Source organism: Schistocerca nitens, chromosome 8, assembly GCF_023898315.1.
Source record: "Schistocerca nitens isolate TAMUIC-IGC-003100 chromosome 8, iqSchNite1.1, whole genome shotgun sequence".
In the NCBI taxonomy this organism is placed as follows: Eukaryota; Metazoa; Arthropoda; class Insecta; order Orthoptera; family Acrididae; genus Schistocerca; species Schistocerca nitens.
Genome location: NC_064621.1, coordinates 512,947,036 through 514,100,468, shown reverse-complemented (window position 1 = coordinate 514,100,468; position 1,153,433 = coordinate 512,947,036). Strand labels below are relative to the sequence as shown.

The 1,153,433-nt window shown below is 43.0% G+C and overlaps 2 protein-coding genes and 1 pseudogene across 2 annotated transcripts; 2 read left to right on the top strand and 1 right to left on the bottom strand.

Annotated features, from left to right (window-relative positions):
* Positions 1 to 305,596: 305,596 nt before the first annotated feature.
* Positions 305,597 to 684,920, bottom strand: LOC126198530 (heat shock protein 75 kDa, mitochondrial). Its single transcript, XM_049934925.1, has 16 exons — positions 684,766 to 684,920; positions 684,113 to 684,238; positions 573,356 to 573,438; positions 499,484 to 499,639; positions 456,009 to 456,080; positions 378,915 to 379,075; positions 376,971 to 377,080; positions 376,813 to 376,886; positions 364,162 to 364,324; positions 361,539 to 361,652; positions 347,955 to 348,024; positions 331,297 to 331,444; positions 322,288 to 322,415; positions 318,856 to 319,043; positions 309,856 to 310,160; positions 305,597 to 305,882 (listed from the first exon to the last, which is right to left on the bottom strand). Exons 1-16 carry the CDS (start codon positions 684,884 to 684,886, stop codon positions 305,781 to 305,783), a joined length of 2,121 nt encoding a protein of 706 aa, XP_049790882.1. The 5' UTR covers positions 684,887 to 684,920; the 3' UTR covers positions 305,597 to 305,780.
* Positions 684,921 to 684,965: 45 nt separating this feature from the next.
* On the top strand, positions 684,966 to 1,101,353 carry LOC126199648 (neurogenic protein mastermind-like; the record flags this gene model as incomplete). Its single annotated transcript, XM_049936575.1, has 7 exons — positions 684,966 to 685,891; positions 776,547 to 776,648; positions 1,078,029 to 1,078,562; positions 1,080,469 to 1,080,804; positions 1,093,834 to 1,094,033; positions 1,101,168 to 1,101,304; positions 1,101,349 to 1,101,353. Coding segments are annotated over exons 1-7 (1,560 nt in total), but the record flags the coding sequence as incomplete, so codon positions are not given.
* On the top strand, positions 756,892 to 757,010 carry LOC126199864 (5S ribosomal RNA; annotated as a pseudogene).
* Positions 1,101,354 to 1,153,433: the final 52,080 nt, after the last annotated feature.

Genomic DNA, 1,153,433 nt, shown 5'->3' with positions numbered 1-1,153,433 from the left:
CACATGAAATTCTTTTGGCTGATAAACGAGAACATTTAAGAAAATCCAAGTTCTTTAAAAAATATATGACGTGCACAGGGAGGCGGTACTAATTTTGGTGAAATACTAACATTGAGTTCTTTTAGCAAAATTATACTCCAATTTAAGTTTGGCTTTTCGAAAACATCTCACAATTGAAGTTACATTACTCACAACTGATTCACAAACAATGAGATTTAAACGGCAAGTATCATCTAACTTCACTAAGTCAACATGAATGCAGATCATGAAATCACATATAGCTCTGTTAACAGATCTTAGAAGCATTACAAAAGTGAAATATCTAACTAGCCTTTTTATCACAACATTTAACGTACATTTTGTGGTTCCTCAATAATTAAAAATTATCAGGCAACTCATCTATACTAACACGCTGGCAAAAACAGAAATCATAATTATTTAACATCTTTAACTTGGTTGCATGAAGACTTCTGCTTCCATGTTCAACAATATTGACATACCTAAATTAATCTAACTCTTGGTGGCTTCACACAGCACACCACAAAAACTGCCTACTCCATCGTCTTTCCCTCACAGACAGCTACCTACAACTATGCGCCAAAGGCTCTCTTACTTCAACACTAGCAGTATCTCTGGGTCTGCGATACAAAGCCTATCAAAGACATACATCCTTTATAAAATCATATTCGGGTGCCAAATACAAATGTGCCCCACTATACTCCTTTCAACCTATCTGTTAAGACCCCATACAGCAGAACTCCAATGTGGTTTTAGACAGTACCTCTGGATCTTGTAACAGTTTCTCAGTCTCCGCCCTGCCCTCCTTGCAGGTTTCTTCATTTGAGCGCTCCAGTTTAAAACAGAACTGAGCAGACGTTGGAGAGCGCTATGTCTGCCACCTTCTGCATCCCATGGAGAAACAGGGTGAACTGAGTTAATGCAACAGGACCTTGTTTTGACCACTCGGTGGAAATGAGAACGTGTGGCATAGTTCTGCCATCTGTGTACAGTACACAGGGTGGTCCATTGATAGTGACCGGGCCAAATATCTCACGAAATAAGAATCAAACGAAAAAACTACAAAGAACGAAACTCGTCTAGCTTAAGGGGGAAACCAGCTGGCGCTATGGTTGGCCCGCTAGATGGCGCTGCCATAGGTCAAACGGATATCAACTGCGTTTTTTAAAAATAGGAACCCACATTTATTATTACATATTAGTGTAGTAAGTAAAGAAATATGAATGTTTTAGTTTGACCACTTTTTTCGCTTTGTGATAGATGGCGCTGTAATAGCCACAAACGTATAAGTAAGTGGTAGCACGTAACTTTCCGCCAGTGCGGACGGTATTTGCTTCGTGATACATTACCCGTGTTAAAATGGACCGTTTGCCAATTGCGGAAAAGGTCGATATCGTGTTGTATGGCTGTTGTGATCAAAATGCCCAACGGGCGTGTGCTATGTATGCTGCTCGGTATCCTGGACGACATCATCCAAGTGTCCGGACCGTTCGCCAGATGTTGTTGTTGTCTTCAGTCCTGAGACTGGTTTGATGCAGCTCTCTATGCTACTCTATCCTGTGCAAGCTTCTTCATCTTACAGTACTTACTGCAACCTACATCCTTCTGAATCTGCTTAGTGTATTCATCTCTTGGTCTCCCTCTACGATCTTTACCCTCCACGCTGCCCTCCAATGCTAAATTTGTGATCCCTTGATGCCTCAGAACATGTCCTACCAACCGGTCCCTTCTTCTTGTCAAGTTGTGCCACAAACTCCTCTTCTCCCCAAATCTATTCAACACCTCATTAGTTATGTGGTCTACCCATCTAATATTCAGCATTCTTCTGTAGCACCACATTTCGAAAGCTTCTATTCTCTTCTTGTCCAAACTAGTTACGTTATTTAAGGAAACAGGAAGCGTTCAGCCACATGGGAAACGTCAACCACGATCTGCAACAAATGATGATGCCCAAGTAAATGTTTTAGCTGCTGTCGCGGCTAATCCGCACATCAGTAGCAGACAAATTGCGCGAGAATCAGGAATCTCAAAAACGTCGGTGTTGAAAATGTTAGATCAACATCGACTGCACCCGTACCATATTTCTATGCACCAGGAATTTCATGGCGACGAATTTGAACGTCGTGTACAAATGGTTCAAATGGCTCTGAGCACTATGGGACTTAGCATCTAAGGTCATCAGTCCCCAAGAACTTAGAACTACTTAAACCTAACTAACCTAAGGACATCACACACATCCATGCCCGAGGCAGGATTCGAACCTGCGCCCGTAGCGGTCGCGCGGTTCCAGACTGAAGCGCCTAGAGCCGCTTGGCCACTCAGGCCGGCGAACGTCGTGTACAGTTCTGCCACTGGGCACAAGAGAAATTACGGGACGATGACAGATTTTTTGCACGCGTTCTGTTTAGCGACGAATCGTCATTCACCAACAGCGACAACGTAAACCGGCATAATATGCACTATTGGGCAATGGAAAATCCACGATGGCTGCGACAAGTGGAACATCAGCTACCTTGGCGGGTTAATGTATGGTGCGGCATTGTGGGAGGAAGGATAATTGGCCCCCATTTCATCGATGGCAATCTAAATGGTGCAGTGTATGCTGATTTCCTACGTAATATTCTACCGATGTTACTACAAGATGTTTCACTGCATGACAGAATGACGATGTACTTCCAATATGATGGATGTCCGGCACATAGCTCGCGTGCAGTTGAAGCGGTATTGAATAGCATATTTCGTGACAAGTGGATTGGTCATCGAAGCACCATACCATGGCCCGCACGTTCAACGGATCTGACGTCCCCGGATTTCTTTCTGTGGGGAAAGTTGATGGATATTTGCTATCGTGATCCACCGACAATGCCTGAGAACATGCGTCGGCGCATTGTCAGTGCATGTGCGAACATTACGGAAGGTGAACTACTCGCTGTTGAGAGGAATGTCGTTACACGTATTGCCAAATGCATTGAGGCTGACGGACATCATTTTGAGCATTTATTGCATTAATGTGGTATTAACAGGTAATCACGCTGTAACAGCATAAGTTCTCAGAAATGATAAGTTCACAAAAGTACATATACCACATTGGAACAACCTAAATAAAATGTTCAAACGTATCTACGTGTATTTTAATTTAAAAAACCTACCTGTTACCAACCGTTTGTCTAAAATTGTGAGTCATATGTTTGTGACCATTCAAATGGTTCAAATGGCTCTGAGCACTATGGGACTTAACATCTGAGGTCATCAGTCCCCAAGAACTTAGAACTACTTAAACCTAACCAACGTAAGGACATCACACACATCCATGCCCGAGGCAGGATTCGAACCTGCGACCGTAGCGGTCGCGTGGTTCCAGACTGAAGCGCCTAGAACCGCTCGGCCACCCCGGCCGGCTTGTGACTATTACAGCGCCATCTATCACAAAGCGAAAAAAGTGGCCCAACTAAAACATTCATATTTCTTTACGTAATACACGAATATGTAATAAAAAATAGGGGTTCCTATTTTTAAAAAACGCAGTTGATATCGGTTTGACCTAAGGCAGCGCCATCTAGCGGGCCAACCATAGCGCCATCTGTTTTCCCCCATCAAGCTAGACAAGTTTTGTTCTTTGTAGTTTTTTCGTTTGACGCTTATTTCGTGAGATATTTGGCCCGGTTACGATCAATGGACCACCCTGTATAAGGCCAGCGCCAAACGAGCTTTCCTCTGCAACACAAGGTGGTAGAAAAACGACAGTATGAGCAACTATGGTGGTGTTTCTTATCGGGAAAATTATTAAGACTCCATATCATATGGGAACTGCCAGGAGGACGAGGGTTTTGCTACTGCATTGCGGTGCATCTCCAAACTACTTACAGGTACTGCAATCCGAAAGAGATCTGGATCTCTCAGGATGCATTCATATCCATCACCCAAACATCCTCTCTATCCTCGATATTTTGTACCATGCAACAGAGGAAAACTACAAACTATAAAAACTCTCTAACATCATCTGATAGAGAACAAGATAAGATATTACCGCATCCCTCTCTTCCGATATATATCGGGAAACAGATACACTCTGCTTGCTGACAACGAGCACATGTGCTGATCCCATTAAATATACAGGTATTAATTCACTGGAGCAGTTGGCCAGTGATCGAAGTCACGTGCACAAACAAGTGCAAAGTTTCATAGCTTGTACTGTAGGAGGACCATATCCTATAGACTATCAATTGCAACGGAGGGTCCTACGTTGTTCTTTCACAAGCAGTTTGATCCATTTTTTTCTGCTGTAACACGTCCAAGTAGCGTATGACTACAACTTTGTACACCACCATACATTTTGTTTTTCCACCACAACTTTGAGGTCTTTGTCAGGTGCTAAACCAACATTAACACGTTTTGATCCATTGGCTCTCACAGAAAACTGGACATCGCACTCTGTAAACTGTGCTGCTGGTCCCACAACACACAGGATGACTGAAATAAGACAGAGGCGGTGTTTCTTATTGACAAAAATGTGAAGACTTTTGAGACGTTTTCAAACAGCTGTCCAAAAGTGACTGATGACCTCTACATCTGAACTCATCCCCCACAGCAACGTGGTAGCAGATGTCTAGGTGTACCATTTCGATTGATTCCTCATATTGCAATCACATATGCGATCACTGTTTCAGTGCAGACCATCTGTTGAAGATGCTGCTCCCACCAAGACTCTCTCTCTATCTCATACAAGCGATATCATTCAATCATTGTGAGGTAATCAACAGCATACCAGTGGAGAGAAGGGATGGGGAACACACCACTGATATGGGGCAATTTAATGTAATAAGCACCACAAATGATAATGTAATCAATTTTAGCAGTTTTACCAGTTTTTCCGAGATTTCAACATTGACAAGTGAACGAGAGCTTGCCTCCCAGCTTCAGTGTCGTATACCCATCTACATATTTCTAGTCCTCCGATCATAGTGAATAATTTACGATTATGACTGCCCATATTTCCTCACGCAGATGGAACTTACAGAGCATTTTCGCATTCTTAGGATAAAGTTGGAGATTGAAAGATCCCCCCCCCCCGTAGTATCTTTGACAAACCCTCCCTACAACACTGTCCTCAATTTAATTTGCAGCTGATAGAAGTAGGAGAATACTATGTTCACACCAATATACTCTTGGCGTCCATCTAAGTTCACAAGATCCCTCCAGATGTGTCCCTGTCGAGGAGTTTAGCATCCCTTATCTGTGTATAGTAGACATGAGAGAGTTGTGCTCATATAACAGACGATTATGAAGAAGAAATGTGTGGTTTATGCATGATGGATCTTCAGATGGACATAGTTCGAAGTATTTTACTTAACTCAACTGTGCAATCAATTTTGAAGTATTGTTCAAGCGTCTGGGGTCAGTACCAAGAAGGTATTGGTAACAGAGAAATGGTCGTGCAACATAAACACATGCACTCCTGAAGCTACGTGGTTCTGCACTTAAGACACGCTATAATGCTAGAGCGGTGCAGCTTCCGACCTATTAATCATTTGTATTGCAGCGCTGATAATATTCCAGTGCTAGAAGTATATTTCCATCGCATTACATACATCCTCCCTGCGAGTTTCTCTACCATAAACTATAGTGACAAACTGTAAAATGATAAAATACTACTTTGCACACCAAAGGAGGCATCGATTCTTTGTGGCACAAACACTACATAGGTTTCGAGGCGTGTCTGCCGCATGCTGTTTACGGAGTTCAAGGCTCATTACGGTCCGGAAATTATGATACGTTCACAACAGGCCTATAAAATAATCGTCAGCAGCCGAAAATGCATACGAAGAAACAATGACATCTTACAAGGAAATAAACACCACGACCAGTAGCCAGAGGCGATGCAACAGCCTTATCACTGTTTATCACCATCCCTGGTAATCTTCCTCTTTTACACAGAAGTGGTGGTCTGATAGGCTGTGTTGTTCATGTGCAGGATAATATTGCCATTTCGTCTTGACACCACGTCTCTAGAATTCCCCCTCTCTCCACTATTAAGGGGTGTATAAGTAGAATCAGTCTACTCTCCTCTACCAGAACACGCAGTTTTATTGATTTTACTCAGTACTCATTTCATGGTTTTTTTCTCGAATTTTATGTATTCTCAGTCAACTTCTGTAATTATACTAGGTTTTCACGCACGATTTTACATATTTCATCGTATTCTGTCAATTTTTACGTATCTCACATCAATTTTTCGTGATTATACCAGGTTTTCCTCAAATTTTACCGATTTTATGTCATTTTTCATATTTTTTTCCACAGTTTTCCATATGTATGTGGTCATATTGCTGACACAAACATGTGCTGTTTGATTTTCTATGAGAATATCTGTGCATCTTATTCACCAATCCGCTAAAAAATCCTATTCTGCTCTTTCCCTGATGATCCACATGCATGCTTTCTGATTAGGACGAGCATGAAAAGTATAATAACAGTCGCTTCGTACTTATGAAACTGAAGACTCAATTTATATCCAAGATGTAACAGAGAAATGGAGTACTTCTCATACAACTTCGGTCGTTTAGAGGAGGGTACCACAACAGGTTTCCCGTCGCCGGACACCTTTCATCACACATGAATTGAAGTCCTCTGATGACTGTTTTATGGAAGGTTTGCTGTTAACGATCGCAGGGCAAATAGCGCCCTGAGTCACACACAGAACGCGCAGTTGTATACGAGTCAATCGCAGGTTACACCACACAACTGATACACCCCTAGATAACAACGGAAAAAATGGTTAACTGCGTGATAAATGGCCTGTAGCAACATCTCCCTCTCTCTACAATCTATCATCAGTCTACCATTAAATCACACCTCATTACACCTCTCTCAAACGATCACTCCATCTGCATTCCATCATTTAACGCAGATCCATGTCAATTTAGAGGGAGTTGGCTCTCTTTTCTAGGAAAGCATCAAAGACAACAGTCAACTTGCATGTATCACCATTATCTCAATAGATACACAGAATAATGCTGTTAAAAAACTATACAGCAACAGTTTGTAAGGCATTTGTCAACTGACACTGCATAGCTGTGATTGATAGAGAGCGCAGAGAAGCACATTGTAAATCTGATTGTTAAGGTTTAAAATACCTAAACAGTCCTGCACAGGGTCAAACATGCGATCCGTTCTGTAGTTGTGTACTGCAATCACTCCAACTGGTAATACAACTCTCTTTAGCTGAGGACACTTTATATAAATTTGTAATATGGTTGCCGACAACTTTGTGGTCACACCTGGGCTTGTGATCCGACATACATAAATTTACACACATCAAAAAAAGTTTTGCATCACCTCGATTCCGAGAGTTCAGGAACCTCTACAGAAAATTGGAATAGAGATCAACATAAACATCATTTCCGCCAATTTATTGCTCATGAAACAGACACATTACATGTTGTACCACCATACAGCCAGACCTTCAGAGGTGGTGGTCCAGATTGCTGTACACACCAGTACCTCTAACACCCAGCAGCACGTCCTCTTGCATTGATGCATGTCTGTATTCGGCAGGGGCAGATGACTTCGCAGGCCATGGAATACAACCTCCTATTCCAATCCAGCGACCAGGAAGTACTGTCCCGTTACTGCTCCATTTTATTTATTTATTTATTGTTCCGTGGGACCACATTTAGGAGAAGTCTCCATGGTCATGGAACGAGTCAATACATGAAATTATAACACGATTGTAGAAACAGATGAAATGAAATATAAGAAACATATTCAGGCGACAAGTCGTTAGTTTAAATAAAGAAAATCAAGAATGTAACACTGGAATTTGCTTAATGTTTTAGCTCTTCCAGGAGCTCCTCGACAGAATAGGAGGAGTGAGCCATGAGGAAACTCTTCAGTTTAGACTTAAAAGTGTTTGGGCTACTGCTAAGGTTTTTGAGTTCTTGTGGTAGCTTATTGAAAATGGATGCAGCAGCATACTGCACTCCTTTCTGCACAAGAGTCAAGGAAGTGCATTCCACATGCAGATTTGATTTCTGCCTAGTATTAACTGAGTGAAAGCTGCTAACTCTTGGGAACAAGCTAATATTGCTAACAACAAACGACATAAAAGAAAATACATACTGTGAGGGCAATGTCAAAATTCCCAGACTATTGAATAGGGGTCGACAAGAGGTTTTCGAACTTACACCATACATAGCTCGAACAGCCCGTTTTTGAGCCAAAAATACCCTTTTTGAATCAGAAGAATTACCCCAAAAAATAATACCATATGACACAAGCGTATGAAAATATGCGAAGTATACTACTTTTCGTGTTGAAATGTCACTTATTTCAGATACTGTTCTAATGGTAAATAAAGCGGCATTTAGTTTCTGAACAAGATCCTGAACATGGGCTTTCCACAACAGCTTACTATCTATCTATCCATACGCCTAGGAACTTGAACTGTTCCGTCTCGCTTATAACATGCCCATTCTGTCTGATTAAAATGTCAGTTCTTGTTGAATTGTGAGTTATAAACTGTAAAAACTGAGTCTTAATGTGATTTAGCATCAAATTATTTTCCACAAGCCACGAACTTATATCATGAACTACATTATTTGATAATGTTTCAATATTACACACAAGATCCTTCACTACCAAGGTGGTGTCATCAGCAAACAGAAATATTTTTGAATCACCTGTAATACTAGAAGGCATATCATTTATATAAATAAGAAACAGCAGTGGCCCCAGCACCGACCCTTGGGGAACGCCCCATTTAACAGTGCCCCATTGGGACTGAACATCATTACCACTCTCAATATTGTGGAGGATTACCTTCTGCTTTCTGTTCTTAAAGTAGGAGGCGAACCAATTGTAAGCTACTCCCCTTACTCCATAATGTTCCAACTTCTGCAGTAATATTTTGTGGTCAACACAGTCAAAAGCCTTCGTTAAATCAAAGAAAACACCTAACGTTCGCAACCTTTTATTTAATCCGTCCAAAACCTCACAGAGAAAAGAGTCTATAGCATTTTCAGTTGTTAAGCCATTTCTAAAACCAAACTGTACATTTGACAGCAAATTATGTGAATTTAAATGCTGCAGTAACCTTGTATATACAACCCTCTCGATAACTTTAGCAAACACCGATGGCATAGAAATAGGTCTATAATTGTCAACATTATCCCTGTCTCCCTTTTTATAAAGTGGCTTCACTACCGAGTACTTTAATCGGTCAGGAAACCGACCACTCCTAAAGGAAAAGTTACAGATATGGCTAAGTACTGGGCTAACATACATAGAACAATACTTCAGTATTCTGCTAGATACCCCGTCATATCCATGAGAGTTCTTGGTCTTTAGTGATTTAATTATTAACTCAATCTCCCTCTTGTCAGTATCATGGAGGAGCATTTCAGGTAACAGTCTCGGAACACTTTTTTCTAAGAGCGCTATATGATTCCCTGTTGGGACTAGGTTTCTATTTAGTTCACCTGCTATATTCAGAAAGTGATTATTAAGTACTGTACATATATGCGACTTATCAGTAACACGGACATCCCCACTACGCACTGATCCTATTTTCTCGATCTGTCTCTGCAGACCAGCCACTTCCTTTACGACTGACCATATGGTTTTAATTTTATCCTGAGACTTAGCTATTCTATCTGCATACCACATACTTTTTGCCTTCCTAATAACTTTTTTAAGTACCTTACAATACTGTTTGTAATGGGCTGCTGCATTTAGATTGTGACTGTTTCTAACGTTTTGATATAATTGCCACTTTGTTCTACAAGATATTATTATCCCTTTAGTCAGCCACGCAGGCTGCCTGTTTGTGCTAGTACCCTGTTTTGAACGTTCTAACGGAAAGCAACTTTCAAAGAGCACGAGAAAAGTCTTGAGGAAAGCATTATATTTATCGTCTACTGTATCAGCACTATAAACATCTTGCCACTCTTGTTCCTTGATAAGGTTTACAAAAGTCTGTACAGCAACTGGATCAGCTTTCCTAAACAGTTGGTAACTATATTTAACATGTGTTGCAGCACAAAAATCTTTTAGACTTAAAATTTGTGCATCATGATCTGAAAGGCCATTCACCTTCTTGCTAACAGAATGCCCTTCTAATAATGACGAATGAACAAAAATATTGTCTATGGTTGTTCTACTGTTCCCTTGCACTCTCGTTGGAAAGAATACGGTTTGCATAAGATTATATGAATTAAGGAGGTCTACCAGCATCCTTTTCCTTGCACAAGCACTTATACAATTAATATTGAAGTCACCACATATAACTAACTTTTTGTATTTCCTATAAAGTGAACCAAGAACCTCCTCTAGCTTTAGCAAAAATGTTGTGAAATCGGAGTCTGGGGATCTATAAATAACAACAGTAAGAAGTTTAGCTCCACTAAATTTAACCACACCTGCACAACATTCAAACACCTTTTCAGTGCAGTACTTTGAAACATCAACTGACTCAAATGGGATACCGTTTTTCACATACATGGCTACTCCCCCACACCGCAAAGAGCTCCTAGAAAAGCTGCCAGCCAACCTGTATCCTGGTAAAGGAAGCCTCTGAATTATCTCCTTATTTAAGAAGTGTTCAGATATACCAATAATTTCAGAGTCAACATCTATAAGCAGTTCACTAACTTTATCTCTAATACCTTGTATATTTTGATGAAATATACTAATTCCCTCATTAATCGGATACCCAAGCTTTGTAGAAAGTGGTTTCTTTGTTAGAGAGACTTCCCTTAAGCAGGAATATCTATTAGCTGACTTCAATCTAAAAAAGGTACAGCTCTAACACCCACAACTACCGGAATTTTCCCATGAGTGACCCCACCACCCCCACATATGGTGTCACCTATAAGTTTTGCCAACCTTCCCTTCCCATACCTGTTGAGGTGCAGGCCATGTCTAGTGAAACCCGTCCTGCTGATAGACTCCACCGACACCACTGAAATGTGACTCATGCCTTCTGTCATCAGCGCATCCCCAAGTCTCATGTTATTACGCCTGACGGCTGTATTAAGATGAGGCCGATCGTGACGCTGAAACAGTTCCACGAAATGCACATTCGTGTTGCCAGTCTGAGTGGCTATCTTTTCCAGGTCACCATCTATGTCATACTCCCCATCCCTATCAATACTATTACCAGCCCCACCCACAATCACTACCTGATCCTCTTTAGTAAAATCCCTACATAACCCCCCTATGTTAAAAGTCACCTGAGCCAATCCTGCATTAGGCTTCACAATGCTGGTGACCTGGTACTCACTCCCCAAAACTTCCTGCAACTGCTGGCCTACACCTCTACCATGAGAACTACCTAACAGCAGAACCTTCTTCTGTCTCTTAGACTTTGCAACTGTCCTAGCCACCGTAACTGCTGAGGTCTGCTGCATACTTCCTACATCTACAGCTACTAGAGATTCCTCTCCACTAGACTCTGACAGTTGGTCATATCTATTACAAACACCAATAGTAAAACTATCTGAAAATCTCCTTCTCCTAGCAGATCTCTTGCCAACAGCCAGCTCCCATTCCCCAACCCCCTTCTCCCTCCTCATCCTATCTAGCACCTCCTGTGCGTTTTTCAACTGCACCTGAAGGGCACAGATCTTACGCTCCTGCTCCTCTATCAACTTACTCTTGCTACATAACTTGCAGTTCCAGGAGAGGATCTCACCAGAATGCCCACTGGCTTCCCCACTGCATTACCCCCAGTGAAAATACTTCGAACAAGTCTCACACCGCAATCCACTGCTCACGAACCTACGGCAAAGCCCACACTTCTCACTCATGGTAAAATTTTACAATTATTGAAACAAGAAAACAACTTATCTAAGTTCCGCTACTACAGTAAGAAGATGTTAAAAACTGACTACAATAATCACAAACTTGCTCTACAAAGGAAGTAACTACTATTATTGACAGTATTAATCAACAACAAATGAGAATATAACAAAATACTAACACAGAAAGAAAATCAAACGTCTAATGACAGTAACGAAACTGAAAGTAGTTCGCAAAAATTTCTTCTGAAGTTATTTCACCGGAAAACACCAAGAACACCGGTTGAAGACTACTAAAGTTCCTAAATAAACTACTATACACAAACAATTAATCAGTACTTAGCTTTCGATGCGCCGCTACAGCTGCAACTGGTCAGCGCGGAATGTAAACACGGGTAAGAGGTTAAGTAGCTCGATACGAAACACTCACAAATATCAGGCCACAACACAAGAAATGCAGAGGTGAATGAAGAAACCACTAATAAGTCACTTATATAGTAAATATTATCACAAAAACAGTTAAAATATATATCTGAAACCTAAAAATAGATGAAAACTTAGAGAGCGATCTCACACGCAGTCACGCGCTTATGACGTCACACATCTCTGTCTAGCTCTGAGCAATAAAAGGGTTTATCGTTGATTCATAGCACGTTCTGTCATGGGACAATGCACATATGATAGGATGGAGTAACCTTATCGATAAGTAAAATAAACAAAATCTGTATCATGATTTCCTGGTAATCATGCTGGTCCTCCTCCTTTCATGGCAGGAAATAAAGAATGTACATCTAAATAAACAGCACAGTACATGCAAACTTGTAGGTTTATTACAACTTATTGGTTGTAATAAGCTGGAGCTAGCTTCTTCAGCCCCAGGTTCTCTACATCATATTGTTCAGTGGAGCAGTCTCTACATCCTGTTACATTTTTGCACGTTCTTATGGAAATACCATGTGTTTCCAACTGTTTTGGGTTGCAAGAAAATCAGGCCATTTAAATAGTGCTCTATTCCCTCGACGTCTTATCACGTGCTCTATGAGAAACAAGTGTAGTTCTGGGCTCTTCTGTGATTCCTCTGTGTAAAAGCTTCTAGCATTTATTCTCTGCACTCTCTAAAATGTGAATATCTCACTCGACCCGTTTGGGAGGTATGACTTCTCAAATGCTGTCTTGTGTTTTGAGATACACACCGAATCATCCAGATTAAATTTATGTTTACATGGATCTAGCATTTTAGTACAATAGTATACCCTATCCATGAGTCCATTATATGAACATCTATTTGTCTGCCGCGCGGAGTGGCCGCGCGGCCTCTCCCGCCGTAGGTTCGAGTCCTCCCGCGGGCATGGGTGTGTGTGTTGTGTATTCCATACCGCTGCATAATGGTCTAGAAATACCTATTGTAAAACTATCCAAAGCATTGGTTTTAAGGTTGATACCGCATCGATTGGTCCCTGTCTGCAATCAATGCTCAGACACCTCTGTAATATCTCTCCCCTTTTTGTTTCAGTAGGTAATACCCAGGCAAATTTAGAGAATACATCAGTGACCATTAAAATGTACTTGAATCCATTATTCACACGTTAATATTCCCTCATATCTACAATATCAGCTGGTCATAAGTCATCCAAATCTGTAATCATAACATGCCTACCAGGATATATTTTGCATGCTGGTTTGTGCAGTTCTCGAACTACTGTTCCATCTCCATACTTATTCGATTATATATATATATATATATATATATATATATATATATATATATATATATAATTCTTGAACTATTGTATCTATCTCCATACGTATTCGATTATACTTGTCTCTCTAAGCTCAAAGATTATTGAAACAACCTCCTTCGAATGAGCAGTGTTACTAGCAGCAGCTGATGTCACGAACAGTCGCAGTTGATCTCTTAGTCCATCGGGATTGTCATAATATACATACTGTGGGGGTCGATTGCTAACCCTTTTAAGTTGGATGTCAATACTATCACCAGTCCTATATGAAGCGTCTAATATAGGTTTTATAATGGTTCTGTTTATCACACTGTACCCGTTTCCCACTCTCCTATGTACACCAGTCAGTTGCTGTATTTAACCGTACATCTCCAGATCTTTGGGTGAATAATTTAAAGTTTTTGTGGGATTTAGGAAAATGTGGTTCATTAGACCAGTTGTTCTTCGAAATTCCCCGTCACGAATACGTACTGGTTTTTCTGTTTCACTTATAGGTTGCGTGCCTAACATGTATCGTTTTTCACCACTGACACCGAATGTTTTGTCTACCCTAGCATCGCTGTGATGATTAATGAATCAGCAAAGCCAGCGCTATCTTGTAAGTTCGCTGAGAGTTCATCGAGAGATTCAGAATTGGTTTAAAGGTTTCTCTCAGTGTCTGCTCTCAATCCAAATATCCTAACCTTAGCAGTCGTAACTTCCCTCCTACAGCCTTCTGTGCCATGATTATCTTACACTTAGCTGACATCTTGTATTATACTAAGCGGATTCCTTTGCAGGGCGCACCATATGTACACTCAATTCTGTTAACCTTTACAGTTAAGTCGATTATGTTCTTTTCGAGATGAGTAACCCTAGCATCTAGTTCATTGATCAGTCTCAGATGGGTCTGGATACATCTACATCTACATCTACATCTATACTCCGCGAGCCACCTTACGGTGTGTGGCGGAGGGTACTTATTGTACCACTATCTGATCCCCCCTTCCCTGTTCCATTCACGAATTGTGCGTGGGAAGAACGACTGCTTGTAAGTCTCCGTATTTGCTCTAATTTCTCGGATCTTTTCGTTGTGATCATTACGCGAGATATATGTGGGCGGTAGTAATATGTTGCCCATCTCTTCCCGGAATGTGCTCTCTCGTAATTTCGATAATAAACCTCTCCGTATTGCGTAACGCCTTTCTTGAAGTGTCCGCCACTGGAGCTTGTTCAGCATCTCCGTAACGCTCTCGCGCTGACTAAATGTCCCCATGACGAATCGCGCTGCTTTTCGCTGGATCATGTCTATCTCTTCTATTAATCCAACCTGGTAAGGGTCCCATACTGATGAGCAATACTCAAGAATCGGACGAACAAGCGTTTTGTAAGCTACTTCTTTCGTCGATGAGTCACATTTTCTTAGAATTCTTCCTATGAATCTCAACCTGGCGCCTGCTTTTCCCACTATTTGTTTTATGTGATCATTCCACTTCAGATCGCTCCGGATAGTAACTCCTAAGTATTTTACGGTCGTTACCGCTTCCAGTGATTTACCACCTATGGCATAATCGTACTGGAATGGATTTCTGCCTCTATGTATGCGCATTATATTACATTTATCTACGTTTAGGGAAAGCTGCCAGCTGTCGCACCATTCATTAATCCTCTGCAGGTCTTCCTGGAGTACGTACGAGTCTTCTGATGTTGCTACTTTCTTGTAGACAACCGTGTCATCTGCAAATAGCCTCACGGAGCTACCGATGTTGTCAACTAAGTCATTTATGTATATTGTAAACAATAAAGGTCCTATCACGCTTCCTTGCAGTACTCCCGAAATTACCTCTACATCTGCAGATTTTGAACCGTTAAGAATGACATGTTGTGTTCTTTCTTCTAGGAAATCCTGAATCCAATCACAAACCTGGTCCGATATTCCGTAAGCTCGTATTTTTGTCACTAAACGTAAGTGCGGAACCGTATCAAATGCCTTCCTGAAGTCCAGGAATACGGCATCAATCTGCTCGCCAGTGTCTACGGCACTGTGAATTTCTTGGACAAATAGGGCGAGCTGAGTTTCACATGATCTCTGTTTGCGGAATCCATGTTGGTTATGATGAAGGAGATTTGTATTATCTAAGAACGTCATAATACGAGAACATAAAACATGTTCCATTATTCTACAACAGATTGACGTAAGCGAAATAGGCCTATAATTATTCGCATCTGATTTATGACCCTTCTTGAAAATGGGAACGACCTGCGCTTTCTTCCAGTCGCTAGGTACTTTACGTTCTTCCAGAGATCTACGATAAATTGCTGATAGAAAGGGGGCAAGTTCTTTAGCATAATCACTGTAGAATCTTACGGGTATCTCGTCTGGTCCGGATGCTTTTCCGCTACTAAGTGATAACAGTTGTTTTTCAATTCCGATATCGTTTATTTCAATATTTTCCATTTTGGCGTCCGTGCGACGGCTGAAGTCAGGGACCGTGTTACGATTTTCCGCAGTGAAACAGTTTCGGAACACTGAATTCAGTATTTCTGCCTTTCTTCGGTCGTCCTCTGTTTCGGTGCCATCGTGGTCAACGAGTGACTGAATAGGGGATTTAGATCCGCTTACCGATTTTACATATGACCAAAACTTTTTAGGGTTCTTGTTTAGATTGTTTGCCAATGTTTTATGTTCGAATTCGTTGAATGCTTCTCTCATTGCTCTCTTTACGCTCTTTTTCGCTTCGTTCAGCTTTTCCTTATCAGCTATGATTCGACTACTCTTAAACCTATGATGAAGCTTTCTTTGTTTCCGTAGTACCTTTCGTACATGATTGTTATACCACGGTGGATCTTTCCCCTCGCTTTGGACCTTAGTCGGTACGAACTTATCTAAGGCGTACTGGACGATGTTTCTGAATTTTTTCCATTTTTGTTCCACATCCTCTTCCTCAGAAATGAACGTTTGATGGTGGTCACTCAGATATTCTGCGATTTGTGCCCTATCACTCTTGTTAAGCAAATATATTTTCCTTCCTTTCTTGGCATTTCTTATTACACTTGTGGTCATTGATGCAACCACTGACTTATGATCACTGATACCCTCTTCTACATTCACGGAGTCGAAAAGTTCCGGTCTATTTGTTGCTATGAGGTCTAAAACGTTAGCTTCACGAGTTGGTTCTCTAACTATCTGCTCGAAGTAATTCTCGGACAAGGCAGTCAGGATAATGTCACAAGAGTCTCTGTCCCTGGCTCCAGTTCTGATTGTGTGACTATCCCATTCTATACCTGGTAGATTGAAGTCTCCCCCTATTACAATAGTATGATCACGAAACTTCTTCACGACGTTCTGCAGGTTCTCTCTGAGGCGCTCAACTACTACGGTTGCTGATGCAGGTGGTCTATAGAAGCATCCGACTATCATATCTGACCCACCTTTGATACTTAACTTAACCCAGATTATTTCACATTCGCATTCGCTAATAACTTCACTGGATATTATTGAATTCTTTACTGCTATAAATACTCCTCCACCATTGGCGTTTATCCTATCCTTGCGGTATATATTCCATTCTGTGTCTAGGATTTCGTTACTGTTCACTTCCGGTTTTAACCAACTTTCCGTTCCTAATACTATATGCGCACTATTTCCTTCAATAAGCGATACTAATTCAGGAACCTTGCCCTGGATACTCCTGCAGTTTGCCAATATTACGTTAACTTTTCCTGTTTTTGGTCTCTGAGGACGGACGTTCTTTATCAACGATGCTGATGTTCTCTCTGGTAAGCCGTCAGGTATTTTATCGTTTCGCCCAAGGGGGGGGCGGGGGGGTCCCTCTAACCTAAAAAACCCCCGTGTGCACGCCACACGTACTCTGCTACCCTAGTAGCTGCTTCCGGTGTGTAGTGCACGCCTGACCTGTCTAGGGGGGCCCTACAGTTCTCCACCCAATAACGGAGGTCGATGAATTTGCAACCATTATAGTCGCAGAGTCGTCTGAGCCTCTGGTTTAGACCCTCCACACGGCTCCAAACCAGAGGACCGCGATCGACTCTGGGCACTATGCTGCAGATATTAAGCTCAGCTTGCACTCCGCGTGCGATGCTGGTTGTCTTCACCAAATCAGCCAGCCGCCGGAAGGAACCAAGGATGGCCTCGGAACCCAAGCGGCAGGCGTCATTCGTTCCGACATGTGCTACTATCTGCAGCCGGTCACACCCAGTGCGTTCAATAGCTGCCGGAAGGGCCTCCTCCACATTACGGACGAGACCCCCCGGCAAGCACACCGAGTGCACACTGGCATTCTTCCCCGACCTACCCGCTATTTTCCTGAGGGGCTCCATAACCCGCCTAACGTTGGAGCTCCCTATAACTAATAGGCCCGCCCTCTGTGACTGTCGGGACCTTGCCGGAGAATCGGCCACTGGCCCAACAGGCGAGGCATCCTGTGGTGGCTCGGAAACGATGTCATCACCACTAGGAAGCACCCCGTACCTGTTGGAAAGGGGTAAGGCAGCCGCCACGCGGCCAGATCCCACCATCGCCTTTCGGCCAGGCACGCGCGAGCCCACCACTGTCCGCCATTCACCCTGGAGTGATGGCTGACCGGTAAGATGCTCACTGCCGGAAGACGCAGCGACATCAGGGGTTCCATGTGATTCCAAGGCCACCGAAGTAGGCATAGGTCTCACCACAGTTGCCCCAACGCAACTACGAGCCGACGCCTGCGCCTCGAGCTCGATGAGCCTAACAGACAAAGCCTCCACCTGCCCCCGAAGAGTGGCCAATTCTCCTTGCGTCCGCTCACAACAACCACAGTCCCTACACATGACTATGTTTACCCTACTCTATACGGTGACAAATTCCCAAGATAATCTTCTGATGAGCTACTCTGATAATCAAGAAACACTCACTGAAATACGAGACGCGAAAACTACGCTAGGTTTTCCCAGAAAAACTATTTAAAAGCTAAGCGCAGCAAATAAGTACAAAATAAATTTCTCTCCTAACGATCAAGAACTGTTAGTTTCTATGCAGAGCAGATAAACACAAATAGAGTCCCTTCCTTAGTGGAAGGTCGTAAACAAAATGCAAAATAAACGCTTTATACAAACAGTACTCGCTGCTGCTGGTGCTCTCGCTCTGGTTGTCACAAGACAACTGATATACATCTCTAGATCCCTTACTTTACATCTGAGGGACTGAAATTTTCCATTTATGTATAGACAAGTTCTCTGTCTATGTATACCCATCCTATCGGGTGGAGAGCCTGGGATATATGCGAATTGTCCATTATGCAATGTATACCAATTATCGACCTCTCTCATACTTGTATATACGAGGGCAGTTCAATAAGTAATGCAACACATTTTTTTTCTGAAACAGGGGTTGTTTTATTCAGCATTGAAATACACCAGGTTATTCCCCAATCTTTTAGCTACACAACACTATTTTTCAACGTAATCTCCATTCAATGCTACGGCCTTACGCCACCTTGAATGAGGGCCTGTATGCCTGCACGGTACCATTCCACTGGTCGATGTCGGAGCCAACGTCGTACTGCATCAATAACTTCATCATCCACGTAGTGCGTCCCACGGATTGCGTCCTTCATTAGGCCAAACATATGGAAATCCGACGGTGCGAGATCGGGGCTGTAGGGTGCATGAGGAAGAACATTCCACTGAAGTTTTGTGAGCTCCTCTCAGGTGCGAAGACTTGTGTGAGGTCTTGCGTTGTCATGAAGAAGGAGAAGTTCGTTCAGATTTTTGTGCCTACGAACACGCTGAAGTCGTTTCTTCAATTTCTGAAGAGTAGCACAATACACTTTAGAGTTGATCGTTTGACCATGGGGAAGGACATCGAACAGAATAACCCCTTCAGCGTCCCAGAAGACTGTAACCATGACTTTACCGGCTGAGGGTATGGCTTTAAACTTTTTCTTGGTAGGGGAGTGGGTGTGGCGCCACTCCATTGATTGCCGTTTTGTTTCAGGTTCGAAGTGATGAACCCATGTTTCATCGCCTGTAACAATCTTTGACAAGAAATTGTCACCCTCAGCCACATGACGAGCAAGCAATTCCGCACAGATGGTTCTCCTTTGCTCTTTATGGTGTTCGGTTAGACAACGAGGGACCCAGCGGGAACAAACCTTTGAATATCCCAACTGGTGAACAATTGTGACAGCACTACCAACAGAGATGTCAAGTTGAGCACTGAGTTGTTTGATGGTGATCCGTCGATCATCTCGAACGAGTGTGTTCGCACGCTCCGCCGTTGCAGGAGTCACAGCTGTGCACGGCCGGCCCGCACGCGGGAGATCAGACAGTCTTGCTTGACCTTGCGGCGATGATGACACACGCTTTGCCCAACGACTCACCGTGCTTTTGTCCACTGCCAGATCACCGTAGACATTCTGCAAGCGCCTATGAATATCTGGGATGCCCTGGTTTTCCGCCAAAAGAAACTCGATCACTGCCCATTGTTTGCAACGCACATCCGTTACAGACGCCATTTTAACAGCTCCGTACAGCGCTGCCACCTGTCGGAAGTCAATGAAACTATACGAGACGAAGCGGGAATGTTTGAAAATATTCCACAAGAAATTTACGGTTTTTTCAACCAAAATTGGCCGAGAAAAAAAATGTGTTGCATTACTTATTGAACTGCCCTCGTATATAGAAACTCCTGGAAGTTGTGTCTGTACCAATCGTCATTCAGTTTTCTTGTTTCATCAATGACGAGAAAGCTGTACTGTGTTTGATTCCAGCAGTCTCCAAAAACCTTTTCAGACCCACTGAATGAAATGCCAATTCTACATGAGCTTGGTAAATGTGCTTTAAGTTTGAAGGCTGTAATGAGGTTTGCATTATCCCTTATCAATTGTTTCAGGATTCTAGAATATGTCTGACTCAAACAAAATACCTCAGCACTCATATGACGATCAAAACAGAAATATTGTAGAATTTGATCCTGGTTTCCCACAGCGACATTATCATATATGGAAACAGTGTTTGGTTTTACTTTTTATTGCCGGGGGTTCCAGTGCTTTGACTGGATCCAGTGTATGTATCACCATCGACACTATGTAGTATCTCTTGCAGCAACTTGTACTACGGTTGAAGCAGCGGTTTTGAAAATACACATATATGCTCAAAGCAGACTCCATCAGGATGTGTTAGCAGTGATATGAGATCATTTGCCTTGCTGCAGCTGGATGAACCTACAATTAACGCCTGTCTATTATCAGGTAGGGCCTCGGGCATGGATGTGTCTGATGTCCTTAGGTTAGTTAGGTTTAGGTAGTTCTAAGTTCTAGGGGACTGATGACCACAGCAGTTAAGTCCCATAGTGCTCAGAGCCATCTGAACCATTTTATCAGGTAGGGGTATGGCGTTCTTCTTCCTCTTCTTCTTCTGATCTTCTTCTACACCATCAAAGGACCAGTCACTTACAATAAGCTCCTGATGCATCACCCATCCCACCGTGATAAAGTTTGGTCTATGGTACTTTAACCCTTCTTGCTGCATTTTCAATCTCTACCACAATATGCCAGTCACTGTTCAATGATGCTTCTACTACACCAATGTTATGTGCTTTGGACTGCTATCTGTTAAATTATAAGTTGAAGTGAAAAGAAGTAGAGCTCTGGGGGGAATCGGCAGCTTCTCATCCACTGCATCAAGACTCTGTCCTTGCAGTAAACTAGAATGTTCTTTGACGATGTGTGTGTTGGAGACCAGTCACCGTGTGGTGCAGAACCCCGAGCACAATTCTTCTGAAAGCTGAGAACTAGCTGGGTGTCTTCATTACACAAATCGACAAGCAGGATGGAAATAGCAGATCGTTATCCTGCTGCAATAGGCTTGTCAGGTGTACAACAAGATCTGATGATGCTGCTGGTACTGTCGGTCCCAACAGGCTAGAGGTCGCTGCAGGTCCTGATGTGCTAACAGTGGCTGCTGCTGATCCAGACATGCTGGAGATCACTGAACAAAGAAGAAAAATAAACAGTAAGTATCCACAACAAAGACATCGAGTAGATGAAAGACATGGAACTAAACTACATGTACTTACTTTTATGCTTCTTCTGTGAGGTGAGGCCAGATGACGATCATGGTTGCTGCTGGCGCTCCATGGTCCTTCCACTGTTACCGAGACCTCATCCATCTTATATCCCCTGACGTCACAATCACATGACTGGATGCAACGTTCCTATTGGCTCCTGCAAATTTTCAGGTGAGACAGATAGGGGAGGGGGGGGAGGGAGGGGGAATTCCCTGTTCCTCTGGGTTCCTGGGGAACAAAACCGATTCAAGCATCCTCTATGAACTAGCTCAAGCCCTGTAGACCAAGGTGTGCACCTCTGGTTCATTCAATTTGGGATAGTGGAATAGGACGAAGTTGTCTCCTGCAGTGTGGACTGACTGGTCATTTCAAATAAAACAACACACACACAAATAGTCCCAGCACAGGCAATAGTCTCTATGAGTTGCAAAATGCATCCTCAATCCATGCCACTGCATCACCATTATTTGCTGAAAAGTATTCCCCCTATACACATCCATTATGAAATTCTTCCATTCCTCATGTAGGAGGCTATGAATGCAGTCCTCAGCCATTTGCTAATGGGTGATATACATATTAAACTGCTATATGTCCAACACCAACATCTCGTCATTTAAACATTATTCCTGCCATAAATAAAGACAGCACCTTCCTCTCCAGTCTCTTTCCCGCCAATTCACAAGTTGAGGAGGGGAGGGGAGGAACCCTGTATCCCAAAAATTGATTAAGTACAAAATACACAAGCTGAATTTTATAAATAAACAATACATCTTATGGAATGTAACTGACATTTATTTCAATTTTGTGTCAATTACACACCAACAGCTGAGCACAGATCGAGCCTTTCCCGCCAATTTCCAGATGGGGCTGGGGAGAGGGGGAGGGGAGAGGAAGTTGGGGAGGTGGAGGATGAGGATTGATTTCCAAGAGGAGGAAAAGTGGCACAGAGATGAACTGGGAAGGGAATGACAAAAAAAGTGTCACAGGATCGGTATCTCTTTTCCCAGAGGAGGGGAAGGGTTGGGAGGTTTCTCAGAAGGATGGATTACCGCAGGGGATCATAAATCAATTAGCATAACAATAGGTTAACGAGTGGGGTAGGGTGATAATTTGCTCTGAATGTACGCTTGCCCCTGAATGTATGCATCCCACACAAATAAAATGCGCCAGCATTTTTATTATAACTTCGTGGATATCTTAAGGGGATCCTGTTGAGATTGAGAAAGTATTCTCTATTATACTGCGCACATCGGTGCCGATCCTGTAGCCTTGATGATATTTTCGGCCGAGGAGGTCGTATTCTGGTATTTTACCCCTTGATTTGCATTGCTCTTCATCATTTGCACATGTTTCTTGGATAGCCATCAACTCGACATTATTTTCCAGGCAAAATTTGGATAAATATTGGCATTTAGATCTTCTAATATTCTCGATATTAATCTATAAAATTCTAGTTCTGGGTCCAAAATATCTCTAGTCCTTAAAAGAATCATTGTTGATGACAGAAGCCATAGAAATGTGCTAGGAAATCACGAGGATCGTCTAGCGGCCAATGTTGCCTGCTCAGCACCTCCCAGGGGTCACATGAAGGGTGTTACGTTATACCTACGGACGTGAAGCAACAGCGACCCCACGTTTAAAGCACCCTGAAGTAGAAGAACAGCACTTTAAAAAAAAAAAAAAAAACAGTCTAGTATGTTGTCTGCTTATTGTATCAGAGTCATTTATAGTTGTTTTCTGTAGTAAATCAGTACAGCAATGTAATGAGAGTCCACTGTAAGTAAATTACGTAGAAATAGTTACTGGCAGCGACAATTCTCCGTTATTTTATACATTGAAGGTTACCAAATTCCTGGAAGCTCTTCTGCCAGATGGGATGAACAAATATGAAATGTGAATGAGTAAACGAATGAAAGATAGACCCTTTGAGGTATTTTCTCGAAGAGGCGCAAGTGTAAATCACTTCTTTTTGTCAGATTTAGCTGCCTTTATTCACTAATTATTTATAGCATATAAATGCATGCATATTGCCTTATTTATTTTTCAGCCTCACATAATTTGTGTGTCCTGAGCCCAAAAATTGAAGAGAACAATTTCCTTCAAAACTGAATTTCCTATTTCTATATTTCTACTTCTACCAGTATCTCGGTAAATAAACACGAACCAGATCTGAAATTCTGGTACAAATGTAACTTTTATATATGATGTTATTCATTTTTTATTATGAAAACCCGCCAGTAGATGACAATAACATTCAAATCCCATTAAAATAGATTTAGTGCCATGTTTTCCAAACGATCCACTCTATTGAAGTTGCAGCGTGCGACAGTTGGAAAGGATGTGGTTGAAATTTTCAATTTGAAAGAGCTCCTTTTTACTTCTTCCGAGCGTGTACATGTAGCACATTTTTCTCGAAACAAAATCCTATATTTTTTCGCACTCACGTTAGATTGCAAGTTTTCTAATTTCAGATGTTCACAATTTGCTCCGCAGTCCGTTGTCGGGCGCCTTCTGGGTCGCCAGCTAGTGAAACCGGCTGCGGTTGATTTAGCAGCTATTAAGAAATTTGAGGTTGCGGTTGACAGCTAGAGTTTCACAACACGTTTCGCACGGCGGGACCGGTGCAAAACTTACAACCAGCCTTGCCAGTTGTTCGTGTGCGGAGCTATCAGATCACTTAATCATGCACTGCTGCAACTACACGATTTATCAATTCTGCTGAACTAAGAGGCCGCCGAACGTGATCTATCAGGGAAATTCAGTGGTATAATGTGACACTTGCCAGATAAATTCGCGGAAGAGACGACGGTGTAACCCTTTCTAATGATTCATGTTAAACGTACGTTTTGCTTATCTCTTCCTGCGGATTTCTTCCAATCTTTGTGGTGGTACAGTTGACAAACCTGTAATCCTAACGCTGGGATGCTTCATTTCGCCCGGGTTCATCCTCCATCTTTGTCCTGTGCGTGGTTGTTGCCAGTCTCTAAGATCCCGTCCTCGGCAGAGGGTAATCCTTTTTCTTCCCATTTCAGCTGTGTACTCTTCTGTTAAAAGTGCTTTTTCTTATTACAATAAAATAAAGAGCTGAATTCTGTGAATAGAATGTTCCACAAGTAGTAGTTAACATTCATAGATGACAGGAACGATCACTCGATGCAAAAAAGAGTCTGGTACACGTGGGCTGTAAAATGCTTACCGGCTTAAGAGCTATGAGCATATCTTCATCTTCGATACTATGAAACAGATCTCCTCTACTGCAAATTCTTTGCTATCCATATTTCAGGAGGGTGTATTATGGGCCAAAATAAGAAAAAAAAAGAGTAAACACGGGCTCTAAGGTACATGCCTGAATGGCTACGAGCATTTGTTCAGTAGGAGAGATATGTCTGACAGTAGCGAAGATGGGCACGTACTGATAGATCGTAAGATATGTACTTCAGAATCCATGTTTCCCGGACATTTTTGCTTCTTTTGGTCCATACTAATGTCTCTCAGAATACGGAAAACAAAGAGCTTGCAGTAGAAGAGAATTATCACATTATCAAAGATGAAGAAGTGCTCATAGCTCCTAAGGTATGCATTTTAGCGCCCTTGTTTACTAGACATTTTTGTTTCGAATGATCGCTCCTGTTTCATCCCTAAATACTGACCAGTCCTCCTGGTACAACCTGCATAGTATCCCTGCAGCATTCATTTGATAGTATCATCTGTAATAAAACAAACTGTTTTGTTTTAAGCAGCTCTCTCACCACGTCTTCAGGTCATCCGTCCGAAAACTGGGGTTAGACGCAGCTCTCCACGTTAGTCTGTCCTATGCAAGCCTCTTCATCTGTGCATATGTACGGAACCCTACATCGTTTTCAACCTGCTTACTGTACTCAAACCTCGGCCTACCTCTACAAGTTTCAGGCCTCCCATACTTGCCACCATTACGACTGGCAATTCATTGATGTCGCAGGACTGTCCTAGGGCCATATCCCTAATTTTACGCCGGCCGAAGTGGCCGTGCGGTTAAAGGCGCTGCAGTCTGGAACCGCAAGACCGCTACGGTCGCAGGTTCGAATCCTGCCTCGGGCATGGATGTTAGTGATGTCCTTAGGTTAGTTAGGTTTAACTAGTTCTAAGTTCTAGGGGACTAATGACCTCAGCAGTTGAGTCCCATAGTGCTCAGAGCCATTTGAACCATTTGAACCTAATTTTACTCATGTTGCGTCACAATTTTTTTCCCTGATACATTTCAGTACCTCTTCATTAAGTATTAGATCTACCAATCTAATCTGTTGCTTTCTTCAGTTGCAAACAATTCAAAAGCCTCTGTTCTCTTCTTGTTTCCACTATTTCTCTTCCACGTTTCACATCCGTACAAGATTGCATTACACACAGATAGTTTCAAAGAAGACTTCCCAACAGTTAGCTTTATATTCAATGTAAACAAATATTTCTTTTTCAGATATGCTTTTCTTGCTGTTGCCAATCTGCGTTTTATATCCTCTCAGCTTCGACCATCGTCAGTTATTTTGTAGCCCAAATAAAAAAAATCTACTACTTTTAGCGTCTCATTTCCTTGCCTACTTCCCTCAGCATCGCTTCATTTACATCATCTACATTACGTTACACTTGTTTTTATTTTGTTGATGCTTATCTTATAACATTTTAGCAAGTCATTGTCCACTCCGTTCAACTGCTCCTCCAAGCTGTTTGCCGCCTGGCTAGAATTACAATGTATTAGAATTCTTATTTCTCCTCCCTTGGTTTTAATTCCCTTTTCAAATTTTACCTTGGTTTCCTTCACTGCTTGCTGAATGTACATACTGAATAACATTAGACAGCCTACAACCTCGTCCAACTCCCTTCACAACTACTGCTTCGCTTTCATGACCTTCTCTCTCTGTACTACAACCTGGTTTCTGTAAAAGTTCTAGATAAATTTATTATCCCTTTATTTTATCGGCTCTATCTTCAGAATTTCAAAGAATGTGTTCCAGTCAATACTGCGGTATCTCAGAATCCAAATGCAAGATGCTGGAAAGCATGTTTGAACGACCAATTTTCACTTAATAAAGACGAGGAACGTTCTATGGAACGCAATCACTTATCGATTTCACAGAGGTATCTTCTGCCTTTGTAACTAAAAGAAAGGCAGTTTGTTTTTTGCCACACGCATTTCGCTTCTTTTGTTTATGTAGAGTGTTCAGTGGCCTGTAATAAGGGAGAGGAAGCTGAACAACGGATTGCCTCAAGGATCGGTTCTCTCACCCTTACTGTTCAACCTATATCTATCTGATCTACCTGACACTTCGTCCAGAAAATACTGCTATGCCGATGACCTGGCTCTAGCCGTCAAACACCAGGAAATGAAGACAACAGAAGAGATTTTAGCCAATGACCTGCCTGCAGTAGACAATTACTTCAAAATCTGGAGACTCCAACCCAGTGTGAGTAAAACAGAAGTGTGTTGCTTCCATCTAAATAACCAGTTGGCGAACGTAAAACTGGAGGTAAGTTTCAGAGGCAGAATTCTTCGTCACAACTGGAACCCAAAATATCTTGGTGTCATCCTGGATCGTACACTATGCTTCAAACAACACCTTCTTAACTTAGCTCAAAAGCTGAGGACTCGAAACAACATCCTCCATAATCTATGCGGAACTACCTGGGGATCTACAGCAACCATCCTGCGAACTTCAGCTCTGGGCTTGGTATACTCAAGTGCTGAGTATTGTGTACCTGTTTGGATGAATAGTCATCATACAAGGCTTGTTGATACCCAGCTGAATACGACAATGCGCATAATATCTGGCACAATCAGATCTACTCCAGTTTATTGGCTTCTACTGTTAACGCCTCTGATCTAAGCAATGTACTGCCCTTATGAGAGAATTCCACAAGATCTCCAGGAATTCTAACCTACCCGTGCATAGCGACCTGCCACTTTTAAATCGCAAGAGACTGAAATCACGTCATCCAACTCTGTGCGATGCTGCTGACGTGGCTGCTAAGAATTTCAAACCTCTTGAAGAATGGAAAGGTCGGTGGGAAGCAGTGACAGATGTGCACCTGCATAACATCTTCTCAGGTGCTAAACTTCCAAGTGGATTCGACTTACCACGCAAGACGTGGTCTACTCTCAACAGAATCCGTACCAGCCATGGGCGATGCAGGGATGCTCTCTTTAAGTGGAAGAAGCTGCCTGATCCAGCTTGTGACTGCGGGGCTCCATACCAGACTGTTCACCACATTGTCAGTGAATGCAGGATTCGAGCCTATCACGGCGCCAAAGAGGACTTCCTGCTAGCAACTCCAGATGCAGTGCGCTGGATTGAAGGACTGGATATTCAGTTGTAAAGACAAACTTAAGTTTCTTGTGTGTCAATATGTACATATGTATATGTAATTTCATGATATGTCTGTATTAGCCATACGCTAAATAAAAATATTTGTTTTTTTATATACACAATAAACGCATATGCAGTAGTTAAATGTACTACTACATAATGCATTTATTACATATGTAAAAACAAACATTCATTACAAGCCGTTGAAGATGTTTCATAAATAAAAGAAGCGAAGAGCGTATATGGCAAAAAATAAACTGTCTTTCATTTAGTTACAAAGAGAGAAAGTACCTCCATGGATTTTGAAGCAACTAAGGAACGACGGGAAACGAAAAAATGACTTATCGACTTTTCCAAATAAGTCTGGAAATCTCGATACGGGATTACCACCGCTGAACTAAACCAGCTCAGATAGTTGACGGGACGGTCCATACGCGAAACGATTCATTATCACTTCTTTATATACGAATAATATGCATGAATTGCATCACTATAACACGTTCACATAACTCACAGAGAGTCTGCTAAATGTACTATCGAAATAGACTCGCTTTTAGATGGATGAAGGAGTGACGGGGTGGATAGAAATCCAAATACGTTGACCGGTATTAAATGCTTTCCTGCTACTACCAACTTTAGCTAGCGGCCAACAGTGTTTAACACATTTAACATTCAACGAATAAGATAACCTTAAACTCAGTTGTGCTTGTTATTTCTGCCCTTGTAGACGAAATTGACTTAAATATAAAGTTTTCTTCAAGCTAATTTAGACAGTGGATGAGCGACGTTTATTCTGTTGTTCCGCAAGTTAAAAATGTGGGGACGGTAGCTTCCCAATCGCCGTACATCTGCAACTACACGGATACTTTGCAAATCACCTTGAGGCGCCTGGTAGAGAGTTTATCGAACCGTCACAATAATTCTCTATTATTCCAATCTCAAGCAGTGCTTGGAAAAAACGAACACCTGTATCTTTCTGTGCGAGCTCTGCTTTCCCTCATTTTATTATTATGATCGTTTCCCCCCATGTGGGTCGGCGTCAACAAAATATTTTCGCGTTCGGAGGAGAGAGTTGTTGATTGAAATCTCGTGAAAAAAATCCGTCACGTCGAGAAACGCTTTTGTATTAATTATGTCCACCCCAAATCCTGTATCATGTGAGTGATACTCTCTCCCCTATTTCGCGATAACACAAAATGTGCTGCCCTCCGTCGAACTTTCTCGATGTACTCCGTTAATCCTATCTGGCAAGGATCCCACAGCGAGCAGCAATACTCTAAAAGAGTATGGACAAGGCCGTCAGATCACCGTAGTTAGGCAGTGTCGGGCTGGGCTAGCACTTGGATGGGGGGGTGAGCATCCGGTCTACCGAGCGCTGTTGGCAAGAGGGATGCACTCAACTCTCGTGAGGCAAATTGAGGAGCTCAGGTCCCGTAAACTGACATACGGCCGGGAGAGCGGTGTGCTGACCACAAGCCTCTCAACATCCGCATCCAGTGACGCCTGTGGACTGAGGATGACACGGCGGCCGGTCGGTCCCGTTGGGCTTTCCAAGGCCTGTTCGAACAGAGTTTTTGGGACGGACAATTGTACTGTAGGCAGTCTGTTTAGTAGATCTGTTACATTTTGTAAGTATCTTGCCAATAAAACGCAGTCTTTGGTTTGCCTTCCCCACAACAATTCCTATGTTTTCTTTCCATTTTAAGTTGGTCGTAATTGTAATACCTACGTATTTAGTTGAATTTACGGCCCTTAGATTGGGCTGATTTATCGTGTAACTGAAGTTTGACGGATTCCTTATAGCACTCATGTGGATGATCTCACACTTTTCGATATTTAGGGTAAATTGCCAGTTTTTTCATCATACATATATCTTTTCTAAATCGTTTTATAATTTGTTTTGATCTTCTGATAAGTTTACTAGACGATAAACAACAGCATTATCTGCGAACAACCTAAGACTTCTGCTCGTATTGTCTCGTATATCATTTATATAGATAAGGAACAGCAAAGGGTCTGTGACACTACCTTCCGGAATGCCAGAAATGACTTCTGTTTTAACCGATGATTTTCTATCTACTACTACGAACTGTGACCTCTCTGACAGGAAACCACGAATCCAGTCACATAACTGAGGCGATATTTCATAAGCACGCAGCTTCGCTACATGCCGTTCGTGTGGACAGTGTCAGAATCCTCATGGAAGTGTAGAAATACGGAATCAATTCGAAATCCCTCGTCGACAGCACTCAATAAATCGTGAAAGTAAAAAGATAATTGTCTTTCACAAGAACGATGTTTTATAAATACGTTCTGACTGTGCGTCAATAGACAATTTTCTTCGAAGTAATTCGTAATGTTCGAACACAATAGATGTTCCAAAATCCTGTTGCATATCGACGTTAATACGAGAGCTATTCCGAAAGTGGAAACCACAGTGAAAATCAAAACTCTCTTATTTGCAACGGCAGGCCGCTGTGGCCGAGCGCTTCTAGGCGCTTCAGTCTGGAACCGCTCGAGCGCTACGGTCGCAGGTTCGAATCCTGTCTTGGGCATGGATGTGTGTGATGCCCTTAGGTTAGTTAGGTTTAAGCAGTTCTAAGTTCTAGGGGACTGATGACCTCAGATGTTAAGTCCCGTAGTACTCAGAGCCATTTGATCCATTTTTTTTTTATTTTCAACGTTTAGCTACACCTTCCAGCTACTTCTCTACACAGTCGCCGCTCAGACTTAGATATCTGTTGTAGCGTTGTACCAAATTTTCAATTCCCTCGTTATAAAAGACATCCGCCACTGCTTTTCGACAATTTTCTACTCTGGACTGCAGCTCGCGTGTGTGTGTCAAAATACTGTCTTCATAGACAGCGGTTCTTTTGAGCTGAGATGAACCTCAGAGGTAGTCAATTACGGGCTGTATTGTGGGTGATCAAACACTTCCCATCGAAAACGCTGCAGGAGCATCTTCATTGCCCCTGCAACGTGCGGCCGAGAATTTTCGTGTAGAACGAGCCGCATGACAGTTACGTTATGTGAATTGCATAGCTTCAGGCGAAATCTTTCGCCAGGACCTCATACTTGGCGGGAGACGCTAATTGCTAGCCATCTTTAGGTTCTCACTGTGAGCTCGGAACTGAAAAGAACGACATGATGCGATCAACGGGCGCACTAGACACAGTTTCCAGCGCATCTCTGCAAAGCTTCATCTGATCTTCATTGTATTTTCCACTTCGCGACCGATCATTCCCTACTTACCAACCCTCGTATTATGGGTCTGTAATTTAGTGGATTACTCCTACTACCTTTCTTGAATATTAGTGTAATCTGTGCAACTTTGCAGTCTTTGGGTACGGATCTTTCGTTGAGCGAGCTGTTGTATACGATGGTTAAGTATGGAACTATTGCATCAGCATATTCTGAAAGGAATCTAATTTGTATACAGTCTGGACCGAAAGACTTGCTTTTATTAAGTGATTTAAATTGCGTCCCTACTCCGAGGATACCTACTTCTAAGTTCCTCATGTTGGCAGCTTTCCTTGAGTCGAATTCTAGAATATTTACTTCGTCTTCTTTGGTGAAGGAATTTAGAAAGACTGTTTAGTAACTCTGCTTTGGCAGCGCTGTCGTCGATAGTATTTCCATTGTTATCGCACAGAAAAGGTATTGATTGTGTCTTGCTGCTAGCATAATTTACATACTACTTGAATTTTCTGCCAGGTTTCGAGAAGAAGTTTCGTTGTGGATACTATTATAAGCATCCGTGCTAAATTTCGAGCTTCTGTAAAAGACCGGCAATCTTGGAGGTTTTGTGTTCGTTTAAGTTTTCCATGGTTTGCTCGTTGTTTCTGCAACAGTGTTCTGACCTGTTTTATGTACCCCCGTCGTTCGTTAATTTATTTGGTATAAATCTGTCAATTGCTGTCGATACTGTTTCTTTGAATTCAAACCATGTCTGGTCTACACTTACATTGTTAATTTGGAAGGAGTGGAGATTGTCTCTCAGGAAGGCGTCCAGTGGATTTTTATCTGCTTTTTTGAATAGGTATATTTTACCTTTATTTTTGGAGAATAAGGATGTTACAATATTCACTCTCGTTACGACAACCCTAAGTTCACTAATCCCTGTATCCGTTTTGACGCTCGTTATTAACTCTGGATTACATGTTGCTAAGAAGTCAAGTATGTTTTCACAACCGCTTACTATTCACGTGGGCCCATGAACTAACTGCTCGAAATAATGCATTTAGCACTGTTTCGGACAATGTTTTATGCGTACCTCCAATTTAAACATGTATTTTCGCGAACCTATCGAGGGCAAACTAAGTCACCGCCAACGATAACTGTATGAGTCGGGTATGTTTTTGAAATTAAACTCAAGTTTTCTTTGAACTTTTCAGCAATTGTATTGTCTGATTTCGGAGGTCGGTAAAAGGATCCAATTATTATTTTATTCCCGTTGCCAAGAATTACCTCGGCCCATACTAACTCACAGGACAATTCGCGACAATTTCGAGAGAAGATAAACTACTTCTAATAGCAACCAACACGCCACCGCCAACTGTGTTCAGCCTATCCTTTCGGAACACTATCAGCTTCTCAACAGAAAATTCCGGCCCATCTTATCTCTGGCTTTAGCCAGCTTTCAGGGCCTATTACGATTTTAGCATCAGTGCTTTATACTAGCACTTCGACCTGGTACTTCCTCGACAAAGCTACTTCCTGTATCTACGTTCTTGCTGTATTCGGCCTGCACAGTTTAAGACTAAAGCCCTTTTTGTATTTTCCCGAGACCGTCTAACCTAAAAAATACCGCCCAGTCCACGCCACACAGTCCCTGCTACCCGTGTAGCCGCCTCTTGCATATAGTGTACTCCTGACCTATTCAGCGGAACTCGAAACCCAGCCACCCTATGGCACAGGTCAAGGATTCTGCACACGGTCGCAGAACCGTCTGAGCCTCTGATTCAGACCCTCCACTGGGCAATGTACCAGAGATGCACAATCGGTCCTGTCGTCTATGCTGCATATGTTGAGGTCTGCTTTCATCTCGCAAGTCGCAAGCAAGACAGGCAGGCTTAACCACTTCTGTTAGCCGCTCGATCCAAAGCGGCACACATCATTGGTACCAACGTGAGCCACGACCTGCAGTTGGCTGTACCCTGTGCTCTTCGTGGCACCGGGAAGGACCCGTCTCATGTATGGAATTACTCCAACCAGTATGCTCACGGAGTGCATGTTGGCTTTCTTCCCTCCTTGGCAGCCTTGTCCCTAAGTGGTCTCATAATGCGCCAAACATTGGATCTCCCAGATGCCAATAATCCCACACTCTTTAATTGCCCAGATCTTGCAGGCTGTGAGAATTTCTCTGCAACAGGACAGGCGCCGCGCTGGATTAGCCGAGCGGTCTGAGGCGCTGCAGTCATGGACTGTGCGGCTGGTCCCGGCAGAGGTTCGAGTCCTCCCTCGGGCACGGGTGTGTGTGTTTGTCCTTAGGATGATTTACGTTAAGTAGTGTGTAAGATTAGGGACTGATGACCTTAGCAGTTAAGTCCTATAAGATTTCACACACACACAGGACAGGCGACTGAATCTGGCTTAGCGACAGTGTCGACCACAGGCAGCACCTGGGACCTATTTGTCAAACTAAGCAGGGAGACCCTACGTGCGGCCCCCTGGGAAGTCTTTCTACCCTGTCACTCCCGAAGGGGACCTCCCACTCGACCAAGGGTGAGGGAGGTGTCAACCTCAGTGCGAGCAGTAACTGGAATGGCCGCCGGTGCGGACCGATCGAAGGACTCAGACGTGCTGGACGTCCGTTTGATCGCCACGGCCGGCCCATAACAGTGACGTCCATCCACTGCAGCTTCAAGCTGTTAACTGAAGCCATCACAACTTGGAGCTGAGAGCGAAGTATCACCAAGTCGGCTCGCATCCGCACACAGCCATCACCGTCCCTATGCATTATAGACCGTGGAAAACTACACTGCACAGACAAACGTTATATCGACACGTGCTGCGGAACTCCAATGTAGACACTGGCGAAAACGCAAGAACTGTGTCCAATAAATTAGACTAATACGCAGAGATTCAAGAATTGAACTACTAAAGCACACAGTGAACTAAATAATTCGCTCCTGATTAAGAACTTGTAATATGTCACAAATCGGTTTATTTTCCGACGCAATAGAAAACGAGAGAGCTGTGTCTATTAAATATTAAATTAACACGCAGAAACTCAAGAAACTAAACTACCAAAGCACACAGTTGAAACTATACAATTCACTCCTAGTTAGGAACTCGTGAAATGTCACAAAATCGATTACTTCCCTGTTGCTGCTTGTGTCTCAGGCTGTTGCTGTTGCCTGACTATAAATACCTACCAGAGTAAGCCTATAGTTTTTATTAACTATCACTTACTAAGGTCTATTGAGTTTAAATGATATAAATATCTTTACATTCATGTATCGACTATCAACCTTAATGACTGATATCTTTAGGTCATTTTTCTAGTATGCGTTTCGCGTTCATGGCCGATCGTCAGACACTACATAAGAGTTCGGAGGAACACTGCAATAATTAATCTAAGTAAGAACAGCACATTTAAATTTGCCAGTGTCTAAATACGATTTTTGTCGTTGCCAGTACGAAACAGGCGAGCCCTGTTTCTCTCATTTATTCGCTATCTGGAAAAAAATTAATTGTATCATCTTTGATCATGTCTGACCAATTTAAAAACCAAGGAGAGAAATTTGGAATTCATGTAATTCATTTGCGGAGATGACAAGGCAAAGACATTCAGTTCTGTCATGTGGTGTCCGTCGGCAGGCTTTTCTTTCTGTGGAAGCAAAAACGAAACAAAAAGGTATGAAGAACAAAATAAGGATGACATAAGAAGAAGAGCAGCGCAGATAAAGAGGGATATAAAACATTGGCCTTAATTTTAGGAAGAAATTTCTGAGAATGTACGTGTGAAGCTTAACATTCTATGGAAATGAAATCAAACAAAAGTCCCGAAGACAGTTTCTTCCGCTGCCGTTTTAATGAGTAGTAAATACGAATGCTCTTAGTTAATAGAGATTTGTAAAAAAATTTATTAATAAGAATATTTTAAACATATTACGCTACAACTACATGAAGTCTCTTAATTAAACACTCTCTTGAGTGTATATGAGATTATTTCTTCTCAGCGATGTAAGGCGCAATGCTATCTTCTCCTGTTCAACTGCAGATCAGTCTTAAATTCTCCCTCATTCTTTCTTTTCAATACTAGTACCACCTTTCCGTTCTCAATCCTTTTCATTTTCTTATTCCACTCTACCTTTCTTGATGAGAGACTTACATTCTATCTGGTCTCTTCTCATCAACTGTTTTTCCTGTTTCTCCTCGTGTTCTGAAAGTCATGATTTTTCCCACTTTTATACCTATACTTTCGTCGGCACATTGTAGCTGATAAAAAATGGTTCAAATGGCTCTGAGCACTATGGGACTTAACATCTGAGGTCATCAGTCCCCTAGAACTTAGAACTACTTAAACCTAACTAACCTAAGGACATCACATACATCCATGCCCGAGGCAGGATTCGAAGCTGCGACCGTAGCGGTCGCGCGGTTCCAGACTGAAGCGCCTAGAAACGCTCGGCCACAGTGGCCGGCTGTAGATGATATTTTGACCAACATAAATTATTTGTTGTTTCTAGTAGCTATATCATGACTGTGACGGATTGTACTAACTGCTTTAGGTCACAAGAAATACCGCAAGCTTTGTCACAAATTTCAATATTTAAGTGGAGCAAAGTTAAGGAAAATGGCTGCTTGCTTATTAGGTCTAAAAAGCACCTTTTGGCTGTAATTCTGACGAATGAAAAAAAATAAAATAACGGTTGTATAAAGCGGTTTTATACACTTCCCATATTTACTCTAATCTTGGTTTCAAAATAACGTTCATTGTAGATATTCTTTACTCTGAGTCACTACGAAACCTGCTATTTTAAATAAATTTATTATTTTCTGGATCTCGCACTGTCTTCTACTAGAATATTTCTTCGCATCAAACACAACGAGATAAGCGAACCGAAACCAGCTAGAGAAGTCGATGGGCTGTACTATAGTTCCGCGTTCTAGAGCTAGACGGGCCAAACGGGCCCGAGAGAGCGCCGTGTCACCCCATGCCAGTGACGTCATTGGTGTGGTATGGAGGGCAATGCGGTCAGCACACCGTTCTCCCAGTCGCTGTCGGGTTTCTTGGTCTTGGTACTGCTACTAATCGGTCGAGCAGTTCGTCACTTGGCTTCACGAGGCTGAGTGCAGCCCCTACCAGTCTTCCCTCCAAGGAAAAATCCCTGACAGTACCGGGACTCGAGCCTGTGTCCTCCACATGGCAGTCAGCCATCCAACCACTCAGCTACAGAAGCGGACAGCTGCAGTATAGACCTGCTCAAAAAATATTTACACCACTTTCATATCTGCAAACGAGTGGTACTCAGATTAAGTAGAGCAGGGAATGGGGATGATTGAGAACGTGTGGTTTTGAGTGAAGAGTCACGCTGTACCCCGTGGCAATCTGATGAAAGGGTTTCGGTTTGGCGATAGCCTGGGGGACGTTACTTGACATCATGAAGTATGGAGAAGGTGATATTACAGTACTTGGGAGCTTTTCGTGGTAAGTGTGGTATCGTCCAGAGATCGCGGTGCCACAACGAAATCAGTAACGTGAATCGATACCACAGACATTAGCGAGGGCTTGCTGCCATCCGCAACGACGAATCAGAGATGCTCCTCTCAGAGATGCACCTCTCTCCTCAGCTTTGCAGCGCCCTCGCACTGAGGTCAATATAGTGTCGAGCACGCAAGAGCGTAGCCATGTTCGAGACCTCAGCTACAGTAGTCAGCATCATAGTGCAGGACCAACGAGTAGTTAACGTTCCATATGAGCTTGTACTGTTGTAAATGTTGCGTTTTGTACTGTAAGAGAAAAGTCTGTTAATTTGTACATCAAGTGATGCTTTCATAGTCGTCGAGAGTTGTAAGTCATCAAGCACTCCTGTGGTAAAGAAAGGTGGCAAAGTCAAGTAAATCTATTTGTTGTAGCTAAAAATAGGCCAGAGCACTCAAAGAACCCACAGTTGTGGTCGGACGATTGTTGTTTCGTCTCGTCACAATAGTAACAGTGTGGTCCCCTTATCATGCTTAAGAAAACACTAAATGTGGAAGGATACGAACACATTTTACAACATTTTGTACTGCTTACAGTCAGGGACACTTCGGAGAGGAAAACTGTTCCTATCAGCATGACAATGCTCCCTGTCATAAAGCAGCGTCTGTGGAGCAACGGTTTGTGGACAGTACCATTCATGAAATGTACTGGCCTTATCAGTTTCCAGACTTGAACACAATGAAAAACCTCTGGGATGAGTTAGAACGTCGGTTGCGATCCAGACTCCAGCGTCCAACATCACTACCTTCTCTGGTTTCCGCTCTTGAGGAAGAATGGGCTGCCATTCCTCCACAGACATTCAGACACATCATTAACAGTGTCCAATCAGAGTTCAAGCCGTCATAAAAGCGAAGAGTGAGCGAACTCTGTATTAATACTCACTAATATACTTCACTATACCGATTTTTTTCATCGGATGGTCCATGTACACGAGCTGGACTGCTTTGAGAATGTAGATTTACTTTTCTTCCCTTACACGTAGCGATTTCATGTGCTCAAAGAAGTACTGATAAATAGTTTTCCGATTAAAAATAATACAAACTACGCAAGTGATGAAGCAGTGCAAAACTTTTTTTTCAGGAGTCTAGCATTATCGGCAACGTCTTGGACACTAACATCCACTCCATTCATTAACTCTTGTCGTACCAGACTCGTGGTGCAGAGAAAAGGCTAGCTATATTTGTAGCTTGTGAGAAAATGCATGTCAGATTTTTGTTACGTTATTCGCCTACTCGTAATAATTGAGCAAAGGACACGCACTCGCCAGCGCCAGTCACATGCTAGCCTGCTGGAGCGCGTGTTCGAAGAGATGTGAAGAGCGATTACCTGGGAGAGATAACGTGTGTGTCCCGATTAGCGGGCACGTGGTAAGCAGCCTCGTGGCCGACTTGCCGTGACATCAGAAGGCCGACTGGCGTGCACAACTGTTGCCTACTTCGCGTCTCTCGTCAGGTTCTCATCCACCTGTTACTTACTGCAGCACAGTACGTTCTGCATTATCCAAAAACACACCAGTCAACGTACAAATGGCTCTCAGGCAGCATACTATTACATTCTACCATAACGTGCCTCACCGTATGCCAATAGCAATTATTTTATTGCAACACTTACAGATACCTACAACCAATCATTTATTTTGTGATGGTTAACCCAATAATCATGAGGGATTGAAATTTTATAGTGCAGGTAGAATAGAAGGCAGAATTAAAGCGACAGCAATGAGAGAGAAGAAAATGTCCTTGAATTCTTCAGTACGTTCCAGACAGTAATAGCAAATACACTTCTAAAATCAGTAGAGGGGGAGGTATACCTACAAAAGTTCAGAAAAGACGCAAGATGATACCAGCTGAACTACATCATTGTGAGACTGAGGTTCCGAAATTTGAAACTGGATTGTAAGATGGTAAATACAGTCTCAGATTACAATTTTCTGATGGTGAGAAGTAGGCTGAATTCCAACAGAATCATCTGGAAGACTCAACATTCATCGAAATAGGATAGTAAAGTACTGGAGGATGATGAAGTGCGTCCAAAGTTCTGTGAGGGTGTAGGTACTCTGATACTGAGTGCCAATAAATTTAGTTCCGTCGAGGAGAAATGGCCATCCCTGAAAAGGTTAACCATAGAAGGTGTAAAGTCATGTATAGGTATAAGAAAGGTAACAGTGAATAAATTCTAACAGAATAAATATGTCAATTGAGCGATGAAAGACGGAAAAAATCATCAAGGAAGAAAGAAATCATGTAATAAAAGTCATTCGAAAATGAAATCAACAGCAAGAAGAAGAAAGCTAAATAGTAGTAACAGAAGGAAAAATGTGAAGAAATAGCAAAGGAAACTAACGTCATAAGAACAGATTGACGATATAGAAAATTCAGAATAACTTTCAGAGAATTAAAAAGCAAAGTTATCAACTTCAGAAGTGCAAAGTAGTTCCACTGTTAACCACACAAGAACAACGGAACTACAGAATATAAATCACTGGAAAATGAAATTAATAGCAAGTGCAAGGAAGCTACAGCGAAGCAGCTGCGGGGGAAACGTGAATAAATCGAAAAGGAAATGGACGCCGAGAGCACAGATACACCACAAAGAAAAGGCAAAATAACTTTCGGAGAGTTAAAATGCGAGGTCGTCAACTTCAAGAACGCAAAGCAATTCCACGGTCAACAGCAGAAGAGTGATCGGGTAAGTAAAAAGACTATACTGACAGCCCTTTGAGGAAGTGTCTTCTAACGTGACAGAAGATCAAACGGGTGTCCGTTTGGAGGACTTATGGGACACAGTATTAGATTCAGAGTTTGATAGAGTTTTGGAAGACTTGCAAGCAATCAAGGCAGGAGGAACAGACCACATTCGTGAGCAATTTTTAAAATAATTGGGGAATATAGCAGTCTGACTGTGTAGGATCTACGAGACTGGAGATTCGACATCGGATTCTCGGCAGTAAATCATCCACGTAGTCCTGCAGATAGAAAGAGAGATAAATGCAAGAAAAATCGCTCAAGTAGCTTAACAAATTATACATCTATTTTGTGAGCAGAATGCTATAGAGAAAAAAAGGAAAACAAAATTGAGGACATTTTAGGAAACAATCAGTTTGGCTTTGGAAAAGGTAAAGACACGAGAGAGACATCTCTAACTTTTATCATCAAAAAGAAAGCAACAGTTAAGAAAATCAAAATATAGAATTTGTCGGCTACAAAAAATTTATTCGAGAATGAAAGTTGGTGCAAGAGGTGAAATTCTGAGAAAAAAGGTATTCGCTGTAGGAAAAGAACAAACCATGTAGAAGAGCTAAGAGAAATATGAAAAATAGACGGACAAAGAAGAACTGCTTGGATTAAAAAGCGCGTAAGGCAGGAATGCAATCTTTCTCCTGCACTGTTCAGCCTGTTATACCGAAGAAGGACTGAAAGAAATAAACGGAAGGTTTGCAAGTGAGATTAAAATTCAGGGCCAGAGGGTTCAGTGATAATATTCGCTGTTGATACTATTGCCCTCTGTCCAAACATGGAATAACGAGAATATCTTTCGATTAGAATGAACAGTCTACCGAACATAGAATTCGGGTTCAGTATAAACCAAAGAAAGACGAAAATATTAAGCAGCAGTGGAAATGAGTATGCAAAACTGAGGGACAACGTAGTAGACAAAATGAAGAAGTTCTACTACAATGGGAACAGAGCAACGAACGATGAAACATGGAGGATATAAGAAGCAGACTAGCGTGGGTAAACAAAGAATTACTCGCAAAAAAATTTTTATTTGTGTCATATATAGGCATAATTTGAAAAAGAAACTTCTAGTAACCTACGTCTGGAGTACAATATTGTATGGAAGTGAACAGTAGCCTCTGGGAAAACTTGAAAGTAAGAGAATAGAAACGTTTGAGATGTGATGTTACAGATGGATGCTGAAAATTAAGTAGACTGAGAAAACATTAGGAGGTCCCGCGCAGAATCGACGACGAAAGGAAAACGTTGAAAATATAAACTACAAACTCGTAACTTCAGCTACAATGACGACATCCTCCAGACAGAAGAAAAATGATTCATTAGAAAAAAAATGACTCGTAGCGCTTCAAGGATACTTCAGGTTTCGAGCTGAAATTTCTCTCGTTGGCTAATACAATCACAACACAATACACTTAGTGAAGCTAGTTTTTTCTTGTCAGATGCATTACAGTTTAATATTGTAATAGCTAACGGTTAGATTATATTTAACTGCTTTACACAGCTATTATAAGTTTTATTATTTGAAATAATAAATTTACGAGTACAATTATCACAATAATAGTAAAGTAAATCGCCCACGTCAGCACATAGTTCATGCAGGCAAGTTTCACATATGTGCCAATCATTCCAGTTCTCCTCGAAACCACCACCACATACAATACAGTTCTACTAGTAAATCATTCTCGTGTAGAAGACAGAACTGTTGCTTACTTTTCCTTAGGGTTCGGACGCTTGAATGAAAAAAATCCGTCAAGCTGAGGACTTTGAGACCTACAGAACGCCTTAAACAGGTAGTTCGCTGTTACCTGTATCTTTTCATAAATTTAAGCAAAAATCTTTTTCCAGCTATATTATTTCCTCTGTTACATTTGTGTGGAAATTGGAATCACGCTGCAAGATGATAAACAAGATTAAAAAATGTTGTCTAGTCATATCTTTAAAATTCTTTGTCACTTTTCTTTCACCTCTTATCTTAAGAGTTGCTTTGATGTAGTGAGGTTAAGATCTCATGTCCACCTTTAGTAACAATTCTAGGTGACGTAATTCTTGATACGTTGTACCGTTCTGCGGAATCCCTGGCCGAGAGTCTGAGCTCTAGATCGCTCTCAATGACTAACTTCAGACTCTTTTCAGACTACACGATACTGCAGTGCCTGTGTGTTTAATAAGAGCGAATCAAAGTTCCTTTGGACAAGCATGTTTGTCCGAAGGAAAATTGCATCATTCTTCTTGTTAACAGAAGCACTGCAATCCGTATTTATCCCCCCTTGCACGGGAATTACGTAATGTGTGTACAAGTACAGGTTGTGACGCATTCATGACTAGAATTTTGGGTCTGCCGTCAGTCGTGCATGGATAGCCGAAGCCGTTAAGGCGACCGATCGCTTAAAGCAGGTTCGAGACCCCATCCAGCACAAATTTTCACTGTCGTCGTTCCTTTACACAGCTGCTGGTTGCTCGTATTCGCATCTGCGAATACATGTCATGTCTTTTGAGACAGTTCCCCACAGGCTTCTCATACCCAAAAAGACAAGTGTACAAACCCTCCACCTCATTTGCACCGTGCAAGAACAAAATTATGAATTTGGCTCCGTAACAGGTCAGTATCAGTTTGAGGAAAGACGGAAAGTACAAAGGGCGTTCAAAAAGTTTTGCACAGTCGTCTCTATTTTTTTATTTTTTGCAGCAATAGAATGAAATTTTTTGTGAACATACTTGGAACATTTAGCCATACATTGAGCCTACTCAATGTAGCCTCCATCAGCGTGACGCATCTGGCCCAACGTTCTTTCCATGATGTAAATGCACTTTGGTAAAACTCTGGGAATTGACTTTTACACCTTCGCTCGACACAGGAAATAAGGTATTTCTCAGTATCAAATGTTTTACCGCGCAGGTGGGCCTTTAGACGACCAAAGAGGCAAAAATCAGACGGAGCCAAGTCTGGACTGTAGGGAGGATGAGGAACAATTTTCCAACACATTTTCCTGATTTTCTCCTGCATCATAAGGGTTGTATGGGGGTTAGCATTGTCATGGTGTAGTCTGATGAACTGACCCTGAAGCTGTGGTCTGTGGGTCTTGATGGCATGTCGTAGCTTGTCCAATGACAAGCAGTAACTGTCCCGGTTAATTGTGGAGCCAGCTTACAAAAAGCCAATGAAAATGACACCACACTGATCCCAGAAGGAGGCCATCACCTTTCGGCATGATGTTCGTGAAAGTCTTGGTTTCTTCTTCCGAGGGGAACCCGGATGACACCACTCCATGGATTGGGTTTTGCTCTCAGGTTCGGACAAAAACAACCATGTTTCATCCTGGGTAACGACGCCGTCAAAACACTGTTTCCACTCTTCAGTACAGGTCTTCATGAGACCCTCGCAGACATTCTTCTTTATCGTTTTCATTTCTCTTGTCAATAATCTAGCTACCCAACGTGCACAGATTTTTCTGTACCCTAGTGACTGTACCAGTCACACCACACCACCCAATGACAAACAAGTCATTTCAGCAAGCTCTCGTGTCGTCACCCATCTGTCATTTTGGATGATTTGATCAATGGTCTCCTTTTTCACATCACTCACTGCCGTCTACTGCATCGTGGATTGTCCAGTAGAGAGAAATCACTTTCCTTAAACCTTTGCAACCACCGCTGGATACTGCTGCGATCCACTGTGTCCTCCCTATAAACAAGGAGTAACTTCCTGTGAATTGATGTGACAGTGTCATCGCCGGACTTGAAGAGGAACTCCATAACCAACCGTTGTCGCAACCTGACATCTACTTCACGGTTCATTACGGCTCACCTGTAAATAAAAGAAAGTAATTTTATACATCAGCTTACAGCTAAATGTTCCACATATGTTCACAAAAAAATTCATTCTCCTCCTACAAAAATAAAAAAATTAGAGACGACTGTGCAAAACTTTTTGAACGCCCTTTGTACTCGTCTAATGGATGCTGACTAGTAAGTAACAACTACACCCAGAACCATTTGTCGCGAAACCTCAAAACTATTTCTCTATTGAACACTGTTCTCCTTGAAACTGAAAATGCCAGGCAGCCCTGCTTTCTAAGAGTTTCCAGTAGCACTGCATCTTTAGTTCACGATATTTTTCTCGTGGTAACAACCAATGTCATAAACCACTAAAATGTAAATATAGAAATTAATCACATGTACCAAGAGGTTTCGTGTCTGACAATCAAATAATACATAAAAAAAATTCGTGAAAACTATACCCTATCAGATAAATATGAGGGTAAGTCAATTATTATCCGCAAAGTAGTAACAAAATTTTATTGTAATCAAATAGGAAACTTACAAGAACATCATTTTTCGACATAGTCTCCTTGGCCCATCGTTGTACAAGCTTCCTGATGCCCTCATAAAAGAGGGTTCTGGTTGAGCTGAGAGCCAGGAATCCACTGCTTCTTTCACTGCTTCGTCCGGAGCAAATCGACGGCCCCTTAATGCCTGTTTCAGTGTACTTAACAAGTGATAGTCAGAAGGAACAAGATCGGGGCTATATGGGGGATGATCCAGTACTTCAAATTTGAGTTTCTGGAGCGTTTCACCAGTGTGGGCAGCAGTATGCGGACGGGCATTGTCGTGCAATAACACAACACCTTTTGACAGCAATCCTCGGCGTTTGCTTCGAATCGCGGGCTTTAGCCTGGCAATAAGCATCTCACGGTAACGTGCACTGTTTATTGTTGTGCGTCCAGTACTGAACGTTGTGCGTCCCAGAAAATCGTAAGCATCAGTTTTGTGCGGACGGTTGGATCTTGAACTTTTTCTTGCACGGCGAATTTGGATGTTTCCATTCCATACTCTGCCGTTCACTCTCTGGCTTGTAATGATGGATCCATGTTTCGTCACCAGCAATGATCCTGTCCAAGAATTTGTCCCCTTCGTTACCACAGCGATCCAAATGTTTTTTGCGGATGTCCAAGCACGTTTGTTTATGCAACTGTGTGAGTTGTTTTGGGACCCATCTTGCACTAACTTTATGAAACCCAAGTCTGTTGTGGATGATTTCGTAGGCAGAACCGTGACTAATTTTCAGACGATGTGCCACTCCGTCAATAGTTAATCGTCTGTCTAAGAGAATCATTTCACGTGAACGTTCAATGGTTTCTTCATTTGTGGCAGTAAACGGTCGTCCGGCTCCTTCAGAGTGCGTAACACTTGTGCGACCATTTCGGAATTTTTCAGTCCATCGTAGACACTCTGTTATGGCAAAACACTGTTCCCGTACTGTACCGAAAGACTTCGATGAATTTCGGCCCCTGATACGCCTTCCGACCACAAAAAACGGATCCTGAACGTTGCTCTTCTTTGATGCAAATAGACATAGAAGCACCCATGATTAACAGCACGGCAGCGATAACGAAACTAACCTAGCAACTTGAAAATTGCAAAGATGTAACAACAAATAAAGCATGCGTTATCAACGTAAAACTACAGTACTACCAAAATAAACGAAAATATAACTAAATAGCGAATAATAATTGACTTACCCTCGTACATTGCAGGGAGTAGATGCCTAATATAAAATGGGAACACTAGTACGATTGCCGATTAATAAAAATAGCTTTTCAGAATTTTTGAGTTTTACTTTCGGATAAATTGTGCTTCATTTCCTCCAACCTTCCTCCATCCAGGAACAAATATTAATCTTCCACCCCCCCTTCCCTCCCTATTTCTTCTTTCCCTAAGCTCAGATCGTGGGCACGCTTTTGAAGGGGTTGCCGATATTAACGTCCCGAAAATCAACGCAGAAGTCCTTTTCAAAGAAAACGGATGTCTTAAGCAAAAAAAAAAAGAAAATCATAAAATTCTCCCTGCAAAATACCTCATGAAATGTCTTACGCTCAGAATAGTTCTCACTGGTATATTATATCGATCGTTCCTGACTCGATATAAAATCAACAAATAATAGACTGAAATACGGAGATGAGCTATCAACGGCGATGGGAGGGATGTGGATAGCAGGCCGCTGTGACTGAGCGGTTCTAGGCGCTTCAGTTTGGAACCGCGCTGCTGCTACGGTCGCAGGTTCGAATCATGCCTCGCGCATGGATGTCTGTTATGTCCTTAGGTTAGTTAGGTTTAAGTAGTTCTAAGTCTAGTAAATGACGCAGGCAAAAAGGAATACAAACGCCTCAAAAATCATATCGACAGGAAGTGCAAAATGGTTAAGCAGGGATGGCTAGAGGACAAATGTAAGGATGTAGAGGCTTATCTCACTAGGGTAAGATAGATACTGCCTACACGAAAATTAAAGAGACCTTTGGAGAAAGGAGAACCACTTGCATGAATATCAAGAGCTTTGATGGAAACCCAGTTCTAAGCAAAGAAAGGTGGAAGGAGTATATAGAGGGTCTATACAAGGGCGTACACTTGAGGACAATATTATGGACATGGAAGAGGATGTAGATGAGGATGAAATGGGAGATATGATACTGCGTGAAGAGTTTGACAGAGCACTGAAAGACCTGAGTCGAAACATGGCCCCCGGAGTAGACAACATTCCATTAGAACTACTGGCAGCCTTGGGAGAACCAGTCCTGACAAAACTCTACCATCTGGTGAGCAAGATGTATGAGACAGGTGAAATACCCTCAGACTTCAAGAATAATATAAAAATTCCAATCCCAAAGAAAGCAGGTGTTGACAGATGTGAAAATTACGGAACTATCAGTTTAATAAGTCATAGCTGCAAAATACTCACAGCTGCAAAATACTAACGCGAATTCTTTACAGACGAATGGAAAAGCTGTTAGAAGCCGACCTCAGGGAAGATCAGTTTGGATTCCGTAGAGATGTTGAAACACGAGAGGCAATACTGACCCTACGACTTATCTTAGAAGAAAGATTAAGGAAAGGCAAACCTACGTTTCTAGCATTTGATAATGTTGATTGGAATACTCTCTTTCAAATTCTGAAGGTGGCAGGGGTAAAATACATGGCGCGAAAGGCTATTTACAATTTGTACAGAAACCCGATGGCAGTTATAAGAGTCGAGGGGTATGGAAGGGAAGCAGAGGTTGGGAAGGTAGTGAGACAGGGTTGTAGCCTGTATATTGAGCAATCAATAAAGGAAACAAAAGGAAAGTTCGGAGTAGGTATTAAAACCCATGGCGAAGAAATAAAAACTTTGAGGTTCGCCGATGACATTGTAATTCTGACAGAGACAGCAAAGGACTTGGAAGAGCAGTTGAACGGAATGGACACTCTCTTGAAAGGAGGGTATAAGATGAACATCAACAAAAGCAAAACGAGGATAACGGATTTTAGTCGAATTACGTCAGGTGATGCTGAGGGAATTAGATTAGGAAATGAGACACTTAAAGTAGTAAAGGAGTTTTGCTATTTGGGGAACAAAATAACTCATGATGGTCGAAGTAGAGAGGATATAAAATGTAGACTGACAATGGGAAGGAAAGCGTTTCTGAAGAAGAGAAATTTGTTAACATCGAGTATAGATTTAAATGTCAGGAAGTCGTTTCTGAAAGTGTTTGTATGGAGTGTAGCCATGTATGGAAGTGAAACGTGGACGATAAATAGTTTAGACAAGAAGAGAATAGAAGCTTTCGAAATGTGGTGCTACAGAAGAATGCTGAAGATTAGATTGGTAGATCACGTAACTAATGAGGAGGTATTGAACAGAATTGGGGAGAAGAGAAGCTTGTGGCACAAATTGACTAGAAGAAGGGATCGGTTGGTAGGACATGTTCTGAGACATCGAGGGATCACCAATTTAGTATTGGAGGGCAGAGTGGAGGGTAAAAATCGTAGAGGGAGTCCAAGAGATGAATACACTAAGCAGATTCAGAAGGATGTAGGTTGCAGTAGGTACTGGGAGATGAAGAAGCTTGCACAGGATAGAGTAGCATGGAGAGCTGCATCAAACCAATCTCAGGACTGAAGACCACAACAACCACCTCAGATGTCAAGTCCCATAGTGCTCCGAGCCATTTGAACCATTTGAGGGATGTGGATAACTGAAACCCGTCCAGTAAGAAGTATGTCGACAAGCTGGCCATTTCCGTAACACTGGGCTATTGGTGACTTGTCTTCTTACAGTTGAGCTAGAGACGGTAACAACCGCCGTTGCTCCATATTAACAATTGCCTACACTTTCACAGTGAATATTTTTTATAATTTTTTTTAATTTGTGGAAAGGTCTTATGGCACCAAACTGCGGAGGTCATTGGTCCGTAAGCTTAGACACGACTTAATCTAACTTAAACTAACATACGCTAAGGCGAGACACCCACCGATACCCGAGGGAAGACTCAAACCTCCGACGGGGGGAGCCGCGCGGACCGTGACAAGACGCCCAAGACAGCGCGGCAAATTTTATAATTAGCAAAATCAATACAAGAATAATTCGATCTGGTTGATAACGCTTTCATTTTCTGAGAAGTGTCTGTGTTGTGGTCTATTTTCGTTTTTAGTACAGTAGTGATATTCTTTGCCTTGTGTCTAGCCCACCGACTTTCGATCTCAGCGCATACACTTGCTACCAAGCTCACGTACTCCTTCCATCAGGTTTAGAATTCCTATGGATAAGATAACGATGTCCGGCGATTAACTGTCGTTATCCTCGCGATGTGAAACTTGGACAGGTCGGCTATATGAACACCACTTGGAGTTTCATCAGTCCCTTACATCCTCCGCGTGGACATTCTTAGAGTCGCTTTAGACGAAACTGAAGTGTGCACTCTGAGCTTGCCGCAAAACAGCTGTTGTGGGATTACGTATCAGCTGCATTTCGGATCAGTAGACTCACATCCACCCACCTTGGAGTAGTACCTGAACTTCGCAGACGCTGAGCTGTGAGTGGCAAATTGCGTTTGTCACAGTATCAGGTTCTGAAAACGCTTTCGTTCCATTGACGAGTGGATGGAAGAAAACTATATCTTGTAAAATTACCTACATGGAGAGTCGGTATAATGTGGCCATAATAGTTTCTGAGCGAAGAGTTACATGCAGGGTGATCCAAAAAGAAAGAACAGATTTCCATTGCTTATTACACACATATTACGAAAGACAGAAACACATTGCGCATGTCACTGCATACAGGAAGGTTTAAAGTTACATGTTCGTACAGACATTGTACCATACATCCAACGTGAGCACCGTACGTTGCTCGAGAAACATCGAAACGTTAGTCCATTTCATTCCACACATGGATCAACAGGTCCCTGTTTACTGAATAGACAGCTTCAACAATTCGATATCTCAGCTCTCGAAGAATAGCTGCCATCGGTGGAACAAAGACTGTCTTTTACGTACCCAAACAGAATAAAATCTCAAGTTGTGAGTTCTGGTGACGTGGGAGGCCAAAAATAATGAAGAATAGGTAGTTGTTCACGTCTTCCACTGCACCGTTGTAGTATGGTGATGTTAAGACAACGTCGCACCTCAATGTGAAAATGAGGCGAGGTGCCGTCATTCATAGAGATGAAATCACTGGAATCTTCGTGAAGTTCAGGAAACAACCAGTTTTGCAGCATATATAGGTACGACATTCGTGTCACAGTTTCCTCCGCAAAAAAGAAAGGTCTTTAAACTCTGTGAACAGAAACGGCACAAAACACATTCAGTTTCGGTGAGTCCGACGACGACGCCAGGATTTTATGATCCCCAAACTCTTATATTATGGTGGTTTAGTTTACCCGACGGGTGAAACGTCGATTCGTCTCTAAAGAATTCGTGTTAGTATTTTTCAGCCGTGGCTTATTAAACTGATAGTTCGGTAACTTTCACATCTGTCAACCCCTGCTTTATTTGGGTTTGGAATTATTATATTCTTCTTGAGGTCTGAGGGTATTTCGCCTGTCTCATACATCTTGCTCACCAGATGGTAGAGTTTTGTCAGGGCTGGCTCGCCCAAGACTATCAGTAGTTCTAATGGAATGCTGTCTACTCCCGGGGCCTTGTTTCGACTTAGATCTTTCAGTGTTCTGTCAAACTCTTCACGCAGTATCATATCTCCCATTTCATCTTCATCTACATTCTCTTCCATGTCCGTAATATTGTCCTCAAGTGTACGCCCTTGTATAGACCCTCTATATACTCCTTCCACCTTTCTGCTTCCCCTTCTTTGGTTAGAACTGGGTTTCCATCTGAGCTCTTGATATTCATGCAAGTGGTTCTCTTTTCTCCAAAGGTCTCTTTAATTTTCCTGCAGGTAGTATCTATCTTACTCCTAGTGAGATAAGCCTCTACATCCTTACATTTGTCCTCTAGCCATCCCTGCATAGCGATTTTGCATTTCCTGTCGATCTCATTTTTGAGACGTTTGTGTTCCTTTTTGCCTGCTTCATTTACTGCATTTTTGTATTTTCTCCTTTCATCAATTAAATTCAGTATCTCTTTTGTTACCCAAGGATTTCTATTAGCCCCGGTCTTTTTGCCTACTTGATCCTCTGCTGCCTTCACTATTTCATCTCTCAAAGCTACCCATTCTGCTTCTATTGTATTTCTTTCCCCCATTCTTGTCAATTGTTCCCTAGTGCTCTCCCTGAAGCTCTCTACAACCTCTGGTTCTTTCAGTTTACCTAGGTCCCATCTCCTCAAATTCCCATCTTTTTGCAGTTTCTTCAGTTTTAACCTACAGTTCATAACCAATAGATTGTGGTCAGAGTCCACATCTGCCCCTGGAAATGACTTACAATTTAAAACCTGGTTCCTGAATCTCTGTCTTACCATTATATAAGCTATCTGATACCTTCCACAGTCTCCAGGCCTCTTCCATGTACACAGCCTTCTTTTTTTTTTTTTTTTTTTTTCATCAGTCTACTGACTGGTTTGATGTGGCCCGCCACGAATTCCTTTCCTGTGCTAACTTCTTCATCTCAGAGTAGCACTTGCAACCTACGTCCTCCATTATTTGCTTGACGTATTCCAATCTCTGTCTTCCTCTACAGTTTTTGCCCTCTACAGCTCCCTCTAGTACCATGGAAGTCATTCCCTCATGTCTTAGCAGATGTCCTATCATACTGTCCCTTCTCCTTATCAGTGTTTTCCACATATTCTTTCCTCTCCGATTCTGCATAGAACCTCCTTCGTCTATAGCACCACATCTCAAATGCTTCGATTCTCTTCTGTTCCGATTTTCCCACAGTCCATGTTTCACTGCCATACAATGCTGTACTCCAGACGTACATCCTCAGAAATTTCTTCCTCAAATTGAGGCCGGTATTTGATATTAGTAGACTTCTCTTGGCCAGAAATGCCTTTTTTGCCATAGCGAGTCTGCTTTTGATGTCCTCCTTGCTCCGTCCGTCATTGGTTATTTTACTGCCTAGGTAGCAGAATTCCTTAACTTCATTGACTTCGTGACCATCAATCCTGATGTTAAGTTTCTCGCTGTTCTCATTTCTACTACTTCTCATTACCTTCGTCTTTCTCCGATTTACTCTCAAACCATACTGTGTACTCATTAGACTGTTCATTCCGTTCAGCAGATCATTTAATTCTTCTTCACTTTCACTCAGGATAGCAATGTCATCAGCGAATCGTATCATTGATATCCTTTCACCTTGTATTTTAATTCCACTCCTGAACCTTTCTTTTATTTCCATCATTGCTTCCTCGATGTACAGATTGAAGAGTAGGGGCGAAAGGCTACAGCCTTGTCTTACACCCTTCTTAATACGAGCACTTCGTTCTTGATCGTCCACTCTTATTATTCCCTCTTGGTTGTTGTACATATTGTATATGACCCGTCTCTCCCTATAGCTTACCCCTACTTTTTTCAGAATCTCGAACAGCTTGCACCATTTTATATTGTCGAACGCTTTTTCCAGGTCGACAAATCCTATGAAAGTGTCTTGATTTTTCTTTAGCCTTGCTTCCATTATTAGCCGTAACGTCAGAATTGCCTCTTCCTTTTACTACTATCGAATTCCAGTCACCCATGACTATTAAATTTTCGTCTCATTTCACTACCTGAATAATTTCTTTTATCTCCTCATACATTTCTTCAATTTCATGCATCCATGGACCCAGCATGTCAGCAGAGGACTTTTCAAGCTGGTGAAGGCTCTGTTATAGTGTGTGTGAGGGGGGGGGGGGGGAGGGTTGCAGCTGGAGTGATATGGGACCCCTGATACGTATAGATACTGACAGGTGACACGTACGTAAGCATCCTGCCTGATCACATGTTCATTGTGGAGTCCGACGGACTTGGGCAATTCCAACAGGTCAGTGCAACACCCCACACGCCCATAATTGCTATAGCGGGGCTTCAGGAACACTCTTCTGAGTTTAAACACCTCCGCTGGCCAACAAATCCCCACACATGAACATTATTGAGCATATCTGGGATGCCTTGCAACGTACTGTTAGGATGAGATCTCCCCCCCCCCCCATACCTCTCTCCCCCTACTCTTACGGATTGTTGGACAGCCCTGCAGGATTGATGGTATCAGTTTCCTCCAGCACTACTTCAGACATCAGTCGAACCCATGCCATGTCGTGTTGCGGCTGTTTTGAAGCTCGCGGGGACCCTACACAATACTAGGCAGGTGGACCAGTTTCTTTGGCTCTTCAGTGTAATATGATCTATATCCGCGGGAATCTCCTGGCTATGGATCTATGGGACGAGAAGTATAGCTATCTGTCTATCTACGACTAGCATTTTTGCCAGCAGCATCACTCCCGCTCTTATTTCTTCTGGTACATCACGCGCATGGAAATATTGTGTGCAGGGTCTGATAAAACAGCTCCAGAGCTTTCGTCTGGAGAGGCATCACGCCAGGAACAGCTTCGCCACTGTATGCTCTCATGGGGGTTTCGCGAGGCTGCATTCTTCCTGGAGAAAATATTGTATCGACATCTACACTTTTTTGACTGACGTGGTGTGTACATCTCATCATGGCGACTCTCCAACTCCCTGGTCTGTCCTGTTGGACGTCTAAGTGCGTCAAGAGAGTCCAGCTGGCCACCCCCGACATGAAGGCTGATGGAACATGCGTGGGACCCTTTAGGATGGAGGACTGCTGCACTAACAGCGGCACTGCACACCATTGCACATCATCTAGAAGTTAAAGGTTTGTCCAGTACGTGCACGGATCCAAGAGCCCCTCCCAAAAGAAACAAAAAACTGGTAAATGAGTTTGCACTGGGCGTTTCACAATTCCTATTAAAGGCTTCTAGGGATAGTACCAGGGGGGACTTGGTAAATTTCGAATAAGGAACCCATGTCTATAAATGTACCATTTGGGTGTGACAGGTTTCAAGATGCACGTAGCGGAGAGAATGAGCTCTGAGCCCTGACGTGTGCGTTCTACAGGAGCCCACGACATCGTCAGTATTTCGAATAATCGTCGTCTGGTTCTCTTCTATGTGACGAAGTACGGCCGCTTCAAAGTCGAGAAGGCGCCGCGACCGTTGAGCAACACAGTTCTTGCTGCGAACGTACCAGTTTGTCACAGCCGTTGTTGTAGTCGGGAAAAAAATAATATGTGATATCATAATTACAAAAAGGACTGACGACCACGCCCTTGTCTCAGATTGTGTGCGTACAGTGAAGCGGGCGATTTGAAAGTGATCCGATTTTCTTATTTTACACGCAGACGTTACGTTTCTGGACATGGGTTCCTTATGAAATCTTTACTCCTACTAAATCCCCTCTTCGACCCATAGAAGTCTATTATACGAATTGTGAAACACGCTGTAGTTTCACTTATACAAATTTCCATATTCTCAGGTGACTTCCTGGGAATCAGGCGGTATGAAAACTAAAAATTACGCAACTGACAATAATTCTTGAGAATTACTAGTTATATTTAACGATTGTGACAACAATATGGGGGGGGGGGAGGAGGGAGCTTACGTCCTGACCGCCTGCAGATAACATTCACATCAGGTAAAGACGTTCATTCATGGACTACCCGTACTTACTATCGATGGCAAATTTGACGCAGTTCGATAGTATTCTATGGGAAAGAGAGGAGAGAGATGATCAATAACTACAAACCCCTTACTCTGTTCTCAGTGGTACAAAAAAATTCTTACTAACTGCATAGAAGAAAAATTAGAGTTAGCAAGGGAAACAGGGAAAAGAACAAATTGGCTTTAGAAGTTGTTAGAGTTCAATGAATCATCTACAGATTGTCACCAAAGTTGTAAAAAGCAGCAACGACTACCAGTTACCACTTTATACGTGTAAACGTAGGCTTTTGCGGCCATTGTCACCGTCAATAAAATTCTTGTCGGTTTGATGCTGCATTGTCAAGTACAAAATTCCGACGTTTCTGAGAGTACTGCAAGACGTTTTGCTCAGGGTGTACTGCAAACCGCTGAATGAGCACTAGTTTGGTTACTTATATACTATGGAGGAGTGCTGCCATTGGTTATGAGTGTGAGGAGGAAGGATATTAGGTGTTCTTTTATTGGTCTTTGCGTTGCGTGTTGTCCTTGGCGGAAATAGGCGTTTTCCATTGGAGTTTACTTTATTGCTTCCCATTGGTGGAAATCGGCGAATAGGAAAGTGAGCGGCGGCTGCAGCGTAGCGTCGTTGACTGACAGCCCAGTATAGACCAGGGCGCGTCAGCGCTCTGTGTCCCCTCCACCGCTGTGGTCTACCGCGCGCCTCTTTCTTTGCGAGCAAAGCTGTCCTTCCGCAAAGCTGTCACTGCTGGCAGCCAAGACGCTGGGAATCGGTACTCTTCTTCATTCATGTTGCCGGGTCTCTTGGCCACACGGAGAAGAAGAGCTTCAGAACTTCCACCAACATCTCAATCGGCAGCACAACAAAATTCACTCTACCATGGAGAGAGAAAATAACGGGCTTTGGTTTTGTTTTGCTTTAGGGCGCAAAAAACAACTGGGGTCATACACGCCTTTTCTCGACGTGGAAGTTTACCGTAAGCCCGACGGGAAGCTTGGACACAGAGTTCATAGAAAGCCCACCAACACGGGCAGGTACCTGCACGCATCCTCTTACCCCATCCTACGCAAAAGAAATCGGCTCTGCTCAAATGGTTCAAATGGCTCTGAGCACTATGGGACTCAACTGCTGAGGTCATTAGTCCCCTAGAACTTAGAACTAGTTAAACCGAACTAACCTAAAGACGTTACAAACATCCATGCCCGAGGCAGGATTCGAACCTGCGACCGTAGCGGTCATGCGGTTCCAGACTGCAGCGCCTTTAACCGCACGGCCACTTCGGCCGGCAAATCGGCTCTGCAAACTTTAACTAAAAGACCCTACAGGATCAGCGATGAACACAATCTCAAAGCTGAACTACAAAACCTCATGTCCATTCTTGGAGCTAATGGCTACGACATGAGGATACTGCAGTCATGGACTGTGTGGCTGGTCCCGGCGGAGGTTCGAGTCCTCCCTCGGGCATGGGTGTGTGTGTTTGTCCTTAAGATAATTTAGGTTAAGTAGTGTGTAACCTTAGGGACTGATGACCTTCGCAGTTAAGTCCCATAAGATTTCACACACATTTGAACATGAGGATTATACATAAAACTATGGCGTCAAAGGAGGAGGGCAATAGGGAAATGCAGATCGAAGCACAGAACACCGTTCTACTACCATACGTACAAGGGGTTACCGAACGTCTGGATAAAATTCTCCGTCAGCAGGTATTAAGCCGATTGTTCGTAGCAACAAAAAAACAAAAGACGTTCTGGGCTCGACGAAAGTTACAATTGACAAGTTTCATGCCGCCGGAGTTTACGAAATGTGGTGCGAATGTGGAGTGGTGTATGTAGGTGAGACAGTGCGTCCAATAAGCAGAAGGTTATCTGAACACGAGAGATATATCCGTCTCAAACAATACAACAAATAAGCGGTGGCAGAACACCAGGAACAGTGCAGGATGAAGATCGAATTTCGAGAGGCCCGCGTACTGGCGAAACAGCCGTTTAGTTTCGGGAGGAAGATAAGAGAGGCTATAGAAATAGCCAAGCGACCCGACAACATGAATAGAGAAGAAGGGTACCGACTTCCAGCGTCTTGGCTGCCAGCAGTGACAGCTTTGCGGAAGGACAGCTTTGCTCGCAAAGAAAGAGGCGCGCGGTAGACCACAGCGGTGGAGGGGACACAGAGCGCTGACGCGCCCTGGTCTATACTGGGCTGTCAGTCAACGACGCTACGCTGCAGCCGCCGCTCACTTTCCTATTCGCCGATTTCCACCAATGGGAAGCAATAAAGTAAACTCCAATGGAAAACGCCTATTTCCGCCAAGGACAACACGCAACGCAAAGACCAATAAAAGAACGCCTAATATCCTTCCTCCTCACACTCATAACCAATGGCAGCACTCCTCCATAGTATATAAGTAACCAAACTAGTGCTCATTCAGCAGTTAGCAATACACTCTGAGGAAGGCGTCTTGAAATAGCCGCCGAAACGTCGGAATTTTATAGTTCACAATGCGGTCTCAAACCCAGAAGAATTTTATTGACTTTATATGTGATTTGTAGACTGACAAAGCGTTTAACTCAGTCATAATAAAACCTATGCTGACAACACCTGGAAATCAAGAATAACAATTTACCTATATCATTGTGTTGAAGAAATTATGCCACATGGCTACTGTTAACATTCATTTGGACTACGAAAGTGAACATTTTCGGTTTGAAAGAAGAGTTTCACAAGCTGACTCGACTTTACAAAAACTATTTTCTGCATCCTTAGGAGAAATCTTCAGATCATTAATTTGGGGTGAAGAAAGAACAAGTACAAACTGATGTTATCTGAACCACCTTAGTTTTAAAGAAGATGTTGTTTTATTTCGAAAAGGATGACATTTCCACGTGGTCATTGTAACACTTGGTTTCAATTAGTTCATTCTGTGGCACAATCAGAACAATTTCAGTATCAAATTACCGCTTTCGGCGGTCACTGGTCATCTTTATATCATAAAATAGATTCCTTGGTTCATTCCGACCACTGAGGAAAAGACATTGTCAGTTACTTTCAGAACAAGCATTGATCTGTTTTCATCACCTTTCGGGATTTGATGCTGTAGTATCTTTTCGTGGTTACCGAGAAAAATTGGAGACATATTGCACCTTACGCAAAAACTGTTTGTATTGCTTTTCCCAAATGTTTTAGCACTTTTTGTGCAATATTCAGTGGGATTTTTTTATTGTTTAGTCTTAAAACTGTTTAGCTTAAATTTATTTATATAAGATATTGTAGTGTAACATGACATTTCGTTCGGAAGTGTCATGGTGCTCTCTTACGTAGGTGTTATTCCGTGCAGCCGCTGAAGGCCGATATTATGGCGGACTATCAAGGAAAAACCAGAGAGCCTGCATTAGCAGTGAACGTTGTTTAAAATATAATGTATTGGACCTACGCTATTGTATACGGACAGAAGCAAAGGAGCAGGTTGGTCCTCGTAGTAAAGTACATTGTATCTATTGTTAATCTGACAATATATGTGGTCTAAATGATGGAACTCTGGTTATGAATGCTTTCTGTTGTTTCAGGAGAGAAATGAGCTCTTTTATCAGCTAATTCACGAACTCTTCGGGGAAGAGAATCCGAGCCGTGCTGGGACTGAATAGCTGCACCTGCTCTGCAAGATAAATTGATAGGCGACCTATTATCAAGAAGATATTAGCAAATAAATCGAATCTAAAAAAAGTCGTTTACTATTCCAGAAGGACGTATGTAACTGGTAGGTTCGACATCTCTCTGTGAGCACTAGGCACACGACAATACATAAAAAAAAGTGATAACCTATTTACTTTCTTAACGGATGTTCTGATGTTTTGCCATGTATTTTTATTTATTTTGTCACAAAACTCAATATTTCAGTCGTCATCTAACGTGTAATTGCGTGTGTTCGCCATCCATTTGTTTCGTTGTGCGTTTATTTGAAGGCTGGCGTACGAATTTTTAATGTCAGTAACACTTGTTCACTATTTTGTGCACGTTCTTTTCGGTGTCAGCAACTATTGCTGTATCACTCGTATACGTAACTCAGTGAATGGTGGCTCCATTTATCCGTAACCTGATGTTTGTTATTTAAAGTCTTTTATTGCATTTCCAATAAAGAGCCAGAATAAGTATGACGTTAAACAACATACTTGCTTAGGCATGTTCTAATCTTTACTTTGCTTATATTTCCATTAATCTCTATTTTTCTTGATTGGTTCGTGTATAAAGTTTAACAGTGGTCTCGTACCCATCCAATTAAGCGGAAAGCCTTCATACTTTTGAAGAAACTCTTCCACGGGACATTAAGGAATCATTTCTTTGGACCAAGATTTCCAAAACTGGTGTTCCGGGGGAAATGATTAAGTGCTCCGCGAAAAACTATTAATAACAAAGCGTTTTCTCCCATTTTGACGATACTAATTACTTATTTAATTTATTTGCGTTGTGATTTTAGTGTCATAAGTTTGACTTAAAACTGAAGTAATCACTCAATAAAACAAGTTTTTTCTCATTTTTAAAAATTTTATTAATTCTCAAAATAAACAACGTATTCCATCAAATTTGGAGGAGAAAGAAGTACAGAGTTTTATACGTACCTCACATAATGCTAGAAAGTTGCTTTTGTGCTGATAGCTTTACGACTAGCACACATTTTTACAACTTAACAGCTGCATGTTTTCAGCTTCTCAGTTTGGGAACCACTGCTTCTAGATCATTTTTCTGTATGTTTAAGTTAATCTCTAATTTTTTCATTGCTAGTACTCTCAGCGTTACACTGACTTCTCTTTTTCCCACTCCTTTTCTGAATCAGAACTCAACTCTATCCAGGTTCAGTTCAATTTTCCTTTGGATTCTGGTTTTAATTATGCTTGAAATATTTTACCAGCTTATTAAAGAAAACTAAATATCGTGGAGTTGGAACATTATACAGCGTCACCTTTCTTTTCATGAAACGGACATATTGTGTAATAACATTTCCCTTTCTGCAGACATTGCACTGCAAAAAATGAAAAGCAAATATATATTTGAAGAAAACTGATAACACAAACTGGTTGAGGCGGGAATGCGAGTGCTGGACTTCTAACGCCAGTCAGTATCTAACGATGGCACACGTACTCTCACTTGGGTGTAATCATCAGCCTATGGTGGACGGGCCGCATTCGCTTGTTCCTGCGTCCGCTTACGTGGTATTCGAATTCCTGGCGTTCTCTAATAAGACCTGGAATGCTTGTATCGATTGTCATGTGACAATGGCGCACCACTACAGTGATGTTTATTAGTTCTGAGCGTCTGTCGATAATGGCTAGGCTGTATGCTCAGTATTCACGGAATGCTCCTCCGCTCGCATTGCAGGTAGCGCGGAGAGTAAATAATGCACCCTACAAACAGACCGAATTTCTTTCTAGAGAATAAATTTGTCGCACTAATCATAACAAGATGAGTCTTTCCTATTACATGCTCTAGTTGCGAAATGGTAGTGTGGATGTTCACTTACGACATCTACAAATAGTCATAGATTGGACTAACCTGTTATGAGCCTTGCTCTATTGAATCTTAGCACGGGTCAAGTGCCTCAACAAACACTTCGAGCCTTCTCGGCTAGTGATCCATAAATAGAGTTGTCGGAGATCATACTGTACAGTGCCTACTGGAACGTCTGTATCTCGATCTGAATGAGCGCGAAACGTAAGTAGTGGAGAAGAGCTCCTAGATACTGCTTCTGAACCACAAAGATGAATTAAACATGGACAGGATTTTTTATAAGTTTATTTAAGCTTCAGAAAAATTCATGCACACAAACTGTTGCCCCCTGTACGATTATTATAAAATGTGTGTTCTAAAACAGATTGTAACGCAGGAAATTTGGGTTTGGCTACAACTCGCGCACGGATAGCCATATGGTTAAGGCGATCGCTCGCATAAAGCGGGAAATACGAGTTCGAGTACCGCCCCGGAAAAAAATTCTCTGTCATCACTAGCTTACACAGCTGATGGTTATTCGTATTCGCATCTGTATTCATGTGTATATAATTTTTTCTACTACTAAATTCCTTTTCAAACTTGCATTGAAGTTTGAGTTATTGTTGTTACGATTTGTTTAATTATATATTCACTTTCTGTAACTTCGTTTTCCATCAGTCATTCATTCATAGATTAGTGTAGATCCTACCATGACTTCGGCGATGCGGAACGAGTAAACGTGTAACCATCAATAAAGTGTAGAAGCATTACTAATTATTACAGGTGTTGTAGCGACCTTCAGTCGGAAGACGAGTTTAATGCAGCTTTCGAACGCAGGCTGTTCTGTGCAAGTCTCTTTACCATAGCACTGACTACTGCAACCTACAGCCACCTGAGCTCCTTCTACAGCTTCTACCCCTTACACTTACCTCGTTAATTTTCCTATCAACCGATCACTTCATTTTGCCCATTTGTGCCATAAATTTAATTTCTTCGCAATGCGATTTAGTACCTCCTCATTAGCTATTTGATCCACCCGTATACTCATCAGCATTCTTCTGTAAAACCACATGTCAAGATTTTCTGTTTTCTTCTTGTCTGCAGCGTTAATTGTACCTGTTTCATTTCCGTAAGAGTCAACACTTCAGCCAAATAATACTTAAAAAACAATACTTAATTCTTTCAGAAAAACTTTTCTTGTTATTCAAATACTTTTCATGACTCTCTTGAACTTTTTTTTTTAAATTGATCATCTAGGATCACGTAATAACGTAATAACTTCAGTTCCCCTTCTTTCCTTCTTCTTGTTTCCTGTTTTTCTAGTACCCCTTCATCTTCTCCACATATTGTCATCTTCTTTCTTCTGTACATGTTCCCGATTTCTCATTTTTTCTGCATTGAAAGCCGTCTAAATTTAGTATTTTATTCGTAATAAGCTTTCTGTCTGTGATTCCCGATTCTTTGAAGTTTTTTTCCTTCTAGCACTTTGCTTACTTATGTAAGCCTGGCTATTGTCAATTTCTTCTTTGAGAAACACCGGAATATTTGTTTAGTTTGCCTGTACTCATTTACTGTATGGTTAAATGATGATGGCGTCCTCTTGGATAAAATATTCCGGAGGTAAAATAGTCCCCCATTCGGATCTCCGGGCGGGGACTACTCAAGAGGACGTTGTTATCAGGAGAAAGAAAACTGGCGTTCTACGGATCGGAGCGTGGATTGTCAGATCCCTTAATCGAGCAGGTAGGTTAGATAATTTAAAAAGGGAAATGGATAGGTTAAAGTTAGATGTAGAGGGAATTAGTGAAGTTCGGTGGCAGGAGGAACAAGACTTTTGGTCAGGTGAATACAGGGTTATAAATACAAAATCAAATAAAGGTAATGCAGGAGTAGGTATAAAAATGAAATAAAAAATAGGCGTGCGGGTAAGCTACTACAAATAACATAGTGAACGCATTATTGTGGCAAGATATACACGAAGCCCACGCCTACTACAGTAGTACAAGTTTATATGCCAACTAGCTCTGCAGATGATGAAGAAATTGATGAAATGTATGATGATATAAAAGAAATTATTCAGATAGTGAAGGGAGACGAAAATTTAATAGTCATGCGTGACTGGAATTCGAGTGTAGGAAAAGGGAGAGAAGGAAACATAGTAGGTGAATATGGATTGGGGCTAAGAAATGAAAGAGGAAGCCGTCTGGTAGAATTTTGCCCAGAGCATAACTTAATCATAGCTAACACTTGGTTCAAGAATCATAAAAGAAGGTTGTATACATGGAAGAATCCCGGAGATACTAAAAGGTATCAGATAGATTATATAATGGTAAGACAGAGATTTAGGAACCAGGTTTTAAATTGTAAGACATTTCCAGGGGCAGATGTGGACTCTGACCACAATCTATTGGTAATGAACTGCAGATTAAAATTGAAGTAACTGCAAAAAGGTGGGAATTTAAGGAGATGGGACCTGGATAAGCTGACTAAAGCAGAGGTTGTACAGAGTTTCAGGGAGAGCATAATGGAACAATTGACAGCAGTGGGGGAAAGAAGTACAGTAGAAGAAGAATGGGTAGCTCTGAGGGATGAAATAGTGAAGGCAGCAGAGGATCAAGTAGGTAAAAAGACGAGGGCTAGTAGAAATCCTTGGGTAACAGAAGAAATATTGAATTTAATTCATGAAAGGAGAAAATATAAAAATGCAGTAAATGAAGCAGGCAAAAAGGAATACAAACGTCTCAAAAATGAGATCGACAGGAAGTGCAAAATGGCTAAGCAGGGACGGATAGAGGACAGATGTAAGGATGTAGAGGCTTACCTCACTAGGGTTAAGATAGATACTGCCTACAGGAAAATTAAAGAGACCTTTGGAGATAAGAGAACCACATGCATGAACATCAAGAGCTCAGATGGAAACCCAGTTCTAAGCAAAGAAATGAAATCAGAAAGGTGGAAGGAGTATATAGAAGGTCTATACAAGGGCGATGTACTTGAGGACAATATTATGGAAATGGAAGAGGATGTACCTGAAGATGAAATGGGAGATACGATATTGCGTGAAGAGTTTGACAGAGCACTGAAAGACCTGAGTCGAAACAAGGCCCCCGGAGTAGAAAACATTCCATTGGAACTACTGACGGCCTTGGGAGAGCCAGTCCTCACAAAACTCTACCATCTAAATAGCGAAAGGCTATTTACAATTTGTACAGAAACCAGATGGCAGTTATAAGAGTCGAGGGACATGAAAGGGAAGCAGAGGTTGGGAAGGGAGTGATACAGGGTTGTAGCCTCTCCCCAATGTTATTCAATCTGTATATTGAGCAAGCAGTAAAGCAAACAAAAGAAAATTCAGAGTAGGTATTAAAATCCATGGACAAGAAATAAAAACTTTGAGGTTCGCCGATGACATTGTAATTCTGTGAGAGACAGCAAAGGACTTGGAAGAGCAGTTGAACGGAATGGACAGTGTCTTGAAAGGAGGATATAAGATGAACATCAACAAAAGCAAAACGAGGACAATGGAATGTAGCCGAATTAAGTCGGGTGATGCTGAGGGAATTAGATTAGGAAATGAGACACTTAAAGTAGTAAAGGAGTTTTGCTATTTGGGGGGCAAAATAACTGATGATGGTCGAAGTAGACAGGATATAAAATGTAGACTGGCAATGGCAAGGAAAGCGTTTCTGAAGAAGAGAAATTTGTTAACATCGAGTATAGACTTAAGTGTCAGGAAGTCGTTTCTGAAAGTATTTGTATTGAGTGTAGCCATGTATGGAAGTGAAACATGGACGATAAATAGTTTAGACAAGAAGAGAATAGAAGCTTTCGAAATGTGGTGCTACAGAAAAAATGCTGAAGATTAGATGGGTAGATCACATAACTAATGAGGAGGTATTGAATAGAATTGTGGAGAAGAGAAGTTTGTGGCACAACTTGACAAGAAGAAGGGATCGGTTGGTAGGACATGTTCTGATGCATCAAGGGATCACCAATTTAGTATCGGAGGGCAGCGTGGAGGGTAAAAATCGTAGAGGGAGACCAAGAGATGAATACACTAAGCAGATTCAGAAGGATGTATGTTGCAGTAGATACTGGGAGATGAAGAAACTTGCACAGGATAGGGTAGCATGGAGAGCTGCATCAGACGAGTCTCAGGACTGAAGACCACAACAACAACATCATTTATTCGGCAGAGGTGTCCAAAAAAGATCAATCTTCTATTCGACAATACTGCTAATATTTTCTCTGTCTTTTTATAGATCTCCTGAGTACTTCTCATCTTCCAGCCATCTTTAGTTTGTATTGCACCCATTATTTTTCAAACTACTCGCGCCGCGCGGTCTCGGGCGTCTTGCCACGGTCCGGGCGGCTGCCCCCGTAAGAGGTTCAGGTCCTCCTTCGGGAATGGGTGTGTGTGTTATTCTTACCGTAAGTTAGTTTAAGTTAGGTTAAGTAGTGTGTAAGCTTAGGGACCGATGACCTCAGCTGTTTGGTCCCTTAAGAATTCACACACATTTGAACATTTAACTACCAGCCTTTCAAGTACCTCTTTTCTGTGCTGTTCATCGTTAGGCATTCACATCCATATAAACATTCCAATCGCGCTGGTTTGGTATAGTGCTCTGGTTTTGGTTTTCTAGCTCTGTATTTCCTGTTGTAAATATCCTTTGTTACACCACATACTCTCTCGATTTTGTCAACTCATATCTATTGCGAATTTTTTAATCCATTCTTTTCGATAGTTTCCTTCCAAGATATTTCAGTTTACTTATTAGCACTATTTTACCTATTTGTTTTCTATGGTTTTGGTGCATTTTTTTATATTTGTCATGAATTTTCTTTCTTCAGCTGAAATTTTGAGATCAGTTCTATTTCCTATTTCTTCCGGAAGATTTATTTGAGTAACTACGTCTGTCACATTTTCTGAAAGTATTGCAAAATCGTCAGCAAAAGCCAGGTAGCTTACCTTAATCCCACGTCTTTTCGTTCATAGAATTATTGTTTCTATTTTGTGATTTTTAGCTCCAAATTTCAGATACTTGCTACTTTTTCTAGAGCACAGTTAAACACTAAAGATAATACACCATCCCCTTGTCTACAAACAGCTTTTATTTCAAATGGCTGAGGTAGTTCTCCCATAAATTTAACTTTAGACCTTCTTTTACTTTTGTTAATGCGCCTTCTGTCACTTATTTTAAAGACACTGCCCATTCCGTCCTACGTATTTCACAAATCCTTTGCTGTCTTGGTCAAACCTCAACATTTTTATTTCTTCTCACTGAACTTTAACTCCCTTTTTAAATTTCTAGTTTACTTAACTGCTCTCTCAGTGGACAGGCTTAGAACATGGATGTTAGGCTACAATCTTGTCTCACTCGTTTCTCAACTACTGCTTCCGTTTCAGGTCGCTTGACTCTTATAATTCCAGTCTTATTTCTAAACAAGATGTAGATAAACTGTCGTTCCTTATATTTTATAACTGCTACCTTCAGGATTTCAAATATTGTAGTCCAGTCAACGTTGTCAAAAGTATCTCGCAAATGGAAATGCCGTGTAGCTTTGGCCTCACGTCGGGTAGACCGTTCGCGTGATGCAAGTCTTTCGAGATGACGCCACTTCGGCGACTTGAGTGTCGATGGGGATGAAATGATGATGATAAGGACAACACAACACCCAGTCGCTGAGTGGAGAAAAATCTCCGACCCAGCCATGTGTGGTGTCACAGCCAGACACCACGCTTGCTAGGTGGTAGCTTTAAATCGGCCGCGGTCCATTAGTACAGGTCGGACCCGCGTGTCGCCACTGTCAGTGATCGCAGACCGAGCGCCACCACACGGCAGGTCTCGAGAGACTTACTAGCACTCGCCCCAGTTGTACGGACGACTTAGCTAGCGATGCACACTGACGAAGCCTCGCTCATTTGCAGAGCAGATAGTTAGAATAGCCTTCAGCTAAGTCAATGGCTACGACCTAGCAAGGCGCCATAGCAATTGATAGTTATCGTATGAAGCATGTCTCATCAAGAACGATGTATACAAATGATGGATTAAAGTTAAGTATTCCAGTAGCTACGTACTTTTCTTTATAGCATTCATTACGTATCCTGTTTCAGACCTCACGCCAGCCTGCGTGAGTTAACGCGTGCATTTCGGCCTTCTCTAGCAATATAACACCATGAACCGAACCCGGGACGTTGGGTGTGACATTCCGTCGCTCTGACCACTCAGCTACCAGGGGCGGACATCTCGAAATTTATACGGAGAAATCAAAAATTTCGAACGCTGTACAGTTCAGAATCGATATGTCAATCATTCAAAATCGCCGTGGGCATTGAAGCTATCATCCCATCGACACGTCTGGTTGAAGATTCCCGTTTCGTAAAACATGTCCTGCTGCGTGAAGATGTCCGAACTGTCCGCTGCACATCTTCGTCCGACGTGAATCGTAGACCATTCAAAGCCTTTTACAAGGGAGCGAAGACTCACACGGGGAGAAATCGAGACTATGGGTGGGTGTTCGAGTGCCTCCCACTTGATTTGGCGTTCTAACTTCTGCATTACGACATTTGCGGTACGGGGTCGTGCGTTACCAGCAGTACCCCTTGTCTCTATTTACCCGGGCGTTGTTTCCGACAGACATGCTGCACCCTAAACATTCTTCATTCTCCGACGAATGTCGATCGGTGTTTGTTCTTCGGCAGCCAAGAAGGGAATAATAGCTCTTTGGTCCAGTCTGAACGCATTCGATAACGACGTCGTCACAGTTCACTTTTCCGAGTTTACCGCACATACTTCAGGAAGACACGAATGCGACACTAATCCCTTGCCTACATGTCAGGTCTCATATACCCGGTCCGGAGTCGCGCTACTTTGCATATACGCTACAGCAGCACCCTCAGACGAACACTATTTGATCGCCCCTTAAATAAATGGTATAAACGTAAGCTTTCCTTTTTTCAGTCAGTCTTCTAACATACGTCGTATAGCATGCTCCTACGTCTGTCCGGATCCCAAATAAATTATCCCCAGTTCAGTGTCTAACAGTCTTTCCACTCTTCTGTGCACAAATCATGTCAGTATTTTGCAACTGTGATCTACTACACTGGTGGTTCGGTAATAATCACAACCGTCCCTATCGTCTTTTTCGATATTGGGATTACCACACAGTTTCTTGACGTCTGAGGGTGTTTCGCGTGTCTCATTTATATTGCGTACCAGACTGAATTTGTTTGTCAGGTTTGTTTCTCCAAAAGATCTTAATGCTTCTGTTGGAATCTCCAGTTGCCTCGTTTCGACGTAGATCTTTCAGTGCTCTGTCAAATTCTTGTCACAGTATCGTATTTCCCTTCTCGATTTCATGCAGTTCCTTTTCTCTTCCCATAACATTGTTTTTAATTGCATTTCCTGCATACAGTCCTCATCTATATTTGTTCTACATTTAAACCTTCCCTTGTGACCAATTTGAGGCTACTCTTGTGAATTTTAATTTAACTTGTGTAAGTTATCTACAGAAAGCGAATGAAGATACACTCACCGCATACAAAGCACAGAAAATCAAACGAACAGCTGCTTAAAAACAAATTGAAAACTGAACCAATTAGTTATGAAAGGGTACAGTACTGCCCGACATTGAAAATAGGTACAACATTCTTCTTTATTCTTGTCAGAACAACATATTTTTTGTAATAATAACTCAATTTCACTTAATACACCGAAGCCGGATACCAGTGTAGGAAAGAATGACAATTTATTTATTTAATTGATCACATCTGCACTCCCACAAAATAAATCCCTACATCCAATTTGGTGAGATCTGTGAAATGAATGAATGTATGGTCGTCTGCTAACCGCAGATAGTGAATGTGCTATATATGCTCATCTTTGAGACGGTCCTTTGGTCACCTTTGGTGGAACCAAAGAGATGAAATTTACCTGAGCTCTGAGTGCCTGAAATGTGGCTGGCCAATACGGTAGCAAGGTGCTCCCCCACCTTGACGGAGGTGTGAACTGACCTGAAGAACGGCCATCTTTCAGCATTCTGGCGCTGGATCTTGTGTTGGTAAGACCTGTCTTAGGTGTGCTCCGTAAAGACAAAAGAATGGAGAGAATGGTATGCATGTGGAATACTTAAGAGACGTTTGGAATAATTATTTCTCTATTTCAGGAACTTTTTGGGGGAGAATTAAACGACAGGCAGGTAATATTAAGGGGATCGTAGTAATCTTCGGAAGTGACCAACTGTCACAATGAAATACCTCCGAGTGCTAAAGTTAAGCTGAATTACTGTCGTGTGTACTATAAGTTGGAAATATTTAAGAAATGGCGTGTGCAGGTCTTGAAATTAGAGACGAGTACTTCCACGTGGTGAGTACTGTGTGAGTCTCAATCTGTGTATGAGACAAAGGATAAAGAGAAGTACTCGTCCATGGTATCAGTTGAGGACTCGCGTGTGTGACGAATATGTTCTTAATATTACTTTGCATGTTATGTTTCCGTGTGACGCTTGATTCAAACTCTAATACTCTGAGAGTGAAGCAAGGTGAGTCAGCCGTCTATCCAGCAACGCCACTTGGCTTGCATTGCACAGGAAGACGTGCATATATCCTCCAGAGCTCATAGTAGGAAAGAAAAGTTATGAAGTGGGGCAGTGTCGTGTGAAACTGGGATGAATACTAATTGAAGTGGGAAAGCTGAAAGTGATGTGATTATAACGTTCTGACTATTCCTTGTGTTGTATTCCATGTTGCCAGTGTGGTGTATTTCATGTAATTTAAGTATGTGTGGTTTGCATGGGAGAGTAGCAAGATAGGTTCAGAGGCAGTGGGTTATGTATGTTCCTTTTTGTACCGCTCAGTCTGGAGGAAATTTTAGTGATGGTGGGTGTGAGAGTCGAAGTGTGAGATATAGCAAAAGATCCACCATCCTATCCAGAAAGTGCACTGTAGTGTTAGATAATTACGAGACCATAAGATAGAGAATCACCAAGGTAAAGCCATGCCCACTGGGCGGAGTTTCTGATGTGCAATTGTAGTAGAAAATGTAATGGTGTGTTTAGGTTATAGAACTTATCGGAATAAAAAAGATAGTGAAAATAAAAATATTGGTGGCCTTTTCCTTCGAATAGTATGTTGTCATGATATCCAGAATTTATAATGTGTGCGCCATTCATATTCGGTGCGATGGCCACGTGTTGATCAAAGCCGTTGGGTAAGAAAGAAAATGTGGTATTGCCAGTGCGTAGTGAACAGTCAGAGTTGTGTAAATTACTAATAGTCAGATGTGCGTTATCCGTTTCCGTTGCGTAATATTCGAACAGGAGAATAATTTGTAACTTAATTGTGAGTACTAGAGCTCATGTTACTCGATAAATAAGAATGAATCCACTCGCTTGGCAGACCACTCATCTTGCAGGCCTGACTGCTTGATGCCACAGTATGAGCAAGGCATGTGGGTGCCTCTCAGTTAAAATAATAAAAGGAGACGTTCAATCCGTTGATCAGGAAGAGATGAAGATACATGTCCATTTCAGAATGTGCAGTGAAGACGTTTTCTAAATATCTGCGCAACAGGCAGCTAAAAATAGCGGACGAGAGAGATGAGTGCACAGCAAACATGGCATCAACGCGGTTTCTGTGATCACATGGTAATCTCCACAAGGTGTAGCAGAATACGTTAAGAAGAACCTAAAATGTTTTCGCGTAGTCGTAAATATCTCATACAAACCTCATCTTAAGCAGTTCTTAGTTTACAAGTAAGTACACTTTTGAAATTTTTTCCGGATCTCTATGCAATAACGCACGCTTTAAAAGAAAATTACGTTATAATAATATTTTGCATAAATCATAAGAAAAACTTAACACTTCGGAAGAAAATCTTAAATAATAATCATACACCAGTAATTTCACACATGAGTAAAACTTTTCCTTTACAGAAGGTATAAAAAGTGAAATCATATTAGCAAATAAGTAGCTTTAAAAAAGAGCCAGCTAAACAACCAGCAGTTGAACGGAATGTATAGTGTCTTGAAAGGAAGTCTCAAGATGAATACAGACGAAAGTAAAACTAGGGTCATGGGATGAAGTCGAACTACATCAGGCGATGCTGAGACACTAAAAGTATTAGATTAGTTTTGTTGTAATACGTGACGATAGCCGAAGTCGACAGGATTGAACATTGCAGGCTGTGAGTGACAAGGAAAGTAGGTATTCCTGAAAAATAGAAATGTATTAATGTCGAATATAAACTGAAATATTAGGAAATCTTTTCTGGATATATTTGTCTGGAGTGTAGACTTGTGTGGAAGTTAAACGTGGACGTTGAACAATTCAGACAAGAAGAATGTGGAAGCTTTTGACATATGATGCTAGAGGAGAATGCTGAAGATTAGATGGGTAGATCAGGTAACTAATGAAGAGGTACTGAATAAAATTGGCGGGAGGGGGGGGGGGTGGATAAATTTATGGAACAATTAGACTAAAAGAAGGATTTGTGTAATAGGACACATTCTGAAACATCAAGGCATCTTCAATTTGGCGACTGTAGGGGGAGACCATGGCTTGGCTAAAGTAAGCAGGTTCAGATGACTGTTGGTTGCAGCCTTTATACACAGATGAAGGGGCCTACACGGCCATAACAACTGTGCGGCTGGTCCCGGCGGAGATTCGAGTCCCCCCTCGGACACGTGTGTAAGCTTAGGGACTGATGACCTTAGCAGTTAAGTCCCATAAGATTTCACGCACATTTGAATTTTTTTCGCCATAACAACAACAAAAATTAAAAGTCGACACAACATGAGCCAGAAAATGTTATGTGTTTTACAGAATCTGTCAGTGGAATTGGCGAAAATCCTCACTTGTACGTTCTTACCTTCTTAATAGAAGTTATTTTTACAGAGGAACAAATATGAATGGAAAAAGTGAGAAAGAGGAACAGTTATTGAAACTTCGTCGAAGATTAAAACTGTGTGCCGGACCTTGCCTTTCGTGGGCAAGTGGTCTACCAACTGAGCGAAGGGCAAAGATCTCGCGTTCGAGCCTCGGTCCGGCACACAGTTTCAATCTGTCAGGAAGTTTCATATCACCGCACAATCCGCTACAGAGTGAAAAATTCATTCAGGAACCGTTATTCTTTTTTTAAAAAAAAGAAAAAGAATAAGAGAAGACTGGGCACAACACCGTGCCAATGAGTAGGTCATTACATACGGATGCGTCCATAAAAATACGCTTAAAGAGGATATCTTACAGAATAAATTGATGCTTTGGAGTGACCAAAGCTCTGCTTTACGCCATTTGTTAGGAATGACGTGAGTGGCTGTGTGAAAAATCTTAAGAGACTCTTACTGCCGGAACCTTTCATGAGGCACATTCACAGAGCCTTATATCGCATGTGTGTGTCTCCTAAGAGTCGTCAGCCGAGTTTTCTGTGGTGTTTTCGCAGATATTTGCAGTTTTGTTTTTTGCAATGTGTAGCTGGAGTCATCGCAAACAATTAATGCTCATCGCGTCTTTCATGTGACGCACAGTGTAGACGGAATGCGTCGGTTAGTTTCCCGTTACAAACATAATTATTTTTAAATATGAATTTTACGTGCCCATTCGACCGACCTGTTTCGGATTTGTCTAGAGCGACATTCGTTTTATCGACATATATGAACAGTGACAGTAAAACACGAAGAATAACCGGTACTCCACCAGTGACTGCAGCACCCTGACCCGCACTGACTGCTACCACCATTCAGAAGCGCTACTCGGCCGCTGCTGGAGTACTGGTTATTCTTCGTGTTTATTGTTCCCGTTAGTACATACCGCTAAACAATACGTTGCATCAGACTAATCTGGGACCGGTCTAACGAATGGGCATGTAAAATTCTGCTTTAAAAATCATTTTGTTCCTAACGGGAAACAAACCGATGCATTCCGTTGACACCAGACGTCGCTTGAAAGGCGTGATGAAAATATTATTTTGCGCTGACGCCAGTTACAAAAAACAAAATTGCAAGTATCTGCCGAAATACCACACAAAATACGACTGACGATTCTTACGAGAGACACCTGTACATCATTGTCCATAAATCCAGGGAAAATAGCGAAACTAATATTAATTCAAGAGCTATGTACCGAAATTTAAGAAATTTATCTGCGCTATAAAACTTTTGCAACGAAAGAAATAAAAATATTAAAAAAAGACTTTTGCAGATAAATAACACAGGTCTGCGACTAAAAAACTGCATAGGATTTTTTAACATTTTCTTACAGAATTTGACCTCCCAAAAACAGGAAAAATATTTAAAAAATTCTAACACATAGGTTTTTACGTATACTGCAGTATTTGTGTTCATTAGTAATAAACCTATGTGTATTTTAATTTAATAATTACTAAAAATTATATCAATTATAATTGATGAAAATAAAGTTAAATTTTAAAAAATTACAATGTTAACTATTCTTTGTTACAGGTTTGTTGCAGGTTTTACCGTGAACTCCTGGGCGCCAGAAGCAAATGCAATCTTATTGTTCAGTTTTATCGTGTTGCGACAAGTCAAATGACGATTTGTATCTCGCGTGAAATGAGAAACTCTCAGTAGACATATTGCTATTCAAGTGAATAGTGCTGTTATTTCTGTCTAGTCATGGCTACAAGTGGTTGTGTTATTTCTCCAAACAATTTTTGTTATATCTGTGGTGAATACACTATTAAAAGTCAACAGAGAAACATAAGTGATTTTGTGAGGAAAGTTTATTTTGCTTACTTTAAATTAAAACTTGATGATCAAGATAAACCATGGGACCCGCATAAGGTGTGTTGAAGATGTGAAGAAGATCTTCGTTTGTGGTTTAAGGTTAAGAAAAATGCATTTCGATTTGCAATTCCTATGATATGGCGTGAGCAGAAAAACCATAAAAATCATTGCTACCTCTGTTCAGTTGACGTAAAGGGATTCCATTAAAAAAAAAGTAGCATAAGCAATCCTGACGTTGACTCAGCTATACGTTCAGTGCCCCATAGCTCTGAAATACCTATCCCACAGCAACCTTCCACTTTGGACGAATACCCGAGTGAGTTCGAGGACGAAGTTAAATTACCTCCTCAGAGTGAATTAAGCTCAGATTTTTCTTCAGACGAAGATCAAAGGCCTCAACTATTTTCTCAGAGTGAGCTCAATGATCTAGTAAGAGATTTAGGTCTTTCAAAATATGCAGCCGAACTATTAGGTTCCAGACTAAAAAATAAAAACCTTTTATCATTTGGCACCTCATTTTCATGGTACAGACACTGAGAAAAAGAAGTTACACAGTTTTTCTCAAAAGAAGGAAATTCAGTTTTTTGCAATAATGTGGAAGGACTCATGCATTGCTTAGATATGCAGTATGACTCATCTGAATGGCGCCTATTCCTTGATTCATCCAAAACTAGTCTTAAAGTAGTATTATTGCACAATGGAAATAAATTTGCATCGCTTCCGATGGAACATTCTGTGCATATGGACGAAAACTGTAACGATTTGGCTATTATCATGAAAAAAACCAAATATCAGGACCATCAATGGATAGTTTGTGGGGACTTCAAAATACTCACGATGCTTTTGGGTCAGCAGGCAGGCTATACTAAATACCCGTGCTTCTTATGCTTGTGGGATAGTAGAGCCAGAGAACAGAACTGGATTAAAAGCGATTGGCCACCCCGAGAAACTTTAAAACCTGGAGGGAAAAATGTTATCAATACCACTTTGGTACCACCAGAAAAGGTTTTGTTGTCCCCTCTCCTTATCAAATTGGGGTTGATGAAACAATTTGTAAAATCATGCAAAAGGATGGGGACTGTTTCAAATATCTATGTACAAAATTCTCGAAGCTGTCAGAAGCAAAGTTGAAAGAGGGAGTTTTCACTGGCCCCGACATAAGAAAACTTTTAACCGACACCCTCATTGTGGAAAGTATGAATGAGAAGGAAAAAGAAGCTTGGGTATCGTTCAAGGATATAGTGCGAAAGTTTTTGGGAAATGCTAAGGATCCTGACTACAAAACCATTGTTCAACGGATGCTAGCAGCACACGAAGCTCAAGGCTGCAAGATGAGCTTGAAGGTCCATTTTTTACACTCCCACATAGACAGTTTTCCTGAAAACATGGGAGCTTACAGTGAAAGCGGTTTCACCAGGATGTCCATGATAACGAGAGATGGTACCAAGGAAGATGGGATGTCACTATGCGTGCTGACCACTGTTCGATGCTTAAACGGAAACTAATGATGGAAATCGGAAAATGACTCGGCGAAGTATCAAGGAAAAGAAGAAAAGGTTTCATAAAAAACATGAATAAGTATAATATTGTTCTATATGTCTCAAAATAATGTTTCATTGATTGTAAAAAAATATTATGTTTGATAATTTTGAATAAACGAGTGCTTTTACCAGTTTTTTGTGTTTGAATTTGAAAAAAAAAACCTTATGTGATAGAAAAAATGGATATCACTTCTGAAATCAGCACGTTCTAAAACACATAATTCAGTAAAAACATCTCATGCAGCTGACAAAAAAGATTTTTTTGCAGACCTGTGAATTGGTCTTCTAATCAATACTCGGAGTGTGACGTACAGAATGTATGTGTGTGTGAGGTATAGCAAACTAAGGGACATACAGAGAGTCATTAGCTCGAAGACCGATGCAATACATAAAGTAACTACGATGCTTTCACCTATATTGTGTATGAGCTGCATCGATGAGAACTAAGTGTCAGTATTCATTCAAAACCATTGAACATGTGCGAGTTCAACAAGAGAACTATACTTTCTTATAATTTCTTTGTTATTTAAACGTTGCTTCACCATCATCAGTCTGTGAGTGAGCACAGAAATTTACAGTTTATTGCTAGATCAATTTCAGGACATCTACAGTAACTTTTGTGTGTAAATACGAATTAATTTCGACTTGACACGCATTTTCCTGAGTTATCTATAGCTTACGTATCGATCACTAGCAAATGGCCATCTAAGCTGGAATCGGCTACTTGTCACAGGTATTGAGTTTTGTCCAACAATTGTCGAACCTGGTGGTCTAGTAGCAAAGTGCGTACGTGGAACCAGAAAGGTGGAAGGATCGAATCCCGGTCGGACCACGGAATGCTATAGTCTGCTTTTAAGCTAACTTTCACTTCGCAATTGTATAAAGATCCGTCATGAACGACACGTGGTTCTGATTCCTGATTTGTAGGCCCCGTTTCCCCAGTAGGATTGCTGGGGTAGGCAAGGGACACACAAGTCGCCGAATTTGCATGCATCTGAAAGACTTGCACAAGGCGGTTAAGGCACATTAAATTATTATTGTTATTCTGCAATACTTCAAATAGTTCTGAGCACTACGGGACTTAACATCTGAGATCATCAGTTCCCCAGTCCCCTAGACTTAGAGCTACTTAAACCTAACTAACCTAAGGACATCATACACATCCATGTCTGAGGCAGGATTCGAACCTGCGACCTTACCAGCAGCGCGGTTCCGGACTGAAGCGCCTACAACCGAATGGGCACAGCGGCCGCCTGCAATACTTATATACATCCAAAGGAATGAAAAATTACTTCGCTTCATAACTGCATTGTCAAAGATCATGTTCAAAAGTGAATTAAATTGATTTACAATTGCGAATACGATTACACTTAACCTGAACAAAGGGTTAATGACAGTGAAATTTTGTGCCGGACCGGGACTCTAACCTGGAATTTCGACTTATCGAGAGTGGACGCCCATTCTCTTCCAGCACCGCTCCAAACTTCCTTATATCACTGTGTGTCTGCGTACTGAACTTGCACAGTAAGTTTCTGTAACTACCGCACAAGGAGAGACTTTAGTATGAAATACTATTTGCAGTGTCTTTGTAACGCGATGTACTACGCAATGTCCTTCAAATATGCATACATGCATCCTGTGCAGGAATCACAGCAACTCAACTATAGGTCCATACCGCCTATCTCAGTCTTTTGTAGAATTTTAGAACGCGTTTCATGCTCGCATAATATTGAATCTTCCCCTTGAATGTAAAGAATGACTGTGATGACAAACTTCCACGTTATTTGATACAGAAACAGCTGAGTAAAACTGAACGTACTCAGTTTTCTCTCTACTTATTCTGATCATTTCTAAACTGACACACAGTATTCAACGCAACCTGACTTTTAATAATCCCTACAAAAGAATAGCCCTGACCAACAATAACTTATAACCTTCATGAATCACTTACCTCACAAAAATCTTCGTTACTCGTACTGCAATACAGCGAGCGCCAATACTGGCAGCTGAATAAAAGATTCTAACTACTAAAGGCACTAACTACTGATAGGCATAAAGTTAGCAAATGAAAGATTTTGATAGAGAACAAACAATGTATTTACCTTTATAGTGTTCAAAAGTCATTATATATTTGACATCTATTTTGACAAATTTCCTTTTTCTAACGCGCACACGTCCAGATCGTCCGCTCATATTAACATCTCAAAACTCTGGCATTTCTCTCCCCACGTTCACCACTGCTGGCGGCTCACCTCCAACTGCCCAACACTACGCGCTGTTCACATCCAACTGCCCAACACTACACTAACGAATAATCCAACAATGAGTCCAACCAGCCACAGACTGCTCACAGCGCAGTCAGCGATTTTGATACAGAGCGCTACATGGCGTCACCAGCATAAAAACGTAAACAGCCTACATACAATATGGCCTTTCTGGAGACCGGAAATGTCCTCTGTATGCATCAAGTTGGAGTCCGAAAATAATGGTCGTGTGAAAACCAGACTGTTCTGTTCGCCCACGAGACCCAAGAGGCAGAAAATATAGGCGTTGGTGCTGTGTTCCTTAACGTACGGAGGCGTTCAACAGACTTCTGCACTGTCATCACAATACGCGCGTATGGAATATCACACCAGCCTTGTGATCGCATTTAAGAATTCCTTGGAGACAGAACATAGCACTTCGGTTCTTAACACACAGAAATCATCTGACTTACAAATAGATCGGTGGATTTAAAATTTTTAGAATTTTATTCTTGTAGGGGTCCACAGCCTCAATTTCAAGAAAGAAATCGTGGTCCAAAAAGCTTTAATACATTTGTTGTCCGTTGCATTAGCTAATTTCGACTGTTAGTCATTTTCAAACACTTGTCACAAGCTTTAAATCACGTCTGAGTAACTGGTCACTACACAATTGTGTAAACGCACACGTCGCTTTCATGTGCCGGTACAGGCAATAAATACATAATCGCCTGTTTAGACCATGTTTTCTCTCTCAAAAGCATTTAAAATTGTTGGGCACTAGACAACTCGGTCATGAGCGCCCTTTCTCAGGATCCTGGTTCGATGAACAAGTAATTATTTTCGTTAAAACGGAAAGCGAGTGCCATGTACCTGGAGCCACAGTCTTAAAAATGTTCACAAGCTCTCTCCAGTATGTTGATCGATGCCGTTATCGTACTTTAATAGTACTAACAAAACAGAATGCAACTAGCCACTGTGAAACTTGTTATCGAAAAAACTTGTAATTCAAAACTGTGTGTCTTTTAAATTCCGATTACAGTGTCGCCCATGTATTCTGAGAATAGCATTTGCTTCCCTACTATTGAATGTGAACATTAATCATGGAAATTGCTTTCAATACGTTTGGTGCCAATTACTCTAAACTGAATCTGGTTATCTGTAAATGAAATTGAATACGAAGAATGGCTACCAATAGTACTCAGAATGGCTTCCTCATCAAACATTCACAACACCTTGGCAAACTGTCGCATTCTGAAACTGTGACCTGTCAGAAAAAGCGTCTACTGAATTATGTGAAAATTGGCTACGAGCAACTCAGCTGCGCTCCGTCTTGCTTACCTGTAAGAATCTGAAGTGCAGAACTGCATCATACCGAAATAAATCACAGCACGCCTAGGTCCATTAGTACTTTTTAAGCTAATTTTGCCAAATGAGAATTTTAATATCTTTCCAAAAATGCAGCTAAGTGTCCGCGGAATAGTGCAAGGCGTGGTAGTGCAGTAATGTTACCATTTCCATTCCAATTGTGCAGATAAATTTAATGAAATGTTGGCAAATAATCTAAAGGTGGTTTTAAATCGAAATGATATTAAATTTCTTTTCATGTCACACAAGGTAATTGAACTAATAGGAGGCTATGATCTTTCTTTGCACTATCATAAACAATGAACAATGAAAACTAATTCAGACAAACAGTACTTAATGTACTCTTTAATTTCATTACAAAATACTTTCAACCGAAAGCGGAGGGTAACGAACAATTAGAGTTCTAAACACATAATCGATAATTTGCCTTGAATACCAAAATTTACATATTGTTGAATCAAACAGAATCTTTAAGTCACAATAATTACACATCTAGCGCTTACAAAAAAATAAGAACTCTTTTACTCTGTGAAATTAGCTCAAAAATGACACAAATGGCTCTAAGCACGATGGGACTTATCATCTGAGGTCATCAGTCTCCTAGACTCAGAACTACTTAAACCTAACTAACCTAAGGACATCACACACATCCATGCCCGAGGCAGGATTCTAACCTGATACCGTAGCAGCAGTGCGGTTCCAGACTGAAGCGTCTAGAGCCGCTCGGCCACAGCGGCCGGCTCGAAATTAGCTCAAAATCGCTCTCTATCTTCATGTACATCAGGGATCGGATGAAATAAAATTCATACCCTTCTCAGTACGTCTACCGTCAAAGCTTCGTACTCACCCGCGGCACAACACTGTCTCGCGCAGCAGACGGACTCCATCTGTCGTCTGCTACGAATACAGTCTCTGGTAGCCAAATAGTAAGTATCACTCTTGTGTTCGGGCATCCAATGACGCTCAAAATGCCACAGATTTCAAACAAAAATGCAATCTCTCATGATATATAAACCTCTCAAGCGGATGGCATTAACATAGCTGGTTGTCCGCGGAAAAAACAGGATGAGCCAGTCACTCAAAGACACGTTAAAACTGTCATCCAACTAACTTCGGCAGAAGTTGTGATGCCACACAAAATTCTGTTGCACATAGACAACTCAGATCGCTATGAAATTGTAGCGAAATGCAAGAAAACCTGCAGAAAATTGCTACTTGGTTCAGGGATGGCAGTTTCCCTCGACATAAACAAACGTAACACCTGGGAGTATGTGCGCTGAGCTATTTAAAGTAAAACGACCACATGAAACTGATCGTAGGAAAGACAGATGCCAGACTGAGACTGACTTGAAGAGTTCTCAGGAAGTGTAGTCCAGTCCCGAAGGAGGTAGGTTAAAAAATTCTCGTTCGACTGACACTGAAATATTACTTATGTCCTGGTATCCTTGTTCAGATAGTAGAATTTATAGAGGAAACAGAGAAGAATGAAAGAAGAGCAGTACGTTTCGTCATCTGTCCGTTTATTACTAGCGAAAGCGTCACGAAGATGCTCGTACCACTACAGTGGCAGACGCTACAAGAGAGGCGTTGGGCATCACGGTGTGGTCTGCTGCTGAAACTGCTTTAGCGTACTTTCCAAGGAAAAGTGAGTCAGCATATTGCTTCCTCCTGAGCATTAAACTTTCCAAAAGAAAGTGTCCCTTCTTTGTAGTATACAATCCACCTAAAGTTGGACACTTTGAATCTGCATTTTCAAGTCTTGAATCTTCGTTTGAAAGCATAACTGCAGCTGGAGATATGAACATCAATTTTCTAATATCATTGCGTAGGCTTCCGCGGCCAGATTCAGTCGACATAAAAGTTTTCTGGGTATGCTACAGCGTCGTAATGTATAAAACCACTACTGCTGGAGAAAAATCAACGTTTCGGCCGCGGTTGCAGCGGCCTTCTTCTGAGTCTAGGTGTGCAATTTTCTAAACAATAGTTCTTCTACAACAAAATTCACGTGCATATTTTCCTGTTCAAACCTGACATTGATGCCACCTTGGCCCACTCACCATACAGGTCACTCTCCTACGTCTATCGGTACTTTCGCAACCAAATCTCCAACCAGAGAAATTCGCACGCATCAGATCTCTGCCTTGTCCTCTCACGATGGAATATTCATGACATTCTCTTTGCAGTGTCTAAATAACAAACCGCAGAAGGCGACTTTGAGAGATTTTAAGTGCATGGATATGTCGGAACTTACAGCTAACGCCTATAATATTTCTTGGCGGACAACGGCAGGAAATAACTTCGACATAACTAATGAAGTATCTAATTTAATCGAGAGCCTTAATAATTTACTCGATAAATACGCTCATCTAAAAACAGCGAGGGTAAAGAGAAAACTTGTGCCGTGGCTCACAGGCCACTTCAAACGCCTCATGACTGTCAGAGACGCAGCACACTGGCCTTGCAAACGGCACCCAACCTCTGATAACCATCACACCTGCAACCAACTACACAACTGCGTTAGGCCGACCGCGGTGGCCGAGCGGTTCTAGGAGCTTCAGTCCGGAACCGCGCAACTGCTACGGCTGCAGGTTCGAATCCTGCCACGGGCATGGATGTGTATGGATGTCTTTAGGTTAGTTAGTTTTAAGTAGTTCTAAGTTCTAGGGGACTGATGACCTCAGATGTTGAGTCCCATAGCGCTCAGAGCCATTTGAGCCAACTGCGTTTGTCAAACTGTGAGGAATGCAAACCTCAGGTGTGCCCATTCCTAACTGAGGACTTCCGCAGACCCGCCGTCCTGCGCAAAAATCTACGAGGTTCAAAAATAAGCAAATCTTAGTCTGCAGCTGAAATATTATTTCCTATTCACTCTTTCGCCACGCCGATAACTTTACTTGACGAAAGCATAACGGCACAAACCATCGACTAATTTAAAACCATCAAAAACGCAAGCAGTCTTAGGCGCTCAGAAAAGACTTGTTGCGATGCAGTTCAGAGGATCTCTTCCACCCTTAATCCTAAACGGCACAGAAATAACCTTTTCCTCTTCTGCAAAGAACTTGGGGTAAATTCAGGACATTACTTAGACTGGTCTGTAAACGCAACTGCAGCCTGTTAGCAGGTGTCATCGTCACGTCATTCACTGCAGAAATACAAACAAGTATTTCCTTTTGAGCTTATAAAAAACCTTGCACAGTTACTAGCACCCCACATACTTGACGGCGGTGATGGTATTCTTCAAGGACTTTCGTACGAAAGCTCACAGAGGCTGGAACTGTCGAAGAATGGTTGTGTGTGACACGTTTGTGACGTACGCTATTTCGACCACATCACTCCTGCCTATAAACAATTGTCACGGCTGCCTGCCCGCCGATAAGAGTAGAGACTATCATACTCTATGTCTGTTCCATCGTCTTCTCAGTCATTACACTCTCTCTTATTCAATTTCAACTCTTAACATTACTATCTGAACAGCACAACAGAAATACTCGTTCAACAAAGTAAAATCCTCTCTGTACCGCTACATAACACTGCTATGTTTTCTAAATCATTTCTTCCTAAAAAAGGCATACGTAGAAATTGAATTCTTCTCACACTCCAAAGGACAGTTAATGGCCCACCTTCTATCGTAACAGCCATCTCTCCCACTACTAGTCAATCCCTCCACCACGTTGGCAGAATTCTTTATTTAAATTCTGTTCTCTCGTAACAGTCACTGTGACTGTCCCTTCAGTCTTCTCCTCTTTCTTTATCTGTTCCGTTTCTATAATACTAAATGTATTCAAAGGCGTTAAAGCTTATCCATTACGGATGTTTAAGAACCTGTGACTGGTTATTCAATGCAAATACAGAAAACTGCAACCAGTCACTTTTTTAAAAATAGTTGTTTATTCCGTAAACCACTATTTGAATCTTTTCAGTTTCATCTTCAGATGGTACTCAGGAGGTTATAAGACTATTTCAAAGCGAAATGCTGAGTAGTGGCTTGTGACTGTATGGGTGGCTTTGTTATTAACATCCCCCTTCTATTAGCTTCCATTGTGATTGACAATTGGTAACACATCACTCACTTCCCACAGAATATGAATTTATTTACCGATAGTTACGAAATACATACCCTGTAAAAAGTCACTGATGTGTTACCAACTGTCAGTCACAACAGAAACTGATACATGAATATTAATAACAAAGCCGCCCATACAGTCGCAAGACAGCACCCAGCATTACTCTTTGAAATAGTCTTGTCACCTGCTGTGTACCATCTGAAGATGAAGCTGAAAAGGTTCGAAAACTGGTTTACGGATCACGAGTACACAGCTATTTCAAAAAAGAGACTGGTTGCAGTTTTTCTGTATTTATAATCTATATCATTCCTAACGCCCTTTACTATTACAATCATTATTATTATTATTATTATTATTATTATCAACTTTTACTTTCATTATTATTGTTGTTGTCAATTATTTATATCATTTTAGTGTCAATTATTACTATTTTATTATTATTATTACTGTTATCATCATTCTATTATTATTATTATTACTATTTTTCCTGTGAATTTTTTTTTCTTTGGTATGTACTGTGCCCGATCAGATGAAAGAGAAGACCTTAAGGCCCTAATCTGACCAGGCTAAATAAGTTAAATGAGTAATAAATAAATAAAACAAGTAAATGTATCTCGCGAAAGGACCATTACGGTAAGATATGAGAGATGCGAGCCCACACGGAGGCTGTTCTTCCCACACCATCCGCGACTGGAACAGGGAACAGGGGATGTGGCACTGCTACTCAGGGAACCTTCACCATCGCCTTAAGGTGACTTGCGGAGAACACACATAGAAGCAGCAGAAAGTAGCTCTGAAATCCAATACGAAGAAATGCCAAATCAGCATTGGTAACTGGTAGAGTAGCACTTCTACTCGCACATCAAGCCTTCAATTTGTCCACCGAGGCTCACAGTGTACCGAACTATGTGAAAAGAAGCGAATCCGATAAGTTGACAGCTGGGAAAAAACGAATGCGATATCAGCCTCATCAAGGGCACCTGTAGCCAACTGTCAAGTGTCGTGACGCTGAACAGAAATGAAAGCCACAGTGACCTGACGAGCTACGGGAGAAACGAATGAAGATGAGACGTTGTCCAGGATTGTGAAGAAGTAAGACTAGAGTTTATCGGTCCATCGACGAGTTCACCAGAGACGTCGTTCAAGTCCGTAACTGCGTAAGAAGTCGGCCTTGTCTTTTTGAAAATGACCATCCCGTCATTTCCCTTAAACGATCTAGGGAAACCACGGAATCGCCGGATGGTGATATGAACAGTCTAAGATACACTTTTTACCAGGTTCTAGCTAAAAATGTTCGATTTACACACTCGTAGATTACGAGTCTATGTTAAATTCAATGAAATGCTTGGAGTGTGCACTTACATTATTCGTTTCGACGACTTTTCTCCACCACTTCAGTGTTAATTCGCTTCCATAGTATTAATTACTTCACTGCATAAATCCCAGGAGTCAGTGTGAAAAACCTATGATATTAAATAATTTGCGCCAACACATAGTTTGCATTTTGTTTTAATGTTTATATTGCTCCATAACATTCGTACAATGCACAGCTCAAAGAAATTGACTTCATATATCATGTACTCGAACTAACTGAAAACAACTGCCACTCAGTTGCCATTCCCGAGCTCTTAGGCTCACTATTTCTTAACAACACAAGTTTTTGAAAGTATTCTGATTTCTGATATTGATTTTTCAAATTCAGTATCGAAATTCTGTTTGAGAAATATGACTAACAATAGTTGATACAAAATAATTAATATCTCGTTAATTACAATAGGAATTTTAATGCTGACATATGTTGGAGTACTTCACATAATACAGAAATAGATTTTGAGGTTCAAATTTTACATAATAATTTCGTTTTGACCAAATTATTGAAATAATAGTTTATTTATGACAGAATTTTCTAGAGCTCGTAATTACAGAATTAATTACAACGATTCTGGTTTGAGCTTTTACAGAAACGTAATCTCTTGAAATTGAACGTAACTTCCAGTGAATCAGTTAACTAGAAATCTACTCAAAATATTAATTTTCACGTTTTATGAATTAAATAGATAGAGTAGCATGGAGAGCTGCATCAAACCAGTCTCAGGACTGAAGACTACAACAACAACAACAACAATGAAATAATCAAATTTTGACAATTAATCTACGATTTAATGACTTAACTGATTTTAACACTAACATTTCCACGTGGTTGTTGTCTGATAGTTACACAAATAATATGCTTCTCTGTAATTTTCGTAAAATTGATGATTACAGTAAGTTGCCAGAAGTTGAACCATTACGGAATACGGGGAGTAGCTCACAATTGGTTCACCTCTTACTTTAGCAACACACAGCAAAAGGTCATTATTCACAATGTTGATAACGGCTGTGATGCGGGGTCTAAGTGGGGTACTGTCAAGTGGGGGGTGCCCCAGGGATCAGTATTGGGGCCGCTCCTGTTCCTTATTTATATAAATGCCAGGTCAAGGCTTGTAGAAAATAAACTAACGCTAAATCACAGTAAGACTAAGTTTTACAGTTTCTAACACACAATTCAACAAAACCTGACGTTTTAATTTCGCAGAACGGGCATATGATAAGTGAAACTGAACAGTTCAAATTTCTAGGTGTTCAGATAGATAGTAAGCTGTCGTGGAAAGCTCACGTTGAGGATCTTATTCAGAGACCTAATACTGCAATGTTTGCTATTCGAACGGTATCAGAAGTGAGTGATCGTTCGACACGAAAATTAGTCTACTTTGCTGATTTTCATTCGCTATTGTCGTATGGTATTATATTTTGGGGTAACTCTTCCCATTCTAAAAGGATATATTTGACTCAGAAACGGGCGGTTTGGGTAATAAGTGGTGTAAGTTCACGAACCTCTTGTCGACGTCTGTTCACGAGTCTGGGTATTTTGACATTGGCCTCTCAACACGTATATTCCTGATTATCGTTTCTTGCTACCAATATTAGTTTATTCCCAAGAATAAGCAGCTTTCACTCCGTTAATACTCGGCAGAAATCGAACCTGCATTTGGATCGAACTTCCTTAACTCTTGTGCAAAAAGGTGTGCAGTATACTGCTGCATCCATTTTCAATAAGCTGCCACTCGAATTCAAAAATCTTAGCAGTAATCCACGCGTTTTCAAATCGAAACTGAAGAGTTTCCTCATGGGTCACTCCTTCTATTCTGTTGAGGAGTTCCTTGAAAAATTAAGCTGATTTTTATTGTATTGCTGATAGCGTTTATTTAAACTTAGGGACTGACTTTTTTAAGGTTCATGAACATTTGTTTTTATCTGTTATTACGTTTATGTTGTAATTTCATGTACTGACACGTTCCATGACCTTGGAGATTTGTTCCTCAATTTGGTCCTACGGAACTTGACGAGTAAATAAATAAATATATAAAAAAGTAAGACACTCTTCCGCTAATTAAAGGTACCTGTTAATTGTATTTAAATGAGCTGCAGTCGACCAAATGGGTGTGTTACATTTTATACATCTCGTGTACAGTGATACTTGATACAATCCAGAGCACCAAAAGTTGTGTTTTAACATTTGCTATACTGTGAAATGTGTATCGTATAATACGTGAAAGCTGTACTTCATACAAGGGTCCCGACAGTATGTCCTATCACCACCACCACCCTCCGGGTTCCATTGCCTTATCCGTCCTCACGAAGCACACAAAATGTGGTTTGCAACGTCGTCGGCACACTCTCACAAACGATCTGGTACATCACACGGAACAGGGTCCTCTATACAATTTACTAGAGCCCGTTCTACAGGGGCGGTTGTCGCCTACGAAAATATCTAGCACGCAAACCACGAAGTCTGTTTACAAAAACATATGCCAGCAAATTTACTACGTCAGCTCTGTTAACTATTGTCGTAGATGAACAGAGAAAAAGTCGAAAACGAGCAGATAAAATCGCGAATAACTTTCTGAACGTGATGGATTTAACACAATTTTTTTAAAAAATCTACTTTGCTATTTCTTTGAGGATCATAAACTCCGGGCTAACGCGTTTTATCTTCTCAAATACGGCCGGCCGGTGTGGCCGAGCGGTTCTAGGCGCTTCAGTCTGGAACCGCGCGATCGCTACGGTCGCAGGTTCGAATCCTGCCTTGGGCATGGATGTGTGTGATATCCTTAGGTTAGTTAGGTTTAAGTAGTTCCAAGTTCTAGGTGACTGGAGACCTCAGATGTTAAGTACCATAGTGCTCAGAGCCATTTTTCTCAAATACGCGGGAAATCGCTTCTGCTCGCAGTGTTTATAACCGTAATCGTTACTCTCAAAATTTCACCGACACTACTCCAGTCTCATTGCGTCTATTAAAACCCATACTTGCACCAACAAAGTAACTCCTGAATTGAGAACGCTATTATTTTTACATAACGTCGAATATCCTAGAAAATGTACTTCCATTGAATTAATAAGGAAGTGTAAAAATATTTTAGTAAACATGTAGGTGAATAAATAAAAATTTTCAGAAAGGAAGGCGCGAACCAGCAACCTTTCACCGCAGAATCCGTGCCTCTATGCACTATACCATTGTTTTTTTCTGGTATGCGTAACAATTCTCTTCACCTGATGACTTTATGAGGCAATTATTCTCGTCATTGTGCATCATCCGTTTCCACTATAGGAAGAACATCTTTAGATATTATTTTTAAATCTTTTAGAGCTACGTATTTGTTCCATGTGCCATTAGCCACATGTTGAGAACCAGAGTTTTACGATCTAGAGCCGGCCGGTGTGGCCGAGCGGTTCTATGCGCTACAGTCTGGAACCGCGCGACCGCTACGGTCGCAGGTTCGAATCCTACCTCGGGCATGGATGTGTGTGATGTCCTTACGTTAGTTAGGTTTAAGTAGTTCTAAGTTCTAGGGGACTGATGACCTCAACATGTAAGTCCCATAGTGCTCAGAGCCATTTGAACCATTTGAACGATCTAGATCCGCACCCAACAGCTGTGAAGCTCCATAAAATTTCTTTATCAGACCCTGAGCTTCAAGTATTTTCTTTCACATTTCGATCCTTTTTTCCCACCGTTTACTACCCTTTTCCTGGGTTAACCGAAACACGTGGCTGCATCTCCTGGGGTCTGACCATACAGTCGCCAGATGTTATGTAAGTCTCTATCTTTGATGATATGGTGTCAGGAAAGCTGTAACTGCCAACATGCAATGTGATGGCAGTAAACCATAGCAGAAATGATACGTCTGTAATAAATCTTTCACGGGGGTGCGTCGAAAATGAATACTTCCGTAGCACGCAAGGTATAGTACGAAACGCACCAACTAAAAAAAACTCTACCGCGAATATCACATTTCCTGTCATTTTATTATAACAAATCGTATCAAAAACAGCGTGTTTTCTAGAAATAACCAAAGTGCCACTGCTAAGAAATAGCATACACTACTGGCCATTAAAATTGGTACACCACGAAGATTACGTGCTACAAACGCGAAATTTAACCGACAGGAAGAAGATGCTGTGATATGCAAATGATTAGCTTTTCAGAGCATTCACACAAGGTTGGCGCCGGTGGCGACACCTACAATGTGCTGATATGAGGAAAGTTTCCAACCGACTTCTCATACACAAACAGCAGTTGACCGGCGTTGCCTGGTAAAACGTTGTTGTGATGCCTCGTGTAAGGAGGAGAAATGCGTACCATCACGTTTCCGACTTTGATAAAGGTCGGATTGTAGGCTATCGCGATTGCGGTGTATCGTATCGCGACATTGCTGCTCGCGTTGGTCGAGATCCAATAACTGTTAGTAGAATACTGAATCGGTGGGTTCAAGAGGGTAATACGGAACGCCGTGCTGGATCCCAACGGCCTCGTATCACTAGCAGTCGAGATGACAGGCATCTTATCCGCATGGCTGTAACGGATCGTGCAGCCACGTCTCGATCCCTGAGTTAACAGATGGGGACGTTTGCAAGACAACAACCATCTGCACGAACAGTTCGACGACGTTTGCAGCAGCATGGGCTATCAGCTCGGAGACCACGGCTGCGGTTACCCTTGACGGTGCATCACAGACAGGGGCACCTGTGATGGTGTACTCAACGACGAACCTGGGTGCACGAATGGCAAAACGTCGTTTTTTTCGGATGAATCCAGGTTCTGTTTACAGCATCATGATTGTCGCATCCGTGTTTGGTGACATTGGGGTGAACGCACATTGGAAGCATGTATTTGTCATCGCCATACTGGCGTATCACCCGGCGTGATGGTATGGGGTGCCATTGGTTACACGACTCGGTCAGCTCTTGTTCGCATTGACGGCACTTTGAACGGTGGACGTTACATTTCAGATGTGTTAAGACCTGTGGCTCTACCCTTCATTCGATCCCTGCGAAACCCTACATTTCAGCACGATAATGCACGACCGCATGTTGCTGGTCCTGTACGGGCCTTTCTGAATACAGAAAATGTTCGACTGCTGCCCTGGCCAGGACGTTCTCCAGATCTCTCACCAACTGAAAACGTCTGTTCAATGGAGGCCGAGCAACTGGCTCGTCACAATACGCCAGTCACTACTCTTGATGAACTGTGGTATCGTGTTGAAGCTGCATGGGCAGCTGTTTCTGTACACGGCATCGAAGCTCTGTTTGACTCAATGCCCAGGCGTATCAAGGCCGTTATCCCGCCCAGAGGTGGTTGTTCTGGGATTGATTTCTCAGGATCTATGCACCCAAATTCCGTGAAAATGTAATCACATGTCAGTTCTAGTATAATATATTTGTCCAATGAATACCCGTTTATCATCTGCATTTATTCTTGGTGTAGCAATTTTAATGGCCAGTAGTGTATATTCATAGCACGTAATTTGTAGAAACCATCAAATAACGGCCTTTATATAGTGACGGAAAAAAATCGTAACACCAGGAACAAGTTTTGCGACAGTTGGTAGGCGTGTGTATGTATGTGAAATATGATGTCTGTTCAAATTTCTGTGCCAGCCGCATAAGAGTGGCGCTAATAGCGCCGCTATAAGGATGCAAATCAGGTTTGTTTTAAATACTCACCGTGACGGTTGTGAGTGTTAGTTATCTTCTAGCTTGGACATGTTGAGATGTTAGTCAAGAATGCCTTTAAGGCGACAGAGGGCCATTGACAACATCTCTCTGAGTTTAAACGAGGTCGTTTATTACGGCTACGAGAAGCTAGATATTCCTTCTGTGATACTGCAGAAAGACTTGGCAGGAATGTAGCCACTGTACATGATGCTGGCAGTGGTGGTGACGTGAATGTACGGTCGCAAGTAGACCGGGCTGTGGACGGCCACATGTCTCTAAAGAGAGGGAAGACCATCATGTGTAGTGTAAGGGTCTGGCGCATCGCACTGCATCTGCAGCACCAATTTGAGCAGCAGTTGGCACCACAATGGCACAACGAACTGTTACAAATCGTTTAGTTCAATGAGAACTCCGAGCCAGAAGCCCTGTAGTTTGCATTTCATTGACCCCAAACCACCACCATTTGCGACTTCATTTCTCTCAAGTGAGAGCCCATTGGAGGGTCTAACAATACCACCACTTGCAAAGTAGGTTAGAAATCAGATTAATAATGTTGGTCACGCAGCATGTGTTCGCTTTATCGGGCAACAACAGAGTTACTGACTGTGGATGGTATCGTCAGAATGGAAATAATGAAGTCACTGTAAAAAAGTCATTAATTTTGGCACTTACCTTGAGTGGATTCCCACGTAGATTTCGTCGAAGTTGTTATGGCTCATCTTGTTGATTCTAGGGTGATTCGACTTTGACTGCTAGAAGGTCCAGAGCTGTATTTTAGCAATATTTGAAGACCTAACAAATGCGTTTTTCAGGAAATTCTTAATGATCGAATAATCCCCGATCAGAACAATGGTATGGTAGAAATAATTTTTTACTTGGTGTTCACGATCAACACTTTTATTAAACTTCTTGTAAATACACATATACTTCTTCTTAATTGTCACATCATCAAGAAAACAGTTTTTGTATCAATCTTCATATATTTAATTTCCACTTTAACAAAACACAAGACTTGACTGTTCTTTTACAAAGCGAAATAACAACTTAACTCCTGCAAAGTGAAACGAAGACTGCTCTGTGCGCATTCGCGCCAAAACGGTTACAAGTAAGTCAAAGATTATGGCAATCTCACAGAAATGAATACACACAATAACCATATCACTGTAATATATCGATACATCGGAGTACCTATACATTAATAAAACCAAATGTGAATATTGTCACAAAAATATGTCTGTTACTTCGCAGAAAATTAGTACGATATTACTGGTATCGAGAACTGGGGTTGGAGTGCCAGGACTGTTGTGTTTTCTGAAAGCTGGTGATGGTCATGTGTTGGTTAAAGAGGACCAACTAAAGGCCTGCAACCAACCTGTCTGCGTGCTAGACACACTGGACCTATACCTGGACTTATCTGTAGTCTAGGGTGAGATTTCATACGACAGCAGGAGCACTCTCGTGGTTCCTCCACACACCCCGACTGCAAATCTGTACGTCACTACGGTGATTCAACATGTGCTGCATTTCGTGAACAACATTCCAGGGGTTTTATCACAACAGGATAACGCCCGTCCACATACTGCTGTTACAACCCACCATGCTCTACACTGTGTCGACATGCCGCCTCGGCCTACTCGATCACCAGATGTGTTTCCAATCGAGCACATATGATACGCCATTGTACACATCTCCAGCGTCACGCACAAACAGCACTAATATCCTCTGTGTTGACCAACCAGCTGCCACAAGCATCAAGCATGAAACTCCAGCCCACAAACTGACATCCTGCACCTACACAACACAAATCATACACGTTTGTACGCTTGCAGTTAACATTCTAGTGGTTACACAGGTTATTAATATACCACCATTTCACATTTGCAGCGGCGCATCTGGCGCTTAGTTAAACTGTGATCTTGCAATGTTAATCACTTAAACAAGATACCTAGACAACTGTATCCCCGATATTTCATTTCTCTACCTTAATTACTTTTTGGTGTTGCGATTTTTTTCCGTCCCTACATACACACATCAAAAAAAGTTTTACATCACTCCAGGTCCCAGAACTCCTGAAGACAGACGTTAACTGTGGATATTGTATCACAGACACAGTCCCTTTGACTGTTTAGAGATGTCACTAAACCCGCCCAAAGATGTAAACAACGATGCATGAGCAGCGCCTATTAGCAGAGGGGGTCCGACAACTGATCAGCGCCAGTCATTCCACTAGAAAGGAGGTACACAGCTCGTGTTGTGTGTAGTTCAACCATGCCTAGACGGTCAATACCGCGGTTCGATCGTGTCCGCATTGTTACTTTGTGCCAAGGAGGGCTCCCAACAAGGGAAGTGTCCAGCCGTCTCGGAGTGAACCAAAGCAATGTTGTTCGGACATGGAGGAGATACAGAGAGACAGGAACTGTCGATGACAGGCCTCGCTCAGGCCGCCCAAGGGCTACAATTGCAGTGGATGACCGCTACCTACGGATTATGGCTCGGAGGAACCCTGACAGCAACGCCACCATGTTGAATAATGCTTTTCGTGCAGCCACAGGACGTCGTGTTACGACTCAAACTGTGCGCAATAGGCTGCATGATGCGCAACTTCACTCCCGACGTCCATCGCGAGGTCCATCTTTGCACCCACAACACCATGTACCGCGGTACATGCCGAATGGACAGCTTTTTCTCCGATGAGTGTCGCGTATGCCTTCAACCAGAGAATCGTCGGAAACGTGTTTGAAGGAAACCCGGTCAGGCTGAACGCTTCAGACACATTGTCCAGCCAGTGCAGCAAAGTGGAGGTTCCCTGCTGTTTTGGGGTGGCATTATGTGGGGCCGACGTACGCCGCTGGTGGTCATGGAAGGTGCCGTAACGGCTGTACAATACGTGAATGCCATCCTCCGACCGATAGTGCAACCATATCGACAGCATATTGGCGAGGCATTCGTCTTCATGGACGACAGTTCACACCCCCAACGTGCACATCTTGTGAATGACTTCCTTGAGGATAACGACACCGCTCGACTAGAGTGGCCAGCATGTTCTCCAGACATAAACCCTATCGAACATGCCTGGGATGGATTAAAAAGGGCTGTTTATGGACAGCGTGACCCACCAACCGCTCTGTGGGATCTACGCCGAATCGCCGTTGAGGAGTATGACAATCTGGACCAACAGTACCTTGATGAACTTGTGGATAGTATGCCACTACGAATAGAAGCATGCATCAGTGCAAGAGGACGTGCTACTGAGTATTAGAGGTACCGATGTGTACAGCAATCCGGACCACCACCTCTGAAGGTCTCGCTGCATGGTGGTACAATATACAATGTGTGGTTTCATAGCATTAAAAAGAGCGAAAATGATGTTTATGTTGATCTCTATTCCAATTTTCTGTACGGGTTCCGGAACCCTCGGAACCTAGGTGATGCAAAACTTTTTTTGATCTGTGGATATTATAAGAGTATCATGGATGATGCCGTTATATACAGACAAATCGAAACGCTAGGAAATTGTAGCGAAATGCGAGAGGACGAGCAGAGGACGCTACTCCTAGCATGGATCGGCAGCTGTCCATTGACATAAATAAATATATACGCGTGACAGGCGGAAAGACCCGTTATTGTACACACGATAGCAGAACAAAGACTGTAATCGGTCACATCTATTAATTGTCTGTGAGTATGTGTAATGAGCGGCTTAAAATAAAACGACGACATAAAACTAACAGTAGGACAGGCAGATGCCAGACTGAGATTCCTTGGGAGAACTGTCACGGAAAGTGTAGTTAATTTTAAAAAGGAACTGCCTACGGAATAGAAAAATATATTTAGTTAATAGTACGAACAGTCGTAACTGATTCATAAAAACAGACACACGCCCCAAAATGAAAGATCTCAGTATCTCGGAAACTACTGTGATGAGCAACCGGATAAGATTCTTGGTAGTGTGCTCAAAACGCAACCGTTCTGTCATCTAGACGATAGAAATGAAAGAAATGATGATTAGAGTTTACCGTCCCGTGGTTGACAAGTTCATGAATAAGCACAACCTCTAATAGGGGACGGTCAGGAACGAAATTTACAATATCCTTTTTATGGAAACCACTCTGGTGTTTGCCTTCAGAGACTTAAGGAAACCATAGGGCACCTAAATGTAGATGGCCAGACGAGAATCTGAAACGTCGTCTTCCCTCCAACGACTCCACTGTCTTATCACTATGACATGTTTTTAATTTGCACTTTTTAAATTACATTTTTTTTTTTACTTTTTAACCGCGTATATTCCAAGGGTTTTTATTTGTTTATAAAAAGTACCTACCGCTATCTTATCCCAAATGTTTCCAACTAACATAGCACACGCCACAAACTTAAATCTTCTTATACAGAAAGAAACGAGACTGACTATGTAATTCATCATCAAATATTTTTAAACAGACGGGAGTTTCTTCACTGCATAACTTCGATCTTTTAGTGAAACAGGAACTCGACGCTCACTTTTTGTGTGCAAGTCTTTATAGCACACTTGTCATTATGCATCCTCTTTATCTCCTTCACTTTACTCTTCTCCTTCACCTCCGACTACTTCCCCTTCACCTCCCTCATATAATTCATCCTCTCCTTCTCTTTTCCGTACTCGTCTTCCTGTGCCTTATCATCCTCACCGTTCTCCTCTTTTCTTGCCTTGTCGCATGTTCTCTTTTAGACACTGCTGGCCTCTTACTGCCTGTAACTTCTGATTCTGCAGCAAATCTTGCCTTCTTATCGCTTTCTGTTACTTTGTCGACAGTGAATTCAGAGTTATTTTCCTTTGAACCCATCTTTACCGGAGAGATTCTAAGTGTAGTACGTGTAATGCACTTCCAACAAACTCTGCGGCAGTCGTGTTGTCCGAGTCAGTCACAGTCCGGTACAGGATAGATGAGACACGAAATCTCAGTACGTTCGATCGGATCTGATCACCTTGGCTGTGTGGGTCGCCCTGTGTTCGAAGCAGACCAAGAGCTCCCCGAGGCGCCTCAGCAACTGATGTTTACTGGTATGCACTGGAAGCAACAGGACAGAGACCGCATCCCAATTATGGCCCGACCTCGCCGCAGCCACCGGATGAATGACCTCACTCAGCACAGTGCGAAGAAGGCTTCGTCGAGGTGATATGTATGCAAGGCGAGTAGCCACAGATGTCCTCGACATCCGACCGACCGAGCTGTTGCAGCGGTAGAGTCGTCCTCACACGGAGCGCGAAAGCGATCGTGGACGTGCTGCTGATCGAGTTTCGCGACGTCGCGGTATACAGTTTCAAGTTGCAGGGCATTCCCGAGGTGAAATGTAGAATCTTGACACATTAAATTTTTGCTTCGTGGAGAGGAACGTGGCAATGAGATGCAAGATAGCTTTTTTCTTTTCCAACAGAGTTTAGGGGACGTCATATCGATGTACGTCATTTGCAGTTGAGGCCCTTACTTGTTGATTCCTATATTGTAACTTGCGTGCTATGGATATGTGCTATTTCTAAGCAGTGGCACATCGGGGATCCCTCGAAAACACGCCGTTTTTGGTACGCTTTGTTATAATAAAATTAGAGTAAATGACAAGTTGGTGGTAGAGATTTTTTTTGTAGTTGGTGCTTTTCGTGCTATAACTTGCGTGCTATGAAAGTATGCCGCCATGAGACACCCACGTCAAAGATTTGTCGTAAATGAGTCTCTTTGGTACGGTTTACTACAATTACATTTCGTACTGACAGTTACAGCTTTTATAACTCCTTATCATCAAAGATACACATACATAACACCTGACTACTGTATGACGAGACCCTAGGAGATGCTGCCACAGGTTTCTGTTGACCCAGGGAAAGGTAATAGATGGTAGAAAAAAAGGATAAAAATATGGTAAAAAAGTTCTTGAAGCTCAGGGACTTATCAAGAAGTTTCACATGAACTTTGTTTGCAGAATCCAAAGGAGATTTTCGAGCGAGCGTGAAACGTGTTCTAATTTTTTACAAAAGACCGACATCAGCCATAGAGGACTATAGATGTGTGGTAATAGTACTTATGGGCCGATAAGAAATTCATTATGGCTGGTTTACAGCTTTCAAAAGAGATGTCTGTTGTGGCTCGTCTTGGCGTACATATCTGATTATATCTACAGGGTGTCACAGGAGGGATGGTCAGTATTCAAGAATCCGACAGTAACGATCATTCGAAGCAAAAAACTGTTGTTAACTCGAGCTCTAAATTTGATGCCTCAAGAGCCATGAGCACTCTTTCTTCTTCGAGACTGCAACACACCTCTCATACTAAGAGCTCTTTACATAGATACATTCATACATACGTACATTAATCCTTGTTCCATAGATCATGAATAGGACATTTCGTAATGATGTGGAACGTGTCACTTTAACTTAAGTTTTCTTTACACAAAATAATTAAATAATTAATATTTTTACGGTTACTACTTCATATCTAAGAATTCATCTATTAAGTAGAAGGAGTTGTCATTCAGAAATTCGTTTAACTTGCTTTTAAATGATGGTTGGTTATCTGTCAGACTTTTAATACTATTTGGCAATGACCAAAGATTTTTGTGGCTGCATAATTCACCCCTTTCTATGCCAAAGTGAGATTTAATCCAGAATAGTGATTATCATCCTTTCTTCTAGTGTTGTAGCTATGCACTTCGCTGTTATTTTTGAATTGGGATGCGTTATTAATGACAAATTTCATAAATGAATATATGTATTGCGAAGGTACTGTGAATATCCCGAGTTTCTTAATTAAATGTCTGCAAGGTGATCTTGGGTGGGTTCCCTCTATTATTCTGATTACACGCTTTTGTGCAATGAATACTTTCTCTCTTAATGACGAACTGCCCCAAAATATGATGCCATATGAAAGCAGTGAATGAAAATAGGCATAGTAGCCTAATTTACTGATATGTTTATCACCAAAATTTGCGATAACCATAATAGCATAAGTAGCTGAACCTAACAGTTTCAGCAGATCATCGATGTGTTTCTTCCAATTCAATTTCTCATCAATGCACACACCCATAAATTTTGAGTATTCTACCTTAGTAACAGACTTCCGTTCATAGTCTATATTTATCATTGATGTTATGCCATTTACTGTACAGAATTGTATAAACTGTGTTTTCTCAAAATTTAGTGAGAGTCCATTTGCAGAGAACCACTTAATAATTTTCTGAAAGACATTATTTGCAATTTCCTCAGCTGATTCTTGCTTCTTGGGTGTCATTACTATACTTGTACCATCAGCAAAAAGAACTAACTTTGCATCTTCATGAATATAGAGTGGCAAGTCTTTAACATATATTAAGAACAATAAGGGACCGAAGACTGAACCCTGTGGGACACCACTCTTGATACCTCTCCAGTTAGAGGACTCTGCTGGGTTTTGCTGACTATCTGTACCGTTAATTTCAACCTTCTGCATTCTTCCAGTTAAGTATGAATTAAACCATTTGTGCACTGTCCCACTCATACCACAATACTTAAGCTTATCTAGAAGAATTTCATGATTCACACAATCAAAAGCCTTTGAGAGATCACAAAATATCCCAATGGGTGATGTTCAGTTATTCATTGCATTTAATATTTGATCAGTGAAAGCATATATAGCATTTTCTGTTGATAAGCCTTTCCGAAAACCAAATTGACAGTTTGTTAGTACTTCATTTTTACAAATATATGATGTTACTCTTCGTTTTTTACATTTTGGTAGGTGGTGCCATGGACTAAAACAAGAAAAAATCGTCTATTAAACGTGTTCTACAATGTATACCTTAAGATCTTTGAGCGCTTGATCAGTAGAAGACATGTGTTTCACAGTAACGAAGATTAACAAGTGCTCTTAGCTCTTAAGGTATGGATTTATTGGCCCTTTTTTCTTGTTTTGGTCCATAGTACCACCTCTAAAAATAAGGAAAGCAAAGAGCTTGCAGTAGAAGACATTTTTTGTTGCACAATATCGAAGATGAAGTGCTCACAGCCCTTGAGGTAAGGAATTTAGAGCTCATGTTTACAACCCCCCTATGAACCATGGACCTTGCCGTTGGTGGGGAGGATTGCGTGCCTCAGCGATACAGATGGCCGTACCGTAGGTGCAACCACAACGGAGGGGTATCTGTTGAGAGGCCAGACAAACATGTGGTTCCTGAAGAGGGGCAGCAGCCTTTTCAGTAGTTGCAGGGGCAACAGTCTGGATGATTGACTGATCTGGCCTTGTAACATTAACCAACACGGCCTTGCTGTGCTGGTACTGCGAACGGCTGAAAGCAAGGGGAAACTACAGCCGTAATTTTTCCCGAGGACATGCAGCTTTACTGTATGATTAAATGATGATGGCGTCCTCTTGGGTAAAATATTCCGGAGGTAAAATAGTCCCCCATCCGGATCTCCGGGCGGGGACTACTCAAGAGGACGTCGTTATCAGGAGAAAGAAAACTGGCGTTCTACGGATCGGAGCGTGGAATGTCAGATACCTTAATCGGGCAGGTAGGTTAGAAAATTTAAAAAGGGAAATGGATAGGTTAAAGTTAGATATAGTGGGAATTAGTGAAGTTCGGTGGCAGGAGGAACAAGACTTTTGGTCAGGTGATTACAGGGTTATAAATACAAAATCAAATAGGGGTAATGCAGGAGTAGTTTTAATAATGAATAAAAAAATAGGAGTGCAGGTTAGCTACTACAAACAGCATAGTGAACGAATTATTGTGGCCAAGATAGACACAAAGCCCATGCCTACTACAGTAGTACAAGTTTATATGCCAACTAGCTCTGCAGATGATGAAGAAATTGATGAAAAGTATGACGAGATAAAAGAAATTATTCAGGTAGTGAAGGGTGACGAAAATTTAATAGTCATGGGTGACTGGAATTCGTCAGTAGGAAAAGGGAGAGAAGGAAACATAGTAGGTGAATACGGATTCGGGGGAAGAAATGAAAGAGGAAGCCGCCTTGTAGAATTTTGCACAGAGCATAACTTAATCATAGCTAACACTTGGTTCAAGAATCATAAAAGAAGGTTGTATACCTGGAAGAATCCTGGAGATACTAAAAGGTATCAGATAGATTATATAATGGTAAGACAGAGATTTAGGAACCAGGTTTTAAATTGTAATACATTGCCACGGGCAGATGTGGATTCTGACCACAATCTATTGGTTATGAACTGCAGATTGAAACTGAAGAAACTGCAAAAAGGTGGGAATTTAAGGAGATGGGACCTAGATAAACTGAAAGAACCAGAGGTTGTAGAGAGTTTCAGGGAGAGCATAAGGGAACAATTGACAGGAATGGGGGAAAGAAATACAGTAGAAGAAGAATGGGTAGCTCTGAGGGATGAAGTAGTGAAGGCAGCAGACGATCAAGTAGGTAAAAAGACGAGGGCTGATATAAATCCTTGGGTAACAGAAGAAATCTTGAATTTAATTGATGAAAGGAGAAAATATAAAAATGCAGTAAATGAAGCAGGCAAGAAGGAATACAAACGTCTCAAAAATGAGATCGACAGGAAGTGCAAAATGGCTAAGCAGGGATGGCTAGAGGACAAATGTAAGGATGTAGAGGCTTGTCTCACTAGGGGTAAGATAGATACTGCCTACAGGAAAATTAAAGAGACCTTTGGAGAGAAGAGAACCACTTGTATGAACATCAAGAGCTCAGATGGCAACCCAGTTCTAAGCAAAGAAGGGAAGGCAGAAAGGTGGAAGGAGTATATACAGGGTTTATACAAGGGCGATGTACTTGAGGACAATATTATGGAAATGGAAGAGGCTGTAGACGAAGACGAAATGGGAGATAAAATACTGCGTGAAGAGTTTGACAGAGCACTGAAAGACCTGAGTCGAAACAAGGCCCCCGGAGTAGACAACATTCCATTAGAACTACTGATGGCCCCGGGAGAGCCAGTCATGACAAAACTCTACCATCTGGTGAGCACGATGTATGAGACAGGCGAAATACCCTCAGACTTCAAGAAGAATATAATAATTCCAATCCCAAAGAAAGCAGGTGTTGACAGATGTGAAAATTACCGAACTATCAGTTTAATAAGTCACAGCTGCAAAATACTAACGCGAATTCTTTACAGACGAATGGAAAAACTGGTAGAAGCCGACCTCGGGGAAGATCAGTTTGGATTCCGTAGAAATACTGGAACACGTGAGGCAATACTGACCTTACGACTTATCTTAGAAGAAAGATTAAGGAAAGGCAAACCTACGTTTCTAGCATTTGCAGACTTAGAGAAAGCTTTTGACAATGTTAACTGGAATACTCTCTTTCAAATTCTAAAGGTGGCAGGGGTAAAATACAGGGAGCGAAAGGCTATTTACAATTTGTACAGAAACCAGATGGCAGTTATAAGAGTCGAGGGACATAAAAGGGAAGCAGTGGTTGGGAAGGGAGTGAGACAGGGCTGTAGCCTCTCCCCGATGTTATTCAATCTGTATATTGAGCAAGCAGTGAAGAAAACAAAAGAAAAACTCGGAGTAGGTATTAAAATCCATGGACAAGAAATAAAAACTTTGAGGTTCGCCGATGACATTGTAATTCTGTCAGAGACAGCAAAGGACTTGGAAGAGCAGTTGAACGGAATGGACATTGTCTTCAAAGGAGGATGTAAGATGAACATCGAGAAAAGCAAAAAGAGGATAATGGAATGTAGTCGAATTAAGTCGGGTGATGCTGAGGGAATTAGATTAGGAAATGAGACACTTAAAGTAGTAAAGGAGTTTTGCTATTTAGGGAGTAAAATAACCGATGATGGTCGAAGTAGAGACGATATAAAATGTAGACTGGCAATGGCAAGGAAATCGTTTCTGAAGAAGAGAAATTTGTTAGCATCGAGTATAGATGTAAGTGTCTGGAAGTCGTTTCTGAAAGTATTTGTATGGAATGTAGCCATGTATGGAAGTGAAACATGGACGATAACTAGTTTGGACAAGAAGAGAATAGAAGCTTTCGAAATGTGGTGCTACAGAAGAATGCTGAAGATAAGGTGGGTAGATCACGTAACTAATGAGGAGGTATTGAATAGGATTGGGGAGAAGAGAAGTTTGTGGCACAACTTGACTAGAAGAAGGGATCGGTTGGTAGGACATGTTTTGAGGCATCAAGGGATCACAAATTTAGCATTGGAGGGCAGCGTGGAGGGTAAAAATCGTAGAGGGAGACCAAGAGACGAATACACTAAGCAGGTTCAGAAGGATGTAGGTTGCAGTAGGTACTGGGAGATGAAGAAGCTTGCACAGGATAGAGTAGCATGGAGAGCTGCATCAAACCAGTCTCAGGACTGAAGACCACAACAACAACAACAACATGTTTACAACAATTTTCTCCTTCGAATAATCGTTCCTGTTATATCCCTGAATATTAACCATTTGTTCTGGGACACCCTGTACAAATAAAACGAAAACCATGGCTTGTTTAGGCATTCACCCAGTATGAACAAAAATAGTCCGCAATAACAAACCAATAAGAAAGGTAGCACATTTACAACATTTAGGACGTGATATGTCATATGAAGAAGATGTATGTAGACAGGAAAGAACTAATACTTACCAGCTTATATGTAGCACAATAAGGATAGTATTTAAGGCTAAAACAAGGGAAGAAACACAAGTAAAATTTGATAAACTCATGGCAGTCCCCGCTTTATTATACGTGGCGGTAAGTTGGACGCTGAGTAACCACGATTTACGACAACTCGTAGCATCAGAAATTAAATTTCCATAGTTTGTGAAAGCCTGCTCAATGGAAGACAAAATAAGAAATGAACTAATAAGGGAACAATTGGGGATGCTATCAATAACCGGAAAGGCAGTCCAGTACAAAGAAAAATGGAGGGAACATGTAATTCGTAGGGGGGCACAAAGACTCCCTAGACTAGCAATGTCAAGAAAAGTGTGGGAAGATTGAGGAACAGATGGTGTGACCTGAAGTGGCCCTAGGCCTAACCCTGAAGTGGCACAAGAAGTAGTAAACCAATATCCGAGTTTCTTAGATAATTTACGGAAAATAAAGTACAACGAGAACAATGTAAAAGCGACAAGGAACCCTAGGAAATTACAGTCGATGTTTAACACAGTAGTACACTTTCCAGTTGCTCTAGTTTGGATCAGCCCACGTGAATGGATCTACGGACTGGCCGGCTCATAACGCACTCATGACACAGATGTGTCCATTCACAGGTTGCCCATATCTGCTGGCAACAACGCTTCTGGCACTGTTCGTGAGTCCACAGGTACGACCAGCAAGTCGCAGAAGTTAAGGCAAAACAGAAAGGGAAACGACCCCCACCCCCACCCGAGGAAAAAAATAACACAAATAATGATTTTCCAGACCCTTGGCAGAAATGATAGAAAGAAACGGCATTCCTCTCAGTCTCATAGCCGTTGTCTGTAGGTTTATGTTCACAATCCCAGTGGTAAGTGAAATACTGGTAAGCATGACTGCACATTACGATCTTATATAGTGTACATTATTATTCTTGTACGTTACGCTGAAGTTGTGTATTGTGCATTAATATAAACAACTTGTTATCCTTATATTAAAACAATTTACACATTTATTGCCATTATGAGTAAAACATGGGCAAGTGTGGTACGCCAAAAGTCAGAGTCACACCTGTTACACACTGTCTGATCAAAAGTTTGCGGACACCGCTAACTTCTGCGGAATTGTCCACTAGATGTCAGCTGAGGCAGACCAGCCAGTATAATAGGAGGCTGATGTGGTTTCTGAGTTTATACATTATTTTTGTTTTTGTAATTAAATGCTTTCATATAAACCAAAACCTGGCAGAACTCATGTATTGAGAGACAGGGACCGTCGAGTGTGGCGCAGGGTGGCTGTAAAAATCGCATGAAATCAGCGGAAGGAGTCACTCTTGGTTTCCGAAGTACTACCAGTAGTCCAGCTAACACAGTGACCGCGCTTAGGGAGTTAAAAAGAAAGGCTTACATGTTCGAGCACCCGTCGTAAGCCACACATTTCTGTAGCCAGTGCTGAGCGACGCTTCAGGTGGTGTAAACAGTGACGCCAGTGGACAGTAGATGACCAGAAGCGAGTGATTTGGACTGATGAATGACGCTGTCTCCTGTGCTAATGCGATTAAACTGATTGGATTTGGCGACGTAGTGTTACTGTATGAGGGTGTTTTTCGTGGTTCGGGTGTGGCCTCCTTATTGAGGGTGTTTTTCATGGTTCGGGTGTGGCCCCCTTATCGTGCTTAAGAAACCGCTAAATGTGCAAGCATGTGAACACTTGCGGAGCGATGATTATTCATATCACCGCGTCAATGCATCCTGTAATAAAAGAACACCTGTGAGGCAATGGTTTGTGAATAACAATATTCCTGAAACGAACTGGCCTGCCCACAGTCTCGACCTCAATCCAACGAAACACCTATGGGATACGCTAGAACGTCGACAGATCCCAGCACCCAACCTCGCTAACTTCACTGGGTTTCAGCTCTTGAGGAACAATGAGTTGCCATTCCTCCAGAGACATTCCGACATCTTAGTTAAAGCAGAGTTTAAGCCGTCCCAAAGTCAAGGAATGACGCATCACATCCAATAATATGTGTCCAGATACTTTTGAGTAGATAGAGTATTTGGGTTGTGTGGGGGTTGACGGGTGGCTGGTAGAAAGTACGAAGTTGCCGTCGTCGTCTCCCTCCATCCCCTCCTCCTCCTCTAGAATCCAGGCTTTAATCCATACCTGTTTCCAGAGCTTCAGTAGGGAAACTGGCCACCCCTGCTGGTGTCAGGCGGAGCATAGTGTCGTCTACAGTAGCAGCCAACGTCAAACAGGGGTAAGTATTACTTGGCAAGCACAGAAGTGGCTGAAAGTCGAAGCTACTGATAGAAACAATAGGGCCTTGAAGCGGATGCGAGCGGTAAAGTCAAGATAACAGCGCCACTGATAAAATTTCAGATGAACACGTATCTGTTGGAAGTTTACCATGTGAACTGCATGCGATAAATATTCACAGTAGAGCAGCTATTTCAAATCCATTTATTACATCATGTAGTACCTTGAAGCGGCGTTTGGAAACGCCGATAAAAACTTCTATCCTCCTGTGAAGCATGAATGGAGTTCAGTTATGCATTTGGGAGGGATGTCGCACAGTGGTTCTGCCCCACTAGTTGCTTCGCATGGGCATGTTACAAGGCGAGATTATGCCAGTGTACTAGTCGACAATCCTTAACAAACGCTGCACACTGTGACCTCTGATGAATGACTTGTGTACTACGATTATAATGCTTCCATTGGCACTCTGCATTGTCCGAGACTGGTTTAATGATCACGATGATGGAGTCGAACGCATCGCATGGACTCCTCAGTTCGATCACGTCAATATGACAAAATGTTTGTGGGATATTTTCCTTCAAGAACTATTTCTGAAGTAGCGGCGTGTTTTCAGGAGGAGTGAGTATATACCACTCTAACTTATGAATTATTTGAATTAGGTCCTCCCTCGTACCTCACCTCATACAAAATATAATTCTTGTAAAAGAAGGGTCAACATCTTCTGCCTGATTTTGTCTCTCCTGCGTGACGGCCTCTGCCCGGGGACTGGATGTTTGTGTGGGCTTCATCATTTTATCATCATCATTCTTGACAGCGGTTAGCTTGGACTGTGTACCAAAATTGGGCTGTGTAAAAATTGTGAACCTGTACAGGCACTGATGACCGCGCAGTTGAGCGCCCCACAAACCAAACATCATCATCATCATCATCATCATCCTGCGTAACGGAAAACATTGCTCCGTATTAGACGATGGATACGAAGATACTCAAGTATCACATGGCATGAGGAAGAATGAAGAAAAAACTGATATGGGATGATGAAAACTGATCCCACAATTAGAACATAATTCAGTTGCACTGTTAGCTGGTACTAAACTTTTCCTCTGTTATTGTATAATGAAATTATACTATTGATGACTGTAACCGAAGTGGGGACGATATAAAATGCAGAGTGCCAATGACAAGAAAAGCTTTTCTGAGAAAGAAGTATTTGTTAAAATCAAACATGAATTTAAATATTAGGAACTCTTTTGTGAAGATTTTTGTGTGGAGCATGACATTGTTCAGAAGTGAAATGTGGACGATACCCCGTTCAGACAAGAAGACAATAGGTGCTTTTGAAATGTGGTGCTACAAAGGAGCGTTGAAAATTAGGTGAGTGGACCGAACAGTTAATGCAGACGTTCTGAATCCAATGGAGGAGAAAAGAAATTTATGCCACAACTTGACTAGAAGGAGAGATCGGTTGATTGGACACATGCAGAAGACTCAAGGAATTGTCAATTGGGTATTGTAAGGAAGCCGGGCAGGAGGTTCAAATGGTTCAAATGGCTCTGAGCACTATGGGACTCAACATCTGTGGTCATCAGTCCCCTAGAACTTAGAACTAACCTAAGGACATCACACACATCCATGCCCGAGGCAGGATTCGAACCTGCGACCGTAGTGGTCGCGCGGTTCCAGATTGTAGCACCTAGAACCGCTCGGCCACCCCGGCCGGAGCAGGAGGGGGGGGGGGACTATACATTGTAGAGGCAGATCAAGATTTGAATATTTTAAATAGGTTCATATGGATGTAGCTTGCGGTATATATGCAGAGTTGAAGAGCCTTGCATAGGATAGATTAGCACCGAGAGCTGCATCAAATCAGTAATTGTTTTCTCGAGCGCATACGAACACCTGCGGATATGAGAAAGATACGCAGTGGATGTCAGACCTGCTTCCTTATATTAAGACTCTGCCTAAAGGCACCAGCGACGTGGACACTCGGCCTTTCGCGACAGAAACGCCATCGTCTGACTAACGATGCGAGTCTCGTAGGCAGGTCACGGCTGCATTGCAGCAGCGCCCCTAGCGACGTTTCACCGAAACTGAGGCTTCTGTGACGTCATTGCTGACGTCAACCACGATTACGTCATCGTCTGGTGTTCTGGGAAAGACGTCGATCGCGCGCTGCGTGGGTGTCTGTCGCGCCATTACAGACCCGGGTGCCGCTGCGATCGCCAAGACGGAGTGAAAGTGGGACGGGAAAATGAACGAAAAGGGAAAAAGAAGATGGCTAGCAGCAGTTTGTTGCGATCAATATGCAGCTTGCGCTGGGGTACTCCTACACCATGCTCCAACTCACAGATTTTGTGGTTTAGAAAGGGATCCGCGCTAGAGGCACTCAGCGGATGCTTATTAATCACACACTACCTAATCTCTTAGTTAATATACAGTATTTAGTAAAGAATTAGTGTTGGGAAACAGGATTTACGTGTGCACCAACCTGAAATTAATAACTGCAGGGTGAGTTATGAAATACTGCTGACTTCCTTACATGCGTCTTCAAATTTTAGAACGTGTGATCAGTCAGACAAGAACTAATTTCTTAGCCATCACCAATTTGAATATTTAATCTCTCCTACGATAGGTATGGATGTAAAAAACCTACGTAGTCCTCTGGCGTACGCCGATCTATCGATCTATTCGATTTCTCCCTTTTTTCAACTGCCGTATACAATATCATTTACCCATCCGTGTGCTGTCCTACTGGCTTTGACGTAACCGACAGCTAGCTCCCCGCATATTTCGCGACAGCATACAGAACAACAATATTACGTCTGCACACTGGGTATTTATAGTTTCATTTGAAATTACTATATCTGTTATACTGTACAAAAACTTTTTTCCGATTGACGACGCAAGTATTGCAATTATAACTGGGGCCATTTTTTATTATATTTATTTATTTATGAGGTGGTCTACATTAGAGTTACACTCTGGACACTTATGCAGTTTCACTATTTTAGTCACAGAATATCAATAAAGTGATTGTTGCCTTATGGTTAAGTACTCTGAATAATATGTTCGTGTGGTGGCTCAGAAGTTTAAGAAGTTGATTCTAGAAAGACGACTGACAAAAATGAAATTCTCTTTGGGAGAAGAACAAAACGAACAGGCTTTACTCTAAAAATTTCCGTATTATGAGGTTTTGATGAAAAAAAGAAGTGGAAAAGGAGAGGAGTTGGAGATAAGTAAACTAAAATGCTATAGCTAATCACTGATCGAGATGTCATAACGATAAGAACAAGATGCGGGCAATCCATTCGTCTCTGCAGCTTCCTTGGCACTCTGAACTGGCCGCAGAACCCACAGTTTCACTCTGGGAGATTAATGCACATCTTGAGATGGATAAAATTTGTATCCAATCACATGGGGACTTAATCGAGAGGTTTACATTTCAAACACTTTTGTACTAACTAGGAGAATATTTCATATTGAACTCAGTGGCGGCTCGTAAACACACATTCGCAGTTATCTCGTAAATATCTCGATTTTGGAGTCTTGTTTACCGAAACTTTTTTGTTTCTATTATCGTGTAATTCGTAACGACACGGTTGTTTCAAGGCATTAAAATATATTTAACACACATACTTTCAACACATAGAGACGCAGCATAATTTTTGTTCTTTGATTTGTCAGACTGATTTAATAACTTTATTCCTTGTTATTTGTACGATGTATGCTCTTAGAAAAAATCTAAGTAACTTACGGAAATCAATGTTGTTCACATGTCAACGAGAACTCCATTGGTTAGGCCAAAGAGTTTATTTTTTTAAAGGGTAAGATAATATTTATCTTTGGTTCACAGTCGGTCTATGTGGAAGAAGCAGTATGCATGAATACGGATGTGTATATCACGTTGCTTGGAGGAAAACGTGTAGAATAATACGTTTCTAGTGGTATTTCTTGGGATGTCAGGAGAAGAGTTGGCACTATGAACTGTTAAACATCACTTTGTCACTTAAAGACTGAAGGGAAAAATGAGAAAATGTCAATGTGCCCTTACACTCACGATATCCACGGCAACGATCCACGTCAATCGACATCATCTTGCAGAATGCAGTTCCTGGATGACTCTCTTTCGTTCTTGTTCTGACTCTGAATAATTTGCAGACAGTGTAAGGAATTTAGTTTAATTAATAATTTATTCAACAACCTGTTGTCACAGAACAGCAGCAGTAATTATTTGATAAGATAAAGTTGACATAAGTATTATTTTGGTTCTAAATTTGAATAAAGTAACTTCACGAAAAGCTTTTCTCATAACGTCTAAAAAGCCATTGCAGTAGTATAGTATAAGTGTCGTTAGCTGCACCATATCATTTGTGTAAATACTGATGTTGTTTAGTGCATAATTGTCCGCAGTCGTACAGTAACTGATCGGTCGGCGCCGCTGACTGCCACGTGGAGGACCCGAGTTCGATTCCCGACGCTGCCAGGGATTTTTCCTTGTCAGGAAGATTGGTACGGGCTACACTCAGCGTTGTGAGACCGACTGAGCAGTTACTCGACAGAGTAGTAACGGTTCTGAGGTCAAGAAAGCCGGCAACGACCGGGAGAGCGGTGTGCTACTCATGTGCCTCTCCATACCGCATCTAATGAAGCCATTATCACAGGACGACGTGGTAGTCGGTCGGATCCGATTGTCCCATCTAGGGCCAGGGCGCGGAAATTCACCTATACCTTTAGTGCATGATCAGTACTGTAATTTTTGTATATGAATGTGTAAGTGCTTATTTATTGATATTATGCCACAGTCGCTACACAGATTACATCATTCGCAGTACCTGCATCATTCTTCGCCGGCCGAAGTGGCCGTGCGGTTCTAGGCGCTGCAGTCTGGAAGCGCGATACCGCTAACGGTCGCAGGTTCGAATCCTGTCTCGGGCATTGATTTGTGTGATGGCCTTAGGTTATTTCGGTTCAACTAGTTCTAAGTTCTAGGGGACTAATGACCTCAGAAGTTGAGTCCCATAGTGCTCAAAGCCATTTGAACCATTTTTTGCATCATTCTTCCAGTTATCGTCAATGTTTTATTTCTTCTTAATTTCAAATCCTCATTTTCGTCCACGTAAAATTAAAATATTATTACTACGCGTTCTTGAAACTTCTGTTGTAATATGGTGTTGGAGTCGGTCATTTGTCTCCATGAAAAGGAGTAATTAAATAGTAAATCCCGACGGGAATGTCAAAACTATTGCCGGTAAGTTTTCGCTATTAATTGTGATACAGTCTGCACGCCATGCATCATTAGCAATACTAACATCGACGTTGTCTCGTCAGCACCCCACATCCTTATAACAACATTGCGTTTCATCCTTCACAGAATGCGTACTCTGCCAGAAACGATTTTTCATGGTGGTGTATTTACAAACATCGTTCGCCGGCCGCTGTGACCGAGCCGTTCTAGGCTCTTCAGTCCGGAACCGTGCTGCTGCTACGGTCGCAGGTTCGAATCCTGCCTCGGGCATGGATGTGTGTGATGTTCTTAGGTTAGTTAGGTTTAAGTAGTCTAGGGGACTGATGACCTCCTCAGATGTTCAGTCTCATAGTGCTTAGGGCCATCTGCCAACACCGTTCAGGTTATGTCAGTATGGCCATGCAAAACGCGCTCTCTAGCGATGTAGTAGTACCATTGTTTACAAGGTAAATGTCAAAGGCCGATCTTTCTGATTCCAAGGCAGTATTGACAGGCTCTGCAGAAGGTGAGTTCCGACAGAGGCCAGAGGGGCCGACTTCATATTGCGTCTTCAGAAGCCGGAGAGCCTAAGCTGCCCCTAAGCCGCAGATAGCGAAAGGCCGAATGCCTCGTCAGTCACCTTTCCGCTGAATGTCTACTACATGAAAATATTCTGCAACAGCGCGTAAAGATACGAGCGAACTAATTTTTCAATAACATTAATACACACACAAAATTACAGGCCAAAGAAAATCGCTTCTTCGTCGTCCTTTTCACGTCTCAGATCACACGCTTTTCAAACTTATAGACTTTTAGCAGATATGTAATCAAACTGGTAGACATGCGAGGAGAAAGAGGGAGTAAGAAAATTTTTGTACTAACATCTCGTCTCACCAAAGCCATTCCCGGTCTCACCTCTTATGTGCCAGAAGTCCTCCTATTTTTCGCAACCTACCATAAATCGCTCTCGTTTTCGCTAATAATCCAATTTTTTCCTTCTCTCACTTCTACCTCCTGTTGAAGACAGTACGATGTTAGAAACATAGTTGCAAATATTGTTTTAGAAAAGCACGATATTGTAGAGATAATGTGAGTATAGTACGGCAGTTAATTGGAAAATGACAGGAATACAATAAAATACCGTCACACAGAAATAAATCGAGGAAAAAAGAAAACAGGACAAATAAGGATCAACGGAATGGTGCGATTAGGCTGAAGTTTTTTACCTACTTTATTGATTACATACTTACAGGACATATTTATACAACAAAAATGTGAAATCAGCCAAGGAGTCAGATTAAGACCAGCACATACATGCATAATTTTCTACAATTGCCCGACGACCAAATGATTATGCAAAAGGAACGAAACTATCTTCAGCATGCAATACATCGCCTACATCAAATACGTAAGAATCACCACCCAAAATTATGTTTAAATTTCCAAAACGGCATTCGACGATAAACCGTTAAAGTAGGTATCACCTTTTCAATTGATATGTTGTAATACTGTAGTGCTTATGAGAAAGACATCCCAATAAATTAAATATGTGGCATAATACAAAGAACAATGGGTAGCAAAACAACGAAGTAGATAAGGCTAAAACTTTATAAAATTAAGGCTGCCGTTATAATAACATAGGGAAAAGAATGTGAACATTGACACAGTACGTCAAAAGAAGAATACAGTAGGCTTCAACGAAATTTTTAGAGAAAGCAGGAAGATGTACACTCATAGATCAAACTCACAAGAATGCTATAAGTGAATAAGTTAACAAATAATGCAACAATAAAAAAATAGAGTAAAAATACATAAAACTGTGACGATGTATCAATAAAATGAAGATGAAATATACGACAAATTATCAATTATATAGGAATAGGAAAGAAATATGTTATCTGGGAAACATATGGATTCAGTAAAGATTAAACAGGCTATTAATCCACTCCCTGAAGTGGAGAATAAGAACCTGAAGAAGGTTCAAATGGCTCTGAGCACTATGGGATTTAACATCTTAGGTCATCAGTCCCCTAGAACTTAGAACTAGTTAAACCTAACTAACCTAAGGACATCACACACATCCATGCCCGAGGCAGGATTCGAACCTGCGACCGTAGCAGTCGCGCGGTTCCGGACTGCGCGCCTAGAACCGCGAGACCACCGCGGCCGGCCCTGAAGAAGGTATAAATAAAACAAACGCTAGATTTGAAAACGTAGCTGTACTACGCACATAATTACAGACATTAATAGAGAAGTAACTGAAATCCGACAAACAAGTGGAGAGCTTCAAAGTCGGAAAAAAGTGCAGAAATACACAGTTTTCTAGGCAGTGCAGACGCTTTATCTGCAAATATATTCTTTAACACAACCACAACCTCAACGCAGATTCGGGTTGCTTACGCAATTACAAATTCAATGGTAGTAGGCTCTGGGTTGCATACTTCTATATTAATAAGACGACGAATTTAATTCGCTTGCTTTTGCATTAACATTTTGCTATGGGAGGAAGCATACAGTGTGCGAGGACCAGAAATAACAAAACTACAGAGAGACGCCCTCTCGATCTCAGTTGGTTGCAGTACTTGGTAGCCTCGGTTTGTGGAAGTGTATTCCACACTTTAGTTCGTGACCAGCAGTCGCGCAGTAGTGAAAGTACCAGCCATTTTGCGATTCATATGTTTCTTTCCACTGCCTAAAAACCAACTATACACAGCTGCGGTCGGCCGGTGTGGCCGAGCGGTTCTAGGCGCTTCAGTCTGGAACCGCACGACCTCTACGGTCGCAGGTTTGAATCCTGCTTCGGGCATGGATGTTTGTGATGTTCTCAGGTTAGTTGGGTTTAAGTAGTTCTAACTTCTAGGGGACTGATGACCTTAGATGTTAAGTTCCATAGTGCTCAGAGCCATTTGAACCATTTGAACACAGTTGCGCTCAGTTTTTACCAAATCATTCGCGGTAGAGCGCTCATAATAAAGTTGACCGTGTTTAAGAAGCGATTATTTGGTTTGCACAGCAAGAGATGAGCATCACGGTTTTATCAATGTTAAATTGGCGGTCTTTGTCGTGCTAGGCTATCCGTCTGCTTCAACGTGTTTCCACTTACAGCTGTTTTCGTAACTGGAGGTCATCTTTGTTAAGTTGCATCAGAACTGTCTCTAGGGACTGGAATAGTTATCGTTACTTTTGTTCGTATATTATGTCTCTCCATGTGCTTGTGGCTTGCCGGATCGCCTGTGTAGCCCGAAATTGTGGACTGGCTACCTACCATGTATTTGTATCGAGACTGCCTCTCATTTCAGAGCGTTTATGAAAATATATTTACCTTTCTTTTAGCTGCCTGTTACTGGTCTGCAGTCTCTCCCTGTTCTCTTCATTCTCTTCAATCAGCAATTGAAATCACTGCAGCACGTCAAGAAGAATCTAACGCTTTCACGGTCCAGAGAGCAACTGACCTTCAGGTGAGGTTCTTCTAATCTGATGGTAGGGAAGACGGTAACAAGCAGAACTCACTTATTTCAGTTCATTTCGATATCTACGAACCCAAAAGAAACGAGCAAGCTGCAGTGCGATCCTGCGCTCTTCTCCGCATCTTCTACTGAAACACTTCTGTCTCAGTTCATTCTATCTGTTGCAGCGAGCCTGTTAGAGCTTTTTCCTTTCCATATAGTCTGTGTCTTATAGGTACTAGTGTTGCGTGTGGTGTTATATTTTCCCAGTTTGGTTACCTCGTAGCTTGTTAAACCTTAGCAGTCGTTTCTTATCTCATATGTTGTTAGTTGCATTTCTCCTAATCCTCAGTAAAATTCTGCGCTACGTAGCGTACCCATACAACTCTTTCAAAGACGACGACATAATAATCATACCATATTTTCAACACAAATGGCATCTGAGCACTATGGGACTTTGAGATGATCAATCCCCTAGAACTTAGAACTACTTAAACCTAACCAACCTAAGGACATTACACACATCCATGCTCGAGGCAGGATTCGAGCCTGCGACCGGCTTCTTCAACACATTCTCGGAAAGTAGCATGGTCGCGCGTCATCATATCACATAGTTTCGCTGTTACCGTTAGTGTCATGATGGACCATTATGATCGTAGTGCCACTGGAATCTGAGAAATGACTTCCACCAGCCGCGAGCGGCGCTCCTGCCTGACTTGGTGTTTTCAAAGGGCTTTCTCGCTGATGTGTGATTTTGGGAAGTATAGGGATTTGACAAAAATATAGAAATATCGCGAGAAATTCATGCTTCAAAGCTAATCCAGACTCTAGCCGAGTTTGTAGGTTGCGCTGTTGTATTTGATCACGAACGGAATCTGTGCAATATCCTCAAAACGTTGCAAGTTGAAACACGTATGTTGTGTGGCGGCGATGGCGAGGCATTGCAGAGCCTCTGACCAGAGAGCTGTTTGTCGTCCCTAGTCTGCGCTTGACTGCGAGAGAGTTCAGTCGGTAGTAGCAGTTGGAGAGTAGTAGCGCGTGTCAGATGATGCAGCTGCGCGAGAGTGCAGTTCAGTTGCGAGGCAGTTGCGATGCAGTTGCGGTCGAGTCGCAGTAGAGTTCAGTTGCATGTAGGGAGTTAGCTGCTGTGTGAGGAGTCGGCGGGCGTTGACATGGTACTCTGGTCAAGATTCAGGACAAGGTATATATTTTAAATAAGGTAATGAAGCAGCATTGCGCACATTTGATAATGTAATGTAAATTAACTGTAACTAATTTGTTCAAGAATCGCCCCAATAATAATTTATTTTCAAACCAAGCATTTTAACAAAAGAAACATTTTATTGAAAGAAATATTTCCCTTCGTATTCCTTAAACAAAAGTTTCCGTTAAATCCAAAATTTTTGCAATGCATTTCCTTCGAGCTATGGCGAAAAATAAGAGCAGATGCAGTTTTACTGAGGTAAGAGTTTGAGTTTAATTATTGAACAGGGCCCTAAGATCGACATTTCAGTCTATTTGCGTTTTCATTGTCACTGAGATTTCATTTTTTATTAAATTGACTTTCATTTTTGTGAGGAGCTTACACTTGGGTCAGATTGCTAATTTTCATTTAATTGTCATTGCCTTTAAATTTAATTGCTGTGAGGTTACACTTAGCTCTATTTCTATTCACATTTAAAATATTGACTTTAAAATTTTTGTGGGGAAGTTACAAAGTGTCAGTCAAGCTCTGGAAAGCGTTATGTGTAATTGTGAGCGCATTATGTCGGAAATAAGTGATTTCAAACGTAGGTAAATTGTTGGTGCTCGTTGTTGTTGTTGTGGTCTTCAGTCCAGAGACTGGTTTGATGCAGCTCTCCATGCTACTCTATCCTGTACAAGCTTCTTCATCTCCCAATACCTACTGCAACCTACATCCTTCTGAATCGGTTTAGTGTATTCATCTCTTGGCCTCCCTCTACGACTTTTACCCTCCACGCTGCCCCGCAATACTAAATTGGTGATCCCTTGATGCCTGAGAGCATGTCCTACCGAGCGATCCCTTCTTCCAGTGAAGTTGTGCCACAAATTTCTCTTCTCCCCAGTTCTATTCAATACCTCCTCATTAGTTATGTGATCTACCCATCTGATCTTCAGCATTCTTCTGTAGCACCACATTTCTAAAGCTTCTGTTCTCTTCTTGTCTAAACTACTTATCGTCCACGTTTCACATACATGGCTACATTCCATACATCCATGGTGCTCGTATGGTGGGTGTTTTTGTAGCCAAAGTAGGCGAAGTGTTTGGTGCTTCAAGAGGCACCGTATCGAAGATTTACACCGCATGCACGAAAACGAAAAAACATTATTCTTTAAGTCACAACGAGGACGAAAGTGTGTGTTGAGTTATCGTGATGGGCGGTTATTGAAGAGGATTGTGACGAAAGATAAGAGAACTACGGCTGCAAAAGTCACTGTGGAACTGGATGTCGCACTCACGAATACTGTCAGCGCCAAAACAATACGAAAGGAGCTATTTAATGCAGAGCGAGCCGGAATTCCAAAACCACACACCAGTGATGCAAATGACAGTAATAGGAAAACGAGGTGCTGAAGCCATAAAACCTAATGAATCTTGTTGCACACTGTTTCCGACTTCTAGCCGAGTTTACGTCTTAAGAGTGAAACAGGTTGGGGGTTCGGTGATGATTTGGTCAGCCATATCGTGTTATTCCACGGGCTTGTGGTTACTCTGCAAGGTCGTATTGTTGTCAATGATATGTTACTATTAATATTCTGGTTGGTCAGGTCCGTCGCATGATATTACGTTTGTACCCCAATGGTTATACTGTGTTCCTAAGGGACAGTTCCCCGGTTTCCAATACTTTCACCAGGACTGGTTTTGTGAGCACGATGATCAATTGTCGCATTTCTCCTGGCCATCACAGTCAGCTGATCTCAATATTACTGAGCCTTTGTGGTCTACTTTGGAGAGGAGGGTGCGTGATCGCTGTCCATCTCTATCTTCGTTATCTGAAATTGCCACGATTTTGCAGGAAAAGTGGTGTAAGATTCCCTTTAAATCAATAAAGGACGTGTATTTATCCATTCCAAGATGACTGGAGGCTTTTCTCAATTCCAACGGTTTCCTACACCCCATTAGGCACGGTAATGTGTTGTGCTTTTGATGTTTCCGTATCTCCGTCCACCTCTCTAGCGATAAGACGTGTGTCAGTTATTACACCCTTACCGTTATTATTCAGCGTTCTGACCCTTAGTATTTCACGTGCCACGTTTTCGTTTCCGACATGCTAGTGGAAGAATTTTGCCTAAGTTTTCTTCATAACCTAACACGTAGTCGATCACAAGTTTTTGAAGTCGGGCGATGATTTTTGTACCTGTTTCCTCCTTTTTGGTCTGTGGCACTCTACTCACATCGACTGAAGCTATATTTGTATTTTCATACGGTTAACCCTTGTACAACCACAAACCGTCGTCCTCTCTGGCGTGTGTTTTGAACAAGACGTGTCTCTTGCGAGGCATGCTATTTGTGGCTTATTACCTGCGCAGCTTTTTATGGTTTTGGAGATGTCTCTGATGCGTCTTTTCTTGTTGCTTGCAAGAGTCTCACACAAGTGGTGAAAAGTGAATTAACTCTTGATTCGTATTTTTATTTTACGGGTCGGAAGATACAAAGTGGCATCTAAGCTTTACCACCCGGATTCAGTTGAGATCATTTACAAGGGACAAGAGCTGTAATACAAATTTGTTAAAAATTAATTAAATAAGAATAAACTTTATTTACGTTACTTTGATAATCAAGAAAATTGTCAAAAATGTTGGAGGATATTTTCATTCATTATTTTTTGTAGAAATCCTGAAAACAAGAAAAGATGCATCAGTAATACCTACAAAATCATGAAGAAACACTGTGATGGTAATAAGTCAGAAACAGCATGCATCACCAGAGACAGGTCTATAGGGTTCTAAGGACATGCCGCAGTGGATGAAAGTTGGTTGTTGTGCAAAGTTTAGCAGTAAGAAAATCCAAGGACGGACTCTGTGGCTGTACGTAGAACGCCATAGACCAACAAAGAAGAAACAAGAACACAAAACGTAGTACCCATTTCAGACAACATGTGATTGGTAACGTTCAGGTTGTGAAGAAAATTTATGCAGAACTCTTCCATTAGCATGCTGGAAACGAAAACATGCCACCTGAAATACCGCGAGTCATAACGCTGAATAACCAACGTCTCTTTTCACGAAGTTCATCAAATACGAAAGTTGTACTTCAAACAGTTAACAATTGTTAAGTCTTACTGGATTTTATTTCAAAAGTCAAAAGCATTCATATGACTTAGCTTAGATCTAATTCTGTTATTCTTTTTGGTCTTCCCGAAATTTACTCCGCCGGCCGGAGTGGCCGAGCGGTTCTGGGCGCTTCAGTCTCGAACCGCGCGACCGTTACGGTCGCAGGTTCGAATCCTGCCTCGGGCATGGATGTGTGTGATGTCCTTAGGTTAGTTAAATTTAAGTTGTTCTGAGTTCTAGGGGACTAATGACCTCAGATGTTAAGCCCCATAGTGCTGAGAGCCATTTTGAAATTTACTTCATTTTTTCTGCTAAACTATAGAATTGTAAACCGTGTCCCTGCGTTACAATCTTTTTAGTGTGCGCTACATATCGCAATGTTAGACTGAAGTAATAATTTTATTCCTCTGGACATTACGAGAAGCTATAGTAACCTATACATTATTTAACCGTAAGTGACACTGAAACGGGCAAGAAAATACCTGTATTGAAGGACCAGTGGTCTGCCGCTTGTTGACTAATGGTCACAGGCTTGTGTGATTGATCTAGGACTGCAACAGGAAAAGTTGAAACTCTGAGCTGGCAGACGCTCGAAGAAATGTGTCTAATACCTTGTGAGCAAATGTGTAGGAAACTAGAAAAATACGTTCTTAATGCGCAGTCTACATAAGACCGTGTCTGTACCTCACTGTCAAGAGGAGCACGTAGGTTCAATTGGCGGTACTGTCAGGATTTTTCCGTAGTTGGAGAAATAGAAAGGGATGCACTGAGCCTTGTGATGCCAATTGAGGAGCTACTTCAAAGCGAAGTAGTGGCTCGAAAGTTTAGAAAGTTAGTAATGGCTAAGAGAGAGGTGCGCTCACCCCATGTATCTCCATAGTGTATGCAAATGACGCCGTTGCAGAAGACGGCACATCGGGCGGCCGACATCCACGGTTCTCAGTGCCAGAACGAGGAGTAAATAAAATATTCTCTTCGATCTTTATGACACGCTCCAACAGAGATCGTCCGGCTGGTACAAGGTTAACAACAGCACATAGGGGAGCATATAAACAAGTCATTCTTCATGACGGGGCAGTGGACGGGTGGGTGCTGTTCGAGATACTCGTAAGACCAAACGTTCACTCGTGAGCCGCCAAGTAGACTGACGAACCAAAACATTATGTCCACCGCCAGACTGAATCCCGCCTGGTGGCGTTACCGGCACGTGACACCGTAAGCAACGTGCAGAAGCAGAGTAGAAACGAATGTGGAATCATTCTAGCGACGATACGGGCCTCAAATGGGAAAATCCACTGATACGAGCAAGTTTGACGAAGGGTAGAATGCTATGGCCCGGCGCCTGGGAGCGAATACCTTAGAAATCGTGAGGATGGTCAGCTTTCCGCGTGCTTCTCTCGTGAGTATCAATGTAAAGTGGTTGAAGTATGGTGAAATCACGGGTAGGCAACAAGGTGTTGTACGGCCACGTCTCAGGTGGCCGTCGGATGTTTGCCCACTCCGTAAAGCAGGATGGGGCGAATCTTTGCCAGATTTGACAACAGTGCAATGTTGATGCAGGCACAAGTTTTTCGAAGTGCACCATTCCTCACGTATCGCTGAACATTGGGCACTGCAGAAGATGACCCTACGTGGTTCCGTGTTAATCCAACGACAACGACAATTACAATTGCAGTTGGCATGGGATCACCGATACTGGACTGTGGATCAATGCAATCATGTTTCATGTTGCACCAGATCGTCGGTTGTGCCCAGATGAACAGCTGCTTGAAACATGCACTGTGACACAGATTCAGGCTGGTTGGAGGAGTATTATACTATACCTTCATGTCTGATGTCTCCGCCGACAGCGAAAGCATCTGTCAGTTGACCAGAATCGTGCTACACTGGTTTGAGGATCATGGTAGTGAACTTATGTTCATGTGTTCGCCGTCAAATTCTCCTGATGCAGACCCTATGGAACACGTCTGGGACGCTATCGGGCACCAGCTCCTCACCTACAAGCCACTCGCCCATAATGTACAGGATTGCGTAACCCGTGCTTAGACACTTGGTGTCATACACACACTACAATGTACAACCGCTTAAGTGCCAAATGAATAACCGTGAGAGGTAGCTCAGAAGTCTGTGTTTCCTGTGACCTAAGTCACCAGCAGACGCATCTCCTAGCATCAGAGATGCAGAAAGTGACTGCTGTTGTGGACGAATCAGCTTCATCCCCACGTATCTTCCACCAATCGATCTGCTGCAACCAGTAGGATTTCACCAAATTACAATAATTCGAGGGAGGGTATACGCGCCCAGCACCATTATGTTGCCAAGCAGCAAGATGCTGGAACATCATGATCCAGGCATCGATCCAGTAACAGGCTCCTGATGCCTCTGTCATCAAGGGGCTAAACCAGCACGTGTACGTAATTACGCAGAGCGTTTTCCCTCTGATTACCAGCCAACGAGTTTCGTCGTAGACTTGTTTTCTATACCGCAACCACATTTCCACAACAAACTTCGGCCTATTAGCTATTAGGCACATGCAGGAACACATATCAGCTAGAATTAACCCTCGCGCACAGTCTCAAAAAGTCGGGAAATTATCTGATGAGATGAAAAAGCTAAGAGGAGACTGTGCATCATCCAGGAGCGGAGCGTAAGTGGATGGGGATAATGACCCACACAAACATTTTACTAAAGGTATTTATATTTTTACGTATTTTAATTTATAAACTTATCAGATAACTTTCGTAAAATGCAATATCGTCTCGGAAATAGCCGAGTCGATTGATTGCCAACCTAAGTGATTGTAGAATACATTTCAGCTCATAAGAAAAGGCCCCAAAAGTTAAGCTTACCAGACCAACAGCCAATAACAAGTCCAGTGCGGTTCGTGAGTCGACAGGTTGATCCGCAAAACCAGAGGAAGTTGAGAGAAGGCAGGATAGAAAGGAAAAGATACTCCACTAAGAAAAAATCATAGGGAGAGTGATTGTCATACTTAGGTGAAAAGGACAGGAAAATACAGGTTTTCACGATCCCACAGACATATTCTGTCGATTGTTGTTCACAGTCCTGAATCTACGTGAAATACTGATTATGGTAAGTGTACACTTCGATAAATTATGAATTTCTGAAAGTCCAGCTGCGTGGGGTAGAAGAGCGGTCTAGGGCGCCTTGCCACGGTTCGCGCGGCTCTTCCCGTTGGAGGTTCGAGTCCTCTTTCGGGAATGGGTATGTGCGTTGTCCTTAGCGTAAGTTAAAGTTAGAGTAAGTAGTGTGTAAGCCTAGGGAGCGATGACCTCAAAAGTTTGGTCCCATAGGAGCTTACCACAAATTAAAATTAAAATTAAAAGTCCTCAAAGTGTGTTGCTATTATAGTTCTTAAAACAATTGCGTGTTATACGTACGTCTCAAATTATAAAACCTTTTTTTTTCAGATGATGTTCATTACCTGGCCCTTGTGTAAAGTGGAATTGACGACTAGATGTCGCCAGAAGCGGACCTGTCAGTATAAAAGGAGGCGGGGAGCACTGTGTCGTCAGTAGAGAAGCAGTGACAGCAGAACATATCTGTCGGGAGAGTTCACTGACTCCGAATGCAGACTCGTCATTGGATGTCACCTGAGTAATAAATCCACCAGGGACATTTCAATCCTTCTAAAGCTGCAGACTGTTGGTGATGTGACTGTAAAGTGGAGACGCAAAGGAAGAACTACAGCTAAGCGACTGTGCGCAAGGACTTAAAAACAACTGGGTACGGTAGTCGTGTAGCTCCTCGTAAGCCACATCTTTCCGTAACCAGTGCTGAGCGACGCTTGAGGTGGCGTGAAGAGCGACGACAATGGACGCTGGATGAGTGCAGGCGAGTGATCTGGAGTGAGGAACAACGCTATGTGCTGTGGCAGTCCGACGGAAAAGCCTGTATTTGGCAAATTCCTGGAGAACGGTACCTACCATCAAGTGTAGTACCAACAATGGAGTACAGAGGAGATGGTGTTGCGGTATGGGGGTGTGTTTCATGGTTGCGGTTGGATTGTCGTCCCCTTATTGTGCTGAAGAGAACGCTAAATGCGGAAGGACTTGAAAACGTTTTACAGCGTTGTTTACAGTGTACGGTAGAACAACCATTTGGTGACGATTATTGTCTGTATCAGCACGACAACGCATTCCGTTATAAAACGGCATCTGTGCGGCAATGTTTTGTGTGTAACAATATTCCTGAAATGGACTCACCTGCCCGGAGTCCCGACGAGGAACACATATGAGGTGAATTAGACTGTCCACTTCACTCTAACTGCAGCGTCCAACATCACTACTTTATTTGATTTTGCTCTTGAGAAAGAACGCACTGCAGTTCCTGCACAGACATTCAGTCACCTCATTGAAGGTGTACCCACGAGAGGTCAATGCGTCATAAAGGCGAATGAAGAACACACTCCATATTAATTCCCTGTAGTAGATGTTCGGATACTTTTGATCAGACAGTGTATTTATCTGAATTGTAATTCTTTGGAAGTTACGCTGATGCGATGTAGTAAGTGCTGATGTAAATAAATTATATAAAATATTTTAGTAGCATAATAATATGTTAAAATCTTAGGCATCTGTGTCTCGTTGAAAATAACAGTGATGGGTAGTTACATTTGTTGTGGAGGGTCTTAATAAATTGAAAGTCTTCCCCCTCTCCCAAGAACCGAACCCTAGATCAGTACCTGGCATTACCACAATAAAAAAGGTAACGGCAGACAACAACACATATGCTCGACGCGGCGATCTGTAAAAATCGGCTTCCTTGCGAAAGACGATTGAACAGAAATCCGGCGAAGCTATTGCTTAACCAGCTATGGCGTAAAATTAAAACCGCTGTGGTCGAACACAGGGCTGGAAAAATCTCCATGCTCTGACTAGGGGGCGACACAGGCTGGCACACATCGCAACCTATAGTTCATCGAAGCTAAAAGATATCGCCGCATGAGAACAGAGAAGATTTTGTGAGAGAGCCAGATATAAAGTTAACGCTTCAGCGGATATCTCTGGCGCGAGTTCCACCTCCATCGGCCAGTTAAGGGACTCAGCGGATATACAGCAAGTAGAGAACGGCGGAAGAAACTTTAGACATATAGCTGCAATGGGGCATTGAGCGACAGATGAAAATATATGCCGGACCGAGAATCGAACCCGGATTTCTCACTTATGTACAGAGCGGCAGAATAGGGGAGAGTGTTGTACGTAGAGGATAGTGTACCCAGGAACACATAATGTTTATTGATTGATCGAGTGACTGATTTTTGAATCACATGAATCAATGCGTACTAGAGACCACCGTTAGCAGTGTTTTTCTCATATTTAAATCAGGAAGTAGGGCAGTCATCTACAGGCCAATGGAGGCAGCGTGGGCAGGGGTCGAAACTCGAAACCTGGCCACAGTGCCTCCCCGTTCCCAACCCTGAACCATTCCCCTCCGGTTATTTTTTGGTGTGTAGATCGGAAAGCAGGTTAAACAAAACATATTTATTCTTACAATGGTGCAGTTCTAAGGGCAAAGGAACCAACTAAACAGAAAAATTAAAGCATTAATACAACGCAAAGGCTGCCCCTCCAGCGGAACCAACATCTGACACTACATCCGTTGCTACCATGGATCACACGTCCTTCTAACGTCCGTTAGAGCCAAGCTCGTCTTCACGAAAAAAGGGTTCATATGGTTCTTCGCTTGTTCTCGTGTGTTTCGTAAAATTAACATGCACATAAGGTTAACGTCCCATACCTGGCACACCCCAAGTGTGGGGAGGGTCCAAGAAGACAGTACCCAGATAATTAGCAAAGTATTGGCGGCAGCACGAGCGGCATTGCAGATGAGTGAATCGTTCCAATAGGAAGGTAGAAAAATCAAGAAGTGTTTGTCGCCACAACGGTAAAGCTATAATATGGTCAACCCTTGATCCATTTCACTTCATTTAGCTTAGTATGTGGATAAACGTCATATATGGGGCAAGAAGAGATGTCAGAGTCACTGCGGTAGTGGTCATTCGCTGAATGAGGGCCAACATCAGTCTTGTCAACCTCCACGGCAGCCCCACATTGCAGACGGTGTTCACCTGTATCAGGTAGACGGCACTAGGGCCATAACGGAGAATCGGTCACACATATGTAACGGAGTATCTGACGATTCATATACCGGGTGATTCATACACCTGGTGGTTATAATTAAACTTTTCCTATTTAACACGTTATAACACGGAAACTAATTACCATACGAGTACCAAACTTGGTAGTATTAATGACAAGGACATGGGGAAGAGAAATAGTGCAGAATCAGTTCAGTTAAAACACTTTTGATGTGTTGGTACGGTATATCATACCATTACATACCGGTACCGTTACTGCTACAAAAAGGGGCTCAATATGGCACCTGTCAGTGTCCAGAAGAGCCTGAAAACGCAGGACTGCGTTTTGCACAGTGGAACGAAGCATGTCCGTAGGTATGCTGGCTACCTCTCTTGATATGCTGCACTTCAGACCAGCACATGTGTGAATGTTCCTCTGGTAAATGTTGTCCTTCACGCGGCCCTCAACCAGAAATCACAAGGAGTGAGATGAGGTGATCGTGCCGGCCAAGCATTTGGAAACGATCGGCTGATAATTCGGTCGTTTCCAGATGTGCTTCGGAGAAGCAGGTGATCTTCAAGAGCGATGTGCGGTGAGGCCTCAACTTACATGAAAACTGTTGAGTTCAAAGCGTCTCTCTCCTGTAGGGCGGGTATGACACGCTGGCGTAGCATATCGCAGCAACGCTGGCCAGTCACACTGCACGTCTTCGGTCCTTGAGCGCCAACCTGTTCAAAAAAGAATGAGCAATGAAGCCACACCAGACAGTGACACGTTCACCATGCAGAGGAATTTCATGCACAATGACTGGGGGAGAAGATTCCCACAGCAGCCAATTCTGTATGTTCACTTCACCTGTCAGAGAAAAACAAGCTTCATCCGTCCATAGGATGTTCCAGGGCCAGACATCGTCAACTTCAATCCTTGCGAGAAAGTGAAGAGCGAAGTCAGCACGTCGTTATTCCTCCTGTGGTGCAAGTTGCTGTACGATATGGATCTTTTACGGATACCATTTGAGAATGGTTCGAAACACCTTCCGTACAGTGGCTCACAGGATATTCAACTGTCGTTACACAGCGTGCACACTGCCTGACGACTGGGTGCAACTGGTCGTCAGACTCTTCACAGAGCGAAGCCTAGTTCTCCAGTTCATTTGAACTTCTTCATCGTGCCCCGCACAGTAAGTGGAGAAAGTGGACTCTTCCGTAAACCTTTCAGCTGGCGATATTCTCGAAGTACAGCTGCAGCATTACTATTGTTTTGATAATAGAGCTTCACCAATAATGGCCTGCACCTTTTGACCAAGCTCATGTTGACACATCAACAAGTGCACTGCAACTGGTTAGGTGTGTGGGACTATGAGTCACGATGACTGATCACGGCACTTGGTAGCCATAGTTGGAACTGGCGCTGTGACACGTGGAAATCATGCACCCCATACTCTGGACATTAACGCTACAAAGTTAGGTACTCGTACGTTAATTAGTTTCTATGTCACAATGTGTTAAATAGGGTAAGTTTAATTATAACCACTCGGTATTTGCGGTTGACGACAAAATACCAGGCCGCTCTAGCATCGGAATTGAGAAGAGCGCCATGCACTAAACGCCAGACCACCAGCCAAATAATCGAGGGTAGACGGCTTTCAATCCTATTTCGGGCATGGCCTCGTATAATATGGCAATCATCATCACGAGCCCTCTGCAGCTGCTCACTCGGAAGATCAGTGTTGACATAACTGAAGTCCACAAAAAACGTCTTTAGGTGAGATAGTGTCAGCGACATATGCGCCACTGCTATTGGAGGGTCGTAAGGCGTGGGGGCCAATTCTTCATTCAGAGTTCTTGTGAAGCTGTGCTGGCTGTGGTCCCACCTCTTCATCATATAAATCAGCTGCTCTAACCAGCACATTGACCATTCCAAGACTGCCCTTTGTGTTAGGGAGGGTGAGCATGTAGTAGTAGACTTTGAGAATCATTCCCACATTGGCAAAGTAACCAAAGACTACATGTAAACTGAATACTATCGTCTTCAGCATTGGGAGGACTGGGCAGATGGGTATCCTGGCTATCAGATAAGTGTTGAAATAAGCCACCTGCTGGACCATGTTCAGAGATCGCAGCAAGTTGCTATAGACATCCATAGGAGTCGAGTATAGGTAACGTCTGTCATCCATCGACTGTCACATGTAAAGATAACCCCCAAACGTTTCATCATATCCCAGAGTGGGTAGGGTCCAAGCTTCCTTCTAGGAAGCCATTGCTGATGACCATCGCTCCAGACTTCTCCAAATTCAAGTGGCTTCCGGCTGTGGCCCAAAATTGGGCATTCCTGTCGAGTGCTCTTAGAACTTCACCTGGCATATGTACTAAAAACATCAGATCGTTTGCTTATGCACATCAGACAAAGGGGGGCGGGAGGGAGGGGGTCTCTCAACGTAAGTCCCTGCAGCCGCCATTGTAATGTGTGTAGCAGTGGCTCCATGGAAACGGCATACATAACCACCGACAGGAAGCCGGCCGCAGGTGGCCGAGCGGTTCTAGGCGCTTCAGTCTGGAACCGCGCGACCGCTACGGTCGCGGGTTCGAATCCTGCCTCGGGCATGGATGTGTGTGATGTCTTTAGATTAGTTAGGTTTAAGTGGTTCTAAGTTCTAAGGGACTGATGACCTGAGATGTTAAGTCCCATGGTGCTCAGAGCCATTTGAACCATTTGAACCACCGACAGGGGACAGACAACCTTACCTCACAGATCAGGTGATAGGGATCTTGGCCACTATATGTCTATGGATTATAACCTGTGTGTATGAAGGACTGGAGACAGGTTAGCTGTCGCAGTACCTTCTCAAGATAATTGTGGCATACCCTATCAAAAGTGTGGTAGAAGTCCACTGACACTAAGGCTATATATATAACATACCTCTGCCAGTGAGATGACATCGTGGCAATCACTAAGCGCCATCTCTACATTGCTGTTACCACCGAGACACTTCTGATCTGCAGAGACGACTTGGTGCAGGACACTCCAAATATGGGCAGCCAGAATTCTCGTAAATATCTTTAAATCACTGTTGAGCAGTGTAAGAGTCCATTAATGGTCACCTCCCATTCTGGCAGACAAAGGTAGGTGGCATCTGCAATACAGGTTTCAACAGTTCTTGATACATTGAAACCCCTTGGGGCATCATAATACCACGAACTTGTGATAAAACTCTATCGGGAGACCATCTGGGCCTGGAGAGAATTTGGTCGCCCCTTTGCTAAGGGCATCGGCGACGTCCTCGGCCGTTATGGATTCCGTGTGGGTAGCCACCGCGTTTTCATCGAGAGTCCAAGGTAGCAAGTGGAGGACTACACCCATCGCCGTAGCATCCTGGTCTTCTGTAGTGTAGACCCGCCGGTAACGATCCAAGAAGTCGTTGGTGACATCCTTCTTGGCCATCAGGTGTTGGCCATATCCAGCACGGGGATCAATGCTCTGCAACATCTGGAATGTTCACGGAAAATGTGATGCATGGTCGGCAGTTCATCCCCAATCTGCTCTCGACTAATCATGCGCACAAGTGACGTCGTGTAAGCGTTGTGACCCTTGACAGCAATCGATGGACCTCAGCCTGACGTCCTGGTGACAATGGTTGGGCGGATATCTCCCGCCGTAGCATAAAATAATATTCCATGTGGTGCCATTATCATACATAGCCAATCGATTGCTATTCCATGTGGTGCCATTATCATACATAGCCAATCGATTGCAGTTCATCATCACACACTACAGTGCAGGTTTTGCGCAATCGAGACACCACTAGGTCGTGGAAGGAAACGTCATATGCCGCCTCTCACAGTTCGATCAGGGCTCCACTGTCCTCTGCTGTTACTATGGATCAACGAGGAGCACTACATTCATCTTCCATAGGCTCTTGCTCTGCCACACTCTGCGTCGTTGGAGAAAGATGGTGCAGAGGAAGGTATCATGAACCCCAAGGACTGCCAGCCATATCTCAGCATCTTACATCGTTGCTGTGGGTCCATGGGAGACATAGATCAGGTCATGGTGCCGAATGCCCGGTAACGTATGTGTATCCATCTCTGTTGCCATGGATATTCCATTTGGTGTCGATGAGACGAAGGTGTTGCACAAGGTGTTGCAGTTCCCTGCATGTGCTAAAGTGTGGTACTTGATCCTGTGGTAACATTACACAGTTAAAGTCAGTCCCTAGAACGATATGATCGTAGTATCTCTCGAATAAGGGCGCCACATCCTCTGTATAAAATCTCAAAAGGTCTGTCCTCTTGTCCTTATCGGAGGCATACACATTCACAATCCTGACACCCTGATATGTGATAGCAAGTCCTCACGCCAACAGAAGAATGGTCACACCATCGATGACAATGCCTTCCATTACAAGAATGACAGTGGCAGTGCCATTACCCATGCATGGCGCCTTATAAACGTCATATCAGTAAATAGATGGGAACTAGTTGAGATGCACTTCCTGGAGCAGTGCGACGTCGATATTTATCGCCAGCAACAATTCAAGAAACATCTGCAGCTTGATCTCAGAAATGATGGTACTGAGGTTGATGATGCCAATCCGTTAGACCTGACATGCGGAGGTAGTATTTTTGGCACCTGTTGGAAGAGGTGGAGGTGGGAGACCTGAAGAAGGCCCTACTGTCAACAACATGCCCCCTCCTATGTTCACTGGCATTTAACTGTCGTGATGTGAAGCAACTGCAACCATTTTAGCTATGGCAGCAGACGTCACGTCCTCGAGATTTTCAGCCCACACAACCCTCGAAATTAACAGAGTGGCAGAAAGTTGCAGTGAAACCCTGATAGGTTCAGATACTGAATCCATCCACTGTCCATCATCCAAAGGCAAATCTGCTGCTGATCGAATCCCATCAGGGGAACCAACAAGCATATCTTCCTGCAGGTGATGGTCGTCACCATCGAGATCTTCATCTTCTGTTGACATCGTCCTGCAGGTATCGGATGGAGCCAGCCGAGGTTTCTTCCATCACTTTGGAGCCTTTTGTTTTCGGACATGAGCATCAATATCCAACAATCACTGGGGTTTCTTGCCATCAAGGACAAAAGTGTCTGATCTTATCATTAAATGTGCAGTGGTCAACCTCTCCTGCAGGGTCATTCCCACTTTTCATTGCAAAACAAATGCCAGAGTTTGCTCTGGCAGGGCAGAACGTGCATCTGTAGTTCCCTGCCGCCATATCAGAGGCTGCTCAGCGTCAGCTGAAGGCGATGTTTCTGTCAACAGTTGATGATTAGAAGGAACAGATTGAAGGGCCCCCACATATGTCAACTGGAGCACCGTTAGATCAGCCGGCTTCAGTCGCCGAGCGGTTCTAGGCGCTTCAGTCTGGAACCGCGCGACCGCTACGGTCGCAGGTTCAAATCCTGCCTTGGGAATGGATGTGTTTGATGTCCTTAGGTTAGTCAGGTTTAAGTAGTTCTAAGTTCTAGGCGACTGATGACCTCAGATGTTCAGCCCCATAGTGCTCAGAGCCATTTGAACCATTTTGAACCGTTAGATCAGGAAACATTTTCTCCTCCCCTACTGACAGTTTTATGATGTGATGGTGCATACATGTTGATCTGAGATGTTTTGCCTATATCCTGAACAGGTCTTTGGCTGACCATCATACATTACGATAGTCCGGAATCTGCCGATGCTCAAACAGGATGGGACACATGTATGTGCACCTGGTGCACCCTGTTCAGAACTGGGTACAAGGTAAAGAGTGTCCATTTTTCCACTGTATGGCGTATCGCATTGCCACAGGGTCTGAATGCTGCAATCACTATCTCTGCTGGCACTTCAAATGGCAACTCGAACACATGGACTGTCCTCCGGCCTACACCTGAATGTTCTACTTTCACAGGGCCAATATGTCCATCCGAAAGTCTGAATTGTAGGTCAGTCATTTTTTAGAATCCTTTCACAAGCTGCGTCATACACCAGTTTCATGTAGACCACGCTGCTCAGGATGGAGAGGTGAATCCCTGTTAGTTCGTGATAATCGACGTGAACGTCGTCTCGTAAAAACTGTTCAACTTGCAGTGTTTTTGGTCGTGCTTACTCGGTCATAAAACTGAACTTCAATGTCGATTTTCATTGTGAATATGTCATGGTGCGTCGAAGGAAGTAAGCTGCACAGAGACTGCTGTAAAACTGCTGTAAATCGCAACACCGTGCGCACTAGCGCGGCAGGGATGTAAACAAGACGTTCAAGCCGCTGTCCTGCTTAGGGCAGACTGCATCCGGCTATCCGGGCACGTACCCTGTCGCCCCAAATCCCCAGATGCTGCGCGCTACAGAGTAGCGCCTCTGTCCATTAGTCCACTCGCTCACAGCCTAAGTGTATTCCTGCAAGGGTTCGGATACTGTTTCACAGTCGCATTGAAACATCACAAAGCTGTCTGGTGTATATAAACATTACAGGAATGGTGTCTGTTCTTTCAGGTACGCAGATGAGATGGAACACCAATTTCGCCGTCTTAATAGCAGGACCTGACTAACCACCATCAAACGCAGCTACCCAAACGACTGCAGCTCTCTTCAGGCTACTGGCCACTGTCCAGGAGGCTGGAACACTTGTGTGGCATGACACTCCTGTTGAGCGTGGGGCTCTTGCTGGAATAAGCGGCTTTCTGTGTGCAGCATACAGGTAAACTAAGAACTTGTTCCCTGCCTAGCATTCTGTAGTCAAGATACATGTTACTAGGAATAAGTCTATATATATCTTGGTAGGTTGAAAAAACTGTCACCAGTTCCTTTTTTATAATAATTTATCTTGCATTCACCAGTATCAGGCTGGTTTTTCCATCTTCAGTCGAGGTCTAGGTTATGTACGAAGTTGACAGTTTAGTTATGAATCGGAGAAACCAACGAATATGAAAACAAAACACCTGTTTGCGATGCCAGACTGATCTGTAGCTTAGCCTGAGATATAAATTCTGACGAAGCCTACAAGTGTGAACGCAAAAAACTACTTGAAGTGCGTTGGGCTCTGCAGGAATGTCGTCACATTCCGTCTCCACACAAGTGTCACTCCTCACAACGTTCACGTATTCCTATCCAGAGATGGGAAACATATCGACCAATGGCGGGCAGAGACTCCTCTTCCAAAAGAGTTATCGATCATTCACTCCATTTCCAGCTGTCTCCAAACTATCTGAGAGGCTATTTTTGAACATGTTGAAAGCACTGCTTCGTCAAGCGCAAGTAGAACCCAGTATCCCCTAGGAGCAGGTGAGGTTGCAATGATAGTACTCCACTACTTCTGGGGAACAGAATCTGCATCTACACCTACACTCCGGAAGCTACCTTAAGGTGTGTGGCAGAGGGTAGTTCTGTAACCATTATCTTCCTCTTCCTATTCCCCCCCCCCCCCTATCCCCGCCCCTCTGCCCTCTGTTCCCTATTCCATTCGCGTTTGGCGCATTGGAAGAATGACTGCCCGTTCAGCCTTAATTTCTCTGATTTTCTCGTGGTGTTCACTTGGTGCGATGTACGAGTACGTGGAAGAAAGTAGTACGTTGCTCGAATCTTTCTGGAACGTACTCTCACAGTAATTCAGTAGTAAACCTCTCTGTCATCCAACCTGGTGAGGATCCCACACTGACGAGAAATAGTCAAGAATTGGTCAAATAAGTGTTTTGTAAACCACATGCTTCGTAGAGGGATTATATTTCCTTAAGATTGTTCCAATGTATCTCAATCTGGCATCTTCTTTTCTGCAGTTTACTAGTCAAATGTTTTAGTTTTGCGAGACGAAGACCCTTGTAAATTACGCATGAGTTTTTGTCCGAATTTTCACAGACAAATGAAGAGTGGGAAATGGAAAAATGGGGAATAAAATTTAACAGCTTGAGATCTAGTTCTGGTTCATTCAAAGTAATCACGATAATTAAGAAAAATTTAGTTAGTGATTTAAGGAAAAACTGAAATATTTCACGAACAGCTGCTGCTAGCTGTGTAAATAAAGTGTCAAAGTTAATCTCTTCAAGGCGTTGCTATTTTGGGGATAAAGTGATACTTAAGTGTCAAAATGGCTTCCTTCAAATCAAGCACTAAACTCAGGACATTTCGAGAATAGAAGACGATACGAACGCAAAAGAATGAAAAATCAAAATGCAAAATTAAAGAAGTCTGTCAAGTGTTTTATGAAACGATGTTTCTAAAAGTAAAAAATAAAATTGATTAGGTAATATTTGACGAACCTTTGAATGATGTTCAAAATCATCCACAGCATATGAAGTGCAACAAAAATGTATCTCTGTTTCATTTCTTACCTTTAGACGGATGATTTCACAAAACTTTTGATCGATTTTTTAAAATATTTTATGTGGTCTTTCCACTTTAGGGCGTTCCGGATGGTTATTACTCGATGTTATATGGTAGTTATTGTTTCGAGTGACTTGTTGCTTGTTAACGTACAGTACGTCTCACTTATTTAAGTTCAGTGTCAGCTGCCAGACCGTGCACCAGCCATCGATCCTCCGATTTTCTACAGTCCGCTGGTGTTGCTCCGTCCTTACAGGTAACTGTATCATCTGCAAATAGTCTCATGGAGCTCCCGATGCTATTCACTGCCCATTTATGATATGATGTATGTAGGCAGGCTGACGCGATAAACGAAAATTTGTACCAGGACGGGATTCGAACCCGAAGTCTCCTGCTCACGAGGCAGATGCATTAACTACTACCCCTCCCCACACAGTGTCTTTGCATAAAAGCGCGAACGATCCGAACACACCTTCCTTCTCAGTGCAAATTTCCATTCATGTGACCAGGATGGTGCAGTGGTTGGCACATCTGCCTAGTGAGCAGGAGCCCCAAGTTCGAATCCTAACCTTGGCACAAATTTTCATTCTTCGCTTCAGTCTGCACATATACAACATAGATGTCTGAGACTTGAAAATGTCTCTGGAACCACATCGTTTCATATTATAAACAGTAGCAGTCTTCACGCTTCCTTTGGGTACTCCTGAGATTATCTGCAAGGAAGTTCTGAATCCCATCACAAATCTGGTCCTATGCTCGGTGAGCTCGTTTTCACTAAACGACATTGCGTAACTGTATAAAATGCCTTCCGGAAGTTAAGAAACACAGCATCAATCTTGGCGCCGATGTTTACGTCGCTCGAGATCTCATGGGCGAACAGAGCGATCTGAATTTCGCAAGACCTCTGTTTGCGAAAGCCAGGTCAATTTTACGTTCTTCAAAAATATGATAATACCTGATCATATAACATGTTCCATCATTCTACTTCAGACTGACGTCTGTGGTATAGTCCTATAATCATGTGGATATATCCTAAGACCCTTCTTAAAACGGGAATTAGCTTCGCTTTTTTTGTCCTGAACAGTTATTCAGACTGTATTACATAAATCGCCTTGCTTTCGAGAGAGTATGGGATGACAGCCTCCTCTTCAGACGTACTGATCAGGGAGTCCCTGTGTCCCACACCTGTCATACCTCCAAGGAGTCGCGTCCAGTATAGGATCTTATCAGTGTTGGCGTGTCGCAAGAGGCATTGCTGGGGCCAATCCTCAACATTCTTTTCACTGCCGACGTTCACCCACAGACAACATGCAGCTGGCACTGTATACACAGGACAATAAAAACTAAACTCCGCCCGAACAAGCCATAAAGGCCCATCGGGACCGACCGACCGCCATGTCATCCTCAACCTACAGGCGACACTGGATGCGGATATGGAGGGGCATGTGGTCAGCACACCGCTCTCCCGGCCATATGTCAGTTTGCGAGACCGACACACAGGACACAGTAGTTTCCGAATATAGCGTAACTGCCTAGACCATTGACCGACGGCTCCAAGACTCGGCTGATTGCATTACTTACTATCCAGACCCTGAAGTGGTGACTGGCTTTCACTGCACCCGTAAGCAAAGTCATCATTATCAGGCGTCGGATCCTCCTGACCAACCTACAATTCGACCACTATCATGGCAACCTAATACGACGACGGAGCAGATCAGTGCATTTCTTCTCAAGCGGTACCAATACTTCCAGTAACTGCGTCGGAAGCTGCTGGGTTGCTTCGAGCGCCTCTTTTCCCTCGTTAACCCTACATCAGTGTTGCTGGAACACGTCGTTCTTATCCTGTACGAGTCGTTGATACCGTCGGTCCTGGAGTACGCCACGATAGAGTGATGTAAAGCAGTGGACTCATCTATCGAGCTAACATAGAGCGTCCAGAACGTGGCACTGCGGACGGTACATCGCCTATTACGGGATTTTCTCAAGGCACAATTGCAGCAATTCACAACAGCCATTCCCCCCACCATCAGGAAGTGTTTTCGAGAGAGCGTAAAAACTGCAGTCCTAGAATGTCATATGCAGGCGCTTCCACAGGGTTCAAAAGATTACACGCTACATCTGGGAAATGAAATGGGAGGGGACGTCGATATATGGAGCATCACAAAGTACTCACTTCCACGCATTTGACAATGGCTTGTAGACAACAGATGTGCATGTAGATGACGACTGCAGTTCTCTTGGGGTGAACGCTGAACGCTACAGTGCCCCGTAATCAATGGGGCGTTTTCTGACGCATGAATCCAGAACAGTCGCCTACAACCCTAAGAAGGGTGAATGATAGGAGCAGGGCCTAAGGTACCATTGTTCCTCTGCGCAGTATGTCAGATTTACTTATAAACAGAGAGATCTGGTAAACAACCAGTTGTTCCTTATTATTTTTCACTCCTCCAACAGAGTCGAAAATAGTAAGAGCTACAGAGTTCCATTTTTGAATCGTACACTATCCATTAATACCTCCAAGTGTTTCCCTCCGAAACGCAACATCGTATTTCCCAGCACGCATGTATCTTACTCATTTAATACGAGTTGGACTCATAGTACTTCATACTGTCTTGATTAGTTACTCGGAATTTCATTTCTGTATTTTACAATCTGTTTTGACGATGTCCTCACAGCGTTGCAAATTGTCACAAAGAGGACTGTACTTCATTATCGTGTATCAACTGTTCTTCTTGCCAAAGAAATCAATCAAGTGTAATAATGTCCATAAAACTGACATTTTATGACTTAATTTCTCTGACACATCGCCTATCAATCGTTGAATATCGCGAGTGAGATTCAGATAAGATGTGATAACGTGGCTGTTGGACTGCCTAATGGCAGTCGTATCACTGTTCTGTTGCTCCGCCACTATTTCACAATATGAACAAAGAAATCTTGAAGTAATTATCAGGTCGACGTTGATCACGTCACGAAACACTACATACACTCCTGGAAATGGAAAAAAGAACACATTGACACCGGTGTGTCAGACCCACCATACTTGCTCCGGACACTGCGAGAGGGCTGTACAAGCAATGATCACACACACGGCACAGCGGACACACCAGGAACCGCGGTGTTGGCCGTCGAATGGCGCTAGCTGCGCAGCATTTGTGCACCGCCGCCGTCGGTGTCAGCCAGTTTGCCGTGGCATACGGAGCTCCATCGCAGTCTTTAACACTGGTAGCATGCCGCGACAGCGTGGACGTGAACCGTATGTGCAGTTGACGGACTTTGAGCGAGGGCGTATAGTGGGCATGCGGGAGGCCGGGTGGACGTACCGCCGAATTGCTCAACACGTGGGGCGTGAGGTCTCCACAGTACATCGATGTTGTCGCCAGTGGTCGGCGGAAGGTGCACGTGCCCGTCGACCTGGGACCGGACCGCAGCGACGCACGGATGCACGCCAAGACCGTAGGATCCTACGCAGTGCCGTAGGGGACCGCACCGCCACTTCCCAGCAAATTAGGGACACTGTTGCTCCTGGGGTATCGGCGAGGACCATTCACAACCGTCTCCATGAAGCTGGGCTACGGTCCCGCACACCGTTAGGCCGTCTTCCGCTCACGCCCCAACATCGTGCAGCCCGCCTCCAGTGGTGTCGCGACAGGCGTGAATGGAGGGACGAATGGAGACGTGTCGTCTTCAGCGATGAGAGTCGCTTCTGCCTTGGTGCCAATGATGGTCGTATGCGTGTTTGGCGCCGTGCAGGTGAGCGCCACAATCAGGACTGCATACGACCGAGGCACACAGGGCCAACACCCGGCATCATGGTGTGGGGAGCGATCTCCTACTCTGGCCGTACACCACTGGTGATCGTCGAGGGGACACTGAATAGTGCACGGTACATCCAAACCGTCATCGAACCCATCGTTCTACCATTCCTAGACCGGCAAGGGAACTTGCTGTTCCAACAGGACAATGCACATCCGCATGTATCCCGTGCCACCCAACGTGCTCTAGAAGGTGTAAGTCAACTACCCTGGCCAGCAAGATCTCCGGATCTGTCCCCCATTGAGCATGTTTGGGACTGGATGAAGCGTCGTCTCACGCGGTCTGCACGTCCAGCACGAACGCTGGTCCAACTGAGGCGCCAGGTGGAAATGGCATGGCAAGCCGTTCCACAGGACTACATCCAGCATCTCTACGATCGTCTCCATGGGAGAATAGCAGCCTGCATTGCTGCGAAACGTGGATATACACTGTACTAGTGCCGACATTGTGCATGCTCTGTTGCCTGTGTCTATGTGCCTGTGGTTCTGTCAGTGTGATCATGTGATGTATCTGACCCCAGGAATGTGTCAATAAAGTTTCCCCTTCCTGGGACAATGAATTCACGGTGTTCTTATTTCAATTTCCAGGAGTGTATATCGAAATTATCCTGAAACATTGTGGTTTCACTTCTGTAACATTACGAAGTCTGCCCAGCGGAAACATTTGATTTTGTCAATTGTGAATGGCATCCAACAGTGCATAGGCGACCGTAGATATTTACCCAAGAGGCGACAGTGTCTAAAAATTGTAATTTTTTTATGTAACTATTTCAGTGATTTTGTCGACGTATCGTACTGCAAAAACAAAATTTGGCAAGATGAACACAAAACTTACTATATCTTAAGCGGTTGATAGTTATCCATTCAATATATTTTTGAAGATAGATTACTTTGATACCATATTCATTAGTATATGCAAAATACATCTACTTATATTGCTAACACAACTATGGATATCAAAATTGTTCACTTAATAATCTAAAGTGACGTTCTGCTCATATGATTCAATCAACGATATCGAACGAGTTAAGAAATAAAATTAGAAAGTATTTACAATGGCCATTTCCATTCATAGATCATTAATGTTGACCTGAACTGAAAATTAAATATCTGCAATAGAAAAAAAATGAGGACGACAGAGAAAATCCTACTGGGTATCAACAAAAATCGAAAGCAAAAAATGCCTTCGATTGAACCGCTTTTGGGTGGAGACACAGAAAATAAAATTAAGGAAAACGCTCATACGACTCTGACGTCTTTTAGAACATCTTATCAACAAAATCTCGCAGCTGATAATGTTGATCAGTGTACTGCGTTATTTTCATGACTTCTGTTTTTTTAATATTGACTACCATAATTAAAAACCTACAAGGAAGGATGGAACCTTGTCGATGCTAAATCTGTGGTTCAGTAGAACCGTAGGAGATCATTTCTAGAAGCGCGTGAGAATTCTGCCCCTCAAGATTACAAATTCCAGGTGAGGGCAAGGGGATCACCCGCCCTGCCCCTCCCCTCTCTCCCCTCCCTTTTTATGGGCTCTCTTGTAGTAATGGAAACTGGCTGTGATTGTAAATAAAATATTGGAGCTGTATTTCTACGAAAACGATACATTGTGATAAATTTTGTTTGAATTAAGTCACAGAGCTCAGTTTTAGGATGTTCACCGCATTATAAATAAAGAAAAAATTTTGTTAGGCTTAATTACACTACAAAACTAGGCTGGTGAAGGCCGCGCGTTTCAGCCCCCCGCCCATCCCACCTTCGCCAACTACCCTCCCATGTTGCCCTGTCCAGCGCCGGCTGGTCAGTCAACACACTAAAATACTAGGGTGGGTCGATTTTCGCTTTGTTCCGTGAAACTATTCTGATTTATAGTTCAGGATGAGTCATACCGAAGAGCAACGGTCTGTGCATAGCACAGAATAGTTTCATTATAGTCTTAACGAATTTACAGTAGGAAAAACTGCCTATTGGCTTCTGTCTCGGGTTCTTCGGCCGACGTTCATCTAATGATTTTTCTGACGTTTCGCAAGCACGAGTGGCTGGCATTGTCAAAGCTTCACCCTCCATTGCCGGTGGTGAAATGGAGGGTGAAGCTTTGACAATGCCAGCCACTCGTGCTGGCGAAACGTCAGAAAAATCATTAGATGAACGTCGGCTGAAGAACCCGAGACAGAAGCCAATAGGCAGTTTGTCAACAAGTGGCCACGAAAGTCTTAACAATTTTGTATTACAGTAGGAAGTTTCTACGAGGCGCAACAAATCACACATTCGTCAGCAACGCCTTTTTCTCCACACAGCAACATATTTCGATATTTCTTACTTTTTTGTGTTGGAAGACCCACACATTTTCAAACTGGTGCATGTGCTCTATGCATCTGTTAACCTTAAGAATATAGCAAGAACTTTTTCGCATCACTTTTGCAATGCTTTTACCTTTTTCTACAGGGAAGGAAACTTTTTTGTAGTTTACCTCTAATGCAATTTTCACATAGCTCTGAATTTCGTTTTGGAAAATAGCCCAATGCATTCTAGAAAAGAATGACGAATAATATTTTTCGAAATTTTTATCAACACATTTTCGAGCATTCACGAATTATAGAGTTCACTTTTATTTGTACAACTTTTCGTCAGTCTGCTGTGCTCTGTCCCTCAGACCGCAGTAACAACGCTGGTTATGTTCGCTACCTGTACTCTACCAGGTGCGCCGGGTCCAGCTGGCGCATTTATCATGTGTTCTGCACCGGCAAAGTACCAGCGGTTTTCCTCTACCCTCGCTGTGGGGTGTGTGAATTCGGAAATTTCGGAATTGTGATGACAATGTTATTTACGGTATTTTAAAATGTCGGATGAGTGTCAGTTAAGAAATAAAAATTAGCAAACTCCTTCTCAAAATGGTTCAAATGGCTCTGAGCACTATGGGACTTAACTTCTGAGGTCATCGGTCCCCTAGAACTTAGAACTACTTAAACCTAACTAACCTAAGGACATCACACACAAACATGCCCGATGCAGGATTCGAACCTGCGACCGTAGCGGTCGCGCGGTTCCAGACCTCCTTCTCAGTATTTGTGTTTGTATGTTTGTAGGAATATACGTTATCTTATTATTCAGTGTATTTCCCACGTTATCCAACGTACTGTATTAGTCATGTGAAAGAAGTGATAACACAAAGAACTTTTCGATACGTTAGATAACCCTATTGTCAATCTTATCTTTATGCTCATTAACATCTACAGGATATGTTTGCAATGACAATCTCTACGTACTTGTTCCAAGAAAACACGTCGTTAAGTTACTCACTTTCACCTGATTACCACCGTCACTCTAATATTTCCATTGAATACGGAAATATCGTCCGAGAGTCGTATGTTTCAATATTTTTTATTCATTTCACAATCAAAGTTGTCAGACTACTTCCTGCGCCATAAATTATACCTATACAATTACTTGTTCCGGAATTTTGGTATTACGAGTGAGGAAACTGCATTAGGTAACCAGTTGAGCAAACAGAAGCAATCGAAAAACTTAGAATAGGCAAAATTAATGTCTACAGTTTTACTGATCAAGAAAGTTTTCTCCCATACGTGAACGTGTTACGGGCACGGTAAACGTTTAAGTCATATATTTACAATTATAGTGTTAGGATCATACCAGCCCTGATAACCGCGCACGTTAGCACACCGCTCCCAAGATTCGGGGAAGCGTGCCGTCCCCGGATTGAAACCGGCCGGCGGATGTGATTTTTAGGCGTTTTTCCACATCCAACTAGGTGAGCACCAGGCTGGTACCAAAGTCAATACTCAATTACACGATTCGCAAACATTTAGAAAGCGTGCGCACGCTTTCACATCGGATAACACTAAGACACAGACAGTTGGATTACACCAACTCCGTCACAGGGGCGGGAGGAGGAGGGAGGGGAGGGGGGGGACCACAGGAGCAGCACCTGGCCATCCTCCATCCAGCACTAACGTTGTCAAAAGCAAATTAGCATGCCAACCCAGTGAAGGTAAGGGATAAAGACCAGAAAAAAGAAGATAATCTTTGGATGCATAAATAAACTGCTAACTAGAGTGCCTCACACGAGAAGTGATATAGAGGCTGATTCAGTTGACTCTACTCACAAGTTTTATGCAACCTGCCATGCCTTCAAATTGTTGTTGTTGTTGTGGTCTTCAGTCCTGAGACTGGTTTGATGCAGCTCTCCATGCTACTCTATCCTGTACAAGCTTCTTCATCTCCCAGTACCTACCGCAACCTACATCCTTCTGAATCTGCTTAGTGTGTTCATCTCTTGGTCTCCCTCCACGATTTTTACCCTCCACGCTGCCCTCCAATACTAAATTGGTGATCTCTTGATGCCTCAGAGCATGTCCTACCAACCGATCCCTTCTTCTAGTCAAGTTGTGCCACAAACTTCTCTTCTCCCCAATCCTATTCAATACTTCCTCATTAGTTATGTGATCAACCCTTCTAATCTTCAGCATTCTTCTGTAGCACCACATTTCGAAAGCTTCTATTCTCTTCTTGTCCAAACTATTTATCGTCCATGTTTCACTTCCATACATGGCTACACTCCATACAAATACTTTCAGAAATGACTTCCTGACACTTAAATCTATACTCGATGTTAACAAAGTTCTCTTCTCCAGAAACGCTTTCCTTGCCATTGCCAGTCTATATTTTATATCCTCTCTACTTCGACCATCATCAGTTATTTTGCTCCCCAAATAGCAAAACTCATCTACTACTTTAAGTGTCTCATTTCCTAATCTAATTCCCTCAGCATCACCCGACTTAATTCGATTACATTCCATTATCCTCGTTTTTCTTTTGTTGATGTTCATCTTATATCCTCCTTTCAAGACACTATCCATTCCGTTCAACTGCTCTTCCAAGTCCTTTGCCGTCTCTGACAGAATTACAATGTCATCGGCGAACCTCAAAGTTTTTATTTCTTGTCCATGGATTTTAATACCTACTCCGAGTTTTTCTTTTGTTTCCTTCACTGCTTGCTCAATATACAGATTGAATAACATCGGAGAGAGGCTACAGCCCTGTCTCACTCCTTTCCCAACCACTGCTTCCCTTTCATGCCCCTCGATTCTTATAACTGCCATCTGGTTTATGTACAAATTGTAAATAGCCTTTCGCTCCCTGTATTTTACCCCTGCCACCTTCATAATTTGAAAGAGAGTATTCCACTCAACATTGTCAAAAGCTTTCTCTAAGTCTACAAATGCTAGAAATGTAGGTTTGCCTTTCCTTAATCTTTCTTCTAAGATAAGTTGAAAGGTCAGTATTGCCTCACGTGTTCCAATATTTCTACCGAATCCAAACTGATCTTCCCCGAGGTCGGCTTCTACCAGTTTTTCCATTCGTCTGTAAAGATTTCATGTTAGTATTATGGAGCTGTGACTTATTAAACTGATAGTTCGGTAATTTTCACATCTGTCAACACCTGCTTTCTTTGGGATTGGAATTATTATATTCTTCTTGAAGTCTGAGTGTATTTCGTCTCTTTCATACATCTTGCTCACCAGATGGTAGAGTTTTGTGAGGACTGGCTCTCCCAACGCCGTCAGTAGTTCCAATGGAATGTTGTCTACTCCGGGGGCCTTGTTTCGACTCAGGTCTTTCAGTGCTCTGTCAAACTCTTCACGCAATATCGTATCTCCCATTTCATCTTCAAGTACATCCTCTTCCATTTCCATAATATTGTCCTCAAGTACATCACCCTTGTATAGACCTTCTATATACTCCTTCCACCTTTCTGCTTTCATTTCTTTGCTTAGAACTGGGTTTCCATCTGAGCTCTTGATGTTCATGCAAGTGGTTCTCTTATCTCCAAAGGTCTCTTTAATTTTCCTGTAGGCAGTATCTATCTTAACCCTAGTGAGGTAAGCCTCTACATCCTTACATTTGTCCTCTAGCCATCCCTGCTTAGCCATTTTGCACTTCCTGTCGATCTAATTTTTGAGATATTTGTATTCCTTTTTGCCTGCTTCATTTGCAACATTTTTATATTTTCTCCTTTCATCAATTAAATTCAATATATCTTCTGTTACTCAAGGATTTCTACTAGCCTTCGTCGTTTTACCTACTTGATCCTCTGCTGCCTTCACTACTTCATCCCTCAAAGCTATCCATTCTTCTTCTACTGTATTTCTTTCCCCCATTCCTGTCAATTGTTCCCTTATGCTCTCCCTGAAACTCTCTACAACCTCTGGTTCTTTCAGTTTATCCAGGTCCCATCTCCTTAAATTCCCACCTTTTTGCAGTTCCTTCAGTTTTAATCTGCAGTTCATAACCAATAGAGTGTGGTCAGAGTCCACATCTGCCCCTGGAAATGTCTTACAATTTAAAACCTGGTTCCTAAATCTCTGTCTTACCTTTAGATAATCTATCTGAAACCTGTCAGTATCTCCAGGCTTCTTCCATGTATACAGTCTCTTTTATGATTCTTGAATCAAGTGTTAGCTATGATTAAGTTATGCTCTGTGCAAAATTCTACGAGGCGGCTTCCTCTTTCATTTCTTAGCCCCAATCCATATTCACCTACTATGTTTCCTTCTCTCCCTTTTCCTACTATCGAATTCCAGTCACCCATGACTATTAAATTTTCGTTACCCTCCACTATATGAATAATTTCTTTTATTTCATCATACATTTCTTCAATTTCTTCGTCATCTGCAGAGCTAGTTGGCATATAAACTTGTACTACTGTCGTAGGCGTGGGCTTCGTATCTATCTTTTCCACAATAATGCGTTCACTATGCTGTTTGTAGTAGTTTACCCGCATTCCTATTTTCCTATTCATTATTAAACCTACTCCTGCATTACCCCTATTTGATTTTGTATTTATAACCCTGCAGTCACCTGACCAGAAGTCTTGTTCCTCCTGCGACCGAACTTCACTAATTCCCACTATATCTAACTTTAACCTATCCATTTCCCTTTTTAAATTTTCTAACCTACCTGCCCAATTAAGCGATCTGACATTCCACGCTCCGATCCGTAGAACGCCAGTTTTCTTTCTCCTAATAACGGCATCCTCTTGAGTAGTCCCCGCCCGGAGATCCGAATGGGGACTATTTTACCTCCGGAATATTTTACCCAAGAGGACGCCATCATCATTTAACCATACAGTATAGCTGCATGCCCTCGGGAAAAATTATGGCCGTAGTTTCCCCTTGCTTTCTGCCGTTCGCAGTACCAGCATAGCAAGGCCGTTTTGGTTAGTGTTACAAGGCCAGATCAGTCAATCATCCAGACTGTTGCCCTTGCAACTGCTGAAAAGGCTGCTGCACCTCTTTAGGAACCACACGTTTGTCTGGCCTCTCAACAGATACCCCTCCGTTGTGGTTGCACCTACGGTACGGCTGTCTGTATCGCTGAGGCACGCAAGCCTCCCCACCAACGGCAAGGTTCATGGTTCATGGCCTTCAAATACCATGCGCAAATTTTCATATTCTCTCGCTCACTATCCACAAACTATTAGTTACACAGAAAAAATAGACACGACGTTTTTGTAGGAAATTCTACGAGGAGCAGTCTACCACTGTAAGCTCTGTAACGCGGTGAGAGAACAACGGTCCTTAAATCTTTACTGACAGGTATCTGAGACGAGTGTCACAGCCTGTCAATGACAGTTCGTTTCAAATTCGACAGGATCTGCTGCTGTCAGTGAGTGCAGGCCCATCTCAACCAGTGTCCAAGCCAACACTGAGAAGAGCATTTCATGCAGTGGACGTTTGTAGTCGGATACCTCACAAGGCCACTGCTCACAGCGGCCCATAACGATGCTCCTCTTCAATCGGCCAAACAACACAGAGGCTGACTAGGGGCTAGTGGCCATTTTGCCTGTTCTCAAATGACGCAAGGTGTCGAGTCCGCCGACGGCTCATTGTCGCTCCGTGTCTGAATCAGTAAAAACAGGGCCCTTATAGGAGAGCTTTGTTGTCTGTCTTTCTGTGTGTTCGACTGTTACGTACCGAGGTCAATATTACGTCACATATTGAGGTCTATATTCCCTTGGCAGTGTGAAAATTATAAGGCTCTATGTCAGTTCAGTCGAAAATTACGGCCGTTTTGTCACAAATGGCTAAACTCGCAAAATCTCTCATCAGAATCTACAGGTAACTTCCTATTGACCTAGAATCACGAAATCAGGCACGAAACAAGGTTTTACATCACAAGTAATAGAAAAAAATTTAACTCGTTAATTTGTAATTATATCACACAAAAAATATTTCCGTTATCATTTCTTATCCGACGTCAAAACTGTTGAAACGTCCCCTTAGAAAAGTTTATGAGTTACTGTGCTAATAAACCTCATACGTTATTTGTTTTTCAAACGGCTGAGCAGAACTGAACGTACTCAGACATTTCGCTCTTTACTTATTCTGATCAACACTAAACTGACACACAATATTTTTAGCGCAACGCAATCTGACTTTCAATAATCCCTACAAAAGAATGGCCCTGACTAACAATAACCTATACCTTTCATGAATCACTTACCTCACAAAAATCTTCGTTACTCGAACTACTGCAAAACAGCGAGCGCCAATACTACCATCCAAATAAAAGATTCTAACTACTGAAGGCACTAACTACTTATAGGAATACTAAGCAAATGAAAGATTTTGATAGGGAACAAACAATGTACTTACCTTAATAGTGTTCAAAAGTCATAATATATAATTAGTTCATGATATCCAGTATTACAAATTTACTCTTTCTGCCGGACACACGTCCAGATCGTCCGCTCTTAAAATTCTGCCATCTCTCTCCCCACATCCACCACTGCTGGCGGCTCACCTCCAACTGCGCAACGCTACGCGCTGTTAACAGCCAACTGCCCAACACTACAATGGCAAACAACAATGCAAACCAGCCACAGACTGCACTCAGCACAGCCAGTGATTTTCAAACATAGCACTACGTGGCGTTACCAATAAGAAAACCTAAACAGCCTACTTACATAGCCCCCATGCTCCCCACAAAAAGTTTTACAAATTGTTTTGGGCCCTGGCCAATACATATTTATATGAAGACAGTAGCTGTTCTCGAAAGAACAGATTACTGTTGTTGACCATGCAGCTTTTCACTGGAATAAATGATGACTAACTGAAACCCTCAGCTGCCGATAGGTGTTGTTGATATACCTCGATGTGGACAGTTGAAAATGTGTGCCCCGACCGGTACTCGAACCCGGGATCTCCTGCTTACATAGCAGACGCTCTATCCATCTGAGCCACCAAGGACACAGATGGCTAGCGCGACAGCAGGGACTTATCCCTTGCACGCTTCCCGTGAGACTCATTCCCAACTGTCCACAATTCTACAAATGTAATGTACCTTATGTAATGTACAGCCATTGACCTTTGTCTGTGTGAATGCGCACAGGTTACCCAAACTCTTACGGGATTCGCCAAAGCGTGCGCGAGTAATGAGTGAATGGGCAAATGTCTATAAGGTACATTACATTTGTAGAATTGTGGACAGTTGGGAATGTGAGTCTCACGGGAAGCGTGCAAGAGATAAGTCCCTGCAGCCGCGCTAGCGATCTGTGTCCTCGGTGGCTCAGATGGATAGAGCGTCTGCCATGTAAGCAGGAGATCCCTGGTTCGAGTCCCGGTCGGGGCACAAATTTTCAGGTGTCCACATAGAGGTATATCAACAACACCTATCGGCAGCTGAGGGTTTCAGTTAGTCATTATTCAATACATATTTGTTAAAAAAATTTCACAATTACAATAACAGAGAAATCAAGTGCACACACTTATTGATACAATGTTGGTCAAAAGCTAAAATTTTCTCACAGTCCATAAAGACAGTCCTGATCATTCATCACAGTAAAATTGCAGTGTTTTTTTTTCTCTCAAAGTCTGAGCAGTAAAAGAGAATGCACACGGAAGTAGTGGATTTCCATGCAGTCTTGAAGAAGTAGTGTTGTCCTTCCATCGGAAAGACAGTACTGACTCTTGACATGCAGACAGCTAATGGGCCACAACAGAGCAAACCCACAGGAGAGTCAGTCGAAGTTGAAGAATATTTGGAGGTAGGTCATCACAGATCAGACCCACTGTAGTCCTGGTAGAGTGTATGGTATTGGTGGGCCACCAGAGGTGCAGACCCACTGAAGTCCTTGTAGAGACGGCCAGCAGCCATCTGTTGCGACTGTGCAGATGCACAATCACCATCGAAGAGTCTTATGGATAATATAGCAAGTCCATAAACCACCACTTGTGCGCTCACAAAGTTTTTTTTTAATGGTCCTTAGAACCAGCAATGCTGTTAACCAGTCCCTTGCTGAATTATTAACACACGTGCAAACACTAACAGTCCCCTTTTTTTCTCGTATATTCTGTGTGTACTATGACCAACAAAAACGTGTGCAGTGAAATGATACTTAATTTGATGAAGTGGTGTCAATTACAATTTTATAACATAAGAATACAATAACAAAGGTACAAAATACATCATTAAAGAACATAACAATACAGATAACATTTGTAGTAAAACAGGCTTTACAAAAGAATAGAAATAAACATGTACTTCAGTGTTACAGGAATTATGACATACGTAAATATATAAAATAATGAGAATAGTTTTCGAAACATTAATTTCACACTTCAACATAGAAACAGAACAGAATTAATAATGTCTAAACATCTTTACAAAGTGAATAACATATTATTAATGCAAATTATATTTGAGGATAACAGTATTCCTCATCATAGTGAATGTACCTTAGTACTAGAAAAATTCTACAATATAAATCGTATTAGCTAAACTCATAAAGACAGGAAGAACACAAATATACAAGAGTACACAAACACATAGCGGAATAACAGAAAGGGAAAGGACAGGGTTTGTTTTACTGCAGTATCTTGCAAACAAAACTTTCTTTACTTCTTGGAGATCTCCCTTCGTTCTTCATTACTTCAAAAAGTGCTATCTATACCTGCTTTCTGTACTTGTTTCGTAAAACTTCTCAATGCATTTCTTCCAATTCATCGCAACTCATTCTCTTATATAGTCTACCCCTCTTAAGCTAACTTAAATCTACTGAGCTCAGATGCTAAACTAAGGGATGAGGCAATGCAACAGCACAAAACAATTAATACAAACAGCAATAAAAAAATGCAGATTGGCAAAGCTAGCAGCAGTAAATGTGATAACTTATATCTAAACATGACAAACCCATAAGCAGAAAAAATAGTACACTAAAGACAACAACGCAGATAAGGAAAATGCATATTCACATCTTAATGTCTATGTAATTAAAGTGGTGCGCAACAAAAACTTATTCTATGGAATAAATTATCAAGTACTTGAAAAGAAAATTATGTATGCAGTTCCTGTGAAGGGAAATTCCTTTTTGTGCTCCCTCACTTTTTTGGAAGTATATCACAAAATTATTATTTACTGGATCTGTAGACAGAAAATATTTATATTAGTACATCTATAAAATTTTATTTTAACCAATGCTGCAGTGCAGCTAGAAACTAGATATTTAACAAATTAGGCAAAGCAAGGCGTGAAACGTCATTCACTAGCCATATGGCATTTCATGATGCAGTAAACAATCTTTCAACTAGCAAGACAATAGATGTGAAATGTTTCTCATCATTTCATTTCAGTAAATATCATAAATTAAGAACTCTGCAGTGCAATCATGTTTTCAAGTTTGAGCGTGTCATATTTGCGATGCTTTCTACAAAGAAATGTTAATAGCGAGGATAATGGCCTCCTTCGTCTACACCTAATGGCTTTTTCTCAAGGCAGCTGGCACACCTGGCCGCTCACAACGCATTACGTCACGATCACTTACCTTTCTTACCGAAATATTTACGACAGCAGTTTCCGCTACAGTGACAGTCTCATATAAAAATTTCACAGGCCGAAAATTTGCGTCACAAATGTGTAGAAACACAATCCTGTAAATATAACACTGTCCAAAAAATTTTCGGCGGCATTGTGATACATTCACGCATATACACACATTTCATAACTCTTAAAGTACGATTCTTGGTTTCCAACATCCTTTTCATAAATCAGAATCCCTAACCACTACTCCTTATTCCTTACCTTATTACACATGTACATGTTCGTCAACACATCAATCTTGCGGTATCATAATAAATACGAGGGCCGTTCAGAAAGTAACCTCCGGTTGATTTAAAAAAATACACCAAGTTAAATAAAAATATTTTAATATATACATCTTACAACTACATCTTTGCATTATTTTTCTACATAGTCTCCATAGCGATTGAGGCACTTATCGTATCTCTTCACAAGCTTTGAAATTCCTTCTGCATAAAAATCACCCGCTTGTGCCTGGAGCCAGCCTGTGACCGCATCTTGCTGTCACTATCTCGTACAAGAGAGTCTTAGAAATCTGTGGAAAACCAGTAGACAACTCCGACATTGAGAAACGTCAATTTTCACGAACTTTTGCATCAACTGTCTGAACGAGTTCGTCAGTCACCAATGATGGTCTACCACTCCTCTCTTCATCATGAACGTTTTCTCGTCCACTTTTAAATAAACGTAACCATTCACGGACAACTCCTTCACTCATAACTCTTGGTCCGTACATGGCACAAAGCTCACGATGAATAGCTGCTGCAGAATATCCTTTGGCTGTAAAAAACCTTATGACAGCACGCACTTCACATTTGGCGGGGTTTTCTATTGCAGCACACATTTCAAACTGCCACAAAAACTAAACTAGCGCAGGTACGACGTTCACTCGACCACGGCTTGATGCCGACTGACCTGTTGAGTGCGTGAACGCACAGATGGCGTCGCTACTCCCCCCACAACCCGCACTGTGACCAATCGGAGGTTACTTTCTGAACCGCGCTCGTACATAGCATAATCAAATTCCTCATATAGCATCAGCTTATTGATCATAAACATACCTCAAAGGATAATACACATAGTTGTCGTAATAATAACACCATAACACCTCAGCCAAATCTCAAAAACGTTGTAGCTTTCTGCAATAATTTCAAAACCTAAAAAAAATTCTCTGCTCATTTCAATAGTGTCATCTACCTCAAACGTACTTTAATTATCATGATCCCATACCAAACACATCATTCAAAGCTCTCATAGTATCACAATGGTTCTGAACAAATATATGAACAGTTCACAAAGTACAGACAAAATACAATTTCATAAGTGTGAAGTTATCCAACTGTGTAATTGCGTAAACATGTGTCACTGACGTAGTAAAATAAATGTTTGTTTCTCTGTTAAATAATCAGATAGCTGTGTAATTTATGTGTTAGAGAAATATGGTACCGGTGTGTAAAGTTGTATAAGCAAATACCATATTAGCTAGGGCTCCTTGTGCTCGCCAGACACATAGTACACAATGTAGGCGTGTACCCCCTGAGGATTAATATAATTATACCCTCAGGTGTTACAGATTACAGCAATGGAATGAAATGTATCACGGAAAACCTTTGTATCTTTGTAATTCAAAAATCTTTAAAAATAAATGTTTTAAGTACAAAATTAATCACTCAAATACGTGTACTGAAGCGCTAAACTGTGCGCCTTGTTGTAAGATAATCTCTGTCATTACTTAAGGGTAAAAAATGTGTCAAGTGTAGTAATTATCGTCGTCCGTAAGCAAAGTTCTGTAGAAGTCAATGTACTTTTTTTTTTTGGTCATCAGTCTACTGACTGGTTTGATGCGACCCGCCACGAATTCCTTTCCTGTGCTAACCTCTTCATCTCAGAGTAGCACTTGCAACCTACGTCCTCAATTATTTGCTTGACGTATTCCAATCTCTGTCTTCCTCTACAGTTTTTGCCCTCTACAGCTCCCTCTGGTACCAAGGAAGTCATTTCCTCATGTCTTAGCAGATGTCCTATCATCCTGTCCCTTCTCCTTATCAGTGTTTTCCAAATATTCTTTCCTCTCCGATTCTGCATAGAACCTCCTCATTCCTTACCTTATCAGTCCACCTAATTTTCAACATTCGTCTATAGCACGACATCTCAAATGCTTCGATACTCTTCTCTTCCGGTTTTCCCACAGTCCATGTTTCACTACCATACAATGCTGTACTCCAGACGTACATCCTCAGAAATTTCTTCCTCAAATTAAGGCCGGTATTTGATATTAGTAGACTTCTCTTGGCCAGAAAGCGAGTCTGCTTTTGATGTCCTCCTTGCTCCGTCCGTCATTGGTTATTTTACTGCCTAGGTAGCAGAATTCCTTAGCGAGTCTGCTTTTGATGTCCTCCTTGCTCCGTCCGTCATTGGTTATTTTACTGCCTAGGTAGCAGAATTCCTTAACTTCATTGACTTCGTGACCATCAATACTGATGTTAAGTTTCTCGCTGTTGTCATTTCTACTACTTCTCGTTACCTTCGTCTTTCTCCGATTTACTCTCAAACCATACTGTGTACTCATTAGACTGTTCATTCCGTTCAGCAGATCATTTAATTCTTCTTCTCTTTCACTCAGGATAGCAATGTCATCAGCGAATCGTATCATTGATATCCTTTCACCTTGTATTTTAATTCCACTCCTGAACCTTTCTTTTATTTCCATCACGGCTTCCTCGATGTACAGATTGAAGAGTAGGGACGAAAGGCTACAGCCTTGTCTTACACCCTTCTTAATACGAGCACTTCGTTCCTGATCGTCCACTCTTATTATTCCCTCTTGGTTGTTGTACATATTGTATATGACCCGTCTCTCCCTATAGCTTACCCCTACTTTTTTCAGAATCTCGAACAGCTTCCACCATTTTATATTGTCGAACGCTTTTTCCAGGTCGACAAATCCTATGAAAGTGTCTTGATTTTTCTTTAGCCTTGCTTCCATTATTAGCCGTAACGTCAGAATTGCCTCTCTCGTCCCTTTACTTTTCGTAAAGCCAAACTGATCGTCACCTAGCGCATTCTCAATTTTCTTTTCCATTCTTCTGTATATTATTCTTGTAAGCAGCTTCGATGCATGAGCTGTTAAGCTGATTGTGCGATAATTCTCGCACTTGTCAGCTCTTGCCGTCTTCGGAATTGTGTGGATGATGCTTTTCCGAAAGTCAGATGGTATGTCGCCAGACTCATATATTCTACACACCAACGTGAATAGTCGTTTTGTTGCCACTTCCCCCAATGATTTTAGAAATTCTGATGGGATGTTATCTATCCCTTCTGCCTTATTTGACTGTAAGTCCTCCAAAGCTCTTTTAAATTCCGATTCTAATACTGCGTCCCCTATCTCTTCTAAATCGACTCCTCTTTCTTCTTCTATCACATCAGACAAATCTTCACCCTCATAGAGGCTTTCAATGTATTCTTTCCACCTATCTGCTCTCTCCTCTGCATTTAACAGTGGAATTCCCGTTGCACTCTTAATGTTACCACCGTTGCTTTTAATGTCACTAAAGGTTGTTTTGACTTTCCTGTATGCTGAGTCTGTCCTTCCGACAATCATATCTTTTTCGATGGCTTCACATTTCTCCTGCAGCCATTTCTTCTTAGCTTCCCTGCACTTCCTATTTATTTCATTCTTCAGCGACTTATACTTCTGTATTCCTGATTTTCCCGGAACATGTTTGTACTTCCTCCTTTCATCAATCAACTGAAGTATTCCTTCTGTTACCCGTGGTTTCTTCGCAGCTACCTTCTTTGTACCTATGTTTTCCTTCCCAACTTCTGTGATGGCCCTTTTTAGAGATGTCCATTCCTCTTCAACTGTACTGCCTACTGCGCTATTCCTTATTGCTGTATCTATAGCGTTAGAGAACTTCAAACGTATCTCGTCATTCCTTAGTACTTCCGTATCCCACTTCTTTGCGTATTGATTCTTATTGACTAATGTCTTGAACTTCAGCCTACTCTTCATCACTACTATATTGTGATCTGAGTCTATATCTGCTCCTGGGTACGCCTTACAATCCAGTATCTGATTTCAGAATCTCTGTCTGACCATGATGTAATCGAATTGAAATCTTCCCGTATCTCCCGGCCTTTTCCAAGTATACCTCCTCCTCTTGTGATTCTTGAACAGGGTATTCGCTATTACTAGCTGAAACTTGTTACAGAACTCAATTAGTCTTTCTCCTCTTTCATTCCTCGTCCCAAGCCCATATTCTACTGTAACCTTTTCTTCTACTCCTTCCCCTACAACTGCATTCCAGCCGCCCATGACTATTAGATTTTCGTCCCCCTTTACATACTGCATTACCCTTTCAATATCCTCATACGCTTTCTCTATCTGTTCATCTTCAGCTTGCGACATCGGCATGTATACCTGAACTATCGTTGTCGGTGTTCGTCTGCTGTCGATTCTGATTAGAACAACCCGGTCACTGAACTGTTCACAGTAACACACCCTCTGCGCTACCTTCCTATTCGTAACGAATCCTACACCTGTTATACCATTTTCTGCTGCTGCTGATATTACCCAATACTCATCTGACCAGAAATCCTTGTCTTCCTTCCACTTCACTTCACTGACCCCTACTATATCTAGATTGAGCCTTTGCATTTCCCTTTTCAGATTTTCTAGTTTCCCTACCATCTTCAAGCTTCTGACATTCCACGCCCCAACTCGTAGAACGTTATCCTTTCGTTGATTATTCAATCTTTTCCTCATGGTAACCTCCCCCTTGGCAGTCCCCTCCCGGAGATCCGAATGGGGGACTATTCCGGAATCTTTTGCACAATGGAGAGATCATCATGATACTTCTTCAATTACAGGCCACATGTCCTGTGGATACACGTTACGTGTCTTTAATGCAGTGGTTTCCATTTCCTTCTGCATCCTCACGTCGTTGATCATTGCTGATTCTTCCGCCTTTAGGGGCAATTTCCCACCCCTAGGACAAGAGAGTGCCCTGAACCTCTATCCGCTCCTCCGCCCTCTTTGACAAGGTCGTTGGCAGAATGCCGGAAGTCTTCGGCCCCCAATGCTGATTATTTATCAAAATTTAGGCAGTGGCGGGGATCGAACCTGGGACCGAAGAAGTTTTGATTATGAATCAAAGACGCTACCCCTAGACCACGGCTCATAATTCAATGTACTTACCTCGTAATAAACAAAAGTGAAATGCTATGTGTACAGATATCGTACTTATTATGAAACTTACCGTGATCAAGAAAGTACTATACTGTAACATATTGTTGTGCTACGGAAAAGGCTGTCTCATTGTAGCTATACCACAAAGTTACTACTAAAACGTGTTTTACTTTCCAGATTAATACAGAAAAACTGTGCAGATATAAAACAGATACACCGCAAAAGCAAACAATGTAAATTGTGTTACACATTAGTAGCGTCGTGATATAATCGTGTAGCTGTCAAAGAAACCAAATCCTAAGTCATCTTTAATCTCACATAAAGTACTTCAAATAAAGAATGTCTGTTCAAGTAAACCAAAATTTTGCATTAAAATCTCATTAGCAGTAGCGGTAAATGTTCTAAGTATGTGAGCCTTATAGTCGTTACGTAATTGTGCAACTAACAAGCAAGAATGTACACACGCAATAACACTGTGTCGTCTTTTCACTATAACAATGCATTTGTAATTACCGTCTAAATATGTTCCCTAGGTTCTAGACTGGATAGTTAACTTCAAAACGTTGTTGCATGTTAACAGTTTCTAAGTGTGACAAAGCGTACTAGTAGCGTGAAGTGAAAATTTTTATAGCAAAGACTAAGTTAAAAAGCAGATTCTCTCTCAATAAACGGTTTTACATGTGATATGTGGTGCAATCTTTTACCCTTTCTAATGCGCAGAGTTTCAACTTCAAAGCAATTATCATGCTGTATACGTCGGTAAAGAATGCTAAAATTTTTCTCAAGGTTAGCGTCTATGTTATTTTTCTCTGAGCCAGCTGGCGCACGTGGCTGCCTGCGGTGCGAGTCATTGTCTGTCTCTTTGTTGGTGTGCGTCGTTATTGGGAGTAGGAGACCTAACTTCTACAAATTCACCTTGTCGAGAGGGCCCTGCCATGTTTCAAAACCGCCAGTTCTGATTAAATTCTGGTCTGTTGTTACAATTATATCGTCTGTCGTCATGTCGGTAGATTCCATAATCTCTTTCTTGTTGGTCACATGGTGGAGAATGTCTCCCTGAATCGTAACTGCGCTCTGAACTGTTGCGTCTGAAGTTATTCTGTCCCACATGATAATAATTGTTTTGGTTCCCATATTGTCTGTTTCTGTGGTTATCTCTGTAATTATTATTATTACTCTGCCAGCGGTTGTCATACGGGTGGTGTCTGTTTTGGTCACGATTTACGTTGTAAGAATAGCCTTGTCGTGTCCAGTTGTTATTTCTTTCATCGCGGAATTGTGACAGATGTGACCTGTAATTGTTGTGTTCCTGTTTTCGCCTCCCGCGATTGTCAGTGTCAATTTCCAATTCTTGTAACAGTCCCTGAAAAGCTTCAACGTCGTCTTTGCAACGTCCTGCTAAAATAATAAGTCGTAAATGTTCAGGCAATTTGATTATGCAAATGCGGATGAGTTCTGAGGGGCTGTATGGGTTTGACAGGTACTGATTCTTGTGCAACATGTCTTCAAAATGTGTCTCAAGACTGGAAAATTCAGATTGTTCGAAATGTTTCATCATTATGTTGCTATGTTTTACTCGGTCTTGTGTAGCTTGAGACCAATATGCTGAGAGGAAGGCACGATAAAATTCTTCTTCACTGTGACAATCGTGAATGACCGACCACATTCTTACAGCTGGTTCATTCTCTAAATAGCCACACATAAATTCTTACCTGTGCTCCGATAACCAGTTGGGAGGAAAACAATGAGACAATTGGTGAAGCCATGCTTGTGGATGAATGTCGTTTCCAGAATTCTTAAATGTTTTGAATTTACGTGTAGTAATGAACAGCTTATAGTCAAAATCATCATGACAGCGAGTCGCATATCGGTCATTGTTACTTCTTTTCGGCGGTTCCATCTCAAAATTCGGTGTACCTTGCCAATTTCCTTTATAATTTCCGAAGTGCCCTGTGTTATTATTTTGTGGCTGTTCCGTATTTTTATATCCCTCTTCCCGTACTGGAGCGCGAGTGTCATCTGAAATATTTAATTCTTGTATTACTTGTGCCAACTGATCTTATACTTCCCGGATTTCTCTTTTGTACTGTGTATTAATTTGATTTTGATTTTGTTTGAATTTTCTAATTTGTTCATACTATTCTGTGTCAGTGAAGGCTACGGGTCTTGTGTATTCCAGATCATCATCTACCTTTGCAGATAAATTAGTGAACTGATCCGAAAGTTCGGCTACTTTCTCCGATAGTGAACTTATTTCCTCAGTGTGTTTTTCTGGACCAAGTTTCAGAGTGCCCATTTGTGTTGAAATCGTATCTACTGTGTCCTTTACGTTTTCCTGAGTTTTTGCAAGTTGCGTAACGGAATCGGTAGATGCAACTGAGTCAATTTTAGCTTGCAAGGTGTCGTGATTTTCATGAACAATAGTTTGCAGTTCATTTATGGCTGCTTCGTGATTCTGTAATGAATTTAATGACGCGAAAAAATAGGTTAAAAATGCTCACGAATGTATGTTTTTGCGTCATTACAGACTTTTTGACATTTCGATTCAATTTTAAGTAACTCAGCAGTTAAACCTTCACGTGTTTGTTCAAGCGTGGTGTCTAACTTTTGAAGCTGTTGCTGTGACTGTTTTTGATTTTGTTCCATTGCGCCTAACTGTTGCTGTGTTTGTCTCTGCTGTTGTTCCATTGTGTCTAACGTTTGAAGATTTTGTTCCATTGTGTCTAACTGTTGCTGTGTTTGTCTCTGGTGTTGTTCCATTGTGTCTAATTTCTGAAGCTTTTGTCCCATTTGTTGCATTAACTGTAATAACAATGCACTGGTGTCTGAAACATGTTCCTCAGTGATATTCGGTAGTGCATTTGCACCGGCAACATTCACATTTTGACACGCAGGAAATGTATCTTGAATTATTTGAGAAAACGGTGAGGACCCAAAACCTGAATTTGCAAGATTGTGTCCTGTCATTTCGGATCCTCAGGCGAGCTGTTGCCGACCGATCGATCTACAATGTTTCCCTGTTCACTAATTGCTTCACTGTCTACACCATTACTTGCTGCCCGCTCCATTTCCCAATGCACAAATGCCAAATTACTACTTTGAATGTCTGTTAATTCATTACACAGTGGTGCTGATAAGCTATAATCATCGTCACTATCATTTCTCAGTTTACTTTGGAGTCTAGTGTTACGCTTTTCACACGCCATAATTATCACGTATTTCACACGATAACAGGAAAAGCAAAATGTTAAGAGCAAAAACAAGAAAACACATTAGCATAGCACTAAAAATAATATTTCTTTAATGGCAAGCGCAGCTGCGAAATACTTGGTGCAAATCTACATGCATGACGCAACTGTTTTACTGTTAAACAATGAAAAACTACAAATACAAAGGAAATTCTCTCTATAATTATGCGCTAGCAATAAACAAAAGCTACACTAATTACACAAACTACAAGAAAAAATCAGAAGATTCCAGTGAGATATCCTCGGCTAAGGGTCGACATATGAAACGTCCCCTTAGAAAAGTTTATGAATTACTGTGCTAATAAACCTCATACGTTATTTGTTTTTCAAAAGGCTGAGCAGAACTGAACGTACTCAGACATTTCGCTCTTTACTTATTCTGGTCAACACTAAACTGACACACAATATTTTTAGCGCAACGCAATCTGACTTTCAATAATCCCTACAAAAGTATGGCCCTGACTAACAATAACCTATACCTTTCATGAATCACTTACCTCACAAAAACCTTCGTTACTCGAACTACTGCAAAACAGCGAGCGCCAATACTACCAGCTAAATAAAAGATTCTAACTACTGAAGGCACTAACTACTTATAGGCATACTAAGCAAATGAAAGATTTTGATAGAGAACAAACAATGTACTTACCTTAATAGTGTTCAAAAGTCATAATATATAATTAGTTCATGATATCCAGTATTACAAATTTACTCTTTCTGCCAGACATACGTCCAGATCGTCCGCTCTTAAAATTCTGCCATCTCTCTCCCCACATCCACCACTGCTGGCGGCTCACCTCCAACTGCGCAACGCTACGCGCTGTTAACAGCCAACTGCCCAAGACTACAATGGCAAACAACAATGCAAACCAGCCACAGACTGCACTCAGCACAGCCAGTAATTTTCATACAGAGCGCTACGTGGCGTAACCAATAAGAAAACCTAAACAGCCTACTTACACGGTCAGTAGTTCTTCATTCAGGCTGACTGGGTCGCAATGGTAAAAGTCAGACATCAGGCAAGGAATGATTTTATTACTCATATGACGCGTTTCGGAATTTATTTATTATCAGATGATGGATAAATTCCGAAATGCGTGATATGAGCGATAAAGTCATTTCTTTTTTGATGTTTGACTCGTGTTATTGCGACCCATTCAGCCTGCAAGCAGAACTACTGATTATTATCCAACATCCTACTCCAGGTGGGTGTAAAATGAATGTGCGCAACGGGAAATACTGAACGCGAAAATGAAGATTTGGCCCTGTCTGACTACCCCCTGAAGCAGATCTTAGGTTTCTTAATGGTGGTATTATCTCCTCCTTCTTGCTCTTTAACTTATAAATTACAACATAAACATAAATGAATGATTAAGGGAACTAGTAACTACAAAATGATAAATGCTGTTTCTGCTTATACATTTATTGTAGATTAAAACCCCTTTATATATTACAAATAATTATATATCGATGTCCAGTGGACATAAAGAGACACAAATGAATTTCCTAACTAACATTACAGATCAATTGCCCAAATGTAACCCTTTTTATGGCTATGCGATTAATATAAATAACGCGAGATGACTGACGTCATCTAGGTACCAAATACACTCCTGGAAATGGAAAAAAGAACACATTGACACCGATGTGTCAGACCCACCATACTTGCTCCGGACACTGCGAGAGGGCTGTACAAGCAATGATCACACGCACGGCGCAGCGGACACACCAGGAACCGCGGTGTTGGCCGTCGAATGGCGCTAGCTGCGCAGCATTTGTGCACCGCCGCCGTCAGTGTCAGCCAGTTTGCCGTGGCATACGGAGCTCCATCGCAGTCTTTAACACTGGTAGCATGCCGCGACAGCGTGGACGTGAACCGTATGTGCAGTTGACGGACTTTGAGCGAGGGCGTATAGTGGGCATGCGGGAGGCCGGGTGGACGTACCGCCGAATTGCTCAACACGTGGGGCGTGCGGTCTCCACAGTACATCGATGTTGTCGCCAGTGGTCGGCGGAAGGTGCACGTGACCATCGAAGTGGGACCGGACCGCAGCGACGCACGGATGCACGCCAAGACCGTAGGATCCTACGCAGTGCCGTAGGGGACCGCACCGCCACTTCCCAGCAAATTAGGGACACTGTTGCTCCTGGGGTATCGGCGAGGACCATTCGCAACCGTCTCCATGAAGCTGGGCTACGGTCCCGCTCACCGTTAGGCCGTCTTCCGCTCACGCCCCAACATCGTGCAGCCCGCCTCCAGTGGTGTCGCGACAGGCGTGAATGGAGTGACGAATGGAGACGTGTCGTCTTCAGCGATGAGAGTCGCTTCTGCCTTGGTGCCAATGATGGTCGTATACGTGTTTGGCGCCGTGCAGGTGAGCGCCACAATCAGGACTGCATACGACCGAGGCACACAGGGCCAACACCCGGCATCATGGTGTGGGGAGCGATCTCCTACACTGGCCGTACACCACTGGTGATCGTCGAGGGGACACTGAATAGTGCACGGTACATCCAAACCGTCATCGAACCCATCGTTCTACCATTCCTAGACCGGCAAGGGAACTTGCTGTTCCAACAGGACAATGCACGTCCGCATGTATCCCGTGCCACCCAACGTGCTCTAGAAGGTGTAAGTCAACTACCCTGGCCAGCAAGATCTCCGGATCTGTCCCCCATTGAGCATGTTTGGGACTGGATGAAGCGTCGTCTCACGCGGTCTGCACGTCCAGCACGAACGCTGGTCCAACTGAGGTGCCAGGTGGAAATGGCATGGCAAGCCGTTCCACAGGACTACATCCAGCATCTCTACGATCGTCTCCATGGGAGAATAGCAGCCTGCATTGCTGCGAAAGGTGGATATACACTGTACTAGTGCCGACATTGTGCATGCTCTGTTGCCTGTGTCTATGTGCCTGTGGTTCTGTCAGTGTGATCATGTGATGTATCTGACCCCAGGAATGTGTCAATAAAGTTTCCCCTTCCTGGGACAATGAATTCACGGTGTTCTTATTTCAATTTCCAGGAGTGTATTAGATGACACTACTTTTCAAAGATTATCTACAGTGGTGTGCAACCTCAGTGGAAATAAAAGTTACATGATCACAGCTGTTTAGTTTTATAGCCCTAACAAGCTGAAGCAATTAGCAATATCACCATATATACTGTGTCTGGTACGTCAGAGTGATGGTTCTTGTATACATCTGCGACGACGGAAGAACTTCAGCCACAAAATATAAAAACAGCTCATTCAAACACTAGGTCGGCAGAAGACGGTCCTCTGATTAGTATAATCTAATACTGTCTTCTCCTCTCTGTCTTCTACAGATGAGAAACGCGAACTCCCAGCCACAAGGACAGAGTTCAAATAACGTCTCAACGTGATTTTAGGCAGAAGAAGTGCTCTCAATCACTGAACGCTGCACACTCAACGTCGACTTCCTACCTGGAGGCAAAGTCCAGAATCGTATAAGTTCGCAACAGTACAGTGCCTAACGTTCTAACTATAAAATCTCCTGAGAGCAAAGACAGCAAATCCATCTGTAGCAACAAAGCTGATACTGAGTGACCGTCAGACACAGGTGCTCAAAACGGATGACCTCTTTCTCTCCACTGCTGGCTTCCCAGCAAAGCTCGGCTCCCATCCCTCATAAAAGCAGAAGGCAAATATTATTCTCGAAACCACGGAATATTCTCCCTCTCTACAGATTCTTCAGATCGCCAACCGACAATATTTTAGTCTTTTATCATCCAGCATGAAAAGTTAGCGAGGAAACACCTATTTTCGTTAATTAGGAATAGGTATAATGGTATGGTTCTCAGAGTAAAAGTCCTTGGAAATAACCCAGCCTGCATGATTTCCTCTCTGCTGCGTCCAAGATTTTCTGACTTTCCAAAGTATTATCTGCTTATCCTTCTGGCCCTGCTACAACACCGGCAGACCGCCACTGTATTGTACTCCAGTGCTCAGGTGCCCTGACCATTCATCTTGTCTACTTCCTGTGTTAAACTGCAATAGTCTACACATCCCCATCAGCCGCCGCCACCACAATTACTTGACGCGCACAGTCGTCCCCTCCCCAATACACCCCCCCTCTTCACCCTTACAACCCCTACACCCTTTCTTGCCCCATCTCCTGCTCCAGCTCCAGCTGAGCAAACCCCTTCGCCCTCTTCTGATACCTTCCCTCCACTTCCACCCTCCCCCGCCACTACGTCAACTACTACGGCCCCCGCCAGGGTGGTCACTCAACAGGCCACTACCCACCCATGCTGCCATCTCACCATCACCGGGACATCCCTCCTCCCGCCATCTCCCAGTCGCTCCCATCCCCCAAACCTCCTCTCACCCCTCCGCTGCGGTTAAGTGCCCTAGCACAGTTCCTGCCTCCTCCAACCCTAAAAAATCGCAGCCTCTCCCTCCGCCCCTACCCCCTGACTCCATGGAAGTCACGCCTCCCGCCACCTCCTCCCCTACCCTCCCCTCAGCCTCCTCCCCTACCTACCAGTACATCCTAACCAATCCTGACCCATCCCTCCTGGAAGCCCATAACCTTACCATGCATCTCCAGAAGGACTACCCTAGTGCCCCTATCTCCCTCCTTATCCCCCACAGGGACTTTGTCCTTATCTCCTCTCCCAGCCCCACCCTCCATACTGATATCCTGACCAGAATCCCCTGAATCCACTTTGGCCCCAATGCCTCTCTCACCCCTGCCCCATCCTCCCCCTCCTCTCGCCAACCCCAAACCCCTACCCCGCCTGCTGACCCTCACCGCTGTGATCACTCAGGTTAGCCCAGTAATCATGGAGGAGAAGGTGTTGGCGGAGCTTAATGCCCATCCCCAGCTTGAAATCCATTCAGCCCGCTGCATCCATAATTCCACCGGCTCTACCTTCATCATGCAGGTCTTCTCTGAGTCTGCCCCCTCTACTGACTGCCTCCTCAAAGAGGGCACCCTGTTGTTTAACCGCCGCTACAAAGTTGACCCGTCCCGTTCCCATCCCCGGTCCGTTCGCAGCCAGAGCTGCCTCCTGTACAATGTACACCATACATCTGAATGTCGTGAGGCCCCCATCTGCCCTCACTGCAAACAGGTACATTTCCTCCGGCAGTGTCCTAACCTTGAATCCACCCCCCCCCCCACACCACCACCACCTGCAACAGCTGTAGCCTTCCTCACCCCATCTACTCCCAAAAATGTTAGGTCTGGCTCCCTCCCATCTCTCCCAAATTCACTGTCCCCATCCGTCCCATTGATGATCCCACCCCTCCTGGTAGCACCTTTTGCCCCCTTCCCACAGCCGAGGACATAATCAGATTCATCACCATTTTCCTTCAGAATATCCACCCCTTTCAGTGCCCCCATACCCTCTAACAGATCTCCCTAACTGCCCATTGTGTCATTCACCTCAACACCTACTCCTGTACCCTAGCCCACTTTACCTTCTCCTGTCTTGACACCCTCGTTTAAACCCTACCATGGTGCGACAGCTCCGTATCTTGTTCAACAACATATGCTCCCTTCCCATTAACAAGAACCTCCTTATGCTTACCCTCACGACCCACTGCATGGTTGCCTTCCTCCTGAACGAAACCTTTCTCCAGCGCCAACACCCCGTACACATGTCGCCTTACCTCCTTCACCACTCCAATAATCCCCTCCCGATAGTGCATGGTGGGGTAGCCACCAGCCACCACCGCCAGATCCCTGTTCAGCTTCAACCCCTCCTTTCCAACCCCACGGGACACCTGATCTTCACTCTCTTCTTCCCTGACCTTACCATTACTTGCGCGACCACCTATGTCCGCCCCTCAGCCCCTATTCCTTTCACCTTCCTTTACCACATCGACCGTATCTTCTCCTCCTACGTGATTTCCGCCGACCTCAACATTCATAGTCATTCCGCCTCCCAGCTACGGCGGTGGCATCAGTTCCTCTCCACCCTCCACGGTGACCTTATTCCCATTCCCCAACACACCCACACTGAATCTAAAACCACTCCCGATGTCGTCCTGGTCTCTCCTAACCTCCTTGGTCGCATGTCGGTGGACGACCTTGACCCTATTGGCAGTGACCATCTCCCTGTCCTCCTCACCATATCAGATGGTCGTCGCTCCCAGCCTGACCCTCACCTCAACCCTCCCCCGAAGTATGTCCACGACTATTCCCGTGCCGACTGGAATGCCTACCAGGGTACCCTGACTACCCATATCGATAGCCACCCCATTGTCTACCACCACCCTGATGACATTACCCATGCCACCTCTTTTCTCCAGCAGACCTTGTCTGAGGCCATGGAGGCCCACATCACTACTGTCGCTATCCACCTGCACAATCCTACTTTGCCCCCACAGGCAGTCTTCCACCTCCATGAATCCTGCCGTCTCTACCACGACTTCTTTCACATGCGTGACTGGGACACACTATGACGCCACTGACAACTCCAACGACACTTCCAAAACCGCCGCCTTACCAGATCTAAACCCCTCCTGCCACCCTCTTCTTCATGATGAGCACCCCTTTCTTGGTAACCTTAGGAAGGCCAACCATTTTGCTTCTTACCTCTCCGATGTCTTTACCCTCCCTGACGATCCTCATTTCGATTATTCCATCTTCCCTGATGTCCGTGATTGAACTGACACCTCTGCCCCTCCACTCGCTCCTGGCTTCCAGTACTTGGACAACATTACACACATCAAACTCAATGCCCCATTCACTACACAAGATATCATCTCTACACTCTGCACAAAACGCAGAACCGCTCCTGGTCATGACCGTGTTACCTATCGTCATCTCTGTGAAGCTCCCGCCTCCTTCCTCTCCACCACCGGCTTCTACCCTGACCTGTGGAAAACCTCCCAGATCCTGATGTTCCTCAAACCTGACAAACTGCCATCTGCTGTCTCCTCCTACCGTCCCATCAGCCTTACCTCGGTCTTCAGCACGGTCCTGGAATCCATCCTCACCTGACGCATCCACCAGCATCTCCACCAGCACTGGCTTTCAGCCATCATTCTCTGCTGATGACCTTCTCCTCCACCTCACTCATCTCCTCTCCCAACAACTCAACTCCTGTCGCTCCACTACCTTCCTCTCCCTCGACCTTGAACGTACCTACGACTGTGCATGGCATTCTGGTCTCCTCATCAAGCTCCAAACCTTCGCTATTCCTACTGAGTACATCCGTTTGATCGCCTCCTTTCTTTCCCACTGTCCTTCCTATCTCAGCATCCATAACACAGATTGCTACACCTTCTATCCCTCCGCCGGTGTGCCCCAAGGTTCCATCCTCTCCCCTCTTCTCTACCTTCTATATACGACGGACATGCCGCCTCCTTCACCCCCCATCCACCTTCTCGCCCTCACCCTGCAACGCTCCCAGCACCTTCTCCAATCCCATATTGACTGGTTCACCACTTGGTGTAACCAGTGGCTGCTCAAGGTCAATCCTTCCAAAACCCAGGCAATCATTGTAGGCAAAACCATCCCTTCCTTCTGTCTCCTTGATTTTTATGTCAACATCTATGACCGTCCTATTCACCTCACCCCCACCCTCAAGTACCTTGGTGTTACCCTTGACCATCGCCTTTCGTGGAACCCTCATTTCCGGACAATCCAAGCCAAGTCACATTCCTGACTCCGCCTCCTCAAACTCCTTTCTGGCCGCACATGGGGTCTGGACTCCTCCACCATCCACCACACTTATAAATCCCTCACCCGCCCCATCCTCTCTATGCCCGTCCTGCCTGGATCACCACTCCTCCCACCTACTATAAGTTCCTCCAAATGCTTGAACGTCATGTTCTCCGCCTCGCCTATTGCATCTGTCTCCCATCCCCCAAGCAAATCCTATACGACTTGATTCCCTTCCCACACCTTCTCCTTTTCCTTGAATGGATATGGATCCTTTACACCTCCCACAAGTTCGATCTCCCCCACCCCCTTGTCTCTCCCATCCTCGCCCATCCCTGCCTGCTGCCGAGCCTGTATTATTGCATCCCACCTGCTCTTCATGTTCACACCCTCCATACCCTTTCCCAAGGTGGCTTCCACCAACTCCCCCTCCCTGATGATGTCCTTGTCCCGTCCATCTACCCGTCCTACCAGGTCTGACTCTCCCCTCCCTCTCCCCCCTTTTTTCCCCCAGGGCTCCCTCTCTCCCTCCTCACCTTCCTTTTCCCCCCTCCTCTCTCCCACATCTCCCGCTTCCACCCCTCACCCCAGGCTTCCAACCCTCCCTCTCTCCTGCCCCCTGCTCTCCCTTCTTTCTTCCACTGGCTCCACCCCCCTCGTTCCCGCCCTCCTACCTCTCTCTTTGACCTGGAGGGAGCCCCTCCCCCCCTTCGTCAATGTGAGTGCTTTGCCAACGATCGTCACGTGTTTCCGTGCGTCAGTGTCTCTCCATTTGTGTACAGTGTCTTTGTCAGTGTTTTCTACTACGTTCGTGTCTCCACCTGGACGTCTTCATCTATTTTCAACTGGTGCCACCCTTCATTACAGTGTCTTCCGTCGAACGACTTCTGATTTCTTGTGCAGTGTTCATCAAGTGTTTACCATGTTTTCTATGCCTTCCGTGTATTTATGCTGTGTCTTTTGGCCGAAGAGCGGCATATGTAGGCCGCTGCCGGCCCGCTTCAGCTGAGACATGAAATCACAACAAAGGGAAAAAAATGGTCAGAATGACGTCAGATTACAATGGAATATTGTCGCAGAAGGGGGGAAAAGTATGGAAGAAGAAAAAAAATTATGTGAGAATTGATCAACAGATGGCGCTGTATGTGTCAGCATACGTAAATGAAAACATCTATCATGCGCGCGACCAATTGAAGTTGGTATAAACACGCCGGGTACATGGCTTTTCATCCTTTCGCGTCTGCGACGTTCCCCATACAGTCTCGCGCTTTACTTGTAAGGCTGTATTACAAGAATGATGACTGTGCACACGTCGCTCTGCAGAAATTCTGGACGCTGAAGGGTTTGAAAAAAGACGTTTGACCGATGACTGCCGTGGCTCTGGAGAAAAATTCAAAAAAGACGGGTTATTTTGGTGTGCAACCTGGTAGGGGGAGGAAACGAATTGATTCGACGTCAGTGTAAGCAGTGGCCACAGCAAAGCAGGACGAGGCGACTGGTGGTGTGCAAATGTGTAGCGCACAGAGAATTGCCCAAATATTGGACATATCCATAAGCACGGTGCATAACATCCTACAAAACACCCTTCTTTGCTATCCATTCAAAATTACGCATGTGCACGAGTTGCTTCCTGTTGACCTGCAGAAAGAGAGACCTTTGCTTTAGAAATGCTTGCTCGCATGGAATTGGACAATGATTGGCTATGGAAGATTTTGTGGACAGACGAAGCCTACTTCCATCTGACAGAATATGTCAATACAGAGAATTGTCGAATATGGGCAACATAAAATCCACACGCAATTCAACCAGTACCACTCCATCCTGAGGCCACTGTGTGGTGCGGGTTTACGGCATCATTTATCATAGGGCCATATTTTTTCGAAGAGACAGGTGCTTCCAGTTCTGTTACCTGTACCATCACGGGTAAGAGCTATGAGTGTCTTTTGCGCAGCCACGTTATTCCAGCTCTCCAACAGCGTGGAGTGTGGATGGGATCATTTTTATGAAAGATGGCGCACATCTGCACATTGCAAATCCAGTTAAGCAGCTGCTGAAGTGCCATTTCGGGAATGCTTGAATTATCATCCGCCATTTCCCTACAGCCTGGCCGTCCCGATCACCTGATCTTAATCCGTGTGACTTCTGGCTGAAAATTGTGTTCGGAGTTCCGACTGCAAACCTAGCTGCATTGAAGGCACGCATTGCGCAACACCTTCTGAACGTGACTCCGGAAACACTTTGCAGTTGTGGAACATGCTGTTTCTCGATTTCAACTTGTTGCAGAAAACGGTGGACAGCATATTGAACATGTTTTGTGCCAGTCACACGGAAATTAATAATTCGATTTGATTTTGAATTATGCTTTTTATACGGTTTTTGGCCTCAGGACAATTAGAAACCGATGTGACTGATGATTTTTATACGGTTTTCGGCCTCAGGATGATTAAAAACCGATGTGAAGGATGTTTTTTATGCGGTTTTTGGCCTCAGAACAATTAAAAGCCGATTTTTCCCATCCGATGTGATATGACCTTACTGTGGTGAATGGGCTTGCGGAACGAACACTATCACACTTGTACACTCATGCACACTGAGTAGTACAGTTTGTTTAACATCAAACGTACACGTTGGGCATTGTTGTATGATTTATTTGTCATTTGTAGTCGACCACTATCAAATTATGATGCTTACAGCGCCACCTATTGCTACATTTTGTAACTACACTCCTGGAAATGGAAAAAAGAACACATTGACACCGGTGTGTCAGACCCACCATACTTGCTCCGGACACTGCGAGAGGGCTGTACAAGCAATGATCACACGCACGGCACAGCGGACACACCAGGAACCGCGGTGTTGGCCGTCGAATGGCGCTAGCTGCGCAGCATTTGTGCACCGCCGCCATCAGTGTCAGCCAGTTTGCCGTGGCATACGGAGCTCCATCGCAGTCTTTAACACTGGCAGCATGGCGCGACAGCGTGGACGTGAACCGTATGTGCAGTTGACGGACTTTGAGCGAGGGCGTATAGTGGGCATGCGGGAGGCCGGGTGGACGTACCGCCGAATTGCTCAACACGTGGGGCGTGCGGTCTCCACAGTACATCGATGTTGTCGCCAGTGGTCGGCGGAAGGTGCACGTGACCATCGAAGTGGGACCGGACCGCAGCGACGCACGGATGCACGCCAAGACCGTAGGATCCTACGCAGTGCCGTAGGGGACCGCACCGCCACTTCCCAGCAAATTAGGGACACTGTTGCTCCTGGGGTATCGGCGAGGACCATTCGCAACCGTCTCCATGAAGCTGGGCTACGGTCCCGCTCACCGTTAGGCCGTCTTCCGCTCACGCCCCAACATCGTGCAGCCCGCCTCCAGTGGTGTCGCGACAGGCGTGAATGGAGTGACGAATGGAGACGTGTCGTCTTCAGCGATGAGAGTCGCTTCTGCCTTGGTGCCAATGATGGTCGTATACGTGTTTGGCGCCGTGCAGGTGAGCGCCACAATCAGGACTGCATACGACCGAGGCACACAGGGCCAACACCCGGCATCATGGTGTGGGGAGCGATCTCCTACACTGGCCGTACACCACTGGTGATCGTCGAGGGGACACTGAATAGTGCACGGTACATCCAAACCGTCATCGAACCCATCGTTCTACCATTCCTAGACCGGCAAGGGAACTTGCTGTTCCAACAGGACAATGCACGTCCGCATGTATCCCGTGCCACCCAACGTGCTCTAGAAGGTGTAAGTCAACTACCCTGGCCAGCAAGATCTCCGGATCTGTCCCCCATTGAGCATGTTTGGGACTGGATGAAGCGTCGTCTCACGCGGTCTGCACGTCCAGCACGAACGCTGGTCCAACTGAGGCGCCAGGTGGAAATGGCATGGCAAGCCGTTCCACAGGACTACATCCAGCATCTCTACGATCGTCTCCATGGGAGAATAGCAGCCTGCATTGCTGCGAAAGGTGGATATACACTGTACTAGTGCCGACATTGTGCATGCTCTGTTGCCTGTGTCTATGTGCCTGTGGTTCTGTCAGTGTGATCATGTGATGTATCTGACCCCAGGAATGTGTCAATAAAGTTTCCCCTTCCTGGGACAATGAATTCACGGTGTTCTTATTTCAATTTCCAGGAGTGTATTTATTTTTCTTCTGCCATAAGTTTTCCCCCTTCTCCTATAATATTCCGTTGCAATTTGACATCATTCTGACCAGTGGTGTCATTTCTACGGCGGTTTGAAAGTTTAACTTTAATTATAGTCACCCTGTACTATATTGTTATGAATTTTATCGCAAAGTATTCCATTTGAGTCGCTGAGAATCGTAAGCGTCTAAAACACATCGTCATCGAGTGTGAGATTTTAGCATTTATTCATGCTTCTGTAATCTTTTGATCTTATGGTGAGTCAGGTTTATCTGCGCTGTAGGACCACACTGTATATATGAAAACTCACGAAAACCTGTATCACTGGTTTCTCTGATATTCACCTAAATGTGCGATCGACGGCGGTGTGCTTTAGGCCTTTATGGATCACAGCGCCTCATCTGTATTCTAGTCAAGTTATATATTGGCAGACGTTGCTGCTTGACTTTAATCATTTCCACTTTGTGTTTGAAGTTGGTGGTGTACTGTGCGGGAATCGGCTTTCGTGTGCAGTGTAAATATGTAATATGTTGAATCTGTTTTAAATGCTAACAAAAAAATAAAGCTGTGAGGACGGGTCGTCAGTCATGCTCGCGTAGCTCAGTCGGTAGAGCACTTGACCGCGAAAGGCAAAGGTTCCGAGTTCGAGTCTCGGTCCAGCAAACAGCTTTCATCTGCCAAGAAGTTTCATATCGACGGCCACTCTGCTGCAGAGTGAAAATCTCATTCTGGGAACAGAAAAGTAATTCACCAGCAAACGTTAGCCGCAAAGGAACTAGGGCCTCTGAGAAGAGATCCTTTGACTGAGAGAGTGACGAAATCAAATATGCGTGACTAGAAGGGAACATTTAACAAGAAAGTGTGCAGCTACCACGAGTTGTTGTGTGGGTGCAGAGTAGGAACATCTGCTTTTCAGCACAGAAGTAAGTTCGTGAACCAGTACATCTGTTGGGGTTCTTATGCATTTGTCCGAAAAAACGGAAAAGCACCAAAAATCCCACCTACACAAAAATGCGAAATGGAGAGTTGCGAAAGCTAACACGCTATTTCGTTATGCCCTGAACTGTACTTAATTATGTACAAAACAACAAAATACCACAAAAACAAAATTCTTTCTTTTGTCTGATAAGTTATGCATATTATTATTATTATTCCTGTTGTTATTATTATTGGCAGTGGCTGTAGTTGTATAAACTTGTTGATATGCATAACTGTTAAACAGCAGATACTGTTAATTTCTCAAATTTATATGAATCTAGCCACGCGAGGTAGCGGTGCGAGTCTAGGTCGTCTTGTTACGGTTCGCGCGGCTACCCCCCCCCCCCCAATCCCCTCTCCGTATCCCCCCCCCCCCCGGTCGAAGGTTTGAGTCCTCCCTCTGGCATGGGTGTGTGTGTTGTCCTTAGTTTAAGTTAGGTTAAGTAGTGCGTAAGCCTAGGGACCGATGCCATCAGCAGTTTGGTTCCATAGTCCTTACCACAAATTTACAAATTTTTATCTGAATCTAAAATCACCCAAAACGTGTACTCACGAGCCGCCACTGGTTACATGTATGCAGTGTCCATTACACAACTATCGAAAGAATATACAATACGAAATGTCATAGAACTGCTGTTATTATCAGTATTATCATTGTAATACAATATAAAATAAATTTTCAGTTTTTTTCAGTTCATGTTGTGCATTAAACTGAAACTTGGACCTTTTTGGACCTTTACAGTGGACAAACTGGCAGAAAAACATTTACACGATATAAAGAACATTGTAACACTCATTAATGCAACCTATCGACATTAGTTGGTAGTTGTGGTAACGAACGCAATTTTGATATCAAATTGATTTGTAAATTAATTAAATCGATCAATCCAGAGAATGCTCCAGACGGCCATTTCAAAAGTCAACTGCGTGCAAAATGGGAAGTCCATGCCGCCTAAAATGAGCGCATCCTCACGCTGGCAGCCCTCAGAACCTGATAAATGACTGCTATACCGTAACCTGTTAGGAAATCCTCCAGCAAGAGCCTGTCACTCTGCGCTGCAGTATTTAACATCAACTAGACTGCCATAATAAAGCACCTATTAAAAAAGTAAAACACATTCACAACATAATAAATGTCCTCTTTCCACGAAAATAGGCAAAGTCCACTTTCTTTTAGGTTTAACAGCAAAATCGGTATAGTTTTTACGTTCGACTGCAGTCGCATCTTATTATTTTGTGACGCCCAACGAAGTGCACCGCCACCCATCACAAATGATCAGTGGAGACATGCCCACCATGTGTAAAATTAGGAAAAAAAACTTTGACTATTTTGCTGCGAAAACTACCAATCACCCTAGAATGTTCTCGTTATTTCAAAACCGTCATCAGAGTAAAGAAAAAGCCATAATTTAAACTCCAAAGAAAAAAATAATTAAATATATTAAGCAATTTCTTTCAGCCTGTTGAACAAATTACATGACCTCAGAGGTTCTCTTACATTTAGTGTATGCAAATAAACTGTCATGCCCGTGAAATAGCATTAGAGAATACAGTCTTTCATGCCATTGGCTCACATGTCCGAAGAAACACAGTTATTTAACATTCGACAACAAGAAGCTATATTTCAAGAGAACGTAGCTGTTTTGCACACTATGACAGGTCCCCTTTTACCAATGCGCTGCTATATCGTACTAGCGTTTACGAAACAAATCGTGAGAGCCTGTCTCGCCATGTGTAGGTGGGAGACTGAAATTTCGTTACAAGATATCACAGCAACCAACAAACAAACAAAAATCGCTTGCCAAGAATCATTCCATGGTGCCTTAGCCATCTCTTCCACCCGCCAGGTGGCAAATCATTGATGTCAATTTGATAGGCTAATTAATTAAATTGATCATGAGAGCCACTTTGCATGGGGAACAATTTTTTTTTTTTTTCAGCAGTCAGATTACACTCACCAAGTAGGACAACTGGGAATCCATGGATGGAACACAATGTTCTTTTCGAGGAACACTGTTGAGAAATGACATGTGAAGCTGATCACAGAGGGAATCTACAGCCCACAACACACATTTCGAGTAAGGACCGCGCTATTAAAAACACGATCGTAATGCTTATGTTACCATCACCCTGCGTGAAAAGCGGTCTTGAGTCTGGAGGTGCACATGGCTCGGTGACAGTGTTACGCTTTCAGGCAGGAATGTTGTCCACAACTTGGAATCAAGTCTATCCATTCAACCACATATTTGCGTTGGATCCTCTAGAGACGTCTTTTAACTACTACAACGACTGGTGAATCACATTCGCTATCTGCTAAGGATCCTTTAACCAAGAACTCCAGCACTGTTATTTAGGCAGTCCTTCTGAATCTTCAACCTGCTTCTATCTCTCTGCAACGCCCTCCATGCAGCTTAATCTACGTGACCGTCCCAATTTAAATCTGACCTGTACGGTATTCGGAGAGCGCTATATCTAAGACCTTCTGCATCCTGTGGGGAAACGGGACAAGCTGAGTTAATGCGACAGGAGCGCGTTATGAGCACTCGGTGGAAATGGGAACATGTTGTCACAGCTCCGCCATCCGTATACAGTGAGTAAGGCCAGCGCCAAATGAAGCTTTCCCCTGCAACACAGCGTATTGGAAGAGATAGTACGAACAGTTATGGTGTTGTTTCTTGTTGGTAAAATTAGGAAGACTACACATCATACATGGCATAGAGGAAGGACGAAGATTTTAGTACTGCACTGTGACACATCACCAAACTACAAACAAGAGATCTGTGTCTTTCAGAGTCCATTCATGTCTATCACCAAAACATATGTGGCGATCTTATTAAATATGCTGGTAATGATTCATCGGAGCAGATGGTTTGTGACTGAAGTCGCTTCCACAGACCGGTGTAAAATTTCATCACCTGTACTGTAGAATGACCATATCCAACAGACTATGAATCACACGAGAGGGTTCCTACATTGCTCCTTCATAAACAGTTTAATAGGTTTTTTTTTCTGTTGTAACACACCCAATCATTGTAACCGCCATACGCTGTTTCTTCTACCATGACTTGGAGATCCATTTCGGTTCCTGCTAAACCGACATTAACACGTTTCGATCCTCTGGCTCTCACAGAAAATTGAACATCGCAGGGCATAAACTATACAGCTACCACAACACTGGCTGGTAGAAGTAAAACACAGATGCGACGTTTCTCATTGACAAAAATGTGGAGGACATCGCAACATATGGAAACTGGAAGAGTTTGCGGTATTTGTAAAGTCCTTCCAACAGCTATTAACCTGTACAGTTAATCGCATCTTCCCATAGATAGGGTATCGGATGTCTCGGTACTCTGTTTCGAAAAGCATTGTTAGTTCATGTTGGAGTCATGTACGTGATTAACGGTGCGGTTTTGACCATCGCCGGAAGGTGCTGTTTATAACCCACGTGAGGTAGCACAAATAAAAAGAGGTACAGTTATCTTATCGATGAAACAAAATTTTAAAAATGAAAATAAATAATATAGAGGACATTGCAACATATGAAAATAGGATGAGTCTTCAGCAATAAGGAACGCTTCCAAACGCCTGTATTAAGGTGATGATCTACATTTAATCCCATGTTCAACAGCAACAAGTAGCAGATACCCGGTGTTCCCTCATGGTTCCCTCCATCTCAACGGAGTGGTATCAGTCAGTCATTATGCAGTAATCAACAGCATACCCAGTGAACGGTCGGGATGGGAAAGACGCCATTGATATGGAACATTGTACTGTAATACACACCACACTTGATAGCGAGATCAATTTACCTACAAGTCAGAGAGAACAATATCTACCACATTCTGCAACCTGTGAGTGACCTGAGTTAATGCTCTAGGACTGTGATTTGACCATTCAGTGGAAATGGGATCATTTTGTTGTAGCTCCACCACCCGTGTACGATGTGTAAGGACAGTGCCAAAAGAAGCCTGCTCCTGCAACACGACGACAGTCCAAACAGCCACGGTGGTGTTTCTTATCGGGGAAATGAGGAAGACCCGACATCATACAGGTACTGCACTCTGAAGCAGATCCACGTCCCTCAGGGTCCATTCACGTCTATCACCCAAACATTCTATCATCGTTATTCTGTGCCATCCAGCAGAGAAAAATTGTGAACTATAAAAGCACTGTTACTTTCATCTGACACATTTTTACTGCGTCTCTCTCTTCCGATATATCGAAAACAAATACCTTCTACATGCTGGCATCGAGCATGTGCGGCGATCCTATTAAATATACAGATATTTATCCATTGAAGTGGGTGGACATTGATCAGCATCGCTTGCACAGACCGGTGTAAAGTTTCATCACCTGTACTGCATGAGAACCTTCTCCCATATCTTATCAGTCGCAGGAGAAGGTCCCTATTTCGTTATTTGATACTCCGCTTTTTCTGCTATAACACATACATTTTGTTTTTTTTTTTTTCGCCACGACTTCGACGTCTTTGTCAGATTCTAAACTGACATTAACATGTTTGGTCCATTGACACGCTCATGAAACTAAACATCACACGGTGTAAATCACATTATGTGGTAATCAACAGCGTTCCAGTGGACTGTTGGGATGGAAAAGTAACCGTCGATGTACTGTAATAATAAGCATCATAGTTGATGGTGCAATCAATTTTAGCAATTTTATCGTAATTCCAACACTGACCAATGACGCTGCATCATTCTTACCAACTTCTGTATCATCGCTAAACAGCCCCTCCTCTACGTTGCGGGAACCATTGCGAATGTAAGCAGATGACTGTGCAGTACGTTCATTCATTGTTAATTGTCGAGCATATACATCAAAGTATATATGTGTTCTATGTTCGAAGTGGGATCCACCAGAAGAAACATCATGGGAGCCTTCTGCGACACATGCACATTGATATCAATGACATATGCCACCTGGGGGGCGGAAGAGATGGCTAAGACACCATGGAATGCTTCTTGGCAAGCGTTCCCTTCTCTCTCTCTCTCTCTCTTTTTTTTTTTTTTTTTTTTTTTTTTTTTTTTTTTTTTTTTGTTGCTGTGATATCTTGTAACGAAATTTCAAACTCCCACCAACACATAATTAATTGATCAATTTAATTATTCTGCATATCAATTTGTTATCAAAATTGCGCTCGCAGCCCCAACTCTCTACTACTGTTGACATTTGCTACACATGGAAGGGATGAAAAGTATGCAGAAGACAAAATTGAAAATAGTGCTACTATTCTGGCTCCACAAGCGATTAGAATGGGAACAAACCTCAACATTTGGGACCGTTAAGTACCCTCTGCCATGCACTTCACAGTGGTATGTATGTACATGTAAATAATATATATCGTAACGGAATGAATACGTGATTCGCAGGGGCAGCTTGTTGTTTGTGAATAGGAAGGTTCAAATGGTTCAAATGTCTCTGAGCACTATGGGACTTAACATCTGTGGTCATCAGTCCCCTAGAACTTAGAACTACTTAAACCTAACTAACCTAAGGACATCACACACATCCATGCCCGAGGCAGGATTCGAACCTGCGACCGTAGCAGTCACGCGGTTCCGGACTGAGCGCCTAGAACCGCTAGACCACCGCGGCCGGCGAATAGGAAGGTGTTTATTACGCAAGAGAAACGGAACTAACCAGAAGGCAGCTACCAAACCACATTTCAATCTGTGCCGCTCATCGAACATTCCTTCGTGCTCATTCGAAAAAACGAGACACTGCCAAATATTAATGGATGTTGTGTGCAATTCTGATATCGTTCGGGTCAAGAGGTGTTATATTTTAGGCTAGTGAGTGGATATTTTACTTGGCACTGCGAAGAGATATTTACGATTCCAATAAATGTGACTTACACGAGGCAGCGTCTTTGATTCAAAGGTTTAGATGAGTGAAGAGAGAGGTAGCTGGTCGGCATACATTGTCTTCTTAGAATGATTTCTTCGTTGCAGAGATCGGAATCTAAGTTCTCGTTTCCAGTAAGATACAATGATATTTCCTCCAGGCTCTTGTTAGGTAATTACAAACATTTTTCACCATTAACTTCCAGAATTTGCATTGTAAACAGAAGTCATATGCTGGGTAATATCGACAGATAGGTTTAGCAGTCTATATGGAAAAGTTTTCATTCTTCGGACATACTGACAGCCCACTGTCGAGAGGAATGGGTCTTGTATTTAACCGTATCAGTTTCCTGCAGTCGAATATAACAAGTGTGCTATTGGGTCTGACTTTGTGTTAGTTGAAAGGAACTGGTCTAACAGTTACAGATTAGGAAATTCCACAACGAAGCGTTCTTACGTTTAATAAAACTGTTAATCCTCAGGTTTTACACGTCACCAGATATTAATTAATAATACGTCCATGGAACAGAAGGAGTTTTGGACAAACCCCAGTTTAATTTTAAAACTTGCTTTCTGTTTGCTATGTACTTTGTTTTATTAAGGAAGTTTGTAAGGATTTTGGGACAGTAAAATGGGTCGTATTCTGAGCCAAATACATCTTACGCAAAGATTAACGGAGACAATTTTTTCATGGCATATTATTTGTGGATATACACTCCTGGAAATTGAAATAAGAACACCGTGAATTCATTGTCCCAGGAAGGGGAAACTTTATTGACACATTCCTGGGGTCAGATACATCACATGATCACACTGACAGAACCACAGGCACATAGACACAGGCAACAGAGCATGCACAATGTCGCCACTAGTACAGTGTATATCCACCTTTCGCAGCAATGCAGGCTGCTATTCTCCCATGGAGACGATCGTAGAGATGCTGGATGTAGTCCTGTGGAACGGCTTGCCATGCCATTTCCACCTGGCGCCTCAGTTGGACCAGCGTTCGTGCTGGACGTGCAGACCGCGTGAGACGACGCTTCATCCAGTCCCAAACATGCTCAATAGGGGACAGATCCGGAGATCTTGTTGGCCAGGGTAGTTGACTTACACCTTCTAGAGCACGTTGGGTGGCACGGGATACATGCGGACGTGCATTGTCCTGTTGGAACAGCAAGTTCCCTTGCCGGTCTAGGAATGGTAGAACGATGGGTTCGATGACGGTTTGGATGTACCGTGCACTATTCAGTGTCCCCTCGACGATCACCAGTGGTGTACGGCCAGTGTAGGAGATCGCTCCCCACACCATGATGCCGGGTGTTGGCCCTGTGTGCCTCGGTCGTGTGCAGTCCTGATTGTGGCGCTCACCTCCACGGCGCCAAACACGCATACGACCATCATTGGCACCAAGGCAGAAGCGACTCTCATCGCTGAAGACGACACGTCTCCATTCGTCCCTCCATTCACGCCTGTCGCGACACCACTGGAGGCGGGCTGCACGATGTTGGGGCGTGAGCGGAAGACGGCCTAACGGTGTGCGGGACCGTAGCCCAGCTTCATGGAGACGGTTGCGAATGGTCCTCGCCGATACCCCAGGAGCAACAGTGTCCCTAATTTGCTGGGAAGTGGCGGTGCGGTCCCCTACGGCACTGCGTAGGATCCTACGGTCTTGGCGTGCATCCGTGCGTCGCTGCGGTCCGGTCCCAGGTCGACGGGCACGTGCACCTTCCGCCGACCACTGGCGACAACATCGATGTACTGTGGAGACCTCACGCCCCACGTGTTGAGCAATTCGGCAGTACGTCCACCCGGCCTCCCGCATGCCCACTATACGCCCTCGCTCAAAGTCCGTCAACTGCACATACGGTTCACGTCCACGCTGTCGCGGCATGCTACCAGTGTTAAAGACTGCGATGGAGCTCCGTATGCCACGGCAAACTGGCTGACACTGACGGCGGCGGTGCACAAATGCTGCGCAGCTAGCGCCATTCGACGGCCAACACCGCGGTTCCTGGTGTGTCCGCTGTGCCGTGCGTGTGATCATTGCTTGTACAGCCCTCTCGCAGTGTCCGGAGCAAGTATGGTGGGTCTGACACACAGGTGTCAATGTGTTCTTTTTTCCATTTCCAGGAGTGTAATTGTGGTAGCTGAACGGAATGGATAGTGTCTTGAAAAAAGGGCAATGAAGTGTGGACGAATTAAATCACCGTGCTGAGAAAATTAGATTAGCAAATGAGATATTAAAAGTAGTAGGCGAGTTTTGCTATTTGAGCAGCAAAATAACAAATGGCCCAAGTAGACAGGATGTAAAATGCAGACTGGGCAGTAGCAAGAGACACGTTTCCGAAAAAAGAGGAATTTGTAAACATTTAATACAAATTTGACTGGAAGGACGTCCATTCTGAAAGTGTTTGTCTAGAGTGTAGCTCAAAACGGAAGTGAAATCTTGGAGATAAGCATCTGACAAGAACAAAACAGAAGCTTTTGAAAAGTGGTGCTACTGAAGAATTTTGAAGATTAGGTGGGCAGATCGAATAATAAATGAGGAGGTATTGAATGGGATAGGTATAAAAGAAATTTATTTCATAATTTTATTAAAAGAAGGGATCGGTTGATAGGATATCCTGGTTCAAATGGCTCTGAGCACTATGGGACTCAACTTCTGAGGTCATCAGTCCCCTAGAACTTAGAACTAGTTAAACCTAACCAACCTAAGGACATCACACACATCAATGCCCGAGGCAGGATTCGAAATGGTTCAAATGGCTCTGAGCACTATGGGACTCAACTTCTGAGGTCATCAGTCCCCTAGAACTTAGAACTAGTTAAACCTAACCAACCTAAGGACATCACACACATCCATACCCGAGGCAGGATTCGAACCTGCGACCGTAGCGGTCTCACGGTTCCAGACTGCAGCGCCTAGAACCGCACGGCCACTTCGGCCGGCTGGATATCCTGGGACATCAAGGAATAATCAGTATTATAATGAAGGGGAGTGTGGGGACTAGAAACTGTAGACGGAGACCAAGGAATCGATATAGGAAGCGGGTTGAAATGGATGTATGTAGCAGCAATTATATAGAGATGAAGAGGCTTGCAAAGGATGGGCTATGGTGAAGGGCTGCATCAAACCAGCCTTCGGACTGTAGACCCCAGCAACAAAAACATAAGTATCAGTTATATACACTACTGGCCATTAAAACTGCTACAACATGAAGATGACGTGCTACAGACGCGGAATTTAACCGACAGGAAGAAGATGCTGTGATATGCAAATGATTAGCTTTTCAGAGCATTCACACAAGGTTGGCGCCGGTTGCGGCATCTACAACGTGCTGACATGAGGATAGTTTCCAACCGATTTCTCATACGCAAACAGCAGTTGACCGGCGTTGCCTGGTGAAACGTTGTTGTGATGCCTCGTGTAAGGAGGAGAAATGCGTACCATCACGTTTCCGACTTTGATAAAGGTCGGATTGTAGCCTATCGCGATTGCGGTTTATCGCATCGCGACATTGCTGCTCGCGTTGGTCGAGATCCAATGATTGTTAGCAGAATATGGAATCGGTGGGTTCAGGAGAGTACTACGGAACGCCGTGCTGGATCCCAACGGCCTCGTATCACTAGCAGTCGAAATGACAGGCATCTTATCCGCACGGCTGTAACGGATCGTGCAGCCACGTATCGATCCCTGAGTCAACAGCTGGGGACTTTTGTAAGACAACAACCATCTGCACGAACAGTTCGACGACGCTTGCAGGAGCATGGACTATCAGCTCGGAGACCGTGGCTGCGGTTACCCTCGACGCTGCGCCACAGACAGGAGCGCCTGCGATGGTGTACTCTAACGACGAACCTGGGTGCACGAATGGCAAAACGTCATTTTTGCGGATGAATCCAGGTTATGTTTACAGCATCATCATGGTCGCATCCGTGTTTGGCGACATCGCGGTGAACGCACATTGGAAGCGTGTATTCATCGCCATACTGGGGTATCACCCGGCGTGATGGTATGGGGTGCCATTGATTACTCGTCTCGGTCACCTCTTGTTGGTATTGACGGCACTTTGAACGGTGGACGTTACATTTCAAATGTGTTACGACCCGTGGCTCTCCCCTTCATTCGATCCCTGCGAAACCCTACATTTCAGAAGGATAATGCACGACCGCATGTTGCAGGTCCTGTACGGGCCTTTCTGGATACAGAAAATATTCGACTGCTGCCCTGGCCAGCACATTCTCCAGATGTCTCACCAACTGAAAACGTCTGGTCAATGGTGGCCGAGCAACTGGCTCGTCACAATACGCCAGTCACTACTCTTGATGAACTGTGGTATGGTGTTGAAGCTGCTTGGGCAGCTGTACCTGTGCACGCCATCCAAGCTCTGTTTGACTCAATGCCCAGGCGTACCAAGGCCGTTATTACAGCCAGAGGTGGTTGTTCTGGGTACTGAATTCTCAGGAACTATGCACCCAAATTGCGTGAAAATGTAATCACATGTCAGTTCTAGTATAATATATTTGTCCAGTGAATACCCATTCATCATCTGCATTTCTTCTTGGTGAAGCAATTTTAATGGTCAGTAGTGTATAACAAATTTCGGCCAGTATATGCATTGTGAATGTGTAGTTGAAATGCTGAACTCATCGAAGAGATGCTTAGGAGAAGACGACGGATGAAAACCGAATTATTGTTGTCTATTATTGTTGCCTATTATTTCTTCGGAAGAAAGACTATAATTATTGTTGTCGATTACTTCTTCGGAATAAAGACTGTCTCTTTGCATAAATTTAACGGTTCCTGAATATCTAAGTTACGAAACATCGTCTCTGCACAGTATTTTAGCCGTTAACTGTAGGAGAGACGAGCTGTCTGATAGTAACAGCACAATGGAGAGGACACACGGCGAAATATTACCGCACAGTGTCATAGCACACTGCAAGTGCACGTGGTCTCAGCTGTACAGTGGCTGGGACCACGGACTGTATTCTAATTTACACTTCATGAGCTGTGATATTAGCGGGTGACTGCAACATCCATCACTGCACCACGAATGATAAACGACGATTTTCTGGTACGAGCAAATTTGGTGCCCTGCGAACGCCGGTCGTGGGCTGCAAGGTGGGTCAGACGGTCGCTACGTCAGTGTGCGAAACGCAACAGGTTGCTGACGTCACGAGAGTTATCGGCACGGCTGGCGGCGTGCTACTTACGCGAACGCCCGAACAATGAGGCCGACGTACGAGCCTAAAGGGATTAGTGTCGGAAAACTTTCACAAGGCCATATTTGAAACTGTGAATGGTAACCGTGCGGAAAAGTCTGTGCCACCCCTGTTTCAGAGGACTTATCGTAACGGAAAATGCTGGTAGAACATTATTTTGTGATGCACACCCCACCTGCAGGCGTCAAAATCAAAGTGTACTGAAGCTACTGTACCCTTGTATTTCGTGAGTTACAGCTGAGGAAGAGAAACTTATTGCAGAGACAACCTACACGAGAGAATAGCTGTCCACATCAGGCACACCTCAAAGGAGACGCCACGATTGCAGGTGGAAACAGACTGAAATGTCAAGAACCAAAGACCAAGGTGTATAAAAGAGTTTGTTGTGTTTGACAAAAATTTTTTACATAAGCTGCACATATTGCTGGGTGCGATCTGATCTTGAGCCATAAATAAGAAGTTTTGCAACCAAGATCGCAGGTTGTACTTTTCAATTACTCTGTTTACGTATCTGACAAGCCAATGTGGTCTTTGTTTTATAAATGGAGTGTACGCTCGTTACCGCTGTACGAATCATACACAGTAATATTATTTCCACAAAGTATGTAAAATATTGTGATCTGGTTATTATGTGATGTTCACATTGTTTACTGGGTGTACAGTTACGCAGAATGTCAAAGTAACGTTCTTCTTGAGGTGTACTGTACATGCGAAGATGACAGCTAGACTTGTCAAAACCGGTCACTGAGGAAATAAAAATATTTCGACACGCGATCTTGTCTGTAAAAACTCTTATCACAATTTTTTTTTCATTAAGGGTGAAAATGGCATACGGCACACAGACTTCGACATATATGAGGATTTTTGTTTTTTTTTTTTTTTTTTTTTGTTTTTGAAGTAGGCACACTTTTAAAAAAATATCTGCGCAGCGCTGCCGTAAGTGATACGTGGATGTATGCTGAGTACTTGCTTTCTGTTTGCTACCAACAAAGGTCACAACGGAAACAGTTGCACGTATTTACTGTTGTGTTGGCAGAAGAGCAAACACCGTGTTACTAGAGGAGTCCGAAATGCACGCGTTTTAGCTCACGCAGGCTGGCGTGGGGAGGGAAGGACTATACTGACGTGAGGTGTGGAACATTACAAGGAATTAGAATTCAGAAAGCGGACGTAATTAGTTGGATACTTAACTTTAATCCATTAATGATGAACGTCGCTCTTGACGGTACATGATTCACAATATTATCTGTTCAGAATAGTAACTGAATATGGCGCCTTGCTAGGTCGTAGCAAATGACGTAGCTGAAGGCTATGCTAAACGGTCGTCTCGGCAAATGAGAGCGTCTGTAGTCAGTGAACCATCGCTAGCAAAGTCGGCTGTACAACTGGTGCGAGTGCTAGGAAGTCTCTCTAGACTAGACCTGCCGTGTGGCGGCGCTCGGTCTGCAATCACTGATAGGGGCGACACGCGGGTCCGACGTATACTAATGGACCGCGGCCGATTTAAAGGCTACCACCTAGCAAGTGTGGTGTCTGGCGGTGACACCACATTTACATTTGTTTTTCTTATTTAAAACGCCCCACTGAAATGAAAATGCCGCCGATTATGATAGGCGCAGTGATTCGTTTTCTGTGTACAAATGACAAGAAACAAGTCGAATGCCATTGATGAATTAGTGAGTATTATGAGCAATGGAATTGTAAGAGAATGCGTTTAAAGATGGTCATACTAATGTTCGTGATGAAGCCGCCAAAGAACAGAAGACTTGGTGCAGAAAGTTGATTCAGAAGTTCGAGAAAATAGACGCTTAATAATTTCGGTCTTATCGAAAGACTTTTTCGTGTTTCCAGGAGTGTTCTTTATTAAATTCTTGCAAAATGCTTAAACTGCCCGATGTTGTGTTCACGATGGGTACCGGAAATCCAGACTGAAGTGCACGAAACCACTCGAGTAGCCTTTGTCCCGATTATCACTTGTTCCTGCACCTGGAGAAAATACTTTGTCTGTCAACGTCTCGACAAGGACGCTGATGTCGTAATGGCCCTTTAGCTAGGCAGAAGCCTTTTACGAGAGTGGAATTCAGAAGTTGGTTGTTCGCTATGACAAGTGCCTTAATATTGGTGAGAGTTACGTCTAAAACTACTGGGCTATTCAAAGAAAAGGAACAAATCTACAAAAGATAGAAACACAATTCAAACGTTCCTGGAAAGAGAAAACTGATATTTTTATGCATTCAATTCGAGCAGACGACAAATATCCAAACGACAGTTCATTTCCTGCCAAGCACGAAGCAGCTAGTCTTTAGTTATCGAATTCACAGCTTCAGCAATTCGATGTTGCAGACTTTCAGGAGTATCAGGCGTAAGGGGGGGGGGGGGGGCGATAAAACGCCGTCTTTTACGTAACCCCACAGATAAAAATCACAAGGTGTGGGATCTGCAGACCTGGGAGGCGACCCATGATGAAGTTCGTCTTCTGTTCCTCCTCTTCTAATCCAATGTCCTGGACTGGTGTCAATCAGCTAACATCGGACGTGCTAGAGAACAACAAAAAATCAACTTTAAACTCCAACAAAAGTCTCCTGACACGAATTAACGTGCAGTCATCGTTTTGTTTTCTCTTATTACAGCATACGCTTTGGGAATGTGTCCCCGTTATTTTGTAGTGGAATAAAGCAATAGTATGAAATCCAGTATAGTGGCAAATGCAGTCAAATGGTATCGCATTTGATGTCAGTCGTACAGTATATAATAAGACATCAACGATTCAGGTGGAAGAGGGTGGAACTGGTTATAAAGGCAGTCGAGTGCGTGCGGTGTTGGTGTGTGCGTACGTGTGTTTACTGCAAATACGAAGCAGACATCATTAGTAACAGTGCGTGTTGTGCACATGAACCACGATTGTAACACTGCCACGTCGAATACAGTTATCATGTTATTAAACAGAAAAAATCGGTGCATACAAGGAACTGAGGCTCTCGTCAAATCGCCAAAAAGTTCAACCACTCAAGTACAATGATTGCTAACTTCGTTAGACTGGCGCATTATACGGACAGAACAGAAAATATGGGCAAAGTAGAAAATTATCTGAGGCATTTAAAAGCCTACTTATGCATAAAGAAAGGGCCAAAAATCGTTATTCTGCTCAACTTGTTGCTGTCTTACAACTGCCATTAACTGCGAGACATGAACGACAAATTTTGCCACACGACGAACATCTTGCATTCAAGAAAAGACTGCAGGAAACCGCTCTAACATCCATCCATAGAGAGGCTGGATTGGAATTTGTTGAAAAACATATATCATATATTTCAGAATGGGACTAGGCGTGCGGGGTAGCCGCGGGGTGTAGGGGGCCTTGCAACGGTTCGCGCGGCTTCACCCCTCGGAGGTTCCAGTCCTCCCTCGGGCATGCGTGTGCGTGCGTGTGTGTGTGTGTGTGTGTGTGTGTGTGTGTGTGTGTATGTGTGTGTGCGTGTGTGTTGTCCTTAGCGTAAGTTAAAGTTAGATTAAGTAGTGTGTAAGCCTAGGGACCAATGACCTCAGCAGTTTAGTCCCTACCACAAATTTCCAAAAATGGGATAAAAATATCTTCAGCGATGAAAAGAAGCTTGATTTGGATGGGTCGGGTGGCTTTCAATATTATTGTTACAATCTGGGCAGCCTTCTGCGCTATGGGCAAATCACGTATCGCTTGGCTGAACGCTAGAATGAAATCTAACATGTACACTGATTTGCTAGAGTCAAAATTGATAAGAATGTATGAGGACCTAGGTGACGAAAGTCTAATGTTTCAAAAAGCTAAAATATTTGTGCGTTTTTCTGCTATAATCAAAACGTGGTTTCAAAATAATTATATCGATGTCTTGCCCCGGCCTGCGTATAACCCTAATATGAACCCTGTGGAAAACCTGTTTGGAATACTTGCAAGGCGTATTTATCGCAATGGAATGCAATTTGAGGCTGTACCTGGGTTGAAAAGAGCGAAAGGATGACTATTCCACTGCAAGAACTACAAACTCTACCAAATTCAATACCAAAGAGAATTTTTGAGGTAATTAGTAAGAAAGGAGGTTGTTCAAAGTACTAACAATTCCATAACACAACAAAACAGTGAATGCCTTTATACCGTCTTCCACCCCGGAAATTCAATCGAATTATGTTGTTGCTGTTGTTACGAAAGAAATTATGTGATTTCGTCCTGACTGTTTATGTCTTGTAAGTATCTACTACTTCCATAATAAATTCGATACATGTATGCTTAGGCACTACTATTAGTTTTGTAGGAGCCCTGGCTTTATACTGATTTCCACTACTGTGCAAATACCTGTGACTATCTGTGAGTGAAATATCGCTTTATTTTCACAAACTACACTTCGAAGCAATTTCAGGCTCATCTTGAAATCAGGTGCACACAAGTTAACAGTCTACTACCAAGAGAAATATCGTATACACTGGAAATTGCTTTACTGTGCAAAACCTAGGAAAAATTTCAATATACTACTCTGTCTGGTAGTCATTTGGTAAATTATGTCGAGTTTATTTACTTACTGCTACAATATGGGCCGTAATGGTAGGGTAAAACCTCACTAGTATCTGCCATTGTCTTTCGTAGATTTATCGCAGTATCTTGCCTTCAGTGTGGACACTGGAACCGGCGAGCTAGCTCACCTGGAGAAGTACGGAGACTCGAAATAGCTGTTGATATTATATCTAAAGAAAGAGAGAACAAAGAGATAGGACAAAGAAAAGGAGAAAGGAAGAAAAAGAAAAAAATTAGGCTTAATTAATTTTCACTGTTACAAAAGATCTTCTATGTACAGTATGCTAGACAGAACTTGGAACGCTTTATGAGATATCATTACACGGTTGTTTAAGATGTTGAGTTATTCTTCGGCGTAACTAAAATAAACAGAAATCTATAAAATCTACTCTGGAAATAACTAAGGGCTTTCAGAATGAATCATTGTATCCGGTCGTAGTCTATCTTCCGTCTATAGTGACTTGGTTATCGATAGAATCTATTTTCCCTCGTAGCTCTTCTTTTTATCCTTTTAACAAGTATATTTAAAATCTTTTCACTATTGCAGATGTGCACATTTCACTGCTTCCTGTTTATTTCGGAGGAGCATCATGTAGTCTTACAGAAGAGGCGTAGCTCGGCGTCGGCAGAGCCTGGGCTATCGCCAGATCTGGAGACGTGCTGCTCTTTTCGCGATAAGATAAGTTCTTGTTGGCACAGTACACGGTACTGTTACTGTTACTCAGCGTCAGCAGCCATCTGATACGCTAATGAGGGCGACAAACAGCTACCAGTATAAAATAGCGCGAGAAAGCTCTAAAAGTCCGTAGTTTTTCACTGTTTCTTCCGAATTCAATCTAATACCTTTTTTAAGCGCACTGCTATTGATCTTAAGGTCTAATTTAATTTTCAAAAGTCGTAACATTTTAGCAGAACTTTTTTTATTATTACTGTCAAGCAAAATCGAATACACGACTGAACAAATGACAGTGTGCATACAGAAAAATAACGGTGTCTACAGAAGTTCTTTGACGAAACATAATACGCTGACTTCTGTCCTTATGTGCATTCGACAACGCCCCTGCGGAACACTGAATGATATAAAGCATCAGAAGCGAGCACAGGGAAAACTATAAAACAAAGCTCAAAATACCAAGTTGTATCTTCCGAAATTACTACCACAAAGAAGATCACAATGCAGTTTGTGCAATGGGTAGGAACATGGATGCGAAAATGACAAATATACATATACAGCGTTAGCCTAAATAATTCATCAGGTTTCAAAGTTCTGTTTATTGACAAACATTGATGTCCAAAGCCGGGTGGTACATGAAAAGACAGATACACCCTTGGCTACGTGAATGCTAGATGACAGGCCTGCGACGGCATTCCACATGATGGCGACAATGCAGGAGAAGAGTTTTTACGTGATATAAGACGGTCACTCCAAAAGAAATGCACACTATTTTTGTAAAAATAAAGTTTTCATTCTGCATGTGTGAAAGTTTTACAGTGTATAGATACATCCTTCCCGCTTGTTTTCAAACTTAGTTCAACCTGTTCCCGTGAGTGGCACCGTCACAGCATGTCTTCAAGATGGTTGCTACACTTGACGTTCGTCAGAAGCAACGTGTCGTGATAGAATTCCTGTGCTGTGAAAACGAGACAGTGGGAAACATCCACAAGAGGTTGAAAAACGTATGAGATGCTGCTGTTGATCGCAGTACAGTTAGTCGGTGGGCAAGCAGGTTACGTGATGAAAGCGGGCACGGCAATATTGAGGATTGTCCTCGCAGCGGCAGGCCTCGTACTGCACACACTCCAGACTGTGCAGAGAGTTAACGAATTGGTGACTGCTGACAGACGCTTCACAGTGAACGAATTGTCACACTACGTTGGGATAAGGCAAGGAAGTGTTTCCAGAATATTGAAAGTGTTGGCGTTAAAAAAGGTTTTGTCCCAGGTGTGTTCCCAGGATGTTGACAGTGGCTCACAAAGAAACAAGAAAAACGGTACGCATCGAACTTTTGGAACTGTACGAGAATGGTGTAGATGAATTTCTTGGAAGAGTTGTGACAGGTGATGAAACATGGCTCCATCAGTTTTCACCAGGGAAGAAGAGGTAATCAATGGAGTGGCGTCATTCAAATTCACCTAAGAAAAAAAAATTCAAAACCACACCTTCTGCTGGAAAAGTTATGGCTAAGGTGTTTTTCGATACCGAAGGACTCTTGCTTGTGGACATCACGCCAAGTGGAACCACCATGTGCATATGTGACCATATGCATATGTGACGACACTGAAGAAACTTCAAGCTCGACTGAGTCGTGTTCGACCGCATCGGCAAAAGCAGCATGTTTTGCTGTTGCACGATAATGCACGGCCACATGTCAGTCCAAAAACCATGGAAGCGATCACAAAACTCGGATGGACAACACTGAAACACCCGCCTTACAGTCCTGACCTGGCTCCATGTGACTATCATCTCTTTGGGAAACTGAAAGACTCTCTTCGTGGAACAAGGTTTGAAGATGACGACTCCCTTGTGCACGCTGCCAAACAGTGGCTCCAACAGGTTGGTCCAGAATTTTACCATGCGGGTATACAGGCACTGGTTCCAAGATGGCGTAAGGAAGTTGAGAGGGATGGAAATTATGTGGAGAAATGAAAATATTGTTCCTAAAGGATGTATCTACACACTCTAAAACCTGCAAACATGTAAAATAAAAGATGGATTTTTAAAAAAAATAGCGTGCATTTCTTTTAGAGTGACCCTCGTATATAACTGCCTGGATACAGTATGTCATAATTATGCTTGTTGCCGCAACTGACTGATGACTTCTTCACTTTCCTCTTTCAACAGGCTGGGGCCCCACCACACTGGAGCATAAGCGTCCGCGCCTTTCTCAACAGAGAACATCACTGGAAAGGGCGTGCATCTCTGGGGGATGTTCCTCTGTTGCCCTGACCCCTCATGTCTCCAGATCACACGCCATAGGAGTTCTTTCTATGTGGTCATGTTAACGACAAACTATATGTACTCATAATGCCAAGAACGCCGAAAGAACTACAGCAATGCACAACCGCTGCTGTGACAGACACTGACGGAAACATGCTGGCAAATGTATGGACGGAACTTGATTGCGATTTGGACTTATGCTAGATGACCAAGGGCACTTTCACGTCTTACTCCTAAAAAACTATATCTATTATATCTGTTGCCGACTGCCCTTACGTTAATTGTTGCTTTTATAAAAATATATGGGAAGAGTGACGTGAAATTCTTTTAACAATGCTGTGCTTTTAATTGCTTTATCATCGTTACCCTTTTTTAGCAAAATAAAATGATGGAAGTATTATTGTTCTGAATCTGACCTACAATTTAAAGAACGATTTTTTAGTAACTGCAACTCATGCTAAGTATCAATATATCTTTCCTACTTCGTAATTATTCAAAGTTGAAATTAATGTCCTATGATCACTGATGTTACAGTTCGTACGATCGTTCACAAATACAAGTCTGCAGTGGATTTTATTTCTTACTAAAATGCTATTTCATACCACGGCTAGCCCAAGAACATGAGACTCTCATTAAAGAAAACTACGTATTCACTATAAAATTTAGCCAGATCAGAACGGAGCACAGCAAGTTTCCTATCAGATTCTTTAGGTACATAAAATTATTTGCACTGAAAATTATATCCTATCAGCAGCCCGCGTCAACCTGCAACACATCATAAAATCTGCTGATCTTCACTGCCAGCCTGGGAGCTAAAAGAAATAATATTATTTTTTACTATTATTTTACCGCTTCCTTGCGGTATACTCGACTATATTGTAAGTCGTTTAAATATGCCGCGGCAGCGGCTCTTCTTTCTCCACACAGCTCAGCTCCACAGATAATATTTTTATATGGCTGAAAAATATCTTAACAGGATGGGATAATAGGCAGGCACACTTTAACATTTAAGTAATACAAGTTTTCATTTAAACAACTCTATTTAAACATTTAAATATCTTAATAATTACAGACCTGTGTACATTCACGCGCAATGGCGTCCAATTCACAATCTCGACAAAAGAATGCTACCTTCGCGCTCTCTACGACAATAACAGGAGATCTTTCTCTCACAGCTTTCAGATTAAGAAGAACAGAGACATTGCTTTACATCATGCCTTATATACAAATTCATTTGGTGATCTTTGTACAACATTTATCTTCTGTGTCGGTCTTATTACTCGCCGACACAGACGTTCTCAAAAATAAAAAATAAAGAAAATAATACATAATTTTACATAATGACACAATATGACACATCTAATATTTTAATTATTACATAATATATTGTCTTTGTTTATTACAAGACGTTACAGCACACACATTGCACATTTACATAATGTACAAGAAACTTGGTGAGCGTGTATACATTTTCATGTACAAACCATCTCCATACATCGTATACTTCTAAATAAACAGTGCTTTGAAACTTGATGAATCATCCCTATATCCCTATAAGTGAGCATCGAATAAAAAAACAGAGCTTAAACAGTTTGATAAAAGAAATAAAATCTACAAGACATGGTGGGGTAACTGCTAGTTTTTATATTTAATATATGGAGGAACTAGCCTCTCTTCTACTATCAGTTTAGCCGGCCGTGGTGGCCGAGCGGTTCTAGGCGCTACAGTCTAGAACCGCGCTACCGCTACGGTCGCAGGTTCGAATCCTAACTCGGGCATGGATATGTGTGACGTCTTTAGGTTAGTTAGGTTTAAGTAGTTCTAAGTTCTAGGGGACTGATGACCTCAGCAGTTAAGTCCCATAGTGCTCAGAGCCATTTGAACCATCTACTATCAGTTTACTATAGATTGTAAGAACACCAGAAAGAATCATATGACTGCAGATGGGTACAGGTCGTTCCATTACACATTGATGTAAATAGAAAACATCTGTCCAATAATTATTGAACTTTGTGGACATGTTCATTACATAATGGGCATCAAATTCATAAACTTTCATTCCATTCGGAACTGGTATCGGTTATCAACATCAGAAGGGAAAAGTTGGGAAACAGTTCGCCCTCAGTATTTAACTGCTCATTTCTGGTAGATTGCTTGTTTATTTACGAACAACGTGTATCAGTTACAGCTGCCTAACATTTAACAAAAACCGTTCCAACGCTTAACCGTATTGCCTGGTAAGAGTAGGCGACATGTAGTCAAAGAGTATGCGCTAGCATGTATCACAAGAAAATTCACCATGTCCTTGATAACCTGTGCATTCTTCATGCCACCGTTGGGAGCAGTTATCACACTTAATCCAGTCTTCCGTGATAGGTTCCTTGTAGACTTCACCACACCTTTAAAACATCAGACCACACCCTAGATTTGCACCTGGTTGTTTCTGCAGCAGTTGATGGCGCGGTTATGACCAGATTAGCCCTAGAGATTCTGCCTTGTTCGGTACTAGTCTTTTGTCACTTCTTGGTTTTGTCCGTTTTAGCTTGTTTTCTAACAGTGTATCTAACCCGGATAAAATCTCGGATTTTTTTGCTATTTTCTTCTCTGTCCTAGATTGATCACATTTTGGCAGTGGATAAATCTTGGATGGGCCTTCAGCTAACCATTCATCAAAATTCTGAATTTCGTTCGTGTCACGTTCTTGGCTTTTTCGTGGTGGATGTACAGACAGATTATCTGTCACTAAGGAGCAGCATTTATTCGTGGGCCCCTGTTATACTCCTTTGCCTTCTTCAGCTGTTGGAAATTCGGCTCTATCAGAGACTTTTGATGGAGCAAAGTCTTCTGCTGTGAAGACATCCGGATTACACTGGAATATTCCCGTTGACTCGACGGATCTCTCAGCTGTTTGGGTTGCGGCTACTCTGGAATATACACCTCGAAATAAAGCACTCACATCTGTCTGCCTAATGGGTCTTCCTGGATTAGTAACCATGAACATAACAGATTCCATTGCATATGCTGATTTAAGATGACCTTAGAATCCCTTGCCCAGTGGTTGTAACTTGTGGTTGGAATGGGGAGGTAGAGAAAGAAGAGTTATGTTATTTTCTCTGCAAACAGTAATAGCTCCAGTATAACAATGGGAGCCATAGTTTTCCAAAATGAGGAGTACAGGATCATGAGTAGAGTTTTGTGTGGTGTGCAAAGTGTTTTAACCACTGCACAAACAGTTCGGAATTTATGAAACCAGACTCAGAACCCAGGGCTTAAGTTCGTACTGGGGCTTCAGAGAAGAGTTCTGGCTTTTGACGTTTACGAGGGAAAATCAAGACTATTGGGACACAGATTCCTGTTGGGTCGAATCGGAAGACTGCTGTTGCAGATTCTCCTCTTTCACCTGACACTGCCTTGCAGACACTTTTCTTGCCTTTCGGAAAAAGGACTTTACATATTTTGTGCAGTACTGTTGGCAGTCGTGCCTCGTCCACGTTGAAGATCCTGTTATGTTGAAACTTCGTCTCACAGTAGCACGACTTCAAATTATTATTGAGTTTTCTTGAAACCCATAATTCGCCCCAAGCTGCACTGCTCGGCACTACGAAAACATAATGCCTGTCTCTTGCTAAAGTCAATCAACCAATCCTTTCCTGCCAATTTTGTAGCTCAGTTGAATCTGAGATCAAGATAATTCCGCTCTGCAAAATCTAACGCCAGCCTCATCATTTGTCTTCCGGTCAGACCATAAAATAGGCAGAGTCCTGCAAGTTCTTTCTCCATGACTGGGCTGAACGTCTTTTTGAATTTTCCTTGGACTTGGGTGCATTGCATTACGCCTAGAAACCAACAGAGTAATAGAGCATTATGTGGGTATAGAACAACAATAATAATAATGAGGAAATACATACTGCATTTAGTCGCTTCCTTAGCGTACGTTCATTTGTTCTCACAGACTTACCAACGTTTGTTTTATTTTTCCCGTTAGCAGTTCTATTTCTTGTCTCTTCAATTATAGACGTCGCAAAAATGGGCCTCCTTTCTGTTTTTTCTCATATACTTTCCCATTTTCTGGTTCGTACGTATTCGGAAATAAAAGTGTTTTAAATAAAAGAAACAACATTACATCAAAATACATATTATTTTGTACTTAATTTCATAAGTAGGTAACTCACATATTTCGTTCACGGACACGCATTCACTATAAAAACTGTTTTGATGCAAAGAAAATTCATAGACAGCACGTTAGAAACAAAGACGGAGGGGGGGAGGGGGGGGGGAAGATTAAGAGTACGCGCGTAGTCTTTCCCGCCAACTGATTGCGTACTCTTAACCGATGCGCCACACTGTTCAAAAAAATTATCACAGATGCTGTCACTGCTTGGTTCCGCAGTTTTTCGCGCCGTGATTTGTTCCTCACAGAACGGTGGTCATAGGTTGTGTTCCAAAAATGAACAGCATAGAGACAGAAGTGATGACACTTTCTGCAGGACCTGACCATCATTTTGCAGGACAAAGCTCAAGCATGTACAGTGCAAGCTGCTACTGATTTGTTTGACTGATGGTCCTGCTAAGTGCTATACCACCTACTGCACTCCCCTGATTTAAGCCCTCGTGAATTCAACTCGATTTCTAAATTGAAGGAAACACTTCACGGAATTAGCTTCAGAACTGCTACAAATTCGTCCGGCAATAGACCGCGCTGCTCGAAGTGTCAACACAACTGGCACTGCTAAGAGTATCCTACGACTTCCACATCGCTGGCAACGGGTTATACACAATGCTGGTGACTACTCCGAAGGTCAGTAAAACTTTGAAACACGTGTCTATTTTGTACGAGCTGTAAATAAATAGTTTCCACTATTAAACTTCCAACCCTAGAATTTCTGCCATACATCACCCAAATATTTTCCACGTGGACGTCCATCCACCAAGCACCGATATATATGTCATACCATTCCACTCAGACAGTATCAACGGAATCAGCAGTACCCCAAGACGGGATCAGGACCGCGTCTACAATTGTCTCCGAGAACAGAAGAGTTGCACATTCTGCAAGTGATCGTAGTTATGATTCACTGGATTCTGGACTAAATTCAAATGAGCACTGAACTTTTGCCATCCACCATCTTCATACTACAGTTAAGCAATGAAAGTTTCTGTTAATAAATTATTGTAAACTGTTGCTAATTTTTGTTGCGATCTTTTTGCCTAACCCTGTGCTGAGGCTACACTTTAATAACAGCGACTACTTTGGGTGGTAAGAGGTTCTCTTCCTGCAACAGCTATCAGTTTGACTCCATTCACACTTCACGAACACAGTACTACCTTGTCCGACATACGCCTCGTGTAATGTGTGAGTACAGAATTTTATGGTGTATGCTGATGATTTTCACCATATCGTGCAATGACCGGGAGAAGAATTCTGGCCGATACAGAGAGGTACCAACAGTCTGTCGCCTACTGTACCTTCTGCGACGTGTAATGTGGAGTGGAGAAAATGATACTGCAACACACTGTAATATCTATCCGCCACTACGCACCGTATGATACCTTGCGGCATGCACAGATAGACATGGTGTAGATGTAGCATAGATATAGCTGTAAATGAAACGGTTCTCTAACATAGTGACTGATTCATGAGGAAGATTTATGTATAAAATTTAGTGTTTATAATTATATGTATTGTATATATTATCTGTTCCATACTGAGCTGGCATTCTGAATGAAAATTCAGTTGATGAGAACTACGAGCTCGTATCTCGAGCGGTATCTGGTGGGAAAACCAGTAAAATAGTAGCCACCACAACTCCAGAATGGCAGGAGTCCTTCAAATCATCCATACGAGTACATCTACATCTACATCCATACTCCACAAGCCACCTGACGGTGTGTTGCGGAGGGTACCTTGAGTACCTCTATCGGTTCTCCCATCTATTCCAGTCTCGTATTGTTCGTGGAAAGAAAGATTGTCGGTATGCATGCCTCTGTTTGGGTTCTAATCTCTCTGATTTTATCCTCATGGTCTCTTCGCGAGATATACGTAGGAGGGAGCAATATACTGTTTGACTCCTCGGTGAAGGTATGTTCTCGAAACTTCAACAAAAGCCGTAACGAGCTACTGAGCGTCTCTCCAGCAGAGTCTTCCACTGGAGTTTATCTATCATCTCCGTAACGCTTTCGCGATTACTAAATGATCCTGTAACGAAGCGCGCTGCTCTCCGTTGGATCTTCTCCATCTCCTCTATCAACCCTATCTGGTACGGATCCCATACTGCTGAGCAGTATTCAAGCAGTGGGCGAACAAGCGTACTGTAACCTACTTCCTTTGTTTTTGGATTGCATTTCCTTAGGATTCTTCCAATGAATCTCAGTCTGGCATCTGCTTTACCGACGATTAATTTTATATGGTCATTCCATTTTAAATCGCTCCTAATGCCTTCTCCCAGATAATTTATGGAATTAACTGCTTCCAGTTGCTGACCTGCTATATTGTAGGTAAATGATAAGGGACCTTTCTTTCTATGTATTCGCAGCACATTACAATTGTCTACATTGAGATTCAATTGCCATTCCCTGCATCATGCGTTCAGTTCGTTGCAGATCCTCCTGCATTTCAGTACAATTTTCCGTTGTTACAACCTCTCGATATACTACAGCATCATCCGCAAGAAGCCTCAGTGAGCTTCCGATGTTATCCACAAGGTCATTTATATACACTCCTGGAAATGGAAAAAAGAACACATTGACACCGGTGTGTCAGGCCCACCATACTTGCTCCGGACACTGCGAGAGGGCTGTACAAGCAATGATCACACGCACGGCACAGCGGACACACCAGGAACCGCGGTGTTGGCCGTCGAATGGCGCTAGCTGCGCAGCATTTGTGCACCGCCGCCGTCAGTGTCAGCCAGTTTGCCGTGGCATACGGAGCTCCATCGCAGTCTTTAACACTGGTAGCATGCCGCGACAGCGTGGACGTGAACCGTATGTGCAGTTGACGGACTTTGAGCGAGGGCGTATAGTGGGCATGCGGGAGGCCGGGTGGACGTACCGCCGAATTGCTCAACACGTGGGGCGTGAGGTCTCCACAGTACATCGATGTTATCGCCAGTGGTCGGCGGCAGGTGCACGTGCCCGTCGACCTGGGACCGGACCGCAGAGACGCACGGATGCACGCCAAGACCGTAGGATCCTACGCAGTGCCGTAGGGGACCGCACCGCCACTTCCCAGCAAATTAGGGACACTGTTGCTCCTGGGGTATCGGCGAGGACCATTCGCAACCGTCTCCATGAAGCTGGGCTACGGTCCCGCACACCGTTAGGCCGTCTTCCGCTCACGCCCCAACATCGTGCAGCCCGCCTCCAGTGGTGTCGCGACAGGCGTGAATGGAGGGACGAATGGAGACGTGTCGTCTTCAGCGATGAGAGTCGCTTCTGCCTTGGTGCCAATGATGGTCGTATGCGTGTTTGGCGCCGTGCAGGTGAGCACCACAATCAGGACTGCATACGACCGAGGCACACAGGGCCAACACCCGGCATCATGGTGTGGGGAGCGATCTCCTACACTGGCCGTACACCACTGGTGATCGTCGAGGGGACACTGAATAGTGCACGGTACATCCAAACCGTCATCGAACCCATCGTTCTACCATTCCTAGACCGGCAAGGGAACTTGCTGTTCCAACAGGACAATGCACGTCCGCATGTATCCCGTGCCACCCAACGTGCTCTAGAAGGTGTAAGTCAACTACCCTGGCCAGCAAGATCTCCGGATCTGTCCCCCATTGAGCATGTTTGGGACTGGATGAAGCGTCGTCTCACGCGGCCTGCACGTCCAGCACGAACGCTGGTCCAACTGAGGCGCCAGGTGGAAATGGCATGGCAAGCCGTTCCACAGGACTACATCCAGCATCTCTACGATCGTCTCCATGGGAGAATAGCAGCCTGCATTGCTGCGAAAGGTGGATATACACTGTACTAGTGCCGACATTGTGCATGCTCTGTTGCCTGTGTCTATGTGCCTGTGGTTCTGTCAGTGTGATCATGTGATGTATCTGACCCCAGGAATGTGTCAATAAAGTTTCCCGTTCCTGGGACAATGAATTCACGGTGTTCTTATTTCAATTTCCAGGAGTGTATATTGCGAATAGCAACGGTCCTATGACACACCTGAAATCATTCTTACTTCGGAAGACTTCTCTCCATTGAGAATGACATGCTGCGTTCTGTTATCTAGGAATTCTTCAATCCAATGAGACTATTGGTATGATAGTCCATATGCTCTTACTTTGTTCACTAAACGACTGTGGGGAACTCTATCGAACGCCTTGTGGAAGCCAAGAAACACGTCACCTACCTGGGAACCCGTGTCCGTGGCCCTCTGAGTCTCGTGGACGAATAGCGCGAGCTGGGTTAGGGCACTCAACCGCTGCGCCAGACCGGCGAAAACTATCGCTATCGGAAGGCTGACACGAGCTACCGCCGACTTCCTAAACAATCTGGGATGCAGGACGTATCAAGTATTGAACTGATGAGAAGAGAGCTGTACTAGCGCTGTAGTGAGTCAGCAAGCGACCACAGCTCGTGCCAAAGTGGCGCTGAAGACGAGCGAACTGGCCGGCGCGGCGTCTCGCAGCTCTAAATATGAAACAGGTAACACTCATCCCTCCTAAGAACTTTACTGGCATGCACCGCTTAAATAGTTTAAGTTATATGATGTTCGAGACTTAAAAAACGTCACTGGAACGGTATGGTTTCATTAGATAAAAGCCCCTATGCCTGGTTTTCAGGCATGATCTCCAGTTTCATTCGATGCTGAGGTGCTATTCCAATACAGCTGGAGAGCCTCTGCAATTCTTTTCGAGTTTAGGGCGAATACCAAGCAGGTTGAGGAGTGAATAGGAATTTGGTCTGAGGAGGGAGACGTGTTAGGGTGGTCCGTTCAGTTGTGCAAAGCCACTGTGCCAGGGAGGCGTAATGGTCAGAGCATCGGCCTAGCGAGCAGGACACCTGGTTTCGAATCCCAGCCTTGGAACAAATTGTCATTCGTCGCTTCAGTTTGCATATACACACCATAGATGTTTGAGCCTTTGTAATGTCCCCACAGCAAATATCCTCTACCACGCACCAATTAATCATTTTCAATCAAACCATCCACATTCACTTTGGAAAAGTTATCTGATCTGATTTTCTCGTAATATATGCGGCGACAGCTCGTCGACGCCAAAGTATTTTCTAGTGCGTTTATTCTTTGAAATAACAGAGACGCATATATGCATTCTCCATGGTTGTTAGAGTGGTAACGAGGTCAGCTTCTGGAGTATCTGTTGAGGGATTGACGTGTTTCTGAGAGATACATATTCTGCTTTTCTTCTCGCTAAAGCGAGCCAATTAACATTTGTGCCGTTGGCGGTTTGTTTTGAAGAGAAAGAGATTGTAAAAGGAAAATAATTAAGGCGTGGAATCACCGGAGATCTGGACATGTAATGGAGATGGATTTAATACACGATTTCCTCCATAAATAAGGTTTGTGACTTTTTTGTTCTGGAGTGAATGAACGAATGAGTTTTTTTCTGAATCATTTGTTGATTACGTTGGCCCTGTAATTAGTGGGGAAGTTTCAGCTGTGTCGAAGAGAGCCTGCAATCACTGAGTCTGTGTTAAATCGTCCAAAAAGGCTTCGTACGCATCTGAAATTCGCAATCTTTCGTAAAAGGAACAAATTGTCCAAACGACTGATTCTCCCGACTGACTGCAGTGTTTAACAGTAATAATAAATGTAAAGATCTCTTACAGCAAGCCAGCCGCTGATTACCAAGACGAAGGACTCCACCAAAGATTCTATTTGGCTGATTCTCTTTATCACGTAATGAAATCTTATATTAAAAACTGTACATAGATAAAGGAGAGAAAGAGCGAATGAAAATAGAGATAATACTAATAATCCTCCATTAGTCTAATTTTTCGCCTGTATTATCACGGATCAGCCAAGAACTGGTAGGGCCTTACTTTACTGTATAGACTTGTGTGTGAAGGTGAAGGGATCTTAAAGACAACAGATACACGTCTATACAGACAAGACATTACACAGAGATAGCGGCTAGCTGCATTGATCATCTATTCTTAGATTAAAGAGACGGCTACTTATTATCCGAACATTGAAAATGTTAAACCTTGACAAAGGTCTCAGCAGCCATACAGTTTCATTTGATTATATGAAAGTGATGATATTCAGTTACCTAACGTTCTTCTCTGAGTTTTAATCGTAACCCTACACTGTGGCATATAAACAAAATTACTACTATGCCAAACAGGTCATCCAGCCATGGGTACTTAGTGCTTCCCGTACAAATCAAGGGTGGACTTAACTGCTAAGGTCATCAGTCCCTAAGCTTACACACTACTTAACCTAAATTATCCTAAGGACAAACAAACTCACCCACGCCCGAGGGAGGACTCGAACAACCGCCGGGACCAGCCGCACAGTCCGTGACTGCAGGGCCCTAGACCGCTCGGCTAATCCCGCGCGGCTCACCCATCTAATGGTTCAAATGGCTCTGAGCACTATGGGACTCAACTGCTGAGGTCATTAGTCCCCTAGAACTTAGAACTAGTTAAACCTAACTAATCTAAGGACATCACAAACATCCATGCCCGAGGCAGGATTCGAACCTGCGACCGTAGCGGTCTCGCGGTTCCAGACTGCAGCGCCTTTAACCGCACGGCCACTTCGGCCGGCCACCCATCTAATAATAAGATTCATGTGTAGCTGCTGTTTTGATTTCGGAAGAGCAGTTCTGCTGAAACAACTGTTTATACACTGACTTGCGACACGTAGCTACCATTTTTTAGTATTAAAATGTCAGTATTTCTGACTTCGTATGCTTTATACTTAGGCATGTGAATATATCAATCTAGGGTTAGTAATTTTGTTTCCCTTAGCGCTGAGTGCCTTCACACTGGCTGGAACGCGTCCTAACTTAAAAACAGATATTATGTACTTTTCTCAAGTGGCCAGTCACACTGCAAGCCAAATGAGCATCAAAATACAGGTAAACAGATCTGATAATGTGGATACGCACCCTCAATACCATAGGACGCACTTCACCTTCGTAAACGTCGACATAATTATTTTCTGTAATTTGTCCTTACAGAGAAGAAATAGGAGTAATGGACTACCATGAAACTACGTCCCCCACCGTCACCCAGCCACATACACGTTTTGACGGTAGCAGGGACACGATGAAGCAATGGGTGTCTCTGACTGCACGCCGTACTTAAATTGAAACTATTGTTGTGGTGGCCACGATTGCTGCACAAGGTGTGGGCTCGGTACCATTCGCGAGGTGAGGTGTTTCAGTGATGCCCGGAAGTTTGCAGACTGTCATGCCATTGTTGTGTCACTCGTAACCGACTGCGACTGTAAAAGCTGTTTGCCAGAGTACGTGTTTGAATTCTGACTTTACTTGCTGTATTAGGTCTCCGTTTGTTTGTGACAGAGCAGTGTTTGTGTGTTTTAAGTGCATGGAAGGAACGGTTGTCAGGTCGCCAATGTACTGATACCTGTTTTCAGTGTTATTCAGTTAAATATTTGACAACCACCAACACACAGAAAATTACACTTAGGTATCAAGAGTCCTGGGTTACCTCCTAATATCGTGTCGGACCTCCTTTTGCCCGGTGTAGTGCGACAACTCGACGTGGCATGGACTCAGCAAGTATTTGATCTTCCCTACAGGAATACTGGACCATGGTGCCTCTATAGCCGTTCATAATTACGAAAGTGTTGTCTGTACAGGATTTTGTGCGTGAACTGATCTGTAAACAAAGTCCCATAAATGTTCGACGGTAATCTTGTCGGGCCATTGGATGCCCAAAACATTCCCTCGAATTGTCCAGAATGTTCTTCAAACCAGTCGCGAACGATTGTGGTCTGGTGACATGGCGCATTGTCATCCATAAAAATTCCACCGTTGTTTGGGAACATGAAGTTGGAGAATAACCATTTCCAGTCAACGATCGGTTCAGCTGGACCAGAGGACCATTCCATGTAAACTCAGCCCATACCATTACAGAGCCACCACTAGTTTGCATATTTCCTTGTTGACAACTTTGGTCCATAGGTTTGTGGGGTCTTCGCCACACTCTAACCGTACCATCAGCTCTTACTGGATGAAATGTGGACTCATCTGACGAGGCCATGGTTTTCCAGTCGTCTAACGTGCAGCCAATATGGTTACGAGCCGAGGAGAGGCGCTTCAGGCGATGTCCTGCACTTAGCAGAGGCAATTCCTTCGGTCGTCTGCTACCAGAGCCCATTAAGGCCCAATTTCGCCTCACCGTCCTAACGGATACATTCGTCAACGTTCCATGATTATTTTTGCTGTTATTTCACGCTGTGTTGCATTTCTGTTAACACTGACAACTCTACGCAAAAGCCACTATTCTCGGTTGTTAAGTGAAGGTTGTCTGCCAGTGCCTGAAATTGCCTTGACACTGTGGATCGAGGAATATTAAGTTGCCTAACGATTTCCGAAATAGAACTTCCCATGCTCCTACCTCCAACTTGAATCCGCGTTCTAAATTTGTTAATTCAAGTTGTGTGGCCACAATCACGTCGGAAACCTTTTCACATGAGTGACCTGAGTACAAATAACAGCTCCGCCCTTTTATACCTTATGTACGTGATACCATCGCTATCTGCATGTGTGCATATCGCCTTCCCATGACTTTTGTCACCTTAGTGTATAACTGTTAAGCACAAGTAAGAGCAGTAACTAAATCAAGACACGTTGACATGGCGTAATTATCATCGAGAACATAATGCTCTAGAAGTTTAGATATCAAAAATATTCTATCACGTAAGATAAGAGTGACTAACATTTAAAGATCGCCAATGTCAACACAGAAGGAGCTCTAGTTCTGTTGGGCGATGATGCGGAAGGAAATCTACTGCGGCCTTTTTAAATGATCCACAGCGGTGCTCCCCTGAAGTTCTTTAGAAAAACTGCGGAAAACCTCGACCACGATAAAGTGATATGGATTTGAAGCACGCCCCTTCCACTGTTTTGGGCGCTGCACCACTTCTCTTGATTTGATCTAAGGAATCGTAGTCTGACTTGCAATATTCTTCGCCACCGCGGGGTAATTCTGGAACCCGTAGTCGTTCGATACAAGTGATTTCAAGAATAGATCGTCCTTGAATCCACGTTTACTCTTGAGAGCTGTTCGTCGTTTCAATGCTCCTTTCGTGTAGTTCGACTAAAATACACAAGTCAGAGCACGGAACTACTGGCGTGGGTTGGTTTTATGGATTTTGTTCGACTCGATACACGGCATTACATAGATACGGAAAGAACGTAACTGAAATATAAATTCACCAATCACGCGTTGCTGGCGCAAGGCTAGAAGAAGAAGTAGTATTAGCGATATTTTCTAATGATTGTCATATAAACCAAAAAGTTCGATGAAGTACAACTGCCAGCAACAGGTGTCCCTGCGAAAACGTTATTCCTTCAAATTTGTATTGACACTACGTAACGTCATTGTTACGGAACGACCGACGCTGCTGAAAAGAAGTTAGATCTGTGTTTACATTTTATCACACTTGTGTATATGTGGCCCTCCTTCTCTACGTTTGCTTTTGCAAAATTGCCAGTTCAAAGAATTTGTCATCCCGGCTCCTGAACCTGTGACAACTAAAGTGTATTTTTGCCTTCTTTCTGCAACTTCACCAAGACGTTTTGTAACTTTTCAACTACGTACAAAACGTGCAACTACTTTTACGTATTCCCTTCTCGTTACATGTTTCCACTTAAAATGGCAAGTGATGTGTGAGCTGTGTTTCAACACTGAAACTATCATAAGCAAGCGTGAACATGCGTCAAAACGGCTTGCAATGGATAATCGGACAGATCAAGTTATAATGTACACTGCTCAAGAGAATCAGGAGAACATGACTTTGGGCGACTGACATACTTCATTGAGCAATAACTGACAACTGGGTACATAACCAAATTATGCTATATCTTTCACAAATTAAGTACACAACAAAACATTATTACATCCTCGATTGTTTGCATAAAAAGAACTGAAATATCCTACAGGTGTCGAAAACAAAATGGAAACAATTATTAATCCCGCGTGGTTCTCATTGGACGTTGACAGCTTCATGTAACTTATATCCCCTATTTATGACGGCCTGACACCTACTTGTTGGGATGCTCCGTATAAGTCTACGGAGGTCACCCTGTGATATCCATTCCCATTCTTCAATGAGAGATCATGAGAGTTCTTGGAAAATGTGTGGCGGAACAATACAACCAGGAACACGTCTTTTGACGCCCGCCACATGGAGCCTGGCATTAGGAGGAATTCAGGGCTACCACCGTATGCAGCAGCCACCACAGGTCCAATAGGACCTGTTCGATGTAATGCCTGGGTTATGGCAACCACGGACAACGACAAGATCCGTATTACTGTCAACTCTGAAGCCTTCCCACGCCATCACAGAACACTGACAGGACCTGTCGACTTCGTGGAAACATTTGACAGATTCCGCTCACCACAGCGCGCCAGAGGCTGTCTGGACTCGTCTGTGAAACTCTTCTGTGAATAACACGTTTCGCCAGTGACGAAGTTGTCAGTTGAGATGGGAATGGTAGAACTGAAGGCGAGCTGAAGATGATGTCGTGTCAAGCAGGGTACTCGAACAGGTCGTTTCTCGTAACCTCTTCATTATAGTCTGAGCTCACACAGCAGCTCCAGTGACGCCTCTGAGACCGTCTTGCAGTGTTTTGGCGCTAGCCGTAAGACGCTGCAGTGCTGAGGTGAGCAGATGTCGGTCTTAACGTGGGGATATGATATGTCGGCTATCTCGTCCAACACTCCTTGTGTAACGGCCTGTCTCTCTGTAGTGTGTCCACAGGCTACGGACGACTCGGAGAGGCAATGGCATCTGCAGCGACACGACCGAAACTCCAGGCTTTTTTGGGTCAAACAGATCAGCCTCGCAACTTGCACTGCATTAAATGTCGCATTGCATGTGCTTTGCTGAATATAACGTCCACAAATAACTACTGCCATCTGTGAACCTCACTAGAAAACGCAGGGACGCCGGCACTCACGTAATACTGACAAGGGAACCTCCCCATCGCACCCATCTCAGATTTAGTTATAAATTGGCACAGTGGATAGGTCTTGATGAACTGAACACAGATCAATTGAGAAAACAGGAAGAAGTTGTGTGGAACTGTGAAAAAATAAACAAAATATACAAACTGAGTAGTCCATGGGTCACATAGGCAACATCATGGAGAATGTGGGCTCAGGAGCGCCGTGGTCCCGTGGTAGCGTGAGCAGCTGCGAAATGAGAGGTCCTTGGTTCAAGTCTTCCCTCGAGTGAAAATTTTACTTTCTTTATTTTTGCATAGTTATTATCTGTCCGTTCGTTCATTGACGTCTCTGTTCACTGTATAAGTTTAGTGTCTGTGTTTTGCGACCGCATCGCAAATCCGTGCGATTAGTAGACGAAAGGGCGTGTCTCTCCAATGGGAACCGAAAACATTTGATCGCCAGGTCATAGGTCAACCGATTCCTCCACAGGAAAACACATCTAATATATTCTATACGACACTGGTGACGGCATGTGCGTCACATGACAGGAATATGTTGTCGACCCACCTAGCTTGTACACTTGGCGAATGGGTAAAAAGATTCTTCTACCTTGCCCGATTTAGGTTTTCTTGTGGATCTGATAATCACTCCCAAAAAAGTGATGAAAACATAAGAGTTCGTCACATAAACTGAAAATAAAAAATTAAAGTTTTTACTCGATGGAATATTTGAACCAAGGACCTTTCGTTCCGCAGCTGATTACGCGGCCACGAGACCACGGCGCTCCTGCGTTCCCAGTCTCCTTGATGTTGCTTATCGTGTGATGAACTATTCAGTTTGTATATTTTGCTTATTTTTTCATAGTTCGACACAACTTCTTCCTCTTTTCTCGATTGATCTGTGTTCAGTTTTTCAAGGCCTATCCACTGTGCCAACTTATAACTAAATCTGAGGGGGGTGCGATGGGGAGGTTCCCTTGTGAGGGGTCACCTGACACTGCAATACATAACACCGCCATGATTTTAATTGTTGCCTACATTGAAAGCGAAGATCTCAAGCAGTGCAATAAGACCTCAGGTATCGCCTGTATCAAAACATTTGTAGCATACCCCACGTAACACATGTTCCCCAAGTCTTTTGAACAGTATATTAACTATCACATGGAAAAAATCAAGTATTATAATTATATTTCTCTTTGTGGCTACATATCTGCTGCCTCGCGCCACAGTACCGTAGCACGCCGCTAGAGGAGACAAAACCAAATGTCGCAGTCCACTGATAAAACGGAGACGCATGCAGCTAGCTATTCGTTGTATGCATTTGAATGAGAACAACACTTCGGTGAACCATGTTTAAATGTTGGATGCGTAGTGTAACACTGGGCCATAACAAGACACACAGGTTAGGTGGCAGAGACGTTTCTGAATGAAGGAAGGACCAAATGGCTTACCATCTGTCTGTGAGGAACCGGAAATCGCAAGAGAAGTCGGAACCTGTTAATACAACACCGATGTACTACAGTGGTGGTTAGTGTTAGTGTTTAACGTCCCGTCGACAACGAGGTCATTAGAGACGGAGCGCAAGCTCGGGTTGGGGAAGGATTGGGAAGGAAATCGGCCGTGCCCTTTCAAAGGAACCATCCCGGCATTTGCCTGAAACGATTTAGGGAAATCACGGAAAACCTAAATCAGGATGGCCGGAGACGGGATTGAACCGTCGTCCTCCCGAATGCAAGTCCAGTGTGCTAACCACTGCGCCACCTCGCTCGGTTACTACAGTCAAGACAGTAGTAGAAGAAATGAAAATATGCCACTGATCTGTTTTCATTGCCTTGCACATCATCTAGAACATAATAAAGCTCTTCTCCCGCCAAAGCGAGTCAGCTACGCAAATCTTTAATCTGTGTCAGACCAATCCAGATGACTTCCTTAGCCGTCTAACCCCATGGATAAGCGCTGGGTGCACAGGGGTTGGAAGAAAGTAACATACCGTGTGAAATGCATGCTTGAACATAAACGCAGATTGGGCTGTAGTATTTGATCTGACGTCACCCGTGCAATGTCCTCAACACATTCCGAGTGTCAGTCGTGCTCAGTTCACTGTTCTGTGTAGTTGTGAATGCGCTATGCCGGAGATAGGTGAATTATAACGTGGGCAATTCTTGGCGCTCATATGGTGGACGCTTCGGTAACCAACGGAGCCGAAGCATTTGATGTTTCAAGAGGTACCATATCGAAGATTTATACCGCATACTGGGAAAGCGGAAAAACAGTATCCGCTAAATCACAACGCAAACGAAACTGTCTCCTCACAATCGTTTTCTTCGGCACCAGCAAGAAATAAACATTCTTCTCCACGAGAGTTCTTTTAACCAACGATAAAACTCATGCAGTTGCCTTGACAACTACGTATTTGAAAAGCTGAATTCTTCTAATGGAACAAGAATGCCTCAGGGAAAGTTGTCATCTTGGATGTTAGGGACAAATCACAGTGTCATCTGCTCTGGTGACGGAAAAAATATAGATATGAAACTTTAGTGGTGGTGGAAATATGGGACTGCGCATTATACACAACTGACTTTAACAGAACAACCCTTTTGTTTTACATGTGCACTATGTGATCAAAATTTTCCGGACACCTGGCTGAAAATGACTTACAAGTTGGTGGCGCCCTCCATAGGTAACGCTGGAATTCAGTATGGTGTTGGCCCACCCCTAGCCTTGACGACAGCTTCCACTCTCGCAGGCATATGTTCAATCAGCTGTTGAAGGGTTCCTTGGGGAACTGCAGCCCATTCTTCACTTAGTGCTGCACTCAAGAAAGATCGGTCGGTGAGGGCTGGGGCGAAGTCGGCGTTCCGAAACATCTCAAAGGTGTTCTATAGCATTAAGGTCAGGACTCTGTGCAGGCCAGCCCATTACAGGGACGTTATTGTGTAACCACTCCACCATAGGTTGTGCATTTTGAACAGGTGCTCGATCGTGTTGAAAGATGCAATCGCCATCCCCGAATTGCTCTTCAACAGTGGGAAGCAAGAAGCCCCCTCCGTGAAAAACACGACCACACAACAACACCACCGCCTCCGAATTTTACCGTTGGCACTACACACGCTGGCAGATGGCCTTCACCGGGCATTCGAGATACCCACAGCCTGCCATCGGATCGCCACATTGTGTACCGTGATTCGTCACTTCACACAAGGTTTTTCCACTGTTCAATCATCCAATATTTACGCTCCTTTCACCAAGCGAGGGGTTGCTTGGCATTTACCGGCGTGATGTGTGGGCTATGAGCAGCCGCTCGACCATGAAATCCAAGTTTTCTCACCTCCTGCCTGTCATACTACTTGCAGTGGATCCTGATGCAGTTTAGAATTCCTGTGTGATGATCTGGATAGATGTCTGCCTATTACACATTACAACGCTCTTCAACTGTCAGCGGTCTCTGTCAGTCAACAGACGAGGTCGGTCCCTTCACTTTTCCACTTTACTATCACATCGGAAACAGTGAACCTAGGGATGTTTAGGAGTGTGAAAATCTCGCCTACAGACGTATGGCACAAGTGACACTGACCACGTTCGAAGTCCGTGAGTTCCGCGGAGCGCCCCTTTCTGCTCTCTCATGATGTCTAATGAATACTGAGTTCGCTGATATGGAGTAGCTGGGAGTTGGTGGCAGCACAATGCACATACACTCCTGGAAATTGAAATAAGAACACCGTGAATTCATTGTCCCAGGAAGGGGAAACTTTATTGACACATTCCTGGGGTCAGATACATCACATGATCACACTGACAGAACCACAGGCACATAGACACAGGCAACAGAGCATGCACAATGTCGGCACTAGTACAGTGTATATCCACCTTTCGCAGCAATGCAGGCTGCTATTCTCCCATGGAGACGATCGTAGAGATGCTGGATGTAGTCCTGTGGAACGGCTTGCCATGCCATTTCCACCTGGCGCCTCAGTTGGACCAGCGTTCGTGCTGGACGTGCAGACCGCGTGAGACGACGCTTCATCCAGTCCCAAACATGCTCAATGGGGGACAGATCCGGAGATCTTGCTGGCCAGGGTAGTTGACTTACACCTTCTAGAGCACGTTGGGTGGCACGGGATACATTCGGACGTGCATTGTCCTGTTGGAACAGCAAGTTCCCTTGCCGGTCTAGGAATGGTAGAACGATGGGTTCGATGACGGTTTGGATGTACCGTGCACTATTCAGTGTCCCCTCGACGATCACCAGTGGTGTACGGCCAGTGTAGGAGATCGCTCCCCACACCATGATGCCGGGTGTTGGCCCTGTGTGCCTCGGTCGTATGCAGTCCTGATTGTGGCGCTCACCTGCACGGCGCCAAACACGCATACGACCATCATTGGCATCAAGGCAGAAGCGACTCTCATCGCTGAAGAGGACACGTCTCCATTCGTCCCTCCATTCACGCCTGTCGCGACACCACTGGAGGCGGGCTGCACGATGTTGGGGCGTGAGCGGAAGACGGCCTAACGGTGTGCGGGACCGTAGCCCAGCTTCATGGAGACGGTTGCGAATGGTCCTCGCCGATACCCCAGGAGCAACAGTGTCCCTAATTTGCTGGGAAGTGGCGGTGCGGTCCCCTACGGCACTGCGTAGGATCCTACGGTCTTGGCGTGCATCCGTGCGTCGCTGCGGTCCGGTCCCAGGTCGACGGGCACGTGCACCTTCCGCCGACCACTGGCGACAACATCGATGTACTGTGGAGACCTCACGCCCCACGTGTTGAGCAATTCGGCGGTACGTCCACCCGGCCTCCCGCATGCCCACTATACGCCCTCGCTCAAAGTCCGTCAACTGCACATACGGGTCACGTCCACGCTGTCGCGGCATGCTACCAGTGTTAAAGACTGCGATGGAGCTCCGTATGCCACGGCAAACTGGCTGACACTGACGGCGGCGGTGCACAAATGCTGCGCAGCTAGCGCCATTCGACGGCCAACACCGCGGTTCCTGGTGTGTCCGCTATGCCGTGCGTGTGATCATTGCTTGTACAGCCCTCTCGCAGTGTCCGTAGCCAGTATGGTGGGTCTGACACACCGGTGTCAATGTGTTCTTTTTTCCATTTCCAGGAGTGTAATATGAAAAACGTATGTTTTGGGTGTGTCCGGGTACTTTTGATCACATAGTGTAGCTAAAGCAGACGAACAAAGGGAATGAACCTCATGCTTGCTAAGCCACCATCTCCTTTGTCATGTGGGTAATATAAAGGGCGATCATAAATTTCCGTTTAAGAGCGTTGCCGCAGCGTAGACGCAACGTAGAGTGACACCGATGCGGTTATATAAGCATCGACTTGCGGGCTAGGGATTAGTGTAGCGTTCGTGTCTTTCTTACGTGATTCAAACGGAAAATTTTCAGTCGGCCTTTACACATAGTGGCCCTTAAAAAACAATTGCTATGAAATTCAGTCAGAAGCGGGAAAATAAAAGTAGATTTTTCTTAGCAGTTTTATTTGTACATGAAAGCTTGTCCGTTAATCTACTTTTCTACGTAAGTCCCTCTAATATTCGCCCTGTTTACGTCAGAGAATCCCGCCGACTGTGAAATATTCCCTGTGATTCATTTTCTCAGTGTTAAAGGCGTGAGAGCGGCTGAAATTCATCGCCAGATCTGTGAAGTGTTTGGAGAAAACATTGTGAACGATGAATGGTACGGAAATGAGTGAGAGCTTTTAAAAATGGCCGTACGAATACGCATGATGAGGAACGAAGAACCAAGTGGGTAACCTACAGATATTACTCACGATTTGGAGCAAAAGTTCATAACCTGCAAAACGGCAGACGCGTTATGTTTTCGACGTTTTCACCTTGCTCGTACTGTCCTCAGTTGCCATCCATTTAGGGGCTGCAGGATCTGACGACATAAAAATTTACCGAGGCAATGATTCATCTGAATCGGAACTCCTATTTGCAGTTTAGTAGCTAATCAAGATAACTTGTAAAGGGCTTGTCTCTAATGTAAACACATCACTTCGGAAAACGTCCATTACGCGAAACCCAACATGCGATATTTACATGCGACTTTCTTACAAGAGAAGTATCTCTGCTCTAACGGCTAAAACTCTAAGAGCATTTTATACTGAAGAGCCAAAGAAATTGGTACACCTGCCTAATATCGTGTAGAGCCCCCGCGAGCTCGCAGAAGTGCCGCAACACGACGTGGCATGGACTCGCCTAATGTCTGAAGTAGTGCTGCAGGAAATTGACGCCATGAATCCTGCTGGGCTGTCCATAAGTCCGTAAGAATACAATGGGGAGGAGATCTCTTCTGAAGAGCACGTTGCAAGACATCCCAGATATGCTCAATAATGTTCATGTCTGGGGAGTTGGCCAGCGGAAGTGTTTAAACTCAGAAGAGTGTTCCTGGAGCCACCCTGTAGCAACCTCCGGACGTATGGTGTGTTGCTCAGTCTTGCTGGAATTGTCGAAGTCGGTCAGAATGCACAATGGGCATGAATGGACGCAGGTGATCAGACAGGATGCTTAGGTACGTGTCACCTGTCAGAGTCATATCTAGACATATCAGAAGTCCCATATCAGTCCAACTGCACACGCCCCACACCATTACAGTCTCCAACAGCTTGAACGATCTCCTGCTGACGTGCACGGTCCATGTATTCATGAGTTTGTCCGCATACCCGTACACGTCCATCCGCTCGATACAATTTGAAACGAGACTCGTCCGATCAGGCAACATGTTTCCAATCATCAACAGTCCAGTGTCGGTGTTGACGGTCCCAGGCGAGGCATAAAGCTTTGTGTCGTGCAGTCATCAAGGGTACATGAGTGGGTTTTTTGTTCTGGAAGCCCATATCGATGATGTTTCGTTGAATTGTTCTCAAGCTGACACTTGTTGATGGCCCAGCACTGAAACCGGCAGCAATTTGCGGAAGGGTTGCACTTCTGTCACGTTGAACGATTGTCTTTAGTCGTCGTTGGTCCCATTCTTGTGTGTGTGAATTCCTAAGGTGGCTCTAATATGGTGCCTCTAACCGCGCGGCCCCATTCTTGCAGGATCTTTTTCCGGCCGCAACGATGTCGGAGATTTGATGTCTTACCGGATTCCTGCCATGAAGTGGTCGTACGGGAAAATCGCACTTCATCGCTACCTCGGTCCGACCCTGGTAGCTGAGTCAACGCGACAGTGTGTCATACCTAACGGCCCGGGTTCGATTCCCGGCTGGGTCGGACATTTTCTCCGCTCAGGGACTGGGTGTTGTGTTGTCCTTATCATCATCAGTTCATCCCCATCGACACGCATGTCGCTGAAATGGCATCAACTCCAAAGACTTGCACCAGGCGAACGGTCTACCCGACGGGAGGCCCTAGCCACACGGCACTTCCATTTCCATCGCTACGTCGGAGACGTTGTGTCCCATCGCTCGTACGCTGACTCTAACACTACGTTCAAACTCATTTGAATCTTGAGAACTTGTCATTGTAGCAGTAGTAACCGATCTAACAACTGCGCCAGACACTCGTTGTCTTATACAGGTGTTGCCGACGGCAGCGTCGTATTCTGCCTGTTTACATGTCTCTGTATTTGAATACGTGTGTATTACGACGGCATCAATTTCTATTTCGTGTGACTGCGGAGCTATGCGCCGGCAAAGCTTTCAAGGCTCTACTGATGTCTCTGTGTGCAGTGTGTCAGACCCACTGTGGCGAATTGCCGTGGTCGGCAACGTGTAAATACCGTTCGTTAGTAACACTGGATACATGGGCCACATTTCAGATCACTGGCCAATACAGACATGGATGACTACAAATGGTGAGCAACCAATGCGCTTAGAAGTATCTCCACACTATGGAATTCAAAAAGACATGTAACACACAAAACTTTATACTAATACCAACGAACATAGATAAAATTCTTTCGAAATAGGGAAATGCGTCTGTTCTAAGACCCATAGAGGACTCTGAGACTTCACTCTTCCACTGCAGTGATGAATTAGGAAAGTACGTACAATACAGCACCTTTTATTTTGCAAAATATGATTCTGCCAGTACTGGATGTATTAACATACAGTATCTGATCAAAAGTATTCGGACACTACTATGTGAAGCGAAACTGACCACTAGGTGTCACGAGAGGCGGACTCGCCAGTATAAAACGAGTCATGGATTATTGTGCTGTCAGTGGAGAAATGGTAACAGCAAAATGAATCTCTCCTGAGAGCTCAGTGACTTCGAACGTGGAAATGTCTCATCTGAATAAGAAATCCATCTAGGAAATTTCAACTCTTCTAAATCTGCGTACGTTGGCTGTTGGTGATGTGTTTCTGGAGTGAAACGCGAATGAACGACAGACAGCAGCTAAATCAAAACCAGACAGACCTGATGTACTGAAGGGCAGCGACCGACGAGCATTGCGAAGGGTTGTTGTGAAACATGGCATGCAATATTACTGTGCGCTGGCAGTTAAAATGGTAGAGCAACTCTACATGAGCAACGCATTTCTGTAGGCAGTGCTAAACGACGCTTGAGGTGGTATGGAAGCTACGCTACTGTCAGTGGATGACTGGAAACCAGCGATTTGGAGGGATGAACGACGCTACACCCTGTGCCAATGCGATGAAAGGGATTGGGTTTGGCGTACGTCTGCCATCAAGCATAGTGCGAACAGTCAACTACGGAGGACATAGTGTTACGGTATGAGGATGTTTTTCGCAGTCAGAACGTGGACCCCACACTGTGCTTAAGATATCGCTAAATGTGGAAGGATACGAACACATGGGATAACGTTCTGTACTGTGTACAGTAGAGTAACAGTTCAGAGAGAATTGTTATTTGTATCAGCATAACAATGCATCCTGTAATGAAACAGCATCTGTGAGGCATCGTTGTGTGGACAACATTCCTGTCCAGAGTCTCTACCTGAACTTGGAGAAGAATGGGCTGTCATTCCTCCACAGTGTGAGCTGGCTTTCGTCTCCGCTCATTAAATGAATACCTAGACACTAAAAGAATTATGTTGGGAGCAGCGCATGTGAAGATGTTGAGCAATGGAATTTTCGAAAATGCAAACTAAGTATTGCGATATGAAAATCGTTCTATGTTGTGTGATTCATTGAAATTCTCAAAGGACTTCCTCTTCGAAAGACTGCAAGTTCAGGTTGTACGATACGATAAAGAAAAAGATATGCTTCAGTCCGGAACCACGCTGCTGCTACGATCGCAGGTTCGAATCCTGGCTCGGGCACGGATGTGTATGATGTCCTTAGGTTAGTTAGGTTTAAGTAGTTCTAACTCTAGGGGACTGATGACCCCAGATGTTACGTCCCATAGTGCTTAGAGCCATTTGAACCATCACGCAAAAGGCGGATTGGTGTCACACTGAAGTGCTGCGTCTCTGCCATAAGAAAATCAAAATGAAACTAGCAGCACAATGATTATTAACGTAAATATGGGACTCGTATTGTAATAAAGTATTCAAAGATATTTTGAATGACAGTTAGCTCGATACATCAGAAATAATTCAGGATTACAGACAACGATACTTACATGACAAGATCAGAGGGATAATAGACGAAAGCGAACAGTCACGCATCTCCTACCTGCCCTCCAAGAAAAAAATTGAAGTTAGTGTCCCCGTTTGTTTGTACAGCTACTATAAGTATTGCCATAGGGACTCCCTGGTCCTCAATTGATATATCGGTTATATGTTCCTTTACACAAGCATACGCAAAATTTTATACACAAAACAAGAATTTATAATAAGGAGGTCTTACGACAGACGTTCAGACACCACATTGAAAGTATCCCAGCAGAGTTGTAGCAGTCATAAAGACTAAGGGCGGACACTACTCATACTAATGTCGACTGACAGGGGTTCGCATGCTTCTGATCATACAGTATGTACTGTTACAAGCGGAAGTTTAGGTATCTCATTTATGACTTTTGCGGGTCATAAATAACTGTTTCACCTTCCAAAATTAACATGTTGGGGAATCTTTTTATGATTTAACTAATTATTTAGTTGCTCCAAATCTCGTTATTGTGTTCTCAGTTGCTTGTAACTTAGTTTGTAATAAATGATTTTTCTTGTCTTCTAAAAAAAAACAAGGAAAAATTGTGCTCTAGGTAGCCCATATGGGGTGCAGTCAGGTTAGTTTCGTCACGAAAACAAGGGTAGGCACCGCTTGATGCTAACGTTTGTAGTGAATGAGCGTCAGCGCTCCCATTTGCTGCGGGCTCCCGCAGAATCTCTGCCACAAGGGTCGCCGTTCGATAGACGTAGCTGTGTGTCAGCAGTCAGATCGCGGACTAAAAGGCAGCGTGGACCTACTGTATTACGGGCGATATCTACATGATCACTCTGTAACTCACAATTAAGTCCCTGGTACCATCTTTAAGTTACTTCTTTACTTTTCCTATCTCAAACAGTGCGATGGTAAAACGAACACTTAAATCTTTCCGTGCGAGCTCTGATTTCTCGTATTTTATGATGATGATCATTTCTCCCTATGTAGGTGGTCGCCAACAAAATATTTTCATACTCTGAAGAGAAAGTTGGTGATTGAAATTTCATTGAAGGTGCTCCCGCAGCGGAAAACGCCTTTTTATTATCATACCATGGCATTCTTTCCCCTATTTCACTATAGTACGGAAAGAGCTGCCCTTCCATGAACTTTTCTGATGCCCTACGTCAATCCTCTCTGATGTGGATCCAACACCGCTCAGCAATGCTCCAGAAGAGGGCGGACAGGTGTAGTGTAAGCAGTCTCTTTAGCAGACCTATTACATTTTCTAAGTGTTCCGCCAATAAATCGCAGTCTTTGATTTGCTCTCCCCACAACGTTATTTATGTTGAAAGGTCTCTGTTGGATTCCTTTCATGTTAATTTCTTAAATCTGTTGTCATTTACGGCATAAATTCCTCTTCTAAATTTACTGTGGTGTTTCTGACTATCTGGGAGGAGACTGAGCAGTGAAACTTGTTACTTTTACACATAAACAAGAACGATCTGTCACACTACTACACTTTAAAACACAGTTTATATGTAATTCATGTCACACAGTCTCATACGGAACCTACATCCGCTTTCTTTTATATACTGTTTATGATAAGATACTGTCATCCCCCTTCCCTTCTGTGTGAAAGAATGAATGAGCAAATGTATTTCTAGTTGCATGCTGGATGGTAGCAGACAAGCCTGTCTGCTAGAGAACAGTAGGACCAACGTCGGAAAAGGTAGCTACGCTTTCTAAAAGCAAAGAGGTTTCTATCCTTAGTATGGTCCTGTCCGTCCCTTGTCATGTTGGTATAGGAAGCTGCCTCTCTGGCCACTTCCGTTTGTATTTGTGAGCCACCCTCAGGAAGGGACCACGGCAGTCTGTCAGTGGCGAGCGTCTGAAGTGGTAAGATCTCCGGGTAAACGCGTGTCTGCTAAGTCCGTAGGACAATGGATTTCTTAAGTTCAGCCTAACTGAAAATTTAATCACCTTTATTTCAGGTTTAGCTCTAAAATATCTAATGTTATCTTAATTTGCAATGCAGTGTAATTCACCCAAAGAAGTTACGTTCATAGCGCAATCCTGTCCGTCATGTAATTACCACACACTGGTATACTAAATTCATACTAACTCTCTGTGAAATCTTCCCGAAAAGAATAGCTGAGGGCTACTTTGATGATTGCACCACATGCTTCACGTGGTCAACTTGGTTTACACAAAGAGTGTAACTCCACAATAATTTTGATAATTAAAATAAATTAGATCGCAAAGCAATTTACAAAAGAAAAACCTCGAACTGGTTACTATCGTCTTACTATTAACCTGATGGGCCAAACAATTGTATAAGCACGTGGTACTGGTCTCACAAAGCACACCCCACGTGGGTTTAACATAAAGAAAAGTTGCTATATCGAAAAATATTGTCAAGACGAGACGTTATAATCTCACGCACATTCGCATTGAAGATTGATGATGCTAGTTAGAGTTACAGATCAACACGTGGTTCCACTTTACTCACAAAGTAGTGACAAAGCAACTACCGGAATATATTCTGAACTTCACACTCGAATTACACTGCGTTGCAATTTAAGATAACATTAGATATTTTAGAGCTAAACCTGAAATAAAGGTGATTAAATTTTCAGTTAGGCTGAACTTAAGAAATCCATTGTCCTACGGACTTAGCAGATACGCGTTTAGCCGGAGATCTTACCACTTCAGACGCTCGCCACGGACAGACTGCCGTGGTCCCTTCCTGGGGGTGGCTCACAAATACAAACGGAAGTGGCCAGAGAGGCAGCTTCCTATACCAACATGACAAGGGACGGACAGGACCATACTAAGGATAGAAACCTCTTTGCTTTTAGAAAGCGTAGCTACCTTTTCCGACGTTGGTCCTACTGTTCTCTAGCAGACAGGCTTGTCTGCTACCATCCAGCATGCAACTAGAAATACATTTGCTCATTCATTCTTTCACACAGAAGGGAAGGGGGATGACAGTATCTTATCATAAACAGTATATAAAAGAAAGCGGATGTAGGTTCCGTATGAGACTGTGTGACATGAATTACATATAAACTGTGTTTTAAAGTGTAGTAGTGTGACAGATCGTTCTTGTTTATGTGTAAAAGTAACAAGTTTCACTGCTCAGTCTCCTCCCAGATAGTCAGAAACACCACAGTAAATTTAGAAGAGGAATTTATGCCGTAAATGACAACAGATTTAAGAAATTAACATGAAAGGAATCCAACAGAGACCTTTCAATGTGATTGTTCAAATTTACATTATTCGTAATGGTATTCCCTAAGTATTTAGTTGAGTTTGCAGACTTTAGATTTGTGTATTTTTCGTGTAACTGTAAATTAGTGAATTCTTTTTAGTGCTCATGTGGATGACTTCACACTTTTCATGATTTAGAGTCGATTTCCACTTTTTACACCATACAGATATATTGTCTAAATTATTTCGCAATTCGTTTTGATTATCTGATTACTCATTAGATGAATTTTTGGATATAGTAAGTGGGTAATTTCCCCAACTCCCACAAAAAAAATTAAAAATATGAAGTGTCATGTAATATTTTGTGTAATGTAATATCTTGTATAGACATCTTTTATTAACCTGACACTTTCCACATCATTACGAAGTGTCGTATTCATGATCTATGGAACAAATACTAATCTAATCTAATCTACTTTACGTGAAGGTCTATGGCAGCATCATCTGCAAACAACTTAAGAGGATTGCTCAGATTATCTCCTAAATCATTTGTGTAGATCAGGAACAACAGAGGTTCTATAACACTTCCTTGAGGAATGCCAGATAGTACTTCTGTTTTACTGACGACTTTCCGTCAGTTATTACGAACTAAGTCCTTTGTGACACGGAATCACAAATCTAGACACACAACTGAGACAATGCTCCACAGGCACGAAATTTGATTAGAAGTCGCTTGTGAGGAACTGTGGCGGAAGCCTTCTCGAAATCTAAAACTGTGGAATCAATCTGATGTCCCCTCAGTACTTCGTGAGAATAAAGAACTAGTTCTGTTTCACAAGAACGATATTTTCTGAATCCATGATGACTATTTATCAATAAATAGATCACTTTGAGGTGACTCATAATATCTGAGTACAGTATATGTTCCAAAATGCAGTGTAAATCGAAATTAGCGATATTGGTCTGTAATTCAGCGGATTATTCCTGTTTCCTCTCTTGGGTATTGGTGTGACTTGTGCAACTTTCCAGTCTTTAGGCACAGATTTTCAACGAGCGATCAGTTGTATATGTTTGCTACCTACGAAGGTCTTGTACCAGCATATTCTTGAAAGGAGCTCGAGTGTTTTAAGCTGTTTCGCTACACCGAGGATTCCACTTCTAAGTTACTCATGTTGGCAGTTTTTCTTGATTCGAATTCTGAAGTATTTACTTCGTCTTCTTTTGCGAAGGAATATCGAAAAACCGTGTTTGTTAACTCTGCTTTAGTGTCGCTGTCATGAACAACCCCACCAATGTTATCGCGCAGTGAAGGTACTGTTCGCATCTTGCCACTATAATGTACTTTACATTCGAAAACAATCTCTTTGGGTTTTCTGCCAGATTTCGAGGCAGAGTTTCGTTGTGGAAACTATTAAAAGCATTTCGCGTTAAAGTTCGCGCTAAATTTCGAGCTCTGTAAAACTTCGCCAATCTTGGGGATTCTGCGATCTTTTAAATTTGGCATGCTTTTTTCGTTGCTTCTGCAGTGGTGTTCTGAACTGTTTTGCGCACCATTGAGGATCATTACCATCTGTTATTAATTTATTTGGCACATATTTCTCAGTTAGCGTCGATACTATTTCTTTGATTCAAACGACATCTGGTCTACGCTTATACTATATAGTGGGACTGGAAGGAGTAGGTACTGTCTCTTAGGATAGCATCAAGCGAATTTTTATGTTTTTTTTTCGAAATTTGGAAATTTGTGGTAAGGTCTTATGGGACCAAATTGCTCAGGTCATCAGTCCCTAAGCTTACACACTACTTAACCTAACTTAAACTAGCTTACACTAAGGACAAGACACACACCCTTGCCGAAGGGAGGACTCGAGCCTCCGACGGGAGGAGCCGCGCAGACCATGACAAGGCGCCTCAGACCACGCGGCTTCTGCTTAATTGCTTTTTTTTAAACAGATTCATTTTGCGTCTATTTTTATTGGGTTTGGATGTTACAGTAATGAGTCTGGCTACAATAATCTTGTGGTCACTAATTCCTGTATCTGTCATGATGCTCCTTATTTGGTCAGGATTGTTTGTTACTAACAGCCCAAGTATGTTTACATAGACATTTCACTTCGAGTGGGCTTATAACACTATTATAGATATTAGCTGTAATTCTCATATTAAGTTCTTTGTGTGTCTTTCTTTTTTTTTTTACTTAATGTGACTTCTGTATAACCATGCTCTTTGATGTAACGCTATGTAAATGTTTTATTCTTTATTTATAATCATTTATGTATTTTTAATTAATCTGTAGATGTAATTTCAGGAATAATATACTGCAAAAGAATGGAAATGTTAAAACTTTATTTGTAATACCGGTTCACACATAGGGAAAGTAGGTTTGTAATCGTGTAAAACTTGGAGGGAAGTCCCTTCACAACAGAACTGCCTAGGCGGCAATAGGAAAGATGAGTCTGGCATTCGAACTGCAAAGCTCCTTTGTGGAATGAATCAATCGGTGGTTAGCAGGCAAAGCGTTCGCATGTTGTGAACTGAACGAGGCAACCGGAACTGCAATATAATATAATATACCCGTAGCCTCGGATGTCAACGTAATTAGGCTTATTCTTCACGGCATACTTTGGTTAGCTCTGTACTACGAAATCCGACCATGAGAAGAGAATTTTCTGAGCTTTTTTTGCACAACAAGAGCAATGGTTACTTTTGCTGCCTTTTTTTAAAAAAATAACGCAGGAGATCAATACCGCCACCACCTTCATCTCAAAGTATCAGCTGAATACAGTATAATTGCATGGACCGGTTATGTAATTTCTTATTCAATAATAATTTAGTGTTCCGTAAACTCCGTATTGATCACCAGTATTTTATCCCTAGTCGTTCACCTGGCCAGGGTTCAATCCCAAGCGCTACGATAATTCCGAGTATCCTGTTTCATTGAACTGAAAATCAATTACCTCCCTTAACAAAAGTTAATAAGCCTCGCGGAGAAGTAAAGTACATAATTATTCAACAACCGTAAGTTTTGAAATACTCCACGTAATTTTCATAAAAGGATACTTAAAGTTACATCAAAGCATAGTTACTAAGAGAAGATTTAAAGTATTCAGTTTAAAGATTCTTCTCATTGAAATCTCAGAATAGTATTAGAGATACCTTCAAAAACTGTATTGATTCGTGATCGTTACTGGCCAGTAGAACTGAAGGGCCAGCACAAGAATTAATTATTGTGCAAGTTTGGAAATAAAGGTGTTTATAATTTTGATGCGTTATACAGCTAACAGTGCTTCTAATATCGTTTTGTGACTAAAATGCTCAGGCTAGATCCGAGTCTACTGATACGCTAGTTTCTGAGTCCCAATGCTAATATTCGAGGCAGATTGAAATTTCATGTTACAATAACAGAAGAAGTATAACTTTCATTTTTATAATTTATGTCGACTATAGTAAGCAAGTAGCTACAACCATTCAACCTGTACCAGATTCAGGTATCACATGTACCATTTGAGCTAAATAGTATGAGGAAGTGAATTCTCCTCCAAATCAATACAAAAGTTATAATTACTTGAATGTTATTTGAGTGGTAGTAATTTCTAATAATTAAACTGACAAAAGAACCTCTTGTCCAAGTTAGTAATGCTCCATCATTAGTAATCATTTACTTGTACAGGACATTAGCTTCCTACTGCAATGTACAGACAGAAAGTGTTATCGAGAGCCAGTTGTTGCCCAAACGTATTAATATTCCTCTTGTGCAGTTCATGTCAAATCACTGGTACATTACTTGCTAAATTGCGCCGCTGTCTTTCATCTTATCAGCAAAACAGAATTTTAATATCAGGTAAAGTCAGTCGCAATAATTAACTTTCTTTGTGAACTATGCTAATACTTGGTAGAACTTTCCCTAATTAGGCTGGCGATCATTTCCTTTTGCGCAGTTAACTTTATTATTAATAGAACCTTGGTCCGATTCCCGTTTGTTCTACTTCTGCTACCCTTCAATCGAAATATTTAGAGACACAAAAACAGTCCGCTATCTCTCCAATATGCACGACCACGGACAAATAAGTATCCTTTCATAGAAGTAACATTATCGGTTTTGCTAATTTAGAAGTACCTGGTGGTGTTACAGGCTCCTAAACTATTTGTTCGGTGGAAGGAGTCCTGGTAGACGACGAACCTTCGGCGTACGCAGGAGTCAGCGTCAACTGCACTCTAAAAACAGGCTAGCGAGTGCCTGCCCAGGACCTGAACTAGGTATAATTTCCTCGTGGAAGTGTGAGGGAGGAGGGTGGAGGAAACAAAACACAATTTCATACAAATTAAAATTTAAAACTATTGAAAATCTTTTGTTTTATGTCTCTCCATGTGAAAGATTCCAGAGTTAAAACTTCCCCTCATTCGGATCTGCGGGGGAACACAATGAGAGTAGACATATTTGAAAGGAAGAAAGGGACAGTGAAGGAAAGAAAGATAAGTATTGGAACATGGAATGTGAGAACACTACTGCAAGTAGGAAAGCTATAGAATTCCAAAACAGGAGATGAAAAGGAACAGATTAGATGCCCTTGGTTTGTGTGAAATGATATGGGGAGAGAATGGGGAGATGGAAAGTGGAGAATATAAGCTATTTTGCTCAGGGGAAATCAAGAGTGGTGAAAACGGAGTAGGAATATTGATAGAGCAAAAGCTGAAAAATAAGGAAATGAAGCTACAATATATTGATGGAAGACTGATGATTATACGACTGAAGGGTAGTTCAAAAGATCTGGTGTTAATACAGGTATATATGCCAACCAGCCAGCATAGAGATGAGGAACTGCAAGACTATCATGAGAAAATACAAGAACTCATCGTGAAAGAAAATAGAAATACCTGCATTATCGTCATGGTGGACTGGAATGCAGTGGTTGGAGAAGGAAGAGATGAAGACACAGTAGGAAAATTTGGATTAGGAATAACAAATGAGAGAGGTGAACGACTAATTAGTTTCTGTAAAGAGAATTCATTAGCAGTGGGTAACACATTATTTGAACACCACAAGAAGGGACGTTACACATGGATGTCAAATTTGGATGGGAAAGATATCAATTGGACTACATCCTGACACAAAAAAGGTTTAGGAACTGTCTGAAGAATGCCAAAGCTTATCCAAGAGCGGATATAAATTCAGACCACAACCTAGTAGTGGGATAAATACAAGTGAAGTTGAAAAAAGTCTGGAGAGGCAAAACAAAAGAAAGACTAAACATAGAAAGGCTCAAAGAGGTAGGAAAGGCATCAGATTTCGAAAACAGATTTATGAAAAAATGGGAAAGAGGTAGTGTTGATGAAAGTGTTAATGAAAATGGATAAAAATGAGGGAAGAACTCATGCACTCTGCCAAAGAAGTACTAGGAATTAGAGCATCCCAAAGAACCAGGAAAGAATGGATAACAGAAAACACGTTGAAAAGGATGTAAGACGGAGAAGTGGAAAAATGTGGAAACTGAAGATGGCAAAACGAGGTACAGGGAACTGAATAATGAATTAAGAAGAGGAACTGAAGAAACAAGAGAAAATGGATGAAACAGAAATGCGACGAAACAGAGAAAATGGAGAAAGAGGGAAAGGATGAAATGATGTATAGACTGGCTAGTGAGATAGTTTTTCAACGTAAAAGAAAGAGGAATAACATGGAAATAGAAAGAGCGGATGGTACTCCAGCAGAAGAACTACAGGAGGCTTTGAACAGATGGCAAGAATATATTGAATGTTTGTATAAGGGGGATGAAATACAAAGCGAAATTAACGTTGAAGAGGATCATTATGTGCCGGTAGATGGAAAGGGATTCACCAACTTGGAAACAGAAGTAGAAAAGGTGCTGAAGGAGATGAAGAATAGGAAGGCATGTGGAATTGATGATTTGCCAGCAGAACTGTTGAAGAGTCTGGGAAACAAGGCAAGAAAAGAAATAGTCTACTTCTGTAATGACATATATGTCAAAGAGGAATGGCCTGAGGACTTCCTTGCAACAGTTATGATAGCAATAGAGAAAAAGAGAAGCACTAAAAAATGTGAAGAGCATAGGACCATCAACCTAATTTCTCATGCAGCTAAAGTGTTGCTGAGAGTGTTGAATAGAAGGCTATATGGCAAAAACAAGAGATGCTATTGGCCTATTAAAAACTATAGGGGAAAGATATATGGAAAAAGCTAGAGAAATCTTTGCTGTTTTTATAGATTTAGAAAATGCTTTTGACAGGGTTCAGTGGAACAAGCTGATGGATATTTTGAAGAGGAAAGGAGTAGACTGGAAAGAGAGACAACTGATATAGAATCTATATTTACACCTGAAAATAAGGATAAGGATTGGAAATGAAATGTCACAAGGAAGCATCATTGGACGAGGTGTTAGACAAGGTTGTTGCCTTTCCTCATTGTTGTTTAACGCATACCTTGAATAGATTATTGCGAAAGGCTTGGCTGGGAAAAGAGGAATATGTATTGGTGGAAAGAGCATAGAATGTATAAGATTTGCTAATGACATGGTATTAGTAGCAGAAAGTGATCGGACAGCGAGTAACATGCTGAAAGATCTCAACGAAGCTTATGTGGAATATGGGATGCAAGTAAACACAGCAGAAACAAAGAGTGTGGTCATCAGGAAGGGACGCACACTGTCCAATATTAAAATAGAACAAGCTACCATTAGCCAAGTAAGTGTATTTAAATAGCTTGGAAGCACAATAACTGAAGACTTGAGACGTCACCAGGAAGTGAAAACTCGAATTCCCATAGCGAAGGAGGCACTCCACAGAAAGAGGAGGCTGTTATGTGGCAAATTAGAAAAAGGTCTAAGGAAAAGGCTTGGTAAATGTTTTGTCTGGAGTTTGGCACTATATGGGGCAGAAACATGGACGCTGAGACGAGAGGATGGAAAAAGGTTAGAAGCATTTGAGATGGAGGAGAATGGAGAGGATAAGCTGGATGGAAAGAGTGAGTAATGGAAGTGTATTGGAAAGGGTTGGTGAGAGAAGATGTCTGCTGAAGGTTGTAAGAGAAAGGAAAAAGAACTGGTTGGGACATTCATTGAGAAGGGAGTGCTTGCTAGCAGATGCTTTGGAAGGACTGGTTTATGGGAGAAGACTGAGAGGAAGAAGGAGATACAAGATGACAGACGACCTAAAGGGAAGAGGAAATTATGCGGACCTGCAGAGGATGGCAGAAGACCGGACAGCCTGGAAACTACCACGTGAAAACCTGCCTTTTGGCAGAACACTGATGATGATGATGATTTATTCACCACGCATATTAATGCTACCACTTTATTGTACGTACCTGCTACCCACTATGCGAAACTTCCTGGTGGATTAAAACTCTGTTCCCGTCGTCGACTCGAACCTGTAACTGGCGCAAGTAAAGCTGCGAGGAGGAGTCCTGCATTGTGCTTGGGCAGATAACTGCCCGCGGAAGGCAATGTTCCTGGCTCGAGCCCAGTCCGAAATACGTAGTTTTCATCTGCCGGCAAGTGTCAAACACAACGCACACTCTCTTTAGGGAAATCATTTTCCTCGAAGGCTGCTTTTATTTCTGAAATAATGACTTTATTTTATGCTTTAACTATTAGCAGTTCCACCACATTTTCAGGCTACGTTTGTTACTCCATCACAGAGAAAGGAAATATAACCTCAACCTTCAAGGAGAATGTAATGGTGCCTATTGAAAAAAAGACAGGCACTGACAGGTTGAATATTACAGGACCATCATTTTAGTGAGTCTTGGACTCATAATACCGACAAGAATTATGTAGAGAATAATGGAAAAAGGGGCAGAAGCCGGCCTCAATATTGACCCAAAAGAAACCATCTGACAGCGTCGACGGGAAAACACTCTTTGAAATCCTGAAGAGAGCGGGGGTAAAATGTTATGAGAGTCGAAGAACATGAAAGGAATGCAGTAGTTGAGAAAAAGTGAGACAGGGTTGTAGTCCCTCCCCGATGTTACTTTACCTGTGAACTGAGCAAGCGATAAGGGAACCCAAGGTTTGCCGACGACATAATAACTGTTAATTCTACAGGAGACAACAAAGGACTTGGAAGAGCAGTTGAAAGAAATGGATAGTATCTCAAAAAGAGATTATACGATGAATATGAACAAAATTAAATGAAGGGCGATGGAATGTAGTCGACTTAAATCAGCAATGCTGGATGAATTAGATTAAGAAATGAGATATTAAAAATAGTCGACGAATTTTGGTATTTGAACAGCAAAATAACCGATGATGGCGGAAGTAGAGAGGACACGAAATTCAGACAAGCAATAACAAGAAAGAGTAAAAATTTGTTAACTCGAGCATAAATTTGAAAACTAGGAAATCTTTTTTGAAGATATTAGTGTAAATTGTAGCCCTCTACAGAAGTGAAACGTGGACAATTAACAGAACAGACAAGAATAGAACAGAGTTTTTGAAATGTGGTGCTGCAGAAGAATGCTGCAGATTACGTCGCTACATGGAACAATAAATGAGGAAATACTGAATAGAATTGGAGGGAAAAAGAAATTCGAGGCACAACGTAACTAAAGGAAGGGCTCGATTAATCTGACACATCCTGAAGCACCGCTAAATGGTCAGTCTGGCAGGGGAGGGAAGAGTGGGCACAAAAAAACTGTACAGGAAGACCAAGGCTTCACTGCAGTAAGCAGGTTCAAACGGATGCTGGTTGCAGTACTTATATGAAGGCGAAGAAGAGGCCTGCACAGCATAGACCAGCGTGGAGGGCTGTCTTCGCAATGAAGACCACAACAGCAGCAGCTTCCGTAGTCGGCACCCATCTGATGCCTACCTTTGTATTCAGCCACCTATACCATCGATCCGTATCACATTAATGAATTTGAAGTAGTCCGTTGCTGGGCCGAAATTACATTACGCATTTTGTTTAGAATAACTTATTACACAGAAATTCAAACTTCAGTGTTAAAATCAAAAAACGTTGTTTTAACTCACACAGAACGAATAACAAATGCTCTGTACTTCATATTACAATTTATGTTGACATCATGCTACAACCAATAACAGTTTAACAGTTTGATGATGATCCACAAGAAGTCAGTCTGTCCACAAGAAGTCAAGCTGTAATCACAGATTTTGCACACTGATTATAGCCTCAGGAAAGCAGAAGGTGTCGAACTTCAAATGAGTTTCAAAGACTTTAAATGACAATTCTAAAATTACAGATCCAATTGCTATACATGTTAAACCCTGAGCTGAGCTACGTAACTGTGCTTACGAAATTTAGACTTAATCCCATTACAACATTCCCACCTGAACAAGGTAATATGAACTTTCAACTATAACATAAATTACTAAACCTTGTAAATGACGTTATGCCAACGCCCGGTGCAGTGAACAGATTTTAAGAAAACACGACAGTAATTACATAACTTCAGTCAGTCGACAACTCTAAAAATTTAAAGCCTGAGCACACAAATTCGAAACAACATTAATCACAGGCACACAGCCTTTTCAAAATGGTATTTACCCATAGAATTCGATTTACTCTATTACAACGCACTCCGTTCAGTCAGACAGTTTAAAAAAAAACTATAATGATAATCTCGAACTAAATAAAAAATTTCTGTAACTAACAGTCCCACAGTACACAGAACTTGGATAGCGAAGTAATGATTACAATTGACTAACTTACAACAGGATGATAAATTAAAAAACAAGATTACTTGACTTCTGGCTCCAAATAAAACGAGACGTATAAGGTCCAAGGCAGCGTGCGTTTTTATTTTAAAAACGTCTCTCATCAATGTGGTCTCTAAATGCTTTAAACAGAGCAGAACATTTGGACAGAAATGTCTGAAACATAAATTTGTTACCTCAAGCAATCCACATACACAAAACACGTTAAACAAAGACAGAATTAGTGGTACCTATTACACACAATATCTACCGATTTAAAACTTAAAAAAGTGACTGCGCTACGGAGTTACAGAATACCGCGCAGCACCTTGACTTGTTCTTCAGGATGCTGACAGATCCCTTCGAGAGATACGTGCCTCTAGCAATCGCGAAGCGGCCCACGCTATTACTCAAGTGAGAGCCGGCACACTCCGCGTCACTCTCGGCTACTACTGTAATACAGGCAACAACGGGCAACCACAATGACGAATAAAAGCTCAGTCATTGGTGTCATTTTATCTTTCTTTCGGGTAGATCATCCTTATTCATGACCTCTCCTAGCTAGATTACTAACTTCTTAGTTTCTCGTGGCGGGAATAGCAAGTGCGTCATAAATTCCCATTCGCTTGAAACATTGGAGTGATCGATACAGAGACGAATGAAGTGTACAACTATACGTGTGTTATCTCAGCGACCTACCGCAGTCCACGTCGCTATGTGTCACAGGTACTTTTGGTTGGGCAGGATGGCTACAAATGTCTCAAAGGACGCTGACCACAGGAAAGAGCTTCTAACTCGCTGCAACTGTTACCGAATAACAATTCACGAATGTCAAGCAACTGCTAATGGATTGATATTTCTGTTCCGCATAGTCACAAAGAGCAGAAAACACTTGTGTATTACCTTTAAAAAAAAGTAAACAAACCGCGTCCAGCCACTAATGGTGATGTTTATTTCAGTATATGAAGCATTTCGAGCTCATGGGGCTCATCTTCAGGTGCTTGATCAGTTGACATAATGTTTGTAGTTTGCTACTAGTCCCGTTAAGAACACACAGGTATATTACAAGGTGTCCGTAGTGATTACAGTTTTTATAAAACTAAGACAAAACCGAAAAATTACTTACTGTTCCTAGTAGTGATGACAGTTTTTTGAGCACAGTGCGAGTAGACATCCGTGTATGCACACACACACTTCCGTCTCACAGCACATTTGCAAACAAAATTCAAGCAAGTCAAGGGATATCAAACTGTAACGATGTTACATTTCCACATATACGCAGTTATTGCATCCAACTCTAATTGTGACCTTTCCACATAAACACAGTTGTTCCACAGACATCATTTGCAAGACTATTATTTGTGCATATATCAAACGTGACCTTATTTTATTAAATGGTGGCACTATTAAATATTTGTTTCTGTATGAAAAAATAAACTTTTGAGCTGTTGAAAAACTGTGGCTCTTAAACTCTGTTCCTTCATTTAAAATCCTTTCATAATTTTTTTCTCTGTGTGACAGTATTTCTGATTGCTTTAGCATTCTGCATTGAACGACTAAAGGCAGTTTTTTTTACGAAAGTTATACGGAGACGGAAACATTACTTATTGTACCAATACGAGGTGTGGCTAGAAAAAAACCGGACTAGTACTGGTGAAACAATAAAACGAATGCAATAAGGCTGAAAGTCGCGTGGTCTGTCACGTGACTCTCGCTCCGCCTACTGCTCGAGTTTCATCTGCCTCCTGCACTCAGTCTGTCCGTGGCGTCTGTTTTAAGTAGTTGACGTTTTGTCTGTGCGTCGGAAAATGTTGAGTGTACAGAAAGAACAGCGTGTTAACATCAAATTTTGTTTCAAACTAGGAAAATCTGCAAGTGAAACGTTTGTAATGTTACAACAAGTGTACGGCGATGATTGTTTATCGGGAACACAAGTGTTTGAGTGGTTTAAACGATTTAAAGATGGCCGCGAAGACACCAGTGATGTCACTCGCACTGGCAGACCATTGTCAGCAAAAACTGATGCAAACATTGAAAAAATAGGTAAACTTGTTCGACACTTTCCTTGTCAACTCCTGTTAACTCAGACACTGCTCTGATTGTTAAACGGCGATCTTGTCGAACAAGTTTACCGATTTTTTCAATGTTTGCATCAGTTTTTGCTGACAATGGTCTGCCAGTGCGAGTGTCATCACTGGTGTCTTCGCGGCCATCTTTAAATCGTTTAAACCACTCAAACACTTGTGTTCGCGATAAACAATCATCGCGCTAACGTGGCTAACATGTTGTCGCTTTGAAATACCTAAGAAAAATGTGAAATAAGTCGTTAAATACATAAGTCTGGTTCGTAAAAAGGATCAGTACCAGCTGTCTTTCTGTACTAAGTAAATAACTGGAAAACAGATATAAAGCCTCCATAATTGTAAAGGAGTGTCGGTATGTATCCTGCTATTACTTCTAAACAAAACACACAAACATAAAACCTAGTATCCTCTTACTTACATTGAGGTGACAAAAGCCATGGGATACATCCTAATACAGTGTCGGACCTCCTTTTGCCCGGCGGGCGTGGTGCAGCAACACAACGTGGCAACGGCCCAGCAAGTCGTTTGAAGTCCCCTGCAGAATTATTGAGCCATGCTCGCTCTATAGCTGTCCGTAATTGCGAAAGTGTTGCCGATGAAGGATTTTGTGCATGAAGTGACGACTCGATTATCTTCCAAAAACGTTCGATGGGATTCAAATCGGGCGATCTTAGTGACCAAATCATTCGCTCGAATAATCCAGAATCGTCTTCAAAACAATTGCGGGCGGTTGTGGCCCGGTGACATGGCACATCATCATCTATAAAAATTCCATCGTTGTTTTGGCGACATGAAGTCCGTGAATGGCTGCAAACGGGCTCCAAGTAGCCGAACATAACCATTTCCAGTCAATAATCGGTTCAGTTGAATCAGAGGACTGAGTCCATTCCATACAGAGACAGCCCACACTATTATTGAGCAACCACCAGCTTGCACAGTACCTTGTTGACAACTTGGTTCCATGGCTTCGTGGGGTCTGCGCCAAACTCGAACCCTACCGTCGGCCCTAACCAACTGAATTCGTGACTTATCTGAACAGGCCTCGGTTTCCCAGTCGTCTAGAGTCCATCGTATATGGTCACGAACCCACGAGAGGTGCTACCGAAGGCACTCGCGTCGGCGTCTGCTGTCGTAGCCCATTAAGGCCAAATTTCCTAACTATTAATTTCTGCAGTTATTCCAGGCATGTTGCTTGTCTTTTACCACTGACAACTCTACGCAGACGCCGCTGCTCTCGGTCGTTAATGGAAGGCCGTCGGCCGTTGCGTTGCCCGTGGTGACGGGTACGCCTGCAATGTGATATTTTTGGCACACTCTTGGCACTGTCGACCTCGGAATATTGAATTTCCTGACGATTTGCGAAATGGTGTGCACCATGCGTCTAGCTTCAACTACCGCTCCCCCTCCACTGTCCTTAAGCTACCGTCGTGGGGAAACCTTTTCCCCTTAACCACCTGAGTACAAATGACAGTTCCGCCGACGCGCTGCCCTTTTATACCTTCTGCACGCGATACTACCGCCATCTGCATGTATGCATATCGCTGTCCTATCATTTTCGTCACCTCACTCTAGATCTGCCCTTTCATCCCGTTAACTAGCTCCGTTCCCTGGCGTTTGCTCAAGTTTTACGTCGTGCACAACTGATAGAAAGTGCTTTTCTGTCCCAAGAGGTTCTGCGTAAAATCCGCACTAACTACTCCATCATAATAAACAATACAGGGTCAGTCACCTAACGTTACCGCTGGATATATTTCGTAAACCACATCAAATACTGACGAACCGATTCCACAGACCGAACGTGAGGAGAGGGGCTAGTGTAATTGTTTAATACAAACCATACAAAAATGCACGGAAGTATGTTTTTTAACACAAACCTACGTTTTTTTAAATGGAACCACGTTAGTTTTGTTAGCACATCTGAACATATAAACAAATACGTAGTCAGTGCCGTTTGTTGCATTGTAAAATGTTAATTACATCCGGAGACATTGTAACCTAAAGTTGACGCTTGAGTACCACTCCTCCGCTGTTCGATCGTGTGTATCGGAGAGCACTGCAACATACATCGCGTTTCTACAGAATGATCTGCCAACGTTGCTCGAAAATGTCCCACTGGAAACGCGTCGACGTATGTGGTATCAGCATGATGGTGCACCTGCACATTCCGCAATTAACACTAGGCTGACCCTTGACAGAATATTCGACGGGCGTTTCATAGGACGTGGAGGACGCATAAATTGGCCAGCCCGTTCTCCTGATCTTACACCTCTGGACTTCTTTCTGTGGGGTACGTTAAAGGAGAATGTGTACCGTGATGTGCCTACAACCCCAGAGGATATGAAACAACGTTTTGTGGCAGCCTGCGGCGACATTACACCAGATGTACTGCGGCGTGTACGACATTCATTACGCCAGAGATTGCAATTGTGTGCAGCCAGTGATGGCCACCACATTGAACATCTATTGGCCTGACATGTCAGGACACACTCTATTCCACTCCGTAATTGAAAATGGAAACCACGTGTGTACGTGTACCTCGCCCCTCATGGTAATGTACATGTGCGTCAGTGAAAAAGACCAATAAAAAGGTGTTAGCATGTGGATGTAATGTGCTGTTCCAGTCTCTTCTGTACCTAAGGTCCATCACCGTTCACTTTGGATCCCTACGTAATTCGGTGCTCTCCGATACACACGATCGAACAGCGGAGGAGTGGTACTCAAGCGTCAACTTTAGGTTACAATATCTCTGGATGTAATTAACATTTTACAATGAAACAAACGGCACTGATTACGTATTTGTTTATATGTTGAGATGTGCTAACAAAACTAACGGGGTTCTATTTTAAAAAAACGTAGGTTTGTGTTAAAAAACATACTTCCGTGCATTTTTGTATGGTTTGTATTAAACAATTACACTAGCCCCTCTCCTCACGTTCGGTCTGTGGAATCGGTTCGTCAGTATTTTATGTGGTTTACGAAATATATCCAGCGGTAACGTTAGGTGACTCACTCTGTATACATATAACTGCGTAAGTCATATGGTGATTATAACGAATAATTGTCCATCCTATTCATTTTAATCAACAGTCGCAGTGCTCACAACATAGTCCATAATGAGTAATATATTAGCTATACAAAAAAATGGCTCTGAGCACTATGGGACTTAACTTCTGAGGTCATCAGTCCCCTAGATCTTAGAACTACTTAAACCTAACTAACCTAAGAATATCACACACACCCATGCCCGAGGCAGGATTCGGACCTGCGACGGTAGCGGTCGCGTGGTTCCAAACTACAGCGCCTACAACCGCTCGGCCACACTGGCCGGCTTAGTAGCTATACGTCATGGCTTGTAACTGAAAAAGCATTTTACTAAATTACATTATTATTGGCTGAAGGCTAGATCAACCATTAACAACTATATATCTTTTTTATATTTTACTTCTCGTGGAGAGTCAGTTACTTCTTTGTGTCTCTTCTACCATACTGAATTACCTCAGAAGGGTCAACGACAAATTACAACGTGGCTAGGAGTATCGAATGATATCATAATCCATAGGGTGAAGCAACACAATACTGTATGTTATTCAGTAGTAGGTTTTGAATTCACATTTGTGCAAAGATGTGCACTTTCAAAGAGACTACCATTATTTCTGTTAATGTTATATTTATTTCAGTGCAAAGTTATTTTTTCGGTTTCAAAATTCCTAATCTTTCATTCCCTACTTCCCTTCGACCTGAGCTGTCACTCGTTTACAGGAGTTTAAGTCACGTAAGACACTTTTGCTGCTGCAGTTTATTCTCAGCTAAGGCTCCACAATAATATTCTCGACGAAAATGGAGATCATGAGCAACGCGCATCTTATATTCGCTATACAGGTTCGCTGACGAGTTTTGTCTGGTATCCATTGCAGGAAATGAAGTAATGGTATGGCATTATTGGCCGGGATACGTCTGGGGTTGTTTGGCCGCCTGGTCCAAGCCACTTCGGTGATTGCGCGCCGATGAAGATGAGATGAAATGATTATGACAACGTGAACACCCGGTCTCCCGAGCGAAGAAAGTCACCGACCCTACAGGGAATCAAACCCATGTCCCCAAGATCAAGAGTGAGCTATGCTAAACACTAGACCATGAGCTGCGGGCACTGCACTAGACCGATAACAGAAAAAATTTTGAACAATTAGTTCAGGGGTCCTCCCGATGTATAAATGGTTGCGAAAACATGCTTGACCTCCTAGCAATAAACAATCTTGCGCGAATAGGGAGCATCATGACGGATACAGGGATTAGTGACCACAAGCGAGACTGACATCAAAATCCACCAAAAATAAACGCAAAATATATCTATTTGAAAAAACAAATAAAAAACCGCTTGATGACTTCCTAAGAAAGAGGTCCTAGCTAACTGTGCAAAGAGGCACCAGATGCAGACTGAATTCAAAGAAAGAGTATCTGAGGTAGTTGAAAGATTTATAAAAAGATTGGCAAAAGATGGTACTGATCCACCTTGGTACACAAAACAGGTTAGAACACTGTAGCAGAAGCAACTTAGCACAGACTACAATGCGAGATGCCTCTGATAGCTTCCACAACAAAATTCTACCTCGAAATCTGACAGAAAATCTAAACAGATTCTGGTCTTACGTAACGTACACCATCAGCAAGACGCAATCTACACCTTCACTGCGTGCTACCACTGGTAATGTTACTGACGACAGCGAGCATTAAAGCGGAGTTATTACACATAGTTTTCCGAAATTCGTTCATCAACTAAGATGAAGTAAATATCCTGGTATTCGAATCAAAAACAGCTGCCAACATGATAACTTAGAAGTAGATATCCTCGGTATAGCGAAGTACTTAATAAAGGCATGTCTTCCCATCCAGATCGCATACCACGTAGCTTCCTTTCAGATTGTGCTGATCCAATAGCCCCATACTTGGCAATCATGTATAACGGCTCGCTCGACGAAAGATGTGTACCAGAAGACAGGGAAGTTGAACAGGTCACACCAATACTCAAGAAGTAATAGGAAAAATTCCCTGAAGTACAGGCTAATGTGACTGACGTCGATTTGCGGTGGGATGTTCGTATATATATATATATATATATATATATATATATATATATATATATATATATATATATATATAAAGGTAACAGTCTATTGACACACAGTCAGCACTGATTCAGAAAATATTGTTCTTGTGAAACACAACTAGATCTTTATTCGCATGAAGTAATAAATGCTGTCGACAGGGGATATCAAATTGATTCCATATTTCTAGATTATCAGGTTTTGAGACCGTTCGACTCAAGCGACTTCTAAAAACGTTGGTGCCTCTGAATATCGCTTCAATTGTGCAACATGATTCGTGATTTTCTGTCATAAAGGCCAAAGTATGTAGTAACCGCCGAAAAAATGTCGAGTAAAACAGAAATGATATCCGGCATCCCACAAATCCCCCAAGGAAGTGTTCTAGACCCTCTGCCGTTCCCGTTATATACACTCCTGGAAATTGAAATAAGAACACCGTGAATTCATTGTCCCAGGAAGGGGAAACTTTATTGACACATTCCTGGGGTCAGATACATCACATGATCACACTGACAGAACCACAGGCACATAGACACAGGCAACAGAGCATGCACAATGTCGGCACTAGTACAGTGTATATCCACCTTTCGCAGCAATGCAGGCTGCTATTCTCCCATGGAGACGATCGTAGAGATGCTGGATGTAGTCATGTGGAACGGCTTGCTATGCCATTTCCACCTGGCGCCTCAGTTGGACCAGCGTTCGTGCTGGACGTGCAGACCGCGTGAGACGACGCTTCATCCAGTCCCAAACATGCTCAATGGGGGACAGATCCTGAGATCTTGCTGGCCAGGGTAGTTGACTTACACCTTCTAGAGCACGTTGGGTGGCACGGGATACATGCGGACGTGCATTGTCCTGTTGGAACAGCAAGTTCCCTTGCCGGTCTAGGAATGGTAGAACGATGGGTTCGATGACGGTTTGGATGTACCGTGCACTATTCAGTGTCCCCTCGACGATCACCAGTGGTGTACGGCCAGTGTAGGAGATCGCTCCCCACACCATGATGCCGGGTGTTGGCCCTGTGTGCCTCGGTCGTATGCAGTCCTGATTGTGGCGCTCACCTGCACGGCGCCAAACACGCATACGACCATCATTGGCACCAAGGCAGAAGCGACTCTCATCGCTGAAGGCGACACGTCTCCTTTCGTCCCTCCATTCACGCCTGTCGCGACACCACTGGAGGCGGGCTGCACGATGTTGGGGCGTGAGCGGAAGACGGCCTAACGGTGTGCGGGACCGTAGCCCAGCTTCATGGAGACGGTTGCGAATGGTCCTCGCCGATACCCCAGGAGCAACAGTGTCCCTAATTTGCTGGGAAGTGGCGGTGCGGTCCCCTACGGCACTGCGTAGGATCCTACGGTCTTGGCGTGCATCCGTGCGTCGCTGCGGTCCGGTCCCAGGTCGACGGGCACGTGCACCTTCCGCCGACCACTGGCGACAACATCGATGTACTGTGGAGACCTCACGCCCCACGTGTTGAGCAATTCGGCGGTACGTGCACCCGGCCTCCCGCATGCCCACTATACGCCCTCGCTCAAAGTCCGTCAACTGCACATACGGTTCACGTCCACGCTGTCGCGGCATGCTACCAGTGTTAAAGACTGCGATGGAGCTCCGTATGCCACGGCAAACTGGCTGACACTGACGGCGGCGGTGCACAAATGCTGCGCAGCTAGCGCCATTCGACGGCCAACACCGCGGTTCCTGGTGTGTCCGCTGTGCCGTGTGTGTGATCATTGCTTGTACAGCCCTCACGCAGTGTCCGGAGCAAGTATGGTGGGTCTGACACACCGGTGTCAATGTGTTCTTTTTTCCATTTCCAGGAGTGTATAAACGATTTAAGAGACAATCTTAGCAGCCCTCTTAGAGTGTTTGCAGATGATTATGTCATTTATCGCCTAATAAAGTGATGGGAAGAACAAAACGAACAGCAAAATGACTTAGTCATGATATCTGTAAGGTGCGGAAAGTGGTTGTCTCTATATAACGAATACGAAAAGAAATCCGCTAAATTTTGGTTACACGATAAATCACACAAATCTAAAGGCTGTCAATTCAACTAAATAACTAGGAATTACAATGCCGAACAACTTAATCTGGAACCATCACACAGATAATGGTGTAGGGAAGGAAAAGCAAAGACGGCGTTTTATTGGCAAGATATTTAGGAAATGCAATAGGTCCACTAAAGAGACTGCCTGCACTACGACTGTCCACCCTAAGCTAGAGTCGCGCTGTGCAGTATGGGATCTATATCTACATCTACATCTACATCTACGTGATTACTCTGCTATTCACAATAAAGTACCTGGCAGATGGTTCAATGAACCACCTACAAGCTATCTCTCTACCGTTCCACTCTCGAACGGCACGTGGGAAAAACGAGCACTTAAATTTTTCCGTGCGAGCCCTGATTTCTCTTATTTTATCGCGAAGATCATTTCTCCCTATGTAGGTGGGTGCCAAAAGAATGTTTTCACAATCGTAGGGGAAAACTGGTGATCGAAATTGCATGAGAAGATCCCGTTGCAACGAAAAACGCTTTTGTTTTAATGATTGGCACTCCAGTTCACGTATCATGTCTGTGACACTATCTCCCCTATTTCGCGATAATACAAAACGAGCTGCCCTTCTTTGTACTTTTTCGAAGTCATCCGTCAGTCGCACCTGATGCGGATCCCACACCGCACAGCAGTCCTCCAGAATAGGGCGGACAAGCGTAGTGTAAGCAGTCTCTTTGGTAGACCTGTTGCACCTTCTAAGTGCTCTGCCAATGAATAGCAGTCTTTGGTTTGCTCTACCCACAATATTATCTATGTGATCGTTCCAATTTCGGTTATTTGTACACTGCTAGGATTGACGGGGAACATCAAGAAAGTCCGAAGCAGGGAAGCTCGTTTTTCGTTTTGTATTATAGCGCCACAGGAGAGACAGTGTCAGGGGTATGATAAGCGAGTTCAGGTGGCAATCATCCAAACAAAAGGTTTTTCGTTGCAGCGAGTTCTTTTGACAAAATTTCAATCACTAGCTTTCTCCTACGATTGTGAATAAATTTTAGTGTTGCCTATCTAAATAGGGAGAAATGATCATCGCAATAAGATAAGAGAAATCTGAGCTCGTACAGAATGTAGACCGAAAAACCAGTCCAAAGTTGCAAATTTTTACTCTTTATTCACTATATGACTACTTTCGGCTCCAGACTGAGATGTTTATATTTTCCCACCTCCCCGATGCAAATGTTTTGACTTTTGAGTGAAATGCCCAGTCGATGTGCTGTTGTTTTCACGTCAATTCTACCAACAGTGAAAGTTGTTTAGTTCTCGGGGTGTTGTAAAATTCCTGGATTCATGTCTCGTCGCTGTGCAGCCTATGAAAAGGATTGCGGAAGACTCCCAAATAAATTCCAAAGTACAGTGCTATTTTAACACCAACATATTTCCAGGACTCTGGTGTCCGAGCCTGGTGAACTGCACCGGTTACATCACATGTACCCAAAGTTGACATCAAACGACACAGAATTCACAACAATCAACAAACGAGTGAGCCTACAATATATTTGCTCGCAACCCTAGCCAAAAAACGAGTGCCCCAAGGCACCTGCGTGGCCTCCATTTATACTTTTGTTAACAATTACCTACAATGAAAATTACAATTTTACATAAAATCACAATTAAAAGTTAAACCGAATATGAGATACACATTGCTAAAAATTTACATCTCAGTGCTGAACAAGGTGAACCTATTTTCAACTTAGTTACGAGTCCATATAACTTTTTCTGACTAATTATGTTACAGGTAACAATTACATTTCTAAATTTGTTTATAACAAATCAACTAGAGCCTGAATTTTAGTGCTAACATATAACGGAGATTCAATTAACGTGCTTTATTAATATGTTCTATTTAATTTGCTGTAGTAATTTTATAATGATAGGTTTACTGGTACATCCTGACCATGTGCTACATTTCGTTCGATTAGTTACAGTATTAATTTCACATTTATATTGTGTTTTTCACATAAGAAAAATGTTAATCAGCAAAGCATCATTTTCGAATTATATGTATACTGAAATAGTGGTTATTTTTGTATGTAATTTGGAAACAGGTCCCATTACAATCAGGCAATTAGGACTGGTGTTTATCTTTAATGCTCTCCGAGAGGTTCTGATAGGGCAATGAAATACAGTAATAGTTCAGTACCCCCCGAAGAGTTTTGCCTAGCCTGATAGACGAAACTCTTCTCACAGAAATATTAGTGTGATTGATGTGATACAGTGCTAGTTGGACAAAATAACACAAACTGCATATATCTTAAAAGGTACAAAATTGAATCATGCAACTTTACCTACAGATAAATTTTCCAAATAGCTACAAACATATACATCAAGAAAACAAGAATTGGAAATATGAGATTACAAAGAAATTTCCAAACTTTTACAAAATCAATATTTACATCAAATTTTCTGAATCAATGTTTTTCCGAAACTATCACTTCTAGAGCGTCCTTGTTTTTGTCACTTCTAGAGCGTCCATTAATTTTCCCTCCATCAAACACTCAAAACACAACTAAGCTAACAAATTACAAATTTGATTGAAGTGATTACGTTGCACTTTCAAAGTGTCCATACAACATGTTCTAGAATAATAGTATCATAGAAAAGACCGAAGAATAAAATTTATCCTAACAATTTGCAATACCATAAAAATTTTACAAATCTTATCAAACATGAATATTCAAAATTATATTTGTATATTTATATTGTGACAGTATAGAAACTGTTCGTTTATATCCAATCCGGGTTGTTGTCACAAGTATCTGAATATACTACATATAGTCAATATTTCTTGATTTTGTACATCAAATGCAATAACATTTCAAAATGTTTACCAGACATCCAGAAAATCAGATCAAATTAACACTGAGAAACAGCTTTAAGATTTTATAAATTGTGACAAAATAAGTATTATGTCAATAACATTCCTGAAAGAGGCAAGATACACTTAAGCAAGTGAAAATGTAATTGTGCTACAGTTAGCAACCTTGCAGTAAGGAGATTTTGTAAAAGAAAAAAATCCAGAACGTTGTCACATTGCATCTCATATTTCATTTCGTCAAAGTCTTCAGTCCGTCTATTAAAGTTGTCATTTCCTACCCCTCAATACCAAAATAGACTCCAGATTGTGTCTTGTGAGATGTGACTAATGTAAAACAATAGTTTTTCGATGTGATTTGTGTGGTATGCATTGTCATATTTGTTCAAAATAACTCTGAAGTTTAATTTCACATCAGCATTCCCTTCAATCAAAATGTATAAGAGTTCTACTTCATGTGATTCATTTGATTCATTAGTTCCATAATGTGTGACTGCACAGTACCATCATCATCATAATCGTCTGAATTAAACTAATCATCAAAACCATTAATAAATGAGGGTTGAATACCACCAACCACCTCAGCAGCATTGCATATCATATAACCTAAACCTATCATCATCATCATCATCATCATCAACAACAACATCCTCATCCAAATACCCCTACGAAAATGCAATATCAAATCAAACCATCTTCTATCAATAAACCGTAAACATCAATTCATGTGAATCAGAAACAGGAATGAGTCTGCAACCTCAAGTCCTTAATACAAATGCAAATCACAACATCACTTACCTTATTTCAAGACAATCCTCAACAATTCATAGCAATTTCAACATTTCTCTCATGTGTACATAACTGAGTAAAACGTGTATATAGTATATCATGGTGACAATCCCTTCTTAACTGCATAAATCACTTCAACCCTTTCATAAATCATAACGTCTTTCAACATCTCATGTGGTCTTATATATAGTAACACATTGTCAATCGTATAACGGTATGAGAAGCAGAACATAGTAATTCCTTCCTTGTGGATAACCCATATAAGATAAAAACAGTGAAAAGATGTATATAGTTCTTTTTAACTGCATAAATGTACCATAACATCTTTATGTATGTATTAATAAGTTTAGTGTATCTTCACACAATTTACCTTTCATTTCTGCATAAGCTGGTATAAATACAGTATGGTCTGTTGTCTGTAAAGATGTGTAACTGTCCGTCACTGGAAAATACATATTGGTTTTTCCTGGCAAATCATAGTCCTCACATATCAGTAATAGTCACAATCGGTAGGATGTAAATGTCAAATTACCAATACATCTGATGATGCAGATTACTCAATTAAAACAAAATGTATCTTATACTACAAATTAAATCACATGAAAATATCTTACATAGCAAATATAAGCAAACATAGGTACAAAAAATTAATGTATGTATTGTCGGAAGTTTGTGTGTCAGAAAGGTATCGTAGAATGTGGCATCAGTGTTTTCGAGAAGAAAATGTCACATTAGCTGGGGCACCTTGCATAAGCCACACGCATAATACTCAAAGATTGTGTACCACCCTAAGGGATTGCATTTATTGCACATAAGGTTTCGACTGAGTGACATTTCTTAAACCAAATGGCTTTTTTGATTTGGGATAGATAAGTCGGTAGGTGTTTGGATGTGGTTTTTCATAAACTTCAAATGGACCAATGTAAATATCGAAAAATTTCTTGATCTCTCTATTGATTGCCTTGGATTTCTCATAACTTTTGGTTAAGACTAGATCACCAACATTGTACTGTGTAAACTTTCCTTATGAATCATGTTTAAGCTTTCTCTTGGCATGTTTCAATATTTTTCTTTACTATTTCCATTCTCTCGTCCGGTGTTAACTCATTACAGACAGGAAAATTGATCAATTCATACAAGATGTTTGGTGGGTGTTTCTTAAAATGGACTTCATAAGGCGTAAAGCCAATTGTTGTATGTTGTAAGGTGTTCAAAACATCTTCAAAATCACATATGTAACTTGACCAATTTGTATGATCTTTAGAGCAGTAAGTTCTACAAAGCCTGCCTATTTCACACATATAGCGCTCAGTTGGGTTACAAGATGGAGAATAAACAGAAATAAGAATGTGCTTAATGTCTTCATCTTTCATGAAATCTTTCCAAACGTTAGATATAAATTGACTCCCATTGTCTGAAAGTATGGCTTTTGGTTTTCCAATCTGTGTGAAGTAATCATTACAGAATCAGTTTAAAATTTTCCTGCTTGTTGCCTTCTTTAGTGGATACAATTTTACTAGTTTACGGAATAAGTCAACAACTACAAACAAATATGTATATCCCTCTTTAGTTCTCGGCAATTGACCAAACAAATCCATTCCTATCAGTTCCAATTTGCCTTCTGGCACAATACTTTGTAAATAACCTTGGTATTTCTGATTTGTGACTTTTACTCTTTGACACCGATCACATTTTTGCATAACCTGTCTTACTCTTCTAAAGATGTTATTAAAATAGACATTTTCCTTAAGTTTGTCAGTGCATTTCATGATTCCACAGTGTCCATAGCTCTCATGTGTATACTTAATTAAAACATCAACACATTGTATAGGCCAACAAACCTTCCAGATGTCAGAGACAGTGTTATGTCTCCTGAATAAAATACCTTTAAAGTTTTGATAATACATGCCAACCTTTTCATAACCCTTTTTACCAATAAGGCTTTTCACAAGTTTCAAATCATCATCCTGGTTCTGGTATCTCCTTAGCTGACTGCAAATGGTAGTAATTTCCTTTTCACCCTTAATCCCTCTCATGTACATTATTTTAAATACTTTGTTATCCAATAGTTCTTCTTCCTGACCACCCCCCACAGGTAATCTAGACAAAGCATCATCAATAATATTCCGATCCCCTTTTAGATACTGAATGCTATAGTCAAATTGTTGTAAAAATATAGCCCACCTGGTTAATCTACTATTGAAAAGTTTACAGTCTTGAATATAACATAGAGCTTTGTGATCTGTGAAAACTATGACTTTATGGCCTGCTAGATAGTTCCTGTATTTAGTGAAATCCCATACAATGGCAAGTAGTTCCTTCTCAGTCACTGTGTAATTACGTTCATGTTTCTGCAGACCTCGGCTGGCAAAACTGATTGAAAGATGTTCTATTTTTCCATCAATTTCCTTCTGTTGAAACAAATTTACACCCAATCTGTAATCTGAACTATCTGTCATTAGGCAAAATGGTAGTGAAAGGTCAGGTCTGTGGAGTAATTGACTGTTATTTAGTTGTTGTTTGATCTCATTGAGTGCTGCTTGACACTGATCTGTCCATTCCCATATGGTGTTCTTTTTTAACAGCTCTCTCAAACACGGTGCATTTAAAGCTTGGGTGCTGACATACTTACGATAAAAATTACATAGACCATAAAATGACCTCAGCTGTTTCTTGTTCATTGGAAATGGAAACTGGACAATTGCAGAAATTTTATCACTGTCAGGTAGAATGCCTTCTCTGTTAATTATATTGCCTAAAAACTTCAAGTCTTAATACTCCAAATTTGCATTTACTTAATTTAAAGGTCATACCGCCTTGTCTGAACTTATTGGCTAATTTGTACAAAGTATCAAGGTGTTCCTCCCAAGTTTTGCTGGTTATTAATATATCATCCACGTAAATAATTAGTTTAGATAGTAGTTCACTTCCAATCACATGATCCAAAGCTCGAATAAACTTGGTTACAGACACATTCAGCCCAAACAGAACAACACAATAATGAAAACATTTACCATTATATAAAAAGGCTGTGCACTGCCTTGAATCCTGTGCTAATGTGATTTGATGATAGCCTGAGGTCAAATCCAGGCTAGAAAAATATTTTGTATCATTGAATTTGTACAGGAGCTCCTCCATGGATTCAGGATGATCTGTTTCTCTTTCTATAAACTTATTCAGGTGATGTGAATCCAATTCCAGCCTAACACTACCATCCTTTTTTGAAATACAGACCATCGGGCTGTTATATGGACTGTGACTTATCTCTATTATTCTCCATTTTTGCATTTTCTGGAGTTCCCTCTCCACTTCTGTCCTTTTACGGATGGGTACCCCATAAGGCTTAATGAAAAAGGGTTCGTGTGGCTTTAACTTCAAATGACATTCATAATCTTTGACCCTACCAGGTTGATCACAAAAAATTTTACAGTTTTCCCAGAGAAAATTTTCTAATTCCTGCTTTTCAGACTCAGTCAAGTCATTTGCTTCTTTTACCTTTTCTCACGTGGTTAGGGAGTAACTATCATCAACCAAATTCTGGTTATTGTGATCCCTATTTTCCTCTTCCTCCATGTAATGGCTACACTCTGGATAAACTATTTCCCTAATATGGTTACTACTGCTTGTACTTGAATTTAACTGGATCACTAGTTTTCCTTGAATACTGGTCTTTGGTTCAGTGAACAGTAATTCTGAATTTTGCCAATCAAAATTCACCTTTGCTTTAACTATCCAGTCCATCCCTAAAATCATTTGCTCATTGAGGTCTGGAATAACTAAACAACCATGTTCAAAATTAATGTTGCCAACAGAAAATGTAATTAAAGCTTGTTTATTTATTAACTTACTAATCTTGCCAGTGGCACCTTTAATCCGTACGCCTGTGATTGGAAATTCGATGTAACTTTCTGTGCCTTTTATCCTGTTCCTCAACTTGTCTGAGATACTACTAATGGGACTGCCAGTGTCAATCAAACATAGACCTGACCAATTGTTAATGCTTATTTCTACATAAGGGCTACCTAAGGTAATATTTGGGTCACTATTCACATTCTCTGCCAGCAAATCACTTTCTAATTCAGTTGTATCGATGTTGTTACAAACTTCCTCACTACAGGTTTCAATGTCAGAATCAACATAAGATTGAGAGTTATTATGACTGGAATCATATACACTTGAAACAGATACCTTACTTTCACTAGACTTAAAATTATCTTTCATGGATGGATCTGATTTGATGACTTCGCTTTCCTTATTATTTTCTAAACAAACTTCATTTTCACTGATAATAGATTCCAAAATCTTCTCACCTATCAACTTAGCTTGTTCCTTCTTATTAGTAGATTTACTAAACATTTCTTTTATACAAATTGGTACAAATACATTGTTTGCACTCTTAATATCGTCACATGAACCAATTTCGCATTCAGAGTTACTTTCAGCTGCAACACCATTATCAATAACTTCAACATAAATAATGCCATCTAATTCCTCTTGTGTACATATATCATCAAATACATCATCCTTCACAGCACTATCTTTACCAAAATTATCATCAAAATAATCTGTGGGTGATGCCTCTGCATGCACATCTGCCTTAACTACTAAGTGTTCAACATCTGAAGTTACACCACTGAAATCGCTACCTGTTTCATTATCAGAGTCAGGTGTTATTTCCTCATTTTGGCTACCAATTTCTACTAATATAGATACCTCATTATCCTTGCCTTCATCAGAAAACAAGCTAGTGATGCAATACATATCATAAGTTCTGTCTACATCGGGTGTTATTGTGTCATCAATTAATGCTAAGTCATGTTCATTAAGTTCAAACTGTGGTCCTGCTTGAGTACGTGCATTATTCAATTCACTCAACATGTGATCCCAAAAGTTTTGCTTATAACTAGTATCATCTAAGTAGTAGTCCCTATTTACATTACATTTATGATTGCTTTTACGTTTCTGTCTCTTTAACCTCCTATTTGCCTGGTTTATGCCATAACTATTCACCTCAAATTAACAGGATCCCAACGAGGTGGTTACCTGTTTCCCTGGTTGGAACTGCTGTTGTGAAACTGGTTACTGTTTCTCTGTTCTTGATGGTTTTCGTGTCTGTTGTAACTACTGTTTTGGTTACCAAGCCAGTTATTATTTCTGCGTCCATTATATTGTTGTGACCCCCCATTCCTATTGTGAGTGTTTCTGAGGTTTTGATTGTACTGTCTGTCATCGTTCTGCCATGCACGATCAATTTTGTCTACATAACGTAAAAATTCGTCAACACTGTCATCTGGTCCATATACGGGGGCAGTTCAATAAGTAATGCAACACATTTTTTTTTTCTGAAACAGGGGTTGTTTTATTCAGCATTGAAATACACCAGGTTATTCCCCAATCTTTTAGCTACACAACACTATTTTTCAACGTAATCTCCATTCAATGCTACAGCCTTACGCCACCCTGAAATGAGGGCCTGTATGCCTGCACGGTACCATTCCACTGGTCGATGAAGGAGCCAACGTCGTACTGCATCAATAACTTCTTCATCATCCGCGTAGTGCCTCCCACGGATTCCGTCCTTCATTGGGCCAAACATATGGAAATCCGACGGTGCGAGACCGGGGCTGTAGGGTGCATGAGGAAGAACAGTCCACTGAAGTTTTGTGAGCTCCTCTCGGGTGCGAAGACTTGTGTGAGGTCTTGCGTTGTCATGAAGAAGGAGAAGTTCATTCTGATTTTTGTGCCTACGAACACGCTGAAGTCGTTTCTTCAATTTCTGAAGAGTAGCACAATACACTTCAGAGTTGATCGTTTGACCATGGGGAAGGACATCGAACAGAATAACCCCTTCAGCGTCCCAGAAGACTGTAACCATGACTTTACCGGCTGAGGGTATGGCTTTAAACTTTTTCTTGGTAGGGGAGTGGATGTGGCGCCACTCCATTGATTGCCGTTTTGTTTCAGGTTCGAAGTGATGAACCCATGTTTCATCGCCTGTAATAATCTTTGACAAGAAATTGTCACCCTCAGCCACATGACGAGCAAGCAATTCCGCACAGATGGTTCTCCTTTGCTCTTTATGGTGTTCGGTTAGACAACCAGGGACCCAGCGGGAACAAACCTTTGAATATCCCAACTGATGAACAATTGTGACAGCACTACCAACAGAGATGTCAAGTTGAGCACTGAGTTGTTTGATGGTGATCCGTCGATCATCTCGAACGAGTGTGTTCGCACGCTCCGCCATTGCAGGAGTCACAGCTGTGCACGGCCGGCTCGCACGCGGGAGATCAGACAGTCTTGCTTGACCTTGCGGCGATGATGACACACGCTTTGCCCAACGACTCACCGTGCTTTTGTCCACTGCCAGATCACCGTAGACATTCTGCAAGCGCCTATGAATATCTGAGATGCCCTGGTTTTCCGCCAAAAGAAACTCGATCACTGCCCGTTGTTTGCAACGCACATCCGTTACAGACGCCATTTTAACAGCTCCGTACAGCGCTGCCATCTGTCGGAAGTCAATGAAACTATACGAGACGAAGCGGGAATGTTTGAAAATATTCCACAAGAAAATTTCCGGTTTTTTCAACCAAAATTGGCCGAGAAAAAAAATGTGTTGCATTACTTATTGAACTGCCCTCGTACAAGTTCCCACTGAAAACGTTGTGGTAGGCGCCGTTTCAGTGCTTCAATCTGTATCAGTTCGTCCAATGGTTTGCTCAAATGTGACAATGTCTTTAACTGTTTTTCACAAAATTCTCGCATGCTAATTGCAAGACCTTTGTGATATTTGCTACCGTTAAGAAATTCAGATTTTATTCTTGCCTGTTTGTTTTCCGACCAAAACTTTGCGAAGAATTGGCGTTCAAAATCGGCAAAAGACGTAGTATATGTATCAATGTTTTGGTTCGCCCATGTAAGGGCTTCGCCATCCAAAAAACGTTTCGCAAATTTAACTTTAGCAGACTCTGGCATGTTACATTGGAAACTGTCTTTGCATTGATGCTCAAAGTCAACTGGATGCAATTTCGCAGCACCTGGGTAACATTTTAAACTAACATTGTTACAATTATGCACAAACATCTGGTTTGAATCGAAATTGGGCATTATATTATTTTGCAATTTTGAAACTTCAGAGCTGACTGTTTGCAGTTCTATTGTTACACTTTCTACTTTCTCGTCAATACGAGATATCTTATCAGAAACTACTTCAGAATTTAATTTCAATCTTTCCCCTACAAATTATTTTTCTGAAACAATGAGTTCCTGCAAAATTTTTAACTCGTCTTTTCGGTTCACTAATTCATTTAAAACGACTACATCTGTGTTTTTGACACGTTCATTAACTAATTCAATGATTTTGTTTGTTTCTTTAAATTCGGAGATTGTGAAAGCCTCCAAACAGTCAACTTTGGTTTCTACCCTTTCTATGTCACATGCAACAATTTGTACTTTGTTAGTTGTTGCGTTGATTTCTTCTCTCAATGATTTCAAATTTTGGTCCAGCTTTTCTGTGACCTCTTTAATGTTGCTACCTAATTGGTTATTTTGAGTTACCAGTTGTTCTAGTTTATTATTCAACAATTGAGATATCTGATCAATTAAATTCGGTTGCTGATTTGCTCCCGAAAAACCATGAAAAGGCGAACAACTACTGCTCGCGGAATTTGCTTCACTGTTTAAGTGTATATTTGGAGTTGAAGCATGAAAATGACGGCCTGACCGCGTGGTCATGCCTATTTGATTTAACTGAGTTTTACTCATTTTGATCAAATTGGCTAGACACTAGACAAAACACGCACACAATGAAACAAAAGCAGAAAATTGTAGGACACTGTCCACGACTGAAATAAAAACAATTAAAAGGGGTACATCTGATTCATTCGCGATGTCATTCCAGAATATCACTTTTGCTCCTGGCGACGTCCGTGATGCAGTCTGCAACGTACAGGATTATGGTTCCTGCCTCTTGTATATGGAATTCTTGCGAGTCGTCCTCTGCACAGTCTTCCACTCGATCCCAGCTCCTCCGCCACGTTGAGATGTTTATATTTTCCCCCTCCGCGTTGCAAATGTTTTGACTTTTGAGTGAAATGCCCAGTCAATGTGCAGTTGTTTTCACGTCAATTCTACCAACAGTGAAAGTTGTTTAGTTCTCGGGGTGTTGTAAAATTCCTGGATTCATGTCTCGTCGCTGTGCAGCCTATGAAAAGGATTGCGGAAGACTCCCAAATAAATTCCAAAGTACAGTGCTGTTTTAACACCAACATATTTCCAGGACTCTGGTGTCCGAGCCTGGTGAACTGCACCGGTTACATCACATGTACCCAAAGTTGACATCAAACGACACAGAATTCACAACAATCAACAAACGAGTGAGCCTACAATATATTTGCTCGCAACCCTAGCCAAAAAACGAGTGCCCCAAGGCACCTGCGTGGCCTCCATTTATACTTTTGTTAACAATTACCTACAATGAAAATTACAATTTTATGTAAAATCACAATTAAAAGTTAAACCGAATATGAGATACACATTGCTAAAAATTTACAATCTCAGTGCTGAACAAGGTGAACCTATTTTCAACTTAGTTACGAGTTAATATAACATTTTCTGACTAATTATGTTACAGGTAATAATTACATTTCTAAATTTGTTTATAACAAATCAACTAGAGCCTGAATTTTAGTGCTAACATATATCGGAGATTCAATTAACATGCTTTATTTATATGTTCTATTTAATTTGCTGTAGTAATTTTATAATGATAGATTTACTGGAACATCCTGTCCATGTGCTACATTTCGTTCGATTAGTTACAGTATTAATTTCACATTTATATTGTGTTTTTCACATAAGAAAAATGTTAATCAGCAAAGCATCATTTTCGAATTATATGTATACTGAAATAGTGGTTATTTTTGGATGTAATTTGGAAACAGGTCACTTTACAATCAGGCAATTAGGACTGGTGTTTATCTTTAATGCTCTCCGAGGGGTTCTGATAGGGCAATGAGATACAGTAATATTTCAAGACCCATTTTTAAATCATCATAACATAGTCGAAAATGGCATTTCCGAAGATGTCGATAATGTGCAGTGGACATTGACAGCGCACGCAGATAACGCCTTGGAAACTCTTACTGGCGAGCAGTGTGGCCTCTCTCCGTGATGAACGCTGTGGCAGCACCAGTGGTCCACAGAAGAAACTATCAGACTGAAATAAAGGACAAGGAGCTAGAGTTATACACCAAAAGTCATTCTTCAAGCACTGACATTGTAAAAAATTATTAGTCGCCATACAAGTGAGGTAACAAGAATGCTACACTTACATAAGACAACTCGAAAACAAAAAATATTTTACTAAAAAAATAACGTAACAAGCTTCCTGTCAATCTCGCTGACAGCAGCGTAGGTGTACATTAGAATTAGAGTGCGCACTTCTCAGCAGGCAGCAGTGCTAAATAAAAATGTAAATGTCGTGTGACTAGGGCCTCCCGGCGTGTAGACCGTTCGCCGTGTGCAAGTCTTTCGATTTGACGCCACTTTGGCGACTTGCGCGTCGATGAGGGTGACATGATGATGATTAGGACAACACAACACATAGTACCTGAGCGGATAAAATCTCCGACCCAGACAGGAATCGCACCCGGGCCCTTAGGATTGACATTCTGTCGCGCTGGCCACTTTTTTTTTATTCTTACTTGATCTCATTTTGTTCTATTTTGTTCGTTGTATATGTTCGGGGCGACGTCTCATGACACTCGTTCAAGTTGTTCGCTGATTCCTTGACTCAAGTATTTTTATTACAGAGGGTAGCTAACCCTCTGACCGACCACGCTGAGCTACCGTGCCGGTAACCACTCAGCTACCGGGGGCGAACGGCAGCAATGCTGTTCAGGGAAAAATAATCTATAAGACCTGGGCAGAATTGAGGCAAATGGCAAAAGACAGAGACCGATGGCGAGTTCTCCTGGATGCCCTATGCCCCAATAGGGGCCAAAGGAATTAAGTAAGTAAGTAAGTATTTTTGTTTGTTAGTGAGCAAGAAAAATGCCCTCCTAAGAATCTCTTAACGTTAGTTGACGGTTTTGGATGCTGCTGTTAGTTGCTAGAAACACGTTATTAAAATACACAGCTGAGAATCGCGGGCCGCACGAAAACTTGATTCGCGCCGAATAAGGCCCACGGTCCGCAGTTTGACGACCACTGTTCAAGGTGCCCGAGAGTTGTTCTTCCTTCTGGATCTTCATGATAAGTATGCTGTGGACAGACCCATCATCCAAGATGACATCACTCACACTGACGAGGATCAACGCATGCGTTCCTTGTTTGACGAACATCCGATCGCTCCTCAACTGTCCCGCGAATAACCCGATGTTCATCGTACAGAAAGTGATTGGGACTATTTGGAACATCGGGTGAAACATAGAAATCAACGCACTCGAAATCTAATAGTTGCATGGGATCTAATCATCAATGACTGTCTTTGTTTGGATAAGGCGTGCCAGAAACTCGGAGATTTTCTTCCTCGTCGAATTCAGGCCATTACAAGGCTAGAGATGGTGTCGCACGGCGTCAGTGCGATCTCCCTTGGGGCTAATAATCTTTAATGTGGTATGCGTATTAGGGTGGCAGTAGCGCCTAGTCGAGTTGCTCCACTGGTGCTCTAAGTAGGCTGTTTAGGTTTTTATGATGGTAACGCCACGTAGCGATCTCCATGAAAATCACTGACTGTTCTGTGTGCAGTCTGTGGCTGCTTGGACTCATTGTGGGAATATTTGCTTGTGTAGTGTTGGGCAGTTGGATGTGAACAGGACGTAGCATTGGGCAGTTGTGGATGTGGAGAGAGAGATGCCAGAGTTTTGAGAGGTTACTATAAGCGGACCATATGGACGCGTGTCCGCCAGAAAAAGCAAATTTGTAAAGATGGCAGTTATGAATTGATAGATATATATGATGACTTTTGAACAGCCGGCCGTGGTGACCGAGCGGTTCTAGGCGCTACAGTCTGGAACCGCGCGACCGCTACGGTCGCAGGTTCGAATCCTTCCTCGGGCATGGATGTGTGTGATGTCCTTAGGTTAGTTAGGTTTAAGTAGTTCTCAGTTCTAGGGGACTGATGACCTAAGAAGTTAAGTCCCATAGTGCTCAGAGCCATTTGAACTTTTGAACATTATTAAAGTAAATACATTGTTTGTTCTCTATCAAAGTCTTTCATTTGCTAACTATGCCTGTCAGTAGTCAGTGCCTTCAGTAGTTAGAATCTTTTATTTAGCTGGCAGTATTGGCGCTCGCTATATTGCAGTAGATCGAGTAACGAAGATTTTTGTGAGGTAAGTGATGCATGAAAGGTATAGATTATTGTTAGTCAGGGCCATTCTGTTGTAGGGATTATTGAAAGTCAGATTACGTTGCGCTAAAAATATTGTGTGTCAGTTTAGTGATGATCAGAATAAGTAAAGAAAAAACTGTTTGAGTACGTTGAGTTTTGCTCAGCTGTTTGAAAATCATATAACGTAGAGGTTTTCCAGCACTGTCATGTTTAATTTTTTCTAAGGGGACGTTTCATGTTTTATAATTTTTCCAAGGGGACGTTTCAGTGCGAGCCGGGGGACTGCAAGCCGCGAGTGCAAACAATGAGTGTGGTTGCGCCACGGCGCGGACGTCTCGGGACGACCGAGGCTTGCCCAAGGCCGTGGCGCGGCGCCGCGCCGCGCCGCGCCGCGCAGAGAGCCTTATCAGGAGCCGGCCGGGGGAACTGCGGCCGCGCGACCTGTCCAGTGATACCCCTCAGATACGACACACTCGCGCCAGCGCTTTTTCCAACGTTGGAAGCATTTCTGGAACTCTCTTTTCGTTATGTTGTTCAGCTCCTTCAGCGATTCTGTTTTCATCTCATCGATGGTAGCTAAACGACATCCTTTCGTGGTTCTTTTCAGCCCTGTGAATAGAAAAAATCGCAGGCGGCCATGTTCCACGAATATGGTTGCTGAGACAACATAGCGGTTTTGTTTGTTGCCAAAAAATAACGAACTATCATTCAGTTGTGAGCGGGAACATTACCGTGATGCAATTTCTGCTAGTGGTTTCGCCAATTTTCTTCGAATTGACTGACGTAAACGGAGCATAACTTCCAGGTAGTATTCTTTACTGACTGTACGATCTTCGGGCAGCAACTCGTGATGCACTATCCTGTTGTAATCGAAGAAAACAGTGAGAAGAACCTTCACACGTGATCGAACTCGTCGAAGTTTTTTCCGGTCCTGGCTCTTCAGGCAGTTCCCATTGGGACGATTGGTCCTTGCTTTCTAAGTATGCCCGTATATAGATGTTTCGTCACCTAAACGTTTAGATATTCTGGTTTGTTGTGTCTTCATTCGGCAACTCTGACCAATGTCCGCAAGACATCGTTTTTGGTAAAAATTCGATACTCTCGGAACAAATTTCGTTACTACACGTTTCATGCCCAAAACCTCCAAAACAATTGCCTGGCGTGAGCCTAAAGCCACAGTCAACATTTCGAATGCGGTGCTGCACTTTATTCCATTTTTTCAAGCAAAATTGAATGCAAATTCTTTGATCCATCTTTTTCGAAAGTAAAAATTCGCCGAGCACCCGAAAACACGTATAACTTTTTCGACTGTGAACAATAAACTAAATATTCAAAACAGCTGAATGGAAACATACATCAGGAGCATGTGTATTAATAACATAAAAAATTTGAAAATCGGATGTATAAAGGTCGTGAAATTGAAAAATTCCAGTTACTTTTTGATCACATCTCTTCTGTATTTGTTACTGAGTAAATAACATTCCACAATACTCGAAGTATCGTTTCATTATTGCCAGAAACTAAAGCTGACAGGACGTAGGAAAATCCCTGGAGGCTGCAGGCGAAAAATAGTAACCGTCTACAGAGCTGTGACAAGACTGAGGCGTAGCCCTAGAGGCGTTTGCCGACTCAACTATAGAGAGCCGTATTCTCTCTCTACCTGAAACGTTTCGTTAGTCGCGTGTTCCCTTCCCCGCAAGCTAGTTCCTCCAGTTTGTATCTCAGTGAAGTCGCAGTAACGGAAATATTTCGTTACGCGCTGTCTACTGCTCTGCGCGCTTCGTGTCCACTCTTTAGTTTTCGTATTCTTCTAATTTCTTATTCTCAGCGCAACAAGTCTACAGTGACTCGTAGTGCAGAATACATCTTTGCAGCCATAGTTTCTTTCCCCCTTGTAATTCGTGTCCAAACCGGGCAGCCGGTCTTTGTGACCGAGCGGTTCTAGGCGCTTCAGTCCGGAACGGCGCTGCTGCTACGGTTGCAGGTTCGAATCCTGCCTCGAGCATGGATGTGTGTGATGTCCTTAGGTTAGTTAGGTTTGAGTAGTTCTAAGTCTAGGAGACTGATGACCTCAGATGTTAAGTCCCATACTGCTCAGAGCCATGTGAACCAAACTGGACAGAGTCGGCACTAGTAGGACAAAGTTGCTCAAAATTACCTTCCTATGGAAAATGTTTTTTTTCTGATATCATATCAGACATAAGGAAATGAAATACAGGGTTTTTCAAATTAAATATACGGGTTTTAAGACTTTGTAGCATTTATCACATATAGTTTACAACTATAAATAATACATTAAAGAAAGAGCAGCTGAAACAGTTTTTGTTCTAAGTGTTGAATGTGAGCACCATTCTTCATACAACGAATCGATAGGCGAGCTCTTCCCAAGCCTTGATCTGTGTGTCTGGAGTGACTGAACCAATAATGCTGTTTCTAAAGTCGGGTGGATCAGGTGGTAGAGGATACACATAAAGATGATCGTTTATGAACCTCCAAAGACAAAAATCGCATGGCGTCAGATCGCGTGCGAACATAGAGGACATGCAAAACAAGCTGTCATCTGTCCCCTTGCGGCCAATCCAGCATCAAGAAAAGAAACACTAATTACAGTTGCTTCACCGAAAAAGAAAGGCTCATAAACTTTACGCCGCTATATGGCACAAAAAACATTCAGCTTAGGGGAGTCTCGCAATTTTACCACCTCACTGGGATTCGCTGATCCCCAGATGTGCACATTATGTCTGTTCACATTTCCACTTAGTTGAAATGTCGACTCATCACTAAAAACGACACGAGCCTGAAAAATCTTCATCGTCATGGAGCAATATTTCGTCTGCACAGCTGGCACGTAAACGGTAACCTGCAGGCTTTAAAGCTTGTAACAGCTGCAAACGAAAAGCACGTACTTGTAAGAGTCTCAACACAGACGTCACTGCAATGGCTAATTCACGCCTAGCCTGCCGAATTGATTTCTTGCGGCTACGCATGAAAGACACTCATACGTTCAACATGTTCTTCAGTCACCCTCGCTCTTCCCTTTGCGCACAGGTATACAGACAAAACTGACCGAGTTGTTCTTTCGTTTGATGTGTTGGCTCTGAGCACTATGCGACTTAACTTCTTAGGTCATCAGTCGCCTAGAACTTAGAACTAATTAAACCTAACTAACCTAAGGACATCACACACATCCATGCCCGAGGCAGGATTCGAACCTGCGACCGTAGCGGTCGCTCGGTTCCAGACTGTAGCGCCTAGAACCGCACGGCCACTCCGGCCGGCTGTTTGATGTATTATTTGTAACTGTAAGTTGACTGTCATAAATGTTACAAAGCCTTAAAACTCGTATTTTCATTTTGAAACACTCTGTAAATCTGTATAAACTGTATAAATTCCATAAGAATAAAACAGTTGCATTATTAATTTGATTTCTTTTGGTTATGCGTGAAAGACCCTCACGCGCTCAAGACGTTCTTCAGTCACCCTTGTTCTTCCCTTTGCGCGCAGGTATACGGACAAAATTTTCCGAGATGCTCTTTCGTTTGATGTATTATTTGTAACTGTAAGTTGACTGTCACAAATGTTACAAAGCCTTAAAACTCGTATATTCATTTTGAAACACTCTGTATATCTGTATAAACTGCATATATTCCATAAGAATAAAACAGTTGCATTATTATTCAAATTGTCCATTTGTAGCAGAAAAGTGAGCTTAAGTGAAAGTCTCCGAAACGACTACTTTGCTCTATAGGTTGGGAAAAGTGGCTAGAGACAGAGAAAAGGAGTAATACAACTCAAATGAAGTGGAATATGGTTTTCTAATGATTATCTTTGGATGTCTCTTCCCTGAACTCTGTCACACAATCCTCACCTGCAATCTTTTTATCTTCGTTCCATGTTAAGAACATGGTTAAAGAGTTCGTCCTCTTACTCTTGATTGAATACACACCTGAAGTTTCCATGAGTTTATTTGTCTTCAGTAGCATCACAGTTTTTTAAATAATTCTTCTTCCGAATGTAATTCTGGAGACACTGAATAATTTGGCTGCTGTAACAAACGGCATATGTTCTTTTCTTACAGCCTCCAATGCCTATCGCATAGCTTGGAAATTCCACTATTAATGTAATTTTCTTAAATAATTTGACAGGATGTTAAATATACCTGTAATAAGAGAACATAGCTTTTCACCAAGTTATTAGTGCACTAATGCCTCCTGTTATGTGTCCCATTATCAACTGCGTAGTCTTGAAGCATTGTAAATACGGTGCGAAATACATGGTCACTTGCCCACTTTGGCCCGTCAGGGGATTGGTCATTATTCCCGACTGGACTCCATTATGCTAAATGTTGTTTGAGTAGGAAATTACATAATGTCAGCAATTCATAAACACGTAGTTTCGAAGTTTTACCAGCTTTTTTTATCAGCTTTGCAGCAGTTAACTTGCACGATACACTGAGGTGACACGAGTCATGGGATATCGTGTCGAATCCCTTTTTACCTGGTATAGTGCATCAGCTCGTCGTGCCCCCCTGCAGGAATAGTGAACCATCCTGCCCCTGTAGCAGTCCATAACTGAGAAAGTGTTGCCGGTGCAGGATTTTGCGCACGAACTGTCTTCTCGATTATGTCCCATATCGGGTGATCTTGGCGGCTAAATCATTCGCTCGAACTGTCCTGAAAGTTCTTCAGAGGAATTGTGAACAAAGTCGCCCAGTGACATGGCGCATTGTCATCCATAAAAACTGTATCGTTTTTTGGGAACATGAAGTCCATGAATGGCTGCAAATGGTCTCCAAGTATCCGAACATAACCATTTCCAGTCAAAGCGCCAGTCAATTCCATGTAAACACAGCCCACACCATTATGGAGCCACCACCAGCTTGTTCTGTGCTATGTTGACAACTTGGGGCCATGGATTCGTGAGGTCTGCGCCACACTCGAACCCTACCATCAGCTCTTACCAACTGAAATCGGGACTCATGACCAGGCCACTGTTTTCCAGTCGTCTAGGATCCAAGCGATTTGGTCAAGAGACCAGGGAAAGCGCTGCCAGCGATGTACTGTTAGCAAAGGCACTCGCGTCAGTCGTCTGCTGTCATAGTCCATTAACGCCAAATTTGGCCGCACTGACCAAACGGATACGTTCATCGTATAAGTCCTACATTCATTTCTGCGGTTATTTTACGAGGTGTTATTTGTTAGCACTCACAACTCTACGCAAATGTCGCTGCTCTCGGTCGTTAAGCGAAGGCCGTCGGCCACTGCGTTGTCCCTGGTGACAGGTAACGCCTGAAATTTGGTATTTTCGGCTCACTCTTGACAATATGGATCTCGGAATACTGAATTCGCTAACGATTTCCAAACTGGAATGTCCCATGCGTCTAGTTCCAACTATCACTCCTCGTTTAGTATTTGTTAATTTCCGTCGTGTGGTTATAATCACGTAGGACACTTTTTCACGTCAATCACATGAGTACAAACGACAGTGCACTGCCATTTTATACCTTGTGTAGCGATACTGTAAATGTATCTGTATATGTGCACATCGCTATCGCACGTCTTTTGTCGCCACAGTGCATATTACATATTTTTAATATAAGCAACTGAATCTGTAGCTTGTCTTACATCAGGGTAGAGGAAACACAAAATATTTCCCTGCAGAGGAGCGTGAGCATGTATCGCCACGAAACTCTCTGACAAAACCAAAGAAATCTTTTTGAATAGTTTTAAATGTTCGACATTAGGCTGCAGCAATCCCAAAGAGAATAAATCAAAGTGGCCACTTTAACCGACCTGGCCGTGAAGCGCTCCTCATTCTGTTCAGTAATCCGCCAATTCCTTACCCCATATACGTTAATCGCGTGCAGAACTTGGCGTTGGAGACTTGTGCGGGAACTGTGTGTCTCTAATGTCATTTGCTTCGACCTACCAACGGTTTTTTTTATAAACTGTTCGTTGCAATTATAATATTAAATTGTGATCTGCAGTGAGTCCAGATATTAGTTCTATTCTACAACGACTCGTAGTATTCGTATAAGTTCACATTAACGGTAATTTCACACGCTTTATTCGTAATGACATTTAGTAACGAAAGTAACACACAACGAACCGTTTCTAACGAGTATGTGTCTCGACAATACCGAAAGCATACGATACAAAATTTAGTCGTTACTTTTACAAGACTATACTCAAGTGACCATACCAGTCGCATTTCCTGTACAAGTGGTGTCCAAAACGGAAAAACAGGCGCTAGAGGATCCTAAAGTGGTTATTTCGAGATACTGAACCACTAGCAGGAAATAATTATCTCTAGCGGTATAATGAACAGGTACTGAGCAGAGAAAATTTTGCAACGTACATGATCAAAAAAAAGGGAAAATATATCGCACTGCATCTCTGTGCATTTGTAAATCTGTACACTGAGCAAGCAGAAAAGAAAACCGACGACAAAACTGAATCACAGTTAAAGTTCAGACACAAAAAATGTTAACGTTTAGGTTTTTACCAATAGCACTGTAATTGTCAGACGCTGCAAAGGACCTGGAAGATAGCTATGGAAAGAACGTTGGTAGATGAACATCTAAATACGTAAAACAAGACTAATGAATGTAACTGAATTAAATTAGGAGGTATCGAGGGAATTAGATTAGGAAATGAGACAGTAAAAGTAATAAATGAGTTTTGATATCTGGCCGGAAAAGTAACTGATGATGGTCGGAATAGTAAAAAGCAGACTGGCAGTGGCAAGAAATGTGTTAACGAAAAAGAGAAATTTGTTAACAACGAATAAATGAAACCATTTTTAAAAATGTCTGTATGGGGTGTAGCCTTGTACGGATGTCTACATCTAAATTTACATCTACACTCTGTAAACCACCGTGAGGTGCATGGCAGAGGGTACATCCCACGGAACCAGTTTTTAGTTTCTTCCTGTTCCATTGAAGTATGGAGCGAGTGAAGAATGATTGTTCGAATACATATGCGCATGCAGTAATTATTCTAATCTTATTCTCACGGTCCCTATGTGAGCGATACGCAGGGGATTGCAGTATACTCATAGACTCATCATTTATAGGTATACCTTCAAGACTCTTCCAGTCCAGTTCCTTCCTCATCTCTGTGACACTCTCCCACGGATTAAACAGACTCATGATCATTCGTGCCGCCCTTCTCTTTATACGTTCAATATCCCCTGTTAGTCCTCTTTGGTACGGGTCCCACACACTTGAGCATCATTCTAGGATGGGTCGCATGAGTGATTTGTAAACAATCTCCTTCGTAGACTGATTGCATTTCCCTAGTATTCTACCAATAACCCAAAGTTTGCTACCTGCTTTACCCACAACTGAGCCTATTTGATCATTCCATTATATATCCCTACAGAGTGTTACACCTAGGTATTTGTATGAGTTGGCCGGTTGCTACAGTGACTCATTGAATTTATAGTCATAGGATAGCATGTTTTTTTTTTTCGTTTCGTGAAGTGCTCAGTTTTACATTTCTGAAATATTTAAAGCAAGTTGCCAATCTTTGCACCATTTTGAAATCTTATCGAGATCTGATTGAATATTTATGCAGCTTCTTTCATATAGTACTTTATTATATATAACTGCATCATCTGCAAAAAGCCTGATGTTACTATTAACATTGTCTGCAAGGTAATTGCCGGCCCCTGTGGTCGAGCGGTTCTAGGAGCTTCAGTCCGGAACCGCGTTGCTGCTACTGTCGCAGGTTCGAATACTGCCTCGGGCATGGATGTGTGTGGTGTCCTTAGGTTCGTTAGGTTTAAGTAGTTCTAAGTCTAGGGGACTGATGACCTCAGATGTTAAATCTCATAGTGCTTAGAGCCATTTGAACCATTTGCAAGGTCATTAATGTACAACATGAACAGCAAGGTTCCCAACACACTTCCCTGGGGTATGCCCGAAGTTACTTCTACATCTGACGGTGATTCTCCATCCAAGAAAACATGCTGTGTCTTCCCTCCCAAAAACTCCTCAATGCAGCCATAAATTTCACTTGATACCCCATATGATCGAACTTTAGACAATAAGCGTAGATGTGGTACTGAGTCACATGCTTTCCGGAAATCAAGAAATACTGCAGCTATCTTACAGCCTTGACCCAAATCTTACAGAATGTCAAGTGAGAAAAGTGCAAGTTGGGTTTCACATGATGGATGTCTTCGGAATTCAAGTTGGTTGGTATTGAGGACGCCATTCTGTTCAATATACCTCAATACGTTTGTGCTCAGAATATGTTCTAACATCCTACAACAACTTGATGTCAAGGATATTGGACTGTAGTATTCTGGATCACTTCTACTACCCTTCTTGTAGACAGGTGTGACCTGCGCTTTTCTCCCAAGAAACGGGCACGGTATTTTGTTCAATGAATCTACGATAGATGTAGTTAGAAGAGGAGCTAACTCAGCCACAAATTCAGTATAGAATCTGACAGGGCCCTGGAGCTTTGTTCAATTTTAACTATTTTCAGCCGTTACTCCATTCATCTTTTCAGTGGTACGGGGATTAAATTGGGGCAATTCTCCTGGGTTTCCTTTTGTAAATGAAGAGTTGAAAACGGAGTTAAGCATTTCAGGTTTTGCTTTGCTACTCTCAATTTCAGTTTGTCTCCGATTCGCGAGTGACTGGACTCTAACTTTGGTGCCACTAACAGCCTTTACATACATTCAGAATTTCTTTGGATTCTGTGAAAGATCGTATGACAATATTCTGCTACGGTAGTCATTGGAGGCATCGCGCATTGCTCTGTTGATAGCCAAACGGGTTTAATTCAGTATCTCTCTATCTATAGCCCTACGCTTTGTTTTACACCTATTACGCAGTAATCTGTCTCTTTAAAAAAAATTTACAGTGACTGTATACCACGGAGGTTCCCTCCCATTATGGACCGTTCTACTAATTACACATCTCTCCAGTAAATGGTCAACTACTCTTTTAAACTTGAGCCATAGTTCCTCTACATGCTGAAAGTTTCAAGTTCCTCATGAGGTATGACAGTACTGACTTTTTATCTAGTATACTGAATGTAAATATCTTTCTGCTTTGTTTATCTGTCCTTTGTACTTTTGCAATCATTGTTGCCACAACCGCGTCATGGTCACTAGTAACAGTTTCGATATGGACGTCCTAAAGAGGTCAGGTCTGTTCGTTGCCATTAGATCCAATATGTTTCCATCATAAAAGGGGCCCCTAACTATCTGTTCTAGCTACTTTTCAAAGAAGGCATTTAGTACCTTTTCACAGGTTGTCTTATCACGCCCTCCACTAACGAAACTGTAATTTTCCCAGTTAACTGTTGAGTGGTCTCCACCAATGATTACAGTATGATTGGGGACTTACGTACAAGTGAATTGAGGTTTTTTCTAAAGTTTTGGTTTACATCAGGATACGAGACTGGTGGGCGATAGAAGGATCCAATTATCATTTTATGCCTATCTCTGATACTGAGTCTTGCCCAAACAGTCTCACATGCACCTTTAATTTCTATCTCAGTGGCTTTGTGTTTCTTGTCTTCTGCGACGAATTCACCACCTCCGTTCCCCATTTGCCTATCCTTTCGATATACACTTAAATTTTCCCCCAAAAATCTCACTGCTATCAGTTTCAGGCATGGACGATAAGCAGTTCACACAAGAAGAGAATACAAGTGTTGGATTGTAGTGCTACAACAGACTGCCGAAGATTAACTTGGCAGATCGGATATCTAATCAGATTCAAGGAACTAAATCGAATTTGAGAAAAAAGAAATTTATGGTCTAACCTGATTAAAAGAATGAATCCATTCATGGAACACATCCTGAGGTATTGAAGAATATTCAGTTTGATAGAGAAGGGAAGTGTGGGAGAGTGAAAATTGTAGATGAAGACCAAGACTTGACTGCAGAGAGCAGATTCAAAAGGACACTCATAAGTTGTAGTAGTCACGTAGAGATGAAGAGGCTTGCAAATACCAGACTAGCGTAGAGAGCTGCGTTAAATAATTATTCGGACTGAAAGCTGCAGCAACAACTTAACGATAATCTGATTGATTTAAGGCACTTTGAGCTGGCCAAACTTACCCATGAAATGCATATTTCGAATGATGGAGTGTGGGAAGTACTGGTGTAGTGTGTGTATTTTTTTTTTGACATAATTAGAATCGCACTTCATTCAATGTTAATCCATTGTGTATTTTATATCCTTACAGAAAGTTTACAAGCAGGTAATGCGGGTACGACCTTAAATGACCAAAACTGCTACGAAAACTACCGTACTCGACACTTACTTATGATAGTCTATGGAAGTCAACAGTAGTTTTACAACTCTAATGAAGACCCACGGTGGTATTTTCAACTGTCGCAGTAGTGACGTCTGGGGTCATCAATGTCCACGTGGCCACGTTCGCCCTAGATAACCGGGTAAGACTGTCTGACTTTGGAGCTAAATTGTACAAGATGAAGTAATAACATCTCATTACCTGCCGCGCCATTTAAACTGAACATATTACATTCTGGTCATTCGCGACTCAGTCACAGTTGTTGCAGATAGTACCTCTTCTTGTCAGCGAGAAGATGTGGTTTCAACACAGCAGTGCACTATCACATTTCGGTATTAGTCTCTGTGAACAACCAAACAACAGACACATTCATCTTTGGATTGGAAAAGGAGGTCCTGGCGCACGGCCAACACGATCGCCGGATCTCACTCATATTGATTTTGTCCCGTGAGGTTGCATGAAGAAGTCGGTATACGATACCTCAGTAAAAAGTAAAGAGGAGCTGGTACTTAGCATCCTAGCCGCCTGTCTCATTGTACAACAGACAGCCGGAATAACTGACATCATCAGAATTTTTTCTACTGTTGTAACGAATGCATTCCAACTAGAGGTTATCACTTCGAGCAATTCCTATGAGTTTCAGTTGTGGCTAAAACGTGTATGTTGTCAATTTATACTTGAAACCACAGCTGTGATACATATGATGAAAACTGAAGATGGAGAGGGGAGAAAGGAAAGGGAAGGGAAGGAACTAATGTCAGCTGCACCGGGACGTCATGTGGAATCAGCGGCGATGAGTATTTGTTTATGTCAATAATGACCTTTACGATCTATAATTTTGACTCTAAATGTTTATCATACCTTACAAAATTACAACCGAACACATTATGACCACTTACTTAATAGCGTGTTGCTCCACCTTTGGAACGATACACAGGGTGTTCCGAAAATATTCGTTCAAATTAAAACAGAAGGTAGAGAACATCAAAAGAAATATATTTCGATAAAGAACATAATATGGTCTCTGAAATCGCTTTGTAATACTAGGGAACATTTTGTTAGTGGTGCTGTCGTAAGCTGTTGCGTCGGTGTCGCTGACTGGGAATGTCTATTGGTATTAAAAACTGCTTTGAGTACGGATGGTTGGCTCAGAAATCCTCTTGGAAATACGACTCATTCGCAAGGATGTACATGTACTTCCAGCACAATGGGGCGCCGGCCCATTTAAGCGTTGCCGTGAGGAATCATCTGAAAGCCAACTTCAGGAATCGATGGATCAGGCCGAGGTGGTCCTCTGGCCTGGTACCTAGCTCACCTGACCTCACGTGTCTGGATTTCTTCCTCTGGGGGTATATCAAGCAGCTGGTGTATGGAACCGTAGTGGAAACAGAAGAAGACCTCGTCACCATGTAACACCGTAGCTATAATGCTCTACTGATTTATTTTGCCTTTTTATTTTATTTAATGTTACATCGTTGAGCTTCTGTAAATGTGTTTGATTGAATAGATAACACAAAATTGTATACTCGTTTCTTTGTAAAAATTTTGATGTCATGATTTGATTCTACGCAATGTAGTGTATCTGTCATTTTAATTCGTTGTCCCAATTGGAGGGAGGTGCAAAGGTTCTATTTTATTTAAAATGTTTGTTCTTTGTTATGTAAACTGCTGCCCTTCACTTAGAATTCTTAGTTATGTTGTATGTAAAAGGTACTGTGGTTCCCCTCAGGAACGAAACTGTGTAGCGCAGCTTGTGGTTGGCCTAGGTAGAAAAGGTGGAACCAAGAGTCAGTCGGGGACGAGCTACCATGTTGCTCATGTAAAGGCTGCATATTGTGCTGGTGCCGAGAGAGGCTTTCCGTGCCAATTTCCAATGCCTCGGATGGATGGATAAAGAACTGGAACTATTCTGGAATTAATGTCTATAATCACCACCAAGATATGACAGTTTCCGGCGATTCTACCTGCAAATCCACCTACTAACATGCAATCGCCACCACATTGCGCAATCACTGTAACTGAACACTATAATAATGTACAGTGAAGGATCGGCTTATTATATGTGTTAGTGTGCTCAAATATAAGGCAATTCATAACTGAATTTATGTACCCACCTTGATTTGTTTCCTTATCATAACACCTCTCAGGTTCCTCTCCGTTTGAACTAAAGTGATTACCGAGTGTCGTTACTGAAAGAACATTAAAGCCCAGTGTTTTGCTAATTAATGCCTCTTGAACATATTAAAAAGAAAGTTAAAGTTAATGTGGCAAGAGAGTGAGTTAAAGTAAATGATGCTTGCTGAAAATAATTTTCCTTTTAAAACTGCTTATTAATATGTTGTTGCCAACTTCAAAATTAAAAGTTCTTAAGACTGAGGCTTATAAAGTTTTGCTTTGTAAATTATCACATTGCTGCCTGTTGTAAATCGCAAAAGGTGATTCAGTATCTTACAAATATGTTAATTTTGTGTCTCACTGTAGTAAATGTGGAAAACTGCAGTTGTGGACAGTTATATGCTCATGCTTACTAAGCACTTGTTTCTTTTGAGTATTGAAAGTGTATTGATAGTGTAATAGGATCCACAGGTTATCCTTTATGCTCATGATAAATAACAATTAATAGAAAGACCACTAATTCATGAAAACAATAATTTCTTTATTCAATAAAACAACGAGAAGTAACCTATTAGTGAATTCCATTTAACTTTCATTCTAAATAGAAAAGTATTTAGCTGAGAGATGCTTAACTTGTGACCAGTTCACAATTTTGCAGTGAACTACATTTATAATGTTATGTCAGCTAGGAAAATGGTGGAACAATAATACTGAACCTACGTCCAATTAATGATTCTGCAGTGAATACTAATAGTAACGTTATAAAAACCAATCAGTTTGAATAAGCCCTGAAAGTAATAGTGTGTTTTGTTAGCTGTTATATTTCTGCAAATAGTTTGTGCTGCTCTAGTTGTTAGTTCCAACCTTAACGTTAACATATGCAAGTGTCCGAGTTCATTGCAATCGGGTGTGGTAAAGTATAGATTGTGTTTGTCCGTTAAAGTTACTAATAACTATTTTCTTGAACAAGTATGTTAATCATTCTCTTGCCTAATTAGGCTGGCGACCGTTTTCTTTATCCTTAGAACAGTGTGGACAGGTTAAATATTATTAATTGCTGTTTAAATATTTACGTATTTCTGACTTTCACTTCCGATAAGCCACCTTCGTTAGGTATATCACGGTCAACATAACAAAATTCCTATCAGAGGGTAACACTGCTCTGTTGCTTTATACCATAATTACTTTAACAGAGTAGTTCCATTTTACAAACTGCCTCCAGCTTTGTGGTTATGGTATAGTAGTAGCGGACGGTAGTGTTATACGTGGCTTTTCCGTGACAGGACTAGTTGTTCTGTTGGGGCATAGTATGTAAACCAAATTTAGTATTTCATAGCACAAGCTGCGTAAATGCAGTTGCAGTGTTATAACCAGAACTGCCGTCGCTGCTAGTAGCGTTGTGGACTTGTCACGAATCTTGGCACGGACACGACAATGGTCCGACGGTGTACTGCGTGCATACAGGTCAGCGGTCGTGCGTTCGAGCTATAATTAGCTATCTAAACCACCTTCTGTGTAAATCGTCCCTAGCATCAGACGCTGCCGTCAGCGACAATATGTACCATAACTACACACATTTCTTTTGGTGTTCTCTACCTCCTGTATTTATTTGAACGAACAGGTCTACAAAGATATGTGGCACCAGATTTCTACCCATAGATCATGCAACTAACTAGCTAACTAACCTCGTCCGAACAGGCCTCAGAAGACCCAACGGTAATCGTGACCGGAGCCGCTACTTCTCAGGCAAGTAGCTTCTCAATTGGCCTCACAAGGGCTGAGTGCACCCCACTCACCAGCAGCACTCGGCAGCCCCGGACGGTCACCCGTCCAAGTGCTCGTCAAGCCCACGCTTAACTTCGGTGATCTGACAGGAACCGGTGTTACCACTGTGGCGAAGCCGTCGGGACCCACAGGTAATGTAATTCCCGTACATTACGAGCCGGAGGTTTGCGGACGTAGAAATGGCGCCCGATAGCATCCGAGATGTGTTCCATAATGTTCTGATCAGGCGAATTTGGTGGCCGAGACATCAACGTGAGTTCACTGTCATGTTCTGAAAACAATGATTCAGAACTGGAATCATTCACGTCATGTGACAATCTGGCATCAGTGTCGGTTGAGGCTATATCGTATTGGCAGGGGCGTAACGAGGATGGGGCATTGCCTTGAGGTCCCCGAGAACAAAGGCTCCTGGCTCCCGAAAGAAGGAAATGAAAAAAACAAGCAATAAACAAAATGGAAAAGTTAGTAAAGATCCATTGGTGAAGTGAAGTATTTCGTTATCTTAAAATAACCAAAGCTGGTTTTGGAAACCCTTCGGAGGATCTCTTTAGAAAAATGCGAATCATTTACATCCTTTACCCAGGCTGAATGTCAATCTGCTTCATGACTCATGCATTCATTCATTAGAACCACAGAACGAAAGAGATTAAACCTGAGGAAGGATTGCGGCCAAGGCTACGACGAAATGGAGGACTTCAAGAAGTATTTGGGAAATTCCAACTAGAAGTACACACTTGGCGTGAATGAAAAATATTCTGTAACACAGACATACGCTACTAATTTCGAAAAGAGTTGTCCTAAACGTTAATACTTGTAGATTAAATGCTTCTAAATCCCGGGCTATAAATAGTGAGCAAATCACGCAGAATATGCATCAGTATACTTGGGGGAGTACAGTGTTAAATCACATTACAAATTTAATTGTACTCGCAAAATTCGAAGCAAAAGCATCATAGATAGAACCAAAATGTAGGTATTTTCCCGTCGACGACGAGGAGATTTAGAACCGGAGAACAAGACAGAATTGGGGAAGGACAGGGAAGGAAAGTGGTCGTGCCCTTTCAAAGCAACCATCAAGGTATTCGCCTTAAGCGAATTAGGGAAATCACGGAAAACCTGAATCTGGCTGGTCGGATGGGAATTTGAAACGAATACAAGTACACTGTTTTAGCATTGCTTGAATTTTCAAGGAAAATGAAATTGTTTCAGCAACCTAAAACTATGTACAACACAGAAAAGTGAGGCATGGAAGTGTCAGGAAGAGTTTTAATACTTCGTATGAACTGATCAAAGATATTACCAGAATTGTGGGCACTGTTAGTAAGGTTCTTTATGTAAGCATCGTAACACTGATAAACCGAAACATTATGGCCACTGTCCGCCTGGCGGCTCTGCGGGCACGTGACGCGGTAGCAAAAGTATGTAAGCGGAGCAGACACAGACGGGGGATCACCCTTGCGAAGATATGGGCTGCAAACAGGGGAACCCATTGACATAAGCGACTTTGACAAAGGACAGATTATTATTACACAGATCCTGTGAACGAGTATCTCGAAAACGGCGAAGCTGATCGAATGTGCACGTGCTACAGTCGTAAGCAGCTACGATAAAAGGTAAAAGGACAGTGAAACTACCACTAGGCGTCAAATCGTTGCGAGTCCACGACCCTTCACAGAACGTGGAACTCGGAGGCTTGTCTGCGGGGTAAAGTAGGATAGATGGTGATCTGTGGCGTCTCTGACGAAAGAACACAATGCTGGTGCACGCCGTTCATCGTACGTTGTTGATCTTGGAGCTCCGCAGCAGACCACCACTACTTCTTCACATGTTGACCCAACGACATCGCCAATTACGAATGCAGTGGCCACGGGATCATCGGGATTCGATCGTTGATAAAAGGAAACGTGTTGGTTTCTTGGGTGAATCACATTTTTGCTGCACTAGGTCGATGGTCGTTACCACAAATGTCGTCATCGAAGTGAACGACGGCTCGAAACGTGCAGCGCGCGACGGACGCAGGCTGGTGGGAGCAGTATTATGGTATGGAAGACATTCTCCTGCGCTCGCGTAGGACCTGTGGTAGTAATCGAAGACACGCTGACAGCTGTGAACCACCTCCATCCCTTCATGCTTGATGTTATCCCCGACGGTGACGTCATCTTTCACCAGTATAATTGTCCGTACCCCGGGGCCAGAACCGTTCTACAGTGGTTTGAGGAGCATTATGGTGAACTCAGGTTGGTGTCTCGGCGAGCAAATTCGCCTGAAGTAAATCCTATGGAACCCATCTCGGTCGCCTCAGGCTCCATCAACGCGTACGCAATTCAGCGACCTGTATTTAAGCGAATTACGCGACCTGTGCGTAGACACCTAATTTCTTTATTTACACGTCACGTTCCGTAGGACCAAATTGAGGAGCAAATCTCCAAGGTCATGGAACGTGTCAGTACATGAAATTACAACATAAAAGTAATAACAGATAAAAATAAAATGATTATCAACCCGAAAAAAGTCAAGCCATAAGTTTAAGTAAATGCAGTCAACAATACAACAAGAATCAGCTTAATTTTTCAAGGAACTCCTCGGCAAAGTAGGAGTGACCCATGAGGAAAGTCTTTAGTTTCGATATGAAAGCGCGTGGATTACTGCTAAGATTTTTGAGTTCTAGTGGTAGCTTATTGAAAATGGATGCAGCAGTATATTGCACACCTTTCTGCACAAGAGTTAAGGAAGTTCGATCCAAATGCAGGTTTGATTTCTGCCGAGTACTAACTGAATCAAAGCTGCTTATTCTTGTGAATAAGATAATATTGTTAACAAGAAATGATAGCAACAAATATATATGTTGAGAGACCAATATGAAAATACCCAGATTCGTGAACAGGGATCGACAAGAGGTTCGTGAACTTATTGCCCGAACCACCCGTTCTGTGCCAAAAATATCATTCTAGAATGGGAAGAGTTAGTAAAAATGGCAGCATTAAGTCTCTGAACAAGATCCTGAACGTGCGCTTTCCACACCGGTTTACTATCTATCTAAACACCTAGAAATCTGAACTGTTCAGTTTCACTAATCATATGCCCATTCTGTGAAATTAAAACGTCAGGTTTTGTTGAATTGTGTGTAAGAAACTGTAAAAACTGAGTCTTACTGTAATTTAGCGTTAGTTTATTTTCTACAACCTATGAACTTACGCCATGAGCTGCACCATTTGAAACCGAGCCAATGTTGCACACAACTTCCTTTACTACCAAGCTAGTGTCATCAGCAAACAGAATTATTTTACAGTTACCTGTAATACGAGAGGGCACATCATTTATATAAATAAGGAACAAGAGTGGCCCCAACACTGATCCCTGGGGGCACCCCCCACTTGATCGTACCCCACTCAGACCCCACATCACAGCCATTCTCAACACTGTGAATAATGACCTTTTGCTGTCTGTTACTAAAGTAAGAGGTGAACCAAGTGTGAGCTACTCCCTGTATTCCGTAATGATCCAACTTCTGGAGCAATATTTTGTGATCAACACAATCGCACTATAAACGTCCTGCCATTCTTGTTCTTTGACAAGGTTTAAAAAATTCTCTATTGCTGTTGGATTAACTTTCCTACATAGCTTGTAATTATATGTGACATTTGTTTGAGTACAAAAGCCTTTTAGTGTTAAAATTTGTGCATAATGGTCTGAAAAGCCATTCACCCTTTTACTAACAGAATGCCCATACTAGTAATGAAGAATGAATAAAAATATTGTCTATGACTGTACTACTGTTCCCCAGCACCCTAGTTGGAAAAAACAGAGTCTGCATCAGACCATATGAATTTAGGAGATCTACCGACATCCTTTTTCTTGCACCATAATAATGCCACATACCTCCACAAGTCTACCAAAACACTGTCGGATCCCTGATGCGCAGAATTAGTGACGTATTTCGTTCCAAAGACGGACAAACAAGCTAGTAAGCAGGTGGTCAAAATGTTTTGGCTCATCAAATGGCTCTGAGCACCATGGGACTCAACTGCTGTGGTCATAAGTCCCCTAGAACTTAGAACTACTTAAACCTAACTAACCTAAGGACAGCACACAACACCCAGCCATCACGAGGCAGAGAAAATCCCTGACCCCGCCGGGAATCGAACCCGGGAACCCGGGCGTGGGAAGCGAGAACGCTACCGCACGACCACGAGATGCGGGCTTTTGGCTCATCACTGTGATTTAAGATGAACACTTTATTAGTGTATACCTTACAGTTTCCAACAAAAACTTTCCAAAACAAGTTTAATATTTTCAACTCTTATTTCTTTACGAGCATAAGTCGACATATGGAACGGACTGTAGTCGAATTAAATCGGGTGGTGCTGAGGGAATTAGATTAGGAAATGAGTCACGTAAAGTAGTAGACGAGATTTGCTATTTGGAGAGCAAAGTAACTGATGGCGGACGAAGCAGAGAGGATATAAAATGTAGACTGGCAATGGCAAGGAAAGCGTTTCTGAGGAAGAGAAATTTGTTAACATATAGTACAGATTTAAGTGTCAGGAAGTGGTTTCTGTCAGTATTTGTATGGCGTATAGCCATGCATGGAAGTGAAACATGGACGATAAATAGTTTCCACAAGAAGAGAATAGAAGCTTCCGAAATGTGGTGCTACAGAAGAATGCTGAAGATTAGAAGGGTAGATCACATAACTAGTGAGGAGGTATTGAACAGAAGTAGGGGGGGGGGGGGGGGGGGAGAGAGAGAGAGAAATTTGTGGCACAACCTGACTAGAAGAAGTGATCGGTTGGTAGGTCATGTTCTGAGGCAGGTTGGTAGGTCATGTTCTGAGGCATCAAGGAATCACCAATTTAGTATTGGAGGGCAACGTGGAGGGTAAAAATTGTGGAGGGAGACCAAGAGATGAATATGCTAAGCAGATACAGAAGGATGTGGGTTGCAATAGATACTGGGATATGAAGAAGCTTGCAAAGGAGAGAGTAGCGTGGAGAGCTGCATCAAACCAGTCTCTGGACTGAAGACCACAACAACAAGTCGACATATGCAGTTTTGTTAAACGTAGCAGATAATTTTCGATAAACAACTCCTTGGCATAATGGCGTTCGAAAAATTGGTTAAAATTGCGTGCTAAAGCACTAGTGTGTGACCGATTGCAGGTAATAATAATACGTCGCCACTGCCAGCGGCACTTCGCTCGTGTGTGGAACACTTAATGGGCTCATCGTCGACGGAGCTGGCGCACTTGTCAGACAAGGGGGCCCACTGTGATGCAAGAGGTCACACGCAGATGATGCTCACGACAGTGAAGTAGGTATCACCGACATGAAACACGCAGTTAAGCAGGAACGACTGTAGCGTCAGTTCTATGGCGCACAGTACGGCTGAATCACCAAAGGTGGTAGCGAAGTGAGTCATCTTATTAGCCATGGAGGTGGGGAGATGCCATGACGTCACAAACTTGAAGCCGACAGAAACCGAGCTCCGCCATTGCAGTTTGGTCAGAAGACTCGTTTCCGATTGTGCTACTGTCTAGAGCTGCTGAAGGTTTTTTCATTTTAAAATGCCGGTTTGCGTTGTTTACGGGTGTACTAACCGTTGGAATAGTGCTACCAAGTTAAAAGGAATCACGTTCCATGCGTAAGTGGCCCCGTTCGTAAAATATTGTCGTTTATATTCGTGAGATGTGCGGCCTTGTTTACGTTTTGTGAAACTGTTTTCTTCTTATTTTATTTCAGATTTCCGATCAATGAAGCTCGTAGGGCTCTGTGGGTTCATATGCTTATTTTTCTTGACAAAGCACAAACGATGTTTGTATTTACAAATGAAATTTTGTGTAAGTGTGTAAACGAGTAAGAAATATAATCCGGTATGTAAACTAGCATAGCTTTCGGGTTCTGCTTTCAGTTTACATCGACACAAATACAGTAAAATGTGATTTGAGTTTGAAAAGAGCTTTGTACACTGTTATTTTTCATCATTCGAAGTTCGTATCCAAGAGAAACACTTAAGTTAACGAGACCAAATCAGTTGTATTGCTGGGGCAAAAACGCATTAAAAACAAAACGAAAACACCTGAAAAAGCTATTCTGACGTTGTGTTATGCATGTAAACATTGTAACACTCATCGTCTGAAATTATTTCGCAGACATAACATTAAATATGAAGAACACGCAATTCTAACAAGTGCTCTGTCACTGTTTTGACCAATCAAACATGGCGGCCCACCGGCTTCAAACAGACGTACAGCAGACGGCCATAGTGCCATCTCCCCTCCTTATTAGCAGTTCGAATTCCAGAGACCTCTACCGATTCAGCGTACAGAACGCGAAGTCAAGAACATGTGGGGGCATTCTTCTGGATCTGAGGATACCAACTGCACTGGCACGGAGACAATTATCTAATGGTACGTAAGCAGAAACAACAATTTCGAATCGCATTTCATTCCACTAAGACAAATGGTTCAAATGGCTCTGAGCACTATGCGACTTAACTTCTGCGGTCACCAGTCGCCTAGAACTTAGAACTAATTAAACCTAACTAACCTAAGGACATCACACACATCTATGTCCGAGGCAGGATTCGAACATGCGACCGTAGCGGTCGCTCGGTTCCAGACTGTAGCGCCTAGAACCGCACAGCCACTCCGGCCGGCCCACTAAGACACTTGTGATTTAAAAGGCAAATTAATTTTCTGACAACAATATAGTATAATGCAGGAAATCAGTCTGTAATGCGTCCATCTAAAAAATAATATTTCATATGATACGCGCAAGGAAAACATTTGTTCCCAGACAAAGCAATGATATGCTCAACTTGTCGAACATACGAGTGGATAGAAATGGTTCAAATGGTTCTGAGCACTTTGGGACTTAACATCTGTGGTCATCAGTCCCCTAGAACTTAGAACTACTTAAACCTAACTAACCTAAGGACATCACACACATCCATGCCCGAGGCAGGATTCGAACCTGCGACCGTAGCAGTCGCGCGGTTCCGGACTGCGCGCCTAGAACCGCTAGACCACCGCGGCCGGCCGAGTGGATAGAAAAAGTACTTGGCACACAAGCCAATTTCAATTTCAAAGGAGACTGTAAGATTTGTAGTATCCCAATTTTCCTGTAATAATAACATTTGTAAAGTTCATGTTCCACCAACATAAACTGCCTCATAAAAACTGGGATCAATAGCCACGATGATTGCAAAAACAAATTATCCTCAATACGACTGCAGTGTCGGATATCTCCATATTTATTATTCATATAAGTCTGTGGGAATTTATGTTATGCGTCCGCAGAAAGATGCAATCGATTGTACGCCTATATTTTTGGCAACAAGGATTGTCAAAAATCAAATTACAGCCAATGGGTTACCTTTTGACTGCTGTCGTCCTTCCGTCCTCTTGCTGCATTTTACGGTGGTTTTAAGATTTTGCTGAGTGGGGACAGAAACATTCGTGTCGTTCACCATTCGATTCGTCTCATGCCGTTGCTAACCAACGGCGGATATAGCTGCAGAGACTACTGTATTGTTGAGAACTGTTTCACGCGAAGATTTCTTTTTCTGTCCTACGACGACATGGGGAAAATAATCATTTCACAGTTAAGGAGACAATCGAGCGAAAGTCGCAGGGGTGAAATTAGTTGGGGTGACCGGGGGATGTGGAGCCCGAAGGAAAGAAAGGAAAAAAAAAAGGGTAATTAAAACGTGAAATAAAAAGAGGAAAAATTAGGAAAACTGATTAGTCAAGACAAGTCATGCGCTATGCTGCATAACCTAAGATTATTTTTGAAATCCTTGTAAGTCCAAGATAAGAAAGTCATATAACTCCTTCACCCATGTCAAGCATCAGTCTCGAACTTAAATTAATCAAATCTATAGAACGAAAGGGACAAGATGTGAACACGTTTCGGCCAAGGTTACGATGGGATATCCATCGTGAGTGGCTTATATAAAGGGCGTGTTAAAAAATTATCAAGTCACAATTTGAATCTAGTTCTTACAGGAGTTGTAGGGGCCAGAGATTAATCAAAAAGTAGTTTTGTTTTTTGAAACAGGTGAGAACGTCTACAAATGTTTTGGTCTCAGCATGATAAAGTCATGAAGATAGATTTGTGGGTGACGTTTTGGTGAGTTTCGTGATGGGGGAGCGGTCAGGCGTGCAGCAGGAAGAGTGGGCCGCTAATGACTGTAGTTACACCCCTGGATATGGGATATTTAAATACCAGTAATTTTAGTGATTCATTAACATGAGACAGGCTCCACTGATGGACAGGGCACTGAGAGACTGCATTTTCTTTGCACAGGTCTTGTTCTCGAATGTGGTATTCCAGGAATCGGTTCTCCCAGCGAATGTAATATTCCAGACATCGTTTAACACTGAACACGCTCGGATTGAGAACTTACAAAATAAAAATGTCGAATTAAAACGCCTTCAGCCATCTAAATTTACAGTTGTTGTTTTATTTGAGCAAACCAGTTTCAGCGTTACATTAAGCCGTCTTCAGGCCCCTTATCGACGTGTAGGAAGAATCCCACCTCTGGTCCAGTCACAATAGGGACCAGCATTTAGTCGCTGTTTATCCCTAGATTTCTTCTTAATACAGCATTGCCTTCGATCATGACTTGCCGACTCGATTCGACATTTTATACTGAACAGCCAAGGTCCCACAACCATCTGTATAAAGATGGAATTACAGAGATTTGAGAAATTGCAGGTTCTCAGATTGCCCATCACTGGTTGATGCCTAACATGAGTATCATGAAACATGACGGTAAGTTTGCATTTCGATCGTATCTTCAGTCTTTCTTCCTCGCCCCAAATATTTGCCGTCCCCGACTGAACGCGGTTTTACAAGCAGGAACAGTGTGTTCAGCCAGTTCAAAGCCGCCCTTGGTCCACCGGCAGTGCGATACAGCAGTCGTGTGCCGCGGGTCGTTGTAACGCCCTAACAGGTTGTCCTGGCTGGCGTGCCACGCTGCCAGTACAGCCAGAAGAATGTAGGTCAAGAACCAGGCGCGCCTATGGGGCCATCGCGCTCTGGTTCACAGGATCGTCACCAGGCAGCGCCGCCACCGGCCAAGCCATTGACGTGGCCAGAGTGGGCGGGGCAACCTACACATCGCGTTGTGCGCACTCGCCGCTGTCTCTCGGGACTGTCGCCGACTGGAAAGCATTACAGCAGTGAACTGCCGGCAGAAACTCACAACGTAGCAAGAACTAGTAGTCCCACATTGAATCTGCATGCACAAAAAACCGCACTACAGAAATTTGACAATTGATGATGTACTATCTATCAGAAACACTATTACTATTCTCAGAAACTGCTCATGGACACACTGGTCAGCTTCAGTGTATTACTTTTCAACGATTTATTACACTCGTGTGCCAACACTTCTGCTCCCTAATGACAGTCGTCACTAATAGTAAGAGTGAATTTAGGTTGAAGTATGAATATCGCAAACACATTACTAAAAGTATAAGTACCTTTCACATAGGCAATGTCTCCTGTCTAGAGTTCAGAACAGAGTTTTATATTCTATAACATGTTGGCAGCAAACATCAGGCAGAAAACTGGAAAGCCCAGATATTCAAAAACAAAGTAAAGGCCAGTCCCTTTTTAATGCACCAGAATATTTGAACTTGGGCATGCAGATTCAGTTAACACGATGTCCATACTAAGTAGGTTTCAACTTTTCCATTACATTGGCAGTTGTAGTGTTCTCTGAAATCAGCAAAGTTATATACATTTTTAGTGTGAAGAAGTACATTAAAAATAGCAGTGAAGAGTGTAAGAGGGTAACTGTTAATCTACACACACACACAAAGCAATCTATAAGTACATCCCATAATTATCAAAGCTGGTGGATTGGCACTAATTGAAGTTATTTGTTAGTAATGCTTCTGCATGCTAATGTATAAATTTACTCACTCAGCATTCCTAATGGCTCTTCTTCATGGTGGGATTTGTGGGTCATAATGATTGAATGACCTAATTAATTACAAACATCATTTGCTTATTTAATGATGCTACTAGTTATGGCAGTAATCATTTATATATGAATAATCCATGGGGAAAATGGGGTAAGTCTGTTTAATTAGGAATGACTGTAATCATTCATATATGAAGAACCCGTGGAAAAATGGGGCAGGTTCTCTTAATCAGGAAATTAATTTATGGCACATTCTAATATGTAATCATCAGTACTACAAAACAGTTAAAATGACTTTCAAATAATGCGACAAGTCACTGAGATACAAGGGATTTCACTTTTGGTGGTAACGGAAAAAATGTTCTAAGCCAGTCTTTTCATTGAAAGAATGTGGCAAGTCCAAGGTTTTCTTCCTCTGTTCACTTTACATCTATTAGGTCAGTTGGGTTGTGACTGCAAACAAGATCAATTGAATTTCTTACTCTCTGTTGTTTCTTTACATTAAAAGTATTTAGTTTGAAGTGTGATAGTAGTGTGGTCCTCATAGGATTTTCAGAATGTGTGGATCATTAAGGGACAGTGACAAACTATCTATAAATCAATCAGCTAAAAAGAGAAAAAGTTATGGTAGAATGAGTAATGTTTGTGGGGACCTTAGAGCAATGTTTCAAGAGTTAGTCACTGACTGTAAATGCTCAGTTTGAGTGTTTCAAACAAGTCAAACCCTACAAAAAAGAACAGCTTATCAAGAATTTTAATTTGTTAGGTAACTGTAACTACTCTTTGTATTTAGCCAGCTTAATTATTGTGACATTAATCGCTCATAGAAAGCCTAGGCATCACAATTCCAATGCCAGAGATTGCTTTTTCCAGCACATTGTAAGAATCAAACTAATTGATATAATGAGTGAAATTCCTGTTTGCTTTTAATGGAATAGCAAAGTGCAGGGAATAGCAATAATACCGTACATCTAAATTTATGAATCCTATGGCAATAGCTAATTTCTGCATTGTCATACACAAATTTCTCCATCTATATCTGTACCATGCAAATTACAGTGAAGTGCATGGGAGAGAGTACATTGCATTGTACCAGTTAGTAGGGCTTTTTCCTGTTCCTTTCACGTATGGATTGTGAAGAACAGCTGCTTAACTGCCTCTGCTGCCTGTAATCAGTCTACTCTAGTCTCTGTGTTTCCGAACTGAAACACTGGGGGGTTGTAATCTATTCCTAGATTCAATACTTAAAGATGGTTCTAGAAACTTTTTAACTACATTTTCAAAGAATATGTTTGTATCTATCTTCAAACATTTGTCAGTTCAATTCTTTCAGCATCTTTGCGACACTTCCCCACGCGTCATACAAATCTGTGACCATTTGTACTGCTCTTCTTTATATCCATTCATTAGTCCTATTTAATATGGGTCCCACACACTTGAGCAATATTCTAGGATGTGTCAAATGGATGTTTCTTATATAGTCTCCTTTGTAGACTAATTGGATTTTCCTCGTATTCTAGCAATGAACCATAGTATGTCTCCACATTTACCTACAACTATGATTATTCCAGACTGTTACTCCCAAGTATTTATATGAGTTGGCTGATGGCAACTGTGTCTCATTGATATTATAATCAAAGGATACTATGACTGTTTCTTTTTTTTAAGTGCACAGTTTTACATTACTGAACATTTAAATGCAATTGTCATTCTTAGCATCACTATGAAATAGTATCAACATGTAACTGAATATCTGAGCAGTTTCTTTCAGACAGTATTTCATTATAGATCTATGAAAAGTCTTAGGTTACTATTATTATCCACAAGGCCACTAATATACTACATGAACAGCAAAGGTCCCAACACACTTCCCTAGGACACCACCAAAGTTATTTCTAGATCTGCTGATGAATCTCCATTCAAGATAACTTGTTGTGTTCTCTTTACTAAAATATCTTCAACCTAGTTAAAAATTTCACATGATGCTTCATACAATCATACTTTGATAATATTCATAGATGTGGTACAGAATCAGGTGATTTTCAGAAATTGAGAAATATTGCACCTACCTGACTGCCTTGATCAATGACTTTCAGTAAATCATGTGGGAAAAATCTGCATTGGGTTTCACATGAATGATATTTTCAGATTTCACACTGGTTGGCATGGAGGAGTTCAATCTGTCTGAGGCACCTCATTACATTTGAACTCAGAATATCTTCTTAGGTTCTACAACTAATGGATGTCAAGGATATTGGGCAGCAGTTTGTGAAACAGTTGTACAACACTTCTTGCAGATGAGTGTGATCCATGCTTTCTTCCAATTACTGTGCACAGTTTTGCGTCTGAGGCATTTATGGTAGATTCCAGTTAAAAGAGGGGCTAATTCAGCTGCAAAATCAGTATAGAATCTGATAGGGATTCCACTGAACTCTGAAACATAGTACAATTTTAACTATTCCAGAGTTTTTTTAATGCCACTGACATTACAATATATTTCAGTGATTTTTTCAGAGGTATGAGAATTAAATTGTGGCAATACTACTGGATTTTCCTTTGTAAAGGAACAGTGAAAAATGGAATGTAGACTTTCCCAGCGAATACTGGTGAAGAACTCCTCTCAAGCTTTCATCCAGGTGGAAGCTTGAGAAGACTTCATTATTTGAAAATGGTGTTAACCATTTTTGATTTTTCTACAGTATTCAGGCAAGTCAGTGGAACAGGGATATAATTTTCTTTAGAGATTATGAAAATTAAAATAATAGTCAGAGTTCCTCAGTTTTACATAGACTACGACAGAGTATGACTTTCTGCAAGGCATGCCTGCCATTCGCTTACATCATAACATATTCTGACACTGAAATAAAGGGTTGGAATTCTGTCAAAAGTGACATTAAGAAGTATCCTTTATTGAGGGTCACTAGTTTCAGACGTTATGTCCATTTTCAAAACAATCATCTTCATAAGTAATTAAATTACAGATGTGAGGCTGCAGTTTAAGGTATGAACTCGCAATGCCTATGTTTTGATTACTGAAAGATTGTACTCTTTTTCCATACATACATTAAGTTCTCATATGAAGGCACAGAACCAAAAAGTGTAGAACACATCCTTAATTTCATTTCTGGTGGTCTGTGTATTTTAATTAGACACAAGAAATTTATTTCACTCAGGATCACATGTATTCTGTGCTGTATTCTCAAAATCAGCTATCCACATAATAAGAACAGTGCTCCACGATGTACGCATGAGACACACCACACAGTGAAACCTAAATATTATGTTCACATACCATGTCAAAAGAGTACTTGTTAGTATCCATCCTCCGGAAAGTCTATGCCTGCAGAAACTCTTTAAATATAGTTGTAACACATACAGTATTGTAGAAATAGTGACCAATGACACTGTATAGCTTTCATATGGTGCTGCACTATCTCTTCAGTGTACTCCTGTACTTTTCCGATGAAGCACTGAGGTCAGTGAAGAGAAATCAGTTGTCTTGTTGAGCTTATACCTAAGACAGGTATATTTCTGTGCAGCATTGTTATAAAGGCCCTTACTAGCTGAAAGTACGATGCCAAAAAGTTATTCTCTGGACTAATGAATGTAATGCAATATTTTCCACATGTCAATTTCAGCTGGTATGCTTTCACCTAGCATCATCATAGGAAGTTCACTCCACATGGAGAGCTTGCCACCTCCTCTTCTTGTCCCAAAAGTATTATCCAAAACACAAACCTTGCCACCTCCTCTTCTTGTCCCAAAAGTATTATCCAAAACACAAACCTTGCCAAGTTTATCAAACAGTCTGCTTAACACTATTGTCTCCCTCACAGCATGATGAAAGCTAGATGCAGATCATGCTACAGTAACAGATACAAATTCTGTTCTACACTTGAGCTCTAGGAGGGATCAAAATGTTTAGAGGGTTGCCTAGTAAGGCTGGTTTTGTACATGTGGGTAGGTGGGTAGTTATTTCAAAGTGCGGATCATGCTCTTTTGTCAACTGTATAACTGATGAGTGCTAAAATGTACTACCCTGGTGCAAGAACATTTTGATGGTTCAGAGCAATACTACTGTAACTACACTTTGCGACAAAATGAAGTTACAATGCTACAGTGTTGTCCAAGCTAATGTCTTGTATGTGAAATAAAATTGTAAGTGCTCCGCTTACTGATACACCAAACACAGAAGATATCTGAGCATCATAACTATATAAACTTTGCATATTTTCAGTGTAATACCATTGCCACTGCCCTTACAATCCATTTGTACTCATATGTTCAGCAGCATGCATGGCCTTTTATTGTAAGTAATTTTACAATTTTGTTTCACTGAACAAAAACAAGAAGTCTGTGTATCACGGCAGAGTTTTGGTATGATTAAATCACTGAGCCCTTTTGTCATTGTAATGTGCAGGAAAAAGGGCTGATTGAAGCAGCAAAGCACATTTGAAACTTTTTATCTAATTTGTGTTTTGTTTATGGTCTAATATCACCCAGTCATTAGTGCAGTAAGTATGACTACTGTAGTAAATGTGCACCATTTCAGTGCAGTAATGTGTTCATTGTAAATCAGTATTGTAGTAGTTCTATTATATGTTTATTACCTTATAGATAAAAAAAGGACGATCATTCCACTTGGGACCTGTGGAAGGTACATTAGCTTACTTGTTTCAGTTGTAAATATTTGTCATGTATTATTGTTTTTCTGAAATGTCCTACATCCTGAAGGATCTCCTCACTATGGATCAATTTCAATGAAAGTAAATCTAATCTGATCTCTAATCTAGTAATAAAAGTTGAAGACAAAATCCACCCTCATACCAGCAGGAAGAAGTATTTGAAAGGCAACTCTATTTGCAACATATAGTCTTAAGTGAAATGAATGTGCTACTTTGGAAGAAGAATGTGAAACATCTACAATCAATCAGTATGAAATAAAGTAAATTTCGTGACCTAAATAATGACGGCTTGCTGTGAATCCTCTCCTTGGTAATGGTGTTTTACTGTCACAGCGCTTATCACTTCACTCTAGATAAAAATTAAACTTAGTTTAGTTTGTAATCTTCAATACTTGTCAACAAATTAGTTTGAAAATTTATTATATTATTTGCCCTGGTCTAAAAAGGACTGAATTTTCTTTCTATTGTTTCTGATAAAGCTTGTTATTATGCTACATTAATAATAGTGTAATATTTTATTTCAGGAGAAAACGTGAGCTATCATTTGATTTAATAGTGATAAATATTCATAGAGATAAAAAATTACGATGTAGCACTGGATGAATATGTTAACTGGAGATTACTCTATTTTCAGTTATCAGTACACAGAATTACTGTATTTCAGGTCCACCTGTAACATAAACAGCTGTTCTTATATAAACCCAAATAATTTCAACATCTTTGTGCCATCATCAGTGAGTACTTTTATTCAATTCTGTAAAATGTGAAATTATGCCTGCAAACAGTTTTTGTCTGTTGTTGTCATTACCTTAATTTTTCTACATTGTTATGTTATGAAGGTCCCTCTGTACAACACAGTATATTGGTAGCTTGTCATATGCAATTAAATGATGTTGCTGTTAGTTCAGTTGGTGAATTAACAAATCATTTTAACTGTAAATTACATTTTCTTGTCTTACATTTCAACAACTGAAGGGAATGCAGATGAGAGCAAATATTTTAAAACTAATTGAAAATAATTACAAAAAATATAGTTACAAATTAGTTTCACCCAAAAAATTACTTTATAGATAAAATGATTTGTTAATTCAACAACCAAATGCAAAGTAACATTATGAATTTACACAGGGTCCTACATAACACTACAACATAGAAAAATTAATGACAGCAACAGACAAAAACTGCTTTCAGGCTTAATTTCAGTAGAATAGTTATTAGAGACAAAACAGAGAAGATACAAATACACAATACAGAAGAAGAAGAATGCGTAAATTATTGCAAGAGATTATGGTATGATGATACAGCATAAAAAACTGAAAGAGAAATAAAAGATGAGAAGGGATTCAATAAAATACAGTCTGACAAAATAACACCTCTCTTAACATCACTTGGGAACTGGAAAGATATTAATGCCAAACTGCTAAAATATGGAGGACTGATGCTACATCTACAACTACTACAGCTCTTAAATGAATGTTGGAAGAGTAAGAGTATCCCTAAAGACTGTAAGACTGCTAGAGAGGTAGCATTTTTTTTAAAGGGAGATAAAAGCCTATTTATTTACTGGACTCACCCTATAACATACATGCTAAGATTTTAAACACAAGGCTTAAAAACATAACAGAAGTAGTATTTCAAAAGAAACAAGTAGGTTTTAGGAAAAGATGCTCTGTGATAGATGCAGGTTTTATTTTACAGCAGTTAATATAAAAAAGCAAAGAATATAATAATAAGATGAACTTTGCTTTTATCGATTTTTGAAAACCTTGTGACAGTTTCAATGGACAGAAAATTTGGAAGGCAATGATGAACCACAGATAGCGACAATGTGATAAAAAGTTTGTATCAGAACATGACAATCACTTTAGATCTGAAAGGAAAAATGACTATGAGATACGAATTAACAAAGGAATACGGCAAGGCTGCTGTATCTCTCCATCTTTGTTCAACATTTGTGTACATGAAATAATGTATATATGGGAAACAGAATTTCAAGAAGGTATATATCTACACAGGAGGACACTTTCAAATAACTTACTACAAGCTGAAAAAGCAATGATCCTAGCGGGTGAAGAGGGGGGGCTTAAGAAAGGAACGTTCTTACTGAAACAAATAAGTCCAAAATTTGACGTGGAGATCTCAACAGAAAAGTTAAAGCAATGGCCTTCATGGACAAAGAGCACATTAGAAGCAAAATAGTGATAGACCATAAGATTTTAGAGCAAGTAAGCCACTTCCGTTACCTAGGAGGTAACTTGTGGCTACAGCAAAGATATAGAAAGTAAGTTTGGTAAATTCAGCTTGGTATGTGAAACAACTTACAAAAATCTTGAAAGTAAAATTAGCAAAGCTACTCAAATTAAATTCTACAAAACTGTTGCAGTTCTCAAACTGTGAGACCTGGGCGATTAGCAGAAAGCAAGAAACCCATATTCAGGCCCAAGAAATGAAATTTCTCAGATGAATTAATGGTTGCACAACAGAAAACAGACAAAAAATCAAAATCTTAGAGAATAATTACAAACATTTTTAGTATAAACGGTAAAATTCTAGATTATGGAAGAAAATGGAACAAAAAGCTAGAAAGAATGGAGAGTGACAGACTTCCTTAAAGGCTAGAAATTACAGGTGCTAAGGAACAAGAGATAAAGGATAACCCTGGGAAAGAAAGAGTACCATAATAAGCAACTTTGCCTAATACCTGAAGAGAAGAAGTGGAAGAAGAAAAAGAAGATAATAATAATGATGATAATGATGAAAAAACCTGGCAACTATCTGGCATCTTGTCTAATTTTACCATCCAGCCAGACATCAGATAGTAGGTCAATATCTGCAAAATACCAGATTTTCAATAAGTTATGAAAGTTCCACAAAAATTGATTTCATTTAATTCACCTGTAAGATACACTAAACACAAATCAAACCACAGTACCATCGAATCAAAATATCATTTATTGTTATTCATTTTAGCAAAATCACAGATTATTACTTGTACAGACTGTAGGCAAATTATGGTGAACGAACATCAATTTCTCTGCATTATGAGGTAATAACCAATTTTGCTTGTCTTCATAATCACAGCCAGCTTTAGAGTACAGTTTTTCACCATATGCACTACTGTATGGCACTGAAAAACAAATTCTGGCAAAGTTTGTCAAATTTGGTCTGAGATTGTGATCAACTTGAGCTGTCTTCAAATAACAGTCAAGCTGGCTACTGTTATTTACATTTACCATCTCATTAAAGAAATCCCAAAACGTTTTGTGAGCTTTGTGAGTCACAGTCTATTCAGTTTTGTCTTCTCTACTTCTTTTAGCAGGCACTGGAGATGAACTACTACTGGTGGAATGCTCTTCACAAAACTCCAATTGAATCTTCAGTCGAGCTCTTTCTATTCCAACTCCCAAATATTCTGTCTTGTATCTATGGTATAGAAAGCTTTTAATCAAGTAATTTGGATCTTTGTTTGACAAAATGAAATCACTACCTAGTACCTAGAAAAGACTTCAAAGCAAAAACTCAGAATTTAGGAGACAACAAATGAGCTGTGAGACTCAGTTATACGAGCTGTCATTATATAAACAGGTCCATATTTCAGAAGTTACAGAAACCAGGAAAGCATTTGAAATGTTTCTCCTGATTTTTTCATAAATTCTGTTACAGATACCAGGAACAATATTTTTAGGAATGCTGTGAATGACCTGGTATTTTATAGTGGTGTAAAGTTTGTTCTAGGAGTCTTGCAATCCCATAACACATAGCTACAAAAATTTAATTTTTGTCAAGGCTTTTATTTCTGACAGGTGACTTTAATGTAATTTTGCTTACTGTTCATGAGTCTGAAGTTAGATTTTCTGTATCCTATAAAGATTTTATAAAATTTGAATTTAAATATTTACTCACCCTATAAATTGGTACAGGAAATTAAACACAGAAATGTAACTAATAACTGTCTTAAAATAAAATCATTAAAGAAGACAGTGTACGTATTAATTGTTTGTCAACATACAACATTAGTTTTGGCACATTACAAGTCCAAGATACGCATTTGATAATTTAAACTTCCTGTTGCTGCAGAAGTTAGATCTTCAAGACTGCCTTACATGTTGCAACTTCATATTGTCCCTTTTCATAGACCACCAACAGTCAGCTAACATCACAGAATTCCACTTCACCGGATATTTATGCCCTGGTACCACACCATTTATTCTTTACTAATAAGTCCCAACTTTTCGGGAAAAAAAAGACAAGATAGCTATGAAGGAAATGCAACTTGATACTCATATTACAAACTAAATTTTTCATAGACATCAACATATGTCCCAGAAATTTCTTGTAATTTGGGTTTTTTCTGTTCTACCACAAAAAAATGTTTATTACATTCTTGAATCCTACCCAAGCCATTCTTTCTGTGTATGTCATCAAATCCTCAAATCATAGTCTGTCATTAGAGTCCTTATCTGTGGTCCCACAAAGATTCCTTCTTTCAATTTAGCAGCAGACAAGAAGGAGAATTTCTGACAGATGTACTCAAAATTTTCACCACCTTTATTCAATCCCTTTATGAATTGTTTGATGGACCCAAGCTTTATCTGGAGGGATGACTGAACGATTTTCTCTCATTTCATCAAGCGTTCTTGTCTCCTGGATCCAGATTTGTTCTGGCTGCCCATTCTCTTATAATCCAGTGTAAATCATGTCCACAATTACCTCACAGGCAGAGGACACAGGTACTTTGTGAATCCCGACTGTTGTTCAAGAAGTTGTCCTATAACCTTTAGATAACCACACACAAACCATCCATGCTTTGAACACTTGACTGCTATTAGTACCGCTGCAAGCATTTCATAGTTTTCCTTCAAGACATAAGAGTACTGGTATCTGTATATTACAGACTTTACATTTTTTTGGTTTCCATTGATAAATAACCTCCATTCTTTCTTATTGTATGTGATTCCGTGTGTTGATACTACTCCTTCACTGTTATTACAGAAAACAAGAGGTCCATTTTCTGAGATGTACTCATGAAATTCCTCTTCTCTTGTTTGACGTCATTTGAAAGTTGTACCAGGGGCTACCAGTTTTTCTCCTTTAAACAAGAACCCAAAACCTGTGATGAACTCCTTTGAGTGAGCCAGATCTTTTACTATGTCACTTAGTTCACCTTGTGTAAACCTCTGGTTTCATTTCCTCTGTGGATATCAAAATACATCACAATCTGCAGAATCAGATGATGATGACAGTAATGATGACAGCAGAATTACAGGGAATTTAAGTTCACAAATGCTTGTTCCATGTGGTACAGGCCTACTGGCTGATTTCAGACTTCAATATACAATGCTTTTAATACTCCTTTCTTTGTTACGTGCCTCACCTTTTACCATGGAAAAACAACCATCACCAATGTGGTGATCACACCATCAGAGCTCCCAAAGGTAATGATTTCTGCTTCCCCTGGATCCATTTTCTTAATCCCATAAAACACGTATGACACACAGCTTTTTTCATGAATGAGGTTATGTTCTCCCTTCTTAATTTCAAAGTAAATGAGCTGCATATGAAACAAAATGAGGTGCAGTCGTTTACACACTGTCATCTTGAGGAGATTTCCATTTGTAGACTAACTCAAATAACTGGTAAATGTAAGAGGTATAAAATGCGCATTAAAAAAAAAAATGAAAACAGTGGCAGCATTTCTGTGTGAACATATGATCAGAATGTATCAGTCTTACCATATCTGATCTTTTCAATTACCCTAACATATAGATATCAACCACTCTAAATTGTTAAATGTGAATTTTAAAAGAAGCAGAATAAGTATTTGTGGTGTCGTAAGCACAGCATGCACCACCAGGCAGCATCACAGACGTCGATAGATCAACAACCCACTCCAGAGACAGCACATAGCCCAGTGAGTAGTGGCACCACCACGGAAGTGAGATGCACCAGCTTCACAGCTGAACGGGCATTTCCAGGTCAGCTTGACTACTGAGAAGACCACCTTCTGCTTGTGTACTTCGCGCCACATCATCTGCTTCTAGCGAGTCCACACCAGCACGTCTTCAGTGGACATTCTAGTGGGACAAGAACTGTTAACTGTCCAGCCTTAGCTTCTGGAATCTGCTGTCTAAGCTGATTTGTTCAAACCTGAGTGTTCATCAATAAATGTGTGTGCTCTTGTCACTAATCATAATCACTGTTTCAGTGTTCCCATTCTCCTCTCATAGTGTTTCCCTCAGTGCGCTATAAATAGTTGAGGGTAGCAATGAGTAAAATCTCCTCCTTTTGCTGTATCAAAAGTATGATGCAACAATAACTATGGAATATTACACCTGTTAATGCACTATTAAATAAATATTCAAACTATTACACAACAAACTATTAGATATTATTTCATAACATTAATACTGTGTATTCAAGTTTTTAATAAGAAGCAGAATTATTTCCCTAAATCGTTTGAGGCAAATGCCGGGATGGTTCCTTTGTAAGGGCACGGCCGATTTCCTTCCCAATCCTTCCCTAACCCGAGCTTGCGCTCCGTCTCTAATGACCTCGTTGTCGACGGGACGTTAAACACTAACCACCACCATAAGAAGCAGAATTACGAAATTACATAAAAACAGTGGCTGTCAGAAGAAATACAATGCCATATTTGCCAACAGCCCAAAGAATGTAAAAGCACCTACTTTCATGAAAAGGCCCAAAACAATGTTACCCAGTGTAATAACTCATTGTCCAGTACAATCATTTTTTGCTGTTAAATAATGGCATTTCTTGGGTTTTGTATTGTTTACATTCCAAAGCAATTTCCTTTCAAATGATACTGGCACAATAAACTGATTTTCTATCCACATTGAACATGATTGTGTACCAGGGATGACTGTAGCTTTAGCAACTGTTTGAAATTTATGAGTGAGTTTATCTGGATATTTCATTCTTTAATAACTTTCCATAGCTGAAGCTCCTGTTAGACAAAAACAATTTGGTTTAAGGTAGGTTATGTTCAAAAAATGGCTCTGAGCACTATGGGACTTAACATGTATGGTCATCAGTCCCCTAGAACTTAGAACTACTTAAACCTAACTAACCTAACACCTAGTCATCACGAGGCAGAGAAAACCCCTGACCCCGCCGGGAATCGAACCCGGGAAGCGAGAACGCTACCGCATGACCACGAGTTGTGGACAAGGAAGGTTTTGTATTTTCAATTGAACTGCACAACAGAATTAAAGGATAACTTTTTCAAAACTCTGTAATTGCCACCAATTGTGATGCTTAAGTTTGAAATTTGGCTCAAAGGTGCAAACAACTTTCCTCTGTAATGGCGCAAAAGCATGGCGCCCCACAATATCATCCTTGGGTTCAGTAACACTTCAGACAGCAACATGCTGACATATGTGAAAAAAATGTACGGAGCTCAGAAGTCCACATGATGTGCAACATGGGTTAATAATGACTCATGGAAGCTAAATATCACCACAACTCTGCTCAGTGTGATCATGGGCGTGTCACACTATTTGACGGTCGTCAAATCCCCTCTCACCCACATTTCACCTCTTCTTTGGACGCCTCTGTGACGGAGGTCTTAACTACGATGCCCAGCATTTAAATCACACAATATTCTTATGAATCACCAAGGAAAACATTCCAGACATACTGCCGCTCAGAATCAACATGATAAGGCAGCAGGGGATGGCATAAAGGGTATCAATAAAACCACCCCTTTCCCTGGACGTGGATTCCCACACATTTCACGGTAGAAAACAATAATTTGCAGTGTGATGGGGAAGACATTCTGTACAATTGCTGACATTTGTGACACATGTGGGCAGTTAGTTAGTTAGTTACATGTTCTGCGGATTACTTTGGATGAGACATTGTAATGGCGTTGTTCAAATGGCTCTGAGCACTATGGGACTTAACATCTGAGGTCATCAGTCCCCTAGAACTTAGAACTACTTAAACCTAACTAACCTAACACCTAGTCATCACGAGGCAGAGAAAATCCCTGACCCCGCCGGGAATCGAACCCGGGAAGCGAGAACGCTACCGCATGACCACGAGCTGTGGACAAGGAAGGTTTTGTATTTTCAATTGAACTGCACAACAGAATTAAAGGATCACTTTTTCAAAACTCTGTAATTGCCACCAATTGTGATGCTTAAGTTTGAAATTTGGCTCAAAGGTGCAAACAACTTTCCTCTGTAATGACGCAAAAGCATGGCGCCCCACAATATCATCCTTGGGTTCAGTAACACTTCAGACAGCAACATGCTGACATATGTGAAAAAAATGTACGGAGCTCAGAAGTCCACATGATGTGCAACATGGGTTAATAATGACTCATGGAAGCTAAATATCACCACAACTCTGCTCAGTGTGATCATGGGCGTGTCACACTATTTGACGGTCGTCAAATCCCCTCTCACCCACATTTCACCTCTTCTTTGGACGCCTCTGTGACGGAGGTCTTAACTACGATGCCCAGCATTTAAATCACACAATATTCTTATGAATCACCAAGGAAAACATTCCAGACATACTGCCGCTCAGAATCAACATGATAAGGCAGCAGGGGATGGCATAAAGGGTATCAATAAAACCACCCCTTTCCCTGGACGTGGATTCCCACACATTTCACGGTAGAAAACAATAATTTGCAGTGTGATGGGGAAGACATTCTGTACAATTGCTGACATTTGTGACACATGTGGGCAGTTAGTTAGTTAGTTACATGTTCTGCGGATTACTTTGGATGAGACATCGTAATGGCGTTGTTCAAATGGCTCTGAGCACTATGGGACTTAACATCTGAGGTCATCAGTCCCCTAGAACTTAGAACTACTTAAATCTACACACATCCATGCCCGAGGCAGGATTCGAACCTGCGACCATAGCAGTCGTGCGTTTCCAGACTGAAGCGCCTAGAACTGCTCGGCCACAGCGGCCGGCTAATTATGTGAATGAGTCACTTTACAGTCACATTGCACATTAATTTGTATGTGTTACCAGCCACACCCGATTTTAGGATGAACTAGTTTTGCTTAGGTCAAACTCGTTCATCCTGTTACTGATAGGATAAAACAGTTTAGCCTTGGTCGAATCGGTTTATCCTAGTTCAACTTTACATGCTTTAGGATAAACTGGTACGTCCTAGTCTGAACTAAGTTCACCTAGTTTGTATCTTCTATAAGCTTTTCAAAGTAAACTGAATAAAGGAATAGAAATAAAATAGTCAATATGATTCATTAAAATTATTTATTAACTAATCAGTAATTTCACATCCGTCACTTACATATATCCATCCACAGAACTCACCTTTTCTGCAATTTGCTTATTTATTTATTTTTGCAAGGTTTACTTTGGTGGCACTTAGAACTGCAGAGTACTTTATTTTTCTTAGAATTGCATTTGTTTGTTGCACAGTTTTTCATGCAACTGCATTTCACAAAGCCTTGCCCTGATTCAACAGAGTGTTTTGAGGCTGCAGTACTTAAAGATATTTCAATATCCTGGTTAATATCTCCCACATCTAAAAACTTCTGAATGCAGATGTCGAAATCAGTTCTAAAAAATAAAAAAGAAGTTAAAACAATTTTTAAAAATATTTTATTACAAAAAATTATGGAAATTTTAATAAAATTATACCTGCAATAAAGTTTTTTAAGTACGCCACATTTGGTGCCACCTTTGTAAAGGCCCTCACGTCTTTTTAAGTATTACTCCAATTATGTTTCGAAGGTCACCTCCGCCTTTATCTACATCTGGAATAGTTATGGTTACTTTGTCTCCAATGTCACCTGGTGGATGGGATTTGTCTTTTAGCTTAATTTCCTGTCATAATTTTTCTAGCATTTTGAATGTCATTTGTGTCAATTTTCACAATGTTATCATCATCACTGTCTTCATACTGTTCAGTTTTGCTGTCACCTTCAATTGCCTTCTCTAGGTCATCTTCATCTTGAATCCCATTTACGATCTCTTGAGGCAACAAGGAAGTGGAAAGTTCTACTCTAGGTTCGATTCTGAATAATGCTTTGTAAGGTGATTAGTTAATGCCAGAGCGGTAAGCTCGATTTTTCATGAATTGGACATACCTTAATCCTTCCGACCACTTCATCAAATTGTTGTCCATTAACCAAGAACTTACCATATTTACAATGTCTTGTTTGGCACGTTCAACAGAACCCTGACTTTGGCTGCGCCTTGGTTTTCCATGCACAATTTTCAGTCCTGACAAAAGCTTTGCGAGTTCACTTATAACATTATTGACAAATTCTCTGCCATTATCAGATTGAATAATGCACGGCACCCCTACAGTTAGGAATATGTCATTCAAATGATAAGCCACTTCTTCAGCCCTCTTTGAAATTAACACATGAAGGAGAACAAATGTTATGAGATGGTCTGGGTAAACTAGAATGAATTTTTAATTCCCATCTGGTTCTGTTTGGAAATCAATCAAATCGACTTGGCATCTGCTTATCATTTCCGGATGGAGAATTGAATTTGAAACTAGTCCTCTTTACTTTTTTGTCTTTTTTTGCTGACAAACAACACACATTGATAAAGAGAGGCACATCATTTCCTCTGTGATATTGGCTTTTTTTTTTTTTTATGTCTCAGCTAACATCCTATCATGACCACCATGACACACACCTACATGAGCTGCATCAAAAACATCGTAAAGTTCATCAGCTGGAAGAAAGTATTTTATATTCCCTTCACACTTTGCAATGAGTTTTTTCACATCACCAATTTTCAAAACAGCAAATTGTTTCAGTCTTCTTTTTTGCAATCATGTTCTTTTTTCCAACTTTTGCGCCTCTTCTGCTTGTTTAACCAAATCTGCATATTCGTCTACTGATAACACATTAAAATGAGAAGACTTTTTGTTTTCACTCTGCGAAATTTCCTCCAGAAACTTTTCTCTCTACATCCTTTGATTGGCTTGTCTACTACATGCTCATCCATGACGAAACGTCTCATAATAATTATACTAGGATTATAATAAAATCTTTTAAATGCAACCAGCAACTTAAAATGCACACTCGTCAATGCAAAATAACGTTCAAAACAACGAACAGTGTGAGCGAAGAGCAGTGGAGAGGTGCGAGGGGTAAGCTAGAGATGATTTGGGGATTTCCTGTTCGTACAGGCAGCGAAATGCATTCTGACTAGGCAAAATTAGTTCTGACTAGGGCGTACCATTTTATCCCAAAGCACGTAAATTCTAACTAGGACAAACCAGTTCGGCCAAGGCTAAACTGTTTTATCCTATCGGTAACAGGATGAACGAGTTTGAGCTAGGTGAAACTAGTTCCTCCTAAAATCGGGTTTAGCTGGTAACATATACAGGGTGTTACAAAAAAGTATGGCCAAACTTTCAGGAAACATTCCTCACACACAAAGAAAGAAAACATGTTATGTGGACATGTGTCCGGAAACGCTTACTTTCCATGTTAGAGCTCATTTTATTACTTCTCTTCAAATCACATTAATCATGGAATGGAAACACATGGCAACAGAACGTACCAGCGTGACTTCAAACACTTTGTTACAGGAAATGTTCAAAATGTCCTCCGTTAGCGAGGATACATGCATCCACCCTCCGTCGCATGGAATCCCTGATGCGCTGATGGAGGCCTGCAGAATGGCGCAGGGGAGTGTCATAGGACCGTTGCTATTCACAATATACATAAATGACCTTGTGGATGACATCGGAAGTTCACTGAGGCTTTTTGCAGATGATGCTGTGGTGTATCAAGAGGTTGTAACAATGGAAAATTGTACTGAAATGCAGGAGGATCTGCAGCGAATTGACGCATGGTGCAGGGAATGGCAATTCAATCTAAATGTAGAAAAGTGTAATGTGCTGCGAATACATAGAAAGATAGATCACTTATCATTTAGCTACAAAATAGCAGGTCAGCAAATGGAAGCAGTTAATTCCATAAATTATCTGAGAGTACGCATTAGGAGTGATTTAAAATGGAATGATCATATAAAGTTGATAGTCAGTAAAGCAGATGCCAGACTGAGATTCATTGGAAGAATCCTAAGGAAATGCAATCTGAAAACAAAGGAAGTAGGTTACAGTACCCTTGTTTGCCCACTGCTTGAATACTGCTCAGCAGTGTGGGATCCGTACCAGATGCTGTTGATAGAAGAGATAGAGAGGATCCAACGGAGAGCAGCGCGCTTCCGTTACAGGATCATTTAGTAATCCCGAAAGTGTTACAGAGATGATAGATAAACTCCAGTGGAAGACTCTGCAGGAGAGACACTCAGTAGCTAGGTACGGGCTTTTGTTTAAGTTTCGAGAACACACCTTCACTGAAGAGTCAAGCAGTATATTGTTCCCTCCTACGTATATCTCGCGAAGAGACCATGAGGATAAAATCAGAGAGATTAGAGCCCACACAGAAGCATACCGACAATCCTTCTTTCCACGAACAATACGAGACTGGAATAGAAGGGAGAACCGATAGAGGTACTCAGGGTACCCTCCGCCACACACCGTCTGGTGACTTGCGGAGTATGGATGTAGATGTAGATGTATCACAGCTGTCCACAACACAAGCGCGAAGAGTCTCTAAATTTGGTATGGGGGTTGCATAGACAAGAGCTTTCAAATGCCCCCATAAATGAAAGGTCAGAAGAGCGTGGAGGCCATGGAATTGGTCCGCCTCTACCAATCCATCGGTTACCGAATCTGTTGTTGAGAAGCGTACGAACACTTCGACTGAAATGTGCAGGAGCTCCACCGTGCATGAACCACATGTTGTGTCGTACTTGTAAAGGCACATGTTCTAGCAGCACAGGTAGAGTAGCCCGTATGAAATCATGATAACGTGCTCCACTGAGCGTAGGTGGAAGAACATGGGGCCCAATCAAGACATCACCAACAATGCCTGCCCAAACGTTCACAGAAAATCTGTGTTGATGACATGATTGCACAATTGCGTGCGGATTCTTGTCAGCCTACACATGTTGATTGTGAAAATTTACAATTTGATCACGTTGGAATGAAGCCTCATCTGTAAAGAGAACATTTGCACTGAAATGAGGATTGACACATTGTTGGATGAACCATTCGCAGAAGTGTACCCGTGGAGGACAATCAGCTGCTGATAGTGCCTGCACACGCTGTACATGGTACGGAAACAACTGGTTCTCCCCGTAGCACTCTCCATACAGTGACATGGTCAACGTTACCTTGTACAGCAGCAACTTCTCTGATGCTGACATTAGGGTTCTCATCAACTGCACGAAGAATTGCCTCGTCCATTGCAGGTGTCCTCATCGTTCTAGGTCTTCCCCAGTCGCGAGTCATAGGCTGGAATGTTCCTTGCTCCCTAAGACGCCGATCAATTACTTTGAACGTCTTCCTGTCGGAATACCTTCATTCTGGAAATCTGTCTCGATACAAACGTACCACGCCACTGTTATTGCCCCATCCTAATCCATACATCAAATGGGCATCTGCCAACTCCGCATTTGTAAATATTGCACTGACTGCAAAACCACGTTCGTGATGAACACTAACCTGTTGATGCTACGTACTGATGTCCTTGATTCTAGTACTGTAGAGCAATGAGTCGCATGTCAACACAAGCACCGAAGTCAACATTACCTTCCTTCAATTGGGCCAACTGGCGGTGAATCGAGGAAGTACAGTACATACTGACGAAACTAAAATGAGCTCTAACATGGAAATAAAGCGTTTCCGGACACATGTCCACATAACATCTTTTCTTTATTTGTGTGCGAGGAATGTTTCCTGAAAGTTTGGCAATACCTTTTTGTAACACCCTGTATATGGTTACATTCTGAACATTTCTAAGGTTTTTTTTTTTTTATTTTGAGGAAAAAATTCTTCTACAGAGTAAAAACAGTTGGCATGGAGAAACTTTCTCACTTTGTTTTCAAATTTTACTTAACTGTCTATCAGATATTTTATATCACTGGTTAAGTAATCAAAAATTTTTGTTGCAGCATTGTGCACCCTTTTTTGTTCACAAGACATACTTAATGTTAAGTAATAAATGTTGTTTTTCCTTTTGGTATTGTAATTATGTACCTCTCTGCTCCTTTTGAACTGTAGTGAATTATTTACAACAAACTTCATGAAGGAATAAATATACTGTGAAGCAGTAATTGAAATGCCAACTTCTTACACAGATGTCTACAAGATGACAGTGGGTGAAAACCACATACTATTCTTACAGCATATTTTTGTGCAATGGGGACTTACTTTTTTAAAGATGAGTTACCCCAGAACATTATTATTATTATGATATTGAATGAAAATATGCAAGATATGTTAACTTACTGATTTGTCTCTCCCCAAGAGTTGCAATGATTGTAAGTGCAAATGTGGCTGAACTAAGTTGTTTTAGGAATTCCAAAATGTGTTTTTTTCCAATTTAAATTCTCATCAATATAGATCCCTAAGAATTTTGAAGTTTCCATTATATTCTCATTTTGAAGAATGATGTCAGCAGAGAAACAGGTCATTAGTTACCGACATCTCTCGTCACCTTTCTTAAAGAGGGGTTTAACAGTGGAATATTTCAGTCTGTCTTGAGTTAGTGAAGCATTACATATTTCAGATAAGACTGGGATTATTATGCAGGAACAAATTTTTAGTACTCTATAGGAAACACCATCAAAATCAAATGAGCTTTAATTTTTTAGAGACTGTATAATTTTCTTAATTTCAGAAGGAGAAGTTGGTAACACATTCTCATAACTGAATTTTATGAAAGTTACATTTTCAACACACTGCTGTGCTTTGCTCTTGAACTGTTTGTCACTATGCTTTCTACTACAATTAAAAAAATATTATGAAATGCATTTGCTACTTGTAACTCATCATTTATAGCCCTTCCATTCAGTTCAAGTGATCTTTTCTTGTTCTGTGGCTGGTTGTCACTAGGTTCCATATAGCTTTAAATCTGTTGTCAGAAGTACTAATTTCTGACATCATGTGAATGTTCCTCGATTTATTAATAACATTTCTTCATAATTTTAAGTAGTTTTTGTAGTGTGCAACTACTGCAGGTTCCTTACTACTTCTTGCCAAAAGATACATTTTCATTTTCCTTTCACAAGATACTTTAATGCCTCTAGTGATCCATGATTTTTTACATGGCTGTATGTGTCCTTTCTGATTAGCTTATGCGGAAATCTATTTTCAAATAATAGTATGAAAATTTCCTTATCCCTAGCCAGAACCCAGTCCCATTTACTGTTCCTGCATTGTTGCTTGGCTCATGAAATCCCCCAAATTGCCTTACCATCAAATTACCCATCCCAGCTGCCACCCTTCCTTCCACAATAACCTCCATGTGTTCAGATTCTGCCAATCCTTAGCCCTCACGAACATAGTCCTGCAAAACTATATCAATCAAGCCCAAAGCTCCTTACAATACCTTCTCTCCATCTGTAGAATACTCCTGCAATGCAATCCCAAAGTTCTGAAACTCATAACATATACTAAAGCTCTTACCCTTCAGGAACTAGAGCAACATGCACAACGTGACCTCAAAAAAACTCTTCACCTTGCTCACTTCCTACTCCCAACTTGAAGTACCACAGTCCATCACCTCTACAACAATCTCCAAACCTCCCCCACAACGCCTCATAGCTGACAAACCTTGTCTTGCAGACCTACTACACTTACCCCACCCTCCAAAACCCCTTCCCACCACCACACAGAATCCAGGCCCTAAACAGACCTGAAACACAGTCATGAACCCTTCATCCAAAAGCCTTAGCCCCACAGAAATATCAGTCCTTTCCAAAGGACTCATCTTTCGCCCCACTCCCAAATTCAATCATGCATGACTTATTAAAGATCTTCTCTCCTTCTCCCAGTCCCTACAGTGGAAACACTTTTTCACTACCAACCCTACCAGTCAGACTCAACCAAAGTCCAATGTTACACCTGCATGACTCAGTTCAATGCTCTATGAAACCATGATCCACCCAAATCACCCCGTTAATGTTCCAGAATTTCATAACCTTGAACCTTGCCTCACCATCGTTATCCACATTCCTCAACATGGGAACTAACCTTACATCCACAGAAAGAACCACAATCCACCACTTAAAACCTGATCCCAACCTTATAATCCCACCTGCTGACAAAGGCTACACCACAGTTGGTTTGAACTGCAAGGATTGCCTGATTGAATGACTGCCAGTTGTCAGATACATCCACCTGCAAACCCTGCCACAGTGACCCTATTCTGGAAATCCAGCAGGATCTCCAGTCTCTCCTCAAATCCTTAGGCCCATCCCAGAACCTCTTCCCAGAGTCCATCTCCCTCCTCACCCCTACCACTCCTACCTTCTACATGCTTCCTAAGGTCCATTAACCCAACCACCCAGGACATCCCATTATGGCCAGTTACTGTGACCCACTGAGGCAATCTCTGCTCTGGTACACCAAGACCTTCAGCTCAGGTGAGATACACCATAACAACACCTTACAATCAGGAGTTCATTTATTCACCTCTTTACACAAGTAAGGCTTACAAAGAACTGGATGGCAGAACTACACAAAGATAATGTTTTGCTTAGCTCAGATCGATACTGGTGTCGACCTCATCGGCGCCACATAGCCAGCCCCCCCCCCTCCCCCTCCCCGCAGTACGGAGTATTCCTGAGAGGCCGGGGGTTGACTATGGCGTCGGCAGGGGTGGTCCACGGGAGCCGGACCACAGTCAGCTCTACAGCGTCGTTGGGGAGCTGTGTGGGTAGATGTCATGAAGGAAGGTCCGGCCACTGAATCTGGAAGTCGTTGAAGCGTGCCGGGCGTCGTACTGGGCGTGCTGGTTGTGTGGTGACAGGTAGGCCTGCGGTTTGCGGGAGGAACGGAGCGACGACGACAATGTCTCCAGTGGGCGTGGCAAACACATGAAGCATGTCGAGGTCGACGTCGGGCGCGAGGGGAACACATTTCACCAGGTAGCAGGGAATGGCGGAGTTTGTGTCATGAGCACCAGATGAAGGGAAACACACGACGAACAGTGTGTCATCGCGTAGTATTATAGAGATGTCGTGGATTATGTCCGGGAGGACAGGCACAAACACCTCGAGCGAGGGCACGTTCAAGATGGGGGGGGGGGGGGGGCATGAGAAACCTTGACAGGACGAGGCAGACGACGGAGGAGAGGCCGAAGGGACCGGAGAAGGGCCTGGCAGCGAGGGCGTGATCGTAGGTAAGCTCGACGTGGGGAGCTTGTGATCACTCGACGGAGTGCGTGAGACCAGAGTAGAGGGCGGGGTCAGAGAAGAGCTCAACGATTGGAGCTGGAAGTCACTCGACTGAGTAAGTCCGACGTGGAGGGAGTGGTCGGAGTGTCGTGAGCCACGACAGTGAGTGAAGTGCTCGTGGCCTGAAGGGGGGTAGAAGCAGGCTCGACATGAGCAGGCTTAAGTCTGTTGAGAGAGACTGTAACAGCTGAGTCTTTTATCTGGATGTCATAGGTGTTGGCCGAGTGCCGGAGAACTCGGTACGGGACCATATATGGGGGTTGGAGGGGAGCACGGACAGTGTCATCTCGGAGCATGACGTACTCGCAATTGTTCAGAGATTTTGGGACGTGAACCTCAGGGTGGGAATGGCTGGCAGGTGGAGGGATGTGGAGGTTGATGAAGTGGCGTCCGACACGGTCCACGAAGGAAGGCAAGTGAGACTGAGGGAGAGATGCGGAAGGGCTCACAAGTTTGCCAGGGAGAACAATGTTCTGGCTTATACGAACTTGGCCATTGTGCCTTTGAGGTCTTCCTTATATATCGCACTAATGCCAAGTAGCACAAGGGGAAGGGCCTCCGTCCAAAGAGAGTTGTGGCATCGAAGAGCCGCCTTGAAAGTGCGGTGCCAGCGCTAAACTAGCCAGTTACTTTGCGGGTGATATGTTGTGGTATGGATGCGCCGGATGCTGCAAATGTTACAAATCTCATTGAACAGGGCCGACTCAAATTGTTTGCCCTGGTCGGTCGTGATGATAGCTGGACATCCGAAACGCGATACCCATTACTCGACGAAAGCTCGAGCAACAGTTTCTGCCATGATATTGGGGAGGGCGACAGCCTCGACCCAGTGAGTTGTTTGGTTGATAGAAGAGAGAACATGACAAAAGCCATTAGAGGGGGGAGGGGGGGAGAGGGCCGACAATGTCAATGTGAATATGCTGGAAACGCCCAGGAGGGATCGAAAAGGCGCCGAGGGGGGTGAAGTGTGCTTGTGTACTTTGCAGTGTTGGCACGCAACGCAGGAGTGCGCCTATTGCTGGCAGTCCTTGTTGACATTTCTCCACCTAAAGCGCTCCGCTACTAGGCGGGTGGATGCACGAACAATGGGGTGTGCTAAATTATGCAGTGCGTTGAAGACAGCTCGACGGAGCGCGGTTGGGATGAGAGGGTGTAACGTGCCCGTACTGTCATCGCACCAGATCTCACCAGAAATGCCAGGGAAGGTGGTGCGGACGAAGTGTACTGAAGGTAGGCCCATTTGCAATCAATGGCAGAGAACGTGGTCGCACCTGCGAGGGAACTGGTAAAGTCAGCAATGTTGGGTATGGGGTAGGTTTCCATAATTGTTCACGCGTTTAGTCGACGGTAGTCTCCGCACATGCGCCAGGACCCGTCTTTCTTGGGTGTCATATGAATGGGCTTAGACTAGCTGCTGGCAGAGGGTTCAGTGACGCTGGAGCTTAGAAGTTCAGAAATCTGCTTTTTAAGGTCGGAGAGGCACTTGGGACTATGTCGGTGTGGTTTACTGGAGATCGGGGGGCCTGGCGTGAGGCGAAGCCTGTGAACCATGCCGTTGGTGACGACGGAAATGTTGCTGGTCACACGGGAGGCGGTTTGTTTACAATGTGAGGCCGGCGGGGCAGGCGAGGGGAGGTCGTGGTGTTCGGAGCCACTCGGCAGATCCAACGGGACCGAGGCGGAAAAGTGTCCCAGGAGTCAACGTGACAAGATGGCCGCCGGCCCGAAGCAGTGGCACCGTAGTCAGGTGAGCTCGTAGAGCTCGTGAAGCGTTAGTGTGTTCATTGTCCGAGGGCGTGGCCTGTGGCAGCATGGTCACGGGCGAAGCGCTAGGCGCGAGTACACTGTTTGTATTGTCAGTGGCAGTCGTGGGGCAGCGCCCAGGAGCCGAAGTTGCATAGTTTGAGGTGCTGTCCGCGAGGGGAGGGGTAGGAGCTGTCTGTACGGGAACACGTGATGCTCGTGTCCAGCCGAGTGTCAAATGCTGCCTTGTTATGGGGGTGTGGTCCTGTGGAACTGTCAGTACATGTTATGGTAGACTTGATAGCACAGTTGCGAGGGGTAGCGGGACGTAAGCACATGGAGGCTTGATTGCTGGGACTACAATCAGACTCGGCACACTTACTGAGCTTGCTTTGTCTTTGCCGCAGTGTCTGTAATTCCTTTGCTGCATCAGATAGCTGGAGCTGAGTTTCGTGGAGCCGGAGGGAGAGCTCGAAGTTTTCCTTGCGTAGGCGAGCAATGTTTTAAAGCTCGACAAGGCACTTGTGCGTTGTTTCTTGTAACATCATCAAGAGAGCCAAGCATGTACGGATGAGATGAGCCTGAACCGACATGTCACGGGGGGCGGAGGGGGGGGGGGGGGAGAGGGGTGTTTGCTCGACAGGGCATAGGAGAAGTGAGTTTTGGACGCGTGATGAAACACGGTGTTTCGCACTAGGTCCCGTGAAAGTTTGTGGTGTTGCAAGAAGTCAATGCCTATTATAGGTTCCTCAATATTGCACACTAAAAAAGTCCAATCGAGTTTGCAGCTTGCGGAGAGTGAGACAATGTGGGAGGTTGAACCCAAGCATTGTAGTTTAGTAGAATTCACAGCTTGCGGTGAAGTATGATGAGGGTGGATGTTCGACGACACTAAGGATGTAGGCAGCAGCGAAACATCGGTGCCAGTGTCCACTAGGAAAAAGTATCCCAACGAAATGTCTTTAATATAAAGTCGTCCGTAATTATCCGATTGTTCCTGGACAGAATGGAGCACTGGGAGGTGCCTGTCATGTTGCGCGCAGGAGGTGGCACCTGGACCTACCTGCAATTTGCATTTGGGAAGCAGCAGGGTGGTCTGCAGTTCTGTGCCGCTTCACCAAACTGTGTGTGGAAGTAACAGTATGGATAGTGCAGCTGCATTTCCTGCGGAAAGTTCGTTGCCAGAGGCGGTGGCTGAGGTTCGGTGGTCGCAGCCGGTTCGGTTGCAGGAGGGGACGTGACCGAGGGTGGAGCCGGTGACGTCCCAGCTGTTTGTATACTGCGTCCCGGAGCGAGCGGAACAGTCGGTACAGTGCGCCCTGGCCGCGGGACGAGAAGCCTGAACCTGAGACTTGCCAGGTAGGCAGTGGCTGGCGAAATAGATCAGTGATGCATCATGTAGTTTGTCAGCAATTTTAATTCGTTGCTCGACAGGTTCAGAGACCTCTGAGTCAGAGCAAAGCAGATGTGGGGAGGTACTTTATCTGTCCAGATGGCGAGGAGAGTTGTGTCAGAGAGTAGATCGTCGATGACCAGGGCTCGTAACTGTCTCCAAAGTTGTGAAGGTTTGTTGTTGCCTAGTTGCTCGACATGGAGCACTTGCCGGATTGCTGTCTCAGTTGAGCGCGCAAGCCGACGTAGGACTATCTTTTTGGCTAGAGTGTACCGGGTAGCTGAGTCTGGGGCGTCGATCAGGTCAGCAATCAAGTCCTCCTGGTCGTGCAGGTGGGTGATGAGGCACAGAAACCTGGTTGACTCATTGAGTTTGTAATGGTCGAACACTTCATCCACAATATTGAACCAGGTTGTTGCCCTATCGGGATTGAACGGCGGCAGCATCGGTAAGCGTTGTAGAACGTGTGGAAGAACAGGGCAAGTTGAATTCATCAGGGCACTGCCTGAAACGAGCTGTTGTTGCTGCAGTATTCCAGGAGAGTGAGTTTCCAGGGTATGTGGCGACGACGGCCGGTCGGGTGGCAGCATGAAGGTGATGCATTGTGGTTGAGCGCAATCCGTCGCGATGCGGAAGGCCGACGCGGGTGAGACACCGTAATGTCAATTGCGGTTGCGGAAGTTCGACACGTTACGGGTGTGTTCTGATTGACGTGTCGCGGAAAACCGATGCGAATGAGGCACCAAGATATGCTGAGAACGGGAGCAGAAGCTCGACTGGAGCCGGTGCGGGGGCGACAGGTGAGAAAAACTTCAAAGTTTGAAAATGCATGCCAGTCCGCAGAAAACTCGACATGCGATCGGAGTCGGAGCCACCTGTGTTGCAGGGAGGCTGCGGAAGTGCGGGCTGTCCAGAAGCATAGTGAGGAAAATGGTGTTGAACTTTGGGCAGAATGTGTGAGTGTTCACTGTTCACAGTCACTTCACTCAACACGGTGTGCGGATAAGGTGAATGCCGTGGCACAAAACACTGAGGCATAGCAGTAGGACGGAGATGGAGGTCAGGCACAGATAACAAGCCATTGTTCCTGTTGCAGGCTGAGGTATTGAAGCAGGAAGGCATGTGCTGATGTTGAACCGAGGCAGGCGCGGGCACGGTCGGATGCTAAGGAGGTTGACCTGTGAACAAAGCAGTTCCGGCCGTGTGGCAGGAATCCGAATGGTACTGCATGGATTGCGGCGTGGCAGACCATTGTCCTGGCGGTGGTAGATTATCCAATGAAGCATTTGCAGAAATCGGCATTGATTCCGCACTGAATGGAGATCCGTAAGAGGTAAATGCACCATTGATGAGGGAGGGCACATGTGACGGGAACAAAGGCGTCATAGCCGGAGTCATGCACACTCCTAACCTCACTTACTGTTGCAGGCACGAAAACATCCAGCGAGATCGGCATAATTGATGAGTGAGAGGCATCGTGTTGCAGTCCTGGCGGGTGTACATCGCCCGCAACATGATGCATGTCGATCACAAAATCCGGCGTTAGGCATTGGGCCGAAGCCATTGTTAAAATGTTGTGTTGATGTAATACACGCGAAAATAACTGACGCGGAGGCCGCGGACACAGTAAAACAGCGAAAACTGAAGACGTCACAACTTGGGGTCACCAGTGAGATGGATGCTCGGGTGAGGTACGCCAAACAACACCTTACAATCAGGAGTTCATTTATTCACCTCTTTACACAAGTAAGGCTTACAAAGAACTGGATGGCGGAACTACACAAGCCTATTATACGCAACCTACCCTCCTATATAAAAGATACAATCCATTTCCTCCACCAACTCTCCGCAGTTCCTGTTCTTTTACCATTAGGTGCCCTGATCATCACTATTGATACCACCTCCCTTTACACTAACATCCCTAATGCACATGGTCCTACTGCTATTGAACACTGCCTTTGCCAACAGCCAGTGGATTGCTGGCACTCGCATGGCACCAAACTATGCCAACCTATTCATGAATCATCTAGAGGAATCCTTCCTAAACATCCAAAATCCCAAACCCATCACCTGGTACAGATTCACTGATGACATCTGCATCATCTGGATCAAGGGTGAGGACACCTTATCCACATTCCTGCAACACCTCGACACCTTCTCCCCCATTCACTTCACCTGGTCCTACTCAACCCATCAAGCCACCTTCCTCGATGTTCACCTCCACCTCAAAGATGGCTATATTAGTACCTCCATCTGTATCAAACCTAACAACCACCAGCAATACCTCCACTTCGACAGCTGCCACCCATTCCACACCAAGGAGTCCCTTCAATACAGCCCAGCTACCCGTGGCCATCGCATCTGCAGTGATGAGCAGTCCCTCTCGAAATATACTGAGGGTCTCACTGAGGCCTTTACAGGTCTTATACAAAAACAAACGTCCCTTGAATTATCTTTCCAGTCACCCACCACCTACAAAAGCCCCCCATCCGGCCACAGAGCAGAGCGTTCCCCTCATAACTCAATACCACCCAGGACTAGAGCAACTGAATTACATTCTCTGCCAGTGTTTTGACTACCTCTTCTTGTGCCCTGAAATGAGAAATGTCCTACCCACTATTCCCCCCCCCCCCCCTCCATCCATCCAACACACACATACAATGGTATTCTGCTGACCACTGAATCCACCCAACATCCCTGTCCATCCCTACACAACCCCTTCTGGCTCATATCCCTGTAATAGACCTAGATGCAAGACATTTCCCATATATCCTCCCACCATCACCTACCCCAGTCCAGTCACAAACATGACCTATCATATCAAAGGCAGGGCTACCTGTGAAAGCAGTAATGTGATCTACAAGCTAAGCTGCAACCACTGTGCTGCATTCTACGTGGGCATGACAACCAAGCTGTCTGTCCGCATGAATGGCCACCGACAAACTGTGACCAAGAAAAAACTGGATCACCGTGTTGATGAGCACGCTCCACAACACGACATTCATGATTTTAATGACTGCTTCACAGCCTGTGCCATTTGGATCTTTCCCACCAACACTAGCTATTCTTAATTGTGCAGGTGAGAATCTCCCTGCAATATATCCTATGTTACCGTAACCACCCTGGCCTCAATCTTTGTTAGTAATTTCCCATTCCATTCTAGCACTACACTGCCCTCATTCCACCAATGCACCCAGTCTTTTTACTTTTCTCCTTTACCACTGTTACCTACTCCCCCTCCCCCCCCCCCCCAACTCTCAACACAACTTCCCAACTGCATCTAGCTGCCCTACCCTCTCTCCACCTCATCCCTGCTTGCTCTCTAGCACCACTTTACTGTTCCCCACTCCTACTTTGCTCTCCCCCTCTCCCCTCCCCACTTCAGCCTTCTCCTTACCCCCACCTGGTTGCCTCTCCCATCATACGCTGAATTTATCATGGACTAGATCAAATTTTATGCTAGAATTTGGTTCATTATAAATTACATCCTGTGTCATTTTCTGTAAACTATTCTTAAAAAAAGCATTTGTCCTGGAGTCATTAATTATACAAACTGATTTCTACTGAGGAGTATCCATTTTGTAAGATGCTATGTTATTTATCCTAATTAACTGTGCACCATTGTCAAAGAGGGTATTTGCTACTGGTTAAAGAGTTTTTTTCTTGCTTTGAGCTTCGTCAAAGGAGACATTATCAATTAGGGTCTAATGTCTTTAGCCTCTTGTGTTTGAAAGATAATTACTGAGAGCATATTTTAAGATCCCTATCAGAATCCCTTAGGAAATCTACACTGAAGTCACTGCAGACTATTAACTGCTTGCAGCTGTCTGACAGATAGTGCAGCAAGGAATCCAGATTCCTTACAAACAGTTCAAAATTTCCCAGTGGGGATCTATATACAGTTACAATTAAAAGTGAACTATTTTTCAGTATTAATTCACAGGCGCACCCTCCTGTGAGCTGATCACTACAAAATCTGCTTGTCTCAACAAGGATGTAGCCAAAGGGGGGTTCTAGGTGGTCTGGACATTACACATGATCCAGTTGCCTTGCAGTGAAATTGAAAGATATTTTGATTTTCAATCATACAACAAAAAAAGGATACATACTACCAGTAGGAAACATCACCAACAATAGATTTAAACTATCAAATATCAATAACACTATCAGCTATGGCCCACTCTTTTGTTGGCCTTGTTTTGTTAAACAGTTCAGTTCTTGAATGAGATTTTCACTCTGCAGCGGAGTGTGCGCTGATATGAAACTTCCTGGCAGATTAAAACTGTGTGGAAGGTAGGAGACGAGATACTGGCAGAAGTAAAGCTGTGAGTACCGGGCGTGAGTCGTGCTTCGGTAGCTCAGATGGTAGAGCACTTGCCCGCGAAAGGCAATGGTGCTGAGTTCGAGTCTCGGTCGGGCACACAGTTTTAATCTGCCAGGAAGTTTCAGTTCAGTTCTTACTTGCTGTAGAATTTAATCAAAGTACTACTATTCATTGCTTTTGTGTGGTTTGTAATTATGGGTAAGTCTGTAACAAGAAAGAAAAGGAAAAGTGTTTTTGATTCATCTACTAGTGTTATGGTAAGTTAAAATATGTACGCTCTACTATAATAGTCTAATTACCTCTCTTTAGCAGTTTAATGTTAGCAGTGGAGTCGTTACTTTGATACTGGTAGAACTTTGTGGTTGGAATATTTCGCTATTTCACAAGGCAGCATCATTACAGTAAACATCATTACAGATAACATTACATTAAATTAAATGCATAAAAAAACATTCAGATTTGCCTGTCACCCAAAAATTACACAAATAAGAGCGGTTGCATTTGAGAAGCACCCCCTTCAAATGCAGATTGTAATTTTACCACAAAATGATTTATCTTCTTAGCCAAATGAAATATGTCAAAATTCTCAACTGCAGGATCAAAATATTTAGATTATGTCCCAGAATCAATCATCATCAAGATCACTTCCCACTGCATGGAGGCACCGTTTCAATTTTTAAATTGCACTTAATATGTTTTGAATCAATTCACTTAACAAAATACGTTTTGATTGAATCGTGTTTTCACATACTATGATTTGAAACATTCTTTCAATTTTTTATTGATTTTATTGATGTACACAACCCATGAATAATGTGTTGTTGACATAAGATCAATGTGTCACAGTCTCACACAAGTTGTTCTTTCTCACGTGAACAGTGTCATTCACTGTCCTCTAAAGTTGGTCAACCAGTGTCAGCTGATGTCACATCAATGATAAGTGCCGAAACATAAAACTGCAAACTATCTACCCCTTTTCAGTTGTCTCCAAATCTTGTATTAAACAGTTTATCAACATCCAGACTCTTAAATCACGAAATTCGGCTTATCAATGGAATTTCAACTGCGCGTTTTTGCTTAAAGTTTTCTAGTTCCTCATCATATAACTGAGCCTTAGATCACGTTCCACTTTGTTCTGCATGATATAAACTTTATTTTTTGCTTTCACCATATAGAATTCCAGGATTCTTCCACACTTGAATCTGCCTTCTTTGTGATTATAAAGTGGCTCAAAATTATTTTTATGTGGATCCCAACTGAAGTACTTAAAATGACATACACCTAATCATGTACTAACTACAGACAGTAAAGCTCAATCAAACTATAAAACCATGCATTTCTGCAATCTTTCCCACAATAATAACACGTCAATGCACTGTCATTACAAATTTCACAGAAAATTATCATTTGTAAAACACATCAAGTGTTATTACTTACTAAGCTTCCTTTTCACATTACCTTTTATTTTTCACAAGTCTAATTCTCATTCTACTTAATTTTGATCGTTCTCTCACGGGTAAATTTCCCCTCATGGTTACAAAACAGCACAGTCAAGAAATCAACACCACACTGAGGTGTAAGAAGAAAATAAAATATCAGAAACAGCAAGCAAAAGGGCAGGCTAATAAGGCAGGCAGTGGAACTTGCCCTGAACATAATACATTTTGACCTGTTGGCTGCGATGCACACAATACAGTTTGATCAGATTCATGTTTTTCAACACTAAATTACTATGGGAAGGAACATGAAATATGATCTAACTCAACAGTTTTAAAGAGAATACCACAATCTTGTGAAAATGCATCAAACTGTATTCTGAACCCGACTGCATTTAACAAGTTTTGAAACGATACTTCTCATTTCTTTTAAAACAATTTCTCAAAATTCTGTCATTAGCAGTCCAAATGGCAAAATATTGCCCTATCTGGTCACCTGTGTGGAACTCAATTATGAAAACCAGGTCCGGTACAGAATGATGTGGAGGGGTTTCTCAAGAGCGGAAAGGGTATTTAAAAAAAGCTCACTATACAGTTTGTTCATTTCTTGATTTCTAAATCAAACAAATGAAAATCGAGAATGGAATGTAACAATATTATGAGAAGGAAAGTTGCTACTCACCATATAGTGGAGATGCTGAGTCGCAGATAGTCACAACAAAAGATTTTCACACTTAAAGCTTTTAGCCAATGGCCTTTGTAAGTGACACACACACACACACACACACACACAAAAATACAACTCTCACACATGACTGGAGTCTCAGGCAACTGAAACCACGCTGCGAGCAGCAGCACCGGTGCATGATGGGAGTGGCGACTGGGTGGGGGAAAGGAAGAGGCTGGGGTGGGGAGGGGGAGGGATAGTATGGTGGGGATGGCAGACAGTCAAGTGCTGCAGGTTGGGCGGCGGGCAGGGAAGGGGTGGGAAGTAGCAGAAAAGGAGATAAATAGAGAGACAAAAAAGAGAGAAATAAATAAATATAAAATAAATTAAATAAATAAAAAAAGGCTGGAAGTGGTGGTGGAATGATGGCTGTGTAGTGCTCGAATGGGAGTAGGGAAGGGGCTGGATGGGTGAGGACAACGACTAAAGAAGGTTGAGGCCAGGAGGGTTACAGGAACGTAGGGTGTATTGCAGGGGAAGTTTTTCAGTGAGTTGATTCAATCCATTCGAGTGCAGTCAGCCCCCCTTCCCCCCATCTCACCCCCCACCCATTGCCCAACCTTCAGCGAATTGGCAAAAATCTTTTTACACTTTTGTAATACTATTATAGTTGAAGCCAGGAATTTCATGCACAGTTAAATCTTAAAATATGCATGGAGTATCAAATGACCAAACACATACAATTAAAGGAAATCAATGCAATATCAGAATTCCAGCTTTTGAAATAACGTACAACAAACAATTTTTTCAAAATTCTCCAATGACCGGGGTAGCTCTGGACACTGGGTCACTGAGCCAGCACCTTATATTAGAAGACTGAACTGTGGTTTCTTGTTTTTAGGAAAGAGGCAGTGCGTTATATTAGAATGTTAATTCATTTGCCAATAGAGTGAAATATTTAAGCATGATCTGGATATTTCTCAGACTATATATAACTGTAAAAATGAAACACACAACCCCCCCTCCCCCCACCCTCCCTTTAGCTAAATCGGTGTGTTCTTGGTCTCAATTTTTTGGAAATTGTGTACTGTTTTAATGTATGTAAAAACTCCTCCTTTTCCAATGTTCGCTCTGCATCAGTAAGCTGCAATAGAGTAGTCTTTGATATGTAACTTATCTAACCCTGTAGTTATGTGGTGCTCAGACAGGCACAGAATGTCTATCTTTTCTGAGCACTCTAAATTTTCCAAATAGACAAAAAGCTTTTCTACTTTATTACTCAGACCTCTAATATTTTGATGAAATTAGCTAACCCTACTTTTCTATGCATTAGCAAGCATTTTTGGAGCTCTTCTATTATTTTCACTTCTCTCAAAACAGGGTGCCTGAATTCTGATTTTAGACCTAAAAAAGGTGGCCCTCTGACATAAGTAACCAGAGGGATCTTGCTGTGTGCTATGGTGGCTCCCCATATATTATCTGCAAGATGCTCAGGCAACCCACCTTTCGCTCTCCTACTCAGATGTAGGCCCTGTCTAGTATATTCCCTATCTCCCAATCACAGCAATTGGCACTGCACTCATATGATATTTTGTTTCAGTCAGCTGCAGCCTGTTGAACTCAGTGTTCACACATGGCTCGCACAGCAGTGTTTACCAAGGGCTGGTCATGGCACTGCAGGACCTCCACAAAACTCACATTTATGTGTGCAGTTGTGACATTGACACATGTGTAAGACCTGCCAGTTCGGCAGAACCCTTAGTGGCACTCACCCACCCTTATTGAGATTTTTAAAACTGTACCTGCACAGACAGAACTCATGACAACATCCAACAACCCATTCGACACACTCCGATTCTGGATGGCCTACTATCAGGTGCAAGAGCATCAATGTAGCGGTGAAAGAGCAGCAGTGTAGTCTGCCTGCAAGAACCTTGTACTCTCATCAGCGGTCCTGCCTGCACAGGTAAATTTTTAAAATTCTCAATACAGGTGGACGGTTGCATTGACGGTTACACTGAACTATGGGGATCTTATAGGAGTCCTTCGCCATTTTATTTATGCATGTGTTCAATGTCTGTTCCTGCCATGATCACACCAAAGGATTACACAAAACACGAGCACCAAAAAAGCATAAGCTCCTTTGGCATGTTCAGATTTCATCAAATGAATGGTTCCTTGTGGTTCCAATCTGTACAAGAGAGCAATAATTGCACTTGTGCTGTGCCCCAAATGGGTGTCCAAACCCCGCCAAAAGTCTTTAGAGGAGGACTGAAGTACCATAGGGTATCAGCAGTGTCAAATTTTGTGAAGAACATGTTCCTGTTGCTCATCGCACAGTGAACTATCATTTTCGACTGTGAAATGTGTAGGAATCAATGCCCCAGGGAAAGGGATTGTTTCACTGATTCCCTGCCACCCCCTACGGCCTTTTTGTGCAGATTGTGAGTGGCATTGTGTCTGGAAGACATTCTGCCCCCAGCTGCCGGAATTGACAAGTCAGGTGTGCATGAGGTGTGCTTGCTTCTATGAATGAATGGTGCATGTTTCTCTTTTTCTGATGAAGGCTGTGGCCAAAAGCTTACACATAAGTGTGGGTAAGAGGGGCTGTGACAATCATCCAATCGTGTGACATGTCCACAGTGGCATTAGGCAGAAGTGTGGTAAAATTTGTGCCAATGTGAGATTCTTGTCACAAGTGTTGACAACTTGCTGTTAGAAGCATCATCGAGCCCAAGGGTTACATCGCATGGCACCCTGTTTTTGCACCATTACAGAGGAAGGTTGCACACACCTTTGAGCCAAATTTCAAATTTACGTGCCGCAATGTGTGGGAATTGCGTGGTTTCAAAAAAGTGATCATTTAATTCTATTGCACAGTGCAGTTTATATGGTGTTTTATAACAATATTTCACAAAACGATTCGCACATCCAAAACATGTTTAATTAACCAAGTATTCAATATACTCAACGATATTAATGATCATACCTATGGTTAAATACTTTGTTGATCCATGTAACGAAACAGTTCAATGAAAAAGAACAAAAGACAAGCTAAAGCTTTGCTACATACTAGCCTCTTTTTTTTTTTCCTCCTCTTCCAAGAGAAATTAGAACTCGGCACAAGAAACGAACGGCAAACTTATTTCTGTCACTGTTTACATAAAAATATTCTCAAATTACTTTTTTTATAATTTAGTTTTAAATTAAATAATTATTTCCAGTGATAGAATCAACTTACAACAAGTGAATGTGATTGCAATTCACAACAGATAAAGTAGTCAAGTCAGTCAATCAATCAATCCAATCAATTGCCACTTGCTAACTTCACTCATGAATGATGTTGGCCAAATTTACCCAATTCGATGCGATCATCCACACCTGACCTATGCAGGCTTGCTCAGAACTGCACATTACGGCTGCTCTGTGGCAATGTTTGGCTGATTATAGGCCACTTGATATCTGGTTACCTAGCTTACAGGACGGCTGGACAGCCAGAATTCAGCCAAACAGCTATGTCTTTCATCTCTAATAACTATTACTTAAGGCTTGTTTACATTTTACACAACTGAGTAAGTACCCAAGGACAATGACATATATGTTCTGGAGCATGTTTAGGTTTATATTAAAAAAATATAAGAATAAAAATAAAAGAAAAACAACAATTGTTTGTGTAGCAGGCAGACCTGAAATCTTATAGTTTTGTCTGCAAACATATCTACTGCAAAAGCTTCAAAACCAAATGATGAGTAACTAGTACACTGACTTGTATGAACTAAATCATTCTTTTTACTTTTCAATTTATTTTTATTTTTATAAGAAAACGATGGAAACACTCAGGGATTTCAGTTATTTTATTTACAAACTCACAACTGACAGTATTTTGTGATGAGCTATGACATGTGATAGATACATAATCCTTTGGCCATGATATAAACATATATTATCATTGTTGAGATGTCTCCTGTACTTGAAAGATGAACTAATGAAAGTATTTAAATCACAGCCAAATGCCTCAGTGTTTTTCCAAAGCTAGAGTCAGCAGCTCGTTCATACTTGTAACTAGTGTTCTTGGATCTTCCATCAGACCTGCTGAGACCATTGCATTGGAAAACAGCTGTAAGAAAATGATTACATTTAAAATGATATCTTTATGAACAACAAACAATTAATAATTCATTTGTGCACTTTTTGAATGCTGCCAAAACCTCAGTTTTATTATTACAAACACACACATTAACAAATTGGCAATATTTGACAGAAAATAAGTTCACCTATAATGTTTCAGAACAAAAACTGGAGTACTCCATTCTATGTATCATAATTAAACAATAAACAACCCATCCACACAAACCTGTAAAGCCCTCCTCCTAGCACACTGAATACCTTGCCAAGGTCTTTTACTAACAATCAGAAACTGGCTTGTTTCAAATGGCTCTGAGCACTATGCCTAGAACTAATTAAACCTAACTAACCTAAGGACATCACACACATCCATGCCCGAGGCAGGATTCGAACCTGCGACCGTAGCGGTTGCTCGGCTCCAGACTGTAGTGCCTAGAACTGCACGGCCACTCCGGCCGGCAAGCAGAAACTACCAAGCATTTTCTATAACATATCCTCTGTGACATATCCTCCAATTCTCTTAACCATTTCACTGCTTCAGACATGATTTTTGAATCCTGTGCTGAGGCGGCTTTTATTATGGCCATACTGCTCGCCAAATGCTGGTGTTCTGGCCAATATGAAATACTAATCTTCTGACTTTTCAAACACTATTACATGAAAAACTTTTATTTTTGCACATCTTACAGTGAGATATTTTTGCTTGATAATGTACTGAATTTATTTTCATTATCCACCATACTTACTGCACTGTATCAAATTAAATAAGACATTACATGAAATTCTGAAGATTTTGCAGAGGTAAAGATACATTACATAAACTTTGGGTAAAGCTGATTTTAGCTCATACACTGGAGTGAATGAAATATTAATAGGATATTGAAATTTTATGTAAAATTGAAAGTGGAAGGTATCTCATTTCATTCTTGATAACTGGATTTTATATCCAAAGGACAGTCACATGAAGTGCCCACTCATGCCCTTGCACATTGCAAATTATGCTGACACAACAACTGTCATATCTTAAACAATTCAATACATCGAAACAAGGCTTTTTTTAATGATAGCATGCAATAAGGCACATATGTTGTGAAATAAATACTCAAAACATTTTGATTCACGAAGATATGGAAGTAACTCATCCACAGCAGTGAGAAATTGGCAGCTCAGGATACATTCAGACATCTATAGCCCTTTAGGGAAGTGTACACACACCCACAGCAGTGAAAGGATTAATATGCTAACCACATCCCCTGACACTAGGAGCAAGCTTCTGAAAATCCTCCTAACATTTCACTGCCTACTCAGATAACTCAATCTATTCTTATAATAACTCAATCTATTCTTATACCACTGCTGGTTCCAACACTTTATTACACGAGTCATTTCATGGCCAAGAGTCATGTGGAAGATCAGTCCACCAAGCATTTCATATTCCAAATCAGACACTGATAAATCCCATCCCAACTGTGAGAGGGACACCTAAAGCATTTCCACTGCAACTACTGCACAACATTTTAGGAGTGAATGGCTCTGGGAGAGCACTGAGGTGAGATTGGGAGTAAGTATCAACTCAACAACTGCCAACTTGTGTGAATAGCCACTGCCCAACTGTGACCACATGTAAGTTGCATCAACCACTGACAGAGCATGCCGCTGAACACAACATATTCTTTTAGTTTATTGTCCAGCATGTGTAGCATGATGATGCGGGTTCAGGTGTCGTGCTGATCTGAAATAAAGTGACTACACCAGTTTCACATTTACTTTTGTTTTAAATACCATGACCTGTGTCAGTCCTCAAGGCCATTATCCAGCGGTTATATGTAGGTCATCCTGAGAGAATACAGAATGACCTGACAGAAATGTGCAAGAGAGGCAAGCAATGATAAGAATATAAGTACAGTGCTTTAAAAACGAAATAAAGTACAGAATTATATGCTATTTAAAAGATTAAGACAGACACATCTACATCTACATCTACATCCATACTCCGCAAGCCACCTGACGGTGTGTGGCGGAGGGTACTTGGAGTACCTTTATCAGTTCTCCCTTCTATTCCAGTCTCGTATTGTATGTGGAAAGAAAGATTGTCAGTATGCCTCTGTGTGGGCTCTAATCTCTCTGATTTTATCCTCATGGTCTCTTCGCGAGATATACATAGGAGGGGGCAATATACTGCTTGACTCCTCGGTGAAGGTATGTTCTCGAAACTTCAACAAAAGCCCGTACCGAGCTACTCTCCTGCAGAGTCTTCCACTGGAGTTTATCCATCATCTCCGTAACGCTTTCGCGATTACTAAGTGATCCTGTAACGAAGCACGCTGCTCTCCGTTGGATCTTCTCTATCTCTTCCATCAACCCTATCTGGTACGGATCCCACACCACTGAGCAGTATTCAAGCAGTGGGCGAACAAGTGTACTGTAACCTACTTCCTTCATTTTCAGATTGAATTTCCTTAGATTCTTCCAATGAATCCCAGTCTGGCATCTGCTTTACCGACGATTAATTTTATATGGTCTTTCCATTTTGAATCACTCCTTATGCCTACTCCCAGATAATTTATGGAATTAACTGCTTCCAGTTGCTGACCCACTATATTGTAGCTAAATGATAAAGAATCTTTCTTTCTATGTATTCACAGCACATTACACTTATGTACATTGAGACTCAATTGCCATTCCCTGCACCACGCATCAATTTGTTGCAGATTCTCCTGCATTTCAGTACAATTCTCCATTGTTACAACCTCTCGATATACCACAGCATCATCCGCAAAAAGCCTCAATGAATTCCCGATGTTATCCACAAGGTCATTTATATATATAGTGAATAGCATGGTCCCACAACATTCCCCTACGGCACACCTGAAATCACTCTTACTTCGGAAGACCCCTCTCCATTGAGAACGACAAGCTGCATTCTGTTATCTAGGAACTCTTCAATCCAATCACACAATTGGTCTGATAGTCCATATGCTCTAGTCCACATGCTCTTACTTTTATCATTAAACGACTGTGGGGAACTGTATCAAACGCCTTACGGAAGTCAAGAAACACAGCATCTACCTGGGAACCCATGTCTATGGCCCTCTGAGTCTCGTGGACAAATAGCGCGAGCTGGGTTTCACACGATCGTCTTTTTCAAAACCCATGCTGATTCCTACAGAGTAGATTTCTAGTCTCCAGAAAAGTGATTATACCTGAACATAATAAGTGTTCCAAAATTCTACAACTGATCGACGTTAGAGATATAGGTCTATAGTTCTGCACATCTGTTTGACGTCCCTTCTTGAAAATGGGAGGGGGGGGGGGGGGATGACCTGCGCTCTTTTCCAATCCTTTGGAACACTACGCTCTTCTAGAGACCTACGGTACACCGCTACATGAAGGGAGGCGAGTTCCTTTGCGTACTCTGTGTAAAATCGAATTGGTATCCCATCAGGTCCAGCGGCCTTTCCTCTTATGAGCGATTTTAATTGTTTTTCTATCCCTCTTTCATCTATTTTGATATCTACCATTTTGTCATCTGTGCGACAATCTAGAGAAGGAACTACAGTGCAGTCTTCCTCTGTGAAACAGCTTTGGAAAAAGACATTTAGTATTCCAGCCACATAGGGGAAAGATGTGTGAATGGCCACTGTCCAACTGTGGCCACATCCTTATATCACTAATTTACTTAGAAGTACTGAATTACATCACATTAAAACAACAAGAATTACTCTTCTCTTGCATTTAAGAACCGTTTCTTGTAAGTCCTATATCAGCTAATATTCCATTATAGGCAATGTAAAAATCAGTGATAAAAACAAAATGCAATTGATATTATCCCAACCTAGTTTCTGTATGATAATAAATAGTTATTAAAAGTTACACTTTGACTATCATTAAATGCTTTTAGTGTAGTCTCTCATCAGTCTTGGTAGTCTGATTTATTAACCAAAGTAGACATATAACTTACGTACTTGTTTAGTAACCAGTTCAGCCAGCTTTGGGTTTGAATCTCTAAGAAAAGCAAGCTTCTTAATGATGGGATGCCGAGGATTAATTTCTAACTGTGGCTGCAGCAGAGTGTAGCGAGCATCCTCAGGTAGTTGGTGTGATTGCGTCCGAATAAAGTGGCGTGCAGCTGCCATCTCTTCAACTGTGACTACACAAGGGTGCGAGTCCAAACGCTGTGTCACACGGACATTATGCACTTTTCCTGCTAACACACTCTTCACCCATGGTAGCAATGCTTCAACTGATGTCCGAGACAGGCTATCAGTTCCTGAAAGCAATATGATGTATAATGGCATAATATTTTATTAACTAATCATTAGAGACAAAAGTACTTTAATGCAGTATAATAAACATGCATCACATTAATTAGACCATCTTTACGAAAGACACACATGCTGAACAAATTAATTTGAGAATCTGTTGAGAAATCCAGATATATCCTATCTACAGTGATAGTAGCTTGCGAGATTATGGCCTGAAGTTAAACCATTTAATGCTGGTACAGAAAAGAGAGAAGAGTTTTCCACTCACAACGAAACATCAACTACATGTTGCTTTGATAAGTGGGGCATCACTGTTTGGTGCTTGTGTTCACTCAAGTAAAGGTGGTTCAACTGTGTTTGTGTGAAAATGTGACATGACATGTCATCTGTATGATGGGTGATATGGGATGACAACTGAATGTCCCAGAGTGTAAATTAATGATAGTGAACTCATTTCATATGAATAAGGGCATTAAAAAAGTTTCAAACTTGATAACATCAAGTCACACACAAGGGCCACATATTCACATAGAAACTAAAGCCTAAAATTATAGGCAAGTGGTGTTCACCAATAAACATTTTGAAAGTTCTGGCAGGTCATGACTGCTATATCAACAACAGTTTCAAAATAAAAAACAACTTTTTGAAGTTTGGTGTGGTCATTTACAACATAAGTCTTTATGTAAGTTGTGCTAAATAATTTTAGAAGGTCTGGTTTTGGATTGAAATGCCTGTTGCACGTCTTACCCACTGTAACAAATGGGCTCTCACACTCAACTGGAATCTTTTCAAAGTGGCTGAGAAATTTGAGACAGACTCATAATTGCTTTTTCTCACTATTCAACAAATACAGCACGTGTCCACAAAGCTTCCTCACAGTTAATTCTTCATGTGAAATGAACTCTTTCTTGTGATATATTCACTGTGTTTTCTTCTTCATACACCATTAATAATGGGATACCAAATACCATTTACACCACTATGTCAATGTTTCTATTTGTGGTTGCAGTTTTAGGATGGACTTCATGTGAATCATTTTCAAGATAAGTACAGCTAAATTTGACCTCAGCTTATCCACTCCCTAGCTGTTGAAAATGGATCAGCCTTGTAAAACTTTTAATGCTTAAGTACTTCTGCAGACAACCTTGTAGGTAGAGCAACTACAGCTATGAATTGTCATCTTGGGTATTAATAAACACTTCAGCTGTATTTAGTCCATTATTATTGGATCACTACCGGTCTTTTGGTACTAAAAGCCACATCTTCAGGTACTGGGTACAAAGTTTCGAGCATTTCACGCTCTAATGTTTTGGTTATAAATTCATCTGAAGATGTGACTTTTACTGCCACAAAACCATTAGTGATCCAATAATAAAGGACTAAATACAGCTGAAGCAGTTTATTAATACATAAGGTGCTAAAACACTTGCTTACTAGAATATTTCAACTCTCAAGTGCACACTGTGACAGCCTGTCATAAGGTATTTAGCTACCATAACGTTTGTGGACTGTCTTCCAGAGTGATAACCAAATTACAGGGTCTATCCTTTGACTGTCAGTTCCAGTGTACTAACCATCAAAGTAAACAGATCTACAGAGCTTCCTCATCAGAGACATGATTCTTGTACATTCCACAGATTAAGGACTCCATAATGATCTCCTTAAACTCAAGAATCCCACGTTTGGGATTTGTCTCCCATTCATCAGGACTTTGGAACAATCCTCAGTAATACTGCATGACACTTCACAAGTTTTTGTGCCTGCTTGACTTGCTGGATCCAACCCCAGCCATATTCTTATTCACCTTTGGCTAGCGAGCCCTAAACTAATGTGTGTCGCCTGAAATGGTTACCCCCATGCAGCAACTACAAACATTGCTCAGAAAGTAAAGCACCACATTTTTTTCTTCTTCAACAATTCTAAATGAACATAATGAGAGTTAATCTCCATCCCGTTCTATGGTGTTCCTCCAGTGCGAAACAAGGGCATGTATGCCCTGCTGGTACTAATTCTTGTCCTGTGGCAGAGACAGTGCTTCACTGTGCGTATCACCTCCTCCTCAATGACAGATGCCGCACCAACTGCCGAGTCATAATGCATCTGTCCTCACAAACAACAACATCAGCTTGCTGCAGCATGTCAAGTGTGCCAGCTGTGGATGGTCTCCCTGACCACTGCATATCATGGAGCTCCGCCAAACTGTCTTCTGATGCCATCACCCTCCATGCCCAGCGACTAACTGTACTTCTGTCAACAGCAGATGCTCCATAGACTTTGCACAGGTGCTTGTGAATATCCCCCACAGTTTCTTTCTCTGCAGTGAAAAATTAAATGACGGCAAATTGCTTGTAATATTCATCACCTACAGATGCCATTTTGAAACTGTCCTGCAGCTACACTATCTGTCGGAAGTGACAAACTTGGTGCGCTCACTCAGGAGACTTCAAATAATACATACGTAATGCTTCACATACGTAGCACTGTTTTCGGCTTAGAAAAAAGATGCAGTGCATTACTTTCTGGGCAACCCTCATATTTTACCACTACCCATGCCAGCTGTGTTATGATTAGATTAGACTGTTTTCATTCCACAGACCCACAAATGGGATGATTATCATGGGTGTAGAACAAGTCAGAAAGTATGATATAAAAAACATATAACATTTGAATATAATACTCGCTTACCCTAATCATTTGTCAGAAGACGGTCAAAATAGGTGGATACATTACATTAAACTGGAAATGCTAATATTTACAGAATTAATACATTGTCACAGCAAAACATAGTTATGCACTTTTAATAAATTTATCATACACAGAATACCTAATCTGGACTGTTGTGAACAAGTGCAGTCAAAAACTGAAATCTAACAGACATTTTTACTTAAGCTGGTCTAACAGTCCCTGTTAAGATATTCATGTATAAAGTAGAAGGAGTTGCCTGTCAAAACAAAACTCAGTTTAAACAGTGCTTTATCTGAAACCAAGTTTTTAATGGTTGCAATTATAAACAATATTATGAAAAGGGCAGATTGCTACTCACCATATACTCATATACTGGAGATGCTGAGTTACAGACAGACCCGACGGTCAAAAAAGTAAGCTTTTGGTCAAAAAGGCCTTCATCCAAATTAGACAACACACACATACATGCGCTTGTGTGTGTGTGTGTGTGTGTGTGTGTGTGTGTGTGTGTGTTTTGTCTAATTCTGATGCAGGCCTTTCTGGCCAAAAGCTTATTTCTTTGACAGTATTTCTGTTGTACTTATCTGCAACTCATCATCTCCACTATATGGCGAGTAGCAATCTATCCATTTCATAATACTGTCATTATTTCTTCCTGGATTTTCCATTTTTATATTGTTAGTTGTATGAAGATTTGTGTGTGTAAATCAAACAACATTGTATAATAGAAATCAAGCAAATGAGGGAGCGCAGCTGTTAAAGCACTGGCCTCCTATTCAGGATGATGGGGTTCACTCTGTCTGCCCAATCCGATTTGGGTTTTCCATTGTTTTCCTAGATCACCTCAGGCAAATGCTGGGATGGTCCCTTCATCAAGGTGATGGCTGACCATCTGTCCTATCCTAGTAGAGCATAATTACAATATGGGATGATCCTTGGATGAAATAAATAAAACTCAGAGGCAGGATTAAAATCTTCATGTAGTTAAAAAAAACTATTCCTGTGCTTTCACTATATCTAATCCTCCTGTACAAGTAGCAAATTAAATTATTTATCATTTACCCATGTCACCGTAAGTAAACGCTTCACTGTCTCATCATCAAAGTGAATTGCCTCACTGATCCAGTTTACTTCATTCAGTTACATATATTTGTGACAGTTTTCACATCCTATCAGCTGTAGTGCTGAGGCTAGTGTGAGTGGTAAAAATCTTCCGTTTCCACACATTACAACATTGCTCTGCCACTTCTGTCCATTATAAAACATATCAAATAACCACCAGAACACAATGTCTGCTTGTTTTAAGTGATAACGTAGCTCTTAGAGCATATACTTCTCTATCTGATATCGATTACTATTGTGTCTTCATTAGAAAAGTAAAACTCAACATTAATTTCACATCTGTCACTTTTTGTGAGTGTTTGTTACATTCTGAACAACAAAATTACAATTTCCACTACATATTTGACCAACATGACATAAGCAATTTCAGTGTTAATTTATTTATAGTTCCTTTTAACAGCCATTGTCAGTTTATTGTCAAATGAAGAATTTGATCTGGTTTCTATCGCAAAAAGCCACTTTTATTTCACATTTTACCCAACATACTATAATAAATGTTCAAAAATGTCCAGTGATCTCCATAACAACTTTTTGCATTTTTCTGAATAGATGCTAGAAAGTGGATGGGGTCCACACAAACTATTAATGACTGGTCCCACAAACTACTGAATTACTGACATCTCGTGGAAATCGGGTTTTCTGCCGGATATCAGCGTCTTCCAAACACGATATTTCAACGTCATTACTTGACGTCTTGATCAGGTGTTCCCTGAGACTGGCTGCTTGCTGGACCGGGTCGCATATTTATGCCTGCCCGGTGCCTGGTGTTCTGTTTGCCGTTCCCTAGTCGGTCCGCACCCTCAAGTCGCGCTATCCTGCTGCTCTAGGTGTTCCCTATTCCGTCCGCGCCCACTCTGGCCACCTCCAACTGCGCTCATGGCCTCCTTGTGTTCCCTTCTCGGTTCGTTCCCACTGTGTGCGGATGTCTGAGGCTCGTTGTTGGTGTTGGAAACATATTTTCTCCAGTATTGCTTCAGCAGTTCAAATGCTGGGTTCCATGCAGTGCTTAGCTGGTATCCTGCTTCCCGGTTAATCAGGTTTTGTGCCATCTTTATCTCTATAGATTCGGTGATGACACTATCCCAGAACCTGGGGATCTGGACCATGACCTTGGTGTTTTCATAATCCATGGAATGTTCCAACTCTTGGCAGTGTTCTGCTATTGCTGATTTTGTGGCCTGGCTTAGCCTGGTATGTCGCTGGTGTTCCTTACATCTGATTTCCATCATTCTAGTCGTTTGGCCAATGTAGGACATACCGCATTCACAAGGAATATTGTAAATGCCAGGCATCCTTAAGCCCAGGTCATCTTTAACTGTTCCAAGTAAAGCCCTGATTTTGCTAGGTGGGCAGAAGACACTTGATGTTATGTTTCATTAGTATTCTGCTGATCTCGGCAGAAACAGGCCCGGCATACGGTAAAAATGCCAGCTTCTTGATTTCTTCTTCTTGCTCGTTCTCCGGTGTATCCTGACGTCTGGCGGGGTGTAGAGCTCTGCGGATGTCCCTGGATGAGAATCCGTTGTTAGCAAACACTTTTTGAAGATGTTCAAGTTCCCCTGCCAGGCTGTCAGAGTCAGACAGTGTCTTGGCTCGGTGTACGAGTGTTCTAAGCACCCCGGTCTTTTGTGCTGGGTGGTGGCAGCTGTCGGCCTGTAGGTATAAGGCTGTGTGTGTTGGCTTCCGGTGCACACTGTGGCTGAAGGTGCCATCTGCCTTCTTCTTCACCAGGACATCCAGAAACGGAAGCTGACCGTCCTTTTCTATCTCCATGGTGAATTTAATATTCAGATGCCTTGAGTTCATGTGGTCCAGGAAGTCTTCCAGTTTTTCATGATCGTGGGGCCAAATGGCAAATGTGTCATCAACGTATCTCAGGAAGCATGTTGGCTGGTAAGTGGCAGTTGTAAGAGCCTCGTCCTCGAACTTCTCCATAAACAGGTTGGCCACTACTGGTGACAAGGGGCTACCCATCGCCACCCCTTCAGTCTGTTCATAGAATTGACCTCCACATAGGAAGTAAGTCGATGTTAGAATATGCTTAAACAGATCCAGCACAGTTCCATCAAACTTCTCACTGATTAAGTCAAACGTGTCCTTAAGGGGCACTCTGGTGAACAGGGACACCACGTCGAAACTGACCATTAAGTCTGCATCTGAGAAACGTAGGTTTTTCAGACGTTCCACGAAGTCCCGTGAGTTGCGGATGTGGTGTGCGCACTTCCCCACATATGGTGCCAACATTTTCTTGAGAGATGTTGCAGCTGGGTAGGTGGCTGCCCCAATATTGCTCACAATAGGTCGTAGTGGTACACCCTCTTTGCGTATTTTAGGTAGTCCATAGAGTCTGGGTGGTACTGGTGCCTTGGATTTCAGTTGTTTGATAACTTTCTCAGGCCAGCCCGTTTCCTTCAGCAGAGACTTGGTTTTTCTGTCCATCCGGTCAGTTGGATCCTGCTCTAGTGGTTTGTCAGCCGGGTCCTCCAGAAGTCACCGGATCTTCAGGTCATAGTCACCTTTCTGCAGTATGACTGTGGAGTTCCCTTTGTCTGCTGGTAATACCACTATGTCATCATCTTCTCGTAATCTCCTGAGGGCCATCCTCTCGTCTATTGAGATGTTAGACTAAGGCGGCCTGGCTCTGGTAAGGGCTCTGCACGTCTCTCTCCGAATCTCTTCAGCCGTACTTGAGGGTAGTGTGTTGACGACTTGTTCCACATAGCTGATGAAATTGGCTACCGGTAGATCTCTAGGAGTGACAGCGAAATTTAGGCCCCTGCCAAGAACCTTCAGGGTAGCTTCATCCAGTGTTCTGTCACCCAAATTTAGAACCTTGCGAGTGTCATGATTTTGTTGCCCTCAGCTGTTCAGATGTTCAAATTTTGCCAATTGTCGGGCTGTAGCATTGTTCTTAATGCATGCTGCTAGTGACCAAGACACTCCATCAATTGTCCCAATCCTCTTGCGCTGGTTTGGCAGCCATGTACAGATGTAGATGTAACAGCTCCCTGGATGTGACATCAAGTTTATGGCGTATGTCGGACTCTTTCTCTCACCAGAGCGATGCTGGCTCAGTGCTTGATCCTGTTGGCCGCCCTAGATGTAATATGATGTTTGATTTTGGGAAATACAGGCACCACATCTCCATCTCTGCACCTAAGGAGGAAGTTGAGTGAGCCCACCATCCTCTCTTTGCGTTGTCGCAGCTTGTCCCGTTTCTTCATATTGCAGCACAATTCCTCCCCGTAGAGTCTTGTGATGTAATTTCTTAGACTTTCTCGGCGATTTGATGACATCTCGTGGAAATCAGGTTTTCTGCCGGATATCAGCGTCTTCCAAACACGATATTTCGACGTCATTACTTGACGCCTTCATCAGGTGTTCCCTGAGACTGGCTGCTCGCTGGACCAGGTCGCATATTTATGCCTGCCCGGTGCCTGGTGTTTTGTTTGCCGTTCCCTAGTCGGTCCGCTCCCCTGCCACTCTGGACATTTCCTATTCCGTCCACACCCGCTCTAGCCGCATTCCCTTTTTGGGAACACCAGGAGGCCACCACCGCAAATGGAGGCGGCCAGAGCGGGCGCGGACGAAATAGGGAACGTCCAGAATGGCAGGGGAGCGCCACTCAAGGGCGCGGACCGAGAAGGCAACACCAGGAGGCCACGACTGCAGTTGGAGGCAGCCGGAGTGAGTGCGGACGGAATAGAGAACACCTAGACCGGCAGGATATCGCGACTCACGGGCGCGGACCGACTAGGGAACGGCAAACAGAACACCAGGCACCGGGCAGGCATAAATATGCGACCCGGTCCAGCAAGCAGCCAGTCTCAGGGAACACCTGATGAAGACATCAAGTAATGACATCGAAATATCGTGTTTGGAAGACGCTGATATCTGGCAGAAAACCGGATTTCCACGAGATGTCATCAAATCGCCGGGAAAGTCTAAGAAATTACTGAATTACTGTCTTGGTTGTGATTTCTGTTTGGGCATGTTACTGCATGACTACAGCCTTATATAAAGTACCTAGGAATTTCCTTTTAGGCATATTTGTCCATGGAGACTATCTTTTCTAAGATACATGATTACAAAGATAACTGTAATAGTGAGTTATAGAAGCTAAACTGAAATTCTTGGCTTTTCAATAAGTACTGCTTCTGCTTACGTAAATCAGACTGTCACTATTGTGCAACAAAAGAATACAAAATTTAAATAACTTTTCTTCACAGTCTATTACATACTTCTAGAATGTTATTTAGAGGTTTACAAGTCATGATCAGGACATAAATTGGAGTCATAAGAAGATAAGTTGAGATTACATCTCAACTGGAGCATCATCTATGTTGGTTCCTTCTCTGAAGTGACTAAATCTACAATATTTGTAATTGGTTCAGTCTTAACGATTTCAGCTTATCTTCACTAAAAAATGAATTTAGCACTTAGAGCAGAAAGTTCTGATGACAAGCTGCACCATACTTGGATGACAAGTTAGCATAATACATGTTTGTGCAGCTGAAAATAAGCCAGTTACTGTTACTTAGTACCTCCTCAATGACAGAAAAACACACACACACACACACACACACACACACACACACACAGAGAGAGAGAGAGAGAGAGAGAGAGAGAGAGAGAGAGGAGTATTTCGACCATCTTATAATCCCATAGAATATAAAAAAAAGATACAAGGAACCTTTTACTGTTCAGTTCAGAACATAAATTATGAAGCACGCAGATGAGCGCGCGCGCACTCACACACACACACACACACACACACACACACACAGACTCTAACTCCATGCTCTCAATTACCATGGTCTTTCACGTTTATCATCTCTACAGTTGGGAACAAGAAAGACTATTAATTCACTTGAATCACAGAATTTTACATACCAAGATTTGAAAGATCATCAGGCTCCTTATCTTGACGCATCTCTTTTTCGACAGATGTTAAGTTGTGGCGGTCAAATTGTCTGAGTTGCATTAGAACCAGCTCATCATATGGTTCATAGCAAAATAGTACTTCTACATCCTTTTGTTTCAGTGCTTCAAAATATGGAGAGGTTTCTGCCAAAGCACGACTGAAGTTTGGAGAACAAAACAAAATGAGAACAAAGAAAGAAAATATATAAGTGCGAAGTTAACACACCTTGTATATAATTCACAATGTAACAAACAATATAATCATCTGTTTTTCACTAATCCCACAAAAAATAATATGTACAAAAATGACTACTCACTTAAAACTAAAACTAAATACTGAAATGTACTACACTGAAAAAGAACATTTTGCAAGTGAGATAATTAATAATTAGGTGGAAACACCTCACAATGAGGACTAAATAAATGTGAAAGACACAAAAGGGTGTAATATATGCATGTTAAATCATGAAATATGTGCGATTTCAGGGAAGAGTATAGGAAGTTTTGAGTTTAACACAGAAGGGAGACCAGATGACAGACCCTCACCAGCACTATTTAATTTAGCTCTAGGAAAGATAATTTGAGAATGGAGATGACAATGCCAGAAAGAAGGTGCAATAGGCATAAGCCTCAGTTACATGGAGGAATTGCAATTCAGACTGCTTCACCTTTGCTGATGGCTAGTGGTCTGAAAAAGACTTTCAGGAAGAGACACTGCTGCAAAATCTACATTAAGTAGCCCAGAAAACAGGCCTGAGAATATCATTAAAAAACCACAATTAATGAAAGTGACAACAGAATTGCAAACAGGACATGGAATAATCAATGTAGACAAATTCAAATATGTGGGGAGCAAGAAAAATGGAACTAGTTTACAACCTCATGCAACATATTTACAACAAAATATCTATAATCATCAAAACTAAACAGGACCTAGGAGAAGGCAAAAATAGAGAGAAAAATATTACAAAAGATATTGGGCCCTAAAAAGAAAAGTGAAATTCAGAAGAAAAGGGGAAAAACAGGGACTGTACACACAGATCAAAGAACTGTCAGATGTAATAGGGAAAAGTTGGTTGAAGTTGGCTGGACATAACCAGGTTGTCGAGAAGGCCACCACAGCACAGATAAAAGAAGTTACAGAAGACTTAAAGGAACTAGGCAGAACCACAGAAGACATGATGCTCTGGGACAAAGCTTCGTATGCAACATCTTGACATTGGAATATGATTTGCAACATGATTACATCTTACTGGTAAAAAGGGTAAGTTTTCACTGCTGCTGGCAGTATCCACATCCCTGGATAAACAATTACATCATTAGTTTTAATGTTACGTTGCATTTACATCAAAGTTCTCTCAACCACACCTCCTAAAGATTCCTTTTTGTGAGCGGAGACGAAACGTTGGTGTACAAGACACTGACAGACACTGCAGAAAAGCTGGTAGCCCATTTGGTTGAAGCTGCAGCTATTATTCATAAAATGCTACATTGTTGTGGTGTATTATACAATCATTAGCACACATGTCAGTTGTGCAGTAATGTAAACAAATAACATTTTTCAGCAAATATACAAAGATGATGTGACTTACCGAACGAAAGCGCTGGCAGGTCGATACACACACAAACAAACACAAACACAAAATTCAAGCTTTCGCAACAAACTGTTGCCTCATCAGGAAAGAGGGGAAGGAGAGGGAAAGATGAAAGGATGTGGGTTTTAAGGGAGAGCGTAAGGAGTCATTCCAATCCCGGGAGCGGAAAGACTTACCTTAGGGGGAAAAAAGGACAGGTATACACTCACACACACGCACATATCCATCCACACACATACAGACACAAGCAGACATATTTAAGGTCTTTAAATATGTCTGCTTGTGTCTGTATATGTGTGGATGGATATGTGTGTGTGTGCGAGTGTATACCCGTCCTTTTTCCCCCTAAGGTAAGTCTTTCCGCTCCCGGGATTGGAATGACTCCTTACCCTCTCCCTTAAAACCCACTTCCTTTCATCTTTCCCTCTCCTTCCCTCTTTCCTGACGAAGCAACCGTTTGTTGCGAAAGCTAGAATTTTGTGTGTATGTTTGTGTTTGTTTGTGTGTCTATCGACCTGCCAGCGCTTTTGTTTGGTAAGTCTCATCACTTTCTTTCTTTTTAGATATATTTTTTCCACGTGGAATGTTTCCCTCTGTTTATATATATATATATATATATATATATATATATATATATATATATATATATGAAAAACGTTTTTGAACACTGTCACTACCATCAAAACCTTGATGGCCTGCTCTTGGGAAAACAGTGCACCTGTGACACTTTTGCCACACAAAAAAGTATTCTTTTTTTATCTCCTCTAAACATGCAAAAATTTTGTATACATTTTTTTTATTACCATGTATGCATATGAAAGTTTGCATTTTTTTCTAAATTTCTCACATTCACTTAAACAATTACATGTATGAAGTATCAATATAACTAAAAGGACAGTTGCTACTCACCGTATAGCGGAGATACTGAGTCAAAGAAAGGCACAACAAAAAGACTGTCGAAACAGCCAACAAGGCCTTTGTCAAAAATAGGTAACACACACACACACACAGTCTCGGTGGTCGCGCGCGCACACGTGTGTGTGTGTGTGTGTGTGTGTGTGTGTGTGTGTGTGTGTGTGTTTGACAAAGGCCTTGTTGGGCAAAACCTAACATTCCGAAGTCTATTTGTTGTGTCTTTCTGCGATTCAGCACCTCCATTATATGGTGAGTTATATTGTCACATTCCATCCTCAATCTTCCATTCTTTCATAAATGAAGTATGTTAGAAAATAAACAAGACTGATTATTTTGTATCTATTAATTTTATTATTTCTCCATATGAAGGTTGTCTACTTCAAAGTAGTTGCCTTTAGAAATTACACAGTGATGGCTGTGTTTCCATTCTTCACACCTGTTCAGGAATCTTTCTGCAGGAATACCTTTCAGTTTTTTGGTTATGCTCTTCTGGGTATTACTCAAAGTATCCAAATAACAGCCTTTCAATTGGTTTTTGAGCTTGGGGAATAAAAAGAAGGCATAGTGAGTGAGATCCCATGAATAAGCGATTCAGAAACAACATGATTGCTATTTCTTGGCAAAAATTCTTTGATGGAGATTGCCATGTACCTGGACATACTGTTGTGGTGCAGCATTTACCAAGTAAAGGGTGTGATTCAACCTAACTGCCATGCAAAGCTGGAGGTTACAGTGCCCCCATGCAAACAGTGCTGTTTGTTCATGCACAGGGTTGCCAGCATAGTTATTGTTCTAATACTCTCATTCTCAATTAATAAATATCCAAATGTAACCAATGCATTATTTAAGACCTGCTTTTAAATCATTTGTATCATTTCATGGTGTCAGTTACCTGGGTGCAGCAAGATAGAATATGTCCCTCTGAGCAGGCTTAAGGCGACTGCAGTACTCGGGCAATGTCACCTTCTCACCAGCTGGCTTTGAAGATGATTCAAATCTCAGCAGTTTCGCAATCTCCTCCTGTAATGAAAATCACAGTATTTCTAAAAAGGGTTTCAAAGCTGAATGCGAAGCTATGCGACAAATGAAAATTCGGACTGTGTTAAAAACGATAATTGCTGATATAAAAATAAGATTTAATCAACCAAATGCTATGATGGAAACGACTGGGCCGACCTGAGAGGAATCTAAATTAAAAGAAGAACTGAATAAGTAGTTGTTCAGTGAACTCTGCAGCAATAAGTTGTACAAAGAAAACGAGAATAGGTTTTCTTCTACATACCATTTGTACAAGTAGCATAAAGAAGGAATACGACACAACACCAATACTTGTATCAGGTTCTCTAGATACCCAAACTTCATGAGCATGTGTGCTCTTTAAAGATATGAAACTTCCTGTAACATGTATGAAGAGCAAACATGCTCCTATCTATGGAACCAGATATAATTATTGGTGCCTTGTCTTATACACAAACGACTGGTACTTTGTGTCATTCATGGGACAAGTTGGTAGATGACATAACTGGAACATCAAAACTGGTTGCCTGGTAAAACAATATCAAAATAAAGAGCTGTTGGTACAGTATTATTACATTTTACTATTACTTAAGGATTCTTTCTAATGTTGGAGGAAATCTAATATTTGAAAATTCAAGTGTTTAATTAAATGGAGCTAGAAGGCATGAGATCTTCAAAGAGGAGTGTTACTACAAGAAACAATAGCTGTATTTTGATAATCAATCACCATTTCCTTTAAACTCTAAACGAATGATTCCAGAAAACAGAGGCACGTTGTTTTTTCCAGCAATAGTGTATTTCTGCTCTAGATGCAACTGCTTCAATAGGGATGTGTCTTTTCTTTCATCACTTGTGCTTCAATATATTAGAATGAAATACGAAATGTTTTCTCAACTTACTAAACAGCAATTAAGATAAGCACACTAAAAAACACAAAAATTCCAGTTTCCAATCCATGGTTCCTTCATCTGGCCAAAGGGATAACAATGACGGGCAAAGTAAAACTAGTAAGGGTTGATTAAGTAAATATTGGTGAAGGACAGTGTAGGGTATCATTAGATCAAAGGAGACAGAGCATTGGAGGAGCAGGAAGAAGAAGAGGAGGAGGAGGAGGAGGAGGAGGAGGAGGAGGTGAAAAGGATAATCAACAATGAAATGCTATGAGATCAGACCTGAAAACATGAAAGTTAAAAGTGATCATAATTCACAAGGTGGAGGTGCAGAAAGGACAGTGATTAATGTAGCTTGAGGTGAAGTTAGTAACACGAACCAAACACACGTTTGAAAAGCTATAAAGTATTGCCACTGGAAGGTAATATTCAAATTATAAATGTGGTGGAAGTTGGCATGTGGGTCACATTTCTCATCGTAGCGTTTGTCATGACTTTGTGATCAGTGCGTCAAGCATTGCTAGCACACCCAGCCTCTCAATCTACATTCAGCCTCAATGAAGACAAAGGAAGCATAACTGTGGTTGTATGTCAGCCAGTATATGATGCCACTGTCTCATCTTTCAGGTTTTAACAGTGATGATGTGAGATAATTAGTACTAGGAGTGTGCATAAAAATGCTGTAATAGTGACAGTCACAAAGGTATTCACAATATAGCAAAAAAGCCCTAGATCTTTATATACAATGTAGTAGAGGTTCTGAGAGATTTCAAAGGAAACGTAGAAGAAAGCTTATACAATTCTTCAGTGGGAAAGTTTGGACAAAACATCAGGAATGATATGTTGGTAGAATTTTCCATGTAGAAGAACACTTTTGTCCTTAAAACTTTCTTCCAGATTTCTTTAAATATTTATATTGACCATTAACATGTTGTGAACGAACTACTAAAACAGAGCAATGAGTACGAAGACCAGTTTGTTTGGGATTAATAGATTTCAAGCACGTTTTTCACTCAGTTCACACAAAACCCATATTAGCAGCCTTTTAGAAATTAGGCACTGATTCCATGTATGCTAAAATACTGATTAACATATGCAAAACTTTCATTAGACTTCACTACGATTGTCAGAAATTTGAAATTTTAAGAAAAGGAAGAGTAAGTCAAGGAACTTACACATCATGAAAACTGTTCTTAGCAGCCCTTGAGAAAGTCTTGAATCCGGAAACTATTAAAAAGAAGAAGGAATGTGTTTTAAGCAACCATTTCTGAAATATCTCTATTCTAGCCGATCAAAGTGTACTGTGTTCCTCTTGTAAATAAACTCAAACATGAATGGAAAATCTTAATAGAGCAAATCTGAAAATAATCTTAAAACTTAATTACTATAAAACTTAAAGTATATCCAACAGAAGGAAAAGAAAATAGTAAAAATTAACAATGAAGTCGGAGAAACAGCTGATGAGCTTATGGGAACAGGATATGAATAGTGGTATACGGAATAAGCTGTACCAACTAATATCTGTACATACATATATTTCGACAATTATCATACACCTGCACACAGTACTAAGTATAAGAACAGACGGAATTAATATGGCGGCTCTGATGAGCGACCTGAGTCCCAAAGATTAATGTTATCTATGATCGATATGGCCTATCGACACCACACAGCCCCCCCCCCCACACACACACACACACACACACACACACACTACGGAGCACCTCATGTGAGTTTTGAGTGAAGACCATGTGGGCATCAACGCTGTTGGTGGTCATACGAGATGGTAGACACATGACCGGGACCTCCACTTCTACCGGGGCAGGGTACGGAGGTGGAGCGACAGGAGGCAGGTCCACCTTGAAGTCGTTAGCCACCGAGGACGGACAATGCGGCGGCCAGCCCGAGAGCAGGCGGGTTGAACGGTGGATGGCGGGGTGTAGGTGAGGCAAGCCCGGATGCTAATCGAGCCGTCCGGTGAAATGATGGCGTGAACTGTCGTCGGGTCACAGTCACGAGGAAGGGTGAGGCTATGCACAACACTGATGTTTAACTTGTCAGTGGGTGGTGGGGCCACTGTGTCTGTGAGTAGAATAAGAACTCAGCCGTCAAGAGTGGCAACTGAAATGTCATCCACGTGGTGTGGGGGTACGTTGCAGAGCAGGGTGACTATGGGACAGGGTGTTTCCGTAGTCGATGAGGTAGCAGCGAAACCCGCACATGGGGGTGGAGGGTGACGTGTCTGAGAAACCCACGAAAGGCGACGAAGAGGCGTCAGGTGAAAAAGACCGTGTGGTGGCCCGAGGAGAAACATTTTAGTAAACACAAGGGAGTTTGAGGGTCCATGAGGAGAGCTTGAGATTCCTCATCGGAGGCTTGTAGGGCGGTCAGGTTGGATAAGTCAATGATGCATGAAACAGTATTGATCCGCAGAAAAAAATCTGCGGTGATGTTGTCCGTGCCTTTGATGTTGCAAATGTCAGTTATGAATTGGGAGATTAGATCAAAGTGACAGAAACGCCGAGGGGTGGGTCCTCGGCGGAAGGGGGTGGAGGGTTGCAGAAAGCATCTGCTGCAAGTGGTTTGTAATCTGTGAGGATGAAGAACGAGCAACTCTCCGCAGTGGGACGGAAGTGTTTGATGGCCTTGTAGACTGCAAGGAGTTCTCTATCAAAAGCGGAGTATTTCTTCTGAACTGCTGATAGTTTTTTAGAGAAGAAATGAAGAGGGGAAACCATGTCTGCCTTGCGTTGCTGTAGTAATACTCCCACTACGATGTCACTGGCATCCATAGTGATGAACAACTCGGCTGAGGGGTCAGGGTCGGCGAGTGTCACAGAGGGAGCTAAAGAAGCCTTTAATGCATTGAAAGCCTCCAGCATAGGTGCAGTCCAGCGAACAGGTTTGAGTCCTGAAGTCTGTTTACCCGACAGTGAGTCTGTCAGCGGGGCCTGCACGGCGGCGGCAGAAGCCAGGTGACGACATTAGTAATTTATTGTGCCCAGGAAACGTCAGAGTTCTTTGTAAGTAGCTGGGGGCGGCAGTGAAGTGATGGCACGCACGTGAGATTTGGGAGGCTGTATTCCGTCGGTGGAGACGGTGTAACCCAAGACAGTGACGGAAGGCTGACACAACTGCAATTTTCCTTTGTTGACCTCGACGCCGTTGGAGTTCAAGGTCTGGAGGACCATGGATAAATGATTTTCAAGTTCCTCAGCTGATTTGCTGAAAATGAGTATACTGTCGTAAAATGGAGTCAATGAAACGCTGCCACGTTTGTGCCGCGTTTTTTAGGTCGAATGGCATGAAGTTGTATTGGAACAAACCAAGCAGTGTCATACTAGCTGTTTTAGGGACGTCAGCCGGTGCTACATGAATCTGGTGGTAGGCACGTTTACAACCAATGACACTGAAGATTGTAGCGCCCGATAACACATGAGTGAAATCATTTGTCAGGCACGCAGTAATTGTCCATGACAGTACCAGTGTTGAAACATCTGTAGTTGCCGCACATTCGGAAAGAACCAACATGTTTGAGGACAAGGCGGATCGGTGAAGACCAGTTGCTGTCTGACGGTTGCAGCATACCTGTTTCCAAAAGTTCGTTAATTTGCTGCTGGGCTGCATGTGCAGTGCGGAATGGGTCGGAATGCGGGGCAACTGTCTGCTGTCACCCTTGCACTTGGTACCTGGCGCGGGCGAGTGCAGCATTGGCGTTGCACGTGGAACAGCGATGGCTGCCGAGTCACGTGGCTGGTGCGCGAGAGAGGGGGAATGTTTATCAACACACGGGGCAGCTGCCAAGTCGTGTTCTGACAGTAGGTTAGTGACGCAGGTCACAATGTTGCCCGCGAGGACGGAGCACTTGTGTACCAACTCACATGTCACGAGAGAAACAGAACTGGAAAATAAGTGTGGGAGCACAGTGTCTCAGTGTTAGTGGGATGATGTAGCACTGAGCCCTGAACTACGTTCGGAGAGAGTTTGTAATGGAACAAAAAATCCATACCGAGAATTGGTTCATCGATGTCAGCAATGTAGAAAGTCCATGGAAAACACAAAGGAGGAGGTAAGTACATCGTAACTTTGACAGGGCTGAGTTTTGTTAACGATGCATTGACAGCTCGTAGAAGTGACTTCGTCAGTGTCAGCACCAGTGTCGACTAGGAAAACAAGCCATGACGAAATGTCAGTCACGTACAAATGACCGCTCAGCTGGGCGGACGAGTGGACGGAGTGCAATAATGTATGAGGACGCCTGTGAGGTTCTCCGCAGGACTCAACGTCTTTTAGGTCCTGTGATCGGCGTTTGGGTGCTGGCAAGGTAATCGGCACTTCTTGGCATTATCGCCGAAAATCTTGTGGTACCAGCAGTACAGATGAGCTGGATGCAGTGGTGGTGGTGACTGCGGCAGCGGAGGAAGCTTGTCCTCGTTGATTTGTTCCGGCATGTATCCAGGCACGTGTGATGCATGGACGATCCTCGGGGTGGAGAGAGTGAGTGGATACTGCCAGGTGATGTAGAAGGTGCAGATCAGAAGCAAGCCCTGCCTCTGCCAGCAGACAGCCGGTAAACAGGAGCAGTTGTGCCAACAAGCGGCGAGTGGTGAGCTTGTTGGTGTTGACGTAGCAATAAATAGTTGTTCTGCAATGCGGACACAAGAGCCGATTGACTCTAAGGAGTGCGGTAGCAGGTGGATCTGTAGGTCGGTAGGCAATTTGGCAGACCACACCATATGCAGAGTGATGTCTGGCATAGTATGCTCACTCACAAGTAACCGAAGGCGGCGCCACAGTTGTGATGGAGTTTGGTCCTTAGGTGTTCCTCGTACAAGATCTTGACGATTAAATTCTTGTGGTGAGCAGGCGAGTCATTCCATGATTGTTTTCTTCACGAACTCATACTTCGGCGGAGGTGGTGGCGAGAGGAGTAGATCGCAGATTAAGTCCAAGTGATCACGGAGGTGCGTGACGAGACACAGGAATTTAGAGTTGTCGTTGGACATGTGATGCAACTTGAAAAGATGCTCGACAAGCACAAACCACGATACAGGGTTGTCTTCATATAAAGGTGGCAGCTTGGCAGACGACCTGGAGTGGTGGTGGTGGTGGTGGTGGTGGTGGTGGTCTGGTGGGGGGGTGGGGGTGGGGGAGATGAAAGTGGCTTCGGTGTCCCTTGGAAAACCAGCTGGTCTGTGGCAAGAGAGGCCGTACAGCAGGCTGGCATAGTTGGCATGGATGTGTTACTGGCAAGAACATCCGTAGCAGCAGCGGGTTGCACTGACCTTGACGTGTCGTGAAAACACGACGCAGCTGGCATGGTCGGTACCGTGGGAACGAGTGGTTGCGCAATATGTGTAGGGGTCCCGGAAACTGAACCATAGGTTACAGGTACTGATTTGAATTTGCCCACCTTGGAAATAATGCAGAAGGCCAGCAGGGCAGACACAGGCCAAGCTGTGGGAGAGGCGAGCAGCTGAGCTGTCTGAACCAGGGCATCCTGCGAGTGGGAGAGGGGGTTGGTAACTCGTGTGACAGAAGTGTAAGTTCTCTGCGCACATTGAAAACATGCCCCGTGGGGTCAGACTATAAATTACCGGTGGAACTTGTAGAAAATCACTGCGGTATGGTAAGACGCCCCTGGAAGGTGAAATGCCGAAAGATGTATTTAAACCCCCGTGGTCGAAAAGTTGAGCAACAGGTCTTTGGGGTGAGCAAGGAGAATTCTGCACACGAAAATGTCCATCGTTAGTCAGCAAATGAGGTAAAACCGTAACAGGTCGCAATTGATAGTGGCCGGGTGCGTTTTGCACAAATGGTGGCATTGCACACGGCATGACAGTAACTGTTGTTGTGGCCCATTGAGAGTCAAAGTACATGTGCGAATGTAGATCGCTTTGAACATTATACGATCGATCGGTAGATACACAGTTCTAAATATTATCCACTTCACATTTTGGCAAACACAGTCTGGTGACATGAAATCTGAGTCCATTGTCTGAGTTAACGGTGTAGCACTCGACCATTGTAGAACAACAAAGTTTGAAGTTAACATGGTTGGAGATTGCGAATCACTATGGAGTAATGGAGAGCCGGCCGTTGGCGAGGGATTGAAGGGGCCCAGCAGTCGTAGTTGGGCTTCCATATCTTCGAACAAAGCATTGAGTGAGGCGGCCATGGCGGCATGTGCATAACCTGTATATTTACAACACCTAGCGCGGAAGTTGTGGAAGACATAGAAACTTCGGGGTCGCCAGTATAGGAACAGGATACAAATAGCAGTATATGGAATAAACTGTCCCCACTAATATCTGCACATACATATATTTCGACAATTACCATACATGTGCACATAGTACAAGGTAAAAGAACAGATGGAATAAACATGGCGGCTTGGATGAGTGACCCGAGTCCCAAAGATTAATGTTGTCTATGGTCAAAATGACGACCTATCGACGCCACAAGCTTTTGCAGTTATGGCAGTTGAAGATCACTGGGTGGCTGCAGGAGAAATAAGCATAAAGAGTGAAAAATGGCCAGGCATTATTTTGGTAAATTAAGTAGGATTTACAAAATGAGGTTTCCATGTTTCTGCAATGAAAAATTTACAACCAGTATGATTGCTAATATACTGATTAAAATATGCATAAGTTTTACTTATGGCAGCATGACATGAACCTTTAATCCAAAAACCGTTCAAAAACTGATAGCTATGAAGTGAAAGATGGAAAGGTGCATGTTAGGAACTACTAAGAGGTTAAGGGAATTGACTGGGTGCAAGATGAAATCATGATGTAATATTAATGAAGAGGAGGTGGATGAGACACATAGTTTAGTGAATGGATGCTAAGTTCTTTACTAGATTCCAATCATCATCATCATCATCATCATCATCATCATCAATGGTTTGATATGTACACACATCTTTCACCTGTGCCAAATTTATCACAGATCCACAATTTTCTTGCACAAAGTACTGATGGAGTTTTGGGAAGGAATACTACTGAATTTCTATGCAGAAAGTGCATAGCACAGTCTGCAGTAAATGATGTTGCACTGTTCATGAAAGCAGTAAAAATATTTCACTACGCATCAGGTTTGTCTGCCAGAGATTACTACTGGTTACAATTTTAACCGTCATACTGAGCAGTTTTTGTGCTTAACAACATAAGAAACATTGATACTGGTGCCAAGGTTAAAAACAAGAGTGGATTTTATTTGCCACTGAATGCAAGAAAGCACTATTTTTAAACATACCCATTTTGTATCCTCTACATGTTTTCAACAACTCTCATTTCTTATGAATAAGCAGCACGACTAATCTTTTACTCGGATGAAGCTCTCAAGCTTTACTTTTCTTATTTTCTCAGTACATTTAAATAGGGATCCTTCCATTACTATAATTTATGGTTCAACATGTTCCATTACCATTTTGCTGTGACATGATTAGATTTAAATTACTGGTCTGTATGTACAAGTTTTCTAATGTTTCTAAACTCTCCTGATATTTTCTCTTCTAAGTAACAAAGATTAATTTGAAATAATGGAAAGTTTTCTTTTGAGAAGACAATGCAATATGCAGTAGCAAAAATTAAAATTTAAGGTGGAACAAATGCATATTGGTATGTTACTTGTGCAAGCAACAAAGATGCAAACTGATGTGTGGCCACTCAAAACAGGTTCATGGTTCCTTTATTTTCCACTTTTGTGAGAGGAAGAACCTGCTTATATGACTACTATAAAGAAAAGGTGTTTACATACAAAGATGCAAAAACCACACACACTGTCAAATGTACATCATAACATTTTGTTATGGTGCAATATGTCTTTGTCACAGCTGCAGGTTAATATTTTACTGGACACATTTTTGTGTTAGTCTGCTTTGCAAATGAACAAAGTAAAGCATATAGTGTAATATACAAACAAATTTGCTTATAGAATCGCCATAATTTCTGTCTGACCTTGCCCATTCAGAAATTCCTCAAAATACAAACCTTTTGAAGCTGTTCCTCACTGCTGACAATACCTTCCTTCAGAAATAGACCATAGTCTTTGTAGAAGGCATCAAACTTTTCAACATCTTTTGTGGAACGGTCATGCAAAAATCGGAGGATACGATTTACCAGAACAGTACGTAGTTTCCTGCAAAATAAAACTGTGTGAAGCAGTCAGATACATAAAAGGTTTATCAAGAAGACATGTACCTCCTGGGAGAAAAAATTCTGCACAAAATTTCTCAAATGTTTCATGGACTACTTCAAATCATTTCAATCTTGTAGTATCTAAAACAAGTCCAAATCACTTACAACAGAAAAAGTTGCATGCAGAAGAATACTTTCTAACCACTATTTTGGGAATAAATACTGTTAACACACAAGGCAGCTGAGAGAAAAAAATAAAATAAAACACAGACACCCCCGCAAATATCAGTCTCATTTTCTTACTATTTGTTCTACACATATTTGATATGCTGCTTTACTATATTTCCTAAATTTTACTCTGTTGTTGACACGTTCAGGTCAGGGTTAAAAGCAACATCCTGCACGTCAGGCTTGATGTTTTTAAGACCACTGGTTTATCAGTTTTCATACAATTGTAAACCAGCTGGGTCAGACTGAAGATTGTTTTTCATTACCTGTCCATACCAGCAGAGGCAAGCATCCTTTACTTTATCCACAATTGGAACAATAGAAATTCTCTTTCAAATATACTCATTTCTTAAAACTGGAAATTATCATTTCTTACTTGGTCACATCAAGTCAGTCCATGAGTCCTTCAATGCATATTCAACTTTATCATATGATGATGACTTCGCATACTTTTCCTCACTGGGCAGTATTCTGCACCAAAAATGGGTGCTGTGAATATTGCGGCAATGTAAATTTTTGTCTTGATATTTTGCAAAATATTTTAATCACTAAGGACTCAGGAAACTTGTCTACATTTTATTCCAAGCTACATTTACTGTCATCCAGTTATCAGAAGTGGCATCACAGTCTGGCAGGTGTTTAAAATGATAACCAATTACTGCAGTTCCACTGGTTTGGTGACCATGTTCCACATATTCAGCCTGATTTTTGAATACAGAGATGTTTCTTGTGTTAGGATTGTATGATCCATGTAAAGAAGTATCTAGGTGTGTGGTGTCTGTATGTAAACCATTGCTGTATGCATGTGAAGAAAGTGGTAATACGGCATAGCCCTGATGAACACCAACAGCGATATCAGATGGTGGAAAAATTCCAAATGGGCCTGGGTCACACTAGTGGCTTTGTGATAATAAAGAGTCTGTACCCAGCTCACAGAGGTCTCTGGGACTTCATTATAACAAACAGCTTGTCTAATGAGGTCATGAGGACTCAGTTGATTGCTTTTACTGTGTTTGGAAATGTCATGTGTACACACTTCTATTTCACCTTATGCTTTTGCATTAATAGGTATGTCGCATGGATTGCACTGATGGTGCTACCCTTAACGAAAACACACTGGCTAAGAGTGTTTCAATGTTTCTGAGCCCATTGTTCAAGGCTTGCTCAAATATTTTTTTAACATCTTGGCAAGTTGAGCAGTTCAGGAACAGCAATATCCAGAATTAATCTTTCACTCTGTACTGGAGTGTGCACTTTTTAGAAATTTACTGTCAGATTAAAACTGTGTACCACATTAGAACTCAAGCCTGAAACTTTGTCTTTCACATGCAGTGCTCTTGTTATTGTAGACTGACATCTTCCTATGCCAATCTCTTTATGGGCCAGCTGAATGGATCTTCCTTATCCACCCAACACCATAAACACCTTGTCTGCTTCAGATTAACTGACTACGCCTTCACAATATGGGCCCCAGGACTGATCAGCCTCAGCTTGTTCTTCCAGAACCACAGCACTACTCCCAAATCCTCTTCACTTTGCCCTTCTTGACTGAACAAGCTATCTACCTCAATGCTGAGTCCCACGTCTCTGGTGTCTCCATAAAAACCCTTGTCCATATCAGAAACAGTACATTCATTTTGATAGACTGTGAGCACTGGACAACAATGTAAAGTGCGAGTTATCCAAATATTCTTATAACCTCACCAGAGGCTTTACAGTCCAGCTAGTGCAGAAATGGATTTCCCTCATTGTTTCCTCTGAACATCAACAGTCCCATGGCCATTGTGATGGCCAGTAACACTCATATTATCCAACATAAAACAAGCATTTTAAAATTCAATCACATCTTTCACTAGTACTGTAAAGCCACATTTGAAAGAAATTATGCCATACAGCAATTTTGCTGTAATTACTGTGCAGCACTGTATATGGGTACAGCAAGTAACCAAATCTCTACTCTCGTGAATAGCAACAGAAAAACAGTGGCTAACTATGAACCTGACCACGCATTCATTGAACTTGATGTACATCACTCCATTTGATTAGATTCCCCTATCATCAATTCAACTGGTGGAAAATATCCATGCACCATCTCCTCTGATACTGCAATACCTCTGTCCTAAATCTCACTAGTCCCCAACCTTGGCCTCGACCTCACTCTTTCCTGTCCTGTCTCATCTATGCCCCCCCCCCCTCTCTCTCTCCCCCCCCCTCTTCCTCCCTCCTCCTCACCCCATCCCCTCCAACTTCTCCATAATCTTCTAATGACTCATACCCTTCGTACATCTTCCTCTTCCCAACTGCCATGATCCATTCACAATCGCTTCACACACCTCTGCCAAGGCAGCTGCTTAGGAAACAGTGTCAAGACAGCTGCAGAAGTATTGTGTGTGTGTGTGTGTGTGTGTGTGTGTGTGCGCTTGCTTTCTACCAATCATCTGCAAGTGTGTGGAAGTGGTTCTATGACTGGTAGGTGGATGTATTTACCAAAATGTAAAGAATTTTTCTCAATCAAGAGCTACAGCAGAGCGTCGATTATCCGAAGTAATCGGGGGACATGGGTGTTCAGAAAACTGGTTTGTTCGGATAATTGAACTGTACATGTTTATTTGCCAAAAAATTGGATCAAGTGGTTGCAGATTCAGCTTCTTCTAACCTTTTAATAATCTCGTACTTGTCCCTCATAGAAAGGACAACACGTCTACACTTAAGCATTTTGTATAGTCAAGTTCACTTCTTCACGCAGCAGCACACAAGTGGTCATAACAGAGAACAGAAGGTGACTGTTTGCACCGTGAGAAGCTCTTCTTGGGGGCGCGCAATCCTTCAAACTGCGCGGAGCGGCACGCCTCAACTCTAAGCTGGCGCAGCTGTTGCTGTGAACAGCTTTGATACTGCAGCTACTTCTACTGCCAGTGCCAAGCCGACAGAAGTGTGCTGATTGTCGAAACACAGCGACTGGCGGCTTGTGAAGGCCCCGTTAGAAGCAATGTTCCGCCAGCGGTGGCCCAGTGCAGCAACTACTGTGGGAAACTTGGTTTGGGAGTGAGGGGGATGATAGACGGTAGGGTGGGAGAGTAACAGGTGCGAGCGAGTACACAGTTCGGTTAAGCGGTCATTCGATTGACTGACGTTTGGTAATCGATGCTCTACTGTACTTTGAAAAAGAGAGTGTAAAGGGGAAAGAGCAGAGAGTGTGCCTGCACATAGCATGAGAGATTTATCATCTGTATTGCAGTGAGGGATTGGAAACATTCTCCTGTTGGCTTCTTTGGATTAACTCTGCTTTTCCTCAAAAATTCTACACTGAAGCCATTTGCAGAGAAACTGAATGTGCTACCGAGGTGGAAGTTTGAATAAAATTTTTGCTTTCTGAAACCTTTTCTCTTCTTAGTTCACAAGATCCCAAAAGTTTTAAGACTGAAAGTTCAGATCTATTATTGACATTAGCTTCAGAATGACACATTATTTTGAATGACTATAATAGTTTTACTTTAATACTAATTAACTGTGTTAATTTCTAATGGATAATGTACCAAAAACAGCATGCAATGTGATATATACTTCTAAGTAACATTATTTAAGTAGGCTGTTTAGGTTTTTTTTATTGGTAACGCCACCTGTGTATGAAAATCACTGGCTGTGCTGTGTGCAGTCTGTGGCTGCTTTGCATTGTTGTAATACTCGCCATTGTAGTGTTAGGCAGCTGGCTGTGAACAGCGCGTAGCGTTGCGCAGTTGGAGGTGAGCCGCCAGCAGTGGTGGATGTGGGGAGAGAGATGGCGGAGTTTTGTAATTTGTCATGAACTGCTATATATATGATGATATCAAGGTAAATACATTCTTTGTTCTCTATTAATATATTTCATTTGCTAACTATCCCTATCAGTAGTTAGTGCCTTCCATAGTTTGAATCTTTTATTTAGCTGGCAGTAGTGGCGCTCGCTGTATTGCAGTAGCTTGAGCAGCGAAGATTTTTGTGAGGTAAGTGATTTGTGAAAGGTATAGTTTAATGTTAGTCAGGGCCATTCTTTTGTAGGGAATTTTGAAAGTCAGATTGCGTTGCACTATAAATATTGTGTGTCAGTTTAAGCACAGTCATTGTAAAATTGTTTAAAAGGGGACGTTTCATATGGCGACCCTGCCAGGATACCTCACTGGAATCTTCTGATTTTTTCTTGTAGTTTGTGTAATTAGTGTAGATTTTGTTTATTGCTAGCGCGTAATTGTAGAGAGACTCTCCTTTGTAGTTGCAGTCTTTCATTGTTGTACAGTAAAACAGTTGTGGCATGCATGTGGATTTGCACCAAGTATTTCACAGCTGCAATTAACTAGATATTATTTTCAGTGTTATGTTAATGTGTTCTCTTATTTTTGCTCTTCAAATTGTGCTTTTCTGTGTTATCGTGTGAAATATTGTGACAATAATGGCGTGTGAAAAACGTAACACTAGGCTCCAAAGCAAACTGAGAAATAATAGTGACGACGAGCGTAGCTTGCCAGCACCACTGTGTAATGAATTAACAGACGTTCAAAGTAGTAATTTGGTAACTGTGCATAGGGAAATGGAGCGGGCTGCAAACAATGGCGTAAGCAGTGAAACAATTAGTGAGCAGGGAAGCATTATTGATCGATCGGTCGGCAATAGCTCGGCTCAGGAATCCGAAATGACACGACACGATCTCGCAAATACTGTAGATTCAGGTTTTGGATCCTCACCGTTTTCTCAAATAAGTCAAGACACATTTTCTGCTTGTCAAAATGTGAATGTTTCCGGTGCAAATTCACTGCCGAAAAGCACTGAGGAACATGTTCCAGACACCAGTGCATTGTTATTACAATTAATACAACAAATGGGACAAACACAACAAAAGCTTCAAAAGTTAGACACAATGGAACAATACCAGAGACAAACACAGCAAAAGCTTGAAAAATTAGACACAATGGAACAATACCAGAGACAAACACAGCAACAGTTAGACACAATGGAACAAAATCTTCAAAAGTTAGACACAGTGGAACAAAATCTTAAAAAGTTAGACACCACACTTGAACAAACACGTGAAGATTTAACTACTGAGTTACATAACATTGAATCGAAATGTCAAAAAGTCTGTAATGACATAAAAACTCAAATTTGTGAGCATTTTCAACCTATTTTTTCGCGTCATGAAAATGCATTACAGAATCACGAAGCAGCCATAAAAGAACTGCAAACCATTGTTCATGAAAATCATGAGACCTTGTGGGCTAAAATTGACTCAGTTGCATCTACCGATTCAGTTACGCAACTTGCAAAAACTCAGGAAAACTTGAAGGACACAGTAGATTCGATTTCAACACAAATGGACACTCTGAAACTTGGTTCAGAAAAACACACTGAGGAAATGTGCTCACTATCGGAGAAAGTAGCCGAACTTTCGGATCAGGTCACTAACTTATCTACAAAGGTAGATGATGATCTGAATGACACAACACCTGTAGCCTTCACTGACACTGAAGAGTACGAACAAATTAGAAAATTCAAACAAAATCAAAATCAAATCAATACACAGTACAAAAGAGAAATCCGGGAAGTGCAAGATCAGTTGGCACAAGTAGTACAAGAATTACGTATTTCAGAGGACACTCGCGCTCCAACACGGGAAGAGGAACTTAGAAATACGGAAAATCCACAAAATAATAACACAGGGCATTTCGGAAATTATGAAAGAAATTTGCAATGTGCACCGAATTTTGAGATGGAACCGCCGACACGACGTAACAATGACCGATATGCTACTCGCCGACACGATGATTTTGACTATAAGCTGTTCACTACTACACGTAAATTCAAAACGTTTAAGAATTCTGCCAACGACATTCATCCACAAGCGTGGCTTCATCAATTCTTTCATTGTTTTCCTCCCAACTGGTCGTTAGAACACAGATTAGAATTTATGTGTGGCTATTTAGAGAATGAACCAGCTGTAAGAATGCGTTCGGTCATTCACGATTGTCATAGTGAAGGAGAATTTTACCATGCCTTCCTCTTAGCATATTGGTCTCAAGCCACACAAGACCGAGTAAAACATGGCATCATAATGATGAAACATTTCGAAAAATCTGAATTCTCCAGTCTTGTGAAATATTTTGAAGACATGTTGCACAAGAACCAGTACCTGTCAAACCCATACAGCCCCTCAGAACTCATCCGCATTTGCTTAATCAAATTACCTGAACATTTACGACATATTATTTTGGCAGGACGTTGCAAAGACGACATTGAAGCTTTTCGGGGACTGTTACAAGAACTGGAAATTGACACTGACAATCGCGGAACGCAGGAGCACAACAATTACAGATCACATCCGTCGCAATTCCGCGATGAAAGAAATAATAACTGGACGCGACAAGGCTATTGTTACAACACAAATCGTGACCGAAACAGACACCACCCGTATAACAGCCGTTGGCAGAGTAGTAATAATTACAGGGAAAGATCACCTCTCCGCGGTAATGACTATCACAGAGACAATCAGAGAAACAGACAATATGGGAACCAAAATAATTATTATTACGGGAGACAGAATAACTTTAGACGCAACGGTCCAGCGCGCAGTTACGATTCAGGGAGAAATTCTCCACCACTTAACCGACAAGAAAGAAACTACAGGAACTACCAACATGACGACAGACAACGTGATCGTAACGACAGACCTGAATTGCATCAGAACTGGCAGGATTTAAACAGGGCAGGGCCCTCTCGTCACGGTGAATTTGTAGAAGTTAGGTCTCCAAATCCCAATAACGACGCGCGCCAACAAAGAGACAATAGGCAATGACTCACACCGCTGGCAGCCACAAAACGTTCTTATGACACTAACGACGCAGCTGCCGTAGCTAGTAATTACGTAAAAATGGAAGACATTAGGGACATCTTACTCCAGGAACACTACGTAAAACTTAACAACATTGCATATCCTGTGATTCACATTACTGTAAATGACGTAAAATTTACGGCAGTACTTGACTCTGGCAGTCCCATTTCAGTAATCAGTGAAACAGCCTTTAGCAAATGCAACAAATCGAACGATTGCCCCACACTTCCGTTACGTAAGATTAAATTACAAGGTGCAATCTTTGGAAAAAGTGTAGATGTACGCCAACAAACCAACTTAGAATTCTTTTGTCAAAACCACAGTTTCTCTATGAACTTTCTTATTGTTCCATTATTGTCGACGGAAATTATACTGGGAGTAGACTTTTTGAATGAATACAAAGCAATCTTAAGCTTTCACGATGCTGAAATAAGTTTAGAAAAAGAAGGTAAGTCAGTAGCTTTGAAATTTGAAGATTGGCTCTCAAACCATGACGAAGAAATTAATCGGCTTTACCTCCTGTTAGACAACTGTTCGGAATTTTCGACGGAACTTGACACTAACAATCACTCTGCAAGTACTGACAGGGGTGATATCGAAGGCGCACTTGATACTAATGAGTTAATTCAGAATAAAATTCAAACAATTGAGAATTGTAATGACACTGATAGGCAGGACCTTTTTCAGATTTTACAAGCACATTCCACAGTTTTTACTCACAAAACAGGAACAATCAAGGGATTTCAATACCAATTTCGTGTTCGTGAGCATACTAAATTTTGTGTTAGACCATACGTAATTCCGGCGCATTATAGGGACCGTGTTAGAACAGAAGTACAATCTATGCTTGACGAGGGCATTATTGAGCCTGTAGTAAGCTCATACAACAATCCATTACATGTTGTTGAGAAGAAAAATGGATCGATCAGACTTGTCTTAGATTCGAGACAAATCAATACTATCATTATTCCTGAAACAGACAGGCCGCAAACTTTGGAAGAACTTCTTCAAAATTTTAATGGTGTAAAAGTGTTGTCTTCCATTGATCTCAGATCCAGCTTTTATCAGATCGAACTTCATCCAGAATGTAGAAAATACACAGCTTTCCTTTGTTTCGGCGTTTGTTATCAGTTTCGGAAACTTCCCTTTGGTTTAAACATTTCTTCAGCAGCATTCATTCGCGGGCTAAATTCCATATTACCTGAGTTCTTAAAACGTCACATCACCTTATATGTGGACGATATTCTAATAGCAGAAGCTTCATGGGAACAACATAATCGCATCCTCAACAGTTTGTTACGTATTTTTGCAGAATCTGGAATTACAGTTAACTTGGAAAAGTCTGAATTCGGTAGGTCAAAGGTGAGGTTTTTGGGACATATTATTTCTTCTGAAGGCATTCAGCCGGATCCTGAAAAGTTAGAAGCAATCAGAGCCATTCCAGTTCCATCCACAAAAAGACAAGTCCGCAGTTTTCTAGGTCTCGTAAATTTTTACCGTCGTTTTCTGAACATGCAAATTCTTGTTACACCAAAACTTTGTTCTCTCACTGGAAAAAATACTATTTGGAACTGGGATGAACAAGCACAGTTGGAATTCAATTCTTTGAAAGAATCGCTACTTAACGCGCCAATACTAGCTCATCCAGATCTGTCACAAGATTTCTGCCTTAGCACGGATTCTTCTAAAGTCGGACTTGGTGCCCATTTATTTCAAGAAGCCATAGAAAATGACACTATTGTTCAGAAAACCATTGCTTTTGCTAGTCGAGTGCTAACAAAATCTGAAAAAAATTATTCCGTTACTGAATTAGAAGCTTTAGCTATCGTTTGGGCATTTAACAAATTCCGTTTCTTTCTTTCTGGTAAGCACGTAAAAGTATACAGTGATCATCGTGCATTACAATTTCTTATGTCTTCAAAATTAAATCATGACAGGTTAAAACGTTGGGCATTGTTTCTGCAAGAATTCCGCTTCACAATAGTCTACATTCCCGGCAAGGAGAACATTGTTGCGGACGCGCTGTCACGCGCACCGGCTGGGTTTGAGAAAAGTAACACAGAAGGCAACATTGAGAAAAATTTCAGTATTCTTTACATTCAGAAAGTCACCTTTGAAAACTTCATCACCACATCTTTAAAGGACATTCCTCATGAACAAGATAAAGATCCGATTTGGAAAGACATCAAAAGTAAATGGCATGAAAAGAGACACACTCAGATTCGGCATTATTACCTGGTTAGAAACAACATACTCTTTAAACGCTGCACTGTTGATGACAAGCTATGGGTACTTTGCATTCCAGACGATTTTGTTAATAAGCTCATTTGGTACATTCATTTCAGCTACGCACATTTTGGTCCACGAAAATGTTATCATATTCTTCGAACGACTTGTTATTTTAACAATATGGAAAAGAGAATTCGAAGAGTCTTGTCTATTTGTAAACTTTGTCAAAAGGCGAAACCATCTACTATATCCCATCGTGCTCCGCTGTTTCCTATCATTCCTTCTAAATTAAAAGAATTTGCTGCTGTTGATCTCTTGGGACCGCTTGTCAGAACATCTAATGGATTTTCGTACGTTCTAGTCGCTGTTGAACTTACTTCAAAATTTGTTTCTTTCACACCGTTACGTAAAGCCACTGGACGGTCTGTATCCAACGCCTTTGTTAAAAATTTCTTACGTGAAGTTGGACACGTTAGTAAAGTCATTTCAGATAACGGACCGCAATTCAGATCTGCTGTTTGGTCACGCATGCTTCGCAACCATAAAATCAAACCTGTTTTTATTTCATTGTACTCACCACATTGTAACCCCTCCGAACGGATTATGAAAGAAATCAATAAGCTTTGCAGACTTTATTGCCACAGAAAGCATCAGCATTGGGACAGATATATACACTTATTTCAAAACGTGCTGAATGAAATGCCTCATGACTCCACTGCTTTACCACCTACTCTTGTACTGAAGAATGAAAAACCACCGAACAGAATCAGAGAGCTTGTACCTTTCCCGAATACACGTAAACTTCGACACAAAGACATAATTGATTTGGCTATTAAAAATATAAAATCTGCAGCAGACAAAAGGAGAAAACTACACGGTAAAGCAAATGTAAAGAAATTATATATTGGTCAGAAAGTTCTCATTAAAGCTCATTCATTGTCACATAAGAAGAAACACTTGAGCCACAAATTCTTTCTAGTTTACAATGGACCTTACAGAATCCGACGTATACCACATGATAATTGCGTTGAAGTTGAAACTCTGCGTACTAGGAAGAGTAAAGGTTTACACCACATTTCACATGTAAAACCGTTTATTGAGAGATGATCTGCTTTTTAACTTAGTCTTTGCCATAAAATTTTTCACTTTACATTACTAGTATGCTTGTCAGATTTAGAATCTGTTAACATACAACAATGTTGGAAGTTAAATATCCAATCAAGAACCAAGAGAACTTATTTAAACAGAAATTACGAATGCATTGTTATTGTGAACAGACGACACAGTGTTATTGTGTGTGTGCATTCTTGCTTGTTTGTTGCACGATTACGTAACGACTATAAGGCTCACATACTTAGAACATTTACCAGTACTGTTAATGAGTTTTTAATGCAACATTTTGGTTTATTTGAAAATACATTCTGAAATTAAAGTGCTTTCTGAGAGATACCAGATGACACAGAGGTTAGTTTATGTGACAGCTACACGATTTTATCACGACGCTACTAATGAGTGACAATTTACAATGTTGCTTTTGCGGTGTATCTGTTTTATATCTGCACAGCTTTCTGTATTCTTCTGGAAAGAAAAACATGTTTTAGTAGTAACTCTTGTGGTATAGCAACAATGAGACAGCCTTTTTCGTGGCACAACAATACGTTACAGTACAGTACTTTCTTCATCACAACAATAAGCGTAATAACTACGATATCTATACACAAAGCATTTCACTATTGTTTATCATGAGGTAAGTACATTGACTTCTGCAGAACTTAGCTTTCGGAGGACGATAAATACGAGACTTCCACAGAGATTATCTTACAACATGACGCACAGTTTAGCGCTACAGTACACGTATTTGAGTGATTATTTTCGCAGTTAAAACATTTTTTTAAAGATATTTGAAGTGCAATGATACAAGGGTTTTCCGTGATACATTTCATTCCATTGCTGTAATCTGTAACACCTGAGGGTATAATTACATTAATCCTCAGGGGGGTACACGCTTACTTTGTGTACCATGTGTGTGGCAACCACAAGGAACCCTAGCTAATATGGTATTTGCTTATACAACTTTACACATCGGTACCATATTTCTCTAACACAAAATTACATAGCTATCTGATCATTTAACTGAGAGATAAACTTTTTTACTACATCAGTGACAGATGTTTACGTAATTACACAGTTGGATAACTTCACACTTATGAAATTGTATTTTGTCTGTACTTTGTGAACTGTTCATATTTTTTCGGAACCATTGTGATACTATGAGAGCTTTGAACGATGTATTTGATATGAGATCATGATTTTTAAAGTACGTTTGAGGTAGATGACACTATTGAAATGAGCAGAGAATTTTTTTTAGGTTTTAAAATATTCAGGAAGCTACGACGATTTTGAGATTTGGCTGAGGTTTTATGATGTTATGATGACGATGTGTATTACGCTGTTGCGGTATGTTTATGATAAAGAAGCTGATGCTATATGAGGAATTTGATTATGCTATGTATCTTATGATGAAGTATTGAAGAAGCGTCGACGAATTTGTATATGTGTAATAAGGTAAGGAGTAATGAATAGTGGTTAGGGACCCTTGACTTGTGAAGAAGTATGTTGGAAACCAAGAATCGTACTTTAAGAGTTATGAAATGTGTGTAAATGCGTGACAGTATCACAACGCTGACGAATATTTTTTTTTGGACACTTATTTATAGGATTTTGTTTCTACAGATCTGCAACGCTAATTCTTGACCTGTGAAATATTTTTATATGAGACTGCCACTGTAGCGGAAACTGCTGTCGTAAATATTTCCGTACGAAAGTTAAGTGACCACCTGCACGTAATGCGTCGCGGCCACCTGTGCCAGCCACCTGGAGAAACAGCCATTAGGTGTAAAAAAAAAAAAAGAGGCCATTAACCTCGCTATTGACGTTCCTTTGTAGAAAGCATCGCAAATACGACACGCTAATTACTTGGAAACATATCGTACTTTCTGATATTTACTGAAATGCCTAATGAAATGACAAGAAATAGTTTGTCTACACACCTGATTATGACTACTGTCTTTCTAGATGAGAGATTTTTTTACTAACTTATGAAATGTCACATGACTATTGAATGATATTTTTATGCTTTGCCTTTCATAGTTGCTTCTTTCATTTGATATCTAGTTTCTAGCTGTGTTGCAGCATGGGTTTTATAAAAAAAAAAATATATTTCATTTGCTAATGTGAACACTTTCTGTCAACAGATCTATTAAATAATTATTTTATGACCCACATTCTTCGAAAAAGGAGCTCTTGGAATGGAAAGAACAATAAGAAGGGACTAATAACAGGAACTGCATACATAATTTTCTTTTCAACTACTTGGTAATTTTTTTTCCATAGAGTAAGTTTTTGTGATGCATCACTCTAGTGTTAAGATGTGACGTAAGTTTTAAACATGGCCATTTTTACTGTAATATTTTTTCTGCTTGAGCTATGTCATGTTTAGGTATAAGTTGCTGCTGTTTGCCAGGCATAGTGTTATTGAATTTGACTTTGTATTATTCTGTTAAGCCAGTTTTACTAATGATTTATTTTTATTGTTTGCTGCACATTGCCTTAGATTAGTTGTAATATTACAATTGCTTTGCTAATTTCTTAATGCTGCTTGCTTCGCAAATCTGCGTTTTTTTTATTGCTGTTTATATTAATTGTTTTATGTGATGCTGCATTGCCTCATCCCTTGGTATATATATCTGAGCTCAGTAGATTTAAGTTAGCTTAAGAGGGGGTAGACTATATAAGAAACAAACTATGATGAATTTATAAGAAATGCATTGAGAAGCTATCAGAAAATGGTTTGGCAAAAAAAAAAAAAGGATACTGTACAGTGGAGAAAAACTATTTTTGACAGAGGATGTGAACAGAATACAGAAAACAGGCTTAGATAGGACTTTTGGGAATAATGATGAACGAAGGGAGATCTCCAAGAACAAAAAAGGTTTTGTTCGCAAAATACTGCAGTACCAAAAGTTACACTGAAAACGAACCCTGTCCTTTCCATTGTGTTATCCCCCTATGTGTTTGTGTACCCTTGTGTATTTGTTTTCTTCCTGTCTCTGTGTAGTTTCATAGAACTTTTTTCTCTTCTAATACTCAGCTACATGAACTATGATGAGGAATACTGTTATCCTCAAATATAATTTGCATTGATAATATGTTATTTACTTTGTAAAGATGCTTAGACATTATTTATCTGTTTTGTTTTAATGCTCATGGGTGAAGTTGATGTTTCGAAAGTTACTCTGATCTTTCATGTATGTACTCATGTCATAATTCCTGTAACACTGATTGTGTAAATCATGAAATTCTGCTAGACAAGCTCAAGTATTGTGGCATGAGTGGGACAGTGCACAAATGGTTTAATTCGTACCTAACTGGAAGAGTGCAGAAAGTTGAAATAAGTAGTTCTCGTAACATGCAAAGATCAGCACATTCCTCAAACTGGGGAACTATCAAGAATGGGGTTCCACAAGGCTCAGTCTTGGGTCCTTTGTTGTTCTTATTATATATTAATGACTTGCCATTCTATATTCATGAAGAGGCAAAGTTAGTTCTCTTTGCTGATGATACAAGTATAGTAATCACACCTGACAAACAAGAATTAACTGATGAAATTGTCAATACTGTCTTTCAGAAAATTACTAAGTGGTTCCTTGTAAACGGACTCTCACTGAATTTTGATAAGACACAGTACATACAGTTCCGTACAGTGAATGGTATGACGCCATTAATAAATATAGACCTTAATCAGAAGCATATAGCTAAGGTAGAATATTCCAAATTTTTAGGTGTGTCCATTGATGAGAGATTAAATTGGAAGAAACACATTGATGATCTGCTGAAACGTTTGAGTTCAGCTACTTATGCAATAAGGGTCATTGCAAATTTTGGTGATAAACATCTTAGTAAATTAGCTTACTACGCCTATTTTCACTCATTGCTTTCATATGGCATCATATTTTGGGGTAATTCATCACTGAGGAATAAAGTATTTATTGCACAAAAGCGTGTAATCAGAATAATAGCTGGAGTCCACCCAAGATCATCCTGCAGACATTTATTTAAGGATCTAGGGATATTCACAGTAGCTTCTCAGTATATATACTCTCTTATGAAATTTGTTATTAACAACCAAACCCAATTCAAAAGTAATAGCAGTGTGCATAACTACAATACTAGGAGAAAGGATGATCTTCACTATTCAAGATTAAATCTAACTTTGGCACAGAAAGGGGTGAATTATACTGGCACTAAAGTCTTTGGTCACTTACCAAATAGTATCAAAAGTCTGACAGATAACCAACAAGTATTTAAGAAGAAATTAAAAGAATTTCTGAATGACAACTCCTTCTACTCCATAGAGGAATTTTTAGATATAAATTAAGAAAAAAAAGAAAAAAATATTAAAAAAATAAAAATAAAAAATAAAGAAAAACAAAAAACACAAAAAATAAAGTTGTTATATTAACTTAAGTATGTTGTTAAATTAACCTAATTATGTCATGTATTGGAAAATTCGACTCGTTCCACATCATTACGAAATATCGTATTCATGATCCATGGAACTAGTATTAATCTAATCTAATCTAATCTAATCTATATATTTCTATTCTTTTGTAAAGCCCCTATTACTACAAATGTTATCTGTATTGTTATGTTCTTTAATAATGTATTTTGTACCTTTGTAATTTTATTCTTATGTTGTAAATTTATAATTGTATAGACACCAGTTCATCATATTATTAACTTGTAAGTTACATTTCACTGCACACGTTTCTGTTGGTCATAGTATATGGACAATATGTGAGAAGTAGGGACTGTTAGTGTTTGTATGTGTGTTAATAATTCAGCAAGGGACTGGATAACAGCATTGCTGGTTCTAAGGACAATTCCAAAAACTTTGTGAGTGCACAAGTGGTGGTTATGGACTTGCTATATTATCCGCAAGACTCTTCAATGGTGATTGTGCACCTGCACAGTCACAACGGATGGCTGCTGGCCATCTCTACAAGGACTACAGTGGGTCTGCATCTTTGATGATCCATAAATACCATTATTTCCACAAGGACTGCAGTGGGTCTGCGCCTCTGGTGGCCCACCAATACCGTAATCTCTACCAGGACTACAGTGGGTCTGCTCTGTGATGACCTACCCACCAATACTCTTCAAAACTTCGACTGACTCCGCTGTGGGTTTGCTCTGTTGTGGACCAATACCTGTCTGCATGTCAAGAGTCAGCACTGTCTTTCCGTTGGAAGGACAATGATACTTCTTCAAGACTGCATGGAAATCCACTACTTCCGTGTGCATTTTCTTTTACTGCTCAGACTTTGAGAAAAACACTGCAATGTGATGAATGATCAGGACTGTCTTTATGGACTGTGAGAAAATTTTAGCTTTTGACCAACATTGTATCAATAAGTGTGTGCATTTGATTTCTTTGTTATTGTAATTATGAAAATTTTTTTCAAATCTGTATTGGGCACTGCCCAAACCAATTTGTAAAAATTTTTGTGGGGAGCATGGGGGCTATGTAAGTAGGCTGTTTAGGTTTTTTTATTGGTAACGCCACCTGTGTATGAAAATCACTGGCTGTGCTGTGTGCAGTCTGTGGCTGCTTTGCATTGTTGTAATACTCGCCATTGTAGTGTTAGGCAGCTGGCTGTGAACAGCGCGTAGCGTTGCGCAGTTGGAGGTGAGCCGCCAGCAGTGGTGGATGTGGGGAGAGAGATGGCGGAGTTTTGTAATTTGTCATGAACTGCTATATATATGATGATATCAAGGTAAATACATTCTTTGTTCTCTATTAATATCTTTCATTTGCTAACCATCCCTATCAGTAGTTAGTGCCTTCCATAGTTTGAATCTTTTATTTAGCTGGCAGTAGTGGCGCTCGCTGTATTGCAGTAGCTTGAGCAGCGAAGATTTTTGTGAGGTAAGTGATTTGTGAAAGGTATAGTTTAATGTTAGTCAGGGCCATTCTTTTGTAGGGAATTTTGAAAGTCAGATTGCGTTGCGCTATAAATATTGTGTGTCAGTTTAAGCACAGTCATTGTAAAATTGTTTAAAAGGGGACGTTTCAATTACTTCACAGATACATGCTTTTATAGAATTACTAATGTAATAACAGCTACATTCTTACCTTATTAGGGCACTATTCTGTAGAAGCTCTCGACTAAGATTTAGAGGAATGTCTTCAGAGTCAACAACACCTACAGATGGGAGTGGAAAATCAATATTAAACTTATTATTATTTTCACAACTTAAATGTCTACCTGTATTCTAAAATGAGTACTCTGTAATTCTAACAAATTACTTGAAAGCTGTAATGATAATGCAATGATATATGAAAGTGGAAAACTCCTGTGATTTAATTTAACAGGTGTCCACAACATTGGTAACTTAATAACTGACATGAAAGGGCAATACTTTCAGGCCTCACCTGAAAAGAATAAGGATTTTAAACTACTGTGTCTCTGTTTTGCTTTGATTTTCCACCCTCTGTTAATATTCAGCTGGATGCTGTAACAGAACTTACAATCAATATTTTGTGCATAATTCGAAAAGCAGAATGAAACCAAACAAGATGTGAATCAGCGATATCTGTATCCAAAAACTACTCAGATAAGAATGTGTACAAGCATTTATTTTTCATGACCTCAGGGCCCTGGCAAATTTGCATGATGCCTACCAAGCTAAAGAAAAATTATTTCATCTCTTTACACTTTATCATCACATACAGAATTTATTATTTAGGTGTTTTACAAATGGTATTTGACCTCTTCACTCATGAAATTAAATTGATGCTGATGAGAATCAGTGTTCTAGGTCTCAAATATTCTTCAGCTGCCCAAGCAACATCCAAGACAATTGTTCTTTTGACTACAGCATAGCTACTTGTACCTACTTGCTGCATTCCTCTTATACATGTCAGAAACTTCATTCTAAAACTTGTCAAATGTAAGGCTGGCAAAACACATCCAACCAAAGAAAGGATGACACCAACAGTATACAAATGATCTAACAACAAATTAGAAAGTGTTGACCACTATTTTACATTTCCATGACCATTATCATTCAGTCAATAAAAACAAGCGGGTACAAAAAACTATCAACAGCAACAAAATCAAAGATGTCCAAGAACCTACAGCTGTGATGCAATACTGTGCCAGCACATTCTCAATTTTGACTTTTTCCTGATATGATTTCCCTTTTGTCTTATATTTTGTCCCTTCCCTCTCAAATCATCTTTTTCATACTACTACTGTCTTTCTATGCCATTTTCACAGCTTAGTTTCTTTCTAATTGACCTCTCACGCTATAGTGCATCTGTATCTACATCACACACTGCAAGCCACTCAAGAGCGTGAATGGTGTGTAGGAAGAATGAATCACACTTAATAAAATATTCTGGGCTGTTATGTGTGGTCAAATGGATTTCACCTTAAAACCGAACATTTCTTTCCCATCTGTGGAGGACATTTTCAAGGGGGACTGTACATGTCGTATCCAAGATGGCCGCCGAGTAAGTGACGCCAGAAACCATTTCCAGAAAGATAAGTGATTTAGACAGTAATATAATTTAGTTTAACGATGACAACAAATTAAATACGTGCATTAGTGTATCGTTTAGTCTTGCCATTAAAGGTTTCACTTTTCTTTGCGTATTTTTTCAGAAAACACAAAAAGATCGTAACTTCGCGAAGTCGCGCTTAGGCTTAAATTTTGTAAACATGTTTGTTTCTTGTTTCACGGTAATTTAACTAGTTTCTCGGTAACAAATAAGTAAACTACCGCAAATAGCGTATAACTTCATTGTTTTAATACAGATTTCAGAAAAACAGCGTAACTTTATATCAGAAACTTGCCTATATACATTTGTTTATAGGCCTAATTTTCGTAACGTTTTTGGAGAATCAAAGTTAAAGTATCTCGTTTAATTGTCCTTTTTTTCATTCCATCGAGTGAAATATATAATAAATAGCGTATACCTTCATTGTTTTAATACAGATCTCAGAAAAACAGCGGAATTTTAAATCAGAAACTTGCTTATATACATTTGTGAATAGGCTTAATTCTTGTAACGTCTTTTTTGATTTTCGGTAATTTAATTGATTTATTCTAGCTAAAGTATTATTTTTGCCATGAGTGAGAAGTGCCTGACTTGCCGTAGAATTGTTAGTTCCGGGGTTTGGTGTGATGGATGTAGTAGTTTTTTTCACTGGGGGGACTGCAGTGGCGTGGGTGTTGGGAAAGTGGATCAGGCTCATCAGTGGTTATGTAGGATTTGCAGCAGAGATAGGAAGATAGTGGAACAGGAGGGGAAAATTGCTGCCCTTCAGGCTGAGCTAGATCAGGCTAGGGAAGATCTGGACAGGTTAAGGAGGGAGAAGGGCAAAGAGAGGTGGGAAGTGGCAACAGGTAGCAGAAGGAACAGGCCTAGAACTAAGTCTGACAGTTTTGTGGTGAATGTCAAAAATAAGTTTGACCTGTTGCTTCAGTTAGAAACTGATGAGCCTCAAGCAGAGGTAGGTGTAGACAGGACACAACAAACTTTCAATAGGAAATTGAAAAAGAATGTAGGAAAGTTATCGAAAAGGAAGAAAGTTTTGTTGTTAGGCAGTTCTCATGCCAGAGGTGTAGGCCAACTTCTGCAGGAGGAATTAGGACCAGAATACCAGGTCACAAATTTTTTCAAACCAAGTGCTAGTCTGGATCAGGTGACAGAGGATTTAGGTTCACTCTGTAAAGGATTTACCAGGGAAGACACCGTGGTTATTGTGGGAGGGCCAGGGAACAGCATTGACAGAGATCCTGGGTACAGTATAGAGTGTGACCTGGTAAAGATTGCGTCGGCATCGAGACACACCAATGTTGAATTTGTATCTGTCCTGAGACGTCATGACCGGCCTCATTTGGACTCTTCTGTTGGGAGAGTTAATTTGGAGTTGGAACGGCTGCTTGGGTCGGGTGCGGGGGCTCATATTGGTGTGGTTCCTGTTGATTATCTCAGTAGGTGGGACTATACCAGGCACGGCCTACATCTCAACAGGAAAGGGAAGGGGAAACTGGCTGGGGTAATAGCAGGAAATTTAAGGGGGGGAGGCACTGCCATGAATGGTAAAATACCAGTGGTTACAGGTGTTGGAGCAGCACCTTTTTTAGGATAGGTAAGACAGAAAGATGTCAAGTTCTACGAGAGGTCAGGATTGAAACAAATCTTCAGTTTAGGAAAGAAATTAAACAGCACAATTCTAGCACATTGGATCACCAATCACAGCTATCAATTATAAATTTTCACCAATCACCAGAAATTTTATTTCCACCAAGTTGTAGCTCAGTCCTAGGTAATTGCATTGATGAATTAAAGTCACCCAACCCAGTTGACATAATCTGCCTCTCTGAACACCGTGTGACCACTGGTATAGGAACTAGGCCTAAGCACAATGAGAAACTCAGACAGGAGAGTACTGCAAATGTTAGAATAAGGAAAGGTTCTCATAAAGGTATAATTAAAAATAATGTAAGTATATTTCATCAAAATATTGGGAGTTTAAAGAATAAAGTAGATGAGCTTCTGGTTTGTTTAGAAGATTTGGAAGCTGAGAATGAAATAGATATACTATGCCTGTCTGAGCATCACATTGTTACTGATATGGATAAGGTAAATGTAAGTGGATATAAGCTCTCTGCACATGTAATGAGAGAAAATATGGAGAAAGGAGGAGTTGCCATATATGTCAAAAGTTATCATTGTGCAAAAAGTATAGAAACAAAAAAGTTTTGTGTAGAGAAACATATAGAAGCATGTGCCTGTGAGCTTAAATTAAATAAAGGCACATTTATAATTGTAACTGTATATAGGTCCCCATCAGGAAATTTTCATCTATTTCTGAAAAATTTGGACTCCTTGTTGTGCTATCTGTCAGACAGGGGGAAGCAAATTATTATTTGTGGGGACTTCAATGTAGATTCTCTGAAAGAGGGTAATAGGAAAAATGACCTTGAAGTATTACTCGGTTCTTTCAATTTGACACCCGTTATTGATTTTCCTACTCGGGTGGTAAAGGATAGCAGCTCACTGATAGATAACTTCTTTATAGACCAAGATAAGTTTAACCAGATAAATGCTCAGCCTGTTGAGAATGGTCTTTCTGATCATGGTGCACAGCTAGTTACAATATATGACATAGCTCCATTCAGCAATACTAAACAGTCCTCCAAAGTGGTACGTTCAGTCAACGATTTAACAATTGCAAATTTCAGGGAAAGCCTACAGCAGTTAGACTGGGATGAGGTGTACCGTGAACCTGATGCCAATTTAAAATATAATTTATTTCATGACATTTTTGTAAATGCATTTGAAAACTGCTTCCCCAAGAAAATAGTTAAATATACTTGTAAGAAACCTTGTAAGAAACCATGGCTTACTAAGGGTATAAAAATATCTTGTAACCGCAAAAGGGAAATGTATCTGACAGCAAGAAAGAGTAGTGACCCAGAAACTATCAAAAATTATAAAAACTACTGTGTTATATTAAGAAAAGTTATTAAAAAATCCAGGAGTATGTGTATCATGTCTGAAATCAGCAACTCTGATAATAAAATTAAAACAATTTGGAATATTATTAAAAGAGAAACAGGTCAACCAAGAGCAGAGGAAGACAGTATTACCATCAAATTGAATGAAAACTTTACGAACAAAAAGTCAGAAGTTGAAAATATTTTTAATAATCATTTTCTAAATGTTGTGGATATAGTAGGATCCAGGTGTTCATTAGAAGATGCTAGGCTGTTAATGGAAGAGGCCATACCTATGCAATTTGATACAATTGAAATCTCACCCACTTCTCCCTTTGAAATTAGGAAAATAATAAACTTGCTTAAAAGCAAAAACTCACATGGAATTGATGGCATTTCCAGCAAAATACTAAAAGCTTGTTCTCAACAGATAAGTAAGATTCTCAGCCACCTGTGTAATAGCTCTCTGGAACAGGGCATTTTCCCTGATAGACTGAAATATGCTATTGTTATACCTTTGCATAAAAAGGGGGATAGATCTGATGTCAACAATTACCGTCCAATCTCCCTTCTAACAGCTTTATCCAAAATTTTTGAGAAAGTAATGTATTCAAGAGTAGCTTCACATATCTGTAAAAATGAAGTACTAACAAAATGTCAGTTTGGTTTTCAGAAAGGTTTTTCAACAGAAAATGCCATATATGCTTTCACCAGTAAAATTTTGAATGATCTGAATAACCGAACACCACCCATTGGGATTTTTTGTGATCTCTCAAAGGCTTTTGATTGTGTAAATCATGAAATTCTGCTAGACAAGCTCAAGTATTGTGGCATGAGTGGGACAGTGCACAAATGGTTTAATTCGTACCTAACTGGAAGAGTGCAGAAAGTTGAAATAAGTAGTTCTCGTAACATGCAAAGATCAGCACATTCCTCAAACTGGGGAACTATCAAGAATGGGGTTCCACAAGGCTCAGTCTTGGGTCCTTTGTTGTTCTTATTATATATTAATGACTTGCCATTCTATATTCATGAAGAGGCAAAGTTAGTTCTCTTTGCTGATGATACAAGTATAGTAATCACACCTGACAAACAAGAATTAACTGATGAAATTGTCAATACTGTCTTTCAGAAAATTACTAAGTGGTTCCTTGTAAACGGACTCTCACTGAATTTTGATAAGACACAGTACATACAGTTCCGTACCGTGAATGGTATGACGCCATTAATAAATATAGACCTTAATCAGAAGCATATAGCTAAGGTAGAATATTCCAAATTTTTAGGTGTGTCCATTGATGAGAGATTAAATTGGAAGAAACACATTGATGATCTGCTGAAACGTTTGAGTTCAGCTACTTATGCAATAAGGGTCATTGCAAATTTTGGTGATAAACATCTTAGTAAATTAGCTTACTACGCCTATTTTCACTCATTGCTTTCATATGGCATCATATTTTGGGGTAATTCATCACTGAGGAATAAAGTATTTATTGCACAAAAGCGTGTAATCAGAATAATAGCTGGAGTCCACCCAAGATCATCCTGCAGACATTTATTTAAGGATCTAGGGATATTCACAGTAGCTTCTCAGTATATATACTCTCTTATGAAATTTGTTATTAACAACCAAACCCAATTCAAAAGTAATAGCAGTGTGCATAACTACAATACTAGGAGAAAGGATGATCTTCACTATTCAAGATTAAATCTAACTTTGGCACAGAAAGGGGTGAATTATACTGGCACTAAAGTCTTTGGTCACTTACCAAATAGTATCAAAAGTCTGACAGATAACCAACAAGTATTTAAGAAGAAATTAAAAGAATTTCTGAATGACAACTCCTTCTACTCCATAGAGGAATTTTTAGATATAAATTAAGAAAAAAAAGAAAAAAATATTAAAAAAATAAAAATAAAAAATAAAGAAAAACAAAAAACACAAAAAAATAAAGTTGTTATATTAACTTAAGTATGTTGTTAAATTAACCTAATTATGTCATGTATTGGAAAATTCGACTCGTTCCACATCATTACGAAATATCGTATTCATGATCCATGGAACTAGTATTAATCTAATCTAATCTAATCTACTTTGAATGTCCAATTCACCCCCTGGCTCAGTACTGACTACAGTAGATTGTAGATTGTATTTTATTGGTCCTGTTGTCTACATAGCAGCTTATGCATGAGACATTGGACAAGTCAAGTTATAAATATACAGGCTGAAAGTCATTTCAAGGAATACATATTTAAGCTTACACTCATACACTTTACACGTAAGTGTTTATATAACACATTTCATAAATTTAAATATACTTCAATGGAGTAAAAGCAGTGATGCTGTAAATATGACTTTAGAGATTTTCCAAATGTATTGATCTCAGTGATAGCTTTTATGTCTTCAGGAAGTTTGGCACAGTGCTATGCTGATTTGAGTCATATGTAAGTTTCTGTTTCGTCTGGTAAAGTGCTCATGTATATCACAGTTTTTTTGCAATCTCCAGTCCTTGCCTATTACATTTAATTTAAAGAACAAAAGGGTTTCCATAATGTATACACACGGTAATGGAGGAATACCAGATTTCTTAAACAGTGGTTCACAAGAGTCTCTAGGCTTGCACCCAAACAAGATTCTAATGGCCCTTTTTTGTAGTTTAAAAGTGCTATTAGCTGTTTTAGCGTTTCCCCAGAAGGTGACCCCATATCTAAGACGAGAATGAAAGTACGCACGATATGCATTCAATACTGTTTTCTCACTACAGCATGATTTTAATGAACAAAGAAGGTAACATGTTTTGCTCAGTTCTGCATTGAGATATTCAATATGCTTATTCCATCTGATGTTACTCTGCAGCCGAAGTCCTAAGAATTTGGTTTCAGTACTGTTACCAACTGGTTCGTCACTGATAGAGACTGATGGGATAAACATGTCCTTGTTAGGAACATTGTGGAATTTTAGAGCAACGATTTTCTTACTGTTTATTACAAGTTGATTACTCTGTGCCCAGCTGCTAAGTTGTTTCGTGACTGTGTTTACTGTCTGCTGTAACCGTTCATCGTCATCTCCTTTAGTAGAATTGTGGTGTCATCTGCAAATATGATTGTTTTGTGTGCATCAATATTTAAGCTTAGATCATTTATGTACAGAAGAAACAGAAGGGGGTCCCAATACTGATCCTTGGGGTACACCAGATTTTATTTGTTTATAGTCGGATAAATGATTAGATACAAACTTCCTGGCAGATTAAAACTGTGTGCCCGACCGAGACTCGAACTCGGGACCTTTGCCTTTCGCGGGCAAGTAGAGCACTTGCCCACGAAAGGCAAAGGTCCCGAGTTCGAGTCTCGGTTGGGCGCACAGTTTTAATCTGCCAGGAAGTTTCATATCAGCGCACACTCCGCTGCAGAGTGAAAATCTCATTCTGATTAGATACAGTTTTTAGTTCAATATTTGTGTGCTTGACGCACACTGCCTGCATACGATTAGTCAGGAAGGAACTGATCCACTTGTTGGACAGACCTCGAATACCATATCTTTCTAGCTTTGATAGCAGAATTTTATGGTCCACCATGTCAAAAGCTTTTGTCAAGTCAATAAAGACTCCTATTGTTTCCTGTTTTTTGTCCATCAGGTTTAGGATGGAATTGATGCACTCATAGACAGCAGTTGTCGTTGACCTCTTATTTCTGAATCCATGTTGTTCATTACATAGGATGCTGTTTTTATTTATAAATTTCATAAGTTTCTCATACATAACTTTTTCCAGTACTTTAGAGATGCAGGAGGAAATTGTGATGGGTCTGTAGTTGTTTACATTGTCTTTATCCCCTTTTTTATATACAGGAATAACTTTTGATGTTTTCAACACATCAGGGAAAGTGCCTGCCTGAAGTGAGCAGTCGCATAAATGTGTGACTACTTCAATTAGGTTTGATGCGCTCTTCTTTAGCATTGTTGCAGGTATACCATCAATACCTGCCAATTTGGAATTTTTTAGTCCTTTTATTGCTTTAGATACATCATCTGGTGAAACAGAACTGATGTACATTGATCCTCTACATGCACTTATTTTATATTCTTTTGCCTGGGTGCTCTTAAAGTTTGATTGTAACATATTTTCAGCAACACCTGTGAAAAAGTTGTTAAATGTGTTGGCTACTTCTAAGGGGTTTGTTACTTTTTTATTTTTATGTGATAGTGTTATATTTTTGCAAGGTTGTCTGTATTCTCCACATTCTTTTTTTATAACTCTCCACATAGCCTTTGATTTATTTGCTGAATTACAAATGATTTCATCATTATGCATTATTTTTGCTGCTTTTATTACTTTTCTTAATATTTTGGAGTATTTTTTATAGTATGCGCGTACTACAGGTAAGGAATTTTTTGAGTTACATATTTCATGAAGTAGTCTTTTCTTCTGGCATGAAACCCTTATTCCCTTTGTGATTAAGCTGTTTGTTCTAGAGTTTCCCCGTATGGTTAATGTTTTCAGTGGGAATGCAAGTTCAAAGAAATGGGTTAATGTATCAATGAAAGTGTTGAATTTTTCATTTATATCGTTCATTTTGTACGCTCCTAGCCATTTTTCTTTCTGTAATAAGTTGTTGAAGTAGTTCACATTATGCTGATTATAACTTCGATATGCTGTTCTGAAAGACATGTTGTTAATAACACTGCCTTGTACTTTTATGCTTAATTTTGGTTCCGTGCAGCCGGAACATGCTTTGTAGTCAGGAGACGACCACATTCATTTTGACAGGACTCAAGCACTGGCAGCCACAAGCAGATACCATGAAAGTTATACAGAGTGGCCATATAGATCATAAAACACTCCAGGAATTTCAGTAGGAAGGAAGAGGTCATGAAATTGATTGACATCTGGATTCTGGTGCTGAAGAAGATGTGTACCAGTCTTCCATCATGGGGTGATAACACCACACGATGGCGCATTCAAGTCATATGACATCTTGACACTGTGCAGAAGCACACAGAAATGGAAATTTGCTGTAGTCAGTAGCGAGCCACAATGTGAACTGGACATTCAAAGTAGCTATAATCACACTTGAAGATGTCCTCTGCAGATGGGGACGAAATGTTCGGTTTAAAAGTGAAATCCATTCAACCACAGCATAATTGTGACCTTTCTGGCTGCAAAAGTTTACATTTTATGGAAGAATGATTGTCAGTAAGCAGCCAAAGATACTGGGACACTAACACAAGTTAGGAAAAATACTAGCAGCAAATGCAGTTTAAATGTTGTACTTTGCATTTATTTTAGTTTTCCACATGCATCTATTTGGAAGTATGCAGCAAGATTTTGACTTAATTTCTTTAGATCTTTTTCTCTTTAGAGGAGCTACATTCATTAGTGGATATAGCAAGGGATTCTGGCCATTGCAGGATTTAGAAAGAGTTAGCTGCTACCTGTCAATGGCTGGAATATGTGCTGGTGGCAATGTTGGGTTCATGGGGACACTGCAAAATTATGACAGTGATGCAAGCAATATGATGGCTGCCATCTGTCACAAATGTGGCACTGAGTTTGCAAGCTGCTCCTGTAACAGTCATAGACCATAATGAATCCTCATCCAGACCAAGTTGTTACTTGATGGTGACTGCAAAGTCATGCCCAAATCTGAGGATTTTCACTGGGAAGGTTTCACTCAGCAAATGGTCAAATGGCTAGTACCATGCTTCTAACAAACAGGTTTGAGACATTGCTTTCCACTGATAATCAATTAGAACCTGTGGGCCTCATGTCTCCTGCTTAATCGGCTGTCTCTTCTCTGACAAAATCAAAGCAGTTACAAAGGGGAAAGAAAGTGCCGTTAAGTTGTAGGCAGTTCAAATGTTTAGCACATGATGATTCCTCTATCAGAAATAGCACAGGATGGAAACAAATTAAGTGTATTTTATGTGTATCCCTGGAGCAAGTGACCACCAGGTGGAAAGGGCCATTCTGAGAGTAACTGAGAGTATAATTGAGAGCACATGTTGCAGTCAGTTGTAGATGTTTATATCAACTAAGTCTGTCACCTGAGATCTGAGACATTCTCTGTTCTTCCTGCATCCTACTGAAAACAGTGAAAACAGATAGCTCATTTGAGGACCTCAGTGAAGCTGTCAGTTTGAAGCGATTGAGATTTGTTGGTTGGGATTAGTGAAGATTTTAAACCTGAAACTTCGTCGATTCTGTGATGAGATCGGACTCCTCAGCTTGTGGCACAGGGCGAAGATTTCTGAAGTTGTATAATGTGAAATGTACATTAAATGCTGAGATGAGCAGTACAAAAACCAGCATTGGATAAACCAGTTACTATAACACATCATTTATAAAATGCAGAGAATGTGAATCTTGAGAGGTTAGTTGTTAAATTTTGGAGCATTCACAACCCACGACACTCCTATAAAGCAACTGGCCCCACATTTTACTAGGGGCTGAGAGTTGTTTACAATGTGGAACATATATCAGAAATAATAGATGACATATTGTCATTTATATATCAAGAAGGTTAATTAGGTCCCTCCGGAGAAGGATTGGTGTATAACAACAAGCACAATAATTCAGTCTAGCAAAATACAAAACAAATCTGCTGGCCAATAAATTCAGAAAACATTGTTTGCACAGTCATTCAACTATAGCCTAAACTCAACCATTTGGAAATACCCCAAACATATGGTAGTGCTAACTTTAATTTGCCCAGTATCAGCTGGGAAAACTACATATACATTAATGGTAGCTAGGGCAAATATTCTTGTGAAGTAACACTGGAAACTTTGTCAGACAACTTCCTCAAATTGTCTGACAGCCCTCATAATACAGAAATTTTTTAGACTTTCTGGCTATGAAGAGATCCGGTACTTTCAACAGTGTTACCAATGAGAGAGGTGATACTGACCAAGTTACTATAAATGGATGATGGTCGCTGAAAGCAATAAAGTCAACAAGATACCTAAGACAATATTTTTACTGTGTCAAACTAACAGACTATCGACATCATACCCTACGGTCAAGATAAGTATGTACCACTGAAAATATAAAAAAGGTGACAAAGATATATCTTGGTTTCATGTCACCATCCAGAGAATGCTGCAAAAACCAGACAGTGCTATACTCTTGCAACAAAAGAGACAGCAGGGGAAGTGACAGGGAAACTTACTGGCAATATTTACATTCACAAGAATAGTTGTGCATGAAACCTACAATAATTTCAAGTCACATTCTCGCAAAAGGTCCATAAATGATCCTAATAAGGTCTGATCACTTATAAAGTCAATAAATTGGTATAAAACCATCTGTCTAGTCTTTCATGGAACACTCAGATGTTGAAATTGAAGACAGCAGACAGAAAGCTAAAATGCTGAATTAAGAATTTAAAAATGTATTCATGGATGAGGATATTGCTGTATGTATCTTGGCCTCAACAACACAATCAAAAATGATAGATATTGGAATAAAAACCACAAATACTGAAAAAAATTAAGATTATTCAAAGTAAACAAGGCACTAGACTCTGAGAGATCTTATTCTCTCTCTCTCTCTCTCTCTCTCTCTCTCTCTCTCTCTCTGTCTGTCTGTTGTCTACAGAAAGGTGTCACAGTTGAATGATTGCTAAGCAAATGGAGAAAGACTTCCCACTTCATGTAATGAATAGAAACTTCCATTAAATGTGTATAACTGCAAGCACATATATTTAGGGCTAATACTAGTAAGCAGTATGAACTATAACGATCACATAAAATCTGGAGTAGTGAAACTGAATGGAAGACATATTTTTTGGGAGGATTCTAGAAACATGCAGTGTGCCTATAAAGGGACCTGTGTGCAAGACTCTTGTGTGAGTAGTTCTGGAGTGATGCATCAGTGTTTGGAGTTGGCAGGAAATGCAGACAACTGGCAATGTGAGAGACCATACAGGAGTATATCAGATGTACTTTGCTAACTTTGCCCTTTATTGCTTGATGTTGCCATAGTCTGCCTCCATCAAGCTAGACTTTGTTTAGCATCATTATGTTGGCAGAAACAGCTGAAAATCAATCATAGGTTGAATGTACATAAACACGTGCAAAAGCAGCTGAAAGAGTGAAATATTTCTGTCACTTAGATCACATCTAGTTAGATTTTTAATTTATGTAAAATGAGGCTTAATGATGGCAAAGATTATGTTCCCATGTCTCTTCAACTAAATGATTAACGATTACTCAATATTTTCAGTTTGTTGCCACATGTCAACAAATCTAAAATACTGAGTAAATCAAAATTAAAATTTCTATATTCAACCTGTTACATGGTATTTTGTGTGACAGACACTACCCATAATATTTTTTTCACTGAAACAGGTTTCCCCCTGAAGAAGAGAGAGAGAGAGAGAGAGAGAGTCAGGCAATAAAGGGTGAAAGGGGAATCTTGAAAGAAAGTCAACAATTGTCTCATTAAATCCTGTTGGATAAGTTTAGAGAAAGATTGTGAGACAGTTCTGCTGACACCACCATATTCATTGTATAAGGATCATGAAAACATTCTTTGCTCAATAAATGATTGGAACAGGACAAAAAATTGTTAGTATTAGCAAAAATGTTTCCTCCCTTTGCACTAGTCAGTGACTTGTGAAGTGTATGTGTAAATGTAAATGCACATACAGATTTCCACTAGGTCAGAGTTAGCGTACTAAAATGAAACTTTACCTTCTTTACAACACCTGAACATCTTTATCTACTCCTCATTTACTATATTTTTGTTTCTTCTGATGAAAGGTCTATTTTTTTTACAAAAAAAGAAAAAAGAAAAGAAAAGAAAAAAACCAGAGATTTGATCGCTTTCTAGATACAACCAAAAGTTTGGTTGTAACTGTGATTAAGGTTTCGTAATGTAACATCCCACCACCAATGAAAAACTTCATAATTTTATCCAACTTGGAAGAATCTCAGTAACAGTGCTACACAGAAGATGAAAGCTACCATTTATTTATAAAATATTTTAACCCAGTCTTTAGTTCTAACATGGGATTATTTTTTGTACTTCCTTATAGACATTAATGGCAGCTTGTCACACACCTGAAGGTGGTTTATATTGCTGCCACAGGAACAGCATTCTGTGAGACTGCATTTTTCCTCAATTTTAATTAGTAAAACTGTCTGCTTCTTAAGTTCCTAACCAGAAAATGAAAAAGAAGAGAATAAGCAAAAGAGTAATCTTACCTTTTACAAAACGTAGCCATTTTGGGAGTATGTTGTCAGCCTTACTTTTAATAAGCACCTTACGTGAGTATAGTGCCACTCCAACATCCATATCACGACTCATTTCAAATAATCCTGGAATCATAAATGTATACAATTAGAAACCACACACAATAAAACACACACACACACACACACACACACACACAAAACATGGCCACTGTCTCCAGGCACTGGGGTGCGTGTGTTTCAGCTGTGGTTGTGTGAATGTATGTGTGTGTTTTATACTTCAGAAAAATGACTTTTTTGTCCTATAACTTAAATTCTCAGTAGTCTTTCTCACTATGCCTGTCAGCACAATTATTTCTATCAGACAATAACTGTTTGTCAACAGGTATTTTTTTTAATTCAACCAAAGTCTGTACATACTGCAGTGGAAAATGTTGCTATAATGCATAGCAACACATCCCACTTTCCTTTTACTAGACCGATGAAAAATGTTTGTGTGAAAAAATGTGACTTTACTTAGTAGTAGTGTAAAGAGCATCTATTGTGCCCGGGTTTGTGAAATTTATGTGCAGACAGGAGAAAGAAAAATGCAGGCACAGTGCAGAAAATGACGACGGATGTGTAATTCGAATTGGCCGGTGATGGGTAACTTGCACTTAGCAGTCATGCTTTGGGGCTTCTGTGGACTCCACAGAAGAAAGGGGCCTAACGACAATGGTCAAGCAGGAAGGAAAAATGAATGCTGTTACACAGACTCTAGGCTATGCTATTCAAGTTAAGTACGAACTTATGGTTTTGGTCAAGCACTGAAGCATCATGCATGAACATGTTGTCTGAAATGCTTTGTTAATTATCAACTGTTATGAGTTGAGAACTTATTTTAATACAGAAGAATTACGGAAACTCTGTTTTGTGATTTCGAAGTGAATTGTTTAAATGTAGAAGCTCTCTTATAGCCCTTGCCCCTCTACAATTGGAAAAGAAGTCAATAGTCAAATATGAGGCACTGCATAATAGGACCACAACATCAATAGTAAAAAAGACAGTGCTCAGGAAATTCAGAAAAGAAGGTAACTGTCATTACAGACAATGAGTAAAGACTTGGCATCTCGCAATATACTGATCAGATAAAACCAACCCACAACAAGAAAAACACCTCAACACTTCAGCATACATGAGGACAAATGTGTAAGAAGGGATGGATAGGGGGAACTAATGACAGAAGTGGCAGGAAGTGAAGGATCTCCTAATATAAGCACGTATTTCCTCACTGGTTCGGCAACTTTGTTATTACAAAAGACTTATTGTGCATTCATCATCACACGCTTTAATATATTGATGGTCTATGAAACAATAATCAATGAAAAAGGGAGCAATCAACAAATTCCAATATTTTTACAAAATTATAATAGTTTACATGTGATGTGTTATGATAGTGAAAGAAGCCTGTGACCACAGGAGACAGTGCCCCAAGTTACCCCAAAATCGTAATACAACACACACGCCATACTAACACTTGTAAATCCACCAGATGATGTAGGTTTAAATTTAAAAAAACACTATGTGTATGAATAAATCAATGACTGGTAACAGTAAACTCTTTGTTCATTTGATTTCAATAACAGTCGCGGAAATGTCTAACCTAAAATGTTAACATTTAAAAATTCCAATACGTTAGAAAATTGGTCTTATTCTGTAAGGTTAACAAAAGTATTAGTTTCTTAGCATATAATAAATATAAACAATGTTATGAGGAAAGTCAACCTCTCACAATATACAAAAAGAAAGGTTTAGCAATGCACATGCACACTACCAAGATGATAATGATTATGCTCAGCTATTCCAGGTGCATTCTGAAGAGTTTCTATGAAACGAGTGCAAAATGAGGTTGAAAGGTAGCAACAATAAAAACAATAATTGACATTTGATATTGTGTACAATAATTAATTTATATTAATTTGTAAATTATTATTTATTTAAAAATTTGACTCACCATGCACAAGAGAAGTATAACACTTCAGTATTTCATTCCACTCCAGTTTATTTTTCACCTGTAACGTTCCCATCTTTGTTGAAAGATCTAATTTTCTGTCTGCTGCTAATATGTCAATTTCTAATCACATCGACAAAACAGTCTCTTATCCTTCTTTACTGTTGCAACACTAATTTCAGATCTTCATCCAGCATGCACAATCCCACTCCCACTTTGTTCTCCTTTCTGCCTGGCTACATCTATGTAAGGACCAGATCATAAAAATCATATTTTTGTACAAAGATGTAATTATTCTCCTTTTTCTCCTTCTTCAATTCCCTTATGCTTTCAAGCATTGGGTTAACCTCACTCGATGTACAACAAGCAAAAATAACTGACAATCAATACTGAACTCCCACAATAGCTTTTCACTTACAAGGAAAGAACATACCGAACAGAGAAGCTAGCAGTGGGATGATGTATCTTTCAGTTTACAGTTCTGATATAGCAGCTACTTGGTCCGCAGGTGAGTACATTGCAGACTCCATTCCACCATGATGGGGTTTTGCGCATTATGCATAGCTTCAAATACTGTGCCATCAAACTACTAAAAATAAATGATTAGTGCCACATATCAACTTGTACTGTTTTCTGTGTACCCACCTGGTTTTCCTTCTGGGAAGTAAATCAATGCACGGACTGACAGAGGAGCATCTGTCTTGTAATGGAGTGTGAACCTTGGACGATCATATGCATTTCCCACAAATCGGTAGAATTCATCATGCATCTGGGGTGTGATTTCTTTTGGGTCCATCAACCACAATGCCTAAAATAGTAACGTAATTACGTGCGGAATGATAGAAAAGTTTGATCAGAGGTAGTAGATGTGAGTTTAAGTAATATTGCACAAAACTGAAAGCAAGATAGATAACACTCATAAACAATTTAAAAATACATGCAGTACATATAAGAAGAAACTGAAAATGTAACATTTTTCTTTCTACACAACCCTGACCACCATTGCTTTATATAAATTTCCCATAAAATTGTGAAACTCTCCTACTGCACGTACAGTGAACAGAGTTTTTTATTTTTCAATACTTTGTGTACTATTTTGTAAAAATCCTATTGTCATATACATACAGAATACTTTCTTCACACTGTTTTAAGTGCCATATTCACAAATGCTGTCGCCACTCTCATAGTGTTCAACACCAACAAAAAGTACAGAAATTATTTAACTTGTTCAGGGAATGGTTTATTTTCTGGCACAATCACACACAAGCCAGACGGGAGGTTGACTGAGGGGTGGAGAGATGTAATAAACTGAAGAGCCAAAGAAAATGGTGCACCTGCCTAATATCATGTAGAGCCCTCGCAAGCATGCAGAAGTGCCGCAACAAGATGTGGCATGGACTCAACTAATGTCTGAAGTAGTGCTGGAGGGAACTGACACCATGAATCCTGCAGGGCAGTCCATAAATCCATAACAGTATGAGGAGGTGGAGATCTCTGCTGAACAACACATCTGCAAGGCATCCCACATATGCTCAATAATGTTCATGTGTGGGGACTTTGGTGGTCAGTGGAAGTGTTTAAACTCAGAAGAGTGTTCCTGTAGCCACTCTGTAGCAATTCTGCACGTGTGGGGTGTCACATTGTCCTGCTGGAATTGCTCAAGTCTGTCGGAATGCACAATGGACATGAATGGATGCAGTTGATCAGATAGGATGCTTATGTACATGTCACCTGTCAGAGTTGTATCTAGACGTATCAGGGGTCCCATATCACTCCAATTGCACATACCCCACACAATTACAGAATCTCCACCAGCTTGAACAGTCCACTGCTGATATGCAGGGTCCATGGATTCATGAGGTTGTCTCCATACCTGTATACATTCATCCACTCAATACAATTTGAAACAAGACTCGTCTGACCAGCCAACATGCTTCCAGTCATCAATAGTCCAATTTCAGTATAGATGGGCCCAGGCGAGGCATAAAGCTTTGTGTCGTGCAGTCATCAAGGTTAAACGAGTGGGCCTTTGGCTCCATGACCCCGTACCGATGATGTTTCAATGAATGGTTCGCACACTGACACTTGTTACTGGCCCAGCATAGAAATCTGCAGCAATTTGTGAAAGGGTTGCTCTTCTGTAAAGTTGAACGATTCTCTTCAGTCATCATTGGTCCCGTTCTTACAGGATCTTTTTCCCGCTGCAGCAATGTGTGAGATTTGATGTTTTACCGGGTTCCTGATATTCACGATACACTCATGAAATTGTTGCACAGCAAAATCCCCACTTCATCATACCTTGGAGATGCTGTATCCCATTGCTCGTGGGCTGACTATAACACCACATTCAAACTCAATTAAATCTTGATAACTGGCCATTGTAGAGCAGTAATGAATCTAACAACTGTGCCAGACACTTGTTGTCTTATATAGGCTTTGCTGATTGCAGCACCGTATTCTGCCAGTTTATATAATCTCTGTATTTGAATATGCATGCCTATATCAGTTTCTTGGGTGCTTCAGTGTATGTCTGTCACCGTTTATGTTTAATTCATTTAAATATTTGTGTAGAATGGGAAAGGAAATTTGCTTTACCCTCTCAAATGAACCATTCTAGCATCTGCCTTAAGCCATTTACAGAAATCACAGATAAACTAAATCTGGACAGTTGGAGGAGAATTGAACTACCCCCTCCCACATTCAAGTCCAGTGTTTTACCACCGAGACCTCACCTGGGACTAGTCAATAAGGAAAAAGCTGTGTCATCCAAAGAAGAGCTGTGACTGCACATTAAATTTTGGGTATCATCATAACAGCCTTGGTGAAGTGGTTCACAGGACACAGGAAAACATTGTATCACTTTTGTGTCAAAGTTCATGTTGCTTCAAACACTGATGTCAAAACTACTTTTCTCTCCCATTTTACTGTTGGTTTTATCACTTCATTTATTGTTTAAAAACAGTCTGTGATTTTTCAATTTACCTTCTTAAAATATAAGATAGTAGTCTGTTATTTAACTTCCAACATACTTGTTTCTTTGCAAATTTTGTTTCTTGCTCCAAAGAATAAGAATTAATAAAAAGGAGTTTTTGTACATATTAACTGTTAGAAACAAAGGAAACAGAGAGAAGTGAGAAGAAGGAAAGCTTTTATGACGCCCAATTGCTGGACACAAATTTACCTTCGGGAGGCAAAATCCATTGTACTACCAAAAGACACATCCGAGTGTAAACGAATACATTACCCAGCTTTCAGAACTAATAGCTTCCTCTTTGGGAGGAGCGAGGGATATGTTGGTGATACTTAAAAAGAAAGGGGGCAGATCATTCAGATCACAGGATGAGAGTCAACTGTAGTGTAGGCAATGGTAGGAGGAGGAGTCAATACAGAAAGTTAGTCAGAGTTGGTACATTGGTAAGTACTATGCAATGGTCTGTCCAGAGATGATAGTGACAGAGGGAGAAATAATGACAGATTAAAGGTGAATGACATTTACCTTTCATACAAGAAACAAAGACTGATGGAAGTGATGGAGTAGAAGATAACAAATAAATAATGATGATTAAAGAAACTGCTTTAACCAAGCTGAGGGAAAAGTTTTGAGAAGTAAAACATATTTTTGGATCATCAATTAATGCTTTTTTCTACTCACAAAGTAGAATGTTTAAGGTCTCAAATCTAAGATACTCTTAACTTTTTTATATTGTTGTTGATTTGCTGCCATACCAAAATTTCAGTAAAACAACCATTCTTGTATCATTATCGTAGTATGAGGCACTGCACTTCATTAGTATTTGCAACTTTGTATATTTACAGATTTCTGTGTTCTTAAAAAATCGTATGATAATTTAATGTTTTACTTTATTTTCCATTGAGTTTCATACAGTCAATAATGTTTATTAATCATTCAGACTCAAACCACGTAACATAATTCCAATAACTGCATACTGCCATTACACACTGTTCCTAGTAGCAAACAAGCTGTTCATAAGACTATTTAGAACACGAGTGTTCAAATACTACAGTATGTGCATTTTCCCAGACTGGAAGCAGTCATTTGTCTGAATCCAACCATCAGAGGCTAATACAATTCTTGGATAGACAAACAATGGAAAATCCAGGATGAAATGTAATAATATAGGGTGTATCAAAAAGAATCCCCTGATTTGGCATGTCTATATTTCTGAAAATAATAAATATAAACAACGAATTTTGTTTTTTGGTGAATGGAAAACTCAAAAAGTTTTTATTCTGACCTTTTCATTGGTGTTCAATATGCCCCCCCTTGAGATGCACAGCATATGTCAATGTGGTATTCAAATTGTTCCCACACTGCAGTGAGCATGTCTTGAGTTACAGCTTCCACAGCTGTTGTTATACAATGTCTTAGTTCATTCATTGTTGTTGGTAATGGAGGCATATAAAAGGAGTCTTTCATAAATCTCCACGAACATAATCACATACAGTTAAGTCCAATGACCTTGGAGGCCAGTAATCTAAGGCTGAATCATTCAGTCCAGTGCAACCAATCCATCGTTCAGTAGTCCTTTGATTAAAAAATTCCCGTACTTCCACATGCCAGAGTGGCAGTGCCCCATCCTTTTGGTTAATGAAGTTGTTCGAATCAGTCTCCAACTGTTGGAAAAGAAAGTTCTCAAGCATGTCGAGATATGTGCTTCCTGCAACAGTGTTCTCAGCAAAGAAAAACGGTCCATACACCTCTTCCCGTGCAACTGCACAAAACACATTAAATTTTGGGGAGTCCCTCTCATGTTGCATAACTTCATGTGGTTGTTCTGTACTCTATATTCTCATTTTATGATGTTTCATCTTTCTGTTTAAATGGAATATTGCCTCGTTACTAAACCCTAAGCGTGGAAGAAAACTGTCCTCCTCCATCTTGCGAAGAACAAAACTACAGAACTCTTCACATTGCTATTCATCACCTTCACAAAGAGCTTGCAGTAGCTGAATTTTGTATGCTTTCATGTGTAAATGTCGACACTACACATGCCAGATGGACATCAGGAGGGAAGGGGGATGTTGAGTTGTCAAGCTGCACAAACAACCTGTTTCTCAGAAATGTTCATGCCATCGTCTAATGCTCTGTGCCGCAGGAAGATCCACACCATACCTAGTATGAAAGTGACACTGAACAGTTATTACAGACCCGCACTGCACAAAACGCTTTTTGTTGTCCCAATACAATTTTTACTACCACTGAAGTGGGTGCTCGCTGCTACCACCTTGCAGGAACCATGTAAAACTTGAGAGTTTGCTCCTTCCAACAGTACATTTTTTATGCATGTATCTCAAATAACATAATAGCTATAATTTTTGTAATTGGATGATCCTTTTTGATATACCCTTTATTATGAAAAGGATAGTTGCTACTCGCCATACAGCATAGATTCTGAGTTGCAGATAGGCACAGCAAAAAGCGCGCGCTCACACACACACACACACACACACACACACACACACACACACACACACACACACACATTCTCAGATGCAGATTTCTCAACCTACGCTATTGGCTGTGGACTAACGCAGGAATTGACTATTAAAATAGTAGAATGTGTGTGTGCGCCACTACTCACGGAGGTCCAGCGTGAGCTATAATCACTGTGTGGCAGCGAAACTTTGTAGTTATGCTAATGTGTTAATGTGGAACTGATTTACACTATAAAGAAATTAGTTTGAATTTTTTCAACCATGTGCATATTTGGCACAATGAATGCAAGGGAGACACATAGAAATGTTTCCATATATAATGAAATGAGGCAGAAAAGGTCAAACAAGTGAGGAACGTATACAGCTGTTTTTATTATTAATAGCTGCTTATGCAACTTATTCAGTATGAGCACCAGAGATGTCGATGAGATACCACACCTGTAAAACAACAGGATCATCTGTTGTTTGCATCAGTTCCCATGGAATTTGAGCAACATGTTCCTGTATAATTGCCTTCAGATCAGGTAGGACCAAACATGCCCTTGGCAAATGCATTCTTTTATTATATCCCCAGGACCCACACTATCTATATAACAGTTTGTGGGCAGTATTATTACTAATACAATCAAGAATGTGACAGTGTGTTACCAATTAGAATTTTTTGTTTCTTGTAGCAAATAAATAAATAAAACTAAATATCCCCAGAGCCAGCAGTCGCAGGGATTCAGACCAGGTGATCTTGCAAGCCATGCATCAGAAAAACCTCTGAAGATATCACATTCATGAAATGTTGGATTAAGGCAATCTTTCACTGTGTGAGTGATATGAGGTCTTGCCCTACCTTGCGTGAAAACATTTATTTCCACACAGTTGAGTTCTTCCAAAGCAGGAATTACATGCTCTGCAAGTTGGTCTCAATACTGTGCAGATGTTGTGGTACACCTGACAGGCCTTCTGGGCACATTCTCTTCAAAGAATAATGGACCAAGAATAAAGGCACTTGTGAATCCACACCACACAGTCACATATGGTGAGAGCAATGGCTTCTCGTGCACGACATGTGGTTCATCAGTACCTCAAATTCAGCAGTTCTGCATATTCACTGCTCCCTGTAGTGTCAAATGTGCCTTGTCACTCCATAGAATATTGCTCGGCCAAATGTCCTCAACTTCAGTTCATTCCAGAAACTGAAGAGCAAATTCAGAACATTGCTATGGATCATGAGTATCAGTTGTGGCATAGTATGGATCTTGTGAGGGTGCCAGTGCAAAACAGACTTCAAAACTTTCCATATTGTTGACTATGGAATGGACAGTTCCCATGATGCTACTAGAGCACAAGCACTATACAGAGCACAAACTGAATAATCAGTTACAGCATCAACAACCTCTCCTGGGTTAGGATACATTCCAGGAGAAACACCAAGCTGACCCATGTTTTCGAATTTCATCATCGTCTTCATTAAACCATTCAATGACAGGAGGCCTCTCTTCAGACCTTTCAGTCAGTGATATTTTCTGAATGCACCGCTGTAATTGCTGCTGTTCACATAAAATATTTTCACTAACAGTGCACGGCCTCTCTTCTAGATAGCTATGCTGTTCATTCACATTGTGGCTTGTAAAATGACAAATGTGGATGGCACATCATCATACAAACAGCGTACAGTGCCAGATTTTCAGCCGGTGACCAAAATTGGAATTAATTTTTTCCTAGTGTAAATCTGTTCTGCATTAATGCATTAGCACATCTACCAAGTTTTGCCCTCATACAACAATTGCAGCCCACACTGGACCTCCATGACTAGCTAAACTTTAATTACAACCACGCGGTAGTACTAGGAGTATATAACCAGTGGTATTGGGTGCATATTGGTGGCTGAAACCAGAAGTGAATATAATATTACATCCTGATCAGATGTCACAATGATATCACAATGATAGGCTGGACACCAAATAGTGGAGGCATGGCTATAGCCATAAATAATACAATAATATCTAGTGAGGTTAATACTCATTATGAACATTTACTAATTATGATGAATATAAGTGTTACAGGTGAGTCAAACATGGCAATTGGAACATTTCATATATGCCCAGCTTCAGGACCCTTACTAGTAAGAAGTTTCAGAAGTAACTTGGAAAAGATTGTGCACAAATTTCTTGATAGTATTATAGTACCATAAGAGGGTACCTCGAAGACTGAAAACACTGAGTATAAATTACAAAAAGTATTGTACAAATATTCATTACATAGATATATTCTAAGAAAAGTCATGAGAGATGGGAAAGATTTGAAACAGCCTTGTTACAAAATTGCTGTGGAAGCAAGGGGAATGTCACTTCATATTTAAAATCAACCAAAGCCTTGCTGATACTTAAAAACTCAGGCAAGGCAAAGGCAGTGTAAGGAAAGATATGCATCGAATGTTTGACAAATATGAACGTAGAATTCTGTAAAATGGTTTGACAAAAAATTATAAGCTGTTTTGGTCTTAAGTCAGTAAACAGGTGAAAGAAATTTATCCAGTTACTCAATGACTATGCTGGTACTGAAATGGAAGATGAAAGAGAAGAGCCCAAAATGCTAAATTCTGTTCACTGAAACTGTTTCACTTAGCACAGTCATACTACGGTTCCTCCCTTCAACTGTTGCAAAATAACAGATATCAAGATAAGTGACAACAGGATAGAAAATGAACCAAATGTAAAATGATTAAAAAACTAGTTGTTGCATCTTTACAATTCCACACCAATTATACAAAAGAACTTTGTCCAGGTTTAGCAGCAGTCTGTTATAGCTTGCTAGAGGAGCAAAGACTTTAAATGATTGGAAAAATTCACAGGTCATACCCATTTTTAAGAAGGGCTATTGAATAGATGCATACTGCTATAGGTCTATACAGCTGATGTCAAACTGTTGTAAGCTTTTGGAATATATTTTATGCTTGTGTATTATAATCATTCTGCAGACTAAAAACCTCTTTTGTTGAACTAATATGTATTCGGCAAACAACAACCTCATGAAATCTAACTTATTCTGTTCATCCAAAAGGTCTCAAAGGAAGTACATACTGGTGCTCATGTTGGTGCTATGGTCCTAGACTTTTTGAATATGTTCTACACAGTTCAACACTGTTACCTAGTTAGGGGAAGGAATGGGTAGAACGGGATGAACAAAAGGAATATCATGCAACTAAACAGCTTGTCATTCTTCACCAAGAAAAATTTCATATGGAAGCTTCTCAATAGTCATTCCATCCACACATTATTCACAACTGGAACAGGAAAGTGACAACACTATGTTAGGTACCCTCTGCCAGACATTGAAGTGTGCAATATGGTGACTAAATGTCGATTTAGATGTATTTGAATAAGTTTATGGGTTACTCTACTTCAAAACAACAATATCAATAGTAGCGACAAAATTTTCCAGTTTTAAACTGTATAGCATACCACATATAAGGAAACCATGAGTTAAATATGTCAAGATTTAAATTTTACTGCAATGTAATATCATTGGTGTCCACAGATGTCACTAAATGCATATCTTGAAGCCTGTTGTTTTAAGTTCTATGTTATCCACCACACAGTAAACTATTAATAAAGGTTTTCAGTAATTACATGTTGGGTCTGAAATTAAAACCACAACACAACAGGTTATGGGCCCAGGTTATGCAAGCTTAAAGTCATAAGCTCGAAAGGACATAAACAAACAAGTTCACTCAGATGATGTATGTGTTGTATAGGAATATGTATGTGGTGACTGGTGATGGTGAAAAGCTCAGTGCTACAGTAGCTACATACAAAGTATGACTGATGACAGAGAGAAAAGCAAAAGCAGACTTGATTTTATTCATTAGTTCTGAAGCAAGTAAAGAACTGCCTTAGAACACATCAGGTATGGCTTAAATTAGACTCAATCTATGCATCCAAAGAACCTGCTTGCAGATCAGCACTGCTCAAATGCCTCACACTTCACAAATTCCAATCTAGGGATCAGTAATCGCACATTATATAAGAGTGAGAGTCCAAAAGTGTTCACGCGTGTGATAGAAAAGCACGATAAATTAATGCCTGCAGTCCAAAATGTTCCCAAGTAACAACTAAAGGTGACGTATACATTGCAACTGAAGCTAGTGATGCCAACTCCTTTACACTGAAAAACATATTGTATGCCCCGAAATTCAGAAACAGTCTCATTTCAGTAGCAAAGTTGTGGACAATAACCACACAGTGTCATTTGAGAAAACCAGTACAGCTACACAAGATACACCTGATGCACCATGTGTATTGAATGTAAAATGAAGTCCACTCTCTTCACCCAATGAAAGGGGGACTCAAACTTCTAGAGTTAACTCACACTGACATCTGTGGGCTAATGAGATAAACATCTCTAGGTCATGCACAATTTTTTCTAATCTTTTTCAATGACCACAGTAGATGTCATCACAACTATTTTCTTCAATATAAATGAGAAGTTGTAAACAAATTTGCTGAGTTCAGAAACCTAACTGAACAGCAGATTGGTCATGAAATTAAAACCTTCCAGACAGAAAACAGTAAGGAGTAGTGCAATGAAAGAATGGACTTCATCCTCAGAGTGGTAAGAATAAAGTGATGACTAGCAGTTCTATACACACTGCAGCAGAATTGTGTCTCCAAACACAAGAGCCAGTCATTGGCTGAAGTGGTTCGTTGCAGGCTGTTTGAGTCAGAACAACCACCGTCATTTTGGGTCAAAGCCATCAATACAGATAACTACATTCAGAATTGTTGGTTAACTAAAGGACTATCTGTGTGAATTCCATATGAGAAAACCTGACCTATCTCGTATTCGTACATTTGCTCTAAAGATTGTCTTCTTGGATAACCTATGAAAGAATGAAAATTTTAATTCTAAAGGCAAAGAACGGATTTCTGTAGACTATTCTGACTGACAGAAAACCTATCATGTATGGGTAATGAGAAATCACACGATTCACATGTAAAGAGATGTGCAGTCCCTTGATCACAACAGTTTTGAACCCAAACAAACTTACGTGAACTTCTATGAAGATGAATCAGACCACCACCAATAAGGAGGCATCAACATGAATTCTATGATTCTATAGGAGGAGATTTCAATGTTGATACAAACAGTGAGTTTTAGATTAGATTAGATTAGATTTCCTTTCATTCCAATTGATCCGTAGTGAGGAGGTCCTCCAGGATGTAGAATATGTCAGAAAAACAATAATACATGACAAATATTTACAACTTAAACAACTAATGTACCTTTCACAGGCCACACGTGGAATGATCGTAAACTTTTTTTTTAATGAACACTATATGAAAGGATCATTTTATAACACTCATTTACTAAGATCACATTAATGCACTGAATTTAAAATTTAAAAAAATTATTTATAAGATAATAAACATATAATAGAACCATCCCCCCCCCCCCCACACACACACACAGTTGGTTCCACTGAGAAATTCATCAATGGAGTAGGAGTTGGCCACCAATAAATCCTTTAGGCTTCTCTTAAACTGAATTTCATTGGTTGTTAAGCTTTTTATGGCTGCTGGAAAGTTATTGAAAATGTGTGTTCCTGAATAGTGCACACCTTTTTCTACAAGAGTAAGTGACTTTAAATCCTTGTGAAGATTATTCTTATTTCTAATACTGATTCCATGAACTGAGCTGTTGTTTTGAAAAAGATATATATTTTTAATGACAAATTTCACTAAGGAATAAATATACTGGGAAGCAGTAGTTAGTATCTCTATTTCCCTAAAAAGGCCTCTGCAGGATGTTCTTGAGTTCACACCACATATAACTCTTACTGCATGTTTTTGTGCCCAGAAAACTTTAGTTTGGCTTGATGAATTACCCCAAAAAATAATCCCATATGACTTTATGGAGTGAAAGAAAGCATAGTATGGCAGCTTTTTCATTTTTATATCCCCTATGTCTGACAAATTCGCATTGCAAATAGAGATTTCTTTAGACACTTCAGCAGTTCTGTGGTGTGCTCCTCCCAATTGAGTTTATCATCAAGCTGTAATCTCAAGAATTTAACACTGTCCACTTCTTGCGTCTGCTTGTCATTATATGTTAGGCATATACTCGTGGGGCATCCCATACAAGTTCTGAACTGCATGTAGTGTGCTTGTTAAAAATTTAGTGACTAAGAATTGGCTAGGAACCAGTGATTAATGTCTACAAAAATTTCATTAGTCAATCTCTCTAAGACTACACTTGATTTGCTATTTATTGCAACGTTTGTATTATCAGCAAACAAAACAAACTTGACGTTTGGTAATGTTACTGATGAAAGGTCATTGATATACACAAGGAAAAGTAAGGGGCCTATGATGGAACCTTGTGGAACCCCACATGTAATTAGTTCCCAGTTGGAAATACGTCTTGTCCTAATAACACCCTTTGTTTCCTGCCAAAGATATAAGATTTGAACCATTTTGCAGCATTTTCTGTTACACCATAATAGTCTAATTTACTTAAAAGGATATTGTGATTCATGCAGTCAAATGGGCTTTAACAGATCACAAAATATACCAGTTGCTTGCAATTTTTGTCTAATGAATTAAGTACATTTTGACTGTATAAATGTAGATAGCCTTCTCAATATCAGAACCCTTTACAAATGCGAACTGTGACTTTGACAGTATGTTATTTGTGATAAACTGGTTATAAAGCCGATTGTACATTACCTTTTCTAAAATTTTTGAGAATGCTGGCTAAAGTGAAATTGGACAGAAATTTAATGCTATTTCTGTACCTCCCTTCTCAAACAGTGGCTTAACTTCAGCATATTTCAACAACTCAGGAAATATTCCACTGACAAACAACTCGTTACACAGATAGCATAATATGTTACTTAACTCAAGATCACATTCTTTAATGAACTTTGTTGATATTTCATCATACCCACTAGATGTTTTTGATTTTAAAGGTTTTATGATGGACATTACTTCTGCTGGGGTAGTGAGGGTCAAATTCATATTATGGAAGTTACTTGAAATGTCTGGTAGGAGCTATCCCATGGCAGCATATACAGAACGTGACAACCCCATATTTTCAGTAACAGTTATAAAATGTTCGTTCAAAAGTTCTGTAACACTATACACATATGTCACCAATGTATCATTTACTCTTAATGCTGTTTGCCCCTCTTGAATCAGAGCCATCATCAGACAATGAATTAATCTATGCCTTTGACAGAGTTATTCCACCTACACGCAACTGCATCAACACAATGACAAAATGGAAATGTAGCAGACCAAAGTTAGTGTGAAGCAGCAAAGTTCACATGCCAACAGTCATGAAGGAGCTGGCTTTGGGAACTCAATGTATCACCTTGTTCAGTGACAGCCAGTCAGGAGGAAAGTTACCATATAACCCAGTTTTTCACTCTAAGACAAAGCCCATTCACATAAAATATCATTTCATACACTAAGCTCTACAAGAGTACCCACTGAGACTGGGATATCAGCGAACAGAAGATATGATGGCTGATGTACTGACAAAGTCTCTTGCTGCACCGAAGCACAAGAACTGTGTTGAAGGACTTGGACTTCAATCCTTTATCCACAAACTTAAGATTTGGTTCTTGATTTTACATATCATGCCTGTATTTTCAAACCACAACAGAACAAGATACGGAGGGGAGGGGGGGAGTGTTTGTAACTTCTTCTTCTTCTTCTTCTTCTTCTGCCTTCACAATTTCAAACATAAAACAATTCAATCACGATACCAGGTACACATTCAGAGCAACATCTATTAAGTAACATGCAACTAAATTGTTTAGGAACAGTCAAAAAACACACTTACCTGAATTGTATTAGCTTTCTTTCCATTAACATAAATTGGGCTTCCAACAAAATTGCTGTATTTTTTAATTATATCTGAAATTTATACAAATAAAGCATTTAAATATGTGAACAGTGTTTGAGTCCTTACTCTGCAGACACAATATTATATCAACTTACTGTTAACTGTGTCTTCATCACTGAACTCACGACATTCGGTTTTTAAATGGATAATTATCTTAGTTCCTTGCTGCACACCCTCTGCTTCTTGGATGTCATAAGTTCCTGATCTGCAAAATAGAAATGTGTACGATGACTGAAATAAAATACACCAAGCACATAGACAAACTGTCTACTAAGAATGTAGTCTCATTCTGTACTCATGGCATAGTTTGAAAAGTGTGAATGTAGATAAACAACTGTCTGCATCAGATAAAAAAACTATGTGGTCAAATTTTTCTGCCCCCCCCCCCCCCCCCGAATGCCTAGTCTATTACAGAGAGACACTCCTCTTTATCTTAATTGCAGTCTTCACATTTGAGAAACAAGCAATAACTACATGGTACCAACCAAACAACTAGTTAAAAGTCAATGGTATAAGGTAACTGACTAGGACAGACAAATAATTTACTAAGAGGGTTTGCACTAGCTGTAAAGAGGTAGTACTGAGAAGGGAGGAGACAAATTTAAAATGTATGAAGGCCTTTCATAAAGTAATCTTTGTTAGGCTGTGAATAATTTGAATAGTTAAACCAAATTTATTACAAAAATCTTAAAACTACACCTTTTTCATTCCTTCATTACATAATCACCTCTCAGGTTTAAGCACTGAAAATCTCTCTTAACAAGTTAACAAATTCCCTCTCCATAAAAGTCTGCATAATACAATTGGAGCCCATCTGCGACAGTATCTTGAAGCTCTTCATTGGAGTCTATGCGTTGGGAGCCCAGCCACTGTTTGATGTGCATGTAAAGGTGTACATCATTGAAGCAAAAGTTAAGAAATATCAGTATCAAGAACTTTTCAGCTTACTTTGAATAGCTACTGTAGGCATCTAATGCAGTGGGGCTTTCACACTGTGGCAGCCCTAAGCACACTGACCTACTGGGTGTATATGTACAGCATATGTCTCTTTTCCTCAATGTTTCCCAGGCTACTTGAAAATGGAAGCTATTTTCCAAAAAGCTCTTGTACACAGAGAGAAAAAAGCGTGCTATGATCAATGAGTATGCTGATGTCACTGGACTTTGACTTTCTCCAGAAAATATAGACACTTCATTTAACAGAAACCACAAAAATCAAAGCCATTAATTCATGGAATTGGAAACTTCCTGGTCTTAGTTGCTGTTTTCATGGCCCTATAATCACCATTTATCCTTTTGGTTGCTTATACTTTCACAAATTAAAGAGTCTCTCATTCCAGCTGAGACAGTAAAAACTTGCAAATGTTGTTGATGTGTTCTTTTGAGAATCTTATCACTTATTCACAGAAATAGCAACTAACAGCGGTATCTTTAAATGTATTTTTTTACCACTCTTTTTGTGACCTTGTGCCCCCTCCCCCTCCTCTCTCTCTCTCTCTCTCTCTCTCTCTCTCTCTCTCACACACACACCCCACCCCCACCCCCACACCCACACACACACACACACACACACACACACACACACACACACACACACACACAACGATTTTCCTGAGGTAGTTACTACTTTCCATTTCAGCAGTTTACACACCACATGGAAAACACTATGCTAACTTACTTTTTTGCTGAGGAACAATTTGTATATTATAAAGAAACTTGGTAAACAACTTCTATTTTACTTTATTACACATATTCCGTTAAAATCAGACATACTATCCAAGTATTCACAAAAATTAGGTTCAGCATAGGGCTTCAAATTATTGCACTCACAAGCTGTCCCCCTAACTGCAACAAATAATGCTTTCCGAACCATTTCTTTTGCGCCCCCCCCCTTCCACACACACACACACACACACACACACACACACACACACACAGGGCACAGGACACACAGATGAAAGTGATACAGTGTCACATAATTTTGTTCTTTGCAATAACTATTGTTTAGCATACTGTGAAGTGATGCACGCTGAAACATACCCATCAGATGTCCACCGCAAACCAGGAGAACCAGGTTCACAGGAGCGTGTGTAGACTTCCACCTTCTCTGCTACCATGAAGCAGGAATAGAAACCCACACCAAACTGCCCTATGATGTTGGAGGCTTCACTGCCTTTCTCTTTCACTTGTTCCAGAAATGCCTTTAAAACAAGAAAACGGAGTTGAAAAACACATATCAAGTCACACATTACAAATAGTTTCTATTCAAACCATAACACCTTTAACATGACAACAGTCAGAAACAAATATTCTTTTGCACAGAAGATGTAACAATGAATTTTTTGTCAAGTAATACAATATATGTATAAACTTAAACATTACCACCTATCCACCCATTATTTTAAACATTTCTGTAAATGAAGAGAAAAATAGTGGAAAAAATGGTGGGCAGAATGGAAAGATCTTGTTGAATGCAATATTGTCAACTTAATCTGAACTTTGGAAGTTTTGCAAAATCACAAGAAAAATCTCATAAGCCACCAAATTGATGACATTTATACGAGCAAACAACTCGTCACTATGGTTTAGAAGGTATAACCTTTTAAGTAACTTCTCCAATTGCCACTGATTTTCCTTTATGTGAATGTAACTTTTTTTTTCTTTGATCCCATAGTGTTTACACGTCTATTTCAGATGGTTTTTGCCTTTCACTATCAGCCTAAAAGTTCAGATTTCATCTTGTTTTTACATACTTCATTCACTTCATCATGGCTATATCAGTACCTCTCTCTGTATCAAACCTACCAATCACCAGCAATACCTTCACTTCGACAGCTGCCACCCATTCCATACCAAGAAGTCTCTCCCATACAGCCTAGGCACCTGAGGCCATCGCATCTGCAGTGACGAGCAGTCCCTCTCGAAATATACAGAGGGTCTCACTGAGGCCTTTGCAGACGATAAATTACCCTCCCAACCTTGTACAAAAACAAATTTCTTCTGATTTATCTTTCTAGTCACCCATCACCTCCCAAAGCCCTACTGTTTGGCCACAGAGGAGAATTCCATCGTGACTTAGTACAATAGAGGGCTGGAGCAACTGAATTACGTTCTACACCAGGGTTCTGACTATCACTCATTGTGCCCTGAAATGAGGAATGTCCTACTCATTATCCTTCCCACTCTTCCCAGAGTGGTATTCCACTGCCCACCACACCTATACAATATCCTTGTACATCCCTACACAATACCGCTCTCAACCACTTGCCTCATGGCTCGTATCACTGAAGTAGACTTAGATGCAAGACTTGCCCCATACATCCTCCCACCACGACCTACTCCAGTCTGGTCACAAGCATCAAAGGCAAGGCTACCTGTGAAACCAGTCATGCAACCTACATGCTAACCTGCTACCATTGTGCTGAATTCTACATGGGCATGACAACCAACAACCTGTTTGTCTGCATAATTGGCCACTGACAAACTGTGGCCAAAAAACAGCTGGACCACCCAGCTGCCGAGTACACTGCCCAACACGAAATTCTGTATTTCTATGACTGCTTACCAGCCTGTGTCATCTGGATCCTTCCCACCAACACCAGCTTTTCTGAATTACGCAGATGGGAACTGTCCCTACAATATTTTCTACATTCCGGTAGTCCTGCTAGCCTCAACCTTCATTAATTATTGTTCTTTACCAATCTATCTACTTCCCTGCTCCCATTCCAGCACTCCACAGCCCTCTGTTCCACCAACGCAACCACAGTATTTTTACTTCTCTCCTTTTCCACTACCTCCCACCCTCTGTCTAACCTCCCGGCCGCACCTAGCTCCCGACCCTCATCCCACCTCACCCCTGTATGTTCCCACAAGCTGCACTGTCCCCCACCTCTACTCTCCTATCCTTCCCCCTCCCAGCCTCCTTAGTCCCACCACCCAGTTTGCTTCTCCCATCAGGTGCTGCTGCTCGCAGTCTGGCCTCGGCAGCCAGAGACTGTGGTCGTGTGTGTGTGTGTGTGTGTGTGTGTGTGTGTGTGTTTGTGTGTGTGTGTGTGTGTGTGTGTGTGTGTGTGTGTGTGTTTTGTCTAATTCTGATGAAAGCCTGTTTGACCGAAAACTTTGTTTGAGAGTCGTTTTATTGTGCCTATCTGCAACTCAGCATCTCTGCTATATGGTGAGTAGCAACTGTACTTTTGATAATATTGCCATTATTACATCCTGGATTTTCCATTGTTTGTTTTTCATTTTGCTTTGTTCATGAAACAAACTTCCTATCTGTTGAACCCAACTGCTATTTTATAGTTCCCAATGTAGAACGAATTGAGGCATTAATTCTACATGTGAAGAATCTCATGAAAAGGAAAGCAGTGTCACACAAGTAAACATAACAAGTATACCACCACTGCAAATATCTTTGGCCATATTCTTTCCCATGTGCGACACATCATTACACTTACATACTATCATCCTGGATTTTAAACTCTTGTTTCTGTGTTTTCAGATGATAAAGACTTTCAGGGTCCTTCACCTTGCAAGAACATATATTTATTGTCTATATATAATTTATCACAGGTGTGACAAAGTCAGAGTGTTTGTTTACACCAATGAACCAAAACATTATGACCACATGCTTAGTAGTTTGTTGGTCCATCTTTGGAATGCAATACAGCAGTGAATCTTCATGGTATGGGGAGAATGTGGTACCAGCTGTCTCTCCACAGGTCATGTAATTCCTGCATATTATGGGCTGATGGTCTGCGGTGGGTGGTGCTGACTCACTCATACTAGATAATCATGTATTTTCTGACAGTTCTATATTTGTTTTCTTCTGATAAGAGCTTATCAAAAATGTTGTGTTTCAACATACATTGTATCTTCTTTGTTTTCTTGCCTATTTTTCTGCAGTCACCATTACACAATTCATATATATTAATACTGCCTTTTGTGACAGATTTATTATAGTTGAAAAAGATGGTATTAATCTATAAAAGTTATACAATTTGTTGTTGCGTAACGAATTTGAATAGTGATGAAGACCACAGTAAGTATATTTCTTACCATGCAACAACATGTGTGTTATTCATTCAAGAAAGATGATAAAAACACACATTTCTCATGATTATTTCAAGTAAAATCCATTCTAACATTACGTTGTAGTGCAATCAGTATTGTTACACTTTTGAAACTATGAATTTTTGTTTATTATAAGGTACTTGATCTTTACATCGATGTCCATGTGTTCTGATCAAAGTATGTAAGCCTCTGATAATGAATATATAATTTGAAACCATTATTTTTTTTTCTTTATTAAAGCAAAACCAAACCAAATTGTGGCTGGATGCTGCTGCTTACTACCAACATCAAGCATTTATTTGTTTGGGTCCAGCTGCTATGATTTTCCAGTTTTTTTAATACACTTCTACATTCTGTTATGACTACATTTTTGGAACTTCTGATATTCCATATTTTATAGTTGCTTTAATTGCCAAGATCTCAGCTGTACACCTGAAACACTGTGAGCCACAAGAGCCCAGTCAACATGGGCCCCATTATTTTTTTTATTGCTGCCCAAGTCTTACGAAAGTCAATCCACAAGCGTTTTACTATGCAGATTTTGTCTTTATTCCCTGTAGAAAACACAGTTTAAAACACTGATGAATTATGATTGAAGTGATAGGTGAGCTGAATGCAACCCCACAAATGTGTAGCGATAGAGAGTGCTCATACCAAAAGGAATAACTTTACAGTACAAACTATGAAGAGTTACAATTGTACGTGCATTCCACATTACAGTGGCGCAGTTACACTGCCAGAAAAAAATTAGTTCACCTGGAGAGATGATATTGATTTTGATCTAATGATGGTATATACCACCTGGGTGGATAGTAGATGTACTGTCAATGGTTTCAACATCATCTGCTAACAGAGTGCCAGTTGTCTCCCCCCTTTAGCAGAGCATGCTCATAACCAGAAGGCTCAGTGCACCACAAATGTGTGAAGCACACAGGCAACCATGCCACACAAGATGCATTCATGCATCCAACTGAGTGAGTTTGAAAGGGTTCAAATTGCGGCCTTCCGAGTGGCGGCATGGTCCTTTCAGAGAATTTCCAGACAAGTTGGATGTGCCGAATCAGTTGTGTAATGATGCTGGTATCAGTGGTCACCTGAACCTTCTCACACCTGTACTTGAGGTACTGGGTGTCCACATAGCACAGATGCCTGCCCAGGTTGTCGTACTGTGAGGGTAGCAGTGGCAGATGGTACACTTACCGCATCACAGGTAAGAGGGCTTGTGATCCCAAACATGTCAACATGAAACTAATCAGTTATTAGCAGTGGGATTACAGGTACACACACCTCTAATCTGTCTCCCACTCACTTCCACAACATCCACATGCACGGATTGACTGGTGCCATCAGACAATTGCTTGGAAGATGGAATAGCATGCCGTGCTCTTCAGCAATGAAAGCAGATTCTGCCTGCATGCAAATGATGGTTGTTTGTGCATAAAACTTAGACCTGGTGAGTATTGTCTCATAGAGGACATTTTTCCACGACATGCTGGCCCCACAACACGCCTTATAGTCTGGAGTGCAATAAGCTACAACTCTCATTCATCTTTGGTATTCCTGGAGGGGACACTAACCAGTATTCGGTACATGCAGAATGTTGTCAGACTCAATCTTTTCCTGTTCTTGCAACAGGAAGGTAATGTGTTGTTCCACCAGGATAATGCTCACCAGTACACTTCCTGTGGAACTCAACAAGCTCTGCAACATAAGCAGCAACTACCCTGACCAGCACAATCTCTAGACATGTCTCCAATCAAGCAGGTGTAGGATATGATGGGATGAGAAGTGACTTGTGCAACTCGTCAACCCAATAACTCTTATAGAAGTATGTGAACAGGTCGACCAGGCATGGTATAACAGTGTTCACCACCTGTATGATCATCTGGATGCCACAGTCAGTGCCTTCATTGCTGCCTGTGGAGAGTACGCCACGCACTAATGTGGGTGTTTCAGCACGGGTCAATACATGGTACCTCTGAACTGCTTGTGCCATTGATCTGCAAATATCATCATTTCGTGTACTCCATATGCACTGTTATAACAATAAAGCTTGAGTGAATTTGAAACCTCTAAAAGGGTGTACTAATTATTTTCTTCTGGCAGTATATTTTTGTTGGTTATGACGGAACCAATATTTTGCAGAGAAATCAGAATGATGGACAAGAGCACACATTTCAAAAGGCAAAACAAAGCTGGCCTGCCCATTGTACAGGTGAACTTAGCCTCTGTGGCTGCTTTGGCAAGCTGGGTTATAACAATATTCAATTTATTTTTGATTACTTCTGCTCTTTGGGGAATTATGATCTACAAAACTCAAACTTATCTAAACTTCTGGACAGCAATGATTTCAAATACATGTTAAAGGAAGGCTAAGCCACATGTTAAATCACATTAGCTACAAGGTGCAAACCAATACTGAAAGTGCTGAAGTATGTTGTACCACACTCTATGATGATTACAGTATCATGAAAATCACATCCGTATTACTAAACAAAATGCAAGAAACAGGGGCAGTTGAAACAGATTTGAGGAAAAAAACATGAGCCTTTAAATAAAAGCGTCAAAGAATGGGTGACAAAGCTACATCTTCGCATTAAGTTCTCGCCTTTTCTCTCAAGCCCCTACAGTCAGGTAAACAGACCATTCAAAAAATAGCTTCCTGTAGGTCTCCAACTAACTGCTCCATATGAGCTTTATATTCATTGGCTGACCAAAAATTTACAAATCTTGCACTTGCTTCCAAACATTTTCATCACGACAGGTTCAGACAATGATCATCAGCACCCTTACGAAGATTCAGTACGCCATTCATGTGGGGGAACAATGAGGGCTGTCCCCACATGTGGATTACTTATAATGCATTAAAGACCACCTCTCCTCCCCAGCACTTTCAGGATGAAGCCCGACAGTTCACAAAATTTCCAAATCCATGTGACACTGGTTTCAGTGTTGTTGAGGATGGTGAGCAGATCTGCAGCCAAACTGAGGGCTGCCTTGAGGTCAGCATATAAAACACACATTGCCAAAATATGATGAACTGAAAGTGGCTCACCACAAACTACACGAAGTGGTTGATCCTCCTGCCAGAGAAGGAAAATGTGTGTTAAAGGGCTACACCCTATTCACAGTCTCATGAGTAGCAGTTCCTTCCACCAGCGTGGTCACCATGTCTGCCAGACCTGTGTGGTCAATCTGAATGATTGCAGTTTGTTGTCTGCCACTTCCAACCATTCAGTTTCCCACTGATGCAAGATTCTTCTGTCATGTAAATAAATGATGGCATGCAATGGGATGGCACATTGAAGTACAATACCATCCCAACATGCTCCTTTGGCTACTTTGTTGGCTTTGTCATTTCCCTATATCACAGTGTGTCAGGCAACCAGCAAAAGTCCACGTCCATGTCTCAGTGTAGGAGCTGGCTGCTGTAAGGTGTCAGATATGAGATGAATCAACTTGCCTACTGCGTACATTTGGTGAACTGCTTGCAGCCCAATGAGCGAGTCAAAACAGGCAAGAAATCTTGTACTCTGACGCCTCTGAATTGACTTCAGTGCCGTCATAATGCCATACAACTCTAAATCACAATTTGTAAATTGTTCCAGAAGTCACATTTGGAAAACCATGTCAGGATAACAGCTGAAGAACTGAGGGTATTTCCTAGCTGGAATCCAACCATGTGAAACAATGATGCATACTCAAACCCAAAGAAAACAGAGTTACAAAAACGTAATCTGGACTAAATACTTCCTTGTACTGTATCAGGCTTAAACTCACTTCCAGTGTCTGAGGACGCCAAAGCAGATATTTGTTCCATCCCTGGCTGTGTTTCCGAGGTGTGATATATCTGGACCTGTGAGAAAGTCAGTAGCACATATCCCAAATGGCTTGATGGCATGTGGCTGATTTCTGAACACTCACTCAAAGTTGGGGGGGGGGGGGGGGGGGGCATGGCACTAAATGCCAATTACTGAGACAACATGGAGATTTTCAGAGCCTGTTGAGCCAGAAGGAGGTGCCACCAAATTCAAATATGGTTCACCAACCTCTGCATGCAGGCTCTGAACTGGGCTGGCCTGAAAGGCTCCAGTCGAAATCCAAATGCTCTCATGGTGGACAGGGTCTAACATCTTGAGATAGAAACTATGATCTGATCCATAAACTACACTGTTGTAATCTGTGATCTCACAAATGTCATCTTAAACTGCTGGAGGCGGGAGCTGTCAGATCTCCACACTTTTCCACCAAGGAGTTACAAAATATTCAATGATCTGAAGCTCACGTGCAGGTGGCAGATTAATTTAAAATTGAACAGTGGGCCCAAAAAAGCACACATTGTCCTTAAAATGTAAAACCATGTCCCCCACCATGAGTCCCGATGGATGGAAACTGCAACAAGCATGGTTAAAGTTGACACAAGTAGTCTTCTCAAGTATAACCTAGAACCTCTTTTATTTGCCCAAGTTTGCTACCTCCTTATGGTCAGTTAAAGTTGTCACATCATCATAAAATCAGAGGAAGAGCAGAAGATTGTTAAGTCACCCACAAACAAAGAACTGTTCAGTGGACTTCTGACTTCAGAGGAGATGCCACTGATAGTGATTAGGTAATGTATGACACCGAGTACACAGCCTTAGGGGATTCCATTCTCCTGAACAAAGCAATCAGACAAGAAATCATCAACGCAACAGAAAAAGCACCTGTCCTTGAGGACAAACTGAATAAGCAAGTGCAGACTTTCACACAGTTCCCCTTCATGAAGCAGGCGAAGGATGTTTTATCTCCAAGTGGGGTTGCATGATTTTTCAAGATCAAAAAACATGCCGACTAAATGGTTGTGGCATAAGGAAGACTCTGGTATTGCTGTCTCCAGTAGAATGAAGTTGTCATGGTCGGAATGGTAGCCGCTGAAACTGCGCTGGGAGTGGCACAGTTGACTCTGGGATTCAAGGAGACATGCAATGGCTGACAATGAGCTAGATAGTCTCTCTCATACAGCTGGTATGGACTACACTCCAATAACTATTAGGGCTGGCATGATCCTTGACTGGTTTCCAAAATGGAGTTAATATTGCTTCCTTTCAAGTGATGTGGTGCTGTTCATCAAACCAGATCTGACTGAAACAAGATTGGAGCTTGTTTATGGCTCCAGGGCACAGATGACAGATCATGGCATAATGAATCTGATTCACTCCTAGGGCAATGTCTCCAGCTGCAGACAGCTGATTCCAATTCCCACATGGAGAATGGAAAATTGTAGATCTCCCAATTACACAAGAAGAAGTGGTGCCTTCCACCTCCACAGTCCTACTGAACATCTAAAACTCGAGACATTACCCAGATGATGCAGTGATGGTAAAAAAGTATTCAGCTGAAACCTGAGCCTTATCTTTAGGTGTGTCCACTACACCTCAATTTCTTAACAAGGCTGTAAGGGGTTGTGTACTGTCCTTGCCTAAAATCCGCCTCATTGGGTCATGCAGTGGACTGATTAATTGAAGTTATGAATTCCTTGCAAGAATTCCTCATCCTTCTTTTATCATTCACCTCGCTTCTGTTCCCCCAGACCTGAAGGCACAAATATTTTCTGTTGTTGGATGGTGTTCGAACTGCTGCAGAGCTGTGTGCCCAGCTCTAATTGTCAAGTGACACTCTTCATTCCATCAAGGGATAGTTCGTCATCTGACGTGGTTGATACACTGGAGAACGAAATCAGCTGTAGCTCGTTGGATCATACATGTGACATAATCCACTACCTCCTGCATGCACTACTGTTATTCGACAATGGCCTGTGACTGTATCACAACCAGTTGGACCATTGAACCACCCGTCTTTGCGATCTCCTGTCAAACAGAGTCCAAATCAGCATGTGGATCCACACCAGAAAGTCGTTTCAGGAAAGCAAATCTGTGGTCTCTTACCACTAAACTGAGTCTGCAGTATCTATGGAGCAAAAACAAAGATCAATGGCTGAAGATGACTCTGTAGCTGTAGAAAAGTGTGTCACCTGACCAGAGCTCAAAAGGCAGATATGCACTAAATGGATGAGGTGCTCACAATTCGACCCCTGGAGCAAGTGGTAGCCGAGCCCCACAGCACACTGTTAGCAGTGAAGTCAACCATGAGGAGGAATGGGTGGACACAGTGCCTGACAGAGCTCTGTCAGTACATCTGCACCCAATAGTCATGGCATAGGAGAAGAACAGAACGCCATGTTATCACAACTGGTGTGAGAGCTTCCACTGTCACTGCTTGTTTGGCCATGGTAAGGAGGACAGGAGAGGAGTTGCATCTGTCATCGATGAAAACAGCCACCCCACCCTTAGACCTTTGTCTAGTAACATCGTCCTTCCTATAGTGGTGTTAGCCCCTTAACTGAGATGTGTTGGTGATTTTAAAATGAGATTTCTTTTGTAAGCAGGCGTGGAAGGTTCCTCCTGGGTCAGGGGCCATAATTCTTCCAAATGTGATAGGTATCAATTTAAGTTCCACTGTAATACAGAAGTCCCTGTGAGAGTAATTGATTACTGGTGGTTGTCCTTGTCCTTCTCCCTTGGTAGTCGTGATTTACCCGAAAAATCAGGGGGAACATTAACGGTGCTCAGTTCTCCAGTTCCTCCACGTGGATATCAGTGTCCTCAACCATAAAAATCACATACGGAAAGAGAGGGTGCTCGCCAATGGTTTTGCTGCCACTTTTTCTAGGTTTCGAACGACTTTTTGTGTGACGTTTCTCGTTATTAATGGGAGAAGTTGGTTGCATTGGTAGAGAGGAAAGCTATTTAGAACTCTGTGGTGTGCAGTGATGTTTGTCTGTGATAAGTCCGTCATTTCAAGTGTAACACCCCCCCCCCCCCCAGGTACACTGAAAAGTGCATGTGCTCATACTTGAACACATAGTCAGGGTTTGTGTGGAGGCATCACACTTGGCTACTGGCTTTTTAAGAGCCGATGCAAACACCAGAAGTTGTGTAGCTCTGAAAGCTTATTTAGCTTGATCATAGGGTGTGTGTTTCATAACTTTCCTTTCCCCGTTATAAACCCCACACTTCCTGCTCCATACTTAGTGACCCTCAACAGAAGTGTGGAAGAGTTGCCCAATTCGTGAGCTGAGCCTGCACAATTTCCACAAATAGTATTCCTGTCACATGCCATTGTGGGAAGACCATATCTTTGACATTGAAGCATCGCACTGGATTAGGAACAAACGGTCGAACCTTGCGACGTTCACGTAATTCCGGAGTGTTGATGGTTAGAATAAATGTTTTAGTTCTTTCCAATGCATCAGTGACTCTCCCATATAGTTCTGCACTTCCGCGTTAGCTATGTTCTTCCATTCTTCACTTAACTCCTCGAGATCCATCTCCATTATATGAGAGCAGATAACGATGTCTTTACAGAATTATGGGAATTATGCAACATAGCCATAACAGGGAAGTCACCTACAGCTTTGCATCCCAGAAGTTTAGATACCTCGTGTGACGTGGCAGCTTCAGCTAGGAGTGATCCATTATGAAGAAATTTAAGGCCTCTTAAAGACCCAGCAATACCTTCCAACGCCTTGTGAATATAGAAAGGGGAGACCTTTTGAAAGGTTCCTCTCTGCTCTCTTGATTACGATGAAAGTGTAGTGGCATGTTGTTATAGTTCTGAGACGTATTTTTCGACGGACTGACCAACTGAACTATATTGGTTGGGAGGGTATAAGTATTTCCTGACGATACACCCATCCCACAGGAGCAGATGTGAACTGAGTTCACTCCGTAAGTATGCCACGAGCCGGTAGGGAAATAAAAGTAGAGTCAGGCAGAGGCCTGTGTTCCTGAGCAAGTGTTATACAACTAGGGGCGGCAGGTGTCCCGGGGGCTGGTTGCTAGGCTGTTTAACCTCTGAAGTCATTCACCCTATTAGTACGTAGCACACCTTGAAGTTGACGTTTATGTACATAATGGTGTCTACCATACTCACGGTCCTGGTGGTGACGCCAAGGCACTCCCGTTCTTTGAAACACAAAACGTTCCACTGCCGCGCCTGACGATGGTCCCTGGAGTATGCCCTGAGTTTACAATAGAAGAGGTCTAGCTGTACGGCCAGTCCCAGCTCAGGAAAAAGTTGTGCAACACTTTTTGTCAGGCCCTTCTGCTGAGGTCTGTCCGGCTTGCATAATACTACGAGAAGATATGCTACACCAGCACAGCCTTCAGTGTCACTGAGGTACAGAAACCCTCCTGCCCAGCCAGCACTGAAGGTGTTAACGATAAGCCGGCATCCCCTGTGAGGGCAACTGGTTCGACACCAATCATAAAATTAGGTATACCCTTCCCAGGTTCAATAGGTACAACCTGCGTGGGCAAATCAATATCTATATCAAAAACCTAAAAGTCAGTAGTCAGCAGAATTCTGAATTAGTGAAGACGGTGGAAGCAGACGCGTGTCATCTAATCTCGTTCCAACAACCACCAAGTTGAAGACTCCGGCAGTTACGCATTACATCCAGTAAGCATTTCCAACTCGCAAATTTATGATTACGATTTACTTTTACAAAAGAAAGCTTTGCACCTACAATTTCGGTATACAGAATTTTAAGAGTGAAGAGGAGCTACATATTTCAGGAACAGAACAGTTGCAAAACGCAGAACATAGGAGATTCCAAAATGTTGAACTCGTTTCTTGTCAAATAATACGTTTAGTATAAAAGAATTGGGATTTCGGCCATGTCCACAACGATACATTCGAAGAAACTAAACATTACCACATGATAGCTGGCCACTCGTACCTGCCATGCGATTGTGATTTCGGTAGTATCTATGAAACTATATGACACCTCGATCTTATTTAAAGTAAATCAACTAACGCAACATTTTTGTGAAAAATTTCTCTTATTTCCAAAAATTTGTGACAAAATCAACACTGAAAGGTTGTAAATTTCCAGAAAGGAGTATGCTGGCAAAAGCAGGATTTTACAACCGTAACAGTTACGAGGTATTTGATGCAAAAGTAAATGAAAATGTAACTCCGAAGAGAAGGGACTATACTCATAACCTTCAGAAGTTCAATATTAGAACAGAACAATTAAGCTCACTGTATCATTCGCCAATTCACTTATCACCGTCGAAACAAAGTTTTGCAGGCACTTCTTCCGTACGTCCCGCTGCCGACGAGTACAAATTTCCAAACATAATATAGAACCAAGGATCTACATTTTACGCTGTGGTCAAGAATAACAATGATGAACGAGATGACGCGCACCGGGAGTTATGCGTGAGCTTTACCTTCACAATTGTTTTCCTTTTTCCTATATTCACTGAACCTTACACATTCAAATGTTCTGAATGTCAGTAACTAGTGAAAATATGTACAACGCATAACACAGTTTTTGTTGATTTCGTCCTTGTGGTTTGCAGCGCAATATAGGAATAATTCCTGAGGACGAGCATACGTTTCGTCCATTTCAGTAAAAGGGCAGTAGAGGGCATGTCGTACTCGATTTTGGGTCTCGATCCACTGAGATACACTGATCAGCCAGAACATTATGATCACCCGGTATGTGCATCTTTGGCACGGATAACAGCGGCGACGCGTCGTGGCATGGAAGCAATGGGGCCTTGGTAGGTCGCTGGAGGGAGTTGACACTGGATCTGCATATACAAGTCACCTATTCCCGTGAATTCCGGTGAGGGGGGCGATGAGCTCTGACGCCACGTTCAATCACATCCCACATGTGCTCCATCGGGTTCACATCTGCGAGTTGGGGGGCCAGCACATCAACTGGAACTCGCCACTGTGTTCCTCGAACCACTCCATCACACTCCTGGCCTTGTGAGATGGCGATTATTTTGCTGAAAACCGCCTCCGCCGTTGGAAAACATGATCGTCATTAAGGGGGGTACGTGGTCTGCAAACAGTGTACGATACTCCTTGGTCGTCATAGTGCCTCGCACGAGCTCCACTGGACCGATGGATGACGTCCGACGATGTTCCTCAGAGCATAATGGAGCCGCCGCCAGCTTGTCTCCGTTCCAAAGTAAAGGTGTCAAGGAGCTGTTCCCCTGGAAGACAGATTCGCGCCCTGCCATCGGCATGGTGAAGAAGGTATCGGGATTCATCAGACCATGCAACGCTCTGCCCCTGCGCCAAAGTCCAGTGGCGACGGTCACGTGTTCTTTTCAGTCGTAGTTGCCGAATGGCACATGTATGGGCTGTCGGTGCGGAAGCTCATCGTTGGGAGTGTTCGGTGCACTGTGTGTTCAGGCGCACTTGCACTCTACCCAGCATTAAAGTCTGATGTTAGTTCCGCAACAGCTGGCTGCCTGTCCTGATTTATCAGTCTGCCTAGCCTATGACGTCCGACATCTGTAATGAGGTGTGGCCGCCCAACCCCACGACGTCTGGACATGGTTTGACCTTGCTTTCACACGTGTAGGAGACACCAAAGAACTCCTCGAACACTCGACAAGTCACGCAATTCCCTAAATACTCGCGCCGAGCCTCCAGTCCATCATAATCTGCTCTCAGCCAAACTCAGATAGCTCACACGCCTTCCCCATTCTGCACATGGTCAGCACGCTCACTGACATTACATGCACCATGCCTGTCTTTGATTATCAGTTACTCTTCGCCAGGTGACGCTGCTATCGCCTGGAGGGATTTATATCGGTAGCACATCAGTGGTCATAATTTTCTGGCTGATCAGTGTATATAAGAACATGATTGTCATCTGGACAACCCACGATTTTACTGCTGCAGATGTTGCTGAATGCAATGTCTTGACAATATTATTTGGTGCTTCTGAAAGCTCGCTTCATAGTCGTATTAAAAAAACTGGAAGACAATCTCGTAAATTAAGTGATAAGCTTATAACGTGAACTAATGTCTATTACTTATGGGTATTCGAATCTCCTCCTACGACATAATTTGATTGCCGGTTTTCCGGTTTAAGTAGAAGATGACTAATAATTGAGGCATTTAGTAGGATAAATTTGTCAGGTAGTAATTTCCTGCTTGGCTGCCACGATCATGCTATTATTCAGTGTGGAATCCACTGCACTAGGACACAACCAAGTTACTCTGAAGTGTATTTTGTCCAGTATGTGTAAAACATATTGAGGTGCAGAACCGAAGCAAATACTGCCGTAGTCAAATAGAGCCACTGGGACTAGTAACACTTTTCTCCTTGTATTCTGAAGCCCAGTCAAAAAGGTGGCGTTACAGCTCGCACGCAACACTGCATGGATTTGCAAACATCGATAAATGAGGAACATGTTGCGTTCGTAAAGAACTGTGCTAGTTTCGTTTGACATGGGTGCCACAAGAGATAAAGACACCAAATAATCAATATATTACATCATAACAGCCGGAGTAATTTGAAAGTGATGCAAAACATCTCTCCAATCTTTTGTAAAAAGTGGGTTTGAATCTACACTATTTACGAGTTTTTCAGTAATTTCCGTTATTCTGAAAGTTTTAGTTTGCCTTTTATGGCAACAGCCATGAATTAGATTTTGGGTAAGAACGTGTGCAACAGGCACTGAAAAAAGAATAGAAATGCCTACTGATACTTACGCTGTCTTCGCGTGAACTTGTGGTGCTCTCGTATTCACATGAAAACTACATCGCGTCTGTTGGCTATAGGTTGATGACTGCAAATTCAGTTTGAATGAAGTGCAAGCTATTTGGCTTTTTTTTTTTTTTAAGTGATGATGAGCTGAGGCTTTTGCTTTGCTTCTAACGATGTGCAAAGACTGTGCAGGTTCTGTGGAATGCGTTTCTCATGAGCACGTTACTACTCAGCACCAGAAGGCCACTATAATTATGCAACACCATTCCTTTTCAACTTACTTAAAAAGTGTTCCTACATGGCAAAAGTCCGAAGTGCGGCCAGCTCCAGAATAGGCCGACCATTTCTCACTTTGACGAGAGGTGTGACCATGGTCCGATTACTTAAAAGTACGACTGTGTATGCCACTTTGACCGGCCATTTCGTGCATTGGCTGGAAACCTCTGGCGCAAGCTCGATCTGATGACACTCAATGTGCGGTAGGCAGCACTTCCGCTATCGGTGTAACGTACGCCGTGCACATAGTAGCTGCTGCTTTTCGGATAAGGTCCCGCCTCTAAACTGCGAACTGATCTTTTCTGACAAATAGGCTTCATTGTGAGTACTGTGGTAATTCCTGGTAGTTGTGTTTCCTATTTGAAATGTTCTTACTTAGACAAATCGGTTTCATTGTGAGTATTGTGGCGATTCCCAGAGTTTATATTACACACTGAGGTAACGAAAGTCCTGGAAAGTGATATGTACGTATACACATGGAGGATGTATCGCGTATACAAGGTATAAAAGGCCACTGCATTGGCGGAGCTGTCATTTGTACTCGGGAGATCCGTGTGAAAAGGCGTCCAACTTGATTATGGCCGCACGACGGGAATTAACAGACTCGAACGCGGAATGACAGTTGGCGCTAGACGCATGGGACGTTCCACTTCGGAAATTGTTAGGAAGTTCAATATTCCAAGATCCACAGTGGCAAGAGTGTGCTGAGAATACCAAATTTCAGTCATTACGTCTCACCATGGACAACGCGGTGACCAACGGTCTTTACTTAACGACCCAGAGCAGCGGCGGTTGCGTAGAGCTGTCAGTACTAACAGACAAGCAACAATGCGTGAAACAACCCTAGAAATCAACGTGGGACGTACGACGAACGTATCAGTCAGGACGGTGCGGCAAAATTTGGCGTTGATGGGCTATGGCAGCAGACGACCAATGTGACTGCCTTTGCTAACAGCACGAAATCGCCTGCAATGCCTTTTCTGGGATCGTGACCATATCAGTTGGGCCCTAGGCCATTGGAAAACTGCGGTCACATCAGATGGGTCCCAATTTCAGTTAGTGAGAGCTGATGGTGGGGTTTTAGTGTGGCACAGACCCCACGACGCCATGAACCCTAGTCGTCAAAGAGGCACTGCACGAGCTCCTGGTGGCTCCATAATGGTGTGGGCTGTGTTTACATGGAATGGACCGAGTCCTCTGGTCCAACTGAAGATATCATTGACTGTAAATGGTTATGTTCGGCTATATGCAGACCATTTGCAGCCATTTATGAACTTCATATTCTCAAACAACGATGTCATGTCACCGGGCCACAATTGTTCATGACTGGTTTGAAGACCATTCTGGACAATTCGAGCAATGATTGGGCCACCCTATCGCCCGTTATGAATCCCAATGAACATTTATGGGACATAATCGGGACGTCAATTCGTGTACAACGGCCAGCACCGACGACGCTTTCGCAGGCGCTATAGATACAGCTTGGCTCAATATTTCTGCAGGGGACTTCCAACGTCGTCGTAAGTCCATGTCAAGTCGAGTTGCTGCACTACTCCGGGCGAAAGGAGGTCCAGCAGGATACTAGCAGATACACCATGACTTTTGTCACATCAGTGTACTATACTATACAGTAGAGCCCAATTTATTCGACCTGAACAGGCCGTGGATAATTCGGTTGAGCAGGAAAGTCGAATGATGCGGAAATTGACAAATACGACTTTTAAAACTGACAAAATACATTAATTTGATGATTTTTTACAGTTTTTCCGCCGACCTGTTCGATTTAAATGGAATGTCGGATTAGCGAAATTCAGATGACCGGTCCTCTACTGCGTTTTTAAGAGTGATATTCATATGCTTCCCGATGTTTCCCTATAAATGTAGTAAATCAGCAACCGAATATAATTATTTGGCCTGTAGGCCTGTCCCATTTAATGGTACGTCCATTTCAAAATTTCAATCGTATCATTTTCCCGTAGGCTGTCCCATGGCTACTTCACACGGGAGTAATCAGCAAGACAAAGTTGACATATATGCAAATGCGGAACGAATACTTGATATGAAAAGTAGGTTTCGAACATTTTGAATACTCTGCTGAAATAAAAAGCAAAAAATAGTGCAATCTTCACAAGAGATAGGTATTGCTCTCTTATAGAGAGCTGTAGAACGAGCCAAGGCAAAGCAGAGAAGAGTGAATGTTGACTATCTTCGGCTAGGAAAATATGACGTCATTCACGCTGAGGAGAAAGAAAAACTTACTGCGCCAGTAAAAGGAGACAATAGCATTATTTTGTACTACGTTAACGCAGAATAATAGTTCGACGTATTGCATGACACTCACTTGAACACTGGACATAGAGGTCGCAGATGGATGGAAAAACTACTAACTAAATACAAAAATGTCACCAAAGAAGTCATTATATTATATTTACGCTTATGAAAGCCTTTTTAAGACTGACATATCAAGAAAGCCTTAGTTTAAAAAACTCTGACATTTAAAGAATTTAGCTCAGGGTGCCAGGTAGATCTGATACACCTACACAGTAATCCTGACGGTGAGTGCAAGTTTATCCTCAATTACCAGGATCATTAACCCAGGTTGATATTAATGCGACCACTGAAAAGAAAAAGAGCGGAAGAAGTTGCTTACCAGCTAGTTGATGTATTCACCACTACAGGTGCTCCAAGTGTGCTTCAGTCAGGTAACAGGAGAAAATTTTCGAACAAGTTATAAATTAAATAAAGAACATGTGGCCTGAACCGAAATTGGTACACGGAAAATCTAGACACAGCCAAAGCCAAAGGATTATCAGACGCGTCTAATGAATTCTCTGATTACTACTTGTGTTTTGTGGTTTTGTTTCTGATGAAAGTCTTTGTGTGTGAATGCAGCTTGCCGCTAACTTGGTGTAATATTTGTCTGTACAGAAGTGTATCTGTCGTCTTTATCGTTCCTTCACTCTCACACCTGAATCAGTAGAGTAAAGTCAGGGCTTCGTGTATTATGATTGGCTGATCCGTAAAAGGACAGACAAACAATTATACTACTGGAGGATTCTCAGTAATTTCTAGAATTACATTCACTCTCTCTCTCTCTCTCTCTCTCTCTCTAATTTATCTGTGTACAATTCAAATATAAATTACTTGAGATCAGCCTGGTCGAATCTCCGGTAGAGCCCTTCGTCTTAATACTCAGCGGCGGTCTTGCTAGAAAAAATCTTTACATTTGTTATTATTATTAAGCGCTGCATTCAGTTGGGAAAATCAATCGTTTGAACAATTCGTTCAGTTTACGACAGATCTAATATTTCAGATGTGGACGAAGCCTTTTTGGACGATTTATAAAACTCATAGATTGCAGGTTCTCTTCGTCACAGCTGAAACTTCCCAATTAATTACAGGCCTAGACAATCATCAATGATTCATACAGAGAACTCATTCTTCATTCACTCTGTAATAAAATGGTCACAAACCTTATTTCTGATGAAAGATGTATATTGAATCCTTGTTAATTACAGGTTCCGTTTCCGTGTATTTTAAGTCTCAGGAAATTTACCTTTTTACAGGTTTATCATTTCTTTATCTATCCCGCTATCGGCACAAATTTCCCTTGTTCGCTTTAGTGCGAAGAAGAGTACCTAAAACTTCTTTAGCAATCCAAAATTCCTCCCACCGATATTTCCGAAAACTGTTCCTCTCGCTCTCTCTCCAAACTATAATAACCATGGAGCATACATATCTGTACCTCTGTTGTTCCAGAGAATAAACGTACTAGAAAAATACCTTGGCGTCGACTAGCTGTCGGCGCATATTTTACTAGAAAAATCTAATCCAATACTTTTCAAACGTAAATAAATGTGGATAATTTGATTGATCACTATTAATTAGTGCGTGGTAGAGGGTAATTTTCCGTGGGGATATTACAATGCCCCTCGCAGCGAGCGAAGTTTGTGAGCTCAATTTTGATTCACCGAACACACTTCGCGAGCTATCTATTAGCGTGGATAACCCGGAAGTGATGATTGTCAGTCCTCCGACTGAAAAGGATATTCTGTTTTAGACAGACGAAGAAAAGAAATGTGGAAAACAGAAGAAATGAAGAGACAGGTACCGCGACTGTATTGCTTTTACGTGCATCTCGGTGTTATGTTTGCTGTGCACAACCAAGGAAGATGATCTTTCATGAACTGTTGTCAGGGTCTACCCATTCGGGAACTTTCTTAAGCAGGGAAACCTTGGAAAACCTCTTAAGCTTAGACCCCCAGCCTACGGTACATAGAAGATAGGAAAGCCTATAGAAGAACAAAAATAATTTTGAAATTTATCTCTAAAGAAAAGATAGGGATCAATTTGTATCACGATTTGGAGAAGGGTAGTTTGTGCCTCTAGCAAAAAACTTTTTACAATAAATAACGTGAATTTGCGTTTTACAATCTTGCTCCTAGTACAATGTCTTGCGGTGCTGAACTCCCCCGGGTCTTGCATGTCCCCGACGTCCACATTTGTAGTCGGTCTTCTACGCGGCCCCCTTTGTAGTTGATCTTCTACGCGGCCCACAATGGGAAGAGTAGAAGGAACAGGGATACTCGAATTCACATGCAACATTCATTCCAAAAGAATTAGCAGTGACCAAAAGGAAGACTCTTCCTGTAAGAGAACTCATTAGGTTGCACCATCCAAGATTCTCCTTTTTGAAAGCAAAATCCTTATGGCTTCATGGATCCTTTTTGTTACGACGTATTTCAATGAATTCAACTCTTAATTAATGATGTTGCCAAAGCATCATCCGATTTACTCTCGTTTGAATACTCCTTTTTACTTTGTCTCCCCACTTGTACTTAGAAATCCAAACGCTTTAACAGATTTTCTATGACTGATTTGTTCTTCGTAATTTAAAGGATTCATGTAACTTACTATAGATTTTGGAATCAAATCATCGAATAATGGAAAGTGTAGTTCATTTTATACCAAGACATCATCCATATTCCCTTAATAAGTCATATAATTTAGCTATCCTCAAACTTTTTATTCTAAACACATATATTTCTTCGCTTTAGTGCTGAAATGTAAAAGTTATTAGCATTGAGGAATGCGTATTCGCTTCTTTCATTTACTCTCTGATTCATACTGCGTTCATCCATGCTCATCTATGGAAATGGATTTTTCAAACATAATTCCCAAACGAACACAAACCATTAAACAACTATTAATTCTATGAATATTACTTTTTTCTAATTATTCATTAATAAATTAAAAACTCTTAACTTCTAATTATAACACCTATTCCTTTTAAAGTTCAACATGAATCAGTTTATCCTCGCGTTTGGTGCGAGTCTCTTATAAAGCATATCTGTGTCGTCTCTATCGATTTTTATTCTCGCGCCGACGTCAACTGTTTTGCGCGGGAAATTGTCTTTGCGGCGTTAACCGTCACTCACGATTCACTACCACAACACATCCCTTCACACGTTTACCCATCTAAGCGTTCACATGAGATTATATATGAATATTCACTTTAAACTTTTTTTTTGATTATTCAGCGTCATTTGCGGGAAACATTTCATTCTTCTCGCAAGTCAGTCAGATACTTTATACATCTTGATCACATTAGCAAAGCTAAAGTTCTATGTTCACTCAAACCACAGGTGAAGCCTATCTCCACTATCCTTCTTACAACACTCAATAGTAATAATTAGTCACTATTTCTATATTCTATGTCATTGATTAACTACTTCACTTTAAAGGTTTTTAACACTACACACACAGTTTATTGTTATATTTTTTTTTTCGAGCGTTCATCTCTGTCACTCAGAACACCATTCCTCCCTATCTCCTATTCTTCATTATATCTTTTTAAGTCGTTATGAGGAAATAACCCTTTTATTTTGTTCGATCCCGTGTATGCTTTTGGCACGACCAACAATAGTGAGCAGTAGGGGCTTGTAGAGGGTTCGATCAAACCCCATTTCAACATACGATCTATTTCCTTTTGAACTTGAGCCTTTAACCTCCAGGGAACAGGATAGAAAGTTCGACAATATGTTTCGTGCGGCTTAACGTAGAGATGGCATATGTATCCTTTAATCACTCCTGGCCTTTCATCAAACACGTTTTCATACACTAATAATAATTCTTTGAGCTGCTTCTTCTGATCTTCAGTGATGCAGTCGGATTCATTTAACTTCTCATACACTAATTGACCGAAATCTCCTTTGACTTGGAACTCATTATTTGCGTGCTGTTTAGAATTCTGTGCAGTCCTGATTACTTGCACACTGATCCCACTATTATATTTTCTGGTAAGGCTTTCTTTTTTCAACAAGTCCAACTCAATTTCTTGTTTATTTGTATTTAACCAAATTTTTCCTGTTTTAAAATCTATTCTGCATCCGTATTGACGTAGGCTGTCGACTCCGATAATGCAATCTACCACCAAATTTTTCACCACAAGGAATGTGCTTAATATTGCTACATTTCCTACTTCTACACTAAGTAGTGACTGCACTTTTACATTCGCCGATCTAGCCCCAACGGCGCCTATTATTCTACAATTTTGAACTGGAAAAATTGGTACTCGTCTTATATTTCTGATCTTGTTGAATAGAGCCTCCGAAATAACATTCGTGGTTGCAGCTGTGTCTAAAACCGCCACTATAGGTACAGTCTCCAAAATGACTTGCACTTCGGCTACTGCCACCTGTTCCTTATCTTCATCTTTGGGTTCTAAGTCCTCGGTCAATTCATCTGCCAGTAATCGTCCATCATTATACGTTAGCATGGGTACACATATCCTGTTGCCCCTCAACCTATTGTTGACCGCTCCTCCGGGGCACGAGTGGGTCCTTACAAGTTTGTTGGATTTTGATTCGCCTGGTGGTTGACATCGTCCGTTACTTCGGTAATTACCGGTTGATTCGTAGATGTCCTTCCCCACTGATGTTGGTTGTTGGAGTTTATTCCCCCCGGTTGATTCCACTTTCTATTACCGTTATTATTCCAAGCTTGCGGTCTGAAATTCCTTTCGTTTCCCCATACGGGATTGTATCTTTTCCCATTCCTGTTATTCCTTGGATAGCCCCTCGCAAGACTATTGCCGGTATTATTGTTGAGATTTTGAGGGGTTTCTCCACTATTTATCGATCTCTGTGCGTTCCCTTGCCTACCATTTGCCGGAAGTTCTATCTCTCTATATTGGAATCTGTTATTACGTGCTTTCTGGCTGTTCTCTTCTATAATGTCTATATGATCTAACGTCGTGAGGAACGACTCCAGGTCTTTATCGTTGCCGTAAATTAATTGATTCCGGATGCTAGTTGGTAATCTTGCCTTAAGTATGTTTATTATGTCTGGCAAAGGCATAGGTCTGTCCCAATATCTTGTTTTATTTATATATTTTTCAAAATACTTCCTAAGGCTTCCTTTCGAAAAAGAGAAAGGCTCTGGGTAGAGCACCTCCTGCCTTAGGCGTTCCTGTACCCCTTCTGACCAGAATTTTGCTAAGAACGCTTTTTCAAAATCTTCATAGGTCGAGCAAACAGAAGTCATGTCCGAGGCCCAGATCGCCCCCGAACCTTGTATATACCCAGTAACGAAACTGATCTTCTGCCACTCCGACCAATTTCTGGGTAGCACTCCTTTAAAACTTCGAATAAAAACAATCGGATGGACCCCCCTTTTGTCAGTGTTAAAAATCTGAAATTGCCGATGCTTTATCATTTTTTCTTCAGCATGACAAAGGCTTTCGTAATCTCCATCCGCTAAAACGTCACGCGAACAACTAGCTCGTGGCAATTTGATATTCGAGTTACTTACACATGTCGGTATTGTGTGCGAATGTGCAGTAACGGGGTCTATAGTCGCTGACAACTTCTGCTGTTGGCCTGTATTCATTTGTTCTGAGCCTTGTTGTGAAACGCGTATCCACTCTTCGATCGTTTGTTTCCAATGCTCGAGATCAGCACCTAACTGCTGTCGCACTTCCTCAAGTCCTTTCGCAAACAAATTCTCTTCCTGTTTGCCGCATAGACTCTGGAATGCTGCTTTAACATTTTGCTCAACGTTTTCACACATTAGCCTTTTGTTTTCTAATGTGATTTCGGATAATTTACCCGTTAATACATTAATCTGGTGGTCAATAACGTCTTGACGTTCTGTCAGATGTTCCACACTTTCCTTTAGGTTCGTCTGCGTACGTGCCAATTCAGGGAGTTGCGCAATTGCACATGACATGGCATCTTGCTTTTGTACTAACTGCGGAACCATTTCCACCTGTTCGCGTACTGTATCTATCTTAATAGCCACATACTCCATTTCTACACGAACACGTTGAGTAGATTCCTCACATTGAGCTTTAACCAATTCGATTTGTGCAGTTAATTTTCGTTCCGTCTCTTCGGCCTGATCTTTTAGTTCCTTTGTCTTTTCCTCTATCCGCTGCTCTAATTCGGAAAAACTTTCATGTAACTGCTGCTTAATCTCAGCTTTCAAATTTTCCTGCCCTTCAGTAACTGAGGCTAATCTCCTGTTAATGTCGGTTTTCAAATTTTCCTGCCCTTCAGTGACTGAAGCTAATTTTGTATTCAAATGGTTTTGCCCTTCAGTAACTGAGGCTAATTTCGCGTTAATGTCGGTTTTCAAATTTTCCTGCCCTTCAGTAACTGAGGCTAATTTTGTGTTCATATTATTCATGGTCTCAGTTAACATTTGCATCTGCCTCATTATAATTACTAATGGATCTAATCCATGTTGCATCCCTGCTGTTACATCTCCAGCCGTGTCTACCGGGCGTTCTATTGCGCTATCTGTAGCTATCGGCTCTACAACACTTCTTACTACTTCATTATCATCGGTGCTCACAGCTGAAGGCTGTTGCATGTTGCTCTGCTCTGCTTGACTCATCTTAAACATTGCCCTAGTTAAAACCATATAAATGTTCTACAGTCAAGATTTATATATATCTCCCTTCACACAAGAATACTTTCGTATAGTACCTATACGGTTAAATGCAACTAGGGAAGTTCAATCAAACTACGTCTTGTATGAACACAATTAGTAAATGTTCAAATCTACGTCTACTTCCAGAATACTAGCAAGCTTTAATTAAAAAATTATAGATCTGGCCTTTTGTCTGCGCCCTGCGTGCTAGTTATCTGTGGATCCAAGTAATTCGACTGCGAGTATTTCTTCTCTTTTTTCCAAGTTAGGTTGTCTCGTCGTCGTTCACATGAAACAAAGAACAAAATTATTTTAACAACGTCCAAAAACGTGTCCTGTCACGGATTGGCCATTCTAATGAATTCTCTGATTACTACTTGTGTTTTGTGGTTTTGTTTCTGATGAAAGTCTTTGTGTGTGAATGCAGCTTGCCGCTAACTTGGTGTAATATTTGTCTGTACAGAAGTGTATCTGTCGTCTTTATCGTTCCTTCACTCTCACACCTGAATCAGTAGAGTAAAGTCAGGGCTTCGTGTATTATGATTGGCTGATCCGTAAAAGGACAGACAAACAATTATACTACTGGAGGATTCTCAGTAATTTCTAGAATTACATTCACTCTCTCTCTCTCTCTCTCTCTCTCTAATTTATCTGTGTACAATTCAAATATAAATTACTTGAGATCAGCCTGGTCGAATCTCCGGTAGAGCCCTTCGTCTTAATACTCAGCGGCGGTCTTGCTAGAAAAAATCTTTACATTTGTTATTATTATTAAGCGCTGCATTCAGTTGGGAAAATCAATCGTTTGAACAATTCGTTCAGTTTACGACAGATCTAATATTTCAGATGTGGACGAAGCCTTTTTGGACGATTTATAAAACTCATAGATTGCAGGTTCTCTACGTCACAGCTGAAACTTCCCAATTAATTACAGGCCTAGACAATCATCAATGATTCATACAGAGAACTCATTCTTCATTCACTCTGTAATAAAATGGTCACAAACCTTATTTCTGATGAAAGATGTATATTGAATCCTCGTTAATTACAGGTTCCGTTTCCGTGTATTTTAAGTCTCAGGAAATTTACCTTTTTACAGGTTTATCATTTCTTTATCTATCCCGCTATCGGCACAAATTTCCCTTGTTCGCTTTAGTGCGAAGAAGAGTACCTAAAACTTCTTTAGCAATCCAAAATTCCTCCCACCGATATTTCCGAAAACTGTTCCTCTCGCTCTCTCTCCAAACTATAATAACCATGGAGCATACATATCTGTACCTCTGTTGTTCCAGAGAATAAACGTACTAGAAAAATACCTTGGCGTCGACTAGCTGTCGGCGCATATTTTACTAGAAAAATCTAATCCAATACTTTTCAAACGTAAATAAATGTGGATAATTTGATTGATCACTATTAATTAGTGCGTGGTAGAGGGTAATTTTCCGTGGGGATATTACACGCGCCAACCAGGCTGTCCAGAAGATGATAGTGATATGGATGCAGACGAAGCAATCAACATGTTGGGCTGAGTGTCTCCGATTTATTCAGTTCATGAAAAACCATTCGCTCCATCCAGGCAGTCAGCAATCTCCATATGAGGTCATGTTTGATTCCAAGGGAAAAGTGGGTCTGTTTACCTCAGTTCTATCCAGAGTGGTTATGGATAACATAGTGACAAATCAAGACCTTGAGAACGGTGAACGAGAATTAGATGATGATACAAATGCAGAAAAAAATACCCCCATAACGAAGCTGCCGCCGTGGCGATGGAACTATCGGAATCTACAGACCAGTTGTCTTACCAATAAAATGCGAAAATATTGTGTGTGGTGTGTCAGAGTTTAGTGCAGCCCATTGTTGAGTATCCTGAGGCAAATATGTCCGTGCAATTTGTGGAATAAGTACCGAAGCGGACGAAGAGTATGGAGAGAGAATTACTTGTATACTATATCAAAATAAACACGAAACCAGAAAAAGAGGTCAGGAGCTCATGTCAGTTTGCAAACACAAGGTGTAAAACACCAGCAAAAGTTGGAGACAATGTTCACGTCCGTATACCAGACGTTGACAGGGGTCGTGGTGATCCCAGGAGCGTTCTTGCAGTTGTCTTGAACGTCGAAGGTGTTTCCTCCAAGCTAAGAATGAAGAATGGTGTTGTAAAGAACTGTATTCAAGAAGTAAGTTTTCAATTCTGTACGAGAAACTGCTCACTCTGGAATCAGTTTACAGAAGAAAAATCATTGCGAACCATTTCTTCTTCACAAATCAATGACCGGCGGCAAGGGTACACTCGATACAACTTCACTACTAAATGAGCAACAAATAGCTGAAAATGAAGAAATAAACAGTTGTGCGATTCAAAATGTCATAAAAGTTTATCTCGTTGTAATAAGTAATGACTAATTGTGATAAAGTGATGGATTGTACAAGGTTTAAAATAATATAGGCTTCACTTATCGAATATTGAAACAGTTGTGCAATTTAAAATATCATAAAAATTCATATAGTAGTTTAAATAATAACAGAGATTGATAAACTGGACGGCTTGTATAAAGATTGAAATTATACAGACTCTTCAAATCGGCTCAGTTTTTGTCTACCGACTTTGGCCGATGGTTCCACGCCATTTCGCTAAACGACCGGCCAAATCCCAAAACAAGGAAAAGATCGGACACTGCCCGTTTCATGATTTGGCCGGCCACTTCCCGCTTTGGCCGATTTCGCTCTTAGGTCTTAAAACAAACACACACACACACACACACACACACACACACACACACACACACACACACACACACACACCTCCAGACGTAAACAAGACGGGAAATCCTTAACCACAGGAAACTTTAACGGCAATATTTTTACAGTGCAAAACAGTAATATCATTAGTCGCTCTGCAAATATTAAAATAATAAATGGCCTATTCTACCGCAGTCTCCTGGATCAAACAGATAAAGAAATGTATGTGAGAAGAGTATATAAAGCAAAAGAAACATGAATTTATATTCCTAACTATGAAAATGCTCGCAAAGATGCTATGTCCAAGGGAAAATGAAGGATTTGAAGAATGAATTATCTATACTACCGTAATACTCGTCGTTTGCCGTTGCTACAAAAAAGCTCGAAAGTTTTTCACCGAATTACTTAAGCAACACAAGTGCATACACTGGTTATGTGGTTTCTGACCAATAACGAGACAATTGACCATCACACGTGGTGCTCAAAATGACCACCGGCAGCGGCAACTCACGCTTCCAGTCTGGTATGGAACGACTGCTGCTGCACACGTGCTAGCATTTCATCGGAGCTGTCCGAGCACACTGCAGTAATACGTCGTTGCATATCACTGTGTGTAGTTGTTATGTCCTTGTAGACAGCGCCTTTCAGATTTCCTCACAGAAAAATGCATACAGGCGTCAAATCCGGGGAACGGGCCGGCCAACGTACAGGTCCTCTGCGTCCAACCCAGCGATTTGGAAACGATGCGTGAAGACAAGCTGTAGTACTTCGTGCACTATGGGCTGGACAGCCATGATGGTACCACAGGTTCCTCCTAGTCTGCAGAGGAACTTCTAGCATCCGTTGAAGATGGTCTGTTAGGAGGCTGCGATACTTGTGCGCGTTCAGTGTTCCGTCTATGAAAAAGGGCCCTATGATTTGATGGTTCACTATCCCATACCGCACTCCATGGACGCTGACGTTCCATCTGACGAAGCCAACGGGGATTGTCAACAGACCAACAGTGCATGTTTCGGCGGTTTGCATGGCCATGATCGGTAAATGTGGCTTGATCACTAAACAAGATACATGATACATCAGGAGTATCGTGTCTTAATGCCCGTGTACAGATCGTTTCGATGCAGTCCTTTATGGAGAGAGATGTGAGAGGAATAGAACTTATGTTAAGTGCTTACAAGGGAACCTCCCCATCGCACCACCCTCAGATTTAGTTATAAGTTGGCACAGTGGATAGACCTTGAAAAACTGAAAACAGATCAATTGAGAAAACAGGAAGAAGTTGTGTGGAACTGTGAAAAAATAAGCAAAATATACAAACTGAGTAGTTCATGGGAAGATATGCAATGTCAAGGAGACTGAGAACGCAGGAGCGCCGTGGTCTCGTGGTAACGTGAGCAGCTGCGGAACGAAAGGTCCTAGGTTCAAGTCTACCGTCGAGTGAAAACTTTAATTTTTTATTTTCGGTTTATGTGACAAACTCTTATGTTTTCATCACTTTTTTGGGAGTGATTATCGCATCCACAAGAAAACCTAAATCGGGCAAGGTAGAAGAATCTTTTTACCCCTTCACCAAGTGTACAAGTTAGGTGGGTCGACAACATATTCCTGTCATGTGACGCACAGGCCGTCACCAGTGTCGTATAGAATATATCAGATGTGTTTTCCTGTGGAGGAATCGGTTGACCTATGACCTTGCGATCAAATGTTTTCGGTTCCCATTGGAGAGGCATGTCCTTTCGTCTACTAATCGCACGGTTTTGCGATGGGGTCGCAAAACACAGAAACTAAAATTATTACAGTGAACAAAGACGTCAATGAACGAACGGACAGATAATAACTATGCAAAAATAAAGAAAATAAAATTTTCACTCGAGGGAAGACTTGAACCAAGGACCTCTCGTTCAGCAGCTGCTCACGCTACCACGGGACCACGACGCTCCTGAGCTCATTTTCTCCATGATGTTGCCTATGCGACCCGTGGACTACTCAGTTTGTATATTCTGCTTATTTTTTCACACACAACTTCTTCCTGTTTTCTCAATTGATCTGTGTTCAGTTTATCAAGGCCTATCCACTGTGCCAACTTATAACTAAATCTGAGGGGGGTGCGATAGGGAGGTTCCCTTGTTAGAACACTTGCCTGACTCATGCCACTTCCTCGAGAGACTGCGCGGGAGCTAACATGCGAATCAACTGCAGCATCAAGAACATCGATTTCCCCTCTTCTGTCGTCACTTGTTTCCTTCTGTTACGTTGTCTAGGTGTTACCCTACCGCTTTCATGTATCTCGTTGAAGAGGTTGATAAGTAAGTGCCGAGATGGTTGACGACTACTGGGCTATCTTCCTGCATACCCCGTACACAAACGAACTGTATTCTTCCAACACTCTCCATGCACCATGAGCTTGCTAACTTTTCTGCACAGGGAAACTATTTACTCTTTCACTTTTGAACTTCATCATATTTGTGAAAATGCTTTTGTTGGTTGATATGTTCTACGTAATGTGATTCAAGGTAATCAATACAATGCTTATTCAATTCTCAACATGTTTAGTCAATACTTTCATACTAATACCAGAATTATTAACTGCGAAAGTTACTCACTCTGTCACAACTCTACTGCTTAATCGATTCCGATAGTATTTAGTATGGAGATAACTTGATCCCTGAGGAAGACCATACGCTACTTTAGAAAGTTGTATCTTTTAATTATTATAACATTCTTAAACATGATATACGTTAGTTACATGCAGAGACGCTGGCGCAATGGTCGTTGAATCTTAGTGTCTACATATTATTTAAGAGCGCAGATCCTGTGTTTTGTGCGCATGTTTTATGATATTGATTTCCTACACCATCTGCCATAGCTGGAGAGTTTTGGTGGAGATACAACAATAAAATCGGACAGTACGCCCGAGAACCATATGTGAAACTACTTGCTCTCCATTAGAAACTGCTGAGAAGTGAGCGAAGAAGCGGGTAATAGACAATACTGTAGTAAGTGGAAACGCTGTTAGCAAAATTCCCAACAAGTTATTGACCACCTTAAAAAATGGTTCAAATGGCTCTGAGCACTATGGGACTTAACTTCTGAGGTCATCAGTCCCCTAGAACTTAGAACTACCTAAACCTAACTAACCTAAGGACATCACGCACATCCATGGCCGAGGCAGGATTCGAACCTGCGACCGTAGCAGTCGCGCGGTTCCGGACTGAAGCGCCTAGAACCGCTCGGCCACCGCGGCCGGCATTGACCACCTTACTTCAAATTGTTACACCATACTCTAATAAACATTTGGACGGACAAAGGCTAAATATTTTGTAATAAACGCACATATACATTGCATATGCATGCGCATATAATATACAGAGTGGCTCACCTAACTCTGCCACCTCAAATATCTCTGGGACAACAATAGATATTCAAAAACGGTTTTCACCAGCTTGAACGTAAAGCAGGGGCCAAGGAAATCAAATACTATGCGAAATTTTAAAACTTAAACAAATACTATTTTCAACATAAACTTGTGTATTTTTAAATGGACACCCCCTATTATTTCGTATGCTATCAATAGCATGAAAAATCTCAAAAATAATGGCGTTGGTTGCATCGCAATACGTCAGTTACGTCCCGAGAAATTGCGAAGCGAAGTCGATGCCTGAAATAAATGAAGCGCAGAGCTAGCGCACGCCCTGAGACTCAAGCGTACCCCTCACGCTGCCTGTGTCAGGGGATCACACAATGTGAAGGTATGCACAATACACAAAAATAAGAAAGTAACACGTCGAACGCAAAGTTACGTTTTTCAAATTGAAATGTATGTTTACTCTAGCGAAATGCCAACTAGAGCTACAATTAGAGATAAAACACTTGAATTCACTTTGCTAAACACATTTACTAGTGCCCTGTCGTCCACAGAAACTGTACTGTTGTGCATTACATCCAGCATACAAAATACACTCACATCTTGACCAATGAAACTGTGTCACGTCAACATATGTCAGAAGTGCCCTCTGTTTGCATCAATAGACGTTTGCAGACGGGTAACGAGATAGTATTGCACAGATTGTAGAGTTTCTACAGATACTGGCGCACACGCCGCAGTAATACGATGTTGCATATCCTCTACTGCCGTTGGGGGTTCTTGATACACTCTGCCTCTCACTGCGCCCGAAGAAAGAAGTGTAATGGCGTCAAGTCGGGGGACGGTGCTGGCCATCGCATAGTACTTCCCAGCCCCATCCACCTACTTGGAAATGTCGCATCTAGAACGTCTCTAGCAACTTTTGCATTGTGTGCGAGACATCCATTATGTTGTAACGACATTGATAGACGAATTTCCAATCCTAGATCCTCCATGAGCAACGCTAGAGTGTGTTGAAGAAATTATGCATATCGCTGTCCAGTCAATATTCCACGGTAAAAACAGGGACCTACAATACAGTTAGCAATGATACCGCACCAAACATTGACACTCAAGTGTCGTTGATGAGCAACTTGGCGAATCCAGGGGGGGGGGATGTTGTACGGACCAGTAGTGCATGTTCCGCAGCTTCACATTACAATGTTTTGTACATGAAGCCTCGTCCAAAAGCAACGAATTGCTTAGGAATACTGTATTACGTTGCAACTGCTGAAGTGCAAAATGACACAATGAAATGCGGGATTCAATGTAATTCCCGTACAGTTCTTGGTGCAGTGAGTTGTATTTAGTAACGTGAAACCAAGTGTGTTACCACTAATTGTACTTCTAGTTGTCATTTCGCAACAATAAACATTATGTGCAGGACATCCATCATTCTGATACCGGATTATTTGACACATTATAAGAGGTGGACCAGTTCAAGTAAGGTACAGCTCAAGAAGGGGCTAAACTACCCCCCCACCCCCACCCCTTTAGGAGTGCCATCAATGAAATATGGGCCAATGATGTGTTGTCATACAATACCACACCATATATTTACACTCCATTGACGTAGTACGTAAATCACATCACGATTACCGGCCGCGTGAGGTGCACGCTTGAGTCTCAGGACGTGAGCTAGCTGTGCGCTTCATTTATTTCAAGCGTCAACTTGGCTTCGCAATTTCTCGGGACGTAATCGACGTATTGCGATGCAACTAACGCCATTATTTTTGTCATTTTTCATGCTATTGATAGCACACGAAATAACAGGGGGTGTCCATTTAAAAATACACAAGTTTGTGTTGAAAATAGTATTTGTTTACGTTTTAAAATTTCGCATAGTATTTGGTTTCCTAAGCCCCCTGCCGTACGTCATGCTGGTGAAAACCGTTTTTGAATATCTACTGTTGTTCCAGAGATATTTGAAGTGGCAGAGTTAGGTGAGATACCAAATATATAGAGGAAACGTTGTTAGCAAATACCTCGAAAAGTTTTTGACCGTCTTCTTGGAATTTTTATACGCTGCTCTAATAAATATATAGATAGACATGGGCTATAATTTTTTTAAAACACGTATGTACAGGTTTTCCGTTAAAACTGACTGCAAAAAAGGAAACACTGTGTTATGCTGTGCTGTAAAAATGTGCCGTTTCATTTTCTATTTCGCTGTCAGTATTAACTGCGATAGCAGGGCATTTAAACCACTAGGCAAACTGTTTAGCAGATTTCTATTCTTCCTCCTTACATATAATTTTAAACAAAAATTGTATATACAGTTGTGTGTCATTTTGTTTTTCCCTCCCAGTCAGTGTTATCAGAAAACAAGAAAGTTTTATTTATTGCTAATCGACTTATAGGTAGAATTACTACGGAACATGAATCGTCTGAAACTTTGTAGTCCCACCCGTTTGCAGATTAAAATCAGAGTACTATTACTGAAGTTACTATCCTCACAGGTTCAGCAACAGGAGAGATCTCTCATAACCCATATAATAACTAACCCCCAACAGACTGCCCAATTCATTTTAAGTTACTTCAATTCCCAATCAAGGTTTCGTTGGCAATAACAATAAGCAAGGTTCAAGGTCAGGGGGGGGGGGGGGCGACGAGGGGAAGAGGAGATGGATAGAGAGGGAAGGGATGAGGCGAAGAGAGGAGGAGATGGACAGGGAAGGAAGGGAGAAGACATTTTGGATGTATATGTAGTTCCCATATATATTTAACAATTGCGAAGCATTACAAGGTTGGATAATTGGGAAGCTAATTGGGATATACAAATTTCTCGCCAGATTTGATGTCCACCGTCTTTCATCACAATGAAATTTGTGAGCGATTGATTCCAATGTCGTTATGACAGTTTCAGACGATTATTTTGCAGATTTTCCAGAACGGTGTTTCAGGGATGAATCTTCTGGCTGGAAAATTGGAGGAATCACACTGACGTAGGAGACTTCATCTTTATCCGAACTAGATGAACCCCAATCCAATGAAGTGGCTTGGATAAAAACACAATCAGCGATACAAATAACGTCTACTTGTAGAAAATGTTTACCAAACCAGAATATAGCAATACAAATCAATTCATTTAGCATCGAGTCGATAGTTGCCCAAATAACGGTTGTGATGCCATCCATCGTGTGTACAGATTAATTTTTTTATTTTAAATCGCAGATGTGCAACCACACTATCACCCACCCAATGTCGATCACTATGGTAAGCCTTTGTCACGAAATTATTACAGTAGTCAGTGAAATAGATAACGTAATGAAACCCGAAACTATATCAGTATGGTTGGGAAATGTAACTGATCACATTCCGCTAAAACTAAAACAACGTATTTTTATCATTTGGACACGGTAATATGCCACCTAAGAAATCAATTTCATTATCGTTATTAGCCAATAAGCGATTAGCACTAAGGGAAGTACTGTACTTAGAGGCTGCCATTTGCCATCCTTTGTGCCCACATTTCTTTCATTCCCTTCCTAAGGATTTCCTTTCTCTCTTCAAATCATGTTGTTCCAGTCTTTCCTCATAGTCGCCTTGCCATTTCTGAATTTTGGACCTGAAGATTTCGCGGTGTTGCGTATCTTATGGTATAATTTATGCAATTTCCCATCAGATTTGATCTCGACAATCCATTTCATTGTGTCCAATTTGGCTTTACTCTTCTTATCAAAGAAATCGACTAGTTGTTTTCTAAGTCTGTCTGGGTTCTTTCTTTTAATGTGTGCATGGACTCTTAACCTACGTTTTCTAATGTCGCTATGGATATTTATGTATTATTATTTCTCTTTCCTGTCTCAGACGTTATGTCTGGTTAAAAATGGAAAGTGACACGGACCTTGATCAAGCGTGACTTCCTTTTAACTGTACGCTATGTGTTACATTGCATTTAGGAACTTTCGGGTAATTGAAAATGTATCAATAATTACAGATTTCTGTAGCTGTATATATACGTTTGGATGTAGCTGTATTGCGTTGATGTACTGGTGGATATCGTGTGGTATGACTCCTGTAGTTGATAGTATAATTGGTATGATGTCAACTTTATCCTGATGCCACATGTCTCTGACTTCCTCAGCCAATTGGATGTATTTTTCAATTTTTTCTCCTGTTTTCTTCTGTATATTTGTTGTATTGGGTATGGATATTTCGATTAGTTGTGTTAATTTCTTCTTTTTATTGGTGAGTATGATGTCAGGTTTGTTATTTGATGGTGTTTTATCTGTTATAATGGTTCTGTTCCAGTATAATTTGTATTCATCATTCTCCAGTACAGTTTGTGGTGCATACTTGTATGTGGGAACGTTTGTTTTATTAGTTTATGTTGTATGGCAAGTTGTTGATGTATTATTTTTGCTACATTGTCATGTCTTCTGGGGTATTCTGTATTTTCTAGTATTGTACATCCGCTTGTGATGGTTGGTTGGTTGGTTGTTTGAGGTTTAAGGGACCAAACAGCGAGGTCATCAGTCCCTTGTTTCAAATATACTCCATTCTGCTAACGGGACATCTCAGAAAAGTCAGAACAATAAAACGGAAAAAGGGAAAAACGTAAAAGGGCAGTCACATTGTCATTGGTAAAAACAAATGAGGGAAGTCGGCAAGAGAACGAACCCAACACTATGCTGAAGCAGCATAGGCAAGACCACCTGTGACTTAAAAGGTACAACTGCTATAATGCAGAAAATACGTATGGGAATAAAAAGACTAACCAAGCCTTAAAAAAGGGTAAAAAGAGTAAAAGGGGAAGAAAAGAGGATTCCGGTCAGGGAGGTGAATCGGGAATCTCTAAACACTGCCTACAGTGGGAGACACCCAAACACTCACCGCCCTGCCCCAACACCAGAGAGATTAAAAACCTTAAAACTGAGAATAAAAACCACTCTCCCGGAGGAAACCGAGAACCAGAGAGACCATCCGGGAATCGTCAGCCAACACCAAAGGTAAAGTGTGGGGGAGTCTGTACTTAGTACGCAGAGCCAAAAGAAGGGGGCATTCAACCAAAATGTGGGCCACTGACTGGAAGGCTCCACAACCACATAGCGGGGGTGGCTCATCACGCAAAAGAAAACCATGGGTGAGCCTGGTATGACCAATGCGGAGACGACACAGCGTGGTCGATTCCTTTCGGGAGAGGCGAAAGGAAGAACGCCATGGGCCTGGTGTCACCTTAATTGCACGAAGTTTATTAGACAGTGGAGTAGCCTCCCAAGAATTGGCCCATGACTGCGCGAAGTGGGATTTGATGTGAAGCCGTAAATCCGCTACAGGAGGGGTTACAGGAAACGGGGGGTAAGTAACTGCTCCCCCAGCCAAACGATCAGCGAGCTCATTTCCCGGGATACCCACATGGCCAGGGACCCATAGGAAGTCAATGGAACAAGCAGCATGGTGAATATCAGCGAGATGGTCATGGATGGCAGAGACCAAGGGATGGCGCGAAAAACACCGGTCAATAGCAAGAAGGCCACTCATCGAGTCCGTACATAACAAAACGCGGTTGTGTTGGGATTGTTTAATAAAGGTAAGGGCCTGGGAAATTGCCATCAATTCCGCAGTAAACACCCCACATGTAGGTGGCAGCAGATGATTTTCCGTTCCAACAGAGGACGTGAAGGCATACCCAACATGATCAACAGATTTAGAGCCATCAGTATAAAAAACAACAGCATCCCGAAACTCCCATAAAATTTTGCGGAAAAAGGAACGAAACACCACCGGGGGGATGGAATCTTTCGGACCGCGGCGGAGATCCATCCGAATTCGAGGCCGAGGAACTAACCAAGGAGGGGTGGAGGGGAGGGAGCGAGGAAGACAGGACAAAGAAGGAAGCTGAAAATCACGGTAAAGAGACGCAAGGCGCAGCCCAACCGGTAAACCCGCCCGAGGGCGGGAGTCGGGTGGGCGACGTCCATGGTCTGGGAACAGGATAGAATAGGAAGGATGAGAGGGAGAAGAACGGATAGTGAGGGCATAAGACACCAGAAGCTGGGACCGCCGAACAGAAAGGGGTGGGATCCCAGCTTCAACCAGGAGACTATCAACAGGGCTAGTAGGGAAGGCACCGGTGGCCAAACGGATACCACGATGGTGGACTGGATCCAGCACGTGCAGTGTGGAAGGAGCAGCTGAACCATAAACTTGACAACCATAGTCCAAACGAGACAGAACTAGAGCACGATAAAGACGGAGGAGGAGGGAACGGTCCGCACCCCAAGAGGAGTGGGCAAGGAAGCGAAGGACGTTGAGTTTACGGAAACAGCCTACCTTCAGGAGTCTGATATGGGGCAACCAAGTGAGCTTGTTGTCGAAAAGAAGACCCAGGAAACGAAACTGTGAAACCACAGGCAATCGTTGTGCAGCGAGATAGAGCTCTGGATCAGGGTGGACCGTAGTACGGCGACAGAAGTGGACCACCCGCGATTTTAAAGGAGAGAATTGAAACCCGTGTGAGAGGGTCCATGCAGAGGCACGCCGTATAGCCACCTGGAGCTGCCGTTCTGCAGATGCCATCGAGGAGGAACTAACCCAAATGCAGAAATCATCCACATACAGGGCAGGGGCGACCAAGGGACCGACAGAGGCCACAAGTCCATTGATAGCAATGAGGAAAAGAAGGACACTCAAGACAGAACCCTGTGGGATGCCCGTCTCCTGGGTCCGTGGAGAACTAAAAGCAGTACCAACTCTAACTCTGAATGACCGATGGATCAGGAACTGGCGGATAAAATTCGGGAGTGGGCCCCGAAGACCCCACTGATGAAGGGTTAGTAAGATGTGATAGCGCCAGGCCGTGTCATAGGCCTTGCGAAGGTCAAAAAACACTGCAACCAAATGGCGGCGCTGGGAAAAAGCCTGCCGAACTGCGGATTCCAAGCGAAGTAAATGATCGATTGGAGATCGTCCCTCTCGAAAGCCACACTGGTAAGGGGACAATAGATCCCGAGATTCGAGGACCCAAGTGAGCCGACGGGCTACCATCCGTTCAAGTAACTTACAAACAACATTGGTCAAACTAATTGGCCGATAGCTGTCAACAGATAGGGGGTTCTTACCAGGCTTAAGGACAGGAACCACAATGCTATCCCTCCACTGAGAAGGGAAGTCACCCTGGAGCCAGATACGGTTGAACACCCGAAGAAGATGTTGCCGTTGTGGAGCACTGAGATGTTGAAGCAGTTGGTTATGAATGGAATCTGGGCCAGGGGCCGTATCATGAGAAGAAGATAGAGCAGAAAGAAATTCCCATTCAGTAAAAGGTGCGTTATAAGATTCTGACTCACAAGTGGTGAAACATAAGGTGAGAGCTTCAGCCTGCTGTTTGTGATGAAGGAAAGCAGCGGGATAGGAGGCTGACGCCGATGCCACTGCAAAATGGGTCGCAAGATGTTCGGCGATAACTAATGGGTCCGTACAAATGCCATCTGGGAGGTGAAGGCCTGGTAGGGTGGACTGCCGATGGCAACCTTGGAGAGAACGAAGTGTAGCCCATACCCGCGACAGAGGGACAGTGGAACCAAGGGAAGAAACGAATCGTTCCCAACATATCCGCTTGCTCTGTTTGATTAAATAACGGGCTTTAGCGCGAAGGCGTTTAAAAGTAGTAAGGCTGGCTACGGATGGGTGCCTCTTGAAGTGTTGCAAAGCTCGACGGCGATCACGGATGGCAATGGCAATGGCCGGACTCCACCACGGGACTTGCCGGTGACGAAATAGTCCAGATGAGCGCGGGACAGCAACGTTAGCAGCGCGAACAATCGCGTCAGACACGTCACGTAGGACGTCATCAATACAACCCGACAAAGAGGGAGAAAACTCGACCTGTGCAGTGTATAGAGGCCAATCGGCGCGGTGGAAAGACCAACGAGGTAACCTGTCCATCGGGGAGCGCGAAGGGAGCGTGAGAATCAACGGGAAATGGTCACTATCACAAAGGTCGTCGTGTGGCGACCAGTGTAATGAAGGGAGGAGAGAGGGAGAAGAAAGAGAAAGATCAATGGCAGAAAAGGTACCATGACCAGCACTGAAATGAGTAGGGGAGCCATCATTAAGAAGGCACAGGTCGTGGTCTGCAATAAATTGGTCTATAAGAAGACCTCGTCTAGATGGAAAGGCACTGCCCCACAAAGGATGATGAGCATTAAAATCCCCAAGGAGGAGGAAGGGAGGAGGAAGTTGCTGAAGAAGGGTGGTTAAGGCAGCAGGTGTAAGAGCCCTGTCAGGAGGGAGATAAAGATTGCAAACGGTGACTGCAGAGTCTAAGTGGACCCTAACAGCAACCGCTTCCAATGTAGTTTGGAGAGGAATCCACGTGCAAGCAATGTCGGTACGGACCAACGTACAAACGCCACCAGAAGCCCGCAAGGGTCCGACCCGATTGCGACAGAAAACACGGAACCCACGGAGGGTCGGTGAGTGAGCATCAGTAAAATGTGATTCCTGGAGAACCACACAAGCTGCAGAGTAGGACGAAAGAAGGGATTTCAATTCCGGAAGGTGTCGATAGTAGCCATTACAATTCCATTGGAGAACCACAGAACGATGGTTTAAATGAGGGCTGAACACGCTAAATCCAGTCATACTGCCGGGTCCCCACCCGTCACAGACAAGGAGGGGGCGACATCCATAAACGACAGGTCAGAATCCAGTTGTGAAGTCGGGGAAGGGACCTCCGGTGACACCAGAGGCTCTTTGTCCCGGGACTTATGTTTCTTCTTCTTTTCAGGCTGAGATCGAGGAGGGCTGTGTGGCATGAAGGAGCCAGCTGCAGCAAGATCAGGAACAGAAAGAGACCGGGCGACCTGGGGGCCGACAGACCGCGGCTCTCGCGGTCGCCGCGCGGCAGCAGACCTTTGACCTGGAAGGTGCCGGGAAGGGGCATCCCGGGAGAGGCGCCCTTGACCGGCAGACGCCGAAGGAGTGGGACACTTCTCCGGCTGGGGAGGGGGAGCAGCACCCAGAGGAGAAGGTGTGGGAGCCGCAGGGGAGGGGGGGAGGAGTGGGGTCCGGGATGGGGGTAAGGAAGGGGGGGAAGGGGGGAAGATGTAACCAAGGCGTAACTTGATGTCATAGACACAGGGTGCAGTCATGCATATTTCTTACGGGCCTCTGTGTAGCTTAAACGATCGAGGGACTTATACTCTTGGATCTTTTTTTCTTTCTTATAAACTGGGCAATCTGGTGAACGTGGAGAATGACTACCACGACAATTTACACATACAGGAGGGGGAACACAGGGACTCCCCTCATGGAGTGGACGTCCACAGTCACCACAGAGAGGGTCCTGGGAACAGCGAGAAGACATGTGGCCAAAACGCAAGCACTTAAAACACCGCATAGGAGGTGGGATGTACGGCTTCACATCACAGCGATAGACCATAATCTTAACTTTCTCAGGAAGGGCATCCCCTTCAAAGGCCAGGATAAAGGCACCAGTATCAATACGGTTATCTTTAGGACCCTTCTGAACACGCCGAACAAAGTGAACACCCCGCCGTGCGAGATTGTCCCGAAGTTCCTCATCAGTTTGAAGGATGAGGTCCCTGTGGAAAATCACACCTTGGACCATATTTAGAGACTGGTGAGGGGTAATAGACACAGGAATTGTGCCAAGATGGGTACAGGCACGAAGGGCCGCAGATTGGGCAGCTGAAGTAGTTTTAATCAGCAACGAACCCGACCGCATCTTGCTCAGGGAGTCCACTTCGCCAAACTTGTCTTCAATGTGTTCCACAAAGAATAAAGGCTTGACACTGGTGAAAGTATCTCCATCAGTCCTGGTGCAAACTAGATAACGGGGGAAAGGTTTTGCCCCTAGACGACGGGCCTGACCCTCTTCCCAGGGGGTAGCCATGGAAGGGAAGGCCGAAGGGGCAAGAGAAGCAGCACTTGAGGAATCAGTACCACGCAGAGAGACGGCCGCAGAACGGCCAGAGTTTTGGACCCTTATGCGTTTCATCTGCATAGCGTCCGCCCTGATACCACCCACTCCGATCAGGGGCTCTCCTCACGGGCGCCACCCAGCCACAGCAAGGGCCATCTGGCACGGCGGCCATTGCCGGGAGTTCCGATGCTCCAGGATGACGAGCAACCACTCCAAGGCATGCATGAGGAGGTCACAGCTCAGGTATCAGAAGTGTGATCCCTGTGTGTTCAGGGGGCTCAACCAAAAGGGTACATAGCGACCCCACCACACGGGCTGGCTACCGTGCTGGCTATGCACCCTAGCATCAGACCACGACGTGAAAGAAAAGGTGGAATGTACTAGGAGGGCGCACGTCGGAGACACTAGGTAAGGTGCTCTTCCCCAAATGGCTCACACTACGGAAGAGAAATTTTGGAATGGAGGTCAAACCCCAGAGGGGGACCAAGGAATGCCAAAAAGAGGAGATAAGGACGCAACAAAGCCAGAGAGTAAAACCAACAGAACCAGGAGCATAGCGGGGCCAACATAAGCAAGGACACCAATAGTGGGAGAGGAGAGGGCGAGGGGAAAGGAGCATGGAGGGGAAAGGAGGGGAAGGAAAAGGAAATGCAGCCCGGGAGAGAAAGAAGGCTGCAATGGCTCGGGGCCCCGTGCTCGCCACGCACGTATCCACAAAAGAGATGTGGACCCCCTGGGGGGTCCGCTTGTGATGTGATCTACTGTTTCTATTTGTTGTTTGCAAAGTCTGCATTTATCTGTTGTGGTATTGGGATCTTTAATAATATGCTTGCTGTAATATCTGGTGTTTATTGTTTGATCCTGTATTGCAATCATGAATCCTTCCGTCTCACTGTATATATTGCCTTTTCTTAGCCATGTGTTGGATGCATCTTGATCGATGTGTGGCTGTGTTAGATGATACGGGTGCTTGCCATGTAGTGTTTTCTTTTTCCAATTTACTTTCTTCGTGTCTGTTGATGTTATGTGATCTAAAGGGTTGTAGAAGTGGTTATAAAATTTCAATGGCGTAGCCGATGTATTTATATGAGTGATTGCTTTGTGTATTTTGCTAGTTTCTGCTCGTTCTAGAAAGAATTTTCTTAAATTGTCTACCTGTCCATAATGTAGGTTTTTTATGTCGATAAATCCCCTTCCTCCTTCCTTTCTGCTTAATGTGAATCTTTCTGTTGCTGAATGTATGTGATGTATTCTATATTTGTGGCAATGTGATCGTGTAAGTGTATTGAGTGCTTCTAGGTCTGTGTTACTCCATTTCACTACTCCAAATGAGTGGGTCAATATTGGTATAGCATAGGTATTTATAGCTTTTGTCTTGTTTCTTGCTGTCAATCCTGTTTTCAGTATTTTTGTTAGTCTTTGTCTATATTTTTCTTTTAGTGCTTCTTTAATATTTGTCTTATCTATTCATATTTTTGTCTGTTTTTTCCATCGCTTCTATGCAGTCGCTGTGGTTATCCAATATGTAATCTTCTTGTTTAGTGTGTTTTCCCTTGACTATGCTATTTTTCTTACATTTGTCTGTTCCAAAAGCCATACTTATATCATTGCTGAATACTTCTGTTATCTTTAGTAATTGGTTGAGTTGTTGATTTGTTGCTGCCAGTAGTTTTAGATCATCCATGTATAGCAAATGTGTGATTTTCTGTGGGTGTGTTCCAGTAATATTGTATCCATAATTTGTATTATTTAGCATGTTGGATAGTGGGTTCAGAGCAAGGCAGAGCCAGAAAGGACTTAATGAGTCTCCTTGGTATATTCCACGCTTAATCTGTATTGGCTGTGATGTGATATTATTTGAATTTGTTTGGATATTAAGTGTGGTTTTCCAATTTTTCATTACTATGTTTAGGAACTGTATCAATTTAGGATCTATTTTGTATATTTCCAATATTTGTAGTAACCATGAGTGGGGTACACTATCAAAAGCTTTTTGGTAATCAATGTATGCGTAGTGTAGCGACCTTTGTTTAGTTTTAGCTTGATATGTCACCTCTGCATCTATTATCAGTTGCTCTTTACATCCTCGTGCTCCTTTGCAACAGCCTTTTTGCTCTTCATTTATAATTTTGTTCTGTGTTGTATGTGTAATTAATTTCTGTTTAATGATTTAAGTTAATATTTTGTATATTGTTGGTAGGCATGTTATGGGGCGATATTTAGCTGGGTTCGCTGTGTCTGCTTGATCTTTAGGTTTCAGATAAGTTATTCCATGTGTAAGTGTATCAGGGAATGTGTATGGGTCTGCAATGTAACTGTTAAATAATTTAGTTAGATGTGAATGTGTTGAGGTGAACTTCTTTAACCAGAAATTTGCTATTTTATCATTTCCAGGGGCTTTACAATTGTGAGTAGAATTAATTGCTTGGGTGACTTCATGTTGCAAAATTATCACTTCAGGCATTTGTGGTATCATCTTGTATGTGTCTGTTTCTGCTTGTATCCACCGTGCATGCCTGTTATGTTGTACCGGGTTTGACCATATGTTGCTCCAGAAGTGTTCCATGTCTGTTATGTTTGGTGGATTGTTTATTTTAATGTGTGTGTTATCTATTGTCTGGTAAAATTTCTTTTGGTTTGTGTTGAATGTTTGGTTTTGTTTCCTTCTATTTTCACTTTTTTTGTATCTTCTGAGTCGTTTGGCTAATGCTTGTAATTTCTGCTTCTTTTCGTCTAATTGCTCAGTCGCTTCTTGTTGTGAGATTTTACCTAACCTTTTTCGTTTTTTTTCCGAGATTTCATTTCTTATAAATTGTGTTAGCTGTCCGATGTCTTTTCTCAGTTTTTCTATTCTGATCTGTAGCCTGTGTTGCCATGCTGGTTTTGTGGGTTTCTTCTGTGTGTTGGTTGGTTCTGATCTCTGTCTAGTGTGTATATTTAGTGTAGTGAGTGCTCCTATATAAACCAGTAGTTGTAACTCTTCAATAGTTGTGTTTTCATTTATTTTGTTGTGTATGATTGTGTTGATAGTTTTTATTGTTGTTTCGACTTGTGGGTTATTTGGTGGTCTATGCAAGAATGGTCTAATGTCTGTATTTGTGTCTTTGTATTCTATATATGTCAGCTGAAATTTTTCTTCTATATCTAGCATCTGTGTCACTTCGTGTTCTATTTGTGCTTGTTCTGGTGGCTGTCTTAAGATTTCGTTTTCCTCTGATTGTTTAATTGGTGCGTGTTGTTCTTTGTTTGTTTACTCTGGGATGTTTGAGTCCATTACTGTATTTTCTTCTTCTTCTTCTGATTGCACATTATTTTGTTCCAGTATTTGTTGTACTTCTTGTTTGATGTTTTCTAATTCTGACTGGGGTATCCTGTTATTTTTGATTATTACACGGATCTGATCAGCTAGTCGTTGTTCTGTTAAAAATTTTAATTCTGGGTATCTGGTAATAAATGTTGTGTATACTTGTGATCTGTATCCAGTTGTGTTGGTTCCTAGGTTTGTTGCTTGGTAATAACAGAACATGAGGTGTCGATTAACATCATCTGACCATCTCATCCTCTGTCTTTGTTTTCCTTCTAGGGTGGTTGCAGGAAGCATATCCTGCAAAACACCTCTATTTGGATTTAAATCATTTTCCAGTTGGCTAGCAGTGTCGTTACCATTGTGGGCGGGCATAGGGTTCAAGCGTCGTCCCCGACCATGACGGCGCTTGTCCGAGGCTTCTTTAGTTCTGTCCTGAACCAACTAATCACACTAAAAGGGGGGTTAGCCCTATTAGTGGTTTGTTCTTTTCGTCGCCTTTTACGACTGGCAGAACATACCGGAGGCCTATTCTTTTCCCGGGCCTCCACGGGGATTATTATTATTATTATTATTATTATTATTACTGAGGCCCGCACGTTGCCGACAACTATGTTTTCCTGACAAGAAAAAAAAAATTAAAACTGAAAGATTTTATGTTGACTATGCTACAAATATAGCACCATTCTTATCCATCATCTATCAGAGATCACTGGAACAGCGGAAAGTTCCACGGGACTAGAAGAAGGCCCAGGTCATAGCAATCTATAAAACGGGTAGAATATCGGATGCACATAATTACCGCCAATTTCACCGACATCGATTTGTTGTAGAATCATGGAACATATTTTGTGTTCAGGCGTAATGACCTTTCTACACTCTGAGAAGCTCATATGCATAAACCAACATGGTTTTAGGAAACAGCGGTCATGCGAGACACAGCTGGGCCTCTTTGTGCATGATTTACAACAGGCTCTAGATACCGGCTCCCAGGGTGATGCCATATTTCTCGACTTTCGAAAGGCGTTCGACTCAGTTCCGCACTGTCGCTTGCTACAAAAAGTGCGCGCTTACGGTCTATCCGATGACATATGCGGTTGGACAGAAAGTTTTCTAACAGACAGGGAGCAGCATGTCGTCCAGAACGGGGTGACTTCAACAGAAACAAGCGTAACTTCAGGTGTGCCCCAGGACAGCGTAATAGGTCCTCTGCTTTTTACGATTTACATAAACGACCTGGTTGATGGTATTGACAGCGGCCTGAGACTATTTGCCGATGATGCTGTGGTCTACAGAAAAGTATTATCACACGCAAGTTGTGAACAAATCAATGAGGATTTGCAGAAAATAAATGCGTGGTGTAATGACTGGCAGTTATCTCTCAATATTAGAAAGTGTAACCTACTGCGTATAACAAGGCGAAAATCCCAATTAATGTACGAGTACAAAACAAATGCCCAGTCTTTGGAAGCGGTAAAGTCCGTCAAGTATCAGTTTACTGAAAGTTAAATGAATTACAAATATCAGCTGTGTACGGGACTTTGATAGAAAGCAACGGGGAGAGTTGAAAATGTGTGCCCGACCGGGATTCGAATCCGGGATCTTCCGCTAACTAGGCAGGCGCTGTAGCCCCTACACCACTGAGGACACAGGAATTCGCGCGGCTACGCGGACTAGCTTCTAGCAGACCCTCATTCTCAACTTACTCCACACACTACGAAAGTAGTGCTCCCTGCCCATTAATCTCAATGCTCGTGGCATCCGCACAGAAATGATCCTTGGTTTGTGATCGTCATAATGTCGGACATGTCCGAAAGAACAGACACCATACACAAACAGTTTATTGACTATCATGCTTCCGCTTGTGATTCAAAAATATAATTTTGACGTAGTATCGAGTCGGTCGTGCTGTCTTGAAAAACGTGATGCTATTTTCCACTGTTTACTGTTCACAACTGTTTGTCGAAGATGGATCATCGTTCACTACAGGAACTTTTAGAAATGATTTTAATGTTTTTTTTTTTATCTAGAAGACCAAATGAATGAACAGAGGAAAGTTTCGCAACATACATATTCCTAATGTGGAAGAAATTTATCGTCGTGGGAAGAATCCACAGACAGCTGGTCAAAGTTTCACAACAAAGAACAGCCAGTTTGAGGAAACCGTGTTGGATCTCGTGCGGGAGGATTTGCCGACAAGTACTGACCGTAAACTGCACTGAGGAGAGTACTGATGGAATAGCTATTACACGCCTATCTCTAAGGGCATGTGCAAGCAATGGTGCCACACGATGGGGTCATTATAAACCCATAGTTTAGGTCTATTAATGGATTATTCAGCATGGTACAGCAGTCCTTAACTTCCTGCAGATTGTTTTGTTCACGGAAAAGGCCTCTTTCAATTGTGAGGGTGTTATAAGTGCCGCAACATCGTCTCAAATCAAATAAAAGGACCTTACTTTCTACCATCACTACTGAACGCTGCACGTTATTTGCTATTCACTCGGAATGTGGTGCTGCAGTTGTTGGAGACTATACCTCTTGTTAGTATGCAATTTCTGACATAAGGGTGCAGCACCTTACTTTAGTGTTTTAGTGGTCATACGCTCCTGAACAGATAGCCTCAATACTGGTTCGGTATGGGCGGTCCTTTGCCATGGCCAGCGTGATGATCGGATCTCATTTGCATAGATTTTTTTCCTGAAATATTTGGGTGTATGTAACCCCACTAGAAACTGAACTGCATCTGCTGAGTGCGGCCCTTCCTGCCTGTTCCACTGCACAACAGGGATTTTGCAGAGAGTGCGACAAAATTTTGTGTGTCACCTTAACACATGCATTGAGCTGACGGTCATCATTTTGGATGGCTGCTACGAACTTAACAAATCAAATACTATTTCCAGCCACTGGTTCCTTATCTCAAAACAGTCAGTTTACCATCTTCTACCAACTCTAGAAATAGACGCCAAAGTTTTGGAACACTCAGTATCGTTTCTCACTATTGTGCAGCACGTACCAACGAAACAAAAACAAAGTATCGTTGATATAAACGCCAACCCTGTAGCAGGCCGAAAGCGTTTCACCTAGCCCTGCCAGTAGTAAGGACTAGATAAAGTCAACTCAGATGAGACAAAACATTACGAGCAGTGCCCACAAGGTGTCCAGGAGAACTGATCAATATTCAGGGATGTGACAGGAACGACCGTTCGAAGCAAGAAAGTCTAGAACCATAACCTCTAAAATGCTCACCCCAGGAGCTATTAGCATTTGCTCATCTTCACATGTCTCTTCTACTTGTAGAAGTGCTCACAGCTCTAAGGTATGCATTTTAGAGCCCAGGTTTACTAGACAATTTTTCTTCTTTTGGACCACACCAGTCGAGGATCAGTCTACGTTCCGAGCCGATAGTTGCTGGTACTAAGCGTCACGAGTAGCAGCAATCAGCTGGACAGAAGTAGTCTGACATTAAGTATCTGTCAATTCTTTTTGCTATTAACAAAGTCAGTTTTGCGTGAGAACACTAGCTAACGTTGAACTGCTTCTATGCACGACTTAGAGAACTATTGCAAATTCAGACGTACTGACCTATTTTGATAAATTAACAATGTTACGACACCTTATTTAATAAGTTCGTCCTTCACTGTCATTATTTTTATAGCCCCCTATCAGGTGCTGGAATTTAGAGACAATACGAGAGAGGTGGATGGTGGCCTGTATCCCATAATGTGCACACCATGTAATCTGGACGACCATCGTGCCCTGGACTGCCAGCAACATACATGAGGGGAGCACAAAAGATTGGCGTGTTCTGCGTAGTATCACAGCGTCGCATCATCGGACCAATTTTTTTTTGAATCTACTGTGACAAGTGCAGTTTACATCAAAATGTTTCGGGAATTTGTGATCCAGTTGGAGGATAAAGAACTTATCCTCGATTGGTACCAACAAGATGCCGCCACGCGTCTCGAATGGCCATGGCTGATGTCGAATCATTTTTCCGCGGAAGAGTAATTTCGAAAGGACTGTGGACCCCAAGGTCACCTGATTTAACACCATCTGACCTTTTCCTCTGGGGTGCCCTAAAAGCAAGATCTACAGGAACAAACCACATAACTTGGAAGATTTACGAAAGAACAACATCCGTGAAATCCACGCAGTTATACCAGAGCTTCTGGTAGCAACGTTCGAGAATCTGCAGCATTGTGTTCAACTGTGTTTACAAGTCTGGTCGGTCACTTCCAGCACCTTTTGTGATTCACGTTTGTTTCCCAATGAGCACGGTATTTGCTGATTTTTATGCAAAGCCTTCAAGTGTAATTTAAGAAAATGTTTGTTTATGGGGCCTCTTTCGAGTGGAACACCCTGCATTACGTGTGTCTTGATATCTATTTACGTACTTGATTGTATTCAATTCTTTTAACAGTGATTATGGGTGTAAATGTGTGCAGCATTGACCACTGCGTCAGATGTAAAGCAATCCGACGGATAATCACATGTATACAGTGGACCAGATTAAAAACGTTTTGCATTAACAGGAGGGCGTGGTCCTTTGAGTTAAATTTTGATCAGCTAGGAGATTTTGTGGCAACGTTGTCCACTTAAACATTAAATATCTGTGACCTAAAATCTAGCTATCTGCGCATTATATACAGCCTGGAGGAGAGAACATTGATTTCATTCACATACATAATTGTAGTCGGGGCTATCGTAACACACTTGAACGTTTTGGAAGTTCTACAAACTTTTGTAAAACTATCTTGAACAGTAGTAACAGTGATAGAGTTAGGCAGCAGCAGGAAGAGTACATGCTGGAAAAAGTTACGAGCGTTTCAACTTCAGCAATTTTTTCCTAGAATATGATGGACTATATCTGAAAAGTAAATTCTTGGCTACTTGTTGCGAAAAATATAAAAATTAACTTTTTCTTATTTAAATACAGGAAGTATCAACAAACGTGAACTGAAAAAGAAATTCATGGAACTTCTTCCAAGGGTTACACATGAATGCAATGAATACTTCATTTTGAAACTGTGCAGATCTATCAACATCAAAAATAATGACGGACATGAAATTATTTTGCCGGTGTAATGTAAAAAGAGTCGTTCATGAATTTGTGCTCTCGTGCAAACCTGCAGGGCGAAAGTTGTTGAGAAAATAGTGAGACCAATTTTGGTGACACCGACACATTATTACCGTATCGTGCCACCTGGGAACGCAATTTATTCGTTGCAGATACCGTCAACGACCAGGCGTGCGAAGTCGTACAGCATTGGCCTCCAAACATTTTTCGATGGAGCGCCTTTAGAGCTGTGATAAGAGTGTGCAGGTAACAGCACTCCGTTAAATATACAGAGCAAAAAGAAAGAAAGAAAACACATGAAGAAAGGACGTCTCTCATGAATAAAGTGTGATTTTACAATCTGTTCTATATAATACCCAAGCTGCTTCTCTTCTGTTAACAATAAAGTGTAAAGATTTCACAGAACAAAGCTAAAATCGGCAACACGCGGGTGGCGGACTGTGCCGCCTGGCCAACTGGAGGGAAGTGGGCTGCGCGGCCTTGAGCCTGAGCCCCTGGTTTCGCGGCGCCGACTGCAGCCTCAGCGGCGCTTAGCGCCTGGCACAGTTCTGCGCTGCTCCTGCATTGTTGGGACGCCGCGCCGGTGGACGGTGTGGGCCCCGCGCCCCCGCACGCCAATTAGCGGCGGCTGGCCGTGGCGGGATCAATACGCACCGCGTCATCTGGCCCGCCGCCGACGCCGCCGTGGCCACGCGTCGATACAAGCACACCGTCAACGTGGCACTGTTTGTAGCCCAACAAGTGTTCCTACAGCACCTCATCTGTACGACGCCTAGCCATCCCAAGCGAGTTCGCCAACTAATTCATCCCAGTGAAGGCGGCTACATTGCAACGGCAGCGTAAACTTGAAGCCATACAGCACAACTTTTACCTAAGATTTCATCACTCTTGTTGAGGGCCGGTTTCCAGAAGGTAAAATATTCTCGGAAACTGTCACCTCCGCTTCACGTATTGTCGCGCTAGTCGCAGAGCGTCCCTTTTAGTTTCGAATGATCTACAATGACCTGAGAAAGTCATTCGATAGCGATATTCACATATACAGAAGGTGGTACACCACGTGCACACGGCATAAAAAGGCAGTGTATTGGCGGAGCTATCATTTGTACTGAGGTGATGCATATGAAAATGTTTCCGATGTGATTATCGCCGCACGACGCGAATTGACTGACATTGAACGCGGGCTGGTTGTTGGAGCTAGACGCATGGGGCATTCCATTTCGGAAATCTTTAGAGAATTCAGTATTCAGAAATGCCCAGAATATCAAATTTCAGACATCACCACTCCCACGGACAACGCTCTGGCCGACGGTATTCGCTTATTACTTAACGACCGACAGCAGCGGCATCTGTGTAGCCGGCCACTGTGACAGAGTGGTTCTAGGCGCTTTAGTCTGAAACCGCGCTGCTGCTTCTGTCGCAGGTTCGAATCCTGCCTCGGGCATGGTGTGTGTGATGTCCTTAGGTTAGTTAGGTTTAAGTAGTTCTAAGTCTAGGCACTGATGACCTCAGATGTTAAGTCCCATTGTGCTTAGAGCCATTTGAACAATTTGAGCATCTGCGTAGAGTTGTCAGTGCTAACAGATAAGCAACGCTGCGTGAAATAACCGCAGAAATCGATGTGGAACGTACGACGAACGTATCCGTTAGGACTGTGTAGCGGAATTTGGCGATAATGTGCTACGGCAGCAGACGACCGACGCGAGTGCCTTTTCTAACAGCACAGCATCGCCTGCGGCGTCTCTCCACGAATCGTGACAATTTCGGTTTGACCCTATACGACTGGAGTATCGTGGCCTGGTCAAAGGAGTGCCGATTCCAGATGGTAAGAGCTGATAGTAGGATTCGAGTTTGACGCAGACCCCACGAAGCCATAGGCCAAGTGCAGCATGGAATGGACTGAGTCCTCTGGTCCAAGTCAACCGATCATTGACTGGATATCATTACGTTCGGCTACTTGGAGACCACTTGCAACCATTCACGCACTTCATAACCCCAAACAACCAAGACATTTTTATGGATGCCAATGCGCCATGTCACCGTGCCGCAATTGTTCGCGACTGGTTTGAAGAACATTCCAGACAATTCGAGCGAATGATTCGGCCACTCACATCCCCCGACATGAATAGCATCGAACATTTGTGAGACATAATCGAGAGATCAGTTCGTGCACAAAATCCTGCACGGGCAACACTTTCGCAATTATGGACGACTTTAGAGACAGAAGGCTCAATATTTCTGCAGGGAACTTCCAACTTCTTGTTGACGCCATGCCCCGCCGTGCATAAGGACGTCCGACACGATATTAGGAAGTATTCCATGATTTTTGTCACCTCATTGTTCACTGAAGCGCCAACGAAACAGGTATAGGCATGCGGATTCCAATACAGAGGTATGTATACAGGCAGAATACGGCGTTGCAATCAGCAAAGCCTATATAAGACAACAAGTGTCTGGTGCAGTTGTTAGATTGATTACTGCTCTACAGTGGCCGGTTATCAAGATTTAAGTGAGTTTGAACATAGTGTTATAGTCAGCGCACGAGCGATGGGAGACAGCATTTCCGAGATAGCGATGAAGTACGGATTTTCTCGTACCACCATTTCATGAGTGTACCGTGAATATCAAGAACCCAGTAAAACATCAAATCTCTGACATCGCTGCGGCCGGGAAAAGTTCCTGCAAGAACGGGACCAACGGCGACCGAAGAGAATCGTTCAACGCTACAGAAGTGCAACCCTTCCGCAAATTGCTACAGATTTCAATGCTGGGCCACCAACAAGTGTCAACGTGCGAACCATTCAATGAAACATCATCTATATGGGCTTTCGGAGCCGAAGGCCCACCCATGTACGCTTGATGACTACACGACACAAAGCTTACGCCTCGCCTGGGCCCGTCAACACCAGCATTGGATTGTTGATGACTGGAAACATGTTGCCTGGTCGGACGAGTCTCGTTTCAAATTGTATCGAGCTGGCGGACTAACTCATGAATCCATGGACGCTGCATGTCAGCAGTGGGCTGTTCAAGCTAGTGGAGGCCCTGTAATGGTGTGGGGCGTTTGCAGTTGGAGTGGTATGGGACCCTTCATACGTCTGGATACGACTCTTGGCAGGCGACACGTACGTAAGCATCCTGTCTGATCACCTGCATCCATTCATGTCCATTGTGCATTCCAACGGACGTGGGCAATTCCAGCAGGATAGTGCGTCCAAAATTGGATCAGGGTGGCTTCGGGAACTCTGTTCTAAGTTTAAACACTTCCGTTGGCCACCAAAATCCCCTGACATTATCATTATTGAGCATATCTGGGATGCCTTGCAAAGTCCTATTCAGAAGAGGTCTCCACCCCCCCGTACTCTTACGGATACAACATGCACAACATGCATTTAGGGGGGAGGGGGTCAGAAAGTTGTAAGTATCACATCGAAGTACAAAATGACGTAACTAATTGTTTGTTTGGTTGCTGGTGAATGTTTACAGTCCTGGTACATGCTGAAACTCCCGCTTTCAAGTACGGCGACACGCTGACTGAGGGGCCAAAACAAAAGAAAACGTCGCAGACCATTTATAAAGTGGAACAATGTTCGGTAATTCGTTTCCTAAAACTGAAGCGGAACAACAGTCCACAACAGTCACATGGTACAGTGGGTAGGTGGCGTAAACGTTTCCAATCTAGTCAAAAACGTCTGGAGGGAGAAGAACGAAGCGGCGAATCATCTCTCAGTGAAAAACCGGTAATCGCTAGAGAATTGGTGGTCCCGGTGCTCGAAGGCCTATGTATCACAATCGAGGCCACAATGCAGAACGTGAAAGTCAACCACGGATCAGTTTGTAACCTCTTGCACAACATTTTGAAGATGACAGGTTGTCGCGCGCTCAGTTCCACGACTGCCCACACCCAGCTCGCCGAATCGAGGAAGCCGTGCAAGTGTTGCAGCTACGTCTGGCCAATCCAGATAACTCGCCTACTCACCATAGACGAGTGCCTGGTGTGTCACTGTGATCCCAAGTCAAATGATCAAAGCCATCAGTAAGAAAATGTGGATTTATCATCGGTGTAACACCATCGGGTACAGGAGCATACTACCAAAACTGACGAGGTCACAGGAGGCACTCAAAATGAATTGCCTTGGAAAGCTTAAGGCGTGTTTTGGTTCCACGACGAATCTCCAGGTCATTTTCCACACGACACAGTCCCGCACGTATGCAGCATCTCTGGACAATAAATTTTGCCCCAACCCCTGTATTCTTCTGAGGTGGCACCCAGTTACTTCTTCCTCTTTTCTCAGTTAAAGAAACCATTCCATGGCATGCATTTCCAGAATGACGGCCAAGTCATTTTAGAGGCGGAATGTTTCCTGAACAGTTCAGTCGCAGACTTTCACAACCAAGAATTCCGCCAAATTATCCAGAGTTGCGAAAACTGGAGCATGGGAGGGTGAATGCGAAGAAAAGGACTAACGCGATCATAAGGTGTCATGATCGCAGGTTTACGTGATAATTAAAACTTTATTATTTCTCGCCTTACTCTTGTTGGTTGTTTTTCTGTGTAACGAGTCGAAGTGTAAAAGGCTACACAATTGTCTCAAACAATACACTCAAAGAGGAAAAACATCAGATTACTACTTCCATCAAATGTAAGGGCAGACCCTTTATTGCATCTGATCGTAAAAGTAGGACCTTGCGTTTGTGTTCCAAGGAGAACATATAATAATGGTAGATGGTTATCGTTGGAGGTTTGATGTCTCTTTTTCCTCATTTTTTATGATATGCTATAATAATGGTAGATGGTTATCGTTGGAGGTTTGATGTCTCTTTTTCCTTATTTTTTATGACATGCTATTATTTTTATGTTTAAGCACTTCTGCACTCACCAAGTTTTGGTTTCGCTCAAAGACAAATTTCCCCTACTACCAATCCCCTACAGTGTCTACATTTTGAAGTATTTGATTTTACTTTTTTTCTTTAGTTTCCGCTCATTTAACTAATGTGTAGAAAATAAATGATAAGAGAAAGCAATTTGTTCATAAAAAAAACCCTATGATGAAAGACATTACTCATCGAAGAACCAAGGAACATTTTTCTAATTGTGTGAGTACGTCGAAACTTCCAGACACTGTGTGTTGTGAACGTAATGCCGTTGAAATAAAAGACAGAGGTCTGTTCATGTCACCTTTCTTTATTGGTATGGCGTGCTGAGCATATGTTAGTTAGGTGGCCTTGTAATACTTCTGGTTATATAATTATGTATTTCGCTAATCTTTGTCGTGTTCATTATTTAATGAGAACAATCATCCTGTCTTCTTATTATATACATAATCTGAATTGTATTTTTAATGTTTTACGGCAGCCAGATAGGAGAGGTTGGCGGTGGATTGTTCGAAGGTCAACGACCGACCACTGTCTCTACTCATTCGTTTACTGCATCACTCAACCCTCCTGAGATATTTTATCCATCATTTCCCTTGATGTACGTAACGTTTTATTGTGAAAATTGTGTCGATCTGATTGTTCTAGACCCTATTGTAAAAGAAAGTAAATGATGATGGACTTCTACATGTAATGTGTAAACCACTGTAGCAGATATTTAGTAAATTACGCCATACGGTAGTGTCATGAAGCTAAACGTCCATCATTAATATAGGTTGCTTCCATGACGCGGAAATTCATTTATGCAAAAACGACTTATTTTATTATTTGCTAATCTGTGCCCTCTTTAGATGAACTCAGTTGAGCCATCTGACTTACAGAGAAGAAACGCCCCAATTTGCAAATCGGTTCTGCATTTTATTTTTAGTAGGTGACAGCGTGAATCTCTGCAATGCCTTCCAGCACTCTCGTGATACGGAATAGCCTTCTGACACCACATACTGTGAATCCGCTTTTTTTTTACTTTTCTTTGTGCTTAAGCTTTTATTTTTCTCCTTTTTTCTATGCCAGTTTCAGTTTTAAAAAATTGAATACTTTTCGGAGATTTTAGAACGATCAAACCACGAAGTAGCCAAACTGAATGGAATACTACCCAAAATAACATGAATATAATTACAACAGTACACGATTGAAGCTGGGGTAGTAATTGGTGCCCCTATGACCTGAATATAGAAAAAGATGTATGTGTAGTTCGATTCTCAAAAAAAGGGAAAGGTCCCACCGACAACGAGTCATTACAGCTAGAGCATTGCCTAAAATGCTGAAGGGCAAGGATGAATGAAAATAGGCCATGTCCTTTTCATATTAGCCATTTGCCTTAAACAGTTCAGGAAAACATGAATCGCGATGGCCGAACTAGGAACTGAACTCTGGTGCTTCTACACGTGAGTCCAGTCTCTTTTAAAAAGCATGAACTAGGATGTCGGAAAGCTAGCTTAATTTTAATATGTAATTATAACAAAGTTTTAAATTACCGGTCGTCGATTCTAAACGGCGTTCGCAAATAACTTGAAATTGCATTCTGAGCAGATTTTGAAATTTAACAAAAACGGGCGAACACAATAAGCGAAAGCAGTTATAACCCTGCACTGAACGAAGAATGATGGAATTGGAATGAGGGACTAAGTGAAAAAGAACGAGATCGACGCGAGATCGCGGAACGCCGCAACTAGAGGTGATCAACTGAACAAGTACGAGATCGACCGAACGAGATGGACCTGAAGTGAGCGATGAACGACCGTTCCTTAGAAGTCGTTCTTCGGTTCTTTCGTTCAGTTTAGTGAGCCCCTCCTTTGTATCAGTTTCTTTGTGTATCATTCAGATCTAGCAGCCGCTTAGAATGACAGTGCACTGCCCTCTGAACGTGTCCCCCTCAATTTGGGTGGATAGGGGAGAAGGGGGTGACACCTGGATCGGATACATGTGAATGTGTAAGTGTAATACGTCTGCCGTGTTGAAACCTGTACAGATTGAGAACCTGGGATACCAATGACGTGATCTACGGTAACCTGGACGCGGCAGTGGGTAGGTCTGGCCGACTTTGATCCTGACGTAGATTCACACATTCACGGAACAGTTACTTCCGTGGCACCGACTGTAGTCATTGGTCGGCGGTTTGTTGTTGGATTTGTTCCTCTCTTGAAGGTCTGGTCCGTGTGACACACACACACACACACACACACACACACACACACACACACAGACAGAGAGAGAGAGAGAGAGAGAGAGAGAGAGAGAGAGCGCATTTCAGATCTAGCCAAGAGCGTCATTATCATCACGTATGAATACAGCGTCGATCTGTATTTAACTAGTTCAGTTACGGAAGCTTGAGGATGCCTTAGCTGGAGCGTAATATAAACTAAACTGATTTGCTTGGTCTAGAGTTTAGTTGCGCTTCGTAATGCCGGTTTACACTATGCCAGTAATTTAGTGGCTCTACTGAAACGAAAAAGTGGCGAGTGTGGGACCACACACTGCTTTGTTGGTGGTTAAGTGTCGACTTCTGTGAAGTAAGCACTGAGAGATGGTTCGGGGAGCGACGGAGAATCAAACAATGTATCTTGCAGCAAAGCTTATCCTGGAAGGGGTGAAAGACAAGATTAAAACGGCAAAAACGAAAAAATGAGTTCAAAAAATTACTAGCCTAGCAGATATACATGCAGCACGAACTGGGACGTTCAGTTCTGCCCGCACCCCTGTTCAGCATAAGCGTCACGAATTAGATCGTTGTAGAGTCACTGCAAGGAGGCACGTTGCTGATCCAGAAGGAAAGAGAGAACGGAACGGAGAAGGAAACAGAACAAGTGGTGTTCACTCCACTCAAGTAGTTAAGTGAATCGACGCGGACGATGCTACACTGCTACGCATTAAAACTGCAACACACTTCAGCAGCAAGCAACAAGCGTAAAAACGTCAAACTGGTGTGTAGTGTACAACATGCTTGAACGCACAAATTATCAGCATTTAAAGACAATCGCACAAATTAGGTAGGAGTGACGTCATCTACATTCTGTGCGTAAGGAAAGATTAAGCAGCGGGTGCGTGCTTCAGGAACCGCACTTCAAAGTTGCTTGTTTGTCGGAATTTGGCAGCGGCTGGATAGAGGCGTGTCGAGAGTGCGGTCTACTGTTCCGTGATAAAGATAATCGGGTTAGTCGGAACCGCACTAGTATCAAGTGAATAGAGAATCGACGGGTTCAGGAGATCCGCACTCAACCCCATGCAGGATCTCAACAGCCATACGTGACAGGTGCTCAAGACGATACATAAGACTTCGCTCAGCCGTGCATGATCGTACAGCCACGTCACGTACCTTCAGCCAGAAACAGGCTTGTCTGCACAAGACAAGAATCCACACGGACAGGGCGATGACTTCTGGAGCACTACAGGGTGACAGCAGCCTGACCGTTTTCAGCTCGCCTTGACGCGGCGGTAGAGAGAGGCGCGCCGACAGTAGTACGACCAGCGACACTGAACACACGACTGGCACGCCACATCGTTTTTTCAGACGAGCCCCAGTTCTGCGTACAGCATTACGGTGGACTTACTCGTGAAGAGGTTCCGGAGAGAATGACAGCTGCCAAATTGAAGTCGTCATCGACACTACCTCCCGTGTCAGTACGGGGTAGCATTAAGCACAAAACACGATTACCTCTGGTTCCCTTAGCCGGTAGTTTTGACAGCAGGCGTTAAGATTTCTGACGAGTTGAGGTCGATGGTTGTGACTTATCTTGGAGGTCTCTATGGTTAATTTTTGAACAAGATAATGCAAGACCGTCTTGTGCCTGTGTAGTCTTCATCCACCTCGATACTTTTACGAGGTGTATTCCAAACTAAGGTCCGGTGACCAATATTTAAGTGACGGTACCCCTGAATCAAGTTCCGCGCTTGCAGCGCTATCTACTGACTGTTTAGGAAACTACTGCAGTATTGGTTTGACTAAGTAGTCGTTTGCCAGTCGGTGACAGCACAGTGGATTGGCCGAGACAATCGCAGGTCGCTCGAGTTGTGAAGCGTGCGCTGTCATTAGATTTTTGCTGCCGAAAGGATCTTCAGCTGCTGAAATCCATCTAGTGTTTGGACCTGAAATAATGAGTGACAAACAAGTTCGAAACTGGTGTCGAGAATTTCAAAGTGGCTGGACTCATATTCATGGTGAACAGCAAAGTGGTAGGCCCAGTATTCGGACTTTGCGTTATCGAATCGAAAAATGCTGGGTACCGTTTTTTGGGACGAAAAGGGCGTCCTTTTGATTATTTCATGGATCGTGGGTCAACAATTACAGCTGACGTATACTGTGAAACGCTAAATCAAACTGACACTTTCGATACAAAATCGACGCCACGCGAAACTGTCGTCTGTCATATTCCTCCTCCGCGACAGCGCACGGTCTCACTTCGCTACCCAAATTAAGGAGAAGATTCAAGATTTTCGTTGGAAACCTTTGGTCCCACTCCGTGCAGTTCCGACCTTGCAAAAGCGAGTATTTCCTCTTCTTGTATTTGAAACAGTGGCCGGGTGGACAACGATTTCAAAACGATGATGAACTAAAGACTGGCGTTACCAGCTGGTCCAATTCCCAGCTAGCAGACTTCTATGCAGAGGGGTTAAAGAATTGATGCAACGTTACAGAAAGTGTATAGATGTGAACGGCGATTATGCGGAAAAGTACAGTAGATATGTAGTAAAATATTACTGTCAATGAAAACCTTTTCTCATGAGCGTATTTGTTTACTGACCAGCGTACCGTAGTTTTGGAAAACGCCTCGTAGGGTATATCACTGCTGCCCTGCCCAGCATGTTCTTCAGATCTCTCTCACAATGGAAGCAGCTGGTGCAGGGTTGCCAAGGGAATGATAAACTCTGCCAGAGATTTGAAGAAGCATGGAATGATGTATTTGTATTCGTCATCCAAGCTCACAATCATTTCGACTCTATGCCCAGACGCATTAGAGCCACTGATGCTGTAACCGTGGCAGCTCTGTGAACTAAATTTCACACCATGAATACCTCCAAACCGTTTGCAAATTTTAATCATATATTCTTCCTAGTACAGTGTATACGAACAGTAATTAAAATTTCGTTATTTGCAATTCTTGCTGGCGTTGTAAGCAGTGTAACTGGCCGGTTACTTCTAGACTTACTGGATCATGCCCACTAAACGATTATACTAAACTACATGACTACGCAATGTCGACCACACACGTTCAGCTGCTAAACAGCTCGTCGCTCGACTAAATTACTGGGCAAAAGCGAGCCAGGTGCTCCCAGAACGAGCCGGCGCCGTGCCCGCCGAGCCCCCGCCACGGACAGCCTACTGGAGCAACAACTCTCACTGTGAGGCGCTACCCTGCTACGGAATCGACCATCGTGTCTGTTCAGAAGGCAGCGACAGGATTACGCGCGTTCCACACTACGGGCGACATCATTCGGCAGCTCATTTACGTTACTGAGTACGAACATGACCGCCTCAGTAGCTTTCAGATGGTATTTTAAGCTTGCTCTCTTATTTTGCTATCGCAGCCTATTCAAAATGGTTCAAATGGCTCTGAGCACTATGGGACTTGACATCTTAGGTCATCAGTCCCCTAGAACTTAGAACTACTTAAACCTAACTACCCTAAGAACATCACACACATCCATGCCCGAGGCAGGATTCGAACCTGCGACCGTAGCGGTCGCGAGGTTCCAGACTGTAGCGCCTGGAACCGCTCGGCCACTTCGGCCGGTGCAGCCTGTTCCTTAGACGAGGAGGAAGAGTCGGGACTCCATGGCCAGGACAGGAACTTCTGCGACAGGACCATCTGACAAATTTATTACAAAATTAAAAAGTGCGACTTGCAGAAGGTAAGTTCAATTCACACAATTTCATTTTATTGGGAGAAGAATATTACCTTCTCTGTCAGAAAGTAGTGAGGGACGGTAACGCCAGGACTCATTACGATGTTGAGGTTTCCTTCATTTGCAAGTCATTCTCCTCTCCACATTCACTATCCAGATGAGATATCACTAAACAGTTTTTACTATTGTTATAACCAACCTAACACATTGCTATGAAGTTGTGCATGAACGAAAAACTTCAGTATCTTGCAGCATTATACAAGTTTATTAAAAGTAGAACATTACTCCCTCGAAAGCAATATTTCTAAATTATATTATTTAGTTTTGTACTTCTTACTCTTTCTTACAGAGTATGGCTGTGTATCAATGTGAGTACGTAATAGCAGGTCGAATATACCTACGTGTTGGAAGAATAACAAGAGTATGTCGCTAACCGACAACAGAGCATACACGGTAAGCCAAAGTGCTGTTTAGCGGCGGAGAAAGGTTATTCTCATCATTCGATTAAAATAATCGAATTGCAGAGTTATGTTGCGCGTCCGCGTCGGGAATGGACACTCGATCAAGTATTTCGACGAAATGTGACATTATCACTCTGAAGGACATAGCAACCCGTTGTATAATACTTGTAGCCGGCCGACGTGGCCGTGCGGTTAAAGGCGCTGCAGTCTGGAACCGCAAGACCGCTACGGTCGCAGGTTCGAATCCTGCCTCGGGCATGGATGTTTGTGATGTCCTTAGGTTAGTTAGGTTTAACTAGTTCTAAGTTCTAGGGGACTAATGACCTCAGCAGTTGAGTCCCATAGTGCTCAGAGCCATTTGAACCAAGCCAATACTTGTAGAACACTAAAAAATATTTGGTTGCAAGTCTTTTTATTTTAATAGCAGTTGTGATTTGTAGCATCTTCGTCAGACACGATTTCCATTCTAAACTATTATTTCCAACATAAGAAACTAATAGCTAAGACAAGCACCGCCAAAAGATGTAAAGGTCACCGTCAGCATTCTGCATGTTGAGATGGTGGTTTCAAAGTCTCAAGTGTTTTACATAGTCTCCATCCACTTGAGTACAGCGCACATAACGTTCATAAAAGCAGGTGAAACTGTCAGAAATGTTCTTATTTGGAATTATGTTCAATCCACGCGTCACATTGGCTCGAACGTCGGTTACGTCGTCAAAGTGTTGATCCTTAATGTGAATTTCTGCACTATGTCGTTTTGTGGTAGGCTCTTATTCATAACACTAACTCTCGTCACCCCTGACGATTTTTGCCAGAAAAAAAATTGTCCGCGTTTCACATTTCAATCGAGTCGCGGCAGGTGTCCACCGTCGTCGTTCTTGTTCCAGAGTCAACGCGTGCGCGACAAACTTTACACACATTTTTCTCTTCTGTAAAACATTCTGGAGAGTGTAAGGAACACTTTATTTAGAATTATACTTCACTGCGATCTGAGGGACAATAAGGCAGACACCCACGGTCGCACCCCGCCACTTAACACTGCCTGCTCACAACTGACTGGTCAAATGCACATCCCTCGATTCTAGTTGTTAGTTCAACCTGACGCTGTAGTTACTGCACTCTTATCGATCATACGTCAGGGATAATATCAGTCTCGCAACATCCTGGGCGCACGGTGTACGCTGATGGTGGCCTCACACTACTGGTCGATTGTGTTCATTACGCTTTTGTTGCATCCTTACGTCTATTAACGGTGCCTATTTTGCCTACCTGAAGAGCACAAGACATATTTGATAATGATCAAAATGTTGGAAATTGGTATTAAAATAAAGGGAAAAATTGGCTACTGAAGACTGTTTAATATTCTACAAGTATCTAGAATTTCAGTGTGAAAAGTTTTAGTAGCACCTCGTCGTGCACAACTATTATGCTTTTTTTTTAACTTGCCTGGATGTTGGACGATGAACAAATAAAATAATGTTCGTGATAGTAAAAATCATTGTTCACATATTGGTAGCTTCACAATCCAAGTCATTATGAGCCACTCAATTTGATGAATGTGCAGATATTACTAAGTTTACAAGAGCAATGTTGTAACATGAAAGGAGATGCAAAAGATGGCCCGGAACGTAGAGCCGTGGCGTAGTGGATGGTTTAGTGGATAAATGAAAGCAATTTAAGGTGCAACTTCAGTGGCTGCTGTCTCTACTTCAGGCCTAAATATAATCCTTTGTGGCACACTGGAAAGAATAAAGAATGTTCCACGATTTGCAATGGTGCAAGTTAGATATCAAGATTTAGGAGTTCTTGCTGGTTTTTAATTAAACTCTAATGACACAGCTGACACATTTGCAAACAAAAACGTAAGAAAATATATTCTGAAACGATCTATTACCGGTATACAGTCAAACTCTATTACAATGATGTATAACACTGAGCCGTTGTGGATTACGTGCAACAATATATGAGAAACTATGCACCGCTCAAACATGCTACGGTATGTAGTGTAAACACTATGATCTACATGCTTTTTTAATATCTGAATTGCTTGCTGCAGACGTACTGTTGTAGTGAAATGTCACGCTACGAAATAAAACAGAGCTTCGTTTGCTGAAATTACTGCCTCATAGCCGACTTAGTGGCCTTAAAGAATGTCACAAGTATACACAGTAGGCCCACTTTTGGTGGTTAAGTGAGAGAGCCCGGCGAGACTTGCCCCATGGCCCGGACTTTCCACGAGCGTATCCTTGGATCCCGTCACGAGAGAACCTCCTGGTATGTGGCCTGGGGATGAGGCTTCGTCTGTTTGTACCCCTCGCAATGAATCCGTAGACATTCCAGTCTATACTCGGCAGGTTACAGTCGCCTCCAACTAGTATTGCATTATCAAGATATTTCCGCGCTATTGACCGCAGACTTTATTTGAATGACTCTAGAAATTCACAGCGGAATCGGGTGGCCGGTAAAAACATCCGACAATTAACTTAGTTTCACCTACACCTGTTATGCAGGACCAGATGACTTCACTTTCACACACAATTCCGACCTCAACAGAGACGGTATTTTTGTCAACTGCAATAAACACTCCCCGTCGTATTGGCCTCCAGTCGGTTGGATTGAAGGAAGACATTGACGCTTTACAGAGGCTGGCTGCTAGGTTTCTTCCGGTAGATTCGAACAACGGAGACTTGGGGAACTCAAATGCGAATCTCTTGACGGAAGGCGACGTTCATTTCGGGGAACACTATACAGAAAATTATAGAGAACCGACATTTCAAGGTGACTGCACAATGATTCTACTGCCACGAATGTACGTTTCCCATAACGACCACGGAGACAAGAGAAATTGGGGTTCGTACGCAGGCATATAGAATGTCGTTTCTCCCTCGCCCTATTTGCTAGTGAAACTGGAAAAGAACTGAATAGTAGTGGTAAGAAGTACCCTCCGTCACGCACCATACAGTGGCTTGCGGAGAATGTATGTAAATTTAGGCACATTCAACATGCAACACAGAATCGAGAAGTGCCAAGAAATTGAAAGAAAAATGTACAACGCGCTTGTTCACTGTCCAAAAGAGTTTGAATAAATTACAATACGAAAGCTATGGCAAATACTTCGGCAAAGGATTTCCAAACGCTGTCACCTTCTCTGTACATAAAATTTTGTGTGTGTACACACAGACAGGGGTGACGTGTAAAGATAAATCTGCAACGCCTTCCGCGACAAATCCATCGTTGTCCAAATGAAATGCAATAACTCTGTAACGTGCCACTGGAGACCGTGGGCCCACTGTAGAAAATACTCAGAACAGATCCCTGGTACAACCTCTAAAAGTTTGTCGGTGGAGTTCTGGTTCACTCTGTACATTCTCCACAAGCCACAGTACGGTGCACGGCGGAAGGTACATCGTACCACCGTTAACAGTTCCTATCCTCTTTCATTTTACTCTAATGATTCCTATTGTGGCAGTATAAAGGTCGCATAAACTTCTTCGAAATCATGTTCTCCAAGATTACCCGATAGGGTTTCGAGAGAACTACGTCGTCGTCCTCCCACGGATTCCTGTTTAAGCTTCCGGAACATTTCTGCTACACTCTCGTAAGGGCTATGCAGGCCTATTACTTGATAAGGACTCCATACACCGCAACTGTACTCTTGCATTAGTCTGAAATCCTCAATTTCCTTTACTGCGAGGCTGGATGGTGAAAGTGTCAATGATATTTCACCCCACTAGAATGTAATTGATTTCTAAGTGGGAAGTAAGTAATGCAAAAAATAATTTATGTATTTAAACATGTGATTAATTTATGTTTTCACGGTATGGGCATCGTGTATTACGCTGTAGGAATATTAAATATCTTTTCCTATTTAATATAAAATGGTTTTTGTAAATAATTATACACAAAACAAAGTAATAATTTACTACATATCTATTTTACTTTTCCACATAATCGCCCTTCACATCTATACACTTTCTACGATATTGTGGTATTTTAGTTGTGCTGGTGCTGTACATAGGATGTATAAAATGTATTCGCAGTTGCGAATTCGAACAACCATCAGCTGTATAAGGTAATGACGACAATGAATATCAGTGACGGACCCGGACTCGAACCAGCATTTACGCGAGCGGTCGCTTTAACCGCGATGGCTATCCGTGCGCAATTCACGACCAGACCCAAACTTCTATAGCTTGTCCTTCCTGCGTCACAGGCCTTACTCGTGCAAACATTATTTCATTCCCGTACAGGGAAGGATGTTTTTAACTGAAACTCGCTGCCTTGTATCGACGGCTACATACGACATTGCAGTCCCTGTGTTGCAACATCGTACATAGGATGGTTGTAAATGTATTATAAACATATAAAACGTTCATTAATTCTATAACAGTTCGTAATTCTCATTACAAATGATTTTGATTCCAATATTAAGCTGCGTAATACTGAGCAAAAATCAGTATAGTAGCACTGTTCTGAATCAATAAAAATCCGTTTTAAAATGAATTTCAATCTCTCTGTTTTTACTCTCAGGTTTTAATACTAACGTTTATGTGCTACATATGTATTTCTAACTGTATAAAGGCAAGTCGTAGTGGAGAAACAGAAGAAGTAATTGATTGAATTAAAATCGAAGCTGACAGTTACGCCAAAATTAGAAGCTAACGGATTTTTAATCTTCCAGATAGATTGTCCTGAAAACTATCTTGGTTAAAACACGCATGTGACCTCCTTAAGCAGAACTTTACAATAATTTTTTTACCTTCGAAAAATGAACAGTTGCCGGCCGGAGTGGCCGTGCGGTTCTAGGCGCTACAGTCTGGAACAGAGCGACCGCTACGGTCGCAGGTTCGAATCCTGCCTCGGGGCATGGATGTGTGTGGTGTCCTTTGGTTAGTTAGGTTTAATTAGTTCTAAGTTCTAGGCGACTGATGACCTCAGAAGTCGCACAGTGCTCAGAGCCATTTGCCAAAATGAAGTTTTTCCTAAAAACTGGGAAAGGTAAAAAAAATTAAGAGGTGGAGGGGGGGATGCAACCCCAAGGGGGAGAGAATTTTTCTGTTTCTTACAATTCTATCCCCGATGAGTATTTTCTCGAAGTTTCAAAACTTTACAAATTATTCCCCCGCTTTCCCTCATTTGCCTGTCGTAGGTGTTTCATCTAGTGTCTTCCAAAGGAAAGATAAGATCGTTGCTCAAATGCAACAGTATAATTAGCAACACACTGCATCTACCTTTCCAAAGCAGTCACGAAGTATGCTCCACCACAATCGTGTGTACTGAACAACAGATGCAACACTAGCGAAAACCTTTGTCGGAATAGAGAAGCAATGGAACGATTTTAAAGGCCGAAAGTCTGATTTAAATTAATTGGCACTTTACAGTGATGTGAAAAACGTGTTGGTGCGACGATGATCACTGTGATACTTCTTGCCAAACGTGCTTACGATCACTCTGTTTAATGAAAGAAGGAAGATTACAGCTTAACGTCGCGTTCACATCCAGGGCATTACCGACGGAGCACAACTGACAGGTCCTGTGCGGTGGGCGCGGAAGCTTCGCGCTCCTAACTCAACCAACCACGCAAGGCGATTTTGTAAACTTCTCTACGCCAGCGCCTCAGTGTTGTCACAGTTCTGTAGACGATTATTGTTTTCGACTGCAACTGTTTGCGCTTCACAGTTGAAAGCTGGCAACTGTGCTGCTAGCTGTCAAGGTACTTCTTACGCAAACTCGGCTACAGTAAATGTTCGTGTACAAAGCTTCTGAGTGCTACACTTCTCTATTAAGTATTGTAATTTAAATCAAATTACGGTACGCCGTTAAGTACTTGTTCATGTGTGTAGAAGAATAAAGTCGATAACTCTACCGACATGTTGGAGGTACTTGCTATCGCTAGCACGAGTTTCCTGACAACACGGTGGATGTTTCAGGACTGCTGCGTGCAGTCCCTGGCTAGGAGCAGCAGCCAGCTAGCCAAGCCAGCTACCTGCAAGCCCGGCGCGGTGTGACGGACGCCTTTGTCCGGCCGCAGATTGAGTCATCTGTCTGCCGGACTCTGGCCCCGGCCCGCAGATCTATAGCGACAATCAGCCGAGGGGAGAGGTACAGCCCCCGCCACCGTCTCAACACCCGCACCGAGGGGAGAAAAATTTCCCTACTCCTCGCTTTAGAAAACGTCTCGGACGATCGGAACACTTTGTTCCACGCTGTCTTTACACAGAAGTCATCTCTTGATACCAAGGAACCAGAGACGTACCACCCTTTTCACTGACACTGCTGGGAAAAGCAAAATAATGTTCGTCGACCTTTCCTTCAGTCGAGTTTGCGTAAGAAGTACCCTGACAGTTAGCAGCACTGTTGCCAGCTTAAACTGTTAAGCTCGAACGGCTGCAGGCGAAAGCAATGACCGTCTATAGAACTGTGACAACACTGGGGCGCTGGGATAGAGACGTTTACACAATCGCCGTATGTGATTGGCATTGGTGAAGCTTCCGCGCCCAGCGCACTGCAACCGCCAGGCATCAAGTTAAGAAGACTCGACTATAGGCATGGTAGTGTCGGAGGTGGGAGCCATTACCTTGTTCCGATCTTTGAACCAACTAACATAGCCTACAGTTTTACGTGCATTCCCAACAATAGTGCTACTCCACATTTTCACATTATTTATCGAATGATGACGGGGGAAATACTAGATAACTATCGAAAACAGATAAATACATTTCTATGCAGGTACAAACAACCTCAAGTTCGTAATGGGTTTATACCTCTTCAGTCACGGTTTGCGATCTAGTCAGAAGCTTCTGCAGATAAATTGTGAAAGTTTTCAACTATCTCTTTGAATGTCCTGAAGAGACATTATACTGTTTGCACTCTTCGCCGAATTCATACTTGGGGCAGGACTTCTATCCCCTTTGGTGCAGTAATGCTCCACATCTGTCCCAGTCGGTTCTGGTCTGATTCAGTATGCACAAGTGTCGTCAGGGTATATGACAACCTGCTGGTTGCTTCCACGGAGTTTTGATCAGTTGGTGATGCTTCATGGAAGATTGTTCATATCATTCATTGCCTCAGGTTTCTTGCATGTTGACGTTATTGTCCCGCAGACTGACTGCTGCGTGCCACGATGCTTTTGTAGACCTAAATCGCTAGGGTTCTCATAATATAATTTTTGAATAAACTGGTAATACCGGTTTTTTTTTCATTTTTGTTCACATGATCAGCAATGACTTATCTCTCTAATAGTGATGGCATATTACTAAGGATCAGTAGCCATTGTGTGTTTATGGAGCGAATACACCCTGTGATGAGGTGCACTGCTTGACTGAACTGTGTGTCAATTGTATTAGTGTAAGTACTGTTTAACAAAGTAGAACAGCAATATTCCGCGTCTGAATATGGAAGAGCTAAAGCTGATGATCTGAGTACGGTTACAGTGGGACCCCAGGCGGTTCCTGTTAAATTATGGAGTATTTTTATGAATTTTGATTTTAGTAGCCACATTCCGGATATGGATTTTGTATGTCAAAGACCTGTCTAGGGTCACACAAGGTATTTTGGAGTGTTGCGATATTGGAGAGTCTGATCTCTACGTGTGATCTCAGTTTTATAGTTTTCTTGTTTATTCCGTAGATGGTAAGTTGATACAACTGTCTTTTGAGGGGGGGGGGGGAATTACGTTTGAAGTATTCAGCCATTATCTTCAGGTTTGATGTTTGGTTTTGATCTGAGCGATCCCAGCAATATCATCAGTGTAAATAAATTTCCTGGACTTTGTTTCTGGAAGCTCATCTGTATACAAATTAAAAAGGAATGGGGCCATAACGGAACCTTGTGAGATACCATTATTTATTTTGTGAATTCAGCTTTTAGAGTTCTCTGAGAACACCTGGAAGTATCTACTGTTGAGCATGTTTCCAATTAGAGTGGTTAGTTTCCGACACAGAATGGGACTGATGAATTTGAGCAATCGTCTGTCACGCCACACGGTATCACAGGCTGTAGACAGTTCGAAGCAGATCCCCGGGGTTATTTTTTTTTTATTTTCTTGGCTGTTGTAATGTTTGGTCAAATAAATAAAGTTGTATGTTAAAAATGTAACTGACAGCCGCTTAATTTGGCCCCTTTCCACAATTTAATGTACCTGTCCTGTCCTGTGGGTTTAGCAGGGCGTCTCAGGTGGAGAAGGCTAACTGCAAAATGGTTCAAATGGCTCTGAGCACTATGGGACTCAACTGCTGTGGTCATCAGTCCCCTAGAACTTAGAACTACTTAAACCTAACTAACCTAAGGACATCACACACAGCCATGCCCGAGGCAGGATTCGAACCTGCGACCGCAGCAGCAGCGCGGCTCCGGACTGGAGCGCCTAGAACCGCACGGCCACCGCGGCCGGCGCTAACTGCATCCTGGTGGTTTGTAAAACTGACTATCAAGTTCCCCACTTCAAATGTACAGTCTTAGACATAAAAACTGACCGCCGGCCGGCCGCCACAGAGACTAAGTCCGACTCGTTCACTTAAGGTGGCCAATAAAACTGACCGCCCCTGACAACTCTAAGTCCGGCCATCTGCACATTTTGGCAACACTGTAAGATGGGGAAGTGTTAGGAGGAAGTGTTATCTACTTCCGAGTTGATATGGAAGGAGTGAGCCTGTGGTCTTGCGGTAATCGTCGTGCATTCTAAACTGAGAGTCGCATGTTCGAATCCAACTTTTTTTTTTTACCACATTTCGGTCTAAAGTTATGAGTCTGATTGAACATCGAAGACAATTCGCTTAACATTCTACCCACCCGCAATAACAAGTATTCCAGAAACAATTCCGCAGGACAGCTCGTGGCTGCGTCGCGATCATAACAGCTTACGCTCGAGCGTTTCCTCGCGCTGCAGCGGCTACCGGCCACTGGCCAGACGCCACCCACCGCCTGAAATCCGGCGCCGCCCATGTGAAGGCGGCGCCACGCTGTCAGTGTATGTATCAATGCCATTTTCTAATTTGAAGTTCTAGTTATCATCTTGCAGTTAAGCATTGGATTTTGCATACTTGAAAACCATGAACTACAGTTAAGCATTGTAAAATTGAGTCGCAAGTGGAAAAAGGTGTAACATCTGCAACACAACGTTTACTTTGGTATAACAGAGGGGCGAATGTAGAGGAGGCAGCTAGAAAGATTTGAACTGTGTTTGGAGCGAGTGCTTTTGGGAAAAATACGCCAGAAAAAGATGTTCTTGTTTCAACCAAGATCGTTCTGGCATGAATGATTTTCCACATGAAGGAAGTCACAACTACTGATATATGTGACAGATTACCATTTTACCATCATGCGACATTTGCATTCAACAGGCAAAGTTCAGAAGTCTGGTGTAGGAGTACTGCATGCTCTAATTCGAAACAACAAAAATCAACGGAGTGACTATTATTGAACGTCATCAGGTCGCTCATTGAGCATTCCTATACAGTACTGTTACTGGTGACGTGTTATGATGCCTTTATCGTTAACTTCCTAAGAAGAAATGAAAGGATGAGCCCCACCAAAAGACGTAGAGTAAAGTGTAGTGTGAACATAATATTTTACATCTGTTAACTCCAAAAGTGTGTTCGAGGGGTACGAATTCTGCCCCATGGGGTGTGTGCAACACAACTGGAATTTGTTGTCAACAACTGAGACACCTTTCGGTCGCAGTGTAGAAAAGTCGAGCAACAAAACTACATCACCTATGCTACTGCACAATAACTCACTCTGTTGATTTGAGAAACAAAACTATCCAGGAGATTGATAGGAAGATCGTCTCTCAGGCACTTGTATTGATAGGGAAATCCTCTCTCAAGTACTTGTCCCTCTCGTCATATATTCGCAAAATTTTACCTTTCCCGCCCTTGATCGATCAACCGTTACGGCAATTCATTTCTAGAAGAAAATACTCTTTAAAACTACACTGGTTTAATGACATCGTTAGAACCAGTGGGTTTCTACAGGCGTAGAATTTGCAAACAACTTTAGCATAGTCAGATTGTTGAAGATATCGTGAAAGAAAATTCAGCTGCTGATTAATTTCTCCTTGATGATTAATGTTGCGATTAGTAAACTAATGGAAAATGCAATTAAAATATTCACTGTACTAATACAAATTAAATTCAGCTTACTACAGAAACATCACGACGGCGAACTATCTCAATAAAGCATTATGTGTCTGTAAGACGATTGAGCCTATTTTAACACGAATTAGTAGAATATTACCGACTTTTGACCTCGAAAAGATCTGTATTTACTTCATTTCCTGTATCATTCGCAAGTATTATGAAAATGTGGCATTTCATAGATAAAATTATGTATTCACAACAACAAGAAATATGTCGGCAGAAAACAAAAGTGGCATTATGAAACTGGCAGTATCGTAAGGTTTCCGCTCTGACACTAAGGGTTACTGTAAGTAGCAAGCCGAATTTTGCTCGGGCGTTACCTTACAATTCCCTTATTGAGTTTGTATCTGCCTGCTTGTAGCTCAGCTACAAAAGAATTAAAAATCTGGCTTTCACCGAGTCTCGAAAGGCGAACGAAAGCAGCTTGCACCTGGTAGCCAAGTATGTTACCTGGGAACTGGTGGGGGAAGACATCCTTTTGTAGTTGAATTGTTGGCAAATGTCAGTCAGACGTATGCCGCTGGTCTAAGCGTTTCGGTATGTTGAATTTGTACCAATGATTTTTCTACAGGTTTTTTCTGTTCCAAATAGAGAGTTGAAGTCTCCCATTAGTATTTTCACGTCATCTTGGGAATTTTGCTCATAGTATTTTCGAGTGTGTTCCAGAATTTTTGGAGTTTCTTATCTTCGATGTTGGTGGGGGCATGTGCATTGATGAGTGTATATTTTTTACTGGGGCTCTGAATGAGCATAGTCATAAGTCGATTGTTGATCTGTGTGATTTCTTTGACAGAGTTCTTCATAGATCTGTGTTCGAGAAAAGCAATGCCGAAGATTGGTACACCTTTCGCTACCTTTTGTTGTATTTTGAAAATGCAATGGTTTCCGCAATGCAAGGTTTCACTGTCAGTTAGACGTGGTTCGTGAAGAGCAAGGATGAGAATTTTTTGTTGGTCGATTTTTTTGTGAGCTTATTTAGTTTTCGTACTTGGATCAATGTACCGGTGTTTGGTTTTCAAATGCATGTTTTCTGCTTGTAGGGCAATTTACCAGAGATCTTCGTTATTCTCTGCCGTGCTAACCTGGCCTCCCCAGAATCCGAAATTCCAACAGCCGCCTGTCGACAGTTTGCACAGTTCATGTTTGCTTGTGTTTCATTGGTTTGGCCTTGGTGATTCTAGGACCGGACAGGACCGGAGGGTGTTGAAGCCTTTGGAAGCGAATATTTTCAGTCGAACTCATTGAGCTAACAGATGGTGACCAGAGTAGCGGTGGTTTTAACTCGGACGTGCGTGGATTTTGAGTTCAACGGATTCAGTAGTCGTTGAGGATTGTGTTAGTAATTGAAAATTCTCATCCACTCTACGCCAACTGAGGAATTTACTGGTTGATGCGTTGTTCAATACACAGTAGTTGTCACCCTCACCCCAAGTATTTCATTTCCACGGTACCACCCATATGGGGGAGGGTTTCCCCTATCGGCCCCACGGGATTATTATTATTATTATTATTATTATTATTATTATGTCATTATGTCATCAGCAAATCCGATATGGTGCATCTTCCCACCACTGAAATAGATGTGCATTGTTCGACTCAGTATTTTCATCACATAAATATGGGTTATAATTACGTTACATTGCTGCTAGTAGACATATTCCTCACTTTTTCTTGGGCAGTTGCTACCTGTTACTCCATCATAGGAATTTATGTGCGCAGCATTGTTGCAATACAGTCGTTCAAATTATCCGATTTCTGTAATTTCATTTCGATACCAGATCGTTCTAATCGGATTCAGCCAGTCAGGCCTAATGTGGATATCCGAATACGACTCTCATCATTTGATAGACTGGGTAAACCACATTCTTAATCGGACGGTTGAATCTAGATCACTTATTTATGACACGGCCTGAATTCTTAAACACTGTGAAAAATAATAATACAATGTGCTTATTACTAATATTTTATTTAAATATAAAAATATGAACGAACGAGATAACAGTTTATTTACAGGAACAGAGCCCCATCCATCGTAGCAGAGCAGTGCGAGATTGGTTTCAGGGCCAAGAGAGGATAAAGCTGTTGTCGATTGTTCCACGATCACCGAACATCAACCAGATAGAGAATATGTGGGCAGAGATAACAAGGTCATTGCCATGTGGACCTACAAATGCAAGCGACCTTTGGACGAAGATAGAAAACGTATGGTGGGAAGTAAACCATCACGCTCCACTGTCGACAACTTAATGAAAACAATGCCCCTACGCCTTCGAGAAATCGTACGTAATGATCGTGGGTGGGTTGGTTACTAAAAGTATACTCGTCCACAAAACCCATGTGGACAATTATCTGATAGTCGGTCAAGCTTTGCTTTGTCGCAGCTCTTTAGATACAAGTCCATTTACTTTCAGTCTCCTCCTTACAAGGTAATTGAAAATTCTCATCCACTCGACGCCAACTGAGGAATTGACTGGTGCATGTGTTGTTCAACACACAGTAGTTGTCACCTGCATATTACGTTACGTTAAGTAAGATGTATTAACTCCATAGTATCGTTAGCAGAAACAGTGCGCTCTTGTTGTCGAGGCTCGCGACAAGTGCAGCGATTAGCAGCGCCGAATGCCCCCGCGATTTGTTTATGTTGGCTGAGCGTGGATACTGCAGCAGACGCTTCTCCATAAACAGAAAGAAATCACCTTGGCTCTGACTGCAGTGAGCGGATATCACTGCCTGCGTGTTCTTATAGTAACTCTACTCACAGGTGCCATGGGGCAATTGCAACGGGTATCATGTCATTAGTCATCAGAATATTAACCAGTGATGAAATGTCCACTCTATTTGAATCCCAAGAAAATAGGAACCTTCTCACAAAGGAATGTGAGGTGATATCAAAATTTATCCAACATACAAAAATTAACTGCAGGGCTTTCATGTATGCAGTAGTAGCACACAAGGAAATATTATGTCTTGGAAGTGTATATTTCATTTCCTCTTCGCATATTAACGCCCTTGTTTTAGTATGAAGTGAGAAAAAAAACATGAAAAACTAAAGTTCCTGAGAAGCATACCAGTCATTTCCTCTTCTCATATCGTAACTTTTATTTTAGTATGAAGCAACAAAACAAACAGTTTAAGTTTGTGAAGCATAATACGACACAAGATTCTTATCGTAAGCGCAATCAGAAACGCAAAAAGCAGGGATCTGTCCATTCTTTTGTCCAACAGTCTGTCTCCTTTCATGCATTACTCGCGCTAGGAGATTCTTATTTAAGGACTTGTGGGCATCAAGTTCTTCAGCAGAACAAGCCTTATGTTATTGTGCTAATTACGGTATGGAAAAATGCAACAAAGACGATTTTCCCTAAAGCAGTGGGGATATTTGTAAATGTCTGTATTCAGCAATGACTGCCAGCTGCCACAACACTTCACAGAATCCATGCGGTAGGCAACACAACTGTGCGTGCACTTCAGACTTCATTCAGTAAGACATCAGGAGATGGATGGAAACGTCAAATTAACGTCGCTTTCAGAGTCGTATTCAATCCAGAATGAGGTGTTATTAAGGTAGTTGAGCGTTCTAGCAATTACACTTTTATAATTCCCATATGAGTATTCCGATAGCCAAAAGAACCCGTTAGTGTGAAACTATCGGGAACTGCATACCTCCTCATTCCTCACCTTATCAGTCCACCTAATTTTCAACATTCGTCTATAGCACCACATCTCAAATGCTTCGATTCTCTTCTGTTCCGGTTTTCCCACAGTCCATGTTTCACTACCATACAATGCTGTACTCCAGACGAACATCCTCAGAAATTTCTTCCTCAAATTAAGGCCGGTATTTGGTATTAGTAGACTTCTCTTGGCCAGAAATGCCTTTTTTGCCATATTGCCTATTACTGTTATTTAGGATTCTCTCCGTCCTAGGCGTAATGCAAATGGAACTTCAGAGGCGCTTTCCGCTATTCTTGACAAACATCAGCAACTTGTAATCACTGCGAATTACAACTGCGTGATGATATGGCTCAGGTTGTCAGTAGTTGTGGTGGTGTTATGCTGTCAACCTGCTTACAGTAACGTTAATGGTGGCACACATAATTTAGCGCTGACTACCTACTTAAGTAAAGATAGTGTTGTGGCGTCGTCGCTTCTCTTCATTTGGCCTCAGCTTGAGTAATCCGATTTAACGAACATAGTACTCCATTCGCGGGCTGCTAATGATACAGTATGACTACAGAGATCATCGTGCGGGTATTACATTAATTCTGCAATGAATTGCTTAACAAATATTACCCTCAGCTATGCAGCTGGAATGACTCCTTACATAGGTACTCTATGTTGCACTTGGTTAAGGGATCAGTTTGCTGCAATCCTGCTTCTACTGTTCGTAAATACTTGTATACTTCATAAATGGTTCAAATGGCTCTGAGCACTATGGGACTTAACTTCTGAGGACATCAGTCCACTAGAACTTAGAACTACTTACACCTAACTAACCTAATGACATCAAACACATCCATGCCCGAGACAGGATTTGAACCTGCGACCGTAGCGGTCGCGCTGTTCCAGACTAGCGCCTAGAACCGCTCGGCCACCCCGGGCGGCATACTTGCGTACTGACCATTCGTTATTTGACTAAATGTGAAATACAATCTGATTCGCATATATATGACATGGGTTAGCGCCGGCACAAAGCAATGCCTAAGGGTTGGATGCCGTTGAAGTCCCGTTACACTGATGGCAAGACAAATGTTCGCAAATCACCTCTATTGCCTCAAAAAACAATTGCATCTTAAATATTGAAGGACCGACGTCCACACTGTCACAGCGCGTTGAAATACAGCTAAGACGGCATATGAATATTTGTGACCGACTGGGCTACGAACCTGGACCTCCTGCTTACTAGACAGACATGCCGATCACTGCAATATATATATATATATATATATATATATATTAGAAGACTTTCAGCACCAGGTAGGCGGAGGTAAAGAGGGCAGGGGGTCGAAGATCCGAGGCCTGGCCTCAATTCCTCCCCCATACCTGTCACTGAGCAGCTGCATTATTCCTATGTATTCCATGTTTGCACCCATATATACCTTTAAATTGTGGAACAAAATTGAGGTAGTAATTAAGGTAAAATAAATTACAGATTGCCGCCTCCAATGGCGTGCGTTCCTTGTAGAACATATAACAGTGAAAAGGGTGACGGAAAAATACATAATGAACATTCATTCAGAAATATATTCACAATTTAAGTTATTATGCTCTTAACCAGAATCCGAGTTGGAGTGTCTCTTCAGTTGCAGCTAACCAGTGCGCACCTATTGCACTACTGTAAGAACCGAGATGCAGTATTTTGTATTTAAAAGTTTGTAAATTCGTTTTAAGAAATTATGAGACCATGCTGCTTAGGTCATAGGTCCCTAAGCTTACACACTGCTTAATCTAACTTAAACTAATTTACGCTATGGACATCACACACAACCATTCCGCCAGCCGGTGTGGCCAAGCGGCCTGTGGCGGAGTGGTTACCCGACAATAACATCCCTGTAATGGACTGGCCTGCACAGAGTCCTGACCTGAATTGTATAGAAAACGTTTGGGATGTTTTGGAACGCCGACTTCGTGCCAGACCTCACCGACCGACGTCGATGCCTCTCCTCAGTGCAGCAATCCGTGAAGAATGGGCTACCATTCCCCAAGAAACCTTCTGGCACCTGACTGGACGTATGCCTGCGAGAGTGGAAGCTGTCGTGAAGGCTAAGGGTGGGCCAACACCATATTGAATTCCACCATTGCCGATGGAGGGCGTCACGAACTTATAAGTCATTTCAGCCAGGTGTCCGGATAGTTTTGATCATATAGTGCATTTTCTTCAATATTGAGTTGGTCGAATGATCCTTAAATATTTTGCTGTGTTTCAAGTGGCACAAACAAGAATCGTACCGTACGCAACGTTAGGAATATTTTTACCTGTGATATATAGAAGGGAAAACAGCTACATATCTCGTTTGCCAACGGCATGGAGGGGAGTGAGAAACTACTTCGATTACGTCTTTTGTTTGTTGATGTTAAATGCATAAAACAAAGGAAACGTGATCTGCGTTCAACCAGTGGGACCTTACCGCATCCTGGTCTTGTGCCCTTTCCCACTTCTGTGCGAGCAGCAAATCCACACCCTACAACACATTAGTCACTCCGGAATCATCACGCTAATACCGTGTAAGACTGGCTCTGCATTAAATTCATTGAGGACGAGAGTCCTCAAGTTTCTTTAGATACGTGCTATCCAGCTGAGCCCGCTTACTGACGAGTACATCCTTTAGAGCTACCGAACCGACAGGCTACATTTCCCCCCATCCTCGTTTTCCAAGTGGTTCTGACATATACTTTCACGAAATTAAGACCGTGTAATTAAGGGGTCCAGTCGAGATGTAATAGTATGTCTAAGTTTCGTCAAACCACGGGCGTATACCTGTAGCGCTATCCAAACGGATGTTGCCAGCTTGGAAGACGAGAATTTCCACAATGTAGGCTATATATCAAGAAAATATAGAAGAAAAGTCAACACTTGGTCATAGAGAATGTTGAAATAAAGATCCTGGTTGATGTTCGCTGTAACCTTAATGGGCCCAAAACATGGTACAAAAAACATCCGCAATACATCACTGAACATTCCCCGGCTTGAAACACAGTGTCCGCATACTGCTTCAGTGTGTTATTGGTGCATTTGACACCTATCGTCATTTGGGAAGAGGAAAAATCGCGGCTCATTGGAACATTACCGTCTCGAGTCTGCTATCATCCAGTTTCTGTGTTGTATGGCACACTGAAGAGATGCAGCTAAATGTGCAGCTGTGAACAACGGTGTTTGGCGATGTGGTTATTGCAAGCATTTTCCATTGCGACGTTCGGCTGGAAACTGGTCGATCTGAAGCAGCATTCATTGAGAGCAGCGATTTTTGTCGGGTTTGAAACCCACTGTTATTTTCTGTACGAGACACTAGTATCTGACGTCTGTCGGTTAGGATAATTTAAGACCGATGTTCTCATGCCGCGCCAGATGTCTGTTCCTTGTAGGTACGTTGGAAAGTTCGCGTTGATAGGCTACACTAACAAATCGGGCAATTTCATTCAAGGTGTTTTCAGGGGCACGTCCAATCACCGTAGCTCCTTTTTGTCATTCTGTCACAGCCCCATGTCAACCCACCGTATTCTGGCGATTTCATATGCAAAGCTATCACATACACACGACACGTCACTTCACTTCTGTCTTATAACTTACGTCAGTGGTGGAGGGCCATATGATCTTCTGGTGCAAGTTCTACACCATCTGTAGCGCTACAATTCAAATTGTGTGCTCTTTTGGAATGGTGACCTCTTTTTTCTTTCGCATATTCTAATCTCATTTTTTCATACCGACACAATATGCTCTAGTACTAAATCCCCGCAAACTTCAGCAGCGCAGCTGCCTTTAACGGGAGCCGCTTAACTCACCTTGGATCCGGATCGCGCGATCGTTCCGAGGTTGGACACCAACTCTTCCTTCGTCATGCCGATGCCAGTGTCCTGCAACAAGAAACAAAATATTCATTGCTTTGGCGTACACATCGCTCTGTGTTCTGGTAATCTGGCGCAGTTATAGCTTCTCAGCTGTCACATCTATATTTTTTGTAGGCTATAGGAACTGTGTCGCATAATACACAGCTGTACCAGTTTTTACTCAGTCAATCGATTTCGGTCACAGTCTGACCTCCTAGGCGCATAAAACCGTATAGTTTACACTGGAAGATAGGAGTACAGTATCAGTTACAATTAATAAGAAAAAAGGGCATTACAATGTATTGTTTAATTATTGAAATTGTGGAATGCAAAGTGAAATACATCTTTCGTGGCTCAAGGATCGTCAGACCGTGACCGAAATCGACTGTCAGAATAAAAATAAGTTCACATGTGTATGACATGATGCCGTTCCTATCTGTCAGATCCATCTTTGTGTGCGTAATTCAGCAAGCAAATCAAATTAAGTCAGAACAGTGTCTTCTGATTTCAATTTGAGTCTAACTGCGTGTCAGTGCCTTTAGCCACCGCATTTGGCAATTAAATCCACTCTTCATTCCATTATCACGGCATTTCTTTCGCTTGACGACTTTACGAAAAAATTCGGTCCTCACAAACAATAACCGTTGTCGAAGGAAATGTAGGTATACAATGTCCGGAGGATGGCTGAAAAGGACATTTACTGACCGCTTGCGAGTGGCTCCGAGGATGTTTCTATATTAAACGAGCGTTCATTTAGGATTGGTTCGCACTAGATTATTTACCACAGTAATCGGCAGAGCATCAGTGTATGGAGGTGTTTAGCAGCTTTCAATCCGACAGTTTGAAATCGGTGTAGAAAGTCAGAAATAGTGACGGCTACGGAGGAAGTGGTACTAATTTGAGTTTGTGGCGAAGCTCAAATCTGTAACTCCCTAATCTCAATCAGGGTCACAAATTTCAGCGAAATGAACTTGCCATGATGTTCTATAATAATAGTGAAGAGAATAAGACTGACTCTAAATAAAGTAGACTGCACGTCTTCGCTGCACGTGGATAAGTTGAAACAATTATAGTTACGCTTTTCGACAAACAAAAATCACAATCGACCCAAAGAGAGCAATATTTGATCTGACTGGACGAAAAGGGCTCTGCCCACAAAGCGGCCGAGACAAAACCGCAAAGCTAAAACAGTGGATATATGGTGAAACGTGAAGTGGTTTACAAACAAAAAATTTGCCCACATCACTGGAGATGCAGTCACTGGCTGGAGAGAAGACTTCGCAGTACAATCGCTCAGTTATCTGCCAGTCATAAGCAATTTTATTTGATCTCACAGTGAAGCAGCACTTTTCTTCATCCCATTCAATGAAAAGTACTTCAACTGCCAATCAAGCAAACCTGTAACACCACCCCTGGCACCGACAACATTTGCCTTCAGAGGCATTACAGCGTTTTCAAAGAACGTAGCCTGCAAAATGTCTCTCTACAACATGGGAAAATAATCGTATTTATAGTGAAGCAGAGAAGAGTCTCGTCATGTCGAATCCTATAGGTCAACTTCGGTGAGCCCCTGTATCAGCAAATGCGTTGAAATGATTATTAAAAACACGACTGTAATGTGGGTTAAGCAAAATGCATCTTGGCTGCATTCATCCAGCGCGCTCTTCTTTGACATGATAGGTATGTATGATATTAAACAGCACATACACTGCTGATACTCAAATTTCTTTGCTGCCAGCTTTTGAACCATCGCAATATGTAGAAGATATGTGCCTGTACTTCTATGGCCAAGTCTCTCCAGGTTACGTACAGTAGACAACATCGAGATGTCGTATATCTTGAAGGATGGCTGATACATAAAAACCCCAGCAATATAATCTCTCAAATCACAACTGCCGATGAATATCCGCTAAAGTGTACAGCACCTTATTCCGCTGATTATGCTGTTAGACCAAACGATATAAGTTACCTCGTCCGCACGATGTTGGGACTAATGTACGGCTCGCAGCCTGCATGCAGATACCTGGTTTCCAGACTAGAACAAGCAACAAACTTTCTCGGTTCGTTGGCCCATTCTTTGTAGGGGCGCACATCCAGTCACAATGCGCAAAACGCATCGATCGTTGTCGAGATCTCTACTAGATTACAGTGGGATCTTTCACGACAGTATTAGCACTTTCCGAATTAAGAGAAATACACTACCGCTGCATTAGAACCTATGTAGGGACCTCTGCTCTTTGAAATATCTGTTCATATCAGATGCCACTTCCTGGCAGACAAAATTATGTTGCAGAAAATCCAAATTACGTAACTAGTCACTGTTTAAAAATTGGCTGTCACACAGGAGATTCTTCAACGCGTTTATCGTCTCTCTCTCGAAGCAGAAGCGAATGCGATTTAATAAAACCACATCCTAAATGACCCTGGTCACCGGACTAACCAACATTTCTAAATACATTTACCTTGTCTATACACTTGAAACAAAATCTGCCTGCTCCCGAAAAGAGAAACACTATTTATGAACGATATACTCACTGCAGATGTACAAATGCAGAGGACAGACGCGATTAAAACATTCACATGTGGTTCCGAAAATAAATTATCAACCATAAATGGATAGTATCTTCTTGCGTCCTAATGTCCAAGGAGAGCAGTCACACTCATTCTCTCGTTCCCCCCGTAATTCAGATCAAGCCAGTGCTCGGCTTTGCAACCCGTGAGGTCTACGTTGTGTTTCCACCTACAAATATTTTAGCCGGTCAGAGGACGCCACAACAGAGACCGGGGGGGGGGGGGGGGGAGCTTGACCGGGGGGGGGGGGAGCTTTGCCAACTGTTTTATAGTTGTTATGGTTTATTTTCACCTTTTTCTTTCTACATTACTGCAGCAAATGATTAAACTTCTTATTTTATAAATTTTAACAAGCAATTTTTTTTGTATGAATGGCAGACATTTTAAACATAATCTTAAATCCCCGAGTCGTTACATACTCTTCTAACGTCTTTTAACCTTTTGTCAAGATCTATGTATCTTTTTCTTCTTTTTTGAAGACGGGAGACGAGAGTCTTATTTAATTTCAAATATAGCTTTTAACGCTTTGTCCTTCTGTTTATTTATCAACAAGTATACATTTTAGTTTCCTATGTGAACCTACGAAGATATTCATGGTCCTGTGCCGCTAGCTACAAACATTCCAAATTTCAGTTAGCATACTAGGATCTTCCGTCCACTGGGCATTTCCTCCACCTTCCACGCTTCACCAAGACTGTTTGCTGGAGGACGTGTCACTGTAGGCACACAAGCTGCAAAACAATTATTTTTTTCTCGATCGATCCATGCAGTCCTCCCTTAACCCCACTTCTTGTATTTTCTTTTCCAAACATTCGATGAAGTGAAAGTTGCAATCGGAAAGGGGCGTTTCGGGGCAAACTGTTTTCATAACGTTAATTCTAGCCATTTAAGTGCCAAGCACTATGGTTTTTGGTGACCACCCAGGCATCGTGTTTTTCAATCCAGAAAAAAAATGTGTCATATGTATGTTGACTTTCGTCTGGGAACAAAGCAAATAAAACAGGAAATACTTTCGCCTCTTCTCCTGTGCTACCGATGTCAGCGTGTATGGTGTACAGTTGTTTGATTTGTTTCGAACAACTGTCAAATTACCTGTCCGTACGAACGGTTCCATTTTGACACGCGATTTTCTTAGTTTCTTCCCAGTCGAACACTAGGATTCTTCTGTCAGAAACAGACCAGAAGACAGTTTTCACGAAAATGTTACCTGCAGTTAATTTCAATATGTCTTCGCTCAGTTGAATCTGCAAACCAGTGCCAAGGTTCTGGGACGTCGCAATAACTTCCCCGTTTGCTTTACACAATGCAGTCCTGTAGTTTCCATATTTTGGCACATTTGCTACGAAATCTAAACCTTTATCTTTCAAATCTTGAAATAGCTCTTTAAAAATTTAGAAAATAGGCAGTATCTTTTCCTTGGGGAGTCTTTTCTAGCAGTTACGAATTCGTTTCTTAATCAGCACATCTGCTTCTTCACGTTGGCAATAATGCTGCACTTCAACTATGATTCTACAACAGCAATTTTTAGTCGGCCTCGGCACTTACTCCGTCCGGAATTCACGCAAAACCAGGTCGTATACTCATCATATTTTATGTGCACACGGTAAGGGTGATCATCCTTGATAATAAAAGGCTTACCTTTCGTTGTTATCATTATTTCAGTTACTCCCACTGTATAGAATACAAGTGGCTTAGTCCTATGAAACTATATGGAGACGAAGGCTGTCGGCGAGGACACTGCCTGACAGACGGTGACAACAGTTTCGCTGCTGGTGAACGGCTGGTGTAAATCAGAAGTGGGGGAGAGCACCTAAAAAAGGGTAGGAAACACCGAGGACGCAAGTCCAAGTAACCACGAAAACACTCCACACCGCTTGGACTAACCATCTCCTCGTATCTGTCTCGTTAACGACCAACTGTATAAACGTTGTTGACTGGAGATCGGTTTTGAATTCTCTCTGTCGTATAACACTAAACTTGGATCAAATTAACACAGTTCTGGGTCAATCTAAATTATCACGAGGAATGCTTGCGAACACCACTAAATCACAGATGGCTTCGTGTTGCAGAGAAGTAAAATAAGCGGAAGAAACTTCTCAACCTTAAAGAAACTTCTCCATAGTCGAAAAACGTCGAAATAGTCAGATATCCGTAAAGTAAATGAAAAGAAAGAACATAATTCTCAAAGTTGAACGCTTGTTGCGATCGAGATTGCCGTCTGCTGTATTTGTGCTGTCTTCGTTTTTATCGCGGCTATCAACTTTTTTACGCACTAGCTGCCAGAGGCGCTGTGTTTCAGCATCAACAATATACGTTTATTGTTTGACTTTACAGCACAACTTTCTTCGGTGACAACAACGTACATAGTTCCACATTATTGTTCTAAAGAGTCGTATCTACTCAATGGAAAGCTTCTCTTAAGCTACCTTTCCTAACAAGATAATCTCCTTCTGAGTTGTGCTAAATTAAGATTTTTCCACGGTGTGCGAGAATTATATTTCACGTACCAGTCTAGCTGAATATTATGACACGAAAAATGAAGCTGTTCAGACGGCCCATACCGAGCCTTTCCGAAACTGGTGACCCCGATATAATCGGCATGCGTAAACAGCACATAAAAGGCCCGACATAACCAACATGCGTAAGCAGCACAAAAAAGGCAAGGACTTTCATAAAACCAAGTTCTAAAAATGACAGGCGCACCGGCTGCGGCAATACCTTCAGTATCCACACGCAGTGTGGCTGCCGTCTTTCTAGCCACACTACTACTTTCTAGCCAGCCTACTACGATTCGAGCAAGTTGGGATAAACTTTCATTAGACTAGAGTATCTACAGATTCCACGAAGTTTGCCAAGGTGGTCAGCCAACTCGATCACTATTCCGCTGGAGACGTCGAGGACGTGATAATGTCGCCACCTGAGACCAACTTCCACGGGTAACTCATAAGAAGAATGCGTACACCAATTTTTGACACAGGAAGACATCTGCGACAGAAAAGCATCGCAGTACCTGAGGCATTCGAGAACCAAAGTCGACATCTGCATCGTACCAGACAACCTGCTACGTATCTAGTGGACTAGCCGCCAACCCCCGCAAGTCAAAGCTATTACAGCTTCGCAGACTGAGATGCCTTTAGACGCAGTCGGAGACCTAGGTGAAAAGATACAAGACGCCATGACAGGCACTCTCATCAGTACAGTAACAGCGCACTGCAACAGGGTATCGGCATCAGTGGTTACATGACCGGACTACGATTATCTTGCAGCCAAGGTCGACTGTTAACAAAACAAATCAGCGAACTGTTATCCCGTCGCAACTCTAGCAACGACAGGAGTCGCTACCACAATAGGTCACGTAGCCATTCTTAAACAAACTCTTCGACACCTCGTGAAAACAACTGTTCATTTACAGATATCAAAGAAGGCTTCGGAATCAGGCGCACAAGTGCACTTCATCTTGCGCCTACCCAAACGCCAGCGGCAGACGGGCTTAGCAAGTATCTAGTCACTTCCTGACCTGTCACGAGGGACAGTACAAAACATCAGATGGAAAGCCAAGGTTTTAAATTTCGCATTTAAGAAATTTTTTACGCAAGAAAATCGTCAAACATACAATCGTTTGACCACTGTGCAGACCCCTGTATTGAGGACATAGCAATAAACATCCCTGCTGTACAGAAACGAATGCAAACAAGTCACCAGGTTTGGATGGAACCCCAAACCAGTTTTGCAAAGAGTACAGTACACTTAGTGTCTTAGTGCAAAGAGTACACCCACACTTAGCTAGCGTCTATGGAGAACATCTCGCCCGGTGCGAAGTCTCAAGCGACTGGAGAAAAACGCACGCGACTCCCATATATGATGATAATGATGATGGTCCCATATATGATGATAATGATGATGGTCCCATACTCCGAGGAGCGTAGGGAACGATGCGGAAGACCCGCACCGCCGACCAGGCAAGGTCCTAGCGGAGGTGGTTTGCCATTTCCTTCCGCCGACCGTAATGGGGATGAATGATGAACACCCAGTCATCTCGATGCACGGGAAATCCTTGACCCCGCCGGGAATCGAACCAGGGACCCCGTGCGCGTGAAGCGAGAACGCTACCGCAAGACCACGAGCTGCGGACTCCCGTATATGAGGAGGGTAAAAGAATGGACCAGCAAAATTACACACGAATATCCTTAAAGTCGATTTGTTGCAGAATTATTGTATATATTCTCAGTTCGAATATATTACATATGAGACGGAAAAACTTCCGTCCACGAATCAGCACTGTTTCAGAAAGTATCGCTCGTGCGAAAATCATTTTGTCCTTTTCTCACATGATATCCTTCGAACTATGGATGAAGGGCAATAGGCAGATTCCATATTCCTAGACTTCCGAAAAGCATTTGACATGGTGCCCCACTGCAGACTTAACGAAGATACGAGCATACAGATTAGGTTCCCACATATGTTAGCGGCTGAAAGACTTCTTAATAGAATCCAGTGAGTTGTCCTTGACGGCGAGTGTTCGTCTTCTGAAACACGGGGACCTTTCAGAGTGCCCAAGCGAAACGTTACATTATTTTCTATATACATAAGTGATCTGTCAAACAGAGTGAGCAGCAATCTGCAGTTGTTTGCTGATGATGCTGTGGTGTACGTGAAGGTGTCGTCCTTGAGTGACTGTATGCACATGAAAGATGACTGGCTGGTTGGTTTAGAGGCGGGAGAAGGGAACAAACTACGAGATCATCGGTCCCTTGGAAGAGGACAAGGAAACAACAGAGACATGAAAGAAACAGTTAGAAGAGAGTAAAACAAGGAAGCAGATTACAGTGGCTGGCCGACCACGAAAATAAAAAGGGAAATCCAGCCTCCCTGCAACACATTAAAACTTCCACCCTAAAAGCATTAGGGTGGAGGACACAGATGGACAAAGCACATGCGCTAAAACTCAGATCGAATGATAAAACCCACCCTCACGAATGAAACGTAAAACCAAATCAGCCGATGAGGCGTTGTCTGCTAAAATCAATGATAACGAGTCCGGCAACCGAAGATGAAGTTGCAGGGCAGCCAAAGAAGGATAGAGCAGAAGAATATGGGCCCCTGTCAACCGGGCACCGCACCAACACTGAGATGGATCTTCATGGCGCAGGAGGTAGCCATGGGTGGCCCAGGCATGGTCAATGCGGAGCCGGCAGAGAACCACAGAGTCCCTACGAGAGATCATCATCGAGGATTCCACACATTCGTGGTCCCCTTAATGGCTTGCAGTTTGTTGTGCATACTGAGATTTTGCCATTTCATCTACCAAAGCTGAAAAACCTTGCGGCGTAATAATGAACGCAGGTCAGTTGCGGGAATGCCCATATCCAAAAGTGGTTTCCGTGTAGCCTGTTTGGCCAGCTTGTCAGCAAGTTCATTTCCTAGGATTCCGACGTGACCAGGGGTCCAGATGAACAGCACTGAACGACTGGACCGTTCCAGAGAGTAGATGGAATCCTGGAAGGGCGCTACCAAATGATGACGAGGGTAGCACTCGTCGATAGTTTTCAGGCTGCTCAAGGAGTCAGTACATAAAAGAAGATTCCCCAGGGCATCAAAAGAGATACTGAAGTGCACGAGAAATGGCCACCAGATCTTCAGTGAATACACTGCAGCCATTGGGAAAGGAATGCTGTTCAATATGGTCACCGTGAACGTATGCAAAGCCAACGCGACCATCAGCCATCGGGCCGGCCGTGGTGGCCATGCGGTTATAGGCGCTTCAGCCCGGAACCGCGCTGCTGCTACGGTCGCAGGTTCGAATCCTGCCTCGGGCATGGATGTGTGTCATGTCCTTAGGTTATTTAGGTTTAAGTAGTTCTAAGTTCTATGGGACTGATGACCTAAGATGTTAAGTCCCATAGTGCTCAGAGCCATTTGAAGCCATCAGCCATCGAGCCGTCGGTGTAAACCACTTCAGAGCCCCGGAAAATGCCAAGAATCGAAATTAAATGACAGCGGAGAGCCGCAGGGATAACGGAGTCCTTAGGGCCACATGAAAGGTCCAGACGAAGCTACGGTCGAGAAGTACACCTTGGAGGCGTACGTGAACGGACAGCAAGTAGAGACGGTAAAGGGAAGGACTCCAGTTCGGAGAGAAGGGACCACACACCAACCGCAATCGTTGGCCGGACCTGGGCCGCCGATGCGAGAGATGCAGTACCACGGGCGGGAAAAGGAGATGGTAATTCGGATGCTCAGGAGAACTACGAACGTGTGCATCGTAACTGGCAAGCAGTTGTGCACGTCTAATCTGCAATGGAGGGACCCCAGCATTCACCAACCAGTACACTGGTCACCGGACTCGTCCTAAAAGCTCCTGTTGCTAGTCGAACACCGCAGTGGTGCACAAACGAGTAAATGCAATGCTGAGGGCGCTGCCAAACCATAAAGCACACTCCAAACCATAAAGCACACTTCCATAGTCAATTCAGGATTGGACAAGGGCTCTGTAGAGCCGCAGCAGCTTAGAGCGATCTGCACCCCAATTGGTGTTGCCCAGGCAATGGAAGGCATTGAGGTGCTTCCAGCACTTCTGTTTAAGCTAAAGAAGATGAGGAAGCCAAGACAAACGAGTGTCGAAAACCAGTCCTAAGAATCGATATGTTTCCACTACAGTGAGTGGACTGTCATGACGATAAAATTCTGGATCCGGATAAACGGTACGACGCCGACGGAAGTGCATGACACACGACATTGCGGCTGAAAACTGGAACCTGTAGGCTACAGCCCATGACTGCACCTTCTGGATGGCTCCCTGTAGGCGACACTCAGCAACAACAGTACTGGAGCAGCAGTATGAAATGCAGAAGTCGTCTGCACACAGAGGTGAGACGGAGGGCCCAACAGCTGCTGCTAGACCGTTAATGGCCACTAAAAATAGACACACACCCAATACAAAGCCCTGTGGGACTCCATTCTCCTGGATATGGATGGAACTATGGGAGGCACCAACTTGGACACAGAAAGTATGGAGCGACAGGAATTTTTGGATAAAAATAGGGAGCGAGCTCTGGAGACCCCACTCATACAATGTGGCAAGGATATGATGTCGCCAGGTCGTGTCTATTCTTTACGTAAGTCAAAAATGACGGCAACCAGGTTTGGCGTCTGGAAAAGGCTGCTCAGATGGCAGACTCGAGGGACACAAGGTTATCAGTGGTAGAGCGACTGTGGTGGAAGCCACCCTGACATAGAGCCAGTACGCCACGTGACTCCACGACCCAACCCAACTGCCAACATACCATACGTTCCAGCAGCTTACAAAAAACATTGGTGAGGCTGATGGGCCGATAGCTATCCACATCAAGCGGGTTTTTACCGGGTTTGAGCAACGGAATGATGGTGCTCTCCCGCCAGAAGATGACGAGGAGATGTTGCCTGTAGTCAGGCGAGAGATATTTAATCATCTGGCTGTGGATCCCATCAGGCCCAGGAACTGTGTAGGGGCAATGTTCAAGGGCACTGAGGAGCTCCCACTCTGTAAATGGGGCGTTATGGGATTCACTGTGGCGTGTAGTGAATGAGAGGACGTTCTCTTCCAGCCGCCGTTTTAGTGTGCGAAAGGCTGGGAGGTAATTCTCCGACGCAGAGGCTCTAGCAAAGTGCTCGGCAATCGCGTCTGAGTCGGTAGATAACATATCATTTATGGCAACACCAGGAACACCTGTTGGGGTCTGGTGCCCTAAAAGACGCTTAATCTTTGCCCACACTTGGGAAGGTGACGTATGGCAACCAATGGTCGAGAAGTTACTCTCACAACATTCCTGCCTCTGTCGTTTGATAAGTTGGCGAACGTGGGCACGGAGCCGTTTAAAGGCTATGAGGTGTTCCAGAGAAGGGTGCCGCTTATGTAGCTGTAGAGCTCGCCGACGCTCCTTCATTCCTTCAGCGACTTCCGGCGACCACCAAAGGACTGACTCGTACCTCGGGCAACCTATAGAGCGAGAGATCGCGGTTTCTGCCGCAGAAATAATTGTTATAGTACCTGCTCAACCATCACATCGATGTTACCGTGTGGGGGAGATTCAACGGTGACAGCAGAGGTGAAAGTTCCCCAGTCCGCCTTGTCTGAAGCCCATGTGGGCATGCGTCCATGGGCCTGATGGCAGTGACGAGAAGATGGGAAAGTGGTCACTACAACACAGGTCGTCATATGCTCTCCAGTGGATAGATGGGAGAAGTCCTGGGCCTCAAACTGATAAATCAATGGCCGAGTAACTACCATGAGACACGCTGAAATGTGTGGCGGCCCCAGTATTTAAGAGGCGCAAGTCGAACTGAGACAGTAAAGTTTCGACATCTCTGCCTCGGCCAGTAAGCACAGTGCCACCCCACAAGGGGTTATTGGCGTTAAAATCTCCCAAAAGTAGGAAAGGTTTAGGAAGGTGATCTATCAGTGCAGCTAATACATTCAAGGTTACTGCACCATCTAGAGGAAGATATACATAGCAAACAGCTATTTCCTGCGTCGTCCTTATTCTGACAGCCACAGCTTCAAGAGGGGTTTGAGGGGGCACAGGTTCACTACAGACTGAGTTTAGGACATAAATGCAAACTCCACCGAACACTCGATTATTGTCGCTATGGTTCCAGTAATATCCCTTGTAACTGTGGAGGGAGGGGATCCGCATTGCTGGCAACCAGGTTTCCTGTAGGGCAATGCAGACACCAGGTGTAAAGCTTAACAGTTGCCGTAGCTCAGCCAGGCGGTGGAAAAAACCGCCGAAATTCGAATGGAGGATGACATCGTGACACTGGGAAGGCATAGAGCATTCAATGAGGTAGTTTACGCCTCAGAGTCGCCTGCTGCCACAGATTTATTGCCTGAGCAGTCCATAACCATTGTGTCTGAGGATCTGGACAGATCTAGGTCCTCAGCGGACGCCAAAATCTCCACCCCAGACACAGAGCTTGTAGGTAGTGGTGGTGTGGGTGCCACCACAATTTCCTTGGTCTTAGGGGTTTTCTTTTTGGATTTCCCTCGCTGCTCCTTGGGTTTCCCTGGCTAGAAGGACTTCACTGGCTCAGTCTCTAGGACTGAAGATGAGTGTGAAGCCCTACGACCAGCTGCTTTTGGGCTCTTCAGCCACTGGCGGGTGTCGTCTTTCCCACTAGAAGAAACCTGGGAAGGGAGTGACCCAAGCGAGAAGCCAAAGAAGACTTATGCTTCTCCGGCTTAGAAGTGAGGACGGATTTACCCGATGGTTTGGGGGTGTTGCTCCCAAAGTAGTGGTGCAGAAGCAATAGGGAGGGAAATGCCTCCCCCCCCCCACCATCAAGGGGGCAGGTGTAGTCTTCCGGCTACTAGGGTTGGCAGAGCTGATGAGTTGGCAGAGCTGATGATGCCAGAACTGTTGTACCGGCAGCATAAGACGATGTCATACGCACAGGATGCAGGCATTCAAATTTTCTCTTAGCCTCAGTGTAGGTCAGTCGGTCCAGGGTCTCGTACTCCATGATTTTCCTTTCTTTCTGGAGAATCTTGCAGTCTGGCGAGCAAGGCGAATGGTGCTCTCCACATTTGACAGAGATGGGAGGCAGGGCACATGGAGTATTGGGATGTGATGGGTGTCTGCAATCTCGACATGTGACGTTGGAAGTACAGCGGGAAGACATATGGCTGAACTTCCAGCACTTAAAGTACCGCATCAGGGGAGGGATATAGGGCTTTACATCACACTGGTAGACCATCACCTTGACCTTCTCGGGCAATGTATCACCCTCGAAGGCTAAGATGAAGGCACCGGAGGCAACCTGATTATCCCTCAGATCCCAATGGATACGCCGGATGACATGTACACCTCGCCACTCTCAATTAGCGCGCAGCTCATCGTCAGACTGAAAAAGAAGGTCTCTGTGAAATATGATACCCTGGACCATATCTAAGCTCTTATGGGGCGTGATGGTTACAGAAACATTCCCCAGCTTGTCACAAGCGAGTAACGCCCGTGACTGGGCAGTGGATGCTGTTTTGATCAAGACATCCCCAGATCTCATTTTGGACAAGCCCTCCCACTTCCCCAAACTTGTCCTCTCGATTCTCAACAATAAACTGAGGCTTCATCATCCTGAAAAATTCCCCATCAGCTCTCGAACATACAAGGTACTGGGGCAAATAAGATCCGTTGGCATCCTTAGCCTGTAGTTCCTCTCATGGTATGGCCAGGGAGGGAACGATTTGGGGTCGTACTTCTGTTGGTTGAATTGAGCTCGTGAACGCTTAGAGACTCCTGGTGTTTCACCACCAGCAAGAAATGATGGACTTCGCTTCATTGCGTGTCATCCGCCCTGATGGCACCCACTCTGATCAGGGGCCCTCCGCACGGACGCCACCCAGCCACAGCAAAGGACACCTGGCAGGATGGCCATTGCCAGGAGTTCCAATGCCCCAGGGGGATGGGCATCTACACCTTGGCATACGTGGGGAGTTAACGTCGCAGGCATCAGCAGAGCGATCCCTGTATGGTCAGGGGGCTAGAACCAACAGGGTACATGGCGGCCCCACCACAATGGACTGGCTACCGTGCTGGGCATCAGGTGCAAACAAGTCCATGTTCATCGTCGACGCAGAAAGCGACACTGCATAGTGCATGGTGGAAAACGCACCCAGGAAGGTGTCCTCGCCCAAGAGATGGAGAATGGGCGGGACTGCAATACGACGACGAGAAAGTGGGCTAAAGATCTCAGTGTACGATGTACACAATGCACCAAGTAAGGCGCCCTTCCCCAATTGGCTCGCTCTTACGGAAAATTTGAAGAATGGAGGTCAAAGCCATCACATACGGACCGAAACGTGTGAAACTTCTATTAGTCGCCTCTTACGACAGGCAGGAATACCTCATGCCTATTCTAACCCCCGACCGGCAGAGGGAGTGTCCTTTGTGTTAGACGGACGTGTCATGTGACAAGACGAATCACGCTACAGATAAGCGCTTTTTTTTACTGTAGGTAGGTCTATAGCTGTACTGTGCAAGGATGTAAGAGATGGGCGATGGTCATGCTTTGTAGGGCTTACAGAAAAAGCATCGATTCTTTGGCAGCTGGTAAAAGTTTGTCTTTCTTCGTAATGGAAGCAATGCTTCTGATGGTTTTAAAGTAAGTTATGGAACTACTCAAAAGAAGATGTGTTATCGTAACGTCAAGCACCTAATTCTAACATTTTTTTACGCTTGCATTTTGGTCTATTTTTTTTTTTTTATACAGCTGCTCACAGTTGACAAGGGCAACTTTTGTTAACGTCATTTTTCGATGTACCCACTGTGCAGTAGTACAATATCTTCTTCACATATGTGCACGGTAAATACTGCAGTTATATATCGAAGCGAAACACACAAAATTAGATCAACCACATGCAACAGGGTCTCTATTTCCTTATTAAATAATTTATAGACAGGTCGATAGTAGTTTTCGTTTCATAAACACTGGTTCTTTTTTATTTAAGACCTACGAATAACATTACTTGATGGTATTGTGGTAAAATGTATATGTTTCTCCTACTGCGTTAACACGGTCGCCGGTTTACACACAAAGCAGTACGCAGAACACACTGTTTTTTTGTGGCGTAGTCTACAAGGTTTACCAATTTTCAAATTTGGCGTCCTACCAGTTTTACGATCAGTGCCACAATACGCAATAGAAAATCCAATCCGTCAACTATACAATCAACGCAGATCTGTTGTCCTACCAAATTGCCAATTTCCTAACAATTTCCAGATTTTATGTCCTACAAATCTGTCAATCTTGCGAACAACACTACTAATTTGCTAGTGATAAGCTAACAAATTTTATATGTTTGTATTCGCTTTCGCCTGCTTCGTTAACTGTATTTTTATGGTAAGACATTTCCAGGAGCAGTAGTGGACTCTGAGCATTATTTGTTGAATATGGAAATTAACAGTTTAAACCTACTGAAGAAATTGGAAAACGGTACGAAATTAAGGAGATGAGCCCTTGATAAGGTTCTTGCTGAGAGTTTCAGAGGAATTGACTGGAAAAGCAAAATGGCTAAGCAGAAATGGCTAAAGGTCGAATGTAAGGATTTAGAAGAATATTTCACCAGGGAAAGATAGATAAAGCCAACAGGAAAATTAAACAGACCTTTGGAGAATAGGAAGCAGCTGAATTAATATCAAGAACTCAGAAGGAAAACCAATACTAAGCAGTGGCGCGAAAGCTGAAAGAATTATTTAGCGGGCTGTTCAACGGAGATGAACTTGAAGGCAATATTACAGACAGGGAAGTGGTCGTAGATGAAGATAAGAATAATTTCACAAAGCTCTGAAAGATCTAAGTCGAAACAAGACCCCAGGATTAGACGACATGCCGTTAGAACTACAGACAGCCATGGTATAGCCAGCCATGACAAAACTCTTCCATCTGGTGTGCAAACTGTATGAGACAGGCGAAATACCCTCACCCGACAACGAGAATGCGGCAATTCCAAAGACAGCAGTTGCTGTCAGGTTTGAAAATTACCGAAATATCATTTTAATAAATCATGGTTGCAAAATACTACTGCAAATTCTTTGCAGAAGAGCGGAAAAACTGATAGAAGCTGACCTCGGGGAAGATAAGTTTGGATTCTGGAGAAATGTAGGAACACCCGAGGCAATACTGACCCTACGACTCATCTTACAAGGTAGATTAAAGAAAGGGAAACCTACATTTACAGCATTTGCAGACTTAAAGAAAACTTTTGAGAATGTTGACGGAAATACACTCATTGAATTTCTGAAGGGGTAAAATATAGGGAGCGAAATACTATTTACAGCTTGTACATTACGGCAGTAACAAGAGTCGAGGGGCATGAAAGGGAAGCAGCGATTGAGAAGGGAGTGAGGCAGGGTTGTAGCCTGTCCCCGATGTTATTCAGTCTGAACATCGAACAAGCGGTAGAGGAAACCAAAGAAAAATTTGGAGTAGGAATTAAAATCAAGGGAGAAGCAACAAAAATTTTGAGGTTTGTCGATGGCATTGTAAGTCTGTCAGAGACAACAAAGGAACTGGAAGAACATTTGAACGTAGTGGACCGTGTCTTCAAATGAAGATAATAGATTAACATCATCAAAAGCAAAACGAGCATAATGGAATTTGGTCGAATTAAATGGCCGCGCGGTCTGAGGCGTCTTGTCACGGTCCGCGGGCACTCCCAGTCGGAGGTTCGAGTCCTCCCTCGGGCGGGCGGACAGGTGTGTGTGTGTGTGTGTGTGTGTGTGTGTGTGTGTGTGTGTGTGTGTGTGTGTGTGTGTGTGGTCCATAGCGTAAATTAGTTTAAATTAGGTTCAGTAGTGTGTAAGCTTAGGGACCGATGATCTCAGCAGTTTGGTCCCGTAAGCCCTTAAAAAAAAAATATATATATATATATATATATATATATATATATATATATATATATATGCAGAATGGCAATGGCAAGTGAAGCAATTCTGAAGAAGAGAAATCTGTTAACATCGAACATAGATTTAAGTGTTAGGAGGCCTTTCCTGAAGGTATATGTCTGTAGTGTAGCCATATATGGAAATGAAACATGGACAATAAACAGCTTAGATAAAAAGAGAAAAGAAGCTTTCAAAATGTGGTGCTACAGAAATATGCTGAAGATTAGATGGGTCGATCACGAAACTAATGAGGAAGTACTGAATAGAATTGGGGAGACAAGAAATTTGTGGCACAACGTGACTAAAAGAAGGGATCAGTTGATAGGACACGTTCTGTCACATCAAGGCATCACCAGTCTAGTACTGGTTGGAGGGGTATGTAGGAAGGGGCAGACGGGGGGTACTAAGAGAGATTCAGAAGGATGTAGGTTGCAGTAGTTATTCACAGATGAAGATGCTTGGAGAGGATAGAGTAGCATGAAGAGCAGTTCCAAACCAGTCTTCAGACTGAAGATCACAACAACAACATTTATTACACACACACACACACACACACACAGGGTGTACCAGAAATGTAGAGACAAACTTCAAGGGGTTGTAGTGGGTGCCTTTAGGAACAAATAGAGGACAGAGACCTGTGTCCGGAAACGGCTCCCAATAACGTTACACAGTGTCGAAGTTACAGTTATCTCGCAATGTTGTTTGTTACTCAGTGATCGCGATTTTTTGATCGTTACCAATGGTAGTGGAGAAGATGGAGCTAGCTGCTGCATAGACAGACCTTGTCTCTTACAGATCTGATGCACTGTTGCCTTGGTGGATGACAGTTTCAGACACGGATTTCCATCTACAGTTTATTTTTCTCCTGTGTTCCGTAAAACAAAGGAGATTTTAGAGGATTCCAGGGGAAAATAAACTCCGGATGGAAACGTGTGTCCTGGACGGTGCAAATCTGGCACTGTGAATGCAGGAGAAAGATAAATAAGTGTTTCCATAAATAATATATTAGGAATGGGACGCGGGCAGAAAAGATCCTACAAGTGAGGAAGACATAATGTTGATTTTATAATTAACTGCCGACGATCAATATGAGCACCGGAGATGTCGACACGTTGCTGTACAGTGCCAGTTTAACACCTGGTGGCCAAAATCGAAACTAATTTTTTTCCAGTGTAAATCGGTTCCGCACTAACGCTGCCGTACGATAATTACAGCCAACTGGACATTCGTGAGTAGTTGCACTTTAATTACAACCACCTCGTACAACAGGCAGCAAGCCATAAGTTCATCAATTAACTTTGTTGTGAAGTCGTCTCTCCCATAGTACTTGATAATACTCTGTATATATACAAAAACAAGACATCTACAAAAAACGATAATAGAAGTAAAAATGTCGGTATAATGCTTGATAGCCACCTAACTGGGCACAATAGAGTTATAGCGTGTAGATAAGCTCTCTGGTGCTTAAATAGAACTTGGAAACAAAGGGAAAAAAACCAAATCTGATCAGTTATTCATCTGCCGAATCTTTACTATTGCGCCGAACGGCCTTGCCGCGTCGGTAACAGCGGTTCCCGCCCTATCACCGAAGTGAAGCAACGTTGGGCTTGGCTGGTACATGGATGGACGACCATCTGGGGAAATTTGGATGCCGTTGGCTGACGGACAAGGAAATACGCACCAAGCTGATGTCCTATATGACATTATTATTTCTTTCCTTTCTCAGACGTTATGTCTGGTTAAAAATGGAAAGTGACGCGGACCTTGATCAAGCGTGACTTCATTTTAACTGTACGATTGTCCGCTGCTCGTGGTCTCGCGGTAGCGTTCTCGCTTCCCGAGCACGGAGTCCCGGGTTCGATTCCCGGCGGGGTCAGGGAATTTTCCTGCCTCGAGGTGACTGGGTGTTGTCGTGTCGTCTTCACTATCATCATTCATCCCCATCACGGTCGGAGGAAGGCAATGGCAAACCACCTCCACTAGGACCTTGCCTAGTAAAGCGGTGCGGGTCTCCCGCATCGTTCCCCTACGCTCTGTAAAGAAGCATGGGACTTCATTTCCATTCCATATGTTACATTGCATTTAGGAACTTTCGCGTAACTGAACATGTATCAATAATTACGGATTTCTGTAGTTGTGTATATACGTTTGGATGTAGCTGTATTGCGTTGATGTACTGGTGGATACTGTGTGTTATGACTCCTGTAGTTGATAGTATAATTGGTATAATGTCAACTTTATCCTGATGCCACATGTCCTTGACTTCCTCAGCCAGGTGGATATATTTTTCAATTTTTTCTCCTGTTTTCTTCTGTATATTTGTTGTATTGGGTATGGATATTTCGATTAGTTGTGTTAATTTCTTCTTTTTATTGGTGAGTATGATGTCAGGTTTGTTATGTGGTGTTGTTTTATCTGTTATAATGGTTCTGTTCCAGTAAAATTTGTATTCATCATTCTCCAGTACATTTTGTGGTGCATACTTGTATGTGGGAACGTGTTGTTTTAATAGTTTATGTTGTATGGCAAGTTGTTGATGTATTATTTTTACTACATTGTCATGTCTTATTCTGTATTTGCTAGTATTGTACATCCGCTTGTGATGTAATCTACTGTTTCTATTTGTTGTTTGCAAAGTCTGCATTTATCTGTTGTGGTATTGGGATCTTTAATAATATGCTTGCTGTAATATCTGGTGTTTATTGTTTGATCCTGTATTGCAATCATGAATCCTTCCGTCTCACTGTATACATTGCCTTTCCTTAGCCATGTGTTGGATGCGTCTTGATCGATATGTGGCTGTGTTAGATGATACGGGTGCTTGCCACATAGTGTTTTCTTTTTCCAATTTACTTTCTTTGTATCTGTTGATGTTATGTGATCTAAAGGGTTGTGGAAGTGGTTATGAAATTGCAATGGTGTAGCCGATGTATTTATATGAGTGATTGCTTTGTGTATTTTGCTAGTTTCTGCTCGTTCTACGAAGAATTTTCTATTACAACTGTGATGAAATTCAGCACGACAAAAGTAGCGCAGACAGCAGACGACTCGAGATAGCCATGAATTTTTGCGAAAGGTGTATGTGACATTTGGTTGTTTGATCATCTTAGTCCTTATTAAAATCAGTTACGGGGGTTGGGCGATGGCATCATACGTGTAATGACTCTGCCCAAGGGATGAAAGTAATATGCCTTTTCAATGTTCCGTTGCAGCTCTTACAGTATAGAGGGGTTATGTGAGTACGCTTGAACCTTCCTCTTGCCCCAACAGTAAAAAATCACAAGCAGAGACGTCAATTTATATAGGAGACATTCTGATTTTACTGCCTTTGGTGACAGTCCTTCCCTCACAGAATATCTCACGAACTCCTGTAGAGTTTACGTGTGTGGTTTCTTTACTCTGTCATCTATCTTGTCGGTAGACATACAAAGCAATTAAATCGCTTCCGAGCATATCCCTCAGCATTAACACTTTTCCGGTCCGGCGACCCTGTAACTAGCATCATACCAGAAGAGCAATACATGACCCGATACGTCCAACATCTTGCCTGTACCGACATTGAACAGCACGGCTCTCACCATGTCATTCTTAATTTCAGCCAAAGCTCTATGCAACAAGCTGCACGATTAACTAGCGTCTGCTGCAATACTATGTACGCTGCGTTCAGAAACAGACTGCAATGCTTTTTTTTTTGTGTGTGTGTTATCTTCAGCACAGCTTCCCTGTCGGGCATATCCCAGCTGTCTTCCTCCTGTGCAACAGCGAACCAGTACCTCTGTCACAATATCAACACTCTTCCAGTTCTCTTGTTCCTGTGTTTGTATTTATTTTTTTCCGGCTCCATTGCTTTTTATTTCATTTCTCTTTCCCGGACCACTTAACTTACTCATCCGACTTGATTCACCGACCACATATGTCTTTTGGCATGTTATTACAGAGTTAAGACAAAGATAAGTGTATTCAACACAGTGTCAACAGTATTGATAAATCTGTAGCAATTATGTTAATACGCCACAATAATATAAAGCACACGGCGGCAGACGTTGACGTTATTATGTATGACTTATAGCCTGTTGTTTTCTGTTTCTGCTTCTTCGGCCGACATTCGTTTGACAATTTTTCTGACAGTTCATAAGCACGAGTGACTGGCAATGTGCCACTCATTGATTCTCTGGAGCATATCGCTTCCCTTTTTCCGCATGATATCGCCGAGCTCTTCCTGCATGTCTTACCCCGAGCTGCTACATGTAGGACAACAATTTGTACGAACAGCTAGAAGGCGTCGCCATGGGTAGTCCATTATGTCCTGCGTTAGCAATTTCTTCGTGGAGCATTTCACAAGGCAGCCGCTGGACTTGACACCTGGTAGTCCTAAAGTGTGCTACGGGTACGTCTTCGAGACCTCCTTCGTGTGACGGTGACGAACAGCTCGGTGACTTGTTAAGGCGTCTGAACAGCCTCCACGCCAACATAAAATATATTATGGAGATAGAAAGCGACCAACAGCTACCATTTCTAGATGTGGTGGTTACGAGGAATGGTGGGAACCTGGGACACAACTTGAATCGAAAGCGAGACACACGGATTGATGCCTGCGCACACTGACAAATCATTACGCGAGCCAGAAAAAAGGGATGATTAACACTCTCGTAACGCGCAAGACGGAAGGGTGAGTCGCAACACTTCGGACGCGAGATGCAATGCCTGGAAAGCGTTCTCGGAGCAATGGATATTCACCAGTTGCATAAGAAATGTCACGAGATATAACACACTGTAAAATGAGATACTATTAGAAGAATCATCGGGTGCGGCCTTTCGACCATACGTCAGAATCCGTCGCATATTGCGGAAACGCTGAGTAATTACTTTTTACAAACTGACCAAGAAGATCAAAAAGTGTCTCAGATCGACAAAGAGCAAAAGGAACTCACTAGCAGTGTTGGGAATACGCCGCGTACCCTGTACAGGCGGAAAAGGCTATGTAGGAATGACTGGACTATCCATCGACACCAGGATCCAATCATAAACGCCACTGCAGTTTGGGACAGGTGGAGAAGTCGATGTGGCGGAGCACGCGTTGCGTGACAGACCACACAGTAAAGCTGGCCAACACGGAAGTTCTCGCTGTGGAGGAGAGCTACCACGCCCGCTTGTTCACAGAAGCCAAAGAAAGCCAAAAACATGACAATAACTTCAGCAACAAAGAGGAAAGACTCAATAAACGGATCCTGGATTCCCGTGCTTCAGGGAACGACCGTTGCAGGTTGCAAGTGAGAGCCACAGCAGTAATGACCAGAGGAAAGCCCTCGGACGCTGGCCGACAGGTGCATATAATCTCCTCCGTAGGTTCCATTCTAGTCCGCCACCATCAATGGAGGGTGAATCCATGTTATGCCAGCCACTCGTACTGGCGAAACGTCAGAAAAAGTGTCCAAAAAAAGTCTGTTGAAGAATCCGAGAGATAAACCAACAGCCAATACTCTTACGTCAACAAGTGGTCACGAAAACCCCAAAAATTTTGGAAGTAGGCATGCTGCGGAGGAACCAGCCGTGGACTTATCCAGGTGATGTCATGCAATATCTGAAACAGACTTCTCCTAATGAAATGTAAGTCTGCATAAATGTTCTGTACATCATAGTCCATGGAGGAGTGTACTTCCTACTGTCGCCAGTAATTTCTTTCCTAAGTCCAGTCGTAAGTTGAGCGAGGGAAAAAAGAGTTACCTTTATGCCTCAGTCTTATACTTGCGGTCATTACAAGACAGGTGCGTTGGTGTTATTAAAATCGTTTTGACGTCTGTTGTAAACGCTGTTTTCTGACCTTTCTCCATACAGTTTCGCGAAAAGATTGTCTTCTTCCCTCTTACGATTCCCATCTCAGCTGACGAAGCATTTCCCTAGCTTTCTCGTACCGATCGCTAATAAATGTAGCAACAGCCTCTGGATTGTTTCAGTGTCTCTCGTTAATCCGACCCGGTATGGATTTCAAACACTCCAGCAGTATCAAGAATGGGTCGCATAAGGCTGCCACACTCGGTCTCCGTGAACTCAATGAACTCTCCTAACGTATCGGAGTTGGCCCTTAGTGTGACCTTATGCACCGGTCCCATTTCACGTCCTTTGATGGAGTTACGCCCATTCATTTAATCGGTGTGACTGAATCGGGTAATACACTATCAATATTTCTCTGAAACATTAGAGGGAAGAAGATAGCGGCTGTATTTCACATCATTGTATTACATCCTCTTTCCATCTCTTTCTAATTTCATCCGCGTAGCATGATAAGCTCTTGGAACGACCTCCTGAACACCTCTTTAAATGTCTTAGTTTCTTTAATTTTATCACAGCTTTGTACGAACGATACATGTGTATCCGATGTTGTAAATTTATGTTATGCAATGTATCACACAAACTGAGTGACGATTCATCTACATACCTTCGGACTATAATTACGATCAACTTAAATTGGAACGATCACACAGATAATGTTGTGGAGAAGGCGAAACAAAGACTGCGTTTTACTGGTAGAAAACGTAGAAGATGCAAAAGGTCTGCTAAAGAGACTGCCTACACTACCTTCTTCCATCCTCTACTGGAGCACTTTTGCGTGATTTGGAATTCTTATCATAAAGGATTGACGGAAGACGTCGATAAAGTTCATAGAAGGGCAGCTCGTTTCGTATTATCGTGGAACAGGGGAGTATGTGTCACGTATAAGTGAGTTGGGTTGGCAATGATTAAAACAAAGGCGTTTCTCGTTGCGGCGAGATCTGTTCACCAAACTTCAATTTCCAACTTTCTCCTCCGAATGGGAAATTGTTTTATTTATTCCCACCGACGTAATAAAATAAGAGAAATCAGAGCTCGCCCGGGAATAAGTAAATTGTCGTTTTTTGAGCGCGCAACGGTAAAGAAATAGAAAAGGTGGTCCGGTGAACTCCTGCCAGACACTTAAGTGAGAACTGGAGAGTAGTCAGGTAGATGTTCACAAAACCAGAAACTCAAACTTTCACATTAGCCCTTTCCTTGATCCACGTAGGTCACCTCATTGAAGCCCCCCGCCCCTTGATTGACCTGGACTTTGGTAAGCATTACTGACAAGGGAACCTCCCCATCGCACCCCCCTCAGATTTAGTTATAAGTTGGCACAGTGGATAGGCCTTGAAAAGCTGAACACAGATCGATCAAGAAAACAGGAAGAAGTTGTGTGGAACTATGAAAAAAATAAGCAAAATATACAAACTGAGTAGTCCGTGTGCAAGATAAGCAACATCAAGGATGGTGTGAGCCCAGGAGCGCCGTGGTCCCGTGGTTAGCGTGAGCAGCTGCGGAACGAGAGTTCCTTGGTTCAAGTCTTCCCACGAGTGAAAAGTTTAATTTTTTATATAATCAACTTCGCTGTCCAAAATTCCAGGACATGTTCAGAATTGCTTGGACATATGCAGGATTTGACGGTCTACACTCGGAAAAATTTGAAAACGTTAAAAACATATGTTTTGACAGAGCACAGGGAAAACTGTGCGACTGTGAAACTGTTGCATTCATTTGTTGCAGTTTATGTGACAAACTCTTATGTTTTCATCACTTTTTGGGAATGATTATCACATCCAAAAGAAAACCTAAATCGGGCACGGTAGAAGAATCTTTGTACCCATACGCCAAGTGTACAAGTTAGGTGGGTCGACAACATATTCCTGTCATGTGACGCACATGCCGTCACCAGTGTCGTATCAGACGTCTTTTCCTGTGGAGGAATCGGTTGACCTATGACCTTGCGGTCAAATGTTTTCGGTTCCCATTGGAGAGGCACGTCCTTTCGTCTACTAATCGCACGGTTTTGCGGTGCGGTCCCAAAACACAGACACTAAACTTATTACAGTGAACAGAGACGTCAACGAACGAACGGGCAGATCATAAATTTGCGAAAATAAAGAGAATAAACTTTTCATTCGAAGGAAGAATTGAACCAAAGACCTCTCGTTCCGCAGCTGCTCACGCTAACCATGGGACCGCGGCGCTCCTGGGCCCGGGCTCTCCTTGATGTTGCGTATCTTGCACACGGACTACTCAGTTTGTATATTTTGCTTATTTTTTTCATAGTTCCACACAACTTCTTCCTGTTTTCTCGATTGATTTGTGTTCAGTTTTTCAAGGCCTATCCACTGTGCCAACTTACAACTAAATCTGAGGGGGCTGCGATGGGGAGGTTCCCTTGTGAGTGTATCGCTCACGCTCACGGAGGGCACAGTTCATCTTGAGCCTTTTTCGATTTCCAAATAATCCGTCCTCATATGAACCCCTAACAGACAAGTAGTACTCAAAGCTGGCTGACAACAGCGTTGTCTCCAGCTTCTAGAGGGAGGATGTGAGTTACATCTTAAGAATCTCTCAGCGAATCTCTATCCGGAGCTTGTCAAGCAACTGCAAGATTCTCGTGACTGTTCTGTTTTCCTTAACTTGCAGACGTACTTAAACAGTGTCACTGTCCACTTAATTAAATGGTATGAGACTGGTCTTCTCGCTGGAGTTTAAAGTGCGTTGTCAGTGGGCGTAGCAGAACTAATCTCCAGCAAGCTCTCTTGAGGACGACACAGTTCCCTGGTGAGCGTATGCCTCTATTAACGCCACCATTGCCTGCAAACAAAGTTTAGTGTGCTGCTACTATTATCGATTACTTCCAAAACGTTGAAGTTGCGTTCACTTTCAAAATCTCGGTCTCAAGAAAATCTTTATATTCGAACTAAGAATGTATTCAAAGGGCTCTGCAGCAACGCGATGTTAGGGATATTGATCTGTAATTTTGCGGGTCCGTTTTTTTTGCTTTTCTTATACACAGGAGTCATCTGCGTTTTTTCCAGTCGCTTGGGATTTTCGCTGGGCGAGAGATTCGCGATAAATGCACGCTACGTACGGGGCCAGTGCCATAGAGCACTTCTTGAAAAACCGAATTGGGATTCCATCCGGAAATGGAGACTTACTTGTTTTCAACTCCTTCAGTTGCTTCGCTGCATAAGGGATTCTTAGCACTAAGTCGTCCATAGGGGACTCCGTTCGATGGTTAAACGACAGAAAGTTTGTCCGATTCTCCTGCGACAACGATTTCTTGAAGGTGATTTTTAGAACTTTGGCTTTCGTTTTGCTATCTTCAACTGCCGCCCCAGACTGGTCAGCAAGTTATTGAACTGAAGCCTTAGAGCCACTTAGCGATTTTACATAGGATCAGAATTTCCTCGGGTTCTCTACCAGATCTTTTGCTAAGATAGGGCGGTGGTAGTAGTTGTGTGCCTCGTGCATAGATCTTTTCAAAGAGACACGAATCTCTACTAACCTTTGTTTGTCGTCATCTGCGCGTCTTCTTTTGAACGGAGAATGTAACAGCCTCTGCTTCCTCAGTGTTTTCCGAATTTCATTATTAAACCATGGTGGGTTTTTTCGTCCTTAACCCTTTCCTCTACGTTCATCTTACTGGAACTAAGTGATGTCCATTCTAATAACTGTTTACCTGCTCTTGCTACAAGAAACACTCTCTTAGCCTTCTTAATCGATTTATTAACTTTTGTAACCATAGTTGCTATAATGACATCATGCTCACTAATCCCCACTTCTATACTGATGCTGTCGAAAAGATCCGGCCTATTGTAGCGACAAGGTCTAAGATATTTCCATTGCGTGTGGGCTGCCAAACTACGTGCTCGAAGACAGATTTCAGAAAACCTGTTCAAAAGTACTTCGAATGACTGTCTGTCTATACCCCTTGCAATAAATCCATAGATATCCCAGTCTATACTCGGTAGATTAAGGTCGCCTCGAACCAGTAATGCATTATCTTGGTATTTATGCGCTACTGGCTATAAACATTCTTTGCATGACTCTAGAACTATCGCAGCAGGATCGGGTGCCCGAAAAAAAAGCAACAATTAACTTGGTTTCACTTACACATGTTTCACGTGACCGTATAACTTAATTGTCATACTCAACTTCGACTTCAATACAGAGGCGGTTATCGATCCTAATTACAATTTGAGCGCGAAAATTTTCCTGGAGGACAGTAAATTCTGGATCTTTGTTACGATTATTTCGGCAATTTACTACAAAATTCTTGCGGTCGACGTGTCTTTTCTCTGAACGCAGTCTGACTTCCCTCGCTACGTAACGACTGGGCAATGTTCATCAGAGTACCTCAAACTACAGCATGCACACATCCTATCCAACCCAGCAAGATTAACTGAAGAAGAAAACTATAAAAGCAGACAGAATCCTACATATGCAACTTGATGCCCTCCTGATGTGGCACCATCAAGAACACTTCGTTCTGTCCGTTTCTGAGAGACTCGTAATGAGCACGACATCTCTCGTAAACAGTAAGAATCAAAATGTGCATCACTTTGGGCTGACAACAGAAAGTCTTTGCAGGGTTCCACGCTAGCATGTTTCTCTCCGCCAGACAGCGGACACTCTGGAAACGCGAACACAAACTCCGTTCGTCCATATTCTCCGTTACAATTTTATACACAGAAACGTTTTCTGAAGGTTACAGCGCCTCACTGAGTATTTCCGACGCATATCTGTCACCTTCAAGGATTTCAATCACTTTTTTCCATGTTTTCACTCCACAGTGTGATTTGTTTCCGTATTTCGGTGCTCGTGGAGCGTTTCCGGTGCAATTCCTGCAATCACCAATTGGTGCATTCTACAGGTGTGGGAAATAAAAGGTTCACAGCTTTGGCACATACCAGGGTGGAATGAAAGCTGATCAAACGAAACCTTCGTGTCTTGTTTCGCAACTAAGTAAATACCACAGGTTTCCTATCGCTATAAATATTTTTAATTCCAGGTAGAATGTGACATGGTTGTGGTACATGCAGGTTTCACTTCTGTGGAGTTACATGGCGTCATGAGGCTTACTTGTCAGAGAAAGTCTGTGAATGACATTCACACTGAGACTTGTAACACGACAGAGGAAAAATGTCCTCCTTGTAGCTTCTTCTTCTTCTTCTTCTTCTTCTTCTTCTTCTTCTTCTTAACTGTCGCTTTGGCCTGGGAGACCATATGCGTTCTCTGTACTTCCCCATCAATCATTTCTGTTCCTGGCTTTCGTGGACCATTCTCCTTTTCTGAGGCCCATCGCCTTCGTATCCCTGTCGATATCATCCCGCCACGTTGTCCTTGGCCTTCCTCGGCTCCTTCTCCCTTCCGGTAATCTTTCCTCTTCCATCCTAATTAGGTATCCAGCCCACATCAGTATTCATTTCTTCATCCTGCGGACGACATCAGCTTATGAGTATACATCTGCCAGGTACGGGGTTTTTAATATCCTCCATTCCCGTGACTGGTTGTTCCTTTTGGGGCCAAATATTTTCCTTAATACCTTTCCCTCAAGGACAATCAGTTTTTGTTCATCTGTTTCCCTTATCGGAAATGTTTCAGAGCCATATAAAGCTACCAGGACAATTACTCTCTGGTACAGTCTGATTTTAAAACTTCTCGAAACTGTTCTACTGCACAGCACATCCATTTGTTCCTGCCATCCATGCCTTAATCTCAATTTCCATTCTATTCTGCTCGCTATAAATGCTTCCTAAATATCTAAATATGTCTACTCTTAAAATTGAATTCATCAACTACCGACGGGGTTTGACCATTAGGTACCTTGCTCTCTGCCATGTACTCAGTAGGCTGTCATAAGCTTTGTTGTGATCTACGGAAACCGTGTATCAACGTTATGTTCCTAAAATTTCTCCGTTACCTGTCGTAGAGTACAAAGGTGCTCTATACATGGTCTCTTCCTTCTGAAACCACACAGATAGTCCCCTATAACTCCTTCTGGAATCGGTGTCATTCTCTTAACTGGACACTGCGAATAAATTTAGTACCTTACATTAAGGAGTGCAGTCCCTCTGTAATTATCATATACTGGGCGGTCGCTCTTCTTTTTAATATAGGGCCGATTATGGCCATTTTCCGATCGTCATGCAATCTCTCATATTCCAAACATTCTTTAACAGTTTTGTAATGATTTTAACCAACTCCGGTCCTTCCGTTTTCATTAGTTCTCCTAATATTTGATCTTCGCCAAAGCGTTATTGTTTTTTTACGTTTCTGATTATCTGTCGCACTGCTTCGTTACTGCGTGTGTCTACTTTCCAGTCTGCCATGTCTGCCAGCTAACTCGGAAGAGGCTCAATGGGGTCTTCAGTGTTCAGTAATTATGTGCAGTACTCTGCTCATCATCTTTTTATTTCGGTGTCGTTCTTGAGTACTTTGCCCTGTGTATCTTTAACAAATATTTCTTTTTCCTTATGTTTCTGCGTTACTTTTCTCACTTTTTGGAACATTTGCCTTGTCCTGTGATGGGTACAGTCCTCTTCGGATTCTTCTATTAGCTCCTTGTAATATTTCCATTTCTCCTGCCTTACTACAGTTGCCGTTTCCCTGTTTATTCTGAGACACATGTCTTTCAACTCCTGATCATATTTTCTACCCATCACTTCCTAGCCACCCTTCTCTTTTTAGTTTCTTGGTGGCACACTTGATTGAACCACAACTAATGTAACCTCTGCCTATTCCCTAGAATTTTAGATACTATCCTGTTCACTGTTACTTAAATTTGAGACCGCTAGTGATTGATTTCAGAATCTCCTTCCTTTTACTCACATTTACTGTGCTGGTGCTGACTCATTTTCTTTTAACTTCTGTCTCTCTTAGTCTGTTTATATCATAGTATAAAGTCTTCTTAGCTATTTTATACACCTTCTTAAATTTAATGTTCATTTTACTTATCAACAGGACGTGAGCAGCGTCACAATGTGGTCCTCTAAAGGTTCACGTATCTTTGATGCTATTTGTACGCCGCTTCTGGATACATACATGGTCTACCTGATTTACTTCTTGCCTGTCTGGTGCCACCTATATCTCGTTGTATATGTTTTTCATGTTGAAAATACACACTCAAGATAAAGATATCACTGCTAATTACGAAGCATATCAAATGGGTACCACTGTCACTGGCCTCTTGAGGCAGACTTGCATTACCGATCACAGGTTTATAGATATCTTCTTGACCCAATTTGGCGTTCCTGTAGCACTGTAGAAACTGAGTTTCTCGTTTCAGAGCTGGGCATTTCACTGCTGACCATAACCCCCGCAAAGACGACCCACAACATAAACAGACCGGCAACAAATGATGCTATCTGTAAGCTGATTCTTGAGGAATACTCGCCAAAAAGATAGCCAAGATACTGGGCACATCCCGGGAGCATGTGGGTTTCATTATCAACAGTATTTTACACATGAAGAAGCATTCACCAAATTGCGTGCTGAAATGTTTAAACAGTGAACAGAAGGCGGCACGAGTTAAGGCCACTTTGTAGATACAAAGGACGTTTTGACTATATTAGTGGCTAAGGATGAAACCTCGTTCCACTTTTATAACGTTGAAACCAAATAATAGTAAAAAGAACAGCGACACAGTGTATCTCCGCGGTCGAAGAAGTTCCTCACTCATAAATCGATGAAACAAATACTTCATATGTGTTTTCTAGAACAAAGGCGGTACTGTGTTGGTGAAGTATCTAACCCAGCGCTTCAATATAACCGCAAGATATCACGTCGCCTCCTTGACCAGATGCAAGAGGCTATTAGGGCGAAACGCCACGGGAAATTACACAAAGAGATACTTTTGTTGCAGTACACCGCACCTTCGCACATATCCCAAGTTGTGGCTGCCAAATTGAAGGTCGTCAACCCCCCTAGTCACCTGACCTGGCACCTTTGGACTACCACTTGCTGCGTAACCCGAAAAAACTTCTGAAGTGAAGCCACTATGACGACACTGAACATGACAAAGATGCTGCTCAGAGCTGGTATGACCACCTGTCACACGATTTCGTTTTTAATGGAGTGAAAAGGCGGCAGTCACGACTGCAATAGTCTGAGAAGGGGAGGGGGCGGATAGGGGGGGGGGGATATGTTGAATAAATCTGTACTGTAAAAAAACTGGCTCTATACTTCATATAATACGTTAGGAACTTTTCAGCTCCTCTCCTACAATGTAAAAGTATTTCAGCGGCTTAAACAATCACTATTAAACACAACACAATCCGTGTCATTCGTACATCCTCCGGTTGTTTAGCAGAGCTTCTAACAAATGTTAATGTTGGTTGCTTAAAACAGCACGCGTTTTCTGGAAAACAAAAGAACAGTACCACTTATATGCCAAGACAGAGCAGGTGTTGCTTTGAAAACATACTGCATCAGACGAAACACGTTGCCTCAACACAGCGCGATGAAAGGTAAAGGAAGACGTCTTTATGTCATATTTCACAGGACGCACCGTGTACACACGCTACTACACGTTGTTGTCTTTCCTTTTCACCGATTCACTCAAGACGCAAAATTTTCGCCGTGCATATTATTCTAATTCCAGGCACTTACACACAGATCACATGAGAAAGAGAAGTACATATAATTTCTTAACTTATATGTCTTGCTGGAGTCGAATCGTCGTTAATGTTCGTCACATATCATCTTACTTGTTTCTGTTGAGTATAACTATAAAACATTTTATGATTCTATTGCTCCTAATATAATTTTATTAAACAACCGAACTGTGCAAATACAAATACTGGTTGAAAGTAACCAATCGATCCACTCTCAAAACCGGCTAGCTCAGAGTCATTACTATCTACTCTAACTACGTGCATTGCTAATTTGGCAACAACGGAAAAGTGATAGAGTTGAGCGACTAACGGTCCTCTCTTTTTCAATTTTACAAGTTTATGTTGTTTTACATTCCTTCTCACAAATATATTTTATTCAATTACAGATGGTTCAGATGGCTCTGAGCACTATGGGACTTAACTGCTGAGGTCATCAGTCCCCTAGAACTTAGAACTACTTAAACCTAACTAACCTAAGGACAACACACACATCCATGCCCGAGGCAGGATTCGAACCTGCGACCGTAGCAGTCGCGCGGCTCCAGACTGTAGCGCCTAGAACCGCTCGGCCACTCCGGCCGGCTATTCAATTACAGCTCTGAAATTAAAATTCCCTCATGAACTTATATATAACATTGATTTTACTTTCTCGGACTACAAGGAGCACGCATGTGTCTAGATTTACAGTTTTCATACGAAGATATATGAATAATTACAGTTCACATATTTGTTCGATAAAAACGTGAAAATCAATAGTAGTTCATCTTAACATTTGCAAAAATGTATGTTCATGCGAAACAATTTAGTAAATCTAACACAACTTTGGCTTTCAGACACATTTGCACATAAATGAAAGTAGTTATACTAACGAATATCTGTGAGTTCTTTTATACCACACAGCTAAATTGGGGAATTACACCCCAACGCTAACAGAGACTTCATGTGCGACAGTGCATCAATGACTCTGGAGTACCGTGGGGCTATCCGAGTGAGAAAGTTCTCGATTCCAATGTTTGATGAGCGTTCTTGAGAATTGACGAGGAGTATTCGAACAGAACATCCCAGAGAAACAGAATCCGTTTGACGTTGCCGAGCAGCTCGTGTCGCCAGCACTTTAGTCAACGACGGGAACAGTTGTTGCTTGTTCTCTTTACATATTCTCGGATGCATGTTTGTTTCTAGCTGCCTCTTACTGCTGGAATGCGGACAACGGCTTTCAATTGTTCATTTTTTTACAAAAAGATCTCTGCACTGAAAGACTTTTTAATTATCACCTGGAAAAAGTACAGTTATATAATTACTTTTTTCTATGCAGGTGCAAGTCTGCAGTACCGGTACGCACCGAAATCCTCTAACCATAGTACCGAGCCACGCCGTTAAAAAACCAAAAGTCGTTATCTGCATCTAGAGGCGAACAATGATGCAACAGGCCATGCTAATCAAGTTAAACTATATGGTCACAGCGACCTTTCCAAGTGTCGGACATCTATGACGTATATATTCAGACAAGCCGCCAATGAAAATTTGTATCAAGGCCGGAATTTGAACGCAAGTCCCCTGCTCACTAGGCAGATGCGCCAACCACTACGCCACCCTGGCACAGTAGCTTTGCACAACTGCGCGGACTGCCCCAGCACGCCTTCCTCCACAATCCAAATTCCCATTCATGCCTCAGCCCAGCCACAGCGTCAATAAATGGGAATTTGGACTGATGAGGAAGGCGTGCTGGGGCAGTCCCCGCAGTTGTGCAAAGCCACTGTGCTAGGATGACGTGGTTAGCGCATCTGCCTAGCGAGCAGGGGACCCGAGTTCGAATCCTGCCCTTGGCACAAATTTTCATTCGCTGGCTCATCCAGGGAATATACATCAATCCCTGCTGAGTTCCTGGATGTGTACGGTAACAATACTCCCTCATACAACCCAGAAGTTGGATGGCGCAGAGACTTCCAGTGACGTGATACAAGTGTTGCATTACAAGGTTTTCCACTCCATGGCGTGGTGATACAGCAGCCAGAATGTAGAAGTCGTTAATTGCTGAGAACTAAGTGGCCAGCCATCTCCCTGTAAAAATCCGTGAATTGGAAGAGAATTGGAGACCGAAGTGAAAATCAGACGTGGCTCAGTTTTCAACATGTCGCGATAAAGCTCTCTGCCCGCTGGACTCTGCGACTGCTCACATCCATTCTAACAGCACGCCGAAACGACGCAGCGACGGAAATGTCGCAGCCGTGTCAGAGCAGTCCAGATGGAATCTTTAATCGTCTAATCACCATGGACATTGTGATGTGCATATCACTACGACTCCGAAACAGAGGAGCAAAGAAACCAATCGAAAGATGTGTATTCAGAACGTATGACCAACAACAAGAATGGTCGTCATCGCGCAGAATGATCCTAAGTGTTTTTTGGAACTAACGTTGTGGGGTGCGAACATACAATGCTTGTATGAGCAAATCGTCACACGAGCACACTACCGACATGTCCTAAGCAGGTTACGGGAGTATGAAGACGAACCTCGAGGGAAGCTGTTGTACGGGCATTTTTTGCTCCACAATAACACCTCAGCTCATTCTGTACGTTACAAAGTCACACATGCTGCTGTTCTTGTTTGAGTTATAACGTATTGCCTCACGTGTTTTCTCCTGCATGACTTGTTTCTCTGTGCTCGGACGAAAAAGTCACTGATTGCCGGCCGGCCGCTGTGGCCGAGCAGTTCTAGGCGCTTCAGTCCGGAACCGCGCGCCTGCTACGGTCGCAGGTTCGAATCCTGCCTCGGGCATGGATGTGTGTGATGGCCTTAGGTTGGTTAGGTTTAAGTAGTTCTAAGTTCTAGGGGACTGATTACCTCAGATGTTAAGTCCCATAGTGCTCAGAGCCATTTGAGCCACTGATTGCCGGTATTTCCAGAATAATAACCAAGTTATTTTCGACGTGGAACGTTTTCTGAACAGCCAAAATACTAATCTGTAAAACCGAGGTTTTTACAAGTGACGCCGTTGGTGAAAATGTGTCGTAGTGGACAGTAATATTGTAGAGATGGCCGATAATCTCTTCAATACAGATGCACACCAGGCTCGCACTCTTATGGCAATCGGCGAAATGGCGCGAGTAATGAGGATAATGGGCAATGGGCGCAACATTAGTAGGGTGAGGATAAGTTGAGAATTTGAGTCTGACGGGAGTCAAAAATGGTTCAAATGGCTCTGAGCACTATGGGACTCAACTGCTGAGGTCATTAGTCCCCTAGAACTTAGAACTAGTTAAACCTAACTAACCTAAGGACATCACAAACATCCATGCCCGAGGCAGGATTCGAACCTGCGACCGTAGCGGTCTTGCGGTTCCAGACTGCAGCGCCTTTAACCGCACGGCCACTTCGGCCGGCTGACGGGAGTCAGTGTAGATGCAACGACCACTGTGTTCAAATGGCTTGGTGGTCAGAGTATTTGCCTAGTAAGCAAAAGGCCCGGATTCGAATCCCAGTCCGGCACAAATTTCCGACCTTACCTATTGATTTCAATCAGTGTCTTAAGAGCTTATGATTACCACTCATATTTTTAACCTAATAGTTTCCTGAAAATAGCATAAGAAACTTGCATAGCAAAGGAAACACGCTGATCCAAAAATGGTGTATTTATTATTGTAACGGAAACAGTGATATGTCATTCGTAAAACTAATTTGAGGAACGGCTGTAGGTTTGCTTCATTGAAACAGAGCTATTTTATTTAGAATGTCAGCAGTCCCAAATTGCAGGGAGATAAGCTCCGGCCCTAACAGCTGCGCGGTACATTCAACAGTTCTCGTCCCTCTGGTCCCAGAGATCAGAGCCGCGGACCCTGCCGGCAGGTGGAGGGCGAGCGGCTCGGACACGCGCCCGCGGCCCGCGCTGTACTGCCCGGCCTGGCTCGGCGCGGCTCTGCGCGGCTTGGCGCACGCTGATCGCCCGCTATTGATCCGCCGGCCGCTGTCACGCACTGGTGCAGTCCTCCGCCAGCACGCGCTTTAAAAACGACGGTGCAACCAGAGGTGCCCCCCTCGGTCCGCCTGGCTTCTCTCTGCCACCTGCCTCCGCTGCTCCTCCCTGTGTTTTCATGTAACACACGAGTATATCACAAAACAATGCTCGCGTACTGTAGCCGAATGAAAGCAAGTGATGCACTGGGAAGCCGATTCGAGAATGATACACTACAAGTGGCAGACGAGTTTTGCTACTTCCAACGATGACACAAGTGCTTAGGACATAGCGAGTAAAGTAACGAAAACACAGACAGCGTGTGAGAAAAAGGAAGACTGACGACTAAAATAGACCAATATAATAGGAAACTTCACCCCTCCCGCCCTATCCCTTCCCCACTTTCACCTGCGTCATTTTTCGATACTAACAGTGAACCAACTGCATACAAATCTTGCCTTTTGGCACCACTCCAGCGCCCACAGCTTGACGCCCAAGCATCCGCTACTAATCGTTCTACATCGTGTACAGAAATCTTACAGTCATGTCACCTCTGGCGCCACTCTCAGCTCTGCGCCACAAGCGCCGGGATGAATCGCTTGGCTCTTAAATCGGCATTCGTGGCTGATAAGCACGCTGGTTACTAGCTTGGGTAATATATGATTGGTCTCCCACAGCAAATCAAGACTATTATGCCTCATATAGACTTTAAAAAAGCCGAGCGAGATGGCGCAGTGGTTAGGGCACTGGACTCACATTCGGGAGGACGACTGTTCTAACCCGCGTCCGGCCACCCTGATTTTGGTTTTCCGTGATTTTCTTAAATCGCTTTAGGCAAATGCCGGGACGGTTCCTTTGAAATGGCACGGCCATCTTTCTTCCCCTTCCTTCCCTAATCCTATGGGAGGGATGACCTTGCCCCCCTGAAAAATATAATAAAATAAAAAAAACGACGCACCACGAAGGAATGATCTGAACGGGGCTGAAATTGGTAGATGTGATCTATGTGAACAGACAAAACAGAAGACTACAATTACAAAACAATTGTATGATTTATTCACGAGACATAGCTTCTGAAATGGAGCAAGTCAAAAACGGGTTCGTCGTCCTCTGGACCTTATGCAAGTACTTATTTGGCTTGGCATTAATTGATATAGTTCTTGGATGTCCTCCTGAGGGTTCTCGTGCCATATTCTGTCTAATTGGAACGATGGATCGTCAAATTCCAAGCTGGTTAGAGGGTCCTGCCCATAATGCTTCCCAAGTTCTCAACTGGGGACAGTCCGGCGATCTCGTTAGCCGGCACGAAAACAAGCAGTATAAAGTCACGCCCCATGCGGGCAGACGTTGTCTTGCTGAAAAGTAAGCCCAGGATAGTGTGCCATAAAGGCCAACAAAACGGGGCGTAAAATACGTCGACGTACCGCTGATGATTTAAGAGTTTCCCGAATGACAACCACAGGGTTTTTCCTATGAAAGGGAATAGCACCCCAGATCATCACTCCTGGTTGTCGGGCCGTATGGCGGACGACAGCCTGGTTGGTGTCCCACCGCTGTCCGCGGCGTCTCCAGACACGTCTTCGGTCTGGAATCTAACTGACTGGAGTAGAATTGTTTTCCGTGATGAGTTCCGCTTCGAAATGATCCCTAATGACCAGCGAAGACGTGTCTGGAGACGCCTCGGACAGGGGTTGGACACAAACCAGGCTGTCGTCCGCCACACGGCCCGACAACCAGGAGCGATGGTCTGGGGTGCTGTTGCTTTACGTAGTAGACCCCTCTGGCTGCCGTAACATAGCAGTACGTCGACAATATTCTACGTCCCGTTTTGTGCCCTTCATGATAATCCAACCTGGGCTTACGTTTCAGCAAGATTATGTCAGCCCAGCCACAGTGAGACTTCCTACTGCTTCTTGTCTTCGCGTTTTCCAAATCCTACCTTGGGTAGCAAGGTCGCCGGATCTCTCTCCAAATGAGAACGTTTCGAGCATTATGGGCAGTGCCCTCCAACCAGCTCGGGATTTTGACGATCTAACGTGTCAACTGGACAGATTAGGCACGATATCCACCAGGAGGACATCCAGCAACTCTATCAATCAATCAATACCAAGCCGAATAACTTTTACATAAGGGCTCAATTTGAGAACCTCTGACTCTTGAATAATCATTCAATTTTTCTGAAATCGTAATCAATTGTTTTTCCGTATATGCACGTCACATCACGGCTACTGATTTCCTTCCCATTCTATAACTCATTCATTGTGCGTCTTTTGTTTATTTATTTATTTTATTTGACTTTATAAGGGTCGACAGAACAAATAGTAGGTGCACCGCAAGCTCAAATGCATCATGTCTGTTTCTACGTGAATCGCTGCAAGACGTAGCCAACAAGCCACTACAGTAATCGTGAAGCCAGTAGTCAGCTAGAAGTGAAGCATGTTTAGAAGCTACGACACGACAGTACTGCGAGGAAGGACGGCAAGCTCTCTAGCACACATCCCCGCATCTCTCGGTGACATCCGTGGCGCTATCGCGTCAGTCGAGAACACGTCCGCCGGCAGTGTTTGTGCAGTTCCGGGTGTCACTGACTCCGCCATCGAAACTTCGACTCCAGTGCAACCGTCGATGCAGGCAGTGCAGGAAATCATATTTTACGACGAATGGACGGCTAAACGTAACGAACCATGATGATCTCATTCATGTTCAACGAATTTGTGGCAACCGACAACTGTATAGACATCAGATAGAAGATATGAACCAGGAAAAATCTCGTCCGCAAACTGACAAACCACGTGGGGATCGTAGTACCGGGTCCTCCGCTCATCAACCTGTCCTCTGTGTTTCTTTGCTACAGTGTGTGCCACTCCACTAGAGAGGAACTCTGCAAATGCTCATAGTGCTCAGGGCCATTTGAACTATTTTGGAAAGATTTTGTTGACTGGAGACCAACTGCAGTCAACAAAATCTTTCCAAAATGGTTCAAATGGCTCTAAGCACTATGGGACTTAACATTTGAGGTCGTAAGTCCCCTAGACTACTTAAACCTAAATAACCTAAGAACATCACACACGTCCATGCCCAAGGCAGGACTCGAAACTGCGACCATAGCAGCAGCGCAGTTCCGGACTGAAGCGCCTAGAGCCGCTCGGCCACAGAGGCCGGCAAAATCTTTCCACTCGTGACAGTAGCAACTCTAGATCCAAGAAGACAGGTAGCAGCAGAGGGTGAAAAGAAGAAGCAAGAAACAGATCCACCGCGTCCATTGTTTGGAACTCACTCTTACCCATCATGGTTTAAATCAAGAGAAAGCTTCCTCCTTACAACAGCACCAGTTCCAACTTCCGCAGGAGTCCACCGAACTGTGCTGCAGAGAACAAAGTCCCCTGGATTACTGACAGAAACAGAGGAGCCACTATCACGCTGCCATCTCCAATAGGGAACTTGCAGGACCCTCAACAGGTAGAGAACAGGATTGATAAACTTGAAGAAGTGATGATGAACTTGGTGCACGTGGGGCGAGGCAGCGCTGGTTAGCAGTAATCTGAGTGAACCCCGTGAAAACGGACACTTTTTTTTTTGCAACTAATGACTGTCCCGTGGCGTTCTGACTGCTGAACATTGAACGCAAAAAGTGAGAAATTATCTCAATCATTAAAATTAGATTCTAGTTTTTTTAATTATATTGTCTTTCTGTGTTTTTCTGGACTGATAAATAAATATAAACATAATGATATCTACATTTTAATGTAAAATAAAATGTGCCAATCGTTAAAGATACGGTGAAAGAAAATGGGAGCAGATGAATCATATATAGTTTCTATAAAATCATGTGGGAATAATAAAGCTGAAGACCAAGAAAAATGTATTTGTGTTAAGAACTGCGTAAATCAAACTGTAGGTTATTGGCATTGTTGTCAATGAAACAACGAAGCTGATGACAGAAAGTGCAAAGGGACAGACACAGATGCTAACTTGTCTGCCGGAACGAAGAAGAAAACTTGTTAGACGGAATCAACAGTGTAAGTCACTCACAGAACCGAGGACTTCAATGAATCCAGAATTCTCTTCTCGAGAACTAAAAGGTACCGAATACACACCCAATAACAGAGAACTCTGCGCGTAAAGCCCAGATGCTAGGGGCAGTTTACGCTTTAGCAATGCTGTCAGCGGTGTTCGAAAGCCTCCGTTCTCGTACATGACTCTGTCGATGCGAGCCCATTAGCGATATAAAACTGGAATTCCTATTCCCAAAGTGGTATTCGAAAATTTGACTCCAGTTCTCAAGAACACGGGGAAATTCTCAGTTCTCGCTTTTCCCAAAGAGTTCGCGCAAAACAAGACATGGGTTAACAATAAAAAGAACAACGAGAGAGTGGTGAAGAGTAAGGGCACGAGCTACAGGGAGGAGGCACGGCAGTACAGAATTCAAGAGAACTGTCCTATGTAGGGAGCAAGATTACACAGGCGGACTAAGCAAAGAAGGTATATCTGAAGTTGATTAGTGCAGGCGATGAATGCATCGCCAAGAACAACACTATAGTAGATTCGAATACTGACACTGTGCCAGGGCAGTGATAGTTTCATTTCCCTATCCACACCTACGAGAATTACCGGCAGTCACATTACCAAATGGTGTAAGTTTAGTGCAACAATAAATTATTGTGTACTAGGCTAGAAATTTCCTTTCATTGGTGAAGTCAGCATAGAAACCGGACCTGTGGGTTGATTTCTATGCAATCTTGAAAGTAGCAAAGCAACACAAATAAGGGCGAATAAGGTAGCCATGTTTGCTAATGTGAGTTTATTTTGTAGGGAGTACGTTGAGAAGACGATTACTCTTAATTGGTGGCTCCCGTGAAGGCTGCTTGGATTCTGGTGGCTAGGCACATATCGCTTTCATCGAAACATGATACTTGTGACAATTTAATGTAGGATTTAGGTCCTCAACAATATATTCTGTTTCTGTCATACGAATTTGGTATTTACTTGCGGCCAAGGAAGCCCTTCCCTTACTTCTTTAAAAGTACACCAATGTGTAACCAGAAGGAGCGCAATGTCGGAGGAACTTGTGCACGTGAATCTATCAGCTCAGGCAGCTTTTTTATACAGAGATGTTGTTTATATGTCCTCAAACTAATTGACGAAACCCTTACAAACTTTGTACATAGGTGGGATGTTACAATACACAAGTGAGGAAGAGTTGTCTGATAATGCACATCTGGAGCACAGAACTGCACAGAAGTGGAAGGTGAGTTACAGGAAATGCGAAGAAGAGGGAACAGCAAGCATTTCCAATACGATGTTCAAAATTAAGACAGTGAAGCACGAAATGAAAAGGAATAACAAAGGATAGTTGAGGAGAGAAATCTATGGGAAACGTGTACCAGAGGATGGTCCAAGTTACACGGATGTGCGCTGCAGCATAAAGGAACAGTTAGCTTGCCACTGGGAGTAGCAGTTGAAAACAAAAATTCTTAGGGTAGCAAAGACAAAAATATGACAGAGATGATTGGAGCTGTTCTATCAAGTATTTATCAATACATGAGATAGTTAGCAAACGATACGAAAATTTAGAGAGCACCGTCACAACTCGAAATAACTGTCAACTTACAAAAGAAATACACATATCGTGCAATATATTCGACACATCGAACTGGTACAGTTCAGTGTCAATGTTCGTAATCCATTTGAGAAACTTTGCAATACGTCTTCATAACTATTGGTATCTTTCGCTGCACAACACATGGAGAACATTGCAGGGACAAAAAGACGATGGTCGAAAGGCAACTTTCCATCAGCATCCAGGTCATTAGAGACAGCTTTAGCTTAGTTTGGACGATGATGAAGGGTAGCCTAATATTTCTCTGACAAGAAATAGGAAAAGGCCGGCCGCTGTGGGCGAACGGCTCTAGGTGCTTAAGTCTGGAACCGCGATGCTGCTCCGGTCGCAGGTTCGAATCCTGCCTCGGGCATGGTGTGATGTCCTTAGGTTGGTTAGGTTTAAGCAGTTCCAAGTCTAGGGGAGTGATGACCTCAGATAGGACGTGTATATCTAAATCATTTCGAACACTTCATTCAAGAAAAACAGATAGCTTAATTAACTTTCATAAAGCCTCACTTCTTACAAGTTGTCCCTGTTGCACTCTCACTGACGATGATGGGCAGTAAATATCAGGCGAATATCGTAGCTTAATTCGGGCGAGCTCTTGTTTTAATCTATTTTATGTTTAATACGGACACTCTTGAACAGACAGAGGGAATCGCCGTGAGAAACCCTCTTTCACCCTTGGTGGCCAATATTTTTGAGGGAGTTTGAGGAGAGAGCCCTGAAATCAGCAGGCCTTAAACGAACTGTTTTTTGGAGGTATGTTGATACTTTTTTTGTAGTGTGACCCCAAAGAAAGAAAAATTAATGGAGTTTTTTCATCGTGTCAACTACACTCATAAAAACTTCCACTCTACCAGATGGGAACAGAATATAATGTTTCCTGCCGTTCTTGGGTGTTCTAGGTAGACGGAAGAATGATGGCTCTCACAGTAACTTAACTAACGCCCCTCACGCGGATTTACATTTGCAGACTTCGAGTTGTCGTCAGTCGTCTCCAACCATGAGTTTGCTGAAGACAGACACCTAGCGAGGTGGCACAGTGGCTAGCACACTGGATTCGCATTCGGGAGGACGACGGTTCAATCCCGCGTCCGGCCACCCTGATTTAGGTTTTCCGTGATTTCCCTAAATCGCTCGAGGCAAATGCCGGGATGGTTCCTTTGAAAGGACACGGTCGGCTTCCGTAATCCGATGAGACCGATGACCTCGCTGTCTGGTCTCCTCCCCCCCAAAACAATCCAAATCCTGAAGACAGTTGCACACAGGGCGCACAGTTTGCAATTGCGTGAGTTTGCCACAGGATACAAAGGATATCACTCATCTCACGGCTGTCTTCATAAAAAAAAAAATAATAATACTGCGCCCAGCACATCTTGGCGCTATAAGTTAAAATAAAAAATCAGCACTACGACAAGGAGGGTAATATGCCAGCAAAATCTACAGCTTTCCTCCCTTTTGTTGGCAAGAGCTCGTTCAAGATACGCAGGATTCTGCGGAATTAAAGTTAACGTAGTTGTCCGCCCATCGTATAAGAATGCACAGCGTCTTGCATCGATGAAGTACGATTTATTATTGCAGAAGGTTGGAACATTTAAATTCCTTTCCAATCTGTTAGGCTTGGTAAACCAGACCACACGCTCCGTAGAAGAACGTTGCGTAAAATGTCAACGATGCACTTGCCTTTGCTACTGCTGAACACCAGGCATACAATGGAATAAGATAAAATTACAATTTAGTTAGTGCTACTTCTTTTTGGGATTCCATTATAAAACAGTCCGTGGAGATACGCATGGCAGAAAATGTTATTACCTGGGTATGCAGCTGTCAACTGAGTAGCACATCGAATCCCACTATTTTTAGGTCTTGTTCACAGCTAAGACAGCAGCGAACGCGGAGGCGTACAATGTGCGGCGCCACATAGGACAGTCGGTTGGTTGGTTGGTTGTTTCGGGGAAGGAGACCAGACAGCGAGGTCATCGGTCTCATCGGATTAGGGAAGGACGGGGAAGGAAGTCGGCCGTGCCCTTTCAAAGGAACCATCCCGGCATTTGCCTGGAGCGATTTAGGGAAATCACGGAAAACGTAAATCAGGATGGCCGGACGCGGGATTGAACCGTCGTCCTCCCGAATGCGAGTCCAGTGTCTAACCACTGCGCCACCTCGCTCGGTAGGACAGTCGAGTTTGGCGTTTGCGCCACTGAGAGAACTACGTGCTGGCAGTGTAACAGCTGTTGCAGCTACGATCACGATGCGTGGGGGAGACCGTGCAGAGCGCTATACTTCGATTAAAACAACTTTGTTATTGGTTGATGTCAGTGGTGGAGAGCACAGCTTCTGGCTCGTACACTACACACTTCACACCGCTTGCTCATGCGACAGACAGCTACGCCTGGCATGCCTCTAGTCCAGTGGTCGTCGAACTACAGCCTGCGCGCCACATGCAGCACGAATCAAGTGTTCGTGTGGGACGCGGTTCTCAGCCGTATTTTATAATAATATGGATCTAGTAACTAACAGGCGAATCCACAAAAACAAGGCGATCAACGTTAAGAGCTTCTTAAGAGTGTTATTTTTCCGCTCAGAAAAAATAAAATACAGTAATATGTTTATGCGCGCTTAACTTTTAACTGGGGTCGGTGAATTCGGACATGAGCCATGTAAAGTTGGTCACTTACGTCAGGGGCAGAGGTGTTAGTAGCGCGGTTACTGCGGTGTTAGAGCATCTGAAAGCGGTATGTTTTACTGTTTGTCTTCCAGTATTGACGACGCAGCGACGTTGTGTCCTCGTACCGATCACCTACTATGGTACGTATTTGTAGCAAGGTATATGAAATTAATTAAGGCTGTTGCATACAACACGATGAGTAGAAGAAAAATGACATTCACAACATTTAGTAAGCATTCCTAATCGTGTCCAATATTGTGTAAATCATTTATAAGTGCATTTACTTGTATTAATCAATTAATCATTCGCTTACACATACAACACAGTAAAACTTCGTCAGGCAATTACAGTGTTACAGCTAGAGTCGCTGATGTTGACAATAATCTGAAACAGAGAACAGTCGACAAGAAGTTCTTCGAGTGGTGCTGACTTCTATCAGTACATGGGAGCCAGCAGCCAACATATCGCGGCGCCCTTACCATGGCTTGTCTACTGGGGAGGCTCATAACATACTAATTAATGTAGATAATAACACGATCACACTAATTTATGTAGGTTACCAACAAAGAATCAGATCGGTAGATATGCGGCTACACAGTGCACAGCAATGGTGGCCCCAATGCCAGCGAGATGTATGTGTGACGGATGCGTGCATTCATTCGCGATGACATTTGAATAAGTAACTACTAGATTCGTACTTTAAGCTGCGTTTGGCTGCTGCTTCAAGCTGAGGTGCCTACTATCATCGTACGAAGTGCGCGGCAGCGCCGGCCTCACCTGTATGGTGATGGTGCGCGCCTGCTTGTCGGTGGCGATGTGGATCTCCAGCGGTCCAGCGGCCGCCGCCTGCTCCGCGGCGCCCGCCGCCAGGCTGAGGTAGCGCAGCTTCTCCAGGGCGTCGCTCGCGTTCGACACCAGCTCGCGGATGAACACCTGCCGACAGCACGACATCAGTCATTACAGTTATTAAGCGCTGTCCCACTACCAAGCTGCTGCACACCGTTTGAGAGAGAGAGAGAGAGAGAGAGAGAGAGAGAGAGAGAGAACATGTCCTCTGACAACTTTCATGTCATGTTGGTTTGCATGGCCATATAATAATGAATTATTATTGCTTTTGCGTCTTAATATTACTACAAATAATTAAAGAGCATTTTTCACTAACACGAACCTCCGCTAACAACTAAGGAAAAAGCAGTGGTTCCAGGATGTTACAAAAGAGGCAAAATACATTTTTCAACCAATAACTAACAAAATGTAGTGACTCGTTAATTTGTATTTCCAAAATTACCACGCAAGATGTTTTATAAATAAGCGAAATGTTTTTCGTAAGAAATACTCTTTATTATTTGCAATAAGTTTTGGAGGAAAAAATCAATAACTATTAAATTTCAAAAGTTGTATCTTTTTATGGAATCAGTATCTACTGGTCCAATGTTTTTCACAGCAAACAATTTCCTCTCCAGACCGACAGCTAAACGTATAATAGGCACTTTCCAGTGCCCGGGTTTTTTCATAGCCGCTTTTACTTAAGTCACAGTAACTTCTTTTTTGCTGTATTTCGGTCACTTAAGACACCAGAGAGAGGACCTGGAACTGTGACTGTGCCAGGCGACATGGGTGAAACGACGAATCAACTGCCAGGTAAGAGCTGCAACGTCTATTAAAAGTCCAAAGATTAAAAGAAAGCAAACTGTGGCAAGTGAGTATACCGGAGCTCTCCTAGCCAATTATTCCTGTGTGAGACTAGTTTCTCACGAGTGAGCCTGTGAAAGTAACCACTTACATTTTAAACTTGTGTTCGGAGCTGTCGAGGTACACAGTCGTTAACAGACTACTCGTTACTAGCTACTTTCGTTACTAATAGGGTCTGACCACAGACTGCCGTTACTCATCTGCTGTAACTGTATAAACAGACAAGCCACACGCCAGATCTGATTACACGGTTCTGAAGGTGAAGGGTCCTACTCAGTAGCTTTAAGACAAAAACTTGCGTGAAACGAAAAATTTTCTAGCCGCCGGCACATTAAAAATCTATCGAAAATACGTCTTCCTGACTATTTGTTAAAATAAATGACATAACATTAAACGTTAAACTATCGCACCTTATGGACTGCACTGAGGGTAATGATTAATTTCACGAAGTAACAGACGTCTCGCTAGGTTGTACAATGGCTCAGTGCTGCATTTGGCACTTTAATACATAATTTACGAAGCTTACTGAGTAAGGTAAAAAAAAATAGGAGGTGAAAAGGCCACAAATACAAAGTTAAAAGGCTCGATTACCAGTCGATCCATAAATGCTTTTTTGTCACTTCTCACTTCTTTCACTTCTACCTACACTCTTAACATGAAAAAATGCCAAAGTGCAATGTGTTTCGGAGTGCATGTTAAACCGCCGCTCCCCTTTTAACTGGTCACGTAACTGAATTCAGAGGTTGGAGAAAGGCTAAGGACTATACCCCCCTCCCCCCTCCCAAAAGGACCGCGCCTAGTAAAAGCACTCTCGTGTCGAACCAACCTTCGGTCTGGTCATAGCTTTGCCCTTTTTATGCAGTAGTAAGTAAAGCTGTCATCAGTCGCTAGATTGTTTTCAACAACACAGTGCTTTACTAGGTATGGTCCTGTTGGAGGAACTCACAGTGAACTAACCATTCACTAAAACTATAGTTTAACGTGGATTCCGATCTACAGTGCAATTCGCTATTTTTCACATCAACAAACATTGCCAGAGGTGAAAGAAGTAATTGTAGTACCCTCCACAATCTTATATGTAAGTATAATTATTACTGTGTCTATTAATAAAGGGCAGGAATATATGCTAAACTGTAGAACGAGCTAAGCAGATTAGTCTTCCAGTGCCCTCCAATTACGCATGTTATTGGTTTTCATGTAAGGTGTATAGTGGGACCATGTTTTCAAATCTGCGATCGGAAGCTAGTTCCAAAAATATATGAAAAGTCGTCACTGCGATATTAAAAATGAAATTTTACGGAAGCGGTTTTGCAGGCACGAACTAATAAGCAATGCTGTTACAGTAAGTAAAATTGGAAAGTCAACTTGTGCTGCTGCTAAATAGCTGCAAGCGCTTTAGACCACTGGAATACAACATAAACCAAGTAACTGAGGTTCTTATAGGGGAAAGGCGGCTACTATGGGACACATCAATCAAAACTGGTAAAAACTTTTGTTATTGTTTTGTAATGAGGTACAACAGCACGAAACATTGATTTGAACATTTGTTTTTGAGTGAATGGTGAAAGAAATATTTCTAATCAAAACAACAAAAAGCAATAAAATATTTTCGACGGCTTACAATTCGCATATTAAAGAAGTGTCGAGCAGTATAGGCCGCACAACAAAATATATGATTTTTTTTACAATAAAAAGAGACGTTTTGTGGCTCACAAACAAATGTAATCTGTTTTACAATATGATAAAAACAATATGATAAAAACAATAAAGTATAAACTTAAAACATAACAGTAAGTTCTCTTATGGAAATAATATTTTGTTCCTTTCAAACGATGCAACTTAGCTCAACAATACTTCCTAATTTTCAAAGGTGAAAGTGAAAATACTTTTCATTGCTAATATACTTCATTATTTTTCAATTTTACGGTAGTCACAATAGCAATACAATGAATCCTCGATGCCTGCACGAAGTTCATTTGCCTAGGCCTCACAATTTCACGCTGGATATACTTTTCTTCAAAAAATTCCCACAAACAATGCTGTCAGACTGTCATTTGAAATGGCCGTTACCGTATCTTTTTTGGATTTTTTTCCAACTTCTCTTGTTTTTCTACTTTAGCCCTTTCCTGAATTCGTTAGCAGCTTCTTTTTCGAGTCCCAAATTTTTTTTCCGATTAACGTCTAATGGTTGTTGAAGTTAGTATTCCAATTTGCTCAGCATTCCTTTTCCAGCTTTTTATTTTCTTGTCAGTGCAAGAGGGAAAAGTAGAAATTTTCTTCAAAATGCTTGAAAAAGTTGGGTGACTATCTGAGATACATTAAGTTAGGTCTACACAAGCTCTAGGCCTAATGATTAGGAGAGGTGCTGAATCATTTGTGCTTGAAGATGAAGTGGCAGCTACAGTTGGGAGACATTCTAAATCAGTTGTGTCTGATGATGAGGTTAAGCCTACTGATTTTCCAGAAGAGCTTCTTGGAGGAGGAGCATCAGCACTTCAGATGCTGGATTTTCTATGTTGGTATGGGCAATGTCTATACAATCTAAGTCAGAGAAAATTTGTGGATTGAAGGGGTAGGTGACTGTACCTTTTAAGCTGCGTTAGCTCTTCTTTGTAGGCTTCATCCACTGACTTTGCAATGACGTACTTACTGGTAGAGCACCCGGGTTTGGCCACGTCGATAAAGTGCAAGCAAGGTTATATTGGTCTTTAAAACGGTTCATAAACGACCTATCAAGCCGGTGTAGTTTGTTAGATGCGATGGGGAAAAAACTCAGCACGAGGACATGGTGTGACGTCAAGCTTCTTGTTGAGTACCGTGACAATCGGGGAGGAGCAGAACGGAATTGTGGTCAACTGACCTCGACAAAATGCATTAAGCTTGTGGACTGGTGTTTCCGTAACACAGTTATGGACGCTTCTCCATGAAAATTTGATTGAAAGTTTTGCCTAATTTCTTTCCTCTGTCAAATCAGTGAGATGCTTTTACATTTTCTGTGGTATCGATAGCTAGGATGACACGGCGTAGCTGTCACTTGAGTTGCCACTACGAAGAAAACGACGACAGCGCCCTCTAGCAGGCGCAGTTCAGCTCTACAAGCACCACTGTAGATTCTTCCCATTTGTTCAAGAGCAGACGGCTGGGACACTTCGCTTCAGCTTCGCACCTCAGAGCAAAGTTATGTATTACTCTTGTTGCTAAAGTAAACGTGATTTATATTCACACTGCAGTACCGAGAGATTTTCACCTTTTCCTGCTCCTACCCACGCGCCGCCTTCGAGGCGGGATACAAAAGTTGGCGACGAGGTTTCCCCTATCATTTCCATTTTTGCTAGCCTCAGTATAAGAGTTTCATTTGTGTAAACCATGGCTTCGCCACAGGAACAGGCTTCGCTGTCCGATCAGGCTCAGCATATGACGCAGCTGCTTGCTGCCATAAATGGACTGGTAACGCTACAAACAGTAGCTACTTCGGCGCCTCCAACGCCACGGCCTGTACCGACGCCGTCGCCGACGGCGCCGCCATTTCGTGCCTTCAAATGGCTCTGAGCACCATGGGACTTAACTTCTGAGGTCATCAGTCCCCTAGAACTTAGAATTACTTAAACCTAACTAACCTAAGGACACCACACACATCCATGCCCGAAGCAGGATTCGAACCTGCGACCGTAGCGGTCGCACGGTTCCAGACTGTAGCGCCTAGAACCGCTCGGCCACAGCGGCCGGCTTTCGTGTCTTCAATCCTGACGTTGAAAGCTGGGCAGAACACATCGCACAGCTCGAGGCACACTTCGCAGCATACAACGTACCAGGTACAGAGCGGCTTGCCTTTTCATTGCCAACTCGGGTGTTGGTTGTACCGTGTGCTCGTGAAATTGTTTCCCACCACCCGCCCAGAAACTAAAACTTACGACGAAGTGATTGATGCTTTGAACTCCCTCTGCCGTGATAGTGTAAATGTGGTAGCTGCACGATACAAAGTCTTTCACCTCCGGCGTAGCCCTACTCAGTCGAATAAATCTTGGTTAGCGGACCTTCAGGGACTAACTTCTGATCGTGACTCATTACTCGTGTGGACACTCATATGCAGATATAATGATTAGAAACGCTATTGCGCAGAATGTGGCGGATCACCGCATCCGCGAACAAATCCTCTTTGCAGGAAGTAGTGGATTTGCTAGCCAGACAAGATACATTAGACATGGCTACTAGCGCGTTCGACGTGACCCCGGGTGTGTGTACTGTTAGCGCGGCACAACACGTGCGTTTCCACCCAGCCCAGCCAGCCATGACGCGCCACTCGAGCGCACGTAAACATGGTTCAAACCAGGCACCCTCTAAGAAACTGAAACCGTGTCCGAACTGCAATCGTACCCACCCATGGGACAGCTGCCCATCCCGTCAAGCACAGTGTTATTTTTGTAATAAGAAAGGTCACGTGCAAGCTGTGTGTAGTAAGGGAAACTCTAATACACAACTTGTCTCCCGTTCGCGTGACTCTCGTGGGCATCACCTCAACGGCAACCGCCATGGTCCTCATTCACATCAGCCTATGGATGTTAATGCAGTTTATTCAAAGCATTCTGCATCCCGTGCTTCGACAACTCGTTGTATGAATCAAGTTTTGCCAGACATTTCCTTTCGCATTCAGCGCGATGCGAGGAAACTTTTTGTGACTTCGTACATTTGTGGACGTTCTGTTCGCTTGCAGCTGGACACTGGTGCGTCAGTTTCTTTACTGAACAAATCAACGTATGACTTGCTTGGTTCGCCCCGCTTCGTCGTTCACATTCCACACTGACTGCATTTGCTGGACAGGAAATCTATGCTCCGCGTGTGTAGTTTGCAAGCCACGTATGGTGCAACGACCCGTACAGTGTCTTTTCATATGCTCCGCTCTAGTGATGCTACGAACATTTTTGGCATGGACGCATTTGAACTTTTCGGCCTCGCAATTAAAGACAATTTACTTTGCTTCAACGCTAGTGACCATGCAGACAGTGTTGCCGCACTACGCGATGACTTCGCTGTACTCTTTTCTGACGGACTTAGTTGCGCCGCAGAGCTTGCAGCACATTTTGTAGTTAAAGACAATGCCATGCCTATTTTCCGGCGCGCACGCCCGGTACCACACGCACTGCGCGACGCTGTAGCTGCTCAACTTAAGAATTTGCAAGACAGTGGTGTTATTGAACCTGTTCCTGCTTCGCCATGGGCTTCGCCTATTGTGTGTGTGTGTGTGTGTGTGTGTGTGTGTGTGTGTGTGTGTGTGTGTGAAGAAACCAAACGGTCGTCTCCGTATTTGTGCTGACTTTAAATCTACGGTAAATCCCCAGACAGTGGTAGCTACATTTCCCTTACCGCGTCCTGAAGACGTTTTTGATAAGGTTGGTGCGGGAAAATTCTTTTCCACGATTGACTTGCGGGACGCATACTTTGATTCCGCTCGACGAACAGTCGCAGCGCTATTTTGTGATCCACACCTTGGCTTGTTAGTTTCGCCGCCTTCCGTTCGGTTGTGCTTCGGCTCTTGCTTTTTTCAGTCTTACTTGCAGCAGTTGTGCCACTGTCCCTGGTTGCTATATCTTCACGATATAGTTATATCAGGTTGTGGGGCGGCTGGTAGGATTTTAATTGTTGTTAAAAATTTTGTTTGTAGAAACACTGCATTTCCCGGCCGATTAACCATATGTGCGGCGGCGGGTGGAATTATTGTTGTTAAAATGTTCCTATTATTTATGCTGTCTTTTGCCGTTCTCAACACTGGCTCTCTAACTACAATATTGGCAACCAGAAAGTGATTAGCAAAACGTGAAGCCTGTAATTAGAATTCCTAGTGCCCACTTCGTCTGAGAATACACTTATAGTTACAGCTTATAGCTCTGAAGAATTTAGGATATTGTCTGGGATTTATAATCAAAAACGATTTTCTAAAATAGTTGAGTATATTCTGAAAGTCACAGATGAAAAACAAAAGAATCCACACAACCTAAATAACAGAGCAGTTCAGAGTCTAATGCGCTGATGCAACTATAACTGTCCAACTTAAAAGTTCAAATGAATGCTCGCCATAATTTGATGATAACGTTCATCAAACGCCACGCTAAATAATGGTAGAATGTTTGTCCCGCGGCGGCACGTGAAAATACGACAATACGCAAACTGAAGATCGATAACTAAAGTCATCCCAGAATTAACACTTCACTCGAAAATGATTTCATGGTTACGCGTAACTCGAGTAACTTGATACGGCATCCGAGGCGGTTTGTAGCAATGATACCGACGCGACGCGACTCCCGACACAGATGGCGTGCTGTTCAGCGTCTGGAGAGAACTGGGGCCTTGCTTCCTCGCGCAGCGTTCTTATATATAAAGCCGCGGTGCAGACAGCTAAGAGAACGCCTGATCAAATCGGCTCTCCCGACTAGCCGCTGGGCTAGTAATGCACCACTTTAAGTTACCTAATAAATCATAGCTTCTATTGCTGATGGCCGATGAAGCTCTTAATTTAAATGTCATTCAGCACGCAGGTAAGTATTGATAATAAAATTTTGACGTGGCTAAGTTAAATATTTTGGGCGAGAGAATTAATTTAATTACACTGCACGCAGTAGACGAGCTCTGAACTGGCCCTTTGGAGATACGCTATCACTATAGTTTTATAGGTATTCAAATGAAACTTCTCATATCCTTATGGTGATAGCGGATCTCCATTCTACTTAAATATAAACATCCTAGCCTTATTTATTAGCCTACTTAATCTATCTTGCTTCCTTAAGTTTTAAGACGAAAACCAGAAAATCATGAATTTCCACTAAAATTTTAATTGGTGAAATCCAAAGTACTGTTTTTAGTAAATAATTATGAAAAATGAATCTAATTATAAATTTTTAACTTTCCAGCTCTTTTCTGTTGCGCCAATGATTTTTACAGAAAAACGTCCAAATTTCGAAAATGGCTAAAGTTATCGAACTGATATTCAACACACATTAATTTAGTATTACTCCTGACATGCTAGAAATGTTTTAGGTTATTTGCTTGATTTTTAAAGTATTGCGCAACATTTATGACGTCAGAGCTAGTTACAGCAGACTGGCTGGCACACAATGGAAAGACTGATGTGAATTTACTACAGCGTGAGTAGGCTGCTTCCCTACAAGGTCACACCCCTGACGAACATTCGCAGAATTTGCGTGCCTTGTTCACTGTACTTTTGCAGACAGGACTAAAGTCTAACAGAGACAAGTGCAATTTTTTTCAAACTGAGATTCAGTATTTAGGACATATGATTAACGGACCGGGTATCCACCCCTCGCCGTTACATATCAGTACCATTAAAGACTTGCCAGCACCCAGGAACTTGAAAGAACTTCAGGTTGTGTTCGGCAAAATTTCGTATTATATTCGGTTTATACCAAATGCAGCGCAGATTGCATCGCCTTCGGCGTAAGAACGTGCCTTTTGTTTGGCCTTCGGAATGTGACGCTGCTTTCCACGAGCTCAAATCTTCTTTGTTGAGTGATCGCTGTTTGTTTTCTTTCGATCCCTCCAAACCAGTTGTTTTGGCTGTCGATGCATCTTCTCACGGCATCGGAGCGGTTCTCTCGCACCGCATAAATTCTGTGGATCGCTTTTGCGTGTAAGTTGCTCAATTCTGCCCAGCAAAACTATTCTCAAATCGAGAAAGAAGCTGCTAAGCTATTGTCTGTGGAGTGAATAAGTTCCATGATTTTTTGTACGGTCGAAAGTTCTATTTGGTCACCGACCATATAAGCCTTTGACGTCGTCGTTCCACCTGTCAATTCGGCCCCATATTGCACAAAAGTTGCAACGTTGGACTTTGTATTTATCTAATTACAATTACGAACTTTTGTTTCGGCCTATGGTCCAGCATGGCAATGCTGATGCTTTGTCTCGTCTGCCTATCGGTCCTAACGCAGTGTTTGATTCTTCCGAAGTGTTGATTGGCAACATAGGAAATTAGCTGATGATTTTCGAGTGGATTTTCGCAGCATTGATTTAGAGACGGCCGTCGTTGCTTCTTTGCAGATTCTTTTGCAATATATTCGTACTCAATGGCTTCCATCTGCTACGCACATTCGTGATCCACTCGTTCGACGTTACTTTGCGCAACGTCACAACTTGTCTGTACAACAAGGTGTTATCTTGTTACGAACTGACAATGATCAGTCTTGTGTGGTTGTACCTCGTTCGTTGCAGTCGAAATCCTCCGTTTACTGCACGCTGGTCATTTGGGTATAGTGTGGACGAAGCAATTGGCGCTGCGTCACTGCACTTGGGTCGGCATTGATATATAGATATTGAGACTTTGCATGCTAACTGTCGCTCTTGCGCGGTGCATCAATCTGCTCCCCACCAGCACTTCTTTGCGTGGTCGACACCTACTGCGCCTTGCCAGCGCGTTAATATTTCATAGTTATTGATGTGTACACCAACTTTCCTTTAGTTATGCCTATGTCTTCTACTACATCTACCAGTACTGTTCCGGCTTTGGCGTCCATTTTTTTTTTTTTTTTTTTTTTTAAATTGAGGGCCTTCCTGAATTTATTGTCTCCGACAATGGCCCCCAATTCCTGTCCTTAGAGTTCGAAGTGTTCTGTGTTGCTAATGGCATTCGGCCCTGTTCCACCCCCAGTCCAACAGTGAGGCTGAACGCTTCGTGCGTATATTTAAGTCGCAGATGAGCAAGTTGCACTCTCGCGAGCGCGCACTCTGGACTTTCCTCGCTTCCTATAGCTCTCAGCCACGCGGCACCCGTTCCCAAGAGGAATTGCTACATGGCCATCGGTCGCTCCTGCAGCTATTGCACCCGTCACCGCGTGCTTCCGCTGCTTCGCCTCGTTCTGGCTTTGCGCCGCATGATTCGTTCTATCGCATTTTCTCTGGCAGGCAGCGCTGGGCGCATTCTTCGCCAGCTTGGTCGCGCTTTATTTCTGGTCCCTCCGGCACAGTCAAGCGACACCGGAGCCAGATTCATCTGTGCCGTCCTCGGTTTTCTGCCGCTGGTTGTTTCCCGGCAGAATTGAAGGCTTCGCTGTTTCCACCGCCTCAACCCATGACTCCGCCGACGGCGTCTCCGCGGGCGCGCCTGCCAGTGTCGCCGCTGCCGGTCAGGTCTCCTGCACCAGACGGGCGCCTCTCGCCGCCGCCGCCACGGCCCCGCCTCCGCACGCTGCCGTCGTGTTCCTCCGCGGTGCCGGCACCGATGGACGCTGAGGCTACCGTCACGCCGCTGCCTCCGCCGCACATGGAGATGTTGGCTCCGCCTCCTCATCAGAGCATACCCAGTGGCGGTGCGCAGACTGGGCAGGTTTTCCACGGGGAGTTTTCCTCGCCCCCCCCCCCCCCCCCGCCCATCGTGAGCAATTCGGGGTTGCGGGTGGACAGCGCACAGCGGCAGTTCCGCTGTCCGCCCCCTCAGCTGCGCCACCCCTGGGTCCCTCCACCCGCATTCGGAAGCCATACTCAACGACGGTCCGCCGTTTCAGGGGGGAGGGATGTGGTAACAACAGCTAGGATGCTACGACTTAGCTGCCACTTAAGATGGCAATACAATGACGACATTCCATTAGAACTACTGACAGCCTTGGGAGAGCCAGTCCTGACAAAACTACCATCTGGTGAGCAAGATGTATGAGACAGGCGAAATACCCTCAGACTTCAAGAAGAATATAATAATTCCAATCCCAAAGAAAGCAGGTGTTGACAGATGTGAAAATTACCGAACTATCAGTTTAATAAGCCACAGCTGCAAAATACTAACACGAATTCTTTACAGACGAATGGAAAAACTAGTAGAAGCCGACCTCGGGGAAGATCAGTTTGGATTCCGTAGAAATGTTGGAACACGTGAGGCAATACTGACCCTACGACTTATCTTAGAAGAAAGATTAAGGAAAGGCAAACCTATGTTTCTAGCATTTGTAGACTTAGAGAAAGCTTTTGACAATGTTGACTGGAATACTCTCTTTCAAATTCTACAGGTGGCAGGGGTAAAATACAGGGAGCGAAAGGCTATTTACAATTTGTACAGAAACCAGATGGCAGTTATAGGAGTCGAGGGACATGAAAGGGAAGCAGTTGTTGGGAAGGGAGTGAGACACGGTTGTAGCCTCTCCCCGATGTTATTCAATCTGTATATTGAGCAAGCAGTAAAGGAAACAAAAGAAAAATTCGGAGTAGGTATTAAAATCATGGAGAAGAAATAAAAACTTTGAGGTTCGCCGATGACATTGTAATTCTGTCAGAGACAGCAAAGGACTTGGAAGAGCAGTTGAACGGAATGGACAGCGTCTTGAAAGGAGGATATAAGATGATCAACAACAAAAGCAAAACGAGGATTATGGAATGTGGTCGAATTAAAACTGGTGATGCTGAGGGAATTAGATTAGGAAATGAGACACTTAAAGTAGTAAAGGAGTTTTGCTCTTTGGGGAGCAAAGTAACTGATGATGGTCGAAGTAGAGAGGATATAAAATGTAGACTGGCAATGGCAAGGAAAGCGTTTCTGAAGAAGAGGAATTTGTTAACATCGAGTATAGATTTAGGTCTCAGGAAGTCATTTCTGAAAATATTTGTATGGAGTGTAGCCATGTATGGAAGTGAAACATGGACGATAAATAGTTTGGACAAGAAGAGAATAGAAGCTTTCGAAATGTGGTGCGGATCGTAATACCCCTATGCGAACCAAAACACATTTTTTTGTTCCCTCCCTGTCCTTTTGGTACAATATTTTTATCGTGTATCCTAAGGCTAAGTACTTCTGTGCCATTAGCTTCTAATACCAGTTTTTTCTTAAAAATGTTTTAATGATATTAGTTCTGTTATTTTGTCATTGTTTTGTAATTAATTTAATTTGTGATAAGGTCTTACGGGACCATACTGCTGAGGTCATCGCTTCCTAAGCCTACACACTACTTAATCCAAGTTAACTTAACTTACGCTATGAACACCCCCCCCCCCCCAATGCCCGAGGGAGGACTGGAACCTCCGACGGGGTGAGCCGCACGGACCGTAACAAGGCGCCTCATACCGCGCGGCTACTCCGCGCGGCCATTCTTTTATGCATAGTACCTTTTTTGTACCGACTGACTGAAATAAATAATGCACATACAGACTTCTGTACCAATGATTATAATAAATTTATCAAGTACTTAATATTTAATCGAGGCGGCATCTTCCACGCACTTGATACCTATTCTTATCCTAAAAGTGCCTCTTCACTGCCATGTTTTGTGTGTATATTTTGTGACATTAACTGGTTTACATTACATTTTAGTTTTTATATGAATAGTGCATTACGAGTAATTGGTATTTTATCGTTTATTACGAACGCTGTGCACATTAGGTGATATTCAACTGACTTGCCGTCTGGCGGCAGCTCCTGTCAACAATTTTTTTATCCTACTAACTGTACATAATGTTATATATTTTGTGTTTTATATTTTCAGGTTTATAGTTAGTTTTTTATTTTAGTTACATTTTCAACACCAGGTTGATAAATTATTTTTGTGTCCAAAATAGAGCGCCGCCGTCCTATAAATGCACACCGCCTGGCGGCAAGTGATTTCAATTTAGCTTTGTAACGCCGTCCTGCCATCAGTTAAGTTTCGATACTGATGGGTGATGTACATGACTGCATTTGAAGAACGAAATTTTTACACCAGACTGTGTATAAAATTCTATATTATACACGCTACCGCTTTCACGCGTTTCCCATTCCAAGGTGTCTGTAATCACAGCAAAACACACATCATGTAACTACATTGGACGTACCATTACACAAACATAATACACTACTGGCCATTAAAATTGCTACACCAAGAAGAAATGCAGATGATAAATGGGTATTCATTGGACAAATATATTATACAAGAACTGACATGTGATTACATTTTTCACGCAATTTGGGTGCATAGATCATGAGAAATCAGTATCGAGAACAACCACCTCTGGCCTTAATAACGGCCTTGATACGCCTGGGCATTCAGTCAAACAGAGCTCGGATTGCGTGTACAGGTACAGCTGCCCATGCAGCTTCAACACGATACCACAGTTCAAGAGTAGTGACTGGCGTATTGTGACGAGCCAGTTGCTCGGCCACAATTGACCAGACGTTTTCAATTGGTGAGAGATCTGGAGAATGTGCTGGCCAGGGCAGCAGTCGAACATTTTCTGAATCCAGGAAGGCCCGTGCAGGACCTGTAACATGCGGTCGTGCATTATCCTGCTTAAATGTAAGGTTTCGAATGGATCGAATGAAGGGTAGAGCCACGGGACGTAACACATCTGAAATGTAACGTCCACTGTTCAAAGTGCCGTCAATGCTAGCAAGAGGTGACCGCGACGTGTAACCAATGGCACCCCATACCATCACGCCGGGTGATACGCCAGTATGACGATGACGAACACACACTTCCAATGTGCGTTCACCGCGATGTCGCCAAACACGGATGCGACCATCATGATGCTGTAAACAGAACCTGGATTCATCCGAAAAAATGTTTTGCCTATCGTGCACCCAGGTTGGTCGTTGAGTACACCATCACAGGCGCTCCTGTCTGTGATGCAGCGTCAAGGGTAACAGCAGCTATGGTCTCCGAGCTGATAGTCCACGCTACTGCAAACGTCGTCGAACTGTTCGTGCAGATGATTGTTGTCTTGCAAACGTCCCTATCTGTTGACTCAGGGATCGAGACGTGGCTGCACGATCTGTTACAGCCATGCGGATAAGATGCCTGTCATCTCGACTGCTAGTGATACGGCGTCCCGTATTACCGTCCTGAACACACCGATTCTATATTCTGCTAACAGTCATTGGACCTCGACCAACGCGAGCAGCAGTGTCGCGATAGGCTACAATCCGACATTTATCAAAGTCGGAAACGTGATGGTACGCATTTCTCCTCCTTGCACGAGGCATCACAACGTTTCACCAGGCAACGCCGGCCAACTGCTGTTTAAGTATGAGAAATACGTTGGAATCTTTCATGTCAGTACGTGATAGGTCTCGCAAACCTTGTGTGAATGCTGAAAAGCTAATCATTTGCATATCAGAGCATCTTCTTCCTGTCGGTTAAACTTCAGGTCTGTAGCACGTTATCTTGGTGGTGTAGCAATTTTAATGGCCAGTAGTGCATTTACCTCTAGTAACACATGTGGCTCCATTGTCGGTCGTCATTAATTTAAAAATTGCGTACCATGCATCAGTGAGCACAGCACAGTCGTCATCTAAAATACTAGGGCGCATAACATGAAAGTGTTTGACAAAAAAAAGTATTACCACGTTATTTTATTGTCACATCCAGCCAGCAGCACTAAGAAAACAAATCTTAAAACACTACGGAACACCCTGTATACTCTCACTCAACGAACTGTCACATGTACAATGTGGGTGGGTAACTTTGAGCAGTCAGCCAGAATAAAAATACAAGGCTCTTAAAACTATCGATGGATTTCAGAAGTATCTGTCTCTTAGTAACAATTGTGTGAAAAACGTATTATCTACATAAATCGGTGTCGCACATAAGCGGCGTTGCAGAAAATTAGTACATATGTCGAGCTATATTTTATGGACTGAACAGAAACTGTTTACGTCGTGTATATCCAGCATAAATTATTAATCGATGTAATATGTCGACTCTTAAATGTATTACCACTTTATTAGTACGTGAATTGGAAAACACGTTAAAATATGCAAATACACTTCTCGGGTTTGCCGCCGGATCGTATTGCGGAAATCCCACAAGATTTCATCGGTGCAACTGCTCGACATCTTCAGGTGGTGGTAGTTGCTCCTGTTACTGCTGAAAGACGCGACTGACGATAATCGTGCGACGGCGTCGAAATTTATCAGGCCAGGAGCAGGCAATAGGCGTGCGCGGGAAGACGCTCGTAGTTGGAGCAAAGCGGCGCTCCAGTTGCCCCCTGCTGGGAACCGCAGAAAGGCCTTCAGTGGGCAGTGACTGTGCTACCGGACACTCCTGTGATTGTAAACTGAATTACATCTCAACAGTGCGTTGCATCGAGTCATGAATCGGAAGTTCTTGTTTTCCCTGTTTTGATTTAATGGTTGGCAGTGCTAGATTCCAGGCGGCGTCTAACTGAAAACCTGCACCCATGTTGATAAGATCGCCTGCCGTACGGATTTGTATGGCCTACTTAAGAACACAGTGCCAGAAAGATGACGCTGGGGACAAAATTAGCGTCTTTTCATAAAAGATGCGACGCCCAATGTCCAGGTACTCGCGGAACGCCTTTCTGCATTTCCCAGCAGACAGCAGCAGGAGCGCCGGTTTCCTCTTAACTGCGAGCGTCTTCCCGCACACGCGTACTGCTGCTCCTGGCCAACAAATTTCGATGCCGCCGCGCTATTATCATCACTTGCGTCTTACAATGACAGCAGAAAATACCACCTCCTGAAGATGTGGAACAGCTGCATCCATGAAATATTGTGGAATTTACACGATACGAACCGGCTGCAACGCCGGAAATGCCTATCCTCCTATTTCCATCTATTGTACTATAGATTTTTCCTTGTTTTGTTACCTCAAGATATGACATTTGTGTGTGTTTGTATATTGTAATTGTTTTACTATAGTAAAACTATTACTATATATATATATATATATATATATATATATATATATATGTGTGTGTGTGTGTGTGTGTGTGTGTGTGTGTGTGTGTGTGTGTGTGTGTGCGCATTTATGTCGATGTATAATTGGTTTCTTTTGTAAATATTATTTGTATTTTACGCTGGGTCTTGCCTAGGGAAAACTTTGCTATCGAACGAATACATCGATAGGTTGTGTGAAGAACGAAAGTGTTTAGGATCTTTGGTATAGTGTTAACTCTGTCGCGTGGAGCGCGGGCAGAGAGGGAGTCTCGCTGGGGTGGTGCAGTGGAGCAGGTGTGTTGTGTGAAGCTCCCGCGAGTTACCGCGCTTTCGAGGTATGGCAGCATGTAATTGCGCTCGACTTGCGATGATAGTTTCTGACAACGGTGTCGCGGACGGGAAGCATTAGCTGGCGCACATCAAGAGCCCGTTTCGCCTGGTGACCGTGTCGAGAAGGAGGCTCGCCAGTATCCACCTTCTGCAACAGCGACGGCCGACAATGAGTGACTGTCGCCATCTCCTCGATCGACGGCTTCAAACCTTCAATCAACCAACAAGGAAGACTGGAAGCACGTAAAGTTTTAGAACTGTATGGCAGACCTCAGCTTTTAAAACTGTTCAAATCACAGAATTACAGCAACGTAGCTCATTGTCCCAATTGCATTACCAAGCAGGGTCCCTTCCTTTTCCGGAATGAACCCGAGTTTCGTTGAAATTCAAACGCCAGCATTAAAGCAATATTATTCTATTTCACTGCTTTAATTTCAAAGTTCAGTTAAAGTATTCATAGCTGGCTACAATATTTAGATTACACAAGCACAAATTATGAGTGCGAGTTTTGTTACCATATTTTAGCTTACGTGTGACCACAGCTCAGCTTGGTACGTACTAAATTTTACTATTGTTGATCGTTCAGAATCATTTAATTCAAGTTCAAAGTTAAATCTCTTATTTCTAAATTGCGTAGATTCAAGTAGCTTTTGAAATGATTGTTGAGGTAGTCCAAGACTAACCGTATTTTACTGAATTTCGATGTGCTTCAGAAAGAAAGCTCACTAGTAACTTCAGTCACTAAATTAACTTCCGATTTTCCGGTTTTATTAATTCTTTTGCTAAATTAAGTCAGATTGTAGCGAAATTTATTACTTCTGACAAACTTTCAGTTTTTACACTACACGTGTCAACCTTCAGTTGCCACGCTCCTAGTGCTAATTATATGTGTAATAACCTTTCTTTTTCAGTTACTATAGTAATTGTCCTTATGACTGGCGACCGTAATTTCCCCCAAATCTCAAATATCTAATTACCGCTAGTTAATTGTTAACGTAACGGCCGCACATTTACTTTCTTTATTAACTTTACCCCTTTTCAAAATTAATTTCCACCAGTTTCATTTGCATTTTTCCTTTCATTTAGATGTAACCCTTTCCTCCCTCTTTACCGACAAATTAACTTCGGTGACGATTGCTTTTCCCAAATTTCCATTAGGTACACGCGGTTTATTTTTTCACCGTCATTAAGGTCGATAAGTGAGGGGGAGGTTACACGGCGGCAAACTCGAGAACTGTATTTGCAACAGATCCTTCGGGAAACCCTCAAGTCGTACGTTAAAATACGTCCACTTCTTTGTAAAGCACAGAGAAAGCATGGAGAAAATGTCGTTCTTCAAATTTACTGAGACAGTGAGGTCCACATAAAAGAAAATAACAGATGACTCCTTGTTGTGTATGAAGACAATGTTCTTCTTTTTAGTATGTTTCCTACTGTACTTAATGTAACAGCTTTCGTAAAATTTATTATAAGTGATGTGCCTTGCATTCTTTCCTGGTAGATATTTCTGATGATGAGTAGACGTAGAAACGAGTCAATAACTAACTTCTGAACAGCAAAGTGAATAACTACTTAGCACTCTATTCATGTAGCAGTACCGCCGTGGAACGCACAGTTCAGCACTCGGCACGCAGACGGCGGTGTGTCGGCTCAGCAGCCGCGACGTCACGAGGCCGGGCACCCCAAGCGCGTCAAGACGTAGTCACTCTGTCCGTTACGTCACAGTACATCTCAAGTCGCGTGATCTCAATTCCTATGGCTGTGCTCAACTTTTTTTCGCGAGAATTGCTATCTTCGTAATACGATTTTCAATCTTTTTTATGCGCGAAGAGCACATGCACAACGGATGGCTTAGATACGTCGATGCTGGAGTCCAAATCTGTGAAAATTGCACTTTTTGACTCAAAACGGTTTGCAACTTGCACGGATGGCGTGCATATTAGAGAAAGAAGACAGAAGTGCTAAACAACGCAAAACAGGTTTGGGTTCTAAAAACGTCATTACGTGGTTAGCGGTCAAACTTTCTTCCAGTGAAACGACGACGTCGACGTGACGTGGTGGCCAGTGTGCATTCCGCCATTTGAAATGCATTGCAGAATGTTTTGACGGTACGTGACCTGAAGTGATGCGAATGTCGGTGTGAAGTGGCCTTTAGCGGTTGGCCGCGTCCGCGCTCAATGCGAATCCACAAAGTTCCCGGGAGACGATGAACAGTTCACCCATGATTCCTTCGTAGACAGCACACAGGGAAAACATCTACCAGCTCTGCTCGAAGTACATCAAGTCGTGCACAGGAATGTCGCGGCCTTCCGTCAAGACAGAGTCTGACACCATCACAGAAGTGGAGGAGGGCGGCACCCTGTATCTTGTAAACGGGTAAACACATCAAAAAGTTCGAAGGCTATTAGAGATCGGGGTCTTACGAAAATATAGTAAAAATTTCGACCATTTCCTGAGCATAGCCTTCCTCGATTCCGCGGCTCGATTTTGGTACGAAGAAATGGTAAAACAAATACCTTTTGGGGTTTTCCAAGGGACCGCCCATAAACTAATGGTGCCTCCGTAAGCCCCTTAAGGCATAAAAAACCAAAAGATTTGTTCCATTTGCCAAAGACGGAGCACGTGTGTAATATTCATTCTTTGAACCTGTACAGTAGGGTAGTGACATTAAGACTATCCTTCTGTTGGGCATACAAATGGTCCCTAGTCCAAGAGCTCTCGCAACCACTTGACCCTCCCTTTCTAACATAAATAGAACCCGAGGTATGAGTCCCGGAAGAATCAGGTTTTTGTGTGCGTCGTTTAGGAACACATTAAGTAACACATACTGTCCCATGCGTAACGATATAATGTACTAGGGGATTGATAAAGACGGGCAGGTTCAAGAACACTCAACTAGCAATCAGGTGAACACAGGATACATATAACATAAGAGACCGAAGAAAGGGTAAGTACGTGCAAAAGTTGTGAAGCCGTGGAGTTATGGGGAAGAGGGGAGGGCGCTCTATAGTTCGGAATGCTCAGTCTTCCACAAGTAAGGAAAAGAGAACTAGGCATGGAAAATATTCCTGAACGCATATCTTTTGACTGTTGAAGTAAGAAGATAGAAGGGACACCGACAAAAAGAGGGAAAACCTGAAAATCTCTATTGAAAAATAGTCTATTACACACAAGATATTTAAGAAATGACTGACTGTTAGGGACCAAATCAGAACAGAATGACTCTGAAAACCTTTAATAATAATTTAATGACTACCACAAAACAGCCGAAGATACAGCAGAATTCAAGAGAGAATGCGGGACCAAACCGAAAGATGTGCTCCGAAATAACGTTGGCAAATTGAGAGTGTGCTGTGCAAAATCGAAGAAAGGCGCAATGGGCCACAAAAAGGGAACAGGAGTCACAGAGAAAGAAAAGAATCAAGACAAAGAACGTAACCAGGCATATCTACTACTTCTGGCGAACTATAAATAGAGCAAAACTGTACAAGAATTTTACTCCAAATATGCATTATCAAAATATCAGAAATGCTGAGTATTTTTGAATGCGTTTCCGATTTTCTGTCCAGATCCAAGGGCTTTCTCCAAATCACACATCCAAAGCGTCAATCATTTGATATTCGCACTGCTAGGTCGTTTCTAGGTAAAGAGGAAGGAATGTCGCAGTTCCGTGTCGAGACCATCAAAGCATGAACTCTGCTGAAGAAAGATAACAAATCAGCTGTAGCCTTGTCGAAGGAACCGTTGTGACATTCGCTGGGTAACCAGTGACATCCTAAATCTGGTTGCATTGCAAGCACAGCGTGTTAAGAAATCACTACGGCACTTCGTTCAATGTCTTGTGAAGGAATACACATACTGTATAAAAGCAGCGGAGCCATATTTTCACGCCGTAAATAGGACTACAAAATGGCGGTGGATCTAATGTCAGATCTCTATAATCCTGCAAATTGTTGTGCAGCACGATAGTCCCGACAGATAACGAACATATGAATGGATTTTTACATTAAAAATCGGAGATATAAGGGCGCAAGTACAGATTTTCATCCGGTTGTGAATAGCATGTTTTACGCAATCTTCAACAGCGTTAAAAGTCAAGCACGACAGCCGAGTTGCGACATACGCTGGATATCCTGGTCTGGCAGCCTTCTAGTGGCAAACTGCTGTCAGTTCCCTGACTGCAGCTGTAATAGCGTAACAGGGCGTTAGCATACCGCCACGGTTAAAGAAATCCAACAGCAGTGGCTACTCATGCCTAAGGACGAGATCGGTCTAAACTCGCGGAGCCCGGGGCTTACTGTTCAACATACTTCCATTAGATGGGGCTAACAATGCCAGCCCTGTACAAATTGTCACACGAAGTCAGTTATGACTGACACATCCGTCAGTCTTACTAGCTGTTGACTTCCAAGAAGCTGTGAACTTCGCAGGAAGCTACATGGGAAAAGCAAACTTTAAGGTACCATAAATTGCGATCAAGATGGTGCAGTGGTTTGTAGACTGAATCCCACTACAGAAAGGAAAGGAAGATCAAGATTTAACGTCCCATCGACGATTAGACCATTAGACACGGGAAAGTTGCACTGAGAAGGTGCGAGGTTTAATGAGTGTCTACACTATAAAATCAAAAGTATCCGGAACCCCTATATGATGCGGAATTGACCACTAGAAGTCACGATTGGAGACCCGCCAGTATAAAAGAAGGCAGGGAGTATTGTGTTCCATAGTAAAGAAGCAGTAACAGCAGATTCGGTAGGCCAAGATAGCTGTGACTTGCAAAGTGGATTAATCATTGGCTGTCAACAGAATAACAAACCCGCCAGTCATTTCAACCTCCTAAACCTTCTGAAGTCAACTGTTGCTGATGCGACTGTGAACTGGGAACGCGAAGCACAACCACATAGCTAAACTAGGAGCAGCCAGAACTCTTGTACTGAATGACAGGGACCGCCGAGCATTGCGGAGGGTGGTTAAAAAAAAAAATCACATGAAATCAGCAGAAACAGTCACTCGTCAGTTCCAAAGTGCTACTTTCTCTTGACTTAAGTCTGGGACTTCCTATCGTGGAATGCTTGAGTCATTTATTTGAGCTCCTCAAGCTGATCTCATAAGATACGTCGCAGGATGAGTACTGCCTCGCGTGATCTTTCATTTCTCCAGAACCTAGTCTTCCAGCAGGACGACTTCTGCCAATCTCGTCATCTTTCTGCACACTGTTCGTATTAGTATATTGCAAAAATGACTTACTAACTGATGCTTCGATAATACTGACATACGACAGCGCCTGTGTTTTGGCGGTGGGATTATTACGTTATTCTTGAAGCCTCAGGGTATTTCGCTTGTCGCATATATCCTACATATTAGTTCTGTCATGATTATATGTAGAACATGAGGTGGAGTTTCATAACGCCGATTGTTGAGCAAATTTATCGGCTCTCACGGAGGATAATATCGTATAGGAAAAAAAAGATAGGTCCTCCGGACAGAGGAGGGCGATAGGTCCCGGAGGCGGTCCGCAGGTAGCGTGCCGTCTTGTTTGGTATAGCACATCAATTAATAATAACGCGCGCTGATGAGATCTGGCGCCGGGCGGCCGCATTAATTAATGCCAGCTATTAATTAGCGTTATCTGGCGGCGCGGGGCGGCGCCGCGCAGCCCACGCCGTTACACCAGCGACGCCGCCGGCCGCCACAGCCGTCCCCAACCAGCCGAGGGATACGGTACCGCTCGCGCCTCTGCGGAGGCACTGCTCATCTTAAAACTCTGATTCCCTGCAGCGATTAGACGAGGGGCGTTCCATAAGGAATGAAACACTTTTTTTCTCGGCCAGTTTCGGTTGAAAATATTGTGGAACATCGTGAAACATTACCACTTCAGCCCCTACAATTTCAAGAAGCTCCGGTAGGTGGCGTCGCTGTATGTAGCCCTCAAAATGGCGCTTGCAGCTGAGGTGCGATCCAGCCAGACAGCTGTCACTTAGTTTCTTTTAGCGGAAAACCAGAGCATCACAGATATCCACAGGCGCTTGCAGAATGTCTACGGAGACCTGGCAGTGAACAAAAGAGCGGCGAATCGTCGGGCAAAGTTTCTGTCACCATCGGAACAAGGTCGCGCAAACCTGTTCGATCTCCCACGTTAAGGCCGGCCGCAAACCGCTGTGATTCCTGCAGTGTTGGAACCGACAATAAACCACCACGCTGCACAACTGGATGTTTCTGCTAGTAGTGCTGACACATTCGCCCACCTGTTAGGGTACTCAAATGTGTGTCCTCGGAGTCTTTCGCGATGGTATGCTTCAGTAAAATCTTCCCAATTTACACGGCGCGTAGTTTCGAATAAAACACTCGAGCTTTTGATTACTGTCTCCGCCATCGTCATCAACAGAGCGTCGAAGTGGGGCAATCGCGGAACGCAAATTGGGCAGCTCCTAGAGGCTCCGTCCCGTCGCGGGACTGGGGGACCGGTGCCGCGTTTGAAACTGCTACTCCCGCGTCCCTTATAGCATCGACTCTACATATTTGCTATCGCTAAATGTCCAAAGCCCTCCACATGCCTTACTAAGTGTGTATCCCTGGTCTCTGTTAAAACTGTTGCTGCTTATTGTAATTTCGATCGCTTCTTTCACAACAGGATTCCAGTGCGATTACGTTTTCTGCCCGATCTTCAGCTACGGCCGACTTCTCAAGTTCCCTTTGTTTCATATGTTGAGAATACTCGTGGAAGGCGTGTGTCCGATGGGTTCCTTGCCTTCAGACTTAAATCTGTTTGGCTCAATGACGGACGCATTCTGCGGCAAGTAAGAGAACGTGGATGATGGGTAAATTATTGATGCAGCAAGACATTGGCTCCGACGTCGACCAGAACAGTGGTACCATGGGAGCAAACGGGGCCTCTCCGTAAGCTGGCGTAAGGCCGTCGCATTGAACGGATATTATGTTAAAACAGGGTTTTTTAGTGAAAAGAGTGGGGAATAATATTGTTTATTGGAAACCTGAATATAACCAATACGCTTTTAAAAAAAAAAAAAGAGTGTTGTATTACTTGATGAGCGCTCCTCGCTCATCGTGAGCACGAGCATGTTGCTTCAAGTGAAAGAGGAAAGACGTGACGACGTTAAGTGTACATTGTTCCATATCAGAAAAATGCTCGATACATTCCTCATTACAGCTCTCGCAATATGGGGTGCAGAAAAAAAGAAATGACCTTCCAGACGAGACGAACAACGCACTATTCTCTTCATGACAATCGTCGTTCCGTTGCAAACATTCTACATTGGGGGCAGCATAGATTTATACATCATCTCGGTCTCACGATATGGTACGAGTTCATTGTCTTACGCTCTTGTATCTTCAGTTTTTCCAGATACACGCTGCAGTCCCGACTCAAGACGTGGTGAGCTCCATAGCAGCTCACACACTTCAACGGACATGAACAAGGGACATCTTCGAGGGTTGCCTTGCCACATTTGCCACAAGTAACTTCTCCAGGACTCCCAAGAGTAGTATGCACGAAGCTCTGGCATTTGAAACAGCGCAATGGGTGGAAATATAAGGCCGCACGCTTAGACGAACGGAACCTGCCTTAACATGGTCACAAAGTTCCATGCTGTTAAACGTCAGGAGAAAGGAGTCGTACTTTTACGAGATTTCCGTCCACCGTCTTCACAATATTTTGGACGTCGACTATACATTCTGGAGCCCAATCATCTTCCAATTCCGCATTGGGAATGTCCACGAGACTCTGCAAGCCACAACACCCACGCTGTAATTCAAGGTAGTGCGCAGATCAGTTTCGATGGCGCATTCCGCATGGCACTGGACTTTCTATAGGCTCTTAACTTGTTGGGAACTGGATGTTTCCACCAACACTCTCCCATCACACAATTGCTTAACTGATTTTGAACTTCCAGCCATGACTTCTAACTCATTCTGAATATAGAAAGGCAAAACTTTCTCGAAGCTGCCCTCTTTCCTTTTTTTCTTTTAAAAACACACACTGACTGCCAGCATGTCTTCTGTTACTAGACCGTAGACTTTGGTCCTGACTCAGGAGGAGTGGCTACACCAGCCCTCTCCGCTTGGAGGAGGAGGAGAAGATAATTTCGAGGGTTCTATCTGGATCCCACGAACAGCTAGGGAAATAAATCCCACCTAGACAGAGCCTCGCGTTCCTGGGTGAGCCTTATACACCAGAGGTGCGGCAGGATAATCAGAGGCTGTTCGTTAATGACTGTTCCATCTCAACAGCCATGCATCTCATCAGCACACAGCACACCTTGAGACTGAGGTTTCTTCTACAGATGTTCCTACCATCCTCGCGATCCGGGCGATCAAGTCGAAATCCCCATTTCCTGTGACACACAACCTTCCACTGCTGCGCCGTGCAGTGGTCGCTGAAGCATTCCCAGAGGTTACCACTCCTCAACCTCAGGAACCCCAGGGTCGCCAAGCCCTTACTCAGCAAACAAATGTTGAGCCCTGAGGGCGCGGCTATCTTATTATTTTGAAAAGGCTTATCTTTTGATACCAGGGATCAGAACGGCATTCAGTAATGAGAAACTCAGTAAGAAAATAACTGTTTTGTGTTCAGAGAGAGTGTTGTCGCTCCTACGGCGAAATTAGTAGAAAGACTTGTTATGCTAATGCGACGTCTTCGAGCCTGTACTGCTTGTCAGCGTAGCAGTGTGTGCAGACCTGGCAACAAGGTCGATATTAGAGCTCTTGGTAGTGGCCTCACTGTATGTCTCCGACGAATGGTACACTCTACATACGAACTCGCCTAAGCACTGGGCAGTTATCGTGGCACAGCATGAAATGTGAGTAGCATGTCAGGACCGTTACAGTATCAGTCCGCCCACTGTTCTGCTAACGTAAACAATGACAGCACTTAAACTGGCATCAATGTATAAACAAACCAGTCACATTTGTGAGACCCCTATGTAAACAAAACGGTGGCGGATGATTTCATCTTCCTGTAAACAAACCACTCACTTGCCCTAGCGTCCTTATGCAAACAAAATGACGGCCAGATGCTTTGATCGCTACACAAACAAACCATGTATGTGAAATCTTAAGTTGTGATTATGCAAGTGTAATTTATGACCCTCATGTTAAAAAAAAAAAAAATTGTACCTTTTCAAATTGCCGCCTCCCCCCTACCCCTCCATTCCCCCCTTCCCGCTCCCCCATGCCTCTAGGTCAAATGGGGGATGTAAAATTCAAATGGGGCGTTATTCCATATGCTAAGGCATAGGCTGCGTGTCACTTTACAACGTTACGAGCGGCTTGTGCGAATTATTTTATCCGATGTTGTCGCCAGCTGCCGGCCGCGGTGGTCTCGCGGTTCTAGGCGCTCAGTCCGAAGCCGCGCAACTGCTACGGTCGCAGGTTCGAATCCTGCCTCGGGCATGGATGTGTGTGATGTCCTTAGGTTAGTTCGGTTTAAGTAGTTCTAAGTTCTAGGGGACTGATGACCACAGATGTTAAGTCCCATAGTGCTCAGAGCCATTTGAACAATTTTTGTCGCCAGCTGCAAGAGCTGGAGAATTGCTAAGTACGGTTGGGCCAGGGACTTGATGTTTATTGTGGCGAAGGCGTGGCGGAAACTAGGTGGCAAACGACCAGCCGTTTATCGGCTGCGGGGTCTTTCCAGGTACTAGCCTGGCTTTGCCTGCAAGGCCCCGCGTGAGCGAAGAATGGAAGCCATCATGGGCTAACGAGTGACATATTAGGCTGAAAATACTATATATTCACGTAAACTGTTAAAATTACTTGCAAGTGTGCTACAGAAAATGGAAAGACACTTTCAAAATCACTGGAAGCCATAGACTACAACAAAACTGTCGCCAATGATGTACGACTTCACAACTATAATTGTTTAAACATTGACATACCTGCCAACTTTCAAAAACCAAAAATCGGGAGATTCCTTTTCAAAAATCGGGAGGCATGAATGAACAAGAACTGCGGCTCATGTTTACAAGGACCTACAATCTCGATACAATTGATGCCTTTCTCTGTGGTGTCACAAAGCTATATAATGGCTATAAAAAGGCAAATCAAAAAACAAGGGAACTATCCAAGACGTTGATTTGCAAAATAATGAAAATACAACCACTTACCTATTGCGGACTGGTGCATGGTGCACAGAAATAATAGGAAACAGTTATTAACGTTATAACATCTTAACCATAAGTTTTTTTTTTCAACTTTGTCAACTCGTATTAACTGTTTTCTATTCTGTGTTTCTGTGCGCCTTGCACCTGTCCGCTGTAAGGTACCTTCTCCTGAACAGGTGACTCGTATGGTCAGCGCAATTGCTTCGCAAATTGTGTTATAAAATAAATTATGTACATAAGCACTCAGCATTTATCAGTCCATTACTTCCACTTTTAACACCAGATTCAATTTTTATTGTTAATCACATACTTAACATTTTCTCGGTCCCTTTTTGTTTCCATATGTTTAGAAATATTGTTTCTTCCACCAAGAAATACACAAATGTCACATCGGCAAACAGTACAAAATGCAAATTACGGATATTTCCTAGACTCAATAACGCACGGAAACAATTCTCAATACTGCTTCAAGAAAACAGCGTTATATCTTTTTGCCGTAATGAGAAACAAAATACCGAATCAAAATATTATGAATATGAAGAGTATACTACACGTGAAGTAACGACCTACACAGAAAGCCTTTCATCTTTCAACACGACATGATGACAGACCCGGATATTTCATCAAGGAAACGCCACTGGTACACACACTTCCAGTACCTTGGCAGTTTTACACGTAATATGAAATCCATCGCTTTTTTTCCGAACTCACTTTTAAATTTCTATTTAATAGCTTCCACTTTTGGACCTTTGAGTAAGTTAATTTTTTTCTCATTGTCATGCATTTCATTAACTGTCTCAGTTAACAACCTGGTTGAAGTTTCTAATTTTTTTGATCGACTGAAACAAAAAACCCAAATTTCTATATGTGTAAGACAATTCATTTTTTTTAGTGTACTGTCGCTCAGTATGTTCTGCAGAATTTCAAGTGAAGAAGCATCATCTTCATTTTTCCTCGACTTAAAATTTTCCAAATGGTTTGCATAACACACTGCTGCTTCCAACGATGTCCCCAACTAGTCTAGGTGAAACTGCCAAGTCTAGATTTATGGCTCTGAACAAATAAACTCTTGTTGGCGTTTTCACAAACACTTTTTTATCACTTCTGATAAATTTGTCAACCTTAGGGTACAATGTCTGTATCTGCTCAAATACTCTGTACAAACCATTTACTATACAAGTTACATAGATTACTCGCCATTAAAATTGCCACACCAGGAAGAAATGCAGATGATAAATGGGTATTCATTGGACAAATATACAGGGTGACTCAAAAAGAATACCACAACTTTAGGAATTTAAAACTCTGCAATGACAAAAGGCAGAGCTAAGCACTATCTGTCGGCGAATTAAGGGAGCTATAAAGTTTCATTTAGTTGTACATTTGTTCGCTTGAGGCGCTGTTGACTAGGCGTCAGCGTCAGTTGATGCTAAGATGGCGACCGCTCAACAGAAAGCTTTTTGGTTATTGAGTACGGCAGAAGTGAATCGACGACAGTTGTTCAGCGTGCCTTTCGAACGAAGTATGGTGTTAAACCTCCTGATAGGTGGTGTATTAAACGTTGGTATAAACAGTTTACAGAGAATGGGTGTTTGTGCAAAGGGAAAAGTTCTGGACGGCCGAGAACGATGAAAATGTAGCACGCATCCAGCAAGCATTTGTTCGCAGCCCAGGAAAATCGACTCGCAGAGCTAGCAGAGAGCTGCAAATTCCACAATCAACTGTATGGAGAGTCCTACGAAAAAGGTTAGTTATGAAACCTTATCGTCTGAAATTGGTTCAAGCACTGTCTGCAGCTGATAAGATTAAAAGAATCGATTTCTGTGATTTTATCCTTGCTCAAATGGAAACAGATGAATCTTTCGTTTCAAAGATTGTGTTTAGTGATGAAGCAACTTTCCACACTAACGGGAAAGTCAACCGTCACAATGTCTGTATATGGGGCACTGAGAATCCGCGGGAAACAACTCAGTATGAACGTGACTCGCCTAAGGTGAACGTTTTCTGTGCCATTTCAGCCAATAAAGTTTTTGGTCCCTTTTTCTTCGAAGGTGCTACTGTAACTGGACTACAGTATCTGGAGATGTTAGAGAATTGGCTGTTCCCTCAGCTCGAACAAGAAGCACAACAATTCATATTTCAGCAGGATGGAGCGCCACCACATTGGCACTTATCTGTCCGTAACTACCTGAACGTCAACTACCCGAGGCGATGGATCGGCCGCCAGGCAGCCCGTGACAGAGCACTTCATCACTGGCCTCCAAGAAGCCCTGATCTTACCCCCTGCGATTTTTTCTTATGGGGGTATGTTAAGGATATGGTGTTTCGGCCACCTCTCCCAGCCACCATTGATGATTTGAAACGAGAAATAACAGCAGCTATCCAAACTGTTACGCCTGATATGCTACAGAGAGTGTGGAACGAGTTGGAGTATCGGGTTGATATTGCTCGTGTGTCTGGAGGGGGCCATATTGAACATCTCTGAACTTGTTTTTGAGTGAAAAAAAACCTTTTTAAATACTCTTTGTAATGATGTGTAACAGAAGGTTATATTATGTTTCTTTCATTAAATACACATTTTTAAAGTTGTGGTATTCTTTTTGAATCACCCTGTATTATACTAGAACTGACATGTGATTACATTTTCACGCAATTTGGGTGCACAGATCCTGAGAAATCAGTACCCAGAACAACCACCTCTAGCCGTAATAACGGCCTTGATACGCCTGGGCATTGAGTCAAACAGAGCTCGGATTGCGTGTACAGGTACAGCTGCCCATGCAGCTTCAACACGATACCACAGTTCAAGAGTAGTGACTGGCGTATTGTGACGAGCCAGTTGCTCGGCCACCATTGACCAGACGTTTTCAATTGGTGAGAGATCTGAAGAATGTGCTGGCCAGGGCAGCAGTCGAACATTTTCTGTATCCAGAAAGTCCCGTACAGGACCTGTAACATGCGGTCGTGCATTATCCTGCTCAAATGTAGGGTTTCACAGGGATCGAATGAAGGGTAGAGCCACGGGTCGTAACACATCTGAAATGAAACATTCACTGCTCAAAGTGCCGTCAATGCGAATAAGAGGTGACCGAGACGTGTAACCAATGGCACCCCATACCATCACGCCGGGTGATACGCCAGTATGGCGATGACGAATACACGCTTCCAATGTGCGTTCACCGCGATGTCGCCAAAACGCGGATGCGACCATCATGATGCTGTAAACAGAACCTAGTTTCATCCGAAAAAATGACGTTTTGCTATTCGTGCACCCAGGTTCGTCGTTGAGTACACCATCGCAGGCGCTCCTGTCTGTGATGCAGCGTCAAGGGTAACCGGAGCCACGGTCTCCGAGCTGATAGTCCATGCTGCAGCAAACTTCGTCGAACTGTTCGTGCAGATGGTTGTTGTCTTGAAAACGTCCCCATCTGTTGACTCAGGGATCGAGACGTGGCTGCACGATCCGTTACAGCCATTCGGATAAGATGCCTGTCATCTCGACTGCTAGTGATACGAGGCCGTTGGGATCCAGCACGGCGTTCCGAATTACCCTCCTGAACCCACCGATTCCATATTCTGCTAACAGTCACTGGATCTCGACCAACGCGAGCAGCAATGTCGCGATACGATAAACCGCAATCACGATAGGCTACAATCCGATCTTTATCAAAGTCGGAAACGTGATGGTACGCATTTCTCCTCCTTACACGAGGCATCACAACAACGTTTCACCAGGCAACGCCGGTCAACTGCTGTTTGTGTATGAGAAATCGGTTGGAAACTTCCCTCATGTCAGCACGTTGTAGGTGTCGCCATCGGCGCCAAACTTGTGTGAATGCTCTGAAAAGCTAATCATTTGCATATCACAGCATCTTCTTCCTGTCGGTTAAATTTCGCGTCTGTAGCACGTCATCTTCGTGGTGTAGCAATTTTAATGGCCAGTAGTGTATATCAGGTCCGCCCCTCGTGGTCTCGCGGTAGCGTTCTCGCTTCCCGAGCACGGGGTCCCGGGTTCGATTCCCGGCGGGGTCAGGGATTTTTCCTGCCTCGAGATGACTGTGTGTTGTTGTGTCGTCTTCATCATCATCATTCATCCCCATTACGGTCGGAGGAGGGCAACGGCAAACCACCTCCATTAGGACCTTGCCTAGTAAGGCGGTGCGGGTCTCCCGCATCGTTCCCCTACGCTCTGTAAAGAAGCATGGGACTTCATTTCATTTCACAGTGTATATGAGATATGGGGAGCTTACAGAAAGGCCTTCGGCTGCCCTCTTCATGTATGAAACCGCATCCGTTAGTAGGAGTAAAACTCTTAAATTTCACCCCATTCAGCCCTAACACCTGCAGAGAGTCGCTGAATAAGCGATACATTGTTGCATGATTTGATGCTGATTTTCTTTCGATGTTAATAGAAAATACTGCTTATCATTTTCTCGCTCACCTACCGCAACATATCCCACTTCCTACCAGACTCTGCTGATTCATCTATGCTTACTAGATTTCTGTTTTATTTTCACATTCTGCTCTCATGATTCTTAGCATTCCTTCGCAACAGGTAGGCACATACAATTAAGTTAATGTCAGTTCTCCTGGTGTTTCAAAATTTTCTATTTCGTAAGAATATTTCTGAGCGTCGGACTCCTCAATTTATATAAAAGAATGTCGCAAGAAATGAAAAGTGTTGCATAAATCTTTATCACATTGGAAACTTTTCGAAATGAAGGAATGCGACGAGCGAGCTGTTTCATCTAAAAGAAACTGTCTTGAGGATATCCGTGCAGTGGCCATTCTACACTGAGTAGACAGAAGTCGTGGGACAGCGATATGCAGATGGCAGTAGTGCCGCGTACACAAGGTACAAGAGGGCAGTGCACTGGCGGAGTTGACATTTGTGCTCAGCTGATTCATTTGAAAATGTGTCGCACGAGATTATGGCCGCACGACGGGAATTAAGTCTTTGAACGCGGAATGGTAGTTGGAGCTTAACTCATGGGACGTTCCATTTCGGAAATAGTTAGGAAATTCAATAGTCCGAGATCCACAGTGTCAAGAGAGTGCTGAGAATACCAAATTTCGCGCATTACCTCTCACAACGGAAAACACAATGGCCGATGGCCTTCACGTAACGACCGAGTACTGCGGCTTTTGCGTAGAATTGTCAGTGCTAACGGACAACCAACACTGTATAAAGTAACATTAGAAATGGGATGTAAGACGAACTTGTCCATTAGCACAGTGCGGCAAAATTTGGTGTTAATGGGCTATGGCAGCAGACGACCGACGTGAGCCCCTTTGTTACTAATAGCACGACAATACCTGCAGTGCCTCTTCTGGGCTTGTGACCACATCGGTTGGACTCTAGCTGAATGGAAAACAGCGGCCTGGTCAGAAGAGTCCCCATTTCAGTTGGTAAGAGCTGATGGTAGGGTTCGAGTGTGGTACAAATCCCATGAAGCCATGGATCCAAGTTGTGAAGGAGGAGATTAGTGTTTCACGTTCCGTCGACGATGAGGTCATTAGAGACGCAGCACAAGCTCGGATTCGAGAAGACTGGAGAAGAAAGCGACAGTGCCCTTTCGAAGGAACCATTCCTGCAACTGCCGTAAGAGGTGTAAGAAAATCACGGTAAACCTGAATCAGGATGGCCGGATGTGCGTTTGAACCGTCGTCCTCCTGAATGCGACTCCAGTGTCCTAACCACTGTGCTACCCCGCTAGGTCGACCAAGTTGTCAACAAGACACTGTGCGAGCTGATGGTAGCTCCACAATGGTGTGGGCTGTGTTTACATGGAATGGACTGGGTCTTCTGGCTACGTACGCCTGGGGAACACTTGCAGCCATGCATGGACTTCACGTTCCCAAACAATGAAGGAATTTTTATGGGTGATAACGCGCCTTGTCACCGGGCGACCACTGTTCACGAGTTGAAAAACATTCTGGACAATTCGACCAAATGATTTGGCGATCCACATCGCCCGATATGAATCCCATCGAACAGTTGGGTCAGTTCGTGCACAAAATCCTGTAACACGTTCGCAATTATGGACGGCTATAGAGGCCCCATGACTCAACATTTCTACAGGAGATTTCCAACGATTTATTGAAACCAGTCCATGTTGAGTTGCTGCACTACGCCGGGCAGGAGATGGTCCGACACGATATTAGGAGACATCCCACGGCTGCTGCCATAACTGTGTACGTTTACTACCTGGTAAGTGCTGCAAGACTTGAGGTAGCTGGTCTGCATTTATTGATTTCCCACATTTGCGACAGACTAGAATTCCTCAACCACCTGTAAAGATGCAACTAAATTTAGCAACATATAGTTGCAAACAAAGGCGAGCACTTTACTTTCAGAATTATCTTGCCGGTCACTTCACATAAGATAGCATTCTGTATAAACGCTCAGCTTTCAGTTAAATGAGGGCAGTGACTAAAGACTGTTGCGTACATTCCGTCAGCCGTCCACATCATAAAGAAGGGATTTACCTTTCAGACAGCGAAGCGAGGCTGCACGTGTAGTGGAGGTCACTCACTACACAATACATTTACGAATGAAGTTCACTCAAAATGCGTTCTCATAATATAACAATGCAAGATAATTTTGTTAAATTTCAAAATTATAACAAAGGAAAGTGACAGATTACGTCTTTTTAGCAAAATTATTCAAAATAACAATTTATAAATATATTACAAAACCATTTATTTTTATGTGAAACAGAATATAGTATACAATTGAATTGCGCTGTTTCAGGAATTTCTTAGATACTGTTTTTTTATTTATAAGCAAAGAAATTTAATTACACAAAAATCTATTCTCTAATCATTATTTATTAGTTCTTTCTCAACGTGCTTTCTGTAACTGCTCGTTCATTAAGTTTATAATTTGACTGACGAGCTATTCTGCATGCCAAGCGGCATTTGTGTGGTTTGGACTAAAAGGTAATAGTTTGCATCGAACTCCCACTGAACAACGAGTCACAGACTTTTCTGGATTGCATGCGTGCCCAACTGGAGGATAACAATTAGATGTGCTTCAGTAATAGTACGCCACATCAAGTTTACAGTCACAAGTACTTCCCAGGTACCGTCGTAACTTATAAGTTATTACCCAATTAGTCTATCGCTATAATTTATGTGACCCTTATCTTAATTACTATAAATTATATTACTCTATCTTAATTAATGTAGTTTATGACCACCATCAAAACATGGCTGTCTCTGTAATTACATCACTCTTACATTAATTCCTACGATTCATGATCAAAAAACGACTTCAGAAAATTTCGCTCTACAGTGCATAAGTGAAAAATAGTAGGGAATTATCCTATCGCCTGAATTACTGTAATTTAATGACGTCATGGATAACCAATGGTATCTTATTAACTTTACGACCGCCTTTCACTTTTTAATTAACACTTTTCGGCAATCTATTATAATTTTGAGACTATATGTTACAATTTTTCCTAACTTTCTACATCTACGTCAGCATCTACACAGATACTCCGCAAGCAACCGTGCGGTGGGTGGCGGAGTATACCCTGTACCACTAACTGTCATTTCCTTTCCTGTTCCACTCGCAAATAGAGCGAGGGAAAAAACACTGTCTGGACGCCTATGTGTGAACCCTAATTTCTCTCGTATCTTATCTTCGTGGTCCTTAAGCGCAATGTATGTTGGCGGCAGTAGAATCGTTCGGCACACAGCTTCAAATGCCGATACTCTAAATTTTCTCATTAGTGTTTCTCGAAAAGAACGTCGTCTTCCCTAAAAGGATTCTCATTTGAGTTCCCGAAGCATCTACGTTAAACACTTGTGTGTTGTTCGAACCTACCGGTAACAAATCTAGCAGCCCTCCTCTGAACTGCTTCGACGTCTTCCTTGAATCCGACCTGGTACGGATCCCGAACACTGGAGCAGTACTCAAGAATAGGTCACACCAGCGTCCTATAAGCGGTCTCCTTTACAAGCGAACCGCTTTTTCCTAAAATTTTCCCAATAAACCGAAGTCGACCATTCGCCTTCCCCACCACAGTTCTTGAAGGCTCGTTCCATTTCATATAACTCAGCAACGTTATGCACAGAGGTTTAAACGACTTGACTGTGTCAAGCAGGACACTAATGATACTGGATCCGTACATTACTGGTTTGATCTTCCTACTAATCCGCATTAACTTACATTTTTCCACATTTAGAACTAGCTGCCATTCATCATCCAACTGGAAATTTTGTCTACGTCGTCTTGTATCTTCCTACAGTCACTCAACATCGACTCCTCACCGTACACCACGGCATCATCAGCAAACAACTGCCCACCCTGTTCGCCAAAACATTTATGTATATAGAGAACAACAGCGGTCCTATCACACTTCCCTGGGGCACTCCTAACGGTATCCTTGTCTCTGATGAACTCTCGCCGTCGAGGACAACATACTGGGTTCTATAACTTAAGAAGTCTTCCAGTCACATATCTGTGAACTTATTCCATATGTTCGTACATTCGTTAAAGCATGCAATGGAGCACCGTGTCAAATGCTTTGCGGAAATCTACAAATACGGAATCTGCGTGTGGCCTTTCATCCATAGTTCTCAGTATATCATGTGGAAAAAGAGCAAGCTGAGTTTCACACGAGCGATGCTTTCTAAACCCATGCTGTTTCGTGCACATAAGCTTCTGACACTCAATAAAGTTTATTACATTCGAACTGAGAATATGTTCAAGGATTCTGCAGCAAACCGAAATTAGAGATTTTGGTCCGTAATTTTGTAGGTCCGTGCTATTACCCTTCTATGTACTGGAGTAATCTGCGCTTTTCCCAGTCGCTTGGGACTTTGCCCTGGGACAGAGAATCACGATAAGTGCAAGCTGGGTAAGGGGCCAGTGCCGTAGAGCACTCTTTATAAAATCGAACTGGAGTTCCATCCGGGCCTGGTGACTTCTTTGCTTTCAAATCTTGAAGTTGTTTCTCTACGACAGGTATGCTTATTACTGTGTCGTCCATATGGGAGTCAATCTGACGGTCAAATGGCGGTATATTTTTGCAATTCTCCTGTGTGAACGATTTCTTGAATGAAATTCAAAACTTCAGCTTTCGTTTTGCTATCTTCAACTACCACACCAGACTGGCCAACAAGGGACTGAACAGAATTCTTAGACCCCCTTAGCGATTTTATATACGACCAGAATTTTCTCGGGTTCTCTGCCAGATCTTTTGCTATGGTGTGACGGTGGTAGTAGTTGTATGCTTCGCGCATAGATCTTTTCACAGACGCTAGAATCTCTATTAACCTTCGTTTGTCGTCACTTATACGTTCCCTTTTGAACCCAGAGTGCAAATACCTCTACTTCCTCAGTATCGTTATTAAACCATGGTGGGTCTCTTCATTCGTTTATCCACTTACTAGGCACGTAACTCTCCAGACCAAGATTTACAATTTGCTTAAACTTTGCCCATAATTCCTGTTCATCCATCTTACTGGAACAAAGTAATGCCAGTTCACTGTCTAAGTGAGATGTTAGTAAATGCTTATCTGCTCTATCTAGCAGAAACATTTTCCTAGCCGTCTTGGCCGATTTATTAACTTTGTAATCATAGTTGCTATAATGACATCATGATCGCTAATCCTCGTTTCTATACTGACACTGTCGATAAGGTCCGGCGTATTTGTAGCTTCAAGGTCCACTGCGTGTGGGCTGCCGAGCTAGTGCTCAAGACAATTTCCAGAAAACGTATTCTAAAGTATTTCGCATAACTGTCTGTCTGTAGACCCCGCAATTAATCCAAAGACATGCTAGCCTATATTCGGCAGTACTGCGTGATATGGGTATTTACGCGCTATTGACAGTAGATTTGTCAGAATAGAATCGGGTGGCCGGTAAAAACATCCGATAGTTAACTTGGTTTCACCCACACATTTTATACGCGACCAGATGATTTCACTGTCACACCTCAACATGGACCTCAACAGAGACAATGTTTCTGTCAACTGCAATGAAAACCCTACCTGCTATAGCTTCTAATCTGTCTTTCCGATACACATTCCATGACTCGCTAAATATCTCAGACCTTTCAACTTCGGGTTTCAGCCGGCTCTCCGTCCGAATAATAATTTGAACGCGAGAACTTTCTAAGAAGGCAGTAAATGAGGGAAATTTATTACGAATACTTCGACAGTTTACTGACAAAATTGTGACAGTCGAAGTCTCAAACTACTGTGTCATCTTTAAAAAAACCTCATGTGCACTCCACCCGAGTACCTGCTTTACTTGTGTAGTGCACCCCTGACCTATCAAGGAGAGTCCTACAAATCGCCACACGTTAACGCAGGTCTAGATATCTGCAGCCAAGGTTGTGACAGAGTCGATGAAGCCTTTATTTGAGACCCTCCACTCGGCTTTAAACCAAAGGACCCCAATCAACTCCGGGAACGATGCTGCAAACTGCGAGCACTGCTTGCACCCCGCGCGTGTAGCCAGCAGTCTTCTCCACTTCCACCAGTCGCCTGTATGAACTGAGGGTAGCCTCAGAACCCATACAAGAGGCGTCGTTGGAGCCGACGTGAGCCGCAACATGCAGACGACTCCCTGCTCGCTCGACGGCCACAGGCAAGGCTGCCTTCACATCTCAGATGAGGCCCCCCGGAAGACATACCGAGCGCACATTGGCTTTCTTTCCAGTCCTGAACGCTATCTCCCTAAGGGAATCCATAACGCGTCTAACACTGAAGCTCCCAATAACTAGTAAAGCCCTCCCCCCGTGTACTTGCTCGGACCCTGCTGAAGGAGCGGCCACCTGTCTACTCACAGCGGGAATGGGCGTGGCTAGACGACCAGTTTCCACTTTGACCCTCCGCCTCGAGCGACGCGAACGCGTTACCACCCACCACTCACCCTGCCTTGAGGGCGGACCCACCGTATCGGGTGCACTAGGAGGTGCCTCGGAAGCAGAGCCTGTGGGGCAACACAAGTGACACCTGAGGTGTCTCAAGCGACGCGACCGTTTCGTCACCACCGCTACATCCCGAGGCAGCAGCCTGAAGGTGACTGACCGTAGCCAAAAACAAATTCAGCTATTCATGAACTGCGGCCAGCTCCTGCATCCGCACACAGCATGCACACACTCTAGCCATCCTAGCAAGACCAACTGAAGAAATGAACTATAAAACCAGACAATCCTCGATATGCGACTTGCTATCCACCTGATGTGTCACCAACGGACCTACGTAGTGACCAACTATTGCGCTACTAACTTCCTCCCAACATTTCAAAGGTAGACATAAATATTAGGCTTCAAATTTTTAGCAATTAACGCAATGTATTATTTAAACGAATCACTCTGATATTCCTCATTTACCACTTTTAACACTGTTAATCATAAAATCCATCCACTGCAAGTGAAAAACACAGAAAACATCACTTATATCCAACACTTAAAAAATTTCCCACACTGGTGGAACCCCGAACACAGATTACAGCCATCTGTAGTAGGGTCTGAATGAGAGAGGTACACACTTTATTTGAAACAAACAATGATGTAGGAGGTTATTTTTGGTCATCTGCTACGTCCGCACCTCGCTAACGCCGGCAATCCTCTACACTGCTCGCTGCCACAGCCCACCTCTGGAAAGCTATTACTGTGATTGAGGGGGTCAATGTGATTGCTGGTGCATGCACGCAAAGCAACGCCAACTTAGCGCTTGGAGAACCAATAACATTTGTTCGTTTTGCCTCCTACCAGAGCAATCATCAGCCATGACCACTGTGTGTGGAGCAGGAAGGAGCTGCAAGTCTTAAACAGGCTCCAAGAATATTTTATACACCTCATCTCTCAGTCGTTTTGGATACTCCCTGAAACAGCCCATCTCTGTAGCACGACATGTACATTAACTACGTTGGTTGTACTAGATACTAAAAAAACTCGCCGTTTTCTGTCAGCATATAGATCAAGGACACTGTGCGCAATGTTGCCATATTACAATTTTTTATTTATATCAACAAAATGCCTTTAAAATGGAATTTCATGTAGTCATTCGATAGAGCGCTCCCAAAAATAATATAAAAGCTATTTTATAATCAAACTCATTCCTTACCTTTAGTTCTGAAGACACTGTCTTTGTGAGCAGAGTGCAATTTCTTACTGATGTATAAAACCATTGCCAGAAAAAGGACATTTATATTTTGCTTTGTAGAGTAACTCCTCAGATATCTAGAACAGCCAATAAGGTACACCAGCAGCGACAAAGCTGCTCGCCCAAGTGCAATGTGCGATACATACTGCACATACACTATAAAATCAAAAGTATCTGTCTACTCGCCGAAACACACATCACAGTTAGGTCTATTGCTGGAAAGTATGGAAGACGGAATTTGCTGTATATTTCGAAGACAATAGTTTTTTCAATTGTGATACTATAGTGGAAAGCGGACATATTTCTCCACAGCAATGATCAAATAAGCCTTACGTCTGTACCTTCAATTACACCATGGTTAGTATAGCATCCACATGATATAGGATTTCGAATAGACTAGAACATGTCCCATCCCACGTGGACACTACACATGCGCGAAGTTGTCCCCTTTTAGTTACGTAATAGCGTGCTGTGCGGCAACTGTTAATGTTCAGACTTGTACCGACTGCAACACCTTTGCCAGACACATTCGACAATTCAGCAAACATTGAAATATACACAGTACTTTGACTAGTATCACTTGGGGCACTTGCACGTTTCTTGAACCTTCCACACGATTTTTATAATAATTAAATTGTTGCCTTACAGACAGCTGCACATGTTAGCACGCCACTTCTAGGATTGAGGTACATCTGCCAACTCCGGATAGAATACACCATCACTACGATTTTCAGTCTAATTACATGGACCTGCAACTTCCCTTCTTCATGGAAACATGCAGAGGTGGTTGCTATGCCCAAACAGGACAAAGTGATAAGGCTACCACAGGACTATAGGCCGATCAGCCTTCTACGGGCAATCTCGAAGGTATTCGAGTGTCTTTACTCTAAGAGGCTAATGCTTCACGTAAACGCCGAGGAGCTGATCTCGCCAGAACAGTTCGGCTTCAGGCGCGGACACGCCACTGAACAACAGCTGCTACGTCTGGTGGAGTGTCGAGAGTTCGCAGGGGCAGTGCTACTTGACGTCTCCAGGGCATTCGTTGCGTGTGGCACATGGGCCGCCTCTACAAACTGTTTTATTGTGGATACCGACGCCGAACGTCCGACTCACCGAGTCCTATCTCAGTGGACGAATGTTCAGTGTCAGTGCAGGGGACGGCAGTGCTGCAGGGGTCTGTTCTCGGCCTCCTGCTGTACTCCCTATACACCTCGGACACGCCAAAGGCGAACAGAGTTTTGCTAGCACTATACGCAGACGACACCGCGCTTTACACTAAAAGCACGAATGTAACTCTCACGTGCCGCTGCCTGCATATGGCATGACACGCTCTACCTATATGGGCAACAAAGTGGCACCTGAAATACAATGCTAACTAAAGTCTGGAAATCATCTTTACGAGGAAAAGGATCCCAATTGACATAGCCGGTGCGCATCATCCCACGCACCCACACCATGAAGTACCTTGGACTGACCTTCGACAGGCACTTCACAAGGGGGCCACACATCAAGTAAATTATGGGAAAAGCGTACGGAAATTGAAAGCACTGTACCATATAATAAACCTCGAATCAACCCTACCCACGTGCCGTAGTATCACGCTATTTATCGCCCTCATCAGACAGATGATAGAATACGTGGCAGCAGTGTGGGACAACGTGGCAGACTGCCACATTAGAAGGCTGCACAGCCTCCAGGGTAGGAAACTGAGGATGATAATGAAGCTCGTGAATGACTTCGCAACTAGAAAAGTCCATGACATGAATGCAGCCAATAAAGGAGAGAATAAAGCAGACTGCTCGACTATTCTATGACAAGCCGCTGCATTCAGAAAACAGACTGGTCTCGAATCTCGGTAATAAACCGCACGGAAGAGGCATCACACGATGGTCTGACTCGCTGCGGCAGTAATCCAATGCCACAGAAAAATATATAACAACAAACTACTCATCACACAATAGGACAGTCACAAACATGCGGTACACTTTAAAACACACACTAGGAAGCGCAGGAATAGTGCAAAGCACTTAACTTGCAAAACCAGGAGATAGCAAGGCGCTATCCAACTACGTAAAAAGTGAGTTGAATCCATACAGCAGACTAACGATCAGGACCAGTGAGCAGGCAGGCCTGGATGTCGTGTTTAGGTGGTTTCCCACATCTGACTAGGTGAATACTCGGCTGGTACCTGAATCCCACATGCCTCAGTTACACGATTCAGAAACATTTTCTAAATGTTCACACTGTCACATTCCATGTCGGAGAGAGCGTTGGTAATGGAGTAGCGACAGGAACGACATCCTAATTTAACTATGCCAAATCCAACACAAACCATTCCGACCCCAGAACCAAGGCATAAGAAAAGGAGCATAATGTGCACTGTGATCTACATTACGCATAGACACAATCTGATGAACAGTATCTAGAACCTATTAGTCGACTGTGCGTATTCTAGTCGCAACAAAGACCGTATTTAAAATACAAATTTGCGGTGACAAGGCTGGGACATGTGTGCAGGATTTGCAATCGTTCACAGTTCAGCCGCACAGTTGTTCAGATGTGTGCATATGCAATCCCTGGACTGATTTCTCATCTCAACAGGAATCGTGAGTTCCATGGAAGACAAAAACGTAGATTTCGCAAAATTCTGCTGGGTAATTTTAGGGAGCCCATTTGTAACCCCTTGATTTTAAAGTGGAACTTTACGTATTCGTACGATAAAGTAGTTTCAAATTATTCAAGTGTAATTCATTTTACTTAACATTACACCGCTGTAATACATTCACAGCTTACGCTGTCTCAGTCCTTCTATAGAAAATAGCGTTGTCTGAGAACAGCTTACATATAAATACACATTCCACAACCCACTGTAAAATGCATGGTGTGGGATACACCACAACGTTCTCTGACTGTAGTTTTAATGGAGCATTAGTTATTGGCGAAAATATAGCTAAAAGAGGATTAATAGTTCTACAGAACAGTAACCACATAGGACTTTGTGTGTGTGTGTGTGTGTGTGTGTGTGTGTGTGTGTCGATTATCGTTCCTACTCCACATACAAACTGATTGAAGAAAAAATAAGTACCTATATGCCTCTCCATGTACCCTTTAAGTCTTTTATCTTATATTCCCCTATTGAGGTGCAATAGTTACATTTATTTACAGTGAGCTCCAACTGCCATTCCCTACACCAAATGACATTTCTGCACAGGTCTTCTTTCAAATAGCTACACCCTATTCCCGCTGCAGCAATCCTACAGACCACAGCATGCATCTACATCTACTCACACACTCCGAAAGCTAGGGTACAGCGCATGGTGGGAGTGCATTATAACAGTCTCTGTCTGTAGCTTTAAAGGAACATTTGTTAATGGGGAGAATATTGAAAAAAAAATGTATTGCTACTTCTCCATAGCAATAATTAAAATGGCCTTGTTGCTGCATCTCTAAGTATACATTGTATCATACAGCACTCTCTTTCGGCGAGATGGCAACTATATGCAGTACTTTTAGGAGCACGAAAAGATTATGCATTGTAAGCATTTTGTGCAGTGTAATAATCCGTGTGTTTCTCTCAAAATCCGATCAAAACGCAACATTACCACTCCATTACTTAAGAAAGCTTTATTGACTCATAACTGGTACATACCAATATTACAATGGAGAAAAAATAAACAATCAATTTTGTAACATCTACAAAAGGAGTCATGCCGACTACATCATTGCGTCCATTGATTCTATTAATATAGCCTGGTAAGGGTTCCAGGCCGACGAGCAATAGCCAAAAAAATTTGTTGACCAAGTGTTTTGTACAACGTTTCTTCTATAGTGGGTGATCCTCATTTAATCATCCTACTTTTGGTTGGCAACGCCATCATTTTAGGAAAGCCCTCCAAACTGTGATCAACCTCCACTAGCATTTACAATAAATGCAGATATCTTGTACCCTGATAGGATCCAGATTTTATCCATATACAGGGTGAATCACCTAAAACTGGCAACGCAAATAGTGCGCAAATGGAAATTGCTATTGCTGTGCGGTTTTCACAGTATGAATTGGTATTCACGGGCTCGTATTTTTAGCCAATACACAGATTGTAATAATGATGATAAACTATTTTTTGGGCAAACATACACATTTTTAAATGGAACAATGTATAAAAAACTAAAAGTATGGTAAATTTGAATCTCAGTGGTGTTCGTCGTAGGCGTCTAGTGTGACTCATTTATGAGATATCGTGTTTTGAAACGTTCCCACACCAAAACTAGTTTGTGCCATTCAGCGTACGTAATTGCTAGGTACGATGTTATATCTGCTTACAGTGTGCTTGTGTGGTCCTTGAGGGCATTGCGACCTGTTAATCAGTTAGCATGTGACAGTCCAAGAAGTAGATCGCGAGTGGATAATGGGATTTCATTGTGCAGAAAAAGCTAACATGCTACCAACCCATTCTGTGAGAACCGTACTTTCCATTTCTGCAGTATTTGCGGTGCAAGTTTTAGGTGATTCGCCCTGTACTTTGTTAAAAGAAGTATGTAAACTTCTCTTGCATATCGGCCCAATTAAAAAATTGTCTTCGAGATATATAGCAAATTTAGTCTTCCGTACTTTTCAGCAACAGACCCAAATACGATGGCTGGTAGACACACAATGTATTAATGTCCAACTAGTAGGTGTCCAGAAACTTTCTATCATGTTGTGTATGCACTGTGTACATCGCACAGTGCACTGGGGGCGAGCAACTTGAAGTACTGGCTATTCTAGGTAACGGAGGAGTCTACAGTGCAAAGCAAAATACAAATGTCCTCGTTCCGACAGTAGGTTTATACACCAATAACAATTACACTCAATTCACAAAGACAGCGCCTTCAGAACGAAATGTAAGTAATGAGATTGTTTATAAAATAGTTTTTACATAACTTCCTATCACACATATTTCGCGCGAAGTGACCACAACAGGAAAATAAGAGCAAATAAGGGGTTTACCGCCAATCATTCTTCCGCCCACTCTCTAATAATATGGACTTGTGTTTGTTAAATTACTGGTTGGAGAAATAATTGGGTGGTTCAGACGTAGATTTAAATTATAACTTAAAAATTAAGCTGCATGTTCCTGTAACTACACCAAGCAAATATTATGAATGAGTTGTTTTCTGTGAGCAAAAATTGCTGAAGTTACTGTACTCAAATATTTGTTTTCTAGACTAACTTCGAACCACTCTATCGAATGACAATGTAAAATTCCACTTTAATCTTTTTTTTCATAATGGAAAGCAAACTGACGCTTGTACCATGGTGGCAGCATGGCACATGACATCCCTCGATCGATCTGCCATCAGCAAATGATGAGCTTTTTAGCGTACAGTACAGCCGACATAAGAATAGCTAATGTATGGAGAAAATATATCACTATGATTAAATGTGTATAACGTTTCATTTATGAAAGTACCCCCAACGACTAAAAGATGAACTATATAACAGATTTTTGCGGCCTCTTTAAAACTTGCAGCTGCTCGTTGCTCCACACACGGAGGCCACGGCCAATGATGGCTCTGGTAGGTGGCAAAATGGTCAAAGGCCATTTGTTCTCCGAGCTCTAGCGTGGAGGTGGGGGAGGGGGGCGCACTATTCTACGTGCACGCACCAGCACTCCCATTGTCTCTCTTAACTACAACTGCAGCTGACCGGTGACAGACGGTGGCCGTGAGCAAGGTAGAGGTTAGCTGGCGTTGGGAAGGTATGAACAAAGCGGACGAGGGAAGATAAACTCCCATAGTTCTGCTTGTTTTAAGGTTGCACAAGTGTGGGGAATTATTTAAACATAGGATATTAGTGATGTCTTGGTGTGCGATCTGCAGTGAATCGATTTTATGGTTAACAATGTTGTAAGTTGCAAACGAGGTGCATCAGTGCAGTTTTGATGAAATAATGCATTGTGGTAATTGTTAAACATTTGAAGTCTTGTATTTATACCTTTCTTTGGAATACTGGGAGAAAATTAACAAGAATTGTAACAAATAGTCTCAAAACCGTAACAGATTGCCCAAAACTGTAAATATAGAAATGGGAGGTCGTCATACATAGCAGACAGTACCATTGGGCAGCCATGACATCATTGAATTACAGTAACTCAGGCGATATAATAACGCTCTACCACTTTTCAATGATGCACTGCAGTATCAAAGTGTCTGATTTTTTTTGGTCATAAATGATAGTAATTAATATGAGAATGACGTAATTATAGAGGCACTCTTTTGATAGTGATTATAAATTTCATTAATTGATACAAGTACAACAATATAACTTACAGTAATTAAGCTAATTGTGGCATAAATTATGGCAATAAGCTAATTGTGGCATAAATTATGGCAATAAGCTAATTGCGTAATAAATTATACGTGAAATACGCTACTATGCCTGACCATACAGAACAGCGCCGCGTTTGAATTTCCGCCGTTATTAGCATCACCCAATTGACGTAGATGAGTGGGGGGAGGGGTGGGACTGGAGGGCCAAGGGAGAGGTGGCAATTTCAAGCAACATAGCTTGTTTACATTAGTGTCACAAATTATGCTTGATAATCGCAATTTAAGTGCATGTGCATAATTTGCTTACATAAGGATCAAAGCATATGGTCGCCATTTTGTTGACATAAGGACGGCAGGCCAAGTGAGTGGGTTTTGTTTACCTTACGATCCAGCCATTCGCTGCCATTTTGTTTACATTAGGGCCTCAGCCAAGTGAGCACAACGAGGCAAGATATAGTAACGTCATTGTTTACATTAGAGAAGAATAGGCCCATTTATATCGCACCGAGCATCCCCCACTATTGTGTACCGTGGGCACAACAATTTGGGGGAAGTTGCTGCCGCCAGTCAACAGCCGTGAGCATCTAGTTATTGGCCTTTTACTTTTCCCCGTATCTAGATTCTAAAATGCACCTTACGCTGCGCATTAATTGTATATTTAGCACACACTATCTGCGTAGAGTTTAACCCTCAAATGGTACGGTGATTGGGGACGAAATAGATGGGACGGTCGGGTCGGATCCGACCCGTTCACTCTTCGATGAGGTTTGTGTGCATATAGGTACACAGAAATATTATTATTGAAGAATATGGTTTACTGGTAGTATGCGACATGACAAAAATGCTTTTTGTAGACCTAACAATGGCCGTCAAATCCCAATCGAAGAACCTACACAAAATGAAACGCAATTTCTGTCTTATTTGACGAAACACAACAATATAAATTATAAATGAATTTTTTCCAGAAATATAAAGGCATATCATATATCTGTTTTTCAATATAATCATTAGTCTCGCACCTAACACACAGTACTCTTTTATGGTCGCCACATACCCATGAATTGCATTTGACACGAGATTAATTTCCCTTTTTGTCTTTCGAAGAATCACGCAAGTTACAACTTCGTTTTGTCCGCAAATTCTGATTGTATGTGGTAGTGGATTGATCTTCTTCTTTTCCTAACACCTTGGCAATTGTCATACGAAGAGCTATAGAAATACGTGAGTTGAGTATTCTTTTTTCCATCAGGGGTGTGGTCAAATCCAACGCGAGATTTTTTAAGAACGTGGCCCGTAAACGTACTGGGAATGAATCTTGGTTCGTATTACATTTGAATAATACGAAACTGTTCACATCTGCGATGTCTAACATTCCGAAGAAGTATCTCAATGGCCACCTTCGGGTTTTGCGTTTGGTAGTCTTGCCTTTGCAAAGTTTGTCCAACACGTCCACTCCACCTATTGTTAGGTTATAGAATTCAGCAATCTCTGGCTTAATTGATTCATCGCTGTGGTGCATGGTTGACGCTAGGATAACTTTTTTATTCTTTGCAGGTGTGAAAGAAACCAATATTTTGTTGGCTTGATAGACGAACTTTATGGTTCTCCAGCTGGGGCCGGCGACAACATGGATAGTGGTATCTCACGCTTAATTTTACGTAATATACCGACTAACAAGTTTTCGCTAAGACAGTTACTCTGCCAGCTCATATGAAGTGAACCAATTATCAGCTGTCACACTGCGATTGCTCCCTGTCACTGAGCCCTTAAGTCTAAGAACATAATGAGTTGGTATGGATAAATTATCCTTGTTCTTTGTTTGCTCTTTTCCAATAGTCTTTTCCAATATAGGGGTTGCCTGAAATGAAATAAAACGTTCTGGCGCACACAATGAAACTATTTTCAGACCGTACTTACCAGGTTTCGATGGTATAAACATTCGGTGTAACGGCAGAAACTCAGTAGTTTCATCTGCCGCCAAATACTCTCTGAAGGGTTATAATACTGCAAACAATGACTTACAAAAGTATCCCATATCTCCCGAAACGCAGCGAATTTATCTTTCGCCTTTCTTGACTCCCCAGTACCTTTATCATCAAATCTCAAATTTTCTGGGAGGAATGTAAATCGTTTCTGCGACATAGCACAGCGAAAGATCGGCTGTCCTTACAACTCGGAAAATATATCTTGGCTTATGCCAGATCCTTTCGAGACAATAAACAAGAGACCAATAAAACCTTTTATCTCAGTTACGTCTGGCGGATGTACAAATGAATTGCTAGGGTCACTGTACTTGAGTTTTGTGTGTTCTATTTCGTTATTAGTATGACTAACAATTTTCCCTATCATTTCATCGGTGATAGTAATTGAAAATAATGTTTTTGCATCTGCAATCCCTCGCGCCTTCCCTTTAAGTCCAGACAGGTGAGTAATCACATTTGAAGAAAGCGTTCGTGAATATTTTGAACGTAGAGGCCTGTCGGTCCAGATTGTTTACTCGTCTCTACCTAACTCGAAATTTCTATCGTCTGTTCGTTCTTCTTCTCTCCTGTACTTCTTACCCACATGATCACAGTCGAAAAAAATCGTCTTCTATATCAGTGTTGAGAAGACTTCCATCGTCAGATTCTGAGACAGACTCTTCCAGATCAGTGTCACAGTCCTCTTGGGCTGAAGGACCTTTCTGTCGGCGTAACACAGTTAGAACTGCCTCAGGTGGGTGTAACTGTTGTTTCCAAGCCATGTTCATATAACAACTGAGAAAAAGATGCACAGTAAAATTAGTAACGTTACTGGTACGGTCGGGTCGGATACTACCAGGAATACACGTATCAAACCTAAGGTCATTTACGCGATAACTGGATTCAGTCCAATAGGCAGAGCACGACTGGCTAGTAGGGTTCCTGGCCGGCTCGACTTCCTGCACTGAGCGGCTAGTGCAGTGTAGGGGAAAATTGAACCGCTGGGTCGGATCCGACCCGCTCCATACCGTTTGAGGGTTAAAATGGATTAGTGTTGCCTTCTGTGACAACGTGTTGGTGACAAGGGTAGCCGTCGACTAATAGCAGATTGCAACAACGGACAGACACGCCACTGGACTGCAAATCACTCGCCGATTTAACGACGGAGAGTAACATGCGATTAGCTGCTACAACAACCTCCTCGCTAATATGTAAGAAAGCCAACCGACTGGCAGCGCACTTCTCAGGGCAAAGAGATTAGTTGGGACACAGGACCACGGCCACTGGAGCATCGAATCGTCGTGAAAGCTCGCATGTATCGATGAGTAGCTTTACACGTTGGTACACGCTGGCGACAGGCAGTGAACACATCGAGGATCACACGAGGCTACGCACCCAGTTTTCTAACAGGGCAGCCTCTATGGAGCTGCCTTCTGCGAGACATATGTCATTTAATCGCGACCTGATCAGTACAGTGCGGTTTGAGAAACACTCCACGGACGTGCAGGTCAATTGGGCCCTCTAACTTATCTGGTATCAACACTAATGAGAACGTCTGACAAGCGAAGCACAGCCTACACCTTAAGGATTACCCATTTTTCTCACTTTCGTATGACTGTAGAACATCCTTAGTGTCTAGTATGATACACTTCTCTAGCTTTTAAGAGAAATTGAAGTTCAAAGTTTTACCAATCTGTTGAATACCGCACGAGAGTACCAACCAGCGTCAGCGCAGCCAGCCAAGGAGGCAGACTACTGCCCGTTCGGCGTTCTAGATGCGTCATTTTTCTAATCTTCCGACAAATACTAGTACCACTACACCGAACACGAAGACGAAGAATTTGACGAATTTCTAGATCCTCTACTAAACAAATCCAACCACACTGCTATCAACAAACAAAACTCGACAAAACGCAAGAAAAAAATGGGAACAAACACAAGCTTATCAGAACTGTCCAAAACCAAATTCCTTCACTAAGGCATAAAAAACAATCTTGGCGGAAAGAAGAATGTAGACAAGTAGTAAAATCTCGACGCAAGGCATTCAAAACATGGAGCAGTAACAAATCAGAAAACGCACGTCACACATTCCTGGCAACTAGCAACACACAAAAAAATTGACAAACGAAAAGAAAGCAAGACAACTGAAGACTTCCAAAAAACACCACCACCACCACCACCACCACCACCACCACCACCACCACCACAACTCTCATAAAACCAATAAAACAAACCCAAACGAAAGCCAGCCCCAAAATCTCTGCTTCGAGAAAGAAAATGGACAATTGGCACTGCAGATAAATATGCAAACACTTCGGAAAACTTCTAAATTTCCCCGAGCCCACAGAAGATTTCGATCAGAAACACCCCTAGAAACAAATCCACGTTCACAATCACTATGAGCAAATATTAGAGGAATAAATCATATTTTGATGCTGGAACAGTTGAAAAACTCCTGAAATCAAATGTCCCAAAAGACTTAAAAGAAAATACATTGATCGTGTAAAACATGTGGCGAAATGAGAAAATTCCGGATGACTGGAAAACTGCATTGATATATCCTCTCCATGGAAGGGTAGACAGGAGGAATGTTCGTAATTATAGATGGCTTCCCTTCTACTTGTCCCATACAAAATTCTGTCTGAGTGATTGTGTGCCCAACAGAACAACAACAGTAACAATTTGAAAGAAAAACGGGCAAAAATGAAGCAGGTTTAAGAGCATATAGATTTTGTCCACAACAAATTTTAGTACTGAAACGAATTCTTAGACATTAAAAGAGTTATAGTAAGAAAGCAGTTTTTACCTTTGTAGATTTTCAAAAAAAGCTTATGACTTAGTGTGTCATAAGTCCCTCTTTCAAATTCTGAAACAAGGTCTGGATTTCAAAACCACGGCAATTATTAGTGAAACACTAAAAGGTACAAAACCTAACATAAAATTCGGGGGAAATTTTAGGAACATTTTGAAATTAAGACAGGAATGAGACACGGTGATGGACTCTCTCCATTACTTTCCAACTATGCTTTAGAAAAGTAATCCAGAAACGGTGGAATGTAAAAACAGTGCTTAAAATTAACGAACCATTCAAATTATGAAGAATGAATATTAGATGGAGTACTAAGCTTTAGCAGACGACCTGGTGATTCTACGTCTGAACGTTCGAACAGCACAAAAACAAATAGAAATCCTTAAATATAGTAGAAATAGTAGGGCTCGAAACATTGTTCGAAAAAATAAAATGTATGTCTAGAAACAACCTGGCACCCAATACTGTAAACAACATGGCACCCAATATTGTAAAAATTAAACTCAAAGGATTTGTCAGCTTAAATACGTAGGCGAAACCATTTCGGAAAGTGGCCTGGAGAAGCTCAGCTACGAATTTTGCTGTCACAAAAAGAAAACAGCTTTCAGGCTTACAATGTACATCTATAACCGAAAATGCAGCTGAAAATACGCCAAACTGAGGCAGTATAATAGTCATCAAACCACAGTGTCTCCCTGGTGCCGAGACACTCATTTTATACAGAAAGACACTACAAAAATTAAAACATACAGACTAAGAGCAAATAAAGAAACTGAAAAGTGTATCAATATGTCTGCGGATATCGAAAAACGCAGGGTAAAATCCAATAGTCATATTAAAAGAATGGAGCCAACCACATTAACTGGACAGGTTGTGAAGTTCTACGTAACTCGCGGTGTAGTAAAAACCGAAGAAATTAAATGGATCGGTGAAGTAAAAGAAGACCTGAAGGAAGCCGGAATAACCCAATGTGATAAACCAAGCAGGAATATATTTACGCAGAAAATTCACGACTGGACATATTGCCTGGCAGAAAAACCCAAGACCAGAAGAAGTTATCCGATGAGCGAAAAAGGGCCTGTTCTAAGGGATTGAAAATAACGATTATGGACATGGAGGATATCTAAAACAAAACGCTGAAAATATGGTCTAGTAGAGCTCAAATATGAATAATTTATTTATCGATACTTTCATGTGTGCGTCGCAGTTAAATCGCATCCGGTTATGTTTGCTTCGAACAGTGATCACTGTATTTGCGATATGCGCATGACTGCACATATAATAAATGATCCTTTCATCACGATTCATTATCATACTTCTACTAGCTTAATGCCCGCTGCTTCACTAGCATGAGCTCTATTACTTGCAGAGTATGTTTTTTGTTTTGTTTTTACTTAATCGAATTTTTATGTTGTTCACAAACTCCAACACCTTCTAAGATTTTCACGCTAATTAAGGCCTTATAAGCATGGTCTTTCCGAATGTGCTTCGACCAAACACCTATTCTGGTAGCTAGAACCCAAAGTTTTTGTTACTAATGCCTTTTGAGTACCTGTGGATATATTTCCACGGCAATTTTCATTCTCTAACAAATATTTCCTTGTACGAGGTGCATTAAAGTTCTAAGGCCTCCGATTTTTTTTCTCCGGACTGGAAAGAGATAGAAACATGCGCATTGTTTTAAAATGAGGCCGCGTTCATCGTCAATACGTCCCAGAGATGGCAGCACCGTACGGCAGATGGAATTTTACCGCCAGCGGTAAGAATGAGAATTATTTTAAATACTTAAAATGGCGACGTTTTCCTTACTTGAACAGCGTGCAATCATTCGTTTTCTGAATTTGCGTGGTGTGAAACCAATTGAAATTCATCGACAGTTGAAGGAGACATGTGGTGATGGAGTTATGGATGTGTCGAAAGTGCGTTCGTGGGTGCGACAGTTTAATGAAGGCAGAATATCATGTGACTACAAACCGAAACAGCCTCGGGCTCGCACAAGCCGGTCTGACGACATGATCGAGAAAGTGGAGAGAATTGTTTTGGGGGATCGCCGAATGACTGTTGAACAGATCGCCTCCAGAGTTGGCAGTTTTGTGGGTTCTGTGCACACAATACTGCATGACGACCTGAAAATGCGAAAAGTGTCATCCAGGTGGGTGCCACGAATGCTGACGGACGACCACATGGCTGCCCGTGTGGCATGTTGCCAAGAAATGTTGACGTGCAACGACATCATGAATGGGACTTTCTTTTCGTCAGTTGTGACAATGGATGAGACGTGGATGCCATTTTTCAATCCAGAAACAAAGCGCCAGTCAGCTCAATGGAAGCACACAGATTCACCGCCACCAAAAAAATTTCGGATAACCGCCAGTGCTGAAAAAATGATGGTGTCCATGTTCTGGGACAGCGAGGGCGTAATCCTTACCCATTGTGTTCCAAAGGGCACTACGGTAACAGGTGCATCCTACGAAAATGATTTGAAGAACAAATTCCTTCCTGGACTGCAACAAAAACGTCCGGGAAGGGCTGCGCGTGTGCTGTTTCACCACGACAACACACCCGCACATCGAGCTAACGTTACGCAACAGTTTCTTCGTGATAACAGCTTTGAAGTGATGCCCCATGCTCCCTACTCACATGACCTGGCTCCTAGTGACTTTTGGCTTTTCCCAACAATGAAAGACATTCTCCGTGGCCGCACATTCACCAGCCGTGCTGCTATTGCCTCAGCGATTTTCCAGTGGTCAAAACAGACTCCTAAAGAAGCCTTCGCCGCTGCCATGGAATCATGGCGTCAGCGTTGTGAAAAATGTGTACGTCTGCAGGGCGATTACGTCGAGAAGTAACGCCAGTTTCATCGATTTCGGGTGAGTAGTTAATTAGAAAAAAAATCGGAGGTCTTAGAACTTGAATGCACCTCGTATATAGCCGAGAGGTGAAATATCAATTTTCATAAATTTAGCTTCAAATTTTTTTAATGTAACGAAATATTTTCTTAAAAATCTTCATCCCCTATTACACTCGCTTAAAGCTTAAAATTCGAGAAAAACTGAAAGACGTATTTTTTTTGTAATAGTCAAATACCAATATTCATAGGTGTAGCTATAAAAATATTTCAGTAGTTCTTTAATAATGGTGTATTTTCAAATAAGCTTTCACCCCCATAGGGTCAAATTTCCAAAAATACTGAAACACGTATTTCTTTATTTCTGGCCAAGAAACCAAATACCAATTTTCGTAGGTCTAGCTTCAAAATTGCCTTAAAAGGCGACATTAAAAAAAAACCTTCATCCCCTATTTCACCCCCTTTGGATTGGAATTTCGAAAAATCCTTTTTTAAATAACGACTATAGAATAAAATACACACCCTCCCCTAATTTCAAGTTTCCATTCTTAGCGGTTTGGGCTCGGCGATGATGAGTGACTCAGTACAGGGTGTTACAAAAAGGTACGGCCGAACTTTCAGGAAACATTCCTCACACACAAATAAAGAAAAGATGTTATGTGGACATTTGTCCGGAAACGCTTAATTTCCATGTTAGAGCTCATTTTAGTTTCGTCAGTATGTACTGTACTTCCTCGATTCACCGCCAGTTGGCCCAATTGAAGGAAGGCAATGTTGACTTCGGTGCTTGTGTTGACATGCGACTCATTGCTCTAGAGCAGGGCCGCACAAACACGGAAAATCGCACGCGTGCAAAGCGAGGTGCAGCGAGTGCCTGCACAGTGCATCGGTTCAACTCGGCATACTTCGCCTCAACTCGGCTTGCTAGGTGAGGCCGACGCTGTGCGCTGCCAGACGGCTTAGTCAACATTGGAATACGTAAGCGCAAGACAATTACCGGAATAATAGAACCATCTGCTCCAGAAAAAGGGAAAATTGCCGAAAGTCAACTTAAACCGGAATGGGAACTCTCCTACTTTTTTGTGCGTTGTGACGATAAAGCCAAATGTCTAATCTGCGGTATACTAATTACGTGTGTCAGAAAATCGTCTATTGAAAGGCACTACAGCAAATTGCATTCAGGAAAGTATAGTGATATAACAGGGGATGCCAGAGAGGAAGAATTACGTAAGTTGCAAACTCTTGCAGAAGAGAATTCTGTATCTACAAATGAGGTTTGTTGCAAGTACTTTAGCATGTATATTTTGGTTAAAGGTCATGCGAAACGAAATAACATTTATTTAGATTCCTTAGTTTTCGTTTTCGCATAAATTTTTTCTAACATATCTTTTTTTCTCTACTTTAGGGTGAAGAAGATGAGGGGTGTTGCGAAAGGACACTCAGAGCTAGTTACAAAGTTGCTCTACGTTTAGCAAGAGGTGGGAGGCCATTTATGGACTAGCCATTAATAAAAAACATTACGTTGGACGTAGTAGAGACAATGAATCCCACATTAGCTCCCGCGTACAGCAGAATACCACTTTCCAGAATGACAATACATCGGAGAATCAACGACATTTCTGAGAATTTGCATGAACAACTGACAGCCAAAATTGAAAACTTCCTAGCGTACTCATCGCACTTGAGTCCACGGATATTAACGACACGGCTCAGTTAGCAATATTTTTGTGTGGCGTGGACGGCGACCTACATGTAACGGAAGAGCTCCTGGATATGATTTCGTTGAAGGACACTGTTACAGGGGCGGATATTTTAGCATCTGTTGAATTGGCAGCTGAAGGAATAGGACTCCCTTGGGAAAAGCTGTTTTCCGTAACCACAGACGGGGCACCAGCAATGTGCGGTAAAGCAAAAGGGTTTATTGGCCTACTGCGGAAAAAACTTAACATGCCGAATTTACCTTCCGTTCATTGTTTTGCACACCAAGAGGCTCTTTGTGCGAAAGTTATTGGTCTTCAAGATGTGATGAAGGTAATGGTGCGTATCGTGAACTACATTCGTTCTCCTTTAAAGAGGAGTACCCAGATATTCCCTACCATGCTCAGGTGCGTTCGCTGAGCAAAGGGAAAGTGATTTCCCGAAGTTTTCGACTACGCCACACTGTGGCTCAGTTTTTGGAGAGCAAAGGACGTCCGGAGCCACTTTTTCATGACCCTGAATCGGTAGCTGATTTAGGATTTTTAGCAGACATTATGGCTCTCCTAAATGATTTAAGTCTGAAACTCCAAAAAGAAAACAATCTCATCAACGATATGATCAGCAAAATAAACGCTTTCCAGTATAAACTGAAGCTCCTCAAAAACAACCTTTCAGAGAAAAATACGCAACACTTTCCTGAACTAGGTAAGCGAGATATAAATTGTACCTTTATTAACACAGCCTGATTTTTATTACCGCTCTAATCAGAACGGTACTATGTTTTTGTTTGACAGCATCTGTGCAGGAAGGAGCGCGCTTTGAAAAATACGTCGAGGTGCTACAATCCCTTGAAAATGCGTTTAACGACCGATTCCAGGTAATGTGCCGGTATATGACATACAGCTAAATAAAGGAGATTGCGTTACATATGCAAGTGTAACATTACATTAAAACCAATAGCACACATTACATGTTTATTAAAATCTATCGCATTTTAGTACTTCGAAACAACGGCCTACATAACTTTCACTTATTAACATTGGCTTTGTTATTGTTTCAGGAAATTACCTACCTGCAGACAGTTCTCGATGTTTTTGTGAAACCTTTTTCGATGGATACTGAAAGTGCGCCTTCAGATTTACATTTCGAACTAACTGATTTGCAAAGCGATGTTCACCGAAAGGATGTGTTTTACAATACAAAAGGTTTGCTCCAATTCTACCAGAATTTGCCGAAGGAAGAATTTCCCAAGTTACACAGAGAAGCAGCGAAGATTATTTCTCTGTTTTGTTCCACTTGTGTATGTGAAAGGATTTTTTCTGTTTTGTCTTGTACAAAACCTAGATTGCGTGCGAGTATTTGTAATTGTAATTTAAAAAATTCTCTCAGAATTGCTGTCAGTCAATCTCTTGTTCCAGATCTTAGTAGCATAATTGCAAATAAAATAAAGATCACATAGGAAGATACATTTGTGTTGAAACCAAATTTAAAATGGTTACCATTACAGTTATTCTATAAATCTCTTTTGTACCGGTACACCAAACTAAACTCTGCACCTAGTGTACATTAGTATTTGGCAATGACGAAGACAACAGGGTAAAAGCTTTGAAACAGGTCGAGACAGGCGGCGCGAGCGACACAAGCTAAGGAAGTGAGAGAGCGCAAAGCCGAGGAGTGGGGGGTCTGCACCGTCGTCAACATAGCGCAGCCGCCTTCTGCACTCTGCACTGTGCGATGCACCTTGTGCGGCCCTACTCTACAGTACTAGCATCAAGGACATCAGTACGTAGCATCAACAGGTTAGTGTTCATCACGAACGTGGTTTTGCAGTCAGTGCAATGTTTACAAATGCGGAGTTGGCAGATGCCCATTTGATGTATGGATTAGGACGGGGCAATAGCCGTGGCGCGGTACGTTTGTATCGAGACAGATTTCCAGAACGAAGGTGTCCCGACAGGAAGACGTTCGAAGCAATTGATCGGCGTCTTAGGGAGCACCGAACATTCCAGCCTATGACGCGCGGCTGGGGAAGACCTAGAACGACGAGTACACCTGCAATGGACGAGAGAATTCTTCGTGCAGTTGACGATAACCCTAATGTCAGCGTCAGAGAAGTTGCTGCTGTACAAGGTAACATTGACCACGTCACTGTATGGAGAGTGCTGCGGGAGAACCAGTTGTTTCCGTACCATGTACAGCGTGGTTCATCCAACAACGTGTCAATCCTCATTTCAGTGCAAATGTTCTCTTCACGGATGAGGCTTCATTCCAACGTGATCAAATTGTAAATTTTCACAATCAACATGTGTGGGCTGACGAGAATCCGCACGCAACTGTGCAATCACGTCATCAACACAGATTTTCTGTGAACGTTTGGGCAGGCATTGTTGGTGATGTCTTGATTGGGACCCATGTTCTTCCACCTACGCTCAATGGAGCACGTTATCATGATTTCATACGGGATACTCTACCTGTGCTGCTAGGACATGTGCCTTTACAAGTACGACACAACATGTGGTTCATGCACGATGGAGCTCCTGCACATTTCAGTCGAAGTGTTCGTACGCTCCTCAACAACAGATTCGGTGGCCGATGGATTGGTAGAGGCGGAACAATTCCATGGCCTCCATGCTCTCCTGACCTCAACCCTCTTGACTTTCATTTATGGGGGCATTTGAAAGCTCTTATCTACGCAGCCCCGGTACCAAATGTAGAGACTCTTCGTGCTCGTATTGCGGGCGGCTGTGATACTTTACGCCATTCTCCAGGGCTGCATCAGCGCATCAGGGATTCCATGCGACGGAGGGTGGATGCATGTATCCTCGCTAACGGAGGACATTTTGAACATTTCCTGTAACAAAGTGTTTGAAGTCATGCTGGTACGTTCTGTTGCTGTGTGTTTCAAAAAATGGTTCAAATGGCTCTGAGCACTATGGGACTTAACTTCTGAGGTCATCAGTCCCCTAGAACTTAGAACGATTGACTTTCTAATGGGGCTCCCACAGGGTTTTCACTCGGTGCGGATGCCCCTGTAGCTCCGAGTAGGTACGCTGGCATGCGCGACAGCGACACTTCGCATCCGTCGTTAAATTCAGATTGTGTAGAGTCTTCACTCGTCCCGTGCTGCGGTGGAGAATTAACTGTGTTATGTTCATCACTTTGGGTTTGTTGATAATTATTGGTAAGGCTTTCATAGTCTGCTCTTCTGAATCCCACAGCGGAACGCAGGTTGTTCGCCATCCTGCTATATCCAACAAATAATACAAACGTCGCAACAATTGCCACCTAAGATGTAAACAAAATTCATATGAACATTTACAAGGCCAATGCAACTTCTCTTTTCCTAACTTGTATACAAGCCTACCTAACGACATCACACATCCATGCCCGAGGCAGGATTCGAACCTGCAACCGTAGCGGTCGCGCTGTTCCAGACTGTAGCGCCTAGAACCGCTCGGCCACTCCGGCCGGCGCTGTGTGTTTATATCCCATGATTAATGTTATTTGAAGAGAAGTAATAAAATGAGCTCTAACATGGAAAGTAAGCGTTTCCGGACACATGTCCACATAACATATTTTCTTTCTTTGTGTGTGAGGAATGTTTCCTGAAAGTTTGGCCGTACCTTTTCGTAACACCCTGTATAGAGAGATTATACCTCGCCACAACTGTACCACTATGTCCGTCATCGTCATCATCACCATGATGACGATGATGATGATGATCATCATCATCATCATCATCATCGTCATCAACAACAACAGAACAAAGTAAGACGCACCACTTGAACAGCTGCTGCGTCTTATTCTGCACCATTATTGTGACCCAGTTGTGCTTCAGAGCAGATCGCCGTCGCCGCCTTTACTATTAATAATAATACAAGTGTTTGGTGGAAGATTAGAAAAAATACGGGACACTGTGAACGCCACACGGGCATATTTCTAATCTGACGGTTTTGACAGCTGCGCCTGCACTCGACGCTGCTCGACGGCTGGAGCTCTCCTATGGAATTCAACAGGCTGGTAAACCTTTGAACTTTGATTTCTCGATGAGTAGGTGGTAAAACCGTGGGAAAGATGAGCAAAATCGGTGAACCGGTGAGTGTGCGCTTCCCTTGTCAAAATTCACAATGCCAGATGTGGACTCCTTGGACTCAGCTCCGTGGACTCAGCTCCAAAGTCCCCTGACTTACTGGCGTTGGTACAATGGATCAGGCTGGTCCCCTAAGTTCAAAGTCTCGTATAATCCAAATCCAAGACGCGACACGCCTCCGCCATTATCAGGGCTATAGGTGATGCTATAAAGTACAAGGTACCTGTGTGTCTAATCTGCCTCCATCCTGTTGAGAAAGAAAATAAAACGAAAATTTGTCGGTGGAATCGACTCAGATTCGACCTGGAAGAAAACGAAGGCCACAAGAAGTCTCATCACAACGTACGCTATTTCGTAAATGTTATGAAAGCTCGGATCAAACAACGTTTCCTCATTACTGGAAAGAGAAAGAAAGAGAGAGAGAGAGAGAGAGAGAGAGAGAGATTGGTTGGTTGGTTGGTTTGTTTGGGGAAGGAGACCAGACAGCGGGGTCATCGGTCTCATCGGATTAGGGAAGGATGGGGAAGGAAGTCGGCCGTGCCCTTTCAGAGGAACCATCCCGGCATTTGCCTGGAGTGATTTAGGGAAAGCACGGAAAACCTAAATCAGGATGGCCGGACGCGGGATTGAACCGTCGTCCTCCCGAATGCGAGTCCAGTGTCTAACCACTGCGCCACCTCGCTCGGTAGAGAGAGAGAGAGAGAGAGAGAGAGAGAGAGAGAGAGCATTCCAGTCAAGCTATTCTAATCACAGTATCCACGAGGTTTTTCACTGTATCCAAGGACGTGGCAGTAATTCTCTCTCAACTATTCCCAATTGGGACTTATATTACCCCAGTCTCAACTCGTTGGTCATAGGCAGAAGAGAACCAAGAGTTACAAAACGGTCCGTCCTGAACAGTACCACAGGAAATAACAGTCGTGCCTCTTGCTTCCAGGCACAGGTACTATTATGTCGTTTAATTGTGTATTAGGGGTGATTTGCACCTCTTTTGCTTTGTCACTATTGTTCTACTTACGAACTACAATTCTGTGTGACGTGCGGCCGTGATTCATTGGTTTCTTGTTACAGCCCGAGCTCAACATCTACAATATTAGCGTCCGAATATTCATTGAGCACTAATAAACAATAGCTCCAATTAGATGCAGAGATATATAATTTATCCAACAACAATTTCTTACATTTAATCGTCACAATTTTTAGTGTCGATCACAACGAAAACCAATGGCTCTGTAGAAAGATTCCCGCACGACAGTAGCTATTCTTCGTCAACAGAACACTAATCATCGATAATACGCAAACTCTGTAACTGGAGACGGAGGATTAGTGTTTAAATTCACGTCGGCAACGAGGTCATCACAGACAAATCAAAAGGTCGGTCTGTGGGAATGATGGGGAAGACAAATTGCCGTGCCTTTTTCAAAGAACCCATCTTCGCCTTCGGTTTAACCAATTTAGCGACATAAAGGAAAACTTAAGTCTGGATGGCCGGACGGGAATTTGAAGCGCCGTCCACCCGAATGCGAGTCCAACGTGCTGATTACTGTACGAATTCTTCAGTACATATCTAAGATCATAAGGAGATTCTTTGGTTAGACTTAGACAATCCATAACAAAAACATTCTAATTACATTGTAGAAATACTGACTTGACACATCTGCAAAGATAAAGTAATAAGCTCATTTCACCTCAACTAACGCATTAGTTTGAACTCGTGCGTAATAATCTTCTATTCAGTTCTTAAACTGGCTGGCTGACCAACAGCTGCGCAGCACAAAATTCCACCATGACCGAATCATCTCATCGTATCCTGGCACAGGTTACAGGCGTGCATGATAACTCATTGGGGGTTCGAGTCTGAAACTTCCGAGCGTTTAGAGCAAATGCAAACATACAAACTTCAAGTGATGACAGTGATTGCTTGGATCAGCGCCAAACACTGTCACTTCTCTTCCCACTATGGCTATCAAGAAGTGTTTTACGTCATTTTTATTCGTTTCCCATTTACTCTAACCTGTGTGAATACAATGACGTTACTGTTCTCAGAAGCGAGGATCACGTTGCTGCATATGCTAAGACGTGCCTGCTTGCGACTAACGTCTACTGTGGCACTTTACAAAAGCGTCCAGACGGTGTATGAAGTTACCAGTTAATTCTCTGAACTGAAACTTCTACCGTGGGACAGCTGCCCCAAGCGTCTGTGGTTCTCAAGCTTCTTCCGTTACTGTTTGCCTAGTATAATCTAAACGTTACCACTTGCGCCCGCCACCTGCAATTTCTCTCTGTTTTTTTTTTGTCTGGGAATGCTCCAGCTGGCTTCCAAAAGCCTCAACTTTAATAATGGTTAGGTCAAGAAGTCGTCAATACATGACAACCAAAGCTGGAAACTTCGGTCGCTGTCTCTGAAATCAGGCAGCTACGGAACTTCATTCACTGGCCATCCTGTCAAACGTCCTAACTAACATGATCAGAAAAATTACTGCCGCCACAGCCTAATTCCGTGTTCTAGAACAACAGGATGACAAGCATCATGTCCTTGCTGCATAACAAAGACATGCACCCAGTCTTGTCGTCCGTAACTACCTCACCCAAACCCTATCCAACGTAAGTAATTCTACTACTGTCGAAGGACCGTGCTACACTTTTTTCTGGGACAATGGGCAGTATGGTCTCTAAAATGAATTAATAATAGCCTGAATGCCCCGATTTTATACTTGGTACATCTGCAGAGGACTTGAAGCCATAGTCGTCTAATCTTTGCCCCATACCGGTAATACAGAGGCACATGATCCAACTGTGGAAACATACCATTCCTAGGACTCTTGCTTTCGTCGTTTTATGAGGTAGTACACGCGGGCACGGAGCCATTTAAATGGAATGAAGTGCTCCAGTGAAGGATGCCGCTTAAGGCGTTGGACAGCCCGCCTACGATCTCTAATGGCCGCAGCGATCTCTGGGGTCTATCAGGGTACCACCTTCCGTTGAAGCGATCCCGAGGAAGAGGGACTGGATTGGTTGGCTGCCAAAAGATTAGCTGTCGCCGTACGCTGAACAGCCGCATCGATACTGCCTTGCGATAGAGAGATAAGGACGACGACTGAGAAGGTTTCCCTGCTTGGTTTCAGAGACTGGGGAATAACGAGAAGTCCGATCACCAGCAGCCTGTGGTTCCTTGAGCCACCGGCTGGAGTCTCGCTGTGGACCAGCAGGAATCATGGAAGAGTCCCGAGGGACCTCTCCCTGGCTAGATAAGCCGGAGAAGGTGAAGTGCCTTCAGCTGGGGAAGGGGACTAGAGTCCCTGGCAGGTGGCGAGCCAATGTTCCTGAAGTGGGTGCAGTAGAAGCACCAGAAGGGCCCCCAACCGCCTGGGGGGCAGGTATTAGTGAGCGGCTGTGAGGGCTCATTGTTAAGAGGCGCGACAGAGGAAAGCACCGTCTACAGAGAAGGTGATGACATTCCAGCTGTACCGTAGGATTTTGTCGTTTGTTTGGGATTAAGATGCTCCTACTTTTCCTGGCCTCTCGAGATGTAAAACTGTCCATGGTCTTCTGGATTTTCTTTCCACGCTTAAACATGGAGCAATCTGTTGAGCAGGGAGAGTGGAGCTCGCCGCAGTTTACACACATGGGGCGAGGGGCACAAGGAACGTTCGCGTGCAGCAGATGTCCACAATCCCTGCAGAGACGGATAGCAGTGAAATGGAAAGACATATGTCCGAACTTCATACACCTGAAGTATCTCATAGGAGGAGGAACGTGGGTTTCACCTCACACATTTTGACCATCAATTTGACCTTCTCAGCTAACTTATTACTCTCGAAAGCCACGATGAAGGCCTAGACAGCCACTCTACTTTCCCTAGGTCCCCTACGGACACGATGGGGAATGGTTGTCACGGGGATGGCACCCAACGTTTTCACAAGAGAGCAGCATCTTTGACTAGGGAGGAGATGACATTTTAATGAGGAAGGAACCACTCTTCCGCTTTGAGATGGCTGCAAGTCCCCGTATTTATCTTCAATGTTTTCCACATAAAATAAAGGCTTTGTGACCAAAACGTATCCCTGTCGCTCCTGGTACAGACCAGGTATTGGGGTGGGGGATTTTATCCCTTGTCGTCTACTACTACATTTCTTCCACGGCGTGGCAAGGGAAGGGAATGTGTTGGGATCGTACTTTGTTGCACCATATGAGGCCTTTTCATTTGAAAAAACTGCTGGAGCCATGTGACCACCAGTGGGAGAAAGTTTGAGTCGTTTCATGTGCGAACTATCCGCTGTGGTGCCGCCTACTCTGACCGTGGGCTCTCCCGATGGGCGCCACCCCGCCTCAGCAATGCTACCTCGCCAGTAATCCATTGCTGGGAGTCCCCATGCTCCAGTCATGATTGACACATAGCCCATGGCATACATGGGAAGTGTGCAGCCCAGACACCAACAGTGTGATTCCTGCGTGGTCACGGGGGTACCATCGTGCATGTACTTGGCGAACCCCCTCCCCCCCCCCCCCCCGCCACAACGGGATGGCTACCGTATTGTAGTTTGGGCGTACTACGACAGCAGGAAGAAAAGGTGTCAGGGTGGTCAGGCACAGAGGTTGAGCATACAGCATATGGGCGACCTTCCCTGCACGACAGATATTTTCGTAAAATTTGAAAAAGATGGCTGGTCAAATGGAATAATGGGGACCATATAACCGTTAATGGTAAGTGAAGATAGCGCCGAGAGCGAAACCAGAAGATACAAACAACATCGTGAACCAAGTCCAGACAGGGTCTGCACCAGAAGGACCATCCGACAAAGTCAGAGGAGATAAGAGATAGTCGAGGAGCAGGTTTGCAGCACAGAAAGAGGAAGGAATACTGCAAAGGCTGGGGCCTCATGGCAGCCAAGCATGTACTCACCAAAGAGAGGAAAGCCCCCTAGGGGTAATAAAACAATTTTCGAGATTCATTTCTGAGATTGGAAACGTTAGGCAGTTGTGCACTGTGTGAGGCAACGCAGAGGAAAACGAACTGCACTCTCGCGATCAGTGGACTGACTAGTGCTCAAGCATTTCCAGGCTTCCTTCTAGTAAAATACCAAATGTCAACGATTTTTCTCCCTTCCTACGCGATTACAACAGTTGGCCTTATTCAGCAGAGCTTTCCATAACTGATTCTAATTTTTTAGAAAAAAAAAGTCACTAGAGATAAAAGTGGAAGTGGCCATATCTTCCATACATCTTTGTCCAGTCAGGCTCAACCGCAAGCAGAAGCAACACGGATAATCGGAGATTCACTATCTTGCCAATGTGATGTTCCGCTTCACCGGCGGCATCAGGATTGACGGTCGCATGTTACTGGCAATCTATGGTCGTCCTCCCTTTTGCGAAACCTATGCAGACGGCAGTTTTCAGATTTCTCTGCCTTACTTTTACTAGAACAGTGTACACCTTGGTAGCTACAGTGCAGGTGGGCAATTTTAATTTAAATAGCGCTGATCTTTTGTTGCGGCTGAAGCATTTGTTTATGATGATTAGGCTAGTTATGGCAGATTTCTGAGACAAGTAAGTAGAAAACTGTAATCACGATTACACTCAGTGTTAGAACTGTGCGCGCACAATATTCTTACAGTAATATCGAACCAAAGAAATTGTTGCTCCCGCAAAACTAGGCTGTTCCAGAACTGGAATTTAACTGTCTGATCTTCCTATAAAAGTAAATCGATGTACAGATTACAGATTGACACATTGACGTGGAATGTGTACAGCGCCAGTGGGTATACAGAAGCCATCCATTACGTTACCAATTGATACTTCTGCTGCTTACTGTAACAGCGCCGGCCGCTGTGGCCGAGCGGTTCTAAGCGCTTCAGTCCGGAGCCGCGCTGCTGCTACGGTCGCAGGTTCGAATCCTGCCGCGGGCATGGATGTGTGTGATGTCCTTAGGTTAGTTAGGTTTAAGTACTTCTAAGTCTAGGGGACTGATGACCTCAAATGTTAAGTCCCATAGTGCTTAGAGCCATTTGAACTATTTTTTCTTCAGATATTTCGGCAAGAAATGTTTAGAAGATTGAAAAATATTTTCCATTCTGGAAATTGAGCACGACAATGGCAAATACATACTTCTGACACCACTTGCAGACATTCACCAATGGATACAGAAATATGAAGGATATGTAACTCTATTTGAGACTAACTGTAAAATATTCCACTACTTTTCAGGCGTGCATGCGGGACATGGTAAACTTCAGCTGATAACAAAGACAATGGCAAGGAAGTTCTGAACCGAAATATCCGAAAGGACTTGTCATGTCCTGCATGCACGATCTAGGAATACAGAATATTTTGCAGATAATGTGAAATGCAGTTACATATTCTTCACATATCCATATCCATTGCTGAATGTCTGCTGGTGCCACAGTAGCATATTCGTTAAAAGGATGAATATATGAGTCGGAGTCTTGGAACATTCTCCGCAAATAGTAGGACAACACAATATACATTTCCAGCGGTCAAGGCCCTGCGGACCAGGTGCTGCTTCCACAAACTACCTCCATTCCTTTCTGTTTTGTGCTTGGTTCCTCCAGGTGTCTTCAGTCCCCAGGGCTGGCAGGTACTTCGCCAGGTCGTCCATCCAGCGCTGCCTTGGAGGTCCGATGGGGCCTCTGGAGTTTTGTTTCTAATCATGTGCTTTCTTCACCTGTTTTTCTTCTGGCATATGGGTTATATGAACCGCCCACTGGATTTTTTTTTGTCTTCAGCTTCTGCAGCATTGTTGGTTGTTGCATCGAAAGATAGATTTCCTTGTTCTTCCTCCTCCTCCTTTATTTAAGATCGGTTCATATGTCTTCCTTCAAATATGAAAAGCTTTTCCTTTTCTCGCTTGGTCACGCTCCATATTTCTGAACCGTACATAACTGCTGGGCATATTACTGTTACATATTCTCGTCTTATTGCTCGCTGTATTGATTCTGAGCCGAGCATCTCATTGAGAGAATACATGCATTTCATTCCCTCTGCTATTCTTTCCTTGATGTCCATTTCTATGCTGATTTTGCTGGTAAACCGAGATCTCAAGTAGTAGAAACAAATAATAATTCACTAAGAACGTTTTTCACGGTCTTCCAATGGCCATTAGGTGTGGGTTTACGACACACATTAAAAAAATAAAATTTTTGTATGTGATGTTCAATTCTTCATGATGGATGCACTCTCTCTCTCTCTCTCTCTCTCTCTCTCTCTCTCTCTCTCTCTCTCTCTCTCTTTTTTTTAAATGGCTCTGAGCACTATGGGACTTAACTTCTGAGGTCATCAGTTCCCTAGAACTTCTTAAACCTAACTAACTAAGAACATCACACACATCCATGCCCGAGGCAGGATTCGAACCTGCGACCGTAGCGGTCGCGCGGTTCCAGACTGTAGTGCCTAGAACCGCTCGGCCACTCCGGCCGGCACAGATGCACTGCTGGATATAAAGTGAACATCAGAAGCCTGCTTTCACGACAAAGAAAGTATTACCGTTTTCCCACTTTTTAAGGATTGGTGATGGGCATTATTATGACTGTTTCAAGAGCTCGTGGAAGTGTAAACGCAGGTGACGTGCTTGCACAATGATGGGGCATTCTAGCAGGGTAATGTACACGCTTACAGAGCACTGTTGTTAACTCCTTTAGCTACAAATCTCAAAACTGGACAATTACATATTCTATCTTTAGCGAATTGCTGTGGACAGAACTTAAGTTGGAAAAAAGAGCTGTCATCATTAGCAGTGTGACAACGAAGGAATCTGATGTGACGTCGAACCAGAACGTATTAGGATGATAACAAGTATGACGCAGCCGTTCTTTGCTGTAACCTAGTCTATACATTCCAGGAAGCTGAACTAACTTTAATGTGGCAAGGAAGAGTGCATTATTACGTTTCGACTGAAAATAGTGTATTACATGGGTCATTAAATGGAACGCAGTTGCCGTGGTACTTACCGACCGTACACACAGGAAAGACCACGAACTTACGGTAAGAAGTTTCAGCTAATGTCAAATATTTTGTAGTATGTCTTACAGAAAAATGACGACAAATGGTTACACAGTGTGTCAGATTCTCATCCAAGGAAGTGTAGCTATACATATTCCAATCAAAGTGGCCCAGAAAACTGCATGGTGCCGGCGCTCAGGTACTATTCAGCTCCATCTAACGCAGCGGTACCAAAGTAGTAATACCAGTAATAGTAATTGTAGCAGTAGTAGTAATACTGTGTCAAACACTTCACCCGACGTTTCCTGCTGAAACAATGGCATCGATACGGGAACATTAAGCCACCTGGTGGATAAGGTGCGACCATCTTTTTTTTGGAGTGGTTGCGGGGAAAGCGGCTTCGTTACAAGAAAATCTAACACCAAATGTTCAAATGTGTGTGAAATCGTATGGGACTTAACTGCTACGGTCATCAGTCCCTAAGCTTACACACTACTTAACCTAAATTATCCTAAGGACAAAAACACACACACACACACACACACACACACACACACACACACACACACACACACACATGCCCGAGGGAGGACTCGAACCTCCGCCGGGACCAGCCGATCTAACACCATCTCAATGCCTTGCGGCATTGGCGAACTCCAGAAACCACCTGTTCTTCCATACGTGGAAATTTGCTTCGTACTTAAAAAAGAACTGGAATGGGGAGTAAGTAAAGCATTTACATTTTAACTGTTTAGTTTTATTGAATCTATCGTCAAATTAACGCACACTGTTTTTATAAAAGTAATAATAAGAATAACGATCAAAAAAATTTGTCTTCTCTTCATGTTTCAGGTTAACTAGTTCAGAGCTCCGGAAGATATTTCCCCTTTGTAGTGGAGTGTGCGCTGATATGAAACTTCATGGCAGATTAAAACAGTTCGTCGGACGAAGGCTCGAACTCGGTACCTTTGCCTTTTGAGAGCTTTCCCGAGATCGAGTGTCCGTCCGGAGAACAGTTTTAATCTGACAGGAAGTTTATATCAGCGCACACTCAACTGCTGAGTGAATATTTCATTCTAGAAACATCCCCCAGGCTGTAGCTAAGCCATATCTCCGCAATATCCTTTCTTCCGCGAGTGCTAGTCTCGCTAGTTCCTGTGTAGTTGGGGAGGTAGGAGACGAGGTACTGGGGGAAGTAACGCTGTGAGGACGGGTCGTACTATTCTTCACGGGTTTACTTGTACTTTTCTTAAATACATAAGATCCGATTTCTATCTTTTCCATGGCAGAATTCCTACTTTCATCTCGCGCAGCTCCACCGCAACCCCAGAACTGAATTGCTAGCAAAACCACAAGAAACAAATAATTGCCGCCTACAGACAAGTACAGAGGTTCACGTGGTAATGACTGCAATTCACGGACGCGACGGCTGACCGATCTCAATATGCGTAGGAACGTCTCATTTCAGCTGTATTCTAGCAGGTAGCCGGCTGCATACGACGTGATATTAAGAAGAGCACCTCGCGAACACTGCGAATGGCCGCGTGCAGTTCAAGAACTTGCCAGTTCGCCACGATGCAGGGCGCCGGTGTGGCCTTGAAAAGAATACAATCGCTGCGAAGAACTGGCTAACACGAGCGTTGCAATTCAGGACCCACACAGGGCCTCCAGTTGTACCTTTCCGACAGACCACCAGCCAGTGCACCTGAAGAACAGGGATGCGTGTTGACTAAAAGCTGCTGCGGCGTGCGTGCGCGTGTGAGGAGGGGATCAATACGCTGCAAGGCCGGAGGTGGTGCCCTTCGCGTCGTGTCGCACCCAACGTCCGCTGCCCACAGGGCAAACACGGCGCTTCCGGCTCGGAACCGAGCACACGGTTGCGACCACAGGACGCACATTGCCCCAATTGTAAGAACAGGCTACACGTCGCCTATTCTGATTACCTCCGTCTCAAGAAGTACCATTTTTTTACAAATTCCCCATACGGAAAGAAGGTCAAAGGTCATGACACAGAATCCAACTCAGACCGTGTGGAATCAACATAACACTAAATGAAGGTGGTTGTCGGTTGATCGACGGGAGTGCCTGCGAACTTCGACGAAATGGGTCCATTTCCTGTGTAGACTGTTTCTATTCTTGTTTGTTTTCCCTTCCGTACAAAAAAATATTATCTTTTGAGGAAACGTAAAAATGGAGCAGTGACCAAAATGTTACGTGATTATTGACCCTCAACCCCCCCCCCCCAAAAAAAACCCACCTCTTCCAAATTGCTACAGTTTTTTGCTGATTGTTACAGGCAGTGAAAACACTACAGTTTAATGAAAAATGAACATCAAAGTACACTTAACTACCAAAAACACGTTAAAGGTAGCATATACATTGACTTCACAGTTTGCAGGAGCGTGTATGTGCAAAAGCTACTCTTGTTTCGAAAGGATACGGCAGCAAAACGCAAAACACATATTTTGCACTGAGAGTCAAACCCAGGTTAGCAACATTAGTAGACGATTTCGTCGTTAATATGGCCTTCATCGTCCCGTTAAACCATGTTGTAATTCCCTTGCATTTCGGCAACCGGCGAATAAAAATTTATATTTCTTTTATTTCTCGAGAATAATGAAAGTGCTAAGTTACCAAGTATACGTTTTGGTAACCACTACAGATCCCAGTTTGTACGAAATACATAGTGGGTCGTAATGTTTAACATCTGGTTTTTCTGGAAACATAACTTACTTTTGCGTGTCCTCCGACTCGTAGGCTGAAGTTGGTCGAAATCAGAGGGAAGCAGGGGCAAGCTGGCTGGCCTATCCTCGTCAGGGCGACCGCCACACACAGCTTACCGGAGATCGTAGAACGGAAATTTCTCCGGTGTTTAAATCAAAACAACGTTGATTATCGGTGATATTTTATCATCATCGATGCCCTTTTACAGTGCTGCTGTCGTGACTTCAGTAGCCAAGTGAATGACGAAAAATGTTTCTTTGATTCATGAATGCTGGAATACATGAGACATAATGTAACAAAAAATGGATTTTCTATGTATCTGATTTACAAGCTCGTTGAAGACATTAATATACCTGGGGAGTTATTCCTTGATATAAATTTCATTACGTCTTCTTGCAATGGCATTTATAAAAATCATTCGTACACTATTTTTGGACAGCGTCGCCATACGTTCTGTCTACAAGCTTGCGGATGCTTCCTAGAAAGAAATGTGAGGGCTTGAATTGTAACGACCTTCTGAATCTTTCCAAATGTCGTTCCAAACATCCATGGAACTTAAAAAAGGGCGAGGAAGAAAGTATGATTGGGGTTAACGTGGCGTCGAAGACGAGGTAATTAAACGGAAAACAAGAACGGATTCCGCGCCCGCGCTTGGTTCAACGTCCGACAAATTTGGCAAGACCTTACAAACCTGAGTATAACCGATGTGTCGTCGGGAGTTGTGAAAAACTTGTGCACCTCATTTTCAGGGATCACCGCGCTTCGATGCCAGGCTGACTTACTCTCTTGAATAGCACGTCAATTAGTATTATTCACAAGTTAAGCTTTTCAGCATGTACCGAATTTCTTTTGTTGATCAGTGGTTACTTGCGTGCTTCCATTGAATCGATCATCTCTCTCACAACGATCCACCGAGACCTCGCCTCCTGTGCTGTTCTGCGGATTAAAGCGCCTCTTTCATAATCTCAACAGTCCAGAATCCTCTGAGCGATAATCTCCTGCGAATGCTCTAATCATTCAACAACTTATCGGTCTCCCACAACATAGGTTGTCAACACACGCTACAACAGTGGCACTCGATTTGGAGGGAACAGATTCGAGCGATGTAGCCGGAAGACTGAGTCATCACCAATGTTTGGCAGTGAAGACAGAAAAGCTGGAGGCTAACAAGTGTGTGACCTTCAGAATTCGTGATAACGTCCTGAGTTACATTCCCAATTTCTCTGCAGGATCTCGCTGACTGACAGCGTGTGACCTTGCTGATGGTGATGCGTCGAATGGGGACCTTAAGTTTGGCGGTACTCTTTGTCTTCTTCGAGAGAAGTAGATTTCGAAGTGGCACCGTTCCCCCACCCCCTACGTTTTCTCTCTCTCTCTCTCTCTCTCTCTCTCTCTCTCTCTCTCTCTCTCTCACACACACACACACACACACACAGAGTCTTGAACAAGAAATTAACGAAACCATACTCCACACCACTCATGCAAGTGTCACATAAACGAAACCGTTACACTTCAGATACAATAAATTTCGCAATGCCTACGACATGTACATTTTTCTGGCAACTGTTCTGCAACGCATCTACTATACACAAAGCACATACAATATTTAGCTGTGACTCATACTGAATTCCAAGGCAATTCCATAAGCAGTGAGCACAAGCCCGATCACATGTTAACGGACTCGACCTCAAGGCCCAAAACACACCTCTTTGGGATGGCAGTTCTCGCTTCCCGTTACAATGAAATTTCTTATCGACCAATTACTGTAAATTTGTTCAATATCTGCTTCGACCATAATGCTTCTAGTAGTGCAACAGTATCGCAGAGGTGGTGTATAAAGCGAATAGTATTCAGTATTGAGCTAACGCATTCTTACCGCTAAAAGAATTTTTTTTTTATTTCAACTTCGTTTTTCACATTTTAGTAGTCCTTGTAATTAAAATTACTAAAACTGTCCGGGCTACTATGCTGTGGTCCTCTGGGATCTCTTAGAGATAACCCACGCCTCGTCCCCGTCTGTGGAAAAACATCTTCAGGGGGATCGTGGCTTCGATGTTGGTCCAGAGCACACGATGACTCGCACTGAGTCAACGGCCAGCCGCCACGGGCGCCATACCGACGTGGAACTCACGATCCCCCCTGCAGATATTCTCCACACACGGCGACGAAACGATGCGTTACCTACGAGATCCCAGAAGACCATGGCCTGATACCCCGGAAAATTTTAGTAATTTTAGCTTTTATGGCCGTCAAAGTTTGCATTTTGCAATAAGTCCTTGTAAAAACTGTCTTTTTGAAATATGTCCTCCATAGATTTACACCTGTTTCTTCCCTATACTTCTCGATGAAAATAGTTCGTGATGAAAATCTTGTGATGCAACTTCTTTCTTTGATTTGACTTGAAGAGTTAACCTGCACCACACTTCCTAAGGATGCTTTATTTTATTTTCTCTGGATCTTGTTCCTTTTGAAGAGTCTCCATCATCACATTACCATTGCCTCTAATTACCATTTTCTTGTTATGCACCGATCAGCTGTCAAAAACCGAAGTTTTATTGTGGCCTGAAAAAATTCCAGGCGTAGAACAGACACACATCGAAATTCTATTGATGAATAGCGACTGCAACTTGGGACTCGTAAATGAAATATTTCGGAAGAAGGCCGTCCATGTTTTACGGTTACATATTGCAGAGGTAGTCTTATTACCCTGACAAACCTGTCTTTTAAACATATATGGATTAAGAGCTCTTAGACTTAACCCCGAAAAATCTGAGGTGGTACGTAATAGATGAGACTCTAAGGCTAAGGGAGACTTGCTCGCGTCTAAGAGCTTTTACTCAATGAATAGTACATTAACATTCACTGCTAATGGCAGAACCCCTAGATTTCGACACACTTCCTAATTACTGAGCAACTTGCTGCTCGTAGATCCGATATTAGTACTGGATTCACACGACTTAGGCGTGACAAGAAAATGTTATGCACAACCTTATGATCGATAAAATACATTTACCCAAGGTTTAACTCGGTCTTTATTGTTTCTTTCGGCACGGAATTTCAGGAGCTGTTTCTTCGTTTCAATTTAAGTAGTAATATGTACACAAACAGTACTTACGGTCGTTACACGCTGGATGTCATTTCCAATAACGTGAATAATTTTTCGTTGTAATGCAAAGGGCGATATTCGCACTGGTCAACATAATGGAACAATCATCACAGAAAAGCCACGTGAAGGATACCCACCAAGAGCGTTTCGGCGTTACATCGACGGACGGTAGTCCTGCGCGACGGCCTGATCCAGTGTCGGCCAGTTTTCCGTCACGATCTGGCGTAAACTTGCCTATGACGCCGTGATCTGCGACTGCAGCCGCCAGTGTTAATGTGGGAGAAATCTCGAGCCGAAACCAGAAGCACGAACTGATACGGGTGAGTACACAATAGAGGTTAGGTTAGTGTTGTTTAACGTCCCGTCGACAACGAGGTTATTAGAGACGGAGCGCAAGCTCGGGTTATGGAAGGATGGGGAAGGAAATCGGCCGTGCCCTTTCAAAGGAACCATCCCGGCATTTGTCTGAAACGATTTAGGGAAATCACGGAAAACCTAAATCAGGATGGCTGGAGACGGGATTGAACCGTCGTCCTCCCGAATGCGAGTCCAGTGTGCTAACCACTGCGCCACCTCGCTCGGTAGTACACAATAGAAACGCAGAGGTTCTTTCTGTGGGTCTTACCGAATATAATTCCATCCCAGAAGTTGTCTGGCTGGTCCGCCTTACCAGCCTCTGTAGACAGGTTTTACCTTAAACTATGGTTTCCACTGAGACAGTTACATCAGACGCGCTAAAGCACGTGGTCGCTAGCTTCCGCTCGTGCGAAATCATAACCCAACAGTCTCCCTGGTTTGGAAACGCCGAGCAAAGACATTCAAAGCAGGGGGATCCGGAGGAGGAGGATATTAGTGTTTAACGTCCCGTCGACAACGAGGTCATTAGAGACGGAGCGCAAGCTCGGGTGAGGGAAGGAAATCGGCCGTGCCCTTTCAAAGGAACCATCCCGGCATTTGCCTGAAGCGATTTAGGGAAATCACGGAAAACCTAAATCAGTATGGCCGGAGACGGGATTGAACCGTCGTCCTCCCGAATGCGAGTCCAGTGTGCTAACCACTGCGCCACCTCGCTCGGTAGGGGGGGGGGGGGGATCCGTACACATATCTGGAAATAAGCACTGTGGAGATTAAGAACCACCTACCTCCCAATGGGGTGAGAGTGGCAATCAAAACGGTAACACAGGAGATGGACAGAAAGACGGGGAGAGAATAAGATGGACAGAAGGAGGAGGAGGAATAAGATGTACAGAGAGAGTGGGAGGGGATGGAGATATGGACAGAGGGAGGGGGAGGAGGAGATGAATGGCGGGAGGGGGAGGAGGAGATGAATGGCGGGAGGGGGAGGAGGAGATGAATAGAGGGTGGGGACGGGGAGGGGGAGGGGGAGATGAATAGCGGGGGGGGGAGGAGATGGGCAGAGAGATGAGGAGCTGGTGATTGACAGAGAAGAGGGAGGAGATGGACAGAGAGAAGGGTAGGAGGGGATCAATAGGGAGGAGGAGGTGAAAAAGGACGTGGTGTGATGGGGCTGACATGTGAAAAAGTCGAAAACGAGTTTAAATGTATGTCTTTCTTCTCTACTCTGAGACTGGGACAAATAAAAAGCCGAGCAACCAGCGAGTATGTGAATAAGAGAACACAATTTTGGATCGTACTTCACGGCGTCCACATTCCCGATTATAATACTAACTTTATACCTACGGAATCGGCCACCCACGACCCAATAAGAGATCAGAGTTATTACTATATCCATATTTAACGTCTGTGACTATAGTCGTGATAATTAGCGCGGTAGCTGAAGTGACCAATGCTGTGCGCTTCATGATAACGCAAGTTAGCAAAGATACTTGGTACACTTTACTTGTAAGGGGCGCGAACAAGGACCTGAAGACGTTTAGTAGATGGCCAGAAATTACTTAAGGTATCGTTCAGAACAAGGGTTTGGACAAATTTCATGCACGATTAAAAAATCTAGAGATTCTCCACCTGGAACTGAAAATAATATCGAACTTTATGTATGCATTTTTCATTTCTCACTAGTGTGCATACGATCAGGACCCCTCACTAGTGCATGACAATGAATAGGGCCAGATGCTTGAAAATACTACTCGTATTTGGAAAATGATGATGAGTAGCTTCCTACAACAAGAACAGACTTTGAACATAACCATTATTTCGGAAAAGGCAAGTTCATTGGGACTCTACTGTGGCAAGCTCACAGGGAAAGGCGCGAGCCCTCACCTCCTTGTCCGAATACAGCGACTTGGCGACGATATCCAGCAGCATGCGCGTTTCAGCCTGGAACTCATGTCGATCGCTGGAGCCTGCAACACAGCATAACACGGTTCCAGATCAGCAACGAGCCTGCCAGGATGGCCATGGTCCATAAACAAACCGATTAAGGTACTCTAAAGTATTTCTGAAACACAAATGTGTAACTATGAGAGAAAGAAAAGCACATTATTCTTTAAGACGACTTCGCTGCAAGTAAGCAAAATCATTTAACATAACACACATATTTGGAACGGCGCACCAAGCTTAAAGCAGGTGAGCATAAACAAACAAGACGTAAATGAAGTGCACAATATAAATGAAAATCAAGCAGGTATGTCGATTTTCCGTCCACTCCTCGTGAAAAGATTCGGTAAGCACGTACGCAAAAAACAATGGCCGTTATGCCTATGAGAGTGAAAATTTAATCTGCTTCAACAGGGAAAACTTTAATTCTACTAAGGACACAAAACCATACAGCATATGACAAGGCATACATTCGTCCTGACATTATGACATTAGCTTGCCAAAGCAAAGATTCCGCGCCTGAGTCCAGTTTCGGCACATACGCTACCCAAGAAAAGTTTGGAATATTGTCGTAAAATGTAGTCTACAATATTAGAAGTCTCAATGACCTAAGCACTTCATGCATTATCCAGTTAGAGCCTATATACTGGACGGTGTTCACTGATGGCCAGCTTTGTGACCCTTTCCCAGGCATGTAAACATGTCGCTGCCGCAGCGGCACACCGCAAGCAGTCCAGTCATCAACAACAGCTTCATTCAGTTTGCGTTCAGCACTGCATTGCCATGCCACCAGAGCCAGACAATACTTTGGTAGTGGCCTTACATTCAGCACTAAATACACAGCAAGATGTTGCCGATCGGTTGTCTGTCACTCAAAGAGGTGTGCCTAAGGCGTGGAGAAAGTACGGAGAGAAGGGAAATGTGAACGACTGACCACGCAGTGGTCGTCCTCTTATGACAACACCAATCCAGGACTGTTTCCTACAACTGTTGACTCGCAGGCGCCCAACATCAACTGCCTGAAATATTGGAAATGACTTCCCCTGTGCAGTAGGGATTCGTATCTCAGACCGAACAGTACGCAGAAGATTGTATCAGGGTGGTCTTCGTTCCAGAAGATCAATCAGAAGTTTTGCACTGAACCGGCGGAACCGACACACTCGAAGGACCTGGGTTCTTGGACATCAACATTGGACCATAGCAGTATGGAGTAATGTCATGTTTGCTTACGAGACCAGGATTGGTCTTCGACCGAGCACTAGACGTTTAGGGTTTGGAGAAACGCTATACCACAGCAGGAACGCCAAAACGTTCAGGAAGTCTATCCGTTTGTACGTGGAAGTGTTATGTTCTGGGCGCAACAATGACAGGGGGCGGACCCCTCTAACTTCCATCTATGGCAGTCTGACTGGTTCTCAACACATCCAAGACGTCCTGCAAGCGATTGTAAGGCCCTACAGATGTGAAGTCGGCGACAACGCCATCCTATTCGATGACAATGCAAGACAGCACAGTACTCTAGCAGTGTCTCGGTATCTTCTATGATGCAAAATCAATCGAATGTATTGACCGGCATAAGCTCCAGAGATGAACGCAACTGATCATGCATGGGACCTGTTTAAGGTGGCCACTGCGCACCGCCTGAATCCGCCCGACAATCTTCAGGACCTCACTGAATCTGCCATTGAGGAGTGGGACCTCAAACCCAGAGATAAATTTGATGGTGTCATCCAAAATATTCCTCACACAGTGGAACACCTCATCCGTGTGCGGGGAGGACATACTCACTACTAAAGAATGATAATCATCATCACGAGATAATGATTTTCACTGTTTTTGTTTTCTTGGGAGAGAGTCTGCTTTGTTTCGTAATGATATTTTGTAACTAACCAAAATCGTTCTTGTTTTCAGAAGGAATTATATTTATTTTGTTAGTAAAGTATTGTAAAAACCTTAATGGGTGTACTGTTAGAGCCACTGTAGTAAACTCTTTGATATTCCAAATTTTTACTAAGGAGTTCAGCTTTAATCTACCAGGAAGTTTCAAATCGATGTGCACTCCGCTACTGAGTGAAAATTCATTCTGGATACTTTATTTCACGATATCTTAGATTTCTTTCCATACAATACGCGGATGAAGCCTCCAAAGCTATACCTCTGTGCGAGTTGTTATTTGCTTAACTTAAGTTGCACTGTCTCTACGGGGAGAGTCCATTGTTCTGCAAAAGCCAGTATTAAATTTTACACAGATCAGGCAGAACATTATGACACCTACCTATCACGTACCAGATGTGTTCGATCGAATTTAGATCTGGCGAGTTGGGGGACCAGCACATCAACTGGAACTAGCCACTGTGTTCCTTGAACCACTCCATCACACTGGCCGTGTGACATGGGGCATTATCTTGTTTAAGAATGCCTCTGTCGTCGGGAAACATTATCGTCATGACGGGGGTGTACGTGATCTGCAAACAGCGTACGATACTCCTTGGCCGTCATAGTGCCTAGCATGCGCTCCACTGAACCCATGGATGCCCACGTGAATGTTGGCCAGAGCATAATGGAGCCACCGCCAGCTTGTCTCCATGCCGCAGTACAGGTATCATGGCGCTATTGCCCTGGATGAGTACGGATTCGCACCCTCCTACCGGTATGGTGATGAAGGTATGGTGATTCATCAGACCATGCAACGCTCTTCCACTGCGCCAACGTCCAGTGCCGATGGTCTCATGCCCATTTGAGTCGTAATTGCCAATGTCGTGATGTTAACACCGGCACATGAGTGGGTTGTCGGCTGCGGAGGCTGAATGTTCGGTGCACTGTGTGTTTACACACGCTTGGACTGTGCCCTGTATTTAAGTCTGATGTTCGTTTCTCCTCGAAATCAATAATGAGGCGTGGTCGCCCTACCCCACGACGTGTGGATGTGGTTTCACCGTAGTTTTGGCACATGCTGAAGACAATCACCACAGCGCTGCTAGAATACACAAGTCATGCAGTTTCTGAAATGCTCGTGCTGAGTCTCAGGGCCATCACAATCTGTCCTCGGTCAAACTAAGATAGATCGCGCGCCATCCCCTTTCCACACATGGGCAGCACGCTCACTGATACTACATGCACTGTGCATGTGTCTGACTAGCACGCATTCTTCACCAGGTAACGCTGCTCGTCTGGACGGATTTATATCGATAGTACGTCGGTGGTCACAGCGTTTTGGCTGATCAGTGTATACCGCTTGCTACAATGCCTTTGCCGCACTGAAAGTCTATAAAAAAACAGCAACGCCCTACTGAGTTCGATTACAGAATAGTAGAAATCAGAAAAGATTACGATTTAACATGGCCAGATGACTTTTATAAAGGCAAGACGTAAAAACGTAAACACTACTCATGGATTAGTCTCTAGGTCTTTTCCGACCGGCCGACTGCTGCCAACAAGGTAGTACGAGGAGCGAAATGTGATCATGGGAAATGTGTTCAGATGATGTAGCTCCTTCTTTATTAAAGCAGCTCCACATCTAACCTCATGAGACTAAGCGAACTCTGTTCCAGACCGACCTACATCAGAAAAAAAATTTGAGGTGATACTGGGAATCGAACCCGGCTCCTCCTGCACAGAAGGCAGTGACGCTAGCCTTTTCCTTTTTACTGTATATATACAGTGCGTTTCAAAAAGGACTTTACAACTTCAAAAATTCATTAATTTATTAAAAGAAGATACATAGCTGGGTTTAGTGTTATTTTGAAGGGAAACACATCAAGTTTATATATATATTAAAACTAAAGATGTTGTATGTGGCTTCCGTTGGTTATCCTGCTCACATCCCATCGGAAGTTAATTTCTTCCAAAACTAGCTGTAGTATTGCAGGTGTAATTTACTCAGTGGCGTTGTAAATTCTTGCTCTAAATTCAGATAAAGAAGCCGGCAGAGGACGTACAAACACGATATCCTTGATGAATCCCCCACAAAAAAATCGGGTGGTGTCAGATATGGGGAACGTGGGGACCATGCAATACCATGCAATTGGTGCATCACGGCCAATCCATTGACCAGGAAAGCGGTCAGTGAGAAAATCCCGGACGCCAGCCACGTAGTGGGGTGGTGCACGATCTTGCACGAAGTGGTATCAAAAACTGTTGTAACATATCCAGGTACACTATCCTGCTGATGGTTCTATCACGGAAAAAAGGGGCCGTACACAATGCACAAAAACCGTTCAGTTTAGGAGGATCTTTAGCGTAGCTAGTACCGAAATTACGCTGAACTGTTGTCGCCGACTTCGACTCTTCAATCCAAAACACACAGCTAGCACACTTGGGTCCCGTGAAGACAACCATCTTTAACGCAACTGCCGCTAGCGCCTTACGGTGCGATTCAGCACTAGCGAACTACGCGAGACAAAACATGATGTATTTCCCTACAAATTGACATTACAGTCACCTCTGTAGGTACTACGAATTAATTTATATGAATTTTCAAAGTTGTAAATATCCTTTTTGAAACACCCTTTGCCAGAGCCATAAAAATACAGGAATATACATTAATAAACTAGAAGTGAACTTCTGTAATGAACTCTATCACTGAACTGAATAATTTGAAATTTTAGGAAAAATCCATTACAAACTGTTAATTTACACAGAACCTATGTGCAAACATTCCTTCTGTCTTGGTTATTTTAGAACTCTCGGTTTCGACGAAGAAGATGGCCAGCAGCATGATACTTGTCTCCAGTAGTGATATGTTCAAAAGTCACTGCAAGTGGCGTGTCAACGGTAGAGCTAGGCGCCCAGTACATGGTAGAGAGGGACCAGGGAGGTCTCAGGGTCTTATACTGATCTCCCTAAGCAACAAGTACAAAGTGCTGCCCTTCACTGGAACTGAATCAGTGGGACTCACTTCACCTGTTTTGGGGAAACATACTTTGCCCACGTCAAGAAAAGGCAAAGCCGGAAAGGCATGGGTCTATTAACCGTCGGCAGTTCATATGTATGACCAATAATGGTAACCCTTAAGGAAATGACAGAAGAGACAGTAAGGACCACCAGGTGCATTCAGTGTGTCTGTCCGGGGGCCTAATTCAGCATCTCGAAGAGACTATTCTGACAGCCATTAAGGGCACACAGTGAAACCAACAGAAGATTATGGCACACGTTCGGAACAAATGATGCCTGTCATCAGGGCTCTGCAGTCATACTTGGGGCATTCCAGCGACTGGCAGAGAAGGCCGACGTTGCGCATGGAATTTAATGAAGCGCAAAATTTGCATAACTGATCATAGCCCTTTGGTTCCGTGTCGAGTGGAATGACTGAACCAGAGTCTTCGAGGATTCTGTGACAAGCTAGGCTGCGCCTTCCTAGATCTGAGCCAAAGGGCTGCAAAGGGTTGCGATCTGTAGGGTCCCCCTAAATGGGTCAGGTGTGCACTGCACATCAAAGGCTGCTACACAGGTAGCCGATTGGCGTGTGGTGTGCACACAAGGGGTTTTTAGATTTGGCAAATCTCCATCTAGTCCAGATAATGACAACTGTAGGAGACGCAGAAATATAAGTGTAAGGTCCGAAAAAATGCCCCCAACAAGCGAGAGTAATAAAATCCTTGTACTTAACTGCCAAACATTCGCAAGAGTTTGAAGCGCTCCTTAAAAGCAGTGAAGCTCGCATAATACTAGATACAGAAAGCTGGTTCAAACCTGAAATTGATAGCTATGAGATTTTTGGAGAAAATTTAAGTGTTTATCGAAAGGATAGACTAACGGGAAATAGAGGTGGTGCATTTATGGCAGCAGACAAGAACCTCATACCCACCAAGATAGAAACTGAAGCTGCATGCAAGACTGTTTGGGCAAGCCTCAGTATCAGCGTGGGCTTAAAATCTCTGCTGGATCCCTCTATCGTCCACCAGAGTCTCCTACCGATGTAACCGAAAACTTTAGCGAAAGCTTAAGTTTGCTTGCACGTAAGTTCACCAGTCACACTGTAATCATAAGTGGAGACTTTAATCACGCTACAATCAAGTTGGAAAATCACAGTTTCGTTAGTGGTGGGCGTGAAAAGACATCTTTTGAAACATTACTAAATGAATTCTCTTAAAACAGGTAGTTCGGAACCCCACTCATGATGGAAATCTATTAGATATAATGGCAATAAATAAACCTGACCTCTTTGAGAATGTCGCAACCGAAACTGGTATCAGAGACCACACCGCAATTGAGGCAACAATGATTATCAAAGCACACAGGTAGAAAGATTCATATCTTCAGTAAACTGGGTAAAAAAGCAGTAGTGTCGTATATCAATGAGACACTCGAAATTTTCAGCACAGGACAAGAGTATGATGAGAAACTATGGCTCAAGTTTAAGAAAATAGCTGACCATGCACTGGATAGATGTGTAACGAGTAGAACAGTTCATAATGGAATGGACCCTCGATTGTATTAAATCACCGTAAAGAAACGTCTAAAGAAACAGACTACTGCATAACAGGTATAAAACAAGACATGGGGATATAAAGAAATGTCTAAAGAAACCGATACTACTGTATAATAGGTGTAAAACTAAGCATAGGGCTATAGATAGAGAGATGCTGAATGAAACGTCTTTGGCTGTCAAGAGAGCAATGCGTGAAGCCCTCAATGAGTACAGTACCACAAGATTGTCAAATGATCTTTCACAAAACCCAACGAAATTCTGCAAGTATGTAATGGCTGATGGTGGCATCAAAGTTAGTATCCAGTCACTTGTGAATGGGACAGAAACTGAAATTGAGGGTAGCAAAGAAAAAGCTGAAACGCGTAAGACATTTTCATACGTTCCTGTACAAAGGAAAACGCTGTAGATTTGCCCCAGTTTAATTTTCGTACCACTGAAAAATGAGTGAAAGAAGTGTTAGTGTCAACGTTGTAGAGAAGAAGCTGAAATCGTTAAAATTGAACAAAGCTCAAGGGCCTGGTGAAACCCCCATCAGATTCTATAATGAATTTGCGGCTCATTAGCTCCTCTTATAACTATAGTCTATTGTAGACACTTCGAACATAATACCGTGTCCAGTAGTCGGAAGAACGCACAGGTTACACCAATCTACAAGGATGGTAGAAGTGATTCACAAAATTACCACCCAACATCCTTGACATCGATTTGTTACAGTAACTAAAAACAGATTCTCAGCTCGAACATAATGAATTATCTCGAACAGAATGACCTCCTCCATGCCAACCAGCATGGATTCCGAAAACATCGGCCACGCGAAACGAAACTTTGCTTTCGTCACATGCCATACTCTAAGCTTTGCATCAAGGCCGTCAGGCAGATGCAGTATTTCTTGATTTTTGAAAAGCGTTTGACCCAGCACCACATCTACGCTTACTGCAGCATGTTATCTTGAATGGAGAGTCGTCGTTAGATGAAAAAGTAACTTCGACTGTGCCACAAGAAAGAGTATCGCTATCCTTTCTGTTCAAGCTGTATATTAATGACTTTGCGGACAATATTAACAGCAATCTGACTTCTTGCAGATGGCGCAGTTATCCATAATGAAGTACTGTATGAAATCTTCAAGATCTAACTGAATATATATGCAGCTTCTTTCAGAGTGTGCCTATATTGGCAACTTACTTTCAGAGTTCAGAAATGTAATAGCATGCACTTCACAAAACGAAAAAAGTAGTATCCCATGACCGAATCGGACCCCGGTTCGAATCGGTCAAATCTTACATATATCTGGGTGTGTACTTTGTAGGGATATGAAATGGAATGATACACTTAGGCTCAGTTGTGAGTAAAGCTGATGGTAGACTGTGGCTTATTGGTAGAATACTGAGAAAATTCAATCACTCTACACAGAAAATTGCTTATAAATCACTGGGGCGACACATTCTGGAGTACTGCTGAAGTGTGTGGGAGGTGTATCAAATAAGACTGACAGGGGATATAAAGTATACAGAGAGGGGCAGCACAAAAGGTCACAGGTTTGTTAGACGCTTGGGAGAGTGTCAGAGGAAGAAACTGAACTGCAGCCGCCTGAAGACATGTATTTTATCCCGAGAAAGCTTGCTTACAAAGGCTTTAAATGGCCATTGTAAGAATATACAACGACCTACTTATCACGCACATACAGATCGTGACGACAAACACACACATTTAAACAATCCTCTGCCATGCACTTCATAGTTGTTTGCAGAGTACAGATGCAGATATTGAGCAACTGCTCCTAACTGCATATAGTCACCAACTGCTCTCGGCAAATCTTCAGCTTTACGTTTAGGTTTAGGACTCTTTCCTTTGGCAGTCTGATATAATTCTAGAGATAGTTTTTATGTTAAAACAACACCTGTTCACATACCGTATGTTGAATTATTGGTTTTTTTCCCCGAAGTTGGTGTAATTTTTTGCTTGCGGTAACTTGTGATGTGTTGTGGGGCACACTCACTAGTCTTCTCTACTTTTATTTTCTGTTGTTTGAATATAAAGTGTCGTTTTGGCTTTGGTGAAGTTCTGGTAATGTGTGATAACTTCTGCGGTGCAACAGCCCATGTACAGTGTGTACAGTTTCGACTGCTGCCAACATTATGTAGCTGACTGTGTTGTACAAGGTAGCCATTGTCGTCTGCTTCGTTATTGTTTTGCGCTGTACTGTTCTGCGTGTTTTTATTGTGGAGCTGTGCTACACATTATCAAAATGAGTGAAGAGGCAGTTGCTGGCCCATCTCTGTAGTCGCGAACAACCCCTACCGGTAGGCCTACGGTTAGAAGGAAACCAATATTACGTAGCGATGCTCGCAAAATTATATTGCGTGTGATTGAATGCTGCGAAAGGGAAAGGGGGCAGAAAAAATTGCTTCACCCCATTTACAAATCTTCAGTGAGAGCTGCTACATACACAGGACAAAGCAAGCGTAACATTGGAAGATTCAAACAGTTTTCCAAGAATCATCCTGGCGTATCACCACAAACGCCTGGCAAGAAAAGGTGAGTTTCCATTTCAGATATTTTGTTCGCGAACACTTTGAAGGAGCCCCTTATTTCGTTCGTATACTTTGTATGGAAACACCACTGGTTACTGTTTTATTTCGGAACACATTCATATTACAGTACAGTTTGTGAGCGCATAGTAGACAAACATACATACATTCACTTTTATATAGATAAATTTTAATGTACATGACGATTTCAGTTTCGTTTACGAACAACATTTAAAGAGAGTTTTACTCCCAAGCCTTTCGTCTGCTTTCGTGTAAGCATAACGCGCAATTTGTAGTGCCAGCACTGCAACTGGTAGGCGTGCCTTGTCTCCCCCCCCCCCCCCCTCAAGGCTCATCACCCCGCACTCCCCTCACAACTCAGCCGTCTTACAGTTAACACACTGTACTTTTGACGTTTTCGCATAAGAACTTGTGTTCATCAGTTTCCATCAAACTACACTTCATATACACCGGCGTGTTTTGTAAGTTTTATTGCGCGCAGCTTCAAATAATATAAATGTTACTGAAGAAAGGAGAGGTGACACAAAAAAGAAATAAATTTGTGAAGTAATAAATATCTCAGACGCTGAGATAAATTGCATCACTCGTTGATGCAACAGCATAGCTTGAGAAGAGGCTGTCAGTCACATGACAAATATCGAGGTGTGTCCAGGAGTCCTACCGCGCAAAAGTTTTACAATTAGAAGCATGGTTTAGGCCTTTTAACGCTGTAATTCGGACACTTTCCGACGGTAAATAAAAAAGAATTTCCAGGAGTAAGAATTACTGTTAATGAAACAAACAGGTTAAGCGGAAAACACTACAAATCAGTTTCCTAAACATCAATTGTGCTTTAGAAGCATTTCTGTAATTTTCATATACTGCAAAATCAATACCCTTATACCTCAGATTGTTTATGAAAACCAAAGCACGAAAGCGTGGTCAAAAGTAATATCTCCGAATTTTTTTGTTTGAATAAGCCAAACGTTATTACCGTTCTACATCGTTATTCTTCATGTCTTCATATTTGCAGCCTTCTGCTGCTAGAGGGCCCCGAACTCTTAAAATGTAACACGACGGCGTATAACATACGGTAGCTGTGTTAGTGGGTGAGAAATTGCGAGCTGTAATTGGTGCCCGACCGAACATTCAGCTTCGGCTTCGGCCAAACCTTCGGCTTCGGACAAAATATGCCGAAGTTCATGCCGAAGCCGAAGCTTTCTAGCATGCGCCGGAACTGAGCTATTACAACTGCGCATGCGGTATGGGCACCAGAGAATGAAACTGCATCAGTCGCGAAGTTTTCACATACTTGTCGCGCACTTTAGTACACCGTGTTGCATCGATCGAGCGCCATCGACAGTAAATACAGGTTCGTATGCGAATTAGATTATCTGGTTTCGTGTTTTATCATACGGTTACGAAAATTTTTGTGTGACCGAGAAGAGAAGGGTGAGATTGTATAAAGCACATAGAAAACTAAAAAACGTAAGTATTGTTTTTACAATATTTATTAGTTATTTACTTCTCAATAGTCCTTAAAGCTTTATTTATTTTTTAATATCTGTTCTTAATGTCATGGTTTTAGAGACAAGTGTCACCATACCTTGTAAAGTTCTTTTGGTTCCCTGAGCTCCCACAGTTCTGGCGCTCGTCGGCAGAATCCGGATTGCTCCGTAGCTCTTGGCACTGCTGACAACGAGCTCAATTTGCAGTGTGCGACACTATAATGGGCAGACGTTCAGTGTGCAGTGGACGTGTAGTGACTGCGATTGACTTTTTAATGATTATATCTGTTCTGAGTATTAAAATAATTATTTACATGGTTTTCAGTGTCTCCGAAGGATTTATCTTTTATCAGTTTTTTCATATTCATTGATATAAATATGAACCATATCTTATGGTTAACGTTTTCACGAAAGCTTTCGTGCTTTTTACAGCACAGCAACCGAGGACTTCGAAGCGCAAATGGCGAGCGTGTTGGCACTACTGTGAGGACGCCAATCACTTGTTACGTAGCGGCCTTTGTTTTCGCTAGGCCTCACCGTGTATACCCCTCAGCTCAGGGAACTAGACAAACTTTACAAAGTACATTCCTTAGCTTTATACGCGTGCGATATACCTCTAAGTTGGACATGTGCACTTCGATTGTTTCAACTCGCATCGTATTCGCCACCGACAATAATGGCAAAGGAACAATATTTGAGAGACTATGTGCATCTTCTTTTTGGAATTTTTTAAAAGCAAATCTCAGAAAGTACCCTCTTTAACCTTGACGAGGAAAAAACACATTAGTATTTATACTGTTCCGAATTCTCACATGGCCGGCGCTCGTTCCTCGCGCCGGTATAAGGTTAGATTATGCTAGTATTTTGTGCGACTTTATTTTCAATGAAACTAATCTCAAAAAGGACTCTGCCTAATCTCTACCAGAAAGTATACAGACCAGTATTGTAAATCCTACGAGTTTTCTCGTGAGCGGCGCCCGTTTTTCACAATCGATATTCACAAGTCTTCGAGATATATTGCACGCAAAGGGGCACGCACTAACGCACAAGAATTTCACAATTACTCATTTTTACTTACACTTCCTTAGTCGTCTTTCAGTTGAAGATCAAAGATACGAGGTAACTCCACAAAGTAAGTTCCGTTTGGTTATATAAAACAAACGTTTACAGATACAGAAAGAATATTTATTGTACAAAAATTTACAACTGTTAAACTACTTTTCTACATAGCTTCCGAAATTCTGTTTGCCGATTTTGTAAAAGTGTCGCTAATCCAGTGGTTATCATTTTGAAGTTTTCCCGGCGTAAAGAGTATTCCATGAGGTTTCGCGATTTCAGCCAGATGATATCGCCATTTTGCCACGGTATTTTGGCTGAGAACGATTCAGCTATCTTCAGATAAGTTTTGGCACTGGAGATTGCTGGTGTGCGTCAGAGCTTTATACTCAAAAATTGAGGCGGTGGCGCATGCTCATAGGTTACCACTACGTCACTACCGTCTCTCGAGTTCAGCGCACTCTGTCGAACACTGCTCCATCTCAGGCGCGCAGGCGCATGCATAACGTGATACAGCGCATGCGGACCTATATTTTCAGGCCTCTAATTGCCACCACCCTCCACAAATTATGGGTGCCCTTCGAAAATTGGTATACCGGCTCCACGTTTTGTCTGAGAGAGACAGTCTTGCAAATGAACTGGAACATCTACAGTCTGTGTTCAGACTACGGACTTCCCGCGTCAAATTAGCGCAGTTTTAATGAGCAATAAATGTGACCAATCACAAGATAGTGAGGGAAAGGAGCTGTAAAAGTCCACGTTGTTCCTCCGATATTTGGCCGACATATAGTCTAACTTAGGGAGAATACTAAAGAAACATTATGTTAAAGTAATCTTACAGCGACGTACAAAGATATATGCTTTTTTGGGCTCGGTAAAGGATGATCTGGATTTGCGGAAGGCTGGACTCTACAGTATCAGTGTGTTATCCAACATTTTTATGAAACAATTCCCTCTATGATGATATCCAGTGACCCTGTCGAAAAACAACAGACGTCAGAATACCTTTGGATGAAAATATAGATAGTGAAGAACAAACTGCATCAGTATCCAGACAATCTTTCTCTTGCTCACACGCAATTAAAAAAATTTTACAATAAGATAAAAGTATTCCTGCCTTTTGTACTGCCAAATCTGGACTACCATGATGTACGAGAGCAAGTCAATTATTATCCGCAATTTAATTATATTTTTGTTTATTTTGGTAGTACTGTCGTTTTACGTTAATGACGCATACTTAGTTTATTTGTTGTTATATCTTTGCAATTTTCAAGCTGCTAAGTTAGTTTCGCTGTCGCTGCTGTACTGTTAATCATGGCTGCCCCGCTATTTGCACCGAGAAACGTTCAGTGATCCGTTTTTTGTGGTCGGAAGTCGTATCACGGGCCGAAGTTCATCGATGACTTTCGGTACAGTACGGGAACAGTGTTTTGTCACAACGGAGTGTCTACGAATGGTTTGAAAAATTCCAAAATGGTCGCACAAGTGTTACGCACGATGAAGGAACCGGACGACCGTTTACCGCCACAAACGAAGAAACCATTGAGCGTGCACGTGAAATGATTCTCTTAGGCAGAAGATTAACTATTGACGAAGTGGCACAACGTCTGAAAATTAGTCACGGTTCTGCCTACGAAATCATCCACAACAGACTTGCGTTTTGTGCAAGACGGGTCTCAAAACAACTCACACAGTTGCATAAACAAACACGCTTGGACACCTAAAAAAAAACCATTTGGATCGCTATGGTAACGAAGGGGACAACTTCTTAGACAGGATCATTACTGATGACGAAACATGGATCCATCATTACGAGCCGCAGAGAAAACGACAGAGTATGGAATGGAAACATCCAAATTTGCCGTGCAAGAAAAAGTTCAAGACCCAGCTGTACGGTTTTTGGGACGCACAAGGTCCAGTACTGGAACATTACAGAGAAAAGGGCACAACAATAAACAGTGAGATGCTTACCGTCAGGCTAAAGCCCGCAATTCGAAGCAAACGCCGAAGATTGCTGTCAAAAGGTGGTGTCTTATTGCACGACAATGCCTGTCCGCATACTGCTATCCGCACTGCTGAAAAACTCCAGAAACTCAAATTTGAAGTACTGGATCATCCTCCATATAGTCTCGATCTTGCCCCTCTTACTATCACTTGTTTGGTCCACTCAAACAGGCATTAAGGGGCCATTAATTTGCCTCGGACGAAGCAGTGAAAGAAGCGGTGCATTCCCGGCACGCAGCTCAACCGAGAACCTTCTTTTATGAGGGCATCAGGAAGCTTGTACAACGATGGACCAAGTGCGTTGGAAAAGGAAACTATGTCGAAAAAGATGTTCTTGTGAGTTTCCTATTTGATCACAATAAAATTTTGTAACTACTTTGTGGTTAATAATTGACTTACCCTCGTAGTTCAACTTGGGATAAACAGCGAAATTTCTATGCAAAACGTTCTAGCCGCGAATTCCTTCGTAATATACGTGTATAACGTTGGGTTGTTTGTTTATTAAGGACATACCTATGCGCCGTTTGGAGTGGGTGCGACTGCATAGGGGGCCTGATTATTTTTACATATTCCGCTTTCTTTATCGGCTTCTTAGTTGATATCATCAATATATCTCCTTCTATATAAAATACTTATCACCGTTCCATAACTGCTGTGCATAAACTTATAGTCCTGCATCTTACTGTCCCTATGCGATGCGTAATGCAAAAAATTTCTCTCTCTCTCTCTCTCTCTGGGTGGAACTACCCACTAAAATGTGACTGACGCTAAACCACACAAGAGATTAAAGCTTTATCATCTGCACTGCTTCCCCCTCGGCATATATCAGCTATCTTTCTTTCCTTCAACAGTGAATCGCTATTGCTGTCACACTATGAACGCTATCACAGCTTTCATTGCTGCTATTTATTTCTGCCGTTTTACTCTTCATATTCGGCCATCTTTAATGCATTTCCGGGTTCGGAAGTGGTATATACTAATAGCTCTATCGTCAACTACGCTCCTTTCCCAACAGATGCAGTATGTTCATTGCAGTATCAGTGTGCATCTCTAGAGCCCTCAGTCACGTTCTTTCTTGCACAAGCGAGATGTTATTGACTGACAGTGACTGATAGTGACATCCTAAGTAGTCTTGATGCTCTCTAATAGTGCTACCCTTGACACCCATTTGGATGTGACTATCCAGGATCTCTTTTCTGACCTTCATCAAGCTGGATGTTGGTCGACTTTGCCTAGACCCCAGGCAAGTTGGGATCCCAGGGACTGACCGTGCTGACCAGTTGGCCAAGTTGGCTACCAGGATGCAGACTTTGGAGATGACGATGGCGGAACCGGACCCAGGGTTAACTATACACCGCCAGTTGTTGGAGGCTTAGAACAAGGATTGTTGTATCGTGGTTTCTCCAAACAAACTGTGAGCAATAAATGGGACCACGACCATGTGGCAGTATTCCCTTCGGGCTTCACACAGGGAATCTACCATTCTCTGTTGGCTTCATAGTGGCCACACTTGGCTGTCCCATGGTCACATCCTGCGACATGAGGATCCACTCCTGTCGGTATGGTGTCCATGCGATGGTGTCCTATGTGGTATTGTATTACCCAATTTGGCCACCTTATGGCAACATCTTAAACTTGCTGACACGCTGCATTTGGTGCTATTGGACACCAAAGCGGCTGATTGGGTTTCTGTTCCTCCCTTTAAGTCAGCTGCTTGAGGGATTGGACGGTTTTTCCGTTACCTGTTCTGACGCAGGAGGCCCATGAGTGCCCTTTCTCGGTGGTCCAGCCTGGCTACTGCCCTTCAGAGTTTTTTGGTTCTTCTTATTTTTTTACATCTGTCGTTGATTTACTGTTTTGTCTTCGTCGTTCTTTTCCTGAAATTTTGTCAACTTGTCAGAGTTCAAGGATACAGAGGGTGGTCTACCATCAATAACACGCCCTGGGAGCCTGCAGATGCTTTCTGTGTGGAGCAACTCATCCACCTTCACCCTCTTACCCTCTCTCACGTCTGCTTGCTACTTTCTCTTGATTTTATTGATTACCTGTTACAGTTAGGTTTATCAGGATTTGTCATCTGTGTCCTTCCTTCCTGAAGACTAATCCCGGCTTGACACATGTCGGATGAAAGTATAGATGACCTTGTAGTTTGGTCCCTTTAACCTCATAAACCGAAACAATCTTTCATATTCTAACTTTACGCAATTCTGAACTAATCAGTTTCTTCCCCGGATTTGTTTCCTTCTGTTCTGCTGCCGTGCTTTCCTGTTTGTGTGATTCTCTCCCTTGTAAAGAAAAGTAACACATTGTTAATAAGACGGGCATTAGTGTAATACTATTCAGCGTATTATTATTATTATTATTATTATTATTATTATTATTATTATTTCTTTCCTTTCTCAGACCTTAGGTCTGGTTCGAAATGAAAGTGACGCGGACCTTGATCAAGCGTGACTTCCTTTTAACTGTACGGTATGTGTTACATTGCGTTTAGGAACTTTCGGGTAATTGAACATGTATCAATAATTATGGATTTCTGTAGTTGTATATATATGTTTGGATGTAGCTGTATTGCATTGATGTACTGGTGGATATTGTGTGGTATGACTCCTGTAGTTGATAGTATAATTGGTATAATGTCAACTTTATCCTGATGCCACATGTCCTTGACTTCCTCAGCCAGGTGGATGTATTTTTCAATTTTTTCTCCTGTTTTCTTTTGTATATTTGTTGTATTGGGTATGGATATTTCGATTAGTTGTGTTAATTTCTTCTTTTTATTGGTGAGTATGATGTCAGGTTTGTTATGTGGCGTTGTTTTATCTGTTATAATGGTTCTGTTCCAGTAAAATTTGTATTCATCATTCTCCAGTACATTTTGTGGTGCATACTTGTATGTAGGAACGTGTTGTTTTATAAGTTTATGTTGTAAGGCAAGCTGTTGATGAATTATTTTTGCAACATTGTCATGTCTTCTGGGATATTCTGTATTTGCTAGTACTGTACATCCGCTTGTGATGTGATCTACTGTTTCTATTTGTTGTTTGCGAAGTCTGCATTTATCTGTTGTGGTATTGGGATCTTTAATAATATGCTTGCTGTAATACCTGGTGTTTATTGTTTGATCCTGTATTGCAATCATGAATCCTTCCGTCTCACTGTATATATTGCCTTTTCTTAGCCATGTGTTGGATGCGTCTTGATCGATGTGTGGCTGTGTTAGATGATACGGGTGCTTGCCATGTAGTGTTTTCTTTTTCCAATTTACTTTCTTCGTATCTGTTGATGTTATGTGATCTAAAGGGTTGTAGAAGTGGTTATGAAATTGCAGTGGTGTAGCAGATGTATTTATATGAGTGATTGCTTTGTGTATTTTGCTGATTTCTGCTCGTTCTATAAAGAATTTTCTTAAATTGTCTACCTGTCCATAATGTAGGTTTTTTATTTCGATAAATCCCCTTCCTCCTTCCTTTCTGCTTAATGTGAATCTTTCTGTTGCTGAATGTATGTGATGTATTCTATATTTGTGGCATTGTGATCGTGTAAGTGTATTGAGTGCTTCTAGGTCTGTGTTACTCCATTTCGCTACTCCAAATTAGGTCAATATTGGTATAGCATAGGTATTTATAGCTTTTGTCTTCTTTCTTGCTGTCAATTCTGTTTTCAGTATTTTTGTTAGTCTTTGTCTATATTTTTCTTTTAGTTCTTCTTTAATATTTGTATTATCTATTCCTATTTTTTGTCTGTATCCTAGATATTTATAGGCATCTGTTTTTTCCATCGCTTCTATGCAGTCAATGTGGTTATCCAATATGTAATCTTCTTGTTTAGTGTGTTTTCCCTTGACTATGCTATTTTTCTTACATTTGTCTGTTCGAAAAGCCATATTTATATCATTGCTGAATACTTCTGTTATCTTTAGTAATTGGTTGAGTTGTTGATTTGTTGCTGCCAGTAGTTTTAGATCATCCATGTATAGCAAATGTGTGATTTTGTGTGGGTATGTTCCAGTGATATTGTATCCATAATTTGTATTATTTAGCATGCTGGATAGTGGGTTCAGAGCAAGGCAGAACCAGAAAGGACTAATGAATCTCCTTGGTATATTCCACGCTTAATCTGTGTTGGCTGTGATGTGATATTATTTGAATTTGTTTGGATATTAAGTGTGGTTTTCCAATTTTTCATTACTATGTTAAGGAACTGTATCAATTTAGGATCTACTTTGTATATTTCCAATATTTGTAGTAACCATGAGTGGGGTACACTATCAAAAGCTTTTTGGTAATCAATGTATGCGTAGTGTAGCGACCTTTGTTTAGTTTTAGCTTGATATGTCACCTCTGCATCTATTATCAGTTGCTCTTTACATCCTCGTGCTCCTTTGCAACAGCCTTTTTGTTCTTCATTTATAATTTTGTTCTGTGTTGTATGTGTCATTAATTTCTGTGTAATGACTGAAGTTAATATTTTGCATATTGTTGGTAGGCATGTTATGGGGCGATATTTAGCTGGGTTTGGTGTGTCTGCTTGATCTTTAGGTTTCAGATAAGTTATTCCATGTGTAAGTGTATCAGGGAATGTGTATGGGTCTGCAATGTAACTGTTAAATAATTTAGTTAGATGTGAATGTGTTGAGGTGAACTTCTTTAGCCAGAAATTTGCTATTTTATCTTTTCCAGGGGCTTTCCAATTGTGAGTAGAATTAATAGCTTGGGTGACTTCATGTTGCAAAATTATCACTTCAGGCATTTGTGGTATCATCTTGTATGTGTCTGTTTCTGCTTGTATCCATCGTGCATGCCTGTTATGTTGTACCGGGTTTGACCATATGTTGCTCCAGAAGTGTTCCATGTCTGTTATGTTTGGTGGATTGTCTATTTTAATGTGTGTGTTGTCTATTGTCTGGTAAAATTTCTTTTGGTTTGCGTTGAATGTCTGGTTTTGTTTCCTTCTATTTTCACTTTTTTTGTATCTCCTAAGTCGTTTGGCCAATGCTTGTAATTTCTGCTTCTCATCTAATTGCTCTATCGCTTCTTGTTGTGAGATTTTACCTAACGTTTTTCGTTTTTTTCTGACATTTCATTTCTTATAAATTGTGTTAGCTGTCCGATGTCCTTTCTCAGTTTTTCTAATCTGATCTGTAGCCTGTGTTGCCATGCTGGTTTTGTGGGTTTCTTCTGTGTGTTGGTTGGTTCTGATCTCTGCCTAGTGTGTATATTTAGTGTAGTGAGTGCTCCTATATAAACCAGTAGTTGTAACTCTTCCATAGTTGTATATTCATTTATTTTGTTGTGTATGATTGTGTTGATAGTTTTTATTGTTGTTTCGACTTGTGGGTTACTTGGCAGTCAGCTGAAATTTTTCTTCTATATCTAACATGTGTGTCACTTCGTGTTCTATTTGTGCTTGTTCTGGTGGCTGGCGCAAGATTTCGTTTTCCTCTGATTGTTTAATTGGTGCGTGTTGTTCTTTGTTTGTTTGCTCTGGGATGTTTGAGTCCATTACTCTATTTTCTTCTTCTTCTGTTTGCACATTATTTTGTTCCAGTATTGGTTGTACTTGTTGTTTGATGTTTTCTAATTCTGACTGGGGTATCCTGTTATTTTTTATTATTACACGGATCTGATCAGCTAGTCGTTGTTCTGTTAAAAAATTTAATTCTGGGTATCTGGTAATAAATGTTGTGTATACTTGTGATCTGTATCCAGTTGTGTTGGTTCCTAGGTTTGTTGCTTGGTAATAACAGAACATGAGGTGTCGATTAACTTCATCTGACCATCTCATCCTCTGCCTTTGTTTTCCTTCTAGGGTGGTTGTAGGAAGCATATCCTGCAAAACACCTCTATTTGGATTTAAATCATTTTCCAGTTGGCTAGCAGTGTCGTTACCATTGTGGGCGGGCATAGGGTTCAAGCGTCGTCCCCGACCATGACGGCGCTTGTCCGAGGCTTCTTTAGTTCTGTCCTGAACCAACTCATCTCACTAAAAGGGGGGTTAGCCCTATTAGTGGTTTGTTCTTTTCGTCGCCTTTTACGACTGGCAGAACATATTATTATTATTATTATTATTATTATTATTATTATTATGTACATTGCACTTGGTAATTGTAACCTTGTCTAGTGGTTAGATCTAAGAGAGGGCCCGAAGTGGGCCAAGTGACATAAATGCAAGTACGAACAAAATAATTGTTTTGAGAAAGTTAAATAAATCAGAATATATAGCAATCCTTTACGAACACCATTACACAGTACATAACAAAATGGAAAACATTTCACTCCTAGATATTACATGGGCAAACTATGCAGTTCCAGAGCAAAAATTTTGCAAAAGAAAGATATTTACTGTCATACCGCATACTTTCGGCTCATTTTGTCAGTAGTAAGACGGAGAAATTCGAATGATATGTTCTAAATTCTTCCGTGTCAATGTTTTTACTGAACTTCTTGCCATCCGTCCAGAGTAGGGCCGGCGAGTAATTTTAGGTGAGGCCCGGATTCTTTTGAAAATTTTTATCGAGGACACAAAAAAAAAGAAACTCGTCTTCCTTACTAATTTGTATTGTAATTTTCACACACAAAATAGTATGGAATACAGTGGAAAGGCGCATAATTATATTCAAAAACCGGTATGAGAAATTACATTTGCAGGCTTGAGCCAGTTTTTTCAAGTTAGGTTCACGCGGGGACGAGCTTATGCGAAGAGCATCTTATAGGTGGGTGGCCTTTAGCCTTGAGCGATAATTATTCTTCAGAAAATTCATTTTTGAAAATGAAGTTTCACAAACATGTGGAGCCAAAATGGCTAATTTCATTGCAATTTATGTATTTTGTGTACATGTTTACTCCAAAATTCTTCGGCGTATGCAGTTTCACGCGTTTGCAAGAAAATGTCTTTCTGCAAGTCTTTTATCTCCATTTGGAGCAAAGGCTTTGGAAGGCGGAACGACTTCCAGCCACATCAGTCCTTTCTGAGGCTTGACTAACTTCTAAAGCCCATTTTAAGAATGGCGATAACTTTTCTATCTCTGCGAAGTCGTGGGAATCTTGCTGAAAATTCATTCCTAAAATCTGACATCAAATTTGATAATACTGCAGTGTCTAAGAAGTGTTGGAAAGTGAATAAATTCTGCAGTGTTTTTCTCAAAGATATGCAACTTGCGACGGAAAACAGACACACTTTGTATCGGATCATATATTAATTTGCCATTTTCTTGTAGCTCAGTGTTGAGTGTATTTAAATGTTTCAGAATGTCTTTCAGGAAAACCACAGCTAGCATATTGCGTTCGTTTGCTAGAATACCAGATGCGCCCTTGCTCTAGTGTATCCAAGTTGTCTAAGGGGAGATTACATCTTCCTTTATTTGCCGAAAACGTTCAGTCACTTGACATTTATCTAGCCAAAAAACATTGTTGTGCTGCACTAAGTATGCGCCGAATCACACTCAGATAGAAATTCTTCGAACTGCCCATGATGAAGAGCAGAGCGAGACGTCATAAAATAAATGGACTCGGTCAAGCTGTCCATTACTCCTTTCATAGTGGCACTACGATTTCCACAAAGGATTGCCTGCTGAATTACGCACTGATTCTTATCCTTAATTCTCTGTACCAGTCCCTTTTTTTTTTTGCCATTCATCGCTAGCGCCCCGTCAGTTGAAGGCGACACAATTTGATCATAACTAACGTTTGACTCGTCATGAAGTCATCAAAAAATGTTCAAATGTGTGTGAAATCTTATGGGACTTAACTGCTAAGGTCACACACTACTTAACCTAAATTATCCTAAGGACAAACACACACACCCATGCCCGAGGGAGGACTCGAACCTCCGCCGGGACCAGTGGCACAGTCCATGACTGCAGCGCCTAAGACCGCTCGGCTAATGGGGCGCGGCGAAGTCATCGAAAGTCCTGTATAAATCTTCTCTGGGAGTCTTGCTTGGGAACTGCAATATTGCTAGCTAGCATTTCTTCCGTAACTGCTTCATTTTCAGTATCCAGAACTCGCACGAAAGTAGGCATTTTTTCATCAACAACAATGTCACATGACTCATCAAATGGTATAGTGTCTCCTGCGGAAGTTCAGCGGCAAAAATTTCGGTTCTTTTTGTTTTGCTTCTTGCGACAATGGAGTACATCGAATTATGACAACATCCTTCTTTTCTTCAAAAAGTGCCGCTGCCACTTCCAACATACATTTTTTTACCAGCTCACAGTCTGAAAATGGCTGCTGGTGTTCAGTAAGCGTTCAATACATAAGCAACGCTGTATCGGCATATCTTTCGTGCAAGCTCATAGAGAAATTTAGTAAGGCGGTGCTTTCTTTGTAAGAAGCTGAATAGGCCTTATGCCTGGAGTTTTTCTTGACGAGCTTCACTAATCAGAGGTAAATTTTTGTGGAGGTGTTTCCTTGTCTCGCCTTATATTGTACTTTTAACAAGAGGGACCGTTTTGTTGCATATGAGGCGAACTGGAACAGCTTCCAAGCCTGTCACACAGCGTAAAACGATATTGTACAGTCCACTCACTAAAAAACTTTCCATGTTCGCTATCAACTTCACGCTTTCTAGGATCTGTATCCACGCAAGAAAATGTTACAAGCCTCGACAATAACAATAGAAATTAAGAACAGTTCCTTACGAGATGGCAACGACTACTGACGAAGTGATGATAAAATTTCTGTATTTCATTTTTAATCGTTCTTTATGAAAATACACCCGCCCGGCACAAAGTTGCTTTCGTGTCAAAGTGTATAGGCCTGTTGCACAGCAAATGAGCCGCTGATATGTCACAGGTCGCCGCCGCCGTGTACACTTGCCAGGAAGACAAAAATGTTAATTTCGCATCCAAGTTTCATTAAGTGGCGGCAAGATTTCTTTAGTGTCACGTGAACGAAAATGATAAAATGAATGCCTGTTCCGATTAAAAAAAGCTTTATAAAATTTCCTGTTTCATTGAAGAAAATTCTTGTGTTGCCTTCCGGTGTACATAGTTTTTATGTGGATCAACGTAACGAGAAGGCCGGCCGGCCTGCTTGCTTCCTTCCGCCCCAGCCTCCAGCGCACTCTGCTGCACTGCACAGCATATTAACTATGTACCGGGTGATCAAAAAGTCAGTATAAATTTGAAAACTGAATAAATCACGGAATAACGTAGATAGAGAGGTACAAATTGACACACATGCTTGGAATGACATGGGGTTTTATTACAACCAAAAAAATACAAAAGTTCAAAAAATGTCCGACAGATGGCGCTTCATCTGATCAGAATAGCAATAATGCATAACAAAGTGAGACAAAGCAATGATGATGTTCTTTACAGGAAATGCTCAATATGTCCACCATCATTCCTCAACAATAGCTGTAGTCGAGGAATAATGTTGTGAAAAGCACTGTAAAGCATTTCCGGAGTTATGGTGAGGCATTGGCATCGGATGCTGTCTTTCAACATCCCTATAGATGTCGGTCAATCACGATACACTTGCGACTTCAGCTAACCCCAAAGCCAATAATCGCACGGACTGAGATCTGGGGACCTAGGAGGCCAAGCATGACGAAAGTGGCGGCTGAGCACACGATCATCACCAAACTACGCGCGCAAGAGATCTTTCACGCGTCTAGCAATATGGGGTGGAGCGCCATCCTGCATAAACATCGTACGTTCCAGCAGATGTTTATCAGCCAGGCTGGGGATGATGCGATTCTGTAACATATCGGCGTACCTCTCACCCGTCACGGTAGCAGTTACAAAACCAGAATCACGCATTTCCTCGAAGAAAAAATGCCCGATAGCGGTAGATGTGGTAAATCCAACCCATACCGTGACTTTCTCGTTGTGCAATGGAGTTTCCACGACAGTTCTAGGATTTTCGGTAGCCCAAATTCTGCAGTTGTGGGCGTTGACAGACCCTCGGAGCGTGACATGAGCTTCGTCGGTCCACAACACGTTACTCAACCAATCGTCATCTTCCGCCATCTTTTGAAACGCCCACACCGCAAATGCCCTCCGCTTCACTAAATCGCCAGGTAACAGTTCATGATGCCGATGGATTTTGTACGGATAGCAGCGGAGGGTACGCCTAAGTGCCAACCAAACAGTAGTGTATGGAATGCAGGTGCGACGTGCGACTGCACGAGCGCTGACTTCCCCGTGCATAGACGAACCCGTTACAGTCTCCATTTCTTCCTGAACTGTCTCAGCAGCATTACGCCTTGTGCTCGGTCGGCCACTACGGGGTCTATCGTCTAAACAACCCGTGGCTTCGAACTTCGAAATCATTCTCGCCACAGCTGCATTTGTCAACGGACCTTTACCCGTTCGAATCCCCTTCCTATGGCGATAGGATCGTAACGCTGAACTAGCACATTCCCCATTCTGATAATACAGCTTCACTGAAAGCGCCTTTTCAGGTACGGTCAACATGCTGCGACTGCTGGCGCATCTGATTCTCTCTCTCATTACAGCTCCTTTTATACACAATTGTCATGCGCAGTCACTGACGTTTTGCTGTCCAGCGCCGTCTGTAGGACCCTTTGTGAACTTTGTTTTTTGTTTTTGTTCTAATAAAACCCCATGTCATTCCAAGAATGTGTGTCAGTTTTTACCTCTCTATCTACATTATTCCGTGGTTTATTAACTTTTTAAATTTATACTGACATTTTGATCATCCGGTATATAATCTACCTACTAACCATTAAGAACTCATATCAGTCACGCAGTTATTTGTAAAATACTATAAAAATGATAAGGGCGGCACCCAAACGTCTTGCTATCTACAGACATATTTATATTTTAACTAATGTATACTTTCAAAAAATTTATGGCAGGCCAATTTTTGACCTTTCGCAGTCCGGACCTGGACCACAGACCGCCAGTTGCCGACCGTGGGTCTAGAGAGAGTGGAGAATCTCTCTGGAATTCTATTATAGATATTCCTGGTTTAAGGTAGCTTCTATGATTGCTGCCACACCTTATACCGATATTAGTCGCGGCTGCGGCAAAATCCGTGACCTGAGAAAAAGCCGTGTGTATTGTGCTGCAAAGCTATTTCCGAAAACAAACTTCCCGTATGTGTAAGCTCGGAAGTAATGAACACAGGAAGAAATTGTATTGTTTTCATTTCACGAACAATCGTGTGTGTCATTGCACATACACGATCGCGAACGTCCTCGCCGCTCATGCCCAGGAATAAATGTAAGCAGCTCTGTTAAGAGCCTGTGCCACGTTGACTGATAGATGTACGGTTACAAGCTTACATAAAACAGGTGTTTAGGACAGTTGTGTGCTTCAGTGAGCGTGTGGCATGAGTAGTACAAAAATATCCTGTCTAGAGAGTCGTACGGTATGGACCAGAACGCTGCGGTTATGCTGTAGCAGCGCGGCACGACCAGATCAGCGCTGACGGAACATACATTTCATTAACCAGCTATTTGTTTCATTATCGTTTGAAACGAGAGGCGATAGCGCGACTGCTACGGTCGCAGGTTCGAATCCTGCCTGGGGCATGGATGTGTGTGATGTCCTTAGGTTAGTTAGGTTTAACCAGTTCTAAGTTCTAGGGGACTGATGACCTAAGATGTTAAGTCCCATAGTGCTCAGAGCCATTTGAACCATTTTTTGAACGAGAGACGATAATAAAATTCAAGCAGCACAGCTGAGAAGCACACGAAAATCGGAAAACGTTTTCAAAACTCTCATGTTGACAGCTTTATTTGAAGGTCTGGTAAAGTTTCGTTCCCTCTGATAAATGACTTGCATAGAACTCTCGCTGTCTAGTGTATGTTGTTCACTGACATTCGGGGAGCCTCGTAGATCGATGACAGTGATGTAAGACCCATGTATATTTCACAGTATCAACAGCAAACTGTGGTGAAGTTTTTATTCGCTTCCAAAATATGCTCCACATAGTGCTTATTGTTCCAGGAGGACATTAAGTTAATCTTCGTGGTCGAGAAAAGTGTTTGTTGAAATATTCATTCCAGGGATCTAAAACCCATCGACTGTAAGATTCCATAAAATGCTTCATCTCCAGTGAACACCAAAAACAACACTACTTATGTCTTCGGTAGCGGAGTGTCTGGCAGTATAATAAGTAAGTCTCCCTTCTTGCATCAAGCGAAATACACGGTAATAATAAAATCTACCGGCATCTTTTTCCGTCCCATATCCCGCAACATCGATTATAATAAATTTTCCCACAGTATCTGTAACTGGTTGTAGTATGATTGAATGGAAATTTTTTTAACTGTAAAACATTATACCAGAATTTTCTGGGCATTTTAGACGAATGTGTTTTCTGTCAACATAATGGCTGCATTTGGAAAGTTCTGTATTTCCCGGCCACTGACCTCCTTGTGCGAACGCTCACGCTATGCCCGAACTTGTACGGGACTTAGTAGATTAATCTGCCACGAGTAATGAGTATGATGGGCAATAGGCGCACTACGAATGTAGTGGTGTGGACATGTTGGGAATGTGGGTCTCACGGGGAGCATGCAAGGGATAAGTCCCTGCAGTCGCGCTATCCTCTGTGTCCTCGGTGGCTCAGATGGATAGAGCTTCTGCCATGTAAGCAGGAGATCCTGGGTTCGAGTCCCGGTCGGGGCACACATTTTCAACATGTCCGCAATGAAGCATATCAACGCCGGTTTGCAGCTAGGGTGTCCATTTAATTATCATTTTTGTATTTTATGTAACAGTATTTATAACACTTATTTAGAAAAAGGCACGTGCACGTCAAGTGGCCTGAGGCAACCCCATAACACTTCGGTAGTTGACACCACAATTCTTACAACGGTTGTGAAGCCTATTGTAAATCTTAGAACCATGTCTCGAAATCTTCTTGTGGTTTTAGGAACCTATAACAATTCTCGTTTCATCAGCTATCAGTGGCCCGAAAAAATGACATTATTTCAATGGAAAAATCTGTAATTGGTTTAATATCGGTTAGATAGTGAAGTTTCGCCTATTAATCACGTCGAAAAATATTCTCCCCGTTGCGTACTATCATTTGCCAAAATCTTGTTTTGATATATCTAACTGTTTATGAGATACGAGGAATGTTATGAATATTTCATTCTGGCTTTTTCGCTGGGGCGCGAGTTCGGGACGAAGCGCTCGATCCATTTTCTCAAAAAATGTTTCAAATGGCTCTGAGCATTATGGGACTTAACACCTTAGGTCATCAGTCCCCTAGAACTTAGAACTACGTAAACCTAACTAACCTAAGGACATCACACACATCCATCCCCGAGGCAGGATTCAAACCTGCGACCGTAGCGGTCGCTTGGTTCCAAACTGAAGCGCCTAGAACCACTCGGTTACACTGGCCGGCGATCCAGTTTCTCGAATTGGTGAAAGACAGCAATATCTTTCTAAGTTTAAAGAATAATTCAGTTTTTTAGCTACATTTAATACGCTGAAACATATGATCTAACATGCACCAAACGAAATTCATAGCGATCCCTGTTTTTTAATGAAGACTTTTCGAAATTATTACAATAGTTTACTTAACCCCGAAATATCACTATCTGTGACTACTAACGAAATATAGTTAAATTCATCATGAAACTGTCGAGTATAGCTGTGAGATGCACGAGAGTCACGTTTCTTTACATTGCAGTTTTATTGAAATCGTTTGAGAAAGGTTGCAGATGGGCCGGCTTGCGCGTTTATTGTCGACGCAGTGAAGCGAGCCACCAGCTGACGCGCAGCTCCCTGGCCCCGCTACACAAGTGCGCGAAACAGCGTGATTGTGACGAGTGGTAGCACTGCCTACCATAAATCCCAAAGAATAGGTATTGGCCTATAACATTCACACTTTACGAAGTGAGGCAGCCAGTTTTTGTTCCACATTGTTGGAGAGGACTCTCCGAGATCCCCAGTGATAATGTAGTTTAAAGTGACACTCTGTGCCGGCATTATTTTGGTAACGCCGTTTTCGGATTAGTAGTGCGCTGTGCTTGAGAAAGTAAGACCCCTACATCGGCGGCAAAATGATTTACTGCGAGGCCCAAACGTTCTGTGTATTCTGTCCGACTTAGCGAGAGTGCACGAGGGAAAGGAAGGGGAGGCGAGGGGGAGGGCGCCTGTGTGGGAAAAATGTTCAAGGCTCGACGTATAATGCACACTAGGGCAGCAAGCAATTTCCAGAAGCTTCACAACGGTGTGCGGAAGAACTTAGACGTGTGACGGCGTCATTACTTGTGGTTGCAAGACAGACATCGAAGCAATTGGATTCGCTTGCACTTATTGACGTCTAAGAGGACTGTTTCTATCGCCAATTCGATGTCAAGACCAGAAGACGGAAAGACATCAACCTGCCGAAACAGCTGCTCTACTTCGACCAATCACGTCATCGAAACGTCTGACATAAACGACTAAATCCAGTATGAGAAAAATACACGTCTTATCAATCGTAAGATTTACTAATGACATGCTATCGTCGGTATACGTGAGGGAAAATTATAAAATCGTTGATTGGAATCAAGAGTGCAATAAGCAGAGAATATGTATTGAGAGTAAACCACAGAAAGATAAGAGTAATGAGCAGAGTCAGAAATGAGATTAACGAAAAACCTAACATCAGAATTAGAAACCACACAGTACACGAAGTGAGATAATTCTCCTACCTGAAAAGCAAAATAACGTGTTACGGACGAACCACAGTGGATAGAAGAGGCAGATTAGCGTCGGCAAAGAGGGAATTCTGCGATAAAAGAAGTGTAGTAATATTAAACAAACGCACCAATTTGAAGAAATTTCTGAGAATGTATGTCTGGACCTCGGCATTGCGTGTAAGTGAATAATGGATTGCGGGGAAACCGGAAAAGAAGAGAATCTAAACGCCTGAGATCTGTTTTTACAGAAAGATGCTGAAAATTAAATGAACTGATTAGAAAGGAGGTGCTTCTCCGCAGAATCTGCGAGGACGGAAGCCTCTGGAAAACACTAACTAGCAGAAAGGATAGGGCGATAGGACATGTGGCAAGACATCAGGCAATAAATTCCGTGATACTGGAGGGAGGCGTGAAGGACAATATTGAGGGGAAAACTGTATGGTACATATGGCGCCGCAGATGACTTCTTCATGACACCACATTTCAAAACTGACATCCGGTAACGATAGTTTCAACCCGCCCCAGACAGTGGTCTTTCACATGTATATGAAATTAACTAAAGGCTTCGGTAGTTGTGTGACGACTTGGCTCGCAGGTTTTTCTACTCTGTTGTTCGATGGAGGCCTGTGGGCTGTTCTGAATCGGACAGGTGTGGGGAGCAACCAAACTGCTAACTAAGTGGGGACGGAGTGCTCCTGACGACAGTTGTTGCAATGGATGAAATTATGTGATTGTTTCGTAAAAGGTACGTAAAAAAAGTCAGCAATTGCAGTGACTAATGAGGATGTAGAATGAATACACGACGATAACGACAATGTTATTCACTGTTTTTCAAGCGACGTTGGCTCATCGAAAAGAACTCCTCTTGTGAGCTCAGCAGGCATTTGTGGACGAGGTAGTGGGAGGTGACCCTACGCTCTAAGCAGAAGTCCCCTGCCAAAGGAAAATCTGCCTTTATCCTATTTTTTCTACACAGATTGAGGAAATTTTATAATTTATAACATAAATTTAATATAATATTACTTAAATGAGCTATATAGATAAGAAATATCGTACACAATAAATTAAATGTATCATTGTACTAAATAAATTGCGTAACCTTCTAAGGTAATAGAAAGTAAAGCAAAGCTGTCTTATTGTTAACGACAGCTACTGTACATTTATTTTAGTGTGGTGTACAATAAAGGGCAGTTTGTTCTTCATAAATTATTACTAGTGCATGGAAATGAAAGAAAAAAGGGCTATAATCAAACGTTGAAAACACATCCCTTTCCAAGTAATTTCCATTTCCTTGCGTTGAGAGAAGTAAAACATTGATTAAGTCATTGAAGTCAAATTTGCCATCTGTACCGTATTCTATCGACAAGATAGCTGAATTTGACAGTCTGCTTCACCTTCATTTAATGTTCTGAGTCTGCGTATCAAGATTCTGCAGTCAGTGGAACTATCATAAATATCCTCAAAGCTATTTCGATCTTTGGATAAGCATTGCACAACCCATACTTTGAAGGAAGACAAAAAATACTTTAAAATATCCAAATGGGAAGCTCTGTCAATGCTCATCAGCTGTTTCTAATGGAATTTGAAAGCCGCTGCTTCGTTCACTAGCAAAGCTGTACTGATATTTCTACTACATTCACCATCAAAATCTGCTGTGTATTTTTCAGAATGTGATGCAGAGCTGAAAGAAAATTAAAGTGAGGTGAAATGTTATGTTACACATGAGATCTATTTGCCGTTACACGGTGTTTTAAGTTTTACTAACATTGGTTTTAGCTGATGTCTGACGGCTCTTACCATATATCCTACGGGTTGTTATCCGGCCTGGTTCATTCAGCAGCCATGGTTGTACGTTATGACTAGCATCTTTCGCGTGTACTCAATTTTTTACTGCCAACCAATGTGGTCTGATTTCGAGCGCGGATAGCTTCCCGAATGCTGGGACTCCGTAATGGTCCATCTACATCATGTAAATTTAACCATTTGCTCTGTTTTCTTGACAGATATATCTGAAGATTGTGTTTATGCTTTTGGAAATACGTCATCAACCTAGACTGTAATTGTAATTTTTGGTAATTTCAATGGTTATTGAGTGATGTTTGTTGAACCGTTGTGAATCAAGTGCACACAACCCATGTGGCGCCTGTTCGCTAGTAGTCATTTCTTTGTGATACTACTTGGAAGAAATGACACTGTGACAACAGCTTCCGTTCGCAGTCTCGGGCCGAAGGAAAGGCTTGCTCTCGCCCGCAAGCCAGGTACACATGGAGCAGGGGAACTCGTTTATCGCTCCTGGTAAATTCTTGAGCTGCCCTTTTTTTTTTCCACGGTCAGTTTTCGCGCCCTCTCCGGGCCTGCGCCCTTGGCGGGTGTCAGTCTCGTCATGGCCTAGGTACGGCCGTGAGATAGTCTGTAGCATCTTGCCTCCAAGTGCCCCTTCAAGTAACTGTCACCCCTGGCCAGAAAGGCGCGCAACAGCGGCAGGAGTGTGGTACGGTTCTGTTTCCGTTCGTGGTTAGCGCGAGTGCCACGCGAAACACCTGTTTGTCTTTATTGACGAGCTTTCTTTCAACAAACCGACGCATTTTACGCAATTGGATTAAGATGTGTGTTTTATGACAGCCATTTTGATGACATTATTGGTCAAAACAGACGGTAATTTAGCATATTCAATATCTCAACCTCCAACGCTGTTCTCTACGAAGTCCCACCAAGGACCTTACATCCAAAATAGCTTCGAGTAAGAATCTCTCTCTCTCTCTCTCTCTCTCTCTCTCTCTCTCTCTCTTTCTCTTTCTCTTTGATCCCTAAGACTTCGATACAAAGAAGTTTGTACTGGACAGCAGATTTTTGACTCCGTGACAGCGATTTTGATTGAGAGAAAGTGTTCAGACTTATCTGACACTATTTGTGGACACTTTAATGTGATGGTTATATTCGAGTCAGTTGTTTTCTTTCTACGATTCCTGTCGACATTGTTTGTAATGTGATGGCTCTAATCAGTTCAGTTCTTCTCTTTCGACCTGGAGTGTAACTTGAATGTGGCCAAGTGCTTGCACAGGGAAGTTTGTATTTTACTTTGCATATTCCATTGGGGATTCACTGGCGGACGTGAGATGCGTAACTGGTTTATGATAAATTGGGATTGGGTTGCATTTAAGTAACATGTAAGTAACGGACAGAAGAGAGAAATCAGTCGCGCTAAATCGACTGACTCCGTTGGAACACGTCCAAGTACCAAACACACAACAAACATACGCACACAAAATTTCAGCTTTTTTTTTTACTGGGGCGATTGTCAGCATTGTCAATATTGTCCTTGGAATAAATTAAAGTATTTCCGATTCTCCAGTTCTGTTCTAGGTTTCTGACAGGTCCCCTGTCGTTGTCAGGCGAATGTCCGAACTGGAAGCCCCCTCCGAAATACTCGCAACTGCCCCGGTCCCAACCTACTGTGTTGATTGTCTAAAGAGAACAAGGCTGTACAACGGCCCGGCTAAGTCTTGAGCAGGGAATGAAAATTTTACATAGGTCAAGAGCAACAACGGTAGACTCTTGTAAAATTTCGTAACGCTCATCGAATGTTGGCAGTCGTCAGATGTCTCACGCATCAGCGTTGGCGGACCGTAACCCACAAGCGCTATGGCTTGGGTCTCGCATTGGACCGCCGGCTACTCACTATAGGTAGCGAGGCCCGGAGTGGCCAGAGGCAGCGGCGGCGGTGACAGGTGTTGCGGCCGCTGCGCTGCGGTGGGTTTACGGCCGGCCGGCTGCAGATTGCGCCGTATTGATCGCGCGGCGCCGCGCCGCGCCGCACCTTGACGAGCGCGGCTGGCGACGCGCCAGATCGGCCCCTTTGTCCACGGCGGAGCCACCGCGCCTCCGCGTCTTCTGCGCGTCACCTCTCTGGCAGGCAGTTTCTGCCTGCCGCTGTCACTTTTGAAGACATCTTTCTCCAAAGTGCTTCACGTTTCATTATGGAGATACTTGAAGTGAACGGTGAATGTACACTGCTGGGCCATTCAAATGTAAAGGCGGCGTGCAGCACAGGTCAGTGGCGTGAATTGTACTACATGCTTGGATATGTTCCCGTGCAACCGCACAAATTAGGTAGGAGTAAACCCATCTACATTCACTATATAACGAAAGGTGGTGCAGCGGCTTTCTCACTCACAAGATAAACATGAATATTGTTATGTATGAGAAGATCGTGATACGCCACATGTGAGAAGTAAAATACTACATCTGCACGTGCGGCAGCGATAGGATAACGGCAGTTCATCGTTGCTGCTTGCATTGGTCGAGGACTCAACTATCGTGCGAATACTGAATGCATTGGTTCAACATGTCCTTACTGAACGTCCTGTAGCATCCCAGCGGCGCCGCGGGACTAACGCCGTTGAGAACAGACGTGTCCTTCGCTCGGCCATATCGTGTACCTTTAGTCCGGAAATGAAATTTTTTGTCCCGATACCGTGTCCACAAAGACCGTGCGACGGGCTGTCAGCATGGCGACCACTGTTGCGGCTTTCCTGGACGCGGCACCAGAGGGGGCCGCGTCGACAGAGGCGCACCCAACGAGAATATCTGACGCCGTAGTGGCACCGCGTCACCTCAACAGCCGAGTCACGGTACTGTGTACAGCGTCAGAAGGACGTATCCGTGGATAAAGATTCCAAGGAAAACGATGGACGGCCGCTGGCAAAGGGTTAAAGCAGAATCTAGTCAAGTGTATGTCTTCCAGCGGCGGTTCATTTTAATACCGGTTTACTCTAATAACCAGCCGAGTTAGAGCCGTAGTAGCAACGACGGCAGAGAGTAAAAATTTCCTCACCCTGTATATACTCAAATCACCTACAAATATGATCGTATCTGCCTCATTCAGTGTACACTCACATTAAGTAAAATTTAGTTATTTGTCATCATTCTTCGTGACAAACCAGTTAGCTCTAGAACTAAAACATTTATTTATGCCACTGATGATCCGGCGATTGCTCCCCAAGGAAAAATCTTTGAGGAGGTGAAGATAAAGCTGAAAAGAGCTCTCGAAGACCTGGTCAAGTTCTATGATGACAACCATTTGAAGTCAAATCCTGGAAAGACACAAGTCTATGCATTTCATCTAAGAACCAGGGAAGCTGAAAGAAAACCGAATGTCACGTGGAGAGGAGAACAACTGTTCCACTGAGATACTCCCAGATACTTTCGAGTAAAGAGGTCTGTTCCTTTACTTTCAAAGCCCACTGCGAAGAAACAAAGCTCCAAGTATCCGCACGGATCATCATCATCATCATCATCATCATCTGTAAACTTAGGGGAAGCAACTGGGGCGCTCAACAAAAAGTGCTTCGAACATTTGCCCTGGCGCTGTGTTTGCAGAATATTCTGTACCGGTCTGGCAAAATTCTGTACACGTCGAACAGGTTGGCACAGCTTTGAACGAAAATAGACTAATTGTGACAGGCCAGCTACGACCAACTCTGTCACTATACTATGCCAACTTATGGGTGTAACACCACCTAGTGTTCGCAGATAAAGTGAAAAGAAGAAACAGGAATTTGATCCCCGGTGATCGTGTATCTGGACACAAGCCTCAACGACCAAGAATTCAAATCTAGATAGAGCTTTATGCATAGAGCTACAGCAATCCAGTAATCTGCCGGAATTCACCAAGAGGGACTTTGCGAGATTCCTTGGCTGGTGTCACGTCAGGAAATGGTGCTTCAGCAGTGATGATGAAATTTGCCAATATGGTGACGTGCAGGATTGTCATCATATGCTGGACACATGTACTGCCAATGAGCTTGCCGCCGCTAACACAACAGCAGTCAAAACTGCCGAATACCTAACCTTCCACAGAATAAGAAGAGAATTATCTTGTTGCTCTTAAATATTTCCGTCTGTATTTTATCTTGTTGTACATATTAATTCCTGCATTTTATTGTTATTGATTTCTGTCCTTATTTTATTAAATTTTCTCTGTAATTTATACTTAGTATGTAATTAATCTATGGATGTGTTAACACTCTTTGTAATAATTTCGTGGCCTGGGCACGTAAAATAAATAAGTTAATAAATCCTTGGTGTTGCAGTTTTATTGGCTAGCCGTCTAAAAACGTCTGCTTTTTGTCATGGGTTTCCTCGTATTTGATTCGCACATTAGATTAAGTCAATAATACTATCTCCTTTTGGGTCTAGTGAGCAGCACTAGCCATCGTTATAATTTTTGAAGTGTGTCGTCTCATGTTACATAGATGGCGTCTGCTATGATTTTGTTTGTATATTTCGCTTTTAGATGTCATTTGTATGTTTTGTTTACAGTACGTTGCTCAGTTCTTCATGGTAGTGACTAGTGTTGTTCACTACACTATGTAGGCACTATATAGGCGGAATCGGCGAGGACAAGGAAAACACTCATATGAAGAAGGGACAGGATGACAGGACACCTGTTAAGACACCAGGGATTAACTTCCATGATACTAGAGGGAGCTGTGGGAGTTGTAGAGGAAGGCAGAAGTTTGGAATACGTGCAGCAAATAATTGAGGACGTAGGTTCCAAGTGTTACTCTGAGATGAACAGGTTGGCACAGGAGAATAATTCGCGGCGGGCCGTGGCAAACCAGTCAGAAGACTGATGACTAAAGAAAAGGCAGAGTGGAGATGGTGATTCATTAAGGGGAGGTTTGGGATCGTGTTCTATATTGGACACATGTAGCCCCAGTGAAGGTCGCGATACTAGAGTTCTGCTTTGATCAATGATATCAATGTCACCACTTGCTGATGAAAGAATATAGCATAGCAATTTTTTTATATACTGTTACACGTCAAATTACAGTAGGAACGGAACGGGAGAGTACTAAGTTCGAACAGCCACGCGGAAGTTTCAGCAGCCGCCAACCTGTAAGCGGAAATAATTCAACAACGTTACCTCGTCAGGGAAACAGCAGCCTCAACACTCTTCAGCGAGAATGCAAGCGAGCTCAGCAGAAAAGCGTTAGAAGAGTGCTCAGCAAAGTGCCTTCGTAATTGTATGTAAGCGACACTAGGTACTGCGCAACATCGCCTGACGTGCGGTTTAACTAAGCAGCAAATCTGTTAAGCAAATGTAGTGGAACTGGTGACCGCTGATCATTCAAGAAGAGAAGAACTGATTCGGTCATTGCGAATAACGTCGTAGTCTCGAGCCTCATCTCCATGACATAAATACTCCACCCCCACTAGCCTAGAGCACTCAAACAGTGGGAACGATGGCGTTCATGTCATTCGCACTCGATTCTCTGGTTATGGTATGGATACATCTTGTGTGTGAGATTCTTCACTTGGCTCTCTTGTGAAAAAAATCAGTGATCCATAGCGACAGATAATGGCGTTCAGCACCCAGTACTGAAGTCAGCGCAGCAGCAAGCACAGATGGGTAGTCCATGTGTCTACCAACACTTCCGTCACCTGTTGGAAAGGTCCTCTGTTTCAGCTCAGGCACAGAATTCAATTAGAGAACAACTCCCAGAGCGGTGGTAGAACTCAGTTGATGTTCAGCAGTCAATAGTTAAGTGGAACAAACACGCATCGCCGCTTACAGTGGCACAGTCGACAACCTCAATGATCTGCGAAGCCACGAAGAAAATATTTAGAAAGGAATTTTATTTTCAGAGCCAATAGCAATATTTCTTCAGCTGTCACCTGTTCCATCGTTTAGGTCATCAACTCAGATACTGTGGCTTTTTGTCCGTATTGGAACTTAAGACTTCATTAATCTTCCGCATCTGACGCGGAGTACATGGCAAGTGCCTAATCCGACTTCCCAGAGACTTCACTCAGTCCAAGAGGAATCAAAATAAGCAAAAACGTGTCTCGGCCGTTTCTGAGAAAACGATGGTCAAAGTTTTCTACATCAAGTGCCAGGTCAGTTGTCTACTATAAGCTACATTCGTTCTCTTCGTATTATTGTACTTTTTCTGTCTCATACTTTTCACATTGACACAATATCAGTTATTAACAATAATCATACATTCCACTGTGCACACTTTGACAGTAACATAATCGCTAAACTTTGTTTAATTTTTGTGTAAATAGTAATCATTAGTATTCATAATATTTACTTGCGTCAACATTATTTACAAGTGTCTCATATCAAAGGTCAAATTACATCAACACCGCGCCTTATTTTCGTAATAATATTTTGAAGAAACTGCAACAAATAACGAAACTGTTTCTATTCTTATATCAAGTGGCCTGTCTGTATGCTTGGTTTCCATACCTTAAGCGACAATTTTTAAATCTTTCTCCACTCAAGTGCACAAAAATTTTAAGAGTACGGGATTGTACGTTTTATGTCCCACAAAATTCGTATGATCGTCAGCTGTCTGCTCATATATCTTAAAGCTCCTTCACCTCTACATGCATAAGGCTGAAGGTTATTACGAGGGCTGCTTTAAATAACAATATCCGACCCGTAGTTTCTATTAGCATTGGGACAACCTGCGTTCTGAGCCGCTCTGCACTGTTGCTAGATGTATCCAAGATGGTGGCGATGACGTCGTCCAAGAAGGTGGTGTGTAGACTTGGCAACAGCGTATTAATGTCATCCAAGATGGCGGTTTTGGGGGGAAGTTTGAATTATGGCGGGAAGAAAGTCAATTGGACTGCCTCCACTAATCTACCCCCTCCCCTCCCCCAGAAAAATGGCGGGAATTCAAACTACAACAGCATAATGCATCACACCCAACTAACCTAAGAAAATCGACAGAAGATAGGTCACTTGGGCCACCCCCACTAACCTAAGTCAACTGACCACCTCATCTAGGAACTGGGGTCAAGTTTGAATTTTAGCAGTAAGATAGGTCAATTCCCACATCTCTACTAAGCTAAGAAAATGGCGTGAAAGAAAGGACACTTGGACTACCTCCACTACCTCATTCACGCAACCACCACCTCGTCCTAGGAACTGGCGGCAAGTTTGAATTTTGGCGGCAAAGAAAGGTCATTTGGGGTTTCTCTACCAACCTAATAAAACTGCAGGAAACAAAGCTCACCTCCACTAACCTAAGTCACCCAACTGCCACCACTTCCTAGGGATTGGTGGGAAAAGGACTCATCCTGCACTGGGCTGCTGGAGAGAGGAAGGAGTGTATTTATTTTTAAACAATTTATATAGGGATGGAGTATATTTATCACAGTGATACAGAACACACGCTCTGACATGCCACACGTGCTTGCTAATTGTAAACTATCAAAATAACGCATTGCACAGCCTACAGACATGCAAAACACTCATAAATAATGCAATAAATTTACGTCCACAGAGCCAAACAACTTGTAAATTGTCAAAATAATAATTCATCTAAAAGACTCTGCAAACATGCTTGCTAATTGTCAGCTGTCGAAATTGTGCACCAGTCTTTATATAACAGTTAGAGGCAGCACCACCATCCAGTGTGTTCACCACTAGGTTCACACTCCAGCTGACCTAGTACACAGTACCACCACCAGAGGGCACTGTCGTCCATTCTGTGATGTAATCCACGATGGCAGCCATGACTTCAGCTGATGACGCAAGTACCGTTATCCAAGATGGCGGCAAACAGTGTGCTCACTACAAGGACTAGACCTAGCACACAGTACGACCACCAGAGAGTGCTGTCGTCAGATTCGTGACGTAGTCCAAGATGGTGGGGGGGGGGAGGGGGGAATGGCGAAGAAAGGACTCTGCCTGTGCTGGACATGAGTCTTTAGTTTGCATGCTGCCTCTCCACCATGAGATCTAGAGTCCAACTGATCTAGTACACAGTACTGCCCACCAGAGGGTACTGTCATCCCTCCTGTGACATAATCCAAGATGGTGATCTGGAGGGGAAAATGGTGCGAAAATAACTCAGCCTGCGCTGGACTGCTGAGGAGAGTAAGGAAGGAGTGTACCCTATTTATTTTTGAACATTTTATTTAGGGATGGAGTATATTTATCATACTTACGCAAAACACTCGCCCTGATGTGCTTTGGGTCACAATATACAGTCTGCAGACCTGTAAACTACTTCCAAACAACGCTCTCCAGACACGCAAACAACTCCTAATTTACCAAAATAATTTCACCACAGACATGCAAACTCCTCCTAAATAATTCAGTACACTGATGTGCAGACACAAAATCAACTTGTAAACTGTCCAAACAACGCGTATCACAGCCTACAGACCTGCTTGCAAAATAATGCAAGAGACACACAATCAATGTGTGCAAGCACCGACCGCCACCAGCCTCCTCGGCAGCTCTCCTCAGCAGCCCAGCGCAGGCTGAGTTATTTTCGCGCCATTTTCCCCTCCAGATCACCATCTTGGATTATGTCACAGGAGGGATGACAGTACCCTCTGGTGGGCAGTACTGTGTACTAGATCACTAGACCACACAGAATGCTACAGGCAGCCCCAGTGAAGTGACGTGCCCATCAGCTGTCAAACCACGCACAGCTGCCTAGCTGCCTTCAAACATGAGGCAGCGACATCCCTTTCATACTTGATACCTGAGAAATTAGTCTCGAAATACATGTTCACCTAGGAAACCGTTGCTGACGAGACAGTGTGGGAGTGCATATGCACCATGGGCGCGCGACCCGTCACAGCTGCAGTCCGCCGCCGGACGCAGTTGAAAGTTATTTCGGTTTTCGAGTATACAGTCAGTGTTATATTGACGTCACAGAAATCTGAGGCTCGCTCACGCCGCCTTCACTGCACCATTGCTTGTCGAGCTGGTGCAACCTGGTTTATCGCATCAGCCATTAAAGTTTTTGGCATCTGCATAGCATTCCACAGTAGGCCTACCTCAAATATGGGAGTGTACTACTGACAGCCACTACATATAATATGACTGTGAGTGGATCCAAATGTGCAAATATTTCTCTAGAAGCAGATAGTCTATTGTGTTGTCATATAAATAGAGAACGCTAAACTTTGTGTTAAACTGCAGTATACGTAGTTGGAGTGGGACACTGACACTGAAATGATGAATGAATATGACACATCCCATACTATTATCAACATTTGCCCAGGAAGGTATGCATCATGCATCACTCAAGGCAACGTGGACAATCGTATGTTTATTTACGTTGTTCAAGTGTTCTAACCTTACGGTTCCTGGCCAAATTATTAGACGCACTGCACATTTTAAATATTATATTTAATGCGATTAATCGGAAAATTTATGAAAGTTATTCAGCGCACTTATTACATTGTTAAATTCTGTATCTGTTGTTGCTACGGGACATTGGATTGTTGACTTATTGTGGGTATCAATGTGCAGAGTACAGCGTACAGGAAAGGACCTGTTCAGCGGCGTTCTCGCGTGTAACTGGTGTAATAGTTTGTTCGCTTTGATTATCGGTTTCGTAACACTGACATCACAACTAATTGTTTAACAGACAGGTATTACCAAATGTGACCTTTGAAAATGGGTAAAAGAGGGGACATTTCACCATGTAAAATAGTTCAGGTCAAAACCCTCGTTAATGCGAAAATGTATTGAAATCGAGTAATTTCACAAAGGTTGGAAATGTCAGAAGCTAGCGTTGGGTGCATGAAGAAAAAAATTGATTCATGTGAAGAATTGAGCCCCCGAAGGACGAATAAATGCGGAAGAAAACCAATTTTCATCCCAAGGTCAGAAAGATTTCTCACAAGAATTTGCCTAGAAAACAGATTTGCAACAATGAAACAGCTAAAATCTCAACTAGAAGACGCTAATGGGAACGCACTGTTCACAGAAAGTAGAAGGATATTGGTTTCAAGGCCTGTCGACCCGCTACAAAATCTGGGTTGACAGTCACAATGAAAGCAAAGCGTCTGAAGTGGGCTAAACAGTGGTTGATAAGGGTGTGGACTTCTGGAGGTCAGTAATTTAAAACTATTATTTACGATATGATATAACCTATGTACACTTATTCATAGTATATTAATTATGTTTCTTGATTTTTAAAGGTATGCTTCAGCGATGAAAACACGTTTGAAATTTCAACTAACAAATCTCAGTATGTGCGTCGTCGAACAGGAGAAAAATTTCATCCCGACTGCATTATTCAGACCGTACAACACGCAACGAAGGTGATGATCTGGCCTGTCATCCGTGGCAAGGGTACAGGACGTCTTTACGTGGTTAAAGGCTTAATGAGACAAGACCAGCACGACGGTGTCCTGCAAAACCGTTTAATACCACAACTAAGAGAATGGTTCCCGAATGGAGAACCATTTATTTTTATGCAGGATGGAGCTCCCTGTCACACAGCCAGGTTTCTGAAGGAACAAATCCCTTCTGAAGGAACAAAATATACCTCCGTTAGACTGGTCAGATAATAGCATCGACATTAACCCCATCAAAAATGTATGGGAGCTAATTAAGAGGGAGGTGACTAAAGAAGTCATCACAACAAAAACACAGCTCTTAGAGAATATCATCTGTGTGTGGCATAATCAACCACAAACGCAGGACACGTACAGTCCTGCAACAACAGCATGCTACGTCGTATTAAGGCTCTCATAGCTGCTAAAGGTGGCTCAATATGATATTAAAACTAATGTTTTCACTTTCACAATATTTTAATTTTTGTTGTGGTTACTCACATAAAATATTTTCAACAAATACTACGTTCCGAGAAAGAGATTTTCACTCTGCAGCGGAGTGTGCGCTGATATGAAACTTCCTGGCAGATTAAAACTGTGTGCCGGACCGAGACTCGAACTCGGGACCTTTGCCATTCGCGGTCTAGTGCTCTACCAAGCACGACTCACGCCCCGTCCTCACAACTTTACATCTGCCAGTACCTCGTCTCCTACTTTCCAAACTTTACAGAAGCTCTCCTGCGAACCTTCCAGAACTTCTTTCAGGAGTGCTAGTTCTGCAAGGTTCGCAGGAGAGCTTCTGTAAAGTTTGGAAATTAGGAGACGAGGTTCTGGCAAAAGTAAAGCTGTGAGGACGGGGCGTGAGTCGTGCTAGGTAGAGCACTTGCCCGCGAAAGGCAAAGGTCCCGAGTTCGAGTCTCGGTCCGGCACACAGATTTAATCTGCCAGGAAGTTTCATATTACGTTTTATTTATTTGTTATATCACATTAGTTATGAAGTATACTACACACAATCATTTTATCACAAATTATGTCGAGGGACATGAAAGGGAAGCAGTGGTTGGGAACGGAGTGAGACAGGGTTGTAGCCTCTCCCTGATGTTATTCAATCTGTATATGGAGCAAGCAGTAAAGGAAACAAAAGAAAAATTTGGAGTAGGTATTAAAATCCGTGGAGAAGAAATAAAAACTTTGAGGTTCGTCGATGACATTGTAATTCTGTCAGAGACAGCAAAGGACTTGGAAGAGCAGTTGAACGGAATGGACAGTGTTTTGAAAGGAGGGTATAAGATGAACATCAACAAAAGGAAAACGAGGATAATGGAATGTAGTCGAATTAAATCAGGTGATGCTGAGGGAATTAGATTAGGAAATGAGACACTTAAAGTAGTAAATGAGTTTTGGTATTTGGGGAGCAAAATAACTGATGATGGTCGAAGTAGAGAGGATATAAAATGTAGACTGGCAATGGCAAGGAAAGTGTTTCTGAAGAAGAGAAATTTGTTAACATCGCGTATAGATTTAAGTGTCAGGAAGTCGTTTCCGAAAGTATTTGTATGGAGTGTAGCCATGTATGGAAGTGAAACGTGGACAATAAATAGTTTGGACAAGAAGAGAATAGAAGCTTTCGAAATGTGGTGCTACAGAAGAATGTTGAAGATTAGGTGGGTAGATAACGTAACTAATGAGGAGGTATTGAATAGGATTGGGGAGAAGATAAGTTTGTGGCACTACTTGACTAGAAGAAGGGATCGGTTGGTAGGACATGTTCTGAGGCATCAAGGGATCACAAATTTAGTACTGGAGGGCAGCGTGGAGGGTAAAAGTCGTAGAGGGAGACCAAGAGGTGAATATACTAAGCAGATTCAGAAGGATGTAGGCTGCAGGAGGTACTGGGAGATGATGAAGCTTGCACAGGATAGAGTAGCATGGAGAGCTGCATCAGACCAGTCTCAGGACTGAAGACCACCACAACAACAACATGTATAAGAAAACAAACTTCGTTAGACATAAATCAAAATTTGCTTAAAAACTGTAGTGCGTGTAAGAAATTGGCCAGGGACGTTGTGTGGTCTAGAAAATACGTTGTGTATTGTAGTAAACAGACTGAGTCTGTGGCATCCATATGACTCTACCCTATTCAATGAGTTTGTAATCTATTTGCGTGAGCACAGTGTACATGTGAATGATTTAGAACAATGCTTAAATTCATGCATTCACAACACAATGCTCAACTCTCTTAAAAACCATTCTATTAAATCTAAAGAAGCTGAATTTACAGATGGAATTTGTATATATATTACTGCCCCCATAGCTTTGGATGTGATACAAGCCAAATTTAATGCATACAAAAGCAATTATTTCAGAAACATAGCAAAAAATGACTATTTGTAACTACTGTGATTCACAAGCTACATCAACATACAATAAAATAATATTTCCTACCAGATTGCTTTATTTCTCCATCCCATCCTGTCTGTCAAATGTGAGTTAATCAGTATATCAACATCATGAAGAGTCATCAAAGAGAGCAGCGACTCCTCCCACAGACAAAATAAGAAAGAGAAACTTCAGAGTTGAATGTAAGTATTATTAACCCCTTCCTCTCATAATTAATTGATATTTGCAGTTTTCAGGAATTGCTGCTGTTTTGGGGTAATTTTGTCGTTTTTCTTCCACTCTGAAAGAATAAATCCCATGAAATTACACACAGATATCCCATGTTTAAACATTCCCACAAGATAATATTTACAGACATCCATTTCAGCCACTTCCCCCACCATCCTCCCCCTAGGAGCTCACTTGTGCTCTGAAGTTATGTAAACATAAATCTAAACTGTGAACCCCGATAATAACACAGCTGTTATTATACACAATGTTCTGTGTTTAACAACTCTCACAGGGCCATATTTAAACAAATACATCTTTGCTACATACTGTGCATCGGTTCATATAGCAAGCTCTTGTTATGTATAAACTGAACTGTAAAAACCAAACTACGCAGATATCCCACATTGAGACAATTCTTTACCAACCACTTGTCTGTCCACAGGGATACGACAGGAACACATTATTATAAACAACGCCCAAAAATGTGAAGGCTATCAGCCAGGCCTTGTGTATGTGTATTCCTATCATGGCCACTTTCAACCAGGAGCAGCACCTAAGTCTTTGCTTTCCAGCACATTGTCTTCCCACACACAATGGAACAGAGAGATAGACCTTCCTCTCCAGTTAACAACCAACCCATCCATTCACCTGCCTGATAAGGTAAGAACCTGCATGCCACCAGCCACGAGGCAGTGCATAGTAATTAGTGGGAACAGGTCTTATGTGACTTTTGTTTTTACACCAATGACAATTTACTTTATGGTGTATGGGTAATTGACAATAATTTCTATAACAAATACTTTATGACGCTTAGGAACTAAACAAATACACATATGCAATTAACCTGCACTCCTGTCATGTTAAACGGGCATTTGAAAGACCACAAATCTATACGAAACAGAGATCATATACTGTTTATAATAGATAAAATTGTATCTATGCCCCTCACACGAAGATACTACCTACACACGGACTACAAGGAAAAAATAAAAATAAAGTCACTAACACATCCATGCCACCTTACAATAGAGTACAAAATGTAGCATCTGCACTAGCTCCATTTGCGTGGAAAGAAATTCGCATGCATTGCTTCCACACAAACAATGGTTATCTCTTTTCTTCCCGTAGCAATTTACATTGTATCAAGTCTAATTTTGCACTGTGGGCATTTCAGGAGACATGTTTTTGTTTTGTTTTGTTTTTGTTTTAGGGCGCAAAACTGCTATGGTCATTAGCGCCCAGCCCGTGACTTAGGAAACAGTAAAAAACCGAAATTGAAAACCAGCAGCAATGGGAACAAAGTCATAAAATTGGAGAAACTAAAAGCAGAAGGAATGCTTAAAAATCCACTACAGAAAGGGGTTGGTTGTCCCCAAAAATGGGCTTCAAATGACTGACGTCATTTCACTGTCACTAATAAACTGGAGAACGCGGTCAGCTGAGCGCGTGTCATCTGCTAAAATCGACGATAGATCAGGCGATAGCTGTAGACGGGAGCGTAACGGATTAAAATAGGGGCATTCAATTAAAAGGTGTCTTACCGTCCACAGCTGAGAGCAGTGGGGACAGAGTGGGGGAGGATCGCCGCTTAAAAGATGTCGATGGCTAAAAAGACAGTGCCCTATCCGGAGTCTAGCTAAAATTACCTCCTCCCGACGACGCGTTCGGGAGGAAGAGGTCCAAGCGCAAGGAAGGGCTTTCACTTCCCGCAATTTATTATGGGGAAGTGTTGACCAATGCGCATGCCATAAATGAGCAACTTTTCGACATAAACCGCTCCGTAGATCGGTAAAGGGAAGCGACTGAATAGCTGGCCGAGGAAGAGAGACTGCAGCCTTGGCCGCTATATCGGCCGCCTCATTCCCACAGATACCAGCGTGTCCCGGGAGCCAGAGGAACGCCACCGAGACGCCCCCCAGGTGGAGCAAGCGCAGACAGTCCTGAATCCGGTGGACCAGAGGGTGCACAGGGTAAAGAGCTTGGAGACTGAGGAGAGAGCTGAGAGAATCTGAGCAGATAACGTACTGTATCCACCGATGGCGGCGGATGTAGTGGACAGCCTGGAGAACAGCGTAAAGCTCCGCAGTATACACCGAACACTGGTCGGGAAGCCGAAATTTATTTGGGGTGTCGCCAACAATATAGGCACTCCATACACCTAACGATGTTTTCGAGCCGTCGGTGTAAATAAATGTGGCGTCCGTCATTTGTGCACATAGAGCAGCAAATGCCCGACGATAAACAAGTGTAGGGGTACACTCGGTCCGCTCCCCAGGAGGTACCATTCAGGACACGGAGGGTGTTAAGCGATCGCAGACAGCGAGCCGAAAGATAGGAAACGTGGGAGGACCAGCACAGTTTCCTGTCAAACATAAGACCCAAGAATTTAGCGACGTTGGAAAACGGAAGGTTGACAGGACCTAGATGTAAGGAGGGCGGAAGAAACTCCTTTCGTCGCCAAAAATTAACACAAACGGTCTTACTGGGAGAGAAACGGAAGCCGGTTTCGATGCTCCAAGAGTGGAGGCGATCGAGACATCCTTGAAGACGTCGTTCAAGAAGGCTGGTCCGTTGAGAGCTGTAGTAGATCGCAAAATCGTCCACAAAGAGGGAGCCCGAGACATCAGGAAGGAGACAATCCATAATTGGATTTATGGCAATGGCAAACAGTACAACACTCAGCACGGAGCCCTGGGGTACCCAGTTTTCTTGGGAGAAAGTGCGGGAGAGAGTAGTGTTCACCCGCACCCTAAATGTGCGCTCTGCCATAAATTCGCGATGAAAAAGGGGCAGCCGGCCTCGAAAGCCCCAAGAGAACAGTGTGCGGAGGATGCCTGTCCTCCAACAGGTATCGTATGCTCTCTCCAGATCAAAAAATATTGCTACCGTTTGGCGTTTCCGGAGAAAATTGTTCATGATATAAGTGGAGAGAGCAACAAGATGGTCAACTGCAGAACGATGCTTTCGGAATCCGCACTGGGCAGGTGTTAAAAGACTGCGGGATTCCAGCCACCACGCTAAACGGTAATTCACCATACGCTCCAAAACCTTACACCCACTACTCGTGAGAGAAATGGGGCGATAGCTAGAGGGGAGATGTTTGTCCTTTCCAGGTTTCGGAACAGGAACGACGATAGCTTCCCGCCATCGTCTGGGAAAAGTACTGTCGGTCCAAATTCGATTATAAAGGCGAAGGCGGTAACGGAGACTATGGGTTGATAAATGCAGCAACATTTGGACGTGGATACCATCCGGTCCTGGGGCGGAGGAGCGAGAAGAAGAGAGTGCATGTTGGAGTTCCCGCAACGAGAAAACAGTATTGTAGCTTTCGCGATTTTGAGAGGAGAAAGCGAGAGGTCGCACTTCAGCCGCACGTTTCTTCGGGAGAAACGCTGGCGGGTAATTTGAAGAGCTCGAAATCTCAGCAAAGTGCTGACCCAACGAGTTAGAAATGGCGACGGGGTCCACTAATGTGTCATGCGCGACAGTGAGCCCAGAGACCGGGGAGAAACTAGGCGCGCCTGAGAACCGTCGAAGCCGACTCCAGAGTTCCGAGGAGGGAGTGAAGGCGTTAAATGAGCTAATAAAAGAATTTCCAGCTTGCCTTCTTGCTATCGCGGATGACACGACGGCATCGCGCTCGGAGCTGCTTATAGCGGATACAGTTGGCCAAAGTAGGATGGTGGCGGAAAACGCGGAGAGCACGTCGCCGCTCACGTAGTGCATCACGGCATGCCTCGTTCCACCAAGGAACTGGGGGGCGCCGGGGCAATTCGGAGGTGCGTGGTATTGAATGTTCCGCAGCTGTAAGAATAACGTCGGTAATATGTGTGACCTCATCGTCGACGCTGGGAAAGTGACGGTCATCGAATGTCGCTAGAGATGAAAAAAGTGTCCAATCGGCTTGGGCAAACTTCCAGCGTCGCGGGCGCATATATGGCTGTTGAGGCTGCAGTCTAAGGACACATGGAAAGTGGTCACTCGAGTGTGTATCATCAAGGGCGAACCATTCGAAGCGCCGAGCTAGCGGAACAGTACCGACCGCAAGGTCCAAATGAGATAAATTTGTCGTGGAGGCAGACAAAAATGTAGGGACCCCAGTGTTGAGGCAGACTAGATCTGCTTGGTGGAAGACGTCTAGCAATAGTGAGCCACGTGGACAAGGATGTGGAGATCCCCAAAGCGGGTGGTGGGCATTGAAGTCCCCAACCAGCAAATATGGGGGTGGAAGCTGACCAAGAAGATGAAGGAGATCAGCTCGTGCCATTGGTGTGGACGATGGAATGTATACAGTACAAAGAGAGAATGTGTATCCGGAAAGGGAAAGACGGACGGCGACAGCTTGGAAGGAAGTGTTTAAATGGATTGGGTGATAATGGAGAGTTTCATGGAGAAGAATCATGAGTCCTCCATGTGCTGGAGTGCCTTCAACAGAGGGGAGATCATATCGGACGGATTGAAAATGAGGGAGAACAAAGCGGTCATGGGGACGCAGCTTTGTTTCCTGAAGACAGAAGATGACCGGCGAGTAGGATTGTAAGAGGATCGACAATTCATCCCGATTGGCTCGAATACCGCGGATATTCCAGTGGATAATGGACATAGGGTGAACAGAAAATGGAGGAATGCGACCAAGGTCGCTGTCAACTCAACGACTGCTCTGAGCTTGCGACCGACAGCATGGAATGGCATTCAGCCGAAGGCAGAAGATCCTGATCCATAGGTTGGTCAGGAGCAGCTCCTGCCACCAGCGACCGGCCGGTTGATCGGCCGCCAGCAGTGCGCCTCGGCGACACAGAAGACGGCCGAGGGCGACTTCCGCCAGGTGGTGCTGTAGATGGGACACGCCTTGGCGGAGAAGGAGAGGAACTGGGTTTCTTTGTAGCCTTCTTGGAAGTATGATGTTTAGAGGAAGGAGGAACCGATGGTTGGGAAGTTGCCGTACGTAAAAACTCTTCACGAGTATGCTCTTTTTTCGAAGACTTGGCGTCTGACTTTTGGGCTCGAGATTTAGCAGAACCCGACGAAGGGTGAGCCATACAGTGGGCAGGCGAAAGTGGTGAGGTTGAACGGGCGATCTTTGCGCTGGCCGATCTGACGACCGTGGTACTAAAGGTGAGGTCGCAAGTCTGCGTGGCCGCCTCCTTGGCCGATGAGAAGCAAGGACAGCGCTGTATTTTCCTTTCTGAGGCACGGTGGGCTGTCGACTGGCGAATAATTTTCGAGCAGCAAAGGTCGACACCTTTTCCTTCACTCTTATTTCCTGGATGAATTTTTCGTCCTTAAAAACGGGGCAATCTCGAGAGGAAGCAGCGTGGTCACCCATACAGTTGATGCAGCGAGGGGATGGAGGTGGACAAGCACCCTCATGGGCATCCTTGCCACACGTAACACATTTGGCCGGATTGGAACAGGACTGGCTGGTGTGATTGAACCGCTGGCATCGATAGCAACGCGTAGGGTTTGGGACGTAAGGGCGAACGGAAATTCTCATAGCCTGCTTTGATTTTCGATGGGAGTTGAACTTTGTCAAATGTCAAGAAGACAGTGCGGGTTGGAATGATGTTCGTGTCAACCCTTTTCATAACTCTATGAACAGCCGTTACGCCCTGGTCAGACAGGTAATGCTGAATTTCTTCGTCAGACAATCCATCGAGGGAGCGTGTATAAACGACTCCACGCGAGGAATTTAAGGTACGGTGCGGTTCCACCCGGACAGGGAAGATGTGGAGCAGAGAAGTACGCAGCAATTTTTGTGCCTGGAGGGCACTGTGTGTTTCTAACAACAGGGTGCCATTCCGTAATCTGGAACAAGACTTTACAGGACCTGCAATTGCGTCGACACCTTTCTGAATAATGAAAGGGTTGACCGTGGAGAAGTCGTGACCTTCGTCAGACCGAGAAACAACAAGGAACTGTGGCAACGATGGAAGAACTGACTGTGGTTGAGACTCAGTGAACTTACGTTTGTGAGCAGACATAGTGGAAGGTGAGGAAACCATTGCGGAAGAATCCCCCATGATTACCGGCGTCTCCGATGGCGCGCTCCTCCCTTGTGGGGGCCCTCACTGAGGGCACACCCGCCTTAGGTGAATGTTCACACCTCAGGTCACACCTCCCGACAAACGGACGGAGGGACCAATCGGCACTTTCGGAAGGTATCAGCTCGGGTAATCACCCCTCCCTGGGCCTGGCCGTTACCAGGGGGTACGTACGTGTCCTACCTGTCTACCCGGGGCGGGGAATTACGCGTTACCCCGTCACCGGCTACGCATGGAAGTGCGTGGGTCGGCCTTCAGACACGCACAGGGAGGAAAAAAGAGAAAGGGAAAGGAAAGAAGAGAGGTCTCAAACGCCGCAGCGGAGAAAAGGGTAGAGATAAGAGGTAAGGAAAAGAGAAGGACAAAGGAAGGATGAAGACTTACAAGCAAGGAATGAAGGCGAAGAATGTAGTATAGTTACAAGCGTCCGTCTCCGGACGTAGGCACAAACCAGAGCCCCAGAAGGGGAGAAAGGGAAAGAAAGAGCCAGAGGTGAGGGGGGGGGGGCGAAGATGGGGGATGGGGAAGGATGCGGAAAGGGAAGGTATGCAGCCCGGAAAGGAAGGAGGGCCACATCAGCTCAGGGTCACGTGCTCGCTAGGCACGTATCCACAAAAGAGTTGTGGATCCTCTGGGGGGTCAGGAGACATGTGCCACTGCCCTCAAGATGAGAGTGTATGCACCATGCCACTAGGTAGGTGTGTCTTATTCACTTGCTCATTAATATACATACATACATACATGCTATTATACTAACAGTCATTATACTTATAAATCTGCTACTGAGATAATACAAAATGTGGTCAACAAGTCATTTCTTTGCTACCATTTATATTTTGAACCTGACCAAATCACAACACTGTTTATACCTGGAAACGAATCGAGATTTCTAATGTCATACAAGTCTCCAAGTAAATAAAAGATGAAAGACAATAAAACAACAACTAACACTGCAACAACTTTCTAAGTTGTTGTTACACTGCTTCCATCTGTTAGTTTATTCTAAAACACTCAATCACTATTCTAGAACAAGATGTACTCTTTTGTTCAACAATCTCATTAGGGCACGTTTAACATTGAGTGTGGCACTGTATAGCTCTTTCGGTCTTTATGACAACAGGAACAACACACGCTCAATGCACCTTTATTGCCACCTTGCTGTGAAGTATTTCCTTGTATACTGATCGGCCAGAAAATTACGACCACCGACATACTACCAATGTAAACCTGTCCAGGCGATAGGAGCATCACCTGGCAAGGAATCGCTGCTAGTCAGGCACACGCACAGTGCATGCAGTATCAGTGAATGTGCTGCCCATGTGTAGAATGGGGAATGCGCACACCCGAGTTTGACCAAGGACAGATTGTGAAGGCCTGGAGGCTCAGCACAAGCATTTCAGAAACTGCAAATTTTGTTAGGTCTTTGAAGAATGTTGTGGTGATAGTCACTGACATGTGACAAAACCAAGTGACACCACATCCAGACATCGTGGGGTTGGGCGGCCACCCTTCACTACAAATGTTGCATGTCGTAGGGTGGACAGACCGGTAAAACAGGACAGGTGGCAAACCTTGGCAGAATTAACATCAGACTTTAATGCTGGCCAGGGTACAAACGTGTCTGAACATTGCTAATGATGGACCTCCATAGCCGATGACCCAGGCATGTGCCAATGTTAACACCACATCGGCAATTACGATTGAAATGGGCATGTGACTATCGAAACTGGATGTCGGCGCAGTGGCACAGCATTGCACGATCTTATGAATCTTGATAACTTCTTCATCGTGTAGATGGAAGGGCGCAAAACTGTCGTCTTCCATGGGTACAGCTCCTTGACACATGATTACGAAGGAGTATCATACACTGGTCGCAGACCACATACACCCCTTTATGACGCTCATGTTTCCCAATGGCAATGTCATTTTTAAGAAGATAATGCTACATGTTGCAAGGCCAGGAATGTGATGGAATGGTTCGAGGAACACAGTGGCGAGTTCCAATTGATGTGCTGACCCCCAAAACTCGCTGGTCTGACCCCGATCAAATATATCTGAGATGTGTATGAATATGGTGTCTGAGCTCGTCGCCGCCATCCCCATAATTAACGGGCATTAGAGGACTTTTGTGTGCAGATGTGGTGCCAATTCCCTCCAGCGACCTACCAAGGATTCACAGCTTCCATGCCATGACGCAGCGCCGCTGTTATCTGTGCCACAGAACTGACATATAAAATGTAGGTGGTCATAATGTTCTGGTTGACCAGCGTATATTGCATCAAAAATATGGACAAATCTCGTGAACACCTCTAAAAGCCAACAACGTAGCTGATGTCACCCTTATGGTCTGCTTTGAGGAAACTACGGTAAATGAGTGCTGAACTGCAATTCGAAACACAGAAACGGTCTTTTCAATCGAACGCATTTAACATACACTATTAAAACTTCACCATAGGAATGATATAAAATAATGAACTTTGATTTACTGTGTTTATATAATAAAGTAGCACGAATACATGATTAAATCTTATGTGGTTTGAGGGTATCCACGATGTGAAATTTAGTACACGAAGATGCCACTTCTGGCACCAACTGAGCTTAGACGACAGATGCAGATACAATATTCCATTTTGCTTCAGTTCTGTGGCAGGGTTCATAAATCCTAGTGGCTGGCGAGTGGAAGTGTGACACTCTCAACAACCCTTGATCAGATGTTTTCAGTTGCATGTGTGGGAAGCATGTTGAGCACAGGAAAAGTCGAAAACCCTCCAAAGTAAGTCAGGACAGCAGAGGACAAAAAACTTTCTAGCATGCCATTCACAGCTCAACAGTAACTGCTCCCCTCAGCCCCCCAACCCCCACCTCAGTCGGGATAGTCGCGCTGTAGACGCATTTTAGATCATTTGTATGTGGTGTCATGAAGAGACATGGAGACAGTGCATGCAAGGACAGTATGGTACAATGGTGCTGGCGTGCCTCGATCATGAGGAAGAAGGTGATGCTATTAGGCAGTCTGTAGAAGTAGCTACAATGTCGCTAAATATTCACCATGAATAACTTAATTTTTCTTGTCTCGGGTTCCAGTACTTTAAATCATTATTTGTGTGGTTGTGCAATATAAGACTATCTTTAGTGCATCATTTGTAGAGGGTTTTAAGCTCAGCACATTTCCTAGACACATACATCAATCTGATGATTTTTTTTTCTAGAATCAAATGAATTTGTAATAGGCACCACAAGTAGTTTCCTACATTTTCTACTGCTATTTCCATTGTTGGAGTATATTGGCTTACATTTTTGGCACTGTTCGTTTAGAGATTGAGTTCACCACGTGTAAGTACTGCACAATCTACACAAACAAAAATGTAAATGTTCGTTTGTTAAAAATTGTACCAAAGATTATTCACCAATTGCTTTGAAATTTCGACACAATGTTGAATTCGAATATGAGCGTGTTTTTACATTGCTACTGGAGCACTATATGGTGTGTGTAAAGGGAATGTGTTGTTACCAATATATGCATATATATAAAGACAGTAACTATTCTCGAAAGAACAGATACTACTGATGACCGCTTTCTCAAGAATAAATGATAATTAACTGAAACCTTCAGCTGCCGACAGGTGTTGTTGACATACCTCGATGCGAATGCGCACATGTTGCCCGAACTCTTACAGGAATCGCCAAAGCGTGCGCGAGTAATGAGTGAATGGGCAAATATCTACTAGGTACATTACATATGTAGAATTGTGGACAGTTGGGAATGTGGGTCTCACGGGAAGCGTGCAAGGGATAAGTCTCTGCAGTCGCGCTATTCATCTGTGTCCTCGGTGGCTCAGATGGATAGAGCGTCTGCCATGTAAGCAGGAGATCCCGGGTTCGAGTCCCGGTCGGGGCACACATTTTCAGCTGTCCCCATCGAGGTATGTCAACAACACCTGTCGGCAGCTGAGGGTTTCAATTAATTATCATAAAAACACGTTTGTTTGTTTAAAATCTTAAATATTCCAAAGATCTTCACTCGTTGCTTTGAAATGGTATGGGTTTTGTGTGTGTGTGTGTGTGTGTGTGTGTGTGTGTGTGTGTCTTACTGACGAAGGCTGTGGCCGAAAGCTTTATGAGTGTGTCTTAATTGTGCCTGTCTGCAACTTGACATTGTTTCTTTACGGTAAGTACATTGTTGGTATTCCTACCTGGAGTTTCGATTGTTTGATTTTGACCAATCGTTAGTGGTTTCCAAGACTCCATGACCCAAGATGTCACGTACTACAGGTCTTGTGATTACAACTGCACTTTCAGTTTCCACTCCTAAAAAGAATTTAAAATGTTGCTGGATGCAACAAGGTACTTCTGCAGTACATGGAGCTTGTAATGTTGTCCACTGCAGTCAGTTGAGGAAGCACAAGTGCGGTTTAGGGAAGGGCTGGTTTATAGATCAGGATCAGCCCCCTTCCCCCTCCCCCCCCACCTCTCTCTCTCTCTCTCTCTCTCTCTCTCTCTCTCTCTCTCTCTCTCTCTCTCTCACACACACACACACACACACACACACACACACACACACTAAAAAGAATTATGTAGCATTCGTAAACTTGCGCCAGTTGCGTGCTGAAGCAAAATGCGGTTGGCATCCCTACACACACCTGTGTCTAATGTGTAACTTTCGGAAGTTTCATTGTTGTAGGTCTGTTAGTTATTGTTCAGTGCTGTATTGAATACAACGTTGTGTTGCACACTGCGGATTTTGAGATGGCAGAGTTACCGGAGCAATGTGTTTGCATTAACCCATTAAGTCCCAAATTAATTTTTTTAAACTGAATTTTTTATTCCTTAATTATAATGTACATAGTGTATGAACCACAATCAGTACAAAAATAGCCAAAGAATATTTATACATGCTGATATAATGGCCGTCCTCAAAATAGGACGCTGAGATCTAATAGTATCGTATAGCATACTAAACTGTATTCAAGTCTTAACTATTTATTTCTTGTGAATTAATAATTTATTGTATATTTATAAATAAATATGTGCTTCCAATACTAGGTCATCTCTTGATGTATCTTCTGGATCCTTTCCACAGTATAAATCAAATTTGAAACACTTGCTCCACAAAGAGACCACAACTTATAGCCCAATCTAACAGGCTTGCCTCGGATAAACTGTTTCAGCCCACTCTGTCCATAGTATTTGACTATCATTTCGTCAATTGACAAATTTTCCTCAAAAATTCCAAATTTTTGAAAAGATTCATTTATCATTTTCAGGAGACGTCTAGTTTTGAATCCGCGATCGTGTTTGTTTTCATTGGCTAAGTCATTATCTTGAAAATGAAGCAATGTTTTCAACTTCTGATATTTATTGGTTCAAATGGCTCTGAGCACTATGGGACTTAACATCTATGGTCATCAGTCCCCTAGAACTTAGAACTACTTAAACCTAACTAACCTAAGGACATCACACAACACCCAGTGATATTTATTCCTTGACGTAGCTGTCTTTATAATTGGTATGCCAACATCTCCATCCTCAGACCAGTATAGCTTCTAATCAGGGAGCGTATGGTAGCCAGCAAAAAGAAGAAATCCGACAAAGACCCTCACTTCTTCAACTGTGAGGATAAAATCCAGCATATTCTTCATATTTACAGCATATCTCACAGTTTCTTTCACTATGAACTCGTATATGTTTTCGTTCATCAGTTCTTCAAACATCTCCTTCGGAGTCAAGGAAGAAAGTTGTTCCTTCAATTCCTTTCTCTTTGTGGTGATGTCATGCTCACTAGTTTGAGACAGCTTTGTATAAACTGGAGGTGTCCTTTTCCAATTTCATTTCTCATCACTAAGACGTTTCTTCTTCGATTTACTTCTGGAAACTTGGGATGTACTTGGCAGTGAAGTTTTACATACAGTTTCTTGGTTATTCTCTGATGATACAACATAATGTAATTATATATATATATATATATATATATATATATATATATATAAAGAGGGGCCGTTAGTTAACTCAGCAACAAAATCTGGTAAAATTACCACATTCTAAAAAGAAAATTCATCGGCAGTAGCAGTTTCATATTCGAACGTGCAGGAATACAAATAACTGAAATGATAACACCAAGTCCCAATGTCCTATTTTGAGTACACCAAATTTTATAACAATGGTAAACAATGAATATAACTCCAATTGAGCTAACAATGCAAGTAGTTTAAAAGACACATTGTTGACTATAAATAATCACAAAAAGATCTTTGCCACGTATTTCAAATATTACTAAATTGTCGATAAAGTACATACCTGCAATAACGAAAAGTGTGCCTTAGTATTCAATAATCAATTAATGGTAGGATTTATTGCTTTTAATTTCCTGTAAGCATACATTTGTTATAAAAAGCATCAACAAATGACGTAGAACAGTAATAGTGGCCAATTAATAATTTATTGTGTATTTATAAATAAATATGTGCTCTGCCCTCAAAATAGGACACTGGTACTTAATGGGTTAAACTTTACATGGAACTCAAGAAAACAACACACGAAATGATGCAGAAACCCCGCGCTGATGACTGCTTAAGCCATACACGGTGTTATGAATGGATGTAAGTTAAAAGATAACCGTCATTCCGTCTGCCGACGACGCTGATGTCAGGAATCGACGAAACTGTGTGTGCCAATCAAAGACAGACAGTACGAGAGATTGCAGAAGAATGTAACATTTCAGTTGCATCATGCCATGAAATCCTGATACACCATCTTGGAATGCATAGTGTTGTCGTGAAATTCGTCTCTCGGCTCGTGGGTCAAGACTAGAAAAGGAGAGAGCTTTCGGTTCGCATGAACGAGAACGATATATTCCTTAACAGATTCATAACTTTCCAAAGTAGAAAACCCCGTTGAAAGGATGAGGATTTACAACGACAAATGAGATAAAAGAAAATTCGAAGACAGCACTTCACGCAATCCAGCAAGATGCATACTAAGACTACTACTGGAAGTGGAAATGGCGTTTGGAGCGGTGTATCAGTTTTGGACAGTATTTCGAAGGAAACCGTGCACAATTAGCAAAAGGTAAGCGTAGAAAAATTTTGTGGATGAAGTTCCGTAATTCTCATACTATAAACAATGAGGAGGGTAATCACATTATTTAACTAATTTTTTTTTCTATGTATGTATAGGAAAGTATGGTTTAGTTAACTTAAAAGTAAGAAGTTGCTATACAATCCGCAAATGGCCCATACTGTATCATAAATATTATGTTACCATTTACATTTTAACCAACTGTTATAGAAAGTGCTACATTAAGAAAAAGTTGCTCTGCAGCTCTTGACTGATATGCAGTTACGTGTCAGCCAAGCTACATATAAAGACAATCACTACCAGTCAATGTATGTAGATAATCATCTGCCACAGTGATAAGAAACACTATATTAACCTCATCGCCCCCCCCCCCCCCCCAGCAGTGCACTATTGTTTAACATACTGAAGTTCTCTGTGTGTGTGTGTGTGTGTGTGTGTGTGTGTGTGTGTGTGTGTGGCGTGCAGCTTCGTATGATATCAGGCACGTGGCCGGCTTGGTCAGCCATTAATTAGGGAGAAAGAGCTATCTCTAAGTTCTAATGCAAGTAGGCAAACATAGGATTATTGGGCAGCGAAAACTTGTGTACAGCCCGTGGTTGACAGTGGCTGCGACAGCAGTACACTACACACAGAGCACGGCAGATGGCCTTTGCAGCTTTTGTCATTGTTTACAACAACATTAATAGTAGTAATAATAATAATAATAATAATAATAATAATAATAATAATAATATGATCCTATCTATCCCTGTGAGCTGATAGGTGGATGGAGAGGAATTTCTTTGAACATGTGACAACTACGTTGTTTTTTACATGCAACATACAAATCCAGTGTGTGTTGTATGAAACCGCAACACCACACAGTGTAACTGGTATGTAGCAAGAGTGTATTTGTTTAAATACTGTCCTGTGGGAGTTATTCAACACGGGGCATCTATGTGTAATTTCACGGAATATTAATCTTACAGTGTGGGAGAAAATCAGCAAAACTGTAACAAATTGCCAAAAACTGTAAATAGCAATTAATTATGAGGGGAATGAGTTAATAATACTCGCATTCAACTATGAAGTTTCTTTTTATTATTGTCTCGGTGGGGAGTCGCTGTTGTCTTTGATGACTCTTCATGATGCTGATCGACGATTAACTCAAATCTAATGGACAAGATGGGATGGGGAAATAAAACAATTTTTTGGAAATATTTTATTATATATTTATATACATTGCGAACCAAAATAGTTACAAATACAGTCATTAGTTTTTGCAATATCTCCCAAATAACTGCTTTTTGTAGGCATTAAATTTGGCTTGTATCACATTCATAGCTCTGAGGGCAGTAATATGTCCACGAATTCGATCTTTAAATTCTGCTTCTATTGATTTAATACGGTAGGTTATAGGGGACTTGGGCAATGTTGCGCTGACACACATAGATTACAAACTCATTGAATAGGGCAAAGTCATATGTCTGCCACTGACTCAGTCTGTCTACTACAATACATAACGAACTTTCTATACTACATAAGTTCATGACACCTGAATGACGTAAACAAACAGACGATTCTCCATGTTGCAAAGTGGGGCCAAATCCCAAACAGCTGGCCAAAAGTCGGAAACTTTATAAATTTTACAGAAAGTCAGTACTTGGGGGTTTTCGGGGTTGCTGATTATGAATCCGAAGTCAAAATTTGAAATAAAACAAAATGGCGGATTTAACATTAATCATTTTTGGAGAGTAAATATAAAATATATCCATATGTTGTATAATACAATAAAACATACAACTGGTTGATTCGAAGTTCATAGATCGTCATCTGAACAATAAGTTGATTCGCAATCGGTGATTCAACTTCTGAATCGCTGGAGCTTACTGTACTTGCTGGTATACGTGGCGCAACTAACAATGAAACTGCTTCTGGGAGCAACGACTTCGAATTTTTTCAAGGCAATTCGCGCAAACTTTAAATAAATCGATCGGATATTAATATAAGCGTAAAAAATGTCTTCCCTTGTTTTGGCTCGAGAAAATTTTCTTGCAAAATCTTCACGAAACGTTTTCATGTATTTGTTTGTAGACTCTTGGACATCTTCAGACATCTGCCCTATCGGCAATACAGATTAGTTTATCACTTCTGCGCCATGAATCAATACCTTATGTACCGAAAAGTTGGCAAGTAGAACCATGTATACAACTGCACAAAGTAACGAGCTGTCTGTAAGGCATAATTTTGGAATTTTATGAAATCTATTTCATGGCCACTCGAAATTGTTTGCAATATCACGTGGAAACGTTTAATCAAGTCCTCATCTACCCTGTTATAGCAGCAGAAATGCTTGAGTTTTCGAAAAATCTTCGAGCGGTATTCCCATCATTCGAACTACCGAAACCAGGCTTGGGTCGATCGACTACCCTTCTGTATATTGCTTTTTCGGATCGTTACTTGTGCCTCTTCTTTATCATTACGCGCTTGCCAGTTTTTAATTCCAAGCTTATATGCTACATGCAAACAGCATTCGTAAAACGGCATTCACGCATGCAAAGTTGACAATCCAAACTGTAGATGATCAGAGACTTCCTTTTCTAAATCTGGGTCGATATTGTTAAATTCTTTTGAAGTCGCATTACATAAATACCGTAGTTGAGTAGACACATTGTGTGTGGTAGCATTACAAACTTTACCGTCTATCATGGTGAAAGCAAGTTGTAAAGAAACTCTTTAATTGTTTTCCATCTACTATATTTTCGAAAGGGACAAGATTTTTCTCTTGCTGTTCAATATATTCCATTTCCTCAAGAGTAGCTTCAGGATTCTCGTGAAAATGTTGGATTCATATTGGTCTGCAAGAACGAGCTGACGGCCTTGGATTTTTCCATATAACTATCCTTGCGTTACTATCTTTGGTCGTCTGATACAAGTTGCAGTGGAACGATTAAAGTAAAATAATAATAATAATAATAATAATAATAATAATAATATCTGACTTGCTTCCATCATCATTGGTGAACTTTTGTTTGTACGTACTTTGACCAGAAGTGCCATCGCAGCCCCACTTACAAATTAAACTCAGGTTGCGAACATTTTTAGCAGACCAACTCATGACAACATCCATTTGTGTTAATAATATCCGGTCGGCTGTGTGATTCAACAAAGCCTGCAATTTTACCTCAGCACTACATTCAATAATAGAAATATCTGGCGGATAACATTTGATCAATTTACACGGCGGAAATAAATCACATCTGTTCTCTTTTCTTCTATTACGAAGCCCCTGACATTGCGGTTTCGATAATTTTAGTTCTACCATGATCGAAGGAGGCAGCATTGGCAGATCAAGTCTGTTCTCGAATCTTATCTATGGAATCCTTATACCTCTTGCCCTTGGATGGGCTCCCCAATCCCACATCACGGTCAATTTTTGCAGCATCTGATTTCCCAAATGATCGGAGGCTCATTCAGTGGCACACGTTAAATCTTCCATACTATTTCTTGCCCGTAATTCTTCAGTCCTCCGTTTTGTCCGGTCACTAGACCCTGAACATTCTGAAGACAGTCGACCCAAATTGTGGGATTTTTTCAAAATTTGTTTAGTTTCTTCGAAAGAAACAAACACGCTCAACCATTCAGAATATTTTTGCAGAAATTTGCCTTCATTTCTCGATACCTACTGCCACTTTTTATTCAAGTTATGCAACAACTTGCGGAGGACAGTTTTTACATTGAATGAGATTTTCACTCTGCAGCGGAGTGTGCGCTGATATGAAACTTCCTGGCAGATTAAAACTGTGTGCCCGACCGAGACTCGAACTCGGGACCTTTGCCTTTCGCGGGCAAGTGCTCTACCGACTGAGCTACCGAAGCACGACTCACGCCCGGTCCTCACAGCTTTACTTCTGCCAGTATCTTGTCTCCTACCTTCCAAACTTTACAGAAGCTCTCCTGCGAATCTGTAAAGTTTGGAAGGTAGGAGACGAGATACTGGCAGAAGTAAAGCTGTGAGGGCCGGGCGTGAGTCGTGCTTCGGTAGCTCAGTTGGTAGAGCACTTGCCCGCGAAAGGCAAAGGTCCCGAGTTCGAGTCTCGGTCGGGCACACAGTTTTAATCTGCCAGGAAGTTTCAGGTTTTACATTGTATGATAGAGCGAAGGGGTGTTGCAATACAGCAGACACGAAATTTTCGATCACTACCTACACTTCAGTCACTTTCTCATTCAAATGACTTTCCAATATCGAAAAAATTTCTCCTGTCAGGCCACACGCTTCACCTTTATCAGCAACAGATCCTGAAATAGGAAAATTTAATTTCTATATAGGTGGATAATTCCATATATAACCTCGTTACTATAATTCATTAGAAAATATCATTTGAAAAGGAGAAGAGTATATTTACAAAAGTGAATTACGTATCATAGAACATTAAATACAATGAAGACCGCACATAAAGTCAAGAGAAAGAGGAAAATTTCGCTTCGTTGAAGTTTTACGTTGCAAGAATTCACACCACTTACACAGCTGCAGCTAGATGCTTTAAGTTTTAATTTTCTTCATTCAATAATTGTTCCATCTACAAAGTGCGATCCGTCAGATCGTTGAACTCTGCAGAACTTATAAACTTCTCTCTTCGTGTATAAAATTTTCCGTTCATTTACGCATAAATGACTCATTTATTGTTATCGCATGGACTACTATTATTAATTTTATGTTACACAATGATTTTCTACCCAACCGAATCCACAACTGAAAATGACCGGAGCTTGAACTTTATTTTTCGAGTGGGACCACTCAGCTGTGACTCGGCAAGTTGAGCAAACTCTAATGGCTATTTCCCTTTGTCCCATATCTCAGGCAGACCTACTGCAGGATGCTGTAGAGATGCCAGAAACTTTAATGGCTGATCCGATAAATCAGGTGATCCATCTGCGTGCTACTGCTGCTGCTCAACGTGCAATGGCAGGAAGACGTGTATGACCTGCTCCAATATATGTGTGTCAAAGGGCCGTAGTGTTGTTAGAAAAAACATTTTTGTTAATTTCCCGCGATTTTTAGAGACACCATTGATCCTGACACATGTCACAGGAGATCTGGCAACCATGCAGGCTGCAATCATATACTCAAGCAATATGAAACCAGTTTTTTTAAAAACTTTTCTGTTATTTTTATCTTATATAATTGCCTTAGAACTTGGGTGGTCGCCCTTTTTTTGTTATACCATTACCCTAGAGGTCAGAGCAGTGAACCTGACATGTGTCATGAAGGGCAACCCAGGAAACATTGCACATTACTGCCCTAAAAATGGTTCAAATGGCTCTGAGCACTATGCGACTTAACTTCTGCGGTCATGAGTCGCCTAGAACTTAGAACTAATTAAACCTAACTAACCTAAGGACATCACACACATCCATGCCCGAGGCAGGATTCGAACCTGCGACCGTAGCGGCCGCGCGGTTCCAGACTGTAGCGCCTTTAACCGCTTGGCCACCACGGCCGGCACATTACTGCCCTAAAGACATAGGCAGGGTACATGTCATACCACGACTTGAGATAAGATTATACGTGCAAGTACAGGTACTGATCCACTACTTCAATCCAATTAATTATTTCGCATAATTTGTACTTGATGGGCGACATTGGATCTCCCTGATTACATGATTTCGCTACATTACGTAAGTTGAAAGCCACAACAGTTTCTTACACTTTTGTTCTCCAGCCATTACTTCAGGAATTACACTTACAATCGCCTCGCCAAAGACCACCCAGAAGTGGTTTTTACAGTTCATAAGTTATTTTACCTCTAAGTACAGGTCAGGAATGTCTGTTAAGTGATTTTTGGACGCATTCGTACACGGCCAACATAGCAACATATGCGCTGGGCATCATACTAAGCAGTTTCCATTCTTACCACTAGCCTTCTCCCCAAATAAAACAAACTACATCAGAATACTAAGTTATTTGTAAAATCTATTTTTTAATTGTGCTCTACAGCTTCGACATGTTGCACGAATGATGTTTTCATTGCAGAGTAGCCCTAAGTGGTGCAAATCAAGTGTTCGTGATTACAATGTACCTCAAACGCATAATTAAGTATGAGTTACTATTTTTTTGAGACTTCTGAATATACTTGTATATTACGAAAAATGCTGGGAGACAAGACGAAAAATTCAGTGAAGGATCGTGTTAGACGGCACACAGAAGGCAGTAACTTCTCTTTTCAAATGTTTCGAGAGGTATGAGGGATAAATTAGAAAAATCATTACAAAGTGACTCGTAATGTAATACGATAACCACCACGCATTAATAAGTTCCTTAAAGAACAGAGTGTTTGTAAAATTAGGATCAATGACTGAGCAAAAGGTTACTTAATTAGCACAGTAAAATACAGTCATAGTTAAGGACTCGTCTCTGCAGATGAGGAAACACTTTGACTGGTGTAGCAAGGAGTTATTACACTTGACACTAACAAATTCTGAAAAAAATATACGAAAGGTGAGAATGATGCCAGTTGGGTAGCGATAAGTAAGCGGTCTACAGAGCAACGAAAATCCCTGTTGTTAAGGAGGGTTATCACAAATGAACTCATCTTTCACACGCTCTGCAAATCTGACAACAGCGACAGCCAGGAATCGTAGCAAACTGCAGCATTTTTCCTGCGATGACTAATCCCAGATGATGACTTAAATGCAGAAAGTGATCAGCACATGCAGCTTACGTCAGGCCTAGAAGCACATTACGTAGAACAGCCCGTCCCTTTCCCATCCGCATAAGAGGAGGCTATGTTGACAGTAGGTTTATTTATTTATTTATTTATTTATGCATTTATTTTACCTGGCAAGATTAGGGCCTTCAGGCCCTCTCTTACACCTAACCAGGCATACTCAGATTCAACAAATTTCAGTTTCTACAGAACATTAAGGACATATTACATGTTATACAGTATTAATGTTAAGAAAAAAATAGAGATTATAAACGTAGTACCATGATAATTATAACAATCAAAAATTAATTATAACAATCAAGAATAATAATAATAATAATAATAATAATAATAATAATAATAATATGTATATGAAAGTAAACATATTTTTCTTTTATGAATGTCAGAAAGAGGTCACAGGGAGCACAGTGTGAAATGAGCTGACTCCACGTAAAGTTTTTTTAAATCAGACATTTTTCCGTACGTGAGACAACAAAAATTTATTTACATTATTGATTCTTGGGGAAGGCAGAATGACAACGCACTTTTTTGTAGATGAAAGACGAGCACCGTAAAAATTATCCCAACCAAAGAAGTCCACTTTGCCAACCCTGTGATGTCTATTTTTACAGGCAGGTTAAAATTTTCACGAGAAAGTTCAATATGTTGCAGACTTGCCAAACACTGGTGGAGAAATTGCATCGAGAGAATATTCTATAAAAACATGTTCCACAGTTCTGTATTGAGTTAATGTACCTATTTTCACAGTGATTACGAAACACGCGAGCTTTGCATCCAAGTAAATCGAAGAAAGAACATCCTTTTTATATTCCAACGAACTTTTTTTCCTGTAACGCTTCTGGAAAACCCGTGAGCCTGCAAGGCAATAGCTTTCAAGAAAACTGCGTGACAGTCTACGGACCTGTGTTTTATTTGCTTCTGCGACGAATACTATCCGTAATTCTGTTCTAGGACAGCGCGAATTGTAAGAGACAGCGAGTAAGACGGTTCCGTAACGAACAAAATATACATTTGAAGAATACTTGCTGAACTGATTGATTTATCAATGAAATTACTACGGAGAAAATGACTATTTTTTAATAATTTTGCATGGCATATACTACTTAATGACATTCTGTACGATGAAATCGAAAAGAAGTACACAGGAGGGGTCCGAACCCGTAACACCAGCATAGTAGGCGTAAAATTTAGTCGCCGCGTTCCGCCCACTGGTTCGAAAGATAACTAACGCTACAGATACAGAACTACACGTAAAACTTCAACATCGATTTTCTTGGAGCCTAGGGGACGTCGCATGGTAAGCCGCTAGCCAGTTACTCAGGACACGTCCGTCTACAACACATCTAAGGCCCATCAAAATGGTTCAAATGGCTCTGAGCACTATGGGACTTAACTTCTGAGGTCATCAGTCCCCTAGAACTTAGAACTACTTAAACCTAGCTAACCTAAGGACGTCACACACATCCATGCCAGAGGCAGGATTAGAACCTGCGACCGTAGTAGTCGCGCCGTTCCCGATTGAAGCGCCTAGAACCGCTCGGCCACCGAGGCCGGCTAAGGCCATCAAAATCGGCCACTAACAGGTCTGATGTTCTCCGCGTTAGTTTCAACGTCATACCCAGGTTTGTCTCCCGTTATGACACGTTTCCGTAGTTCTGCATCATTGTTGACTTCATTTAGCGACTCCCTTCCATTCAGTGCTGTTTTTGCTCAAAATTCGGCACCTTTGGCACAAATTTTTCTGTCACACGTTTCATCCGGAAACATTTCGTGGCATGAGCCAACTGATACGCCAACATTATCAGGCACTTCTCTGATTGCGATTCGGTGATCGTTCACAATAATTTCTTTCGCTTTTTCCACGTTGTCGCTTGCTGATGACGTTTCTTCAGCTTCCTCGTGGCCATCTCGGAAACCCTTATATCACTCGTAAAACCTTGTTTTACTCACAGTAGACTTATCGAAAGCAATATTCAACATTTCTAAACCTTTTTAACGTTTTATTCCATTTTACAGCAAAATTTAATGCAAACTGTTGGTCACTGAGTGGACCAAACAGCGAGGTCATCGGTCCCATCGCATTACCGAAGGATGGGGACGGAAGCCGGCCGTGCCCTTTCAAAGGAACCATTCCGCAATTTGCCTGAAGCGACCTAGGCAAATCACGAAAAACCTAAATCAGGATGGCCGGACGCGGGTTTGAACCGCCCGAATGCGAGTTCAGTGTGCTAAATGCAAATTGATCCATTTTTAAAACAAATCCGTAATCGCCAGTCGAAAGTAAACATATGTAATCTTTTGAGAATTGACGACAGACTAAACATCCAGAAAGACTACCAGCGTACAGATACGTTTCAGATATGTTTGCCAACACAATAACGAAAAGTCGCGCGAATCTGACTAATGCTACCCGTGAAAATACAAAATTCCCGATACTTTCTGAACACGCCTCGTATGTGTACAGTACGGAAGCACAAGTGAAAATATGATTGGCATACACTTTATGTCGAATATAGAGATGATTCTGCGTGAAAAGCCACTGGTAGGTTTCCGGAGGTATAAGGCATCAATTTGTTCACGAAATTCGCGAAAATTGCTTATGCAGAACGGTATCCCAGCAGAATGGACGGTAATCTCTACGCGGAACTTCAAAGAAACGAGAGATCAGGAATCGTACAGAATCATTCACTCGTTTTCCTCTCGTAAAAGTACCGTTACTTGACAGTTTGATGTGATTTCATGCAAAGAGCAAGGACAGAGCGTTGAAAGACACCGACTGTACTAGGAGGAGGAAAGAGACCCAAGACACTTCACCGTTTCTGCTTCAATTCGGAAGTCTGTAGCTTGAAATGATACGATAATTTCACATGTTCCTTAGACACACTGATTTTCGCTGTAGATAGCCCTTGTGTGACGGAAATCTGATTTCGATGTACACGAAAAGTTACGCCGTCCAGGCTCTTCAACAAGCAGAGTGAGTTTCTCCAGCTTTAATAACAACATGCTACTTGGCAGGTACTCTTCAATTCAATCATAAATACCGTGTGATACCACAATTTTGCTGAAATGGTAACTTTTGGAATTGTACTGAACACTGTCCAGAAGTCAAAGACATGGTATCTAACGCTTTCTGGGTCTTGTTGACGAACAGAGCGAGTTGAGTTCCACACGATTAGTGTTTATGGAATGTATGGCGTTATTCTATCTCCAGAAAAGGCATAAGACATGTTATGAAATTGGACAGCAGACTGGCGCTATCGAGAGAGATCTTTAGTTGTGTGTATCAACTTAATGACACTTCGCACAATATTCTCAAAATGTCAGAGAAATGGGCCGACAGTGAAATATGTTTCCTGGTTTTTGACAGCCGCACTTAATACATGTCGGAACTCTCAATGTGAACTTGGTAACGATTTAATGCCATCCAATAGACCTTAGCTCTATATTTTGAAGTAAAAATCAGCAGGGCCAAAATCGCTCAGCTGGTAGAAGTGGCGATAGCCTACAGGTGCTTGCATCATTTCAATGACAGTTCTTGACGAAATGGGAATGCCTTCTTACTAGGGTATCAGTCAATCTTCTTTTGCACCCGATTCCGTGTTACATGGACTGGAAAAGCCCTTGATAAGCTGAAAGGGTCTGCAATGTGCAATTTTTGCTCTGGTAGACATTTTTCGTCTTTCTTGAGTGAAATATATTCAGATGACGACACTTCTTACTGAATCCGAGACAAGCACACAGTGCAGTGACAGCGCAGAAAACGCAGTGTGGAGGTGCTGATGACGATTTAACGCCATCCAACAGTCCTTAACTCCATATGTTAAAGCAAAATCAACAGAACCGTACTGTACTGGTCTGCAGGATCCACAAAACTCCAGTCATCCCTCCCATATGTGAGTTTAGTACAGCTTCTCACTGTAGGAGATTCCCTGCGATCCACAGAACACAGCACGTTATACAGGACTGAGAATATCCCACACCTCAACATGTAAGTAAATGACAGGCATACATATCAACCGTTTCCGAGGGATTTCTAAATCATTTTTGACAAACACCGTCTACGAACACAGTCTTGTAGCTTGACAGACGAAACGTGAAGGTGCTATACACACACAGTTGTTAGAAATTGTACTAGATTCGTTGATAATGTATCCTTCAAATCTCTGTTAGTCTCGACGATGGTACTTCATCTCAACTACATGGACAGTCCACAGTTCGGTGCCAGTTACACTTACAAAAAAAAAACGGCTATTATCAATACAAACAATGAAAGCAAGCCCCTCAGTGGAAACAGAGATATGCAAAGCATGAGCAACCGAACAGAACACCAGATCACTATAATCTCTCTCACACACACTATAACCATCAAGCAAACGGCTAAAGAAACGTATGCATAGAGCACACAGAACCTGATCACTTGCTTTCACTGAATTAAGAACGCTCAGCTCCACCACATGCATCTTCGCTTGAAGGGCTGTAACATCTAGAGGAGATGCAACTTCATTTTGCAATTTTGCCTCAAAAACAAAGATTTGTACTTTGAAATGGGTTTTCCAGCAGTTTGTATCTAACCTAAAGCAATCGTGGTCCATTTGTTTCCTTTTTTAAGTCTGTAGCTTAGCAGAAGTAGTTTGAAATTATTGTAGTTAGAAGTGTAGCAAATAGATCTACACATGGCAAAGAAACCGTTGTGATTTGGACTGCGAATGTCCTACATCTCATGATACAAAAACTGTCGTCATGTACATCACATGTTTCCAAGGGATTTATAAATCATTTCTAATGAACTGTAGAAGTGCTTGTATAGGAACATGTGCTGTAATAGTTTATACACACATGTGGATGGCTGTGGCTCAGTTGGCAGACAGTACTAGCGATTGTAGTAGTGGTAGTAGTAGTAGTAGTAGTAGTAGTAGTAGTGGTAGTAGTAGTAGTAGGAGGAGGAGGAGGAGGAGGAGGAGGAGCAGCAGCAGCAGCAGTAGTACAGGGTGACTCAAAAGAACGTGATTTCTTTGAATGGAAATTAATGGGTGAGCGCAATCACTCTACACATGCTTAGTTACGTCAATGTACTGTACAAAGTATGCTGTTACTGAATGTCAGTCATTTTTATTTCTTGAATATCACATCCGATAGATGAGCTCCCCCTCGGCGCACACATTCCTGCAGCCTGATAGGACCGTTATATATGGCCGACCTAAAATTTCAGTAAGAATCCTAGAAATTTCCTCTCGCCTTCTTCCTTGAAAGTTCTTCGATGTTAGCATGTCGAGTCCGATCAACCGCACTCTTAAGGTGGCCTCACAAGGAAAAAATCACGCGCTGTCATGGCAGACGATCATTGGGGCCATGCAATGTCATCGTGCTTTGAATGACACGGATACCAATCATGGCATAGTTCCCATCGATATCCCAATCGTACGTGCCTTTGGTCCGTCATATTGAAAGCAACTCTTCGCAGAAAAATGGGGCAGTTTATGCGCAACAGAACACTCCATCATGGCAACATACCAAGCAGATGTTACAGCAGTTGCGCACCCATCATCTTCAAAAGAATAGGGGCTTATGACGTCACTCAATGACATGACGTACGATAGAGTAACCTCGCTGCTGTGTAGCTGACGCTGATTTTGCTGGAACCAGTAGCAAAAATTATGTCTAATGATACAGCAGCCGGCCGATGTGGCCGAGCGGTTCTAGGCGCTGCAGTCTGGAACCGCGCGACCGATACGGTCGCAGGTTCGAATCCTGCCTCGGGCATGGATGTGTGTGATGTTCTTAGGTTAGTTAGGTTTAAGTAGTTCTAAGTTCTAGGGGACTGATGACCTCAGATGTTAAGGCCCATAGTGCTCAGAGCCATTTGAACCATTTGATATAGCCACTGAGGTGGAAGTGAGCTTCGTACGACATCCACAGGTTGTCAATGAAACTGTCGTCATCGCGCTGTGTGCCAACAAGCGTTCAGCATATTGTTTGCGCGTTAGCAGATCGTTAAGCTGAAGTTGCTGAACAATCTTCAGCTTCCGCGGATGAAACTTTAAATCCATTTTCAGTATTCGTTGAATAATCGAACGATGCAATTGTAAAGACACTACATGGCGTCAAACAGAGCACTGAGCGTCTTATGAAAGCAATTGGCACAGCCTCGATATCGTCTTGTACACGTGCAGTTCGGGATCTCCCTGCAGATCGCTTCATTTACCGCAAAGGCACGCTACACATCGTTCCACTACTCCATGTTTACCGTTTACTAAAAGGCAAGACAGTGCGAACAGCATTCTATATGTCATTCGGCGCTGCCTAAATGCAGCTTTGCCACAATACGTTCCAAAATTGCCCATTCTTTTGAGTAACACTGCTACAGTAGTAGTAGTAGTAGTAGTAGTAGTAGTAGTAGTATTATTAGATTCACGTAGTACATCCCATAGTCACTTCAGTACGGTGACAGCAGTAGATTCTTACTATAGGTTGCAATAGGTTCCCAACTAGCTGTAGAAGCAGAGTCATAAACATGGATTCAAAAATGGTTCAAATGGCTCTGAGCACTATAGGACTTAACATCTGAGGTTATCAGTCCCCTAGAACTTAGAACTACTTAAACCCAACTGACGTAAGGACATCACACACATCCATGCCCGAGGCAGGATTCGAACCTGCGACCGTAGCGGTCGCGCGGTTCCAGACTGAAGCGCCTACAACCGCTCGGCCACACCGGCCGGCAAACGTGGAATCTCAGCCAGCTGTAACAAAGTGAGCACACACACTTTTCATGGTGACAATATTATTCTTTAACTAACACTGATTTTTGCTAGAGGTAAACCTTGGTGTGACGGGAATTTTAATATCGATGTAGCTGAAATTTTAAACTCAATCATCCTTCCTATAACCTGAATGCGATCTATTGTCCAGACTAGTACTGCATTTATAAATGACACACACAATTTGTGTTTTGCGTTATACATAAGACATCTAACATTTTCAGTGGATTTCTAAATGGTGACAGATGGAGAATCTGAAGATGTGAGCAATATGTGAACCATGCTCGTAATCAACTGAGGGGTAATGCGACTTTTATTAGCAAGCATAAAGGCTGTAGTAGGATTTCTTAATCATTTTCCGATGAATGCCTGTATTATTCCTCCAACAAGTGCGCTTGTCCAGGTCTTTCTGCTGGTCACAATAGCGGATGTCGGGAGATGTGATGTGAAGCGACCATGGGTGTAGAGTTGTGGTAACTCTACGAGTCTGCTAGGTTGTAGGACATTGAAATATATTCGATTGTAGAAGAACAGTTCCAACAATTGACGAACTCAGAGTTATACAACGGCATGAGGAGTTTGATTTTATGAAGGTTACTCTGCAGTATTTTGGATGAAGTTTGGACTTTGAGTATTCCATATTAAGTGGGAACATGGTTGGATATTGAAAATTTCGTGCACTGTACAGTGGAGACTACGTAAAACCTCTTCCCACATTTCTATTTGTTTCTGCAAAAATTGTAACAAAATGCTCTCCAAAACCATTAACAAAACGACTGACCTTAACATAGTTCGTAATGTGAGCACTCCAAGATAGCGATAGTGATCCCAAAGGAACTGGCGTAGGTTGCATGTTCTAAATTTACTATTCCAGATACCAATCCAACACGACGTAGCGATCTCCGATGGGGGATCTGGGGTAAGAGCATACACTGCAACATCACTAGTCAAAAAAAAGCTTCTTCCATTTGCCACGGCACTGCAGTCTTCTATGTCCACGAGTCATCCTCCGTGTCCAGACTTACCAGTCGCTTGTGCTCTGCACACTATCATGAAAGAGTGATCATCATCATGAAGTGTCATCATGAGAGATGTACCACCTCCAGGTAGAAAAAAAATGACTCGTACAGTCGATTGTAAGCATTAAACCATTCCTCTCTCTCAATGTTTATTATTCGTTATGTTCAAATGGCTCTGAGCTCTATGGGACTTAATATTTGAGGTCATCAGTCTCCTAGAACTTAGAACTACTTAAACCTAACCAACCTATGGACATCACACATATCCATGCCCGAGGCAGGATGCGAACATGCGACCGTAGCGGTTGCGCGGTTCCAGACTTAAGCGCCTAGAACCGCTCGGCCACACCGGCCGGCATTCGTTATGTGTGTATGTGTATGGTTCTCTTTTATTACTCCTTTAGCACAGCAGCTCCATAACATAACCGATGAAGTGCTTGATACATCTGAGCAGCAACAAAAATTAAGTCAGCACACAGACCAACTCTTATGATGCAGCGTCTGATAAATCACATCCGGACACAGAATTGTTTCCAGAATTTAAGTTCCAACTATATCCAACACAATCGACGATCACCAAGTCATACAGTAGAGCAGAAATCAATCCAGCATGCAGAATTATTTCCAGACTTCAGCTATCCACTATCATAGACGTCTGCACTACTCGTCAAGCTGCTACCGCGGTTTAATGTAGCTATGAGAATGCAGTTATTTGCCCCAACGTACAAGTTGAATGCGACTGGCACTAAACATGTAATTGTACGTAGCTCCTCAGATCATGAGTGAAACATAATAGCAATTTTTGAAACTCGACGATTTAGTGAAATGAAATTAGTGCTTTCAGTCTATGAATGGTACCAATTATGTCAGAATTCAACACAAATAACTGCAATGTTCAATGCTCAAATGCCTGTAGTTTTACCAGATCGTCTTACAATACATGTTGATGACTATCCAAGAACAGTAAAAAAAACTCGAGGGTCTTCCACAAGTCATGGCAACTATGGGGCGTCTTCCGATAATGCAATGACATGAGAATTCCACGATGTGCAATGAACCTGTACGGCAGCATGTATCTCAATGCAAGCATTAAAAAATGGTTCAAATGGCTCTGAGCACTATGGGACTTAACATCTGTGGTCATCAGTCCCCTAGAACTTAGAACTACTTAAACCTAACTAACCTAAGGACAGCACACAACACCCAGCCATCACGAGGCAGAGAAAATCCCTGACCCCGCCGGGAATCGAACCCGGGAACCCGGGCGTGGGAAAATGCAAGCATTAAAAATGGTTCCAGCAGAGGAGGTAACAGTAAAGGCTGAAATAAACACACACATTGGAATTCAAATTTCTTGTTTGCGCGAGTACAAATGGAACAAAAATGAATCAATGTCAACTGCTGCGCTTCAAAATAATGGGGATATTGTCGCCAGCATTGCCATCAATGTGTGCCACCTGTCGGCGAATTGCCGTGAGGACGTTCATCCTGTTTGCAAAACGACCCCCCCCCCCCCCCCCCCAATGCGTTCTTCAGTTGTGGAGTGAGGTCGAAGTCCCGTGGATTGTGGTCTGGTGAATAGGATGGGTGGGGGAGGATACATCTTGAAGCAGAGCCAACCCCACACAATGCTTCAGGAGCTGATAACGAGCCACCCACGCATGTGTTTGCAATCTGTCGGTTGATTTCGTTAATGTTTGCTGTGGGCTTTTGAATGTATTTACTGCGATTAAGGTGATGCCACGCGTTTGCATGATATACCATAGTTGCCATGAGATGCAATGATCGTCATAAAAGAACGACATAGCACATAGTGCACTCACTGTCAGGAAAATACGTTCAGAAAGCTGCTGTGTTTTAGTTCAGTCACCCAGAAGGCAGTGTATCACTGTGTCACATGATGCCCATATATCGATTTTTTGGGAATTTCTGGAATGTGCTTACAGACCTTACACAAAGAACACCACAGAGGATGTCTCTGCTGCGAATTACGATGCATGCTGTGCTTCAGATTGCAGCATATACGATGCATATGCATCTTCAGTACCTGTTGTTCCTATGAAATTTGTATCCGGACGCTGTGACCGAGCGGTTCTAGGCACTTCAGTCCGGAACCGCGCGACTGCTACGGTCGCAGGTTCGAATCCTGCCTCGGGCATGGATGTGTGTGATGTCCTTACGTTAGTTAGGTTTAAGTAGTTCTAAGTTCTAGGGGACTGATGACCTCAGATGTTAAGTCCCATAGTGCTCCGAGTAATTTGAACCATTTAAGAATTTCGTGCATGTTTATATTTGTGTATTATCATGTGTTAAACCAAATTTTTTAAAAAACTGAAAATGAATGAGTATTTATCTCTCTAAACTGTATTTCATTTCATCAAAAACGTCAAACATGTTGGGTGGAATATACAGTTAATATTACTAAAGTATATATGATAACTATGAGTCTTTACATGTTTTGTAATCTAGACCACAGTTTCCCAATCTGTGTTCTGCAGAACATTCGTGTTCTATGGGAAGTGAATAAATGCTCCACCAAAAACTATTAATAATATGGCGATTTGTTTGAACATTTTTGGCAATACTAACGGTATTTTTTAAAATTATCCTACAATTTTTGTGTTCTTAATTATTATTTAAAATTGAAGTAATCACAGAATAAAACAAGTTTTTGTCATGTATTACAATTTTGCTAACATTCACAATAAACAAGCTGTTCCATAAAAACACCAGTACTGTCAAAGTGTTCCGTGAGGGGAAAAGTTTCTGAATCCCTGATTTAGATAGAGAGACAATCGAGACATATATGAATGCAAAACATTTCCCTTTGGACAGAGCATACATAACTACCATAGCTCAAGTTTCAGCGCATTGTTGTCAATGCACAGGATACATACATATCTAGCAGAATAGTTCTTGATATGAGAGTCCACAACTGTATAGTCCAGTGATGGCTATATCGAAGAGAATTAGCGTATTTTTATATCAGATGAAACTTAATAGTTCAACTGCTGCAATGTCAGAGTGAGAACTTAACAGTTCACACAGTTTCGGGTGTTGTCACTGTGTTAGAAACTTCGCAGTTCTTGCATTTTCAGCTTGTGTTGGAGTTAGCAGTTCATTACTGGAAATGGAAATGAAGTCCCATGCTTCTCGACGGAGCGTAGGGGAACGATGCGGGAGACCCGCACCGCCGTACTAGGCAAGGTCCTAATGGAGGTGATTTGCCGAATGGAATGTAGTCGAATTAAGTCGGGTGATGTTGAGGGTATTAGATTAGGAAACGAGACACTTAAAGTAGTAAAGGAGTTTTGCTATTTGGGGAGCAAAATAACTGATGATGGTCGAAGTAGAGAGGATATAAAATGTAGACTGGCAATGGCAAGGAAAGCGTTTCTGAAGAAGAGAAATTTGTTAACATCGAGTATAGATTTAAGTGTCAGGAAGTCATTTCTGAAAGTATTTGTATGGAGTGTAGCCATGTATGGAAGTGAAACATGGACAGTAAATAGTTTGGACAAGAAGAGAATAGAAGCTTTCGAAATGTGGTGCTACAGAAGAATGCTGAAGATTAGATGGGTAGATCACATAACTAATGAGGAGGTACTAAATAGGATTGGGGAGAAGAGGAGTTTGTGGCACAACTTGACCAGAAGAAGGGATCGGTTGGTAGGACATGTTCTGAGGCATCAAGGGATCACCAATTTAGTATTGGAGGGCAGCGTGGAGGGTAAAAATCGTAGGGGGAGACCAAGAGATGAATACACTAAGCAGATTCAGAAGGATGTAGGTTGCAGTAGGTACTGGGAGATGAAGAAGCTTGCACAGGATAGAGTAGCATGGAGAGCTGCATCAAACCAGTCTCAGGACTGAAGACCACAACAACAACAACATTATATTACCCCTGTTTTACTTTTTTTGGCATTCGTCTAATAATTTCTCTTCAAAACAGTGCCGATCAACGATAAACATGAACAATACGCAACAGTTCGTTGTTTGCTGTCCTTGCCGGCGTTGCAACTTTAATCGCCAGTAATTTAAATTCGAAGGCGGAGAGACAGTACTGGTCGCAACAAACATCTGTATCGCTCACGTGGTAAGTACAGTAAGCGCCATAACACGATCCCAGAAACTTTGCTCAGTGGAAGAGGAGCGAAAATAAACGAACATGTGTCTCTTCTTGTCTGTAGATACTTGACAGTAACTTTCAAAACGACGGTCAAAGTTTTCGATGTAATAAAGATGCCTTTTAGCGCACGATATTCTCCGCCGATACGGTGGCACAGCGGTTAGCGAGCGACCTCTCACTTTAGCGTCCCGTATTCGAAGCCCGATTATTGTTTTTATTGTCATTTATCTACCCATGTCCGTACAAGATTACTACACGAATGTTTCTTATCAAGTTGAGAGATACAAGGGCATTATATTAACTGTTAATTACAACCGAATATCACAATAATTGTTACATTTATTATATACGTGTATATAGTATATTGACGGGTTACAGTCTTTTTAAATCCCCATATTCTGATATTTCATTCTCATATCAATTCTTACATTAATTCTTATATTTTATTCATATGTTTACTCTCCAGAAAGATTTGTCGCATTCTCTTGGATGATATCGATCGCAGAAACACTCGAAACACAGATTTCTGAACACCACGAGCTTCACACGAAGGCAGATTTGCCACAGCAACATTTATTCGTACGACTCTCATTCTGGAACTCATTCTGGAAAGAAACGTCGTTAACATTGGTGAAGATCTCTCGTGCGTTGGTAATAATTTCACGACAAATCACGCACAACGGATCACTTTTCCGTAAAACTGGCGCTTGCAGTTGATTATGAATCAAGATACGCTACAGAAACGTCACTGAAACAATTTCACACAATTTTCTCATTCGTTTACCTTTCCTTGATTCATTCACCAGACACACAGTTGGTAGACGAATAAGGACAACGTTATTTCAATAGGCATTGGAAAATATTCGTGTACCAATGTTCCACGGACATCAGTAGATGAATGAAACAAAAATAATAAGTGTGTTTCGATAATGGGGCGTAAAAGTGTGGACCCACGACGCTATCCACTGTACCATCGCTTCTGATAAACTATTTATTCGCTAAATGGCAGTCAACGTACTTCGTTTTCTCAAAAACGTGCAAGTATCTACGGATAAGCCAAGACATCGGTTCGCTTATTTTGGCTCCTCTTCCACTGCGAGAAGATTTTGGGAAGTCGGGTTCTGGCACTTGGCGTGTTCTCGTCAGTGACAAGTACCAAAGCAGCATTGGCCGGGGCTGGCCGCCTCGTTGTCGGTGTCTCCCGCGCACCCCGCGAGCAGATGCGACAGCTGCGCTGGGGCCGTCTCCTCAACCCCCAATACAGCTGCAAACGGGTTCTGGCACAGCTCCGGCTGAAGGGGCGCCGGTTCTCTGTGTGTGTGTGTGTGTGTGTGTGTGTGTGTGTGTGTGTGTGTGTGTGTGTGTGTGTTCACTTCTCCTCAGCCAAAATGTCACGGGTGAAGCACCTTCTCAAAATAACATGGGAAGGATTACAAAGTGGAGCAGACCATCCTCCATGCAAATATATCTAACGTATACTGTGCGTAAGTAGGAGAGACCCATTTCAGTACTAGGATGAACCAAGGAAATCGGTATCAGACGCAAAAAATAAGTAACACCAACGTTCTACGGCGACGTAAGTAGATGGACCACAGATACTTAGCTATGGGAAAGGCAGAACCCAGGCTGAGACTCATTGGAAAAATCCTTTAAAAAATCATAATTCATCCACAAATCAAGTGACTTGCAAAACATTTCCTCAATCAATTCATGAGTACTGATCAACTTTCTGTGACGCTTATCGGATAGAATAAAAATAAAAAAAATGGAGAAGAACCAATGGACAGTGGCGCGTTTCGATATACGAGATCATTCAGTAAGCGTCACGGAGGTTCTCAACAAACTCCAGCGGCAGAAGCTACAAGAGAGGCGTAATGTGTAATGAAGGGGTTACCTAGCAAAATTCTCAGAGTAGTTTCCACAAAGAGCCAGATGTAACAAGTTGCTTCTTCACTCAGATAGGTCACGAACTGACCTCCACGAGACAATCGTGGTAATCACAGCTCGAACGGACGCTTACCGACAATCGTTCTTCCTACCGCCATTTCCGAATGGAATAAGAAAGATTGCATATGAGGAGTAGGGGTGGGGAGCGGGGGTTGGGGTGGGGTTTGGTAGCGGCACAAGAAGTATCCTCCTCTACAACAATAAGATGGATCACGGAAAACAGATGTGCATAACTTCGCAGGACGAGGCACTGATCAACTTAATGTTACTTTTTTATCTCTAGCAATGATTTGGAAATGCACGTATCCCTGGCGCTCCAGAGAAACTAGGGGCTTGTGGCACGTGTTTCCATGTTGGAGAAAACAAGGACATACCCTCTCTATATTTAAGAAGGGGAGAAGGAACATTACTATGGGACGAACACACACATTCTAAACTACGTTATGGATTAATTTTGGTTAATGATTTGTAGAGCAGAAAGGATGACTATATGACGTAACTAAATCAAACGAAGAAAGAGAACTTTACGTACATGGCGAGGCCATTAAAGACGAAGCACAAGCTCGGATTGTACAAGGTCGAGGCAGGAATTCGCCGTCTTCACACCCAAACTATTTGAGAACTGGGCTCAGGCGATTTAGAAAACCCATCAAAAATACAATCTTGATGGGTGAAGCGTATTTAAATACCTGCTCCTCACAATATACCATATCTTTTCAAAAGATATTAGTGGACATTAATATGAATTGTGTCCAATCATCGTCTTTATGACGGCTTGAAATCTGCCGCAGACACAAGACATTACCTTTCTCTGCATATATGAGGAGGAATGACAGCCCATTACTCCTCAAGAGCCGGTCCGAGAGATAGTGATGTTGGACACTGGGGTCTGGGGCGAAGCCGACGTCCCAAGCTCACCCGAAGGTGCTCCATTGCTCTCAGGTCGGGACTTCAGATAGGCCAGTCCCTTCCTGGAATGCTGCTGTCCACGAACCACTGCCTCACAAACGCTGCTTTGTGTCATGCTGATATAATCAACCATTGTCTCCAAACTATCCACAAGATATTGTAAAATCTGTTTACATCATTCCGCATTTATTATTTTCTTAAGCGAAGGTAGTTCGGGAACCACACCCTAACCACGAATAGCACTCAACACCGTAACACCATCACACCTCTGCACTTCGCTGTTTGCATTACACATGATGGCAGGTAACGTCCTCCATAGAGTCGCTAAATCCAAACTCTTCCTTTGGATTGCCACTGAGTAAAGTGTGATTCATTCCTCCAAATCACTCGTTTCTAGTCATCCACTGCTCAGGGACGTCACTCATTACATCATCTCAAGCGCAGGTGACTTAGAGACTGCTCGATCATTGTACCTCACTCTGTTTAGCTTCCTAGGCACAATCATTGCGCTAGCTGGGCTGCTGGAACGCTCGAGTGATTCCTTCCGCTGATTTCAAACGATTTTCTACAACCACCCTCCGTAATGCTCGACGGTCCCTGTCCACCGGTACATGAAGTCTGCGTGGTCTTGGTTTGGCTATAATTGTTCCTTCGCGTTTTTACTTCAGAAGCACATCACAACAGTCTACCTGCCCACCTTTAGAAAGGTTGAAATCTCCGTGATGGATTTGTTACTCAGGTAACACCCAATGGCTGGTCACGTTCGAAGTCACTCAGCTCACCGGCCCATTCTACTGTTACTACTTGGTTACTGACAACACAGTACTCCCTCCCTTTTTTATACCTGTGAGTCCACTCTCATCACATTTAGCAGTCAATTACGCATTACATAGGGGTTTCCGGATACTTTTGGTCACATTTAGCAGTCAATTACGCATTACATAGGGGTTTCCGGATACTTTTGAACAGATAGCACATATTATTCGCAAGTACTTCATACACCACAATACGGCATGAACACACTAGCTGTCTGCACTAACCTTATTTTATTGCTTTGTTTGTGTTGTTCGCAGGAAAAATTGTCCACTACCCTGTTTCAATCAGATTTCCTCTAATTTTACCATCGTGGTTACCCGGGATATATGTTGGCATGAGCTGGTGTTTCTCGATACGCATGGAAGCGACCGTTCTCGGATTTTAAAGTGTAAGACTCTCCGTAATGCACGACAACTTTCTTGTACCTGTTCCAGTTTGTTGGAATTTAGGATACCTACACCTCTCCACTTACTTTATAAAATACGATCATATAAAGGAGAAAGATTCTGACCATACATCAATAAATCGTTGCTTATCCTAGATGATCACTGTGACAATTATAGCACTATCTGAGAAAAATATCTTACTAGCAAATCTCACATAGTGCAGTAGTGCTATTTTTCTTTTCTGGTTTTTATTTTCTTTACATAAGTTTAATTTCAAGTACTGTTCGCTATTTGTACAAATTCTTCCATGCTGTTTGTAGGTTTACGCCACTTCTGAATCATGTTTATTACCAATGGAGCTCTTTTCTTTGACGTTTCTGTGGCTTCCTTGATGTTTCTTGGCTAAACTGCTTTTCACAGGACAACTGTTTTTTTTTTTTTTTGGTTTGATTTTAGGGCGCAAAACTGCTATGGTCATTAGCGCCCAGCCTGTGACTTAGGAAATAGTAAAAAAAAAAACGAAACTGAAAATCAGCAGCAATGGGAGCAAAGTCATAAAATTGGAGAAGCTAAAAGCAGAATGAAGGCTTAAAAATCCACTACAGAAAGGGGTTGGTTGTCCCCAAAAAAAGCTTCAAATGACTGACGTCATTGCACTAGCACTAATAAACTGGAGAACGCGGTCGGCTGAGCGCGTGTCATCTGCTAAAATCGACGATAGATCAGGCGATAGCTGCAGACGGGCGCGTAACGGATTAAAATAGGGGCATTCAATTAAAAGGTGTCTTACCGTCCACAGCTGAGAGCAGTGGGGACAGAGTGGGGGAGGATCGCCGCTTAAAAGATGTCGATGGATAAAAAGACAGTGCCCTATCCGGAGTCGAGTTAAAATTACCTCCTCCCGACGACGCGTTCGGGAGGAAGAAGTCCAAGCGCAAGGAAGAGCTTTCACTTCCCGCAATTTATTATTGGGAAGTGTTAACCAATGAGCATGCCATAAATGAGCAACTTTGCGACATAAACCACTCCGTAGATCGGTGAAGGGAAGCGATTGAATAGCTGGCCGAGGAAGAGAGACTGCAGCCTTGGCCGCTATATCGGCCGCCTCATTCCCACAGATACCAGCGTGTCCCGGGAGCCAGAGGAACGCCACCGAGACGCCCCCCAGATGGAGCAAGCGCAGACAGTCCTGAATCCGGTGGACCAGAGGGTGCACAGGGTAAAGAGCTTGGAGACTGAGGAGAGAGCTGAGAGAATCTGAGCAGATAACGTACTGTATCCGCCGATGGCGGCGGATGTAGTGGACAGCCTGGAGAACAGCGTAAAGCTCCGCAGTATACACCGAACACTGGTCGGGAAGCCGAAATTGATTTGGAGTGTCGCCAACAATATAGGCACTCCCTACACCTAACAATGTTTTCGAGCCGTCGGTGTAAATAAATGTGGCGTCCGTCATTTGTGCACATAGAGCAGCAAATGCCCGACGATAAACAAGTGTAGGGAAAGTGTTGGGAAATCGACAAAGGTCACGGAGCAGGCAGATCCGGGGACGGAGCCAAGGCGGTGCTGTACCCGAAGTTGTCAAAAAGGTTTTAGGAAAGCGGAAGGAAAGAGAATGGAGCAGTTGACGGAAGCGGACTCCCGGGGGTAGTACGGAGGAGGAGCGGCCAGCATACCCTACATCAAATGAGGCGTCGAAAAAAAGGGCATGGGCTGGATTAGCAGGCATGGAAGACAGATGGCTAGCATAACGACTTAGAAGGACCGCTCGCCGATTGGACAACGGAGGTTCAGCAGTCTCAGCATAAAGGCTTTCCACAGGGCTAGTGTAAAAAGCTCCAGACACTAAACGTAATCCACGGTGGTGGATAGAGTCGAGACGCCGAAGAATAGACGGCCGAGCAGAGGAGTAGACTATGCTTCCATAATCCAATTTCGAGCGCACTAAGGCGCGATAGAGGCGGAGAAGGACCACTCGGTCCGCTCCCCAGGAGGTACCATTCAGGACACGGAGGGTGTTAAGCGATCGCAGACAGCGAGCCGAAAGATAAGAAACGTGGGAGGACCAGCACAGTTTTCTGTCAAACGTAAGACCCAAGAATTTAGCGACGTCTGAAAACGGAAGGTTGACAGGTCCTACATGTAAGGAGGGTGGAAGAAACTCCTTACGTCGCCAAAAATTAACACAAACGGTCTTACTGGGAGAGAAACGGAAGCCTGTTTCGATGCTCCAAGAGTGGAGGCGATCGAGACATCCTTGAAGACGTCGTTCAAGAAGGCTGGTCCGTTGAGAGCTGTAGTAGATCGCAAAATCATCCACAAAGAGGGAGCCCGAGACATCGGGAAGGAGACAATCCATAATTGGATTTATAGCGATGGCAACCATTACAACACTCAGCACGGAGCCCTGGGGTACCCCGTTTTCTTGGGAGAAAGTGCGGGAGAGAGTAGTGTTCACCCGCACCCTAAATGTGCGCTCTGCCATAAATTCGCGAAGAAAAAGGGGCAGCCGGCCTCGAAAGCCCCAAGAGAACAGTGTGCGGAGGATGCCTGTCCTCCAACAGGTATCGTATGCTCGCTCCAGATCAAAAAATATTGCTACCGTTTGGCGTTTCCGGAGAAAATTGTTCATGATATAAGTGGAGAGAGCAACAAGATGGTCAACTGCAGAACGATGCTTTCGGAATCCGCATTGGGCAGGTGTTAAAAGACTGCGGGATTCCAGCCACCACGCTAAACGGTAATTCACCATACGCTCCAAAACCTTACAGACACTACTCGTGAGAGAAATGGGGCGATAGCTAGAGGGGAGATGTTTGTCCTTTCCAGGTTTCGGAACAGGAACGACGATAGCTTCCCACCATCGTCTGGGAAAAGTACTGTCGGTCCAAATTCGATTATAAAGGCGAAGGAGGTAACGCAGACTATGGGTTGATAAATGCAGCAACATTTGGACGTGGATACCATCTGGTCCTGGGGCGGAGGAGCGAGAAGAGAGTGCATGTTGGAGTTCCCGCAAGGAGAAAACAGTATTGTAGCTTTCGCGATTTTGAGAGGAGAAAGCAAGAGGTCGCACTTCCGCTGCACGTTTCTTCGGGAGAAACGCTGGCGGGTAATTTGAAGAGCTCGAAATCTCGGCAAAGTGCTGACCCAACGAGTTAGAAATGGCGACGGGGTCCACTAATGTGTCATGCGCGACAGTGAGCCCAGAGACCGGGGAGAAACTAGGCGCGCCTGAGAACCGTCGAAGCCGACTCCAAACTTCCGAGGCGGGAGTGAAGGTGTTAAATGAGCTAATAAAGAAATTCCAGCTTGCCTTCTTGCTATCGCGGATGACACGACGGCATCGCGCTCGTAGCTGCTTATAGCGGATACAGTTGGCCAAAGTAGGATGGTGGCGGAAAACGCGGAGAGCACGTCGCCGCTCACGTAGTGCATCACGGCATGCCTCGTTCCACCAAGGAACTGGGGGGGGCGCCGGGGCAATTCGGAGGTGCGTGGTATTGAATGTTCCGCAGCTGTAAGAATAACGTCGGTAATATGTGTGACCTCATCATCGACGCTGGGAAAGTGACGGTCATCGAATGTCGCTAGAGACGAAAAAAGTGTCCAATCGGCTTGAGCAAACTTCCAGCGTCGCAGGCGCATATATGGCCGTTGAGGCTGCAGTCTAAGGACACATGGAAAGTGGTCACTGGAGTGTGTATCATCAAGGGCGAACCATTCGAAGCGCCGAGCTAGCGGAACAGTACCGACCGCAAGGTCCAAATGAGATAAATTTGCCGTGGAGGCAGACAAAAACGTAGGGACCCCAGTGTTGAGGCAAACTAGATCTACTTGGTGGAAGACGTCTAGCAATAGTGAGCCACGTGGACAAGGATGTGGAGATCCCCAAAGCGGGTGGTGGGCATTGAAGTCCCCAACCAGCAAATATGGGGGTGGAAGCTGACCAAGAAGATGAAGGAGATCAGCTCGTGCCATTGGTGTGGACGATGGAATGTATACAGTACAAAGAGAGAATGTGTATCCGGAAAGGGAAAGACGGACGGCGACAGCTTGGAAGGAAGTGTTTAAATGGATTGGGTGATAACGGACAGTTTCATGGAGAAGAATCATGAGTCCTCCGTGTGCTGGAGTGCCTTCAACAGAGGGGAGATCATATCGGACGGATTGAAAATGAGGGAGAACAAAGCGGTCATGGGGACGCAGCTTTGTTTCCTGAAGACAGAAGATGACCGGCGAGTAGGATTGTAAGAGGATCGACAATTCATCCCGATTGGCTCGAATACCACGGATATTCCAGTGGATAATGGACATAGGGTGAACAGAAAATGGAGGAATGCGACCAAGGTCGCTGTCAACTCAACGACTGCTCTGAGCTTGCGACCGACAGCATGGAATGGCATTCAGCCGAAGGCAGAAGATCCTGATCCATAGGTTAGTCAGGAGCAGCTCCTGCCACCAGCGACCGGCCGGTTGATCGGCCGCCAGCAGTGCGCCTCGGCGACACAGAAGACGGCCGAGGGCGACTTCCGCCAGGTGGTGCTGTAGATGGGACACGACTTGGCGGAGAAGGAGAGGAACTGGGTTTCTTTGTAGCCTTCTTGGAAGTATGATGTTCAGAGGAAGAAGGAACCGATGGTTGGGAAGTTGCCGTACGTAAAAACTCTTCACGAGTATGCTCTTTTTTCGAAGTCTTGGTGTCTGACTTTTGGGCTCGAGATTTAGCAGAACTCGACAAAGGGTGAGCCAGAGAGTGGGCAGGCGGAAAGTGGTGAGGTTGAACGGGCGATCTTTGCGCTGGCCGATCTGACGACCGTGGCACTAAAGGTGAGGTCGCAAGTCTGCGTGGCCGCCTCCTTTGTTGGCCGAGGAGAAGCAAGGACAGTGCTGTAGTTTCCTTTCTGAGGCACGGTGGGCTGTCGACTGGCGAATAATTTTCGAGCAGCAAAGGTCGACACCTTTTCCTTCACCCTAATTTCCTGGATGAGTTTTTCGTCCTTAAAAACGGGGCAATCTCGAGAGGAAGCGGCGTGGTCACCCATACAGTTGATGCAGCGAGGGGATGGAGGTGGACAAGCACCCTCATGGGCATCCCTGCCACACGTAACACATTTGGCCGGATTGGAACAGGACTGGCTGGTGTGATTGAACCGCTGGCACCGATTGCAACGCGTAGGGTTCGGGACGTAAGGGCGAACGGAAATTATCTCATAGCCGGCTTTGATTTTCGATGGTAGTTGAACTTCGTCAAATGTCAAGAAGACAGTGCGGGTTGGAATGATGTTCGTGTCAACCCTTTTCATAACTCTATGAACAGCCGTTACGCCCTGGTCAGACAGGTAATGCTGAATTTCTTCGTCAGACAGTCCATCGAGGGAGCGTGTATAAACGACTCCACGCGAGGAATTTAAGGTACGGTGCGGTTCCACCCAGACAGGGAAGGTGTGTAGTAGTGACGTACGCAGCAATTTTTGTGCCTGGAGGGCACTGACTGTTTCTAACAACAGGGTGCCATTCCGTAATCTGGAACAAGACTTTACAGGACCTGCAATTGCGTCGACATCTTTCTGAATAATGAAAGGGTTGACCGTGGAGAAGTCGTGACCTTCGTCAGACCGAGAAACAACAAGGAACTGTGGCAACGATGGAAGAACTGACTGTGGTTGAGACTCAGTGAACTTACGTTTGTGAGCAGACATAGTGGAAGGTGAGGAAACCATTGCGGAAGAATCCCCCATGATTACCGGCGTCTCCGATGGCGCGCTCCTCCCTTGTGGGGGCCCTCTCTGAGGGCACTCCCGCCTTAGGTGATTGTTCACACCTCAGGTCACACCTCCCGACAAACGGACGGAGGGACCAATTGGCACTTTCGGAAGGTATCAGCTCGGGTAATCACCCCTCCCTGGGCCTGGCCGTTACCAGGGGTACGTACGTGTCCTACCTGTCTACCCGGGGCGGGGAATTACGCGTTACCCCGTCACCGGCTACGCATGGAAGTGCGTGGGTTGGCTTTCAGACACGCACAGGGAGGAAGAAAGAGAAAGGGAAAGGAAAGAAGAGAGGTCTCAAACGCCGCAGCGGAGAAGGTAGAGAGAAGAGGTAAGGAAAAGAGAAGGACAAAGGAAGGATGAAGACTTACAAGCAAGGAATGAAGGCGAAGAATGTAGTATATGTACAAGCGTCCGTCTCCGGACGTAGGCACAAACCATAACCCCAGAGAAAGAGAAAGAAAGAGCCAGAGGTGAAGGGGGGGGGGGGGGGGGGGGTGTGGCGAAGATGGGGAATGGGGAAGGATGCGGAAAGGGAAGGATGCGGAAAGGGAAGGTATGCAGCCCGGAAAGGAAGGAAGGCCACATCAGCTCGGGGTCCCGTGCTCGCTACGCACGTATCCACAAAAGATTAGTGGATCCCCTGGGGGGACAGGACAACTGTTTCATGTGTGTTCGACTCCTCCCCTTAGTATAGCGTTTCACTGTCATTTCTGTGTAAAATTGTAGAAAGCTACTAAGTTATAGCTGACGAAAAACTATACGGGTATGTATTTATAATTGTTGTATTTATTTCTAGTTCGTAACTCATAGCAGAAACTTCACAAACCGTTGGAAACCACTTAGGATCAACGACACTAACATTTATTTGCCAAATACAGAATTATATGTACGTCTTTATCTGCAGTCGCCGATGTGAGCCGACAAGTGTGTACAGAATATTCCACCACCTCGACTGTGGGCCACTGCGACTTCATAGTGACACCACTTCTCAAAAATAACAAGAGAGTCATGATTACAGGAACCTATTCTGGCACCAGGGTTGTTCTAATCATTACCCTCAATGCACGATTTGAAGAAGTTTACTTGCTATGGAACAATTTTTTTTGCAAGATAAACATTTAGTTCCTTGTGATTTATTATTTCACTTAAAACAACTTCACATAAAGTTAGGAAGATTACACATGCCATCAGTAATGAGGAGGTTAAAGATGGACAAAATACCGAATTGAATCAGGACAGGTCGACAATGTCAGTGTACAGACAGGGATTAGTGATCACTGATGGTTACTGAAGTTGATAAATCCACAAAGACAGCTAAGACAGTTTTTATGCTGGAATGAGCAAATAACTGGTTGTTAGCAACCTACTTAGATAATGAACAGACATCACTTAGTTCCAATATCAAGGATGTACAGGAATTATAGGCAAAATTAAAACTAACTGTAAATCATGCGCTGGGGTATCGTGTGCTGAGTAAATGGAATAAGGATGGAGAAGACCCACTGTGTTTCAGAAAATACTGAGCAAACAGCTTGTCTGACTATCAGTTCAAAATAGAATACTAAGATGTCGACAGGTAAAAGTTAGTACAAATTTGTGTAGACAGATCAATGCGACAAACATACAGCAGACCCCTCCATCACATCAGTGGAATTTCTTGCCAAGAGTCCAAGATTATTCTTATCCCATATAAAATTACTAAGCAGGCTGAAGGCTTCTATTCAGTCACATGTTAACCAGTCGTGTGGCAACAGAAGTCAACAAAAGAGAAGATGAAGTTTTAAATTTCACGTTTAAGCAATTGTTCGTGCAGGAGGATCATACAAACGCACTGTTGTTTGACTGTCGTGAAGACTGCAGTATGGAAGACAGTAACAGACACCCTGGCGAAGAGAAAAAGGAAGTTGTCATGTCCTGATGGCATCGCAATCCAGTTTTACAGACAGTATTCTGCAGCACTGGCCCCTTGTCTATCTTGCATTTATCACGAATCTCTCACAATCTGCACAGTCAAAAGCGACTGGAAAAAAGAGCAGGGACTCCTGTATATAAGAATAGTAAAAGAACGAACCGACAAATTACAGACCAATACTCTTAACGTCGGTTTGCAGCAGATTTCTTGAACAGTTCGAATAAAAAACTTTCCTTAGCATAGAAAAGGTTCTGTCCACAAATCAGCAAGAATTCATAACTCATCACTATATCCTCTGAACCATATACTAAGAGCAACATGCAGATTTCACACTCCTAGATGTCTGGAAAGCTTCTGACACAGCGCCCCAAGGCAGACTGTTAGCTAAGGTCCAGGCACACGGAATAGGTTCCCAGATAAGTGAGTGGCTTGAAGATTTCTTAAGTAACAGAAGCTTGTACATTGTCCTTGACGACAAGTATTCATCATAGACAAGGGTACCATCAGAACTGCACCAGAGTAGTGTGACAGAACCACACTCGTTCTCTATGTACATAAACGGTCTGATGGACAGGGTGAGCAGCAATCTATGGCTGTTCGCTGATGATACGGTAGTGTACAGGGAAGTGTCTTTGTTGAGTGACTGTAGGAGGATAGAGGACAACAGGCAGAATTTCTGTTTTTTGTGAAGAATAGCAGCTTGCCCTACATGTAGAAAAATGTACATGAACTCCGACGACTAGGAGAAACAATCTTGTAACATTTGAAAACAGTATTAGTGGTGTGCTTCTTGACATAGTCACATCAATTAATTATCTAGCCATAAGATTGCAAAGCAATATATAATGAATGAATATGTAACATGAGTAATTACGGAAGGAAAATGGTCGACTTTGGTTTAATGGAAAATTATGAGAATGTATATTTTATCTATAAAAGAGACTGCATGTAAAACAGTAGCGAGATCCATTCTTGAGCACTGTTTGAGTGTTATTTCTGCCACATACATTTTGCATAATGACCACGAACACAAGGTGCGAGAAATTAGGACTTGTACAAATGCATATAGACAGTTGCTTGTCCCTCACTGCAATTGGAAGTGGAACAGGAAAACAAATGCCTAGTAGTAGTACAAGGTACCCTTGGACATGCACCGTGTGGTGGTTTGCAGAGTACATACGTAGATGTAGATTAGCCACTGTTATCATCTCACTTATTTATTTAGTTAACCTTACAAATTGCTATTTAAATTAGAGAGCTTCCTAGGTTTGCCTTCATAGTTTCTTCTTCCGGCATCAAAATTCAGAAACTTAAAAGATTATTATTTCACTACAAAACTTAATAAAAACCATTTTTTATGAAAACTGAGATGCTTCAGAAATGTCATACAACAGCAATGTGTAGTCCATCAAGAAAGTAATGCAAATAATTAAAATGGTAACATCTAACTGACATGGGATTGGATAACAGCTAACACGAATTTATCTTGTAAATCTGTACTTTCCTTTGAAAAGACCATTTTTCTACTGTGCTGGAGATTAATTTTGGCATACACTACATGGAGGTGGACACTGCTGCAGGCCTGCACCTTGCTTCCCGTCCCCCCCCTCCCCCCCCCCCCCCAAAAAAAGAGGGATTTAGTTGTATTTTTGTTGCTCATGATGGCTTCAATAGATTGAATAAAACACATCAAAGGCACACAAGTAATAATTACAGATCAACATTAACTGATTATCAATGCCGAGGGGAAAATGTCAAAAATAACTCAGCCTATCAATTGTATAAAAAAAGGATCCTCACCATAGTATGCAGAATTCCTCTTCAGCTGAATAATGAAACCTACAAGGCCATTTTTAAAGTATTAAGTAGCATACAATACTAAAAACCACTTGAAAATGGCTCCAAAACCAGTTGTACAAGAAAATACGCTCAGCTGAGGTGGTACTTATATACTGTGTTTACATGGGCAGATGCAGATGTCCCAAAACGAATAAGATAATTTGAGAAGGATCACCACAGCACTTCTGAACAAAATATATTACAAATTACTTTAACTGCTTTACCAACAATGGAACTATGGCTGCCCTTCCCTCCCACAAGGGCAGTTTATGATAATGGGGAGGCAGGGGAGGAATTGGAATCGCCTATATGTCGTTGCAAGCTTGGAAGGCACACCAGTTGCATTTAGAGTATGTGTTGCTCACAGAACATTTTTCCTGGACACGAAAAAATGCATTTCTTTTAATGATGCTGCCACCATTTGTCTGTAATAATTTTTATTTTATACTTATATAATACAGATTTTTGCCTTATGTCATTATCAAGTGCAAAAACTTATTTATATGTCAGAAGATGTCAGACTGGTATGAAATACAAGTCCTGGTCAAAAAAGCATACCTGGTAATATAGTCAAGATCTGTCATTAGTAAATGCGCAAACATCTCTAAAACACCTAAATAAGTTGCAGAATTTCATTTCTGGACCCTACAGCACAGCTGTTATATGAAACTGCTAACCAACAGACAAGTCTGCCCTCAGTCAAACTCAGATAGATTGCACGCCTACCCCATTCTACACACTGACAGTACGCTCACTGATGTTATATGCACCATGCGTGTGTCTGACAAACACTCATTTCTCGCCACGTGATGCCACTATTCTCTGGACAGGTTAATATCAGTAGTAGGTTGGTTGGGGGATTAAAGGGACCAGACTGCTATGGTCATCGGTCCATCAGTAGTAGGTCGGAAGACATAATGTTCATTAAAGTATAGTGTAAAAATTTAAAGTAAATCAGTCAAGAACATTACAGATTTTTGGTGATAACATATCCCCTTTACACACACACACACACACACACACACACACACACACACATGTACATAAAAACATGCACATATTTGAATGCAATGTTGTGTCAAAATTTCAAAACAAACATTTACATTTTTATTTATACAGATTTTCCACATTCACTATTGTTAAATGAAAGAAATTCCAAAGAAAAAACTTTACATTTGAGAGCCCTACAAATGTAGGATAGCAAGTGAAATAAACACCGAAATTTTCATACAAATAATTACCAACAGTCTCTAGATATATTAAAAATAAAAAATTATCAGTGTTGCAGCATTGTCACTGACCAACAGAAAATGCTACCTTTGTTAAACATTCTTATTTAGGTAATTACAACGAAACTGTCCACTACAATGGACAAGACTGCTTGCGACACTCAACACTAACTACAAGCAGTCTATAGTCTTGTGACACTGTAACATTATTTCTGTCACAAGAAGTAATCTAGTTCTTAACAAATGCAATAATGCAAAGTCCTTTGTCTGAAAGTATCTTTCTTCTCAAAGGTTTTGAATTCGATAGAGCTTCCCCATACTTTCTGCAGTAGGAACAAAACCAGAATTTTTATCTGGCCACAATACAATACATGCAATTCTTTAATCTCCACATTATATATAACCCTTTATCTACATGTAAATTTCGCAGACACTGTGCCATGCATGGTTGAGTGAGCTGTATACAATTATTAGCCACTTTCTCTGTGTTTCTATTTACTTATCAATCAAGCAAAAAAAACTGTAACATATGATATATAGGACGCAAGTAGTAGAACCTCAACAGTGTTCTGTGAGAAAACACAGCGTCTCCTCCTAAGATATCCAATTTCAGATTAAGAATTTCTGATATTCTTCTGTGTAGGTTATACTGACCTTTTCAATTCTAATCCCTTCCTACTCTGTTGTCACAACTACTTGTTAAAGACTCAAAACATTTTGGCAATAATCTAGAATAGACTGCACTGGCATTCTGTAACAGTCACACTGCAATTTTTCAGAATTCTCCAAAGGTCTTCCTTCCTTTCTGTATTTCTTTCTTAAATGTTCGATCCATTTCACATAGCACTGCATTGTTATCCATATGTACTTCAATTATATGAGGTGCTCCGAAAGTACAGCACTAATCTTGTTACTGTACATAAAATGCTCTTTCTGTTTGTTGTTTGCAGTATTTAACCACATTCAAAGAGAATTCCTCAGAACATCAAAGAAAATGCTGTCAGGAGCATTTCCTTGTAATCACCCAGTACCAACACTTTCCTGTGTATACAATGAATACCATGGTCCTATTACACTTTGCTGAGATACACTTGTATCACATTTGTTACTTTTACACATTTGCTGTCCAGTGCTATATATTGTGCTGTAGAAGTAAAATATTCTTTGTTTCAATTACTTAACAGTGAAGACAGCCCACAATACATTCGTCATCAGTCAACAATTCTGCACAGCATCCAATATTTTTTGAAAATCTTCCTGGTTGGTAGAATGTAACTGTTCGTCTGCAATTGCTTTTTCCAAGAGCTCCAATTTCAATGAGTGGCGTTTCATGAATTCACATTAATTTTTTTGAGTGAAACTTCTTTTTCATGAATAATGCAATGATGTTGAGTTCGCTCAAGTACAATAGCAAGAGACTACATGAACATACATTAGAAACTAGACAAACATGGATTTCCACCAATGAACACTAACTATTTCTCAAAAGTTGATGCACATTTTATACCTCAATGAGATGTTAAAGTTAGCTTTGTATAGTGAAGTGCCCCAAGACAGCTCTTCGCATTAAATATACATAGACAGACAAATAAATTTTAACCATCACATCACATCAGTTATAAATTTAGTCATATAACACCACTGACTGTCATCTAAACCTACAGCGCATACTGTGAAGATCAACCAGCCAGTAGGTAGATCAGTACAGGGTGACACATGGGAGACGGACAGTTTTGAACTGCGTAGTACTGGGAGGTGGTTGTGGTGGGGATAGTTCTGATCCACACAAGACGCCATTTCATTTACTCAGTCACTACGGAGCAGTGGGAATTGCAATGTCGTGTGTTTGTCTATGACAGTTTCATGAAAAGTGGTGAGTCTATTATTGTTATGCAGCGATTGTTTCGTGCGCGGTTTAACGTCGGTCGACATGGAGCTGTTCCGAGCCTTAACACAATCCTCAGATGGGTGGAAAACTTTAGATCAACTGGAAACATGCTGGATAAGAAGCATCCTGGACCGAGACACAGAGTAACGACACCAGAAAATGTTGAAAGGGTAAGGCAAGTGGCAGTCAGAAGCCCAGGATGGTCAGCTAGACGTCATGCTAGTGAGTTACGAATCAATCGTGAATCGGTTAGATGAATTTTGCATAAAGAATTAAAATTCCATCTCTACAAATGCTCATTGTCCACCAACTTAAGGAAACTGATTTTGCCTTACGAGAAGACTTCGCTTGCAGAATGCAAGTGATTTTGGGATCGAATGAAAATGAAATTTTATTGATGACTGATGAAGCTCATTTTCATTTAAACGGGACCGTGAATGAGCAAAACCTACGTTACTGGGCTCCAGAGCATCCACACTTTATCCACCAGCGTCCTCTACACTCAGAAAAAGTAACAGTCTGGAGTGCTCTTGGCTCTGTTGGCATTATTGGGCCTTACTTTTTTGAAGAGAACGGAGCCACAGTTACTGTTAATTCGGTTCATTACATTCGTGTGCTTGAAACCAGAACTAAAAAGACAACGAATCCCTTTAAAAGACGTTTGGTTCCAGCAGGATGGTGCAACATTGCACACTGCAAACACTGCACACTTAGAAGCATGTTTCCTGATTGGATTATCTCACATTTTGGCAATGTTCCTTGGCCTCCCAGGTCTCCCGACTTGTCAGTATGTGACTTTTTCTGTGGGGGTACCTTAAGAACTGTGTTAGAACCACAAACCACGAAGTTTGGACGAATTGAAGAATGCAATCACTCAACAAATTGCTGCCATCTCTGCAGAGATTTTAGTCCATGCAATGGAGGATTTTGAGAAGAGACTTGAGTCCTGCATCGAAATGATGGACATCACCTTGACGACATTATCTTTCACAAATAACTTTGTTAACTAAAATGGCAAATAATGAGCTTTGATTTTGTGTAAATAAACTTGCATTAATTTTAAAGTTGGCTGAGTATTATTTCATAAAAAACCATCCGTGTGTCACCCTTTATTTTAGGTCAATGAGGAAACAAACACATTTATTATGAGAAACAAAAAATTCTGCCTAGGTCACTCAATACATGTGGTAATGGAAAGTGCAGATAGAATGTAAAAACATTAACCCATTACGGCCCACCATCCTCATTTGAGACATCAGTTTTTATTGTTACAACAGTGAATTTTTTAATCCTACATTACTGAATGAGGCAGCAAAAATGGAAAAATATGATGGTGATGTACAAACTCAATTTATTGTGAAAAATTTCTTCAGTTCATACACTGTGTCTGTTGAAGTCAACTGGTTCACATACAGTGCACAGTGACATTTTATTTTATTACTCTTTTTTTATACGAATTAGTAAAATCCTTAACTACTTGTATGATTATAATATCGACTTGTACTTTCATTATGGATGTATAATCCTTTAAGTTAATTTTTTTTCTTTTCATAACAGCTATTCTAAGCGGTGTCCTCAAATGAGGATGCTGCGATTCAGTGTTAACAATTTACGCTCATGGAATAAATATACACTTGAACATAATTTATAAAAATTCAGGGCGCATTAAACGATAAAGCATGGGGGTAGGAAAAATACTGAAATGGTAATATTCCTGAAATTTTAGAAAGAAGAACAATACCTTATGTCAGAAGAAACTGATGTGGACATACTGGCACTGCCATCCAACAATGACGACTTAACCAATGAAACTGGAAATGATGATGAAGACACTGAAATACCTTGTATTGAGATACTGCAGTCGTTATCAAAATACAAGGACATGTGGATGAAAACAAAAATGATAAGAGTTTAGAATTTCAATTCAATGAATGGCCTAGAAAGAAAACAAAGATGTGTCCAATGACACACTGTCCTAATGCTACCAACCAACAGATGAGATGCAAATCAAAATTTAAGAGCATTGAAATAAAAATTCCTAATCTAACATTTTCAGAACTGTCTGAACATTTTTTTCACTGAAGATATTAACAAGATTTTTGAGAAAACACTACATTATGAAACAGATCCTAAAGCAAAACACACAGTGCTGTTCTCAAACACAGGATGAGCTAGTTGATATTTGTGAGCAGCTGGAAATCACCCTGACTACTGTCAAACGATTGGCTGCTGCTGTGAACCAGTGTGCTGAAAGCCTTCCCGAGTGTCATGTACGTGGTATAAAACATACGCCAAGTAGTGTCCTACCTTACGAATCCTGTCTCCTCAGCAGGAAGTATGGGATCTGTCTGTACTCAACCTCTTGACTGTGAGTGGCATGTCGATGGTAAATCTAGGCATCCTGTACAGAGTAGACAAGAGACCAGGGTGGACTCAAAGAGTGTCATACTGATCCTTCTAACCAAAAGGTTCCAGGTGCTTTCTTTCACTAAAAATGAAACGAATGGCATTCACTGCACTTCTTTTGGAAATACCTGTGTTACCCCATGTCAAGAATAGGCAAACTCAGAAGGATAGGGCCTCTTAATCATAGGCAGTTCAAATGTACGGAAAATGGTACCTCTCGGAGAAATTGCAACAAGGGGCAGGAAGGAACACCAGCTGCACTCAGTGTGTATGCCTGGGGACCTTAATCAAGATGTAGAGGCTATTCTGGCAGACCCTGAGGGAACATGGTGTGGCCAACTGCTGACTGTGGCACATCCTAGAACAAGCAATTCCTTTCATCTGGTCTCCAAGGTCATACTTGTTACGTTCCAGTGACTAGCAAAGAGGGTTGAAATTACCAGCCTTGCCCACAGAATTTCAACGAAGCTCACAATCAACATACATGTCATCAAAACACATTGTGTTCTAAGTCAAGTGGAAAGCTGGAACAAGAGATTCCAAAAGTTTGTGACAAGCTACGTTGTGACATCCTAGACATGCGTCACAGGTTTCTAAGTTGCAGGATTCAAATGCTCAGTATACATCAGAGTACTACCCAAGTAGCTGACTGTGTGTGTGATACACACAAGGGTTTTTTAGAGTGTATACAGAACGCATAGAGAAATGGGTAATGGAGCTGATGTATTTGTCACAGTACACAAGAAACTCAAATCCACGGAGGTAAAAATTGAAGCTGCATGTGAGACTGTTTGGGCAAGACTCAGTATCAGGGATGGGTATAAAATGAAAGTAGATCTTTCTATCATCCATCGGACTCACCTCTTAATGTAACTGAAAACTTTAGACACAACCTCAACAAGCTAGTATGTTAAGTCCCCCCAATAATAATGTAATTACTGGTGGAAACTTTAATCATCCAACAATTAATTGGAAAATTTACAGTTCTGTGTGACTAGACATCCTATGAAACATTACTAAATGTATTAACTACCTAGAACAGATTGTTCAGAACCCCATTCATGATGGAAATAGATCTAATAGCTACAAATAGACCTAACCTCTTTGAAGATGTCCACACTAAAACTGGTATCAGTGAAAATGATGCACTTGTATTAACAATGATTACCAAAGTACAAAGGACAAGTAAAATGTTGTTGTTGCTGTTGTTGTTGTTGTTGTTGTTGTCTTCAGTCCAGAGACAGGTTTGATGCAGATCTCCATGCTACCCTATCCCGTGCAAGCTTCTTCATCTCCAAGTAACTACTGCACCGTACGTCCATCTGAATCTGCTTAGTGTGTTCATCTCTTGGTCTTCCTCTACGATTTTTACCCTCCACACTGCCCTCCAATACTGAATTGGTGATCCCTTGATGCCTTAGAACACATCCTACCAACCGGTCCCTTCTTCTAGTCAAGTTGTGCCACAAATTCCTCTTCTCTCCAGTTCTATTCAGTACCTCCTCATTAATTATGTGATCTACCCATTTAATTTGCATCATTCTTCTGTAGCATCACATTTCAAAAGCTTCTATTCTCTTCTTGTCTGAACTATTTATCGACCATGTTTCACATCCATACATGGCTACACTCCATACAAATACTTTTAGGAAAGACTACCTGATACTTAAATCTATATTCGATGTTAACAAATTTCTCTCCTTCAGAAACGCTTTTCTTTCCACTGACAGTCAACATTTTATATCCTCTCTACTTTGACCATCATCAGTTATTTTGCTCCCCAAATAGAAAAATATTACTTTAACTGTCTCGTTTCCTAATACAATTCCCTCAGTATTACCCGATTTAATTTGACTACATCCCTTTATACTGGCTTTGCTTTTGTTGATATTCATATTGCCCTCAAGTACATCACTCTTGTACAGACCCTATATATACCCCTTCCATCTTTCTGCTTTCCCTTCTTTGCTCAGAACTCGTTTTCCATCTGAGCTCTTGATATTCATACAAGTGGTTCTATTTTCTCCAAAGGTCTCTCTAATTTTCCTGTAGACAGTATCTATCTTACCCCTAGTGATATATGCCTCTAAATCCTTACATTTGACTTCGAGCCATCCCTGCTTAGCCATTTTGCACTTCCTGTTGATCTCATATTTGAGACGTTTGTATTCCTTTTTGCCTGCTTCATTTACTGCATTTTTATATTTTCTCCTTTCACCACTTAAATTCAATATCTCTTCTATTCCCCAAAGATTTCAACTAGCCCTCATCTTTTTATCTACTTGATCCTCTGCTGCCTTCACTGTTTCACCTTTCAAAGCTACGCATTCTTCTTCTACTGTATTTCTTACCCCTGTTCTTGTCAGTCATTCCCTAAAGCTCTCTCATCCAGATCCCACCTTTTTGCAGTTTCTTCAGTTTTAATCTACAGAAACATGTAGAAAGATATATATGTTCAGTAAACTAGATAATAATAATAATAATAATAATAATAATAATAATAAACAAGTTTCATATCGCAATGAGGAACTTAAAACTTTCAGCAAAGGAAAGGAGTGTGTAGAAGAACTATGGCTGAATTTTAAAAGAGTAGTTGACCATGTATTGGATAGGCATGTATGCAGTAGAACACTTCATACCGGGGGGGAGGGTTCGGGGTGAGGGACCTCCATGGTATATAGCAACTGTAAAGAAACTTCTACAGAAACAGAGACTAAGAATAGGGCTATATTTAAGCTTTTGCCTATCAATCTTAGTGGCACCAAAGTCAGTATCCAGTCACTCACGAATGAGAGACAAACTTAAACTGAAGGTTGCAAAACTAAAGCAGAAACACTTAACACCATTTTCAAACCTTCCTTTACGAAGAAAAACCAAGGAGAATTGCCCCACTCGTACCACTTAAAAGATGAGTGAAATAAGTGTCAGTGCCAGTGGTGTAGAGAAACAGATGCAACTGTTAAAACTGAACAAAGTTAAAGGGCTCAATGGAATCTCCCTCAGATTCTATATTGAATTTGTGACCGAGCCAGCCCTTCTTCTAAATATAATTTTCATAGTCCCTCTAACAAAAGAGAGTGTCCAGTAGTTGGAAAAATGCAGAGATCACAACTGCTTAAAAGGAGGGTAATAGAAGTGATCCACATAACTACCATCCAATCCTTGGCATCGATCTGTTCCAGTATCTTAGAACATATTCTCAGCTCAAACACAATGAGGTATCTCAAAACTGAATGACTTCCTCCATGTCAACCAGCATTGATTCCCAAAACATCGATCATGCGAAAATCAACTCACACTCTTCTCACTTGACATACTGAAAGCTTTGCATCAAGGCAGTGAGGTACATGCATTATTTCTTGGTTTCTAAGAAACATTTGACTATGCTTACTGTCAGAAGTAAGATCATATGGGGTATCAAGCAATATATGTGACTGACTTGAGGATTTTTTTTTTTGCATAGGAAGGATGCAGCATGTTACCTTGGTTGGAGAGTGATCCTCATATTTAGAGGTAACTTTGAGTGCTTCCTAGGTAATTGTATTGGGACTCTTGTTGTTCGCATGGTATATTAATGACCTTGTGGAAAACATTAATAATAACCTCAGACTTTTTGCTGATGATGCAATTATCTATGATCTTGATAAGATTTCAAAGTGGTGCTAAGATTCACAACTTGCTTTGAATGTTCAGAAATGTAAAATTGTGCACTGCACATAATGAAAAAGTGTAGTATCCTATGACAGTAACATCAGAGAGTCACAGGTGGAATCAAACAACTCATACAAATACCTGCGTGTAACACTTTGTAGGGACATGAAATGGCATGATCACACAAGAGCAGTCATGGGTAAACCAAGCAGTAAAATTTGGTTTACTGGTAGAATACAATGGAAATGCAATCAATCTACAAACGAGATTGTGTGATCAGTTCTGGAATATTACTCAAGTGTGTGGGGCCCGTACCAAATAGGACATACATGAGATATTGAATAAAGAGAAACAAACTATCCCAAGAAGGTCTACTTATAAAGTTTCAAGAACCAGGTTTCAATTATGACTCTTAGGAATGTACTAGCACTATCATATGTATCATTCACACAGGGATTGTAAGATTCAAATGGTTCAAATGGCTCTGAGCACTATGGGACTTAACATCTGTGGTCATCAGTCCCCTAGAACTTAGAACTACTTAAACCTAACTAACCTAAGGACATCACACACATCCATGCCCGAGGCAGGATTCGAACCTGCGACCGTAGCGGTCACGCGGTTCCACACTGAAGCGCCTAGAACCGCACGGCCACACCGGCCGGCTGATTGTACGACAAGATTAGATTAATTACAGTACACATGAGGCAATTAAACAATCATTCTTCCCTCACTCGATATATGAATGGAACAGAAAGAAACCCTAATAACTGGAACAATGAATTGTGTCCTCTGCTACATACTTCACATCGTTTTGTGGAGTACATATGTAGATGTAGAAAGGACTTGATGACCAGATTTTATGATGGAGAAATTCGATATACATTGCTGAAAGTTAAATGAATGACTGCCATGCGTAAGAGACACTGGAAAGGGACACATCATATGAAACAAGATAAAGAAGATTCCAAATGAAACACTGCACAGCCAAATGAGAAATAAAGGAAATGACAGTTGAAAAATAGTTGGAACCAAAGAAAAGTTGCATTTTATCTCAATTCTAAAATTATTCACACTAGGTCACAGTGTCCTCAAATGGGGGCGGTCCTTTTTAGTTTAAGAAGGAACATCAAATAAATGTGATGAAATCATGTTATAATGGTTCAGAACAGATGCTTGACTAATTTATAGCACAAAATCAAAGTCTAAAATAATTTGCTATTTAATGGGTTAAGGAGTATAGGTAACAAAACACCAAATAGTAAAGATTACAAGTCATCGAAAGGTGCATACGCAATACTCCAAACTGTGCCAGCTTTCAGGTGAATCCTTTTTCAAACTGTAAGCTAGGATAATGTTCTGAAGGCAAATTCAAGCCAACAATTCTGTCTCATATCTTCTAGTTACTGTCTGCTAAAGGTTCCGCAATCGAGGGTACCTATAATCCCAGCTGTGTGCTCCTTGAGCACAGCTGACATTACAGTGCATCAGGTTGATACAGTCCAACAGAATAGGGATGCTCATTATTTCTTTTATGCTATTACAGTGTCAAAAAATTTGCATCCAACAAATTTAAAATGTTTTAATTAATTCTGTAAAATTCATAGAATAACAACGAAAATTACTTTAAAAAATAACTGTCTGGGTAAATCAGTTCAGAGGTCGTATCAGAGGAAGGCAACAGCATACAAGCGTGCTTATAGATGAGCAAAGGTGGGGCCACACAGCCCCTGCCCCACCCCTCTGGCTAACAGGGAAAAGAAAAAAAAAAAAAAAATACACCTTGCTCAGGTGTTTTTCTTTCAAGAAAAATGATTTAAAAGTCTGTATTACACAGGTTTTGAACAGGGTCGGAACTGGAACTTTTTAAGGATTATTTACAAGTCACTATTAGTCTTCCAAAATATTAACGATACTCCATTCCCCCAGGTCTGCCCCCCCCCCCCCCCACCACCACCACCACCACCACCACCACCACCAATCATTGTATGGGCACCCTTCACAGCGTACCACCTCCAATTTGATCATACCTAGTAAAACACTGTTGTGCACAGACCAATCCTCAGATTGATGAAACTTAAGCCTTTTTTTTAAAGGGGGTGGAAAGGAAAAAGAAAAAAAGGAAGAGTAGGGTTTATGTTTCATTAACAATGGGTTCATCAGAGCTGGGGTACTAACTCAGACAGGAAGTGGGGAAGTAAACTGCCATGTTCTTTCCATATAAATCTATTGGGCATTTGCCTTAAGTCATTTAGGAAGACCATGGGCAACAGGAAATTGTAACCCATCTTTACTGGATGGAAGGCTAGTATACTATTGGTAATAGTCACATCAGATTATAGGTCTATCACATGTGGTGTCCGCAGGAATAGCTGACATTAGCAGTTGCACAATATTTAAAAAATCAGTAACTTGAGTTCTAGTACATGCAGAAGAAACAATTACTTTTCCCAGAACTGTAACATCCTGAGAACTAAAATATTCATTACACCTGGAGGTAGTTTATGCACAGAGCAAGAAAGTAACAAGAAAAGGTGAGGGCAGCAGGTCTGCTTAAGTGCAGCAACAGAAGATGGGTGATAAAAGTGTTGCTGGAGATAATGTTGAACAAAACTGTCACTACTGAAACACAGGCAGTTTGCCGTCTGAACGAGTGTAGTTTTCCACCGTCCACAGTTACTAATGTCAATATATTCAGAGGAAGACTAACTCTCATTGGCAGCATTTAACTGATGAGGCAACAGCTGAAATCTGACAACCTTTCAAGATGAAGGATAAAGCTCATGTGAAACAATGTGGCACCTGTGTGAGAACACACTCTCATCTTGAGTGCCGAGCAATTCCATCCCATTATTCCAAAGGGGCAGCCACCTCAGTTGACTGTCACACACCAACCTGCACATTGCGAGCATTCTCATTGCTCTCTCTTTACTACATAACACAGCACCACAGTCTTCGCACACTGTACATGCAGGGAAAGTTCTTCATACTCTGGCACATATGATTACAAGTGATGTAATTAAATTTTTGTCATAAAAGGTCAACATGGAAGCAAAAACCGCATTAAAAAATTTGCTTGAGAGGGTTTCGGGAACCGCTAGCTACTCAAATCAGACAACAGAGAGAATAAAAGAGTGAAGCCTAGTAAGCCTAAAAGCTGTGAGTACTATCAGGCTTCACTTGTTGAAAAAGATGTGGAAGAACAAGGTAAAAATTTTTTAGATAGTATTACCAAATATGTTTCAGGGGACAGACGCATAATTTACACACGGTCCCAGTCTTTTATTTTACTTTGTCAATACCACAATAAGAATGTTGTCCACTACACTACATGTTCAGCCCTTTTGTTTTGTTTTATTTTATTTTACACATCTACTTCCATAGGACCAAATTGAGGAGCAAATCTCCAAGGTCATATAATGTGTCCGTAAATGAAATTACAACATAAAAGTAACAACAGATAAAATAAAATGTTTATGAACAAAAAAAATTACGAGTCATGAATTTATGTAAACACAATCAACAATATAATACAGGAATCTGCTTAATTTTTCAAGGAACTCCTCGACAGGATAGAAAGAGTAACCCATGAGGAAACTCGTCGGTTCAGATTTGAAAGTGCATGGATTACTGCTGAAATTTTTGAATTCTTGTGATAGCTTACTGAAAATGGATGCAGCAGTATACTGCACACCTTTCTGCACAGGAGTCAAGGAAGTGTGATCCAAATGCAGATTGGATTTCTGATTAGTATTAACTGAGTGTAAGCTGCTAAGTCTTGGGAATAAGCTGATTTTGTTAATAAGAAACGACAATAAAGATTATATACATTGAGAGACCAATGTCAGGATACCCAGACTAATAGACACGAATTTCATGAAATTTCCTGTCTGGCCGCACACAGGCAGCCTTGTTCTGCTTTGGTTGAACCTTCATTTATGCAAGTATTTCTTTTTTGATAATCTAGTAAGAATCTACTGATAGACACCTAAATTTATGGAATTATTGGTCATACTAACATAACCTGGTAACGCCATTGTTTGCCGACTCGCTAGCTGCGGCTTACAAGCTATGAGAGATACACACTTACGCATACACTTACAACGTCTAACTGCATCTCTGCTAGCATACAGTGACCATTCACAGTCAAGTGTGCCCCCCCCCCCACATTCCCTCCCTCCACCTGGAGGTCCCTCCCATACTGTGCCATTTTTGTGCACAGTGTACCAGAACATGATTCATGTTAATAGTTTGAAGACCACAGTTTGGCATTCACTATCTTAAATGGCTGCCCAGTTGAATTCTACACTGCACAGCACTGTGTTACAATATACTATACATACCACAAGCCTAACATATCTCATTACAACAATGTAATATCAGACTGCAGCAAGATGGTAGGCAAGAGAGGCCTCACAATATTAAATACATGCCCATAATTCAGCAAGAAATTACGCAGAGTAGTAGATTCTGCAAAATATTATTCCTACAAACAAGGTATGATATTAGATGCTCGTAACATGTAATAACTAACAAGACAGAAAATAATTTTAATATGTAATAGCTCCAGAAAGTGTATTGTAAACGTCTTCAGATAAGACTCAAAAGTTGACAGGATTATCACACACAGTACTAATATAAAAAAAGTTAAGATTCTCAATGGTTTTGTTAGAAAATATATCTTGCCCCTTTCTTTTCATATTTCGTGCCTTGGGATCTAATCAAGGAGCTATTGTACATTTTTATAGCTCCTGAGGCACGAAAGCATGCCTCACAACTTGACTCAAAGATTACAACTGCCAAGACATTTTGTTTGCTCTTGTAAACTACATTGGGAGTTCTCCGCATTTCATGCACGATGATGATTTCAATGAGAAACAATATGAAGTGGTTCTACAAAGCTTGCTGACGAACAACTACATCATTTCCTCAATCACCTCAATACTGTCCAAAACAGTGTCTAGTTTACTCTAACACTGAATATAAACTCTAATTTTCCCACCTTAGTCAAATAATGAGATATAAGTGGGAAGAGGTAATATGTTGTCAAATTCTTCTTGGAATATATATTCTTGAAATTTCAGCAGTAAAACTCTGCAAGATCGAATGTTCTATTGTACCATCTGTCACTGGAGCGTGATTAGCATCTCCATAATGCCCTCATACATACTAAACAAACCACAGGCACAATGTGCTGAATTGCTTTGCATCTTCCTGATCTCTTCCATAAATCCAACTTGGAAAGTGTCCTGGACTGCTAAGCAACGCTCCAGAATTGGTTGAACAACTGTTTTGTTAGCCCCCCCCCCCTTTTTTTTTTCTGGACGTATTACAGTTTCTTGCAATTCTTCCAATAAATCTCAACCTGTAATATGCCTTTCCTGTTACTAGTTTCCACTTTGGGTCACTACAGACCAGTTCCGGATATTTTAGAGCTGTTACTGCTTCCAGTGACTTATCACTGACAGTATAGCCAAACCACTATGAGTCTTCTTGCACATTAATCAAGCGTAATCACGTTTATTTCTGTTGACAGTCAACTGCTAGACCTTGCGCTGTTGATCTCTTACAGATCTTCCAGCTTTTTCACGTTTTTTTTTTTTTTCTACTGCCTTTTTTCCATGGGCAACAGCACTATCTACAGACAGCCTCATGAAGCTTTCAACATAATCAACCACATACATGAATACTCTGAACAAGAAGAGCCCTACAGCACCCCCTTGGGGTACTTCCAACATTATATTTACAGTACATCCAACGATTTTGTTCTGTTACAAATGACATGTTGAGTTCTGTCTCCTAGGAAGTCCTGAATCCAGTCACAAAATTTGTCCAATAATTTTTAGGACCACATTTTTCTCACCAAGCAACAATGTGGAACCATATCAAAAGCCTTTCAGTGGTCACGGAACATGGAATCCACCTGGGTGTCACCTTTAAACTGCAAGAGATATTATACGGAAAAACTGAAAATAGGTACTAAACCATAGGCTACATGCAGGACTCCACAAGATTGATGCCTGTTTTCTTATATTCTCACTGTAGCAGACAGAACAGTGGATGTTCCAAAAATGCAATATGAAATCCTTTTATAAGTAAGTGAAATATGTCAGCAGCATGTTACAAGACCAGGGTAAACAAAATTCAAAATTTCACACCCTTTCTATTTTTTCTCAAATGTATTGCATTCCATGCTCCTACAGAAAAGCATATTTTCAAGATGATGTTCCATAAACACAAAGCTCCAATACCAGAAATGAAATGAAATTAAATGAAAGAGAAAGAGAGAGAGAGGAGGATAAAAAAAATTCTTCCACTGATGAGTACAATGAAAGGGGTTGTGACTGTATCATGAATTTAAATTAAAAAAATTCTAGATGCAGTTAAAATCAATGGCTTCTATTTGCTCAAGGGAGATTACTAAAATCGATAAACATGTCCAAAGCCTTAAATGTTAGCAAGAAGGCATAGAAACTGATGTTAGCAAGAAGTCACAACTACCAATTTGTGCAGGTATCAAATCTCTGTTGCGCCATAAAAGCTCAACAAACAACACAAAGTCTAAAGGGTCTCTCACACATTCAATTTTTATAGTGCAATAATGAGTACTGTGCAATAATACTGACCATCTCAGATCGGTTTTTACAGTTTTGTGCAATATGTTGACACTCATTCAATATATTAAATAATATACAGGGTGAAGAAAAATGGGTGCACTCTGACTTCCCAGCACAATTCCTCAAATACTAGCAATACAAAAATGTCTCTTGCAAAAATTTCATCCTGCACATATTTTCGGCAGTAAATCGATGTTAAAGACTGGCAATATGGCAAAACTGTAATCAAATGTACTGTAACTACCTCTGTCAGCATATACGGGTTGTGTTACGTAGTTGATAGCATTTTGGGTTAGCACACAGGAAGTCGAGGGTTCGATTCTGGGTCAAGGCGTATTCGTTTTTATTTTCAATTTCATTCTGCCATATAATACTGCAGTATACATCATTTCTTAAGTCACTCGCATCCGACATTTACTAAGTACAATGTTTTGTAATAGAGAACATATAACAAAAAACGTGATCAGACCAGTCAGAAATAGACAGTTGAATCAAATTACTTTGGACAAATCAGAAACAGACAGAGGAATCAAATGATCTGTCATAGAACAGAATAACTCCAAAAACAATATAGACTTTAAGATGCTGAAGGTTATTGCACAGTTAAATAACATCTACTAGTCATTTATACTTGATGCAGTATGTCCACTCACATTTAATACATTAGCAACCAGTAACAGTAATAATTTACATATTAATGACAGCATGAGATTTACGAAAGAATATGTAGTCCTCAGAGCAGACACTCCAACCGAGGCCCCCCCCCCCCCAACATTGTGCGACCCACTGGATCATGTAGATCTGGACTCTTTGCAACATGGTATGCTCCACAGATACTAGAGCAGCATCAACATATGCTACCAGTTCTTTCACATGTGTCAGCAGATTAGAATGCTTGTACTCCTTCAAGTGTCCTCATGAGAAGACATCCAGATAATTTAGGTCAGGTGAACGAAGGGCCCATACAACTGGACCTCTAAGCCCAAGTCATATTCCTGGAAATGTTCTGCCTAAATACGGAAGCACTTTAATACCAATGTGTGGAAGAGCACTATCATGCTGGAACCATAGCCGAGTATGAAGTGGAACATCTTCCACTGCATCAGGCAAATGGTTCCAGAGGAACGCATGAGACCTTTGTGCAGTCAACTGGTCAGGCATCAAGTAGGGACCAAAACTCCTGTCTCCCAATACTCAGGCCCAGATGTTGATGCCAAAGTGAACGTGATATACACAGTCGCAGGTGATGGGCATGTTAACATCACACCAATGGTGGGCATTTTGCATATTGGAAACACTCTCACAAGTGAATGCTGCTTTTACCGACCATATTACGGTGTCTATGAAGTCATCGCTGGCTGCCTGTTGTTGTTGTAACCTATCACAGAATTGCATCCGCAGATGGCAGTCTGCCGGATGCAGGTGTTGCTTTAAAGAACAACTGATAGGGCTACTGCCCATGCTTGTGCAGCATGTTAATGACTGTGCATTGTGAGACATGCAGCTGCCTTGCTACGCTATGTGTACTTCACTGGGGTTCTTGGTGCATGACCTCCAGAATAGCTTCCTCAGCTGGTGGAGTACAGTGAGTCCGTGGACAACCTCTGCCATGCAATGGTGGAAGCAGAGGACCCTATATCTCAATGGCAAAGCTCCAGATGACACAACACATTGTTATCTAGATGATGTCAACCAGGATACCTAGCAGCACATTCACGAGTGGCAACACCACTCCCATTATCAGATGCACCAAGGACCAGAAGCATATCCATATATTCATCATCTGTGTATGCCACACAAAGTCACACTGTTTTAGCATAACACAAGAAGAAAATACAATATGTGTATTAATGTACATGGAGTCTGCCATGGGCATATTACTCCACTAGCAACTAATCCCTGTCTGGTGAACAGTGCGTCCAGTATTTTATGTCATTAGTCGCAGCAAGCTGTTCTGACTAATGCGCATCATCTCTCTTCCAGCTTTTGTTCTGCACAATTCAATAATTGTTGAATTAATAATTGTTAAACGTTTGTTTTCTAATTACACTGTTTCCATAATGATAATGGATGTGGTGTTTCCATATTTCCATTGATTTAATACCATAATAATAATAATAATAATAATAGTAATAATAATAACAACTATAATAATAGTAATGCATGGAGATAATTACGAAACAGATTGTGCTTATTAAACTCAGTAGTGAAAACTTTAACTAGTGGTTCCATGGTGATAGTACATGCAAATGATAACAGAGTTTCCTGGAAACATCCCCCAGGCTGTGGCTAAGCCATGTCTCCGCAATATCCTTGCTTTCAGGAGTGCTAGTTCTGCAAGGTTCGCAGGAGAGCTTCTGTAAAGTTTGGAAGGTAGGAGACGAGGTACTGGAGGAAGTAAAGCTGTGAGTACCGGGCGTGAGTCGTGCTTCAGTAGCTCAGTTGGTAGAGCACTTGCCCGCGAAAGGCAAAGGTCCCGAGTTCGAGTCTCGGTCGGGCACACAGTTTTAATCTGCCAGGAAGTTTGATAACAGAGTTTGCCAGCCCTACTGATGACATAAGGCACTATGGAAATGTAATGGACCTGAAAGTGGCAAGAATAATAGTTGGTACTAATCAATGGGTCCATTGGGGGGGCAGTGCAAATGTTTTGTAGAAGACCCAGAGTAGTTGCTGTGATAATGTACCATGCAGACTATATTTGGCAAAAAAAGTGCTCTACCCAGAACAGACAGAACTCTCGACCTCCTGCATGCTAACCCAAAATGCTATCAACTGCACAGCACTACTTCTATATGCTGACAAAGGTAGTTACCACTACCTACATGTGATTACAATGTTTCCAGATTGCCAATCTTTAATGTCCATTTACTGCCGGAATTATGCACAGGACGAAATTTTGTGACAGACATTTTTGTACTGCTAGTATGTGAGGAAACACAATGCAACATCCGAGTGCCCTGTATAGTATGGTGTAACGATGATATTGCGCAAAACTTATCAGTTCCTACTGAAGCCACAGAAAATTAATTCATTCCAATCAAATTGCCATAAAGAACTGAAAGAGACCACGAAGTGTGCTGGAAGTTGTATATCCCAGCTCCTTGTAGTACTATGGAGAAACAGATTTCCTGATTTATCAGGATACAGCAGATACCTTGTTGTCCGTAACGGCATAGGAAACTGTAGAGATCATGAGGTCTTCACAGTAAGCAGAAATGTTTATTTTGCTTGTATCAATTCTCAGAATTGATGAATAAGGTTAAGTCAGCTGTCCAGTGAGTGTATATGTTCGTTTTCCTTGCATTTTCTGTCACAGTACACAAAAAAGATCACGGCAGCTATCAATAAGAGTACCTGTTTTATTGATTTTGCAACAGATAGTTACAACAGAGATATATAGAAAAAGAGTGTACGTGCTCTATAAAGTATACAGTTCACTTGTTTAATTTCTAATGAGCAGCTGTGGTTTATGAACCTATGCTTCCATAAAGGAGCCCCTTTCCCACTGAAATCGTCACAGAAGGTTCTCAGATATGCTTTGCCCGCTGTGCACAATTTCTGCTCATGTTCTGCAATGCATATTTTCATATAATCTGACACAATACTGCATTATTGTGCCAATAACACTGAGTGTGTAGAGGTCAACTAACAATCCAACTGTGCATCTATACAATGTCAATCTACAGGAATCGCAATGGTCTATTCACAGTGGTTGGTAAGCCTGAGACAATGCTGGACACATTCATGAACAAAACTTTATGGAATGTATAAAGACAAACCTAATGTTCTGGAACATTATCTTGAATATAACAATTCAACATATATTGTTTAATATCATGGCAGAGAGAGAGAGAGAGAGAGAGAGAGAGAGAGAGAGAGAGTGTGTGTGTGTGTGTGTGTGTGTGTGTGTGTGTGTGTGTGTGTGTTAAAATAAACAATTTTTCCAAACTTAACAAACCACCAACACCCCACTCTGCAATTCTACTGAATGTAAACTACTGTAAATCAGTAATAACCCTTAACGTGAAACATCAGTTGCTCATATCCAGCATTAATTTTTAAAGTTCAAGTGTGGTAACACAAGCAAGCACTCGGTTTCCCTTTCTCAGTACCTTCATCTTAATACTTGCCACATGTAAAGCAACATTCAACAATCAATTCAACTTCGTCAAGCTAGCAATAACATGTATTACTTAGAGCTGAATGCGAAATACGGAGCCTGGAATACTGCACATTTTGCATGAAGTATAATAATTAGATAGACCACATGTTGTTTTGCTTTAAATTGCCTTTTCAGATTATTTTATGGCATTTTATTATATGCATGAATCTATGTTACTGTTCAGTTATAGCATGGAGTGACTTTCTATGGGGAGCAAGACTTCTGCAGCTGATCCAAAAGTTGTAGCTTGGATGCAAGGGGAGTTACATGGTATAGGTGAAGAGAAAAATGGGAATGACTACAACATTTTTCATGATTCTGACGCTGAGATTGATTTTGTGGTAGTTGATGATGACTATGAAACAGAAAATGATACTAGTGAAGAAAATACTTTATTGGAAGAAGTGACTGATGTGATCTGTACCACAAATAATTCCTCACAGCAAACACAGCACTTTTACGGACAAAATAATTTAACGTGGGAACATTGTCGGCCAGTTAGAGCAAGAAAAACACCTTAGTTTAACATTTTGAATGGAAGAACACCTGGACTAACAGCCAAAGACTGAATTTGGGGCAAAAGCCATCAGAATCTCAAATATGGGAGAATTTATTTCATGATGACGTGTTAGCGTACGAAGTGATAAGAGCGAAAGGAAGACGTGTTTGAACAGTTCTGGGTCCAAGAAAAGGAAACCAGTGAACAAGTGAACCAAATGTGGTCAACTAATTTACCTGAAACATAACAGAAACATGTGCTTCTACTGTGTAAAAGTGCTGTGATTTAATATCTTCAGTTAAAAATACTTGGAAAAGTGTGGATTGCTATTCACCATAAAGAGGACCCCTTTAGTTGCAGAAATGCACAACAAAAGACTGTTACATGACTAGAATGAGATTTTCACTCTGCAGCGGAGTGTGCGCTGATATGAAACTTCCTGGCAGATTTTCAAATTTTCTAACCTACCTGCCCGATTAAGGGATCTGACATTCCACGCTCCGATCTGTAGAATGCCAGTTTTCTTTCTCCTGATAACAACTTCCTCTTGAGTAGTCCCCGTCCGGAGATCCGAATGGGGGACTATTTTACCTCCAGAAAATTTTACCCAAGAGGACGCCATCATCATTTAACCATACAGTAAAGCTGCACGCCCTCGGAAAATATTACGGCTGTAGTTTCCCCTTGCTCACTTTTCTTGAAACATTATACAAATATCAAACTCACAACTAGTAATCCAGAGAAGATATTTCTTAGGAAAAAATATGCACTTCCATATATTTTATATTCAGAATTTCAACAGAATAACAGCAATCACATACAAAATAAATTCTACCTACATTATCCTTTACTTAATGTGACTGTGCCACAAAAAGCATCAATTTACACAGCTGCACAAGCATTAGGACAGCATTAAAGTTAATTTAATGCTGTTGTAAACGATAAGAAAAACTTCAGGAAAAAATTTAACCACATTTGCTCGACTGTGTCTTCTTGCAACAAAGGAATTGCCAAATTTATTGTATAGTATGTAAGGTCTGCAGTGTCACAGAGCATCCTATCCTTCCCAATTATGTTACTAGTGATGGCAGACTGATTCTGTACATTAGCCCAAGGTATGTGTTAAGTTGGAATGGCAACAATCGGCTGTGAGTTGGCAAAGCCAAAAAATGTAAATTTGATGGGAAGAAAGAGAGAGAGGGAAAGGGAGGGGGAGAAAGAAAAAAAGCGAGAGGGGGAAGGGAGAGGTGGAGAGAGAGAGAGAGAGAGAGAGCGCACGTTTGCAGTTATGCGCATATTTCAACTAATCAGTTCAGAAAAATGCAGTTTTATGTACAAATAGACTGAAATTACTCCTGTGTAGCCAAATTTCAGTAGAGAAAATTAATTATTTCTGCATTTCTGTAAAACACCTAATTTTTTTATCATAGCAAGACAATTAGTATAAGAAATGAATACAAGAGAATCGATAACATTTCAAATCTCTAATATTTAAGTACTTCTCTGAGGAAACGCCTTTCCATGCTTATTTACAGGTAAACATCAAAATGTTATGTATTTTAATCTACAAAAAATAAGAGATAAAACTTTTACTTGGGAGGTTGAAAATTTATTATAAATGACCAACTTAAATCTGTCATGTGAGATGAACCGTAGAGCAACTTTTGCATCCCTAAAGCTGTTATCTGATTTGGTTATGGAGCAAGTTTGCTGTAAAAGTGCACGAAGTAGGGTGCACAGTCTTTCAACCATAATAAAATTCAATATTCTGATTTGTGTTAATGTCATAAAAAAATATAAACAAAACTGGAAAGTGTTTGCAGAAGTGATGTTTGTTATTTTGTAATTCTGGCTATTCAAATGGCAAACATTCAGTACAATGTCATTTAAATATAAATGTACCTTTAGCGTCACAAGAAAATTTAGTTCCTTAGGTTAACATATATTTAGCTCCTTCAAGTGGAAAGCCATTACAGAAACACTGAAATGAAAATCGAGTGAACTGGGTGTTTTTTTTTCCAACTGTGAAACAAATTACGACAATGGCAATATTGGTTTAACTAAAACATAGGCTTACCTGTTACTTTCTCGGTATCTTTGATGACTGTATGATAATCTGTCGAATCACCTGACGCAGTTTCAGTTTTTGTGCTGTATAACCTCAGCTGCGTCGTGGCACCTACACAGGACTCTAGTGCACGACCTAAAGAAAACAATAAATCATTTAACACGATGTTACAAAGCAGAAACGTATTCCACGACGTTCAATGAGAGAGAGAGAGAGAGAGAGAGAGAGAGAGAGAGAGAGAGAGTGCGAATCATGTCCAAACATTTCCACTGATTTTTTATTGAGTACATGTCTTTTAGTGAAATGACTGAAGCACGAACCACTGACCGATTGCGAAAATGGTAGGAAAGGCTGACACAGATAATGTCTCAAAACAGAGATGGAATTTATGCACACCATTAGAAGTAAACATTGCTATACAAACGTCACTAAAAAAAACAATGTACTTTATTCTTTAATGTTTAAACCTGTGCAAAGACGTACACGATTATCTTACTTACTCAAATCAAAGAGTTGAAGAACTGTCAACAAAATGTCAGTAAATACTAAACAATAAACACAACTGCAATCCAAGCATTCCACATTGTGTGAACCGGCAACACGATTTGCTTTAAACAGCAAGAAGTATTTTGGTATCAAAAGTAATAAGTTTGTAAACCTACCACATATTCTTCGTTTTAAAACACATGTCCTAGCCGCTTCATGGCGTAAAAAATGTACTTCGTTCTGCAAAATTAAATTTCCAAGTTTCACTACACGCTGTAGTCGTATGGAAGCAGCCATTTTGTACCACGTGACTAGCAGTCGGCTGTTTAGTCAGCAGATGCCGCCAATGACGCGCGCCACTTGTGTGCAGCTACGACAAGAGAGCTGTTGAGTATCTCGTTTTAACCCACGCGCCGGTTAAGTACGAATATCCTCGTACGCATGTGGACCCCAAAGATAATTGTGCGGAACGCTGGCGTATATGTTATCGCGCAGCTCCGAGATAAAGGTTGTCGTACGTCACAGTATCAAGAAATGTCCGTGTGATGTATCATTCGTGTCAGTAATTGTAACAAATGTGAAAGGTGTCGCAAATATAGTCTAACATGGCATCACTGCTAGGATGCTGGAAGCTAAACCTGTTCCAGTAAGCAAACGTCGCTGACATGTCGAAACGTGTGGGTCGCGTGGTGAGGTTATGCGGCAACAACCTGTTGTGTTGTGGTGGTGGATAAATAAGCAGTGTGAAACAGTGACAGTGCTGTGGCTGAGACAAGCGTTGTGACGGTGCTTGGTAACCAGGGTGAGCGTGTTCAAAAGTAGCGTAAACGCCGGATGGCAGTAGGCGTGATTGTGCTTATTATTGTGAGGGTATGAAGTGACAAGCTGGCATACCCTTTAGGCCTGTGTGTCTGCGAGACAGGCGTCCTGGATCACGGCGTGGGCGGCTGCGTGGACACGGGGCTTGGTTCCCGGAAGCCCCCGGTGCCTGGCGTCCCGCCACCCCCAGGTATTCTAGGGGGTGGCGGAGGCGGCACAGGAACAACAACTAACGTCATGGGTGAAGTGCCAACTCCAAAGAGGCAGGCTGTGTTTGACAGGTTAAGGAGACGCATAGAGAATTATCGCCGTAGACAAAACGACTGCGTGCCGCGATTCGATCAGTGTTTCAATGGTGTTGTTGAGCAGAATATGCAGGAGACACTTATACTGAAACAACGGTTTCTGGAAACCAAAACTAAACGAGCTGCAAAGAAGACCGAGAAGAAACAAGACATGGGCCTGCAGAACAGTTTGCACACGGTAAGTTGCAGTCGTTCTTTCTTTTTCTTGTCGCAGCCTTTCACAAACTCATTGCTATGCATAGTTTATTAACTTCTTTGATTCCATAAATGATGATACTGTATTGCCTTAGGCCAGGGAGCACCTCAAATCCGTTTCGCGCCATATTTTTTTCTGTATTTGTTGTACCGCGTATCCATAGCAACAGGTTTCTGTTGCTGGAATTTAGTAATCTTTGGGAAGCCATCGATATGACGCGAATGCTTATGCTCATTCATTTATGTTGTACATTAAAAGAAGTAGGTTTGGATTTCATCCAAGAGTTCTTCTGTTGAAATTAGTAGACAACACCCCCTACGCCCCCCCCCCCCACTTTTTTCTAAAAAAAGAAAAAAAAAGGCTGCTGGTATTAAGTTCGTCAGTACGGAGATCTGTTATTCATTATGATATATTTTTGGAACAGTTCGCTAATATAATGTAATAAGCGTCGATACAGTCGTCACTGTTTTTCGTGAGACGCATCAACAGGGAAAATTCGGTGATTTGTAGAAGACGGCCAGTGTCATCAAACTGCGTTGTGTGTTAAGCGATGTTGCATAGGATACTTACGATTGTTTGTGTGGTATACATGTAGTGGCTTTTATCATCATGCTGCCGCTTTTGTTTTCGTCGTTAACAATGTATTCAAAAAGATGCAGTGCTGTACCTGTATCACCTATATACCCGAGTAATTGAATTACGAAATGCTTATGTGCGAACGTATGTTTTACATACTCATGGACAAAATGAAGGAGAAGTGAGAATTAGGTAATGGCTACAGAGGAAACATTTTACTTGTGTTTTTCTACGGCTCTCTTGGTGCCAGTTACCAAGCTTTTTTCACTATCATGCAGTGTGACTTTTCAGTGATTCTCCCAACAAGCTTGTTTCCTCGAGCTATCTGTAGGTTGCCACAATGAAGTCCGTATCTGTGAACTGTTGAAACTACTTTATCCGTAGAATCAGAGACAAAACTATCGAGTATGATATTATGGAATGAAACATAATTTTTACGAAATGATGACTTCGTTTACTTTGTTCACTTGTCATATAAAATCCGCAGCAAATAGTTTACTTTGTGAGCGTCGTTCCTTGACCCATAGTTAAATTTCGTCAATGTGACTACCACAGCAAATGTCAGGTGCTTGCTTGTAAACATAAGTCATAACACGAGGCGAAATTGCAAGTTCCTTAGTTTTGAATGGATCTCCATTCGTCATTAGAGAATCTGTTCCAAAGTATTTTCCTGTGCGAACTCCTCCAGAGAAAGTAGAAACAGAGCAGCAACAAGAAAGAGCGTTTCTCTCGAAGCATGATTTGCATGCCAGTGAACTGGCGGCGCCGTCAGCACTTCCGTGCGACAGTACTTTGGTGTAGGCAGAATGTACACTGTTTAAGGCAACCCTCTGTTAGAAACTTTAGGTGTGATGACGATGCATAATAATTTAATCGACGGCTCATCATAAAGACTACAGCTAATGTCGAGCGTCTATTGCTTTACTAGCTTCTCCGTGTGGACGTCATTCAGGTTTACTAATGTGAAGTTCCTGTTTTTGTTTGAATTGTTCTGTGACAAAGCATTAAATGCGAGTCGAGGGCAAACATATCTGGACCTTATCAAGCAATCGATTGTGATATTAACTTCAAGTAGCTCGGAAATATATTTAGGAAATCATAGCTGTCTGATTATTGGATCTGACGTTTTCTGTTGCTGTCCTTATTCGTGGTTTTTGTGGAACTCAAATGTCTTGTTTCACAGCATCATGAACCTTTTACAGAAACCCAGTCTCCCTGTCACTTTAAGTATTTCAGTCAGCTGTCTTTCCCGCATGGCGTCTACGTTTTTTAACAATTGTGTTACCACGTAGCTACCTGTATTTATGTTATTTCCGCGAATAAGCGGCCGTTCACGCAGTGGATTATTAGGGATAAGTACTTACGTTTCATTAATCAAGTGGGTAGATACATGTAAAAGAAACGAGGAAACTGCCCCCCAAAGGACCAAATCCATCGTAAATATCGGCCGATTCCGCAAATTGTCGTATTGTCGCAGTAAAAGACGCACAAATTTTATTCGCATGTATGCGAAATGTCACCGAGCGGTTTTATTTCTTTATTAGATCTTTCCGCATGAAGTTAGATACCAGACAGTGTGAAGCGCTGTAAAGATGCTTTGCCACAAATTACCAATAGAAATCCATGAGGGTAGGAACAGAGACGCTTGTATGTAGACGTAACAACCACGTACGCTACACACTTCATTCATCTGCGACGAATACCCCTTCTAGGACAACAGTAGAGAGAAAACTTACTTCGGGCACCATTAAAAACTTGTTTCCACTGGCTTTCTGAAATGCTTTGGAATATTGGGATAGAGCTCCATATTAAACTATATACGTTATATTATTTTCACCCAAATATGTGTCAAATTATGTTCTTATGTTCCCATTTCGTGTGTAATTTCCTGCTTAGCTAAATACCCAGTAACCATGCAACTATACACACTTTGGTATATTTTCGTAATCCGCGAATGACCCGTACGTTTTTCAGTTTGTATTTTTCCACTTACCTCCGTGTTATTTCAGGCCAGTGGCTATGCATTACACATGTAGAGACCGTGTCAGAATTCTCATGTCATATAGTTTCATCTGTCTAAACCGGTGCTGCGACGTTTCGTCCGTTACCAGAGTTGTTCACGTATACACTTCACAACTCTGATGATGTATGGGAGTGTTTCGCTATCTTCCTCGTGTATACCATAATGCTCTGTGCGAGCACATTTTAACTTCCCATAACCACTTTCCAAGATGTTCAGTTAAGATCTTCTATTCGTTATTGAAGTTTATCTGCTGTAGGTGCGAACAACCGGATGGCGCCCAAAACCGAATGTAGCTGAGGAATTTTCCAGTAACATGTATGCCTTCTTCGTATTCCCAGTTAAGCAAACTGAAAACTTTATTTAGGGCTGCCGATAATAGTTCTGGTGGTAGGAAATTGCTTAGCCTGACTCCTAGACATTGCCAAGAGCACTTGAAATGTATAAAAACACATTACCACACAAAGGATTTTATGTCTTCTCATAGGACCAGTTTGATACTTACAAAATACAGTCATGGAAAAAAGTATTCATACACTGTTGTTCATGTAGAACAGCTTCATTTGTCAGACCTAAAGACTGCAACCAGATATACGTATTAATTAGTGCATTAACAGTATGGGATTTCTTTCCTAATCTGCACATACAAAGGAATTAACTAAATTAGCCTTCTGCAAAAAGAAAACAAAAATTCTATACCAGCTAGCGTCACATAGTGGGAGAAAAGTATTCATACACTACCAGAAATGTAAACATAAAAACTACTAATGAACCACTAGCAGCAAGTAACGCCTTCCGTGGCAAGCTGCACCTTGTGCAGGTTGGTTCTGATACGCTGTGAATGTCGTGCAACAGCAAAATGGGCCACAAAGGGGAGGAAGCGACTGTAAAGGATAGGCAAATAGTTATTTCGCAAGATGACAAGGGGAAATAATTTTCAGAAACACCTGATATTATCGGAAGAAGCGACGCAATTGTGCAGCCCGACAATATTTTAGAGAAATACTCGGATTAATAGCGAAAGGAGAGGCCAACCACAGGAGCTAACACAAAGACGTCGAAATATGTTAACAAGGATGGTCATAAAAGATCCTAGATTGACAGCTTCTGCGTTATCTGCGCATGTTAATGATTAGTTCAGGAAGGAAATGACACCAAGGGCTGTTCGCTATATTTTCAGTGAGTGCAGGTTACGGAGCTAGCGCACCTAGAAGAAAACCATACACCAACAAGAAGAACAAGAACTTGAAACTTGAATTTTCTCGAGAGCATATAGGCAAGAACACAAGTTTCTAGGACAAGGCACTGTTCACAGATGAAAGTATATTTAACATATTTGTAAATGATGGCATAATTTTGGTGTGAGACAACCAGATACTGAGTTGGATCCCAAACACATTCAACCCTCAGTAAAGTACGGTGGTGGAGGAAATGGTATGGGGATGTATGGCTAGATCAGCTGATGGGCAACATGTTTTTATTTCAGTATTTAAATATCCAGAAGGAAAATCTACAAAAAGTGTTGATAGTGTGGGCTCAGCCACAGATTACTACATTCAACAAGACGATGACCCTAAGCTTACAGCGGCAATTATTCATCTGTGGTTGATGTACCATACTCCCCATGTTCTCAAGTTTCCAGCACAGAGTGCAAACCTTAATCCAACTGAACATCTTTCTAGAATGCTTGAAAGAATACTCAAAAAAACATGGAATATGGAGTAAGAGTGCTCTGAAACAATGTCTACAACAAGACTAGCAAAATATTGCCTCAGAGACTAAAAAAAATGGTTTATTCCCTGCGAAAAAGGTTAACAGAAGTGATAATAGAAGAGGAATCTTGACAAAGTATTAGCATTTTCATTTTATTTATGTACATTGTAATTTTCTTTGTTTGTATAAATGCATTTTTCCCCACTGTGTGAAACCAGCTGACAGAGCATTTTTATACTCTCCTTTTTTTTTTTTTTTTTTTTTTCAGAACGCTAATTTCGTTAATCCTTTTTATACGTACAGATTATGGAGAATACTCCATAATGTTAGTTTCCCAAATAATATCTCTGATTGTGATCTTTAGTTCTAATAAATAAAGTTATTCTACGTCAGCAACGGTGTATAAAGATTTTTCCCCATGACTACATACACTACTGGCCATTAAAATTGCTACACCACGAAGATGACGTGCCACAGACGCGAAATTTAACGGACAGGAAGAAGATGCTGTGATATGCAAATGATTAGCTTTTCAGAGCATTCACACAAGGTTGGCGCCGGTGGCGACACCTACAGCGTGCTGACATGAGGAAAGTTTCCAACCGATTTCTCATACACAAACAGCAGTTGACCGGCGTTGCCTGGTGAAACGTTGTTGTGATGCCTCGTGTAATGAGGAGAAATGCGTACCATCACGTTTCCGACTTTGATAAAGGTCGGATTGTAGCCTATTGCGATTGCGGTTTATCGTATCGCGACATTGCTGCTCGCGTTGGTCGAGAGCCAATGACTGTTAGCAGAATATGGAATCCGTGGGTTCAGAAGGGTAATACGGAAACGCCGTGCTGGATCCCAACGGCCTCGTATCACTAGCAGTCGAGATGACAGGCACCTTATCCGCATGTCTGTTACGGATCGTGCAGCCACGTCTCGATCCCTGAGTCAACAGATGGGGACGTTCGCAAGACAACAACCATCTGCACGAACAGTTCGACGACGTTTGCAGCAGCATGGACTATCAACTCGGAGACCATGGCTGCGGTTACCCTTGACGCTGCATCACAGACAGGAGCGCCTGCAATGGTGTACTCAACGACGAACCTGGGTCCACGAATGACAAAACGTCATTTTTTCGGATGCATCCCGGTTCTGTTTACGGCATCATGATGGTCGCATCCGTATTTGGCGACATCGCGGTGAACCTACATTGGAAGCGTGTATTCGTCATCGCCATACTGGCGCATCACCCGGTGTAATGGTATTGGATGCCATTGGTTACACGTCTCGGTCACCTCTTGTTCGCACTGACGGCAATTTGAACAGTGGACGTTACATTTCAGATCTGTCACGACCCGTGGCTCTACCCTTCATTCGATCCCTGCGAAACCCTCCATTTCAGCAGGATAATGCACGACCGCATGTTGCAGGTCCTGTACGGGCCTTCCTGGATACAGAAAATGTTCGACTGCTGCCCTGGCCAGCACATTCTCCAGATCTCTCACCAATTGAAAACGTCTAGTCAATGGTGGCCGAGCAACTGGCTCGTCACAATACGCCAGTCACTACTCTTGATGAACTGTGGTATCGTGTTGAAGCTACATGGGCAGCTGTACCTGTACACGCCATCCAAGCTCTGTTTGACTCAATGCCCAGGCGTATCAAGGCCGTTATTACGGCCAAAGGGGGTTGTTCTGAGTACTGATTTCTCAGGATCTATGCACCCAAATTGCGTGAAAATGTGATCACATGTCAGTTCTAGTATGATATATTTTTCCAATGAATACCCGTTTATCATCCGCATGTCTTCTTGGTGTAGCAATTTTTATGGCCAGTAGTTTATGTTTCAGATTCTGATTATTAGCAAAGCAATACACACACCGATGTGGATCGTAACTTCAATATGAGATGAATGGTGTTCTGTTAGCCGCTTCTAATTCTGAAGGGTCTGCATTCAGCGCCACACTTCCTTCCCTTGCGCGTTTCCAAATATGTTCTGTGGAACTGAGGTCAAAACATTGAGCCAGCTATTCCGTTCACTCATTTTGCTGTTCATGAGTATAGTATCTACGAGACATATCCAACATGGCCGAGAGTTGTCTTGAAGGACGAAGTCATCATCTCTTGCGCCAACATAAGGGCTTAAGAACATCACATCGAGAAGGAGGGAAAGTGGGGTATAATTTCCCATTGACGACGAACTCGTTGGAGACAGAGTACTTGCATTTGCCTATTGCGGTTTCTCGAAACCATTGAAGATCTAAATCTGGACACCCGTATGGTAACAGTCGTGCCGCCGAATGGTGGTTCGGTGTGTCAACCAGTACGGCACCTTTCTCGGTATCGCAGCTAGAGAACCCTGGGGTGCATTAAATACCTCGATGTTATCTTGGTCCGAGACGTTATCTACAAGAGCTACTGCTCAAACATAAAGCATAAAGTGTGTGTTTTAGATAAAATTGGGTGAAAGGTGATTGAAATAACATAGGGATAAAACGATGCCAAACTTTCCACGCCGTGATACTCGACAGCTGAATACACTTGCCCAGTATTGACTGTATCCTGCACGTAAAAATGGCGGAAATGGCTCTCAATGGACACGCCATGTTGTCACGAGCTGACAGCACGAGTTACCACTGGAGGAGCTGCAAAGCTTAACTGGCATGGTACCACATGATATTCGCCGAGAAACAGTAGCCAGTGGAGCCTTTAGTCGGTTATTACCCAGCACGCCTCTGTCTCAGATCAAGGAATGGTTTCCTAAGAACACCTAATGCACCTGCAAAAATACAGCACCAAGCTATCAGAGTCAGTCTCGAGAACTGGGGACTCAATCGTGAGGCCACGACATGTCAGTTTCATGTCCCGTGGATCATTTGTACGATTAATAGGAATTATGTGGGGCGAGTCATTTTACATTCACATTAGGCTGGAGAAGAGGGAACCAGATGCCACAATTGTTGCCATAAGAGGAGCGAGGCTGGAGAAGAGTGAACCAGACGCCACACGTGTTGCCATAAGAGGAGCGAGAATAGGTAGTCGGCAAAGGCAGTAATCTTAAGCTCCAGGATCTCCTCCCCCCCCCCCTCACTGTATCATTATAATTATTATTATTTTACCAGTGAGATATGTGCTCAAGGAATCGCCACACTATAGAAGAACTATAACAGTGCACTCAAAAATACTTATTGCCCTTCAGGTAGAGCGCATAGCGCTGCGTCGACGTCAGTGCTGGTCTTTTCCGGCATCTTTCGTAAAGAGCATTTCTCTACTGCTTGAAGCGCTGGATCTTCCGTTGCATCAACTTCATCGATTGATAACTGCAGGCCGGCCGCTGGTGGCCGAGCGGTTCTGGCGCTACAGTCTGGAACCGCGCGACCGCTACGGTCGCAGGTTCGAATCCTGCCTCGGGCATAGATGTGTGTGTTGTCCTTAGGTTAGTTAGGTTTAAGTAGTTCTAAGTTCTAGGGGACTGATGACCACAGATGTTAAGTCCCATAGTGCTCAGAGCCATTGTACAATATTATTCAGGTAGATAGATACTGGATGAAGAAAGAACGGCGTTCCCTCTTGTCTCGAATTATCAAGAGATTCAAAATAAGGAGGAAACATTAACAAAGATACCGTGGTGTAAGCGTAATTTTAACCGTATCATTCACAGCTTCTGAAGTTATAGGTAACACCCGACGATATAACAACTTACAGGATCATGTTAATGGAGTGTAAACAGTAGGCCTACATCGATTATGATACCAAAATGAAAAATAATTTTCTCGATGCTGAAGTATATTTCCTAAAACGTAAATCAGGAGACTGTTATACTGTCGGACTGTAACAGCCCTACAAGTACTTCGATACCACCTCAAACAAGGTCTTTAGGAAACCTGGTATATTAGATAATTGATAATGTGGAGTACTTGCAGGAAAGGAACGACGAAGTTATATGTGTAAAAGGCCACGCGGCTTTCACGCCAGACAAGTGAACGAAAGAATCGGTTGCTGTCAGCTGTTAGGAGTACAATAAGATCCTGTTCTTAGATTTCGTAGTTCAGTTGAAAGAAACGTTAAGAAAGAACTGGGAGCGTGAATGAAAAAGATCTAGTGCTGCAGAAGGGAATCGTTATAGTGAAGTACACCTTGCAATCCACAGATACATGAAGTAAACAGTATTCCGAACACATCTTCGTAAAAGTGACACACCTGAAATTCAGTCATGGATTGCAGATAGCTGCCTTAATGTGATTACGGAGAACAAGAGGACGTAACCTGATTGTGCTCGCCTACCATCGACGGAGACACGCAGCGGACTAAGCACTTCATTAGCTGCTGAACTTGGGTGCAAGAGTCCCCACTGCAGCACAATGTTTCTACCTACAGCGTACGTCTGGGTGGTTGGGGGGGGGGGGGGGGGGGGGCTCTCACAGCGTCGTCAAGAGCGTCCTCACTGGACATCAACAAACACAGCTCGTGGTTTCAACGGTGTCTGCTCCCACGAGCGAAATTCCTGCAATGATTCCCCATGCACACGTATTCAACAGCTTTTTTCAGAATGTGTGGCTATGTCGACACTGATATTTGGTCGTAACTGAGAGCCCTAATCAGTTTGCCGCTAACTTTCCACCTACAGTTTTGAAATACGTCCTTATAACACACTAAACTATGATAGTATTTTAACTGAGCTCACTGCTTTCACGGTGACTAGTTGTTTAGTGGTAAGTTTAGTGTATTTAAAACCGTGGCTCTTTTAAAACGACTGTCGAGCTCCATTGCCGCAGAGGGTGTGGAGGTGCAGCTATCAAATCTTCAAACGTATGTAAATGCTTATAATGCGTGTGTGTATGTAGGAAAGTGTCTGGTTACGGAATCAACATTTTGTAGATATGCAGGCAATACAAATACAGGCGTAGTTGTTTTGTGTATACGTGGGGTGGCTCTTTAATTGTGAAACCTGTGCCAGATAGGAATAAAATAAACACATTCCAGCTGCTGGTAGACGGAATGAAGCCCTCGCCACCTGCTGCTGGCTAGCCAGTCAAATTCCGCACGCATGACTCACGGCTGTCCTGAGGACAATGCGCTTTGTGACGAGTCCCGCAGACAGCGCCTCCTCTCTCCTATCCTAAGCCCGTCTCACACGGAGCAAGGTTCGCCGCAAGTTTGCGAGATGGCGTGCATGCCTGCCGGCTTGCAGGCAAAGGAGCCGGCTATCTTCCGTGCCGAAGCTCTCCCACGGTGCAAGATCGTCAGCTAATTGTGTTGTGATCGGCTGCATGTTGTATCGAACGAAGATGGCTGCTTCAGGTACAGATGTTCAGAGCAATCTGGCGTTTTTAGCTGTTTTGGTGCTAAACGATGCAGAAATGCATGCTAATGAGAGAAGAAGAAAGAAAGAAAGAATGGACGAAAAACTGGATTAAGAGGAGAAACGCTGGAAAAGGTGTGCTCTCCATGCTTCATAAAGAGTTGAGGTTAATTCGCATAACACCTACTTTTGTTTGAAAAGTATCACCATTTCATTTATAAATATACCAATAATGACTGTTATATACGACTTTATTTTATAGGATAGAAGATCGTAAATCCTTTGCAAATTTTATACAAATGGATGTATTGGTATTTGCAAAACGAGTGCCTCTGCACGCAAGTGTTTATTATAATAGTTTGCGCTTTTCACGACGTACAGACACTGTTCTTCCCTATAAGTACATATCAGTGCTTCAATCGCTTCCTTGGACCACTGCGGTGCCATTATTTAATAATTATAAGAACTTCCTACCGCACCTCACAACAGCAGAAAAGCGACTATCAACAAAGGCTTCCCGCCCAAGCTTTCCGCGTCTGACGTCACAAACGAAACGCCTCATGATTGGCCAACGCAGGTAGCACGCAGGGAACCTTGCAAGAAAAATAGCACCGGACCTATCCTGGAAATCTTACAAGGTTCCCAGCAAGGTAGCCCGCCAGCAGACGACGGAGCCCGCAAGGTAGCCGCCGCGCGAGCCAGCAAGGAAACTTACAGCGAATCTTGCTCCGTGTGAGACGGGCTTTAGCTCCAAACCGCCGCGACCGAAACGAGGTTGCTTCTTCTCACTGCTGACCAGTGACGTATGTTAGCTGTACCTCACTCATCCTGAGAGACCACTCGTCTGCTCTAATCAGAGATGGACAATTTCTGCTTCGAGCCTGCCTGCCCCTAATTCCGCCGCAGCCAGTAAAGCAACTTAACCTTTCAAAATGGAGACAAAAGCGTAGATGTATACTGAAGCACAGTGATTAAAGCAGGCCGTTCAGCCTTGCTGCACCTGACAGCAGGTTGCGTTATCAACCCAACGTGACAAGCCGGGTATAATGTTGCATACGTAGGTGGTTTCACTACAGCTCATTTATCACAACGGTAGGAGCAGTGAAATGAACAAACCAAACTTACAGGAGATTGTGACGAAATTAGGAATTGGGGAATATATACCAATCTCGAGACAGAGCCGAAGTCCAGCAGGGAAAAATTTTCGTGTGTTTATGAGGCAGCTTCATGGAAATCGGTACGTATCTCGCAGTGCAAATTGTGTAAAAAGTTACTAAAGTCTCATTCGGGAACCTAGATTATGTATATATATTTGCAAATCTGACAATAGTTTCCTCGTTCCATTATTATTTTAAACGATGACAAAGACTCAGTGGCTGACAGAGCTGTGGAAATGTGTGCTAAGGTCTTGAGGGCATTCTGCAGTGTATAAGCTTTCGGAATGTAGAGCAAAAACTGTTTGAATAGGAAAAAATGGTTCAGTGGATTTTAAAAAACTGCACTCTGGTCGTATGTAACTTAATATGAAAGAGAAGCTTCTTCTTTCAGATATGTGCTTTTTAGATTAAAATAATATGAAAAACTAATTTCGTATATGCTACAATGCATTTGGGGAATTTATAATGAATTATTTTCACCACTTAGAATGAATTCAGCGAATCCGCTATACACGCCCTGCAAAATGAAATTAGAATTGGTATAACTGGGGTCATATTTCGCTGAAACACCTAAGGTTACAGAAACTAGATTTCCATAACCTTACTTTAGTTGCCGTTGTCGTATAATGTGCGTCTTCAGGTTCTTAGGTGCAAACGTTCTCGGCTTTCAGAGATGGTTCTGCTTGCTACATATTACATATATTACCGGTGACCTTATGACCGTTCGAATTGAGAATAGCCAGTACTAGTCGAAAGAGGATGACGTTGGAGAGAAAACCGTTTATATCAAAATAAGTAAGCCAGCCCGAAATACTCCGATAAGGAAGAAAAGGACAAATCAAATCCACCATTATGTGGCCTATAATGACCCCCAGTGAATACATATTTCGTTGAGTCTCGTCTTGAGATAAAGATTTTTCATCAACTTCCGAACCCTACTGATAACATTACAATAAAAGCGTACAGAATACACTGCTACGTAGCGTAGCATTGCGGTAAGGCGGGCAGGCAGGAAAGCAAGACTCCTTTTAGCCTGCCCAATCTACTTATAACGTGCGGCAGCGTCCTTGCCTGACAGGCAAGCATGGGCAGGTTGAAAGCGGAATGAGTACACCTCTAGCTGTGACCTGTGTACCCGGTCCATATACTTCTCAACTCTGGCATTAGTATTGTCTTCAGTACCTAGATTTTGCCACTCCTGCGGACTTTCATTATCCGGTTGCATGTGTGGCGGACGTCACTAATTCTGGATGAACCACGTCTTGATCGAGGGAGCGAGCACGTCAGTTTTAGTCCCGTAACTCCCAACCAATCAACCGGATCCAATCTACTTTAAAAACAGTTACCTGTTACACCTACGTACAAACTAGGACAGAGCTGTGAAACGCACAGCAGAAGGTACTTAACATAGTACCGCACGTTTCCTTTCCAGTCACCGATGGAGAGCAGAGACAATGAATGCTTGAATGTTACTGTGCGCGCTGTAGCTAGTCTCATCTCGTCTGCGCGGCCGCTGTGCCTGCAATACCTATGAGGTTTTACTGTATGCCTAGGTCCATCATTTAAAGTTGGTTCTGGAAGCTTTCTGAGTGAGCGTTCGCGAGATGATTGCTTTCTTTATGTGTGTGCCAATTCAGATTGTCAGCGTTTCCGTGACACTCTCACGTTGAGTATCCGCTGTTGGTCCCACTTGGTGTGGGCCCAGGGTTGCCAGGCGTTCAGCTGTAACCGGACATATCCGGCTTTTTACTGGTATGTCCTGCCAAACACACACACACACACACACACACACACACACACACACACACACACACAAGACGCACCACGAAGGAATTATCCGAATGGGACGGACGTCGGTAGATTTTGTGTGATGTACATGTACAAACGAATGATTACAATTTCAGAAAAAATCAGATGATTTATTCAAGACAATGAGCTTCACAAATTGAGCCGGTCAGTATCGCTTTAGTTCACCCATGGCCCTTATGCAAGCAGGTGTTCGGCTTGCCACTGATTGGCAGAGTTGTCGGATGTCCTCCTGGGCGATATCGTGCCAGACTCTGTCCCACTGGCACGTTAGGTCGGGTTGGAGGGCCCAGCCCAGAATGCTCCAAACGTTCTCAGTTGGGAAGAGATACGGCGACCTTGCTGGCCAAGTTAGGATTTGGCAAGCACGAAGACCCTTGCCGTGTATGGACGGGCATTACCTTTCTTAAATGTAAGCCCAGGATGGCTTGCCATGAAGGGCAACAAAACGGGACGTAGAATATCGTTGACTACCGCTGTGCTGTTAGAGTGCCGCGGATGACAATCAAAAGAGTCCTGCTACCAAGTGAAATGTCACCCCGGACAAGTTGTCGGGCCGTATGGCTCGCGACATCCATCTTGGTATCCCATCGTTATCCGTGGCGTCTCCACACACGTCATCGGGGCTCATTTCGTACCGGGCTCATTAATGAAGACAATTCTACGCCAGTCAATGAGATTCCAGGCCGAATGTGCCCGACTCCCCAGCAAATGGGCATAGGGGTGTACAGAGGTCAATGGTAGTCGGCACAAGAGGCGCCGTGAGCTCAGCGTCCTGTTGTTGGCCCTTGTGGTCACTGAAGCAGCACTTGCACGTCGGATCGACGATAACGATGAATCCGGTGCTCCGTGTGCCTGTCTGACGATTGCTCGGTCCTCAGGTTCTGTCGTCTCTCTAGATTGACTGCTGCCTTCTTGATGCTGTGTTCGGCCATGGTCAACCATTTCTGCCATCATCGTTGAATAGTAACGTCGCTTCTATTCAAATGTCGGGCGATTCCGCGATTCTTCCAACCGACTGCTTTGAGCCCAACTACACGTCCTTTCTCAAATGATGACATCTGCGTGTATAGATCACGTGCCTGTCTGCGAGGCATAGTTACTACCCAACTGAATATACAGAATGAAATTCACAAAAACTTTATACCCCGGTATCGATATGCCCCCTGTTTAATATCTTTGCCAGCTGCGCGTTAAAATTGCGCTGCAACATCACACATCGGCCGCCATATTTTACAGTTTTGCATTTTCCATCGATACCTGTATGAACATCAGTTTGCGACTTACTTTCATAACTCCTTCGTGGTGTGTCGTTTTTTTATGTTAGGGTGTATATATTAGTCCGGCCTCTCCGGGTTTTGTTAGGCTTCTTAGCAATGAATTAGAGAACGCATATCTAAGGCCTGTGCGATAAGTATATAAGCGCGATAAGTATATATAAGGAGGAGTAAAAATGTCTGTCCTATGGTCGTCGGGCGCATTTTCCGTGGTGTTTTGACAGATATTAGCAATTCAGTTTTTGCAGGTGCAGCTGGAGTTGGCCAAATCAAATACTAATCATCACGTCTTTTATGCATCGGTTTGTTTCCCGTTACGAGCAAAATTATTTTTAAAGCAATATTTTACGTGCCCATTTGATTGAGTGGTCCTAAATTAGTCCAGTCCGGCTTTTATTTTTATCAATCTCTATTAATAGGAACACTAAAACATGAAGAATGACAAGCACAGGACTCTTGCGGCGCAGCACCATCTAGACCCGCGCTAATACCGCCACGCAGAAGCGCTGTTCTGGCGCTGGTGGAGTACCAGTTATTCTTCGTGTTTTACTGTCGCTGTAAATACATGTAGATAAAACATATATCGCGCTAGACTAATTTGCGACCACTCAATCGAATGGACGCGTGAAATTCCGCATTAAAAACCATTTTGTTCGTAAGGGAAAGAAAGCGACGCTTTTCTTCAGCAATGGGAGTCGCATGAAAGACTCGAAGAGCAGTATTTGTTTGCGCTAACTCCAGCTACACACTGGAGAAACAAAATTACAAACATCTCCCGCAACAGAAGAAAAAATGCAGCCGACGACTCGTAAGAGAGACACCATAAGGGGCAGTCAGAGAGAAAAAAGAGACAGGTGGATAAATGTAAATAAAATGTTCATTATTGCAGAATTAATCGCCGTAACTGTTAACAAATTTATCCCACTATGAGACAAGACGGTCAATATCTTCATCGAAGAATGTTTTTGCGGTTGCCTACGGAGCCGTGATTGTACCCAGGCGTGTACTTCTTCGCCCGAAGCAAATCTACGGCAGCGAACGTCTTTCTTCATGACTCCTAAAATAAGGAAATCGCGTGTGGAGAGATCGGGCCCACGTGTTGCCAAGATTGTTTCGACTCCGTTGCAGAAGTTTCGCTGGGAAGCCCATACAGAACCTCCACACAGTTCCGACGTCTCGCCATGCGATTTCCTTGTTTTTTGAGCTCTGAAGAGAGACGTTCGTGGCCGTCAATTTGCTTCGTACGAAGAGGTGCACCGCTGGGTTCAACCATGGTTCGTAGGCAACCAAAAACATCTTTCCGTGAAGGTACTGTCGTATTGTCTCACAGTAGGATAATTGCATTTTGAAATAATAAAGTTTACGTACTTTTTTCCATTTGCCTCGTTTTCAACTGAGAGCTCCTTATAGATACGCCAACCAGTGCTAATCGTACTTATAGATACGCCAACCAGTGCTAATCGTATGTCTGGATCCTATATCTTTCTTCGTAAGCCGAACGAGCCTAACGCACAATGTCATAACCACTCAGAGTGCAGAGCGAGCGACGCAAAGTAGAATTTGAGGAACAGCGGATTATGTGCTATCGTAATTGCCAAATTACAAGCCGCTTTACTGATTGCTTTTTATTTTAAGCGCAGTTAAGGTTGATGTCCCAAAAAACTGGCTGCGAATACCCAGCTGACTATTTGTATTAAAATAAGTAGGCCAGCTTTTAGAGCGAAATGTGCGGCTAAATATTACGCCGCATCCGCCTTTTCTATTTTTGGACCGGGCAGCCCTATATCGGTCACACTTCACTCACTCCAAAAAATGCGCAATTTTTTTTTTCAAAAATCCAGCTTTTGTTCTACATATTTGCTATTCGAGGAGGTACATAGAAATATTCCTTCCACTTGCATAAAAGTGTATCGGGGATGACGCTGTTAGTTGCAGTACAACTAGTCGGGCAAGCAGATTACCTGGTGAAAGCGGGATCTCCCGCGCAGTGGCATACCGAGCACTGCATGAACTCCTGACAGTGTGCAGCGTATTCACAATCTGATTTTGGCTGCAAATGCATTAATCATTTGCCTTGATATTTCCTCGTGCTCATTCTTGGAACGCCAGCTCTTGGAATTTCAACTCAACCTCTTCGTAGTACACGACGTGTCTCTTGTCCCGTCTGCCGCTGTAGTTCGTTGAGTCTCTCCGTAACCTTGTCGCGCTTACTAAACGATCCCTCTTTATTGGATCTACTTCTGTTCCTTTTATTAATCTAACATACTAAGATCCCCAGACCGATGAGCAATACTCAAGAATCGGTCTTACAAGAGTTTTGTATGTATCTCCTTTCGTGAATGAATTGCATTCCCCTAGTATTTTTCCAGTGAATCGCAGCCGGGCAGCTGCAGTTAATTTTCCTTTGTTGCAGTTTACGTCGCTCAGTACGGTTACTCATACATACTTTATGATTGTTTCTGTATCCACTGATTTGTCGTCAGTAGCGTAATTTAAAAATTAATAATTCCTTCTCTTATTTATGCGCACTGTGTTACCTTTGTTAACGTTCAGGATTAATTACCATTTCCTGCACCAATCGGGACACTTCGGTACAGTCTTCTGGTTGAATAAAATCTTCTCTGTTTACAAGCCTCGTCACTAGAAGCAATTGCAGCGTCTGGAACGTTCCAGAGAAGTCTGGAGTTAAAATGCGCGGAAGGCGAGTTGGACAGCTCCGCCCCGCCGCGGGACCGAGTGATGTCAGATGGCGCCACGTTTGAAATTGTCTCTCCCGCCTCCCTGCAAGTGTCAACCCTCCGTCTTTGCTCTCACTCACTGTCCAAAGCCGCTTCCATGACCTACTAAGTGTGTACGCCCGGTCCCCGATAAAAATGTTGCTGTTTATTCTAATTTCGACCACTTCTTTTATAACACAATCCCAGTATGATAAAGTTTGTGCCAAAACTCTCTTCTTTTCCGATTGCATTTTGTGCCCGTTTTCTAGGTAACGTTCAGCCACGTCCGACTTCTCAAGTTCCTTTTGTTTAAAACGTCGTGAGTGCTCTACACAACGCTCAGCAACAGTGTGAATAGTTTGACCTGTATGAAAGCTACCACAGTCACGAGGGACACCATACACGCCACGAACTCGAAAGCCTACACTGGCTGTAACGGGGCGCAACGTATCTCTTATCTTGGAGGCGGGCCGGAACAGTGGGCTCCATCCATGTCTCTTCAGCACGCGTCCTATCTTGCTAGTCGTTGCTCCATAGTGTGAAGGAATGCAGCAAGCTTGGCCTCGTAACGCTATTCACGAGTTGTCTTTCGTCATTGGCACTTGATGACGATTGCAGAGACAGCTATCGGAAGCTCGAGTATTTCATTCGAAGGGATGCGGCTTGTAAACCTAGAAGATTTTATCGAAGCATGCCACCGCAAAAGATTCCGAGAACACAGGATCTTCTGGCGCTTCAACCTTCCCATAGACAACAGCATCGTGTGCGAACAACCTCAGTTCGAAGTAATAGACGGAAAGTCATCGAGTAAAACAGAAGTAATATCCGGCGTTCCCCAAGGAAGTGTTACAGGCCTTTTATTATTCATGACCTATATTAACGACATAGGAGACAATCTGAGTAGCCGTCTTAGATTGTTTGCAGATAATGCTGTCATTTACCGGCTTGTAAAGTCATCAGATGACCAAAACGAATTGCAAAATGATTTAGATACGATATCTGTATGGAGCGAAAAGTGGCAACTGACACTGAATACAGAAAAGTGTGAAGTTATTCACATTAGTACTAAAAGAAATCCGCTAAATTTCGATTACGCCATAAGCCAGACAAATCTGAAGGCTGTAAATTCAACTAAATACTTAGAGATTACAGTTATAAATAACCTAAATTGGAACAATCACATAGATAATGTTGTGGGTAGAGCAAAACAAAGACTGCGATTCATTGGCAGAACACTTAGAAGACGCAACAGGTCTACTAAAGAGAGTGCTTACACCACGCTTGTCCACTCTATTCTGGAGTATTGCTGTGCGGTGTGGGATCCGCATCAGGTGGGACTGACGGATGACATCGAGAAAGTACAAAAAATGGCAGCTCGTTTTGTATTACCGCGAAATAGGGGAGGTAGTGCTACGGACATGATAAGTGAATTGATGTGGGGATCATTAAAACAAAGGCGTTTTTCGTTGCGACGGAATCTTCTCATGAAATTTCAGTCACCAGTTTTCTCATCTGATTGCGAAAACATTATGTTGGCACTCACCTACATAGGGAGAAATGATCATCACGAAAAAATAATAGAAATCTGGGCTCGCACAGAAAAATTTAAGTGCTCGTTTTCCCCGCGCGCCGTTCAATAGTGGAACGGTAGAGAGATAGCTTGAAGGTGGTCGACTGAACCCTCTGCCAGGCACTTGATGGTTAATAGCAGAGTAATCACGTAGATGTAGATGTTTTGTTACACCAAGCCGATGGATCCTGTTCGGCTACGCCGTTATCCAGGCGAACTGCTGCTGGAAACATCCACCGCGGCACCGACGCGGGTCACAGAGGACTTTCACCTGAGCGTCCACAGGACCCGTCGTAGTAATCGAAGCACTATGACATCTGTGGACTACGTGAACGTTACTTCCCACCACTTGCACCCTTCTTTCCCACGGCGGTGGCATCTTCCAGCAGGATATCTGTCCGTGTCACCAGGTCACAATGACGCCCAAGATTGTTTGAGGAGCATGATAGTGGACTCACGGTGATGTCTTGGCCATCAGCTTCGCCTGATCTGAAGCAGATGGAACACATCTCGAACGCTATTGATCGCCAGTTCCGCACGTACAAAAAACTGCCATATAATTTACGGAAGCTGTGTGACTTGTACATAAACATTAAGTGCCACATATGGTACCTCCAGAAACCTTCCAAGGACTTCTCAAATCCATATCGCACAGAATCGATACTTTATTGCGTTCCCTAGGCGGACCAGCACGCTGTTAAGCAGGTAACCGTAATCTTTTTGGCTCATCATTTCACGAGGGTGTTGTTGTTGTTGTGGTCTTCAGTCCTGAGACTGGTTTGATGCAGCTCTCCATGCTACTCTATCCTGTGCAAGCTTCTTCATCTCCCAGTACGTACTACAATCTACGTCCTTCTGAATCTGCTTAGTGTATTCATCTCTTGGTCTCCCCCTACGATTTTTACCCTCCACGCTGCCCTCCAATACTAAATTGGTGATCCCTTGATGCCTCAGAACATGTCCTACCAACCGATCCCTTCTTCTGGTCAAGTTGTGCCACAAACTCCTCTTCTCCCCAATCCTATTCAGTACCTCCTCATTAGTTACGTGATCTACCCATCTAATCTTCAGCATTCTTCTGTAGCACCACATTTCGAAAGCCTCTATTCTCTTCTTGTCCAAACTATTTACCGTCCATGTTTCACTTCCATACATGGCTACACTCCATACAAATACTTTCAGAAACGACTTCCTGACACTTAAATCTATACTCGATGTTAACAAATTTCTCTTCTTCACAAACGCTTTCCTTGCCATTGCCAGTCTACATTTTATATCCTCTCTACTTCGACCACCATCAGTTATTTTGCTCCACAAATAGCAAAACTCTTTTACTACTTTAAGTATCTCATTTCCTAATCTAATACCCTCAACATCACCCGACTTAATTCGACTACATTCCACTATCCTCGTTTTGCTTTTGTTGATGTTCATCTTATATCCTCCCTTCAAGACAACAACCATTCCGTTCAAGTGCTCTTCCAAGTCCTTTGCTGTCTCTGACAGAATTACAATGTCATCGGCGAACCTCAAAGTTTTTATTTCTTCTCCATGGATTTTAATACCTACTACGATTTTTTTTTTTCCTTTACTGCTTGCTCAATATACAGATTGAATAACATCGGGGAGAGACTACAACCCTGTCTCACTCCCTTCCCAAATACTGCTCCCCTTTCATGTCCCTCGACTCTTATAACTGCCATCTGGTTTCTGTACAAATTGTAAATAGCCTTTCGCTCCCTGTATTTTACCCCTGCCACCTTTAGAATTTGAAAGAGAGTATTCCAGTCAACATTGTCAAAAGCTTTCTCTAAGTCTACAAATGCTAGAAACGTAGGTTTGCCTTTCCTTAATCTTTCTTCTAAGATAAGTCGTCAGGTCAGTATTGCCTCACGTGTTCCAGTATTTCTACGGAATCCAAACTGATCTTCCCCGAGGTCGGCTTCTACTAGTTTTTCCATTCGTCTGTAAAGAATTCGTGTTAGTATTTTGCAGCTGTGGCTTATTAAACTGATTGTTCGGTAATTCTCACATCTGTAAACACCTGCTTTCTTTGGGACTGGAATTATTATATTCTTCTTGAAGTCTGAGGGTATTTCGCCTGTTTCATACATCTTGCTCACCAGATGGTAGAGTTTTGTCAGGACTGGCTCTCCCAAGGCCGTCAGTAGTTCCAATGGAATGTTGTCTACTCCGGGGGCCTTGTTTCGACTCAGGTCTTTCAGTGCTCTGTCAAACTCTTGACGCAGTATCGTATCTCCCATTTCATCTTCATCTACATCCTCTTCCATTTCCATAATATTGTCCTCAAGTACATCGCCCTTTTATAGACCCTCTATATACTCCTTCTACCTTTCTGCTTTCCCTTCTTTGCTTAGAACTGGGTTTCCATCTGAGCTCTTGATGTTCATACAAGTGGTTCTCTTATCTCCAAAGGTCTCTTTAATTTTCCTGTAGGCAGTATCTATCTTACCCCTAGTGAGATAAGCCTCTACATCCTTACATTTGTCCTCTAGCCATCCCTGCTTAGCCATTTTTCACTTCCTGTCGATCTCATTTTTGAGACGTTTGTATTCCTTTTTGCCTGCTTCATTTACTGCATTTTTATATTTTCTCCTTTCATCAATTAAATTCAATATTTCTTCTGTTACCCAAGGATTTCTACTAGCCCTCGTCTTTTTACCTACTTGATCCTCTGCTGCCTTCACTACTTCATCCCTCAAAGCTACCCATTCTTCTTCTACTGTATTACTTTCCCCCATTCCTGTCAATTGTTCCCTTATGCTCTACCTGAAACTCTGTACAACCTCTGGTTCTTTCAGTTTTTCCAGCTCCCACCTTTTTGCAGTTTCTTCAGTTTTAATCTACAGGTCATAACCAATAGATTGTGGCCAGAGTCCACATCTGCCCCTGGAAATGTCTTACAATTTAAAACCTGGTTCCTAAATCTCTGTCTTACCATTATATAATCTATCTGATACCTTTTAGTATCTCCAGGGTTCTTCCATGTAGACAACCTTCTATCATGATTCTTAAACCAAGTGTTAGCTATGATTAAGTTGTACTCTGTGCAAAATTCTACCAGGCGGCTTCCTCTTTCATTTCTTAGCCCCAATCCATATTCACCTACTACGTTTCCTGCTCTCCCTTTTCCTACACTCGAATTCCAGTCACCCATGACTACTAAATTTTCGTCTCCCTTCACTATCTGAATAATTTCTTTTATTTCATCATACATTTCTTCAATTTCTTCGTTATCTGCAGAGCTAGTTGGCATATAAACTTGTACCACTGTAGTAGGTGTGGGCTTCGTATCTATCTTGGCCACAATAATGCGTTCACTAAGCTGTTTGTAGTAGCTTACCCGCGTTGCTATTTTCCTATTCATTATTAAACCTATTCCTGCATTACCCCTATTTGATTTCGTATTTATAACCCTGTAGTCACCTGACCAGAAGTCTTGTTCCTCCTGCCACCAAACTTCACTAATTCCCACTATATCTAACTTTAACCTATCCATTTCTTTTTCAAATTTTCTAACCTACCTGCCCGATTAAGGGACCTGACATTCCACGCTCCGATCCGTAGAACGCCAGTTTTCTTTCTCCTGATAACGACATCCTCTTGAGTAGTCACCGCCCGGAGATCCGAATGGGGGACTATTTTACCTCCGGAATATTTTACCCAAGAGGACGCCATCATCATTTAATCATACAGTAAAGCTTCATGCCCTCGGGAAAAATTCAGCCATTCGCAGTACCAGCACAGCAAGGCCGTATTGGTTATTGTTACAAGGCCAGATCAGTCAATCATCCAGACTGTTGCCCTTGCAACTACTGAAAAGGCTGCTGCCCCTCTTCAGGAACCACACGTTTGTCTGGCCTCTCAACAGATACCCCTCCGTTGTGGTTGTACCTACGGTACGGCTATCTGTATCGCTGAGGCACGCAAGCCTCCCCACCAACGGCAAGGTCCATGGTTTATTGGGGGGGGGGGGAGGGGGCACGGGGGTGAGTCAAATGAAAACCTTTAATTTGTAATAACAAAACGAAATTTCGCGCCGTTATCCTGTAAGTTGGTAAGCGTGCTACAAATAGCGTGCAGAATGGCCTGTAGGTGGCAGCATAGTGCAGATGCACACATACCGTCGCAGTATCACTTGCGACTTGCACCAGGGAAGAACAGCATTCTGTTATTCGGTTTTTTCTTAGTGAAGGTGTTAAACCTATTGAAATTCATCGACAAATGAAGGTTCAGTACGGTGATGCATGTTTGTCACCGTAGCAAGTCTACGAATGGAGTAGGAATTTCGCAAATGGTCAGGCACAACGAGTTGTGACTCCACAGAGAATTGCAGTAGTTGAAGCTATAGTGAAGGAAAACCGCTGAGTGACACTGAATGACACTGCAGCATGTTGACAGATTACTCATGGGTCAGCACACCACGTTGTGCATAATGTACTCCAGTTTCACAAAGTGTCTGCAAGATGGGTGCCACGGCAGCTGACTCCTGAAATGAGAGAACGACGATGCTTGTGAAGAACTTCTTCGGCACTTTAACCGAGAAGGTGATGGCTTCCTTGCAAGAATCGTTACTGGGGACGAAACCTCGGTTCACTTACACCAGCCGGAAGCGAAGAGAGCGAGCAAGGACTGGCGCCATTCCTCATCACCAAAACCAAAGAAGTTTCGAACAGAACCATCAGCAGAGAAGGTTATGCTGACTCTCTTTTGGGACGAAAAAGGCGTCATTTTGGAGCATTACATGCCTAGAGGGACCACTATCACCAGTGCATCATACGCAGATCTTCTAAAAACTCATCTGCGGCCTGTAATCACATCAAAGCGAGGTGGATTGCTGTCAGCGGGTGTCCTTTTGCAACATGACAATGCAAGGCCCCACACTGCCCGTACAACAGTTGCAACAATCACAGACCTGCATTTTGAGTGTCTTCCTCATCCACCATACAAACCAGACCTTGCCCCAAGTGATATCCATACGTTTGGACCTCTCAGAGACGCAATGGGAGGAAAGGAGTTCCGTTCTGATGAAGAGGTACGCCACGCGGTGCACGAGTGGTTGCGTGGACTACCAAAAGAATTTTTTTCTAAAGGAATTTATGCACTTTGTAAGCGCTGGAGGACTTGCATTCAACGTGGGGGAGATTATAGCGAAAAATGATAAAGCTTTGTACTACTCCTGCTCAATAAATAATATTTAAAAAATATTTAAGATTTTCATTTGACTCACCCTCGTATTATATATTCCAATATGAATTTAGGATTTGTGTGTTGTTACCCGGTTTTAGCCACCTCTTCCTAATACTGTCCGGTTTTATTGCCGCTAGTTCTGGACTCTTACAATCGCTGTTCCTTCTGCTCACTGCTTCATAGTAACATTTTCCGTTTTGCAAGGACGAAATTTCTCCTTAGAGAGTAACACGACTGATCTTTCTCTGATTTCGACAGATAGTTCTACGTTGGTCTTTTGGAGGAATTCTCACATACAGTCGAAAAATAGAATCATGAATACTTATACTAAAACATTTTCTTTATGAAATAATTCTGATACTTGCACCTAAAAGAAGCTGTGTATATGCAACGTCGTAATTAATTTCTCTCTGAGATGACGGTGAGTTAACCTGTGATCAGCGTAATCCACTTTTCCCCTAATGAAGTTACACAGCAGTGCCGCAACTGGACGTCCTCAAAGTGGTGACAAATGACCTTTCAGATGAATCGCGTTTCATGCTTCATGAGCGTGAAACGTTTGAATGCAAACAGCCTGCATAAACGTCGGAAGGGTCCAGGCCAGAGGTGGGAGCGTCATGATCTAGGTAGTGCTTTTGTGGCATTGCCTGTGTGATTCAGTCATTCTGAAAGGCACACTGGATCAACAAAAGTATGCATCTATCTCGAGGAACATGTCCACCCCAACACGCAGTTTGTTTTTCCTTGGCACGATGCCATCTACCGAGTACCAATAGGAAACTGCAATGTGTCGTACAGTTCTTAGTGTACGTGCGTGGTTCGAAGCGCACCAGGATCGGTTTACCGTACTCCTCTGTGCACCAAATTTCCCATATTTAAATCCGATCCAGAATGTGTGAGACCACCTCGATTGGGCTTGACGTGCCATGGCTCCTGAACCGAGAAACCTAATGCAGCCAGTCGCGGCATAGGAGTCGGCATGGTTTGACGGATACGTGTCGGCACCTACCAGAACCTCGCTGACATTCTTCCTGCACGCCCATTCTTCAAAAGTCGGTTATTCAGGGTTTTGACAGGTGCTCATGTTAAAGTGAGTGGACCTTGTATATAGTTCAACTGGGGCGATGTAATATAAAACCATTATGACCAACTACATACTTCGTGTACTGCGTTTAGAATTCTATTAGTGGTATGAATATACGAAGTTCGTTCAGCCATCAGCCACTGACTCAGCGACAAGGTTACACCGCTATCATGATCCAGTGACATGACATGATAAGAGTGGTGTATCGCCATAGGATGAAATGAATATGCCGTGACAAATGAAAATGTGTGGAAGTCGGGGATTCTAATCCGGATTTTTCTGAAGCGGTCACCATAAACATTAGGCCGTGTAACCACTGTTCCAGCCTTATACCAAATTTCCATTGTCATTGAAGCTTCCTCTCATTGCTTACGAATGGTACGACCAGTGTTTCTCGCGTAATGTGTATGGGAATAGCACTGCTGTAGCAGCACATTTTCGCTTACGCTGCAGCGTAGATATGCAACTAACGATGAACAGGAGATGCAGGTTCGCATCCCAGTCTGCCAAAAATTTCCATTTTTCGCAACACATTCATTACATCTACTCCCCTTTATCGAACTCTACAGGGACTTGCATTTTTTTCTGAGAAAGACTAGTTGAGATTGGTTTTCGTCAAGAACGTCATTTTCATGTACAGTTTTTAACATAGTTAACGCGTGCTGTAAACTGCAGTAAGATGAATACTGATTAGGGTAAGAGAAATCCAGTTATAAAAATTCACATTATTCTGTTTGTGATACTCTCATCACATGTTATGTTTTTTCTGTAGATAACTGCTCATTTGTGCGGATGAATAGTGTATTTATTTTGGAAGAATGCTGTAGGTAACACTGGTCTACAGGATTTATTCTGTAAGTTGGAAACGTGGCCTTGTGCGAGAGCAGAGCTTCGCCGCAGGCCAGACTCTGATTCTCCGGAAATGCCAGGCGTACAGGCACGGTTCGCCCGCTGCCACGCTTCACGAGATCCTACCTGCCGTCACACTGTCCGTGTTAACTGACAGAGTTGGCGATTTGGGATAAGGTGCTGTTAGTACTCAACGTCTCCTACTTGCAGTTGAGGGCATTTCTCGTGTTTGAGTATCACACGTGTACACTGTGTACTCACATTAATGTGACCGCCTGTCAAAAGCCTGAATAATCACCTTTTAAAGCACGGAGCGGTGCGAAACGTGCGAGAAGAGAGTCAGTTAGTTCTGGAAGGTACCTACAGGCGATTAACCGTGCCGACTTATGTGCCGTGGCCAGCTGCAGTAGATTTATCAGTTGAGGATCCATGGGGTGAAGAGCCCTATCGGTGTCGTCCCACAGATTCTCGATTGGTTTTAAATCCGAGGAGTCTGGTGGCCAGGGGAGTGTGCTAAACTCATCATTGTGCTTATCGAAGCAATCATTTACACATTGAGCTACGTGACACGTTGCATTGTTCTGCCAAGAAAAAAGCAAACTGCATATCTAGGGGTGGACGTGGCCCCCAAGGTTAGATGCATACTTCAGTTGATCCGTTGTGTCTTCCAAAATGACATCCTCTAGATACAGCCACGAAAACATTCCCCATGCCATAATTCACCCTCCTGCGGCCTGGTTCCTTGTTTACTTTCAGACGTTTCATGCCGTCCATGCCAACGGCCATCCGCCCAGTGGGGCATAAAACGTGATTCATCTGAGAACGCCACCTATCTCAGTGAACGTCCAGTTGCGGCACTGGCGTACAAATTACCGCCTTCATCGCCGATGAACAGCAGTCAGCCGGCCGCTGTGGCCGAGCGGTTCTAGGCGCTTCAGTCCGGAACCGCGCTGCTGCTACGGTCGCAGGTATGGATGTGTGTGATGTCCTTAGGTTAGTTAGGTTTAAGTAGTTTATAAGTCTAGGGGACTGATGACCTCAGATGTTTAGTCCCATAGTGCTTCGTGCCATTTGAACAGCAGTCAGCATGGGTGCGTGAACCAGGCGCCTGCAGCAGAGGACCGTACACAGCAACGTCTGTTGGAGAGTCATTCAGCAGACACTGTTGGTAGCACTTTGGTTCTTCTGGTCGTCAGTTGGTCAACAGTTGCACGTCTGTTCGCCAATATACATTCCGCAGCCGTCGTTCACCCCTGTTATTTATGGCCCGTGATTTACCACAGTCGCCTCGGTGCCGGATTTGGATATCGCCATTTTTCCGTGCACGCTATACTTTAACCACGGCGGCACGCGAACAGTTTACAAACTGAGCCGTTTCGGAAATGCCTCCACTCGTGGGTCAAAAAATAGCTCTGAGTTCTATGGGAGTTAACATCGGAGGTCGTCAGTCCCCTAGAACTTAGAACTACTTAAACCTAACTAACCTAAGGACATCACACAACACCCAGTCATCACGAGGCAGAGAAAATCCCTGACCCGCCGGGAATCGAACCCGGGCGCGGGAAGCGAGAACGCTACCGCACGACCACGAGCTGCGGACTCCACTCGTGGTCTAAAAGCCAGTGATAATGCAGTGCGTGGCTGGCGACCCTTATTTATACTGATCATACATGCGTAGCACTGCAGAGAATTAACTTTTTTCCGCCAGTGAACGATTATATCCGCGTAGCAGTACGTCCAGTAATTTGTTTCGCGCGCCGCACATCGCTAATAGTACGTGGATTCTGGACGTGGTAGCGAGTGCGAGTTTTCACGACGCAACAGAAGCTCCAAGACCCGGTAGAAAGAAATGTCTCAAACAGTAGGTCCTCCTATCAGGGGATGGATAGGTCTTGTCAAACGACAGGTGAAAGCAAGAGCTTACCAACTCCAATACGAATATTGCTGTGGTGTTCAGCCAGTCTATAGCTTGAGGGTATACCATTATTGAGTCGGACCCCACATAATCGTTTTCCTCATACCTCAGACGAAGACCATGGTGGCATTGTTTACTCAGTCTTGTCCTGTCTTCTATGGCGTGTAGATATCCAGACAATGTGGACGCCGATAATCAGTCGAAGAATTAAAGTGACAATCTGACACTGGAGAACATTATACCATTCACTCATACGGCGATAACTTACATCACAAAACTTAATTCTTAAGTACTGTGTTCATCATTCGGCTACTATTTTCATCCTATTCCAATGAATGTAAGTATTGTTAGGTGACCAGAAGACCTTTTGATAAACTTGTCATGTTGTTAATTTAGTATTAATTTGTTATTTATTGTATGGTGACAACAGCAGATATTAAGAAATACATATAGTTTACAACTACATATTTAATAATTTAGGCACAACGCTAATTTGTTTAGATTCTGAAAATTAGTAATTCAATAATGCTAAAAGAACAACATTCAACGTATAAAATTAGGACTATAATCAAAAGAGATAAATGTAATCAGATTCAACATCTAGTGAATGAAGCCAACTGAAAGACGTGCTTGTGCCTGTTACCTCGGTAAATTGGGATATTTGCCGAAACTAAATTAAAAAAGAAAGGTGCTGGCCATTGCCCTACAGGACACTACGATATTATCTGCAGTCCTGCTTGTCTATGAAACCTGCAACTTACCAGTCTCAAGTTAAGTTTGATTTTTTTGTATGGAGTCCGGATACCTTCCTTCCTTTAATGCGGAACTTGTATACAGTAGCAGAAGTTCAAGTTCTGAATTTTTAGTACACTTCCGATAAACAAGTCTTGATTCACTCTAGTCTCCTTTTCTCCTTATGTTCCCCTCAAATTTTATATGTTATTCCCTCACTACCTTAAAGCGCAAGCGCACGTGTGTGTGTGTGTGTGTGTGTGTGAGAGAGAGAGAGAGAGAGAGAGAGAGAGAGAGAGAGAGTTCCGTAGAGATCCGTCACAGTTAGCCTTACGGTGCTTTAGAGCAAGGTAGCTAAATTAGCATGTGATTTTTTTAATGTAAGGGTGTGATCTTTAAATCAAGGCGCCGAACGCCCAAGAACTTTAATTCAGCTTTGCACCCATCTCAGCTTGCATTTCTCTGTAAGAGCCAGAATAATGGCGTTGCGACCAAAAAGCCTCGATTTCAGTCTACCTGACCATATTCAAGTGTCTGTAGGTATGTGTGATATAAACATTCAACAGCAGACGCAGTTACTGTACAAGAACTAAGCCACTGAAAAGTCTCTTAGTAAACACTCGCGAAAGTTGAAATTCATGATTGTCAATAAACATATTGTCACAGGCAGCTTACAATCGATTAGTAAGCTTCCATATATTCAACACTAATATACTGGTTGTATTGCACACATTTTAAAAAGACGTTGGTGACAAGAGTTTCATTACAGAGTAAAATATAATAATTATGTTGCAGTAGTAGTGACACGCCCTTAGCTGCTACGAAATCGCGAAAATGAGCTGTCACTGTTGCACCTCCTAGTTCAATTGATAATATTCTCTTGACTGCTGTGGTTGAAGGGTAGCATCTTTGTACGTCGACGTATGGAACCATCTTTGGTTTATTGCAAAACGCACACAGCTATTCTATTAGCGGCAGTGAGGACAAAATGGACGACTGATACATAACGATATTTTACCACTTCCCAGTATAATTTTACACAATGACGACTTTACGTGACTTATCTTTTCAGGTAAATGTTTTTACATATTGTGACAATTATGAGTTTAAGTAAATTGTAAGTGTACGTTCATATTTTAACGCAGAAGCTATCACCAGTATCTTTAAGAGACGCGTGGATTGCTTCCAATGATAGATATCGAATTTACTGAAAATCGCGGGTTAAATGAACGTAAAGTAGCAGGTTCATACAGAAAAGTAGGGGCACATGATGATTGAAGTAATACTGGATATATGGCCTAAGATATGTATCATTACATTTGTTATCTTGCCAGTAGGTTGAACCAGCCAGTGGCTCGTAGTGTATTGCTGACTAATACGGTGTAAAAATGATTCTTATATTTTATTCAGCATTCTAGTTTTAATCACCAGCGTTTTTGATGCGTGCCACGCAGTTAGCACGATAGTATTCAATATGTAGAAGTTTACTAATGGTTTGTAACCAACATGTAGCGATGATACATGGTGTTTTCAAAATTCTTGTTACAAGCTTGTAGTCATTGTAGAGAGGACTCCGTAGACGAAGCTTTGGTAAGGAGCCGGAAACAAGGGGTGCACTTTGAGACGTCGGATGTAGTGTTGCCAGGTCCAAAACAAGAAAAGCTAGATTCGGCGTTATATTTAGCCGGACATTTTACCCTAAAACCTAAAGTACCTATTTTAAATAGAAAGAGAGTCAGAGTGCTTTCAATCGTTTATTAAAAATTAATTACATTCAGTTTTTTTGCAAGATCATGTTTAAATGTGCTTAAGTAAAAAGAAACTGTTAGTAAACAGCCTTGTAATTTGCCAGTTATTACAGCCACTAGGTGCTCAGTCTTTTCAATTTATCAATCTTCTTCTTAAGATAATTTTATGTCATAATAAACTAATAAAAGTTCTTCTTGAAACAAACAAAAAATCATGCTTCTTGGACGAAAACTAAGAGATATTCAATAACTTTGGTCATTTCAATTCGACTCACAAAGAAAACCAATAATCTGTAGTTAAGTATCGTTATCTCTCATTTGAACACACTTTTATCAAGAACGTTATTTCCTTGGAAATCATTTTGCGGAGCTTCTAAAAGTGTAATTTTAATTTACGTAACCATCTTTGTAACTGTGTAAATGCGCATTTTATTACGTTCGTTTTGTCTATTCAGCGCTTATGAAAGAGAACATCCTTTCGATGTTGGCTTCAAGATCTGAAATAGTAAAGTAATGTTCTTCCAGTTTCAATAATTCCGAATAAAATTCTGCATTGCGCCATGATTTGTGGCAAACTGTCCGCTTTTCAAGTGCCAGAAGCTTTTTAAAGGCAGAGTTGTCTTCCTTGCACGAATTTCGTGGTCATCCAATTTAAACATTTTTTGTGAAAAAATATCTAGTCTCCGCTGCTCGTTTCCGGGTTGGATTATCTGCTAATGTCATCCACTGCAAGGTCCTTAATTGGGTCCTAAATTCAAAATGCACATGATTTTAAGTTGTGTTTGGCATTTGTGTGCATATTATTCATGTTTGCTCTAAATTACCTAAAGGGTAGTGCAGTGGTTAGCACACTGGAGTGCATTCAGGAGGAGGACGTTTCAAACCTGCGTCCTACCATCACAATTTAGGTTTTCCGTGATTTCTCTAAATCGCTTTAGGCAAATACCGGAATGGTTCCTTTTCTATCCCTTCCATAATCCGAGCGTATGATCGTCTCCAATGGCCTCGTTATCGAACGGGCGCTAAACACTAATATCCTCATGTTGCTCTAAATTCTTCCACTTGATTTTGATAGGTCTCTGATAATCGCCTGAAAATTCTGTGAACTCGATTTGGACATTTGTGTTATTGGCTGGGAACAAGTCAGTTAAGGGTTCTCTCTTTCATCACTAAAAAGCCAGACCCGTACATATTTTGCTGGACTCGACCATAAAAAGCCAGACTGGCAGCCCTAGTCTGACGCCCTTTCCATTCTGCCCTGCTCGTGGGTCCGGCCGCGGACGCGTGGCGGCGCTGCAGACGCAGCAGGTGTGCACAAAGTCGCGGACGTCGTCGGCACAGCGGCGGTGACGGAGGCGGGGCGGTGGCCGCTGGAAGGGAAGGGGCAGGTGGCAGCTGGCGTGGCTTACTGGGGCGCGGCAACCGGCAACGCCGCCGGGCCCTTTGACCTTGAGCGCGCTGGGCCGCGGCCGCGATGGACCGGGCTCGGCCGGACCGTGTCGCGTCGCGTCGCGAGCCGGGCAATGCGGCACGCGAGGCGCAGGAGCTCCTGGACAGGGCGGCGCAGGTCTGCGACACGCTGCTACCTGCCGCCACCTATACAGGCTCAACCCTCAACTCCACCGACGTAATTTCGAAGATTGTTCGGAAATATTTGCTGCGTACGAGTAACCTTGGTCTCCGGTGTCTCGTTGCAGACTAATTGCATTTCTTACTCCCGTCTATGTTTATAATCTGTATTACACTAAAATTTCTGCACAACACTGCAAAAGTCGACGACTTGCACTGTTTGTCTTTTTTGGAAACAAACTTGTTCCAGTCAGTCACGGTACTTGCTGTTGAAAACAGTATCGTCCAGTGGCGTATCCTGAAAACCTTGGCAAGGCATGCAGTAAGACATGCGACATGAAAGTTACCAATGTACACATACACATAGTGTATGTGCGATAGCCCACTCCTCGTGGTTTTATCTGTAGTCAAAGTCCGCTGTGTGGTTCGTTCTGCAAAACTCCTAAGTAATGTCATCGAAAAATGAATTCTGAACTTCCATCACATTCTTTTCTAGAGACATGATGCGGAATGCGGACAGATGAGTTTTCAAGGTCTTTATTCTTTACAGTGCGGACAATGCTCATTCAACTGATGACGATGTAGCCAGTATGGTTAAAATAGTTTACAGAGTTCTGGAAGTCCAGTGTAAAGTAAATTTTGAGACAGGAAACCTTGTATTTCCGTCAGAGACTGGCTGTAAGATTTTGTGACGTAAACACTGCCAACTCTTCGGACTTAACCTAAAAATACGATAAACCTTCTCATTTATTGTCCTTAATTTTTCAAATGCCTCAGCGGGAAACAACTCTGCAAAGCTTGAGAATTTCAAACATTTCGATAAAGTTTAAGCCAAGCAGCGAGTGAAGTCCGAGGTTTAACTGCATGATCAAGGTACACCCTCCTGTAACCATCCTTTACATATGTTTCTGTGTTCCGAGCTAGGTAACGCAGTGGTTAGCACACTGGACTCGCATTCGGGAGGACGACGGTTCAAACCCGCGTCCGGCCATCCTGATTTAGGATGTCCGCAGTTTCCCTAAATAGTTTCGGGCAAATGCCGAGATGGTTCCTTTAAAAGGTCACGTCCGATTTCCTTCCCCATCCTTCCCTAATCCGAGCTTGTGCTCCCTCTCTAATGGCCTCGTTGTCGATGGGACGTTAAACAGTAATCTCCTCCTCCTATTTCCGTGCAGCTTTCCTTTCTTTCTCTTCCTTGGAATATCACTTATGCTTTCAGCCTTGAACCATATTTCCTCAAAAGCGTTCTATCTCACAATGCACAGCTTTCAAGTCTCCCACTTCATTGCTGCAAAATGTAATTCTAAGGATTTTTACTAAACAATCAGTTCTTCAAACACACACTACAGGAAATTAAATTGAAAATCTCGTAACATAATGATATATCAACGTGTTTAATTGATAGCAGTTGTGTCCCAATTTTCTGCATTTTCCAAAGTAATAATTGCCTCGTTGTTGGAGTCGCAGCTTTCCTATCCTCGAAATGATAATTCTACTTGCCCTAAAATGGTTCAAATGGATCTAAGCACTATGGGACTTAACATCTAAGGTCATCAGTGCCCTAGATTTAGAACTACTTAAACCTAACTTAACCTAAGGACATCACACACACATACCGAGGCAGGGTTCGAACCTGCGACCGTAGCAGCAGCGCGGTTCCAGACTGAAGCGCCTAGAACCGCTCGGCCACAGCGGCCGGCGGTTCCTTTCAGTCTCTCCAAATATTTTCTGGTTCTGTTTCACTGGTTCTTGTGATTTTAAAAAGCTTACAAGTTTCTGTTCATCCAATTGCAAATCGATCCAAATTTTGCCAAACATACGCAGAGCTTCCATTCATGCATATGAAATTCTGATTTTTATACAGTTAAATTGCAGTTTATAGATTACCATGGGCCGAATAAGCACAATATTTGCTATTCCAAGATTTGTCCTTTCAGGGAAACAGACATGACCAGCAGAAAAGTTTAAACAATGTTTCACTGCTGCGTAACCAAACAGTTTTGTCGTAGTTATCAGGATTAAGTGTTCATATGAAATCTCTGGATTTGTACTCTGTCGTTAAATTGCTGAGACCTGGAGCTGGTCGAGCATTTTTAACAACTTTTCACTGAGTTGCCATGAGTGGAAAGATTCGTTAAAAACGCCGCTATTACAATCACTCGTTTTACGAAACTGCTGGCCAAAATATCATTCAGACGTATTAGATACGATGCATTCACCCGTTACTAAGCTCACTAATGCACACTGAATTCAGGGTAGCAGAATAGAAAACGTCCTGTTCCATGCATCTATCCACGACGTGACAAGCCGTCAAATGGGAGTCGAGATTACCACAGCGATTTGCTTACACGTATCGAGAACCGTTAACAAGGAAGCGCACATACAGGTGCACCATCTCTTGAACAGCACAGGAAGCAGCTGCCGGTTGAAAGCAAAGTAAATATGGATAGTGAAATAAATATTATATTATGATTTAATTATTACGAATGGACTTACAACGAAAATTTGTGACGTAACGACTCGCACATTTAATAGAGCATACAATTAACGCACGTAGAATACGCACCTGGTATCAGCGGCTCTACTCTTCGCCATCAAGCTTCCATTCACTATTGCCCCGTTCTGCCACGGGTATCTCTTTCGGGCAGTGTTGATTGTACGTTGATAGTGGTACACAGCCATGTGGACAGATTTGCTGGTGAAGAGTTGGCCGACATGCACCCCACGAATGGATTCACTGAATGCAATGGGAGAACGGCACATCGGCGCTATTCTGAGTTGTTCACGCAGCGATTGTTGCATTCCTTTGTATTTTATGTTGTAGATTTTGATGATTGCATATTACAGGCTTTTTTCGTTATTGTGAAGTTATTTTCTCGGCAAGAGAGGTAATTATGGAAGCAAACCGAGTAAATAGAAATTATTATTATGTTACGATCCTCAAGAGGCCACGGTTACCTGATGCCAAAATACTTCTGAAAATATCCGTGAACAACTGAAAATTTGTCGGTGGAGTTGGGGTTAACACACACACACACACACACACTCACTCACTCACTCTCTCTCTCTCTCTCTCTGTGTGTGTGTGTGTGTGTGTGTGTGTGTGTGTGGTCACTTGCTTCAAATAAGGAAAGAAAGTTGTAGCTGAATGCTACTTTATCCAGAAATATATGTCCGCAGCGACCCAGAGTTTTAACGTCTGCCAGCTGTACGTAAAGCAAATGCAGGTTGAAATTCGTTGGAAGAATCCCATGGAAACGGAGCTCATCAAGGAATCAAGTGACTTACACTCGATCGAACGGTTCTTAAGAAATGCTTGTCAGTGTCTGACTCTTAACAGATTGGATAAATGGAGGAGATCCAAAAAAGAACCGTTCGTTTCGTCAGTTTTGTTCTACAGGAGCGAAAGCGTTGCGGGTATGCACAGTAAACTCCAGTGGCAGATGCTACAAGACATGTGTATCACGGGGAGGATTCTTGATAAAGTTCTGTGAGCATGCGTGACGAGTCAGGCAACGCATTAGGTTCTCCCACAATCACACCGTGAAATGTCCACGCCTTGAAAATCACAGAAGTTGGAGGTGATATTTGCGACTTACCGACGTTATAGGGCTACAAGTAGTACCTTTCATCACCAATCGTTAAATTCCGTATGAAGTATAGATGTGGATATTGTAGATATCAGTGAAATGTGGCAGAATGGGAGTTGAGATCTCGCTATTGTTTATCAAAAGTGTTCAAATGTGTGTGAAATCTTATGGGACTTAACTACCAAGGTCATCAGTCCAACCGAGCGAGGTGGCGCAGTGGTTAGCACACTGGACTCGCATTCGGGAGGACGACGGTTCAATCCCGTCTCCGGCCATCCTGATTTAGGTTTTCCGTGATTTCCCTAAATCGTTTCAGGCAAATGCCGGGATGGTTCCTTTGAAAGGGCACGGCCGATTTCCTTCCCAATCCTTCCCTAACCCGAGCTTGCGCTCCGTCTCTAATGACCTCGTTGTCGACGGGACGTTAAACACTAACCACCACCACCGTCATCAGTCCCTAAACTTACACATTGCTTAATCCAAATTAACCTAAGGACAAACACACACACCCATGCCCGAGGGAGGACTCGAACCTCCGCCGGGACCAGCCGCATAGTCCATGACTGCAGCGCCTTAGAGCGCTCGGCTAACCCTGCGCGGCCTATCGTTTATCAACTGAACGTTTGATATACTTTGTATTCCATAGTTTTTTAGCTAATTTGCATTTTTGCACAAACTAGTAACGCACATAACTCTCTTAAGAATAATACGAATAAGACTTCGTAACCCGGAGCCTTCGTGCTTATTAAGCGGCGTGTCCAGTTACTTCTTGCTGCGAAATGCTGTTAGGTTTTATTTGGTTAGCGTAAAAGGCTTCAGTCGAATGTATGGATGGACTCGTCACGATCGAGTTTATCCACTATCCTCGACAAGTACGTGATAGTGTCCATATTTAATAACCTCAATGTCGAAAAGACGTTAAACTGAGGTTTCTCTTCCTGTTGTGAAATACTGTTGGATATTGTGCACTCAAACTCGTGTGTGGTATCTATTTCAGTAATGCAGCGAAAATAATAGATGTTGGCCTCGTCCTCACAGCGCTATATTGCAACTGTCAAGTCGTGGGTATAAGCCCCTTTCTCGTACGTTCCTGTGGCTACGGATCACATCAAGCGACTAGCAACCTGAAAAAAATCTTAGATTTTACCGGAGATTAGTCTGCTACAAACTGGAGCGAACAGCGCTAGTCTAATGTAATCATGTGAAATACCTTACTGAGTTTTACCGTATATTGTTATTACATATTGTATTCAATGAATCTTGAAGTCAATATTATTTCCCTGCAGTTCGTGATGTTAAGAGACTTGAAGTATGGAAGTTCGGTTTTTACGATATGTTAATATTCCAGCTAACGTTTAATCCACGCTGGGACGGGTCTCACCGGAGAAGTGGACGCAGCTGCACGTTAAACGTGCCAGTGAGGCAATGTGCTGCATCACAAACTTGCGTTAATGATCATACGCGACTGTATTCGACAGTATATGATTAATTTTCCGCAAGAAGGAGACGCCAGTGCCGTAGAACATACGCGGAGAAATACATAGCGCTGTGTTCACTTGCGTGTTAAATTTGCAATGAAAAGGGTGTAAACCCCGCTCTCTGGATCAAGTAGGTGCAGCATGGTGTCTGAATGCGCCTCAGGAGGGCGACGCGCCCCTTGTGAACACCAGGAAATATGTAAGCTGCTTGCCAGACAGTCATGGGCCACTTGTTGATGCAGCGTCCCGCTGAATGCAGAACTTTCCTGCTTACTGCTCCGCTTTGTGCCTTTAAGAAACATCGCGAGTATCGCGCTGAATTCACAAAAGCCCGGAGACGAAGGCTAACGTTTTGTTGGGTCTTACGGTTGCATATTGGCTAAATACCGTTAGCGTTTTATATTTTATTTTCTTAATATGTAATATTTGTCTTTTTAAGCGATACTATCTACACATTTGTTTTAAGGGGTGAACGTCCTTTGTCTTATCATATCGTACAATATTATTATTATTTCTTTACTTTCTCAGACGTTAAGTCTGGTTGAGAATGGAAAGTGACGCGGACCTTGATCAAGCGTCACTTCCTATTAACTGTACGGTATGTGTTATATTGCATTTAGGAACTTTCGGGTAATTGAACATGTATCAATAATTACGGATTTCTGTAGTTGTATATATATGTTTGGATGTAGCTGTATTGCATTGATGTACTGGTGGATATTGTGTGGTATGACTCCTGTGGTTGATAGTATAATTGGTATGATGTCAACTTTATCCTGATGCCACATGTCTTTGACTTCCTCAGCCAGTTGGATGTATTTTTCAATTTTTTCTCCTGTTTTCTTTTGTATATTTGTTGTATTGGGTATGGATATTTCGATTAGTTGTGTTAATTTCTTCTTTTTATTGGTGAGTATGATGTCAGGTTTGTTATGTGGTGTTGTTTTATCTGTTATAATGGTTCTGTTCCAGTATAATTTGTATTCATCATTCTCCAGTACATTTTGTGGTGCATACTTGTATGTAGGAACTTGTTGTTTTAAAAGTTTATGTTGTAAGGCAAGCTGTTGATGTATTATTTTTGCGACATTGTCATGTCTTCTGGGGTATTCTGTATTTGCTAGTATTGTACATCCGCTTGTGATGTGATCTACTGTTTCTATTTGTTGTTTACAAAGTCTGCATTTATCTGTTGTGGTATTGGGATCTTTAATAATATGCTTGCTGTAATACCTGGTGTTTATTGTTTGATCCTGTATTGCAATCATGAATCCTTCTGTCTCACTGTATATATTGCCTTTTCTTAGCCATGTGTTGGATGCGTCTTGATCGATGTGTGGCTGTGTTAGATGATACGGGTGCTTGCCATGAAGTGTTTTCTTTTTCCAATTTACTTTCTTCGTATCTGTTGATGTTATGTGGTCTAACGGGTTGTAGAGGTGGTTATGAAATTGTAGTGGTGTAGCCGATGTATTTATATGAGTGATTGCTTTGTGTATTTTGCTAGTTTCTGCTCGTTCTATAAAGAATTTTCTTAAATTGTCTACCTGTCCATAATGTAGGTTTTTTATATCGATAAATCCCCTTCCTCCTTCCTTTCTGCTTAATGTGAATCTTTCTATTGCTGAATGTATGTGATGTATTCTATATTTGTGGCATTGTGATCGTGTAAGTGTATTGAGTGCTTCTAGGTCTGTGTTACTCCATTTCACTACTCCAAATGAGTAGGTCAATATTGGTATGGCATAAGTATTTATAGCTTTGGTCTTGTTTCTTGCTGTCAATTCTGTTTTCAGTATTTTTGTTAGTCTTTGTCTATATTTTTCTTTTAGTTCTTCTTTAATATTTGTATTATCTATTCCTATTTTTTGTCTGTATCCTAGATATTTATAGGCATCCGTTTTTTCCATCGCTTCTATGCAGTCGCTGTGGTTATCCAATATGTAATCTTCTTGTTTAGTGTGTTTTCCCTTGACTATGCTATTTTTCTTACATTTGTCTGTTCCAAAAGCCATACTTATATCATTGCTGAATACTTCTGTTATCTTTAGTAATTGGTTGAGTTGTTGATTTGTTGCTGCCAGTAGTTTTAGATCATCCATGTATAGCAAATGTGTGATTTTGTGTGGGTATGTTCCAGTAATATTGTATCCATAATTTGTATTATTTAGCATGTTGGATAGTGGGTTCAGAGCAAGGCAGAACCAGAAAGGACTTAATGAGTCTCCTTGGTATATTCCACGCTTAATCTGTATTGGCTGTGATGTGATATTATTTGAATTTGTTTGGATATTAAGTGTGGTTTTCCAATTTTTCATTATTATGTTTAGGAACTGTATCAATTTAGGATCTATTTTGTATATTTCCAATATTTGTAGTAACCATGAGTGGGGTACACTATCAAAAGCTTTTTGGTAATCAATGTATGCGTAGTGTAGCGACCTTTGTTTAGTTTTAGCTTGATATGTCACCTCTGCATCTATTATCAGTTGCTCTTTACATCCTCGTGCTCCTTTGCAACAGCCTTTTTGTTCTTCATTTATAATTTTGTTCTGTGTTGTATGTGTCATTAATTTCTGTTTAATGATTGAAGTTAATATTTTGTATATTGTTGGTAGGCATGTTATGGGGCGATATTTAGCTGGGTTCGCTGTGTCTGATTGATCTTTAGGTTTCAGATAAGTTATTCCATGTGTAAGTGTATCAGGGAATGTGTGTGGGTCTGCAATGTAACTGTTAAATAATTTAGTTAGATGTGAATGTGTTGAGGTGAACTTCTTTAACCAGAAATTTGCTATTTTATCATTTCCAGGGGCTTTCCAATTGTGAGTAGAATTAATTGCTTGGGTGACTTCATGTTGCAAAATTATCACTTCAGGCATTTGTGGTATTATCTTGTATGTGTCTGTTTCTGTTTGTATCCACCGTGCATGCCTGTTATGTTGTACCGGGTTTGACCATATGTTGCTCCAGAAGTGTTCCATGTCTGTTATGTTCGGTGGATTGTTTATTTTAATGTGTGTTATCTATTGTCTGGTAAAATTTCTTTTGGTTTGTGTTGAATGTTTGGTTTTGTTTCCTTCTATTTTCACTTTTTTTGTATCTTCTGAGTCGTTTGGCTAATGCTTGTAATTTCTGCTTCTTTTCGTCTAATTGCTCTGTCGCTTCTTGTTGTGAGATTTTACCTAACCTTTTTCGTTTTTTTTCCGAGATGTCATTTCTTATAAATTGTGTTAGCTGTCCGATGTCTTTTCTCAGTTTTTCTATTCTGATCTGTAGCCTGTGTTGCCATGCTGGTTTTGTGGGTTTCTTCTGTGTGTTGGTTGGTTCTGATCTCTGTCTAGTGTGTATATTTAGTGTAGTGAGTGCTCCTATATAAACCAGTAGTTGTAACTCTACCATAGTTGTGTTTTCATTTATTTTGTTGTGTATGATTGTGTTGATAGTTTTTATTGTTGTTTCGACTTGTGGGTTATTTGGTGGTCTATGCAAGAATGGTCTTATGTCTGTATTTGTGTCTTTGTATTCTATATATGTCAGCTGAAATTTTTCTTCTATATCTAACATGTGTGTCACTTCGTGTTCTATTTGTGCTTGTTCTGGTGGCTGTCTTAAGATTTCGTTTTCCTCTGATTGTTTAATTGGTGCGTGTTGTTCTTTGTTTGTTTGCTCTGGGATGTTTGAGTCCATTACTGTATTTTCTTCTTCTTCTGATTGCACATTATTTTGTTCCAGTATTTGTTGTACTTGTTGTTTGATGTTTTCTAATTCTGACTGGGGTATCCTGTTATTTTTGATTATTACACGGATCTGATCAGCTAGTCGTTGTTCTGTTAAAAATTTTAATTCTGGGTATCTGGTAATAAATGTTGTGTATACTTGTGATCTGTATCCAGTTGTGTTGGTTCCTAGGTTTGTTGCTTGGTAATAACAGAACATGAGGTGTCGATTAACTTCATCTGACCATCTCATCCTCTGTCTTTGTTTTCCTTCTAGGGTGGTTGCAGGAAGCATATCCTGCAAAACACCTCTATTTGGATTTAAATCATTTTCCAGTTGGCTAGCAGTGTCGTTACCATTGTGGGCGGGCATAGGGTTCAAGCGTCGTCCCCGACCATGACGGCGCTTGTCCGAGGCTTCTTTAGTTCTGTCCTGAACCAACTAATCACACTAAAGGGGGGGTTAGCCCTATTAGTGGTTTGTTCTTTTCGTCGCCTTTTACGACTGGCAGAACATACCGGAGGCCTATTCTTTTCCCGGGCCTCCACGGGTATTATTATTATTATTATTATTATTATTATTATTATTATTATTATTATTTCACGAAGCACTTATGCAGCCCCAAGATCACTGAGAACCACTGGCAAAAGGTTTCTGACAAGCACATTATCTTCCTATTGACACCATAAACATACATTTATTGAATGAAGCCGACTTTTTCCATAATCAGAGCCATCCGCGATTTGCAAGAGGCTTGAGTAATGAAGCAAAATACTGCTGTTAGTCTCAAGGAGAGTTATTAGCACGAACGACACAATTTTATTTTGTTTTCCTGCAGGTTTCCTATGTCACTTGGGCAACTAGATACATTTCTTACGAAAAGTTGTTAAAAACCACTCCAGTCGTATCGTTCAACCAAGCGTATCTAACCAAATAAAGAGTAGCAACTCTTGTTTGTATTGCATTGACGATGAGAAACCAGATATTCGGACTCCTGGCTTCCTGAAGAGTGATTCTACTCGATACTACACTACAAGAATGTGTCGCTGTGAAAAAGTTTTATTCTCGTGGAGGTTTCAAACATGATACGCAGCTTGCATCAGCAAGTCACCTTCGCCCTGAAGTTGCAATGTGTCAAGCCGCATCACGCCGTAATTACACGTGGCCCCGGGCAGAATGCGCGACCCATGCAGTAGTTGCTATCGCCGTCATGAACAAAACATATCTCAGGTTTCACATTAATTACTTCCCAAACAAAAAAGAAATATCTGAGCGATAGATTAGACTCCCTGCCGCGCTGGTCCCGAGCAGTACCACCAGAAGAACGTGGCTAACTCCAAGGTGTTCACTTGGACCACGTTAAAGGCATTCGTGGTCTGCAGCGATCCTTAGATAGTCTGAAGTACGCAACAGCTGTTGTTAACTTCTGTAGTCTTACACTTCCACCCACAAGTGCCTTGCGTAAAAACACATCTGGTCAAAATTTTTAATTATCACCTCGAAAAAATTCAAACTGTGGCCATGAACTTGGTGTTAGTTCTTACACACATTCACTCTTCAATGCGACGTATTTTTTTCTAACGATGAATGACTTCGGGTACACCTTGATTGTGAACTGCCTACCACGCAGTGACTTCATCTGGGGAAAGAGGGTGAAGTCACTCGGGGCCTTGTCAGGAGCATATGAGGGCCGTGGAAAAATCTGATAGCCGAGAGAAGCAGCCTGGCCGGAGAGCAAAAACACTCCCTTTGGACAGCTTTCCACGACATTCGTCTTAACAGTCATCCGTAACTTCGTCAGGAGATTTCGGTAATATGCCACTAGGACCGTTTGTATCTTAGAGTATAATCTGTTAGCACAGGGCCATAGTAGTACCAGAAACACTCAGCATCGCCCTTACCCATTGTCTGGTGGGTGTTCAACTCTTTCGGCCGTGACAGCCCCTTATTTCCACAGCTTGCTTTGCTCCTTGATCTCTGGGTCATAGTGACACAGTCGACATTGGTCCATGATTAGGAAGCTAGAGAAGTCGCCGGGACTCTCCTGACACTGCTGCAACAGTTCCGCTGCTGCCTCGTTTCGGCGAGCCTTTCGAATGGGTGTGAGTAGTCGCGGACACAGCGGGCGGCGCCCCTTTATAGTCTTCATAATGCCGTGCAAGAAACTGAAAACTGACCCCATGACTGATTTCACTTTTTCTACTGTCACATCGCTTGTACTGCACCGGTGGTCAAACAGCAGGGCTCAACTTATCTTGCGATTGCCGGTTCGCCACAGAGAGATGGTCTGCCATTTCGTCCTGCGGCATTCAGACTTGTCTGACCATACAAGAAGCCTCTACGCCATCTGCCCACACTGTGTCAAATGGATAGCACTGTTGTACACTTCCACCAACTTAACATGGATTGTTGTAGACTTGTCCACAGGGACTCAGGATTTGCTTTTCTTCTTTGTGAGGACTTTTTTTTGCGGGGGGGGGGGGATTTTGGGGAGATTTTTGGGGAAGATAATTTCGGTACCAAAGAAATTGGGGAAGTATTTTATCCGCTTAACCTTAACTACTTAAGAGGGCCTCACATGGTCAATAATATTATCAAACTGTCGTATTGACCGTCTGTGGGCGCGTATTGACGTATTGTCAATACTAGAAATATTGAAGAACAGTATTGATGGCCCTGAAAATAGTCTCAGTATTGTCAAACACACTTAGTGTGAAGTAAAGTATTGACGTTTTCACAATATTTTCCTTTCAAATGTTGACAGTGCATCATGAACTAGTCAGATGGCGTTAGTGTGGACTGTTTATGTTTTCAATTCGCGTTTCTGTCTATCATATCTGAAATTCAACGTTTTGGTAGCTTTTTAACTCAAAACAATTTTAATAGGCATTGTTGTTGTTGTTGTTGTGGTCTTCAGTCCTGAGACTGGTTTGATGCAGCTCTCCATGCTACTCTATCCTGTGCAAGCTTTTTCATCTCCCAGTACCTACTGCAACCTACATCCTTCTGAATCTGCTTAGTGTATTCATCTCTTGGTCTCCCTCTACGATTTTTACCCTCCACGCTGCCCTCCAGTGCTAAATTTGTGATCCCTTGATGCCTCAAAACTTGTCCTACCAACCGATCCCTTCTTCTAGTCAAGTTGTGCCACAAACTTATCTTCTCCCCAATCCTATTCAATACCTCCTCATTAGTTATGTGATCTACCCATCTAATCTTCAGCATTCTTCTGTAGCACCACATTTCGAAAGCTTCTATTCTCTTCTTGTCCAAACTATTTATTGTCCACGTTTCACTTCCATACATGGCTACACTCCATACAAATACTTTCGGAAACGACTTCCTGACACTTAAATCTATACGCGAAGTTAACAAATTTCTCTTCTTCAGAAACACTTTCCTTGCCATTGCCAGTCTACATTTTATATCCTCTCTACTTCGACCATCATCAGTTATTTTGCTCCCCAAATAGCAAAACTCCTTTACTACTTTAAGTGTCTCATTTCCTAATCTAATACCCTCAACATCACCCAACTTCATTCGACTACATTCCATTATCCTCGTTTTGCTTTTGTTGATGTTCATCTTATATCCTCCCTTCAAGACACCAACCATTCCGTTCAACTGCTCTTCCAAGTCCTTTGCTGTCTCTGACAGAATTACAATGTCATCGGCGAACCTCAAAGTTTTTATTTCTTCTCCATGGATTTTAATACCTACTCCGAATTTTTCTTTTGTTTCCTTTACTGCTTGCTCAATATACAGATTGAATAACATCGGGGAGAGGCTACAACCCTGTCTTACTCCCTTCCCAACCACTGCTTCCCTTTCATGTCCCTCGACTCTTATAACTGCCATCTGGTTTCTGTACAGATTGTAAATAGCCTTTCGCTCCCTGTATTTTACCCCTGCCACCTTTAGAATTTGAAAGAGAGTATTCCAGTCAACATTGTCAAAAGCTTTCTCTAAGTCTACAAATGCTGGAAACGTAGGTTTGCCTTTCCTTAATCTTTCTTCTAAGATAAGTCGTAAGGTCAGTATTGCCTCACGTGTTCCAATATTTCTACGGAATCCAAACTGATCTTCCCCGAGGTTGGCTTCTACTAGTTTTTCCATTCGTCTGTAAAGAATTCGTGTTAGTATTTTTCAGCTGTGGCTTATTAAACTGATTGTTCGGTAATTTTCACATCTGTCAACACCTGCTTTCTTTGGGATTGGAATTATTATATTCTTCTTGAAGTCTGAGGGTATTTCGCCTGTTTCATACATCTTGCTCACCAGATGGTAGAGTTTTGTCAGGACTGGCTCTCCCAAGGCCGTCAGTAGTTGCAATGGAATGTTGTCTGCTCCGGGGGCCTTGTTTCGACTCAGGTTTTTCAGTGCTCTGTCAAACTCTTCACGCAGTATTATATCTCCCATTTCATCTTCATCTACATCCTCTTCCATTTCCATAATATTGTCCTCAAGTCCATCGCCCTCTATATACTCCTTCCACCTTTCTGCTTTCCCTTCTTTGCTTAGAACTGGGTTTCCATCTGAGCTCTAGATATTCATACAAGTCATTCTCTTATCTCCAAAGGTCTCTTTAATTTTCCTGTAGGCAGTATCTATCTTACCCCTAGTGAGATAGGCCTCAACTTCCTTACATTTGTCCTCTAGCCATCCCTGCTTAGCCATTTTGCACTTCCTGTCGATCTCATTTTTGAGACGTTTGTATTCCTTTTTGCCTGCTTCATTTACTGCATTTTTATATTTTCTCCTTTCATCAATTAAATTCAATATTTCTTCTGTTACCCAAGGATTTCTACTAGCCCTCGTCTTTTTACCTATTTGATCCTCTGCTGCCTTCACTACTTCATCCCTCAAAGCTACCCATTCCTCTTCTACTGTATTTCTTTCCCCCATTCCTGTCAATTGTTCCCTTATGCTCTCCCTGAAACTCTGTACAACCTCTGGTTCTTTCAGTTTATCCAGGTCCCATCTCTTTAAATTCCCACCTTTTTGCAGTTTCTTCAGTTTTAATCTACAGGTCATAACCAATAGATTGTGGTCAGAGTCCACATCTGCCCCTGGAAATGTCTTACAATTTAAAACCTGGTTCCTAAATCTCTGTCTTACCATTATATAATCTATCTGATACCTTTTAGTATCTCCAGGGTTCTTCCATGTATACAACCTTCTTTCATGATTCTTAAACCAAGTGTTAGCTATGATTATGTTGTGCTCTGTGCAAAATTCTACCAGGCGGCTTCCTCTTTCATTTCTTCCCCCCAATCCATATTCACCTACTATGTTTCTTCTCTCCCTTTTCCTACACTCGAATTCCAGTCACCCATGACTACTAAATTTTCGTCTCCCTTCACAATCTGAATATTTTCTTTTATTTCATTGTACTTTTCTTCAATTTCTTCGTCATCTGCAGAGCTAGTTGGCATATAAATTTGTAATACTGTAGTAGGTGTGGGCTTCGTATCTATCTTGGCCACAATAATGCGTTCACTATGCTGTTTGTAGTAGCTTACCCGCATTCCTATTTTCCTATTCATTATTAAACCTACTCCTGCATTACCCCTATTTGATTTTGTGTTTATAACCCTGTAGTCACCTGACCACAAGTCTTGTTCCTCCTGCCACCGAACTTCACTAATTCCCACTATATCTAACTTTAACCTATCCATTTCCCTTTTTAAATTTTCTAACCTACCTGCCCGATTAAGGGATCTGACATTCCACGCTCCGATCCGTAGAACGCCAGTTTTCTTTCTCCTGATAACGACATCCTCTTGAGTAGTCCCCGCCCGGAGATCCGAATGGGGGACTATTTTACCTCCGGAATATTTTACCCAAGAGGACGCCATCATCATTTAATCCTACAGTAAAGCTGCATGTCCTCGGGAAAAATTACGGCTGTAGTTTCCCCTTGCTTTCAGCCGTTCGCAGTACCAGCACAGCAAGGCCGTGTTGGTTATTGTTACAAGGCCAGATCAGTCAATCATCCAGACTGTTGTCCTTGCAACTACTGAAAAGGCTGCTGCCCCTCTTCAGGAACCACACGTTTGTCTGGCCTGTCAACAGATACCCCTCCGTTGTGGTTGCACTTACGGTACGGCCATCTGTATCGCTGAGGCACGCACGCCTCCCCACCAACGGCAAGGTCCATGGTTCATGGGGGGGGGGGGGTTAATAGGCATATGCAAGGGTAATCAGTGTGTAGACCAATTTAGGTTAGTTAACGGAGGATTCTCTGTGAGAGGAATCACTGTATTAATTTGAAAATATGGTGTAGATTCGTAAACTACATAGCAGTTTGGAGAAACCGCTTTCATTTCAAAAAGTATGCAGGTAACTGCAGTGACTTGTAAGATGTCTGCGAAATAAGTGTTAATTTCACTGTAGTATCGTAATGCGTAAAAAAAAAATTGTTTTGCGTTAACTAAAAATGGCTGTGAGCACTATGGGACTTAACTTCTGAGGTCATCAGTCCCCTGGAACTTAGAACTACTTAAACCTAACTAATCTAAGGACGGCACACACATCCATGCCCGGGGCAGGATTCGAACCTGCGACCGTAGCGGTCGCGCGATTTCAGACTGTAGCGCCTAGAACCCTCGGCCACTTCGGCCGGCTTTTGCGTTAACTGCGTGAACATCTCCTTGCCAGGCAGATGTAATTGGCTTCACAGGTATCCAAAGAATGTTACTAATTGTGTTTGCTGATGTATTAAGAGAACTGAACTTCGAGCATTAGAATGACTTGCTTATCGCCAGAAATCTCGAAGTTACTCCTAAACTCTTGTCGACTGCGAGACTCGCTCTCATTATCGTATTTCGAGTTGGTTTTATTCTGTATCAACATTAATATGTACGATCCAGGGCTCATCGGAAAATAATTTATGAAACCTTTCGTGTCTGTGGTTCTGAATTCAATCAGTAAACTAACATGTTACTAATCGTTCTTTTTTCCATTATCGGACCCGTTTCCTCCTTATCGTTGTTTTCTGTTGCTTGCAAGCTACAGTATAACTACGTAACTGCAATAGGTGCATTGTTTTAGGTGTTCGACATCTTAACCTTGCACAACGGCGTTGTCGACAATTTTTGTCAGTATTATTGATAGTGTGTATGTTCTATGAATGCACGCTGTTTCAAATATTGAGGATCTGTCGAAAGTGCATCTGTGTTGCTATGATACTTTAAAACTAAATGTAAGGTAGTGACAGATCGGCGCTGAAGATCCTTCAGTAGTGGCAAGTAAGAGAACACAGACACGGATTTTGTGTGTTCACAATAGCGTAATGGAAAGAGCTATCGAGTTGCAAAGTGCACACGTGGAGCGCTAATGGTAAATCAGTAGAGTAATTGAAAAAAGCGTGAAGAAATCATTGCTGTATTTGCAATGAAAAATTTTAGTTAATGTACTATAATTTTTTGATATTTACGGTAATTTTTACGGCCCTCAACAGATAATTACACATCCGTTTTTTGTTTGCTATGGGAAGTTTGGAAAACTCCATGTGAAGCGCCGTTTTTCACCTTCAAATGCAGAAAACTGTGTATCGCAGGATACTCCAATATATCACCGGACCGTGCTATGATTTTGGCTTCTCTGTCTGCATCCTACGGTACAGTGACGGGGGCTTTCACTGTGTGCCACGGATGCAGACACATACCTGCAAACAAACAAAAAAATATTGCGTGACTAAATTGAAGCTCTGTTGCTACCCCTCGTACCTTATGCCAGTTTCTGACTACTGTCTCCTTCCCAGATAGCTGCTCCGCTACAGGTTCTGTGGGAAACCAATTCTAGGCACCGATCATGCCACTGCACTCGATCGTCAGCCACTATTATCTCCTTCGCACGCGACATTTCATCTAAGAGTGCAGAAAAAATATAGAAAAATGGTATATTCTAGAAAAAACTAAACTCGCAATATATTTTGTCTGATATACATAATCAGTCTCAATGACACCAACTGTCGATCATTAACTGGATTTAACAATTGGGAAGATCACCCTCCACATCCAAATACAACGGTGCACAGTTTCCAGCTGATATAAATAACACAGCAGCACTGAAGTCAGTGGGAACTGAAAATAGTTGGAGAAAAACAATATCACTTGTTGGTATGTAGTGTCTGACATATTAACGACGTTGTTACCGGGAACGTGACAGATAAGCTTTAAAAATGTTATCCGCTGATACAATGAATGAGCGCTGCAAGCCGGCCGCTGTGCCCGTGCGGTTCTAGGCGCTTCAGCCCGTGTTGCTGCTACGGTCTCAGGTTCGAATCCTGCCTCGGACATGGATGTGTGTGATTTCCTTAGGTTAGTTAGGTTTACGTAGTTATAAAGCTATGGGACTGATGACTTTGAGATGTTAAGTCCCATAGTGCTTAGAGCCATTTGAACCATTTGAGCGCTGTAATCTTTATGGGTCTCATCTAAAATCCCGTAACTATATTACACGGAACGCTAAATCGTATAAACGAACAGGAGATTACATATTTAAAAAAAAACCTTGTTCTGTTGTGAAGTCGTTACATTCGTTGTTATTACAAACAATAACTGGCAGATTAAGGGAAGCATCGTATTGACGAAATAACGCAGACATCGGTTCTAGTCCCCATCCAGTGACCCGATTTTGGTTTTCCGTGACTGTATTACGTCTCTGTAGAGATAATACCATAATGATGTCTTTAATAGACGGGAACGTAAAGGCTCCTAATCCATCGCATCACAGTAAATGAGTTTTAAATAGTATAGCAAACTTCATGCAGCATAGATATAAAATTTTCTTGGTATTGGAGTTACACCGTTTCTGAGTGAAATGCTAGCATTCGATTATGGTCACCATTTATAAGTAATTATTTATGATAATAAAAGTTGCAATATAACAGTTAATTGCGTATTGTGGGCCATCGTGCGATCTGCAAAAAATAACAACTATGTACAAAGCGTACATACGCTGTTGTACGCTTAAATATATACAAACGAGTAAATATTTATAATACGTCAACTTTGTCACCATGTTTGTATGGCTCAACATTAAAACAATGACAAGGGTAGACGGGGATATGCATTCAAGTACGTTTCTAAGCATGACGATGTATGCAAGGTGTCCCAGAAGTGTTTGACAAATTGCGAACTGTTATAGGGAGGAGACTGAGCTAGCTGCGGCGTAGACAGGCCTTTCCGCTTATGAATGCGGTGCTCTGTTGGCTTGGTGTCTATCGGTTTAGGACCTAGGTGTCCATTTGCAGTTTATTTTTCTCATGTGTACCGGCAAACGTTGGAGATTTTAGAGCATTCCAGGAGGAAAATGGCAAACTTTGGAGATTTTAGAGGGTTCCAGGAGAAAAATTAATTGTGGACGGAAACTCGTGTCCGAAACCATCATCCACTGAGGCAACAGAGCATCGCCTTCATAAAGACAAGGCCTATCTGCGCAGCTGCTAGCTCCATCTTCTTCACTGGCTATCAAGACAATCAGTCGCGATCACTGAATAACAAACAACATTGCAAGGCATTCTGCCTACTGTGACAACGTACGAAGTCACGTTTGCTGCCGAAGCGGTGGCCTACTGTAAGGCCCGGCACCTGTAACGTCGACGCTCTATACCGTCGCAGGATGGCGTTTTCGTACACGGGTTCCTATTCTTGATTTGTTCCTCAAGACACCTTCTGCTACCTCTCGAAGTTAGCTGCCATATTTCTGGGTCTTCCTGCATATTTCCTAGTATTTTACTGTTGATACCACTAAACTGACATGACATGGTGAATATCTTCCAAAGCTCTAGGACTTCGCAGTTCGCTGAAGGCAGGGTACAGTTGATGTCTGTCTATGCTACTGAAAGTTTACAAGTCGACTGGCGTGCCTCTTTCCATTCATGTGCTGAATTCAGCTGCCTCTTGACACGCCTGGCGACAGGCATGACTAGTTTCATCATGCTAAAAGTCTCATGACGTAGTTTAATGCTGGGAATGTATTTTATAAAACTGCAGTGGTTGTCGGTCAGCGCTTGTTCTATTCTTCTAAGAAAGCGTGAGAACCGTCCAGTTCGTACAGAACTTTGAAAGTGACAGGGGAGACCACACGGCATTGAGAGGCTTACGCGTGTCAAGGAGCCACCTGTGCAGGCAGGCTCACGGAACTCCCCTGTCAATCAAGCTAAGGCGAGTTTCGTGGTATTCGGCACGCTTCGGCTGTGTAGGAGACTGAGGGCGGTAGTCACAAGTGGGGGCTGCCACCTAATAATTTATGGTGAGAAATAGAAAGTCTTGGAATGTCTGGGTCTAGGCGGTGAGAGGAGAAGAAGCCTCGCGGAGTTCCCGTCACGTTGGTTAGGCTTCTAGAAATTTAGAAGTGTATAAACAACGCCCTGATTCTTCTGTCGCCTACTGACGTCAGAAGGGAATTTCTAGAGCAAACTGGCGAGGAAGATGTGCTCTGAGGGGCCCGCGTCTGTAGACATTCTTTGGTCCGGATTTATTAAACGTGGCAGTTTTCACGCTATTGGCGGAAAGCAGCAACATTTTTCTTGACTGACGGTTGTGGCCGGAACGACGAATACAGCAGAGTCGGGAGGAGGGATATTGAAGATAGACTCTCTTGGTTTGGATGTGGAAGGTGCGTGGTCATTGGTTTTAGATGTCGAGGACTCTGAGATCAGACGGTGGATGGGACTTCACGGTGTCCGAGTCTCGATGAGCGAGATTCTGGTTCCTCGCATGCGACTTATGCACGGCCGACTTTTACGCCGCAGCATATTGGTGAGTATGCTCAGCACCAGCGATAAGTTGGCGTTGATGTTTGAAAAGAGGACGTAACGTTAATCCCAGTTCCAGTCATAGTATCGTTTTCATTTCATATTCGATCAATCACTGGAGTAATTAAAACAGTGGGTAATTGCATTCGTATTAGTGACGGAATGTGCAGCTAGGATTGGTAGTGCACTCCCAATTGCTTCATACCTTTCTTGCAATCACTTTTTCTGATAATCATGTCAATAAGTCTTAAAACACGAATTTAATTTTATTTGTAATTCATTTGGAGTAACTTGTAGTTTCTTCAGTTTATTATTATTATTATTGAGAATGTGGGTTTCGCGGGAGGCGTGCCAGAGATAAATCCCTGCAGTCGTGTTATCCTCTGTGTCCTCAGTAGACTCAGATGGATAGAGCGTCTGCCATGTAAGCAGGAGATGTCGGGTTCGAGTCCCGGTCGGGGCACACATTTTCATCTGTCCCCGTTGACGTATGTCAACGCCTGTAAGCAGCTAAGGGTGTTCATTTCATTGTAATTATTATTATTATTATCATCTGTCGTCTGAGTAAAAATAGTCATTCAGTAGGATTTTATTGCAATTCCCCATCTTAGGATTCCGTGTTAGGGTCATCTTTGAGATAACGACTCCATTGGGCAATTAAAATTTTACATCGCGTCTTAAGTGGTGTGTGTGACAGAGTCTAGGCAGTGCCATCATTCCGGTGCGATTACATATCCACACACCGCGGGGTTTTTCACTGTCACACTCTGTGAAACTGACAATAGTCAAACTAATTAACGAAGCGAAATTGATTTGCGTATGTAAATGGGTACGTGACAACCGTTAGACTTTATAAGCTGGAGCCTGGAAGTAAACTGGCCATCGGTTTAGCGTCCCGTAGTGGTCTTCTGGAGACGGGAGAGAGACCCGTAGAGGAGTAGCAACTGCGGCTGACAGCTGGTGGGGCTAGTGGCGGCAGCAGCCGCACGCGCCTGACAACTGGAAATGGATCCAGCGGGAGTGGGTGGGGGCTGCGTCGTTTGGGAATGTCAGGGATGCGGAGCGCGCAAAGCCGTGCCATGTTGTCTAACACGGCGCTGCCACCTGTTACGTAACTGCAGTCAGGCCTCCTGGAATGCTGCCGCTTCTGTACGCGACGTCTTACCGGGGCAGCAGGCACCGCGACACAGTCGTATCTGCTTCGCTATGTATACTTTTTATCACTGAAGCAACAGGAAAAAAAACTGCCAGGAACAGAGCCATGTTGTACCACAATTCTTGTTACATCATTTTCTTTCCGTGCGGGTGACGCGCCGAATGACCTGGAAGACGACGAGCCGGATGTTAGCCTCATACGTGCTCCGACGAGTCAATTGTCCTAGCAGACGACACAAGCATCTGAAACTATGAAATCGGTGGAAAGAATGGCTGGCCTGTGATGTTTCCGTCGGTTAGTGCAACGTACTCCCATAGCTAATGCGGTAAAACAGTCAGTTAGAGGCAATTTTATGTGTGTTCGAGTCTCGATGGTCCGCAAAGTTATAATCCGTGAGCCAACTTCATTTCAGCGCACAACGTGCTGTACGGTGAGAAACTTACGGCGGCGGCGTATTTCAGGTACAAAAAGAAGGGCCGCGCGGATGTTGACAGGTTTTCTTGACTCTCGGGAATGCTGAGGAATCTGAACAGGCAGAGTATTGAAGAGAGATATCAACTATCCCGCGAGAAACTATAAACCAATACTAAGCAAGGAACTCCCCTTACGTACCGTAATGACATAATTAGACAATAATGCGCGCTCGCCACACATATGCACGCACGCACACGCGCACGCAATGAATAGTTCAAATGGCTCTAAGCACTATGGGACTTAACATCTGAGGTCATCAGTCACCTAGATTTAGAACTACGTAAACCTAACTAACATCAGGACATCCATCACACACATCCATGCCCGAGGCAGGATTCGAACCTGCGATCGTAGCAGCAGCGCGGTTCCGGACTGAAGCGCCTCGAACCGCTCTATCACTGCGGCCGGCGCAGTAAATTGATCTGCCGTCTTTCTGTATGCCATTCAAACGGGAAGAAACCTTTATGTGTGTTGCAGTGGAAAGTATTGTCTGCCATACGCCTCATAGTAATTTCCAGAGTAAGGAAAGTACTCTCTGCCATACGCCTCATAGTATTTCCAGAGTGAGGATGTAGATGGCGCCGATTTTATGATTCGATTTCGATATAAGAGAGTGCACTCCAGCCAATACCCGGATAGCCGGCCGGAGTGGCCGAGCGGTTCTAGGCGCTACAGTTTGGACCCGCGCGATCGCTACGGTCGCAGGTGCGAATCCTGTGTCGGGCATGGATGTGTGTGATGTCCTTAAGTTAGTTAGGTTTAAGTAGTTCTAAGTTCTAGGGGACTGATGACCTCAGAAGTGAAGTCCCATAGTGCTCAGAGCCATTTGAACCAATACCCGGATACAACAGTTCGTAGGGAAGTGTGTTGGGAACCTTGCCGTTCAGATTGTATATTAACCCTAGGTTACTAAACCCTCGTAAAATTTACGATTCAATAGTGTATAAAGCAGGACATTTTGTACATAATTAAGTATGTAACATACCACTGAAGATGAAATAATGTAATTACATAATGCATAACCAATAAATTATGACTTCCTTTGAATAAATTTGGAGTAGCACAGTTTAAGATGGTTTAGTACCAATGCAACATTTTCCCTCCTTTAGCGTTCTAGGTTAATCACCTGGCGGATAATGTTAATAGTAACCTTGGATCTTTTTTTGTAGAGGATGCAGTTATCTGCAATGAAGTACTATTTGAAAAAAGCTGCTCGATATTCAGTCACGCTCCATAAGATACAAAGTGGTGTGAAGATTTCCAACTTGCCTGAAATCTTCAGGAATTTGTTCAATTCACAAAACGTAAAAACTTATTATCATATTATTACAGTACCAGTCAGAGACAGTTGTAATCCGTCTACTCGTGCAAATACCTGTGAAGATATGAAATGGAACAATGGTGGTACATAAATCCAGTAGCAGACTCTGGTTCATCAGTAGGAGTCTGGAAAAATTCAGTCAGCCTGCAGAAGGAGATTGGTTACAAAACACACATGAGGCCTATACTAAATAGCACTTACAAAGAAGGGCAGCACGAATGGTCTCAGGTCCGCTTGGGCGACGCAAGGGTGTCACAGAAATGCTTGCATGGTTGTATACTGGCAGATGATTGATGGTATATGTCAGCTATTCAGCGAAAGTCTATAAAATTTGAAAAGCCAGTTTTAAGTGAGGAATATAGGAATGTACTACAACCCCTTACGTATTGCATCCAAGATTACAGCTTCTGTGGCGCGCAGGGAGGCTTCAGAGCAGGCCTGGCTCAGATACGCACTCCGAGAGACGTCTCTCGCTCCGTGAGCCTGCCGAGTCTGCCCAACGCTCCGGCTTCCGAGAGGGTATGTGAATTGAGACTGTTACATGCCGAAGGTTGCACGCGCGGGAAAATTGGGTCAAAGTGTTTTTGCAACTACTTCTAAGAGGCGAATATTGCAGGATACTTTTCTGCTGAAGCAATGGATTGTATTGCTTAATTAAATAAGTACATTAGATAGTGCTAATACGTGATCAGAACTAAAAAGAGTGTTTTACACAGTCATTTAACATTGAATTGTAATGTTTATAAATTGATACACACTTCAATCTTAGAGTATGTAATATAACTAGAACTATGGTTCGTGATAGTGAAACGCATGGATTTACGCAGATTAAAATCAGTTAAACCCAAACGTTGGCGTGGCTTTGTCACTTTCATAACAGAAAAAAAAGCATTTGTACACGTATGTTGCACGAAAAATTGAAATAACTGTAATAGCTTGTCTGTTCAGTTGAGGGTACTGTTCTTGGGGTAACATTTTATAAAAGTCTATTAGTGAGAACGGTCTGACAAATAAATCTTTAATCCGTCTTTCGTCTGACAAACCTAAATCCTCTTCAGTCCTGTTAAGTCTTGCAATCTCTTTCGGAACTCGTAATGATATGTTTCAATTACTAAAACGTAGTCAGTCGTATCTGGTCCACACATTACTGCGCAGAGGTCTGGTAAATGTTACCTGTCATTATCTTGAACCTGTTTTTTTTTTATAACTTTTTATTTTTGTTTGATAGAATCAATCCCGTCTTCCAAACAATTCTCCTCTTGCGTTGTGACAATGAATTCAGATAATTTTTTATAACTGCTTTTCTTACCTTTAACTCAGTTTCTTTCCTAATGGCCCCTTTCATTTCACCCAGCTTTCGCTGTCTTTTGGGAGAAGACAAGTGCATCATATTGTCTTTGTGGTTGGTGTTGTAATGACGTTTCAATAAGAGTTTTCCCAGCTCATAAGAGTGCAGTGGCATATTAAGCACTTTACATGGGCTTCAAACGATACGAAAAGTATAGCAATTCCCATTCGGCATTAAAAGATTTGGCTTCTCCACTCTTCTTCTTCTCTTTTTTTTCCAAGTGCGTAGACATTATAGTTTTCCTAACACAGAACGTAAATCTAATAGGACGCAAGTAGTATTTTCAGCAAACGGGCTGGTTTGTGAAGAGGCGACTGCGTTGCTCTAGCGACGTCCGGCTGCAGCCTTCATTGTCCTCTTCCAACTCGCCCTTCGGCTCCACTCGTCGCTGCGGCCGGAGCGCTCGCGCTTCACATGCGAATGCAATGGGAAGGGACCCTCGTATTTGGTAGAATGAGAAGTGCCCTATCCCGCGCACACCAGTGGTTTACAGAGTATAGATGTAGATGCCACTTCCTTTGTTTTAAGTAACTGGGAAAGTGTTGAAACACCTGGTGCAGAACTTGCAGCGAATCCGAGGCATTGTGTCTCCAGTCAGTGGAAAGTTTTGCGTTGCCTTACCTTTGCTTCCTTCGATAATATTTTTATGTTCATGGCTGATATTGACAAGGCTCACTTAGTTGAAATCGACATAAAATTCGTGATTAAACTATAATACATTTTGATTGTGCTATGGCGCTTCGTATCTTTGATGTCATTCCAGTGATGAAAAATCGTAGTCTTCTATAAGGAATGAAAATCATACATTCCTGTACTTTCGCATGGATTAATAAAGGTGCAGAATGCGAGCGTTAACCATTATTTACTATGATATGGGCCACCGAAGCAGATGGCCCAATTCAGAGTACACGTAATTTAACATTCAAGAGGAGCAGCATTCAGATCTGCGTCGGATCATCTTCATGCCTTCACAAAAGAAGACGAAGTAAATATTTCAGAATTCGAATCGAGAACAGCTGCCAACATGAGTAACGTAGAAGTAGATATCCTCGGAGTAGTGAAGCAACTTAAATCACTTAATAAACACAAGTCTTCTGGTCTAGACTGTATACCAATTAGATTCCTTTCAGAGAATGCTGATGCAATAACTCCATACTTAACAATCATATACAACCGTTCGCTCGACGAAAGATCCGTACCCAAAGACTGGAAAGTTGCACAGGTCACGCCAACATTCAAGAAAGATAGTAGGAGTAATCCACTTCATTACAGACCCATATCATTAACGTCGATATGCAGCGGGATTTTGGAACATACGTTGTGTTCGCACATTATGAATTACCTCGAAGAAAACTCTATTGACACACTGTCACCATGGGTTTAGAAAACATCGTTCTTGTGAAACACAACTAGCTCTTTATTCGCAGGAAATGTTGAGAGCTATTGACAAGGGGTTTCAGATCGCTTCCATATTTCTGTATTTCCGAAAGGCTTTTAACACCGTACCACACAAGCGGCTTGTGGTGAAATTGCGTGCTTATGGAATATCATCTCAGTTATGTGACTGGATTTTGGTTTCCTGTCAGAGAGGTCACAGTTCGTAGTAATTGACGGAAAGTCATGGAGTAAAACAGAAGTGATTTCTGGCATTCCGCAAGGTAGAGTTAGAGGCCCTTTTCTGTTCCTTACCTATATAAACGATTTGGGAGACAATCTGAGCAGCCGTCTTAGGTTGTTTGCAGATGACACTGTCCTTTATCGACTAATAAAGTCATCAGAAGATCAAAACAAATTGCAAAACGATTTGGAAAAGATATCTGAATGGTGCTAAAATTGGCAGTTGACCCTAAATAACGAAAAGTGTGAGGTCATCCACATGAGTGCTAAAAGGAATTCTTTAAACTTTGGTTACACGATAAATCAGTCAAATCTAAAGGCCATAAATTGAACTAAATACCCAGGAATTACAATTACGAGCAACTTGAATGAAATGAACACATAGGAAATGTTATTCGGAAGGCTAACCATAGTCTGCGTTTTATTGGCAGGACACTTAGAAAATGTAACAGATCTACTAAGGAGATTGCCTACACTACGCTTGTCCGTCCTCTTTTAGAATATGGCTAGTCCGCCGTCGTAGCGTTTCCGCCTACCACGCAGGGGGTTCGGGTTCGATTTCCGGCAGGGGACTGAGTGTTGTGTGTCCATCATCATTGACCCGCAAGTCGCCGAAGTGGCGTCAACTAAAAAGGACTTGCAATACGGCGGCCAACAATGCCAACAATCATTTTTTTTTTAGAATACTGCTGCGCTGTGTTGGATCCTTACGAGATAGGACTGACGGAGTACATCGAAAAAGTTCAAAGGAGGGCAGCACGTTTTGTATTATCGTGAAATATAGGAGAGAGTGTCACTGAAATGATTCAGGATTTGGGATGGACATAATTAAAAGGAAGGCGTTTTTCGTTGCGACAGAATCTTCTCATGACGTTACAATCACCAACTTTCTCCTCCGAATGTGAAAATATTTTGACACCGACCTACATAGGGAGAAACTATCACCACGATGAAATAAAGGAAATCAGAACTCATACGGAAAGATATAGGTGTTCGTTCATTGGAATAATAGAGAATTGTGAAGGTGGTTCGATGCCAGGCACTTAAATGTGATTCGCAGAGTATCCATGTAGACGTAGATGTAGGTCTACCGTACTTTCCCTACTCGGTTCAGGTTTGTACTAAGATGTTTCGTTCAATATAAGCGCGGTTGTTTCCCGACTCTTCATGGCCCACTGCATTATTACTCATTTGTTTACCTCGGTGTCGACAGGAAGTTCGTGTTAAGCCTTTGGTTTGGTACACTGACAGCCTCAAAACATTCGTTGTACGTTCATTGAGCGAAATGCCTGTTTAGCAGGGTGTCCATAACTGCTGTGCTCCGAATAACACATGGATATTCCAAACAGCTAAGACTAGGATGTCCACAACGTCCCTAGGTGACGCATATCGATATTTTCTGCTGTCAGAGTTAGAAGAGGGCACTGTTGGCATTCTGTGTGATGTTGCGACAGTACACCCGTCGGTTCTCCAGTACGTTCTTACAGAATACGTTTTGTAACATAACGTTCTGTGAAGTATTATCTTATACGTGCATTGTCACAGTTTGAGGCGCAATACTCCAAAGAACTTACTTCTTGTACATTTACCCAACAAGCATGATCGCTGTTGGGCATGATCTGTAATGATGAGTGCTACGAAAATCACGTCGTTGAGTTTAGCAATTTGTATAGCGAAAATCATACCAAGCCTCTACCACGGTTCAAACCCGTCCGACCATGCTGATTTTGGTATTCGGTGATTTCCTTAAATCGCTTCAGGCAAATGCCGGAATGGTTCCTTTTGAAAGAGGCGGTCGACTTCTTTCCTCATCGTTCCCTAATCATTCTGGTGGGACCGATGATCTCGCTGTCTGGTCCCATCCCCTAAGCCAACCAACCAAGCCTCTAGTACGTCCCACTACTCCAGTACATTTTTGTAGGAATGACCAAATGCTTTACCGCGCACAACAGCCACTCATTACGTCCTGGTTCGTTCAGCTTTTAGACATGTCGCCCTTTAGTGATTGGGTTACAATGGAATAGAACCATCAGTCGCACGACGACACTACCATCTCCCCTAGCAGATACACAACATTCATAACGTCTGCTCCTGGTGGCTTTGTCGAAATTCTGTAGCTTAATTCGTTTATAGTCGCAATTGTTTATCTCTCAAGAGATCATACGCTGCACAAATACCGTTCTATACCGATAATATTTTCATGGTAATACAATTTCGACGAAACTAAACGTGCATTTGAAAAAAGATTTTTATAGCCAAGGTCGCACTAATTAATATCTATTATTAACGACCGGTTTCGACAGTTGAAATTGCCATTTTCTGATCTTCAAAAAACTTTTCGTTGTAAATTGTGTTCCATTATGAGTTATCACTCATACCATGTCGTCATTATGGTGGAGAATACACAGAACATTATACATACTTTTAAGCATCTGTTTATGGTTTTACTCTTGACAAATCTTTCTATAATGTGCTGTATAGTCTCCACCGTAAATACGACATGGCATCAGTGACAGACTCATAAGGGAACACGATTTATAACCAAAAGTTTTTTGAAGATCGGAAAATGGCAATTTCAACTGTAGAATCCGGTCGTAAATGATAAATATTAATTATTGCTATATTCAGTACAAAAACTTTTTTCAAGTTAAATATAGATCGTTCCTTCTATTTTCCTAAGATGAGAAACTTCAGTTAAATGTGCATTTGAATTTTGACAATGCATTCAATTATTGCTATGCTTTACTACCTGCAGTAGGAAGCTAAACATGCTATTAACGTAAACAAGTGGTCGCCAAACTGTGGCCCGTACAAAGTATTCGTGCGGCCCTTTGCCTTTTGTTCTCTGCAATGTGTTGTAATTATGGGCATCTAGTCACTAGCAGCCAAATTCAAAAACAGCATCCCTGACGTTAACGTTAACTAACGTAACTGTTCCGTAATAAACAAAAATTCAGGTGCAATAATGTTTTAAGATGCGCCTAATTTTAATTCACGTTGGTGACTTCCGCTTTGAGCAAAGTAAAGCTGCATGTTTACCTCAGGGGCAGAGGTGTAACCAACGCCTTGAAGCAACGCAGCTATAGCAGGTTTAGAAGACATGAGCGGCGTAACATGTTACTGTTTGTCTTCCTCTACTGTCACCTCACGGACATGCGCGACTCGGACCAGTCCGCTACTATGGTCTAAATGTTGACACGGAAGTAACAAGGATTCGTGAATGCCCATTAAACAGGGTGTCCAGAAACTCTGAGTACATAGGGAATGCTAATAAAAATTCTGTATTTCATAAATACTAATAAATATTAATAAAGGAATTCAGCTTGGGATTAAAAAAGAGCAGAGAATTAGGATGAAGTGTCTGGCTTTCGAGGACGATCTTGCCATTCTAACGAACAATAGAGAGGAAGCTAAACTTGCATTGCAAAAACTACACGAAATCTCACAGAAAATTGGGCTACAAATCTCCTACGAGAAAACAGCATATGGAAAACAAACCTGTAGATAATCTCCACATCACAACTCAGTACGGATAAGTGGCACAAGTTGCCCACTTCAGATATCTGGGAGAGAGAATCCAACCATCAGGACTGAACTCAATAGCCAATAAAGATAGAATCTCCAGATTACAAATAGCATATAAGCTCACGTGGATCACTATGATAAGAAATCTATTTCTGTCAATGCGATACTAAGGCATTACAACACAGTAGTACTACCAGAAGCACTTTATGCTGCAGAAACTACAGTGATTGAGAAGCAGAAAAGAAAAATTTTGAGGAAAATATATGGACCAGTGTTTCGGGAAGGAATTTATATCAAGAGGCCAACTAGAGAGATTTACAAAGACGTAGAAACAATAACAGACACCATTAGAAAGAAAGGGATGAAATTTTATGGACATATCAGCAGGATGAATAAAAGTAGGCTCACAAGACGTATCTTTGAGATACTAAACAAGAGCAAAAACAAGACAAAGTGGAGCACTGAAGCAGAAGAAGACATTAAAGAACTGGGGATCACACAAGACAATATAAACAATAGAGAACAGTTTAGAAACATCATACAGAAACACACACTTAAACAAGAACATAAGGAGAACAGAACGGGAAAAAGATAGTCGGAAGAACGCAAGAGAGAACACAGTGAACGTATGAAGAGAATTTGGGAAGAAAGAAGAAGAAATCATGACTACTCAAGTTCAGTCGCTTTCTCAAAAGGGAATAATCGAAAATAATAATAATAATAATAATAATAATAAATATTAATTTATTTCTGTTTGTGATGTATGCTCAATGAAGATTATGAATTTAAACCACCTTAATGAACGTATTACCAGTCCATGTGCGAAAATCGATAATGCAGACCTATCCCATGTTGTTCACCTTAATCTTGCAAAGCGCATCAAATTATGCATTGAAAAGCACGGAGATCGTGTTGAAAATAATACTTATAACATGAAAGTGACTAAATGTTCTGTGTTGTTATTTGTAACAATTCCCTGTGTCCCCTAACTTTATGGACACCCCGTAGAGACGGTAATTTTCAGATGTGGTCCATATTTTTAACGAAGGATATGAAATTAAATTAAAGCCGTTGTAATATAACGCAATAAGTAGAAGAAAAATAGCATTCTCAGAATTTAATAACCATCTGTAATCGTGTCTCATATTGAATAATACATTTAAGTACAGTTACTGTTGTTAATCAGTTAATCGCCCTCTCAGACGGACAACACTTCTTCAGGAAATTTCAGTGTGTCTACTTTGGAATCGCTCAGGGCAGCAGCAATTGAAAATAGAGAACAGTAGAAACGAAGTATTCCGAATATTGCCGACTTTTAACGAACAATACTTGGCGGGGGAGCGGTCAACTTGCGCGTCCCCGTTATTTCTAGTCTGTTTGGGACATGCCAATGTAGGTTGCTTACGTATTAATAATAAGATTCATACATTTGCGACCCGAGAAGTCGCACCACCATATCAGTATTGGCTCCTGAGCAAAACTGTTTGACGGTCACCTGCATGAACAAATTAGATTGAAGTAAAAGCTAAAGAAGATAGTAGGCGTATATGAATAAAAGGGGACTTAGGTCTTTTAAAAAATGTATTCGTTTTGATTGCTTCTATTCACTTTTACTGGCGGTTTTAGTTTCCTAACAAACCTCTTTCAATTTTCCATGTAAAAGCTGTTCACTTCGAAGCACTTTTCATAACGTTGCACTAGCATATTCAGTCCATCTGCATGAAAATAATACGCTTGGATATTGAACTACTTGACAACAGTGGTCTTCAGTTCCACACCATCTTCAAAATTCTGTCCACCAAGTGTGGAATGTCCACATATCATCAGTCGTAACAATATGGTAAAACAGGTCAGTCTTGTCGATAGCGCTAAAAAAAAACGCTCGTCTCCTTGACGTTCTTTGCTCTTTGTGTTGGTCGGTGTGCATTTTCGGTAGCCACGTTGCAAACAATTTGTGATGTTCGAGCATTTACGAGACAAGTGTGTACATAGTGGTGCGCCCAAAACGAGAAATTTATACCAGCCTGAGCACCAATCCTCGATCATATCACAGTTTTTTATCTACTTGTTGCAACATTCATCGGTCGGGGTACTGAGCCAGCCATCCGCTTTTCGTCATGCATATTTGTACGGCCACTTTTAACTTTCTGTCTCGTTACTAAACCCATTAACAGGGCACAACTCCTGGTGGATTAGAGCAGTTGCAGATCCTTTCGCTCAGAAAATTCGGATTACAGCAGGTACTTCGCAATGCCATGAGTATCTATTTTCGAATACATTTTTTTTCCATCCGCAGTCAAACGACTACTTAATAAATGCAGTGTTTTCAAACTCTTCGTAAATAATTAATAGATGGCACCACATTCATGCAACTTCGTAATTTTTTCACTGTCTTCTGACAAACGTTTGAACGGACATAGGCAACATTGGCAAAAATCTGGAAAAGGTCTTGTCCAATTTACTTCAGATTTTTATATAGCACTCTAATAAACATTTGGATGGATATAGGCTATACATGTTTTAATGTACGTAGGTATATATGTACTAATATGTAAGGACAAGGCGTTGTTCGACGTTGTTACCAGAAATCTCGAAATGTTCCTGACCGATTCACTTCAAATTTTTTACACGATACTAACGAAACGTTCGGACAGATGAAGGCTACAAATTTTTAAATTATGTACTGTAAATAAATATATATGTTATACATGAGGAAAAGACATTGTTAGGAAAAATCTCGAAAAATTCTTTATCTAATTACTTCAAATTTTCACACGTACTCTAACAAAATTTGGACAATCCTAGACTGTATACAATAGGCAAACGTTGTTGGTAAAAATCTCGAAAAGTTCTTGATCGATTTGCTTAAAATTTTTGCACATTGCTCAAATAAACCTTCAGCCAGTCATAGGCTACAAAGTTTTTTCAACAACTCTGTACATGTTTTCTTTTAAAAATGGCACCGAGGGAAAAAGATGTTACGTTATGCTGTTCTTTGCTGTGAAAACGTGTGGTTTATTTTTCTTTGTTGCTTTCAATTTTAACTACGATATCAGGACATTTAAACCATTAGACATATTATTTCTCCTGTATATATTATTTCTCCTTGTATATGCTTTTAAACAAAATTTGCACCCACAACAATGTGCTGTTTCGTTTCATTGCTCGTAGTCGGTTTCAAAAGAAAACAGGAGTGTTATATTAACAACTTACCGGCTTACGGTTACAGTATAACTATGGAATCTGAAACATCGGAAACTTTGTAATCCTACATAGACGCTGATTAAAACCATGTGAAATGTTGTAGTTGAAGCTACTATCCTCACAGATCCTGTAGCTGCAGATGTTTCTCTCGTACCCCGTATACCAATGATATCAACCGATTTACCCAGCGAGCCCAATTTTAATCAATGTTTCCTTTGTAACCTCAAAAAACAAGGCTAAGATTAAGAGAGAGGGTGGGAGAAGAAGTGGACGGAGAGGGGACAGGAAATGAACATAAAGAGGGAAAAGGAGGAGATCGACAGAGGGAGGGGGGCGAAGGAGAACAACAGAGAGTGAGAGGAGAAGTTGATGGATAGATAAAGGGGAAAGAGGAGGAAACGAACAAAGAGGTGGACAGACAGAAGGGGAGAAACGGAGATGAGGACGGACATCCAATTCCCTTAAGTATTTGGCAATTGCGATGCATTCCCGTGATTGCTAGTACTTGAATATAAGGAAACTGTTCCTTGTACAAAGCATTTCTTAAACTACTGAATTCGCAGCTTAATAATGTCGTAACATAATTCACCAGTGGCTCAGTTTCGCTCTATTTCTGCACGACTTGGTACGAATACCGTTAGTTATTAGTCGAACTACTCTTCGGCGTGAAAATAAAATTTTGCATATTATTTATCCATCATTGAACATGCCCTTCGTGACACAGAAACTCTTCTAAAACAGAACGATTATCGGCAGATCTGCGTTCGTCTGCTCTTTTCTGCTATTCTCAGCCTTTTCACGGCATTTGCAGTGTCTGCAAATGGTGAGCGAGCGTTCGCTGATAGCCGACCACGCATTCCTTTGGCCGGATACCCATCCTGGCGTAAAATATCGACAGGTGGTTAGCCTGGCAGGTTGTACGCCGGGCTTGATAATTCACAGCTTGCCGTAGAATAAGAAGTACGAGCATGTCCCGGAAAGGGCAAGACAGTTTCCGCTTGTCTCATGTACTCACTTTGTTATTACGTTATTCACAGGGCCTTGGCTTTCAAATTACGCACATATTGCGCGAGTAGGCTCGGTATCAATAGCAAGTGGTATGCCGCAGAAATATTATATCTGTGTAAATGATGGTCATGTTGTTAGCTACTCAGGTTAAATTGTCGTCGTTTGCTACGTCATTAGAAACTGAGGACTGAAATAATTTATCGGGGATTGGAGAAGGGAATAACTACTGCCTTAGTGTCTGAACTATCGTGTTTTTTTCGTGAAATGACTGAGCTTTCAATAGCTGAGTCAGGAACTTTGACACTCAAGTTGTGGGCTTCAGACTGCAATACTGCAAAAATTCCCGGTAGTGAAATTTTTCTCGTTCTCGAAATTCGACAGTGCTTTCTCCTTTAGCGACATAATTTGTCTCATAAATTAACAGTATAGATGTAGGATGCACATTTGGTAACATTATTTGCTGTATAAGCTGACAGCATTGATGTAGGATATACATCCAAAACTAATGAAACACTTACACCCCTCCTTAAGACTACAGGACAGATTCGAGTGAATGTACGTTCAGTCACGTGTACCTTGTAGTTACAAGAGAATATCACGACAGATTTATCGCCCCATATCTTTAGATTAAATAAGTGTGGAGATGATAAAGGCAGCTGGACCTACTGGGTTACAGTGGTTATAGAGATTGTTAAAACGCATATAAACTCAAAAGTGTGTGCCTGAAGAACGGAGGAATGGAGTAATTATTTCACTGTTCAAGAAGGGATACAGAAAAGTATGAGTTAACTATGGAGGGATCACAATCGCATCACAAGTAGCAAAAGTAATGGAGAATGAGGGAAAGATTGGAAGGTCAGTTAGAAGAGGAGGGATATGATTTTTGACAAGGTAGATCAACAGTAGACCCAATCTTGAGTGTGAGGCAGTTGATGCAAAGACATTGGGAGTACAGGAAAGGTCTGTTGATGACATTTCCTGACGTACAAGAGGACCACGGCAATCGGATTTTTGTATTTTTTTTATATTTATGGTGCGTGAAGCACAGAACTGATCCCAAAGAAGTTCGATGCAACTCTCTAAAATTCTCGAGAAAATCGACTCTGAAGTTTTCCGACCGTTTTTAAATGCTAAACTGAAGTGGTATTCTTTCGGCAAGCTTAGTGACTATGTGGTAGAGAGCTCACCCGATACGCTGGGATGGTTCTAATCCTGGAGGAATCAATTTTTAAACAAAGGAGCATGTCTCGTGAGCGTTTACGTTAAGTGTAAAATACAAAAAGATGAAATTAATTTATAATTTTCTAAAGTTGTACATTATTGATCAACAATCTTTGATAAAAAGATCGGTAATTAAGAATTTTTGTTTGCGATGAAAACTGGATTTTTGTGTACAGTATATAATAAGAAATAAGAAGACGGCATTTTTCATAAAAATGGCAGATGTGTTAATTTAGCATATTTTTATGAACTTTATGTTTGAATAACGCAGGTATTTGAACTGAACAAAAAAAAGTAATGACCGAAATGAGATTTGATGAAGCGATTACGCTTCACGGAAATGTTCGTAGAACATGCATCTTTCTTTAAAAATTTCGTTCCATCTGGAATCGAACCCACGCACCCCAAACAGCGAGCAAGTAGTCTACCACAACGCCACACTGCTCGTCGAAAAATATGTACCTTGTTTTAGTATATTAAACATCATTGGAAATCATCAAAGTCGATTTTCTCGAGAACTTTTGAGAGTTACATCGAATTGTTTTGGGAGACGTATAACTTCACGTACCATAAATATAAAAAATTACAAAAATTCGTTTGCCGTGTGGTCCCGTTGTTAGTGAAGGCTTAGTGTCCCCAGAGAAAAGGTTTAGGTAACTTTGGAGAGAAAGGGAAGCAAAACCAGCAACTGAAGCTCTTCAAGCAACTATGACAAATTTTTCAGCTCTGTCCAGATCCAAGTTGCAAGAATTGATCGGTTTAGGAATGTTACAGGGTTTAGACAAGTAAGTGTGGTGTCAGTATTATTATTATTTATAGTCGTGATGGATGAAATAGTGGAAGAGACGAAGAAGCTCGTAGAGGAAGAACGATGACGTCATTGCTGTTTACAATGATATTGTGGTGTGGGAAACCAACAGTAGGGATGCCCAAGAACAAATCGATATCTTAAATGAAAAAAATAAACAACTCCAGCAATGCGGAATGAAATGCAGTGTGTAGAAAAGCAAGAATACGGTGGTAACCAGAGGAGACAGAGAAGGCAAGGGACAATTTAATATTAAAGGACAAGATATTGAAATTGTGGATAACTTTAAATGTCCAGAAAGTGTGGTAATGGAGATTTAGAATGGAGGCAGAAGTTAGCAAAGCGGTGCAACAGAACAATGCGTTTTAGCAATGTGTGAGAGGCTCTCTTCGTGTTGCTCAAACGTCTCTGATTTGAATGATGAAACACTGCACCATGTACGTATTTTTCTTATGTTTGGCACTAGGCGCTTCGAGAATTTGTCATTGGCGAGTGCAAATATTTACTTACGTGTTATGTGTGATGTTTGTATGTGTGTTTTCCCTCTGTTCCACTGTACTGTATCGTCTTTTTGATGTAATAAGGTGCTGTGCGTCCTCCACAGTGTCGAAAAGCACACACCCTGTGTGAAATTTTACAAACGGTATGATAAATGATTTGCGTGTGTGTAGGACATACAGTACCTTATTACGTGAAAAAGACGACTTTATTGGAAGGGAGGCAGAACAACGCAGAAAATAGATACTTGGGTAAATATTTGATCATGACAATGAGAAATTCTCGAAACGCGTCTTGTAAGCATGAGAAAATACTTAATAGGAGCAGTGTTTCAGTGTTTAAGTAATTAATTACACAGGTGCAGGCTTTCCAAAAACATCATTTATAATGAATGAAATTGAGTCAAATATTTCTGCTTCCTATTTTTGAGCACCACTTCTTGGAGCAGCAGTGATCCAGGAAGTTAATTGAAAAAATTGTGAATTATTCCTGACACCACTTTCCTCGTTAATATCCTGTTTCTTTTTTACTATTTTTGATTATATGCATATCATGAAAAATTTGATAAGATTGTCTCATTGATTTTGGTAAAACAAATTTTGTTGCTAATTGACAATACATAGAAGGTAATTAGTACCAATGTTAATAGACTGATGACCTCAGAAGTTAAGTCCATAGTGCTCAGAGCCATTTGAACCATTTTTGAACCAATGTTAATAAACTACAATGCAGTAAATGCCCAAACATTACAAATGCTGGAAATAATCCGATTGCACGAAAAACTATTACAGATTTAGTTGCTAGGGAGTGGCTACAGTGCGTCCTGTGGTTATGAATCTGTTATGCAACTTAATTCCACTAATGTATGTGTAACAGTCGAACGTACAGATTTCTATGCCACCTCACCTCTAAAGCGAGCCAAGTTATTGTGTGCATGTCATTAACGGCAACGAGTAACGTATGTGAGCCACAGTTATCCGCTCTTGTTATCCGATCCATTTATACAAGAGAGTAAGTTATTCATTTTGTAAGTGAATCCAACAGTGGATAGTGAGATCCTTTTGCTTTCAATACCCCAGGATTCATGTAGTATATTATACAACACATTTCTGCAGAAAAATCTCTGAAGTGAATAAAATTGCAGAAGGATGCATTAAAATTTCAAATGGATAAGATGTACCCTCTCTTCAGCTTGCTAGCAGGAACGTAGTATGTACTTATTTTCTTCAACGATACTGCGATACTGAACACAAAAAGATTTGCGCATGTACAGGCTTATCTCTTTGGAACGAGGTTATTAAACGCTTTGGAGTCACTAGAAGAAATTCCTCTGGTGGTCGAAACTAGTTGTAACCATCCAATGGCCGCCACTCGGAACAACTTTAGGCCAGTAAAAAACCGCTGGAACTGGGTGAAAATATCTCCTTGGACGCGTTCGCGCGATTCCAAAAGTTGCAACCGTTACTCGAACGAGCCTATTATTTAAAGTATAGGCATTTCAGCAAATTAGAATTAGGAGCAGAATGTAGGCATTCTCATTGACCGTTTCCTTCTTATAGCGCTTCTGTGAGCCTCTGTCTGCTGGCAGGGCATTAAGAACTGTTTCTGGAACGGACGCTGAATACACCACCCGTCACTGGGGAAATACCTGCCCTTAAAATCCGCCTTGAAGGATCCAGTCACAGCCCATTCAGGAGGACTGGAGGAAAACCCGGCCCATCTGCTCCAGGCCGAAGCAAGCCCCCTTCATACAGAAACACGATTCTCTCGTAGACAACGGCTAAAGAAAGGCCACACAGGCACGGCCAAGGAATGATATGTTACATTGTGACCAGAGGTAGTGAGTTTAAAGAATAGCAGTCTTCAAGTGTGTGTTTGTGATAGTATGGAGGAGTATCGTTGTGGATACCGTCAGTCAGTAATATACATCGAAAACTGTTCATGACATCTCCTCCAATGCGCCGAAGATTATTTTTTGTTAGTAAAAATTCGTTGAACATAAGTTTCTTAATTTTTTTTTTTACTTGATAACGATTACCTGATTCGTTTCGAACGGCAAACAGAAAACACGCGTTTAAGAACGTTCTTGTTAAACTTGAAGTGGAAATTTTGAGATTTTCAAGTAAATGTTCGTAATGGGCTACACTGGGCAGTGTAGGGCGACAGAGTACAGGTTACATCCGTGCATAGAAGTGACGAAGGGACCACAGAAAATTGTGACTGTGAATAGCCAGTAAATAAAAGAAGAGAAAATCGAATAGCGGGCAAGCAGAACGACTTTTATTTACACACAGAAACAGGTATTAGATACTGCGAATATGTTCAGAAAAACTTATTTATCAGCACTTTTAATATAAATGGAAAGGTTCGTAGTATCTTTCCAGTAGGTGGTTGTTCCTTGGATGGTGTATTTTATGAAAACTTCACTAGCAGCTGCATTGGCTGTGAATTCCAATATGAGTAGTTTAAATGTATTCATCTTGGGTCTTAAATGGGTCAAGCTTTTAGCTACATACATTTATGTCTTTATCATTCACAAATGTTTCACCACAGTTGCGGTATCTTCAGTGCATGTTTTTTTTTCTGAAAGTGTAAGTGTAAAGGTTCTATCAGTTTTGCCGTATTGTATCTTACGTTTAGATTTCATTTTGTTATTTCCTTGACTGGCTCTCCATCTCGGTCACAGATCCGTGATGAATGCAGTATGCGATGAGCAACAAAGTTATGCTCAGATAATTTGTATGAAGCAAAAAATTGGCGTAACATTGTAACATTGGGGAAAAAATTATATTGGGAGACGAAAGCGTTAGTGTTTGTCAACATTGTCATTCGGTGTAGTTGTAGTGAAGCAACTCTCAACGTTTTGTGGAACATGTTTGGGTGACGTGAAATACATTCGGATATGCGAATATGGCCGGCAGTCGGCTATGTAATGTAGTGATGACAATGAAAATTTGTGCAGCACCGACTCGAACCCGTATTTCCCGCTTATCACGAGCGGTCGCCTTACCATTAGGCATCCGAGCACTATTCAGGGCCAGACCCAAACTTCCACATGTAGTCACACATTTGGCTTCAACCTGCACTCGCACACTCATTGTGTGTATTCCCGTACAGGGTAGGCATTTTAATTAAAGTTGCCTGCCTGGTGTCGACGGATAAATAAGATATTGCACTGCCTATGCTCTTCAGAAGTACGATGCAGAGTTCCTCATCGTACTTGCGAACAACACAAGTACTGCATTATAGTATGTCTGGATGAAATCAAACATGTTTTGTTGCAAGGCGGAGCCTGTTAATCACATTTTCTATAACAACGGGCACAGAGTTTAAAATTCGGCGATGACGTTATGCATCTTGATGTAAAACAGATTTGGACCGTCGGCTCGTTACAGAACATCAAGGGCTGCCTCTTGTCAAGTAATTTCAGTTTTCTGTCACCCATGCCTGAAAGAGAGTGACATCTTCCCGCTAACTCGACATTTTAATCGCACCTCATCATAGTGAACCTGTATACGCAAGTACTTCGTCTGCTTCGTTACCGCCAATGTCTACAAATTACTAATATTGTAAAGAAGTGGAGCGCTGCATCTTTACGTAAAGCCCAGCTCGCCAAACGAAAACTGGTTTCGAGAACAGAATAATCAGGTAATTAATCGGATGGGCGATCGTTGAACTGTTCCTAGTGACCTTAAGTTTGTTGCCACCAACTGCTGGTGTGTCCCTGGTGCGTAGGAACTCGAAAGAGTGCCACAAATGCATTGTTCCTGTGACCTGTGCGAGCCAATAAGGTTTATATTTTGTTCAGAAATGTGGTGAAAGTAAAAAGGAAAAAGACGTTAGAAACACTAGGGTCGTCTTCATCAGCAGAAGTACTGATTTCGATGGACTCCTGACAGCCTGATTAGTGAGCTATCGGTAGCGTTCCACAGAAAAATTTTGTGACAGGTGTAAAGTTTACACTACAGAAAAAGTACTAAGTTTTAAACGCAATTTTGTACACTGCGTCAGCGGCCTTGCCGCAGTGGTAACACCGGTTCCCGTCAGATCACTGAAGTTAATTCCTGTCGGGCTTGACTAGCACTTGGATGGGTGACCGTCTGGGTCTGCCGAGTACTGTTGGCAAGCAGGGTGCATTCAGCCCATGTGAGGCCAATGAAGGAGCTACTTGATGGACAAGTAGTAGCTCCCATCACAAGAATTGCCAACGGCCGGCACAGCAGTGTGCTGACCACATGCCCCTCCAGTGACGCCTATCGTCTGAGGATGACACGGCGTTCGGTCGGTACGGTTGGACCTTCCGAGGCCTGGAGTTCGTTTGTTTCTTTTTTTTATACGGTCTACAAGTTTTCAGAACACGCCAGGCATTTCCGGAATTACAGCCCTAACTCAGCAAAGGTCTGCACTTCGAAACACTGATATCTGTCCCCGAGAGAGAAGTTCTGTGGGCGTTTCGGGATTCGAACACGAGCCTTTTACATGCTAGGAACTGCTAGTTTTTACTTGTTTTCATATGTCGTGAAGCTTAACGAGACGTTTCGAATTTGTTGCACTACCATAGACTGTATATTACGATAAAAACTTGATAGGGAGATGATTAATCATAATAAATAAAGCGAACAGTTTTACTTCCAGCCGCCAACTTCATTATCTCTCGAATCATAGTTTTGTAACACGTTCGCTGTCAGTAAAATAGTTGCAAGTATTTCCACTATAGTTGTCTTCTGAATTGTCAGCCATCTCCACTTACATTCTGTTTCTCCCGTGCCAGCTTTTCACTTCATGGTAAAAAAAAAGTAAAATCCAACACATTTAATCTTGAACCGTTTTATTCCATAATGTGTGTTTTTCCAATGTCATCTTAGAGAAAGTAATACGGGAATGTTGGCAACAAGAGAGGGTTGGAGTACATATGTATGAGAATTTCAATTGTCTCGCATGATTTAGTACTACAAGTGAATCAATCCCTGAATCGAAATAAATGTATCAAAATGTGGACTACTACGCACAGAAGGTTGGGTTCAAGGTAAATCAGTACTAAACGGAGTTAATGCAGTTAGGAAGAGGACAGGAGCAGGAACTATTTCGTGAGATAGATGGCACTAGGTTTAAGAGAGTTCACCATTTCATATACTTGGGATCTTGGTTTATTAGTGACAACAGCACGAAAACGGACATCAAGGAAAGAATAATAGTGGTAATGAAGTGCATGTATTCCTTCAGGGAGGCGCTCACCTCAAAATCAGTATCAGCGAACACTAAGATGACAATCTATAACACAGTGATATACACAGCAGTCATGTACAGTTCACAAACGTTGAACATCACTAAACGAGAAAAGGAAAAGCTGGTAATATTTGGATGAAGAGTAATGAGGAACGTACGGGGACCCATCTTATAAATATACCCTTTTATTGTGTACTCTTCTTTTTCTTCCTCTCGGATGGGTCAACTAAGAACCACTTGCCGATTTCAGTTCCTCATTCTGTCAGCTGTTCACTGTTTTCTTCCTGTCTTCTGGACGCTTCAGACAAGTTTTTATCACTGTTCTACCTTGCAATACTTCCATATTCAGTAGTTTTGCCCTGAACACTTCCATCAGTCATTTCTTCAGTTTTTGTATCACGTATTTATAATTCAATTTTTAGCGCTTCGATCCATATTTCTGCTGACTTTTTATCCCACAGATATTTTTACGTCTGGTATGTTTTCTGTGTTTTGATAAATTTCATCATTCGTAATTTCCATCCTTCCATAGTTTTTTCGTGGATCTAATACACTGAAGACCCAAAGAAACTGGTACACCTGGCTAATATCGTGTAGGTCCACCGTGAGCACGCAGAAGGCCGCAGCACGACGTGACGTGAACTCGACTAATGTCTGAAGTAGTGCTGGAGGGAACGCACACCATGAATCCTGCAGTCTGTCCATAAATACGTAAGAGAATAATGGGGTGGAGATCTTTTCTGCACAGCACGTTACAAGACATCACAGATACGCTCAATATTGTTAATGTCTGGGGATTTTGGTGGCCAGCTGATTTTGGTGGCCAGAAGAGTGTTCATGGAGTCACTCTATAGCAATTCTGGACGTGTGGAGTATCTCATTGTCCTGCTGGAATAACCCAATTCCGTCGGAATGCACAGTGGACACGAATGGATGCAGGTGATCAGACAGAATGCTGAAGTACGTGTCATCTGTCACTGTCGTATCTAGACATATCAAAGGTCCCATATCACTCCAACTGCACACTCCCCACACCATTACAGAGCCTCTACCAGCTTGAATAGTACCCTGCTGACATATAGGCTCCATGGATTCATGAGGTTATCTCCATACCCGTACACGTCCATCCGCTCGATATAATTTGAAACGAGACTTGTCCGACCAGGCAACATGTTTCCAGTCATCAACAGTCCAATGTCGGTATTGACGGGCCCAATCGAGGCGTAAAACTTCGTGTCCTGCAGACATCAAGGGTACGCGAGTGGGCCTTGGGCTCCGATAACCCATATCGATGATGTTTCATTGAATGGTTCGCACGCTGACACTTTTTGATGGCCCAACATTGAAATCTGCAGCAATTTTGCGGAAGGCTTGCACTTCTGTCACGTTGAATGATTCTCTTCAGTCTTCGTTGGTCCCGTTCTTGCAGGACGTTTTTCCGGCCGCAGCGATGTAGGAGATTTGATGTTTTACCGGATATCTGATACTCAGGGTACACTCATGAAACGGTCCTACGAGAAAATACCCACTTCATCGCTACCTCGGAGATGCTGTGTCCTATCGCTCGTGCGCCGACTATAACAACACGTTCAAACTCACTTAAATCTTGATAAGCTGCCATTGTAGCAGCAGTAACCGATCTATCAACTCCGCTAGACACTTGTCGTCTTATATAGGCATTGCTGACCGCAATGTCGTGTTCTGCCTGTTGACATATATCTGTATTTGAATACGCATGCCTATACCAGTTTTTTGGCGCTTCAGTGTATTTTCCTAATGATTCTCCTTCTAGTATTTCTAATTTATCTAAATAACAGTTCAATCTAGACATTCGCTTGCATATGGACATTACGATTTACTACTTCATTGTAATGGCTTATTTTTGCATTTTAGACAGGCATTTTTAGCTCTTCCCGTTTATGTATTCTTTCCCGTACAGCTGATTTTTCAAACTATTTTCCTGAATGATCTCCCCACGATATTTCAGTTTTTAACCTTTTTTTTGGTCACAATCTGTTTTCAGAAATTTCGAGCATTTTTAATACTATTAAAAAAATTGCTGGCTATTTCTTCGAAAAGATTAATTTGTATTACAGCAGGTATCACATTTTCAGAAACTATAGCAAAGTCATCAGCAAATGGGAGACTGTTCAGTATTTTTGTATACCTTTGTCAACCTTATTGGTGAAATTTGTTCATAGTTTCGTAAATTTTATTTCCAAATACAACTCAGTATTTGCGAGTTTCAAGGCTGTATGTTTTGCTTCAAATATATATCAACAAGGTAGTACAGGGTGTTGTATATTCGTTAGTTAATATAATATAGTATAAGTAGATACGGATCCGCTGACTTGCTCACGGCTACAAATTCAAGAGGTCGGGTTTAATCCCCGGCCGATCTTAGGACTTTTTTCTATGAAGAAACGAAATTTCAGCGTTGGTAATGCCTTGGTATGTGAAAATTGTCACCTATCACTGTGATTGGGATTCCACATTAAAATATAGATCCAGCTGTGGCTGAGTGATCCCATTCTTTAGTTGGAAGAAGACGAGGGCATATTGGCCCGTGTAGGACATGGGGATCAGCGTGCGTTCCTACTTTATCTTCATTACTAAACTACTTTCTTACTTACTCAATTCAACGGTAGCAATATCATTCAGACCTCATTCAGTGTCTGAATCTGTAGATTATAAATGGTGAAAAAACAGAGTCAGGATCTAGGCTCGAGGGTGACGAGTTGAATCTGTTGTAACAGCATTAATCACGAAAGGCAGAGTTGGATTCCTGTCCGTCATTGTAGCCCGATGCTTAGGTTTAACGACCAGTGCTTTCCATAGTAATAAGATTGCTAATTAACTGTCTCCAATTCGCGTCAACGAGCATCTCTGCACTGAAAGGTGTCCTTCATGTTCGGTAATGTTCACTTCTGTGCAAAAGAATGTACTTTCCAAACTTAGTAATCGTCTTCTACTAAAAACGCTGCTCTCTGTCGTTTTGTCCACAATCGCGCTGTATACCTTTATTCACACGCCGGTTGTCCTCAGGCAACAGTTACCACGTCTTAGTCGGAACTGCCGTGTCTGCTGCAGTGCGCCTGATTCTTAGAATTGGCATGGATGTCTTGTTGAGACCCACCACTTCATATTTTCTGGTGACATATTCCTGGTGCTTCCGAACTACTACATGTTTCACGCATAGACGGTACAGATGCAAGCACTGGGAAGACGACACATGCGTATAGTTATAGCCGTTCCATAGATGCCCACCGCAAATCCTACAGAGTCCCGAGGTTCCTGCATGCAATTAACTTTAGTAAGCCGTGTGTTACTATCACACAAGTGGTATCATTTCCGGTTACGACGTCTTACCAAGTCGTCATCAGCTGCTGTGTTTGAAAAGTGCAACAGTAAAATACTCAGAAAGTAAATTATAAAATCAAATTAACCTTTCTACACTAACTACTAGGAGCTGAATACGTTCTACAGCAACTTGCCAAAGTACAATGCTGGTCATTAAAACTACAAAACCACTAGGACGGCATGCAAGAAACGTCACATTGGCTGAAGTCTACTACATGATTGGATATGCAGATGATTAGAATTTCCGCGCAGTCACACAAAATTGCCGTAGTTACGATCTACATATAAGGAAAGATTACACAGTTCATTTCTCATTCTAAAATCACATTTGAATGTCGTTTGTTTGTGAGAACATCGTGTCATGCCTCGTATAAGGAGAATCGTGTATGAGCACGTGTCGGAATTCAAAAGTGGTAGGATAGTGACCTGTCGAGCCGGCGATTTATCTTTGCGCGCTTGCATTCGACGAAATGCCTCGATTGACGTGCGAGTATGGAATCGATACTTTGAGGAGGCCTGTACTGAATGCCATATTGGGTGTCGGCGGCTTCGTGCGACTAGCACTCGAGATGAGAGACATATTGTTTGCTCGGCCGTGAAAAATCGTGCAGCCACGTCACGCATCTTGAATTTGCAGAAAGAGACGTACCCACGCGGACAGTACGATGTGAAGGACCAAAGACTGTTAGCACGGCGATCATTGTCATAGCTTCTCTTGAAGCGACAACAGAGAGAGACATGGGTAGGGCTGCATCCGAGGACAACACAAGGTTACAGGTGTGCACTTCGTCTTTTCAGATGAGTCCTAGTTCTGCCTACAGGATCACGATGGACATAGTTGTTTGCGAAGAAGATAGATTGTTGCAAGATTGTTGTACAAGCCCAGCACTTGGCGTGATGGTGTAGGGTACCATTGCGCACTAACACGACCACATCTGGTCCGTATAGCTGGTAATTTGGGCAGGAGGCATTACTTTTTACGTGTTGGGGCCCCTTTTACCCTATCTTTCAACAATGTAACGAAAGATTACATGTCGCCTGTGCTGTCTGGAAGAAGTGGAGCCCCTCCACGCTCGCAGTAGCGTAGTGACCAACACAAAAAGTTATGCTGTCACCTCTGTGTAATGTTTTGTATTCGAATCGAGGAGTCACAGGATGCGGGTTTATGATGATGTCCGTATGCCTGAGTGCGAGCACCCACAATATGGTCCGATTGAGGAGACACCAGACAGAAAGCGATTGAAGAGTAACGGTTTGAAGGGCAGAGGGAAGAAAGTGCCACTGCAAATGCCGTGGGTGGGGGAACCTCTGCGATAGTCTGGGCTGGTAGTGGGGCTACTGGCATTTCATTTGTGGGTGTTAGGAAATGTTGGTAGACGGGTGTTACCACTGTAGCTGGTCTCTGATGGTATCTCCTGGGCCGGCTGGCGTGAGCGTACCTGTAACATACCAAGTTGCCAAGTGAATGTGATCATAAAATCGGCTGCTCTTTGTGTGAAATCATTGGGAGTTTGTTTTTGTATTGTGTGTTCGGCTTTCCTGTTAACGCCGACTAGTTAGCTGCACGTATACAGCTGGCACTTCCCGTCAAGTTTGCTGTAATACAGAGGTTCGCCGATATTGTGTTGTTTGTTTGCTCAGTTTGAGCCTACCTTTTCCCTAAGGAAAAGTGTGTTTTTGGCGGTTATGGTTTCACCTTTAGTTGCGATCGGAGTTCCTCAGATCCAGGACGAAAGTGTTGTCCGGGAGTCTCCAGTTCTTCTACAGTCTTGTGGCTAGTTCTTTGAATACCTGCACGATGCATGCTGTCCTCACCTACCCCGACACATGGGGTGCTCGATTGTTGCCCTGGCCAGTAACTTCTCCAGATCTCTCACGCAATGAAATCATTCTTGTCATGGAGTGCCGAGAGACAGGCACGCTGGAGCTAACCCAGACGTGAACTCTGCTTTAGAGTTGAAGCAGCATGGGGCAAAGTACCCACAACTGTTATCCAAGCTTGGTATTTCTCTATGCCCATCCATGTTAGAGGCATTGTTCGCGTAAAACTTAACATCTCTGTGTACTAAATTTTGCTCTGTGTATACCCCCAAATCGCCTTCAAATTTAATGTATATATGTCGATTGTAGCGACAAATCAAAATTTGTATCAATGCCGGGATGCGAAGAAAGGTTTCCTACGCACCTACGCTCAGTCGCACCTACGCTCCTACACCACCCTGGCACAGTGGCTTTGCACAACAGCACGGACTACTACCATACTATGCCTCTCACCTAAATCCAAAATTCCCATTCACGCCTCAGCTTACTTTGTTCGATGGGGAGGTGCTGTTCCAGTACAGTTAGAGAGCCTTCGAGTTCGTGTTTAGAGGGAACACCTAGTGGACCTAGACGTGAACGGGAATTTGGAGTGAGGACGGAGGCGTGCTACGGTAGCAGTCCGTGATGTTGTTCCAGCCAGTGTGCCAGGGTAGTAGTGGTTAACGCATATGCCTGATGAGCAGGAGACCAGGTTTCCGACCACGACCTTGATACGAATTTTCACTCGTCGCTTCAGTCTGCATATATACATGGTAGATGCTTGAGACCTGAAAGGTCTCTGGAACCACATAGTTTCATTCGCAAAAATTTGTGACTTACTCCTCCTGCTATATTGTATATGCACAATAAATAAAATTTTATATTTGTTGTCGTCCCTGGTATCGCAATGTTAATGGCCAGCGATGTACACCCGAACAGGCCAAGAGGGGCCCCCACAATGTAAACGCATCTTCCTGCACCCCATACGTGAATGGGACGAGAGAAACCGTAATAACTGATACAATGGATGTACCCTCTGCCATGCACCTCATGGAGGTTCGCACGGTATAGCTGTAGATATAGATATAGGCGTTCAAATTGGTTGAACTGTAGGCCACGGTTAAGTAAGTAGTAGTGTCAAGCTGGTAACTTCCAAATCGCTACTACAGTGTTAAAATATTCACGTTGGAAACCTGCTCGTGAGATGTACCCTTACTAGTAACTTTACTAGTTTTCCTTTGAGAATAATATTCTACTTCTTGGACAAAGAGGTATCTCGAAAGTGGCCGTATCAAAGCAACTTTCTTATGAGACGTTGTTACCTTACTAATGTGAGGGTTTTCAAAATCAATTAACACAAGAGTTCATTTGCTTATTTTGCTACAGCGCTTTCAGCGAGTAAATTGCGATGAGCATGAGTTGGAAACTACGAGAATGGCGCGTCTCGAATCCCATTGGCTCGTGAGGACGCTTGCATAGCGATTGCGCCGGAAGTAGTCTACGCTTTCTTCTAGGTTGCAGCTGCGCTTTGCGACTGTGTGCGAATTTTTCCGGCACGCTCGCATTTCTGCGCGGCAGCCGCGGGTCTGCAAAGCGTCAACAAGCCGTGCCGAGGAGCCAGGTGCTGGGAACGGCAATTAAGGCAATTAATTAACGCCCGCCCTCGGCGGCCACTTCTAATTGCGCCGCTAATTGGCACTGCAGCCTTTCTTCCGGCCGACCGGCGTTCCCAATTGTTGCGCTGCTCGACCAGCCCTCTTGTTTTGATTCTGTCCAGCGTTCACAGGGCCCCAGCAGAGGCGCCGTCGTCGCGTGACCACGCGGCAGGCCCAGAACGAGAGTTTCCCGCTATGTTGTTTCTTGTCGAATGGTTTGTTGTATGGTAAATGCGTTTACTCAACGAGTTCCAGAGAGTTGTCCCCAGCGTTCTGTGATTGAAGCGCTATTGCAGCGATTACAAGCGACATGCACTTCAAGGCTGAATTCTATCTCTCGTGAGTTCGGAATAAAAGTTAATGGTCACGTGCATACTAATATTTAATTAACGGTTCAAGGTATGGAAATCGTATATTCGACAGATATCGTTTTGTAGTCTGGTGTTTTGCTGCGTGCTTCATGCTCTTTAACATTTTTCTGTGATATTACTATTGATGAAGTGGAATGGGCTTAAATTTTCTTTAGGCAGTGTATCAACTTCAAGGATACAGCAGTAATCCATTCCATTGATCCGAAGCAGACTGGAGTAGACAGCACTGACGAGAATGTAATGATACAAAAAGCTAAAAATCATGAAATGTGTACGATATAGTCACACATTGTCGTCGCCGATATTTAGCTTGTATATACGAGGTGCATTCAAGTTCTAAGGCCTCCGATTATTTTTCTCCGGACTGGAAAGAGATAGAAACATGCGCATTGTTTTAAAATGAGGCCGCGTTCATCGTCAACACGACCCAGAGATGGCAGCACCGTACGGCAGATGGGATTTTACCGCCAGCGGCGAGAATGAGAACTGTTTTAAATACTTAAAATGGCGACGTTTTCCTTACTTGAACAGCGAGCAATCATTCGTTTTCTGAATTTGCGTGGTATGAAACCAATTGAAATTCATCGACAGTTGAAGGAGACATGTGGTGATGGAGTTATGGATTTGTCGAAAGTGCGTTCGTGGGTGTGACAGTTTAATGAAGGCAGAACATCATGTGACAACAAACCGAAACAACCTCGGCGTCGCACAAGCCGGTCTGACGACATGATCGAGAAAGTGAAGAGAATTGTTTTGGGGGATCGCCGAATGACTGTTGAACAGATCGCCTCCAGAGTTGGCATTTCTGTGGGTTCTGTGCACGACCTGAATATGCGAAAAGTGTCATCCAGGTGGGTGCCACGAATGCTGACGGACGACCACATGGCTGCCGGTGTGGCATGTTGCCAAGCAATGTTGACGCGCAACGACAGCATGAATGGGACTTTCTTTTCGTCGGTTGTGACAATGGATGAGACGTGGATGCCATTTTTCAATCCAGAAACAAAGCGCCAGCCAGCTCAATGGAAGCACACAGATTCACCGCCACCAAAAAAATTTCGGTAACCGCCAGTGCTGAAAAAATGATGGTGTCGATGTTCTGGGACAGCGAGGGCGTAATCCTTACCCATTGCGTTGCAAAGGGCACTATGGTGACAGGCGCATCCTACGAAAATGTTTTGAAGAACAAATTCCTTCCTGCACTGCAACAAAAACGTCCGGGAAGGGCTGCGCGTGTGCTGTTTCACCAAGATGATGCACCCGCACATCGAGCTAACGTTACGCAACAGTTTCTTCGTGATAACAAATTTGAAGTGATTCCTCATGCTCCCTACTCACCTGACTTGGCTCCTAGTGACTTTTGGCTTTTTCCAACAATGAAAGATACTCTCCGTGGCCGCACATTCACCAGCCGTGCTGCTATTGCCTCAGCGATTTTCCAGTGGTCAAAACAGACTCCTAAAGAAGCCTTCGCCGCTGCCATGGAATCATGGCGTCAGCGTTGTGAAAAATGTGTACGTCTGCAGGGCGATTACGTCGAGAAGTAACGCCAGTTTCATCGACTTCGGGTGAGTAGTTAATTAGAAAAAAAATCGGAGGCCTTAGAACTTGAATGCACCTCGTAGAAGAGGGATGTAAAGAACTGTATCGATGAGCGAGTGGTTTACCGCGGACAGATCTGCATGATACGGTTCCTTGATGACGTATTTAGTTGTTTGCTATTTTCTTTTAGTTTGTTTTTTTATATACAAGAACAGACAAAATATTGCACACGAGTTGGCATGAATTTAGCACATAATACTTTAAAATAAATTCAAATATGTTGATAACAACTAAGCATTATGTGTTTAAGGGAAGAAAATTACGGAGAATATCTATATAAGAAGAAAGAGAAAATTTTTTTGTAAAAGAAAAAGAAAGTCTACATGCGACCATTTGGCCATCTGGTGCACAGTTATATGTTCATACAGAATCCAGAAGGCACACGCTACTGGCCTGCTACAGTATACAGCATTGCTACATCACAAAATTTGTAATTTATAATTCTGGGCTACACTGCTATACAACACTACACTGTCGGCCGGTGTGGCCGAGCGGTTCTAGGCACTACAGACTGCAACAGCGCGACCGTGCGGTCGCAGGTTCGAATCCTGCCTAAGGCATGGATGTGTGCGATGTCCTTAGGTTAGTTAGGTTTAAATAGTTCTAAGTTCTAGGGGACTGATGACCTCAGATGTTAAGTTCTATAGTGCTGAGAGCCATTTGAACCATTTTTGAACAAGACTACACTACATTACACTACAGTACTTGGTATGACAACCAAGCTGGATTTCTCATTTGTCTGGATAGTTAACCCCGGCGCACTGAGGTACGGCTCAGGATTCAAAGGTGTGCGCGACTTTGCCACACAAGGAGTGGATATGGGAAGGAGTCTGTCAGGGTCTTAGAAAATCCTCCCTGTTCCTCCCCGATGCTCATCTCCTCACTGCTTCCGGAAGGTTGTAATAGGTGGATGTGCTGCCGTGGCGCGTCTCGATGTCACGATGTACGGCCTCTCAGCCATGTAGATTTGCAGTTCATAAGCTGATATTTTAGATCTCAGCAAGTTCGGCTTATACCACAGTTCCTCATTCCTCGTTATATTATAGACTGTTGTATTACCGGAAGCGTTCCTGTCCTGGTCTGTAAAATCTGTCATTGCGGCACATTCCCAGACTGCTCCACATTCACAAGTGTCTGTGGTGCGCTGTCGTATTTTTAGTAAGTAGCTGGAATATGGACCCTGTCCCAGCAGATAGAGTATAGATCCCGTAGTCGGAAGGAAGTATATCATTTTTGGTCTTTCTTTTGTGTCAGGAAGGAACTGGTAGGTACTCCTCCTTGATGACATGCGAATAGAGAAGTATGTGGTGTTACATGTCCCCTCCCACCGCTTCGGCAAATAAATGGAACCTAGTGAAGGTGGTACTATATCGCGCCGCCTTGGAAGCATTTGACTCGATACAACTTGCAAGTGTGAATCAAGCAGTCACTTTGAACACTGATTAAGCAGAGCTATTCATGTGGATGTAGGTAACAGGAAGGACAGTACCACAATCATGACAACTGGAAGAGCCCAACGTCACTCCTGAATTGCGATATATTCTGCATTCAAGATTTACAAAGCGACAGAAAACGAATATTAGGAACTGAATTCGGAAGGAAGGAATGCATTAGTTTTCAGTATCAGGTCCACATGTTATCAAGCATCAGTTCAGATAAAATTTACGGAAATGTAGTTACTGAAGTCCGTTGACCTCGTGTTACCTAGTCTTTAGGCTGTAGCATCTCGCCGTGTTGTGCCGACGGCGGCTACCGGTTATCCACAAGGTCCTATGTGATGAACACGGATTCCACGCGTTGAATGCTCAACGACAACGACGTAAGTGAGGTTGAGTGACCCTGCTGGAGTCCAGCAAGAAAGCGCCGACTTTTGGGGTGGGCACTATTTTGTTTTGCCATCCTAAACGACCGCACCTGTCTTACCAGCAACTTCTGAGGAACTAGCCAGATCTGTTAGGTTGCCATCAGTTGCCTGGTCCTAATCGCCAACTACCTTCCGGGAAGGTATCCCCAGTCTGGGCGTACTTCAAACTAAGGAGCTTCTTTAACTGTCACCACTATCTTGCTGAACACCAATAATTATAGTTTATTTTAATTTATAGCGTAATGTAGTATCACAAGTAGTCAACAAAACTGCGTCGGGTGCTTAATGATGAGCGAGTGGTAGATAATGGCTATAATATGCACATCAACAAAAAATTTTTTGAAGATGATCGATGACTGTTAGTTAAGACATTTGATGGTTTTACAAAAAATGCTGTAGTGATTTGGGAGAATTCAGTGTTTGCAGTCTGTAGCTGGGTGCCTGATGTGTATATGCATATTAGTATCATTCGACATTCACTATGAAACATGTCCCAGAGTTTTAGTTGATGATACGCGACGGTAGTACGCTTTATCACATAACGGCTGTACAAGCATTTCATAGGCCCTGCTATGTTTGTGATTGTTGCGTAATGTACTCCAGGAAGGCTTCTCCAGCTTCAGCACCAGCAGTTTGAGATATCTCTCCTCCTGTTACTCATCAGTTTCATCGTAACTTTTCCTGTGAGCTTATGATTACCTCTCTTCTGCTGAAGTTGCTCGTCATAAATAGTTACTCGTCTGACACTGTTGCCAGCAACAACGGTTTTCTGCGAAGAACCTCAGTTCAGTTTATATCTAATTTCGGGTTTCTGTTTGAGGTCTAGAATAACGTGTTTCCCTTTGAAGTCATGATAATGATACATAAGGAAAGCCACAATTTCAAAGTGCACAGCAATGTTGAACATTGTATTAACTAACAACGTTGTAGCATTGTATTAACTAACAACATTGTTGCAGACGAAATTTCATTATTGTAGCCGTCGTTTCAGGTTGAACGACTAGAAGCTGGAAGTGTGCCGGATTACTGAGAGGCCGGACTACTGAGGGCCGTATTAGCGAGAGTTCAGTGTACAATAAAACTAATCTTTTAATTTGCCATATTTTTTGAGTAACCAATTATCGAAATCATGCAGTAACTTGTTACCGTTCCCGTATTATATCAAATAGATGTTATTGTGGTATCTTAGTAATTAATGGCGTTGACAATTTTAAAATCCAGAGAAGAGAAACAGCTAAGCTTTTCCGTAATAAAAAAAGAAGACAATTTCAGGATAACCTAGAACAGATTGATGAAGACTTTAAAAGAAATAATTCTAGAGATTTCTACAAAACTTTTAGAAAACAGCTAACCAAATACCAATCCCCAAATTTATGTTTTAAAGATGAAGAGAACAAGCTAGGTTTGACAAACAAGACTAATTGTGAAATATTAGCAAAATATTTCGAGAATCTACTAAATTGTGAACCCCCCAAAGATAAAATGAGTTTTGAAAACCACCGAAATACTAATACCGAGTCAAAACCTCCAGACTCTGAAGAAATAAAACACATAATACACAGTCTAAAAAACAATAAAGCCCCAGGTGAAGACTCCATAGTACCAGAAATCCTAAAAATAATGGATACCAACCTCCCACAAGTTTTGGAACATATGTTTAAGAAGATCTGGGACGAAGAAAGAATTCCTGAAGACTGGCAGTGTGCCCGGATACACCCACTACACAAAAAGGGGGATAAGATGAATGTTAATAATTATAGAGGGATCTCGCTACTACCAGTAGGATACAAAATTTTGTCAAGGAAATTACTTCAAATCGTGGAGCCAGTTCTGGATAAAAAAATAGGTGAATATCAAGCAGGTTTTAGACAAGGTAGATCCTGTGTTGAACAAATATTTAACCTGAAAACACTAATTCGTTACAGAATCTCAAGAGGCCAGAGATTTGCAATAGTATTTGTAGATTTCAAAAAAGCATACGACTCGGTAGATAGAGAAACATTACTGAAAGTATTGGAAGAATTTGGGGTCGATAAGAAAACAATTCAAATTATCAAACAGACGCTAACAAACAGTAAGGCCAAAGTTAAATTTATGGGTGAAATTTCAAGGAAGTTCGAAATTAAAACAGGTGTTAGACAAGGTGATGGTTTATCCCCAATCCTCTTCAACTGCGTACTGGAAAAGATATTGAGAATATGGAAAGAAGAACTCAAAGGCACCAAGAATGACATCAGAATTGGAACAAAAAAAGAAAAAATAGAAGTGGACTGTTTAGCTTTTGCAGACGATCTGGCAATAATTACAGAAAACGAAGAAATAGCTCAGAATTACTTGGAGAAACTACAAGAAGTTTCGGCCAGAGCTGGACTGCAGATTTCATTTGAAAAAACCGTGTATATGTCTAATCATAGAAATAACAAGAAAAATCTTATTACTAAATACGGCAATATTAAGAGAGTAGAAAAATTTAAGTATTTAGGTGAAATAATTCAAGTTAATGGTTTAGACAAGAGTGCAAACCAGGCGAGAGCAAGGAAAATGGAATTTGCTTTTCAAAAAACCAAAGACATATATAACAAAAGAAACATTTCGATTCAAGCGAAATTAAGACATTATAAAACTGTCATTAGACCAGAATGCCTGTATGCATCGGAGTGCCTAACTCTTAACAAAAAGGGGGAAATAGAAAACATGGAAAGGAAAGAAAGGAAAATTTTGAGAAAAATATTAGGACCGAGAAAGATTGGAGAAGAGTACAAGCTAAAGAGTAATAAGGAAATATACAAAACTATTGAGAAAGTGAGTGATGCAATGCGTAAACGCAGACTAACGTTTTATGGTCACCTGTCGAGGATGGATGGAAACAGACTAACAAGAAAAGTGTTTGAACATAGTAACAGGAACGAAAAAACCAACAATAAATGGATACAGATGGTGAAAAAGGATTTGGCCTATTTTAATGTCACCCGTGAGTCAATCAGGGACAGGAAAAAGTTTAGACAAATAGTGAACGAAATTAAGTGTTTTCCAGAAGAAACGAAACTAAAGAATAATAACAGGAAATGGTCGGAAGAGCGGAGGAGGAACCATTCGAAAATGATGAGGAAATATTGGGAAGAGAGAAAAAAGATCAAAAAGCCGGGCAAGTGAATTGTTGAACGTGGTCCAAAGATGGCCGAAATCGAAAGAAGAAGAAGAATGGCGTTGACGTGGCTTACCGAAGTGAATATTGGGATCAAAAACCTACATCCACATTACGGCATTAGGAGAGATAACACACTTCAGAAATCTTTGCTGTGATGTCACTTATCAGTATGATGGGGACATCAGAGATAAAGTTCTAAAGTTTCTTATAGTGTACTGTACAACATTCTGAACGGTACAGAAAGAAGGTGGAACTTAAGTATTTAAGTATTTAAAAAAATATTTGTTTTACAGATTCGTAACACGTCACGGAGACAAGGCAAAAAAAGCCCAAAAACACACACACACACACACACACACACACACACACACACACACACACACACACACACACACACACACAGAGAGAGAGAGAGAGAGAGAGAGAGAGAGAGAGAGGTGAGGGGGGGGGGGTGTAGAATCATTCAGCATAAATTAAATTCATACGCTCAGTAACAAGTGGTTCTCTACGAAACAAAGTTCCCAGGCAGCCACGTAATTAATATTAATACTAAAATAGATGTGTCACAAAGATAATGAATTTGTTTGAATACCTTTACGCGTACTTCGAGAATTACTATTTGTTGTACTTTGCGTTAATGCCGTTGTGGACGGGGTCTGCAATACTCAGGATTTGGCAATTAATTTTATGCAACTTTGCCTCCAAATGCTCTCCCTGTCGCCTCAATTGTCAGTTACTTAAAGGCGGGAAATCGTGTACGCCTCCTGTCTGTAAATTGTGTAGACTTTGGCCTCTGTGTGCTCGTATTTTAACTGTTTTTTTAATCGTATTTTCTGAGTTGGATGAAGGGGATCAACCCAGAATTTGCTTAAACGATCGTCGGTAACCGCCTAAACACCACGCCCAGGGCTGGGAAAATCGACCGGTCGTAACTTGTAACGGTATTTTAGGTCGACATAACCGGTATTTTTCGGTAGGTGTTTTGTCTCAGTGAGAAGAGAGGTTTTTTATCTTTGACTAAAACATAAGTAAAAAAATAAATTAGCCCTACCAGCAGTGCTAAAATATTGTTCAAAAAATGGCTCTGAGCACTATGGGACTCAACTGCTCTGGTCATCAGTCCCCTAGAACTTAGAACTACTTAAACCTAACTAACCTAAGGACAGCACACAACACCCAGCCATCACGAGGCAGAGAAAATCCCTGACCCCGCCGGGAATCGAACCCGGGAACCCGGGCGTGGGAAGCGAGAACGCTACCGCACGACCACGAGATGCGGGCGCTAAAATATTGTGTTAATAAAGAAAATGGGAAATGTGATCGGTGCTGTTTTAATAACCGTGTACACAGAAACGTGCAAGGAACAAATGATAATAAGAATTGGTGCAGCATTGCTGAGACATTGGTGTCCCTGCTGCCGTGCGTTGTGGCTTAAGGTACACGTATATGTGCGGTGTGCAAGACTTGCCTCCACCATGATCTATACCATAGTTTCTCGCTGTCGTCGTCGGACATCCGTTGTATTGCAGAATGATTCCAACCCTGGTCTGGAAATATTTTTACGAAGTGACTTAGCAATGAAGTACAGTGCTTCATTAGCTTTAAAAGATAAACGATTTCTCTACCATTTCTATGAAACAATGAAAGGGGATGGAACTTATGGTAACAGTAATAAATTAAAAACTTAGGAACAATTCATTCATAATGCACAATAAAAATAGAAAGTAGCTGATCTGCTGTCTGTGTTATGTACTTGTAGCCCTTGGACACGAAAAACAGAATTCTCCAACTTCAGTTGTCACCGTATAGCACTGACTCTTCGTAATGCCCAAATGAACAATTCATTCATAATGCACAATAAAAATATAAAGTAGCTGATCTGCTGTCTGTGTTATGTACTTGTAGCCCTTGGACACGAAAAATAGAATTCTCCAACTTCAGTTGTCACCGTATAGCACTGACTCTTCGTAATGCCCAAATGGTGGTACGACCCCAATTACAACATGATTTTGACCAGTTTCAAAAAATTAAGATCAGTAGGAGAATATTGGTGATTTTTTTGCAGTATTCGGTCACTTATAACTTTTCGAGAAAAATGGCGAATTTAATATTTTAATTCTATGTATCCTGGCACAGAGAGAGTCGACATTTTTCAGTCTTTGTTCGGTTTCTACAATTATTATAGGAAATAACCGATTTTCTGTTTTTTATTCCATTTATTTCAGAAACCACTTATTTTCAGCGGTTTTAACGGTCAAGTTAAACTGGCGTGGAAAACCGGTAGTTTCAGTGGTAACCGCCATCCCTAACCAGGCTGGGCGGTGCACCAGCCGTGGTCGTCAATCCGCCGCGCGGCTTCTATGTTATTCTGGTTAACCTTCCTGTCTCACAAGCTAGCGCTTTACGTTGTACAAGTCGGCCATGCTTCATTCGAGAAATATTTCGAGGAAAAAGTTTAATGTAGACGCCAATAGATAGCGTAACGGATGGGATTTGAAAGTGTATGGCGACGTAATTTTCCCTCACAATATCTCCTCAGCTTATCCATAGAGACTAGCTGAACAGAGGTGTGATGTGCTTGTGTACTGGTTCGGGGAATGAGAACGCATTAAGAGCCAGCAGGCAGGACTTGACCACTGAATCGCGGTGGTGCGCTTTCGAAAGAATGAAAGCAAATTGAAGATAGTATTTACGTTGTAAGGTGGTTCAGTGCTAATCTTCCGCTGCACATGGATCTAAAAAAAATTGTTTGACAAGAGTTACAGCGAGATCCCGCCGTTTGACTGAGTGGGTCGTCGTGAATGCGTCTGTCAACGTTGAATCTGCGGTTACGATTTGCTAGCACTTTGCGGAGTGTATTAGAGCATTTACAATGGACTGCCCATGTTGCACACTAGTCAGAGTTCCTATGTGCTGTTTTACTTTTATGTGGTTTATGTACTGGCGTTTTGTGCACGTATCATTCAGCATTACATTACATAAGTAATATATATCTTTAAATAAAATTTATTGAAGTACAGAGACATGAAGCATTTAGCGACCACAGATCGTAATTACATGTCGTGATAAAAAAAAGCTAAAGCTGTCGCCAGTCCGAAGATTGGTGTGAACACCGCAGTGCTTTACTGGGCATGATCTTATTGGAAGTGATACGCCTATGGCTTCCTCCGAACTTTGAACTGACTTACCGAACCAGTTATAAGGGACCTACAGTTTAAAGTGGACTTCGAACATACGATACCATAACTTCAGATTAAGGTAAATAACATGACATATACATTAATTCGCTATGGAGAATACATAGGCATTATTTCGCTATGGAGAGGCACTGCGGCAATGTCGTCTGGTTACGTCTTGGTTTCCACGAGATTAAGTTTAAACCATACGTGAATGTGGCACTGTTGTCTTCCAAACAGTTCGTTGCACGATAGAAATATTTCTCGTGGGAAGAGACACCCAGTTACATGAGCCGTTACACTTTCTTATATGTCCGTGGTGATGTTGCATTTTGTGAAGCGAAATAGAAGTGACAGGAACTTTTATGTTTCAACTTCCTTATTCTCTTGTACAAAGCTGCTTTTGTGTGTGTGTGTGTGAGGGGGGGGGGGGGGGTTGGGCGCTCAGAGTCAATGTTATCAGTGCAGCTACTTGCTGATCGCGATACAACCCACATAACAATATCTGACTTAATTAATCTACTTGTGTTTGGGAGTCTCTGTCGTCCTGGCCTGTGCAGGTGACCCGGGACGTTCTCATAATGGTCAGACATTGTATTCTAACATTACGTCATCCGGCCCTCAGTAACAGGAACTTTCCAACCCTTCTTCCTGTAAAGCGTCAGTAAAGTGCTCTATGAGATGCTTGAGTGTTATTCAAAGTTCCTCAGCGCTTGCCGTTGACATCATGCACAGACCCGATCCATGGCCTGGGTAACAGCTCGCGCCGCAATAGGCTTGCAAGGTAATTGTGTTTCTCACTATAGCTTGCTGCAAGATTTTTATTTCATATGCGTATAGAATCCATCAGCGATACGATTCATAAGAGATTTTATTTTCCTTAATTCTCCTTACCAGTACATTTTATATCCACTGTGTATACGTAATCTTCAGCTATAAGTAGGTAATTTGCACGATAGTTATTTGATTTTTAACAATGTTACTTGAATGGCGGTTTTCCGCAGCAGCTATATAAATAGTGTCTTAATATCTTAAAAAGAATGCATGTTTTACTTGTTGCGATGAATTATATATATTAACCCAGACGAATTTCGCTCTTTTGTACCACTTTAAAACGCGTGCTGAAATAAGAAACGATTGCCTTCTTTCCATTTATAACATTTTTGTTAAACCAAAAAAATTGTATACCTTTCAGCTCACTCGCAGGTGAAACTTCTTACATTAAACCGAAACGCGTCTGGGTTAAAATATTTACTACATTGTGGCCTGCTTGTTTATTTTAAAGTTACGTGTTAGAATTACATGCCACGCAGGCCATATGACGCACACAATATCGATATCATTGGCAATAATTTTCGTTGGTGCATGATTGCCCTCAATATTTTGTAAAAATGTTCCACGTCGTTTCATGTGAAATTCCATTTTTCGGTACGAACGTGCCTCACACTTTATTTCGCAGTTCCTACGCACGGGCCACACATCGCCGCAAACAGCCGGCGCGCACAGCCCTGAGGTTCCACACCAGCGACAAGAGTTTGGCGTAAAAAAGGTCTTCTGTCAGGTATGCTGTTATTTTTGATACGTTTTCCTCTGACATTGTTGTGTAATGTTACATTAATAAGGGAGGTTTCATCGACTTCCTCTTCACTAGACACGAAACTGTAACTCACTCACTATGTATGTAAATTGGCCAGTAGGGTCAATTGTTGCTTAGTTTACATGCCACATACATAGTCTAGTGTTGATGACGCTTATCCCATTCATACCTCGTGTAATGTGAGTTGACGGACAAGGCTGGAAAGGAAACAGTCTGTAGTTCGTGTCGCAGGAAATGTCCCAACATTTGCCAGGACTGATTTACAAAATCAATCTGAAACATGTATCGGGGAGGTCCGACCGGGATTTGAACCCTGCACTTCTCGAACACTAGGCCAGTATTACTGCTTGACATCGCTCGGTGAATATATATATAAGGATAGAAGGAAGTGAACAATATAACTTGGACACCCGGGCCATTTTGTTGCAGGTATCGAAACGAGCTTTCCGGAAATTATAGTACGCAGGGGGGCATATAATTTACTGTATTGGTAACACTCGTATATTTTGTATCGACCGAGATATTGGAGCAAGGATGGGAATGATATACTTTCTTAAACGACATCCGAAACTTCAGTGATAAAACAGTGACTTTCCACCTTACTCGCCCCTTTGCGTACAATTATTCATTGGAAATGTTTCTGTATCTTGAACCATTTTCGAAATAATCGAGTTGTACAGTTTACGTGGTTCACCATATCTGCTTGATGCATGTGTGTTTCCTTCAACGTGAGTCTAGAACACATGGTGCCATTCAACCAGTGTTGTTATATACTTGATATACTGTCTGAAAATAATTCCTGTGGGGTAAGGCACCCCTTGGAGTGCAGGTAGGGGCTGTAAGGAAATGACATAAGTAAATAACTGACTTTGGATCTCTATGGTAAGTTTCAACTGAACTTCTTATACATACGAGTTAATAGTTGCAACAACAGCAGCAACAGCAAAAACAAAATACTGCGGTGGTAGGACACTTCTTCCACTTCCCCGTAGGTATGGGGTTTGATTTAAAGGGTCTGGCATTTAAAAAAATTGAAAACCATTGATTTTAGTGTCGAATCTCTAGTTTTGTGTATAGCTAGGCTAACTGGTGAAAGCCTAATTGATTTTAGTGTCCAATCCATAATTTTGTGGGTAGCTAGGCTACTGGTGAAATTCTCGATAACTCTTAAGTTCAAAGATAGTCGAACAGAATTCTGTAGAATGTTCTGGATATTTTTAGAACACACAACTGTGAAATGTAGTTTCAGTTTTAAGAACACGTAAATCAAATTATTTATATTTTATTGTTCAAATGTGTGTGAAATGTTATGGGACTTAACTGCTAAGGTCATCAGTCCCTAAGCTTACACACTACTTAACCTAAATTATCCTAAGGACAAACACACATACCCATGCCGAAGGGAGGACTCGAACCTCCGCCGGAACCAGCCGCACAGTCCATGACTGCAGCGCCTAAGACCGCTCGGCTAATCCCTATATTTTATTCTACAGAAGATAGATCAGGTTCCTTTTCCTGTGAAATAAAAGACTGAACTGTATAAGTAATGGGGCAACGCTGGATAGTCAGCCAGTATTTTATTAAACGTCGTTTTTACCCTGTAGACTGGTCACGGGCTTGTATGGCGGCTGTACTTGAGCCCATAAAATGTGCTACAGTCTCCTCTGTTTCTCGACACCTTCCCCACGTTGATTCAGGTACCTGTCGGGTGTGGTCATGCAGGCAAACTGACAAAGCTGAAATGACCAAACTAAATGAGTCATGAAGCAAAAATACTACGCTACGCCATTGCCATTGAAATGTCGAAAAAACTCTTCCGTAGCAAATTGATTCAGGAAAAGGTATGCGTATTCGTTATTACGAAATTACACAGTAGACTCAGAAATTATTAGAAATCACAAGCATGTCGTTTGGGCGAAGTAAATAAGAAACCTAGGTTTAGTCGTACCTGTACCAAAGTATTTGTTCCAATAGAAATATTGTTGCATGCTATAAGCTACTAAATTCCGAAAACAAATTTTTTGTGGAGCTGCATAACGAGTGGGGGGCAACCTGTGAAGCGTCGTAATTTTAGGTGTGGTTAGTGAAAATGTGTTAAGTGAGAGGAGTGAGAGGCTAGGGTTATGTCCGATATGGTACAGATCCATGCAGGCCACCATCTTTGAAAGTAAATCTGATAAGAATTTTTCGTGACTTACCTACGTCGTTCCAAGTGAACCTCTGCAAATTTCCGAAAGAAAGATGATAATCTGTGTGGATTGGCAAACCTGAAGTTGACCACTGAAAGAAGAACCAATCGAAGTGGTGCAGTCCTGGGAAGCAGGGCCCAGTTTTAGGTTTTCTCTGATTTCCCTATAATGCTCAAGACGAATGCCGGGTCGGTTCTTTCGAAAAGGACGCACGGCCGGTTTCGTTCGTCATCTTTGTCGTATCCGAGTTTGTGCCCCGTCCCTAATGACCTCATCGTAGACGGGACGGTAACCCAAATATATATTTGCGGAGATTCGCGGCCTGGAGTACAACACCATTCTTTACACCTATGGTGATGTGAGACTTAAGTCAGCGAGCTGCCGAATTCTGCAGGGTTTCCCTAATTACCGGAAGAGCCGAAGTCCACAAACAAGAGGTCCATTCACGACCGGAGAAACCACTCCCTTGTTCGCGTCGTGTCGGTCACCCAAGACGGGGGACCATTGTGAAGGTATTCAGTGTGTCGTCTTCCTATACCAACTAACCCTTGGCTTCTCTAGTCTTTAGGGCTGTTAGAAGATGCTGGCTCTAACTTCGCACAACACGTGGTTTTAATTCAATCATGCATCAGTACCGATTTTAACAGACGTGGCGCCTAAATTACAATGTCCCCCCTTTCTGGAGAGTTTACACTCCAAGCCTGTGCAAAGATCAATGCTGTCTGTCTACGTTAAACTAGTAACACATTTTTTTTGTAGGCCACAGTATTGTTTCCGCTTTATGCGCTTTATATGCATGCGCTTTATAATGTGAGGTGTTGCAGAGACTAAGACTATTGTATCCAATAGATCCGAATTAATACCAGTTTTTACGGACGTTATGTACTGATTTTGCACGAATGGGTTAACTTTAAACACTATTAAAAGAGATAGCTCATCCGGTTTTATACCGCCAAAAACACATTGACAATGATGAATATAGTGTACAATTAACAGAACAGAAGGTTCTGATCTTGGGGTGTAACTGCTGATGAGTATGTGGACTCCGTAAAACATTTAGGTCCACCTACTTTTACAATAATAATAATAGTAATAATAATAGTCTGCTTGTACCCCAAAGACGTTCATGACTGATAATCAGAAAGCATTTCCATTCATTGATATCCTGCTGGATAATATTTTGTGGTACCTTATCGGTCAGAAAACGCTGTAGCCACATACAAAATAAGTTGGAATTGCAGATAATTTTCACGGAGGTAAATCTTGTAAGAAACATTCAAATATCTTAGACGATTAACTGTCTCCTACAGTACTTACCATGCTCGGTCATCGAGTATAACCTATCACACTGGGCAACGAATTCCGTATGCAAATTACCAATGGTTTCTTGTTAATATAGCATTACCCAAACATGTTTTGGCTCCTTAACGCCATCTTTTTTTTCAGTATTTTTGTTTACATTGTAGCCTGAAAACTGAAAGAATCAGTATCACTTGAGATAATTATGAATCTCCTACAATAAATGCAGGAAAATATATCACAGTTGAAATTACCTCTTATATTAAATGGCACAGCAGCGAAAATTACGATTAATTTCAGTGCATGAGGAATATTTGTCGTTTCCATAACTCTGATTTTGATGTTTCGCATAGTAGATCTCAGTCTTTGTTATGTTTGTGTCTTAAAGCAGTGCTTCCGATATTTTATGTTACTTTCCATACTCGAGAATGGGTGTCGTGTGTAGAAATGTACAATATACAGTCAATGCACACTTTCAGTGTTAGTACTCGTATTTTACTAAAATGTTTCTTTCCTCTCCGATTCTGCGGAGAACCTCCTCATTTCTTATCTTATAAATCCACCAAATGTTCCACATGTTTTCTTAGCAAACCATCTGAAACTCGTCGATTCTCTTCTGTTCCGGTTTCCCCCCATTCCGTGATTCACTACCATACAATAATGCTGTGCTCCAAACGTACAGTCCCAAAAATATCTTCCCCAAAATTAAGGCTCATGTTTGGTACTAGTCGAGTTATTTTGTCCAGGAATGTCATCTACCTGTGCTAATCTGCTTTTTATTGCCTTGCGTCGACCGTCATACTTTATTTTGACTCTGAGGTAGCAGAATTCCTTCACTTCATCCATTTCATGGTCCACAGTTTTGACATTAAGTTTATCGATTGTGTCGTTTTTGCTACTCCTCGTGACTTTCATCTTTCTTGGTTTTACTCGTAGTCCATATTCTGTACCTAGTAGACTGTTCTTTAATTCAGTATGTCCTGTAATTTTACTTCGTTTTCACTGATGATAGCAATATCATCTGCGAATCTTATCATTGATATTCTTTATTCTCGATCTCAATCCTTTCCGGAACGTATCCTTTATCTCCGCCATTGCTTATGCGGTGCTTAGATTAAACAGTAAGAAATAAAGATTGCAACCCTGTCTTACAGCCTTTCTAAGCACGTCGTTCTTATGTTACATAGCTTATTCCCATATTTCTCGGAATTTCGAACATCTTACATTCGCGAACATGTTTCTCCCGTGAATATGTGTTGATTCTTCTTAAGTCTTACTTTCATTATCAAGCGCAACGTCAGAATTTTATTAAATCCAACCTGGGCGTCACCTAAGAGATCCTCAGTTTTCTTTCCCATTTTTCTGTCGTTATTATTGCCATTAACTTACATGCATGAGCTGTTAAGTTAAATGTACGATAATTCTCGCTCTTATCAGCATTTCCTATCATCGGAATTGTATGACGATAATTTTTCGAAAGTCTGATAGTATGTTTCCAGTCTCGTAGTTCCGACGCATGAGCTTGAATAGTCGTTCCACCGAGCGAGGTGGTGCAGTGATCAGCACACTGCACTGGAATTCGGGAGAACGACTATTCAGACCCGGATTTAGTTTTTTCGTTAATTTCCCTAAATCGCTTCAGGCAAATGCCGGAATTGTTGCTTTGAAAGGGCACGGCTGATTTCCTTGCGCATCCTTCAGCATTCCGAACTTGTGCTCCGTCTCTAATGACACGTTATCGCCTTGACGTTAAACATTAATCTTCCTTCTTCTTTGAATGGTCATTTGGTTGCCACTTCACGACGCAGTGAATTTAGAAATCCCGAAGGAACGTTACCTGTGCCTTCCGTCGTATTTGGTCGTAAGTCATCGACAGCTCTGTCGAACTCTTGACTGTAGTATTTATTGGATCACATGTCTCTTCCGTATCGACTCCTATTTATTCTCCTATCACGTCGTCAGACAATTACTCTCTATGGAATAGATCTTCTGTGCACGTTTTCCACCCATCTGCTCCCTCCTGTGGGTTGGTTGTGGAATTGCCCTTGCGCCCTTAATGCTGTTTGTTTTGTTTTTAATTTCACCAGAGGTTTTTTTTAATCTTCTGTAGGCTGAGTCATTCTTTTGGATTACAGTGTGTTTTTCAATTTCACGACATACGATTCTTTTAATATAGAGCAAAACTGCATGAAGTGGTAGGTTAATTTCCTTTAGCGAGTGCTGTAGGCGAAAATTGTCTTCCACTGCTGATGTGTCGTATAGGCTGTTGATGGTTTTTAGAAAGCGTTAGTGGTTTGCTGTGTTTTACTGATGGAATGTCTAATATTAACATCTTAAGTACGGAAGAAAACATTGCTTGCACGTCCCTCTACTGAATTTAGAAGTGGCCCAGAAATGATGGAAACACACAGCTCCAAAATACATGAAAACCTGCCAAAAAAATAAAAATAATGTACAACAGACTGCTAGAGTGTTTTTAAATGTTTGAAGTTTTTCATCTTGACAGTTTCGTTGCGTTGTTGAATTCTTGGATGGAAAGTTACGTTACTTCAGTGCCTGTGTGGTCTTATATTTTAGATATTTTAATAAATATTTGTAACCGTTGTTCAATGAAACTCTCCACATCGTGGGATTATGGTCAGTACGTTGTGACGCACATGAACTAGGAGTAATTGTTCCTCTGTTTCGCACGCACCGTACTGCTTCTACCGAAGTTCGTACTGTCATTTTAAGTAACCAATAATTGTTTTCACTTTGTTACATTGATAACTACCAACGGACGAACAGATTTTGTATAAAAAAAAAAACGCTGATATTTAGGGTTGCCTGGAAAGCTGTCTTTTCCTTGATGTTTGCAGATCTTCGGAAAACCGATTTTCTACCAGTAACGGCTGGTCTGGCCATCTTTCTTAAAGCTGTACATAAAAGCAGTATTTCTTCAAAGGAGTTCTTCCGTGACTCCACTTTCTTTATTCGTTTTAGGCAAACTAAGGATCACGTCAGGATAACTATTTATTTCTCTTTTCCTTTCATCTGATCGTTTGATTTCTAGTCTGAAATTGACTCTGTTGAGTAAGGTTTTTTATTCAGTCAGCATTTCTACTAAGTCGTTTGCCTCCCAACCATTTTCTTGGAAGAATATGTTGATCATCTTTATTTATTTGTCTTCCTTATTCTCTCTAGAAGTCTCTTCCTGATCTCATCTGTTATTTCAGGGCAGAATGAGTATAACTGTTTTTGTGGTCTCAAAACGCAACTGTCATCTTTGTTCTCGATTACACCTAATATTGTTCGTAAGATTCTTCTTTCTGTCTTTTACAAATCTTGTAATGCTATTTTACATCCCAAAGAAATAGTGTTTCTGACCCACACAGGTCTTCCTCTATTACAAATATATTATAGTGGCTTAATTTCACGTCATTATAGAAACATTTTTTATCGTACAGATTTCGTACTTCATTTTTCCACCTCTGATTTTAATTGCTTCATTTTCACTTTATATATTTACGTTTTCACTTAGATATTTAGTGTTGTTTGTTTTCTTGATGTTGCCATGCTTACTTTTTAAAATTCTTGGTGAGGTGCTTTCATTGGTCACGTAATTTTGTCTTTTCAAATGATACTTGTAGTCCTGTTTTCTCAGATGTCACTTCCTTTTCCTTCTGTAAGGTTCTGTCTATTATCACAAGATCGTCTCTTATAACTTTTTCCAGCACATAATTGAATAACATTGGTGAGTGAGTTGTCTTCTTACCTGCCTCATGATACAATTTTGAAGGGAATAGGAGTTGTGTCAAGAAATATAACTTTAGATACTGTTTTTTGTAAGAGTTTAATTATTTTACAGAGTTTTCCGGGATACCATTTAGCGCCCATGCGCCGTCTCTCTACAGTGAAGATGTGCTTGACAGTCCGTCACTGCGACCGTAGCCGGTATCTCAACTCAGGATAATGATTGCTTACTCTGGCTTTGTCGGTGTGGAGATAAGTCAGTGTGTTTAACAAGTCTGACCGTGAAGAATAGACGGCGATAGACTATCTGCCTTCAGAGGACATGCTTTGTTCTACTGCGCCCTCGACCAAATTCCCTCTGTGTCTTACAGAGCGAGGGGTGGTGCTGTTGATGTTGACACGTCCGTCGTTTGGGAACGTTAATTTCGGCAGCCTCCTGTGAGTTATTAACAACGAGTAGCCTGTGTGACTGTAACGAATTTCACCCTCAGGCTTGCTTTCATTATCATTGTGGTCCATAAATGCTAGCCGTTCGTCACCGCTACTCACGCCGCACGAGAGCACTACAATGAACAAAGTAGGGGCAACTCGCCCTATTGTAGTACGTCCGAGTAGATTATACTAAAACTTTTAAAAAAAGGCTTCTATTTTAGGCATATCGTCTGTCTTAACATTTTTTAATCTGTCGTTTACCGATTAGGCATCCATCCCACTGTAGACAGGTCTGCTCTATTCTAAAAGGTTCGGCACGGTTCACGAGAGATCCATATTTGCAAAATCATTTGCACCCCTTCACCTGAGATTCCGTTTTGGAAGAATACATTAAAGGCTATGGATGAAGTGAGGAGAGACAATAAAGCCGGACGTCAGTTATTCCAACTTTATGTATGCGCTGTATGAAATAATGACCAATAATTTATATCCAAATTACTTTATTCAATGTCTTTGAAAACAATTTACTTTTAAAGTCAAGCTAATTAATTCATTCGGCGATAAGCACCTCCATATGAGTATAATACCATGTAGAAATCACAAACAAGCAGACAACTGCATCAGATACACTGACGAGCTAAACTTTTATGGCCAGTGCCCACGGCGAGAACTTTGTGGTGGAGTTGCGGGCACGTGACGCTGTATGGAAAGTGTGTAAGCGGAGAAGTGATGAATGGGGGATCATTGGAGCGACGATATGATCTGCAAATGGCGAAATCCACTCACATAAGCGACTTCGACAAAGGCCAGATTGTTATGTCTCGGCGCCAGGAAGTGAGATCTCTGAAAGGGTGGAGGTGGTCGGCTGTTCGCGCGCTGACGTCGTGAGCACCTATACAAAGTGCATGAATAACAGTGAAACCATGGGGGTGTAACAAGGTGTTGATCATCCACACCTCACCTCAGAAAGTGGAGATCTGAAACTCGACCCTCTGTAAAAGAGGATAGGCGGCGATGTGTGCGGATCTGACGACAGAGTACAATACTGGTGCAGGCACAAGTGTTTCGGAGCACGCGGATCAGCGAAAACCTTTGAACATTGGGCTGTGTAGCAGACGACCCCTTTGTGTACACGTTGACCCAACCAAACGGTCAATTACGATAGCAATGGACACGGTATCATCGAGATTGGACCATGGGTCATTGGAAACCTGCCGCCTGGTTGGATAAAACACGTTTGTTGTTACACCGGGTCTATGATCGTATTCGGATACGCCGTTATGCATGTGAACTGCTGCTAGAAAGGTGCATCGCACCGTGTACGCAGGCCGGTAGAAAAAGTATTATGGTTCGAGGGACATTCACGTGGCACTCCAAGAGACCTGTGGTAGTAATCGAAGGTACCATAACAGCAGTGGACTAAAGGAACATTCTTGAGAACCACTTGAATTCCTTCATGCTCGATGTTTTTACCGATGGTGATGCCATCTTCTAGCGTGATAACCTGACAGTATCAGAGGCCGGAACCACGCTACAGTGGTTTGAGTAGCGTGGTGGTGAACTCACGTTGATGCTATAGCCATCAAATTTATCTGATCTGAACCCGATGGAGTACATCTGAGACGCTACAGGACGACAGCTCCACGCCCACTAACCATCGACCCATAACTTTACGGGAATTGCGTGACTTGTACATAAATATCTGGAGGCACATACCTTCGAAAACATTCCGAGGACCTGTTGAATCTGTGTCACTCAGAATCGCCGCTGTATTTCTTTTCGAAGGTGGACCACGCTATTAAGCAGGTGGACATAATGTTTTGGCTCTTCAGTATAAACACCGTAGCCCATAATACCGTAGCCCATAATCGAAATAGGACTCGAAATAAAAGTTCTCAGTACTGTGGTCAAACTTTCGTGATGTGTTCTTCGCGACTTACGTATGCTTTTACACAGATTTGAAGACTCTCATTCCCGAAAAAAAGTTATTTCTGAAATAAATTGTGATCGAACAAAGCGAATAAAATTGTTTTAACATTGTCTGGATCTCTGGTGACTGTAGACGTCAATGTTGCAACTGGTAATATTAATGTGCTTGTTACTGCTGTAAAGGGCATTGATTTCTCAGTTTGACCCGTTATTTATTTAACATTGTGAACATAAACGTCGTAATTAATGGAAATGGCAGTACATTATACAAGAGACCAGTGCTTAAGCAGAGTACTCAGGCGGTGTTTCTGGTCGCTGATTAAGTAATTGTAGGGCTACGAAACCAAAAGTTCATTCTTCAAATCCGATTAGGTCGGAGCCGGTGAAACGCTATTCTCCTTTGGTAACTCTTCATCTGTGTAAAAACGCCAAGCTGTGAGGTGTTTGGGACTCACTACTGCCCGTTTGTGAATGATACATGTATTGTGTTTGTCGCATACCCCACGAAGCTTTTTCAGAAAACTGCTAGGCTGGGGCCTTGTGATGATTTTCGGATGTCTCAGTTGCAAGGCAATGGGTATCTTGGTTCAAATGGTTCAAATGGCTCTGAGCACTATGGGACTTAACTTCTTTGGTCATCAGTCCCCTAGAACTTAGAACTACTTAAACCTAACTAACCTAAGGACATCACACACATCCATGCCCGAGGCAGGATTCGAACCTGCGACCGCAGCGGTCACGCGTTTCCAGACTGTAGCGTCTAGAACCGCTCGGCCACTACGGCCGGCGGGTATCTTGAATTATAACAGCTACGTCGGTGTGATATACACTAACATACTGAGTTTCGCAGCAGCAAAGTTTGACAAAATAGTGCTTTTTATTTTACCCATTTCTTAACGAGGGGTCGTAACATTTCCAACCCTATCATCCAAGATGAGAATGTTTGCGTCCACTGTGGTAAATTTGTAACTGATCCTGAAAAGACGTCAAATTGTGTACGTTTTCCATTGATACGCAAAATACTTTTACTTTAAGTTCGTTGAAGACATTTGAGGTTGCTTGGAATAACGCCCTGATCGCCCTAGTTTTCTGGGACGGTATCGAAGCTATCTGGTTTGTGGTTTAGTGATGCGATGTGCATGCAGAATGTTCGGCACTCAGCGTATCTCGGACAGCATCACAGGTAGTGGATGGTTTCACCTTGCAAGAAGGGAAAGGAAGGAAGGTAAGAGTTTCAAGTCCCATCGGTGACGAAGACATAAAAGACGGCACTGAATGATGGGGGAATAAATCGGAGGTGTCAGTTACATTCCTATCAATATTCACGAAGGATTTTCATTCACATCTTAAAGGGATACAATAGTTGAGATGTGTATTTTTGCTTAGTGCTGTCAGTCGTCTACCTTACATTTTATTTTGCTTTGTGTTTGTTGTTATTCGGAATATGGTACTGAGGTTTACATTATAAACCACAACAAAACTTTCCAGAATGGATTTTCACTGTGCAGCGGAGTATGCAGTTACCTTGAAACTTCCTGTCACATTAAAACTATATGCTGGACCGGGAATCGAATCTGGGACGTTTGCTTTTTTCCGGGCAGGTACCCTTCTAGCTTCCCTCCTACCTTCTAAAATCACTTTGGAAGATACAGTATTACGGAGAACTGGTGTAACTGCAGCCTGAGGGACTGTTTCTATACTGAATCTACAGTCTGCAGCGGAATGTGCGCCAGTTTTCCGCGGTATTCTTTCTTCCAGGAATGCTAGTGAGCCAAGTGTGTTGGGGAAACTCCGGGAAGTGTGGAAGGCAGCAGGAGAGCAACTAGCAGAAACTGAAGTCCCGGCCTGGTATACATTTTAATACGCCGGTATGTTTCATTTCATAATAATGCAACTTACAAGTAGTTCCAGTAACTTGAATATTGGAGGGTGTTTCATATTCACACACTGTACCAACTGCGTTCACAAATCCTACCACCCAGAGGATATGTGTCCAGACGACGATATGTTCCGACTTGAGATACAGATTGGCAGTACTCTTAGGTCAAAGCAAATTAAATAACTTTACAAAGATATATGTAACATGTCGAGAAGTATGCAGTTTACTAAAACATGTTGGAAGTACTTTTGTTACTGTCTATTGCACAATATTCAGTGCCATATGTTGAATAAGACTTGATATATAGGTACGTTCATACTAAAATAAAACTTAACGGCAGATGACTGCAAAAAGCACCTGTAGCCAAGTGGCGATGATGGTGAAAACCCTCACAACGTGTCGTGGTTGTTGATAAGAACATAATTGACGCGGGTACAGTGAACTGTTGTAATTTGTCTTACATGATAAGGAGTTGTAGATTTTCACTAGGCAGTCCTCCGGGTACGTGAGGGAACTAAGGCTATGCGTGGCCAGCTGTGGGCAGGAGGCGAGCGGGCGGAGTCGGGTGGCTTGCCTCCTCTTCTGGCCGCTTCCCTTCCGGCCTGCCGGCATTGTGGGCGATCCGCACAGCCTTTGTGAGGCCGGGGCACCCCCGTCTTGACCCGCATCCGCCCTCGGCGCCGCATCGTGCTGGCTGCCAACATGTGAAGCTTCTGCGGACACGCACTACACAAGCAACGTGCCAGTTCCCTACAAGTGCCCTACCTAAAAATGAAAGCTAATAACGATGGAAAAAGTAAGCATGTACCATCGACGTCGCTCTTAGTTGTTTGTATTGCAGTTAACATATATTTTTACGTAAACATCAATCTACAACGACCCCAAAACAACTACTTCAAACATAAGTCGGTGGAAAGACCTGACATTATTTGATTGCACGATTGCTGAGACAGTCACTGGAAACAGTCGCATGCTTTAAATATCTAGCAATGAGCGTCAAATGTGAAAAGACCGCCTAAAATTAATCGTAGAGAAGACAGGCGGAAGTCAGTAATTGTAGTCGACTAGCGAAGGAGGTAGCTTACAGAATCCTCGTTTTTCCGTTAGTTTAAATATGCTGGTCAGTGTTGGACCGCTGGCACGGAGGATTGATAGAAGAAAAAAAGTCTTGACTAGTGCGAGTAGGTGTCCCTTTCTGAGGGTTCCGTAGAAACTTAATTATAAAAAGGAACACCTTCTAGGACAAAGTCACTTTATTGACACGCGAGGTAACAGGTAGTGCATCAATGGAGAAATACACGATAAGAAATTCAGACGAAATGAAACATACAAAAATGGTTCAAATGGCTCTGAACACTATGGGACGTAACATCTGAGGTCATCAGTCCCCTAGAACTTAGAACTACTTAAACCTAACTAACCTAAGGACATCACACATATCCATGCCCGAGGCAGGATTCGAACCTGCGACCGTAGCGGTCGTGCGGTTCCAGCTGAAATATACACGTCACAGTAAAGGGTCCCCAAACAGTCTCCCTCTGGCGGCAACACGGGTGTGTATTCTCGCATGCAAACAGTCATAAAGTTGCTGATTGAATGCTGCGATAGATTGTACCGAGCACCGTGCACCTTTTGTTGGTATTCGGCAATGGTCCTTACAGGCCCTGGAGAACGAATAAGTTGATGTCCCATAAGTGTTGAATTGGCGAGAGATCTCTAGATGCTGCTAGCCAGGGCAGTTGTGGTGCACCAAGGGGAGCACGTCGTTGGGCGTGCATCGCTCTGCTGAAGAAGCGCGTCGTCGCAGTAGCACGAGGATAGCAGCAGTGCAATGTAGCGGGCAATGTTTGCTTTACCTTGCAGAAACACAAAATGTGACTGCAAATTTTAGCTGACGGTACCACACACCAGGAGGCCTGGGATAGGTTCTGTGCGTCATGGGCGAATATGCTCTGGAATAGGCAGTTCACCAAGTACACGACGAACATGGTTACGCCAATCATTTACGTACAGACAGAACCTACCCTCATCTCTCAAGGCAACAAAAACCTCCCACTCACCACTCGGCTCACTTACGACAACAGAGTAGCCATGCTTATCGGTGTCCCGGTGTCATTGGTAGCCGGCCAGAGGCACACGTGATGCTAATCCCGCTGCAAGCAGACGGTTCCGAATGGTCCCTCATGCCGCTGCAGATGGAACATGGTCTCGGATTTCTTTCGTCAGACAGGACTGTTGCAATTATGGAAGACGGGATTGGTTCCAATGGCTCTGAGCACTATGCGACTTAACTTCTGAGGTCATCAGTCGCCTAGAACTTAGAACTAATTAAACCTAACTAACCTAAGGACATCACACACATCCATGCCCGAGGCAGGATTCGAACCTGCGACCGTAGCGGTCGCTCGGCTCCAGACTGTAGCGCCTAGAACCGCACGGCCACTCCGGCCGGCGAAGACGGGATTGTCCACGCCATACTCATTATTAGCCTGTAGAAGAAAGGGGTAATACACGGTCACCGAGACTTTTTAGAGAAGCATCCTGGAATCATGTTCGCGGTAACCTGATGAGTGGGCCAAAGTCATGGCTCGAAAAACGCACCCATAATGTCAGAATGAATTTCGAAACTACGATCCCCCCCCCCCCCCACACACACACACACACAAGCCGACTGCTGGTTTAATGCTTCAGGGGGCTATCGGTGCACTCTAAGCCTTGGCATCATTTTAAAAGAAGCAGAATCACGAAATGTCAGACGGCTGTGTATGCTACTTGTCAAGTTCCTGTGTTGTTTTGCCAGTGTGAGAAATGCTCTTTTGCGGGGTACCCTACTTCAAATTGAACTGCCTCCAGTTCCTGTCGCTCCGAAACTGGTTCATATAGACCTACATTCACTGACAGCAACGTTGGCTGTCGGTCTTTACGTCAGCGGCGGAGGGTCACACGAGGGCGTGACACTAGTTCCGTACCATCTACGGCGCTGCAAAGCGACCGATTTGCTCGTTTAAGGGGTAGACAAATATTTTTCTGGCGAGCTTATTTAGTTCTTTTCTCCATTACTGCCAGAAATACGTACCACAGTTCTAATACGGAAATACACAGTAGAGAGTTTATACCCGGAACGGCCACACACCCTTTCACCTGCGGCAACCCCCGACGCGCAGCGGTAAGCGGCAAGTGGAGGCCGGCGGCTGGCTGGTGTGGGTGCAGCGCAGCGCAGCGGCCACGCCACGCGACCGTGTGCCGGCGCGGCGCTTTTTGCCGCCCCGCCCCGCCCTGCTCCGCTCGGCTCAGCTGCGACGCCGGCGCCGCGCCTGCTCCAATCCTGCAGACAGCTGCGGCGCGGCGCCTCGTGGGACTGCTTGCTCCGCTTTTTATTATGCTGACTGCTCCCAGCTGTCACACCCATTTAACATACTCCGTACTCCCGGCAAGAAGTAGCTCTCCATCCATCTCCAGAGTGATGACCCCAGTTTAAACTCGAGTACTTAACGACACTGAATGTTCTCCGTGCCGTAAAACTATCAGAGGTCACACGAGCTCGTAAACTCAACAATCATCACACCGGCGGTCAGTTTCGACTCCGCGGTGCTTAATGGTGAAGTGTTCCTGTACTGCTCATGATCTCGCGAGAAAGTGCTTGCTGTAACAATTCTGACACTTAATGTAACTGGGTTTTCTCTTTAGTCAGTTGTCAGGATGAGCATTACTGCAAAGAGCATTTAATTCTAAAGCATTATGTCAGTGTGAAAATACTAAATAAATTAATTTTTCTCTCTTAACAACATGTGGGCAGGGTGGGTTCTTCCTTGGCTCGGGTATGAGGTAGAATGAAAGAGCATTTTACATAAGATAACTTTTATTGCAAGTTTCGTACAACTGTTTCCTTACTCGATGTTCTGGCTCGGAGAACGGCAGCTGTGTCGTTCGCGAAGCCTTCTGCTGCGGCAGCGGCGGCGTCTGATTACGCGTGGCAGTATGTATCTCGTGTCGCCGTCTCGCCCAGCTGACTGGAGACGCGCAGCGCGAGGTGGCCCGTTTAATTATTGCGAGCGAAGTCGTGCATCGGATGGTGATATCTTGGATGTGGCGTCCCAGTGTTTCTCTTCTCTAAGCGGCCGCGTGTGTTGTGCGTCGGCCAGCGGAGCGGCGCGGCGGGGGAAGGCCAGTGTCCCGGACTCGAACAACGGACTCCCGCTTGCCAGTCTTCGGCTGTCAGATCTTCATCCCAGCTCACAGGTGACTGCTGATGTGAGGCCGTGTCCTTCCCGTCCTCACGAGTCACCCGAGTACGTAAAAATCAGTCTTCAAATACCTTTTAACTTCTGTCTTCTGGCGCCGAGGCTGCTGCTTGCTATTCCATTACAGCGGCGGACTTGGTGCGTCTGTGCATGATGTAGTCTCTTCTTGCATGACGGTCTTCAGCACCGAAACTGACTGAAAACTACTGCTCCTCTTCTCTTCTTCCTTCGTCTTCCTCCATCGGGCCCACTGCGTCTCGCGTATTTATTCACTTCAGTCCACTGGAGGTGAACGACTTCACGGTCATTGCCTCGTCTGTCACGTTGAAAAGCTTCTCGAAGAATCTTCTTAACGTCGGTCATTGGCTCTTGGAATGTAGGCGAGGGCCTTTGCTCACATGTGACAACTGAGAAACACGTGAGCTGGTCGGGCGATGCCCTGACGGCTGAATCGACAGCGTCCGCTTGTGTGGAACTTGCTGACTTCACGGTCATAGTCTCTTCTGCTCTGGCCGCTGTTTGCCAGTATGTAACTCTCTAAACTAAACCAAGTTTTTCATTTATTTTCTAATTTCTACTTCACTTTGATTTCACTAATGTATTTAGTTATCTTAAGTACCACTCAACATTGCAGCCGTAGTTCAAACCTCCGACACCTACCGCGGGTACGACATAACACAGACGGTTTCGTTTCGCGGTTATGCTTTGTTATTTTTTTCTTTCAGGCTCCTTTTGTTGTCGATTAGGCGCCCAGAGGGCAAATACGTTCCCTCAGGAAAAAAGTGAAGCACCCAGAGGGAGAGGAGAAAACGAAAAGAAACTTCAAAGGTTGCGAGAGTATGTGATGTTACTGCAATGGATTCAAAATAGAGCCACAGTTACAAAGAACTTGGCAGTATGAAGCCACTTCTCAGTATGGTGTTGTACACTCTCTGGCCTGGATGCATGGCCCTTGTATCCATTCCTCGGGCAAGCTGGCCCACAACTGTTGTAACCTGTCCTTCATATACTGGATACTGTCACTGGGATGAAGTTGACGTCCAAGGTGGTCCCATATCTATTCTGTCCAGGACAAATCTGGGGCTCTGCTGGTCACGGGAATACCTCACCATCACGTAGACAGTTGACAGAGATACCTGTCATGTGTCGACGAGTATTGTCCTGTGCAAAAATGGCACTACGATACTTTCGCGTGAGACGTAATACGTGAGGATGCAAGTCTGTGGCGTACCGCTGTGTCGTCAGAGCTACATCGGTCAGTACCAGCTATGACCTGAAGTCATACCTGACGGCTCACCACATCATGACACCGGGAGCAACACAGCTGTTATCTCTCCAAAACATTGGAGAAATGCGGTCTCTCCCCAAGTCGCCGTCTTCCTCGACGACGATGGTCATTCAGGGTAGTGCAAAACCGTAATTCATTATGGGTGACAATGCAACGCCATTCATCAGCAGTCCGTGCTTCGTGATCAGGGAGCGCTCCAAACGCAGCCCTTTGTGTTGGGATGTTAACAGCGGCCAAAGCACGGGACGGTGATTCGCTAGTCCAGCTGCTGCCTGTCTTCGGCCAATGGTGCGGGATGACAGAATGTAGCAAGATGTCCGTTACTTGTTCTAAGATTGCAGGCGTAGATGTGAGGAGGTTACGATGTGCTTAATGCGAAATACGGCAATCCTACACTGCGCTGGTCAGGCGGGGTCGACCGGAACGTTGATGATGAGTATGCCTCCCCCCATGTTCCCATGCAGTCCAGCATTGGGCCACAAATCTAGAATGCGCACAATTCGAATGGCTCAAATGGCTCTGAGCACTATGGGACTCAACTGCTGAGGTCATTAGTCCCCTAGAACTTAGAACTAGTTAAACCTAACTAACCTAAGGACAACACAAACATCCATGCCCGAGGCAGGATTCGAACCTGCGACCGTAGCGGTCTCGCGGTTCCAGACTGCAGCGCCTTTAACCGCACGGCCACTTCGGCCGGCGCACAATTCGATCCGCTGTTTAAACGAAGATCCACTATGAGTCCCCTTGTAAACTCCGTCAGATGCAGATAACGCTGTCTCAAACGAGTAAGCGGCATCTCTGCATCCTTCACAGTGACGCTGTTCACGCCTGTTACATAACTTATCAGTCCTGGTAGCAACATTAATGCATTCTGATAGACGTTCTACCCGTCACAGAGAATTCCGAGTCAGTATTTGCATTGTGTGGGTGTGTTTGAAGCTTCACTCGTATTCGACCATGTGTTCTGGCCGATTAACTTTTTTTGTCACACAGTGTATATCTCTGCTGTCAACTCATTTTCATTTGTCACCGAAGGCAGAAGTAAAAGAAAAAATGATATTCGTTTCTTGTTGGGGTATTAGTTGTTGGGGACGCACGCAATGTATCGCCTAAAACTAGATGTTTTACTTGTTTAAGAATTTTATTAGAAGACAGAAGCGAAGTGTGGAGAGTGGATTGCAGATCTGCGAAGATCGGTGATGTGAGATTTTTGATAGGAAAAGGAAAGATCTTTGTATTATTATATAAGCCACGTGCTCCAAGCGGTATGCAGTTCCCTCTGAGTCTGCCAGTTTTCCAGCTGAGGTGAAAGGATTTTTAGATTAAAAAAAAACACTTGACTGGAATACTTTTTTTGCAATTATGAGACTATCAAGAATAAAACGAAGAGAACGGGTATTTGTTTACAACTTGTACAGAAACCAGCCCGCACGTACAAGAATAAAAGGAAGGTAATAGTTCCGAAGTGAGTGAACAAGACTGTAACCAATTCCTAGTGTTATTCAGTGTGTACGTAAAGAAATTAGTGAGAGAAACTACGGAGAAATTTGGAAAGGGAATTAAAGTTCAGGAAGAAGAACTTAAAAATTTGAGGTTTGCAGGCAGCAACGTAACTCTGTCATAGGCGGCAGTGTAATTCTGTCATAGGCGGCAAAGAACTCATCGGTGGAACGTATTTAATAGTATCTGGAAAAGATGTTATAATATGGCCGGGAACAAAGTTAAAACAAGGGTAATCGAGCGTGGTCGAATTAAATCGTATGATGCTAAGGGTATCACATTAGAAAATCAGACATTAAAAGTAGAAATCAGCTTTTCTATCTGGGCAGCCAGATAACCGATGACTGCAGAAGTAAGATATGAAGTGTAGACTGGAAATAACAAAGTAAAGCTTTCCCGAAACAGATAACTTTGTCAAGATCAAATATTACACCATATATGTTGCTGCGTATGAAATTTAGCTAACATGTTGAATTTTTGTTTAGACTTGGCAGGAGGTCTCTTATATGCCTCCTATCTCGAGAAAATGGATCCTATGTAGCGCGCTCACTTCCGATCTTACGCCCGCGAGAATGAAATACTCGCAACATCTCTCATATCTCCTAAACCGCTCGTGACATCGAAACGAAAGTTTGGCGAATGATAGCACACAAGGAGGAGAGTATCTCGCCAATTCGCAAACACACGGAACTTTATTATTTATAGCGATATATCAGTACTTATACTTCAAAAAATGGTTCAAATGGCTCTGAGCACTATGCGACTTCTGAGGTCATCAGTCGCCTAGAACTTAGAACTAATTAAACCTAACTAACCTAAGGACATCACAAACATCCATGCCCGAGGCAGGATTCGAACCTGCCACAGTAGCGGTCGCTCGGCTCCAGACTGTAGCGCCTAGAACCGCACGGCCACTTCGGCCGGGTAAGACTTATACTTCCCGTTTTGTCTTTTTCACTCCAGTGTAATTTGTTAAGAGTTATCGACAGCTGGCGAAACAAGAGTTTCCTAGTATGAAAGTAAACATGAAATTTCTTCTCTTATGTTACTGCAAACCGACACTATGAGGTTTCTAGTAAGCTCTTGAGCTCTGTTATTGCCAATTACTTGTTTAATGAGGCACTCTGTTTCAGAATTGTGTCGCAATAGCTGAGTACGTGCAAATTATACCGTGTTTTGGCAAAGGAAGAACAATTAAACCTGCCAACAAGAGGGATGTCGCCGTTACTCGTAAATGTTGATGCTTCTTCGAATGAGAAAAGGTTAACAACTCACACAAAATAAATTGCCCATTCTGTTGGAGTTTTGGTTGAATCCTCGTAACCCATCGACTGGAATGGAAACTTACCAAAGGATTATATCCCTGCTCTGGATCTGAACAGTATTAAAATAATGATGAGCGTTCGTTCAGGCTTGCCAAACTGCCAATGTGTGATCGCGAATAAAATAGTTGTTACTGAGAAAAATAAACAATTGATCTGTCGCACAACGCAATGGTCAGTGTATTGTCAGCAGCGGAGGATAATGCGTGCGCCGGCCGCTGTGGCCGAGCGGTTCTAGGCTCTTCAGTCTGGAACTGCGCGACCGCTACGGTCGCAGGTTCGAATCCTGCCTCGGGCATGGATGTGTGTGATGTGCTTAGGTTAGTTAGGTTTAAATAGTTCTAAGTTCTAGGGGACTGATGACCTCAGAAGTTAAGTCCCATAGTGCTCAGAGCCATTTGAACCAATTGAATGCACAAGCTAGCCATGTGTGCCTTGTGAACTGGAGGTCGAAAAAAAAACATTGTCATGAAAGTAGATCTGCCTTTGTCAGTAGTACATTTCAACAAATTAAATATATCTAATCACCACACTCTTTTAGGATATTCCTGATTTCGTAATAATACCGACCATTTTTTTTCATTTGTGTAGCCTGTTGTATAATTAGTTTATTAATGCTGATAATGTGCATGCAACAATTGAAATGCATTTTCTCATCACGGCGAGGCAATTAAAACATTGTTATTTGTGACTGCTTTTCGACTGTTTCTAGCTTGCAGTGGAAATGTCATGTCAACATGTACATAGTATAATGTCTCTTATTACATTCATATGTAAGTAACTACAGAAACCAGATGGCAGTTATAAGAGTCGAGGGGCATGAAAGGGAAGCAGTGGTTGGGAAAGGAGTGAGACAGGGTTGTAGCCTCTCCCCGATGTTATTCAATCTGTATATTGAGCAAGCAGTAAAGGAAACAAAAGAAAAATTCGGAGTAGGTATTAAAATTCATGGAGAAGAAGTAAAAACTTTGAGGTTCGCCGATGACATTGTAATTCTGTCAGAGACAGCAAAGGACTTGGAACAGCTGTTGAAAGGAATGGACAGTGTCTTGAAAGGAGGATTAAGATGAACATCAACAAAAGCAAAACGAGGATAATGGAATGTAGTCAAATTAAATCAGGTGATGCTGAGGGAATTATATTAGGAAATGAGACACTTAAAGTAGTAAAGGAGTTTTGCTATTTAGGGAGTAAAATAACTGATGATGGTCGAAGTAGAGAGGATATAAAATGTATACTGGCAATGGCAAGGAAATCGTTTCTGAAGAAGAGAAATTTGTTAACATCGAGTATAGATTTAAGTGTCAGGAAGTCGTTTCTGAAAGTATTTGTATGGAGTGTAGCCATGTATGGAAGTGAAACATGGACGATAACTAGTTTGGACAAGAAGAGAATAGAAGCTTTCGAAATGTGGTGCTACAGAAGAATGCTGAAGATAAGGTGGGTAGATCACGTAACTAATGAGGAGGTATTGAATAGGATTGGGGAGAAGAGAAGTCTGTGGCACAACTTGACTAGAAGAAGGGATCGGTTGGTAGGACATGTTTTGAGGCATCAAGGAATCACAAATTTAGCATTGGAGGGCAACGTGGAGGGTAAAAATCGTAGAGGGAGACCAAGAGATGAATACACTAAGCAGATTCAGAAGGATGTGGGTTGCAGTAAGTACTGGGAGATGAAGAGGCTTACACAGGATAGAGTAGCATGGAGAGCTGCATCAAACCAGTCTCAGGACTGAAGACCACAACAACAACAACAACAACATGTAAGTAACGATAGTGAAACGTATGTACTTCATATCTTGGACGCTTTTTACCAGAAGCAAAAAGGGGCCATATCTGTGGAAATTACACCTTTTCGACTTTTTTAAACAGATCGTAGAGATACGTCAGCATAACAGGCAGCAAGTAGGTAACCTTGTTTTACTTTCCTGCCTTGCTTCTAAATCACGTGATTTTATAATATTGCTTACTTCCTTATTCACTACCCTCACGACGAATCTTCTGTCTCTTCTTACCATCTGAAAACATTGCGGAGGCAGAAGATATAATCCCAGTGACTAATGGCTCACCAGTTACTGAACTGTGCATTGTTCTTGACAAAAGAACTGTACAGATATTTGTAACTGAAAACTATTACATATTAACGAAAATAGATGGAGCCCTTAAACGTTGAAAAACGAAACACTGCTCAGTGATAATAAAATTCAGTATACCATAAGTCTGTATTTCTCGGACGGGCAATACTTCCATTGGCCATATGCGCCATGCCGAAGGGAGCATATGGCAGGCTCCCCGCCTCACCCCTCCCGCAGTGCTCGCGTGGCGCGCGTCGCGAGAAAATGTGCCGCAACCACAACGCCCGGCGCAGGCGCGTGTTGCGTCCCAGTCACGTCGCGTCCGAATTTGCACGGTCCCATTTTAAACTGTGAAGTTACAAAAACGCGCGCTGCACTGCGTCGCGCCACACGCGCTATACGAGTCTCAGTTTGCGCCTAGCTATTAGGCTTACAGGTAGTAGATTCACGTTGGAAGTCATAAGCGCGAGATAGAGAAGGCAATTAGGGTTTTCTACGTTTCGAGCTCCCAAACTACGCGAATAATGTTTCTGGAAAGAAGTCTGTGGAGACATACGCCTTTTGCTGTTTACTACGAGGGGCGTTTAGTATGTAATGCAGCACATTTTTTTCGACCAGTTTCGATTGCAAAAATGTGAGGCATCATGGAATGTTCCCGCTTCCGGCCCTGTAGTTTCATGAAGTTCCTATAGGTCGCGGCGCTGTATGTAACATTCAAAGTGGCGTCTGTAACGGAGGTGCGTTCCAAGCAGAGAGCTATCGTTGAGTTTCCTTTAGTGGAAAACCGGAGTGTCACATATATTCATAGGCGCTTGCAAAATGTCCACGGAGACCTGGCAGTGAACAAAAGCGTGGTGAGTTCTTAGGCGAGGCCGCTGTTATCATTTCAACAAGGTCGTACAAACCTGTCTGACTTCCTGCGTGCCGGGACACTGGACTCGCATTCGGGAGGACGACGGTTCAATCCCGTGTCCGGCTATCCTGGTTTAGGTTTTTCGTGATTTCCCTAAATCGCTCCAGGCAAATGCCGGGATGGTTCCTTTGAAAGGGCACGGCCGACTTCCTTCCCCGTCCTTCCCTAATCCGATGAGACCGATGACCTCGCTGTCTGGTCTCCTTCCCCAAAGAACCAAACCCAACCCTGCGTGCCGGCCTGTCGTATACAGCTGTGACTTCTGCAATGTTGGAACGTGTGGACAGTCATTCGAGGTGATCGACGGATCACAGTCAAACACCTCTCTGCTCAACTCGACGTCTCTGTTGGTAATGCTGATACACTCGCCCGCCAGATGGGGTACTCAGATGTGTGTGCCCGGATCTCGCACCTTCCTTTTGGCCCAATGAAGGATGCACTCCGCGGGAAGCAGTATGTGGATGATCTGGAGGTTACTGTTGCGGTAAGACTTTGGTTCCCATGTGGACCAGTAGAGCGGTACTATGCGGGCATATAGGTGGCTTAAGACCGTCGCACTGAACGAATTTTTTGTTCAAAAATTGGGTTTTGTAGGCAAAAGAGTGGGGAAAAAATATGGCGTATTGGAATCCTGAATAGAAGGAGCCTGCTTTGACAAGAAAAATGTTGCATTACGTATTGAACACTCCTCGTAATAATATTGTCTCAGGTAAAGCATTTTTTAGTTGTTGCGGCTGGCTAGCAAATTATATGTGGTAGGCTACTGCATTTTTCATTTCCTTTCGTGTGAAAATATTTTAGAATATTTCTCTGTTTCCGACGGTGTGGAGACTGAAACAAACCTATTATCTTTCGTTTTTGTTTAGCGTAGTTACGGCTGAAGTAATACTGTCGTGGACGCCGAGGTGCTTTGTTTATTGCAGTGCCCTACCATGCGTGTGATCCTAGTGGAGGTAGTATGCTCTTGCTGTTCTCCTATCTTTGCTCTAATTTCTCAACCTGCTTTAGGGGGCCATGTGCAGTTTAACTAGATCTCCGAACGAAGGTGCATGTTTCAAATTAACAAATCGTTGTCAGAGACGAAAACTGCCATGATAGGAAAAATCCTCGAAGTAGCTGAAGATTCAATCGTGGACCTTTTGGATTTGTAGTGTGACACTTAGCCACCGAGTCAATTAATTCTTAATTGACATAACTGATAATTCGAGTCACTGCGTTAGTGTACCTCCGTCACGTGACGCAGATATGGCAACAACGAAGCCTTATTCACAAGGAGATCTTTTCAAATCAATACCCAGTCTTAAATTTTTGCTGATGCGGGTGTATGCATGGATGTTTCATGGAGGAAACGGTTGACATCTTGCCAGACCAGTCGGCCCGTAAAATCGCGGTTTTAAGGTTTAACATGTGCACTTGAACACGAGTGTGTTTCCGTTATATGTCAGACATATCGGATCCTGTGCAGTAATTCCACTCCCGTCTCTCTTGCTCAGACTCCCAATTTCCTAGCGGCCCGCCGCTGTTTTCGACATTTTTCCCGGCTCCCTCTGCGACTGTGCATCCGCTCCGTCTGGCGGCCGCTCCCCCGACAGCTCGTAAAGCCCGGGGCCAATAAGGGTCGGTCGTAAGGCAGGCGCGCCTTGTTACCGCCGGCCGGCTCAAAATTTTAATTTATAGCCCGCCGTAAAGCGCGCGTCGCTTGCTGCAGCCGTGGTCCGCAGCTCGCGGTGCGCACTCGTTCGCAGTGACACACAGTAGCGGGCTTCGTCTCCGGAAATACATCATCTGGTCGCGCTACTCTGGCTTCCGTTGCTCCGTCTGCCAAAGTTGAAATGCGGCCGACAGACCCATCTCATCCAAGATAGATAGAGTTGTTCAGTCATCGGCACTTTGAAGGGATGTGGTTGTGCTTCCATAAAATAGGATTAACGAGGTCCGTTTGCTAGCACATCGTAGCAACATTGAAACGTTCCTTTTGCCCGTGCCTCGGAACTCCTTCCGTGGCGTCGCGCGAAATCACACTCGCGACCGCTGCCTGAATCCAAGCACTCTTGGCGATGTGCAGCGTGCGATATAGAACACGCCACATACGGCACCGCGGATTTAGTTGGCAACCTTTATTGGCGGACGCGGACTAATTATCTGTACTGTTACACTATCGAATCAGTCTAAATAAAGATCTCCAGTAGAGAGCAGAGACTGAGCGATAACGACTCCAATGTTGAGCGTTTGCATGCTTTAGAAATCTACTGTGTGGGCAGGAAGTCCCATGCACCACTGTAATCCCTGTTTAGTATCAAATGTTACTGTGCCGGTCGGTAGCTATGTTACTTTTTATCAGTTGTTGGAATTCATGTCTACTTGTTTTCGCAGTCGCAGTCGAGTTTTAATTTGTACCCACGGCAGATGTTATCGGTCATAGTTACACTGTTGAGGAGCGCTTAGTGACAAGTGTGTGGGTGCGCGAACGACAACTCTAGGGAAGACCATAAGACAAATTACGGAAGCATTCCAGAAAAGATTTAATAAGGCTCTACTGCCAAAGGCAACACTTCTGCATTGGGAAAGACTTCCTTTAGCGTTTGGTAGTGTTAAAGACAGGCCGTGGAGTGGGAGGAAGGAGACGCGAGAAGAAATGTGGACCGGAATCCCCGCTTCGATTGAACAATCTCCTATGAAGACGACATGTAAACGTGCTTCGGAACTCTGTATCCGAGGAGAACAATTCGAGATCACATGAAAAAAGGTCGAACGACGTGCGTAAACGAGTTGCGGACCAGAATGAGCGCGTTGTAGCGTGTCATGCTTCGTTAATTCAGTTTCTAAATGCAGTGAACCGTGCCAAGGTTATGTTTTCAGAAGAATGTGCCATTTATCGCAGCGCACGTGCTTGAAATATTGTCATTTGGGCCAAGGGAATCCTCATTACACAGTCAAGCCAGGAAGAAATCTGCGTCACGTTATTACATGGCCAGCGGTGACGTCACCTCATCTACTTGGACCGTACTTTTTTTAAGAGACTGTGAAACTCGCAAATTATTTGCACGTGAATACCTGAGCTTGAGGAAAGAGGCGTTTCAGAACAAGACGGAGCGCCTCCTCACTACGCTCTCGCTGTGCACGAGTTCCCAAATGAATACTTCCAAGGATGGTGGACAGGTCTTGGTTTATCAGCAGTACCAGTTCCCTTCAAATGGCCACCAAGAAGTCCTGATCTCACCACGCCTGCATGAGAAGTTATTGAGGCGCATGTACCTGAACGTCGTGATGCTACAAAAGAACTGCGCAGTACTGTTGACGTTGCATTCCGCAGTCTAATACTGGACATGCTCAAAGTATGTCCAGAAGAACATGGAGGCGCATGGAAATGTGTGCAGCATGATGGGGAACATACCGATATATAGGACACGTAATATATAAGTAAGTACTTTGCTAAAATAAAGCAAATCAAATCACTTAGCATTCGATAGTAGTGGGTACGAGGGCTTTTGGCACCGCTGTTAGGTCGATACTAACTGTCTTTCTTCCTTCGCGCTGTAGTTCGTTGAGTACGACGAGTCTGAGAACGGTGGCGCCAGACCGCTTCACCACGTCCTACTGTTCGACTTGTTTTCTTTAACCATCGAACACCGAAGGGGGAAAATGTTGCGTTGTTACTAAACCATCATAAATTTTACTACATAGTTTTTCAAAGGACTTTATAGTTTAATTACTAGTTAATTACAATTATAAGATCTCCAGTGATGGTCGGTATACTAAATACACCCTATACTGACGATACCAGACTTGTGGGAACTGCGAATTGGTATGAACTGCAATCTTAAATTTTACGAGGGTTTTGTAATCTAGCGTTAACAAAGCGTGCATCAGAGTAAAATCGTGACAGCACAGGGGTTGAGTGAGCGATACTGCTGTTGTAGTGTAACACTGACAGGGCGAAAATCACGAGATCTCGGATTAAAGTGTCCCTCATCAAAGCTGCGTTTCGTGAGACTGTGAGCGGTGGAAGATGGGCTCCATAAAAGAAAAAGTTTTGTCTGGAAAAAGTTCTGTTTTACAGTTCCGATTTCAGACGGGAAACATACAAAGTTCGTTCAATGCAATTAAAATGGTTGCATTTTTGTTTAATAAAGGTACAATTTGAAGAATGTTCACCGCTAATCAGTCGGTCAAAGTATTGGTAAATATTAATCGTCGTTCCCAACAGTTGTGTACGTAGCGTCAACGCCGCGAGTCCTCGGTTATTTTTGCGAACTCCTTCACTGGCTGTCCTTTCTACGCTGGCCCAGCTCTCTTGTGCCCGGCAACAGACTACAGCGACGAATTTTCAGTTAAATAGCCAGCGGCGCAGCTGGTGGGCCGAGTCAAGGTCCGTGCGTACGGAAACGGAGAGTACGGAGATGACGTCATAGAGCCCCACTGCGGGACCTACGAGAAAGACAGGCCGCGGCGCCTACGTCACGAAGGTAGGCCGAGCTCGCTCGCTCAACTCAGCAGAAAAACTACGTTTCTACATCTGTTAACTCGTAACGGTGTATATGTATAAACGAGAATTGCGTCTTCTACTGGAATCCATAATTATGGAATCTTACTGTTATTAGTCCTACAAGTGCATAGGCCTACTAATAATTTGTTATGGCTGTACTGGGGTACGATAAAATAAAAATCGTGTCAAAATGATTATCAGTTGCAGAAGGCACCACATCTTGTTTGAAATGAGGACTGTTGCGCAGAAGAGACGAAATGCTACAGACGAGCCGTTATACCATTAGTGTCGAGAATTGATCTTAAATTTTGTTGTACGACTAGCAACCAGTAAGACTTCATAATACCAGATTCCAGACGAAGATGCAATTCTAGTTAGCATGTACACACCCAGTTACGAGCTAACAAGTTTAGAAACGCATTTTGTTTGCTGAGTTAAGCGAACGAGAGAGCTCAGGGTTACCTTCGTTCCGCACGCCCCGCGTCCTGCCTTTCTCGTGGGCCTCGACCCCACTGACTGGTTTAAAGAGTGTAATATTCGCGCAAACAAAGTTGAAACTTGGCGCGGTGGCTGAGTGGAGCAACTGTAAACGGGAAATGCCTTTACGGTAGTTCCCATCAGCTTTGGCGCCGAGTGTCAACTTTGTTTGCGCTTATGGTATACAGACCTCACTTCTGATGTCTAATCTCCAGGCTTGTTTTTACCCGCGAGGCCGGATTAATTTTCTCACTACTCCAATATCACTATTCAGGGACCAGCAGCAATCCAACTACTTTCAGGGAGATTCCGGGATCCGGCCACTGGACTGAAACATGTACACCACTGACGGTTCATATACCGCCTCCAACTTTCCACTAGCAGCTTTCGCGAGTAATCACTACAACGAAAGTACAGTTCAAAGTCAGAAGGAAAAGAGCCACATAAAAAAATAACTCTGAAATTTTCGCTAAAACAAATGAAATTAATTTCGTGTAAAATAACCCTAGGCAACGGCCTTGCCACAGTGGATACACCGGTTCCCGTGAGATCACCGAAGTTAAGCGCTGTCGGGCGTGGCCGGCGCTTGGATGGGTCACCATCCCGCCGCCACGTGCTGTTGCCATTTTTCGGGGTGCACTCAGCCTCGTGATGCCAATTGAGGAGCTACTCGACCGAATAGTAGCGGCTCCGGTCACAGAAAACCGTCATAACGACCGGGAGAGCGGTGTGCTGACCCCATGCCCCTCCTATCCGCATCCTCACCTGAGGATGATCCGGCGGTCGGATGGTCCCGATGGGTCGCTTGCGGCCTGTAGACGGAGTTAGTAAAATAACCCTAGCCAAGTCCTTCACATTTATCCAACACCACCTCCGGCTAGCTAATGGCTCCGCACACTGTTCTGAGGTTTCTCATTTTACCGAATAAGTCTACGCTCAGTGTTCCTCTGCACTTATCGTGGAAAACAGGAAAATGCCTAAACAGAATTCCAGGCCCGCACCCAGGAACGCACTTGGGATACTCACAGTCTTTCGTGTTACGCTACGTAACTTCGCTGATAACGAAGGATCAGCTATTCGTGACATCACAGATACACAAAAGACAACACTGCCTCCGTCCCAGATGCTATAACACCTCTATACCTCACGAAGGATGCCGGCCGACCTCTCGATTTCACGAGCTCCAAAAACGCTACACGAAATGATTTAACAATGCGACCTTCCGGAGCAGAATGTAGGCATTTCCTTTGTCCGTTTCTAACATCCATCAACAGTGTTTCTGTAAGGTGCTGCTTCCTAGCAGGACTTTCAGAAATTTCTGTCCTGGGTGTTGGAAATACCAATCGTCACGGGGAGATTACCCGCCCTTAAGATCAGCATAGTCACTTCTGACACAACCCACTTAGGAAGATCAGGGAAAGACGTGCAAATCACCTACAAGCTGGGAACACTTCCTTGCCTCAAATACTTGATATGGCAGACACAACAGCCGCCTGACAAGCAAACAGGCGCGGCCTGTTACAATAAGTATATTTTTATCGAGACGTCGTTCAGTACAGTTGTGGCACCCTCAGTGACGATTTATTTAATTTCTCTAAGAATAATAGTGACAGAAAAATTGATGAATTTTAAACATATTAAAGCTTTACTATTGCTACAGTTTACATTATGTTTATTTCTAATAGTATCGTATCCATTAAAGGATATCTTCAAAACACCATGAGATGCACTTGAAATGTTTGTAGAACCGGTATTCGGGTGTATAATCCATCGTCAGTGGCATCTGATACAGCGGAAGAAACAAATGTATGTACATCGACTTCTACATTTACATGATAACTGTATTTATAATAGCAGAAATGTAAGTCTACTTACATGATCTCTCTCTGTAGCAATGATGCATCAGTCAGTTAATACGGTAGGATATTAGATGTCGCCCTTCCACATATTACACAGGTAGTCGGGCAAGTCATTGTTGTCAGATCTTAGGTAGTGACATTTCTTGATCATGTCTGACTTCACTGTCATACAGAGTAAACATGGAACAGACGTGATCAAGAATTGTCACTATCAAAGATCTGACAGCAGTAAGATTCACGACAACCTGTGTAGTACGCAATAGAACGGATTTCGTATCATTGCTGCAGAGATACATAAAGTAGGCTTATATTTCTGCTATTGTATACGTACACAGTCGTCATTTTGTAGAAAGCGTTGCTACGTATCAGATGCCACTGACGACGGGTTAAACACTCGAATACCAGTTAGGCAGATAAACATTTCAAGTACAGCTCATGGTGTTTTGAAGACGTCTTTTAATAAATATCATAAAACATTCAAGATTTGTAGTATCATGTCTTCCTTTAGATTACGTTTAATTTTCATGTGACTGTCTACGCGTTTGAGACACAGATCTGTTGTCAATGCACTAAGTCACGGACGTGAGCATTTAATATGTCTATCGGAAAATTATGCCAAATACTGCGTCAGCGGAAAAAACGTATGTTGGGGAAAGAGACGATAACATCTCATTTTTACATTTCTGTTGTGTACTGGATCTGTTCGAAACCTTGTGGGGGTAATTGTTTCAGGCTTCTTGATTAGCCTTATTAAATCTTTTATAATCTTGGCATTATGTGTTTGCCAGTAAGTTGCTTGTTTTTAACTTATTGCAGAAAATAATTTAGCGTAATGTATCAGATGTCTGTTACGTTGTTTACCGGATTTAGATAGTCCCAATAAGGCGCTAACCAATTTGTCGCCTTTTGTGATACTGCATTGCGGATGCTATCAGTATTCCATATCAGTGGCTCTCGACTGCGGAGGTCAAATCGGGGCCCACGCCCTCGTGTCTCTCTGGCTTTCCAGGTCAGCTCGGATGGACTGAGCTGTAGTGACGTTGGGCCGAGCAAATAACCTCAGTACACGGAATGTGTGAAGCCCCACGACGGTCTTAGATTATGTTCGCTATTGAATACTGGCTTCCTTACTTTGCTGTAGTATTGGTTTGGCATGGGACTCGTGAGTTTGACGGCATTGGCGGATAGCTTCACTCCCAAGGTACGAAGTTGCTAACCAGGTGTGTAAGTGAAACGTGTCCTGTTATACGTCTACTGTCACTACTACACGTAACGCTATAAAATATTATATGTTGTCTCGTTCCACGCGAAACAAACGTGACTTAACAATTATTAATGTTCGCGTCTACTTTCCGCACTCCGGTGTATTTTGCACATTGCGCTCGCCTGCGAGACACCCTTAAAACGGCTGGGGTCATCATTGTACTAGGGCCTGGTAGAGATAACTGAGAGCAAAGTTCGATACGTAGGAACTGCACCATTACAATCCGCGTCGACCTATTTGACACAGCTTGGGAGCCGTGGGATGCTGAAGTTTCTAACTGTGCTCAAACGTTCCCAATGCTTTTCTGCAGAATGGCGAATTACTGCAAAGTATCTGACATTGAAAGAGAGTATCAGACTGTATCAGGGACGTACACCGCTTCGCGGTTCAAACCCCATGCGACCATCCTAACTTAGTCTTGCCATGGTTTCTATAAGTCGCATAACCAGAATGCTGAGACAGATCCTTACAGAATGCATACGGCCGATTTCCTTCCTCAATCAGAGCTTGTTTTCGATCAATAATGACCTCTTCGTTGACAGGACGCTATACATTAACCTCTCCCTTTTCACCTTTTCGCACATGTTTTCCCATATTATCACCCACGCACAGATACTGCAGCAGCATGAGCAGTAGCAACTGAAATATCGTGATAACAGAAGCAGTTTCGATCGCGTTCGAGCTGAGTCACGTCCTGATATAGCTCCCAGTGGCGTCGCAGCAGCTTCTTTTCACGTTTCACGTCATTTGACGGCTTTGCGGTGGCCAAACTATGTACAACAGACCTATACTGTCACACAACCGATATTGCTCTCCAGTCTGATAAATTACTGACGGTTACCTGCATCCGTTGCGGATGTCTCAGAGACACGCTTGTGTGGTAGTTATACTAAAGTCGGCTGCAGTTTATCGAGTCGTGATGGTGGAGGACATTTTTACCGCCAACATTTGGCCGATAAATGGTTGGCGTTAGAGTTCGTGATCGTCAAATTTCGCATTAATTTCCCGGTTTAAATTGCAGTGTCTCATGTAGTGCGTGTATGTGGCAGACATGATGTGATTACGACAGGATAACTCCTCACGCACTCATCACAGTCTTCTGCTGGCAACGTGTTATACGCTTAAGACACAGAGCTCACACTTCGCGAAAGGAAGTTGCCATGTGGCTAAGGCTCTCTTCGGGGTCTCCCATCCCACAGTACCGTACATCTACATACGAAGAGTGGAAATGATAAAATAGTATGTTCCGCTTTTTCACAAATTGCGTTTTCAGTGCTATTGTGTCATAGAATATTATATGTTGTCTCATTCCACGCGAAATAAACGTGACTCAACAATTATTAATGTTCGCGTCTACTTTCCGCACCCCGGTGTATTGCGCACATTGCGCTCGCCTGCGACTCACCCTGCAAACAACCGGGCGCCATCATTGTACTAGGGCTTGGTAGAGATAACTAAGAGCAAAGTTCGATACGTAGGAACTGCACCATTACAATCCCCGTCGACCTACTTGACACAGCTTGGAAGCCGTGGGATGCTTAAGTTTCTAACTGTACTCAAATGTCGCATATCCGAAGACTTGCTCCCTGTTGCAAACCATGGAGGAAATCTTTCAAACATGAATTAGTAGATGGTGCATGGTCTTCGTATCAAGTTCTGCTTCCCTATGGAGTTGCAAGATGTAAAATATAAGTGGTTTTTAGAATGAGATTTTCACTCTGCAGCGGAGTGTGCGCTGATATGAAGTGCCTGTGTGACTATGTACTGCCTTATTCTCATGGCTCGTAAGTGCGTTACACGATGCTGGCAGCATATTGGCGGCCCGGTCTCCGAATACAGGTTCTCGAAACGTATCCATCAGCGTTTCGCGAGAACAGCGTCATCTTTCTTCAGATGGTTCAAATGGCTCTAAGCACTATGGGACTTAACGTCTGAGGCCATAAATCCCCTAGACTTAGAACTACTTAAACGTAACTAACCTAAGGACATCACACACATCCATGTCCGAGGCAAGATTCAAACCTGCGACCGTAGCAGAAGCGCGGTTCCGGACTGGGTACTCCCATACACGTACGCGTAGCTTCCCCGACCATTTCTGTTACACTTTCGTGTGCGCTGTACTGACCTGTCACGATTGCAGCAACACGTCTCTGAATTTGTTCGAAGTCAGGTGTAATGCCTACTTGGTAAGTATTCCAAACATTCGAATGATTATCTAGAATTTTTCCAAGTATTTTCGTCTATGCGATTTCCTTCACACGTGCAGAGCCCTTTCGCTGAACCTATACAATTCTACCTCTTTCATTTGCGTTCAAAGCGTTCACCAGTAATCTTGGGGTGATCAGACACTGTCGGCCTCGTTCACGTTATTCCAGCCATTATGTTACGTGTTTGATGTGGGAAGGAAGGTGACATTCATTATGTCAAGTGGAAATTTTATTCAAGTATTTCTCCATTTCTTTACAATTGTCCAACAACGATACTTTCCCGTAGGCAACAGCATCATTAGTGAACAACGTTATAGTGCTGCTGATCCTATCTGATAAATCGTTTATGTATTGAAACGTCCCCTTTGAACAATTTTACGCGACTTCCCCTTTGAACAATTATACACGACTGTGCTTGAACCTGACGCACAATATTTTTTTAGCGCAACGCAATCTGACTTTCAACACACAATATTTTGTTAGCGCAACGCAATCTGACTTTCAACACACAATATTTTGTTAGCGCAACGCAATCTGACTTTCAAAATTCCCTATAAAAGAATGGCCCTGACTAACATTAAACTATCTCTTTCACAAATCACTTACCTCACAAAAATCATCGCTGCTCAAGCTACTGCAATACAGCGAGCGCCACTACTGCCAGCTAAATAAAAGATTCAAACTATGGAAGGCACTAATTACTGATAGGGATAGTTAGCAAATGAAAAATATTAATAGAGAACAAACAATGTATTTACCTTGATATCATCATATATATAGCAGTTCATGACAAATTACAAAACTCCGCCATCTCTCTCCCCACATCCACCACTGCTGGCGGCTCACCTCCAACTGCCCAGCGCTACGCGCTGTTCACAGCCAGCTGCCTAACACTACAATGGTTGAGTATTACAACAATGCAAAGCAGCCACAGACTGCACACGGCACAGCCGGTGATTTTCATACTGAGGTGGCGTTATCAATAAAAAAAACCTAAACAGCCTACTTACATAGCCCCCATGCTCCCCACAAAAATTTTACAAATTTTGTTGGGCACTGGCCAATACATATTTGTTAAAATTTTTTTTCACAATTACAATAACAAAGAAATCAAATGCACACACTTATTGATACAATGATGGTCAAAAGCTAAAATTTTTTCTCACAGTCCATAAAGACAGTCCTGATCATTCATCACATTGCAGTGTTTTTCTCAAAGTCTGAGCAGTAAAAGAAAATGCACACGTAAGTAGTGGATTTCCATGCAGTCTTGAAGAAGTAGTGTTGCCCTTCCAACGGAAAGACAGTGCTGACTCTTGACATGCTGACAGGTAATGGGCCACAACAGAGCAAACCCACAGCGGAGTCAGTCGAAGTTTTGAAGAGTATTGGTGGGTAGGTCATCACAGAGCAGACCCACTGTAGTCCTGGTAGAGATTACGGTATTGGTGGGCCACCAGAGGTGCAGACCCACTGCAGTCCTTGTAGAAATAATGGTATTGGTGAGTCATCAAAGGTGCAGACCCACTGCAGTCCTTGTAGAGATAATGGTACTGGTGGGCCACCAGAGGCGCAGACCCACTGCAGTCCTTGTAGAGATGGCCAGCAGCCATCTGTTGTGACTGTGCAGGTACACAATCACCATTGAAGAGTCTTGCGGATAATATAACAAGTCCATAACCACCACTTGTGCACTCACAAAGTTTTTGGAATTGTCCTTAGAACCAGCAATGCTGTTATCCAGTCCCTTGCTGAATTATTAACACACGTGCAAACACTAACAGTCCCTACTTCTCACATATTGTCCATATACTATGACCAACAAAACGTGTGCAGTGAAATGTAACTTACAAGTTAATAATATGATGAACTGGTGTCTATACAATTTTATAACATAAGAACACAATAACAAAGGTACAAAACACATCATTAAAGAACATAACAATACAAATAACATTTGCGGATATAGGGGCTTTACAAAAGAATAAAAATATATACATCAGTGTTACAAAAATAATGACATAAGTACATACATAAAGATCAGAACAACTTTTGAAACATCACCTCCACATATGAGCAACAAAACAGAATTTACCAAGTAAATAACATAGTATTAGAAAAATTCTACAACATAGCTCTAATCAGCTAAACACATAAAGACAGGAAAAACACAAATACACAAGGGTACACAAACACATAGAGGGATGACACAAAAGGAATGGATAGGGTTCGTTTTCAGTGTAACTTTTGGTACTGCAGTATTGTGCGAACAAAACCTTTTTTGTTCTTGGAGATCTCCCTGTGTTCATCATTATTCCCAAAAAGTCCTATCTGTACCTCTTTTCTGTATTCCAACCATAAGTCTTTCAAAATAAATATGGCTCATTGTACAATACTCATTTAGGCCCAAATCTTTTTTTATATACCTTGTCAATGCATTGCTTCCAATTCATCATAGTTAGTTTCTTATATAGTCTACCCCCTCTTAAGCTAACTTAAATCTACTGAGCTCAGATATATATACCAAGGGACGAGGCAATGCAGCATCACATAAAACAATAAACATCAATGACAAAAATTTCAAACTGGCAAAGCAAGCTACAGTAAATCTAAATTACCAAGCAATTCAACATTACAACTAATATGAGGCAATGCGCAGCAAACAATAAAATAATCATTAGTAAAACTGGCTTAACAGCGTAATACAAAGTCAAATTCAGTAACATTATGCCTGGCAAACAGCAGCAACTTATACCTAAACATGACATAGCTCAAGCAGAAAAAATATTACAGTAAAGATAACAATGCAGATAAGGGAAATGTATAATCACATCTTAATGTCTAAGTAATTAAAGTGGTGCACCACAAAAACTAATTCTACAAAAGATTCCTAAGTACTAGAAAAGAAAATTATGTATGCAGTTCCTGTGATTAGTCCCTTCTTATTGTTCTTTCCTTTCCAAGTGCTCCTTTTTTTTTTTTTTTTTTTTAAGAATGTGGATTACAAAATTATTATTTAATAGATCTGTAGACAGAAAATATTTATATTAGTACATCTATAAAATTTTATTTTAACCAGTGCTGCAGTGCAGCTAGAAACTAGATATTAAACAAAATGGGCAAAGCAAGGCGTGAAACGTCATTCACAAGCCATATGGCATTTCTCTCAATTAGCACGACAATAGCCGTGAAATGTTTCTCATCGTTTTCAAGTTCGACCCTGCCGTTTTTGCAATGCTTTCTACAAAGGAACGTCAATAGCGAGGATAATGGCCTCCCCTTTTTTTTTCTACCTGTGCCGCTGGAAGGCTAATGGCTTTTGTTTTTCGGGCGGCTGTCGCCCAGGTGGGTGCCCGCGACGCATTACGTGCAGGTGGTCACTTAACTTTCGTACGGAAATATTTACGACAACAGTTTTCGCTACAATGGCAGTGTTACATAAAAATATTTCACAGGTCAAGAATTTGGATTACAAATCTGTAAAAACAAAATCCTATGAATATAACAGTGTCCAAAAAAAATTTCGTCGGCATTGTGATACATTCACGCATTTACACACATTTCACAACTCTTAAAGTACGATTCTTGGTTTCCAACAACCTTTATCACAAATCAGAGTCCCTAAATCACTATTCATTACTCCTTACCTTATTACACATATACAAATTCGTCGACGCTTCTTCAATATTTCCTGTTAATGAATACGTAGCATAATCAAATAACTCATATAGCATCAGCTTCTTGACCATAAACATACCTCAGCAGCATAATACACATCGGCGTCGTAAAAATAACATCATAACACCTCAGTCAAATCTCAAAATCGTCGTAGCTTCCTGAATATTTTAAAACCTAAAAGTAATTCTCTGCTCATTTCAAAAGTGTCATCTACCTCAAACGTACTTTAAAATCATGCTCCCTTACCAAATATATCATTCAAAGCTCTCATAGTATCACAATGGTTCCGAAAAAATATGAACAGTTTACAAAGTACAGACAAAATACAGTTTCATAAGTGTGAAGTTATCCAACTGTGTAATTACGTAAACATCTGTCACTAATGCAGTAAAAAAAATGTTTATCTCTCAGTTACATGATCAGATAGCTGTGTAATTTGTGTGTTAGAGAAATATGGTACCGATGTGTAAAGTTGTATAAGCAAATACCATATTAGCTAGGGCTCCTTGTGCGTGCCAAACACATGGTACACAAAGTAAGCGTGTACCCCCCTGAGGATAAATGTAATTATACCCTCAGGTGTTACAAATTACAGCAATGGAATGAAATGTATCTCGGAAAACTTTCTTTGTAATTCAAAAATCTTTAAAAATAAATGTTTTAAGTACAAAATTAATCACTGAAATACGTGTCCTGTAGCGCTAAACTGTGCGTCATGTTGCAACATAATCTCTGTGGCAGTGTCGTAGTTATCGTCTTCCGAAAGCTAAGTTCTGCAGAAGTCAATGTACTTACCTCATGATAAACAAAAGTGAAATGCTTTGCGTATAGATATCTTAGTTATTACGCTTATTGCCGTGATGAGGAAAGTACTGTACTGTAACGTATTGTTGTGCTACGAAAAAGGCTGTCTCATTGTTGCTATACCACAAAAGTTACTACTAAAACATGTTTTAATTTCTTGAATAGTGCCGAAAAACTGTGCAGATATAAAACAGATACACCGCAAAAGCAACATTGTAAATTGTCACTCATTAGTAACGTCGTGATAAAATCCTGTAGCTGTCACATAAACTAACCACTGTGTCATCTAGTATCTCTCAGAAAGCACTTTAAATCCAGAATGTATTTTCAAATAAACCAAAATGTTGCATTAAAATCTCAAGTTAAAAAAGCACATTATCTCTCAATAAACGGTGTTACATGTGAAATGTGGTGTAAACCTTTGCTCTTCCTAGTACGCAGAGTTTCAACTTTAACGCAATTATCAAGTGGTATACGTCGGTAAAGAATACTGGAATTTTTCTCAAGGTTAGCGTCTGTGTTATTTTTCTCGGAGCCAGCGGGCGCACGCGGCTGCCTGCTGTGCGAGTCATTGTCTGTTTCTTTGCTGGCGCGCGTCGTTATTCGGATTAGGAGACCGAACTTCTACAAATTCGCCTTGCCGAGAGGGCCCAGCTCTGTTTGAATCCCGCCAGTTCTGATGCAATTCAGGTCTGTCGTTACGATCACATCGTCTGTCGTCATGTCGGTAGTTTCTGTGGTTTCTTTCTTGTCGGTTAAGTGGTGGAGAATTTCTCCCTGAATCGTAACTGCGCGCTGGACCGTTGCGTCTAAAGTTATTCTGTCCCTCGTAATAATAATTGTTTTGGTTCCCATATTGTCTGTTTCTCTGATTGTCTCTGTGATAGTCATTACCGCGGAGAGGTGATCTTTCCCTGTAATTATTACTACTCTGCCAACGGTTGTTATACGGGTGGTGTCTGTTTCGGTCACGATTTGTGTTGTGAGAATAGCCTTGTCGCGTCCAGTTATTATTTCTTTCATCGCGGAATTGCGACGGATGTAATCTGTAACTGTTGTGCTCCTGCGTTCCGCGATTGTCAGTGTCAATTTCCAGTTCTTGTAAGAGTCCCTGAAAAGCTTCAATGTCGTCTTTGCAATGTCCTGCCAAAATAATATGTCTTAAATGTTCAGGTAATTTGATTAAGCAAATACGGATGAGTTCTGAGGGGCTGTATGGGTTTGACAGGTACTGATTTTTGTGCAACATGTCTTCAAAATATTTCACAAGACTGGAGAATTCAGATTGTTCGAAATGTTTCATCATTATGATGCCATGTTTTACTCGGTCTTGTGTGGCTTGAGACCAATATGCGGAGAGGAAGGCATGGTAAAATTCTCCTTCACTGTGGCAATCGTGAATGACCGATCGCATTCTCACAGCTGGTTCATTCTCTAAGTAGCCACACATAAATTCTAATCTGTGTTCTAACGACCAGTTGGGAGGAAAACAATGAGAGAATTGATGGAGCCATGCTTGTGGATGAATGTCGTTGGCAGAATTTTTAAACGTTTTGAATTTACGTGTAGTAATGAACAGCTTATAGTCAAAGTCATCATGTCGGCGAGTCGCATATCGGTCATTGTTAGGTCGTGTCGGCCGTTCCATCTCAAAATTCGGTGCACATTGCCAGTTTCTTTCATAACTTCCGAAGTGTCCTGTGTTATTATCTTGTGGGTGTTCCGTATTTCTAAGTCCCTGTTCCCGTGTTGGGGCGCGAGTATCCTCTGAAATACGTAATTCTTGTATAACCTGCGTCAACTGATCTTGTACTTCCCGGATTTCTCTTTTGTACTGTGTATTGATTTGATTTTGATTTTGTTTGAATTTTCTAATTTGTTCATACTCTTCTGTGTCAGTGAAGGCTACAGGTGTAGTGTCATTCAGATCATCATCTACCTTCGTAGATAAGTTAGTGAACTGATCTGAAAGTTCGGCTACTTTATCCAATAGTGTACTTATTTCCTCAGTGTGTTTTTCTGAACCAAGTTTCAGAGTATCTACTGTGTCCTTTAAGTTTTCCTGAGATTTTGCAAGTTGCGTAACCGAATCGGTAGATGCAACTGAGTCAATTTTAGCTTGCAAAGTCTCATGATTTTCATGAACAATAATTTGCAGTTCTTTTATGGCTGCTTCGTGATTCTGTAATGCATTTTCATGCCGCGAAAAAATAGGTTGAAAATGCTCACAAATTTGTGTTTTTACGTCATTACAGACTTTTTGACATTTCGATTCGATGTTATGTAACTCAGTAGTTAAATCCTCACGTGTTTGTTCAAGCTTATTTTCCACTGAGTCTAACTTTTGAAGCTGTTGTTCCATTGCGTCTAACTTTTGAAGATTTTGTTCCATTTGTTTCTGATTTTGCTCCATTGTGTCTAATTTTTCAAGCTTTTGTCCCATTTGTCTCTGATTTTGTTCCATTTGTTGCATTAATTGCAATAATAATGTATTAGTGTCTGGAATCTGTTTCTCTATGTTTTTTGGCAGTGCATTTTCACCGGCAACATTCACATTTTGACAAGCAGAAAATGTGTCTTGACTCATTTGAGAAAACGGTGATGACCCAGAACCTGAATCTACAGTATTTGCGAAATTGTGTCCTGTCATTTCGGATTCCTGAGGCGAGCTGTTGCCGACCGACCGATCGATAATGCTTCCCTGTTCTCTAATTGTTTCGCTGTCTACACCATTGTTTGCCGCCCGCTCCATTTCCCTATGCACAGTTACCAAATTATTACTTTGAACATCAGTTAATTCATTACTCGGTGGCACTAACATACTGCTTTCGTCTTCGCTGTCATTTCTCAATTTACTTTGGAGCCTAGTGTTACGTTTTTCACACGCCATTATTGTCACAGTATTTCACACGACAACACAGAAAAACACAATTTGAAGAGCAAAAATAAGAGAACACATTAACATAACACTGAAAATAATATCTAGTTAATTGCAGCTGCGAAATACTTGGTGCAAATCTACAACAAATCTACAACAATGAAAGACTGCAACTACAAAGGAGATTTTCTCTACAATTACGCGCTAGCAATAAACAAAATCTACACTAATTACACAAACTACAAGAAAAAAAAAATCAGAAGATTCCAGTGAGGTATCCTAGGCTAAGGGTCGACATATGAAACGTCCCCTTTGAACAATTATACGCGACTTCCCCTTTGAACAATTATACACGACTGTGCTTGAACCTGACGCACAATATTTTTTTAGCGCAACGCAATCTGACTTTCAACACACAATATTTTGTTAGCGCAACGCAATCTGACTTTCAACACACAATATTTTGTTAGCGCAACGCAATCTGACTTTCAAAATTCCCTATAAAAGAATGGCCCTGACTAACATTAAACTATCTCTTTCACAAATCACTTACCTCACAAAAATCATCGCTGCTCAAGCTACTGCAATACAGCGAGCGCCACTACTGCCAGCTAAATAAAAGATTCAAACTATGGAAGGCACTAATTACTGATAGGGATAGTTAGCAAATGAAAAATATTAATAGAGAACAAACAATGTATTTACCTTGATATCATCATATATATAGCAGTTCATGACAAATTACAAAACTCCGCCATCTCTCTCCCCACATCCACCACTGCTGGCGGCTCACCTCCAACTGCCCAGCGCTACGCGCTGTTCACAGCCAGCTGCCTAACACTACAATGGTTGAGTATTACAACAATGCAAAGCAGCCACAGACTGCACACGGCACAGCCGGTGATTTTCATACTGAGGTGGCGTTATCAATAAAAAAAACCTAAACAGACTACTTACAGTATATTAAAAACATAAGGTGCCCTATTACGTTTCTTTGGAGTACGTCCGATGTTAACTAATTTTCTGTTGAGCATTTACCATCTAGTATCATCTAATAGGTTCTGTTAGTCAAATACACGCTCCAGTCATGTTAATATGACTCCTAGTCAGAAGTCTGAATAACCCAACCACGACATAAACAGCCAGATGGAGGTGGTTCCAAAGATTCTCGATGGGGTTTGTATAAGAGGAGTTTGGTGGCCAGCGGAGTACGGTAAACTCATCCTGGTGCTCTTCGAACCGCGCACGTACACTGCGAGCTGTGTGACACGTTGCGTTGTCCAGGCAGTTTTTTGCCATCGTGCCGAGGGAAAACAAACTGAATGTAGGGGTGGACGTAGTCTCCAAGCATAGATGCATACACGTGTTGTTCCATTGTTCCTTCCAGGATGTTGAGATCACCCAGGGAACGTCCTCCTCCGCTCTGGACCCTTCCAACGATTATTCCACATCCTTTGGGATGTTTCACGCTGTAGACGTGAACGGCCGTCTGTCCTATGGATCATGAAGCGTAATTCATCTGACAAACCTACTTGTCTCCTCTTAGTGGACGTTCAGTTGCGGTATTGGCGTCCACGAACCATGTGCCTGCTGCAGAAGCCCATACGCAGCAACGTTCGTTGAACGATCGTTGACGAGAGACCGTTGGTAGCCCCTTGGTTCATCTGGTCGGTCAGTCGCTGAACAGTTGCATGTCTGTTAACCCGTACACGTCTCCGCAGCCGCCGTCCACGCTGTTATCTATGGCCAGCTATGGCCCGTGGTGCACGACAGTTGCTTATATGCGCTGTTTTAGATAGCGTCATTTTGCCATGCACGGTGTAGTTTAACGACGGCGGCACGTGAACAGTTCGTGAACTTAGCCGTTTCGGAAATGCTTCCACCCTTGGCCCAAAGCCAGTGGTCATGCCTTTTTGCACTTAAGAAAAATCTTTCCGTTTCCGCCTTACGGCAGTCGACTGCACTGTTCCCCGTGTCGCCGAACACTGTATTTCTTCCACTGCTAGTGTTCTACTGCTGTTCTTTAGTGGTTATTGAACGTTGACGTCGAACATTGGAAGTGGCCCCGTTAATGTGCCTTGTTTGTGTATTCCTCGAGCCAGTCACACATTGGATATGGTCATACCGTGGTTAGTAGTGGACAAACAGCATGAAACGCCTTTCAGTAATTTAGGAAGACTGAATCTACCTGTTCAGCTGCGTCTGTTGCTAACAAGGAGTTGTGCAGATGGGACAGAATTTAAGAGGAGATACTGTTGTGTCGCACTGTATATCTGGACGGGGCATCGCACGCCAGGAGCATGTGTCGGCGCAGAGGGCGCATTCCGCGAGCGCGCGGCGGGCAGCGAGAGGGCGGGTCCGCCGGCGGCGCCACCTGCCCCCGGCCCAGGCGAGGCGTGGTGTGGCGTGCCTGCCGTGGTGGGGGGAGCGCCGCACGCGCGCGGCACGCCGCCGTAGCCGTGGCAACGCAGCGCAGCGGGGCAGCACGCGAGCCGCGCCAGCACCAGGCAGTGACTCAGCCGCGCCGCGCCGCTCCTGCACATCAGCAGGCGCCTCCTCCTCACATCCACTTGCTAGTTAGTCGCATCCGTGGTGCCCTTCGCTGTTTCCTAACGTCATCTACCCGCCTCCCTTGAGGCGTCGTCTCGGTATGTTCTTACGGTACGATTACCCGACCACTGAACAGTAACAGCCATTTTATATCAGGAAGTATGCGTATGGAGTGATTTTTTGAAGCGGAACAAGTTAATTGCAGTGGACGCTGAAACTACACTGGAGACTTGCAACAAACTACAGACACCAAAAAAAGTTTTGCATCACCTTGGTTCCGAGAGTTCCGGAACCTGTACAGAAAATTGGAATAGAGATCAACCTAAAAATCATTTCCGCCCTTTTTATTGCTCACGAAAACCACACATTGCAAGTTGTACCACCATGCAGCGAGACCTTCAGAGGCGGTGCTCCAGATTGCTGTACACACCGGTACCTCTAATACCCAGTAGCTCATCCTCTTGCATTGATGTATGCCTGTATTCGTCGTGGCGTACTATCCACATGTTCATCAAGGCACTGTTGGTCCAGATTGTCCCACCCCTCAACGGCGATTCGGCGTACATATTTCAGAGTAGTTGGTGGGTCACGTCGTCCATAAACAGCCCTTATCAATCTATCCCAGGCATGATCGATAGGGTTCATGTCTGGAGAACATGCTGACCACTCTAGTCGAGTGATGTTATCCTGAAAGAAGTCATTCCCAATATGTGCACGATGTTGGCTTGATTTCTCGTCCATGGAGGCGAATGCCTCGTCAATATACTGCTAATATGGTTGCACTATCGGACGGAGGATGGCATTCACGCATTGTACAGCCGTTACGGCGCCTTCCATGAGCACCAGCGGCGTATGTCGGCCCCACATAATGCCCTCCCAAAACAGCAGGGAACCTCCACCTTGCTGCACTTGCTCGACAGTGTGTGTAAGACGTTCAGCCCGACCGGATTGCGAAGGCATATGCGGCACTCATCGGTGAAAGAACGTAATGCCAATTCTGAGCAGTCCATTCGGCATGTTGTTGGGCGCATCTGTACCACGCTGCATGGTGTGGTGGTTGCAAAGATGGACCTCGCCATGGACGTCGGGAGTGAAACTGCGCATCATGCAGCCTATTGCGTACAGTTTGAGTCGTAACACAACGTCCTGTGGCTGCACGAAAAGCATTATTCAACATGGTGGCGTTGCTGTCTGGGTTCCTCCGAACCATAATCCATAGGTAGTGGTCATCCACTGCAGTAGTAGCCCTTGGGCGGCCAAAGAGAGGCATGTCATCGGTAGTTCCTGTCTCTCCATGTCCAAACAACATCGCTTTGATTCACTCCGAGACGGCTGGATACTTCCCTTGCTGAGAGCCCTTCCTGTCACTAAGTAACAATGCGGACGCGATCGAACCGCGGTTTGACCATCTAGGCATGGTTCAAGTACAGACAACACGAGACATGTACCTCTTTCCTTGCGGAATGACTGGAACTGATCGGCTGTCGGACCCCCTCCGTCTAATAGGCGCTGCTCATGTATGGTTGTTTACATTTTTGGGCAGGTTTAGTGACATCTCTGAACAAGCAAAGGCACTGTGTCTGTGATACAATATTCACAGCAGAACTTTTTTGATGTATGTATGTATAAATAGTTTCTAACCTTTACGAAACGTTTTCTGACTAACAATCCCCACAAAATGATGAATGCAAATTATTTATCGCATACTTCATTGTGAAACTGCCTCACCAAGGATGACATTTCAGTTTATTACTTCTTTACTACTAACTGCATTCGCAAGACATTTCGAGACACTATCCAAATATGCAGTTGGATGTACATATAATATCATTGTACGACACGTAGTTCAGAAGATACGAGGTCATAAACATTGAACTGCGTGAAAACGAAACTGCACGGAAATTCAGTAGAGTTACACGTAAAATAGGTGTACAAATATGTGTGAAATATTTGTGACATGTGTGCACGCGGGGAAAGCCACGGGTAAAAAGCTCCCTATAAACCCATGGATCGATTTCAACCAAATTTGGTACACGAACTACTTATTACATGGAAAGAAATACTTTCGGGGTAAGAACCAGCAATCTCCTATTGGAGTTGGTATGATGACGTGTAGATAGAAGGCGAAGGGAAGAGATGAACAGAGAGAAGGGGAGGGGAAATCAGTAGAGAGGAAAGAGGAGGAGATGGATCGAAAGAGGGGAGAGGAGGAGTTGGACAGAGAGGAAAGAGGAGAAGATGTACAAGGGGAGGGAATAGATGCACAGCGGTATAGGGGAGGAGGAGATGGGCATAGAGAGTGGGAGGAGGAAAGCTAGAGAGATGGGGGACGAAGAGAGGGAGGAGCAAGAATGGACTAGTAGAAGATTCGAATAAATGCGTACCAAAACACTGCCGGGCACCCAGCTAATATGTGATAGGTTCTTATGTCCCGTTGACAAATTGGTCATCCAGGACGGAACACAATCTCCGATAGGACAAGGATGGGGAAATTGCCAGTGTCCTTTTCATTGGAATGGAACAGTGGGGAACCAAAATGTTGATGATGATGATGACATGATAGGGATCTGGACGCACTCCTGCTGGATGCAAATCCACTGATATTCTGTACCTGGAAACCAGTCGTGCCAGCTGCAAGTAGGCATTATATTTGTTTAGCTGCTGGTTCTTTTGTTACTACTTCGTAACATAACCAAGCAGCCGGAATCACGTCGGAATATTATCTGCTGACGTTCTACGGGGTGGCGCATAGATGACCCGTATTACCGACGCACGCGGCGCTTCGGAAGAGAGGTGGTCGCTCTGTGAGCAATCCAGTTGTAAGAATCAAGGCACGTTGGAACGTAGAGCTTCTTGTTGTTGCTGTCCACGAGACTTGCAGAAAGAAATGTAATATTACTGTGCACCGTCTCTTTCGTCGACACAGTTTGGAGGAAGCGCACTGGTAAGATGCTGTAGTCGTATTCGGGAAGGTGGCTTTTCAAATCCCAGTACAGAAGGTTTTCTGTGATTTCTCTAAATCGATCAAGGCAATTCCGGGATAGTACCTTGAAATGAACACGGTCGGTGTTCTTGCACAATGAAGGCTTCCATTCCATCTCTTCGTCGAAGTGACTTTAAACCGATATCTCTCTTCTTTCCTTCCTTTGCTCCTTCCTTTGGTCGACAGTTTAATGTTGCGCCACATGAGGCGATCCCTAGTCGTAAAGACTGTATCTGTTGGGCTCATTTATTTCGCCCCCTGGATCTGTCGTGGAGAGTAAGTCAATTGTTCATCCACGTGCAGTTCGGAATCCTGAAAGCTCTGAGTGCGTGGACAGCGATGATTCTTGATGTCGGAAAAAAATCGTATGAGGATGTTAAACAATATTCAGCTTTTTGTCTATGGTAAGTGGCCAGGATGGTGCCAACGACATACTCGTCCAAGTAACAAGCGAGTTATCAACAGTCTAGAATTATCACAGTCATTCCGCAACGAGATATTTGTGCATTGCAGGTATAAATAGAAGCCGTAAACTACCAGGACGATATGACTGCTCACCTGAGTTACAACAGCATGTTACGACATTGTGCACGTTAGGCGGAAAATTTGGAATACGTCCCCGATATACGCTGCAGAAGCTTCGTAAATGGAGACTTGTCTTTTGTTCACTTGGAGTTGCGAGTATAGTCGTGGTCGTTTCATATTGCCATTATTTCATCCTTCAGGACTGTTTTAATGAAATAAATTGACTTTTAATTTTATTTTACTTGATGTTATGAAACTTCATAGGAGCATTGATTATGTTTTTCTAGAGCTAATTTTAGAGACCAATTCACGTGGAACATGTAGAGACAGTTTTTGAACGAGAGAACCTCAGGAGGCAGTAAATCTAATTAGGACATGGCGCCAGTCGCAGTGGCTATACTACGCATGCTTCTTTACACAGGCGTCTTAAGTCTGCCCCGCGAGAGTCAATGCGACTTTTCTTATGTGTCGACCTCGGTAGCGGCAGGACTTGTTGCAGAACAGTACGCGAGTCGCCATGAGCGGCCAATCTGTGCAGCTGCGAAGGTTGGCGTCGGCGGGCTGACGTGGTCGCTGCGTCCTTGGACGGAAATGAGATGACTCGCAGCTTGCAACATAGGCGTTGTCCGTTTGCACTGCATCCGCTAGCTGATCTCCGCGCGCGCATTTTGTCGCTGAATTGACGCGAAGATTTTCTGTATATAACGACACTACTTTCGCCATATGAGCACTGATATTGTTTTGGTAACATGGTTGGGAGTTCCACTTTAATGACGATTACAACAGAAATGTAGCCACGCAAGTAAACAAATACTACACGGAAGTGCTCTAGTTTCGCTTACAACAGTCAACAGAAGTCTCGTGTTGAGGCATTTCTGTTAGTATTCCACCAAAAGAGTTGCCCCTATAAATACGGTAAGTTGATGAGGGAGAGGAGGAAGCATTACCTTGTATCATATGTTGTTGTGGTCTTCAGTCCGAAGACTGGTTTGATTTGATGCAGCTCTTCGTGTTACTCTTTCCTGTGAAAGCTTCTTCATCTCCGAATAACTATTGCAACATGCGTCCTTCTGAATGTGCTTACTGTATTCATCTCTTGGTCTTCCTCCACGATTTTCCCCCCCCCCCCCCCCCCCCCCCCGCACATCCCTCCAGTACTACATTGGTTATTTCTTGATGTCTCAGAACGTTTCCCATTCTTCTGGTCAAGTTGCGCCACAAATTTCTTGTCTCCCCAGTTCTACTCAGTATTTCCTTATTAGTTATGTTATCTACCTATCTAAGATTTAGCATTCTTCTCTAGCACCAAATTTTAAAAGCTTCCATTCTTTTCTTGTCCAAACTGTTTATCGTCCATATTTCACTTCGATACACGGCTACACACCAGACTGATACCTTCAGAAAAGAATTCCTACCACTACTCAGATTTCATTTAGCTGCCTGCCTCTTACTCAATCGAAATGGAAGTACGTAGGATGAAAATGAGGCAATCATAAACGTGCGGTAACTGTTTCGCTTAGTTGCTTTGGTGTTATTGTACAGTGATCGTCGCGGCACGGGCGGTGCGCTCTGCCGTTGTGCTCTGCCGTTAGGATTAGCATAGCGCACTTGCTGCGATGGCCGGCTCTCATCCAGATCCGTGTGACTTGGCGGGTACTGTTAGTTTCCCAAGGCTCTCGGCATAACATAGCGAGCGGAGCCGGAGTGAGTATAATTGGCCGAGTAGTGCTCAGTCATCCTCCACAAGTGCTAGTGTCTCGTACACGTGCTGGGATAACACCACACACACACACACACACACACACACACACACACACACACACACACACACACACACACGCGGTTGTGTGTTTAACGAAACCCACAATCAATGTAAACTAACTTTTACCACGTGCCCGTAAATCAACGAGGCTTAGAGCTTTCTATTTACTTTGTTTTACCTTGCACGAATGGGGCTGTCAGGTCCTCTCGTACATGCCACCAGTGATCCTTACTGACTCAACATTACAATTTGTACGGTACATGAACAACATATAACAATATTAACTCCAATATGAACAGTAACAAATATCTACATCTACATTTATACTCCGCAAGCCACCCAACGGTGTGTGGCGGAGGGCACTTTACGTGCCACTGTCATTACCTCCCTTTTCCGTTCCAGTCGCGTATGGTTCGCGGGAAGAACGACTGTCTGAAAGCCTCCGTGCGCGCTCGAATCTCTCTAATTTTACATTCGTGATCTCCTCGGGAGGTATAAGTAGGGGGAAACAATATATTCGATACCTCATCCAGAAACGCACCCTCTCGAAACTTGGCGAGCAAGCTACACTGCGATGCAGAGCGCCTCTCTTGCAGAGTCTGCCACTTGAGTTTGCTAAACATCTCCGTAACGCTATCACGGTTACCAAATAACCCTGTGACGAAACGCGCCGCTCTTCTTGGGATCTTCTCTATCTCCTCCGTCAACCCGATCTGGTACGGATCCCACACTGATGAGCAATACTCAAGTATAGGTCGAACGAGTGTTTTGTAAGCCACCTCCTTTGTTGATGGACTACATTTTCTAAGGACTCTCCCAATGAATCTCAACCTGGTACCCGCCTTACCAACAATTAATTTTATATGATCATTCCACTTCAAATCGCTCCGCACGCATACTCCCAGACATTTTACAGAAGCAACTGCTACCAGTGTTTGTTCCGCTATCATATAATCATACAATAAAGGATCCTTCTTTCTATGTATTCGCAATACATTACATTTGTCTATGTTAAGGGTCAGTTGGCACTCCCTGCACCAAGTGTCTATCCGCTGCAGATCTTCCTGCAAATATGTGGAAGTTAAGTAATAACAGTCTTATCAACATTGTATTAAACAAATTCCTTATGGTGTTCTTGTCGAACGTAAGTGAAGACATATAAAAGAAACAGTGGTGCTACAGTTCAGAAGGAATCAGTGTGGAGAAGATGATGTCCGGTCAGAGGGAGAGCGATAAATATTAGGGTAAAATTAGCAGATGGGAGGGAAGGGAGGAAACAAATCTGTTGACAATAGCAAGTGGTTTACAATGTGAGAAGGATACTGGTTCCCTGTCGGACAGAAGGAAAAGAGGTGGCATTTGTCGAGAGCAAAACTGCGCCGATAACAGATAAAGCTTTAATATCATTTTCAACGCATAACTGTGCGGGTGAGTTGTAGGTTATTGTCTGGGATAGGTTGTAGGTTACAGGATAACTTAGTGCACAGAGCAGATGGAGAAAGATTTAGTATTTTGCGAGAGTACAGGCAAGGCGCCGGACATATCCGATCTGATAATGCAGTTGTGGAATTAAGAAACCGATGAAGTAAAATGAGCGCGTGGAAATCATGCCGCCTCTCCGATGGCACACAGCCTAACTGAGTACGGGAAGGGAAGGACTGATGCGATCAAACAACCGGACGTTGCACACGTATCGTAACCGGGCATTCATAACTAGTGCTACACCTCTGGAGTTTTCGGGGTATTTGCAGTTAACCAGCAGAATTTAGAGTGAGCATCACTCACTATATTTCGTTTAAGAAAGAGTTTCATGTGGTGTGATGATACATTCGGCGCCTCCATATTTCCCATTATTAAATTACTATGAAGGCTAGTAAAAACGAATGCTAACGTGCAGACCCATATCCATATAACATATTTTCTTCCTCTGTGTGCGAGGTTTGTGTCCTGAATGTTTGGGAGTGTCGTATATGCACCGCCTGTCAAGGAAGTGGATGACACAAAAGACGTGTTCGGATGTCAGTGTAACGTAGTACACATCTACACATCATCGGCAAGTATGTAACCGATTATAGTGCCAATGCCTGTGACAGGTAGAACGCCAACCAGATTGTACTAGTAGTGTCGATGGTGTTCAGTGTTGTTACCAGACCTCGTAGGGTATATAACGGGTGAGCTGTTGAGTGATAACTGAAGGCCACAAGATGACGCGTACTCGCGTGAGGCAGCATTATCAACACCTGACAGAGTTTAAAAGGGACCTCGTTATGGGTCTCCATTTAGCCCAGTGATGGGCTGCATGAGAGGAGGGATACTCGTCGTCAAGAGGATAACAGTATTGCACACCGAGCACATCGCAAACCCTTCACAACTGCGCCTACAATTGGAGAACAGGTAATGCACTCTTAGCAACATCCTGTGTCATTCTGCACCATTGGTCGGAGACCGGCAGCAGCAGGACTATGGAAATACCGCCGCATGCGTAGGTTGCCGTTACCACAACAATAGAAGCGGCTGCGTCTGGAGTCGGGCCGTGACTGGCGTCGCATTGTGTTACACAGTGGAGCGCGGCTCTGAAGTACCCCGGATAACCATCGCCAGCGAGTATGGCGGACACCTTGGGAAACATCCCATTCTTCCTACGTTTTGGAGAAGCACAGAGGTGCTATTCCTGTTGTGAGGAGTCGTCGCATATGACTTCAGGGCATGGGGATAGTGATTGAGGGAACCCAGACGGCTCAGCAGTACGTCACGGACATCGTGCGTCCTTATGTGTTGCCTCTCACATGACGATATCGTGTGCCAGTTTTCAACACAATGCTCTTCCGCAAATGACATGTTTCTGTATTAACTGTCTACATGATGTTGAGCTACTCCCGTGGCCAGAGAAGATCCGCAAATCTCTTCCCGATAGAACACGTGTGGAACCAGCTCGGACTCCAGCCCGTCGTAATGTCACTGTCGTGGATATGAACGACCAATTACAACAGTTCAGAGGCAGCTTGCCTGAGGAGAGGATGCGAGGGCCGTGTGACACCCTTCCCAACCGAATCTGTGCCAACGTCGTATTTATAAGTGGGTTCATACTGAGAAGTTCTTTGTAAATTTGACTCACGTTTGTAGTCAGTGAGACAACATTACATATCAGTTCAACGTGTAAAGCTTCATTTCGGGTCTTTTTCCCTTTCTGGATGCTTCACTCTTTCTATCAGGTCATGTATAATTGTTATGTTGGGACCGTATTGGACTACACGATGCACAACTAAGAGCATTTCAGAGTTTTGTTTTAGATTTGCTTTGTACCAATTCTCCTTTCATTCGCTCTGAATTGACACTTCTCATATAGTCGTACCTAATCGTTGTGGTCTGGTTGGAATTTTCTACCAGGTCAGCTGAGCAGTCGTCAGTTTTCTGCTGAAAAAAATTTCCTGATGGGTATATCATGTTGTGTTATTATTGCTTCTTTCAGGTCTTCTTTGACTGCACCAAATCATGTCATGGACTCAGTTTTACTGCGACTTCCATGGAGTTCCACAAGCTGTCTAGTTAATCTGGTTGGCTCTATTCTTTTACTATCCCATAGAATTTTAGTCAGCTTTTTTTCATATCCGAATAAATGTTGCTACGTTTTTCAATTTCTTTTTTACTTTTAGTTTGTACATTCCCGTATCAGTGCATAAATCCTTTTTCTTGTGGTCATAAATGCTTTTATTGATTTTAAATTTTTTCTGGTCCGTATGAACCCATCGTTTCCGTACTCGTGCTAAACAAAACGTCCTCAACATACGTTGAAGATTCATCAAGTATTATATTTCACTCTACTGCCAAGCAAGCTCGTGCTGGCGCAACAGCGCAACTTACGAAAATCTTTCTCTCTTTTTCTTTTGCACTGATGTTACATACATTTCTTCCACTACATACTCCACATAACATGTCTTCTTACAGTTTATCTGTTGTAAAATTGTTATTCAGTTACATGGAAACAGGGCTCTTGTGAAGTATAATCCGCTTGAAAGCTTAGCTGTAGTTGATAAAGTATCCTTTCGTAATGCCCATTAAGCCCTTTGCAATGAAATCGTTTATTACCTTATTTTGTGTCAATACTAAATTTTAACGTTTTGCATACCGACGTGAACAGCAAATGGAAAGTGGCCGGAAACGTGGAAAACAAGTTGTAATGTCGCAACTTTAATAACGTTCTTCCGAAATTTCGTGACAAATTGTGTGTTATACCGAGACCCGAATGCGGACCGTTACCGTTCACGGTTGCAGTTCTTACCGAATGTGCTATAGCTGCTCAACTTTCCACCCAACCTCACAGCTTTAATTTGGTTCAAAATGGTTCAAATGGCTCTGAGCACTATGGGACTCAACTGCTGTGGTCATCAGTCCCCTAGAACTTAGAACTACTTAAACCCAACTAACCTAAGGACATCACACACATCCACGCACGAGGCAGGATTCGAACCTGCGACCGGAGCGGTCACGCGGTTCCAGACTGAAGCGCCTAGACCGCACGGCCACACCGGCCGGCTTTAATTTGGGAAACTACCTGCCTCATGTGTGAACCCAATACAGAATACGCTGCAGAGTCAAAGAGTGTTTCTACGGTAATACGAGTCATACATTGCTACCTTTTTTGCTTCGAGCAGCCGGGTACTTCACTGATAAAGCGTGAAGTCAGGCTCCTCGCGACGTCGACATGATAGTGCTAATCTCACAGCGTCGTGGGATGTAGGAAGCAATCGAGGGTGGACGGTGTCAGAACGAAGCTCTAAAGCCATCCGCGTGGCTGGACCTGATGGCTCAAACGGAAGAGAACTGTACACGAACTCCAGCTGTCTACGTAGGAATTTGGCAGCTTTGATTGGTCGCATACTTCGCCGACAGCAGTGGGTCGGGGATTTGCTCTGCCCGGGGACTGGTGTTTGTGTTGCCCTCATGATTTCGTCATCAGCATCATTCGTGACAATGGCTAGGTTGGACTGTGTAAAAATTGCACTGTGTAAAATTTGGGACTTTGTACAGGCGCTGGTGACCGCACAGTTGAGCGCCCGAAAAAGGAAACATCGTCGTCGCCGAGAACAGAGGTGCAACTATGGTGAGAGGTATTCAGGGCAAGCTCCCACTTTAGGGAGTCCGTGACCCTGTTTGAAAATGTGTTCGCAAATGTCCGGTTTGAGCGCACATTACAACACAATTCACAACGACTGGTTTCGACTTGCTGCCACCACCAAAAAAATGTTCAAATGTGTGTGATTCCTAAGGGACCAAACTGCTGTCATCGGTCCCTAGACTTATACACTAATTAAACTAACTTATGCTAAGAACAACACACACACACACACACACACACACACATATGCCCGAGGGAGGACTCGAACCTCCGGCGGGAGGGGGGGCGGGGGGGGGGGTGCAGTCCGTGACACGACGCCTCAAATCGCGCGCTGCCACCACCAGTTCATTGGGAGTATTCTGACACATAATTAAAACACGTAGGTAATTCTGCTCCTTCTCATCCTCCTCCATCCTACTTTGACCTCCCTTTTCGCTTTTTCTTTTTGCCTCACATGGAGCAAGATGGCGCAGTGATGAGACACTGAACTCATATTCTAGAGCACAGTAGCTCAAATTCCCGCACGAGCATCCAGATTTAAGTTTTTGATTTCTCTAAGTCACTTAAAGCAAATGGCAGGATGGTTCCTTTGAAAGACCACAGCCTATGCCCTTTCCCGAACCGAGCTTGTGCTTCCTATCTAATGACCTAATCAACCAACGGAACGTTAAACGCTGGTCTTGTTCCTCCCACTCCTCTTTTTCTTTCTTTTTTTCCCCAAAATGTTCCCCCTTGGAAATGACGTCTGGGGGAACGCGCCGCGGTTGCTGAAAGTTAGTTACGCCACGGGCCGAGATAAGGTAATTTCGTCTAGATTGTGTGTTGACTTGTTGGTTTTGTGTCGCTTTCTTCGAACCCTGCAGCTAAGTGGAGTTAGTGAAAGTTCCGCTAGCCGGGAAAGGGCGAGTAGTGCTTGAGGCGGGGCGTGTCAAGACGCACGCGCGGACACCTGTTGCGCCCTCAGTGAACCGCGCATGTGCAACGGAGCAAGTGCGCTGGCCGCCGCGCCGTTCGGCACAGTTTTCCGCCATCAGGCGCTGCAGCTCCGGCTCAACTCACAGTGCCACCTACGCACATCGCCGTCTCTTCGAGTATTACCAATTGCTTTGTTTGTGTTACGCCCCTCTCCCATCCTATACGAGTAGTTTTCTTCTGAAGACTCGTTGGATACCTGAGGGAGAAAAATAGCGTAGAGTCATTAGAGTAACACTAGGATCATTCACAAATTAATATCACGAAGAAATTTACAGTAAAATGCACAAAAAACAGCTTCAAAATGGCGTCTGTAGAGAAAGTGGGTTCCAAGCAGACATCCGTCATTGAGTTTCCTTTGGCGGGAAACAAGAGCATAACAGATATTCATAGGCGCTTGCAGAACGTCTGCGGTGACCTGGCAGTGAACAAAAGCACGGTGAATCGTTGGGCGAGGCGTCTGTCACTATCGCAACAAGGTCGCACAAACCTGTCCGATCTCCCGCGTGTCGGCCGGCCACACGCAGCTGTGACTCTTGCGATGTTGTAACGTGTGGACACTCTCATTGGAGGTGATCGACGGACCACAAACACACCTCGTTGCTCAACTGGAGGCCCCTGTTGGTAGCACTGCGACAGTCGTCCACCAAATGGGATACTCAAAGGTGTATGCCCGCTGTGTTCCACACCACCTAACACAAGAGCAAGAAAGGACCATATTTGCGGAATTCCTTGAGCGTTACGAGGTTGACCGTGGCAATGTTTTGTCGAACATCGTCACAGGCAATGAAATGTCTCTTCCTCGTGTTTGATGTTCTCCCTCATAGTGCAACGATCAACTGTGAAGTGTGTAGTGCTACCCTCAGAAAACTGAAAAAACGACTTCAGCGTTCCTCGCCGCAAAAATGCAAACGAACTTCTCCTTCTCCGTGACAACTCAAGGCCTCATTCGAGTCTGCTTACAAAACTTCATTTGATTGCCCTTTCTCATCCACCCTATCACTGAACTATCTTTCCTCGTCCATCCTGTAGCCAGGATCTCGCACCTTCCGACTTTCATCAGTTTGGCCCCATGAAGGATGCAGTACGTGGATGATGGGGAGGTTATTGATGCGGCAGTACATTGGCGGCGACGTCGACCAGTAGAGTGGTACCATGTGGCATACAGGCCCTTCCAGTAAGGTGTCGTAAGGTCGTCGCATTGAACGGAGATTATGTTGAAAAGTAGAGTTTAGTAGCCAAAAGGTTGGGGAATATTGTCTGTATTGTATGAAACCAACTTACTTTCAGAAAAAATGTGGTGCGTTACTTATTGAACGCCTCTCACATTTGACGCAAAACTGAAAGCCACAATGCCCTGCATTACAAGCACTGAAGAAGACTTCCAGCGCAATACTTTTGCGGAGCTATAACAGAGCAAAAACTGAATAACGGATTGAGCAGCGACGCTAGACATTAGAACATGTGACGATGCTCCAAACTGGTGGGACATAACAATGTAGTGAGTAGGCTGTGCCATCTTAGTTGCAGATGATATGCCGTAACGCAAATCAAGATAAGAACAGTCGTAACGTATTGACTAACAGTCACTGTGTGTCAGAATATAAGATGATTAATTAAAAGATTGCCAACAGTGGGTGATGCAGCACCATTGAAACATTTTTCGGATATTAGAAAAATATAAATAATGGTGAGTTTATCCATATCGATGAAGTTGAGGTAATGGATTCACTGCTGGGAAATTTTAATTATATACAAAATTGTTTCTTTGTAACAGTTACTTTCATTACTGTTCTCTTTTAGCACGACGGATCGCAATATATACGAGTATCTTACGCGTTTGCTGTAGCGAAAATGTATTTCGAACATCGGACAGTAAATCAACTTAAGGTACATCTCTGTTTTAAGCCTGTATAAATCACCCACGCTGATCGCATACAACACGACTTGACTGGGGCATGAATGATGTATGCGATGGACGTGGAGGATTTGTACGGCTTTCCAACAGAGGTAACTTTTAAGCCGATTTACTGTTCAGTGCGACCAGCAAGTTCTATAGTTCAACTGTGAGTTTGAGTTGCCTGCAGCTATGGGAGTTCGTGTTAGAGTTTTGTGTAAGGTCAGCAGTGGAATGTTTACTAATCATCTCGACTGTTTACTGTGCTTCTTACTGTGAGCGGTCGTGCTACTGTTGCGCCGGCCGGAGTGGCTGTGCGGTTCTAGGCGCTACAGTCTGGAGTCGAGCGACCGCTGCGGTCGCAGGTTCGAATCCTGCCTCGGGCATGGATGTGTGTGATGCCCTTAGGTTAGTTAGGTTTAAGTAGTTCTAAGTTCTAGGCGACTGATGACCTCAGAAGTTAAGCCGCATAGTGCTCAGAGCTATTTCGTACTACTGTTGCTTTGCTGCGTAGCTTTTCGAAAAAGCCTTCCTTTGATAGGTAGAACCAACGCTCAGGTCCTTCACGCAATTTGACGTAACTTGGCTACCGACTTGATTTAATTCGTCCAATGTGCGTGTCTTTTATGTTTACACCTGCAGAGATAACTCGCTCTCAGTTTTAAGTACTCTATTTTAAGTATGTCGCGACAGTGGAAAATATGTCCGAGACCGAACATGGAGCACGAATTTTCAGAATTTCGCGAGCTGTTGGCTCAACCATTGGGTTATCTGGTCAAGTATCCAGGCCTAAAGTAAACTAACTTCATTACTGGTGTTTCTATATTCATTAGGTTGCACGTTCGCTATTTCTGAATGGTCTACACTGACATCACTTCATGTCACTGTATGTTTATTGATTTAATTCCCATCAAACCAATCATTTCAGGCGATCTCTGTTTTGTTGGTGTTTTAGAATTATGTAAGATGGTAGCCGAAATAATACCCTTAGCAGATGATGATTGTTATTATGTTTGTCAAGCAAGGACGTCCACAGAAATTTATTCAGGAGGGCGTAAAATTAAAAAAAATTGACACTTCCTTATGTGAGTGATTCTATGAGCTTGAGAAAGCGTCGTACCTCAGCAACTAAATTTGACGGAAGTGCAAGAAATGTATCTCCATCGTTCAGTAGTTACGCAACGTTATTACTTTGATACCTTAAAGGACAAGCATATTCCACTGGATATGCATAGTACATCGTTTTTATGTTCATAATGTAGGTATGGATTCCATCTTTTTGAATTAACAATGTGAAATCATATTTTTATATGATTAAAGCCAGGGTATCCAATGATTTAATAAACATAAATTATTCACAAAAGCTGTTTGTATTTGCATACCAGTAATGTTTTCCCGGTAATGAACATGAAAAATCTGAACTAGAAAAACTGACGTACGCCACTTGCAGCCCTCGTAAAAAAATTTGCTAAATGTTTTTATTATGTCGACAAAAAACTCTCGGCTTCACCCAAGTACGTTACACATTGCAATTGTGGTACAAGCAACTGCAACACATAACAACAAGTTATTAGTGTCCGTCATCTTAAACTTTGATGAAAAATATGGTGACTGTGTAATAACCCATTTTAGTACCACGTCAAAGATCTTTGTCAGAGAAATTTGACGAATATTTGATCATATTTATTTGTCAAAGGAATAATATAGTGTAATAACGGTCTAATACATTACGTTCATATCTTCTGTTCGTTAATGCTGACTGACGTAACAAAAGATGAACCAAATGTGTTTTGAAAATTCCATTTTTTAGCTTGTTTGGGCGAAGTTTAACCCAAGGCCAGCATACAACGAGATGAATGTGGAAAAGCTTCCAATTCAACACCTAAATTTGTCGGTACAACACATCCTTTAAGAGCGTAGGCATGAACCAAGACGGTCCTCATCTCCACGTCTCGGCTCTTTATTAAGAAGGCATGCCAATGGACTGCCCGCATCTCGTGGTCGTGCGGTAGCGTTCTCGCTTCCCACGCCCGGGTTCCCGGGTTCGATTCCCGGCGGGGTCAGGGATTTTCTCTGCCTCGTGATGGCTGGGTGTTGTGTGCTGTCCTTAGGTTAGTTAGGTTTAAGTAGTTCTAAGTTCTAGGGGACTTATGACCACAGCAGTTGAGTCCCATAGTGCTCAGAGCCATTTGAACCATTTGAGCCAATGGACTATACATCTTGCAGCAGTGTAACTGCATGTTGCACCAAATACAATTCGGAAGTTGGCCAACTCCCAGAGATTTAATCTTTTCGACCTTGAAGTTTCACACTCGTTTTCGTCCCTTCTAGGGAATAAAATAGAATGTCTTCTTTTCGATGATTTATTGGGTTCCAAGTATGAGGTATGCATGAACGCACCCATAGTATACAATGGCGGTGTCCTTCAAAGTGTACGACAGCCGCTCTGTCATGCATGTAGTCTCAGCCTTCGTAGACGGTTCTTCTTTGTGGTAGACTGCTGTTGTGATTAAGTTATGGAGGAATGGAACAGTAAATGAGACTATGTTTACTTTTTGAAATATGTTGAATGGTCACTTTCTGCTACTTGATGTACGAATCGACAGGTATAACACTGGGGACACTATTTCCGCAATTTCTGTAAAGATTCACTTTCTAAAAACGGAGCCAAAACCACCGTCCCAACAAGAAAGCGGTATAGTTCAGTGTGAAAAGTCCTACAACCGAACAAACCGAAATTTTGTAGCGCTTGCTAAAGCCACAGTGTTGCGAATTGCATGCGATGTTACGAAAAGATCTAGTGTGATAACAGTCGTTTCCAGAAATGGGTGAAAATTCTGTAATCAATAGTGTCTGTACCGCTGACTTCAGGTGGGGGCAAATTACTCCCCACCACGCTACACACACACACACACACACACACACACACACACACACACACACACACACTTGTGGACGCCTAGGCAGGACGGGAAGGCAGGGGGTTTGAGGCCCGGACCTAAACATAGAACTGTTTCATCTAAGTTGTGTGAATATCGTACGTCCGAGGGCCGTATTATTTGCGTATTTCACTCCACGCTCCATCCCAGATAGAATACTGGCTTTAATGTGGAGTGGGAGAGAAGCGCGCGACCTCGGTATGCACGCAGCATCCGGCGCGGCCCTCGTCACGGTTGCAAGGGAAGCCGCGATAAGCGTGCAAAGCAGGAAGGCCGGGACGCGGGGGAGGGGGCACGCCGCTGGAGCAGCTGTCGCGGCCGGCGCGGGCGCATGCGCACAACGGGGATGCGCGCGCGCCGCAGGCCGCCAACCGTGCGGCCCAAATACCCGGACAGCCGGCAGCCGGCACTGAAACCCGAGACTGGCGCCGGATGTCGGGCGGGCGCCCGGCGCGGCTCGGCTCGGCTCAGCCGCTGGCCGGAACGCCGCGCGCCTGCGGACACCGCGTAAACAACACTCGCAATTAGCCCTGCCACTTGCCGCCAGATTAACTCGCAGCCAGGGCCGAAAAGAGCAAGCTGTCTCTACATTATGTGTACAAATGCCAAAATCAAGACGAGCAGCAATATGAAAACATAGCAAAACTTGCGTAATGCTTAACGTAAATTGTAAAACAATAAAACAGTGAAACGTACCCCGGAGCGCCGCGAGGAGCCACACTGGAGGCCCCGGCCTGAATCCATGCAGTCACCTCTATGTGAGCCGCGCGAGACAGATTACACATTTTTTTTTTATTTTTTACGCTGCTGTATTTTTTGTGACCGTATGCCTGATTTCTTATTTCGACCTTGGTGGGATACTTCAGCCGTCGCGTCTCGTAGTGTGCATAGGGATTACCGTAAGGCCATCCCAATAAAAAATATAAAAAATGTCACTGAACTGGGATATGGACACCAGAGTCTTGCACAGCGGGCCAGCCTACGGGCTGCAGTGCTCCGATTCGTCTACAACAGTCTGGGCAGAAGCGAGCCGTGATGGCACGGAACGGGCCGGGCAACACTGCGCGCAATCGCCTGTACGATACCGGCTGATGGTGGCACTGACCGCTCTTGCTGGCAGCGGTATATGAACGTCGAGTAAGGGCAGTGCTTTGTTCAATGCGGCGTAGTGTGTAGAGCAGTTTGTATTGTCAGCAAGTTTTCGGCGTTTTCTTGTCATAGAAAATGAGTACAGAATATGTGGGTACACTTTGTCACATGCCAACCACGGCTTGTCAAATCGCACGCTTGCCGTGTGTGTGCTCGGCTCGGCCAGCCTCGTCTTTGCACGGTCCTTCTCGGAAGGACCCAGAACAGCGCGACATTTTAATTTGTATTGCGGTGTGTGGTATTTTTCGGTCGGCACACTGTCTTCAAGTTCGTCAGAATCGTGGTGTCAGCGCTGTTTACCCATCCCTGTTTGTTTGTGTTACGAAGGACGTTCACAGGTCCAGTGACTGCTTGCACAAAAAGAGGCAGACTAGCGATCTATCGTCACAAGCCTTTAAATCTGAATGGTAATGAAAGACTAGAGGGATGAAAATTCTCAGTGTCTGTGATGCAGTCACATAATTGATAGACGATGCAAATTTGCTGTGAAACGACATTATAGCACCAAGCAGAAAAAATTTAAAGTTTTTTTCGGCAATGAAAGAACAAAAAATCACGATGATCGAGAGACCGATTCATTATTCTCTACGTCAAGAAGACCTTTGTGCTAAATTTTTGCGTGGAGGACATTAAGGCAGTAAAATTTCTAAAGTCTCACGCATTATTCCATTGTTAGCTGGAACAGTTTTCAATGGAACTGAACAAAGTGTGCGTAGATTTATCCATTATTTCACGGTACATTGGTTAAGTCAAGGGGCACGCCTGGAACGATTGTTTGATTTAAAACCCACTTTTGATGAATTTATGAAGGGAAAAGGAGTGCAACAACGAAAAGTAAAACATCCGGAATGGATTGTACATGTCGCGTCTTCAGTGGACTTGACTGCACAAGTCCACATTACCCACAGTAAGACATGCAAGTTGAGAAACAACTTATTTCTGACTTGATGGGGATGCATTTAAAAATAAGGTAGTATACGACGAGGGATGCTGGCAATCTATACCAGATAAAAATTTTATTTTGTCTTCTGGCAGTTTGTTTGTTTTGTTTGTGATCTGTGTTACTGAGAAAGGTGAAATATGAAACCAAATCGTATCCAGTGCTTGTGTATTGTCATTTAAAGGCGGTTTGTTCGCTGTTTCCTCCTCCTCACGCTCAGAGAGCCTTCCGTGGCTGTGGAGAGGGGCCGTGGGGGGGGGGGGGGGGGGGATGCGCAGCCAGGCTGAGTGCTGTGACACTCGCGCCAGGACACAGGTGTGAGCAGAATTCTTGGTCTCCCCTGCTTTCTCAGGTCGGCCGGTCGAATGTGGGAGCGACCTTCGTCGAACCATGGAAACTCCATGAAACAGTTTACTTACCTTTAAGAATAGAGAGAGCATTTAGTATAGTTCTCAATGGCACTTCCACAAGCACAGCAGGACTCACACTAGCGCTGATTTGTGAAGTGATCGGATATATTAAAACGCCTCTATATTTTTTTTCATTGCGTAAAAAGCGTTATGATGAAAGAGCCATATAGACACCACAAAGAGAGAATTCTTTCATCAAATTCCACTATCAGTGAAAAAAAGAAAAAAAAAGAAGTTGGCTGTATGGGCTGCACTAATAGACAAGTTGGAGACATATTTAAACCAAGACTGTAAAATGGAGGAAAACGTGGCTTCTTATCGGAAAACGAAGGACGAAAATTTTCCTACAGTTAAGAACATCGCTGGAAAATTATTGTGTATAAAAGCATCCAGCTCTGCTTGTGGAAGAAATTTTAGTTCCACAGTTTTCACTCTGAATGCAAGATGGTCAATGTTGATGCTCTTCTTTTTATTGAGTGTCTATACCGTCCTAGAGAAATGAGTGAAAAAGTTTGCTAAACCTGTTTTGGCAGATAAGGTTACGTATTCCGTTGTTTGTACTTGGGAAAAAGTATTCGTTTATGGCACATGTGTGCTATGTATGTTCGATTTACCAAAATTTTATTCCAAGTTTATTGACGTGGATAAAACTGAATTTGTTTCGAAATTATCATTGAGTGGTTGGTGCGGTAGTGACAGAGTTACTTCAACCTCGGATCATCCTAGTTCAGAGCTGGTATTTTGGGGTGTACCTCAACGAGAGCAGATGAGGGCAGGACGCGCATGCCGCCTAGCAGACGGACGGCGTGGCCTGCGTCGTGTGTACAGCCGCGGTGGCGCGGGACGGGATGCCGACTTCCCGCTGCCCGTGACGCGGCCCGCCCGCTGCTGTGGAGTGCGGAGAGCGGCTGCCCAGAGCTGCCACACAACGAAACAGAAATACGCTTCGACGTCAGTAAGAGAAAAGTTCACACAAAAACATTGCTCTGGGCTTTTCATGGAAATAGTTATAATTTATTAGTCCTTATTAGTGATAACTCCATCTCACTCAGTAGTACAGCACCGTCCAGCGAGCTACTGCGTCCGCTACTTGATATGAGGGCTCTGCCTTGCGCGGCATGGACGCCCACTTGAAGGCAATACTCGCGTAGAAAACTGGCAAGTGCCTAACGAGAACTCCACGCTGACTCACGGGAACTTTCGCTCCTTGTAGACTTTCCGTACGGGAAAAATAACTGGGTTGATTACTCGGGATCATCAACTACTGACTTCTGAAACACAGTTTAAACCACTAGCTCCGTCCGAGAGGCCAGGTAACACCACCTACATATCCGCGAAGGCTGTCGGCCGACTCCTCAATGTAGCGAGCTCCAGACCGCTCCACGAAATTGTGTATTTGTTTTCAGCCAGCCAGACCCAGTAACCACATGCAGGCTATCTCATTGGCCCCGCTGCTCCCTGTTGCCAAAGTTTTTTCCAAACGTTGATTTGCCAATAGCTGCTTGGGAAGACCTGTCATCCTGGGAAAATGACTCGCCCTTGAGCCAGCCTTTTAGGTCTCCTCCAGAACCCATTTAGGAGGGTTAGGAAAAGACTAAACCGTCACCTCAAGAAGAGAGAAACTTTCGTCCCCTGTATACCAACTCTGGCTTAGACTATAGCTACAGGAAAAGCACGCGGGCTCAGTCAGGAACTAATTTTATAACCCTAGTAACATTAATATTGATTTCTACGCATCTGAGGCAGACATTTGCACACTCATTATACCGTGGTAGCTGTTTCCACGCTTTAAAGCCATGTACTCGTAACGCGACCCTCGCTGTTTTTGTTGAATTAAACCTGGAAAATGTCGGAAACGTTCATTCAAATAAGCCGTAGCCGATTATGCTCCTCGTTTTTGCCCACGTGGAGCTTCCGGACCGTCACCAATGGTCTCGTCAACGAGGTAGCATCTGGAATCTTCACAACACCACAGATATCTCGTGCAACAGCTTTATCGATTATCTCTCCCCGATACTACAGTGGAAGGAACAATGATGTACGAAACACTTTTTAAGGGTTTGTTTGCCTATCGTTGCGATGGCGCGAATTCCAATACGGTCATAGGCTTGTAATCTGACAGAGCTGTTGGTTTTCGTAGCAGGCTGCCTGCTTCTACCATGGACAGAGATTGTCTTGAAACATTGTGACAGAGAGACGAAAATACGGCTATATATGCCTCCTAACAGTTTCATCCCTCGCCCCCTCTCTCCTTCCCCTCTCTTCCCACATCTTCCATCCCGCCTTCCACCCCACTCTCTGATAATCTCTCTCTCTCTCTCTCTCTCTCTCTCTCTTGCTGGTAGGTCACCCCTTACCCCTCTGGCAGCAATCGCGAGTTGTATCGCCGACGGATCGTTGGCAGAACTCTTCGCTGTGGACCTTGACAGCATTCAAGGCGCTGGTATGGTCTGACGGCCACACGCCTGTCACAACACGTCACGAGGTCAGCTGTTTTTCCCCTTGGCTTCGACGCTCTGTAGTGTAGTTGAATAACATTTCCTATGCCCAGTCTGTTCTTCAAGAGCCATCTACAATCTTTCTAAGTTTGTCGATATCGTTTTGTTACCGTGTGTATTCTCCTTTTTTTTTTACAGAGATTTTATACTGCGTATTGTCTGCAGGTCTGAATTAGGAGATAAATAATTTGAGTAAATATCTGAATTAATTACATCTAGAACATCGTTGAAGGTCACATGTCGTAAAATAAGTAAAAGTAGTTATTTCTCCCGTCAAAGGACTTAAGACGAGCCCATTCGTGACGATTACGACATTAATTAATGTTCGTTCCATACAAAAAGTTCTGTTTTGTGAAATGCAGTATTTTAGTATACTGTTGTGTATGAGTAAAGAAGAAGTGTGATCCCCTAATAAATGAATGCCTCCTGCCTATCACTGGCCACGACCCTCTCAAGTTCTGCGATCTATTGCTTAGGCCAAGGCTGCTCTGCAGCAAAAAGTTTTCTCCGTGACTGATCTTTTTTATATTCTGTAGCAGACTTAATTAAACAAAAAATGAGACCGTGTTACGTGATACAGTTTCACACTGCATAACAAGTATCACTTCTTGGGATAGTTACTAAATTATTCTGATGTCCGATGATTAAGTTTCTTGTTATGATTAATTACAGTTTCATTGACTTCATAGTTAATGTTCCCAGTATAACGAATGTAGTTTCATTTCTTCATAATTGATTCTCGAATCGCAAATAAGAGTGACATTCATTAACGCTCGTAGAGTAAAACTGAGGAAAAGTAATTCTGCATATCAAAAAGTTAATAAACAAGGAAACGGACACTCTGGTACTATTTTTTTGCGTAAGCAGGGAATCGCAATTTTTACGTTCGATTTGTATGCATTGTCTGAAGATGAGCTCTCATAGGTCTAAATGCATATTGATTTAAATAAGGAAAACAAAACAAAATTTGTGAATGCTAGCTGCCGCAGAAATTAAGATATACTTAAAAACACAATCATACAAGAAGTTTGACACGAGAGTTGTATCTGTTCATCTTTTCTTTACTGAAATGTTTTCGTATTTCAGCACGCTACAAGCAGAGTGTGCTTAATGTCACATGCTTTTATCACTCGTGATGCACAAATAGAAGTCGAAACTAATGAGCAAATTTCTCATTGAGCCTTTGCCGCCACTCTGACTGGTGTCTCAGGATTTCCGTGCAGACAATGTATCTAGTTTGCTGGACTGTAGATGCGGTGCGTAGTACGTAGGTATCCAAAACAAAAACTGCCGGCAGTTGACGAATTGGCACTACTGGCCCAGAGAGTACTAAGGATGTAAAGGGGGTGATTTATCGCAGTTGATATCGAAGCACAGCAGCACTGTCTAAATTTATTTCATTTACTTGTATGACAAAGCTACTTTGGTTATAAGTTACTTATGTCATAACGGGTACAAGAAATAATGGAAATGTGTGCATTGAAGACGAAAAGAAAGTGCCTCCCATTAACAGGCATCAGAAATTACATTAAGAGTTGAACCTTGACACCAAGAGATGAAATGGGAGATCTCGATGACCAGTCATTTCGAAATTCAACTTGCCAGTTTCTTTTGATTTAGGGTGCAATGTTGCCCATTTTTATTCCATTTCGAATGTTTTTTTCTAATATACCTGTTTCTTAGCGCGGTTTCAGAGGAAGATCGTGAAATGACAATTTTTTGGTGGCCTTGTTGCTGCATTCTTCAATTTCATCAGTTTATGAACATTTTAAAAGCAACTTTCTTTTAGTTTTCAATGCACACATTTCAATTATGTCTTGTACCCATTATGACGTAAATAACTTGTGGCCAAACTAGCTTTCTCATACCAACAAAAGAAATAAGGCCGTAGTTGAACCTCATTTTCTTGAACGGATATTTTCTCCAGTTGAATCACACTTCTCTTAGGCCTCATTAGCGGCTGATAAATGCCTACCTTACACACTGAGTAACTCTACAGTACATGAAAGCTGAACTTAAACGCTATACGAACTCTTGCCGTTGTCTGAAAGCCGTTTGTAAGGTGTTCCTGGTTTCCGCATTACGAGTGCTCTTCTCTGTTACAGAAAGTTCTTAGAATATTTTATAGATCCTCTCACGATGGACATACCTAAAGAGACCTGTAAAGAGACATGGTTGTTATCGGGAGACAGCAACTTTCCTCGATCGCCCAGGGTATGCGGTTAGCAACGTTATCTCTGTTAGTTGGGGTGTTTTCGTGTTGGAAATGTGAACTCTGTTTCGCATAACCTTCATTTTAAAGGCATCTCAGCCGGAGTCGGAGTGGAAATTCAGTCGGAAGTTCCCACCCCTCGATACTCCGTTACGTCTCTTGCTGTACCCGGCAGCGGTGCTGCGCCTCCTCACGCCGCGCTCCCGCGGCTGTCGGCCGCTCCGCACCGCACGGCGCCGGTTCGGTTCCTTAACCCCTGCGCGGCCAGGCGTGCAGACCGCGTCTGCGGCGCTGCGCGCATCCTCGCTTCGCGCTGCTGACGTCACGTCCGGCGGTCCGCCGCAGGTGGAGTAACAGGACCTGCCGCCGCCGCCTGCAGCAAGCAACAAGTGCCCGCTGCCGTTCTTATATATATATCTCTCTCTCTCTCACACACACACACACACGGATAAAACAAATGTTCTTGGGTATGCGTAATCGATTTTGCGTCCAAAACTTTAGCGATTAACCACTCGAAGTTCATTACAGTTCGGGCGGGTCCCCCCGTCGGAGGTTCGAGTCCTCCCTCGGGCATGGGTGTGTGTGTTGTCCCTAGCGTAATTTAGTATAGTAGTGTGTAAGCCTAGGGGCCGATGACCTCAGCGGTTTGGTTCCATAGGAACTCACCACATGCCAGAGTACTACACGATAATGCTTTTCTACGTTACGTTTGACAGTGAATTAATTTCTTTGACCTAATTAATAGAACGTTTCACGTAATTGTTGCTCCATCAATACCCTCCGCACCGTACTCTACGAAGCGTGCTTTTCACGGGAGCTTATTGACGAATGTACCCCCACACGACTCTACACCATTTTGTCAGCAGTTCTCTGTGAATTGAACGCTCTAATTCATTGCAAGCTTCTATCCTAGCAAAGCATTTATTTTCGAATAGGATATCCTCTGTAGCGAATCTTTTGTCTGTAGGGCCGGCCACTTTGGCGGAGCGGTTATGGCGCTTGACTCCGGAACCGCGCTGCTGCTATGGTCGCAGGTTCGAATCCTGCCTCGGGCATGGATGTGTGTGATGTCCTTAGGTTAGTTAGGTTTAAGTAGTTCTAAGTTCTAGGGGACTGATGACCTTAGATGTTTAAGTCCCATAATGCTTACAGACTTTTTTCTGTAAGTTTGTTCGGCTTTCTTTGTATTACATGGTGCTGCACCGTAAATGAAATTCGTACTTGTAAGTTCGTGTAGCTAGTAACGCCCATCTTTGACAACCAGTCTTGAACTGTAAATAGTCGCAAACCCGGCCGTGTGCACAGACCATGGGACGGTATATTGCTTCTGTAAGTAACGTCACCAACGTTTATGCGGGAGAGCGGTGGTCGTTGTGAATCATACTTTACAAAGGCATTCCTCATTTAAGACCTTGTACCGCGACAAATATTCTTTTATCCCTTAATACTGTGTTTAGGCTTTACTGTCTACGACGTAATTTTGACATGAAGATTCAGCGCACCCTGTATGGAAGCTGTCGAAAAAACGTGTTTTGGAACGTACCATTCTAACGGCTATGCGCTTTAAATGGTTTAATCGCTGTGCTGTTGATACATTTGTGGTGGGGGACACTACATCTGAGTCTCTACTAAGGATGTTGAGCTGTCCTAAGCCAACTTAGGTGACTGGTTTTGACACTGAAGTCACTATTTACAAGCCTTTTGACTTCTAACGTAAGCACAAGTTAATATGGTGTCACCGCCAGACACCACACTTGCTAGGTGGTAGTTTAAATCGGCCGCGGTCCATTAGTACATGTCGGACTCGCGTGTCGCCATTGGCAGTGATCGCAGACCGAGCGCCACCACACGGCAGGTCTCGAGAGACGTACTAGCACTCGCCCCAGTTGTACGACGACGTTGCTAGCGACTACACTGACGAAGCCTTTCTCTCATTTGCCGAGAGACAGTTAGAATAGCCTTCAGCTAAGTTAATGGCTACGACCTAGCAAGGCGCCATTTGTAACATTGCATGTATCTCAAGATAGTCTCACTTGTATCATCAAGAATGCTGTATACAAATAAGGATTAAAAGTTAAGTATATTCCATAGCTACGTTCTTTTCTTTATTGCATTCATTACGAATCCTGTTCCAGACTTCGCGCCAGTCGGCGTGTGTGTACGTGTGCCCTTTCGGCTACCCGTCACTGTGGACTGGCTGCCTTGTCAGTCCACTACAGTTTACACAATATATCGCCCACAAACGCCTTAGATGTGATCTCTCACCCCCACAAAAATGTTCACCCTATAGGTTATAGCGTCCCAGGCGATATATTCTCATTGTTTTCCGTCTCGTGGATCTCCTCTTTTCCTCTTGTCCTAAAGTGGGACGCGGGACGGATCAGGTAATTGAATTTAACTGTCTTACACAATGCGTTCCTAGTGATGTTGATCATTTAACTTGACTGATAACCTTCTTCACTATAATTAAACTTCAGAGAGTACTATATGCCAGTGTCTTTAACTCATCCATCTGATCAGTAACTTAATTAAACCTTGGACATTTTCATGCTGCCAACTACTATTTCAGAAAACTTCCCTATCATCCGATGGCGAATCATTTCAGAGACATGGTCTCGCGAGTGACCATTACGACCATTTATTGATATACATAGCTCGTCCATGGCTCTGCCTATCGACTGCTCCTGCCTACTGCGCTAAACACAGAACGCTACAAACAAATTATTGAATTCAAAGATTCAGTTCCATTTATTTTCACAAATCGCGAATTCTATTGCCCGCGAGGTTCTCATATCCACACATCGACGTTCGGACAAGCTTCGAGGGCAGCTACCCTACTAGCTGCAACGAGAGGCAGTATTCTCGTACCTGGATGTTTTACTGAGACGGAAAAATGATGGCACATTGCGATGTAGTACATACAGAAAACCACCCTCACTGATTTATGTTTAGAGAGCCAACTGTCAGCAACCATAACTCCCTGAGAAAGAGTAATCTCCGATGAAGAGAGCTTACCAGCAGAACTTAGACACTTGAAGATTAAAACAAAAATTACTGTGGCAACCAACAGATAAAACATTATTGTAACAAAAGAGGAGTAGGGGACGCAGAAAGCAATCTCGGAGACATGTTAGGCGCACAACGCATGGAAGAGCGTTGACGAGTCTTAGTACAGCATAACATCAGGTGTGTTATTTGTGCGCTTCTCAAGATCCCGACTTTATGAGGAGCCGTGGAAGATAATTAGTCTTCAGAAAGTCATAAGTGTACTGTTTCTCTTGCCAATGTGCCAATTCATGCATTGGCAGGACGGGACGCATAATTGAAAATAGTTGTCGTGAACATTTTATAAACGGTACACACAAGTTCGCTAATCCACCAGTTCAGCATCCAGTTGTTGCCACTTCTTTGCACGATTTGCCCGTTCTCTATTCTCAAGACATGGCTCGTGGGAATAGGAAGCCACGTCAGATCAGGACGTCATTTCCGCTGCTAGCGAGTACTTCGCAGGCTTCAGCGGTGATTACTTTCTGCAGGGCATTGCGAATCGAGAACGTTGCTGACATAAATGTGCAGGGCTGAAAAGAGACTACGATGAAAAATAAGCAATCCTGGTATTCAGATACACCAATGTGCCGCTTTGCTTAAATTTGCGCTGATACTGAGCGCTGTCTATCAGATAGTTATCTGAACTGTAATTATAATATAAATGTTTATCTCTCTTTAGAAAATATCGACATTTTTTATGTAATCTGTCCGAGCCAAATCTGTCCGGCCCAATTGCGGTTCCTGTACTGGACTGCAGCACACGCGGTCTGATGCGTTGACGGTTAGAAGAAAATAGCAGAAACAAGTATTTACATTTTAGTGTCCGATTCATGACGTATAAAAAAAGACGCATAATGATGTTAATCGACGGTGCATAACATTACAAGTGACCACATACACTCCTGGAAATGGAAAAAAGAACACATTGACACCGGTGTGTCAGACCCACCATACTTGCTCCGGACACTGCGAGAGGGCTGTACAAGCAATGATCACACGCACGGCACAGCGGACACACCAGGAACCGCGGTGTTGGCCGTCGAATGGCGCTAGCTGCGCAGCATTTGTGCACCGCCGCCGTCAGTGTCAGCCAGTTTGCCGTGGCATACGGAGCTCCATCGCAGTCTTTAACACTGGTAGCATGCCGCGACAGCGTGGACGTGAACCGTATGTGCAGTTGACGGACTTTGAGCGAGGGCGTATAGTGGGCATGCGGGAGGCCGGGTGGACGTACCGCCGAATTGCTCAACACGTGGGGCGTGAGGTCTCCACAGTACATCGATGTTGTCGCCAGTGGTCGGCGGAAGGTGCACGTGCCCGTCGACCTGGGACCGGACCGCAGCGACGCACGGATGCACGCCAAGACCGTAGGATCCTACGCAGTGCCGTAGGGGACCGCACCGCCACTTCCCAGCAAATTAGGGACACTGTTGCTCCTGGGGTATCGGCGAGGACCATTCGCAACCGTCTCCATGAAGCTGGGCTACGGTCCCGCACACCGTTACGCCGTCTTCCGCTCACGCCCCAACATCGTGCAGCCCGCCTCCAGTGGTGTCGCGACAGGCGTGAATGGAGGGACGAATGGAGACGTGTCGTCTTCAGCGATGAGAGTCGCTTCTGCCTTGGTGCCAATGATGGTCGTATGCGTGTTTGGCGCCGTGCAGGTGAGCGCCACAATCAGGACTGCATACGACCGAGGCACACAGGGCCAACACCCGGCATCATGGTGTGGGGAGCGATCTCCTACACTGGCCGTACACCACTGGTGATCGTCGAGGGGACACTGAATAGTGCACGGTACATCCAAACCGTCATCGAACCCATCGTTCTACCATTCCTAGTCCGGCAAGGGAACTTGCTGTTCCAATAGGACAATGCACGTCCGCATGTATCCCGTGCCACCCAACGTGCTCTAGAAGGTGTAAGTCAACTACCCTGGCCAGCAAGATCTCCGGTCTGTCCCCCATTGAGCATGTTTGGGACTGGATGAAGCGTCGTCTCACGCGGTCTGCACGTCCAGCACGAACGCTGGTCCAACTGAGACGCCAGGTGGAAATGGCATGGCAAGCCGTTCCACAGGACTACATCCAGCATCTCTACGATCGTCTCCATGGGAGAATAGCAGCCTGCATTGCTGCGAAAGGTGGATATACACTGTACTAGTGCCGACATTGTGCATGCTCTGTTGCCTGTGTCTATGTGCCTGTGGTTCTGTCAGTGTGATCATGTGATGTATCTGACCCCAGGAATGTGTCAATAAAGTTTCCCCTTCCTGGGACAATGAATTCACGGTGTTCTTATTTCAATTTCCAGGAGTGTATATACGAGAGAAAATATCCCCAAGAAAGAACTGAACACGACTATTCCGCCTGTCATGGGTACGACACGCTTAAAGGCGAAGTCTTGAAACTCGAGCGTGCTACCCAACTCCGGATCTGCCCATTTGAAGTGTGATCGATGTCCTGCGATCGAGGAACGGCGCAGTAAGGCACAGCACCTACATCCACCGCGACATCCATGTACACACTCTGCAAACCCCTGCGAAGTGCATGGCAGACGGTACTTAACATTGTACCACGTCATAGGAGTTCTTCCAATAGCGTGCGGAGCGCGGAGAGAATTATCTCTTAAATGTCTCTGTGCGCGTTGTAATTTAGTCATATTTTGTCTTCGCGTTCTGTACTGGAGAAGAAGTATATATCTAGATTCTTTTCTTAATATTTGTTCTACAAATTTTGTAAATAAGCTAACTTGGACGATTTCAAGCGTCTGCCAATTCAGCTTTTTCAGCATTTCCAAGACGGGCGCCCTGTGTCAAACAAACCTTTGCTGTCCAGTACTCCTGTTAGCCCTATGTGGTGCGGGTACCACAGACTTGAGCAGTATTGTAAAATGGGGCGCACAAGTCATTTTCAAGCAGTTTCATTGAAGGGTGCTGCTTCATCTCAGTCTCGTACCAATGAACCGATTTTTACTACCTGGTTTACCTACGACTGACGCTATGTGATGGGTGAATTTCATATCTTTACAGACAAGTGCACCCAGATATTTGTATTAATTGACTTATTCCGATTATGACTAATTGATATTGTAGTAATAGGGAACCACTCCTCTGCCTTCTGTGAAGTGCACAGCTTTACACTTTTTCTTAAAATGAACCTAAGGTTTCCTTGATTTCCTTGTACCGTCAAAAGCAAACACCGGGATGATTCTGTTGGAGGGCCATGGCCACCTTCCTGCCCCAGTTTGAGCTTGTACGTCACCTGTAACGATCTCGCCGTCGGCAACGGGACGATAAGCCCTAATCTTCCTTTCTTTCACGAACTCAGTTTTCTCTGTCAGTGTCTTGTTAGGTGCTTGAAGAGTGGTGGTGGGGGGGAGGGGGACAGCACGACTAGCCGGCGATGTAAAGGGTCCAAACCTGAACCTTTACATTTGTAATTTAAGAATTGTTCGGCAGTTACACAGTTTTAGTGTATCATAGCAAGAACTAAATTTGCCCGTCGCGCTAATAATGTTAATGCAGGCACTCGAGCTCGTCGAAATACGAAGCAGAATAATGGACATGTTGATTCTTATACACTACACCGTGGGCTAGAGAGGGAACAGCGATTGCCAGGAAGCAGGTGAGAGAGACTAAGCACTGGCCTTTTTGAGTTAGGAGCGGAGACCGTTACGCCGCCCCACTCCACCCCACCGCGCCGATCGCAACCCCTGCTACCTGCTGACTCCCTTCCTCTCGTGCACTGGCCGGCTCGACATTCGTAGTCACTGGAAAATTCTACGAATCGAGTATTTTTCTACTGCAAGGAAAGCTACATCTACTCGGAAAAAAAACATTGGAAGTTGCAATCAGACCTGAAGATACAGCAATTATTTCTTTGTGCGCCACGTGCATACCAAAACGTACTTCTCGTTTTAACTTCTTCTCTTGTATACTGAAGCCGCATTGTTGGTGTGAGTGGAAGTTGTGGAATGCGCCGCTGGCGACAGCGGATGCCGTAGGAATATTTGGACAGGAGCCGGTGGGAACAAGCGCCGAGGGATCGGCCATTAGGGAGTCGGTTTCCCCTCAGGCAAATTAGCGCGCCCGGAACACGGCCACAAAAAAGCTCTGGCCTCGGTGCCTCCAAGTCCCGCTGGCTGCCGACGAAAGGTGATCTGGAGGCACTGGCGTCCAGCTTTAGTCGTACACACCAACGGTTGCTGACAAAAGTAAAATCATACAGCGTATCAGACGAAGTTTGTAACTGGACTGAAGATTTCTAGAAAGGGGGGACGCAACGTGCTATGTTGGGAAGTCCTCGGCAGAAGTAAGTTTAGGCGTGCCCCTGGGAAGTGTGTGGGGACCCTTGGTGTTCGATTTGTACGTAAAATTGTAAATTTGTGGTAAGATCTTATGGGACCAAACTGCTTAGGTCATCGGTCCCTAAGCTTACACACTACTTAAACTAACTTACGGTGTGGACAACACATTCACCCATGCCCGAGGGAGGATTCGAGTCTACGATAGGGGGAGCTGCGCGGACCGTATTGTACGTGAAAGAGCTGCCAAACTCAACATCAGTAGTGACCTCAGACACTTGTAGATAATGCAGTAATCTATAATGAAGTACCAGCCGTCAGACAAAATCATCACAAATATTCAATTAGTTCTTGATAAGTCTGCAAAGTTGTGCAAAGAATGACAACTTTCTTTAAGTGTATAACAATATGAGTCAGTGTCAGTGGGAATCAATCAACTAATGCAAATATCTGGATGTAACAACTTTTATGTATACGAAATCGAATGCCCACGTAGGCTTGGTCGTAGGTAATGAATTTGGCAGACTTTGATTCATCGGCAAGATAACGCTAAAATGCAATCAGTCTAAGAATACTGTTTCCAAAACTCTCGTTTGCCCCATTCTTGAATTAATTTGGCCTTTGGAGCAGATGTTTAACGTGCTGGAATATTGATCCTATAGTTTGGTTCAAATGGTTCTGAGCGCTATGGGACTTAACATCTGTGGTCATCAGTCCTCTAGAACTTAGAACTACTTAAACCTAACTAACCTAAGGACATCACACACATCCATGCCCGAGGCAGGATTCGAACCTGCGACCGTAGCAGTCGCGCGGTTCCGGACTGCGCGCCTAGAACCGCTAGACCACCGCGGCCGGCGATCCTAGAGTTTCCAAGTCGTTTCTCGTTGTCGTTACGCACACAATAGCTACCAGAGGCAGTACACAGGAGCCAAGTTCAGGCATTGGTAGAAGCAGCAGCACCTATACGAAAGTCCGTTTCTACGGCGAAATCCGAGGAATCTGTACTACAGAACTGATTGGTTGGTTGAGACGCTGCAATTTTAAACGATTTCAATGAGTCACTGTTGAGCCGACTTCTTTCCATCGCTTACTGTCGAACGTTGAGGGTATGTCTCCATTTTCGGTCGTTCATCATCTTCTGAAGACGAAAACTGTGTCAGAGCGCGAGTCACCAGTCCAAATCATTCGTTTCCAGTTACTCTCCAGTGGCGTAGCTCTTTGCACCATCTCAAGCGTCGCGCAACATTGACTGCAGAACATGTGGCTTAAGAGGAGCTGCTCGGCCATTCTTTCCTACTCTTTTTAACTCCCCACCCACAATCATAGTGCTAGCCGCTCTGTTGGCAGCGTTTTTGAACTCCAGAGTGATTCCTTCCGCTGATTTCATGAGAATTTTTAGTAGTCACCGTGTGCGACTCTCGATAGTCCCTGTCCGTCATCACATGATGTCTGCCTGCTCTTGGTTTAGCTGTGCTTGTTCCTTCGCGTTTCCACTTCACAATTACAGCACCGTTGTAGTAGGGGTGAAGCGCCCCTGATCCTCTGCTTCACGCACCGAATCTACCCTTGCGCTTCTTTACTATAGCGCAGCGGCATCGCTCGCGGGATACCCATAGTTCTAGAAGGCAGAGGTTGGCGCACGGAGACCTTTTGGCGAGAAGGAGAGTGACTAGCGCCAGGGCCATCACGCAAGTAGGAGGCGTATGTATCTGAGAGAATCGATCGTGGTCGAAAATAATAATTTGGAAGCACAGGATTCATTTCGTATGGCGGGAGTTGGTATATGATTAAAAGGCAACCGTACTCTAAGAAATCGGCAATGGTAAACTCTTATAAGCTCGTGATAAATGAGTGACTGTGATTGTACTGTGAGTGCCATCAGAATAAGTAGGTACGCGGTACTTGAAATTAAAGCGAAATAAATTGTGTCGTACAAATGTGTTCATATATTGCAGCCTCTTCGTTATTGTTAGAATATTTTGGAAGAGACTGAATTGTAGAACAGGGTGGGAGAATAGATAGGACATGTGTCGTAGACACACGATCAGAACTTCACTCCGGCGCCTAGTTTTCCAACCAGCCAGACTAAGCAGTAATCAAGTACAAATCAATAAATAATACGAAGCAATAGCGACACCTATTTTTAATTGAAATATGCCATTAACTACCGTAGCCCAAATTTTATGACTAGATTTACGTGAAATTTTGATGATCCAAAGGAAATCTTTCGGGCAAAACTTCTTTGTTGTAGATGATTCGACTGGTTTTTACTTCACGTAGCAGAGAGCTATAAATGCCTTGTAAAAAAAGCTGGAGTATCGTGTGCTGACTGTCCGAATATCCATATCGAATGAATTGCTTCTTGCAGGCGTCAAGCCTTAAAGTTGCGTTCTACTCTCAGTGAAACCAGCAACGAAGCGGGCCCTGGCAATGTCTCAGTATTAAAACCATGACATATGCTTGTCTGCTCGTCCCCGTGTCGTAGCATTATTATGAAAACTCAGTAAACATTTCCGTTATCGCATTTGATGCCACACCGAGGTTGGAGTTATTGTCTCTATTGCATTCCTTTTTTGTAGCCTTGTTACAGAAAAGAAAATTTTGGAACGTTTATCAATGAGAGACAACAAGTCTGACGTGCTGTTTATAAGCGGACAGCATTATGCTCCTGCTCCGCCCCCTCCCCCCACTCCACTCTCATGGCTTTGCAGACACCAGACGCAGTCAGCTGCTGCGATGTGATCGTTGCATTCTTGGCCGCCGCACGTTCGTGGCGCTGCAACGCAGGCTGCTGCTTCCGTCACTGCTGACAACAGCGGAACTCAAAAGTCCCTAGATCCCGTACTGGCATTGTAAGCAGTGCGCCAAACTACTCCAAATGAAGAAACGGCGGAAACCGACCTCCACCGAAAACTAACGAGCGGATTGATTAATTCATCCAAAATGATGTTCGAGGAGATATTTTAATGAAACCCCGTTTAACTCTCACCTGAGTCGCGAGTTCTCGATAAAATTTATTGTTCTAAGCAATCCTTGTACACAATTTTATTTCCACTTTCTTGCGCCGATGACTGCATTTTTGTAGTAATAGCAAAGCACAACTAGTCTGATAAATCTATACTTCGTTGTGTCGACATGAAAACAGTCCGTAGAATAATTTGCGTTGAAAAGCCAGTTATAACTGAAACTATAAGCGTAGATTGTCCTGCTGACGGAGCGATATAAAGATGTGAGACATTGATTGCAGTTGTTGCCATTTTCTGCAGATCCTGAGTAAACGTTGAAGCTAATTAATTAGTCACGAAATTTCAGATATTGTTCCAGCGAGACAAAATCAGTCGAATAACGAAATAACGGTTTAGAAAGAAAATTTCTAACGTCTTTACTCCTATGCCTATCAGAGAGGCTATTGCTGAAAAGTTGCTAGTATCTGTTTTGGAGCGTTTGCAAGGGGGTGTATCCAAATTTGCCTTTACGATGAAGGTGCAGAACTATAGAGAATTACAAGGACAGGCGCTAACATAAGTCAGGTGTCTTTGGGGGAGGCAGGAGGTCGTAAACGACCAAATTAATAAGATAAAAACTGTGGTGTCGGACGCACCTAGAAACTCCCTAGTGAAATTTGCATTGTTATCACAGAAAGTCAATAAGCTTCAGTAGAACTCCAACACAGTCATAGGTGCTCGAGATATGACTCCACGTTAAAATTTTGCTTCGCGAACAGCAATAAAGCAAATTAATCTATTCTTATTTCAAGGCATACATGGAAAAATCGAATACTTCCCGGTTCACTGTGGCGCCGCAACTAACGTGTTTGCAGACATTGTTGTTTGGTACACAGAAAAGGTGTGTTGCAAGTAGCCGGACGGTACATCGCGTTACAAGGGAAACTCCTCTTGCCGGCCGGAGTGGCCAAGCGGTTCTAGGCGCTACAGGCTGGAACCGCGCGACCGCTACGGTCGCAGGTTCGAATCCTGCCTTGGGCCTGGATGTGTGTGACGTCCTTAGGTTAGTTAGGTTTAAGTAGTTCTAAGTTCTAGGACACTGATGACCTCAGAAGTTAAGTTCCATAGTGCTCAGAGCCATTTGAACCATTTTTGAAACTCCTCTTCACATCTCTCTCAGATTTAGTGGTGAGATGGTCCAGTGGACAGCCAGCCAAAAAGTGAACGTAGATCAAGCATGGGAACAGGAAGGAGGTGTACTGAAATGTAAAAAAAGAAGCAAATTAGAAACAGTGAACCGTCCGAGCTCAAGATGTGAATATAAATAGCAACGGCGTGTTGGTTATGCGGCCATGGTGTTAAACTGATCACTGTTCAAATCTCCCTCGTGCTTCATTATTTTTCTCACAAAATTATGAACTCTCTGTCCAGTCATTTACGTGTCTGTTCGCTGTATTCAAATTTCTATCTGTGTCGTGGTGGAACAGCGTGGTGTGAGGAAGGGAGCTCGAGACGTACGTACCTCCTATTTGCTTTAGACAAGTAGCGCGTGTTATGACTCTTGCGTTACGTATTAGAAGTTTTGATTCTTGAATTCCATTATTGTAAGATAGTTCACACTCGTTTATGTGTTAATTTCATTTCTGTGAGAGATCTATGCGGCTCCTCGCCTGCTCTCACTAATCATCACATTTACTGTCGACGGTAATACACTCTTACCGCATGACTCACATTCTCTAACCAGTGTATAGTATGACAATTGACAGGACTACAGAAGGAGAACAGACCCGTCAGTTAACGAACGGAAAGATCATAACTTCGTGAAAGATGCAAGAGGAAGATGCGATCACGGATCTTCAGCTTCGCAGCCCAGCACCGTGACCATACAGCCACGACGCTGTGATTCTGTTAATTCACCTTGAGCTTGCTTCTTTTTTGTTCACAGTTCAGTACACCTTCTTCCTGTCATGCTTGATCTGTGTTCAGTTTTTGACGGGCTCTCCACTGGACCATTTTACCACTAAACATGAGGAGGGTGCGATGGGGAGCTTCCTTTGCTAGAAGACTGGAATAACGACGGAAAGCTGGCCTTTAATCCGAGAATGCATAGCTTTTCACAATGCTGAATGAGTGGATGGGGGGGAGTGCACTGAATGATACTGAAGCTATGAAGATACCAGGGAAAATACGGGGAGGAAAGCGCCATCTGTACCTGTACTGAACTGGTCGAAGGACTCGAGTTTAAGGGTCCAAGGACGTGAAACAGACAAAGGAACTGAGAAAGGGAGTGAGGCAGTGTTGTTACCTTATCCCCCTTATTATTTATTCTCTATCTTGAGCAAGCAGTGAAAGAAGCGAACGACAAGTTTGTGGAGGAATTAATGTTCACGGAGAAGACATAAAAGTTTAAGGGTTTGTGGGTGACATTGTAATTTGTCAGGGACGGAACATGACTTGAAAGATCAATCGAAAAATGAGTACTGGCATTAAGAGGTTATAAGATGAACATCAACATGGGTAAAAGAATGAGAATGGGATGTAGCGAAATTAAATCAGATGATGCTAATGGAATTAGAGAAAAATGTGAAAAAGAGAAATACGTCAATATCGAATACAAATTTAAGTGTCCGGAAATAGTTTCTGAAAGTATTTTCTGAAGTCTTGCATGGAGAGCTGCATCAAACCAGTCTCAGGACTGAAGACAACAACAACAACAACAACAACAGCCGATGGAAATTAGACGAGGACGATAACAAGCATCAACAAGTATAGAATAGAAGTTTTTGCAATGTAATGCTACAGAAGAACGCTGAAAGTTAGACAGATTGAGAAACGATGAAAGGGTACGAAATCTAACGGGAGAGAAAATGAGTTAGTGGCTCAAGGTGAGTAAAAGAGGCTACGGGTTAATAATTTGGCAATTACGTGGTGAGAGAAAGACAGACAGACAGAGTGTGTATGTGTGTGTGTGGGGGGGGGGGGGGGGACTTGTACAAAACAGAAGTGCTTATAGAACCTTATCAGTCGTAGGATTGGTGGCTATAACAGGAACATAGACAACTATGTAGACTAATGAGGAAGTTCTTTGTTTGTTTTCTTCACTTCACAACTAATTGGCGAAGTAGTGCATGTACTAGCGGAGATGTTTCTTCATTTCACAACTAATTGGCGAAGTAGTGCATGTACTAGCGGAGATGTAGGAGAACTGATGGAAGTGCGGCGAGTACGGAGCGGATGGCGAAGAGAAAGGCAGAAAGGCGCACGACGAGCAGAAATGGGTCAGCCAGCCAGCCACCCAGCCCGGCAGCCAAAGGGCACGCGGCGTGGCGTGGCGTGGCGTGGCGAGTCTGTCTGCTGACGGCCAGCCCAGCCCAGGCCGGCGCCCGCCCACGCCTCCTGCTGCTCCCCACATCACTGCCATCACACATTTGACAGAGTGCACGTCCTTCCTAGGTACGCCGAACACGAACAGTAAGACTCCCTGGCATGTAGCCGACGGTAGACCCCAGGTGTCCACAACAAGCCGCTCAATTCCAACGAATTTCGCGGTGGTGTTTCGTGAGCTCGGAGCTGGCGATTAATTGTGTCCCAGATTGTGTTCGACATGGCGAGTATGTGACCCAGGTTACCATTTGCAACTCATTACGAGCTTTTCAAAACACTGTTACACGGTTTCGGTTATGTGATGCACACTATTGGAATAATAAAGAATTGTGTAGGTGGTTCGATGAACCCTCTGCCAGGCATTTAAATGTGATTTGCAGAGTATTGATGTAGATGTATTTTTTTATGACTAGTTTAAGGTGTCATTCCCGATCTTACTGCGGCGAAGGTTCCACCAACGATTATCAGGTTCGAATTTTAATTGGACGGAACTTTTATTTGCTTTTTCATTATGATTCACTAGATGGTTGGGCCCAGAGAAGACGATCTTGGCTGGTAGCCAGCGTTCTACCGAGTTTCACCGAGCGTCAAGTAGGGGTTCTCGCTTAGAGTGTTGAAGCTGATGCTCTGGCTTTGCTCAATACGTGTGAAGTAGGTCATAAGAGGAGTTCACAGTTCATGCTGAACTTTCGGTCGAAACTTTTGAGAGGTTAGAGGCTGATTTTGGGTGCTATGACTAGACCTCGGACTTTTAGGTACTAAAAATCTTAAATTAGGTACCTAAAATAGGTTCTATCACTTACAAATATAGGTTATAAAAATCAGAAAATAGGTGACCAAAATCTGACATTTTATTTTGTAAAAAGATAAATAGATTGACAAAAATCCTCATTATATTATTCTCCATGTCACAATCACAGTAAATAACTAACACTTCCAGATTTTCCGTTGAGAAACTGCATCTCTTGTCTGTTAATAGCATCTTATGTGCCGAGAATCTGACGTGACGTGTTGGCTAGTCTTTTCCTCGGCAGAAAATATCGTCTCGTCGCTGAAACAAACCCAAATCAAACTAAACGAATTGGAGAATAAATAAACCTTGAATTAAATACAGTAAATTAATAGATACAAAAATTTCATACTTTTGATAGCAGTTCTTCGTTTGATAAATGAAGTTATAAATAAAAAGTAGAAGCAAAAACTTTTAATGTTGTTGTTGTTGTGGTCTTCAGTCCAGAGACTGGTTTGATGCAGCTCTCCATTCTACTTTATGCTGTGCAAGCTTCTTCATCTCCCAGTACCTACTGCAGCCTACATCCTTCTGAATCTGCTTAGTGCATTCATCTCTTGGTCTCCCTCTACGATTTTTACCCTCCACGCTGCCCTCCAGTACTAAATTGGTGATCCCTTGATGCCTCAGAACATGTCAAACCAACCGATCCCTTCTTCTAGTTAAGTTGCGCCACAAATTTCTCTTCTCCCCAATTCTATTTAATACCTCCTCATTAGTTATGTGATCTACCCATCTAATCTTCAGCATTCCTCTGTAGCACCACATTTCGAAAGCTTCTGTTCTCTTCTTGTCTGAACTATTTATCGTTCACGTTTCACTTCCATAATGCCTTAATTTAAACAATTATAATAAGGTTGCCATGCGTTAATTATCTTTTTCTAGTCATCAGTTGACAAAGTTTGGAGCGTCTTGGCCAACTACAACCACTTCACACCCATAGCAGGGGCGATCTTCATTTTTCTAAGAGGCCATCTTCCTTTCATTCCACTTGTAAACAGTACCCTTCTCACAGTATTGATAAATAAATCAAATTTCATATGTCTCCTGTGGTCCGTTTTTTCTTTCGCGTACATATCACCACGCATTGATGGTATTGTGTTATATACTTATCTTCACATTTTTTAATTCTATTTTATTCTATGATATTTTCAACCTTGAAGCTGCGTCTTGCTGAGTACAGCGCTTTTCAGCAAGTATGAGTAGCCCTCAGGCGATGTCTATCTTTCTTGGCGAAAGGTCTGCCTTTCTCTCCATAACCTCAAAATATTTCGCTTGCGCCAGACTGACCTCAAATCTATGAACGCAGCACACAAAGAACATCAATAATGTCTTATTTGCGTATGGAACACGCAGTTCCAGCAATAAGTAACAATTTTTGCTACTGATTAGCGACACCCATGTTTATATGCTTAACAAAAAAAATACTCTTTAAGGTGAATCACTAACAAAAACAGTTGAGAGTTAGAAAATGTAAATATCCCATCAAATAACATTACAACAAAACAGGAGCAAATATTATTCATTAAGGACGATTACTTTGTATAAAACTAGAAACATATGTTGTGCTGTAATAATTTGGCCACACCTGCAGTGTATCGGGGCTAGCAAGTGCTACGGCGTGGCTGTGAAGAAGACGGGGAAGATGACATAAGGGCCGCGCCGACTGGTCGCGGCCCAGTGCTACAGCGGCATCAAAATAGGCACTTCAAGACCACTACTTGGGAATTGTATATACTGAAGAGATTTCTTATTTGCATGTATCCCTTTACTTGCGACACTTCTTTCTTATTGTCAAAGTTAACTTGTCATTGTTCATTTCGTAATAAAACTCTTCAATACGACTTGCTTGAATTGTTGTCTAGCGATCCGAGAAGCAAGCCAACGGCCTTGCCGCAGTTGTAACACAGGTTCACGTCAGATCACCGAAGTTAAGCGCTGTCGGGCTGGGCTAGCACTTGGATGGGTGAGCATCCGGTCTTCCGAGCGCTGTTGGCAAGCGGGGTGCACTCAGCCCTTGTGAGGCAAGCTGAGGAGCTACGTGATTGAGAAGTAGCGGCTTCGGTCTCGTAAACTGACATACGGCCGGGAGAGCGGTGTGCTGACCACATGATCCTCCATATCCGCATCCAGTGACGCCTATGGGCTGAGGATGAAACGGCGGAACGTCGGTACTGTTAGGCCTTCCTAGGCCAAGGCCTTCCTAGGCCTGTTTGGACAGAGTTTAGTTTTAGTTTTTAGATCCGAGAAGCAGGCTCCCTAGATACCACACTTTGACAATTAGGCAGGATACAACACCAAGCATACTCATTCATCTTATGTAGCCTGCTCGAAACATCTGTTACAGTTATAACTGCTCTTACGATGACGCAAAACAGTGTAAACTGCGCAGAAGCAAGACCTACTTACGGTGTACTGTACCTAATTCGCTACTTGTAACTATACACTATGATCGTGGAGCAATTGCGAAAGTAGTTATAATGGCACCAAAACCATAACTAGGCCCTGGATAACGCTCTTTGCCTGAAGGATACCGGCTTTACACGTCGTCTCCATTTGCATTCTTTCCTTGGTCTTCCTCCAAGACCGGCTGTGGCTTGGCAAATGTGTAATCATCGACCGTTGACAAGTGGCATATCTTTTTGTGCTTACGTCGGAAATTGCAATCAGAACTTTTCCTCCATTTTTTGTCTGCTCATTTTCTGTTGTCATTACTAGAGGACAACTGGCCTTCATTAAATCGGTTTAGCCGCGTGCAACATTTAGCAGGTTGGTTTTGGTGTCGGTAGGAGGCATGATCTTTTTGTGGCACAAAACTGTAAAAATTTATGATTAGGAAGAAATATTGTGCTTTGAGAGTGACGTTCATAACAAAGAGGGCGAGAGGTGAGACAATTATCAGAGTGTCTGGAGTACTATAGTGTAATTTCTTCAGTGGCTCGAAAACTGAACACCATGAATATTGAGTTAGTTCTCTTTCTCTCTTGCGACGCCCTTCACGATGGAACTTTCAACAATGTAAGGTTTTTATTTTTTTCCCTCAAGCGAGAGTACACCACAGTAGGCCCTGGAGTGTGATTTTCGACTTTTGCTGCATGATACGGGGCTCATTAATAACCAATGATGGGGGGAAAAGGCTATTTCTTTTAACGACGTTGGACGTTTCTTACAGGTTTCGTTGATTATTCGCCGATGTGGTCGTTGTTTCCTGTCAACCTTTTTTTCAATTTGGTCTTTCTTTTGCCTTCAGGTGGGAGCCGTGCGGTATATTACTGACAGTTGTGTTGGCATACTGGCCTGGCTAAACGTGAGTTATAGACCGTTTCCTGCATTGGCGTAAGCTAAATACAGTGCTGCTCCCCAATCTTCGCCTCAGAAAGTACGTCATACAAGCAATTAAAATAAAATGACACAGGACAAAGTTCACGTGATTAACACACATGTAGAGTACTCGACTTCCCTCACTTGTGTTACTGAAGAGCGGAAATGTGAAACTCCCTAACTGCCAGATCTCACATTTGACACGAAAATCAAGAAACGATGTATATTTTTTGTACCTAAATTGTTGGTATCAAGAAAATTGAGTCGGTATTCTAATACAACCGAATTATGATGCTCATGTAATCGCCGCAAAATATAATGAGACAAATTAGAAAATAATTTATTAAGAACATTCTAAATGCCATACCAGGATACTGAATGGTCCTGAGTGCCAGCAAGAGAGTTTTTGTTTCAAGTACCATTAATACTGAGGCACTACGTTGTGTTTGTGATAATACTACAAATTTGGAAATTTGTGGTAAGGTCTTACGGGACCAAACTGCTGAGGTCATCGGTCAGTAAGCTTACGCACTAGTTAATATAACTTTAACTTACGCTAAGGATAACACACACACCCGCAGAACTGTAGTCAGAGAAAACCAGTTCTTAAGTCTTTTAAATTTTTTACAAGACAATAAGAAAATTAAATTCCAGGAAGGTGAAATAATTTTTTTTTCTACTGTTCTCCCCTGTAGCTTGGAACCTTAGCCTATTTTATATTTATCTTTCTGGAGGTCATAATTATGTGGTAGTTGCAGAGGGCAGAGGGCCTGCTGGGAGCAGTGGATTGGCTGATAGTGTTGTACATTTTCCCGTCTGTGATCGGTTTCGAAATCTTCGCTGAAATGAGTTACGGTGATTCGTGACATTTAGCACTGAAGTTCAAATAATGACGATTTGAACATGGATCTTAGCAAAGCTGACAATCAACCGTCATTAAGACTGCAGCAATTCCGCTGATAAACTTTTCTTTGTCACCTGCGTTGCATATCGCTAATGATGATACTGCACTCTAAAATAATTGTATTAAATACGTTTAACAAAAGAAGTTTTATGAAATCTTAAAAGTTAGTCCGTGACACTAACGTGTGTAAAAACTTTGTCAAAGAACTTTAACACCAGTTGGTGGTTTTAGGCCGCGCATACGAGCGAGACACCTGCGACGTCACGGCGTCTCGGAAGACGAGACGTAACGTACTATTCGAGATAGTCAAGAAAGACTGTAGGAACCGAAGTGCACAGCGTCGTGCGGCAGACAGACGCCGCGCCCTCACCACAGTGGTGTGGCGTCGCGGCGCCCCCTGCTAAACGCCGCTATTGACTGGGCGCCGGGGAGACTGCACAGGTCAGCCATCTGGCCGATTTAGCGCGCCCGTTGGCTGGGGGGGGGGTTGCCGCTGCTCACTTGGGCCGGGGCGTCACGGAATGGATACGTACCGGGTGCCGCTCCTAAGAGTCGTCAGGCGCATTTTCTCTGCTGTTTCGGCAGCGACGGCACTCCGCTGCCCGCGATGGCTGCTAACAAGTTAGTCACTACTGGCACGCTAGTTGTTCTTCGTGTTTCACTGTCCCTATTAATACACAACGATAAAACAAATATCACAATAGATTAATGTGGGTCCGCTCTATATAGAATGAGCACGAAAAATTCCACTATAAAAATCATTTTACTTGTAGCGGAATTCAAACCGAAGCTTTTCGTCGACACTGGTCGTCGGATGGAAGACTACATGAGCAGTGTTTGTTTCGGCTGACTACAGCTACAAACGGCAAAAACGAAATTGCAAATATCTGCCGGAACCCGTTATCGGCACGTCGGTTAGGTCTGTTCCAAAAATACGCGCGCGGAAATGCGATTTTTCAGGGGGTCATATCGCGGGTTCTATTGGTCGTAGAGACAAGGGGTCAAGTGTTTTGATTAGCCCTTGGCCTAGTGATCATTTGTATATCTATCGGAAGAGCGGGCATACTGCAGCTTTTCTGCAGTACAGGGTCAAAATTTAACGTTAAACACTTCCTCCAGCCCAGGCAAATGGAACAAATCGGTTGGTTTTTATGCATTAGGTGTGGTTTAGGGTGGACCGTAGGCGACTAGTAAAAATATCGTTTGTTTATGGTTCCTGAGAAAACCTCTAGTCAACCATGAATATCATTGAAACTTCCTGGCAGATTAAAACTGTGTGCCGGACCGAGCCTCGAACTCGGGACCTTTGCCTTTCGCGGGCAAGTGCTCTACCACTGAGCTACCCAAGCACGACTCACGCCCCGTCCTCACAGCTTTACTTCCGCCAGTACTTCGTCTCCTCTGTGGTTAAGCCCTGTCTCCGCAATATCTTTTCTTTCAGGAGTGCTAGTTCTGCAGGGTTCGCAGGAGAGCTTCTGTAAGGTTTGGAAGGTAGGAGACGAGCTACTGGAGGAAGTAAAGCTGTGAGGACGGGGCCTGCGTCGTGCATGGGTAGCTCAGTTGGTAGAGCACTTGCCCGCGAAAGGCAAAGGTCCCGAGTTCGAGTCTCGGTCCTGCACACAGTTTTAATCTGCCAGGAAGTTTCATATCAGTTCACACTCCGCTGCAGAGTGAAAATCTCATTCATGAATATCATTATTCGTTACGGAGATTCAGTAGTTCAGAGTTGCCGTAATTACGCAAAAAAACAGGTTTTTAGACGTTTTGCACCAAGAGCCGCAATTATCTAAATATCTAACCGCAGAGAAAGGCTCAAATTTTAACTATACATTATTTATTAAAACTGAAGAAACTGCAAAAAGGTGGGAATTTAAGGAGATGGGACCTGGATAAACTGACTAAACCAGAGGTTGTACACAGTTTCAGGGACAGCATAAGGGAACAATTGACAGGAATGGGGGAAAGAAATACATTAGAAGAAGAATGGTTAGCTCTGAGGTATGAAGTAGTGAAGGCAGCAGAGGATCAAATAGGTAAAAAGACGAGGGCTAGTAGAAATCCTTGGGTAACAGAAGAAATATTGAATTTAATGGATGAAATGGGAAAATATAAAAACGCAGTAAATGAAGCAGGCAAAAGGGAATACAAACGTCTCAAAAATGAGATCGACAGGAAGTGCAAAATGGCTAAGCAGGGATGGCTAGAGGACAAATGTAAGGATGTAGAGGCTTATCTCACTAGGGGTAAGATAGATACTGCCTACAGGAAAATTAAAGAGACCTTTGGAGAAAAGAGAGCCACTTTTATGAATATCAAGAGCTCAGATGGAAACCCAGTTCTAAGCAAAGAAGGGAAAGCAGAAAGGTGGAAGGAGTATATAGAGGGTCTACACAAGGGCAATGTACTTGAGGACAATATTATGGAAATGGAAGAGGATGTAGATGAAGACGAAACGGGAGATACTATACTGCGTGAAGAGTTTGACAGAGCACTGAAAGACCTGAGGCGAAACAAGGCCCCGGGAGTAGACTACATTCCATTGGAACTACTGACGGCCTTGGGAGAGCCAGTCCTGACAACACTCTACCATCTGGTGAGCAAGATGTATGAGACAGGCGAAATACCCTCAGACTTCAAGAAGAATATAATAATTCCAATCCCAAAGAAAGCAGGTGTTGACAGATGTGAAAATTACCGAACTATCAGTTTAATAAGTCACAGCTGCAAAATACTAATGCGAATTCTTTACAGACGAATGGAAAAACTGGTAGAAGCCCTCGGCGAAGATCAGTTTGGATTCCGCAGAAATGTTGGAACACGTGAGGCAATACTGACCCTACGACGTATCTTAGAAAATAGATTAAGGAAAGGCAAACCTATGTTTCTAGCATTTGTAGACTTAGAGAAAGCTTTTGACAATGTTGACTGGAATACTCTCTTTCAAATTCTACAGGTGGCAGGAGTAAAATACAGGGAGCGAAAGGCTATTTACAATTTGTACAGAAACCAGATGGCAGTTATAAGAGTCGAGGGACATGAAAGGGAAGCAGTGGTTGGGGAGGGAGTGAGACAGGATTGTAGCCTGTCCCCGATGTTATTCAATCTGTATATTGAGCAAGCAGTAAAGGAAACAAAAGAAAAATTCGGAGTAGGAGAAGAAATAAAAACGTTGAGGTTCGCCGATGACATTGTAATTCTGTCAGAGACAGCAAAGGACTTGGAAGAGCAGTTGAACGGAATGGACAGTGTCTTGAAAGAAGGATATAAGATGAACATCAACAAAAGCAAAACGTGGATAATGGAATGTAGTCGAATTAAGTCGGGCGATGCTGAGGGAATTAGATTAGGAAATGTGCCACTTAAAGTAGTAAAGGAGTTTTGCTATTTGGGGAGTAAAGTAACTGATGATGGTAGAAGTAGAGAGGATATAAAATGTAGACTGGCAATGGCAAGGAAAGCGTTTCTGAAGAGAAATTTGTTAACATCGAGTATAGATTTAAATGTCAGGAAGTCGATTCTGAAAGTATTTGTATGGAGTGTAGCCATGTATGGAAGTGAAACATGGACGATAAATAGTTTGGACAAGAAGAGAATAGAAGCTTTCGAAATGTGGTGCTACAGAAGAATGCTGAAGATTAGATGGGTAGATCACGTAACTAATGAGGAGGTACTGAATAGGATTGGGGAGAAGAGGAGTTTGTGGCACAACTTGACCAGAAGAAGGGATCGGTTGGTAGGACATGTTCTGAGGCATCAAGGGATCACCAATTTAGTATTGGAGGGCAGCGTGGAGGGTAAAAATCGTAGGGGGAGACCAAGAGATGAATACACTAAGCAGATTCAGAAGGACGTAGATTGTAGTACGTACTGGGAGATGAAGAAGCTTGCACAGGATAGAGTAGCATGGAGAGCTGCATCAAACCAGTCTCAGGACTGAAGACAACAACAACAAACAACATATTTAGACAGTCCTCTAGACAAGCTATTTGCCCATTTTCGAAAATCTATATAAGCTCTTAAGATACATCCTGAAAACTGTGATTTTTGGGTAACAAATGTTTGAATTATTGTGATGAGTATGTCTGTAATTTTCATTCATGGCAAATCGTCGAAATTTTTGCAATATATTTTTAATATATTGTTATCAGGGAACCATGAACCTTTTTTCGATATCATCATCCTTTACCGAGATCCAGAGGTTCAAAGTTACTGTACTTATGCATTTAATATCCGCTCCGAGACGTAAACGTAGTTTCAACTGACGTACTGCACACATGGCAAGGGTTACCACAAGAATTCTGTCACCAAATCATGTTTCTACACAACATTTCTTCAGTAATAGAATTCTATGACGTGTTGTCTCTATATAATGGGTACTTCACTCCTGTATAAATATGCCTTAAGTGGTACTGCAGTGACATAAAAGAACCAAAAAGGCTCTTAAAATGCATGAAAACAACTTAAAATGACTGCAAAAATTATGTAAACTGGAAAGACTACAGATACAGTTAAATGTTACTAATAAAATTTTACTCTTTTAAGGTACAAATCACAGGCCAGGCGTTTTCAATGAACTGCGGCTGATGAAGAAATTATCCAGAAAAAATTTAAAGTAAATGATTTTGTATTAACCGTATCTTATGCGCACGCATGTAAATGAACTGTCGAAACTTTACTGACCTATAGAATTCGTTTTATATAAGCAACACGCGCTGCTGTAACAAGAGAAGAAGGGAACCAGCGGAAAAATGTTTCTGTCGGAGCACAAAAAAGCGAAATATGTTCCTCTTTAAAAGAGTGACAGAAAACTGGCCAACCAGCTGCCTCAATCATTATACTGTCTTCCACACCAAAAATTTTGGCATGTGAACACATTCGCACTTTTTCCTGCTGAAAGAGAGTAATAGAGAGACAGTGGTGGTGGGAGAGAGAAAGAGAGAGTAGGCGGTGATTGTTGGGGAGAGAAAGTGGCAGTGAAAGAGAGAGAGGGGAGGGGGAAGACAATAGCAATGAGAGCAAGAAGTAGAGTGGACAGTGATGATCAACGAGAGAGTGGCAGTAAAAGGGAAAGAGAGGCGAATGGCGATAGCAACAGTGGAAGCAAAAGTCAGAGGAGACAGTGGAAATGTAAAATGCAAGTGAGCAAGGACATTACATGGTCTGAGGGTGGGGGAATCTGGATCCTCCCAGACTGGCGAACTTTGACACGTAGATGTAGTGGAGGGCGCATTTGGGACAGAAAGTTTAAATACATGGGTATAGGAGAGAAAATAAGTTTGACTCCTCAGAATTTTTTAGCTGCTGAGGTACGTTGCAGGCAGTGGCAATGGGAAAGAAAGACAAAAGAAGACAATGTAAGTGAACGAGGAAATAGTGGCAGTGGGGATATACTGTAAATCAGTAGGGGAGAAAGGAGGCAATCGGAGAGAGACAAAGACAGTGGTGGTGAGAGGGTGGTGCTGAGTATGAAGACTTAACTGCTAAGACAGACTGGGTAGAAGGATTTAAAATGTAGTGTGTTAAGAGAGCGCATATGTTCACATGCTAAAATTTTTGGCGAGGGAGGTGAAATGAGGACTGAGGTAGTTGGTTCCCACAATACTATGAGGAGAGAAACATCACTCTCCTTTTTTGTGCTGCGATAGTTCCGTGCTAAGCGACTATCTCGGAATCACCTCCCCGTTGCAGGATGCCTCTCTAACGGCCTGCAGGGGCACCAATAATTTGATTTTCTGTATTTCGTGTGATTATTGACCGGGAATTGGCCAACGGCCTTGCCGCAGTGGTAACACCGGTTCCCGTCAGATCACAGAAGTCGCGCTGTGCTTGCACTTGGAAGGGTGGCCATCCGGTCTGCCGGGCGCTGTTGGCAAGCGGGGTGCACTCAGTCCTTGTGAGGTAAACTGAGGGGCTACTTGATTGAGAAGTAGCGGCTCCGGTCTCGCAAACTAACATACGGCCGGGAGAGCGGTGTGCTGATCACATGCCCCTCCATATCCGCATCCAGTGACTCCTGTGGGCTGAGGATGATACGACGGCCGGTAGGTACCGTTGGGCCTTCCAAGGCCTGTTCGGACGGAGTTAATTTATTTATGGAATTTAAAAATTTTAAATGCGGTCTCGATCTACTTATTAATAGTTACAATCTTACGTTTAAAGCTTAACGTAATAAGAGAAGTATTGCAGTTACTTACAGTGTAGTGGACCTTAAGCAGCGTAACTGACGACACGCATATACCTGGACTTTATACATCGAGTATTTTAAAATGAGAGCGGTTAGCGACTCCAACAAAGTGTCTCGCATGACACCGTCCAAAAAATGATGGGAAGGAAAAAAGTTTGATGATTACTACATTTTTTTTGTTCGTTCGGTGAAACTTCAGCATCAGACAAGACGTTTTAATTTTCATACTTCTTTACTACTAATTCTATACGCAACACGCTGTGCAGAAAACGTTTGCATATATCACTGAATGTATCTGCAAAATTATATCATTGTATGACACACAGATCAAGAGATACTATGTCACAAACATTCAGATGAGTGGAAAAAAACTGGTTTTGCCTTAAAACCACCACCGAATTGCACACATTGCATTTATGCAGTGTACTGCCTTGAAAACACTTTTAAACTTTCTCTCGTTTACATGTGTGACTGTGTGGTATGCAATGTCCAGTCACGGAATAGTCAGTGCGATAGTCCTTGATGACACGGTGACTACCAAACGGAACGTGAAGGTTTTTAAAGATGATTTCATCCTCGTTATCCAAAGTGACCCTGATTTCGAGAAGATGTGGTTTATGCAAGACGGAGCTCGACCTCATCGAAGGAGGAGAGTGTTTGATGATGTCCTGGAGGAGCACTCTGGAGACTGCATTCTGGCTCAGGGATACCTAGAGGCCACTGGCATGGGGCTCGATTGGTCGCCATATTCTCTCCAACTGAACACATCGACTCCTTTTTGTGGGGCTGTATTAAAGGCAAGGTGTACAGCAATAACCCCAAAACCATTGCTGAGCTGAAAACAGCCGTTTAGGAAGTCATCGAGAGCATCGCTTTCCGATACTTCAGCAGGTCATGCAGAATTTCGCTATTCGTCTGCGCCACGTCATTGCCCATGATGGCACGCATATCAAACATGTGTAAGCTAAATCCGAATATTTGTGGTGACGTTTACATGTCGAGTGAAGTATGTGTAGACCGTAGTTTGTAACTAATTTACATTTCTTTCATATAGTTCAATAATTGTCACTCTGTAAATGTATCTGCTGTGTATGTGTGATCCTACTTAGAATGAAAAACAGGAATTACGATGCAACGCACGCCGCGCACAGCTAGCACCAAAAACCAATTTCCATAAGAATAGTAATGCCGCTGCTCAGTAGCTCCTTGTAGTGGTCAGATTAAAAAGAAAAAAAAACTTAAAACGCACCCTCCGAACAATCCAATGATTTTGCGAGTACACCGCGTGCGTGGTTGACGCTTACGGTGCCCGTGATAGGTTGGCCGTAGTCACACAATTTGTCAGGTGTGCATTATTGTATTCGTTTTGATTGTAGGGAAGGAGGCGTCGGTTCCGTGTCGTGCTCGGTGCACGGCCGCGGTGTAGGCTCTCGCCCCGCGCGGCTGTGAAGCCGCGAGGCCACGGGGAGGGGACAGCCGGCTGTGCCTCTGGCCTATTGATTAGCGCGCCTCTGCGGCCGGCGGCCGCGTCCTCCACCCCCACCTTCTGCTTCCTTTAAACCACCCCCGCCAAGTGTAAGGGCCCGCGACAATCTACCGTCTGCACAAATTACAATATCGCAGTGCACAGGCGTGATTATAACTTAGGCGAAAGTATTTTCGTTGCAGTCATCAATTTGCAGATCTGCTTGCTAGTCTATCCTGGGCAAGCGTCGTCATCTCCGCATTACTTCTACAGTCTGCATCCATTTCAGCCTGCTTACTGTGCTCAAAACTTGATCTCTCTCCGCGATATCTACCTTCCAGACTTCCCTCCAGTAGTAAACTGACGATTCCTTGATGCCTGAGGATGCTCCCTATCAGCCGATCCCTTGTTTTAGTCAGCTGGTAACACAGCGCGCTTTTCTCCCTGATTCGAGTCAGAACTTCATTACTTGTCCGATATACCCAGCTAAATGTTAGCGTTTTCCTATATCACCATATTTCAAAATCTTCTCCCCTTTCTTGTCTTCATTCTTTATCGTCCTGTTTTTCACTTCAACGTATAACTACACTCCGAACGAATACTTACAGAAGAGACTTCCTAACATTTAAACCTAAATTAGACCATACTGTACTTCCTTTGCACACTCTTTTTGAGGCAACCTTTTCTTGTTATTGACAATCTACCTCTTATATCTTTCTTACTTCAACTATTGTCAATTATATTGTTGTACAAATAGCAAAACTCCATTACCACTTTAGTGTCTGATTTGGTAATCTAAATCATTGAGGAAAACCTGTCTTAATTTGACTACCCTTCGTTGCCCTTATTTTAATTTTGTTGGGGTTGATCATGTAACATCTTTTCAAGACACTATACGATCCATTCCACTCATCTTCCAGGTTCTTTGCCTTCTCTGGCAGCATTACTACGTCATTTGCAAACCTTTAAGTGTTCGTACTTTTGCCCAAAACCCAAACTTATGTTGCTTCACTGTTGCGTGTACCAGTCGTTCCAGCCTACTGTATGCTGTTCTTGTCTTTTTATTTTTACTACGTTTACTTAATAAACTGTTTTGGGACATATAATACCTGCTAATTCCATGTATACTCCTAGTTACAAAAGTTACAACACTACAAAAGACAAACGTGATTATAACTAACACGAAATTAACTGCGAGGTACAACCTTTAAATTACAACTCAGTGCAGTATTCCATGTTTCGCACTCTGAACAGCAGTGTCAGACGATGTTACTCTGACATCCACAATATTTCATACATCGTTTAGAATATCGAAATCTGTATTTCGGCAAGGCATGGTACGCACTCGGAGGAAACATTTTTCTCTACATCGTCAAAACTTGAAATCTCTTATCTTCCGACCAAGCAAACAAGATTTTTGGACAGAGTTACTCCTTTTTTAACCGCATTCCACGCCACTTCAGATGCGATGAACGGGGTTGTACGTCGGATTCCAGTTGTTAGAATGTAAACTTCGTCAAAAGGCCAATCGAGTTAGATGTTAGGGTGTATGTGCGTTGGAATGCCCTTTCTGACAGCGGTTACACGATGTTTCGAAGGAATTGAAATGAAACTCTGATGTGTAGAAAAACATACGGCACCTCATTTTTTCAGATCTTAGTATTCTCAACCTTTCGCTGCAAACATTAGTAGGGCTTACAGCGTATTGTAAAATTACATAAAACAGTACATCATTCCTTTAAAAAAACGCGAAGTTATATTGGGAGGCAATTAAAAACCAGCAGCCACTATTCTATAAAGGTTAGTGTTTTCATTTAAGACATACCTTTTGCGAGGGATATATTTACTTTTTTAGATGGTCACATTCACATATTAAGCACTATATTATTTCATCGTTCAGGCCATAATTTGAATTGATTTATTTAGTTAGAGAGAAGTAGTTTGTGATTCATTAGCTAAAATTGTTGATAGCTGGCAGGAGACGTTAATGCTGGATGTTAGGGCATTGGAAGAACCATTGCTGTCGCGAGGTGTCCCGCTACAACCGTTGTGAATCGTCTCTTATTGCGTGATAGGGAGCTGTTTCGAATACTTCAGACATAAAATGTGGAGCACCGTGTGTGATAATTGTTAGGAGCAGCGTGCTGGAACGTAAAGTGAGCGCCAGCACGACGAGATTGAGTGCTGCCGGCGCTGGAGAGGCGATCTCGCCGTTGACAAAAACGTCGTGACAGGTGTAGGTGAGGCGCTGCGCTGCGCATGCGCGGCCGGGCAGCGGTTTACCGTGAAAAGCGGGCGGCCTTGCCAACGGCAGACGCAGGTGCACTGCGCCCGGGGGCAGGCCGGGCAGGCGGGCAGCGCGGCGCGGCTCTGCCCTGTGGCTGTTGTATCGGTCTACCAGGAAACACTCTTAGCTCATAACGACGAAACACATTTCAAACAACTAAGTAAAATGTTCTGAAGCTCTTAGATAAACTCATTATGAATATTCTGTATTTGTATGTACATCCCAGATCAAAAATTATTTTCCTTTACACTTCACCTTTCGCGCATTTGGAACCTTTTTTTCGATCCGTTCATCGACGCCTCCGTAGCGTTGCCGCAAGTCCTACCTGCGGCGAGTCACGCATCTTTATTGGTAGCGTGCAGCGCGCGAGACATTACGCGACGGACTGCTCTCCAGATGTAATGGGAAGCATTTGCTGGCGGTGCAGACTACTTCTCAGCACTACTACATTGTCCAGTCAATCTAATGAATGGTCGCATTAGCCCGCGAGAGGAACTTCTCACTACTGCAAAGTCAACAAATAAAAGCCGTGTAGCAATCCAGACAATTTCAGAAAGATTCCGAGATCCGACCGCTGGAATGAAATGGAACTTCGTACACCAACTGATATCTAACAACTTAACTGAAAATCTCCACAGCAACAAAACAGCTCTACACCGTCCCCCCCAAAACGTTCCGAGGCTCATTTTATTCCTGGCGTTCAAACGATGCCAGCGCAGTAACTGCAGTGGCAGTTTGAACCAACAAATGTCAAGAACAGATATGCATTCGATCAGTCAGTAGCAGGCAGGCATTGTTAAATAGAGGACGTGCAGCCGTAGTGTGTCAGCGTTGCTATCACAAATCGAAATTGAACAAAAAACGGAAAATCTATGAAGTGAAGTGTTCAGGACGTTCTCCCGAATGTTTTGAAGAAGAGAGAAGCGTGTGCAAACTTTGTACCACACACTTCGACTCTCGAGCAAAATAACTAGGCGTCTGCCGCGAATCGATTGAAATGCAAAACCTGGGCAATACTTTTCTAGAAAGAAATAATCGCAGATGACGAGACTTGGTGTTGTTGATACGAGCCTATGACAAAGTGCAGAAATTCACATGATAGGTCAACACATTGACGACATACATATACTTTGTGGCAACGTGATGTGCGAGTAGAACAACATCCCAAGGAGCTTTTCTGACAGTTACACTTTAGAGTGGGGGGAGGGGCGGGGGGCTTTCACTGAAACACCCACCGTCCAACTAGCCTGTTGGCTCCGCAGCGTATCAGTGGGGCGGGCACGTATCCTTGGTTGACGGCACATCGGTAAACAGGTGACACAGCAGAACTCTATCGTAATTTTAAAACGAATTTCAGTTTCCCATAACAGTTTCTCTGACACGATTGTTCACAGATACTATTCGCTCGAATTTGCAACTCATTTAATATCCATAATAATTAGCGATTGCCTTTGCGGTATTGGTTAAGTGTTTGTTAACAATGGAAATAAAACTGAATTACTTTTCTTTGTGATTTCTTCGTATATGCTTGCTAATAGCATTTGTCTTCATGCAGGTTCCAGAGTTTCACAGTAATGTGGTAGATATGAAATACGAAGAATATCGCCGGCCGCGGTGGTCTAGCGGTTCTGGCGCTGCAGTCCGGAACCGCGGGACTGCTACGGTCGCAGGTTCGAATCCTGCCTCGGGTATGGGTGTGTGTGATGTCCTTAGGTTAGTTAGGTTTAAGTAGTTCTAAGTTCTAGGGGACTTATGACCTAAAATGTTGAGTCCCATAGTGCTCAGAGCCATTTGAACCATTTTTGAACGAAGAATATCGTATGCAATTGAAATCATCTGAACACTTACATACCTGTTGTTTATTAGTCAATTTCTTAGACATTCATTCGAATGATGTCGGCAATTCGTGAGAGATTGTGGGAACATTAGAGCAAACAGGAAATAACTCGGACGATTCCGAAAATTTTGGTTCGAATGATGATTGTTGTGTTAATTAAAGTCCAGAACAAAAATAGAGCATCTTCCGAGCCCAAAATAAAATATAGAGTAATACCTTCTATTGAGATAGAAAAGGGTATAATTTTTTTAGTTGAAAAAAGGAGGGAGGGAGAAAACGCTTATACATAAGCACTGCGTGAAGCCGGTTTCTTTTCGTAAAATCTGAACATGAATTGTACAAGTAGAAGAAAGATTTGCACAAAGTACGAAATATATGCCAAAATGAAACTTGCAAAGTGTAATAAAAGCTATTCGAAAGATTTAGAACCGCTCTTGAGAGTCAGTGCACCGGTACTGAATTCCATCTACAGGACAGGACACACTGAACTGCAAGTGAGATGAACGCTATTGATTTCCATGCATCGACGATCTGATCAAACATATTCAGGTAATTATACGGAAAAAGAGGACGCAAAATTACAAAGTTTACCTTAAGTAAACATTTAGGTGAGATGTCATTAATAGTTAACACTGTAGAGAAATTCGTAGCTGACGTGCAGACGAAACTTCTTGTTATCCCCTAAAATGCTGCGTGTAAAGCCAGACAGTGCGGTTTCGTGCAACAAATGGTTGAAATGGTTCTGAGCACTATGGGACTTAACATCTGAGGTCATCAGTCCCCTAGAACTTAGAACAACTTAAACCTAACTGATCTAAGGACATCACACACATCCATGCCCGAGGCAGGATTCGAACCTGAGACCGTAGCAGCAGCGCGGTTCCGGACTGAAGCACCTAGAACCGCTCGGCCACAGCGGCCGGCGCGAAAGGCAAGCCGTCTGGCCTCAGCAGTTTATGAGTCTTACGTGATGAATGAATGGGTGGATGTATAGAAGGAAGGAAGATTTGGCGTCTTAACAGACAGTGTACAAGACACAGGTTCGGATTCAGGAAAGACAGGGGAGGAAATCGCTGTGTCATTTTTCTTAGGGGCACAGAGTAAACATGGTAAAAGCAAATCTGGATGCCTTGGAGGATATTTGATCTGTCGTCGTTTAGAATAAGAGATCAGTGTCTTACAACTTGGTACCTAGGTGTGTGTGTGTGTGTGTGTGTGTGTGTGTGTGCGCGCGCACAAAATTTTTCTTCACGAATTGCTCGTCAGAAGCACGCGCGCACGCGTGCGCGCGCGTGCACACACACACACACACACACACACACACACACACACACACACATTTCTCGCTACCAAGTTGCCCTCTGCCCTGGTACTGTATACGCTGGTGCGAGTGTCAGCTGGTAGGAATAATAATTGGCAAAGTGTGGCGGGAGCTGAGTTCGCGACGCCGCCGCTGCGGCGCCAGAGTGCGTCGTGACGTCAGAGCGCTGGCCGTTACGTAACTGGCGGGCCGGCCTTGGCGGATGAGCAGACACTGGGCGGCTGGAGCCGCGTGGCTCACGCTGCGGCCGCTCTGCCGGCAGCTCTGGCTCAGGTGCAGCGGTGCGTCGCCCGTGCAGGGCCCGCGTGCTCTCGCGGGAGGGCCAAGACCGTCGTGCTCAGGCCGAAAATGGAGCAACGTAATTCTTCAAACGGCACGAGATCAAATGAAAGTACTGAGGAGTCTGAATTTATACAACACGGCCTCCTCAATTCACTTTTTTAGACGAAATCATGTTGTGCATTTTTTCATGGTTTTCAATCCCAAGCTTAGTTTGATGCAGTTCTCCATCCTACTGCATCTGTTACAATTAAAAAAAATCTGCTATCTACTGTATAGTATAGCTGTTAACTGGCTTGGTGTATTCACAGCTCTGAAATTTCTATCGTCAGTAGTTTCCTCCATTTCCAAATTGACTGTTACCTGATAATTCAGGACGCGCTTTACGAACCAATCCCTTTCTTAAAACCATGTCGTGCCTCCGACCTCATTTCTCCTCGGTACGATTTAATACCTCCTCACTAGCTATTCGATCTTCTCGTCTAATCTTCAGGAGTCTTCTAAAAGGTCACGTTACAAAACCATCTAGTCTCTTTTCTGTGCTGCTCACGGTTCATGTTTGATTTCCATGCAGATACTTTCATAATAGTTTTTCATGCTATTTGCGAGGCTGCATTCTGTATCCATTCTGATTCTACCATCATCAGTTACGTTGCTGCTCCTAATGCCACACATTTTAATATAGCTTCCCTAGATGCACCTGATTGAATACAAGTACGCTCCGTTAACAACATAATTTTCACTCCGTAACCTTAAGATTATCCATTCCGTTCAACCGATCTTCCAATTTCTTTGTCACTCTGCCGGAATTATATTGTCATTGGCAAACCTTCAAGTTAATATTTTTTTTCTCTTTGAACTTTAATTCCTTTTCCCGGTTTCTTGTTAGCTTCCTTTACTGTTTGCGTAATGTGCGTATTGAACAAAACACGGCAGATATCATAACTCTGTCACACTCGTTCTTAACTAGTGCCGACCTTTCTGTGTCGTGCGACACTAATAACTGCAGTCTGTTACCTGTATAAATTGTAGGAAAGCTTCCGCTAATTGTGTTTTATTCCTGATAACTTCAGGTTTTGAAACTTCACATTTGAACTTTCGTAAGCTAAGTGGGAAGAACGTATAACAACGCATCAACTTATATTTCGGGAAATATTACTCTGTAACCACACGTATTACCGTGTACAGTTCAAAGCAAATGTTTATTTTTCCCGCAAATAATACCTGGCAGGGAATCCCTGGAGATAAGGCTACTATCTTCTCGAGCGAGTACTGGAAGCCGCATAGCGGTAACCGAAATGGATCAAGTACGTGTCTGTGATTGTAGCTGTTTGCACGACATGCTGGCGACCGCCAATGTGTGCATCACACGGTGTCGAAGACCTCCTGCTGTGTTTTGTTCGAACAACGTACAGGAAGTATGAAGCATGATGCTGATACCGTGTTCAACTGCCAACTACATGCTGCACAGCAACAGATAATATTTTTCACGTGCTTTTATTGTGAAGTTGCATATGACATATGGAGGTGAGGTACACTATAGCGAAAAAGAGGTCTGTTTGGAAGTATGCAACGTATCAGTTTCAGACCACGCCGCTTGGTTCGTCTCTGTGGCCGTTGTGTACGCCAGGGAAAGAGCTTTCCTCCTGTCACGAGGCAATGGGGCGGTCTTCCCCTAACTATCGTAAATGGATACTAGTCTGGACATATGTACGAGGCCGCCTCCGGGTCGAGTGATTAGCCTACGATGGCTGGTGTCGTACTACACCCTCTGCAGAAAAACTTGTGAAAGTCCTGACAGGAAGCAGCGCCATAAGCGGGAGCAGTGAAAACGCCTACATTGTTCGCCTGGTTCTGACTGACTGGGAGACCTATCAGCTAAATATTTTCTTGCAGCTGTCTGGAGCCGGCAACCCTATTGGGCCGATCTAATGTTTTCGTACTGCTTTTCAGAAGTGGAGAAGAAGATGATACTTCGTGATCAATCTTGCTATTTCTAGCAGTACGGAAAAGTAAGCAATTAGGAAAGTCTGCTTCCGTTTGCGGGTGTAAATTTCGGGTTGAGCCATTGCGGTGTCACCGTTTATCGAGGATGAACACGCTCAACAGGCAGAGACCTTAAACTAGTTGGTGGAGCTGAGTCGCTATATGGTCGGTAGTGTTTAGTAAACGAAAATCCTGGAGATGTTTCCATTGAAGCCAAAAAGTAATACTCGCTAGCAATGAAATTTTAATGCTGTGTTTTGTGTCGCTCTCTGTTTGTTGTTTTCGAACTATATTCCTGTTTGTTGTTGTGGCGATTATCGGCGGCAATTGGTTGACACTAGTTGTAGGCGGCGTGTGACCTGTTAGCCGTGTAGAGTTGCGAGCCTAGAGGTCGGATCTCGGGATACTTCCCAAGAGTAATCAGATAACTACAGGGCTTTCAGTTAATGGCTTTACAGTTGAGTGAATTCACCGCCCCCCATAGTTCCCACTGTTTCACCTGTCTCGTGAATTAAAGCGAGGCTAAAGACCCGTATTTAGACTTCCTTTATGTGTTATTTAGACTTTCTTTACGTGTGTAACAATGCAGAAATTTATTCCATGTCCACCAGTAAATGTTTCGAATTAATAAATAAAGCCGCGTGGTCTGAGACGCCTTGCACGGTTCGCCGGCCGGTGTGGCCGAGCGGCTGTAGGCGCTTCAGTCTGGAACCTCGCGACCGCTACGGTCGCAGGTTCGAATCCTGCCTCGGGCATGGATGTGTGTGATGTCCTTAGATTAGTTAGGTTCAAGTAGTTCTAAGTTCTGTTGGACTGATGACCTCAGATGTTAAGTCCCATAGTGCTCAGAGCCCTTGCACGGTTCGCGCGGCTCCCGCCGTTGGAGGTTCGAGTCCCCCCTCGGGCATGGGTGTGTATGTTGTCCGTAGCATAAGTTAGTTTAAGTTAGATTAAGTATTGTGTAAGCCTACGGACCGATGATCTCAGCAGTTTGGTCCCATAGGAACTTATAAATTTCCAAATAAATGAAAAGTTCTAGTTTGCTTTTGTTCTACAGTAATAATTTATTGTGTCAACCAGTTTTCGGCTTACAAGGCCATCATCAGACATTAACTGACTGTTGTCGCCAAAGAAGTTACAATGTTCGTGAATGACATTGGATAAGAAGTTACACATGTAGATTGAACCACAAACGAACAGTAAATGACATCTTTGACAGTGTGGTGGTAATGCAATGTAAACAGTAAAAAGTTGAACAGTAAATAAATATAAAGGGAGTAAACAGGAAAAAACTTTGGCATAAAACTGAAAAAGCATGACTGCACAACAGTTTATATTAATAAACGAAACCAATAAAATAAAATAAAATCTGTGCGGCAGTAAGACATCTACTAGATGGTTGTAATGAAACTTTGGCTAAGTAAGAGGGCCCTCATGAAAAACGAGTGATCGTAGGGCAATGAAATTTTGTAGAGACTTTTATAAAGACACGCGGAGAGAGAAAACGAATAAGCTATGGAAAGACACACGTTTTAATTTCCACACGAGAGGGTAAAATTTCTTAATTACATCTTCTCGAATGTCTGCGTCACGTAGGAAAAGTTGGTGAGTAATGTGAAGTTTGCACGGATACTATTTCACAACTGCACATAGCAGTTTTCGAACGGTGGACCATGGAATGTTCAGCTCTCGGAACACAGCTTGTGCATTGCTTGAAGGTCGCACATTGTGTACATTATTCTAAGCCTGGCAACAGTAACTTCAAAAATTTGTGGCGCCAGGAGCAGTTTCTCAAATCGCCAGTTATCTGAACTTCCGAATAATATTCTTCAACTCACGTACGGAAAGAGGACCTCCCCGTATTCATTTAATGCGCCGATACTCCCGAAGAGCAGCGTCACCATTCCTGTTATTTTGGCAGAACAGCTTTACGAATAAAGCCCTGCTCACCTTGATCAGACACGTGTTGACTGCCTGCAACTGTAATCTACACTGATTCTTGTGTTTAACACCTGTGTCGCCGTACCAGTAGCGGCGCCTAACGGCAGGTCATGACACTAACACTACTAACAAAGTAGATCCTGCAGCGCATTATTCCTCTAAAAGTTCGGTACCCATACGGTAATTATTTTCCCGCCTACAATGGGGTAAGTAGTGGAAGTTTAATTGTAACGCTCTCGTAATGTATCTGACACGTCGTACATCGCGAAGAGTGCGTGAGTTCTGGCCGTGCGCGTGAGTATGATTTCGAGCGACGACAGGGAATTTCCGAGGCACAGATGAAAGGAACGTTTCAGGTGTGGGTAAGCAGATGGAGTGTTGCCAAATGACGTATTCCCTAGTGACAGTATGCATGACAGAGTGACGTGGAGCTCAGCAGACTCTTGTCCGGTGCGGCGGTAGCTAGAGTAGATAGCCGGTGGGGTGGGTGCTTGCAGCGGTGATCCGCCCTGCGATACGGGCCGGCGCGCCGCATTCCCACACTTTCGCCCGGCTGCGGCACAGTGCCGTGAAAGTTCTCGCGGCGTGTCGCCGCCACCAGCGCTGCAGTGGAACTCTTTCCAGGCGCTTAGCCCCGCTGATTACCACACGCCCCTCGAGCCGGTACGTACCTGCAGAACTCCAGTTCTCGCTCCAAGTTGGCCGACAGCGCAAAGGATAATTTCTCGCAACGCATCGACTTCCTACAAGCAGACCACTGAATAATTACCATTAAGAAGCTAGCTTTTCAGAGAGAAAGAAGTAAGTTCTCAGAGCTCAGTGTGTTCTATGGAAGAAACTTATTGAAACCCCACACGAAACGAAAGAGTTCCTCCACACAAGCAGAATTTGAGGAAACAGAAAGAGTCACAGCGTTGCCTAAATATTTGAGGAGTGCCTCCAGACGCTGAGTCCATTTGCAAAATAACTTGCCGAAATACCTAGCTGCCGTTACCCACTGCTGATAATTATTGAGGAAATAACATTTGCAGTCATCATCAACGAGGTCGGTCATTACTCAAATGAGTTGATGACTGGTAATTTCTGGCTGGTGTGGCAACTTGTAATACCGGCCGCACAGGAATTAGCAAGAAATTGGCCGTGCACATGTCACATTCTACCGTGCTTACTGTGTACCCGGAGGAGGACCTCAAACATTCGCGTAACGTCAGGTAATATTCTAAAGAACACTAAGAGGCTGAATTCTACGAGATTTGGATAGCCAAACAGGATATGAATCAGGACTGCGCGTTTCAACAGTCCTTACTCTAAAAATTCGCACTTATTAGACTGCGAAGGAACACCATAGTACCTCGGACATGCAATTGGTGTAAGTGCTGTAAATTTAAACAAATTCGTAGTCATACTACGGTGTACCCTCAATCATTCTTACGCGATCTAATGTCGAGTGGGAAGGAGGAGAAGGGAATGAGCATAACCGGTATACGAATTACTCTCTGAATCGCAGATTTTGACCTTATGGATTTACGAAACATTTGACAGTAATGTTTAAAATCTGCAGACAGGTCATATGAAAAAAATATTATGATAGTGGCTGAGAAAATATCACGCACTGTCTACCTGAAATATTTCTGCTACGAGCTCTTACATGCATCGTTATGCTAAACATAAGCTTTCAATACTTTCTTTCACAGCTGCTAAGTTCTTTCAGTTATTGAAAACAATAGTTTTTTTTTGCCATGACCAACTGACTTTCTCGTGCATACCACTAAATGAGTCAAGAAATCAAAGTTGTATTCCGGTATTGATGTTAACAGGATCGGTGGAAAGCTTTTGTGTGCTGTTCTGTCGTGGCGACGTCGGTTTTTGATAACAATGGAAACTGGTCCATTGGTGTACGGGATGGTGATTGCAAAAAGAAACAGCTCTATTACTGACACTGGCTGCTTATTAACCGGTGGTCCCCAAGACGGAGAGACTCCGCAGCCAGTGGGGCAGTCATTCTTATCCAGGTTCCTGCGTCATGCCGTTCGTGAACTGACTGCTAACGTGTACCGATGGGCATGCCGCCGTCTGTGCCGCGGGCTCGTATTTACTCTGTCCACAGATCAGCGGTGGCACGGGAGACTGATCAGCCTGTTACCCTGCAGTCGGCCTCTGTTTTGTATCAATGCAGGGCGATTCACGAAGATAATCAAATATTCTAATATGTTATTCTACAAGTAACACCAAGAAAAAAGTTCGTATAAACATAGGTCCGCAAATGTTTAGTTACGGAGTTACGGCTAATAAATGATTTTGCCTGAAATTCAGCAACTTCTCTGATATGGAGCCAACGCAAAACTGTACGAGGTTAAAGTAAAGCACGATTTCCATTTATGTTGTTGTTATTGGTCTGGTGAATCTAATAAAACATGTCCCAGACGTGTATCTGCAGTAGTTTTCCAGAACATCCTCCTAGAAGCAAAGATTATTATACAAGTAAATTTGTTTACTTTCCATTAAGAATGTAGGAATGTCTATGTCATTGTTGTCAACCGTTAGTGAGTTGTTTCAGTCGTTTCCTAACTTTGAAACGACTTAGTTTCTGTATTGTTCAGTGAAAGAACGTAACAACAACAGTGTATTTAAGTGAAACCAAGTAGAAACTGTTGTAGTTTGTAGATCATTTATAAAATAGGGATGCCTTTCAAATTTACGGCAGAGGAATACGCCGATATGGTGTTTATTTACGGCAAATGTGATGTTAATGCTACGGCTGCCGTTAACGAATATCGCGTACGTTATCCAACTCGGAAGATTCCGAATGCACGAACCATTGGCGGAGTATTTCGAATGCTACGGGAGACATGTTCTCTACCTAGAGTTCATAATCAGTAGGAGCGCTCGATACGTGAAGACGATGATGAGGACATTGTGGATGCTGTTCAACGTAGTCCGGGTGCCAGTACACGACGTATCTCTCAACGATTAGGCATTTCACACCCTAAGCTATGCCGTACATTGAAGTGCAGTAATCTGCATCCTTCCTATAAACAAAAAGTGCATCATTTACATGCGGGAGCCCTGCCCTTCGCTTGGAGTTGTGCAGCTGGTTAAATACTAATCGGCAGGTACACAAATTCATTTTATTTACTGATGAGGCACAGTTTATTCGAGATGGTATGTTCTGAAGAAAACCCACATGCAACAGTGCAACGCAATTTCCAGCAGCGGTCTAGCATAAATATGTGGTTTGGTATAATCAACACTCACTTTATTGCACCATTCATTTCCCAGGACGTCTATCTGGCGAGATGTATACGTACAGTTCCTTCAAGAAGAAATGCCCCGCCTGCTCGAAGATGTTCCACTTGCTGTGCGATTGGTAATGTATTTTCAGCGTGACGGCGCGCCTCCACATTTCACCAACGCCGTTACTACGCATTTAAATGAACATTTTCCCCAAAAATGGATTGGTCATGGTGCTACACGTCTGTGGCTATCCAGATCGCCCGATTTAACACCAGTGGATTTTTGTGTAGGGGATGGATGAAAGACACAGTGTATGATGACAGAGTCAATACACGCGAGGCATTAATTGCTCGCATTATGAATACAAGTCTAGACTTGACGCCAGCAGTACCTTAAACCTTAAAAAAAGTTGCTAAGAAAAGGGGAGAAATTAGGCAGTTAGGCATAAAGTACGCCTCGTCCTGGTGGATTTCCAGTTTGTGTCGTGATCCGGCAGACAACTGCGAGCGGAAAGCGTTTCGGGCCCGATTGCCCCACAGTGGGCACTCGAGCTGATTTAAGCGGCCGGCAGAAAGGTCAGTGTACCGCGGTTAGCGGCGTTCCCGGCAAAGCGCCGTCCGGCGGCTGGCGATTGTGTGGGCGCGCTGGTCGCGTGGCGTCGCCGCCGCCGCCGCCGCCGCGCGGTGCACTCCACTCTGGGCGCGTCTATTCTGGGCCGCCGGCTGACCCCTCACATTTCACGACACGCCACACCACGCCACGGGAACGGCCACGCCGGCCGCGGTGAAAACCGGAAAAGGCGGCAACCGCCGACACAGCGCCCGCGATGCGACTGGCCGCTCAGGGGGAGCCACGCCTGCAGCTTGCCCGCTCCTCATCTCCACTCCACTCCACTCCACTCCGTCAGCTGCGACTGCCGCCTGTACTGTGATCGTTGGTCGCAGGAAAGACGACTAGCACACTCACAAGACTACATAACGTAAATCAATGAGCGACCAGGCGTTGTAGACTGGTGTCAACGACTGTGCAGACAGAAAATACAGAGCGTTACGTAAAGAGTACTTGCAGCAACGAGAGTGAAACGAACATAGGCGACGAATGACTCTGCAAACAGTACAGGCGACAGCAGCACATGGAAAGATGGGCCGACATGTAAAGTACTAACATAGGCATTGCTAGTTGCCACCGTACGTGAGTCCTATATCCATAGACAGGGAACACTACTGACCACTTCATTAAACAAAACACAACGTTCTCATACATATAAGGGGAAGTCAAGAGAAAAGGAGACAGATGGAAAAAAATAAGTAGACAGTTTATTATTTCAAAAGTAATCGCCATAACTCTTAATACATTTATCTCACCGTGAGCCAACACGGTCTATACTTCCATCGAAAATTGTTAGCGGTTTCCTATGGAACCTTATTGTACCAAGGCGTGCACCTCTTCGTCCCAAGGTTTTTTCGACTACGCTGCAGAAGTTTCGCTGCGAAGCCCTTACACATCCTCCATACAGTCCCGATCTCTCCCCATTGTCTGGTTTTCATCTGGCTCTCCCATATACACACACATATTGTAGCGGTTTAAAGAGTCTAGGTTGGTAAAACTGTGAATAAGATCATAACTAAACGACACTAGCGATAGTGACGTGTGTATCACGAAAACAAGTGTACATTAGACAGTAAGATTATATTGTAAGACAATAGCAAAAATAGAAGACAGCACACGCTGCTGTATAGAATAGATGAAAAATACAACGTAAACTGGATGTAGCATACCCCGTTTAAGGGCGAGAGGCTCAAAGTATTGCTGAGGTCTTCGCCTTGGATGGCGAGTAGTAGTGGTAGTAGATTGGTCGATGTCTGCCCAAGAGCGAGAAGCTACACGTCTCTCCGAGGTACTCCCGTGTGGACAGTGGCATTCCATGAGGGGCGTTAAAAACTAATGCAACACCATTTTTTCGTGAAAGCATGTTGGCTTTATTCAGGCTTTCAATATACCGTATTATTCCCCACTGTTTGGCTACAAAACCCTATTCTTTCAACACAATCTCCGTCCAATGCGACGGCCTTGCGCCACCTTACTGACATGGCCTGTATGGCCGATTGATACCGCTCTGCTAGTCAGCGTCGGAGCCAACGTTTTGCCACATCAGTACCGTCCCCATCATACACGTACTGCTTCCCACGAAGGGCATCCTTCATTGGGTCAAACATACGGAAGGCGAAAGGAGCGAGGTTCGAGCTGTATGGTGTATGAGGCAATACCTTGCAGGACATGAAACGTAATAACCCCAGAGTCCCAGAAGGCCGTCACCATGACTTCACCGGCTGAGGATGCGGCTTTGAACTTCTTCTTCGGGGGATAGGTGATGTGGCGCCACTCCATGGATTGACGTTTCGTGTCCGGTTAGAAGTGATGAACCCATATTTCATTGCTTTTGACAATATTCGACATAATAGTGTCACGATCAGCCTCGTAAGGCGCAAGCAATTCCACAGAGAAGGTCCTTCGTTGCTGTTCCTGTTATTCACTGAGGAACCTAGCGGGCACAAAGCTTTGAGTACCCCAACTGGTGAACGAATATGTCAGCACTGCCAACAGAGAAGAGACGTTCAGCTGTACTGCGAGGTGTTTGATTGAAATCCGTCGATCACCTCGGATGACAGTTTTCACACATTAGATATCTGTAGTTTCCGTCTGATTTCTAACGGTAGATCTAGCCGTTCTTATCAGGAATTTTATTCCAGCTGTTTAAGTTGCACTCTTCTTCATCACATTCAGGGTACAATTGTCACAACTTTACAACAGCATAGCCACCGCCATCCCTTAACATAATTTCATTTGTGTGTCCTTTCTTGTTTCGTTTCTAAGTTTTCTGTTTGCAATGCCAGACAGCAGTTGAACTGTTGTTTTTATTATATTTATCAGGTCTTCATCTTGATTTTAGGAAATCAAGCATCAATCAAATCAAGCGTCAATAAATGTATCACCGTTCTACGGTTTATTAACACAATACTGATACAGATAATTCTGTTATCAACCGCCAAGTGGCAGCTGTACACTTTATGGAACGTTATATGAATTGATGGTGGTTATACAAATGTCAAGGAAGTGCAACTGAAATGCAGAATTCTGGGGAAATCACCAGTCCGCTGTCTTACTAAACCTAGTGAACGTTTTAAGTACAATTTCCAGTATAGCATTCGGATTGTAAGTTCAGAGCGCAGCCAAATCAGCAGGTCCACCGACGGGTAGCACTCCAGAGTTGTGGAGTAGAACATAGCATGAGAGAATAGGTTTCAAGGCGTCAATAGCGGCGTTAAATAAGGCTCAATAGTTAATGGAGCCGGCGTTAAATAAGGCTCAATAGTTAATGGAGCCGGCGGCTGGAGTCGGTGTATTTTCTGGGCGACCAATCGCTGTGGTTTGAAGCGCGCGCGACGGTGGCCCGCTATGTTAGGGCCTGGCCAGACAGAATCCGGCCTGCCGCTGAGACGGACGGTGCAGCGGTGGGCCGGGCCCGTCAGCGGCCAGGGACGCCACGCAGGCAACGGCCGGCCGCAGCGACTCTTGATGCGTCTGCTGTCACACTGTGGAAAGGGCCGAACCCCATTATTAAGATTGCATGCGTAGCGAGATTGTCTTGGCATTAGACGATTTGGAAGCTTCACGCAGGACACGTTATCTTTGTGCGAGGTTTTTTTTTTAAGTGCAGAAATGAGTAGCTCGCACTAGCGATACGAAAAGGCACCAAGAAGAGGTGCAGAAATGAGTAGCTCGCACTATCGATATGAAATGGCACCAAGAAGAGGAAATGTTGGGTGCACGACATTAATAGCAAGAGAGAAAGCTTAGGAGAATACCATCGTCTGTGTACTGATCTAGAGTCTGACGAAGATAGGTTCTTCAAATATTTTCGTATGTCGCGAGAATGTTTCGAGGAACTGCATCGCCTGATAGAAAGGTAGCACCGAGTTGCGTGCGCCAGCAGAGGCAAGCAGCCGCTCCGGCTTGCGGCGAATCTGTAATCTGTGACAACCCGGCGGCGGCCGGTGCGGCAGGCCGGCTGCCGCTGCGTCAGAGCCGCACTCTGTGTGACCGCCACCATACAATAACGAGCGATTCAACAGTGCGGCCTGCCGGCTGCGGTTCAAGGCCACAGGCCTCGGACGGCCAGGCCGCATTCTGTCTTGCCAGGCCTTGAACCGCAGCGGGCAGGCCGCATTGTTGAATCTCTCGTTATTGTATGGCCGCGGTCACACAGAGTGCGGTTCTGCCGCACCGGCCGCCGCCGGGTTGTCACAGATTACAGATTCGCCGCAAGCCGGAGCGGCTGCTTGATTCTGTTGGCGCACTCAACTGCTCTGTGGTCACACTGGAAGCAGCGGCGTGAGGCGGTTTTTGTCTTGCAGCTCGTAGTGCATGCATCATGGACACAGAAAGACGTATAGAGGAGGTGAGACAAAATGGTTCAAATGGCTCTGAGCACTATGGGACTTAACTTCTGAGGTTATCAGTCCCCTAGAACTTAGAACTACTTAAACCAAACTAACCTAAGGACATCAAACACATCCATGCCCGAGGCAGGATTCGAACCTGTGACCGTAGCGATCGCGCGGTTCCAGATTGTAGCGCCTAGAACCGCTCGGCCACCCCGGCCTACCGAGGTGAGACAATACAACTTTTTGTATGATACACGCAATCCTTATTTGGAGGTAGAATACTTTTGCCCTCGATATACTCTTGATAGAAAGCTGAATTCTCAGAAATAGTGTTGTCACTGTGACGTCCATAATTTCCAATATCAACTACTGTAAACTCGTAGTATGGATCAACGATCGCCAGGAGAACCAGCGAAAAGAATTGTTTGTAACAGATGAACTGGGATCCACTATCCTTCGGGCATTTTAACCTGCTATGCTTCCCGTCTATGCTTCCAAGGCAGTTCGGAAACCCCAAAGTTCTAGAAATCCTCCTTCAGAATTCTTCCACATCTCTGTTGTAGGAGTAGGTAAATACTTGGGTTGTAGAACAGTCCATATTTCCTGGCACACTTGTTTCACAATTTCTGAGACTGTTGAACGTCCTAACCGAAAAGAAAAAGCTATGCTCTGGTGACTCTTGCCTGTAGTCAAGTATCTGGAAGAGATTAAAATAAATTATGCCGATAGAACGAATAGATAAGTTAACGACCAAAGATATGTTTGTTTAAGTTCAATGACAATGCTATGAATACAACGAAACGAAACAATTTATTAAGTAGAAAGCTCTCTATAGCGGGACATACGGAACTAGATGTTACTATCGTTTGCTGTATTCGTAAACACTGCAGATAAATTTATCACTCCACTCGTAACTACGTTGTGGGACAGCACTTACTTCTGCTGAACCTTTCATATGATACAGCAAAATTGAAATGGAATAAATTATATGACTTCTGTTTGAAGCACAAAGAGGCCACAAATGGTAAAACATACCTCAAACATACAATGAAGGCTTTCACGACCGGATGGTACTGTTGTTGATAATTCTTCCGGGTTATAAGGCCGTGGTCCATGGAATTCTTCAGTTCCTAACGTTTCGTCCAATACTACGTTGGACATCTTCAGAGGTATGGCTGGTCCTGCTGAGTCCCGTCGGCAGGACTCAGCAGGACCAGCCATACCTCTGAAGATGTCCAACGTAGTATTGGACGAAACGTTAGGAACTGAAGAATTCCATGGACCACGGCGTTATAACCCGGAAGAATTATCAACAACAGTACCTCAAACAAATGGCTAGTCTGCGCCTTGTATCAATTGGCTTTCTCCAGTTCATTGTGCACTTCTCGGTGCTACCTTTTTTCAGGCGATGCAGTTCCTGGAAACATTCTCGCGACATAATAAAATATTTGAAGAAACTATCTTCTTCAAACTCTAGATCAATACACAGACGATGGTATTCTCCTAGGCTTTCTCTCTTGCTATTAATGTCATGCACCCAACATTTCCTCTTCTTGGTGCCATTTCGTATCGCTAGTGCGAGATACTCATGTCTGCACTTAAAAAAAACCTCGCGCAGAGATAACGTGTCCCGCGTGAAGCTTCCAAATCGTCTAACGGCAAGACAATCGAGCTACGCATGCAGGCTTAATAATGGCGTTCGGCCCTTTCCACAGTGTAACAGCTGAGGCATCAAGAGTCGCTGCGGCCGGCCGTTGCCTGTGTGGCGTCCCTGGCCGCTGACGGGTACGGTCCACTGCTGCGCCGTCCGTCGCAGCGGCAGGCCGGATTCTGTCTACCCAGGCCTTTAGTAGCGGGCCGCACACGGAGAAGTGCGGCCGACGATGCATTTCTCGGCCGCGCCTAATGGAGCGCGCCGCTGCTCAGTGCGGAGCTTTAATAGTGGTGGATACCGCAGTAAGTAGTTAAGTATGCTGAAGTATTCGATTATGGTGTTTCAGTTACAAGCATTGAACAAACTGGCTACACTTCCTTGAATGCCATTACTTTCCATTTGTTAAGGATATCTCTGTCTTGTAATTCAAAACTGAGTTCAAGAGTTGTTATGTGGCCAATCAAATCGTGCGTGAGTCTAGTTGGCTTGAAGAATGATCTCATGATTAGGAAATAAATTTGTGAAGTGTGAAAATCCACAGCCCTGATAAATTACATTCAGCCGATCACTCGTTCGCGCAACTCCATTACTGATGTCGTCAGTTGCGTTGTATGATCCCTGCCATACCAGCACTAGCTGTTTGGTGCAACTATCTTATCGCTCTCACACCTTGCATTAAGGCTTTAATAACTTTCAAACACAATGAAGGGGCCTTATTATTTTACTTTAATTGTTAAAACTGCTTGCAACAGACCAGAGGAGATACGTGCGGAACGAATACTCGCTGATCGATCGTGACGTAGAGTGTGTTTGTGTAAACCATGAACGGTACGCGTAGACAAAGGAGAAAAAAGAAGCATGCGAACAGATGGTTATAATACACCAAAATGATTTTCCGTCTGTGTACCAGCGTGTAAAAACAAGTAAAATGCAAAAAATATGACACTTATTTTGCATGGCAGTTTTAAAAGATTGAGGCATCTGTAAGAAGAGAAAAAAGGGAAGGCTGAAACAGCAAATAATTGTGATGTGGGCTGGGAGCTGAATGTAGCACCTAGATCCACGGCTGTGGGGAACAGCGGAAGGTGCTGCTCGACAGCAGCGCGTGCAAGATCAACCAAGAGCTGGAGCGCTGCACTATGAAACTCGGTTCCCACGTGTTTCGCCGGACTGGGCTGCGTCTCGTCAGCTTGGAGAGACTGGCTGACACGAAACCACCGAGTGGTTCGGCGAGTGTAGTGTCTTACCCCATCCAACAGGGATCGTAGGATAGGAGAGTAAGATTTAACGTCCCGCTGACGACGAGAACATTAGAGACAGAGCACAATCTTGGATCTTGGAAGGAAACTGGTCGTGCACGTGTGTTAATCAGTTTAGAGAATCCACGGTAAAGCTACATCAGGATAGCAGAACGGGGATTTGAACCCTCATAGTTCCAAAAAGAGCCCAGTGTCATACTATTGCGACATCTCGCTCGATAACTACTTCAAGAGAGTCCAATCTACCCTGGAGAACACAGTGAAAATTCCAAGTCTGTGTTGCACGCGATTAGGTATGTAACGTTTTTACTTAACCCTATTTACCTTCCCAGTGCCATTCAGTACCACTACTTTCGGTACTCGATCTGTGTATCTAATCTTTACCGTTCTTGTCTAGTACCACATTTCGCTATAAATACGAGACATCATCTCCAGGCGGACGATACAGTGTCTGGCGAAAGGCGTGTGACATCGAGGTTACAGATGCCTGGCACGCGCCGTGTTCTAGTTCTAGTTCTTCCCCTGGAATCTTCTCCGGAGCCATTAAAGGGAATGGCCACATTCAGCTCCCGACCCTCGTCGCAGTCGCGGTGGTCGCCTTCTAATTTGCTCTTTCGTATTGTCACATTTCGTTCCCTTCAGACGGCTTAATCTGAAAATAGAGCTCATATTTTGAGATGTTACTTGCTATTACGCATGGTCCACTGAAATAAAAGAATTTCCAAATGTTACAATCGTCTGTTCGTATGCATCGTTTTTTCATTCCCGTTCGTGTATTTTTCCCTTTCCATTCTTCTCCCATCCGAGCTTTTCCTTCGATTTTAATGATCTAGTCATCGACAGGAAGTGAAATCTTCCTCTCATTATTTCTACTACCGCGTCGTTGCTAATTTCAATGTTAAGCGAGTCGTTGTTCACCTTTTTTATTTCTCTATGTTTATCCGTAATCGATATTCCCGCCAGCGACGTCATGGATTGCGCGGCCCCTCCCTCCGGAGATCGAGTCCTCCCTTGGGCATGGGTGTGTGTGTTGTTCTTAGTAGAAGTTAGTCTAAATAGTGTGTAACACTAGGGACTGATGACCTCAGCAGTTTGGTCGCTTAGGGATTCACACACATTTGAACGTTTTTTTTTTTTTCGATATTCCGTACTAACAAAGCTTTCTGTCCATTTCATTCAACAGGTGATCTAAGTCTTCTGCGCGTCTCGCCAAGACGAACACGTTTTTGGCAAATCTTAATATTTGTACCTGTTCCTCTTGCTCTTTGTTCCTCTTCTTTGGCGTACAAGTTGAAAGGCAGTCGAGATACACTATGTGATTAAAAGTATCCGGATACCCCCCCAAAACATACGTTTTTCATATTAGGTGCATTATTCTGCCACCTGCTGCCAGGTACTCGATATCAGTGACCTCAGTAGTCATTAGACATCGTGAGAGAGCAGAATGGGGCGCTCCGCAGAACTCACGGACTTCGAACGTGGTCAGGTGATTGGAAGTCACATGTGTCATACGTCTGTAGGCGAGATTTCCACACTCCTAAACATCCCTAGGTCCACTGTTTCCGATGTGGTGGTTAAGTGGAAACGTGAAGGGACACGTACCGCACAAAAGCGTACAGGCCGATCTCGTATGTTGACTGACAGAGACCGCCGACAGTTGAAGAGGGTCGTAATGTGTAATAGGCAGACATCTGTCCAGACCATCAAACAGGAATTCCAAACTGCATCATGATCCACTTCAAGTACTATGACAGTCAGGCGGGAGGTGAGAAAACTTGGATTTCATGGTCGAGCGGCTGCTCATAAGCCACACATCACACCGGTAAACGCCAAACGACGCCTCGCTTGGTGTAAGGAGCGTAAACATTGGACGATTGAACAGTGGAAAAACGTTGTGTGGAGTGACGATTCACGGTACACAATGTGGCTATCCGATGGCAGGGTGTGGGTATGGCGAATGCCCGGTGAACGTCATCTGCCAGCGTGTGTAGTACCAACAGTAAAATTCGGAGGCGGTGGTGTTATAGTGTGGTCGTTATTTCCATGGAGGGCACTTGCACCCCTTGTTGTTGATGTTTTAAGCACCTTCTTGCTTCCCGCTGGGGAGATGACGATTGCATCTTTCAACACAATCGAGCACCTGTTCATAATGCACGGCCTGTGGCGGAGTGGTTATACGACAATAACATATATGTAATGGACTGGCCTGCACAGAGTCCTGAAGTGAATCCTATAGAACACCTTTGGGATGTTTTGGAACGCTGACTTCATGCCAGGCCTCAGCGACCGACATCGATACCTCTCTCAGTGTAGCACTCCGTGAACAATGGGCTGCCATTCCCCAAGAAACGTTCCAGCACCTGATGGAACGTATGCCAGCGAGAGTGGAAGCTGTCATCAAAGTTAAGGGTGGGCCAACACCATACTGAATTCCAGCATTACCGATGGAGGGCGTCACGAACTTGTAAGTCATTTTCATCCAGGTATCCGGATACATTTGATCACACCGCCTTTGGTCCCTTTTAACACGGACTCATATCCCACAGCGTTCCCAGTTATGGATAGGACTAATTTTCTATACTATGAAAAGTATACACAATTATCGCGAGAAACTCGTCATGCAGAGAACAGCTGTAAATTGAAACACTAAGGGACTATGTAGTTATGTTCAATTACTTTCTGCCTTTCCGTTTTTTCTCCTTGCGTACCATAGACGATCCCTCCCGTCACGAACTCTCGTATGAGGTACGTCTCTATCCAGTGCTTAGTCCACTACTTTTCAAAATTTGAGTCGCAGTTGCTGTACATACGACTGCCCAGAGCTGTATTTCGAGTTGACACTGTTGCCTCTTTATGTAGTTTACTGAACATGTAAAACTTTCTACATGTTTTGCTCGCAGTTGTACTCGATAATAATTGTTGCCACGAGTGCCTCGTGGTCATTGATACCAGCTTCAGTGTGTGGACGTCCATAGAAAGGTTAGATCTTTCTGTTCACATTAGGATGTCAGTGTAACTTGTGCACGTACATACCTTCACCGGTATGTAAATTATTACGCCTTGAATTCTCTGTGATAGGTAGAACGGCCATTGGTAATGTTAGTGTTGTTCATATTTAGTATTGTTACTAGGCCTGGTAGGTTATGTAAAAGGCGTGAACAATGTCAGGTGTTGAGTGATCACTGTGAAGGACGCGGAGATACCACTTACTCGTCTTGAGACAGCGTTATTAGCTGCTGAGAGAGTTAGCAAGGGGCCTCATTGCGGATTTCCATTTGGCTGGCTGCTTCAATTGTGAAGTATCCAGATTTACGGGGCATTCAGATGTGACAGTGTCCCAGTGTTGGACTGCATGGGGAGCGTGAGGGAAGGCATACTTGTCGTCAAGGTTCCAGTGGACCACGTCTGAACACAACGAGGGTGGATAATTAAATTGTGCACCAAGTACATCTGCACCTGCTATCCGAGAACAGGTAATACATTGCCAGCAACATTTTGTGTCATCGCGCACCGTTGGTCGGAGACCAGCAGCAGCCGGACACAAGTAATCGACTCCCTGCCACATTCCGTGTAATCCAGCACCCTTGGTAAGGGACTAGCGTCAACCAGACAAGGGAAATATTGCTCCATGCGTAGGCTGCCGTTAACACTACAACAAAAATAGCTCTGTTCGAAGTTTTTCTGTTCAGCGATAAATCACGGTTCTGCACTAGCGCAGATGTCAATCGTCAGCGAGCTTGACGGCTGTCAGCTACAACAGCTGTGGGCCAACTTGCCTCATGGCAAGACACAACGGCTTTATGATGATGATGTTTGGTTTGTGGGGCGCTCCACTGCTCGGCCATCAGCGTACAAAGTCCAATTTTTCACGCAGTCCATTCGAGCTACTATGACGAATGATGATGATGATGGTGGTGGTGGTGGTGGTGGTGGTGGTGGTGGTGGTGAAATGACGAGGACAACAGAAACAGTCAGTCCCCGGGCACAGAAAATTCCCAACCCGGCCGGGAATCGAACTCGGGACCCCGTGATCCAGAGGCAGCAACGCTAGTCACTAGACCACGAGCTCCGGACAACGGCTTTATGGCGCCCTACGCCATACCGATCAGGGGCGCTACGTCATACCGATCAGTGGACTCATACTTCCATGTTCTTTACAAATTTGACTCATTTTGTAATCAGTGAAATAAGGTCACATTCCTTCTCAACCCGTAAAGCTTCATTTCGTTTCATCTTCTCCTTCTCAGTGCTAAACTACACTGACCGAAAAAAATCGCAACACCAAAAAATAATTAATGTTGAATAATGAAATTTCCAGAATACATTTGTCTAGGGAAGATATTTGAGTGATTAACTTTGGAATGTGACGGGTTAATGTAAGTGTATTGTGTTGTACAGGCGTCGGATGTCATTTTATGGGATGGAGCTGCATGCTTGTTGCACTTGCTCAGTCAGACCAGGGACGGTTAAGACTGGTTTTGGATGATGGCTAAATGGTTCAAATGGCTCTGAGCACTATGGGACTTAACATCTGACGTCATCAGTCCCCTAGAACTTAGAACTACTTAAACCTAACTAACCTAAGGACATCACACACATCCATGCCCGAGGCAGGATTCGAACCTGCGACCGTAGCAGTCGCGCGGTTCCGGACTGCAGCGCCTAGAACCGCGTGGCCACCGCGGTCGGCGTTTTGGATGACGCTGGAGTTATCCGATGATGTTCCGTATGTGCCATATTGGGGACAGAATGGATGATCGAGAAGACCAAGGCGACATGTCGATACTCTGTAGAGCATGATGGGTTGTCCTGTTGGGAACATCTCCTGGAATGATGTTAATGAATGGCAGCGCATCAGGTCGAATTACCAGACTGGCGGACAGATTTGCACTGAGGGTGCTCGGGATAACCACGAGAGTGCTCCTACTGTCATACAAAAGCGGACCCCAGGCCGTAACTCAAGTTGTAGGTCCCGTGCGTCTAGCGCGGAGACAGGTTGGTTGGGGGCTCTCACCTGCCTACTTCTAAGCGACACGCAGCCATCACTGGCACCGAGGTATAACCAGATTTCATTACAAAACACAACAGACCTCAGCCGGCCCTCCTTTAAACTCTCGCTTGCCAGCACTGAAGTCTGGAGGTCAGTAGAATGCACATTACAACCGATTTATAACAGTTGGTTGCGTCACTCTGGCGCCAAGTGCTGCTCAAGTTGCCACTGGAAATGCAGTACGATGTGCCAGACCCACGCGCCTAAGACGATGTTTTTCCCTCTCGGTAGTGCCAAGTGGCCGTCCGGAGCCCAGTCTTGCAACCGTACATTCCCGTGACCATCGCTGCCAGCAATGATGTACTGTAGCTACATTCCTGCCAAGTCTTTCTGTTATATCGTACAAGAGAAGTTCAGCTTCTAGTAGATCTATTACACGACCTCGTTCAAACTCAGCGAGGTGCTGATAATGGCGTCTTTGTCGCATTTTGGCTAACGTCAACTTCAAAAAATGTTCAAATGTGTGTGAAATCTTACGGGACTTAACTGCTAAGGTCATCAGTCCCTAAGCTTATACACTATTTAACCTAAAGTATCCTAAGTACAATCACACACACCCATGCCCGACGGAGGACTCGAACCTCCGCTGGGACCAGCCGGACAGTCCATGACTGCAGCGCCTTAGCTAACGTCAACTCATCACGTCGAATCTCAAAGGTAACTAACGCTCACGACAGTTACAGCGCGTATTTAAAGGAAAGCTGATTTGCATCCTCTCATGCGTGTGGCGCGAATTTTGAAACGAGATCATCTTTCAGATGTAGAAAACCGCCTACCAACTTCCGTTTATGTGTCACAGCACCTTCTTGGTGTTGCAGTTTTTTTCTGTTAGTGTATTTTTGTCAGGCAGTGTCTTCTCGTCACGAGTTAGCTACCGAACTACATAACCGGCGCAAGCCTCTGAAATTTACTGATGTCAACGAGTAAGGAACAGTCGCGATATAGCCACACTGGGTGCGGAGGCTGGTAAGCGGTAGCGGCCCGAGAGCTGGCGGTGTCAGCGACAGCTGCGGCGGCATTTAAAGAGCAGTTGTGCTAGGGCTGGGCAGATGCGTGTCGTGGCGTGGTTTGGCCGGCGGCACGTGGCGCGCGGCGCGACGCGACGCCCGTGTGACGTGATCGATATGCTGTTTGTGCAGCGCGGTGACGTCAGCCGATCCAGCGGCGCGGGCGCGGGCGCCAGAGCGCAGCCGAGCCGGTGTCTGGAGGAGCACTGGCCGCGACCGCCGGCCGCCCGCCGCCCGCCGCCGCCTCGCCACGCCTCGGCTGCCGCGCTCGCTTGGCGCCGGCCGCCGGCTTTCCCACACCGTAGCCTGACTGCCTTAGGGGAACACACTCACCCGCTCGTAAATAAAATTCTTTTTGAATTTTCTCGAACTTTCATCCTCCTCAAGTGATTAAACGTACTCGTACACGAGCTTTCGAACGGGTGCACGTCGGCCTTTCTCAAGCGATGACAGTGTGCAAGCTGTACTCGTCTGAAAGGCCGTGGATGTGTAACCACCTGATTTGGCTGGAAGGTCGAGAAAGATTTTGTTATTTTTCGTCGCCTCGAGACAATATATTCGTACAAAATTCTTTCATTTATCTTTCCAGCATAAGATCACACATAGTGTCAATACTGTTTCAAACTTCTTAGAAAGTCGTCATCGAATTTAGTGAAAAAAGAGATATCGAAATACGAAAAAAAGGTTGTTTCAGATACTTCAGATCCGTCTTCACACCTAGTAAAATTGCACATTTTTTTATATGGGTTTCATTTTTTATTCATTTAATACATAGTGTGTCCATCTTTGTCTGATTTCCGCTTACATCAGGAAGCGTCGTCTGCATGCACATTTTCTAAGTAACATTGGCACTGAGGTTTTTGGGCGAATTTCAGTTGGACATGCAGCACTACGCATTTCGTGACGTTAAACACGACAAAATATCGCATCACTAACGTGCTTAACGTAAATAAACATTCAAAAGGACCATGCACACCGCATCACTGTGGTGGACATACCAGCCTGTGGCTGATGACTGCTCTACCTGAGGTGACAGTGCAGATGCCTCTGTCGCTGTCTGCGTTGTCGATTTCTTTAGCGTTGAAGAACAATGGCTTTAAAACTTGCGAACTACTGAATCTCTCATCAACATAGAAAGCCTCCTAAATCGATGGTCAAAGATCTATAGTACGTATGTTTTCATTATGCTCAGTAACATCTGAAACCCAGGCGCGACGCCACGGTCGTCTGAGTCATCAGCTGCCGAAAGATGTGTTCCCTAAGATACTGGATACATAGATAATTATTATACTCCCTAAAGACACCATAGCGTTGTGTTTTCAGTAGTGTTTAGCGATGAGAATTATGTTTTTTCCGTTTACTTTACGAAGTGCTATTTCTATTTTTTCCGGCTGTGGATTTGTTTCTTCAAGAAGTTTCTTCCATTCTTACGACAAGAAACCTTCAACAATAAATACTACGTGTTCACGACGTGCGATTAATATCTGTGGTCGATGCCCGATAAACGTGTTGGTGGATGATTTGGCGGTGTTGTCAGCCATGTTTTGTGCTAATTTAACCACCACTGAATGTCGTTCAGTTAGCCAAATTATACGGCATAAAGAATTCATATCATTTTCTAGACTAATATAAAATTTGATATCCACTGAGCGTCTCTCATACATTGGGTCCTTAGGGCGGCAGGGAACTCCACAGGTGTTACCGAACGAGATGGCGCATTGGTTAAGGAACGGGACGGCCGCTGGAAGTAGCGGGATGATAAATTTTGCAGCGCATTCACAGTTGGACTTCCCTTGCTTCTCCTAAGTCGGTAAAGGTAAACGTCCACAGATTTCTTTTGGAAGTACACGCTTGACAACTACTTCAATTCCAATCCCATCCGAGAGTGCATACCGTCTCTAATGCCATCGTTGCTGACAGGATGTTGAACTTCCATCTTGCTTCACATTTTCGCAACTTTCTTCAATAAAATAATCCTAGGACAGCGGATATAATTTATTTGTAATAATGTCCAACAAATGCACCCAGTGGTTGTAAAACTGATCTTCGCCGGAAGATATGAATTGTTTCGGGAGAGCCTCCGTTGCATTTGGAAAGAACAGACTGGTGCCAGTGGTAAGTTGACGCTTCATTTCTACCCGACCATCACGTTCGGATACCTCAGTTAATAAACCTTTGTCCGCGAAAAGCTGTTGTCTGGACTCGAGTACCCACGTGGCACACAGTTTCAATTTATCGCGTATAATCATCTATTTTTTGAGTATCAGTTGTACATATCTCCTCTTTTTTCAGGACCCTTGCAGCTGAAAGTAGCCACCGACCTGCAGCAGATATAAGGTCACTAGAGTATTATCCGAGACACATTATGGGGGTATCACAAATAATTTATAGCGTGAAAAAAGTGCGATCGAACTTAGGGACTCTTTCCTGACACACTGAAGAAGAAAAAAATTTAATACGGATATGGGTCCGGAAATCCTTTGTTCCCGTCTTACGATGGAACTATCCAACTGGAAATACAGGAAGAATACACCGAAAGAAACACGGCATCAAAATTTTGGCCGTTAACACACACTGGAAATATTTCTAAAAATGTGGAAAATTGCAAAATTCGTAACTCGTCATGTGGCTGGAGAAAAGGTCACCCCTACCGTAGCTGTAGCAGACAGAGCATGCGCAACACAGCAGGCATACATCCTCTGCTGACAGCCCATCGGTAAACAGTTAACACGGTGCAACTTGATCGTAATTTGTAAAGCGAATTTGTTTCCGTTGATAGTTCCTCCGGTACAGTTGTTCACAGTTACTGTTCTCTCGAATTTACAACTCATTTACTATTCTTAATTATTATCAGTTGCCTTTGCGGTATCGGTAAGTATTAACAGTGGAGATAAAACTTAATTTTCTTTTTGTTTTCTTCGTATATGCTTGCATCTGTCTTTGTGCATGTTCAGAGTTTCTCAGTAATGTAGAATCTAATTAATGTTCCCGATCTTGCAAAAATGAGGTATGAAGGATGTGGTATGTAGTCGAAATCACCTACTTCTCCTGAAGACCTATCTATGTGTTATTTACTAGTTAATTTCTTGGACATTCATTCGAATGATAATCGACATTTCGTTAGACACATGAAATTACTCTGACGATTCTGTGAATTGTGATTCGAACGATGAATGTTGTGCTAATTAAAGTCCAGAGCAAAAATAGAGTATCTTCGTAGCCCAAAGAAAACATGTTTCGTAACAGCTTTTAGCGATAAAGGAAACGAAGGAGAAAATTTGAACGTGAATTCTATAAACGCAAGAAAGATTTACAAGAAGTACGAAATATATGCCAAACAAAACTTGCAAAAGTGTGAAAGAAAAACTGTTCGAAAGATTTAGAAATTCTCTTGAGAGTAAATGCACCGATACTGCAGGAGATCTAGATTATGCCGTACGAACTGCAAGTAAAATAAACATTACTGATTTCCAAGCGTCTTCAACTGGTTAAACATATGCAGCAAATCATACGGAAAATAAAACCGCAATATTACGAATTTTACTTCAAGTAAACGTGTAGAGAAGGCGACATTAATGGACAATACTATAGAGAAATTCGTAGTTGACGTGTTCCAGTTATCTCCTGAAGTGCTCTTTATAATGCCAATCGAACTGCGTGCAAACCGCATTTTATCGTTTCGTTCGAAAAAAAGACAGTTTCACTTGTGCTGTCGATGAATGCTACGTCATATTCGTATAAAGAATGCAAATGTTAAGTATCAGCGGATTACCGTTTCCGCAACTTTATCTGTCTTCATGAACATCACAGCAAATTTGGACAAAAAATTTAAAACCAGATTTTTTTTTTTTTGCAAAAAATGTTGTAATCGATGTAACAGAATTACGAAAAATGAGAAAGAATAATTTTCAGTCCTACATTCGAAACGTCTTTGTACCATTTACAGACAATAATTCATAGCTTTTGTTGGACTGTTGGCCTAGACATAACGACACCTCTGTCTTTAGGAGGACGACGAAACGACTTAATGTAATTTGGTTTCCACCCGGAAATGATTCAGCCTCTCGATAAAGAAACAGATTGTTTTCGTCATCCAATATTATGCTTCACATGTTTGTGATGACAACAGCAAATAAACAAGAGACTGTTGCATCGTTAGCAAAATATACGTTATTCATAAATTGCCATAAGAACTGTGCTACAGGTATTGTTATAGAATATTTCCTGTCAACAAATTAAGGTCCCAGTTGATGTAGGTCGTCTGTAATGTAACATCATAGACTGCCGTGATTTTATTTCCTGTGCTAGTCACTTGTGTAATAACTACATCTGCAACAGCTTAGCTGTCGATATGAACTGCAAGTTATTCAAAAAATTAATCATTTGAGACATTTTTGGTGTAGATAAGTGCTCGAAATTCGCGTGTGTTCTTCGTGCGGCAAAAATTACTAACTTTAACATTAAAAAAAATAATTGTAGCTAAAATTTTGATAGTGCATTCCTTTCAGCGTATTCTTCCTGTGTGAAAAAATTCAGGGTAGGAGTCGACATGTCGGATTGAACCATTCCCATCTTAGAACTCATTTTTTTACAACTCTTCATAATACAGTAGTCACTAGAAACATCCAGGTAGAGAGACATACGACACGAAACACTCTTTCTTACGTAGAATGTTCAAAATGCCCTATTTCTTACGCCTGATGGAGTTTATTATTTTAGGAAGAGGTAGATCAGTTTCGTGGTCTCTCTACGTTCTCAGGACTTAAATCAATGAGATTTTAATTTGTGTTGGTATTTGAAAACTCTTGTGTATCGAACCTCGGTACAAGATGCAGTATATCTTCGTGTACATATTGTGGAAGGCTCAGAAGTCAGACGCAATACTCTCGTCGCGTCCGAGAATGAATGGTACGACGGGTTGATACATACTGAGCTTTCAAAAGTGATGGGATACCTCCTGATATAGTGTGGGACTTCCTTTTGCCTGCCATAGTGCAGCAATTCCACGTGACACGGACTCGACAAGTCGAGTGTTCCCGGTGCAGGATGATGTGCGCGAACTGACCTCTCCATTGTTTGCCATAAACGTTGATGTGATTCATGTCCCACGGTCTGGGTGGACAAATCATCCGCTCGAATTGTCGAGAATGTTCTTCAAACCAATCACTTAACAGTTGTGACCCGGTGACATGACATCGTTGTTTGTGAATATGAGTGGCTGCATATGCTCTCAAAGTAGCCGAACAATCAGTGATCGGTTCAGTTGGACCAGAGAACGCAGTCCATTCTACGTAAACACAGCCCACACCATTATGGCGCCACCACCAGCTTGCACAGTGTCTTATTGACAACTTGGATCCACGGCTTCATGGGGTCCGCGTCACACTCAAAGCTTACCATCAGCTCTTACCAACTGAAATCAGCACTCATGTGATCATCACAGCTTTCCAGTCTTCAAGGGTCCAACCGATATGTTCACGATCGCAGTAGAGGCGTTGCAGGCGATGTAGTGTTGTTAGCAAAGGCACTCGCGACGGTCGTCAGCTACTATAGCCCATTAACGCCAGATTTCGCCGCAGTGCCCTAACCGATACGTTCGTCGTTCATCTCTCATTGATTTCTGCGGTGATTTCACTCAGTGTTGCTTGTCTGTTAGGACTGTGTACGCAAACGCCGCGGTTCTCTGCCGTTAAGTGAAGGCCTTCGCTCACTGAGTTGTGCGTGGTGAGAGGTAATGCGTGAAATTTGGTGTGCTCGGCACACTCGTGACACTGTGGATCTCGGAATATTGAATTCGCCAACGATTTCTGAAATGGAATGTCCCATGCGTCTAGCTCCAACAACCATTCCGCATTCAAAGTCCCATCGTCCTGCCACAATCACATCGTAAACCTTTTTATGTGAATCACTTGTTACAAAAAACAGCTCCGCTGAAGCACTCCCGTTTTATACCTTGTGTACACGATACAACCGCCATTTGTGTATCTGCATATCGCTATCCGTTGACTTTGTCACCTCAGTATACGTGGTGTACCGGTATGAAATGAGCGTCAAGATACAAATTTGTCGATAGGGAACATTTGTTGTGAACGAGCATTAATTTTTTTTTGTTTGGTTGGTATGACATCTGTCAAAGATATTTAGTATACATCAAGTCATGGAACAAACAACATCATATGTTTTCATCGTGTTAACAATGTCGAATTTTGTACCAGAAAGTGATGATTTGCGGAAAGCATCAATTTTTTGTTTTCATTTGAAAAAAAAAGTGATGCAGAGTTGCATCGAATGCTTGTCGAGGCATATAGTGATCATGCTCTATCAGAAGCAACATGCAAAAGATGGATTCAACGGTTCAGAAATAATGGTTTTGATGTGAGAAATGAAGAACATGGAAGACCACCAAAAAAGTTCGAAGACGCTGAATTGCAAGCAATATTGGATGAAGATGATACTTTGAGTCAGAAGCAAGTGGCAGCCATGCTAAATGTTGCACAAAAAAAATTTCTGACCGTTTGAAAGCTATGGGAAAGTTCCAAAAGTGTGGAAAATGGGTGCCACATGAATTGAAAGAAAGACAAATGGAAAACGGAAAAACCATTTGTCAAATTTTGCTTCAAAGACATGAAAGAAAGTCAGTTTTGCATCGAATTGTTACTGGCGATGAAAAATTGATTTATTTTAAGAATCCTAAACGGGAAAAAACATGGGTTAATCCGGGACAACCATCAACATCGACTGCAAAACCAGATCAATTCGGCAAGAAGACAATGCTCTGTGTTTGGTGGGATCAGAAAGGTGTGGTGTATCATGAGCTTCTAAAACCCGGTGAAACTGTTGATACTAATCGCTACAGACAACAAATGATCAATTTGAACTATGCATTGATCGAAAAAAGACCAGAATGGGCCAGAAGACATGGCAAAGTAATTTTTTTACACAACAATGCACCTGCACACAAAGCAAAACCGGTTCAGGATACAATCAAAACACTTGGTTGGGAGCTGCTACCCTACCCGCCGTATTCACCAGACTTGGCCCCTTCCGACTACCATTTGTTTTCATCAATGGGGCACGCATTGGCTGAAGAACACTTCGATTCCTACGAAGAAGTCGAAAATTCGGTGTCTGATTGGTTTGCTTCAAAAGACGAACATTTCTATGTGCGTGGTGTCCACAAATTGCCAGAAAGGTGGTCAAAATGTATAGAAAGCAATGGTCAGTACTTTGAATAAAATGTTTTTACTTTTCAATTCAAAATTAGTGTCTCATTTTCCCAAAAAAACGCCCATTTCATACCGGTACACCTGGTATGTTGTAACGATACAAGTATCATTACCAACTTGTATAAACTGCTTAATTTCAATAATAGAGAATTTTTCCGTAACTGGTTATTGTAAGTATCAGCCGTGCACAGATAGATAGCAATATATAGAAGGCAGTGAGGTGTTAGAGCAAGCACAGTATGCTTCTTCCATCTAGCGGTAGCAGCGATAAAATGAGCTCACCTAGCCGCTAGATAGATAAATGAGTACTCTTCAATCGTAAGTATATTTTTGAACTTTACTTTCTAAATAGTGAATTGTGTACCTTAACTTTAGTTTTAATACATAATCAGTAGGAACTTCCACGCGAGAGTGTTTTGGCGGCAAAAGTGCCTCTTTTTTACTCGCTAGAACTTTCTCTGAGTAAAAGTGGAAGGCAGTCTCGAGAGACGTGTAAAATGGTGAACACTTATGTTACGTTGTGGTGGTAAAATTGAGCATAATTGTTGTAAAAGCCTCGGATGGACATGGTAAAGTTGCTATTATTGATTCTGCAGTGTTTTAACCATCTCGTATCCAAGGAAGAACAAGTGGCTGTATATATTTTATGGGCCAGTTCGAAGTTGTTGTATGCCGGCTTATGGCATGCATTCCGTTGCAGCAAGATCTATTGTGCTGACAAAGTATGACGATACTTCGACATCTGAGCCACAATGAAAATCTGCAAGTTTATTGTACTGTAGCAATTCTCGTTAGAGGTTAAAAGCAGTGCTCAGCGCCTTTGAAAAGACTTAAGTATATTTTTTATTGGTGCAGTTCAGTGTATTAGTGTGTAATAGTTTTGATACTAGGACGGCGTGGTGTAAAAGTCATCACCTTCTTTCTCTCTTTGTGATGTTATTTGAGCTGGTTATAAATTTAACATGTTCTAACTTTCTATTCCTGGCATCATTGAGTGAAACATTATAGTGTTGTCAAAGAATTTTACCAGCTATTTAGCTATAAATATTATTACAAATTGGAAGCAGTGTTGCAACAGAATACACTAAAAGGTACTGTGTAATTTTTCTTAACTAGAAAAACACTGTAGTGGCATTTCAATGTGTCAGTGCTAACTGTGTGTTTCCTAAAATTAATGTACTTTGAAGGGTTGTAGAAAACGAGTTCGACATGTTCATTCAATAAATTATGGCCCAATTTTTTTTATTTATTTGCGTTTACATCAGTTAATATAGATACATGTAGATAAACGTTCTCGGAGGTAGTTCAGATTTTATGTTTATTCTGTATCTGTGCGAAGTTACAAACAATTCCTACTGATAGCAGAGCAGTAGTGACATATCGTAGTGGTGTCTAAGCAAAGCATTAACTACAAGCAACGTGCTGTAATTGATTTCTTGGATACGGAGAAAGAAACCTCAGTGAATATTCATAATCGTATGCTTGCAGTGTATGGTAAAGGTGCAGGTTGTAGGAGTACTTTTGGCCGATGGGCAAGGAGAATTAAAGCACGAGGAAACGCAGAAACTGAGCTCCATGACCGGCGCTGTTAGGAATGTCCTGTCACAGCCCCATCCTCGCTACACCACGGACCTGCCACTCACGGCCTCGCATTTGTTTGGGCCTCTGAAGTGTTCCGTACGTGGGACCCTCTTTGAAGATGATAAGATCGAGATTCATGCAGTGAAAAAATGTCTTATTCAACGCTGGCGTAAGGGCATAGAACGTCATGTAGAATGTTGACATTTTCCTGAAATTCTAACTCTACAGGATAGAAAGGTTCTGAGAAAAACATTTAGTTATTGAACGACCCTCACGTTATGGAAGTAATGCATTTTCCTTTCCTGTGTGTGAGGAACGTTTCTTGGGAGTTTGGCAGTGCCTGTTTTTACGCCCTGTATAGCGAGTGATGCTCCCCGCCGGATTCAGCTAATCAGCGACTTACGAACTATCGGCGTCACTGACTTTTGGGTACCGTGTACAAGTCAGACACCTCGGTGGCGTATTTCTGGTTTCGTTCTTTCGACAGCGTATATGTGAAGCGTACAACGTGCATTGTTGAAGGAAACGAATGAAATATCTAACGTTAATTTATCAACTTTGTCGTACAGTTTCCGTTGCCACGTGGCGGTTTGTTTGTCCAGCAATTATTTTGCACAGCTAATTGAATGTCTTCCGTCCCAAAGCATTCGCAGCGGTAGAAACGTTTCGAACACGAACTGTAGAGAGATCCCATCAGTGGTAATACTTCGGCCATCTCCACCTACACCGCTTGGCCGATGCTGACATAAGCTGTCATATCCGGCCTTTTCTTTCACCATCTTCTTATTCTCGCCCTGCTGTTCCCGTGTCCATGTACCTGTAATCACCGTTCGTTATACTATTCTACAACCGCAAGTTGGCTACATAAGAAACAGTTGCCTACTTTTCAGTTGTATGAAGTGTGGCGAAGGGAAGAATGAAGTTGGAAGAGAAGGTGCATATTCATTACTGCAGATCTAACTTTCAGACTTGCAGTGTGTAACTTTTTGGTTTCAATTCGTTTACGTGCTTCGTACTTCCAGACTTGACCGTACGAGACCTGCTGACGCTAACAACGTTGGTCGTATAGCCCCTTCCTATGTTATTGACTTTTTGTTTTTAAACTTACCTGCTAAGTGCCCTTTAACATGCTTCAATCCAAATTATCTAAATTATACAGTTCTCTCTGAATTGATACTGCAAAATTAACAATTATTTTTCTATTTCTGAATTGTACTAATGGTTTATCACGTGTGTGTTTACTGTAATCGTCTTACCCATTTCTCATGTGTCTTTCTTGATGTTTGGGAATAATTTTTTCGCACGAGTATTCCTCGTTTATCTGCGTAATCGCTCGAGCTGTAATTTCGCAACTATTCGATTTCACAAAATCGACCATTGGTCATTGTAGGTAGCTATTAACGATATACGTAACCTTCAGACCTTTAGAAAACCAGGTGCTCCATTCCACATCACATGTACTATTGCGTTTATCACGAGAAAATGTGTTGTCAATAATCGGAACGGCAGCAAACAGGTAGTTGACTGTGTGATGCCCAGACTGAGGACCCCTGCAGACTAGGCTACCCGCGTCTCAAATCGCGCATCCGCTGCACTCTGCGTGAATTAAGGGGACAAAAACACGTCTGATGTCGAGTATTAGCTTTTATCGTCACGCTTTCTACTTAAGATTTTATTTACACTCCCGTTTCACTGCAAAAAATGAAGTGATGTTAGCAGCTAACATCAGCGTCGGAAGCCACTTATATAGGAATCAAAATGATTTTCGCAAGTGGCGATCGTCCTGCACTAAGGAGACAACGGTGACCAGGTGACTGCCGTGTTCCTTGAACTCCAAAAGCCGTAAGATACAGATTTACACTGCTGAATAGTGAACAAAAAACGAGCTTATTTACAATGTGATCAAGTTTGTGACGGAATTCGAAACTTCCTAGCAGATGAAAACCGCGTCTGCTACCGAGTTCTCTAACGCACGCCCGTACGTTGGAGCTCAACTCGTAGGTAAGCCGGTTCGGATCCTGGTGGCGGAAGAAATTTTCACTGTCAGTATTTGGTCAACAAGGGGGTTGGCGTCCCTGATCACCAGTTTTTGCACCAGTATCGTAGGTTAAATCTACATCCTTCCGCATTGTCTCATGAAGTGAGGGCATGTTGTTGGTGATCCATCCACCGGATGAGGGCGTTAAGCTCGACGCCCCCTATTGCTATTCCCAAGGAATAGGCTATGTGCTGGCATCGGATTTCACCCTCTCCCTTCCTTTCATTCATAACATCACAAATTCATCGTTAGACTGTGCAAGCACTCATCAATCATCCCGACGACACAGATACGCACTTGACGATTCATATCAGGTGGGAGGAAGGCAATGGCAAACCACCTGCACCATAACCTTGCCTAGAACGGCGGTGCAGGATTGTGGCACCTGCTCCCCTGCTCTTATTTCAATGGGACTATTTACTTTACTAGAAATTTCAGGAGTAATCAAAGTCGTATAAGACGGCTTCTGCCGTTCACGATTTATGTAAATAATTTGATGGATAATATGGGTGGCTGTGGCGGGTTGTTCGCGTAAGATGCCGTTGTATACAGCAAAGTCGCAACGACATGAACTTGTGGTGAAATGCAGAAATTCGTACGGAGTATGAACCATTCGTGCAGGGACTGCAATTGGAATCTCAGCCTAAATAATTGTAAAGTATTGCGATTAAATAGCTGGAAAGAAGCAACAGTCTTGAGGTTATTGAGGAAGTTACTCGTAAATTCATCCGTGAAAGAAGATACTTACAAAACCTTCGTTCGAGCCATTCTTGTGCATTGGGCCACAGTGTGGGATGCTTAACAGATTGGATTAATATAAGAATTAGCGAAGATTTAAATGAGACGAGCACCTTTCGTCGTAGATTCGCTTAGTAAAAACGAGAGCATTTTTCAGATTTACAACAAACTCCAGTGGCAGATGCTACAAGAGAGACGATGTGTGTCACGAAAACGTTTACTGTTAAAATTATATCTAAGAAGAATCAAGCAACACAAATGATTCTCTCCAATTAACCTCAAGAGGAGACCATAATGATGAGTCAGAGAAACTTAAGCTGATAAGGAGATTTACCGACAGTTTTCCCTTGCATCATTCGCGAATGGACCAGGAAAGAATACAAATAATAATGGCGATGCAAGGCAAAATACAACATCTGTAGAAGAACTGCAGATCGTTGAAGGAATAGAGAGACCGAATTGGTTGATATTTTGGGTGTGCAAATCATCAATTCATTCTCAACACTCATTTCCTGTGCATAACAGTGAAGTAGTACGAATGTAGCTTTTGTTGTCTGCCAAGGTTTGAAAAGAGAAACAAAAAGTAAGTCCATAATTTTAGAAACAATTATAAGAATTGCATGTTCGTAGTTTTTCATTTAGTTTTCATGACTACAAGTATTAATGGTGATTACGTCTTTCTACTGTATTGTCTACCCGATCATATAGTTTCCTTGTGATTTTATAATGCAACTGAAAGTTCATAGTATATCAGGAACTAATTACTAATAAAGGAATGGTAATAATATTGAAACAGTCAAACGAGTTTTTAAAATCAAAGAAATTCTTTACTGGAGTCGTTGAAAAATGAATGGGACTGTCCGTGCATAACGAACAAACTTAATGTAACCGAATGCAATAGAATCATTTACAGTGTAATGGTGATGGCAATACTCTCATGGTATTGTCATTGTAGGGGTGGAAATGGTTGAATACCAGATACTAGCAACATGAAGTCTTCTGCCATTTCTGAACTAGGGAAACAAGTGATCATTAATATCGTAGTCACAGCTAGACTGCTTGAAATGCTTGGCCGGCGATGTCAGGCTAGTATCACATGACAGGTGTGTCTAAAATGTGAGGAATACACTGCAGTCACAGATCCTAAAGTTGTCATTTACCGTCACTGAAAAAAAGATGATAAGCTATAGTTTAGAAATCTTTCCCAAGGGAAAAGAGTAAAAGAAGCTAGAAGACACTATGTGAGTTGGAGCTGGGAGGCAGTGTAACGATCATCGGAACTGAGGTGACTGTTAGATAGTGCGACGAACGTAAAGCGGAGAAATAGAACTAACTATCTAAGTCGGTGAAAGCGTTAAAATACTGGCCAGGCGAATATAGGGAAGGAACTGACGGAACTGGATCGGTGGTGATGATGGACTTACACTAATGAGCCAAAGCATTCTGACCACTGCCAGTGGCAAGAATGAATGCAGCGAGGTGGCGTTGCAGACACTCCGCGCGGTAAGGAATGTACTGTGTTCAGTAATTAATGCAAAACATTTTTTTCTGAAAGCGGGTTTTGCTTTATTCAAGATTCCAGTGCACCATGTTGCAGTGTGAGGGAGCACATCAAACCGAATAATCCCAGGGGACTTCACCGACTGAGGGTGCGTCATTGAACTTTTTCTTCGGAGAATAGGTAGTGTGGCGCCACTCCATGGATTACCGTTTTGTTTCCGGTTCGAAGTGATGAACCCAAGTTTTATCGCCAGTGAGATGTTCGACAAAAAATTGACACGCCCAGCCTCGTAACGCGCAAGTATTGTTGTACAGATGGTCCTTCGTTGCTCTTTGTGGTCTTCTGTTAGGCAGAGACCGAGCGAGGTGGCGCAGTGGTTAGCACACTAGATTCGCATGCGGGAGGACGACGGTTCAATCCCGCGTCCGGCCATCCTGATTTAGGTTTTCCGTGATTTCCCTAGATCACTTCAGGCAAATGCCGGGATGGTTCCTTCGAAAGGTCACGGCCGATTTCCTTCCCCATCCTTCCCTAATCCGAGCTTGTGCTCCGTCTCTAATGACCTCGTTGTCGACGGGACGTTAAATACTAATCTCCTCCTCCTCCTCCTCCTGTTAGGCAGAGAGGAACCCTGTGGACACACATCTTTGAGTGGAAGTGTTTGTCAGCACTACCAGCAGAGACGTCCAGTTGAGCAGCGAGGTGTGTGATAATCCATTGATCATCTCGAATTGGTGTTTCCGCACGTTCCAACACTGCAGGAGTCACAGCTGTGTGCAGCCGGCCGGCACGCGGGATTTCGGACAGGTTTGCGCGACCTTGTTGCGAAGATGACAGACGTCTCGCCGAACGACCCACCGTGCCTTTGTTCGCTGCCTGGTCTCCATAGACATTCTGCAAGCCTCTATGAATATCTACAATGCTCTTGTTGTCCACCAAAAGAAACTCAGCGACAGCTCTCTGCTTGGGAAGCACCTCCGTTACAAACGCCATTTTGATGGCTACGTATAGTGCATGGGGGCTTAATTAAAATAAAATGCAATTAATTTTAATTTCTGCTTTAGTAGCTGTTTGTCCGATTACGAAGTCTCGTAAACGGTTGGCCCTGACTAGTATTATTACGCAATCTGACTGCTTAGAACAATAACAAAGAATGAATGGAAATTTTGATTAACACAATTAATTAATTAAGTCCCCAGCAACTATAAAAACCTACGAAACCAAAGCACAAGTGTAACTGTTCTGTGTGTGGAAGTATGACTCAACGTACGCATCTGGCACGGTTCTTCTTCAATAACACAAGAAATTTTAAATATCATTTATACTGAATTAATTAAAGAAAATAAAAATACCATAATTACTCAGGAAAACCAGAATTACACTCTAATACAAGAACACAAGCCAGATGCTTTGTTGACTGAACCTGTAATGACGCATTATTTAAAACATGGAAATAATGAAAAATAAATCAAGTTTCGTTACCTTCATATATTAACCAAAATCACTCGAATCATTACAATATATCTCCACACCGACTCGCTATTACCACATCTCAACAAGAACTTTTCAGTATCACATCTCAGCAAACACTCCCTACTAGCACATCTCAACACGAACTGACTACTACGAGTCCTCGACAAGCACTGCCCACTACGACATCTCAATAATCACTGCCAGTGGAGGCGGCGGAACAATGCTCTCTAGCATACCACCAAATTCGTCAAAAAAAATACAGACAAAAATAAAAGATAATATTAATACGTAAATATCATATAACTAGATAAAATTTTGGCTTTGCACTGACCTTTCAATAACCTATTATATAGAATACAGTAAGCAATACAAATTCTTTCATACATTTGACTTTACATAATAGTTTACACAAGTATTATGTGGTTAAACAATTCAATCAATAGCGTCAGCAATGACGAATATGTGCAGGTAAGAGTCTCATAACTTTTCACAACCAGTAATACACAAAAAATCAGTTTATACAAATATTCACATAAACGCTTTCCATAGCTCAAGAATAAGCAGTTGACAGTTCCAGCAGTAGCACCCAGCAATGGTCAACAGGTGCAAAAACCAACAAGTAACATTTTTTCAATAGAAACAGTCCATCAGTGGCACCCAGTAATGTTGAATAGGTGCAGACACCAACAAGTAACACCATTTCAGTATAAGCAGTTCCATTAGTGGCACCAGCAATGTTGAGCAGATGCACACAGCAACAGGTGACATCTTTTCAGTAGAAGCAGTCCATCAGTGGCACCCAGCAATGTTGAGCAGGTGCAGACACCAACAAGTAACACCATTTCAGTAGAAGCAGTCCATCAGTGGCACCCAGTAATGTTGACCAGGTGCAGACAGCAAGAAGCAACATCATTTCAGTAGAAGCAGTCCATCAGTGCTACCCAGCAATGTTGAGCAGGTACACACAGCAACAAGTCACATTTCTCAGCAGAAGCAGTTCCATAAAATTCAGTATCACTGATCACACTGTTAATCAGAGTTTATAAGCAGAAATTAAACATGTCCTAGTGGCACCAATCATGTAGAAAAGGTACAAGTAACAGTCCATAATTTTTACAATCACTGATCACACAGTTCATCAGCAGAAATTAAACATGACTAAATGTCACACATCATGTTGAAAAGTGCAGCACCATCACTAATCAGACAGTTCAGGCATGAACAATAGTTTCAATACACATACAATGCTTTTACACTAAACATACAAATCATAACAAACACACAAATGATATCAGATAATTGTCCTATTAACTATTACAATACACAAATACCAGTAAACCTATAATATTTATGGAAGTCAGTGCAAGCCACTACCAACAATTAAAATAATATTTAGGAGATAGGTGGGTAGGATTAGGAAAGGAAAACACACAAAACACATCCACTCATCTTTCATCCACATTAAGTACTACTGTGTAATTGAATAGTGTTAACTGTGTAAATGTAACTCTGTCCAAGATTTGATGTTCATCATGTGTACCAAGTAGTAGTGGCAGCAATGTATAACAGTCAATAATAGTTAAGTCAACGTCATAGTCATCATGTCAAGACCAATGTTTGCCAAGCCAGATCAAAATGTACGGTTGCTGAACAACTGTCAGTGTACCAAGATATGCAAATGCTTCCTCTCTCAAAAAAAAGTATATACTGCTTAGTGATTTGGCAAAGTGTGTGTGTAGACAATCTTCCTTCTACTTGAGTGTTCTAGTCTGCCATCTTCATCCTCCTTGTTCCATATGGACCAACAAAAAAAATATGCTCCTCACTTACTTTACCTCTTATCCACCAAAACTCCAATAATCATCAGCATAATCTCAATACTTCACTAATACCTCTTCAATACGTCGATACATATAAACCTTATCATCAATATCATTTACCTTACCTCTTGTCCACGAAAACTCCAATAATCATCACTTAATCTTAATACTTCAATAATACCTCTTCACTACGTCGATATATATAAACCTCAGCACCAATATCATTTCACTTCCATAACAACTCTTTCCTCTAGTCAGTCTCCTCGAACAAGTACAGACAAAATCCTAGTGCAACTTCAATTCATCATCCCATACAATCCGAAGACACAGTGTCAACACACAACCTCTGTGTAATCCATCTGACCCAAATTTTCTACTCATTATAAATTGTAAGATACATTTTGGTTCCTTGTCCATCATTAAATAAAAGAAATGCATACATGACCTCTAACAGACTTAGTTCGAATAACTCTCAGTAATTAAGTACGATTACGGAGTGTGAATGATCATAATATTTCACAGTGTGTACACCACTTCAAGACTTATGGCAAACAGAAGCAAACATGTGGAGTATTTCTTGTGTTAAATGTCACTTCCTATTTCAATTGCTCACGAAAAACGCAGTGTAATAACTGTCAATGGTCTAAACCTAGTTTTGGTATGTCATGTTGTTAGCTTCCTTCCTATTAGCATACATTTATACAGCTTTCATAAAACCTCCAGCTCATGTGACTTCTATGAAGTTTCTTGTACTAATGTCGTTTATGTCGAATTACTGCAGTTCATTTTCTTATCTTAAAAATATAAGGCACTGAGCGTAAGCAAAACATGCAATAGCGAGTAAATATACCAGTAGCGAACAGAATGTCAACAAGTGGATGCAGCACAATTCTTACAACGAGGCTCTGCCAAGCGAACAATCTATAATTAATACCACAGTGTAACCTAAACTCTATGTTCGTACACTGTACATCATCATTGCTATATTCTAAATTGAAGAGTAGTTATGACAACAAAACAGAAATGTGTAAATATGCAATCCATACAAAAAGCAGCAAACATATATCTTACGTGATAAACAAGTCATTAGCATCATATCAGCATAAGCAAATAAATGTTTGTATGTAATCTTAATAAGTAAACATGAAGGTGCAAGCAGATAAATCACAAAGTGTAACCTACATACCTAACTACAGTCAGCACAATTAATCAGGTGACAATTATAATTTAAATAAATAAGCACAGCAGGCACATAATAGAAAAATATGACATCAGTGAAAAAGCATAGCAGCCAAGCGATGCATAATATACATAAGTAATAACACTGTTCATTAATAAAACATTGTCAAAATCAGTAAATGTACACAAGCACGTCGCTTCACAAGTAAATTCATAGAACATGAAATTTAGCACAAAGTATGAATCACGTAATCGCAAGCAGCAAATTACGTCTAAAGTACGTACCTAAGTGGAAATATGTTACCTGAAAAATAAACTCAATTAATCGTTACCTTTTTGGTTTTTTATTTATTTATTTTATTTTATTTTATTTATTTTTTTTTTTAATTACATTCTTCCTGAAAATTTCTCCATAGTAAGTCGTCTTAACGTCGGACACGCACAGAATTTACCTGAAGGTCTTAAATATTTTACACAACCGTATCCTGAAAAATACTGAACGTTAATAACATAATTCATAAAGTCACCATAGCTTTATACAGAATTTAGTCGGAGAAATTAGACTGTATTTGTTTACGTCTGTCAGTGCATTCGCACTGAGCGCTCGATCAGCTGTCGACGCGTGACGTAGAAAGTAATTGTTTACGGTCAACGACTGCCTTGTGCGGCGCGCAGACTGACTGTTGCTTTGAGTATGTGCCGCCGCCAAAACACAGCGCGGTATCCTTGTATTCTCCGCATGTTTACAAGTAGCTGTTAGTTTCTCTAAAGTATGTCATTCCACAAAAATTTTAACGTTAGATATGTGAGCGCCGAGATTTAAGAGTTTCTACTTCAACAGTGTTATCATGAATAATTTTGCGAATTCTATATATACCGTTATAAAGCAGAAAAAATTTGCGACATAAGCCTTTTCCTTTATGAGACAAACGATGAGACTTAATTAACACCTTTTGACCAACTGACAAAATTTTTAAACGACCAGGACGTTTAGCTGATTTCTCTCTTCTTGCAGCCGCAGACGCAATATTTCGTAGAGCCAGGTTGACAACTTCAGAATGCCGCAGTTTCCGTGAAGGCGGAAAAGGGACGATTTCAGAAATGCGATTTGTTGGTACTTTATTTTTTAATATCGATAGAGGCGGTAAAGAAGTTGAGTCATTAGGAAGTTCATTCAGAATGTTTTGAAAAATATGAAGATACTGATCCCAAGTTCTGTGATTCTGATGACAATAAATACGGCACAATTTATTGATTTCCTTCATCCATCTTTCTGAAGCGTTGGACTGGGGGTGAAAAAGTGAAATGAAAATTGGTTTAATTTTACGACGCCGTAGAGTACGAAGCCAAATTTTAGAGCGAAACTGTGATCCATTATCTGATATAACCTTATCAACATGACCAACTTCTTTAAGAAAATGTTTGATGAAAGCATTAGATACTGAACGAGCTGTTGCCTTGCGTAAAGGTGTAAAACACACGTATTTTGATGTCAATTCCACTGCTACGAAAATGTACGCAAAACCATTAGTAGAACGAACCACTGGACCGAACAAATCGACTGCAGCCATGTCCTTTAATTTCACTGGAATGATAGGAAACAACGGTGCTCTGTGAGAAATAGTTGGCGGCTTAGCCTGTTGACATAATTTGCATTTGGCAAGAACAGATCGAATACGTTTTTCCATGTTACTGAAGTAGCAATTTTCTCGTAATTTATGAAAGCATTTTCTGGGACCAAAGTGCGCATAACTGAAATGTGTAAACGAGGTGTGGCCAAATCATCCAATCTAACAAGGCGTCTAAGAAAATTACAGACACCAAGGAAACTACGAACATCACGTTTTGTGGTAGGAACAGCATAATTACGAATAGCGTCTAGTTTTTCTGGATCAGGAAGAATACCTTCTGTAGAAATAATGTGACCGAGAAATTTCACCTGAGAACGACCAAATTCAGATTTTTCCAAGTTCACTGTCATGCCAACTCGTGCAAAAATACGTAATAATGAATCCAAAATTTTGTTATGCTCACTCCAAGAACGTTTAGCAATAAGAATATCGTCAACATATGAAGTAATATTGTCACGAAGATAAACAGGTAAAATTCATTTAAGCTACGAATGAATGCTGCTGAAGATACAGTAAGTCCAAACGGTAATTTCCGAAGTCACTTTTGGGTAAAATCGTCATATCCAGTTAATCTTTACCTACTGTTTAGACAGATGGATAGTAGAAGAGTTATTTTTATAGATACAAAGAATAGTGAAAGAGTAGGCAGCGGTGCAGAAAACTAAAAGGGAAATAGCACCACTACAGCTCGGGGCCCTGTGAGCGCTACGGCACATATTCACTTAGTGTAGTGAATCCCCTGAGGACATTAATAAAAAAAAAAAAAAGCTCCGTCTGTAGGCCACAAGTGGCCCTTCCGGGACCGTCCGGCCGCCGTGTCATCTTCCGAGGAGGATGCGGATAAGGAGGGGCGTGTGGTCAGCACACCGCACTCCCGACCGTTAGGACGGTATTCTTTGACCGAAGCCGCTACTAATCGGTCGAGTAGCTCCTCAATTGGCATCACGAGGCTGAGTGCACCCCGAAAAATGGCAACAGCACATGGCGGCAGGATGGTGACCCATCCAAGCGCCGGCCACGCCCGACAGCGCTTAACTTCGGTGATCTCACGGGAACCGGTGTAGCCACTGCGGCAAGGCCGTTGCCTGAGGACATTAATAGCTGCACATAATTTCCAGTTTGTGACTTAGTGGCACATCTGGCGGAAGTGCGTACGTAAATTGATCAAACCATGAACATGGATGTATGTCATTCTTAGAATTGCGGAAGATCTTAAATTTCCGAACAGTCAAAAAGTGTTTATAGTCAAACTTTTCGCCTCGTGGCGACAAAGACCTACCGCGTGTGTCCCAGTTTGAATGTCGATTATTGTCAAGTTCGCGCGCCTGGCGCTCTCTTGTTGCGTCCCGTAAATGAAACAAATTATTTTCTTCAAACCCCTCTGGTATCTGCGATTCTAAATTTCCTTTGCCGTCTTTTCCTACGATTTCGCCTTCAATTTGTTTGACTTGCTTTTTTAATGCCTCAAATTCCCTTTTCACGCGTTCATTAAATTTTCCCTGATTTTCAACATGCTTATTTATGTTCTGATACTCTTCGGTTTCTGCAAATGGCAATGGTGCTGTATCATCTGAATCTCTGTCCCCATGTAAACTAAGATTTGTCAATTTATCTGAAATCTCCTCAACTCTTTCCGATAAGTCACCTATTTTTTCTTTCTGTTTATTTACGTCTTCCGTAAGTGTCGCGACTCGGGTTTCAGTGTTGACACATTTGGTAGTTAACTGTTCATATTGTTGTGTTAGATTATTTATTCTGTCATTTGGTACGGATTCCTCGATTCTCTCAAATATTTGTTTCTTATCGTGTGCACGTTGTAAATTTAACTCTGAAAATTTTTGTACTATCACGCGATCTCTTTCTTCCTGTTCTCTATCCTGTTCCCTTTGTCTAATCTCTACTGCAATTAATCTATTATTGTGAGAATTCAAAATCGGTTGTACTTCTTCTCTGATTTCTTTCTTTAACTCATCTTTCATATTTTTGAAACATGTCCCCATTCGTGAGTCTAACCGTGTTTCCATTGTTTCCAACTCTGTTTCTAAACGTGTTGCCACTGTTTTTAATTCAGATCCTAACCGAGTTTCCATTGTTCCCATCCGTGTTTCCATTTGTGAGTCTAACCGTGTTGCCAAAGTTCCCATCTCTGTTTTTAATTCAGATCGTAACTGTGATCCCAAATTTAATATTGCACTCATCAACTGCTCCGTATGATCTGGTTCGAAATTCTTTTCGCCCCTAACATTTCTCGCAAAACCAGTTTCCTTCGTCATAGCTGTAAAGCTATCTGTGCTCGATACTATTACAGAATCTTCTGTCGTTAATCTCGTATTCTGTGAATTTTCTGATTGAGAAAAATTTTGAAATGGTTCCGGACTATTTTCCCGACTTATTACATTGTTTTCCACTTCATTATCCATCATACTGTTTTCCTCTGTTGGCGAGTTCGCCATGTTAACAATTTCGTCATTCTCACTATCCATCATTTTTGCCTTTTTCATTGATCGCGTGATCATTTACAAAATATACAAAACTCGTCACTATAAAAAAATTACACACAATGACACTTTATCATCAACAATATCATTCACACGAGATGTTTCCCTCAAATACGATCATCGAACAATTGAAATAATTGCACTAATTGTCAAACCCGTAGACAAGACAATGAAAATTAAATTCTGCCAATATACCATTAAAAGAATGGCAATTACCAAATCTACTCATGCAAATAGACTACAATTACTAAACTACAAATTACTACAACAATACTACTGTCTACTATTTTTACAATCAGAAAAATTCCAAGGGACGATCCGAAGCAGCGGTCGCCACGTGCATGGGGGCTTAATTAAAATAAAATGCAATTAATTTTAATTTCTGCTTTAGTAGCTGTTTGTCCGATTACGAAGTCTTGTAAACGGTTGGCCCTGACTAGTATTATTACGCAATCTGACTGCTTAGAACAATAACAAAGAATGAATGGAAATTTTGATTAACACAATTAATTAATTAAGTCCCCAGCAACTATAAAAACCTACGAAACCAAAGCACAAGTGTAACTGTTCTGTGTGTGGAAGTATGACTCAACGTACGCATCTGGCACGGTTCTTCTTCAATAACACAAGAAATTTTAAATATCACTTATACTGAATTAATTAAAGAAAATAAAAATACCATAATTACTCAAGAAAACCAGAATTACACTCTAATACAAGAACACAAGCCAGATGCTTTGTTGACTGAACCTGTAATGACGCATTATTTAAAACATGGAAATAATGAAAAAATAAATCAAGTTTCGTTACCTTCATATATTGACCAAAATCACTCGAATCATTACAATATATCTCCACACCGACTCGCTATTACCACATCTCAACAAGAACTTTTCAGTATCACATCTCAGCAAGCACTCCCTACTAGCACATCTCAACACGAACTGACTACTACGAGTCCTCGACAAGCACTGCCCACTACGACATCTCAATAATCACTGCCAGTGGAGGCGGCGGAACAATGCTCTCTAGCGATCTCTGGCGCTGTGGCTCAGTGTAGCCACCTTTCAATAGCTCCGCCACCTGTCGGAATTCGTGAAACTATAGAGACTAAAGCATGAATATTGCACTATGTCCCACAACAAATTCCCCATTTTTAGACCGAAATTGGACGAGAAAGGAATGTGTTGAATTATTTATTGAACCCTCTCGTATATAAACGGAACCGAGACTAGTGGGGAAGCAACTTAGCGACGATACTACGGGAGACATTCATCTGGGTTCTATGCGATCTGTGTTAGTAACCGAAAGCACCGTGACAGCTATGGACTGTATGAACATTACTGCCCGCTGATGGCATCCATTTATGCTTATGTTTACCCCAGCGGCCATGGCATCTTCCAGCAGGATAACTGTTCTTATCACAAGGCCAGAATCTTGATACTCTGGTTTGATGAGTATGAAGTGTATTGATTATTATATCTTGATCACTCAATTCGCTTGATCTGAACCTGATGGAACACACGTGCAACGTTGTGCAGCGCTAACTACGAGCAAACGAGCCACCTGTCCTAATTTAGGGGAATCGCATGACCCGTGCGTAGATGTCTGATACGAAATACCTCCGGGAACCTATCTAGAACTTGTCACATTCATGCCACGTAGAATCGCTGCTTAACTGCGTTTGAACGATGGAGCAAAACACTTTTAAGCAGGTGGCCATAATGTTTGGCTCATGACTGTATTTCTCTATTGTTGTTAAAATATTGGCAGGCCGTGGTGAGACATGAGGCTAATGATGAACAGTGCAGGTTTCAACAAAAAGTGTAGTGACTGGATGTGAGGGAGAAAGTTGGCTTTATTGTATAGGCACTCGCTAGTGAATCCAGCGAAGCGCCCAATACACTGTACGTCTTATCATCAGCTGCTGTTGCATTCGTCTGAATTAAACTATATTCGCTTTCGATTCAGTGGTGGAAAATTATCAAATGGGCTATTTTTATTTTAGTATAGGGACGCTGAGTGTATTAACTGAAGCTCAGATTATTCACGGTGCTGATTTTGTGGTATGTGCGGCAAAGCAGATACTGGGAATGCCAGGACTGTTTCATAAAGAAGCGAGTTGATTTTGTGGGTAGAGTTGTTTTTGTGGATACTGTGTCCAAGAGCCGGCCGGACTGGCCGAGCGGTTCTAGGCGCTACAGTCTGGAATGACCACAGCAGTTAAGTCCCATAGTGCTCAGAGCCATTTGAACCATTTTTTTGTGTCCAAGAGTTCGCCCCCAAAACTAAAAAAACAGTCAGTGAAAGTTGGGTGGATGTTAATTTTGTCTGCAGGAAAGCTTACGGCTAGTGTTTCGTGGGCTTTGAAGGGAAAAAAAGGACATTTACTTGCTTTGCCAACGGAAAACCTGTTAGATGTGAAGAACGTTTTATAGGAGCATTCACCCTGTCCAGTTGTTTCGACACTTCACTTCTGTTTCTTTGCCCGGGGACTGGGTGTTTGTGTAGTCTTCATCTCATCATCATCATGACTATCATTAGACTGTGTAAAAACTGGACTGTGTAAAAATTGGGACTTTGTATGGGCGCTGATCGGGCAGTTGAGCGCCCCACAAACCAATCATCATCATCATCAACATCAACTTTAAAATTTAAGGTTAGAGAAGGTTTGATTGTAGTGACAAGGTTCCAGCTGGCGTGGATGAGATACTTTGGAGCCTATCCACAATCGCAGTTTGGGAGTATTATCTAGGAGAAACGTAGTGTAGGGTGCACTGACCTAAAACTGGACTAGGTCACATGTAAGCGGGTTTTCGCTGCTATTGGCGAACTCTGCACTTGTCGTGACAGCGAGGCGGCGTCGATGCGCAGCTGACAGCGATAATCGCCGTCCGTGGTGTGGCCAGATTGCGGCCGAGCTGCGGGGGCGGCAGTGGGGGCGGCCTCGGCGGCCTCAAGTGGCCGCGCGCTGCTATCGACCTGCCGCCCCCGCCGCCGCCATGACACCCACCCGCACCGCACGCCTGCCTCAAAGCGACGCCGGGCCCACACCCACGCCGCACTGTCGGAATGTCGCCGGCCGCGGAACCTTTAGGGGTGGAGTCGCCTCCCGCGTTATTCGGCCGCAGTCGTCCCAGTTCTCGGAGACCATCACTCCGGTACCACAGCCAATGTCCCCAAACTTCAGCAACCAACGAAACTTTGATGAAAAAAACATTGCGGTTCTTATAGATGAAAACTGTTCGATAAACGTTCAAATAGTACCACTCCTGCAGTTTTGTAGGTGTTTCATTAAACCGTTAACCAAGCAATCGATGAACGGTAGGTACTGCTTATATCCAACAATCTTTTATTTTGGGCTTGTTCTTTGCCATTCGCAAGTCATGTTTCAAGGCCATTCGGCTCCCTGCTTGCGGTCTGATTACTACCTCACTAGGAAATATAGTTTCAGACCTGCAAGTTGTTGTGATTCCTTACACTTGAGGACCTTTTCGGTAACAAAGCACACTCAACACCAGTCTTTCTATAAAATTTACCAGTTTTGATGTACCAGAACCTGTCTACGCGATACTGTCTTCGCCAGCTGGACAGATAGAACTTTTCCCCGAATGCACTGTCACTGATTAAAACCGGTTATACAACCAAGGCATTTACTTTTTTTAATTCCAAATCATAAAATCACCACGTCTGGATGGACAGTATAAGAAATAAACAAAAGAGTAAATGTGGCCTGTCATTTTTTAAACAAGGAGTTCAGAAGGAAGCTACTAGAATTTATGATATTGAATCTTTACGGTCACCAGTTCTAATAATGATAATAATAATAATAGTAATATTTAATCACTCTTTGTTCACTTTGTACATGGTGTGTACACGTCACTGACAAAATGGTTTACAGTCCACAGAATGTAGATAATGTAACATGGAAACTGTTTTTCGTATTAGTTGTATATCAAACAATGAAAATCTAATATGTAATTCTTATCTCGTATATGAATACATTTACATAAACACGTATACACACACAGCTTCACACATGTAATTTAATTTGCACAATTATTGTTACTCTTCTCCAAGCCGACTTCAACATCTTACGGGATGTTCGACTGCCTTGGTTCCTTCAAAACTCTGTTGTGTTTTCAATCTCTTCCTCGGTAATTTCTTCCTGATTTTCTTCCTTCATTTCAGCATGTGATTTTTAAAAGCATGGTCATATTCCCTCTTACCAGTTTCGGTGAATGGATGTTCAAAACTATCAGTACTACTCTGACGCCTCGTTTGTTTTCCCATGCAGCATGTCCAGCAACAAGGGCAAGACATCAAATACCTTGGCGGAAGCCGCCGCCGCCACCACCACCAAACTAGACAGAAACTGGTATCATATGACAATGAGACAAGGATTTTATGTGAGACGACAATCAAAAAAGTGGAAAATTATCGACTAACGATTGAGATACGGAAGACGGGAATTTACGAGAGATAGAAAAGCAAGCTTAGGGATCAGGGAACAGTCACCAATGGAAGATGTAATTACGATGCCAATGAAAACGAAATGGATGTGAGTGGAACATTCATTCACTCCAGTGAGTGGTAGACGCACCAAGGAAGTCTGCTGGGTTTCAAAGCAGAAGAAAAGACACAGAAAAAGTCGAAAGTAGGCTGGTAGTTGACGTTCTGTTGGCGTGGATGATTATAATTGAAGACCATAATGATGAAAAATATTGATAAGAGCTGTTCCCAATAGCAGATGTAAAATGAGCCGTGATGAACGAATAAGTGTTAAGATTCTAACAAAATAGGGAAACTGATTTTTTTAAATACGGTAATTTACTTTTGTAACTAACTGTAATTGAACACTATTTTTGATCTGCAGAAAGTGTCCTTTTTGTTCCATTGATAGTAATTACCACCAAGTTGTGGGCTACAACTCTACCGATTCCACTGCAATACAACCTGCAAGAGGAGGAACTGATTCGGCAGTATGGCGCTCCAACACAAATGAGTTCCGACCATATATGTCGTACTGTACAAATATACAATGAAGCGCCAAAGACACTGGTATAGGCATGCATGTTCAAATACAGACATATGTAAACAAACAGAATACGGCGCTGCGGTCGGCAACGCCTGTATAAGGCAACAAGTGTGTGGCGCAGTTGATAGATCGGTTACTGCTGCTACAATGGCATGTTATCAAGATTTAAGAGAGTTTGAACGTGGTGTCATAGTCGGCGCACGAGCTGGAGGAAACAGCATCTTTGAGGTAGGGGACAAAGTGAGGATTTTCCGTACGACCATTTCGCGAGTACACCGTGAATATCGGGAATACGGTAAAATATCAAATCTTCGTCATCGCTGTAACCGAAAAAAGATCCTGCAAGAAAGGGACCAATGATGACTGAAGCGAATCGTTCAACGTTACAGAAGTACAACCCTTCCTCAAATTACTGCATAAGTCAATGCTGGACCATCAACAAGTGTCAGCGTGCGAAACATTCAACGAAACATCATTGATTATGGGCTTTCGGAGTCGAAGGCCCATTCGTGTACCCTTGATGACAGCACGACACAAAGCTATACGGTTCACCTGGGCCCGTCAACGCTGACATTGGACTGTTGATGGCTGGAAACATGTTGCCTGGTCGGACGAGTCTCGTTTCAAGTTGTATCGAGTGGATGGACGTGTACAGGTATGGAGACAATCTCATGAATCCAAGGGTCCTGCATGTCAACAGAGTACTATTCAAGCTGGTGGAGGCTCTGTAATGGTGTGGAGCGTGCACAGGTGGAGTGATATGGGACCCCTGGTACGTCTAGATACGGCTCTGTCAGGTTACACGTACGTAATCATCCTGTCTGACCACCTGCATCCATTCATGTCCATTGTGCATTCCGACGTGCTTGACCAGTTCCAACAGGACAATGCGACAGCCCACAGGCCCAGAATTGCTACGGATTGGTTCCAGGAACACTCATCTGAGTTTAAACAATTCCGCTGGCCACCAAACTCCACAGACATGTACATTATTGAGCATATGTGATTGCAACGTTCTGTTCAGAAGAGATCTCCATCCCCTCGTACTGTTTCGGATTTATGGACAGCTCAGGATACATGGTATCAGTTCCCTCCAGCACTACTTCAGGCTTAAGTCGAGTCCATGTCACATGCTACATGGTGTTGCGGCACTTCTGCGTGTTCCCGGGGGCCCTACGCAATATTAGGCAGGCGTACCATTTCCTTTGGCTCTTCAGTGTAAATGCCGAAGTTATTAGATTGAGAGTCGATGAAGTCTCGGTGGAAAGGAAGGTACTATTCAGCACTATACAGTTTACGGTCCTCACAGGAGACGCCGTCGTTTCCACAGTGAAACTTCCGTTATGCTGATTAGGACACGCTCCAAATGCTCCTTATTTGAAACTTTATGTCGAACATAGGATTCAATTCGGAACGATGCCTGATTTCCAAATTTCCACAAAGCCATAAGCAAACCTTGCAGAACTAACGCTCCAGGGAGTTAGCGAGACGTATACGAAATGCAAAGTGCTTGGATCGACTCGCAATGGAACACAAATTATTAATCTATTTCAAAGCGCAAGCGTTGTTATTGAGAAGAATCACAAAGAAATCATGTACTGAAAGGATATGCAGTCAACAGCACATTAAAAATATAACATTAACACCATACATGAAATGGAAATCTAATTCGACAAAACAACTGTACAGAGAGCATTTTCGAAGAAAAAAACCTTTGAACTTTGGGGAGAAAATATAGAAGTAGGGCCAGAGCATCCATACCCCAAGTTGTAACAAATGCTATGAAGCGCAGCAGTTACAACTTAATGGTGAGAGACAGCTGCATCAGTAAGGTGTTGCCTTTTCGGTATTATGATGACGATGACCACCGACGGTTTCATATACATTTCCATTACTGGCACTTGTTAACCGTGTCACATTATACAGTAACAAAATCCTCAAGCTCTGTTTTCCCCGATGTCGGAACAGGGAATCGACTAGGAAGCTGAAAATAATCATAGAAGATACACATTTTGGCAACTTATTGTCGTAGAAATAACTTGACAGCGAATATGTCCCAGAATACAGATCACAATCTCGTTGGTAGTATATTGGACTCCCAACGCCAGCTAGTTGACGAATTCTTGGTTCTACTGCCACACCGCGATGACACGTAACTCGTTCGTCCGAGAATGTACCTAGAATCTCTCTTGGCCCCAAAAATGCAAAATACTTTACTGTGGGGAGAGTTTTATGAAAGGTGTTAGAACTTGTGAAGAAATGTACACTGTCCACTCAAATTAATGTGACCACTTGTCAAAAGCCCGAATAAACCACCTTTTGCAGTGCGAGCGCTGAGACACATGCAGGAAGAGTCAGTGGTATTCTGGAAGTTACAGGCAGAGATGTGGAGCAATGTCGACTCCAGTGCTGTGGCCAGCTGCGCCAGTTTCTCGGTCGAGGATCCACAGCGCGATGACACGTAACTCGTTCGTCCGAGAACGTACCTAGAATCTCTCTTGGTTCCAAAAATGCGAAAAGTGGAGGTGGTCCCCCAGATTCTCAATTGGGTTTAAATCCAGCGAGTTGGGTGGTCAGTGGAGTACGGAAAACTCATCGTGGTGTTCATCGAACCATGCACATACACTGCGTGCTGTGTGACACGTTGCATTGCCCTGCTGGTAGGTGCCATTGTGCCAAGGAAAAAGAAATTGCGTGTCGGAATGGACATGGTCCTCAAGGACAGGTGCCTACTTGTGTTGATTCAGAGGATGCGACGTAAACATTACCCAAACCATAACGCTCCCTCCTCCGGCGTGGACCCTTCCGACCATTGTTGCCGGGTGTTTGCTTTCAGACGCATCACGCCGTACACGCCAGTGGCCATCTGTCATCTACATAGGCGACCGTCGCCACTCAGTGGACGTCCAGTTGTGGTACTGACGTACAAATTCCAGCATTCGTCGTCAGTGAAAAGCAGGCGGCGTGGGTGAATGAAGCAGGCCCCAGATGCGGAGGCCCATACGCTGCAGAGGTCCGTACTCAGCAACGTTCGCTGAACGGTCGTTGAGGAGACACTTTTGGTAGCCCCTTGATTCATCTCCGCAGCTGTCTTTCACACATGTCATCTATGGTCCGTGGTGCACCAGTTGCCTCGGCGCAGGTTCTGTATGGCGCCATTTTGCCACGCACGGTATATTTTAACCACGACGGAACGCGAACGGTTTGCAAACGTAGCCGTTTCGGAAATGCTTCCACCCGTGGTCCGAAGGCCAACGATCATGCCCTTTTGAACTTCAGATAAATCGCTCCGTTTGCGCTCTACGGCAAGGACTGCACTGCTTTGTCTGCCCCCGACTCCCTTTATATACCCTCCTGTGCTAGTGCTGCCACCAGCCGACCGTGAGTGGTTATTGTACGTTACGTCGAACGTAGGCTGTGATCACATTAATATGACTGGACTGTGTGTATCAGCCATCACATCTCAACCCTGTTTTTCTTCCTGACCCGAAATTCAGATAATCAAAACAAGTCAGCAGTAGCTAATACTATGATCTTCTGCTACGAAGTGCTCTGGCTTTTTTTTTTTTCGTTTTTGCTCATTTCGCCAGCGTTTCATTGATATGACGTTAGTAACGCTTCAGAAACAGTGCATCAAAATGTTAGAACACAAGGGCGTGTCATAGCGGAACGCTTTACCACCCTTCTTACACATCAGATCTTCAACTTTTCTGCATCGTTTAAAGGTGGATTCGCAAGATAACGATACCTCGTATCTCCACCCGGAAGTGGAGACAAATAAGTAGCATTTCCATGTAAAAGATGAGTTTTTACTATTTAATATTTTTCGCTACATCTTTCAGATTGTGTAACACGCATGGCATACAAAAAATTAACATTCCGGACAACATTTTTAATGTGTGCAAAGTACTGCATTTTAGTGGTAAATTCATGTTTTTTCAAACTGTGGTGGTGTAACTGTGGCGACGCGTAGGTCTCACAGGACCGGTGGCATTACACTCCAGTTGTTTATGCACCTGAGCCCCTGCATCATCACCTGATTTACTCAGTTTTGTCATGTTTGCCTTTCACTCCTGTGTGGGTGTAGTAAACAAATGAAGACCGATTCTTGATATAATAGATGAGAATAGCTACGCTACTTTCTGATCGAGCGAGGTGTTGCAGTGGACTCGCAATCATTCACAAATGCCGGGGTGGTTCATTTAAATTATCCAGGTGATGTCATTCCCTAGCCTTACATTATCCGAAATTTTACTAAGTCCCTAACGACCTCTGTTGACTGGTTAAACTTTAAACTTCCTTTCTTGCTACTCCTGGGATCAGTAAAATGGTATCGAAAAGTTGCAAATGATCAACCTGTAGAAATTTCTACAGTCTGGAGTGCTTCTTCAAGGTGGTGTTAGAAAGAAGAGACAGATTACAATAATTTTCAGGTTCCGTACCCCTATCGGTAAGAACGGAACGCTAATAGGGTCACCTTGTTGCCTGTCTGTCCGTCTGTTAAGAACCCTTTTTCTCGGAAACAGGCAGACGTATCAAGTTGAAATTTATGTCACTTCCCATTGGACTAGAGTTATGAAATTTGACAAGAAGCAAGGTTTCACGGTACCGTTAAAGAAAAAATCCGAAATTAGTCAATTTATAATTATTAATTATTTCACACGAAAAAAAATTTCTTTTCTCATGTGTTGTCCGACTTCAAACTTTAAATTAAAACAATCAGTAGTTATACACTCAGACTGACTGGGTCGCTATGATGAAAATCAAACAACAGGCAATGAATGGCTTCATCGCTCATATGGCGCGTTTAGGTGGTAGTCTGCGAATGTTTATTTCACATACAACTTGAAACGCCATATCTACGTGCAGTAATCGCACCTGGGTATCCGATGATGGGTAAATTCCGAAACGCGTCACATGAGCAGTAAAGTCATTCCTTGCCTGATGTTTGACTTTTACGATTGCGAACCAATCAGCCTGAATGAAAAACTATTGGTTATTTTAAAACCGATCGCCTGCCTCCTGCATGACATTCACATTTGTATTACTGAAATTAAAACAGTCCCGAAAATCTTGTAGTCACTGGGACCGATATCTTGCCGGTATCAGTGTCCAAGTAGACGAAAATGGTACAGATTCTCGATTCCCGTATGGATGAACTGTCTACATACATAATTAAATTGGCACGGAACCCTCAGCGCGCGAGTCGTACTCGCACCTAGCAAATTTTTTTCTCTAAAACTGAATTTAATTTTTGTACAGATTATGTTTCGAGACAAAGAGGAAAAACATACTCCTTTGTTATCAGCGTGACTGATACCATGTAGCTATAGATCAAACGGAGCCGCATTTTATGTACAATCCAATAAGCTAAGCACAGTCCCGTAGCGCTTACATTATTTTAACATGGTTACAAATGACAAATGCGATTTCATTACGACGCTGTTCAGTGTGGATTCGCGCGGCGTGGATGCTATTAAGCCCTCTGAGCCCAGTTTGATGTCACTTGGCACTCACTTTGTTAATAAAGGTTTCTTAATCAGTTTTTCTTATTATGTAGTTTTGGCGCCAGCATTGAAACTTACATAAGGAGTGCATTGCAGCTGTTGACGTGTTCTTACTTTTGTTTCAGGTGAGTTATGCTGTGGAATGCCGCGCCGTGCTGTAAGTTGGGACCTGTTTCTGACGCACTGCTAGACTATTTTTAAGTGCCCTCATCAGGAGTGACTGGACGTGCTGCTCTTTGTGAGGACTCATCTCTCACGCGTAATGCTACTGCGATTTAACTCACTCAACAGGTGTCACTGAGCAGATGAGGAGAGAGTACCGTTGAGCAGACGAGAGGACTGGAATGACGCGCCGTTCCAGCGATGACTGGCCATATCCAGGAAATTAGCTGAAGCCAGACAAACGAGGGGAAACCCGAGTGCGGTGGCAGCGCGCTGTCGATGAGCAGCACGCGACTCCGTGGTAGCCGGTGCACGGCGTGCGTTGGCTGCTCACGTTTCTCGAACACGTCGGCTCTGCTCTGTTCCCTGCCTCATTCGTCTCCGCTGGCGGAGACTGTTTCCTAGTGGGGCAATAGATACCAGCATGTAACGTACCAGTACTAGAGGGGCATGAAAGGGAAGCAGTGGTTGGGAAGGGAGTGAGACAGGGTTGTAGCCTCTCCCAGATGTTATTCAATCTCTATATTGAGCAAGCAGTAAAGGAAACAAAAGAAAAATTCGGAGTAGGTATTAAAATCCATGGACAAGAAATAAAAACTTTGAGGTTCGCCGATGACATTGTAATTCTATCAGAGACAGCAAAGGACTTGGAAGAGCAGTTGAACGGAATGGATAGTGTCTTGAAAGGAGGATATAAGATGAACATCAACAAAAGCAAAACGAGGGTAATGGAATGTGATCGAATTAAGTCGGGTGATGCTGAGGGAATTAGATTAGGAAATGAGACACTTAAAGTAGTAAAGGAGTTTTGCTATTTGGGGAGCAAAATAACTGATGATGGTCGAAGTAGAGAAGATATAAAATGTAGACTGGCAATGGCAAGGAAAGCGTTTCTGAAGAAGAGAAGTTTGTTAACATCGAGTATAGATTTAAGTGTCAGGAAGTCGTTTCTGAAAGTATTTATATGGAGTGTAGCCATGTATGGAAGTGAAACATGGACGATAAATTGTTTGGACAAGAAGAGAATCGAAGCTTTCGAAATGTGGTGCTACAGAAGAATGCTGAAGATTAGAAGGGTAGATCACATAACTAATGAGGAGGTATTGAATACAATTGGGGAGGAGTATGTGGCACAACTTGACAAAAAGAAGGGACCGGTTGGTAGGACATGTTCTGAGGCATCAAGGGATCACAACTTTAGCATTGGAGGGCAGCGTGGAGGGTAAAAATCGTAGAGGGAGACCAAGAGATGAATACACTAAGCAGATTCAGAAGGATGTAGGTTGCAGTAAGTACTGGGAGATGAAGAAGCTTGCACAGGATAGGGTAGCATGGAGAGCTGCATCAAACCAGTCTCAGGACTGAAGACCACAACAACAACTAACTTTTCCACTCGACGTGACATTCTTACGTCAAAGAATGGACTCTTCTTAACTCATTCCTCGCTACGTTTTTATTCTGTTTACGTGCAATTCGTGTTTATCCTACTAAGGGGAATTCTAACGTCAGATACTTCCCATATCGCTTAGTAGCGTTCATTCTTTTATGAACTAATCCGTGTACAAGAACGAATTGTGAAGCGACTGATTACACTGCCTGCCTACGAATTTAATGCATTGCTACAGGACAACGTAGAAGATGCAAAAAATGGACTGGATAATGTTCACATAGTTGGTACAAAACCCGGCCTCAGCGTGTAAAAAGACCAAGCATCTGAACACAGAGACCATCTGGAAAACTGGGCCGGCCGGAGTGGCCGTGCGGTTCTAGGCGCTGCAGTCTGGAACCGAACGACCGCTACGGTCGCAGGTTCGAATCCTGCCTCGGGCATGGATGTGTGTGATGTCCTTAGGTTAGTTAGGTTTAATTAGTTCTAAGTTCTAGGCGAATGATGACCTCAGAAGTTAAGTCGCATAGTGCTCAGAGCCATTTGAACCATTTTTTGGAAAACTGGCAGTCAAGTGGTAGAAGATGTTAACAGTTTCCTTCACCTTGAGGAAAGCATAATAGGCAGATTACAGACCACCAAGACCATTACAGACAGGTACCAAACGCTGCACAAATTACAGTATGTTGCATAGATGACCTATGGAAAGGAAAACCTGTCCAGGAACGCTAAACTGAGACATTATACGTCGACAATCAGAAACACCATATTATACGCAACGGAGACAACCACCTTGGGCAAGAAAGCTTGCTTCCGGCTGGAAGAGGAGGAGGAAAGAAACATATTGAGAGACATGTGTGGCACGAATAAACAAGTCAGGCAGGATACATAGATCAAGACAGTAGCTGTATGAGAATGCTGAACCGATTTGGAGCGCGATACGGAGATTTGCCGGGCACATTATTATGTTGATCAAAAAGATACGGAATGCGTCGTGCTGAACAGGGAATAAATGAATGAAAGATGTCAGGGACGATCCAAAACAATTGGAATAACTGAAAAAAAAATCATACCCACCATTGCAGGATAGGTCCAGCTCTAGGAGTATACAGGATGTTTCAAAATTACACCCACAAACTTCAAAGAGACGTAGAATGTGTCTTTTGGAATTGCATGAGGGTAGGAAACCGTGTCCGGAATCGTCGTCCAGTATCGTCGCCACAGAGTGTCGAAGTTATAGGCGCCGCCGCCTGTGTTTATATAGGGTGATTCCATGACGGTGGTACAAACTTTCAGGGATGATAGAGAAGGATAAAAATATAAATTTGAGTTACGGGACCCTGGTCCGGAATCGAACAAGTCGAAAGTTATAAATGAAAATCGTTCTCAAACCTCTGACCGTAGAATACTTCTGCCGGTATTTCGTTGCTAAGGTTGTAGGGTAGGCAACTTTCAGAGGTGGGAGTGTGGACTATGATAAGAGAAAAATGTGAAGTAAACATGGGCTCTAGAATGCATACCTGAGAAGCTATGAGCAATTTTTCATCTTCGCTACTTTGAAACACAATTCCTCTATTGAAAAATGCTCACAGCTCTTAATGTGTGCATTTTAGAGTCCATGTTTACAAGACATTTGTTCTTGTTTTACTACATACTACTACCTCTGAAAGTTGCTTACCCTACAATCTTAGTAACAACAATACCGATACATGTATTCCACTATCAGAGGTAACAGAACGATTTTGCGTTATAACTTTCAACTCGTTAGTTTCCGGACCAGGGTCCTTTACCTCAGCTTGACACATATACCCTTCTGCATCATCCATGAAAGTTTGTATCATCATCACGGAATCACGCTGTACATACATGCATATTCAGCCGCTGGCGCCTATAACTTCCACGCTCTGTTGCATTGTTGGGTGACATTTCCGGACACGAGTTTCTATCCGCATTTTGTTTCTCAAGACACCGTTTACATCCCATCGAAGTTTGTTGGTGTAATTTTGAAACGCCCTGTATATGAAGAAAACCAGGAGGAGCGAGAGAACGAAGAGGTATTGGGAGGAAATAAGACTTACTGGACAAGTCACCCCTGATCCTAAAGGGTCGAAACGAACAAAATAAAATTAATAATTTTATATAATATTCTAGGGTCAGCAAGAAGTATATTAACTTGGTGCCGCAAGGAAATAGTTCTGACAGAATTTATTTTGTTGCGAAATACGTATCTCCTTACGATACAACAAATTACTTTAGTGACGTATTCTAAAAGAATACATTTGTCACTAGCTATTTTTAAAAATGAGTATGTAGTATTTTTGGCGCCATGTTAACAGATCTGTGCGGAACAAATTCAGCGTTACAACTCTTTTATATGTCTGACAAGAAGTTACAGAGTCAAAATACAATTCACCTATGGATATTTGTGCTGTTACTGAATACCATCCGTAGTTTTACACCACTCTCGACGGGAGCTAGACAGGGCTTGCACGATGTTTAAGCAATTCTCGACGGATATTCGCGTCGTTGAGACAAGACGAAGTTCACCAGGTACAAATTAAACTGATAGATTTTCGGTAGTATGTCATTGTCTTTGATACTGTGAATATTTAAACCTTGGTAAAATCTGATACTCAACCATAACTTTGTGTCTCATGGCGGCGGCGCTAGTTTTCCTAGGGAGTGGAGTAATATTTTCCGCAGCGCGCCATTCAGACGGCCGAAACTACGACAAAAATAATATTCATTGTAGTTTTACGTCGTGATTTCCTGTCAACCCAACAAACACTGATTTTGTTTCATACAGGTCTGCTATTCTGACGCAGAAAATATATTACTTTCAGTTTTAAGAAATTAAGTTAAGGTCTGTATCTTGGTGTTTAATTAAGTTACAAATACTTGTTGCTCTTTGTTTATGAGCCCATGGGCACTAATCGTCTAAGAGGTTACAAGTACGTTTTACAGGTCAAAAGTTATTTGAGGTGAAAGAGGTACGCGCCTCACACTGTATGTTAAATTTAGAGACAGGGCTTAATGCTGACGCTCAAATTTATGTATATGGCCATAATAAGCCATGCAGTAGAAGCTATTGACGTTATTGCTTGTTTTGGGCAACTCTCTGTTCCGAGTGGCCGACGGTAAGAAACAGGCGTGCTTGTTCGCTAATCGTGTATTTTTAATCATTCTACGTATCTAGAGGCAAAATATCTTTCCTCTAGGGACAGAGCACTTATTAGAGCTCACACATGGTGCATTTAATACACATGTCAGTTTGTAAGGAGTATTTTTTAAATGGCATCGATTGAAGTTTATAGTGAATTGTGAACTATTGCCCATTAACAGTTAGCTTTTCTCAATTAACTATTACCGGGCTGTACCTGTATAAGATTTACAAACGCGGAAGTAAGGTTCTTGCGAACTTTCCTGCAATAGCAATCAGAGTAATAAGTTAGCCGAATCTGCCAACGTATTAATGATGGAAACAGTAAAAAGCATCTCCCAGCTGCCACTGGTTCACTATTAGCGGAACGCTGAATTCAGCTGTGGACCGCCACCACTGAAGCAAAATGTGGGCATTGAAACAGTCTCTCAGCAATTCTGTCCAGCTAATTAGGCAAAAATTGGGAGTCTCTGGAAAAACACGATTGTCTTGATGTCTCTCGCTGGATGTTCTTTGGATGTTTTATGTAGATGGCTTGCCAGATGATAAGGAATATCACTGTAAACTCCTCAGTTTATATAACGAGTACCTGAGTTAACGAAAAGTATAACGCTGTATTGAAAAAAGTCAAGTATAGACTTTTAATTAAGAGTGCATGACAAAGGGCCTGTGTTGACGATCAATATGATAAACAATAGTAGTCACATCAAGACAAGGTCTGAAGAGTGTGTGTGTGTGTGTGTGTGTGTGTGTGTGTGTGTGTGTGTGTCCTGTGTCCTGTCACTTTCTTTCAGTTCAATCGCGTTTCTCTTCCACCTTATCGCAATGTCTGCTCTTGTGATCCATCTGGTTACCTTTAGTAAAGCGATAAATGTACCATTCATTTTTCTAAAATTAGTTCTTAGTTTCTTGTAGGAAAGTAGTATCTGTATTTAATCACTGAATGTAGGTTGTATGCTGTAATATGAAAACGGTAATTGGCCCATTACCGTGTTTCCGATACGGTACGCAGTCGGAGGCGGGGTTGGACGGGACAGAACAGTAGTGCACGACGGGACTCAGCGGCGTGCTACTGTCTTCGTGTGGAGTGTCTGTGTTTGCCTTAAGTGTATTATTATCATTATTATTATTATTGTTGTTGGTGTCGTCATTGTTAGGTGTGCCAGTAGTTAGGTGGTGAAGTTCCGTTGGTTTTGGCAAGAAATATATGTTGTACTTCTATGTATCACACAGTAGATGAAATTAAACTATAGTAGGCCATATGTTACCATACCTTTAATTTATAGTAAGGAAAATGTGTTAATGATGTCATTGAGAGAAGTATTCTACTACGGAGAAATTCACAAAATTGTTTTCTGACTTGTCGTCCAGCAATTTGTTTTCGTATTTTGTATAATTTATAAAGATTTCAAATTTTCAGTGTAAACATATTTGATAACATTTGTCCATTTTGTGTAATATGTGAAGGTCCGTCTCTTTTCATATCTTATATTATGCATTGATGTGTTCTCTATAGCGTTTTGAATGTCTCGCATTGCGGCCTATACCGGTACATGTATTCCACTATCATAGGTAGCACAACGATTTCGCTTTATGAGCTTCAACTCGCTACTTCAAATGGTTCAAATGGCTCTGAGCACTATGGGACTCATCTTCCGAGGTCATTAGTCCCCTAAAACTTAGAACTAGTTGAACCTAACTAACCTAAGGACATCACACACATCCATGCCAAGGCAGGATTCGAACCTGCGACCGTAGCGGTCGCGCGGTTCCAGACTGCAGCGCCTAGAACCGCACGGCCACTTCGGCCGGCAACTCGTTGGTTTCCGGGCCAGGGTCCTTTACCTCAGCTCTCATGGGGAATGGTTAATACGCAGGGACACGACAGAAAAGATCATTCGAAGCAACTAAGTCCCGTAAGTATGGGGTCTAAAATGTGTATCATAAAGAGTTATGACGAACAGTAATGGCAGTTGACAGTAACGCCTGGATGTGTGGGCAGCCCGCATAACGATTGCGCTGTGCGTGCAGTCGGCCGCGTAGCAAGAAGGCGCTAGCGGATGCGGACGTCGGTCTGATAGAGACCGGAGTAGTACAGTTAGTATGAAAAATAGAAGCGATAGCGCCTAAAGGAAGATATTTCTGTTATCTCGACCCACACCCCTAAAAAATAGGGTTGTCATGCATTCACCAGTAGAGTAACAGTACTGCCAGTATACCCCCTTTTTTCCGGAAGCTTCATCCAGCATTCGATAACGTTCACGGGCCCGCGTTCGATTCCCGGCCGGGTTGGAGACTTTCTCCGCTCGTGGACTTTCATCATCATCACCGACGCGCAAGTCGCCCAATGTGACGCCACCTGAAATGAGACTAGCAACCCGGCTGCCGAACTTCGTGGGATGGGGCCTCCCGGGCAACAATGCCACAAAATCATTTCATTTGGTTCTAACGTGCTACTTTATATGTCTCTGTTTCGTCCATCTTTGCTCGCTCGTTTCGTCTCTGATGTAGTTGCCTTCATAAAATTTTTTGCTGCTATCAGTCACAATTTTTATCTATCCATCTTGCCCAAGATGCCTTTCGGATTATACTTCTGCCTCTGAAGCTGTTTTATCTCATGATGAGTACTGACGTGTACTGCTCATATCAGCAGGCATCAGTTGGAAAGGTTTTTTTTCCACACCGTAATGTGCCTCAGAGCAGACAAGTTTGCTACTCCGCATATGTCCCTAACATCCAATACGTAACCTATACAATTTGTAGATGACCCAAGATTAGGAACTGATAGTGTGAAATGAATATTTACTTTTCGACTGACATAAACCACTTATACTTCGTAGCAACAACCTAACCCCATACCAACTGTTCAAACTGAGGAAGACCAGTCTCAATTTACGCTCTATCTATGTCAGGACTAATGAAAAACCGTACCCCTCGAGCGTCTCAAATCACCAGCAACTACTCAACTTGTGTACTGGAATTACATATTGTCAAATAGAAGGACTTATTTTCTGCCACTTTATTTCAGTGGCGAACGTTGCTCGACTCGAAATGAGCCGTCACAGTTATCGTAGCGTGTGCCTGTAATTACAAGCGTGATTCAGCACGACATATCTGTGAGCACCTGAGTAGCATACCTCCCCGTCGTCGGATTGGAAGAGGTTGTGTCCTATGCCAATGCAATCGCGGAAGCTAACTAGTGCTGCGTTTCTCCTAATGATGTTACATCAGGTCGTTGGAGCAGGAATTGTCGTTAGAAACTGAAGAGGAACTGGTTGGTAGACTTGTAACTGCTTTCCAAATGTATAACAGATATTAGAAACAGTGAGCCAAAATTTTAAAGGTCTGGTATACCCTTTACCTTGTTGTTTTGTCGTTGTCGCTGCTGCTGCTGCTGCTGCTGCTGTGTTTAGTTCGAAGTCATTTGATGCAGTTCTCCTCGCTTGTCGATTCTGTGCACGTCTCTTCATCTCTGCATAACTACTGCCATTTACATTGTGCAGGAAGCTGGAAGTCAAGGGGCGGGACGATTGATTGAGCGTTAGGGGACCTTACTTTTCATATACATTTTTTTTAAAGACATTCCAAAAATTAATAAAATTCAGCACGCAATGGTGTCTGAAATCATTTATTGAAAAAAGTTACCTATAATTTTAGAAAGCGACAGTAAACACATGCCTATTAAGCAATAGACTTGTAGCCCTCAGGTTGCTCAATATACGCAAATGTTAATTAAGAAAATATTAAATATAACTTGCTATTTCATGAAAGATCGCCAGGTGGCAGGAAGAAAAATTACACAGTCCTCACTGAAATGACTTGGCGTCTTCTGTGTAGTCAGACATAGTAACAATACAAAACGCGACGAACGGCTTCCCTATGCTACAGTCACCCACTCTGTATTTCCGTTCAGTGTTACCATTAGCGGCTCTACATAAAGGATAGAATAGCACTTTATTATGGTGCATTAAAATGAGTTCTTCAAGAGAAACAGTATCATATATATAAACAGTATACTGCAACTATTAATGAAATAAAGCAGTGTGTGTTCCCTTCTACCAGTGTGTTGCTGCGGAGTCAAATAATTCCATACGACGTCAGTCTTGGCTCGTGCTTCTCCCGCGAATAATTACGCTCTCTTAGACAACTGCTTTAGTGCTTGCGGAACAACACGGTACAGTGAAATGCCACCTGTAACAAACTTGAGTTAATATCATTCAGGGACAATGTTGAAAGGGTGTCAGTTCCACAGTAATCCACAACGTCACTTCGTTGGAAGCACGATAAGCACTGTAAGTGGTTCAATATGACACCGCGACAAAATCCAGTCTCCGGTGTCAGAAACATTTAGCAGCCTCGGCGGCCGGCCGGAGTGGCCGTGCGGTTCTAGGCGCTACATTGTGGAGCCGAGCGACCGCTACAGTCGCAGGTTCGAATCCTGCCTCGGGCATGGATGTGTGTGATGTCCTTAGATTAGTTAGGTTTAATTAGTTCTAAGTTCTAGGCGACTGATGACCTCAGAAGTTAAGTCGCATAGTGCTCAGAGCCATTTGAACCATCCTCGACGGCATTGCCTGCCTCCGTGGACAGAATCACGGCTTGGGCATGTAATCTGTAATGACATGTTCCAACCCAGTTACTACCAAACATGAACAGTCCGTGTTCGTCCAAGGTGCCACGATAACTGACCTCGAGGCGCACCGTCTCAACCCCCTCCTCGTCTCGCTATACGCCTCGTGCGCCAGCGAGGCTCCTGCCAGCGAATAGCCGCGTCCTGTGTCGGCGTCGGACACGAACCCGATGCCCGCCGGCTGTGAAGTCGCGAGCCGCAACCGGCAGCAGTCCCGGCAACATCCACTTGCAACTGCTTATTATATTCAAGTTTTGGTCTCCCTCTCTTACCAAGCACATGTCCTTCCATTAAAAAACTGACGATTGCTTGATACCTCAGCCGGCCGTTGTGGACGAACGGTTGTAGGCGCTTCAGTCCGGAACCACGCTGCTGCTTCGGTCGCAGGTTCGAATCCTGCCTCAGACATGGATGTGCGTGCTGTACTTAGGGTAGTTAGGTTTAAGTAGTTCTAAGTCTAGGGGACTGATGACCTCAGATGTTAAGTCCCATAGTGCTCAGAGCCATTTGAACCATTTGATACCTCAGGATATGTCCCGTCAATCGATACCTTCTTTTACTCAAGTTGTTCAATAAATTTATTTTTTTCCAGTTCGATTCGGTACATCCTCATTACTTATTAGATCTTCTCACCTAATCCTCAGCATTCTGTTCGAGCAGTTTTTTCAAAAGCTTCTATAATCTTGTCGTATGAAATTCGTTCCGCCCACGTTTCACTTCCGTGCAAGACTACGCTACAGACAAATATCATAGGAAGAGACTATCTAATATTTATATTTATATTTGATTTTGACCAATTCCTCGTTTCTCAGCAATGCTTTTCTTGCTTTTGTCAGTTTGCATTTTATTTTATATCCCCACTACTCCTGCCACCAACGCTTATATTGTGACAGCTGAACTCACCTAAGACATTTCGTGTCTCATTTCCTCAATATAGGTTGCTGTCCATTATCCTTATTTTGCTTGTGATGGTGTTAATTTTATAATCTCTTTTCGAAACAGTGCCCATTCCCTTCAGCAGCTATGCCAAGCTCTACGCAGTCTCTGGCAGAATTACAATGTCATCGGCAAAACTTAAACTTTTGTTACTTCTCCATGGTACTTTACCCTACTTTCCGAGTTTTTTCTTGATTTCCATTACTGATTTCTCATTGTAAAGATTGAATAAAGTGGGGAATTCGCTGCGACCCTGTGTCACTGCCTTCGAACTATTGCTTCCCTTCCATGCCCTGCGACATTTATAACTGCCGTCGGGTTTGTGTACAACATGGTAGACAAACTTCCGCTCACATATTTCACTCAGCATTATCAAAAGCCTTTTCTAAATATAAAAATGCTATAAATATACCAGATGGAACAGTTTTGTCGTGGGTTGGTTCTCCTGAAGATCTTCATAATACCGAGGGAATGTTGTCTGCCCCAGATACCTTGTTTCAGTTTGAGTGTCTCAGTACACTGTGGAACTGTTCTCGCAGTATCTAATTTCCTGTCTGATATTAATGTATTTCCTCTCCTCTTCTGCAACAGTGTCTTCAGTTTGTTTTCCTTTATATACCTGTCACTTGGGTCTTAATACCGATACCACCCATACTGTTACAATAACTAAATCAAGTTTCATCAGTCTTCCAAATAACTATCGCACCTTGAAGTGTTTGCTATCTCTGCCTGTGACTGTGAAGTAGCGTTCGGTGCTCGGTGTTGTCTTGCAAGTTTGAATACGTAGGCTTCTGCATGCCTCGTCTGAAGCTGTGTCTGGAATGGCCTTGAAAACTAGTTCATGAAATTTAAGTAATATTTCAAAAGTGACTGGTTGCAAGTATCAATCGTTATATTTCATTGATCTATATCAGTGGTTCCCAGCCTTTCTTAACCATTACCCCTGAGTGCAATCAGACGTTAGCTAGTTAAACTGTACAGCACTATAGTAGCCCTTATGTACTTACAGCGGCGTCGTGCTGTCAATTAATTCATTTATCTGTTTCGAAGCTAGTAATGGAAGAAGCGAGTGAGAAGCAATTTCTGGTCTACCGCAGGCATTTTCTACAACTTGCAGAAAACTTTTCCTTGAGATATTTAGCATTTGTTACGTATATGTCTCACTTCTATCATCGGCGACGAACGGGACAATGCACAACATATGCGTGTAGTGAGTGGACTATGTGAGAAAACCGTAATCTCCACCGCATTAATGCTACTAATCGAGAAAAAGTAATTATTCGTAACTTATATAATCAGTATTAGAGTCTTAAAAAATTGTGATGCTAGTAATCATGGCAAAAATGGCTCTGAGCACTATGGGACTCAACTTCTGAGGTCATTAGTCCCCTAGAACTTAGAACTAGTTAAACCTAACTAACCTAAGGACATCACAAACATCCATGCCCGAGGCAGGATTCGAACCTGCGACCGTAGCGGTCGTGCGGTTCCAGACTGCAGCGCCTTTAACCGCACGGCCACTTCGGCCGGCTGCTAGTAATCATCTTCTGAAAACAGTCTAGTTTTTTGACTGAAACAGAATTGGATCGTTTAGACGCTGCCCCTCAGAAAATTTCATTTTACCCCTCTGGGGGTAATTACCGCAGGTTGGGAACCGCTGCTCTGTATGGTACCTTGTTTCCTGCAGTTAACATAAGTACGGTAGAAAATGGAAACGAGGCTATCGGTAAGATCCAGGACTCATATTCGAGAGGACGATGGGTCAAATCCCCGTCAGGCTGTCCAGATTTAGGTTTACATGACTTCACTAAATCAGTTACAACGAATGCCTGGATGGTCCCTTTGAAAGGGACGGCTTCGTTTCTCCACAATTTTTCTTAATACGAGCACGTGCTTCATCACTAACGACTTCATCATCGACGGGACGTTACCCTTATCTTCCTTCCGTGACGCTGGGCGTCGAAGGGACTCTAAACTAATAATCGCTCTGGTCTTTAAACGTAAATGCTCGTTAAAATGACACTACTATTCTGTATCTAGTTTGCAGCGATGACATCCTCAGTTTTGGAGCTGTCGTGTGGTAAGCGATGCCAGAAAGTCTTTTCACTCGGCGTGATTCCGCTTAGGCTGATCGGTGAGGTCGCAGCAGTTGGCTGCCCTGGCCGGCGCTGCGGGACGTTTTAATTATCGGCCGTTTGACGCGTCTGCGCATGCGCTGGAGGGGCCAGAGGGTGGGGAGCAGGCGGCTAGGCAGCCAGCTACCTGACGGGCGACGCAAATCCTGAGCCCACCCAGCGACAAAGAGAGAGCGACAGTGGCGTTAGATTTATGGCTCCTTCAGTGTCGCAAGCGCTAAAGAGCCGCCGTGGATTGCATTCGTGGGTCACTTGGCGCAAGCGGCAACTACAGCCACGAGATCCGAGTGGAGAGGCAGCTGAAACTATTTAGCCAAACGGAGATTTTATTCCGGCTTCAAAGAACTCTTTATCTTGATGTTTGAACCAATTTTCCAAACGTTTCCACGTCCTCATTGTCCTGGAACCTGTTCCCACGTAATGCTTCCTTCAGTGCACTGAACAGATGGAAATCACTAGGTGCTAAATCAGGACTGTAAGGGAGATGAGGTAGTACTTCCCAGCCCACTTTGTTGATGGTTTCACGGGTTGGTTGAGTAATATGAGGACGCGAGTTGTCTTGCTGGAGAATCACAGCTCTCGTCTGAGATCCACGATGTCTCTCTCTCATGGCTGGCTTCACCTTGTTCAAAAGCAAATCCGACTAGTATTGGGTGTTCTTCGAGATAATCACAAAAACCTGGACCTTCAGCATCCCAAAACACCGTCAACATAAATTTTTCTGCTGATGCTTAGGTTTTGAATTTTTTCGTGACAGCTGAGTGGATTTGCTTCCACTCCATGCTTTGTCTTTTTTATTCTAGCTCATAATAGTGAACCCAAGTTTCATCACAAGTTTAAATTTTGCTGAGGAAGTGCTCACCTTCTCTTTCATAACGTTCCATTAGCTCTGTGCACACTCTCAACCTTGTTTCGTTGTGTAGCCGCGTCAGCTCCTTCGGGACCCATCTTGCACATATTTTGCTGTACTTCAGCTTGTTACAGATAATGTTATGGACTGTACCAGTACTAACTTGAACCTTGTCAACTATCATTCCCATAGTCACACGGCGGTCGGCACGAATAATGTCATCAATTTGACTTTCTAGTGAGGGAGTTGAAACTGTAACTGGTCGGCCAGAACGTTGTTCGCCAGTCACTGAGTCGTGACCCACTTGTAAAAATTTGCACGATTCATACAACCTTCACCATAAAGTTTAGACATTCTACAATATTGATTGGCGACTCCATGTTGTCTTGTGCACAACGACCAGATAACAGGTATACTTGAAAAAAGAGACAGCATTGGTCGTATATTTTTACTATTGCAGAATCGATTTTCTGTCACTGAGTGACCATCTTCAGTGCTATATTGTATAACTTAAATTGGGATGCACTGTTGACACTATGCATTACGGCGATCACATAGAGTCTATGTGATCGCCGTAATGCATAGTGTCAACAGTGCATCCCAATTTAAGTTATACAATATAGCACTGAAGATGGTCACTCAGTGACAGAAAATCGATTCTGCAATAGTAAAAATATACGACCAATGCTGTCTCTTTTTTCAAGCATTCTACAATATATATTCACTGGTTTCTCGCCTTCAGAAAGTAAAAAACGAATAACCGAACGTTATTCAACTAATGTGGACGCTTCTAGTGGAGTCGCCATCTTGAAATGTATTTTTGAGATTATAAACAAAACAATGTTGATGCATCAGCTGATCAGGGCTCATCCCAGTGATGCCAACTTAAAGCCATAAAAGTACCAAACTTGCCCTACTAACAGTTTTTCCTCCAGATCGATTTGTCTCTTTAATTATTGAATGACCCTAGTATATAAGTAATTCAACTGTAAACTGTATCAGTGTCAGTCCGTATATTTGTAATTTTGTTTTCTTTTTGAAAAAGAAAAGGTTCGGGAGGAGGGCAGAAATTTCACAGTATTGTCCTGCTGTGGGATGGAAGCAGTGTTCCGATGAGACAGTGTTTTACTTTATGAAAGTTTTTTTTTTTATTTTTTTAAATTGTCGTCAGACTGGTTTGATGCGGCCCGCCACGAATTCATCTCCTGTGCTAACCTCTTCGTCTCAGAGTAGCACTTGCAACCTACGTCCTCAATTATTTGCTGCATGTATTCGAATCTCTGTCTTCCTCTACAGTTTTTGCCCTCTATAGCTCCCTCTGCTACCATGGAAGTCATTCCCTTATGTCTTAATAGATGTCCAATCATCCAGTCCCTTCTCATTATGAATGTTTTCCACATATTGCTCTCCTCTCCGATTCTGCTCAGAACCTCCTCATTTCTTACCTTCCACCTAATTTTCAACATTCGTCCGTAGCACCACATCTCTAGCATCTCTAATGCTTTGATTCTCTTCTGTTCCGGTTTTCCCACAATCCTTGATTCACTACCATACGATCCTGTACTCCAGACGTACATTCTCAGAAATTTCTTCCTCAAATTAAGGTCGATATTTGATACTAGTAAACTTCTCTTGACCAGGAATGCCCTTTTTGCCATTGCTAGTCTTCTTTTGATGTCCTCCTTGCTCCGTCCGTCATTGGTTATTTTACTGCCCGCCCTGTTGGCCGTGCGGTCTAACGCACGGCTTTCCGGGCGGGCGGGAGCGCCTGGTTCCCGGCACGAATCCGCCCGGCGGATTTTTGTCGAGGTCCGGTGAGCCGGCCAGTCTGTGGATGGATTTTAGGCGGTTTTCCATCTGCCTCGGCGAATGCGGGCTGGTTCCCCTTATTCCGCCTCAGTTACACTATGTCGGCTATTGCTGCGCAAACAAGTTCTCCACGTACGCGTACACCACCATTACTCTACCACGCAAACAGAGAGGTTACACTCGTCTGTTGTGAGACGTTCCCTGGGGGGGTCCACCTGGGTTCGACGTGGGGCGGCAGAGGGGTGAAGTGGACTGCTGTAGACGTCGTGGGGTTGTAGACCACTGCGGCTGCGGCGGGGACGGAGCCTCTCCGTCGTTTCTAGGTCCCCGGTTAGCGTACAATACAATACAAGTAGCATAATTCTTTAACTTCATCTGTTTCGTGACCATCAATCCTAATGTTAAGTTTCTCGCTGTTCTCATTTCTAGCACTTCTCATTGCCTTCGTCTTTCTTCGATTTACTCTCACTCCATACTCTGTACTCATTAGACTGTTCATTCTGTTCAGCAGATCATTTAATTCTTCTTCACTTTCACTCAAGATAGCAATGTCATCAGCGAATCGTATAATTGATATCTTTTCACCTTGAATTTTAATTCCACTCCTGAACCTTTCTTTTATTTCCATCATTGCTTACTCGATGTACAGATTGAAGAGTAGGGGCGAAAGGCTACATCCTTGCCTTACAGCCTTTTTAATACGAATACTTCGTTCCTGGTCGTCCTCTCATATTATTCCCTGTTGGCTGTTGTACATATTGTATATTACCCGTCTCTCCCTATGGCTTACACCTACTTATTTCAGAAATTCGAACATCTTGCACGATTTTACATTGTCGAACGCTTTTTCCAGGTCGACAAATCCTGTGAACGTGTCTTGAGTTTTCTTTAGTCTTGCTTCCATTACTAACCGCAACGCCAGAATTGCCTCTCTCGTGCCTTTACCTCTCCTAAAACCAAACTGATAGTCATCTAGCGCATCCACAGTTTTCGTTTCCATTGTTCTTTGTATTATTATCCTAAGGAACTTTGATGCATGAGCCGTTAAGCTGATTGTGCGATAGTTCTCGCACTTGTCAGCTCTTGCCGTCTTCGGAATTGTGTAGATGATGCTTTTTCGAAAGTCAGATGGTTTGTCGTCAGACTCATGCATTCTACCCACCAACGAGAATAGTCGTTTTGTTGCCACTTCCCCCAATGATTTTAGCAATTCTGATGGAATGTTATCTATCCCCTCTGCCTTATTTGATCTAAGTCCTCCAAAGCTATTTTAAATTCTGATTCTAATACTGGATCCCCTATCTTTTCCTTATCGACTCTCATCACCCTTCCTTTTAATGTCATCGAAGTTTGTTTTGACTTTCCTGCATGCTGAGTCTGTCTTTCCGACAGTCATTTTTTTTCTATGTCTTCACTTTTTTCCTGCAGCCATTTGGTCTTAGCTTCCCTGCACTTCCTATTTATTTCATTCCTTGGCGGCTTGTATTTATGTAATCCTGAGTTTCCCGGGACATTTTTGTATTTCCTCCTTTCATCGACCAATTGAAGTATTTCTTCTGTTACCCATGGTTTCTTCGCAGTTACCTTCTTTGTACCTTGTTTTCCTTCCCAACTTCTGTGATGGCCCTTTTGAGAGATGTCCATTCCTCTTCAACTGTACTGCCTACTGAGCTATTCCTTATTGCTGTATCTATAGCCTTAGAGAACTTCAAGCGTCTCTCGTCATTCCTTACTACTTCCGTGTTCCACTTCTTTGCGTATGATTCTTCCTGACTAATGTCTTGAAGTCATTTCTGAAAGTATTTGTATGGAGTGTAGCCATGCATGGAAGTGAAACATGGACGATAAATAGTTTGGACAAGAAGAGAATAGAAGCTTTCGAAATGTGGTGCTACAGAAGAATGCTGAAGATTAGATGGGTAGATCACATAACTAATGAGGAAGTACTGAATAGGATTGGGGAGAAGAGAAGTTTGTGGCACAACTTGACCAGAAGACGGGATCGGTTGGTAGGACATGTTCTGAGGCATCAAGGGATCACCAATTTAGTATTGGAGGGCAGCGTGGAGGGTAAAAATCGTAGAGGGAGACCAAGAGATGAATACACTAAGCAGATTCAGAAGGATGCACAACTTGACCAGAAGACGGGATCGGTTGGTAGGACATGTTCTGAGGCATCAAGGGATCACCAATTTAGTATTGGAGGGCAGCGTGGAGGGTAAAAATCGTAGAGGGAGACCAAGAGATGAATACACTAAGCAGATTCAGAAGGATGTGGGTTGCAGTAGGTACTGGGAGATGAAGAAGCTTGCACAGGATAGAGTAGCATGGAGAGCTGCATCAAACCAGTCTCAGGACTGAAGACCACAACAACAACAACAACGTCTTGAACTTAAGCCTACTCTTCATCACTACTATATTGTGATCTGAGTCTATATCTGCTTCTGAGTACACCTTCCAATCCAGTATCTGATTTCGGAATCTCTGTCTGACCTTGATTTAATCTAACTGAAATCTTCCCTTACCACCCGGTCTTTTCCAAGTATACCTCCTCCTCTTGTGATTCTTGAACAGACTATTCACTGTTACTAGCTGAAACTTGTTACAGAACCCAATTAGTCCTTCTCCTCTCCCATTCCTTGTCCCAAGCCCATATTCTCCTGTAACCTTTTCTTCTACTCCTTCCTCTACAACTGCATTCTAGTCCCCCATGACTATTATATTTTTATCCCTCTTTACATACTGTATTACCCTTTCAATATCCTCGTACACTTTCCGTATCTCTTCCTCTTCAGGTTCCGATGTCGGCATGTATACCTGAACTATCGTTGTCGGTGTTGGCTTACTGTCGATTTTAATAAGAACAACCCTGACACTGAACTGTTCACAGTAACACACTCTCTGTCCTACCTTCCTATTCATAACGATTCCTACTCCCGTTATACCATTTTCTCCTGCTGTTGATATTACCCTGTACTCATCTGACCAGCAGACCCTGCCTTCTTTCCACTTCACTTCACTGACCCCTACTATATCTAGACTGAGCTTTTGCATTTGCCTTTTCAAATTTTCTAGTTTCCCTACCACGTTCAAGCTTCTGACATTCCACGCCCCGACTCGTAGAACGTTATCCTTTCGTTGATTATTCAATCAATTACAGGCCACATGTCCTGTGGATACACGTTACGTGTCTTTAATGCAGTGGTTTCTATTGCCTTCTGCATCCTCATACCGGTAATCATTGCTGATTCTTCCGTCTCTAGGGGCAGTTTCCCACCCCTAGGACAAGAGAGTGCCCTGAACCTCTGTCCGCTCCTCCGCCCTCTTTGACAAGGCCGTTGGCGGAATAAGGATGACTTCTTATGCTGGAAGTCTTCGGCCGCCAATTATTAATCAAAATTTAAGCAGCGGCGGGATTCGAACCCAGGACCGAAGACTTTTTGATTATGAATCAAAGACGCTACCTAGACCACGGGTATATTTCATTTTATGAATGTGCAAATCAGTTTCTACACTGAAAGTAGTACACGAAAAGGAAGTTACGGAGCAGTGGGGGGTTTAATTTTGAATGTAGAACATACGGGAAATAAAAACTGTACCTGCTCCAAGAAACAAGTACTGTAAGTACAGGCCTAAGACTAATTAAGAGTCTAATATATCTATGAAATAGATGAAACTACCTCTTTATACTATATATAATAAACGATACATGCTATTGAAGCATCGAAATAACTGACGGCGGCAGAGGTGATACCGATATAAAATGTAGACTGTCAATAACAAGGAAAAGTTTTCATGAAAAAGTGAAATGTGTTTGCATCGAATATAAATGTTAGTGTTGCAATATTTTATGAAAGTATTTGTCTGGAGAGCAGCCTTATATGGAAGTAAAACTTGGAGGATATACAGTACAGACAAAGATGTATAGGAGTTTTTCAAGTGCTGTATTTACGAATGGATGCTGAAGATTAGATGCGTAAATTGGGTAACTGATGAAGTATTGAATCGAATCTTCGTGAAAAGAAATTTATCGCACGTCCAGACTATAAAAAAAGAAAAGGTTGGCAGGACAAATCCTGGGGACATCAAGGAATAATTAAATTGGTAGTGGAGGTCAAAGCTTGAATACAGCAATGAGGTTGAAATGGATGTTGGTTGCAGCAGCTAATGCGCGTATGAATATACTTTGACAAGATCGACAACACGGAGATCTGCATCAAACCACTCTCCGAACTGATGACCACAGCTGTAGCAATAACGGCGACAGCTAGCACGTTTAAGGAAACAATGTTTGCAGATCGAGATTCAATAGCCTGCTAATTTAAAAAATAATCACAGGTAAATGTAGATACCGGTGTTCATACGTTAAAGTTAAGGTTTTCTAAGGAATATGTGAACCAGAAGATGACCTCAGTTACCGGTGCGTCCGAATTCTAGTCCGACATCAGTTTGGAATTGGGAATAATATGTGGCGAGATACCAGGAAGAAAGTTAGCCTATCTGCGTGGTTACCTGAAGAAACACAGTGCGAGGGGAAACAGGAAGACCGATAGAACGGTTAGCTAGCTGGCTGTGACCCGCGGGGTCCGACGTTGCGTGACAGGATGGGCGCTATGCAGGCGCTGAAAACATCCTGTCGTGTGCGTTACGTTGTGCCACTTCGACTTATGTAATATCCCCCTTCAGAGACTGCTTCTTCACCGCCTCTCTAGCATGTCTTTTCGTTCATTCTTATATTTCTCTCTCCTCTCTCTCTCTCTCTCTCTCTCTCTCTCTCTCTCTCTCTCTCTCTCTCTCTCTCTCCCCCCCCCCCCCCCATATGACAGCATTGGTTACTCCGCAGTTACTCGCTTTTTTTTCCGGTTAACAACTTCGTCCCCAGATCTAACATTACATCGTTGGCACGCCTGTGTATTCTCACATAAGGAGACGCCATACTCGGCGTCCCATAGATTTCGACCAGCTTTAATGTTCACGTGGATGTTGCTCCAGCTCGGAGGTTATTACGCAGGATCCATTTGACATTCACTAGAATCAATAAAAAACTAAAAAAATGAACCATGTTTACTGCACATTTGAGGGCAACATCTTAATAATGTTTAGGGCATTGGTGACTACTGTCCGATGCTGCATGTACTCAAAACTCAGAAAGTGTCATAATGGAAGTGTACGAACGCCGACGGCGACGGCTGTAGGTTAATTCTCTGTACAGTCTTTTTATTTTTCTATCTTCTTATTGATCTAGTGAGTTCAACTAACTTTAGTTCCTATGCTTTCATTGTTGTTTCATTTTTCTGCCAATATTCCTTCATCTCCCTATGTTGCCTTTCAGTTTCTCCAGTCCGTGTTGTTCCCTTCTTTTGTTGGTAGCTTTCTAAATGGAGAGTTCATAAAGTGTTTCCGTGTGATGTTCCTGGTTCTTCGAGGCTTTTTCTTTTCGTACTTGTCCCATTTCTTCGATCCAGATATGGTTGACATCTTTTTCCAAAAGTTCCGGAATGATATCTCCTCCTAGAGTATACTCCCTCATGTGGTATATACGTCCAAAACAGTGATATTGTCTGTGCCATTACACCCGAAATTTTATGTATGTTCTCTCAGATCTCTTCAGCACTTCTCATTTCTAAATATTATTTGTTACCCCCGGTGTTTTCTTATTAGGGAGTTTTTATATTTTTAGCACTTGTCCTTACAAAATGACGTATCCTATGACAAAACTTTCGAAAGTGATTTCTTTTATAGGCACACTTGAATACAAACTTCCCTCAGTGAAACTGTGTTACTGAATTTGGTCGGTATTTGTAGTAAATGTCGCTCACTGAACTCTGCAGTGTCCACTTCTTCCATCGCCCAAATCATTTTCAGCAATGAGAGAGAGAGAGAGAGAGAGAACAGTCAGCTTACGAACCGGGTCTGTGTGTGTAAAAGACGTTTATCTATGGATTCCAACTGCTTTTCTGACGTAGATGTCTTACACCGAAGCCGGTGAGACGCGGAGCCCGCCTTGGCGAGGTAATGGCGCGCGGTGTCCGCGGCTGCGCCTGCCTGCCGGGCTGACTGTGTGCAGCAGGTAATTAGCCGCGGGCCCCGGTAATTAACGTTAAAAGACGACCCCGGGCAGGCAGCGCGGGTAATGAACGGCCGCCGGCACGGCCCAGGAACAACAGGAAAGTTGCGCCACGGCACATCACGTCACCTATCGCCGGCGGCTGTCCGGGGTGCCCTGGTCCTGCAGGTACAACACAGCCCGCAGGACCTGAAGAAGTCGACTGGGCCTGTCTTCCAAATATCGTTCACAGGAATGGAATCTACAACTCGGCTATACGCCTGAGAGATCACAAATCAATCATATGTACGCCTAAAACCTCCACGAAGCAACGCGTCTGCGTGGGAAGATAAGCTCCGGCTAGGTAGGGCACATTCTCATAGGCGCAGGGCCACTACAGCCTGACGGTTTTACTTCGTTATAACCTTTTGTAACACAAACACGATTTTCTGAAATTCCTTCACCAATGAAGACAAAGAGCATATTCCAGAATTCAGATCAAGAATAGCTGTCAACATGAGTAACTTAGAAACAGATACCCTCGGTATAGGGAAACACCTTAATAAAGGCAAGGCTTCCATTCCATACTCGTAGGTATGATAATGCAATAGCTCCGTACTTAGCAGTCATACACAACGGCTCGCTCGACGAAAGATTCATCCGTAAAATCTGGAAAGTTGCGTAGGTCACCCAAATACACAGTAAAGGAAAGAGAAGTAATCCTTTGAATTACAGACACACATCGCTGATTTCTATTTGCAGTAGGATTTTGGAACACATACTGTGTTCGGACTGGCCGGCCGTTGTGGCCGTGCGGTTCTAGGCGCTTCAGTCTGGAACCGCATGACCGCTACGGTCGCAGGTTCGAATCCTGCCTCGGGCATGGATGTGTGTGATGACTTTAGGTTCGTTAGGTTTAAGTAGTTCTAAGTTCTAGGGGAGTGATCACCTCAGAAGTTAAGTCCCATAGTGCTCAGAGCCATTTGAACCATTTTTGTGCTCGGACTTGACGAAGTACGTCGAAGAAAAAGATCTGTTGACTCAAGTCTAGCACGGATTCAGAAAATATCTTTCTTGTGAAGCAACTGGCTGTTATTCATTCAAAGTAATGAGTGCCATTAACAGAGTATTTCAAGTTGATTCCGTATTTCTAGATTTATAGAAGGCTTTTAAGACCGTTTCTCACAAGAGGCTTCTAATCAGATTACATGTCTCTGGAGTATTGTCGCAGTTCTGCGATTGGATTCGTGTTTTCCTGCCATAAAGGTCACAATTCATAGTAAATTACGGAAAACAGTCGACTAAAACAGAAGTGATATCTGGCGTTCTCCAAGGAAGTATTATAGACCCTCTGTTATTACTATTCTGTATAAAAGTTTTAGGAGACAGTCTGAGCAGCGCAGATGATGCAGTCGTCTACCGTCTTGTAAAGTCGGCAGAAGATCAAAACGAATTGCAAAATTATTTAGACAAGATGGTGAAAAAGGACACTGCCTACACTTCTCCTACACTTATCCGTCCTATGCTGGATTATTGCTGCGCAATATCAGATGCTTAGTAGACGGGACTGACGGAGGACATCGGAAAAGTTCAAAGAGGGGCGGTTCGTTTTATATTATTCGCGAAAAAGGGAAGAGACTATCACGGATATGATATAAGGTTTGGAATGGCTATCATTGTAAGGCAGAGGTTTCTCGTTGCGGCCAGAACTTTTCACGACGTGTAAGTCAGCAACTTTCTCTTCCGAATGTGAAAATATTTTATCATCGCCAAACTACGAAGGGAGAAATGACCACTGTAATAAAGTAAGAGAAATCGGAGCTCGCACGACATGATTTTGAGTGCTCATTTTCCCCACGTGCTACTCGAGTGTGGGAGGATAGTGGAATAGTGGTTCGACGAACCCTCTGCCAAGCATTTGAGTGTGAATTGTGAAGTAGTCGTGAAGACGTAGATACAGGTGTAGATGACAGAAGCTGCTTCACATAGAGCGTAAGCGCTGAGCAGGATCTAAGCAGGGGGAGCCAGACGTCGGACGCTATCAAGTGGCGCCTCGGTTTTTGTCGAACTAGCTGGGTTAGGAACAGCACTAGCTGTAAGTCCGAGGAAATCGTCGCACCATTTAGCGGCTGAACATTGGTGTGTCAGCAGCTTCTGCTCACAGAGTGTGCGCATATTCATAGTGGAACCTTACAAACTTATGGTACTGCATCGACTGACCAATTCAGGTAGTGTGGATCATTAAATGCTCTTTCTTCGGACAAAGGTCTTTCTTGATTATAGGAATTAGCCTCGTAAGACTTACATAGATGCGTTGGTGAAGCGACCTGATGCAACGTTCTACGTGATATCACTGTAAGTACTGTTGTTAATTACTAGTTCTCTGCACTCGTGGATAAAGATCAGCCCAGTAATTCGTATTGCACCGCTTGTGCACGACGCCGCTGTTTTCACATCAAGCTCAGCTTCGTTATGTAACTGATGAGGATTTTCAGAACTCCAACGTCGATTATTATTCTGGGAGTTCACGAATGCCGATAAATGGTGTCATGTTTCTTGAGAAAATAGAGCATTTCAGCATCAACTTGTCCATCATCGACACACCGCAGGAGCCAGTTGCAGCATATCCGTCGAGGAACAGCATCAGAATCAATCAGTCGATGCATTACCGTTTGTCTGTAAGGTTTCAGTCTGAATTTGCTCAGAACACTGTGAGCAAACGCTACTGACATCTCACTATGAGTGTAAAATCGCTTTAGTAAGCTTTTAATATTGGTTGTAGTGAATACAGAAGCCAAAGGAGAGAAAGGGCGATTATGATGGTAAGATGAACGACAAAAATCGGTGAAGCCTGTGTTGTAGGTCTGTTTAACACGACGATGCGTGACCGTGGAAAGATAATTAATAGTTTCGTGCTTCAGAATTAACTTTGCAATAAATGACGCTTGAGCATTTAAGACTGCGACATTGGCGGCTGAGCCATTGTATCATCGTACTAAGATGACCAGCAACGAATATTTGCTGGAAAACATTAAAAAACATCAGATAAGGATAAATAAAAATTAAGTAATACAAATGAATAAAGTAAATATTTGTATTATTGTAATTCAGCCGATTTAAAACACCATCATAAGACAACACCTTTTTATTCCGTCCATTCTTTAAGACGTCTACAATGTAAAATAGTGCAAGAGAGTATTGAGACAATAGAATTTGTCCTAAAAACAAATTCGAGGCGAAAAAAGTCATAGGAGTTGTATCTCTGAGATCTGGCAGCTGTGATGATTACAGTAGATTGTGGGATTACAAGTGTTAAATGACAACGACTTTTTGGAAGTTCTTCACAAGGGCGGTCGTAACTACTTATACTTTTGTTTTGTTAAATTACCTATAAAGTGACTCTAAACAACATAAACTGGCACATTAAGATAAGAGATTTTTTCCATGCCTATTTCACAGGTGTGGCAGCGCGTTTCTCCTTTAAATCATGAACAGTGTAGCAGCATATTTCGCGCTGTTTTCGGTGGCGCCTCTTCCACTTGTGGTGTGTGGTCCCCGTCGGCCTCTGCCCAACGACTGGCCTGGCGTCACTTCCCACGTCGCTACCCCAGGCAGGTGCGCCTTACTCGTCGCCACCTGCTGCTCTTAGTCACCGGTGCCTGAAAATGCTTTGCCAACACGTTATAAGTAATCATCTGAAGCCAGTTTGAGCTAACGGCGCGGCTCCAGCCCGGTAAGAAAATTAAAAATTCTTCGGTTCCGTCTCAGGGCGCCTGGAGCTACTCTTCCATGAACAGGAAGACAAATTTTCGGTCCAGCTAGCTCGCGAAGCCTGGTGAACAGTGCGGCAGTGCGCAATTCAAACTCGGGGTCATTTTCGTCTGTTTGGCCGGGACGTGTAGAAAGCTGTCGGTTAGCAACGCACACTAATGCGCGTGCCGGCCACGCTGAGCGGCCGTCACCTCGGCGGGTTGTACTCCGAGGCAGACCTGCCGGCGCAGCTAGCATTTTAGAGTGGGACGTCGGGCCTACGGTGAAGTGCTACGCCCAGAAATGTCCTCACACCATGCAGAATGTAACGTAGCTTGCGTAGTTAAAACATCCCTTATATTTCGTATACGGCGTAAGACATGGGAATGCATTTTACGTCAAAAATTCGGAACTTTGCTTCTACATTTCATCTTTCTTTTTCCAAGAGACCGATGTCGTATTTTTAATGCCGCCGTGTTGTTCATATGACAGTGTAGCTTTCCATGACATTTAACGAGTTACCCCTGATCTGTACTGCAGGAGGTTTGCTACTCTGAGTGTTCTCAATTGCAGGGCTAGAAAAGCTGCAGACTTTTCGTGACACTTGGGGTGGTCTGCGAATATTAGGAAGTGATTTACAGTCACCAGAGGAACAGCCCTGAAGACAGCACATCACAGGGGAAGGTTGTTAGTAAAAGAAGGAGTAGAATGACGCTGAGAAGCTTTCTATCTTCATACGATTCCACTTCAGTGCACAATCTGTGATTTCCCCCTATTCCTCCTGTCCTTATTACACGCTCCGGTTGCATTAATGTGACCTCCGCCTATGTTCGACATCACCTTGCAATAACCACTCACAGACGGCAGGTGGCAGCACTATCACTGAGGAGTGTATAAAGTGTGTCGGGAGGACGCGAGAAACAGTGCAGTCGTTTTCATTATGGCGAAACGGAGCGATCTATCTGACGTCCAAAAGGGCTCGATCATTTGATTTTGGGCCAAGGGTGGAAGCATTTCCGAAACGGCTAAATCTGTAAACTGTTCGCTTGCCGTCGCGGTTGAAGTATAGTGTGCATTGCAAATGGGCGCTATACAAAACCGGTGCCGAGGCAGCAGTTGTGCACCATGGGCCATTGATGACAGCGGTGAACAACGGCTGAGGAGATGTGTACCGGCGACAGACGTGCAACTGTCGAGCAACTAATTGTCCAGATGAACCAAGGAGCTACCAACAGTGCCTCCTCAACAACCATTCAGCGAACGTTTATGCGTATGGGTCTCCAAAGCAGACACCTGCTTCGCTGACTGCTGTTCATCGGCGATGAAGACTGAAATTTGCGCGCCGGTACCGCAACTGGACGTCGACTGAGTGGCGGCAAGTGGGCTTTGCAGATGAATCACGCTTTGTGCTCCATCGGACAGATAGCCACTGGCGTGTACGGCCCTGCAACAATCGTCGCTGGTTTCCAGGCCGGAGGAGGGAGCTTTATGGTCTGGGTAATGTTTTCGTGGGATTCCCTGGGTTATCTCGTTATTATGGAAGGCACAATGGGTCAACACAAGTATATATCTGTCTTTCAGGAACCGTGTCCGCCCCTACATGTAGTTTGTTTTTTCCTCGGCCGGCCGGCATATATCAGCACAGCTCGCAGAAAAAATTTTGGAAATTTGTGGTAAGTTCCTATGGGACCAAACTGCTGAGGTCGTCGCTCCCTAGGCCTACAAACAACTTAATCCAACTTAAACTAACTTACGCTAAGGACAACACACAGACCCGTGCCAGAGGGAGGACTCGAACCTCCGACGGGGGTCAGCTCGCTGAGTATGTGTGTGGTTCGAAGAGCCCCACGATAAGTTTACCGTACTGCCCTAGCCACCAGCCTCTCTGGATTTAAAACTGTTCGCGCCATGGATCCCCAACTGTAAAACGTAGCGCAGCTGGACATGGCACTGGAGTCGGCATGGCTCTTCATCCCTGTCGGAATGTTCCAGAACCTCACTGACTCTCTTCCTCCAAGTCTCGCAGCGGTCCGGGATGCGAAAGATGGTTATTCAGGCCGTTGACCGGTGGTCACATTAGTGTGGTTGGACAGTGTGACATCGTGCAGCTACCTGGCCTTGATGCAGTTGAGCAATAGTAGTATGAAGAAGTATTGCTCCTCGATCGAGCTGCTGATTTTTGTGCGAAATTTGTGTGCGATTAGACGTTAGGAAATTGTCTTCCGCCGAGATAACCGCCCAACGCCTGCAATGTGATTCCTAGGGTGTTTCTCGGCCGCTTTCGCAGTGTGACGTGTGAGACACAGCATCAGCAGCCGATTTCAGTGACTTGACGGTAGCGGCAGACGACGTTTGAGGGCTGCAAGGCGAACGCTAGTGGGGAGAGTCGAACTGCTACGTTTTACGAAGCTGCGCGCCGCACCTGTCTGCTAAGGACAATGAGCTTCGGGTGAAAGTAGCTTCTCCTTGTACAATGGCTGGGTACGGAAATAGGAATCTCGTAGAAATCGTTTGGAGGCATAGAATACGCTAATACCTGCCGAGGACGAAAATAATGTCACTGCAATACAGATACCGCATTCGCAAGAGCATTATTTCTTAAATTGTATGTGAAGTACTTGGACGCTGTCTAGAATACAGGGAAGCTACATCGGAAAGTACAGTTCGCCTTGTTTATATTTTTGGAGTTGGTCAAGATTTTGATAAGTCACAGTTGCCATAAATGTGATTCTTCCTTTACCCGTTCGGTATTTAATTTTGTAAACAAACTTTGTACTACTGCGCAGAACAGTCATTACTCAGTGGTTGCGCCAATATGAACACTGTTGTGCATACGTACGATTTTAATCGTGGCCAAAAGTAACTTTAAATACCTAAGGACACTCCGTAGCTAATGCGAAACATTATCATCATTATCTTGAAATAAAAAGTATCTTTACATTACTGTCTATTTTGCAGTAATATGAACCTCTGCAAGTCCTCACTCTAAATAACAATGTTTTTCGAATCCGTACGTCGGTTCAAACGATGTTGTGTTATTTTTTATAAGTAAGCGATCGTAAGAAATTGCTGAATGCTAGAATGAGACTCCTATCGCTTGATGTAAGAAAATTATACCACTTTACAAAGTATTTATTTATTAAACTGAACTCTAAGCCCATTATTTCGTCATGACGCCAACTATTCACGGGGTTGAAGACGTATGTAGTCCAACGAACGAGAGCAGAATGACAGCAGATCCACCTAGCGGCAGATGCTGAAGCTCATAGGCGATAGTGGCTGGCTGAAGTGAGATCGTCTGGCTGAAGTGAGATCGTGTAAGGAAGTTAAACAGCTTTTAACTTTCGTAACTTACGCGTAAGTTGGCACGACAGTGTGCAAATAGGGTGTTCCGACAGTTGAGTTTACTTAACCGGTTTGTTGTAAGAATTCATGCCTGTCAAAACGCGGCTTTAAGGGTACGTCCTTCAGCGTGGCATCCTCCACTACACGGCTGAACGTAACGACTCTCGGCGGGTCACCACGTTCTTTCAGGCCAATAGCGTCTGCGGGACGCGGGACTCGTTCCCCTTTCCCGGCCCGCTATCGCTGTTTGGCCGGTCCTCGAGCCGCGCCATACCGCCCTTCCGGCCGGCCCCAGGGACGCCCTCTCCGGGCTCCGTGTTTGTTCTTACACACCAAGAGCGGGCCGACCCACAACACACACCCCACACTCTGTTTCCGGCTCTGCGTCCGTTGTCTTTTGTATCGCAACAGTCCCTTGAGACACTTCGCACGAGATAAAATGTTACACACGTGCAACACTTCTGTTTCACCCTCGCGTTTTCTGCCCCTGTTGAGCTCACATTCGAAGACAACGCCAACTGAACAAACGTAGGAACTGGTATTAAGGCTATTTTGCTTAGAAAGCGACGATGACATATGGCGGTAGGATCAGAGAAAGTAATTTACACACATCAAAAAAGTTTTGCATCATCCCGGTTCCCAGAACTACTGAAGATAGACGTTGACTGTGGATATTGTATCACAGACATTGTCCCTTTTACAGTTCAGAGATGTTATTAACCCGCCCAAAGATGTAAACAACCGTGCATGCGCAGCGCCTATTAGACGGGATGTGTCCGGCAGCCGATCAGTTCCAGTCATTCCACCAGGAAGGCGGTACACTGCTCTTGTTGTGTGTTGTTCAACCATGCCTAGACGGTCAATACCGCGGTTCGATCGCGTCGTCACTATTACTTTGTGCCAGGAAAGGCTCTAGAAGGGAAGTGTCCAGGCGTCTCGGTGTGAACCAAAGCGGTGTTGTTCGGACATGGAGGAGATACAGAGAGACAGGAACAGTCGATGACATGCCTCGCTCAATGGATGACTGCTACCTACGGATTATGGATCGGAGGAACCATGACAGCAACGCCACCATGTTAAATAACGCTTTTAGTGTAGCCACAGGACGTCGTGTTACGACTCAAACTGTGCGCAGTAGACTGCATGATGCGCAATTTCACTCTCGACATCCATGGCGAGGTCCATCTTTACAACCACGACACCATGCAGCGCGATACAGAAGGGCCCAACAACATACCGAATGGACCGCTCAGGATTGGCATCACGCTCTCTTCACCGATGAGTGTCGCATATGCCTTCGACCAGACAATCGTCGGTGTTTGGAGGCAACCAGGTCAGGCTGAACGCCTTAGACACACTGTTCAGCGAGTGCAGCAGTAGAGGTTCCTTGCTGTTTTGGGGTGGCATTATGTGAGGCTGACGTACGCCGCTGGTGGTCATGAAAGGCGCCGTAACGGCTGTACGATACGCGAATGCCATCCTCCGATCGATAGTGCAACCATATCGGCAGCATATTGGCGAGGCATTCGTCTTCATGGTCAATAAATCGCGCCCCCATCGTGCACATCTTGTGTATGACTTCCTTCAGGATGAACAGATCGCTCGACTAAAGTGGCCAGCATGTTCTCCAGACATGAGCCCCATCGATCATGCCTGGGATAGATTGATAAGGGCTGTTTATGGACTACGTGACCCACCAACCACTCTAAGGGATCTACGCCGAATCGCCGTTGAGGAGTGGGACAATCTGGACCAACAGTGCCTTGATGACGTTGTGGATAGTATGCCACGACGAATGCAGGCATGCATGTACAGCATTCTGGACCACCATCTCCGAAGGTCTCGCTGTATGGTGGTACAACATGCAACGTGTGGTTTTCATGAGCAATAAAAAGGGTGGAAATGATGTTTATGTTGATCTCTATTTCAATTTTCTGTACTGGTTCCAGAAGTCTTTTTTTATTTTTGCATTTTACGCATTGATCAAATCTGGTATTTTCGCGGTTTATGATGCAGTCAGGTAAGGTCTGTTCTGGAAAAAAAAGCAATGTGTAGCTATGTTCCTCTAACGGTACTATTAGGTAAGTTCTGTTCTGGAAAAAAAACAATTCCAATGTGTAGCTATGTTCCTCTAGCGGTACTATTAGGTAAGTTCTGTTCTGGAAAAAACAATTCCAATGTGTAGCTAGTAGATTCCTCTAAGAATAGCTAACACGGGTCAAGAGGTATGAATCGCAATTGCGTTTTTATTCTGTATTTCTCCTTGCGCGTTAACTCTCAGGAAGGAAGTCGTCGGAGTGCTTCTAGGCTCAGATCGAAAGTGGAATGATAATATGAGAAAAGATCAAACCTTTAACAAAGGCTCGCGGCGCTGCGTCGCGTTCTGTCAGTCTTGTTGTCTGTTCTGTACGTCGCAGATGTCACGAAAGTATACAGAAATTACTGAATCATTCCTCAAAAGGCTCAAAAAATGGCTTCCTTATAAAGTTCGCTGTATGTCTCTGGATTAAAATTTAGTGTGATTTCTGTAACCCATTGGAAGTGGTTGCTACTACTGACATTTCTGCTCTCCGTGTCTTCCTGGTGAGTTTTAATCTTTAATGACACGCCATAAAAGTCGACAGAAACGTGATACATTCTTGTCTTCTTGTGTGTTAGCTATAAATTTGTTCCAGTGTACTGATACTTCCAGAAAAGGGCTTATTCTGAATGTGCAACTATTCTGCACTGTGACGCATAAGAAAGAACAATTCGCCGAGGTAGCGGTTGCTGCTCAAAACAATGACAACAAAATGAGATATGCACATAAAATGTGGTCATCGTCGATCTAACTCTTATTACGAAATTGCGTCAACTAAACGCATTTGCAAATGGGCTTCCATTGTGATTGATGTTCACCATACTTTGAACACAACAGAATTTTAATACTCTGAGGGAAAGTAGTAGAAGATACAGCCAGTTAGCTACTAAAATACGGGAAGGATGTTTGAACAGTGGAAGAAAAACCGTGAAAGATGGCGTATTCATTTGGACACATTCGCGAGGACGGCGGTTGAAACGCCTGATGGGTCACCCAGATTTCGATTTTCAGTGGTTTACTTAAGCTACTAGGCCGCGTGGTCTCGAGCGCCCTGCCACGGTGTGCGCGGCTGCCTCCCCCCCCCCCCCCTCCACCCAACCCCCCACCACCTCAACCCCCCAACCCCCCTCCCCCCATTCCCGTCGAAGGTTCGAGTCCTCCCCTGGGCATGTGTGTGTGTGTGTGTGTGTGTGTGTGTGTGTGTGTGTGTGTGTGTGTTGTCCTTAGCGTAAGTTAGATTAAGGTGTAAGCCTAGGGACCGATGACCTCACCAGTTTGGTCCCATAGGAACTTACCAGTACCACAACCACCACCTAAGCTAGAAAGGCGAGCTCTGGGATGGTTCGTTAGAAACCCGCGTATTTTTTCCTCATGTTTGTCCTACCCCAGAGTGACTCCTAATGACTTCATCGTCGACGGGACTTCAAACCCTAATCTTGCTTCCTCTCGTTAGTGTTTTTTTTTCGGTCCTTTGCCATACCGCCCCTTTCGGCATCATTACGATGTGTATTACTCGAACCGTGTCACTTACTACACGTTTGTCACCAGCGCTTAATACTGTACTGGGACACCTTGCGTCTTATTAACATTGTGTATCCCAACGCGTAAGGGGAAATAAATAACAACAAATACACGCAGGTAGTGTAGCTGTTCGACATCGCCCCAGATCACGAGCGGACTGACTTGTGGAAGGCTGATAGGTCATTCCGGTGAATAGAAGTGTGCAGCGCCGTTGGTCTGTGGTGCTGCGAGTTGCGAGTACTGGTTGTCGGACACGCCTCCAGATAACGCATGGGCTGGCTCCGACTGGTCGCCCCAGCCGACAACTCCGCGGGCTGCTTCAGTACTCGACACGGCCAACTTTCGGCTTTTCCAGTAATCTCCTTATTTGAGTTACTTGCCATCTAGTGTAATATGTCAGTGCGATCCGCGTCTCTCGGATACGGCTGGTCACTGCTGTGAGCCGGTTTTCCGGCTCGCGAGGGACGGGGTTTGCTCTTCAGCATGGGTCTAATGGTCCGATTTTCGTGCTAAATGGTAGTGGCCTGGCCCGAACTGGCGGTTTTCAAAGTCGAGAATGGCTGTTGCTTCCCTCTGAGAACGAACTCCTGAAAGTGTCCGCCGGCAGTCATCCTCGCGTGCACAAGCCTGTTGAACCGTATGGCACCGAGGTGGTGTTGCGATGTGTATTTCGGAAGTTGGTAGTTAGTTACCAGAAAATTTGTTCTGTCTGTGCAGAAAATTTAAGAAGTGTTCGGAAGTGAGTTCCTGGGACCGGGCATGCCAGTTTACAGGGCGAGTGTTGCTGTTTGTATAGTGAGCGTATACGCACCCTACAGGAAGAGGTCTTGAAGAGCGTGGAGTAACTGGTTAGCTGAAAGTGTTATGTGACGAACGAAGCAGTCTTAGCGAGGCAAGATAATAAATTCCGTTTTGCTCCAGTGGAAATTTGAAGTGCGGAATTATTATGTATGTCCTTACCCTCTTTGACTTAAGACAGTGATCCTCGGTTGTTCACAGAGGAGTTGGTAGAAACCGATTGGTGACGGTGTACTGACTGACTAGTGTGCACGTTGGCCACTCCAGTTGTCGGATTTGGAAGTTTTATGAAAGTTGTTTCATTGCCACAAAGCATTAATTAGTAGCATAGAAGAAGTGACCATTTTTACGCAGTTTCGCGTATCAAAGCGCAGTTGGCGACCCTTATTTAGCTTGGCAGTACATACGTTTCAGTGCATAGACATTATCCGGGTGCGCCATCAAATTTGTCGGAGGAGGTCTACGGAGATACACGCCTTTGATTTGTCCAGCGCATCGCACGGCGCGAAGAGTTCGTGGGTTCTTGCGTGTATGAGTTTATCAGACGCTACAGTAGATTCGGGAAGCATAATTTCACTAGGTACATCGCCGTCTAGGTTTCATGCCTATGCAGTGATTGTAGCGGACGAGTCAGGAGCTTTCTCCACAGTTGTGCATCATTGTATCAGACTAGTGGGTTCTCTTACCGTAACTACTTTATGCCGTGTGTTCTCCTGAACTCGGCGATTATGAAGTACCGCTTTAAGTTTTGACTTTTTAATAGATCAATACTCTCTTTTATTTCGTTATTTATTTAGTAGTTTTTGTGTTTCTTTGTGTTAAGTACCTCATCAGTTCTTGCTACTATTCTTGCAGTTAGTCCTTTCTTAGATTTGTGTAGATGGAACTATTTTCTATAGCATGGAAACATTTAATCGTGGGAGTGCTGACGGTGGCACTCGTATGTCTGAGCAGATTGATTAGAAAAGGAACACGCCTGCTGCAATTTACGCCCACCTTATAGTTTTCGCCTCACGTTGTAGTACGTTCGTTGCATTCTACTCGCGCTGGAATACCCGTTGCATTTAGTTATGTAGTACAAGACCTGAAAATAACTGCGTGACTAACTCGTCCCCTATCCCTGTTCCTCTTGCGAGTGCCGCTTAGCAAGAATAGGTGTAGGTAAGCCTCGGTATTAGCTCTTATTTCTCGAATGTTGTTTTCATGGTCATTTCGTGAGATGTATGTGGGAGGAAATAATACGTTGTCAAAGTCTTCCTGGAAAGTGCTCTCTCGAAATTTCGCCAGTAAACCTCTCCGTGATGCATAACGCCTCTGTTCTAGACTTTGCCACTGGAGTTCGTTGAGCATCTCGGTAACACTCTCGCGCTTACTAAACTGTCCCGTGGCGAAACTCTCCGCTCTTCGTTGGAGCTTCTCCGCTGTAAGTCTTCTATTACGCAGCTTCCTCGAATTATTACAAGGAAGTGCAGGAACTTTGTCAAAATTTCCACTGGATTTGAAAAGTAGCAGCTCTTTGTAAATGTGGATATATAACCAAGATGGCGTCTATAATTTGCAGAAAGAATGCGGCAGTATATGATTACAAGATTAGTGATGCACATCTTGAGCTCATCACATCGTATAAGCATTTACGGAGGAGTGTGACGACCACGTAAAATCAGTGCAGTGTTAGGAGGGGCAAATGGCAGACTTAGACTTGTTGATAGGGCCGTAGGAAGTGTAGTGGATTTGTGAAGGAAATCACATACGAAACACTAGTGGGATCATTTCTAGAGTACTGTTCCAGCGTTTGGAGTCGTCATCAAGTACGCATGTCAGCAGACATTGAACGAAGGCTCTGTTAAGGTCGTAAAAGGGTGGTATGGCTCATAGAAAGAACCTGTATAAATTGAGAGAGACCATGTTCCAGCAAGTCTGTCCGACCGTGCTGCTGCCCCCATCGTATATGTCTCTAAGGGCTCATGAGAATAAGGCAAGAGGAAGTACGCCCATACTCAGGCATGTAAACAGCCAATTTTCTTTCGCTCAACATGCAAATGGAACAGAACAGGAAATCACTAATACTTGTACGGAGTACCCTCCGCCATGCCATTTTGCAGTGGTCAGGAGTATGTATGTATATAGAGATGTATACAAGGTAACGACACAGTGTAGGGACGGCGTACCCGAGTCCAGCCTCGTATTAGACATTGGCAGGTACAGGTATCAAGGGGCGAAGAAATTACCTCTGTTATTGACGGCGTGTGGCGTGGAAAACATATTGTGTATTCTCTTAACAGCGATTGTCTAACTCAAATCTGGAATCGGCTTATTGCATAACGATGAAATCTTACCCGGAACTGACACACAGAAATAATCTCAGTCGGATACACATGTCCATAGCTTTTGGTGCACAAAAACTGTGGTAAAAAGTGATGGTCATAATAGAGCAGTTTACTAATTATGCTTTTGTGGTAATCAGAACCATAAAATGAAATGATGCTTGTCACTCAGAGAAAATAAATTGTCAGTCCACAAGGCTAGTGATTCTCCCCACCCGTTATGTCCTGTTAAAATTATAAAAAGTTATTTAGGAATAAGGGCATAAAGGCCAGACAGAACGCACGCAAAGAAATCACTGCAGTGTGATAAGGAAGTTCAGATAGTGCTGCCCTTCATGAAAACAGTCCGGCGTCTTATACTGGCAATAGAAAAAGCGCTGTATACGTATCTGTATATCTCTGCAGCAGAAGCGCACAATTCAAGAGCTTCTTCTATGAATGTCAAATGTATAATTATATCTCCGACTCAGTAGTCATTATTTGAAGGTAGAGAATAGAAACTAAAGCGTTAATTGTGCTGTAAAGTAGAGGTAGTATTTCGGTAAGTTCTCTTAATGAGACCCACATCTGTAAAGCAATTCTATACTTGATTAAGAATGTATTGCCCTCGTTTTAAGAGGTAGGCAGACGCGTTTCTGATCGCTACACTGGCTGGCGGCGTGTGACCGTAAATACTCCCAAATTCATGACGACCTTTATAGACCTCATCTCTGCAAAAGCGTTTCCAATGAAGCTAAAAATCCAGTGTTCAGCCGTGTCAAAACGTGCAGTCATATATTTCAGGGATGCGTTTTTTTTTATTATTATTTTTTTTATATAGATTCTACCCGTACAGCAATGTACATGCAATTTTTAATCTTCAGTGCTTAATTTTTACAATTTTTACAATTTCTTAGCGAGTCGTTAACTGGTGTAGGTAAGTCGGATACATTTTTCCTTAAGTAACTTTCAGATGTCAAGGCAGTTGAAGGCTTATGAGTCACACCAGAGTTTCAGTTGTGTTCCGATACATCATCTAAACATGGCTTCATCTCCCTACCATTCGCAGTCACAAAGAACTGGGACTAACACTTTGCTTCAACCCCGTCATGAGTAGTTGTTCCACGTTGCGCAGGTCCAGCCATGGTACCTGGTCACCTGTTCTTGTCTTGAGCTTTCCCGTTCAGTTCCTCATAGGTGTCGCTTTCCGTGCTGACACTGTTCCTTAGTTGATACCGTTTTCTTCCTCTCACTCTCTTCTCCTTTACTATCCCTTCAGTGCATTGCTGCAGCAAGCATTGTCTTCTCAAGATGTGACAGAGCTTTTTTTTTTTCTTTTTCCCCAACTCAACTTGACCTCATTCCTCACTCTGTCTTCCCAAATTAAACCACCTAGTTTCCTCCATATACACATTTTCACTGCCTCCTACCTTGTTTTTTTTCTCATAATGTCCATGTGTCTGCTTCCTATTGAGCTGTACTCGACATGTAGCATTTGGCCAATCTTTTCAGGTTTTTGTTAACCGTTTGCAAAGCAGTTTACTCTTTTTCTTGAACGTTTCCTTGGCTATCGCTGTTCTCGATCCTATATCTGCGTCACATTGTAGGTCCTCTGTTACTGTAGTTTCCAATATTTGAATTTTGCAATCTGCTCTAATTATTGTCTGCCTGTCGTGATATTAGCCTCCTCTCCTTATAGTGTCCAGGCAATAAAAATTCCTCGTTACTCTGGCAGTAGAAAACCGTAATGTCATTTTGCGTACTAGAAGGTAGCAATAATGTGTGCCGACCTCACAGTTTTCATCTACAAGTCTATGAATACCAATCTGAACATTCTAGTAGGGCGAAAGCAGTGAGGAGCCACACCGGTATTGGCTGAGACTAACACACGGGGACGAAGAAAAGGAAAAAAAAATCTTAATCCTCCAATCGAGGATCGGTCAGATCAGGTTGGCGTATTATCAAACACAGCAAGAAGAAGGAAAGACACGAAGAGGTTGACAAGAGGGCGAGGGGCCTTCACAGCTGCTGGCTAAACGGCGTAGCCATCGCACTGCGCATGCAGACTAGCCGCTGTCGCAGCCGTTGATTGTGTCGGTGTTGACGAGACTTTGGGGAAAGCCGTAATAGCGCGGCATGCTCGATGTTAATCAGCGGCAGACGTCGGCTGACCTGGCGAGGCAGGGGCAGGCGGCCCTGGTGCCCGCGCCCAGCCACTTCCTCCGGCGCCTGCACGTGCGAGCGCGCTGGCCGGAAGCTACCGTTCCTGCGACCCGATAACTCCTCACACAGACATCTGTTCGTCTATTTCCAGCTTCTCTATCACTGACAGTTACGCAAATCAGCAAAAAGCCCAGCTGTAACTTGTACGGGGCGTATCCAGGATGAACTGGGGGGGGCTAGAGGTGTAATAAAATTTTTCAGTGATCTGAAGATGGTTTATATTATTACGTAATTAAACTGTTAATGGTTCTTTTCATTATCAATAACCAGACTTAGGGCTCTAAAAAACTATAAAAAAGTACACCATTTTTACTAACAGAATTTTTCTTCTGTTCTACTTACTTTCAAGATGGAAGCCCTAACATAAAGCGCTGCTTGGACTTACCAGCGACGGAAACAAACCGTATTCCTTAGTGTGAAAAAGCTCTGCGAAATTCCTGAACACGTTACATCCTCCCCAGCTACTTTGTCCCGGCGATATATACTGTAGCGAGCCGTTGCAACAATTTATTACTGCCGTTGAAAATCGTTGCAGCAACCATCTCGCCCTATCCCCGATTCGCTTTACCTGCTCATAACGAGTCCGCATTTTATTCTTGCACCTGAGAAAAATCCCTCTCATGAGAGTGACGTAAAAGCACCACAGAGCATAATCGAATCTATTACACATTTCCGAGCGGCCAGTACCAGGTACTTCATTCTAGCCCAGACCCAGTTAGCCAAACAGTTTTTTCGTGTCACTCTGCCTTCTGACTCATCTCGGCTTAAATACCTTGTCAGTTCGGGATTGAGGGTTTAAATAAACCGAACAAGCCGAATTCGCAATCCTAGTTATGAAGGCACTGGCTTTTTCAGTTTTGGCCCCATGTTGCTGTGTGGCGACTACGCTGGGAGGGGGGGGGGGGGGGGGCGGGATTGACACTTTCCTCTCCCCCGTAAATCCGCCTATAATAGTACACTTGCCTGCACACCAGTTTACTCACGTCTGACGACTGTTTTTATTCTTAATAAATACCGCTGATAGACTGATTTTATAGCACGTGCCAAAGACATTTGCTGATAAGATTGGTAAGATACATGTATTTCTTCAGTTACATGGCCGAGGTATTGAGGCAAAACGTATTGACGACGTTCTAAATAAGATTTTGGTCCACCTCCAGAAAGCAATACAGCAGCTGTTCCGCTTGGCATTGATTCGACAAGTCTTGGTAGGTTTTCATGCATACAGTGTGGCACCATATTCTACACACAGCTCACGCAGTTCCCGTAAATTACGGGCCAGTGGTTTGTGGGCATGGAGTTGGCGCCCGATAACGTCCCAGATGTGTTCTATCGGGTTCAGATCAGGTAGATTTTTTGTCCAAAGCATCAGTGTTAATTCACCAATATGATCCTCAGAGCACTGTTACATGCTACAGGTCTCGTGGCGCGGATAGTTACGAGAATACTGCTGGAAGATGCCTTCGCTATCGGGGAAGAGGTCAAGTATGAAGAGTTCGCAATAATATACACGTAGTAAACAGCTGTCTGGAGCCTTCGACGACTACCACAGGTTACAGAGGAGCCCAGGTGAATGTCACTCGTAGCATAATACTGTATCCGCCGGTCCTGCCGTAACCTATTTACCCCAGTCACATAAGATTCCATTCCCGAATGGATCAGGGAAGGGGGGGATCAATTAATGGTATCAGAAGTACCCTCCACGACACACCATCAGTTGGCTTGCGGAATAGTGTGTCACCAAATGTTTTTTTTTTATTTTAATTTTATTCTTTTTTTTAGTACATATATTAACGAAGTTTGTTTCAAATTGTTCCAGCCATTCCAGAGATATGCTGGAGCATGCAGACGCGCATCCTTCAGTTTTGTTGTACAAAGCTAACTCTGTTACTGAACGAAAATATTTCCGCTTTTGATGAAAAGTGAAAGATTCCGAATTATATTAAGTGTTGTAAAGGAGAGCCGTCGGTACACATTAAATTCAGTGTAAGTGCAACAGCACGCACACACACACACACACACACACACACACACACACACACACACACAGCGGATCAGCATTCCTGACGCCGCGTGTCAGAGCCCCGCGCCTGCGCTGATAAGATATCAGGCCGAGTCTCGCCGCGTCGCGTCCGCTGTGGATACCGAGAAGTCACTTTCCGCGACCTGTCGCGTCGTTTCGTGACGAACGCTGACGCAGCTGCTTTATCTGCGCTGTCCTCAGAGTGACACCCTGGCCGTAGGTGTGCGGACTGCTTACGATGAGAGTCGCTTTGAGAGTCATCATCCTAAATCAGACCACAGACACCATCACCTTATCACTCGCTAACGCGTAGGGTGTCTTCTTTTGAGATCTCAGGAGCTCATTGATGATGGGTCCTATATGAGCCTACTCAGAAGCAGCAAACTGTTCCGTAACGTTGGGAAACAAGTAATGAATATATCATTTTGCGGGCGTTTATCCGGGACAGTCTTTATTTCCTCTGCATTTATATACTATCCCAGATGCATGCCCGAAAGGCGATGATATGTTCTGCTCTTCAGGAAAACTTCAAGAAGTGCATGTAATGAGTAAGTTGCACTAATTGAAATGTGAGAATGAAATTTGCGTCAGCCCCGGAGGCGTTGTCCGCAGCTCGTGGTCGAGCGGTAGCGTTCTCGCTTCCCGCGCCCGGGTTCCCGGATTCGATTCCCGGCGGGGTCAGGGATTTTCTCTGCCTCGTGATGACTGGGTGTTGCGTGATGTCCTTAGGTTAGTTAGGTTTAAGTAGTTCTAAGTTCTAGGGGACTGATGACCATAGATGTTAAGTCTCATAGTGCTCAGAGCCAGCCCGGAGGCGTACCCAGTCAGTCATACAGCACATCTAAAGCGACTTCTTGCTAGCAACAGGAAATCGGAGTTCGAATCCCCATTCTGGCATAAATTTTCAACTACCGCGAGATATTTTGCTGGCTCAACTTATCTTACGGGTTTGCACTGCCAATGGATCTTAATTTCACTCGTATCCATCGATTCGTTTCATTACAGTGGGTGTCTTTCATTTCAAACAAACGTTTTTATCAACCACAGAATGTTAACAGTTGCTTTTTGTCAGCGTCATTCGCTTCTTTCTTATCCGCCACATGTTGGCATAATTTTGGATGTTTGTGTTTGAAATGTCGTTCACCTTCATGAACGAGTCTTATATTTACATCAATATTTCATTGCATTTTGCTTCGTGTAATTTCACCATCTGTTGCACCTATCATTTCGTAATACACTTTTCCTGTTTCATCTCTCTTCTTGGACATCTTGTTCAGTTTTGGTAAACATGTTATCATCGACACGCCTACAATACGGCAAGCCTTACTCTACAGCAGGGGTTCCCAAACTTTTCTCTGAGAATCCTGGTACTTTGACGGAATACCTTGTTTAATCTGTAGGCTAATAAAATTCTGAAAAATTTAAGAAACTTTAACTTTATTTTTTTGATGATTACTTCAAATTTAAATCATAACTAATAAAGCATAAAATAGTTTTTGATGCTGCTGAGCAACAGTCATACAATATTTAATTAAAGGACGACACTGCCATTTGATTGTTTTATTGTTTATTTAAGTATAACCCAGGGTTCGGCCTTTTATGCCATTTTCAGTATTTGCTAAAAGCAAAAATTGCATACAGTAAGAACACGTAATATTTCAAAAGACGTAAAATTTCTTAAACAATGAATGTAACTTGGTGTATAATTACGAAATATGTACTTACGTTTTATGTCTTTAACATATATTGCAGGACACTTAACGCGCTGTCAAGCTCTAACCGAGCAGACAACATATTGAATTACATTTTTCTGGAGCTGAACTGGTGAATTCCACGGTTTTTGTATTTAATGTTGTATACTATGAAAATACACATTTTCTTGGCATCGCTGCATGGAAGACGTCGAAAAAGACGTCGTCTTTGTAATGATTGATTGTTGCCGGTAAGTGATACGCCGACGTATAAATGTATTCCCTGTTGTAAGGGTGCTGTCGACATAATCGCCATTAGAGAAACAGCGAGAGTTGTGCGTGCTTTGCTCATGGGACGGCGTGTTTTTCATGCGGTATTGCAGATGCCCGACCTAATGCTGTTGGACTTTGACTGTGAGACGGGAGTTTTCCGCAGGCGTGAACAGTGGAGGAAGCTGCCGAACTTTGAAACAAAGAAACTGTCGGAAGAGGACAATGGGTGCTTCGGTGTACATTGACAAAAAAAGTTCTCTTTCAACAGGCTATTGAAAATGCCTTTAGGCAGTTAGTGGCAGCAGTTACTGTTTAGGTAGTTCGTATCGTATATTTCGCCAGTGACCCAAATCTCTCTGCGAAGTACGTGGGGAAAACTTCCATATTTGTAGCAGCACAGTGTAAATGATGTACCTTCTTCTAGAGCACTAACTGCCAAACTGTCGATCGCGAACTACCAGTAGTTTAGTAGTATATTTTCAGTGGCTCGCGCGCGATTGGTTGCACTGTATCGTAGCTTATTACGGACTTCAGAGGTATTACTTCTGTGCACGGTTAGTGCACGTAAGAACCGAAAGGTTTCGTTTCGTTCAGAGTGATACGAAGAATATTTCTTGTTAAGAGTAAAAGTGTATGTTTGTTGCGCAATGCAAGAGAGGTGGTGAGAGAGAAAGGAAACACAGCGTTACTGTAGGACTATTCATCCAGAAGCTGAAGAGTTATTGTCTTAGAAAAAAATGAGGTAGCTAAAAAAATAGTTTCTCAAGAATCCATACATCATAAAACAAATATGAATGAAATTGCAAATTAAGCACTATACCGTGAGCGTAAAAGTCATTCCTCTTAAGAACGAACACGTGTTTTCACAAATAAATGAATGTACCACCTCGAACCAAACTGCTGTGTGTAAAATGGTGTGTTGATACAGTATGACGTCCCAGTATGGCTGGAGATACGAAAGGACTCATAGCACTGTGTGTCAAGATGAAAGCTTTGCCCAGTTCATTCCGTGTCGCTGTATCATTCACCAGCAGGCCTCATGTAGAAAGTTTCCCAAAATCAATTAAATTGTGATGCTTATGATGAAAATCGTAAAAAAATAAGGACACAGCCTGTAGGGCAACGTTTGCTCAAAACGCACTAATGAAATCGATTGTGAGTCTGGAGACATACTACTTCATAATGATGTGTGAATAACGAACGTGTTCTGTAGCGTTTCAGTAGTTTTTTTTTTTTTTTTCCTGGTGAACTCAAAATCCCATCCTGATTGGATGTTTCGTATTTCTGGCAGACAAAACAAAATGGTTCAAATGGCTCTGAGCACTATGGGACTTAACTTCTGAGGTCATCAGTCCCCTAGAACTTAGAACTACTTAAACCTAACTAACCTAAGGACATCACACACATCCATGCCCGAGGCAGGATTCGAACCTGCGACCGTAGCGGTCGCGCGGTTCCAGACTGTAACGCGTAGAACCGCTCGGCCACCACGGCCGGCTGCAGACAAAACAGATAATGAACTAAACTACAAACTTCAAGCCAAGGACAAGGAATTGGGAGATACGATTCCTGATGTCCAAGCATTTTCAGTAAAGCTTGAGTGGCAGGAAAAAATCTTAGCTAAGGTAATGTCAGACACTTCCCATGTTTGAAAGATAAGATGGAAAAATCAGTTATCCTCACATCCATACAGTGGCGAAGATGCTGAAATTATTTCTGTTTTAAGGTATCGGAAATGCTTTCAGAATTTCACAAAATCGAGTTTCTGCCGCAATTTGTCGCATCATCTTTCGTGAAAGTCGACAAAGGATTTTCGACTTGTCATCCACGGCCCCCGCAGCAGAAATTGAGCTCTTAGCGCTTCAGAGTGACTTGTCGTTGAAGCCTGTGCTCTTTATTTCTAAAAGTGTATGGGCGCTTGTGTCCAAAGAAAGGTATTCTGTCTTAGTCTGTGTTTTGTTACGAGTGAAAGTAGTATTCAGCTCTACATACTTGTGCCAGATTTCTTTGGATTTCTTTTCTGCTACCACGAATGTAAAACAAAATAAAAAATAAAAAAATGCAGGAATTGACTCACAGACTAACAGTGGACAGTTGCATCCAAATGGTGGTGACTAGCTGCACCCTTGGCAAAGCAGATAGCGGCCGAAAGTGAGGGTATTGTTCTAATTGAAACTTAACAATACAATATGCTTTTTTCTCATTTCCTGAATATTTATATGAGTGTGCTATGATGTAGGAAAATATACTAGAAAAAAATTATTTGAAATGACTTCACAACTTCTTGTCTGAACCAAGAATCCGCCATAGTTCCCTGCAGTGTTTCTTACATTTATGCTCCGGAAGCCACCTTAGCGTGTATGGCGGAGGGTACTTCGTGTACCAGTGTCACTGCGCCCTCTGAATTGTACAAAAAGAACAAAATGACTGCTTTATACAGTACATAGCCCCTCAAGTTTCAGAAATCCCACCTCCGAAGAATTCTGCCTGAATATAAAACGGATTCCAGCTGTAATAGCTCACCGTGTATTTCCAAATTTGGAAAGTAGCTCCAATGCTCTAGGAATATGGCGATCACTGATCAGGAAATATAACTTTGTAAGAACGTCTGATTCTTCTCTTCTTGCGTTTTCAATTGAAATTCTTTTTCTTTAGCGGTTTATACCTTAGTCTTATCTTCGTGGTAGGAGAATATTGTTATATTCGTTGCTGAAAACCCATTCATGAAATTCTGAAGAGATTCATAAGGTAATTAATGTCTAAAATTATGCACGCGAACTGTTGGCGTGGTATAGGTGAATAAATCCATATCAGTGATTTTCTGATTTTTATGTTTATGAAATTAAAATTTTGATGAACGGTATCCCTCTGCGTTAAACGGTTGTGAACATAAAACAAATGTAGAAGTCGTGGTCTATGGGGCGTTTTTTTTTCACATATTCGACGTCGAGAGCCAGGAAGTCTCATCATTCTGAACTCGAAATGGTTAGTTAACAATATTAAAATTTTACGGTCCGTTATGTGTCAGTTACATGGATTCTATTAGGATTTTCTACAAGTTAAAGTAAAAAACTTCATTAAGCGCAGAGGATCACGCGATGCCGAGCGGCCAGCATGTCATCCTCTGCCACATAGCGTCATTTGGATGCGGTATGGAGGAGCAGAGGTCAGGACTCCGCTCTCCCAGCCGTTGTCAGTTTCTCATGCACTGGAGCCGCTGCTTCTCGTTGAAGTAGTTTCCCAATTTGCAACATGAGACTTAGTGCACCCCCTTCCAGTCCTCATACCAAATGTAAGTTGTGCATGACAGTCAGACACGGTGACCGCTTAGTTACGTAGGCAGATTATGTGCTGATGTAACTCAGAAATAATTCTGTTAGCAGCCTAGTTGATAGACACCAAGAGAGAAGGCCCAGCGGTTGTCACTATTCTCGCATTCCGACAAACAGAGTTCAGATCACTGTCCCGTGTTGTCCTTACATTATCTGATTCGACGATTAGTGATCAGAATGAAGGCGTCCAAAAAACGCATTTGTGCTCTACATGTAGTGATGATCCCGCAGCCGTAATGGAGGTTGGTAACGTACGTTTGTGTTCCGGCAGTCGGCCTGAAAGCTCTCCGACGAGCGCAGCAGAGGTGCTGGCGAATAGTACCAGACTTTTAAACAATGCATTGCATTACGCTGCAAACTTATCGTCTTCGAGAGCGTGTGACTTACTAATGGTGATCCGACCATAAGACGAGGTTCACAGTTGCCTCGGTGCTGTTCGAGAAGATAGGGCTATGCCCCGGCAACGGGTTTCACGTATCCTCGTCTTTTTTCGTCATCGACACAACAATGCAGTACGGTTTTGATGCAGTAATTACAGTCACTTTCCCCGAAAATCTTACACTGCACCATTTGACACGAAATGCGCGCAAGTAACGTCATTTAGAAAGGCTTGCAGAAAGTTCTCAGCCAAAGATAACAATATTGACCACGTCGCCGAGTGGACGTTGAACCCTAGTCTCGTTCCCTGCGTGGTTTCCTAGTTAAATTACTTACACGATGGGCCGCCCGCGTTCTGGAAAAGTGAGGCCGCAGCTTGGCGTTTTAAAAGCTTGTGGGTGTCGGACCGTCGGGGGCGGAACGCGCCGCGACACCCCCACCGAGAGGCGAGGCGAGGCGACAACGCCCACCGCGCCGCTGATGGGCGTGGCCCCTGGGAGGAATGCAATTCCCCTTATGAGCTTATTACATTACGGACCGGCCCCGCCGCTAGCTGGCGTCACCGCGCCAGCCGCCACTGCCGCCCTCCTAATCGAAGAGGATTGAACCGAAGCGTAAAACGTACCACTGCCCAGATAAGGCGTAGGATGTCGTCGCCAGTACGAGGCTGTGCTCAGCTCCGACTGGGCGCCCACGTTGTGGCGATACATCATATTTCATTCAGTCTCATTCCATACCACTCTACTTGTTTTCTTCCATTAGGCATCTTCTTCGTGGAATCTATGCGAAAATTGCGACTCTGGTGTATACTCTGATCCTTGGACAACACACACACACACACACACACACACACACACACACACCAACGCGCCTAATTCGTAATCCAAATGTAATGTTGTCCAACCGTACGTGAGATCGTCACCAACCCGTCAGGATTCAAGCAGAGAAAACGGGTAGCTGTTTCGCTGGATGTCCAGCCATCTTATATATCGGATTTCAGGCGGCCGGATATTCGGCCGAACATGGCCACGAGCATGTCGAAACGTCTTAAGTTTGCGCAAACCCGCTAACGTCAGGCGCAGACAGCCGAGCGGATTCGGGTAAACACTAGCAACGTCGTTTATGAGTGAAGCGACCCATTGTCATTGACTGATCGACATGACTTTGATTTGTTGCGAGTTTGAATCACTATCTGTTATGTTCATCAGACAAGCTTGGCGTCCAACAAAGGAGGCAAGGAAAGGATGTCCTACCATCGAGAGTTTGCTCTAACTGAGGTGACTTGCTAAACACAGCAGAGTAATCAACTCCGTCACGGGGCAAGCAAGATACGAACAGAAATTTAAAATAACACGCATTGCGAAGCATTTATAATTTATTAACAAAAATATTCACAATACTGAACTGAAGTTCGTACAAGAGGCTTGGCAAACTTGTTAGCAGTTCTGTCACATGTATGACTTTGAATACTGTCTAATTTCTGATTCTAATGATCGGTAACTCTCTCTGCTGGTGGTGACAGTATGTACTTAAGTCCTGATACTGTGTGCCTGTACAAGCTGGGCGGATAGTACAATAGCAACTGTGGAGACACTGACTGATGATTGGAGCTGTGCATCCGCTTAAATCAGTGGATGTTCGTTTGCAAATTATTTGCTTGACAGACGAAATCAGGATGTAGTCGGTGTTATTTTCGACCTCTATAGTGTCGGATCAAAACTGTGACGTATGGATCGGATTATTTGAATGGCATGTGGCGGAAGCATAGTCTCTGCTGTGCGCCCTCTGTCGTCTGTGACCAGAACTATTTGACGCCGCACTGGAGACGGGCATTACTATGTAACACACTGTGTGTGTGACTCTATACCTATCTACTGATGGTACGGCACTTACACATGTTATTCGATGTTACTACTGAACATAATTCGTCACTTGCGAGATAAATTAAGAAAAAAGTTATTGTTAAAAATGTGCCGTTAGATTAAAGGTGTTCTGCAATTCACACCAGGGAAATGTGTGTTAGTGACATTGATTAAACTCTTCAGAATTCTAGTTCAAATGGTTCAAATGGCTCTGAGCACTATGGGACTCAACTGCTGTGGTCATAAGTCCCCTAGAACTTAGAACTACTTAAACCTAACTAACCTAAGGACATCACACACATCCATGCCCGAGGCAGGATTCGAACCTGCGACCGTAGCAGTCGCACGGTTCCGGACTGCGCGCCTAGAACCGCGAGACCACCGCGGCCGGCAGAATTTTAGTTCCAGAAACATAAAATTCGTTTAAGAGCGTCCCCTGCAAATTCATATTGGTTCCGAAACTTAATTACGAGATCACACTTCCATAATAAATTTTAGTACAGTCACTAACGTAATTTATGATCGCATGGGATGGTGCTGCTTGTAAAATTATAGAGCAGTGTCTCCAGATGAATACGTTTCCAGCGTTCCCTGAAGCCTAGTGCTCGTCAATATGCTGGTAGCCCTTCTACTTCGCTCGTAATACCGGCCTTTACTGTCCCAAAGATCCAGGCATAGAGCTAGTATTTGTCAATAAAAGAGAGCTCACCAGCAACAGACACATAAACCACTCACCACCTGACCGCGCGTTCGACCCCTTCTGCCCCAACACCTTATAGTACAACCAGTGTTCCGATAGACGGTACAGATTATTTCAACAGTTCCACCAACCAAATTTGTGCAGGTGCAGTATACATAAGCCATTTGGCCATTTAACCGTTCTGAAAAATGTATATTAACTGCGGCAATCTTCTATTAGAACTTCGTTTTGCAGCATACACACATCGTAACTTCATCTGCTCGCGTGTTTTATTTAGCGAGGCTTACATATACATTCACTACACGAGCGTAATTACCCGAATGCCAATGACAACAAACAGGTGGTCATAAAATCTTGTCCTGACACATGAATACATCAGAGCAAACGTTTGTTATTTTCGAATGAATTTTACAACCCCAACCCAAGGCAGCGTGACAATCCCATCCAATAAAGAACGCGATAAGCCAGCGAACGCTTCTCAAGCGTGACAATAACGGCGAACTAGAATTGTCGTGCTAGGATACACACCTTTGCTACACCTTCAAATCGGCCCAGCGCACTAGTTCAGAACCCAAGTTCACTTTCAATCACAAATTTTTTACAGGTTCGCTACCATTAAAGTGCATGCAAAATTCCCTTCGCTTCTTCGTAGGAACCAGTGGATAAATAATTCCTCAAGTAGTTCCAAACACAACGAACCCTGCAGGCATTATCCACCCTTGCAGCTCAGCACTCATGTCCTTTGCTGTCGTGGTCTCTCCAACTGCCCGTGGCGCCTGCCGCCTCAGTCCCTCTCGCAATCATCTCTGAAAGCTAATCGATCCATAGTCACTATCTATTAGCAAACTCGAACCAACTAGCACGAAGAGAAGATCGCCCCTTTGAGAGTATTTTGAAATAAACAGCGACAATAGTAAGTTTGTCTTTTATTTGTCATGCCATGTTCGGATTTCTCGTGTTGTCTTCTATACTTTTGTTTTTGATTTTTTTAATTACATTGTGCATAGATATCATGATTAACGTCTTTCAGTTCGGGCCTTTTTCTCGGTTTCGTTAAACCTGTTTGGTGTGCACGGAAGTTTTCCTGAAACGTAGTTAAAAAAACGGTTTAAACTACTAGACAATAATGAACCTACCTCCAAGTCAATGAAATATATTAATATATTTTTGTCCAACAGGTACTTGAGCTATGGAAAATCGTTTGCGAAGGAAACATCCAGATAAATGACAGTCAGTTAATAAAGTTACAGCCAGTGCCGTGCCTACATCGTCTTTAGTCGTCCTCGGTACATGTTCGTCTTCGACATCGACAGAAAAGCAATTGACTATGTCATGTAACTTTTGGTTTATGAACCTATGTGTATAACAGCAGTTTGTATAACTGAGTTACACAGTTCATTGGTTGTCTCCTGAGTTCCAACTGGAACACAGAGTTCTTGCTATAAAAAATTTTACTAGTTGCTCAAACAGGAGAAAATATAGCGAGGGAGCTTAATACTATCTCATATCGCTGGGATAGTGACCAAAGCAAAACACATTTGCTCATTCGTGACTGATGCTAACATGGTGAAAGGTGTTCGAGTGGCTAAGTATGATTTTGCTAGATGTTTCATCCATTCGTGTCAGAGAGTTGTGACTGAGTCATTGAAGGTCCAGCCTGTAGTAGCAGGAATGATCGATACTGATGTCTTGTAAAGCATTTCACTTATTCGAGCTAAGCTCAAGAAAAATTGTTGGCGATTCAATAGCAGCTAAATTTACTGGAGCATCAGTTGGCAGAATCCCATCTTTTATACGGTGGAGCACTTGTTGGAGCAAAAATGGGCTGTCTTGCTGTATGTGGCTCGTCACGATACGCTTCTATTTTGACGTCTCATCAGTGGTATGAAGCTTTTGAAGCTCCGAGAAGAAATAACAAAAATAAGCCTTGTTCTCTACCGCATATCCGAAGTATTGCTACATGTTGCCGCTTTGAACAAATTTGTAGACAAGGGTGAGACAGCACAAAGAACTCCTTGACTTACTACACATAAGAGCCTCGTTGAAATTTAAATTAGAAAGTCATTTCAGCTTATTAAATAAAGATCCAAATTACTTGACTGCAACCTTTTTATCCCCATGATTCAAGGCAGACGGTTTAATGTTGTTGAAGCTGAAACAACTCGACAGAAGATCATATTTGGAATTTTGCGAAAAATCTCCCACAGCAGGAGTTCACCTCCAGTGCCTGCTATAAAAGCCGGCCGGTGTGGCCGTGCGGTTGTAGGCGCTTCAGTCTGGAACCGCGTGACCGCTACGGTCGCAGGTTCGAATCCTGCCTCGGGCATGGATGTGTGTGATGTCCATAGGTTAGTTAGGTTTAAGTAGTTCTAAGTTCTAGGGGACTGGTGACCGCAGATGTTAAGTCCCATAGTACTCAGAGCCATTTGAACCATTTTTTTGAACCTGCTATAAAAGAGTAGAGGGGACGAAACTTAACCTACTGTGACGCGCGAAGCTCACGACGCGTACTGGGATTGCTTTAACGAGGTGGCAAATGAAAATAATTGTATACACTGTGATGGTCACGTAATAAATCCGAATGTAAGCGAGATGGACTGTTACTTGAAGAAACTTCCAATCGCTCACAATCGCGACCCTTATACTTGGTAACCGAATTTAACAAAGTTTTGAAGCTGGCCATGTTTATGAAAACAAGCAAAATGGTTTATTCCCTCTTAATGCAGAGAAATTTTTCTTCATTCAACATAATTTGCCCCTAATTCAGTGCAAGTACTAATTTATTTTTTGTTAAGATGAATAATAAACGATGTTAAACTTGAAGAAATTGTGGTTTTATATGTGTTTAAAGTATCTTACATATGAATTAAATAAAATCTGGTTTAGAAATGCCGCGCGGGGTAGCCGCATGGTCTTACGGGTCTAGTCACGGTCCGCGCGGCTCCCCTCGTCGGAGGTTCGAGTCCTCCCTCCGGCATGTGTGTGTGTGTGTGTTGTCCTTAGCGTAAGTTAGTTTAAGTCAGAGTAAATAGTGCGTAAGCTTAGGGACCGATGACCTCAGCAGTTTGGTGCCATAAGACCTTACCACAAATTTTCAAAACTTTAGAAATTTTCATAATTTATTGAAAGCGTGGTATCCGCCGGTTATTGTCCTATTATCGGTATCAGGCCGATTAGTAAAATTAGACAGGATATTGGGTAGTTGTCGGGTATCCACTTCACATCTTGTTTAAACACAAAACAGAAAAATGTGTTCGTTGCACTCCCATTCCTTGCAAATGATGCCATTACCTGGTAATATCCAGTTAGATCCCGACAAAATATCAGCCTGATGCGAAGACTGAAACATACCCATTAACATAATGTACAAAAGTAAAAGCTTGGACTAGTGGATTGATAAGACGCAATCCCGCCGTCGAATTATTTGGAAATAACAATTTTATACGAAGTGGAACGGCCTAAAAGATCATTTGTGAGTATCGTGATTCGCAGGCTGCCATCCCTTGCTAGGATACTGGGAAACAGCAGTCTGCTTTCATAAGAGAGTGTTTACAAAACACTTACAGCACCATATTTTATGTACAACACACAGCACTATACTTGAGAACCGTTCACATGCATGGGATCCGTATCAGTTCAGAATAACAACGAACATTGTGTGTATACCAGGAGGAGGTTCGAATGGTGATAGCCTGGTTCGACTGGCAATATTGTGTAAAAGAAATCTCGAAAAAATGAACCGGCAGACATTGGGAGAAAGTCGCTGTACTTCTCTCCAGAAACTGCTTAGAAAACTTCCAGGAACCGTCTTTCAGAACAGAAACTAGAAATATTTTGCACCCCCAGCATGCATACAGGGTAGTCAGAAAAAGTATGAAGAGCTTGTAAGGTTGGTGCAGGGAATGTCGTGCTGAGATATAATTATGAAGAAAAAAATTCGATAGGTTGCGCCATTTCCGAGTTATTTAATACTGAAGTTAGCCAACCAGATCGTCGCGCTCGCGGCCTGTCAGAGACAGTGTCGCTAAACTTGTTCTTCGTTTGGTTTCCTCAAACCGAACAAACGTAGCTTTTGGTCACCTAGCTTAAATTTATCACTTCCGAAAAAGGCTCATTTTAACTGGTAATGAGCATTTAAACAAGTGGTACTAACTTATGAACCATAGATGACTGTGCATTATCACATTTTAGCGCTTGCAAATGCTTGAATTTGCACGCGCAACGACCTGATTGGGTAATTTCAATGCTAAATATTTCGGAAACGGCGCAACGTTACTTCTCAGCCCAGCCTCCCCCGCAAGACCCTTGCAAACTTTTCGGACAGCTTGTTACCACCCTGCAAATCGTAGAGATTACGCAGATGAAGTTAAACGAATCACAGTTCTTACAAGACGTGCAAGCAGTCAGTCGAACCACATTCCATCTGTCAATGCCTACTGCATTACTGTTGGAGAGGAAGAGGTCGGTTCAGACTTCCGTCGGTCCGTCCATATGTAGGTTTCCGTATTGGAGAGTAATCCAGAGGTCGAGAAGTAACAACAGGCGTGTCGCAGGGAAGTGTGCTGAAACCCTTGCTGATCATATAGTACATTAATGAACTTGCGGACAATATTAAGAGTAACATCAGACTTTTCGCAGACGATAGTCTGATCAAAGTAATGCAAACATTGGTAACTTGCTTTAATTGTACAGAAACATAAAATTGTGCACTTCACAAATCGAAAAACATAGTATCCTCTGAGTATGATATCTACGAGTCACAGCAGGACTCTGTCAACTCATATAAATACCTGAGCGTAAGAACTTGTAGGGATATGAAATGGAACGGTCACATAGTCTCATCCTTAGATAAAGCAGGTAGCACACTTTGGTTCAACGTATCCCCTGTTAGTCCTATTTGGTATGGGTCCCATACAAGTGAGCAGTATTGTAGGATGTGTTGCGCGAGTGATTTGTCAGCAATCTCATTTGTAGAAAAAAATGGCATCACGAAAGCCACAGAGTCACAGATTTGTTCAGTCCGCGGGAGAGTGTCACGAAGGTACTGAAAGAATTGAACTGGCAAACTCTTGTAAATAGACGGAAACTGTCCAGATAAAACCTACTTACAAAGGTTCAAGAATCAACTTTAAATGATGAATCTCGGGACGTACTACAGCCAGACAAAACAGACTAACTACAGCTTGCGCAGAGCCGTTTCAGCAATCATTCTTTCCGAGATCCATAAGCTATTGGAATTGGGGGAAGCTGAATAATTGGTTCTCCTACAATGGGCCGTACCCTCTGCCATGTAGTGGACAGTAATTTGCGGAGTGTAGACATAGATGTAGACTTGTCTTATGTGTGCAGTAACCTCTGCATTGACGAGGCGCTAAACTCTGATTTTCCTTCCTTCCTTTGGCGAATGAAACCCAAGATGTGCGATCAAAGATACCCGCTGCCTCGCATCTTACAGTGATTCTTACAGTGCAGGTGTAGAGTCATGTCGGGTTTTAACATCACGTAGATCCGAGGTCATTGGGGCTGAGCTCGGGTTTAGGGAGGGATAGAAAATCAGCCGTGTCATTTGAAAGCAACCATCTCGGCATTCGTCTGAAGGGGTTCAGGAAAATCTCGGAAAACATAAATCTGGATGGCCGGACGAAAATCTATACCGTCGTCCGTCCCTCCCGTGTATAACCGGTGCGCCGACTCGCTCTGTCATATCCGCTGCGATATTGTAGCTGGCGGGCGGCGTCCTGTCAGCGGGCTCCCTGTAACGTACCCACGGAGAGCTACGGCTGCGGCACCGGTGCGCTCGTCCCTCCGCGTTAGCTGCCGCGGCACTTCCTGCGCCGCCTCCTAACTGCGAGGGTTGTAAGACTGGGCTCTGGAGGTCAGGACTCGCCGTCGCCGTCGCCTCGCTTTGTTCTCACGGGGACCGCCTTCTGGAAAGAAACCTTGAGTTAAATGTCGGCCTATTTGAGTGTGGGTTCACCGAGGTCAACTGATTCCAGCGGCGCGCTCGCTTAAAAATACGCCTTCCGTTACTGGCGGTTGACGTGACCCCACTTCCGCCCGCTCAGGTGCGCGTTGACCTTTCTCAGTTCGTCGCTAACTTGGCTTAAAGTTTTTTTTTTAGTGTGTTTATCGCTGCGCGTCGGGGGAGGCAGTAGCCTACCTACCTTTTTACTCCGGATGGCGTCTGAGTTGATAAGATAAACGAGGTCGGTGAAGAGAAGCAGTAATACGGTCTAGCAGCAGCCGAGAAAAAGGATTAGTCTGCTGGCTATTAGTAGAACTGCGTCTCCGACGTCGGTTTGTTTTCCGATGTAGTATGAATTGGAGTGATCTTTCTGGAACACCATTTAAATGCTTTTGTAGGGGGAGGCAGCACGTCTCAATCGCAACAATTCGAACAGAATACCTTAGAAAACTCATTTCCAGACTAAAATTGCAATTTATTATAGATGAGAAACAAATGTAACAGGTAAGATGTGTACCAAATAGAATACACCATGTGACATATTCCCCTGAAGGCAACACTTGCATTTTGCGTAGTTGACAGCCGCTGGGTGGTCGTTGATGCATGTGGGCCGGCCGCTGTGGCCGAGCGGTTTTAGACGCTACAGTCTGAAACCGCGTGACCGCTACGGTCGCAGGTTCGAATCCTGCCTCGGGCATGGATTTGTGTGATGTCCTTAGGTTGGTTAGATTTAAGTAGTTTTACGTTCTAGGGCACTGATGACCTTAGAAGTTAAGTCCCATAGTGCTCAGAGCCATTTGAACCAAGCCTTCCACGAAAATTTCCTTCGCTAAAATTTTCACGATGAGAGGCCGTGATCGATGCTTGAAAATCTTCACTAACATTTCCTCTTGATCTGCGCGTGACTTCTGAAGAAGTGAACCACAGGGAACTACGGAGTAAGAGGAGGAGGAGATTAATGTTAAACGTCCCGTCGACAACGTGGTCATTAGAGACGGAGCACAAGGTCGGATTAGATAAGGATGGGGAAGGAAAGCGGCTGTGCCCTTTCGAAGGGACCATCCTGGCATTTGCCTTATGCGATTTAGGGAAACCACGGAAAACCTAAATGATGATGGCCGGACGCGAGTTTGAACCGTCGTCTTACCGAATGCGAGTCAAGTATGCTAACCACTGCGCTACCGCGCTCGGTGGGGAGAAAGCTCGCGGGGCCTCCAATTTATCGGGGCATTATTAGCGGTGTAGACGGCACCATGGTTACGGCCACATTTATGTTGGAGCCGCGATAAGAAGTACTAACACCTGTCATTTCGTACAAAGTGATACAATGGCCAAAGCAGAATACAATCTACGAAGTGGAGACTACGAAATAAAATTTCTCTCACCAAGAGAACTCTTTCCAGTTATTCTTGTGTAGAGACGTAATAGCAACAGAAGTAATTTTGATGGGCAAAGGGACCTGTCAGAAAAGAATCTCCTGCATGCACGTATCATCTGAAAAAAATTGTGGTATACCATATAGTTCCGGGGCCCCATTTGCGTTGTACACGGTTGCCAGACACACATTCCTCAAGATGTGGGTGAGATGCTAAAACGTAAAGAAATGACACTGTTGAAAAGCTTAAGAGCTCCTTGTGATTAACAGAAATGTCTTTATGAATGGGGCGTTTAATTATAACAGTTTTATACTTTCAGTAATATTTTTTGTTTCAAGGCAGGATTTTCATAGATCATCTCCAAGTCATAGTAAAAAATTAAACGCAATCGCAGACACACCGCACTTGAAACCGAACGGGCTATTTTTAAAAGTCCCGAAGTAACTGTCAATATCGTTAAGTGAAAATAAAAATTACACGAATTATTAAGCGTTTGGGAGTGTGATCTCTCCAGCTCATGTTGTAAGTCCTCTGCCAAGTCGTCCACGTCTGTGAACCCGACCATCGACAATATTATAAGGCTCTTCAGGGACATTTTACGAATATCTCAACATAAGGGACCTTTCGTCGCTGGTGGCTCATTTCGGAGTAAAATTACAGGGTTATTTTGCTGAAAGGGGACAAACTGCAGGAAACGAATCCTAAGAAGTCATGTGCACATGTGGCCGAAACTGCATGGTGTCTGTGCCACAAAGTAATGTATTAATTCATGCTGTCTGTACATTACGGTGTAGTGCACGATAGGCTATGAGAGACTACCGTTCCCCCACGGGCTTCTAAGCAAGCGCGAACAGGGCACAGCAGCGACTGATGCACACCTTCAAATGTACCATCCTGCAACGAAATAGCTTGACAGGCAGAGTGAGTGCATTGTTCCGTTGTCCACACGTCCGGGATGCTCCTCATACACGACTTTCAAGTTCCCCCACAGGTAGAAATCTAAAGGGTTGATGAGGTCCGTCGAGCAGGCTGGTCCTGCGACTGGACAGCCTCGTCCGATAGATGTTGTCGAGATGATGGCTCCGCACGAAAATGCGGAAGAGAGCTGGAGCCACAGTCACGTGGTGATGCACTGCCCTTCGTACCATCAAAGACACGTGTTTCAACACGGGGTATGGTCTCCTTTAGGAAGTGCAGATTGTGGAGAGATGGTTGGTCACACGACGCGATCGCCAATAACACTCGCCCACAAATCGAAGCCGAACCAATTCTGATGCGTCTCTACCATCATACTATGGGGATTCACCATAGCCCACAAGTGCGCATTGTGAAGGTTGACGATTGTGCCCTCGTAAAGATAGCCTCATCTGTAAATAGGACGTGTGACAGAAATCCCACCACCGTGGTGGCCTTTGCGAAAAACCTGCGAAAAAACCGTCACGTGGAGGCAAGTCTATAAGTCATAAGACGTGCCGCCCCGCCCCCCCCCCCCCCCCAATCCTCATGGAAAACGAAACGGCGGAAATATTCTTTTCATGTTGTTAATTCTGACTAAGACATTAATTACAATAACCATACAATAATGTGTTTGAAATAAAATTGGTAGTCAAATAATTAAATCATTTAATTATACACTGTTAAATATCTTTTATCTCCGCCTTCAAATGGGTGTGCCTCCCTTGGAACGCATTTCGGGCCATACGTCCATCTATATGACATTTCTTGCGCATTACCTCTGAGGTACTGTTTCCTGGAGTTTACCCTCATTTAGCAAAATGACCCTGCATAGTTATGATTTATTCCATTTGTTATACCAATTACCTTAGTCTCTGTGAAAATACGATCACAACGGTGAAAAAGCCTGTAATATGCAGTTACCGAAACGTACAAAACAAAACACAGAGGAAACGTACAAAAAACAAAACACAGCGTTGTTGCGGCGCTCTTCCATTGTACTCACTGAACCCGTACACGCGAGGGTAACTCTCCACCAGTAAACCTACCCACGCTACCGTGTTAGAAGGAGCAGTCAAATAAAAGCGAAACAGATAAAAAAAAGCAAGTGGACTGTTTAATATTTCAAAAATAATTGCCATAACTTTTAATATGTTTATTCCACTTTGAGACAAGACGATCAAAACATTCATGGAAAAATGTTTGCTGTTGCATACCAAACTAATTTTGTAGCTAGGCGTGCACCTCTTCGTCCAAGAGAAATCTACGGCCACGAATGTCTTTCCTGAGTGCTCCAAAAATATGGAAATCGCATGGGGAAGAATGGAACTGTATAGAAGGTTTTCAGGAGCTTCCGAACGTAACTCCTGCAGCACTTTCCAAACCACCTTGACGACATTTGTCCACGTGGACACTTCCCAAAAACTGAAGCACGCATTGAAGTCCAAAGGTCCAAGAACGTTGAGGGACTGAATCATTCTGTTGCAGGATAATGCTCTCCCACATGCTGCAGGAGTTTCCCTGGGAAGCCCTTCACATCCTCCGTAAAGTCCAGATCTCTCCCCATGCGATTTCTATATTTTTGGAGCTCCGAAGAAAAACATTCGTGGTCGTCGTTATTCCGCGGGCAACCGCAAACATTTTTCCAGGAAATCACTCACCGACTTGTCTCACAGTGGGATGACTGTATTAACAGTTTTGGGGATTACTTTCGAGACAATAAAGTTTACTTACTTTTTTCCGTCTGTCTTGCTTTCAGTTGACTGCCTCTTATACATCTAACACTAAAAAGAAAACTGAGGCAAAACCGTTCATTACTGAAAAGAAGCACAAGGGCGAAGTGTAAATAGGGCGTTACTGTTGTCAACAGCGAGAACCGTGAGTAAATTGGCGAGTCTGTTTCCAAAGAAGACACAGCGCATACCGTCGACATCTGCGCCTTTGTTCATATATTTTCAGCGCAATACAAATGCAAAGATAAATGGGATGAGAAAGCAAATGAAATGCAATTCTTCTGTAGTAGGTCAGTGGAGACCAGGGGCCCGTTAAACCGCAATGCTTAGAAAATAACGCTGAAAAACATCAGAAATTTTGTCGCTGGAGCTCGGATTCACTGTGCATGTTAGTTATTGCTGAGTCGCGCGCTAAACGGCCTAACGTTACCCGCATTCCCGCTCTGTCTGCGTTGGCTTGATGTGCATCCTTCCATTGTCTTTATGATCTGTCTGTCCCTGTGCTCTGGATATATCTATACCTTCGAAGCTTAGGTAACTTGTTAAATTCTGGAAATAATACATGAAATTGTTTCATTACCATAGTGAGTGAAACCCTGAATGAACTTCGAGTTACTTTTGAGAGTGTTCTCTACGATTTAAAATAACGCCTTATTCGTGAAGATGAGACTATTAGTTCACTAGCCATACCAAATTTTCTGGAAAATGGCTGCGAAGAGAACATGTCACTTGCCGGCAATTTTCACTGTGGTATGATGGGGTACGAAGTCAAATTTTTCTACTTTTACCTTCAAATAGGTCTATAGGCTACGTATGTATTACATGTACTGTTTTAGGTACACTCTTTTTTTATAATTTACGTATAAATTTTCTCATGCCTCCTCCTCTTTCCTTGCGTGTGCCGCCGCCCTCCCTCCCTCTTCTCCAGTACAACACAAAAAAGATCCTCCATCTGAAAAAATCTACATACTCAGCTTGTGCTTGGCTTGCGTTGGTGGTAGCAATAGCCACGAATCCGTTACAAGCTTGATGTCTTGTTTCTCCTCCGCAGTCCTTTCACTCTTTCTATCACAGTTTACAACTGCCTTTTCGTATCATGTGCATGTTCCGTAATTATTTCTCATTCCATACCTGTGCAGTGCGAGTCGAAAATGTATTCAGGATCTTATGAGCCTTTGTCTTCTCGCATAATTTTCGGTTATTTCGCTTCTTGCTAGGGAAAGTAGCTAGTAGCGGGGGCGTGCTTAAAAGTAGTGCCTCTGAATTTTTTATGTGAAAACTCTTAAAGTCTTTTAAATAAAACAAACGGCATCAGTATTCTACCTATTTATTCTTCACGTGTACATATGTATTTCTCAACATAGTCACTCTAGCGACGAACACATTTCCCCCAACGAGAAACCAATTTGTTGATACTGTCACTATAGAGTGTTTGACTTCTTTGACGGAGCCACAACCTTACCTTTGCTTATACTGCTTCATCACTGTCAAAGCGAAGTCCCCAAAGGCGTTCTTTAAGCTTTGGTAACATACGAAAATCGCCTGTGATCAAGTGGGGACTGTATGGAGAATGATCGATGACAATGAACCCATAGCGTCGGTTTGTTGCGGATTTCGCGGCGCTGTTGTGCGTTCTGGCGTTGCCATGCTGAAGAAGAGGATGCTCCAGGTGTGGACGAACTCTTAGAATTCGAAACTCGATTGCAGAACGCTGTTTTTGACGCACCGACAGTTACGTTACACACTGCCATGTTATACGGTACTATTCGGAGCCCTCTTGCGGCACAGGCCTGCAAATGTGTGTACGTGAAGAATAATGACGTAGAATGTTAATAACTTTTTGTTTTATTTAAAAAGCTTCAAGAGCTTTTACATAAAAAATTCGAAGGCATTACTTTTCAGTACACCGTCGTATATTGACAGTTGTCTTCAAATTGGTGCGTAGTACTCCTATAACTATAGTATTCTGTGACGTCTCTCACATTTACCCCACACAGCATCATTGCTACCGTAAGTGATAGTACTCCATGCACACTTCAAAAACGTAATTTTGGAAAGCAGCTTAAGAATTTCGGTTTCTTCACCATTCTTTTCTGAAATTCTTCCCACATAGCAGACAGTCTGAATGAACCGCTCTGCAAAGTTTGTTGCTCCGTAAAGAAACCATTTGTTTCGTCAATATTCTAATTTCACTTGCTAAAACGGAATTATTAGTGTATAAGGCGTCTGTCGTTTGAAAGTTGCTGGGCTATGCGTACGTTACTATCACCACGTCGGTCGGTTTATAGCTCCGAGCGGTTGCAGCAAAGCACGCTGCCCGCAGATCGTGGCCGTCGTGCCATGGTGCATACAGTGCCCCTGCCGCCTCCCAACAACCCGTTCCTATATTTTGGTCACTGTGTGGAAGAGAGACCTGGTCGGTCTGCACTTTACGATTCACACTGCCTTGTCTGTGTAGTATAATATCGCGGTTTATGGTGAGCTCTGAACTGAACGCAATATTCCGACGACAGAAATAATTGGAGGAGAGGAAAGGAAGAAAGAATAGGGTTTAACGTCTCGTCAACGACGAGGTTATTAGAAACGAAGCACAAGTTCGAACTGGAACATGATAGGGAAGTAAATAAGTAAATCGGCTGTGCCCTTTCAAAGGAACCGGCCCGGCATTCTACTTAACAAATTACAGCAACTACGGAAACCATACATCTGGATGGCGGGGCGGGGATTTGAACATCCGTCCTCCCGAAAATGAAATGTTGACGTTATACTTCTATCTTCTACAAAAGTGGGAATGATACGTTTTTAAATTACTGTAGCTGTTACTGATATTCGGTTAAGGCGTGAACCGTTTTCAAAATATCCTCTGTAACAAATTAATATTGTGTACCATATCAGGATTGGAACTTGGTCTCTGGCTTTTGCACTCTGCGCTCGGCGAAAAGTTTTAATCTGTCACATACAATCATTGCAGCAAATTTTCCGCGCAGAGTATATAAATCAATTCTCGTTACAAGATATTAATTATAGTATGCTGAAAAAAAAGTTTTCAACTGAGAAAGTGTGCGGCGCTGTGGACTGTTGCGGGTGCTGATTGAGGGAAATATAGGAATACACAAATCAGGAATACTGCTCGGAATCAGTTGAAATTTGACTGGTATGATTGCGCGCTACCGTAATTTGTGATTTAATTAAACCTTCATCTGGGAGAGAATTTCGCGTCGTATAATCCGTTTTCCTTAGTACAGTATTTGTGAATGAAATTACCATTCCCACAGATCAAACAAATGATTTTAGTCTGACAGCTTCTGTGATGTTTGTTTGGATAACCGTCACCGAGACTTGCATACGTGACAGTTACTAATTAAATGCTTACGCTAGCATAAATGTGTCATTTTTAGCACTCGTTGGTTCCTCGAATAAGTAACAGACTATCAATCTAAAGGTCCAGGGTTCAATCTCCAGTTAATCCCAGGACTTTTTCCCTGTGCTTAACGCTTCCTTCGCGTCTGGTCGGGAGTCCAGTTAACCTGCAGGTCCCCCTGTAACTGGCTGGCTTTGTCAGTTGAAAGGACGACTACGAAAGCACTGTGGTGACCAATCCAACCTTCAGTTTCTGAACATCTTCATTTAATATGCAGAGCTGGTGCCATATAATTTTCACTACTATTCATTACTCGTCTTAATCCGTACCCATACTGGAAATACTATCCAACGCTGGAACTACTATTCAACACAGTGTTAGTTCCAGCGCTTCAGTATCAAATGCCACTGTCAAGCAATCGCCAAAAAAAGTATATCGTAGGCTACATTCTGCATAGATCTTACTGTGCTCTACCAGAACACGTTGCATGACAATTTGTGCAATGTAAGTACTTGCAAAAGTCCTGTAATGAAATTACGTTCGTATAGCGCTAAGAAAATGTATTTGCGGCTTTCTTTAACTTAGCGCGAGTCTTGTATGTGCAAATCATATATGTACTCAACATCGCAGTTCAGACTTATGAATAAACATCAAGCAATAGTTTCTAATAAAGAAATGTGGCGTTCTTTACCAGCTTTGGGATCGATAGCCAGATTAGTTGTAAATTTATACGTAAAAATCATAAACATACTTTTACTCATATTTGTCATGATGCCACAGTGGAACATTTGATCAATTTATACCAAGGCTACCGCTTGCTGGTGGCACAGCCCTTGTGGCAGATTAAGAACTAAGTCAGAGGAAGTTAAAGCTGAATATGATTTGTATAAAGCAGCGTTATGGGAAAAGACACAGGAAAGAAGTCAAAGAATTGTTCTACCTAAGAAACAATATGCCATGATGTGACTCACACACAGAATATATCAGAATGACGTGTAATTAAAGTTTCTAAAACTATAGAAAATAGCATTCTATGAAAAAAGAAACTGGAAACATTTGAAATTTGAGGGTATAGAAGGATTTTGATAATTATCTGATCACATCAGGCATAATGTGAGGATATTCTAGAAAGTGACAGGCGTGGTATCAAGTGTGTGGGAAGTCTTTGGTGCGACAGGGAGCACGTCGTTTTGCTCATTCATCCGATGACTGGTTTGATGCAGCTGTCAACGCAAGTTTGTACATATCTGCATATCAATTTCCACCCAAGTCCACTTCACACTTCTTACCGTAATTCAAGCCTTGGTTTGGTCTTCGTGTAGACTGTACAGCTTTTCAGTTCCTCTTCCTTATAGACGTACACTTTCCTCCCCAAATTGACTATTTCCAGATGCGTGAGAATGCGTCCTATCAACCTATCCCTTCCTGTAGAAAAGTTGTACCGTGAGTTCTTTTCAGTCGATTCCATCCAGTATCTCTTGATTCGGTACACGATCTACCCCTGTAATGTTCCCTCACCTTCGGGTTTCGTCATGAAATATGATATGACGTGTGGTGACATGGACAGTCGACTATTAGGAATTATATTTGTATGGCAGCGCCTTTTAATTTATCATCCTACAACTGATCTGTTTTTAGTGTCGGACATTACACAACACTTGAAAATGGAGTTGTAGGTGCGCTTTCGTGGTTCAGTGGGTAGGTGCTAGGATAGTAACACAAAGGTTTGGGTTTGATCCCACTAGGATCTAATCGCTTCTTTCACCGCTGGCACTGTTCTGTTAATGTGAAAAATGCCTAGTTGCACTAGGTTCAGTGTGCATGATAAACTGTTTACCTTTCTGTAACTGGTTATGTGACTCAGATCAAAAGGTCGGAGGAAGGCAGTGCATACCTCCTCCAATATGATTATGGCTAGTCAAGGAATTTTACATAGGAGGATGGTTTGAAAAGTCTGCTAAAAGAGCAAGAAAAATGTGTGTTTAGTCGACATAGTCTCCTTCGACGGATATACGGTTTGTCCAGCGATTCTCCAGCGTTTTCTTGCAAATAGTTCAAATGGCTCTGAGCACTATGGGACTTAACATCTGAGGTCATCAGTACCCTAGAACTTAGAACTACTTAAACCTAACTAACCTAAGGACATCACACACATCCATGCCCGAGACAGGATTCGAACCTGCGACCGTAGCGGTCGCGCGGTTCCAGGCTGAAGCGGCTAGAACCGCTCGGTCACAGCGGCCGGCCTTGGTCTTTTCTCAGCCAACGCAAGTTTCAAACGATCCAGCAGTGAAGCCTGATAGAGTCCACTTATGGTTCTATCTTTCATCAAGTAATCTGTGAGGATTATTCCTTGGAGTTTCCAAAAAACAGTGGCCGTTACCTTACCAGCTGACTAAATAGCCTTCGCGTTCCTCAATGCGATTTCACCAGCCTTTGTCCATTGTTTTGACTGCCATTTTGAATCCGGTGTGTAAAGATGGATCCGTGTTTCACCAGTAATGGCAAATCGGCACAAAAATTCTTGCTGGTTGTCACTAAACATCCCCCGGCATTGCGTTGAAATGTTGTGCCGGTAGCGCTTTTGGTCGACTGTGAGAAATCACGACACCCACCTCGCACACAGCTTCTTTAGGGCCAATTCTGCGTGCAGGATACTACGCACTCGCAAAGTTGAGGTGCCTACAGTTCCAGCAATGGCAATAACTTTTATTCGGCGGTCTTGCATTACCATAGTATGGATTTTGTTAATGGTTACCTTTGTGGTGATCTCAGTTGGTTGGCCTAGCGCACGGAGTCTTCGGTGCTTGTCCGACCGCGTTTAAATTCCAGAATGAAATTTTCACTATACAGAGGAAAGTGCACTGATATGAAACTTCCTGGCAAATTAAAACTGTGTGCCGTACCGAGACTCAAACTCGGGATCTTTGCCTTTCGCGGTCTAGAGCACTTTCCCGTGAAAGGCAAGGATCCCAAGTTCGAGTGTCGGTCCGGCACAGAGACAGGTAGTTTCATATCAGCACACGCTTCTCTGCAGAGATAAATTTTCATTCTGGAAACATCCCCCAGGTTTTAGCTGAGTCATGTCTCCATAATATCTTTTCTTCCGGTAGTGCTAGTCGTGCAAGGTTCGGAGGAGATCTTCTATCGAGTTTGGAAGGTAGGTGATTAGGTACTGGCGGAAGTTGAGCTGTGAGGACGGGTCGTGAGTCGTGCTTGGGCAGCTCAGTCTGTAGAGCAGTTGCCCGCGAAAGGGAAAGGTCCCGAGTTCGAGACTCGATCCAGCGCACTGCCGGGAAGTTTCCCGTTTAAATTCATTAATCCAAAAGTAAGTAGTCCTCAGTGATGGTTGCAGAGTCCGCATGAAATTCATCCAATTCTGTTTTGATTTGTGCGGCAGTCCTACGCTTCAAATGAGAATGTTTAATAACAGCACGAAACTCGGTTTTCTTCATTTTCAATCGCATTCGGCACACTGTCCAGTTCAGACCACTGTCGTCAATGAACTGTGCGCTGAACATTGTATGGAATTCTGTACACGATCCTTGGAATAATCGAGCTTACCAACCACGAACGCATGAAGAATGTTACATTCTTTCATGGAAATTTACTAGACTTATCAAACCACCTTCGTATTGTGTTTACATCAGCGGATGAAATTACGGCGGAATGTAGAAAATTTCGTTACTAGGCAGGTGGTTCTGGGTCGTTCAGAGCCACAGCAAGCCACAGCAATCGCGTGATGTTGTAGTCTGAAGGCCGTAACGAATGCAGGCAGTGAGAGGCGGGGAAGACGCGTGCGGGGTGTCGCGGCCGGCACATTTTTGCGGGGGCGGAGGGCGCAGCGGCAGCCGGCAGGTGGCCGTTGTTCGGATCAATGATCGGCTGTGCGCGGCGCGGCGCGCTGCGGCCGTATTGCGATAACGGCGGCCAAGCTGCCTGCCCGCCGTCTGTCCGGCGCGAGGCGGCAACGCCGTCCTGCGCCCCTCCCCCACCAGCGCCGCCAGCCGCCCCCCTCCAGCGCCGCCGCCGCGCCGCGCCGCTCCGCGCCGCCTCTGCCGCCGCCGCCGGCTCCTCCGCCGCCGGCAGTGCCATGCCAGCCCGCGCCCTGTCATGATGGTACGTAGCCGCCAAGCCGCCAGCTGCGCTCGCACGTGCCGCCACTGGCCGGCACCCTCTGCGCACGCCGACGGATTCTTGCCGCGCTCCTGTCTTCCGCGCCGTCTCACACACACCACATCTACACCAAAGTGCTTTCGACGATCTACGAGAGCCGCGCCCGATCTTTTTCTCCTTCGTTTCGAACGATTGTGTGCGAATCTGTGTGTCTGCATACGAGGTTCTGTCTCGGGATTGTGAAGTTCTTGAAATTTCGTTGTTTTTCCACGACGGTAACGAAATGTGTTCGGTTAAGGACCCGTGTCACCTTTCTCAACAATGTCGTGAGGTGAGGTGTGCACACACACACACACACACACACACACACACACACGTGATCCGTACTCTTCCGACTTAGCGAACGTGTTGAAAGGAATGCCTGCTACACAAAGTTCGAAGTGTAAGGGACCAGTTACATGTTGTAAAATTCTGCGAACAGATTCTTTTCTCACGTCACGATCACTGTGGAAACACACGTCCTGTACTACTTTCGTAAGACCAAAAAAAAAAGTGTTGTGCGAGAGGAAGGAAAAGGAGATTGCAGTTTACCCGTCTCTTCGATAACTTGGTCGTTAGAGAATAACTGTTACATGGTAATCTTGAGTAGTTCCTCAAATGCATGTAGAGACGAGAGAACTGTGTAGTCGAGCTGGTGCAGTGTGGAGAGCGGGTGCAGTAGAGAGGCGGAGTACGAGAGACGCGTCGGTTTGTTTACAAGAGGCGCGCTGCCGCCGCGGCACGCGCCGACTGACGCCAGCAAACAGCTGGCCGGCCGAGGGCGAGGGCGAGCCGCCGTCCCGCGGCTGTGGCCGTTATTCCTTATCTTGCAGAAAAATATCTGTGTGTGTGGGCCGTTTGTCAGCCGTACTTCCTGACCAAGTTTCCTCCCTCTTACAGTTTCTGTGCGATATTCGGATTCTGTAGTGTTACACTCGCGGCGGAACGATGTAAATTATGCGAAATCCTCGTTAGTGGGTGACATACGCATCGGATAGTTCTAGAAACTATCTCTAGCTGTTGATATGCCAATAAATAAATTCAGATGTTTCATACCTTCTTCATTCGGTGTGTTGCATGTGCCGAAGTTTAGTTTGCCCGACAAGCATCTAGGCAAAGTACTGCTCTTAGTTACCTACACTTCGTATCGAAGTTTGTCACAACGCACTTGAAATACCAATTCATCTGAATATATATGTGTCGGAATTTCCTCGGATATCTCAGTAGAAAGCAAGAACACTATAGAGCATTGCATTTCTACAACGGGCGGAATGAAATTCGTCAAAACACAGCTTCCCGGCAACGAGTGCAACGTCAGCACCGGCACGCGACGTGTGACAGCACCACTATCGCTTCGATATGTTTGCGTTGGCATTTCGGAAACTCTGTTCTGGTTTCTTTTTCAGGCAGTAATCTGAACGATACTGTAAACAAAGCCAAACATTTATTTATATTTAACTTTCAAAACTCCATCGCCGTAAAAACTGTTTCTTCGTCCGCAGTAGCTTTATAACGGCCTGACATAAAAGATGTTATTGGCAGGATTGAAGAGAGTCCAGAATCGTGTGTCGATAGCTCAGCCGCCAACAACATTCCCCGGCCGGATTATATAAGGGGTCTCTGTTCGAATCCAGGTCCGGCACTGCTGTTTTAACCTTCCGCCACGTTTCATAACAGCGCATGCTGAAAGGCAGAATGAAAGATCCCTTCTGGGTTTTTTTTATAGCGCTACCGCCTTTTTATCGCGATATTGCGGCAAGGTTCCGTTCCATGTTAAATTGCCCGTTCGAGAACAGTTTGCCGTTGACTGAAATGCCTTTGCCTTACGACTTGGGAGATGTGAAGCCTACAGTACAGTACCACTCTAAAACGATAAACACTGGACAAAGAGGTGTGGCTGTGTCTGTGAACTGGCTTCGAAGAACAGCATCCGTCAAATCTCTATCCGGCCATCCTAAATTTCGTTCCAGTGGTTCCACTAATTTACTTCCGGTGAATACCGAAACAGTTCGTTGAAAATCGCATCGGCTGATTCCGTGCCCGCTACTGTCTAAGCTAGCTTTCCGTCATAGACGACACCAGTGTCGGCAGAAGCTCAGTTTGAAGCTTTAATTTTAATCAGATCGAAGCGTTTCTTTGAGCGATTGATTTACATAAGGCAGCTTAGAAACCACTGTACATTTCAGCAAAGTACTTACCTATTAACATGGGGCGATTAGCTTTAATTTCGAAATCGTTACGTCAGTAGCTGATGTTTTCATTTGCCTCACAGCAGACTTCTTTTCCAAGAGGTGGGGCACTTAGCTGTCCAGATGTTTCATTTTGCCATCACTTTAGTACCTCGCCATTCACCCAGTCTCTGTGCTATCGCCACACACAGGCAGACGTAACGTAAAATTTAGCGATTCCATGCTTCACAAATTCCAGAAAAAACATTTTCTCGTGTCCTCTTAAGAATTTCAGCAGCGAAGGTTATTTGGATTAGCCTTTTAGATAGCAGTAGGTATTTGGCATTTGTGTGTACTTCGTTTCTTATCAGTGTTTTGCGCTGCGTAATGTTGCCGTGCTGTTATATCTGGTTCGAACAAGTGTTTACATCCGCGCGTCGTGTTGTTTGGTTTGTGTGTAGAGCGGTACCCGGTGCTGACTGGCGTTGTGCTGCCGATATACGATCAGTGTTCGCTTCTTACGTCGTAATTAGGCGGCGGCTTGTATCGTATTCGGCTGCTGTTGGCAGTATTAGCACGTTTCTCGATCGAGCAGCTACGACTTCGCTATGCCGATATCTCGATCCTTCCGCTCTGTATTAATGGAAGAAAACTAACATATTTCTGTGCTGACTCCTTATATCAGTCATTCAGACGTTGCACGTTGCCATTTCAGCCTTCGTACCTGAGTTATTTATATTCGCAGCCGCTATCCTTGTTTCGCCATTGTCAAGTGACACAGACATCGGCGCCCTCACTAACTGCTACCTTCAGGTAACACCAAGTCACTTGCTTTGATATTCCCCGACTGAGCGCAGTAATGGGATCTTAGTTTTAAATGAAATTTGCAAATTTATTTGTTGTAGTCATTTGTTTCTTCAGCTGTGTTTCACTCTCTTACGCTATCACGCTGTGCATTTAGGCCGTTCTAACTGATCGCCATACGTCTCGAAGCATGCGGGAAATTGAAACATAGGTCGGGAGCATAAAAGTGCACACAACAAACGTCGCAGGAAAAGTGTTTTCTGTGTCCTACAAAACCGTCAAAGTGTCACAATGCTGTGCGCTTCGCCATCAATTGCTTGATAGAGAAAATTTTTGGCGGCGGATCGGGAGTCAAACCCAGATACTTCCACGGCAACGCTCTGTCAACTCAACCCGTTGCAACCTCACAGTTTCAGCCGAAACATCGGAAGAGGAGCTGATGATGACACGACTGCCTGTCCTTGGAACTGCCTGAACAAACGCTGTTATCTTGATAAGAAGGTGCAGTCTCGACGTTTATTTCGGAGCTCTCTTATGTGCTAAGTTACCAGTGCAGCGGCGTTCGGTTCGATCTCGGAATGGTCGTAGAACTGCCGTCCCTACTCTTCACGGGATGACGCTTTTCTGGGGTTGCAGGGAGCCATACGGTCCGCAGTAAAACCACGCCCAGCAAGCACGGTGGGGTCACACCAGCCTTCAGGTTGATGTCAGATTTACAATATTTGCTTTGAGACACTGTCCAACGACCTTTTTAGTGGGTCGTAAAATTTACCATCTTATTAGAGTCACGCGGCAAAAAATGCTTGATATCTGTACTGGTACATTTTATGACTCACTTTGACTGTTTCGCATACAGCTTCACTCACAGGCACAACTTTGCTTTTGCCTCCTCTAGTATACTGTTCGTCTTTTTCTATGTGACGGTTCATCACTGTGAAGCAGAGTGATTCTTTTTTATATGGATAATACTGAAAACAAAAAAAATTTGTTTCCTTTTTGACATAGCTATTTCTTTTTCAGGAGTGTTGTCTTCTTGACTGCCTGAATATGATTTTCAAAATTTTTTAGTCATGATTGTGAATATTTTTATGTAGCACAATACCATTAACTATCGAAGTGCTTTTATTGACGAACTAGTCTTGTATAATTCATCTTTGACGCAAATTTCGTGTATAGTGGTCATCTAAAATACGTAGTAAGACGCAGGGGATGTGTGCAGAAGGTCAATACCACCACTTTTTTTTATCAAAGTAGTTTGAAGTAAGTGGGCACAAGGTGAAAAGAAAGACAGTGCACCTCAACAGAGATCACTTAGCCCACGATGATGCAGGTGTTGATCGTTGACTAATCGATCGCTACTACTAGCATCGTCATCAACTAGGATGATTTCAGAGCTCGCTTTCCAGGCAAAGCAATCACACCTTCACTGAGAGCTCGCTCAGACAAAACAATTTTGGTGACAATGCGGTTTCCCTTACGTCTGCCTGTCATGTGAGCGTTCTACTGTCGCACGTTTCTCTCCAAACGCACGTGTAACAACTTACGTCCTTTTCAACAAATTGTTGTCATTTTTCATCCAGTTTTCTTGGTTACCATGTCCTCTCTGTGGCGAGAGTGTTTCATTATTTGTTGAAACTACTTGCTTTACGCCTGATGTGAACTGGGCAGGGACTTACGACCTAAGATGTTGAGTCCCATAGTGCTCAGAGCCATTTGAACTGGGCATCACAAAGGTGTGCGGCGGTCTATACGCCGTGCTCTTCGCTTGGTGCCTCATAAAACTGCGTCGCAGTACTACGTGCCCTAGCTGTAGCGTACGAAAATTGGTACGTAACATACAAAAATAGCCAAGACAAACGTTATAGGAGTGTACGCCCAGGCAATTTCAGAATGAACACAGATCGTAATAATTTTTCCAACACGAAAAGGACAAAATTCTGTCGATATGTTTTTAGTGGCTCCTTGTCTAATTGTGTTCCATTTTACAAAATGATTGTCTCGACCTGCTCACGATTCTGGACGAGCTCTTTCTGTGCCTTTGCGCTGCTCTGTGGAGTAGGCTGTAGTTGTAGAAGTAACTTCATGTGTGACCCAGGAAAGTATGCCCAGGCCTTTGCTGTTCATGTTATATATTATTAACCTAGCAGGAAATATTGTTAGTAGCGCCTCACATTTGTGAGATAATGCGTTTAACTATTATGAATTACTATCTGAGAAACGCTGCACAAATATAGTCAGATCTTGAGAAAGATTTCAGACTGGAGCAAAAATTGGCAACTTGCTTCAGGTGTAAAATGGTGCACTTGCGAAACGAGGAAACATAGTATTGTATGACTGCAACATGAGTGGATCACTACTGGAATCGGTGAATTCGTGCAAATACCTGCGGGTAATAATTTGTGGGAACGTGAAGTGGAATGATCGTATAGGGTCAACCGTAGGTAAAACGGGTTGCAAACTTTGGTTGATTGGTGGATATTGAAAAAATGCAATCATACGGAATAGGACTGCTAGGGCGATTAGAAAGAAGAGTAGCATGATTTGAGACTGGTCTGTTGTACCCAGGGAAGAATTTCGGACGTTAGATGCAAACTATCCTATGAAAGCCTGCTTACAAATGTGCAAGAACTAGTATTAAGTGACGAATTGCTCCTTTAGCGACAGCGAAAACAAGATAAGGGGGGTAATTTCAGCAAGCACCGAGGCTTTTAAACATTGCTTCCTGCACTCCATACGTGAACGGAATGGGAAGAAGCCCACATAACCGGCCTGTGCGATGCACTCCACGCTGATGTCCAGAGTAAGGATGTAGATGTAGCCCGTTGTTACTTTCTGACGTGGCCACGGCGAATACGTCAACTGTAAGGATTACTCCAGACGTGCGAGAACCGACGGTACGGGTGGTCGTTGCACTTCTGGACGCGGAGTGACTGCATCACAGCGTGTACCGGCCGGCTCTTAAACGAGCCGCGGCGGCGGCCTTTAAAGAGGACGACTCGGGACGAAGATACCGCCGCCCTCCTGCACAACGCCGCAGCCAAACTTTTAACATTCTGCTCATTTCTCACCACTATCCGGACACCTGTTGCGTTTCTGCGTGGAGGCCAGCACACGCGCTATTGCATTCGTGTGGGTCACCTGAGAACGAGCCAGGAAACCCAATCAGCAGCTACTACTGTGTATAGTCGCGGGTTTAATCCTGCACCGGTTAACACAGAGCCATTCTTAGATGTGGCAGACCTACGCGCGCACACACACACACACACACACACACACACACACACACACACACACACACACACACACTTGTGTGTGTGTGTGTGTGTGTGTGTGTGTGTGTGTGTGAAAGAAAATTCGAAACAAGTTCTCCAAAACAAATCATTTGTAGCAGTGAAAATAAAATATTCGTAATACACACATAGAATGTGATACATCTGCATCTACACGATTACTCTACTATTCACACTTAATTGTTTGGCAGAGAGCTCACAGAAAAGCTTTCAGACTACAGGGTGTCCCAGAAAAGTTACGACAAGCGTCAAAGGGCTGTAGAAGGTTTCTTCGGGAACAAATTGAGGACAAGAACGCGTGCATCTAAGTTGCAGGTGCCAGCATCTGCCAGTAAGCCACCCGTTCGGCAGCAAACGTGACTTTTTACGCTGAAGGACAGTAGGCGGAACGCCACGCAATGTTGTTTCTTATTCAGTGATCGCGACTGATTATCGCAATCGCCAGCAGAGAAGGTGGAACTAGCTACTGCGTAGAAAAGCCTTGTCTCCTACGAGCGCAATGCTCTGATGCCTCACTGGATGACAGTTTCAGACGCTGGTTTCCATCCGCAGTTTATTTTTCTCCAGGAATCCTCTAAAATCCGCAGTGTTTTTCGGATACAGGAGAAACATAAATTGCAGATGGAAACGCGTGTCCGAAACCGTCATCCACCACGGCCACAGAGCATCGCATTCATAGGAGACCTGTTCTAGGCAGCAGCAAGCTTCATCTTTCTGCTGGCGATCGTGACAATAAGTCGCGATCACTAAATAAGAAACAACATCGCATGGCGTTCCGCGTGAGGTCCGTCAGCGTGCAAACTCACGTTGTTCTCGGAGCACACGACGCCGAGGGAAGTGTCGCAGTGGTTACCGGACTGGACTCGCATGCGGGAAGATGCCGGTTCAAATCCACGTCCGAACATCCGGATTTAAATGTTCCGTGATTTCCTAAATCGCTCCAAGCAAATGTCGGTGGAGGGATACGGACGTTTCTTTCCCGACCCTTGAAATTATCCTAGCTTATGCTTCTCTCTGACGACCTCGATGTCGACGGGACGTTAAAGCGTACTCTTTCTTCCTTCCTTCCGAAACTACACTGCTTGCTCAACTATCACTGGTAGTCTGTCTCTGGCGAAAACAACTGCTTCTCGTCTGGTCCTCCACAGTGGGAGAGGGGCCGTAGAAACTAGCATCTGCATCAACAACGCTCTTCCATTGATTTTTCTTATGTTTTTGCGAAAAGTTTTGTTGTGAGCATTGGAAAGTAGTGTATCATTGTCTTCCTTTTCTCACGTCCTATGGGATGACTCTAAAACGTTCATAGTGCACTTAAAAATGCTTTAGTATCTCGACAGTAAGGTAAGTCTTAAACGGCCAGCAAAAAGTTGCGCGCAACCGCCTGTTGCCTTGATAGGGGCTTCAATTCGGCGAATATGAGAGTCCACAAGTTTCATCAGGCCACTCATGGAGGATTAGAGCCCGTAGAAGTACCAAATTCCTGTGATGTTGATTCTGAATTGGCCAGCTGTTCCAATTAGTCACAGACATTTTCTATGGGATTAAGACAGGGTGATTTAGCGGTCCAGTCAAGGTCAGATGGGTGCCTAACTGTTCGTCAAACCAGGAAAGTCCAGGCGTATGAACACGGCATTTGTCGTCTTGGAAGACGGAAGTGTCCACAGCATAAACATGAGAAAGATGTCGAAGAAAGGACAACATTTGGTATCTGAGAATATTGAAATAAACATCCTGATTGATGTTCACGCTAAACTGTCATGGTACGAAACGAACTGCTGTGACATACAGCCACTTCAGACCTGAACTGCACCCTCCACATACTTCGGGTTAAACGCTTCGCGGGGTTTCTGTTTGAAAAGTAGTAGTGGTGCTCACAGTTCTGTTTTTTACATACACACCGCGCCAACGACACTGACGCCTAGTCGGCTAGAGAGGCGGTCCACGCACTGTTTGGGCCTGGCTGGTCCACGGAGGCGAGGCGAGGCCGCGCTGCCGCTCGCTCGGCCGGCCGACTGTCTTATCAGTGTTTTCCAAGGCAGTAAACAGACGGCGCGGGGCGCCACGCGGCCGCTCTGGCTGTGGCAACGTCAGCCTCCAGCCGCTTCTACCCGCTGGAGCGAGCAGCCGCTGCCTCTCATTCATGTCGCTTTCCTTTCTGTGAAACCTTTTTACAACATTTTATTCCAGTTGTGCACCTCGCAGAAAGCAAGTGTTAATCTGCGGTTCTTGCTTGTATCCACACGGCCTTCCTTATCTCCGTTACAACAACACGGCCGCGCAGCCGAGGTCGCTAGCGTAAGTCTTACGTAGCGCCACTCGAACCGGAGGTATCCGATTCTAATCCGATAGGTGTCACACAATTTTATCACTCCTGTTTTCCCGCAACAAGAAGAGTTGTGGTGACGAACAGTTTCTAATAACCGTATTTCAGAGTCGCATCAATGTCCGTGTGTTTAATTTCAAACCTCCGTATGGTCTGCTGGACTGAGGTCATGTGGGTCTGTTGATCTCCGCCCTCCCTCCTCCCTCCCTCTCCCTTCCTCCCTCCCTCTCCCTTCCTCCCTCCCTCTCCCCCTCTCCCCTTCTCCCTTCCTCCCTCCCTCTCCCCCTCTCCCTCTCCCTCTCCCTCTCCCCCTGTCCCTCTCCCTCTCCCCCACACACCCTCTGTACAAACACATCTACTGACCAGTTGCTGCACTCTACAAGTAATCTTCATAGTCATCACCACTTAATTCTCGAGAGGTACGCAACGCTAAAGGAAATGCCACTGTGCGTGGAGAAACAGATATGTGAACGATATTACTGAACAGTTTTAGACGTCCCCCACACGTGAATATCAAAGAAATCTTGCTTTTTTCTTTCAGTCCATTCCAGCGCGCTACATTACAATTACCGAGTTTATATGATTACCTACGATCGGAGATTATTAAGAGTTTCACACGAGTTTACGCTGCCTTATAGACCAAAGCGGAGTTTCCGGCTTACTCGCGAAATATTAAATTTTAGTGTGTCATTTCTGTATCAAGTACAGACATTAATGGAACCAGAACGGGCATTACTGAACAGTTTTAGAGGTCTGCAACACGTGAATATCAGAGAAGGCAGGATCTCGTAATTCCGATTTCTTGGCGCAAAATTGGGCGTGGGATGAGTGGCGACGAGGGTTACCGTTGACACTACTTGTCCGAAGCTCCAGCGCTTTGCTAAAAAGGAGAAAATTGATTGCTACATTTTGCTAGTGTTCGACATATAAAATTTGAAAATTGTTCAGTGATGCCCTTGAAACGAAGACAGCGTGTTATTATCAACGAAACCAGCACTACCTTCTTCTTTAGATTACGATGAACTGAATTGGGAATTGCATGTTAAATCAATTTCTCTATATTTAAGAAATATTAACTACCACTGTTTTGCTATAAGGTACCTTTGTTTTGACAATATGACCTCTTTTACTGCTGAACGCGAAGGTTGAACACCACTGTGCCTTACTAGGCCTGCTCCTATTCAAGGTGATATGTCCCTTGCCTTTCTCTGAGCTTTAAACTTACCTAGACCTTTATATGAGGACCAACGTTTTAACGCGATACTGAACCACCGTGTGACTTGGAATTTTACACACACACACACACACACACACACACACACACAAGATTGAAAATACCCAGGGACCGCTGAGGACTGAGTACCGTACGTTAGGATGCGTAGTCTGACATTTATCCGCACAGCCGCCGAGACACATTACAGTACGACACCTCATCATAGGTCAAGAAAATTAACTTATCCCGATACTGAAGCAGCGGTGTTAATCCCAGAACCTTGAAATTTGGGAAGTACGTGACAGTTATTACAGAACTGCAGTTATGAAGATAGGTCCAATGACGGCTTGGATAGCTATATCGATAATGTACCTCTCCTACACAAAGTCTGAACCTTCTAGAGAGATTCAGTATTTGTGTGCTTTAGTTTCCACTGTCAAGCTGCCAACAGTTTGTTCTGGTGAATGTAGGCGACAGTAGACGGTCGCTGCTCTTAATAGTTTGTCTGCTGCTTTTTCTGGGGATGTGGCGGTGCCTCGACGAAAGACTTGAACTGATAAGCTATTCCAGTTTATCATGACAGAAGAAATTAGTTGTTACACTGCTCGTTATCGATACGTGTCAGCTGTTTTGGTTTGTTTTGTATTTTTTTGTTTGCCCTGCATTTGCTTAAGCAGGCACATGTGGCCTCGCGATACGTTGATGATCGACAGTTGAAAGTTCGCGTTACTCGCGGCGTTGCCCCGCTGTGTATCGTAGACAGGCGACCGTGCTATTTCCTCGCGATCGCGAGTGCGCCGCCCACAGAAACGCAACAGGTCGCCAAGCTGACGAGCTCCACTGTGGCTCTGGCTGCGCATACGGTAGCCGGACTACTGCAGGTTCTCTACTCGCACGGTCGTCTGCACGCATTGCTTAACAAGGCACGGCGCTATATTATGTGTAAAATAACTTTTGATCGGCATTCGTACTAGCGCTTCCCAGGTCCCCCACCACTGCAACTTTTCGACTACAGACGTATTTTATTCGAGGTGTAGTGTCATGTGTAACTTCACTACGACCTGACGAGTCAGTTCATATGCTTATCACATTCGCAACAAGAGTTCGTACGCTTTGCGGTCAGGACTCTTGTATGTGTGGCCAGATTGCTGTCGTGAATCTGGAAATGTGTCCGACTCGCAGTGGGTAGATAACAGTGCACGACATCTGTTTCGTGAATCGTGTGGACCAGTTGTTCACAATCTTTCTTGTTTCCCAGCGACCTTAATAAATAAAAATTTTTCTACGGCGCCCTAAGTCTGTGTAACACAGTTGATGCCGTCGTGTCAGATTAAAATATAGTAGTAAATCAAAGATTGATCAGGATTTTAGAAGTTGGACACAGCTACCTATCTTTAATCTTCTGCATTGATTTCCGCACGATAAGAACTTGACCACGACACATTCTGTGTAACGGAACGCGAACGCTAGCGAAAGGATTTTCAATCGTCCTCGTTGTATCCGTTACTGCTGGAACACGTGTCTGGTCCTGCAGCGCTGCCGCGTCACACGGTTTAGGAGCGACTGGTAGGTACACAACGCTGCGTGGTGGGAAACAGCAGCAGCATTCTCTTGCCCAGATGTGTGGAGCCGCTGGCAGCGCAGATCGTTAGGCCGGCGGGCGGCTGCGTGTGATGCGGGTCTGAGTCACCGCCGCTCCTGCCCGCTCATTACGGCGCGATCGATAACAACACTCTTCATCTGCGTGCGCGACTTGTAATTGTGTGGCGGAATCTTCATCGTCGTCACTGTCATTGTCATCACCACCACCACTATCCATTTTACGTTCCATTGCTCGATAAGGGCAACCCGTAGGTTTCAACCATGCGTCGAAGTCTTCAACCTACACCCATCCATCCTGCTCGTGAACATTTTTAATACCTCTCTGTAAGCCTCTCTTTACAGATGGTTGCAGGACCTCGGCTGGTCAATATAAAATCTCGGCTCGATACAATTTCAGCTGTCTAAACTTCCGGTTGTTATTTTATTTGAGCAACCAGTTTCAGCACTAGGTTACTCCATCTTCAGGCCCCCATACCGATGTGTAGGAAGAATCCTAACTCTGGTCTAGTCAAAATAGGGGCCCACATTCAGTGATTAGTATCCATAGGTTTCTCCTTAACATGTGATCAAAGATGTGTTAAGAAGAAGTCTACGGATACCAGTCGCTGAATGCTGGCTTCAGTCTGACTAGACCAGAGATGGAATTCTTCCCACTCGTTGGTCAGTGGGCCTGCAGATGGAGTAAGCTAGCGCTGAAACTAGTTGCTCAAATAAAGTAACAGCTGAAGGTTTACACAACTGAGGATGTTTTTATTCAATTTTTTTTTCTAATATGCCCTACTTACTTTCTGTTACCTTGTCGTCTGTGTGTCTTGTCTGTCTTAGTACAGCATATAGTTTTCAACGAGACTGATGACCTCAGCAGTTGAGTCGCATAGTGCTCAGAGCCATCAGAGTTTTCAACGTCTTTCTATCATTGGTTTGTTTTACTACATTTCTTGCACACCACTTCATTTTCATTATGTTCATAATCACGTCTTCCAGTTAAGACTGTTTCCTACATTGTTGCTTTGTCTTCATGCACTTCGTAACAATTCCCGATATTCATTTCTCGCTAAGTAACTCACGGTTTATGACTGGTTTTCTCGCTAAAAGCCTACATCTCACAGACCGAACACACTGATTTTAAGCTTTCCCTTTCACACACTTCGGAAACTTAGTTTTGGAAACCATATGTATGCCATCCTCGCTCTCCTGTTTGTTTCGTATGCTGCCATCCACTCGTGTTCAACTGTCAAAAAAACTCATCAAATGGTACAACGACTTCATTGTTACTTTGTAAAATTTTCTATCTGACGCTCCGCCATTTGAATTCATAAACTATTTGTTCTATTGTACAGCTATGATTTCGGTCTTTGGCCATTTTCAGGTGCCACGCACAAATGCCCGTTTTGCTGATATTGTAGAAGATTTAATCTTCAACGGAATTTGAGCCCAGCAAAACGGGCATTTGAGTGTGGTACCTGAAAATGGCCAAAGACCGAAATCATAGTTGTACAATAGAACAAATAGTTTATACAGTCAAATGGCGGAACTTTCATGTAAACATTATTGAATGACTGAGGCCCGAACTGCGGATGGTTTTCCATTTCACTAAAGCCAGACACTACAATGTCAAAACCACAACGAAAGTGCTCCGGATATGTTACATTTGCCAACTTAATAACCGACAAACTTCCTTTACGGCGCGTGACAGTAGTTTCCGTGATACGGAGTGTCTTTCCCTGACATCAACCGTCCCTCAACCTCCCATTCAGTTTTGAATTTATCGCTATCCCGATGATCATACTCTTCTGAAACCGCTGCATCTGAATGCGACGTATCAATTGAGAAACCAGCGGGGCAGATACGTATCTGGCCAGACATTGCATTGTTGTGGTAGACGCACGAAGTCACAGCTAGTCGAAAGCAGCGAACCAAATGTGTGGAAGGAAATGAAGAAACACAGTGTAATATATTTGGTGCTATGGTGAAACCATTTGGGCTCCTGTGTATCCGACACAGCAGCCTTGTGCTTGCCGTATGTGAGAACGACCTTAATACGCAACGAGCGAGAGGTACGGACCCCGCGGAACGCGGATGTTGGGTGTGTTGCATAAGCTGCAGGCGCTTCCTTCTGCGGTCTGCCGGCGAGGCACGCCATATTCACTCGCTTGTGCACGGATACATTTTATGGTCCGCTAATAACTCCTATTTAGTAGTCGCACCGCAGTGTGTTTGAGATATATTTTTATGCCTAAAAGATTGATGGTATTGTTACAAACTGGTCAGATAGCTTTCGGAAGTATTCCGTTGCTCCATTCCCAGCCGTTGTCTTCACCATTTGTTTCACGATTGCAGGACATATGTAACCATAACCGCAAATTACACTTGCATATTCAGTAAGGTCAACAATTTTTCCCGGTCTTTACAGTATCGTCATACACTTTCTGCAGCTGCCTGTATATTTCTCCTGGTTTCAACTTTGGAGCATTCAAAATCGAACATCGCGTCTGGCCTCAGAGTCTGCGAGACTTGCGAAACACAGTTCACTTTAAACAATCATAGACCGCACAATGACAGGATGTTGCGGCCGGCACTCATGCATCACTCACACAAGATGTGCAGAAAATCATTCGACCTACGATGGAAGCCCCAACCTACCAACGGAGCATGAGTGGGCAACACGTCGCTACTTCCTGGATTACTCTCGCATTAACGTTCAGCCGAGAAACCAATTGAAATGCATCGATTCATTGGGAGACGTCAGTATCCGGCGTTACTTAAGCTCCCTTTCCCATCACGGATAATTTTTACCCCTCGTTACGTATGTAGTTTGGAAAGTCGTCGTTATAAAGTGCAAACGAACTTCTGCGTGTGTGGAGAGCACCTTGTTCGTTAATGTTCTTCATCTGTCCCTCCGTAACGGAACTAAAGTATGCATAAAAAATGGGTACCGGCAGTGGTACAGAGAGTTTTAATTATGGAACCTAGTTTGTCAGCTAATAGTAACTGGTAACTATTGGCCATCTCTCAAATGATGGGATACTTTCGGGTTCTTTCTCTTCGTTGTAGGCGTTATCTTGTAACCGCCCGCATTTAGAGAGAGCTGCCATTCATTACACAAAGTGTAAATTTTTACGATCGTCCAGTGACGTTACTTTCCCGTAGACAGCAACATTGTCAGCGAACAATCCTTATAGTGCTGTTGGTACTATGTGATACGTCGTTTACGTATATTGAGGACATTGCAGAGCCTACTGCGCTTTCTTGGGGCACACCCGATGTTATATTCGTCTCTGTAGGACATTCACCGTGCAGTAAACTTACTGGCTTCTATTAGTCAAGTGAGTCAGTGTCATACACTTAAACCAGACTGTGAAACATGTCACCAAGAGAAGGTAATCTATTTTAAGCGAAGGCTTCGTTTCAGTTATATCAGTTAGCAAATCTATCAATTTTGTCTTTTCTGTTCGCATTCTGAATCAGCAGCAGATTCAAGTGATTCTTGTTATAAGACGTAGGATTTTGGCTAAAACAGAACTAAGTATTAACAACGCTTGGTGCCAATCGGTCTGAGAATACGTGCAAAATCACACGGAATAACATGCCGTTGTGATTGCTAACGGCGTCTGGCGGCGTTGATAGAATTATTATGTTTATGTGGGTTCTCTAACCCGATTTTCCGTAAACAGATTTTCCAGTAATGTTTCTGGAAGCCAGTGTAAACACTCGACTCTGCGTATGCAGGTTCGCCATCCGGATATCAGTTCTCGTATCGACTTTCATTCCATGTAAACACTCTACCGTATTTGTGACTGTATCGTTAGATTGTTTGTTGCTTTTTAAAATGCTGGTTAATTTGCACGAATTTTTTTTCTGTGGAGTGTGGGGAAAAAGTATTATTGGATTGACCAGAATGTTATTCTTCTTTTTATTTAATTCGAGAAAAGCACAATTCTTGTTTATTAAATGGGAAAAATACGTAAATTATGATATATTTGCTGAATTACTTAAATCGAAGGGACTGGCGATAATCCGGTATCCTGCGTAATGACTGATTCGAGGATTTGTTGACCCACTGCCTCTCTGTCTACGAAACTCTAGCACAGGGTAAATGGTTGGTGACGAAACGTTCCCTAACTCTGTGAATACGAATTCGAATACGTCTTTACAAATTCAGAAGTTTTATAACTGCTCTGTCCCTTAAATGCACAACAGCGTTCCAACATTCATCAGTTTTTTGTATACCCAGCGAGTGCAGTGATTAATTGACGTCGAAAGAAAATTTAGAACCCTGTTGTTCAACAGTCCTACCTCCTCCTTACTGGTTCATTGGCATCCATAAGAAAGTGAATCAGTTTTTTCTTTACTTGGTTCCACAGTCATACACGGGACAAAATACCAGCATATTCCGTCTGAATTGATAAGAGACTTATTATGACCCAGTGACGGTTTTGGTACGTGTGGCAGTTTCAAGTGACAAACTTGACTAAAAGAAGGGATCGCTTATACAGGGTGTTCGGAAATTTTCGCTACAGACTTCCAGGTCTTGTAGAGGGGAGTGAGTACATAATATTTTTAATAGGAAACCGTGTCCATCATCCAACGATGCTACAATTTTTCCCATCCCCGTGCTTCACCTCCAACGATAAACTAATGATTCCTTTATGTCTCAGAATGTGTTTTACAGGGTGTTCGGGAGTTCTCGTTACAAGCTTGTAGAGCTTGTAGGGGTGAGTGAGTACATAATATTTTGAATAGGAACTCACATCTGGAAATGTCTTCCAAAGACGCTACAGAGCGTCTAAGTTATCGGCGCCGGCGCCTGTAAAATATATACATATATATGGTGATTCCGTGATGATGTTACAAGCTTTCTAGAATGATGGAGAAGAATAAATGTACCAATTTGAGGTAAGGGTCCCTGTACCGAAAACGAACGAGTCGAAAGTTATAAGCGGAAACCGTTGTGATACCTCTAACAGTGGAATACATGTGCCAGTACTGTTGTTGCTGAGATTGTAGAGTATGCTACTTTCAGAGGTGGTAGTATGGACCAAAACAAGAAAAAATGTCAAGTAATCATGGACTCTAAAATGCATATCCGAGGAGCTACGGTATGAGCACATGTTCATCTTCGCTCTGTTGAACAAGTATTCATAGCTCGTAAGCCAAGCATTTTGAAGCCGAATTTAGCAGACATTTTTATTGTCGTGGTCCATACTAATACCTCTGAAAGTTGCCTACGCTACAATCTTAGCAACAACAGTACCGGTACACGTATTCCGCTGTCAGATCAGAACGGTTTTCGCTTATAATTTTCGAAGTAGGACCCTTACCTCAAACTGATACATCTATCCTTCTCCATCATCCTAGAGAATTTGTAACATCACGGAATCACCCTATATGTACATTTACAGGCACCGGTGCCTATAACTTTGACACTGTGTAGCGTCGTTGGATGACGTTTCCCATTCAAAACATTATGTACTCGCTCAAACGTACAAGCTCTAGAAGTTTGTAACGAGAATTTCCGAACACCCTGTAGAACACTTTCTGAGACGTGAAGGACTCATCAGTTTATTACTGGAGGTGAAGTGTGGGGATGGGCGGAACTGCAGACCGAGACCAGGAGACGAGTATAGGTGGCAGGTTCAGATGTATGTAAGTAGTTACTTGAAGATGAAAAGGCTCGCACAGGATAGAGTAGCGGGAAGAGTTGCATCAAACCAGTATTCGAGCTACAGGCAGAAACAACTCTAAGATTATGCAGTTACTAAAACTCAATTCAGGTACGTTCTGTTCTAAACTTAAAAACAGTTTTTTTTTTTTTAATTTTAAGGCTCCTTTTTTCAACAAGAAGTCACCCTTACATATTCTTTACTGTTAAGAGCGCACAATTCCTCGTGCCCAGCTATATTTACATATTTCAAAACGTCAGTATATGAGTAAACAAATTTCTCGTCTTTATAAAAAAGAGTATATAACATCAGAGACGACAGGGTTATGTCAACCTGATACTTGTGCATGAATCCCCCCCCCATATCTTACATACGCGTTACTTAATATATTAACTAGTGTGTAAATATTGTGAGATAAATTAATCCAGTAACGCTCCAGACGGAAGAAAATTTTGTAGTTTCCGTCCTAAGGAAACCGTACTCTCTTCTTATAAATATTAAGATGGCCTTCATCGTGCTGACTAAATAAAAACAGCTGATTTACAGAAGCCATTCGTACAGAATAACTTACGGTTGGAAAATTAATATTTGAGGGGGCTAGCGGAATGTTTTCTGGCTGTGAAATTCACGATTCGGGATTCTACTGCGGCCTTGTGCAAGTCTTGTGGCATGCAGGCGCAGTGAGCGTAGCAGCGCTCGGATGGAGACCGCGGTGTGCCGGCGACAGCGACAGCGCGACTCCCTTCCCCTCAGCTCCCCTCCCCCTCCCCCTCCTCGTGGCCCACACCCTCTCCCTCCCCCCACTGGCCGTCCTGCTCCTCCCTCCTGCGACAGCTCCAAGGACGTCGATCGAAGATCCGACATGTGAGCCGGCCTGTCGGCGCTGACTGCGATCAGCGTTGCCGCTGCGACACCTCGATTCGGCTCGGCTCGCCTCAGAAACACGCTTCCCACACGGCTCTCCTCTATCTCTTCCAGTTACTTCCTTCCCCCGTGTTGTTATTTCACGACCTTCTGGAACGATGCACAGGTTCGAAAAACCGAATGGAATCGAATGCGCGTCAGAGTCCTTCCAAAACGGCGCAGGTTCTAGGGACACCGTACGGAACAGGCTGTTCTCGGGTGTGCATCTAGCGTCTCTGAAATCAAATTGTGAATAAAACACCTTCACATTTCACAACTTCAGGATTTTTATCACAACTTGTTTCCAAAATATTTTGTCCACTTCTGCTTTCATAACTTCTCTTAAAAGGTAATGGAATGCTTCTCAGCAGAACGTGTGTATTATCCAATATACTTCTATATGCTTCCTTATGCACATCTTTCAATGCTGTGTTAACTTTTTCTATAACAAATGAACAAGTGAAACCCATTAACTGAATTACTCTACTAAGTGGTAACTGGAAACGAACGGAAGCGAATTTAACCCCGTCAGTCACAAAGTGTTTCAAGACTAGATTAATAAAAAGTAGAGAAAAGATGGTGGTTCTAATGCTTAGCCCCCCCCCCCCTCTCCGACTTGAATATCAAGTGCAAGACGTTCGTACAACCTAATGAATCTGCCAGAAAAGTCCTTCTTTGGCATGTTGTTCAGCTGGTGTGTTACATTCGCACCTTCTTCCACCTTGGCGAACCACCGGAGACCCATCCTGCACTTTGTCGTTTGGTGGCAGGTTCTTTTTGATAACACCAAGTCTCGTCGCACATTATGATTTTTTCCAGAAAAGAAATGTCCGCGTTTTTCATTCTCTAGACGGTCTTGAACACTTTATTTAGATGTTTTCAGTTCGTTGATTGATTGCGATGTGAGACATAACGACGTTCACACACTGCGGTTGCACATCCACTGCTTAACACTGCCTGATCACAGCTGACTGGTCGAATGCGCTTCTGCTGTTCACAGATGTTAGATCAAGCTGCCACGGTGGTTGCTGTGCTGACGTCGCTTATGGGCCAGGAATAAAATCAGTCTCGAAACGTTTAGGACGGATGGTGTACATCTGAGAAACGACAACAAATAGCTGTTGTTGTGGTCTCGAGTGCTGGTGCCACGAGTCAGTCTGCGACGTGAAACAGAAGTCCTTGTTCTCGGTTGTTTTACGTGGATTCAGTTCCGTCCCTTACTACGGCGTGTTGCCGACCAAAATCGTACGTGTCCATTTTCAACAATTACGTTAATGCATTTAATAAACATAGTAAACAGTGAGGGCGTTGTCGAAGCCCCTATACGCCAACGTGTATTGAAGGCAACGTGTCTTATAGGTACGTAAGTAAAAGCTGTCATCAACCTGAAGGTTGTTGTAAGTACCGTAGTGTTCTGCTAGGCACGGTCCTGTTGGAGGTCAAAGAAGTGATAATCGACTAAGAAAAATCCTGACTGGCAGGATACCGATCTGTACACCTTTGGACCCTAACCTGGTACTTAAACACTAAGCTACCTAGGAACACATTTTATAAGTAGCCCACTAAAAATTATTATATGTGTCACCATTTCAAGAAAAGCTCCTCGCTGTGCGTTGCAGGCCTAAAAATTTTTGTGAAAAGTGTGTCGTTCTTTCAGCTGGTGAAGGAATCGACCTTGCTCTGTAACGGTCTACGCTGTGGATTGCTTTCGGGCAAAAGATACTCATTTCCCTGCAGTAGTTCTGTAAAACGATGTTAATTCTGAACGGAACGCCTAAGTTTTATTCTCCGTATAATTATTCTGGCTTATATATTCTGTCTCAAACCTTTATGGTGAACATTGTAAAGATGGTACACGATTCTAAACTCTGTATCTTGATACAAAGAACTAATTGTAGGAAATTATTTTAGGCGAAAACAGCTTCCATTGAAACTTAATAATGAAGTAGTAGTAGTAGTAGTAGTGGTGGTGGTGGTAGTAGTTGTTGTTGTTTTTGTTGTTGTTATTGGTCAGAGTACTGATTTGATACAGCTCTCTTGTGCAAGTCTCTTCCTATCTAAATAACTTCTACAATTATTTCAACGTCTGTACTGTAGTCATGCCTTGGTGTGCTTTACAATTTTTATTGCGAAATGTTCCAGCCTGTAACCATCCCTCGATACCTCAGGATTTATCCTATTAACTAATCCCTTCTTTAGCCAAGTTGTGACACAAATTTCTTTTCTTATCACTTCGAGTCTGTACCTCTTCGTAATTACTCGGACTACTCATCTAACCTTCAGCGTTCTTCTGTTGCACCACATTTCAAGAACTTGTAATGTCTTCTTGTCTGTGCTGTCTGTTGAAGCGTAAAGTTACACTTTATCATAAGGCTCCACTCCAAATAAATATTTTTCAGGAAACGCTTTCTTAATATTGCCATCTACATTTTATATTCTCTTTGCTTAAGACATCGGCAATGATTTTGCTGTTCAGTGAGCTAAATCGTCTACTTCCAGCGTCCCATTTTGCAATCTGATCTAATCCGACTACATTTCGTTCCCCTTCTTTTACTTACGTTGATGTTCATTTTATAACCTCTTTCTGAAACACTAAATCTTTCGTTCACGTGATCTCCTTTGTCATTCCGGATGCCTCCTTGGTATTCTTTCCTGCGTCTCGTTCACGTCCTTTGACTTTTAGTCCATCTACTGTCTCTTTATTCCCCTGTGTACATTTCGAAACAAAGTTTCATATCAGCTCTTCATATGGCTATGTAAGGTCTTTCATTATGATGTGAACGCGACAGAGTGTCTGTCTGTGAATTGTACCGCATTCTGTTACAAATGACATCGCAATGAAGTATTACTTTTGTTTTTTACTCTATTATATTTTCGTGCGCAATTTTGAAAGATGTCACTGCAGATTTCAAATTACATCTTGCACCTTTTATACTTAGGGACGGTGCACCGCAGTAGTAAGCCATAGGACTCGTTTTTGGGGGTTCGGCGGTGGAAATCCTCACCCGACGATCCAGCAACCGAGGTTTACATTTTCCGTGATTTTCCTAAATCATTGAAGATGAACGGTGGTATACTTCCTTTGACAGGACAGGGTCGGTGTCTTTCCCTAGAGCAAGGTCCGTCTCTAATAATACCTATTGTCGTTTATGGGATGCTAAACCCAAATTTTCGTTCTCAGCCTGTAGCAATGACGTAAGGTCGTAGAAACTATTCAACAGTCTGAAAGCAAGATGGGATTGTGTATCTGAGGCGTGCCTGGAAGAAATGGAAGGTCTGTAAAAGCCAAAATATAGGTTTGAGTCCGTGTACGGCAGACAGTTGTAATCACCTGCATTTTGACAGTGGCAGAAATTCAAAATGGACTAGACTGTCGGCAGATAAGAGGAAACGCTTGATGGGTGAGGAGGAGAGATGGACGGCGGCAGTGCAGGTAGGGCCGTATTGAGACTGCACAACAGGGCAACACTCGCGCTGGCGCTAGCGCTGTGGCAGCCGCGGCGCGCGGCGGACGTGGACGCGTTGCGTCACTGCACCTGTTGCGTCGCCTCCCGCCCAGCCGCGCTCGCGTCTCCCTGCGTCAACGTCAACGTGGGCATTGCGTCTACAGAACCGATCCGCTCGCGTGTAAATGCCTGCAGTGACCAGTGACGTCAGCGAATGTTAATGACGTTCGTCCTTCATCGAAGTGCTCATTTTGATAGCCGCCCATCTCTCTCATATATTTACGTTCACTGTTGTGTTTTAACCTCTAAAGCTAAGCTTTCAACCATCTCTGACAGCTGACATACACCGTGAGGATCTGAGCCTCTTTTTAACCAAAGCTGGCAGGCTGTGAAATTAAGATTACCGTCAGAAAGCTTATTGTTTAAACTTAATGCTCTTTGCTGCAATATCGGGTGTGAAGCCGGTACCACACGAGAATGGCGCCATATTGGAAATCATTCAGAGTTTTTTCGGCTGACCCGCGACTCTCTAAACTGTCCTTTCTCGACATTTTAAAACAAAAGGATTTAATTGGTGTTCCGACACCAAATTCAACACCCATGTATTTCAACAGTTCTCCTTTATATGTCCTGTGCAGTGCAATCATTGTATTCAGAGACTACCACCTCCTTTGCGTTTGATCCCATTTTGTACTGACAACAAATGGAGTCCATACAGAACTGTGCAGTACCCACCCAGATACGGGTGCCCGTTAGCGGGTTTCGGAGATATACGCCGGTCCCGGGTCGGTTCCGCCCGGCAGATTAACGAAGAGGGCCGATGTGCCGACCGGCTTGGATGTTGGTTTTATGCGGTTCCACATGGGAATAGATGAATACTGGTCTGGTACCCATGTCCCGCGTCAGTTACATGATGCACAACTGTTTAGAAAAAGTTCCCACCCTTTCCATGAGGTAAAATTAGACGCTGACGTTATAAATTATAGAAGTTTCGTCCTTTTGGGGGGGGGGGGGGGGGGGGGGTCCACGGGATGGGCATGCGGTCGCCCTCTGCCACTAACATTGCCAAATGCAATCAATAACGTGCAGACCCGATGAAGACTTGCCATAAGACCGGGAAAAAGGACAAGAAGAAGAAGAAGACAGTAACAGTACATCTCAGTGTTAACTTCTTGACTGACATTGTAGTGGAATGGTGTACATCAGGCTAAATTTAAATACAAGGATTGTTGCCGCTATTAGTTCTGGAGTATAAAATACTACCCAGTTATTGTTGAGAGGGGGAGGTAGGGAGGGAGGTCTGTATGAACCAGAGACCAGAATAATCTCCTCAGTCCAGAGCGTAGATGTTATGACTGCAAAGTTTATATTGGTGGTCAATCTATTGTCCTTGGACAAAATAAGACGAAAATACTAAATTTTAAAAAAATGACTCCATACATATATATATATATATATATATATATATATATATATATATATATCAGTTTCGTAATGGACGTTTCCATCAGTTTGCTCATTCGTTCACGGGTCATTCAGTGATCTACTTGTTTGCATATCATTCACTGTACGAAAAAAACAGTGTACAGTGACAACCACTTGTTTGTTTTGGCACTTCGCGTTTTGACGGCTCACACTATCATCTTTAGATAGAGAATTGTTTACTTACATAGCCGGTGTTGGTGAAGAATTCAGACGTCTTTTCACAGCAGGAAAACAGAAAATGTTGTATTTTAAACACAAAAGTGCCGTTTCTAAGTGAATAATTTTCATCATCAGCAAAAGACGCAACATAACCTACACTACACTTGCTCTGCTACTATTCACCAACACCTGCTATGCAAATAAACAATTTTCTGCATGCAGATGATAAAGTGCACCATCGAAACGCGTAGTGGCAGAATAAACATGGGACTGACGCAGCAAACTGTTTTATTTGTATTTGTCAACAGTCGCAGCCTTCATAATGTCGTCCTTTATGGAAGAAATATTCATCCTTCATTGTGCTTCTGATGTGTCTATCTCTGTCACTTTCGAACACTTGGCTGAGTTGTTTCAGTGTCCTCGTATTTGGGAGGTTGGCGCTTCACGTCATCTTCCTATTACCCAGATTTAGGCTCTCCTAATTGCTTATGACAAACAACAGTTTCGATTCTTCGGGGGGAGGGGGGAGGAGGAGGAGACAGGTTATTCGCCCCTTCTCCTCCACCACCGAAATAAAAATCTAAATTGACGCTCCGCCTCTAGTGACCTCGTCGTCGACGGAACACTAAAACCGGAATTTGCTAGCTTGTTACTTCTCTGGTAGTGTTTCGCGACTTCCGTCTTTAAAGTTCTTCATTTTCTACTTGACCGGTCATTTTCTCTGTTAGCTATCGTATCATAAAATTTCTTATTGTTTTTTGCATTCTTTCTTTAATGGCGGTAATTAAATTGGCTATCGCGACACATTTGCGAGTAATGGTTGGACACCACAGAATGACATGTTCGTCGGGCGCGTTTGCGAGGGTTTTGGCGCTAAGCGGCGGCACGTAGCGGCGGGTGCAGCCGAGTAGTGCCGCTCGGGCGCTGAGGACTTAATTATACGGTGGAGAGCAGAGCAGAACAGAGAGTGGATGAGGAGAGGAGAGGAGCGGAGAGGAGAGGAGCGGAGCGGAGCGGAGCGGAGCGGAGGGTTTGTCGCCCGGCAGCGGCGGGCGCGCAGATAACAGCGGCGCGGGCCGCCGTGTTGCCGCGTGCCACGCCGCGCCACGGCACAGCAAGGCACACGGGAGCCGCCCGCCAGTGCTCAGCTCCCTGCTGCCGTCGCTACTGCCCCCACTCTTCCGTCTTTCAACCAGACTCCTTGGAAGGGTCTGGGAAAGCGCAGTGCATCCATCAAGGAAATGGGATAGATATTGCAGATGCGGCCAATTCTAGAGCACAGTTCCAACGTGTGCGGCCTCATCAAGTGGCCGTGAAAACAGACAACGAACGAATTCAGATATCCGCTGCGAGTATCAACCGATCTTCCAACAGAATTTTTCTAAAAATTTTACGAGTATTATTGAGGACGGTATAAACTAATGGTAATAGCGTGTGCTGTTTTTTAATCAAATAAGCACTTCATACAGCGCTGCAAAATTTTGAGTAGTGCCTTTAGTTTTTATTTGCGATTTTCTTGTAGGTAGCACAGTTAGAACAATGCCAACAACAAATCCGCCGTTAGCATACAAGTATACGCGATGTCGTAAATAAATACAACGAGTCACCATAAAAAGCATGCCCCTAGCCTTTCCCGTAAGTGGTATTATCCTTTTCTTCTGATTGTAGATTCAAAAAATTGCACTAACAGGTCGCGGGACCATTGGTGCCACAACCGCCCTACTCAAAAGCGAAAAATAAGACGATGTCCTTCAACGTCAGAAACACGCATCAGTGATGCACAGGTTATGCATTAAGTATAGCACCGTAGCTAAGTTTTTCAGAGTATTTGCGTCAACCTACAATTCTAAGTATTCTGTGCTCGATAACCGCTCAGATGTTTGTTTTTAGAGAGACTTAAAACGAAATTGACGACTCATGCTGGAAAAATTTAATGTTGGACTTTGATGTGAAGTCTTCAATCTCTCTCTCTCTCTCTCTCTCTCTCTCTCTCTCTCTCTCTCTCTCTCTAAGCGATAACTCGACAGCTTTGTCGAGTTTGGGCGTATCTGTTCTCTCATGTGTCCTAATTACATATTGATTAAAATGATCAGCAACAAACTGCCAAACAGTTGCGTCCATCTCAGAGACTTTCGTCAATGTGTGTGGTTGATACTTGATAAATCAAGAAGCAATAGACGTGAGATTATCGACAAACGTAACATAAAAACGGGGTACTACGTAGTAGACGAAGTGAAAGAATTCCACTACCTTTGAAACAAAATAACGCAAGAAGCAAACATCGTATATTAATCAGACTAACACAGGCAAGGAAACAGTTCCTCGCTAAAAGCGATCTACGGGTGTCAAACCTACACCATAATTTGAGAAAGAAGTTTTCGAGAAGGTGCAGATGGAGCACAGCATTGAAGGGAAGTAAGCCATGAACTGTGGGCAAACTAGAAAAGGGGACGGTCGAAGCGTTTGAGAAGTGGTAGCATAGAAGGCTGTTGAAAACTAAATGGGCTAATAAGAAATGAGGTTATTCGTAGGACTGGCTGGAAATCAATCTGTGGATAGTGTATGATAAGCTACTTACGTAGAAAACACTAACTGGAGGAACGGGAAGGAGGATAAGTAAATTCTGGGACATTCGTCGATAATTTCCATAGTACTAGAAGGAGCTGCGGAGGGTACAGACTGGAGGGGGAAACCGGAATGTGCTGACCCAACGTTAAAGAGACAGTCACAAGGGAGGAAGTAGCGAGTCAGAAGACCGATGGAACAAAGAGAAGACTATCAATTGCAGCTTTCCAAATATGATTCTCGGTAGACGTTTCGACTTACTCCAGTAGACGAAAGTATTCTTCTTTGAGTAACTTAACCCATGTAAGTCAGTGTTCCTCCACCACACCGCAGTCAGTGCGGCTTGAACTCAGACGGAAAGAAGGACACGATGTTTCTAACGCGGTGAAGCAACGTTCTTATAGAATCAGATTCACTCCAGTTCTGTTTCAAACTGTCGTGAATCAACGCGGCGGCGATGAATATGGTTTTCAAGCAGATCTCCAAGTCACACTCCATTTCGCTCATTTATTACCAAATTAATATTAACTTTACTGATATCTGCAGGGAAGTTCTCCGAACGTTTGCACACACGGGTAGGTGATAAAAAAGTTTCATTCGTGTGCATATCTTCCCTATGTGAGTTAACAGATAATTTCATGTTTGTGTGCGTGCGTGTAAAATACGTATTGAAGTTTCGAATCTGACAGTAAGTTGTGTCTGAATGACTCGAATGACACACACACACACACACACATACACACACACACATACACTTGCTGACAAGCAGCAGGCAGCAGGATCCAAAAAAGGAAGATTACGACCTTTCTTGTCAACGTCCGGGTCATTAGGGGTGGAATACTACCGCGGTTCGTACTTCAATAAGAATATGGGACGGAACTGGCTTTGGTCTTGGTCAAAGAAAAATTTTTGACTCCACCTGAAGCGGTACAGAGAGGCGCCTTCTTAGATGGCTGGCCGGGTATTTAAAACCGACTCCTCCCGATTACGAGCTGTCTTCGCCGTGCTTGAAAACCGACCCCGTATTCTCTTTAAGATGACGTTGATGATTTATGTTCTCATTGACTGTGGACTCGTTTGAAATTTCGGTGCCATAAACACTTAAGTTACCTACATTCCAGTGACAGTTTTGTTGTACTATTTCTAACGGTCGACAAAATAATTAGATACATTATTATGCCCAAGTATTACCAACATACACGGATTGAAATAGAATCAGATTGTGCTGGTTATGCTCCGGATTCAGAATGAAATTAACGTGAATTCCAGTTTCCGTACTAACTTGGGGATGTTACTAGGTGGCAGTGATTATAATACCATTCACTTCTCAGGAGTCTCTTGTGTGTTGAGAAAAAAAAACTGTTACCATTGTTAGGCCTATATAAAAAATAGCTGTGTTTGGAACACACATTTCGGGTCTCCCTCATTCTTCGCTAATGTTGTTGGTAAAGTCATGGTACAGTTTGCCATCTTTCGTTATTCGCCTTATTTATGTTGCCCGAGTCGACTCCTAAGTAATCACAGTATCTTCTAAAAAAAGAAAAGCCCCCGTATAACGACTCCGTGGCGAGGAACTTGGTATGTACATTCCTAATTACTCTCAAAACCTGTTCACACCACAGGCCTGTCACCACGCCGAGGTTTTAACGCAGCTCGTTACGTCAGTGAAGTTAACACATTTTACCGTTCTGAAAAATACGTAGTTGCTTATATCTTCAAATAACGGCAATTCAGCCCTTACTTCTGATTAAATTTCCCTCCAGAACCGGCTACGGTCTTTGGATTTTCCTAATCTTTACTTTTCTTTCATAGTTGTTTCTCTTTTTATTCGTTATTTTATCGTAAGTTTTGTTTGTGATTTACAGTTTTTATTAGTAAGTAGTCTGATGCATAGCTGTTAACTTTTACATTACGTAATGTGAGACGTTGCGTCTAAAGCAGGAGAGGGCATGATGGTATTAAGCGAGGAAGTTAAATGACGGTAAAATAAAAAAGAAAAACATTTCTACAGTGTTCATCACTTTCAAAATACATTTTTATAGTGCCAGAACCCACTAACTTAGCTTCAGCACTACAATCTTAATATACTACCAAAGACGAAATAGCTTCGCTTGAGGGAGCCCTCTTTTTGGGCCCAGGTAGTGGACGCCTGCCCTTCACAGGACGAGAAATGCTCACAATGTGGAGCTCCGGGTGTCGCCAAATCGGCTGCAGCTGAGGAAGCCGGGCAGACACCGGGCACCTGTTTGCAGCGCTGACGTTCGTTGGCGCCAGACGTTTACGGCGCTCCCGCCATGTTTATGGTCGCTACACAATGCAACCATCAACATCGCGAGATAAGGCCGGCTGTAAAAACCTCCAACTATTTGTCCACATGGGGTTCGCTGTGGGGATGCACCATCATTCCTCTGTGCGCTCCCGTCGTTAATCTGCTATAATGTTAAAATAATATCTTTAACATGTAACAGGCAGCACCCGTAGTGATTCTCGGCGTAACTCCAACATATTGTTTGTGCATGTCAGTTGTCTCTACTGATGGTTCTGACTTATTAGGCACTATGAGTGTCATTGTATCTTTGCGACACACGTTGTGGAGAGCTTTCCCCTTCGAATAGAATAGAATACTTGTATTTCATTACGAATATCTTAAAAGCCCAGAATGTGCCAAATTTGTATATTTGTTGCAATTCTGAAGGAAACTACTTGCTGTATCTTGACTGTGGCGCAAGCAGCGCGGTTTCTGAGGGCTTTAAAAAAGCATAAACTAACCGATAACTGGCACTGCCGAGTGGTAAAGTACCAAACATTGTATCATGTTGTGCATAATATGAACTGTAGCCAGCAAACAGTGACTCTAATTTGTTTATTTACGTGAATACTGCGTAGCTGGCAAGTACCAGTAGCGTTATAGCGAATAATTTTTTTTTCTTTATCTACGTCAGCCTTCGTTACCGAGCGCTCTGTGTTGAACACATAGCACACTGCTGATTCGAGTTTCTTGACAGCACTATCCGAAAATTGATAGCGATCCTGCTGGTTGTAACTTGTGGCATCGTTTGTTGCACCTGCACTGATGATCCAAAACATACGACCACCCTTGGAACGCAATCCAGCAGCGATTCTGCGTGGAATGGATTCGACAAGTGCTTGGTAGCTGTCCAGAGGTGCGTGGTACCCAATGTCTACGCACAGGTCACGCAGTCGCCGTGAATTATGGGTCGGTGATTTGTGGGCGCGAAGCTGGCGCTTGATCACGTGCATGTGTTCGTCCACGTGTTCAGATCAGGCAAATTTCATAGGCATCAATTCACTGTCAGGCTGCTCAAACCACTATAGCACGATTCTGGCCTTGTAACATGGACAGGTATCGTCCTGGAAGGTGGTATCACCGTCGGGGAAGACATCAAGCATGAAGGGATGTAGGTGGTTCTCTAAAAATATGGCACCTTCGGTTACTACCACAGGCACCATGCAAGGCCAGGTGAACGATCCCCGTAGCTAATACTGCCTTCACCGATCCGCATCCGTAGCCCGGGCGTGTTTCGAGCAGCATTTCGCCTGCATAATGGCCCGACTATGAGTCCATCTCTCTCTCTCTCTCTCTCTCTCTCTCTCTCTCTCTCTCTCTCTCTCTGTGTGTGTGTGTGTGTGTGTGTGTGTGTGTGTTCTCCCCTCTTTCTCCCCTCTCCCCCCCCCGCCCCCCAACTGAATGCTTACGTTCTTGCTGCATTCCCGAGCAGTTAGTAAAAGTAGTAAAAAGTAGTGGCAACTCTTTAGTAACATAAAGGACGTGCGGAAAATGACATGCGCGCTGTCCGTAGCTGTTAGCGGAATGTCAGTTAAAATACATTGTTGCCATTAATTTTTATCCAACCTATGTGTCATTCCTGTGCCGCACCTTTGTGCTTTACCTGTGGCTATTCTCTATACGACAGTGTCGGGTCGTGGGAGAAGAAGGGTTTCTTCAGCCTGGAGCTGGTGGGCTAGTCTTTTACTGATCCTCCTAAATGGGAATAAGTGACCGGTTCAAGGTCGGGTGATTTCCCCAGGACGCCCGTTGTTTCCAGTACCCGATGGAGAGAGACCTGGAAAATCCTGGAAGGAAGCAACGCTGCAAGTGGGAACACGAAATGGCCAATTACAATGTCTGCGTTCTGCCTCTTATTATGATTGGCTGGGATGCCTAAATGTTTAACAATAGCGTGACGCGGTTTGGAGCTTGTGAAATCTGGTAGTCGACCGGTAGCCCTCTTGGGCTCTCTCAAGTAGAGCTGCTTTTTCGACAGTAGTAGTAATTTCTGTGTTCACAGACTTAGTAATCCGCGAAGTATTTCTTTCAGCACGCACAGGTGAGAGAACTAGTAAGAGCGTTTCGAGTGTGTGGGTGTGGAGGGATGTGCGGTTTTGTCGTTTTGGTAGGAGTGTGTTGCCTTTTAGCAAGTGTGAACGCCCTCATTAGGCAGACCCTTGAAACTAAGTTGCGAAGACGGCGACGTAGCTGGGCGGCGAATGCTTTATTGGACGAAATAGTTTTGCTGAGGCTTTCATTGAAGCACATGAACTATATCTTTTTCTGTGGGTAAGTGAGTGTGGTGCTTTTGAGTCACATTTTCCCTAATGACTACGAATTTTGTTCTTGTTTTGTTGTTAGCGATATAATCGGCGAGAGTTATTAAAATTCGAGTCGATTTATGAAGTGTTGGCGGTGTGCACATTGCGGTCTGTTGGCTGGATTCTATACTCTTTCTGCTATTAGTTGGGTTGCTACAGCGCTTTAATTATTGACTTTGTAGTAGTGAGAAGTTTGCAACACACACTCGCGGATCAAAGCGTGGCTGGCGACCCTTATTTGATTTTTACGCGTATAACATTGCAGATAATGAAATTAATCCGTGCCCGCCAATAAACGTTTCTAATTAAATCCGCTGAACAGTACTCCGCGTAATCTCTCTCGCGCGCCACACAGCGCCAAGAATGCGTGAATTCAGGCCACGGCCAAGAGTGTGATTTCTGAAGCTCCGAAGCACGGACGTAATGAACGTTACTAGGTGTTCTGTAGGAACGGCAAAGAGAAGATTAGACTAATAGTAGATGGATGTGTGCATCCATTCGTCTACGGCTCCGTTCGGAACCGGAAAGGAACCTTAAATACACTTTCATAATCATCCCATCATTAATATTGTTGACAATTTTTGGCATACATTTGGCCATTTGCTTTATCCATGTGTGTTGCTCCTTCGCGTATTCTAATGTCATCTACCCACTGTCCGTTCGGCCTACGTCCCGGACTTTTCTTACCACTTGGAATCCAGAAGTTCTTTAGTCCATTTACCATCGATTGGGGCATCTACATGTCCCCCTTACGTGTCCCACTCCCGACTCCATTTAATTTCTTAATATGGCGATGACTACCACTACCTCTCCAATCTGTTTCCTGAAACATTTGTTTGTTTCTCCGCCTGTCCTAATACTTAGCATCAGGCTGAGTGCGGTACAATGCAAGTGGATAGAACCACCTCCGTCGCGCAATGAAGGAGAAAGCTCAAAGTTGGGTAGTCGTCACGATAAACTGCGATGCCGGCAGAGAGGCAAAGTTAGGTGACTGCAGCCCTGAGTATCCTCCATAAACTGTGTGGGGGAGTTGTTTAGTGGCGGCACGCGTTGACGACCGCAGGACGCTATCCGCAGCCATCTGCATGCGGCCGACTCGTGCGCGCGGCGTGGCGTGGCGTGGCGTGGCGTGCTCGCCGCGAATTTATCGGCTGCGCATGCGCGGCGCGGCAGGGTCCCGTTGTCGTGGTAACGGTGCAGCCATCTGCCGGACAATGCCCGCCCAGCGGCGTGCCAACACCGCCCCCTAAGGACGCGCGGGCTGACGTTCCAAGGCGGGATGTCGTTCTGCAGCGTAGCCGCTCCACTGGACAGCTCCCGCTCTAATGCTATTTGTGTTCAGGGTGTAACAAGTAAAGTACAGATATTTTTGTACGTGGTATCTCAACAGTCTTCCCAAGTACACGTCACAAACTTCACGACCTGATGTCTTCTGCATTGTCGTACTGCCCCACTGAGTAGACTGCGCCTATCGCTATGGACTAACCGTTTCGTTTCATCTCTCAAACACCTGACTTGCTGGCCAGAGGAAATCACCACTAATGACTTGCGCATGCACATGAACATGAAGGTACTAACAAACCTAAAAACATACTTCTCCTAATACATGTAATTATTAGTTCGCAAATGTAGTAAATACTGATGTAATGTTGTTCCGTACACCGTACTCGGTCACCAGTGGAAATGTCTGCAGCTATACCCGTTAAACCCTGTATATTTTTCTTAAGGATTATTGTTAATTATGTGGCGTGTTTCACTAAATATAAATAATTGTTACTAAGTATGGTGAGTTATTCAGTATTTATAAACTCTTGAGAAGCCATCCAATCATTGTGTCCGTTGACGAAACACCCTAATCGTGACGACAAACCTATTTTCCGTTTGCAGCAGCCATCTTATTTCTCATACAGGATGCCCTATGTAACATGATCCCTTCAGATGTTTCATAAGCAGCAAGTAAGTAAGGAAGGAAGATTAAGGTCGACGACGATGTCATTAGAGACGGAGCACAAGCTTGGACTGATAAAAGATTGGGAAGGAAATCGGTAGTATCCATTTCACGGGAACCACCTCCAGTTTTGCTCTAAGCTGTTTACGTAAACTGCGGAGAACCTTAATCTGGATGATCAGAAAGGGATTTCAACTGTCTTCCCTCCGAATGCGGGTGCAATGTCTTGCTGCTCGCTGCACGAACTATGTACAGTCTCATCTTCTTGTACAGGAGTGTGTGACGATAACGACTGCGAATTTACTTCCGATTGTAAACGTTCATGATATATCGTGTCCAGTGTTAAGGAGAACGTGTCGATAAAACTCGAATGTACTCACTGGCGTAAGCAGGGTAACTGGTGCGGAAGGCAATCATCGGCATAGCCTCCACCCTCAGTCCGACAGCTATCGATTTTTTGTTCAATCTTCACCACTGCATAGCCCATATACCCCTTAATAAAGAATAACATGGTCTTACAACAAATAAAAAAGTCACACATTTCAGTAAATAGTTTTTGAATGATAGAAATTCGAAGCATAGATAACACAGTGCCCAAAGTCACATTGCTTGCAACAATAAGACGTTTCTGTTTTCATGGTTCTTTTGACGATTAATGACACAAACACTAAATATACTCTTGATACGTTTGTTGCGTTGGGTCATTTGGCGTTACCAGTGCGGTCCCATTTGTAGTAACCGAAAACAAGACGCTGACGTATCTGTACCATGGAGAGTCAGGCTTTATCGAGTGATGACTGGGTGTTGTGTGATGTCCTTAGGTTAGTTAGGTTTAAGTAATTCTAAGTTCTAGGGGACTGATGACCATAGATGTTAAGTCCCATAGTGCTCAGAGCCAGGCTTTATCGAGCTGTTACTAAAATAATTCAATCTCAACATCTTTGTGATATCCTTTGAGACATGTTCACTCTCTTCCCATTATTTCCCATCTTTTTCTGTTTCTCCTACTGCTTCTTCCTCCCGCTCCTAAATCGCCCTGCCTCATCCTCTTTTATTTTGCCTCTCCTCATTCCTTTACGGCCGTACGAAAAACGCACCACCACCAAAAAGCCCCAAGGACACGCGCTCCACATGTCACACCCCAGTCCTGCCACTGGCTGTACCAGAACTAGCCACTTTCTGAACAACGCATCCAGGGCTGCAACGGAACTGTTTGTATTCGTATACACTGGAACCTTGTCTCATGGGGCTAGGTGGGACCGTAGCTGATCGAGAACGGCGACGAGCCACATAGTATCGAAATTCAGAAAACATGCTCTAGAGTCAACTTTCCATAGGAAATAAGACTTTCGATGTCCTTTCGGAATTTTCCGTAGGTGCTGTATTCCCCGAAAAATTAAGCTTCCAACCATCTCTGATAGCTGACATACTCCGTGAGGTTCTGACCCTCTTTTTAACCAAAGTTTCTTGTTTAAACTTAATGCTTTTTGCTGCAATATCGGGTGTGAAACCGGAACATTGCACTGAACCACATGAAAATGGTGCCATATAGGAATTCATTCATAGTTTTTCCGGCTATCCCGCGACCCTATAAACTGTCCTTTCTCGACATTTTAAAACAAAAAGATTTAATTGGTGTTCTGACAGCAGATTCAACACCCATATTTTTCAACCGTTCTCCTTTATATGTCCTGTACAGTGCATCATTATATCTATGGAGACTACCATCTCCTTTGCGTTTGATCTCATTTTGTACTGACAACAAATGGAGACCATACAGAACTGTGCAGTTCCCACCCAGATACGGGTGCCCGTTAGCGGGTTTCGGAGAGATACGCCGGTCCCGGGTTGGTTCCGCCGGCAGATGAACCACGAGGGCCGATGTACCGACTGGCTTGGATGTTGGTTTTAGGCGGCTTCGCACTTCCGAGTAGATGAATACTGATCTGCTACCCACGTTCCGCCTCAGTTACATGATTCACAACTGTTTAGAAAAAGTTCGCACGCTTTCCATCAGATAATATTTGACGCTGACGTATAAGTTATAGAAGTTAGGTCCTTCGGGGGAGGGGGTGGGGGATGGTTCACGGGATGGGCATCCGGCCACCCTCTGCCACTAATATTGCCAAATCCAGTAAATAACGTGCCGACTCGATGAAGAGTCGCCATAAGACCGGGAAAAAGGACAAGAAGAAGACAGTAACAGTACATCTCAGTGTTAACTTCTTGACGGACATTGTAGTGGAATGGTGTACATCAGGCTAAATTTAAGTATAATGATTGTTGTCGCTATTAGTTCTGGAGTATGAAATACTACACAGTTATTTTAGAGAGGGGGAGGTAGGGAGGGAAGTCTGTATGAACCCAGAGATCAGAATAATCTCCTCAGTCCAGAGCGTAAGATTTTATGACTGTAAAGTTTATGTTGGTGGTCAGTCTGTTGTTCTTGGACAAAATAAGACGAAAATACTAAATTTTTTTAAAAAAAGGTGTCGTTCACCAAAAATTTAATAACTGAAATATGTGCATTAGTAGGAAAACTCAAGATTAAAAACCTAAAAATTATGAAAACAAAGGCAGTGGAATATGAAAGTATAGGTTGTTGCCGAATGTAATCCAATTTATACATCGAAAAAAGAAGTATCAGTGTATTGTTGTGATAAAATTAACGATTATATATTCGCTAGTGTTGGGTACAACATTACAGTGTGTTCTAAACACATTTTGGTCCAAAGGTACTAAATATAAACAGAAATTACCTTTATTTCTCGAAGAGGTTTTGACACCGGGATAAACAGCTTTTGAAAGCAGATGCTGCAACCTTCTATGAACATCTCAAAACAAAAACACGTGTTGTATCGAAAACATATGGTGCAAAGTGTACGCTGTAGTCAGGCACAGCGAGTTAAGTTTATTTTCTGAGCAGGGAAAAAATCGTGGGTTGGTCCATAGTATCGTAACGTTGTTTCCATAAGTTAAATAAATAAAACAGATACGCATAACACATACTTTAGTCATCAAGAATATATTCTCCTTCATCATTTACAACACTCCGCTAACGCTGGGGTATCTTTTCTCTTCCGCGACAGTAGAAATCACGTGGTTTTGAGCAGAACTCGTCGAGCTATGTTCGGGGCGCATTTTTATAGGAAAAGGAAATTCCTTGATGGTTTTTCGACAGAGAGCGAAAAAGCTGAAAATCTGAGGGCCTAGATCAGGTAAAGAAGATGGATCTGTAATGATTTGCCAACTCAAATCTTGTATATTATTTTTTTGCCAGTCTAGCAGAATGCGGACAGGTGTTATTGTAGAATAGCATCAGTTCACGCAATCTTCCTGGTCGTTGTTCTTGCATTGCGTTTGCAAGACGTCTCAGTTGACAATAAATGTCAGCAGTGACGGCTACAGCTCGGGGAAGCGATTCGTAGTACACCACACTGTCGCTGTTCCCCCACTTGCTAATGTTAGCATAAAGACACCGTTTGTACTCAGTAATGACAGCACGGGATAGGAGTGGTCGGTGTTGTTCACGAGCCAGTTGGTTACAAGCAGACAGGCACACCCCACTTTTTTTTGTGATTTTTGGCTTACCCATGCGGTACCCTAACGTATGGTTTTTGAACATTCCTCACTGCATACAAATGTCGTACCTAGTACACTGACATGGATTACTGTGGATTAATGCGTTGAAACTGTCTTCGTCAAATCCCGAAGGTCTTCCTCAACGTGGAGAGTCATTAATGTCGAAGCGATCCTCTTTAAGGGGCTCCGGAAAGGCTCAAAATCATGAAAAGTTCAATTTTTATTTTTTTGCGTTTTCTGTATCTGCAGACTATTACCTTTTAATAGATATATAATTTATTCAATTCCGAAGACTACAACTATTTTTAATTTTTTTTGAAATGTGTTCTACATGGGCGTGACCCACTGTGGCGCTGTTAAACTGCTGTCAAATGGTGTTATTATTAACGTCCGTGTACATCAGGTACATTTTATTGATGTGAGATGGTTCAAATGGCTCTGAGCACTATGGGACTCAACATATTAGGTCATAAGTCCCCTAGAACTTAGAACTACTTAAACCTAACTAACCTAAGGACATCACACACACCCATGCCCGAGGCAGGATTCGAACCTGCGACCGTAGCTGTCCCGCGGTTCCGGACTGCAGCGCCAGAACCGCTAGACCACCGCGGCCGGCTATTGATGTGAGATAAAGTATGTGTTGTGGCTAACCTGTGATGGTTCAATATATATCGCTGGTGTGATTGTCGATTGTTTCATATTTATTTACTCTGTCGTTATCTCGAAAATATTCGTAATTAATTCTGTTTCTTGAGTCTCTGTTTTGTTGAAGTATAATAATGAGTAAAAGTAAAGTTATTAGAAATCCTCTGAAGGCTTTTAAGAAAAGGAGAAATGTTGGAAAGCCAAAGGTATGTGTTATTACTGTAAACAATAAAGACGATGAAAATCCCCAACATAGCTTGTGTCCCAAAGAAGAAGATAGTTGGTGTAAATATAACAAAGGATTGCTAACTGGTGAAGTGTACACTCATAAGCATAGTCTGCCTCATGCAATAATGGAGGTGATAAAACCTATTTTCAGAGACTTAGCAGCACCTGAACTGTTGAAAAAGTGTATTCACGGAAAAACTCAAAACCCCAATGAAAGTGTAAATAGTGTTATATGGTCGAGAATCCCCAAGACTGTATTTGTTGGAATAGAAACACTTCACTTTGGTGTGTATGATGCTGTTGCGACTTTCAATGATGGCAACATTGTAAGGTGCAAGGTATTTAGAAATATGGGAATGAAGATAGGTTCTAACATGGTACGAGCGATGCTTGCTTTAGACAAGGAACGCCTTCGGGCTGCAGACAGGGCTGTAAAGAGTCTAGAAATACAAGCAAGAGTAAACAGGAGGAGGAACAACAGGAAGCTGGAGGAGTAGTTTGCAGAGGATGAAGATAATCCATCCTATGGACCTGGAATGCACTAAAAAGTTAATCCAATCTTTGTCGCTCGATTCCCAAAACTTTTATTTTCTCATACTAATTACATGTTTTCTAAGGATCTTCCAAACATATTTGTTTCAAACATTCAGTAAATGTTACACAGTACCTTCTGCATAATTTAACACAGCCTTTTTCCAAAAAACTGTATATTTTTGAATATATAAATAAAAAATTGCAAAAAAATGTTGTGAATTTTCATTACAATTGAAAAAAAAATCTTTAATAACTGAACTAAAATTTTGTAAAATCCCTGTGTTAAGTTGTAGCCCATATTCCAATAAATAATCTGTAAAAAGTTCAACTTCCTACCTCAAATACTTTGTGAGGAAAGATGTAATTTATAAGCGTTATTTTAACATTGCAAGTATAGGGCGTTCCGGAGCCCCTTAAAGCGAGAAAACCATTTTCTTGCCGTGCTCTGTCCAGTGACATCGTCCTCATACGCGGCGCAAATGTTCCTGGCTGCCTCTGCTGCCGTCACCCCTTTATTGAACGCAGACAGAAGATTGTGTGGGAAGTGTTCCGATTTCTTCACTTGGCACTCCATTTTCTAGCGTGCACAGCTCCACTCACTATCTCCAAATGACAATATGTAAACTCGACTAGCACCAGTGAACTACAAATAAAATATGACAGTCGTTAAATAAACCCATAGCAACCGTAATACCAACAAGCAAAAAAAAAAAAAAAAATGCTACGAACTTATGCACGAATCTAATAATATGTGGATGTAGCGTATATGTTACGTAATGACTGAAGAGGATAATGAGGGCCAGGTAGAAGTAGTTCCGTTGTATCTGAAATTTGGAGGAAACCCGACCAGATTGGAAAATGTCAGTATCGTTGTTCCTAGCTTGATAGCGAATGGAGCAGATGCCTGCCTGATAGTGAGTGAGGGAGGTGCGGCGGCGCCGCTGACTCACCAGCCGGCGGGCCGACGCCTGCCGCAGCCGCCGGCCGCCGGCCGCCGGCCGCCGGCACCGCTTGAGCCGCGCCCTGACTCATCCCGATCACCAGAAGAGCTGCGCGGCGGCCGCCCCGTCTTCTGCGAACGCAGCAGCGACGTGGGCGCAGAAGCGCTCCGTGCTTCAGCACTCACTGTACCTACACACGCAGGGTGTCCGAACTCGACGGTACCGACAACAGATATGTTTCATTAACCAACTAGGTGGCGCATACTCGGGTATCACTACGCATGCTTAACAGAAGACTTAGAACATCGTTACAACAAAGTTGATTCGAGGCGCATAGTATTGTGACGTTATCTTCGCACTGAGCCAGGAAACAGTATGTAGCACTCCAGTTCCTGTTTGACTGTTACAGCTCATAACATGGAGCGCTACACTGGGAAGAACTGCGAGGAACGCACCCCATTAAGCTTCTCCGTTTAGGGCTTCGTGAAAATCTAACTATATTCTGCCCTCGCGGACTCAGAGGTGGGATTATCTCCTAGAATGTTTGAGGAGTCCGCGTACGTGCGGAATACACCAACTGTTTTCCATCGAACACTGGATACCCTACTACGGCAAAAACACATCTGCGATAATGTTGCTCATTTTCAACATTTATCGGTTACTCGTATGAAGAATACGGAACTGAAACACATTTAACATTGTTTGACTCTCAATCACAGCCAATGAGCTCCTGAATACTACGCACCCATTCAGTCTGCATTTCTGACCACAAATATGCAGGGTGTGACAAAAAAGTATGGCCAGTTTTCAAGCAATATTCCTCACACGTAGAGGAAGAAAAAATGTTATACTGACATGGACGCGGAAACGCTTTATTTCAGTGTTAAGAGTTTAGCTTCTGGAACCCTTCAACACATTATTCATCTAATTTCAAACAAAGGCTCATCCGTGAACAACAGATTTCCACTAAGGTCATAGTTGATACTCCGCTCAATGAACCATTTGCAGAAGGGTTCCCGTGCAGGAAAATCATCTGCTAATAGTGCGCACACTTTACATGGTATGGATATAGTATGTTCTGATGTATAGCACTCTCCAGACACTCATGTGGTCGATATTACTTGCTGCAGCGAATTGTTTAACGCTAACATTAGCGTTCCCATCAATGATGCGAAAAAATTCCTCTTCCATTTCAGATGCCCTCGTCTTTCTGCCACTCCCCCCGTCGTGAGTAAGTAGGCTTAAACATCCCACGCTGTGAGACGACCAAACGTCGTCCTGTCGGGGAACACTCGTTCTGAAAATCTCTCCCGATACACGCGCTGAGCAGCTCGGTCACTATCATTCAATAATCCGTACAACAAATGGGCGTACACTTCCATTACCCTGTACCGGAAACAGAGTCCCTCATAAACACTAGACTGTTGACGCTTCATGCTGGTTGACAAATGAATTTACTCGCATGTCATCACAAGCAATGGAGTGACACACATTTCAACATTACCTTCGTTCAGTCCCAACAACAAAACACTGGCGGTGAATCTAAGAATTACAACTTTCTGTACATTTTAACCGAACGTAGTCAGGAGGGTATGAAGAAAATGTTTCGTGTATTGCTGGTACGTACTGTTTCTGTGTGTTTCCCACGGTTAACGTGATTATGAGATAAGTAGAAGAGGAACGTTTCCGGACCCATGTCCATATAACACGTTTTATTCCTCAATGTGTGATGAATGTTCCCTGAATGTATATCCATACCTTTTTATTACACCCTGTACTCTTGTATGTAAGTCAAAGCCTTTAATTTTTATGCTTCCTGGATACTGCTCACACCACTGTACCGTTTGTTTCGGAGACTACTGCGTACTGATGGCAGCAGTTATTCCGTATACGATTCTCCTGTTAGAAAAGGAAAATTCACCGTCTGTACGCCTAAATAGGCCCTCTTATTTCTCTCTTGTCTTACCATGACGATCCCCTACGTGAGATGTGCGATAGCGCTAGTGGAATTGTTGCACTGTCGCCCTCGAATACCGCTTACCTAAATTTATCCAATAGGGTTTCGCGAGGACTATGGCTTCTTTCTTCCAAGGATTCCTATTAAAATCCGCCGCGCATTTGTACTACATTTTCGTATCGGCTACATCCAACTTTTAAAATCTTAGCAGAGCGTCTATAAATTTGTTCGCTGTCCATTGTCAAGCCAACTAAATAACTCCGAAATCTGCAGTAAAATCCTAAAACTGGTGGCACTGCGCCGGCCGTGGTGGCCGAGCGGTTCTAGCCGCTACAGTCTGGAACCGCGCGACCGCCACGGTCGCAGGGTCGAATCCTGCCTCGTTCATGGATGTGTGTGATGTCCTTAGGTTAGTTAGGTTTAAGTGGTTCTAAGTTCTAGGGGACTGATGACCTCAGATGTTAAGTCCCATAGTGCTGAGAGCCATTTGAACCGTTTGATGCATGTGGACCTGCTGCAGTACGTCTCCCTAACGCGTCCCATAAGTACTCGGTGGAATTTAAGTCGGAGAACGGGCAGGCCAATTCATTCGCCGAATATCCTCTCGTTCCAAGAGTTTCTTCTCCTGCATTGTTCGATGCGGTTGCACATTGTCGTCTACGAAAATAAAGTGAGGGCGGAATGCACCACTGAAAAAACGCACGTGGGGAAGAAGTACGGTGTCACAATAATGTGCACCAGATAGGTGTGCAACATTATGCCTACCCACACTTGGACCAGCAAAACGATGATGTTGTGTTATGTTCCAGGGTGTACGGTGAGAAGTGTAAACGCATACATTCTGCGAGTACCCATTCCGACGAATCTTCAGCACTATCCGTAGCCAGTAGATAGTAATACCTGTGAAAGAGTGAGGTTACTATGCTACAGTTTTCGAAAAATTCAATGTCAAATCTGATGCAAAAACATTCGTTTTGGACTAGGTGTGACAGTCAGAACCCACGAAATAAGAAAGTTTTGTAATACGTCATGTTCGTAACTTTATTATTTCCGAGAAATCGAAAAAGTAATGATTCCGATCCAATGCATGTATACATGAAGAAAAAACCTTTTGATAACTGGGTCTGCAGGGATATGGTATGACGCCTGCGTTCAGATGATAGAGAACTTCCTTGAACGTGGGTGCGAATTGCACTGCTTCCCAAAAATTTTTTGTGTTCGCTAACAGAATAAAGCTGTCATAAAATGTATTTGTGTGTTTGTCTCGAAAACACACAAATACATTTTGCGACAGAGAACAGGTAGGACACAGACAGGGACCAGCAATAAATGCATGATATTTAAGATCGTTCTTTCATTTTCACATTCTATAAGAAAGGATAATAGACTAGGTTCTGTGAGAAAATACACAATATTATACAGCCTGCGACGAGGATCAAATGCCTGTCGTTAGAGTTCGTTGACGGTACGGTTGTCTTTTTCTTCATTTTCATTGTAAACTTTATCGAATTTAAAATAACAATACATAAATTTCGCAACACCTAATTCCTTTACTAACGTTCAAAAAAATTATTATGAAGTAGCCATTTTAATCCACTCGAACGGTGATCTCGAGGCAGGAATTATACCATTTGGCCCCCGCCTCAGTTAGCAACGGCGTTTTTCTTCAAAGGGTGGAAACTTTTTTTTTCGATTTCGTATTTATTGTAAAATTCCTTTTTTTTAGTGTTCTGCGTCATAAAATTTGACCTCCACGTTTTCGATTACGGAAGCGCACAACATAAACCTTTTCACAGGCGCTACGTCTGAGTGGTCCCCTGTCGAAGATGGTTGAAATCAGGGAGTCTCCATATGAGAGTAATGAATTGGGGACAGTTAGAGAAATGAGTAACAAAAAGGGACTACCGAAACTTTATTCAGAATTTTGTAGAATATCCGCTATGCGTACGCTGTACGCCAGTTGTGCGCCGCACGCGGCTGGCGCGCCAGCTGGGAGCGCGCTGCGCGGCGCGGCGGTGCGGCACCTGCGCGGGCCCCGCGCCTACTGCAGCCGCCGCCAGTGGTAGGAATACTGGCGCGGGCTGGCGGCGCGCCAGGCGCTGTTGCCAAGCGCGCGCACCTTGACCCGCTTGCCGCCCATAGCGCACGCCGGCAGCGGCAGACCGGGCCGCGGTCGATTCCTGCCCGCGCCCAGCGCGCCCGCCGGCCGCGCTACCCCTGCCTGCATTTCGGGAATTCTCCGCCACTTTCCCTCTCACCCGCGCGCGCCTGTGGCCGAGCGAATCTCCCTCCGTATGCCGCCGGTGCGTGCCGCCGCAGCCGCGACAAATCGCTTACCTGTCTCCGGCTTCGACGCCCGCAGTAGAACGTTCGGTGTAGTAAACAAAACTCTGTGTTGCAGGATTAACAGTTCCACTCTGCAATGGAGTGCCTGCTGTTTTGACGCTTGGAGGTCAGCAGCAGAGTTTCCAAACGGCGCTGAGTCAAGGATTCATTCTGGGAGCAATCTCCTAGGCTGTGGCTGAGCGGTTTCTCCGCAATATCCTCTCTTGTGGGACTGCTAGTTCCGCAGGGCTACGTTGTAGAGTTTGTGTGAAATTTGGAGATCGGGAAGAAGGTACCGGCAGAAATGAAATCGCGAAGATGGTTCGTCAGTCGTTCTCGGAAATATCACCCACGGAGAGTATTTGCTGTGAAAGCTAAGGTTCCGTGTTCGAGTGCCGATCCGGTACACACAGAGTTATGAAGCTACCGTAGGCTTTCGTAGAGTATCACAAGTAAGAGTAGAATACGCCAGTTGTCCTAATAGCGTTGGTCAGTTAAGGTCGTACCCACATTACGTGCACGTAAGGTGTGTTGCATACTTGTGGGGCGTTACCTCACAGCCATCGCTTTCTTTACGTATGCGATCACTATCTTAGGCCTACTAGATTCCCGTAAAAACTGGAAACGATGACTATCTAAAAAATGAGTGAGGAAATACAATGTACCGGGTAATCTATGGAACATTATGTTCTACATAGTTATCATACTGTCTTACTTAAAATTAAAGAGCATTTATAACAAAATTGAAAGTCAATGTTTAATTCAGATTTTATTCGAAAATAGTTGATTTGCAAAGTGAAAGAAAGGGATGTTGTAATAAAAATAAAAAACAATACAGGTACACTATATAGCGCTATTCCTCAACAAAAAGGTAAAATAAAAATACGCAAAACAAAAATATATTAAACATCGCTTCAGTACTTCGTCCAACTTACACAAGACATGTTTGATATTCATAAACGACTTTCGGATTTATCAATAATAACAGCAAATTCTTGCCTTTGATCACGATACAGAACATTCTATTGAGTACAAAATAAGAACAATAATTTTATATATCAGTTTATGTGTTTGTAAACTGTACTAGAATCAGAAGCATCGGTAATTGCACTGGTTGCATAAAAACGCGAAAGTTTACGTGATCAACTAATTTTGATTACTTATAAAAGGCAACTTATGTTCTGTAAGGATATAAAATTCAAAATGGACTAACACTGATTGATGTGCGGATCTAATTATGTGCAGAGAGAGAGAGAGAGAGAGAGAGAGAGAGAGGTGGTCGGCTGGCGCACTGAAAGACATGGACTTGCATTCCGGAGCACAGTGGCTGAAATCCCCGACCAAACAACAGATTTAGGTTTTGCTAAATCGTTGAAGGCAATACAACTGATTCCCTTCTGCACTATTCCCCAATGAGTTTCTAATAATCTCGTTGTCGATAGGACGTTAAAACCTAACCTTCCTTTCTCTCTTTAGTGGCATCTTAGCCTGATTGCTGTTTCCATCAAACAGTTAATTCCCCGAAATCTCACACTGACGAAGCAAGATCCCCCGAGGCAGTGACCACATTAAATGCCATTGGACGCATCACAATAAACCAGCATTTCAACCCCGTAATATGTGAAATTGTCACTTCAACAGTATCTGGACGGCTAATGACGGCAGGGTCGCCTCTGCAGAAGAACGTTGTTCGCAGTTCTCCAGTAGTAATATTATACACCGGGATAGTGTGTATATGTTGTCTATTGCGGAAGAATTCCTTCTGGCCGAAAGCTTACACGTTTAGTATGCTTTTTCTTGCACCTGTCTGCGCTTCAGCATTTCTTCCTTTTCATAATATTGTCATTATTCCATCGTGGATTTTCCATTGTTTGGATTTAAGTGACCTATCTCAAAAGTTTGGGTTTAGCGCAGTGCGTTCTGCTTCTTGGGCCATGTGCAACAGATGGGACGAGGGAGCTGGCAGCCCCTCGTCCCCAAACACACGCTCTGTGTGTCAAAGAGCCTGAAAAGGGATACGGCAAAGGTAACTTTCCTCAGCTCCCCTTACGACCGCCCACCACTTGAAGTCCAGAGCTAAGATTTCCAACCGAGAGGCTATTTGGGTACCATCATCCACTCGACATATCGAAGATGCTAATGGGTGGATCGAAATGGCCCGTATTATGACGTATCTTGTGAGCGCCTATCTAACGGCTTCCAAGGGCAACAAAAATTAAATAATTAGTGTTTGAAATTACTGTTGATCAAATTCAGAAATTTAAAATGTTGTTATAATTTAGTCATTAAGAGGTAAAATGTTACATTAAAGGTTTCACGCGTTAAAGGTTTTGCCAAGTTGGTTGGGGGGGGGGGGGTGTGGCGAGGGTAGTGTAACACTAGGGTTTCTGATGATGAAATACCCGATGCGCAACTAAACCATCCTAATTTATAACGATAAACCGTTTCAGTTAGAACCTCCGTTCCGTTCTGATAATTGTGGGGACGACCCGCCTCTCCCTTCTTCCCCTACACCTGAAACGGCAATTTCTCGCGACACGACACCAAACGGCGCTCCGGCTGCAGCTTTCTCCGAAGCAGTGCGCCGAAACTGAGCAATCGCTGCGACGGCAGGCCTGCAGGATGTGCCTCGGCTCGCTTCGTTTCGACATTGTTCGGCCCCGAAGCCGCTCGGCAGCGCAACCGCGCTAGAAAGCCAGCCTAGCCTACTGGGCCGAGGGCCGCCGCCTGCCAGGCTGTCGGCGTCTAGCTGGCGGAGGACACGGCGCGGCGGTGGCGGCGTCTGACGCCCCACCCGCTCTCTCACGTTTACGGAAGAGAGCTCATTTGAGCGGCGGCGTCTGTGCCTTTTGTCACACGTCCACAGCCGCAGTACTGGGAAACAAATGTTATCAACACTGAAAATCAGTGTTCGTCAAACTGCGGCCCGCGAGTCGCATGCGCCCCCGGTCAAGTATTCGCGAAGCCGGCGGTTGTCAGATGTATTCCATAATACCACGCGTCCAGAAACAAACAGTCGAATCTAAAAACGTCAACTTAAGATTGTAGTTTCCCTACAGAGGAACAAACAAAACTACAGGGTGGGTCAAATAAAAGTGACCCGAAGAACAGAGTTCCCCGTTACAAAGAAACACAGCAGAGGAAAGGAAGTACAGTACTACCCTGAGTATAGCACGGTACTACTGCCACTTTTGGGCCTCGTTCAGCAAGGTGCTGAAGGCGGGTCGATGCTGCACTGCTGGAGTTGCCGCAGTCTCATGCGAAATGTTCTGCTGACCGAAAATCTCAGCAGTTTGGTCCCTTACGAATTCACACACATTTGAAATGTTCTGCTGCAGTTCTTGAAGACTATGAGAGTTGTTGCGATACATCTTCGACTTGATGGCTCCCTATACAAAGTAACAGCACACTGACCGATCAGTGACTTGGATGGCCACAATGAGACTGATACCTGATAACAACTCTGTCAGGCGTGAAGACTGTGTAAATGTGATCCGAGGAATCGGTGTGGATCACGTGGCCGGCGCACAGGACGTGTGCGCGTCGCTGGGTGTGGTTATATGCATGCATTCACGTCCGATCGTGTCCACTCGTCCGGGCCACTTTTGTTTGCCCCACCCTGTACACACAGGGCAAATAGATGTGCTTAATTTTGATTGACGGTGGTCAATTCGGCTGTGAGCTAACTAAAGTTGGCCGCTTCTCAGGTTAGCAAGAGGGGTACCGAGCGAGGTGGCGCGGTGGTTAGCACACTAGACTCGCATTCGGGAGGACAACGGTTCAATCACGCGTCCGGCCATCCTGATTTAGGTTTTCCGTGATTTCCCTAAATCTCTCCAGGCAAATGCCGGGATGGTTCCTTTGAAAGGGCACGGCCGACTTCCTTCCCCATCCTTCCCTAATCCGACGAGACCGATGACCTCGCTGTTTGGTCTCTTCCCCCAAACAACCAACCAACCAACCAACCAAGGGGGGTAAGTGACGCGGGCATTATGCGTTTAGAGGATGAGACAGGGGGGAACTTTTCCTGTTTGTCTTCCAGTGCTCACCACTCATTCAGATACGTCCCTCGTACCGATCAGCTGTCGTAAAACGGAAGTACGTGGATTCGTGAATGCGCATTATAGAGACGGTCATCTTTAAAAGCGGTACATTTTTGTAGCAGGGAATATGAAATTAAATTACGACTGTTGTAATGCAAAGCAGTGAGTGGAAAAGAAATGATATACATTTACCAAACATTTGTGATCGTGTGTCATGTTACACAGTGCAATATAAGTACGAGGGTCGCTTAATAAGTAATGCCCCATATTTTTTTCAGAACATATTTATTGTTAAGAGTCAGTATTTAGTGAGTATACATCAACATGTCTTGCCCATGTCCTATTTTTCTACGTAGTCTCCATCACGTTCTGTGGCCGTACGCCAACGTTGTGGAAGAGCATCTATTCCCTTGTCGTAAAAGCTCTTGTCCTGCAGGCGTAGCCGTGTTTTCACTGCATAACTGACACTCTCGTCATCTTCAAAGTGCGCTCCCCGTAGAGAACCCTTAAGCGGCCAAAAGAGATGGAAGTCCGAGGGTGCCAAGTCTGGACTGTACTCATAGTTTGGATGAGGCAGTGATGTCCAACCCAATTTGGCGGTGTGTTCCTGGGTTCTCAGGCTTGTGTGTGGGCGTGCATTATCATGGAGCAAGATTTCTGCTGTCTCTTGTCTGATCGAACACGTCGCGGAAACGCTTCAAAATGGTTCAAATGGCTCTGAGCACTATGGGACTCAACTGCTGAGGTCATAAGTCCCCTAGAACTTAGAACTACTTAAACCTAACTAACCTAAGAACAACACACACATCCATGCCCGAGGCAGGATTCGAACCTGCGACCGTAGCGGTCGCGCGGTTCCAGACTGTAGCGCCAGAACCGCTCGGCCACCAGCGGCCGGAAACGCTTCAGTTGCCGAGTTGTGATACGCCGGTAGGCACGAATAATGGTATCCGCATGTCTGCAGCAGTGGCTGTGACAGGACGTCCCGAGCGTGGCTAATCATGGAGCTTTGTTTCTGCATTTCCTGAGGCTGTAACTTTCTTTACCCATCGCCCAACGGGTACTCCTATCAACTGCAGCAGCGCCATACACTGCACACAAACGTTTATGGATGTTCACCACGGTTTCTTTTTCTGCACACAGGAATTCAGTAACAGCACGCTGCTTGTAACGTGAGTCGTATGTAGACGCCATTTTGACGCTGTAATATAGCTCTGCCATTTGCCAGAACTGTTTGAAACTTCACCGGCGCACAGAACAAACATCAAATGTGAAGCACCAACCAGGGCGTTTGTCTATGTGTATTAATAGTCCTCCCTCGGGCATGGCTGTGTGTGTTGTCCTTAGCGTTAGTTTAAGTTAGATTAAGTAGTGTGTAAGCATAGGGACCGACAACCTCAGGAGTTTGATCCTATAGGAAGGCACCACAAATTTCCAAATTTCAAAACGTATCACACACAAAACGACCCCATATGATCCAGAAAAAGTAGTTTTAAACTTTCATAGAAGGCTACTATCACAGTTAAATATTGGCATGTGTTCTTATTAAAAAAAGTCGAAAAACAATAAAAATGGCCAGCATTGTAAGAAACTGCACGGTTTACGTGGCCAGCAGTTAGAGGGTTAATCAGTTTCTGATGGGCTCACAATGACAATACAACACTTCCTCAGGCAGTTACAGTGTCACATGTTTTTCTCTTAATGATTATGTCTTGAGAAGTATGTGAAGGGAAGTTGTGTATCGCCCGATTCTACTTGGAATGTACGATCTAGCAGTTTTAATAGCAAACTTCCGTGACGTGCAACGCCGCCTCCTTTGTAGCGTCTCTCACTACACTTAACTGAGAATTTCCGTAACGCCATCCTGCTTACTAACTGAAGCCGTGATGAAACGCGCTGCTTATCTTCAGTGTCTATTCGCTCCCTCCATCCTACCTGTTTAGGGCCCCGGACGAGGAGCGGCGGATGGATATCGTTCAAAAGAGGATTTTTTAAGGTACCTCCTTCCTCGAAGATTCATGTAATCAGTATCAGTTTACTTTCTGTCTTTCCTCGTTTTATTAATTTTGTGGTCGTTCAACTTTGAGTCTCTCCGTACGTTTACTTCCGAATATTTAGTACGAAGTGACGGTTTCCATTGATTGTTTGACAATGGCGTAATCAAAGAGTAACGGATCTTTTAGTCTATTTATGCGCAGTATTATAAATTTGTCAGTGTTGATGGTAAACTGCCGAACGGTGCACAAGGGTTTAGTCCTCTGCCGCTACGCTTTTTTAGCGTTGCAACCATCTTCTTGTAGAGGGTGTCCCTTGTAAGAGCTCTCAGGCACATTTTCTCTGGTGTTTCGGCAGATACTTGCAATTTCGTTTTTGCATTGTGCAGCTGGAGTCAGCCCAAACAAATACTGCTCATCTCGTCTTTCACACAGCGGAAAGCGGCGGCTCGTTCCCGTTACTAGCAAAATGATTTTTAAAGCGCATTTCACCTGCTCATACGATAGAGCGCTGGAGTAACACACACCAAGGTAGATCATGAGTTGGTGGTTGAAAGACATATAAACTGTGAGTTTCCTTACAGTTAAGCACCAACGAACGAATAATCACACTAAACGTTTAAATATTGTAAGAGGTCATCGCTCAGATCACTACCGAGGCGTTAACTTTGTGCTGTAGCTCCCAAACGTGCTCCCCCGAAGTTTGCCTAGAAAGCCTTACTGCCCATCATGTGGACAGGAAAGTGCCGTCACATCTGCGGCGGACAAACATAGTGCAGTGGCCGATGACGTCACGGGAGAGCGCGGCTAACGTAAGAGCCGGCGCTCTCTCGTCAGAAGAGCAGCTCCTATAAAAACGGCCTCGGCTGACGCTGACGCGGCCGGCACGGCACAGTACTTGGAAGCGTGCCAGCGTGACGCGGCGTGCTGCATGCGTATACTGCGTCCGGCCGCGTGTGCAGTGTGCACTGTCGGCCGCTTGTCGCCCTGCTCGCAGCAGCACACACGTGGACGAAAGTTGTATTTCGGCAGACGTTCTTTGTGTGCTTCGTGTCTTACCGACTTATGTTAATGGTGAGGTGTCGTTTTAGTTAAAACTGTATATGAAAAGTAATATTTCTTAAAAATGAAATCGTTGGTGGTAGTTACGGATGGAGCACTAGCCTTACTGGATAAGAATGGACCAGCGATTATTTTTGTGGTCACTTGTTTCTCTTTCATCCGAGACAGTCGGCGATAAGAGCTTGGGTGTAAAAATAGGTCAGGATTTCAGTAGTGCATCCAACTTCCCTCGTCTTACAGTAGCAAACAGTCTTGAGCAAAATATTCTAAAGAGAACACGCTTAGCTCTTGCTGGTGACAACGTAAGTGATCAGTTGATATTCCAACCTCACTATCTAAGTTTCGTAGGAAACGCCCCTGCAGTTGTGAAATTGAGTTGAATGCAGAAAACCTGGAGTACGGGCATTTTTCTCAACGTGTCAGTGCTTGCATCATAACATATTTGGATAATATGTTAAAGATTCGAACGACGACTGCACATTTTGGAACCGGCAACCAAACTGTTGGAAGGAAGGAAGATTTGAGATAAGTAAATGTAAATATCGATAGCGTTGTTAGCGGGGATATCCTGTGGAGTGGACTCAGCCGCCTTTTGGAAAGGGTGTTCTTCCGCGGCGCGCAATGGCCTATTACGGGTGTGTGAGAGGTGTGTCGTATGCGAGTTTGTAGATTGTATGTGAGTGTAATGCGCATGTGGATAGTGTAGTGTAATGTTGCCTAGTATGTTTATGATGAGAGAAGGAAGAGGGTGACAACTAGTGCCAGCACACAGCCTGCTCCTCTCGAATAGCACCAAGGGCTCGCCGAGCTTAACGTTCCCATCCGACAGACAGTAGCTATCAGTGTCGCATGCCCTCACTTAATGAGACACTGCGATGAAGTTCGGAATTTAATCCAGGACACTGCCGCCAAGAATGGTGATCAGAAACTTCACGTCATCATCTCTCGTCCCTTTTCCGGTCAGATACTAACAGTGAAAATTTCATTCACCTGCAGGCTTACTTTCGCGTCAACTGCCACCGCTCAGTCCTCGTTTAGTGACCTCGGATATGGGTCATAGTTCCGTCTACACGAAAGTTTATTCATCAGAATTCGTTTTTGAAGTGAACAACTGAAAATATTGAAGAATCATGTATGTACTATTATTGTAAACATTTTTCATCCCCTTTAACAACTCCAACCACACTACATGGACAAGCAAGTCACCTACATTGAACAGTTACTCTCAGGACACGACATGCTTTGTGACTAGGCTAGTGGTCACACAGTCATATGAAACTATTTTACTCTGATAAATTTCTTCACAAATATTTGGGATCTTGTGACTCTTGAGGCTTTCCCAGTGGATATGCTCAGTATATTGCTCGCGTGTCAGTCGGTGGATCACTTTTTTTGTATCCCGTAATATTTTCTCGAGGAAACTGCGCAACCTGGTTAGTAACAAATAGCCGCCATCTGATTATGTCGAACAGTTACCTCGAGGAAATATTGTGCGGGTGATATTCGGCGACAGACCCGAGGGTCGTATGCCTCAGATCTTATTTTTCATTCGTAGAAAACTGATACCTACAATGATACAATGATCCTTGATGTTTGTTTCCGACGGGCTGAGAAAATCAAATAAAAGAAACTTTAGATGACAAATTTCGTCGGTTTTCTTAAATGTACTGTTTTTATGAGATCGACAGGATGTGCAAAATGGCTAAGCAGGCATGGTTAGAGGACAAATGTAAGGATGTAGAGGCTTATCTCACTAGGGGTAAGACAGATACAGCCTACAGGAAAATTAATGAGACCTTTGGAGAAAAGAGAGCCACTTGTATGAATATCAAGAGCTCAGATGGAAACCCAGTTCTAAGCAAAGAGGGGAAAGCAGAAAGGTGGAAGGAGTATATAGAGGGTCTATACAAGGGTGATGTACTTGAGGACAATATTATGGAAATGGAAGAGGATGTTGATTAAGATGAAATGGGAGATACGATACTGCGTGAAGAGTTTGACAGAGCACTGAAAGACCTGAGTCGAAACAAGGCCCCGGGAATAGACAACATTCCATTAGAACTACTGACAGCCTTGGGAGAGCCAGTCCTGACAAAACTCTACCATCTGGTGAGCAAGATGTATGAGACAGGCGAAGTACCCTCATACTTAAAGAAGAATATAATAATTCCAATCCCAAAGAAAGCAGGTGTTGACAGATGTGAAAATTACGGAACTATCAGTTTAATAAGTCACAGCTGCAAAATACTAAAGCGAATTCTTTACAGACGAATGGAAAAACTGGTAGAAGCCGACCTCGGGGAAGATCAGTTTGGATTCCGTAGAAATGTTGGAACACGTGAGGCAATACTGACCTTACGACTTATCTTACAAGGGAACCTCCCCATCGCACCCCCTTCAGATTTAGTTATAAGTTGGCACAGTGGATAGGCCTTGAAAAACTGAATCCAGATCAATCGAGAAAACAGGAGAAGTTGTGTGGAACTATGAAAAAATAAGCAAAATATACAAACTGAGTAGTCAATGCGCAACATAGGCCACATCAAGGACAATGTGAGCTATGGAGCGCCGTGGTCCCGTGGTTAGCGTGAGCGGCTGCGGAAAGAGAGGTCCATGGTTCAAGTCGTCCTTCGATTGAAAAGTTTAATTTTTTATTTTCAGACAATTATTATCAGTCCGTCCGTCCGATGCGAGGTAACTGCGCCGTAGTATGGGGACGCTACACCTAAACAAACATCGAAACACACGACGTCAGTTGACTACAGCGCACGGAAGAGAGAGTATTCCTGCTAACGAGGCTCCCTGGCTGGCAGTTGACTGTTCACTACTTTGGACGAGAGTGAATTAAATACGTGAGATGTATTCCGTTGGCAATATGAATCCAGCAAATATAGCTCGCGACTTGAATAACAATCGCACGGTTTTGCGGTGCGGTCGCAAAACACAGGCGCTAAACTTATTACAGTGAACAGAGACGTCAGTGAACGAACGGACAGATCATAACTTTGCGAAAATAAAGAAAGTAAAATTTTCGCTTGAGGGAAGGCTTGAACCAAGGACCTATAGTTCCACAGCAGCTCACGGTAACCACGAGACCACGGGGCTCCTTAACTCAGAGTGTCCTTGATGTTGCCTATCTTGCACATGGGCTACTCAGTTCGTATATTTTGCTTACTTTTTTCGTAGTTCCACACAACTTCTTGTTTTCTCGATTGATCAAGGCCTATCCACTGTGCCAATTTATAACTAAATCTGAGGGGGGTGCGATGGGGAGGTTCCCTTGTTAGAAGAAAGATTAAGGAATGGCAAACCTACGTTTCTAGCATTTGTAGACTTAGAGAAAACTTTCGACAGTGTTGACTGGAATTCTCTCTTTCAAATTCTAAAGGTGGCAGGGGTAAAATACAGGGAGCGAAAGGCTATTTACAATTTGTACAGAAACCAGATGGCAGTTACACGAGTCGAGGAGCATGAAAGGGAAGCAGTGGTTGGGAAGTGAGTGAGACAGGGTTGTAGCCTCTCCCCGATGTTATTCAATCTGTATGTTGAGCAAGCAGTAAAGGAAAAAAAAAGAGAAAAATTTGGAGTAGGTATAAAAATCGAGGGAGAAGAAATAAAAACTTTGAGGTTCGCCGATGACATTGTAATTCTGTCAGAGACAGCAAAGGACTTGGAAGAGCAGTTAAACGGAATGGACAGTGTCTTGAAAGGAGGGTATAAGATGAACATCAACAAAAGGAAAACGAGGATAATGGAATGTAGTCGAATTAAATCGGGTGATGCTGAGGGAATTAGATTAGGAAATGAGACACTTAAAGTAGTAAATGAGTTTTGGTATTTGGGGAGCAAAATAACTGATGATGGTCGAAGTAGAGAGGATATAAAATGTAGACTGGCAATGGCAAGGAAAGTGTTTCTGAAGAAGAGAAATTTGTTAACTTCGCGTATAGATTTAAGTGTCAGGAAGTCGTTTCTGAAAGTATTTGTATGGAGTGTAGCCATGTATGGAAGTGAAACATGGACGATAAATTGTTTGGACAAGAAGAGAATCGAAGCTTTCGAAATGTGGTGCTACAGAAGAATGCTGAAGATTAGATGGGTAGATCACATAACTAATGAGGAGGTATTGAATACAATTGGGGAAGAGTATGTGGCACAACTTGACAAAAAGAAGGGACCGGTTGGTAGGACATGTTCTGAGGCATCAAGGGATCACCAATTTAGTATTGGAGGGCAGCGTGGAGGGTATAAGTCGTAGATGGAGACCCAGAGATGAATACACTAAGCAGATTCAGAAGGATGTAGGTTGCAGTAGGTACTGGGAGATGAAGGAGCTTACACAGGATAGATTAGCATGGAGAGCTGCATCAAACCAGTCTCAGGACTGAAGACCACAACAACAACACTGTTTTTATAACATGACCATCTTCATTTCCAAACACACCTTGACCAGAGTTTCAGGGAGAATTTCGTTGCTATGGCCAATCGATTTCAGGGTAAACGAAAATCCGGAACTTGGAGGTACGCTGGGTAATCAGCATTGGCAGATAATAAAAACCGCTATTTTAAGTCAATTGACGGAATTCGTCACGCAACATTTCATGCCACATATTCTCGTAATACTCTGTAAGTTTGTTTACTGCGTCCTCGGCGGAGTAACTTTTGCCACACACGTTAAATTAGTGTCATCGGGTGGCTGTATCAACTTTCTCGAGTTTTTTTAACATTGTTAGATTTAACTGGTGGATTGAAGTGGTGTCTCGATGCCCCACTGACCAATGTGCCGCACTGGAAAGACACTGGATTTATATTCGGGAGTACAGCGGTTCAAATTCCCGCTTAGACATCTATATTTAGGTTTTTCGTGGTTTATCTAAATCGCTTAAGACAAAACAATACGCCTTTTTTTCATTTTTCTGTAATTCGTCTCTAAGGACCTCGTAAATTCTAATCTTAATTCCTTCGTTTCTTCTTTCGTCATCGATGATGAAGTTAGTTAGCTTTGGAAGGATGGCAGCACGAGACGAAAGGACGTTATTCACATAATGTTTGTGCAGACCCTGCAGCGTCCACAGGCCGTGGATGTTGAGGTATGGCCGAGAGACGCGACGGTTTGCACAACGCGACGGTCTGCGAGCTGCTGACGTGCGCAGACCGATGAACACATTCCACTGCGCCAACGCAGGAGTAGCTTCTCTGCGAAGAGCGGCCATGTCGAACACTTTGTGTGCTTCAGACTGCATACAGTGGTTGGTAGTGTTCAGAAATCTTGGGAATGATTTCAGCATGTTTCATCCGTATCAGATTATGAGATCCTGTCTTAAAGAGGAAAAATGTTCAAATGTGTGTGAATTCTTAAGGGATCAAACTGCTTAAAGAAGAAGAGACATCCAAGAAATTCAAAAGAGAGAACTTTAAGCAATAAGGAAAACTTTAGGCTTAAACAACATTAAAAAAGGAGAATACAGAATAAGAGCAAATAACGAAAATGTGGCGTCCATCAGTATTTGTTTGGCAGTGAAATAAAAACGGCAGGATAAAATTCTACAATCAAATGAAAAGAATGGAACCGACTTGATTAACTAGAGAAGTAGTGGTGGAATTGTATGCAATTCGCAGTAATGCTAAAACTGAGATAATAAAATGGATTGCAGTAGTAAAAGAAGACGTGAAGCGGAGATACCGACACATCGAATAGGCGATAGAAAAGTTTTTAAGCAGAATATTCACAGTTGCTTGATCTGAAGATGGGAGAAGAATCCTTTCTGACAGAATGAAATTAATGTGGGCACAAATAAAAAGTTAAAAGAGAATTCTGAAATTCCCTTTATTATACATCTTGTGGCACCGTAGCGTCCAAACGTGATAAGTTAATATTAAAAATATAGTATGTGGGATAAAACGTCCATCCATACGAAATGAAAATTTTCACGACCGAAAAAAAGATGAACATAGCGTTACGTATAGGGAATGTTAGTCAGGCAACGTCTCAGGAGTTCCAGGCAGATTCATGACGTGATGGCTTTGATGAATTGCTTATTGGACACCGTGTGTTTTGTTGCCAAAATACTTCAAAAATGATGCACAGCAGTCCTGTGCATAGTGTAAGTTTCTTCGTAGATTTAACATGCGGCGTATTATCCAGCTTGGTTACACGACTCAGACATTGTGGATGATAGCGCCGTTTCTACTCTGCCTTTGCCACGTACTAAAATGGTTCAAATGGCTCTGAGCACTATGGGACTTAACATCTGTGGTCATCAGTCCCCTAGAACTTAGAACTACTTAAACCTAACTAACCTAAGGACATCACACACATCCATGCCCGAGGCAGGATTCGAACCTGCGACCGTAGCGGTCACGCGGTTCCAGACTGAAGCGCCTAGAACCGCACGGCCACACCGGCCGGCTGCCACGTACTAAATAATTGTATATTCCATTAACTCTGCCTGTTTTAGCGAAATCGTTGGACCAATTCTCATTCTACGCAATTTAACTTTCTCATAGATCGCCTGCGTGGTCTTATAGTTAGCGTCAGTGTCATGGGTTTGTAGATGAACACCAGTGTGGTCTGAAGTCAGGAGCAAGGTTCATTCAGCCTTGGTTTGCATAGAAAATAATGTTTGCGTAAGAGAGGGAACGAGTAAGAGCAAGGTGGCGCAGTAATAGGACAATGATTTCGCACTCGGAAAGACGGCGGTTCAGATTCCCATTCGAACAGTTGTGTCGATGAAATATTGTGGGGCTTGCACAACGGTATCTGGGAGCAAGCCTGAGAAGTGTATTTGCAACAGATCCTCCAGAAAAGCGTCAACAGTCTCTTCTGTTATCTGCTGGAAGGAACCTCCGTTGTATTAAGGCGTCTTCGATTCTCGCCATTCCGGTCCTGTGGTCCTGATTCTGTTAATAGATCTCCCTGTCATCCATCCTTCCCCGACGCCCCGTGGTAGCTTCAACCCTGGGTGTCGTCCAAGCCCGCAGCCCAATTTTGGGCCCCTGTTGTTTTGGGTGTGCTGATGATTTTGCAAGGGTTTTTAAACATCTTTCTAGCCCGCCGCGACCATTATGCGGATTTCTGGCAGCGCTGTTCCAGTCAGTATACTAGTATAGAAGCTGTTTGCTCGACTGGGTCGTAGGCCGCCTGTCACGATAGGGCTGGCGGGGTTACGTGCTGTGGCTACTTGTTTTACACCTAAGATAACGAAGGGAGACGACTGTGGATTATGGTGCTTCGCCTTGGTGGCCAGCGCAGACGGTGACACAGTTCAGTTTTCACAGGCTGGTCAGGCGCGCGGCTTCCTGTTGTGTCTGCACAGGCAAATACGGGTCTCCAAGGTGAGGCGATGCGATGCGGCGCACAGCACAGCACACTCTGCTGCCAGGCTGGCTCACCTGTTGCTCTGGACTCGTTCTGCGCGCCCACCACCAGGCACTTGCCTCTTCTCTGGCAGTCTAACAATTGCCAGTCAACAATGAGAATTGCTGCCAGGTACTAAAATCTCGTCACTATCCCCTCCAGGTGCGAGCAACGTGCTCGCGGGCAGCTCGTGACCCATTCGGGTCCCAAGCGAATACGCGCCACAGCAACAAAAATCTCCGCGCTGAAGACAGTGGAAACATCGGTACCACTGCTGTGCATAGTGCCGATCTGTGTAGAGCCTGAGATACAAAGGTCGCCAGTCGCCATGCGGTGTTTTGCGAGGTTCGCTCTTTGACTATCACGTTGTGGGAGCCCGCTATAAAGGATCCAGTGACAAAATTTCGGTGGTTGTTATGGGATATTCGTTGAGAATTTTAATTTCTTATCCCATTTATCCTTATATCTGTATTGTAATGTGGGCGGTAAGCGATATATGTCTTGTGTGGAAACAAGATTGTTCCACTCACTCACGGTGCGCTTTGTTTACAGGACCCAACCTTCGCCTTCAGGTTTGCATTAAGTACTGCTCGGTTCTGTCTTGTGTTTGTTTCCCGGCAGTGTCAATTGTATGTTAAGAGTGGTCAGTAACGTGGATAGATATACTGATGAAGAGCTGGCCAATATGGGTGCACTGAATAGTTAGGAGTTAGTTAGGTACTTATTTGCATGTTCCATGGATCATTGGAACGATTCTTTTATCAGAGTTATGTGGAACGAGTAAGTTTACAGGATATGTGTAAATTATTGGTGTTAACATTAATCAACACGTTATTTTAGTCCTACACATGAAACTACATTTAAAAACATGAGTGGTGTTTTTGTATTTTGCTAACGGTTTTGAAGTAGGCATTCATCAATGGAATGACGTGGAATAGCTGTCAGCAACAGGAATCACACATCACAGTACTTACTCTTTGATTCGTGTTTTACGTTTTGGTGATCGCACATTACAAGCTTTTCCGCTGTTGTGTAGGTATTTTCAGAGGAATAAAGCTGATCTGGGTAGCAAGCAAATAAATGTCTTTTACATTGTTATTCTTTAACGAGCTAAAGGACACCATAGGTCTCCTAGACCAGGAGTAGTTAATCTTTTTTATCCGTTTTCCACTTTCCTATCTCCGTTGGTAGTAAAATTTTCTATACGCCCATAGGTTCCACAGTAATGGTGATACAGAATTTATGAAACAGAGTTAAAGCAAATTACAAAATACAACGTTTATTATTTATTGAACCCTTTATGTAATTTTTTTTAAACCTAATGAAAATATTTGTAAAACCCCTGCTGCCTACCACCCACCATGATAGCTGGAACACCTACTAGTGGTTGGTAGGCACCAGGTTGACTACCACTATCAAGACCAAAAAACTCGGAAAAATCCTTGAGGACGTTAGAAATTTAGTCGGGGATCTTCCCGTTCCTCTGTCTGCGCAAACAATGCAAAAAAATAAAATATCTCGTGAATATCTGAATATCCGTGCGTTTCTATCCTTACTGCGTTAGTCTCTGTACTTACCTGTAGATCACAGTTCCGCACACAGTAATATGGAATCATGTCTGCAGTGGAGACATTGAAAGATAGTAGGAATTACATCGTCAGAAGTAATAAATTCTGTTACCCAATATTTAGATTACGCAAGCACAAATTAAGAGTGCGAGTTTTGTTACCATATTTTAGCTTACCTGTGACTGCAGCTCGGCTTGGTACGTACTAAATGTTGCTATTGTTAATTGTTCAGAATCATTTAATTCAAGCCGGCCGAAGTGGCCGTGCGGTTAAAGGCGCTGCAGTCTGGAACCGCAAGACCGCTACGGTCGCAGGTTCGAATCCTGCCTCGGGCATGGATGTTTGTGATGTCCTTAGGTTAGTTAGGTTTAACTAGTTCTAAGTTCTAGGGGACTAATGACCTCAGCAGTTGAGTCCCATAGTGCTCAGAGCCATTTGAACCATTTAATTCAAGTTCAAAGTTAAATGTCTTATTTCTAAATTGCGTAGATTCAAGTAGCTTTTGAAATGATTGTTGAGGTAGCCCAAGACTAACCTTATTTTACTGAATTTCGTAGTGCTTCAGAAACAAAGCTCACTATTAATTTCAGTCACTAAATTAACTTTCAATTTTCCGGTTTTATTAATTCTTTTGCTAAATTAAGTCAGAGTGTAGCGAAATTTATTACTTCTGACGAACTTTCAGTTTTCACACAACACGTGTCAACCTTCAGTTGCCACGCTTTTAGTGCTAATTATATGTGCAATAACCTTTCTTTTTCAGTTATTATAGTAGTTGTCCATAGGACTGGCGACCGTAATTTGCCCCAAATCTCAAATATCTAATTAACGCCAATTAATTGTTAACGTGACGACCGCACATTTACTTTCTTTATTAATTTTACCCTTTTCTCATAATTAATTTCCACCAATTTCATTTGCATTTTTCCTTTCATTTAGATGTAACCCTTTCCTCCCTCTTTACCGACAGATTAACTTCGGTGACGATTGCTTTTCCCAAATTTCCATTAGCTATACGCGGTTGAATTTTTCACTGTCATTAAGGTCGATAAGTGAGGGGGAGGTTACAGCCTATAGTAGTTACAATTCACTATTAACAAAGGTGGGATGTTTAGGCGAATCTTAAGGAAGAATCATACGCGTTATTTCTCTTTGCTCTTCATTTACTTCCTGACTACATGGAGAACTTGGTAAATGTTCGCATAGACGTAGCTGACAAGTACACTGAATCTGTGTGGTAGCATCACTCTTGGCTTAGCGATCATCTAATCCCAATTTGTTACAATCGAATGATGCCACGAGGTGTGTCTGACTCTAGCAGGTGATTCGCAGGAAACAAAGAATCGGCAACTTGTCCGAAGTGGCAGCGTTTTGCTGCAGCAAGAAGTCGAAGGCTTGCTTATTCCGCTGAAATCGGGTGTTGAGGAACCACTGGCTGGCGAACGCACCACAGCGTCTGACAGCGGTCCCGACACTTGCCAGGCAGCGTTAAGCAGGGGGCGCGACGTTGCTCGCCGCTCCTTCTCACAAGGGGAGGCCGCCAATTGTGAAATTCAGATTCGATTCATACTGCGCATAATAAAAGCTCATGGCCAGAGGTGTAATGTGGCAAAGCACCAAGATGCACTTCTCAGCCGTTGTTGAGAAAATCGACATTTAACTATCGCTGCGCTGCTGCTGCGGTGAAATACTCTCTACGATTAATAATTTTCAATAGCGTTGTGGCGCAGCGGTAAGCGCTCGGGTTCTTAATCCGAAGGTCGCCGGATCGAATCCCGCGCTATGCAACTTTTTTTTATTATTTGTTTTTTTTGTAATTCAAATGTATACACACACACACATTATATATAATTCCCGGCAATCAGTTGCAACAATTATGCATATAATAAGTTGTTGAAAGAAGACGTAGAAACGATATTCCGAAACGAATACGTATCTTGTAAGTCAAACGTTCGAATTAGAATAGAGACCCCACGAACACAAATTTGCTGTGGCAGGTATGAAATATAAACTCCGTTACTCGCTCGCTGCACTTGAAGGACAGATGTTGAATGGGCCGAAACGAGCCGCCGCATAACAGCGTAGTTGCCTGCTAACTTCGAAAGAAGGTAGATGCGGTCCCTAGCGCAACTTATAACATCGTCGAAAATCAGTGCGTACGTGAGAGCTTTGGTACATCCTGTTAAACAAACGGAAAAATGGAGACGGCACAATTGGAGAGCGATCCGGGCCCTTCGCATGAAAGTAATGTGATCGAAGAAGATTCTATACACAGTGAAGTGGCGAAACAACTATTGAAAGATGCGTTGGTGTATTTTGAAAGCCTCCTTCGTAACAGTAATCGCATCGCAGCAGAACCGTCATCATCAATCAACGAAGAAGCCATGGTAATTGGGGAAGAAATGTTCCAGAATACGCTGCAAATGCTCGCCGAAAAAACCCTCGTTCATGATGAGGAACTGATAGACATTAATGAAATCGACGATAATAATGCCTACGAGTCCCATTGCCCAAGAATCATCAGACGAATACGAGCCGGACGAGAAGAAAAAAAAGGGTACGATTATATTTCTCTGGACTACAAAATTAGAGCTGTAAATCTGGCCAAAGAACATCCAGGTTGGAGTCTCAAAACTCTACAAAAAAAGGGGTGCTCTCGTTTGACAAATATGGGCTATTTATCTAGGTGGGAAGAGCAAATCAAACGTGGCGGTAGCAAATTTGATATATATTGTACCATCGATTCATGGGTGCATGATCGCTTCGTAGAAGCTCGACAAAACTTCCAGCAAGTTACTACCAGAAACATGCAGCAGTGGGCCTTGGGCGCTGAAAGTCAGTTCCCAGATTTCAACTTCAAAGCTTCAAAAACATGGGTCACCGAATTTAAAAAGAAGCATGGTATTCGGCAACGGAAAATCACAAAATTTGTTTCCCGGAAAGAGACGGCTACCGAAGACGAAATTTTGGCCGCAGCGGACACATTTCGGATCCAGACGCGAACGTTGCTAACTAACTTCGACAAAGATTTCATAATTAATACTGATCAAACAGGTACGTAAAGAGCTGTTCACAAATGTCATATGACATGGTGATAGAGTATGATAATCTGATATATGATTGACAACACAGATTTCGTATATTTCTTATATAAACTATATTTTTATATTTTGTTTGTCAGGGTGCCAGTACCAGTCCACGTTCAACAGAACTCTCGCCGAAAAAGGGTCAAAGGCTGTCCTGGTAACCCGACACGACATGAACAAGGTGACGCATTCGTATACGGCACAATATTCAATCACGATGTCTGGACGAGTCTTGCCTCTTGTTTTCGTATGCCTCCAAGAGTCCACAGGTACGTTTGGACCCAGAGTACAGAAGACAGTCGACGAGTACGCCAAGAAGTATACCAACATTGTTATTACATCCTCCAAATCCGGTAAACTAACAACGGGTTTGTTCATGGACTTCTTGCGTAATGCTTTGCAACCATATGTACAAAAGAAAGAGTTTCTCCTTCTGATCGACTCTTGGAGTGGGCAAACGAACTCGGCGTTATACGATCAGACGTTCCAGGACGATAAGAAGTTACCAACGTGCACTATAAAAGTCATTCCTCCAAAGTGCACTCCTCTCGTCCAACCGTGTGACGTTTATTTTTACCGGCAGGTAAAAAATTTGATCAAGCGCCTTCAAAATTGTGCTTTTTTAATCGAGCGAAACCGTGACATCAACTCCAGAGACGATTGTATAAAAATCCAATCCATCGTCCACCACCAATTATCTTCTCCGATTTTTGCCGATATGATACGATACGCGTGGTATGCATCAAACCTGACGAACGATTGAACAATTTTTCAGAATGTCAATCAGGTGTGTTTCCCAACAGGTAATTTAAAAAACAATTGTTCTTGTAAAAACGCATCGTTTATCAGATGTGCTCGATGTCGTGCTGTTTTCTGTTTTCCATGTTTCTATGATAACTATCACTCTGGTTTGTGCGATACTCCAGCTACTTCTGGTCACTAATTGTTCATGATGTGCGAGTGTATACCGAACTTTTCAATAAATTGTATCCACTTCAATATTATTTGTGATATTGTGTTTCATTTCAAGTATTATTTTTCCACGACAAACGACTTTCAACAACTTATTATATGCATAATTGTTGCAACTGATTGCCGGGAATTATATATAATGTGTGTGTGTGTGTGTATACATTTGAATTACAAAAAAAAAATAATAATAAATAAAGTTGCATAGCGCGGGATTCGATCCGGCGACCTTCGGATTACGAACCCGAGCGCTTACCGCTGCGCTACGACGCTGTTGAAAACTATTAATCGTAGAGCGTATTTCACCGCAGCGGCAGCGCAGCGACAGTAAAATGTCAATTTTCTCAACAACGGCTGAGAAGTGCATCGTGGTGCTTTGCCACATTACACCTCTGGCCATGAGCTTTTATTATGCGCAGTATGAATCGAATCTGAATTTCACAATTGGCGGCCTCCCCTTGTCAGAAGGCTAGGCTTGGATACGAGAACATTTGCAGCCATCTTGTTGGTTAACCTAGTTAGCAGTCAATCGTTTAAGTCATTTCAGGGCCAACGGTTTAATTACAAGACCAGAGGCACATGCACACACAAATTACGGCGTCAACAAGCTTCAGTGTTATCTTGGCTTTCCCAGAGTAAAATGTCGCTTCAAACTGAACCGACGACAGTTGAATAAAGGAAATTAAACTAAAAACGTCTGCAGTAGAACTGATCTATCAGAAATTACATTTTTATAGGGTGTTCTAAAGAAATTGTTTATAAGAACGAAGATCGTAGAAAGTATTTGTTCATCTCATGCGTTTCCAGTTAACAAGTGAGCTGTTGGTTTCTATTCTCAAGTATTCTGCAACCATGTCGTAAACCAACAATAATGAAGTCAATAGGTCTGCATATGATGTTCGTCACTCGCTTACTTCCACTTCATCAATACTATTGTCTATATTCCTCACGATGTAATTCCTACTATCTTTCAATGTCTGGGTAACAGAAGAAATATTGAATTTAATTGATGAAAGGAGAAAATATAAAAATGCAGTAAATGAAGCAGGCAAAAAGGAATACATACGTCTCAAAAATGAGATCGACAGGAAGTGCAAAATGGCTAAGCAGGGATGGCTAGAGGACAAATGTAAGGATGTAGAGGCTTGTCTCACTAGGGGTAAGACAGATACTGCCTACAGGAAAATTAAAAGAGACCTTTGGAGAGAAGAGAACCACTTGTATGAATATCAAGAGCTCAGATGGCAACCCAGTTCTAAGCAAAGAAGGGAAGGCAGAAAGGTGGAAGGAGTATATAGAGGGTTTATACAAGGGCGATGCACTTGAGGACAATATTATGGAAATGGAAGAGGATGTAGATGAAGATGAAATGGGAGATATGATACTACGTGAAGAGTTTGACAGAGCACTGAAAGACCTGAGTCGAAACAAGGCCCCGGGAATAGACAACATTCCATTAGAACTACTGATGGCCTTGGGAGAGCCAGTCATGACAAAACTCTACCATCTGGTGAGCAAGATGTATGAGACAGGCGAAATACCCACAGACTTCAAGAAGAATATAATAATTCCAATCCCAAAGAAAGCAGGTGTTGACAGATGTGAAAATTACCGAACTATCAGTTTAATAAGTCACAGCTGCAAAATACTAAAGCGAATTCTTTACAGACGAATGGAAAAAATTGTAGAAGCGGACCTCGGGGAAGATCAGTTTGGATTCCGTAGAAATGTTGGAACACGTGAGGCAATACTAACCTTACGACTTATCTTAGAAGAAAGATTAAGAAAAGGCAAACCTACGTTTCTAGCATTTGTAGACTTAGAGAAAGCTTTTGACAACGTTAACTGGAATACTCTCTTTCAAATTCTGAAGATGGCAGGGGTAAAATACAAGGAGCGAAAGGCTATTTACAATTTGTACAGACAGTTATAAGAGTCGAGGGGCATGAAAGGGAAGCAGTGATTGGGAAAGGAGTGAGACAGGGTTGTAGCCTCTCCCCGATGTTATTCAGTCTGTATATTGAGCAAGCAGTAAAGGAAACAAAAGGGCCCGCATCTCGTGGTCGTGCGGTAGCGTTCTCGCTTCCCACGCCCGGGTTCCCGGGTTCGATTCCCGGCGGGGTCAGGGATTTTCTCTGCCTCGTGATGGCTGGGTGTTGAGTGATGTCCTTAGGTTAGTTAGGTTTAAGTAGTTCTAAGTTCTAGGGGACTGATGACCATAGATGTTAAGTCCCATAGTGCTCAGAGCCATTTGAGCCATTTTTGAAACAATGAAAAATTCGGAGTAGGTATTAAAATTCATGAAGAAGAAGTAAAAACTTTGAGGTTCGCCGATGACATTATAATTCTGTCAGAGACAGCAAAGGACTTGGAAGAGCAGTTGAACGGAATGGACAGTGTCTTGAAAGGAGGATATAAGATGAACATCAACAAAAGCAAAACGAGGATAATGGAATGTGGTCGAATTAAGACTGGTGATGCTGAGGGAATTAGATTAGGAAATGAGACACTTAAAGTAGTAAAGGAGTTTTGCTATTTAGGGAGTAAAATAACTGATGATGGTCGAAGTAGCGAGGATATAAAATGTAGACTGGCAATGGCAAGGAAATCGTTTCTGAAGAAGAGAAATTTGTTAACATCGAGTATAGATTTAAGTGTCAGGAAGTCGTTTCTGAAAGTATTTGTATGGAGTGTAGCCCTGTATGGAAGTGAAACATGGACGATAAATAGTTTGGACAATAAGAGAATAGAAGCTTTCGAAATGTGGTGCTACAGAAGAATGCTGAAGATAAGGTGGGTAGATCACGTAACTAATGAGGAGGTATTGAATAGGATTTGGGAGAAGAGAAGTTTGTGGCACAACTTGACCAGAAGAAGGGATCGGTTGGTAGGACATGTTTTGAGGCATCAAGGGATCACAAATTTAGCATTGGAGGGCAGCGTGGAGGGTAAAAATCGTAGAGGGAGACCAAGAGATCAATACACTAAGCAGATTCAGAAAGATGTAGGTTGCAGTAGGTACTGGGAGATGAAGAGGCTTGCACAGGATAGAGTGGCATGGAGAGCTGCATCAAACCAGTCTCAGGACTGAAGACCACAACAACAACAACAACAATCTAAATACTGTAGCCAGCTATGAATACATTAACTGAACTTTGAAATTAAAGCAGTGAAATGGAATGATATTACTTCAACGCTGGCGTCTGAATTTCAACGACACTCGGGTTCATTTCGGAGAAGGAACGGACCCTGCTTGGTAATGCAATTGGGACAATGTGCAACAAAGGTTCATGCTAAGTTGCTGTAATTTTGTGATGCAACAATTTTAAAAGCTGAGGTCTGCCATACAGTTCTAAAACTTAACGTGCTTCCAGTCTTGCTTGTTGGTTGATTGAAGGTTTGAAGCCGTCGATCGAGGAGGTGGCGGCAGTCACTCATTGTCGGCCGTCGCTGTTGCAGAAGCTGTAAGTTGGCGCGCCTTCTTCTCGACACGGTCTCCAGCCGAAACGGGCTCTTGGTGTGCGCCAGCTAATGCTTCCTGTCCGCGACACCGTGTCAGAAACTATCATAGCAAGTCGAGCGCAATTACATGCTGCCAAACCCCGAAAGCACGGCAACTCGCGGGAGCGTCACACAACACACCTGCTCATCCGCACTACTCCAGCCAGACTCTCTCTGCTCTGCCCGCGCTCCACGCGGCAGAGTTAACACTACCAAAGATCCTAAACACTTTGGTTCTCCACACGACCTATCGATGTATTCGTTCGATAGCATAGTTTTCCCTAGGCAAGACCCAGCGTAAAAATAAAAATAATATTTACAAAACAAAGCAATTATACATCGACATAAATGCATAAATATATATATATATATATATATATATATATATATATATATATATATATATATACAAATAGTAAATCAATTACAATATATAGACACAGAAATGTCATATCTTCAGGTAACAAAATAAGGAAAAGATTTATAGTACAATAGATGGAATTAGGAGAATATGCATTTCCGGCGTTACACGTGCCCCACATTGTCTGAGGATGTTCGTTAACCTAAACAGATTCAGAAAATGTCACAAAAAGAAAAAAAAAAACCAGCGTAAATGCATATGCTCAAAACATCAAGAAATTTTAGCATTAGGCTGATTAACCGTAAACCAATTTTTAGACCATAATAATTGAGTGGAGACACTCCTAATCTTATCCTACTCTGTCATCGTACTCAAAAGAAAACAGGTTGACAACATATTAAAATTCATAGAAAACATAGAAAATGGTTTAGCTATTCAAAACATCAAAATTCCTAACAGTATCAAGAAATGGAATACTAATTTACAAAAACTAATTTACAAAAATTAATCAGAGTTTATGGTCATAAAAACAGGTAGATCAAAATACGCAAATTAATAATTAATTACATAGAATGCACATTTTTATATAATCTTTTGATAATTATTATTCTTGTCATTAGAGCCCACTTAACGTTAAACAAGAAAATAATACACAGCAGATCAAAAAAAACATAAATATTGACAGCAGAACTCTTTCACACCAGCTGTCCGGGAAGAAAAACAACTCCGCCTTCCGTACGCGCAAGTACAAAGAATGCCGACAGCAGCACAAGAGCTGACAGCGGCACAAGAGCCGACATCGGCTCAGCCTCGTCAGTATTGTTGCGCCCGCCTGTGCGGCACGCTTGATCTCACTCGCCTGTGTAATGGCATTTCCAGAACGTCCGTTTCACTGAATTGTTTCGGGAAAACTCACGCCCGAGTAATCTCAAAGAGTCCATTAATACTAACACAGTGGATAACTCAACACTGTCCATCATCACACGCATATACTAGCCTGAAACTTAAAACAGCGTCTAAGTACATCGGCAATGACTAGTAAATCACATATTCATGAAATCTTACAGCTAGTTACAAAATCATATTTACATTCCTTAATCTACTGCGACTCAGCTGAAAACTTAAACTAGCAGCTTGGATTTTTCAATTGATTAATAATCAGTTTCTCTTAAATCATTTAGTCAAAATTAATCACATATTAATTAAAACTTCTTTAATGTCCTGTTGGTCAGGCAAAAGCATGGCAATCTAGCAAATTGTTAAATATTACACTCTATATTTACATACTGTACAAATTACCCATTCTGTGGTATTAATCAATCCTAGGTTGGTACAATTTCAAGTCTACAATGTTCCGTATACCTAATAGTCTTCCAGAGCTTGGATATTCTAAGCAATAAGCATTTGTGTGAGGTATACCAATGACTTTATATGGTCCATTATAAACAAACTTAAATTTAGAGATTTCATTGTCTATCTCGCTCGATTTCTCATGAGCTTTTACAAGTAATAAGTCTCCGATTGCAAACTTAGCAAAACGCGCTAAAGCGTCATGACGACGTATGCGAGCATCGGCTTTTAGCTTCATTACTTCTAGCAAACGATCTTTTTTCACACCAATACTAATGTCAATCCGTGGAGGGAATTTGATTATCTCTTCCACTAAACTTTTACTTCTGTCATCCAACAGGATTTCCTCTGGAGAAAATCCCGTAGATTCATGTCTCAAGGTGTTCATAATTCTCTCAAATACTGCTACATATTAGCCCCATGCCCTATGGTTGTGATGGCAGCAGGTACGGCAAAGTCGGCCTAGCTCGCGCATATACCTCTCAGCGGGATTCCCAGCCGGACAATAAGCTGAAATGTGGATCACCTCGACCCCATTACTTTCCATGCCTTCATTCCGCAACTTAGAAGTAAATTGTGCCCCATTGTCTGATAGAATCGCCTTGGGCTTGCCAATATGAACAAAATAATCGTTCACAAGCTTGCTATAGACCGCTTTGGCTGTAGCTTTCCTAATCTGGTATAGTTTGATGAACTTGGAAAAAGCTTCTAGCACTACTAAAATGTAGGCAAAGTTTCCTGATGACTTGGGCAAAGGTCCGTACAAGTCCACGCACAGTAATTCAAAGGTGTCTTTAGGCCTTATACTTTGCATAGGACCACGACTCGTACAGTTGGTAACCTTCACCTTCTGACATAAATCGCAAGTTTTCACTCTGTCAGTAACGCGTTTTAACATGTTGTTAAAATGCACTACTTCACTCAGCTTTTCCGTACATTTCTTTGGTCCACAGTGACCATACGCCAAATGGTAGTAGTCTATTATTTCCGTGACGTATTTGGTGGGCCGGCATACCCGCGAAATATTACTATCTTCACCCTTACGTATGTACAAGATATGATCGTATATCTTGTAATACTTCCTTAATTTCTCTTCTTCTGGACTCCTTTCGTCATATCGGGTTTTCACTATATTTAAACAACCATCCTCGTTCTGATGACGACGTAGATTCTTACAGATGTTCACTATTAAGTTACGTCCCTCAACTTGTTTCAAATAGTATAATTTGACCACTTCATCTGACTCATCTTTCAATACATCTTGAATAGACTCGGGCAACCGCGACAGCGCATCCGCTACGCAATTGTCGGTCCCTTTTACGTAACAGATCTCATTGCTGTAAATACAGCGACCACCTAGTCAGTCTTTCGTGAAGTAATTTACTATCCTTCAGATAAGTGAGCGCCTTATGGTCCGTATGAATAATCACCTTACGGTCCCATAGGTAACCCTTGAACTTCTTGAATCCCCACACGATAGCGAGACACACTTTCTCAGAAATCGTGTAGTTTCGCTCACTTTTTGATAAAGTTCGACTCGCGAACGCTATCGTCCGGTGTTCCTTATCCTCTCCTTTACCAACTTCTTGGAACAGTTCTACCTCCACCCCGGAATTCGACGAATCCGTTCCCAGATGGAAGGGTAGCGATAAATCAGGATGAAATAGTATGTTAGATCTTAACAACTCGTCTTTTAATCTCTCGAAAGCGGCCTGACACCCGTCAGTCCACACAAACGGAACATTTTTGCGTAAGAGGTTATTCAAATTTTCATCATTAAACACTTGTCCTTTTACAAATTTACGGTAAAATCCTGTGAGCCCTAGAAAACTTTTTAACTGTTTCCTAGACTTGGGTGGAGGACAATTACTTATTGCCTCTAGTTTCTCTGGGTCCTTCGTAATACCAGCAGTGGTAATTACATGCCCTAAAAATTTCAGTTCCTGCTTCACAAATTCGCATTTCTTTAGCTTTAGAGTCATTCCGCCACGGCGCAATGCTCTAAAAACTTCATCTAACAGGTCACAATGGTCATGCCAAATGGCATTGGCCAACAATAGGTCGTCAACATATACACTTAATCTTGAACTCAAAGCCGGTCCTAGCACTTTATCTAGGGCCCTGATGAATACGGACACAGATATATTAAGTCCAAACGGCAGTACTCTATACTGATAACACCTGCCCGCAAACAAGAAGGCGGTGTATGGCCTAGATTCTTCTTCGAGTTCTATTTGCCAGTAACTATCCGTCAGATCGAGGCTAGTCATGACCTTAACGTCATGAAAACGTTGCAAAATCTCCTCCATACTCTCTGGTCTGTCTGTTTCGCGTTGAACGACCCTATTCAACGTGCATGCGTCAATCACAATACGCACACTACCATTCCGTTTTGCTACAATGACCAAACCGTTATTGTATGGACTCGTACTTCTTTCAATCACTCCCCATTCGATCATCTTATCTATCTCCCGTTGCACTGCTTCCTTTTTGGACAGCGGTATAGCATACGGTCTCACGAAGAATGGTTCGTGCAGAATTACATGCAACTTGCATTTATATCCTTCCACAAGTCCCGGTTTGTCTGAAAACACACTCTTATTCCTCATCATCACTTCATACAGGCCTCGTCTTTGTTCGTGTGTTACGTTTGACACACCGTCTACAATACTTTCCAATTCACTTTCTACACTATTGTCAATGCCGAGACTCCTCACATTACAGTAGTTCAAATTCATACCTACGTCAATACCATCCGGCCAGTTAACAATATGTATAGGCTGGTATTGCCTATGCACACCGTCTCCTGCCTCGTCAAAACTAACTACTATTGTTTTATCTTGTGACGTACATGTCAAAGTTTTGCTATCGCAATTAATCACTGCACGGTACTTTAATAGCCAATCTAACCCGATAATTACTTCCGTAGTTAAGTCTGGCACGACGACAAACTCTTGTTCAAATCGTGCCCCACATATCTCGAAGTTGACAAAAATCAGTTTTGTGACCGGTTTACTGGCCTTCCCAGTAGCACCGATAATTTTCACTCCTGTTACTGGCATAACTACGATGCCAGGTCTGTCTTTCAGTAACTCAAATATTTTCCCAGATACAGCACTCAATTATGCACCGGTGTCAATCAACACGTTTAGTTGTAGGTCGTGCATATTAACAGACACTACTATCTGCCTACACTTGTCCTCGACTGTTTCTTTATTTTCCCATAGTAAATCCTCGTCTATATCCAGGTCATTCCAGAAAAAACCATCCGGCTTTGATCCTAAATCCGGCTTATCTGGCGGCCTTTTCAGCCTCTGTTCACATACAGTTTTAATTTCAACACGTTTGTCCTGAGGCTTAGTCTGTAGCTTCGCCTCGAATACCGAAACCTTTTCCTGTAACTTGTCAACTAGTGAGTGTTGCTTTGCTATCAATTCACTAATTGTCACCTTCGTTGATTCCTCTTTGGTCAGATTGATCTCATCTGCCAATCTACCTGGAGAAATGTGCCCAGTAGTATCTGCAATTACTTCCTCTGGATCTGCGCAACCCACACTGCTACCGTCTGACCGTATAATGTCAGCGCTAACCTCATACACGCTGTAATCTACGTGCTTTTCTACCAATCGTGTCCGGCTATCACTAAAATTTTCGTCATCTTTCTCCTTAATACTCTCGCAATCTTTAAACTGGAGGTTTGCGTCGGATAGGTCGGCTACTTCTACCACTATAACTTTCGGTAATTTCTGCCGGTTAGGGCCAGAACTTTCCGTTACTATTTCAACATCTAACTCCTGCGGGACGAAACACGACGAATCTTGCTCGTGCTACCCATTAACATCAACTATTTCTGGTAAAGTCTGCCGGTTAGGGCCAGAACTTTCTATCACTTCACAAACACTATCTTCCTGCGGGACGAGACGCGGCAAATCCTGCCCACGCTCCCTATAAACACTTCTCCCGCACAGGCCCCCATAATCTCTTAGTTTGTCGTATAAGCGACCGAACTGCCTTAACCAGACCTCATCCCTCTCTGCACCCCCTCGCTCGATGACGGACGTGTTATCCGACATCTGATCTTCTCTCAACAATTGCGAATCATTCTTAAACTCAATCTCCCGTTCCGCTGTGGGTGTTACAGCTGCCACTTTATAATCGTTTTCCGGAACACTACTTAAATTGTTCTCACTGACAGTGAATGTATTTTCTACTGCCGTGTCTACAGCTGATCTACTACTTGTGGGCGCACTCCTTTCTCTTAACACTGGCACACTCTCCCACCGTTGACTATTCCATACGGAATTTTCATAACGACGACACCTGGGTTTTCTCCTGTTATTGGGCTTCCAAAATTTCTCCACGCCCGGGCGGCCCCTCACTGGCGCGGCTAATGGTTTCCCTGTCTTGTCCCAGCAGATACGCTCCCCGGATGCTGCTGAGGCGGCTGATCACACCCTCTGGCGTTATTACTATTCTGCGAAGCCCGTATCACGCTAGTATGATACTGGTTTCCGTCATTCCTGTTATTATTTGCGTTGTACCGATTGTCATTACGGCCCGAACCACTATTGTTATTGCTGCCAAGGTTGTGGTATGCATTATTCCCAAAGTTTCATTGCTGTGGTTGCTGTGGTACCCGTTGTTGTTACCACAGCCTCTACCACTGTCGCGATTATTGCGCCAATTGTCCTCGTCCTCAACTCTTTCCAGGAAATCATTGATTGTCCTGTAATTGCTTCCTACGTAGAGTTTTGTATCATTTGGAAGCTTCTTGTAGAGATCCCAGACTATTTCGGATTCCGTGCGGCGATCACGCAAATATTCCAACTTGCGGATCCAGCCCTCACAAAACTCCTTCATCGAGCCGCGCGAATTCGCATCGAAAGGCCTCGATACGACAAATTCGCGCCAGACACTTTTGTTGTTTTTGCTCTGACCCGTATTCAGCCAGAGACAAATTTTTAAACTCGTCAAAAGTCAGGTTCGTAATGTTGAGGTTTAAGCCCCAACGCTTGGCATCACCAGCCAACACGTCAATAACCGCATTAATTTTTCTCTCATTAGTCCATGATCTGGGTAAAACTCTTTCACAATTTTTAATGAAATCCGTCGCGTGTATACCGCCTTTTTTCAAGGGGTCGAACCGTCCTCTTTCGTCAACAATTCCGAACTGTGTGCACAGATTGGCACATAGCTCTGTTTTTCGTCAAGTTTCTTTTCTAATTCCGAAACTCTCGTAATTACTTGGCAAGTGGTTGTCGCAAGCGTTTCCACTTCCCTCTTTTTCTCTTCGCAAGTATTAGCCTGCTTCCTCACTTTGGTATCTACTTCGGATACTAAAGCCTTTAAAGTTTCCACCTTCTTTTGATCCTCTTTTTTCACTAATTGAATTTGTTCCGTCACCTTATTCTCGATGATCAGAGCAACTGCTTCTCCTACACTTTTCTCGATTCTGCTAATTTCGGAATAAAAACGAGTATTTATGCTCGCAAGTTCCGCCTGAACGCCTATCATTTCCTGTTTAAGATTACCGATTTCGGTATTAATCACAACAATATCTTCTTTGATTTTATCAACTTTTGTGTTAACAACTCCAACATTGTTGTTAACAACATTAATAGCTTTGTTCTGATTGTCTAGCTTCCGTTCAATTTTTAAGACTGAGCTTCTTGCTTGGCAGACTGAGCTTCTTGCTTGGCAGCCTGAGCTTTAATTTCTGCCGATTGACTCTTGATTTCGTTAATCAAAACATTCAATAAATCAGTTAAATTCCCGGAAACTACCGGTTTTACTTCCGTAGCGGCTTCCTCTTTAATTGTCCCCCCGTATTCGTCATCAAGGGTTTCAGATTTGTTTTCACTTCCGATTCCGAAACTTTTTCTAAAGCTTGGAATTCCATTTCTGCTCTTTGTTGCGTTTCGGCGGTCGTGTCTTTCATGCTAGCCGCCTGCCCCTGAACAATGGGTACCGCGGTGCGCGTTTCCCACTGTTCGAGCGAGTGTTCCGTATCCAAGTCTACCAAATTTTGGTAATTGTTGCCTTCACTCATTTTAATAATTTTCAATATAAATGCCAAATCTCAAATATAATTAGGATTACTCCCACTACTTATTCTCGCTGACGTAACGACCTGTTCGTATCCAGTATGTTGTTACGAGATTTGCACAATGCAAAATTCGTGCCCAGAACAACCTCAAATCCGAAGATTGTCCTGTCACCAGGTTGCCACGTGTAACCTCCCCCTCACTTATCGACCTTAATGACAGTGAAAAATTCAACCGCGTGTACCGCGTGTACCTAGAATGTAGCAGGATAGTCATAGAAAATATTTGTGGGATAAAAACGGAAGATTTTGCATCAAAACAGCCCCATTAATCCCACATCACTGTTCTCGTTTTTCTATCATCCGACCGCTGATGGCGAGTGTATCTTGTCACTTGTAGAAAGTCATTTGTTTTTAGGCGAAAAATGCACTGCCATCTGGTGAGACCGAAAGCCGAAGTGTTAAAAGCATGGGGCGGGGATAGGTTTTATTTTATAGTAGTTAAATTTTTTTTAAATATCCCTTTTTTTCTTATTTATTTTCCTGAAATCTTCTTCTTATGTAGGCAACATGGTGACTTGTAAATGTCGTAAATGGATTTGAAATTCGAAACTACAACTACAGCTCTAAATAGCTGTCGGAACTGAGTACGCAGAGAAACGTAATTTAATGTCCAAAGTCCTTTAGTGATAAAGTCACACAAATACGTGAAATTGTGGTTGCTGCCTTTCATTACGTGTAAGCTCAGTGTGAGCTGTGGCTAAGTAGTCACAGGAGAACGTGAGACGGGAAGCACATGCGCTTCATCTTTAAATACAAATTGACATTTTTTACATCATAAGCATTTTATTTTTATCTGTTATTTTTTTTATGTTGTAATTTCATGTACTGACACGTTCCATGGCCTTTCAGATATGCTCCTCAGTTTGGTCCTACGGAACTAGACGTGTAAAATAAAAAAAATGGAATAAAATCATCCGTTTCCTCCAGAATGCGAATCCACTGTGCCTCCTGGCTCAGTGAAATAGGGATTTCCACCACAAGAGTACAGGATTGTACTACGTCGATGATTTTCGACGGGTGGTGGAGTCTGACTTCTCAAGCAGAATTCCTGTTTCTCAGTGTAAAATAGCACATATAGTCGCCATAGCTGGCCAGTCGGAGCAGCCTTTCTCCTTTAAAGACACATTCGGAGTAGGATGAGTAGTGCCTGACTGCAGTTGACAACTGCGCACGAGCCTTGCAGGGCGCTGGCGAGCTTTGCGTGGGCGTCACCTTGCGTAACTCTGCCGTGCTGTGCCGTGTGGCGGCGTAGCGTCGCGCTGCACGAGGCGAGCCGAACCGGCCCGAAGCGAACCGACGAGCCTATTAATAGCGACGGCGAGCGTCCTACGGCCGCTGCAGCTGCGGGCAAAACACCGCACCCGCTGACGGTGCGAACGCACAGCACAGAACAGCACGGCGCGGCGAGCGCATACCCCACGCCCTGGCGTACCCCACTCTAGACAAGTGCAAAATACACAACCATCTCTCCCAGCTCCCTGTAACAGGCCATAAGACATTTTTTTTCTCCTACAGACGCTACAGGAAGTCGCAACGTCTGTAACCGATGCAAACTGGAACGATGACGCTTGACTCGGTGCCTTAATATTATTGGTTGAATAAATTTGCGTCGACAGTTTTCGTCCGGCAAAGAGAGGAAACATGTTGGAATACAATATCTGGTTATCAGATTTCTCGTCAATATTCGATTAAATTCCAAACCTCTCGGCAGTGTACCATGGAATGAGGGCATGTGATGCTGTTGATTGAGATTCGTCCTTGAGATGTGAAGACGTTAGGCTCTGTGGGCTTGGTTGTTGCTGTTCGATACGACAAAAAAAGTAGTCTATGAGCAAGAGAAAACTCGACACTAAACTATAGATACAATCATATGAGTCACAAACATTCAGTAGATATATGCATAACACATTGGTAAGGTGCCATTGTACGCGAAGGGAGAAAAATCTTCCCAGTTTGACAGCTGATTCTACCCTTCATGATCTCTCGGGTAATAGTACCATGAAGGTTTACTTCACCTAAACAAAATCGGTTGGTATGTCACGTTGACACCTGATTTACTTTGTTACTGCGCAACGTGTAGCGGGACAAAGAAAATATACTTTCACTAAAATGAACGCCACCTGTATTCTAGTGTGAAAAACTTTCGCCTTGTCCAGTAATGGTAGTGTGGGCCATAGCCACTGAGGAGTTGAAGTGCTTCCGGACTTTCGATACACGCCATTATTTATTATTATATATTTGAAATATGCCCAATTACAGTAATTGTAATTAGCCTTTTCCGCGTTGCTCGCCTGTTTATACGTCTGACACATCAGTTGAATGCACCTCCTCCTCCCCCTCTCTGCGTCTCCCCCTTCCTCCCTCAGTCTGTCCACCTCATCCTCCCACATGTGCCTTTCCATCTTTTCCTCCCCACTCTCTCTGTCTATTCATCTTATCCTCCCCCTCCCTTTTCCCATTTCCTCCACCCCCATTTCTTTTCCTCTCTGCCTGCCCCTTTTTCTTTTCCACTTGGCCACTACACCTGCCTCATGCATCTCCCCCTCCTCGCTGTTTTCTGTCCATTTCCTCCTTCCCTTTGCTCTGTTCATCCCCTCCTCTATCTGTCTCAACCTGTCCCCAACCGTGGTCATCAGCACACGTAGGTCCTGCAGTACAGTTAAATAAACCAGGCCAATACCACTCCCACAACAAGCCTGTCATCCAGGGCAGCCTACACGTTGGGGCGAGGACAACCGTTTCTTGCCCTCACATGTACGCTGCGCATGTACATGACAGCCTATGTGCCAGGAGACTGAAGAGAACAGTTTTTCCGCCGTATCCTGACTCATATTGGAGCTAGGAGATTGTCAGCTCCACAGTGTCGATACTCCTGAAGTTTGTTTTTTCTGTGGAACTGGTTGGAATCGATCCAGGAGTTCGGTAGAAGATCCTGGACTTGTAGATATATACTCTTATATATGTGTATATATAATATATATTCTCTATTGCAATGCCTCTTCATAGCTGTATAGACGGCTTTAGGCGAAAATAGTAGCCGTTTGTACTTCACAGGTGAAAGCCGTTAGAAGTGCTGCCAGGTATTAGGAATTTCCTTAAGTTAGCTTACCTGTAGGAGTGTCTTAGTAGTAAAGAATAAATGTATTAAAATTTCATGCATGATGTGGCATTTTTTCAAGTATTCCAGTGTTTATGACTTCGTATCTTCTGAAATGTGATAGGTAGGTGGGTCTTACCTGCACAGCGATTATTGACTGACAGTACGAGATATGTGTACCAAGTCTGATTGAAATCAGTCGAGTTGTTTAGGAGGAGATGTGGAACATACTGTTCAGTCATATAGATATAGTTAGATCCATTTTTATGATATGTATGGACATAACAGATAGTAGATGTTTAGGTTTCATTTTTATTCAAGATACATAAGGAACAATTAAAATTGTAACGAATTGTAATAGTATGGATGAAAATTATACAGTAAACTACATTCATATTGGTAAACCTCTGTGTGATCCATATTCGTTTAAGATGGTTATTCGCAATACTGCAGATACATACAGTAATGCCCTTTTAATTATTACAGACAAAACAAGGTTTTTTGAAACTTGAAGTAATATAGTTATGCATATTCTAGATAAGGTTATTACATTATAAAATTGTGAAATTAGTTCGTATATAGCTTTACTAAAACTGGTTTTCGACGGACCAGCTGCATCCCTTTTCTGTAATAGGCATATTTAATGCGCCTCTCGCAATATTAAGTGTGCGGAAAACCCACTGAAGGTGATCGGCTGTTCGGTAATCCTCTTTGCATATACAAACAGCACTTGTGGCTGACCTGAACCGACGATAGTAAGACGTTAATTTTCCTTGTTCTAATGTCAGTTGACTGTCATAACTGTATGGAAAGACGGTGTAGATTACTCCGAAAAAATCTTCTGTGGTCGGGCCTTTTGTAGTTCCAGCCCATTGTTTCCCAATTTTCTTTCGAAGTGCATCATAATTTTCTTTTGGTCACAGACGGAGGAATTATGTTGCGTCTGTTCGAGCTGTTTGTTCGGTGAGCTCGTGTACCAGCTCATTTCTAGGAGTTGGTACACGGGCTTTTGTCCATTCGAAGTTAGTATGACATCTTCGCTGACGCAATTCCACGATTTTGTTTGTGATCGTATTCAGATTTAGTCTTGGCCTGACATTGCTGTGTCCGGGTCCCGGTAGACGGCGGCAGGACGGGGCAGGCAGGCCGGGGCGTCGCTTCCGCGCCGGCGGCGCATTCCGTTCGACTGGAGGCGTAACGCGATCGGCCTCTGCGGCAGCCTCGGCGAGCACGCGCCCGGCCCCCGCTGGCGCGAGTTCCAGTGGGCCGCCGCGACGACGCCGAGGGCGAGTTACGGGAAAGAAGCACAGCTCTGAATAACCGAAAAACTCTGTTGGCCAACTGAGGAGCTGCTTCAGTCAGAAGTAGCGGCTCCAGTCGACAACCGCAAGGAGAGCGGTGTGCTCGTCCCGCGCCCTTCCGTACTAACTGAGCGAGGCTCGGCGGACCGTCCACATCGCGAGGTCTTCAAGGTCTGATCGCGATCGCGGAACTTTGTTTGATTCATTTCTTACTCCCATCTGTAACGCACTGAAAATATTTAGACAACAGTACAAAAATCGATGGTATGCGCAGTGTGACGTGTGTGCGTGTGAAGACCCTTGTTCACGGGACTCCAGCCGATATCACATCGTGATCACAGTGGTCGACATCGTGAACAATACCTGAAAGGGACCAATTCTGCGTTTGTTACGTACTAGCACTGATAGCTGAGGCAGTAAACCAAATAAATCATCATTACATTATTAATGTAAACTAGCCACAGGATACCATGGCTACCTTAAACTAAAAAAACTGAGGCGATATCCATGAACAAACTACGATTTTTTTCCGGTGGTCGTCTTTTCGACCTTCATAGTGAACTTTACTGAGAAATTATAGTTTGTATGAGATTTGTACATGTTGCAGCCAGGTGACGTTCTGATACATGCGAATACTTCCTACGTTTGAGATTTGTATATATTGCAGGCAGGCAATGTACAGATACTTGCGAATAATTTCTACAGTCATATTTGATGAGTTTTTTAGTTTGGCTACTAGCACTAGAAAAACAGGACTAGTGAGAGAAGAATCGCGCTCTGAGGGTTCCGTGCAAACTTTATCAGGTATGTAGATACCTCATTGTAGTTTTCGGTCAGTGGCTTCGCGAGTATCAAAATATGTGACATAAATGGCTGTATCTTTTGATTGCACTGACTTGGAAGCCTAAATTTTTTACACCGCCAAGGGACCATAGACTTTACTATTTAGCACAAATTTCAACTGACTCACAGCCATGCGGATAGTGAAGTCATCCTATAACGATTTTTACTGATTGAGGTACGGAAGCCTTAAAAAAAAAAAAAAGTGAATTAAAGGGATAACGCTACTAGAAGCTTTGAAGGCACAACACTACTAGAAGATTTTTGAGCCCAGAGCTATCTGACATTACAAGACGCACAGACAACAGCGCTTACGGCGAACTAATGTTAAGATTTTTCGACGAGTGACTGTGGATGCACTTGGCTGTAGATAACGTACATGAGACGTTTTGGGTTTTTTTTTAAGTTTTTTACTGAATTGATACGCCTGCCTGTGTGGTGGGACAGGACGCAAGTTTGCTCTGCGAGGATCATAATTTTTGTTTTTCTTAGGGGGTCAGAGACAGGAGATACTTCTCTGTATGTCCTTGACTAACTTTGTCTTAAATAGCTAATCGTATTAATCGCATTTAACAGACGCCTCAGGTGGTAGATCTAACCAAGGTGTACCAGTCATGCGACTTTTATACGTACCTGAAACGTATTGTTAATAGGTTATCAAAGGTGGTATTAAAGTCCCAGGTTGTCGTTTCTCCCCCGGGTTGAAACAGTAAACAAAGGAGCGGTTGAAACAGTAAACAAAGGAGCAAAATAGAGTTGCACGCTGGACTGGACATTCTCTTTGCTACATACGTTGTGGTATCTTCAGCAGCTGAGTTGTTGCTTTGCGACAAACAGGAATTAAAAGTTGATAATCCCCATAGGGATCGTGTACAGTGAACTGGGGTGCGCCGAGGACACGTGTCGAGACAGTAATGGCTACCTGCATGCCGTGTCAGCAGGCACGACGCGCTTGCGACACAGCGGCCGCCGTCTCCTCTTTACGGCTTCGAGGAACGCCGTTTTACGGCGGGTTGTTCACGTTTCGTCACAGCGGCCTCGCACCCGTATGTGGGACTGCGCGCCTCTCAGGTGAGATAACTTCTTGTCCGGCCGGATTTCTCAAATAGGCCGACGGACGCAATTGCCTCTCTCAATTCTGAGTCCCATTTGTGTTCAAATGGCTCTGAGCACTATGCGACTTAACTTCTGAGGTCATCAGTCGCCTAGAACTTAGAACTAATTAAACCTAACTAATCTAAGAACATCACACACATCCATGCCCGAGGCAGGATTCGAACCTGCGACCGTAGCGGTCACGCAGTTACAGACTGAAGCGCCTAGAACCGCACGGCCACGCCGGCCGGCTAGTCCCATTTCTGTGGCTGCCGTCGTTCCACGAGTGGTACAGTGACTCCTACGCTATGCTAGTGCTCTCCGCTAATTCTGTCCAATCTGCACACGTTGCGCTTTATTGTGGAGGGTTTCAGAAGTAGACAGTATATACACTCCTGGAAATGGAAAAAAGAAAACATTGACACCGGTGTGTCAGACCCACCATACTTGCTCCGGACACTGCGAGAGGGCTGTACAAGCAATGATCACACGCACGGCACAGCGGACACACCAGGAACCGCGGTGTTGGCCGTCGAATGGCGCTAGCTGCGCAGCATTTGTGCACCGCCGCCGTCAGTGTCAGCCAGTTTGCCGTGGCATACGGAGCTCCATCGCAGTCTTTAACACTGGTAGCATGCCGCGACAGCGTGGACGTGAACCGTATGTGCAGTTGACGGACTTTGAGCGAGGGCGTATAGTGGGCATGCGGGAGGCCGGGTGGACGTACCGCCGAATTGCTCAACACGTGGGGCGTGAGATCTCCACAGTACATCGATGTTGTCGCCAGTGGTCGGCGGAAGGTGCACGTGCCCGTCGACCTGGGACCGGACCGCAGCGACGCACGGATGCACGCCAAGACCGTAGGATCCTACGCAGTGCCGTAGGGGACCGCACCGCCACTTCCCAGCAAATTAGGGACACTGTTGCTCCTGGGGTATCGGCGAGGACCATTCGCAACCGTCTCCATGAAGCTGGGCTACGGTCCCGCACACCGTTAGGCCGTCTTCCGCTCACGCTCCAACATCGTGCAGCCCGCCTCCAGTGGTGTCGCGACAGGCGTGAGTGGAGGGACGAATGGAGACGTGTCGTCTTCAGCGATGAGAGTCGCTTCTGCCTTGGTGCCAATGATGGTCGTATGCGTGTTTGGCGCCGTGCAGGTGAGCGCCACAATCAGGACTGCATACGACCGAGGCACACAGGGCCAACACCCGGCATCATGGTGTGGGGAGCGATCTCCTACACTGGCCGTACACCACTGGTGATCGTCGAGGGGACACTGAATAGTGCACGGTACATCCAAACCGTCATCGAACCCATCGTTCTACCATTCCTAGACCGGCAAGGGAACTTGCTGTTCCAACAGGACAATGCACGTCCGCATGTATCCCGTGCCACCCAACGTGCTCTATAAGGTGTAAGTCAACTACCCTGGCCAGCAAGATCTCCGGATCTGTCCCCCATTGAGCATGTTTGGGACTGGATGAAGCGTCGTCTCACGCGGTCTGCACGTCCAGCACGAACGCTGGTCCAACTGAGGCGCCAGGTGGAAATGGCATGGCAAGCCGTTCCACAGGACTACATCCAGCATCTCTACGATCGTCTCCATGGGAGAATAGCAGCCTGCATTGCTACGAAATGTGGATATACACTGTACTAGTGCCGACATTGTGCATGCTCTGTTGCCTGTGTATATGTGCCTGTGGTTCTGTCAGTGTGATCATGTGATGTATCTGACCCCAGGAATGTGTCAATAAAGTTTCCCCTTCCTGGGACAATGAATTCACGGTGTTCTTATTTCAATTTCCAGGAGTGTAGAATACATACTTGCAGTATCAAAGAAATGGTTCAAATGGCTCTGAGAACTATGGGAATTAACTACTGAGGTCATCAGTCCCCTAGAACTTAGAACTACTTAAACCTAACTAACCTAAGAACATCACACACATCCGTGCCGAGACAGGATTCGAACCTGCGACCGTAGCAGTCGCGCGGTTCCAGACTGTAGCGCCTAGAACCGCTCGGCTACTCCGGCTGTCTGCAGTTGCAAGAAAGTCTTTTTGAAAGAAGAGATTTTAACATATAAATTTTGGTTTTAGGAAGGTCTGACAGTGTTTCGAAAGTAACGTTGTACATCGTGGAGGATAGCTGCTACTCATAAAAAGAAAACAAGTTTTCGAAATGTTGTGGTACAGAAGAATGCTGAAGAGAACGTGCATAGTTCGGATAATTAATGTAGAGGTAATCAATCGAAATGGGGAGAATAGAGCAGATTGGAAGAAGAGATTGATTGGACCTATCGTGAGACATCAAGGAGCAGTGATTTTGGTAGTGGAGATGACGGAAAGGGGAGGAGTATAGTTGCGGGAGAGGAAGGCTTGATACGAGACGCAGACTGATGTGTGTGTGATTTGTAGCGTTATGCAGAATTCGACACTAGTCTGTAATTTGCAGCAAACCATCCTGCGCACTGGGCAGCGACAGAAACAACAGGGAGAACATGTACGTTGGAGTAGGATGATAAATCCTATTTTCCGTGCTTCATCGATTTGTGGTTGGTTTTTTAGATATTCCGCATTGTGTGACCTACACATCGACTCGTTCCACGATGAAGTAAGGGTTGCGATGGTCCCCAGTGACTAGAGAATACGTGGTGATGGCAAACGTGTAGGGAAGGGCAGACGGAGGCAGACGACGCAGCGAGTGACCGCGCCGTGCAGCGCCGCTGCGAGTTGGCTCGCCCGGGTGCTCGGGGTGCGGTGTCTGGCCAGAGCGCAGCGCCTGGCCGCGTCTCTTGGCGTCGCGTCGCGCGGCTTGGCGCTGCCGCGGCCTTGGGCCACCGTGTAATTACTCGGCCGCCGGGCCGCGCCGCGCCCGTTTCGCAACACGCGATGCGCTCCCGTCCCTCGCGCCACGCACACGCGCTGCGCTCTCTCCACGTCGCTACCTCAGCTGTTACCTGTAGTACGTCAGCGCCATACAGCACTAGACATGTGACGTCATTATGTCGCCTTTGTTTTGGTCGTAACTATTATACTTGCACTATTGCGGCCGTGGGTTGTTCATAATGTAATACTGGCCGCCCAGTTCTACTCGCGGCGCGGGCCGCAGCGAGCTTGCGCGCTTATACCACAGAGCGTCGTTTCGTGCTCTGATACTGCATCCGTTGTCGACTTCAATGAAACTTCGCCGTCTACGTCACTGCGACGTCATTTTGTGACCGTGACCGACGTCGAAGGTATGACTTGTTTTATAAAGCTCTCTCACGCAGTTCGATTGTGAAAGCATTACCCACTATTTGGAAACATCTAAATTCTGCTTCTATAGTATCAAGATCATCACAGAAGATTTCTTCTAAAAAAAACGCAACAGACGTAAGTCCTTCATATTAATTATTGTTATATGTGGTGATACTTAGAATCGTTATCTTGGCTGTGTGCACACGACATTCTGGTACGGCCGGAGGACCAACCAGCATGTGAAACTTGCATAAAGTTAAGGGATGATCTCTGTCGTCTGCAGGACCTGCCCACTATCTTCTCTTTATATAAAACGAAATGTCCCAACTGACTGATCATCGTCCAACCCAAACAACTAAGGATAGAAATTTCAAACTTGGAGAGGGTGTTGATCTTATACTGTAGGCATCATTTAGGAAGGAATTTTGCGAATTTTCACCACTGAGTGTGTGAAATAGGGGATGAAATGTTTTTTTTAATACGTCGCTATTAAGGGAATCTTGAAGCCACACCTACGGAAATTGGTACTTGGTTTCTCAGTCAGAAATAAAAAAAATACGTGTTTCACCATTTTTTGGAAGTTAAAGCTTTTAGGGGATAAAATAGTGTGTGAAAGTTTTGTTGGAAATAAATAGTCAATAATAATCACTAAAGCATTTTTAAACTTACGTATATGCAAATTGGTATTTCACTTCTTTGTTTATGATTTTTTTAAAAAAAATACGTGTTTCATTGCATTTGGAAATTCAGCCCCGTGAGGGAGCGAAATAGAGGATGAATAGTTTAGGGGAATTGTTTCCTTATAATAACATTTTCCAGGCTAACTCTACGAAAGTTTGTATTTGGCTTGTCTCATTAGAAATTTGAAAAATACGTGTTTTACTGTTCACGGACTGTCAACCCCTTAGAGGGTGAAGTGTCATGAAAATTTTTAAGAAAATATTTCGTTATATTAAAAAAAAATTTAAAATGGAATCTGCGAAAATTGCTGTTTTATCTTCTCTGTTAGATATAAATAAATATTTGTTATGGAATGAAAGATTCTATGAATATAGCACCAAAAGAACGCAAGAGGCATGATTAACAGAAATCTTGAACTCCAGCTACCACAATCGCTTTTTGGCCTGAAATACATTCGAAAAAGACCATACTTCTATGGCCTTAGTTAGAGTGAAAAGCTTAGAAGGTGTTGAATTTTTGTGAACAACACAAAAATTCGATTACAAAAAAAACAAAACAAAATCCGTGCAGACCATAAAGACCATACGAGCGATGCAGGGGGCCGCTAAGCTAATTTTAAATAAGTGTGGTACTAGTTTTCAGGTAGTGTCTCTTCTCTTGCGTTCTACATTGAATACTGCGAGGGAGATATTAAATATCCTACTGAGTGGCTCGGTTACCTTACTACTGTAAACTCATCGATTTTTGAAAGGTTTAGGCGTCCTATTTTATAGCGGATTTTATCGAGAGTTATTCCACATTTTTTGATCTGTCTTTCATGTACTTTTTTATGAGCTTTTTACGTCGGCATTGTATTTTTAATGCTGTGTTCGTTCCACGTTCGTGTTTGTTTCCAGTTATTCATATAGTTCTAATCGATTTTAACCATACTCGTCAGTAGGTTATCAAAGAGTAACAACTGATCCATAAGCGTAGAGCCCTACAAATATAATGGACGTTACCAGTACCATCCGCGGCTGCTGCAGCTCTGCTGTCGTACGTCTACGGAGGCCTCAGCATGTGCGTCTGTCCGCAGCAGCAGAAGTTCCTGAAGCGGACGGCGGAGGAGCTGGAGGCGGGCGGCGGCGCGGGCGACGGCGGCGGCTTCGGCGAGCCGGCCGCCAAGGTGCAATGCACGGCGGGGGCGGGCGCGGGCGCCGGCCCGGGAGCGGCGGCGCAGGGCGCGGGCGCCGGCGCGGGGGCGCACTCGCCGGCCGCGGGCGGCGGGGCCGGGGGCGCCGGCGCCGGCGGGGGCGGCGGTGCGCCCGCTGCCGAGCCGCTCACCAAGTTCTCCGTCGAGATCGTGCAGCAGCTCGAGTTCAGCGCCGGCCCGGGCACCGGCACCGGCAACATCTCCACCAACGTCACCGTCAAGGCAGCCGCCGCCACAGTCAAGAGCACCGGCTCGGGGGCGCCCGGGGGTGGCGGTGGTGGCGGAGGCGCTGGTGGCGGGGGCGGAGGCGCGGCCCCGGGGGCGGACCCTGCGGGCGCCGCCACAACCGCGACGCCGTCGCCCAAGCCAGCGGCGCAGCCGCCTCCCGACCTCGGTGCGCTCGTGGAGTGCAAACAGGTAAGCCTCTCTCTCTTTGTCCAGCACGTATCTTAAAGGCTCCCTGTCGGTAGCATTGAGACAAGAGGTGTTCACTTCGTCACCTCTCTTGATACCGTAGTAGACGTAATGAAGTCAGCACTCTACATCCCATATATCTTCACTAGTAAATATGTTTGTTGAAATAATGATAGGTGTGAAGTCCCGTTTTTCGTAAAAACGTGGTTCTTGGTTACATTTTTGTGAAATCAAAGAAATTGAGTTCTTGTTATGGGGCAGCCGCAACTGCATCAAGTCCATTTCGTAAAATGAAGAAACTACACAACAGATGCTTAATCCGCCATCCTTTATTGTGTACACGACCGGTATCGGAACACTGATTAAAGTTCCATCATCAGATGTAAACTATAATAATGAAAAATATTGTGCTACATTTTTCAGTTTTAACAGTTCAGCAATCACATGTCTGAAGGGTCGTTCGCGGCCTCGGTACTCACGGCTAGTACTTACTATTGCATAGTTTCACTGTTTGAGTTCCCGGTCGTGGAGCACGGAGGAACGGTTTTTATTAAATTAAAGTAAGAAATTCCATGCAGCATGTGATTTCTCTCCCCCTCCTACCACTTTTTATTGTATTTTACATGTTTTAACATTCTGGTGGCTTTTGGCGTCCGATCGTAATGTCGGTTTGTTCGGATTTTTTAGGTCCCTTTTCTTATTTTGACATAGAACTTTTGGTTCCATGACAACTTTGGGGTGAGCGTGATCTCAGATGGTTAGGTGATTTTGTTTGTAAGTAACATCCTGTTATCTTCTTTAATTATTGTAATTCATTTTAGAAATTTTAGCCGCGTAGTTCCATGTGTGGCGTTCCAGATCTGAGGTTCCCCTCCAATTATCGTGTACACCATATGATGGAACTTTAAGTGATCAGAAACCGAGCACAATAAAAGCCGGCCGCGGTGGTCTAGCGGTTCTAGGCGCTCAGTCCGGAACCGCGCGACTGCTACGGTCGCAGGTTCGAATCCTGCCTCGGGCATGGATGTGTGTGATGTCCTTAGGTTAGTTAGGTTTAAGTAGTTCTAAGTTCTAGGGGACTAATGACCGCAGATGTTAAGTCCCATAGTACTCAGAGCCATTTGAGCCATTTGAGCACAATAAAAGATCGTGGATCAAGTATCTGTCGTGCGGTTTCTTCATTCTACAAAGAAATATTTGTTTCTTAAGAGACGATTTTCGGTTCAAAGGCCGTGATAAAGTAACTACCGACTGTCCACAAAAGACACTAACATGCAAGAGACCATAAGTTGAAAAATAAAGATACTGTCGACTCCGAGACTTTTTCGTCACGACATTAATGAGGAAACGGCAAATCGAGTGCGGATCATTTCCCGTATAAAGTCGTGACCAAAGAAATTGTACAATGGCTACATAGTATGTTTAGCTTTATCGTTACGGTTTCTTGCATGCTTGTTTTACACCCTCGAATATGAAATTTTCCACCAAGAAGTGACGGAGCAGTGCGTTAACATTCTTCCCTACGTCTTTAATTAGTAACGTTTCAGCACTTTCATCCCGTTATCAGCAGGGTTTAACTTCGTGGAGCAGTCATCATATGTACATACATCCCATGAAAGCATAGTAACTAACACTGCCGTGCTATGTTTCGGTTTTTAGTCCAGAGACTGGTTTTATGCTGTTCTCCGCTCTTGTCCATCTTGTGCAGGTCTCTTCATATCTGCATAAATATTACAGGCACATAAATGTCAATCTTTATTATATTCAGGTGTTCGTCTCGTTACACAATTTTTATTCCCCCATTCTTTCCTCCGCTACCAAGTTAACCGTTCCTCGACGTCTATTCTTTCTTTTCATCAATTCTTTTCTCTCCAATTTTGACGGATGTACACGTGCGTTTTGTTTTCAGGAGCAGATGGACAGTGAGTTCGTGGACCTGGAGCAGTGCGCCGCCGCGCTGGAGAAGGACGCCAACGGCGGCGTCACCTTCCCCGGCCTGTCCGACCTCATCGGCGACGACACCAGCGACGAGATCATCACCTCCGACGCCTTCAACGACCTCATCTCCGAGATTTCCGACTTCCACTCGGAGTTTATGAAGGAGTTCGATTTCGACGACCGAGGCGGTAGCGGAGGCGGTGGAGGCGGCGGTGGGGGTGGCGGCGGTGCCGGTGGCGGCGATGCGGGGGCGGGTCGCGAGGACGACAAGACGGGCGTGCTGACGGCGCCGCAGGCTCAGCAGCAGGTGAGTCCTCAGCGACGTGTGCTGCGCTCCACTTGCTCTCTGTCCGTCTGTCTGTCTTGTGTCTTGATAATGACAAGGGGTTTGTGCGTCTATCTGCTGTTGCTCACATCCATTCCGAAAATACCAACCGAGGTTGAGCTCTGGAAGCCCATTCGAGAGGAGAGACGTACTCATGCTTTCCAATCATGCACGGATTTCCAAATCCCGTGACGATAATGTAGGACAGTTTCAATAGAACTATGACTGATAACTTCCCCCATCCTTTTCAAACTGAAACATTCTAGAACTCCTCGTCCATGACGAGTCGAATGCTTAGTAACGTACCTTCTTTCGTCATTTCCATTTATCTTCTCCCATGCTTCTTCCTCCACCCGCCCATTACATAATTTTACCTCTTAGTAATTCCTCAACTACATCATCTGTCTATAAGTATCTGGACATCCCATTGTAATACGGATATGACCACTAGGCTTCACGAGAGACGAACCCACCAGTATAGAAGGATATACTTACATGGATATGGTGTCTGTTATTTCGGACATGTCTGAAAGAACAGACACCATATCCATATAAGTGTATAGTTCTGGCAATGCCGGCCATGACCTCCCTCTTCTGTGCGGATGCACACATTTCCCCGAACTCTTACGGGACTTGGTAAGAATGTCTTCCACAAGTAGTGAGTGTTGGGATGGGACACTACGAATGTAATGTGTGGACAAACAAGGTGAGAATGCGCGTCTCGCGGGAGGCGTTCGCGAGATAATCCCTGCAGTCGCGCTATCCTCTGTGCCCTCGGTGGCTCAGATGGATAGTGTGTCTGCCATGTGAGCAGGAGATCCCGGGTTCGAGTCCGGTCCTGGCACACCTTTTCACTTGTCCACGTTGGTATATATCAACGCCCGTTAGCAGCTGAAGGTATTAATATAATTCTAAAATTAGTATAGAAGGACATGGAGGGGGGGGGGTAGTATTGTGAGGAGACAAGCAGTAACAGCAGAATAGAACGGTCAGCACGGCTCAGTCGCTTAGAACGTGTCAAGGGACATTTCAGCCTTTCTGAATCCGCGCAAGTCGGTTACAGGACCTCATATGCTGACGAACAGAAGCCGTCGAGTAATGCGAAAGGTAGTTTCAAAAAAGCGCATAAAATCAACGAAAGAAATGATTCGTGAGTTCTGAAGTGATACCAGCTGTCCAGCTAACATAACGAGTGTCCGTAGGAAGCGAAAAAGGGTGGGACACAGTGGTCTAGCTGCTCCACATAAGCCACAGATCCCTTTAGTCAGTTATAGGCGATGGGTATAAAGAGCGTCGCCACTGGTTAGTGGACGACTGGAAACCAGTGATCTGGAGTGATGATTCACGCTGCATGTTGTCGCAATCTGGTGGAAGGGTTTGGGTTTGACGAATGCTTGCAGAACGCTACCTACCATCGTTCATAGTGCCAGCAATGAAGTAGTGTTACGGTGTGGGGGTGCCTTTGTCGTCAGGATGTGGTTTCCTTATTGTGCTTAAGAAAATGTTAAATATGGAAGGATATGAACACATTTTAGAGCATTCTGTGCTGCGTACAGTAGGGTAACAGTTCGGAGACGCTGATTTTTTTTTATCAGAATGACAGTACACCCTGTCATGAAGCAGAATCCGTGCGACAATGATTTTTGGACAATAACAGCTCTGAAACGGACTGGCCTGCCCCCAGTCCCGATGAACACAGTGGACCAACTTTGAGCTGAGTTAGAACGTCGATTTCGCTGCAAACCCCAGCGTCCGTCAATATCTACTCTGGTTTCAGCCTCGAGGAAGAATTAACAGACACCTCACTTGAGTGTCTTCAGCAGAGGTCGAGACGCCATTAACGTTCACTAATATGTGTCCGTATACTTTTAATTAGATAGTGTGTACTTTCGCCGTGACACGTACACCGGATTTATTCATTTGCCCTATAGACCTCGATTGAATTTCGGGAGTTTCTACATACAAATTCGAAATTCGCATACAAATTGGAAATTCGTCCAATTTATTCTTCATGCACTGTAATTATTTCTATTTTTATTATTGAATTTCTGAGGCACTTGCGCACGATAACTGCAATTTGACTTAAATTCGCGGAACCGTGATGCAACATTGTGTACATTCACTGAAACGGAATTAAGAACTCATTTCACTAAATTAGTTAAGTAATGTTGGTAGTAATGAAACGTGAAGAAAACGCACGGAAACACTTACTGGCTCTTAATATAAGAAGTAGACCTCCACGTCCTCTCTGATTACTGAACGAGGAGGATAATTGTCGCACCAGAACCTTGTATAAGGCACAGAGTACATATAAAAAGATGACGGCTTTCTTTCGTAGCACTTAATGGGACCAGCTGACGAACAAAGTGATCTGTAATGAAGGGCCTCACCATTGAACTGTCGTGACCTCGCCACTACGTAAATACGCGTGTGCGCAAGTGACGTTCGCGGTACTCAGCAGCGCTTAGCTATGGGATCGGCGCAGTTATGTATCTGTGTGTGCTTTTTGTAGTGTGCGAATTACTATAAAGTTCGTGGCAGAGAATACTTGTTGTACTGTCTGTAAGTCTCTTTTTTCGCTACATTCGCCGACGGGGCTCAGCAATAATTACTGCTTTAACATCTCTGAGAATGCTGTTAATAGTCTAATTTTATCTTCTAGGTCAGTACGGGAGCAACACGTGAGCTGTAGAAGAGCTCCATACACTAGACCACGAAACCCGGGTCTCGTTATTGACTATCTGGGTTTCTGGGAGTGTCTACCTGTGGAGATTTTCGAGCATACAAGCCGTTGGTCATTCGCGCTATTCTTCTTTGTATACGTTTTTTCCGTTGAACCGTCCAGATATGGATAATCCAAACACGTAAGCAATAGTCACGAATAGCTCTGAAAAGTTGTTTGTCCGCTATAGTCGAAAAAATGGCTCTGAGCACTATGCGACTTAACTTCTGAGGTCATCAGTCGCCTAGAACTTAGAACTAACTAAACCTAACTAACCTAAGGACATCACACACATCCATGCCCGAGGCAGGATTCGAACCTGCGACCGTAGCGGTCGCTCGGCTCCAGACTGTAGCGCCCAGAACCGCACGGCCACTCCGGCCGGCCGCTATAGTCTGTTTAATTGCAAAACATAAGGACGAGCTGAAAAATCCTCCTATCGGAGCACAAAAAAAGCGAGTAAGCTTTTCTCTAAAACTCTGTCAAAAAAGTGGGGCCCAGCTGCTTGAATCTTCATTCCGCCTTTCTCGCCAGAAATTTTTGCATGCGAACATATTCGTGCTATTTTAACGCAGAACATTCTAAATCCCTTTACTCTGTCTCTCTTTGTAGTTAAGCCCTCACACTCAGCATCTCCCTCTCACGGCCACTGCATATTATCTCTCTCCCATTGTCTCCTTTTTCTTCCATCGACGTTTTCTCTTGGTTTTGTCTCTCACTGTCATGACCTTCATCCTTTTCTCTCGCTCTTTCTTACCACTGTCGCCTTCTCTGCCACGTTCACTGTCTCTCTCTTCCACTGCCATTGTCTTTGCCCCATTCTTTTTTACTCTCTTTCTTTCTCGCGTACAGTCTGCTGTCTTTCTCTTCAACGACCATTGTCGCCTCTCCGCACGTGTCCTGGGGATGGTTTGCTCGGGCTTTTGACCCCTAGACCGAGAAACTTTTAACACGTGGGTATAATCGGCGGGCGAAAGTGGGAAAATTTCTTCGTGTTAAAGTTCGCAAGCCTTACCTATTTTTCATTTTCACTGATTTCCTCTCTCTTTTTCTCCCACTGCTACTATCTCCATCCATTTTTTCTCTTGCGCTGCCTCTGTATCTTAATGCTCATCACTGTCTCCTATCTCTCTGGCTCCCACTGCTATTGTCTTCATCCATCTCTCTTTCTCTTTCACTGTCACTTTCTCTCTCTCTCTCTCTCTCACTCTCTCTCTCTCTCTCTCTCTCTCTCTCTCTCTCTCTTCCCATCGCTCTCCCCTCACTCTTCCACTGGCGATGTCTGCTCTCTCTTCCATTGTCACTGTCTCTCTGCTACTTCCTATCAGCACAAAAAAGAGCGAATATCTTAGCATGCCAAAATTTTGCTGGGGAAGATGCAATGATGATTTAGACAGGTGGTCCCCACGTTTTTGTCAGATTCTTATAAAGACGAGCATATTCGCCTTTTCGTGCTCCGACAGGAGCATTTTTCAGCTGGTTCCCTTCTTTTCCATGTTACAGCAGGGTGACCTGCTTTATGAAACTAATGAGTAGGAATAATATGCACAAAATAGTCTCCCATCCAACGCAGATTAACAAAAAAAATACACAACATGCACATCTACGGTGTACCAAAAAATGCTGTGTTTACTTCGCAAGTACAAAGAATTTCGTATGACAAAATAATTTCTGTAGGTGCTTCCGGCGCCAGGTGGCACCTTCGAATAATTTTCAGGTCAGTACAGCCTGTACAGGCGCGAAGTGCCCATTATATAGAGACAGTGCATCATAAAGTTGTATAGGTGAAAAAATGGCGACTAAAAATATAGTTTGGTGATCTCAGAACCCTTGCGATGATCCCAGAACCACTGCCATGTGCTTACTACGTTAAAACTACATTTACGACTCAGACGGGATAGCACACCGAGCGAGGTGCCGCAGTGTTTAGCACACTGGACTCGCATTCGGGGGACGACGGTTCAAACCGCCGTCCGGCTATCCTGATTTAAGTTTCCCATGATTTCCCTAAATCACTTCAGGCAAAGGTCGGGATGGTTCAGTTGAAATGGCACGGCCGACTTCCTTCCCCAACATTCCCTATTCGATGGCTTGGTCCCCTCCCCGTATCAACCAACCAACCGGATTGTAGACGCCTATTTTACGTGCAGAAGTACGAACAATTTGAAGCTCTTGATCTCAGTAATGGATAATGGTATTGAAAAATGTTTCAAGGTTCCCGAAGGACATCATCGTAAGAACATGTGGTAAAAATTTCGAGGAGTTGCCACGAATAGAAATTATAGAAGTTGTCATACCAACTTTTGGTACCCAGCGATCATGGTTTTCCGGGTTTTCTCAGGAACCGCCCATTAATACGTAGTGCTTTTATAAGTTATCTGAGGCCCATCGTGGATCACACCGAATGCAAAGGAATTCCGGTTCACTCTATTTGCCTGTGCTGGATTAAGTGCGTAAAGTTTAAATTTTGACCGTCTACTGTATGATAGCTACAATATACCCGTTCTTCCGACAGGTATTCAAACGATCGCTAGGCCGAGATCCATCCAAAACATTTGTTCCCTTTTTTTTGAGTCAACAGACTTCTGAGTAATTTGATGGGGCCCGCCACGAATTCCTCTCCTGTGTCAGCCTCCTCTTCTCAGAGTAGCACTTGCAACCTTTGTCCTCAGTTATCAGCTGTACTCCAATCTCTATCTTCCTTTACAGTTTTTGCCCTTTACAGCGCCCTCTAGTAGCACTGAGGTCATTCTCTGATGTCTTAACAGATTTCCCATCATCCTATCCCTTCTCCTTGTCAGTGTTCTCCATATATTCACCGAGCGAGGAGGCGCAGTGGTTGGCATACTGGAGTTGCTTTCGGGAGGACGACGGTTCAAACCCGCGTCCGGCCATCCTGATTTAGGTTTTCCGTGATTTCCCTAAGTCGCTGCAGGCAAATGCCGGGATGGTTCCTTCCTAATCCGACTGCACCGATGACCTCGCTGTTTGGTCCCCTCCCCCAATCAACCAACCAATCCACATGTTCCTTTCCTCTCAGATTCTGCGCAAAACCGCCTCATTTATTACCTTATCAGTCCACCTTATCTCTGTGCTTAATAGAACGCGAGATATGACTGACATGAGGAATCGAATTTTGCGCGCGGCTTTTTGGAATATACTGGCACCGTGCACTGTCACGCCCAGGCCAATTACCTTGATGCACGAGGCCCTGCCATCCTCACCTACAGGGTGTGTGGCTGGATTGACAATTCCATCTTCAAATCGAATATTTCTTCGAATTCTTACCATGTTTAAAGTCGCCGAAACTCCCATGAGTGGAACAACTGCGAAAATTGCTTTACCGATACATTCAGATACCTCGTTACGCTTATCGCCACTTGATCGAATTTGAAGGTCGGATTACAGACGGGGTTGGTTGCTTGTTGCGCCGACTGCTGTACTAGCACAGTTCTCTCAAGGGCCAGTAGCTTGCTTTTCCGTGATGTCCAACCAGTGAGGCGGAGTGTTGTGAAGCAGTTGGAATATTTCGGAACGATGTGACCCGACCCGTAGTTGAGACCGACTATCAAAATAATTATGTGAAAGAAAAACGTTTGTGAATCTTCTCGGGGAATAGGCTGTGGGTTCAGATTTTCGGACGAGCAGAAGCTAACAGATTCACCTTTCAGTTGTGGAAGAAATTGCCGCAGTTGTTCGCAAAGGGAGGGAATACAACTTGCAGGTCAGCAGGCCGAGCAGCTCTTCCTTTTCCTTTTTCCGACGTTTGTCGAGACAGTAGAATCACAGCGTAACACTGCACAGCACTGAAGAAACGCTCATCTGAGTCACACACGATAAGATACACGCTTGACACTATATCGACAGGTCAGAGAAAGGCAGTGGCGAGCCATCTCCACTGTGACCTTGCCTAGAACCGCCGTGCGAAATTCCTGCAGTATTCTCGACGCTAATCGGGAGGCATGGACTTTACCGAAGAAATTGCACCTCCCCCCACCCCACCCACCCTTCCCCCCCCCCCCTCACACACACACACACACACACACACACACACACACACACACACACACAAACTCGTGCGTGTTGCTGAAGTGTTTAACTTACTAACTTTGTTTTTCTTTCTACTCCCTCTCCATAGCCATTCCATCACCCTATCAGCTCTGAAAATGTTAATATTCAAAAAACCGGGTACTCCTTGTTATTTTAGCGTCCCCGGCTTTTCGGCGTTGTTAAGCCTTGGTTCTCAAAGCAAATGGAATAAGTGAGAAGCTGTAACTGATTTCATTCTGGTGGCTGACTGAGAACCGCCGGTCGTTTTGAGTCCCATAGTGAGCAGCTTGCCGCGGCGTGGTATTAAAGTGCTTGCGTTGCCTTTGCAGGCGTCGCGCCAGCGTGTGGCGTCAGCTTCCGACAAGGCAGTGCTGATGAGTTAAGTGCCGCGTCCTTGGTGCGCGCCGCGTTATAAACCTCGCGACTCATTATACTCCCTGAATGAATGAACCAGCCCATCCCCTCTGAGGAAACCAGCTGCTGCCTTGCAGAATCGTCAGCTTCCACCACGTGCCTTATCTTTCCCAAAACATATTGCATTTTTAAAAATGGATATCAATCCATACATATTAGAAAAGTGGATGTACGTATCTGTCTTTGTATGTGTGTATGTTCCACATCTCGTCTAAACCACTGGACCAAAATAAAAAAAAAAAAACTTGTTACACGTATCATATACAGTCAGGAAACAATCGCTACAGTATAGGAACCACCTACCTATCAAAGAAGTGGGGGTGGGGGTGAAAAAGCAGTGTAGCTCACGACACGCAAGTACTTTATTAATCCAGTATTTGAGAATGAGAGCACGTAGTGACGTGCAAAAAACCTTACTCATAATTTCAAATCTTCACGAAACTTTTCCTCGCTGACAGCTCTCACAGAATGATGAAAAGAAGAAAAAAACTGTATCGCTTACTATACTTTCCCTGTTCATGCAGTAAAACTGCCACGTGAAGCATAACGTTTTAATTTGTTACTTCGTTACTACTAACCGTATCCGAGATATATTTGGCGGACAATATTCGCATACACCCCTGAATGGACCAGCAAAACTGTGTCGTTGTGGGACACACAATGTAGGAGATCCGACGTCATAAAAATTGAGCTGCGTGAGCAATGAGCTCGCAGGGCAAAATTCACTAAATGTGCAGGTGAAATATGTGTAAAAATACGTGTGAAATATGTTAAATACATTGATGGAAAAAAATTGCAACACCAAGGAGGAGACGTGTGACGTAAAGCGAAGTTGAAAGGCGTATTTCTACATGTGAAAGATGATGTCTATTCAAATTTCGCGCTAGTTGCACGAGTGTGGCGCTATTAGCGCCACTATGAGGGAGCAAATCAGGTTTGCTTTAAATACACGCTGTAACAGTCGTGGGCGTTACGTACAGTTGAGATTGGAATTGGTGAGTTGATTTTAGTCAAGAATGCCTTTAAGGCGACAATGACGCCATTATCGACACCTCACCTATTTTGAGTGAGATCCTGTAATAACGCTACGAGGTGTACTTTATGCGCTATTGCAGAAATAATTGGCAGAAATGTAGCCACTGTACATGATTGCTGACAGAGGTGGTGACGAGAATGTACGGTGGCAAGATGACCGGGCTGCGGACAGCCACGTGGCACTACCGAGAGGGAAGAGTGTCGTGTTCGGCATATGGCTCTGGTGCGTCGTACTACATCTGCAGCAGTTGACACCACAGTGACACAAAGAACTGTTACAAATCGGTTACTTCAAGGTCAGCTCCGAGCCAGACGTCCCGTAGCGTGCATTCCACTGATCCCAAACTACCACCATTTACGGCTTCAGTGGTGTCAAGCGAGAGTTCATCACAGGGCAGGGCGGAGGTCTGTCGTGCTTTCTGGTGAAAGCTGGTTCTGCCTCAGTGTTGGTTAGGAGGAGGTCAGTTGGCGATCTGCAACCAACCTGTCTGCGTGCTAGACACACTGGACCTAACCTGGACTTAGGGTCTGGTGTGCGATTTCGAATGGCAGCAGGAGCACTCTCGTGATTATCCCACGCACCCTGACTGCAAATTTGTACCTCAGTCTGGTAATTTGACGTGTCGTGCTGCTATTCATGAACAGCATTCTAGGGGTTTCTCTGCAGCAGGATAGCGCGCTCACATACCCAGCATGATCTACAGAATCTCGACATGCAGCCTTGGCCTGCTCGATCACGAGATCTGTCTCCAATCGAGCACATCATCGGACGACAACTGCTGTGCCTTTCACAAACAGCATTAACCGTCCCTGTATTGACCGACCAGGCGCAACAGGCATGAAACTCCATCCTACAAACTGATGTCCGGCATCCGTTCAACACACTGCATGGACATTTGCACGCGTGCGTTCAACATTCTGGTGGCTACGCCGGTTATTAATGTACGTGAATTGCACATTTTCAATGGCTTTTCTCGCGCATTCATTAACGTGTGCTCTTTAATGGTAATCACTTAAATGTGTTAGCTAGATAAATGTATTATCGAAATTTCATGTCTCTACATAATAATTTTGTAGTGTTGCTATTTTTTCTGTCATTGTATATGTGAAAATATTTGACATGTGCATACGCAGGACCGGACTAATAGAAGATTGGAATGAATATACGCATATCCGCCCAGTATCAGGCATTCAGTTCATCTTTGGTATACTGGATGTCGTTTTCTCCTCATAATTTTATCCGATTTACCGGACTACTTCTCAGTTAAGGCTACAAGGGCCAACTCTTGTAAACAATCTCCAAAACAAGCGCTGTCCTGCTAATGAAGTCTGTATTTTAAACAAAACACAGCTTGAATGCCTTAATTATGTCTTGTATCACTTCATAAGCTGTCGCTAGCCGTCCGGCGGTTCTGCATACCATTCATGGACACTGCCGCACATGCAGAATCTCTTAAGCCGGCTTTGTACAATAAGTCGGTGCTGTCTTTGAAGCAGCAGTGTACAACGAGGCCCATGTAGCGTAACCAGCAGACAGGCGTCTGTAGTTCATAGTAGAGGGAGGCTATTCTATGCCCCTTATATCCCACTTATAGACGGACATTCGACTCTTTTTTTCAAATTTGTCCTGGCCTTCTTTGTTGATAGGTCTGTGGTATCTGAATAAAGTATTTTCTTAGTTAGTAGACTGGCCGCAACAGTTTCCTGTCACAATGCGTTTTCGACTGACCTGCTAGAGTTGTCATTGAATTGGAAAGCCCATTTCAATACAAAAGGATAAATATGTGTTTTGAAGTCAGAGAGTACGTACGTGTGCCGCTGCCTTGTGCTGGGCTGGTGTGGCGTGATAATCGTATGCGTTTGACAACGTTCCGATCGTCAGAGCTACTGTCGCGCGTGTGTTTGCCGAACACGAAACGCCGTGCTTCTGATTACGGTCAGGTCTTCAGGACTAGGCTCAGAAGTGGCTGAACCTGTGCAACCATCGGGATATTCACGGTCCACGCTGTTAAAGAACTATTGTAGCTACTCTAATTTGAGTAACACACGGTAGGACGTCAGGATTACTTCGTTCGCCCACACACCACCAGTAGCGGTGCAAATGATTAAGAGCTGCATATAGAACAGCGGCTTTAGTGCATTAGCATTGTCCGAGTTTCGTGTTTTTATCAGATCTTGCAGGGTATAGGAATGTGGACAGCGACAGATGTTGAATGATCACTCCGAAGAACACGGTCGTGCCACGTACTCGCCTGAGAAAGCGTTCTCAGCATCTGATAGAGCTTTAAAGCGCTCACATTGCGAGAATCGATTTGGCCAGGGGGACGAATTTTGGAGTATGCAGAATTTGGGTGGTTCAGGTATGACAGTGGCCCGATGTTGGACTGCATGGGAACGTGAGGACAGTCATAGATGTCGTCAAGGTTTCCATCGACCACGTATTAAAACGACAGAAATGGATTGCCCTATTGTGCAGCACTGTTCACATCCTGTGCCTGCCATCCGAGAACAAAATAATGGACTCCCTGCACATTCTGCTTCGTCGTGCATCATTTCCAGGAGAGTGACAGTACCGGACTAGGGAAAAATTACCATCCCATGCATAGGCTGCCATTAATACCATAAACAAACGGTTGCGTTTGCAGTGGTGCCTTGATGTGGAAGTGTGGAATGCTGAAAAATGCGTGGCATTGTGTTCAGCGATGGATCGCGGTTCTACACTGACACGGATGTCCATCGTCTGCGAGCATGGCGGCGACCTGGGGAGAAGTCCCATTCTTCCAGTGCTTCGTAGAAGCTCAGCGGTGTTACTACTGTCGTCATGATGTGGGTATCATGGTCACGGCTGGCAGCGACTGAGGGAACTCGGGAGCAGTACAAGGGGACGTCACGGACACCTTGCGTCCTCACGTCTTGTCTCCCGTTTGACGGTATTGTGCTGCGATTTTTCAACAGTCAGTGGTCGTCCACAAGACCCGTGTCTGCATTAACTATCTGCGTCATCTTGACGTATTCCCGTGGCCAGCAAGATTGCCAGATTCGTAACCGATAGAACACTTATGAGACCAACTCGGACGTCAACTTCTTCCCAGTGCCACGAGGTTTTAATTTATTACTTCTTTAGTACTAACTGTGTTCGAAACACCTTTTCAGACAGTCTTCACGTGTACCATTGAACGTACATGCAAAATCTTGTACAATGTCATTGTACAATTCGTAGTTCAGGGGATACGATGCAAAGAGACAGCCTTTACAAAACTCTACCGTCTGCTGAGCGAGATCAGACTTCAAGAAGAATATAATAATTCCAATCCCAAAGAAAGAAGGTGTCGACAGGTGTAAAAATTACCGAACTATCAGTTTAATAAGTCACAGCTGCAAAATACTGACACGAATTCTTTACAGACGACCTCGGGGAAGATCAGTTTGGCTTCTGTAGAAATGTTGGAACACGCGAGGCAACACAGACTCTACGACTTATCTTAGAAGGTAGATTAAGGAAAGGCAAACCTACGTTTCTAGCATTTGTAGACTTAGAGAAAGCTTTTGACAATGTTGACTGGAATACTCTCTTTTAAATTCTGAAGGTGGCAGGGGTCAAATACAGGGTGCGAAGGGCTATTTACAATTTGTACAGAAACCAGATGGCAGTTATGAGAGTCGAGGAGCATGAAAGGGAAGCAGAGGTTGGGAAGGGAGTGAGACAGGGTTGTAGCCTATCCCCGATGTTTTTGAATCTGTATATTGAGCAAGCAGTAAAGCAAACAAAAGAAAAATTCGGAGTAGCAATTAAAATCCATGGAGAAGAAATAAAAAACTTTGAGGTTCGCCGATGACATTGTAATTCTGTCAGAGACAGCAAAGGACCTGGAAGAGCGATTGAACGGAATGGACGGTGTCTTGAAAGGAGGATATAAGATGAATATTAGCAAAAGCAAAACGAGGATAATGGAATGTAGTCGAATTAAGTCGGGTGATGCTGAGGGAATTAGATTAGGAAATGAGGCGCTTAAAGTAGTAAATGAGTTTTGGTATTTGGGGAGCAAAATAACTGATGATGGTCGAAGTAGAGAGGGTATAAAATGTAGACTGGCAATGGCAAGGAAAGCGTTTCTGAAGAAGAGAAATTTGTTAACATCGCGTATAGATTTAAGTGTTAGGAAGTCGTTTCTGAAAGTATTTGTATGGAGTTTAGCCATGTATGGAAGTAAAACGTGGACAATAAATAATTTGAACAAGAAGAGAATAGAAGCTTTCGAAATGTGGTGCTACAGAAGAATGTTGAAGATTAGGTGGGTAGATAACGTAACTAATGAGGAGGTATTGAATAGGATTGGGGAGAAGAGAAGTTTGTGGCACTACTTGACTAGAAGAAGGGATCAGTTGGTAGGACATGCTCTGATGCATCGAGGGGTCACCAATTTAGTATTGGAGGGCAACGTGCAGGGTAAAAATCGTAGAGGGAGACCAAGAGATGAATACACTAAGCAGATTCATAAGGATGTAGGCTGCAGTAGGTACTGGGAGATGAAGAAGCTTGCACAGTATAGAGTAGCTTGGAGAGCTGCATCAAACCAGTCTCTGAACAACAACAACAAAAACAAAAACCAACTTTGAAGCGAGTGAGAAACATGCTTTTGCTTCAAAGGGAGCAGAAATTACGCAGTTTGTACTCATCCGTTGTTTGATAATGAGAGCATCTTTCGTGTTTCAACAAACATGAAGACAATTTCAAAACGTTTTCTAGACTTTTTCTCGTGGTTTGTGTTTACTGTTCATTACTAACGCAGGTGTCGGGGCGGCTGGCGCCGTACACGCTGGACTTCAGCAAGGCGGAGCTGAGCCCGGCGGCGCAGACGCTGAAGCAGATGGCGGAGCAGCACCAGCACAAGGCGCAGTTGGGCTTCGGCCGGCCCGCGCCCGGCGCCGCGCCGCCGCCGCCGCCGCCACAGCGCTCGCCCTACGACTTCCCCTTCGGATCGCCGGCCGGGTGAGCCACGCTGCACTCGCTTTCCTAGTAGTGCGGGAGCCTGCAAGTTAGGCCACTGCTCCCGATAAACACGAAACAGGGGTTTCACTCCCGGTCTGACACAAATTACGGAAATACCGAACCCACCGATACCACCCGTGTGATCGTCTAGGCGGACGAAAACAAATCATCAAAGTCCAATATGTGTAACATGCGCACTGTAAACATATTTATAGTCTGTTTCACCGTGTTAACACATACAGCACGGTGCCCGTACGCCATACGGGTGCGGCCGCCCTGACGTTGGCGACGGCGCCCGTATACCGTACGGGTGAGCCTTTATTTGGCTCCGTAAGCGCGTTTGGCTCGTCTCCGAAGCAGTTTCTTCAACTAATGTGAAGGTATTTCATTCTTCTTCCGTAAGAGGCAAGCACTTATCGGCTATCTCATCCTGGGAGCGGCTGTCAGCACTGCAAAGACGAAGTTACGTGCAGTTCATTCACAGGTGTTTACGATCGCGAAAATACCGCGCAGCGAATTGACGCAGGCAGAGATCTTAGATATTCTTTATGGAGATGCAGGGCTTGAAATTGACGATTCTGACAAAGAGGATTCGTACTCTCCAGACGAAAGTACAAGTGATGATTCAGGTATGTATATGTCTCAATTGTTCATAAAGTGAAGAGTTCATTGCCGCATTTTGTATTGTGAGTAATGTTCATTAATTCACTTGAATTTAGTGCCTCTTAGTACCAATCTTAGCATTATTTTTTTCTATGCAGACAGTGGTACAGACCATCAGTTACCATCTGTCGTACCTGGTTGTGTGTGCCTCATTGAGCACAAAGAGCTAGATTGGTCGGAACTAGACGATCAGCCAGCACTGCCGGATTTCCAGGAAGTAGTCGGCGTAGCGTAGTATTTTTCAGATGCCACTGAGGAGCTTCGATATTTTAGTTATTTCTTTGATGACGACCTTATTCGGCTCATCAAAAGTGAAACGATTCTGTACGCTGGTAACGTTATTACGACAATGAAACGCAAAGGTAGCCTGAAAGTAAACTCTGTTTGGCATAAGTGGTCTGCAGTAAAATTGCAAGAGATTTACTGGTCTCTCAGTATTATTTTGCATATGTGCGTCGTCAAATTGCCGAAAATCAGTGATTATTGCTCAACAGACCCGTTTCCGCAGACAGGATTTGTGAGTAAAGTGTTGAGTCGCGATCGATTTTGCGCTACACTGTCATTGTTACACTTGAATGACAATGCTACGTTCATTAGCAGAGGCGAAGAAAAGCACGACCCACTTCACAAAGTGAGGCCTTTGTTTGATTTCTTTGTGAATAACAGCAAAATTAGTTTGTGTCCAGGCATGAATCTGACAATAGATGAATCAATGTGTCCCTTTCGTGATAGAACAAGCTTCAGAGTATACATGAAAAACAAACCCAATAAATATGGAATAAAATTGTATGCTCTCTGCGATTCATCAACTGGTTATATGCTAAACTGTGATGTACATACGGGTTCTGCAGGCAGTGTTGACAATAGTATCCAGGACCTTGTAAAAAGGTTGTGTTCACAGTACTTTGGCAAAGGACATTGCATTTATATGGATAGCTACTACACCAGTCCATCTCTTTTGGACTTGTTGTGGGATAATAAAGCTCTTGGAGTGGGAACTGTAATGATAAACAGGAAAGGTTTGCGACGAATATTCAGAACACTAAAACTAAAAAAAAGATAGTTTTTCAAAGGAAACACCATATCTTGGCAGTGAAGTGGAAGTCAAAACGAGATGTTTTTTGTCTTTACACAAAGCATAAGTCTACCAGCACTATAGTATTCAAGTGAGCGCCAGAGGTGGAATAGCAGAAATTGTAAAGCCAGACATTATTGATTACAATAAGAATAAAGCTGAGGTTGACAGAGCAGATCAGTTCTCCAGCTATTACCCGTGTGCCCGAAAAACTTTGAAGTGGTGGTAAAAGCTGTTTTCCACTTTTTTATCGTGTCAACTGTCAACAGTTTTATTTTATATAAAGAGAACACTAGTAAGAATGTATCCCTAGTACACTTTATTCACAGAGTGGGGAAGAAATTGGCTGAGAAGTGCGGAAATATTTTTCAGCAACAAGCAGCTTCATCCTCACAAATTGAGAGGACGTTTGCAAGGCACTTTCCAGAGAAGGTCCCACCCACTGCAAACAAGGTGAATACTACTAAGTATTGCAAAGTATGTTCAGACAGGGGGAAGAAAGAGACGGGTAAGCGCATCAGGAAGGAAAGTAGATGGAGGTGCAAGGACTATGGCGTTGGCCTTTGCGTCCCACAGTGTTTCCAGGATTTTCACACAAAGGCTAACTACATCTGAACTATTAAAATACTCTAGTTTACAGATACCTGCAGTTAGACAATCCAGTGATATTTTGTTTTAAATTTAGATACAGTAATAATGGCATTACTCAAGAGAGAGAGACCATGTAAAACTTTTTTTTCCACGATACTTTTGTGTTTCCTTTTTTTAATTATAACACCCATTTGTATTTTATATTGTAAAATAAACTCACATCCATGTAAATCTCTTACCTTTTCCTTTTAAATGATGCAAGAACAATATTCCTACCATTTTTCTGTTCTTTGCAATCTAATTTCAAACATCCATTAAATATGCCAGTTCACAGCCAAGTGCCGGGTGTAAAGAGGGCAGTGTTGAAAGTGTTAAGCGTACTGAAATTTCAGTTTTTCAGCAGACGCGTTTTTCCATTTTTCCAGAACATCTGAGTGGTTATTCTGGAAATTTCACATACGAGGTGCGGCTAGAAAAAAACCGGACTGATGCTGGAAAAAACATTTATTTACAATTATTTACAATTTCATGTTATATCCTTCAATGTACTCTCCTCCTCGGTCTCTACACCGCTCCATACGAATTTTCCACTGTTCATAGCAATGCTGCAGATCATTTTCGGTAAGTCCATACATTACTTCCGTCGCTTTTTCTTTTACTGCTTCAACAGTCTCAAATCTAGTTCCTTTCAAAGCTGACTTGACTTTAGGGAAAAGAAAAAAGTCACAGGGGGCCAAATCAGGTGAGTAGGGTGGATGATCTAAGATGGGAATGTTGTGTTTTGCCAAAAACGTCTTCACTGACAACGCACTGGGGCATTGTCTTGGTGAAGGATCCATGACTTTTTTCTCCACAAATCGTTCCGTTTTCTCCGTACTCGCTCACGTAGGGTAGCCAGGACGCTAATGTAGTAATGCTGATTCACTGTTTGTCCCTCTGGTACCCAATCAATGTGCACAATCCCTTTGATGTCAAAAAAAAAATCATCATTGCCTTGAATTTCGATTTTGACATTCGTGCTTTTTTTTGTCGTGGAGAACTAGGAGTTTTCCAATGCATCGATTGGCGTTTAGTTTCGGGATCGTAAGTAAAAAACCACGATTCATCGCAAGTAATAACATTTTGTAAGAAGGTGGGATCACTTTCAATGTTTTCCAGGATGTCAGAACAAATCATTCTTCGGCGTTCCTTCTGTTCAATTGTGAGACACTTTGGAATCATTTTTGAACACACTTTGTTCATGTTGAAACTTTCATGAAGAATCTGCCTAACACTTTCCTTGTCAACTCCTGTTAACTCAGACACTGCTCTGATTGTTAAACGGCGATCTTGTCGAACAAGTTTACCGATTTTTTCAATGTTTGCATCAGTTTTTGCTGACAATGGTCTGCCAGTGCGAGTGTCATCACTGGTGTCTTCGCGGCCATCTTTAAATCGTTTAAACCACTCAAACACTTGTGTTCGCGATAAACAATCATCGCCGTACACTTGTTGTAACATTACAAACGTTTCACTTGCAGATTTTCCTAGTTTGAAACAAAATTTGATGTTAACACGCTGTTCTTTCTGTACACTCAACATTTTCCGACGCACAGACAAAACGTCAACTACTTAAAACAGACGCCACGGGCAGACTGAGTGCAGGAGGCAGATGAAACTCGAGCAGTAGGCGGAGCGAGAGTCACGTGACAGGCCACGCGACTTTCAGCCTTATTGCATTCGTTTTATTGTTTCACCAGTACTAGTCCGGTTTTTTTCTAGCCACACCTCGTACATAAATTGGTTCGTACATTTTGGTATTTCTAAATTCAAAACAGTTTTCCCGTATAAATTTTGCGTCGATTTACTTAGTGTTTTTGCCCCTTGTTTAAATGTTCTGAAGTTCACTTCTTTTTCTTTCGTTGATAGAGGAGGTTGATGTCGAAAAACAAAGAAAGAAGAGTGGACAGCAGAAGATGTGCTTTGTAAAGAAAAGCGAAATGTTTGTGGTGAAAAACACACATAAAATTGAGTAAAGTTAAGAAGGGAAAAATAATAATCATTGATATAATTACTGTTACTCTCAATACCACATTCGTTGGCTTCTCCAACTCTCAACCGAACTGTCACCTTGCAACCTAACCTAGCCCTCGAGTTACGCTACAGAACTGTCTGTCACCAAAGCTGATAATGTCAGTGTTTCGTTCGTTTCTGAAGTCACACGGCGCTCTGTCGTCACGTCACTGGTCAACCCGAAGTTCGGTGTCGGTGGGTTCAGTTCACCTAAAATGTGTCGCCAGTCACGAAATGTTTATTACATGGAGCACAGTTTTGACATTTACGTACCGATGCGTCACTTCAGTCTACAAAGGCTTACGGCAAGGTACGATTGCAGTGCGGCGGCAGTGTCGACACAATGCGCGCGGCCGTAGTCGTCTTTGTGCCCAGTGACACTCGTTCATTGTAAATGAATGCAAGTCTGTGGTGGCGCGACAGCGGAGACACCGAAGCGGTGCTGTGCCGAGCGGTCGAATCGCGGTCACTTTGGCGTCTCCGCTGTCGCGCCGCCACAGACGCGCGACTGGGAATCGTTGCCTTATGTTACATTAAATGACAGCCGTTGGAAAGGGGCACGCCTACCGTCACGTGATTTGGGTCTCCACACGCGCCGCACTTCAGTGTCACGTTTAGAGTGAAACCAGTCCGCAGAAATTTTGATAAATGAAAATAATGAAAATGGAGCCAAGCGTAACCTCCCAACAAAAATAATGTTGAATAATAATGCAAAATGGAGCCAAGCTTAAACTCCCCACAAAAATTAAGGAATGAAAATTGACCAAAAACCACACAATAATATTAATTAAATAATGAACCATGAACCAAATGGAACCTCTCAACAGAAATAATAATATCTGGTAAATTTTATAAGGACAGCAGCGCTGACCTTCGGCCCTGTATTCTGAATAACAAAAGCAAAATTCTTACCTCAACAAAAACTGCAACTATATCTGCTCTTACTCACCACAAAAATTAAGGAATGAAAATTGACCATAAACCACACAATAATATTAATTAAATAATGAACCATGTAGGAAATGTAACCTCCTAACTGAAATAATAATATGTGGTAAATTTTATAAGGACAGCAGCGCTGACCTTCGGCTCTGTATTCTGAATAACAAAAAGCAAAATTCTTACCTCAATAAAAACTGCAACTATATCTGCTCTTATTTATCGACACAGCTTCGTGCAATGCTGGCGTATATTTTTTTTGATTCTTGGAAGGAATGCATAGGAAAAATTCTTTAAATTGAAATGAATACTTTTCTTTAAAAGAGTTACTTCATAAAAAAATTATTATTGGGGCATTTTTTCTGAACAAATTAAATTACAATTAACATACATTATTAAATATGCGCAATGCTGCTTCTTTACCTTCTACAACAATACTCATCCTCCAGAGTCCTGACCAGAGTCGCGTCCAGGGCACACAGCCGACGCATGGCGACTCCCTACTACCGTATCCGACTGACTACTACTGTAGACTCGCGCAGACTAGCGCAGACTAACTTCTACTGTCAACTCGCGCAGACTAGCGCAGACTCGCGACAAGCAACAACTAACGATAAACTACTCTCTGGTCAGAGATTCTGTCATGCCTCGCCCATCGCCGGCGAAGCATACACCTCACAAGAGCTAGCTCCAATTCTAGGCGTGTACGCATGAGGCCAATGAATGCCGACGAACGATAGCCAATGGATTCGGCACTCGGCCTCTCACCTTACCAAACGAAGGGGTTGGGCCGAGGTATTCGGCGAGATGGAATCGTAGTTGGCTCTGAGAACTTGCCGAGACTATTCTCATTTTGTTATTGCTACAAACTAGCTTTTTAACTACGATTTCACCGACCGATATTGTGAGGAAAGTCGTCGCATGTGCCGTATTTATTTTACTGCAAGAAGGTGCTCATCAGTAAAAGAAGAAGAAGAAGAAATGACGCTGGCGTACGACCTCTCCTTTAAAGCGTAGGGAGCAGTGTGGTGGGACAAAATTGAAACGCTGTCCTATAACAGTCATGAATGATGGTGTGGTACTCACAGCAAGGAGCGTGAGCTACAGAGTGGTGTTGCAACTGTCGTCATAGGAAAGGTGGACAGGAGCAGAAATGATTAGTGAACAAGTTAACACAGCAAGGAGAAGATTTACTTAACTTGTATTCCTCCGAGCGTACGAAGGCTGATATAAACAATGCAGCAAGAGATAGTCCAGCTCGTACAACAGTTACAAGGACGAGGCTCGCTGTACCGAGCACGAACGATGACGGCATAGCAAAGGAGGTGTGAGTGCAGGTCGGGTGAGTGGCTCCTGCTGCCGTCCTGTGTCGCGGCGGCAGAGGGCGCTTGTAGTCCAGAGGTGCTGGGCGTGTGGCTTCAGCGGGTCCGCCGACATTCCGCGTAGTCACTACTGGCGTCGTACGGGACTTGCAATTCCGTTGCCATTTTCGCGACACATGTGGGACAGCATTGATACATCATACCGGAAGAACAATAACAAAATATGAGCAACGTCGGCAAGTTATCAAAGCGAGCTGGGTTCCGACACGGCCGAACCCTCGGTCCCGAGCCGTTGGGTAGTGTGGATGAGAAGCTGGACGCCATAGCATTGGCTGTCAACGTTCGACCGAACTCACTCTTGTCGTTCGTTGACCTTAAGCGTACCTCGACTAATTAAGTGGTCTGTTGTCGTTGGTTGGCCTGAGGTGTACTCGCCTTTTGTACGTCGCGATTGTGTGGAATGTGACGAACGAGCAGCGCGCTTGTCGACAGCGACTACGGGCCGGCCGGCGCTGGCGGCGCGCAGGTGAAACAGGAGCTGTTCGCGGGCGGGCAGCAGGCGCCGCCGGGGGTGGGCCGCCAGCCGCCCCCGCAGCAGCAGCAGGGACAGCAGCAGCAGCAACAGCAGGGGCAGCAGCCGCCGCAGCAGCAGCAGCAGGCGCCGGCGCCGCAGCAGCTGTCGCCGGGCGGCGGCTACCCGGGGCCGAAGCTGGGCGCGGCGGGCCCGGGCCCGCAGTACTCGCCGCAGTACGGCGCCGTGCCGGCCGGCGCGCAGTACCGCCCCCAGCCGCAGCCGCACCCGCCCCCGCAGCCGCCGCAGCCCGCGCCCGGCGTGCCCAGCGCGCGACAGCCCGCCGCGCCGGGACTCTCGCTCAGCCAGGCGCAGCAGCTGTCGCTCCAGCAGCACCACATACAGGTAGGCGGGCAGCCTGCTTTTGTTATTGCTGTACTGATCGCCAAATGCTGGTGCCTTTGCTGCTAGACGGCATACCGGCCGATATCAGATGCTTAACATCCGATTTTACGAAAACTATTAAGTGAAAAAATTGATTCTTGCACAATTTAAAGTTTTCACTCGATAAAGAACTAAACATCATTTCCTTATCCGTCATACGTACTGCGCTGCATGAACTTAACTAAAATATTGCACGAACTTTTAGAGTTTGCAGAGGTAAAAATGCATTGCGTAAATTTCGCATGTGATTGATTTTAGCTCATACATTACAGTAAATGAAATGTAGAAAACGTATAGAAATTGTATTTAAAATTCGGAGCAGAAGGATATCTCATTTCGTTCTCGAGTTACTGGGTTGTATACCTGAAGGACGGTCGCGCGCAGCGTCCATAGGCGTCCTTGCGCGTTGCGAGTCATGCGATCATAACAGTCGTATCTCATAAACGATTCAAGGTATCGAAACAACGACTTTTTGCAAATGATAACACGCAGTGAGGCACATATGTTGTATGACAAATACGCGAAACCTTTCTGTTCACCGCGATATGGAAGTAATGCAGCAGTGAGAGGCCGGCAATTGAGGACGCATTTAGACGGCCATATCGTTGTAGCATACCCAAGCGGCGTGCCTATACGCCTGGACACCACTATGGAATAGCAGAGGACGTGTGCACACGCCTGCAGCGGCGAAAGTGTGATAGACCGGTATTCGAGGAAGACTGCGGCAGTTCTGCCACCACCACTTTATATCTCCTGTTGACATCACAATAACAAGAGAGAACACGCTACGTGCGGATCCATGTACACGAATGTTTTACCCTCACACAATAAGCGACTAGAATAGGACACAAAAATGCTTAAGATTGGAAGAAAGTACGCAAGTGCGGTGAGGACAGCGGGGCCACAGGCAGACTGGAAAGGGTGTTGGCGTGTTGCAGTGTAGATTGTGCTGTGAAACTATTGTTAAGAAAAAAATTCGACACATTGCGCCGTTTCCGAGTTAATTAGCGTTGAAGTTAGACAGTCCGGCCGCTGCCGCAAATTTAAGCGGCACGCTGGAGACGGTGTCGCCGAACGTGTTCTTCGTTTGGTTTCCTAAAACCTAAAATCAGAGCGATACAAAAATGGGACGTGTGATGGTAGTAAGCATCGAACCCGAGTCAAATGCCGAGCGGTCTCAACAACTGACACGTATTGTACACGATGTGATCAAAAGTATCCGGACACCCCCAAAAACATACGTTTTTCATATTAGGTGCATTGTGCTACCACCTACTGCCAGGTACTCCAAATCAGCGACCTCAGTACTCATTAGACATCATGAGAGAGCAGAATGGGGCGCTCCGCGGAACTCACGCACATGAACGAGGTCAGGTGATTGGGTGTCCCTTGTTTCATACGCCTGTACGTGAGATTTCCACACTCCTAAATATCCTTAGGTCCACTGTTTCCGATGTGATAGTCAAGTGCAAACGTAAAATGACACGTACGGCACAAAAGCGTACAGGCCGACCTCGTCTGTTGACTGACAGAGACCGCCGACAGTTGAAGAGCGTCGTAATGTGTAATAGGCAGACATCTATTCAGACCATCACACAGAAATTACAAACTGCATCAGGATCCACTGCAAGTACTATGACAGTGAGAAAACATGGATTTGATGTTCGACCGGTTGCTCATAAGCCACACATCATGCCGGTAAATGCCAAACGACACCTCACTTGGTGTAAGGAGCGTTAACATTGGACAATTGAACAGTGGAAAAATGTTGTGACGAATCACGGTACACAATGTGGCGATGCGATGGCAGGGTGCGGTGTGACGAATGCCCGGTGAACGTCTTCTGTCAGCGTTTGTTGTGCCAACAGTAAAATTCGGAGGCGGTGGTGTTATGGTGTGGTCGTGTTTTTCATGGAGGGGCTTGCACTCCTTGTTGTTTTGCGTAGCACTATCACAGCACAGGCCTACATTGATGTTTTAAGCACCTTCTTGCTTCCCATTGTTGAAGACCGATTCGGAGATGACGATTGCATCTTTGAACACGATCGAGCACGTGTTCATAATGCACGGCCTGTGGCGGAGTGCTTACACGACAATAACATCCCTGTAATGGACTGGCCTGCACAGAGTCCTGACCTGAATCCTGTAGAACACCTTTGGGATGTTTTGGAACGCCGTCTTCGTGACAGGCCCCACCGACCAATATCGATACCTCTCCTCAGTGCAGCATCCGTGAAGAATGGGCTGCAATTTCCCAAGAAAACTTCCAGCACCTGATGGAACGTATGCCAGCGAGAGTGGAAGCTGTCATCAAAGTTAAGGGTGGGCCAACACCATACTGAATTCCAGCATTACCGATGGAGGGCGCCACGAACTTGTAAGTCATTTCCAGCTAGTTGTCCGGATACTTTTAATCACGTAGTGTATCTGTCAGGCCGTTTGAGTTTGCGCGTGCAACGGTCTTTTAACTTAGTTGTTAATTAACTCGGAAAGGGCGCAAAGTATCGAATTTTTTCCTTACTAATTATTTCTCACCACAACCTACCCTGCAGCACACTTACGACCTTTTCACACTGTTTCTGACCACCGTGTATATAGATGTAGTGTTGCATTGGTAACGGCACGTACTAGCCTTTTGATCCATACCAATACGCACAAACATTTAGATTCTGAATAAGCCAATATTGTTTAAGTTCGCTGATGATTCCGACGGATTGATATGAGAACCAGTTCCTTCCTTAAAAATCACCACAGAAATTGTGTAACAGTGACATCTACTAACTTGATCGGAGACCGACAGCTGTTATGGTTTGTGGCATTATCGTCATATAATAAAAGCACAGACTGGAAGAAAAGACTGTTTACAGACGTTGTAGTAACTCAAAAATGTTCATGGTTTCCTTTACAATGGAGAAAACCTTACAGTGTCCTTATCGAAAGAGTACCAGTATACGACTGTCTAATGATCGACATTTGGCCATCTTTCACTATCAGTGCGACACAGTCGGCGTCTCACCTCGAGTCAAAGTCCTACACACGCAAAGTCCACCTGCTGTTAGAAGGACGGTCGTTTGTTACGTGGTGAGCAGTCAGTGAGTTGAGCGTTCAACATCTCTCTTTCTGTAATCCTCCGTAACAGTCTATTGGATCCGTAACTAGGATAATGCAGCTCTACACGCTAAAGGTGTTTTTCATTTGTAATTAATTGTTTGCAACGTATCTGAATGAAAACAGATCACAAAAAAGAAATCTGAGTTACTACACTCGACAAAAATTTTGCCGCATATAGCTCATATGCCCTTTTATCAGTAGCGGTACATGTGTGGCAAGACGTAGAATACTTTGTAAGGTTAATTTCTGGTGCAGAAGCATTACCTGTTTCCATCGATGGAGAAACTGTACTTCCAGAACTGAGCTATTGTCGAGATGACGCTGACTCGTAGTCTTCAATGAAGCCTTGTTTGGAATCTGACCTTCGGCCACATGCAAACCAGTTTTGTCTCTCTGGCTGCTCTGGAACTACTCTCCGCAACGGAATTAAAGGTTCAATTTTTTGAAACCCCATAATTGTCTCCCATTGTGACGCAGAACTGTGAAGTTTCGCCCACAGGTGTGTACGACACTCCCCTGTAAAGATGCAAAAGCCTGGTGCTTGCGAGTTACGTTCGGTCTCGACGACGCTTAAAACAGCAAGGTGTCGACACGTGCGAGAAAAAGGCAAGAGCTCATAAGTTCATGAAAGGTTAGTGATGTCACATCGGCACCAAATTTAACCACAGTTCTGCCCATCGCCATCGTGGACGTGTCACAACCCGTCTTACCCACATTTCACCCCCTCCGTTTGATGCCACTGCGATGGAAGTCAGAACTGCGACGCCCATTTTTAAATGATGCGGTTTTCTTATGAGTGGCAAAAGAAAACATTTCAAAGATACCGCCACTCAGAATCGGCACGAATAGGCCTCGGGAGGTGGCATTAAGGGTGCCATTGAAATCACCCTTTCCCTTTGGGAGTTGATTTCCACTCATTTCGGCTCGAAAACGACAGTTTGCAGTGCCATGAGCAACAGCACGACTTTATTGAAAACCTTTGATGCCGTTGACAGCCCATGGACGTTTCAGTCCTTCTCTACAGACAATGAATGTGATCTCACCGTTGCAGAGTGTAGCATGGTCAAAATTTATCTCTGGTATTCAGAGTGGAACGACTAGCGACAGTTCAAAACCAGTCGACGAAACTTCAACATAACGCGAATAAAGAAAATGTGTTTGTGCTTTTTCATCCCTCCTTTGTGTCTCTGTCTTGTGGATTGTGCACGGGGAGATGTGACATTAAGGAGGACATGAATGAAATGACAGAGTGTTCCTTTAACCCCCCCCCCCCCTCCCCCCGGCTCGGCAAAACCCTTGGTGTCCTTCGAGCACCATTATTGGGTACTTCGAAATTGTCCTTACAGTGATACTGATTCCACGATCCCTACCCACAGGCGGGACAGGCAACCCGCTCCACTCTTGTGCCTGCTGGCGCATGCAAAATCAGAGGGGTGTCGAAAGGGTTGCCTATCTCATCGGCGGAGAGGGATCGATAAATGCGTGTTTATGTAGAGGGACATTTTTAAAATGAACAACAAAGGTGTGCAGGTGGCACCGATGGCGTTGTTAAACTGCGGGGCCTTAGAGGTATCCATTGCCGTATTATTCACATGCGTTTCAATGTCGCTCCCCCGCCGCCTCCCTTCCCTTTCCATGCAGATACCACTGGAGGGCGCGACAAGGAGGAGTGAAAAAGCAAAATTTCCTTTTTTGTTTCGGATCACTTCAAATTTCGTCGAATGGTTTGTAACAAGCCCTTAGTGGTTCCACCCTGTATACCAAAGGAAGACTTGGAGTCACGCTACACTCCATACAACTAGGCGCTGTGATTTCACCTTTTTAGACAGAATGGACTATCATTCCCAAACATCCAGCCTGACACCCAGCAGCTATACAGAGAACAGTTGGCGTAATTTTAAAAGAAAAACATGAAACAAAATTGCTTAACGTCAACGGTACTCATTGTATTAATGTTCAGAATGTTTTTGGTGCGATGGTGTACCAATAAGTACTACTTTTACTACTACTACTAGTAGTAATAATAATAATAATAATAATAATAATAATAATAATACAGACATTAGACCATTCTTGCATAGACCGCCAAATTACCCGCAAGTCGAAACAACAATAAAAACTATCAACACAATCATACACAACAAAATAAATGAAAACACAACTATGGAAAAGTTACAACTATTGGTTTATATAGGAACACTCACTACACTAAATATACACACTAGGCAGAGATCAGAACCAACCAACACACAGAAGAAACCCACAAAACCAGCATGGCAACACAGGCTACAGATCAGAATAGAAAAACTTAGAAAAGACATCGGACAGCTAACACAATTTATAAGAAATAAAATGTCAGAAAAAATAACGAAAAAGGTTAGGTAAAATCTCACAACAAGAAGCGATAGGGCAATTAGATGAAAAGAAGCAGAAATTACAAGCATTGGCCAAACGACTTAGAAGATACAAAAAAAGTGAAAATAGAAGGAAACAAAACCAAATATTCAACACAAACCAAAAGAAATTTTACCAGACAATAGATAAAATGGTTCAAATGGCTCTGAGCACTATGGGACTTAACTACTGAGGTCATCAGTCCCCTAGAACTTAGAACTACTTAAACCTAACTAACCTAAGGACATCACACACATCCATGCCCGAGGCAGGATTCGAACATGCGACCGTAGCGGTCACGCGGTTCCAAACTGAAGCGCTTAGACAATAGATAACACACATTAAAATAGACAAACCACCAAACATAACAGACATGGAACACTTCTGGAGCAACATACGGTCAAACCCGGTACAACGTAACAGGCATGCATGGTGGATACAAGCAGAAACAGACACATACAAGATGATACCACAAATGCCTGAAGTAAAAATTTTGCAACATGAAGTCACCCAAGCAATTAGTTCTACACACAATTGGAAAGCCCCTGGAAAAGATAAAATAGCAAATTTCTGGCTAAAGAAGTTCACCTCAACACATTCACATCTAACTAAATTATTTAACAGTTACATTGCAGACCCATACACATTCCCTGATACACTTACACATGGAATAACTTATCTGAAACCTAAAGATCAAGCAGACACAGCAAACCCAGCTAAATATCGCCCCATAACATGCCTACCAACAATATACAAAATATTAACTTCAGTCATTACACAGAAAATATTGACACATACAACACAGAACAAAATTATAAATGAAGAACAAAAAGGCTGTTGCAAAGGAGAACGAGGATGTAAAGAGCAACTGATAATAGACGCAGAGGTGACATATCAAGCTAAAACTAAACAAAGGTCGCTACACTACGCATACATTGATTACCAAAAAGCTTTTGATAGTGTACCCCACTGATGGTTACTACAAATATTGAAATATACAAAGTAGATCCTAAATTGATACAGTTCCTAAACATAGTAATGAAAAATTGGAAAACCACACTTAATATCCAAATAAATTCAAATATCATCACATCACAGCCAATACAGATTAAGCGTGGAATATACCAAGGAGACTCATTAAGTCCTTTCTGGTTCTGCCTTGCTCTGAACCCACTATCCAACATGCTAAATAATACAAATTATGGATACAATATTACTGGAACATACCCACACAAAATCACACATTTGCTATACATGGATGATCTAAAACTACTGGCAGCAACAAATCAACAACTCAACCAATTACTAAAGATAACAGAAGTATTCAGCAATGATATAAATATGGCTTTTGGAACAGACAAATGTAAGAAAAATAGCATAGTCAAGGGAAAACACACTAAACAAGAAGATTACATATTGGATAACCACAGATACTGCATAGAAGCAATGGAAGAAACACATGCCTATAAATATCTAGGATACAGACAAAAAATAGGAATAGATAATACAAATATTAAAGAAGAACTAAAAGAAAAATATAGACAAATACTAACAAGAATACTGAAAACAGAATTGACAGCAAGAAACAAGACAAAAGCTATAAATACTTACGCTATACCAATATTGACCTACTCATTTGGAGTAGTGAAATGGAGTAACACAGACCTAGAAGCACTCAATACACTTACACGATCATACATCACATACATTCAGCAACAGAAAGATTCACATTAAGCAGAAAGGAAGGAGGAAGGGGATTTATCGACATAAAAAACCTACATTATGGACAGGTAGACAATTTAAGAAAATTCTTTCTAGAACGCGCAGAAACTAGCAAAATACACAAAGCAATCACTCATATAAATACATCGGCTACACCACTGCAATTTCATAACCACTTCTACAACCCTTTAGATCACATAACATCAACAGATACGAAGAAAGTAAATTGGAAAAAGAAAACACTATATGGCAAGCACCCGTATCATCTAACACAGCCACACATCGATCAAGACGCATCCAACACATGTCTAAGAAAAGGCAATATATACAGTGAGACGGAAGGATTCATGATTGGAATACAGGATCAAACAATAAACACCAGATATTACAGCAAGCATATTATTAAAGATCCCAATACCACAACAGATAAATGCAGACTTTGCAAACAACAAATAGAAACAGTAGATCACATAACAAGCGCGTGTACAATACTAGCAAATACAGAATACCCCAGAAGACATGACAATGTAGCAAAAATAATACATCAACAGCTTGCCTTACAACATAAACTTATAAAACAACACGTTCCCACATACAAGTATGCACCACAAAATGTACTGGAGAATGATGAATACAAATTATACTGGAAGAGAACCATTATAACAGATAAAACAACACCACATAACAAACCTGACATCATACTCACCAATAAAAAGAAGAAATTAACACAACTAATCGAAATATCCATACCCAATACAACAAATATACAAAAGAAAAAAGGAGAAAAAATTGAAAAATACATCCAACTGGCTGAGGAAGTCAAGGACATGTGGCATCAGGATAAAGTTGACATTATACCAATTATACTATCAACTACAGGAGTCATACCACACAATATCCACCAGTACATCAATGCAATACAGCTACATCCAAACTTATATATACAACTACAGAAATCCGTAATTATTGATACATGTTCAATTACCCGAAAGTTCCTAAATGCAATATAACACATACCGTACAGTTAAAAGGAAGTGACGCTTGATCAAGGTCCGCGTCACTTTCCATTTTTAACCAGACTTAACGTCTGAGAAAGTAAAGAAATAATAATAATAATAATAATTTCTCGTGGCTCAACGACACGATGTAAGTCTTTCAACAGGACGCCACTTGTTCATTGCGTGTCTCTAATCTACCCCAGTAATCCTAACAGGGAAGGAGGCCTACAGTTTAAAACGGAATCCGACCCTCCTGTCGAATTTGCATATCATAGAGAGGCAGACTGAAAAATTCTGTGGTCCCACTGAGATTGCACCCAGCAGCCTTTCTGTTTCCAGACTCGCGCTTTACTATTAGACCACCAGGATATTACGCATATATCGACAGCTGTTTCCGAAGTGTGACCAGAGATAACAGCTTTTGGGGCAGCCGTCTTCCAGTGAGTGACATGTTATTCCTTACTTCAGTTACACTTAAGCAGAGCAGCACAAAATTACGTCTCAGTTTTAATTATGTTTCTGGTTCGTTTTAGATTAAATTAACTTTGACATCCAAGTCAAAGTAATTTCAGTTTCAAGCTCCGAATGATCGAGCCGGCAGAGAAATATAGCGCGTGGATCGCGTGCGGGCGTTATTGCTCGGCGGCAGGGAGGGTATTACGACCGCCGTGTGGCTGGCTGGTGTGCGGAGAGTTTTAATATTGGCCGAACGACGCCCTGGGGCGAAAGCAATACCTGCCCAGGCTCTGGGCAAACACCCAAATCTCCCCCAACCCCTTCTCACATAGCCTAATCGACGACGAGCCGATCGAACTGGTGGTGGAACTACCGAAAATGCCGATGCCCTTGGCGGCGCAAAGTGAACGCGCCTTTCATGTCAAGTATATGTTCACTTGCTGCGTGAACATTTCTGAACGTCCGTTGCTAATGTAGGGCTGACATTCTTCAAGCCTGGTTCTCACAAGACCAGCAATTTAGGCCAGTGGCGAGTGATTTAGTGCGACTATTACAATAAGAAAAGAAGGATAAGTGGAAGACTCGTGCTCTGATAGTTCCGTGCAAATTTAATTATTTGTATAGATCGTTCATCTAAAAGTTTTGATGAGTGAATTTGCGAGTATCACAGTATGTGACATTAATGCCCGTATAATTCCATAGCATATTTGCATTGACTTAGAAGCTTAAATTATTTACACAGGCAAGACTTAGAAGCTTAAATTATTTACACAGGCAAGGGACCGTAGACATTAATATTTGACATAAATTTCAACTTGATACTTTTACCCTTTCCAGAGAAAAAAGTTTCTTAACATACGAAGAGACTGACGGACAACAAAGTGACGCTGTTAGGGTTCGGTTTTTACTGACTGAGGCGCGGAACCCTAAAAACGGCGAGTGTGCGTAAACACGTGGTGTTGTTGAGCTGGTATTCACTGATGTGGATTCTACAGTGAAATATGAGTGAAGAAAGGAATATTAGGATTTAGCGTACCATCGGCGACATCATCATTAGAGAGGGAGCACAAGTTCAAAAAAATGGCTCTGAGCACTATGGGACTCAACTGCTGAGGTCATAAGTCCCCTAGAACTTAGAACTACTTAAACCTAACTAACCTAAGGACAACACACACATCCATGCCCGAGGCAGGATTCGAACCTGCGACCGTAGCGGTCGCGCGGTTCCAGACAGTAGCGCCAGAACCGCTCGGCCACCAGCGGCCGGCAGCACAAGTTCGGATTAGGATGGATGGGGGAGAAAATCGGTCGCAACCCTTCAGTGGAACTACCCGGCGTTTGCCTTAAAAGTTTCGGGGACACCTCTGTTGGCCAGGGAGCTGTTCTCCCGAATGCTAGTCCAGGATCTTCACAGCTTTGTGCAGGAGCGAGTCGAGTAACAAAACTTTCAGCAGTTCTTATCCTCCAAGAGGTGGGTGCAGAGATTAAAATTAAAAAGAAAAGATAACAAGAAAAATCAGGTCCGAGAAGGCACTACTAAGAGATGTGCGTTCTAGAGGGCTCCCGCCGAAGACCCGAAAGAATACTCTTTCACACTGAAACCGTCGGAAAGTCGCCTCTCTTTTCTGATAGAAAGAAGACAACTTTCAAGGTAACTGACAGAAATAGAGGATGCGTATCTGCAGAAGAGGACAAAAAATACACGTGGGCTGTGGATACTTGGTACTGTTTATGATCCACTCACCTTTCGCCATTCGGTAAGTCATTTCTGCAAGGGTCGGTTCACATTTTCTGAAAATCCCCTCTCATGTCCACAGTAACGATTAAGTCAGTCTTATCATAATTCCAACGTACTAAAGCGTTGATGACGAGGAACCCATATGACTAGCGATACCGAGTGGAATGAGTACGCCCACTTTCACAAGTCCAGTGGCGCACTAGTGTTGAGTAGGGAAAAACAACTTCGCTTCTATATTGCACTTTACTGGATTTAGTGTACTAAATCGTATAACTGAAACATTTGACCAAACAATTAACACGTTCAGTTTCTCGATCAATACCGCTGGACTAAAGTAATTCTTCGCCTTGTAGAGATGTGTCTTCATCATCATCTGAAGCCACTAGACGAGCTTGATTCTGCGTAAAAGGTAGTACGTATATTGTTCCACAGCGGATTCATACTGCATGTTCGATGACGTCCGCTGTCCGAGAAAGTGGAATAGCTCAACGGAAATAGTTTCCGCGGAACCAGCGGAATGATGCTTTGATAGTCGATTCGTTTCACATGCACGCATAGAAACAACTGAACGTACTAGACTGTGTAACGTGGGGACAGTCGCGCTTCGAGATATACACCACATACACTAGTCGATCAAGAGTAGCCGGACACTCCTATGTAGCGCAGAATTGACCAATACAGGTCTCGAGAGGCTAATCCGCCAGTATAAGAGGAGGCGAGGATTTTTGTGTTGTCAGGAGAGACGCAGTAGCAGCAGAATGGGTCGGTCAGCAGAGCTCAGTGACCTCAAACGTGGACTAGTCATTTCGAATCACCTGAATAACAAACCCATCGGGGACAAACAAATGGCTCTGAGCACTATGGGACTTAACATCTGTGGTCATCAGTCCCCTAGAACTTAGAACTACTTAAACCTAACTAACCTAAGGACATCACACACATCCATGCCCGAGGCAGGATTCGAACCTGCGACCGTACATCGGGAACATTACAACCCTTCTGAAGCTGCCCAGGTCGACTGTTGTTGATTTAGTAGTGTATTGGAAACGCGCAGTCCTCGTGTTCTGACGGACAGGGACCATCGAGCACTGCCGAGGGCGGTTCTAAAAAATGGCACCAACTCAGCGGAAGAGATCACTTGTGAGTTCCAAAGTGTGCCGAGCAATCGAGCGAGTCTAGTGACTGTGACTAGAGAGTTGAAAACAATGGGGCACTTTGTTCGAGCAGTACCTCCTGAGCCACATATTTCAATAGTCATTGTTAAACGACGCCTGAGACGGTGTAGTGCGATAGTGAAGTATGGAGGTGTTACGGTATGGGGACGCTTTTCGTGGTTGGGGTAAAGCTGTCCTCAGTCCAAAGATTGTTTGTAACGTCATACTGCATTAATAGGTATGGCCCTGCTGGAGGTGGTTAGCTTTACCTTGTTGCTACCTTTGAACTCATTCACTTAGCCATTAATCGGAGGACCTGCAGTTTAACGTGCACTACGATCAACGTTGCAGTTCGGCATTTTTCACCTCAACAAACATTGCCAGAGATGAAATGAAAAGTGACAGGGAAAAAGTGCTACATCTGACTGGGAATCGAACCCCAGACCTTTGTATCCGTGAACTGGCTCTTAACCACTGGGCCTCCGAGAACTAAATATTAGTAATGAAGTGCAATACGGAAGTAAGAGCAGGAGATATTCAGTTATGGGTAAATCAGTATGCCATGAATACACACACATTTTCATACGACAAAGCTGCTTCTAATGAACACATTCACATTTTTGTCCTATTCAGCAGATTTAACCACAGTTGCAATCCAAGGATTTTTCACAGTAAGAAACCAGTGTGATCTGTGGCCTTTACCAACTGAAGTTAAACTGAATTTACAAAGTTACGCCTTGTACGCGACACGCTGAATGCGGCGGTGACCTATTTGAACCATTCGCGTTGATCAAGTGCTCCAGCATGCATCCGTGTACATTGTACGTTTAATTTTGTTGTAGTCATTGAGAAAGCTTTTTCTCAAAATGAGTTAATGGACAAGATATTTCTTAGCTGAAGAATTATCGTCATCGTCTACCAGGGTCATTAAAATATTTTTTAACAAAGACTAAACATTAATTTTATCTGTTTTTGTCGCGGTGTCGGCGTTAGTGCTCGGCTCAGTAGCATCTGCTGTTAACTGTCAACAATTCCGTCGTTATTTGACATTGTCAAATCGGAAGACAAGTGATGTTTTATGTTAAAATGTGTGGATAAAAAGTCCTAATTCAAGGTCGCTAAACCTCTTGTATTGATTGCTAGTTCCCGATCATTGACGAGCCATTTTCAGATCAGTAATTACTTAATTCATTGTGTCTCGACCAAAAAGCATTTCACATCGTCACAGTGTGTTGAGCTGCATCACTCTTGTTGTAACGTACTATGTAAAGTAGGTCGCCATATTTATATAATTTAGAACGTTAGCTAGTCATGTCTCTAGTTCTCATATTGCCACACTTGTGTTTAAATGCAAAGAGACTGGTTGTAGCAACTGTCACACAGTCCATCTATGGGTGTGAATATGGCGTATCCCTCACAACGCTAGCTACAGGAACAAGGAAGTAGCTATCAGAGACCCCATCCTGCAAAGTGGACTCAATACTTTATCAGGGTACGTGTAAGCGTACTCAGAGCGGAAGCCACATTGTGCTTGCATGAACTGACATCACTCCCCTCTCCATGCTCAACTGTAGGTTTGTTATTCTGATTCAGATAGTGACACACGAAGTATTTATTGCAGTAGGTAGAGTTGAGAAAACTGGCAAGGGCGTTTCCCGTGCGTGGGTGCGTAGCGCTCAATCGTTTCACATTTTGGTAGGAGAGTGTTCCTATTTAGAGTGTACACATGCTCAGTTGGCAGTGCTCAAACTAAGTTGCGGAGACAAGAAGCTAGGTGGGCGGTTGGTGTTTTAGTGAACGGGAAGGACTGGGCGAGTTCTGATTGAAGCCAGTGAGTTGGTACTATCGGCCGGAGCCGTAAGCAGCAAGTTTGCGCCAGTGTAGGAACTATTAGAGGTGTACAGTTGCAGACCAGTGGTCGCATCTTGACGTTTTCTAACAGTAGCTGGACCGCCACGGGGGGAATAATTAACAACATCGCAGTAGTGAGAGGTGTAACCCTGCCTCACGGATCAAAGTGAGGCTGGCGACCATTATTTATTTGTCTCGCGCGTCGCACATCGCCAAGGATGCGAGTGTGACTTCGCGCGACGCCACGGAAGTTGCGAGGCACGGACGAAAGGGACATTTCAAACCCTCGAGCCTTGGCCTCCGGTACAACCTCCGTAGGAGAAAGTAACGGAGGTTATAAATCATCTACCACAGGAAAATCCCCGAAAATAATATCGATCGTAATCATTGCAAATAATGAATTTTATAAGACTGCAGGCGATTCTGTTGGAACAACTGCCAGTGTCGATCGCCCAACAATAAAAACTCGAGTGATAAATGCAAACATATTGATAATAATTAAAATACACTCAGCTTTGGGTAGGGTAGTATAAGTCATTAAATTAGATGGATTTGTGGTGGTTGAAACGATTATAACCCAACATATTTTTTAAAGTTATTGCGCCAGATATTGCTACACCCATTTCTGGCAACAATCAACACAGACTACCTGTTTCAATGTGACTAAAACTGTATTAACTCGGCGGACGCTATCGCTACGGTACAAATAACACACAGCAATCAGCATCTTTCATAGTATTATTTAAATGATTGGTATAATAATTAAAAGTTAGAAGTCTTTCACACTTGTAACAAAGGATGCATTACTACAGAATATGGCGACAAGTATTATATAAGCTGAATTTAAGTAGCAATACTTTTTTAGGTCGAAAATTAATGAAATTCGTTCTGTAGACAATGAACACTAAAACAATTAATTTAGATTTTAATTACACAGTAGCTTTTCCTTCTAACATTCTGCCTGTTTCTTACACAGAATATTAACAAATTTACACAGATAAAAGTTTCGTAGAAACTTCGTAATTATTTTTCAGTTAAATTCAAGTTGGTACAATGTACTGGAAAGTAGTTTTACATAGAATAATGATAATTTGAAGTTGAACGGCTTATTATTCAGTACAGTTACAGTTTCTCAGAAGTAATACATTGAAATTACAGAAGTTCGCGTTATTGCGGCCTGTGTGTCAGGTTCTGTATTAAGTTGGGGGATCAAAGTGTGCTCCTAACGTACGCCACTGATCAGTTCCACCAAAGTGGCAGTGGTGAGCTGCGACCTGCAGGCGCCGCGGCGGTGCTCCGGCGAGCGGCGAGCGGCGAGCGGTCCCGTATGGCCCGGACTGCGCTGCCCGTTATCTACGTTCCGCGCCGCCGCGCCCAGCCGCACAAGACACGGAAGCTTATCTCGCGGGCCCACTGCGCTGCCCCGTTATTCTGCTGCGTCGCCGTCCGTCCACACTCCTGCCTACCACTGCAAAGTGTCGGGGGTCCGCCCCCCGCCGGCCGCATCATCTCATTGTCCGTCGTACGACGTCTTTCCTCTGCCCATTCGTTCCTAGACCCTGTGCCTCAGAAAACATTAAGGGTCTCGAATAACTATTTTGCGTGTTAGGCCGCGTCATTCTGAACCACCAAAACAACTACAAGATCAACTTTTCAACAGTGGTTGGTTCCGAGGGAATGTACCCTTCGTTTTAGAGACGTCGCAACATACGACGTCTATCGAGGCCCACGAAGGATTACTTACGTAATTCTTCTCGCTGCAGGCGTTTCGACGTGATCCGATGACGTATATGTTTGCGAAATCAGGAGACCGATTAGCAGTCGCGTGTCGGAGCATGAACACTACGTACGACTGCGGCAACACAGTAAATCTACAATAGCCGAACATCACCTGCCCTGTGCCAGACCCGTCAGTTTACGAGAGACCCGAGTGCTCGGCTACCGTGTATGCAGCAGCGGGAAATAAGTGAGTTCTGTAACAACTAAACGGGCTGGCTATTAGCGATCGAAGACCAACGTGACAAGTGTGTTCGCTTCTCTGGAACTCGATAAAAATCCGGACTCACCAGCGTAAACATGCAGTCACAAGAGAACTGCTGTGGAGCAAGGATGTCTTGCCGCAGGGAAACGCTGCCGATTCGTTGTTACCCGCCAGTTACTGCTAGAACAACAAAGGTACCTTTCCAAGAAAACACCACTCCACAGTCACCTCGACTATGGACTAATCAATGGCATTCCGGAATGTACACTATCCCGAGAATCCGGCAGTCCAGTCTTTCTGAAGAGGAGCATTCCAAAGACGTTCAAATTCTCTGTTCGAAAGTTGCTTCACTGTTTAATAATGGCGCGAGCTGACACCCGAAAAGATTTTATTGAAACCGACATCGGTGGTTGTGCCACACCCAATTAACCCTTAAGGATCTTTAATGAATGCTCTCTCCTTGAGTTCCGCTGGTGATCTTCAGTGAGATCACCCGTCTTTCTAGCTCATTTCTTTGCATTAGGACAGAATATTGTCCCTAACTTCCTCACGGTGATCATGAAGTAGGGGACTACAATCCGTTCCGTTCGCCCTCTCACGACGGCGAGGTGCAAGGCGGGTGCATCATTTACTCGGAAATAGTGGCATTTTCTATTTTCTTTTTCATAAAACGTGGAAACTCGAGGTATATACCGTACGCTGGTGACGTCATACTTGGTGCCACGATCAGAGAAAAGCTACAACAACATGCTGAATATTGTAGTAATACTCCAGCAGTATAATCTGCACATAAAATCCCTTAAGACCGAGGACGAAACCGTACAAAACCCTCGTTCTCGCGAACCATAACCATTGCAGCATTGGGTAAAGTTGCAGTAGTTTTGTGGACAGAAAGATTCCACTCCTAATTCAAATATTACTGTACTTCACAGTGCATGGCACAGAGTAGTGACCAATGCTAGAAACCACGGATCAGTTCCTCCATATCATGGGAATTCGGATGCAGTGTCGGCTACCAGGAGTGGCAGACCGCGTAAGAAGCAAGTCATCAGACAGCAAGCCACCGACTAAATGCGTGACGGCTGCTTTCGTTGGCACAGTAGACAGGGCAGTCATAAAGTCTGCACATCACCTCAATGTGGATAGATAGGGATGGCGAGGAAGGCCAGAGAAACAGTGGGCAAATACACGCAATGGAGATACGCTTATTATAGACAGACGTCCAGGACGCGCGTTTTCACAAAGGGTATCCTATGACCCGGGGGAGAACGGAAAAACGTTAGGAATAAGGTATACGACTATATTGAGTAGTAACACGAACATCCAAGAAGCAGATTCTAAAAGAAAGAACTTGAATAAGCACAGAAAAGTAAACCTACATTAACTAAACGCATGATTCAGCCTAATAGCTTCATAAAGAACGTCTTCTTTACAAAACCTCAGTAAATGAAAATTTCTAGGTGTGTAGAGAACAGCAGAATGACACAGATTGGCGAATGACAGAGAAGGCGTTATGTTAAGCGGATGATGTTATTAATGATGGGCATCTTACATAATCACCTCCTCATTGTTCTAGCCTAACTGTTTTGATACGTAATTTTCGAAGTACAGTAGTTTCGTGTCTGACAACATGAACAACGTGCTGCGACAGTCGTAGCAAATCGATAATAAAGAGTGAAAAAAGGGGGACAATCGACATACTGTTTTTGAAAATTCATTGCCATTTGAGTGGAGGAGTGACAAACGTAACAAATGAAACACTTTTTAATTAAACAACAGCAGAGGTGGAACCATGACAGCGTCCTCTAGAAAACAGAAGCACCCGCTAGCCTCTCCCTGGGGCGACGCTGAGGCGTTGGCACATCGCCGCCTGACGCTGACCGAGCAAGCGAGGAATCACCCACAGCGCCGAGTTTGGCCTGCGTGTGAAGCGATTCCCGTCTTTTAGTCCTCAAATTGAAATGAGAACCTAGTGTGTTAAGATGTCTCACAGAAAATGTCTCCGGTTGCAAGTAAGTAAATTATCCATGCGGTTTCAAGGAAGAGGGGCCAAAGTTAAACGTCCTGTCGACGTGGGGAGACGAACGTGCAAAGGAATAGCCTACAGCTTTAGCTGTGGATTGTTCGAAGAAACAATCTGCAAGGTTGAAGAGGGGTTTGGGGATTTCAACGCTAAAATAGCTGTCATGAAAAATGGACGGTTCTTTGCGATCTGACGTTAACATAATCAACTAGATACAGTGTGTTTTTGAGATAACGGCGAGTGCGTGGTGTCTGAGGTGCAAAAGGCATTATGAAGCATTCATTTGTTCTACCATCTCACATCTCACCCCCCCCCCCCCCCCCCCCAGCCTCCCTCCTCGGTAGAGTCGTGCGTGTTCGTGGGGTGAACAAAGGCCCGATGGCGAGTCGCGCGCCACACTCTGCGTTCCAGTTTCCGCGTTGCGCTCCGCATCCACTGCTGTTTCTCCGGCAGCCTGAGCGCAGCAGTTCGCACGCAGGCGAAAATCGCGTGATTCCTCACTTGCTCGCTCAGCGTCAGGCAGCGATGTGCCAACGCCGCAGCGTCGCCCCGAGGAAGAGGCTAGTGGGTGCTTCTTTCTCCTATAGGGCGCTGTCATGATTCCATCTCGGCTGTCCCTTAATCAACACGTATTCAGTTTATTACCTTATGTACGATTGGCCACTTTCGGTCTTAGACGCCATTATTCTCCACTGTTATAGGTACCATTTACATGTCATATATTACGACGTGTTGTTGGTACCTATAACAGTGGAGAATAATATCCTTTAAGACCAAAAGTGGCCAATCGTGCGAAATGTAATAAATCGAATACTTGTTAACAGCCGAGGTGGAACCGTGACTGTGTTCTTTATAAATTCATCGCTGTGGTGCCCTACTTGAAGAAAATCACCTTTTTTATTTTTTCGTTTTTCCCTTGGCTTCTTCCAGCATTTTTGCAGGTGATGAAAAAATTGCCCACATTATTCGAGACCTATCCACATCGGTACAAATATTTTTCCCTTAGCGGTTCCGGTAAGGCGTCCATATATGGATCGTGGTCCCCTTTAAGTGAACTTGCAGCAAGGGTCGGACTGTTCGCACGACTGTGAAGAGGGTGGAGCTGTAGTTTGCAAAGGGCTACCGTTGCAGTGGCTAGTGTTGTCATCATATTCATGTAGTACGTGTCTTGATTTAGATACTGGAATTGGGACAGGCACGACCTAATATGGGTGTCTGTTCATTTTCTTTGCTGGGAAAGGGTTCATTCTAGTTTTGCAAGGGACCAGAAGCCTGTCGATGAGAATAATCTGTTCTAAACGGCTGGAGCGATTTGGAAACAAATGCGATTATATTCATAGTGCCTGATTTCGGTGCAAAGTTTTGAGGTAACCACGCCTCAGTCACGACAGCTGCACTTGACAGTGGTCGTTCCCTTTTATTCGCGGCGTCTTCGCGAGGATCCTATATCACGACATACAAACCCAATATGTTAAACCAGCGTGTCACGTAGCTTGGCAAACGATTACAGCTACCTAAGCATAGACAATGTGTGTCCTTTCTTGGGGCAACGGTGTGTCCCTTCTCGCTCATACCCACACCCGACTCAATCCAGTGCAACCTCTGCAAAGCAATTTCCCATATAAGTCTCTTTGGAAACAATAACAGAGTTATTAACAAAGTGGTTGATGTTGAGGTGTGCAGCGTAAGGGACGACAGCAGCAAGAAGGAAATTCACTATCTGATCAAATGTATCCGGACACGTATTAGTGGACATTAATATGCGTTGCTCCTACCTTCGCCTTTATGACGGCTTGAAATCGGCTGGTGACCAAGGTGATGATCCTGGACTCTGGAGTCTGAAGCGTAGTCGGAGCTCCCGCTAACCCCAAACGTGTCCCATTGCGTTCAGGTCGGGACTGTACACAGATCAGTCCATTTCAGAAATGTTACTGTCCAAAACCATTGCGTTACGATGCTGCTTTATGACAGGGTGCGTGGTCACGCTGTCACAATCAGTCATCGTCTTCGAGCTATTCCTCTAGTGTGCGCAGTACACACTGCTGCAAAATGTGCTCATATCGTCCCGCATTTAGCGTTTTCCTAAGCGCAGTAAGGGGCTCTCACTATAGCCACGAAAAACGCCCGCACACAGTAACGCAGCCTCCTCCGCGCTTCAGCAGTCTAGCACCAGCTCCAACACACTGCACTGTTGGCATTAACCTGATGACAGGTAAAGTTCTCCGGGCATTCGCCAAAGCCAAAGCATTCCATCGGATTGCCACAGGGTATAGAGTGACTCATCATTCCAAATCACTCATTTCCAGTCCAGCTGTGACCAATGGCGTCCCACTTTATACCTCCCGAAGCGTCGCTTAGAACTGAGTACAGAAACGTGTAGCTCATGAGGAGCTGGTCGACAATTGTAGCCCATTATTTTTAACTCCATACGTATTGTGTTAGCTGGACGCGTGGTTTCCCTTTGGAACTCACAAGTGATCCCTTCCGTTGATTTGACGCGACTTTTACAACAACTTTCCGCAATAGTCGATTGTTCCTGTACGTCAGTACAGGAGGTGTGCCTGGTCTTGCTTTATCTACTATTGACCTGCGCATCTCCACTTCGCGATCACGTCACCACCAATAGTCGACCTGGGCAGCTTTAGAGGTGTTTAAATGTTCCTGATTTGGCTTTTATTAAGGTAACATCCAATGACTAGTCCACATTTGAAGTCACTGTGCTGTCGGCCGACGCATTCTGCAACACAATACTTCCCGCATCCTTTTGTAGTGGCATGTCCGTCTCGCGTACATCTAGTTGTTAGTACGTCATTACATCCGCAAGTCGGGTTACTTTTGATCAGCCAGTGTACACACGTTATAGGAGACCTCTTAAAATGTTTGGTTTAATTCAACTGACACTTTCTGAGACAAAAATTAGGACTGAAGTTTAGAGGAAAGTCGCACGAGCGGCTGAGGCGCCCATTGCAGCTGCGAATGGCGACACGAGCAGCTGTTGTCGCTAGCGCGGCAGACGTAGCGGCAGCGAGGCTGGTGGCGGGGTTACGACAGTGCGGGGCGCGGCGTGGCGCGGCGCGCTTGCCCAAGCCAGCAGCGGGCCACGGTCCGCTGGCCGCGGCGCGCTGCTGCTCGCCGGCCCCGACACCCAGCAGCGCCCTCACACCGCACCACCGCGGAAAGCCGTAAAAGAGGAAGGAAGGTCAGGGTTTAACGTCGCGTCGACAACGAGGTCATTAGGGAGGAATGGGGAAGGAAATCGGCCGCGCGGTTTTAAAGGAACCGTCCCGGCATTTGTCTTGGGCGATTCAGGAAAATCACAGAAAACCGAAGTCGGGGTGAGTGGACGGGTATTTGAACCGTCGCCCTCCATCCCGGTGAGTTAACCACTTCGGCTGGCCGTATGGGGTGCTTACGAGGGACCAGACGCCAGCGGTAGTTCATAGGTTCCGAGCTCTGCAGCTGATTATGCTGTTTTGGATCTTCCTGACTGGTTAAGACTTGTGCCATACCGAGACTCGAACGAAGAATTTTACCATTCGAGGGCAACACTCTTACTACAAGATATGAAGGAGAGCGTTCGAAGATAGTGATAGAACAGCACGTGCGAGCACGGTTCGTGAGTCATCGTTGCGTAGCTAGTCCAGTAAGAGAATTGGCGCAAAAAGCAAAGTGTCGGATCCTCCCCTGATAGTTTTAGAATCGGCACTATTTCCTATTTGCCTTTTGTGTTATCTGCGCACTATTGTTACTCGACTACACGGAATTGCGGGAGCGCGGGAAGGAATCACTCGAAGTGCAGCGGGAAGAGGAGCTGAGCGGCTGGAGAAAAATTCGTCCCCCTCGAGAAAGACAACCACGGGATAAATCGGACTCGTGCTCTGTGGTCATTGCACAACATCTACAAATCTAAGAATGACAAGCAGCAACAACAGCTTCAGTTTCACCGCAATCGTTACTAGCCATTTGGTTACTTTAGAAATGTGTTAAGTAATAGTATTAAAAATGTAAATTCAGATGGCACTGTTGACTGGGACAGCCACGTGGGCGGTTCAACAGCCAGCGCAAACTGTGTTCTTTCTGTGCAAACATTTGCCCCTTTTCCTTGCGGGTATATGGGAACTGTGACGTAGACCGATGTGCATGTGGAGTGTGGGTGAGTGTAATCGCTGCGTGTGTACTGTTATGTTTGTGTTATATGATGATGATGGAAGGGATAGGGTAAAACTCGTTGCCGTCACATACCCTACTCCTCTCGAATAGAAAACTAAGGGGACTGCCGAGCACCTACATCTACATCCTTACTCCGCAAGCCATCGTATGGTGCGTGGCGGAGGGTATACTGTACAACTACAACCACTTAAATTCCGCATCCGCCGACGGATCATCATCAACTAGCCTGACAGATGCAGTGAAAACTTCATCCACCGCCAAGATTCTAACTGGCTTGCCTACGAGTCGATTCGTTCGGCGACAATAACGACTTTGCGGATGCCTCGCGATGTGACGTTAGCTCGTAATACTTATGAAGCTTCTACTTCACTGCCGAATACTTTTAGGTACTTTACTCGACGCAGCATCTGAACAATACGTCTTATGTAAGTTCTCGCATGCTTTCCTCCTTCCATCGTGTCTAGAAATTATCTCGTATGCTTTTTTAATATACATTACGTACTAATTCAACGATTAACATCGATATGAGATGGCAGAAATACCGAGCGAGGTGGCGCAGTGGTTAAACACTGGACTCGCATTCGGGAGGACGACGGTTCAATCCCGCGTCCGGCCATCCTGATTTAGGTTTTCCGTGATTTCCCTAAATCGCCCCAGGCAAATGCCGGGATGGTTCCTTTCAAAGGGCACGGCCGACTTCTTTCCCCGTCCTTCCCTAATCCGATGAGACCGATGACCTCGCTGTCTGGTCTCCTTCCCCAAACCAACCAACCAACCATGGCAGAAATTCACAGATAAGGGTCTGGTGTACATCTCTGACTACATTCTTATTTTTTCATTCCTGTAGATGTAGCCAAAATATTATTATTGCTATTATTATTAATATCAGTTTTTTAGTTCGGTTCCACCATTAGAGCGAAGCGCAAGTGAATGTTACATAGTCGCCATTGTACCGCACTGCAGCATTAAATTAAGTAATATGTATTAATTAAGACGTGATTAAGTTCTAAATGGCTAAAAGATTAGACGTCGCGTAATCAAACGTTCTTGTGCTAGTCCTGGAAAATAAAATAAAAAAGGATTACAAAGCATTGTATTATTATTTTGGCCCTGGTGGTCCAGTGGGTTGCGCATTAGATCCCAGCGCTGGATGTCCTGGGTTCAGTCCCGGGTAGGGGCGAGGAGTGTTCCTCTTTGTAGTCCTTCCAGGACGACCGCGGGTCCACTTAGCCTGCTATGAAATGAGTATCGGGACTCTTTCCCGGGGTAAAAGACGGCCGGGGCAAAGGGTCCGCCACCCTCCATCCCTCCCCCCCCCGCCCCCGCCCCCGCCCCCGCCCCCGCCCTCCTCTCACAGTGCCTTGGCGAAGAAAGACTCCACCCTGTCTGCAGTATGTATGCAGGTGTAGATAATGGTCTGACTGACTTTCTCTCCTTGTGCAGTCCTTACCTGTCTTGCCTTGTGACTTCTTCTCTTCAGTTGCAACTAACAATTACAGAGCCGTAATATGCTAATAGAGAGATCTGAACCGTAGGGCGAGTTTCATTGGAACAGTCGTCATATGTAGCATAGACATAAACTTTTGTCTTTAAAGTGAGAATAAAACGAAGTCGGTGATCAAATTCTTCTTCCACCTGAAACGTTTCTGCTTATGCAGTTCGTTCATAGAGCCTGTTTCAGTCTTCTCTTTTGTCCCACAGTCCGTCATTTAGCATATCCTCCCATTGCAGTCCTGTTCGCATCATCGATCACCTGGTCTCTCCATCTTGTTCATCGTCTTCCAGTTGATCTTCCTCCACATTTTGTTCATTGCAGGGCTGTTATCAGAAGTCTTTCTTGACCCGTTTTTTTAATGTGGTCAAACTATTTACGGCTATTACTCTCCATAGTCTTTTTTTAAGGGGCTTCATCTGCAGGATGTTTTGTGTTATTCCATTCGTTGTCCTGTTCCTTCTCGTCTTAACACCGACCTCTCGAGGAAAGCGCATCTCTGTTGCTTGTATCCTGCTCAGATCTTTCTTTGTCCAACATTCTGGTCTGTGGGTCAAAACTGGAGGGTAATATTACTTGTAACATGATCTTTGCTGTGGCAAGTATTTTCCACTTTATAATTATGTCCACTACACAATAATAAAATGTCAGGGACTACTGAGCCTGTAGTTTGGTGCCTTTCTCTCCCAACCAATCAACCAACCAATAAACAATTGATGAATTTAAAGTTCTCTCCAAAATTTCGTCCTTGATATTTGCTCTATTGGTTAATTTACTTCCCAGGCACTTGAAAGCATCAACGTCTTTAATAATTGTTTTCAGTTGCAAGTTACATCCTTCATTTTTTCATTTTTCATGCTGAATTTGATAACTTTTTAGGCTTATTTCCGTTCCTGCTTCTTCAGTTATTCTATTCACAAAAAAAAGAGAAAAAAATGATCGCGTGGCATTGTTGACCGGGAGGTCTCATCCGGGGAAGTTCGGCCCCCGATTGCAGTCGACACCACATTGGGCGACTTGCGCGTCGGTGGTGGTAGTGGTGGTGACGACGACGACGATGATGATGATGATGATGGTGAATGGATGATGAGGACAACACAACACCCAGTCCACGAGTGGAGAAAATCTGCAACGCGGCCAGGAATCGAACCCAGGCCCGCTGCACGATAGGGAAGCACGTTGCCACTCAGCTAAGCAGCCGGAAAGTTGTTCTTACCAAATCATCACATCTGCATAAACTATGATTTTCATATCCTCTTCTATTGACCCTTGGCGAACTTTCAAAAAATGGTTCAAATGGCTCTGAGCACTATGGGACTCAACTGCTGTGGTCATAAGTCCCCTAGAACTTAGAACTACTTAAACCTAACTAACCTAAGGACAGCACACAACACCCAGCCATCACGAGGCAGAGAAAATCCCTGACCCCGCCGGGAATCGAACCCGGGAACCCGGGCGTGGGAAGCGAGAACGCTACCGCACGACCACGAGATGCGGGCTTGGCGAACTTTCCGAATGATGTTGTCCATGATTGTATTAAAAAGCAATGGTGGGAGCACACTTCCTAGACGAACCCCTCTGTCCGTTATAAACCATTCTGAATTTTTATTGTCTTTTATAACACTGTTCAGGCACTTTTCGTACATTTTTCTTGTTCTCCTTTGCATTCGTTTTCTCAGTTCCAGTCTATTCAGCCCTTGCCATATTTCTTTCTTTCTAATAGTGCAAAGTGTTTTTTATATCTATCTATCTACAATGTTTTTCCCAAATTCCCATTTTCTTTATCCAACCTATCTTGGCTATAAATATGGCATTTGTAGTAGACAACCCATGTCGAAATCCTTGCTGTTCTTCTGCTAATTGTGATCTAACTGGACTATATAATTTTCGGTTTATGTCCGTCCTGCGTTTCGCCAACGGCGCCTTAAAACAAAGTAGCGTAACTCATTGACCACAGCAGCAGGAGGTCACCTCCCTAGGTTTTCTCCGCGGCAGTGGTGGTGGTGGTGGCGTGTGTGTGTGTGTGTGTGTGTGTGTGTGTGTGTGTGTGTGTGAAGCAGCGACGCGCAGCTGTTCGCCCAGCTGGAGGTGACAGTATACCTTGCAAGGCCCGAGCAGATGCCTGCGCGTAAGAGGGCGTCATTGCGTTGCGTCGCGTCGCGTCGCATTGCATTGCATTGCACAGGCCGTGCCCTGCCGCGCTGCGCCGGTGTAACGAAACCGTTGCGACCGCCGCCAGGGAAATTCAAATAGCGGTCATCTTACAGTGTGTGGCGGAGGGTACCTAGTGTACCAATGTCATTTCCTGCTTGTCCTGTCCAGTTGCTAATGGTTCGCGGGAAGAATGGTTCGTGATAAGCCCGCACGTGAGCTCGAATTTCTCTAATCTTATCTTCCTGGTCTTTCGCGGCATATATTGGAGGCAGCAACATATTTGTTGACCCTTGTAGAAAAGTACGCTCTCGGGGCTTTAACAACAAAGCACACCGTAATGCAATCCGTCTCTCTTGAAGTGTCTGCCACTGGAGTTTCCTGAGCATTTCTGCGAAGCTTTCACGCTTGCTAAATGAATCTGCAACGAAACGTGCTGTTCTTTGGATCTTCTCTATTAATCTCACCCAGTGCTTGTCCCAGACAGACGAGCAACATTCAAGTACAGGTCGAACGAGGGTTTTGTAAGCTATCTCATTTTTCTGAGGGTTCTTCTGACGAATGTCAGCCTGACATTTACTTTATCTACTACTAGTTTTGTGGTCGTTACATTTTAAAATCTCTGTATACCGACTCCTAGGTATTTTATGGATGTGCCTTTCTTCGTGTTTACATGTAATACGTTACGCTTCTGTATGTTGAGTATCAATTGCCACTCCTTGCACCAAGCACCGATCGCCTGCAGGTCTCCCTGCATTTCGGTCTAAATTTGCAGAGTCGCAAATTCTCTGCATACAGAAGCACTAACCGCAAAAATCCACATGGAACTAGCTACGTTATCTAGTGAAAAAATGATTATCCTATAACACTCCCTGTGATACGCCCGAAGTTTTTTATTGGCTTTCGGCCCGAGTCCATCGAGCCTTCTCAATAGTGTAATGTCAATTATGACGATAAGAACGTCGTTATCTTCTGTTTTCTGGGTCTCATTGAAGAAGAGAGTGACCTAAGTTCCACACGATCATACTTTTCGGGTCTCATAGTTTTCGGAACTTAAGTCGCTTCCTATAGACGAGATTTTCACTCTCCAGCAATATCATGATATGGGAGCAAGCAACATTTTTTCAGACTTCTACAACAGACAGACACAGGTTCGTATAATACGTAGGAAAGTGTTTAGAATGGCTCGGTGACATGAAATGGGAATCCTTCGAAGAGAGGCAGCCCTGTTCTCTCGCAACCCTGCAACCCTGTTGGCTGAATTTATGGAAGCGTTATTCTAGGATGGGTGTGTAATCATGCGGCTGGCGCCTTCGACTATCTCGCCTGTGGCGGATTATGGTGGGTACACACACACACACACACACACACACACACACACACACACACACACACACACACACACCTATGGACTCGCATTCTTCCCTCGCTCAAACAACACGAAGACAACAGGACAGAAGGTCCCTTAATTGGTGCAAAGAACCCCCACCCGTCCCATCCACCGTTAAACGCTGTGCTGCGGTTTGCGGTTTATAGATTTGGATGTGGATGTCGGAGAGCGGTGCTCTCTAGTACAGTGACATTCATCTCTTCAATCAGTACAGCGTATTTTCCTCTCCGTCCGCACAGAAACTGATAATCGAAATGTCTTCTCGCTGGACCTTGCCATTCGTAGAAGACAGTAATTCTTTCGGCGGAATCTACACTCCCTCACACAGATATCCGCCGTAGGGATTATCATGGTTTCCATAAACAACGATATTGTGGAAATCAACTTCCTCTGTTCGTCCTCAAGATCGAAAAGGCAGGCCCATAAGTTCATGCCATGTTCTTTGATTTCCAGAAGGCGTCAGATAGTCCAACAGTGTCGCGAAATGTACAAAATATAAGCACACGGATTATTACACCAGCTTTGCGATGAAAATCAAGTTCCTGGTAAATGGAACACATTCGGAGCGAAAGCTATAAGAAGTTGCTTTAGGCGTACCTGAAATGAGTGCTTAGGACTACTGTTGTCTATAAAGATAAGTTCGGATGTTCCAAGAAGTTGTTTGCAGGTGATGATGTTATATATGGAAAGGTTTCAAAGCTAGAAAACTGCAGCAAAATGCTGGAAGAGCTATAGATTTGGTGCATGATTGGCAGTTAACCCTCAACGTAAACAAACGTAATGTTTTGCGCACAGGTACTCGAAAAAAGACGTTATTGTGTGATTACACGATTGCCGAACACTCGGTGGAAGTAGTCACATACATTAAATACCGGGAACTCCACGTACAGATTCAGCGGAAGACTCCCCAGTAAGTTTAGTACAGCTACGAACGAGATGGGTTAGAAAATAGTCGTTCCACCGATACTTGAATACTGCTCCTTCATTGTGGGTCTCTCACGATTTAGGATTGATGGAGGAAACAGAGAAGGTCCGAAGAACAGCAGAGCAGTTCGTCATCAGTCCGCTATCAGATAAAATTGCAAGAGTTTACATTCCTAGGAGAGTCCATTAACATATTCCGTACATATATCTAGTGAAAAGATCAGTTGGCAGTTAAAATTGGATAGGTTCGGACTCAATCACAATCCCACCCAGCATTTACGATTCTAGCATGAAAGAGGCGAAGTGACTGTTACACGGAGCACACTTCACCACACGCCGTAAGGAGAACAGTAGCAGATGTAAAAGCCGAAGTTACGTGGCTCGAGACGACGGCTACAGCAACCACTGCAGCCCGTCAGCCACTGCTAACTTTGTACAGACGTGCTTCAGAGTCGGCCTGATGATACGACCACAGAAAGTAAGTTACGCATGCCGTCCCACGCTAACGCCGTTCCGCAACAAGTGTGGCGCGTCATCAGAAGGGAGTAAGTGTTCTTGGTGTCCCGCTGATACAGCTGTGCTGAGGCACGAGTAACAGTGTGCGAGTGAGATGCCACGGCAACTGGAAACCTAATCCAAAGTTAGAAACACACAGGACTGTTCGCCTCTTGTTGGTAAAACGTCTAAATTGCGCGCAGAATGACCGTGAAATCCCGGCAATGTACTGACCCAATGCAATTCGCATCAAGCCGTGGTGAGACGATGCCTACAGTTTAACCAAGATTTCACAGAGACGTATGTGATGCTGATCTACCGTACGGTCCAGATTTTGCAGCATGCGATTTCAATCTTTCCGGTGAGCTGAAGGGATATCGGGGAGAAAGGTGAGAAAGTTCATACAGCAGTGTCGAATGGCTCCGTGACCAAGGAGCGGATTTCTGTCGTCGAGGAACTGACCGATTGATAGAAAGTTGCAAGTGTTGTTTACAGCCGGCCGGTGTGGCCGAGCGGTTCTAGGCGCTTAAGTCTGGAACCGCACGACTGCTACGGTCGCAGGTTCGAATCCTGCCTCGGGCATGGATGTGTGTGATGTCCTTAGGTTAGTTAGGTTTAAGTAGTTATAAGTTCTAGGCGACTAATGACCTCAGATGTTTAGTCCCATAGTGCTCAGAGCCATTTGAACCATTTTGTTGTTTACACACACTCGATGACTATGTTGAAAAATAGTGTCACGTGTTTGTGTCACTTTAAAATGTAGTGGAGCGTTCAATAAAAGTTTTGTTAGCCTGTTAGATGAAAGAGGTTTTATTTTATTTTCCATGCAGCACTGTAACTCAGGTGCGGCACTTTTTTCCGCTAGACTCTACGTTACCTTCCCCCCTCATATGTGTGTGGTATTGCAGGCAGACATAAGCATGATCGACACTTACCGTCTTCCTCCAACCATGATTGTCTTTACAGCTCAAAATGAAAATCAAGGAGAGCAAGGAAGGGTCTGGAGTCTGAAAGGAAAGCGTTCGCGTAGCTTATTTACCCCCATATTCTCTCAATCATCCCGTATGTTAGAGCGACGAAGTCATTATTATGCTCGAATAAGTGTTACACTGCTGTAGCTCGACGGGTTATTTTTATTTATTTTTTTGGTACTGTAAACATAGATAATGTTAAACATATATATTCAACTTTTTTCGGTGACACTAAGTAGTTACATACATAACATCAACGGCAAACATGATAATAGACATTAGCCATGCCACGAAAACGGAATTACTAAGTTTGAATGAAGTGAGGAACATACAGGGTCCTACATTCTGGGATCCACTGCAACCCCCCACTCCCCCTGCGTATCATTCCCATAGCTCGTGGGAACCGCCCAAAATTAATTAGAGCCCGCACGAAGACACTGAAGCGCTCATTACTTCCGTGCACATTTTTTTCCATCATCGCTTTTGTCTCTTTTTAGCAAGGGAATTGGTTGTTCCGTTTGGGCTCTATTTATTTGTACATGAGGAGAAAGCAGAATTTTGAATGTATCGTTTATTCTTTTTTATTTTGGTTTTGAGGGGGTAATGTATAATCCTGGCAATGACGTTACAAGTGAGGGAAACCCCCTGTAAAAGCTCATTTGGGGTTATGTCATGGGCAGTACGTTTGTTTATTATTTTCCAAGTTTTTCATTTTTGCCTTTCTTCTAAAAGGTGGTTGGCGGCTAGTACTGTTTGGAGTACTACTCCGTTGCATTTTTCGTCATTTTCTTCATGCGTTGGGCTGGCGTGCGTGCGTGCGTGCGTGCGTGCGTGTGTGTGTGTGTGTGTGTGTGTGTGTGTGGTGGGGGGGGGGGTAAGTGTATGAAATCTTGCAAAATTGAAAATAATGATTTTACGCTCGAACAGCCAGAAATTCTTGCGTTTATAAGAAGATGAATGCGTGAAACATCCAAATACTTCCACTGTAATACCTTATCGAAGGATATTGCCGAGAAAATTCCGTACAGTCACTGTTCGACTAGTCTGGTGTGCCAGTAGAATACAGTTTGACCGTTGCACAGATTCCCGTATGGAGGACTTAGGACGCCGGCCGCTGTGGCCGAGCGGTTCTAGGCGCTTCCGTCCGGAACCGCGCTGCTGCTACGGTCGACGTTCGAATCCTGCCTCAGGCATGGATGTGTGTGATGTCCATAGGTTAAATTAGGTTTAAGTAGTTCTAAGTCTAGGCGACTGATGACCTCAGATGTTAAGTCCCATAGTGCTTAGAGCCATTTGAGCCATTTGGAGGCCGTAGGAAGAGGCATCGTTGGCGTTGAGAAGCATATGAAAGGATTGTAAACAGTATTATTATGTCGCCAGGTCCGGACGGGACCCTACTTCGGTTTTACAGCGAGTACTCTACGGCATTGGCCCCTTACCTATCTTCCATTTGTTGCGAATCTCTCGCCCAGGGCAAAGTCCCAAGCGAATGAGAAAAAAGCTCAGGTGACTGCTATATACAATAAGGGTTGAAGAACGACCCGAAAAATTACAGAGCCATATCCTTGACATCTGTGTGTTGTATGATTCTTGAACAAACTCTAATTTCGAATATAATGAGTTTCCTTGAGACGGCACGGAGTTAGGAACCATCGCTCGAGCGTAACTCGGCTTGCTCAATTCTCGAGCGATATCCTGTGAACCATGAATGAAGCGCAAGAGGCAGACTCCATCCGTATTCCTAGATTTCCGAAAGGCGTTTGACGCGGAGCCTCACTGCAGGCTATTAAGGAAGTTTCGAGCTTGCGCAGTAGATACCCGGATATGTGACTGCCACGAGCATTTCTTAAGTAGTAGAACTCAGTACGTTGTCCTCGACGACGACTGTCCATCGAAGAGAACGGTATCGTGAAGAGTGCCGCAAGGAAGTATGATAGGGCCGCTCTTATTCTCTATCATTACATACAAATGCGAGGAGCAACCTGCGACTGTTTCGCTGGTGACGCTGTGGTGTGGGCTAAACTACCTTCGTTGGATGGTTGTAGGAGAAAACAGGATGACTTACACAGAATTTTTATTTCGTGTAATGAATGGCAGCGTCCCCTAAATGTAAAAGATAGTTAATGCAGATGACTAGGAAAATACAATTCTGTAATGTTCTAATACAGTATTAGTATTGCCCTGCTTGACAAAGTCACGTGTTGCAAAGCGATATGAAATGGAACGAGCACGTAACACGGTAGTGGGGATGGCGACTTGTCGACCTCGGTTTATTGAGAGAGTTTCAGGAACGCGTGGTTCATCTGCAAAGGAGACCGCATTATAACACATGTGCGACCGGTTATTGAGTACTGGTTGAGTGTTTCGATCCACGCGAGGTCGGATTAAATGAAGACGTCGAAGCTATACAGAGGCGTGTTGTTAGATTGGTTACAGGTAGTTTCGACCAACAAGAGGGGATGATTCGTGGGCACAATTGGGAATGCCCGGAATGAAGACGCCGTTCTTTTGCCGAAACACCACTGAGAAAATTAAGCGAACAAGTGTTTGCAGCTAACTGCAAAACGATTCTACTGCCGCCGTAGTACATTTCACTTAGGAACCACGAAGACGAGATAAATTAGGGCTCGTAAGGAGGCAAATAGATACTCATTTTTCCCTCGCTCCATGTGCGAGTGGAATAGGAAAGGAAATAACTAGTAATGGTGCAAGGTACCCTGCGCTATAACCCATACGGTGGGTTGCAGATCGTATATGTAGGTGCCTAGATACAGGTTCGTCGTCAGTGTATTGGTACGTAATTAGTTCACTCCGATTTAACCAGCAAGTACGATGAATCGGTATTTTAAAGGTTTTATATTGGGTGGTTTGTATGTGGCGTTGTTTGGTACATGTACTGGATCTTGGAACAATTCTTAGGATTCCTCTTTCTGTGCTGAATACCCATCTTGTTTGGTTTTGGTTAACCATACAGATAGGCCCTGAATATTCGAGTATTGGTCTGCGAAGATCTTGTATGTGTGAACTAACGTTTTGTTCGAAACGCCGTCGAAGCGACGTTTAATCAGCTTTAAAGTTCCAAGTTGGCGTCTTACTTTTGCTACGTTTTTGTCTATGGGAGTGTTCCGTGAGAATGTAGTAGCCATAGTAAATGCGAAGTATTTAGCTTTCGTTTTGATATTATTTCTTGGTCCGTGACTGTGACGTTACGTCTTATGGCGTTCGGTTTTTATTTCTTGTACAGTTTTTGTGGTTGAAGATAATAAGCTGAATTTGTTGGTGCTCAGGTTTAATGAGCTACAGGCTGAGTCATTTATCTAGTTCGGTGATATATTGAATGTTCATTTGTCGTCCTTTGGTGGCGCCAATATACGATGTCATCTGCGTATAACGCTAGCCTTCCTTGCATTGAGTCGGACAGGGTATATCGGTAGTGTTTACGTATATGATATACGTGAATGGAGCGGGAAGAGTGCCCCATGTGTTGTACAGTGGGAACTAGCTCGCGTCACAGCGGTTTTCCAGAGTGCGTACGTAGAGACAGTGGTAGGCGGGCGACGTGCGCGGCCGGCTGCAAGCGCGAGATGCGCGCCGGTCGCAGCACAGCACAGCACAGCACGGCATTCCGCCGCCCGGTGTCAGCGCACGCACTGCGCGTGCGTGCGTGCGTGGTGCGGCGGCGGCGTTGTGCAAGCGGAGAGCAGGGCCGGCGCTGTTGCCACACCGCGCCGCTGCTCTGCTGTGCAGAGCCCGCCGTGTCGCGTGGCGTGCCGCGACGCGACGCACTCGCCGTATCGACGCCGACGCCGCCCCCGCTGGCAGGGTGTGGGGCGGCCGAAGGACGGCGGCCGCCCAGCGCCCCTTGGCGCCGCTGCCACGTTCACTCTCGTCTGTCTGCTCCGTAAGTCGTCCTCACACGGGACGAGCTGGTTAACGTGATTTGCTCTCTCAGCGCTGTCGAGCCGCCGTTGTCGGCTTCATTTGGCTCGTAAACCACACATTTGCTGCACGAAAATGGACGTTTGTAAAATAGCTGCGTTAACTTTGTTAGCGATTGTCGAAGAGACGAGAAAATCGCGAAGGAGATTCTGGACTCGTCGATGGCTCTAACGGCGAATTACTGATAGAGGAACACTACAGAATGCTCTACAACGATCTGAGATACATACTAGTAGAAGTTATTCGTTAACTCAATTGAATTTTCATCCCAGTTTCGATTTTAAACTGAATATGGTTAAGGTACAGTGTCTAAGGTCAGTTAGCGCATGCACAGATCCGTACTCTCGACGGTCCATTGACTACCAACTCTCTGAAATAATGTACTTCATCACATAGTTTTCAAGATCGAGATTCGTTTCGTAATTTCATTCGAAAAAAGTGGGGATTCCAGAAATAGGTGTTTGTTGTTGTTGTTGTGGTCTTCAGTCCTGAGACTGGTTTGATGCAGCTCTCCATGCTACTCTATCCTGTGCAAGCTTCTTCATCTCCCAGTACCTACTGCAACCTACATCCTTCTGAATCTGCTTAGTGTATGCATCTCTTGGTCTCCCCCTACGATTTTTACCCTCCACACTGCCCTCCAATACTAAATTGGTGATCCCTTGATGCCTCAAAACATGTCCTACCAACCGATCCCTTCTTCTGGTCAAGTTGTGCCACAAACTCCTCTTCTCCCCAATCCTATTCAGTACCTCCTCATTAGTTATGTGATCTACCCATCTAATCTTCAGCATTCTTCTGTAGCACCACATTTCGAAAGCTTCTATTCTCTTCTTGTCCAAAATATTTACCGTCCATGTTTCACTTCCATACATGGCTACACTCCATACAAATACTTTCAGAAAAGACTTCCTGACACTTAAATCTATACTCGATGTTAACAAATTTCTCTTCTTCAGAAACGATTTCCTTGCCATTGCCAGTCTACATTTTATATCCTCTCTACTTCGACCATCATCAGTTATTTTGCTCCCCAAATAGCAAAACTCCTTTACTACTTTAAGTGTGTCATTTCCTAATCTAATACCCTCAACATCACCCGACTTAATTCGACTACATTCCATTATCCTCGTTTTGCTTTTGTTGATGTTCATCTTATATCCTCCCTTCAAGACACCATCCATTCCGTTCAACTGCTCTTCCAAGTCCTTTGCTGTCTCTGACAGAATTACAATGTCATCGGCGAACCTCAAAGTTTTTATTTCTTCTCCATGGATTTTAATACCTACTCCGAATTTTTCTTTTGTTTCCTTGACTGCTTGCTCAATATACAGATTGAATAACATCGGGGAGAGGCTACAACCCTGTCTTACTCCCTTCCCAACCACTGCTTCCCTTTCATGTCCCTCGACTCTTATAACTGCCATCTGGTTTCTGTACAAATTGTAAATAGCCTTTCGCTCCCTGTATTTTACCCCTGCCACCTTTAGAATTTGAAAGAGAGTATTCCAGTCAACATTGTCAAAAGCTTTCTCTAAGTCTACAAATGCTAGAAACGTAGGTTTGCCTTTCCTTAATCTTTCTTCTAAGATAAGTCGTAAGGTCAGTATTGCCTCACGTGTTCCAGTATTTCTACGGAATCCAAACTGATCTTCCCCGAGGTCGGCTTCTACTAGTTTTTCCATTCGTCTGTAAAGAATTCGTGTTAGTATTTTGCAACTGTGGCTTATTAAACTGATTGTTCGGTAATTCTCACATCTGTCAACACCTGCTTTCTTTGGGATTGGAATTATTATATTCTTCTTGAAGTCTGAGGGTACTTCGCCTGTTTCATACATCTTGCTCACCAGATGGTAGAGTTTTGTCAGGACTGGCTCTCCCAAGGCCGTCAGTAGTTCCAATGGAATGTTGTCTTCTCCGGGGGCCTTGTTTCGACTCAGGTCTTTCAGTGCTCTGTCAAACTCTTCACGCAGTATCGTATCTCCCATTTCATCTTCATCTACATCCTCTTCCATTTCCATAATATTGTCCTCAAGTACATCGCCCTTGTATAGACCCTCTATATACTCCTTCCACCTTTCTGCTTTCCCTTCTTTGCTTAGAACTGGGTTTCCATCTTAGCTCTTGATGTTCATACAAGTGGTTCTCTTATCTCCAAAGGTCTCTTTAATTTTCCTGTAGGCAGTATCTATCTTACCCCTAGTGAGATAAGCCTCTACATCCTTACATTTGTCCTCTAGCCATCCCTGCTTAGCCATTTTGCACTTCCTGTCGATCTCATTTTTGAGACGTTTGTATTCCTTTTTGCCTGCTTCATTTACTGCATTTTTATATTTTCTCCTTTCATCAATTAAATTCAATATTTCTTCTGTTACCCAAGGATTTCTACTAGCCCTCGTCTTTTTACCTACTTGATCCTCTGCTGCCTTCACTACTTCATCCCTCAAAGCTACCCATTCTTCTTCTACTGTATTTCTTTCCCCCATTCCTGTCAATTGTTCCCTTACGCTCTCCCTGAAACTCTGTACAACCTCTGGTTCTTTCAGTTTATCCATGTCCCATCTCCTTAAATTCCCACCTTTTTGCAGTTTCTTCAGTTTTAATCTACAGGTCATAACCAATAGATTGTGGTCAGAGTCCACATCTGCCCCTGGAAATGTCTTACAATTTAAAACCTGGTTCCTAAATCTCTGTCTTACCATTATATAATCTATGTGATACCTTTTAGTATCTCCAGGGTTCTTCCATGTATACAACCTTCTATCATGATTCTTAAACCAAGTGTTAGCTATGATTAAGTTGTGCTCTGTGCAAAATTCTACCAGGCGGCTTCCTCTTTCATTTCTTAGCCCCAATCCATATTCACCTACTACGTTTCCTACTCTCCCTTTTCCTACACTCGAATTCCAGTCACCCATGACTATTAAATTTTCGTCTCCCTTCACTATCTGAATAATTTCTTTTATTTCATCATACATTTCTTCAATTTCTTCGTCATCTGCAGAGCTAGTTGGCATATAAACTTGTACTACTGTAGTAGGTGTGGGCTTCGTGTCTATCTTGGCCACAATAATGCGTTCACTAAGCTGTTTGTAGTAGCTTACCCGCGTTCCTATTTTCCTATTCATTATTAAACCTACTCCTGCATTACCCCTATTTGACTTTGTGTTTATAACCCTGTAGTCACCTGACCAGAAGTCTTGTTCCTCCTGCCACCGAACTTCACTAATTCCCACTATATCTAACTTTAACCTATCCATTTCCCTTTTCAAATTTTCTAACCTACCTGCCCGATTAAGGGACCTGACATTCCACGCTCCGATCCGTAGAACGCCAGTTTTCTTTCTCCTGATAACGACATCCTCTTGAGTAGTCCCCGCCCGGAGATCCGAATGGGGGACTATTTTACCTCCGGAATATTTTACCCAAGAGGACGCCATCATCATTTAATCATACAGTAAAGCTGCATGCCCTCGGGATAATTTACGGCCGTAGTTTCCCCTTGCTTTCAGCCGTTCGCAGTACCAGCACAGCAAGGCCGTTTTGGTTATTGTTACAAGGCCAGATCAGTCAATCATCCAGACCGTTGCCCTTGCAACTACTGAAAAGGCTGCTGCCCCTCTTCAGGAACCACACGTTTGTCTGGCCTCTCAACAGATACCCCTCCGTTGTGGTTGTACCTACGGTACGGCTATCTGTATCGCTGAGGCACGCAAGCCTCCCCACCAACGGCAAGGTCCATGGTTCATGGGGGGGAAAGACTGTGTGCCCGACCGAGGTGTAGGTGTACTCCTACATATTTTGCATGAAATTTCATAATAGCAAAGACTCCAAGTGTGTATCTCGTGTTAACTTTAAGACACAGACTGGCAGTCACGTAAAAGATTTCTGGCCACTGGGGAAACATTCCAGTCGTTCACCTTGCAAAAGGATTCCAGCAAATACATTTTTTGTGATAAATAACATCGACTGGAGAGATAATACTTGTGTCAAATTAAGAAGAAATACCAAGAATCTTTAAGGGGAAAAAGATTTGAAAGAATGTGGATACGAAAGTGCTACCTTTTCTTCACAATTCTTTAGCCCACGTCGCTACCAACTACGCTACAGGTTCTATACAGCAACTGGGCATCCTTATATGGCATACACTGTCTAAAAGACTATCTTTAAATATCGTTGTTTGCTATTGAATATGCAAATTGTACCAAAAAGACGCGATTTTGACAGATGATGATTGTGGCGTGGCATTGAAACGGTACACCATCGTAATACACTGAAAACATCAACTACAGAAAGCCTTTACCTAGCGGTGTGTAGTCTCCTGTCATTTTATCATAACAAATTGTAGCTAAAACGGCGCGTTTTCGAGATGTCCTCAGTTTGCCGATGCTTTGAAACCGCTTGTATTCATACGACGTACTCTATGAGAAAGAAAACCCACCAAATACGGTGTTTAACGCCATACAATACGGCGGCTCCACTGTTCCAATTCTAATGTAAAACGGTCTCTCGTCTCATTAGCCGCATTCCTCTCCACGTGGCAAAAATCTGCCGTGGCAGATTCTTTGTTTCATGCTGCGCATTACAGTGGAACGTGGAATTCCACGCTGTGACGTCACTACCTCCTCGCGCACGTGCGTTTTCATGTCCCATGAGAGGACGGTCTTACGCTGCTACTTTTCTCGTAAGCACTAGCTCTTCAGGCTCACGAGATCACAGGAATTTGCGAACAGAGCTATAATGCACTACACAGATTAAACCTAATAATAGAGGAGAAACTGTAAATATGGACACCCTCACTTGTTTTTGACGGAAAGGTACCCTCCCTTGTAAAAGTTCTAAATTTTTTGCGTTCAGTCCTTCGTTAACTACTGTATCAAGTTTGCTAAATGATAGGTAGCAAAACGTTATTATTATCAGTTACTTCTATTTCAAAACAAATATTCATAAAAAGCTCGCAAAGTAGCGCTAAGAATGGGGAGCAAATATTGGTCATCCCCAAAAAAGAAAAACAGTATTTTGACATATATTAATAAACTGCATAAAATAATACAGAACGCTAGCGTAATTAATGAACACCAAATCAAAAATTATTTATGGAAATCGCAATCGTAGATGGCTCTTTCAGTCCGGGTGCAATATAAAGTGTGTTCGGAAATACCCTTTACAAACTTACAGGACTTGTAAAGGGGAATGAGTACATACTATTTTGAAAAGGAACCTATGTCTAGAAACTTATCGTTCCCGTTCTACGACGGTTTTAGTTCAGACGTTTTACTCATCCACTTCTGCTTGAGGAACTGAATTACACAATACATTTATTAGGTAACAATTCAAAAGGAAGCAACGAAACATCCAATTATCACTTACGCATATTCGTTTATGTACAGACTTAAGCATTACGTTCTTTTTTTGTTTTGGAACAATGTAAATTCGTAATGTTCAAGTGTTAATACAAACGAATGTGTTTAAGCGTAAGTGGATGTTTCGTTATGTTTCCTTTCGAATTGTTACCTAATAATTGTACTGCTTCGCGCCTAAATCAATTCGTCAAGCAGAAGTGGTTGAGTTAAACATCTGCATTGAAACCGTTGTCAGAAGTGGTTGAGTTAAACATCTGCATTGAAACCCTGCCAATGTCCTGTAAGTTTGTAACGGGAATTTCCGAACACCCCGTATACGTGCGCGCATTTGGCGCGTAACTACATATTTAAACCCACACTTCTCCGCCATTGTGTTGATAGGTTCTTTCATCACAAAAGGTGCGAGTTGCAGCTAGTAACTAGCGTCCGAATCAAAAAACGTCAGTTAAAGTTGAGAGCATCTTAAGATTGTAGTTTTCATGCTCAGTAACAAGCAAACAAAAAGTCTTATGAGAGAGTAATATTTCAAAATGTGCTTAATTTTAATTGACTTTGGTTAATACCGTCTTCAGCTGAGTGAAGTCAGTCGCTTACGTCACGGGCAGAAAGGTAAATAGCGCTGCCACTGGAAGGTTAGAGGATGTGACAGAGGGAATGGTTTTTTGTTTGTCTTCCACTGGCATGCTCGAACGCACCAATCAGCTGCTACGATATAAATGTTGACTCGGAACAACACGGATCCGTGAATGCGATTTATAGAGACGATCATTCTTCAAATGCAATACGTATTTGTAGCAAGAAATATGAAGTTAAATTAACACAACGCAGTAAGTAGAGGAATAAGACTTTCAAAACATTTAGTAAACATTTGAGATCGTGTCTCTTGTTGCATAGTGCATTTAAATACAATACGATTACTGATATTAATCAGTTAATCATTACCTCACACAGAAAAACAACAACTCTTCGTCAGGCAACAGTTTCACAACTTTGGAATCGCTGAGGATGGCAGCAACTGAAACGGAGAACATTCCACACGAAGGTTTCCGAATGGTGCCGACTTGAAACGATCAGTACTGTAGGGCCGGAGGCCAACTCCTCGCTCCCTAACTATAACTAATCTACTGCAGGCTCATAACATAGCCTACTAATTTTGTGAATTACCAGTTAATAAGATCGGTACATACGCTGCCCAAGATGCCGGCCCACAGCGCAGAATTGGCTCTTGAGCAAAAAAAGTTGACGAGCACTGGACGAAAGTGACTGTATGCTGTACTTCAGTTGGTTGGTACATTATGGTTAACGCTTTCCCCAGTGTAACGTCCCTGTTACTACGACGCCACCCGTGGCACCCAGGGGACCCTCTGGTGCGGGAATCAGGAGGCAGCCTCGAGCAGCAGGTCGTAACGCTTACGTCCATTGTTCAGCTCGCCATTACTGTGTGCGGCGGCAGCTCGTAAAAAGAGAGCCGCTTTGTTCACTGGATACGGTGCCACGTGCCGCCGCCTCCTTGTTCCTGCCGCCTGTTACCCGCGACACACTCTTGAGGAATCCGCTCTGTGCCAGCCGCAGTGGTCTCGCGGTTCTAGGCGCGCAGTCCGGAACCGTGCGACTGCTACGGTCGCAGGTTCGAATCCTGCCTCGGGCATGGATGTGTGTGATGTCCTTAGGTTAGTTAGGTTTAAGTAGTTCTAAGTTCTAGGGAACTGATGACCACAGCAGTTGAGTCCCATAGTGCTCAGAGCCATTTGAACCAATCCGCTCTGTAAGTAGCCAATGGGCTTTCTTCCTCTAACCAAAAGTCGACCTTCTTGTGACTAGGATATTACTACGTCTTTCACGTGAGGATACAGTTTCTAAAACGACTGCTGCCTCATTCTATGGTTTATTACGTACTTTCTCTTTTGCACGCCTCCAGTTGTATCCTGAAATTGGTTTTGTACTTAATGTATAGACTTATTCCTTTCCAAATGTTGTTCACGTTCATCTAAATTAATTTATTTTCTGAATTTGTCTTATCCATTCTGGGCGCCGAACAGTCTGACTGAGGTTAATACACTGGCTGATTTACTTAGAAAGACCACCAGATTTTGTTTGCATAATTCTATAGATACTGTATAAATTCAGCTATTTTCGTCAGCAGCACGATCTCAGCGACTAGCTGTACCTGGTACAAAATATAAACATCCTTTAAATACGTATCATCTAAAGGTGAGCCTGCAGTGGCTCGAAACTGCCCAACAGGAAAATAAAAGTTTTTAAATAACATTATAAACCGCCTGGTCGCATTTTCCAATCGCTAATCTATTCTTGTTCATTCCATTTGAAGTACTGACTTTCACCTTTTCTCCCAGCACAAATCTTAGCTTTGCATGGCTCGTTTTATGTTCGCGTGGTGAAATACTATGGCGATGTACGTTACTACTGTCAGCTGTTCATTTAGTTCTTCGATCTGAGTTTCTCCATTTTCAGACCACCTGGCGGTCAGTTGGCAAGAATACTTCACAACTAGGGGGCGCAGGGAATACCCTCTCCCTGCAAAGGTAGTGAAAGCTGAATGACAGTTCATGCAGTCAACTATTACACTGCTGCTCCTTAGTGTGTTTTTATTTCTGTCATACAAGTACTCTGAAACATTTTTTGCATATGTTTCTGAATTATCATCATGTCACTTGACAGTGCACTATAAAATAGCTGTAACAACATGAAGCACTCATCAAAAGGCATAAAATTTAGATTTATCCGATGAAAAGTAAATCGTCTTCATCGTAATCCAGGTTTGCATCACTGTGAGCATTGATGGCAGCTGAAATTCCTAGGCCATCGATTGCGCAACGCTCTACGTTAGGAAGCAAACATACTTCCACAACAACATTGCATATCCGCCACACTGTTTGCACAGCGATCCTAGTATTTGACGCATTGTTCCAAACGCTCCAGAAGTTTTAAATCCAAGAGCTTTACGTGTCGGCCAATCCAAACGGATATAGCGCCTCGCAGTCAAAAGTTTAACTTTGATAAGACTTGGCTGGTAACGTGACCTGCTCTGTTAAGCTGACGTCTTGCTCACTTCCTCGACGTATAAAGGTACATGTCACCTCAAGCAAGTAACACATTTCCGCATACTAAAACCATTTACAGAACATCGCACAGCCTCCTACCTGGAGTTTTCTTACGGTCCAAGAAGAAATTTTCTCCCCACTATACAGGATGTTCTTTGCGGTCGACTTAACACTTTAAAGGGATGTAGTTCCTCTTGGTGTGCGTAAAATTCGGCGCGGTTGTGGTAACTGGAACTGGTGCAGCGAAAAGAATTATTAACACTCGTTACGATAACACGGGCGCTATATCACTGTAGAAAACCAGCGTTTTAGCCAAAAAACGTAATATCGTACGCGCCTGTATAGAGAAGCAACAAAAACTTATGAACACCTAGTAGCATTGATTGACTGTTCCGTCGCGTCTTGGTAGAATATTTTATACATTACGAATGAAACACACACTACACTGGTGTAATCTTCTACAATATTCTTTAAATAAAATATGGATGCCGACTTTGCACATCGAAGGGAATTCTGGCAAATGGTTACTTATCGTCGAGAACGATGTCACATGTCAGTATAATGCCCATATAAACTGTGTGTCCGCTTGAGTTTTTTCGCAGTTGCCATTGTCTGTCTCATCTCTGAAAATATGCGTCGCACACTAGAAGGAAGCGTTAGTGAATAATTTTTTTCCATCGACCGCGGTCCATCAGCCCGGAAGTTTTGACAGATTTTGTGTTTACTGTTGTCTAATGATCGTCGCGGTGGGTTTCTTCCAGAGGCGGGGGGTTTCGCTTCACTTCAGTCGGCGTCCCGTCTCGTCCGTTCGAGGAGAAGAGGCGGGAGCAAATAAATGGATAGAGGTGGGCGCCTTGTTTTTCAGGCAGAAGTTTTCTGTACATCTCTCTACAAACCTCAGAAATTTTCATCATTATGTGTGGTTCACATGGAATAGAAACGAAGAGCGAGAAGAAAAAGGTTTGAAATCTATTGCCATCTCTTGATCGCACGGGGATGCGATGCCCAAATAGAAGGAAGTTCTGCAGCGGTCAGGAACTGGACCCATTTTCAGAACGGCGATGACTGATGGTCCAGATTCTAGGATAATTCCTTTGAAAATGACACGTCGTCTTTCCTCTCCCACCCTTCCCACGCACGAGCATGTGCTCCCTATCTTACGAACTCGATGTCGTTTTGGGCTTCGTCTTCTAAAAGCAATAATGTTCTCAGAGAATATGAGTATTCTTTCCGTGAGAACTGTGAAGCTTGCTGGAACATAGTGTGTTCGTTGTTACGAATACGTAGTGACAACTTAGATACTATAGTTACTGTAACGACATTTCTTGTAGATAATGCACCGTAATTTAAAAGATTAATAATGTCCGTAATTCCAGCACCAGAAAAATGAGAGGGACTTGATGGCAGATTTCTTGTAACCGTAAGAAAACCTCTTAGTGGTATATTTTGAGTTGGTGGTGCCCCATAGCTCGTATGTATATGAAAAATATCATACTACAGCCTTGAGATGTTGGTAAAATACTTTATCTACACAACGAGTTTCAATCGCCTAACCACCATCAGATTCACAAAAGCTGCTCAGTAGCCTCTGTGTAGTATCAGTCTGCTCACAGCGCTAACGCCTTTTACAGTTTTAACACGAATGAGTACATTTCCTAGCAAATTTTTCATAGATTGACGACGTAATTTGTATTACGATATGATAATAGTGTATTACGTTTTTATCGCCTGATGATAACGATTTTATATTTCACCTAACATGATGCTTTGAATACTTTTATCAACCTGATGATGGCCAGGCAAATGAAAATGGCTGTATGAAAAAAAATATTTTATCAGCAGCTCAAGGCGGTAATACGAAACTTTTCAAGTCCCTCTTTGTGTGATCTGAAACAACACGTGGAAACATCAGTGACAGCACAAACTTGAGTTACTTTTGCGTGATGACACAGTCTCCCCCGTTTCCCCCTATAAGCCTCCGAACTGCTCGTCGCTTCCTACAGAAGTACCAGAGATAACCGGATGGCGCGCACTGGAGGGAATCTCCTGACACATTCACCAGTTAGCCGGATCCGCGGACCAGCCGTACTGCTGAGGGGCCGAGTGGCGCCACCATGTGGAGGAGGACCCGTGCTGGGAGGAACCAGCGCCGCCCCGGAGCGCCCGCGCCACGCGCCTGGCCCGATCAATGGCAGAGGACGGAGGACGCCGCGAGCCTTCACCAGTTGCGCGAAGCAACAAGTGTCAGCCGGACCGGCTGCTGCTCGCAGACAAGAGGCCTGCACCGCGAGCGCAGGTTTCCGGTACTCAGTGCTCAGCTGGCTGCGTTCGAGACCGCCCACTCAGATCTGGCACACTGTACTCGCATTTGAAATAAACACAGGTGTAGCCTACGGCAAGGTTGCGGCCTCCCCCCAATTCTTTTAAAACAGTGACAGTTTGTAATCGGAAACTAAATAAACGCAACATTTCGTCAAAAAGAAATATATGGGAAGAGCTAACAAAAATATTGGAATAATCTCCCTCGCACTTACGTACGATTTTCTTATGCTCTCTGAAAATGTAACTCTGCTGTAATACTAATTAATCTGTTGGAAGAAATAGCTAGTAACACCGGCTCAAGAATTTCTGCAGAGAAAACCAAAGTTTTAACAACATTAAAAATGCTCTGAAATTTCTGGTAACACATACTGACCAAATAAAGAAAGTGGAAAAATTTCAATATCTTGGGGAGCTAATCCAAGAAAATGATTTGTTGCTAGAGAACAAAGGATACATAAAATGGGAAGACCACATGGTATAATTAAAGACCTTTAGAATAAAAAATGCCCATTTAAAACTGCGAAAACTGGGCATTACAATACAGCAAGCAGTGAAGCAGAATGTTTACTTGCGTGCCAATGTCCAGCAGTAAACTAACTTCTAGGTAAACTAGAAATTGTAGAAATGCGAGTCATTAGGAGAATATTACGTCCACGAAAAACTACAGAAGGTTGGAAATTACGAAGTGTGATGAAATTTACCGGAACGTAGAAAACATGTAAGAAGTAATGAGAAAAAAAGTGTCTAATATTTTTTGGATATTTTTATCGAATTCAAGACTATAGATTAACCAGAATCAGCATGAAATATTTGTGGAACAAGAGATCAACAAGAAGTTGGAGCCATGATTTAAAAAAAGGATTTAGAAAAAATCACACAAAATCTGAAGAGACAACTGATATGGTAGAGAAGTGTGTGCGGGAGAAGATTGAATGTGAAAGAATTCCAATGTACGAGAGTGAAATTAAAAAAAAAGTGTGAAATGGTCAGAAGGCAGGAAGAAAGAATATAAATACCACAGCGCTTTACGTCTGCATCTCCGTCTGACTCCGCAAGTTACCTTGCGGTGTGTGGCGGAGGGTACTTTATGTACCACTGTCACTTTCCCCCTCTCCTGTTCCAGGCGCGCGTAGTTAGGGACTACCGCCAATCCTCCGTGTGGGCTCGAACCTCTCTAATCTTATCTTCGTGGTCTTTCCGCGAGAGACACGTAGGAGGAGGCAGTATATTCGTTGACTCCTCTAGGAACGTACACTCTCGGAACTTTAACGATAAACCACACCGTGAAGTAGAACGCCTCATCTGTAGCGTCTGCCACTGGAATCACTTGATCATCTCTGTGACGCTTTCGTGCTTACTAAATGAACCTGTAACGAAACGCGCCGCTCTTCTTTGGATGTTCTCTGTTTCCTCTATCACTCCCTACGTGGTACGGATCCCATACTGACAAACAATGTTGAAATATGAGTCGAACGAGGATATTGTTAAGTTACTTCCTTTAGTGAAATGGTTCAAATGGCTCTGAGCACTATGGGACTCAACTGCTGAGGTCATTAGTCCCCTAGAACTTAGAACTAGTTAAACCTAACTAACCTAAGGACATCACAAACATCCATGCCCGAGGCAGGATTCGAACCTGCGACCGTAGCGGTCTTGCGGTTCCAGACTGCAGCGCCTTTAACCGCACGGCCACTTCGGCCGGCACTTCCTTTAGTGATTGGACTACATTTCCTGAGGATTATTCCAATGAATCTCAATCTGGTATCTGCCTTATCCGCGATTAATTTATGTTGTTCCGTTTCAAATCGCTCCTTATGCATACTTCTAGGTATTTTATGGAAGTAACAGCTTCCAGCGATTGTTGTACAACTGCCTAATCATACAAAATCAAATGGTTCTGAACACTATGGGACTTAACTTCTGAGGTCGTCAGTCCCCTAGAACTTAGAACTACTTAAATCTAACTAACCTAAGGACATCACACACATCCATGCCCGAGGCAGGATTCGAACCTGCGACCGCAGCGGTCGCGCGGTTCCAGACTGCAGCGCCTAGAACCGCTCGGCCACCCCGACCGGCGCCTAATCATGCAGTAAAGGATCTTTCTGTCTGTGTGTTCGCAATATTATGTTTGCTTATGCTGAGGGTCAGTTACCGCTCGCTGCACCAAGCGACGATCCTCTGCAGATCTTCCTGCACTTCTTTACAGTTTTCCACCGTCGCGACTTCTCTCTAGGTATGCTCCGTTGCCTTCCTCTGACTCTTCAACCGAGCCGCTTATAGGGCACGTACAATTAAATGTTGTCTCCTTCTCGCGGTCCTTCTGGGAAAAAATTAGGAAATTTGTTTTAAGGACTATGGGACCAAACTGCTGAGGTCATCGGTCCCTAGGCTTACGCACTACTTAATCTTAAACTAACTTACGCTAAGGACAACACACACACCCATGCCCGAGGGAGGACTCGAAACTCCGGGGGGGGGGGGGGGGGGGAGCCGCGCGAACCGTGAGAAGGCGCCCTAGGCCGCACGGCTACCCCGCGCGGCGTCCTTCTGAGCATTGTTGACATACGGAAATCATTGCCAGAGATGAAAGAACGGACGACTGGAAGGAAATACCTTGGACGATCTGAGGCTCTTACTCTAGATCACTGGAGCCACTGAACAGTCATTAAAGCACAGCTGCCGAGTTTCCGAGGAATGCCGTTCATATTTCCAACCAATCATTATGGTTCAGGTGCTCCGTGATTTCCCCAAGTCACGTGCGATTGGCGCGATGGTTCCTTCAGCAAGATAAATATCGATGTCCTCCCAGCCATATCCGATCCGTGAAGATAAACTGTAATCGTCCTATGCTCGTGGGAGAAGAGTTTCAAATCCCTGTCTAGACGGGTTTCCCGGCGTCGCTTCAGCTGACCTGACTGTTTGTGATGAACCCTTTCTCGATGGGGGTTTAATCATGGGCAAAAGGAAAAGTCCCCCGTTTTTGTGGAATTTTTACCACTCTTTGGTCGTGAATGTATTTCATTTGATAAAGAGCTTCAGTCATCTTCAGATCAGTCCACGTGCCACAAAAAAAACTCTATATAATTACCACGATTACAAGACTGGTATAAATACTGCAACTTCGAATTATCAAGCAAAATAATATTCTTTTTCTGCCACAGGCTAGTGCAAATGCTACAGTTTCAAACACGTGGATCGCTTTGTTTTAATGCACGATGTTGCATTTCATAAAGAAGTCTCCGTTTATCAGTTACTGGCTACTGCAGATTATGAGGTATGTATTATCTGTGTTGCCAAGCAAAGCCTAGTTTACTGAGATCAGACCGTTAATATCAATTTCTTCTAGATTTTCGCTTTTATTTCGAAAGGCGCTTGCCTCATTTAACATGACACAAATGTTTCCCATTAATCCGTAACTATCGTTCCAGACTGCTTTTAACCGGTAGACTCTTGACTGATTATGTTGCACATTTCTCCGCCCTATCCCTTGTGTTGTTGTGTGAGACGTGTAGATGCGGAAAACTGGTGGATAATTTCTGTGACATGAACATCATACACCTCATTTATAGGAGGTGAACAAAAATATGGAAACACCAAAAACGCAATACATTACCATGCCTAATACGATCTAGGAGAGACATTGGCAATCAAAAAATTTTCCAGTCGTCTCGAAATAGATAAAAACGGTTTCGTATGGTTTTCAACGACAATTTATACTATTCTTCCTGCAAAATAGTGGCAATTTCTGGTAGCTATGAAGGACGCGGCTAGCGGTCGTTCTGTGCAAAGTAGACCATAAAGGCACAATAATACTGGGATATGGTGACTGTGGTGCTCGGGGGAGATGCAACACTTCATCCTCGTGTTCACGATACCAGTCCTGAAGGTGCGAGCTGTGCGAACAGGGGCCCGTAGTCTTGGAACGCAGCACCACCATTGGGGAACAAACACTGTATCTTGGGATGGATCTGATGAGCTAAAATGGTCACATAATCCTTGGAAGTAATATGACCTTCCAGAGTAACCGTGGGGCCCATGGAATACCACGATATGGCTGCCCAAATCATCGTCAAACAACCGCCATGTTTCAATTTTGAGACGTAAAGTGCAACAAGTCTCAACCGGCCAAATGACACTTTCCCATTGCTGAGTAGTCCAGGATTTATGATTTCGGTACCACGTTTTCCAGTACGGGGGTTTTGGAATCCCAGCTCGCCCTGCAATTGCTTGCTTATGACGCTCCCAATTTTTGGTGCTGACAGGGTTGACGAGTGCGACATTCGGTTCAGCAGTGACATTTGCAGCTGTCATCCTCGTATTGTCTTCACAATGCTGTTCAATGATCGTCCGTCACGATCACTCAAGACACACATTCGTTCGTCCGCGTTGTGACTTAGACAGTGATATTTTACCGCTTTCCCTTTATGCGGTATAAATATTCAATGGGGTGCCTCTTGGAACACCAAACACTGCGGTTCACATGGTTACGGAAGCATCCACCGTACGGGCACTAACAATTTCAAATTGACTTAGCTCCGATATGATGCACTCACGAGTACACAGAACACTGTTCTGACCAAGACTGACACTTGCGACCTATTGAGGACACTGCATTGGTGTCGCCGTCCGGTGTGGCCGAGCGTTTCTAGGCGCTTCATTCTGGAACCGCGCGACCACTACGGTCGCAGGTTCGAATCCTGCCTCGGGCATGGATGTGTGTGATGTCCTTAGGTTTGTTAGGTTTAAGTAATTCTAAGTTGGGGACTGATGACCTCAGATGTTAAGTCCCATAGTGCTCAGAGCCATTTGAACCATTTGAGCACTGGTGTCGTTGGTGGTTCAGTACAACTGCACAACCTGCAGGCTTGATTAACATCTGCATCATGTTCAAGCGTTCATTTCTCACGGTGTTTGTCCAACCCTTGTATTATTTGCGCCGCCTTGGCTCTAGAGCAGTAATGTTACAACTGTCACTGCTGCACGATCATTGTCGCCAGCGTGGCCTCTTCTCATACATGTAGATTTCCTTAAACGCCTTTCAAAATGGTTCAAATGGCCCTGAGCACTGTAGTCATCAGTCCCCTAGAACTTAGAACTACTTAAACCTAACTAACCTAAGGACATCACACACATCCATGCTCGAGGCAGGATTCGAACCTGCGACCGCAGCGGTCACGCGGTTCCAGACTGAAGCGCCTAGAACCGCACGGCCACACCGGCCAGCTCTTAAACGCCTTTGTTTCGGCCGTTAATTTCAACGGATAATAGACTTTTCGTAAAAGCGAACGTGTGTTTGCTGCTCGTAAAATACGGGGAAGAAGAATCGTCGAAAAGTTGGTCTGTCGTACGTAATCCTCGAACGCACTTCAGGTTATCATTTAAAACACGTTTATTTTATTCGAATCCGTATATCCTTAAAAGTGAAAGAGAAAATGTTATCGCTCTTGCTGGATTCCCGAAATTTAATGTGATAGTTTCTAATGTAATAATGCCTGTAGTCAAATCAGGTCTCAAAATTATTCGGTGCTGTTTTACAGCATGCGTAGTTCAAAAATTCTGTTTATATTTGTATAATTGCTCGCATTGGAATACATCTGGTCCCTTTGAAACGTGAGGTGTAAGCGCCGACAGTAAACGAACTTAATTGAGTGCGGAGTCCCTCTGAACTTGTAAAACTAAGTTTTAAGTTAATCTCTATCAGAACGAGCTCATCACCGAAGCTTTCCTATCACTAATATTCGTGCTTGTTGAGGGGAGATGTTGCGGCGAACTTTAAATTGGAAGAAATTCCTGCTCATTGCTTTTTTGTTTAATCTGCAGCACGAATACCAGAATTGTTGAAAATGTTTCAGCGTCCTATTAATTTTAGGACTGAGACGGAGTGTTGGGCTGTTTCCATGTAGAAGCTGCTGCTCCAATCGAGTACTGAGATATTTTGTAGGACGCTATCCTCAGGACATGATCAGGCATTGAAGGCCGTGTATCGCTATGTAATCCTTGAGGAAGAATCATTAAGTGTGAACAGTCACCAGGGGCCCGTAGTTTAGGAGCTAGAGATGGAAGTTGAGCCTTCTCATTGTTGCAGATCTATTTGAATCGTCATCCTTTTTTCACTCACTGTTGGATAAATACCTGTGTATGGATCCAAGTGTGCCTTCCCTGATTCCTGATGTTCTCCAACCACATTCCACCAGATTGTGTCTTTGCCCCTCTCTTTGGCTGAGCGTATGCGCAGCTTGTATTCGTGAGGGTGGCGCTTCAAACCCTCGTCCGCCCATACAAACTTAGGTTTTCTGTGGTTTCCCTGAATCGTTTTATATCCAGTGCTTCGTGATTGCTTCTAAAGGGCAGCGCTGATTTTCTTCCCCATGTTTTCCCTCTACGAGTTTGTGCTGCGCCTCGAATGATCTCGTATTTGTCGGGACGTTAAACGTTTACCTTCCTTTCCCCTTCCTTCCAAGCCTATTTCTATTCCGCAGTGTGGAAGACACTGTTCCCTTCTGAAGAAATAAGCGTGTTCAAATCCTCGTCCGACCATCCTGATTTGTTTTTCTTGTGTTTTCCGTAAATTAATTAATACGGATGTCGGACGATTCTGTGAAATACGGTAAAAGTCGATTTCGTTCCGCATTGTTGTCCAAAACAAATTGGTTGTCTCGTCTGATGGCTTCGACGTAGATAAAACGACAAACTTACTTTTCGTACTTTTTATTTGTTATTGTGAGATTTCTTATTACTCGCAAACTCATCTTTTCACCGCGCGTTGGAGAAATCTTACACCTTTCGGATGTTTTCGCAGGTACTCCGTGTCTGCTGTAGAACAAAGCTGGCAATTTAATGTAAATTTGCGCATTCATCAGGCTACATATACTCATTCCGCAAAGAAGCGTGAGATTCGCTACACTCATTTGACACCGCGCTTGTTCCTGGGAGACGATTAAGCGATGTAGCTCTTTCCCTCCTATCAGCACGTAATTGTCCTGCGTGGCAGAGGTCATCGGACCTGTAATCCCTGTCGGCAGAACAATAGATGCAGGCTTCGGTACACAGAGAGCGCGACCCGGACGGCCGCAATTGCTTTGAAGTCAAATATTGACTAAAGCGCACTGCTGGAGCGTGCGTGTTCGCGTATAAAAACACGCATCTCGCCACGCTTCTGGCCGTCACGCCAGTGTGAACGCGCTGGTAACTGAGACAGCCGTGAATCCGCACTAGGTGAATGTTTGAAGGTGTAGTAATTTAACTGTGTGTGTGTGTGTGTGTGTGTGTGTGTGTGTGTGTGTGTGTGTGTGAGAGAGAGAGAGAGAGAGAGAGAGAGAGAGAGAGAGAGAGATTGAATTGAGATTGAAAATAGTTGCGTATAAATTATTGTACGTACGAATTAAAAAAAAGTAAAGATAACTTAAGATTAATGTGAAAGTCAAGCATCTAAATGGTCATCACGCTACTGTGTTTTTCACCTTGAATATGTACTATAATTGTAAACTAACACGTTCCGCGTCACAGAGACTGCAATTGTGACCCAAAGAACTTTGTAATAAACAATTCACGTTTGTGAATCAGTACCGGAATAATATTAAAAGGGAAGATATGTCCCAGTCAGAAGCCGAATTATACGAGGGGAAAATCTGAAGTTTGTCACATTAGTGACTTTTCTATGCATGTCATTGCGAATACTGTACACAAAAGAATCAAAAACTGGTGATAGTTATCGAGTGAAAAGCCATAAAAGTTTCACCTTGCAAAGAGGCGACAAAATTCGTGGGACGCCTCCCAGTGTCGTGTCGGACATCCTCCTGGCCGGCGTAGTGCAGCAACTCGACGTGGCATATACTCAACAAGCCGCTGGAAGTCCCAGGAGAAGTATTGAGCCAAGTTGCCTCTATAGCCGTCCTTAATGGCAGGATTTTGTGCGCGAACTGACCTCTCGATTAGGTGACATAAATGTTCGATGGGATTCATATCGGGCGATCTGGTTGGCCAAATCATTCTCTCGAATTGTCCAGAATGTTCTTTACACCAGTCGCGAACAATTGTGGTCCGGTGACGTGTTGCTTTGTCATCCATAAAAATGTCATTCTGTGAATGGTTGC

What these genes read in the sequence shown, in the direction of transcription:
- LOC126198530 (XM_049934925.1), bottom strand. Translation starts at nt 684,886, where the DNA reads ATGGCTGCTTCCATACGACTACAGCGTGTAGTGAAACTTGGAAATTTA. An exon ending in TTGCGGTGGACATCTGATGG is followed by an intron (nt 377,081 to 378,914) that starts GTATGTTTCAGC and finishes TCTATTTTGCAG; the next exon opens with ATCAGGAACTTATGACATCC. An exon ending in CTGAACTGGTTACTAAACAA is followed by an intron (nt 305,883 to 309,855) that starts GTACGTAAGTTA and finishes ATTTTCTTACAG; the next exon opens with CTGTTTTCCAATGCAATGGT.